Source organism: Accipiter gentilis, chromosome 20, assembly GCF_929443795.1.
Source record: "Accipiter gentilis chromosome 20, bAccGen1.1, whole genome shotgun sequence".
NCBI lineage: Eukaryota > Metazoa > Chordata > Aves > Accipitriformes > Accipitridae > Astur > Astur gentilis.
Genome location: NC_064899.1, coordinates 26,606,964 through 27,760,396, shown reverse-complemented (window position 1 = coordinate 27,760,396; position 1,153,433 = coordinate 26,606,964). Strand labels below are relative to the sequence as shown.

General features: G+C 39.5%; 5 protein-coding genes across 8 annotated transcripts; 3 read left to right on the top strand and 2 right to left on the bottom strand.

The window, feature by feature from the left end:
- Window positions 1-174,655: 174,655 nt before the first annotated feature.
- Window positions 174,656-230,123, bottom strand: RAMP3 (receptor activity modifying protein 3). Its single transcript, XM_049823807.1, has 4 exons — window positions 229,905-230,123; window positions 211,444-211,473; window positions 208,622-208,754; window positions 174,656-176,104 (listed from the first exon to the last, which is right to left on the bottom strand). Exons 1-4 carry the CDS (start codon window positions 229,963-229,965, stop codon window positions 175,849-175,851), a joined length of 480 nt encoding a protein of 159 aa, XP_049679764.1. The 5' UTR covers window positions 229,966-230,123; the 3' UTR covers window positions 174,656-175,848.
- A 280,820-nt stretch (window positions 230,124-510,943) lies between these two features.
- ADCY1 (adenylate cyclase 1) lies at window positions 510,944-1,009,583 on the top strand. 4 transcript variants are annotated; one of them, XR_007508915.1, is made up of 21 exons: window positions 511,090-511,855; window positions 563,009-563,158; window positions 581,177-581,295; window positions 594,050-594,161; window positions 609,441-609,568; window positions 619,978-620,136; window positions 621,387-621,528; window positions 633,889-634,044; window positions 637,815-638,009; window positions 639,392-639,489; window positions 642,779-642,863; window positions 646,788-646,877; window positions 649,789-650,045; window positions 650,674-650,800; window positions 659,619-659,735; window positions 661,110-661,256; window positions 661,643-661,741; window positions 665,741-665,855; window positions 667,471-667,595; window positions 668,426-671,840; window positions 1,009,570-1,009,583. XR_007508915.1 is itself a non-coding variant. In XM_049823805.1 (20 exons), the coding sequence occupies exons 1-20, from the start codon at window positions 511,187-511,189 to the stop codon at window positions 668,762-668,764; spliced, it is 3,429 nt and encodes a 1,142-aa protein (XP_049679762.1). In that variant the 5' UTR covers window positions 510,944-511,186; the 3' UTR covers window positions 668,765-676,612. The 4 variants fall into 4 exon arrangements, 1 of the variants encoding a protein (XP_049679762.1); XR_007508916.1 differs by lacking the exon at window positions 1,009,570-1,009,583 and adding an exon at window positions 836,120-836,131 and having other exon boundaries at window positions 668,426-670,457; XM_049823805.1 differs by lacking the exon at window positions 1,009,570-1,009,583 and having other exon boundaries at window positions 510,944-511,855; window positions 668,426-676,612.
- On the top strand, window positions 689,769-691,312 carry CCDC201 (coiled-coil domain containing 201). The gene is made up of 2 exons (XM_049823761.1): window positions 689,769-690,317; window positions 691,226-691,312. The coding sequence occupies exons 1-2, from the start codon at window positions 689,769-689,771 to the stop codon at window positions 691,310-691,312; spliced, it is 636 nt and encodes a 211-aa protein (XP_049679718.1).
- Window positions 704,383-710,211, top strand: IGFBP1 (insulin like growth factor binding protein 1; the record flags this gene model as incomplete). Its single annotated transcript, XM_049823759.1, has 4 exons — window positions 704,383-704,713; window positions 706,148-706,326; window positions 707,996-708,124; window positions 709,275-710,211. Coding segments are annotated over 4 exons (771 nt in total), but the record flags the coding sequence as incomplete, so codon positions are not given.
- IGFBP3 (insulin like growth factor binding protein 3) lies at window positions 720,390-733,241 on the bottom strand. The gene is made up of 4 exons (XM_049823806.1): window positions 732,851-733,241; window positions 729,317-729,546; window positions 726,897-727,016; window positions 720,390-720,627 (listed from the first exon to the last, which is right to left on the bottom strand). The coding sequence occupies exons 1-4, from the start codon at window positions 733,239-733,241 to the stop codon at window positions 720,502-720,504; spliced, it is 867 nt and encodes a 288-aa protein (XP_049679763.1). The 3' UTR covers window positions 720,390-720,501.
- Window positions 1,009,584-1,153,433: the final 143,850 nt, after the last annotated feature.

Genomic DNA, 1,153,433 nt, shown 5'->3' with positions numbered 1-1,153,433 from the left:
GATGAAGACATTCTCTTTCATGTTATTTCTGACATGCTTTCCACAAGAACATGTTTCAGGAGAGGCTTTGACAGAGCTGAAGATTATACATGTGTTTCCTTTGGTCACTTGCTTTTCAAAACTTGCATGAAGTTGTATCTCCTTTCCTGAGTCAACACTGAATATTTATTCAAGCCTCTCCAGCTTGCTCAGAACCTAAAATCCAGATTTCTTGTGAAAGACCTATTTCTTTTCTTAAGTGCTTCACTTTTTCTTATTCCTTTTCCTTTCTTCTTTTATAATAATAGGTTTAAAGAAGTCATTTTAATTGAGTAAAAGATGAGTTGGGACAATCAAATATACTAAATATTAAAACACAGGAAAGCCCTAAGGTTAACTATAGTATTACTGTACAAAATTCAGTGAAACAGATTATCATTCCATAGAAGAGCTCTTAGAAAGTAAAGGAAGCCTGGAGAAAAAAAAATGTTGGAAAACATATGCCTTAGGAAGAAGAAGAAAAAATTAAAAAAAAAAGGCAAAACCCTAGTAGCAACAATGATAATGGCTTCAACAAAGAAAAAGGGTTTTCCTCTATGTACTGTTTGTTGCCTCACTATTTATTTTTTTTTTCAGAACTTTTAACTCTCCCATGCAGGCCATACTTTTAGCATTGCTATATTTAATTTTGCACATGTAATAATGTCCTATGTTTGAGTCTACCCAGCTGTCTAAAGCATGCTGTGTAGCTGGGAACTTTCCCCTATTTATTGCCTCAGAGATTATTCAAAAGAATTGTAAAACTTCTGCCAAGAGAACTATATTTACAAGGGAACAGCAAAATGAGGGTAGTAGCAATACTTTGATCTTTAATTAATGGCTCAATAAGGCTGTAACTTCAAGATTCTGCCTTGTCCTGTCTAATGAAAATGTCCTCCTACAGGCTCAATACATACTTCGACAACCAAGGATGTGCCTTAGAAAGGGAATATATAAAAGACAGCAAAAACACTCAATGAAAGATAACAAAATTGTAATTAAACAGTAATTACATGCAAACAAAGCTTTAAAATCTTAATAGCAAATTTATTTCTAAAACCATAAAGATTAGCTGACATTAATAGTATAATTAAGAATGAAGACACCAAAACACCACTACAGATTAAGAACTGTTCGAAATATATATTGTTCTGTTTTGCGGGAGTGCTTTTTTATGAGATGAAAATCCTAAAGTCCCACCCAGTTTCAGTAAAGTCTGTTTCATCTTTCAGTCATCACATGCAAAAGATGCTGAACATGTCTCCCATACAACTTTTGGTGTTTTTTTTTTAATTAACCATAATAGCAGCAGTAGCTTTTCCACTGTGGCATTTCCCAGATTCAAAATTAGTTCTCTTCTAATAGGAACATTCAGAAACAAATTGCTTGATAAATCAGATATTGGGCAACCAAAATAGTCTTTGAAGATTAGGAAGGAACAATCTTTTCAAGAGAAATAAATCAGTCAGGCACTGAGTAGATACATCTGCTGTTATCTAACCAGAAAGCAACAGGAAAAGTTAACACAAGGGTTGTGGACCTCTTGAGCAGAGAGGAACCAGCTGGTATTCTGTATGAAGAAAATTCAGCCACTGAAATTGTGGGAATGGGTTTGTCTGCTTCAACTAAGACATGTTTACCTTAAACCTCAGAACTGTCCTGTTGAGGCTGCTGGAGAAGAGGGCCATGGCATTTAAACCACGTAGCCTGACACACTGAGGTGTCTCAGTTATTAGCTGAGATCCCCTGAACAAGGAGCTTCACTAATCTGAAGGGAGCCTGTCTTTCACCCTCACTATTTAGGCATCTAATTTTGGCCAGCTTTTAGTTTGCTAGTACAACACCTCCCTAAGCAGCAAAGAGTAGGAGGACAAAAAACCAAAACACCCATTCCTAACTGAATTTCTGGGCCATGAATAGAAGGATTGCCAGAATGTCAGGTAATGACTACTATTAGTAGACCTTATTACACTAAAAAACTAGTATATCCTCATGATTGTCTCACAGAACCAACCAAAACCCCAGACTTGTTTGTGATAACATAATCAATAACAAGGAATATTAATATAGTTTTAATGAAGACATGACGTGTCAAGCTGATAAAGCTTCAGCTGAGTTCATTAGAGACATGGTAGAAAAACAAGTTCTTCCAGTTCAGGCCATTTTCTCTCATTTCTCTTTGGCAAATTAGTTATGCCTTGCTGGTTGTTTTGCATAGCTGCCAAGCCAGTTTTCATGCAATATATTGTTGTACTTTTCAGTATGTGCAGTGACTTACAGTACCAATATCTGGCAAAATATATAGTGTGAAAAAGAGGGGTTTGATCATCTTATTGATTGAAAGGAAATTCAATATTAATTCATTTATCATTTTCAGGAGACAATGGGTATTGTGGCCAATAGTTCACTGCATATAAATCAAGAAACTTTGGTTCAGTTCCAAGCTCAGACCAACTCTTCCTTTGAGCTATGTTTTTTTAAATACAGTTTAATGTCCTCAGAGGTGCTATTAGGGCAATAAAGTTATTGCTTGTGAGGTACCTAAATGCTATAGTTACTGACCAAAATGTTTGGATAGCAGGGGTTATGCAAGCACATTGATACACAACCATGTTTGTCAAAGAAATCTGGCACTGAAACAGCTGCAGGTTTGTTCTCCTATTTTTCAACATATTTTAATTTTCTAACCTTAATCAGACTGATTCACTGTAACTGATTCAACAGAGTCCCGTAAGTCTATCCGAATTGGTTAATAGAGATAAGCATACTGCTGTGGTGACAAAACAAAATCCGTAAGTGACAATAACAAGTAAGTTTTACAAAAAAATTTTACAAAAGTTTTACTCTTAACGAATCAAAATGCAAGAGGAAAAAACATTGTTGCCTAATTCTGGGAGTGAATGAATACTAACATAAATACAAATATGCTGCAAAGACTTTAAGATTCAAAAATCTATGAATTCAAATCATCCTGAATGAAGTCACTGCCTTGCAGGGACACAAGACCATAATCTGTTCTATTGAGCAATTATTTGTTTCAGATTTTTATTCCATATACTCTTAGCTTGCATTGATAGCTTAGAAAAACTGCTATGCAGTTTATACATAAACTATGTGTAACAACTAGGAAAATGGCCACATTTAATAAACTTTTCTGAAATCCCTCTTAATAAAATAGAAAACATAAGCAGCTTCCCTATAAACTGGAAACTGCAACTTGTAAGCTGACATGTACTTCATTCCCTCTCTCCCCAATGGCTTTAGTATAGCTCTACATGCATAGACAGAAATCTGAATCTTGCTTCTCTGGAAACAAACATGTTTAGTTTAAATAAAGACCACAAGGCACCTAGCCAGGATCAAGAAGCTTATTCATAACTTAGAAAACATCTGGATTAGTACCATGTCTAATCTACTGAAGTTGCTGGTCCTGCCCCGAGTCTCTACCCAAGTGCCCTGCATGATGCAAGCACAGTGCAGGGCAAGGTGGATGAGACTTCCCTCTCACCCTGAAGTTGAAACATCTCATCTCAAAGAAGCTGGGATGTATTAGTGATCCATCTGCCACAACGGGTTATCAAATGGCAAGTTCAGCATTCATTATCAGGTGGCTTTTGTTTTCCCCAGGAAAATAAATTTGGAGACTATCAGTTAAATTTAGGACACTTCACTTCTGTGACTAAACCCAACAAAAGATCAAACACAATGCACAGGAGACTAGCTCACACATAGGAACATTTAACTAAACTTTCAAACCCCTGACATTTTGCCAGCATTTTTTTTCTTGCCAAAGACTGAACCCTTCTTCAGAGAAACCTATTACCTGCTGTTTGAAAACATCCTTTGTGTAGGGAACCCAGCTATTTATTTGGGTTTTTTCTGCTCTGTGTTTACAGTTCTTAACATAATAAGAAACCATGACTGGTGGTTCGAGATGTTACATTGTATGGATAGCCAAATAAGAAAGACGCTACTCTTCTCTTGAGGAAGGGCACCAATAATGGAAGAAAAAGCAATGGCCAAATTACATTATTTGTATAAAGGTATGGGTCATGGACATTCCTCAGTATACCAGGCAACTGACTGCATACAGTCAGCTAGCAAATGAAAATTAGAAGTAACAAAATCAAGTAGCAGCATCAGATACTGCAACTAAAAGTAACAAAACATGTTTTCAAAACTAATGATCCCAAACCCTTTCTAGTAATTATTTAAACAACTGAAATGCATAAAACTGCAGTAACTTGAAAAAAAGGGAAAATCTGAAATATTCAATAGGAGAAGAAAAAGTCATTCTGTTTGAGAATTGAAAAAAAAAAATATTTTCTACATAGATTTATGTTCAGCTGTAATTAAAATCCCGCTCCTTTTCCAGTAAATAACTTTTTTTGACAAAAGCTATAAAACAGATGCCATTCACACATGCAACTATTCAGCACACTGATATCAAAACTACTTCGGTATATGTCCTGGGTTTATCTGGGATAGAGTTAATTTTTACAGGAACCTGGGAGGTGGGGGCATAGCTGGGGCAGCTGACCTGAACTAGCCAAGGAGCTATTCCATACCATGTGCCATCATGCTCAGTATAGAAATGGGGAGCGGGCCGGGGGGTGGCTCTTGACTTTCGGTGGGGGGAAGCGTGGGAGCGTCGGGTCCCGGGTGGTGAGCAGTTGCACTGTGCATCACTCTTTTTGTATATTCTTTCATTAGTACCGTTGTTGTTGTTGTAATTTCTTTGTGTTGTCCCAGTAAACTGCCTTTATCTCAACCCTCGAGGTTCCAGTTTCTTTTTCTTTTCTCTCCTCCGTCTCCTCCCCATCCCACCGGAGGGGATGGAGGAGTGAGCAAGCGGCTGCGTGGTCCTTTGGTACCGGCTGGGCTGAAACCACGACAGTATACAATGGCAGTAAAAGAGCTTCTCTATTGCAAAAGACCCTCTTTCTCACCCCCGCTTCTGAGCTGGACTTTTAATGAGTGGTTGTATAAGCAGTAGTATGATCTACCAACACACAAATATCTTCCTGATAAAAGGAATAATTTTACCTTCCTTCCTTTTATGAAGCGCACAAAAAAATCCACTTTTATTCAGTATTTTTCATATTCTCTTTCCACACAATGAAGACATGAATATAACAACAAGTTTAGAGAGAAATAATAGTTTTGATAAGCAAGTCACACCAAAGCTGATAATGACAACTAAACACTGTTAAGTAATGAGCCTCCAATTGCTAAGGGTCCAATGGAGCTTAGAAAAATCTTACCGATATTCCTTTGGTGCATGTGAAAGTGTGGAAGAGAAGGAAAAAGAGAAAAAAAATAAGCGAGAATGCAGAGGTATTCCTTTGCATGCAAGGAAATAAATTTTAAGATCAATTCTGTGTTGATAATAATTTATGTGTTCATGATTATATACTCTTTTTCTTTGACACAAAGTACTAAGACTTGATATACAGTCAGGAGTAACTTTTATCAGTGCTATCCAATCCAAAATCCTTGAGCAGTTTACTTAGTCCTACCTGGGTTTCCTCATTGAGGGTACAGCTTGATTTGACCTGTACTAGACCCTGGCCACTAAAAATTTTGTAGTATAGATACAGTTTGAGGACCTGGAATGAAACAAGGAGCAAAACCAACCATACAGTCATACCCCTGCAATTAACATGAAAGAAGATTAGGTATACTCTGCCTTCAGCTTTAACTAATTGCCTTTTCAGGGCATCAGTCTTTGGAGGAAAACAGATCAGAATAACATTAATGTGCCAAGGATATACTTTGTGCTATCTCTACAATAGGGATGTGGTTAACCAAATTAGAAATTCAGAAAAGAAAAATTAATCCTGTGCTCTGCACAGATGTTTGCTAAAATTATTTTCCAAGTGTTCTGTTTTCTAGTTCTCCAGAGTAAATGTTTAGATTTTAATTACTCTATCAAAAGTGGTTTTCCCACTTCAGCACTCATAGTTCATGCAGCATACATGAAACTTAAGTCTACAGCTGAGTTCCTTTACTGCTGAACATAGAGGTTGTGTAGCATAAAGGAGTCTCCAAGAATTCTTGTAAAGCTACTGGTGCTTTTATTATGCTAGTGGTAGAGAATAATTAGGTCATACATGTATTTTACATTTCTTGCCATATGTGAGCACTTTTCACTCCTTGGATTGATTTTGCTGTGATCATACAGTTTAATACATTATGCCAAACGTAAAGACTTCCCCTAATCAAAGCCTGAAAAGGTACACATATACATTTTGCATGCAGGTGGAAAAAAAACCCAAAACAAATAAAACCAACAAACCACCAGGTCATGCAACAGTCACAAATCAGAAGATGGCTGGAAGCAAGGAAGGTAGATCCTTGTTCTGGATGTCTATTAGCTCTGTACTTGCTTCTTATCCTCAACAGAGTGCAGCACTGCAGAACATGAGACATGTCCAGCCAGTAGTTCACAATAAGCAGATGCCATTTAAGATATGCAACAGAGAAAAACACAGCGTACTTTATGCAGTCCTGGAAGAATGATTTAATCTAATGAAACATGCCTATTTTTATTGCATTTGTTTTCTATGGTATTTCTATCACCTTTATTTTCTTAATATTTAAATAAAGTTAATTGAAAGCTTCAGCAAGGTATTTTTCTGTGTGCACCGAAAATTGGCAGATGAGAGGTTCCATATGCATTGTCACAGCTGTCTAGAAATTAGTCAGCTTTACCACTGTTCAAACTTCTGAATTTGACTTGTCCTATAAGGTTGAAAATATCATATTCCCATGCTATTTCTACTTTTTTTCTTTTAGCTGTCCAACAGCTAAACAAGGCATTGTAAACAAAGAGGAAGTTTGTGGGCAACATGAGAATTAAACACAGACCCTCAAAGACATTTGAAAGGATTCACTTATATGTCACCAAATATTTCCAAGTGACCAAGCTGGAGAACTTGTAGCTAGTTCATTTGGGTCAGGGAGGATGTAAGGACTATTACTTCTTAATAATTTTATTCCACTCAAGAAGGTAAAAAATTCACAACAATTCACACTCACAAAAACAAAACCAAAAAATCCCCTTGTTTGTCTTACTATCTTAGAGGGTCCCCCACACACATAAGCAGGAAGAATAAAAGGTAAAAGGTAACTAGATTTTGCTGATTCTGCAAGTGCAAAATGACTATTTTGTAAGTCCATATGCTATCACTTCCTCTAAATAGTGGATGGCAAGACCAGCAGAACATGCTACAGGCCAAACACCCACAGCCACAGCTATGCAGCTTATCAGGAGATTGTTTTGCCTCTAGGCCCCTTCCTGACATGGGATTTAGCAGGGCACACAGTCGAGGACCAGGTCAGGGTGCACCTTCTGTACAATGCTGACGCAGCCATGGTTTCCTGTCCTGCTACTAATCTCTGTGTAGCTGAGGTTCTCTGAATGCTACAAGAGAATTTATTAGCAGACTTGACTAGGAGTCAGGCTGCTAGGACTCTGAATCAAAATTAGCCAGTTTTCTTGAGATGTCTCCCAGAAGCCCATCACTTCTGCACATCCAGACTGTTGCTGGTTGTCCAAGCTAGCACACAGGCAATGTGGTTGCACATTGCTATTTCAAAGAGAAGTCAATGGGCAGAAGACACTTTGGAGCACCTGTTCTCAAGGTAGCCACTATGATAAGAGTCAATTACATGTTCATCCTTCATTCAAATCAAGGAATTAACTGTAGACTAAGTATTCTTGAAGCAGATCTGTTTTAGTGTTTCTGGACTCAGGAAACTATTATTCCCTCACTAGCAAGACAAGTGTGATCAGCAGGAGCAACTGAATTTCATTACACAGCATCTGATTTTTCTAGTGCTAAGGGTCCGGCCTGTTACAGTCCTGAGGTGGCAATGGGATTGACAAAGTCCTTTCACTTCTGAAAAGAATGTAATTGTCTCCATTTCTGAAATCATGACACATTCCAATGATACTAAGTCAGGGTGCTGACAACTCCAGTGAGCAGACTGACTTTTTAAGCAGCACACATCTGAACCACATGAGAGTTAACAGCACAGGACATCATGCTTCATCAGTTCCAGATGTAACTAGTGGTTCTGTCCTGTTTGAGTTTATTACAGTGGAACTAATAATGCAAAATTTTGTGTTCTTCCTTTCCCACAGGTATACTGCAAAGAATTCTCATTACACTGTGTCCTTCCACTCACCCCAAGAGGGGAGGTTATTGTTGTTTTGGGGGGAGGGTGGTTTTTTTGGTCTGCTCGCTCAGTGCTCACAGCTTTGTGCGATTCTGCAATAGTCATGCTCTCTGCAATACTACATCAATAGAGCTCTTCTGTCTGCATCACAGTGCAGAAAAGAGGAAGGTAAGAGATAACAGACTTACCAATTTCTCTGGCGTTATTTATACAAGTTCCCTTAGGAGCAACCACTGCACATCAGGCATAAGAACTGAAGAAGTACGCACTGTACCAGTACTAGTTTCCATAGCAACAGTAGTGAAACATTGCACTTTTCCAGTTTTGGAAACACATTCCCAGTTTCCTCGCAATCTGATGGTGTCATTAGAAATGACAAAACACTTTCTCAGTGTCAGCTTGTTTTGTACAAACATTTCTTTATAATCATAGCCAGATAGTGTGGAGATTGTCCTATTTGACAAGGTTACTCTGGTGCTCGGTCTCAAGAGCCCCAAAAGAAAAACTGTTCAAAAACGCAATGAGCAGACAGGCAAGCCAAAAAGTACTGTCATTCACCAGCTCTGCAGCAGGCCTAAAGGGACCACCATAGCATTCTTTCATTATTTTCACAGGCAGCAGTGAGAGGCTGATTTGCCTTGCAACATTGTGCTAAACATATCCATTTGAAGTTTAAAAAAATGATAAGTGAGTGGAAGTCTACACACAGCATTTTGTGTACTTCTGCAGATGAGGCTTGAACAGTAATTGTTCTAAATACAGAGGTCTGTGCTTGAAGTCTCAATAATACTGACAAAAAAACCAAGAAATCACCTTTTATTTTTCAAGAACCATTTTGGGAAAATGTCTGAAGCACACAATCATCCCACCACTGAAGAACACCTGAATGCCAGCTGATATTTCAGCATATCTGCTAGCATTTTGGGAGCTTGTAAGCCCCAGGCAGGCCTAACTCATGTTGGATGGAAAGGTACTAACAGCAATGTTAGAAGATACTTAGTGGAGACTCCTCAGCATAATTAAGCAGTTAGATCAACCAACCTGGGATTCCCCAAACCTGAAGAAGCTTTAACAAAAAAAAAAAAAAAAAAAAAAAAAAGAGAGAACCAACAGAAGAAAGGAAAACTTGCTGTAGTTTCCCCATATATACACAAGATGTATATACAAGTGGTGTCATTTGTATGACACTGCTGATATCAAATGACCACCATTAAACATGTGGGATGAAGTACTGTCTGTCATTCACAAGTCAGTCCAGTCTTCCCGAGACGAATTCTCAAGTTTTGCCATTGTAACTCCAAATATATAAATGTATATTTAAATACAAGATGATCAAATTAGAAAAAATATATTCATTCTATTTCAACTGTTTAATACAAAGGGAGACTTGCAAGTAGCAAAAGATATACTGCTGCATTCAACATTCCTAACAGGCAACAAAACATGGAAGACACACCTACCCTAGGTAGCTAGGATATCTCCTATACTCAAAATAATTGCCACACGACTATATACCAGCTAATGTGGTCAGTATCAAATTGTTTCAGACTTAATCTGAAATCAAGTGTCCCTGTTCAGTTAGTACAACAATTCCTTAAAGCCCTGGTGTCAGTTTCTATAATACCTGTACATTAAATTGAATGAAGGCCACACTGTGTGGTTTATACAGGCTTATGAGTTCACAACAAAAAGTGTCATGAGTATACACATACGTGAATCATTATGGAATTGTCTGAGGCAAAGATAAGGCTTTTTCTTCCTTCACATCTGTCACATGACAGTGAAGCCTTCAGAAATTTCTCTGAATGAACTGCTGTTTACACAGGCTGGGTAGGAAGAGTTTTGCATAAATAAGCCTTTTATTTTAAGCCAAGCAATATAATGACCATGACAAATCTAACAGAAAATTTAAGGACTGAAAAGATCTGGTTCTTCTAGGTCATTGTGGCTGGGTACTTTCAAATAATATAAGGTTTCCCACTTCTCCAAAACCAGAAATCCAGATTTACTTTGAAGATTTTGAGATTATGGACCCACAAACCAAAAAAACATCTCAAGCCTTGTTAAAGAAATTATGTCAGTTTCCTCACTGGAGCTGGACAGAAAAAGAAACTTTTCAAAACATTTCTTCTGTTTTCTAAATCAGGTTTGTTTAGTTTATGGTCCCCCATCTTTTCTGACCAAAGTCAGAAATAGTCCACAGAAAGTGTGGACCAGAAATAGTCCACACTTCATGGTATTTGAAAGCCTGTGCATGGCATATGCTAACCTACAAGCACAATCAGAAATGAAGAAAAGGGTGTTTTTAATTTCTTAATTCAAAAAATGGCAACACTGTTTCAATGTGTATACGCCTGATCAGTTCCTGAGAAAGTGACCAAGAGTACTGCCTATGCAATATAACCCACTTATAAAATCATATAGTCATCATACCTTTTTTAAAATGAGAACATTTTGTTACCATCAGTTAATTGGTAAGGGCACAATTATCTTATTTCATTGCTTTTCCATATGCAGTAGACATGCAAATTGGTTACCGGACACCAGCACATATCAACTGAAAAAAACCCAACCCAAAACTCAAAAACATTTGTAAGATGACAAAATAGATTAGGCCATAGGTTTACTGTCCCCACAGTAGTCGAGAGAGCAGCTGAGATACCAGTATTTAAACACAGTATGTTTTTACATTTGTTACAGTTTTACAGATTATTACAGTTAGGCTATGTAATGAGAGAAATTGTTTCAACGTTAGATACAGTGACTGCAGTAACTTGCCCTACCATCCACCTTCCTGGTGCCCAGTTGTTGATCATTTAACACCATGTTTCCACTAACTGTTATCAGCACCCCATATTTCTGTCATTCAGCCTCCATCTTCATTAATCTAAGGAAAACGATAATAACAGAAGTGTAACTGTTCATGATGAGGCAGCCCTAGATGAAATATATAGTCTTTCATCTCCCCTTCCTGATAGGTGGTCACAATACATTTTTAAATAAATAAAAAGGCTCTTTGAACATATTTCAGTAACTGTTCTGATGAGAATACTCCAGTATTCTGATCTCAGAGGATTCTTCCTTGGTCTTCTATAAGAATAATTTTGCACTCTTGATGACCAGAAAAGAAGACACAAGGAATGGTGAAGTTTGCATTACTGAATTAGGGATTGAAACAAAACCCAAGAAAATGAATTATTGAGGATTACAACAAGCACTGGAAAGAGTTGTCAGTAGTCTAATCTCCCGTTCAGCCATTCTTCTGTTCTTCAACTCAGTGTAATTTTGGATAATGAGACAGTGACTGATTCTACAATTAAAAAGAAAAAACAAACACAAAATTACACAAATGAGTGTGTTGAGTAATTCTTACCTTTTATTTGATTTTAGATGAAATTATACCTGACTTTAAGAAGAGAAACACTTTTCCAAGAACAAAAAGAAAGATATTTTATATATTTATTTTTATATATATATATAGTTTCACATACCATATGGTATAATGTTATGCTAGCATAAAAACAAAGTTAGAGATACTGTCTTTAAAAGTCAAATGGACACTGATAACAAGTGGACATATATTCATACTTTATCCCAGTTGTGTCAATTAGATAATCTTGAGTAGAATGGATGTAAAAAGTAAGCTTCACTGCTTACAATAGTTTCCATTTGGTTGAAGAAAGGTCAGATTAATTGAGTCTTTCCTCCGATTTCTGCATCTTTGAATCACATCTTTTAAGAAGAAGGTATAAACAAAAAGAAAAGCATTTACTCAGTGTTGAAACCTCACTCCACCACTTGTGATTTAAAGCTTTGACAAACTTGTTTTGTATTCCTCTACATTTAAGACCCATCTATACTTCCATCATTTCAGAAATCCTGAAGTCAGCAGTTCAAAGTGGGTTATTGAAAGTTCACTACTTTCCTCAGTCTGAGAACTGTCACAATCTTCTTTTTAGTAATACATGTTAAACTGCAAAAAAGGAGTACATATTTACATGTACTAGGCCTAAGACAAAGATTCAAAAGATAAGATGTTTAGCATTCTAAATTTTTTATTCCAATAGATAATCTTAAGGTCTGTTCAGTTGTATGTTTCCAGATCTTCAATTTCTAAGCTGATTTTAAGCTGCCAGTTGAAGGACCGCTTACCACTTTAAAATCATGCAGCAAAGATATGAATACATCTCTTAGCACCCTCCCTTTGAACAATGCCATGCAATGTGCCACAAAGAAGGGCTTCACTTGAGGTAGAAGATCATTATTTTTGGTTGTTACATGTGTGGGCAATAGCACAAACATGTTCTTTTCACCAAGATGAGGTATTAGGTTAATTCCTTTCTCCACACAAAGGCACCAGCAGTCCTTTTTTTTAGTATATGGATTTTGTCATTCCTGCCCTTCAATAAGCTCATTCGTCAGTCTTGACTTCAAGAAGAGATTGTTCAAACAAGTGGTTTAGAGTGGTAAATAACTCCGAAATAAAGAGTTCCATACCTGGCTGTTTCAATCTTTCCTCATATGACCTCCTAACCACGTAAACTTTCTTTGCAAACAGACAAAATGTGACATAGACACCCGCATCTTAAAAGACAGAAAGTTTTGAAGACATGCAAGGATTCAGATTAAGGAATTGCTGATGCTGCTTTCCATCAGTGTTCACACAGCACCCCTTTGTCTCTGTTCGCTCCCACAGAACAGATCCTTGAGCAAGGGAAAGGAGTGACGTTTTAAAAAAAATTGGACCAGAATCATATCTGTTGGAACTTTGTGGGGAACAACCTATAAAAACTGATTGCTCACCAGAGTGAGTTTATTTAGGTTGGATTTTGGAATAGGAAAGATTAAGAACCTGTGTAGTTTATTACTTTACTAGAAAACTCTACAGGACAGTTAGAGCTGAAAGACCATTCCTATTGCTTCTGTTTATAAAACAGCTGAACAGTTTTAATCCTCCTGCACAGAAAGCAGGTTCTTTGTGTGGGTACTAGGAAGCAAACAAGCTGCCAGCATGAATCTGGATTGTCAGGGTGAGCAATGAAGAAAGCACTCTCTTAATTTTCATGGGAAAAAAAAAGATAGAAAATTGCAATTAGACTACACATAGCTATCTGTGAACTGGTTGGTGGAGAAATTTTTCCAAAAAATGTGTCATTTCATTTGGAATTTCATGTTATTTGGGTAAGAAAGTCCATTAGAAGAACTGCAAACCTTCCATTCTCTTAATTATTCAGTTATACAGTTACTGTTTAAAAGGCTGCTTTCAGAAGCTAAGCCAGCAGTTACTAACAATAGTTACATAGTAAGTTATGAAAAAAAACCTGCTCTTTTTAGGGGATTTCAGTTCTGGTTTTAAGTGTAAAGACATTTAGACACAAGAGGAAACTACAGAATAATTTTCAGACAACGAAAAGTTACACATACAAATATTTGAAGCAATGAGAGGATGATAATTGTACAACAGAGCACAGAGAGACCAAGTGATCTCTCTAAGGTCACATAGGTGAAGTGAAGCACAGCCAATGATTTTCTGCAGTCCTTGAATCCCAGGCTCACCAAGACTTGTTTAGTCTCTATCTGAAAGTCATCTTTAGCATTTTTTGCACCTTACCAAATTCTCATCTGTCCAATACTCTGAAGGCTATAATTAGATTGGCAGTACCAGATGCAAACAACAGTGAAGTCTTACGTACTGTTTCTCCCAACCTCAAAACAACTTTGTATAGGTCAATGGTCATAGTGGCTGAGTGGCAGTGAGTATGACAGTGTTACATTGTCTCAGAGCAATGAAGTTATTTTTTTAGACTTTTTCTTTTTAAAATAGTATATTTTGCAGAATTTAAGCAAGCCCGGGCTCATACAGTTATCCTGAATAGCAGAGCTCATAATTTGAAGTTTCTGTGATCATGATTTCTATACTACTCATTAGCAGAGAAGCCATCCATCTTTGCTTTACCATACTAGTGACAGGTAATTAGAGCTCCTACTGAAGTGGGTATTTCTATCAACTTATTTTATAACAGAGCACATCCAGTGGGACTCCACTGCTGTATACAGGTACATTGCAAAATGTCTTTGACAAGACCCAAGTGCAAAGTCTGAAATAATACAGAAAGGGCAACACAGCAGTATCTCACAAGCACAAATTCTGAAATAATATTGAAAGGGCAACAGTGTGCCTGAAGTACATTAAAATTTACAACTCAGTCGTCTTAGCAGTCATATCCTGTGTTGCATTGCTGCTCTACAGACACTCAGGCAAGAAGGGGGAAGAGAAGATAACAGCAAGATGGAAATGCTAATAACCAGCATTATTAATGTCATTGCTAGAAAAAAATCAGGTGAAATTCACTGAACCCTCTATCTAAAATAGCAAGCTCCATGAAGAAGATTCATGCTGGGTCAAAACAAACCACATAAATAGTATCTTGAAGGTAGTTTAGTTGTGCAAGCATACACCTGACAAGGCTCCACTGGGAAGTGTGTCACAGCAAGATAATATTCTAGTACACATTTTGTTAATATTTAATCATTTAAATAATTTAATTTAAAATTTAAGTGTTTTGCATAAAAAGAAAATAATGAAAAGGGACTACTCTCAAATAATCAAAAGGAGGTTTTAAGATAATCACATCCTACTAACACTTGTGAAAGGAAGCATGTCTCTCAGGTATATGCTTCCCATTTTCTTTATTTTTTTAAAGTAATTAACAGCACCAATGTAAGTGTGACACATTATTTGCCAAGAATGGCACCAAAGTATTTAAAAAACACCAAAAATAAGGTTATTAATTAAAATTGCATTTAGAATTCACAAACATAACAAACAATAAATAAACTGCGCCATTCTCTGTTCTGGAGTAACTGAAGGCAGGAAATGCATTCCCAGCTTTCTCATGTACCAACACAGCAGTTCTGACTCATCTTTGGGTTGGAAACTCTAGTCCAGGTCTATAAACACTGATGCTCAGTGTGTTCTTTGTGGAAGTCTAAGTCCTAGAATTTCCTTTCCTCACAGGTCTGAATAATACTGGAAGTTGGGATGCATCTATTAGTCAAGAAAATATTATGCAATTAGAGTGCATATTCCCTTATTTTGTGTTCATGAACTGCCTGCTTTTGCCACCTAAAGTTATACTGCCTATATTTTTAATGGGAAAGTTAACTATGTTCATCATAATAGTCACAAAAGTGTCACCTTTCTTAGTAAACCAGAAAGAGCAATCTGTCAAGCAAAGAAACTGTGTTGTAGTGCTCCTAAATCAGTAAACAGAGATGACTCTGTTATATAATCAAGCTTGCATTACTGGTTTAAAAGTCACACATACACAAAAATAATTTTTATGCATCTTCAAAACACAGGAATACACTGTTCAATAATGAGAAAGAGATATTTGCTGTAAAAACCTTTTATATTTGCCAAGAACCAGAAGTCACACTGGGAATTTACAAACAAAAAGCAGAGGCGTAGCATTCGAGTTATTTTCTTATTGGACCTGCTGTTAAGGTATATTAATGCTAACCATTCCATGAAAAATACATTTGGTTTTAATTTCTTAAGAGGGAAAAAATGCCTCAAAGCTAAATTCTTGTGTGATCATCAAATTAACTACTAAGAATCATTATTTTGCTATTTATAAAGAATGGGCAATAAAGCAGAGATTTGCAGACTGTTAAATTGCCTAGAACGTTCATCAGAGAAACAAGTTAGGGGAAAAATTAAATCAAGCTTTTCCAGAAAAAAATTATAGCTGTGGTAAATATGCTTATAACAGACCACTGGAAAATTGTTTTCAAAGCTTATTTGAAGAAAGGTTTAGCACTTTTGTTTCCCATACACATAACCGCCAGTAAAGTGTTCTAAATCCTACTGAACTGTGATTTTGGTTTACATGGTCTCCACTACCAGAAGCACAAAAATCAATCAAAAAGGTCTCAAAGTACAGCCAAGGAGATGCTTCTCTACCACCGGTAGCTGAAAGTTATGGGAAAGTGAATGGTCTCCAGACAGGACGCCTAGCTTATCCCTTTCTGCTGTCCTTTCCAGGCTGCCCAACTCCACAGAGGATTCTGGTGTATTCAGGGAGTGGGGAATATAGTAACTTTTGCAAAGATCCTGTGCTGTTTCACCTTCTCTGCATTAAAGTGAAAGATCAGGAGCTACCCAACTGCATCAGAGTTTCTTACTCATGAGAAAAGAAGATAGGAGAATGTTTTCAAAAGCACAAGGTATCCCTACTAACAGAGTCATCTTTAGAAGATAAAATTTTTAATGTAAGGATCTTTCCAGGTGAGAACTCAGGTCTGGAATTTCAAAGCCGATTGTGTGTTTTTAAAGGATGAGACACAATCCTGGATTTTATTAACTTTGCACATAGAGTTTACTGTCTAACCAGAGACATACAAATTCTTACATGTTTTTATAGTTATTGTCTACTATTTCTATCTGATGCAAACCAGACTGAGACATCACCAGATTGAGACATCAATGTACAACTCTTTTGTTTTATTTGATATTTAATTACCTTCATACACAAAAGAACCCAGAACTAGCCAGAACCAACACAGAGCATCATGACACACAGTCATTTCTCTGTTCTTCAAAAATGATTTATCCTGAGTTTATTGCCCTCTTCTCCCCAAAGCACAAAGCATGTAATTAATCAAAGTTCAATATACAGAAGAACTTCAGGACTGATCTTGTCTATTTCTCTAGCTCAAAACCACATTAGCATGTGCCAACAACTCCAAGGGCTATTTTATTTCTTGGTAACTTTTTCTAAGTAAATTTATGTCTCAGAACAGAAGTTACCAAAGAATTGTGGACTGCTGTATGCTTAAAGGGAACATTTTGGCAGTTGATAACAGTAACTTTGGACCTGCTGTCACTATCAATTCTTTGTCAAGAGATCTCAATTACAGGTGAGGTTGTAACTGTTATTCTGTCAAATACAGATTAACCAGTGAGAAAATACTTCAGCACTAAGTGCACAGTTTATCCAAAATTACCATAACACATAGATGTCATACCCTGATGACCCCCTATGAAAAAGAAGAGTTGTATGTTGGTTTATACACCTACCCTCTAAAGAAACGCAGAGTTCAGTTGACACCTTAGTATATGCTTTTTTCTTCTGCAGTTTATTTTTAATTATTTTCACCTGCATTAAAGGAGTAGATTAACCAAAACAAAGTGAAAAAATAAGTGTCTTTTCCTGTATCACCATGATTAACTGTACATAGCCTGGAGGTTGAGATTAAATCTTTATCAAGTGCAAGTATTTATAAGCTTCCTGAAAAATGTCACACTTCTACATAAGATCTCTCAATCTGAGATGAGATCTTATTTAAGCTTCCTCCAGGACTTCCCCTTTATTGTAAATGGCCATAAGTAAAGGTTTGTTTCCTAATGTGGACATTTTTTAATTTAAAGAAAAATCCTTTTGAGTCCCTATTGTTTCACACTGTTTAAAAATAGACAGTTGCTTTACAGAGGAATCATAATCAAAAGTGGCCACTGACAGCTTTCAGGTGGATTGCATTAGACTGAGGGACATTGCCACCAAGGGTCCAAAACTTACCAAAAATGCAGCACTGTCAGTAAAGAGCAATACACTCAGAATTTGACCCTCTTCCAAAGTCAGCAAAGCAACACTGATTAACAGTACTCCTGCCCATTAAGCTCCATTTCAATGCTTATAGAAGACAGTGATCAAAGAAAAAAAAAAAGGCATTTGTAAGGGAGAAACAAAAAAAAATGTCTTCCATTCTTCTTACTTCTTTGGGACAAAGAGAGTCAATCTTGAAAGGTGTATCAGGCCAGCATGAAGAAATAGTTACACAAGTTATCATTACACAATACCCATGTTGTGGTCAGCCCTCAATGGGAAAAAAAGAATTGCAAGGTGTTTACTGTTTTACTATTCACAATAGCCTTTAAGCAAGGATCCCACTATTAAAGCAAGTCAAGCACACCTTTCATGAAGGTGAGGAAATATGTATGATATAAGCATGCTAATCCTACACTACTATCAATTCACTTAAACAAGAAAATCCATAGCTGCTTCATTTACAGGACAGTTATATAGGCTGTAACAGAAAGACATAAATCTCAAAACATAAAGAATTTTTCTTTGCTGAGATTAAAAAAAAAACCTTAAACATTCATTTCAATATCCTGTATACAGAGTACTACAAGTACTGACCCAAGACACAGAATGTATGAATATGGCAATTGCTTCCAAATTCCGTAGGCATTCACCAAGATTCAAACCTGCAAAGTACAAGCTAATAGCTATATATTCTATTAGTTATCTCAGTGAGGCTGTAACACCCTTCGAGATCCTCAAATTTGATTCATTTAGTGCAATCATCAGAAAAGTATCTCCACCTTCCTTGTCAGTTTTTGATGATTTTATACAGAACTAGTATGATAAATTGATTTTTTTACCTCCATAGGTAGAAGCCGTTTCATTAAACCAAATCCTGAGTCTTTTATTGCCCACCTGAAAACACCACGCTCCTCGACAGCAGGGTGGTTAGCCTACCATTTTTTTTTAAATTTCCATCTACTTGATAAAGCTACTAATCTGTTAAAACAATGCAAGAAATGAAGCATATATACATGCATTTCAGATAAACTCCTTCGAGATTAGAGCATGTGAAAAGCTGGATATAATTTAAAAGCAATAAATCTATTTACATTTCAGCTTAGAATGATTTTTGCAAGCAATGAAAAGTCAAAACTGCATACAATATGCAGCTTGCAAAAGAAAAAGTGCAGCACAATGCAAAAATACAAGGAAAAATAACATCTTTCATCAGTATATGCACCTTCCTCAGGCTTCCTTACATCATCTTGTTTTCCAGGGGATGTAACAGGAGCAGGATAGAGTCTAATGTGTTCACATGAGCTGTTCCACAACTCATTTTCTCTTACATGGAGGCCTATCTTCAGTATAAACCAACTGATTCCTTTCTAACAACAGAATTACAGTGACAGTTATCTTCTGTAGGGATCTTAAGATATTAAAAGAAACCAGAAAACAATTTTTAACATAGCTTGAGCAGCACTTAAATACAGAAACACTAAGCAACAACAAAAATCAGCTAATTATTCCTCTTATCAAACTTTTTGCCAGCAAGTGATTTTCACAGAGTGACACTGGAGACAGTCTGTAGTTATGGCATGAGTGTTGCCCAGAAATGCTTATCTTTAAACCTTTATTGCCCTAGAGATTAGGAAGAGATGCAGTTGGGAGGCTATTTCAGAGGTTTTATCAGAAGTGTGAGAACAAAGGATGGGGAGAGTCCGGTTCAAATGGGGTACTTCTATACTCCACACCTCTCAGAATCACTAGGATTTTGGCTTCATGAATTAAGAAGGTTCAGTCATGCTCTCTGATAGCAAAAATCTATATCATGACACAATATGATAGTTTCTTTCAGTTATTGTGCTTTAGCGTAGTCTTCCAAAGGCTACTCATACGAATAACTTTTATTAGGTAGCATTTTACCCACGTAATAAATATGACTGTGCATAGTGAGGGCCTTGCCATATGATAATAACTGGGATCCTACAAATTTTTATACTATTTGGACAGGAAACACATGAAGTTATGATTCTGGCAAATAAGACTTCTGAAACAGTTACTGTACTGGCATCATCCAACATGGTACATACTCACTCCTCCCCTAAAGATTATCTTGAAGTAATTCATGTCATGTTAAAGCCATTCAAAAGTGACAGCAGGAATACAGTTTTATTGCTTGAGCCCTGGGGCTGCTGCTCTCAAGCTGTCAGGCCCACCTCATCTCCTGGCTTGGCCAGCTTTGCACACCCCTTCTGTGCTGCTCCCCTGCAGTTAATCCCACACACTGCTTGCAGTCAGCAGGAATGTTCAGCTTTGGCTGGAACATTAAAAATGGATTATGATTTAGTTTCACAGGAAGGTTTCTAGGCTGCTCGCGGCAGATGGACCAGTTGCAACTGCACCAAAACTCAGACCTCCTACACAGAGTACTGCCACCCAGCTGTTTGCACAGAAGATGCTTGCTTTCCTGTTGCAGTGCAGGAGAAAATGAGATGTCAGACGTACACAATACAAAGTGTCACAATACACTTTCCAGTCTCTTGGCACATCTGGTGATCATGGATTTAAATTCTTGTGGAAGCTATCTCAAAGATCCAGAGCATCTATCTCACCCAGAACAACGAACTTAGAAAAACAGAATTTGCTAGGAAAACAAGAGACAATGGATGGATATATATAGTTAGTCAGAATTCTTCTGTACCCAGGGCAGTAGCACAATCTAAGGGGGACAACCAGTATTGCTCTGCTGTCAGAGCCCTCCCTACCACTCTATTCTGTTTTATCATATCTACATCTCTAAAAAGCAAACCTTTTTCAGAGATTTTTAAAATAAATTTCACATTTTATGACCCCAACCCAGACACTTACAGCTTTGTAATTTCATGAACTCTATTCAACTTAGCATAAAATGTATCCTTTGAAAACTGAAACTTACTGCCATCACATTTCTTGGCATCTATGGCCAATTGTTATGCAAGACAGAGGTCTAGATACTGCATAAGAATATGCAATGTTGTCATGCTGTTTTACGAGGTCACAACACAGTAAGCTGATAAACTGCAAAGCCGGAGGCAAAATAGTCTGTTCCATCAGGGAATGGGATTATTGCCCAATAAAAGCTGCATAATGGGATTACTTTTGCTCTTGTACTGATGAGGTTAAATTAAAATTTTTTCTCAGTTAAAATTCTTTGTACTATTTTTCTTCAATTTTTAATTTTTTCAGAGGCTTTTACAAATGTTCAGTAAATGGGCAACTAAGCTTGCAGAAGGGCAACCAGGAAGGCTCGGTGTTCCAAAAATCATCTCAATGTTTGGTTTTACAGTATTCTAACCTATATTATGAACTGTGAACCTGAAATACCCTGAGAACAAATTTCATATAGCTTTATTCATAAAATACTCTTTAGTAGGGAGGTAAGAGTTCTCCTTGTTTCTGCAGAAGTGCTAAAACTTTACTACATGTTATATCATATTAATCCCTCATAACTGGATTTGCTTACGGGCACACAATCCTGCCCATAAAAATCAGACCCACACAGCCTTACAGTGAATCAGAGAACTTGGTTCTTATTCCACAATGCCATTAAACGTATTGTGCTAGAAACTGTGACAGCATTTTCCTGTGGTACAGTCTGTATGTGTTGCATTTATCCATCTCCCAGATTCTGTCAATAATTACCAATCACTGTAGTTATTGCACAATCAGAAGAAACAGTTGGATCAACAGTATGCAGACTCTAGTAAACCAGTGAGGCTCACGTTTTCTAAGGTTGTAGCTACATTACTAATCAGCCTGGTGCGAGGAAGAAAGGAGCAGTATGCAACCTATACCTGCACACTGCATCTCTGCTGACAGTGAAATCACAGAATCACAGAATGGCTGAGGTTGGAAGGGACCTCTGGAGGCCATCTGATCCAACTCCCCTGATGAAGCAGGACCACCCAGAGCTGGTGGCCCAGGAACATGTCCAGATGGCTTTTGCTATCTCCAAGAGGGAGACTCCACAGCCTCCCTGGGAAACCTGTGACAGTGCTCGGTCACCCTCACAGCAAAAAAGTTTCCTGATTTTCAGAGGAAACTTCTTGTGTTTCATCTTGTGCCCACTGCCTCTTGTTCTGTCACTGGGCATCACTGAAAAGAACCTGGCTCCATCTTCTTTACACCCTCCCTTCAGGTATTTATACACATTGATAAGATCCACTCCCTGTCACTCAGACTTCTGTTCTCCAGGCTGAACAGTCCCAGCTCTCTCAGCCTTCACCACCTTTGTGGCCCTTTGCTGGACTCTCTCCAGTATGTCCATGTCTCTCTTGTACAGGGAAGCCCAGAACTGGACATAGTACTCCAGGTGTGGCCTCACCAGCACTCAGTAGGGGGGAAGGATCACCTCCCTTGACCTGCTGGCAATATTTTGCCTGCTGCAGCCCAGTATACCATTAGCCTTCTTTGTGGCAAGGGTATACTGTTGGTTCATGGTCAACTTCATGTCTACCAGGACCCCCACGTCCATTTCTGCCAAGTTGCTTTCAAGCTGGTTGGCGCCCAGCATATATTGGTGTGTGGTGCTAAACTGCTGTTCCTAGAACCATATTGGTGCATAAATTGCTGGTCTTAGGCAAGTACCACACTGGCCTCAGCAGCACACTGACAGAGGGCCCTCTGTCCACCCTGAGTGTGGGCAGCTATAGATACGCCATGAAGCACAACTTCAATCTTGGTTCCAGCAGGAGGGAAACTACTGAAAGTGCAAGAGTGACAAGGTCAAGGGCATAATACAAGCCTCCAGGTAAAGATGCAAGGCAAATTCACAAGAGAAAGCAGCTCTTCATCACACTAAATCATTAATGTAGTTGCACTACTAGTATCACAGCTACTACAGAAGTTACTGGTTTATTCCCGAGTTCGACCCAGCAGTGATACCAGCACTTTCACTGTTGCCTCTGTTGATTAGATGAGTACATCAAAATTATGGCACAAAACAAGAGTTTGGGGATCCAGCTTTCTTTCAAAAGGAGCTCTTTTTCCATTCTCTCCTTTTCCCATGGGTCTGTGTAGCACTTTAAAGAAAAAAGCTGACGTTGTGATTGAGTTTGCACTACTGTTTGGCTTCTGACTGAGAAAGTCAGATGACAGCAGTTCATTTCCGAATGCTGAATAACAAAAAAGAGAAAAAAGTTTTGACTAAGAAAGCTCAGCATGAAGACTAAATATGTGGCACAACAATGGGAACAGAATCTTCCATTAGGTTTAGACTGCTGTAAGTTCAGGGAATTCAGAATGGACCAGAGCAAAAGTAACATTTAAAACCAATATAAAGTGATATCCTTTGCCATCCATTCATCATTACTTCTTAAAAAAGTTGCAGATAGATAAACAACACGTTTTTGTTTTCTAAATTACATTTGCAAGTCACCTGTACATACAGCTGCTTTTGACATGTGTCATCTCTTAGTCAGTTGAGGTGATGACTGACAGCAACAGAGATGCAAATTCTCCTTTGCACACAGAAATAGTACTGTGCTGAAATGCCAATCATTAAAAAAAAAAAAAAGATTTTGTATCTGCAGAAGAAACAAAGGAGCACAAAGAAAGAAAATGTAAAGATTTGAGCTCATGTTCTGCTTTCTCTAGAAAGCAATTTCATTATATCTCTGCCTTTCACATCAGGAACAAAGGAACAAAAAAAAAGCCTGAAATTCTGCAAGGAAATCATAATGCCTTGCGTAGTTCTGAAAATACCAGAGTTGTACAGTGATCCCAATTTTTATGTAATAACAGGTAATTATAATTAGTAAACTTGTGCATGCTTGTTCACAAGTTCAGAAACTTTAACAATAAATTACAAAAAAGAAAATTAATTTTAAAAACCCACATAAAAAAAGTAATTTCCTAATTTCAAAAGAATTATTACCCTAGAAATACAAGCGAAGGCATGAGCTGTCTGGCCATCATGAGATATTGCAGAACTCACAGCAATTCCAATAGAGAAAGAATTTAAGAGTCCACCGCATTCCCATTTTTATGTTATAGACATCATCAGCATCATCCCACTATAAACTCACTAACAATTTCCAGCCCTGCTGTATGTGTTTGCAGACATGTTTGCAAACAACTCCACAATCACCTTCATATTCCGCTCTGCATTTTTAGTCAAGATCTGAAAACTTCCCCTTTACTCTCCTATACTTTCTACTGGCCCACCCAACTCCCTCAAGTCTCTCTCCCATGAAATGTATACATTGTTTTCTCTCCTGGCTAGCACTTATATTTAATGACATCATAAACAAGGTAGCCTAAGACTTGTTGAGGACTCCATAGATCTCAGAGAAATACAAAGAAAAATAGGTTTTTATGCCTTTGTAATGCAGGATTTAGACAGCATCCCTTGAAGTCTCACAGAAACAACTCTTCTATCACGAAGATTGTAATGGGTTTGCTCATATATTTCTAGCACAACTCTTAATGATGTTCTACACTTGAATTTGTTCACTTAGTATTCCTCTCACCCCTCACCTGAAATAGCTCATTATTTTATTCCTAAATAATGAGCTGATCAACACACTTTCTTAAATAAAGCTTTCCTTGGTAGCATAAAGGCAAGCCTTCCTTGTTAACGTGTTACCCTAACATACCACACAGCAATATAGAGAGGTACCTGCACTCCTCTGAGCTGTTTTGCTACAGTTTTCACACTGTAAAGTCAGAATGAATACATCTGGAGTTTTATCACAGTCCATTAATAAAACTTCAGGCTATCTTATTTTCTTACAATAATCTCAGAGGAAGAGAAAGCAGCTCCTTTAGGGTTCAAGGAGATCTGGGTTTTCTTTCCTTCCTAATTTACTCCCTGATGAGGATAGGTACTTCAAGCTTTGATTTCTGTAATGAAAGTTATTTGGCCAAAATTTTACCTACAGTCAACTGAAAACCTTGTCCATTTATCTTATGTTTTGGTAAAAAAACATGTATTAAATATATTTCCATTCACATTCAAATTTTGCCAATATTCTCAACAAAGTGAATAATGAAATTGCATATCTGCATTTTATTCGAAATAAAGTTGTAGCAGGTAATATAAGGAATCCGTCAAAGATTCCTTCCATTTTAGGAATCTGCAAAGCAGCAAAGAGGAATCATACTGAGTAAGGCTCATTCATCTATTATGAAAATCTTATTTTGTAAGGACTCTGTAAACAAACAACGAAATTTCCACGTTCAAAATACCTAAGCACAAAGTAATTCTCATTTAAGTTGACCCTCAGGTTTATCACATATCATAGCCACTTTTCATTTCACTCTCATAAAATACTTGTCAAAAGGATCATTTGCTATGATATTAAATGCCAGGGAACGCAAAGAAGGCATTCTAAGAAGACGACTTTATTCACCATGGCTTTCAGGCTGCATGCACCTCAGTTTCCAAACTACTGTATGCTGCATGTCCAGAGCTCAAATGTACAAGGAAATTGCAAGAATGAGGTATAGCCTCCAAAAAAGAAACTAGATACGATAAACTGAAAAATCGATACTGGTATTTTTTAACTTGTTATAAGATAGCACAAAATAACAAAATTATAAACAATAATGGCTCCAAATACTTTTTCTTAAAGCTTAACAATCTATGGAATCTAAATTATATCATGGTTGGACTTGTCAGAAAGTTTTAGAGCAGCATTTAAAAAATCAAGGTTTGTTTTAAAAAGAATTAAGAGTCAAGTTCAAGCACAGCATTTCATCTGACAACTACTACAGTTCTTTAACCTGTTTTATGACAGCAAATTTCTTAGAGGTAGATGCTATAAAAACATATAACAAGATGGTTCCTGACCTAAACAGCTCAAGATGAAATGCAATAGGCAGCCCCATTTCCTTTCATTCTTACAGAAAAAGTGCCAGGCAAACTGTCCTAAATCAAAACTCCTCGGAGAAAAATGCAAGTAGGCTTGGGTGACAACACAGGTAGCCAGACATTTCTACTGTATTTTGAATTGACTGAAAATTAGTGGTTATATATGGACCTTAATTTTTACATGATCTGTATAGCCTTATCAGTATTGATGAACCAAGTCATAAAAATACTTATTTGCTATGGAGTGCTAGTGTAGACTAAGAGGATTATAGGATTTACCTGAAGACACCTTCTTGATCTACCCCACTGTCCTCTAAAAATTATTCTCGCTGAGAAAGATTATATCAAATTCAATCTATGTGTATGGCCCAATCTTGTTCCTACTGAAGTCAACAGGAATGTTACCCATGCTAAGCAATCATATTGAAACAAAGAGAGGTATTTGAGGACTATGGTATCGTTCCATGCAAATATGGGTGGTGCAGTGTTGCAATAGCTGTCAGCTTCTGAGATAAATGAACACAGGTGGTGATCCTCATGTTTCTCCACTCTGAGAACACACTGCCAGCTATGAGAGAAAAGGCATTCAGTTTTTGCAATAGATTTATTTAAAAGTTCTGCAACACTTATAGGCGTTAGTATTCACTACAGACCAAGCAAAACCAATATTTTAACTAGCTCCACCAGATTTAATATTTTATACTGCTGCTGTCACATACAGTAGCCAAGTATCTGAGTACAACCAATATCTCATGAATTTGAGCTATTTCTGAATAAAGAAAAATATTCCACTGAATATCTCCTACAGACAATTTAAACTCTGTTCTCCTGCTCTCATGCTTTTTTCTTTTTTTTTTCCTACATTCATACATTTAGTTTGAAACCATTCAAACATAAAATTACAAAACTAGGCATAATTATTTGAAAACTGCAGAAGGCAGCAAAATGAAGAAAAAGCTCCAACCAGGACAATGAGAAAAAGGAACACATTTTTTCTAACCCCAAGTGATATTTTAAGACCTTTTCTTTCCCATAATAACAAACAAAGCTGAGAATACTGCCTGTTATTTATGTTACCTGATGTTTCTCATTGTAACACCCTGATTTCAATATTTAATGTTTGAGAGTATAGTATCAACTTAAACTGAAATTTATGTATCAAGCATCTGCCTGAGACCATTTTTCAACCAAAGTACTTTTCTTCTAAGAACGAGGCTATGAGAAAGCATGATACTTCATGACAAGTTAAAAAAACCTTGCTGATTCTTTCACTGGATGACTGATACTTCTGCCCTTTGCAGTAGAGATGTAAATCTTGATAAGGATGTCCTTTGAGAAGGATGGTTTTGTGTCACAGGCTCCATCAAGACTTTCAGGAATGTAACAGCAGCTTAACACTCTGCTCAACTATTAACAGCTGGCATGCTCAGGCCTGGGCTTTAAGCAGCACTTTTCCTTCTATTATATTTTTGAACTTCTATGGCCTATCATATACCCAAAAAACTTCTGAGACCAAGGACATCTTTCCTAATGACCCTCTGACCCTCTGTGGACCCTCTGTCCACAGCCCCAGCAAGCTGTGTCAGAAAAAGAGCACAATGAAGCACAGTCATCACCAGAAGAGAGACAAACTAGGAATGTAAAGAGAAAGGAAGCAGGACTGATGCATTGTATGTGCAGTGTATGGAAGCTGAAATGGGTACAATGCATTACTGGAGTAGAGGACAGAGAGAGGAGAACAGGAATGCATCTGTCCCATTTCAAGGCTTGAAGTAACAGGCCAAAGAGACTGACAGCAGAAAGTGGAGACACAAGCTCAGAGAGCCGTATGGGAAATGGTAATGCCACATAAAAAAACCAGAGCAAATAAGGACTTGGTTGGGCCAGGAACTAAGACTACACAGAGTATTTCATATGTCACTGGATGTAAGAAATCTAAGGAGACTATACTGGAAGAGAAAGACAGGACTAAACAGATCAAAATAAAGTACTTCTGTCCCAGTGCAGTACATGGTCTACAAGAAGGTGCCCCTCTCAAGAAATGTCATCAAAATCCATGGTAAAGTGAAGTAGGTTATCTCATTTCCCTCTAGCACAGGTTGTGACAGTCTGACAACTTATAGTCCATCTCTCAAACTTTGGTTAAAAAACTTTGGTGGAGAAATGGCCTCTGTAAAAACGCTGGAGTTTTGTGAACAGGACAACATGGCTGGAGGAGAGGGCCCCACAGAGGGTTGGACGGCGCTTCTCCACAGCCACAATTCCTTATCTTAAGTGATCAGGAGAAGAAGCACAGCGTATGCACCTGGAGGAGGAGGCCCCACAGAGGATAGGACTGTGCTTCTATCTTAAGTGGTCACGTCAGCAGGGAAAGAGAGGCAACTCCCCAATGAAGCCCTGAAAAGCTCACTGACCGATTCCAGAGAACCCCGGGAACGTGAATTGCACATGTCGAGACCATCAGCTAACACACTACAAAAGAAGGGAGAATGAGTTCTCAGTGCGTGCCCTCCGGAACTGGATCTCTGCACTGGCTGGACCAATGCTGGACCCAGGACTGGTGAAACTCTTTTCTTCTCTCCTTTCTTTCTTTCTCTCATTCTCTCTCTTCCTCTTTTCCTTCTCTCTTTTCCACAGTCCCTACACCTCATCCTTTTAAACATAAAGAGTTGACCAAGTCTGAGACTAGGAGTGGATCCAGCCACCCCTGGGCTCCTCTTTGAGAAGGAGTCCAGAAAGCAAGGGGGTCTGCTCTGAACCTCGTGACTCAACGGGAGGGCTCTCCTTCTGACACACTTTCATGTTCCTTTTTCCATTTCTTTTTCTACACCTTCCTTCTCTTTTCAAACAGCAGCTTAGTGACACGTTGCAAGGTTCATATTGATAAGTTCACTTGTACTTGGGCAAGGTTAGCTAGGATGAATAAATGTTGATTGGTGTTTGAACTCCCCTGGTTTCGTTTCACCTTAATTCTGACAAAGGAAATCCACAAACCTGAGTCACTCCATGTTTGGGACGCAACACAGGTCCACATCAACACTGTTATCATCAGTTACTTCATTAGCTTAACTTACTGAGACCTGTGAAAAGTCTAAGTATTTGACCTTACTCTTATATGATGGCACATGATATAACTTCTGAGACTGGAACAGTTTGATTTCAATGCTAGGAAATACCAGATTTGAAATAATCTCCTCACACTTAATTCATCCCTTTTCTAGGTATTCTGTGACTGACAGAACCTTGGGAAACTCACTTCCCTTCTCTGCCATAATATTCTTCTCAACACTTCTGCTGAGAAAAAAAGGACTGTAATGCCTACAGAAAAATTCTCTTTACTAGTGCAATAAGGCATTATACTGTAATTTACTTTCTTTCAGTCTAAACTACTTATCTCCCCTTAAGTGGTTAGTCCAACTGGCTTTACAACCATGTTAATCTCTTCCTGCTCCACAGTCACTCTCTGTCTCTCTAGGGGAAGAAGAAGCTGGGCTGCCTCTCTGTGTCTCACTTTGCTAATGCATGTCTTTTAAAGAAGGCATCAACACGTAGTGGAACTGGCTTTAATGAAGCAGAGTTAATAGAAATTCCAGAGCAAGTAAAAAATTACAGTAAGCATGCATTTCAGACATAGGGGGTCCAATCCAGTCTTGTGATCTGCTTGAGAGAATTTGGGGGGGAAAGCATTAGATTAATAACATGAGAGAATGGTAGAAAGGGACCAACTGAAGTTCAAATGTGATATAATAAGATGTCTTGCTTTTGGCTGGGATAGTTAATTTTCTTTCTATTAGCTGGTATAGTGTTATGTTTTGGATTTAGTATGAGAACAATGTTGATAATGCACTGACTGATGTTTCCAGTTGTTGCTAAGTAGTGTTTAAACCAAGTCAAAGATTTTTCAGCTTCTCACGCCCAGCCAGCAAGAAGGCTGGAGGGGCATGAGAAGTTGGGAAGGGACACAGCCAGGGCAGCTGACCCAAACTGGCCAAAAGGGTATTCCATACCATGTGATGTCATGCCCTTTATATAAACTGGGGGGAGTTGGCCCAGGGGCAGACAGCTGCTCAGGAACTAACTGGGCATCAGTCAGCGATTGGTGAGCAATTGCATTGTGCAACACTTATTTTGTATATTCCAATCCTTTTATTATTATCATTTTATTATTGTTATTATTATCATTATTATTTTCTTCCTTTCTGTTCCATTAAACTGTTCTTATCTCAACCCACGAGTTTCACCTTTTTTTTCCTGATTCTCTCCCCCATCTCACTGGGTGGGGGGGAGGTGAGTGAGCAGCTGCGTGGTGCTTAGTTGCTGGCTGGGGTTAAACTATGATATAAGAACATACTGAGCAAGGTGGCAATGAACAAGGACAGAAGAAAAATGAATGGTAGTAATAGGAGTCTGAGTTATAAGTAGAAGAAAGTATCATTGATGATAAATACTAAGTGGCATTATTGAAAATGTAGAAGATTATCTACATAATGAGAATGCTAATATCACTACCTGCAAATTATGAGAGAATGGATAAAAGAAGTGAAAAAAAGAATTACTCTGAATTTGAGACATCACTACTTACTTTAGGGATAGCAGCCCCTCAAACCTTCACTGAATACAGTTGAAAACGCTATTAACAAAGGGCAGGAGCAAGAAAGCATCCTGTAATACATGGAAATCATTGCATTATCATGGGAGACCTCAATTTAGCAAGTAGAGTCAGGAAGTCTTGCCAAGTCAGAGATAAAATGTCCAAGTTACCCCCCAAAAATAGATATTTTTCCTAACACTAATGGTATATTATGCAACACAAGGTACCTACTTTAGATTTTTAACAGAAATGAGTTGACCAGTGGCCTGAGTATGTTTATTATGTGAAGCCAGCGATCATGACCTCATGTTCAATATCAGGAAAATTGAAGATAAGTTTTTGTGTGCAGCATTTAGAAACTGTGACTCTAAAAATTGGTAATCCCAAAGCACAGAGAACATAGTAGTGAAACAGATGATGAGGAAATATGTTGATAGAAAACTGTTACAGATAATCAGGAATCCTTTAAGAAGAACAGTACAGTAATTGTGAATCTATGTATAACTCCAGCAAGAAGCTCATATTAGTTAAGAAAGGAGACAACACTAACAGGGCCTTTTGTGCTCATCCTCATATTAAGATGGATAGGGAGCAGCTATGGGTACTGTTATCATCTGTTACCAACAGATGATCTGAATTAACACAATTCCATAGTAGTTATCACGCCTGAGAGAGTTCATTCTGTTTAAAACATACTGTCCTGGTTTCAACTGGGATAGAGTTAATTGTCTTCCTAGTAGCTGGTACAGTGCTATGTTTTGAGTTCAGTATGTGAAGAACCTTGGTAACACTGATGTTTTCAGTTGTTGCTAAGTAGTGTTTAGTCTAAAGTCAAGGATTTTTCAGCTTCTCATGCCCAGCCAGCGAGAAAGCTGGAGGGACACAAGAAGTTGGCACAGGACACAGCCAGGGCACCTGACCCAAACTGGCCAATGGGGTATTCCAGACCATGGGACGTCATGCCCGGTATATAGACTGGGGGAGTGGGGGCAGTAGGAATCACCACTCAGGGACTAACTGGGTGTTGATCAGTGGGTGGTGAGCAATTGTACTGCACATAATTTGTACATTCCAATCCTTTTATTATTACTGTTGTCATTTTGTTAGTGTTATCATTATCATTATTAGTTTCTTCTTTTCTGTTCCATTAAACTGTTCTTATCTCAACCCACTAGTCTTACTTCTTTCCACGACTTTCTCCCCCATCCCACTGGGTGGGGGGGAGTGAGTGCGTGGCTGCGTGGTGCTTAGTTGCTGGCTGGGGTTAAACCACAACAAAAACAAAACAAAAACATTGTTGAAAACTAATTAAGGTTTTTGCTGTCTTGATCTAGAATCTGGAACCTGCAACAGGGCAGGAAATAACATTGTATTTTCTAGGTACCTGATATTAACACCCAAGTGAAACTGGTATTCAAGTATTCTTTTAAGTGTCTCTGAATGTTCCTTCTAATTATAAATCAGAAGTCTGCATTGAAGCTTGTAACTCCAGTAGTAGGAGTAACTTGTTAATAAGTTAACAAGTACTAGAGGAAAAAGTTTCCAGATAAAAGGAAGGGAGACCAACCTTTCTGTCAGGCTGCTAAAGTTAACAGTAACTACTGTGTACCAAAGGTATTAAATGTAACACAAATTCACATTTGGGAAGCAGAGAAACCATCATAAGGCATCCAAAAGAACAGACCAGGAGGAAAATAACAATTACAGCTTTTGACAATTGTGTAAATACTGTACAGCATGTAAAGTCAAGCTTCATATGCCAGATTGCAAAAAAAAAACAAAACCCAAGCAACCAAAAACTGGTAAGTGAATTACCTCAGAGCCAACTTCCTTCCAGGGAGACCACTGACACTGGTGAAAGATGAGGGATCCCATGGAAAAGAAATTTTAATCTTTAAATTGCTTTAATAGTTGGATCCAGTAGTAAATAATTTACAGCTACTTATACCCTATTTGAAAATTCGGAATTCCTCCCAAAACATCAGAATAGGAAAAGGTCAGCACAAGAAAATTGTTTAGAACGCAGCAAAAAGAAACCACCCAGCTAAAAGCCCATTTGGCATCTCCAGGTCTCCCTAACTTTGTGACCTCTCTCCCCTCACAGCACGCTGTAAGGCTGGATTGCCAAGAACAACCTCTTCAAAGCACAAGAACAGCCATTTTGATGTGTCTCTGCCATCAGCGACACCCCAAACCCAGTATTTCTACTGACAAGAGGACTTTGTTTTAAACTTCAGCATAAAAGCACAAGTTCATTCACGGAAGATATAAAGAGAATCTGAAATCTATGCCTGTCTTCCAGAAAGTTTCTGTGTTATAATGTTTTTAATACAAGTCTTCCTTTCCGAATACCATTTTTTCTTCTTGCAAGTAATTAGTAAGCCATGCAAGCTTGATGGAAAAATAATGCAGAGATGTGTATAAATATGACATGTATAATAATTGTCTCATGATGTCTCACTGAGTAAACAAGTAGGTGACCTACTTTGTCTTTTCTTTTAAAGAGACCTGAAGATGCTGACAAAGGATTATGTATCACAGAAATAATTAATTACAGAATAGAAATTAATAAATATGTTAAAAGAAAACACGGGGTATAATACTACTCTGGAAATTATGCACACCAAGAAAAAAAAAATCCGCTTTGACATTTAAAGGCCGACTAACTGCTTTGCAAGCTCTAAAACTTCTGAGGTTTACATTTCTCACAATTAAAATCAGTTACCTGCAGCACTCCTCAGGCTGCTGAGGCCATCAGGATGACTACAACACAGAAAATCGGGGAATTTCAATCATTCACACATTTTCAAAGCTCTTTTCTTATAAGTATTTACATACCAGGTGCCGCTACACAGGCGCTGGCAGGGGGGTTCTGCTGCCTGAGGGAGACCGAGCGGCCGGGGCTGCCCCGGGCCGGTTCCAGCCGGTTCCCGCCGGCTCCATCGGCCCCACCGCCGGGCACAGCTGAGCCCGGCAGCCACGGGCGGGCGGCTGGGGGAAAGCCTGGGCGAGAAAGGGCGAAACGCTGCCCGGGCTGAGGGGAAAAAGTGTGAGAAACAGCCCTGCCAGCCCCGAGGGGAGAGCGGGCGGAGGGGCTCCAGCCGCCCTCCCCGCCGCCGGAGCAGGGGGTCGGTGCCTCCTGAGGGAGCTGCGGCCTGTGGAGAGCCCGGGCTGGAGCCGGGCAACTGCCTGAGAGGGCGGGAGCGGCCCAGGGGAGACGGCGGGGACCGACCGCGGCCCCCCGCGCCGCTCGGGGCGGAGGGGTCGGGTAGGGGAGTCTGGAGGGAAGGTGACCCTGCGAGGAAGGGTGGAAGGCGGTGGGTTTATTTTGCCTTTGTTTCTCATCGTTAACCCTGTGATTAGGTGACAATGACTTGAATTAATTTTCGTCCAGTCATGTCTGTTCTGCCCTGGACAGTAATAGGCAACTCTTTATGTGGCTGCACAAGCGTTCCCATCCTGTTGTCACCCCCTGTCCTGCTGAGGAGGGGGAGTGAGAGAGCGGCTGGGGAGGACATCTGGCAGCTGGCCAAGGTCAACCCACCACAAGCCAAAATCCAGTCGAGAAATGCAGTCCATGCTCACATATAGCTCCATTTGTGAAAGCCTGTGGATAAACATACCAAAAGCATGTCCTCTTTTGCCTGCTTTGCTTGGAAATCTGACACTGAAGTCCTGTCATCTCCACTTAGGACATTTAAGTTGAAAATCCAGAGATAAATATAATACAAAATTAGAATATTATTATGGTACTGCATCAATTAATGAGTACCACAGGCCAATAAAGCTAACTAGATTTACTACACTATGATAGTTGGCATCGGTGGCTTAAGAGCTGCACTTGTAATACGTACTGTGATTTTCTCTTAGTTCATATTAATTTCATCACAGGGTAGAAAATGTCAAGAGTGGCCAGTGGAGTAACACAACAGAAATCAGCCTAAGAAAATATTGTAGCTAGTGACCTACAAGCACAAAGAGAAGACAATCAGGTAAGACCCTCAGAGAGAATAGTAGTGAGCAGAACAAGTTGCTCGTTTTCTGGAGGAGAAAAAGTGTTATTTCTTTTAAACACAGTGTCATTGCTTGTTAATCATGATCATCATGGGCATCCTTTTTCCAAAAGGAGACCTCAGTAATGAAAATCTAAATGCAGCTCCACTTTCACAAGTTTAAATTTCAGACTTTTTTTTCCAAATATTTGTCACAGTAGCTGGCAGCATTATTCAGAAAGCTTCTAATTCCTCCAGCAGGAATGCTGCCAAGATGAAAAACAAATTCCTAAACTGTGTTAAGGTTTACAAATACAGCTACTTTAATAAAAGTATTCTGAAAAGCCCTTGAGCTTTCTATGTATCCAGAGAAAAACACAAGTTTCTTATCTCTGCAAGGTTTTAAACTCAAACTTTGGTGAAGTGAAATGGAAGTTATGGTTTGAGAGGCTTCTGTCAAATTAAAATTCTCCAGAAACCTCTTAAGTAGGAGAATATACTTTCTAGGCAAGTGAAACATGGTGAAGCTTCTCAACAGCATGGGGTCTTATTAGTAAAACTGAAAACCACCAGAATCACGAAAGGGATTCTAGGACAAGTAAATACATTTCAGCTAAGTAAATAATATATAAGGGAGTTAGGTAAAGAAGAGGTATTGAAAGGAAAAGTATTGAACTGGAGGAGATCACAACAGTAATTCAATAACTTGTTTTGAGTTTGATGCTACCTACCATTTTCACTAACAAACAGCCCTGCCAAAAAAATGGGTAAGTACTAATTACATGCTGGTGAGAAATCACTGATAACACAGACAAAGATCAGAGCAGTACAAGAATTCTATAGTACAAATGCTGCATGTGTACTGTTACATAGGACAATCTTTGGTAAATCATGCTGAATAAAAATTGTGTTATGTTGCAAGTGAATCTTTATTTCTACTTCCCATCTAATATTAATTGCTTTTGATATGTGTAAAGCTAGTTAAAGGATCACACTTTCCTCCACCATAATTACACCCTTCTTTATGATATTTCAGCCACCAGCCTGTTCAGTCACTGTCTGACTCCACTGAACTTTCAAGAAGACAGGTTATCTGCCAGTTATGGAACAAAAGGGAAGAGTTTCTTGAAAACATTTCAATATTTTGATTAGCTTGTGTTTTGAAAAAAGCAATCCCCTCTTTTGTTAAAAAATATTAATTTTAATGTCAAGATAAGAAGCTTATTGAAATCCCTCCTCTTCTGCACAAGGTCTATGTGGATGAATAAATATTTCCCAATATCATCTGCAAAATAAAAAAAAATATTTCTTTGTAGAGTCAGTGTAATTTCAGAGTCCCGACTAATTTGAATGACTAAGGAATCCCTATTCCATTTGCCTTGCTAATACAGAGAAACATGCTAGTATTATGACCATTTTTAGTGTTGCTGTCTTTAGGAGTCTAACCAGTGTTTTATTGCAACATTACAGCTCCTTGGGTGCTGAACAGATTTCCTTCAGGCAATAACATAAGGATCCAGAAAGTTTGTTTTGTTCCTTCATTTTGGAACAGGCCTTGGCAATAGCTTTATTTATTGAAATAACAGTATTTCAAATGTACAAAAGCATGAGCTGGTCGATGTGCATGTGTTCAACCCTGTGTTTTGAAAACACTCAGTGTACATTTTGAATAACAGACATCCTGCAGTTGTATAAGAAAATGTTACAACACTTACTTAAATCACTATGCATGCATTCAGCTTACACTGTCAATGAGTTACGTTGCTCAAGCATTTGTTCTAAACAGAATCCTAAACTGCACATTTTTACTGGACTTTCTAAGATCAGAAGCAGAGCTAACATTCATGGGGATTAACCTTGGTCCAACCATAAGAAGTGGGCTTCTTCTGCCTCTTTTATTTTCCTCAGTCTATAATATAATGTTAATCAATGTGTGGCAGGAAACCATTTCTGTGGGCAGAAAAACAGCATATTGAAATCTCCCCCTTTCCAACAGTGAAACTAAGATCTTTTCAATTTTTTAAACAAAAGGCAAAAAGAACAAATAAAAGAGTGAATGGAACCGAGATGTTTACACATACACAGAGTGTTTCTTCATGCCATGGCTAGTAGGCTCATGGAGCACCTTGCCAAAGAACATCATAGATGTTAGAAGTTCATGTGAGCTCAAAAGAAATCACACAAGTTCTCTAAAGATAAAACTACTGAAAGCTACTAATAACAAAGAAACAACAGTTGTCTCAGGAGAACACTGTACCTGAGACCTGTACAGTACCACCAATATTTGCCTGTCTCATTATTTCCCTAAGTGTCTGCCACTGTCAGAGACAGAATGCAGTACTAGATCTGATCTCACACAAGCACTTGTGCTCTTAAACAGTGACTGACAAAGTAACTATGACATTCTGAGGCTGGGATTGCTGTGCCCAAACCCTAGGCTTCAAGCTAGTTTTCCCACATCTGCAGTAAATGTTCTGACTACAAGAATACTGACTATTCTGGGACAAGTCTCCCTCTCCCCTTTGAGTTAGGAAAACTACCCTGAAGCTAAGAAGCCACCCATTAGCTGAAGTTTTGTGGAAATTGTTACATTCCTGCAGAACATTTCAGTTTCATTGAAAAATTCCTGCTCAAGTTTAATGACAATACCACACTAAAGTGTAGCGGGTAATGCATGAGGTTGTACAGCACTTAGAAAATCCATATCTAAGTTTATTCTGTTCATATTTCAGAGTTCTTGTCTTTTCCTCCTTGTGGAAATTACAAATAATCAATAAATTTTTCATTCAATACGTCCAATTAGTATAACTTGCATATTACCAATGGCTTGTATTATCTTGGTTCAAGAATAAGCAGCCTCAGACAAGTCAGTTTCAAAAATTCTCTTTTTACAGGCAATTCTTTACTGTATAGCATGTAGCTTCTACTTTTAAGTGGAGTTAAAATGAATAAGTAGTTCAAAGATGAACAACTTTCTAAAGTGTAAGAGTTATTACACAAGTGTTCATACATAAGATTTTCATTGAGACTGAGCTTAATTATTAAAAAGAAAAAAAAAAGCTCTTAATTTTAAAACCAAAGAAGTTTGGTTTACACTGATTACTAATGAACACTGAAGCCATATTTGTGCTTTTGACATGCTGTTTTATGATTAAAATAGGATGATTTCACATTGTCTTTATTATGTCCATACTACAGGAAATATTATTGTTTGCTTCTTGGTATTCATTTGTTCCATCCTACTTCAACATGACTTCTAATGAAAAATTATTCAAAGTGAAACATAATGAACTTGTCTTTTAGTCATCTCATTTTCCTATTGAAAGGCAAAAATATTAAAAAGCTATACGAAATGTGGACTGCTTGACAATTAACTTACACTGTTTGGAAAAAAAGGTCTTAAGATGATATCCCACCACTTGCTATCACCCCAGGTCTGAAAAGGAAAAGAATTGCTCTGCACACATTGTGAAGATAAGTGAGAGGAGATGAAAGGAAGGGGACCTTTCTTTAGCAGATGAAAAAGAAGTTGAATTAACTCAAGATTTAGTTCAAGATGAGCATTATCTCAGGTCTAGTGTCTGCAAAATGTCAATCACAGCCAACATTCACTTCATCCATGGTATCTCCTCAGCAACAACTGGGCTGTATTATATAGTTGAAGACCATAGAATACAGTCTTAATTTTGCATTTGAGTGCTCTTTACTGTTACGTTGTTTGTATTAAGTACATCTATTTATCTATTTGTTTCCAACTTCTTTTGCCACACTGCAACTTACATTGCATGACACCTAGAAGCCTCATTTCTGGAACATACTTCAGATTTCTTAGTGTCTGCAGGTGATTGCAGGGCAGAAATCAGTTAATAAACAGATAGCCTGGATAGAAACACTCTCTTCAAAAGAAGCTGGAGGAAATGTGTTGGAGAGTACTTGGTTTTGATTTTGTTCCATTTATTTTTGTGCACAACTCTGTTAAATTCCATTATGAAAACTGGATGAGACCAGTAGTGAAGGGAGGAGAGACATTCCTTCCCCCTGTGTATGCTGGTGAGGTAGATGACCAAAGGTGACGGGGTGCAATAAGTCCAAGAGATGCAGCAAAGATCTGGAAGCTGCAATTCATGCAGAGAAACCAATAGTATGTTGAACTGGCAAGAAGGTCCCAGCCAGGCCTCAGAAAAGTCCAAAGAATCATTTTTTGAGACTAAAGGCAACAAAGTCTAAGATGCTGAATTGGCAGGAAGCACTTCCTTGCAAGAACAGAGTGGGCATGGAGTTAAAAACTTTTTCTTTGCTATATCAAGATAATAGTTTAGGTAAGCTGAATTCAGAGATCAGACCAGCATAAAGCAGGTATGTCTTGAGTTTGTTTCATATACAGTTCATTCCAGTACACCAGCAAATCGTCCAATCTTGGCTCTGATCACAGAGTAGGTGCTTTGAGCCTGAACGTGGAATCAGACTGCATCTCTGCTAGGGCAGGAAACATGGATCGAAAGCACAAGGCTTACATTCTATCTTTGCCTTCTTTGGACATGGTCATAATATGCAGTTGACTGTGGTCTGAGGCATCTGGGTCCAACAGACTAGGAGCAGTACTAAGGAGGTTGCCTACAGGGACACACTTGAACAAGTCTCCTCAGTTCATTTTTTTTTAGTATGAAATTAAGTCACTTCTCCAGAGACACTTGAAAGTGAACTCCAGAAGAAAAATAAAATGGTCTTTGAGATGGGAAATTACATTTTCCTCAGGACTGACTTTAAAGATGAAGACAGTGAGCAATACCATGCTTCAGTACTGTTTATCTAGAAAATACACTGATGATAGATGTGAACACTGTGGCTAAATGTCTGAGTGCTCACAAGTACTTTGTGGAAAATGATCTAGGGTCATGATTCCCTTGCTCAAGCACTATCTTTAGGCAAAATAAAGTCTTCTAACCCTGACTCCAACAAAGATGTCTTTGGTGTCCTTGGGAGGTGTGTGGGGTGTCACTAGTTCTTCTACTGGCATATTCACATCTGCAAATAGGCTTAATTCTCACTTTTTACAAAAGTGATGAAAAGCTGTGTTTTAGCAGACACAAACTCCCCAAAAGGCGAGTTGTTATTACTCAGTACAAAAGCGCTCAGTGACATCAGCATGTATTTTAAGAAATAGTTGGGGTAACTTTGGTACTTGCATTATAGCACACCATTACCCACACGTTTTAGGATGACCCAGCATAGCAAACAAATCTCGCCTTAAAAGAAGAGATGATTATAAATCAAGATATTTATTCACTCATTTATGTTTGTTTTCTCACAGCAAACAAATTACTTCATTCAGTACTCAAAACTTTCATTCTGAAACTTAAAAACCTATCTTTCACCAAAACCACTCTAAATTTCAACTGGAGCAAGGAAGTTCATAAATTATGGCTATAAACAGGAACATCAAGCAACTTCTTAGAGACTAAAGCTGATGTCTTAATTGTTCCCTCCAAACACTTCTGAGTAAATGCCCATTTTGGATGAAGTGCATCAAAGCATATGCACAACTTTGTGCTTTTAAAGATGAAGGATATCAACAAAGTTACATAATACAAGATATTTAGATGCACCCTAAACCACAAACTATATAATGAAATGTTTTAAGTGCAGAAAACTTGTAAATTAAGTCTATCTGAAGTACCAGCTGAAGTATACAGCTTAAGGCACCACATCACATGTACAGTTGAACTGAATCTCAAAGTTCATGTAATTGCAGGTTATTTCTTGGATGCAAGACAGGCAGCAAATTATATCTGTTGTAGGGAAGGCTGTTTATATACCTTTAAAAATTCTGCGATCGTTCATTATAGCCTTATTTTTTTAACTCACAGATAACAAGAATTTTAACTCAGATGCCAATAGCTGGAAATGAACAAGTAAGGTTTTCAATGTTTTTATTCTCTAACACCTCTATAAATTTTTCAGTGATGTCATGGACCATTGTATAGCAAACATAAGCCAGCGGCAATATTTTGCTTTTCTTAGCTATCTTTCACAGGAAACTGCTCATCCACATGCACTAGGATATCAGCAAGTTGCAGGTCAAAAATACTAATTAAGGTACAGAAGAAATCAGAATATCCCTTCTGAGAAGCAGAGCTAAATCTTGACAGTAACAGCCAGAAAAAAAAAAAAAAAAAAAAGGGTATGTGTGTGTGCAATCTTTATAGCTGGCAGTCAAAACTCTTGGATTTTGGAGCAGTAACTACATGGGAATTGACATGAGTAACTGTTTAGATGCAAAGTGATCCCCTGGCCTATGTATAGTTAAAGGCAATGTAGCAAACGAGACTAAAAAACATTAATACAAATGTTTTACATTTTTTATTGTCACTAAAAATTTCACCAAAGAATGAAAAGGCAGGAATGTCAATTACCCATTACAAAAAAAAAAAAAAAAAAAAAAAAAATCTGAGGAAAAGGAAAACTACAAACCAGATTGACAGGTGATAATAGAAGAACTCTGTGTTTGTCTCCTTGTAAGAAAACATATTAATACATAACCAAATATGCAAAATGCAGCAGAGATTCAATGTGATGATTACTAGTTTGGGAAGGAATCTGGATCAGGTAAAATCATTAGACTTGTGACTATGAAGTTATAGTGTAATGTTTTTACGCACAAGAGACTAAATTGCTAAGTCTAAGTAAATTGCTTAACAACTTCCCTGGAAAAGCAAGACCTCAAGAAGTTACAATGACTGAAGCATCCAGACATTTTTAAGCAGCATTGTGCTGTTTCATGATAATACTGTGATAATGAACTACTATAACACACTGATATTATAGTCCTTTACATGGGAGCTTATATTAAAGTAAGGATGGCATGCTAAACTTGAATATTTCTGAAACTCCTAGATTGTTAAAAAAGCCTTGGCCTCATTTGAACACAACCAAATTCACACACTTGACAGCTGTTTACATCTGCACCTTAGCCTACCTCTGTTGAAGACCACAAACAAATAGGTTGTGTGTGTGTGTGTTTGGTCATATTAAATAGTGAATTTCTGAAGAGTACAAATCTTCAGTACAACTAGATGAAAAACTCTTCTCTGCTGAGAAGAAAAACACCTTGCATTTTTTTCCTACCAGATTTAAATACAAATTATGTATTTACTGTATGTGTCTAGCTGACTAAGGAAGATTTAAGCAAATAAACAGTAAGCGATCGAAGAGGTAAGGACACATAGATTAGACTTCACAAGCAATTTCATATTTCCTCCATCTTTAAATACATCCACATACCATACAGGTGATATCAATTTCTTCCATTTTCCAGCTTAGCTGCAGCCTCAGAGGAATGTTTTCACTCTGTCAGGAAGGTGCATCAGTAAGTCACTAGGGTAGTGCAAAAAAACCCAAACCAAAACAAAACACTGTTAGTTCTGTCTAGCTCTGTCTTTAGACATAAAGCACTAAAAGATCTGTTGTGATGCTATTGCACTTGCTCTGCCTGAAACTGTGCCAGATATAGCTTCCTGATGGGCACAAAAGAAATACTTCACCCATTATTGGTGTGCAGCCACTTTGAAAGCAAAATGCAACCAATATTACCATAATAATGATAACATCCATATGCTATACCCAGCTTTTGACAGAGGAAGCAGAATATCACAAATGTTGAAGAATCATCTCTGTTCAGGAAGGCAGGATGTGCTGCCCAAACAAGTTACCATGAAAGAGCCTAGTATGCATGTTTACAGGGCATTAACTATTCTGAAATAAGTGTCTGTAAATTGGCAGTCGTATCTGAAGCAGTCACCAGGGAGTGCCACCACTACTGAGGGCACCTCCATAGCACAGTACCTTCCAATGATGAAGCTCGGCAGTCAAGCCAGAACCAAATATCCCATGGGATTTCAGAGCAGCAACACAACAGGGAAAATCACCTCAGACCAAAAAAAATAAGCACTGAAAGAGCAGTAGTGTTTGCAGGCACTTCTTACCTGCAGTGGCTGGAGTTACTTCAGACATCCCACGTAACAAGCCAGCCTGGCATGACAAGCTTTCATCCATTTCTGACAAGGTACTTGGTTCTTTCCAATTCTAGTAATTTTAATTTAGCAAGGTCAGGCTTGTTCCTCAAGCTTTCATGCTTCCATAAGGCTACTAAACCTTTAGAAGTAATGTTTTCCAATTTTTGGCAACTGAATAGAAGCAAGTCCTTGAAATTACCTGAAGAAACAAACTTCTGTAAATATTTTTTCTGGTCCCCTGTGGAAGACAAGCCATTCTAAACAGACTCTAAGCAAGCACAGTACTGGGGTTCTTTGCTAGTCAAAGAAAAAAATAAAACCTGTACATAAAGATATGTGAGCCTTTAAGTTTTTCAGTATTACAGCCAGGTTTCATTTTGTATTTCTCATATGCTATTTCAGTATTTTGTTTCTCGACTGACAGACAGTAAAGTGAATGGAGTTCTCAGGAGCCATATGCTAAATTTTTACTTCCATCTGGTTGTTTAACACTTCTATGTAGACATTCGTCTGATCACCCCGTGGGACTCGGCACAGGGTCCACCATACCCTGGGCCACAGAGCACTGACACCAATATGAGGATGCTGCAAATGGCGTTTATTCAACTGCGTCACGCCCTTACATACTGTCTGTCGGTCATCCCGCCTCCTTTAACCCTTCTCTTTCCGTACATCGCGAGATCTTCCGAGCGCCAATCCCTACAAGTCCCCCCTCACTATGGCGGATGACCGACGGTACAAACTGGCGTTACAGTTATAATCGATCCCACCACCTCATGGTAATTCGTGTACTGGTGGGTACCCGCACTCTGTATAAAGAGTTTCCGCACGCAAACAGTCAGTGCTGGTATCCCACAACAAACCATAATAACCACCACCAAAAGGATTCCAAATAGGGTCAACGTTTTTCAGTCAATCAAAGACAGGAGCCATTGCCAGGTCGACGAGAGGAGATTGTCAAGCCACTGTCACCTGCCTCCTGTAATTGATTGGCTTTGTCTAAAAGCATATCATAGTCCCCTGCTTATGGGGTACACACAGCGGTTGCTGTAAAGTGGATCTGCGGTGTTCAAAACATCGGTCACACCATTTTGATGTTCGGCTGGTGCGTCTCCAGAGTTGTTGTCCACAGCGGTCATACTTGACAAGCACCCAAGGGTCACAACGACCACAGTGCAGGTACTCAGATGATCTTCTGAACGGCATCCTGCAAAATAACTCACAACAAATCGTTATTGACTGAGGTCTGGTTTCAACCACCGTGCCGGCACCCAGCGCACACGTGAGTCTGGGTGCTCTGATGATTGTACTGCAGCATACCCTCTTCCCTGTGTCACCAAGCGCCACCCTCCTTCCCACTTTCCTGTTTCTGGGTCTTTCTTGTTGGGTCTCAACTAGTGCTGCTTGTAATCTGTTTGTCCAAGCTTCTTTCTAAATCAAGAAAAAGGTGTGAGTCAAAATCATACTGCAAAACTGTCGCGAATCCCAGGGAGTCAGTGAACCTGAAAAAACCACATCTAAAAGAGAGCCTGTCATGGGATGTCCTAAGCCGTATTCATCCACGGCCTTCTTCACTTGTTGCAAAAGCTTGCTATCTAACGGAGACCACTCCACCCCTACACCACCTGGACCAGCTCGGACTGGGCAAACTAAAGGGGGTCCTTCAAAACGTATGCCGTCCATAACACATTCCTTTGCTACAATTTTCCAGTCTGGCAACGTGACCTTCGGTGAATCGGGAACTCCTTTCTGTTCCCCAGCTGCTTGTAGCAGCTGCCGCTGTTGCTTCACCTGCTCCTGCATCTCCTCTACTACTCGCTGCAACATCTGCAGCGGATCTGTAGCTGGGTCGGACGCAGGTATTAAAGGCATAGGCGTTGCCTTTTCACTGGCTGCTGCCGACTGCGCCTTACAGCCGGAGATAGCCTTTTGTTTTATCGCTGCGTGCGGCGGACGACAGCGGTTTCCGCCCACCAGTTGCCACGCCTCCTCTAACCGTTGAGCCGACCCCTCGATTGAGTCCGGACCACTCTCTTCCTCTTCCGCTACGCGCGGAAGAGGGGGTGTCCTGACTTTCCTTCCTTCTTCCTTTGGCCGTGCTCCGCCTCTCCCGACCTCCGGAGAGACATCCGGGGAGAAGGCGGATGTCGGCGCCATCTTAGGGTGAGCTTGTGGCGCGGTTCGCAAAACACGTCCCGGCACCCAATCCTCCGGATCATACAGGGGAACCGCTCCCTCCTCTACCTGCTCCTTTTCTGATCCCTTCATCACAGCCCTCTCCGCCTCCTCTAGTCTCTGCCTCTCCTTCTCCCGTCTCCTTTGCTCAGCCACGGGTTCCTCTGCCTCCTGAATTAACTGTCGCTCTTTCTCCCGCTCCTCCTCTCTCGCCCGTTCACGCTCCCGTTCAAACTCCTCCCAAGGGTATCTCGGTGGTTCGGCCGGTGCCGACGGCTGCACTGGGAGCACCAGAGGCGTCTGCTCCGCTACCTCCGTCAGCCCTTCTGTCCGCGCCTCCCCATCCGCCTGCACGCCCCGATCCGCCTGCGCGTGCATCAATCTCTTTGCTTCCTTCCATGTTAAGCCCTCCTCCCGCACTTTCCTGAAAATCGCCCTAATCCGCCCCCACGTCTTTAACTCCGGACCATGCTGCGTCGCCATAGCCCGTTCCGCTAAAGCCGCGGTGCATTTCGGCCAGCACTCAGGAGACAATATGTCCCCCGGGCGCTCTATCGCTTCCTCTTTCAGGAGCCGCTCTAGGCAAGCTTTCGCTTCTTTTTGTCCCATAGGGATTTTTACCTCTCTAGAGCATGAGTCCAACACCTTCAGGACTCCTTCCATGCCTGGCCAGGCCTTCGATTACGCCCCGCGTAATCCGCCGATGTCCAATCACGTCAGGGTCACCACTTGTAGACATTCGTCTGATCACCCCGTGGGACTCGGCACAGGGTCCACCATACCCTGGGCCACAGAGCACTGACACCAATATGAGGATGCTGCAAATGGCGTTTATTCAACTGCGTCACGCCCTTACATACTGTCTGTCGGTCATCCCGCCTCCTTTAACCCTTCTCTTTCCGTACATCGCGAGATCTTCCGAGCGCCAATCCCTACATTCTATGCTAAACTTCACCTTAATTATCATCAATACCACTCAAAAACTTTTATTACCATCTACAAAAAGAAATATTTCCCCCTTTTGCATCATTGTTGTACTGCCACTGCTACTATAGGACTAAGTCCTTTATGGATTCAGTTAGCGTGACTGTATGTCTTGGCTGTTCATGTTATTGGAGCCTTCAGAAATGACTTCTGTTTTGCAGGCCTAGATGCCTATGGTACAGTGGAGAGGGAATCAATCTAACCAGGAAAACAATAAATTTCTGGAAATATGGCAGGAAAATTATTGTTCATAGTGTTTACAGCATGTCAATTTGCAGAGCCTGGCTTGTCTTGGCATAGTAACCTAATTAGAAAGATGCCCTGGATGAAGCTGGGAAAGCACAGATGCAGGTGACACACTGAAAATCAGTAGCTTGAATGTAGGATACTACAAAAAAGGGAACTTGGAGCTTGTAAAATCCAAGGAATCAAACAAGACAGGCTTCCAAATATAAAGAAAACCAGTGATAATGTTACAAAAAAAATAGATATGCTGTGGCTAGAAGAGCTTGACTTCCTATCATACATCAAAAATATTCCTGGAGGCAGATCTCATTGTCTTCTTCTAGGCTTGTATATTAAGATATTATTCTTTCCTCTTAGAAATTTATGTGCTATTCAGACTGATAAATTGAACTATTTCCATCCATTCCCAGCAGGGTAGCTAATTTGTCAACATGACAGGAGGGAAGGACTAAAAATAAAACAGAAAACCAGAAGCACTGTTTTAAGTAAAGGATATTTATTTGTCCTAATGATGCCAATGTAGTTGCAATAAGATGCATTAAAAGAAGGACAACAAACAAGAAGATATAACATGATATCCTTTTTCACATGAAATCCTTGAGGTCACTGTCAGTATTTTGGGCCTGATACTGATCAATGTTATCTGGCTGCCAACCCTCTTCAAGTTAACAGCAGAGTGAGGAACCAGACATAACTACACTCAGCCCAGATCTATAAAACAGGCAAACAATGGTTATATTCAGCTGCTTTTCCTTCTCTCAGTCCTGGGACCAGCTTTTCTGTAATCAGAGGATTTGCAGGATCAAGGGGAGAGACTCCATCCTCACCTGCTCTGCCAGGGGAGCACCCGAGATGGTCAGCAGCTAGATCATCAAGAGAAATAACATCTAGGAGAGCCTGGGAAACAGGAGAGACAACATCATCCCACTCATAGGCTCTGCAATGCTGGGAAGTTTGCCCTGTCAGATCAGGGCTCTTTGAAAATGATTTCTTGTGAAATTTTTTGTCATCTTGAAGTTGCTTCTGTTTTAGAGGACTCAGATGGAATCTTCTTCCTCCATCACCCCCCTAAAGTTTTTAAGAGTCAAGAGGCTTGTTTTTCTTAATAGGAAAGCAACAGAGGAGCCAAGTGCCCATCATCCAGGCAGAGAACCACAGAGCTGTATGTGCCCCTCTCCCCACCATCACAACTGCTTCTCAGACCACCAATCTCTTACCTTCAGCAGAAGCAAAGAACTCAGCCATAAATGGCTGCATCACATCATCGTCACCAGGATCTTAGCACCACTGTTAGGGCCATGAATAGAGGAGATGCACAGGCAGACCAAATGCAGGCAGAGTACAAACTGCTTCTCAATACTTGGAAGCAAATCTCTTGCTATGCCCTATCAAGTAGAAATCCAGGAGAGGCCTGCACTACTCATTGTTCTGTTTTACATGGAGAATGGACACATGTACAGCAATAAAAACCACCAGATTTGGAAAAAATGCCGTTTTCAAATGTATTCGCCTTTTCCCCACGTGGGCCTGCACTGTGTTCTCTCACATCATCATTTTACTGTTATATTAACACCTTGCAGAACGCAGAAAGTCTTTTGAAGGAATACTACCTGCTCTTGAAGATACTTAACCACAGCATATCCTAATGAAAATCAGCTATACATTTTTACAGACTACACAGCAGTCACATAGTGATGAGATCCAACCTATCTTCCTGACAAAAGCAGTATTGCCCAGCTAGCAGCCTGGTTAGCTTTCTGAAAGTTTTATCTGCACATACACCTTCCATAAGAGGGCACAAGGCAGTATATCACTGGATTCCCAGGATGACTGAAAAGGCAAGGTGTGTTGCAAGCAAAAGAATTCCAGCTAATGAATTTGAACATCTCTGTTTTCATGGGGGAAAAAAGTGTGGGGGAGGTGTTCAAAACAGATGGTAAGAGCTAATAAAGGAAATGATTGCTATTGGGTGGCAGCCTCAACTGAGAGGAGGAAGAGAAAATAAGACAAAATTCTGACAAAAAGACAAAACATAAGAGTTTTTAATCCTAGAGCTGAAATCCAACAGTGGTTTCTTTTGGATACAACTCTCTTTCTGAAATGAAGTATGCTCCTTGCAATTCAGGGCAAGGACTGACTGATAGACTCAAATGGCCTACCAAGCCTTGTGGATTCTGAAGGTGCCTCAGGCTGTTGAAAAGGGGCAACACAGGAAGATAGCTGCAAGAACTGTACAAGTCCTGTCCGAGAGCTGCAAACTCTGAAAATCCCACCCGCAGGGCAGACCAAAGACGTTAAGACCAAAGTTCAGCTGCAGATCCCAGAAGACCTGAGCAGTTCCATGTGAGAGACACGTATTCTGTATTAAATCCAGAATTTTCAGTGCTGCAAAATTTCCATGACAGCTCTTTCCCAGCTGCCCAGCTCTCAAAACAGGAAGGACTGAAGCAAGCTACGAGGCGAACTCCCAAGGGAGCTTGGAATCTCTTTGCTCATATACAGAGAAAAGATACACATAATGGCATATATTTTGAACCTAGACTGTCTTTCATCAAAAGAATCATAAAAATAAAAAGACTGAAATTACTTCAAAATTTTTTATATTGGAATGATGTTCCCCCTGACCTATTATAACCATCCCAGAAAAAGATTTCTAATATACAACCAGAAGAAAATACCCCTTGAGTGAAGAGCTACACTAAAATTTTCAAGCAAATCCAAAAGTCTTAAGAAACTGAATGGAGAGCAGATACCAATTTTACCATTTAGGAAGGAAAGTAAGGCAGGTTCTGTAGAATTAACTGGCTTGTTTCTTCTAAAAATATCAGTAATGAAGCAGTGCACAGAAACTAGCTTGTATAGATTTCAGGATGGGATTTCTCACTGGGAAAAGAGGACTAGTGCCACTTCACAAAGCCCAGATCAGGATGGTTTCTGTATGGACTCACAAAGAATTGTTTCTTTTATAAACAATCCTAGAAAAAGCTGCATGAGGGTGAAACATGAGTGCCAAAATTTCTTACAGACTTTAAGCTGCAGTGACAAAAAACTGCTCTTGCTTAGGAAGACAAAGGACACCTCCAAGATACTTCTCACTGAAGGAATTTGGAGCTCTTGCTCACAAATACGCTGCAATCAATCAGAAAGGTGTGGGAAAACACAGGCCACTGAATATTTTCAGCATATTTTCAGAGCAGGAAATGTCTGTAATGCAAAGGATATAATTGTAGCAGCAGGAAAATAACTTGTCATTTAAACAATACTGTAAACTGCACAAAGGTATTTATCGTATATAGGTCTGCATGGCCAACCGTGCGTCTCAACCTTGACATGCCCAAACCCTCCAGAAGATTTATCTTGACAAAGATAAATTGCAGCCATGACAAGATCCTTAAACACAATCTTATTAAAAAGAAAAAAAAAAGTTAGTTCATTTGCAGATTCCTATTCCTGAATGGCTAAATATAGAAGGCCATGTATTCCACCCAGTGCACCCTGTTATAGTACCTTGAAGGCTCATTTACCTGCTTTAGACAATTACTAATAACAGGGATTTTGCAAGTAGGAGGGAAGACATTAGGAGGTGACTGAATAGATGACTTTCAGAGATTTGCAGATGTAACTCTGGAGGTGCCTCACAGATACTCTTTTGCTTTTCTGGTGAGTAAGAATCCCCCCTATAGGGAACACTGAAACAAAGTATGTGTACCTGTAATGCAGAAGTATGAGTTTAGCTCTGTTGGGAATAGTTAATACCACAATGGGTTAGTGCAGTGGATTAGCTCTTTGCCAGGCAGGATTAACAGTGTAGGAGGCTCTGTGCTTTTGCCTGCAAAGGGGGACAGGTAAGAATCATATACCAATCCAGTTCTCTACACCACGCTTCTTGATACATACCTTCATTACAGTGTGCACAGAATTTCTTAGGTACGTTTTACTTTTAATCTTGTACACTTGAGCTGGTGGCCTTTCCACTTGGCCGAGAGAAAGCAGGTAAAATTTTAAGTCCTGACAACAGTTTGGTATCTTCACACAGTTCTCCACTTTGACCAGATGGACTGGGGGTGGGGAGAGGGCTAGAAGAAAAACTGTCAAAAATGCTCTGCTCACTACAGTGTGGAAAATGAAGGGGTCAGTCTCCAGCAGCCTTCATTCCATAGCAGAGGGCAGCACCATGAGGACTTCAAAATGGAAAGGCTAAACTAAATACTCTTCACCTGAGCTAACTCTGTGGTAAAGGCTTGAGAGGTGACAGCCCTTGTTTTAAAACATTTAACTTCATTATGATGGATTACAGAGTCAAGAAACTTCTCTTTAAAAAATAATACCTAGAAAGGTCAAAACATGGAATTAATACAAATATTTAAGAAAGCTGGAAGTCTCTTGGATGTGTAACATTCATAAGTCAAGGGTTATGTGCTTTGGCATGCTGCACAGATGCCCTTTACATTCTTCATTTGACTGATTGTGGGAGGGCTTCCCACTGTGTGAAACATCACTGGTCAGATTTTTCTCCTTGTTCTTTCCTGTGCACTTTTCTTTAATTCCAAGATATTTCCAAACCACATTTTAAATTGTTAATACCTGGTCAATTTAACCAAATATCTAAGTTTAGCTAAAGGCTTTTTCAAAGCAGAAAAACTGATACAGGTATTTCCTTTTGTGGGTAAATTATGCAGATCTGCAGTTCAATAAACCTCATGTCTGACTCTCACTCAAGCCATCAGGCACTTCAGAACATGCTCAAGAAATAAACATAGGCCTCTGTTCAGTTGAGCTGGGTGCTGCTACTTTATTCTGCTCACTTGCCTGTATCCTTGTGCAACTGGAGATCCTTGCAGGGGTGAGAGCTCACTGTCCCGAGAGAAGCAACCACCTTCAACTGTCCTTCTTAAGAGACAAAATATAATGCAACAGCTGAGCAACAGGAATTTGGAAAAAATCAGGACAGTAACTTTTTGCTTTGCAGAGGACTTTCTATACAAACCTGTTCATAGACATTAAAAAGACCGATTTGCAGAGGTGTTGATGGGAGACATTCAGCTTGCCTATTCACAGGCCACAGTGCTTTTTGACACTGCCTAGAGCATCCCAGGCACCCACATGTGTGGCAAATGTGCGTTACACAAGACTTCCAGGCCATCTGTACTCTTCTGGAGTGGCAGCTATAGGCCACACAGGTGACTCCACAGTGCCTGAGGTGACATCAGGTATCTTCAACAGTTGGGCTCCGACTTTTTGCAGCCTGGTTCTGCCCTAGCCATTCTGGATTCCTGAATGAGACACAGGTTCTACCTGAAAAACAAAGGGAAAAGTGTCTTAGGGAGTAACAGTAACGTCATCTGAGTGAGAAACTCTCTAGATCTAACCATGTGGCAGAGCCAAATGCGTTGCACGAGCATGTGTTACATTTGGTCCTTTCTTGGCATCTGGCTCAGCAAAAGTATCTTAAGGGTGTGGGATCTATAGAGCTTTGCTAAAGACCAGTGCCCCTGGTTTCTGCCTCAAAAGCCATTTAGGTTAACCTAAAAAAAATGCAGCTGGGTGTGAATGGGTAATAATAGTCATGCTTCCCTTTGATAGCTAACCATTGTGTGACACAGCTACTATCCAAACCCAGGGTTTAGGCCAGGGCTTGAGACAGCTTACGCTCCCTTTCTGCTCATGATCACTTATCCTCTGAAGCCTGATGAACTTTCACTTCTTTCCCAAGCAAAGCTGCAGCCCTGAGCAGAAGCACTCCTGCCCAGCCAGGCTGGGGTCTTGGTATGCAGCATGGTCCCCAGGCAAGCATGAAGGTTACAGAGAGAACTGAACCTGGGTATCTCACATTCTTTAACTTGCAAGTTGTTTTACAAAAAAGTTATGAACTCTACTTCTTCCCCTATTGTTTTGAAAAAAAAGGGGGAGAGGGAGGAGAGGGAAGCACCTGCATCTTTTCCAGGAGAATGCTCTTTGACTGTGTACCTCAAGTGGCATTTGCTGAGGAACACCATTTCTAAATCCAAATCAAACTTAGGCATGAACTAGGCAAGGAGCAGCTCCCTTTGGTCCCCATCAAGCCTCTGCACAAACCCAGAAAAACAACTTCTCACTTACAGAGAATATGAAGACCAAACCCTGAAATACGAACAGGATATTTCTGGCAGCAAAGTGAGATTTTCATGATCACATTTTGGAATTCAAATAGAACACAGATGCTTAGATACTTTCTGTGTGGCTGTTACTGGAAGCTGTGAAATCAGCTGATTGGGTTAAGTGCCTATCTCATGTAAACAACTCTGTAAAATTTATCAGACAGCTCTCTGCATCTTTCAGCAATTAAATGACTTATTGAATCTGTCTTCATTTTTTTTAAAGAGAAGGAATAAGAACATAACTATGCTTCCTTATGTTACTGAAGTGATCTGAGGATAAATATCTTAAAGATTAAAAAAAGCTATATAAATAAATATGAAGGGTAGATGAAATTTATTTCACTATAAAGGATAATCACTCTATGAACCAATATGATTATTTAATAATTTACTTAGAAACTCAGTTCTAATTGTTTACACTTTCAATCAACAATTGATGAGATTATTCAAGATTCTTTAAATCTCTGATAGAGGTTTTACCACAGAAAATACCAACTAAGTTCTTACTGGGAATAGCCTTCAAAAAGTAACAGGCACTTCCTTATACTATCAGTTATAAAATGAAATGTATAAGTCTTAGCTTTAAATCAGCAGCCAAAGCAAAAAGCATGAAAAGGGAAGGACTGCTATGATCACCCTTCAGAAAGTGTCAATCTTGCTCACTAATTTCTCCTCCTGAATTTATGAGCTTTTATTGCACAAAAGCGCAAGCTGTTACACCCAGGCATCTCTGCTTCCCAAACTGTCATCTTCTTCTCAGTCCCTGGCTGGAAACTGCCCTGCTGGAAACTTGTTTTGTACAAGCTCACAGCACCCAGCTGAGCTAACTCAACTTTGACCAATCTCAGTTTAATACAGCAGAATGATAATTTAATTACTGTTCTCACTGTTCTCCAAGAAGCTTATGGAGAAAGACTGACAGATTACAACTCACCTGGGTGGACGGATATTTCTTTTTTGTTAAAGAGAGATCTAACAATTGAAGTTATTTGGAATGTTTTTGCTCCACCTGAAAATAAACCTTTGCTCCCTCTGAAAATGAATCTTTTACATCTTCCTCAGGTTATATTGAATTAAAAAAGCAGACACAGTGCTAAGAACTAGATCAGAGAGACAAGGTGCTCATACAGTGGGGAGAGTCAGATTTTAAGGGTTCTGGATGAAATTTATTTAGGAGAGAACTTGTAAATACTGTGGCAATTAATAGCTAAAATTTGTCTGATAAAAACCTAATGTGGCCCTATTAACTTTAGCCCAAGGGTATAATTCAGGCTGAAATTGCCTCCCTGTTCCATGCCATTGTTCAGTAGGCCAGAATAATTGAATTAAAACTAATTTATTAACAAATAAAATAAAATAAACCCAGACATTTTTTAAAGAACTGGAAAAAGAATCTAGTACCATTCTTTTTTATGACTAAAACCACACATAAGAAACCCAACTATGCAGGCAATTAACATCCTTTGAGTGCAGAATCAAATGCTTAGCAGTAGTAGAAGTAATAGGGGCGGGGGAGGAAAGACCTTATAAACAGATATAACACAACTGCAAGGAATCTGACACTGCAAATAGTAGCTAATATGCCTTTAAGAATAAATACTGCCAGAACACATCTCTTGATCAAATTATAATACAAGTAAAACAAAAACATATGCCTTGAAAGATAGAATTTGCTTGTAAGAAGATAAATAGTTTCCTGCGTTTCTTGTAATACATTACTGAAAAATTAACTCTAATGATAGTATGTAATGTGTTACATGAACTGTAAAACCTCTTGCAGGCTCACCAGTGTTTTAAATAACTGATAAATCATACTCTGAGTTGCAGATGAAAAATTCATGCAAAGTGTCATAAAACAACTTCTATAAGTTGTTTCATGGAGACATTCATAAGAAACAACCTCAATTCACAGACAATAATCTACTGCTTGTCATGGACTAAAAAACAATGCAAAATGCCTGAGCAGACATATAAACAGGAAATGAAATAAAAGTCAGTTTAGAAATCCTGTCTAGTTCAAAGAAACAATATACTCAAGGACAGAAGTACCTACTCGGATAATGATAACAGATATAGCAGTCTACATGGTTTAAGGTACTATAAAGATAATGGGTGAACATTATCATGCATGAATATCTGAACATCTCAGCATGGAACAAGGAAGACATATGAAAGTAGAAAGAACTTAGAACTGACTGAGGACCAAATTCTCAATCATCTCTTTACTACAGCAAGGACAAGATGGCCACTATTATGCTTAGTTGGTCTCCAGTAGCTTTTTGTTCTTCAGTCTGGCCTTGCACTACAATGTAAACACAGCCTTAAACCCTACAGAAAACCTTAATCTGAGGTCTGGGCTTTGGCCCTTGTGGCACCTGTAACCACTGACAATACACTCAAGCCAACAGTGCCGCTGCCCAGCAGAGACTGGAGGGGCTGCCGCTGCCTACTGAAGAGATGGCCTGAGCCCAGCAGCTGAGCTACCATCTGTTTCTTCAAAGCTGAAAACAGAGCCTCACCTCCTGGACTGGAAAAAGAGCACTCCACCAAAAAAGTGAACTCTGAGCCTGGATGCACACATGTTCCCTTTCTAGCCTGTTCCTGGGAGGTATTATGAACAACATCCCTCCCTTGCTACAGTTTCCCAGGAATGGAGGCAGGCAGAGAGAGAGCAGTGAGCTCTGCTTTCAGCTGAAAAGCAGTAAGCAGGAGCTTAGGTCTGTCCAAGAAATGCAGCTTCTCCCTCAGCTAGGATTTCTCAGCCACAGCTTGCTTCTGTCCAAACTGGACATTGTTATGAATAAGGATTCACTACTAAATACAGAGCTCCCAAAGTTACAACCTCAGTTTAGGGTTCCACAGTCCCGCATCTGGGGGTTTACTGTGAGAAAACAGTGAGGTAGGATCAAACCTGAGCTCTGACATACCACGCAGTTTTTGCTCAGCTGTAAATTATCCCCGAAAGACAATTCCCTGAAGGCAAAAGTAGCTGTAGTGCAGTAGTTCCTTTGCAGGGGAGTGCCAGCAGTCATTCCACTGGCTCTTGGAGAGGGCCACCTTAGAGAGCCCTTCAGCAGAATCCAGAATTTCCTCCACCCTGCTCCTAAGGAGATGATTAGACCAGAAATATTGTCTTTATACTGCAGGGAATCTGGCATAAAGCAATTTCAGAGGAAGACAGGAGTAAGTCCATTATATCTCAACTCCCAACACAACAGATCACACTCTCTATCCCACATTTGAAGGCAACAGAGTGTAGAAGCAAAAAAGCAAGAATTACAAGTCACCTGGGACTATATACAGAAGACAGCAAGCCCTGGGACAAGTCCTCTCTGCATGGCTATAGGCATTGATTACTGTCTGCAATTCTGGGAACATCAATTTGAGAAACATGTTTTAACAATTTGCTCCATAGAAGCCTCTGTCACAAGAAGTAAAAACTTCTAAATTACATATGCTACACTGGGTGGAACAAATGAGAAGAGAAACCACTAAAAGTAATGAAAAAAACATGCCAGCTCTCACTGAAGCTTGTCATTTGGCTCCAAGTCAGGTTGCAGGGGGATCAGAGGAAGTAAATACAGCAGCCTGATGATGCAAAGCATGTCCTGTAGCATCCGCAACTAAGAAAATACCACAGCTTGCTCCTACACACCTGTAACCACCGCAGTTTCTTCTCTTGTCTGACTGAGGCCCAGTTTCTACCATGGGCATTCATACAAAGCAGTACATATTCCTCAAACAGTGGCAGTGAATTCAGCAAGAAAAGGTGTGAAATATGTGTATTCTTTTTATTTCTTTCTCTAAGTGCAACAACAAAGGCCTTTGCCTCCCTTCTGCTCTTATAATTTCTCTCTTTATTTCATTCAGCTGGTCTGATAAGGCCTTCCTTTTTAGGCAGGCTTTACTTCAAGTTTCTCTTTTTCTTCTTTCTACTATTACTTATCACCTCTCAATATTCGTGTGTCTTCTGAGGTCAAAGAAAGATGATTCCCATGTTAGTTAGGAAATACCACATAATTTCAACCTTTGTTCTGTTATGTTACTGTCATCTTTCCCTCTTTCCACATTTCTCAAAATCTTGAGATAGGTATCTACTATTTTGCATAGTATTCTATCCATGCCTATCATGTTGCACTAAACTTTTCCAGCATGACATCTCTTTCGGCCAAAGAGAGGGTCTTCTCATTATTAATGACTTACTTCAGACCACCTGTGAAGGCCTGATTCATTCTTTAATTGTTCTCTAATTATTCAGCTGTTTTCCATCCTGCAGATAGCTCTCTATCACCGCTTTAATGCAAACTGTTAGGGTATCTAACACCCATCACTCCTGTGTTTTGCATTTCACAAACTGACTCACTTTTCAAACTGTTCGCGGATGGTAATTGTCTTCCTTTCATCTTCACTCTGTGGGTGTTCCCCAGGACTCTTCTGTCACTTCCCCACTCTCCTTGGCAACCAGCATTTTTATCTCCATCTATGGTACATGTTATCATTTGTCAGATGACAAACCATTGTATTCCTTTTTTGATTCTTTCTCCTTATGTATCTTTGATTTTATGTTTGCTTTTTTTTCTTCTCATTTTTCCATGGATGAAAAAAATGGCTATCATAATTTGATTTACCTCAAAGGACATATTTTCATGGCATATTGCCATATGGCATAGAGAAAAGTGATCTACCTCTGAACAAGCCAGCTCAAGACATGGGAGAACAGTAGATATGCTGTCGTGTTTTAAGCCCAGCCAGCAACTAAGCACCACGCAGCTGCTCACTCACTCCCCCCCATCCCACTGGATGGGGGAGAAAATTGGGAAAAAAAAGTAAAACTCCTGGGTTGAGATAGGAACGGTTTAATAGAACAGAAAAGAAGAAACTAATAATGATAACACTAATAAAATGACAACAGTAGTAATAAAAGGATTGGAATGTACAAATGATGCGCAGGGCAATTGCTCACCAACTGCCGACCGACACCCAGCTAATCCCTGAGCGGCGATACCCTGCCCCCCCCTTCCCAGTTCCTATACTAGATGGGACATCCCATGGTATGGAATACACCGTTGGCCAGTTTGGGTCAGGTGCCCTGGTTGTGTCCTGTGCCAACTTCTTGTGCCCTGGCTGGGCATGAGAAGCTGAAAAATCCTTGACTTTAGTCTAAACAATACTGAGCAACAACTGAAACCATCAGTGTTATCAACATTCTTCTCATACTGAACTCAAAACATAGCACTGTACCAGCTACTAGGAAGACAGTTAACTCTATCCCAGCTGAAACCAGGACATATGCAAATGCAGTTATATTGTTCCTGATACCCAGCTTAGCTTATTAAAGCTAGCTACATGTCTACAAAGCATTGCGCTCGCTCTCTCTCTCTGGACTCGCGTAAGATGTAGATAGCTTGTTCTAGACTTCTCCCATCCACCTGTGGCTCGTGTTTCATCATTGATGACATGTCTAGGTAATGTATCTAGCTAAACTGCTACTAAGATGATTGATGTAGGGCAGTGAAGCAGAAACCTACACTTTATTCCTCGATGAAATACTTCCCACAGGCCTCAAACAAGTCATTTACTCCATCCTGTCATGATCCCTCATTTTTAGTGAGAGATTAACATTAGCTAGAATGTTACAGTAATGATGAGATAACGAACAGTTTAAACAGACAGCTGGGAAGACCTAGGTAAACTACCACAATAGTGGGCAGTCCGCGCTTGAGCTTTCTGCAGTGAGGCTTACTCCCTGCTCAGTTTGGTAGTTAGGCAGACCACACTTTTCAGGCAGGTTTCACGCTCTTGTTACAGTAAATTGCTGCCTATAGAGTCTCTCTCGCATCTTTACCTATGCCACACTAGCAACACCAGTGTCCTTCCAGCTTTGCCTTGTTCTTTTCTTCACCATTGTCCAAAACATCTGTGTAATCATTTCAGTTTAATATTTTTGCCTTCTGTTTACCTTTTTCACACTTGTTCTTAGTCTGTTTATAAGGCTTAATTATTCCCATGACATTTGAAATCACTTCCCGAGGGCAACAGCTAGCTCAGAGAAACAGCAGGAGCTTCATCAGCTGTGACTGTTGAAAATGACTCAGTGAAGAGCTCAAGAATATATAACAGAACAGGTTTCTTCTGGCAAAGGGATGCTTAAGAATGATATTTGACTCTCTGCCCCAACTGATTTCTGGGACTAATGTTTTAAAAGATGGATTTCTGACAGAAAGAAGCTTTGGCCTACTGAAGGTCAAGGGAGTGGATGTACTGCAAGCTCGGGGAATCCTGCACTGGATGAGTCTTTGGTATAGTAACATCAAGCTTTTGGGGAAAAACTTAATGGAATATCTTTATGGATCTTAACATACAAATGATAAAGGCCATTTGCCTTGTTTTGGGAACTACCATATCCACGGAGACAAATGCCCAATCAAATCTACCATTTCCTCTGAGAGGCACAATCATTCCTTAAAGAAAAAAGAGGAAGCACATAAATCGCCTGAATAAATATGTGATGTTTTTAAGCCATCTCCATCATGAGATTCATCTTGGAAGTGTAAGAACTGATAAAAACTGCTGCCAATTAAATATTCTCAATGTAAAACCTGAAATCAGTAAATATGGACCTTGTCCACTTTCTGTGCCTCACTTCTCCTGACAGGTTAATTTTAATATGTTTTTTCCTGACATAGACTACATATAGAATAAAACAGCAGAGAAATGACACAACTTGTCCTATGCTTCATCATTTAGAAATTCAAGTGTAGTTTCTCTAACAAAAGCTGTTAAATACAAGAAAGAACCTTTATTTAACTAATGCTAAAAATAACTGCACAATTATTTTGCCATTTTTGTTAGTGTTTTAATATATTCAATTCTCTACAGTACTCATAATTTGATTAATTCTTAAGACAAGATTAAATTGTCAGGAATTTTTTTATTATTATTACTTACAGTCAATATATGATAGGCAGCAATCCCAATTACTCCCAGGAGTCATTTAATAGTACACTGACAGCTAACAGAACTCATGAGTCTAAGTGTTAATTACCAGGATATAGAGAGAATTTTCACTGGTAAAATTTAAAAAATAAAAATTAAAAAAAAAAAACCAGGGAGAAACAGGAGAGCAACAGCCTGGCAGCACTTCCCAAAATACCAACCCATACACCATGCATTAACTCCTAGCTAAATTCCTGATATACAACCATCACAGCAAAAGCATTCAGAATATTGACATCCTTAAACATATTTTTAGTATAAAATAAGAGGCCTGACAAAGAAAAATCAAGACAAAAAGCACTTTTGTTTTTTTCAGGGTGGTGGGACTGAGCTAAATGCAATATACAGTTCTAGCTTTCCTGATGTCTGCTTTGCCCCATAGCTGGCTAATGCATCCTTAAGAGTCAGTCAGCTTCCTCTCCATTCTCCCTTTACTGTTCGCTTTCTAAAATAGGGATAATGCTAATCTACTTACATAATAGAGCTAACAGGGACATTAGATGCTGATTTGAACGCTTCATGCTGATAATAGTTTGACGCAAGGACTGTGTTAAATACTATAATCAGTACAACTGCCAATCTTTCCACTAAGAATTTTTCTGTGCCTTTTCAGAAAGACGGATGTCTGTCAGGTCATATATACAATACACACATCAGATAAAAGTTGTGGCAGACTGGCAAAAAGTTCCCAGTGACTGGAAAAGGGAAAATATAGCCCCCCTTTTTAGAAACGGAAAAAAGCAAGACCCAGGGAACTACGGGCCTGACAGTCTCACCTCTGTGCCTGTTAAGATCATGGGGTAGATCCTTCTGGCAACTATGCTAAGGCACATGGAAACAGAGAGGTGATTGGTGACAGCTGCACATGGAAAACAGAGGTGATTGGTGACAGCTGACATGGCTTCATTAAGGGCAATCATGCCTGACAAATTTGATGGCCTTCTACAATGGGGTTACAGCTTTGGTGGATAAGGTGAGAGCAACTGACATCATCTACCTGGATTCAAGCAAAGCATTTGATACTGCCGCATGCAACATCCTTGGCTCTAAAATGGAGAGTCATGGATTTGACAGGTGGACCACTCGGTGGATAAGGAATTGGCTGGATGGTTGCACTCAACTCAAGAGTTGCAGTCAACGGCTCAATGTGCAGGTGGAGACCAGTAATGAGTGGTGTCCCCAAGGGGTCTGTATTGGAACTAGTATTATTTAACATCTTTGTTGGAGACATGGACAGTGGGATTGAGTGCACCCTCAGCAAGTCTGCAGGTGACACCAGGCTGAGTGGTGTGGTTGATACTCTAGAGGGAAGGGATGCTATCTGGAGGGACCTTGACAGGGTAGAGAGGTGAGGCTGTGAGAACCTCATGAAGTTCAACAAGGCCAAGGGTAAGGTCCTGCACCTGGGTCAGGGCAATCCCAAACATGGATGCAGGCTGGGTGATGAGTGGATTGAGAGCAGGCCTGCAGAGAAGGACTTCAGGGTATTGGTGGATGAAAAAAATGAATATGAGCTGGCAATGTGTACTAGCAGCCCAGAAAGCCAATTGCATCCTGGGCTGCATCAAAAGACATGTGGCCAGCTGGTCAAGGGAGGTGATTCTCCCCCTCTACTCTGCTTTTGTGAGACCCCACCTGGAGTATTGTGTCCAGCTCTGGGGCCTCAGCACAAGAAAGACACGGACCTGCTAGAGCAGATCCAGAGGACGCCACGAAAATGGTCAGAGGGCTGGAGCACCTCTCCTGTGAAGACAGGCTGAGAGAGTTGGGGTTGTTCAGCCTGGAGAAGGCTCTGGGGAGACCCTATAGCAGCTTTCTGGTCCTGAAAGGGGGCCTACAGGAAAGATGGGGAGGGACTCTTTAACGGGGAGTGTAGCGATAGGACGAGGGGTAACAGTTTTAAACTGAAATAGAGTAGATTTAGATTAGATATTAGGAAGAAATTCTTTACTGTGAGGGTGGTGAGACGCTGGAACAGGTTTCCCAAAGAAGTGGATGACCCCTCTCTGGAATTATTAAAGGCCAGGTTGGATGGGGCTTTGAGCAACCTGGTCTAGTGGGAAGGCGTCCCTGCCCATGGCAGAGGGGTTAGAACTAGGTGATCTTTAAGGTCCCTTCCAACCCAAACCATTCTATGGTTATATTTCCTGAAAGTCAGGTGTTGCAGGCATGTTGACAGCTTCTCAGGGACGTGAAAATCTTGTTTAGAAAGTTGAATAATTCAGTTTTACTCTAGACCAGACCACATAGGCCTTTTTGTTAAAATTACAAAAGTACTATGAGAAAGTGTTTTGAATTCATTTTCTCCTAAATTGCTACTGGTCAATGTGTGTTGGCCTGCAGCAGTTGGTCAAACACACTTTTTCCCTTTTATTAGGAGCTAGAAGAGAGCTATAAAGTGTTGTGAAACATTAAAAAGAGTAGAATTCACTTTTGGTTTTGCAGGCTGCAAATGGGAGGGCACGTGCATTCCCGTATTCAAAAAGAAGCAGGTCACCTTCTCCGTGTCCCCAGGCACAAGAGGAGTGTAATCCTCCCTCCCTCCCCCTTAGTCTTGAAGTAAGCAGCCAAGGCAGTTATTTCTTACAGTCATGAAAATAAGAGAAAAAAGCCAGCATTTCCTAGAAAGGCAGCAGACTCTTAATTTAAAATTCCTTTTTAGAAGCTTCAGACTATGTAGAACCAAGCAATTTATTTTAAAGTTTTTGGGTTTTTTTGCTCTTCTCAAATTCTACTTCGTTACTGCAATATGTTTTTTACATGCATGTGGGAAAGAAGGGTGAGGGAGGTAAAGAGATGTGACCAACTAAAATTATCTTTTTTCATTTTTGATTTTTTTAACAAATTTTTTCAGAGAAACTTTTTTTATTATTTAAAATAACCTAACTCACTTTGTGAACTTAGCTAAAGTCTGATTAGACAAGCACTTAGACAAGAAGAAAGTCCAAGAACAACCAGGCTTAACAAGATAGATCTGTCACAGCCAGAACAGGGCCTATTTTGGCTTATTTATTTTAAGAACAATTCCTTTTTCTCTGTGCAGCTCATCAATTTATGTAAATAAAAACATGTAATTCACCTTGCAGGTTTTTTTAGAAGTCATGAACACAGAACTCTCAAAACATCAGACATACATTCATTTTCCCCATTCATATTGTTTTTCCTCCCATTGCTTTTAGTCCCAGGCAATGCAGCAAACATAACAAGAGAGCAGCTCTCCCAGATCACACACTAATGAACCCCATTACTTTGACCTTTAAAGCCTTCTTTTTTTCATTGGCTGAGCATAGTAGAAGGAAGTCTCATTATTCTAGGTGAGAACTAAAACCTATAAGAACACGAATAGCAAGGATGATACTTTTTGCCAAAATGTTTTTTCCTCCCAGTCTTTGGGTCACTGTTTGTCCCCCATTCCTCCAGGAATCAATGATCCCAAAGCAGTTGGCTGAGAAAAAGGAAAATGGCCACTTTGGGTGGGAGCACAGAAACTGAACCATCATCTGATCCATACCATATACTTCAGAAAACCCAGATCATATTGTCCTAATCAATGTTGGTCTAGGAATAATGTTTGGGAATCATGAGCATTCAGGAAGCAAAAGAGAGATTGGAGTTTTTACAAAAAAAGTCACTTAAGGATAGAAATAGAATCATTAAGTTTGGAAAAGGCCTCTAAGATCATCAAGTCCCACTGTCAACCCATCACCACCTGCCCACTAAACCACGTCCTGAAGTGCCATGTCTATGTGTTTTTTGAATGCCTCCAGGGATGGTGACTCCACCACTTCCCTCAGCAGCCTGTTCCAATGCCTGACAACCCTCTCAGTAAAGAAATTTTTCCTAATGTCCAATCTAAACCTCCCCTGCCACAACTTGAGGGCATTTCCTCTTGTCCTATCACCAGCCACCTGACAGAAGAGAGCAGTACCCACCTCACTACAACCCCCCTTCAGGTAGTTGTAGAGAGCGATCAGGTCTCCCCTCAGCCTCCTTTTCTCCAGACTAAACCACCCCAGTCCCCTCAGCTGCTCCTCACAAGACTTGTGCTCCAGGCCCCTCACCAGCTTGGTTGCCCTCTTCTGGACACGCTCCAACACCTCAAGGTCTTCCCTGCAGTGAGGGGCCCAAAACTGAACACAGGACTCGAGGTGCGGCCTCACCAGTGCCGAGTACAGGGGGACGATCACCTCCCTGCTCCTGCTGGCCACACTATTTCTGATACAGGCCAGGATGCCGTTGGCCTTCTTGGCCACCTGGGCACACTGCTGGCTCATATTCAGCCGGTTGTCAACCAGCACACCCAGGTCTTTCTCTGCCGGGCAGCTTTCCAGCCACTCTTCCCCAAGCCTGTAGCGTTGCATGGGGTTGTTGTGCCCCAAGTGCAGGACCCGGCACTTCCCAGATCCTCCTTCCAACCCTTCTTGCAAATGGGCATCACATTGGCAAGCCTCCAGTCACCTGGGACCTCCCCTGTCGCCCAGGACTGCTGATAAATGATGGAGAGTGGCTTGGCAAGCTCCTCCGCCAGCTCCCTCAGTACTCGGATGGATCCCATCTGGTCCCATGGAGTTGTGACCATCCAGGTGGCGTAGCAGGTCATTAACTGCTTCTTCCTGCATATGGAGGGAATATTCTGCTTTCCGTCCCTGTCTTCCAGCTAGATAGGAGACCACATAGGTAAAAAAAAAAAAAAAAAAAAAAAAAAAAGGAAAAGAAAGGAAAGGGGGGAGTGGGGGAGAAGATTATAAAAGCTACAAAGTGGTTTAAATAGTCTTTACCACCAAGAGCTCTACAACTCTACACCTGAAGCTTTGTTGACTCATAAGAGAGAAGAGGTGATCTAGAACAGTTTTCTAGAGGGATCCTGCTAAGGAAACTAAAAACCTAACAGGACATTTATCTGGGCCACTGTAAAACACTACTCAGTGTTATAATAAACAACTGCATGTGTATTTGTCAATTGAAGTGTAATTCATGTGATGTATTTTCCTCTACAGTAATCCCCTTTGTGTTTAATCCAGTTGTGATGGTACTAGGGAGTAGACCTTTCAAATGCATGAGCCAGATATTCAGAGATCTGGTTAAATAATTTGAAAGGCCTAATTTTGGAGACCTGTTACCTGTAAAAAGTGAAATTAAAAGAGATTTCAGAAGTATATAAATGAGTAATTGCAGAGATGATAAACTGCTATTATAAAATGCTAATGTCAGGGAGGTTTTCCTTCACTGCTTTACCCTATAGCCGAATCATTCTCCCCAAACTGAACATTTCCAAAGCAATGTAAGTGTCAGGGAAGCCATACTGAGGCAGATATTAGGACTTACAGCTATGCTGTTTGCCTGCTGCTACATACTGATAGATGATTATCAGCAGAACAAGACAGGGACACAGTTGCATAACATCCCTCAGCAAACCTTGTGCTGATTCGGCTGCATATTTTGACTGCAATATATAGGGCTTGCTCCCTACAGAGATGCTGGTCTTGCAGATATCCACGGATCTTCAATCAAAACAGAAATCAAATAAGTTATTCAAGAAAATTTTTCAGGTAACAGATAAACAGATTGTAATAACATCATTTCCATATAAAATAAAACCTGAGAAAACAGCACCCCTCTCTGCAACCTTGCTTCCGCTTTTTTTCCCTCCTTCTTTAAATGTAAGTAATGTTAATTTTGAAGGACTAGTCTTTCACAGTGTAAAGTGAATGGAGTTGTACTATTTTATGGCAACCAGAGATATAACAAAGTATATTTTTCTCAGCCCCAGGTTAGAAAAGTTGCAATGAACAGCAGAAGATTCAGTGATACTATATTGTAGCACATAGCAGGTGAGTTCCACAGGATATATGTAACTGCAATGTCAGCTCTGGCAATATGTCTTCATAGCTGCTCATTTTAATTCACCCAATAATTGCTTATCTATGTCTCGAAAGTTAGTAAGAAAGTTTCATAGGATTATACAGAATCCAACAATGTGTCTTAAATTGCTTTCATCCAGCCCAAATATTTGTGAAGCATTTCTTATGCTTACATACAGTGCTTTGGTGCATTTAATCATGATGTACTACATTTAGGTTTGTTACTCTTAGCACAAGCTTTGATGGGAAGGCTATTTGGTCCCTGCCTTCACACCCTCCTGGAATGTTTCTTCTGAAAGGAATTAATTTTCAGTGTCAAACTATTTAGTATGCAAGTGATGACAGTATCCATAAAAGGCAGTAGTTCTACTCTCTCACCCTTCTGTATTCTAACACACACACAAAAAACCCCAACACATTTTAATGTAGCTAGGATTCCCCCTCAGCTAAAGATGCTGGTCTTTTGCAGAGCTTTCTAAAGTGAAACAGAACAAACGCTGGGAAATCTTGTTTCTCTGTCCTTTGCAGCAGTTAGCACATTCTGTGACATACCAAATTGTCATTTCCTGTGCCAGCAGAAGTGCAATTCTCCAGACCATCAGCCATCTGTAGCTACTGATTTTTAAATACCCATGCTGTGCTATGATTTACAGCTTACAGAATAGCACATTTAGGAGAAGAAATGTATTCAATTGAAAAGAGACAGCAAAACACTATCCACAACTATTTTTACCCTGCTTTAAAAATCCAAATATTTTTGTGCTGAAATGCAACATGGCAATTTCCTTAGTTGTTCAATATGCTTTGGCTATTTAGTGCAATACATACCATGTCTAGATTTACATAGATGGAAAAAGTGCTGCCATCCAGAATCATGATTTAGTTAGGAATTATTCTTTTGCTTAATAAAGAAGGAGAGAGAAACAGAGCTGTTGGATAAGTAAGAGAACATACAGATTAAGGAGTTAGAAAAAGCCTTCTTCTAAGTCTATTACAGTTTTTTCTATGATGGTGTATTTGTTTGTTGGGGTTTTGTTCGAGGTTTTTTTCCTTCCTTAACACCAAAATTAGTGTAACAGGTTTTTTGCACACTACAAGTTTTTTTGCAATATTTCATTAATATTTGTGGAACATATTGACAAAAAAAACCCCAAAGCAATTAAAGATACAAAATCCCATCATCAACATTCAAAGTGAAAAGAGCCAAGGATGCACTGCAATTTCGATAAATGTGGTATATACCATCACAAAAGATAATCGTTTTGTATTTAAATGCATTAAAGATACACTGTTATGTAAATGGGAGTTTTAGAGTTAAAAATAGAAGAAGTCAGGACCCAATTTGAATGGGATCATCTGCACAGCACAGTGTTACTTTGATGAGTCATGGTCCCACTGTGAATAGCTGGTACTCTGCATGAATGCATAATTTGATATTATCAGTCAAAGTTCTGGCCTGATAATTTCTTATCATGGCTTTTTGTGCTACAAAGTTGCTTATAACTGTGCCCCCTGAAGTTTTAATCAGTGTGAAGATAGATAATCCTAAGTTTTCTTTTCACATAATTTTCTAAAAGAAGCTTTATAACCAGGATCTTAAAATAACTGAGTAGTGGATTCAAAAGATGGGGCATGATTTAAATATCTTTATTTGGTTTAACCATGTATACAGTCAAGAAGCCTGTATGGAAACTGACTTGCCTAACACAAAAGAAGTTTCTTGTGCATATAAATACAACACAAAGCCTTAAGATGTTACATCAAAAATAGTAAGTGCTGAACAGAGAACTGTTTCAACAGTACAGAAGTGATTTTCAATAGGTGGAGCTCAGTGTTATATTAACATCCATCTCATTTGATTACATGTATCACACTTTTCAGCACAACTTGTTATCTTCGAGAGAAAAAATGCTGGCAGCTTCTCAGTGAAGAGGAATAGATCAAGGGCTTCTAATCAACTAATATTTTCATAGATAATTTCTGCTAGTGACCAAGTCAGGGTGTTAGTCTTACCCCCATGTAGGCAAAGGTGTTGACATTTCTGGTTTGTGGTACTTAAAGCAGAAGAACCATCAGGCTTGGATGATTTTTAGCAGAACTCAAGTCTGACCCAGGTGCTCCTAACCTCCCATATCTCTTTTCCTCAAAAGCAAAAATAGTTTGCCCCTCTCTAGGGTAAGCTGCAATGAAAGATGACATAAAGAGTAGATGATTCAAACAAATAATACAAAATTCAAGAGTCTAATAATACTTGGCACTGTTTTTAAAGGAAATGGGGTTCTAAGTAGCATTATGGTTCAGCAGGACTTGCAGTACGTGCTCTCCCCAGAGGAGCTGCTAATATGTAGATATTAAGATTAGGACAGCAGATAGCAAATATTCTGATCACAGACTTTTCCATGAAGGTTGGGGTTCCCCCCCTTCACAAAACTATGTGAAAGTACCTCCTTCCATAAACATTCTTGTTAAAAAGAAGCTCCAAATTCAATATATTTTAAGCAAAAAGGATTTGCAAGATTGTGTGAAATGTTCTTTCATTTTCAAGCATTTATTACAAGATGGGTTTTAAAAGGATTGAAACATTAGGAAAAAAAACCACCAAAACAACCAACAACCCAACAATCTTGGAGCAAATCATTTTGACTTTAGGGGTTGAGAAAAAAACTATTAAAAGTGTTAAAAACCTTTTCCCACTTAAGTCTGATAATTACAAGATGATTTCACTCAAGTTGCTAGCAAGTAATACTGAGTCACATTTAGCTCTATAATTACCAGCAAACTGCATGCACTTTCTCCAACCTCTCCATGCCCCCCCCCCCCCTGCCCCATTCCAAGCACTTTCTCCCAGAAAATTCTGGGTTTCTCAGCCAGCCATGCTCTTATTTCCCTTGCTTTCCATTTCTCCAAGTGCTCCCTTGTGGAAACTCTTTGTCAGGCCCTTTCAGATTTCCCAGAAAGGAGATTTATGGCCCAATCCTTATAAGTGTTATCCAGAACAGCCTCCTATCCCCACAGCCACTGGCCAGTGTGGTGGGTCAGTCCAGGTAGGTCTTGGGGATCTGTCTCCTTCAAGTGCCCAAAGGACAATGGTCCAACACCTGCAGCACAGGCTGCATCTGACCATCTACTAGCATACATTGTTTTTTCCAAAAATACAGCAAGCTCAGAATAAAATAGGACACAAAACCTGTAAGGTTTGAAAAAAAATTGTACCCACTGTATCTTTGCAGACCAAGTTCCCTCTTCTAAGCCCCTCTCATTTTAACACCACAGAGACACTGAGGTTTCCAGCACACACTGCATTGTCTCCTATACATCTCTAGAAAAAGTATTTCTTTCCATATTTTTCAATTATCTTGCTCTGCTGTTCCAACAGGACACAGACACACCAAGGACCTCCTCTGCATCAGGCACACTCAGTTGCCAATACCAGAGGAAGTTCTCCCTCCAAATATACTGCCTGGTGCCACCAAAGATAAACAAGCAAATTTCCTACTAGTCCAGAGATTATATAAGAAAATGCAAGCAAGCTCAAAAAAAAAACCAACACAAAAACAACAAAACCAAACAAACCCCCAAACCAACCTAAAAAATGACCAAAAAACCCAGGTTCTGTCACACAAGACTCATGCATTTTCAGCTTAAATTCAGCGCAATACCACGACCCATTTCTGATGTTCTGGTGCCTTTCAGGATCCAGCCAGGTAGCTAAGGATTTCCACCAGAAGCAAGGATCCTCAGCTGTCATGAAATCAGCCCAGCTTGTGCCTATGACCATAATACCTCTTCAGGGTATGAGGGAACACTGCCAGCTGACAAACTTGAGAATTATAGGCAGCTACTTGTATGGGCTTTATGCCTATCTGCACTTAAGCACATCCAAACTGTGAGAGTGGAATTCATGACCACCTCTCCTGGGGCCTCACCAGCTCTTCTGCAGTGAGTTGCCTTTAGTCAACCTGCTGGCAACAATCCAGTCTGGTTGCAATTAAATAAAAGGCATGCAAATGTGCTGAATTACAGAGAAGAGCAGTGCTGAGGAAATATGGTTCCACTGAGATATTACTTCTTCAGATAAAATCCAAAACCCCAACTAAAACTTTTTAATCCCCAACAAACACCCTGCAACTAAATCCTTAAATATTAATCTATGAAAGTTCATGTTTACATTTTAAATCCAAATTTCTATTAAAACCCTATTTTGGATTAATATAGTGTATGAACACTTGCCACTTCATATTCCAAAGTAAGTGTGCTTGTTGGCTCCTTTTCAACTGTGGTAGCTTTACAGTCTTTCAACTGAAATCTCCATACAGCAGACAATCTTCACTAATGGAAATAATGCAGAAACTAAAACTAGTGTCTCATTATTCAGAAAGCTTTTAATATACTTCCCTGTGCTGCTGTAAATTGAGTTGTGGAATGATTAGATTATTCTGTGGAATATCAGAGCCAATTACTGCTTCACTGTACAAGAGGTATTAAATTATACATGGATTTTAGCCTTTTGAAACACTTCAGTTTGTGGTTTCCTCCCCACTCCTCCAACTTGCTCTAGGCCACAATGATTTTAGGAATAGACTTCCCTAAAAATAGTTTGTTTTTCCAGCCACAAATATTGTAATATTGTTAAATCCATGGGTTTTTTTCAAATACTGCGGAATTACTTCTGAAAGCAGTATGAATAGATGGTTCTTCCACAAAAGATAACTGAGAGAAAGCCATTTCTGTTTTTTAAGAGTAGACTTAATGTGTCACTCCTAAAGCTCAAAGTTATTGAAGCTTATTAGCATTCTTCAGCCAAACTGCTTCATCATCCTAAACTCTCTAGTTACTTTCACACTTCTCATGTTCATAAACTCAGTGTTTGAATATGCAAGTTACACAATAAAATAAAGTAAAATCCAAAAATGAAAATTGTTGTAGGTAGGACAGCAGAAATCAAGATGAGAACACACAAATCTTTATCTTTCTGTCATCTGTAAGAAATCATATGAGATATATGGAAGAATCCTATTAATTTTATGCATTTGCAGCATTTTATAACTCAGACAAGGGAGGTCATCACTGAGAAAGAGGATGTGATCTCAGGCTGGCAATAGGGAGTTTAAAAGCCAACTAGAGACTGGTGCATCTTCTTCAAAAGCAAAGGTTTCAGACCAAAAATGTGCAGTGGGATGAAACTTTATTTCCTCTTCAGCATCAATGACATGACAATTATTTTAGCAGCTGAGAACTCTTGGACACTACAGTAAGACAAAGCAATAGTCCTACCTTCATAGAGCAAAAACCTATAGAGGAATTATGTGCCAGCTCGAGAGAAAGGAGGGTAAATTATCCCTGTGTTATGATAACGGTGCCAGGGCTTGCCATGGGAGAGAAGGGGAGAATTTTTTCACTTTGTTACAAGACATTTTAAGGTAAAATTTGCTCCCCAAAAGATGAGGCAAATAAAGCCGAAGGCAAGAAATTAGTTTTCCTTTGACCTTTGTCACAAAATCCCTGGAGACAAGTCCTCATAATCATAATGACCTCAAAGTGACCTCATAATGAAATCAAAGCAAAGGTGGTCCCTGGGTAAACAGAACTCTTTGTATGGACATTTGCCAGGAATTATGTCAGTAAGGGTCAAAAATACTTGGCAATCAAGAAACTGTAGGAAAACAGATTTTCAGTTGTATCAAATCTGGGATTGCACAGGCCAGCAGATTTTCCATTTATAGTATTATTATTATAACATATAGATAATGTTTTATAATATTACTTTTTGTGAGACACTCCCCTAAACTGGCAGTGCATGTGGAAATCCAAGGTGCATTATATTTCCAGGTGCATTATATCTGCTACACTGAGGCATAAGTCTCTACATTAATTTTTGCAAAATAGAGATTAGAATTTTTCATCTTTTTATAAAAAAATCCACATATACAATTGCACACTGGAACTTTTGGCTGATCTGGAACAAATCATTCACTATCAGTGTTGAAAGACTTATTGCGAGAATATATCTACTGTGTGGTAGCCCCAAAAACTGGTGTTAAGTTTTTCCTAGCTTGTCTTCACTCTGATTCCTCTCCAAACAGCCAGGTTACATTATTCCTTCTGCATTCAGGAAAGAATTCAGTCTGGTTGTAGCTTTTCTCATATTCAGACTACAGCACCTTCCATTTCTCCAGTTTTGTGAATGATCACTTTGTCCTGGCTTGTACATAACTATACATGATGCAGCCAAAAATAATTTTTCTTACTGTATCATCTCTTCCTCTCTACATACCTTTTGCTTTGCACTCTTACATATCATGCATCCAAACTTCTGTTCACCATAGATGCTTTGTCACAACCCTGTAATTTTGACCTAATTTTGTTCTCCTTTAAATGTTCTCTCTTGACCTAATTCATGTTGTCCCTTAAATGCCCTTCATTTAGCTCCTCTTCTGCTCCATCTTATCTCCCCACGCCTGAAATGTCACCTGCAATTGTTAGAACCTGCTCACTCCTGTTTTACTGATTTCTAATGACTACAAAGACACTCCTAATGAGTTTTTTGTGTATATACTAATTCTTCAGTCATTAAACTAAGTACATATCTTAGATATTAAATCTCTGATTAAATCCCTGAGTCTGTGTTTCACGGAGCTTTTGTATCAAGCACCAAGACATTACTCATGTACAGCACAGAAAAAGCTGTTCCCTGTAGTTTAATATCTACTTATATAGGGGTACGGGTTTGATGATACATTTTATTTGCCTGACATTTATGGATAATTAATGTTTCATGATCATTAAGTCCTGGAACAAGAAAATAAAGCTATTAGGATTCTTTAAAACTTCGTTGTTTGGGTTTTTTTGAAGTTCTTTCTCACTTGCAATTGGACATCTGAACCTGCGGCTCACAAGAATCTCAAACTCAAACTATAAGGCAGAAAGACATGCTTATAATCATGGCAAGAGATTATGATTCAGTTTCTTTTTCTGTCACAGAAAAGACCGCAATAGAGAAGTTACTTGTAATAGAAAGAGCAGCAGCAAACACATGCCAGTCAATGTTAGGTAGGCCCCTTTCCTGAAACAGACATTCAGAGATCCCATCTCATACGAAAGAGTCATCCAGCCCACTGAGTTTGAATTTTGTAATTTCGCTACCACTAGTAGGCAAGAAAGGAAAGGAAGAGGAAAAAACCCCCCAACCAACAAAACAGAACTGTAAGACGTATACTAAGAATATATTTTGGAATATGACCTGTTATTAGCTGAGTAATCTGTAACCTTACCAGTAAAGAGGAAAAAAATCACTGAAACAAAACCACTGATTTAACAATAATCTTGCATATCTAAGTAATTATTAACCCTATATCAAAACATTAATCAAGTCTCCAAATTACAAGTATCATGGCAGACTTCATACTATTATGAGCTAATAATACAGATGAGATTTAAAATCATTTTAGTACAGCAGAAAAAAGACCTTCCAACATTCTTCCATAAATCTCTTCCTATTTTTAGGGACAGGATTTAATCAGAGTTTCTTGTGTTCCTTTTTCTCCTCCAATCCAAGTAGTAACAGATTTTGCCTTTATTTGCTCTGTCCTAGAACACAGTCTTGTCCCCAGTTCAGCAATGTCTTAACACCACGTGGAGTTATGCTCTTTAGCTGGAGATTATCACAAGTAGTAACTCGTCAGGACTATCACTGATGCTGCTCTGCCAGGAAGCCCCAAAAGTGGGATAGAAGCACATCATGAAATTTGACCCCAGAGCTGGTACCCATTCCTGCACTGTACTAACATGATATCCCTGAGAACTCATTTGCTTTACTGCAGTAACTTGCACCTCCTGAACTGCTCATTCTCAGCTTCCTCACCTGACTATTCTAACAGATACTTGGTTTATCCCAGTCTATGCAATGATCTCTGCATTTTTCCTGGAGAATCTGTGAGATCCACTTCTATCCCAGGTGGGATCCACCACAGCAATGTTTCTTTTGAATGTTAGTGTTCAGCCTAGCCTCAGTTCCTGTTAACAGCACCTGAAGTCAAATAGCTGAATTCATTGCAAGAATAGGAGATGCTCTCAAGGACTTGACATTTCTTGGTCAAATATTTACATCGCATTTTAATCTGGTGTACTTCCAGTGGCAGGACTTTGGAATCTTGCCACACACACTACTAGACATTTTAGAAACTAAAGGCTAGCAAAATATTTAGCTCACTGTATTTTAGAACTTTGAAACTGCTCAGTTTTATATAACCAATATAAAATCTTTCATCAGCATACATTTATAGTAAACTTTAAAGGGATTAATCAAGTTTGAGTCAGTCAGCCATGTATAAGAGGTAATGAAGGCTGTCCTTAATTCTTGAAGTCTTGTCCCCATCCCTACACAAAATGTTATTGCTGTTTGTTTACTTTTCCCTGTGTAGCTTTGCAGGTGTTCCCTTCTTCCTGGGCCAAAGCATCTGTTGGATACGCATGCACTGGTGTCCTTTCTCCTTTGGAGCCTGCAAATTGTCAGGCATCAACTGATCAACCTCACTGTGGTTTTATGGTTATTTTGAACAAGATACCATATCCGCTTCCACAGGAGATGAAGATGTGGAAAATCTTGCTGGAGACACCAGACATTTTTCAACTATGTTCCTTATCATAATTAAGAGAGCTCAGCATATGCATATCTGTACAGTACCTGGATCAACTGGCGTAAGTCGCAGTTCTGTTTACTAAATGCATGTTTGTTTCATTGCTACTATAGCTTTTAATGAATTCCTTAAAATGTATTAATATCCAGAACTTGAGAATCTGCACTCTTTCATCTAGCTGACAGAATCTAGTAAAAAAGCCACAAATAGAAATTAAATTTGGTGATCAATGAGGCTCATTTCCTTAGTGTCTAAGTTATAATTTCTTCTGTACTATTTATTGGACGAAATTAGATATATATTAGGATCTAAAATATGCCTCTTATTTGCCTCATTCTAAACTCATTAAGGAATTAGCACAGTTAAAGTCTGAAGTGAAGTCTCCAAAAGGAATTAGAACCCTTATTTTCAAGATCTCTTTAGATAGGAAAATATCGGGGCGGGGAGGAATGGGGGAATAAGACCCTTCTCCTGATATCTTCAAGGGAATTGATCACAGATTCTTGTGAATTATTAAGTTTTAACACTCTAGATGCACACAGATAATATATGTTCTGTTGCAGACACTCCATTACAGATGTTGCAAAGATAGAAGATGAAAATATTTAGGCCACAGTATCTCTAATTTACAGTTCAAGTTAAAAAAAAACCCAAACAAAACCAAAACCAAAACAAACCAAACCAAAACAAAACCACAAAAACCCCCTTCATGTGACTTCTGGAACAAAGCAACAGACCAACATTAATTGACTGGTCAGGAATGCAGCATTATATAGTGTGGGAAGAAGGATTAAGTCTTCCTTTTACCTTTCAAATTCTAGGAACCCCATAAGCAAACCTTACTGAAGTGGCACTGTCTTGTAAATCAGTCTTGTACTACAAGTTACTGCATGTGGTTTTTTTTCCAAACCCATTTAACCCAAAGTCAGAGCAGTAAATAAAAAGAAGCTATTCCAGGTATCATATAATTTTCAAGGTGCATATCCATTCTTGCTAGAAACTGGACTGAGAAAACTCACTAGCTTATCATAAGCTACCAGAAGTTTTGAAAAGTTAGCAGTTTAGAGGTCATTAGAGATCTGTGTCTGATGGGTCCCAGTAATCCAAGAATATCAGTCTAACACAATTCCCTTGGCTGCATGACCTCCCTGCTGTTCGTAAGAAAATACATTTGTAAAATCCTCTATTTTAAAAAGTTCCATACTTTTTGCATGGGAATATATGGCTTCATCCCAAAAGGCCAGTTACAAGCTAAATCCAATACTGTATTCAACTGAAATGTTCTTATAGCCCCATTAACTAGAATGAAATAAAGTGATCTGAACAAAGATAACCTTGTCATGTTGTTAACTGCTTTGCTTTATTGGTATGCAGGACATTTGAATTTCTACAATCTAGTCCAACAGACTAAATTTGAACTAGGATTCAGTCTATGTTTGAACTATGATGATGAAACAAGTGGAGGCTGTTATGATGTTGCACTTGTTTCTTAGCTCAAAAAAAAAAAAAAAAATCAGACCCACTAAACCAAATAAATTTGAGATTGAGGCATCTATTTCGTAAATAAATTATATTTCTTTTCCCTGATCTTCATCACATTGAATCACATCATGCCCAGCTCAATTCCTTACCACCAGCTGAAAATGACTTTTTGTGCTGAGATCCCTGAAGCGACAAGAAACATGCTTCACCATAGCATCTGTGGTTCCAGCATGTACACATAACTGAAAGGACAAAGTTGCATATTAGACTGAACAGCGCAGAACTGACACTAGAATGAGTAAATAAGGTACTAGAATAAAGAGCCTATTTACCCTGTCTGCTCACAGTCGGTGGCTTGACTATTACAGTTTTGCTGAATAAAAAACCAGAGCTTAAGTACAATAATATTGTTTTCAAAGTTTGAAAGAAACATTCTGGCAAGTCATTAACTTCAGTCCTTATTTCCAGGTAGGTCTGGAAGCAATAATTTGAATCACTATCTGGTTTTCCACAATCACAGGTAACCACTTGGTATTATATTGTATGCCCTTAATCGAACCATTTTCTAAAAAGTCACACCACTGCAAGTCTCAAGCTGGAAACTGGAAAACACTTGACTTGACTTGTTCGCAGTCATAATCTTTTAGCTCTTTTCCACCCTCTTCACTTCTCTAGACTAAACCAGCTGTACTGTTTTCATCTCTTCTCATCAGCCAGTGTCTTGCTCACTGTCAACAGCTGCAGTTCCAGGCTGAACAAGCCCTTCTGGACTGTGGCAGATTAGACCTACTCAGTAGTAAAGCTAAGGTCTCATCGAAGCACTGTACTCAGGAAATAACTGACTTAAAGTAGCCCTAAGATTGTGTTTGCCTTTTTAATGACCGTAACAAATTGATAGTTTATAGTTAGGAGCTTAGTAATAGGCTTTTAAAATCAATATTTCAAAGCTGACCAAGTCAGCACTGACTAACTCTGACTCTGCTAGTTGCTTGTTGATGATACTTTGTCAGCTATTTTCTTGGCTGCATACCCATAATACTCTAGCACGCATTGGTTTAGCAATGTGGGAAAATTTACACTACCACTAACCATATGGTTTGTGTTCCCTGAATGAAAAAATTTTGTCTCCAGAGTTGTTTCCCACTTTTTAAGAGCTATACATTTCCCATGAAGAAAAAGAAGTCTATCTATAACCTTTCATCACAATTGCTTTATAATAAGGCAGAAGTTAACTGTGCTGCAGTAATAAATTACAAAAAACTTGATTAGCTGAGAACATTATTAGACACTCAAATTCACTAAAAGTTTGTCGTGTGTCAGTCTTTGATCTTCTTTAAATGTGTTAAACCCATGTTTAATCATGACATTTTAAATCTCAGAACTTTTTCTACTATGTGGTTTATTTAGGAAGTGCTTTTTCCCTTCAGTTTCAAGAATTTTGCTTCAGTAATTATGGTTGCATGTGTCTTTCCTTCAGTTATAAGATTCATGTTCCATGGGGGAAAATCCATTTTTTTCATCTTAGGATGCTAACTAATCTCAATGGAGTAAGTCTTTCTGGCCTTGTGAATTTTGCATTCTGTTTCACATCATGCGATGCTTCAAATAGATAAAGATTTCCTCCATGGAAGTTCTGTTTTGTAAGTTTGTTCCCTTGAGGCCAACAAGAGCCAGGTCTCCCATTTCCTGATCAGTTCTTCATCTTAAACGGTTAGATACGGTATGGGAGACCATCTCTTCTGAGCATATTTTGAGAGAAAAAAGGGAAGAAAACACACCCCAAAAGACGATCCAAGCAACCAAGACCAGGGAAATCACTTCAGACTAGGACTGCAGGTCACACGGGCTCCAATCCCAAAGCTATTTGCTCCCCTCTGCAGTCAGGAGAGCCCTGGTTTCAGACCCACCGTTGCCTATAGCCTTTTTTACTGCCAGGATTGCACTCGGCCAGCCTGTTCCTCTATGTCTTTTTTCCCCCACCCTCCATGTATCTGTCAATTCTGATGAATCTCAAGCTCAGCATCCTACCCCTCCCTGCTCAAGATACTTGTAAATGTGTGTGCCAGGTTGTGAATGCCACTTTCTTATAGGTGCCCCAGTACTCCATATCATGCTTTCTAGTGTCTTTCAAACATGTAGTAGTCTCTCATTCCTTGAACACTGTGTCATGTCCCAATTTCTCACGACTATGACTCAGGTTTGCTTATTCCCAGGTCAGGATTAAGGTGAAACAGCACCAGGGATCCTTAACTCACAAAACTCAACGTTTATTCACTCAGAACAAGAATTGGCATGCTTACCACAAAAATTGGTATGGTCACAACAAAAATTGACATGAAACTATGTCAGTAAACTGTATAACATGTGCTAACCATACATCAGCAAACATACTACAGGCCTTGTTCATTTGCAAATTAGTTCAGAGAAGACAATAAGAAGAGCCCTCCCATTAAGTCAGGAGGTTCAGAGCAGACCGCCTTGCTTTCTAGACTCCTTCTCAGAGTGGAGCCCAGGGGTGGCTGGGTCCACTCCTAGTCCCAGACTTGGTCAATGGTTTAGGTCTAAAGGGATGAGGTGCAGGAATTACAGAAAAGGAACAAGAGAAGAGAAAGATTTCACTGGCCTTGGGTCCAGCATTGCTTCAGTCAGCCAAGGCGTCCAGTCCCGGTGGGCTTACATATGTGGGGCTTCCATTCGTGCCCTTTTATCATCTTTGCCCCCTCCTTCGGGCGGGCACTCAGACTCATTAGGCTAATTAAGTGTCATAAGCAGTTTGTGGCCTTTGGGCTTGGGGGTCATTTGGGGAATAACGTCCCCTTCCCCGCAGACACGATCTTTGGTCATGCAGGGTGAGATGCCCTGCTCGGCGTATCAGCACAGTGTTATCAGCACCGGGAGCTGCGCTCCCTCCGCACACCCTCCCCCTCCTGTTGCGGATGGGTTTCTTTTCACCTGGGGTTCCTTGCTAGGCAGGGTTCCTTGTTAAGCAGAACTTGCCCCACCACAATGTTTGAGACATTAACTCTTTCAGTCCCTCACATGCTGCCAGCAAAGGTGACAACACACATTTTTATAGCAGCCTGACGCAAACCTCTTCAGAGAGCAGGTATGCACAACACTATAGGAAGTAGGATGCTTCACCAAAGATGTGACAAGCCACCTTGGAACTACATCCTGCTTGGTAATATTTTATCCTGGATTAAGAATATAATGAGTTGGTGCCTAATTTGTCCCCTGCTTCATTAGTAAACGTTAGACTTTTAGAGATATATTTAATTGTCAAGTCCCACACCAAAAGAATTCGTTCTGCTAGACTTTTAGTTTCCTCATTAACCTTCTCTGAAGAACTTGTGCCACATAAATGCAGAAAGAGGTTTATGTTTCAAGGATTTTTCAGTGGTGTATTACAGATAACCTTTATAAAACCATTTCACTGTTTGTGGCCATTTAGGAACCTCAGGGATATTATTCATTTTGGAAAATAATTTAATAAGAAGTTGTTACTTAATGGAAGCTTAAATACTCTTAGGTAACCTATTTTGATGATTTAGAAAGAAATGGCTTTTAGTGGAACATCTTTGATGCAATGTTCTGTGGTCTGTTGTTAAATCTAATGTTTTAGAGTCTAACCGAATACAGCTCCAAAAGCTTTCAGGCTGATAATCTCAGGGAATGTCTACATGGAAGCTGCTGCAGAGTTTCTAAGTGCCCAGCCCTGTATTCCTGAGGTGTGTATCTTCCTCTCCACAAAGCTGTCAGATTTCCAGATATCTCATTTAAATATATGTTAAAAAAAACCCAAGATAGAATCTCATTTTGAAATTGCAGTTCTTATCCCTAGGGAAAATAAAGTTGTATTTGACTGATTTATGAAACGGATACTTGAAATTTCGTATTTTTCCTGTGAATGGGAATATCTTCCTAGCTGCAATTTCTGCTAGACTTATTATGATAAAATTACGAAGGTAAAAATTTTACTATGCTGAGGTATAAATGCTTAGTAAGCCATATTACCTACCCTCCGCAGTTTGGAATTTCTACAGATAAAGCAGATAAAGGAAATACTATTCTTCCTATAACACAGATGAAGAAATGCAATACAAAAACCTGAGGTTAATTCTTAGCTGGAGGAAATAATTATCATTCTATTTACTTCAGTGGTATTTCACTGATTCAGACCTTCTGGCCATCATCTTCTGTGGCCAACAGAAGATTTGCAATATGGATGACAACAGACTCCAGACCTTCTGGAGACCTTTGTGCATAAGGGATGCCTTTTCATAAAATGGTGGAGGAACTTATTTAATATTCATTTAATCACTATTATAATGTATTAGAATAAATGAAGATATTACTGCAGCATTCTAGAGCTACAGAAAAAAGTGATTAACCATTGAATGTATTGCTAGGGTTGCTTAATTGGCTTTTTTTAAGTTCTCAGTGTCTACACATTTTGTTTGACTACTAAAGTAATTAAAACTAATTAAAATGAAAAATAACTGGATTAACATTTGGTGGATTTGTCTCCTGAGCTTTTATGTAACAAAACTATAAGAAAAGTAAAATGTTTAGGCTGGAGATTGGCTCCAACAATAAAGTTCAAATGGGGCTGCAGACTTCTTGAAAGCCTGGGGATTTAAGCATTTTTTGCGGACACCAACTCTGTGTCCCATATTTGCCTAACATTTTCCTTTAACCAAGTGGCGTTTTTGTTACTAAGAATGTCTACTGTTTTGCAAAGGATCCATGACAACAGCTAATTTATGAAATATTTGTTTGTGTAATGTAGTCTTATGGTTAATATCCAGTAACATTACTGGGACAATAGCAACTTTTGGCATAAAAGGGTTATTCTTCTTCAGTACCACTAGCACTGAAGGCAACAATAGTGGAAAAGAAAATGTGTAGGACCTCAGCCCCTACACAAAGTCACACTGTGGGACGCAGCATAGCTGTCCATTGCAGAATGCACCATGCCTTGAGAGAGCAGGTCCCTTCTGCAGGTGCCCTGGAGGGCAATCATGCACAGGGCCAGAATATTAATTTGTTTATTTACCAATAATATGTCATGTGCACTTTGTAAAACAGATTGCCTTAGGCCTGACAAGGCTAATTGCATTTTTGCAGTCTGGCCCTTATTTACCACTTTTTTCCTTTTATTTAGGCTAAGGAACATCTGACTCAGCAGTTCATTTTAGATTAATATCTTGTTTTGAAATTTATGGATAACAATAAAACAAGCTGTGATCCTTGTTGGGAGTTTAATTTATCCTAAGTAGCAGCTGGCACATGGCTTCATCAGGTAAAAGAGAGATCTGTGTTTTGGAACTATCTTATCCACTAGTAAGAAAGTTACTTAACCTGCTTTCCTGGAGCTCCTTATTTGCCCAGGCAACAGGATGGAGAAGATAAATCACATTCCCTACAGCCTTGCCAACATGACCAAAGAACATCCTTCCTTTCCAGTCAGAATTAACATGTGGGACAAAGCAGAACCTTTCTTTGCTGCAAGAGAGCTCAGCTTGAAGCAAATTTTTGCATATTTAGCTTTGAAAGTAGTGTAAACAAAGAGGCTATTTGTGACTTGAGGGCTTTATCTCCAGCAGAGAATGACATCAGTTAAAGCAACATTATTGTACAAGCAGCTTCAGCATTCACTTCTGTACCAAAGGGTTAACAGATTGGATTTTTTTTTGCTACTGCTGAAACTTCATCCAAGAATTCAAGAAAAAGTTCATAAATTAATTGAAAGGGAATTGTTCCCACTGCATGGTTTATAGACCTTCTGTATTTAGAATGGTTTATATTTATGACACCTGCATCCTGCACATGAGCTAGGAGGATATATGCACAGGTCAGTCACTGCAGATGTTGGAAATAAAAATGTATCAGTATACACAGTTCTGACACAGGAACAAAAGGGGAAAAAAAGGGAACTTATGGAGCCTTGAAGCTTAGACTGAAGTATGCTGAGACTAGGCTCTGTTTGGAGTTACTCATATGTAATATCCTACAGCTGCAACAATTCAATTTATAATGCTTTCCTCAATATTATATTAGAGAATAGGGATCGCTAGATTAATGTGATTGTGACAATGAGATACCTGGCCTCTGTCTTATGGTTATCTACTATCTGAAGAACAAAATGAGTGTTGGCATTAGACATCCTGTGGCACAACTGACTTTTGCTTTGCTTTTATCTGACTGAAGATGCAAAAAGGACAGAATTTGCAGAAGGCAAGGCTGGGGTATATTAAGCACTAACTTGTGTTCGTGGCAGAAAATTGCCAGAGATGACAGATTTTTTACTACCGCAGGTAAAAAAACAAGTCTATCTTGTAGCTGTGGCTATGCATTCTCTAACACACAGTAGCATGAGATAGGACATATCAATTTTTATAGTCTTATGGTGACGTCAGCTGCAAAGCATCCTGAAAACTAGTATTTTTATTTTATCCTCCTGCAAGACAATGGCATTTCCCTGCACATAGACAAGCCAGCACTTCGGCCTGGGATACATGAAGCTTTTTCTGGGATCTAACTTCTTCTGTGCTTTCTTCTTGTTCCAGTAACTACTGAAATTTGTCCATCCTTTACTGAGTTGTAGTGGACACTGTTTTAGGGGTGGGGAGACAAAGCTGAACTTTATAACTTTCTGTATTTAGAATGGTTTATTTTTAATGACACCTACATCCTGCACATAAGAAAGAGGATATCTGCGTAGGTCAGAGATAAAAATGGATCATTTTTATCTATGTACATACTGGAAATAAAACTGCCTCTTTCCTATCCTTGCCATAAACTGGTTTATAGATGGAGAATATTAGATAGTTTGTGTAGGAACACCATATGGATTCTTAGTCCTCATTACCCTCCTGAATTTTATAGAGAGATTAAAACCTAGTTGACCAGCTTTCAAAGCATTAACTAAAATTTGTTCTTTCCTTTCTATTTTCTGAAATATACCTCCTTTCTACTTTCTGGAACATCCCTACACATTAGAAATGGGAAGGTGTTCCAAAGTCTACATTGAAATCATTACAAATTTTGATAAATTTAGCAAAATACAATTGTGACTGAAAAATGCTGTATTTCCTTATACCATATCTTGTACTAAAACATTTGCTTTCAGTATTTTACAGAATGCACCCAAAAATGTGTAAGATCATAATTTGAATAGAAAACCATTAAAGTCTTTTTTTTGTCCAGAAAAGATCAAGTTTTTAACTAATGTGTATATAATTTTTCTTTTCAAATTAGACTTCTCAGAAAAAAAACCCCAACTACCAAAAAACCCCTAACCACAATAAGGTTTATTGTACCCTCTTATTTTGTGGACAAATACATAAATTATTTTGAAAATCTTACAGCTTCCATACACTAGGTGCATGTCAAATTTAACAGACTTGAGAGTGTACTGCGAATGAAATACTGGGAGAGACTTGAATCTAAGCTCTACTCCTCTTTCAGCCAACAGGTATTTAGACCTAATAGCCCCTTACTCAGGAACCCCAGCAAATGCTGGAATCTACTTACATATTCATTCAAAATCTTATGCAGTAAGAGAAATGGTGATTTATTCTATTAGCGGAAGCAGCCAGAAAGGGACCATCCAGAGAGGAACAGAAACTCCTTTCATTGCCCTCATTAGCGATCTGGCAACTGAATAGACTTTGAACACGCTCGGTTTGAGACAACAGAAGAGTTTGAGAGACCACTGCCCAAACGCTTAGCAAATCCCAGGAGACGAGGAGCGGGGCCATGTCCCTTTTGCTCATCTCCTTGGGACCTTCTCTCAGTACTCCTCTGCTGAAACAGCTGGGGAAGTGTTAGAGAAATCGCCTATGCCTGAGCAGGGAAAGGCAAGAGACGAAGGGAGTGAGAAGGGGGAAAGCAGTGGGAACCGCAATGGAGGAGGGCTGACACCTCAAAGGAGACGACACGGTTTTGTGGAGCTGAATTGAATCAAAAACCTGGTTCCATCCCAGCTTGGACTAAGTCTCATGAGGGAGGAACTTAGTCCCCTGAGCACCAACCGATTACTGCTATTGACATTTCAGCTGCAGAGGGCTCCCAGTGCTGAAGATGGGGATGAGATTTCCTCATGCTTCATTCATGCCCTTCTTCAGTTGTCATTCTTCCTTGTATAAACTTGAAATCTCTAAATTAAATTGTTCCTTTTATTTTGCGTATTATCATTATCATTTGCCTCCCTAATTAATTCTCCTGTGCTGTAAAAGACTGTGACATTCTTGAATAAATCAGCAGAAAATACCTCCCTGCTTCACAGCTGCATTTAGATCACATTTCTGAATTTGAGAGTGGGTGACTTGGAGAACTATAAAGAAAAGCTGAATTGTTTTCAAATTTGAAAATAAATAGGAACTTGAATCATCCTTCCCTAAATTGCCTTTTTACCATTACATATCTTTTTCTAACAAATCTGCCAAGTATTACAATGCTGTAATTTATTACAAAACAATAAAATGTAATTAAATGCCCATAAGCTTTGTTAGTAAAACAAAACCTCTTGCTCCAGAATTAAAGCCATGGGGTTTGATTTGACTCTTCAATATGCATGTGCATATCCTTTTGTGCACTGCCAAAATAAGCATGCATGCAGAATATCATGTGTTGCCAAGCACAGCATATAATGAGGGGACCCTCATCTCCTCCAACAAGAGAATCAAGATTTCAGAGGTTTCTTCATTAAGTTTATATGTAGCACGGATATACCTTGTTCAACAGACTACATAACTAGCTGTGTGGGTGCATGGGAGAGTAAGTCTCTCCAGCCCAGGTGATGAACTCCATATTTTTCTCAGAGATCATGCAGCTAGCAGGTGGGACTTGGGACGGGAAGACGGACTCATGGTTATGCTCTCCTATACCTTCAAGTTAGCTTGAGAGGAAGGGGAACCATGCTGTATGGTTGGGGGGCGGGGGGGGGGGGGAGCAAAGGCTGAGCAAGGGAGAAGTGTTCCCAGCAGGCAGTGGCTGGGAATATAAACCACTGCTCCGATTGATCCTGTTACTGCAGAAGGATACTACACAAGCAGGACACAAGGTCAGTGCAAAGAGGAAATACCAGTATGTTTGAGTTGGCCAGAGATTTGCTGAAGAGAGGGCTGTGCTCTCATCCTCCACTTGTTCTCTCTTTTCTGAAGCAGATTTAGGAAGGCAGCATGTCTGCCCTTGGGTGAAAGGAGTAACTCACATTACTCTCAGAGGAGCAAACACTGGCCAAGGCTCTCTAATGAAGGTTTATGGAAAATACTGAAAGTTTATTTCATTCCAATTGCAAGCTGCGTTAATGTTGGGGTTTTTTTGTTTTAAGTTATGAACCCCATTTAAGAGATTTATGTTTGGCACTATTTATCCTCCTTGCTCTCACCATTCATATGGTTCAAGAACAATACATAGGTGTTCTGATTACTATACTCTTAATTTACTTAATGCAATTGCTAAATATGTGTTTCTAAGAATTTCAGTGAGTTTTCATTTATGACTCCTGTGCCAAAGGCAAGGCAAGAATAATTTTATAGAAGCAAACTGATATACTGATCAAGATCAAGATTCACAAATGAATAGGGGAAAATTGCAGACAGCACTAACAACTTAGTGGCATAAGCAAGCTGTTTACTCAGCAGCACCTCCTTAGAACAGATGTTCCTCGTTGTACACAATTCACAGAGGTCAGATTTTTCTCATTACATGTTTTCAATGACAAGGAGGGATCCTGGCTGTGGACCAGGCTGTAAGAACTCCAACTGCTTGTCTTCTCTGAATGTATTTCCTTCCATGTTGCACAAACCACTATCCTGTAACATACACCCAGCATTTTCATGAAGCATACAGCATTTCAAACACTCAAGATGCTTACGTGCTGAGGGCACTCTCTAACAACAAAATGGATAACACCCCTCTTGCACTCCCTCCCTTTCTCCCAGGTATTTCCTCACCACTTCTGAATTTCACAGTCTTTGCTTTGATTCTCCCTCAGGTGGGTCACTGCCCCGTTAAAACTGATATCCATGCTTCCTTTGGGGCCCAGCCTAAGTTAGCTGATTGTCCTGATCTATGAATTTAAATGCACAGTGTGATCAATGGTTTCCTGAGAGTTTTCTAGTTATTGCTCCCTTCTCTTATTCTCTCTCCATTTTTATGTCTCCCTTCCTGTGTTTCACAACCACTTCTGTTTTACCTTTATTCTCACCTCACTTATCTTCAACTTCTCACCCAAACTGTGCCTTTGCCCTGGATCACCTGCTTTTCTGGTTACTTTAATTTTGTTCCTTTTTCACGCTTAATTGATGCTTGGCCTTTTCTAACATGATTCTTGAGCTTCGCATCATCATGACAGTAGAATAAACAAATGCCCCTGACATATGTTTATAAGAGGTAAAAGATTTATCTTGACAGAAAGTCTATTTCTCTAGCCCTCTTTCCTTCTCAGTGGTTTTTGAAACATTCCATCATTTTAACAGCAGCAAAAAGACTAAAAAGACTGTGAAATTGTTGCACTGCCTGTCAAGGTCAAAGTGACTGAGATCAGGATATAGCTGTAAAATTAGCTCTTGTATTTCCTAATATAACATTTATTATTAGATCTAATTATTTTTATTTCCAAATGTGTTCATAAATCAAGCAAATGGCACTTACTAAAGCACTCTCATATAAGGAAGCTATTCACCAAGCTACTTGTTTCATATTCTTGTTGTTCATAAGCCCTTTTATTTAGCATCTTAAATGCAAGTATTTCTAATGCTTTAAGGAATACATGATTCAAGTCGTTGGGCCAAACTCTGACTCCTTGATTCTTCCTGAACAACTCTTGTCATTCCAAATACAAAGGGAGCTACTAAAGATAATACTAAATAAAAGATATCAGACCACAGCCCAAAAAATTGTCCTCACAGTGTTTGCACTCCACGAAGTTATCATCACTGACCCAGCATAAACATAGTCTGTATCTGCCTTGACAGAAACTACATTTAAAGTGTCCTGTTTATATGCTCTGATTTTGAGAACAAAAGAAGGTCCATGTAAATTCCTGTGTTTGTTTAACATATATATACACCTGTGTTTGTTTAACATATATACACACTAAACAACCATACTGTTACTTACAGAGTGAGGCTATGCAGAAAACAAGAAAAACTTAAACAAACCTATTTTTTTGAGCTTGCGTCCTTTTCTCTATGTTCCCAGTCTCTGAAAAACAAGTAACATGGGCTGGGGGCTTTATCACGTAGTCCAGTGTTGTACACCACGAGCTGCTTTGAATCACAAGAAGGCAAATGCTAAGCTCCTGGGTCCTCTCAGGAAAAGAGCTGGCTCTGCTTCATGTACCTCACATGGTACATACTTTTCCAGCTTAGAATAATCCCTATAAAAATCTATAAGAAGTAAGGGAAATACAGAAAGGGAAGTGACCCTTTATGATGCCAAACCATCCACAAATTCTCATGTGAAAGTTGACACTTCACATTTCAGTGAAAAAGTGCTTGCCTGCTGTGCTTTAGACAGCATAGGAGCCAAATTTTGATTCCAAACCACAAAAGCTGTCATTGCCTTTTCCTACCCCCTTCCCCAAGACAAGGAAAATCACTAAATGGTTACAATTGCCTTTTCTGACACCACTGAAAATCCAGATTTTCAATCAGCTGGCACCTGTATGAACCAGAGTGGAAGAGATACAGGCATTTAGACACTGAGAAGTTGCCACAGTTTTTCTAGCCTATTACTCAGTGAAGGGATAGATGAGGACAGTGGCTATTGGCTAGACTCTTAATGCTCCAGATTTCTTGAGCAAAGACTGACAAGCTTTAAAGATTAGTCACACCTTTCCCCTCCTGATGGGGATAATAACCTTCCCCTGATGGATGAACTCACCCAACAGTAGCCTTCAACACTCCAGTGAAACACCAGTGGCACAAAGTTATTGTAAGGACTCCAAGCAGCAAAATTGAAACTTAGCAGATGATGCATTTTCTTCCCTGAAAGATATCAATGGGGTTTAATGGGAGCAGATAACTCAGTATGAATATTATCAGTTTCATCTGCAAAATACTTCCAAATGTCAGGAGGGACCCAAACCAATGGGGCTAAGCCAATTCAAATTCATCATCATCGTATCCAAGCTTTCTGGTCTTTTCAATTAGTTAATTGTTTTCTGTATTACTGGAGCTTTGAATAAGGAGTGCTTAGGTTAATATTTCATCCTCTAGACTAGAGTGTCCCAAGGCCTGCAAAATATGTGTATATATATTTTCTGTGTATTTTAAGAGTGGTGTGTAATCACAAAGGCAAAAATCAGTGAAAGACTTCATCCAAAAATCAGTGAAAAACTTCATCCAAAGACACCAAAAAATTAGGAGTGATGCAGTTTGTCTATGTGTTATGTATTTCTCCTTGAGAACCTACCCATCCAAAATTACCCTTATTGGCCTTCCAGAAAAAACCAGTAACCCCCAAACATCTGTCTCCTTACTATACTCTGTGAAAATTATTTTTTGCTCACCCTGCTGTAATTTTTTTTCATTTCTTAATTTAGAAGTTGTTAAATATCATTAGGTAAGGATGTAGATTTCAGGCATCACACATCTGGTCTATGTGCCATGCCCAGAAGTCATATCACTGTGGAAACTGCACCAACACATGCCAAAAAGCAAGTCCCTTGTGACCAAAATCAAGTACAAAGTTAATGGCTTCCCACAGTCAGAGTTCAAACAAAACAAAAGAATAAGGTTTCAAGGATAGTAGTGCTATTTCTGTTGATGTCTCTGTCTCTGCTGTACTATTTGAACACTAGAAAGTGCTACGAGACTTCCCAGAGATAGATCACGGCTCAGTGACAGATGTCATAGTCGGTCATCATCTGGCAATATAAGCTGGAGGTGGTGGGCTGAAGAGAAGCAGAGACTCTCTCTGTTTTCAGGAAGGAAAGCGGAAAAATTGATTCCTTTGCAGATGAGACTTAGAGCATAAAAAGAGTTAGCAGGGAAGTTAACACTGATCTGTTCTTCTTTTGCCAGGCCCTGACTGCTATCCCACTGCTGTCAATGTACATCAGGAGCAACTGTGTCCTGACAGAGACCAGATGCTCAAAACTGAGTTAAAAAATTGGTGGCACCCACCTTGCTCATCAACGCTGCCAAACAGTAGTGAAAACCTTCCTTCACAGTGGAAAAATAAATATTTTTGGTTGAACGTCCATTCTGTTCATGTAACAGACCTCTTCCCCTAAAAACTCTGTAATGGCCAATGTCTCACACTGCGTATCTTCGCCTGTTCCTCTTTAAGCATGAAATGAATAATGTAGTATCATGTAGTAATTAAAGCAGCTGAAGAAGGTGCCTCAGGATCTCCAAGTTTACTGTGGAAAAATGTAGGGATTGGCGCTCGGAAGATCTCGCGATGTACGGAAAGAGAAGGGTTAAGGGAGGCGGGATGACCGACAGACAGTATATAAGGGCGTGACGCAGTTGAATAAACGCCATTTGCAGCATCCTCATATTGGTGTCAGTGCTCTGTGGCCCAGGGTATGGTGGACCCTGTGCCGAGTCCCACGGGGTGATCAGACGAATGTCTACAAGTGGTGACCCTGACGTGATTGGACATCGGCGGATTACGCGGGGCGTAATCGAAGGCCTGGCCAGGCATGGAAGGAGTCCTGAAGGTGTTGGACTCGTGCTCTAGAGAGGTAAAAATCCCTATGGGACAAAAAGAAGCGAAAGCTTGCCTAGAGCGGCTCCTGAAAGAGGAAGCGATAGAGCGCCCGGGGGACATATTGTCTCCTGAGTGCTGGCCGAAATGCACCGCGGCTTTAGCGGAACGGGCTATGGCGACGCAGCATGGTCCGGAGTTAAAGACGTGGGGGCGGATTAGGGCGATTTTCAGGAAAGTGCGGGAGGAGGGCTTAACATGGAAGGAAGCAAAGAGATTGATGCACGCGCAGGCGGAGCGGGGCGTGCAGGCGGATGGGGGGGCACGGACAGAAGGGCTGACGGAGGTAGCGGAGCAGACGCCTCTGGTGCTCCCAGTGCAGCCGTCGGCACCGGCCGAACCACCGGGATACCCTTGGGAGGAGTTTGAACGGGAGCGTGAACGGGCGAGAGAGGAGGAGCGGGAGAAAGAGCGACAGTTAATTCAGGAGGCAGAGGAACCCGTGGCTGAGCAAAGGAGACGGGAGAAGGAGAGGCAGAGACTAGAGGAGGCGGAGAGGGCGGTGATGAAGGGATCGGAAAAGGAGCAGGCAGAGGAGGGAGCGGTTCCCCTGTATGATCCGGAGGATTGGGTGCCGGGACGTGTTTTGCGAACCGCGCCACAAGCTCACCCTAAGATGGCGCCGACATCCGCCTTCTCCCCGGATGTCTCTCCGGAGGTCGGGAGAGGCGGAGCACGGCCAAAGGAAGGAGGAAGGAAAGTCAGGACATCCCCTCTTACGCGCGTAGCGGAAGAGGAAGAGAGTGGTCCGGACTCAATCGAGGGGTCGGCTCAACGGTTAGAGGAGGCGTGGCAACTGGTGGGCGGACACCGCTGTCGTCCGCCGCACGCAGCGGTAAAACAAAAGGCTATCTCCGGCTGTGAGGCGCAGTCGGCAGCAGCCAGTGAAATGGCAACGCCTATGTCTTTAATACCTGTGTCCGGCCCAGCTACAGATCCGCTGCAGATGTTGCAGCGAGTAGTAGAGGAGATACAGGAACAGGTGAAGCAACAGCGGCAGCTGCTACAAGCAGCTGGGGAACAGAAAGGAGTTCCCGATTCACCAAAGATCACGTTGCCAGACTGGAAAATTGTAGCAAAGGAATGTGTTATGGACGGCATACGTTTTGAAGGACCCCCTTTAGTTTGCCCAGTCCGAGCTGGTCCAGGTGGTGTAGGGGTGGAGTGGTCTCCGTTAGATAGCAAGCTTTTGCAACAAGTGAAGAAGGCCGTGGATGATTACGGCTTCGGACATCCCATGACAGGCTCTCTTTTAGATGTGGTTTTTTCTGGTTCACTGACTCCCTGGGATTCGCGACAGTTTTGCAGTATGATTTTGACTCCCATTTTTTTTTGATTTGGAAAGAAGCTTGGACAAACAAGTTACAAGCAGCACTAGTTGAGACCCAACAAGAAAGACCCAGAAACAGGAAAGTGGGAAGGAGGGTGGCGCTTGGTGACACAGGGAAGAGGGTATACTGCAGTACAATCGTCAGAGCACCCAGACTCACGTGTGCGCTGGGTGCCGGCACGGTGGTTGAAACCAGACCTCAGTCAATAACGATTTGTTGTGAGTTATTTTGCAGGATGCCGTTCAGAAGATCATCTAAGTACCTGCACTGTGGTCGTTGTGACCCTTGGGTGCTTGTCAAGTATGACCGCTGTGGACAACAACTCTGGTGACGCACCAGCCGAACATCAAAATGGTGTGACCGATGTTTTGAACACCGCAGATCCACTTTACAGCAACCGCTGTGTGTACCCCATAAGCAGGGGACTATGATATGCTTTTAGACAAAGCCAATCAATTACAGGAGGCAGGTGACAGTGGCTTGACAATCTCCTCTCGTCGACCTGGCAATGGCTCCTGTCTTTGATTGACTGAAAAACGTTGACCCTATTTGGAATCCTTTTGGTGGTGGTTATTATGGTTTGTTGTGGGATACCAGCACTGACTGTTTGCGTGCGGAAACTCTTTATACAGAGTGCGGGTACCCACCAGTACACGAATTACCATGAGGTGGTGGGATCACTTATAGCTGTAACACCAGTTTGTACCGTCGGTCATCCGCCATAGTGAGGGGGGACTTGTAGGGATTGGCGCTCGGAAGATCTCGCGATGTACGGAAAGAGTGGGGTTAAGGGAGGCGGGATGACCGACAGACAGTATATAAGGGCGTGACGCAGTTGAATAAACGCCATTTGCAGCATCCTCATATTGGTGTCAGTGCTCTGTGGCCCAGGGTATGGTGGACCCTGTGCCGAGTCCCACGGGGTGATCAGACGAATGTCTACAAAAAATTCCAGACCCTAGTGGTTTTGTTTGAATTTAAATACCATGAAAAGGCATTCACCACAGATGCCTCATAACAATAAATATTGTTTTGCTGTAATATAACAAAAATATTCCAGAATTTTGGAAAAAGATAGATGAAAGATTTCCCTGCTACCTCTATCTAGTTATACATGTGCATGGGTTTCTTCTGCACCATATCTAAATAATAATATTACATAGGCAGTTTCACTGGAGGATCTTAGGCCATATTAGAAATGTCAGGAGGTGGTACAAGTTGTGAATTTAATCTCTGTGTAAAAAGTTAATTGATAGAGACAGCACTGCTGTTTCAGGTCCCTCTCCAAGTCTGCAACTTGCCCACATCTTTCCACTTGTCCAGCTGTTGCTATTTTCACTTCTCACCATCTCTACACACCTGAAACTGGGTGGAACATTGGGCGTTGCACCTGAGGTCTACTCACCATACCACCCAAAATCCAGATGTCTCTGGATTACCTCTAGTCATGGGATTTTAATCCTGCTTCATCTTGCCTAGAGACAGGGAACAATCTGCTCCCAGTTACTTTATCATGACAATTAAAAGACAAACATTATTAATATCAACTACAGAGATAAACAGCTGTTCAGCCTTGCTAGACACCACAGGTCTGTGCACACCCTATTACTTGACCTTCAGGATTGCCATAGCTTAGCTTTGGTAACAAAGGACATCTTTATTAATGAAAAGCCTGTCCTCTGCAGGCAAACATTTCCAAAGGAAGGAGCTATTCATTTTCTCAACAGAAATGCTAACTTCCTTTGTCCTAGCAGTTATTTCATGTTGTCTTTCCACTAGCTTCTACTTTGTTTCCCCAAAGCATCTGTCTCCATGTTCCCTGCTCCCTCAGAAATGGGTTGTTGTTGAAGCACATATAGAAGTAATTCCATAAAGAACAAAATAAATTAAGGGAGCTCCCTCACCAGTTACTGTTAAACTGGGAATAATTCAAAACCCAAGTAGCAAAAAAATCAAGCAATTTACTCTTGTTTCCTTTCATTCATTAAACTTTGAATCTGAAAATAGTGGTAGGGCCAATTTTTTTCTGCACTCCTAGTGAACTAATAAGAAATTTCATTAATGATCACTTTGACTCATTATGTTGGATAAGAATCCAATGACTTACTTAAATGAAAATGTTTTAAAGTGTAATATTAAATGCCAACTCCAGTGAGCATGAAGAAATAGATATTTTAGCATCAGTACCAACTAAATTATTTAGCAGAGTACAGATGTTGTAGCCAGTTGTTTTATTCTTGATTCACACCAATGAAAGCTAAAAGAGAGTCCATTTTAAGCTTCTCTTTATCATTTTCCCAGATTTAATTGCTCTACTTAAAAAAAAAACAAAAATTAAGCAATCTTATGTTTAGTTTTGTTTCCAACAAAACCAAAGCAAATCTTTCATTTCCAACAGAAGCAAAACCAAGTTCATTATAATATTGATTTGCTCTAGAAGTGAAGAAAATGGTGGTAAAATTTACATCCTTACAAATGAAATGGATGATCAGGATTATTTTTTATTATTATTAAATGCATATGAGTAAACCCCAAACATTTGGCAAAACAATGATTATCTGAAAAAATAAGATGCCCGTTTTTAGTTACATACTGGAGTTTATTCTCTGATTTAAATATTTTGGTCATACTACCAAAGAACAGAAATAGTGCCCTGAGTTATATGACCAATCAACATGACATGGAACAGCTGGAGTGAATATAACAAACATGTCTGGAAAACATTTCTCTAGACTATTGATCAAACATGGCAAACAAATACAACAGTTCAGAAATAGTTAACTAGCCATTCAGCAAAAACTGTAGCTGGACACGCTCTCTAGGTCAAGGTGAGCTGCACAAGATAGGACATGTTGAGAAAAAAATACTCTCTAACATCAAGGCTGACAGGCAGTCTTGGAAGGGCTCTAATTTGCAATTTGCATCCCACTGTGTATTACTGCAGATTAGTGTCATGTTTCAGCAAAAATGTCCTCCTCCCACCCTACTCACTTAAAAGAGGTCAGGAACAGGAACATACATACAGCTCATTCTACTCACCATTGAGTGCTAGGAGAATTCCTTTTATGTACAGCCAATTTGGCTTTCTGGCAAACAAGTGAAACAAAGGTATTTTGAAAGCTTCAATCAGTTCTGCTTATTGCTGCAAAAGGAGGTGTAATCTCTTCTTATACTCCTGATTGTGCTTTCTTGCCTACAGAATACATATCATCTTTTCTCATGGTATATGTATATTTCTGGTTTCTGTTTATCTTCAGAAACCAGGAATCAAGTCCTGTTTCCATAATTTTATTTAACAGAAAAAATTATTTGTTTTCCTCATAAAGCTCTGCAAAGTAATCAAGAAGGTAAATCTTTCACATTATGGTGAAGTAATCCCTCTTTTTACAAACAGATTAATTTAACTTGATGGCAGTCTAAAGCATTTCACTAAAATGATTCAAAATTATAATTCCCTCAGGTGATGCTCCAGTGACCACTTTAATATGCTGAAGTGCTTTTCATTTTTTAATACATTTCCAAGTATTGTGCAAAGTAAATAGCAGAATCTTGTTAATGGTCATTCAGTAATCAGTAAATACTTTTGTCTGACTTCCCCCTCAATAATATCAATGTTATTTTTTCAAAGTACAGCATTTTAGAGTGAAAATTTCTTTACTATTAACAATCCTTTATTTTCATCATCTTCTTTTTATATAGCAGCAAAATCTGAGCCAGATATGTTGAATTTTGTAGCTCTTTTTTTCCTCCAAACATATGCTGCAGGGGCAAAACCTGTTACTGAATGACAGCTTGAAGGCTTTCATTTTCACTTCAGACTGCTTCTGTCTCTCCTTAGTCCTAACAGAAATATACTGACCCTCTTTTCTTAGGCTATAATGTGCAGTAGCTACCACAATCCTTTCAAATCTGAGATGTCTGCAAGGAAACAAGACAGCATCACTTCTCAGGTCTAACGTCCCACGTGTATTCTCAAAATAGAAACAAAGCCCATGAAAGAGGTCAATATTCCTTGATTTCAGACCCAAGCCCTGCCATATTCAGCAAGGTGAACACCAGAGAGACTTCTGCCTTTTCTGTAGGCACCTGTGTAGAGCAAGATGCCCATATGGAGGGTCCCTAGTCAAACAATTTGAGAATCAAAATCTTTAGGGAATTTTTATGGTTACTTGTCTTCAGCTACTCCTTCTTGAAAAAAACAATATCAGGTGCATTCTTCTTGCACTCATCCCTCTCCAGAAACACTACTTATGGGCTTCTCAGAAGCAGAAAGCTGCCTTTCCTTCTCTGGATGTTAAGCACTTGAAATGCCTTTTCAAAGTCTACCTCTGAATAGTGCAAATATGAATTTCTCATTTTAGTCTTAACAGTAAGCCATATTTGTTTATTCCTTTCGCCCTCCCTTGAGAAAGAAACCCAAAGAAGAAAGAAGATAATTTCATTTAGAGCTTCTTTTTTCACCTTGTTACTTTCTTGTTATCCAAGAATGTCTGAACGCTATTTCAGATGTGCTTTGGAGTCACCATAAATGCCAAATAAAGAACAAAAATTAGGGAAACAAAAAAATATAAACATAAGTTTTTCAGTTACCTCATCTTCATGGTCCTTTGTACTCCCACTAGTACAAAGGACCAGTGGCTAGTAAGTCGACTGGTGTTGAGTATGTATGAGAACATACTAGAAAAATAATGTTTTACTGCACAGCCTCTTGCCCACTGCCCTCCATTGCCACTATGCTTAACTACATAAAAAATAGATGCTAAAGCCTACCACTACCTGAGCTGTCCATTGACTGATTTGCTGCAAGTGGTGAATTTGCCTTTGACCCCTGCCTTATTTAAATTTTCAGTGTAAGGCTGATACTTATCTGATATTGTCATGAAAGAATGATTAAGTATATCTGAGATAAGAGATTTCTGGTGCACAGTTAAGATGATTGCTGTGTAGGCTGGTGCTTGGGAATTCATTCCCAGGAACAGACATGTCAACAAGACCTAACCACTTAAATAACAAGATGATGTAAAAATTATACAAATGGTGAATATAAATTCATTTATACAGAGGAATAAATATTCCTAGAATATTTCTGCAACTCTTGCCTCTCTAGTTGTTAACTTTTGTCAGCGCAGCAGAGCCAACACATGTGAAAGAGTGAAGTGATAAGAATAAATTATCAGCTAAATTCTGAAAACAGAAATCTTCACTGCTCTCTGCATTTCAGAGCAAGTGCATAGCACACATTTGACAAAGCAGTTATAAAAATTATCTCCTTCCTTGGACTTTTAGCTTGAAATAATAATAGAAAAAACTACACTCTTCATAGAAACTGCAAAACAACAACAACAACAACAACAAAAGTCTATGAACTACAGTATGTGCACAAGCCTGAAAACATAAGCAAAAGAGTAGTTAAACAGCACCTTTCATAGGTGGCATTATATTTTACTATGTTCATCTTGGGTAAGAATACCTATTCCCCAAAAATAGTCTAAGCTTAGACCTGCACCCGATTTTAACATTTTGGGACAAATCACATAATTAATTATGAAACAAGCTGAAATCCAGCATGCAACACTAGTCCTTTTTAAAACCTTACTGAATACCACACAGATTGTATAGCTAGTACAATAATTTTTCTCTGGTTTGTACTTCTAACAATAAATCCATTTTTTTCTATTTCCAAAGGATAGTACTTGTGTGGTCAGTGAAATGACCAGAAATCCTATTTGCAGCAGGAAAATGTGGCAGTTTTCTGTCATCAGGTTTTCATGTTCAGCTGCCAGAAGGTAATTCAGAAAATACAGTCATGTCTTCTCTTAAAAATGAGGGTCAATTTGTCGGTCATTCACTCTAAGTCAACCTCTCTCGGTCTCTCTCTACATATATATTGAAATGGAGCCCCACAGAAACAGCTTTGAAATGGCACTGATCTGTAACTGGCCATTAAACTGCTCTGAAACTTGTGTGAGGTCCTGGCAGTAGGGGTCACCTGGACTCCTTCTTAGTCACAGCGATCTTAAACTTCTCACCTCTTCTTTTTTTTTTTTTCCTTTTTTTCTTTTAAGCCATTGCATAGGAGGAGCTTTTCCTCAAACCCCAGCAGCAGACCTACAGAGAAAGACAATTTAATTCAGCCTGACATCATGGCATAGCAAGACCAGTCTATGCTCTCTGCTTGCATGCTGTAAAAATGTCCCTGTAAGAGTCAAAGAATTCTTGCCTGTGATATATCTATCTTGGCAACTAAACCAAAATACTTTTTCTCCCAGCCAACAAGTTATATTTTTTTCTACATATACACTAAAACTAACAGCATGTGTTTAGTCACAAATCTAAAATCAGAACTGTTAAACATGTCAGCTGTAATTTCTCCACAGAGCTCCAATATTGCATTTGTCAGGTAGAGTTATCAGGCTCTCTTCAATTCAGCCATTGTTCCTAATACAAGCCAGATGCATTGAAGGTTCATGCAGTTACCAAAAAGATTGACTTGCCCCTTGACCCCAGCCTTCAAACTAAGGCTTCAAGCAGTGTTTTAGCAGAGAAAGGCCTCAGACGTATTGCAAACTTCACTGTCTGTATTCTTCCCTTGCTCACCTGTTAGTGATCCAAAGGCTGCCCCTACTTTCCACTGATCACAGGGGACATCTCACCTGCTGCCTCTGCCTTTCCTGGCACTCATCTGTTCTTCAGCTCTTCCTACCTCATGCTTTCCCATTCTCCCCAGTCAATTTGTAATTCAAACAACTTAAGAGTTTACATTCTTATAGCCTTTGTGAAGGTTCTGCTGGAGTAACCATCTTTGTAATGTTTCGTGGAGCTGTCATATTTTTACAGTTTCTAATACTGTAAAATACTGCGGTCCTATCTCTTAGATATTTGATAACCTTGGTTCATGAGAGGAACAAAGAGAAAAAAGACATAACAAGTAGAGCTTCTTCTAGCACCACACCTGGTTAAGATATTTGCACTGGATTTGTAAATCCAAATTTCAATTACAGCCAGACGAGTGGCAATGCTTTCCAGAAAGGAGTAGCAAATGAATATTACATGGTACAATTAATGCCTTCCAAGCTCTTTATTTCATCAGGTATTCTCACTGATAATTTCCACTCACATTTAACCCCTTGGCACTGAGAAGCATCATCATTTTACCATGTGTTTTCAGTCAAATGAGAAGAATCTATTAACTGTCCTCATCTCCACGCCTGCTCCCCACTGACCCAAACAAACATGGATAATAATTTGGCTATTACTCCCCAGCACATGCTTGGTCCCATTTTAAAAAGCATTTTCTCGTGACCGTGAACAACACTGCTTTCTCTGAAATTCTCCTGCCTCCTACCGAATGTCTGTGGATTACACCAACACAGTGTCCTCTACGCATTGAAACTAGGACGGCTTAAGAAGACCCAGCAACAAGTCTCATTTATACTATGCTACACATTGCTCCTGATTTCTACTAGAAGAATAAAAGTGACTACAGATTTAAGAGCATTTAGCCAAGAGTGAAAGAACTGCAGGTCAGCCAAAGGCTTGATTTGCAATTACCTGTTCTCTTCCGATAATGAACCTTGCCAACAGCCCAGGGGAATTCCAGTTTCCAAGACAAGAAATATCAAACTAGAACACAATAACCCTTCAAAAGACAGGGTATTCAGATCTTCCAGGAAAAACACAGTAAAATAAAATATTAGAAACTAATACCACCCTTGCTTGTTGTGCTCCTGTGTGCCCTCTCTTCCAGAGATTCCTACCCAGTCAGGCACACAGTAGCCACAGCAAGACCAACAAAAGGCCTTTGTTTTACACTGCTCTGCCACCCCCCTGTAAGAAAGCATACTGCAGGACACCCCTCCATGGCACTGCAGACAGACCCCTAAGTAACTGCGCTGCCCCTTGGGGATGGGCAGTAGGAGTGCTTGCCCTTGAAGTAATGACAGAGGGTATGGCTGATGATGTTGGGTTGGTTGTCAGATATGTTTAAAGGAAAATAGGATGTGAACTAGTTAGTGTGGTTGGACTCTCTCTCCTTGTTCCCTCACAATGGGCCACCTCCTGTGGTCTCTGTGACCACACAGCTGGTGGGTTTGGCATACAACTCAGTGGTGGGGTGCAACCTTCCTGAAACAGACGTGCTACTAATAGAGAAAATTTCTTTTCTATCAGCAGCAGATCAGATTCTATCTCTTCCATCAGCCACTCGCTCTCACTTTCATGCCAGAGGTTTCCACCCCTTCAGCTCATCCATCCCCACAGAGTACACTGTTTGCATGGCTGTGCTGTAAGTGAGGAGAGCAGAAAACCTCCAGCAGGAAACAGAAACAAAATATCAGACAATGGCAGGAGAGACAGAGACCTCAAAATATGCCACAAATATTATGAACCTGTTACTTCTGAAAAAATCCCTAAGCTAGCTGCTATTTAACAGTCCTTTCCAAGGCCTTCAGCTCCATTTAGTGCAGCTGCAAAGCAATTACAGAGGAGAGGCGGTAGCTGCAGTAACTCATCAGGTTAAGGAGAGGGCCTTGTTTTGTGCCAGAGGGTGATTTCAAAAGCTCTCCAGTAAATGTAAATTGACATGAACCAGGACCATCATTCACCTGGTGGTGGTGGTATCTCCGTATCTACCACAGATGACAGGAGTTACTCTTTGGGCAAATGGATGTGCAAGAAGCAAGGAATTCCTGAGTACTCCTAACCTATTGAAATAAATGATTGCAGGGTGTCCTTTCAGCCAAAAGGGATTAGCATCTCAGCTTCCTAGTGTGCTTCCTGGTTGCAAAATTGTCTTGCTTAAGTGCAGCTTCAGCTCATCATTCTTCCAGAAAATAACTTCATCCAACCATTAAGCCTTCTTAGAAGCAGTGCTGCAGGCACAAGTGGTGAGAATTGGGAAGAAGTATGAGTTTTCTCTGGGTGCTCATTGAAAGAAGACAGTAAAAGAACAAAAGCTGTGAGACAGCCAAGTAGTTTCTGTCCATCTTTGCTTGCCAAAGAGATACAGATAATTCATCCTAAAGTCTTGGGCTTTTATTCCTGGCAATCCAAGCGTGCTTTTCACTCCTAAGTGTTAAAGGTTTGGGGACTGGGGAGGGGAAACAACTTTAAAGAAATACATTATTGGTAACACTTCTAGTACAATTTCCATGTACTCTGCCACTGACGTTTTTTGGTAAGCTAGTCATAAGAATAAAGACATAAACCAATCTCATGAGAAGAAACAAAGACTTCTGGCATAAATCTTTCTTAAAATAAAAGGGAAATGTATTTCAATGTGACTTTAATTCACAGCCACATCCAAAATCCAGCCATAAAAAATACATGTCTCTTTTAATTGATTGAAAGCCTTACTGAGTACTGCAAGCTATTAAAGAAGTCTAAAGGCTTTTTATTATGGGCCAAATGTTAATTCTGTTGAACTAAAAGAATAAACTTCCAGCAAAGAGCGGAATTTGGCTCTATGAACATGCTTTCACAGTATATCCCAAGTCACTGTCATCATGACACAGTACCTCTTATAGATATGAAGAACTGGATTCCATTCTGATTTAGTACTTGCTTGATGAAATGTGTTTCTCCTATTCTACATCTTCATTTATTTATTCACCCTATGTCTTCTTTCGATTATTTCATGTATGACTATTTTTGTCCGCAATGATATTCTTTCAGTCCGCATTTTTGTGAAGGTAGATCAGCATAGATAAGACAGTTAAATCAGAATTCCAAGTCTATTTAAATGCATTCAGCCTGCCAACAATCTGATAAGATTTGTATTTTCTACACAGTTTTGTCTTCCTGTTCAGGAAGGTCATTCAGAGCCTTAGGAGAATGATGAGAACTATTTATTAATCTTTCAGTATGTCCCAGGTCAGTGGCTGTTCCTGATATCTGTATCAGCTGTATTACTTAAAACAGTATTTTTAAAATATAGTTAGAATTTATAGCTCAATTGTATCATTGTAGGAACACTGCATTTTGGTATTTCTAAGGGAATATTTTATAAATGTTTTGAAATCAGTAATGTTCACTCAAATGTAATCCAGAACAGCACATGCTTTAAATCCAATGACACATTCTTAGTTTCGCCTCCATTCTTACTGCAACTTGGTCTGACCTAGGGGCAACCTGGTGTTCTCAGATGTGAGACTGTTCTGAATTTAGCCTTTCTGGAGCAAATCTGTTTTACCATTACGCAATCACTGCATGTATTTGATACAGTATTCACATATTTTGTAAATGTATAAATGAATGATAAGAATATATGCTTTCTCAGTTTTCTCTACAAAGCAGGCAACTGCTCCATTTGATGACTCTTATGATAACCTGCACAAGAATTTGCCTCAGCAACTTCTACCTACTGTGTGAAAGCCAACACTCACCAGCAGCAGCCAAGTAAATGAGTCTTGTCTTGAGCTGTGATATTGATCTGTGGGTATTAATCCACTGTCTCTTTGGTAACCCCATCCCAAAGGCAAGCAGTCACTGCATACAGAGACCAAGTAACCCCCATATCTGTTACAGTCTATCTAACACAGGACCGAGGTCAGAGGAAGACACTGAAATGTCTGTCACAGCTTTCCAAGTCCAAACTGAGAGGTTTGGGATTCAAACCTCTGACCTTAGCCCACTCCACAAGAATGAAAAGTCCTTCCCGAAGGAAAAAGGGGAAGAATATGTAATGCATACTGTCACTCTAAGGAAGTATAAAATCCTTACAAAACATACAAAACAGATATTGTCATCCTTTAGAAAGGAAATGGGATAAGGAGACAGCTATTCTGAAGATTAGAACAGATGGCAGCTCTGAAACTGAAAGAAACCTTATTTGGTAGTCAATACTGTCTCCATTAATTGTCCTCTTTCAAATACCAGCACCCTCTAACTCTGATCTGAATAAAGTGGCAGATCAACACCTGCCTCCAGAAACTAACTACCACTTAAAAAGATAGCACTTCTACTGAGGAGAGGAGAGGAGAGGAGAGGAGAGAAGAGGAGAGAAGAGGAGAGAAGAGGAGAGGGGTGGGGGGCGACAGAGAGAGAGGCATGTACGTCCTTGTACTGTAACAACACAAGTATCCTTAGCAAAGACAACCCTATTTCAAGTGATTTTTTTGAAATATTTACAGACTGTTGTATTCTTTAGAAACAGAGTAACCTCAATCTGCTTCACAATATTTTTATGCTACTGTCCCAAATGCTATTCAGTTACTGGATATGTTTTTCAAAAATAAAAACCTAACAATAAAGCTGTTCACATATAATTCCTCTTCAGGGCCATATTATTATTTTCTTGTACATATTATCAGTTTATTTTGGTTGGAGGATTGCAGTGTGCAGGACAGAGAGAAGGGTATTTCAGACTAAAAGTTTTGTTTGAAGAGCTAAAAGTCTGGACTGTCCTACAATGCTTTTTAAGTAAGGAAATGGAAATATTTGCCACCACAGAATCCCTGAATGTGCTTTGTATTTGTTACAGTGATGGCGAAAATGGAGGAAAACCCAGCCTATGACTGAAAGGGGAAAATCTTATGATTCCTTAATTTATTAATGATCAGACCTTTTTTTTTTTCAGTTACATCATTCTTTCAAGAAATCAAGTACAATTTCATAAAAGTAGGTTAAATGTTAAACACCAATGCATAATTCATTTCCTAAGTAAGCTATTTTAAAAAGAATACATTCTCAAGTGAATAGATTGCAGCTGACTTAAGAGTTTAGTACACAGACTGAGATTTGTTAAATATCTCAAACCACTGTTAGATAATTTATATTCCACAATGAGCTCAAGAAATGTTAACAAGATTCAAAGAAATTATTAAATAGAAGATATTTTTATGATACCATTTATTCAATGATCAGGAATTTCCATATCCTGTCAAAGGATGATGGTCCTAATTGTGATCCATTCTCCTACAGACGTTTGTATATTAACTTTCCCATCCTTCAAGGCAGCTGCTTCTCTGACTAAAATAATGCAAATTATTAAGGGCTTCCAGAGGAGACAACTACTCAGCACATACAAATTTCCCTTTTTTAAACTTTGTAACTGTCTTTAAGCTAAAGAAAATAAATATTTCACTGAAGTGATATCTTCAAACAATTTTTAAAATGTTATTTCATACCCAAGAAGAGGCTGCTATACTTCAAACCTGTCAGATATTTACTAAGGAGATTTTGCAAATTGAGAGTGAGAATCTATAAATTTCTACATTTGCCCATGTGTGTTTGTATGTGTATAAAATACCTATATGTATTTATCTATAGCACTGACATAGTACACTTCTTTTCCTTCAGACCCAACACCATCATTGCTATGAAATATGGTCTTCTCTATGAGGGGAAGCTATTTCAGCTCCCCAAAAGCATTTTACTCTACATCATTTCATCCACACAGTGTGTAATGAATAGTAGTTTGTTAGCACATAACAGAATATATTCTCTCAGGAACGGTTCCATGCTTGTAAAATAATTATTTTCCTCTCAAACACCATTAATTCTAGAAATATAAAAGTATAGTTACACATGCATCCTTCTATTTATCTTTAATGACCCACAAAGGAAGCAATAACACTAAATACTAAAAGCTACAAGCAAAATTTCTTACATGGAAATTCGTATCCCAAACTATAAAATGGCAAGTAGGGTATGATATGCACACCTGCAGAAGAGTCATACCTCATTCATACCGCTGTGTGTAAATACACAAACATACATTACTGCAATTACGTAAATATTTACTATTATATCCAATGACAACTACCTTAAAAGATATTGCACATTCAAGTGAAAAACTGCCAGATTTAGAGTTTCCTACAAGACAGACCATTTCTTACCCTGGGAGTAAGTCTGGGCTATGGAGTAGGTAAACCTGGTTCTGCTAACTGATGATGTGTTTGATGGGGGCATTGAAACCAGGGAGATGGGTGATAGGTGTCAGAACAGTCCCATATTTAAAGCAGTTCAGAAATTCTGTCCCTGATTTCCAGCAAGCACTGAGCTAGCCACTTTCACTATGCTCTTCCAAATTGGGTCACTGGGTGATAGCTCTTTACCTTCCAGGCTCCCCATTTGACATTTCTGGTCTTCAGAAGCTCTGACCTCTCACATCTGCCAGTTCCACACAAGTTCTTCTTTAAAAATATGAGTACTGTATGGCATTCAGAGTGGCCTGATCTGTCTTAATATTTCAGCTTTCTCTCTGCAATCTATGTGTAAAGTGGGGTAGACGACCCCTGGCATTGGACAAAGCATTTGATATGGCAGGAGGTCTCACAGTAAAGGCGGCAAAGATATTATTAGCATGTGCAGTTCATGGCTTCTTTTCCACATACTGACACTGATGATTTCAAACACCTCCACTCTCTCCCAGAGTCTTCCATCTCGTCCTCTAATTACTCCTTACTTTCCAGTGAGATTCTGTCTCTTGCTCTTATCACCAGGGGCCTCTGCCCTGTGTTTTGATCTTCTTAGCTTCTCTATTCCTATCTCTTTCATTTCCATTGTTCCTCTTTTGTGTTCCTAAGTTTTTTTACTTTTAAACTCTCCTATGTCTGCCTGAGGTCCTCTAACCTCCTCCGATAGTCCTCACCTCTGTCCATAAGTAACCTTGACAGCATGGAGAAGCAGCTCCATCATCTCAGGAGCTCCCAAACAACTGCAAAAAGCATTTACAAGGGAAGTACTACTCAGACCCCAAAGCCCAGGCCAGCTGCAGATTAAGTTGTGTTGAAGAGCAGATATGCTATGTGATTGCTACAGAAGCACTAGGGCAGGCTGGAACACTTGCATTGCACACAGGCATAGCTCTGCACTTGCAAACTGACATTTCTCAGATAGGTATACTTTAGCCAAGCCGGACAGATTTTTAACAGCTACATCAGGATGATATGAGGTTACTGCCAAAGTTCAAGTTCCTACTCCCAATCACTTCAGCACTAGAAATTCTCAGAATGATTATCCTTTTCCACGTGGCAAAACAACACTTATTTTAGTCCAATCGCAATTTCAGAAACAGAGGGGCAATTGAGCTAAATTCCTATTGTCTCACTGTCAGAAGAAGGTAATTTAAGGCAGACAGCTGCCATGGAAGACATGAAACACATGCAGTGCACAAACAGTAAAAAGACCCGCTTACAGGTGAAACATACAACCTGAAATGTCTGTCACAGTGCACACCCAAAGATGACATGCACTATGGGTTTGGATCCATCGTGAGTCACAGTCAGCCCAGTGAGAACACCAGCATGTGGCTCCAGAGTGAGCCTCAGCTCAGGTGGTGGTACGAGGTTTCACGTGGAACAGAGCCTACGCTGAGCAGCCACAGCCTCCTGAGTCTGGCACTTTGAACAAGAAGCATAGGATGATGTGCTCTCAAGAAGTGCAGAAGAGGGAGCTGCTTTTCATCCCTTCTGCCCCACACCAGCAGCAACTACTCACACAGTAAGTTTGGCTCTAGCAGTATTTAGTACATCAGCAGCTGGGCATTGTGTAAGTGCAGCTACTTGATGTCTCTGTGCCATGCTGTGCTCTCTACAAGGGCTTGTTAGCTCAAATCTGGTGCTTCACTGAAGCTAGTAGGACTTTTCAGAGCCAAAGTGCCAGAAAGCACAGGCACTGAACAAGCCCTCTGGATACAATTCTCTGCAACTGCGCCTTAGCTAAGTCCTGTTTGATCCAAGTTAATTCCCTTCAGTGCCTTTCAAGTACCTCTGCTTCATAGTGGCAGTGTCATCACCCTCTTCTGTCCTTTTGGTAGCATCAAAATTACCCAGGTTTTTCCATGGTCCAGAAATACCTAATTTTTCCCCTTTTTTATACCCCAACACTAAATAATCAAATGTAGATTCTGAATCAATGCAAATAATTAAAATGTCATGCAATACCATATAAGAAATCCACTTCTGTATGTTTAAGAGCATGTTCCAATCATGCACAATCATTTGGGGGGGGGGAGGGGGTGTCCCATTCACAGTATCACTTTGCTTCCAGTTCTCCTATGAGGTAAAACAACAGTTGTATTTTTTCCTCAGCTCATAACTCCATCATTCTTTTTTTGTTTATTAGGCAGGTTCTAAAAATGCTTATAGTTCATCCTAACTTATTACGCCATTCTTCATATAACAAACATCATGGCACTTTTTCTCCCATCAGGAAAGTTAATTTCTTCCTGATATAAGCAAAGCAATTCCCTGGAGATTTAGTGAGGCTATGGTATCCATTAGTGCCAAGTCTGGATAAATGCTGCTTTTGATAAAAAAGACAGATGAAGACAGCAAAAAGAAAACAATGTGAAGCATACTGCAAGCAGAGATAGTAGCAATTAGTAAGCAATATGGACTGTCATGAATAAAGAGTGAGTTAGTATTTGATTCAATCCTGTTATCAACGATGATAAACAGTCCAATTCTAAAATAAGTATATCAGTTCAGCTTTTAAATCGAGTATACTGGCGAAGAGGTTTAATAGAATGTGAAAGACTGGAAATGACTGGCAGCAACAGTTTCCTTTTCAAAATTCACAGCAAATTAAATGTTCCTTGAGGAAAGTGAAACAAACATTCCTTAAGTATGTGAAGCTCCATATTATGAAAATCTTTATTCTGTCTATCACATGTTCCTGGTACAAACTTTGAGAAACAGGTACCACCAATGGAAGAAGGTGAAAATGAAGCCTTTTTGAGAACCAGTGGAAGACTTTTGTACTCTCAGTGAAAGAAACACATATAGATATAAATAAAACTACTGGGGAAAGGGAGAGAAATTGGGAAGCATAAGCTTAAATGTTTTCGTTGCAGTAGGCAGAGAAAGATGGAAATTACTTCAGCAAGATGATACTCAGGAAAGCCACAAATTATTGTAGATTGTGGACTAAAAGAAGGAAAAGAGAAGGTGGTATACCATGGTTAAAGTCAGCTGTTCCTGTAAGAATGCTTCAAAAAATTCATCTAAAAGTGAATGCATTCATCTTCTTTCTCTTTTGACAAGAGAAAGGAAATAGAAGATGAAGAACTGAGGTTGGCAACAGCTGCTAATTGTTTTGTGCAAGAAGTTGGGAGAGCTTCTTAACTTAGAAAAAGAATAGAAGATGGAAAGAAAGTCAGATGTAGCATTAGCATCTATTGTCTTATTGTCTTAAAGGCAACCATCCTGATATGTTAGCAATCTCTGATATCACTGGGATAACTATTTCTTGAGTAACTCAGGAAAGCAAATAATTCTAAAAACAAGTTTTCTCTCTTTGTAATTAGTTATGGCTCTGGACCAATCTTTTCAAATTCGAGTTGCAGACTGCTCAGCCTACTTATCTTCTTTGAAAGGATTTTTGCTCCTTTCCTTCTTTTCCTTTTTAGTATAGAAATAAGCTGGGCTTAATTAACAAATAAGCATTTGTCTTAAGGTTCTATCTGCATTACCCCCCACCTCTCTGATTCCTGAATCCTAAAAGCAGGCAGGTAAGTAATTTTCCTGTCCAGTTCTTCACAGGTGGGCCTACTACACACATCATGCAGAGACCCAAATATGTTATGTACAGCATCAGCGACAGAGAAAAACAGGAAGACTAGTACGAACACTATCTCTCTCACTCCACAGATGTTCCTGAACAATATCTGTGGTTTGAATTCATATCAGTCTCCACCTAGAGATTCACGTTCCAGTGAATAAAAAGTCAGAGCAAAGTCAGCCTAGAAAGCCAAAGCTTTTTTTGCTTTGCAACCAAAACTTAAAAAATAGTGAATTTCATGTTATTTTCAGTAAAGTGGGCCCAAGTTAATTCAAAAAATTTGTGAACCCTAACAAATCTTTTAGCAAACATGGTTAAATTTGTTAAGAAACCTAAAAGCAGGCAAGTTTCACAACTTGCAAAAAGTTAGCAAAAGTTTGGCCCAATCTCAAATACTACATCATGGTTCACATAGCAGCAGTGACAGTAAGAGGCATAAAACATCACGATTTTGCTCTAGTGTGGGGTGTCCTCTACTCCTCAGAGTTTCCCCATTTTTACAAACAAATAGTTAAATTCTGCTCTTTCCTTGATCTTCAACACATCTTGTTTATATCTCCTCAGTTTCAGCACAACATAAGGTATTTACTCCTGGAGATCTCACAAGTCTTATCTGTTGAGATTTCTAGACCAGCCTAAAAATTTTAACAGTTTAGACCATTTAGAGAAGCATCTTTATCAAAATTGAATAGACAGCTGACAGTTCTTGCACATTAGACTTCATCAATTTGTTTTCCAAGATTTTTTCTTGCTGTTGAACCTGGGAGTATTTCCCAGTCGCGTTTTAGGTACTTCTCCAAAGGTGAAGCTTAAAAGCTACCACTAGATCCAGTTGTTCAAAATACACACATCTAATACACACATGTATCTATTGGGTACCAAGATGTACCTTTGCATTTGCAAGATATATGTAGGCAATTCATACAGAAATACTGGCAGAAGTAATTTTTAAACTTGTTTTGTTACTGTGATTTCTGTACGTTGAGAATTTCTCACGGTGTTTTTTAGTGACTTCTGAAGATGCTGTAAGGTCATGAGCATACTGTAGGATAAAAAAAAAAAGAGACATAAGAGATAAATGGGGCCTCAGGAAAGACAGATGTTCATGCACAAAAGAGACTTTCCATCAATATTAATATTTTCCTTGAGTTAATTGTGAGATTTTGTTTAGTTTTGTTCTTGATAATAGTGAGGTCTTTAACTTTTGAGTTAATGTTTTTTAATTGAAAAACATATGCCTTTCCAGTGTTCAAATGGTTCTTTCAAGAAACTTCTCAATTCTATTTGAAGGATTGCTATTCTCTAGTAATCAGATATGGTATTTATGTCTCTATGAGTTGTAAAGTAATGATTACAGTGCAATACAGTGCTGGACAGTTTTATGTCTGAGATGCATATATATTTCTGTCATCCTGGTGTTGTAATAAAATTGTCTTTCAAGTTTTGACTACTCATCAGCCTCATTTGAAGCTGTAGGCCATTTTTCACACAACTTAACAGACAGGCAGCTGCTCTAAGAGAAAGCTTCCTGAAGAACTTGTAGCTGGATGTAGGTCAAAGACACAAAATAGTGCCTGAAGGATGACATCAAAGTGACCCGGTTCCCTCTGACCAGGCAAGCAGTATGTTGGTGCTGTCCCGTTACTATTTAGGATATGTAGGAAATAGTAGATAGAAGTTTGAAGATAAAGTTGGAAATTAAAGTACTGTGAGGCTGAGGGAGAAACATTGCCCTTTTACAATATAAATATTCTTATACAGATATGGCTGTCCTACAGAAATTACTGTTTCTTCAGTTATTTTCAGTTAGCACTCCTTCATCAGTTAGGGATGACTGCAGGCAGGGAGAGTCCCCAGACTGATGACATTAAGGGAGGATGGAGGGATGCATTTGTGCAGAAAAGAAGAGATGAAAGAAAGTAGACGATTGCTTAGATTATTCAAAGGCAGATGATCTTTAAGGTCCCTTCCAACCCAAACCATTCTATGATTCTATGTGAGCTCCAATTACCCAGATAATCATGTTGGGAAGTAGTGTTTATATCATAACTAGAGGCTGAAAGTTTCCCAGTCTTCATCTGTTACATGTATCTGTGTCTGGAATCATTATTATTCTGAGATCTTATACCCTCTCAGAGTCTTCAGCACCACTACAATGTCAGACTATCCCATACCATGCACAGAGAAGTGCAGCAAACTGAAACCAAGCCATTTCCTTGAGCTTTTGCACAAAGGTTTGCCCCCAAGTCCCAAACTAAGCACTTGAAACAGGAAATTACGCATTTCATGTATGTGCTCCAGTTCAGTGTGAAGTGGAATGATTTTGAGCCACTGTGAAAATGCCTCTTTTTAACACATGTATAAAAAATCAGTGCATGTGAAACAGGGAGCAGCCAACCCCATATTGACCCCATCTGTGGTAGCTAGACCCTACCTTTGGCCACATCACTCCCTATCCCTGATCATTGGGTCTCACTGCAGAGGCTATTACACTGTATGGACAAATGAGGTTCTGGACAGAGCAGTGGAGGGTTTTCTGGCTATCACACTCAATGAGGAGGTTAGAACTTCAGATATTTGCTAATTAGGTATTGCATACTGGCTGTAGTTTGCCTGAGTTTAATTATTATAAACTGTTAGCACAGTTCTCCACTCCTAAAAAATGGCAAAACTGCAGGTAAAAAGGGGAAATGTGGAGCAAAAGGGCAATTTATACTTAATAAGCATTAAAACTGAATAAATGTTAATAAGCCACTGCCAAAGAAGCTTGCAAACATAGTGATTGCACTTGAAATCCAATCTGTTACACTTAAAACAGGAACCAAGGGAAGGCCTCATGGAAAACTTCTATTGTGGGCTAATAGCAGATCTAGGTTTTGTAGAGGTCAGAGAGTTAAAGCAGTGCCCTTGGAGAAATTCCATGACCTGTAAGTATTTGCTGTGTTTCCCTATTGCTCCTATTTTTTTCTTTTTTTCTTACCCATCATGTCTTTGTAGTACATCATGTCTTTGTAGTACATCATCTTTCCCTGCTCCTCTAGTATCTGTCACAAAGTCATGCCTTTGAATCAGTCAGCCTCTAAAAACATATTCATCTTCTACCTCCCTTTCTGCCCTCCCTCCCCAATCTTGCCAATTTTTCAAATAATTCTTCAGTTAATTCTTCATCTGATTCTTCTGAATTCAGGTAAGTGGCAGGGAAGTTTCTCACGCCTTGAGAACAGCAAGCAATGCCCTGAAGTATTTTCTGCAACATGAAAAGGAAAAACCTAGTAGCATAACTAAATCCTGCAGTCATACAGTCAAGGAATAGGCAGTCTCTGGACATGATTTGCTTTTGCTCATCAAAATGTGGATTTATTGTTTCTACTTATCAATTTCAGGTAGTGGATTTATTATGGGAATATATATTCTTGTTACCTGCATTTGTTGAGAGTACTTTTTGCTTCACAAAAATCTCATTGTCTTTGAATTATAAAAGCAAGCTGCATAATTCCTGTGAAATGAACACATCTCAATAGGTTTCATAGTTTGCGTATTTGCAACCTGAATGTTCTTCATAAACACACACACATGCATCTACACATACATATACAGGTATGTATTTGATTTTTTTAAAAAATGCATATTCTAAATATGCAGACTTTCCCTAGTTTTATCATAATAAGACAATTCTCTGGATTCCTTCGGTGGCTTTTTTCCCCAGCTTTGATCCCCATAAAATTTTCTACTAAATGCTTGAGTCATCATCAGTGAGCTCACAGTTTGTCTGATTATCATTCATGCACAAAGCCATGGCAAATGTCAAAACAAAACACAACTTTAATCCTTAACTGTTGTTAAACAAATTAAAGGACACAGTATATTACACAGCAGCAACTGCATGTTCAAAGGGCAAATGAAATACCATTTTCTTACTGTTAAGTGTATACTGACTATTGTGTTAACAAGAATGAACGACACACAGTCCAGCAAAGCCAAAAGCTGGGGTGGTAATCACAGCTCACAAAGCACTATTGTAATACAAACAACTCTTTTCACCAGATCTTGAAAACCTGTGTGCTTGTTCCACTGTATTTCTGAACCCATTTACAGTTTCTTGCATATGCCAAATGTCTTAAATGGGGGGTTCACATTATTTGAAGCCTAAGATGCCTGAGCATTTCTTTTACAGGAGTTCCTGCGTAAGTTGCATCCTCCCTTTCAAGAGTCTGCTTGCTCTTCCCTAGTCCCTTCATTGTTCTGGCTGAGCTGTTAGGGTGGCTACACGGTCAATCGTACAGGCAGCTGATCTACTTGAAGAATATGTTTTCTTTTTTGGTTCCTTCTCCAGTTTACTCATGTTTCCTGTATGGCCACACAAGTACCTGTCCAGCCTACTGAAGGGGACAGGTGAGATGTGAACAGACAACAAAGAAAGGAGCAGCAGAACAAACTTAAACAGGGTGATTACCAAATGTCTAATCACTGTTCAATGCTGCAGATTATCTGAATACTTCTTTTCAAGGAACAATAGTTGTGAGAAGTGTGTCAAATATGGCATGCTCATAAATATAGTAGACTATAGTTTGCAGCTGGATGTTGGTTTTTCACAAGTTTTTGTATTGCTTACTATGAATAGCTAATGACATTTCCCAAAGATAATTTCTAACCCAAATGGGAAACTTAGATCTTGGGGAATGATGCTGTTATTTCTTGAAAAACTGAGTGTTTCTTAAAGAGTCAGTTCTCAAAAAAATGACTTGAATTAGAAACTTCTTGTTGGTTCTATTTATTGGTCCCAGATGAGTTCCAATGCACTGGAGTAATGCTTGATGCGTTCAGATGTAGCTGTTTGGTGTTAGCAGTCCTGTTATTACAACTTGTAAAGAAACCATCAGGCCTTACTTGGCTTGACAGAAGACACCTAATGGGAGACTTAATAAACAAAACAGTTGTATTGGAAAAACCTCTGTAAATGGAATCTTGGAGACCATGCATGCAGCTTATACAACTCAGCAACAGAGAAGATAATGGCTCCAGAATTTAAGCTATGTACAAATATTTAAATATATCCAGTCTGTGGAATAAATTGTAGATCCTTTTGTGCTGTTGCAAAATGAGGATTCAGTTGGATGCAAGTGGTGCTTTTTCCAAGCACTTCCATACCTGCAGAGGGGCAAAAAGAAGTGGACAGTAGCACACAGTGGATGAAGAGAGAATGCTATTTATAAGCATTCACTGGTTGTGTGAATCCTGTGCCCAGGAATGCCTGGGCTTGGTGGACAGGAAGGCAGGCTGTAGGAGGGGAGGGGCCATTTGCAAGCAGTTTAAGTCAGTGCCCATAAAAAAGAACATCAGCAGCTATTTTCCTGACTGACCTCCCATAAACCAAGGATGACCTGGAGATTTTCATGGTCAGGACAGAAGTTCTGGCTCCTCTCTGTATCCTCAAACACTATTTTTGAACAGTTTTGAACAAGCCCTAAAGGCCATAACTCACACAGGGGCTGAAGTTTTAAGGGGACAATTACATGCAACTGTTTATCTGGTGTTCAGGATGAGTCTATGCCATCATGAAGGCACAGAGTGCCTTCGTAACCTACAGGCACCATCAAAGAAATGGCCAAAGAAGTGTGGAGACTTCACCAGCTCCTGGAAAAACTAGTATGTTGCAATTTGAAATGTTCCCACATAGTCCACATTTAGTTGTTTATGTAACAGAACTTACAGAAACAACAATTATGTGCTAGGAGATAATTGCTTATGATTAGCCTCGAGAGGAGTATTTCAACTTTGTGTTCAATATGACATTACTTAACTAACTTAACTAAAGGATAATATGAAATGGAAGTATATTTCTGTCAAGCTTTCTGAGAAATCAGAAATTCAGTGTTGGCTTATACATCTAAGGCACAGGAAGTTTTCTTCTTCCACGTATGCACTGTCTTTAATGCATCGATATTTTCAAAAAATACCAAAACAAAGACATATCTCTAAATTATGAACAACACTTAAAATCGCACATCAATCAAAGTGAATTAGATTTTATCAATAGGTTAAATCTTATCATAATAATGCTGTTTAAAAGAATTAATTTTGGGTCTTCTTTCAAGCTTTCTTCAACTTAGATCCTTAGGTCCCTTAGCTCCTGAATTGGTACCCTAATTTTCAGAAGAATTGATCATTTGAGTCTCTTACTTTGCTACCCAAATATAGATTTCCATCAAAAAACTTCTAAGCTTTCTTTAAAAGTTACAAAGGTAATGAAAAGCTGAGTATACAGAATTCTGACTAGAAGTTAACTCTGTCATTTTAAAGATCCCTCAATTTGCTTTTTACTTTGGTCAGAATTATAACAAAAACATTCACAGGAAGATTTTATAGGACTTTAACAGAATTTTTAATATGCTTTGCCACTCTGCTGCAGAGAGAGAGGAGCACGGTGTGGAGAGCAAGGAAGCCAATTCCTACTACTGATGCAGAGAGGTCATTGAGACCTCATGCCAACCTTGGAGCAGGGATGAGGTGGGACAACGGAGCAGGGCTGGGCAGGGCGATACGGGGAGGCAAAAGGCAAATAATGTGAATAGTGGCTGTAATAGTGTGGTGGCCTGATCTTATGGCTATCATTTGGCACAGTGTGCAATAGCACACATCTCAGTATACTTCCTATGCTGGCTGCAGAAGAGGCTGGTGCCACTGTGAGTTAGAAAGCCTAACTTCAAGTTGTGAGTGGGAAAGCAGCTCTTTCGTGGTGGAGGATGACAAATTCCAAGGTGAGCACACCCCAAGCTTTTGGAAGTGTGGTGTAGAGGTCCAGTGTCTCATCACAGAAACACCTGCTCAGCTGTGTGATAGGAGGCACAAGTGCATATTTTTTTAGAACTTGATCTCTAATTAGGGAAAAATATATACAATAAGCTGCTTTAATTTATAGTATTATTTGCTTTGTATTTCTAGAACTCTTCTTAATATTAGGAGCTTTATCTTATGCGACATTTAATAACAAAGAATGTTTTAACTTCCTTTTCAAATCCCCAAAGTTATGCAGGATAATAGAAGATTGTATGTGTTTAATAACGTCTAGCTGATGCCTTTCTCAAGATAGAACATGCCTTTCTCTCTTATAGTTAGAAATTTGAGCCCTTGAAACACAGTTAAGTGTTAAAGTAGGCTACTCAGAAATACTCAATGAAGAATTATGCCTTTGTGACTTTTTTAACTTAGTAGTAAGTCAAGTCATGCAAAGAACAAACTAGAGAACTCCTCTCCCCATAGAACAGAAACCAATTTATCACAAAAGAAGCTATTCCTAAACATCTGAAAGGTATCTTCAGTACCAGCCATCAAAGGATTGGGTATGTTTTTAAAATTCTCAAAGAAATATTGGGTCACCCTTAAGTGTTTTCTTCTGTCTGCTTCAGCTGCTGCTAACAGCTCTTACACAAGGCCTTAATCTGTTCTTCATTTTCAGCATTGTGTTTCCTTAACAATAATGGTATATCATCATGAAATAGTATGAATGGCAGATGTCAATACCATTGAAAATATTGATAAGATAACATTTCTGAGAAACAAAAGCAAAGTAGCTGGAAAGTTTAAAATCCAACTATTTTTTATTTTAGCCTAGACCTTTGAATATGGATTGCTATTTAAAGCAGAATTCAATGCAATTTGAGCAAAGGCCAGATTTTTTCAGACTTTTTAAAAGCTAAGTGGTACTTTACGCCACCATTGAACCTCACTGATTATGTGGATAAGCACCATCATGAAGGAGTGACAGAATCCAAACTCATCCTTGAACAAGTAGCTTCCCACAAGGTTTGTGTGCCAGATTCACTTATCCAGTCACACAAAAAAACCCAAGCCAATGTTAATATCAGATGCTTTCACAAAGCAATATCCAGTCCCATTGTTTTAATGTAAATATATTCATATAAACAGTAATATTTAAAATACATAGCACTTTTTTTCTTTTTCTAATGTTTAAAGATTAAACAAAACCATTGTCTTTTCTTTTCACGTTCCCAGACTTTGTGCTTTCAGAGATAATGTATTGTACCCAGTCTCGTCCTTTTGCCAGACAATATAACCCTGTGATAACAACAAAGCTGGGAACTCTACCAGGCTTTCTGAGCCAGAGGTATTGCCACCCATTACTAATAGTTGGGATGGTAGTTCCCATAGTCCTGAAATAAAAATCTGAAAGCAATAGTGCTATTTTTTCCATAAGGATAGACAAAATTAGGAACTAACACAGACTCTGGATCTTGCAAGTGATACTGATAGGGCACTTTTACCATACATGTTTGGGAAAAGAAAAGCTCGAAGACAAACTGATAATAAGGCTCTCATCTCTGAAATATGAAGCGTTTCACAATGCCTAGCATCCTCCCGTTCCCACTAGCTACTGACTTCTGTCTCCCTGAACTGATTTGCTTCCCACCTCACTCCCCTTCACTCATTTCCCCATCCCACCTCTTATTGTGTCCATTTACTTTCTCCTTGTCTAGGTGTCCCTAACCTTCTTCATTGTTTGTTTGTTCATTCCCCAACCGTATCACACCCTTTCAACACCCCAATATTTAGTCTTTCCTTTCTCCTTTCTGAAGTTGCCATAATTCCCAAGCTTTTAATATTTAGAGGCAGGATGATCCTCTCTCTTTCTCACTAACACTGATTACAGGAGTCCACTGCTCCAAGCAAGGCAGCAATAGGTGATCATATGATCACAGAGCATTTTGGGTAGGAAAGGTCTCGCATCCATCCTCCTGCTCACAGCAGGCTCATCTCTGAGATCAGGCTGCGTTGCTCCAAGCTGTGTCCAGTCACATCTGGAAAACCTCCAAGGACAGAGACTATGCAGCCTCTCTGACCAACCTGCTCCACTGCCTGTTTCTCCTTGTGGGGAAAAACATTTCCTTATACCCACTCTGAAGCTCTCTTCTTTAAAATTATGCCTGTTGTCTTTCATTCTCCTGCCCTGAACCACTGTGAAGAGCCTGGCCCCATGTACTCCATTACACCCTTATATGCCCTGGGGGGCTGCTGTCATATCCCCTGAAGCCGTGTTTTCCCCAGACTGAACCAGTCCTCCTCCCTCAGTCTCTACTCACAGGGAAAGTCCTCCAGCCCCTTCCATCCTGGAGACCCTTCAGGGCCTTTTCCACATTGCTGCTCCCCAAGCAGGCAGTCTCCATCCAGCCTGTGGCACTGAAAAGGGTTCGTGCATGCCACAGGTAGGACTTGCCATCTGTCCCTGCTGAATTTCACAAGGTTGCTGCCAATCCACACTCTGGACTGTTCATGTGGTGGTGCAGGGCCACGCTGAGGTGGAGGATGCTCGTAACAGAAGGAACAAGAGAAGCCAACACCAATGGAGATCAGAAGGACCTTCAGGGCAAGCATGACAGCAGCCTGCCTAGGGGCTGAGCTCCACATCAGCCCAGTGTCTGAGATACAGAAAGGTACAGAATGCCAACATTTTTCTTGTAGACCCCTATCAATCAAAGACTGAAACGCAAGAGACAAAGCCATAATACCACTGCTCAGACAGATGAGATGGCAGCAGGGCTGCAGTGTGCCCTGCAGGATTTGTCAGCGCTGAGCACTGGCTGCATTCGGACCTACTCAGACCCATTCAGACCTCCAGGAGACAGGGCAGACAAATGGTGATCTGCAGGGGATCTGCACAGTCTCTGGGAAGACAGTCTCTTTGTCTCCAGACAAAGCCATGCAACCAGTGCAGATTTAGGGCCCAGCATATGACAGAGATTGAAGGGATGTTGGGAACATTCAAAGCCTTATGCAAATATCCAATCTTTAGCTAATTTGAAATAGTCTCTTGCAGAAAACATCTGGAAACTGACATCAGTTCTGCGTTCCCAATAAATTATTAGCTAGGCAGAAAAAAATCAGTGGCTATATTTTGAATGTGTGCGGTAAAAGCACCACTGGCAGATTCTAGGGAAATCTTTTGGAAGAAAGGAGGGGTTCATCAGTCATTCAGAGCCAGAACTTGCGTTAGCACAGCTGTCCTGATTGTGTTTTTCCTATGTATGCAAAGACTCTCATGCCTTTCCAGATAGAATAATGACTTCTTTGTACTTTGTTTATTTTGTAATCACTGATTTCAAAATACATACCATAAAGATGAGCAAGTCATGTAAACATCCCACTAGGCTCAAAACTGAAAACATGAAAATAAAACAAATATAGGCAACAGGATATAATCCTTCATGTCTTCAATAACAATTCCAAGTACAATGTCATCTGTTCATGTCAAGATAAGGTTAATTTGATCTTAACACCAAATTGATCAAAGCTTCATGTACCAAAATATTTGGGTGCATATTTATGTTTGTATTTATCCAATTTCTGTACTTTGTTTATGGCATTGTACCTAGCTTTATTCAGTAATGAAGTCACTAGTTAGTATTATTAGTCCATCGGCCGTTTAGTGAAGGAATACTTCTCAAAGAGAAATTTGCTGTGAAGGGTCTGCTTCATAATTATTTTAATGTTAATTTGTGTTATATTTTATCAGCTACTCTATATAATAGTTGTGTGTATTTATAAATACATTGATTGTATTCTTATAAAATATGATTATTATATACATTCTAATACAAGATATGCATAAAATTTTTAAAGTTAAGTGTCTCTGTACAAATACTATCCAAAATTACTTATTCTTAATTCAAAATTAAAATCTGAACACTCATATGGATGAGAACATCTAGAGTTACATTAGCATCAATTTTTTCAGAGTTTTGGCAAGGATGTAAAGTAACAAACAACACCCTAATGACTATGGTCCCATTACCATATATAGTTTAGCAACCTAAATTTACATTTTCAGAGCCTACCCAGGCATACGTATACTTTTGAAAATCTGGCTAAACACCTAAATTCCACCAAAAACTTAGACTACTGCATCTCTTCCATTTTCAAAGCTCTTGCAAGCTTCTAAACTATTTATTGGCAGATTTTCAAAAGTCATTTAAATGGTTAGGGATGCCCAGCAAGCATCTAATCAGATTTTGAGAAGTATTTAAATGGATCATGCACCCAATACCCTTTCAAAACTCAACCCTCAAGGATATTTTTAAAAAAGATACAAAGACAGCTCTGCCTATAATCTGGCAGAAACTTACCCCTGAGTAAGACAGCCTAAATCTGCCAACTGCTGAAGCACTCTGGCTGTTGGGACAGTTGGATGGGAGGCACTATGCATAATGATTACTACTTTGATTCAGTAAGTCAAGAGCTGTATTTCTATGGAGCAGGCAGAAGAAAGAGTCTGCAGAAGATCTGCCTGAATTTTTTTTAAATGGATCAACAAGAAGCTTTGAAGCACTCTATCTAGCACGATAACCATTACGAACACTTTACTGTGCCATGCAAACTCTATCCTTGTGAGATGTATTAGTATTATTAGTATTATTATTATTAACTTCATTGTACTGGCCAGAAGTAAGGAATTAAGAGATGTAAAAGAAAAGATGCCAAGGGGGGGCTGGGAACCCTGCTTCTGCTCCCCCTCAATGTACCAAAGCCCAGCAAGAGCAAGGACAGATCACATAAAAGGAACTGCATTGGGAAGCTCAGAGGTGGGCAGTGTGCTCCTTCCCCCATGGGAGATGGATCCTAAACAGCTCTAGTTAGCTAGCCCTTAATAGCTGCTGGCACCACTATCGTCAGCTGCACTCCAAAGTCATTAGTCCTTCTGACTGATGTGAAGCTCCCAATGTAATCTCTTGCCCTCAACACGGTGTGAAGTTATTCAAGGGCCTATTCAGCTGTTTTCCATTGTTTTCTGTTTACGTAACAACTAACTAATAAACAGCTTGCAAAGGCTCAGATGAGACTCAAAGCTCTTTCCAAAAGGCAGAAGCTTGTCCCAAGAAAAGTCCACGTTACTGTTTTATAAATTATTTTGCAGTGACAATATTTGCTCTCTGAAGACTGAGCTGTGTAGGGCCAACAGCAGAAATAATGAGGGCTCCCTAAAGGGTCTCCTAGAGGAGTTTCCACTCTCCCCATTTATTGCCTAACATTTATTTAGTTTACTATCGGAAATGGTTACACGCCTCTCGATCCAAGTAGCTTAGAGATTCCATATCAGCTGGGATGGGATGGACAGAAAAATCCTTTGCACAGAAGCTTCTATTGGCCACCTGACCCACCTGAGAAAATCAAAGCAGGACAATTGAGGGAAAATAAGTAACTGCTTCTTTGTCTTATTTCCCAGTCATTTGGGAAGCCAAGGAAAAATTTAGGAAATTGCGTAACATTTTTATGTAAAGCTCTACAACACCTTTTTCTTGATGTTATTTAGATCCTGTCTTACTGTTCAGTCTATTGGATGCTCAAGGCTGAAAACAGACGTGTACCAGAGACGCTGCTGGATCTCTTGATTAAATCTTAGTTTATAACTATGATGGAATATAGTACAAAATGCCTGCTGTCCCACATTATAATTCTCCAAGAGATGAAAGACTTCATTTTTTCCAGAAAAAGAACTATTCTTCCGGGTGAAGGTTGGGAGGGATGACATAAATCATAAATTAAGCTAGAAAATGCTTTCATCTTTTTCACAAGAAGTGATTTAACAAAGCGCTTCAGTAAAGCCCGAGGGAGCACATGTGAGCTGAAATGAGGCTCCTGGGCCCATGGGGAGAGGGTGTGGGTGGGAGTCCCAGGTGAGGCTGTTCAGGGCCTTAGGACATGTTAGAGGCCTCAGGGTCCTGACAGTTTTCTCACAGTTTATGTATTTCCATTTCAAGTGAATAGCAATATTTCATTCCACTTTTAATATATTTATTCAGTTATTATTATTTATTGGTATAATCAAGAAATTATGCAGACTTTTGGCACCAGAAAATGGATCATTAATTCAGAGCTTAGTAAATTAAACATGAGGAGAAAAATGTCCTTTATTTCCTCTGGGAAGAGGAAAAGGGAACAAAGAACACTCACGCGACCTGGGGGTTAGACCAGCGGTCTCTGAAGTGGAGTGCGTGCACCCCAGGGTGTGTGCAAATCAAGTCATTGAGGTGTGGGAGGAAAATATTTTTTGTACCATTAATAAGTAAAATAAAATGAACTAAAAAATATTTTTAAATCACTGTTTATTTTATCCTTATCCAGTTTAAAATTCTGGTTTGTGTATGTTTTATAAGGTACATAATAGGAACAAATTATCATTGACTGTGATTTGTCTGATAACAATAGCCATAGCAAGGCTGACCTGATCACTACAAAACCATTCTGTACCTGGTTCTTCTTCCTTTCATAGCAATGCAGGTTAGGAGTGAACTGATGAAAATCTGGGGCATTTCAGTAATGCCAAAAAACCCCAGCATAATGGAAAAATCCTAACTTGAAAATGTATCATTTCCAGCTGATTCTAGGAATAGGCAGGATAGCATTTAGAATATGACTGTTCTGGAACTCATGCAAACGTTTTAAATAAGGAGCAAGTAGTCCAGCACAAAGCACAAGAAGAAAAACTCGGAAATACACTTGCTGGAAATGGTTGCTTGCATAATTTCTCTGAGGGGTCAGAGAGAAGCTTCCAGCAAAACATCACCACCCCTGAGAACAAACTGCAAGAAGAGTGGGGTTTTTCCCAGTGTATTAGCTGAGTCATCTTGAGGGGAAATTGTTTGCATCACTTGCCACTTCATTTTTCCCCAGAAGATGGCCTGAGTTAGAAGCAGTTCCATGTGAAAGACATTCAATGTTGCCTTTTTTAGAAGTTTTTTTTTGAGGGGGTGTGGAGGAGGTGTTAGGTCTTGTGGACCACTCCAAAATAATCTCCAGCATGAATACTGACAGGACTTTCTGCTCTTCCAGTTCAGATTTTGTCTAAGAACCAAAATCTACAATTTATTATGTATTTTCCCTTTAAAACTGAGTCTTGGACAATGACAGAAGAGCTTTGGCCTTTACCAGGACAAGCTGAAGAAGCTTGAACAGGTCATTTTTTAAAGGCACATGCCATGAAGTTACTGTAGATCAGATGCTGCTGGCAGTGTTATTTTTCTATCTGTATCCAAACAAACAAAGAATATATAATGCTATCTAAAATCTGGCATTTTTTTCTGCTAAAATTGTTATGAACAGATGCCTAAACCAACACTCAAATGAGTTCAAAGTGGCTCACGTGAATCTGAGATCAGACACAAACCCTTCCCTTAAAATGACTAAACTGCTGAGCTCAGCTAAGAAGTTTTATTTCATGAAAACTTTATAAAACAGTTTCACGAATAATTTCAGTTGTTCCTCTCAGGATTCATTGCTTTTATTGCTTTTGATCTCAGTTGTTTTGGCAGTTTTTTTCTCTCAGAATAATCAGATCTTTCACTCAACCCTCAGAGGTCAGCAGCTTATTTTGCACATTCATTTTCACTTTCTGTGCTGCATGTGCCAGAACATTTGATGTCTTGGTGCTCTCAGGCAGCACTGTTGAAAATTATGACTTCAGCTGACACTGCACACAGATTTGAGGTCTAATCTCCATGTTCACTTGAGAAGAGAGTTGGTGATTCATGTTTTTTTAATTTTAAATAACAGTCTATACATACATCCCATCTTTTTCAGAACCTGAAATGAATAAGCACCATTCAGGTGGCCAGAGCATTCCTTGAAGCTGTAAAAGACTCCAGCTCAGTCTCCCTCTACCCGATTCAGTGAGCAGAGGACTTCTGTCTTCCACAGCCTTGCTTAGCAGTCATGACCCCTCAGCCATTCCAGCTGGAGAGGTTTTTTTCAAGGGAACTAGTCTGCACATTTCTGCTAATAGTTTCTGGCCAATTAAGTGCATTTTCCAAAAGAAAGCAGTTTTAGCTGGAAGTGCCAACTATCTATCATCTCTGTTCATTTCCTTACTAGAATTTCTAGCTGGAAGTGCCAACTATTTATCATCTCTGTTAATTTCATTACTAGAATTTCTTAACTGTTCAACAGATACATCAGAATCAGTATTTTATAGAGTTTCTGGAAAGACTTTCCAAGTACATTGGGCTGCAGCAATGTCAGCAAGGCAAAGCATAATACACCAATTCGTAAGTATGAAATGAAACATGTTAAATTTGAAAAGAACATCCTAGCAGCTGTGAAAGGGCAGCTGCATTGCAAGAGTTCCCTGAAAGATGAAAGTGGCTGAACGAGAGCTAGGAAAATGTAGTCAACAGATTTGGTAACTTGAAAGTCATATTACATCATTCTCTTTCGCTGTTTACAATCTCTGACAGGCAAGAGACTTCATGTTAAACTATTAAAAAAGTTAGTAAATCTTACCATAAGGAATGTTAACATGATGCCATCCCACTGCTATTAATGACAAGTCCTCCAGGTACCCTCAGTCATTCATTTGTGTTTTTATCTTTCCTACAAATAGTTTTTATATCTTCACTTAATCATTACTAAGTCAACAGTATAAACTCATTCCTTTTAATATGCTTCATCAAACAACCTCTCCAATCTTCAGTGACTGCATGAGACTAGAATGGGTGGAGAAAAACTGTTTTTCTGTCTGACAGAAATGTTAAAATCTTCCCGTCTTAATTTGGAATGGGAACCCAAAATCTCAGCAGAAAATACTAATGGTGAAATATCTCTTAATTTTTTTGATGTGTTTCTACTTTGCAAAACTAAACAGAAAAAATCAATTTGAATGTTTAAACTAAAACTTCAGTTCAAAGTTATCTGCATGGTCTCTTCCTGTATTTGAACATTAAATAAACAGTTGTTGAAACCAACCTTTTCCAACAGGAAATTGAGTTCGACAGATCAGCAGTTCCAAATGAAAAAAAGCTTTACCCAGCCCTGTCTCAGGTCAACATTTACCCTCTAAATGAAACCTCCTTTCTTGGATGTACACTGATACAGAGAAGCAGACATGAAATGACATCAGGAAACAGTGTCAGTGTGGCTCCCACTAGTGTTGAATAGACTGTGAAGTCTGAGCTGGTAACTTTGGCAGATAGGTGAAATGCACTTAGAATTAATTGAAATAGGATTTGTCACAATATAACTGATGCAACTTTCTTCAAAGACTTTCAGGACAACTTCTAGTTACACAGCTAACAAAAACCTCAAAAATCATTGTCACTCTAAATATGAAGGCTGTAGAAAGTAATCATAGGAGTCAAATAAAGCTGTTGAAATGTGTATAAAAGTGTGGCAGGTACACCCGCCCTGACAGAGGGCGAAAGGTCTCAGCCATGCAAAAGAGGACAAAAGCCCTAGAAGCTGTGGGTTGGGGGTCAAGCTGCCCCACCAGCACAAGCCTGTCACCTGGTATTTTTACATGCCAATGATTAGGAAAGTTTGTGTCACCTGAAAGCAGTAATTTAAACAAAGATCCTGTTTATACTTTCAAGTACCTTTTCTTTACGGTCCCTTTCTTATTTAATTTTTTCTGCTTTATGATGGCTTTGACCATGAAACCTGATCCACCCTCAAACCTGTAGGTTTTGTGAAATGATTAGCTATTGTGTAGAGCTATACTTTTTGGACATGTAGCAGGTCTGATTACATGCCCAGTGGTCTGCAGTGGAACTGACATACAGATGATTCATGTAGCTTATTATTTCATTTCTAACTCACCTACTAAGTCAGCCTCTATAGAGACATAGGCAAACAGAAAGAAAAATACACCACACCCTTTTTAAGGATCCCTTCTGGGAAGCAAAGGTTTTCTCTGCTCGAGACAACTCTTGTAATATGACTAGGTTCATGCAATCCTAGCGGAAATGTACAACTAAGAAAACAGGCCAATCTATACAGGAAATGTTATCAAACTGAAGCCAGCAGAGTTCACCCTGTCTTTGGTCTTTCCTCATTTTGATTTAAAGGGAACCACAAGTGCAGTGCTTTAATTGCCAGAAGTTTCGAGGGAGCCATGCAAATGGAAAGGGAAGTACACAACAGAGTCTTTTGTTTGCTGTTTACACTCCCTTTGTTAGGCACATCCCAAGAAGGAATAAGCAAAAACAATGGGCTTTCCAGCTCACTTTGGTTTGACTATTGCTCTTTTTTGTCCATGTATATATGAATAACACTTTTTATACAGAAGGAATAACAATTTCTGGCCTATATTCTAATCTTAAAAAAGCTAATGCTGTTCTACTCAGTTACCCACAGAAGTAATTCTCAGCCTCCCTTTTGGAAAGATTATGGAATTATACTGTACCATACACTTATTTCAGGAGTGCCACACACCTCCCCAAGGTGCCTGGAATCAAACAGCCTACTGCAAAGCACTTTTACAGTACCTTTGATTCAAAGAGAACAAAACTTTGTACAAAAATAAGTATAATCCAATGATTTGGATAGTTAAGAACATCATCCAATATTTAAATCCTCCAGAGTTTGATACAGAGCCACTTCCTTCCAAAGCCTGTGACTCTTATTAATGGCTCAACCTAACTTCTTGAGGAAGGAAATAGATTTTTAGTTGGCAACACCACCTGAGTTAAAGATTTTACACTCTCCTGTAGAAAGTAAATTGAGAATATCAGCTGAGACATCTTCACACAGACAATGCTATCTTTCCTCCTTTCTAGAACAAGGACTGATAACTGTGTTGGGACTTAGTCCTTTGCCTTGTTCATGGATAACATGACTTTCTAAATAACATACCTCTCTCTGTGTGTGGAAAGAGAATCAGTTCCCGTGCAGGGAATTGTGTTCAGTAAAGATGGTGATGGACACATTCCTGGAACACATAAGAAACTGGGAAAACTCATTGCTTCCTACACGGGCTAGAAGGTACGTACCAAAGAAGCCTGTTAGCTGGAGGAAAAAGGAAGGATGATCTGGGTACGTGTGGAGAGAACACAAAGGGACAAACTAGCATTTATTTAAGAAGAGACACAAAGAAAGTGATCTGACAGCCTGGGAAAGAAAGGAAGAGCAAGCTCAACAGCAATCCTCCTGCCCTTCCTCATATCTCACCTTTCCAAACCACACCAGTTTTGCTTAGAATAGCTTTTCTTTTTCCCTTCCTTCCTTCCTGCTCCTTGCAGTTTGATCCCCAGTGCTTCCCATGTATCTTTTCATTCTAGCCCTCTTTTCCATTGCTCACCTGCCTCCCTCCATTTCATTTGCTTCCCACAAACATTCATCCCTGCAGATTTCCCAACAGCCCTGCAGAACTGCATGACTGTGAGATGCCCTGGGTTTGGGTGGTCTCACACTCTCTGGAGCAGACTGCCTTCAGGCAACCCTGCATGCGTCTTATGCAGTGACTGGCTGCTTTTCTGCCATGGCTCTCCCAAGTCATTCCCACAGGTTCACTTGGGAAGCATTTCTTAACTGATGGTTTCTATTTCCTTGGTTCCTTCCTTCCTTCAGATATTTTTTTCTTGTCTTATTAACACCATAAAATACCTGAAGACCTTTAACTTGTGGATGTACTGGTGCTGCCAGTGTTGCCATACTGTACCTGCTAGCTGAAAAGGCACACATACAGGCACACATCTTAGCTTGGATGCCAGTCAGCTCCTATTACACGTAAACCTCAGTGAGGCTGGTCCCACCATACTGACCCCACAGGGAGTGAGCCAGTAGCTTCAGGACCCTGGCTGTCCATGGCCTGGTTTAAGGTCTTCATAATACAGAAATAAGACAGATGAGGCTTAACACGCGATTTAAGTGCATTCTTAAGTCAACGGTTACTCTACCTCGTTTTTCACTGACCTTCTGTCACCTCCATAAAACTTTTGCAGTCTGACTGCCTGATTGTTCATCCACTCTTATACAATGAACCTTTTTAATTCTGTATTAAAAAGGCTTTATCACTTTCTCTTTAAAGCATCTCACCTAAAGGGATTTCACTAGCTTTATAAAGAGGCTTTTTTAAAAGAAAGATTCATAAGTGACAACACCCATTCTGTGCTTTATAAAAGCATTTGCAGTATTGTTGACCTCAAGTTTTAAACTATAACATGCAAGACCTTAGAAAATGTGACTTAAAAATAAATTTAATCTGTCATTCTCTTTTGCCTGCTTCTGAGCTCATAGGCTAGAGTAAGACCAAACAGGGAAGATTTTTCTTCAGAGCAGCAGCAGCAGAAAGGGTTAGACTCTTTTTTTTTCTAGGGACTATTAAGTTCTCACGCATTCACATAAGATCAGTAGATCATTAATTTAGCTGTATGAAAAACCAGGAACTGGGAACTCTGCCCTTTCCTGTTACTGTACATGTTTTTCCTCTCTCCTACTTGTATGTGAAGTACCCAATAAACCAAGAGGTGGCTTTCATCATACTAGGGAAAACATTATCGTAGCTATATTTAGCCAGCTTGAATGCATAAGGAATCCTACCCTGCCCCCCCCCCCCCCCCCGCCCCGCCAAAGACTGCAGTGTCGCTTTTCCCTCTAGTTCTCCTCAAAGCAACCTTAGAGCCTCCTTAAGTTTTAAGTATTTCTTTTCAAGCTGGTTCCCAATACCTTTCCACTCTTTTCTTCCTTTTATCCCTGTCTGCCATGCACTACTTGGGATGGCTTTTTTTCTTCCTAACATCACAAATATTTTGCTTCCACACAGGACATATGGTCTCCACAGAAGAAAAGAAAGAGGGAATATTTTCAGAAGGAGCTTCTTGTGGGTCACTGGAGACTCAGGACTGTAAACGTTCTTTCCATGTGAAAAGTGCTTTCCACATACTGCTGAAACCTCAGCCAGTTAATGAAATTTTTGCTAAAAGTCTTGTGTCTTTGACTAATCTCTTCACACTAATGAAACCAGCCAGATACAGAACAAGACCTTATCAAGCTGTACATTCAGGCTGGAGGAAAGCATACAGCTCTGGCTCTTGAAGGATGAATTGCAGATCTCTTTTTGAAGGATTTATTTTCTTTTCATGTAGTGAAACTCTGATCCAATCCCAAGGAATGGGGAGCAGTTCAGAGCCCAAGATGTCATGGAGCAATGGAGAGAAAAATAGAAAGGACAAGTGGACAGGCCTAATCCAGTTGTTTTATATGTGTATCGCTGCTATAATTAAATGGCTCTGTGAAGGATGGAGTTATGTTGTAAAGTGGAGGGAGTTTACAATTTTACAAAAACCTAAGTCCATTCTGGAGTGAGTTGTCCCACTTGGGTCTGGCAAATAGCATCTGGGTGTAAAGACTAGAACTTTAGGAGGGGAAAAGATCTGGTGGAAAAGTTGGAGGTTTGCCTTGCAAGAGATCCATTTGCAAAGACAGAGAAGGAGCTGAGATTCACCAGTGTTCAGTTCTCAGCATTATACTTCTAAATGTAACAAAGTGTAAGAGTTGAGATAATAAGATTTCTTAACTTAGCTAAAGTTACTGGAAGCAGCAAGGACAATGAGGAATGAATTGCAACCAACAGAAAGTAGTTCAGCCCAACAGTTAAACACAACTGAACTCAGACTTTGCTACCCAGTAAGACTGAGTCTGAAACAGCAACTGCTCTGCAGGAGGGAATAAGCAATCAGATGATCTAGCAGCTGACTTTCCAGAAAGTAGTGATATTGTTATTTGTTACACTTTAGGAATAATAGTTTATCTTACAGTTTTCTTTTCTTCCCTTCTGTAAAAACATTGCCTGTTAGCAATTTGATTCATGTATTAAAGCAGTAAAAATTATCCTGTGGAGCCCAAGAAAGATTATTACAATGTCCCCAGGTTTCTGGGTAACACCTGTTTTCCCTCATGGCCCTTTCAGTTTTGATTCCAACCCTTGCTGCTGCTCATCAAATCATGACATTATACAGATAACTGTAAGGAGGGTAACCTTGACTAAATATCCTGGTCTTCAGCCCTTGGAAGCCATCAGGACAGTAGCATATTGATATAAGCATCAGCTCCATGAGTTCACAGAAAGAAAGAAAAAGAAATGAAGTAAGAGAGAATGGTAAAATATACCTGGAGCATGCACAGAGAAGGTTGATTTACAAGAGACCTCAGGTACAAAAGAGCTTTAAGTTCTTGTAAATAAAGTGGTATCAACCTGAAAAAAACAAAAACAAGTCAGTATGAAACTCTGATGGGAACACAATGTTGCCCAGCCAGGCCCACAGCAGTTTGAATTTAATAACATAGGTTACAGTAGTAAACACAGAATTTGCTGCTGAAAGAAAATCCTGCCAGAGATTAATAGGTAGATTTTGCTGAAGTGTATGCTTTTGTGACTTCTATGTGTGCTAAATAGATGTCTTCCTACATAAGATCACACATTCAGCCTTAGCAAAGCATAACTAAACAGAGTGTGAGAAACCATGCAACACAGAGAGCTGGGCTCTCTTACCAGACATCCAGGCTGTGCAGAGCCACCTTAACCAAATGAACCTTTGTCTATTTGCTTTTCTTAAAGCAAAAAAAGTGCCTCTACACCAGAAGAAAATAAATGTGAAGGAAGCATTAGATACTCTTTGAAATTCGGATGGGACCATCAAATCAAAGAAATTCTGGGAAGTGTGAGGCCCATGTGAAGAGTACAGTAGAGAACATGGATTGTCTGTGTCTTGTTCACTGCTTTATGAAAGATGGGTTTTGATATTAAATAAAGGTTTTCTAAGTAGAAAAAGAAAATCAGAGCATGAACATAATCAGTGTCAGAATAATCATTCAGGGCACACAATCCTTTAATGGCCATGCTTTGTGCTGGTCCAGCTAAAACAAACAAGCCAGAAAAAGAAAACTTGTAATGTGGAAATTTTCAGTTAAAAGTTACAATAGAGATATCTACCTACCCAAATATTGATTGCTATCTGTAATTTTTTCAATTCACAAATTCTCAGTCTAGTAAAACCCCTCCATATTATTCACATATGAATGCCAGAACTTCTTGTTTTCAGCCAACTTTTTTACACAGTTATCAAAAAAATGGCACCTTAAATATGCTTATGCTTTTAGAAAGTATAAGTCCTGAAACAGTATTATATTTTCCTGAATGCCCTTAAGTATATGCGTACCTTTCTGAAGTTCTGGTATGACAAACAATCCGTTTGATCATCATACATATGAGCTAATTTCAAACAGAAAATTCTGCTTAGCAATTTGTTTTCATTCTGAACTAGAACAAAGAAAATATATGAAGAAAAGTTTCAAGAAAAAAGTTCTTCAGATGGATTGAAATACTTGCTTTGTTCCATTCTCATTTTTCCTTATTTTGCACAATGTTGTAATCTGTAATAAAAGTGTGAAGTGAAAGTCATTTTTTTAAAAAAAATAAATATCTTTTGATATGGTTGGAAGCTGTTTTTTTCCCTAAATATAATGTTGTCATGCTGATATGGAAAACTTATTTCAGATGAACAGCAGAATACTTCTGAGCAGAAAAATAGTCCATCAGAAATATTTTGATTGCTGCAGAGCTCTACCAAACCAGCTCACCCCTTGTCAGAGTCTATGGGAACAGTGAGTTGGGTACCATATTGTCTGGCTCTTTTGGAACACAGGATGGAACCACTCATACTTTCATTAACAATTAAAAATTGGTAATGAGCAGAACAGCAATACATTTTTCCTGAGAGAAACTGACTGCACAGAACTGAGATCATTTCTGAAAGAAGAAAAAACAGGAAAGTGACTCAAAGACAGAACAAATGCGCAAATATTTGTTACTCACAAAAACGTGTCCACCCGGACTGTAAAAATTCTTAGTGAATTACACCCCTGATCTTTCAGATATGTACTGCATGTTCTTAATTTTACATGGACATGCAGATTTTCAAGGAAATAATTCAAACGTATTGATTTAGTTACTTATTTAATTGCTTAGAGGACTATGGCCTGAGTTTGGGATTTTTCGTGAAACCAAGGGATTTGTTAGCTCAAATTCCATTTATGACTTTGGGTTCTTTTAAAAAAACTCGTCCTAAATATATACTTCAATTAGAACTCAAGTGACTCTGAGAAGTGTGAGAGGTTGAGAGCTTTGTTGAAAGTCCAAAATCAGACAGCTAACCTCTGACTCCAGAAATGGTCTGGTAATAGTGGGACCAGAGTATTCCCATGAGAGTCTTTCATTTGGGAATCAAACCAGGAAATACAAAAGAGGTGGAGCTTCAGATGATTCAGAAGTGATGCCTGATTTGATCCCATACTTTCTTCCAAAAGCATCAAGTATTAGATCATTTCATCTATGTGTGTCATCCATCATCTCATCTATATGTATTTCATCCATATGCAGGACACTATTCCCTTTATATAGGTATGAAAGTAATTTAAAACATTTTCTTGATACAATCATCTACAAAAATCAGAGGAATTGCCTGATCCAGTTTTTCAGTTTGCTAAATACCTACTCAGCTGCCTAGTGTGGCTTTTCTCTAAGATTTCACACACACACACACACACACACACACACACAAAAAAAAAAAAAAAAAAAAAGGTAATCATTTCATTATAATATCTTTCCTGGCCCCAAATTCTAGTCTCAAGAAATATTATTCCTGCAATGGATTTTTGCTCTAGACCCAGAGGACATAATAAGTCTCAGCTGAAACTTTAAACAGGCTCTTGTATGTCCAACTACCTGCAACTGCCTACATCTCTTTGAAGCAGTACTTAGATCTGCCAGAAAAGCAGTATTACTAACGAGCCCCCACTGGATTTTTCCTCTATTACCTGCACTGTTGTGACAAAACAAAATTATTTTTACAAACCATATCATCTGGCAACCACACTAAGTATTTTATTACTATAACATTGAACATTTTAATACTTTCAGACTTCACTGCTGAACATGTGATACAGCATCCAGCATCTGGAAGGGAAGTAGGGGTGTTACCCGGAGGCAGTAATTTCTTAATGCCTACAGCCAGGTCTGTGAAGGGTACCATGCCAGCACTGAGGCAACACCCATACTAGTAAGTTGTTCGGAGCTGCACATAAAAAGTGTGTCAGATTAGGCAAGATTTTAGCTACACATACCAGAGCTGAGGAGTGACAGGGAAATATTTCTTTAACTTATTTCTGTCCTGGCTTGAAGCCAGCCTTAAAGCACTGCTGAGGTAAGCGAGACTTTGACTGTATCTGCTCAGCTCTAGCTAGATGAACTAGTAGCAGCTAGAAAACAGAAGCAATAGATGAACTTTGCAAAGTCAGCAACAGCTATATAACAATTTCCTGATACATTTGAAGTGGGAGACCAGAAGGTCATTGAAAACTCAAGTGACACTGCTGATTGGCCTAGTGTATAGAGAAAATCAAAGACACTGTCCTGGATCTCTGTAGTTAGCAAGGCAATTTGCAGTTTGTGTCAACGAAGTAATAAACAGTGGAGAGAGTAGCCCCATGGGGAGGGGCAGGAGGAAGAGGGGAAACACACATGCACGGGTACCTGACAGCATGTGAAAGGCTGAGTCCAAAGTAGAACTGCTATGCACAGGGGACAACCTACCAGCCAGGACTTTGCCACATCAAGTGTTTAGAGTAAGTGTCCTGTCCTTCAGGGTCCATGCTGCCAGGCTGAACTGGACCAGAGGGGTTGAAGCCTGATTTCTGTGACTGAGTGAAAATGTTACAGGACAGAAATCAGTTTGCCTGCAATACCCATCTCAATTAAAAAACAAACTCTGAATTTTATCTTACTTGGGGTTGGTTCTGTCCTGTGTCTACTTCACCTAAATTCCCTTTAGCAACTTCTCCACAGAAGAAAGTATCATTTTTTTCAGACTATGAGAAATAATAAGCTTAATGGTTAACTCTGAAGGGCATTGACTAACATCCTTTGACAAAGGAAAACCTTAAATCTTAGCATGCTTGTTAGGAGAAGCAGGTATTGATATTCCTGACAGAGCTAGCTAGAAAATGTCTTTTCCCTGGATAAATTTCAATGTGTCCTTCCATCTGCTTTTGCTTTTCTTCCAAAATACCTCTAGAATAGGCTGGGAGAGGGAGCGGGGGTGAGAGTTCGGCAATTAGTTTTCCACTTAGATATTTTCACTTTCCTACCTTTCCAGAAGCAAAATGCTAGACAATTCTCCCATCTGTCCCACTAGCTAGTGCTGCCCAACCGTTGCCACCCAGGTGTAACGGTGCACACACCTCATCTGGGAGGTCAAGGTCCAAGATGACTCACATGTGCTAGGCCATTGCTGTTTCCATTCAAACTGGATCATTACTGAGGCTCTGCAGCTTATTGACAAAAACTTGCCCTACTATTATTCAGGAAACCAAGTTCCCTAGGGAACTCAGGAACCATAAATCAGTTTATAACAGCCTATCTTTTGCTTACACCAGTTTTAGATGTCTTTGTTAGGTCAATATGTTCCAGTGTTTTATTTTACATAGTTCAGTTGATTTTGTGACACACACCTCCCCCCCAAAAAACTATTGGAGGAAAAAGAGGCTTTGTTTCCTTAATTTCATGGGAACCCCCACAGCTTCCAGTTCCCAAAACACAATAAGCATGGGACATTGCCATTGCTGTGTGTTAGTATTCTTGCTGGAGTGTAAATCCCAAGGGAGTGATTTCCCCTATTTCAGGGGAACCTGGAGTAGCAGAGGAAATTGCAGCTTTTTTTCCTCACTTCTTTCACAAGCCTGCCCATACTTTGGTAACTACTGGAAAGGATCTTTTCTACTTTTTTTAGTATCTTTCCCTTTGGTGTTGTAATAATGGTGAAGCCTTTTCTGTCAGTGTTAAGTATCCTCCTGTGCAATGAGGGACATAATATGATCAGAAACAGTCCTTTACCATCTCAAAAGATAAATCAGTGTTCTCAACCTTGTAACTTTGGTCTTCTTACCCCTGTATCCCCAGAAACCAAACAAGTAGCTCCTGTGGCTGACATCGAAACAACAAACATTGCAGTGGATTTGTTCCCTGTTGTGACTGGACCACACCTGATGGTAACATTCAACTTGTGTTGTCAAATCCAAGGAGAGGCTTTCCTATCTTAAAGTGTTTGTTTACCTGTTTGTAGTCTTTGCTTTTAGTTTTGTTGATGACTCAGATGTTTATCCTTTAGTGGTGAAATCTGCGTGCAATTTAAAGGAGTACATGCAGTGTTCACATGTCAGAAATTAAGCTATAATTTGCTCACTTGCAGATCAAAATGTTTGTAAGTAAGTGGCTTGTCTTTACTTTTAGATGGGATTGAGTTTCAAGAAGGCAGTTTCATTATTAAGAACCTGAAAACATACTAAATCTGTAGAAACAGTAGAAAGAGCAATCAAATAATTTCATCAACTGACAATAGCAGTAGACCACTTAAGCCGAATTTAGTTCTCTTCCCCAAATTCTTCAACATTTAAAAAGAGAAAAAAAAAATAATCACAAAGTTAAGTAGCTCATTCTTAAGCCTCACACTAAATGTTTCAAGTAATTAAATTAATCACTTATTGTTTTAGAAAACTATTTTTCAGGCTGGGAACGTCGTTTTCTAAAGTGGATCACTAATATTATGATTAGCCAAATAACTTCTGTGTATAAACACAGAAAGTTCGCTCTTTCCAATAAGCACGTACACTGAGGTGATCTTTGTATGAGCTTTGAAATAGTTCTATCAAGCCAGCGGAGTGGTAGCAACATAAAACTAATGCAGTTCAAAGCCCTCAGACCTCAGCTACCTTATCAAAATTGTGTGGATTTCTCTCTTTCCTCCCCGCCTCCTGCAACCTTTTCTTCAGACAGGTACAGTACTAGTCACTTAGTGAGTGTGAGGCCACTGAGTACCTCACTACCTGGGTGACTGAGTGACACCATACCAATAGTGACTGCTTACAGTTATACTTCCTAGCCCCAGACCACCTGCCTTTAGAGAATGCTAGATGTTTTCTATCAGCTTTACCACATCTAGTTAAACTCTTATTCTCCTTAAGTTGACAAATCAAATTGATTTGCATCACCCGTCTTATAAGTCTTGTTAATCAAAACCTGTTTGGGACAGTTCATTATTTCATTTGGAAACCACAACAGCTTTACTTGTCTTTAATTTCTGGGTAGTTCTATGTAGAAGCTGAGATAACACTAATTCTAGTTTTCTGAAAATTCCCCAACACTTTAAGACTCCTGTGGATAAGGTACAATTTAAGTCCTTCCTGAGGAACATCACTGATGTTTAGATCGTTCCATATGCTTACTGCACTCAGGGCATCATTCAAGTGAATATAGGAATTATGCACAATCTACTCATCTAGGACAATGAGATGCTTCTCTCCCAAAAAAGGCTGTCCTATGCAGTGACCTACACTTTACGTAGATCCTCTGCTCAGAGGTAAATCTCCAGCTATACCAGTAAGCATGAAATGAGGTTTTCCTGACACTATATTGGAATTCTATCAGAGGGAGTGTCACACGACTGCTTCTTTCCTCCCACCTGAAAAAGCGACTGTTATTTGACTACAGCACAAAAGGCTACGTAGCACATATCCATGTCAGCTCCAGAAAAAAAAGGCGGTTTCTGCAAAATAGAAGTATATATTTTGAAAACACACACTGCTTTGCAACAAACCCTTAGACATGGCAGAGTCTGCATTACAAATTCAAACATTCAGAGCGCAGACTACAAAACATTGGATCAAATAATTTCATTATATCCTGAAGTATCAGCTTTATACCAGGAGCTCTGGTTTTAGTTAACTGTTTTCGTTAAAGCAATACTAACTTCAAAGGAGTGATTCAAAGTAGGTTACCTGAATTAACTCTTCAGCGCCTTTGGATGAGGAGCAATATGGAGACTTATCCAGTCTGCAACAGATCAAGAATTTTTTCTTGTCATTCTTTCACAGCTGTAGCAAAGATTAAAAAAAAGCAGCAACAAAAAAAAGAACAAAGGACTCCCATGCACTCTTAGAAGCTTTCATAAGCCAACATCAACAAAAATTACAAATCCCATCTTTGGGACATGATCATTCTTTAAGCTTTGATTTTTTTTCTTTTTTTCTGGTTTTCAATTTTATTTTAAAATAAGGTTGTGTTTTGTTGTTTGTTTTTTTTTTTTTAAAAAAAAAGAATTTAGAACAATTTTTATCTACTAAAATGACCTATAACAAGACATTTCTTGTCTAAAATTATATATCCAACCTTATGCAAGGCAAAAGCTCAAGTATAGGAAAGGAAACCAAGTAAAAAAAAGAAGGAACAGTAGAAAATATGGACTACACTATTGCATATTGTCCTGGTTTCATCTGGGATAGAGTTGATTGTCTTCCTAGTAGCTGGTAGAGTGCTATGTTTTGAGTTCAGTATGAGAAGAATGTTGATAACACTGATGGTTTCAGTTGTTGCTATGTAATGTGTAGTCTAAAGTCAAGGATTTTTCAGCTTCTCATTCCCAGCCAGCGAGAAAGCTGGAAGGACAAAAGAAGTTGGCACAGGACACAGCCAGGGCAGCTGACCCAAACTGGCCAACGGGGTATTCCATACCATGTGACTTCATGCCCAGTATATAAACTGGGGGGAGTGGGGGTGGGGGAATCACCACTCGGGCATTAACCAGGCGTCAATCAGTGGGTGGTGAGCAATTGCACTGTGCATCATTTGTACATTCCAATCCTCTTATTATTGCTTTTGTCATTTTATTAATGTTATCATTATCATTATTAGTTTCTTCTTTTCTGTTCTATTAAACCGTTCTTATCTCAACCCACGAGTGTTACTTCTTTTCACGATTTTCTCCCCCATCCCACTGGGTGGAGGAGAAGTGAGTGAGTGGCTGCGTGGTGTTTAGTTGCTGTCTGGGGTGAAACCACGACACGTATATTGAAACCAAAGAACACACCTATGCTGACACCAACAAGTTAATGCAGCTTACATGAGGTTTCTCTAGCTTTAAGATGATCAGGGACACGTGAAAAACAAGGCATCTACTGATTGTAGATCAATTTAGAAAGTTCTCTTTTTTTATTAAGAAACATTTCCCTATAGGTGTGAAAAGGCTTGCCAATTTGTATCAGCCAGACCATAAATAATGACTTATCTGCAGCGTCTGACCTTCACAAGTCCCTGCTCGCAGTCCATCAAATGAATTTGAGGGCTGATTTTGAATAAAGGACTAAACTTTTTAATTTAACCTTCCTTCTCCCTATAGTCTTATGAGATTCCCTTGTGCTAGAGCCAATACCACTTTTTGTCTCTTAATTTATACTGGCTTCTTCCTAGATCAGAACAGTAACAAAATTGTATGCAGTGCATCTCTTAATGTGAGAATCAATTTTCTTAAGAAGTGCTACAGCTGGGCAGTATTTCTTTACTTCACAGTTGCAGAATAAGAAGTGTCAAGCTAAAGAACCTGAGGGCTGGTTACTGCAATTCCTAGGCAGAGATGGTGGTACTACCATTACACACTTAAGATTATAGCTCCTAAACATCTCCTTGGAGTACCACTCCCAACTTTGGTCTTTGGGAGGGCTGCCATTAATACTGGTGGTGCTAGGATTTCTCACCTAGCAGTTAAAGGATTAGACACTTTTCCAGGTACAGACCTACAAAAAAATTTGAAAAAAAAATAATTAGAAACAGAGGTCTGGCCAATATAAACTGGTGTTCAGTTTACTGAAAACAAAGCAAGCTACATCAGCTGAGGTAATAGCATGTAATTCTTAGTGCATCATTCTGACTCATATCATACTTGTATAAGTAAGAGTTACTGAAGCAAGTAGTCCAGCCAGGAAGACTTCCATGACCATGTCTTACATGATCAGAGCCTAGGAGGACTCTCTGTTTAGAGTGATTCTACCTTGATTTTACAAGCTGCAGATTAAGCTAATCTCAGGACAAAGTCCTCAGAAAGGCTGTCAGGGAGCTGCTAGACAGCTGATTTTCTCATCTTCAAATGAATCCATTTACAGAAACAGAAGAGAGTGGGAGACATACAAAGCCCAGCACGGAGGTTAAACAATACCCATGGAAGGACACAATGTGATACTGCTCCTAATTCTTAGCCATTTGACAAAGGAGAACATACGTGTCAGATTATAGTCCCAGGTTCCTATTGTCTTCTAGTGCTGTCTAGTTCTCATTAAAACATGAGGCTCAGAGTTTACGTCTGGTACAGCATAGCTGGCTGAAGACAGTGGTTAAACTTATAAATAAACACTAGATTTCATGTATAAGTGAATTGTGTAAATTGGTACCTGCTTGTAACAGCTTTGCAATGACACTTAACACATTTTATAGTGGAAAGAGAAAAGTCAGAGATGTGTAAGGAAAATGTTTAGAGGGCTAGAATGACTCCATACCAGGAGAGACTGAAGGCAGAGACTGTACAGTTTTAGGATGAAATAACTAAGAACAGACACAGCAAATACAATAGCTGTTACTGGGATGGTAAATGATTCACTGAGGATCATTCTTTCTTATAGTTCAGAGCCAAAGACATACAGTAGAAATCAATGTGTAGGAAAAATGTATTGCATGTTGTATGTTAATTATGTGAAATTTATTGCCTCAAGATATCACCATATCTAGATTTGGGGAGGTCTGTAAAAAGAGCTAAACATTCAGGTAGGTCTTGTCTTACTCAGGCAGATTGTAACAGCATTTGCATTTAGCTGTATTAAAAAGACAATAAACCTTCATCCTTAAAGTAATAAATTAAGCTAACTTCCTCCATTCTCGTTATTCCCTAACACTGTACACTTCCCTCCAGCTGATGTCTGACTGTGTTAACATCACTTCTGATCTCTATACATAGGAAAGCACTTTCAAGTTCCTGAAATCCAAACTGGTTAAACTATTTCAAAACCTATTTGTTTGAAGGTGCATTCAGATCTCATCATTTTCAAGTTAAGTCTAGTAATTGACTGTACAATCACAAACCTTAGTGATGTTTAGGAAGTCTTGCTTTACAGCCCAGTTTCAAATGGCTTTCTGTGGTTGTTTGGAGAGATATGCTAAGTTTTTACTTACCCAAATGGAATTGTTCATACCTGAAACTTATTCAGTGTCAAATTTGGGTTTGTTTCCTAATTCTAAGACTGTCTTTGCTCAATCAGAAACAGAATTCCAGTATTTTTCTAGCTGACTTTTATATAAGGAGTTCCAAACAGTTGAAAACAGATTTCTGCCTGGTTTTAGCACAGCTTGTTCCAAGATTCCCAAAGAATTTAATTACCAGTCTTTGATATTTCAGAAGTTTCTCATATAGCATGTGTTGTACCTCACATCCATGACATGCTTTTATCCAGGAGATGTGATGGATTTTACAATGTCTGAATCTTCATGCCAGAAGCTAGAGCTGATTTTTAGCCTCCTTTTCCTCATATTTTAGATAGTTTTGACTAATCTTTTACTAGAGGAGCAAAAGGAAATTTGGCAGACATTTTTCTTTCTGTCATTCTGAGACAAATAAATGGAATATATATAAAGAATATAGATGCAAAAGAATAATGATATTGTGTGCAGCAAATGGTACATGTAGTCATGCCACTTAGGTAACTTGTGAAGCTGGGATTTCCAATTGCAAGTTTCTTCTAAATTGCCTGGTACTGAGCCACAGAAGACAAAATCTTTTAAAGAGGTATTAAACAGGATCCACCAAATGCAATACTCAGAGATACTAGCTACTTTTGAAAATCCTAGGTGTTAATTGCTGCAGTGATGGTCTTGTGATTTCAGGTTGTTCCAACGTCAGATTTGAATATGTCTTTTCATGATGATGGAGTTCTATTTTTGAATGCCACATACTTATTTATTGGGGGATGGAGGCTAATTTCCAACATTCACACTTCAAATACAAGCAAGGTCTGTGGATGTAACATCAAGACTAATACAGACTGTGGCTGTAACATCAAGACTAATATGGACTGTGGTTATCACTAATTTTCAGTTGGAAATCTGTACTAAAATCAAAAAGTAGCAAATAGATAGCCAGTATTTATCAGATGAGAGCAAGTAATGCAGTAAACCAAGTATCTGATACCCTAAATAGAGAAGACACCATGGTTAATTAATGTACCTGATGAACATGGAGCTCTATTTAATATTTCCCACATACCAAACACCAGAGTTGTCATGACACACTAAGACAATATCTGTCCCACATTGAAGTACTGACACTTCTACTTTATTCCTCTATGATTTTAAAAGACATTCAGGAGAAAAATATGGAGGAGCATGTGTAATATTTTTGATGTGCTTGCTAAAATTTGTATGGATTTAAGTGTACTGGATGTAAGCATAGGAGGTAAAGAAAACAATGTACTATGCCATCGTAAATTGCAGATTTTGTACCAAGGAAAAGCTGTGGAGCAGAATGACTGATACAAAACTGCTCAACTGTAGGGGAAAAAAAATATTCTTTATCTCTTGCTATTGAGGAATAGAGCAGCAGTAAAGTTACTATCTACTCTTCCCTGCAATAAAACAAATGCAACTCTTTTGAAATCATTGGCTACTTGTGTATGTGGCACAGCTGTAATTTTTCAGAATTATGATGGCTTAATTCATTCATTAATCCTGTAATAATTTCACCATTAGTAGTTAACCAAAAAAAAGTAGCTATCAGAATTGTAGACTACTGAATTTTAAAATAAGCTAACCCCACACTGAACTTCCATTGGCAAATAATACCTAACCATGGTTACCAGCTATCCCAAACTGCGGATTTTTTTGCCTATTTACATAAAGGAAACAAAGAATTAAATATAAATTAAATACAAATGCAAGTATATTAATCTCATTACTTGTTCTTGCCAAATCCCAATTCTCCCTATCCACTAAAAAGGTAGCACAAATAGAAAAGCTGCATACCAGAGGGCAGTAAAGAGGCAAACAATAACGAGAACTGTATGGAATATTGAAGTCCCAAAACATAGACTGTCCAGAATAGTATATCACCAACAAATGGTTGTATGTGTAAATAGATGAGAAAAGCTTGACTGCAGCAAAGAAAGGGTACAAGGTGCATATACAGTCATTGCCAGTTGCTGTACAGGTTTGACTAAACTTTGCTGGGGAAATGGAACTCCAGAAAGGTCCAACTGAATAGAAGATAAATGCTTTAAGATAATCGTGAGAAAACTGCAACAGGCACAAATTATTTTGCTTGTAGGAGTTTTGGCACATTTTAGACGACCACTTATGTGAGTGTCACATGAAACTCATTTCAAAAACGTGGGAGTGAAGTATATGTTTCCACTGGCAGGATAGCATACAGATTGTGTCCTGGAAAAGTCTGAAGCCTTCATGAAGGACCCTATAGATTTTTTTGTCAGTTTGTCCTTTATTTTCTAAAATTACAAAATGTCAGAAGTAATCTAGCAGCTCCTTGAATCAGAGAGCAGCACAAACTGTTCCAGTTTGAAGAGTTACATAAATACTGCAAAGGATATATTTTGTTGCTATTCATCCACCTCATCCATCCACTTCAGTGATTAAAGTATTACCTACTGCACACTGATACAAGAAAACATGAGAAATTATAACTCCTTGTTAAAGCCCTGATGAACTTTGCATAGGCAATGAAGAGGCATACACAACTACACTAGCTAAGTCACCAGCTGTGGAACTTGTCCCTTTCTGTAAGCCTCTCACAACTTGATTTCATCAGATCTTGAAAGTCTCATCACCTTGCAAGGCTGGACCACAAGATCTAGATTTTCTTCATCCTGTTTAGTGGAAAAGGGACAAGAAGACACCTAATTTCCCTTTCTTTCCATTTCAAAGCCACTTTTCTGTATGTATAACTTTGATTCAATATGACATAAACACAGTCAGCTGAACAAACTGAATCCTTCATATCCCAAATGGCCTACAAAATAGAAACAGACGAAACAGGAAAAATACACCACCTGAATGGCTGCAGACACTAGAGACCTGCTGAGACCCTTGAAACCTAATCACTGGCAAATTATTCCTTATAAACATTTCCTCCTTACATTAGTGAGAAAAATGAAGCCAACTGGGCTCCCATATATGCAATCAATAGGCAGCACACACCCTCAGGTTATTCATTTGATAACAGCACAGCACTGATACTGTAACATGATACAATTTATTTGCTTAGTGTATTTATATATCTCCACTTACCCAATATATGGAGCTCAGAATTATGTTCACTGTACAAGCTGGCCATTGCAGGCAAAGATGTATTTGGATTAAAATATATCAATATTGGTGGGAGCATTTTCCTGAGATTTGCTCACCTCAAAGAGCTGAGAGCACCCGGTAGATCTCTGGAAATCCCATAGAACAGTCCTGGGAGAGCAGGCTTTAGGGGAGAACATGGAGGAGAGCTACAGCATGTTTCTATGCTTGAAATAAGGTGCAAAAACTCCACTGAGTGTCAAAGCCAGCTGAAGTCCACAGGGATCAGTGAACGGAGCTCAAAGGGGTTTGGATCAGGCCCAAAATGGCAACTCACATCAGTGTGACATTTCATAGAAGATCTGTCTGTTGGCTTCTATTTTTTCAAAAGAAACAGCTTATAAGCACTTTGGAAATGTTGGGAATCTTCCTGTAGATATTAGTAATGTACTTACCAGGCACGTCACTTTTTACCCTTATTAAGCCCATGAGGTCTAACATGTATAAATCTGTTTACAGTAACACTGATGATTGGGACTGTATTTCAGGTTCTTTAGTCAGGCAATGAGATTATTCACTTCATAAATATATAAGGTCTCATGTCAAACTGCTATTCTTTTAATAATGAGAATAACAAAATATTGAAAACTTTTTGGAAAGGAACTCAGACCTTGCTGAAGGAAAGTCTTACTTCTTAACTGATATATATAACATTACATCCTCAGTGTGCTCCAAAACAATTCTGAAAGAGAAATCTTTATAAACAGAAGTAGATATGAGGTAAAATATCATGCTTTGCTTTGGGATTTGCTAGGCTTTATGTCTTTGAGCTTTCATTTTTATTATAGTTTGTGAATCACTGGAAGGAAGCCAGGATTGCAAGTGTTTCAAATTACGTAAAAACAAATAAGTAAATATGCAGTTCCAGTATGACCTGAAGATTACAAGGACAATCTCCAGTTTGGCCCCTTTCTTGTTAAGACTGCAATTTCTTATACCTCTACTTGATAAAAACAATCTTCAAAATGGTTTTTAGTTTTTCATGCTATCAAGGTAAATAAATTTAAGACTTATGGTACTAGCAGAAAAAGCCACCAGTCCTAAAGCCAACTGTAGACAGCTGAGCACACTCAGACAGAGCACTAGTCAAAACAAGAGCTGTTCAAAACTCAGCATCGTGATTTGGGACAGGTCATCAGCAGTTGTGAATCATTGCCATCCTTGGACATAATTTACATCACCTAAGAGCCTGGTTGGAAACGTTGATCAGTTTATGTTTAAAACCTTTCCCTCTATCTTTGGGTTATGAAGCAAAGCACAAACTCTAAGCAGCAAAACACCCTATTGTTCACATTATAAGCTACTGATACCAGTGACTTCCAGTGGCTTCCATCCAGAAATAGAGCTCAGGATGTGTTCATGTAAAACACAGCCCTCATTTGTCAACCATAGTTTCAGTGCATAGGACTATTAGCAATAAATGATACCCAGTTTGTGGGCAGAAAACTGAGAATCTGCACTCAAGATGTGTGTTGAAAGTTTCAGTGGGAGATAGTTGAAGAGTTAGAAATAGAACATGAGTACTTTCTAAGACAAGAACCTCTTCATCTTGATGTTAAGTTGCTTAATGTCTGTAAAGCAATTTGAGATGCTAAGACTGTAATATATTGCCAAAGAAGCTATTACTATTTTCATCATTACTATTAACTTTGAGCTTTTCTTCTATTTTCATTCTGTGGTTCTTTGTATCCTTTAATTGTCTTTGTCTTTCACTGTTTTTGTCTCCTTAAGACTGTAACATCTTCAAGACGGGAACTATTACTTAACGCTTCACAGCTTCATTGCTTACCACAGTGTGGCCCTGACCACTACCTACAATTATGTATGTTACACATATTATATAACGTCAAGAATAATTCTCCAAGCAGTTTCTGTTTAAAATACATACATGGATAATTTTTCAGCTAATGTAAAAATATTTGCTCATCTCTATCAAAGTGTCATGGTTTCGGCCCAGCCGGTAACGAAGCACCACACAGCCACTCACTCGCTCCTCCTCCACACCCCCCTGGCCTCCATGGGATGAGGAGAAAATATAAAGAAACGCTCGTGGGTTGAGACAAGGACAGGGAGGGATCATTTCCCACTTATGGTCACAAGACAGGCTCAACTTGGGGGAGAAACCAAATCAATGTAATCTGCTACCAGTCGAACCAAACCAAGGCTATTGGGACGTAGCCCCCGACCCGAGAGCAGCTTCCCCCCCACCCTCCCGCCTTCCCGCCTCAGCCCCACTCCCGGTTCTCTCTCCCTGGGGAACAGGGGACGGGGGCTGGGGTCGGTTCCTCACCCCTTGTCTCTGCCGCTCCTTCCTCCTCAGGGGGAGGAGGACTCCGCGCTCGGCCCCTGCTCCGCCGTGGGCTCCGTCCCTTCCTCCCACAGGAGACAGCCCTTCCCCAACTTTTCCAGCGTGGGTCCTTCCCGCGGGCTGCAGTTCCTCACAGACTCCTCCAGCGCGGGTCCCTTCCACAGACAGGGTGCAGTCCTTCCATCACAGACCGCTCCAGCACGGGAGCCGCGGCCATTTTGGGGGACATCCGCTCCCCCGCTCCCCTCCACGGGCTGGGGGGGACAGCCTGCCGCCTCCCCGCGGGCTGCGGGGGCATCCCCTCCTCCCCCGCTCCTCCTCCTTCCCTGACCTCGGGATCCACAGAGGGGTTCCTCTCACGTCCCACTCCCCTCTCCACTGCAGGTTTCCCAGCAGGTGAGGTTTCTTTTTTTGTTTTTTTCCCTTCTGAAATCTCTTCTCCCAGAAGCACTACTGCCATCGCTGAGGGGCTCGGCCTGGGCCAGCGGCAGGTCTGGCTCCAAGCTGGGGCAGCTTCCAGCAGCTTCCAGCAGGAGCCGGCCCGGCCAACCCTCACAAGATACCAAAAAAAAAACCTGCCACCACACAAACCCATAATACACCTTCTCTTTGAATGCAAGTGTATGTCCTGTCTAAATTATGTATACTCTCCTGTTCAAGGATTTGGCCAGACATGGTGCATTTATTGTTTATTGCTCCAAATTTCCAGTCTCTAAAATTAGAAACACTGTCTTCCTGCTCCTCTGTAGGGAACGTATATCTGTACTGAACAGCTACTGTAATTAATACTTGCACTTTCAGTAGTGCATGGAGAGTGCTTATAGGCAGCTCTTTTCACAAGTAGGGAACTCCTGCTGTTGCCATAGTCCAGATATACATGGTATGAAATACAAAACAATTACTGTTTTTTTGACATAGAAAATGTTTATGCATGTGATGCCATTAAAGGAGAAGAATACTTCATGGATTAATGGATTAATTTAGTGTTTGGATTCTGTGGTGAGAATTGCTTCATGGTTTAATTGTCAGCAAATCTGTAAGTGCAAGTATAGAATCTTGACTGTGAAAAGAAGTATGAATTCCCTTCTGCTTGCAGCTTGAAATTTTCTCATGGGTCTGGCAAAACAAAAGCATGGCCACATTAGAAGTTGATTTTAATATGGAAGCCTAATTTTAACATGAAAGGAATCTTGACCAATTCCTTTGTGCTTTCTAATTAGTAGTTCTTGAACATTCATTAAATGTATTCTGTTTAAGAATTGCAGTGACTATTAACACTAAAACAAATATCTATTTCAGCATCCATGTTTTAAGTCCAGAATGTAACTTTTTAGCAAAGTTCATGCTTTTTAGCTGTAAATTCTGATCTGTTGTCAAACAAGACTTTCAAGTAACTACATCTAAACTGTTAAGTTATCTAACAATGTGATTATGTATTCAGTCCTGGGAAACCTGCTCTAGATGATCAAGTTTTGAGCAAGAGGGTTGGACTAGACAATATCCAGAGGAACCTTCCAACCATGGTGATGCTCTGATTCTGTGACTCTAGTCCTCACTTCAAGTGTAAGCTTCACTTAATTTCACAGATATATATCCAAGTGGTGTAGGTATCCCAAAATTAGATTTGTTTAGGAAAAATCTTGGATGAAATTATTTGGTTAATTTTATTTACCTTTCTTTCAGACTCGGTTTATGGAACTATACAAAAGAGAGGTCTTCAACTATGTAGGAAAGAAGGGTTATTTAAGAAAAGAAAGCAAATGATGTCATTTAAGAAATTGGTGTTGATATTCTAGCTATACCAAATGAAACTATTTCAGATGTAGTGTGGACAGATTATCCCTTAATCTACCTCTAAATTAGCTATGTTCAATGTCTGAGAATTTTCCTAGTTGCTTGCTCATTTGTATTTTTCTAGAAATTAACTCCTTTGCTCTGGTAAGAGGATTTCTCATTTAATACCCTCCTCCCGGGCCACATGACTGTATATTGCTCAAGGCACAATTTAATAAATTTCACAATTTCCATAATTTTCTATGAGCAGAAATGACTGGATTAGTCTAGGAAGTGTTAGAACTGAGTGAAACATGCTCTGCAATTGCACACAAACTCAGAATCAGTCTTATTAGAACAACATAGTCAAATAATTCACATACTTTTAAAGTATGTCTGAGAACTGCAACGACATTTGCATCTATATGTCATATTTCATATTTGCATTCCAGATTTAACTCCCTTTTTATTGTCTTGATCCAGTAAAATGTTTTCCCTTCAGAAAAGTTGTATCCAAAGGTAACATTGTGGTTATTTCCCCTTAAGAGTATTTGACACCAGCCAAAACTTCAAAACATAGAAGGTAAGCACTATTTCCATTTTGATGCTTTCAGGAGATATTCATAGTCAGATTCCTCATAAAATCATGTTTACTCGTTGGCAACAAGTCCTCCTCAGAGACAAGGCGACCTATCTCAAATGCTGCAGGACTTGGGAGTCTATTGTCCCTGCATACCTGTGCCAGCATAAAAAGTCATTGCACCTACAGGTGTTGAGATATGACAGCAAAAGTGGAAGAAAGATAATGAGTTGAAGGGCTAGTTAAAACTTGTCTGCAGTGCAAGCAAAACCAAATTTTTCAGAGTGAAGGATGTTGGACTACAGTGTGGGTCTGGCATGGTTGCCCTTGTTGCAGGAAGAGGAACAGCCAGAGCTAAAATGGGAACCTGGCCAAACTTTTTGAAGAGGTAAACATGGTGGTCTCACTGCCATGGTGGAAAGATGTGGAATAGTAACCACTGTTCTTCGAGCAGCAAACACCAAATCCAAAGTACCTGTCCTCTTAAACACTCACACCCTTTCTGAGTTTTGGAAATGGCAAAACTGGCAGAAGATTCATGCTGTGATCTTTCCTAGCATATATAGAAGCTACCTGTCTCTCTAGCTGTACTTACAAGCAATTTAGCTGAAAACCCTAAGGTAAATGCAGGTCATGCTCATCGGATGAAACTTGTGCTCTGGAGTTGCAGATTAATGTAAAAAGTTTTATGTTTCTGTAACCTTGTGTTTTGGGTTTGTGTGGCAGGGTTTTTGTGTTGTGGGTGAGGGTCGGCTGGGCCGGCTCCTGCTGGAAGCTGACCCAGCTCGAAGCCAGACCTGCCGCTGGCCCAGGCCGACCACCTCAGCAACAGCGGTAGCGCCTCTGGAAGAAGAGATTTCAGAAGGGTAAAAACACAAAAAGAAACCTCACCTGCTGGGAAACCTGCAGTGGAGAGGGGAGTGGGACGTGAGAGGAACCCCTCTGCGGATCCCGAGGTCAGGGAAGGAGGAGGAGCGGGGGAGGAGGGGATGCCCCCGCAGCCTGCGGGGAGGCGGCAGGCTGTCCCCCCCAGCCCGTGGAGGGGAGCGGGGGAGCGGATGTCCCCCAAAATGGCCGCGGCTCCCGTGCTGGAGCGGTCTGTGATGGAAGGACTGCACCCTGTCTGTGGAAGGGACCCGCGCTGGAGGAGTCTGTGAGGAACTGCAGCCCGCGGGAAGGACCCACGCTGGAAAAGTTGGGGAAGGGCTGTCTCCTGTGGGAGGGAGGGACGGAGCCCACGGTGGAGCAGGGGCCGAGCGTGGAGTCCTCCTCCCCCTGAGGAGGAAGGAGCGGCAGAGACAAGGGGTGAGGAACCGACCCCAGCCCCCGTCCCCTGTTCCCCAGGGAGAGAGAACCGGGAGTGGGGTTGAGGTGGGAAGGCGGGAGGGTGGGGGGGAAGCTGCTCTCGGGTCGGGGGTTACGTCCCAATAGCCTTGGTTTGGTTCGAGTGGTAGCAAATTAAATTGATTTTGTTTCTCCCCCAAGTTGAGCCTGCCTTGTGACCGTAAGCGGGGAGTGATCCCTCCCTGTCCTTGTCTCGACCCACGAGTGTTTCTTTGTATTTTCTCCTCATCTCATGGAGACCGCGATGTGTGGAGGAGGAGTGCGTGAGTGGCTGTGTGGTGCTTCGTTACTGGCTGGGCCGAAACCATGACAAGGTGCTACTCAGGAAAAGAGGATTCCTCCTATGCTAATTCAATTTCTGTACTAATCTTAAGTAATGTTCATCTAAGATGAGGATATAGAGACAATCTTCCATTCTCTTCAGTGAAAAGTTTAGATCGAATCTAAATAAGATGACCTCAACATAGCCTTGTTTTGAATCTTGTCATAGGTCTTGATACAGACAGCTGATTTCATATACTGCTCAAAGGAGGCTAACCAGATTTCCACCACAGCATGAAAGGTCAATCAAGTTGAAGCGGCTATAGACTCTAACTATATCCTGGAACATCCACGTTTACTGTAAATTCAGTTCTTGCGTACAGCAAAGTAATCACTTTATGGTGTCACAGTTCTACTGGAAAAAGGAAAAAGTGAAAAAGGACTGCAAGTGTAGCCATATGAAAACATGCTACCTAGGAAGAAACATGATGGAAACCTCTAGAGATGTTGCTGAAAGTAGATGCTTTTGTACTGCAATAAAGTGAATTAAATGTTTTCTTACAGTCTGCTTCTTGCATAACCCAGAATAAGTCAGCTTGTTCTGAGGGTCTGGGCCAAATTATCAGAATGTAATTTGGTCTTTTGCATAGTCGTCTTTGCTGGTCACCTCCTGTAAAATAAACTCAACACAAAGGAAAAGCCCTTTTGTCTCCAGTTAGTATTTTTTTTCACTAGTTCCCCCCTCCAACACAATTTCACCTTCTGTTTTGCAAGGAGCTTCATTTTGTGTTTAAAGAGAGACACAGAATACATATTTGCATGGTGTTGCCTTGCTTCCAGCAGTAAAAACAATTATAATTCACTGTCATACATTACAGCAGGAATACAGTCATTTCATTATTCCATATCAGGTGATGCCTGATTAAGAATTATTTTACCCAGTCTATGATTTAAACGTGGTTTTGGTTCAGAAGACTTTGTTCTTGTTTGCATGTTCGTTGAAACAGAACAACAGCATGGCAAATGCTTATCTTTGCAGTCTTTGTTCAAGAGAACAATGGCCTTGGAGGTAATGCACTATCTATCAAGCTTGGTTATACTGCAGGGAGCAATAAAAAAAGAAAGTAGTTGTTTGAGTCTGATGAGGAAGATAATATATATTGAAATAATGGTTCTTTTGTTTCCTTACTTCCCTACTAATTCCATTAGGACACAAACTTCTCCCTTGTGGTAAACAAGCATAGGCCTCTGTGGGTAGCCCAGTACCAACAGCAAGTTTGGCTTTTTGAGGAGATCACACTATCAGACATGCAGAAGAACAAATGAGTATTTCAAATAGCGATTCAATCATATGGGATGTTGCCATCCTTATCTGTAGGAGAACTATAGTTAAAACACCAAATAAAGCTGAAATGATTCAATTTTACTGGAGGTTTAATCCCTTTAGAGTTAGTTTTCATACTGAGATAAGGGCCTTATTTCCTTTCTAATTTTGTGCTAAAAGAAAATGAGTAAGTTTGTTATTATCCTTTGTAAGTATTGATTTTCGTTTTGACATGTTTCCTTACAGCCACAGAGCTGTCCTTTCCATTTTAATGAAAGCCATTGGAAATTTTATTGTGGCAATGCTGTTGTACGCATAAGATTTCTTTGGTGCTTTTGTTCTGAACCTCCTGGGATTTATAGGTCAGGTATAAACATTTGTTGTGCAACCTCCACATTCACTAAAGTGACTGAATAACTATGGGATACTGCCTGTGCATGTGCTGGAGTTAAGTGCATTCAGAAAGCCTGGAAGGTTCACAATGGACACATATATGAGCATGTTTCCTTTTTGAAACAAAAATAAACAACTCAAGTAGACTCAAGCTCAGAGGGATCAAAGATCACCCCTTTTCATCTACATATCCAAACCCACATATTAACCGTGCAATAAAGACTAAGTATTTTGTTACAAGCAAGTTCTTCAGTCATTTAAAAATACTTCTGTCAGTTAGGTTAGGGGAATCTAAAGCAGAATTTGTCTCATTTAGGATCACACAGTCATTCTGAGACCTTCCTGCAAACTACTGAGCCAAGCTGTTACTTCATTTACATAAATTGCAATATTTCCCCTTTCTTCTTTAATATCTTTTTCCATTGCTTTTATGTTGCATATGATCTCATACTCCATAATGAGATGGCATGTTCTACGTTCTTTATTACCTCTGTAATCTAATGGGTTTGATATGGATTTCTCTTGGTGTTCTTAACTCGGGCTCTTTCCGTGGCTCTTCTTCTAATCTGACAATGTTCTTTGTATATATATTTACTATAACAATGTCATCACTTACACCCATACACTTGCAATGCAACCAAACATTCCCCATTCCTTATAGGTTGCTGAATCCGTTCCCTAGCAAACTTTATTCTAAAGCAGAGAGAGGCAGCAATTTATGATAAGTGTACATAGGTCCGTGGCCTCCTCATCTATTCTGATTTAATATCTATCCCTCTCATATTCTCAGGGAGCCACAAAGGTAATCACTTCTGAAAACTGGCCTGTAGATTAGATAATGGTATAGTAATACAGTGAGAAAGCTAGACCAAAAAGACATTCTTCTGAACATCTGAGTATCACTGAACCAAAAAAACCCTGTGATTTTTAATGACTGATACAATCAAGTATTTTTTTATTCCTACAATGACTTGAAGTTACTAATGCTTTAGATCTTTTTCCAAGCTTCACCTTGTAAAATGCTGAATGTGTTTTAATAGATGCCAAATAATAGAATGTTATTCTAAAGTCAAATGAAAGTGAGATAACTCATCACTTCACAGAACTGATTTTTAAGACGGATCTTACCCTAAACTGGTACTACGATTCCTGCATTCAGCCTTTGACTATGAATTAAACAATGAAATTAAACAATGAAATTAACCCAGTGTACAAGTAAAGATATTTTTTCCTGTTTCTGAAACTCAGCATGTGATTCATAAATAAAAATGCAACATTTCGTCTCCCTATGTGATGGCTAAGAACTGTGAGTATACTGAGGCTCTTCAGTTCCATGTATGAATGAGCAGACCACAAAGCCATGCATCGTGCTTGGATCCATCTACTCAGCAGCCACTGAAAAGCTTTCTAGAACATAATATTTAAAGACATGTGTTGCTTTTTGCAGACTCTGTGACAGAATAACAGTTGATCTATACTGCAGTTTTGCTATCCTCATGCAGCAGAGTACAGGATTTAAAGCTTAGCTTTACAGCTACTTCTGCTCAACTATGGATTGAAAAATAAGACAGCTGTTTTGTCACATTTTCAAAAAAAGAATGGGTTCCAAAGCAAAGATACTATAAACTCCCTGAGAACAGTGAAATATAGTCAAATTACATTTGGATCCAGCTTTTCCATTACAAATCCCGTAGGAAATTTTAGTTTGCAGATGGGAGGTAAATGTCTCAATGAGATGTGATCTAAGTGGTCCAGCAAGAGGTTTTTATGAAAAGAGCAACTAAAAAAAATAACAACGATTTTATTGCTTTTCTCTTCATTCCTGTTTCTTTCACATGCACATTCAAAGTCATACTCTAATTCATCAAAGAACCATTACTTTACAGAGGTATTTTAATTACTATTGTAGGGAAGAAATGCAGTATTTTTTATTAACATGGTGTCTTCTGGACTTACCAAATAATGCATTTGTTAATCATTTAATGAACCAAAATCCAGATATGGAACTTATCTTTTCAAAGATTGCTCTACTGCTGTCTTCACAGATTCAGAGAAATCATCTTTTGTTATAGAAGAAGTCACTGTGCACACCCATTCATAGCAGTCAGCTAAGTCATATGCTAGAACCCCTAGTACTGACAAGCTGTCAAAGAGTTTCATCAAAAATACCTCAGGAGTATTTTAAGTGCAAGACCTCAGACCCCTGCAAAGAACTACTTTATTCAGAGTCTTTTAAATGTTCTTGCTTATGAATACCCTAACTTTGGTTTGGTATCACCAGTGATAAGCAGTGGCAGCAACAGCTTCTCTTTCCTCAACTATGCTCTTCAACTTTCTAATTCCTCAAACCAGCAGCTCAGCTTCAGTAGTCAATCCTTGTATTACATCTCCAAACTTTCCAAACAAGGACTCCAACCCCATGCCCTTATCTGCAGTCTCTACTGTCCTACCGCATATAGCATTTCAAAATTGCTGAATATCAACCCATAACATAGGCCACCAATGGCATATATCTCCCCACCATATGCATAGGAAAAGCCATCCCACTAGAGGATGGGACAGGACTCCATTTCCCTTGAAGTCAACACCTGTACATAAGCATTACATAAGATAAATGCTGTTCATCAGGCCAAAGGTCCATCTGCTGATTCCTCCCAGGACCCATAAACTCCTAAGGAAAGTAGAAGAACTCAAGTAAGTGCAGAACATAGTTCTACAATCTCCTCCCAGATTCCAGCAATCACTGTCTTGGTGACACTCAGAAAGTTTGCAGCAGATTGCAGTATTTAATAATCTTTGGTGAATCTGCCTTCTATAAATTTGTCTTTTTGCTTATTTGATCTTCATTTTTTTCTGAGTAATGATAACCAATTCAAAGCATAAAGTTATTATGATATGTAGCAAGTCAGAACCAGCAAATTAACCTTGGCTAATCCAAGGTTACTCACAGTTTTTCATCAGATGAGCTACTGATTGGGCTTTTGACATCTCTGCTAAATCAACATTTCAACAAGGTGAGAAACTACTGCCCTGTCTTTGTTCATCACTTACCTTCCCTTGACTATTGCAGCAACTTCTTACAGGCTAAATACGCACAGAAGAGTATTGGGTGCGTATTCATTTGGGGGGGGGGGGATAGAGCAAGCACATGTTTTTCCATGTAATTACTCAAGGTTATAATTCAAGCACCATTCTAGGTATGAAACAAAGATGTATTCATGACCCTTCCAAGGAAACAAATGAGGTCAGGCAGATACAGAAAGAGAACGCATCTTAGAAGGTATGTAAGACCCGACACATCCTAATTACAGAAAAACCATTGCCTTGTTTTGATGCAAGAGGAAGAGAGCATATGGAAGACTATAGCATGGAGTAATCTGTCTGTTAATAGCATACTATACTCACAATCCCCTACACAGGATTTGTCTGATTCAGGAAAAAGTCATAGTCTGTGTCAAGCAAAATAGATTTTTCCAAAGTCCAAATAAATTTTTTTATTATATATCTATCATGATGTAGAAGCTGACAATGTCTTTGCACTTGCCAGGAAAAGGCCTGCATCCTGAAACTCTTCCTCCCAGGGAAAAGACATAGTTAAGTTCTGCAGCAGACCCTGAACTGTGAATACCAGAATTCTGGACCACACACAGGTATAAGATGCTGAAGACAGATTTCTCAACAGGCAAATAATATGCTGTGAAGAACTGGCACATGAACAAACCTATAAAAATCTTCAGCATGCCACAGAAGGGGGCATGTTTTAGACTAAAGCCTAATGGAAAAATAGGATGTATGCCCTGTAAGATTTCCATTTTAATTTTTTACAGAAGTGACTAATATTTTTTCTCTTGTACAGTTTGCAACATAAATGTGGATATTAGCAGTTCCATGTATAGCAGTGAAAAATATCAAAGTGCCCATCACAGTCATTGTAACTGTTGTTATCTGTACATAACATTATTAGTTATCTAACACTATTAGCTTGACTTAAGTTGTCATACCTTTACTGATTCCAAGAAGACTACATTGGTGAAGTAAGACATCACAGGGTTCTTTCTCATACATTGCAAAGAAGAGAATCTTTCATTAAAACTGTCATTTGGTCCCACTTAAATATTACTTTTTTAAAAAAAAATTTTGAATTTTGAACTGATTTTGAACAGTCCAAGGGAAGTTTTATGTTCCATACATAAATGTCTGAATCCATACAGCTGACTAGTAAAATACAACTGTTCCACAGTGCGGACCACCTCAGTAGACAGGCCTACAGAATCACAGTGTGGTCTTTGGGTAAGCAGAACAGAAACCAAATGAGTGCAGCAGTTATTAGAAACATAAAGTCAGCAAGACCAAATTGCCTGAAGTTTATTTGCAAAATTAAAAACTAATTAACAAGAGGAAGCTGAATTAGAACATAAAGAACGTATGTGTATTCAAGATGGAATGAAAGCATTGGAACTAGTAGAACAGGGGAAAAATTTGCAAAGTTGAAAGTTTAGTTGGAATATGCAATGAATACTCAAGGGAAGGTGGTCCTGGGAATAGGTCACCAGAGCTAGGCTCAGGAGGCTTGATTCCACCATTAGCCTTAAAGGACCCTAGTTTTAGGAAGTACTGAGTATCCAAACTCTGAGAAGCTGGCCAATTTAAGGTAATAGGAAATCACAGACCACAGTGGTTGATTCTGGAAGGTCCCTCTTTGCCTATGGGAACAAATATACCCAAGCTAGAGTTCTGAATTCATTTAATTATAATCACTTCCCTAGCTCTGCTTTATGTGCCTCTTTCCCAAGAGATATATTCATTTATTTCCAAAGGGGTCCTGAAAGAAGCAAGAATGTCAACAGCAGTACTGCAAAGCAAGTAATTCACTGAGCTATCCAATCCAACCCTCTACACTCTAATACTTTTCTTTTAACTGCTGCCAAGTTTGCATCTTCAATATTCACAAAAAGTATGTTTCCCCTCATAGCTACTCTGTGAGGAGCGAACATTCTAACTTTATATATAACTTTATATATAACTTTAACATTCAGAAATAAAAATACCAAAGGCATAATTCATCACCACTAAGCTTTACTTCAGGGTTGCTTGGTTGAATCAGCAGAATTACAGCAGAGTAAAAGTGGAGTAACTTGATGAATCAAACTCCCAGTCGCTGGAAATTTCAGGTAACTTGTGGTGTATGAAATGGCAGCCACTTACAAAATCACTGTCACAATCAATTTTTTTTATCTCAGTTTCCCTATAATTTACAGCATGAATAGATTTATAGGAAAGATCACAAGGAAATTTAGGAAAGTATAAATATAATGGGAACTGAGGATCATGTATATTAGGTTATGCAAGCAAGCCTGTGACTAGGCAATAAAGAAATGATTCTCACAATCCATGACAAAAACAAATCAGTTTTCTTACCAAGAAGTTTTCAAAATGGTGAAGAAAAAGCTTTTAAGGTCAATACCTGATCCACAGTCATACAGGTTTTGCATTTTTGTAAAGTCTTAAGTATGCTACCTTTCTAAACATTGTTTCACATAACAAAATGTCAGCATAAATATCTTGGAGAAGTTGGGGGTCTGTTTAAGCCCATACAGTCCAGCAACACAAATATTAAATCATCAAAACCTTTGATCAACAAAAATATGTATTTTTTTAAAATTAAAAAAAAAGAATTAAGCCAGAAAAGTCATAGAAACATAGAATCAGAATGGTTTGGATTGGAAGGGACCATCAAAGATCATCTTGTCCAATCCCCCTGCCATGTGCAGAGATATCTTGCACTAGATCTGGTTGCTTAAAGCCCCGTCCAACTGGACATTGAACACTTCCAATGATGGAGCACCCACAACTTCTCTGGGAAACCTCTTCCAGGGTTCCCCCACCCTCATCATAAAAAAATCTCTTCCTTATACCCTTAAACCTACCCTCTTTCAGTTTAAAACTGTTGCCCCTTGTACTGTCACTACACACATTGGTAAAAAGTCTTTCCCTGTCTTTCTTATAAGTCCCCTTTATACATTGAAGGGCCACAATAAGGTTTCCCCTCTTCTGTTCTTGAGGCTGAACAACCCCAACTGTCTCAGCCTTTCTTTATAGGAGAGGTGTTCCAGCCCTTTGACCATTTTTGTGGCCCTTCTCCAGACCCACTCTAACAGGTCCATGTCTTTCTTGTACAATCATCTGTATCAACACAGTCCTGAGCACTGAGGCAACCAATCCCTTGTTAGCAAAACAAGCAAGCAAACATCAACTATTTTTTCTCCAAAGTGGCACAATTAATAGTGAGCCAAAGCCTAGGAAAGTGTAAGGAATACCAAACACCGAAAAGCGTTGCTTCATGTGGAAAATTCCTTCTCTGTATTTGGGGCCTAATCTCATTCACACTCTTGTTTGTAAAATTTCTATCAGTGTCAAAGCCAATTCCTTGTGAGAACATTAAAGGTAAGATGAGATCCAAAAGGCTTTCCACAAGCTCTGAAAAAACTTTTGATAAGGCCTGTGGGATGGTCCTGGCTGAAGCACTATAGAAAATAAAGAAGTCACTATTAGAATAAGCACTTTCAAAATTTTGTAGCCCAAATTCAGGGCTTGACTAGTGATATTGCAATCACACATAAATAATTTCAAGCCTATTAAAAGAGGTTTGACAACTTGCTTATAATTCTAGATGCCAGATATGTTGTCACCTTAAAAGAAATGCTTGTTCTTTTTAATACTTTAATTTGTATTAGAATTTAATTTACAAGTCCCACTGAAAGTAATCGTCTGAATAACAAGCAGATCCACTTCCCTTTTCAAATGTCCATGACAGATGGGATGACAAAACCCTGAGCTGCTCAGTAAATTACCTACAGTACAACATGTAGTAATTCACCCACCCTACCATTTGCTGTTCTTCATTTTTTACTAGGCTGCGCCAATCCCTTACTTACATGTTCAATATTGTTTACACTTTTGCAGCTAGGTATATAATTTCTAATCATGCCGAGTTTGCAAAGAACAAAGCACATTGCTTAATGCAGAAAGTACTTAAGAGTAGTTAGAGGTCTAAGTAAGTAGTAGCTACTTAATGGTAGTTAGCAGTCACCAGAGCCATCCCATTCCCCTTCTAGGATTGCTGGCACGTCAGTTATACTGCAAACATAGCAAAGCTTTTTGGAAATTAGCTGACTTGCAACCTGCTCAGTGTGTAGGAACAAACTTCAAACTGAATTGGCAAAGCTGACTTACATTGTTAACCTGTGAACAGCTCTGCAGTGGGAAGTTATCTATTCTCCTAATATGCTTCATCTAGCTACTTCACAGCTACTTCACAGGAGACAGACTTTTTTTGCTGTCAGCAGCTCTATCTTTGGAAGAGTAGGGGAATGTTGGAAGCTGTACTTGCTAAGAACTCTTCTCCCCTTCTCTAATCTTTCTTTTCCCCCTCACAGAAATCACTTGGAGGCTTAGCTATGGCCAATGAGCCAAACCAGCTCCTTCAAGGAAAATTTCACTTCAGTTTGAACAATCCTCTCTGGGTTAAATGGCAACTTGTTGTTTCCTACTCCAAAGTCATACTCAGCAAAGCTAGTACTTCTCCTGAAATGCCTTGTCAATCTCCAGCCTGCAATATGTGGATTCAAGAAACCAAAGGAAAGTTGAAAGTTATACATCAAGAACAAAAAGCATACACAAAATTATCTGCTGCTCTTCCAAAGCCACTCTCCGAATTATGTATTTTTTAATTTAGATTTCAAGGCAGAAACCTATACTGTCTCCAAAACTGTCAAGGACTCCCGTGTGCTTTAATATAATTTATAATCTTGATTTCCATACAGTTTACTGTCACTAAAATCTTGATATCAACAACTTCCTGGAGCAATAAGTCCACAATTTAACCATATTTCATGTGAAGAAGTACACTAGATTTTGTAGAATTATAATTTTGTACCTATTAAATCTACCTAATATTTCCAGCTCCTGTGTTACACACCAGAGAAAATGTTGTTAATAAATCTAATTAGAAAACCCAAGACTTCTCAGATCATCTACTGTATTTCATACAAAACCTGTGATGTATTCTTTGGCATAGCTCTCTCATCACTGGTTTAAAAACCTTGGGCAGAAATATGAATGGAGATTTTCCTAAAAACAATGTGAATATACTTCCTTCTAACTGAAAGGAACTGTATTTTGAACAAAATATAGCAAATTATGATTATTTTAATCACTGCAAAATCTACTGTGTGCTTTTGTTTCCACTAACATTACTGAGATCCTCAGAACTCATAAAGACCACCTCCCCAAAAGTATTGCTGCATAACTTTTATCTTTTGATCACTAATAAACATTCCCCATTAAAATGAATTTATTGTTGGTATCATTGTACTGTACAACTGTCTGGTGCTGTGGCTTACTTACCTCGTAAGTGGCAAAAATCTTACATTCCTTCTGCGGACATTTATTTTGAAATAATAATAATAGACACACAAATAATTAATTGCTTATTTTACTTTTTTTGTGCAAATTTTCATCCTGTCACAGTTGTGTTTGGCTAATGCATGACCTTGGTTCACAAACATCTCAAAATTCTACGGTATTCATAACTGTGAGTTTGTTGTATGTATATATATACACACATATATAGCACACCAGAACTCTAATTTCTGACTGTGGTTTCTAGCTGGATGATAGTAGATCATGCTTCCTGGTGGCCATTCCAGTTTACATGAATGATGTGGAAGCAGGCAAGTGTGATAAATGTAGCCACTTTTTTTTCCTTTATATAAGAAATAATTCAGAAAGAGTACTCAGGGATATAATCAGATATCTTCACAGAGCATTTAAGACAATTTGTATGCCTCTAATAACATCTGCACTCATGAGTGACTCCTACTCTCCAGACCTGCAAAAGTCAACAGAAAGTGGTATGCTGCCCTATTTGGATTATTTGCCATGGTTCTATAACCTGGATGTCATTCTTAATGCCCTCTATATTGACTGTATTGGCAGAGATCCAAAACACGGCACCTTTCTGAGAGAGGATCGACTCCTGAGTTTATCAGTTTATTACACAAATTAAAGAAAAGTAGCTTTCAGGCAACACAGTGATTAATGGGGCAAATATATCCACCAGGCCAGCTCTCCATCCTGGCCTATATGGACAAACTGGTGCGTAGGAAACCTGGGGAGTGCCTGGTTTGCACTTCAACATCAGTGCAAAGAGCCAAACCAGGGTAGAGTCAAAGCACATTCACATTGGGTGCCAGCGGAGTGATTTGAATGTGTAGAAGAAATCAACCTAAAAAAGCCTAGGCTAGGGCATGGTCAGAGTGAACTCTCCCGGGATTCTGCAGTTTCTTTGGACCCCCACAAAAATACAAGCCAGCTGAAGTAGAGATGACCTAACTTTCCTATGAATTACATTATAAACCAGCAGAAGTAAAAATAACCCTAGACCATCAAGGAGGTTTCTTATGTATTGCGTTGTCCTTGTCAACTGCTTAGATGACTCCTTCTCAACCTAATACTAACCTCAAAAGAGGAATATAAACAGAGCAGGGTAATCACTGCATGCTTCTGATCCACTGCGGCAGCCAGAAACCCTGCTAACTGCTTAAGAGAGAAACATGTAACACAATGCTATAAATATTTCCATTTTCTTCTTTTCTCAGGCACTTTTTTCACCCCAGAGAGTGGAAATAAGACTGAGGAGGCTGATCATATGACCCTGGCAGTTACTGAAATGATTGCTCTGATATGAACAGTCTCTGGTGGTATCCTAATAACAGTATGTGTTGGTGACATTAGCAGCAATCATTCACTTTTGGCCTAGATCATGTCTCAGGAAGTGTGTGGTTTGCAGCATGCTTCATAGTTACTGCTGTTGTTCTCATATATGTGTTACTACTAAAAATGGTCTTCCATTTTGTAAGACGTGTGCCTGTCTCAGCTACATCATGTTTATTGGGGAGGAATGTAACAGGAACCTATAGTGTGTATTTTCTGTTACTATCTGTAAAGCTGTAAGATAAGATGTTGTAAGGGACAATAAACTAAGATTCAGTTTCAGATAATGTTTTCAGCCCTCTCTTTTCTTTGGCTTCTAAATCCCATGTATTTCCTTCTTCAAAACCAAAATTTTCCAAGAGGCTAGTGACTGCTAGCATACATGTTAATCGTTTCCACAACGACAAAGACGGGTGCAAGAACCATGTACCTGGTTTGAAAGTTCTTCTGCAGCTGGCAATATCCACTTGCCTTTTAATGACCTTCACCCACCAAAAAGGGCAAAACTTCGTCACAGTATTTGAGGCTTGATTTGTGATGGCACTCAAAAGTCTGTATTGGGGTTATTATGACTTTGACTGGTGTTGCATTTTTGATTCAGCAGTAATAACATGCTGAATCAAAAAATGCAACATCAGTCAGAGTCAAACTTTATTTTGGCATTGCTCTTTCTCCTCTATCAGTTCCAGAGCTGGATCCAATTTTTACCTTGTATAAGTGTCGTGGTTCTGGCATGATCCAGCCAAAGCCAGGTCAGTGGGTCAAAACGTCCATTGAGTTCACTAGTGTGTGAGTAGTGCCTTAAGTCATTTAAGAACAAGTCAGGAAAGAACCATGGAAATGTACAAGTTTAGAAGCTCATACAGCAAACAACTGAAGACATTGAAGACACTGAAATATTGGGCCAAAATGAACAAACATCCCAGCTCAGGGGTTTACCTGCCACCTTAGGAATACTGACTGGTAGATTGCATTTTGATAGATGTGCACTTTAACTCAAGTTTGTTCTCTGGCTTCAATCAATTAAAACATTCCCAAGTTAACCAGGTGATTTAGCTCTACTGTTATTATTGCCATTAACTTACAAACATCAAGTGACATTTGCCCTGGACATTGCTCTTAAGTCACATCTTGGTAATGCAAACCTTCACCCAGATTTGTAATGTAAGGGGAATGGGACGGAAGCACCTTGTGGTTGTCAGTAATGGGCAGTCTTGTGAAAATAATAACTCCATGTGATCTCCTTTTGAGGCATGGAAGTGTGTATAAGTTAATCAGCATTTCCCTAGTGTCCAGGTGTCAGGGAGCAAGGCAGCAGACCCTCATCCCTGATGCACCCAGACAGGTGAGGTGGCATGGGGCCCAGTTGAAGCCCAGAGGCCATAGGGAAAAGCCCAGGACAAGGCCTGGCAGGGAAGCCATGCTGGCAGGAAGGACGTTGCCGGGCATGGCATGACCGTGATGTGGTGTGGGCTGAAACCGAGGACTGAGATTAAAGCAGCCCCCAAGCAAGCAGGGAGGCCCCAAGGCGACTCCTCGTGTCCCACACCCACACAACTCCTTCCAAGTCATCCTGCTGCAGCCCCACAGCTGCCCCCAGCAAGTCTGGCTGGGCACTGCCACCAGGGTCCCCAGGGCAGGAGGGACAAGGCCACAGAGCCCTGGGAGGGAGACAACATCGATCGCTCTCAGCTACTCATTTTCAGGTTACATCAGTAGCAACAAAATTTTTTTCGCAGCTTGTGTGTGCTGAATTCACTACCTTCTCTTCTTTAAAAGGCTGCCTCCCAAACCACTGTGTGCTTCCCTGAGTAGGATGTCAAACGACATGGCTTCGCTGAGGGAATGGTGACGCCAATACCTCACATGCCACCATGGGGCCAGGGTTTCCGCACTGCTCACGTCTCCTCCGCTTTGCAGTAAATGAGAAGCAGCTCACATCTGATGGTAGGAGTCTTCCTCCTGGCTGGACCAAAAAAATTTGGAAGGACCTTCTAGAGAAGCTTCTACTCTTAATGTCATACTCAGTTTTGATCAAGGATATTTACTGTCTGGGCTGATTGTCAGTGAAATGCAACACTTTACAGAAGTCAGACATAAAAAGATGACTTGGAAACCCTGGCACACGAATTACAAGTGATAATGATCTACCAAAAGTGGCAGATTCATTCTCCATGTCAATAAAGTGCATTGCATAAGTGTGAAATAGAGCCAATTTTTGTTGGATGCTCACTACACTGAAAAAAATGCTTCATAAGAGACACCATGAATTGTATTTTTTTTATTCCAAGTCTTTTTTTTTCTGGATAGTACATTACAGAAGGGGAAAAAGAAATGAAGCATTCCATTTATAATAAATATTTGGAAGGTCAACAACCACATTTTTTTCTCTAATTATGTATCCCCATGAGCTAGAATAGCATATATTCAACAAAGAGAATGATTCTTCTATTTTTGCCTGTTAGCTGGGTGGTCCAATTGGTTAGTGCGTTGGCCTTTGTCCTCTGAACACTTTGGTTTTAATAATAGCTTTGGGCACAACAGAATATGACTATGACAAATTCATCCTACTTCTCCCTACTTGTACAGCCTCTGTACAATATTTACTTTAATACCCTGGGGGAATTTGGAAACCAAGGGAAAACATAGGTGTATAACTAACTTTGCATAAATTAATTTTACCAATATAAAGAAAATTGAAATGAATGCTTACATTGATCATATGATTTTTGACACCACACTTGTTACAGCTGCCATAAAACTTCCATCGAGTTTTACATAAGCTAGCAATTCTCTCATCTTTTTTTTTCTCAAGAAAATATGTGACCATTTCTTTTTACTTCTCCTTACATACACCTTTCTAACCTATCTAGAAGTCAAGATAAAAGTGGATAGATAATATTTTCTATCTGCTAACATGTTACTAATACCAGCAACATTGTAAAAGAACTTTAAGTGCTGATTGGTATATTCTGGAGGCCAAAAGCTTTTAAGACTCTGTAGTCTGCACTGAGAGTGGAGAAATGCAGTGGTGGAGCTAATGTTTGACTGACATTTGTTTAAAGCCGTTGAGCTAAAATGAGGGTTAACCTCTTTAAAAGAGTGTGTTAAGACAGTCACACACTGAGGTCCAAACAGAACGTTCTTGTTCTTTGAATTCTCCAGGCTGCAGAGTATCTCCATCACTAGACTCAAAGGCATTTGAGCCGAACAGAAAGTGTACTGGAGGACCAGGAAGGATCAGATCCAGAAGTGTATCTTTGGCTGTTCATGAGAAGACAATGTAAAATGACTGCCAAAGGATACGCTTCTCTACTTCTTACCACGCTTCTCCCAGAACCTTCTCATCATGACCATGGGGGTGATATCAATCTGCACACTTAACATCCAGAGGAGGAAAACTTTAGAAAGCACCTTGTGTCTCCAGCCAGAGAGCTGGTCTTCCCTGTTACTGCCCTGAAAGCAAAGGAGTCCAACTCTGATCATTTACCACGAAGTACATTGGGAGAAAATTAATATTTTCATAATACTCCATAAATACCATACACCTGAACCTGCACAATTATCCCATGTCTAACCCAATGAAATTAAAACTTTCACATTTGAGAGCGAGATACCCAAGTTAAAGGTAACTTGATTTTCAAGTATAGAGCAACTGCAATTCTTAACCAACCTCTGTTTCAACTGTCTGCTTTCAAGAAGTACTATGCAGATGATATTGTACTCCAGCCACAAAAAATGCATCATCTCTCAATCATACTACTCTAGACCTTCAAAAAAAAAAAAAAAAAAAAAAAAAAAAAAAAGGGAAAACACCAAACTTGTTCAGTATGGGGGCACAGGACTCTGCAAAGAGACTGCACAGTAAAGAAAGAATGAACTAGAATTCAGATAAATTGCTTTGACTATTGTAAGTGTTTTTAAGAAGATAAACTAACAGTTTAAAAAAAAAACAACAACACAACAAACCCACAACCCTCATTTACTGCATCACTGCAATGTCTTACTAAGTAGAATTTTGGAGAATTTTCAGAAGGATGGACCACAGCCAACTATATGAAGATGCATGCAGAAAACACTTATGGACCCATTATGCTTTGTTGATTTTATATGACAAACTTCTTATACCATGGAAGATTTTGGGGTTTCATTATAGTCCCATATCATGACAAGTTTCCAATACTGTATATTGTTTTGGAGCCATGGTCTTCAGTACATGGAAAATACTCATTCACTGCACAGAAATTCATATATTAGCTACACAAATCACTACTTGAGGAGAGATTTACGGATAGATCTCAGGATGCCTATTGTACATGATTAATTTATATGCAACATGCTGTGAGCACATTTATGCCTCCTGTTACAATTTTTTTAAATGTATCAATCTGGGAGAAGCAGGTCTCAATGTATTCTTTCTTTACCATGACTTTTCAACTTCGGTTATATTACATACAACTTGCAATAAATCTTTCCATTTTACCCATGAAATATTACACAGTGTACTGTTTAAGCAAGATACAAACCTTTATTTGCAAGTTTTTCATGCTTCTTGAAGTTTGAGACATTTTTAATTAGATTTTCAAAAGACTATTGGTACATGTTTACTAGGATTCAAGTGTTTTCAGTGAGACACCGACTGTTTCATTCCACAATCATCTTTTCATGCTGAGTTAACACCAGTCAGACATTTTATCTAAGTTCTTAGTGTCTACAACTTTGGATTCATCTGGATACTTTTTACCCACTTCTTTCTATTGTTTCTTTCAGCTAACCAATCACATAGATTTTTTAAAAATAGAATTACTGTCAGCAGAAAATTATAATGACTGACATATATTTTGGTCTAATTATACAAGTTCATTACAGAGAATAAAGGAATTATTATCATTATTATTATTATTATTATTCAGTAGAACCTAATGGCTAAGTACTGATAAAAGAGATATTGTAATTCCCCCATGTATTTTCGCAGTGGCTGATATATTCAGATAATTGATTTGAAAGGCTAGATGAATGTTGATCCTCTTCCAGTGTGTATCTAGCTCTGGCACTTTTATTGTCTGAGTAGCAGTATAATTGAAGAGTATTATCACATTTACATACAATGTCTTCCAAGTAAATGTTGCCATTATGGTGGTTACTGACCTAAAGACTCAGATCTTAGGCTAAAGTCAGATCCTTTGGCTTTCAGATTTCACTTCAAATCAACATACATTCAGTGGCTAAAACTGTAATACAATAGATAACACTAGGAGAATGTGAGCAGGGATATTTGTGAAAAAAAGAAAAAAACAACCCAAGATAAGCAATGTGGGTTTTTTAATGCAGAATTCACTGCATTATGGTCTCTGGAATCCACGTTACTTAATCTGCACCCTGTTTTATAAATTTTAATTGATTAGCTGTGTTTGCTGTCTTGAATTTAATGTTCTTAAAACTTCTGGAAACCAGGACTACTAGTCGTGGTAATCCACAGCATGGCAAAAACATTTGACAGACTCAAATCAAACACTGTTTATATTTAGGAAAATTCAGAAGCTGATGCAGATCTTGGTCTTTGCTCTTTCAAGCATTCATCTAACTGTATTCTTGCACTTTACCAGAGTTTAGCTTGTGTTTATTTTTAATAAAAGCCTCAGCTATCATACTGGATCCTTGATGTATCTAAGCAAATATTGAAATGTTGTTTTTTCCTTAGAAAAACCCTCCAGTTTCATTAGTATACTTTTGCAGTATCAGAAATATTTGTGGCCTATTACTGTCCTTTATTTCTATTTCTAAACTGTCACCCTACAGCATAAATTGTCAGTACTACATGTTACACAAAACACTGTATCTCTGTCTTACAATCTGCCAAATTCACTGTATGTAGCCAGAGCCATTTTCCTTTATTTTTTTTGCAGTTACATCTAAATTATTCAACCTTATTTTATAATTATTTCAGATTATTGTCATGGTTTAACCCCAGCCAGCAATTCAGCACCATGCAGACACATGCTCACTCCCCCCCACCCAGTGGGATGGGGGAGAGAATTGGGAAAGGAAAAAAGTAAAACTCATGGGTTGAGATAAGAATAATTTAATGGAACAGAAAGGAAGAAAATAATAATGACAATGATAATGATAATAATAATAAAAGGATTGGAATATACAAAACAAGTGACGCACAATGCAATTGCTCACCACCTGCCAACTAGTGCCCAGTTAGTTCCCGAGCAGCAATCCCCCCAGGCCAACTCCCCCCAGTTTATATACTGGGCATGATGTCACCTCGTGTGGAATACCCTTTGGCCAGTTTGGGTCAGCTGTCCTGGCTGTGTCCCCTCCCAACTTCTTGTGCCCCTCCAGCCTTCTCGCTGGCTGGATGTGAGAAGCTGAAAAATCCTTGACTTAGTGTAAGCACTACTTAGCAACAACCGAAATCATCAGTGTGTTATCAACATTCCTCTCATACTGAATCCAAAACATGACACTGTACTAGCTACTAGAAAGAAAATTAACTCTATCCCAGCCGAAACCAGGACAATTGTATACAGCATGCAGATGGAGAGGATCCAGTGATCAATCACCACAGCTGAAGTACTAAAATCATGCATATTGACTTTCTTATACTCATTTCAGGAAAAGAAAGTTTATATAGTAAATTTGTCAGAGTATTTTGCATTAATTATTACAGCTTTAGTTATTAGAAAGGTGTTTTTAAATTTGGAGTGCCAGTTCTGCTACTCTGCTAAAGAAAGTACTCCTAAAATACGCTATTTTTGCTAGCAAAATCACATTGTTGAAAGACAGAAAAAAATGGGGACTCTGCAAATATTCTGCCAGTATGATTGTCAAATAGTGGTGTTTCTCTGCAGATTTTTAAAAGTAGTTTTAATGCTCAGATTAATTGCTAAAAAGGGTAAAATTTTCTGGCAGAGCTTTTCACTTTAAAATAATCTGGGACAAATTAGGCAGTTCAAAAGAGCTGGGTTTCACTCACTGCTGACAGGAAAATTCATTGCAAAAACCTCATAAATATACTCTAAGCAAATACCTCTCCTTAGAGACTCGGGCTCATGGGAATCCACTTATTCAAAATCCCAGCAAAGTTACATAGGTCTCTAAGACGCTGATCCTATAAAATTTCCATAAACTGTGACCTCAGTTATTAATAGTTATCCTTAGAAATTATTCTCTTTGGCAAAACCCAGCAAACTTGAGTCTTCCCAAGTGAGGCTTTTAAGTCTGCAGACTGACTCCAGATAGCCCCAAGCTGAACAAAGCACTCTATTACAGTGACCCATTAGGACTAATAAGATTTCCTTTAAAATTTGACCCAGCTGTTCCTTCAGTTCTGCTGGCTCAGAGACCATGACCCTGCCACAGCTGTCTCCAACATCTTCATCTAGAGATGTCTGAGAACACTAACCAGCAAAGAAGTGACATCTCACCGTTTACTAAATAGAAAGAAAGGCACCTACATTTCCAAAGCTGGCTGGGTTAATAGCTTCATGCCTTTGAAAAAGTATACATGCTTGACCTTAAAGAAAGTAATGTACTTTTATACAAAGTCTACATGGCAGAGTAAACCAAAGCAATAATAAATAAGTAATTTATTTAAATAAACAAATAAAATTCTTGATACTTCATATATTTTTAATATTATGGCATTTTTATTTCTCTTTCTTCTTTACCCTTATCTCTTCATTCTTGTTAAAGTTCATGGAAGTGGTGAAGAATCACTTAAAAATCAATGTGTAACTTTGCATGCATCATTTTATTTAGAAGTGAATATTTAGTTTAATTAAATTTCTACAGCTCTCTCAAATCCAAGCCTCTTTCCAGTCACTTGGAATAGGAATGATTTAATGTGACATTGCCTTCAAAATTGTTTCCTAATAAAGTTCCTAACAAAACCACTTGTTTGTTCAATTCTGATAAAGTACCTATCTTTGCTTTTACAGCAGTTGACTGAATATAAAAATCCTAGGAGCCATGTCCAGCTCTATCTGACAAGATTGATAAACCGTAGGTAACGGCTTTATAGGAGTCTGATCAGACACAGGCATGCTTCAAGACTTGTATCAGTTGGTCTTCCCTGAGTATTTTGGTTGTAATGATGCTTGGCTCCGTGTTCTTGCTAGTGGCTGAAACACGCTGAAATAGGATACGTGCCTCCAACAGCTTATCACACAGATAAACTGGTGGGATTTCCTCTTTACAGTGACAAGTACACACACAACCCTGACTGTTTTGTACAGAGGTTTTTTGTGCATCAAATATTGAGCAGATATACCATTCACACACAATTGTACACACACAGTTGCAGAAAGGAGTCTCCATAAGGTATACACAAACTATTAGCCCAGCTGGAAAATAGCAGCACATCCCCTTGCAGCTATGTTACAGCCCTGCTAAAGGGAAGGGAGAAATAAGGTAGTCTCTTACATACATGACGGAGATAGTTAGGCTTTCTTCAGTTGTTTTTGAATGACTAAGCTGAGATGTTTATATGTCGTGAGCAATTAAATGTATCATAACTTCCTAGGATTTAAAGTTGTGCAAGTGGAATTATCTGTGTGTTCCCACTCCCTGTCCGTATATACACATACGCAGTCCCCTGGTGTGCTCTCCAAGAACAGTTCAATTCGCACATAGTTTTAAGCAGCTATGTGCTAAAAAGCTTTCACTGTTGTCATTCTGCATCTTTAGTGATACTGAAACTGTCAGACTAAAATTGCTGCTCAGAGCAGCAGGAGAATGAAAATGACAATAGACCCATGCTAATGTTAATCATAGAGGGGAAATACAATGGCATTTTTCAAATATATAGGGCTGTGCTTTAACAGGCATAGGCTCTTATTTCTCCCTTCTAGTCCATTTATTGTTTGAAAAGAATAACTGCAAATCAAAGAAAAATAACAGCAAAGAAAAAAAATTAGCCAAATGGACTGAATCCTGAAAATTCTCCCTGCAGGTATTTCCCATTGGTTTTTTGAATTGCTGTTGGTTTGAATTGTTAGATTGTTGTAAATACGTTCTACGTACTCTATTCTTTAAGTAATTTGTGATCATTCCCATTTTTACCCTCATAACACCCCTTTAAGATTATTCCCTTTTCAGACAGGGCACTGAAGAATAGAGAACTAAGGTGGTTAGGAGCATGATTAACATCCTCTATAATTTCGATGTCTACTTTGTAGCTGAGGCTACCATGAGACTGTCACTAAGATCTATTTGATGGTTCCTAGAGAGCTTTTCTGACCATTAATCTGACCAAAACCAGGTGTCTCCCTTAGAATGTGATGAAAGTGAGATTAGAGAGCCTGCTCTCTTGTAGGTACCTACACTCTAGATATAAAAACTTACAAAGAAAGAAATATCCCACCCAGAAGGATTCAGACAGAATTCAGATATCTCTGAATGGCAAATCTTAAGGAGTAATTCCAGCTACACTGCCGCCAGCCCTGCAGGTTCGCCAAAAAATTAGTAATGTGCCTTGTAGTCTTGTCTGCATACACATACTCTCAGGAAACTCTACATCTCAGGAAACTCTACAAAGGCACATCTTCTCCAGCCCCATGTTTCAAGCTGTCTCCAGCCCATCAGTCAGGTCGTTGCATTAGTAAGGCTCTATGCATAAGACAATACAACAGGGCACATCTCTCAAAGCCATTTACAGTACCACATTAATGTGGTTCCAGACACTTTAGAGCAGAGTTAGTTTTCACAGTGAGCTCTAAGTAGATTGGTGACTATATGTTGCCTGTGACCACCCAGGGTCCAGAAACATGGCATTTTCTGCCTCCATTCCCTGAGTGTCTTGGCCCAGTTGGTTTTGACAGAATATGCCCATTATGCACCTATATTATTTTTTCTCTTTTCCAAATGTTCTGCTGAGACTTTACCTAAAGACAAGGTAGTAGCCTCAGTACTCCAGAGCCTCTAGTATTCTCTACCTCTTAGTACCTCAGATTTCCTATTTTGCAGAAAATCTGCTTTTCTTATCAAATTCACAGAGTTATCTTGGGGTCTCAGCTCATTCTTGCAAAGTTCTATTTTAAGTAGCAGAAACACAGATTCTCTAACTGAAATTAAATAGCTTGTGCTATGTCCTGAAGTACTTCTTAGTATTAAGGTAACACTGCATGCTCTTAGGTAGTTCTAAGCAACTACAGAGCTTCATGTTTCTTGTATTCGGAAGCAATGGAAGTCATTAATTGCCCTTATCCTCCCAACACATCCATGAGGTAAAAAAATGGATCTTTTTGTTTTCCCTTTGGAACTCAGACACTGCAAATTCAGGTCAAGATCTTTCATTCTTTGGGAATGAAGGAAGTACCCTTTTGCATAAGCAAATGATGTCCAGCATTGCAGCATTGACTTCATGTTGTCTTGCTGCCTTGCAAAATTCATACTTCACATCAGGTTCCCAAAGATCCAAACAATGTATTGAAGCAGGTAGACACCTGCTGCCAGGATCCACAGATGACATTTAGATAGGCAGAGACACCACCTACACCTGCCAAAGAAGGGGATGATCTTAAGTCTCATTCCCCAAAGTAGTAAATGACAATCTGTTAGCAGAGATGTTCTTGGTCACAACTGACCTGCAGAAGCTAGGCCAGACCAGGCCAGGCCTGACCTACTAAGACAGGGCAGCCTGAAACAGAGGCTATTCCCAATTCAAAAAGCTCTGTAAAGACTAAGTAAGGCCTATTTTCAAATCTCTACTTAGTCTTACCAGGATTGCAGATTCAATACAGGGTTCAGTAAAGCATTGCTGGATTTTGTACCTGGGACAGAGTAAGGCCAGGCATAATTCTAAATTAGGAGAGGAGTGGCTGGAGAGCTGCCCTGCAGAAAGGGATCTGGGGGTGCTGGTCAACAGCAGGCTCAATAGGTCAGAAGTGTGTGCCCAGGCAGCCAAGAGGGCAAACTACATCCTGGGGTGCATCAAACACAGCATAACCAGCCTGTCCAAAGAGGTGATTATCCCACTGTATTTAGCACTGGTGCAGCCTCACCTTGAGTATTGTGTGTGGTTCTGGGCCTCCCCATTTTAAAAGGAAGTTAAGGTACATGAATGCATCCCAAGAGGGGCAACAAAGCTGGGGAAGGGGCTAGAAGGCATGTCTTGTGAGGAGCGGCTGAGGACACGGGGTTTGTCTAGTTTGGAGAGAAGGAGGTTGAGGGGCGACCTCATTGCTCCCTACAGTGTTCTGAGGACGGAGGAAGGGGAGAGGGAGGTGCTGAGCTCTTCTGCCTGGCACCCAGTGCCAGGACGTGCGGGAATGGATCAAAGCTGTGTCCGTCAGGGAAGGTTTGGACTTGACATGAGGAAATATTTCTTTACCAAAAGGGTGGCTGAAACCTGGAACAGGTTTGCTAGAGGGGTGGTTGATCTTTGGTCAGCCCTAAAGTGGTCGGGTAGTTGGACTAGATGGTCATTGTAGCTCCCTTCTAACTCACCTCTTTATTCTATTATATTCTGTTCTAGTCTAGTCTAGCCTAGTCTAGTCTAGTCTATTCTTCTTCCTACCTCCTTCTTTCCCTAACAGTACATGCTGAGGAAATGTCTGATGACATTTCATCCCAGCCCTGCACTAGCAGAAGGGATTGCAAGGGCAGTCATGTCCCGTCCTAGGCATTGGCTTTCACATTGTGGGAAGGAGGCATGTACCTTCTGATGGGGGTGAGAGCTGTGGATAGTCTTGAGATAATTTGACTATCTGAACAAATTTGAAAAAAAGCATGCATGAAGTGCAGTTTTTGAAAGTCTTCTGGGTTCATCCAGTTTCGCAGGGTTTCCACAGGATGTCAAAACTCCACATCTCTGACCCTAGAAAGGCTCAAAGATCAAGACCTCAGTGTGAAGCAGGACAGGCTCCTGAACTAAATGATTGCAAATCTTTTTGAGATGAGCAATACCTGTTCATTTCCCCACGAATTTTTTTTCTCCTTGTACTCATTTTTAGAAATGCCTGAGCTGTTTCCCTTGGACAAACATACTAAAACACAAGAGCCTGAGAATAACAGTACTCCCTCAGAGCAAAGGTCCATCTGGCCAAACACTCTGTCTCCAATGTGGCCCATCATACTTGTCTAAAGGAGAACATATGAGCAGTACAGGTCTACTTCTGTGAGGGTCCTGGGGTGCTCATAGGCCTCAATGGCTGGGATCGGCCTTCACCGGGACCCAGTGAAGTCCGATTGAGACCCTTGAGTCCGACACTGAGATCCCTGTCTCCTGACAAGGGCCCGGGGCACATGTCTCAGTTCAGCCTGGGATCTTCAGTCCCTGCCTGAACCATGTTGTAGGTGTGTCCCATCTGTCTCCTGGATGGGCCTGGGACCTGCACTGTAGAACAGCTGCTCTCCTGGAGGGAGCCCTCAGACCTAGGTCAGAGCTTGCCATGCAGAAATATAGGCATAACATAGCATAACTCTTCTCTTCTCTTCTCTTCTCTTCTCTTCTCTTCTCTTCTCTTCTCTTCTCTTCTCTTCTCTTCTCTTCTCTTCTCTTCTCTTCTCTTCTCTTCTCTTCTCTTCTCTTCTCCTCCCTGTGCTCACCGTGAGTCAAATAACGAGACTGTTATTTGCCTGAAATGCCAGGGTTTTTCAACTCCAAAAACACTTTCAAGGACACCTATCACAAAGGTTACAAGATTTGATTTTATTTTTCTGAATCCATTTTATAGCCGATGCTCACAAGCGTGAACACTACATGCATGTGTAGCCAGAAGCAGGCTGATGCATTCTTCAGTTGAGCTTGAAAAAACATCCCTTGCAGTCTGGCAAAGGAAAGCCACAGAGACACAAAAAGCAGCAGCAGGAATACAGGCCAAGCAGTCCCTGTTTCCTGAAGAGTGAGAACCTGAAGAATGAGCATTGGTACCGACCACACACAAATGTAGAAGAAGATGTGTGCGGTGCTGTAGGGTATTTTCAAAAGTATGTCACCTATCGATGACAAGCACACTTTTTACCTTCCAAAACTTGCTCTGCTGCTGTGCTTCTTGGCCAGAAGAGCTTGCATGCAGGGAGAGCTGGAAAGTGGCAGCTCCTGATGGGGCGGCGAGCCTGGAGCCCTTCCAAGCACAGGCTGTTTTGCCCAAGCCAGAAGCCCTGGGGAAATGGAGCTAAGGGAAGAGCAGAGCTCGCTCCGCTCCCGCTCCAGACTTGTCCTGGGCAAGAGAGCCCGAGAGAGCCAGGGCACGAGCGGTGCCTTGGAGGTGCAAGAGCAGCAGGCAGGGAGCTAGGCGAAAGGGCCCAGAGGAGCCCTGCCAAGGGGCTGTGCTCGGTGCTACAGAGGACAAGAAGCAACCCCCGGGAGCATCCCCTGGAGCCCGGCCTGGGAGTCAGAAAGGTTCCTCCCCCCGGATGCGGGGCACGAGGGCCACCTTCGTGGAGCACGAGCAGCGGGCACCTAGCCACAACGGCCCAAAGGAGCCCTGGCGAGGCGCCGTGCTCAGTGCTGCAGAGGAAGGCAAAAAACCCCCGGGGACACTTGCTAGCCCACCGTGGGGGAAAAAAAGCCTTCCTCCCCCCAGCTGCAGGGCACGAGAGGCCATCTTCGTGGTGCACGAGCAGCAGGCAGTAACCTAGCCAGAACGGACCAGAGAAGCCCTGACAAGTGGTCCTGCTCAGTGCTGCAGAGGAAGGCAAAAAACCCCCGGGGCCCAGTGCCAATCTGCCCCGGGGGAAAATTCCTTCCTGACCCCAGAGCTGGCGATCGGCTATTCCCTGAGCACGTGAGCAAGACCTGCCTCCTGGTCCCACAGGTTGGTCACGCCCCCCCAGAGGATGCCCAAGCCCTGTTCTCCCTCAACCTGGAGCCATCTCAGGGGCTTCCAAGAGTGGCCAAGTGCCCCAGGCCTGATCGACCTTGGGGGCAAGAATCCTTCCCGCGCCTTCGGGCCACCAGTGGGTACTCCAAAGCACTGGGACCCCTAGCAACATCTCTGCATCCCACTTCTTACGGCTGCTTCCGCAGGGAGTGAGGACGGCGAGCTCTGCAGTGCTTCTCAAGAAGGCATTCCCTTGGTCTTGCCACAGCTCTCCACCCAAAAAGGCCTGATGGCCTTGGGCACCTCCAGGGCTTGGTGGTTCTTCTCATCTCCAGCACCCTGGTGCAGCCTCCGCTCGTCCTCCCTCAGCCCCCTCCAACTAATTCCAGTGGCTCCTCACAGACTTCCTCTGGGATGTCTCTGGGCCGCCTGCCAGGCAGACTGGCAGTGGGACAGGGGAGGCTGCCCCTTTTATAGTGCCCCGGGGCATTGTGACTGCTGCGTTGCCGGGTGGTGGCACTGCAACACAGTGGGGTGTGTGGGGTCCCCCCATACACAGCGCAGCCCAACGCCCCTCGGCCCAGCATCCTTTAGAGGAAGGCCTTTGGGGTGCCGGTCTCGAGGCGGTCCCTGTGCCCAGGAGGCCCAGGGGTCTCTCCCTGCCCTTGGTGGCCACACACTGGGCCCAGCTGCTGGGTGTCCCTGTGGATTCATGTGGATGCCCAGACTATGTAAATAAGGGCATTTATACCATATACATTCATTTGGTTGCGGGGGTGCCAGAGGTGAAGGAAAGGCTTTTGGCTCCCTCTGCATGAACTTTGCAGATGTAGAGAGCGTGCAGGATTCCCTCGCTATTCCTTACCAATGCACCAAGGGATAGTTGCTACTACCCTGCTTATGGTGAGGTCGTCCTCTCGGAAAGAAGTCCTGAATTGTTTAGTGTTCTTGACCATCTTTTTCCCTGCACTTCAGTAGCTCTTTTCCTCCTTTGTCCTTTCTCCTTGCTATCTTTCTTGAAAGAGATGGCAGCCCTCTCAGCTCTTGTCTTGCTCCTGCTACTCATTGTCTTCTGTCAACTCTTTGCTGAAGCTCTTCTAGCCCATGGAAATACACACTTTCCCATTTTTTCCTGAATGCAAAAAAATCCTACAACTCCCAGCAATTCAGCAATGTCAGCTAGCTGATTAGCAAGCCTGTCACTTCTCTTCTCGTCTACTCATTGCTTGGAATCAACCACTGTTCCAATTCTGGGAAGGATTTTGAACCAGTTATTTTCTTTCTGTTTGAATCGCTGCCTATTTTCCTCTCAGACTCTGCTGTAACATAGAATTAATTCGCAGTTACAAAATGAGCCAGATTCTTGGTCCCAGATGTGATTTTCTTGGCAATGGAAACAGGCTTTGGGGAAAAGGTAGCAAGGTCTATGCAGTAGAAAATAACCACTAACTCTCACTAACACATAGTAAAAATTATGTCAAAAGATCCAACAGTTACCATTCTGGTTGCCTATTAATGTACACAGCTGTTAAGAACTGGACACTGTGGTTGCTTTTTTCCTTAAAACACTATAAATGTTTCTCCAGATTGAACTACTGAGGCTGCATTTAATTAGCAGTGTCATTTCCCATGCACTGCTTCAACTTCTCTGCCCTTCTATCAAGTATATAAGAAGATGATTACACTTTGGATGGGGAAGACACACAAAAAGATTGAATTTTCACATCCAAAGCACCCAGCAATGACAGAACCCTTCCCCCTCCCCCACAGCACATGAAGGAAGATCCACTATCTTTCATTCTTTGAATCTTACAATTTTAGACCCCTTGAAAATAAAATCTAGTGTGAACTATTCAAATTAAACAGAATCTGCTTGAACATGACATTTGTTTAAAGACCACAATACACATCTAGTAGTATGATGTCATCAAGGTGACAGTTTCTTCTCCATTTAGTACCCAGGCCAATCTGTTTTATATTACATTAAGCTGGCTGATATCTCTCAGATGACCTGTTGATCAGGTGAACACAGTTTCAAAGGAGCCAGAACTGGTCAAGAATTTGCACCAAATATGGCAATTATATTAAAATGAACATGTTTTTAAAAAGTAAAAATTTTTGCTATATGGTTTCCAAACTAAAGTTTTGAAACTTGCTTTGAAGCTTGCTGAAATTTAATGTAAAATGAGGATTAAAATGAAACTCCATGCAGAAAACAAAATTATTTTGTTTTGGCCACACAAAATGCATAACAAAATAATCTTTTGGGAGGAATGAATAGGTTGGGTTTTTTTAATTCACCACTAGTTTTGGTGAAACAAAACATTTTAATGCAGAAAACAGTCAAGTAGAAAACTAAACCAAAATCCTCAGTACAGATGTCATCATTCCTTTACAAAGAGCAATTTTCTGCTATCATCTACAGAATGAAAAAGCATCTTTAGAAAAACACACAGGAAACACCTTAGAAAAAGAATCATTCAAACATTAGGGTAATGAAAAAACAAACCGGTGCCTTCAACCTTTGTGAAAGGATGTGAAAACAAACCAGTACAGTACAGGTGTTCTTTATTTATCTACATATAAACAGTTCTAGTAAAGGGGGCACTTCTAATTTAATTCAAGCCTGGAAACACTTCTCATACACACAGACCTAAGTCTCAAACACTGGGCCAGAATCTTAGAGAAAATTTAACTAGCAGAGTTATGAAACACCATTACTTGGCCACTCAACCTGTATTTTATTTCTGTGCATAAGGTATGGAAAAACAAAGAGTCAGATATTGCTCAATTATAATAGAAGAGGATTCAACTGAAAGGCATTTTGTGAAAAGAAAGGTTCACAGCACAAATTTTTTGTTTTATTTTGGGCATATGATCTTTATTTAAACTGTTACATAGGAATAGCTTTATAGAATAAGATTTCTGAGTAGAATTTTTTCTCTTTCCTCCTAGTCTGTTCCAAGCTTTGATGCTCATACTTTACTTCCCACACTCTTCACGGGATGAAGAATTATTTATGTACAAAATTATACTCTGAAAGGCACCTCAAGCAACATGACACCTTTATATTTATTTGTAGGATATCACTTACACAAACTGAAGTGAGAGCAGGGAGTATACAGTGAACAAAAGTTGTCAAGAATAATAATTATAAAAGAGGAAAAATAAAGAGTCTGGCATATGAAAGTTTCTTCATTACTTCTTAGTATATTTATAATCAACCAATTTCCTCCCACGTTTTCCAGCTCTGTAAAATAAGACTTGTATATCTTCCCAGAGTTTGTTTGTAAGCCATACAATTCCAAGTAGCCATGCTTAAAGGCATTTTATAAACTATTTTATAACGTGGCATGATAATTTTCCCATGGGGATAGTCACTGGACACTTAAATTTTCCTTTGCCAGGACAATACTTCCAGTTCTTGCTAATGATGTTTTTGATTAGCTTCCAGGAAAAGCTGCCATATGGTTACATCCACGTTCAGTTCTTTTGCCAGTGATCTTCTATCCAAGTCACAGGGTTCACAGATGAAAACCTCAAGTATCCTGCACAAAAACTCAAGCAATATCATCTCCCCTGCAGTCAAGGTTACACCATATGTACATACACTTACATACAGTTTTGCAAAACTTAGTTCACCAACCAGCTTTACCCATGGGAAAGTAACTTTACCCTTTTTGCAGCTAAGGGGTCCATTTGCCTGGGGACTTTCCTGTTTCTGGGAGCCACCTGTGAATTCCATGATAATGAGGCCTGATGCAAGTAGAGAGCTTTGCACCAGCAACACCAATGGCCAAGCTCAGAAGGAGTGACTTGTGGCAGCAGCAGCAGGCAGCTCTTTGTTCACCAGAGCATTGTCTCTGTCTCAGTATCTCACAGGTTCCATTTCAGTAGATCTAAAAACTTTATGTTGAGTTTCTCTCATCATCCTCCTTTCTCAGTGTTTTTGGAAGAAGGAAATGGAGAAAAAGAAAGCCCAGAGGAACAACTTACACCAGGATATCACTTCTCTTGCTGCACCATACTACCAGTGTTATCATGGCACACGTCAACATGACTGGGATCAAGATCAGAGTTATGAGAATTTCATCTGGTGGATCCTCCCAGTGAACCTTTTCTGAAGTACAGTTTGAAAAGAATTGTTTATGAATTCCAGTGATAAAGCCCTCTGCGAGGGGGTTTGGCCAAAAGCAACTCGCGTTGTTGGCTTCACGTTCTGTGCACTGGGTAAAGTTGTCATAATACCTAGGAGAAGAAGAAAATGAAGAGAAGTTTAAATAGAACACATATGCATATTATACTTAGAGAAAGCTACATAGGGTGCCATATAGAATCTATAGGAGTGGGTCTATCATGTAGATAGTCTGCTGAAGGACATTTCAAGGAAGCTGTGGGTACCAAATACTACATAGTGAGCCAGAAGAACTGAGTCATGCATACTCATACAACTGAGAGATTGCATGTGAAATCCTGAGATCCCAGATGCACAGTGGTCAAAAACCTGTCTTTTGGGTGCTGTTACCACAGCCAGGACCTCCTAATGCCACTTAAGTAGAATTAGAACTCACTCACTAGAGACTTCTACAGTATCTTTAAAAAAACATACACACAAATGTGCCAAGAACAGAACATTTTGAGCAAAATATGGATAATTCGTGCCTCATCTGTCATCAGACCTGACATTGTGGCAAAAATGAAGATGTGACACTGGGACCGAGCCACAACATCCATTACTGTGTAACAATTTCAGTTCTGTTGTACCCTCAGGCAGTAAGAAGATGATGGGAAAATAAACACACAGAAAGTTAGCTTTTGATAACCTTTATTCCCCAACTCCAGCAAATGCCCAGCGGGAAAAAAAAATAAATCATTCCTAATTACACATGTTCACAATGCTCATGAAAGACTGGGAGCCCATTGTAATGCCTAACACTTGATTTCAACACAGCATGTGCTGAAATTTACCTGTCCAGGGATAACTTATATTTATGAGACTTGGCTATCCCTCAGGAAAAAAAAGGAAACAATAAGCCTAAATGAGTAATTGGATGGGTTTTGTGGTATTATCACAAGCCAAAGAAATTCAGGAAGCGAATGGAGTATGGGGGAGGAGGACGGAAATTAAGACAACGAAGAGTGTCTGGTCAGTATATGAATAGGGCAAGAAATAAGGAAACTGAATTATTGCCTGTTGCATTTTATAATTTTTCTTTCAGTCCCGCATGACTCAATAAACTGACTTCAAAGGGAAATTAAAAATAGAAAGGAGAGAGCAAGAAACCACATGACACCTTAAGGGATGGCATCCTGCACTATTATCTGAAGGCCCTAACCTCCCTTTTAGTACATATAAATATGGTAACTCCTGATGAATGACTCATTCTGACATTAAGTACCACAGGGGACTAACGCTGGCTCAATCATTTGCTGTGAAATAGTGGAGGGGAGAAATTCATTATTTGGGTCAAGACTGAAGTCCACTGTCTATTGCGTGTCTGTCAGGGGGAATGTCTGCCTGCCCGTGCTACAAGCACCCAGGTTGAGAATACAAGCTGCAGAGCATCTACATTCTCAGGGCTGCGTTCACAGAAAAAGAAGAAGCCTCACAGAAAGGTCCTTCTGCAACCTCCTCACAGTACTCATTCTCAGGGTGTTTGAGCTGATGCCGCTTTATTCATAAGCAAATACAGTGGACAATCTGACAAGTCCACACCCAGATGGCTCTGGCATGCAGACGCATAAATGCACAATGTATGTATATTTTAAGCAAACCAAACAGAAAGGAAGCTTTTGTGACAATGTCAGCAGCTGCAGAAAAACAACAGGAAATAAGCTAAAAATAAAATACAAATATTAGCTGTTTGTTATTTTAATAGTGTCATTCTTCCATGTGACCTGGTAGCATCCATTCTTTATGTCCTTGAACTAAATTAGAAGCTGAAGATGTCTAGCTGAATATGGGAGAGACAGTCCCAGAGGACCTGAAGAATAATACATCTAAAGGCATGCCTACAGGGTTCAACAGACTACAATGCAGACACACAGAGATAGCATGCACTTGCCCAGACAGGTCAGTGCTCCGTCTCGCACTGACTCCAGGCAGAGCTCCAGTGAGCGCCAGGCTCTGCTCCAGCCCTGCTCTGGGCCATGCTCCGGTCAGCAAGCTTGTCCCACCAACGGCTGCTTCAGCTCCCCGCTGCCACAGCCACCTCAATTTGCCCATCTGTTCATGCAGAATAACAAAACTAAAAATAAATCCTGGTGACCTGAGCAGACTTCAGATAAAAGTACCCTGAACTGAAAGACTTAATGATATAAAACCTTTCTTTTTACTTTTTTAATTTTATCTTTCCTGGGTGTAAAATCCTATAGAAAGTTCAGTGTTCTTCCAAGAATTCTGTAGATTTTTTTCATAAATGTTAGATGGTGTAAACAAAAACATTTCCCACTGATTTTGCATTTCAACTACAACATAGCTAGAAAAATCTGGTTAAATGTTGCCAAAAGGCCAGATAAAAATAATTAGGGAGTTATATTGTATTTGAAAGACTGAATCCCTAAGAGCCAAAATAGAATAAAAATGTTATCTTAATAGTTTGAATTCCTTACAATTTTCCCTTAATACCCTCTCTCTCTCAAAAAAAGCTACTTGCACTTTAACATTTTTTTCACACAATTGTGAGAATGTAGATAAGAAAAAGTCTTAATTATTTGAGAATTACATCTCTGCCAGTAAAGCTTAAGTCACTTAAATATTTATGTAATTTGGTAATCTAGAGTTTATGCACTGCAACAGAAAGTTCACGTTAAAAAAAAAATCCTCTGCATGGTACTGTGTAACAGCTGTCTCAGAAGGGTATAACTGAATCCTCATTACTACAGCACGGGTGTTTTGTAGTTGATCAATTGGTTTGCAAGTTGTTGGTTTTTTTTAAGGGGGAGTAGGGGTTAATAGATATTTAATTCCAATTTGATTCTCCTATGCTTAATTCTCTTATGCCTTATGTAATTCTCTGTATTCAAATGGTAAATGCTAGAGTAGGAAACCTTTTCATTCTGTCCAATAAAATGACTATCCCAAAGACTCCCTGGCCTCTAACTGGAGGTAATTCAACACAAATGCATAAAAATTACACACTTTGTGAAAGGAAAGAATGAGAAATTACATTTTCTACTTATTCCCAGAACAAGTAATTGGAAAGCAGTACAGTAGCACAAGCTCCTTCACCTCTTGGATTATAAAGAGGTGTGGGAAGATTATTATTCTCTGTGCTGAGTCACATTTTCATCTTTTCCAGGCTAGCTACAAGGACCCTAGTTAGTAAATACTCAGAAAAGGTATATTCACAGGCAGTTAGGTCACAAGTTTTGTGATTGGTGGACTGAAAAATTAATGTATCTGTGAGTTCCAACTCAGTTCTATAGGCCAGTACCAAAACCCAAAACCTAAGCATAGGCTGAGCACCAAAATTCATATAAATATATGCTTTCCCCTGATATCCTCAGGAGAATCATTGTAAGTTTTACTGAGGAACAAACTACTTGGTCATACTGTGTATTATTGAAAATATTCAGAGAACATGAAAAATATTTAATTCCATTTTGGAGTAATCTCTGAGCTGTAACACATTTGTCATGAAAGATGATTTTCAATATTCTAGAACAATACTTCATTTTCCGAGCACAAACACTTTTTCTCCTGTACTTTGTGTTTCCACTAAAACAGATAATAACAATTGTGTAGTTAGTTTTGTAAAAACTGTGGAAAATTTTATTTTGTGAGTTATTTTACCGTGAGAAAATGTATTTATATATATTACCTACAACCAAGAACCTGGACAATGGGCAGTTATTATCAGGAATACTAGTGTACACATTTGCCTTAATGGGACAGTGTTTCATGGAGTGTCCACTCAAACTATTTAAATAGACAGCTGGATGTATTACATCTCACCTATCTCAGGGCACACAGTTGCCTACCACTTAGGGCACTTCTCAGTCTAAGTGGGGGCTTGAATCTCATCCATAATTTCCCACATCCCCAAGGAGGAATGTGGTAAATTCTTGCTCTTTCTTCCTCAACATCCCCACACAGAAAAACTGCAGAGATGATTGGTTAACAAACAAAAAATATACAACTCCCTCCAAATTTTCATGAGACCAAGAAAACAAATAGATGGTTTCATTAAGAGTTTCAACAAATGAGCACTTTCCAAAGAAAAATTATTTCAAAAAATCCCAAACAATTCTCAAAAAGCAGAGTACCATATGTACCATATGTCATGTTACTGAAGACAAATTTTTGAAGGCATTTGTCTGTCTGCAGCCAGTAGACCCACCAGCAGTTCCAGTAACAGAATTTTGCCACCTCTTCAGCATGCATGGCTAGACCACCCCAGAGACACTCTGCACACATGCAGTCATGGATGTTTTGCTGTTGTTTAATGAGAGGGGTCAGGAATTAAAAACCAAAATAATCACTGCACTTTCACTGTTCCGTTTTACATAAATCACCTTCATGATTAGTGTTATAATTATGGAAGGGTACAGCAGGGTACGTATATTATGAGTTAATTTTTTTTTTATTTTGAGTTCATTTTTGTTATTTTGAGTCCACTAAGTATTCTGAAAATATGGGGAAAATTCTCTCTAGCATAAACAAGTCTTGATGTAAATCAGGAAATAGATACTCCAGGGACACTCACTCCTTCTGCTACTCTACAATCCTAGACAGGAATCTAGAGGCACTGTTCCAGGATACTACAAGTTATGTGGTGTATTTTAATAAAGATGTTTTAAAACTCTTTTTTTTCCCCCAGATGGTTCAACCAAGGAATTTCTTTATACATAGTCATATATTAAATTAGAGTTCAAAGAATGATCATCCTTGTAACCTCCGCCAAGTCTGGAATGAGAAATGCTGAAATAATAATAAATATAAATATCATACGAAAAGAAAGGCTTTTCTTACAGCATTTCCAGATGAAGTGGAGACAGGAAGTACCAAACTCAAAAAAAGTGCCTATTCTTGTACAATATGCAGCCAGATTTTATAGAATTTAAGGGTGTAACAGTCTCGATGAACTTCAAATAAGGATCCAAACCTTAAGATTATTATCTCCTGAGGTTCCACCATCATATTAAAAGGAAAGCTTTAGTTTTATAATCAGCTATGATCCTACAAATACGGTGGAATATTTCTGAGCTTTTTCATTCAACATCTCTCAAACAGATTTGTGGCTGTATCTTCACCATTCCTTCAATCACGTATCTTCTGCCAAGAGGAGTATTCTCACAGACACACTTCTACCTCCCTAATCAGATCAGATCTGCTGTTGTGCATCTCCAATATAGATTCAGCCAGAAGAAAATAATGCATTACAAAACATAAAGGAAGAAATGAATATGTGTGTGTGTAAAAGTCAAAAAAACCCTTGCTGGTTTAATGATGACATTATATAGTTTACTCTCATGCCACTAAATAATGGGCATTGTGACAGATTTACTCACTTGGGTTGAAAATAATGAATACATTCTGGTGTCCTTTGAAATAATTACAGATCTCCACCCTTGGCTTCACATCAACAGCTGTCTGGAAAATGAAAAATGGTTGAATAAACCTAACTGAAAACCCTAAAATGCACAATTATTACTAAATTGTTGTTAATTTCCTAAAGATACAGCAAGAAAATGTAAATATAAAGAGCAACTGTAGATGTATGCAGTAGTTTATATACCTAATATCCGTCTCCAATAAGCCACAAAAACTACTACATTAAGCAAATATAGAACAAGGAGGGAAATGTAGCATGACACCAGGCACTATGTTATAAAGATAAAAAATTTAGTAGCACTGGAATTTTACCAAGCCAAAAGCTTCTACTAGCAAGTGGGCTTTGCCTTCTATCACTCCTGAGGTTATTTTAATGATTATTTAGTTGTAAACTCAGCCCATTATTGGGAACATGAGTTCAGAGGGGAAGTATTCTCTGAAGCTATCACTATGCCGTGCCTACAGCAGCCAGTCCCATAACTCCCTTGAAATAGACAAAAATCAAGAGTAAGCAAAGGCAAATCCTAGTCCCATGAAAACTTAAGCATATGCTTCCAACTTCTTACACACACTGCACCTCCTAGTAGTCATCACCATCAGTGATGATGTGAGGAAAAAGATTAACTTAATATACTGAAGAGTCTGCACTGGGTCTCAGATGCTGTCAGCCACTTCACAAATTCCCACCTCTCCAGCTGAGAGAGAAACATAGATAGAGGGAATGCACTGCAGAGGGCACAGGAAAATGCAGGATGCAAGAGCAGCACATGGACCTGGCATCCTGCAATCCAAACACTGAAACACTCTGCAAATGTCTGGCTTGCAAAAATTCATTCATGTACTGTATCATCCAGATAAGAGTTTGTTTTGCTCCTTAGAGATGATTACAACATTGCAGTGTTACTCTGCTCTATGTGCTGATCTGGCTCAAGAGCTGTGGCTTTAATACAGTTTGTCTCAACCATCATTTACTATGCTATTGCATGAGCAACAAATTATGTCAGAATGTATTACTTAATCATGAACTCATCAGGGACAAAGACTAAAATGAAGAAGGCCGAACTTCTCCAAAGAAATATTTCTAGAGCTAGCTTTCAGAGTAGCAATGGAAAAATATGTGCTATTTTAGTGGTGAACATGAATTCTCTTGGAAGTTGCCAAGTTGAGGCAAATCCCTTCACCAGTTTGACATAACAAATATTAAGCTGCTATGTTAAACACACACATCAGACACTTTGCATTTCTGGCTAAAAATTGTACATTTCTTTATAGTAAGAATAGGGTCATCTGTGACTCACTGCTTTTAAATCATCACTGCTCAGTTTCTAAAGTTGACTTGAATTACAACTTTGATGACAGAGCAGCTGATAGAGACCACAGTTGCAACCGCAGCTCATTTCTGTGTAAGCTCCTGAGACATAGCAAAGTTGCTTGTTAACAAGTTCCTTGGTAAACAGATGTCCCCAGGTTTGCAGCAGCAACCCTGCCATCTCAATTCAGAATGAGCTTAACATGTAACAGTGCAAACAGGACTGAGGATTTAGTACTAATTTAGGAAATCTAATGCCTGCTCTCTGCCCTGGTCCAACACCAGCAGCTATTGTAGTAACACTGACATTTGATGGAAAACAGAGAGAATGGCAAGGGGTAAAGAAGGGCTATTTGTTATTCACTGAAAGCTGAAAGAAAGCAGAGTAAGTTTTAAACAGACTTTGGTGTGGAGGAGAAAGAAGATTAATTGAAAATGTACCTTTTTACTATATTGTACCTTTCATTTTAGAAAATATGATATTACAGCTAATGATGATAACAGATAACAGCAATTCCAATGTATTTTCCCCACTTTTCCTCTTTCTTTTGTCTTGTGTGAAGGGTTGTTTGGGACATATTTGTTTGTTTAATGTTTTGTGCTTAATTTTATTTTATGAGCAGAGCTTAAGTGTGTAGTGTGGGCCTGCAGGGACGTAAGCCCTTATGAGATCTACAGCAGTTGTTTAGAGAGAGATTTTTATGAGTAGTGAAATCCCTAATGACAGTCACTAAAAGCCCTTGAAATCATGTGTGTTATTTTGCAGTCAGTAGAAAATAGATGACTGGACACACATGAATTCCCTGGGAGGTATATGTAAATCCTTTTTCTTTCCCTTTCTTTTGGTGACTAGGGAAGTCTCTGTAGTTGAATTTCAGCTACAATCATCCCCAAAGTATTTGGAAATTCAGGTCATATGACTAAAAAGCAAGGGCAGTTCACCTTGGCACAGATGACAAGGTTTCTACACTCTGCTGTACTCCTCCTCCTCCAGCACCATGATACACACTCTTCATGAGTTGGTTCCTGAACCATCATGCTGTACAGCACGATGCTGGAGCACCACAAGGAACTGTGGTGGTTTGCCCTGCAGATGCTTATGAAGAAGAGGTGTTGCCAACCCAATCTGCATGTGCTCATCAGTTAGACATCTCTGTTCCTTATTTGTCCCTCTGTAAAATGAGGCTAAAGTAGCATTGTCCAGCCTCATGAAAACACTGTGTAATAAAAGACAATACGGTCTCTAATGACTACCTTAATAGGGACCATATGGGTTATATACAAGTAGTTGGCACCCAGTTTAGGTGTCCAAAACCTTCCCAAGTATACAATAATCCCTGTATTATTTGATTGATTGCCTTGTAAGTGTTAAAATAAAGCCTACAGTAGCTGTATCTGTTTTTCATTCTCAATCCTATTTGCTGTGCTGCTCAAGCTGTAGGTAGCATGTTAAACAAAGCAATAAAAGCCTTCCCTTTACAATTTCTGCTATAAAAGAGCGAGACAAATGTGGTGTTATTTTCTGTATCACTTCACAACATCTGTACTCAAAAACTCATGCATGCAAGTATCCCTGCAGTGACAGTGAGGGACCAGATACCATTGAAAAAGGAATAAACAAATAAAACCGGCATGGATAACTGTATAGTTTTGCTTTCAAAGTCAGACAGCAGCTATGAAATGCTAGCTAAAATAAAACTAATTTCTAGATAAAGGATGGTAACACAAAAAAAGCATGCCAGACTGCTATTTCAGACATTGACTTCTCTACACAAACATTCTAGTAGTTTGTATTTTTTTTACTAATTAATATAGGCAAAAAAAAAATATTGCTAATAACACCTATGTGTCATCTAATACGTTTCATTCATTAAATTGCAAAGAAAACAAATGTCCTGATTGTTTTCTAGATGAGAAAATAGAACCATAATACGGAATCACAATTTGCCCGCAGCAGAGTAGTTCATGGCAGAACTGGCAATAGAGCTGGGGTCTTCTGGGCTCAGGACCAGGCTCTAGATACAATCTACACTGCTTATAAGGAACTCTGATTCTTATCCTGCAATTGGGCTACTGAAAACAACTCTCTCCTTGTGAAATCTCCACTGTTGGAGCTACACACACACATGCACATGGCATAACTACATATGACTTAATTCTTCAGGAAATCAGGCCAGAAAGTGGACTGTTTTTCCAGAGAAAGTGGAGCTCCAGAAAAGCTGTCTTTGGGGATTACTTGGACAACGGAGCACCAGGTCCGCCAGAACCTGACAGAGGGGAACAGAAGGATGCCCTGAACTTCCTTCTGCTCTTTCCTGACATACAGTTAGGAAAGGAAAATGCTCTCCATGCTGAACTCAGGGACAGAAAACAAAGCGCAAAGTTACAGCTGAGCAATTATCTCAGAATATACACAAAATTGCAACAGCCTGAAGGAGACACACAAGTGGCAGACCTGAGCTGCTCATTTGCAAATAAGGAATATATGAACTACCATCTTTAATTTAAAGTGTAAAAGATACCCTGTACCTCAGTCCTGAGCACATCCAAGAGGCTCTGCTCCCACAAAGTTCATGCAAGCTTTGATAAAAATTCCAGTTTCATTTACGTTGCTGAAAACTGCAACACAGTTTCCAGGTTAAGGGGAACTCAGTTACAAACCAATGCTGCACAGTTACCCACCTCCTCTCTCCCTTCATTTCCACAAAAAGCAAACCTCAGCACACAGGCCAGATGAGACCCCTGACATGCTTCAACAGAGCCCTGATAACAGGTTATCAGAAGAGAAAGCTTCTGGAGCATTGCACAGCAAGTGAACCACACCACAATACCAGAAATCAGGCACAAAATGGAGGTGGGACTCATTACATCTTGCTTCATTCCCTTACAAATGCATCAAGTTTGTATTTTTCACCCAAAGATCAAATCCCTGTCTACATTCAACAAATGGCTTGTCAATTTTAAGTTCTGCACAGTTCCTGCAAAGCTCACTAAAAGAAATTTATGTTGCATAAACTTGCATATCCTGACAAACTGAAATCATACTTTTGAGACATGCTGCAAGTCAGTCTGTAAAACAGATTTAAGAATTCTCAACACTTTTGTGACTACTTTAAACTTAATTTTCCCACCTACTGTTTCTCCCTTCCACAGTTTCTCATTAAAATGATGACCTCATCAAAGATATTTGATGTCTGGGAAAACATACATTTCATAGTAGAAAAGAATAAGTCAGGAAATAAATAATTCCATTTAACAATAGATGAGACATCTGAGTTCAGCTCGGCCGCACAAAAAGAAATCTCAGTGTTCCTTATATAGATGGAACCAGGAATGTTCTTAAGAGACAAATAGCATTTATGTGCTCTAAGGAAGCTGATCTTTCAGAATAAACTCAGGGCACTGATTCCAGTCTTAAATACAGAAAAAAAGCATAGACACCTGGTAATAGTTTCCTCCCTAGTGAGAGGCAAAATTTTGCTCCCGGCAATGGTTGCGCCCCAGGCTTGCTGTCACCTATGGAATCTTGTCACCATCAACTCATCTGTGACCACTCATCACTTCTCCAGGTGCTGCAAAAAAGGGAACATGGTCCTTGACAGACAAAAAGCAGTTTTTGTACTTGCTCATGGGTAGCTAGGTTCTCCTGTATTTTCAAAATATCTGTCAGGCTTCTCACAAGATCTGTTTTGTAAGCCTGTTTGTCCTAAGATTATATGAAGGACAGCAGTGGTGGGTGTTACCAACTGATACTGTTTTCTACTCTCTCCTAGTGCTATTGGCTCCCCCCCCCCCCCGACCCCCCGCCCCGCTAATGCAGAGGAAAGCTTTGCTTTTGGAAACATATACTGTGCTGCTAGCTTTAAAGTAAGTAAAATGATGCATGGGAGCAGCTTAGAAGACAGAAGCCTGCATGAGCAGAGTTTGCAGTTTGCCTGGGTCTCTGCTTAGAGTCAACTCTCTTGAATAACTAAGTCTCAATAGCAAAACAAATGCACACAAAACCACAATGACACCTTCCCCAACATTTTGGTCCCCAGCAAAACTCCTGCCAATTTGCAAAAAAAAGATGTGCTCCTTTCCGTCAAACTCTACAGCAATGAACTACCCCTAATCCTTTAAGAATTAATCCTACTATTAAACCAAGCATATTCATCATACTATTATTAATCTACTTCAAAATATAAATTAAAATCTAGATGAGTATGGATATTAACTGCTTTACTGGCAAACCAATGTGGGAGTGGTTACGGCTAAGCTGCAGCAATGTTCTGCTAAACTTAGGTCTAACAAAATGTAGTGTTCCAGTAGGAACAGTATTCCTTCTCCAGCCAAATCACTGAACACACTGAAAAATCCTAACCCTCACATTCAGCCACAGGAAAAACAAAATTGCAGCTAAACCACAGACCTAGAATGGAATTCCTCAACAGTAATGTTTCATTGCTATTTGAATCATCACTTCCAGACCCAGATAAATGAGGTGGTGTTCTAGTGGGAACAGCAGTAAAAAAGCCTCCCTGTAAACAGCCCACATAATGTTGTCAAAGAACTCTTACCTTTGATACTTTAAAGTGGCAAGGGACTGAACAGTATTAATTTGGCCAAGCAGCAACAAAATCGTTTCTCACTAATCATTCCCTGGAAAGAACTTAGGTAACTCTAACACAGCAACTTTCCCTGTAATTACAATTATGCAACATTAGTCCATAACCTTCATTCCTATGATAAATGAATCACAAATAAAAAGGTGTCAATCTGTAGATCACTTTACCCTTGAGCCGCTAAACCAATGCAGTGCAATACAGTTACACCACGGTAATTTTCTGTTAGCCAGCCTGAATATTAGAAACAGTTTAGCCTTACCTACACGCACCTCAGAACAAGCCCATGTATCTCATTTTTGCAGACAGCTTTGCTCACCTCCATTCTCCCACAGAGAGGACTGGTATTGTTCCCACCTACCTGGTTTTAAAGGCAGGCAGTTGAGCTGACATTACACTGCAGCTAGCGCTGCAGCTTTATGTGGACACATCCACCACAAGACTCCTTTTCTTCTGAAACTCAAACCCAGGTCCCTACTCAACTCCAAAAGCAATAATTCATATGAATGAGAAGAAAATCTGTTTGGTCTCATTTGAAGAATGGTGATCTCATTTGCAGAATTGTAGCAAACAGTGAACATCACATCTTAGTAAATATATTTTCATGCTTCTGCAAAAGTGAGTTGTGTTTTCAGCACTACTTGGAAATGAAGAATAGCAAGTGCTACGGTAAGTGCCCTTGTTGATCAAATCCTATCCCATTTATATTCAAAGCAATATCACTGAAAGTCTAAGGAATGCCATAGCAACATTTGTACAAGATTACTGAGCTTCACTGTTCCAAGATTTCTATAGCCCCTCCACCTTCTTTCAACAAAAAGAAAGCTGAATGTAAATTAATCTAACAACTGAGGGAAAGGGGGCTTGACATGTTCCTTGATATCTTCAAGTAAGCAGAGTCAGAGATAATAAAACTAAAGGACACTGAACAATGTCCATGAAGGCTAAATTTTGAGTTCATATTGTTACAAAATAGATGTTTTCCTTCCTGGAGTATTCTGACTGCACAAAGCACTGTCTGTGTGTAGAAAACCTCAGTTGTGTCAAGTTTACAAATCAGCTGGTGACACTGCATTGTCAAATACCACCACCCCAAATTCAAATGAACTCTTACACTTGTCACTTATTTCCTGCTCAGCATTGCTCTTTACCTCCCAGTTGAAATGCTGTAACAGGTGGCTGTGGACTTCCCATGCACAAACAGGTATTTGCTTGCAAACAGTCAGTAGAGAACAAAAAATACAGCTTAACAGCATGTTGAAAGGAGAAATTGTTCAAAAGCACAAGATAGCTCAGTGGCTCAGAGAATTTAATTGCATTAAACATCCAATGTGAAGACAGTTATCTTGACACAAGAGCATTATACTGAACAATTCAATACTGTTCAGCAATGATTCTTCTTTAAGAAAAACAAACAAAACCCCCACTTCCCCCAAAAATCAGCCTAAGTAATTCATATTAGAGTAGTACTTTGAAGCAGAATGGGTCTGAATGCTAGATTTTGTAAAAGCACTAAGTACTTCCAAACCTGAGTAACATAACATAGTTTTTAAGGAGAAGAAATATTTCATAAGGACAGTTCTCTCAAAAAAATAATGTTCTAGCTGTATTTTGCCATCTCTAGAATGGGAAAATTTTATCAGTAAAAAATATCTTCAGTGCATGCAAGCAATAAATTTTCAGTTTAGCAGCAAGGACGCTACATAGAATTGTTATTTTATATGAGGCTATATCACAGGCTGCCATTTTGTTAGATATCTCTGATGAATGGGAATTACAACAGCCAATACACAGAACAAGTTACAGGGAACAGAATTGCTGCAGAAGACTGTTCTCTCACTTAACATTTAACAGTCTCCAACCACCGAATACTTTTCATGGGGAGCAGGTATCACATTTCTGATTGGCAAGACTTAGAAGAAAAGCTCTTCTGCCAGCAAACCAAACCTCTTTCAGAAAGCTGAAAGGACTGCTGCTAGAAAACAGTTTTTTTGCTTACATATCTATATGACCTTCTTTCCATTTGTATGGGGATAATTAACATCCCCCCTAAAAATTAAAATGACAAAACAGGTCCATGTCATTTGTCATCAGTTTTCCTGTCTTATTTATCAGGTGAGTACATTTTCTTTAATCTTCCTTTTCTCACCAACATACCTGTAGAAGCCCTTCTTATTCTTCACATCCCTTGCCAAATTCAGCTCTAACTGTGCCTTAACTTTCCTGATCGCATCCCTACACATCTGGGCAGCATCCCTATATTCTTCCCAGCATACATGTCCCTGGTTCCACCGTTTGTGCATTTCCTTCTTATGCTTCCATTTGACCAGCATGTCCTTACTCAGCCATGCTGGTCTCCTGCCTTCCTTGCCCAATTCCTTACACATAGGAATTGAGAGTTCTTGTGCTCCAAGAAAAATGTCCTCAAAGAGCTGCCAGCTCTCTTCTGCTCCTTTACCCCTGAGGGTAATTTCCCAGGGAGACCCATTCATTAATTCCTTAAGCAACTGAAAATTTGCTCTCCTAAAATTCAGGGTCCTGACTCTATACTTCACCTGGCCCTTATTCCTCAAGATCATGAATTCCACCAGGGCATGATCACTGCAGCCCAGGCTGCCACCAATCTTGACCTCTACCTCTCACACGAACATTTCCCAGACTGTTTCCAAAAGCCTTGTGAGCAGTGGAACAATCAGAGCAGCTACGGGACAAGAGCAGGAGCAACACTCTTTGTTAAACAAAAAGCAAGGGATGCAATTCTCTCTTCAGAGAAATGAGAGTAAATCAAGAGTTGCTTTACAAAGGCACTCAAGCTACTGCCTGTTTCAGCAGCCTCCTAAGTATTGACATCTCCTCAAAGGCTGAGGAGGTGCCTCCACTTAAGGTTCTTTTTCTTCTAAACTTGAATAGATCCTCAAGATAATGCTGTATTTCAGGCCCTCACATGCATACCTGGAATGCTGACATACAAATAATATAAAAATAAACATCAGCACCTTGACAGAACCACACAGGTTTTGCTTCCAAAGCGGTGTTTTAATATGGCTGTTTATCTTCCCCTTTCTAGTTTGCTTTCCAAGACCCACGAAATGCTAAATGGTTACATCAGCGTGCCTAGTCCCTTAATCCTAAACTCTAACATCTGCAGTTTGGATAGAGCTTCCAAACAACTCTGTTAAGAATTAAGGCCTGTGTTTCCAGCGCTCATCAAATACCTTGTCCACTACTCCTTAGTGTCTCTTGTTCCTCTTATTGTGTACAAGCTTGGCAACACTTTCTATGTAACACAGCAACTTCTAAAGCTGTGTTGGGGCCTGGCCCATGTCTATCAAGGTGCTTTCCAGCACCCTCAAAGGGGTGAGGTCTCCTGCTCTGAGGCCACACAACCAAAGATGGTGAAGACGGTCACTTGAGCTGAGGCCACACAAACAGCTACCAAGACTAAACCAGAGACCTAAGCCTCAACTATTATAGTTGCTCCTGTAGTCAAGTAGAAACAGTGGAACCAGAGGTCAGCTTGGTTAGTAAGAGGAGAAGAAGCTCATCCTGAGATGGGGAGAGAGGAAGAATCAGAAAAGGCAGCCTATTCTGCAGCAGTACAGGAGAGGAAAGAGATAGAAATCATAAAAGAGCCCCAAACTATCTTGTCCCTATCCATGACCAAGCTCTGAGACAGGCAAAAAATGTCACCCATCAGCCAGGTGAGTGAATTTCTACCTGGTTGCTCTGATGCTGGGAACAGGAGTGAACTATTTACAGCTCGGTGGTCCCAGGTAACATCAGGACATCCAGGGAGAGATGCAACATACATTTGGGCTCGAGATTGAGGGGTGGACCTAACCACTGAAGCCATTGCACAGGTTATTCCTGAATGTGAAACATGCACTGTAATCAAGTAAGCCACACAAGTAAAGCCTCTCTGGTAAAAAGGGTGGTGGCTACAATATCAGTAAGGGGAGACCTCGCAGATCGATTATATCGCTCTGCCACAAACTTGCCAAGGCAACCATCATCTGCTTACCATAGTAGAAGTAAAAACTGGATGGTTGGAAACATACCCTATAACTCAAACCACTGCCCAACCCCCCATCCTGGGCCTTGAAAAGCAAGTTACGTGGCAACACAGCACCCCAGAAAGAATTGAGTCAGATAAGGGGACTCATTTCCAAAACAACCTCATTAGTATCTGGGCCAGGGAACATGGTGATGACTGGGTGTACCACATTCCCTATCATACACCAGCCACCAGAAAGAGTGAAAGATACAGCGGACTGTGAGAGACCAAACTGAAAGAGATGGGAGCTGTGGCATATGGGGAGCAGGATGCAAATTTAGCAGAAGCCACTTGGCTAGTTAATACCAGAGAATCAGCTAACTGATCTGGGCCTGCCTGAACAAAACCTCTGCACATTGTAGAAGGAGATAAGGTCCCTGTAATGCATGTGGGGAACTGGCTGGGAAAGACAGCATGGCTTGCTTCTCCCTTGGGAAAAGGCAAACCTGTTCATGGGATTGCTTTTGCTCCAGGACCCAGTACACTTGGTAGGTAATGCATAGGGATGGGGAAATCCAATGTGTACCTCAAGGAGATTTAACCCTGGGGGAAAATAACCCATGATTTGAGTTGTATATTTTAGGAGGAACCACAGCAGGAATCACCTAAAGCAACAGAGAAAGAGCTTTGCAAAAGCTGAACAAGTGCAGCAGTGACCTTATCATGAGCTGATTTTGACATCCAGTAACTCAACACAACATGCCTCTCTGGTTCAGAGTGACCACTATAACAGAGAGAACTCACGGACTAAATGAACTCAGTGGACATGTTAGGGACATTTCACAGGGATGACCCATAGACTAAGGGAATGAAATCTGTGTATAAATCAAAGGACAGGAAGGGGTCTGGTGGTTAATGAGGATGTATTGGAGAGTGTATTTCTTGAGCAGGACATAAATGGTTTGGAATAAGGGGTAGAGATTGTACTAGGTCTGACTAGGATAGAGTTAATTTTCTTCATAGCAGCTCATATGGTGCTGTTTTAGAAATTTGACCAAAACAGTACTGATAACACACTAATACTCTAGCTTTTGCTGGCCAGTGTTTGCACAGCATCAAGGCCTTCTCTGTTTCTCACTCTGCCCCCGCAGTGAATAGATTGGTGGGTGTGCAATAGGTTGGCAGGGGACAAAACTGGGTAGATGACCCAACCTAACCAAAGAGATATTCCATACCATATAACATCATGCTCAGAAATAAAAGGGAAAAGAGGTTTTTAGGGGGGTTGGCCGTCCTTTTGCTTTGGAACTGGCTGGGCATTGGTCTACCCAGGGGAAGTGATGAGTGATTGCCTTTGCATCACTTGTTTTGTTTTCTTCTCTCTTTTTCCACTTACCCTTCACTTTTCAAAGAATTTAATTTTTTTATTTCTTTTACCTTGACACCCAAGTTTTCTTGCTTTTATTCTTCCTTTCCTCTTTCCCTGCCCCACTGGGGTGCAGGAAAGGAGAAGTGAGCGAGCAGCTGCGTCATGCTGAGCCGCCCACCAGGCTTAACCCACAACAACCCATAATATCTTTCAGATAAATTTTCCCCTCTGGTTTAAAGTGGTAGCTGAATTGAGAGCATTTTCTTTAGAAAATTGTTTTTAACTTTACAAAAACTTATATACACAAGACACCTTGTATTTTAAGTACAATAACTGGAAAATGGAGGAAAGGCAAAAGAAAATGAGGTATGATTCTGAAATTAACAGGGTTAATGTGCGACAATTCCTGCCAGCTGCACAATTAAAATATCTCCTAGGTAACAATACAACTGGCCAGACAACATACTAGGGAACACCCTGCCTTTGCAGATGTGTACTTTCTACCAGACCACACACATACCTGTCAAGTGACATCAGTTGACTACAAGTAGCACAAATCATTACAAACCTATCCCTTACAGTCAAACAAATCAGGCTCGTGTCTATGTAAGTTAAATGCAAACTTTAAAAGCTCTTACTTATGGATCAAGTTTCAAACTTTTTGTCAAGTTGGTCAACTAGTGAAAGCTCTGCATCTTCTTGGGCCTCTCATGAAAGGAGACAGCAAGTTTCCAGGGCAAGCATTCAAACACATCAAATGTTTTTGTGTTGCTATACTCATCAGTATTTAAAATTTTACATCTAAAATTTTAATCCTTGTACTAGAACATGTGAAGGGAAGCAGGAAATACTCCAAAATTCAGACCCAAATGATCAGACCATCTTTTGATTTCTAGTAAATAATTCTCAGTGCTGACAATCACAGTTGCACAATCTTTGCTGCCTCATCTGCTTTTTCTCTATTACAATCAGCTATTTGTCTATCAAATTCAGATTATTTCACAATATGTCAAGGCAAAGGCAAAACCAGACTAAGATCTGGTATTTTTTCTTTGCCATCAGCTTTGCCTCTCTCTTCAGTCTCATTAAGAAAACCATTAGCATTTTCTAGCACATATCCTCCTTCAAAGGCCAAGCATGACAGAAATGAGAGCCCTGAGAAGCTAATAACATCATCTGAAGGTGCATTCCCACTATTTCTTGTCAGGTTAGATTTCAAAGCACACTTCTGCATGCTTAGAAATTAGGCTGCCTTTATAGTCAGTGGAGACACTGGAATAATTGTAGGGCATGATGTATATGACATCTTTTAAGACACCTTCCTTAAGTTTCCACCGACTAGGAAGGGAGTCCAGGACAACTAGTACATTGGACAGATGAATCCCACACCTGTTCTGTGTAGCAAAAAAAAAGCATCATAAAAAAAAGCAAGCATGCCACTGTCAGTGATGGAGAAACATGCAAAGAATATGCTATCCTTGTATCTACCTAAGCTGAACTTCCCAAAAGCATTACCATCAGAGTCACCATTGCTTTGCACAATCTTCCCTCCAGTCAGCCTGAGTGCAAATGCTCTTGATGCATGCAGGTATTCAGGTAAGTCACTATCATCAGTCATCTGTTGACACAATTCTACTTTCTCCCAAACACATCAGTCGCTTTGTTCATTCACCTTGTAAAGTTTGCTACGAATAACGGCTTGTCACCACTTTCCTCAAAACATTCTAACTCCATGCTAAAACCGTTATTCCACCACTGCTTCCAAAATTAAACGGTCAGCCGGCTTCAGTCCAATCCTCGAACACCTGCGGAGGAGCCAGAGTCGGGAGGGAAGAGCCAGTCCCTCACCCAGAACTGCTCTGAGCTAGTCATTCACAGCTCATCCTCTGTATCATCTCAGCAGCTCAAGGCTTTTCTTTCCATCTAGATGAACCAAGCTGACATGCAAGCAGAGAAAATGTGGCTCTCATCCAGATCAGTTCTACACAGCTGGGCCTCCAGACAGCTATTCAAAACAGGCACCTGTGAACATAGTCGTTTTTCTGATCAGGAGACAAAAACTCACAAGGAAAGAAATAACAGAAGAGCTCTCCTCATTCATTCCAGCAAACAGCTACAAACAACTGCTTTGGATTCCATTTTTAAGAGGATATTAAAGTGTCATCTGCTGAGTGGAAGCTGTTATTAGATTCCACTTGGTCCAAAGTAGCACAAGCCTTTTATAGCACCACAGCATCATTTCTTAAAGTGGAAACGGGACAGAAATATCTAATGATATCCAGCTGTGAAATAGAAATCACAGGTCAACCAGGCTTACACTTTGAGAAACACCCACTGCAACATGTGCACAGAGTGAAAAATAAATAAAATAAAAAACTAATTCATCTGCTTCTAAGTTGAACTTTCCATCATAATTTCCATACCCCTCCTTACTTTTTATGAGCATGCCAAGAATGTAGAATTTTTTCTGATTATTTATGGAAAACGGGGGTTATATAGAGTGATAAAATTCCTGTAATTAGAAAATCCATTTGCTTTGGGAGAGGAGTGGCAGTTGTTTTCTCTCCCAAGCAGAACACAAATAATGGGAGTGAAAAATCAGGCAGTTAATTACAGATCTTAAACTTCAGATCATGTCAACTACTGGACTAGTTAATGAACAACTGATTTTTTGCAGTTTTGAATAATAAACATGTCCTTTAAAATTGCAATCTGTACACGGACAGTTCACAAACAAGACCAAAATTGATGAAAAATTAACCACAGAATCAGAGAAACAGTAACAGCATTAGGAAAGAACTTAAGGTATAGCAAAAAGATCTGATAGGGGAAGAGCCTTGTATGGAAAAGTCCTGCTTAACTACTATTCAGTTACATGATTATGTTTTAGCATGACTTTGATGGTAGAGCCTGTACCTCATAAAATGTGGATTTTTTCCTTTCTTACATCTTCCCCTCTTACTCGTGGAGGCAAAGACACATGCCACCTCCTTAAATAACTTCTTTTTGTGCTTCGTGGCTTCTGGAGTCTGTTCTGACATCTCATACAGACAATGGAAGCAAATAGTGGACCTGAAGGGTCCTACTCCTTCTCCACAACTGTTTATGGAAGACTTCAGTGTTGCAACACTCCCCAGAGTTGCTTAAGGAGAAGCCAACAGCCTCCTAAGCAGGTGCAAAAAATACTATGTCAGGAGATTTTGTAAGACTGGCTGCAGATCAGAAGAAGGGGGACCCAGCATCTTGACAGTGTCACCCAAGAGAGGCAGCTCCTTCTCAGCCCCTGGCTCTGCTGAGTTTACTCAGCTTCTTGGGTCCTGCTAAGCTCTACCTTAATTTGAGAAAGAACAGTGTAATATGGCACATCACCTGTGAAAGACTACAAACCCTTGTACAAGAAAGCTACTATGGGGTCTGTTAATTTTTAGGCACTGACTAGCCAAGCAGTGGTTTTACTTTCTGATGAAAACAATTACTTATTTTCACAGTGATGGTAAAAAAATCTGGGTTTTTTTCCCTGCACAGCAATACTCAAAAGCAGGAACAATCTTACATTTTTTGTACCTATTTTTTTATAAGTAGTAACACTAATACCTTACACCTGTATACTAGACTCCAGCCTAGATATGTATTAGGTATAAATACTCCCCAGTAATATGATGTAAAAATCCATGATAGATTACAGTGCAACATGATGAATTATACATAATAGAGACCATCTTAAGATCATCCTGCTTCTTAAGCTACCTTCCTGAAGATAAAAATCAGATTCAGGGCCTCAGTGAAAACTCCCCGTCCCACAGGCTCCATAATGGAGGCAGATACAGAACCCAGTTCTAGATGCCAGAATGCTCATTTTAACATTTTTATGTCTATGTTATAATCTGATACTCACCTTAATATGAAATGGTACATTTTAGCAGTCAATGAAATGTATGAAGGACATTTGCATACCTGAGAAAAATGTAAAACATCAGTTTCTTGAAAGCTGAAAAAAATGGTGCTCTTAATTGTTCACCTATGCACTATGCCTTGGCAAGCTTTGTTCTTTCCACCCCTTACACACTCAGCTCTTATCACAGAGAAAATCTTTAATTTTACAAAGCTGCTGTACCTCTATCATTTTTATATGTCTGCCCTTTGCAAATTACACAATAGGCTGAAGAAGGTGACTAATCTCCTTAAGAGCGCAGAACACTGCATTTCTTGTCTTGGAACTACTTTCCAACATTGAATTACATACTGTTTTGCAAGGATAAATAGAAATGCCAGAGTCTTGTCAATTAATCATGTAAAATACTTTTTGAAAGTATCTTTATATAATAAACTTCTGTAATTGAAACAAGACCCTGAATACAGGACAAATGGGTAGTACTAATTCATACCTCGTTGTGCTGTCAACATTTAACCACATGACTAATACCACATGTAGCTTGAAGCAAAAAAATCTATTTTTTTGCCTCTGCTGAGTTAATCTGGGGTATTATATGTTCGTGGTTGATCTGTTTGGAAAACAAGAATGTAGAAACTGTCTTGCAAACCAGAACAGAAGAACCACAAAAGTTTGTATTAAGTATTCATTTTCATAACACATTTATCTTCTTTTCATTTTCACTGCCTCTAAAAATACACTGTCCATGATATTTGCATTGCATAATTGATACCACTCTACCAGTTATGCCATACTATTTTACCACCAAGTAACTTTAGACAGAAATCATATGTATTCCTTATTTTGAAACACAACCTTTAATAATAAGCTCCATGAAGATTGTTTTCTATTACTGATCTTACCACAGTAAAGTTCAAAGAGGGCATGAAAGGTGTTGAAAGGGCATATCAGCTGACGGTCATGAGATTTAACAGCAGAGTGCTTTTTAACATCACCTCTAAATTGCTTACATTATTTATTTGCAAGTGACTTTACTCATTAGGATTATTATATTCTTATATCTTGAACTATTTTTTAACTGACTTGATAAAGTAAGCACTGACATACTGATCCCACTTTGTGAGTGCAAGCTACAAGCAATTAGTCCGATGCATTTGCTGCAGTACACATCAATTTGAATCACAGCACCCTTGCTAAAATATTCTAAGTGGTGTCTTCTGGTGACCTTAACTTCACCAGTGATGAAAACTCTTTCAGAACTTTAAGAAGAAATTATTGATATTTACATTGGTGACCTTTGGGCAAATGCCAGATTTCACTCTCTTTCTGAAAACAATGACTCATAACAAATAAATATAACAGATGTCAAAACCTGTTGAAAAAAGCACTTGAAAATTTGAAATGTGATATTAAAAATTGAAGAGTTTTCAGCTATTGGTCATGAAAAGGTGATTTTTTTCCTACTCAAAAGCAGGCTCAGAAGAGCCTTCTCTTTTCTCACATGGATAGAAATTTCACAAAGATTTGCAAACTTCTTTGTAAATTGAAGAACAGGAAGGTTTGAGCTCCTAAAATCCTTGAAGAGATGGAGAATGGGTTCCAAAAGCACACTATTTTGGCATTATACAGTCATCATCATTTTCTCAATGGCAGACCCAGAGTCTCCATTGGTTTAACAAGAAAGAAACAGTTATCCTTTATGAACAACAAACTCCAATTGTTCTTTCTTCTCCCCATTCCTCAGCACTGCTGTCTCTGAGTTGAGGCTTTTGTAGACTGCGATTACAACAGGTCTTGTAGTATAAATAACAAATAATATTGTTTTAGTTCACCAAATCTGAGCTCTTGGAATTTTGTGTATTTAATTCAGCAGCCTCTCATAAAGATTGGCTAATTTCTCCTTATCCTGTTCATTCAATCCATTTACTGGTTTCAAGGAAGCTCTTCAAAGCAAGCTTTTCTTGGCAAGAAGCAAGATTTTTCAGTATCTAAAGTGCAAATCCAAGAAATCTCATCAGACAAAAAGCTGGTAAGGCTTTGCTAGTTTGTAGCATAGCAATTTCTACAATATGCTGCAGACCAAAGTTATGGCTTTGCATTTATAAGCAAAATGGTCTGCAGGTGTTCACAGAATTCATAAATACCAGTGTCCTTAATACATCATTAAAATTCAAAAGTCATACTTAGAATAAGTCATTAAAAATTTGATGTTCATGTGTATTTTTCACCACCTTTCTGCATCGTGTAAGGTGGCCACAGCAGACACAGATTTAGGAGTGCATTGCCATAACTTTGCACTAAAGAGAGAAAAAATATTAGAAACGAGTTTCCAAAGCCATAAGCCTATTCAGGCCCTCATCTAGAATTATCAAATATAGATTTCATTTTCACAGCCATGGGTAGTATAAAATATCTTTCCCTCTCCTATGTAATAAAGCAGAAAAATTGTAACTCCATTAAGTAACCATATTTCAGCCTCTGCATCTATCAGGAGGAAAGCAATTATGCAGTAATGGAGTATTCTTGCCTCATGTGGAATCCTGGTCTCTGATTTCAAACTAACCACTTTATTCACATTCATCGGGACATACTCTTATCTACACAACATAAAACAAAGCTAATATATTTCATATGAAAGTAATGGAGATTCACCTGAAAAGCAGTTCTTCTTAAAGATATTCTAATACAGCTCCATTCACAGACAAGCTGGGCCTTTGCATTAAGTTCACAGCAACCTTGTGTCTAGAACAGCTGATCCCAAACAGCAGGTGAACAAACACATTTTCAGCACAGCCCTGCATCTCGCAATCTGGTGAGACTTTACAAACTGTAGGGTTCTTTTATTTCCAATTTTATAAATAATAGATGGCAAACATTATTATTTCTGCAATGAAAAAACTGCTATTGTCAGCTACCAGCATGATGGCAACACAACTGCTCAAATACGACGTTCTTTTCCATTGTTTTACTTGCTTGCACCTAACTGATTTATAAGCTGCTTTTCTTTGCTTTTGAAAAGAAAGGCACGAGTCACAGAAAGAAAACAATAGGTTTTGGGAGGTGATTATTGCCAGCCTGGTTTTACCACTGCTGCCATGACATCTAGGAGTTTTTAGAAGGATTTTTTAATACAAAATTACTGTACATTTTGATATGTGAAGAGATGGAAGAAATACACATGTAGAACGGATGAAATATCAGTATTATCTGCATTTCACTGACAGCTTAAAAAAAAGCAGCAACTGTATCTGTATGGGATGCCCAAAGGAAGACCATCCTATTAAAGAAGAAAATGCTAGCATCTACTACAGAAGTCCTTGTTTTTCTATACTGCACCAAACACTTAATGGTAAAAAAATTACAGTGACATGAGGCCACATAAAGTATAGGTTTCTACAACCTTCCTTCACAGAGAAACTAAGCTGACAATCTGGACCGACAAAACTGGGAGGGGGTACAGCAGGCTAAATAAGGAATTTTGGTTCCCTTCCCCAGTAAATCTTTGGGCAAAAAAGGGAATTACTCTTCACATACAGACACATACAGAACATTTACATGAAAACATTGAAGAAGATAACCTGGAGACCAGGCAACAATACAGTGAGCTTTTGTCCTGCAAGCACATTTGTGATTTGCAGCATTTTACCATGACTTTGTACAAGACAAAGCATAACCAATGTACTAGTCTGTCTGCCAGGATATAAATCCTAACACAGAGACACACACCCCTACATGGCACAACTGAGGAAGAGTGGGAGTCCCTTTAATCAGTACTGTCCTGGATCTAAAATCACATGTGTGCTGGCCACTCAAAGGTCCAGCTCCAGGCAGCTCCAGTTTGTCTTTTGTGTGAGAAAATCACATGCAAAAATGCAGAATTGAGGCTTTCCTGATAATGTTGAAAAGAATGAGCCAAAGGCATCTGCTTTCTAATTGTGAGACACATTACTGTAGGAACAAATTAGCTCACACGAATTAGTGCCTCACCTTAGCTGCAAAATAAATTCAGTGGTTTGTCTGAGATTTTCACAGTACGTTGCTCTTCTGCAGATGTTTTGACATTAGCAGCTGGATGCAATCACCGATCAGCATCTATATCAGACTTCCTACAGCAGTCAATGGGGAAGATGAAAAAAATCTTACACAACTGACCAAGAAAATGACTCAGTCTGAAGGACTTTTACATACACACTCAGCCAGCAGAGGTTATTGGCTCCAAGCTTTAAGAACTGGGGGCATATAATTTCGTCTTGGATTGCACATGTTTCTTCCACAGTTGGTTTTCCCATTGATCTTAATGTCATCTGGTCTCCTTTTCTTTAATATTTTACTATGTTTCTTAGAAAACTAGGCACTTTTATGATTGGTTTAGTTTAGTTTAGTTGGGCCAAATTGTAACAGGCAAAACTCCCATTGACTTTAAAACTGAGCAACAACTTTAGGATTATTTTTCCGGAAGATTAGATCAAATTTGGCTCTAGTCATACACATCTTTTTTCCTTAATTCCTTTTTCAAATCTTCAACATGTGAACAGAACATGGGTGGACTACTTTGTCATATTCAATGGGACTGAATGCTTCTGTTTATACAATTCATTTTTGATGTAAAGGTTTCTGGGAAAATTACACTGGGGCTGTACAGAAAATAAAATGGTTGTTAAGCGTGGGGACAGACCTTGGACCATGCTCACAGCAGAGCAGGGAATTCCCCCAGGTACACACATACTTGCAATGAATAAGCTTCAGACATATAGTTAAAGAAAAATTTTGCCCTCTCTTGTTCTGCTAAGGACTCAGATTTAAAACTTTGGAAAGATAAGAATTGTAACATCTTCCAGGTGCCATAGAGCAGTGCCACACAGCCACTGCCTCACACCAAGTTAGGGGCCCTCTAAGCCATGACAACAGGCTTGATGAGGTAAAAAAATATAGGGACTGCAGGAAGAAGTCTGTTACAATCAATTCTTTTTCTGAAACAGAAAAGCCAGATCTTACATGTGTTACATACGCTACTTTGCTAGAACTCTTTTCCAAAACACAAACTGGTATTTCACCCTTGGCATCTCAATCCACAGCTATTCCTTGGCTGGCAAACACAGAATGATTGGGTGGGAGCTCCCGGGGTAGCAGCTATGTGACCTTATACACTTGTGACATGACTGCTGCAACAGTAGTATTGGCTTGAAATAACAGAATATCTTACACTGAACTAGGTGACACTTGACTAGATCAGAGATAACAATCAAATCCTACATTTCAGTCTAATAGCAAATGAATCTTACTGAGGCTGGTCTGTTCCCTCAGGAAATGTTTAGAGGACTGGAAACACTGGAAATTACTTATCAGCACTACCTTTTGGATATTAAGTTATCAACTGTTATTTCATTCATTGATTCAGCTAAAGAAAAGCACTCTATAATTTGCTTTGGATCCGAGAGAAATTAGTTTGGGGATGTGCTCCTTAGACAACTCCAAGCTGGCATGTCTATGTGGAGACTCAGTTTAAGGGAGGACTGTTGGAGCGATGAGATGCATAAGGATACAACTGAGTAACTGTGCAGCAAAAGACATGTACAACACACATAGGCATCCATTTCTCTTTGGTGAAAGGAAGGTCTTTGAAGGAAGATCATTTTCTGGGCTTGTTTGCCATCCCTGTCCCTAGTGACATCAGAGAGAGACTGATCAGCTCTACTCAGAGACAGAAGGATGCTCTCTTTACTACATCGTTCCCTGTCCAGAATCATGCAGCATCCTGCCCTCATTTTGATTTCACAATACACTTGCCTGATTGATGGCAATAGGGTCCTGGTCTTTAGTGGCATCTGCTGCCCAGTGCCCCAGACACACAATGTGCATCTTCTGCCCAAAACAGGTTCCTTCTGACAGCGGAGAAAATTAAGCATCAAATCTTAACATTTCAAAGAAAGGAGGTGGCCTATAACTAAATACCTATGTTATGGTCGTCTTCGCTCTTCCAGTAGTGACCCCTTGATTATTTCTCTGTTACAGCCTAAGAATTTTTACTGCAGAAAAACTACAAGCCCAAACCAATGATAAGGAGGTCCACATAATTCTAAACAGAGGAGGTGCTTGGTGGTATGTCAACAAAAAAGAGTACGTGAATATCAGAGAGCAATGCTGTTAGCCCTATTGCTACCACTGAAAATACTTTACTTCTAGATATAATGAAGTAGTAAAATCAGGAAAACTGACTGGCTCGTGCTACAGTATAGTTCAATTTGGACAGTTTTTTTTAAAGTGCTTTCTTTGAATGGATGCCCTTGTGAAGAAAAAGTAGTATAACTGTCTATAAGGAATGCAAAACAGAATTAACCAATAGCAAAGATTAAAGTTAATCTAACAAGACTTGATATCACATACTAAGTAACACTTTCTAATTAATCACAGCTCTTCACATATGTCTCTTTTTTGGTGCACATTGGTACTAAAGCTTTTTGCATTGACGTGCCATATAGATCTGTATTTTTTTACCTCTACAGTGTTTGGTCTCACAGCAGCCAATCAACCAGAAATGTATACATGGAGTCCAAAAAACACTTTTTTTTTTAATGGATTTTTCAAATTAATCTTTTGGGACTTTTGTGTGAGCAGATACCACATGCTTCCTTATAATCACTGTATTTCATTCATTCACGTTTAAAGACTGAACATTTTATCAAACTTTGTTTAAAACATTTCAATGAAAAAAAACCCATAAATAATCAATGGCAGTCCTCGAATTAAAAATAAATGGAACTTAAAAACTAACTATAAAATTAATTGCCATTAATAGAATGGTGCAAAAGTTTTGGACCAATATGTTAATCAACCAAGTGAGGCAAAAAAATAATTTTTGCTGAAGTATGCAAATAGCATAGTAAATAGTGAAGAAGGAGTAGAAGATGTAGGTGTAGTTACATAGACTGATTTGGATGATTTACAAACATGGAGTTACCTAAATCATATGCATTTTAACACTGGTGAGTGCAAGATGATAGATCCAGAAACAAATAATGTACATCACACTTACAAGTCACTCTGAGAAGAACTTAAAATCATGTACAGCTTGTAGAGCACGTCCTCCTGGAATTACAAGGTAGCTAGGAGGGTTAATGCAACACACAAATATTTTGGCAGAAGAAAAATGCTGAATACCCATTAAGATTAGAGGAAAAAATAGGGAGTCCATGCATAATACTATGCAAACTACTGCTGGGTGAAATGTTCAATTGTAGACTGGAAACCACTCTACAAAAGAAAAACTGCCAAAACTTGCAAAGGGTTCAAGAAATCTGAAATACATTCATTATCATGACAGGCTGTAAAACTTTAATCTTAATTTATCAAAAAAAAAAAAGTGATTGAGAGGTGACTTAAGTGTGACTTATTTGTATTTAATGGGGAAAAAAGGATTTCTGACAAAAGAAGGAATTTTACTGTATCAGGGAAATATGTAAGAAGGTATAATCGCTGGGAACTGGAGTCAGGCAAACTGATGAGAAGACAGACACATTTTCCTCTGACTGTGAACAGTGAACCCTTTGCAACAATCTGTCTATAGATGTAAATGATCAATACTAACTTGATACCTTTTAATGCAGAGTTGACCGCAACACCTTCCCATAAGATACTCACTCACTCTTACAGGGTTTCAAATAGTGACTACTGAGCAGATTGTGTAGCCTGTATTATTCAACAGTGCAGACCAGATGGCCATAGCCATCTCTCTGGCCTCAAAACCACTGAAATGGTAGTAATTACACTCAGAAATGTTTGGAAAATGGGGATGCAGAAGACAGAGGAGATACTGATGCTTGGGAGCAGGCCAAAAGCTTAATGAGCTGCTGAGAACCAGCATTAGCACATTTCAGGCCCATATTTCCATAGGGGTTAGGGCTGGGAGAGACACGGAGATTTGTTTAGAGACTGTTTGTTCTAGCTAAAGTGTTTCCAGGATCTAGTTAGAATTATTTAGAAAACACTTTCATGAGCTAAGAATAGAAAGTAATCTACACAACTACAATAAGCAACGTTTTTTCAAGTTCATGTAAGACAGCTCTGGGTACTCCTATCTTCATCTGGCCACTGGCTTCGGGAATTAGTCCTGGCCTTTCAACCACAGTCCAATTGTAACCAGACCAGGATTTATCTCATAGAGCATGGTGAGAAAAACTCTGACCATTAATAATGGGCTTAGGTTTGTGGACAGTAGCAGATTTTACATATTTAGCTGCAGTTGCTAAATATTAATAATATAAAATAGAAATATAATATATATGTTATTATAAATATATATAAAATAACAGAAGTATTACACATTAAGAATAAAAAGCTTTCTGTAATTTCCAGTCTTCTAGCGAACGAAAAGCATATTTGCTTTTGTTAAGTCCCCATAGCTTTCACCCACACTTCAGTCTCTGCTTGTTTACTTGCCATGTACCATAATTTCCTGTCATTTAAACCACCTAGTTGCATTTTCATTTTCAGGGCTCCCTCTGAATAGCCTGAAAGCATCAGCAAAACTGTGAACAGCTGATCCCTTCCTCTTTTGTCCATGAATGTCTCCAGCTGTTTTTTGAAGGTTTTTACCTTTCTTGAAAGGTGTTTCTGGTTGTCCTTCATATTCTAGTGTCCAACAAGACACCACTGAAACCCACCACAGCTAAATGACTTAAGATATTTTAAAATCCCACTTTGATCCCTCATCATATTTAAGCTTTCAAATACCTTTGGACAATCTGACCCAGAGTATTTGTATCCTAACTTCTGCATGAATCCTCACAGAAAAATGCTAAAATTAATAGGGAAACTGTCTCCTGATAGTGCTTCTGTAAAACTTTACCTGAAATTTTAAGGCTTATATGTGATTGTTATACATTTCTAGCAAAATCAAGATCAACTGTGGAAGCTAAAACTCTTATATTGGTTTCTAGTACCAGCTGCCACAAGAGAGCCTTGTCTGTTTAAAATCAGTCAAAAGGCTGCTTTTTAAAGAACACAAGTTTGTTAAGTATAAAGTTAAGACGTAAATAACAGAGCTGTCAGAAGATCTTAGAGTATAATTAAGTTAGAGCAAATTGAAGTCACTGAAATCTCTCTCACGACTGTTTGGCCGAACAGCAAAGTGATGCAGATAATTGCTATTTACAATCCCATAACCAAGGACAGCCACTTACTCTGAAGAGCTAAAACTCCTCCATAAAACAAAGAGTTGAGAAAGGAAGCAGTTTTCCATAAACGATTACATTTTGATATAAGATACAAAGCCAAATTTTGCAAGATCTTTGTAAGTGAAAAGCACCATGCAGAAATTACTGTATGAAGAAACAGTTTCCTTCATACAAACCTCACAGTTTTAACCCACTATTTGATCCAAGTTGACTAAATTTTACAGCTAGAGGCTAGATGTAAAATCAGGGTAAACTAATACTACCAGGTTTAAATACCTGAATTTTAAGTGACCATGGCTAGAAATACCATTTTTTCATTAACTTGTCAGAATACTCCAAATAAAGAAGTGTTTCAGTCCCATCCATCAGGGTTCCTCCAATGAGCTGGAAGAAATTAGCCCTTATATAAAGCATGACATCAAATCACAACATCTGTTCGCAAAAGAGTAAAATTCTTAAAGGTAGAGGTAAATGTGCTGTTCCTTCAGTGCAACGAACCCTTAAGATAAGTTTGTAATCAGATTGATAATGCTTGCTTAATACGTGATTCAGGAAATAAATTCCAAACAAATTCCTACTACTACTATCTCCCAAGCTAGAACTTGAAATGTAAGTGATAGAAAGAAGTTTTTAAAAACTGTATATTATTGAAAAATGTAAACCATTTTTGTTTTGGAAGAGGCTGGAATTCTTCTTTTGGTACTGCATATAGGGAAAAATGAGCAAAGCCTCAGACTGACTGATTTCTCCAGACAAAACAATCTCCATAGATAGGCAGGAATTTTCTTGTACAGGGAATGAAAGTGACACTAAAGGGGAAGTGCAATCGGAAAGGATAAAAGCAAGGTGGATTCTTAACTCTACGTGAAAGTCAGTAGAACTCAGAGACTTCAGTCACCTCCAAACCTTGGAAAAATCTTGCACCAAAATATTTAAACTCTTGAAGAAACTTTAGCACAAGGCTTGAGAAAAGCTGCCTGCTTTTTCACCTGCATTAGCAAAGGCAGAGTCTAATATTTTGACTCCCGTAGGTACCTTTTTCTGCTGCAAGTAGTCCCATTAGTTGAGGACACTTATCAATTATGAACAAGGTATCAGCAAAGAACTCTGTTTTGTGATTATAATACAATTGTAATGAATATCAAATGGAGCAAAATTAAAGAGCTTCCTTCAAAATAAGTAAAATGACTTGTACCTAGATGAGTTGGAAAATTAAAATTATTGCCCCATAACATACAGATACTTGTTAAATAAATCTAGCAGTACCTGCATTGCAAGGATTTTCTTTTCCTTTGTATACACACATTTCTCTGTCAGATATGAATGCAATTTCTGCAAGCTGGATAAGAAGGGCTTACCTCCTCTTGCTCTTCCCCATGGTTGGAGAGAGCTGCATGAGTGCACGTTTCACTCCAGTGCCATAAATTTTAATAATCTACCCCTTAAAAGGTTGCAAGGTTGTAAAGTCATCTAGGGTTTGCAAATAAAAGTGCTAAGAAGGAATAGCATCTAAGTTGTTAATATGCTGTCAGATTATGAAACATTATCAACAGGTGGGACTTCTCAACAGAGGTGTCAGTGGTGAGAGAACCATGGGGAATTGCTGCAACATAGCACATCAGTCCAACATTTCGTTACCCATCACGTCTACTGGTGGATCAGCTAGGTAAAGCCTTGCATGAGGTGACTGCAAAGTCTTGCATCACATGAGGTGATACTAAATAGGAGACAAGATCAATGATCATATGAGACAAGAACATACCTGGGGCTAAATGACGCTGTAACAGGTGTGGTGACAGTGAGCTTGTGACTGCCCTGCCTCAGGAGCAGCCCCCGAAACAGCACCAGCACAGTTTCAAACCCAGGGAGATGTTCTGCTGCAGGCTGGCTCATACCCCACCAGCGCTAATTCACTTGAGCCTCGTTTTCTGAAGTGCTGAACACCTGCTGTTTCCTCTGATTTCAGTTGGTGTAGAGGGTACTCAGTGCTTCCGAAAAGCAAGCATTATGCATGAGCAGACATGCTCTGAAGAAGCAGATGCTCCACAAAGCCAAAAATACCACCAATTACACAAGCCCTGTGAGTTTCCTCCAGAGCAGAGTTTGAAGTGTGCAGCTTTATAGAGAGATGTTTAAATACCTCCAGAAACTACAGAACAGGAATAGAGGTAAGAAAATAATAATGCCACCCTCATTACTGTCAGTCTTGCAGTATTTTAGACAACCAAACAAAATGGGTAATGCTCACTCTCTCCATTCTATCTGGGAGGCAACGAAACAAACTCCAGCAGGATCAATAGGACAAATGACAGGATGATCTCACACAAGCGGTGGATTTCTGAAACAGTGCATGATGAAATGTTCCTGTCATCTTACTGAAAAAAGGAAATCAGAGGAGGGAACTGCATTGCTGCCAACAGAGAAAACAGAATAGCATGATTCTAAAAGCCTATTGCTTTAGTGGTTTCACAGAAAAAAAATTTGACTTAAGTAACATTTGCCTAAAATGCACAGAAATATAGATTAAATATAAACACAACTGTCTGAGGTAAAAGCAATAGCAGCTAGTATTGATTAGCCCACTGGTTAGTTTTCATTAAATTGGTCTATTTTGTGCACTCTTCGAGTTAAGAGCTGGGTCTCTCTGTGCACCTGTGGCCATATTGCAGGGACTTAAGAGCTGCAGCTTAGACCTCCGCAACTGGCAACCAGATACAGGAGGATTTCAGAATACAAATATTTTACATGCATTAGGGATCTATTAAGGGTGTAGGTATTACAGTGTTCTTGGTATTTGAGGTGATCCTTTTTTTAAAAGACAAACACTATTATAAGGTGAGAACTACCAAAACCAAAACTAACTCTTACATGATAAATTCTGTCAGGTTGCACCATTTTTTAGAGTCCACTTTCTTCATCATCTCTTCAAAGGATTTTCCACAGGCAGGCAACTTTTCTAACATGAGAGATTCGTTGCAGAGATTAGTCTGTTGACGTGCACCTAGGTAAAATCAGAAAGCACCTTAAATCTCAAACATGGAAATAGAAGTGTGATCACATCACTTGCCAATTCCTTCACACAGTTCTGATTGCCACTTACATTGTTGTGAACCTGACATTCAAATTTCTAAACAATTTTAGAAAACAGATAAAATATACCTTTACATAAATTTATTAAAAACATAACAGTATATAATACTACAGGTTACCATATATAGTATCATCTTTTAGACCTAGCATAGAGCAACCTACCTAGCCCACTTTTCTAATCTTACTTAGCTTCTACTCATACTAACTTACTATTGCCCATTTGCATTTTTACTTAAAAGCTGACTGGAGTTACTGATCATATACTTCAGTGTAGAAAGCACTTCTCAAGCTTACACAGATGCATCCCATTCAACTAACTGTATGACTAAATGTACTTCAACATCATTGTATATCTTACCAGCTAAAGGGCTGGAATTCACAATTAAGCTTTTTCTTTAGGATATCGACTAAAGGCATTATCTACCATTATCAGATGTTGATGTTACAGCATACAGCTACTTGCAAAGAAAGAGTTAACCTTTACTTGAGCAAGTCTGTATCTTTTGCAACCTGTAATGGCAACTCCACACTATTTAGAGTCAAAGTTTTTTCTTGGCCAGCCCATGCCTGCATTGGAATACAAAGATAGTATTTTGGTATTTCTTATAAAATTAAAATTCTGAAAAAAATCTATTCAGACTAACTAAAGCATTTTATTTTGATAAGGCTGAAACATTTTGTTTTTATTAAGTAGTTAAATATGTCTTGCTTTACCTTTGTAAATGCCACTATTTTGATTGTTCTTCTATATACAAAATGTATACATTTTGTAGAACATTAAAGATTACCTGTAAGTATATGTATGTCAACATATTTAATACAAATGCCTAAATTAAATCAGTCAGAAAAAACCTAGGATGATTTCTTCTCTTTACAGCAGCACAAATCTGAGAAAAGGCTTTACCTGAAAAAAACCTGCAACCCTAACAAACCTGTGTGTCGGGCAACCTCCTGAGAACTCCGGAGGAACAGCTTTCTTTAAGAATAAAGCCAAGAAGAACAGACCGCTTCATCCTTTTTTGATCATAGAAAAAAGAACTCTAAGTAGAATCAGGTCTTGCACCTTTTCCTTCTGAACCTACATATTCACTGAGACCCTATTTACAGCAGGGAGAGGAGGTATTTCTTTTCCTTCTATTAGTTACTTTGAAAGCAGGATCCCATCATTGCTGAACAGAGCTGGTGGTTCTAATTTTGTGTGGTGACAGCCAAGCATGCTGCCAGGCGAAGTGAGGTCAAAAGCATGCAAGCCTTCGCCTGATGAGAAGTCAGGCACAGCCCTCACTCTCAGGGCGCTGTTCCTTACTATTAGTCCAAAAGAGCCTAAGGCAAGATGGACTGGTTTCAGGCCTCACACCATGACCCAGCCATCAATCAGAAATGTGAACATCTCCATTTGAAATGGGGCGTGTGGTTGTAAAACAGGCTCCAGCGCACATTAAGCGTCTCACCCACGAAGGAGATGGCTCCTTTGGAGCCTGGGCAGGAGCGCTTTGCAATTTAACTCCAGCTATCGCAGCTGACTCCTTAGCTGGGGAAGTCACTAACTCAGTGATGCCATGTGCCAAACGAGAGACAGCCATCACACCTGACCAAAGAAATACTTGGCTTTCACATACTTTCGCAGAGCAGCAGGCCCATAACTGGACAGCCTGTGACACGCCGGAGACCCTAAGCCCACTATTTCATTCAGAGCACAAACCTCTCCAGGCGTACAGCTGGCTCGCTGCAACCTGACCCTACCTCCTTCATCACGTCTGACTGTCAGAGCTCTTAAAGCTGATGCTAAGCTTTCATCCGTGCCAGAAAAAACCCAGAACTACAGTTAATCACCAGTGATAGAAATGGTGAAAGTTACGAAACAGGGGCAGCATAATTTTGTCCTTGGGAAGTTAACATGATAGCATGGACCCTGCCTATTTAAGCACTCCCACCAATTCATTTGGCAGCTGCAGCAGTTGTAAGTTACACTTTCCACAGCTAGAACTGCAGAGGAACACTAAAGCTGGGCAGAATTCAAAACCAGATATGAAAATTGCATAGCTGGCAACTTCAATCCTGCATTGATGCTTTGACAAAAGTTAAGCAAAGCTGCCTTCCCTGGCAGGGTATTCTAAACAGCCAGCTATCACTTGATTTATAACCCTATAAATCCAACAGAATACAAGTTTTTCCTCCATTACGTCATGTGTGCTGACAATTTACTCCAGATCCTTCCCAGTGGGGTGTTTAAATGGATTTTCCATGGCCTTGGTGTTTTTGGTTGGCTCTCTTTAGAGCTTCAGTATTTTGCAGGGTTATAGAAAAAGTTCTGATAGAGTCATTTGACAGGAACAATCTGACAACACAAGAGTTTCTGCCTAAATCCCTGGCCAAAGGGGTTCAAAATTATAAATAATGCTACAATTTTACCACCTCTATTGAGACTGACCTTTACAAAACACAACACCACTCTCAGTTCACACAGCTGATGAACAAGACCAGCTGTAAAAAATGCATGACAGTTGCCTAACTGAAATCAGATAGGATGGAAGCGTTTCCCCAATGGCTGCCATTAACAAAACAGAAACAGAAGTTTGAATTTTAGAAGTAAAGCTCACCTGTGAATCCAAGCATCATTAGACCATTAACTAGGGGGGTGAAAAAAGAGAGAGATGAGTTAGATACTTCCATACTATTACATAAAAGAATTAGTGCAGATATAAGCAAACTTGAGCATAATCTAGGTTTCAACAGAATACTCAAAATATTCATTCAAACATTAGTTTCAGTTTTATTAAAGAGTGTGTCTGAATGGAAGAATGAAGGTTCAGAGAACATCCTGGTTTTAAATTCTTTTTTATCTATCCTTTAAATGGCTGAGTCATGCAGACTGGTTATGGGTCTGTCCACACCACTCTTTCCTGTAGGTTCCAACATTAAGGATTAGGGACAGGGAAATTATTTTTGATCTCCCACTGAAAAAAAAATCCTGACAAATCTTTATAGTGTTAACCTCACATCAGAAATGAGTAATTTCACACAGGTGGGTGCCTCTTGCTCCTTGTTTATACCCTAAGTGTCACTCCAGTAAAATGAATCGAGATATACATAGCAGAATATCAGCCCAAATCATATTGATCTAGACAGTGCGGTCATGGAGGTACACCAAGCTCTCGACTGAGTTAACTGCAAATTGTTGTGTACATACATCTGAGAACAATTTAGATCCTTCTCATGAACATATTTTTCTTACTGACAAGCATTAATCTCTGTCTTAGTTACTAATGAGCCAGAATGTACTGAAACTGAAGAGCAGGAATCCATGTATCAGAAAATTGTGTTGCATCCAAACACACAGAGCTGAAACTCCATTATACACTCTGATGGCTGTATCTCTTTCACAAATAGAGCACTTTTCTTTCCAGGCTATTAGCTGTTATAATAGTAAATATACTTGAGTCCCTGGGTAGGTTTTTCTTTAATCCTCACTTGAAAATGTGCCTTATCAACTGCAGAAAACTGAAGATCAAATTAAAAGCATACACTTTACAAGGAAGCCAACACTATCCATTCTGAGGAAACAGTCTAGATGCCCATAGGTGCCCAAGATGCTCCCCTCAAGGACCACAGATTGTACCTCCAATTCTTATTCTATCAATTCTTGTCACTGATCTCTAGATCCTTCACAGTTATTGCTGCAGTAGTCCTCATGAGATCATGGTGAGGCAAATAAAACAGGATTTACAATGAAAGAGAACTTGTAGGAGAAAACAACATGTCCATGTTTTACAGACAAGAGGTTGAGTGACTACCCCAATGTCAGGCAGGGAAGCTGTGATAAACCAAGTACCGAATAAAGTTTGTGCTCACAAACCCCCCTACTCACAGGAAAACGTGCTTTTTGCATTTTCTGATCTGCTTGTAATAAAGTAACACAGAATGTTTTGCACATATCCTCAATGAAAAAAGTCCTTCAGAGAAGGGTGAAACAACAATCCAGACCACCATGTACTATCATGCCCAGCCCTCTTTTTTTTCTTTACTCCCAGATATTCAACTCAGAACAAAGATTTAATCAGGAGACTACAGCTTGTTGGCCTTGATAGTTTATACAAAAAGTGTGACTTTTCCAGCAGCTCTTTTAAGAATGGGCAAGTTCAGCTTATTTCTTGAAAGGTTGATGCCATCACATCTCATTAAAAGATACACAGAGGAAGCAAAGTGAGTCACAGCATTGGAAAATGTTGCCATAATCCTGAAATAAACAGTTGCTGTACACTCCTACCTGAACCAACATTTAAGGGACGCAAAAGGAGGTTCAGTTTAACTGTACCAGTTGCCTGCAAGTTAAATCATGTTAATAACAGACCACAGCAATGGCCTTTAACTTTTATTTTCTCCATACACTCTGGCAGCATGTATTATCACGCCTAGCATCAGTGGAACCAGATGGAAAAGGACCAACCAGCTTGGAGCCAGAGCAAGAGGTGAAGAAAAGCACCATCAAATGAAAGATGAGTAAAAATAGGTTTGAAGAGCCTTTGGAAAGAAAAAGAAAAGATACGCAAAATAGGATAAAGTAATAGAAAATAAGAAAACCAGGGAAAAAACTAGTTTTTATTAACAACCTACTTCAAAATCTTGTATATGAAAAAAAAATCTGATCCTAGACCTTCACTGCAGCCTCTTATTATCTAATCTCTACTATCTTTTTGTAAACAGACTTCGTTCTGACATTAGAAAGGGAATTCAGAATGGGATTCACAGCAATATGTAAATTCACTATTGGGATACATGAGAGGGTAACTGTCCTATAATGTTTCAAGTATATAAACTCCTGTTTTTCTGTGAAATGGATATGTATTTCTCAATGCTTATTTTTCTGCTATATTTTCATTATTCACTGTTATTTTTTCCCAGAGGCTTAACAGTAGCACTGAAAGTCTTTGTATTGCAACTACTTCATAAATCTGAAGCAGCATATGAATTGCTGTGTGTTCTTCCTACTGCACGTTCATCCAAACACTTTGTAACAATAATTCTGAAAGCCTTGTATAAGTATACGAGGGAAATGTTAGAATATTATTTTCCCTTTTCTGAACATTTCTTCAGGATGCTGCAATTACTGACAGGAGAGTAAGATTTTTGAGCGGCTCCAATACTTTCTCAAAATACAGATATCAAGTAATTCTTGTTTGTATCCAGTTTTTCACCAGCAATTATATCAGTGTAATCCTATATATATTCTTCAAAATTTGCAATGTCTGATTCAAAACCATATTTTTATCAATCATAATTTTTGTAAGAAAAAAAGAACATATAATGACTTCAAGTTAAACCTCAAGTCAAGACCTTACTTCTTACCTCTTTTTAAAGACAATCCTGCCAATTACTGTCGTCAGGACATCAGATCTATATTGGAAGTTATGCACTAACCAAACATCTGCCTCTCTGCAGAATCTGAAGTTTTATTGATAGCAGCAAGACCTGCTCTGACATACAGTTCATGAAAACAATTAAAACCGCAGTTTGAAATGGCAACTGCTGTTCTGCAGTCATGCATCTATGATTTGCTGGAAACACAGGAGAGATTAATACTCTATTTCTATCATTTTTTCATACTGATAAATCTTATTACCCACATTTCTTTTATAAATCTGTTTTTAAATACTGAACAAATTGATGTTACAGAAGTGTACCAATGTTTCTCCAAGTATTTAAATGTTACATAAAGTTACCTGTTGCACAGGTGGTATTAAAGATCATGTGAAATTCACCCATCTTTTATGTAAACCCCAAGTTATACCATTACAGGTTTTCTGGCAGGAATGCACAGACACTTCAGGGTATCTAATGCATGAGAAACTCCCATGGAAATAACTTCACCTATGCTCTGACACAATGTCAAGAGGCATCGTACTGCATCAGAAAAATACGGGTTACAGTTGGGGTATGATTTCTCTGTTATCTGTCTTCCTGGGCATTTACAAGCTCAAAAGCCTCATTTCACTAGGGTCTGTATGAAAACAGAAGGAAAAGATGAGCTAACACAAGCATCACATGGCTGCCTTCCAAAGACTTCTCTAAAAGCCCTCTATGGGGGGCAACTCAAATGTATGTGGCCAAGACACCTCAGACTGAAGATGCTGTGCAATCCTGAAACTTGATAGGAAAGGCCACAAAGGTCTGAGCTCTCCTGGTTTGAATAATAGGACTGTAAGACAAAACAGTTTCTTCAAATATATTTCACCAAACCCACTTCTTTCCCTGCATAATCTCTATACCTAGCTTCAGTCAAATACCATCAGCAAGCACTTCTTGAAGGAACATCTCTCTCTTCCAATTTTGCATCACATTAGGGCACACAGTTTTGTATACACAAGCACAGTGCTGGCAGGAGGGGTGGAGGTGGACCAGGTAAGGATATGGCCACAGAACTGGGAGTGCAGAAACTGGTCCTGACAGCGAGAGAAACACATGAAAGGACTTACCATTTCTGTCCTTTCAGCTAAAAGCCAAGGTTTGCTACACCAGCTGTTGGGAGAACAGGGGCTGATCCTTAGCTACTATAAAAGAGCATTCATTGAGTTTTGACCTTGTCAGTCCGCTGAGGAGCTGACTGACATACATTGACTTACCAGACATGATAACCGAGTATTGTGGTTTAACCCCAGCCAGCAACTCAGCACCACGCAGCCACTCACTCACCCCTCCCTACAGTGGGATGGGGGAAAGAATCAGAAGGAAAAAGGTGAAACTCATGGGCTGAGATATGAACATTTTAATGGGACATAAAGGAAGAAAATAATAATAATAATGATAAAAGAATTGGAATATACAAAACAAGTGATGCATAATGCAATTGCTCAACATTCACCGACGGATGCCCAGTTAGTTCCCGAGCAGCGATCCGCCCCACCCAGGCCAACTCCCCCCAGTTTATATACTGGGCATGATGTCACATGGTCTGGAATACCCCTTTGGCCAGTTTGGGTCAGCTGTCCTGGCTGTCCCCCCTCCCAACTCCTTGTGCCCCTCCAGCCTTCTTGCTGGCTGAGCCTGAGAAGCTGAAAAATCCTTGACTTAGTCTAAACACTACTTAGCAACAACTGAAAACATCACTGTTATCAACATTCTTCTCATACTGAATCCAAGACATAGCACTATACCAGCTACTGGAAAGAGAATTAACTCTAACCCAGCCAAAACCAGGACACTGATTTACTGAAACAGAGCTGACTTAACACCCACAGTGTCACTGCCTGCAACTCAGAGAGATAAGTCTTAACACAGATAGCTTCCTACAGAGCTGTGGAAGCTTGAAGCAATGTATTTCTCAAACAGCCACACAAGACACCTTGCTCAACTCTTGTAGGGAGCTAGCTGGTCCTCCCCCTGCTGCAGCCTGTGCTTAAGGATCGAAGCCTTTATCCTTACTGACCTTACCGGCCTACTTCGTAACCCCACAGACTGCAGCTCTGGGTTATTTTTCAAATGACAAATTACTTCTGTGAGCCAAATTCTTATTCCAGCTAATCACACTAGGACGTTAAACCCTCAACAGAGACAATGAAGTGATAATTTAGCATGAAATTGCTATAGAGATGGGCAAAGCCTAAACTTCTGCTATTAAAGTCTGAAACGCACTCGGGAAGAAAAAATTGATGATGACTGGTGATGAGCTGGGGTGACCCCAGCGGCGTCCCCTGAGGCAGGCAGGGCCACGGGTGGGAAACGGGCTCCATCAACGGCTCCGACATGGAAGAGGATGAACCAGGGAGTGCAGACAACAGCAGAAGGAGATAGGGCCAGATACGGGATGGGAGACAAGGAGACCCAGTACGTAGGTCCAGAGCACATACAGGAAAACAGCCGATAAGCCAGGACCGCTTATGAGGTAGCTCAGGGCACGAAGGAGCACCCAGGCAGGGGGCAAGGGAGAACTTGGTGGGGCTGTTCAGGGTGCTGTTAATGCATTGAGAGTCCTGACAGCAGGTCAGCAAGTGGCCAGCAAAGCACAGCCTTCTACCTGGGCTTAACAAAGATGATTCAAAAACTGGTCCAGCTGGATATCTCTACCTGCCACACAGTGAAATGTATACCTGCATTTATGGGGAAAACAAAGCACATGGTGGCCCACCCTCAGAGAGAAAGCTAACATGAATGATTGTATTGTTTCAAGTCTAGAGGTTGTTGTAAAAGTACAGAAAGAAGAAATAATGCTACTGGTACAAAAACTAAAGTCCCACCTGCCAATCTTTAAATAATACTTGCTACAATATATGTGCCTCAGAAGGTCATCTTTTGTTTGCAGCTACTAACTGTCCCTTTGACGCTTTTCTTTATAAGAGGAGCAGGACCTGGAGGGGGGGACAGGATGCAAGAACATCATCATATAGTGTGAAAGCAACCGAGGAAATGAGGCAACTGAAGTTCACAGGGCCAGGCAATGACAGGAACCCAACACAAAGGAAGGATGCTGGAAATAAACAGAAGCTTGCAATAAATATAGTACTTGAAAGAAGTGTTACACTTGAATTCAACATTGGCCCAGAAAAAAACATGCCTCAGCACATGGAGAGGCAGGAGCAAGGTAAACTTGTTGGCAGGGTGGATTGATCTCTCCCTATGTCCAAGAAGTTACCTAGAGAGCTAGCTTAACACAGAAGTCAGCTTTTCATTATCCCCTGCTTTGATGCTGAATCCTTTTTAATACCTTTTTTTTTCCCCCTTGTGTCAGCTGCATGGAGGATGTATATTAGCCATGGAAATGTAATATTCAAAACTAAAAGTGCAGTTCAATGCCATCCTTTATCACAGTTTGAGGCATTACATTACTGCTTTGAATTGGCAACGTAATTTTAGACAGTTAACAATTTTGGACATTAGAGTCTTCTTCCTGCAGAGCAAGAAAAGCATGAAAGGAAGCAATTTAAGCTTTTTCATTTCATCAGTGCAAATCAATGGAGAACATTACGGAGGGCATCAACTATTCAGTCTCACATTGGTTCAGAGTTCCTCAGCTTTCCAGTGACTGCTGGAAATGTGACAATTATTCTGAACTCATACTTCAATGGGGAATTCTTCAGAGCAGGAATACAAATTATTGTTCTTTACATTCCTTTGTGAAGTTCTTAAATTACTGCTGGCAGTATAGAAATAATGTTTCGCAATTTCTCAATAGCCTATGTCTACTTCCAGAGGTGTTGGATGGGTTTTCTGCTATTTTGTTTGAAACCAGTGTGTTTTATTTAAATAAGTATATAACCTGTATTTCTAATTAAATATTTATTAATTACTAATTATTTATTTATTAAATAAATATTTAAATAAAACATACTGATTCAATGACAGACTTAAGGAAGGGATTACTTAGCAATCGACTGAATGCTAAGATCTGTATTGTAATGGAAGTTCGTGACTCAACCTGAAATGTCACATAATGTTTTCTTCACTTCTTTTTTTTTCCTGTTATGTTTTTGATGAAGCACTGTGTACTTGAAGTATAAAACAGGTTTTTTTCAACTACTGACTTTCAGACAGTGGATGAACTAAATATTCCAACAGCAGAATCAATTGCTTGAAGTAAACTCTCTTCACACTCTTTTAGAAGAGTAGTATAGACAAATGTGATCCTTGACAGAAATCCCAACTCAAGATCCATCCTTCCAGAGAGTAAAATTGAAGTGGAATAAGAGGAGTACATTTGTTTCTAGAGTAGAAAGAAATTTGTGGCTTTAGAAACTGTTTAAAGATTACATTCAGCAACAGTACAGGGACCACAGTCTGATTTAAAGTGGCTGGAAGAGACCTCCAGAGGACTACACTCCTCAGGAGGTGCTACAGCCTACAGCCAGCAGAGACAAGCAGAATAGCTTTCCTAACAAACCCAAATTGACCAAATTCACTTCTGTGGGTGTTCCCCAGGTCATTATGAAAAGATTGCTACTCAGGATGTATCTACAGGCCTTCCAAAGGCTTCATGCTCCTTGTTTTCATCCAACTTCTGCCTGTGAGACCCGGTCTTCTGGGTCTTGGGATACAGTGGTTGTCACACAGATGTATAACCTCTAAACCAACCAGATCATAGCTCTTAATAATTTATGATTACAGATAAATACATTTCTAGCAAGAGAAAGTGACAATCTTTTTTTTTTAATCCCTGAAACTTCTGCACTTCTTCAGGTTCATTACAGCCTTGAGGTACCGCTACCGCAGTCTCCATTTTATATCAACTACGGAAATAATGACAGAACTAGCAAAAAATTGGTCTAAGGTCACAAGCAGGAACCAGCGTCACACTGAGTACAGTGTGAGCCAGCAGCAGTCTGGTGCCAGGACCTCTGTCTCACCACTACCTCCTTCTCTCAGAAAATGTTAACAAAGCAGCTGAAGGACATGACAATCTCTCTGTCTAAAAGGTAATTGTGAAATGTGTCTGCTGTGCAATTTATGGGAAAGGTACATCAACAAATGAGGTGGCATAGTTCAGATTTATTCCCCCTAAAAGGCCAGACAGCTTGCAATTACTATGGAGAGACATACACCGCCAGTCCACATGAGAACTGTGGCAGCCCCCGAAGTTGGCCATCTGTGTCCAGGACCTCAGTCTGTACCACCTGATCACCTGCAAGGACATATTTGATCTCATGGGTGCTCGTTATTGTAACCCAGCTGCCTGTCATTAGTCAAAAAGGCAGGAAAACACAAAAGAAAATGTGATGTGACATAAGGTTTCCGTATAATAAGGAAACATAAGGTCAGCACAATACTGGCTTTACTCTATACCTAGCCACCTGTGAGTGAGTGTAAAACACAAGTCCCTCAAGGCAAATAAGGACTCCAATCTGCTCCTGTGGAGTAGTCTGAAAGAGAAGTCACATGACTTCCCCCCCCCCCCCCCCTTTTTTTTTTTTTTTTTTTTTTTAATAACCTTGGGAAGGGGAAATGACCCATGAAGGTCTCATAGATGAGGGTCACGGCACACTCCCTCCTGAGGAAGTGTTTAAAACCATGGGATACTTGAAGACATTAAAAGTTTCTTCTTCCCTTGACAGGCAGAACATTTAAATCAAGATACTACCATCACAGAAGGCATGGGAAAATGTTTCTTTCCTTTTCTGACCAGACAACAAAAATCCCCACCCTGCACATCCACCTTCTCTTGATGCCATGTGTACTCCTCTCGCAGACTCCTAATGCTGTTACATACCATGTCGAGGCATTACATCAACATAATTGCAGTGGAGTCATATTTTCAGTTAATTCTACACCTACCATGAAATAATAAGTTGGCCTGACCATTCAAACACGCGTTGTTTTTCTTCAGTAGCCCAACTCACCTACCAGTGCTCCAGAGCACTGGATACACAATCACAGAATATTTTAAATGACATATTGCCACAAAGAACTCACAAGAGCATTAAAACACTAACAAAACCTCAGAGCTTCACATATCTACTTATGTGGCTATACAGGTGTGCGTGGCTCTTCACAACAGCATCTTTGCTACAAGGAATAAACACTGAAAACAGATCCTTGCCAGCCTGGCATGGCAGCATGATCCCTGCACACCACAATTTTCCCTGGGTGGATATCCACACAGGAAACTTTGCACAGCAGCAGATTCTGGTATAGGAAATTACTTAGGCCAATCCTGGAGTAAACTGTTGCTCTCAGTAGATCTGAGGAACAGAACTGAACCCCAGAGGAGCACAAATTCCCAGCTATCCCCCCTCAAGGCATGCTGCCCAGCCAGCAAGGCAGGGCATATCTAGCTGCTCATGCAGAACCCAGTGCTTCTCAGTTTGCAGTTTCTGTGTTTACTTCCATTTCACATTTCGTAGCACAGGTCTTTTGCTTTGTTTTTCAAATAGCACGTGCCCCTAAAGGAGTAAGAGGATATGACAGTGAAAGGTTGAAACTTCTCTTTCTTCTTTCCACCATCTACTATCTTCATACATTAACAATGTACTGAAAGTTGATGACAATTACTCCTGATTAATAGAAACAAAGTACTTACTAGCAAGTATTCCATAAAAAACTTATAGTAACAAAGGTATACATAAAATAACAAGACAGTAAAATCTTTAAATTAAAGTTTTCTTTACAACCATTAATAATCTCTATCCTGTTTTTTCTTTCATGTCAGTATTTTATTAAGAACATTTAAAGACAGGGTAGTATGTCTGATCTTTTTTTCTCAACCAGCCCAAGACCAAAAGACATTTCAACAACAGCAGATCACCACTGCTTACATTTACATAGGAAAAGGAAGACTGTGCTAGGAATATGCCCATTGACAAGTATGGAAAACCAAAAAAAGTAAACACCATACAGAAAAATGTTATACTGTATTTCTTCCTGAGCTAAGAGAATTGCTAGGGCATGAAGAAGAAATCATTCATTGCTATTTCTGGAGCCAGGCTTAAAGTGAACGTGACCAACAATGAAGAGCAGGCTCCTAAGATGATCTTCAGGTCTGCACATTTTTCAGCTCTGAGATGGCTGATCCATAGCCCAGAGTCCCCTGATGCACAGCCACCCTATTGTGGTCACTATCCAAACTTTCTTTGCAGAGGCTTTTTCTCAGGCTTTCACCCTATAAACAATAAAAAAGCCTTCAATAATTTGAAAATGAAGCTAAAGGTCCTTTTGGGGTTTACAGAAATAAACATCTGCATAAAGCTAGCTGCAAAAAAATTTATGTCCCACTGTTCAAAAAAAGCATCAGAGCTAACTGTATCATTGCGTGACTGACTCGTCAGCTAACACTTCTCTTTTGCAACTGGGTGTGGTGGCTTGACCCTGGCTGGACGTCAGGTGCCCACCAAAGCCGCTCTATCACTCCCCTCCTCAGCTGGACAAGGCAGAGAACATATAACAAAAGGCTCGTGGGTTGAGATAAGGACAGGGAGAGGTCGCTCAATGAATTACCATCACGGGCAAAACAGACTTGACTTGGGGAAATTAATTTAATTTATTGCCAATTAAAATCAGAGTAGGGTAATAAGAAATAAAAAACAAATCTTAAAATACTTCCTCCCAGCCCTCTCTCCTTCCTGGGCACAACTCCACTGAATTCTCTCCCTCCTCCCCCCAGCGGCGCAGGGGAACAGGGGACGGGGACGGGGGCTGGGGTCGGTTCCTCACCCCTTGTCTCTGCCGCTCCTTCCTCCTCAGGGGGAGGAGGACTCCGCGCTCGGCCCCTGCTCCGCCGTGGGGTCCCTCCCAGGAGACACAGTCCTTCACAAACTTCTCCAATGTGGGTCCTTTCCGTGGGCTGCAGTTCTTCACAAACTTCCCTGGTGTGGGCTCCTCTCTCCGCAGATCCACAGGTCCTGCCAGGAGCTGCTCCAGCATGGGCTTCCCATAGGGTCACAGCCTCCTTCGGGCATCCCTCTGCTCTGGTGTGAGGTCCTCCACGGGCTGCAGGCAGATATCTGCTCCCCCGTGGACCTCCCTGGGCTGCAGGGGGACAGCCTGCCTCACCATGGTCTTCATCACCATGGGCTGCAGGGGAATCTCTGCTCCGGCGCCTGGAGCATCTCCTCCCCCTCCTTCTGCACTGACCTGGGGGCCTGCAGGGCTGTTTTCTCTTACACGTTCTCACTCCTCTCTTCCAGTTGCTGTTGTGCAGCAGGTTTTTTTCCCCTTCTTAAATCCGTTCTCCCAGAGGCACTACCTCCGTCACTGATGGGCTCGGCCTTGGCCAGCGGCAGGTCCGTCTTGGAGCTGGCTGGCATTGGCTCTGTCGGACACAGGGGAATTTTCCAGCAGCTTCTCACAGAAGCCTCCCCTGTAGCCCACCAGCTAACAAACCTTGCCACACAAACCCAATACACCGGGGCTTTAATTAGTGGCATTAGAGCTGTCTGCTTAGTTTTGCATAAAACCAACCTCCCTGCATTGATTATGGGAGCTTCTACATAACTCTTTACTGATGCCCTGAGTGGTGTGCTTTAACTCACCCTTGCAGAGAAAAAAAGAGCACTCCATACACTTCCAGCCACTTCATTGCGTATTCAGGTCTTTCAGCCCCAAACCCAGGAACTAAAATGCAACTGTAGACATAATCTGAATATGGGTTATTCTCTATTGATCTATAGAACATCAAGGATTTGTTTAGCTCAAATCAAGTTTAGCTCAAATGAAGTGAAGCTGCAAAACAGTTTATCTAAATCTGCCTGCTTTCACAGTCTTGGAGACATTCTTCTTGGGCTAAAATTTCCCATAGTTTTGCTCCCATATTGGGGTGAACTTTTTTTCCCCTGAAGTCTGAGGAAAATCCTTCTCAGGATTTTGGAGTCATGCAAGAAAGGGGAGTAGGGAAGAATGAGAACTTGCCTCTTTCTCATTTTGCAAATGTGTCAACAATTCTTTTCTTTACAAACTTAGAAATGGCTTTATTTTAAAACTCTGTGGAGTGATACACTCCAGGGTCAGAAGGAATTCCTTGGATCATCCAGATCTACCCCTTTTGTAACACAAGGTAAAGAAAGCCTTCCAATAATTTCTGTACCAAGCCAATAACAGCTGTTCATACGACAGGATATTCTTCACAAATGTTTCCAGTGTAGATTTCAAGACTGCAAGTGATGAAGAATCCCCCACTTCCTACAGGAGGTGTTTATTTTGGATTGTTTCTGCTAACACTTTTTATTTCTTTGACAAGGTTTTTTATAATTCATTGCATGATAAAGTATGAAGTAGCTGGGAGGAAAAGAAAACTCAAATACGTCTAAGGCATACTTGGCGTGCAACAGCCAAAATCTTCAGCAGACCAGTATAGGATCAAACATCCTTATGATGTTGCAACACACATTCTACCCGTTCTGTACTGCCCTACCAGAAAGGTAAGAAACAGAAGAGTTGGAACCCACTTTAATTAAAACTCACTGAAAATACCAGGCTTAATATGTTACATTACTACACAGAAGGAGCTTTTTCCCTCCATTATTAAAAATATTTAATTAAATGCAAAAGAGCATTAACGTTTCTTTCCAAAATCTTAAAATGCAGAAAGACATGAAAACACAAATATTTTGAGGAGATTAATTTTCCTTTGACCTTTCCTTCACATTGCTCTGACTTTCTTGGTGTTTCTGGTTTACACTAGAGCTACTTATACAGAAACCAGACCAATGGTTATTGCAGCAACACTACCTCTACTTCACTGTGCATCACTAAGTATTTTATGGCAGAACACTTCCCACCCCAAACCTACCCCTGGAAATATGTTCAGCAGCAACATTAACTAACAGCAAAGGTTGGCTTCCCTGAATGCAAATCCAGCCTAGGTCCACTGTTCAAAAATAAGGAAGGAGACTTCCATGATATTTTAATATGATACAGCAACTTCTGACTTCGAGTTATCTTGAAGCATGTATTTAGCTTATACAAAACTATATATTGATCTGCTTTTCTAAAAATGAAATAGGAATAGAGGAGATTTCACACATGCTGTATGACAGTCAATGACTCCATAGAAATATTAGCTTTGAGCATTTCCTCCCCGAAAGCCAAAACAGATTTATTTTTCCTATTTCACTTGAACATGTAAGCTTAATGCTGTATCATAATAAGTGTACATCACACATTGCTAAATACATTTAAAGAAAGCTCTTCTGATACTAAATTGGACATGTTATGTTCTTGATACATGGAGGTCCTTGAGGAGTAAAGCTGGAACAGCTCTTGGACTCAAAGAGGTGTGGAAGGACAGCATAACATTTGCGGCCACTTGCCAAAAACAAACGTGAAGAGAAAATCTGTTCCACAGTCCCGTGTGGCTACCAGGCAGCAAAGCCCTAATGCCCAGGCCAAGATACCCTTCGAGGAAAGGGCCCCCTCCACTCCAAAGCTGCAGAATATGTCCAGGCACCCCAGAAACAGCCGAGTCTCTTCAGATGGTGAGACTAACTGCAAGCACCGGCGTGGCCTTTGCACCACTGCATCAGGAGGACCCCTTCCTCACAGCCCTAAAGATGTTCTCCAGTGCACAGAGGGTGAGCAAAAGAGAGGACTACAGACCAAAGTTAAAGTCCAAGAGCTTAAGTCTTGGAAGAAACCTGGACTTTTTGTCCTATTGATGAGTAGTTGAACGACTTCTACAAGACGCTATTTCTGTCCCAGTATCTCCTCATCTCTTTGCAATACTGCAGGGCTGTGAACTCTCTTTTCATTTCTGCTGAAGACAGGAGGGCTACACAGACCAAGAGCTGCACACCCTGTCAAATCTCAAACTATGTATTTTGAGACAACAAAAATGCAAGAATATTTTCTAAAGATCAGAGTCTCCAGCATCCATCTCTCTGCACAAAAAGGGATGCAAAAGAAATCTGTCACTTCCAATATTTGGAAACAAATTTTCAAGTTCCCATAAGAAGTGACAGTCATTACTGACCAATGTCAATTACAGTATTTCTTCTCACACTGCCCACAGAATTTTTCCCCAAATCATGCTCTCCAAAATAAGGGCAAATTAGTCACATTTATTAGGGTGTGAAAGCAGTAAGACAGATGCTTTATTGTAGGGCGCGGTGCTTCTGCATAGTCCTTTGCTTACTCAGCTTAATCTGGTTAGATGCAAACAAGATGTGCTTTTGTCAGCCCAGTGCTGTGTAAGGGCCCCAGCAATGCCTATCACACTGTCCTCTTCAGATCAGAGTCTCCCTGGCTTGGAGCATAGGTGAAGCAAGTGACATCCCATCTGCAGAAGGCCATCAGTCTGGCTTCACACAGATGAAATTCTGTCTTCCAGAGGGTAAACCGAGGCTGCCAGCTGTTACGCAGACATGCCCCTTGTTCAAGCTAGTATGGGTAGGTCACATCAAGCTGTTCTCAAGACGAAGGCTGGGACCCTCTCTAGCCGTCAGATCACTTCTAACAGTGCCATTGCATTTTCTTTTAAAGCCTTTAGAGAGGAACAAAGTTGCCTCCTCCTTTCAGACTGGTTTCAGGGAAGCCAGCATATGAACAGAGATCAAGCCTAAAAACTTGTGGAAAAGAAGGCTTTCTCCTATTCTGCTTTCCTCCTCCTTTATGTCCTCATACCCACACATCTTCCACCTAAATGAGCCAGAAGTTCTTCAGGAAGCTTTTACGTTGTTCTACATACACAGTCACATTAAAATAATGACTTTTTTTTCATTTACATTTTCCAGTTTATCTCAATGCAAGCCTGGCTGTGAAGAGACTCTTATTTTAGAAAAAAGCACAGGCTGTTTTCATAAAACACAAAATAATACACTTCTTCTATTCTGAAATAAGACGGTTCATGTGACAGCTTTTGCTAAAATAAAAAGGTGCGAATTAAAACAGGCTTCATTATGTTTGTGAAAATTAATCTCTTTACGAGCCCTAAATGAGGACACAGTTTGCTTTCTTCATACCTCTCTCTCAAGCACTAATTTCAATAGCAAAGACACAGATGGTAGCAAATGGTGTTTTGTAAAGGCCCCCCTCACTGCATTTCTTTCCTTGGTAAGAAAAACTGGAATTTGATTTGTTTGCCTCCAAGCCATGAATCATATCTGTTATCAGTAGAGAGGTGCGAGAAACCGAAACAACAAACGTACAAAACCCACTGCTGCTGCAATATTTAAACACAACTTAATCGGCAAAACCTCCCACAGTTCCCCTTGAGCCAACCCAGTCATGCTCAAGACCCTTTCCTTAATATCTTATGGTTTGTCTGTGTCTGCACCTATAGCAATACCTGTCTATCTCAGTATAGACTTCTAGCTTCACTTCACAGCCTCTGAGGGTTTGCCTGACAGGTTTGGCCAAAATAAACCTAAAAGCTAAGCCCTCAGACCTCAAAGGTATTTAAAACCCTAACTACTATGTACGTAGGGAAATCTTACTAATTTAAGAGAGTTTGCTAGCTAAATGGTTTCCAGGACTGGATCTCATTGGTGTAAATCGGGTTCAGAAAACCCATTTTCTTCCTTCCCACTTTCAATCTGGAGTTACCTTCAAACACTGAGCGCCATCCCTCCCGGCTGCTGGGACCAAGCCAGCTGGAGATGGCATTTGATGCTCTGTGCTACCACCTGCAGTCCACTTGCAGTCACCACAGACAACTGAACTCGGACAGAAAATTCGCCCTGTTGAGCGTGTGTAAGATGAACCTGTCCCCTGTCGTACATGCAGAACTGAGGAAAAGGGGAACATCTTCCCGAAAAAGGAATCGGGAGACACAGAAAGGGTGAAGGATGGTGGGAAGGATATCTGGATCCAAGACCAAGTTGCAGCAAGAGGTTGCATTTATGCTCGACGCTTTGCTTTCAGGGTGGGATGGAGTCTGCTGTCTTCCTGTTTGCCTGGTGTTGAAAATTGTGTCTTTAGAAAACGAAGCATCGTTTTGGTAGAGAAGCGTTTTTGTTAAAACTCTTTAGTCTGTCTCAAAATCAGATGTTCTGCTTTGCAAAGGTTTATTTGTTTTACATGCACTCCCGCCTGGCTCTATTAAATTCAGGACTCCTACAACAGTCTTCCCTTTCTTTGTTCCACCCTTTGCAGCTGCAGAACAGCATGACATATTCATAAGAAAATAATGGGAAAAAACCTTGATTTGGTTTTCAAACTTTAACCCAATAAAATTGTTTCCTACTTGTTTGTTTTTTTTCCCTCATTAGAGTCCAAACTCCCCAGAAGTTACAGAGCCCATGTTTCATGCAAGGGGAGCTCCTGACCTTACAGTATATGGACTTCAATACACAGCTTTTTTCATTATTGTTTGCAGGATGAGGTATGGTCTTTAAAATAGCAAGTAAGAACAGGGGCCTGGAGCCAGGCTCTGTTCCCAGATTTCCAACTGTCTGGTTGTTCACTGATGGCCAAAACGCTAAGCTTCGCTAACTGCTGTGAAACAGGATTATGCAATGTGAACAACTACAGACAGTCTTTGAAATCTGCATAGGAAAACTGCTCCAGATAAGAATCTCAGCATGTCTTTCTATATGGGTATACATAAACATACCGATAAAGATTACTCCAGAATTTAAAAAAAAATACCTAGCTCCATTCTGGTGGCATCTTTCAACTCGTATACAAATAGTACAACTGAAATGCAGACATTACGTAAGGGATGAAGGAGTGAATGTTTGGACAAGGATGCCGAAGCGACAACTTGTGTAAAAAAACTACCTGGTGCGTTAAAAGTCTTGGTCAAGCCCTTAAGTTTCTCCTTGCCTCAGTTTCCATACACTGAAGTGGAATAAAAGAATCTGGTATTATGGTAAATACATCATTATTTCTGAGGCACTTAGACAGGGATTCAGTGAGAGCTAACACTGAGGAATCCTGGAAAGAGTTTTACCTTAACGAGAGAGGTCATGGGTCTCTGTTAATCAAAAGAAGCTATTAGGGAAAAGGGAGGAAAGTACATTCAATTCAAGTAAAAATCCTTCTGGAATAACTGATATTAAAAGTGTGCTTGTATTAGTCGAAGAAGAAGTTTAGTTTTCTACCACTTAAGGCTTCCCTTATTAAATGCCTTGATTTCACATCATAAATCTTCCAGGGCTTTTCTACTAGGAAATTAGCCTTATTTTATTAGTTCCTGATTATGTTTATACTTCTCAATTCCAAGCAAAAGTAAGGCATTATCAGCTAACAGATGTCCTTAAAATAATTTTTTGGGTGTTACTCTACTATGAAAACAACCAGCACAGTCAAAAACGTCAAGCAGAACTGATTTACCTGTGTCTCTCTGGTGAAGAATGTCTTTCTGTAGCTTTCTGAGCTACAGGGACACTGTCCCTCACTCCACTCATTCTCCGAAAATAAATCTCCAGTGAGCAATTTTGCTTTGTAAAAGTCACAGTAACATAAGGACGTCTCCCCATACAAAAAGATTACTGCCTGGTTCCCCAAGTTCAAGACTGAATAAATCTTCCACCTGTCAAGACAGGTGTTGGCCATTTTTTTATTCCTTTTCAGCCGGGAAATAACAAAAAATCTGAGCGATTAAGATAAGATTTTAGCAGTCCTCCAGCCACAGAGAATCAGAAAATTTACGCATTTGACACGTCATTCTTTTGACAGACCAGGTCAAGATCATGCTGCTGAACACCGTCAATACAACTATCCACTTATTTATGGGCCTTTTTGTAGAAAGATGTCCAGTGTTTACCAACTTTGTACTTTGGAAGGGGCATAAAGCTAGCAGACAAAGTTATAAAGTCCTGAGATAAACATACGAGGCCTGATTTTCTTCTCCTCTATCTGCGGCTCACGGGGAATTAACTACATCTCTGGGTTTACTGTTGAGCGAAGATCAGAGCTGACTTCTCCTGGCAACTTTTGACCTGACTGCAACACATTTAAATCTGGGAGTCCTAAACAAGCTACCTGACAAGGAAAAAAACCCACCAACACACCACCAACAAAAAAACCCACAAACAACAACCCCTCCCCCCCCCCCAAAGGTTTTCTAGCAGTAGAGCTACTCCTACATTAACTGAAAGATCCGAAGGATATCCGCACTTTTACAACTGCCTGTAGCTCGACCTCCCTTGATGGGAGCCGACCCCTCGCCCGAAGCCGAAAACCTCCCCCGGTGGCCAGCCCTGCCTCCCCCGAATCGCAGCCGCGATCCGAGGCGGAGAGCCGGCTGACGCTGGAAGCCGGCGAGGTCGTTTCTGCGGAGGGGGGGGGGTGCTCCGCGCCGCCGCCAGGCAGCCGGCGGCGGGATGCTGGGCCGGACCGGGCCACCGGCGCACACGCCGCGCCCCGCCGGAGCGCTCCGGCCGCGAAGCCGCCGCTCCGCTTGGGACGGAGAGCCCCGCAGGGCGAGCCGCTCCCCCCGCCCAGTGCCGCCGGAGCCGCCCGCGGGGCCCCGTCCGCCCACTCCCCGGAGAGAAGCCCGCTCGCCAAGGGATGCTCTTGAAAAGCGGGGGGGGGTTAATCTCACGCCTCTCCCGAACTGCAGCCCCGCGCCGCGGCAGAAACCGCTGCCCGCGGGGAGGCTCGGCCGGTCCCCGCGGGGCAGCCGCCGGCGTCTCGGGAAGGCAGCGGCGAGCCCCGCCGCACGGCCGCCGGCACGGCCTCGGCTCAGCCGCCCGCCACTTACCCCACAGCAGCAGGACGGGGAGTTGCCGCCGGCGGCAGCAGCGGCGGCCCGGCGCCTCCATCCCGGCGCGGGCGGCGGCGAGGGGCCGCGGGGGGACGGAGCCCGCATGGGGCGGCCGCTCCGCCGCCGCGCAGGGCCCGGACCCGCCTCGGCCTCCCCGCCGGGGAGGCTCTTCTTCATGCCTCGCCGTCCGGCCCCGGGCGGCGGCGGCGGCGGCCGCGGCGGCGGCGGGGGCGGGGGCGGGGGCGGAGGGGAGCCGCTCCCCCGCCCCCGGGGTGCTCCCTGCGCCGGGGGGGCTGGGGGGGGCGGACCCCACGGGCGGGGGGGCGGCACGTTTGAGTGTGAGCGCCTCCGCACACGGGGGATGCCGCTCCCGACCCACGGACACGGGCCGGGGGGGGCGGAGGGAGGAGGACACGGACACACACAGACACACGCGCATCCCCCCCCCACGCGGGGAAGGCGCTGGTCCCCAGTGTCAGAGGGGCTCGGGGAGCCGGAGCGGGGGCGAAGGCGTGAGTTGACCCGCGTTAGCCCACCCGCAGCCCTTTCGGCTCGGCTTGCGTGGCACCCACGTGTCGCCGTGCTTAATGTTGACGGCGGAACACGGGCAGCAAGCTAGCCTAACCCCACGCAGCACCAGAGCAGAGCAGCCGGGAGCTCTAAGAAAATGCTTCAACTGTTCTTACGCTGCCGCTTCATCCCTGCGTGGCTCTTCTCAGAGAATGGTACGGCTGCTCATTTTCATCAATATTTAAAAGATGTGTTCCTGGAGCTCTCTCTCTAGGAAATGAGCATCTCCAGCAAGAAACGCCAGACTGAGGAGCTGCTAAAGAAGGCTCTTAGCTGAAAATAATTGTGCTGCTCAGTAATGAAAAGCCAGAGCGTGTTTCTAGGTACGTGGACGCTCCGCCTTAGTAACTGCCTTTTGGCAGAACTTTAAATCGCTGCCATTGTTAAAGGTCAAATGTACCAGGAAACTTCAAATTTCAAAGAGATTTTCACACCGTACGCAAGAGCAAAAGGGTACTTCAATGTATCAGTCAGGTTGTTCGCATTGACGTTGTACACTTGCATAGCACAGAGCTTTCAAACTCGTCTGGAGAGTGGGACCCCAACACAGTAGCAGAATTACCCATTGCACCTGTCTCCGAAAGCAAACTACACACTCCACAAACTCTGTCCCATTTATGTTGTTATCTAGGCTGAAGGAAACGGAAAATGGGAAACTGCAGGTCCCCAGCCTTGGGAATCCATAGTGTTGCAATAGCTCTGCAGACATTTAAGCATGTTGGTTGTAATGAACCTCCTATCATTTGTGTGACACTTTTTCCTCTTGGCTGAAAGCAAATCTTTTAAAATATCATAAACCACAGCCCAGGGAGATCATCCTTCAGTGGAGGGGCTGCCAATTCTGCTTTGTAAGGAGCGTTTGCAAGCTGTCCCTGCCAGAAGGGACTACAGTGAAGTGACAAGTGTGAAGGCGCGTACACCGCGGATGTTCTATGGCATCCTTCCTAACAATAAGATCTTGATTTCCCTCATAAAATCTGTTACTGGCAATATCTGAAGTTACAATTAGTGTATTCAATAATTTGGACTGATCTTCAGGAGGGTTGGGACCTATTGGGCTTTATGTGCAATATTATACATCAAACAATATACAGTATATTATACAATATACAGGCAACATTTTTTGTCACATAAGAGACAATGTCACGTATGGAGATAATGCTGACAATTTTCCTTTACATCTTTTGTATTTGTTTTCTCCTCCTGTTTCAGATGAGAAACTGGCAAGTTTTAAAAGCAAATGTTACTGCTTCCAACTATCGAGATTCAGAAAGCACTTCTCATTTTATGCTTGCAGCAGGTAGTATGAAGGTGCAAAGAGAATCTTTGAGGTAGAACAACAGCTAAAATTTATAGGTAAATGCACTAATTTGGAGTGTTGTATTGAATCACAAGCCAAGTATGCTAGGTGGTATCTTCAGCAACGTGATCTAAAATGAATAAGTCTGATTCACAGGTGTATCTGAACAAAACTGTCACAGCATTAGAACCATCAGCAAGAGGCAACTTGGGCTGTTTGAAGGTTTTCATTAAGACTGCCTCTCCCCCTCTGTTGCAGTAATGCCAATAAAAGTACTTCAGAAAGGCTGCAAACCTTTTTATTCTGCAAATCTGGCTTAGTAGCATCCTGTGTCTACACCAGCAGTGGAAACCTGATTTACTTTCCAACAAGAAACACTGTAAATGCCCTTTGCTGTGCAAAGCTCTGAATCCCATCCCTGACAACATGCAGTAACAATAACCTCAAAACCATCGACTGTTGCAATTTCCCAACATACAACCTCCAGAGATCACACTAACCCCTTCTCAGGTACCCTGCAGGCAGTGCTGCAATCACATTACTTAAGGCATTGTTTTAGAATACTTAAATCTGCCAATAAGCCATTGACTAAAAAAAAAAAATAAAGATAGCAATAGACAGGTAGGTAGTTGTTTCAGTATGGAAAGTTCCCAAGGAGTCTGAAATGAGAAGAGGTAGAAGGAGTCAAGCCATCCAGGACGGGTATTATCATGAGCAATAGAGTGTTCAGGGCAGTGTGAGATAAGGTGATAACTCTCCTGCTCCAGAGGTTAAACTGATCCAACAGAAACTAAAAAATAAAAGTAAAAAATAATAAAATAAATTAATAAAAAGCTGAAGACCTTACACTATGGAAAGCAACATTGCCTTTCCTTGTCTCCTCAAGTATCAGCCCGGATAGAGCAGCCGCTTGCCTGCCTGGAGAGGCCTGGTCCAGTGTTGGATGGAAAGTTTCCTCCTTCTCTTCCTAGCACAGCAATTTTGTACTAAAGATACATTAAGATTTTAAGACCACATTTTAATGGGATTGCTTGCTGGAGTGAGGTTTGAAAAATCAGGTTCAGTTCACCTGTGGTTTTGAACTAAAGTAGGTCATCTTTCCCATTCAGTGCTCCTAGGAGCATGCCTTTCCTGCTCCAGAAATATAAAAAACTAAAAGGCATCTGCAGGTCATTAAAATAATTTCCTCCCTTATATTCTGCTTGTGTAATTCCACACAAATCTTTTCTCCTGTCTTTTTACCATCAATATAGGAAATGTACAAACACACTAAAAAAAAAGATAGTTAAAAAACCAAGGCTTCTTCCTGTGACTCAAAGGCCACGCTGTGGTATACTGACTGCACGTAAAAGCCAAACTGATTTTAAGTCAGTCAAATTTGATGAGCTGAAACTCTTTATGCCTGTACTACCTGAACTGAAGGGGGCGAAAAGGAGGACATTTGTATATGTAAAGATCTTCATTTTTTTATGTAGGGGCAGACATGGATTAGGGAAGTGCACAAATATTTTGCCAGCCTTCACCTCCTAAAACTTCAGGTTTTAAGCCATGTGTGAACGTGCTCTGTGGTTTCAGCAAAGTTCCCATCTTCAGAGCAAAGCATCTAAGCAGTGTGTACATGTTTCAAACCGTGCTCTATTTCAGAGGTGCCAAGCTGTGAGTATTCAGCACCTCTGAGACCATTTTATTTTACATACCTAGCTATGACATGACAGCCTTCCCACCAGCACAGCATGTGGGCTTTGTTTGAAGGAACCAGAACATTCAATTACTTTGTTTCCATACTAGTTTCTAGTACAGTAAATTGTCTCGATGCAAAAAAAAAATTCAAGCTACATGTATATCCTGCACCATCAACACCAATGCCTACGACTAATAAAATGGCTCTGCATGTGTTGTGATGGAGATCAAGGGAAAGCAGACAGATTTTATGGGAGGATGGCAAAGCTGTCTCCTCTCTCTCTGCTGAAGGGAAGCTCCCCAGTCAAGTGTCCTCCACCAAGATGCCCACCCCTTGTTTTACAGCCGGCGGTATAAAAGGCTCCATCAAAGGACCTGAGCGCAAATCTGTAAGAGCTGGGATGTCTCGCTGATTCCCAGCTGTCTTTCTCTTACCAAAAGTAGCATCTCAAGACTGCTGGTGACTGTATGTCATACACGCCGTGATCTTCTCTTCCTGTCGCACACAGCTATTCTTTTTCCATACTGGGCAGAAGCTTTGGCGTAACAGAAAGGCTTTGTAATTTGGCTCAGGCATGGGAAACAAATCATGCCTTCGTTTTTAATGTAAACATTAGCAAAAGGCACACAACGCTCTATTCCTTCTAGACTAAATAAAGCCAAAATTAATTTATGGGTTCTTAAACACTTCACTGTCAGTTACGTTCTAGAGGCCCTGAATTTTTACTCAGAAATTGCATTTATTTTTTCATGACAGGCTGCCTGAGCACTCTGGGAAATGCCAGCAAGGGAGTATGTAGACTGTCTCCATGCATGGTTGTGTCTCTGAGAAATAACTCAGCTTGGAAAATCAGGGAGAAAGGTACAAGAAGAGAGATGGAAACACACACCTATATTTTTTTCTTTTTAGAAATAACACTGTTACAATTTCTCTTCATACAAAATCTTACATAGCTGAAGTCTGAAATCTTGCAGGGCTGAGTCACCAATACTCTTGCAGCCACCTGAAGGAATATTCAAGGATCATTTTACAACCTTTGAAATTCAGCTGACTCTGCAGAGATTGGTGAAGCAGCACACAGTACCAACATAAACTGACCTGCAATAGAAAGCAGCAAAGCCTACGCGAGTTCAGTCTGAGCCCAGGATTTCTGACTCCACACGTGGGTTCCGATCAGCGCAATTATGAACCATCCAGCATCTCCTTAGCATGAAAACAGACTAATTGTCCTTCTCAGGTGCATGAAAGACTAGCTTTAGGGCTGAGCAAGACAGATCCTAGGACACTTCTTAGATGGGAATTTTCATAAATTTCCATTCCATGGAAAAATGCAGCACTACCTAAAATGGAAGATATTGCCATAGTAAATAAAAGGTTATTTGGAGGCAGAAAATGAGTGCAATACATAACATTTGTAATTTTCCAATCCTAATTCCTACTGTAGTTCTCCTTTTAAAATAAAACAGAAAATGAAAAAAAAAACCCCCATGTTTTCATTAAGGCTGAGTTCAACCCGCTATTACATTCACGCAGTTAGATTTCTACCATGATAATTCATCCTATTTTAATCTTGTAATCTTTAAAGCCCAAAGGCAACCCTGGTTCATGCACAGATCGCTTACACCTCCTTCCACAGACACATCTCACAGCACGTGCTACAAATTGCATACGACGTGAACCCAGGCGCAAAGATTGCCTCGTGGTGTTTTACTTGGCCAATTTCCCTTGCAGTGCAATGGTGCAGAGCTCCAGCTTCCGTTGCTTGACAAGAAGACCCGGAGAGCTTCCCCAGTGTCATGCATCTACTTTACTAGTACTACCTTCCTTTCCCCTGACTGAGAAGTGATGCACAGTAAATACTTTTACTTCTTAATAGGAAATTTGGAGAAAATTCATGGGCAGTGTGCCTAAAGCCCATCACCGATTGTCACTGCAGTTGACAAAGGGAAGAGAGGAAAGAAAGGTGATGTGTCAGAGACACATCATTGCTTCTGTTTTCCATCACTATATAGATCTTTCCAGGGATCTCCAATGTATCCATCCATGAGGGTTTTTACACCCTTTGAGGACATACTTTCATAAGCCTTGGGATTCCCTCCAAATGACTTCAATAAAGGAGATCAATTATTTCCCCCACATAACAATGAAACTACTGTTTGCATTTATGCATGCATCAATTAAAGGTTTAATTGAGTTTATTGCACTTACAGAAAAGATGGCATCTGCTCAGTAGCTTAGTGTGCCAAGTGACTGTAGCTCTCATTTGAGAAAATAACATGTCTCAAACATCTGGAGCAGCACAAAAATAAGAACAGGACATGGGTAGGAACAGTGAGTTGAAGATTTATCTTGGTGGCACTTGCTATCTTTGCCCTACATCAAACAGCAGCATATGCTGCTGAGCCAGGTGTGCTCAATATCTGATTCACTGGGAATTAACCTACATTGTAAGGAAATTCCAGCTATTATTAAGAAAAGTAAAGTGTGTGTTTATGGGTTAGTTAACATGAAATAATATCTATCCTCAAATAAAAGTATAAAATATAGAACAAAGGAAAGATTTTCTTTTCAAATGTTTGCTGTTTATGAAAGGTTTTGTTCTTCATAAAGTTACCTTTAATAGAATATCCAGCCCTTCATATTTAATTGATTTGCTGTAAAAATCTCTCACTGTTTTAAACTCTAGTAGTACAATGTTCTGCATCTCATGGAATTATCAGTGAAATCTTAAACAGGATCTCTTCTTACTGTTGTTCCTTTTTGTTTTCAACATAGAAAAGATCAGAAACAACAAAACAAGATAGCAATAGTCCCCATAACGAGTTAAATTTACCAGACACTAAATTGTTCCATGGAAGGGAAGTGAACAACTAGCATAGATGAGCATGAGTACTTTAAATAACTTAGATTAATTGAGATAGGCAGCTATTTTGTTGCTTGATACAGATGTAAAATATTCCAAAGGCAAGATAACATTACCATTGTCTCCTGAGATTTCTGCATCAGAGGAAGGACGTGAGTAAGTGGATGACAGGCATAGCAGGTGGTGTACCACCGGCACACATGCACACTCACAATCTCCATCTACTGTATTTGCCAGTTGATTAATTAGTGGCAGCTCCATGATTTCAGGTGGAATTTAATGCTTGATGTTGGTGAGGGTAACAGCAATACTTGAAGCAAAGCCCGGTGTAAAAAGTACAGTGCTGCACTAGGGGAAGTGAGAGGTATCAGAAAACATGAAATCTCTTCCAACCCAAAAACCAAACCAAGATTTAAAGTTCATAGTAAAGCCAAACAGTGTTGAAAATGTGCAAGGCAGGTTTTTTGCACTGCTGTTGCAAGTGTGTTGTTTGCATCAATCATCCGTCAGAGCTTAAATAAATAGGATTTTCAAAACCAGCTCCAAACAGAATAACCCGAAACAAAATATACTTACCCAGAGATGCTTAAAGCTGATGTTGGGGGCGGGGGAGTGGGGGGGGCGGAAACGTAGACCTGTGAACACCATAAATTAGGCAACTACTTTTAAAAGACACTATTACCTCCAAATATTTTTAACTTGCTCTGTCTTCGGCACAGGTGTCCCAACTATTCCTCTATCGCAACAATAGCTGTTTATTTTTTGTCTACTCTTCAGAACATTGCTATTCTAATTCTGAATAAAATAAATGCTTACTATTGAGCTTGTGAGGAAAGCTGTGTTCATGGGTTGAGACAGCAATTCCATCTCTTAAAGGAATACATTTCCTTTAATGGATTTCTTGTAATGTTTCCTCCATTCCTGGAAGAAATGAAGACAAAGATCATAATTTCCTGAACAACAGTTCTTCCATTTGTTTGTTTGGCTGAGTATGAAATGAGCATTTTGGGTAGCATTGGGACAGTTTGTGAGATGGGCTCAGAGACCCCAAGCGTGAGACACTTCCTCAGCTGAACGCTTCCATGGATTTGCATGAAATTGGTCTGTGTAAGAGATGGGCCCAGATGTTTCCTGCAATAATGACATATAGATTTACTTTTCTCAATTAATTTGTTCTGGAACCTAGCAAATATTAATTAATTGATAGAAGGGCTTATAGAGCTGCTCCCCTGTCAGCTAGGACAGCAGTGGTGAGGTATGACAAAAAGCAGATATCCCTGGCTCATGTACAGCAAAGCTCAAAGCTGCTTTCAGAAAGGCTTTCATGGTGTCTGCTGTTTCTTAAGCACTTCTTCCTTCTCTTCCAAATGCTTCTATTCAGCATTTGCATGCTGCATGCACTTTCATGATCATTGGACAGGTCCCTCACAGAACTACAGCTCTGGTTTATGATTTATAAATGTCAGTCTACAATTCTATTAAGTAATGTGACAGCATCTCTCTATATATACAATGGGACCACTTGAAAGTGAAGGAATAATTTTTTAATTCATTCATGTTCTTATGCTGTTTCTGTGAGATTTTGTGGATTCACTTATACTGATTTGCCATAAAATTACAGTGAGAATAGAATTCAGAATTACTTAGGTTTGATTGCATGCTACTATGTAACGGGAAATTTAAGCAACATTCCTTTTTTTCCACATATTAAAAATGAATGACTGAGAGTGAAACAAAAATCTGACACTATGTATTGTCACATATGAATCATATACTTTGTCCTGGGGAAAATCATCAGATTTGTTCTGGAAGGTTAATTTAAGTATTTTTAAATTATTTTCATTATAATCATAATAATTAATACAATTGTAGGTTAAATATTAAATAGCAGGCGGATGTGAGCACATATTTAATAATAAATTAGAATACATAAAATGTATATGCTCACAGATCTGGGAGAAAAACACTCTGTTAGATCATTCTGTTTCAGAAGCTTCCTCTAATCAGTATAAAACTGTTTTCCGAAGCAGTCTGCAGGAGGGTATTCAGCAGGCTGAAGCTTAGTTTTCTGACTTCAGTTCCTCAGAAATTTTGGGAAGTTAGGAAATTTTTTTGCTGAAATTCAACCTTTAGAGAAATGTCTAACTGAGTCTTTCATACCACACCTTTGCTGGCACCAAGTCAACAATTCAAAACTTGCTTTGTATCAAACAGAACTGGTGGAAGTTTTCAATGAAGAGAGGACACTTGGAAATGTCAGTCACTGAAGTCAACAGAATTAGGGAGGGTCTACATGTATGGTGCACATGTTTAAATTAATTAATTGTGTATCTTCCAAAGACATACTTAAAAAAACCTAACAGAATAATTCAGGACTGTCCTCCCCCCATGCCCAATTTTGTGGAATATAGTGTACTATATCTTTTTGGTCTAATTTTAGTGTTCTGAAAAATAGGAATGGTGACCTTCATGTCCCATTGTGAGTGTTGGATCTGGGTATCTATTGCAGAGAGGGTGAAATTTGGAGGCAGGACCAACAAGGTTGCTCTTTGGATCGGGGAGCTTTGCCAGTGCAGCAATGTCAACCCTTGCTTCAGCTCTGCTCATGGTTAGCAGGCTTGACTCAGTTCCACTTCACATCTCTGCCAGAGAAGGTTCCTGCAGTGGCTGATGTACATACAGGCAGTCACCACTTTGTGAGCTGAGCTGAGGGTGTCTGTTCCCTCAGCATTCTGTCAGTTACCTCACATAACCGTTCACCCCAGTGCATAGAAGAGAAGAAAAAACTTGTGGTCCAGCTGACTCTTGAGTGAACATGGAGAAGGACTGCAATTTTTTATTTCCTTTTGGTTATTAAAAAAACCAAACTTCCATCTACTGAAGAATTGAATTTGAATAAAGGAATAATAAACAAAGCAAGTATACACTAAATAATTGCATATGTCTTTAGTTTGGCTCAAGACTTTTTGCTATTTGTTATATTTCTTTCTTCCCAGCACTGCCATGGGAGATCTTTTTATTTGTTAATAGGTTTTTCAAAGTTCTTTTTTATACCTGTTACGTCTAACTGGAAGCAAACTGCAATACCTCCCTCTAGCATCTGCTCCTTCTTTTGTGTAAAATTGCACAAACTATTCCTTCCATTTTATTGCTGCTTGTAGTTGTTTTCTATACAATGGTGACACTTTAGTTCTGCAGTCAATGGGATTTTTGCCACTGACCATTCTTGCAATGTTCTTAAGCTGTGGTAGGGTCTAGGGCCTTCTGTTATGAATAGTACAATGTCTCAGTGCTCAGCAAGATTACTAAGCACAATTACTATGCTTAGATGTTCAGATATTTTTTTTATTTTTAGTGTATGTGTGTGATCCAGAATGAATGGGTTTGGCCTGGACAAAACATTAGCTTGCATAATGTCTGGAAACATCATTAAATAGAGAAGGGATAAAACAAAGCAATAATTAAATTTCTAGGCTATTGAAAGTTATTGCAAATTAGTATGTTCCCCAGCCAGATGGATATCAAATTAATGTGACCATGTTTACTTTAATCAAGTGTGCTCATGAAACCTGTTCCCTTACCACATTGCTACCTGACAAAATTTGCAAAAGTTTATGCACATCACAAGAGATTGCTACTTACGTTGATCAGACCCTAAAAAATTACAATTTTTTACCTCCCTTCTCTAAATCTGCTTGTTTTGTTCAGTGAAACCCATGACTTAATGGTATCTAAGATTGCTTTAGACAAAATGGCATAAAATTAATATAGTGTATTGTTCATATTATCATTTTTCAATCATAAGCTATACTTTCTTATGTATACTATAACCATGTGGATTCAAAATACAAAGGAGCAGAGTACAGTTGCCAGCCCACCAAACTGCACTTTTGGTAAAAATTTCCATGAAAATCCCTGTACCAAGGGTATTTATTTTCTCTCTCTGTAATTACCCTTTATCACTCAAAACATGCACCGTTACATCTCAGAGGTCAATTTCTGCAACTTGAGTAGTTAACATTGAAAGAAGGAGTTTCAAATATATCACTGTACAAGTGCGTGCAGGTATCTGAGGACACTGGGAAGGTTGCAGTACTGAAATGCTGCAAGCTGCCATCTTGATATCTAAAGCTGGATCTTCAGCTAGTATAAATCCAGATATAAATTGCTGTAGCTCTGCTGTTTTTTGCAATTTACGTGAAGAGCCTCTCTCCCATCACAGAGCAAATTGGTATAATATAATTAAAATTTTGAAACAAAGATAATTCTACTGGGTTGATGAAAAAAAAAGAATAATATTGAGTATTTTTTTGTGTGTTGGATGAGGTCTGCTTTTAATTAGATTGATAATAATTTGACATAATTATCCCTGAGCAGAAGCTGGCACTAATGAGGAAAGAGAAATGGATACCATTCACTGTGTAATTTAACAGAATACAACAGTAACTGTATCAAGTTATTTTCAAATAAGTTTTCACCAAGTGTGCTATGCCCATACACATTCTTGTATGGGCAGTTTGCACTAGTCATCTTCATATTCTATTGCTTAGTTAGAAATTTCTCCAAGATTGAATTAAATCACTGAAAGACTAACTTTCAATATTAGCCAAAAAAATAAAACTAAAAGACCCATCATGTGTCTATTTATCCTCTTTCAATTTTGAAAAAGAATAAACTGAATTTCCTAGGGAGATAAATTAATCCACAGTAAATACACACAATGTAGTTTAAAAATTAGGTTGTGAAAGTACTCTTCTGGTTAAGAACAGAGTGTGTTTTCTGCCAGGTTCTTTAAGCTGAATGAGATTATCTCAAAATTCCCTAGTGATGCAGGGTCCAGCATCAGCTGTATACATTTTTTTCCATATAAAAATGCTTATATTTATGTTCATAAAGCAATGAAACCTTTGAATAGTAGAGAGGAAATGTATTAGAATTACAAGGGTGTTTCAGTGTGTGTTTAGCTGATATGTAATCTGCATATTTAGCTCATGAAAGTTGTTTTAAAATGCTTTCCTGAATAAGGATGGCTTCACAAGGTCATGGATTGACTGAGTTGTGGTTGAGCTCCACCCCTGGATATCTAGTTTGTTTGTCAAGCATTACTTGTCTGCTCTAGCCACATTCAAAATGAATTCATTTTTACTTTTAACTAAATGGTTTGCACATTTACTTAGAAATTGCCTTATTTCCTCCCAAGGGTATCTACCTAACAGAAGTGGGTGGAGTGATTGCTTTATTGATGGTGACAAAAGGAAAATGCAAATTGCCTCATTTTAGAAACATAACTTAAAAGTTCCCGAGTTAGGGGTCTGGGCTTTCTGTGCTCAATCAAAAAAAAGCAAAACTCCTTCAAAGAGCACTTTAGAGCCTGACTCCAGCTTGGGTGCAAGGTAATGTTTCCCAGAGAACTGTCTCTATCTGTCTTTCTTGAATGCATATGGAGTCTAAGTCAGAAACGTCTGACATTGCAAGCAAAACTTGATGCTGTTAATTTCCTATATCACATTCTGCTCTTATACTCTGGTATGTCTCTAACTAAAGTCTGGTTTTAGATAACTAATAGTAAGTGTCTTTAAAGCACAATGATACATATATAGTGGGTTTTAGATTCCAGGCAGGTTTGATGCTATTTGCTGTTCAAATGCAAGTAAAGGCATTCTCTACACTGGAATATCACTGTCTAATAAAAGTAATATAAAGAAGCTCAGGTATGTGCCCAGCTGGGAGCTTGCTTCTTACTGAGTTTCTCCCACAGCTGGTTCAGCTGCAGTGAGCAGAGGAACTGTACAGTGGTGGGCCTGGAGGTGCAGAAGGCCCAACAATCTCATCACTGCCCCTCAGGCTGACTGGATCCAGGCTGCGAGAAGGAATCTGCTCCAGCTAACACCTTTCTTTCCTCTTTGAGCTTTTATCATTTTCGCCCTGTTCTACAGAATTAAAAAGAAACCCCATGTATTAGATTTAGTTCTGGAGATTTGGTCACACCAAGTATAAATGGATGAATTTGGAACACTGTGGACATATCTGGGAAAGGTTTCTTGCTGTGTAAGGTCACTTTTAGTCCTCAAATCCAGGCACACCAGCAAGTTGTGTTCAGTGGGTCCGTCAGCACTTGTTTGCAGAGTAGCCTGTGATGTTAAGTGAATACTTTGATAGTAATCATTTTATGTATTTGTAGCCATCTAAAAGTCAAACGTCTAACCTAAGCTAACCAAGAATTCCTCAGTAATCAATGAAGGGATAATGGAACAGATCATGGAACAGATCCTCCTGAAATGTGTGTTGAAACATTTGGATGATAGGGAGGTGATTAGAGACAGCCAATATGGCATCACCAAGGGCAAATCATGCCTGACTAATCTAGTGGCCTTCTATGGTGGAGCGACTGCATCAGTGAACAAGGGGAGTGCTATGGATGTCACTTACCTGGACTTCTGTAAGGCCTTTGTTATGGTCCCCCATAATATTCTTGCTGCTAAATTGGGGAGATAATGGGTTTGATGGATGGACAAGGAAAATTGGCTGAATGGCTGCATCCAAAGAGTTACAGTCCAAGTAGACTCAATGGTTGCCTTTCTCTGGACATGCTCAATGGCCAGCTCAATGTCCAAGTAGAAAACAGTAATGAGTGATGTCCCTCAAGGGTCTGTAGCTGGACCATTACTATTTAATACTTGGAGACTCACAAGTCTATGGGACCAGATGGGATCCATCCGAGAGTACTGAGGGAGCTGGCGGAGGAGCTTGCCAAGCCACTCTCCATCATTTATCAGCAGTCCTGGTCAACAGGGGAGGTCCCAGGTGACTGGAGGCTTGCCAATGTGATGCCCATTTGCAAGAAGGGTTGGAAGGAGGATCTGGGGAACTACAGGCCTGTCAGGCTGACCTTGGTACCGTGGAAGATTATGGAGCGGTTCATATTGAGTGCGCTCACACAGCACGTGCAGGGCAAGCTGGGGATCAGGCCCAGTCAGCATGGGTTCATGAAAGGCAGGTCCTGCTTGACCAACCTGATCTCCTTCTGTGACCAGGTGACCCGCCTAGTGGATGAGGGGAAGGCTGTGGATGTTGTCTACCTGGACTTTAGTAAGGCTTTTGACACTGTCTCTCATGGCATAGTCCTTGAGAAACTGGCATCTCATGGCTTAGACAAGTGTACTCCTTGCTGGGTAAAAAACTGGCTGGTTGGACCAGCCCGGAGGGTTGTGGGGAATGGGTTTAAATCCAATTGGCGGCAGGTCACAAGTGGTGTTCCCCAGGGCTCAGTATTGGGGCCAGTTCTGTTTAAGTTTGCAGACGACACCAAGTTGGGTGGGAGTATTGATCTGCTTGAGGGTAGGAAGGCTCTACAAAATGATCTGGACAGGCTGGATCAATGGCCAAAGCCAATTGTACGAGGTTCAACAGGGCCGAGTGCCAGGTCCTGCACTTGGGTCACAACAACCCCATGCAGTGCTACAGGCTTGGGGAAGAGTGGCTGGAAAGCTGCCTGGTGGAGAAGGACCTGGGGGTGTTGGTTGACAGCCGGCTGAATATGAGCCAGCAGTGTGCCCAGGTGGCCAAGGTGGCCAACAGCATCCTGGCCTGTATCAGAAATAGTGTGGCCAGCAGGAGCAGGGAAGTGATTGTTCCCCTGTACCTGGCACAGGTGAGGCTGCAACTCAAGTACTGTGTTCAGTTTTGGGCCCCTCACTGCAGGATAGATATTGAGGTGCTGGAGCATGTCCAGAGAAAGGCAACCAAGCTGGTGAGGGGCCTGGAGCACAAGTTTTGTGAGGAGCGGCTGAGGGGACTGGGGTTGTTTGGTCTGGAGAAAAGGAGGCTGAGGGGAGACCTTATTGCTCTCTACAACTACCTGAAAGGAGGCTGTAGTGAGGTGTAGAAGAGGTTACATCTATCAAGTAACCAGTGATAGGACAAGAGGAAATGGCCTCAAGCTGTGGCAGGGGAGGTTTAGATTGGACATTAGGAAAAATTTCTTTACTGAGAGGGTTGTCAGACATTGGAACAGGCTGCCCAGGGAGGTGGTGGAGTCACCATCCTTGGAGGTGTTCAAAAAACGCATAGATGTGGCACTTTAGGACATGGTTTAGTGGGCGTGGTGGTGTTTGGTTGACAGTTGGACTTGATGATCTCAAAGGTCTTTTCTAACTTAAACGATTCTATGATCCTATGATTCTATGATATGTTCATCAATATAGACAATTGGATTGAGTGCAACCTCAGCAAGTTTGCAGATGACACCAAGCTGAGTGGTGCAGTTGTTATATTTGAGGGAAGGGATACCATCCAGAGGGACCTTGACGGGCTGAAGAAGTGGGCCCATGTGAACCTCGTGAAGTTTAACAAGGCCAAGTGCAAGGTCCTGCACCTAGATAGGGCAAACCTCAATATCAATAGAATGGGGGATGAATGGATTGAGAACAGCTCTGTGGAGAAGGACTTGGGCATACTGATGGATGATAAATTGGATATGAGCTGGCAATGTGCGCTTGCAGCCCAGAAAGCCAACAGTATCCTGGGCTTCATCAAAAGAATTATGGCCATCAGGTCAAGGGAGGTGCTTCTCCGCTCATGAGAATTAAACTCCGCTCTCATGAGGCCCCACCTGGAATACTGCAAGCTCTGCTGCCCCCAGCACAAGAAAGACATGGACCTGCTAGAGCAGATCTAGAGGAGGGACACAAAAATGGTCAGAGAACTGGAACACCTCTCCTCTGAAGAAAGGCTGAGAGAGTTGCGGTTGTTCAGCCTGGAAAAGAGAAGGCTCTTGTGAGACCTTATTGCAACCTTTCAGTATATAAAGGGGAGTTATAAGAAAGGAAAAGAAAGACTGTTTTACCAAGGCTTGTAGTAACAGGACAAAGGGCAATGGTTTTAAACTGAAAGAGGGTATGTTTAGGCTGGATATAAAGAACAAATTTTTATGATGAGGGTGGTGAGACACTGGAACAAGTTGCCCAGAAAATTGTGGATGCCCCATCCCTGGAAGTGTTCAAGGCCAGGCTGGATGGGGCTTTGAGCAACCTGATCTAGTGGAAGATGTTGGTGCCCATGACAGGGCAGTTGGAACTAGATGATCTTTAAAGGTCCCTTCCAACCCAAACCATTCTATGATTCTCTGATTCTATAATGCCTAAGTCTTTCTATGCACACAGCTATGTATCTCTTTTTATTTTCCATTTTAGGGGAGAAGGACTCTATCAAGGTGCCTTTCTTCCCTGACCGTACAGCAGGTCTAGATGAATTGACTTAGACTAAATGCCTTAGTTAGATATTGAATAATGCTTGCTTTATTTGATGTCTAATATTTAGCAGTTTAATCAATTATGTAAATTAGAGACTTTGTGCTCTTTATCTTCACTTGTTTCAGATTTTGCATTAGTTACCAGTCTGGACCCTTTTAATCTCTCCTCTGCAGCACTGAAAGGGAGGAAATTAAGTATGACATTTCATTTGTGTCGAGAGAGTAAGTTATGTGTATGTTTCAAGGCAAAAATGATTGTGCATTTCTGTGAAAATGCATAAATCAAGTGTTCCTGGTGTTGTATCAGAGTTCTTCATAAATCAGAGCATGTCAAAGTTACACATAAGGATGGTGCTTTAAAGGACTAAGAGCTATGGGGATGAAAGTTAAACAGGAAACTGAACATTTCAGAAGATGCATTTAACACCTTCTGTTTAGACTTTCAATGTGCCTAAACAGAAGAAACTCACTCAGAGAGACTTTCAGCATATGAAGCCTAGGCGGACCTGCAATCCTGTTCCACTAATTTGCTTTGTGAGTACTAGGAATCCCTATGAGTTTTCCAGTGATTAAGCTAAGATATTGCCTTGACTTTAAACCATAATTACGTAATTCTGTTAAGTGGTGCACGTTAAAAGCAACAATTTATTTTAGATATTTTCCTTCAGAGTAATAGCAAGAGAGAACCCATCCTCCCACACACATTCAAAGTTATTTTTGAATTATTTGGAACACTTTGCTAATGTTTATTCAAAATTTAGTTTATCTTACATCAGATCTACCAGTTCTGAAAAAATCTTACTTTAAATCTTACCCAAAATAGTTACCAGCTTGTTGTAACTGTATTTCTTTAGTGTAAGACTGGCATCTGCTGGTAAGATTCATGCAGAAGCTGAGACACAGGGTAACAGCCTTCTCTCTTGTTTTGGTTATCCTACAGCTGGCAGAGCCTACAGGGTTTAGTTTATTTATTTGTAGAGGAAGCCACCATTTCCTATAGAAATTAATGTTGTGTGGGGTGTGTCTAGTGTGGAGCAGCGCTCTCCATCAGATTCGATTTATAAAGACATGCATTTGAGTTAATGGAGTGTGATTTTAAATTGATTACTGGTTTTGCACTGCAGTTCGACAGTCTGCTTTCAGTCTTAGTCAGGATGTAATTTTTCACTGAAAATATCCTCTCAACAGGTGCAATAGCGCTTGAAACTGCCGACAGATATTCAATGGATGGTCTGACATTTTCTGAGTGCCCATGCCTAGTGATTATGTCTAATGGGTGTTTCTTGGTTCAAGGTGCAGTTGATCTTACCTGAGTATATTATACCTCAAAAATACGTACAGAGTGTCACAATTTTAAAAAATGTGTTTTTCTCTATTGACTGTCAATATAGCCTATGCTGACCAGCTCAAATGGAGAGTCTCACGTTGCTAGACACATAGAGAAGAATGCTGTCTTAGTCATGTTTTTGATCATTTTGTAAATCCAACTTGATATATGCATCTGCATCTTTAGAGATTGTAACACTTAAAGAAGTGGTTCAAGATCCAGAAATGTAATCATGCCATTTGGTGAATCACAGAGTTGAGGTGACAACAAAATCCTCTCATTTTGTAGTGAGTAGCTTGGTTGTCAGACCTGAAGTTCCAGGACTTGCAAACTTGATCCAGAGGTAGAAATGAAGTTTAAAGCATTTGCATCTTGTCACACATAAGGTACTATTGGTGAACAACTGCAAATTACATCTAGGTGCCCGCAGGCCAGCTCTGAATTTGATAGCTTCCCCCTTCCATGTGTGCACTTATTTTGACCTTGAAATAATGAGAAGAAAAGAAAGATGATCAGATTCAATTTCTGCAGGTACCATTGTGGTGGGTTGACCTTGGCTGGCTGCCAGACACCCACCTAGCTGCTCCTTCACTCCCCTTCCTTCAACAGAGCATGTGGAGAAAATAGGTGAAAAAGCTTTTGAGTCGAGCTAAAGGGAGAGGTCAGTTACCAATTACCATCATGGGCAAATGCTAACTAAAATAGGTTTGAATAGTGAGAAGCAGGCAGTGTTTACCCTCACTATCAAAGTAAGTGAAACCTCTGGAGAAGGGGAAGGATGGAAGCTGATGACTTCTGGCACCAAGAGGAAGGATCCTGCCCCACCTCAGGGTTATAACTGCAAAATAGTTTCAACTACCCACGAAGCTGAAGGGAAGCCAGATGTGCCTGCAAGCAAAGAACCTGGTCCACCTAACCCTAAACCATGCGAGACTACCAGGAAGAAGCAGTAAATCATTGGAACAGGTGAATCCCTGCTGTGGGAGACAGAGGCACCTGTCTGTTGAGCTGATCAACCGTCTAGAGGCTGGGCAGGGTCCAGGAGCTGGGATGTTGTGGAGGGACTGCCAAAGCTTGTCCAGCCCTCTGACTACAACCTCCTGCTGTTATTTTGTGAGGGCACAAATGGATACTACCAGAGGAGACCTGGACAGTATCAAAAGTAACTACAGAGGTCTGGGGGTAGTAGTCAAGAGCATGGGGGACCCAGGTGGTGTTCTTGTCAATCCTGCAGTGAGGGGAAAGGGTGTGAGGAAAAAGGGTCTAATAGGACAGGTCAGTAAATGGCTGCGGAACTGGTGCTGGTGACAGGGTTTTGGTTTCTGTGACCATGGGTCCCTGTTTGCAGATCAGCATCTGCTTGGAAGAGATGGGATTCATCTCAATAAGCAGGACGAAGCTATATTTGCTAATAGGATGGCTGACCTTATAAGGAGGGAGAGGGTAACCAGCAAGCCTGTGTGAGAGAGTGATGAATAGGATGGCTGAGCAAAGGGCTTAGGGTGATTTGATAGACAGGGATCACAAAATCAACAAAACAGGTCTTAAGTGGGGTTACCTCCAGCACTTGCGTGAAGGCCAAGAAGTGTTTACAAGGCACCATTGTGGAGAAATCCCTCAAACCCCCTCCAGGCCCCCAACATGCTGGGGTGCCTCTCAAGTGCAAATGCACACAGGATGGGGAAAGAGCATGATGAGTACTAGATCTGTGTGCAAGTTGCAGGGCTATGATCTTATTGGGAACCCAACATGACGTGGTGGGATTGTACCCATGATGACTGGAGTGGGATACATGGGGGATACAGGGTCCCAATGAAGGACGGGATAGGAAGATGGAGTGGGGAGACGGTGTCCTTTATATGAGAGAGTAGCTGGAGTGCATAGAGCTCTGCCTGGGGATGGACAGGTAAAGGTGACATTGCAGTGGGTGTCTGCTGCAGGCCACCTAACCAGAAAGTGGATGAGGTCCTCTACAGACCAACAGAAACAGCCTCATGTTCACAAGCCCTGGTCCTCATAGGGGACTTCAACCATCCTGTTATCTTCTGGAGGGAAGACACACCAAGACATAAGCAATCCAGGAGGTTCCTGGAGTGCATTGATGATAACTGCCTCTTCCAATTGATACAGGAGCTAATGAGGAGAGGTGCTGTGCTGGACCTCATACTCACCAGCAAGGAGGTACTCACTGGGCATATGAAGATCAAGGGCAGCCTTGGGTGCAGTGACCATGAGATGTTTGAGTTCAGGATCTTGAGGGCGGGAAGGAGGATGAAAAGCAAGCTCACAACCCTGGCCTTCAGGAGAGAAGACTTTGGCCTCTTCAAAGATCTGCTTGGAAGAGTCCCAGGGGATAAGGCCCTAGAGGGAAGAAGGGCCCAAGAAAGCTTGGATCACCTCCTCCAAGCTCAAGAGAGCTCCATACCAACAAGTACAAAGTCAGGCAAAAAATGCCAGGAGGCCGGCATGGATGACAAAGTTGCTCCTGGCCAAACTCAAAACCAAAAAGGAAGCATACAAAGGGTGGAGGCAAGGAAGGGTAACCTGGAAGGAATACAGAAACATTATCTTCTTCTATATAATCCTCTGTCTCTGATGATCTATATTCACTTAAAATAAGGTCTTTATGAAAATAAGTTCTCAAATAACCTGTAACCTCATCTAACCTTTAGAAAATCAGACACAGTGAAGGAAGAGATTTGATGAAAGGACTGTTAAAGTTTAGCGAAAGACTGAGGCAGCCAGTCAGTGATCTATTCTGAAATCTGAAACACTATGTTCTTTTATTACCACTGCTCCCATGCAGTTATCATTGTTGAATGAGGCAGAATATCTTTACACACAGATGACATGTTATACACATCAAAATACAATACTGTTGTGTGTGTTCAGTGTATGCAGTACTTGGAAAAGATACTGCTTACACTTGCTATTACACATGAAACGCCACAATTTCAAGCTTTAGTATTTGCATATGAAGTCTGTGGGAGATTGGGTCCTTAGTATAAATAAGAGGTATAACTATAAAATAAATCCAAAAATTAGGAGAAAGAATTCAGAGAGACACCAAATTTCTGCTCTAACCCGTATATATGTTCATGTTTATCTTTAATGAACTAAGAAAAAGAGAAGCATAAAAAGCTAATAGTGGTGCCATATATTCTTTTATATTTCAGTAATGGATTCCTTAAAAACTGTAGTGAAACCAGATTATTCATATCTACAGTTATCTTTGAAATTAAAAAAAATAATCAGAATGTCTGGACCATTGAAAGAGAGGGGAAAAAAGTATAAATGAACTTGAGTAGATGAAAGCTAGGATATTCTACTGAAGAGCTGACTTGTGCTGTCTTACCCTTCCCTTGTCACCTGCTTTTGGAGGTAATACCTTGGTCTAACTGAACCTTTAAACACAGCTACTTTCAGTTTCCATCATTTTAATTCATCTACTCATACACCCATTTCTCAGCATGTGTCCGGCTTTAAACACTGTAGTAACCCCATTGGATCAAATGGAAGTGCTTTTGTCCTTTAAGTTTAGTGCATGGTTAAGTTTTCAGAGGATCAAAATCACACTTAGAGAATGACTTGTTTAGAAATTTAAAGGCAGCATTCAGAATGCAAAAGGGAACAATATAAAACACAGCACCTCTTATTAGTGTTTTTGAGGCTGCAAACCAGCTGCAGTGGTATTATTCTAGAATTTAATTTGAAGAAAATGCTAGATATAGTTGTAAAGTTATGGAGTCCTTTCATATTATTGCCCTGACTGTTGTATATAAAACTGTTGAGGCCAAAGATTAATTATTTGCGGCACAGGCTCTTAAGTTATTAAAATCTGGGATAAGCTGATGCCAAATCTGTTCCATTGCACTTCTAAATGTAAAGAACCATCACTATGAGCAGAACTTAGTTCCCGTATTTTTCTTTGTATAGCTATAAATAGGAAATATGATTTCATCCATTTATAAATGAAGACCTTCATTACTCATTTGTGGTTTGTTATACACACAAGAAAAATCTCTCCTTTTATATGACACAGAATGAAGATCCCTGTCAGCTGTAATTGCTATATGTGGAAGACAAGTGCTACATTATTTTTCCCCAGTGGAGTGAATGTTTGCTGTATTTAATATCATAAAATTTGATTTCCCCCTGAGCTAATCAATAATCTGAGGCTAAATGCCGCCATTCCTTTCTCATTTTTCACTGTTGACAGGTTGAAATCCCAAAGTACTTATTCCTTTTTGTGACTATTGTTTTTTGCAGCAGGAGCCACACATACAAATGCCAAAGGAACTGACGCTAACAGAGAGAAGGGCTGAGATTCTTATCAATACAGGCACAAGGAACTGACAGGGACCTGCAGTCCAGCTCTGGTCAGCCACTGGTAATCATACAATAGAGCTTTAATCAAGAAGGATCCATAGAACATCCTGTCTTCATGTCCTGACATAGCGCAGCTACAGAATGTTTAAACATGCCAGAGGAAGAGAACAAGAGAGGTCAGATTTCAACAGAATAGCAAGGAAATTGGAGACTCCAGATACCAAATGTGGTGATTGAGTCAAGCTTGAGATAGTGAGCCTGATCTATCAGCTAAGCCTCTGACAGACCTATCATCTTAAATCCTGTCTCTGGCTGTGTGTGATCTCCACAGAAAAGCCCCTTCCCACCTCCCCGAAATTCTAGAAATTATACATCAAAGGGAGATTATAGGAAGGATCTTTTCCGAATGCCGCAGGAAACTGAAAAGCACAGGATTAACATAGTCCAAATATGGTGCAAATGGACAGTAATCCAGTTTTGTCTTGGATCCCCTGGGCAATGCCAACGTAAAGAGAAAATGTCTTTAAAAGAAAAAAAGAAAGCCCTGTATTTGATACAGATCTCCTGGGCAAAAGCAATTTTGGAGATCCAGATGAATATTACTGGAACCACACCTTTTCCAAAATGGGTTGCTGAAAATTAATTAAATGCTTACATTTAGAGTGAAGCCTTTGGTGATGCTGAAAATTTGTGACTCCTTGGAATGTTCTTCTTCATAAAGTGAATACTTCAGAGTTTTTCTGCAACTACAGTCATCAAATGAACCAATTCTTATGAAGTTGATGTATATTAGAGGGCTTCTTGGACCCAATATTGAGCATCATCACTTAAAATGTTCTCAGAGGCATATTCTCTATCAATGTGTGTTTTCTTCCTGCTAGTAGCTTAATTCTGGCATCTGTGTTAATAATTCTTTGAGGCAACTCTCCCAGGGCATGTCCTGCCAAAAATAGTGTTTAAGCTTCCTTCTTATCTCTGTAGTCTGTACACCTTGTCTAAAATGAGCTGCACTGAGAAGTGCTGGAAGAAATGAGGGGGAATTACCATTGCTTTTCCCTAAGGCTGAGATTAAAAACATTTTCCTTTAAGTTGTTCCCTCCAAAGGCAGGAAGCAAGGCATTTTCCTCTGCTGCCTGTGGAACAGTTTCTGTGAATATTTATTTAAATAAAATCTGTAATTCTGCTTTCTGTTGGCAAGAATTTTTGCTTTTCCCAAGATAATTTGGAGAATTCTGTTTTTTTTTCTAAGAAAGTTCATGGAATATAAAAACTTACTAATTTAAAAATAGGCCTGGCTCAGACCAGTGGTGTCTGTCTGCTATTCTGCAAATGTTCATGCAACAGAAAACTTTGCACAATAATACATATGTTAACTTCAGCAGGTTTCATTTTTTGCTTATAAGTAAGTGTAGACTTTAAGTTCCTAGCTAAATCACTGCCTGTATTCTAAAATTGTGTAAATGCTGGGTGGTTTTGTTTTTTTAAAATTTGTTTTGTGTTTAATTTTGGGCATTGGGAATAAAAGTTTAAAATGAAATTTCACACATCTTTTTATGAAGATCCAGATTCTCATATTTACTGCATGAAACACTATTCTGCACAGGCTTGGTACATGTCATAAAGTGTCTGGTTTAACAAGTCTCAGAAAATCACCTCCCTTTCCCTGTACTATTCCAGTTTAGCTCTTTGATTAAAAAACCACAAAACGGGGTTTAAGTGCTTACAAATATTTTGCTAGCTCTGTGTCCACAAGATGTCAGTGTGGATTCTTAATTCACTTCTACTGTTAACTCTCTGCCTTACAACATTGCTGGAAATAATAGTGACAAACTTGGGCAACCCATTCTGCAGACATTTCCTTTGAAGCTGAAAGGGGTATTCATCATTCAAAAATCCCATTATTGACCTGGATCTGATCTTTGCTATTTAAAGGGACATTTAGATCAGTCTATTGTTTCTAATCCTTACTTGGAGAAGTACGAAGCTTTGGATGTGTCTGTTGAACAGCAGAGACCAGTGAAGCTGGTCTAACAGCTGACACTAACAAGGCTGCTGGGATAGAGCAGTACAAGGCATTGCCGAGCATTGCATATCCAATCTGGAGCAGAAAAAAGATGCCAATGGCATGGGGCTGTAAAAGCTAACTAAAATTGCTCAGAGACAAGGCTTGTTAGGCTAGGATCATTGCAGTGTTAATATAGCAGGATGATTTTTTTTTACCCTGAATTACAATTTCTGCATTGGCTTGCATTGCATCTTGTGGGTGCTAACATGTAGTGGGGTTTAATTGATTATCTCACTAATGTTTGGCAATAGGTGCTGCATATTCATTTCCTTCTGTTTAAAGCCTATTAAGCTTGGTGATTTTAGTTCAGGTTGTTTACTGTGTCTTGCTATATACACATCCCTGTAGTGGGGGAAAAAGCCAGCAGAAGTTGGTAAGCTTTCAATGCCCAAATAGCAGTTGCTTAAATCCCACTGAATTTCATCTGAGTTGCCAGCTTTTGCTGAGGAGAATTCAATTGACCTTAATACTACGGATATGTAGCACATAAGAGGCATTTAATCAAGTTTCACACACCACTGCTTTGAAAGCCTGCTTGAAAACTCTGAAGAGATCCTGATAAACATTTTATTAGAATGCATTTTTTATCAAAATAGTTTACTTGATGGAGCTAGATATAGAAGCCACTTAATTTTTTTTTTTTTTTGCTTTACATAAATGAACTAAAGTGAACTGCCTGGTAGATTACTTTATAAATAATAGTCTTTAAGTGAAAGTTGAAGAGAAACAATGGCTTTGAACCAAAATGATGATAGATCTAGAGAAAACATTTTCTAGCAGCATGCATAAAAAGAACGTGAGTGATGTGCCCTGTATAGCAGAACGTGGTTTTATTTCAAATATGTCTCTCAGGGTAAGGCAAACAGCAGGGAATCTACATCTATCAAAGCCTAAGCTGCTTTTTCTAGGCAATTAAAAAGAAGTTTAAAAATGTATCCTCTGCCTATCAGAAGGAAGATCACAATTTTTTCAGTAAACATGGAAGTGAAATAATACAATAAAAATGGTAAAGAAGAATTTGGGTTGCAAATGTAAATATGTGTTTCAATTGTGTTTCATAAACCACATTTTTCCTGTACTAGTGCAGTACATCCAGATGAACCACTATGTTCTTTAGTCTGATTTTTATATCACACCTTTCTGTGTAATTGCAATTTTGGTCATATGTAGCTTACTGTATTAGTATATAAGCTGGGAACTAGAGGTGTGAGAGTCTGAAGAAACACTGTATGCTTTATAAGTTTATTATGCTGTGAAAAGCTTCACTGTTGCTTAAAATAAGACAATGAGATATTAGATCTCAGATATTTGTGTGGGAAAATTCTTTGTAAATGTTAAGATGGTATACCACTGTTCACAATAATTTGAGTCTTCAAAGTTTTATGATTCTCAGACTATTTATTATGTGTCTGGCATATTTGCAGTATTTGTGTTACAGAAGCCTTCTCTCATATTCCCTTTGTCAGGGACCTCAGGAGTAGATATGACAGAAAGTTCCCAATTTGGGAAAATACTCAGAGGTTCTTGTGGGACCCACTGACTCAAATGAAACAAGAATGGTCTGGGATTTCAGCCCATGCAAACATCTTTTGTTTCATGCAGACATTGTAGAAGAAAATATCACGTGTAGAATATAATTCTTGTGAATACCATGTGTTCTGCTTGCTCAGCTGAATAATTAGTCTGTCTTTGCTATAGATTCAGTCTTTGGTACTGAACACTTGTTTTTTGCTGTTTTGAAACAAGATCCCAATTCCTGAAAAACATGATTCTGTGATGATAGCTGTTTGATGGCCCTTTATCACATAGATAAGTTCACTATCTTTGGCAGGTGTATGTGTATATACTGCTTTTGGTCCTTCTTTATCTCTGGGGTTTTTTTAGTGTATGCTAGCAAGTAGGATTCTCCCATGAGTAAAACCATTGTAATTTTCAGATGTAAAGAACAATGACAGGTCAGAGAAATAGTCTTCAGCTTCTACAACAAATAGGAATATTCTTTTAAGATGCTGCTATCTATAGTAGCCAACTGGACTACCATGTGTTGATAGATGTTAGCAGGAGCTAAAGGACAGATATATACCCCATACCTTTAACCTTGTCAGAATATACTGATGTTAATTCAGTGAGGTTTTGCCTTATTCCCAATTGAAAGAATTGCTGAAGGAAGCTAATGTCTTGCTGGCTGCTTCCTTGGGCCTGAGCTTGCAGACCAGTAGGTGAAGAAGCTTTTTTGACCTGCATAAGGGCAAAATGACCTCTTTTAATAGGTATGGAATCAACAACAAAGATGCTGTTCCGACTGATGAACATCTCAGTACATGTGACCATATTTTGAGATGGTCAAATGACCATGTTTAAGCAATATGGAGGCTTCCTACATTTTCTATCTGATCTCTTAAGGAAAAGAAGTTAGGTCTTTTGTTCCCCTCTTAATTCCTCTCTAAAAATATGTACCCTTTGGACAGTTTAAACAAAATTTGGAGGACATGAAAAACACCTCCAAGGTAATTAAATTCCTTGGAGCTCCATGGAAGTTGTGAGGAGACAGAGTCAAATCACTTCACTTCATGGAGAAAAGGCAAGTGCCATCTCATGGAAGGGCAACACAGAGGGTATGAGCAGCTCAGGATGTTCTGGAGTGCATTCCTAGTAACATCCTGACACAGGTGACCAAGGAGCTGATGACAGGAGATGCAGTGATGGACCTTATTCTTACAGAAAAAGAACTGCCCAGGGTTGTGAAGGCTGAGGGCAGCCTTGGCTACAGAGACCATAAGTTCAGGAATGGAGTTCAGGATCCGGAGATGAGGGATCAAGGCAAAAAGCAGGATCACAAGCTTTGACTGCAAGAGAGAAAACTTGGTTTGTTCAGGGACCTGCTTAGAAGAATGCCGTGGGAGACAGCCCCGAAGGAAAAAGGAGTCCAGGAGAGCTGGTTGGTTTTCAAAGATCACCTCTGCCAAGCTAAAAAATTGTCTGACCCCATGTGCAGGAGGATTGCAGGAGGGCTGCCTAGATGAACAAGTAGCTCCTAAATAAACTCGGACTAAAGAAGAAACACACAGAAGGCTGAAGCTGCTTCAGGTAACTGTGGAGAGAAGAAATACAGAAGCATTGTTCAGGTGTGCAGAGTTGGGGTTAAGAAAGCCAAAGCCCATCTGGAATTGAATCTGGAAGTGAACAGAAAGTACTACAAGATGGGCTTCTACAGGTACACTGGGAAGACTAGGGAAAACATGTGTCCTTCGCTGAACTCAGTGGGGGAACCTAGTGACAAAGTATGTGAAAAAGGCTGAGGTGCTCAGTGCCACCTTTGCCTCAGTCTCTACTGGTAGGATTTGCCTTTGGAATACTAGGCCCCTGCAAAAGTGGGAAAGCCCAAAGCAAGGAAAACGTAGCCTGGGTAAGGGACAATTAAGTTAGGGAACACTTAAACAAACTGGATGTTTGGGACCTGATAGGGAGGTTTGGGACAAGTATGGAGGGAGCTGGCCAATGTCATTGCCAATTATCTTTGAAAAGTCATAGTGATCAGGGAAGGTTTCTGAGGACTTGAAAGCAAATGTCACTCCTGTCTTCAAGAAGAGCTAGGAGGATCTGTGGAACTATAGGCCGATCACCTTCACCTTTATTCTGGGAAAAATGATGTAACAAATAATCCTGAAAACCGTTTAAAATCTTATAAAGGACAAGAAGGTGATTGGACATAGTTTGGATTTAGTGAAGAGGAACTCTTGCTTAGCTAACTTGATTGACTTCTGTGAGGAAATGACTAGCTAGGTGAAAAGGGGGAGAGGACTGGATATTGTTTACCCTGACTTTAGGAAGGCTTTTGACACTGTATGCTATAACATACTCATAGACAAAGTATGAAGCACAGACTAGGTAAGTGAACAGTGAGGTGGACAGAAAACTGGTCTCAGAGCATTGTGATAGACCGTCTGGAGGCCAGTCAATAATAGTGTACCCCTGTGATGGTTATGGGGCCAATACTGTTTTAACATTTCCATTAATGACCTGGTTGATGGGACAGACAGCACCCTGAACAAGTTTTTAGATGATATCAAAATGGGGGGGAGGGGGGGGTGCACCAGATATCACTATGATATAGCAGTTGGTTGTGTTGCCATCCATTGGAACTGCAACAGGCTGAAGTATTGGTCCAACAGAAATCATATGAAGCTGAAGAAAGGGAAATGCAAAGTCCTGCGTCTGGTGCACACTGGGGGCTGACCAGCTGCAAGGCAGCCTTACAGAGAAGGTCCTGGGTATCTCAGTGAACATCAAGTTTAACATGAGCCAGCAATGTGCCCTTGCAGCAAGGACAGCCAATAGCTCTGGGGCTGCATTAGGAAAAGTGTTGCTAGCAGGTCAAGGGAGATTTTCTTTCCCCCTACACAGGACTGGCGAGACCGCATCTGGAGCACCATGTCCAGTCTGGGCTTCCCAGAACAAAAGAGACATGGGCTTAATGGAGCAAGTTGACTGAAAGGCCAGGAAGATGATTAAGGGACTGAAGCACCTGTGATATGAGGAGAGGCTGAGAGAGCTGGGACTGTTCAGCCTGGAGAGGAAAAGGATCAGGGGGGATCTTAGCAATGTGGATTGATACCTAGTTGGAGGCAGTAAAGAAGACAGAGACAGAATCTTTTCAGTGGTATCCAGTGGATGCACAAGAGGCAATGTGCACAGATTGAACTGCAAGAAATTCCATTTAAACCTAAGGAAAAAAAATAAAATACTGTGTGGGTAGTCAAGCACTGAAACAGGTGGCTCACAGAGGTTGCAGAATTCCCTGTGTGGATCTCATCATATCATTGATTTTTAAAGACAGCTTCTATCTGACTTCGGAAATGAATCCTACTTAAGAACTAAGAGCATGATTTGCACTCAAGTTCAATGTTATGATAATGTCTCCTCTCTGTTATCAGAGGAATCACCCACTACTAGTCTCAGTAACTATTTCGATGGTTTCAAGATGCTCTTTTTTTCCTTTTTTTTTAAGGTTGAGGCAGCTGATCAGTTCCACTCTGAAATGAGATTTAAAAGTGCTTTCTGTTTGTTTTAGATGTGGACTGCTTTGGAAAAGACTGGCTTCATGTTTGAAATTAAAAAGTCAGATCTCTACTGTTTATAACTAATTTAACATATATAATATTCTCTGAACATAAAAAGATTGCAGTATCGTGCAGTGTTGTCATTTCAGGGCTGCCTTTCTGCAGGTCCATTTTTGAATTAGTGCAATAAAGCATGACACAACTGAGACAAAACTCGCACTGATACTGCTGCTAACTTCGTCACACTTGCTATGCTAATTCCCACACAAAGCCTGACCTGGTGCCACCATTTTCCCGTGCTCTTACTTTACTGGACCTCATTTACTGTCTCAGCAATCTCTAGTTGTCATAAGTTCTCTGTAGACAGAACACCACAAACCAGCTAAAGAAGAGGGTGAAATTCCACTCACTTTCAGCCAAACACTAATGCAGAAGCCACTTTTAGTAACTTAAGTGCTCTCAAATGTCTCCCCTAGGAAGAAACTCTCCCACAGTATTAAAGAATAGACTCTGAGCAGAATACCTGCAAACATTTCTCCAAATTTAGGGGTTTATTTCTCTAGAAATTCAAACTCTTCATGCTTGGTAGTTTGGTCATTATAAAGATGGCCACGTGACCTCTGAATTCAGAGTCCATGCCTTTTGCTGAAATAATAATGATGTCAACCCTTATAAACATACACATGGTCTAAAAATAAAATCAGAATTGTGTCAATGTTGTCTAAACAAACTCCATAGCATTATTTCAAGGTGTTACCTAGGAAAAGGATTCATCGCACTGAACTTACCCATGCTTTCATTCCACTGAAATTTTAATATGATCCCCTATAGTTATACATATTTCTTGGGGTCTTATTCAGCTAAATAGTTGTTGCTATGATGGAAATATGGTCTTATCTGAGAGGAGAGGGGAGGGTATTCCTGTCATTACAGTGTTGCCCAGAGATAGAAGAAATTTGGGGTTAATTACAGTGTTTTTCTTAAGCTTCCTGTATGATCATTGGCAAGTTGTTTTGGATGAAAATTACAATAATAATGTCGGAGCTGAAGTTGTATCAAATGCTTCTAACTCATTTCCCCTGCTAATTTCTGTGATCTGTGCTCTCAAGCTGGGGTAGAAACTCTTCTGTACTCTTCTCTGTCTTCCTGAGTATTTAGATTATATGATGTTTGGTTCACAAGTTGACTCTTAATGAATGTTTTTATCATGTTTACACTCAATAGCACCACTGTCTGGATAGGGAATTTTAATAGCAATAACTAAACGTATAAAATCTTCCTAACAAATTGAAAAGGGTAAATTGGAATGACACATTCAGTAATACTGCCAAGCTATCTATCTTTCATCTAATCTAATTATCCAGATGCTGTGCCTAAACAAACAGTTAATGCATTAGTAAGGATTGACATAATTTATTGAAAGGTGCTGCAAAAGACTTCTGAAGCACTATTACCTTGCTCTGAATGCTAGCATAACAATAACAACAAAAAAAGTCCTCATTCAGTCTGTAGTTTTGGGACCTGCTTAACAGATGCCAATAAGCCTTTTGGAAAGGTTCATATAAATCAATGCAAACCAAAACAAAATCCATAAGATAACCCTCAAGCAATTGGTTAATCCTTGTTATTCCCTATTGTCTGGGCCAGAAGTTTAATCAGGCTTCTCAAGAGACCACTACAGTGTGTGTCTCTGAAAATCAGCGTGTTATTGACATTGTGTTATTGGAACAATAATATACCTGTTGCTGCTGTAAATGACTGTTTAATATCCAAAAATTGGTCTTGTTTCTGAGAGTTCAATGAGAAATAGTTTATCTTTTGTCACAGGGGAGTTTATGATTATGCCTTAATCTTATTATAGCTCTCAAGAAAATAAAATAGTCTTATTATATCAATACAGTTGCACAGAGATAGTGTACTGTAAGGTTTTGTTGGCATGTTCATTACAAATCTTTTATTCCAAGGAGGTATAATTCAGTTGTATGCATTGGCTCTGAGTTAGAGCTTGGCAAAGTGGTTTTATCACTATGGGAGGTTATTTCAAAATACAGTTCCAATGAAATAACTTTTTAGTGTGTGAATGATAAGATTCAGCAGAATATACTTTTACCAGTGGCAGATATCTATATTTAGGTTTATGTTCATTAAAAGTAATGAACTTTACAGGAAAGTAAAAAATCTATTTCTCTTTCCACAGTTGCTGAGAAGATGAGTTTAGGATAGCTGAACTCAGAACATCTTTGGGCACTTTGAAAAGGAAGGCTAATCCTCGTCCCATTGAAGCCTGCTAAAGATTTTCCATTGACTTCAGAAGGTTAGAGATTTTAAGCTGAATCATTATATACTCACTCAGAAACAGAATTTGTCTTCCACTCTCAGTCTGGCTGACTGAGAATTTTCCTCATGATTTGCATTATTGGTGTCAGTAGTGTAAAGTGTCAGCTGAATGTAATTTGTTTGGAGAGGATGGCTTGCCTAGGAAGATACAAACAGAATCTTGTCCAACCCCACTGAATTCACTAGCAAACATTCTGTTTACTTCAACATTCAGAAAAACTGGTGTTTATATATTAAAAGCAAGAGATGCACAGATAGTAAAAAAAATACAGTTTTTTTTCAATGTTTTGGGATTATTTAATAGTTTTGATTGTCACTGCTGATCCAAATCAGATGGTATTTTAAAGTACTAGAACAGCATCAAGCTGTTCCTTGTCCTAAACCAAATATTTCTTAGGGTAAAACCCCAATACTGGGCACTTCTAGATTTGGAAGAATGAAATAAAAAAAGTTGAGATAACTTAAAACCAAGTCAAATACATTTGACATTTCCCAAAAACTTTTGGCAGCAACTAGGAGAAAAGTTTGTGGTTAAAAGACTATTGAAAAATCGAGTTTAGAGTTATACAATGCACATGGTAAAACGCCTTCCTAGAAAGAATGTTAATTATGAATGACAGTGTATTTGGTATCCTAGATGGATTTTAGATCAATAAAATTCAAGTTCAGTGTTTATTTTACAGTGACAGTCAAGTAACAAGGTAAACCAAGAAATATAATAATGACAAATAGTTTAAACATCTACTATTTACCTCACTAAGACAACAAAGATGATTCTAAATGGAACTATGCATTATTTTATTAATGGACGCATCTTTGGTTCACAACACTCTTGGACAGTTCATGCATGGTTTTAACTCCTGCTGACTAGTAACAAAAGGGAAACTTAGAAGATATTTCAGGAGATTTGATAGTAAAGATCCTAAATCTCATTAACTTTAAGGTCTTTTGAACATCTTGACTCATTTGAGAGGAGAAATTTGTAGTGCAGGTGCTCTCCTAAACCGTCCAAACTTTTGAGTAGGTACTTCTGATCTGTAACTCTTGGTTATAGATGAAAACACAGATATTACCATTTTTAATTTAGAATCATCTCAAAATCTGTCATAGAAATATAAGTCTAAAAGGAATGGAGTGAGACCATGTATTCTGTTCCCTACCACACTTGAGTAGTATCAGCTGTATCATACTGGACAGGGGGGTGTCTAACCCATCCTTAAAGATCTCTGATGCTTAAAGGCCCTGAAACTCCTCAAGAATTCAATGCTTTGCTAGCCTTAGCCTTAGACTTAGCCTTATTTTCCTGACAGCAAATCTGAATATTCCCTTGTGTATTTGACACTCCCCAACAGCATGGAGGACAGACAATGCCACTCCTCTTTGTAAGAGTCATATAGAAACACATTGAAAACTGTTCTCCTATCTTCAAGACCTCTCCACTCCTTTCCCATCTCCACTCTGAATTTTGAACAAATGGGAACTTTTTGTGATTCAGTTGTTTCCAGTTATCCTTTTCTAGCTCATTCTCTGCATGGCCAAAACTTGGCATGATATTCCAGCAGAGGCCTTGCCAAGGCTCTGGTGACTTAGAGGTTTGTGCAGGCCCTATAGGTATGCATATATAGATATATTTGCCTTTCATGCTGTTTGCATATTTTGCAACATATTATTGCTCAGTTCTTGCTTGGCTTCCAATTCGAAATAACATCATCCTGTGCTCTGAAAAACTGTCACCTGGCAGTTGTTTACCTGACTATCTTCTCTTTACTACAATAGGCTCTTTATCTTTAATGATACAGAGATATTTTCTTTTATCCCCAGACAATTTTTATTTTCCAGTTTAGGAATATCATTTTCTAAACCTGTCCTTCAGGTTCCTGGCAGTCATTCTCAGTTTAGCATCTTCAGTTTTAACAAGGATAGTCTCTTTTTCATCATCCAGGTTATCAACAAAAATACTGAGGAGTGCCAGGTTTAGGGATTTCTAGTGTAATGATGACCAGTAATCATTATAAGTAAGGGTTTTTTTTCAATCACTTTTGTATTCTTTTGTAACCTCTGTGACACTATCTTGTTTTGTTCATGAAAAGTCATGTGACACAGTCAAGAGCCTTAACAGAAGGCAAGATATTTGCATTACATTGCTTATCCTGTCACAGGACGAGTGGGGACATTGTACTTGACAAACTCATATAAACTTGCGGCTCATCATTTTGTAATCCACTATAAGGTTACAGACTTTCTATTTGTTCTAGTGTTTTTTCGGGAAGTAGAAATTGACAAGCCTGTAATTCTAGTGTAAAAACTCATTCTGTTTTGATCTTCTGATCTTCTTCCTATAGAATCTCAAGGATACCATTTTAGGTATTTTTACTTCAAAGAAAGAGTAAAAAGTGAAATAGGGAGAACAGGGAAAGTAAGAGCGGTGTGGTTTTTTGGTGTGGTTGGGTTTTTTTTTATTTTTTATGTATATTTTTAGCCCCTTTAAAAAGTCTCATTGAAGAAGTGCCTGAAAGTGGGTTTGTGTTTTGTTTGGGGAGATTTAACACTATTGCTGTCCATCCTTGCTATCTTGGTACATCATTGCAATTTGATCAACACTTATAGCCCCTCATAGATTTGAACACCCAGGAAATATGGAAGAAAAATTTGTTTCCCTCCCCACAGAATTTACGATCTAAGTTGACCTACTCCTGCTTAGGCTGATGGATAAATCAGTCCATGAAACCCCTAGATGAATTTTGGCTTTGATGGTCTGTGACTGTATCAACAGTAGCAAGTATTATGGTAAAATCAGAATTAATTTGTGAAGTAGTTAGTGCCATGGATCTGACATCCACACTATGTGTATTTCAGAGATTTTACTTCAGATTAACTCAAGGATGGCCCTATTGACTAAGCATCCCCTGGTGTTGGCATGATGAGGTGTGCTTTGGTTTAGTTTCATGTGGAATGAATCTAGTTCACATGCTCTGGGGCTACATTGTGGCACAAACCAAAGCACAGTAAGTAAGGGGGAATTAGGAAATTTCCTTCTGTGGTGCAGTCCCTATTCACACTAAAGTACCATGTATTTTCTAGGGATACTCCCATAATTTTGGATAATGACTTGGTTGGTATCCCTAATGTTAAAAGACATCATCTAACTTTAAGGTGTTCATAGTCAGTTCGGTAGTCACTTATGCATCTAGCCACTATTAGTCTTGGGTTTCAGATATGCCATGGAGGTCACTTTTGTAGGAACATGTAGTTTTTGCATCTTCCTTCTGCCATGCTTCAGTAACGAAAAGCTGAAATACAGTTGCTTTCTCTATTTGTGATTTGCTTTGCCAAAACTTACTGTATTATTAATTGATGGTTTTCTTTGCTTCTTGGAAGGATGTTGTGGGTAATGTGCAAGGAGACTTTTATTATAGTATTTTCCTGCCAAGGCAGAGGAAAAACTACATCATTTCAGTGCATGCCATGATATCATGTGATATGGCCTGTGTTACAGATAAATCTGAGGAGCCTACAGTGTGGCAAGAAGTCCAGCACCTTCTAGAATGATAAAGATTTTTGTGGTCATTGTGATTACTCAGAGTCTAGTTAAATGACTCTTGCCATGTGTGAAATATGGAGACTATGCTAAGGAGCATGTGTATATGTATGTGTACATGTACAGGCATATATTTACGTTGTTTTTTTCCTTTGTTTACTGTGCCTTTACATGTGCTTGTAGCAGCACAGTAGTAATCAATGAGGAAAAGGGCATCATTAAACTGTTCAACTAACTAAACACCGTCAAATTAATTGGTGGTTTTCTTTGCTTCTTGGAAGGGTGTTGTGGGTTATGTGCAAGGAGGGGTTTTATATAGTAGTTTCCTGCCAAGGCAGAGGAAAAACTACATCACTTCAGTGCATGCCATGATATCAGTGGCAAGAGGGATAGCGGGTGAAGGCTGTATGTACTGTTCTCCACTTGCCTGGCAAGCTTTTCAGGGTCATCAAGATACTGCTATTGTAAAAGCAGTTGCAGCTGTATGGCAAGAGAGGAGCAGCTCCAAAGTATTCTAGAGGCCAGATTAACATGGCCACTATTTAGGTCACATTTAATGAGGCCCTGCTATGCATTAAGGAGAGACTTAGGGAGCTGGGGCAGTGACTGGGACTGGGCACATCTGCTCCTGTCTGTTCCATCAGCCCCTGCAACGAGTTCATGGCGTGGGGCTCCATGTCACTTGATGCAAACAGAGATGGGGTTTGTGAATATCCATCCATTTGCAGACCTGAACTCTGCTCTTCTCAGAAAAGCTGCAAGCTGCACTTAACCTGGAGGCACTCTCTGTGCCATTGTCCTTGTTTCTGCCTGCCCCAGCCTGCTGTGCAAGTGCTTCTCCCACAAGAGCACATTCTGTAAGGAAGGACCATCTGCTCCTCTCTTGGATGGCTTGCCACTATAGTGAAATACCATTAAGAAAGATAAATCACTCTCCTCTCTTTTTTTCAGCCATGTTCTTTTAAATAATGATAGGTTACAACTCACCCACAATAAGCTGTGAGCAAACAAGTACAACAGTTCCATCACCTGGCACAGCCCACAAGGAGAGTATGGGAAAGGAGTGTGCTGGTCTTCACACTTCTCTTACAACTGCACCTGCAGCTTTGGTGCAAAATGAAGCATCACCAGACCTCCCAAAACTAGGGCAAGCCTGTCTCAGAGCCCTGTGTCTAAATGCCATATGATGGATTTTCATCAGGCAACCTGTAGTACAAGGAAATTTGTAGCCCAGAAAAACTATGGGAAAGAAATGCTTGTGCAGACCTTAATAGGAAGAATTAATAGTGGTCATTTCACCTGTGCTTGACTTTAAATAGTAGGTCTTAATTAATAGTAAAATGTTCTTGATCAATGTATAGTCATTGTCCAAATTTAAAAAGTGGAAAATCTTTGTTAAACACAATGAAGATGGCTTACAAAAGAATTATTTCAGCATTTGATTTTTGAGTATTTCCCTGTTCGCCCCTAGTATTTTGGAGAAGGGTATGAAAGGAAGAAGGCTTTGTGCTGTTTTCTAAAATACTTGCTCGAACAGCCAGCATTGCTTTAAAATGAAATGAAATGGGATGAGTCTTCTTTACATCCTTTCAGAATAAAGAAAATACCCAGTGATTCTTTGGCATTAACCAAAACCACCACCGCTGTTCCCACAGTGGCTGTGAATGGACCACTCTACTTTAGCAGGGGGAGTCCGTGGTAACTCATTAAAATCCGAAGAGACTTGCAGAACAATTGAGCACGACGTCTCCTCCAGTCTGTGTTGCTCCTGCCTTCGCAAGGTTCATAAACAAAAAGCCCTAGTCTATGTATCACCATTGATACTTCACAGCATTTTACTTTTTATCTTCAGCACTTGTTACATTGTATAAAGAACCTGCCTTCATCTCCTGCACCGAAAACCAGTAATTGCTGGTAGTTACTTATATCTTCCCACCTGTTTCTCAGGTCAGTGATTGTGGTATGAGGTGGTCTAGGAAAATAAGTTGATTTTGTCTCATTCTTTTGATGTCATAAAAGGAAAGTTTGTTCATAATTTAAGATGCCTGGTAGGATTCACTTCAGGGCTACTAATTTCTGTATTATTCCTCCTGTAAGCGGTGAACAGCAGTACCCAATATTCTTCTTGGCATTGGTATTTTCAACACTTAGGTGAAGGTGAAAAGTCACTAGAGTTTGTGAAGGATTTTTGATAGAGATTTTTTATTTTCTCTCTCTCTTTTTTTTTTAAAATGAAGAAAGGAATGTTAACAGTAGGAGTTGTGCAGCAGGTATGTAAGGGTTAATCCACAGTTTTGCATTTGAGAAGCCAGAGTAGCCAGGTAAATTTAAAGGATCCCTTTAAGTTTCCAGGTCTGTACAAGGGGGAAATCCTGCACAGTTGGAACAGGAGCTCTACTTGAGGAAAGTCAAAGAAGAGGGGTGGGGAGGATACTGGCATCCCTCTCCTTTTTCCTGAGGGGCAAAGGTTAACTCACCCTAGAGGAAACATCGCCACAGTTTGAAACACTAACACAGTTATGCATGCAGCCTTAGGAGGTATGTCAAACTGAATAAGGATGTGGATTTGATAGCACCTACCGAAAAACCCCAACCTTTAAACAGAAAAGAGGTTTTTTAACCTAATTCTAGCAAAACTCTTGCTATAGCAGTTTTAAAAGATATACTAGTGTCTGTATGTTGTGAACATAGCTTGGTAACTCTCAGTGTACTTGCTGTATTATTATTTGGGAGTCAATGGGGACAAAAGGAACCAGCCAAACATTTACTTCTTCACAGATATTAAGGTGAGAAAGAATCATGATAGTCTACTCTGATCTGCTGCACAAACCCTTTTTTGTGGCTTTTATTTACATGTACTGAGATGAAAATAAATAACAATAATAATGCTTAGAGCTTATGAATGAAAGCAATAAGCACATGAAACCTCAGCTGTGTAGCTCCACATACCATATTGTATGTTCATTATGTATTCAGTTAAGTTGATGGGGAGAGAATTACCAGCATGGTCTAAAAATGCAGAATGTTCATCCTAGGGAAAAGATGAGTTTGGGGCTCTGAGTGGAACATCTGCTGTTGGGAATATGGGAAGGGACACACAGAGGTGCTATCCATCTCTCCCTCCCTCCCTCCCTCCCTCCCTCCCTCCCTCCCTCCACTTCCTCTGACATCTATCTTATTTCTTTTCACTGGAGGTTACGTGGCTTGTGGAACCCACCAGCTGACTCAGGATCAATGTAAACAAACCTTCATAGTCAGTCCAGCAGAGAATGGTTAAGTAATCTAGGGACACAGCCCAGTTACATTTTCTGATGCTTTTCCACTGGTGGGCTTTTTTCAGTATATATTTTTTCAGTATATATTGTCAAATACAGTGAGATGTAGGATTCACATAAGATGTGGCAATTAGATTATTATTTCTTTACATTTATTCTTGTAGATCAAAACAAATTAATTGTCCATTCATGTGAGTGTCTGATTAGCGAGTTACTGCTACTTCCCAGGTCCCTCAGTTTTAAGCAGACAGCCATATCCTTTAGAAAGTCCAGTGGAAAACAAATTTTCATTAGATTATGGTTACTTCCAACTGAATGGCTTAAACATCACTGATAAACTACTAGGCTGCTAAAGCATCTCAAAGAATTCAGAAGTTAACGTGTTTTGTGAGGTTTGGTAAGAATAAGCTGGAATGAAGGTGAAATGAAGAATGAATTAAGGTGGATTCTTAGGTTCTTAATGGCAAGTATTTCCTTAATCAATGCAAAAGATTGCTTCAAAATACAATTCCTTCCCCAATGCCTTATTTGATAACTTTCCATAATTGTTCTCTCATTTCTCTAATTCTCTATTTCATTATGGAGTGGGGTGTTGTTATGGGTTTGTATGGCGTGGCTTGGGTTTTTTTTTTGTACAGGGTGAGGGTCGGCCGGGCCGTCTCCTGCTGGATGCTTCTGGAAGCTGCCCTGGCTCGGAGCTGGACCCACCGCTGGCCCAGGCCGAGCCCCTCAGCGACAGCGGTAGCGCCTCTGGGAGAACAGATTTGCGAAGGGGAACGCCCCGTGAGGGAGTCGGGGGAGTGGGACGTGAGAGGAACCCCTCTGCGGATCCCGAGGTCAGGGAAGGAGGAGGAGGGGATGCCCCCGCAGCCCGCGGGGAGGCGGCAGGCTGTCCCCCCCAGCCCGTGGAGGGGAGCGGGGGAGCGGATGTCCCCCAAAATGGCCGCGGCTCCCGCGCTGGAGCAGTCTGTGACGGAAGGACTGCACCCTGTCTGTGGAAGGGACCCGCGCTGGAGGAGTCTGTGAGGAACTGCAGCCCGCGGGAAGGACCCACGCTGGAGAAGTTGGTGAAGGGCTGTCTCTCGTGGGAGGAAGGGACGGAGCCCACGGCGGAGCAGGGGCCGAGCGCGGAGTCCTCCTCCCCCTGAGGAGGAAGGAGCGGCAGAGACAAGGGGTGAGGAACCGACCCCAGCCCCCGTCCCCTGTTCCCCAGGGAGAGAGAACCGGGAGTGGGGCTGAGGCGGGAAGGCGGGAGGGCGGGGGGGAAGCTGCTCTCGGGTCGGGGGCTACGTCCCAATAGCCTTGGTTTGGTTCGACTGGTAGCAGATTACATTGATTTGGTTTCTCCCCCAAGTTGAGCCTGTCTTGTGACCATAAGTGGGAAATGATCCCTCCCTGTCCTCGAGCGTTTCTTTATATTTTATCCTCATCCCACTGGGGCCGGGGAGGGAGTAGTGGGTGAGCGGCTGCGTGGTGCCTTGTTACCAACTGGGCTGAATCCACGTCAGGTGTAAACAGCATTCATTGAAGATTACTTGCTACTCTGGAGAACAGGATGATTTTGTCCATAAAATCCACTGATTACATGCTTTAAAGTTGTTTTGTATTAGCTTAAAATTATCAGTGCTATTTCAGAATAATGAAGATGACATTAGACAGGGTTGTGATAAACATTTTTAAATTCAGGGAGCTTTTTAATAATGAAATTCATTATCAGCTGAAGGGCATATCTCTTACCAATAACTGTCAAGGGAATCAAAGCAGATTTTATTTCTAATTCAGGTATCTCATTTAGATGACTAAACAAAAGTGGGAGAATTTCAGTCTGGAGACTTCAGAGTCTACAGAGGAAAAAATATGTAGGAAAATTGTAGATACTGTATAGCAACGAAATTGAGTTAAGCATTTCTTAAACTTACGAAAAACTTACAAAAAGAAAGGTAGTAATTATTTTCAGATATATGTCTCCAGTAGTTTTTCTTATGCTTTGCTTTTTTCCTAAGGCATTAGAGAAGCAATATTAGAAGTGCAAAATATCAACCCTTTAAAGGTGTGTTGGGTAGATGCTGTATGAGAATATTGTTTTATTCTTGGTTGATGTCCTGTTGCTTATTTAGAAAATGTATAGTTTAAACTATCAAGATTACTGAATCTTATAAGCTGTGTCATGGTTTAACCCCAGCCAGTAACTAAGCACCATGCAGCTGCTCCCTCACTCCCTCCCACCCAGTGAGATGGGGGAGAGAATTGGGGAAAAAAAAAAAAGTAAAACTCATGGGGTGAGATAAGAACAGTTTAATAGGACAGAAAGGAAGAAAATAATAATGATAATAATAACAATAATAAAATGACAATAATAATAAAAGGATTGAAATATATAAAACAACTGGTGCACAATGCAATTGCTCACCACTCACTGATCGATACCCACTTAGTTCCCGAGCAGCTGTCTGCCCCTGGGCCAACTCCCCCCAGTTTATATACTGGGCATGACATCACATGGTATGGAATACCCCATTAGCCAGTTTGGGTCAGCTGTCCTGGCTGTGTCCCCTCCCAATGTCTTGTGCCCCTCCAGCCTTCTTGCTGGCTGGATGTGAGAAGCTGAAAAATCCTTGACTTAGTCTAAGCACTACTTAGCAACAACCGAAAACATCAGTGTGTTACCAACATTCTTCTCATACTGAATCCAAAACATAACACTAGATCAGATACTAGGAAGGCAATTAACTGTCCCAGCTGAAACCAGTACAGCTGAAAAATGTTGGAAAGATATTAATTTATCTTTATTTTTCCTGACTTATGATGCTTTTAGATCTTTTCTCACAGTTAAGAAATGAATGAAAGCACTGAGAAATGTATTTACTTTCTAGAGAATGGACTGTGATTCCCTAATTCACATTGATGAGTAGTTTCTTCAGCAGACACTTTAAGAATTTACTCACTAGACAAAGGAATTAATGACTGTAGATTGTTGAGATGTGAGAAAAAAAGGGATTCATGGCCCATTTCTACCCTCACAGATCTGCCCAGAGATATCTGGCTAGGTAGTTTTACTCAAAAGTGTGGCAATGTCCTAGACTGCTCTCCCTGTCTGGGTTGGGTTGAATTAGTACTGTATATCACAATGAAACAGCTCAGTATCGTAGGAAGTATTTAGTTCAATTTGGGAAATATTTCTTATATAAGAATTTTACTAGTCCTCAAAATTTTTACCAAAACAATCAGAAAAGTAGATGTTTGCTTTCAAAAGAATCTTTCATCACAGATTTGTACTGGGATTAGCAGGCAGAGTGCTTAGGCTTGCTTGCTTTGAATGTATGATCCCTTGCAATGTCTTCATATTGCTTTTGTCAACTCTGTCCATAAGTCATTGTTGAATATAATGTTTGGTCTCTGTGGATCTTTGTGATGTTATTCCTATTTATCATAGTGCCATGCCGTGCATGGTTAGTATTCAAACAGGATGGAGATACTCCATTTTTCTGTGGGTGAAATTCCACAGTCAGGTAATTCACACCACTCCTACAGGTTTTAAAAGCCTTTCAGCAAGTGCAGATTTTCTGGAGAGCAGAAAGGGCTGAGCAAACATCTGAGTTTGCTGGTCTTATACCTTCACATATTTGCTGCACCTCACAGTCATTCATCTTTAAAATAAAGGTGTTGCTCAGGGATTTCAAGGACTGAGACTGAGCTCCAGTGAATATTGACAGCTATTGGCTGCAGCTTAACATTGTCTAAATTGCCTGAATAATCATCACTTTTTATTCTTCAACATTATCTTCTTTGAAAGCTACTCATCTGGTTTTTAAATCTCTTTGGGAACAGCACTGTGAAATGGAGATGCCATCTGTCATCCTGTCTGAGACCAGCCCTGCAAATGCAATGCCATCATTGTGTTGCTGTCACAATCAGAGCACATAATATGTTGATGGGATATTTGCCTTGAATGCCACTGGCTTCCTCTTTGAAGGTAACAGATTCCAGAACTGAATTAGGATTCAAACACAGCAATTGTTCTCTTGTTTCTTGTATTACTTTCTCTTCACAGTCTGCCCCTCTATAAAAAGGATACAAATGCAAACAATTCAACAGTTATCAATTTCATAAATGGTATGAGCTACGTTGTTTCTAGCTCTATGGAGGTCTAGAAAGGCATAAAGATGTGCAGGCACTATTGAACCTGTACACCTGTATGAGGCACTTCCTCAGTTTGCTCAGAGTTTGGAGGGAAGGACCTCTCCAGAAGATGATTCAGCCCATCTAGAATATGAATTACCTGAAGAGCACATGTCTCACCACTAATTGCAGAGGAAATCAAGGAATATTCCTAATTTAGATGCCAAAACCTGAGTGGGGCAAGTCCAGATTGGAGACCCTAGGTGATGGTGGAAATGGGAAGCTTATTCTGTGACCCTTACTATCAGGACACCACATTTTGGAATAGTCTTTCTTCATCACTTTTTCCTCCCTTTCATATTTGTGCTAACTTAAAATGCACTCTGGTTTTACAGTAGCAAGTAGAAGAGATTAAATTCCTGGAATGGTAACAAACCCTTATTTGTCTTTACTGAATTCAAGCTCAGTTTAATTTGGATTCAGCTCTGCGTGGCTTTCCATTAATTTACTCTGGGTGAGCATCTCAACTGCAGTGCAGAGGCACTGGCTTTTACAGTTTGTCAGGCACTTGATCATGATGGTTGTGGTTTGAGGGAAAGATTCTTGAATGATTAACAAAGTTTTTTCCAGGAGATGGTACTGCTGTATGGGATTTACTTTCCACATTTAGAGTCAGTAACATAAATAAGCACATAGGAGATGCAACAGGTCAGGTTTATGTTTTGCAGTGCAAAATGTTAGAACTGTTTGGCAATGGATGGCTGTTTCTGATAAGTACTTTGGGTGTATATCCATTTTCTGTAGATTCTTTAGGATAAGACCTCTCTAGATCCTAGAGATGTTGTGAGGCTCCCTTGAAACAGTGATGGGAACAATATAAATTAATAGATGGGTATAGATCAACTCAGAAGGAAGTGTTGCCCCCTTTGCAGGTATACATAGGAAGAGTAAGAAGAATTCACTGTAACAACTTAATACCTTAGAACCCCCAAATTATTTTCTGTTTTTCACTCCAACCTGGTCCCGTGCAAGCCAGCTGTGATTTAAAAACTATGGGATTGCCTTTAAGAGACACAGAAGCCAAGCTAATACATCTGGCATTTGAACGATACTTACTTGTTCTAGCTTGGCATTGTGCTCAGTGCAGTTGATGCACTTGGTCTGCATTGTGGCCAAAGTGGAGTGCCTTCAGACCTGTCTGCATTATGCCATGGAGAACCTCAGTGAGTGATGTGTGGTGGCTCCACAACTTTTGACAACCAAGTTGGAAGCTTAGGCAAGGTCCGACTTTCTGCAAGTAAATAAATCAGACTTTTTCTGAAAGATTTTGCCCCTTGAAACATCTTCACCCAGACACACAACCATTCTCAAAGAGTGTTTTCTTAAAGATTTGAGAAGGAACATATGGCTGGGAAACAACATCAGCTACATTTTAAATGAGACTCTTTTATCAGTGCAATAGGTTTCTCATCTATGGACTGTGGTGGTGATCTGCCAGTAATTTGGTGAAGGTTTGGAAAGTTGTCAGCACATTCCTGCTCCCTGTTGCTAGGGAAACCTCTCTGTGGGTATTTCTGTGCTCACAGTTGTCGTGGTTTAACCCCAGCCAGCAGCTAAGCACCACGCAGCCTCTCACTCACGCCCCTCTCCCACCCAGCGGGATGGGGGAGAAAATTGGGAAAAGAAGTAAAACTCGTGGGTTGAGATAAGAATGGTTTAATAGAACAGGAAAGAAGAAACTAATAATGATAACGCTAATAAAATGACAACAGTAATAATAAAAGGATTGGAATGTACAGATGATGTGCAGTGTAATTGCTCACCACCCACCCATCGGCACCCAGTTAGTCCCTGAGCAGCGATTCCCCCGCCCCCATTCCCCCCAGTTCCTATACTAGATGGGACATCGCGGTATGGAATACCTTGTTGGCCAGTTTGGGTCAGGTACCCTGGCTGTGTCCTGTACTAATTTGAAAACCCCTTGACGTTAGACTAAACACTACTTAGCCACAACTGAAAACATCAGTGTTATCAACATTCTTCTCATATTGAACTCAAAACATAGCACTGTACCAGCTACTAGGAAGACAATCAACTCTATCCCAGCTGAAACCAGGACAACAGTGCCTCTCTTCCTTTGCAACTTCATTGGATAATGAAAGTATAACTGAATATTTTATATTCTGTTAGCCACACCATGACTAAAAAAATACACCAAAACAGCATGGGTAAACTGAATTAAACTAATGATGTCAGTTTATCTGCATGATTTTTAGGGGATTTCCCAAGTAAAACATTCCTTATTTACTTACAAGTAAATTTGATTTTATGTTTGATATTATCAGAACCTGGTGAACCAGTCTATTTTTAGTCCACTTTTTGTGATTCAACTCTTATTTTATTTTTTCACATGGGGCACTGAAAATAAAGTATAAACATATAAAAGTATAAATAAAGTATAAACGTATAATGAGTTGCAGAGATACTTCTGGTGTAAGTATGTGTAACTTGTAATATGTAAAGTAAATGTTTTCTCATGTTCTACTTCCCTGTGGCAATAGCTTAATAGCTAAAAATAAATGCTTACATTTACATATCAAAAATACAGACACCATTTTTTAAACTTGCTAGGATATTACAGCAGTATCACAGGAGTCAGGGAACCCATTCTGTGTAAGACATTGGCAGGAATGCTATGCAAAAATATGATATGCAATGACTTAATATTAACAAAGACACTGCTTTAAGGGTTCTAGCATTTTATAGTCTTCAAAAGCATTTGTCTACAACTGTGGTTATGTTCTTTTTTTAGTGTACTATAAGATACACACTCATTTTTTTGTATTATTTTTTTCTGTATGATTTTCTGCACTGCAAAAAAACAATCTATCACTCTCCACTTTCTCCATTATATGTTACCAATGAGTTCTTTCTTCATGGTTCTTCAGAAGATTTGGCACCCTTAAACTGAATCAACAAATTCCTACTACTTGAGCTGAGCATATGATGTTTAGTTATACCTAATAGAAATTCTCAATGTGGACTAACAATAAATGGCATGCTTCTTCAGTGGTTTCACAGAGATATATGGGCAGGAGATGTAGGAATTTCTGATCTTTTTTTTTTGCACTCTGAAGAGTAAGTAGTTAGCTGTAGATTTTTTTAAGGATGGACTTTGTTGTTGTCCTGCCATTTCTTGCCAAAGGCTTTTCTGCCTCAGTCCTGTCTCTGTCCTACTGCTGGCCTCTTAACCCAGTTTACTTTTCAAAGTCTACTTAGTGGACTTGCCAAATCATTCCAAGTTTCCTTCTTAACTAATTGTCATTTGGGGGCTTGTTCATTCTCCTCCTTCTCTTTTAAAACCTCAGTTCCTTGTTACTGCCTTCCCTCCTTCTCATCCATCTTGCCCTATCAGTCTCTGATAGGCAGTCTCTGGCCAGCAGCGACCTCCGTCCTCTTCTGCTACCTAGCATCTTTCCCTTCATGAATTCCTATCTTTTTGCCCCTTATTTTCTTCCTCCAACCACCAGCCTGTCTGTACAACACCCTTAGTCCTCTCCCAGTATCTGAAATATGTGGTTTCCTTCTGTGGACCTGTCTGGGTACCGATGGAAGTGTCTAATTCATTTGCAGCCAGAAGCAGCCAGATGCCGTTGTTGCAGAGAAGGACGCAGACTTCCCTCAGCAGTATGATCATCTGTTATATTTTCTTTTCCCCGGTACAGTCTTTGCACCCCTCTCTATCTCCACCCTAATCTTTTCTTCTGATGTAATCGTCTCTCTTAATGCTTAAAAATATAAATTTTGATAGCATATTCTACTGCCATTATTTACAGTGGGAAATACCTGGCTCCTTGCTGAAGCTGTGAAGACTCCTTCCAGGAGTAGGGCAAGAGTGGTAGACCTTTATATCATTTTTTTCTTGACCAGTGCTTCATGTAATAGATGAAGACAAGTACCATTCCTGGATAGGTTAGAGGAACTGCAGCTTTTAAGAAATGGTATAAAGGGCTAAAGTCCCTTTTCTAATCTTGGTAAACAGCTTGCTGAATGTTTTTCTCAGTGATGATAAGTGACATTGAAAATGCTCTTTCACCCTGAGAAAAGGACTCTATTTTAGGGTAGAAAAGGATCCCACATGCCACGACTGAGTCTTAGTACAGAATGAGAAAACGCAGCAGAAGATCTTTGGAGCAGGAATTGGAACTGGAGAGGGTTCATTCAGAAGATATTAAAATCCCAGAGTTAAAAAGGGCTAACAGCTGTATTTTTGCCACTGAGTAGCGCTGAGTTTCCAAAGGTTTTGAGTTAAATTTATAGTTTTATATTTTATTTATGCAATTGTATGTTTTACTAAAGTGAACAGCTGGGTGCTATTGCTTTTAGTTTCTGACAGCTGCCAAATGAGGTCAGTTACAGAGTTTGAGCTGATTCATGTGGGGTGAGTACTAGAACTAAGTCCTCTGCACAGAGCACTTAGATTAAAGGGCCATATGCAACTTTAAGAGGATTTGATCCTCTTTGAAGTAGGAGCTGCTGTCTTAATTGCCCACAGTTCAGGCTGGCAGTGTGATTAATGTGCAAAGAAAAGTGCGCAAATGGGGTGCTGGTGGTAGTGTATGCATTTGTGTGGTTAGTTGGTTGGGTTTTTTGTTTGTGTTGTTTTATTTTTTACCTACACACGTGGAATTGCTTGACTTAGGATTTTGGAAGTTGTTGAAATCAAACTTGTGACAGAGAAGTCTCCAGTAAGATCTTTACCAACATTCACATAAATGCATGAGTTATCCTGCCAATAGGAAGATTCTACTCTTTTTTTTTTTTTTTTTTTTTTTTGAGTAGGAGGGGGAACTTTAAGAGATGAAAAAGTGTTTTAGTTTATGGTCTTTTTCCATGGATGTATATTTTGTTAAAAGATATATCACCTTCAAACATTCTTTAGTTTTGCTGGATAACACCACCTAAGATGAGATAATTCCAATAATAAATCCTGGAAGCTGACCCCTCGGGATCAATACCATCAATGACTCAAAATTCTTTTCATCTCTTTGGAGAACTATGGCCAGTATTGTTTTGGAAGAAAGACCAAATGACTTCTTGTTATTTCTTCTTACTCTAATAGGAGAAACAGAAGAAAATGGTCTAGGTATGGTTACTAGTTAATCCACAGCATTAACTGGGAAAAGAATTGTCCTACAGCCCTTTTTGTCTTTGCACTTAAGTCCTCTTCCCTGTACAATCCTCTTCCCTGTGGTAGTCCTCAGGCTGTAGTGAGTACCAAAGAGTCAAATCTGTCATAGCAAATGCTACTTTCTGTAGTCCTGAGACTAACAGTATTTTGCAGTATGCTAAACTAACCAGTTTCAGTTTCAGGGTTCATTCCTGAGGGATTTTTCCTTGTGAGATTCCAGGAGAAAGGTAGATCTTGGAAGTTGCACTTCTCCTCTGCTGGAAGGTATGAATGAGTATACTTAAGTTGTTGGTGGGACACTGAACAAACTGCATGAGAGACTTTGGGCGAAAGACATGCAGTAAGAAATCCATATGAATATATATTGTCTGTCTGCTTTCCTTCCACTTCTGTTGGAAGCTCCTCTTCGTTGACTACACATTGGGATCACTCTGAATCAAGGATTGTGACCCTCAAAATCTTGATGATACCATTCATCTGCTGGTTGATGTTGGACAAATAATCTCTATATGCCTTAGTCTATAAAACAAAGATGACAATTCTGTCTGTCTTTATATAATGTTTTGGGCCAAGAGAGAAAAACTGATAGTACAAGAGGTATTGGCATTGCTGTTATGTTCCCGGTAAGATCATCACACCCCTTTAGTTATGCAGAAGAACTTTCTTGCTCTCTAAGATGCCTGACATAATCTGCCCTGGTCAGACCTGTTAGTCTTTACAATGTTACAGTTCCTTCTCATCTAATATGTCTCAAGATGTCCGAGAGAGCCTGGGAAGTTGGTGGCACAGTGATAATGTTGGTGGTGAGAGCTGGACAAATGCTGCTTCTGTAGTGCAGTATGATTTCTTTGAAAGTAACCACATTTGAAGGTCTAAAGAAGTGCAGGATCAGAGCCAGCTGAACCAGGCTCTCAGCAGGTATATATGCTTGTAATTCTGCTTAAAGCAAGCTGTCCCAAAGTCTCCTTAACTGGTTTATTGAATGAGCAAGATATATAGCTGTATGCAGGGAGTGCAGTGCTCCCTGTTTTGAGTATTATCAAACTTATATTTCTTATTGTATCCTTTGGTGAAATACTGGTGCTCTTGAGTTGTACATGGTATGGCCCTGAGAAAGTCTGCATGACTAGCTGTTTACATAGGCAATGTTTAGATTTACCTGTTTTTCTCTTCATTTCTTATGCTAACACTGATTCATATTAATGAATCATTAATTCACTTCGTGGTGTAAGCCAGTAGCAATTACAGAAGAGTTATTATAAGAAAAGTAGCTCTCTGAATATGTTTATTTGTGTCTGCTGGTGGCAAATATGATTGAATTTTCCATTTTTAGCATCTGCTTATTCTAGTATCTGTTGCAGTAAAAATATATCCATTTGACATTCAGCAACTGCATTTCACAAAATCAGGACATTTTTTCTTGATTGGCATAGGCTATTAATCATTACCAAGGAAGTTTGAGAAAAGCATTAGGCAATAGTTGCAAGAGAGTTTGGTTTGCCTTTGAGTACTATTTGGCTAAACATGACATTGATATTTTCAGGCTTGCTGGGCAAAGCTTGTCTCTTCTTGTCACTGTCTTTACTTAATGTTTTCTTTCTCATGCTATTTTTGTTTCTTTGCTCTCATTTAATGCCGTCCTGGTGCCTCACCTAATGACACAGGCTAATAATGTGGCAAAAGAACTTTCTTATCTAATTTTCATCACACTGCATTAGGATTCTGGTTACAAATATCTTAACGGTTGTGGAGAATCAGGTCTCTGAGCAATCCTCACAAGGGCTGAGTAATCAAACATAATTATTAATTAGTGTAGGGCTTCTATTGTAGCATAAATGTTTGTGTGTATAATTTCAAAGTACATTGCACATAATCAGATGTTCAGGATTATTTCCATTTCAATGAGTTTTCTTCTGTTTTAACATACAGATAAGAAAGACAGGAAGCTCTTTAAATAAGAACATGAAATATCGGGAGGCTGCTGTTCCAAAACACATTTCATTGAAATAGTGCTATTTTCTGTGAATTGGGTGCAGGGGGAAGTCTGTAGAGATAATTAGATGTGTTGTTATTGTCATGAATGAACCAATATCTGCAATGGTCTCTGCTGTTCTCAGTGTATTTTTCAAATTTCAAAGGAGATTATATAGGCAAGGACAGATAATATCCACAATTCATTCATGATGCAAGTCTATTGGTTATGGAGACTTCAGACTATGAACGAATTTGACCAAAACTGTAGCTGAACTGAAGGATAGGGGTTAATCTTAGATTAGATATGATGATTTTTCAGAAAGACTGGCTCTCCACAAGCAAGTGAATTTACTTAACCAGGGAAGTATTAACATCTTTCCTCCTCATTTTCAACAAGTTTTAGCGTATGTTATGTATGATGGTTCTGAAGAATATGTTAATTTTTACAACTCTTAAAAACAAACAAATAAAAGAGTAAAAAGATACATACATGGAGCAGTTAATAAACTGATACTGTATTAGCTTCCATGGTCTTTTTCAGGGTTTGTCCCTGTTACAAACTCTACAGCAATAATTTCCAAGTTGTAGAGAAGCCAGGTTGGATCTGAGAAAGTGATCTGAAGATCTGAAAGCTTCTAAAATCACAGAACTGCAAACTCTTTATATCAGCAATTGCCCAATTAGCCAATGCAAAAAAGTGAAATGCATTTTCGTGATATCTATTTGCTGTTATTAAGTAGCTTCTTTTTAAACTCATCTGTTTATGAATACTTGGACAGCTTTATAGCTTTATGTTTTGGTTTCTGTTGGCGCCCAAAAACTTGTGTAGAGACAGAAACAACTGATTGATTTAAATACAACATAAATTGGAAAAGAAAAATCCTTGCCCATGTGGAATTTTTGTACTTGGCTGGATATTTTTTAAAAAAAAAATTTTTGCAGGGGAAGTTGTTCTGATTACTAAAAATGTAATTTTGCGAAATTCTAGATGACTCTCTTCTCAGTATTAAGCAGTCACACACTGACAAAGTTATGCCAGCTAGCATGGGAACAGGTACAGAATATTCTGGTAAGAGTGATTTGGAAACTAGGGATGGGTGAGCATGTATGTAGGCCTAGGGGGTGGCCAGAGAACTGTGAAGGAGTTCTGGAGCAAGGGACTGAGTTATATGCTGCTTGGCTCACTACAGTAAGCAAGTGACACTGGATTTGGCTTCAAAATAAACAATTTCTTAAAAAAATGTATTTATCATAAGCTATTACAAGTTCAGTTATGATATTTGCAGTAGAAAAATGCTTTGCTCATACTTCACTGAATCTGTTATTGAACCTATAGTTCATCATTATGTTCACATCAATGAGAATTATATCAACACTGATGGACATTATCAGACTGTGACATGGGAAGAACAGGAATATGTTTGTATGTGTGAGTATGTAAATACTATGAAAAATATATTCCTGCTTTAGGACTGTGAGGGGGCAAAAAAGGAAAGATGTTCTAGGGTAGTTATTTTGAACATTCAGGAATCTATAACCAGTGCTACTAAAACCATTACCTCAAAACCCATCACCTCAAAACCCATCATAGTCTGTAAGATCTTCTATATAGACTTAGGGAGTTTCATATCACAGTGTGATATTTCTTACAGGGAAAAATAGTATGAGATTTTGGTGGTTTTCCTAAGTGTCTTTGGTTTCTTGTACAAGACTGGTTTAGCAACACCTGCAAAATTAAGGTTAATTTTGTATTATGCTGTTGCTGTTGATGGCTGGAAAAGCTCCTGAGCTGGAAAAGAGAAGGTAGAGCATTCTTGATGAAGCATTTCTTCCCTTCTGCAGTGTTTTCCTACTTCTGGTTCTTTATAACACTCTGGAAGAAGTTGAGTGCACACCTGTATTTCCCCAAGCCTTGGCCTCCATGCTCCTCTGTCCTGGGAGTAAATAATCCAATGTCAGTGAATGATATAACTGCTTTTGAATCAGATAGATAGACAAAAGACCAAAGACAGCAATATCATGCCATTGTGAATACACTTTTGGCTTGGAACTAAGATATTACGGTCTAGAAGAAAGGCCATGTGATCTGAAGCCAGTAACTATTGCTCCTTCCATATATCAACCTTACATAAGGGTAGTGTCTATTAAGAATTCAAAGAATGGCTATTGTAATTCTGAAAATCAAGAGCTGCTGCTATTAAGAGATGTTGCATGGTACTACAGGAATGTGCATAGTGTGACATTTTTTCCTGTTCTTCATATGGGAAAATACTTGTTATGTCAAATATTAGTGTGCTTAATATTGATTTAAATGACAATGTATCATCTCTTGCTCACTTTTGTTCTTTTATAAGAAGATTGTTGTACACTAATTAATTAATACTGATTAAGAAAACAAATATGTTTCATGATGGAGGAAGAATATAGCAAAATATTTCTAATGTCTTGGCAGTCATGATTCTTCTGTTAGAAAATGTGGGGTTTACATCATATTTAATTTGGGGAACTGGGTCTGAGATGCATGTCTGGTTCTACTCATTTACTTTGTTCATCTAGCTCTACTTAGTTTCATTATCTAATTTTATTCCGGATGATCCAGCTCTGATGTTAAAAATGACATAAGATACTTTGCTGTCATATCCAATCATCAAGAGCATTCTTTTGAGAGATTTATTCTTGCTCTACACGTTCTAGAAATCTGAACTAAAAATCTGGATGGTGGTTCAACGTAGTCTTTATCAGTACTGCAAAACGAGCCATTTTTCTGTCACCTCTAGATGGCACTTTAGTCTACTTATTTAATCTCATAGGAGCTTAAATGTAGTTTTGTTTTAGGCAACTTCTAGCAAAGATCAGATAGAAAAATGATAACCTAATGCACTAAAATTTATCTCATCCATTGGCAAACTTACAGCAAGTGTAGTGAATATAGAGCAGCAAAAAATGGAGCAGCTATGTCTCAAAAAACTATGCCAGATAAATATGAGTATGAAGAGATTATGATATATATAGAAAGATATTTTTAAAAGCTTAAAACCAAGTCGAAATTGTGAAGTGTTTTCTATTCTGAGAAGTAACTATTATAAAACTAGGCAGATGTATGGATTTTAATGGAATTAAATCATGCTAGTAAATCAATTTTGGAATTATTTTCATATTTTGGGATGTAAAGATCTCTCAAAATCATGTTATCCTAGGCTATTCGTATAACTGTTATTTGTGTTTTCTCTGAAGAGCACAATTACAGTGCTCTAAGCCAGCTGTTATGCTGCCCAACCACCCAGTGTGAGGGTTTTCCCATGTTAAAACCCTCTATGCGCTAAGCTGCAAATTGAGAGGAGCATTTTTCAACCACCAAAATCTTTTCTATTTTTGTCCCTTTTAAGCTCTTTAACCTGCTACTGCCTTAATTCCAACCAATAAAAATAAGCTTGATTGACATGACCAACTTTGATTTAGCGGGGGGGGGTGGGGTGGGGGTGGGGGCGTGTGTGCAGAGAAAGGGAGCAATTTCTAGATTATCTGCAAACTCACTGTAGTAAATTGGCAGTTACTGTGGCAAATGGTGTTAGCAAAAAAGTAATATTGCAGTGTGATCTCACTCAAGGCATTTGTTCATCTTTCTCCAGGAAGAAAAAGGGGTTAAGGGTAATAAAAGAAACCTTTTCTTAGTCAGGTAGGCCAGCTGACGTACCCCTGGATATATGTTTATTTATTGTGTGGAAATTATCAGCATAGGGACCAGTTTCAAATGTTGGAAAAAACTGCAGAAAGCTGAGCCTAATAGCCATGATTTAAATAATACTTCTCTGCACTTGGATAGCACTTATTTTAATTTGTTCAGTTCAGAGCATTAAACCTTTAACTGATCAAGGCTCTGCTGGCCTCTACTTAATGTAAGCTAGTGATTTTGATTTCCTTAGAGCTGAAGATTTCTACTAGACCTTGTTTAAAAACGTAATACTATTTTGAAATTAAAACCAAATCTGAAAAGCTCTGACGTGTTTTCAAAAACTTTCTATGTGTTCTGCTTTAAAGTTCAATGTTATTTTGGGGGGGAAAAAAAAGCAACCAAAACAAACAAAATTGAAAAAGGAAGAAATCACTGAATTGCCATTATCTTTTTGTTTTCCCCAGTCAGCTTTAGTTTTAATCTTTATTGACATACTCAGAGACAACAATATGATACAGGTTTGGATGCTTGAGTGGAAAGGCAAAATTCAACTGAAAATGAATTCTAAAGAAATTGAAAATATAAGTGCGTATAGGTACAGATATGCTGTATCAGGGATTTAAGCATGAGTAAAATCAATTTTAAAATTGTTTAAAGTACTCTTCATGCTGGAGAATTAAGTAGTTCTCTATCTGGATTATTTAAAAAAAAAAAAACAGGAAGGCGAGCTAAAGGGGTGCAGAAGTTGTAAAAAGGAGATACAGCACGCATGCATTTTTTTATTTTGCCTCTCTTCTTATATAGTAACAATAATACTAGTGATTGCTGTGACTGTTGTCTGCATTGAAATTGGGCTTTGGAGTCCCAGTCATGGAGCAGGATCCAGTAGTTCCTGTACATATGAAGCATTTTTTATTCCTAAAGAGCTTACTTTGCCTCATTATCTCCACTGGAAGTCAGTGGAAGCACACCAGTTAAAAACCTTGCTCTGTATGATGACACAGACACTGTATGGGTTCAATGTGTTATCACAGAGACTTAGAATCATAGCACAGCCGAGGTTGGAAAGGACCTGGAAAGATCATCTGGTCCAGCCTTTAATGGGAAAGGGAGCCGAGATGAGAGGCTTATTCTATTATCTTCTATTTCCCAGCCTAATGCTTGATGTTCTGCAGCACTTGTTGGTCCAGCCATGGTTCCTGCTAGCTATTATTCAAAGGTTTGATAATAGCAGGATGGAAACATAGGAACAGGATGGAAAATAGCAGGATGAAACAGGGAATTGAAATATGTTTTTGATAATTAATTTAAAAGAAAGGATCAAGAGAGTTTAATGGGACACACACGTTTTAAACATCTGCTACTTCAAATATTCATTTCAGCTATAAATGTAAAAAAAAATGTAGTGGCAAAGATTTTCTCCAGAGAATCAAATCATTCATGCTAAAGAGGAGTGCAAAGCATATATTTTTTTTAATGGAAATACCTTGTCTGGCAACTTGATGTCACCTAACAAAAGGACAAAAAATAAATGTCTAGCAATTATCAATAATGTTTAGAATTTTAATAGGGAATGTTTACCTTCCAGAATATTAATTAAAACCACAAAGATCAAGAGAATCTGATGGTAACATACAAATGCCAGGGTAAGTACTGATCAGAGAAAGGGAGAAGAAAGTAAAAATGAAAAAATCCATATTGATAATCAGATGTACACCATTGAAACTATTCTCAAATGTAGGATTTTCCAAAAGGTATCTGACTAAAGAATTAGGATAGCACAGATGTGGGAGAAAAAATGAAGGTTTAGTTTTGTCATGTAAAAAAAAAAAAAAAAAAAAAAGATTTTTTATTTTAATTTTAAACATTAAAAAAATAAATAGTCATCTGAATAATTTTCATTTGTGTTCACAATAGTGTTGGTTTAAAATTTAACAAGATTCAACTAGATTTATTTTGAATGGGTAACCATTCTTAAAAACATTCCACAAAATGTTTCATCTTATGAAGAGAGGCAAAAATCAAGCAAAAATTCTTTTAATATTATTCTAATGAATTTTCCAGAGGATGTTATGACAAAGGCCAAACTGTCAATATCTAATTGTTGGCTGTCACATATTGACACTGCTTCCACTCACCAGTTCAGCTGGTGCCATGAAGGAATACATTTAATATTCTCACTAGTTTGTTCTTCAAAGAGGTGGACAGTGACATACATGCTACTTCAAGACATGAACAGAGCAACAGGCTTTGTCACTTAATTTGTGAGTTCATTATCATCAGCTACAAGATGTACCAGTTAAGCATGCCTGCTACCATAAACTAAGCCACTGTTAAGCAAGATTTTATTGGAACTTAAACCTCCCTGTAGGACCTTCTTAGTTCTAGTGCTTTCCTGATGTTTCTTGATGTTATGCTGCTCCTTGATGAAGGTAGGGTATGACCTTTCATTATTTTCTTCTCTTCACTCCACCACCTCACCAGTCACTTGTTATAGTCTCTTAGATGCTATGCAGATTAACTGATTTCTTTTTTCTAATCAAGGCTTTATCAGATCTGCCACAGGCAGTTGATCATCAGTTTGCCATTCTCTCCTACTTGTCATGGTTTTCAGAACATCTGCAGATTAGTTTTTGCTATCATTCAGGTTTTTTCCAGGGTACGTGATCCTTTATGTGCATATACAAGTTTGATATTAGTATTTGCTTTCTGCCTCTAATCCTTGTATCCTCACTCTGGGCTTCCTAGGTGGGTCGCATCACTTAGGGTGTGACTGCTTTCTGCTTCTTCGCTTAAGCAACAGAAAGATGCAAATGCAGAGAGGCACCAGTGGGCCTATTTCATGATCCAGGTGGATCACTGAGTTTTTGTAAAGATACAGGACTTCAAAAGCTGTTTTTCTTCATATTCTTTTAGAAGATGTGTTATGAAGATACCCAGCTGATCTTGAGGTGTATTAGGGATGTAGCTGTAAAAAGTCATGTCATTTGGTTTATAAACAAATTAACTTCAGCTTGAATTCTATATAGTGAGTTGTCCAGCATCAAAGGATCCATGGCTACTATTGTTTTGTATTAGAAAGGATATTCAGTTATGCTTGCTGATGGGAAATACATTCTTATGTGTTTATCAGTAGGAAAAGATTGTTAATATAATTAAACTTGCCTGAGAATCGAACATGCTACTGACAGATAAGTGTACTGCTAGACATAAACTGTACATTATTTTATCCTCACCAAAGGTCTTTAGTGGTGGTAATTAAGAAGTCAAAATAGACTTTCAACTCATCAACTGAACAAAAGCTTTAATGAATGTGTTTTGAGACCATTATGGTGTGTTATTAATACGAGTCAGAATGCATAGACTTTATTCATAGGAATAACATTTTATTCTCAAAGCCTTCATCACTAGATGTGGCAGATTATTTAGAGTGCTGCAAGATATCAAGTGCTGTGTCTGAAAAATTAATGACTGATTTAAAATTAAAAATATAATAACAGAGTTAGGTCAATGACATAAATTGCATAAAATGTAGTCAATAATATTATAAGATTCACTAGAACTTACTTTTTTAATCTAGTCCCTTAGATTCTTTATATAATTTTTGTTGTAGCTCAGGATTATGCAGTGTTTATACCTATGCAGATAACACATCTTGGTAAGACCTGTCATTAGGCAGTAATACAGGAAATGGAGCTGATTGATAGGCCTGCCTGTTATAAAGGTTGTCTGACATTCCTGCTCTAATTGCTAGACATTATTTTTTTTTTACCAAGTTTAACTATTTTGGAATCTGGAATTACCCATTGCCCCAGGAAGACTTCATCTGCAAGTCCTCAAATGCAGTGAGCAGAAGATACTATTGTTGACTAGTTCACTGGCATGTTCACTGTAAAGAAACAGAAGAAACTGCATGCATGAGGAGTTGGGAGGAAAAAGTGGGGAGAAAATGTCATTATTTGCATGGCAGTCAGATGCTTCTGCCCCTTTTCTCCAGTTTTGTGTCCTTGCTTTTTAATATTAATGGTAGGATTTGAAGCACTCAATAAACATCTAATTATGGGGTTGTCTTACTTCAGAACTAGTTCTATTTATTTTAATAGAACTCTCTGTAAGGTAATGGGCTATTCTTTATAAATAAAACTGATCCCAGGAATGGAGAACTTTATGCTATTCTATGGCAGTAAGAGCAGGAGTAAGGGGATACAATTAAGAAAGTAGAATATATTGAATATGCAGAAAATTTCTATCAAGATTTTTTTTATATGTGAAAAAATAGAAGAGTTGTGGATATTCATTAAAATTTTGGCTGGACAATTCATTAGAGAATGTTACATAGGAGTGAAATGAATGCACAATCTAACAATCTTTTTCTACCTCTAATTTTTCTGGGTCCTTCACGCTAAGTAAAGGAATTTTAAATTAACCTATTTTTTCCTCCAATTACCCTTTTTCATTTTGCTTATGCTAATGTATCTTCAGCTATTACAGCTTCCAAATGGAGAATATTACTTATGGATGGCTACAAACTCTGTAGGTGGCAGGGTTAGCACCCTTTGGTTAACATGTTACTGTTCAGTGTCACAGCACTGAAGAACAGAGATTTTTAGGGTTTCAGAGAAGCTGAAGTGGCAGGACTGTTTTGTCCAGTTAAGCTTTGTTATTTCCAGCACTTCCTTGGTTAACTGAAAATGTCTCTAGCTGAGCTATAATGTTAGGTTTCAGTAGATGGAATAATGACCACTGTGATACAAATAAAAACACCTTACTTTGAAGACATAACATTGGATTATTTTTAGCTGAAAAAAATTATCTGTGAAGTGGCTGTGATGCTTGATGCTAATGTAGAACTCCAGGAGTTTTAAAGGGTCCATCTCATATGACCATGAATTATTCAGCCCTTGGGATTAGTCAGGCATGCAACACAGTACGTTATAAAATGACTTTTTCAAGCTAAAAGGGATATTAGTGATTAACTTGCCTCTAGGATATGTGTTTTCTTCAAGATTTGCTGAGAAAGCCATCGGAATGATCAGACTTGGACTACCACAGCCAAACATCTACATGCATAAATTGCATGTTTGTGTTCCCAACCAAATAACTAGGCAAAACCCAAGTTACAGTGTTTACAGGTAGGGCTTTCAAAGATTTTTGCTCTTTTTGCTTCTTTGCTGTCTTTTATTAGATGAGATTTTTCTTCTCTCTCCTGTTGTAATTATACGAAGGAATTATTTCACTGGGTTCACACAAGGTTTCCTACCTAGTTGTTTCTCTGATAACCTCCTTGAACTCTCTAGAAAATCTCTATGGCCTTTCCCTATTTGTAAACTTGCCTCCACTTAGCCTTCTTTCATGAGCCAAAATATTTATAAATATATATACATATTCATCAGGGTGTGTGTATTTGAATGAAAGAGAGAAGTGAGAAGGTAACTGTGAAAGTGTGTGGATAGGTTATGCATGTAAGAAATCCTTAAAAGACAGCGAGACTAACGTTTTTGCACCTGAAAAGGAATCCTTCCCAATCCCAGCACTGGTCATGGCCCAAATTAAGCTAATCAATTATGCTAATAAAAATAAAAATGACAATGTTATTTGAATTGCAAGAAAGGATTAGTTTGTGTCTTGGGTGGCTCACATTTAATTGCATCTGTTCCACAGTGGGTTTATATATCCTCTAAGTTAACTTGTTATGTTTGCTTCGCTTTAAGTGCAAATTGAGACCAAGATCAGACTTGATTTGGAAAAGCAGTATAGCTTTTAAGCACTTTTGATGACATTCTAAAAAGTGTATACTTTAAGATTTGCCAAGGTACTTTTTAAAAATACCCTTTCTTTATGAGGTTTGGTGTGTTTTTACGGGTAGAAAATATATGCAGTGCAAAAGCCACCTACCTAGTTCACAAAAGTGATATTCAGACGATGTACAGAAAATATTTCTCTTTACTGGTTGTGATAGTAGTGAAAGTGCAAAACGGGTGATAGCATAGTAAGATTCTCCTTCTGTATCAAACATTTCTGGTACAGAAATGTCTGTGCAGTTGGCTCCTTGACTGATAGTTGTGGCTGCCTCCCTCCGCCCCAGAAAAAAACCCAAACTTTTTTTCACTCTGGCATTAAGGATGACATAATACATGTTCTTGAATATATTCAGCACACACAAAAGCTGTGATGAAACTATTCTTAGTAATGGAACACATTAAGTTTGTTGAAAAGTACAGTTTGTGATGATTTCCTCACAAAAATTGGTTAGTAGGCTTGTAAATCAAGGCACAACAATTATTTCTTTTAGTTGCAGCATTTTGTGTTTACAGACTGGTGCGAGAGAATTAGAGTAAGATATTTTACCTAATGTTAACTTCTGCATGACATGCGAAAGATCAAAAAATGCTCTGACTTGGAATACTCCTGGGAATATATTGCTTTTATTTAAAGATTTAATTTATTTCTGAAACTGTAGAAACTTTCTTGCAGTTGGTACAGGAACTAGCAGTATTTTTTCCTTTTGTTTAAGTTATTCACTATTTTTATTTATCCTAAAATACTGAAATGGTAAAATACTCTGGTTCCCTATCCCATAAAAACACGAATGTAGACACAAAGCTGTAGACGCCAACAGAGATATTGATGACTCCAGCATAACAATGCAATATAGAGAAATACAGGTTTGGTATGACAGCAGAAGCCTTGAAAGGTGGTGACACAAGATGCAGAACAGAGGAGTACAGGTGGGATGATAAGAAATGAGACACAGGCTGACACTGGCGACCTCACAGCTATAAACAACTTGCCAAGAGTCAGTGAAAGAAACGCAGATCTGGAGCTAAGCCAGTTTCAGGGGTACCAAGGAGAACAAATTAGAAGCATCTAGCGCACATAAAATCCACCATAAATAGTAAATTCATATGTGATGTGAATTTGCAAATCAAAAAAGAAAGAGAAAGGTGTAAGAGCATGCTGCCAAACATTTTAAAGCAACCCTAAGGAGACTGTACATTGAGGAAGAAGAAGCCATCAGCATACTGCCATCAGCAGCCCCAGCGAAGGACTTGAGGTGCCGTTAACTTGCTGTACCCTCCACCCCCTGGGACAGACTGAAGCTGTGCTTGCAACCCCATTCAGACTAGTGCTCTTGACCTTGCGGGCAGGGGGCAGGGAAGGGCAGGCTTTGCTCTGTCCAGATGATTAATTTAACTGATACTAAATGAAGGGAAAATACTGTGAAGTGTGGGTATAAAAAGTTTATTATGACTGAGAATTTTTACGAATAGTGATATTGTTCGTTATCTTTTGCATTCACTTTATGTAATAACTAGACCCGCAACAACAACAATAATAATCAATAACATTAATAATAATAATAGTGTTTTTATTGGACTGCTAACATTGCAATTACACTAAGTTCTTGCCTTTATATACGAGGTGTGTTTCTTTTTTACCCACAAGAAGATTTTGAGTGTAACAAAAGCACGTCATAAGGTTTCAGTATCTCTTCCTGTCATGCAACTTATTTCTGATCTTCTTCATCCTGTGGTGAGTGTATTCCCCATAGAAAAATCCTGGTTTAAGTGTTAAGCCCATTGTTCTCCCTAAAATGTTCATCACTTATCTCATATTGTATGACTAATTGTTCAGATGGATAACCAGCTGTACAGAGCAATCTTCCTTGGGGCAGCCAGACACCATTATAGATTGTCTTCCTGGTAGCTGTCTCTACTTTTAGCAAGACAAAATGTGGATGGACAGTTTAAATTGAGAAAGACTTTGAGATAAGTGGTTCCTAAAGCTTAGTTTATCTAATAAGCCAGAAAATTCAAATAAAGTGAGCCAGATCTATCTATTGTAGTACTGGAAATGTACAAGACTCCCTTAAATTGGTGTTTTCTGTTCCTTCAGGCAAGCTATAAAACAGAGGGTCTTTTATGTGTCTTTTTTTGTCAGACAGACAAATATCTAACACTCCTCTGACATCTTGATTAAGGCCTTCATTTAGCCATCCAACTTTGAATATCAGATAAGCTACTGAATAGGAATGGAGAAAGCATAGATGGAAAAATTGTCAGGTAAAGTGGAGCATAATATCCAATCAGTGGCATTAAAGCTGCTGTGTTATAGTGTTGACTTCTTTTTCAAAAATTGTAAGTTAGGATTAGGAACAGAGACTCATACATCACCTCACTCATGCCCAATAAATTAGAGATTTGCTCTAGACACCTTTTCATTTCATGCCACATTTACTGTTCCCTCTTCTTTACAAATTGATGAGTCTTAAGTAGGTCAGGTGGCTGAGGAAGCCAGCTGCAATACTCTGTACACTCTGATTTACTTAAATTAATAACCTGAACATAGCAAGCCCACTCAGGCACTCTTGCATGAAGCAGTGCAGAAAAAGAAAAAGAAGCTCTCAGACTGGAAAAGAGGTTATCAGAGGTCACACAGAGAGCTCTGCAGGGTCTGTAAATAAGCCCACTATTCACCACTTTCTGTTGAGGCTTTTATAGTTGTGGAGATGTGTTTTATAAAGCTTCTGTATTTGGCATTTAATTTACAGTCTCTGCTGTGTTTACAGCCACAGCCGTCTGTAGCTGATTCTATTTATGTTGAATCATTTCTCGCCAATTTCATTATTACTCTTGTGTTAAATATAACCTTGGCTAATTGTACGCTTCCTAAATAATTTTAAATCATAAGAGTTTTCCAGTCTACAAAACCATCAGTGAAGATTCAGCAGCAGTCAGCTCTCTTCGAGAATTGTGTGGAGGTGGCTTGAGAAGCACTGTGAAGATTGATTAGTTTCAGTCATATTTTGGTTGACTTTGCAACCTGTCAGCTTCAGGTTTACTGGTAACTTATTAACTTCAGCACTGGTCATTTTCAGTGATGTATACCTATGTCATTGTGGCATGTGTCTAAGTTTTTTCCTCAGCGAAAACCTTTTTCCAAGATTTTCTGCAGTTATAGAAAATTCTGCAGAAATTTCCTCTACAGAGAGCTTATTCAATTGCTTCATTGTGCTTACTGTTATAAACTGTCTTCATAACATCAGAACATCCTGCACTTTAAGCTCACCATTTCTTACCCACATAGACATAGAAAAAATGGTAGTTTTTCTCTGTTGCTATGAAAGACAATGCTAAAAGAAGAACAGCTCCTTAAGATAGGAGTTCAAGAACTTATCAGACCTCTTATAGGCTAAACAACTGCAGTTCTTCAGCCTTTTCTCATACACAGCCATTCCTGTTCTCTCTGGACTCCTTATGGCTGTTGCACATCTTTTCGGAAGCATGGCATCCAAAAGAACTGCAGAACTGTTAGCCAAGCATGTGCTACCTGTTTTGCTGTGGCACTTACTATAGAAACTTGTTCTTGCCCTTACTGAATTGTATATTTTTTTCCAGGCAGTTTATCTAGCATGGCAAGATTCAAGTTCTGTCCTTGTTCCCGTCCCTTCTGGCACCATGACCCCTGTATGAGAGGCTGAGATTTTCTTTGTGGTTGGCAATCCTTGGGTTTAGACTTGAAGATATCCAGAAAAGAACTTTAACATGAAGTGATTATGAATACATTAAATCCTTAATAAATTTGTAGTAGCACCAATTTATCTGGAAAGCTGTGAGGTTTCAAAGGGTGTCTTCCCGGTCCGTGGGGAGGAGTGGCTCAGGGTGTGGGTCCCTACCATATTATTCATGAAATATGATTTTATTATTGATTCTGATATTAGACCAAAATGTAACCAAAATTGCTTCAATTTCTCCATTTGTTGAAGGGGAACATGAGACTAACTTCTTTTGTAATGTGCTTTGAAATCAACTGTCAGAGCTATGTAAAAATGAATAACTGTTGTTGTATATTAGTGTGATTGATATGGTAATGTTAGTCTGATTAATCACTTTTAATAGTCCCCATTTTCATTGTTTAGCCATTTCCAACCCCAAATAAAAGACTCAGACCAACAAAGCATGATAACTCTCTCAATACCCGCCCAAGGCTGTGCCTTCTCTTCTGTACTGCACCCCCTTTCAGCCTGGTGATGTAGGACACCAATCTGAATCTGGATACTCTGCAATCCATTTTTATGTTCTTCAGTGGTTCAGCTGATCTTTGACAACCACCCAGAAATAAAGCAATATGGAGTAATTTGTTTAATGAAAGAGGGAAGGAGATTCTGGGAACATAATGGGGAAATTTTGTACTGTGCACTGACACTAGAATGAATTTGGTGGCATAGGGTGAAACAAAAAGAATTTGAATAGTACAGCTGATTATGTTTTAGTTTGGTTGTAAATATTTCAAATTACATCACAATACTGGAATAAATGCAATTTGTGAGATGGTATTTAGGCCTTCAGTTATTTTTAGTTTTTGTTTAAAACCTTCAACTCTCACAGCAGGGTGTATATTGTTTGTGATAAGTGAAACATCCCTGAAAGAATATCACCTCAGCCTTATGCATTCTTGATTTTCGATATTCTCTGTGTTTCCTTGCTCGCTGTATAGCCACAAAATGCATATTTGGGAATCTGTTGGAAGAAGGTCTATAATATCATGGAGTGTTTGATTTCTGCATCTTCACTGATGAGGTTAGGGAAATCCTCATATTAGATCACCTTTAAATTTTAAACTAGCCAGAAGCACATACATTTTTCTAGATGAAATCCAGCATGGCAGCTGGAGTTCTATAGGTTTCCAATAAGCAAACCAAATTCCTTTTCAAATCAGCTAGAAAGTATTGAGGGACACTTGCAAAACTGAAGAGCAAAAGATGAGGTTTTGACCTGATTGTCTCCAACACAACAAGCTGAACAAGCTGTGCTGTTAGCAAGCCATCTGTTGACATTACCGTACTGAACATGAGCAGCTAAAAATGTAATTATAAGAGGGAGTGATGAAAGCTTTTTATTCATAACGTATCCGTCAAATGTGTAATTGTGAGTCTAATGTATTTCTCTTTTTTTTCCCTGCAATGGTATGTTAGACCAACTAACCCTTTTGCTTTCTGAAAGGGCAAGCTGACATTTCAGAAGATGGCTAGGAAAAAGCCACAAGCAGCTGAAAATGAGTCGCAGAGTGACTGAGGGCTCTTAAGGAAGTCGCACAGTCCAATTCCCTCCTGACTCCAGGTGTCGAGGTGCTGCAAGGGCTGCGAAGGTCCCAGGGCCCAGGAGCACAGCAGGGCAGGGTCTGGCAGCCAGAGCCTATTCCACCGCCCCAGCCAGGAGCAGCACAGCCAGGGAGTGGATTCCCACATGGCTGATCCATTCTGGGACTTGCGAATGGTCGGTTGAATGGGAGCTGAACAGTTAGGTATCAAATTTTGCTGACATTATGCAGTTATTTAGTCACAGCTGAAACTGAGTACGAGGAGTGGCAGCAGGTTTGCATGGTAGTAATGACTCAGTTCGGTTGCCAAAACATGGATGTCTTGTGCCATTTGAGGCTCTCTTTTGTGTCTGAGACATCCACACATGGCTGGTACATTTTCCATATGACTTTCAGGAGCTCTGTATCCTTCCAAACAGGCAGCTGGAGGCAAAGCATCTCCAGTGTGCTGTGTACCTCTATTTTAGCAACTAATGGTAAAGGCATAGTTATAGACATAGAAAAAATACAAAAGTGTGTGGAAATGGTTTTTAGATGAGTTACTACCCTCAGGAGAGAGATTTTTAAAATCATAGCCAATTTTAGCTAGATGTGAAAATATCTTTGGTAATTAATTGAGAAAAAATAGGAAATATCATCCTTTTCTGTAGGTTTATGATGCTCTACTTCTTAAACACTTTGTGCCATTTTGGTCAATTGTCTTAAATCACATATATTAGCTGAAGAAAAAAAAAAACCAGAGGCAGGTGGTCAGGACAAACAGAGATCAAAACCAGTATCTTTACTGGTAGAGATGAAATAAATTAGGACTTGTGCTTTGGAAAAGAAACAGCTGAGGAAGGAGAGAGATCTTTAAAGGCATTGAAAAATTAAGAAGGGAATGATTTTTACAATTTCTTGCATATCACAAGACAAGTTTGTAGAGGATGAAATTCTTCAAGTTCTTCTCCATGAGAAACAATGGTCCCAGTATGACTCTGGCTCAGGAGTTTCCAATCCTTAATGGATGCAGGGAAGGTAGAGGAAAAAATGTTGCTCTATGCTTGCCTTGTTTTCACATCTTGATTTTTTGGTTTGGTGGGGTTTTGTGTTGGTTTTTTTTCCTCCTAAGAATCTCATCTGGGTGATCAGACATAGAGTGTCTAAAAAAAGACTCAGTCTGATCCAGAATAGCCATTTTTATATTACTAGGAAGAAGTTCCTGTGCAACTGTAATTTCCGTCTCATTGCATTCTTAGATAAAAAAGTATCCTACTGTTTTCTAGTTTGTATGACATAGGCATGCAGCAAGAGGACAGCTCCTCCATGCTGCTGATAGAGCTTGGCGAGGGCAGGGGCCAAGACCAGGAAATTAATTCCTCCCAAGAGCTGACAGTCACCAGTAATCCGATTATATTTTTCTCTGGGAACAAAGCTAGCAGATCTAATTTTGTATCTTGTAACATGAATATACATATAGAAGTGCATACATACGGTAACTAATTTTGCATGTATATGATTCTTTGCATACTGGCTAGGGAGAAAAAATATTCAGAATCCATGTAATAAATACTATTTATATTACTTATCCATTTTTTCAGAAAGTGTGGGAAGAAGGATGATACAATAATCTACAAAAAATAGACAGAAGCCAGGCGTTGGTTCGCAACATGTTTCTAGTCATCTCTCTTTTTCTTAGAGAGGGGGAATAGCTGCACCATCATTGACTAAAAGCTGAGCAAGGCCTCTGTTACTCTTGCTGCTACAGCAGTAGTGACAGGGAAAAGTAATAGTTGCTCCTGGGGTAGAGCTCTTGGTTAGTACTATCTGATGACTTTGATGATTTGAGAACGTTCCTGTTTTGTAATGGCACCATTACTCTTTAGTGTGGAGTCTGTTTTGCTTGAATGCAATTATACCTAATACCAGTTGCTCATCATTATGTGGTAGGAACCTGAAAATTCATAAGAGATCCTTCTGCATATAATTTTTATCCCACTGAAATACACACTATGATCTTAGGATCATAGAATCATTTAGGTTGGAAAAGACCCTTAAGATCTTCAGTTCCAACCATTAACCTAACACTACCAAGTCCACTACTAATGAATGTCCCCAAGTACCACATCTACATTCCTTTTAAATACCTCCAGGGATGGTGACTCAACCACTTTCCTGGGCAGCCTGGTCCAATGCTTGATATGCCTTTTGGTGAAGAAATTTTTTCCTAATATCCAATCTAAGTGTCCCCTGCCACAACTTGAGGCCATTTCCTCTCATCCTGTCACTGGTTACTTGACAGAAGAGACCAACACCCACCTCACTACAACCCCCTTTCAGAGAGCGACCAGGTCTCCCCTCAGCCTCCTCTTCTCCAGAGTAAACAACCCCAATTCCCTCAGCCGCCTCTCACAAGACTTGTGCTCCGGGCCCCTCACCAGCTTGGTTGCCCTTCTCTGGACACGCTCCAACACCTCAAGGTCTTTCCTGCAGTGAGGGGCCCAAAACTGAACACAGGACTTGAGGTGCGGCCTCACCAGTGCCAAGTACAGGGGGACGGTCACCTCCCTGCTCCTGCTGGCCACACGATTTCTGATACAGGCCAGGATGCCGTTGGCCTTCTTGGCCACCTGGGCACGCTGCTGGCTCATATTCAGCCGTCCGTCAACCAGCACCCCCAGGTCTTTTTCCACCGGGCAGCTTTCTAGCCACTCTTCCCCAAGCCTGTAGCACTGCATGGGGTTGTTGTGACCCAAGTGCAGGACCCGGCACTTGGCCTTGTTGAACCTTGTACAATTGGCCTTGGCCCATCGATCCAGACTGTCCAGATCCCTCTGTAGACCCTTTCCACCCTCAAGCAGATCAACACTCCCGCCCAACTTGGGGGAAGGAGCAGGAGTTACTGGCTTCAGATCACATGGCACATACAGGACAACCAGCTGATCAGCTCCAGTCAGGATGGGTTTATGAAACGCAGGTCCTGCTTGAATAACCTGCTCCCCTTCCATGACATGCTTAGTGGATGAGGGAAAGGCTGTGGATGTATATATAGAAACATTTTTTTATTGTCTTTTATGGTGGTAGCCAGATTTAAGTTCTAGTTGGGCTTTGGTCCTTGTAATTGTCTCCCTGCATAGTTCTCGACATCCTTGTAGTCCTCCTGAGTTGCCTGCCTCTTCTTCCAAAGTTCATAAACTCTTTTATTCCCTGGGTTCCAGCCGAAGCTCCCTGTTCAGTCAGGCCAGCCTTCTTCCCTGCCAGCTCATCTTTCAGCGCATGGGGATGGTCTGCTCCTGCGCCTTTAAGATTTTGTTCTTGAAGAATGTCCAGCCTTCCTGGGCTCCTTTGCCCTTCAGGACTGCCTCTTGGAGGTTCATGCAGGAGATACTGCCAAAAGAAATTTTTATTACACTGTTCTCCTATTTCCTCTGTTTCTGTGCTAGTGTAAAATTAAATAGACTTGCAGTTGTGCGAAAATAAAAATGTTTAGCTGATTTTCAAGAGAAGTGATCAGCTTCAATAGCTGATTCACAAGCAGCTTGGCTGCCCAGGCACTGCTGTATACAGTGGTGATCTTGTTAGTCAACTCTCCGTCTGCATCACTTTCTGGAGATGCTCCTCTTCCTATGAAATAAATATAGCATGTCTCTGATCCTAATCTGGGTAAATCAGCCAGGTGGTGGAGCTGCCCTGGATGAAACAGGGGCCTATGGAAACAGCTGTGCAGAATTGCAAAGGATCTGAAATTATCAGTCAGTAGTGTTTGGGAAGGCCTATATTTTGGCATATGTTTTTTGGACCTCTTCAGGCAATTCTCACAATTTTTTTGATGTGTGATCTAGCCTTTAGCATAAACATGATGGGTTTGAGCTACAAAAAAGATAGAGTGTCTTAATATGAATTTTGTTTTTCCAAATTTCATACAGATCAGTGCATCACACTAGCAATTAAAAAAACCTGACCACGTTTCCAAACAATACTCTATTCCAGATGAAAGCAAACTTCATTTTCTTTTATGATAAATTTTTACTCTCAACAAAAAAAGAACAACTGGGAGGTTAGAAAGTTTAACACATTTTCTTTTACAAGTTTATCAAGCTGCTAGTTTTAGTTGAACATCAAAATTAGCAAAATCTGTACTAAACTCAGACTGCAGAACATTTGCATAAGTTAGCAATTAGAGGCTTTTTTTTTTTTTATTAAATTGAGGCAAGCTAAAAACATGCGTTGTCAAGGGGATTAATGGAAGGATTCTTAACTGTGAAGATCACATTTAGCTTTCCATCAGTGACCTAAAATAGTCTCTCATAATTTAAATAATTTCTCTAAAAAAGGAGGCAGAGAGAGAGAGAAAGAGAGAGATCACATTGTTTGACTTTTATTTGCTTGCATCTCTAAGGACCCAGATCTAGTCTAGGTTACTAGAGAAATTAATTAGACAGTCCTAGCATGCTCCCCAGTGGACAATAACACTCCTGTACTATTTAGCAAATACTTAGTTCAAAGGAAGGCAGGTATAAATGCTTTTGGAAGCTGAATCACTTCTCAAATTTCCCAGGAGCCCTAACCTCAAAACTGGCCTGATTGGTAGTTCTAAAGAGTAAATTTCTTTTCATCCTTACACAACCTGACAATTTTGAATAATAGCAGTTGAAAATCATTTTGTGTCATATTCTATTTGGACTAAGAGCTCATTAAAATTGCATTTCTGCCTTCTGGGAGGGAAAGACCTTTCGTACTGAGGTTCAACAGGTGCTTCTCAGATTTCTCAAAGGAGAGTTTGTGTACAGCCCCTGAACACTGTACCTGAACTGTGTAGGGTCAAAATCATTTAAGCTGCATGTCTGCATGGACTGTGGAAATGCATTAGCAGAAATTTATGAGCCATTTAAATGCAGGACATGTTGTAAATCTCATGAAGGAAATGAATTATCAACCTGGTGTCTGGATGAGAGCAGTCTGAATCCATGTGTCTCCAATTTAGAGAGAAGGATGTTGTGCGGGACAGTGTCAAATGCTTTGCACAAGTCATCTGGGTGCAAGGTAATGGTGAAAAAACAATCCTTTAGATCTATAATTAACAAATCCCATTCTTCTGGAAGCATAACTGGAGATGGCAAACCCGGCTGCAGGGCTCCCATACTGTGCATCACTGCATTCACAGCTCTGAGGTCATGTAACAGTCTCCATTTCCCACTTTCCTTGGGAATGGTAAATATTGGTGTATTCCATGGACTAGTAGAAGGAACAATGTGTCCCGCTCTCAACTGGTCCTCAACTAACTCTTGTATTTTTAGCAGCCTTTCAGAATTTAGTGGCTACTGATCAATCCAAACAGGCTCATCTCTTTTCCAGCTAATTTTACTTACTAAGGTGGCTTGTGTGCCCCCTATCCCTGCAATGCCAAAATTTGAATTGATCAATGGCCATGATGGAGGCCAAATACATCGTGAAATAATCGTAACATCAGCTACTGTATTGATTGTCATTGGTTTCTTGATGATAACTCTGTCAAGCCCTTCCAATTGCACTATCTTTTCTGGTTTACCTCTTGTTATGTCCATGGCAAAGTATACCTGCGGTTTCTCTGTGGAGCCGAATCCACCATCTCCACGTTGTACTTCACCTGGGTTCGGAACACACGACCTGAATAGAACTAATTGTGCTATTCTGGTACCTTTCGGAATAGAAACAGGAGGGATTAAAACATGAATCATAATTTTCACAGTCCCCCAATAATCTGCATCAATAAGCCCTGGGACTACCAGAATTCCTTTTAGAGCTGTTGAAGATCGCCCCATTAAATGCACTAAGCCCAAACCCCAGTGGTCCCTTTATGTTGAATGTGTACTGCGGTTTCCACGTCCACTCCGGAGCTTCCTGCAGTGGAGGATCTGGTAGTTGTGAGGCTGCCTGAGAGCCAGCAGCCCAAGCCCCTTGCATTTGTGTCGTCGTGCGAGGGGCCTTAGCGCTTGGTGTGAAGTTTCCCTTCTTCCAGTATTCTTGGTGGTATGGTTGTCTTTCTTACAACTGTTGCACTGTCTTTTTGTTAGCAGAAACTTTACATTGGCTCTTGATGTGTCCAAGTTTACCACAATTAAAACACTTGACTGAGGGTTTCTTACTGGCTTTATGAATAAGCGAATTCCATACTGACTCACAGCAGTCTTTAACTTCTCAAGGACTTTCCAGTGAAACGCCTCCCATCCTTTTTGTATAACAACTGGGAATGCTTGGAGCATAGTCCCGTCCACAAGGGCATTTTTTATTACTCCCCTCCAATGCCTCTCCCACTCGTCTGCAGCGGCTACTCCAGGCGGCTCCGCGTCTATCGCGGGCGCCGTTGGTGTCACCGTCTCTGGCCCCGAGAGGCGGGATGGATTAACGGGTGGCGGCGGGCGCGCGGATGGTTCTGCCCGGGGGCCGGCCATGGCTGGCGGTGGCCACTCCATGGCCGGCTGACATGCATCGCTGCAAGTGGGCGGAGGGGGGGACGGAAAGGGAGGGGCCGAGGGAGGGGCCGGAGGAAGCGCCGGAGGAGGTGCAGATGATGGCTCAGCAGGCATAGACTCAGGCAAAGGCTCAGGAGGCTCAGTCCACTCTCCCGGCAAGGGCTCCTGATTTCCCCTGCGGGGGGAGTGTTTCCTCCTCTGCCACAGTCTCCAACCCCCGCTGCCTCCCAGTTATCACCTCCGCGGGTGGCTGTTCCTCCCACTCTCTCAACTGACGGTATAAATCTCCCTTGACATCCTTGCCTGGAACCCAGTCCAAGAGGCATTCCTCTAAGTCCTTCTGAACCACCCGCCACAACTCCTCCCATTGGATACTGCGGAGGAGGCACATCTGGCCCCGCTGGTGCCGTCCCTACAGGAAAAACCTCCATCTCTGCCGTACCCTCCGTGTCCATGCCCTCAGTCAGAGATGGACCACTCTGTGAACCCCGCTCTACGGCTGCCCACTCCGTCTGAGTCTGACTCACTGTCCCCAAGGGTGCTATCTCCAGCTGTTTCTGAGGCGGCGCTTCATCCGCAAACATAGCAGCTCGCATCGCCAACCAGCACGCCCCAGCCTTCCATCCTGCCGTGACCACCTTCTCCACCTTTCCCCAACTTTGCAATCGTTCAGCAGCTCTGTGCTCACCCATGAGCGCAGAATGTAGCAAAGACTCCCGAATCTCTCCCCATTTGGGAGGGCTTAAAACTTCTCTAGGAGACCCAATGACTCCCCGGCGCAGCATCTATTGGATGCATTCGCCCGTGGGGCCCTTGCTAATTGAACCGTGGGCACCCACCTCATCAGCCAATACCTTTAATATCTTAATCACTCGCACAAGTTCCATTGTCGCCTGTGCAACCGATCACGTCGGGGTCACCACTACATATCAAGGTGCCGCAATTAGATCACTGGTCGGCCCAGACCAGGGAAAGAGACAGATAACACAGACAGTGTGAGCGCCAACTTCTGCCTTTTATTGCAGTTAATTCCTTTTATACTAACAAGGGTAGGCGGGATTACAGATGTGTCATAGGGCTGCGACTAACCCTCCATCTTTCCATGACATCATGAGATCTTCCCAACTCCAAACCCTACATTGAGGAATGGTCAAGGTTTGGTCCTTAAATAAGACTGTAATAAATATGAATTCAATCTCCAAACTGTTGATGAATTTTGAAGAATCTAGTCAAACAGTAGGATCTGGAAGCAACCATTTACAGAATTGCTAAAGGTTTCTAAGAAGGAGGTACACCCTTTTCTTGTGCCTTTAATTACATTTAAACTCTTTCTCTGGACAGTTAAGAAAGGGGCAAGGCTGGGTAGGACTGAGAACTGCACAGAGGAAATAGTTAATCTAGAATCATGGTAGTAGAATTGAAACGTAGATTGTATGGTTGTACTTTCAATGCTCTCTGTTTCTGGCAGGAATCAACTTAATCAGACATCTCTGTTCACAAAGCATTCAACATAAGATACACTATAAGCTAATTTTTATGAAGTTATGCAAAGTATGGGAAAATCACAACATTTTTTCTATTTCATTTTTTAAAGAGTAAGCAGAATTGGACCAATACTGAATAAATTTGAAAATTTTAACCTTAAAGTTGGGCTTCATTTTCTAGATCAGATACTCATTTCACTTCATGCAATGAAACTTAGAAGTTACATTTTTACTTTCTGACTTGCAGCCAAAAAAGCATTTTATCATATTTACACAGCATACATAGGTAACTAGTGATAGAAAGGACAAAAGGTATGAGATCAGGCAATGTAGTGAAAATTATATCCTCAGTACCAAACCATTTTATATGTGTAATTGTTACCATGAAAGTGAACAGAGATTTGCTTGACTAGTGATAAACTATTAGGAAAATATTTAGATATTAGATTAGGCCAAGGGCCCAATCCTCCGGGACTAATTTAGAAAAGCACCTGTGAAATGAGTAGTCTATTGACCTCAGGGAAGATGACCATATATTTGAAATGAAGCAAGTGTTTTGCTGTATCAGATGCATAGTGCATAGAATGGAGTTTGCAAGTTGTAATTGAGGAATAGATTCAGCAGTTTGGGATCAGTACCTAAGTCACTACAGTTCTAGTACTAGACACTTTAAATTCAATTCAATAGTGTCTTTCGACATCCTGCCTGTTTAATTATCATTTGAAAACTGCTCATGCATCACTATTTTCTGACTCTAGAGAACCATAGCTTAATCACGTTAGCAACTGTCTTTGATTTCTCTTTTATAATGGGTACAATTTTGCATAATAGGACACTTAAATCAGCTTAGTCTGCTGCATTGGTTTAGCTGTTGTCACAAAAATATCCTTAATTTATATGTAGTTTTGAAATTGTATCTGCTTGTCTTGTGGAAATGTGCATTGGTTTCTCCTATCTTTTCTCAGATGAGATAATTTTCTTTAGGAACATTCAAAGGCACAAAGATTGTAGTGATTAAATGATGACTTTGTTAAAAAATATCCAGTCTTAGGAATACTAAGGAAAGGAGATACCTGTACGAAAGGAACATTTCCTGAGAAATGTTTCTTTTTTACAAAAGCTTTGTGTATGTGTGTCGACAATTATCCAATACATATATGTACTCATTTTTTTGTTGATAATAAGAAGGAATCCTAAGTGTTTAATCACCAGGGACATCATGCAATATCTGTGGGCAGTTTATTAATGCAATTTTTTTCCATCCCACACCTCTGCTTTATGACACTAGGCAAAACTGAGTATTTTGTGTCAGATTACTGCAGCATGAGCTCTATTACATCTTTCTACAACAGACAAGCAAGGATGTTGGTAGTATTTGGTGTATTATTTTGTTTATGATGAGATGTCCCTCATGCATATGTAGAAGAAACTTAATGGGTATTGCTCTTGAAGAAGGATAGAGTTAAAAGTAATTTTAAGAAATGCATTTGTTTTCTTTTCACAAGGAGGGGCATAGTCAGCCTTAATGGCTCAGTGAAGCAGAAGTCATTCGTCAGGGAAACTTTTGGAAAGGGAAACTAAATATTATTAGTTTTGTAGTCTATTTTACTTATACAATTTGCATGCAATCTATGAGCATCATGTTATTTGTGCTTGTTGAACTTTGATGTTGGAGTCTTGGACCCTGGTCAGTGATAAAATGGAAGGGCTCCGTGGGGAGTGGAAGCATAGCATGTGTCTCTCCTTTCAAGACATAGCTGGGAGCAAAGTTAAATCAGTCTGAAGTTGCTGCTTAGCATCTTACTAACTAAATGGTCAAAAAGCAGTAATAAAGCATATTTCATAGACTTAGTGTTTAAATTAGAGGCCACTCTTGTGTGTTGCCCCAGGATTCAGATTATGCCTGTAGATTAGCCTGGTGCTTTTCTCCCGACTAAGGAGAAATAGGTTGTGCCAGTCTTTTTTTCTGAACTGCAGTTTTTTTCCTAAGGATGCAGGCCAATCTTTTAGGCTATGTTTTATCTTTTCCTGGAATACATGTTGTTTCTATAGGTTATGTTCCCCTAAAGCTAAAATCTTAGTATCTTGTGCAAGGTGTAAAGGTCTCTTTGAGAATGTGTATGATTTTAGTAAGGGATGCATACAAGTCATATAATATTTACTTAGCTGAGATTTCTAATCTTATTTAAGTTAATTCAGGAGGCTCCATGTGAAGAATATACCCTGTAGCAATGACAGAAGAAGCAGAAGGACATATATTCTTTTCAAGTAGCAATTAATTTCCAAGAGTTTCTCCTTATGGATGGAAAATAATGAGCCATATTTAATAAAACTTGTTGACAAATAAGCAAATAGAATTAGTCATGTCATTTTGTGGGTTTTTTTGTTATATGTCTGTTGTCCCACCAGTTTTCCAGCTTTCCTACACAATCTGGCCTTGGAATTTCATATTGATTAACTAGAGAAGCTACACTCCAGACTGTGATTCAGCTATTATTGTGTAGTCTTTTAAAAGACTGTGACTTTGTTCCATACCTTTCTCCTTTAACACTGCTTAGATACAATCCCAACTGATACTCACAGGTAAAATAAGGCAAAATCATTGTGACTTTGGAGAACTAAATCAGAATCAAAATGTACCACATCAGATTTAATGACAGACCAAAACAAGAGGACCTTTGGGAACTCTGTGTTGACAAGTGGCTCAGGATTATCACACTGTACCATGAGCTGCTGACCCTCCCTATACTTTCATAGATTTTAGAAGAACTTTTTTTTCTTGTTCTTACACAATACAAGCAAAGGAAACAGCATGATCTTCTCACCTCCACTACCACCTCCTCCTTTGTCACCTTCCTAAATGCATTTTTTTCTCTATCTGTATCAGTAGGCATTTAGAATTATTTCATGAATTAGCAACTGAGGGCAAGACATTATTTGTAAGCATGCATTTTGAGGTTATTTTTATCCCATTGAAAACTCATTAAGGATCTCACCACTAATGTCTTCCAATAGATTCCTAATTACACAGAGAAACTTCACTATCATATTACTGAATGCAAAAAAATGTTAATCAAAGTGGACATTTAAGGTCAGCCTTCAGTCCTGTAATCACTTATGTACACTGATTATGATGTTTGTTTACTTTGGAAGTATGCTTGGTTTCCACAGATGTAAATGGAAAAGCCTGTGGCTTGTAATTTCCAATAACTTTTATTTCCAATTTACACAGACAGAGTAAATGCTGTTAATGCTCTGTGGGTGCATTAAATTAAGTAAGACTTTGTGCCCCATAGATCCAGCTGTACTCTGTATTCTTCCCCACCACCATCACCACTTTCTGCTACACCACAGAACCAGAAGCCTCCACAGAGTTGTATATATTGCAGTGCCTTTTGGAGAGACTCGGCGTGCCTCTGCACCCTTAGGGGTTAGGCGTGTTGGTGACAGAAGGCTGGAGCCCTCTCTTCCCTCACAATCATCTTCTGTCCCCATTCTGAACACCTTGGGAGAAGCTTAGGTGAAGCAAGAGCTGCAAGATAATATGTCCTTCCTCCATATGGGCTCCACCTGAGACCATGGGATGCAGAACAGCTTTTGTCCACATGAAAAGACCAGAATTAGAGCATATCTTAAAACATCAATACCTTGTATAGTTAAAATATTTATAATGACTTTTTTTAAAATTTTCTTTTCCCGAGGTTGCTTTGAAGATCAAACTTGTACTGAGGACTGTGATTAATAAAGTTTAGGTCAAGCTAAGAGCACCAGAACCACCCCTAACCCAATGAATATTCAAACAATTCTGCTAATAACAATTACTAAGATGCTTTAAGCAGCACACACACACACACACACACACACACACACACACAAGTTTGCTGGCCTATGCAGAATGAAAAATTACTAAAATCTGTTTGAAAGTTTCATATATGCATGGATTATGATGGATTGTTGAAAGGAAGAATTTCCAGGGAGCCCTCCAGGTAAGAGAGAGTAGCTGGGGTTGCTGAGTTGCCTCAGGGTGCAATTGCTTTTCTCAAAGCCACTATACTTGCAGAGAATTTCTTCAAGGGCCCATCGGAGACTCCCATACTCCCATAAATACCATTATGTTGATGGGGCTCATTTATCCTGTCATCAGTATTCATCTGTGCTATGAAACTACGAAAATCCAAGGTGTTTTCATGGCCAAGGATAAGAAAAGGCAGAAGATATTTCATTTGACAGTAAGAATTACACATTTTCCATTTTTTTGAAGGCTCTTTTATGTGTCATATGGGAAGTTCTCCAGAGATTAATTTTTTGTTCAGGAATTTGTTCGAGACCCATATAAAATTAGTTCAGTTCTGCAATTATTAATCACAACAAGAAGCACATATCCATTGAGAAGGATTCTTTTGAGTCCCATGAGACCACTCAAACAAGTTTGTGTGTGAATACCATCTACTGCAAAACTAATGGCTTGCTGAATTTTATTTATAGCCCATTTAACTTCTGTGAATACTAATTAAATGGGGCGGTTTTTTGTACATATTAGAGGTGAGTGATTGTGGCCATGTTGAGAATTTGCAGGGAATTTGTGATAAGGTTTAAGCTGAACTAAGCAGAATTTTAATAATGTGAATATTTATGCACTTGTGTCTATTAAAAAATAATTCCAACTTGGTATTAAATATGTCTTTTTAAAAAATTATTTAGTTTTGGAAAACATTCTTTTAAATTGTAAGACTATTTTGAAATAAAAGCCATTATTCTGAAATGGCAGGCTAAAAAGGGGGGGGGGGGGGGGGGGGCTTCATTTGGTTCAAAATGACCTACAGAACAAAGTGTTACTGAAGACATAATGAAATCAAACATTTTAACATCTTTGAATTTTTTGTCCAAGAGTATTTGCAATCTTTGATCTGATTTCTTACAAAATCTCTGTTCCTCCAAAACTCAATTTTTCAACAGTTTTAGTATTTGTGAAAAAGTCATCCCATTCTAGTACAGCTTTCTCATACCTTATTTGAGGCCTGATGCTCAAATAAGATAAAAGTTCAGAATCCGGTTTCCCAAAGTAGTTACCTACTTACCAATGGCAAGATTGTGTTCAAACAATGTTTCTGAAACATAGAATTATATAACTAAATTGGCTAAGCAAAAATATGCAAACTATTGGCACTATTTACTTTCTCAAGTATCTGTTCTGTAGAGTTATAAGTTAATGTTTACTTGAGAAATTTCACTATTAGGCAGGTAGTTCTTAAGCATAGTAAGTACATAGCTTGTGAGATCCTCTTAAACCCTTGCAGCTTTGCATCCCTGCAATTTTTGTGACACACAGATTTTATGTTGGCCTCCTGCAGAAAAAGCATTTCATAAGGATAAACAGATCTTTCAGATGAAGTAAGTCCACCTGGTTTTGTCTGTTGTTTTTAAATAGCCCCAAGGACTTTCCAGGACTGTGCTTGAACAGAGAATAGTCCTGTCAGAGCAGTTGGAAGTGGTGTGAAGAAACAAGGATCTCTTCTTCAGTCTGCCTCTGAATCATATTGGGTCACTTTAAAACATTGTTTTGCTATGTTACATTTGAAAATTTGTGTAGTCTAGGACAGTGGTCTCCACACTTTTTTTATTGTACATCCCTATGAGCACCTCCAATATATGTATTTATAAATTATACACATGTACTACTGTACTAATATGTCATGTACATTTTAGAACATACACAAAAATAGAAATTTATAAGGATGAGATAAATTTTAACTAAACTGTATTTAAAATTTTTACTTTTTTTAATTATTTTTTTTAATGGTGCAACAAATGTTTTCTTCCCACACACCAATGGATTTTCTTGCACACTCCCGGGGTTGTGTGCACCCCACTTTGGAGACCACTGATCTAGGACATGAGTGAGAGCCAAGGCACAATTTAGACTGGGGTCTTGAAGTTAAAAGTTTGTGACCTTTCATGTTCCCAGGTTTTCCAACCCCACTAAGGACTCTCTGTGATGGCTTCTTCTTGCTAATGTTGCATAAGGGGAGCAGTATAGACAGAGTTTTAAAGCATCTCAGTGTGGCATTGCACTTCTGTTGAATGTCTTTAGCACCCTTAATGTAAAATAAGAATATTCACGCAGGGAATTATTGTGGAATTGCTATAGCATTTTAAATTCAGAATCTCACCAATTTCCCAGTAGTCTCCCCTTATGTAAAGCACCATTTTCTTCCAGTGGGAGCTCCTAATTCTCTTATGCTTCTGAGAAAATGCCAAGTGTGCTTGATGAAACACAGTCATTTGCTCTTGATGCTTTCTATTTTTTCCGTCAATGCACCATTATAACACTGAAAAGACACTATAACACTGAAAAGAACATTAGAAACAACAACTTAGGCTCTGGACATTGTATAGCTGACGTAACAAGTCACACAAAGTTTCTTTCAAGTTCTGATATGCTCTCAGTCCAAGTTGTTACTGAATTTCATTAGCCAGTTGAGTAAGCACACAGCATCATACAGTGATGTTATAGCAAAACAAGCAGTCGCTGTCACCTCCTCTAAAGGACATGCTGCTTTAAAGAATTGACAGAAAATTCTTCTGAACACAAGAACAAGAAGATTGAGAATATTACCTGTCAGCATCTAGAATGAACATAGCATGCATTATTTTAGACAAATTACTTTACATGTTGTGTGCAGAAGACTACAGTTACTATAGTAACAAAATATGCTTTGATTACTTAAATATTGTATGCTATAAATCTTCATTAGGAATTCTTATTACAAGAACTATCTATCCCATAATGCATTTCACTGAGCTAGAATGGAGAGGAATAGGTGCTTCCATGAGCATTTGGATATGCCGTCCTAAGACAGACACTCTCACCCTTCTGTCATCATCATTCAATACTAAAGCAGGAGATCTATGATCAAAGCTATTGAACTGAAAATATTTGCAAGAGTTGGAAAAAAATCAGCCATGACCTGATTCCTACAGATATAGACAAAACTTGATCCTTTAATAATACTGCCCTCCTTTTTAATCTCTTGTTGTGTTTGCGATCTTGGGTCTAGCTGCTTTATTGTACAGGACCAGAGTTAAAATATGAATGATTCAAATATGCAACTGTATGTTGTTCCAATAATGTACACATGATTATACTATAAGACAGTTCATAATCATGTAGAAATCAATGAGTTTGTTTTCTTGTATAGAAGGTCTATATATTCCGTACATAATTTTTATCCAATTTTTCATTCTGGATCCATTTCAGTTCTTGAAAATCAGGTCAAATTCTCTTTTAAGTTGGAAAAAAATCACATTTTGATTTCAAGGTCAGTTGGTTCTGCTGTAATGATGAATTTGGTCAGCTTTCAGGGCACATACAGGCCTGCTTTAATGGATGTGGAGACTGCACGGATCAATAATTTTGATATGGTCAATGTTCCTTGCAGGAAACTGGAACTCCAGGGAATCCCTAAAAAGGTGACGATAGCCTTTCTGCCCAGGCAGATCTGTGTACCTTTGTATGTTAAAATCTTTAACACACTGCTAAAGTAATAATGCCAATTTCCAAATCATATTGCTATAAGAATTTCAGTGTTTGCAGTTGCTGATTTTTTAATGCTTTGATTAACTGCAAAACAGTATATACACTGGTTTTGTAATCTGTCCCATAAAGACAAATATTTTGACGTGTGTGAGTATGCACTTGCAAGAATTAACAAAGGAAACCATTTACTGTTCTTCTATTTTATAACTGAAATGCTTCAAGAGGTTAAACAATCCTTGTGTAATCTGGGAGAGCTCTCTTCACTTATTAGTATTGCAACAAACTGCTTGCCCCAGAGATAAGCTCTACCTAACAGCTTCTTAATGGCTTGAAAGTTGCCTTGTCTAGCACAGCTGTGGTGTTTCGACAAGGCCAGCATGTATCTGATAGGCCAGCCAAAAAGAGCAAAGCTAAAGGAAGCATTGAGAGTTGGGGTTTCTTGAATGAGTGGAAAATTTCATATTTTAGAAACTGGATCCTACAGTGCTGACAAAATTAAATGTTGCTTTTAGGCTAAGATCTATCATGAATGTGAGTTGAACATACATTTTTGTGAGGGTAATGGGAGTTGTTTTAAATTGAGCTGGAAGACAAAACAGGGACCTGCATTTGAGTGTATGCATTGAAAATGGGGTAGGAGGCGAAAGGGTAAAAGCAGCCAAGGTATTCCTAGAGAGTGTGAGGAAAGGGAGGAAGGATGAATGGACCGATTATGGAATTTTCTATTCCTGAGGTGATTTAGGCATGCAGAAGTACTTGATTCCTTTAACTATGTGCAAATTCTGATTTTGAATAGACCCTGAACCCTCTGCCGTGTGGATGCGACTTGGCCTGGACACTGAGGTCCTACCAAATACTGCTTAAATATAGCCTTAGGGAATCTGAGGTCTGTAAGGATGACAGACTGGAATAAACCTTGTGCTCCCTAGTTTGCATGGAGGGAAAAAGATTTCTTTCATATGATCCTGCTTCTCCTTGCCCATCCTCATGTTCCATTTGTTTTTCTGGAGCTGAGGCTTGATGTCCAGACTCACTTTTCTATGTTTCTGCTCAGAAAAATCTTTCACTGAGTGCAGAGTTTGCTTGTGGTTGGATTTTTTTTTCCTGAAGAAGTCCCAAGTAAAGTTAAACAACAACAACAACAAACTTTAGCATTTGACTTCTGGTGTTTTCTAAATATTTTATTAACAGTTCGTTAAAATACTCCTAACTGGGTGCTTAAAGTGGTCTGATGTACTGTATGAAAGCCCAGAAGGAGAAAAAAAACCTACAGAGACTTAAGATGCCTCATTCTATTTGTTTGAAATTTAATTTTGATTTGGCAGCTTGTTCTACCTCTTCACTGCCAAAGGATTGTGTGTGCAATCAGGATATACTATATTTAATGCATCTCACATGGATACATGTGCATTCATGTAGAGGCTTGGTTGCATCCTGGTGCTAGCATGTCTTACACTACCATAAGGGCTAGATCTCATTTTACTGAACTATTCTACTGTAATCTACAGGGCATGTGCTTATAGATTAACAGAGAGAAGGGGAAAAAATGACAGAAAAAAAAATTCTTTTGCCCTGAATTAGGCAACTCTAATCCTGCTTTAAAGGTGATATTCCCCAAATGTGCTCATTATTTGGATGGGGATTAGTTTGTTGTATTTGAATGTTTCCAGCAACATGTGATAAAGAAGGCTGGGATCTGGAGAGGAACTGGGAGATCACATCACACTTGTAGTTTCACATACATTATCAATGGAGAGGGATTCCTCAGTAATGAAAATTCCTCATAACGGCTCTCAGTTACCATGCATAACATGAAAATGTCATTCTATGTATGCATCAACAGGCCAGCGTACATTGTGTATTTATTATATGTAGTGTACAATAATGCATACGACAGTGTGCATTTACTGTGCATTACGGGAATGATTGTAATATTTACAACTCTTGAACTCTTGTGTTTCTTTGTTTTTAAATACATGATAAAGCAATGGAAGAAGCCAAATACACAAATCTATAACAAATGTAATATCACCACAAGATGCAATCTAACTGAGCCGCACAGCGAACAGCTTAGTGCCCGTGCACAAATTGTGCCTGTCACTCTGGGGTGTGGGAGGGTTAATTCTGGGCAGTCTGGGAGTGAGGTTTAGCATTGGTTGAAGGGCGCACAGCAGATATGTGGTCCAAAGAACACACAACACTCCCTGTTTCCCCAGCCTCCATAAACTCTCCTAGGAGTACTTTTTATAAACAAAGACAAACAGATAATTATCCTACCCATCTGTTGACCACCATTTGCAAGCTGGTTTCTCAGTGTTCCCATTTAGGAGGATGCAGTCAGGGAGAGGTCCTTCCAAGAGTCTGTTCAGTGCAGGAGCCACTCACAATTATTGTGAACTGCCTGCCAGAGTTGTCTTTTCCTCTCCAACGATTGACCGAATACCTAGTGTCTCTTAAGCTTAGACCCAAGTGTAAGGCATCATTCACGTTACATGGTTAGTCACTATTATTCAATGTCTTCTGTCTTTTTGAAGGAGCATAAAAATTGGCAGTTGTCCTGATTTTAAATATCAAATCTTTTTTGAATAAAGTTGTTCAGTTAAATGCCCAAATTCCTGCCCAGGGGTAATCTGTAATAAGCACTCTGCTGAGAAACAAAACCATGGCAGCTTTCCATTTTTGAAATGTTTGCAGCATCTATTATAAATCAGACACTATCAATATTGAGGAAGTTAGCTTTTCCATTTTTTGAGTATTTTTGAAATATTTAAGAATAACTTCCTTAGGAAAAGTGGATTGTGCTGCCTGTTAACATTAGCTCCCTAAATTTAGTGCACGCTGTTACCATTGAAATCTCCATACTTTTACCACACACTCCCAATAGCTCTTATTGCTTACTGCTGAAGTCTAGTATCTACTGACAACTTGTCCAGCAGCTTGAAGGCTCTCTGGAGTTGTAAAGCCTATTTTATATCCATCAGGACTGAATAACATGGTCAGCAGTCATCATTTAGAGATGAGACAGATATCAAACTTCAGGCTGAGAATGCAAAGGTGTCTTTCTCTGTCTCCAAGTGACAGGGATTGTCACAGTGTCTAATAGTTCAAAACGAAATATGTCTCCATAGAGCATTTCAATGGATCCCCGGTGTTACTCTGTCTGTTTGAAAGGCTATTTGTTTACAGCACTTCAAGAAAGATTTCTCAGTGTTTATTGCCAATGTGATTAGGCAACAAAGCCAAAAACTAGGCAGCAGAGATCTGTCTATAGAGTTGTAAGTTTTCTAAAGCTGTTCTGCAACCATCTGTGAGCCTCTCTAGCAAATCTGGGTCTTCTGTAGTATTTAAATTAGTGGTCAATTTTTAAATAGAAATGTGTCCATTAGCATATAAAAGCTGAGGAACAATTACCTGAGGAAATCTCTTCCCTTCTTGACATGTCAAAAACTGATTTGGTGACCTTCATTTTGCACTGTAAGATCCATCCATTTAAATCTCTGGGCCTTCTATTTGAACAATAGACAATCGGGAGGGAAAAGGACAGCTGATGAACTAATGGCAGTGAGAAGTCAAGTTCTCACAGGTTGCATCTTTTTACTTTTTTTGTGGTTTGGTTTTATTGTTGTTTTTTGGTTTGTTTTTTGTTTGTTTGGTTTTTGGTTTTTTTTTCTGTTTTCCTCCTCTGTTTCCAGCTTCCCGCCCATCTTGGCTGTAAGTTTAGAAGATGTAAGAATCATGTTTTTGTAAATTAAATAGAAATAAATAGGTGCCAGTTATTGCAATTGAGCCTGGAAGGTCTTTTCCTGCTTTTTACTTGTGCACGTTTGTATAAGTGTGTGTGTGTGTATATCTGTATATGTACCTTATACTAACTTAGAGATGAGCATAATAGATATGTAGCAGGTTTTCACAGACATGTGGAGAGAAAAATTATTTGGTAACAATTTAACAGCCTTACAAGTGAAGAAGCTAATTTTGACAAATCCAAACAATTGGCAGCATTTTTCTTCATGTGTTTGTGGTTAATTCATAAGAAGAACTGCCTCCACAGAACTGCTGCAGCCTTGGATGGATGGACTGCAGTCACTGTAGGGTGGCAGAGTAGGGAGACAGAGGAGAGAATGTTTCTAGCTGTGATAACTGCCATGAAGAGAAGTTGCCTTTAACCTGTTGACAGCTGAAGGCTTTCTTTGGGGAGTGAAACATATGTAATATGCATGGAAAGTCCATTTTATTAATTGGCCAGTGGAAGCAAACAGCACTCCACAAGTAGGTTGTGCAGGCATGTGCAGTTCTGTGCTAGTAGCAACACTAATGGATCTTCCATTCCCACTGATTTCGACTAGATTGTAAGCAGAAGCAAGAGATTAAATCAATAGAAGAGGTGGCAAGATAAGCCAGGAGTCCTACCTGAGTGCACAGGTTGTAGGTTGAGACATGTCTGCCAAACAACCACTGTGTAAGCAACAATCTGATGGGGGAATGTGGAGAGGAAAAATAGCCTGCAAGTCAATTATCTTTTTAGATACTTCTCTTTGTCATGATCATCAACCTTGAGAGTAACATTAGTCATTATTTGTATCGCTCAATTGAGTCTATTTTATTTTAAACTGATGCAGCATTCAGCAAAGCTGTTTATCACACTTTTGGAAAGGGCACAGTTTTTAAATTTACATGGGAAAATGGCATAAGGCGAGATAAAATGAGAAAGCCTTTAGTTGTGTAAAGTAATACAGACAGAGGATGTAGTTATGAAACTGGATACCAGCTGATTTATTCCTGGTGCCATGAGAAGTGAGTGGGGAGTAGGGAGGTGGGTTTGGGCCACACAGTTCTTCAACATTTCAGGCTGAGAGCCACCACTGTTCAACAAAAACACAGTAAGCAGCCTTATAATGGTATCTAGAAATTATTTTTATAGTATTTGCTTTCGCTTTATTGATTTTACTGGTTTGCGATGAGCAATATGTTTAAACCTTGTGAATGTTCTCTTCCCTGTTACCATTTTACTTTAGGTGCAGAAGTAGGGCAGTAAGTCCTAATAGCAAAGGAACTTAGGGTAGACTTGTGACACGACCCTGCAGAGATGCTTAGGCTGCCTGTCAGTGAGCTAGTTCAGGCATTATGAGTAAAAGCAATCTGGGCATCTTTCAACTGTGTCTTGCAGACAGACTTCCAGAGCCAGACAAAGCTAAGAGAGATGTTGTGGAAAATGCATTTGCATAATTCAAGCAGTTGACATTATCTGATAAAAGAAACATAGACAAAGAGCTTCAAGAGGGTTAGAACTGAGATGACTGTAATGCCAAAATAGCACTGCCACATATGGGCCTTAGCCTCATATATTAGCAGGTGGTAACTTTTGGCTGGCAGTTACCTGAAATTCAGGACCCTACCATGCAAAAAAGAATATTTTTTTCTGAGCTCCTTGAACACATATTGCTCCTCCTGCTTGGGGAGAAACGTCCATAAGTGTGTGTTAAATTTAACATGCATTAATTCATAATCCGTAAATTTAGTATCAATGAATGCATTTATTGAGAAAAAGTATAATGAGAGAGTTGAAAGAAAGAAGGATGAGGACAAGATCTGCATTTTCTGCTTTTCCATTTTTCTTCCTTAACTGTATATTCTCTCTCTGCTTCAGAGCCTTCACCACCACCACAGCTTTCATTTATCCTTCTGCTTTCCCTCCACATCTCAGGTTCATGTGGATGGCTTCACCCTGCTTTTTTAGGTGTGCCACAGTCCAATAGCTCTTAATTAGTCCTCCTCATGTTTTTTTGGGAACCTTATACCCCAAGTTGGCACCCTCCAGCCTGCCTTGTGCCCCAGAGTTCATCCTAGCCCTTCTCTCCCACTTCTCAATCTGTCTCAGGCTCCGCATCACCTTAATAAACTATTTCTTATTTTCTTGACTTTTTTATGTGCTACCCTCTTGGAGTTTGAGAGTAAATAACACATTCTTTTCACTTTCCTTTTTAAAATGAGTTTCAGATTTCAAATCTTTTCTATACATGTATATACACACATATATATGTATTTTATTTATTTATCAGATCTTAACTTTTGGACCTTCACAACTCAAAAGGGTGACTCTGGAACCCCTGTTTTCTAAAGCCAGATTCTGGCATTTAGCAGCTCCTTTGCTCAACATACCATTTAAAGCAAGGTAAGTAGGACTTTCATATGCACACCATCTGCATTTCCCTTCTCTCTGATCAAAAATCTCAACTGTGTTCCACCTGCCTCCCACAGCATAAGGTAATCTTGGCTTCTTTTTCAGAACCAATGAGAATCACTCCTCCGGTGGTTTGTGGAAGATTTTGCATCTGTATTTGAGGAAACATATGTATATTTGCACTCCCTTTCTCATTTATGCTATAATTTCCCCTATAATACTCTTGGGGGAGTAGGCTCCATTTCACATAACCTCTAGAATTGTGTGCATTATAAATTCTGTTCTTATGTTTAGCTTTAAGTCAGTATATTGCATTATGCAGTCTTACAGTTAAATCCTGAATTTAAGCTATTAATGAATCATTTTTAATGAACTAATGTAAAATTCAAATATAGCTTATAAAAAATAAATACACATTGCTCAGAATCTGAAAGTGCTTTCTGGAAAATAGTTGTTCCTGTCATTTTGCCTTTTGATAAAATACTAACAGAGTTTCATAAGACAAAAAAGAAGACATTCCTTCTGCCAGATTTCAACAGTGACTGAAAATAATAGGAGTGTGAAGAGAATAAAAAAAACAGACAGGAAGAATCCTGTGTATGGTAAAAAATTGACCACCTTAATCTATATTTCAGAATCCCTCCTTTCTTCTCTTATGACAGCGATTCCCCCTTCTTGCAATGTGGGTTTGGGTTTTTTTTTTATGTATAACATGGCATATGCTACATGTAGCATATAGTACATATATAGCACATGGTATGACTCAATATAATTTTATAATACTGACTGTGACTGATATTTTCAGGCCTGCTCAGTAGGCAGAAAGCAATCAGATGCACATATTACATGCATATGCATGAAAGCTAGCATTTTGCAGTGGGGATACAGAAAGACTTAGGACAAACCCTCGTTGTGCCTCTAATGCACGGTAGCCATCTTTAAAATGTCTTAAGTGCTGCAGAAGATCTATGATGCCTGCTATGTTCTGTAACCACATTTTCACAGCTCAGTTCTTGCATTTAGTAGCTGTCTTACTCACCTTGCCATTTCAGCAGTCTCAAGTAAGACATGCAAGCAAATGTTATGACAATAAATATTGACAGACCAAAAAATGGTTCCCCTCATCAGGATTAGACCTTCTGGCACACGATTTTATAGTGACTGAGCTGTTGAAGGAAATTGTGGAAGAGCTATCTTCTTGTCTGATATCAAAAAGGCAGCTGTTAACTGTCTGAGAAGCTAGGTAAGGTCTAGAAACAGTATCTCCAGTAGATGTTGGTGTGTCTCAGTAGCACATACCTATGTCAGCAATCATTGCACTCACAGGATTTCAGTTCTCCACTAAACCAGGGACACTGGCACTTGGAAGTAAGCAACCTGAAAAAAGCTGGCAATTATCATAGAATCATAGAATGGTTTGGTCTGGAAGGGACCTTAAAAATCATCTAGTTCCAACCCCCCTGCCATGGGCAGGTACACCTTCCACTAGACCACGTTGCTCAAAGCCCCATCCAACCTGGCCTTGGACACTGCCAGGGATGGGGCAGCCACAATTTCTCTGGGAAACCTGTTCCAGTGCCTCACCATCCTTACAGTAAACTTTCTTCCTAATATCTAATCTAAATCTACCCTGTTTCAGTTTAAAACTGTTACCCCTCATCCTATCGCTACACTCCCTGTTAAAGAGTCCCTCCCCATCTTTCCTGTAGGCCCCCTTTCAGGACCAGAAAGCTGCTATAGGGTCTCCCCAGAGCCTTCTCCAGGCTGAACAACCCCAACTCTCTCAGCCTGTCTTCATAGGAGAGGTGTTCCAGCCCTCTGACCATTTTCGTGGCCCTCCTCTGGATCTGCTCTAGCAGGTCCATGTCTTTCTGGTGCTGAGGGCCCCAGAGCTGGACGCAGTACTCCATGTGGGGTCTCACCAGAGTGGAGTAGAGAGGGACAATCACCTCCCTTGACCGGCTAGTCATGCTTCTTTTGATGCAGCCCAGGATACAGTTGGCTTTCTGGGGTGCAAACACAAAATTGCTGGCTCATGTTGAGCTTCTGGAACAGCAAAGGAATGAGCTGGAATCAGATTTAGGAAGGCAATGAACTGATACCAGATATAAATGAAATGAAAGAATGCCTCAACCTGGGATTCAGTTGGGATTTCAATGTAGATCTCTCAGATCCTGGCACACTGGCATGATAGCAATGCTTTACATAAAAAATACCATTTCCTGTAGTCTTGCTCTTGAAGCATCAAAATGGATTCTGCATAACACTTCTTTGGTCTGTCTCTTGCAGGAACAAACTTCTGGTCAGACATGTTCCACCAGACTGGTCTTGTAAGGAGTACTCTCCGGTTCCTTGAAGGCTGGCTCAGCAGCTGACTGAAGACAGCAGTTTGATCTGATCCCGGCAAAGGTGAAGAGCACCAGACACTGACTGGCACATTGAACAAAGGTGTAGAGGGGAAAAAGGACATTCACAGGATCTGGTTACCATTTAATATCGGTTCACAGGTGATGATGTCTAACATACAGTTAGCATGATAATGCATGAGATTTGGTAGGTACCTGCATTAACACGCTGATGCTCTGTTAAAATAAAAAATCCATTTTTTATTTTTCCACAGCATTTTTTTCAAGTAAATACCTACAAATAATTAAAAAAGGAGGAGAAAATTGAGTGAAAAAGAACAAATAGACTTTGACTGCAGGGGGAAATGATGACAGATTTCATATTAAGTTGCCTGTTACTTCCCATAATTGAAGCATCATGCAAACTTTTCTTTGAAAACCTCTCATTTACATATAAACACAATACATCACATTTCTAATGAGGAACGGGAAGCTATCTCTAGTGCCACACTGAACAAATTGGCTTTGATTTTCAAAACCACTTAACAGCTTCAGATGCCTAATTAAAATGAATAGGAATAAGACATCCAACTCAATGTGCGGCTCTAAAAAAAAACCCCTCCACCTATTTGATTTTATCTTCTAAAAACCCATGAATTCTACTAGTTCAGAACATGACCTAATTTGAGGACACTTCATTCACTCTCTACGCAATTCATATGAGTCAAATCTAAAAGGCTATGCCTACGCTTATAAACTAAAGCAAGCCACAACAGATTTTTGAACACTGATACGCAGTTGTCCAACACTGTTAAACTGCTGGCATAGTTTCCAGCATGGTTCTAGTCCAAGCTAGCCAGGGTCTCCAAAGCAATCCCCAGGCACAGTCTGGGGAATGGCATGGGCCTTCTTAGTAAAGGCTCTGCCCATTTGGTAGGCTTCCTTGGGTCCAGTCATCTACCATTATCCTGTTAAACTGTTGGCCTGCGTATACACCAGCAAGCCATGCTGCGGCATCCTCTTCCCCATCCATGTGGTTGAAACCTTATCTTGGCTTTTTTGAGGGTTGGCGAGGAAGGTTTGCAATAAGAGGTTTGCCAATGAGCCTTTTTCCGACATTATGCATGTCATAAGTAGTTGTATGCTGTGCTAGCATGCTTGTGCTATATTCTACTATCCCTAGACTAAAGATGGGTTCAGAGGATGTCAAAGGCTGTCTGGCACCAACACAAGCAGCGGAAGTAGAAGCAGGAGAGGTGCCAGGAGCCACCAAATTTGGGACTGTGGCAGGAGCTGCAGGTGACATGCAGGAGCACCTAGCACTCTCCATGGAGGCTGAATGACTTGGGTGGGAGGGATAGGATGCAATAACCTGTTTTGTTGTAGGTATGTGGAGTATAGTGCATGGAGTAGAGGTGAGGAGAGTGTGGCATGTATATTAGGTTAGGAAAACAACAAGTAGAAAGATGCAAAGGCCTGTAGGATGCAGTCCGAGTCAGGGCTTTGCCACCACCTTGCAGTTGCTATGCAGCCACTGTGTTTTGAAGGAAGGAGAGTTCAAGTGTATAAACATGGGCCATGTCATGCCGTGTGGCCTCAGGCAAAGAGTATTGCTAGACCCATTTCTGCTACTCAGATGTAGCGAAAGCCACTTAGGAGGATAAATCAAGAATGACAGTATAACTCTTTGGTGAAGCAAGAAGGCCGATTTTGGTCTACCATGGCAGGAAGGACATGACAATGTAAAAACTATGCATGGAAAGAGGGACCATATATGAAAGGAAAATTAAGCCAGAGAAGGATAGAATGAACAAAAGAATGAAGGGAGAGAGGAAGAAGATGCAAGCAAATAAAGAGGTGGAGAAAGGAACAAAAGGCAAGTGCATACTTCCAGGTTAATCAGCATTGGTTTATTTATTCTTATGCATTTATTATATTTTATTTCCTTTGTACATGGCCCACATTCTTACTTAGAGAGAAAGGAATAACAGAATACTGTGCAGCAGGGTTTTGCACATTACTTCATCCATTACTGGGCATGTTATTGTTTTTCAGAGGTTTATGCATTTTTTAAAACAGCATGCCCCAGCAGCAGGAAAATCAGTATTTAAATTTTAAACAGAAGGTTTGAGTGAACTTAGGTCTGCAAACTTGGTGCTTTCTTGTTCCTCTTGGTATACAATCTCAGTCTGCTCTGTCTGGATCAGGAACTGAACAGGAGATTTTCAGAAAAACATTGAGGGAGAGTGAAGATATTGTCATGCTGTTGAAGAACATTTTCATGCTTTTCTGAACCTGCTTGCAGTCCTATCTATCAGTGATCACTGTGCTGTCATTAGGGTTAAAATCTTGACTGTAATTCTCTCATCGAAGGGGTATCTGGCTGTATTTCAGGAGACTGGATTTCTATTCTAGCTTCTCTGCGCGACCATTAGAAGTGATTTAATCACTCTGCAGCTTAGAATCAGTGGATATGAATCAATGGATACATTGGAAAACATATTGATGTACACTTATGACAGTGTTTTAGATGTGGACAGTGTTTTAGATGTGCTGGATATTTTTGTCATAGGAAAATAATTATTTTTCAGAACTCCCTGGGCCGTTTTGGTAGGAAATAAACCACAATCATAAGACAAATGCTGTCTGCATACCTGTCTTCCCTTAAAACTTAAATTATGGATCATGTTATCCTTCATTTCCTTAAAAATAACATGGTTTATGACACAGGGGTCTAATGCAATTCCAAAGGTAACGTGCATTTCAGAGATGAGTGAAGTTATCCATGGGTCTGCAGCAGTTTCTGAAGTCCTTCAGAATTAGACTTAGTTGACAGCACACTTTATGTAACAGAATTTCTCAACATCTCTAAGAGTTTTTAGAATAACTAAAGTTATCAGAGGAATGCTAATAAATGAATCAAATCATCTTAGTAGTTAGCAGGTTTAAAACTAAAGAAACTGTGTCAGTTCACACAGTGTATAACTCAACTGTGGAAACTTTTGACACATGGAACTGTGAGTGCTAAAACTTTCCAAGGATTCATGGACAGATTCAAGGAAGAAAAACTCATGGTGCTGTGAAGCAACCTGAGATGAGCTGAAGACCATGTTTCTAAGTAGCTGTTCAGTCTCTTTGATTCTGAGCTATGTTTGTGTGAAACTGTGTCAGAATGCAGTATCTATTTTAAATATGAGGTTCATTTTCCTTCTCTACCATTTTCTTTGCTGCCCCCCCAAAATCCTTAAGATGATGCCACACAGCTAAGAGTAGAAATTCCCTAAATTTAGTGATTTTTTTTTAATTCTTGTGGAATATTTGCTTCAGACAAGTAGCTAGGTATTGTCAAAATTATGCCATTTTTTTGCGGAAACCAACCGGGAACATCATCTTAGAATGGAAATTGTACTATATAAAAGAAATAATAGTCTCTCACTAGATACTAGTTTCCTTGCCCATGTAGCAAGAGTCTACCTCTGCACTGTGAGTGGAGAGAGATGCCATAGTCCAGAAAAGATGTTCTGCAGGCAAGTGAAGGGGAAAAGGTACTTCTTTGAATTTCCTGTTCTAAACCCTCTCACTGCAAGTAAATTAATTAGATGTTTCTCTCTTCTTCTTGTCCTTTTTCTAAAGAACAGTTACCTTGGAGTCCCTTTACAAAAAACAAAACAAAACAAAACAAAACAGTCTGTTAATTTTCACTGTAGTGTTTCCAAGTGGTGAAGTGTAGCAGAAATCTGATGCTACTAGAAATAGTACTGTGGACTATTCAGAGTAAGAGATGCTTCTGACATATACATCTTACTTCTTGTTGCCCAAACACAGTAGGATGATGAGAATTAGGTGAAGAGAGCTTTACCAAGCCTGTGACTTTGAAGCATCTCCCACTCAGCAAACTTTTAGAGTTCACTTTACTTCCCATTGAACTTGTTGAAATGTGGTTTACCAGGCATTTACAGAAGAGAGGTCTGAGTAAAGAGGCACAAACTAGGATAATAAAGAACTTGAATTTCCACTAAGTGTTTATACATTACATCTATCCTATCTGAGTTATTTGTAACAAAAAATATTTTTAACAGGAATGTGTTTATGTCAGGATGAAACTAGGGATGAGTACAGATTTTATATGAGTAGATTTGCCAGCTAGCATGCTTTTGGATCAGTATTGATGAATTTGAGTGCATGTAGAGAAACAGTTTGAAAATATAAAGACAGAAAAACTAAAATCAGTGTTTTCTAAACAAAAGATTTCATTTTTTTTTTTAAAGAATCTTCCTGTAGGAGCAACATTTGGGGTTTTAGATAAAAGTAAATACAAACAGCCGAACAAAAGAAACTTCTACTATTTTGGTTAATGAAACAAACAGAACATGTTTTTGATTGTTCTCAAGTGGAATGTTTTTTCTAATTTTTTCAAAAATTGGCTGGTGCATTAAAGAAAAGTCAGTGCAAGGATTTTCTTCAAGAATGTAGTCTGAGATGAATGCAAGGAAAAAAAAAAAGAAGAAAGCCTATTTGCTATAGAACAGTAAATTAAGAAGTATAAAAGAACTGAAGAATAGACAGATTTACTGCTCTTATTAAATGGGTCAACTGAAAAAAAGCAAGCATGAAAATCTATTAGAATTAAATTTGTGCCTTGTTAAGTTGGTGAATATTTCTTGGATACATAGAGGTCATCACTGTCAAAAATAATGGTAAAAGTGCTTTCGTTAACTTTAAAATTAATCACGCATGGAAACTGCAGATGGGTGAAAATTATCAAATAAAATAATTTCTGTGAAATATTTATCTACTTCCCATTTTATCTACTTTTTAGTGATTCTTTTTAGAAATCTACATTGGTTACTACCACTGGTTTAAAAAAAAAAAAAAAAAAAAAAGTTTTATACTAAAAATACATTCTCCACACTGTACTGTATTCTCCAGAGCTGCACAGAAGAGATATTTCATCAATGCAAAATCTAAAATATATTGCTGATTCAGACATATGTTATATTAATATATAACTTAATAGATGTTATATAGAGCATATAAGGAAATTATTATGAAGAGTTGGTGTCACTTGTTAGGTATTTAGTTTTGTTTTCTTTAGTTACTTGCTGTATTTTTAGTAGACTTAGGGAGAGAATACCGCATTTAAAAAATATTTCCAGTATCTTGGGAATACTGGTAGATTCCCAAACATCTATCTAAAATGTATTTCCTATGGAGAGTTGATAATATGTTATCTGATAGTATTCTGTAAAATTGAAAATTGAAAAATAGAAAAGTTGGCCAGAGAAATGAGCTTTGTTCTAACTATGATTCAGGAGGCTGTATTTTTGTCTATACGCTCTTGATACCATCTTGCCCAAATTAAGATTTCCAGTTCACTTTAAAATAATTGTTCAGATTATTTGAGGCTTTTTTAGCTAAATTATAAACACCAATTCACATTAGAGGAATCCTTAGGTAGATGTCCTGGACATTGTATTATTCCCTGTACATGGACAGATCTCTGATGCTGTATAGAATTTTAGGCTGGAATGTGTTCATATATTGATAACAGTTATCTCCCCTGAATACTAAAATAAAATTGATAACCTGGGTCTCCAGATTTCCATCCAGTTTTGTATGTGCTTGACTCAGCTGGATACAGAAAAAGTCAAATTTGAAGAAATTTTTTCAAAAAAATGCTCCACTCATGCTCATGAGAAAGAAGTGATAATTGCTATTAGCTATTTATCTGGCAAATCATCAAATAAAAATTGATATTTTTTTCATCATCAGTAATTATAGCTCTGGCTAGGGGAAAATTTTAATAAAAAATTCGGGAAGCTTCTAATAAAAGTTGCTGTCACTAGGTACATATAGCTATTTATATATTTTTTTTACACAGAAAATATGATAAATAGGTACAATTTGAATTCTTTTAGACTTAATAATAAAATATTTACACTTTGATTTAATTTATTTATTATTTGAATGCTGCATGATAAATAGTAAAACTAAGATATTGAAGTGTTGCTATGTGCTGAACTGGGCCACCAGCAGAATTCTTGTACTAGACTGCTGGCAGTTAAACTATCAGAAGAGCTACTTATCTTTGAAATCTATAATTTTCTGATGACAATGGTGGATGGAAATACTCTGAACCATTCCAGTTTGGACTCTAGCCATGCTGGCAGGAGTTTATTCATGTCTGCCCCTAGCCCAAAGCTCCCTGTCTCTGCAGGAAGGGTGGGAGAATCCCTGACTCTTTCTTCTGAACCACCCAGGTGAGCTCTTCAGTTCTTATTTTGACTTCATTTCAAAATAGAGAATTTTGTGTGTATAATATGTATACTTGCAATATTGCTTTTTTAGTGCTCCCCCCCTTAAACCTTACAGAGACTTTATTTTCCTCCATATTTGCCTTTTTCTTGTTAATCTTGTGATTCCTCTAAGTTGCCTTGATGGGCTGCTGCTTCACTCTCTTTCTGTCCAAACCACAGACGATCAAACCTGTGAAACTCCAATTCCTCCTAATGGCTACAACCATTTTTTATTCTGCTTCTGTGACCACCATGCATTCAATAAATATTTCAACTGCACTGTTATAAAAGAGGGATGAAGACGAAGCACCAGAATTTGCCATGCCTTCTTGCAGATCCCATGCTCTTATACCTGGCCCCAGCGGCTCTAGTTCAGCCCTTCTGGTGGCATATGTATTGGAGAAGATGGCAACTTCGGGGTATAAATCTAATTCCAGGGGTGGGTCACTGACCCAGTCACCCAGAAAACAGCTTCTCCTTCACCCCACCATCTGGCAAACTGAATCCTCTGGGCCCTTCTCTGGGGAAGAGTGTTGTTCTTCAGATTACTACTACCCCACCAGAGAGGTCATCCGGAATTAAAGAATATTGGTTGAGATTTCTTAGCGCTTATGACAAGCTGTAATGACATTTTTTAAGACCCCACCCAGCTGATTTAGTGCTTTCTCAGAATAATGGTCATTACTTAGAGCCATATTACATGTGAGTACAGTGCTCTAGAGAATGATTAATGACAACTGGAGTTTTTTTATGTGGTGTGCATTCACAGCCCAGCCTCCACCCCATCTGTACTAGTGTATCATTAGTAAATGCAGTAGTATTGAGGGCAAAAGATCTGCTGACAGCTGGTTTCACAAAGCTGTAGAACCTGGAAACAATTAGAAAACCTGATCTTGTATTTAAGCACCTAACCATGAAGTTCAGAAGCACTGCTTAAGCAGTATTTTGTGTTCTCGGTGTTTCAGATGCAGAAAATTTTCGGTGCATGTTGAACTGAGCTGCTACAGGCCTTGGGATACTTTAATAAAAATTAATGTCAAGATGTCACTTCCAGAAAGTATTTTTTTCTTGCTGTAGTAATGCTTTAGGCATTTGACAAAAATTGCTTCAAAACACCATACCCCCACCAATTTCTCAACGTGGCATAGAAACAGGTTCAGTTTTAATTCTGGAATGGAAAAAAATTAAGTGATGAATTGTGAAATCTTTTCAGGTGAACTACTGCTCTAGATTAAAGATGAGTTTAATTACAGTATTTTAACACAAATTATTTCTACAGATAAGATACTCAGCCAAAGTAGGTGGCTTCTAAATAATAAAATTGGTACTCTTGCTAACATTTCTGTCTGGAAAAACATCCTTTTAATAAGTGAGTAACATTGAATGGTATTGTTATTCAGGAAACTAAAACACTGTTTTAGTCTCTTGCACCAGTAGCGGATGTTTTGTTATGATCCTATTAAGAAAAGCACTCAGGCAGTGTAAAGTATTGCTTAAAATGCCATTTATTAGAGCTAAAACTATAAAGGAGGAGAGGATTGGGAACCCTGAGCTGGGCAGCGATGCCCAAGCCTCCGATGAGGCTGCAGCACACCGTGCAGATCTTGTCCATGGAAAGGTTGACCATTTTGGTCATTCAAGATCTTACAGGATTTTCTTATAGAAAAGAGCTCTAGCAACCATTTTAAATGAAAGGGATGTTCCCATGAGAATGTCTGGCTGCAGTTTCAGCTAAAGGCAAGGATGTGGAGGTGGAGCAGCGGCCGGTGCCGGCCCCTCTGCTGTGACACGCTGGATGAGGTGACCCCCCAGCCCCACAGGGACACGCAGAGCGCAGCGCGGCGCAGGCCAGCGCCTGCCCGTGGGAACTGCCGCGTGGCTCACCAGCTCCTCCATGGAGGATCGCTGCTGTCAGGATCGCTACAACTAGCAACACTATTTCAAGAATCCAAGACAATGGGGTTGATGGTATCTGTGAAAATTAAACCATTTTGTATATGCAAAACTGAGGGTATCATGGTACGTGATAAATTTGTCTAAGTTGCAAATACAAGGACAGAGCTTGAGAGTGCCTTTGTGTTATCCAAGGCGGCTGTAAATAGACAGTATTCATCTGATGGAAGTGGAGCTGTAAAGATAGCCACCAGCTAAATATCTAGTCCTGTGACTCAGGCTTCTTTACCCCATACATACACTAATGAAGCAATGATTCAAGCAATAAGAGTCCTTCAGAATTGGCATTATCTATGTTTTCACGAGAACTTAAATTTTAAACTAGGAGCAAGAAGTGGAATATAAACACTGTCAGAATGTATTATAATTTATTGTGTTATTGCTGGTTCAACTCTGCCCCTTTTTGGTAAACTCCATACCAGGAAGGCAGGGAAGGAGGGAGACGATACAAGAATTGGACACCTGCAGGATCCACATGGGTTCATGTGGCAGAGACAAAAATCTGCTCTTGGACATGAGGACTCTTGGTGCAGTGTCTGGTTGCTTTTTGCTTCTCTGATGTTTTCCCTTTCTGGGAAGGAAGATATTTTCACTTTGCTCAGGCTTGACATACTGAACTTTTCTGCAGTCTGAGAGGTGAGGTTTTTAGAAGGGTTATAAGCTGTCTCATCTCAGAGGTCTAGGAAGCTGAAGCAGGCATTCAGCCTGGCTGCTGGCAGAGGAAGGAAATGACCAGATGGCTGTTGACTCTCTTCCCTACCTCCTCTGTCACCCTTGTCCTAAGCAGGTTGCAGTGAAGCTATATGCTGAATAACACAATCCTTAGGGCTTTCCTATGGCAGCACTTGCTACAGCCTTCCAAGCCAGTTGCAGAAAGCACTTTCATTGGTAATGCAGAAAGTTAAGGTCTTTTGGAAAAAAGATATTCCTCTTTGGGAGATTTGTTTATCTTAAGCAGCAATAACTGCTCCAGCATTTGTAGTTGTAAACCAATGGTTGAGAAGAGATTTTGCCACATACTGCAAAGCTATGTATGGGATAAGAAACTATGTTCACATCCTGAGCAGGCTCATCTGACCTTAGGCAGCACGCTGGCGTATTAACACCTGCAGATTTTTCTTCATCCTGAGGATTTACTGCTGCTATAATCTCCCTGCAGCAGAGAAATGGGCCTTTTCCCAGCAGTTCCTGGTGGATCACAGTCATGTTTCTCCTCAGACATCACCCTTTCTAGTGGCTACTGTGGGGAAATAAAACTTACTTGCTCCCTAGTTGAGCTAAACTATTCACTGTAGCAATAAAATGTACTTTTGAAATGGAAATCTCAAGGTTCGATCCTCACTGATGAGAGGAATATTAGGTAGCCAAACATTTTTCACTAATTTTACGCTGAGGAATAGACACAAACTGGCATATGGAAGACACAAGTGGCTCAGTTCAGAGTACCATGAACAGTGGGTATTCTTGGTCCAAGAAGGTAACAGAAATAGTGCAATTTATCCCTCCATAATATGCTATCTTGATTATGAGGCACATATTCTGACCCAAGCCTTCAGAAAACATACTTCTCTCTAGGATTTTACATTTTTTTTAGTCACACAAAATATGTTTAGACCATTGCTTACAGATGGGGTTAAGAACAAACATCTGTAGGGGTATATATATGGTGTATATCAGTCTATATACCTTAAGCTATAATCTATATTCATCCTTCCTTTCAGTGTGATTGCTAAAAGGTGGAAGTTGCTGTCAAAAATCCCATGTTAGTTTTAAGAATAAAGCAAGAAAACATTATTGAAATAGATAGAAGTGTAGACTGACAGAAAAGTAAGTGTGACTGTGAGATCACCAAAACTGAAGTGGTGTTGGAAAGCAGGTAGAAGGATGCAGTAATTTAGGAAAACACTTTAACAGACAATCTGTCACATGTCTCATTATATTGTGTGTGCTGCCCATGAAGAGCTAAAACAAAATGCACACCCAAGCATGAGATAAGTATCACCTGGCATTAAGCTCTCTGAAAGGCATAGATTTAAGTCAAATACAGTTTTCTAATGCCATGTATACTTGCAAGCTGAATGAGTTTAGAGTTACTCATCTACACTACAGAAACTGCAAACAGAATTGCACTCCACACCTGGAGTACTGTGTCCAGTTCTGGGCTCCCCAGTACAAGAGATACACTTTTTTAGCGTAAGGGTGACTGAGCACTGGCACTAGTTGTCTCCATCCTTGGAGATATTAAAAAGACATCTGGACATGTTCCTGGGCAAATGGCTCTAGGTGGCCCAGCCTGAGTGGGGGGTTGGATGAGATTAATTCCAGACATCCTCTTCCAATGTCAACCCTTCTGTGGTGCTATGGTTCTGTAACTGGACTCAAAAACTTCAGCAGGAGGAAGTGACTCGGTGTTATGTTGTGAACTGCTCAGTCACATCAAACTATGGCTATTTCAGCTCTCATTAAAAATACCCTTACCTCCATTAGCCAACTCCTCACCCCATTTCTTCTTGGGGTTTTTTTGGTGAGGTTTTTTTTTTTGTTGTTCTTCCATAATCACAGACTAAATAAAGCAGGAAAACTTAAGCTCCAATAACAGAGCAAAAATCTGATTCCAAAGTTGTTCTTCATAAAAACCATTATGCTAATTTAGAAGACTTTTTTCCAGGGACCTGTCTTTGTATGCTTCGAGTTGGGATTGACAGTTTAGGGCATGGTACCAAGCTTTTGTTCTTGAGGGGGTTGCTAATCTTCTGTGCAGTTTAGGAAACTATGGAGCAGCTATGAAACAGTAATGAAATAGTGATTCTTTTGTGGCATGGAGGCAGCTGTAATGAAATGAATAACCAAAGGATATGGCTGTCCTCCACAGTGTACCCTTACACTCAACCAAATAGCTTTAAAACAAACAAACAAAAAATTAAAGATCTAGAGAACAGATTCTCCCTCTCTGTTTTACTGCCGGTGACACTGAGGAAACAGGATTAAAGAGCTCCTTGAAAAATAACAGTTTATGTGAACCAATTAGCAAACAATGCAGTTCAATTTCTCAATGACAGTGTACCACAACAGGAGCTCACGCTTCAGTTACACTGGGCTGTAGCCATAGCTGAAATGTGGTGGAAGGGTGACTGAGGAGCAGCTTGCTTTGCAGCTGGCTGTTCGGTAACTTGCACATAAGAAGACGTCAGGCTCTAGGGCATCCTATCCTTTTGCATTCAGTAAGATTTCATAGAAAGCTAATAACAGGTGATGGTACTTGCCTTTGAGATTTGTGGTCAGTGTGACCATGCATGATATGCAGGGGATAGGCTCAGCCATTCTTGTTTAAACTCAGGTTTTGGGGAATATCTTCACCTTCATAGCTCTCCCCAGGATCTCGGACTTTGCCACAGCCACAGCGATTGAGCTGCAGTACTCTCCTGAGCCTGCATGCACTGACTCTGTAACAGCTTTCCGTGGCCTCATCTCAGATCCCTTCTTGCAGCCTCAGCTTTCTGGGTATTAATGGTTTGATACAAACATTTTCTATATGTGTTGGGCATCCATGCTACTATTTCCTTTTCCAGCATTAATCTTCTGTTTTATGTTAGCATAAGGCTAACATGATTTATGTTAGCGTAACGCTATATAAAAGGCCAACTGGCTGCTGTTGGTTTTAAAGGCATTTTTATTTAGTGACAATATTTATATCATGTTCCAGTTGGCTACATTGAAACCTCCGTCCGTTTCTTTTTTTTTCCCTGTAAATACAAAAATATATAACCAATTACAAGGAATATTTACTTGAATACTTTCAGTAATTATTTTGCTTCATGACTTAGACGGATAAGTAACTTTTAAAGAAGTGGGGAGGAAGCAAAAGCTTGCAGATTAAAAAAGTTATATTGTTTTTCTTTACAGAAATACTACTAAGACTCTCACAGCTATCTAGATTTTTCCTCCCAGTGCTATTAGAGACACTCTAACTCCATGACTACAGCTACACAGTAGCAACGTGACTGCTCTGAAAAATGAGACAGGTATTTCAGACCTGCCCAGGCTCAACTAGAGCATACGTGCCTGTGTACCCAGCCACTGGCTACTCTGCATGTACTCTATCTACTAGCACAGGAGAACTCCAAGAAATAGTATGGAGAGCATGTAAGGCTTACAGCAACTCCTGTTATTAGTGATAAGAATGATAAAAATGTCTTTGATGAAGGCCCTTCATTTTTTTTGAGTCTAGATGAAGAAAGTAACTGAAGAAAACAAAGTAAACACTTCAGAATATGTTAAAAACAAACAAAGAAAACACACAAATGTTTAGGTTTTGACAAACTGTACACAAAAATATCCTTTTGTACAGGGAGCAGGAGTCCCCATGCAGTCCCCATGACAGATGTTTCTTAGGAGAAAACCACAACCTTCCATGCTATCTTTAGCTCTCTGTAACAGCAGTATTAGTAGCTGGTGGGTGCTGCCCTCAATTCCAACACTTTGCCAGTTTTTTTTATATGAATTCACTAGTTACCCTCTGTGGGAATAACACAGCTGCTGCTTGATTCACAAGCTGATGCAGTCTGTGAAAATATTGCACTGGGTGGTGAGGGCCTTGGCAATTAAATCTCTTAGGTTAATACAAATGTCTGAGTCTGCGTGTGAAGGAGCACAGCCAAGAAGTTTAAAATGAGCAGCTTCTTCTTTAACACTTTCCTGCCCACCCAAATTGAATTAAATGTAAGTAAGTGTCAGGATGAGTAGTAAAAATATGTATGCTGTTTCATATTTCTTTGTCTAGTGGTAACAGGTGTGTTTCTGGGCACCTGAGAAGAAGCCTGACTACTTTATGCTCTCATCAAGGTAGGAGGACTGAAAAAAGATGGGATTATGCCAATTGAGAGCATCTGAATATGTGTGGCTGAAAGGGGCTTCAACAGACAGGGAAGAAACCTGCCATATATCTACAGATTTGGGCATCCTTCAGCATGGTAGAAGCAGGGAGCAAAGTGAAACACCAAGCTCCAGAGAAAATCAAATGCTTTCTATGGACTCAAAGTTTATATCCACACTAATCAACTGAAAAAGGCCAGGGCATGACCTGAAGCATTGTCATATGAACAGCCCTGTTGCTTAATTGCTTTTGCTCTCCCTGGCATGATTTGATCTATACCACCTAGCATACTCTCAAGCAACATTCAGAGGATACTGTTGGTCCAAAGACTGCTCCTAATAGGCAAAACAGATGAGGTTTCCCTTTTGTGGGTGAAAGGAAAGTTTAACCATGTGGATGCATATCATGCTCTGCCATTTGCCACGTGGACGAGGAAGATATAAGGTGACCTAGTTGAGTAGTGAAGGCCTAATCATTCTCTCGGCTACTGGGAAATGACTGGGCCCAGGAAGAGCAATGCTAATTATTGAAGATGGAAGAGTGGGTTCTCTTGTAGCTCATATATTCAAAAATCTCTGCCTGATCCAACACATATGTCCCTGAAATTTCTTATTATAAATCGAGTAGGCAAGGAAATTTAATAAAGAACAATTAGACCCTTCTGCATTCTTTTAAATTAGTATTTTGGATTATTGATGAAATCTTAATTAGATGCTATAATTAGTTTGGAAAATTGCATAGTTTGAACTAGACCCATGTGTTATGTCCACTTGCCAGAGAGACACTGAAATTGCTTCAGTATTTCCTCTGCTGTAGTTGAGAGCATTTTGGCACGCATTTGAGAGGGATGTTCTTGCCACAGATTTTAGATTCAGAAGTCGCCGTTATGACCATGTAATCTTACTTCCTGCAGCCTCGCAACCTAAAATACCATACATAGGATTTATTGCTTTTGTCAGGGCCCTGAGTGCACCAGTAGGCCTTCTGGCCTGACCAACCTTACCCGGGGCCTCTCACCATGTGTACCCATGGGCCAGGGCAGCCATTTTGGCTCCGCTCAGCCTGGGGCTGTTAGTCCCTGTCCTACTAATGCTGTAGCAGTGCTGGTCTCCAGCTGACCCACAGCCATGCCTTCATCGTTCCAAGCCATGACCAGCAGACTGATGACCCAGCTTGATCTCAGCTGTGCCCTGTCACCACAGACTTCTCTGGCAACCTGGACTCTTGGCCAGCAATGGCTGCCCCCCTTGGGCCTTCCTTGCTTGTTTCACCCTGGGGGCTTTGGGATGGGGCCCTGGCAGATGAGGCCCGTGTCCTGCTGTTCACATCTTCATGCTTGGCCCTCAGGTCCCTGTCCCGTAATGAGCAGCCAGCCATTGCTGTGCTCTAACCAGTTTCACTAGATTGCTTGTAAATTACAATATAGGTCGAATTTGCCTGGCAGTTATTGCAGCATAAATCAGGAGTTATATCATAGAAGATGATGTGATTTTCACCTCTGTAAAATCAGAATATGCTCTACCTGAAGTCCCAGATGTCCAATTTTCTACTATTTGTGTAACTTTCTTGTCTAGCTACCATAGGACTTATTTCTCCCTTGAAACGAACACCTCAAGGAGAGAATATGCACCATATTTTATTAAGTAATCTTTAAAGGCTCTGAGTTCTTTCATGCTGCATGGTGCAGAGAGAAGTAGAAAAGGAGGAAAAATGATAACATGGCATAAACTCCAAAAGTCGAATCTTGAATTTTGAATCTTGCCTGCAGGAGGTATGAGCTGGTTGAGGAGCTGTGTGGCCAAGAAACTCCGGAAGGAGGTGAGCACACTACACAGTGTCAGGGAAAATGAAAGAGAGGTTGATAGGATAATCAGAGGGATCCTGAAGAGACGAGAGCCCAAGCCAGTCTCACATCAGTACCACTTCTATCCTAGTAACCCTCTGGCACAATGCATCTTTAGAGGTCCCTTCCAACCCAAACTGTTCTGTGATTCTATGACCATGAGGAACAAAAAATATCTGCTTTTACCAAAGCAAACATGAGTATATCTGTCTAACAGTGCATTTTTAGCACTTTATTTCATGGGCTATATACTTACTTTGATACTAAATGCCTGTAACTCCTAAATTTTGAAGCCCTGTGTTGAATACAGGTAAGTTGCTTTGTGAGCATACAGAAACTAATTATGACATTTGTAAATCCCTGAATCACTAAAGATTTTTTACATATTTATTACTGATCAAATGGGTAATATAGCACAATTTCATAGCAACTGTTCCAAAGCCCACCATTATACAGCTGGTTTTTTATCCAGGTACTTCATTCTATACCAACAAGGATATTTCCTATATGCACTTCTTTTTTGCCATGTTGGAGACATATACTCTAGGTATTAATCCTAAAACTGTAAGTTGCCTGATTTGAAAGATGAAAGTATGTACCTTGTTCCTTCAAATACAGTAGGACAAATGAGTTCTTTCTAAACCTTTAAAATTGTCTCTTCAGCTGCTCCCTCCTCCACTGTACTTGCTGTAATGAATGAGCCATTAAAATTAATGGGCCATTAAAACAACCCTACAGTCAGATGAATTGGTCTGGTCCAAGTAAGTACATCACTGAGTTTTCTTGTTTTTCTTTTAAATTGATTGCCATTCTTTATAAAAGGTTTGAAAAGTCTTCATTTATTGATGAAAGCTCTCCATGGGAAAGGCTATTTGCTGTTTTTCAGCTCTCAGGAGCTCTTTGTCTTCTGGTCTACTTCACACCTTCTCTTGGTTGGAATGTCAAATACTCCTAGTAAGTGGGCACTTCGACTAATCCCTACCCTCAGTATACTTAGCAGGCCATAGGGCTTCACTAAAAGTCCAGCATACACTTTGCTTTTTCAGTTCTGCAGGACAGTAATTCTCTTGCATCTTTCCAGGCCAAATAATATAAGGATTCTCAACTGGCCTTCATTATATTCTGTGATTTTTATTCAGAATTGCATGTGTGAGGCTGAGATTTTTCTGACTGCTCCTTCAGATACAACAGAAACATACCCATGAGCTGCCCCAAGCCACCTGTGTCTCCTGAAGAAGAAGATAAGGCCCTGTTTTGGTTTAACCCCAGCTAGCAACTAAGCACCACTAAGCTCTATCACTCCCCCTGCAGCTGGACAGGGGAGAGAAAATATGACAAAAGGCTCATGGGTAGAGATAAGGACAGGGAAGGATCACTCAACCAATTACCGTCACGGGCAAAACAGACTCAACTTGGGGAAAATTAACTTGATTTATTGCCAATCAAACCAGAGCAGGGTAATGAGAAATAAAACCAAATCTCAAAACACCTTCCCTCCACCCCTCCCTTCCTCCCAGGCACAGCTTCACTCCCAAATTCTCTACCTATCACCCCCCAGCAGTGCAGGAGGACAGGGAATAGGGGTTGGCGTCACCTCGTCACACGTTATCTCTGCCGCTCCTTCCTCCTCAGTGACAGGATTCCTCAATCTTCCCCTGCTCCAGCGTGGGGTCACTCCCACAGGAGACAGTCCTCCACAAACTTCTCCAACATGGCTCATATTCAGCCAGCTGTCAGCCAGCACCCCCAGGTCCTTTTCCACCAGGCAGCTTTCCAGCCACTCTTCCCCAAGCCTGTAGCGCTGCATGGGGTTGTTGTGACCCAAGTGCAGGACCCGGCACTTGGCCTTGTTGAATCTCACACAATTGGCCTTGGCCCATTGATCCAACCTGTGCAGATCCCTCTGAAGAGGAATGCCTCAAGCAGATCAACACTCTCGCCCAACTTGGTGTCACCTGCAAACTTACTGAGGGTGCACTTGATCCCCTTGTCCAGATCATTGATAAAGTTATTAAACAGAACTGGCCCCAGTACTGAGCCCTGGGGAACACCACTTGTGACTGACCGCCAACTGGATTTAACTCCATTCACCACAACATTTTGTCCCCAGCCATTGTCCTGGTTTCTGCAGGGATAGAGTTAATTTTCATCTTAGTAGCTGGTACAGTGTTTTGGATTTAGTGTGAGAATAACGCTGATAACACACTGATGGTTTAGTTCTTGCTAAGTAATGCTTACCCTAAGTTAAGGATTTTTCATTTTCCCATGCCCTGCCAGCAAGCAGATATACAAGAAGCTGGGAGGGAGCATGGCCAGGACAGCTGACCTGAACTAGCCAAAGGGATATTCTATACCATAGAATGTCATGCTCAGTATATAAACTGGGTGGAGTTGGCCAGGAGGGGCAGATTGTTGCTCAGGCATCGGTCAGCAGGTGGTGAGCAATTGCCTTGTGCATCACTTGTCTTTTCTTGTGTTTTATTTCTCTCCCTTTTTGTTATATTCCCTTTCATTACTACTACTACTATTGTTGTTGTTGTTATTATTATTGTTATTTTATTTTTAGTTATTAAACCGTTCTTATCACTATGTTTCCCCCCTCATCCAGTAAAGGAGGCAGATTTTCCTTAGCCCTTCTTTTGTTTCTTATGTGTTTACAGAAACATTTTTTTGTTGTCTTTTATGACAGTAGCCAGATTAAGTTCTAGTTGGGCTTTGGGCCTTATAGTTCTCTCCCTGCATAGCTTCATGACTTCCTTGTAGTCCTCCTGAGCTGACTGCCCCTTCTTGCAAAGGTCATAAACTCTCCTTTTTTTCCTGAGTTCCAGCCAAAGCTCTCCATTCAACCAGGTTGGTCGTCTTCCCCACTGGCACGTCTTTTGGCACATGGGGATGGCCTGCTCCTGTGTTTTAAGATTTCTTTCTTGAAGAACGTCCAGCCTTCGTGGACTACATTGCACTTCAGGACTGCCTCCCAGGGGACTCTGTCAACCAGGCCTTTAAACAGGCCAAAGTCTGCCCTCCAGAAGTTCAAGGTAGCAGTTCTGCTGACCCCCCTCCTTACTTCTGCCAGCATCAAAAACTCTATCATTTTGTGATCGCTATGCCCAAGACAGCCTCCAACCATCACAGTACCCACAAGTCCCTCTCTGTTCACAAACAGGTCCATATGTGAAATACGTATTCTATATAGATGGTGCATTTCCTCTGTACAGGTTCAGAGGATTTATCTAGAGTTTCAGCATAGCAGGCTGCCAGATCCCAAAGGAATTTTGAACATCTTTGGCAAATGGTCAAAATTCTCTCTTTCCACCATGCAGAGAAAATGTCCAGTGGGGGAAAAGAACAAACACAAGCAAATCTGATGATTGGATGGGTTGTGATCCTGTTCTATTTAGGGCTTTCTAAGTGGAGTAATCAGGGAGAACAATCTCATGCCATACTTCCTGCACTATATTTTAGGTTTGGTTAGCTTCTTTCATTTTCATGTTTGGGGGTTCCATGTTTTTTTGTGCACACATTTTATTTTAAATAAACCCCCCCATGTTTTAAATCTGAAGTTGCTGAGAGCTAAGGGGCTTTGACAGCTTGCAGATTGAGCTTATATTTACGCAAAAAAATAAAGCTGCTTTTCACATTCTCATGTTTAACACCATAGCTTGCTTAAAAATGTACTGCCACTAATCATTGTTCTCAAGCAGCCTTTGTTCTGCTAAAGCTTAGCATCAGAACATTGATATAAAGGGTATTCTTCTTCCTTGGAATATTCAGCTATATGAACTAAGATTGTACCTGTATCAGCCCCACAATACTCAAAGCATATTAGAGATAAAGGCCTTTCACAATCATTGATACAGTACCTTGATGAGAACAGGTTATTGGATTGCTTAAAATTGCATATTTCAGTGTGCATTGGTAGAATTTATTTTGATAAAGAACTTCATGGTGTCTGAAGCAGTTTTTTTGCAGATGCAGTAAACTTAGCTGGCCAAAGGGGATTTATACTAGATGGTTTAGAACAAGAATGCATTAAGAGTGACAAAGAGTGTTATATCTGTAAGGAGGTACTTTTTTGTGCAGAGAACTGTCCTGTGTGAACTCAAAGCCAAGTCAGTTAAGAGCATTTCCCTTCTCGGTATATCGCTGCCCTCACCTCAGTCATTAATTCTGGCTACCACAGACACAACTGGAATGAGATGTGGCAATTTGCCTTCTATAATAGAGGCCACAAGCTTAATCGCTCACAGGTTGCTGCATATATAGCAACTGAGAGGCAGAATCTATCTGATACATCTGATAAGGAAAGTCACAGAATGAGTATTTGATTCTTTTTTTTACTGTAAACTTAATTCTTTTTCTGTAAACACTCATGTTTTAATCCACTGTAAACAAACCTATTTTTCAATGTGTTTTTATTGATAGCAACTAAAATATAGTGTTGCCAACTCCTGTGACTTTAACATGTGGTTTGAAGCATTTGCTGTTTTTTCTTAAAGCCTCGGCTCCTGAAGATATGAGATTGCTGAGCAATCTTAGCTTTCGTTATAAAAAATGTGAACACTTAGATTTCATAGTTGTAGAGAAAAAGCCTGAAAATGAGAAGCCTAAGACTTATAAACCATTCAGCATAACAAAAAAAAACCCTCTTATTGTTAATATCTCATAATTTTTAAACGAGTCTCATTATTTCAGGTTGGGGTGGAGGAAGAAGGAAGTATGACTCATGGTTTTGAATGAAAGAGGTTTTCAATACTGAAAATATAGGCACAATTGTAAAATACAGTTTCATGCTCAGCCTTCTTCCCTGATTTTTCTGATACATTGCTGATATACTTATCATTTTTTAACTGACCTTCAGCAGTGAAACAATCTGGGTAAAAGCATGGTGGATTCTTGATCATAGAAGGCCTTTAACTGCTAAAGAATCTCTTTCTAAAATATTTCTAATGGCTTAAACAGAATTTAAGAGCTTTCTGCATCAGTTGCCAAGCACATCTTTGCATTATCTAGAAGGTCAGAAAAGACTCCGCATATGACTTCTGGCTACAAAATCTGTTAGCTGGGAAATGTAAATAGCGATATCTATAGTTGTTGCTTTTAGAAGCATGATTCAAAGCTGACATAAAAAGGCAGAAGCTATTTCATTGTATTTAAGGGAATTCTGCCTGCATATATACAGTATTGAAGTAACTATCAGGAAATACAGATCTTTTATTACAATTATAGCATATTATTTTCCAACAAGAACATATTTTGCATTCACACCCATTAGGTATGTGCCTTAATAGTCTAAGTTCACCCAGAAAACAAAAATACGTGAGAAACAGCACTGTTAGGTGGGATAGGATGTAAATTTTGTGGATCTATTAAGTAGAAGTGTCACAGTCTGTGGGTGAATGTCTTTTACAAATCCTTTAGCTTTATGGATGCTGTTTTCAGATGACACTTTGTGTAGTTTCCAATTAGAGATGCAAAGGTTAGTGGAAGCTATTACCTGAAGAGCTGATTCAGGACTGATACTGACTTCAAAGAGGTATCAGACATGAAAAGTAGTAGTAGCTTAGAAAAGATCCTGCAACTGTTTTATAATATTTGTTTATGCTGGTGAGTTTGTTATGTGACCAGTCCAATGGTCTTCAAGAGATTATAGGCATTCTTCCACCTTTGCTTGTGTTGTTAAGCATTAGAGATCAGATTATTTTAGATTTTGATATGAAAATATAAATGAACAGCTCTTCAGTTCTTCAGTCACAAACTCCATCCAGGAAGCTCTTGAATTTCAAAGCTAGTCATGAGAAGCTTGTTATGAAGTTGTCATGAGAAGTTATTTAGGGTCACATAGTAAGGGAAAATATCTGGGCTTGAGATGTAAAGAAGAAAAACCACTGGTGTTTTTTATTACACTCATTGTGAAATGGAAGTCTACCTTGGAGTACAAGAATGGTTACAGTACCTTGAGCAACAGGGGCCATACACAAGGGACTGATAAAAGGATAGCTTTCTGTTTTTCTCAGCTAGTTGGTTGGTCGTATTCAATGTAGTGCTCACAGAAGCACCAGACTGGCACACCACAAGTTCACACCTTCCTATTTATTGAGGCTCCACTCCTGAAAAGTGCAGAGCGGTTATAGCTGAAGTTGTTCAGCAGGCATTGCTTGGTACCTTGCAGATTTAAGCAGTAAGAATCAGCAAGGTAAATTTTTCCATATTACTTCTAATTTCTCAAAGCTGAAACTTTCAACTCTCTCTTAGACAAAGCTTTCTGGAATAACTGCACATGCAGTATGTCGTTCCTCTCTTTTTTTCTCCTCTTGGCTGTCAGCAGGTGTTCTCTGAAAATCTAGCCTTGGCTATTGAAGATGAACAGTATTTGTGTTGGAAATGAAGCCAAACATAACATCACATTTTATATACTGACCCTTTGCTGCTAATGGAATCATGGAAACAGAGAACTCATTATTTAAAAAAAAAAAAAAAAAAAAAAAGTTACTTAATACTTTTAGAAGATTCTTTTAAAGCAAAACTTTTTTAACATGTTCATTTCCACAAAAAAAGATCCCACACTGGGACTAAAAAGGAAGAAAAACCAACACTCTCTATCAAAAATGTGGCCTGATGGACCACAGCTGTAGGGTGCTCCTTTTTTAGGTCAAGTTAAGAGCTACTCCAGGGCCTAAACCAGTTGCTTTAGTAGCTCATTTTCAATATGATTCAGTACTCTGGACATTGATTAGTACTGTAAAAATGATGATAAAACACTCTGTTTTTTTAAATACAAATTTCATCAGAGTTATTATTAACTTTGCTTGATTTATCCCACTTCAGAATACTACAGTGATTCTGTCCATCTGCGCATTAATATTGTATAATGGCTGCCATAATATCTCAGATGACTTCTCAGTATATATTTGTTACTCTGCAGTCCCCCCACTGAAGCTTGTGATCATATTTATAAGAAGAGGTCCAATAAATTTTGGTGTGATTTCTAAATCACAAAACTGTTAGGGGAATTGGGCCAGATCTGGCAGCCCAAGAGACGCGATGCTGCCACAGCTGCCCACCCTGAAGTCCAACAAGTTGCAGGGTTGAGCGTGCATTCCCAGTAGGCGCACACACAGAGCACTCACGTACAACACATACATATAGGATCATAGAATCACAGAATGGTTTGGGTAGGAAGGGACTTTTAAAGTTCATCTAGTCCCAACTTCCCTGCTGTGGGCAGGGCCATCTTTCACTGGATCAGGATGCTCAAAGCCCTGTCCAACCTGACATTTAACAATTCCAATGACGGGGCATCCACAACTTCTCTGGGCAACCTGGTCCAGTGTCTCAATATCCTCATATTAAAGAATTTCTTCTTCATTCCAAACTAAATCTACCCTCTTTCACTTTAAAATCATTTCCCCTTGTCCTGTCACTACAAGCCCTAGTAAAAGTCTCTCTGTCTTTCTTATAAGAGCCCTTTAAGTATTGAAAGGCCATAATAAGGTCTCCCCAGACCCTTTTCTTCTTCCGGCTGAACAACCCCAACTCTCCCAGCCTTTCCTCACAGGAGAGGTGTTCCAGCCCTCTGGTCATTTTCATTACCCTCTTCTCGACCCACTCTAGCAGGTCCATGCCTTTCGTGTACTGAGGACCACAGAGCTGGATGCAGTACTGCATGTGAGGTCTCACGAGAGTGCAGGAGAGAGGGAGGGAGAATCACCTCCCTCAGACTGCTGGCCACATTGCTTTTTACACAGCCCAGGCTACAATTGGCTAGGCAAGCATACTGACCAGCAGACTGGTTTCATCCCTTATTTTTATAATAGAAAAAAAGCACCATTATATCCATGGTGTATATGAAGAAATCAAAATTCAAGCACTAAAAACTTACCCAGAATTATATGCTTGCAAAGAGAACCAAGAATGAAAGTTTGGTCATTTGTCTCTTTGTGTAAAGTCTTAGTTGCTTCCTATCTGTATACCATACAGTTGAAGTTTCACTAGTCATTTTGGCTAGTGCTGTACAACTGCCTAGTTGATTAATTAGTTGGTTTAGTTTAAGTGAATCAATTAAGAAAGTTTTGGTACATCCACAACAGAAATGAAATTATTGACCCTAAAAATTGTTAAACAATGGTTTGACTTTGATTGTAGGAGCTTACCCTTATTTTGCTTTAGGACTAGGGAGGAAGAATCTTTCTTTTGAAGTAGTGGGTAAAAATACTTGGATTTTAAAAGAATGAGTTCAGCTGTATTGGGCAAATCTTTTCAGTCACTGTAAAAACTGGCTATTTTCCATGGGCGGGGAAAAAAATTGAAAAATTTTGCCATGCTCTGAATAATATGCTGTAACAAAAAGCCTGGAGAGCATTTTAGTCTTACACCAGTTAGGCACAGTGTAGGTCTGTTAACCATTGCACATGGTTTGCTCTCACTGCTGCGGAACTGCTTGCTAGATGATATAGGTATTAAAAGTTTCCATGGGCTCAAAGGAATATTGAGCACCGTCATAGAAGAGAAAGGTTACCAAATACATCAAGCTCAGTATATACATTCCGTGAACAAAGACTTTGGGAGAGTATTATATTGCTTCCCTGGCTTTAACCATGTTGTTTTTGCCTGTTGTCAGAGACATGGTACTGGACTAGATGGACTCGTGGTCTGACCCAGAACAGCCATTCTTTTGTCCAAGGAACATTAGTTTCCTTCAACTTCCTTGTTAATTTGCTTAAAATTTAGCAAGCATCAGCATTTGTGTAGCTGGAATTGTATATAATTTCTCTTTGGGAAAGACAACTTCATTTTGTATGATAGAGTTTGCTAAATATATTACTATATGTACTGATGGATGAATATAAATAAACTGTAGCAATAGAGTCAAGGGATATGTTGCTTATTTATGTAAATGAAAAACAAACTCACAGAGAAAATGTAATTGCTTCTTTGATCCTGGGAAGGCTTATGATTGATTCACTGAATATGGACAGTTGTGGGGAAAAGAAGATCATGCAGTGTCTGGCCAGCGTCTTTGTTAAAACCTGTCATATAACAATTCAGGGGTGAGAAGCAATTTTTGATGTTTTCACAGCTAAACCCAGAGTATCTTAGTTCTACATCTTAGTTCTATCTTAGCTATGTTAAAATAAAAGTAATTATAAATGTACGTGTATGTGTATATGTAGAGAAGGCAAATTCAGTAGCTGAAATCTGAAAACTGTTGTGGAAGTGGAAGAGAAATTCTGCTCTTGAATTCATGCCCATGCTGTAATTTTTATGGTAAGAGCCATAAAGGCATTTGCACATTTTTCAGGCAGATACTTGTTTCCAGACAAACACAAAAGAATCTGCTTAATTTCTTTGGAATTTTATTTTTCCATATGAAAGATCCTGCGCATTCAAACATTTCTATTCTATGTGTGCAAAAACCCCAGCTGTCTGCAATTTTGTGGAGCCTGCCTCATTTCGTGTCCCCTACCTCCGGCATGCAGATGTAATTGCCTTCTCCCTTTCGTGACTTTCTTCACTGCTGTCTGGTTGGTGCCCAAACTGGAAAGGGACTAGTTGCCAGTTCAGACTGGGATATCTGTTATATTTTCACTCTGATGTCTCGAGGGGGCCTCAATTCGAGCAACTCTCTCAGGGATAACCCCCTTACTAATCCAATGAAATGTTATTATTGGTTTGTGTTTTGTCTCTGTATACCAGCAATACAGTTGATTCTAAACAGACTAGCTATGTTCAGGTAACCTAGGAAATAGAGACATATTAAACTAATAGTAACTCTGCGTTGAGAAATCAAGGAGGGTTGGAAGACACATACCATTGGTCACCTGAGGCATTTCAGATGATTGATTCAAAGAATGGGGGAATTGGAGCTAGAAAGATTTTGCTTCTGTTGTTCATTAAGCATAATATTGTAAGGCACAAAGGCTAAAACTGACTATTTTAGTAATTTTTTTTATTTTTCATTCTTTACTATTTGTGCTGTGGTAGCAGTTGACAGCCACCTGTCATAGACCAGGGAGCTGCTAGAAGGCACTTTCAAACAGAAACAGAAGGTGACTGACTGCTGCTCTACAAGAATACAAGGAATATAACTGAGTCTGGGGCTTTGTCCTTCATGAAGCAGCACGTTCACACAAAAAGCATTTGTTGTCTCAGTAGAAGACAGAGTATGGGGATGGGGAACTCAGGCACACAGTGTCTCACTGATTTAGGTAACTTAGGAAAAGTCTCTGCCAGAAACTAAGCTACTAGTCTGCTGAAACTAAACCAATATCACAGCCTCAAAAGCATGGGAAATCTTAAGACATTTTCCTCCTTAAAGCAGGAAAGTGATCAGATTTCATGCCATGGAAAGCATCAGATAACACTAGAGAGTAAAGGTCTAAAATTTATAAAGTTTATCAGAAGTAATTTCTATGTTAGAATGTTCAAAAGATAGCTGGCATGACAACTACACTCATAGCTTTTCTTTAAATACCAACAACAACCTATCAGCACTTTTCAAGGTGATGAATAAGCTAAGTTTGAAATAAATCTGAAATTATTGTAGCTGAGCAAAAGGAATGCTTCACATCTTTTACTATAAAACCACAAATATAACAGTTCACCACATTCTTTTGTGAGGAAGTTTCTATTAATTTTCCATAGCTTAGGAAAAACACACTGTTCAGAAAATCAGTTGACTTTTAATCAGGCACTTCCACTTACTTTTTATGTAATTAAACTTACTTTTTATGTAAATAAAGAGTTATGCTTGAATCATATTACTACTTAAATATATGTTTTTATTCATAGACATGCAGTACATTTACAAGAAATTACCATAAAAAAGATGAAAACTATATCAATATATAAATATTTAACATCATGGCAATAAAAAATAGTTTCCTTCCAGGATATGGTGGATGAAGTAGAAATGTTACATTTCTCTATATGAGGACTCATTTTCATACTGAAAATAGATATGCTGAAGATAAATTTTGGAAATAATGCCCTGAAATAGCTGAAATGTCTGCAAAAAGTGATAAAAGAATAGAAATATCAAGAAAAAAAATTTTCTTTTTGTTCAAGACTGTGATGGGTTGACCCTGGCTGAATGCCAGGTGCCCACCAAAGCCGTTCTATCACTCCCCCTCCTCAGCTGGACAGGGGAGAGAAAAATATAACAAAGAGCTTGCGGGTTGAGATAAGGACAGGAGAGATCATTCACCAATTGCCGTCACGGGCAAAACAGACTCAGTTTGGGGAAAATTAACTCAATTTATTACAAATCAACCAGAGTAGGGTAATGAGAAATACAACCAAATCTCAGAACACCTTCCCTCCACCCCTCCCTTCTTCCCGGGCACAAATTCACTCCTGGATTTCTATACCACCCCCCCCCCCCCCCAGTGGCACAGGGGGACAGGGATGGGGTTTACGGTCATCACACGTTATTTTCTGCCGCTTCACCTCCTCAGGATGAGGGCTCATCACACTCTTCCCCTGCTCCAGCATGGGGTCCCTCCCACGGGAGACAGTCCTCCACGAACTTCTCCAACATGGGCCCTTCCCACGGGCTGCAGTTCTTCATGAACTGCTCCAGCGTGGGTCCTTTCCACGGTGTGCAGTCCTTCAGGAGCACACTGCTCCAGCTTGGGTCCCCCACGGGGTCACATGTCCTGCTAGAAAACCTGCTCCGTGGGCTCCTCTCTCCACGGATCCGCAGGTCCTGCCAGGAGCTTGCTCCAGCGCGGGGTTCCCACGGGGTCACAGCTTCCTTCAGGCATCCCCCTGCTCCGGCATGGGGTCCTCCCCAGGCTGCAGGCGGATATCTGCTCCGCCGTGGACCTTCCTGGGCTGCAGGGGGACAGCCTGCCTCACCATGGTCTTCACCACGGTCTGCAGGGGAATCTCTGCTCTGGCGCCTGGAGCATCTCCTCCCCATCCTTCTGCACTGACCTTGGTGTCCGCAGGGTTGTTTCTCTTAAATGTTCTCCTCTCTCTGGCGGCTGTTACTCTCTCTCCCAACTTTTTTCCTTCTTAAAAATGTTATCGCAGAGGCGTTACCACTATCGCTGATTGGCTCAGCCTTGGCCGGCAGCGGGTCCGTCTTAGAGCCGGCTGGTATGGGCTCTGTCCGACACAGGGGAAGTTTCCAGCAGCTTCTTACAGAAGCCACCCCTGTAACCGCCTCTGCTACCAAAACCTTGTCACACAAAACCAATACACAACCAGAAAATATAACTTGTGCAATAATGCAATATAATTTCAGCTGGAACACTAAATGAATAAACAATAAAGCAAAACTCTCCACCACCAGTAAATTCTTTGAAATGCTACCTCTAACACAAGCATAGGATTAAGAACCCAGAGCTTGGGGTCATGTGATGCATATTGTAATAAACCTGTCAAAAATTTCCCCTTTTTTGGGAAACGAGTCCAATATGTATGGAATGAAAGAAAATTCAGAGATTGATAGAAACGTTTGTGATAATGAACACAAAATTTATCCTGTGCCAAAGTAGAGGTTTCAGTCTGCTATGGTTTTATGCAGTTTTACCTAAAGAATTAGTGTTTTGGCCAGATGATGGGGAGGAGGGCAAACTTTTAGCCTGCCCTTCCTTGACAGTAGTTTGATTGGAGCCAGAAACATATGAGAATCAGCTCTCTCATTATTCATCCTCCCTTGGGACAAGTAGTCCTAATGAGGGGGCAGTCTTCTGTGGATTCCTTGCTACTGCTGATCCAAATTGCTGCAGATAATGCTTTGATGGAAAAGGAATAACAACTGATTACAAATCTGATTTTTGGCACCAAACTTGGCATTCAGTATTGATATGTCTTTGGTGTGGCAGCAATGTGGTCACACATATTACAAAACTTACAAAATCCAGGCACACTGGTGTTTTTTAGAACCTAGACCAGATATAAAAAATGGATATTGTCCCTATGGCAGCAGATACCTCAGAGCAGAAAGTATAGCTTTGGGAAAACGGAGAGCTACTGCAAGAGCACTGTCTGAAACAGGAACACCTTATTCCCTTTCACATTCATCACAAGATGATGAGAAATTAATTTAGTAGGACCTCAGGCCAGACCTCCATGCCAAGAAGACTTACAAAAATAAGCCCCAAACCTAGCCCTACAGTGATCTTACTGTTTTCAAAGCTGGACGCGATGACTTCTTGAGCAGTGAGCTAGCCTGTTGATTGCTTGTTTGACAAGAGGCTTCTTGCCAGGAACCTGATGTCATGACAATCTAGGATTATAGCCAGATTAAAGCAGCCATTTGGGGATGTTTAGATACCACACTAGACATTGACTGACCCCTAATGATTTTGGAAGCCTCCAATGACTGAAAATGGAAAGCCTGCAAAAAAAAAAAGTCTGGCTCGGTGAACTTCCTTCATACTTTGCTTAGAAAGAAACAGGAATGCTGAAGCAGCTTTCCTCTCTAGGAAGGGTCTGACAGAGAGCTAAGTCATGGTAGAAATTCTTTCCAGGGACAGTCACTCTGATTTTTCTGTAGGTGCCCAAGGCTTCCTTACCACCAGTATCCCTCAAGTATTAGGGGTAGCCTAGCAAGCAGAAAGCTGAGCACAAAGCTGTGCCTCACTAAACCAACTACTCATTTGCATACATTTGGAATAGATAGATGTAATTATCTCACAATAAGTCAACAATGGTTTTGAGTATAATTTACAGGGCTAGAAACTATGGCATCCAAAGAGACATGCTTTTAGCTTGTACTTGAGAAAGAAGACTCACTTGTGACATACAGCATAAATAAACTTTGCAATTACTTCCTTAGGGTTTTATTATAGCGAGCCTAGGTCTTACAGCCCTGCAAAAGCAAAACACCATGAAAGTTACAGCCATCAGAAAAACATGGCTTTGTTGTAGAGAATATGACAAGACAGGTCGGAAAATGCACTGGATCATGAACTGGTAATGACAAGGGGTGGGAACAGTACTAGCAGTTAAATGGGAAAGAGTGGCTGGGGTGCACAAAGCTTAAATTGGCTACAAGATCTTTAATGCACTGCATAGGTTTAGCCAGACTTGGTGTATCACAGCTCCACTCAGACTGCAGCTGGAGGGACTGTTTAAAAGTGAGAAGCTGACAGCAGCTCTGATGAGTGGGTGTACGAACAGATCTTAAAAACTTGGCTGGAGTGAGCTAGAGAATTTCCTTTTTAGAGCTACTTTGAAGGAAGGCAAATCAGACTGGTGCTTTTTACTTGCTATGAAACACTTCCTTACCATTATTAGCTCAGATGACCAGCTTGAAGAAGTAAATTAAGTTGGCTGACTGGAAATAAAAAAAAATGTTTTGTTGTTTCCTCCTTTTTTAGCAACTTTATGATGACTTTTCATAAGCTCAGGAGTAAGAGAGTTACCATGGTAAAACAGAGTGGTAGTATATTGATCTTTAATTTATATTTAAACTGAAGTAAGATATTTGGGTTGAAGAGAATGTGTGAGACATAAACTATAATTAGTGATGTGACCTACGTCTGTGCTTATAATTTATGTAGATATTTTTAATATAAAGAAATACATATAAAATACACATTCCACTCTTACTGGTACATCAAAAATATTAACTTATCGTGAACTTGAAATTTCAGTCTTCCAGTCTGACCTGTATTATGGACTGTGATTAAAAGCTAGGAAATTAATGATGTGGTCTTTCACTACTGTGATTTTCTTTTTTTTTCTGAAGCAAACATAACCTCCTCATAATTGCCGATAAAAGACAAGAAAACAAATCTTGCTTTCTGAATGTTGCAAATAGCCATTAATTAGCATATCTTTCAGTGCTGTGTTTCACTGCTTTCATTGCAAGCTGCACTTCTGAGTTCATCATGTGAATTGTAAAGAACGTTGTCTTCAAGTTGTAATACACACACCACTTTCCCTCTGTTTCTTCAGTCAAAAACCAGAGAAGTAACATGTTTTTCTTCTGGGCTTTAAAAAAGTACCATGAAGTGGTATGCCTACAAATACATTGCTAGATTTCAATTTTGCTCTGTCTTGTGGGAGTACAAATATAAAATATAGATAGGCATTTAAGAAAAGAAGTCCCCATGAGTAGCATTTCAGTTTCTCAGACAGTATCAGCAATGCATCCTATGTAACACATGTGCTTAAGAACTCATTAACTACTTTGTGGCTTTTTCTTCTCTCTCTTACTGGCCCCAAACTGACTGCTTTTCACTGATCAAAAAAATATATTCCTCTTCTCATAGTTCTGTGGGTCCCAGTGATAGCTGCTCAACATTGAACCCATGAGGACAGTGAAAATAAACTCTGTCTGGAAATATATAACCTCCACGTAGCCTTTATCTTAATTGTCCTTATGGGTTGAATATGTTGGTCCCTTCAAACATAATCTCTAATATCTTCATTCTGAGGAGAAAAACCTCATATTGTCTAATAATACAATGGCTGATTATGATAATTAATAGTGTATAAATTAAGAGCTACAGAGGAGGAGAAGGGCTGGGTCTTCAGGGTTCTGAGTCAGAGTTGCCGTCAAGGCTGGCAGACAATGATTACAGCAGTTCATCTTTTTTTTGTTGTTTAAATGTAGGTTCATAAGGATGCATGGAGGAGACAAATAACCATGACAGAATCTGTTTTATTTTCAGCAGCACCTCTGATAATATTATCACAAATAGCCCTAGACTGTTGGTAGCCTCCTGTTTAAAGAAATACAGACTCCTGACACAGATGTGCATTGTTTCTATGAGGCTTTTTAATCCCTTCCTGCCTTATAGTTTTACCATTGTTTGCCTGCATGCTCCCATCTGTCAGAAATATACTTGGCTTTTCCAAAAGCCAGGAGTGGTTTCATCTCAATATAAGAAAGAATTTTTTTTACAGTGAGAACAACCATTCACAGGAACAACCTCCCCAGGGATGTGGTAGTGTCCTCATCACTGGAGATTTTCAAGATGCAATTGGACAGAGTTCTAGATAATCTCATCCAGGGTTCCTTTCCCACAAGAGGTTGGACCACATGATTTTTCGAGGTCCCTTCCAACCTGGCCTATTCTACAATTCTATAATTCTATGAAAAACATATTCCACTTTGTGAATCTCCATCTGCAATCTTACCTCTTGCTCCTGTACAACCACCAGTCGGCTGAGATGTCTGAGGAGCTGTAGGCTTCAACTGGGTGTAGGAAGCCCCTTTTTGCTAAAAGGAACAGGTTGGCATTGCAAGCTAAAGATGTTCCTGTACAAAACCGCCTGACTTACCAAGGCAGGCATGGAAAGAACTTACACATCTTTTTCCTTGAAAAAATTTTGAAATGTTTTTCTTTGACCAATTATGGGGGAAAACCCCTCTGCTTTTCATAAGGAAATCATCAAATATTTCCCAACAAATGTTCTGAGTATTTTTAAATAAAATGCAGATTTTAAAAAGATGAAAAAAAGATTCTATCATACAACCCAAGAAAAAAGCTTGCCATTTTCAGAGCAAACTATTTCAGCAAAATTCTTCTGAGAGCATGTTTTAAGGTTTGTGTGGCATGGGGGTTTTTGTTTACCGGGTAAGGGTCGGCTGGGCCGGCTTCTGCTGGAAGCTGCTGGAAGCTGCTGGAAGCTGCCCTGGCTCGGAGCCGGACCCGCCGCTGGCCCAGGCCGACCCCCTCAGCGACGGCGGTAGCGCCTCTGGGAGAAGAGATTTCCGAAGGGGAACGCCCCGTGAGGGAGTCGGGGGAGTGGGACGTGAGAGGAACCCCTCTGCGGATCCCGAGGTCAGGGAAGGAGGAGGAGCGGGGGAGGAGGGGATGCCCCCGCAGCCCGCGGGGAGGCGGCAGGCTGTCCCCCCCAGCCCGTGGAGGGGAGCGGGGGAGCGGATGTCCCCCAAAATGGCCGCGGCTCCCGCGCTGGAGCAGTCTGTGACGGAAGGACTGCACCCTGTCTGTGGAAGGGACCCGCGCTGGAGGAGTCTGTGAGGAACTGCAGCCCGCGGGAAGGACCCACGCTGGAGAAGTTGGTGAAGGGCTGTCTCCCGTGGGAGGGAGGGACGGAGCCCATGGCGGAGCAGGGGCCGAGAGCGGAGTCCTCCTCCCCCTGAGGAGGAAGGAGCGGCAGAGACAAGGGGTGAGGAACCGACCCCAGCCCCCGTCCCCTGTTCCCCAGGGAGAGAGAACCGGGAGTGGGGCTGAGGCGGGAAGGCGGGAGGGCGGGGGGGAAGCTGCTCTCGGGTCGGGGGTTACGTCCCAATAGCCTTGGTTTGGTTCGACTGGTACCAGATTACATTGATTTTGTTTCTCCCCCAAGTTGAGCCTGTCTTGTGACCATAAGTGGGGAATGATCCCTCCCTGTCCTTGTCTCGACCCATGAGCGTTTCTTTATATTTTCTCCTCATCCCACGGAGGCCAGGGGGTATGGCGGAGTAGTGAGCAAGCGGCTGTGTGGTGCTTCATTACCGGCTGGGCTGAAACCATGACAGAGTAACATCAATTTCTCACTTCACTTGGCTTTTCCTCTCCATGACCTACCTTTTTTTTCTCAACAGAATGTAAATGACTAATATATTCAAATAAACTGACACTCTTTCAAAAGAAATAGCAGTGAGTTGAGAATGGGACTTATTGTTTTTAAGGTATCAAAAACTTTTAAAGCTGTCATTTGTCTGAAATATTGATGAAGAATTCAGAATAAATATGGCTGAGTGTGACTTTTAAAGACAAAAAAACTGCAAAGGTTTTTCACTGATGTGGAACTGGAAAAGATTTCTCATGCTAGATGAATGAGAGAAAAAAAATCACTTAATAAATGATGAACTATTTAGAGACCTCTCTGTTATCTCTAAAATTGAGGACAAATAAAGCACTAGCTGCTTTTAAAATCCACAAAGATGCCCAAATACAGTTTGAGAAACCTTTTAGGATAAGCATTAGGAGATTCAAGGACATTGCAACAAGCTACTGTGAAGGCCGTATCCAAAATCTGTGAGAATCGTCGGGGGTGAAACTACTGATTCTCCAGATATATTAATGGCTGTTGTATTAATTCAGGCAACCATCTTTCATCAAAGTTTGAAATATTAGAAAAGATTAGACCCTTCAAAAATATTTCTTCAAGCACTCATATACATGCTCAGGTAGTCCGTGCCTAATTTGCGACATCCCCAACTAGGGAACACTGGAATCAGTGTTACACTTAGTTGTCCTGAAGCTGCCGGACATCCAACTTTTATCTCACATAAAAGGCAACACCCTCTCCTCATCGTCCCATTCTTTCCTTCCTAAAGAGTCTGTATCCCTTCCTTGCAACACTGCAGTTATAAAGTTGTTAATGACACTAACAGCAGAAGTCCCAGGACTGATCTGAGGAGCCCTACTGGTTATTGGCTGCTGGACTTTGGACCACTGATCGCAACTCTTTGAACCTGGCAGTGCAGCCAATCTTTCATTGATTGTCCACTTATCCAGCCCATATCACACCAATTTGTTGATAGAGTCTACAGAAGAATGTGTAAAAGGCCTTTGTAAGTCAAGGTACACAACATGCACATCCCTCCCCTTATCCACATGTCCTGGTTTTGGCTGGGATAGAGTTAATTTTCTGTCTGGTAGCTGGTATAGTATTACGTTTTGGATTCAGTATGAGAAGAAAGTTGGTAACACACTGATGTTTTCAGTTGTTGTTAAGTAGTGTTCATACTAAGTGAAGGATTTTTCAGCTTTTCATGCCCAGCCAGCAAGAAGGCTGGAGGGGCATGAGAAGTTGGGAAGGGACACAGCCAGGACAGCTGACCTAAACTGGCCAAAGGGGTATTCCATACCATGTGATGTCATGCCCAATATATAAACTGGGGGTAGTTGGCCTGGGGGGATCGGTGCTTCGGAACTAACTGGGCATCAGTCGGTGAGTGGTTGGCAACTGCATTGTGCACCAGTTGTTTCGTATATTTCAATCCTTTTATTATTATTATTGTCATTTTATTATTGTTACTGTTATCATTATTAGTTTCCTTTTTTCTGTTCTATTAAACTGTTCTTATCTCAACCCACAAGTTTTACCTTTTTTCTTCCGATTCTCTCCCCCATCCCACTGGGTGGTAGAGAGTGAGCAAGTGGCTGCATGGTGCTTAGTTGTTGGATGGGGTTAAACCATGACACCACACCACCAGTTGCCTTGTCACAGAAAGCAAGGAGGTTGGTCAAACATTATTTCCTCCTGTTAAACCCATGCTACTTCTATCACTTTTTTTGCTTTTCATGTGTTTAAGAAATGGTTTCTATCAGGATTTGCTTCATAACCTTCCCAGGGATTGACGTGAGGCTGACTGGCCCGTAGTTCCCTGAATTCCCCTTCTTGCCCTTCCTGAAGATGGGTGTGATTCCTGCCCTTTTCCAGTCATCAGGAACATCCCCAACTCCCATGATCTTTCAAAGACCATAGACAGTGGCCAGCTCCTTCAGCACCCTCAGGTGCATCCCATCTGGTCTGCTCTATGTCCAAGTGGATTAAGTGGTCCCTAAATCTTTCTTCCTTTATTGTGGGTAAAGCTTCATTGCTTGAGGACAGCCTTACTATTGAAAACTGAGGCAAAGAAGGATTGAAGTACCTGTAGCAGTCACGGTCACAGTCACAGCCTATGAGGGTTACCCAACCTGCAGGTTTGGATCGTGAGCATGGGTTTCTCAGGATTCTGCAATACACAAGGACATGGATGTCTGGGTTTCTGAGAATTTCTTTATTACAAATTTCTATTAAACTAATTTTTTACTATTAGTAAAAACATGTATACACACACACTACCAATAGTAGTAAATATACATTAGTCAGTACAAAATTACCACTAGGAAAGCAAGTATATGTTACAAGAGTAAAGCAAATATATATATATATTGCAAGTTAGCGCAGAATTCCAACTAGTGAAGCAAATACATGTTTATGAACCTTTACCAGTGCACGTGCCAATAAATATATTATGTGAGGTGTTACAGTTGTGACACTTGCCAAACCACTCCCAGGAGTGGGGCTAATCACCAATGGAAAAGTCTAACTTCAAAGATGATTGATTGGCATTACAGAATCCAAAGTCAGCTAGGTGTCCCTGGCAAGGATCTGGTCTACCTGGGAGATCTCAAGCATGGAAGATCTTTCAGAGAAGCTCATTTTATGTAGGCAGCAAGTTACTTTTGGTATACACACATAAGTAGGCATAGAACAACAGTTTCTGGTATGGTTGTTGCTGACTCCTCTTTTCCTGGAAGGTCACTTTTTTGTCACACTTTTTGTCCTGCACCCATCAAGGTTTCTTTCTCCTGCCAACTATTCCCCTTCAAAGGAGGTTTTGACTGAGCTTATCAGGGATGAATGAGGGCTCCTGACTGAGGAGATACCCTTCTTTGTCAGTATGTTTAGCTGGTTGCCTTTGTGGCTGCTCCACGAGTACCTCAGCTTTTTCCCTATTGCTTTTCACTAGGTCCCCTGCCCCACTAGGCAATAGGCTCACACTCTGTGTAACTTTCCTTTAACCACACATGCACTCTACTTTTTTTGTCACTGTCCTGGTTTCAGCTGGGATAGAGTTAACTGTCTTCCTAGTAGCTGGTACAGTGCTATGTTTTGAGTTCAGTATGAGAAGAATGTTGATAACACTGATGGTTTCAGTTGTTGCTAAGTAGTGTTTAGACTAAAGTCAAGGATTTTTCAGCTTCTGATGCCCAGCCAGCGAGAAAGCTCGAGGGGCACAAGAAGTTGGCACAGGACACAGCCAGGGCACCTGACCCAAGCTGGCCAACAGGATATTCCATACCATGTGACATCATGCCCAGTATATAAACTGGGGGAGTTGGCCTGGCAGGGGGGATCTCTGCTTGGGGACTAACTGGGCGTCGATCGGCGGGTGGTGAGCAATCACATTGTGCATCATTTGTATATACCAATCCCTTTACTATTACTGTTGCCATTTTATAAGTATTATAATTATCATTATTAGTTTCTTTTTTTTTTGTTCTATTAAACTGTTCTTATCTCAACCCACTAGTTTTACTTCTTTTCCCTATTTTCTCCTCTGTCCCACTGGGGGGGGAGGGGGTGAGTGGCTGCATGGTGCTTAGCTGCTGCCTGGGGTTAAACCATGACAGTTGCTATTCGTCTCCATTGCTAGTTTCAACTTTGAAAGCATTGGCTTTCCTTTCTCCATTCCTACACGTGCTGGCAACACCTGCATACTTCTCTGAAGCACTCAGTCCCTGCTGTGGTGGAGACTGGGCTGCTGCTTTCACCATCTGATGGTCATCCAGTTTCTTGCGTGAACATCATGCTTCCTAGCTTTCTCATCTAGTGGTAATGTTATCAGCATTCTGCCTCTGTCTCCTCCACTGAAGCTAAAAAGAGCTCGGGAGAAGGAGTTGTAGTCTGTTGCTGCCTAAGCTGCTAAGCTAATAAAATTGCCCTGCATTTGGTTTGTGAAAGTGCTTTGAATTAGTGAGTTTACCACAAAGAACTGAAATGTAAAGCCCTTAGGTTAGCTACCCAACACTCATGTTATTCTTGGAAGCTTTGCTAGGTATCCGTACTTCGGGCATCTGAAAACCATTGACAATGTGTCTTCACTCTGAAATGAACCTGAAATGAAAGCAAAAGCCCGAAGCTAAATCTCAAATTTCACCTTCCAGTAATTGCTTCCTCAAAGTCCAGTCTCACCTTCAGCTTCTTTCTTTATTGTCTTGTGTTTCTTCTGGGAATCATTCACCTGCATTTCCTACCTATAGACCTGTGCAATGGCAGGGAACAATTTGTGTCTTTTGCCTTATAAATACTGTGTTGGCATGATTGCTGGTGGGATCATAATGAAGGAACTGTGCTTGCATCCACTGTTTTCACAAACAGTGAGTTTGTGTTTTCATTGGTTCTGAATCAAGGTGTGGTTGTTTCCACTTCTTCCTATCAATGTTAAACTTCAATTTTAATGATGATTCCCAAGAGCTGTCATCTCACTCTTTGAGAAGTCTCCACTTCCTCTTGTCTCAAAGGCCCATGGGGTCTGAACCAGATTTTGGCCTTGTTATGTAAATTATTTCTGTCCCTATAATTAAATTGAAGTCTATATAAATGTCTATGACACTGAAGTACTTATCTGAAAATGCTATGTAATTACATGAAAAAAAAGTGACAGCAGCTAAAACTACTGCATTCCCTGTGCAGAAATGCAGCCTAAGTGTGGATGTGAGTAGAAGAACGGCTACAAGCTTAGACATAAATAATTAATCTGAGTATTTTAACTGCATCAGTTACATGTATGCAAGTACATCTTAAGAGGCCTACAGTTTAAATTTATTGTCTTGGATTGCTAGTAAGTAATAAATGTATTAGTCTTTTCCCTTCTGTTTCATAACTAAGCAATTCAGGCATTTAATTCTTGCTTCTAGTTAAATGAGCAATTTTAATTACAAAGTAATTGATTGAACAGTGTAAACACACTTCAGTTCTAATTAATATGGATGTATTATGTGGTGTATTGTACCAATACATCTTTTGTTAATGTTTCTGTAGGTTCTCATCCTCTGTTTGCTGCAATGAATGGGAGTTTCTGGATGCCTTTTCATTTCTTCAGGAAACATGGTGTTAGAGCTCTAGCAAGTAGCATTGTAGTAAAATGATTAGAAGGATATGTTTGAACATGTTTTAACAAGATAAGACTCTTCTTATGAAAAAAGCTCAGAAATATTCTATGTGTTTTTTTAAGTATCTTTTAAATTTCAGTGAAAAAGAAGACTAGAAAAAAGGCTGGGTTTGACTAATACATTATGTGATATTCTTCAATGCATATCAGCTACTCATAACATTTTTACTGGATGTGCTATCACACTCTCCTCTTGGGCTGAGGAAATTTTTTATTTCTTTTTTATTGTAGGGTTCAGTTATGGAATTTAGTTATTGGGCCTGAAAGTAGCTCATGGTTGCAAGAGCATTCCAGACACCTTTAGAAGGCCTTGAACAGAATAAACAAGAAGATAGAAGAAGAAAGATCCCAATTAGAAAAACACAGGTGCACATTCCACAATAAAGGGAACTGGGCACAACCAACCTCAATTCAGGGGCTTATCTTGACCAATTGGACTAAGACAAGTCTTGCATGCTCTAATTAACACAGCCAATTATGTTTGGTGTTTATTCGCATGTATAGAGTGAGTATAACTAACTTTATCTTATGCTTATGTGCGTGGACAGTATCGTTGTAACCAATCACCACTTATGCTTGTGCGCGTGGACACCAAATGCTTGCATGCAGCAGCCAATCAAAGTTTCTAAACAACTTAGAGAATTGTATAAAAATGATCAGTTAAGCTCAATAAAGTGGTGACTTTAATCATCATATTGGTGTTCTATCGTCCGGGCCCTGCACGGAATAATCCCTAAACCCTACATTTATTTTCAGGGTTTGCTACTTAAATAAGGATTAATATGTTTTCTGCTTGTCTTGATGCTTCTGTGAGCAAGGCTGTATTTAAGATTAAATCTGACAGCCAACCTCTGCCCATATTGCCAGTAGTCTATGAACTTCTTGGCATTCCTCCCCTCTAACTTTACTGAAGGTTTTTGTGCTTGTGTATGCCAATCATTATACGCTGGCCTCTATGTATGAGTGAGGAAAGGGTGAGCAGCAATGACTGTTGGTTGCATTTCACCATGTGAATGACCCTGTTTTCCCCTGCTGTCTCCAAACTGATTCTTTCCCCTTCTCCCAGCTACTTGAAAGATGTGGGTGCCACACTTACACTCTAGTGTTACCTACTTTCATTTTCATCTTCCTTTTACCAGTAGGAACAAAAACTGGTTTCCAGGTGTTCATACAAAAGAAAAGGAAGTTTACTATTAATAGAAATAAAGAATATACAAAACCATCAGATTGTTTTCTCTATCTCCACAGAACACTATTATTTTTGTTTACCTGGCATACATTTGCCTGCCTTTCTGTTGTTGTCATCATATACTGAGGTATCTTAGATTTTTGACACTACTTTGCAGATTCAGCTTTTGAGGAAGGATTTGCTCATCTGTTCATATGATTCCTGATATCTAGGATGTTATGACCCTGACTGTCGCTTTTGGGTACTACAGTTATACAAACAGCTGACCAATAACATGTTGCCAAATACATACTTGGGTTCTGTGTTGGGCATACTTTCCTGAGTAATAGTTATTAAAGAAGTCCTACAAGCAAACATGTAAGAGTCTTACAGAGGCTGTGATCACCCTGTTTCATATGAAAGGAGAAATCTGAGTGATGGCAAATACCCCTGCATGTAATTTTCTTTTAATCATTCATATGAGGTAGACAGCTATTTGGATAGTGCTTATTAGTAATGCTGAAATTACTAGTTCAGAAACTTTCTTACAGCATGCACATAACTGCAAATAGTTTTCAGCGTAATTCCTTTTTCTAACAGAGAAACGGAGAAACCAAAACAGAAGTTTCTTCCAGAAAAAGAGCTACCTGTTTATTTTCTTTGAAGATGAATCCTGGTGTAAGTAAATCTCTTTCACTTTGACTGAGATTAGTTGCTTTCAAATTTTCTATGGTAAACACATAAGATAGGATGCTGTAAACTGAAGTCCCCAGTTGCAAACTGCGTCCTAATTGGCAAATCTCTGTAGGTGCACAGCAGCTTACCCGTTTTTTCTGTAAGACTCAGGTTAAGATTTACTCTAGGAAATTCAGCATATCAAGGAGTCTCCCCATGCCAGTTTTAGAGGATGTAGATATGTTCTTATGTTTCTTTTGATTCTGCATTTATTTTGTCTGGCTTTGCTTCTGTACTTAAAACATCACAGTCTTTGTACAAGCTATAAGTGATAAAGAGGTAAAGCTGAGTGATGCTCTACCAATCTAGGAAGACAGGTGTACCTCTGTCAACTGGAATCTCAAGCCAGCTGAGCCATTTACTCCCCAATTTCTTAATTTTCTAATTGTTGTCTTTCTGTTTCAATACTAACAAAAAGTTTTGGAAATTGAATACTGGCAGTGTGAAACAGCCTATTATAAACTGGTCAGTGGTTTATGAGTTTGATGTTTTGAACATCGTCAATACCTCTTTCACAAAATATTGAAGATTATTCTTTACTTTAAGTCACAAACAGTATATTCTGGGCACTTGATTTGTAAATTTTATTTCTTCTGGGGTCTCTGAAAACTTTTCTTTCCCCATTAAATGCACAACAGTAACAGGCTATGAAATCTTGGATAATGAAACCGTAGAAAAAAGTACACACACCAGCAGTTAATTTCCAGGAATAAGAACTCAGAATAACACCCATTTTAGAATACCATAAAACAAAACAAACAAATAAACAATCAAAAAGATTAATTATGTTTTATTCTTCTTTGCTTTATGTACGAGTGTGTCCAACTATTTTCCTGTAGTCTTGGATTAATAAGTTGCAGATGCTGCAGACCAGAGCCTGTGAACTATGACTGTCGTATTTCTATTTGACTTAATGTTTTCTGCAGCATTATTTTGGCACCAATCTAGAAAGTTCACTGTAGAGCAGCCTCAGCAAACTGGCTGCACCCTGATTTGATGTGAAGTGCTATTATTGAAAGGATAACAGGAAATGATCTGCCGGTGACATCTGTTCTCTGTCTGTGGCAACTTAATACAGTTGTTTAACTGCAGTCTGGATTGCAGTTTAAATGTATGCCAGAGCACATACAAAGGTCTGAGAAGGTTCTTCAGTCAAGGGGAAGTTCACAGAGAATTTTGTGATAGTCAAATGGTACAGCTAAATAAATTGTTGTCCCTTTCTCTTTCCTGCCCTGCTTAAACATACACTATTCCCAGCTCTGTCAGTACACATGCCCGGGATTTGCTTTTCCAGTGAAGACGGCATATGCCTGCTTGATGTGGGTGGTAGAATCTGCCTCCACAATTACATAATGTGACAGTGACAATGAATTGAAAATAAGGCTATTAATATTCAGAGAGCTAAAAATTGCTGCCATCGTATTTCCTTAAACTGCTGTCATTCCTTGGTACAATACAAACCCTCACATTAATATTCAAGGAAATCATTACTGCTGTGTTTTTCAAGACCATCCCCCCCTGCCCCGCAAAAAATGTAGCTGGAATTGTCTCTTACACAATCTTTCTATTTAGCACATGGTGTGAGATTGATGTTATATAATCACATCTCACTTAAAAGTATAATTAAATCCTGTCTTTTCCATGTAATGGAAAGAGCAGAGCCTCTAAAATATCTCAGAGGTATCAGTCAGCAGAATTCTTGAATATATGCAATAAATGGTCTTGATTTTCTCTCTTAATTGGTGGGTTTGGGGCTATAAACTGTTTTCCATCCATAAGAATAAGAAATAAATTCCCCCTTTATGGCAATGGACAGAAACAAATGCTTTATATCATGATAATGAAAAAGACCTGAAATTACTTTCTCTGTTGCAGTTTCTATGATTTAATAAGCTTGACAAGTATGAATGGGAAGAAAGAATGTGTCCTTTCCACTATTGAGATAACACACCGAATACGATGACAGTATGACAGTAAAGAACTTTACATAGCACATGCTGGCGCACACAGCATAGCAGTAATGTCAATAATGTGAAGTGGCCAAATGCTAACCCTTCTTTAATAGCAAAAGGACACCGTGAGAAACTTACAAAATACTTTCTTCTAATCTCTTTACCTTGTCAATTATGTATGAGTAGTGTGATATAAAATACATAATTTTATTTACATTTATTACATTTAATTTTTAAGCCACAAACAGAATGTGGCCCCTCTCTCATCCCTTTTTTCATTGCCCTGGCTTCTGGAAAAAGGTATGTTTATGGCCTTTTAGAAACAGCAGTTTCCTAATGTTGCTACTAAGTGAGACGACTGTGGTGGAAAAAATAACAGGAGGAAAAAGCAAGGCAAGAAATGGGATGCTGGTGCTTTGGTCAAGGGAGCAACTGACTGGTATGGTAGCTGGCTTCAACCCTCCTGCTGGGGTTTCTTGCTGACATAATGATAACATAGATTGTGAAAACCTGCATTAAGGACTGGTAAAGAAGAAAGAGAATAAAAGAGAGGGAAACAAGGAAGAACATACAACAAATAAAAGTTTAAAAGAAACAGAAAAGATCCAGTCAGAGAAATGCAAGAGGAAGACAGGTAAGAATGTTATGTGACTATTTGTGAAGATGGAAAATAGAAGTAAAAAATGTAAAAAGCAGTGTACAATATTTCTTTTCTGATCACAGTAGTAATTTTACTACATGCCAGTTTATGAAGTTGTGTGTGTGATAAGTAGCACAGCTTAATTTACAAAACAGTTATGCAATGATAATTTCTCATTCAACTTCAGGCTGCTGACAACTCCAAAAATCAGGGCAGTGTTTCAGTTCTCTGGTTTTTGTGACGGTTGTGGGCGGCGGGGGGTGGGGGGTGGGGTGGGGGGTGGGTGGGGCGGGGAGTGGCTCTAAAAACCCTGGGGTTTTTGGTTACTCTAGTTGTGAAAACAACCTTGGACAGGATAAAGAAATTAGATTCTGATTTACAGAAAAGCTGCAGAGAAGGAACAGCTGAGACTTACGCTGTCACTAGAGGCAAACAACATGGGTGTACTGCACATTATTTGCATTATTTGTTTCGGCAAGTAATCTCTATAACAGGCTTGGAACTCCTGCAGAGCTAATGGTGCAAAAGAATTGCCTTGTCATGGGTTGTTAATTTGGGGACCTTGGAAATCAGTAAAAGTGAAGAGCATGGAAGAAGTATGCATGGGGGAATATTTACCTAGACTAGCTATGCTGACTTGAAAGGGAGGAAAAAAGGTCATGAACAGAAATCAGAACATAGAAATAGAAATATGGGATACAAAATGTAGTGCTGGTAAAAGTTAACTTCGTGACTTATGATTAGATACTGAAAGACAGTACAGGGCAGATCTGTGAAGCCATGGACAATGAAACTTCTTTAGTTTTGGAAATGCAGTTCCAGGCTCTAAGGGTGTAAATTAATGATACATTACAATGGAACTAATTTAGTAGGAAATCAAGTTTGCATTACCCTTATGAAGTTCTGTGGGATGAATAGTACTGGAATGTATGTCAGAAGAAAATAAGCAGATGTCAGGTCTTTTTAAAAATAACACAAAATGTATTGATTGAATCATAAGTACTGTGGAAGTTGAAGTCAGTATTTTTCTCTGTATTTGTGAAGTTGAAAGAGACAATATATTCTTAAATAATAGCACAACTAATAATAGGGGAATTTGTCTTAGTAAGTTTTGCTGCTTGTGCTTTTTATTTCTGTTGTTCAGGATCTTAAATAGAAGGCAAATTGTCCTTAAAATATTAATGTTTGAGCTTGAACTAAAGGGGATGCTTCAGCTCACAGATTTTCCCATGCAACCTGATTGGCTTACATTCCCCAAGAGCTAAGTGTTCTAACACACCTGAAAGGTGAAAGGAATATCTATATAGCTGCTTTCAGAAAGCAATGAGTCATGGGTTCTCGTATCCAGTGATCATGAGTATTGTCACAATTTCTTTATTACTTGGTTTGTTCATATGAGAGAGACCTGAAATAAGTCTTGGGTTTCAAAGTGGGAAAAAAGAGATAAACAGATAAGAGAAGCCTAACTTTTGGGTCCATTTGAAAAAATTGCATTCAAGATATATTCAGTATTTTTCCAGGGGCTTCAAGTGATCATTCAAGCATACATTTCAATCTATTAAAAAATTCTCAGATGAAGAATTATGTTAATTTCTTCCAGTATGCATCTGTTTTTTAGTCTTTGAGTTCATCTGATGTTATCAGGAGGCAGGATGTCAGGCCACATAACTCATTTGAATTTGCATACATTGCAGTTAGAATGCTAATTATGGGGGAAAGTGTAACTTCCTCTGTGTTTCAAAGGCACTGTCCTGGGAAAGGTTGGAGTTACTATTTCAAAGGATTAGGAGGAAGACTCTCCAAGATAGTGTATCAGTGAGATATAAAATATCCAGTATTTTTTAACTACCATGTATATACTGTGTACCCATGATAATATAAGAAATTTCAATATAGTGGTTTGAGATGCATGTAGCAACATGGTCTTCAGGTGTTTTTAGAACCTTGCTCAGATGAGGTGATACCTGAACTGATTACATGAAACCAAAGAAGCTTGTAAGGTCAGAAGTCCTTGAAGTTACTCAAAAGACCTCATAAAATTGTGAAAGCTTGAGGGATTTTTCTGCCCCCCTGAGGACTATGAATAGGATACAAGTGCATTTGCAAGTGTTCTCACAGAATTCAAATGGATGGAATGTGTTGGAGCACCACTGCTAAAACATTGTCAGCAGAGAGCACGCCTATCTGCAAAGCTGGGGCGATATTTTGTATCACATACAGATTAAATACCTTTCTTTAGTAAGTGTGGCATACTTGCTAGATGGAAATGGATATATTTGTGCATTAGTGGGTTTCTTCTTATCTTCAAAAACCTCAAAAATCATGAGGTGAAAATAAAATCAGAAAACATGGAAGATTCTCACTCTTCTGTGGGGCAAGGGAGGTACTATTTTCCTGTAGTAGCTATTTCACTCTGAAACCCATTAATGTATATCTGATGGCTTTTCTGGGTTTTACTGTGTACTTCACAGAGAAAGAGCCAATAGAAAAATTCTTTTACTCCCTTTCACCAACTTATTTCTCAGAGGGTTTGAAGAAAACATTTTATGAATGCTAAAGATACTGACATCTTGTTTGAATGAATATCAAGATGTAGAAAGTTTCTGACAGTCTCATCTGTAATGTCGTATATTACTGGTTGGGACATACTCTTTGGGACATTTTGTAGTATGTTACTGTTTGGGAAGTCTGGAAGCCAAGAGATGTGTATGGTCTTGCTAAGCTTAGAGTCTGGTTTGCACCGTGTGAATGTCCAGGCCCCAGAGTGGCCACCCTGGTGTAAATAAGATACTCCATCCGTGGTATTAAACTTTTTTTTGCTAGTAATGGCTGAGGGTTTGCTTCAAGTTGGTCCCAAGCCACTTGGCATGGATCAGGGAGGGATGGATTAAGCTGAATAAGGAGAAATGCTCCAGTATATTCTCTCCAGAGGGCAGAGAAAATCACAGACACTGTTGGCTATATTTTAGTATTATCCCTGTTATTGTGCTTCCTTTGTGTTAACTCGCACACTTCTTGAGTTGGAGAGAAAGAAATACTTTGGATACATTGCACTGTGAGAAATAGATGGAAGCTAGAAATTTGGTAGTTGGATGCTTATGTGTATTTGCACATGACCTTCTTTGCTTTTTCCCAATGTTTTTCTTGCTCAGCAGTCTTCATGTGAAATTTTGCTGCTTACTTTGATATGTTCTGGCTGACTGGAAATAGACATATTTTGTCCTTTATTCACCTCTGATCTTCACAAATGTCCTTCAGATGTGAAATGGCTTCCCTAAGGCATGAGCAAACTCCATGACCTTTTCAATGTACTGAGCCTGTTCCTGAGACAAAGACACCAACCTGACATTGATGAGAAATTAGGTACTCTGCTAAAATCAGAACAGATCACTGGTACTCTTCCCCCACTCCCGCTCCCCACCCTCTGCATCTTAGCACTCTTTATGGAATTGCTATTTTAGTGCAGGTTATTCTTGCTTTTTTGCACATTGGAAAAGGATTTCTTCACTAAATGAGATAAAAAATTTTTTGTTATTAGTCTTCATTATCTTCTTTAATAAAGGAACTGATGGTGTGATGCATCCAAAGTTTTTTCATTATGTTTCTTTATTTAGACTGTTCTTTCAAATCTTACTATAAGTTTTTTCATCCATCTGTACACTTTCTGATGCATTTTTGTTTTTAAAGTCTTTTTCATTCTTTCATGATCTAAAATCATAAAATGATCCATCCTTGAGCTATGATTTTTAAATCTACATATTGAGGTAGAAATCTTCAGAGGAATTTTAACCATTCCTAAAGCTTTTGACATTTAATGTCTGGTCACACACACACGTCTAAGTAGTGATTGCATTCTGTGTATCACTGTAAACTTCATGATTGGCTTTTCATTTGAGTTCAGGCAGAAAAAGAATAAAAATTAAGGTTTTTTTTTGTTTTTTTCCCCAAGTGCAAGAGTGCTGATAGAACTGATCGTATTTCATTCACTTCACTTTAGTCACCTAATAGACTGACCAATCATTTTCTGTGGTTGGGAAATTTGTAAAGAGTAACTCTGACCCGCTAACTCTATGGGTTTCAGTAACAAACTTCATTGCTATAGAATGATACTACAGTGAGACTTCTCTAATAACGGTCCCTGTAGACATAAAAAATATTATTTTGCACTTGGGATGGGGAGGTGTTAGGTTTTTTGCTTGTAGAGAAAACCTCCCTTGCTCTACAGGACCTGAAGTGTTCCTTTAGAGTAGTCTAACTGACATGGAGGAACTTACTTGAGCTGTAGGCAAGCAAAATAAATGGGAAAGAAACAAGCATTCCTGGTAACAATCACACCTCCTTTGTATAGCATTTCCTTATTTGTCTTTTAGTCAGAGTACATCCCAACTCTGTCGTCTCACTAGAACAAAAAGAAGGAAAAAGAACATTTCTTTTTTTCATTTTGAGAACTTTGAGTAAATTTCATTGCTCAGAGATTGGTTGGGGTTCTTTTCTTAAGCCTAGGTCTATTGGAACTCTTAAAGTTCCTTTCAAGTGCAATTGCTGGAAGAGTTAAAATAATAATAAAAAAACCCCCAGCTTATTCAAGTAGGCTCCTTTTGTCTTTAAAAAAATCATTGCCAGATCAAGGTGATGGTAACTTATGGTAAATATGCAGCTCTTTTAGAGTATTTAGATGTTAGAAGGTTTATTATAGTTTAGTTAGTGTTTGCATTGCAGGTTGAATGTGAAGGTTGGTAGACTAAATATACAGTAGATTCCCTATTTTTAGCACATGCAGTTGTGCTTACTGTAGCATGGCTTTAATATTTTCATGTTTACAGTCCTCTTCCATATGAGTCCTTAAAATACGCTTTTTTTCAGGATATCTGCATGCCATGTGGTAGTGAATTTTGCAATACCAATTTTATAAGTATGTATGTGTATATGTGCATACATACTGTCCTGGTTTCAGCTGGGATAGTTAATTGTCTTCCTAGTAGCTGGTACAGTGCTATGTTTTGAGTTCAGTATGTGAAGAATGTTGATAACACTGATGGTTTCAGTTGTTGCCAAGTAATATTTAGACTAAAGTCAAGGATTTTTCAGCTTCTGATGCCCAGCCAGCGAGAAAGCTGGAGGGACACAAGAAGTTGGCACAGGACACAGCCAGGGCACCTGACCCAAACTGGCCAACGGGGTATTCCAGACCATGTGATGTCATGCCCAGTATATAAACTGGGGGGAGTGGGGGTGGGGGGATTGCCGCTCAGGGACTAACTGGGCAATTGGTGGGTGGTGAGCAATTGCACTGTGCATCATTTGTATATTCCGATCCTTTTATCATTACTGCTGTCACTTTATTAGTGTTATCATTATCATTATTAGTTTCTTCTTTAGATATTCTATTAAACTGTTCTTATCTCAACCCACAAGTTTTATTTCTTTTCCCTATTTTCTCCCCCATCCCACTGGGTGGGGGGAGTGAGTGAGCGGCTGCGTGGTGCTTAGTTGCTGGCTGGGGTTAAACCATGACACATACATACTTCTTTTATCATCAAAAGAATTTATTTATATTTTCCCATTTCAGGCCTGATGTGATTAAAAGTGGCTTAGAAGACTTAGAAGAGTGTGAGCTGGCAAATGAAGAGGGCTTGGGGGAATAAGTGTACGGTGTTATGCCTATGCAAGAATGACATTAATAGAGATGTGAATGAATGGATTATGTCGTGTTCTACTACATACAAGTCCCAGTGAGCAGTCAATGAACATCAGTAACTCCCTGCTATAGTTGAGGGAATTAAAAAGCGCACAGTAAAATGATGGGCCACTGCCTCTTTGGTAGGCGCAGGAAAAGAACGTGGCTCCCTGGTTAGCCACATAAAGTGCTAGGGAAGAGAAATAACAAAGCAAGCACATTGTGGCACTCCAAACTCAGATGTCAGATATATGCATGCCTCAGCAGAAGAAACTTTTTAAATGTATGTGCGTGTTACTAATTATTTATATACTTCATCAAACATTTAGCACATTTAGCTACGGTGAATATACAATTCAGCACATTTGGCCACTGATTCCCTTCTTATATTTATTTAATATTCTTTTCAATAAGAGTAGCTGAAAACTGTAAATGAAAACATTGCTCTACTGAAGTCAGTGGAGTTGAGTTTTACTGCTGGCTTCTTGAACCACTGCCTTATGTTTCAAGTAAGTGTAGTTTAGCATAAAGCTACAAAGTACTGAATGGGCACTTCTGGTCTATGTCCTTCAGATACTAAACAGAAAAACAAATATACATGATATAATTGTTTTCCTCCTAAACACAGTATTTGATGCTTAGTCTAAACATTTTTAAATATGAAGTTCAGGTGAGGATGAGAAGCTTTTTCTTCATTCCTTCAAATCCCTTTCTAGAAATGACTAACAAGTTTTCTAATATAGAAGAAGTTGGGCAATAGATATCTGCTGTTTTACTTGTAATGGTTTCATCTGTCCCTGTCTCTTCACTGCATTGTCAGGGTGCTCTTATAGGTACCTAGTCAGTCCAATGCATCATAACAATTACCACAGTCATCTGAGCAATACTACTGGAAACACAACTGCATACGTTGTACAAGAGGAAGGAATTTGCTTCAGAAGACATGCAAATGTATATGTGGACTATTCCTCTTCTAACACCGATCATTAAAGTCCTTATTCTTCCTCTAGAGAAATGTCACATAAATGCAGCACCCTTAAATGTGAAAAACTATAAATAGACCAAGTGTCAGTTGGGAAATTGTGTTTTCTTTGAGATTATGGTTCTTGTTTTGCTTTTTTTTGTCTAAAGAAACATTTTCCAGAAGAAAAAATACATTCTTTGAGGTGGCTTTGCTTTTGTTAAATGAGAGCATGGATATTTTTATTTTGTTTTTCTTGACACTCATATCCTTCTCTGTAGTCTCTACTTCTGTCCAGCTGACCCCCCCCCCCCCCCCCCCCAATTAAGTGAGATGTGTCAGCTATGTGAAATGAAGTGTCTTGCAGGTCCCATTCTTACATTTTTGGCAGTCTTAGACAAAGTCAAGAGTAAAACATAATGGTAGGGAGAAACTTCCCATTTCATCACTTGTGGCTTGTTCTTTCTTTCTCTCTTGCGAACAGAACTTAATTGTTATATGGTCTTCATGTATTTTTTAAGTAGCAGGATGTTCATTAGGTGTTAGAATCTCTACCCAGCATTTGGTAATAGACATATTTTCTATTTCATCACCTATCTTGTGTTGCTCTTTGATGGAAAGCTGGTAAAAGAAATGAGGAGTTGCACATGTTACTATGAAATTCAACATCTGCTCTTCATGTAATCCATAACTTTGCATTAGTAGATAAAAAGTAGCAGAAATGCAGACCATCTGGAATAATATTTTGACTTTTTTTTTCTTCTTGCAAACATGGTCATCCTGACTGGATTTTTTTTTTCCTTCTGCCTTTAAAAAAAAAAATCTGCTAATATTCTTGTGGAAACAAATTAGATACTTTGTGCTAATTCTTGGCAGATCCCCCTCTCTAACCCTGCAATGTTATTTACTGAGCTGACCACAACACAGAAGTGCTGATTCTTCTCAGAGGATGAAACAACAGGAAAATTAACCAACTGAGAACATAATGATACTAAACTAGTTAGGTGAAAAGCTGCAGACTTGGCCTGCTACCTGACTACTCTGAACTGATTCCTGTACAATCACTTTTATGAAGAAGAATTTTAAGGGGGGGCTTGAAGGGGTCTTTTCAACAGTAGTACTGAAAATGGTTGCCCTTCTTCTTGTTTCCTAAGGCCTTATTTAGTTGTATTTTCCTACTTGTATTCAAAAACGAGCTATGAAAATGTTTTCCGTGGCACAGGACTGTCTTCCTGGTAGTCTTTCCCCTCTAATCCAAAGCTAAGAATGTAACTGAAATATATTTCAGATGGAGAACAAACTCCAGCAAGGGAATCTCCTGCAACTGTCAAAAATGAGAGCTTACCTATGATACTGCTAAGCAACAGGGGGGTTGTAGGAGTCTTCCCACTGTTTAACAGCAGTTTAGACAATGAACACTTCCTACCTGCAACAGAGGTGAGTAGAGCCTTGTGAGAGGGTTCAAACCTGTGCTGAATTTACTGTTCACTGTCTTCAGTATTCAAAATAAAACTGATGAGTGTGGGAAATAGTTGCATAGAGGGAGTGGAGTTGTTACTAAACAAACCTTCACGTGTCTCTAGATTTGTTCCTTTCTGAAATACATTGAGTGCAACATGGAAATAAATGGAAAAAAATGTTGGACTTGAAGTGCCTGATCACTGCAGAAATCAATAAACAGAGAAGAAAAACATTCTAAAGGAACAAAGATGAAGGATGAAAACAAAAAGAATATTGCAAGCAACTTAGATCAGTCTCATAAGCACAGTATTTCTCTATCACTCTATTCATCACATGCTATCTTTAGTGCTGTTTCATGGTCTCCTGGAGAAGGAAAATGTATGTTTGGAAAAGGAAAGTGATGATGCAGACATGAAAGAGGATGCAATCACATTAAGTCCCATAGCTGGGAGCTCTTGTGCCCCATTTGTTAAGGGAGTAGGAGCAGAATAGCATGGGCATGCATGAATTCCCCAGGAAATGTCAAAAGTCATCTCTCTTCTTATCTCTTCACAAGTGTGGTGATCAGCATCTCCATGATACCTGTGATGCCTTGAAATGATTAGAAGTAGGCTGATTTCCCTTATTGCATTAATAAGAAGTTAACTAGGATTTATTAATTCAGTGTAATTGTCTGTGGGCATAAGACACTACTAAATGTTGGTTCCTCTGAGCTCTGTGCTGTGGTAATACAACTGCCATTTATAGAAGCTTCTGAAGCAGGTTTAAGAACAAAACGCAGAAAAAACCCCATGTAGATTCACTTCCATTTTATTTGCCTGGGGAGGGAACAAAATTCCCTTTTGCTAAAATAAATCCTCTTCTGTATGTGTGAGCATAGAGGAACATGACCTGGTGCAAAAATCAGGAAAAAGCTCATTTCAAATGGTATTTTGCTGGATAGTTTGTGATTCCTTCCTACTGCTCATGACAATAACTGCAGCTGTCAGGCCTTTGACTTTCACTTAGCACCTTACTCAGCTGAAAGTCTACAGCTTGCTACTTGAATAGAATAAGCCTTCAGAGGAATGACAAATTCATGTGATCAGGCAGGAAGGCTTTTGCTTCTTAGAGGCCCCCTACTTTATCTTAAGGTTTATTTAGTATTGATATTTCATTCAAAAACTTGACAACATAAAAGTTATTAGGAATAGGCCTGATTAATTGTATGCTCAGTCCCAGGTTAGGCCCCCATAATGATCTTTCTGTGCAACAGATGACACACCATGAGAAGACAGAAGTACCTGAAATTTAGCCTGTAAATCTCGTCCTAGTGAGATCAAGTCCTTGGATTTAGATAGTACAGTATATAGCACAGCATATATTTTGTCTACAGGGTCTCCAACCATGTTTGGAGAGGGCTCGCTCTCCAACCCCTTTGAAGCACTAGAGGGTAGAAGGAACTGGCAGCAGTCACATTCCAAAGAGATTGGCACAGTAGCCTGTTGCCTCCTTGCTGCTGGATGCTGTAGATGGTAGAAATTGCATACGTTTGCATTTATATCCCTGAAATATCCACAGAAGAGACCTCTGAGGGCTGCTAAATGAGGAAGCCTTGGGAGAGCCTTGACATAAAAGTACATGGGAGACTGGAATGTCATTAATGGCAGGTATTGTAAATTATTTCCCTAGATTTTATCTGTCCTTTGTCAGCCATTTGTGTCATGGTACAATACCCAGTTAGGTGGACCTTTGATATGATCTAACCTGGCTGTTCTTTACCCTGCTCTGAGGGTAAAGAGCTGAGAGAAATGTTTGGATATGTAACACCAGGATGCTGGTGGGTTTTGGAGGAAATGGCAGAAAATGGCTGATCGTATTTACAGGAAAGATGGTGAAAGAATCAGCAAACTTTTTTTGAAGCATATAAGAGGCAAAGTTAGGACTATATTGGACTATTGATCTGGGAAGAAAGATGAGGGATGTGAGGGACTTAAAAATGAGTTTAAACTCTTAAGATGTGATATTTCTTCTCACTTGTCCCGCAATGAAAACAGAGATTGCTTATGGAGTCTGGTGTCCAGCAGTCTCAAAATATAATGAAAGGTCCATTTTCACAATAACTGAAAGACCAGAAGTCATGAATAATTTCTGTTATTTTAACATTAGCTGATCACTCTTCTGAGAACTTTCAGGCTGCTGAATACTGAGAAGGACTGAGGCACTTTGATGCTGTCCTTCGCAATGCCATTTCAGTTTGCACTGTTCAACTGCATGGTTTCTGGAACCAGGTCTGAGACCTCAATTTCTCCTCTTTCAGGTTAGCAGCCTGATCACTGTGCAAAAGAGCTATGTACATGTTCTTTGCTTTGGTGAAATGAACATTTAATTTTGCTGTCATTAACAGTAACCCATTTGAAGCACAGATAAAAACATCTGCACTAATTTCCATTAATATGTCAGCATTTATCTTGTCACCATACAGTAATATCTTAGACTCTACAGTTACTTGCTTCCCTAAGTATAAGAGAGACACAGCTTTGCTGCTGATGCTAAGCAATGTAATTAGAAGGAAAAAGACAGACATCTGTTAAGATGAAAAACAGGGTTTTGAAAATAATGCTAGGTGGCACAGGAATGTGCAATGTCTTCTAAATTGCAGAGAGATGAAGACCTTTATAAACAATTATTCAGGAGTCTAGTTTTAGAAAAATGAGAGTGCAGAGTTGCAATGGCTTAATGAGTTGTCAAAGAAAGTTGAGCTGTTCAATAGCTATTAATTGGAAATTATTTTTCCAGAACACTGAGGGATAATGGTAAAATGAAATGGTTCCTCTGTGCTGTAGTGTTTTTTTAAAAATGCAACCAGGTTTTAATATCCTTAAGAAGCTGAAGCTAGAGAGTTCACAAACACTAGAATCATGGTTACTGAGATTTGAATATATGGCTTTAGAGAGTAAAGTCAATGTCACGAAAGCAATTCTTGATGACAATTGCAAGCCTGTTCCTGTTTTTTTTTGCCTGAGATGAACCTGGTGGTATGCATTTTTATTAAGTGCATATCCATTGAAAATTCCACTAGGCATTTCCTGATTGAGTTGTGTATTGCAGTCGTCTTTTATCTAAGGGTGGATAAGTGTGTTCAGCTAATAAAGAGTTGACCAAAATTTTGCTGGAAAAAACTCATGCATACCATCATGCATACCCTATCCCTGGCTAGAATATATCTTGTTTCATCAGAAGGAAAGCCGGAGCTTCTGTAGTAGGTCCAAAACACTGCAGTTTTCAGACATACGATTTAGTAAGCCTATTGCATGCTGCGGAGCTCTTGCAATAAGAGTTTTTCCCACATGACTCAAGTAAGACAAATACTATACCATGTAAAGAGTATTTATTTCCTGACATCAAAATGTAGCCTCTCTACTCATGGTGAATAGTATCTACATATTTCAACAGAAAAAGATGAGGGCTAACAAAATTGGTAAGGACCTTAGTAGCACTGGATGACTTTCTCATAGAATTTAATAGGAATAAAATGTGCACTCACTGTAGAGTTGACTATGATGTAACAGGATCTTGAGGGTCACTGAGTAACAGCAAGCAGGAATAAAGATAACAAGTTTTGTATCGAAGCTGCTTTAAAAAGTTTGGGGGTTTGTGGGTTTTTTTCACCATAATTGTAGAGTACAATAGGCCAGGGTTGAAAATAGAGGTGGGACCTGGAAAGGAATGACGTTGTTTTAACAGGGATAATGGGATTAGTAGTATTAGATGCATCATATGCTGAATGTGACACATGCCATCTAGTGCCTAAAGAAAGGACAGCATCTATTGGCCCAAGGTAGGTGGATCTGCACAGACTCTTGGTCATCCAACCACAGAGACATCCTGAGCAAACCAGAAAGATGGATGTGCTGTTGTAGTTAATGACTGGAGTGAATAAGGAACAAAGACTTTCCAAACAAGAGGAGAAGCTTGAATTATCTGCATTTCAGCCCTCTGCCTTGATATTGGCCTGAAACGAATTCATAGCTGAGGAAAGCATAGCTCATTGTGTCACTTGATAAAGGACTCAGTTGCCACTTTGAGTGCAGTAACTGAGAGACACAGCCATTTCACAACATGTAGTATTTCCTGCTGTACTTTTTTTTAAAATGTTCACAGTTCTTTTATGCTCCATGACCTCTAAAAAAAAAAAAAAATTCTTGGGGCTTCTCCAGCATAGAAGAATAGTTTTAGTAGTAGTAGTAGTAGTAGCAGTAGTAGTATAAAGGTACAATTTCAAGAAATAACCTTTAATAGGGGGGCTAATCCATGAAAGAAAAGAGAGATGTGTACTTAAGTGCATCCCATCTGTTGATTTTTGTTCAGTTCATCTTTAGATAAGCCTAAAGTGAAAGTACAAAAAAAGGAAACTTAAAGAGGAAAAGGAAGTAGTGTGATCCCTCTGGAAGAGACAGGAAAATAAAATTTAACCTGATTGCTAGAAAGAATAAACCAAAATAGTTAAGAACATTTTTTAGTCTCTTAACATCACAGTAATTATTGTTGTTTTCCTCTTACTTCTCCTCAGGAGAAGGTGTCCTGGTTGAACAGAAGAAAACAGATGGAGACCGTTTATACCTTGCCTGTACCAAAGACATGTGTGCTAAAAAATCTACAGAGATGCAGTTCTTGAATAACAAAGCATATCTTTACAAATGAGGATGTTGTATATGGGACACAGTGTAAGTAATTAGTAATTGAGTTACATTTTATGTCAACTTTGGAAGGCATTTATTCCCATCCTTTGAGGAGTATTTAGTCTTTACTTTGAAACTAGTCCATTATCATGTTCATGAAGTTAAAAGGATTAATTCTGCCCCTTCTTTCTCATTCCCTCCTTCTCATGCCAACAGGAGCAAACTTTTTTCTCGTGCATATCTCATCCTGCTAACAAACAATACTGATTATAGGATGTTTCCAGGGAATGCTAAGGAATTTAGTTGGATGACAATGTGGGATTTTCAAGAAGTTGCATGTTGGAAAGCACACTAATTGCAATTCTTATTGCTAAGGGAAATCAGGAAAACATTTGAGGCTCTTGCCATGGAAGGTGAGAGAATTGCCGAATATATGTTTCAGGACATGATATGTAGTCCAAAGTTACATTTCTTCTCTTTAGCCACTTTCAAAGGGATATTGGTTCTCTATAGCCAAAGAACATTACTTGCTATTTTTGTGGCCTTTATTGTAATCAGGCTGGTCCTAGTCAGGAGGGAAAGGAAGAAGGTATGTAACCATGGTATGTACAGTCTGCTCAGTGGTAGGAAGAACTAACCAGCTAGTATGTGGGTGCCAGCAGACTTTTATAAACATTATTTGGCCTTAAAAGAGTGCTACATATCATCTTCACAAGAAATCAAACACAAATAACACAACCATTTGTGTGTGTACTTTAAGATGTTGCTGGTATTTTAACAAAATAAAAACCAAACACCTAATTACAAAACAGAAAGAAGATTATGAAGAGGTAATACAGCAAACTAGCAAAACTTTTAAGGTACTTAAAAACTTTAATGAATGGCAAGCTGTCTGGCCAGACTTTCACTTTCAAGGAACAGTTTGGGGAATGTGGAGATAGGCATGATATCTGAGGGAGTGCTTTTGCTTTAAAAAAATAAATAAATTAAAGTCTTCAGACAGCCACTTCATGCTTTGGTTATTAAATTTTTATTTCATGACAGTAATGATGAACATATTGGAGAGTATCTGTGGAGACTTTATTGCTGATCTTTCACACTCAAAGAATATAAGCCCCCTTATGTCTCCATTAGCGTAAGGAATCTCTTTTTGTAAGGGCCTTGCTTTTGACTTGCTGTTATGGAATGCTTTCAGGCTTAGCTGCGAATGAACAATTTATCCTTTTTGAAGAATAATGAGGGACTGCAGTTACCAATACTTCTGTATCTTCTCCTTAGAAGTCAGCCTTCAACAGAAGTAAACTTTCACAGTAATATCTCTGTGAACCAGAATACGGTAAGAGTTGCTGGAGCTCACAGCTATTAATCCTTTGGTTTTCCCCTCTGATGCTCTGTGGCTATGTTTACATTAGTAAGGAATATCATCCAGATGGAGCAGATCTGCAGAGTTAAAACATCTAGTGCGTCATGGTCACACCATATGCACTGCTAGAGTTTTACCTCAACCTAGCTCTAGTCTGGCCCCATGAACTGAAGGTAGCAACTGAAGCAGACCCATTTCTAGAGTGCATGTTCTGATTTGGTTTCATTAAAAACAGAACAAAACAAAAAATCAGTCCATGCAGCCTGAGACTTCTCTGCAATGTGAACCAAAATGCAGTAAGTGTGGACAAGCAAGACAGTTATTATAATTGTAATTTCCTAGTGAGCAACTCAGGTTAAAACCCAGTAAAACTAAGACACCACAACATTTTCCAACCTATTCAATCCCCACCTCCCCAGTTATGAAAGCAAGTTTGGGTTTAAGCTTTTAAGAAACTTTTTTTTTTTCAATCAGCTGTCTTGTTTTGTCCAAGTGTTTTGGGAGAAGAAAACTGCTACTTAGTTCAATTATCATAAATGCATGTCATAAAGTTTATTTGTTTAGGAAAAGAAGCAAGCATAGAGTTTGGTGTTTTTCTCTTTTCTTTTCTTAAGAGAAAATGTTAAGAATTTTTTTTTTTATTTCAACTAATTAATCACTATGAAATTTAGTTCAACAATCATAAATTGTGAGTAGTCAAAATTAACATTTTGGAACATCTAATAAGCTGAAATTTACTTGTGCAATCTCATCATTGAACATCAGTAAACAAAGAGTGTATGTGGGGATGTGAAAGATGTTACTGGTGTGGAGTGAGGTATATATAGCATGTGCCCACTATAGTCTTTTTCTTTACTATTCTTTACTTTCATTTGTATTGGCATTCTATCTTAGCAGATATCCATTAAACAAGAAAATATCTCTATTTTTAAATTCTTGATTTCTATAGAGTGCTTTCCAAAATATTAATGATAAATATACAAGTTCTTTATTTCACTTGTGCTACAAATGTATCTTTCTTCGTCAAAAATGCAGTTTATCTGTTCTGTTCTCCTTTCTTCTGAAATATTTCCATTCTTTATTCACAGGAAAGCCCAGCAACTAAAGGACTTTTCTCAAATTTTTAAAAAACATAGAGCTTCAAAATTTTTTTATACTGAATTTCTAAATTCAGTGTTGTGTATCTTAGCAAGATTTCAATAGTTTTTTGCTGGGCAGTCTTTGTAATTGATATAGATTCATTAAACAAATCAGACAAGTCACATTTTTTGATGAAACACAAAGGAGAAAAGAATTTTTCACTTAATATTCTCAAGGTAGTGTATATCTTGAAGAAGTTGGAAATAAAGGTCTACTCTAAGTATTGTGGATATATTCATTGGGCATACATGGTGCAATACTACTATTTGTATTTTAGGACCTTAAACAACAAATAATTTCCAGAGCTATCTGTAATTTGCTATGTGGGCTTGTCAAACCATGTTGCATAGTTACAAGCTAAATCAAAGAATGTTTTGATTTTTCTTTTTCTTTCTTTCTTTTTTTTTGGGGGGGGGGGGGGGGGGGAGGGGGCATTATTATAACAGTATACCTGTACAAGTATACTTGTACCTGTACAATAGCACATTTTATCCATCTTTTCTTTCTTGGTTCATGTGGATGCTTAATAATGCATCTGAGTGCGAACCCCTCTGCTATTTAGCACTTCATGAAAACTACACCCTGTAAGACTATTTCATTTTAAGCTGGAGTAAAGGAGGTGAAATTACCAGACATAATTACTTCATCTGAATCATCAGAAATTAAGTTAATGTCAAACAAATAATTTGGCAACTTTCCTAGTGCTATCTCCGACCCCTTGTTCATTTCTCCGAGCACCTGTCTTTGTTTTGAGAGGCTTTTTCTTCCCGTCTTTCTTTGCTTGAGCTCTTTTCTAGAGGACATTTTTATCCATTTCCACATTTTCAGTCCTGATATAGGCTAGTGGTTCATAAATCATCTTGGTGGTCTTCATGATACCTAAAACAAAGGACCTTTGAAAATTCTGCAAGATGTGGGGGATGTTTTAAAAACTTTAGGTCTCCAGTGGAGAGTACTGTTCGCTGCTAATGTTTAAAAAGCAATACTGTCAATGCCTGTGCTACTAGAAAACACTGTTAACAATAGATACTTTAAATGTTGCACAGGGACAGAAGTACACTGAACCGTTTCTTCATTTATGTTGAGATTTAAACTTCTGGATTTGATGAAACTAATATACAAGTCTAGCAGCTCATCTTGAAAGAAGTTTTATCATGGAAAGAGCTGGCAAACTACTAATCTTCTTAGCTTTACTTACATTTTCCTTATCTTTCATGTGCCTTCTATTCCACTACAGCCTGTTTTTTCTTAATTCTATCTTGCTATTCCTCTGCAGTCAAGTGAATATCAACATAATGTATAACAGGATATCATGCCACTTGGCTATGTAGTCCTTCACTGCTGTTATATTTAAAAAATGGAGATCTAAAGCAGCTCTGATATGAATTTAAAATGTGCCTTATCTACTCGAGAGTCTGACCAGGCTGGCAAATGGCTGGAAGTCTTGGAGTAAAAAAAAAAAAAAAAAAAAGAAATTAATTGTTAAGGATGTACACTTTCTATTTACAGGTGAACCTTAGTGTCCTGCGCAGAATAGATTCTATGTGTCTGGTAACATTCCTAGGTTTGCCAGCCAGAAATATGGGCCTGAAGCATGTTTCTCTATTATGTAGTTCAACTGAATAGTTGTCTTTCTCCCCAGTCCCTGGGAAGATGGGAAGGGGTAGGTTCCCCAGCAGATGAAAATGAAGCATGAGAAAGCAAGATAGTACTACTTTGTCTACAAAAATGGGTTTGGTTGGGATCATATTATGCTAAAGACGATACAAATTTACTTCCATCCTCTGCTGTCTTTCTTAACATACTCCAGACCTGACTGTGTTATCTTTATCTTTTAGCTTTTGAAGCTCCGTTAGCAAATATCCCCAGTCATGATAGTTGCCATGCTACCTTTTATGGGCTTGACCCCACAGGAGGCAATATAGGCATAAAATGTAACAGAAATTTGCACTTGAGAGGTGAAGTGATCCAGTCAAAACCAGAAGCAGGAATATGAGATGAGATGGGAACCTTCTACTGTCCCACATACAGCCTATTTCTGTTCTTGGATGCTCTCACCTATGCTAATAGAATTGGGGGAAATGAGGGAGGGTTAAATTCTTCTCAAATAATTTAAGGAAACAAATGAAATGTAGATTCCTTTTTTGCCTGTCTACCAGGAATAGAGAAATAAATAGTAACATACATTTTCCTCAGTTTTATTAGTTTTAAAATATTTTCACTTTAGGTTTTTTGCTTTATACAACTGGTTGTTAGTTAGAAATGTCACTTCCCCCTCAAGGTACTCCAAGACATCTAGGCAGATTAATTCCTTCAATTTCTTCCTTTTTTACATCACTTTATATTGTAGGACATGATGTGTATCAGAAGCCTAAAGGCTCTATTAATTAAGATTAGGCAATCAAGGAAATACTTGCTGTGAAGATTCTCTGAAAGCTTAAGTCCACACTGTCATGAGAAGGAATCTGCTCAGTGTGTAACACTCCATGCTTTCTTCTGTCCTGTAACATCATCACAACTGTTTGAGAGAAGAGCAGGGGGAATAGCAGCCTCTTCTGAGCAGCTACTGGACAGTGATGCTCTGAGGCTGGGAAGGAATCTCATGGACAAGACTTCCAAGTGTGACTGGTGATTCGGGATTTCTCCAGGTAGGATTTTGAACTTGAAATACCTTCATAGCAACCTGCATTTCAGAAGGTATGTGCTTAGATATGAAAATCAGGCCCCTCCTAGACATTTCAAACTGGCCGTCCAAATTACCGATTTCCCACCATTGTAATACTCTCTGGGTATTATTACTCAATTTAAATGATACCATTTAATACGCTGGTTTTAGACAGGCTAAATGGATCTGATGTGTTTTATGTAAGTGCATTTGATAGGCAAACATTGTATTCAAGATAATGACAATAAAAGAAAAAAACTAGCTATTCAGAAGACTAGGACAAATGTTATTCTTTTTTTACTTCTCTATATTAACAAGAGACAGGGATTTGGGGAGAGAAGTGTTTCTTCTCAATTGGTGTTACGCTATTGGAATCAATGGCTTTTTGCTCAGCTCTTGTAGCTGAGATGCTTAGTTTTCTGTTTTTCAAACTGTTGTTTTTCATGCCTGTCCTGGTGCTTTTGCTTCAAAGTGGATCAGAAATTCAATTAGATTTTTATTGTCAAGTCTGTAAACTTAGTTAATGAAGTGTGATACAAAATCAGGAATTATTGACAGTGGGGACAATGGGTCAATAATAATTCCCATATTTGAAACCATTTGGGATAGGGAAAATTTGAGATTAAAAACCAATGCATCCAAAATGACAGCCTTCTAAATCCTAAATTAATATCTGATAGCTATCAAATTTATCATCTAGAAAGGTAAATTTCTCTTGGGTCCTGATTCTGCAAAGCTTCTCACACATGCTTACCTTTATGCGCTATTACAGTCATTCAATAGTTACTCAAGTTTATCACACTTGATCTACTCCATGAGAAGAATCATAAAGGTACTCCACCAGTGCAGGACAGGGACTTCAGTCAGAAATGAGTCTGGATTTACTCCAGCCTAGGGAGATACATCAGAGGAGCTGCTGACAGGTATTGTGGATCCACAGCAGCTTCTTTAAGCTTGTCACAGTGAATTGTCTTGTAGCCTGTGGTAATCTGTTATTCGTAACGGGGGCACAGAAGTGTGGAAGTATTCTGCCCACTGAGATGGAGAACAGCCACTATAGATGCGTTTTGTGAGGGATGTGTCATTTTTACTGTAACATCTACAGCTCATTGATCCAGTAATGCAGTATTTGTTTAGTGTCACAGGAAACCATCAGATATGGTCTAATACAACCTGGTTGGAATGACTTAGGTTTTACCAAGATGATGCTTCCAAGATATGAAAAATATCTTGACATTATTTTACTGAAAATATTTAAAATAAAATTGTTTCCAAGAAGAAAATTAATTTTATTTAGTAAAACCTACATTATTTTACAACCCAATTTAATATTAATCCAGTTGCCATCAAAATAAGGTCTCTAAGTTAATGTTGTTATTTCTTTGGCTAATTTGGCCATCTGGTCATTATTTCTTTTTACAAATATTCGTTTATTTGTTAGGACCTTTTATTGCTGCTGTGTCATTTTTTTCTAATTACTATATTGTAAATTGCAGTTTAATACTGTTTCTTGCCATGAAAACTGCAATATTAGATTTACACAGTTCAATTAACCTGAGAATGAGTATGTATCAGTAACATCCTTTTGGAAAACTGGCTTCTGGATGAAAAGGTTTAATTGCTACCATTATTTCAGAAATATATTAATAGACTCAGTATTTTTATTAATTCTTCTTTACATGTGTAATTTCACTCTAGAGATACCTAACTTTCTCATGTGTCATGTGGACTTTCCAATGCTTGTGGTGAAGTTGCTCAGTTTGCTGCCTAATGAATCCATATATTACCACAGTATAGCTTGACGCAACTGCTGTAGGTTTACATAAACAGGCTCATTTTTAGGAGTACGAGGCCGTATGTGACGTGAAAGGCCACTGTACTGCTGTATGAGAACTGACTGAAAAAATAATTGTTCCATATGACCATACTACCCCATGTCATGTCAGATACTTTGTGACACTTGACAATTTTTTAGCTATTATTTGGCATCTAGCAGTCAATAGAAGGCCTCTTGCAGGCCGCAGCCGAACCTGCATTACAACTAAGGAAGGACAGAAGAAGCGTCAATAAAGGATTGTATAAAGATATTAAACTTAAAAGTATGGCAAGGGGAATTTTAGTTCCATTATGTAATAATGAAAGTGAACACAAAGCAAAGAGCTGGAAGAGGCTGAAATACTAAAACATTTTCTGCTCCCACTTTCACCTAATGGGTAGCTGTAACTTGACACAACACAGCCATGTTGGCCCAGTATATCAGCTAGCTCTGCTGGGGTGCCGCCAGCCCAGTATTCTCTTCCCCAACCAACCCCTGAGAGAAAACAAGAATAGGGCAAACAACCCTTCCCTGCATACACCAGCTCCCACATAGCTTTGCAGCCTTCAGCAGTTTTCAGGGTAGGTGCATTCCCTGTTGTTGTTTGTGAAGTAACTAACAGAGCTGTCTTCCACCTTCAGTTGCTCTTGTCCAGTAGCTCTTCACACCCTATAAGCTTCTCTTCCTCAGCACCTTTCAGCAAACAGTTTCGAAGGTCTATGGCCTCTTGCATGAAAAGCTACTTCCTTTATCTTTTTTTTGAATTTTTCTTCAGCTTGCTTCTTTAGGGCTTGTGTTGGAGGACACAGTAAACAGTCCCTATCTGACCATTCCTATGTCAGTCATGACTTGTAGGCCACCTCAGTTCTCTTTTATGAATAGTAAAAGTTTTGTCTTTTGCAAGAGTATTAGGATATTCAGCTGTTCCTCATATGGAAGCCATCATGCGTTTCTGATCATGCCAGGTAGTCATTCTCAACCCTTCCTGCTTCAGCTGTTGTTCTCTTTGAGATGAGAGGATCAGAATCACACATAGTACTCAAGGCTGGGAAAACTATGGATTTATGCTGTGACTTAGATGTTTTCTTGTTTCTTCTTTATTCATTTCCTAATATACAATTTCCTTTTTGATTATTGAAATCTGCTGTTTTCAGAGAACCGTGTATTGTAACTCCTAATTCTTGCTCTTGAACAGTAGTGGTCTCTCCTAAACCCATCTCTTTATATTTAAAGATGGGGTTGGATTTTTCCCTCGTGTCTCATTGTACATTTATCTACATCAAAGGTTATCTGTTGTTCTGTCTAGTCTAGTCACTCATGAAACTTTTTCTTTCACCAGCTCTTCATTTTTTCTTTATACTTACTAGCCTGAAAAAGAAATTGTATCATAAGGAAGCCATACTCCTATTTTTTCAGATTACGGAACAAGGTGAAGAATCACTAGTGACCTTATTCCTTTCTGAAACATGACCATTTACTTCTATCCTTTATTTACTGTCTTTTAACATTTTATTTAACCATGTCAAGGCATTTTCTCTCATTCCACATTTGTTTAAACTTCATTAAAAACCTTTGTGAAAGTAATTCATCAACAACCTTTTGGAAATTTGAGTAGAATATATCAGGTGGATCGAACTTCCTCATAGTTGTGCAGTGCTTCAAAAAAATCCAAGGGGTTTTGGCTACTCACTTCAGGAGAGGAGAAGACACATTAACTCCTTCCAAATTGATTCCATTTATTCATTATCCCAATTCTTAACACGGTCTTGAGAAATTAGATCAAGTTCGATGTACCAGAGATGTCTTGATAAATGTATGTGAAGAGCTAAAACAATTTACAATCCACTAGCAACTATCTTTGGGGGGAAAAGGAGAGATTGAGGGGAAATTCAGAGGTATAGATGAACATACGAGTTCATTGAAAGTAAACCATGAAATAAATGAGGGAAGGCAAGACAAACCACAAATCTTTTAACCAAAGATTGATTTCTGGTAAGATCCCCAGATGAATTATCAGTACATAAGAAAGCAGGAGAATGGTAATTATATTTTTTTTAAAAAAGACACTATATGCATGACACCTTTGATTCTGAATATTTTTTTCTAATTGTCTTCTTTAGCAGGCTAATAGCAGCAAGCAGTAGTGTATCTTTGCTTATAAGGATATAATCTTAGATGTATCTTTAAACTAGAGAAATACAGTCTGCAAAACTGAGATAAACTGACTATATAGGCAATTGAAGAAAGGAGAGAAGTTATCAGTAGCCTATCAGTCACATGGGGGTATTTCAAATTGAGTTCCTCAGGGGTCTGACTTGAACTTAATTTTATTCAATATTTCTATGAAATTTTGAATAAGACATATGCTTACAACATGAGTGATTAAAACCAAACTAGAAAAGTCTGCAAATACTTGGTTTATCATTCTTCTCATGATCTTGTAAAACTTTGGCATGAATACTTGAACTTCTTGAAGATAAATACAAATATTTTTCTTAATATTTGTGCAATTGTTCTTAAAATTAGCAGGAAAAATGATTGATTTATTCCATTACAATCATTGTTTCCTTAAATTTAAAAATCTCCTGGAATATCATATTTCATTCAATTTCAACCACATTTATTTTGAGAACACGGAAAATTCAAATGGTGTTGTTTTCTACTTGTTCCTAAGAATAACTTCGGAAGGGGCAGAGAATCCTTCTTGCTGTTCTCCCTATAGTTCAGAGTCGGCTGGCAGGAATAAAATTTGCAGGATTTCAGAAGTGATCTGTTGGGAAAAAAAAAAATCTCATTTCACACTGTAATCTTATGGTTTGCTTTACACATCAGTAGTTGCTTTATAAGCAAACATAGTATGTCTTGTAGATGTGGGACAATGTCGCTGTCAGTGAGGCTTTTTATAATACAGGTCAACCCCAGGGATGGTAACCTCAATTGTGTCCTCAGTAGTGGCCTAGTTATTCCACTTGATGTATTGGATCCATGTCTGTAGTGTAACAATTGACATTTAAAAATGAAAAGGAAGGAAGGTTATTTTATTTTTCTTGTGGGAGACACTGGGGAACTCAAAGACTGTGGGGAGCATTTTAATTATCTTGAAATCAAAAATAGCAAGTTATGTAGCTCCTTGCAAGCTTGAATTTACTGAGGGACTAGGAGGACTGTTGTTTTCTCCAATTAGCCTGGTACAGTTCTGTATCATTTTCAGAGGGAAAGACTGCATCACTGCCTATCCATTCATTAACATCATGGCTGAATTCACCCAGGCTTCTGACAACAGATGAATATGGATGTCGGCGTGATGTGAGTTTGGAAAGGGAGGAGGCTGGGGATTGCTTGTTGCTCATGCCTTATTTGGCTATGTGATAGGGGGGAACCCATGGTATACAGCTTCTTTTGAGAAGGAGTTTTAATGTTCTTCCTGTCTTTGACTCCTTGTCTCCACTTGTTTGTTGTGGTCCTGATTCATCTGACAACACAGTACCTTTCCAGTATCTGGGGTATAGCACCAGGCATGCAGGTGGTAACAGCTCCTCAACAGACAAGTTGGAGATGGAGGGTGGATAGACAAAGGGATAGAAGATACTGAAGAAATCCCTGATCATTTATTGATGCCTAGTCTATGCCAACGGAAACAGTAAAAAAAAAGGCAAACAACAACAAAAATTCCGGTTAGCATATTGTATTCAGAACTCCATTTTTCTCAATAAAACTTATAACCTTAATTTCAACAAAAGAACAGCAAAAGCTCTCTCCAAAGAGAAGCAAATATGTACCTTTCTTTATCATAGTTTTGTTGCCTACGGCAGATGAGTTTCTGCTGTGTCACTATGCATATACTTCTGTAACCTAAGCTAGAAGCAAATTGCACTGCTGAAAGTATATGCACACTCAAAAAAGCTTTACATCAGATTAGGGAGACAAAAATGCTATTGGTTTCTGTAAAAGAAATACTGGGTTTAATTTGAGTCTTAAGGGCCAGGTAGGATTCTACTATAACTGTAAAATATTCATGTGTATTCTTTGAGCAGGTAAGCCTCTATGATATACACGATAGGAACAAGCAATACTTCTGTTTCTTACAAAGACTTTAGTTCAACAAAATATTTATATGTTTATATATTTAAATTTGTTTTGAAAGTTATAAAGGACACAGAAAATTAAAGACCATTAAATGCAAAGAGAGGCAATATTCTTTAAATAACTTTAAGCTAAGAGCTTTACTGGCAATAATAACTATCATTGGTCATTCACTTCTTATTCCAAAGAAATCCCTCAGATTGGGAGCTTTGTAAGGCTAAACTATGGCATTGTTAACAGCCCTCCCATAATCCTCTTCTTTGCCTTTAACGTGGACCTCACAACAAATCCACCTTTACTTAGGTTTCTGTCTTGGACATACTCATAATCTTGACTGTTCTTGGTCCCAAAGTGTTAGGAACTTTTTGGAATAGGAACTCTGCTAGATGGGAAGGACAGGAAAGGTTAAAAAGCCTGCCATTAACTTGCCCTTCATGCAGTACACAATCAATTTATTTCTGCTTTGGCCATTTCCTCATTCATTTTGAAGGTCTGCCAAGATCAGGGTCTTCAACTGTCTTAGACCCTCTTATCTCTGCACTTTGCCCTTGTCTTTACTATCAGGGACAAGCTGGGGGAGTGTGTTCATACCACATCTACTAAGGTTGGTTCCTACCCTCTACTTGGGACTCATAGCTGGTACATTAATGCAATAATTAATGATAATAGCAACCCTTAGGACAACCCTTATTCCAGTAATGAGACTTTATTATCCTACTTTAGAACTAGACTCTTATTTTATTGACAGATGGTGAAATCCATTTGGGTCAATCAAAAGATTTATTAAGGGTGTCACAAGTAATTCTGCCCCTCTACTCCGCTCTGGTGAGACCCCACCTGCAGTACTGCACCCCCTCAGTAGAAGAAAGACATGGACCTGTTGGAACGGGTCAAGAGGAGAACCACAAAAATTATCAGAAGGATAGAACACCTCTCCTATGAGGAAAGGCTGAGAGAGTTGGTGTTATTTAGCCTGGAGAAGAGAAGGCTCTGGGGAGACCTTACTGAGGCCTTTCAGTACTTAAAGGGAGGTTATAAGAAAGATGGGAACAGACTTTTTAATGGGGACTGTAGCAATAGGACAAGGGGTAATGGTTTTAAATTAGAAGAGGGTGGATTCAGACTAGATATATGGAAGAAATTTTTTATGATGAGGGTGATGAAACACTGGCACAGATTGCCCAGAGAGGTAGTAGATGCCCAAACCCTGGAAACATTCCAGGTCAGGTTGGACGGGGCTCTGAGAAACCTGATCTAGTTGAATACATTCCTGCTCATTGCAGAGGTTTTGGACTAGATGACATTTAAAGGTCCCTTCCAACCCAAACCATTCTATGATTCTATGATTCACTAATGTGGTCAGGTATATCGGCGTCAAGCCTAAATATCAGGTTGCATTCTTTACCTTTCCATTATGGACTAAACTGCAGCTTTTGGCAATATGTTTATCCAGGGGGTTATTGTAGTTTAGTGTTGTGGTTTCCATATTTCCCAGAGTTCCAGAACTTAAAATCTAGGTGTATTCAAGATGCCTTTTATCTGAGGCACTTTTCTCGTTCTTCATTATTGGCTGAAAAAGAAAATAGGGACTAGTTGGGGGTGCTGGAGGGGGGGGGGGGGGGCTGCAGGCTTAGCTTAGATTGGTGGGGATTGCTGGAAGGCCTTTTTTATTTTTGGTTTCTTTCTACCTTCTTCTCCAGCATGACTGTACTTGCCTTTAAGATCATTTGTGAGTTTTATTCTATAAAATCCCTGCTATTACAGAGATCTAGGAATTGGTGTTCTCTTCATCCCTTCTTGCTTTCCTTTGTCCTTAATGTCATCACTGTATGGTATTGAGGATTGTTTTGTGTGTGCTTGTGATCAAAACGGATGTTTGATCAACTCTTTGAATTGAGCATCTATTATGTGACCTTTTGTAATTGCAAAATCTGGAATTCAGTTGTGGAGTTTCCCACCAAGATTATTCTGTGTTGTGTTGAACAGCAGGCAAATTAGAAGGTAGTTCAAGAGACTTTTCTTCCTTCCTTCTTTTCTTGGTTGCACTATTTCTGCTCCACTTACTCCACATACATAAGCAGCCAGAAGATTGCAGGAAAAATGAGGAAATTTAAGCCCTCTCTCCCCTCAGTCTGCACCATGACCAGCTGCAGAATTTGAAAGACCTGGCAGAATTTTACTCTTAATGTTGATGACCAGGATAGAATTTGATACTACAAGATATAACCCCCAAATAAATATTAGCTGGTACTGTTTCCAGTTCTGTCTTCTGCTGCTCTATCAGCATCCTCATTTGTTGCACAAAGGATCTAAATGTATGTTTACTATGTACAATAATTAATGTCACATAGCAAAAATCAATAGTTTCTGCTGTTACATAATATATAGATTTATTTTTTTGTGAACATAATTAATTTTCACTGTAAGTGATGTACTTTAACAATAGGGTTTAATGCTAAAATTTTGATGATCAGGTCAGTACCATTTCCATGTCCAAAACCTTTTGATTCCCACCTATTTGTTAAATTCTTAAATCTAACTAAATAAAAAAGATTTATTGTAGAGGAAGTGGGTGAGGTTTATAAAGTATGTAAAGCATGAGCCACTACTTGCTTTAGGAAGCTGTGTGGTTTTTATGGTAGAAGAACTATGTTACTTGTTAGTCATGAACTATACTTGTTGGTCCAAAGTCTGATGATTCTTTACTTTTCAGTTTAAATCTCCCTTGGATCAGGATGGGCAAAGGAGTTACCCATTGAGAAGTCTTACCATGTTTGTTGTAAATTTGATAGGTGCAAAAACCGAAATCCGTAGCATTCTTTGGAGACAGCAGTGGTTACATATATTGAACTTTTGCTTGGCTCATTAGAAATGTTCATAATAATCATGTATTGTAAGCATTTCATTTATCAGCTTAAGCATGTGGGGGTACTTGCAAGCACTGCAATTTGGAAGTAAATTTGCAACCTCATCTAACAAATTACTGCAAGTGAGCATTATCATGGACATATTTGTCCAAAGCAAAATATTAAAGCCTGCAGCAGGGGTACATGTCCTCTTAAAGGGTGTGTTGGTAGGTTAAACTTGGTATTCTGAGTGTAGTAGAAAATGATTTAGAGGGCTGACTTGGAAAAATGCAATTATGTATAATAGAAAACCTGGTAGCTCTTTACAACAGAGCTGTCTTGCAAAGAGAAGTGGGATAAGGACACTGGGCTGTCTTAGCTGAATATATGAAAAGAAAAAAAAAAAAAGAATTTTTAGTACATTTGTTGAAACACCCTCTGTGGTGAAGGAGGAAGTAATGTTGTGTGTAGTAGGTTATATACCTTGCTAGTTAAGGTACTAGTACTCCATTTGATATTCTGGTACTCAAGTTCAGTGTTCTGGTACTTTGTGCATTTGTCTTCCTGTATTAGTTACTGTAGTTTAATTTGTTTTGTAAGAGGTAGGATGAGAATAAGGCTTTATTTTAATGAGGATTAGTAAAAGGAATAGTATTTCTTTTAAAATTATGAAATACAATCTATAGTTGTAGATTACTTCCTCCATAATATGCTGCATATGATTTTTAGATTGCAATGTCTGGTAAAGTCAATGATTCAATTTCTTCCAGGAAGACTGGATTTGAAATAGTGAACAGATATTTTATTTTAATATATATGATCTACATACATGTATACATATATATACACACATAACTATATTATAACTATAATATTGAAATTAATATGCCCAGAATTTTATTTTAAATGTAGAATGAGAGTAGGCTATGGACACAAAGACTGGGATGGCCATGAGAAATACATGACTTTAGAAGCATAGGAAAATGAGTTTTTCTTGGGATATTGGATACAGTTCCATTATCTTCTGGTCCTTTTGTATTTTTAACATCTACAACATCACGTAGAATCAATTCATGCAATAAAATTCACAGTATTAATTATGTATACTGTGAAAATGTATATTCTTTTTGAACCTCTGTTAGTAATTTCATCTGATGTCCTGAATTTTTTCTATTAAGAGAAGGTTTGGAGTTTTCTCTGTTCACTTTCTCTTTATTCTTTCACTTTTATCTTTCTTACACCTTTCCTTTTAGTTCTCTGTAACTACTGGATATTGATCCCGCTTATGGATGATATTTCTCCTTTTTACAACCATGGCCATGTTCACCTTCATCAAGTGACATCCTGTGATCAGTTAAAGAAGTCTGTATCTTTTTTCGCTTCTTCTGCTGCCAGTTAGTGAGCTCTCAGCTTATTATTTCTTCCAAAGGGCATGAACTTGTATATTGTAATAAAAAGATCCATCCCATTTCTATGGCTCCAGTCCTCAAGGGCAGCTATTCTTTCTCCAGGACTCCAGCAAATTTAATGAGGGCATATGGACTTGTGTGTCAATATTACTAAATGAAAGTGTAAACAAAATTAGTCCCAAGTTGTATTCTCGAGAAACTAAGTGAGTGTGTGCCTTACAGTCTCAAAACTCCTTTTTTAGTATAACTCATATTGGGCTTTCCCTTCAGCCAGTTGCTCATTGACCTCATAGTTCTTCTGACACCTATAATTGCCAGATTTTACAGTAATTTTCCATTTGGCATAATAAGAAATATTTGTAGATGTCCAGAGAGATTATTTTTTCTAGTTCTCTGTATGAAAGTAAATGTCATATTGAAGAAAGTAAGTACATCCTGTCAGAATTACCTTTCTCTGGGTAGAGTCATATTGCATTATCTCATCTGCCATTTATCTCCCAATTTTCTGAAGCTTTATCTTGTATTGAGAGCAAAATAACAGATCTGTAGCTGAGAAGATCACTTCTTGCCCTTTACTATTCTTCAGTCATACAGTACCTCATCTGACTTGGATTTATTTGAAAATGTTGCTGTTCAGCTTGAAATTTCAAATGCCAAGGTTTTTCTGTCATCTGGGACAGAAAACAGAAATCCCTCCAACATGAACGCATTAAGCTTTACAGTTACCTCTACTGTAAATACTGTAACTTATATATATAACAAGTATAAATAAATATATATACATTTATTTTCTCATCATCCTATCTTTACCCAAAAGTTCACTGTCATTGTGCTGAGATCAAGCAAATTATTTATGCTTCTCTGACAAGTTACTGCTTATGAGACTAACCTGAAACAGACTGCGAAGTAGCACTTCAGAACATGTACTTCAGAACTTCGTGCAGACACTAAATTAGCCTGACATTGCTATTAAATAGACCTTCTGTGAGGCAAACTAGAAAAACTCTGCTTACTGAGACAGGAGAAAAAAAAATCTTCTCCCATTTTCTTCTATCTTTCATGGCGGATTTTTCAAAGTTTTCCTGCAGCTTTTATTCAAAGCACAAAGATGGAGACTTGCAGGCTAGAATATCTCCATGAGGTATGAGAGGGGGTTTTAGGCCTATTTCACTTTGAGTGAATGTTGGCTGAAGGCAAAGCCTACAGATCACAGCTTTTGTAAAACATTTAAAGCCTTACTGAGACTTCTAGTGCTTTTTAAGTATTCTTTCCAATTTATGTTAGTTTCTTAGTAGGTATTTTGCCCACCTGCCAACCAGTAATAGAATGTGGGAACAATGCTTTCAGTGATGGCTTGACTTTTTTTTTTTTTTTTTTTAAGCCCATAGCATAGCACCATAGTTTTTAATAGAGTGGTGAAAGCTATGTATAGTGTAAGATGAAACGGAATAACTGAGTATTTCAAATGTTAACTGCTCAGAAAGAAAAAAATGTCAAAAATAGCTGGAAACAAGGATAATGAATTCAACTACTAAAAGAACAATTTTTTTTTTCTCCATTTCAAGATTTTCTCTCTCTGCCTACAATGTGAGAAGGAAAAACTCAGTACTTTCTCCCTTGGATCTTTTCATTTTATAAAAAGGTGTTATTTCTTTTTTACTTTTGAATGGAACTGATTAGCATCAATCTAAACTTTACCAAAAATTCTTCTCTAAAAAAGTGGCCCTGTAGGATCAACTAGGTTTAGAATAGCCTGGATGGAACACAAAGTATTACTGGCATGTCATCTCCAAGCAGTGCTCCATCAAGCCCTGCTGAAACTTGTGATACCTGTTATTGTGGTTTTGTATGTGCATGCTTAGCGTATCAGGTACTATCTCCAGTGGCTTTGCCTGGTTTGATGTTGTCTGTGAAGTGCTGGCTTGCCATTAAGGTTGTGGCATAGAAGATGAAGCCAGCAGTAAGTCTGTGGGAATGCAGAGATGACATCAGTGGCCTCGATACCAGTTCTTATTGGTGTCTAGTGTTCAGTCTTGCTCTGCTATAATGCTGGTATGGTTCTGTGTCCCTAGGAGACATTAGTTCTGTGACTTCACTTGGAAAGAAGGAAAACAGTGATTTATTTATTTAAAACTGGATGTGATGTCTCTAAGCCCATCTCTGTGAATGCTAACTCTGTGGAATACTAGTCAGCATCTTGCTAGTCTTCCCTGCCTTGCCTCTTCTGCCATGTTCTGCTTCTAGGTATGCTTCAGCATTTGCTACACATTGAGGTTGGAAAAAAATGTGTGTCAAAAGCTCATAGGTGATGACAATCTATACTGCATGTGCCTTTTATATTTCATACCAAAAACCACCTGTCAAAAGTCCTGCCATGATCATGTGAGCAATACAATTTCAGTCACAAACTTTTGTCACCAGGGAATGTCCATACTCAGCTGCCTAAAAAATCCACCTGGGTAGAGAAGCATATGGAGGAATGGTTACAGTGATAGTTTCACAGTTGCTCACAGTAACATGCTTATCTCTGCATGTCACAGTGGTTTCACAGTCAGGGTAGAGAAAACCATGTGAAGGTGGGTAAATGCACGACTAGTTTTGAGACTTGGGACCTTGAAGCTTCAGCCTCATGCAAAGTGCTCTGTCATGACAATGTCAGAGAGGACATAAGGGTTGCAATATCACATAAAGTATAGCAAAGATGCCTCACCTGGGACCAGTTCATTAAAAGGTGGTTCTGTTTTGAAAAGTGATTTTATTAAAGAAAAAAAAAACCAAACCCAAAAACCTACAAAAATATGTTTGATTTTGTGTACAATGAACTGTACAGGGTGACTATTTCTATGCTTCTTCTTGCAACAGCACAGCAGATATTGACTGATAGTTGAATTCATTTAGAGCCAATCAAGCAGAGTCCTGACAGATAAGAACTATTTAGTACCTTTTATCCACTGGGAGCATACAAGAATTCTCACTATGCTATTTCCTTTTGTTGTACCGGGATGGCATTTTAAAATTCTGTAAAATCAGTGGCCTACTATAATTCTCTCAAGCAAAAGTGCAATGGCAGGCTTTCTTATGTTTGTAATTTTCTCTTTTTAGTCATGTTGTGGTTTCATTTCCAGCCGGCAACGAAGTCCAAAACAGCTGCTCACTCACTCCCCTCACACCGGGATGGAGGAGAGAATCAGAAGAGTAGAAGTGAAAAAACTCGTGGCTTGGGATAAAGACAGTTTAAAAGGTAAAGCAAAAGCCATGCACACAAGCAAAGCAAACCAAGGAATTCATTCAGCACTCCCCACGGGCAGGCAGGTGTTCAGCCATCTCCAGGACAGCAGGGCTCCAGCACGCTAAGTAACAGTGACTTGGGAAGGCAAACACCATCATTCTGAATGTCCCCACGCCTCCTTCTCCTTCCCCCAGCTTTACATGCTGAGCATGATGTCATATGGTCTGGAACATCCCTTGGGTCCATTGGGGTCAGCTGTCCCGGCTGTGTCCCCTCCCGACTCCTTGTGCACCTGCAGCAGAAGCAGAAAAGGCCTTGACTCTGTGTAAGCACTGTGCAGCAATAACAAAAACATCTCGGCATTATCAACACTGTTTTCAGCACAAATACAAAACATAGCCCCATACTAGCTACTATGAACAAAAGTAGCTCTATCCCAGCCAAAACCAGCACACGTGTGTAGCAGAAATGCTAACTAACAGTAGTAAATTATTAGCATCAGTTACAGTGGTGTTTACTGTAACCACAGGAACTTTACAAAAGGTGATGACCTGTGTCTGTAACAGGTTGAGGGGAACAGTGCCAAAATTTTTCTTCTGCTTCCTAGGATAAACCTTTTAGCTAGTGATCTATCAGAGAAAAGTGAGTATACATCTATCATTTATATTGAAGTTCGCAAGTACTATATAGAAGAGAAACGCTTCAATTAGTTGTATTAGTGCTAGCCTCTAACAACTGGTAGCTTCTGGTCATTGCCTTTGAATGGAAACATTTGCTGTTTAGTTTCAAAAACAAGACATACAGTTCTTGTAAATAATGTCATTTGTTGTCATTGCAATTAAATGTTGATAAAGTCTTCACAGTAAAATAAGCAAGCTCCAAACTTAAAAAAATGGCATCCAAATAGTCCTCAGTGTGTGATTCTACATGCAGAAGGAATTGACCAAAGGGTAGGGTTTTTTACAGATTCTTTAGGTATGCTTAACATTCTAAACTGAGAAGATGGTCGACTTTATTTTCTCACCATTAATTCTTTCCTAATAAACTTTACTGAATTTGGGCGGTTTTGTCCTTTGGTACTGAATAAATGGCTAACACATTCTACTTTTTATAGCCTGAAGATAATAAACTTGTGAAAATAACCTGGATTGCCAATGTCTTTACTTAGCCAGAAATTTTCCAGTAATGACTTTTCTCAGGAGGCTTGTTCTGTATTTTTAAGGAATTACTGTAAAGGCAACACAGATTCTATCAAAAGGGAGGATCTTCCACAGAGAAATTCTTCTATGCTTTTTCTTGGTTGTCACCAATAAATGAATATATATGACATGATTACCAGCTCATGTTTACTCTTCTTGCCTGACTACAGGTAATATTGCTTTGTTACGTTTGCATCTAACATCTCCTTTCAACCTAGAAACCTCTACCAACTCTGAAAGGAATGTGAATGTGTAATTTAATCTAATAGCCTCTAGTAATAGACTCTTATTATAGTCACCTTCTAGAAACTATGGCAAATTTTGAATCTTACTCTGAGTAACTTACGCCACCTTTTGTAATGTGATTTTTCAGTGATGGTAACACTGATGTTATGGGCTATGAATTCTAATTGAAATTGATTCAGTTGGAGTAAAAAAAACCCTCACCAATTCCCATCAGTCTCATTGGAGTCCATTACAGAGAATGTTCTTCTTGGAGGCAAGGCCAGTTCAAACAGTTCTGCCATTTCTCTGTTCCCATGTTCCTTTGCAGCCATGTATTGTCACCCTCTCAGTTGTGCTGGTTTAATTTTTATAGAACTGCATGGTCAGACAGATCAAGGAACTGATCAAGGGTTTTTAATGTCTGTATCAGCATAACTGAAGACATAATTGAAAGGGTGGAAAGCAGGTGTACTTTGAGCCATCTTTGCCGTCCAGTGAAATAATTGGAATACCATCAGATTTATTACCAGAACAAGTTACAAGCACATTTGCTATTTACAGAGGGAGGGGTTAGGATTTCTCCCATGATAAAGTTCAGATAACTATTTCTGAAATTTCATTCTCATATTCCCACATTCTGATATTAGTTTTACCTGCACAAACCTTTGGCAGCTCCATCCAAGAACTAAAAAAATGCTTGACCTTGTTACCCCTCTCTCATTGTGCTCCAGTCACATCTAAACATGAGTGGAAGCTGTTACTGGTTTTAGAATCCTTCCTCCCCCACTTCTGCTGCTCTTTGTCCAAGCAATCAATAAACAGAGCTCTTCTGATTTTAGAATATTAACTGATTCTTTACAGGGCTGTTACCCAAGTAAAACAACAAACAAGCTGATATGGTATTCATGTAAAAGCCAAAAGGAATATAATTGACATTAGTCAAAACTGGTTTATAAAAAATAGATGTTCTAAATTCTTAATTCTTTCCTTGAAATTTCTAAGTTTTGTTTAGAACCGTTAGCCAGCTTGACTTTTGAAGATTTTGTGGTTTACTGCTTTATGGTCAGACAAAGAAAAAGATAGAAAATTCATATTCAAACAGAGTAAATTTTACACCCAAATGTGATGTAGTCATATGCAAAGTAATATATTCATACACGAAGAATGGGAGATGTTATCCTGGAAAACTCTCTGTAAAGGACATAGCAACTTAACATGAAGTTGTGCTGAACTGCTGTGGCAAAAATGGGTGACATGATACTTTGATGTCCAAGCAGAGTGACCAGATTAAAGGAGATTATGTTATCTCTGTGCCCATAACTTGAGAAATGGAAACAAAAGTACTACAGCTGAGACCTGCTTTCCACATATTTTAAAGGCTGTAGTTAAATTCTGAGAGCATGTGGAACCCCAGAAGTCAGTACAGGGTAAGAAAGAGAGAAGCTTTTGGTTAAATTCTTCAGCTTTTGGGGGTGATGTGTGTCTCATACATGTAGAACAATCATTATTTGTTGTGGGTTAACCCCGGTAGGCAGCTCAGGCCCACACAACCACTCACTGCCTCCCCTCACAGTGTGATGGAAGAGAGAATCAGAAGAGTAAAAGAGAGAAAACTCCTGGGTTGAGATAAAGACAGTTTAATAGGTTAAGCAAAATCTGTGCATGCAAGCAAAGCAAAATAAGGAATCCATTCAGTACTTGACATCACCAGGGAGATGTTCAGCCTTCAATGTTCAGGAAAGCAGGGCTCCATCAAGTGTAATGGTTAGTTGGGAAGAAAAACACTATATCTCCAAATGTCACCCCTTCAGCCTTCTTCCCCCCAGCTTTTACTGCTGAGCACAACATCTTATGGCATGGCATACTTCTTTCATCAATTTGGGCCAACTGTCCTGGCTGTGTCCCCTCCCAACTTCTTGCCCACCCCCAGCCTAGACGTTGGAGGGGCAGCATGAGAAACAGAAAAGGCCTCGATGTTGTGTAAGCAGTGCTTGGCAGTAGTATGTTATCAACACTTTTTTGGTCACAAATCCCAAACATAACACCATGCAAACTACCATGAAGAAAATTAACTCCATCCCAGCCAAAACTAGTACATTATTTTAAAAACCAGAAAATCTGGATCACTACTATTGCAGCAAATGCAGTAGAGAGTAGAAATAAATTAATTTGATTTCTAACAACTGTTTTACAGACTACATGTGCTAATAAAAATTATATAAGGGTATTTTGTCTTGAAGAATCCTTACTGTGAATAAGTTACTATCATCTTGTATGAAGAAATTTGTTATCACACTTTCTTCTGCCTATATTGGTACTGTTGCTTCTAGTAAGAGCCCACCCACCCACCCCCAGGTTTCAGTCTTGTACCAGGACCTGCACAGCAGTTTGTGTCAAGTGAGACCCTGTTTCAGGAGGCTTTCTGTTTAAGAACTGTTCTTCCTTTTTAAGAATAGATATAATGAGTGAGTGACATGAGTTTGTAGGAATCATATGCTTAAAGCAATGTCAAGCTATAAAAATATACAACTTCATGAGCAGATGATGGGAGATGGATCAAAGCAGGTGGTATCAGCCTGGGGGGACAGAGGGAGTAGTAAGGTTTAGACAGACAGAATTCAAAGTCTTGACCTTTTACTACTTTCTTTGCTTGTGTGCAAAGTAAGTCACTAAACAAAGTGTTAACAAGGCTGCAACTCAGCTGCCACTTTTCTGCCAACAGTGCAAGTCCATTTATTATCATTAGGGCTAAGCTGCTGTTTGAGCTGATCCTTCAAGTGACGAAAAGTTGGTTGCATTTATACTACTTCAGAATGGGATGGAAAGCTTCCCTGATCTGAATTGCATAGGCTGATTTCTCCTGCTGCAGTGTATCTATACGTCCCATGAATAGAAACGGCTGTCTGGAGACCTGAACCTCAAGAAAAGAGGTGGGCAGAAGAGGCAGGGTGTGTGTATGGAAGTGTTCATAACATATCCTCTCAGGCTGTGGTGGGATAACTCTGGCCAGCAGCTACCCCTCCTCCAGTCACTCGCTCACTGCCCCACAGTAAGATGGAAGAGACAATTGGAAGCACAAAAGTGAGAAAACTTATGGGTTTAGATAGGTTAATAAATGAAGCAAAGCTGCGCACACAAGGAAGGCAAAATATGGACTTAATTCACTATTCCCATTGACAGGCAGATATCCAGCTGCTTCCTGGGAAGCCAGGCCTCAGCACGCGTAATGGCTGCTTGGGAAGACTAACACTGTAAGCCTGAACGTAGTCCCTTCCTCCTCTTTTCACTGAGTTTTCATTGCTGAGCAGGTTATACGGTTTGGAATATCCCTTTGGTCAGTTTGGATCGGCTGTCCTGGCTGTGTCCCCTCTCAGACTCTTGTGCACTCCCAGCCTACTACCAGGTGGAGCAGAGTGGGAGAAAGAAAATGCCTTGATGCTCTGCAAACACTGCTGAGCAATTGCTAACACAGTGGTGTGTTATTGTCACTCTTCTAATCAAATCAAATCATTAAGTTTGGGAAAGACCTCTAAGATCATCAAGTCCAACTGTCAACCCAACACCACCACGCCCACTAAACCATGTCCTGAAGTGCCACATCTATTTTTTTAACACCTCCAGGGATGGTGACTCCACCACTTCCCTGGGCAGCCTGTTCCAATGCCTGACAACCTTTTCAGTAAAGAAATTTTTCCTAATATCCAACCTAAACCTCCCCTGGCACAACTTGAGGCCATCTCCTCTCATCACTAGCTACTTGATAGAAGAGACCAGTACCCACCTCACTACAACCTCCTTTCAGGTAGTTGTAAGAGAGCGTTCTAGTCACAAATACAAAACACAGCACCGTATGGGTGGCTGTGAAGAGAAGTAACCCCATCCCAGCCAGACCCAGCACACAGCTGCACTGCTTTGTACCTTCCCTCCAGCTGTGGAAACAGAAGGGGGGGGCGGAGCAGGGGAGAGTGCTGTGCTACTGCACAGCAACTGGGAGCTTATCAGTTCGCAGTACCACGGAAGGCAGACATAAGGCAGAGGTTAATGACTGGAGCTAAGCTCTTTAGTACTCAAGTATATGTGCATTTGCTTCAGGCTCATGAAACCCAAGAGGAATATCTGCTTTTCTGGTTAGCAACCATCTTGCAATAGAGGGCTTCAGCAACCAAGGAGCCATAGTCTGTCACTGAACAAAAAGCTCAACTTTCAAGGCCCCCAGTCTCTTCTGAGATGAACTAGGGCTGCACATCAGGCAAGGCAAACTCCTGACCCTCTCTCTGAAGGTTTTTGCAGACTCTGCTTGCTGAACCATCTGTGGGATCAGCGACTCCTGCTCGTCATAGCACCAAGATATAGCTGAGACATGTCCTTACTGCTGTCAGAACCTGATGCTCATAAACCAGTGTGCTTCATACTGTTTTGAAGAGCTGGGCACTTGAAAGTACTGAATGGGGTGAACAGCCATTGAAGGTGGCAATAGGGAATAAGAATAGAAGCAAAATGGCATTTTGCTACCTGCTTTAAGCTGTGCCCATATTAATAGTCATGGTCTGTTTTGACAGGCAATATCATTGCTTCTATTCCCAGACAAGTCCTCCACTGTAGCTACACTGCAGGCATTCAAAGGGTAAAACTGGAAGCAGAATCTAAGTCATCTTGATATCCCAGGTTCTGCCTTATCACCCCAGAAGCCTGCTGGAAGAGAAGTTTCACAGAGATTGAATTGTCTGCTTTGCCGAGAGCCAAGCTCCGAAATTGATCCTCCTACATACTATTAGAAAAAATAAATTAATACTGTTAATTATTATGCTTAATTTGACCTGTGAGGCATTATGCCATTCCTTTTTCCTTCATCTCAAATGGCTAAAGCCTTCAGAACCATATCCACCAAGAAATTAATACATAAAAGTACAAGAGGAAGAGAGATGGGAGCCACAGATTTGATGCTGGATCCCGAGAATTCTAGAATTATGGGGGGGACACATGCAACCCCCCAGCTTTTTATTTCCTCTTTCCAGTGATTTTGCCATGCCCCACCCTCTAATAACTTGAAATTCTGGCCAGGGCAACAATGTAGAAATTCCAGTAGCAAAGCTGTAAATACATTTTTTTCTTCATCACTGGAAATATGATTATACCCACAACTTCAGAAGTAAACCTTATCTTATGTAATTCCCTATCACTTTCATTTTCCCCGTACACAAGGGAGCTCAAAATCTGACAGGTACTAAAAAATGTGATCTTATGAATTTCATCATAAGCTAAGTATATTTTAAATAACTTTTGAGCAATTACTGCACTGTGGTCTAAAAATTATGGCACTGGGTGTTTTCCTTGTCAAATTAACTAAGGGTGGACCTTGAGCTGCTCAAAGCCACTACAGAAGCACTGAAGTCAGTAGATGACTGTGACAACCCTGCACTAGTCACACACTCATGAAAAGGGTTAATCTTATGCTGTGTCTTGCCAAGTTAGTATCTGACCTACATGAATTAAGCAGATTAAATTGTTGTGTGTGTGGACAAGCAAATATTTATAGCCAAAACCTGTGAGCTAGTATGTGAAAAGAGTTCCTTTTTCTTGTGATTAGACTTTGAAGGCTTAACCTTAGGAGCAGCTTCCCTAAAACTTCAGGGAATGACTGGGGGGGAAAAAAAAAGAAAAAAACAACAAAAAAAGCAGCTGAGTATCAACCACTGTTTTGGCAAAGAGCTGGGAGCAAAAATTTTTGACATGCCAGAACCTTAACACAAACAGGAGTCATATTCTAGGCCAGCCATTCACACTGTGCCAGTTCAAGATGCACATCTTTCCAGGAATGTCTTTCATCCAGGCTGGCATGTGAAAGAAAAATTTTGCTCTGCTTCAGCAGTGTAAAGGCATTGGGGCTTCTGACCACTGCCATCTCAAAACATAATTTCCCTTCAAATGACTGTCCTGGTTATTATCTTTCTAGTTACAGATGAAACAAAACATTTGTGTTTTAGAAGGAATGATAGTGCTTGAATTTCTGAATAATTTTGAATGCTATTTGCAAGATTAATATGAAGACATGCTTTGGTAGGTGGCCATGATTGTGGTATGTCAGTATATAATGTTTCCATTCACAACCAATAAATTAATCTTTCCCAATATGTCCTTCAGCTCGTCTTTAATTTTGCGCAGCGGAGTATGACAATTCTTTTCACTCTGATATTGCCTATATGGAAGGATTTCAGTAAGACGTAGACCTCTAAGTCACTCTTGAAGTTATTACATCTTACATAACAGAAGAATTTAAGGGAACAGAAATACTGTTGGCTAGGTTAAACGCCATGGATGAGTGAAGGTATAATGACTGCGTTAAACACCATGGAAGCTCTAAGACCTCTTAGAAAAAGGCATAGAGGTTGCCTATGAAATGTTGTAGTATCAGTAGATGAAGCTGCCACTGTTGAGTACTTAGGATTTCGAATTGAGAGACAGAAGTGGGCAAAAATGAAGTAGCACAATCGTGAAAAGCTTTGAATGAGAAGAACACATAATCAGCCTTGCTCTTGTCCCATTGAGCGTGCTGGAGATGAGTACATTCATATTAAACATGAGCTAGTGTGAGTTTGAACTGGGAATTTTTCTGTTTTGAAACAATGATCACCGATAATTTTGTCACACTTATGTTAGTGGAGCTGGGTTTAATCTTATTTCCTAAGTCACATGGCTGCTCAACATTGACATTCTGCCTATATCAAGAACAAAAGACTCTGGCCTGAGATCTAGTTCACTGTTAAGTGACAGGGAGGCCAGTTAGGAACATATTGAGTGGAATATAATACTGGAAAATCAACTGGAAGTAAAAAAAAATACGAATTTGTAAAAAAAAAAATTTAAAAGGATGTTTCTATAGAAATTTATTTTCTGCTAAAGACCATAAATGCATTAAATATTTAAAAGTGCTGGAAATAACTGAGAATGACATAAGACCAACGTAGAAAAAACAGAAGGAAGCCAACATAAAACTTGCTTTCTGTTCAGTTTAAGGTGTGTTGATTTCAGAGCAAATTCTGTACTGCCTTCCTTCCAAAGTTCAATGAACAATGAGAAATTCTAAAATAATAATCATCAAAAAAAAGTAGTAAAAAGACTGAGAGCAAACAAAACGTTTGCTTGGATTTGGACTTAAATTTAAATCATTTCCACACTGTAAAGTAGACTGGAATTACAAAATACAAGAGATATTTCAGGAAAGGACAAGAAATATTTTCTCCTAAATAAGTCATAATGGGACATTTTTATATTTCAGTTTGGGGGGGTGTGTGTGTGTGTGTGTCTCATTTAAATACAATTCCAGGCAAATGAAATTCCTTTTACAGTGATTTGTCGTTTGACATATTTGTCTGTTCCACATGAACAGGATTTCATCTATATTACTCTGAGCTTGTCCCCTTTTATCTGAAAGTGTCTGTTTCTACAAGAGGAATAATTTTGTCTTTACTTTTTTCTTCTTCCTTTCTTTTTGTGGTGAGTTTTTGTGGTGGGTTGACCCCAGCCAGCAGCTAAACACCCACACAGCCACTTACTCATTGCTCTCTCCCCCACTGCAACCAAGTGGGACAGCAGAGAGAACAGGACTGAAAAAAAATAACTCATGGACCAAGACACAGACAGTTTAATAAGTGAAGGAAAGAGGGAAAAAAAATTACTAAACAATGCGCACTAGTCATGCACCATCTCCCACAAGCAGACCAATGTCCAGCCAGCCTCCAAGTAATGGCCACCTTGGAAGCCAAGGAACCCCATGCCTTTCTTCCTCTACCCCAGTGTTAAGGCTGAGTGTAACTTTATATGGTATGGAATATCCCTTTGGCAAATTTACGTCAGCTGTCCAAGTGTCCCCTCCCAACTTCTTTCTGACCCCCAGCTTACTCTCTGTGGAGGGATAGGGGTGCAGAATGGGAAAGGAGAAACCACTGATGCTGTGCAAGCACTGTTTAGCAATAGTCAAAATACTGGTGTATTATCAGTACTGTTTTAGCCACAAATCCAGACTACAGCACCACAGGGGTTTCTATGAAGACAGTTAACTCAATACCAGCCAGACCCCCCAGTACAGTCGTAGAACAGCTTGCCAATTTTCCAGGCCACTGAGTAACTGCATATTACCTACCGACCCCATCTTTTCAGTTTCCAACAAATGAAACATACCCTATTGTTTGTTATGATTTCAAATAGGCTTTTTAAATTTTTTTGTTCCAGAATTGAGAGGTGAGGAGGTGTTACATGTTCACAGTTTATAAAGTTATTTGTGATCTTTCAAGACGAGACTAAAGAAATTTACTAAGTTAGATTTGTTTCAAGTAAAGTTTGTTCCCTCCAGAGCTGACGCTTGGCTGAAGAAACATCAGATAACTGCAATATTGGAAATGCACAAGTGCTAGAATAAAATAAAAACTAACTTTCATGTTTATTTTTGTGTCTGTCTAAAAAAATGTAATAATGGAGATGGAAACCATTACCGTCCATGTAGCAGCTATTACCTACTCAGATAGCTTTGACACTTGCCAGCACCCAGGGCTGCTGAAAAGAGAAGCCAGGGAGCAAACACCTATTAGAGAGCTGGGACCAGCAAATATGCGTGTGGGGAACTTCCCTGCTGTGCAAATTAGTACCGAAATTACAGCAGCCTCTTATAGCTACTGTTTATCCAGTGTTCTTTGCTGTTTTTCTATCAGCTGAAATGAATCATAGCAGCAAAACAGCGATAGTAGACTTGTGTTCTATTGTGCTTCACAGTTGAGCTTAATTAAAAGGTTTAAAGCTTCGCCATGGGAAGTCTCACAAAGCTAAAATGGGAGGTCTCCTAAGAGCTTTTCATTTCAAACCCAGGTCAGGTCTCATAAGCACTATTTCTCTTTTTTTAGCGGTTTGGGGTGTTTGGGGGGAGGAGGGTGCGTGTTTGTCTTCATCTCTTCCAATGATGTCTTAAGCATTGAAGTCACTTTTGAAAAATAAGGTTTAGTTCACAAAGCTCAGTTTTAATGGACTGGGCTTTGAATATATGTCAGACATGAAATTCCAGCAATCAAGTCACAGGCTGCTGCAGGCAACTATACTACTCAGTATAGGGGATATTTTTCTTAGGAGGAGAGTAAGAATAAGGATTTAAAAAAACCCAAAACCCAATAGTCCAGTCTTATTGTACACAAGGCTTTACCTAAGTAAAAAAGCAAAAAAAAGAAAATAGCAGGGTAGAGCTTGGTGAGGCACTAAACTGAAGTAACATGTCAGGCAACAACTGCAGTTGCTGTACAGGTGTAGTAAAATTTCAGCAATAAACAGCCAGGAAATCCTAAGCAGTTTTTCTGGCTTCTTAGAACAAAAAAGTATTCCATTACCAATGGCTGCATGTATTATATTGTATTGTCTGTACTCCATGTGGAGTACTGTTGTGAACAATAGCTTTCCTCTGAGGGACAGAAAGAAGAAGGTAGGGGCTGACCAAAGTAGGGGCTGACTGTGGTTTAACATTTTCACTACTATAGAGGTGGACGCAATTTACAGGAGGAGCTGGAAAAGTCACTGGTTGATAAAGCTATTTCATTTCATTCTACATTTCTTAGGGACAGGGAAACAGAAAGTCCCTTTATCAGCATGGGAATGGTACACCCTGTGCCTGTGGATTTGTAGGGTGGAAGAGGCCTTCATTTTGAGGACAATTTCCTCTAAAATATAAAAGCTAGGAGGCCAACAGGCAATGTCATGATTCTATAGGTCCAATACAGTGTAATTACTTAAAGAAGTGATTGATTTGCAATTTGATTAGATACTTCGGTTACAACTTGCTTAATTTTTCCAGAGGGTCTGGTATTGTACAAATAAGTCACTAAATCTTCACACCCACCCCACCCCCAAAGTTTGTGTTTCATGTAGAGAAGAGATAACAGAGAATAGAAGCAGATTCTGTGTTGCTTTGCAACTGAAGCAGCAGCCCAGGCTTCAGTCTTACCAGAATTTGTCACCTTGTACTCGTTTTGCATGCATGCAAGCATGGCTATCTATTGTAATACACATATTATTGATCTGCTGATTACCGTGTTCTTAAGTCCTTTTTTTACTTATCTATTAATGCTGGGGCCTGAAATCTCAAGGCAAGGCTTTGTGGCAGGAGTGAAATTAATTCAAGCAGTTTGTTCACAGCAGATCGATTACAATATTCATTCACTATAACAGTTTGCATTCAAAGAACATGAAAGCTATAAATTAAATGAACAGGTTCCAATATACTCATAATTAGACTTCCCGTAGTATGTTTATCTGCAGTGCAGCTCTATAGTGTAACAGCAAATGACAGTGGTGTGTTAAAAGCAGGGTAAAACCCACGACACTATGGAAATGGTTCAACAAGGGATAACAGTAGAAACACAACAACCTTTTTTCTAAAGGGAAAAAAGCATTTTTGTGTGTCACTATGAATTACAAGAAATAGTGTGTCCTAGCTGATAGGATTCAGAGCTGTGGTTCGAGTATGCAGACTTCTATTCCTGTTACTGCTCTGTTGGGTGAGCTACCAGCTTGCTTTGTCATTCTGTGCCTCCATTTCCCCATCCATTGAAGGCAGTTATGGTATTTTTCCAAGAACATTGTAAATCTCTAGCAGATAGCTATTTTTCACCTATCAAAACTCACTTTTCCACCAAATCCCAAAGGATCTTCCCAAAGGATTGGAAGAAAAGAAAAGAAGAAAAAAGAAAAATTAACTTTAGTAGAATTTCATCTATTGGTTCTAGGCAGACACTATATCCTCTTTTTTTGTAGACAGTTTAGGGCTTTTTGGTTTTGGATTTTTTTTGGTTTGTGCCAGCTGTGCTGTTTTGTGCTGTTAACTGAATGCAAAGTGTTTGTGTGTTTTAATACTTTTCTTGAAGCCAGGAGAAATCAAAGTTTACATTTTATATAAAATTATCATTTCTTTATAGAAATAGTTTCAGTTGTAATTTCTTCAAGCTAGTTGCAACAACATTCAGCACCTTGGGCCAAACATAAATACAAATGTTGTGCATGTGTATTTAGGACATTGTCTCTGCCTTCACCTCATGCAGCAAAGTCACAGTATCTTAAGCGGTAGATGTAAATCAGTAAATGTGAAATACACGCCCAGTCAGGTATGAGATAGAATTTAGAAGAAAAGCATTAGCTTTTTTTCTGTCAATGAAAGCTCAAGCAACTAGAAATAGAAAGAGAGCGCTTCCCCGAGACTGCAGATTTCTTCCTCGAAATCTCTGAAGCAAAACTCACACCAGCCAGAGCACAAAGGGAGTATCTCAATGCCCCCCCCCCCCCCCCCCTCCTTGTATCCACACACCAGCTAAATTTTAAACTTGAATAAAATGCATCTGTCAAGGTATGGGCAGCAGCTTTGCATATGCTCTTTTATCTGAGTATAACCTACAGATGTGGGTCCCGTTGTTTATTACCACTTTTACTGTGCCATCCTGTACCATTTTCAGTGTGAGGTGGTTTCACAACTCCTGCACATGAACACACAGTCTGTTTGAAGTATCTGCCTAAGCTGAGTGCTCTTACTAAAAATGAAATTAAATTAGATTGATTTGAGATTGTCTCCCATTCTCCTTTTTGTGTGCTCTTCATTACAGTTTGCTTCATGTTTTCATCTCTTGTGGGAAACGTTTTAACCAATGTAATCAAGATCCATAATCACATAACCTAACATTGATCATAACCATTACAAGTGTCTAGAATGACTTTTGTCTATAGATTTTCCAGGAGCCTAACAGCTCATATGAATAATAGCCATTGTTAAAATGTGGTGTATCTTGTGTTTACTATTTCTTTCCCCCTTTCTTTAAAAAAAATGTTTGTTTACATTTATTAATTAATAAATACATAAGTGCAACATAATTTCTAGATATAGATCTACATGGAAATACATATTATTTTCCCTAATAAGAAATTGTTTTATGGAAAGTAAAAAATATTGCTATTTTCAACTGTTTTGTAAATTGCCCTGAAGCAAACACAAGCTCCAAGATTTCTTGAAATCCCTGAATACTAAGAAGCAAATCTATATCAGTTTCTTAATTAGTGAGTTCTTTGTATTCCTGACAGCTTGAACCTGGGTCACTCATATTGAATACCTTCTACATTCTCCTAAACGTAAGTATCAGACACCAAAAGAGCTGTATTTCGAAAGCAGTTTACAATGCCTGTACACAACTATTTTTATACAATATTGATCCAGCTGAAGAGATAGTGTAAAAAGTGAGTTGAGTAAGACGTGATTGGAGCTATTCATACAGATAGTTTTCTCTGAGGTTTCTTGTAGTTCCCTGGAAGATTAATTGCTAAGTTATGTTTTTATATATACTACTACTTTAAAACTTCATAGGCAATAACAACTTCTATTATAAGAAACATTTGGTAGCAATTTCTTTTCTGCAAGTTGAAATAGTATTAAAGACATCGTATGCTGTACTAAAAGGAGGAAAGAAATACATACTCATTGCTCCTTCATACTTTTTCTGAGGTACACTGGAAACAGTTCATTCGACTGCACTATTGCACAGTTAACTAGATGAACAAAAAGCCCTCACCAAAGCTGTCATTTCAATCTGTAATTCATTTCCTCTCTTTCTCTGTTTCACAGTCTGTGTTGCAAAGGTTTATCCCCCAGCTCCTAGACAAAGGCAACGTGTGACTAACAAATCTCAATATCAAAAATGCCTAGCAAAACAGAAAAAGGAAACGGCTAATGGGAAAACCTCAGACATCCCTTATCAGGACGTATGGATAGTGGCTTTAGCAGTAACAGTAAGTTAGTGATGACATATGTTATAGCACTGCTTTTGTTGCTCGTCCTGGGGCTGGAATGGTAAACTGTACTCTCTGTGAAGGATGTTATGCTCATCTTCTACGAGTGCATGAGTAACCATTCAAATCAGAGAATGTGCTGTTCTCAAACAGCATTCAGGAACCCCTGCTTTTCAAAACAATCACAGACTTTTGTTGGCCAAGTCTGGCAATTTGGGTAGAAAAATCTCCTTGGCCACCACTGTGTTTTAGGTGAAACGAGAGCTGGTCAGAAATGGTAATTGTTTGAAACTGGAATATTTAGTTAGCTGCATGCCAGGAGGGTTCTGGCACAACCCCACTTGGGCTGAATAACCCATTTCTTCTAAGAAATAGATCTGCTCGTGTGCTTCCCTGTGGACGCAATCAAAGCTTAAGCCACCTGGTGGACTGCATTTAATATCAAAGGCCATGAAATACCAGGATTATGGCAGCATCTGTAGTGGAGTCCCGTAGTCCATTGCTCTGAGACATCACTGATGATGGAATGCATGAAAGTCAAGAAGGTTTCAAGGGGTCTGAGCTGCAGCGGCAGCCAAAATTGTATAGTTCAGACTTGAGATGCTACAACCTAATTGTAAGACTGTGCGCTGTGGTTGAACAAAAGAAATACATGAGATAGAGTTGGACGTAATGAAATGTAAGAGTCTTACTGTTTATTTGGCTGCCTTACTGTTATCAGGCCTATGTAGACTGCCAGGCAGAGAAGAATTTGACAGAAGATAATGCAGTAGCTCTGTCTGTATTTTTGAACAACTGCCCTTTCGTGACAGGTGGCTTAAAACAACACTTCAGGTTGAAGTGAGTGTAGGACGATGCATAATCAGACTAATCAAGATCTGCCTGCATGTTGCCTGATAACTAGCACTGCCATCACTGTTGCTTCAAGTGACTTTCTCTACAGGTTCCCCAGGATTTGTGAAAATTGCTTCATTTGAAAGAATTCATGTTTGTTAGGGTTGTGTAACTCCTAGGTTTCTTGAAGTTCTTTCTTCTGCTTTTGAATGTTTTGAAAGTCCCATTCTCTTTACCAATATTAGTTGGGAGACCAAAATTTAACTCAAACTTCTTGGTTGTAACTATCCATATTCAGGTAAGTATTTATTCAGTTCCTGTATGTGGAGAACTTTAAACATCTGCCAAGGCCGTTGAAATTCACTTTATTTCAGTGAATTCTCTCTCTAAGGAGCTGCAAGGCAAATGTGTTTATTCAGATGGGATCAAAAGTTGTTTGCAATGCAACCTTCTGTTATGTGTAAGAAAACTAACGTTGTTTGCTATTTATTTACATTTCTGCAAATTGTCTGTAGGATAAATAATGTTAGTGGTGTGTGTGAGTGTGAGGGGAAATACAGGGACAGAGAGAGAAGGAACAACTTTACTTGCTTTTCAGATCACTTATCCTGGTCTCAGATGAAACACTTGATTCCCTTAGAGACTCAATTTCACTAAAATTTTAGCGTATCCAGCCACAGTTTTTTTTAACAGCTATTGAATCTCATAATAAACTGAGAATTGTAACAGTTGAAGCAGAAAGTCTGTGGGCTATGAAGTACTGTAATGTCTTGTCACCTAAAAATAACTCTTGACCTGTAAAAGGAATTTTGAAACAAGAGACATATTCTGAAATTAAGTACTTACTTAATATCAGTGTGGTTCTGCTCAGACAGGAATTGATTTGGGGATGCTGTCTCACAGTCCCTGTGCCATTCTGCCCTCCCTCCAAAGCAGAGCAACTACTCTCCCCTTAAAGAATTAGCTGCAATAAAATTCTTCTTACACCTACCACACAGAGCACAGCTGCTTTCATGAGAAAGCTGCACTGTGCTGTGCAGCTTCTGTCTTTGTCCAGGGTGGGAGAGATGCAGGGCTGTGGCTGCTAAGAGAGGCGATGGCATGCTTCACCTGCACTCACAAGCTACGAAGGTTATGCTCTAATGCGTGGCTAAAGAAAGCGTCTATCTTTTCAAACAGTAGTGGGAATAACTATTTAATGTCTCTTAAGTACAAAGGCAGGGTGATTTATGGAAATATCTTTAAAACTGTGGTTCAGGAGGTGAATTAGATGTTTAAGGAGGTGTGTACTGCTGCTTTTACAACGTGTAGGTATGCTGAGGTTATTCACATACCTTCCTGTATACCTATTCTTATACGTCCTGGTTTTGGCAGGGATAGAGTTAATTTTCATCTTAGTAGCTGGTACAGTGTGTTTTGGATTTAGTGTGAGAATAATGTTGATAACACACTGATGTTTTAGTTGTTGATATGTAGCACTTATCGTAAGATAAGAATTTTTCAGTTTCTCATGCTCTGCCGGCAAGCAGGTATACAAGAAGCTGGGAGGCAGCACGGCCAGGACAGCTGACCCGAACTAGCCAAAGGGATATTCCATACCATGGAACGTCATGCACAGTATATAAACTGGGGGGAGTTGGCCAAGAGGGGCTGCTCGCTGCTCAGGCATCGGTCAGTGAGTGGTGAGCAATTGCCTTGTGCATCACTTGTCTTTTCTTGGGCTCTATTTCTCTCTCTCTTTTTTTTTTAAATATTCCTTTTAATTACTATTATTATTATTATTAAATTTTATTATTGTTGTTATTATTATGTTTTATTTTACTTTATTTATTAAACCATTCTTATCTCAACCCACAAGTTATAGTTCTTTTTTCAATTCTCTCCCCCATCCCACTGGGAGCAGGGAGGAGTGAGTAAGTGGCTTCCTGGTGCTTAGCTGCTAGCTGGGGTTAAACCACAACAGTCCATTAGCTTGATGGTTGAGAGATGTTATCTGTACTTTTGATCTTTTCTGAACATGTTAGTCATGCAAGCCTGAATTTAGTTTCCATAAGCTAATACTGTATTTGGGTGCTTAGAGTTCAAGGAAATTGTGGTTTTCAAAGTGAAGAGACCTGATGACAGAATTAGAAATTATTTAAATGACAGAACTTAGAATTATGCTTCTGAAAATCATACTCCATGGTTTTTGGATTAGAGAACCAATTAAAAATATGGGCATCCAAAATCACAGATTTGCATTGTGATCATTCTCATTTTCAAAAGCCCAGTCTTTACTTCCAGTGTAGGTAATAAAAACTGTGAGTAAACTATGTTGAGATTCTTATATGAAAGGTTATTTAAAGAACTGAACCACATAACAGTGATTTTTTTCCCATTTGCTTAGGCAGATTTGAATCAGTTCCTAAATGCAAAAGAGAAGATCTAGGTCAAGCCTTTTAATATTTCCCTGTTCCTAATCTGGAACTTGATATATGTGACAGTCCTACTACTCAGAAAACATCCATTTTGGTCCTCTCCTTGCCAATGTGATTTTTCTAAATCTTCATTTCCCTGGAAACATGCCCTGAAAATCAGCTATGGAAAAAATATTAGATAGGAGAAATATTATTAACTTCCTCTTCCTCCTAATCTATGTAAGACAATGTAGCTTTCATGTCTTCCTTGGTACACTGTCATAGCAATTCATCCAAGCGCCTGCTATCATATAGCTAGCTCAGTAATATGATTCTGTCCTCATGCATTCAATTACATTCTCTTTGTTTCTACTCATAAAGAACCTAAAATAAATAGCAGACAGTACCTGTGGGCTTAGATTAGGTGATTCTCTCCTCTATGTAGATTTTAAGCCATTTTGGTTTTATTCTTCTTTTACAGTGGAAAGGTGCAAAAATAACTATAGCTTGTATAAATATATTGACTTCAGGAATGTGGGGTAATCATGAGTAGATTAATGCACATTTAAGACATGCCTGAAGGCTGTGTTTTAACATGAACAGTTAATGTGAAGTCTTTTTGCTTGTTTCCATACATCTTTCTACAAAAGATTAAGAATAAAATCACACATCTGACTGAAATATCTGTAGGATGACACAAGTGCCCAGAGAAAACAGCTGAGTGTATACAATTACATGTGAAACAACTTTCACAGCAACATTATCCTCAGGAGAAGAAACAACCATATTAGCAGAGACATAAGGAATGCCATAAAATCAAAGTTGGTATTAATTTTACAGGACACCCAACCACTTGAAACTCATATTTCTGTTAAGGTGCAGCATTGCCTTAGCTCTTTTCATTAAATAATACTACTCCTTGACTTTGAAATTTCTACAAAATTTCACTGACTTGTTTTCTGGTTGTTTACAGAAGTATAGATATTGTTGGGGTTTTTGTTTTGTTTTGGTTTGGTTTGGTTTTTTCCCAGAAAGAGTACAGAGGGAAAGTGAAGCACTTAGAGGTAATTAAATTAAAATGCCTGCCAGTCTCAATTAAGTTTCTTGATGTAGATTCATTGAGCGACATTACATACATGTGGCCTTTAATCACATGATTACACAGTTTTCCTCAGCTTCATCATGGAATAAATGACAACCACTTATGAATTTTCTTAATGATTTGTTTTATACGGGACAATAATAGTTAATCTCAATATAGGTGGTACAACTTCCTATAGGCAGAAAAGGTGCAACCTTTTCTAAACAAAAAAATTATAATAATGACATCTTTCACTAGATCAGGTTGCTCAGAGCCCTATTCAACCTGACCTTGAACACTTCCAATGACGGGGCATCCAAAACTTCTCTGGGCAACATGTTTCACCACACTAATCATAAAAAAATTCTTCCTTATATCCAATCTAAATCTAGCTGCTTGCAATTTAAAATCCTTTCCCCTTGTCCTAACTCTACAAGCCTTAGCCTTTTGTTGACTTTCTTACAAGGCCCCTTTAGGGCCTTTAGTAAGGAAGGTCCTAATGATGTCTCCTAAGAGCTTTCTCTTCTCCGGGCTGAACAACTCCAATTCTACCATCTTTTCTTCCCAGGAGAGGTGCTCCAGCCCTCTGACCATTTTTGTGGCCCTCCTCTGCATCTGCTCTAGCAGGCCCATGTCTTTCTTGTGCTGGGGGCCCCACAGCTGGACACAGTACTCCAGGTGGGTTCTCATGAGAGCGGAGTAGAGGGGGAGAATCACCTCCCTTGACCAGCTGGCCAACCTTCTTTTGATGAAGCCCAGGAGACGGTCGGCTTTATGGTTTGCAAGCGCACATTGCCAGTTCATGTCCAATTTTTACATCCACCAGTATCCCCAAGTTGTCCTCCACAGGGCTACTCTCAATCCATGCATGCCCCAGACTGTACTGGTACTGAGGTTTTCCCTGACCCATGTGGAAGACCTTGTATTTGGCCTTGTTAACTTAATGAGGTTCACATGGGCCCACTCCTTAAGCCTATCAGGGTCCCTCTGGATGACGTCCATTCTTTCAAGGATATCAACTGTACCACTCAGCTTGGTGTCACCTGCAAACTTGCTGAGTGTGCACTCAATCCCACTGTCTATGCTGTTGATGAAGATATTAAATAGTATTGGTCCAACTACAGACCCTTGAGGGACACCACTCATTACTGGTTTCCATTTGAGCTGTTGACTGTAATTCTTGCATGCAGACATCCAGCCAATTCCTTATCTGTTGAATAACCCATCCATCAAACCCATATCTCTTCAATTTAGATGTAAGAATATTGTGGGGGACCATGTCAAAGGCCTTGCAGAAGTCCAGGTGGATGACATCAGTTGCTCTTCTCTTGTCCACTAATGTAGTCACTCCATCGTAGGAGGCCACTGGATTATTCAGGCAAAGACAAACAGAGAAACAAAGACAAAAACTGAAACACGTTTCTGCACCCCTCTTCTTCCCAGGCTCAACTTCACTTCCTCCTTCCTGACTCCTGTAACTCCTCCCAGGCCCCAACCCCTGCATGGCACAGGGGAATGGTTAATGTGGGTTGTGGTCAGTCCGTAACAGTTCCTCTCCACCACTCCTGTGTTCTCACACTTCTCACTTGCTCCACTGTGGTGTCTCCACAGGCTACGGTCCTTCAGGATAAACATGCTCCAGTGTGGACTCTCCATGGGCTGCAGCTTCCTTCAGGAAATTCCACCTGCTCCACCATGGGGTCCTCCATGGGCCCTGGCGTGGATATCTGCACTAGCATGGTCCTCTCCACGGTCTGCAGGGAAATACCTGCTCTACCATGGTGTTTCTACTTGAGGAGAATAGAGTAATCTGCTGACATTGTTTCTCTTCTGGCTGAAGTGTTTCTGGATAGTGTCGTTATCTACAAAACATGGCACTGTTACAGCATTTGTGAAGTTCCTCCTAGATTTTTATTATGCATTAACTGTAAATTGCCTGCCTTCCCTCTTGTCTTTGCTGACAGATTACAGACTAGGGGCTAGATGAGCCGGTGCTGCAGCTCCCATTAATGACTACCCGACTAAATGAATCATTTAGATCTTGGGGAGAGACCGCCTAGCCTAGAAATGGTTATCCCTTGAGGTAAAATCAACAATCCCTTTTTCCTTGTTCAAATACTTCTAAGTGCAACATCTTTTTCAGTATGTGGAAACAAATGTCTGTACTTTAACATTATGTGGAAGAAACAGGTGTAAATATACCATTTTAAACACGTGCCTACTTTAGGGACCAAATATCTTCCAGCACTTCACAGAGGGAGTTTTGTGTCTCCAATGAGCTATTTTGAGTGCTGGAGTTAGTCAACAGCTAGTTCTGCAACTGTGGTAGTGTCAAACAGTTTCTGTATATGTCTTACCTCTCTCTTCTGAGTATGTTGTGATCCTACACTTCTAGTTTTAGGCCTTTATTTAAATGCCTAAAGATGGCAGTGAGAAATCATCTGTTCCAGGACAGAAATATGGTATTTTCATGTAAAATATGCTAAGTACAAGTAATTTCAGGCATCCTGTATTTTTTTTCTACAATACACATTATCTTTATGAAAGTTGAACAAAATTACTTAATTTGAGAGTTATTGAAAGTTGTTGGAATTTTTTTCCCTTCAATTTATTATCCCACATTATAGATCAATCATTAAAGGAGAAATTACTTTCTCTTAAAAATAAATACCACATTTTGTGTTGTGTAATCCTGAGCAATAAAAATCATACTGTGGTAATGAGAATAAAGTTGCACCAGTAGTCAAGATGGCAAAGGAATAAATTAGAATAAGCATCCTAAAGGGACAATAACATTACTCAACTAATACATACCATGAATGTAACAGGATGCTAACTGCAATTTATTACAATAGTAATTTGTGGGATTTAGATGTTGTAGGAAAACCCACAACTTTTCAGGGTTAATGTAAACATGACACTAGATGCTTTCAGTCTACTACTGCTTTTTATTTTCAATTTCAATACACATAATAATTGAAATAATTCAAAAACGTAAATGAAAGTACAAATAAAACATATATAATCAAGAAAAGTCTAAAAAAGTGTTTTAACCCTAATGCTCAAACTGTTTTTTGGTTGCTGCAAATGGAGCTACCTGAATAGAGAAAAAAAGAAGTGTACTGGGAAACTGCCAAGTGCTGGACCTGCAGGTTTCTGTGACAAGTTTCTGTGACAAGTTTGACTGAGTGTTGTCTTATATCTACTTGAACTTTGACTCTAAGGTAGGTAAATACAGCCAAATTCTCACTGAATCTGCATCCTTATGTCCAGAATAGCTAGAGACATTTGATTTCATGTAGGAGCTTTACTTTCTTGTATTGATATTCACTCACATGCACAAATCAGTCATTCCAGCACAAATGAGCACTTTGGAACTGAACCATCTGCAGAATATTGTTCATGGAAAATGGCAGGATAACATATCTTTTATGTTTTGGCAGTGTACAGATTTATGTCAATGAAATTATATTATAAAGGCATTCTTAGAAAATATATCCTGATCAAAGCATGTTACTTTAAAGATATTTTGAAAACATTTATAGGGAAAACCAAAATACAATTATTGTTTCTAACCCCAGTGAAGCTCACTGTACGCTTAGCAAGTGTGCCTTACTAGGTAAGAAGGAAAGAATTCTAAAATTGTTAATTCTGACACACCATACAAAAAGTCATTAAAATAGAGATTCCCTTCATTATTTTGTAACAGACTTAGGTGGGAATAGTAGACCCAAGCTATTCCTACTATGGGCATCTGTTCCATGAAACACTTTTTTCCCTTAAAGATGGGGAACTACACTGCACAATACAGTCTGAATAGGAAATAACTTGAAAGCTCAAGAAATTGAACAGGACCCCAAAGGAAAGGAAAGAGCTGTTGGCAATTGTGTTCTATACAAACTACCAGCCATCATCAGGATGAGATGTGTGTAAGACCTTGTTCACCAGCAAACTGAATGGTGATGTCAAGTGCAAAGTACAGTGGTTTTGTGATTACAAGCTAAAAAAGAGAGAAATTACCATTATGCGCAATTTTGATTTCTTTGAGTTAACACAAGAAGTGATGTTCTTTATATAAGGAGTTAGCTACTCTTTGTGTAACCCTTAGAAAAATAATGAAAAACACAGGATAACTGTAGTAACTGTTCTGAACAGGACACGTACATTTTTGTGTGTGATTCTGGTGCTCTTAATTCTTTTCTCACTTGTCCACTTCTGGTGACTTCACTGCCAGGCTTCAAATACCTGTTTTTGTAAAACTGTGTTACTTTATAAAACGTCTAGCCCACACATATGAAGCAACCCTGTCATCTGGAGGACTAGAAACTCTCAAATCGCATAGTATATCCAGAGCAAAGCTTGATATAGAATTTAGTCTCCTCTCACCTACTTTTGTATGAAATAGTAGATCATGAAAGTGCTCGATAGCATGTGAAATAAACGTCTAGTTTTAAAAATGGGGGATTTTGCTTGCAATGTGTTTCACCAGCAGCCTGTATTGCAGATACATCATGAGATATTTGAAGGAAACAATGAAAATTATTTTGGAAAACCTCATGGTGTCTTATGATAGAGTGTATTTCAATGGTAAAGATTGTGATAACAAACTCTTTTACCCATGTGATCCATTTTTATGGTAATGCTTCTGACAAAGAAAGAAAAGGTGGTGACAGAATTTCTTCTTTTCTGCCACTCCAACAGAGCATCTAGCAACAATGTACTCTAGCCTGATATGATCTTCCTCAAATGCCATAACGACAGACATAATTTTCCTACCTAATTTCTCTTTAGAACCACACACAAAGAAGCCTTCCAGTGTAAAACTTCATTAACAAAGAAACAAAAGAACAACTGGTTGCGATGGTTGCCAGAAAAATCAGTTGTTATTGCAGGTAACAAAAACAAAGGGTACTTTCCAACCCTTAGGTACTACAGGGATTTTGCTCCCTATGACAGCTGGAATGTATTTCTATAAAATGTTAAGTGCTTTTTAAAAATAATCTACGTATAGAATGCTATTGGGTTATTTAGGAAAGGAATATTTTTAATGCTATTCACTATAGAAATGCCCTTTCATTTCTTCCAAGTATAGAACAAAGACTTTGCAAAGTAAAGGGCATTCTCCACTGCAGGATCAGTTTTGCTGAAATGCTGGGTCAAATGTATTGGGATCATATGCCAGAGAAAGCTGGCGGTATATGTTTCGCCAAAACAGCATCACTGCACCAAACCACTTCCCAACAACTATTAATCCGTTACAGAAGTCCTGATTCCCATTCCTTCTTCTGTTAACATTGGTGCTTCTCAAACTACATGAGTATGTCTTTCTGGAGAATGAATGCATAAAGTAATATTTTATCTTTGTATTTAGTTCCTGAAACAGTCACTCAGATTCGTGAGTCCCTGCCCCATTGGAGTTCTTACGGTGTCAGTTGAGACATTTTGGTGCTGTTTTCATCAGCACGCTCCTACATTAATGGTATAGCATCGTCTCACATGGGGGAGAGCTGCCGCAGCATCAGTCACGATGCATAAAGAGCGCAGTTGGTTTAACCTCCCAAATTCCTGGGTGTTGTATTTTCTTGCAGAAGGAGGTAAAGGACTGGTAACCTTTCTAAAAGCTAACAGTGGCTGTATTCCAACTGCCAATTTTTATTCCTAACTGACAGGCCTTGAATGCAACTCAAATACAGTGGGAGTCAAAAAGAGAGCTTTAAATAATAAATGACATTTTAAAAAGAACCAAGCTAGTAATTAAAAATATGGCCTGCAAAAGCCTTTTTTTTTTCCCTAGCGGCAACTGAGGGAAGATCCCAAGAAGCTGCAGTGTCAGCCCAAACCTCTGAAAAACCTTGGCTAGAAGCTTTGCAAAAGGAAGTTGACCTGACATTAGCCACATGGAATGCTGAAGAGGAAGAATAAAATAATATAAAATAAAATAAAATTAAATTAAATTTAAAAAAAAAAAAAAAAAAAAAAGGAAAAAAGGTGAAAAAATTGTTAAAAGAATATGTATCTTTTTAAAGATTCATCTGACCTCTGACTCAAAAGATTGCTTAGGATGTTGTTTAGTTTGTTTATTTGCCTCTTTTTCCTGAGCTGCTTTGTTCATTGCTGGATTTTAGTGTATACTCTGCTCAGGAGGGAAGTTGGCACATTTATTAAATATTCAGATAGGTACTGCTGTATAGATGTCAAAGAGTAGAAGATCAAAGGGACATTTCTTTGCACAAGAAACATGGCATTGATTTTGTATTTCTATATAAAGATGAGGCTTAGTGTGTAAGTGCTTGACAAACTCCTTTAATCTTTGCCTGTGATGGTTAGCTGTGGTCATTTGGGGGCTACAGTACGGCTCTTGTGTCTCCAGCATCTCTAATGCTTTCCCTTCAAACTAGCTTTTAAATGCTTGGTTCCACCCTGGAGTTGTCAGTGCTGCGGTGGGTGCCTTAAGCTGTTTCTGCAGGGTCTGGAGGAAGTCTGGTGCTACAGAACGGGCTTCACCAACTGCCAGCACAGAAAACAAATGAATAATTTAACGCAGGACAAACATTCTGGTGTTGTAAAACTCGTGCTTGACATTGCTAAACTGAAAAGTTCTAGTTCTGTGGTAGAAAGTGATTTCTTTTTTTTAATATCATCCTTAAGTTAACTACAATGGAAAGCAATTCTTATTGAAGTAGAACATTATGAGCTACTGAAACAAAACAAATGAATTTAATTTGCTTTGGATATGTAAGAAAGGATTTCTGCACCGTGAACCTTTTGTGTATTCTGACTTTGTTTTTTTCCCTGGTTTGCGATAAGAATTTTTTTTAAATGTTTAAATTTTCTGCAGGTCATAAGAACTATTTTATGCCTCGTTCTAATACTATCAGAATAGAATCATAGTCAAAAAAAAGCTCTACTAGATCTTCCCTTTTCGATACAAAGTACCAAAACTGATAAAGAAGAAAGCGCTTGTTCATCCTACACTCTCAAGAACCCTTTGGTCTCATGAGATGGTTACACCATTTCACTGTACTGGTTTGTTGCAGTCTGGTATTTGAGATCCCTGTGTGTTTTTTTGTGTGTTTTTTTTTTTTTAATACAGCGATGGCAGAGTGGACATGCTCAGCTCCGTGAGCATACCCGCAAGAGTAAAATAGGGGTAGGTCATGCGGAAAAGGAGATGATCTTCTTTTGTGTCTGCTCCATGTCACGCAACTCTAGTGCTACTGTTGTAATGAATAAATGCCGGGGGAGAGCGGGAGCCATCCCAGCAGAAAGCAGCAGAAACAGGGCTGCTCCAAGAGAGGGCCAAGCTGGGAGCTGCAGGTGACCCCAGTGCAGGCTGGGGGCTCACCGCTGGGGTCCCCGCCAGCTCCGTGCTGGGCCAAGCTGGGGGAAGTTAGAGGGTCTGTCGACAATCCAGGGGTCATCAGCGAAGGCGAAGTAACAAGCGACATCCGGGGACAATCCGGGAAGTCCAGTGAGGAACAGGAAGAGGCAGGGCCGGAAAGAGTCTGCCTCTAACGTAGGTCCAAAGTCACTCCAGGAGGCAAGACAAAGATAAGACTACCTCGAGTGCAGATCTAATCAGTAAGTCAGGGCATGGAGGAACTCTGTCGAGCTCCAGCTGCCTACAGTGTAGGTCAGGCAGGGTCTGGGCAAAATTTACCCTACCATGGAAGGTCGTAGTCTGACTGACTGGAACAATTCTGTATTCCAAATTCCAAGGTTGAAAGGGATTATCTCTCCATGTTACACAACAAAGGAAACTCTTAAATTAAGCTGGAGGATTTAAGGGTTATGTACTTTTTTCTCCACCCCTCTACTAAATTAGAGATGATACCAAGCGAAGGGGGTACTCTATGTCCAATACCAGGAATGCAGTTACGTAAACAACAGGTAAGGTGCCAGCAGACAGCACTTGGGAAGCTACAGAGTACTTCGGGGGACGTATTGAGCAATGACATATGGTGTGCATGGGGAACAGGAGGAGTCACGCTGAAACAAATACACCCTTACATCAGGAAGCGTTGAACAGAATTTAGTGTGGGAAGCAAGACTGGAGAGGAAAATGATGGGATTGATGGTGTGATGGTGTTACTAATGATGGTAATGACAGTCTGTCTGTAGTGTGTGTTTAAATAGAAAGGAGGTAAATAGCCAAAGGAGAAAAAAGTATTATTGGTTTTGCTGCTCTTGGGTTTAGAATGGGTGAGACCTTTTTGGTGGTGGTGGGAAAGTTTTTCTTCACTTTATGCACACTAGCTTGTTTGAATTCAGGATGCTTTGTGAAGGAGGACAGAAGCTAACACAAACTTTTCAATCCCTTGGCATGTTGCGGTCTTGCGTCTCTGAAACTCTGCTTAGTCCCTGCTTACCTGTCTGTCTTGCTTCAAGGGTCTGTCTCAAGGTTTGTTTGCACATGAACTCTGTTTTTCAGACACTGCAAATGGACATGGAAATGTGACAGCTTGGGCTTTGAACTTCAAGCAAAACATATCCTGGGCATTTATATATACAATACATGCTTCTGTCTGCCAGAACAGACATAAGTTAGTAAAATCACAACTGTTTTAAATTCTTCAAACAAACTCCTTCCATTTTCCCACATGGCCTCTCTGAGTCTGGAAGTTCAATTTAACCTTAGAAAAATAATTCTATATCCTGAACATGTCATTCTAGTTCAGGATTATCTGTGTTTAGTGCCATTAATTTTGGATAGGCGTGTTCTCAAGGCTACATTTGGTTTGTTCCCATAATTATATGAATAAAAAGTTCCTCCTAGCTTTTTCTTCCCACTGCTTGTAGTGCCAAGCCCACAAAACATTAATGGTAAGCTAGGAGACAAGGTAGGAGAAGCTGCCCAGGAATCAGTCAAGTGCCTTGTCCTGCTTTGATTGTCATCTCTCTCATCCTGCTCACTCATTATGTAGCCTTCTCATCTTGTTGACATCTTTCTTTTTTTCTTTTCTTTCTTTTTTTTTTTTTTTTTTTTTTCAAATGTACGAGAATATAATGCAGAGAGTGCACAGATTTAGTTAAAGTAGACTGGAGATCACAAGTAAGTGATTGCAAGAAGAGAGGCAAAATGTTTTCACATACATATATGCACACACATTCTTTTTTTAATACTATCTTTTTCACCCATGGTGTCTGCCTTGTTTTATAGTAAGGCATGAAGCAAAAGACTCAGGCTCAGCTTCCAACCCAGAAATCTAGGTGCGGCTGTTGTCTGTATTCTTTTGTTTCAGAGAAGTCATAATCTTGTTCAGAATTTTGAGCTAGAATAATTAAAGCTACAATTTCAGTATAACAACTTTAACTCTTACTGCTAAGAATTCTACTGTGGCTGTCTTTCTTAACATTTCATAAGGCAGTTGGCTGCAAACCTCATGGAATCTTGTAAGATCAACTAGTTGTCTGTTAGTGCATCTCTCTGCTTTTCTCCATAAGCTATGAAGAACATTTTTGTACCTTGATGAAGTTCATTGGAAGGCATAATGGCTTATGTGAAAGACTGACAAGGTCAATTCCTGCATCTAGTGTGTGTGTATAAATTTCATCAAAGTGGATTTAATGTCAGTACTGTGCAGGATCTCTTCAAAGAATAGCAGAGAAAACCACAGGTAAGTAAGTCTTCTTTGTAAGTCACTGGGTGTTGCTTTTGGATGTAACGCCCTTTAACTTGAGTACATTTGGATGCATAACATAGACTCAGAAAAGATGGTTACTAGACGCCAGAGAAGAACTAGTATTAAGTAATGTGTTCTTTTAGCTCAGGGGCTCTTTCATCTTACAGCATGGCTGACATGTTATAGAAGGTCTCAAAGGAATCTCTTGTTCAGATTTTCTATTTCCTCCCTTCCTGTTTCCTCCATCTTCAGTCCCCTGTTTTAGCATCAACTACAAAAGCTGATGGTTAAATAATATTTATCTGAATCTGTGTAATTTATAGAAGCAGAGTCAAGATAAGACACCTTCACTAAGTCTGTAGTCAATTTTACAATGACTTAGCGTGTGTGTGTGTGCACACGCATGTGCATGTGTAGATACTTGTTCATCTCTACCATTATAGGTACATGCCTATATTTAGGTAGGTTAAATTAATATTTGTCTCTGGCTCTACTATTTACTTATCCCCTGGTAATATGAACAGCTGTGTTTGAAAAACATCTCCTGTAATCAGAAGTATTTGTGTGGATTTCTTTGGAGCAATATAGGATCTGGTAGAATGTCTGTGCTACCTTTCACAAGTTATTTATTGTGGGGTTGTAGGCAGCAGTGATCCGGTCTATGGAGATACATTTGCTTACTTTGTCATGGTGCCAACAAAACAAACTTTCAAGCTTTAGGCACAAAGACAATGACTTTAAGAGAATGAAGAGGCAATAATTTCCAGATATGCCTATCTATTTCACTTCCCCAAATGGATATCTTGTTATAAATAACTACATAATATTTCCATCACAGCCACTAATGTGCAGGGTTTACAGCATGTATTTAAGTTTAATGGATTTTAGTTTACCCTTGAGAGAAGGGCAAAGTCTCAGTAGGGCAACCTTACTTCCTTTAGACAAGATATAAGCAACAACTGTGCAACTGCAGAGCAGGTCTAAAAATAGCTTTCTGGCAGTACAGTACAAAGCAATGAAGTATAAAAGCAAGACACTCAGTCTTATACTGCAGCTGGCTGCTCACTGGAGATTTTCTCAACTTTAATTCTAAGTATTATGAAAGAACCAATATAATATATAGGTGCATAAATTTTTCTATTACATATGTTAACTGTACTTCATGGAGTTGCACCTGCCCAAACTCATTCAGATTATATGAGGGAAATGGCAAGGTGCCACAGTACAAAAAAATCCTGTTACAGTAACAATAATAGATGCTCAGAGCAGTTGCAGCAACTATAACTAAATATCCTCCTTTCTCCCACTCCCTTTAAAAAATAAGAAGAAAAAAAAAAAAAGAGAAAAACAGAAAGGGAATTTATTGCAAACAAAGACAATGACTAAGAGGCAAAGACAAAACTGGGTCTATTTCTGAACAAATCTTCAGCTTTCATTGGTAGCCACCCCAGCACTCTTTCAGCAGAGCTCCTCCCATCATTTTGGGCAAGTGGGAATTTAGTGATACACGGTTCACCAATCCCAGGAGTCAAATAGGCTGCTACACTTTCTAAGCACCCTGTTTAGTTAGACAAGAATGAAAGCCATTCATTGGGCTGGTTGAAATTACATGAGCATCCTACTGAAATGTAGTTGTATTGTATATCATGTTGGTGTCCTGGTTTCCAAGCATATCTTGATCAGTGAACTCTGCTCTTCAACAGTTTTCACATTCGCCTTTTAACTGAGAACACAGAGTGTTTTGATCGATATTGCTTATGAACTGATAATCTGGTAATCACCCCTCAAACACAATTATAGTCAATTAAACTGATATTTTTTTTAGTTAATTTTCCTGATTGTTACCAAATCTGTATGTTCACATGCATGTCTTGGCTGCATGGCCAATGTGTTCAGACTTAACATCCATAAAAGCACCCATAGTAGCCATCTGCAGGGAAAAAAAAAAAAGGGTTGTTTTCATTTATTCTTCCAGTTTGCTGAACCCTTGATTTTTATCTGGCCCATAGGTCATCTGTTATTCTTAAGGATGTGCACCAATTAGTAGTTATATTGACTTGAAAACACACATATTCATTTTCACGTTTTAAAAAGGTGCCCTGTAATCACCAGAGTATTGCCTACTAACACTGAAAATGCTACCCTTAAAAGGCATTTGAGTGACAACCCGCAAACTTTATCTTCAGTGAAGAGCCGTGGTAGTTACCTATCTGCATCAAGACCATTAGAAATTTTTTTCTCTTCTTCATCAGATGCTACAGATGCTACATAATGTTTTCTTTATGAGATATCCAGATACACATCCTTTATTATTTTCCATCCTAGAATATAGGGTAGGTATTTGCACCTGCAACTCCACTCATATGCATGTATACACAGACGTGCATACCTGTAAAAGCCTACCTCTTAGCTGTATTAGTCCCTGGCTGTTTGAGACAAATACATTTCAGCCCACTGTGCTAAGGCAGCTGCCCCTCCTCTTCCTCCTCTCCCCTCCAGAACTGAAACTTACAGGAAAAGACAAGAAAATATTTCTAAAAGCTGATTTTTACAAATCTGGGGCAGCAGGAGTGTTGTTGGTCATTGTTTCCCTTGAACTGTTTCTTGTTCTGTAGAGGTTTACATGAGTGGAGCAGGCTTTTTCTTTTGTTGCCAAAGGAAGGGCAGATATGCTAATGGACAATTTGCAATAAATTGGACCTTTTCCACTGGTGTTTTAAGAGTCAGAGGTCCCGCCTTTAGACACAGACATCTATGAGCTCTTCTTTCTCCATCTGGGGGCAGATCTTCAGTGGATGCAAATACCCTTAAGCTGCAATGAAATCACTGGCATTAGGACAGAGTGAATCAGCTGAGTCAGCTCATGGGAACCCGTAGGGTACATTGATGAGCCATGTACGATCGAAATGGGGCCAGAAGAGTAAATTCAGGACAAAGCTGACTACAGCTCTGAAGGCAGATATACTCTCTTGGGGGTTGGAGGTCGTCCCTCCCGGTAGCTGTGTTGAGTATGAGGAAATCAGATGCAGTGGACGTACGGTTCTTTAACACCAGCTTGGTGTGAATGCATATGGCCTGTTGTACCATGTATTTTAAAAACCCACAGGTATGGCATTTATTAAAACAATGGGAGGGGAAGATGGAGTGGTGTATGGGTGTACTTCGAATTTGAATGGAAATAAATCTATATCATATTAAGGAATTATATTTTAGAATGAGTTTCAGTGCTACTTTTCAAAGAGCTTAATGTCACAAGGATACCAAGAATCCTTGAGTTCTCACAGGATCAGTGGAAGTGGAGAAATCTTGATATCATGTTAACAGGCAAAATAATTAGCAAACCTCTTAAATATGGACAGATATGAGTTTGATATTTCTTTATTTCTTAACTCTATTCCTTTTTAACTTGGATGTTGATGGCATTACTGTCTTCTGAATTTGAGTTAGTCCCTCCATCTGGCTGTTGTATATAATTTTATCTATTTCTATCTTTGTTATCCTCAAATTAGTAGCAAAACCTAATTTTGTTTAATATAATGGTCTACCCATTATTTTAGATAAGTTTTCTGTTTTGTTCATAAAAGCTTGATGACTCGCACTGGCAACATGAAAAAGACATTAAGGGGAAGTGGGGGAGAGACAAGGCTGATAAAGTGTTGTTGGGACTGCCAGCAGAAACTTTACTGGCCAGAGTGGAACTCTGCCTCTTCTGGGACCTTTGGAAACAGTTGATAATATAAAGCAACACTGATAGGTAGCAGTGCAAAATAAAGTAGAAAATGGCATAATATTGGTTAATTCATGAAGAAAATCAGCAGGAGATCATTACTCTAAGGACGCTAGTAGTTATCTCTGGTTAAGAGAAAGACAATACTGTGGTATTTTGCCCCAGATTACCTAAACGTCCTGTTTACCCTCCTGGTGTCTCTGGGCAATGTCAAACGCCTGCTTTGAAAGTTTTAAAGAACATCTGCATTGTGTTGCAATCGTTAGGCAGAATTTGCTATCTGACTTTATTTATCAGGGTGTTTTACTATTGGGAGAAAACATATTTTTCTGGTATTGCTAACAACCTTTATCATGGCAGTCTGATATTTGGAGGTTCTATTTTATTCTACTTTAAAGAAACAACAGCAAAACTTCTGAGGTCAGATGACTAGGTTAGAATTTCTCCTTTAATTTTAAGGATATTTCTGAATTTCCGGATGAAGAGAAAGAAATCAGGAACTTAATGGAAAATGCTTAAAACCAGTTCTTAAAAAGTTTAAATGTACTGTTTTTGTAAAAGCATCTGTCAAGACTGTGGGAACTTGGCTGTGGCTTCTCCACCTTTGTTTTTGGTGAAATTGCCTTTTCTTCCTTTTGCCCCTGTTCTTTAACTTGGATCTCGTACCAAAATATTGCCGTGTTGTGTCTGAACTGATATTTAAATAAAATATATATTTTTAAAAAGATCATCATCATTAAATATTCCAGCCAAGTAAAATAAAGCATGAAGCAAAGCTTTTAGTTTATCATTGAGAAGTGTTTCTGAATTCTCAGCGTCCTTCTTATAGAACTGCACGGCAAAAATGACTTCTGGCTGAAAGATACTGCGTATGTGTTTGGGAAGCAAAACTGGTCTTATCTGGGTTGGTTTTTACATTGCTGTTCATTGAATATAGGTGATTCTTCAGTCTAGGTAGCAGGCAGCTCATTTGCATTGCATTTTGAACCACTACAAAGAGAAGAGTTATTTTTGCCTCTGTTTCTTCTGCTTGTCACATAGACTGTCAGGTCTTTGTTTTATGGCCTGGCTATTTGAAGTAGAAAAATCTCTGAACTTAAGGGTGGTAAATTCAAAAGGACACTAGGAGTCAAAAGCAGATTCAATATAGGAAGTAGGTATCTGAAGTGGGACTTTGGCAGAGTTTTTATATGTTATTAGTATATTAGATAAACATGGCTATGTTTTTATTCCTTTAATAGGCCTGTCTTTCTACAAAGTCATCTGAAAGTTATTACAGTCTTTATAGAGCATATTGTGTGTTTGAACAGCAGAAGCAAACATGATACAAATTTAAGACTCTTCAGTGCTAAAATTAAAGAATTATTTTAACACAATGCAAAGCCTCTAGCTTTTTCTTACCTTGCTTGCTACCTGATTCAATTTGGCAGGAGAGAGATGAATGACCAATATAAAGTTGCTTGCTGCAGAAAAAGCATTACAAAACAAACTTCTCATTTGTGTCCTTTTTACCTCTGAAAAACTGTCCAATTTTCACATATATTTCTGAGTAGAAGCATGCCTTTAAAAACGCAGTATGGGGTAGCTTATACAGCATTGCATCTGTAGTGGAAGGCTTATAGCCACCTAACCCTTCATTGTCAAAGTTTATCACAACTATGTTAATATACTTGGTATTGACTATCCATGAACACTTGAAATCAAAGCATATTTGTTGATTCATGCCCTCACCCTCTAATTTATCGTGCAAGCTCGTTCCAGAATTTCAGCCCCAGATCTTATATCTCTTCTCCATTATGTGAACTAACAATAATTTTAACTGCTTAACCTGCTAAAATGCTATTGGTTTGTGACCTGAAAGTTTGCACAAGACCACATTTCTCTAAGTCTTGTATCCTACTCACACTCAGAGCTCTGATCCTGAGCACCCAACCTTGAGAGCATCCAGGCTCCTCAATTTCCTCTTCTGCTCAGGAGGACATAAGTCCACAGCTCCCACCTTGAATGGATGGCCAGCTGCATCTTGGATCATTAGTTGCCATACAAAAAAGTGGGTTCTGACTTGTTGAAACCTCAGAAAACCAGGCAGGTTTTATAATACATACAGAAATCTAGACCTCTGTTCTGCTGCTGGTACCTCAGGTGGCTAATATAAAGCCAGCCTAGGTGTATCTCTCCTGCAGAACAACTGATGGGTTTAAAAATTGATTACAGTAAACTACTGATACATACTGTAAACAAGCACAAGTTAAATTTAAGCTGCCTACTTGAGTGGTGTTGGCAGTCATGTTTTTATAGCTGCATTGTAAATATGGCCTAAGTCCTTTTTCAGATTTGGCCTCTGGTTGTTTACCTGTCCATTGTTTTGATTATAACCGAGCCCCCATTTACTCTTTAAACCTTCCTCTCCAGATGAAAAGACGGGCTCATGTTTCAAGATACTTAATTGGTTTATAATAATTTTCTTTTCCTTCAGTCAAGATATTCGTGCTTTTTCCCCACTGAATATTTTGTTACAGTATGTACAACACAATTTGCACCAGTACAATTTCTCTTGGTTATCTTTCTGCTGTAATTTATGCTGCTTTTGTATAACTCAGGCCTACAGCAAAGCTGCAACCATGCAAACTAAATATCTAGGTGGCATCTCAGTGCTTGCCTTTCTCACTCTGTGCTATAACATGAAATTGCTCTGATGTTTCTTTTCTCTGTATTGGGAGCAAAGGCTGAGGTAAATAGAAAGTGGACGTACTGTAAACAAAGATCAAACAGCTGATGTTAAGAGTATTTCCTATGTAAATATGCATATTGCTGAATTAAGCATGGATCAAAGTGTCCTGAATATTAGAAAGGCTAGCTGATTGGGAATATGTAGCGTAAAAGCAATTGGTACTTTGGTCTGGTGACAGTTATTTTATCGTACAGAAACTGCACCCCTAAAAATGCTCTTCAGAACGTAGTGAAAAGTAGAAGACTTCCATCTGTAACATTTAATGTGTAACTAGTAATTAGTTTTGGCAAATGTTAAAATGTCTGTTGAAAACAGAAGGAAAGAAAGAAATCTGTAACCGTCCTGCATCTGCACAATAAAGTTGCAGTTCTGGACATCTTAAACAAAAGATGCTATTAGTTTTCCTTCCCAGGCCTCATTGTTTAACATTTCCCAAACATGTTGTGGTTATGGGCACTACATTCATAAGATTCCCTCTATGTTAAAGTGACACCAGAGAAAGTAAAGAAGTACTGTACAACAGGGGTTATCCTAGTATGAATGGCACTTTAATAGAGAGCCTATTTTGTAGGTTAGTTCTCCCCCTGCTTTCTTTCCAGACTACCTAGTTCTAATACTTAAAACATTCCTCTAACATCTAAAGTAATTGCTGCTTGGAAAAGTGATCTTAGAGCTTGATTTTTTTTCCCAAGTTTTGAGGACTGACAGCTCCCTGATGAAGTCCGTGGGAAAAAGTAGTGGCTATAACCTTTGAAAATCAAGTTTTTCATGTCTTTCACTGACTTTCGAGGGCATTTATAGCAGCTGGAAATCTTGACCTGCAACAACTCTGTGAGTGACCAGCAGGTCATGGATGACTCACTGAGAACTTCCTCTACATAGAACTGTCCACTTATGGTATCATTCTTAACCTTTCCTCTTTCGACCCCTTTAAGGATAGTTTTTATCTGCCAGTTCTGTGTTAATTAGAGTCTCCATATGCAAAGGGTCCTTCTGATATTTCTTAAGGTGAATGAGAGAACCAGAATTTAACATTGCTCTCTTTGTAAAAAGGTTATATAATGAATGATGAAATGAAAATAATAAAATTCTCTCAAATACTTTCAAAACAGGTAAAATATAGGATGGTTATAGAGTGTTTATAGTTTTTAAGTGTCTTCCAAATCAGAGAGATCATCTTTTCTCTTAAGCTAGGTTACGTGCAGCAGAAAAGCATCACCACTGAACTCCTTGAGAAAAGTTCTTTTTCCCTCTGTTTCTGTCAGAGGGAACACCATGTCCCTTGTTTGGGATTCAGTGCTTATCCACTGGAGAGAAAAAAACAGTGTAGTGCAATTTAGGTCATAGACTCAAAAATGCAAGAAATGAAATCTTACCCTCAGGAGAATTTTTATTTCCAAAAGAAAAAAAAAAACCCTTATTTTGTCTAAAACCTAGCTGCTGCCATTTCCCATACATGTCAAACACATAGGTGTCAGTGTGTAATTTTGTAATAGCAGATAGCATTATACTGTACTTGTGTTGCTATGCAGTAAGACACAAAATGCTCCATGGAAATCCCTGCTCCATGGAAGTCTGGTTTTGCTACTAACTTAAACTGCTGGATTTCTCCCTGTACACTGGACAGCTGACACCAAGAGTCCAGGGACAGTCCATAGGCTGAGATATACTGAGGAAGACTTTGGGCTGTAAAAGCACTATGATAGAGCAAAGGTATTGAAGCACAGTCTGCGACCAGGAAGGACTACAGTTAAGCAGACATACTGTTTGCAGAGATTAGTGGAGGGAAAAATAAATTACTGGCAACCTGTTCAAGTCAGTTAGCACATTCACCAGAAGGCAGATCACTGCTACTACTTTATTAACTTTGAAAACTAAAATAAGTCTGCCCTGAGGAGATTGGTGCTGCTGAAACTGACCCACTGCTGCTTCAAGAATAATCTAATAAAGTTAATGCTGGAGGTGGTATTTCAGAAGTGCTTGCAAAGGTAACTGTCAAAATGCCCGGGAAAGCAGAAACTCCAGGGACTGTACCAAAAAACAGGAATATGAAAAATGTGAAGCTGGTGGTAGAAAGAGGAGAAAATAGAAGTTTAATTAACAACATAATTGGGTTTGAAAATCAGTTCAGCCCTTCATTAAAAGGTCATTTGAAACTCGTAGCAAAAGAAATGTGCCTTCAAATATTCTAGCATATACTGAAGCTGTAAGAAGACCAGCCACAAGGTGACTAGAAATGGAATGGCTTGAAAATACATTGAATCATGACATTTCGAGACAGCTCTTCAGCTAGTCTAAGTTGGTGTAACTCTGTTGACTTCTGTGGAACCGTACTCATTTACATGAGCTGAGGAGCTGACCTACTATGTCTCACTGCAACTGGGAAAGGAGGTAGGGGGCTTGAGGGGAGGGTAGAGACATTTCTCTGTAAAACTGGTGAGACTGCATCTGAAGTGCTGGATCCAGTTTTGAATTTGCCAGTATGAGGGACATGGACATACCGGAGCGAGTTCATTAAAGGGCCATGAAGATGATCAAGGAGTTAGAGTACCTGATATACGAGGAGAGGCTGGGAGAGCTGGGACTATTTAGCTTGAGAAGAGAAGAATAAGGGGGATCTTGGCAAAGTGCTTAAATACATGATGGGAGGGAGTAAAGAAGATGAAGCTTGAGTCTTACTAGCAGTGTCAAGTGAAAGGGCAAGAGGCAATGGGTGCAAACTGAAATACAGAAATATCCATAAGCATAAGAAATACATTTTTTTACCGTGAGGGTAGTCAAATGCTGGAAATGGTTTCCCAGAAAGACTCTGGAGATTCCATCCATGGAGACACTCAAAACCCTGGATGAGATCTGGAGCCACCTGCTCTAATTGACTCTGCCTTGAGAAGGGGCATTGGTCTGGATGATCACCAGATGTTGCTTCCAGCCTCAACTGATAAAGTGGGCAGGGGTGAAGAGGGGTTTTGGGGTTGGTTTTTTTCATTATGAAGATTTATACTCTAGTCTTTGTAAATAAATTGAAATCTGGTTTTCTTGAAGGCTGATATGCAAGGGTGTCAACAAAATGTATGGATTTTTTTTGTTTGTTTCTGATGTACTTTTGGAAGGTCAGCTTTTCTAGAATTGCAGATCGCTTTAGAAGGGTTTAACAGGCATATGGGAGGAAATAAAAAGTCATTTCAACTGCAGATTGGAAGTTCTTGGAGCAATTACTGTGCTTTTCTCTTTCAGTCTGCATTGTGCTCTTACAGTGCTGCCAAAATTAAAGAGGAAACATGGAAGAAAAAAATACTGTTTTTTCAACTACCTGTTAGACTAAGTAGCCTCCTTTAGGAAGTGCATGGTATACTAAATGGCTTGGAGAAGATAGCACTGAAAAAAAGAGGGCATGCACTGAGCAGGAGGCAAGATATATTGTTGTCTGTTCTAGTCACAGAAAAAAAAATCACACAAGTCAGTGGAAGACATTCCTTCACAGGCAGTTGTACACTGATCTAAACCATTCAGATTTGACCCTGTGCTTCCTGGAAAGTAAAGTTGCCATTAATTTTTGAGGCATGTAGGGTTGTCTGGAATTCTGTTAGCCTGTGACTTGGAAAGAGTCTCCCTGTTTTAACCTTTAAGTCTAATGTCCTGTCTTATCAAATAGGATGTTACTTGTTCTGTAGCACTCCCTGTAAGAGGAAATATCCCTAAGCAGAAATAAAAGAAAAGGAGTCTGCTGTTCAGTCCAGTGAGGCAAGCATTCCACCTAAAAATTTCCTTCTTTCAATCCGGATGCACATTTTTCTAATGCATTATTTTCTGCAACACTTCTTTAAGGTGTTGTGGGGAAGTCCTGAAGCCCTGTTCCTGTGCAACAAGAAAGCAAATGATTTGCTCAGGATCCTGTGAATATATTATGATGTGCTGACTGAATCTCTTTGGTAACTGGGGTCCTAACTCAACAGAGAAATCCATCTCCAGCAAAGGCTATGTAAATTGTTCTGGTGGGTTGACCTTGGCTGGCTACCAGACATTGAACGAGCTGCTCTCTCACTCCCCCCTCAATAGGACAGGGAGAGAAAGTAAGATAAAAAAGACTGTGATCCAAGATAAAGACAGGGGTATCACTTGTCAATTACCATCATAGACAAAACAGACTTGATTTGGGGAAAAATAATCTATTGACAATTAAAATAGAGTTGGATGGAAAGGAACAAAGACAAAAAAGGAAAACACCGTCCCACACCCCCCTTATTCCCCGGCCCAACGTCACTCCTTCATTCCTGACTCCTCCACCTCCTCCAACCCCCAAATGCCACGGTGGAGGTGAATGGGAGGTTGCAGTCAGTCTATAGCAGGTTGCAGTCAGGTTCTAACAGTTCCTCTCTGCTAACCCTTCCTCTTCACACTTCTCCCCTGCTCCAAGTGTGGGTCCTCTCCATGGACTACAGTACTTCAGGATAAACCTGGTCCAGCATGGTCTCTCCATGGGCCACAGTTCCTTCAAGAAATAATCTACCTACTCCAGTGTGGAGTCCTACATGGGCTACAGTGTGGGTATCTGCTCCGCCATGGTTTCCTCCACAGGCTGCTGAGAGGTCCATGACTAGGTACTATTGCTATTTTGGAAAGAGTGAATATCTCCTTCCTACTGAAAGTATTGAATTTGGACGTATAAAAATGTTCACTGAATAGACAGAAAGCAGTAGTGGTATAGGTGGGTTACACCCTTAATCACAGTGTTGAGAAGTAGGAAAACTTCTTTCCTCGAGAAAAGGATTTCACCACCAGTGTAAAAAGTTTTCCGTTGGAGCAGAAATATGTGGCAGAATATCACTGTGTCAACTCAACACACTTCTGATGTTCATGTGCAATAAGTCAATCTTCCTAGCAAAATTTCATGCCCTTCAAGATAGCCCTTTCAAGGCTGAATTTGGCCAGGAATACCTGTATTCTTTTTTTTAAATTATTATTGCCCATTTATTAAATCCATGTACTGCAAACCTCCAGCCTGCAGAAGTTCCAACTCAACAATGAACAGCATGAAAGCCTTGCTGAATGTTAAGTTTGTTTTATTGCTAAAGTTGAACTGCATTATCTGGTTTGCTACAAATAGTAGAACAATTATTTCTAATCCTGTGGGATGTGTTGATTGGCAAGTGATAAATATCTCATAGAAACAATTTTCTTCGGAGCACTTATGGCAGCCAAAACCCAATGATTAACTGATTAGTGTCTGTTCTGTAGATAAGAAGTCCATAATTTATTTACATTTTTATCCTCAAATGCTCATTAGAGGCTGGAACATGAAAGTCAGTGCACTGCATACATTGTTTTATTGCAAAAAAAGTATGTTGCTCTAGTTTAAATAACTAAACACTGATGACTATCTTTCTAAATTCATTTATCAGAAGGAAATGATATAGATAGCAAATGTATTCTGCTACTTCTCAGAAAAAAAAAAAAAGAAAGAAAAAAGAAAGAAAGAAAATAAAAGAAATATTGATGAAGAAAAGTACAGAGGAGGGAATGATTATGGATTCCTAATGAAAATCATAGATTTTCTGAGGGAGAATGCTTATATGTTATTTCCTTCTCAGGGGATTCCTTTAAAGTCTGATTCTTAGGCTATTGCACCTCTACTCTTCACCTGTCAAATAAGAAAGCCAACATCATCTTTGTTCAAAGTTCCGAATGTGAGTTGGGATTATGAAGATCTCAGATATGATAGAAATGGAGGTTCTATTGATCAATTAAATAAAAAGCTTTTAAAAAGTTGTACAAAGGCTAAGCAACACAACTACAAGCACACTGTGAATTTCATGCTACCTCTCCAAAAACATGCTTCATTGTTAAATGTTATGGGAAGACTTAAAAGATGCATCTTTATATAGATAAAGAGGCATTGCTAATAATACCAGCCAGTTTTGCAATATTTTTCCTGAATATTATTCACTTCCTTCAAAACTTCTTGAAAATCTCTGACTGTGACAGTGCTAGAAATCAATGGCTGTGAATACTGAGAGCCTTATTAGAATGTTTATGTGTGTATATGTTGATTTAGTTTAATGGACACTGTAAGAAAAACAAGCAAGAAGTTAAGGCCATTCTCAACAAACACTTCAGAGCTGTTATGAGACCATAGTAGAATGGAAAACAACCTTGGAATCAGAGCAAGAAATACAGTTTAATAAGGGACTCTATCCTCTATCTGGGGACAGAGGGTAGTGTGGTAGCAGTTATCAATTTACTTTTCCTGCTGTGGTGGCTAAAAAAGTTCATCGTCTCTAGGTTACCTTCAGGTGCTAAGCTTATATTGTCATGCATAAACAGTAGCCTGTTTAAGAAACAATTTTCTTGCAGAATTAGTTCCTTCTGTTTTAAATGAATGGTAATTTCAAGGCTGGTGATACCCATTTCCTGAGCTGCCACAGACTATTGTTTGTATTTCAGAATATACTCCTTGCATGACTTTTGACCTTCATGATCTTCTTCACAGGATCAGATGGTGTCACAGCCTTGACTACTGCTTTCCAACTCTGGGGACACGTATTTTTTAAGACAGTGTAGAATGAAGAACTGGTGTGTGCATTTTTGCATGCTGTGTTTTCCGTGGTACAAATGCCTAAGGGACTCCTAAAATCTGGTTTACAATGAATATAAGGCTGACTGTAGTAATCTTTACTTGCAAGTAGCTATTCTTTTAAAGCTGAACTCAAAATAGCTTTTTTTGCTTTTTTTTTTTTTTTTTTTTACTATCCAAGAGTTGATTTTTCACTGATAAGATGAATATTGACAGTGTTATAAACTCATAGCAGTAAAAGCAATGCTTCATATTTGTGACTGTTTAAGAAGGGATAGCACCTGCCCTAAGGAATTGTACCAGAAAATAGCCAGATCTCATGAAAAAAGGGAGATTAAAGGCTCCCTTTTAAAGGGAGATTAAAAGCTGTGTTCTGTAAATTGATACAATTCCTTTTGTCAGCTCAGCAGTAGTGGATATGTAAGAAGAACCAATGTATGGAAGAACAGGCTTTGCTCATTACTCCATGTACAAGCAATGGGCCAGTTTAATTTCCAAGTTCAAATAAAAATATTTGTAGGCAGACTTTCAGAGGGTTTATTTTTTATCCAATGAAATTAGGAATCAGCAATGTTATGCATCAAATTTCCTGCTGGATAAACCAATTCAAATTATAAGTAAAATCAAAATTGGATATGTTTCTTTCCTTTTATGGCTTTTGATCTGCTTGGTAGCTCTCTGCCTCTTTCCTGTTCTGGTGCCTTCACCTCCTCTCATTTCTTGAATATTAAAAAAATAATAATAATAAATTGCATTCCCCCAGTCTTCTTACTACTTTGTCATTCCCTCACTGAAGAATTAAAATACAACATCTTATCATAAACACTGCCTGCTGTTAGTTCATTAGACCAAGGAAAAGAAAATAAAAGTACATGACCAGAATTCGATAATATTCATATAAAGCTAACATAGTCTTTTCTTTTGTTTGCATTAAATATGAGTTTTTAATAATAAACTTATGAAAATCCAGTCTATTCAGGAACAAGCAGTAAAACCAGCAGTATTCATTTGATAAGCTGAGGGTAATGCACTCAGCTGTAATGAACTGTATATTCTGTATAATTCCATCATCCTATCCTTGTATTCAGAAAACAGCGAGAATGTTGTAACACTAGAAGCATAAAGTAGAAACAGAGCACCCTCTGGAAATGGCAATCAGTAAATAACATTCTCAAATGTTCTTCAAGTCTATTGTCTTTTCTACCTTATCTTCTCATCATACCTCTTTCAAATTTGTGTACATTTTCAGGTAAATCTTTTTAAATTGACACTAAATGAGTGTTTCTTGGGGAGTGGAAATGCTTTTTATTCCTCATAACACAGAACACTTTGGAAAAAAAATAATCTGGAGTGTGCAATATATTTGAATTATGGTGCAGCACTTAAATTCTCTACAGATATCTGTTGCTAAAGCAAATGGCTAACTAGCAAAGGTGCTGTGTAAGTCTAGATGGTAAATGATTATGGGATTGTAAATGGATTTATTACATTTGTTTTACGTAATGTCATGAAATATAGTATAATATTGTGGTGGGTTGACCCTGGCTGGATGCCAGGTGCCCACCAAAGCCGTTCTATCACTCCCCCACCCTCAGCTGGACAGGGGAGAGAAAATATGACAAAAGGATCACTCAACCAATTACCGTCACGGGCAAAACAGACTCAACTTGGGGAAAATTAACTTAATTTATTGCCAATCAAACCAGAGCAGGGTAATGAGAAATAAAACCAAATCTCAAAACACCTTCCCTCCACCCCTCCCTTCTTCCCGGGCACAGCTTCACTCCCAAATTCTCTACCTATCACCCCCCAGCAGTGCAGGAGGACAGGGAATAGGGGTTGGGGTCACCTCGTCACAAGTTGTCTCTGCCGCTCCTTCCTCCTCAGGGGCAGGATTCCTCAATCTTCCCCTGCCCCAGCGTGGGGTCCCTTCCACAGGAGACAGTCCTCCGCAAACTTTTCCAACATGGGTCCCTCCCATGGGCTGCAGTCCTTCAGGCACAGCCTGCTCCAGCGTGGGTCCCCCGTGGGGTCACAAGTCCTGCCAGAAAACCTGCTCCAGCCTGGGCTCCTCTCTCCACAGACCCGCAGGTCCTGCCAGGAGCCTGCTCCAGCGCAGGGTTCCCACGGGGTCACAGCCTCCTTTGGGCACCCCCCTGCTCCGGCGTGGGGTCCTCCCCGGGCTCCAGGTGGAGATCTGCTCCCCCGTGGACCTCGCTGGGCTGCAGGGGGACAGCCTGCCTCACCGTGGTCTTCATCACCACGGGCTGCAGGGGAATCTCTGCTCCGGCGCCTGGAGCATCTCCTCCCCCTCCTTCTGCACTGACCTGGGGGTCTGCAGGGCTGTTTCTCTTACACATTCTCACTTCTCTCTCTGGCTGCTGTTTCTGTGCCCCAGCAACTTTTTTCCATTTTTAAATCTGTTCTCCCAGAGGCACTACCACTGTCACTGATGGGCTCAGTCTTGGCCAGTGGTGGGTCCATCTTGGAGCTGGCTGGTGTTGGCTCTGTCGGACACAGGGGAAGCTTCCAGCAGCTTCTCACAGAAGCCACCACTGTAACCCCCCGGCTACCAAAACCTTGCCTCACAAACCCAATACAAATATCAAAGTCAAAAATCCTGGAGGCATTGAATTACATGAACAATTTAGCACAAAGCCAAACTAATCTCCACTTGTCATATATGAAAATAAAGAATACATTATCCATAAAATGGAAATCATTGATCCCTATTTCTATTCCATATTTAGCTATTATTGAAAGGATTGCTTTTTGAAAAGAGAATGGGGGAGAGTGAACTAAGTCTTTCTTTTGTAGGTAAACTAAGCTACCTTATGGGTCAACATGTCATATCCTACAACTTCCTGTAATCTAAATTATAAAAACAATATAAAAATGCCTTTTCTGTGATGGAATTTTTTTTTTATTAGTGACAAATGATTGCCAGAGTTTTAAACTCAACAGTAGCTTAACTATGAAAGAATTTCATGTGCTGTGTTTCTGGCTTGCTAAAATTTGTGTTCCTTTTTTCTTTCCATGTTCTAACAAAAGTTAAATATCACACTGACAATGCCACTGTCTTATGGGTTAGAAAGATGTGTATGTGTGCTTCCATGATCTAAATAATAAAAACCTTTCCAGCTTGTAGATATAAAAAAACCCAGATAGGAATATGTTTAGGTCAATTAAAAATGTTACTTTTATACATTCTAAAAAGTTGCATTTATGAAAAAGATTTTGAAATCCTTTGTGATTCATCAATAGGCACTACCAGAAATTAAATGTGTTCCTCACAGAGCACTTAAACTTTATGCTTTATCCTCCTCCCTTACAGACTACATTGGTGTTAGACTGACAGTTTCATCAATACCCATCACAAATTGTATATACATGTGTTTCCTTAATACATGTTTACTAATGGGGCTTGATGCTTTTCTTGGCCTATTGATTATGTCTATCTGAACTGACTGTATTTTCTGGTTCAGCAGATGTAAACTGAAAAATCTTACTCTAATACTTCTTTACTGAGATGCTACAAGATCAGCCTCTAGTGGGACTTTGTTAGCATTTCTGGTCAATGGAAGTGGTAGATGAAAATGTTAAAAATACCATGGAATCTTGATGGTGTCTTGCCACTACTGTTTTTTCCAAAGCAAATCTTTTCCTTTTACACTCTGGGAAATACTAGAATTATCTCTTACTATTTTAGGGAAATCACTAATATTCTGCAATAAAAGACCAAATTTAGCTCTGGCTGAAATTGTAGCTTTATTGAAGCAATGACAGTGTTATTGTTGACCTCAGTGGGAGGGACCGTGACCTCAGACGTTTAGTCAATGTGCTTTGCCTTTCATGTAAGAGCATGATACATGGTTAAACACTGTGTTAAAAAGTCACATACGATCAAATCATGGAATCACAGAATGGGTGAAGTTCGAAGAGATCACCTGAGGTCGTCTGGCCCAACCCACCTGCTCAAGCAGGGCTACCTAGAGCAAGCTGCCCAGAACCATGCCCAGAGTTCTCCAGAGTTCTCGAATTGTATTAGCAGGTACTAATGTATAAGATCTAAGTGACCTGTGGTGAGGCCAGGAATATACAGTGACTTGGACCTTTACTAGTTGTATTGCCTATCTGACAAAAGCATTTTTTTTCTTTCTCCTCTCTTCTCTGCTTCCTAAGCATGAATCTGAAGACTGGTGGAAAGTGCAGGAGATTGTGTCACTGAGTGGGTTGTCACCTTATATACTTTTTTCTTTTACTTTTTAAAGCACCTCAATTTTAATTACTGGATAAACAGACCATGTATATGTATGATTTTTGCATATATTTATTCAATACAGTGCTAAGTTTTATTTGAACTATGCTGTATGGTAACTATAAATGCTACTCTATCTTGCATTTTCTGCCTCGTGGTGAGTCGTGACATGGTACTAAACTAAATGGATGTCCTTTTTACTATGAAGTGTTATGGCAGAATTATGCTTTCAGCCTATAAGCATGGGGTACTGCCCTTTCAGTATTCTTCACATTTGCTGAGACTTTTTATAACTTATTTCTCAGATTATGCCTTTGAAAGGCTATTTTCTTGTTATTTACAGAGAATTGTCTATGTGAAAATGCCAATCACAGCTTCATAAATAATTTACACTGGCTCTACCATTTCATCCTTCCCCACTCCAACCCTAGTGCTGTCTCTCTTCCCCGTGGCAACAGAACCATTTCTGTGATTGTCTGACAACATCAACAAACACAGGTAAACAAGAAAAGCTAAACCTCACCACTACTTTTTTTTTTCTTCTTTTTTGTTTTTTTGCAGCCTACCATATGGTTGCACAAAAGCTTGTGCCGCCAAAAGCAGTCGATGGAAAGAGGCCTGGTAGGAAGAGGGAGGAGAGAGAGAGTGGGCAGTTCTGCTTCCTCCTGTGAGTACTCTGGGGTAGTGCCTCCTAACTTCTCCAGGTTAAAATCCCTTTGATGAATTATCTGCACTGAATGGCGCCCTGGAAAACTTACCTTCTCTCTGTAGCCCAGGGAGAAGATGGATATACTCCAACAGGGACCCTGAAGGTTCTGCTTGCTAAGGATGGGACATGTGCTCAAAGCTGCCCCTGCAGCACATGGGATCTGTGCTTTCCTGAACCTGCATGAGTGCTTTAATTGCATTAAGGCTACCTCCTCTTGTAAAACACCTATGCTTGAGAGGTAACCATCAACCTCAAGTGTGAAACCTGATTCCATCAGGGAAGAAAGGACTCTGGTTTTGGACCAAAGTGAACAGAAGAGGGCAAGGGGCCAAGCTGTTAAGACCAAACTATTTCTTCATCTATAGATTTAGAATTTACAGAACTAGGTCTTTCTGTAAATTCAGATATTCTTACCTTACCTTTGGACTTCTGCTTTGAAAGCACAGTGTGTGCTAAATAAAAGCTTGGGCACTCATTGCTCCTTGGGAAGAAGCCAATCATACTGCCTGTCATTTCAGGTACTGAGGGGAGGAGCAGAGACCCTGTGAGGAAAATAGCACAGGATTAAAGAATGATTTCCTAGCACTGGTGCACAAGCATGAAAGAGATGAGTGAACACAGGAGTGCACAAAGGCCCCTAATTTTGGCCTTTCTGAAGTTTGTAATGTTTGATTTTTATGACTCTGATGTTGGTTTGGTTTTTTTTAACAAGCAACCAAGAGTTGGGGTGGGGGAGAAGAGGGACTATTAGGGTCTTAGTTTCTAGGAATTTTTTTAACGTTTGCAGATTTTTTTTTTAAACTGGAATTATGCAGTGTGTCATAAACCCAAATTTTTTATTCCTTCCCAAGTTTATGTTTTTCATTCTATCTGATGCACAAAATTTATGGCCATGTTAGATATGCTGAGCATACTAAACCTATTCACAATGTTACAAACTTGTTCATCACCTCAGATGAGAAAGGGTAGGTGAAAACAGTAAGATATCAGTTTCTTAAACCTCCTTACTTCTGCATCTGACTGAATACTCCCTAGGCATTTTCAGAGCAAAGTAAAACATGCTAATGCTAAACTTTTATGTTTTGAACTAATGATATTTTAAACTAATTTGGCGTACTTAACACAAACTTAGCAATAGAAGCCCTTGCACAGTCAGCTACAGTGGTGTAGAAAACTTCTCATAAGCACTGTTTCCAGCTTCCAAGTGAAACCAGATCATTAAAAGCTTTGCCAGTCCTCTGTATCTACAAGATAGAAGACTGCATGCTTAGTCATGCAGGTGAGTCTCCACCCTCTCCACTATGCTATTTTATTCTTGTCAGGCATCAACTTTTCCACACTGCAGATGATTGATGTGTGAATGCAAAATGTTTGAAAACAGTAGTACAGAGTCTATTTATGTGTGCCTGTGTTTCTGTAAGTATATGTAGAAGAGACAACAAGTTATTAAAAAAAAAAAAAAAAGAAAAGAAAAAAGTAAGTACTGTGAGAAGCAGAGAAGGCAGTGTAGTTCCCAAGGCAACTAATTTTTTCTCTTTTTGTTAAACCCTAGAGCTCAGGTAGGCAAAGAGCAATCCTCACATCTCCACAAATGTACTCCTATTTTTTTTTGTAGAACAGTCTCTGTCATTGGCTAACATTTTTGTCCAAGATAGAATTTGTCTGTTTAAAGTGGGAGAGATTGACGTTTCTAGTGGTGGAGGATTATGTACTTTATGACTAGTATGCTGTCTTTAATCCATTCTATTTCACTTCTTGAAATTTTACTCATTTTAGTGGTACCTCCCAGAAGGCAAGAGGGATTTTAACAAACTAATATCAGAATGCAAAATAAGACCTACTCATTCAGTTATTTTGGTCTAGTCTTTTTTAATATACGCCAGCTAAGTGCTACTACAAAATCCCACATGTGTAGAACAGTGCTACCTGCACATTCTATCTGCCTAAACAAAACTTTCCTTTCCTTTCTGCAGTGTGTTTAACGCGAAGATGGGAACAAAATAACCAAAATCCATTGATCTTTTTAAAGTTACCTTAGTTGTTCCTGTTGAACACTTGCTCTTAGGAACTAACTTATAAATGTAGAGGACACATGGAGAGTAACTGAGCTGGTAGCAAGGACAGTTTGGAGCATCCATCTCATGAAAAAGTAATGAAAATAACTAGGATGAAAACAGATTTAAGACAATACAAAGAACATGTGATAGAGAGTCATTTGGGTTTTTTTGAGGTTCTTGCAGATGTATTTCCAGCCTTCCGGAGGATGGATGGACTTCAGTGTAAACTTGTAAGAATGTTTAAGTGGGATTTTGGTCACTCATCTGTTGGTTGCAAGGACCCTGAATTTACCTGGTGGCCTTTTGCTGGATTTTGGCCCAAGACATTTACATTTTAATGGAGAAGACTGATCCACAGGGAAGTGAGTGAATTGTCACAGAGTCAGACTGTGGATAGGCTATAAGTACAGAAGGAAACCCAGCTGTCCTCGTCCCTGATCATTGCACAACATAGTTTTCATCAATTTATACTATGCTTTGGATTTTAAAGAGACACAGTTTTTTGAGGCTTTATTAATACCAGGAACTGAGTAAGGGAATCCTCACTGTGGTATGTTATACTCAGTGCTTCCATCAGCTGCTGATTTGCCTGGAGACTATTAAATCTGTCTACAGTAATATAGGTCCACCAAATCACCAACACGCTAGTGGCAATCCACTAACAACATTTATACCTCCATACTTGTGGTTGCCCTAGTCCAATGCAGTGAGCCAAACAAGCAGTAAAATCACAAAACTTTCTCTGCCAAGAACCCCTGGCTTAGAAGAGTGTCCAACAACTCATTATGGACCTTGAAGTCTATTACTAGGAGTCTCTAATGTTGCTTCAGTGCGCCATCCCCATCAAAACTAGGAAAGCTGTTTAGCATAATCTGGTGACTTCCATTTCTGTATGAACTTTTCACACACTGCTGAACAGAAACATTTATCAGTAATGGGCTAGATACTTTACAGATGTTCTTGCAGTACCAGTACAGAGTAAGAACATGGAGAGAACACTATCGCTTTAATAAAACAAAGTTTTTGGACAGTGGGATCAGGGTTGAGAGACCAGGAGCCATCTAATCCCATTAATTATCTTCATTTGGTAATATGAAGATGTTAATAGAAATAAAGAGAGCGATATTTGTCAGAAGAGCCCCATCATAGCTTACTGCTTAGGGCAAATTTGTGCTGTTAAATTTCATGTTTGTGCTTGACAATAACCTTTCATATACTCAGCAATTTCATGGTGACATTAAATCTGGAATTAACCAGACCACACAGCAGATTGAAAGGTTAGAAATTTATTAGGACTTATACCATGGATCCTTGAAATAAATGAGAGTATTTTCATCAACTTCCGTGGCCTTAGAGTCAGGCTGTGAATGCAGAGATGGATTCAAAGTAAACTTGGCCCTTTTGTTAGGGTTTTAGAACACTGCTGTTATTTTCCTGTTCTACCACTTCACCCTGTTACAGCCTGTGTCTTCTACCAGAAACACTGTTTATCAAGGAAGTGTCCAAAAGCATGAACTATTACAGGATTTTTGTTGTGCTAGATGTCTTTCATATATAGAATAATAAATCATGTTCTCTTCAGTTTACAATAAAGCATTTCACTTCCAACTAAATTAAGCTGGACTGCACTTGCACCAGCAGAATGTGTCAGGGGCAGGAGAGAGCTAGATAAATCTAGCTTTTCCAAGGTTTCCAAGATTAGACCAAAAACTCAGGACATGAACCAATTCTTTTCTCATTCTAGCACTGGTGAATTTGTACCAAGAAAATGCTGTTACACAGACCTACCCTTACTCAGACATCTAGTTTGGTGCACCCTAAATTCTTGCACTGATTTCAAGAGGATTTAGTATGGAATATTCTCTCAGGTTGGCAGAAAATGTAGAAATGAGGCATAGAAAAAAGAGAAGAGGGAATCAAAACACTCTCCCTGGTAAAGAAATGTAGAAACACAGTACAAATATATTAGGGAATATGGTCTTAACTACCTAGGAGATCTGGATCAGAGCAGAGGTCCCTAAAATATTTCAATGTCTGTCCTCCACATTTCAACTAGGACCAGTCTAGGTAATTCTGTTACAGTAGTAAAACTATCACTTGCTAATCTAGCTGGTAAACATCATAGTGCCATGTGATGATGCAAGAAGGCTAGAGGGCACAGGTTCTTCACTGACATGTCAAAGTGTACTTAAAACACTGAGCATACCGTACTTCCACAATTTTTATTTATATATGAAAAGCTGCGATATGCAAAAATTTAAAACTATTTTTAAATCTGCTTTTCTCTTCAAAACAAGACAATATGCAGAGAATAAAATCTTTGGAAATTTCATTAATTAAAGGGAGCAAAATCTTTACAGGACTCTCAAGCTGACATTGTCTTACTGAAAACACTCTTTAATTTGGAAAGCAGACATGATAAAAAAAAAAGGATTTCAGAAATGAAGTATTTTTCACAATCAAGTCTGAATAGCATTAACCCAGATTATTTTTTGTGTAGTGTTTATGTCTGAATTACGTTAACTTTATGCGGAATTTTTTGTTGTTGTTGTTGTTCTATTCTCTGTTTTCTAATACAGATAAGGTCTAACTACCTACAGAGATTCTTTTCACCTCAAAAAATAAAGTGACTCCTTTTTCCTTCAAAAAACTCAAGTCCTGGTTACAATTTAGCATGACGGTTAAAGCTGCATTTCTCCTAGGGGCTTTTCTAACTAATTTTGCCTGAGTTACGTGACTGCGAAGTAAGTCACAGTAGAAGCTGTGGCTGGAAATGCTAGGACATCCCCAAGTAACCATAGAACCAGGAGACAAATAAAACTCAAAAATTTGTATCACAGAACAGACTTTTAAAGAATTTCCAGAATAACCTTTTTAAATGCATTAATTGGCATTTAACTAACCTGTGGTAGGAAATGCTAATGCTCGGCCTTGTCTAAGCTTCGGCCGTTAACTACGGAAGCCAGGTACTGCATATAGTGTCCCGGGCCCCAGGAGGATGAGGTTGTCCACACATGCCTCTGGAACCTGTTGGCAGGGCTTTGCTCCTAATGGACTTCCAGGACAGCCAGGTGGTTTCATAATTGATCTGATATGGAGAGTGTCCTTGCACGTTTGCAGGTCACTCATTTTCACTTGCAATCTAAACCAGTGTAGAACAGGATTTCTCATAACCCAAAATAAACCCATACATCTCTTAAAAGGAGTGCAGCTGTGACCCCATTTAGTTTTTTCCCGTAAGTCCTTAGTAGAGAAACAATTTACCATTACTACTCTTTGGATCCTCATAATAGTAATTCATTGTACAACTATAAAAGCTGCCTTTATAAATGTCACTTATGTGGGACAGCAACCCTGAGGGACTGACTGCTGGAGACTACGGTGAGTTTGAGTAATTTCAGCATTGAGAAATAGCCGATCCATTGCCAAGGGGAGACAATCTTTTAGTGCTGCTGCTGCTTTCTAAATGCTATGACCTGGCTCAAAGCCTGATTGCAAAGGCTTCAGGATTTTGGCAGGCATGCTGTTCTGCTGCAGCTCTCCTGGCACTACTTTCTCAGTGGCTTTACCTATCAGTGAGAGATGGACTAGAAGTCAATTACATTCCCACTCTTTGCAAGAGGGCAATTCAGAAAAATGGAGCCTGAAACCATACTTTTCCTGACCTGCAATTTGTAAAAGCCCTTCGTTTTTTCATGTGTCCTTTTTTGTTTGTTTACTTTGCAGCTCACTGTAGCAATTTCATGAGAACAGTAGTCTTCAGGGATTTTTTTTGGCCCAGTCTCCCACACTTGAGAGGTTTGTATGGCTCAGAAAAACATGTGAATTTCTGAGGCCAAAGCCTCCTACACTCAGATGATACTTAAAAATTACTAACTGAAATACAATATTGCACTGACAGGAGACATTCTCTTTAAATGCCACCGAGATTAGTGGTGATGCCACATACAAGTAAAGTGGGTGGGGAAGCAAGTGAGCAGGCTCCTTGAGCTGTGTAGGTCTGTAGGAAGAGGTTATAGCTAAGTAAATGTGTCATTAATATTTAATAAATGTATCTTACCCACCTCATTACTGTTAATTTCTTAAAATAAAACTAATCATAGTTCTGTATACATGGGTCATCTTTGCCTGGAAAAATGCCTCCTTTTTTCCTACTCACTCTATTTATGAAGCAGATGACTGACACAATCTGTGTGGAGCAAAATAGAGCATTCAGTAAAAACTCCTTCCTCCCCTTGCTGTTATGATTAGAAGATTCCATTAAACTTGTTTTGATTTGAACATGAATTCTTTGTCAGTTCTAAAGCCTTTCGTGTTCTTTGATATTTCCTTGGGAAAATGACAACTGAATTTAGGTGTAAAATTTATAACCCTCTTATTGCACAGAGGGAATTTTTTAAAAAGGGGGACAGCAGCTCAGTAGTGACAGCCTTTATTCTGGCACTATATAGGTCAGTGGATTGTATTTTACAATAGATGTCTGTAGAGAGGGTTCAAGGTTTTTTGTGTTTTTAAGCAAAAAGACTAAATGTGTACGTGCGTAAGAGCGGAGGTGGTTACACAGCCATGTGTACATAGCAAACACAGAATCACCGTATCCATTAGATTGAAAGGCACCACAGGACGTCTCTAATCCAACCTCCAGCTCAAAGCAGGACTAACACTGACCTGAGACCAAGTTGCTCCCACTTGAGTCCTGAAAACCTCTAAGGTTGGAGACTGCATAACCTCTCCAGGTAGCCTGTTCCACTGCTTGGCAGTCCTCACAGGGAAAAAGTTTCATCAAACTGAACCTCTCTTGTTTCAGTTTATATCTGTCACCTCTCATCTTCTACCAGCAGCAGAGTAGCTCCATAACTGTCCAGTCCCCAGCCTGTACTGCTTCATGGTTAGTCCAAAGTTGGCAGAAATGTCATTTGTCCTTGTTGACTTTCCTGCAGTTCCTGTTGGCCCATTTCTCCAGCCTGTCTTGCCCTCTCTGAATTTCTGCCTTGCCTCTGAACATACTGACAGTTCCTCTCACTTTGGAATACTCTACAAACTTGATGAGAGGGCACGCCATCTCCTCCAGGTAATTGATAAAGATATTAAACTACTACAGGCCCCTTTGGTACTCTACTTTTAACCAGCGTCCAAGTGGAATACAAACTATTTACCAATACCATCTTGAACCATTTTTTACCTGTGTAGCAGTCCATCCATCTTGATCGTAGTGTTCTAACTTGGTCTTAAGGATGCTGTGAAGGACCACATGGAAAGCCTTGCTAATGTCAAGGTAATCAACAGCCACTCCTCAGTCCTCAAGCACAAATCTAGCCATTGCATCATAGAAGGCAATCAGGTTGCTTCTGCCTCATTCAGCCTTGGTAAATGCATGTAGGTTATTTCCAGTTACCTTTTCATTTCTTCATCTGCCCAGAATTGTGCATCAAGAGGTCTCACTCTACAATTTTCTGGGCACTAAAGTGAGGCAAAGCAGCCTGTAGGTCCCTGAGTCATCCTTCTTGCCTTTTTTTGAGCATCAGTGCCACATTTGTTTTTCTTCAGCCATTGTGGGCCCTCCCTGATTAAATGACCTTTCAAAGATGATAGAGAGTGTCACAGTGACATCGGTCAGCTTTCTTAGCACCCCCAGCTACGTCCCATTAAGTGCCACAGACTTGCATAGGTTGAGATTTCTCAAGCAATCACTGACTTAATCCTTTTCCACTCCTGGTAGATTGTCTTTTCCCTGAACCTTATGTCTAGGCAGAAAGGCCTGGGAGACTTTGTTGGTGAAGACTGAGACAAAGAAGGCATTGAATACCTCAGCTTTAACTGTGCTGTTTGTTATGCAAATAAATATTGCAACAACTGGGAATAAAGGGTGAAACTTGCTAAAAGTCTGACTCTAAGTCCCTATCGTAAAATGTGTCCATTTTACGGGAGAATAACAACTATGTTGTCTAAAGCTTCCATGTTTTACATATTTCTATATACTTGTATATAAAGGTGGGTCTTGAGTACATGCTCAGAAGCACAAGGGAGGGAAGGTTTCAGCATGCTTTGAGTCAAGAATGAGTCCTGGAGGGGCTGAGAATGGCACAGTTAAGGTTTTTCATGTTATAACTTAATCTGTCAATGATTATTCTGAGCTTGTATCTCTGTAAGCACAACAGAATGCATGAAGCCCAATCCAGGTTGATCTAGTAAGCATAATAATGACAGATAGGCACTGGTTGTGGGGCTTAACATGCTTAAATATTCTCTTAAGACCACTCATTAACCCTGCAATATAAATACAGCCAAAGATCTATGTTCTTCTACAACTCTGAGGGTCTAAAAAAGAGTAGAACAAAGGGGCAATGGAGAGGAAACAAAATGTGCTGGCCAAGTTAATGTCCACAAAATGCTTCTACTATATGTGGGAGAGAGGGGAATTTAAGATATTGGAAATTCTTTCTCATATGACTATTCATTTGCCCACCTTTATTTGCTGGCTTCTCTAGGCCTCCATGGTGTCTTAGTGAAACTTTTGTGAAATATTTCAAAACCTTTTTATAAGGAATATTTTTCCTTTTCTAGTTACATCTGAAAATGATTGTCTGAAAAATATGGACTTGCTAAATTATGCAATCTCATATATTACTGAGTCTCCAAAATATTATAATGGCTTTGTGATGAAAGTCTGACACAGTTGCAATAAAGTACCCCTGTTGCAGGTTTACTGCCCCCATGTGAGAGGTTTTGACGAGAAAATGAGAAAGTATCTGCATAAAAGACAAGATGATGATATGTGTAGGGCATGACCAGGATAAATGTTGAGATTAAATTGGTTTGGCAGTTTAAAGTCAAGCTTCAGGGTATGTCAGGAGCTGAAGAGTACTCCCAGGAACCATCAATCTGTATTCAGATTCGTATCAATGTTCAGATCTCAAAGAGATTTCATCAATCCAGATCTAATTTTCTGTGCCAGCATTTCTTTTTTCAGATGACAGCACATTATCTACTGCAAGGTTCAGTAATAGCTAGTCCATCTTCTAGGTGTTATGCACCTGTATGCAAAAGAAAGTTTCTAATATTGGATCAGAAATTTTTTTTTCTTATTGTAATACAGAACATACTGCAAAGACTGCCATTGTTGTGGTATGATAAGTAAAATGTGGGCTGCCGAAAATCTGGAGTGCTACTGTGTCTTGGCTCATCCATACTTTGCCACCATCTGCATGCACAATGCTGTGGCCTTGTGAGTAAAGAGGAAAAAGCAAATTGGGAATTGCATGGCTCACTGTTAACGGAACTACCAGAGAGAGTTGCATGTATACTGTCTAGCTAAACTGAATAGAACAAAACAGCTTCCCATAAAAGGGGGCTGTAAAGATAACCAAAAGCATCATGCCATTCAGCTGTTTGAAAACAACATCCAAGCTCAAACAATGAATATTTCCTTTTGAAGTATTTGCAGCATATATGAGAATGGTTTAAACTAAAAACTCTCTTTGTGAGGAACAATGGCAGTCTTAAGATCTAAGCAGGAACAATAAATACACATTTTGTTTATCAGTGTATGTGCTTATTTTGGTTTTCATTTTCTTACTATACCTTTATTTAGCCTATTAGCATAGAAGAAGTAGCAGATACTGAAGCAAAACAGAATTATTTTCTCCTGCTTAACCTATAACTTCCTCTACTTTTGCTCTCATTTCTTCATATTCCATTACCCCAATCACAACAAAAGTGCTGTTGTTATTGAAATCAAGCAAGAAAACTGTGGAGGTTTAACCTGCTGGTTTCTTCTACAGTGGAAGTCTGGTAAGATCCTAATAAAAGACTCTCAGCATAAGGGAGATCCCTTTTGTGTGAACGTTTTAGAAATTAATACGGTGACCTATATTAAGGAACAACTACTGTTATGTATTAAGAATACCCTCATTATACTATTTATTTACAATATTCCTCAGTGTATCTAGGGATTATGAATACCTTCAGACCTACCTTCAGCAACAAGAGATTGCTTTGGGGATGGAAGAAAATGGGATGTGAAAGTAGACGTTTCATCCAGAAGTTTTTGTCAGAGAGAGGCCAAAGAGTGAATCCCATTGGTGCACCAGAAGAGCAAAAGTGCAAGCTGCTTAAGCAACAGCAAAAAATCCCCCTGTTTAATATATACTGAATTTGATGGAAGGCTTCTGCTGATTTTCATGGGCATTGAGCTTGTGTTATCAGTTTTTCTTACATGTCTGAGTCTGGGTGCCTATACTAGTACTGTCCATTAACTGTGAAATATGTTTTATTACCCTACATTTGCAGTTGGCATTGGAGGCACTCTACCTGGGCTTATTATTTCTTGGGAGAAATGCTAAATGGTATTCCAAGTTCCCTTCTTCCATGAGAACCAGTCATCTTCTAGAACTTGGTATAGTCTCTTCTTAAGGCTTGCTTGAAATAACAGGAAAGAAAGGAAAGAAAGAAGCAAGGAATGGTAGGATTTCTGCTGGCAGGCAAGCTTTTTGTAGTGCCAGTGCTATAGTTAAGCTCCAAACACCCTGACAAATCTGACAGGCTAGGAACTCTTTGCAAGAAATTGCCACCAGTGTGAGGTTTACAACGTGGATGGTTAGCAGATACAGATTTTTTCATGGGTTTAAGAGTAATCCTACTTACCAGTTCTGATACAGCCTGCAGAATTGTGCTTCTTACTGTTTCTTACCTTATACACAAATTCTAAGCCCAAAGCACCAAAAAAAGTAACACTAAATTAGAAAATATTTCAAAGTTCTACTATTCTTAATTGTCAGATGATCCAGAAATCGTAGCTAGCCCAGGTTCCCAGCTTCAGAACTAAGCTGGTGTCTCAGTGGATGTTTAGATTAAGCTCCCTGTTCTTATTCGTTATAAACCTTCTGCCAGACATGTTTTTCAGTCTACGCAGAGGTAGAGTTAGAGTAAGTTAAGGACACAATATCTCTTCTGTCCTACATCTTAAGAGATTGTTTCTCCCTGACTCCCTGGAGTACCCAGAGAGAGGAAAATGCCTCTATGTAATTGTTTTTTCCAGGCCAGACAAACTGTTTGTTGTAGAATTTTTGGAATTAAGGTTGTGATAAATAAAATGAGAAACCCGTTGTACCTACAGCAATTGTACTCTCACTACCCAGTGAAGAATTATCTGTTCCCAATAACTTAATGTGAAACCTGTGGAAAAGCAATTCATTATGTGATGATGAGAGCGATCTAATCTGCAAGAATAACAAACTGCATATACCAATTAAGAACCTAAGCCATCTGGACCTTCAGCAAGACTTGCTGTATCTCCACTTGGTGCGATAAATTAAAAAGCTGTTTCTATGTGCATACTCAGGCCAAACATATTTTCTTCAAAAATATCTGCTGTCTTAGCCACTCATTAGGTCAAACAGGAGTTTTTTTATCTTGTTTTGGTTACTGTTCTGCATCCTCCACATACTCAGTTGACATCACCTCATGCTTACGTAAATAATGATGTGAAACTCAGTGCTTTCTTTTCACAGTAGAAACTGTCTCTACTCTTCTACAGTGAGGAGTCACAGCCCTTGAGTTTCACTGTTACATGGAGGGAATTTCCTAGAACTGACACTCTGACAATTAAACTACATTCTCCCTGAATAGTTATTCACAGCTCTAGTTTCCTTCAGTAGTGGAAACCTTCAGCTATATACCAAAGCTATACCCACCTCACTACTGCATGTAACCTCCAACCCCAAGCTAGGCATCTGTACGCTTTCTGTGAGTGACCTGCCTGAAGTAAACAGTAAAAGATAAGGTAGAAGTGGGACTTGAGTAATCAAGTGCGACCTGGAGCGGGATGCCTCCTTTCCCTCAGTATAGACAGCCAGGATGTTTCTCCTTGAGTTGCAGATCTAAGTCTTTCTTACACAAACCATAATGTCAGGCTAGCACCCATTAATCCTGTAGTTAGAGAAACCATCTTGCTAAGTTCAGAGAAAGAATTTTAATCTGGCTTTCTGATAAGCCTGCTATCATCACCTGCTGATAGACCGGTGTGCACAAGGCTCTCCTGCTCTGGCTCTTTGGCTCTGTGAAGGTAGTTAGGTATTCAGCAGAGAGAGGAAGAAAGAAAGTAACTCTTGGTGGCTAAGCGCTGATGTGGGTCAATTAAAGTCGTGTTTTCATGAATCCTCATTGTTTCTGAAAAGAAGAATGGTTTCGTTGGTTTTGAGCTGTATATTAGATAGCCTGATGACTTCTGGCACTCTCTCTCTAGGATGAGACCCCTGGGCCAGAAGGAATTTTGAACTGTATCTTGAGAGGAATGTTTTGAACGAGTGGTGTAACGCCTGAGCTGTAAGCAATGACACAGGCAGCCTTTCCTAGCTCCGTGTGAGTGTGGGAGAGACTGAGGGCAACGGAGCACCCTTCGTGGGGAAGTAGGGCTAGCTTTTACAGTTCTCCACCCAGGAGCAATAACTACGCAAAGGAAAGCTAAGCTTGTCTATCCACAGTCAAAAAGCAGCTATCGTAGCAGGCTTAGGCCACAGAATTCAGGATCCAGTAGATCTAAAATCCAAGCCCAGAACAGGCTGATAAGGCTGCAGACCCCAAATTACTGCTCCCATTTCCATCAGCAATGGAGTACTGCTTCCTCTAGTGAGATCACCCCAGAGATCGCATTCCCTGCGGCTGGCAGTGGGGCATTTTGTGGTTACTGGCTATGCAAAAGTATTAGCCTGCAGGTCAGGAGATCAGGAAAGCTGGTTACCCTAGGAGAGCGTGCACACCACCTCATGCCCCGCTGCTGTCCATTGATCTGTCTCACTTCATTGGTGAATTCTGCCTGAACTTTAGGAGCAGGGTAGCTTAATGTGTTTGGGAGATGACATTCTTGCACCTTGAGAGCAATGTGTCTGCCTTGAGACATTACGAAGTTTGTGCCTCAGGAAATATATCTAAATGCTTTTGGGGCATTGCCTGAATAAGAGTGTTAAGGTTTAAATAAGCGTTAAATTTTGAATATTGGTATTTAAAGGGAAAGTTAGTTACTATTTTTTTGTTCATCCATTTCAAAGAGATTTGTAAATCAAGCTCGAGGCCTGATTTAAAGACTCAGGCTGCTGCTGTTTTGATCTACTTCAAGTGAGCCTTTAAATAATTTTTAGTACATGTCCCAAACCCCCACTACTGTAAGTCCTCTTGGGCATACCATCTCTCTATGGAAAGAAATATTTCAGGATTTGGAAATGGACAAAAAATTGTTAAGCATGATACTATTCTTTCTAAAAAAAAAAAACATTTGGATGCCACCAAATATTTGGGCTTGCCCTGCTGAAAAAAGTTTGAAGCCAAAGCTTCTCTTTCTGTGCCACTACTTCCAAAAATAGTTAACAACATCTACTGGAACAGTTTCCAACTAAAACTGAGACTGGGGACTTGTTTCTCATCCCTAGCAACATTACATATTCATGGGAGAATGTTACAATTTTTTCTCTCTTTCCCCTAGTTAAGTGTATCTGTTGAGGAAAAGGAAAAAAAAAAAAGGCAAGCAATAATGATTCAAGGAAACTGTGACAAAAAGAGGCTGTGGTCATCAGCCAAATAGTTTACCAAGGCATATCAATGCAGTCTTTAAAATTTTCAGCTTTAAACTTGGCTAATTTTATATTGATGACACACATACCACTCTGCTTCCCTTGCTCTCTTCATCTTCGTAACACCAATAGTCAACCTATTATTACGCCTCTGAAAGTATTATGCATGCAGGAACTGTATAAGTAGTTCAGAGGGGATAATTTTTTAAGTTAGTCACTATTTTCTGGTCCTTGGACATGACTGCAACTCAGACTGGTTTTGTGATATTTAACAAATGTCTTAGATTCCTTGTGTGGCATGTGCCTAATTGCCTTACCATGCCTTTGCCATTATCTTCAAAACAACCCTTTCAGCAGATAGGAAGTAACCTCAGAAAAAGAGAATAATTCCCAGTCTCATTCTCTTTTACTCTTGACATGCTGTAGGTCATGAGTGAGTTAACAATATTAGGGGTAGTTATCTCCATTGTGGTAAGTGGAGTCAAGTGGAAACTGAGCCTGATCACATGGAGTTTTCAACTGAAATACCCATCTGTGCCCTTGGTTTCCTTCAAAACATTTTTTCTTTTCTAAATCTCCCTCTCCCCATGTCCCACCAGCATGAGATGAGAAGATGGAGATATATTATGTGCCAGTGAACCATCTGCTTATTTTTCATTCAAGAGCCTCTTCTGCACTGACTGGTCTGTTCACCTAAATTGATCCATAACCTTTACATAGAGTAGCTTATCTGAAATTGTTTTCTATAATAAAATAGAGTTTCTATTGCACTATAGTAATCTTTCACAGCATTTCTGCTTAACTTATGGAAGATGTTCCTACATTGCTTGAACATGACCCAAGGCATGTGGGATGCTAGAAATATCAAAATCTCCATTTTAAATCATACTCACTGATGTAAGTGTGGTAGGATTGTTGTCTGTGTGTTTCCAACACTTGTGAGAAACCTGTAAGCCTTGTTTGCCCGTCATTATTGTATAATTTCAATTGTGCTGCATATGAGAAAGGAATATGTTTGACACAGGTATATAGAAATATGTGTTGCCATCAAATCTCAAATTTTATTCTGAACAATGCCAGTGGAAAAATTGAATAAATAACAGATAGTATTTGCCCTGAAACCAAAAACTTGCTACGTAAGAAGCATTTTTTTGAAAGGAATGCTCTGAAAGTTGTGTTCTTCAAAAAACCTTAAGACAAACACAGTGAGAAAATTTTGGCAGCTGGAAGATATTTAAAAGTGTATACTGGAATATAGCCAATATAAGTAATTCCATTTGTACTAAAGGTAAGAGGGGAGCTTTTGAAAAGATAATAAATTATTTCTCGTGGACGCCTGTATTACAAATATGAAACCTGAACTTGTCCCTGTTGAGGCCAATGGCAAAGGTCCGACCGGCAGCCATGAGAGCAGCTTTGAGACTGCGAGCTGTTACAACTGTATGAAATTCCTCATATCCACACCACAACATGTACTGCTGATATAGTAAGTCAGGTAGAAAATGCCTCAGAGTTAAAAAATAAATATCTTTGCTTTACGCTATACATCCCAAAATAATGAAAAGTGAAAATAAAGATTTAGTTCTTCTGCAGATAAATGACAGTCAAGCACGGATCTGTAGACAACGTGCAGAGTTCCACAGAATTCAGAAGTTGGTTTTGGCTTATGAAATGTGCACTAAAATCTATCCCTGTTGCCTGCTTAGGAAAGCTAGAGCTGAGGGTAGATGGGAGAAAGCATGAAATGGAGGCAGAAGGAAAATAAGGCTTGACAGGCTCTGACGGCACAAGGTTAAAATGACAAGGACACTTAAGCTAATGAGTCTGTCATACTACACATGTTCTACTTCTGTCTTCTTTTAGAGTCTGTATTTACTCCTATGGCAGCATAAAACGTTGAGAGGGAAGGAAAGAGGAGCTTGGAATAATTTCCTGAAACCAAAACCGTATGTGAGCATTTCTGTCACCCAGATAGCTTTACACCCTAGAATAGGTTGCTACGTTTGCCGTGCTGGACCCCATGTTTCCCAAACTTCAACCAGCTCTGAGCACAGAAGTAGATACTCAGTGCACACCACCAATGACAAAGGTGGATCTGTCCTCCATGGGGTGTTATGAGTGGCAATGTCTTCCTTGTAACATTGACAGCATTGCCTGAAAAGGGGGTCTTTGGTTTCTCCACCTTCTGTGGTAAGAACCTGTCATGTCCTTCCTAGATGCCTTGTACAAAATCCCTTGTACTGCAGCGAACTGTTTGGGCGATACATGCACAAAACACCAAATTCTGGTTGCATCACTATTCCTCTGATGTTATGTAGGCAAACACACACATCTTTAAGTTCCTTTGCTGTCACGTATTTGTCCAGTGGAAGTTTTCAGTTAAAGCATTATCTGCATCTTTCAAAAACACAGATTAAAGAAGGAGATGGGGAGTGTTCTGTTAGTTTTATGCAGGGCCCCATCTTTATCTGTTTAAATAAATTAATAAATAAATCCTGTTTCGAGCTTTGAAAGCAGGTGGCTTATTTACATTCAACAATCTGAATTACTCTGAGGGGGTTTTAAAATGTTGACAGAGCTATTGATAAAATAGGCAGCCTTCACTGAGAAAAAGGTAATTGAAGCAGGAATAAGCAGGCCTATTCAGGCTGCTGCTTTTGTAATTCCAGCTTTCTGCCTTGGCTCAATGATTTCATCAAAAATAAGTCATCAAGGGAGAGTCCCATGTTGTGCTTTGTTTGTTCAGAAACCAGGTGCGGCACATGTTTGTAATTTTAAACTGCTGATATTCTGCAAATTCTGCAGTGTAGGTGAAATCTGCCGCAAAACAGACCTCACTGTCCAACTCGGTTTTCTTTCTGCTAGTCAGTAAGGTGCCCTTCTACTCAGCCGGAGTTCTCTGAAAGAGCTGACTCTCTCAAGACACATCACACAGAACAAATTAGTAGATTAACATTCCAGTTTTTCTGGATATAGATATCATGGCTTTTGAATTCATTTTCTGTTCCTGTATTAAACATGGGCAAGGAATCATGTCGAGTCAGTTAAAATGTTTTTTTTTTGTGGAAAATGGAATGATTAGCCTCTGACATTTAAAAAATCAAATAATCAAATAGGGATCAATAGTGATAAATAATCAAATAGTCTCAGTTTCTAATTTTCTGCACCTTATAATTATTATTGACAAAGCTGGCATCTATCTCCGGCTGACATAAAATTAATATTGACTCCTGAAGTCAATTAGTCAATTAGGAGTCCCACCACAATGATGTATAGCGCATATTTATGGAGTTATTGCCAAGAATAATTTCCTCTTGTTCGTAGTATACATCTTCATGATTAATAAACACACAGAGCTGTTCAGTTATTAATTGCTTTCTTCTAGTCTAGAAATTATTAAACAAGAAAAACGAAGGTGTGACAGCACCGGGTGACGTGGGTGGGCAGGGGAGGAGGCAGGAGGCAGCACAGGAGACAGCCCTGTCCTAAGGCCAATGTGCAGTGGCTGCTGGTCGGTGCTGGGCTCTCAGCACCCTTTGGGAGCCACGTCCGCCTCCACGCTCCTCGGCAGTGTGAGATGTCCTCCGCGTGGGAGGGATAGGGCTGGGAGTGAGGAAACCAGAGCAGAGTTGCATAGCAAGGGCAGCCACACCCCACTTGTGATGTGTTGATACGCTCACCTTCGGTTTTCCTACCTCTAAAGTGGAGAAAAGCGCTGCTTTTATCTTAAATGACGCCTTTAAGAGCAAAAGAGAAAACATCAACGTTTACTCCTAAGCATTGCTATTAGTTACTAAGTTCGACTTCTAAAGAACTGTTAAGTGTGCTGTACATTGTAAATTGTAGAAGAGATAAAAATGCTTGCTTTCACCTTGTGTATATTTATTTATACTGGTGTTTGAGATTCTCTGAATGAAACTAGCTTGTGAGAGAGGCACAATTGGGTGAGCTGCTTTTTAATACTTGCAGTCACCAGGATATCATAGAAATAGATTTGCTAAGGATGCTCGTACCTTGCACTAGCTGCAGGGTTTTGAAAATATTAGAGAAGCAATATTGAAAAGAGGATTCTGGGTCCTCAGCATTTTGTTGCGTTTACTGTGGGGTGTGCCAGCTTAAAGGTTTAGCATTTCTAGGAATGTACCAGAAGGGCCTGCCTAATTCCACAGTAAATCACCTTATGTGTGGGGGAGCCGGCATCTTTATCTCTGTCCTTATGATGATCTCACACTGTACCAGTCTGACATGCTCTTGAACTAAACATTTTTCTTTCACTTACACTCTGCCAAAATATCTCTTGATTCTTTTGTTTCTTTTTATATTTTACTCACAAATGCAGACATACATGATTAATATGTACCCTGTGTTAAGAACAGTGTTACAACACACTAGGGAGCATTTAAAATTAATTAGGAGGTAAACATGTATTTTAAACAATCTAAGAAGGACCAGTTAAAGTGAGTAAGTGTAAGTATATCTTCTACTATAAGTACTATACTAAGTATATCTTCTACTATAAGTACTTCTAAAACTATTTCTAGAAAGGTTGTATAATCATAAGTGCATTAATCACAGAGACTTAAGCACAAATTCCATCAGGCTACCAAAGTGTGTACAATTAAATATCTGTGAAAATTTTGCAAAATAAGGAGCTAGAGGACAAATTATCTGAAGCCTGTATTTCCATGCTCATTATGCCTGCTCAGTGCCTGTTGGGAAGGATGTCGGTTGCAGGTGCTCAGTGAAGCCAAGCTATGCCCTAGATATCTACTTAGATATTGTGGGAGTCTTTAGATTTTTTTACATGTAAGACTGTAAAATTTTCCTGAAAATTTTAAGTCAGATTAAATACCTGCTGATCTACTACAATCCCATTACCCTAGCAGTTAAGATATCTAAGATTCAGTTAAGATATCTAACTATTCAAATCTTTAAATAGTTTTATCACAGGTGTGTCCATGGGCAAGGAAAATCCTTTTTACACCTCTCTATAAGTGGAAGAACTGAAGTGCAGAGGCAAAAGGCCCAGTCTTTGAGACTGCTGAGATACTGAATGTGTACGAGAAGAGATGAGACTAAGGTCTTCCAAGCTTCAGGCAAGCACGGAATTTCCTTGCCTGTTCTTTAAGCAGAACTTCTAGGAGTACTGCCATTATTTTCATCAACACTTCAGCAATACATAAAGGGGGAAGTGCCATGAAGCCTTTTATTGCTGTTTTTCGTGTATATCTATTTGTAAAAAATGCTCCTTATTTCCTTAGCCGTTGAACCTGTGCAGATTACACAGGTTTGTAGCCTGTAACTGCTAAGAAGCTAAAACATTTTTAAGTATAACACATCATATTGCCACAAGCTTAAGTGATTTCCATTATGAATGATGAGTATGACCATGCAGAATCCTTTGAATGCTAGGTATTGAAGGAAATGTCATGTGAGTAATGCCTCAAAGTCAGAACCTTGCCTGCAAATCTTCAAGGCCTTGAGACAGTTGTGCATTTTTAAGCTAAATCAAAGAAGAATGCAATGGGGTAAAAGAGTACATTACAGGGAACTTTGATGAGAAAAAACCTAACAGAGATCTTGAAGTAACACATACTGTGGGGTCAGACGTTACTCTTCCCTGTAAGGTTTTTGTTTTGTTTTGTTTTAACAAAAGGACAATTTGATATTCTTGCTTCAAATCAGTGTGTCTATACCTGCATCATTCACAAACTTTAATTTCCATGCCCTAGAGGACTATTTCCATTTTCCTGGTGGGCTTCAGATGGAATCCAACAAGTCCTCTCTGCCTCTGTTGACTGGGAGTAATTAGCTGTCAGCCCTCTGCTTTAACAAGGCAAGGTGTTATGGAGAAACTTAGGGAAGAAATCTGAACTGCTATGGTCTTCTGATAATTTACTTTACAGGTGAAATTAAATTTGTTTAAAAACAAAGTAGATGGTCAGAATTTATGGTTTTTTCCCCTTCCTAAGTGAAATATTATAGTGGGGTCTTCACCATGACTCTTAGAACTTTCTTGCATAAAGATGAAAGCCTTGACCTTGCATTGTTGCGCTGTTAAATCATAAATCACGTTGTGCTGTTAAAGCATACATCCAGAAAGCATCGTGTCAGTACTGTTGCATTTGTTAAAACCAGAAGTTGTTGGCTAAAGCATAGGCTAATACACAAGCCGATGGAGGCTAAAGCTAAACATGCATTTGTTTTTGTAGGATGAACTGAAAAATGTCTCAACTCTTTCTATCTTCTTGAACACTAATTAACGTATTAGTCTTTATTATGATAATCACTGTAGTTAGAGGCAAGTGTGTTAATCAAGTTCTGTCTGGCTTCATCCCAAACCCTTGATCTGGCTCTGCTCCCTGTCCCTGCACAAATATGAGCTGAGGACTAGAAGAACCAAGCCAGAAAAATATTCAGACATTATACTGATAGTCATAGACAAAGAGTGTGCTCATGCACCAGACTCAGGACAAAGGTGTCCTCAAAGGTCTCAAATCTACTCTGACTGTTTTAGTCCAACTGGCAGAACTGTTCCCTAGCCCCCAGTGATCTACGCTGTAACTAACTGTGACGTGCTCTGTTTGGTAGCCTGATGGTATTGAAGCATTAATTGCCCAGTGCTATTTTAACTACAACAAGAGATGTGGGGCACTGCTTATTCCTGTATAACAAATATTGCTGTTCTTGGGCCCTTGTTTCATGCCCTTCATCTGGCAGGAGGCACAACTCAAAGGATTTCCTCCAAAATCAATTTGTCCCTTATAAGGAACATTCCATTTTCACCTTCTTAGCTTTTGGATTGCTTGCTCCTCCTAGTATTACTTAAGCAACTTTTCTAGTTAGAAACAAGACAAGCTAAAAAATGAAGTACTTCTGCCTTTGTTAAGATTCTTTTTCTTTGTATTTAGGGCTTTCTGCATAACGATGGGTTCAGAGGTGTGACCTCCACATTCTCTGCTGAAACCTCTCCCCCCTCAGCCGCGACTGCACTGGTGCTGGGCCAGGCTAGTATCTGTCTGATGGGAGGACCACCTCACCGTGCAGACGGGCAAGCAGCAGAGCTGGTGCCAGGGCAGCAGCATCCTGGGGAAAGAGGTGAGGAAAGAGTTAGGGCAGGCAGCCGGGCAGGCTCCGGGGCTTTTCAGCAATGTATTAAGACACTTTCAAGCCATTATCAACAAAACATCTTTTTGAGACAGGGAAATACTGTGCTCCTTTGATGAAGTGAGAGCTTGAGGCACAGAGGTAAGACTAGACTCCTGAGTGTCACTGAGTACTGTCTTCCATCTCAGAATGCCAGCAAAATAGCTCAATTTTCCAGTATTCCTTGTTTAGCATCCCTGTATAGCCCCATAAACACTATTACGAATTTATGAACTCTGGTTTTTCTTCCATCTGGGAACAGCGATTCAACTATGCAAAACAAATGTTTCATTTGTTATCAGCTGAAGTCACACATTCATGAAAAGAAAGTAATGTTTCCTTACAGTTCCAGAAAGTAATAATTATGTTTCCTTACAGTTCTGTGTAAGTTGAAGTCCCACATAAAATACTGCTAGTGCTTCACTGTCATTGACCCCAAAGTCTCTCAGACATTAAAGGAGTTATATTGAAAAATCCTGAAAAATAACTGACTGTCTTTCTCAGTTTTATGTTGACAGCCTCCCGTTAGCTGACATTTCTTTCTTTGGAGGTCACTATGGGGATAAGTTGACATGGTTTTACTTCTTAAAGAACTGTAGATGGTGGAATGGGAAGCCTGCTCTCTCCTGTGTCTTGCCCTTCTTGAGGAGGTCATAGCACAGAGTGCAGGTGGTTGAGCTTCCATGTGTAGGAATCTCCTGTACTCTGCTGATTTTATTTTTTTTTCTTTCTCTTTTTTCTTTTTTCTTTCTTTTCTTTTTTCTTTTTCCTTTTCAGAAGTATATTCCCCTGCAAACTCATAGAACATTTAGAACCATGGTAAGTACTGAAAACAATTTTCATAAGGGAAATTGTTCAATATATTCTACTCGTTAAATCAAACCCTTCGCTAGCTTTACTCACATGTGCCAATATGGGCAGCTGAGACATCCTGTAATCATTTTTATAGTGTGTTCATCAACACAAAATTACTGAGACAGTAGTATTGAAATCTAAAGGTTACATGACTTTTAATGTATTCACTTCTTTTAAGGTTGGTTACAAATCATATTCAGAGAGGAAACAAAATAGTGTATGGAAGTATCTGGATATAGAATTGGGGGGGGGGGGTGCTTATTAATTTTGATTTGTTTCTTTGGTGGTTATTTTTGTGTGTTGTTTTTCCCATAAAGTTCATTGCAAATCATGTGGATCTGAACACAATATATAAGCCTAGGATTTTAGTTGCAGATGAGTTAATCTGCAGTTCCATAGGCTGTCTGCTAAATATTAAGTCAACTGGTCTGTGCTTGAATGTATTTCCTATCAGTAAGCATTCCAGCCTCTAGTAAATGAAGACAAGCTAATGAATGAATTGCACATACAGGCAGATGCACATGGTCTGTTGTGTACAGCAAAAGTGGGAAATAATATATTAATATTACAGCAGGATCAGAATTGTTCTTGATTTATATTTGCAAAATGTGGAATGATATCTTGTATACATGGTATTGGGTTTAAAATTATCAACTTTGAATTTTAAAATGGGATGCATCAGGAAGCAGATGAATTATACCTTGCATGGGGGATGTGTGGAGGAAGGAGATATTTTTAGGTTGGCAATCACACAGTATAAACTGTTACTGTGGCAAATGAGCCCCAACAGTTTTAAGGGTCTTGCTGCTTGTTCTGATATTGTGTGCTAAACATCCTTACAGTTAGTTGGCTGTGGATTGCGTTGCTCACCACAGGTAATTATTATCTATAGCTATAAAACCCACAGTACATCAGAAGGCTCTAAATAGCTTTCTGCGATGGACACCTGAAGGAACTGCCTGTTATTAAATGAAAATTTTAGTCTGACTAATCTTCAAAAAATCCTAAAGCCTTTCAAAGAGATGCATAGGAAATATGTAACACAGTGACATTCTGTATCTTATTCCTTCCATCTATTTGTAGCTGCTAATCTTTTAAAAACTGTGTTTTGGTAAAGTCTGCATACATATCCTGAAGCTCAGAACTGGGTGAATTTTAATAAAGTAAAAATAATCTGCATTTTTTTTTCCATTCTCAGGAACTCTTACTGAATTATATTTGTATATGAACTTTCTGCTGGCAGTTCCAATTTGTTTATGAGGCCAAGACTTTAAGAACAGATATTGGATATTCATGCAGAGTAATTTCAAGCCAGTTCTTGGAAGTCCCACAAGCAAACACCTACCTTTCAGAAATCAGATAGGCAGGTTTAAATACAGCAAACCTCAGTTTTGTGCATGTGGTTATATGGAAATACTAGTTACGAGATATTTGAAGGCATACTTGGTAAATGACAGCTTGCCAAGCATATTACCTGCATAACATTTTGTGGCAGTGGAGTGAACATGCAATGTTTAATGGACTGTTCATGGTTAGGATCGCACATGTAGTGCAAACATTAGGATCTGAATGAAGTGCAAACCTGTTTGGCAAACTTGGGCCTTAGCCCAAGTTTTTAGTTGAAAGTTTGTTGGATATTTCTAAGAATGCTTTTTTTTCTTTCTTTCCTAGTCTATACATTGACAACACTCAAAAAGTGTAGCTTTTTAGTACCCAGACATTTTAGGGCAATTTACAAGTTGCTTAAAGTATTCTCTCCACTGTCTTCACTACTATGAGGACTGCAGTGCCAAGTCATTGTTGTTGCTGTGGCTGGAGTCTCACAAAAACCACGCTTTGTGTTCTGACTATAAAATATACATTAGAAGTACAAGAAGATTTCTGGGCAAGGTAAGAGGACTGTTACGATGTCTCCTGCTGGCGTGCCTGCTGTCTGTGCAGGAGAAAAAGTTCCAGTCAACAAATATGGTCTGAACTGGGAAGATCAGTTCAGCTGTGTCAGGTCTGGGGAAAGAAACACAGTGGGGTACCCAGCTAAAGTCTTGGACCTAACCCAACCTTTCTTGGAGAAGAAAGGTCTTCAGTGGGTGACGGACAGATAAAGCAGCCAGTCAAGACTGAAGAGAACAATGCAAAGCCAAAGAGACTATATTTAGCCACCTGCCATGCAATCCTGAATGTATATATTCATACTAGTATGTGTAGCTGTGTGGAAAAGGTTATGACAGACTCTCCAGTAAATTAAAATGCTTTGCGGGGGGGGGGAGTGGGGGGTGGAGAGAAAGAGAGAGACAGAAAGCCATCTTTCTGCCTGTCAGCCTTCAGTATACCTTGCATGACTGACCTCATATGCTGGAAGAAACAGAATGAAATCAGACTTCCAAATGTATCTGCAATTGCAATGTTCATATGAAAGGCTCAGGTCAGCTGTGTCCCGGTGAAGGACTCCTCAGTGTCATTTTGTGTTGATCACAGATGCAGTTTGCCCCCCTTGATGACCCAAAGAGATATTTATTTTAATTTTTTTTATCAATTTGATCAGTTTCAGATTTTAAATAGTGTTTTAGAGATGTCTTTTGCTTTTGGCTGGGGGATCTTGCTACCTTTCTAAATTGCAGCAGAGAAATTGTTTTCCATTATGGGTGGTATTAAAATGAACAATTGGCTATTGGAAAAGAAGCTAATTTTTCAAGTGCATGCATTTCAAGTGTTCACATTCAACATCAGAGCTGTGCTACTTTCTCTGCAAACATGCAGGGCCTTTGATATGCAACTCTTACTCAAGTTCATGTATTTTTTACTACACACCATGTCAGATCACAACAGAAAAGAATAGTATGTTTAACTATGCAGGTCTTTTAAGTTCTCTTAAGACAATGCAAAACATGCACCAGTAATGTTGCAAAACATACTCAGCTAGCATTTTTGCTCCTTCTGTGAATGTGAAATTGGACTTTACTGCCAAGAAGCGATGGTAGAAATAGCCCAGATTTTCACTCTGGTTGTCCAGCTGAAATTCCATAAATTCCATTTAGTTACCTATCCCAATAATTATTCTAAAATAAAGTCATCTCATCCTCATCTGCTCTTAGTGCCACCTTCTTTACACTGCTCTAGTCAGCTTCAGTTTTGGGGGGTTATTGAGCAGCTGGGAAAGGACTCACAAATGCATAGGAATACAGAAATGATGTTGTAGCCTTTACCACTGAGCTTAAGAATACATGATGCCATGAAGTGCATGTGCAGAATTTGGCCTATGAACTCAGATATTGCTAGCTGAAAAACATCAGCAAACATTCTGATAAATTGTCAGCAATTAAGTGGTAGTCATTTAACATGTTGGAAGCACTGTGAAATGAAACATTTCTTGGAATGTATAATCTCAGATTGCCAGCTAGTTCAAAGTTTAAAAAAAAATAATAAATTGTTGTCTACTTTGAATTTTAAACTCCATTTTGCCTCATAATGCTTTGCTATTTATCTTTGGATATGAAGAATGTCAAAAGGGCTTATCTGTCAGCTGTAGAAATTCATCTTTAGAGAATCACTAATAGTCAAAGATAACCACAAGCATAAAAGGCAGGCAAGGGAGTAAACTGAGAGTGTCTCTGCTATCACAAGATGAACCAGATTAGGAAGTCATGATAGTCTTTTGTCAACTCCCCACTATACATTCTTATTTCTGGTATTTAGGAAACTATGAATTCTCTTCATCATATTTAAGCTAGATGTTGGAGAAGTATCTCAGCAGGTGTCTCTATTAGAGAGCAATATTATAGCATTTATGATATGGAGCCATATAGTACCCAAACTAAAACATGTTTGATGGTGCAAATCAAAAGAAGTTTTTCCTCCATGGGGATTATTCTAGCCAAAGATGTGCAACGTTAAAATGCTCTCAGTGCTATAGTTAGTATAGAAGAATACTCTTGTTGCTTTAGTTATAAAATCCAAAACCAGTGGTGCCAAGAGTATCCAAGGTACCTCTACATTAGTGTGTTAGCTTTGCTTGGGTGTTTGCTTTTGAAACAAATCTCCTGGTCATCCTCAGCTACTGCACTTTCTTCCACATTCCAGAGCAGTCTCAGGGCACGTGTACTGGCTTTCTTTGGGGTTGTGCTGGTTTGGGCAGGGATAGAGCTAATTTTCTTCACAGTAGCTGGTATGGGGCTGTGTTTTGGATTTGTGCTGAAAGCAGTGTTGATAACACAGGGATGTTCTGGTTCCTGCTGAGCAGTGCTCACCCAGAGCCAAGGGCTTTTCTGCTTCTCCCCCACCCCACCAGCGAGGAGGCTGGGGGGGGCACAAGGAGTCGGGAGGGGACACAGCCGGGACAGCTGACCCCGACGGACCCAAGGGATGTTCCAGACCGTAGGACGTCATGCTCGGCATGTAAAGCTGGGGGAGAAGGAGGAAGGGAGGGGACATTCAGAGTGATGGCGTTTGCCTTCCCAAGTCACCATTGTGCGTGCTGGAGCCCTGCTGTCCTGAGATGGCTGAACTCCTGCCTGCCTGTGGGGAGTGGGGAATGGATTCCTTGGTTTGCTTTGCTTGCATGCGCAGCTTTTGCTTTCCCTGTTAAACTGTCTTTATCTCAACCCATGAGTTTTCTCACTTTTATCCTTCCGGTCCTCTCCCCCATCCTGCCATGGGGAGAGTGAACAAGCGGCTGTGTGGGGCTTAGTCGCTGGCTGGGGTTAAGCCACAACAGGGGTGAAACCTAAAGCCCTCCAAACACCAACATTCCCTCAGTGAATGGGACCAGCATACATAAGTATAACCCTTCCCTCTCCACACCCAGAACAGGTGTCCGTGTTGGCTTTGCACTGAGAAGGTTAATTAGACCTGGAGAAAGATCCAAGGCTCTCTATTACCTATTGCACTGTGTCACTGAATAGTATAATTGTAATATTATAATGATATAATTACATAATAATTATCATAATAATAATTCCCCAGTCACCTTTGGGAAATAATTTGCACCTTCTTATTTTTCCCCATGCATAATAGTTGCAATTTTTTTGGTCTTCTGCAGTGCATGCAGGTGCATCTATATTGTTTTTCTGTGATTTTCATCAGCTTATATCTGAGCACTGGGTGACTGAATTGTCATCTTCTTGTGCCTTGTCTAAGCACCAAAGCACTAGAATTTTCAGATGGTGAAAGTAGCCACTGAGAAGTGTTCAGCCTAAAGCTGCAAGGGATTCAATGTGGGACTCTGTTCATTGGAACTTGGTAACTTGTAGCAAGAAGTTTTAAGGGAACCCAACAAGAAGTATTTTATTAAAACAGACAGTTTGACATTTGGGATTTTAGGCAGAATTCTTGCAAGGTTTCATTTGACCTTCACAAAAGTACTCCCTGCCCCTGCAGGTGCATTCTGCTGGAAAGGCTTTCCTCCTTCTAAATTCCCCCAAACTTTCTGCTATTGCAGTGAGACTTGAACAGAGGTCAGAGGAGAACCTGTATTAGCTCAGTCTCTTAAAATAACTATCAAATTCTGGCAGCCCAGATGCAGAAGTTGTATGCCTGCCCTCTGCTATGGCTTACTGATAGAAGAAATACATGATGATACTTAACTTGGCTCTCAAGATACAAAACTAACCTTGAAATGTGAGAAAATAGAATTTCCGAAGTTGCTGTAGGTAACTCAGTCTGGCTATCCTTTAAAGCAAAAATGGCTAGCTCTTTAACAGTTAATTTACAGGAACAGGGGAGAGGAATAGTGATGCTGGGTGATAATAGAATATATATAAGCTGATAACAAGTTTATGCCACATTAGAGTGAAGCCTTTTAAGACTGTAACGGTCAAGGGTGTACTGGCTTGTGTGTAAATTTTTTTTAAAACAAACAATTACTTAAGCTGGTTTTGATACAGTGTTAATAGAAGTTGAAAGAGAAACAAAAATCACACATTTACAGATACAGCTAGCTTTTTTAGTGAAATGACAGTTCTTAATTGCAAATCTTTTCAGCTAGTCAATCTGTGAAACTCCTTTTAAGTCAGTAGAACTACACTGATTTACAGAGATATGGTCATGTATCTGATCTTCCCCATCCCCTTACACAGGTGCTTTCCTCCTTCCTCTGCATTTATCTTGACAGATTTTCATCTGCATCCTTAAAGCAGCATTCCCTTACTTGCCTTTCTTCACAATCCCTTACTGTTCCTGTGGTTTATGACAACAGCGGTCCTCTGGCAAAGTTCATTAAGTGGCATTTCCTTTGTGCTTGAGTAGAAGTTCTCATTGAGAGGCTTTTTCCTTGGAGATGTTGTGACACAACTTTAGAATTTAATTATATTACTCTTTGTCTCCAATTGCCTTGGGAGTGACTACTTGATAATAAAGCACTTGGAAAGTTACCATAAATCAATACTTTTGCTGAGAGCTGCAACAGCAACTCAGTAATAGACACATGCTAGTGATGAAGGCCAAATAATCTCCTTCATGAATAAGCCACTTGTTTCCCCAAGGCTTTGATCTTTGATCTGTGTTTAGGCAGGAGATGTGCACTTCTCTGTCTGGAGAAAGTAACTTTACTGTCTCTCCCACCTCTCACTGCAGCACAGGTAGACATTTGGGCCATTAAACTCACAGTTCCCCTGAGAAGTGTTGATATTACACCTAGATAGCAAGTCTGACATGGTGTCAAATTTTTGTAGCACATCAAACAATGTTTCTGTTTGTTTTAGTGCTTTTGGAACAAATACATGAGTGGTTTCTATTTGTGAACAAAGTGCAAACTTGAGACAGAAGCAGAATAGCCATTCTGTGAATTTTCACTGTTTATTGCAAGCCAAAATGTTGAGAGTCCTTATTGCATGTCAAAGTAGCCTTTCAACCACCTGTGGAGTAAAAGATTGCTGAGTGCAAAGAACTAAAAATGGTTTTTCAGAGTAGGTTGAAATGCTTCTGGCTAGCACAGTCAGTCTGGATTAAAACTCAAATAATGTTTCTAGATATAAGTGAGCAAACAGGAGAGTAGATAAAACAAAAAAGTGAACTGCTATTGTTGCCAAGGTGATGCATCTCCATAGGGCGAACAATCTGTGACTTGTGCCTGCCATCTAGGAATGTTGTTGGGCATGAGCTATAAAGAGATGGGCTTAGCATAAATGTTTTGGAGGGATTTTTTTGTCTTCCTGCATATCTTTAAGGACTGTAAGAGCTTGTGTACTGAGGATAAAGGAACCCCTGGCCCTAGCTACCAGAGCTTCACTTGCCTTGAATCAACTGGTGCCAGTTCCCCTCGAAGAGACAATTCAACTGACTATCCAATAGACTCCTAACTTGGAAGTAAGAAAAAAAAAAAAAAAAAAAGAGAGAAAGAGAGAAAATAAGATTTTGCTGTTGTTGTTTATTGACTTGAATAGTATGAGAACTAAAAAATTTGCTAGAATGGGACCATATGACCAAGACAGAGTGGCTGGACCAAGGGAGGACTCAGGAGGAGACAAATGTTTGTCTAATTCAATCCCTAGACAAGAGTAGTACTTCTTTGTGCTTCAGTCTACTCAGAAAACAAAACTTAGACTCATCTTTGTTGAACAGGCAAGTTATCTCAGAATTTCTGTTGTTTAAACTTATTTCATCTGCAACTGGGCATATAGTAAGTCCAGCTGTCATGATGAACCAGTTCAACTCACTGACCAAGCAGACAATGATCTGTAGGGTTTGGGGCCTTTTATCCTGTATTAGTTTTTGTGTAATTATTTTTTAGTTAGTGAGCTGGTTTGGTTCATGGATAGATTCAAGGCATACCAGAGCTGGTACACCGTAAGCAGTAATTATTTCTCTACAACAGCAGAAAAGTAGAAATAGATGTTGTAATATCTAACTTTCTTATACAAGTACAAACTTTTCTTTTTGCTCATCTTTTTCATACAACGGATGTTTGATAACTCTGCTTTATAAAATTTAGTTCGGGGGTTATATAAGATGTAAGGGGTGTAATGCTGTAATAGAATCGCAGGCAGAATAAGCATCTAGGACCTGCTGTTTGCTCTGGTGCAAGCATAACGTGGATGTTACAACAATTCTTTTCTATTTCTAACTACTGTTATTCTATAGTATGGAGAGGTCAAATTCTACAGCAAACCCAGCAACAACTATGAAATGTGAAACTGATCGAGTGTGTGATAATTTGAGGAATAAAAATATTGAAGCCATGGTTCATTTTTATTCAGGTCATGTTTCTGATCATATCATGTTCTTTTATCTATTTATTCATTCATTTATTAAACAGAGTAGTGTGGATACAAAGTCTCTCCATACAAAGGAAAGCCCCACTGAAGATTAGGGGAAGAGTGGGAAGGAGCAGCTAATGCCTGACTGCTCACATGGAAAATTCTTAATGAAACCAGAACAAACTTTTCACAATGTCCTAGCAAAGTTCAGAGAGAAGCTAAACAAGAGGGAAAGACAGCCTATTACTCATAATCAGTGTAATGTTGTCCTACTATCCAAATAACAACAAAAAATAAATCTGAGCACAGTGCATGGTCTTTCTAGAACATGCTGTATGTGCTCTGCTTCTCATAATGTCAGCCATCTGCCCATTTGAGTAAGCTGAGTCTTCACAGTTATAATGGTGAGAAATAAAGAGAGAAAGATTGCAATATGTATTGCTTAATTTGTCAAACTTCATAACTGATTTAATTGGACAAAATGCTGGGGTTAGGATTTGTCTCTTCATTCAGTTTGGAGGAGGACTGATAAAAGTTCCATGAAGATTATTTATAAGAAATATTGCCTTGAGAACACCTTATATAGATAACACCTATATCGCTTCTCAGTGAGCTCTTCGTACTTGAAATCCTGGTGATTTTTGTCTCCCTTTTTCTCTCACTAGACATGAACAGAACAAGTTTATCAGGCAGTCAATAAGGCCATTTCTTTAACTTTTGCAGGGTTTTTTTTCAATAAATGAAGATTTTTTTTTAGATAAAGTTACTTGTACTCTTAATAATTGTGTACATGTGCAGCTGTGTCACTAGTAAGATCAAGGTAAAGGGCACTATGGGACTCCTTACCAGATTTTCTCACATGCACCTCTTTTCCGATAACCACAATTGAGACAATCAATGAAATTAATTCATCACATATGTATATTCTACTCAGGATGATTAACATACTTTGAAATATTTGAACTGTGTAATAGCTAATAGGTCCAGCAAAGAAATCAAATGAGAACTCCTGTGTCTCCAAAGACTTGTGGCTTTTTAGAAGGTGTTTACAATCATTTTAAGCAGATGAACAGAAAAGAGAGAGTGTGTCTTTCTGCCTTCTTTTTCTGTTCTCAAGCTATCACAAAATCCTTGTGCAAGTGCCAGCAGAAGAGTAGGAAGCTCATATGGATCAGAATTTCCTATGGAAGGGCAAAACCTTCATATCCCAGCACAGATAGAAAGCAGTGTGTGGTCATGAGGTGCCACCGTGTCATTTCGTCATCTCTCTGACTGATGCCCACACCTTCCCACCCTTTCCAGCACCCCACCCTGCGCATACCTTCCTTTTGTCGTATTCCTCTCACAGTCCCAGATTGTTCTTCTCCCTTTCTCACCCTACTTATGATCTCTCTGTAATTAAGTTTTACCTCCCAGAACTTCATGCTTACCTTTTTCATTTTTTCTGGTGGTGAGTTACCTGTACAGTTTTATTCTGTTTGAAAATAGACTAAGGGCCTTCTGAATGTACTTTAGCAGTAGAAAAACTTCACAAAATGAAGCCAGAACCAATAAAAACTGAACAGGAAAATTCAACAGGAAACCACAGATATTGTTCAACTCGGCTCCAAAGTCAGGTTCCAGCTGACTGTACGTAGGTTCGGTGTGTGATGGCTGGTCTGGGCTCAGTGGCAGCCATGTGTGTTACCAGAACACCCAACTCACATCATGTTTGCTCAGTGAAATCTTTCTAGACCATTCAGCTAGTCCCTGAATACTTCAGTTTTACTTCTCTAAAAAAATATAAATCTAGCCTCACCTGTAGCACAAACCCTGCATACTGAGACATTTCTTCAGCTCCCTGCCCTACTAAATCTACCAGAAGTAAATGTTTGAGCAGCTGTGGCCAACTCAGCCACAGTGAGAGATGCAATTACTTCCTAAGACATGAAGAGGAATAAAAAATAATGAGAAGAGGTATGGGTTTTAAAAAAGTGTTTTATTTGAACTATATTTCAGAAACACGTTGCTCAACTGACACAGTATTTGGACCCCTCTACTCTAAACATTCTCAAGATATGCTAAATATCACCATGGACCAAAGAGACTGTGATTTGAAGGTATTCAGCAATTGACTTTTAAAGTGAAAGTGTCTTCAGCCTTTGCTATTGCAAAGCAGAGCTCTGCAATCATGCACAATTGCTCCAAGGTGCCATTATAGTAAATGTTCCTGTCCTGTATCACTGAAATCACAGTTAATTCTACCACACAGACTCCCAAGACCAAGCTCAGGAACCAAAGGCCCTCAACTGTTTTTATTCATGAGAAACTGACTGATAATTTTGTGAGATGAAAACATTTAGTTGCTCTTATTTCAAAAGGAAACAGGTAGCCACAAAAGTTTTGAGTTCAAATGATGCTAGTTTTATTTTCAGAGTAGATTTCTATGTGCAAGTGTGCTTGAAAGCACTCAGAGTTGCTTGAGTTCATCCTCCACGCTTTCTCATGGTGAGAGAAACATAAATTTAAGCTGAGAAGATAAAACACCTTAAAATGTATGAAGAGGCAACCTTTTAAGTTCAACAATGCTTCCAGAATAAATAGCATTAAACTATGTTAAGGATAATATTTAGCTTTTGGTGCAATAACAGCATTTCAAAAAAGCTTTTTTTTTTTTTTTAAGGTAGAAAAGCATTAGTGTACATTTTATAATTCAATGTTTTTTGTTACTACCACACCTCTTGTCAGAGGTGTGATGGATTGAGCCAGTCCATGATGAAGAATATTTTATTTCTGTTTTTTAAAAAATGTTGAGAGAACTTGGTGAAGACTTGGTAAATAGCAAGAAGAATTAATTTTCCCTTGCAAGTCAGATATGTTCAGGAAACAGAAGCTAAGAACCTAATAATGTCTTATATGTGTGCATATCTGACAGTTGTTGTCCAACTGCAACATTTTAATTTCCAAAGACAGATCTCAGCAGACCTGTACTGACTTGGAAGGAGTTTTGCAACAGCCATGTGTCAACTTCATTGCACTGCAGAACGGATACTCTTAACCTGGATATTTTAATGCTAGAACTAACTGTCAGTTTGGTCATGCTGTAGAACATCAAGAGACCAAAGGAAAGGCATGCCAACTTTCCTCATTTCTATGCTGTGAGGCTTGGATGATATAAGACTTGGATGAGACTGATTATCCTGTGCCAGGAATGGTGAGAAATCTGGGCAGGGTAGAGATCAAACTCTCCTCTTGCTTTAAGCATCTCCCTTTTGCCACTCTGGTAGTAGGATTTCTTGTTTGTCCTAAAGATCCCACCAGAACTATAATGTTGCAGCAGCAGCATTCTTCCAGGGAAAAAAAATTATGTATAAATTTATTTGTACGGGGAATGCATGTTTTCTTCAGGAAACTGTTCCATCAGAAAAAGTGTAAGGGTTTTGTGAGACTTAATGGTGATAAAGGAACACTGAGACAGTCTAGGGCAGGTTAAAAATCTCAGATGTTATAATACAAATAGGATATATTCCATAACTTTTCAACCTTTAGTTTTCAATTGAATTCTATATTAGGACACTCAACACAGATGCCTTCTCCATTCTACTGATCATTTATCATGAGTTCTTCATAACTTTTCCAGCTTCCGCTCTTCCATCCTAGATCACCAGAATCCGCAGCCATTCTAAGCACAAATATTGCACAGCAGACATTCCTCATTTGCTTATATCCCAGAATTAGTCTACTCAGGCTTATGATGTGAGCAGAAAAGAAACATCTTCTCTGATAGATTGGTGGGTTGCTTTTTCTCCATGTTTCCAAACAGAGCTTTTGCATTTGTTCAGACTTCCTCTTGACTCATTAGAAAGTAGCAGCAGTGCAAGAAGGCCTCCTTTTAAAAATAAATTCAATTAATTCAGTAAATAAGTGCAAAGATAGCAAATGAAAAAGATGTCATACTGCCTCTACAAGGATAATAAGTGAACATTTCGCTGGGGCCATGTCTTCCCTCCATTATCAGATGTGATGCAGTGAAGCCATAGGATTCCTGCAGGTGGAGAAAGTGCTTAACTGAGCCAATTGAATTTAACATCAGAGGATTATTTAACCTGGATTTGAACTTTACAGTTCTGGCCAACAGTGATAAAACTCTTACCCGAACTGTTGTGTTCTCTCAGCAGCAGGCTTTGCAGCTCCAAGAAAGGCAAAAGGATAAGTGCATTTACTTTTACGTATCTTAATTAAATAATGCTCTTGGAGTTTGTAGTAAAAGATGGCATAGAGAGTTTGACTTTTCATTTCAATGCCCATTTTCTTTGCAAGTTCACGGTTCATGTTTTCTGTCACAACTTGCTTTAGCTTTTAGTAGTTAGAAGTGCTCATGAAAAATGTCTCTTCAGATCAAAGTAATTTTTAGATCTTCTATAAGTGTATCAGACATGAAAAGAGAATGCATAGAAGTAAACTTCCTACCTATTCAAGAATAGGATTTTGGGTATCTAAATATTTTAGACATTAATTTATCACCTACAGTTTTCTAGCTTGCATCCTTTAATCTTTTCTGTACTCAGGAAGCTGGGTGAGATACATTTACATAAACCAGTGTAAGAGGGCTGTTGGTGGGAATCAGAGCTGGTTTCTATTGCAGGATGATGCAGACAGTGCAAACTTATAGGACAGGATACAAGTAAGCTGGAAATCAATAGACCCTTATATTTGTAGCCAGGAAGCTACTGTTAAAATAAGCATCTTTTAGTACAGTTATGTAAAAAAAGGAAGAAGTTTGTTATCATATTATTTAGTCCAGGGCTACGTCTGCAATGCTTAGTCAAATAAATGGTGTTTTCTTCAGTAGGTAGTTCTAGTAACATAAACAGGAAAGTTAACATGAGTGGTATTTACAGTACGTGAATTTCAAACTATTTGACATAGCATGATTAAGCAGGTATAGATGACAGATTTTTCTGTGTAGCCTTAACTTTTACTGTAATGCTGCAGCTGAGATTCTTCAGTGAATAAACCGGAGAGTAAAGAGATAGTTTTTCTTGCTGCATACAGAATTGAAAATGCATTGGTTAGTGTAATGCTGGAGTAACCTATAAAATCCCTATGCCAAATTTGAGAAAAATATATTGAAAAGTTGTAGCAGATGAAGAAAAGATATTCACATGATTTGACGTTTGAAGAAAATACTGGCTTAGGAAGAAAAACGAGGAGTATCATCTTGGAGAAGACAAAGTGAAAGGATTAGATTGCTGCATTGAAGGGTACCATCAAGCTAATAGTAACTGGAGCACAAAATTAAAATGAGGGGTCATTCCTGGAAACTTCCAGATCAAGTTTGAGTGAGTGGAAGGAGGAAGAAAGTAAAGTGCCTACTGTAAAGTGATGCTCCCCAGAAAGGAAGCAGGAATGAGGGAGATGAGTTTGTTGGAGAAAGCTTTTTAAGCAGATCACTGTGTGAGCTAGGCCACCTTGCCTCCACCCAGTCCTGTTTCCATGGGGAGATGTCATTACCAAAGGCCTTTTGGATCTGTCAGGAAAAGGAACCTGAAGCCTTACAAATTCAAAAGGAAAGATACCATGCTTTTTTAGCAGTGGTAGTCCTTAACAACAGGAAGAAATGTTGAGAGAAGTGATGGATTCTCTATCATTCAATATATTCAGATGGAGACTGGTTACCTTTCTGAAAGATATGCTTTATTAGCACAAAGCTCCTGGGCTTAGTGTAGTGGCAACAGGATGAAAATGGCCTGAGATTAATTCACCAGATGGGGTGAACTATGTAAAAATCTATCAGCTCCGGACAATTAACTCAAGCTTTCAGTACCAGCTATTTCAGCTGGAAGAGCGAGTGCTTCATCATCTAACAGAAGTATTGTGAAGTTTAATTCAATTATGTCTGTAACATACACGGACTCCTTCCTGTGGAAACTACCCCAGAAACAGAAAACATAATTAGCAGCAGATGATTGCACTAATTGTGTGCTCAGGAACACGTGTCTCTCAGTGTTTCATCATAAGGAAAATGCTGCATAAGCATAGTTTGATTGATGAGCAAATCATATGGAAGAATTCTTGCTCATGTTTTCAACAAGACACAGATCTTTATGGAGATTAGAAGCTGCTCAGTGAGTGACTTTCATTTCACCTTTTCAACCACTTGTTATATCCATGCAAGGGGAAGGAGGCACATTTGCAAACTCATGCTTAAGAAAAAAGTGTGTGAGTGAGGCAGCACCTATTGTAGTATCATCTGTGCATTTGTTCCCCTTATACTTTGCTTAGAGAAAATGAATCATGGATTGGACAATTTGCAAAGCATATTTTTCATACAATTATGAAGGACATTTTGGCTTTCAGATAGGATTACTGTCTTTCTCTCTTTTAGGGCAGAATATTTACCTTCTCAAGACATCACTAACCACAGTAGCATATGACCCTCTGACTTGAGATCATCCTGCCTTTTGCCAGTTTGTTTGGGATGAATTCTGTCCCTATGCTCACACCTAGCGTACAGGAAAGCAGATTACTTGGTAAGGTGAGTAGCTGGAGATCCATCTGCCAGCTGACTAAGAAGAGAGAAATACATGCACACATTAGTTTCCATCCTCATTCAGTCATCAGTTCTGTTTATTCCGTTCCTTCCTTTTGACATCTTGCTTAGATGATAAATTGTTCAGGACATGTTTGTGGTGCTCAGGTGTGTCTATAATGACATAAGTTGATGCTGATGTTATTTCAGTTACAAAGAAACCCCTCTTTTCTGCTTCAAAACTAAGATGGTGGCCTTTCATACCCACTACCTTGAAAAAAGAAAGGGAAAGGGAAGGACATGTTCTATGTCCTTTTGCCCTTTCAACGTGCCAGCTCCATGCCAAACTGATTTGTCAATATTCAACTAAGTAATAATAAGTGTCTCATTTTATACATGTTATAAAGTTACCCTTGTTGGTTGTAGCTTGAGATGGTCTGGCACATGCTTGGAAGAAGGATAATTTTTAGCAGGGCTTCTGCTGAGTGCTCTTAAAGATGCTTTCTAGAAAATACATTAGAGGCGAGACTAATACTAATATTTCACAGCATGAGGCAAGGCCATTGCCTTGCTGTTCCTGGTAACTTCTGTTCTTTGGGGGTCTATAAATTACAAAGCCAAAAAAGGAAATATGAACTTTAATGAATACCCCCTCCTGGAGGCTCCAAGCTCCAAGAGAGAAATCTGAGTGCAAGAAGAGTGTGGGAGCTAAGGAAAAAAAATAGAGACGTTGTCTGGCATTAGCATAGCCTACCTATTCATTAGGTCCCTTTCAAAAGGAAAACAGTGATCTATGTTGCAGCATTAGTGCAGACCTTAAAACCACGGGGAAAGGAGAAGTTGAGTGAGGGAGTTGTGCATTGTAGACATGAAAGCGAGATTTTTTCCATATTACTTTGGGAGCGTTTAAAAGTGCTTGGAACAACTCATCCAGCCAACCACTAGGATGAAGATAATGTATGAGTCCAGGAAGACAGTTTGTGTGTAGGTCTCAGTCCCTATAACGCTTTCTCTGAAAACTCAGGCCGCTCCATCCAGCCTGCAGCAGCCTCGGGTGTAGGGGGAGGAATCGGACTTCTAACACAGGGTGCCTGTCAGAGCTCCTTCAGCAGGGATACAGGAGTGCTCGCTGCCTGTACTGTATTTTACACTTGTCTCTGGTTCTCTGCGTGCACCCTCCAAGGCACTGGCAGCGTGGACGAAAGGGGAGGCAGCTGTGAAACAGCCTTTTGTTGTGTTGCCAACAGCCATGTTGGTATGGCCTTTTTTTGGAGGGTGTTTGGATACAAGGGACCATTCCCCATGGCATCTGTCCTTGAAAAAGACATATGCTACCCATACCAGCTCCACTTTTTGTTTATCCCTGCTGCACTTGCCTGTAAGATGGCGGCTCAGTCTTCTCTTTTAATAATTTAGGTCAAAGAGCTAACAGAGTGTTCCAAAACTGCAGGAGAAATGTCCTTGAACTTAAATGGCTGGATAAAAATAGGCCTTTAATACAGTGAGGCAGCCACCTGAAATGTTCTTTCTGACTGCCACTTCATCAAACAACCTTTAACCCTGCTGCCACTGCCTGCCAGCGTCCTGCCCGCGGGCAACGAGGGCCTGTCCCTTCCATCCCTCCCGCCGGCAGCCCCCGGCCCAGAGATGCCCTGCTCCTCCCCACGGGATGCCCAACAGCAGTATCTGAATTCCCCCCTGCCCAAAGTACGCTCTCCTGATTGTCAATCCCCAGGTTAAATCACCTGAGGATAACCCAGGTAAAGATGCAAAGGAAACAGAAAGCTAACCTAGTTTGTTCAAAGCCACGCAGACAGAGACGGGGCAGAAGCTGCGAATAGATTCCAAGCCTTCTTACCCATATTCCTGTGTCTGTGGCCCCAGACCCTGTTGCTTACACTTTAAAAAAAGACAAACATTTCCTTTGGAAGGCCCCCACACCACTCTCCTCCCCCCTCCTCTTCTCCTCTCCCTTCCTTTCTTTCCCCCTCCCCACCTTCTCTCTCAGACACTGGAAGAAGTGAAACTCCTCTACAAAATGTCCTTGCATGTACGAGATGTAGAAGAGCGTGATCCTACATGAAGGGGATGCTGTGTGATGTGTTGGCAGTGTGGAGGTCTTTTTCTGTCTTCTGCCAGGGTTCAAATAGATTGCCTTGGCCAAAGCAACGGACCTTTCTGTGACCCAATTTACCCTCCTAAGGAAGATGATTAATCATAACACTGGGGATTTTTTGAAGCTTAATTCAATGACATTCATGCAATAGTTTGCAATTAGGGGAAGCAAAGATATGAAAAGAAATAGAAGAGTTCTAATGCAGCTGTCTTGTTGGCACAATATTAAAGCAGCTGATTATGGGCACCTAATTGAAGGAAATGAGAATTATGATCAGTTAGCACAGAAGCAAATATGTGATCCAGAGCCTGATGAGAATATAACTCCACACTTTCCTGTTCTGAAAAGAATACTGAACCATGACATGGGCATATTTTTTATGTGAGTTGAAGATGCTTTGATAACTAAATCTAGGATTTCCTTTTTGTTGAGCTTTTGCTTTGAAAGAGCTGGTGCAGTTCTGCAATTCACGTCCTGCCCCACAGAATGAACCTGAGCTGCACGTACAATTGCCGGGCTCATCAAAGGGTGATGAGAGAGAGACAGACTGAAACTGCATGTTTGAACAAGAAACGTTGCTCTTGCCTTGATGTCTTCATATGCTCCTCACAGCCTGACCCCCAGTAGGGCAGTCAGTGATCTTTGGAGATGGTGAAATGGTCTCTTCCACAAAACAGTTTGTTTTAAACAATTTGTTCTAAAAACCTCCTTTGCTTTGGTGGTTTGTATCCTCTTGTTTGCTTTCTCTGTGCCTGGCTACTAAAGGAGAAATCTCTAGCAGAGAAACATGTCAGTGTGTCAGTCCCGTTTCTGGATATACCTGTAAGGTGCTTCAGAGACATGTTTATCACTATACAAACACAGTGCTTTGTATTTTTGCTTCCTGGGGTCTTAGCATGACATTGCCTAGTATGGGAAAGATGCAATGAAGGTGTAGCAAGAAGTCTGGCAGCTAAATGACACCATTCCACAGCTGCAAGCAGCTTACGGAGTGGGAGTTTGACATTCCTCCCCTAGGTGAATTCCTGGGAGAAATCAGGGCAGCACTTTGGTTTCCCTTAAACTATTAGTGAATCACAGGCACCTTTAAAGAGCCCAGGAAGTTGTCTTTGAGGATGGAAGGAGGAGATAAAAAGATTGGTTTTTTCACATCACTTTTTTCAAGTAGGTTATGGGCAGTGATGCCTGGCAGGTTGGGTCTGCTTGACTGATATATAAAGCATGAAAGCACTTCACTAGCACTTTTCTTCTCGTTGGCAGATGCCTTCTGTTTCTGTGCCTCTTACCACGCTACCTACTCTCCTTCATCCCTTTTGTTGCACAAGGCTGTTTTATTGCCCTCCTCTCCTCATGCTCCTCTAAACATTAAGCAATGTTGTACAGCAGAAGAAAGGGGATGACCACTTGAATAGTTCCATGCTATATGTTTGCTAGTTAGTGTTACCCCAGAAAACTTTATAACATCTTCCATTCCACTTGTGTACCATCTGCCAAAGATTTCTGTCAACAAGGCTTGTATGATATCCAGGGGAAGGCTTCCAGACGCTTGCTCGTAGTTTATAGCAAATGATACAGAGGAGGAAGGAAGAAAACGGCATTGTCCCCAGCTTACAATGATGTTAGTGACTTTTTATCATGGTAAACTTGAACTAATTTCTAGTCTCAAGTCATCACAGTAAATATTGTATCTGATAGATAAAAAATCCTGGGATCTTATTTCCATAGTGTTGTCACTGTGTTCACATTCATTTTGTATCAATGCACCCTCAGATCCCCACACCTATTTTCTTCAAACCCCTGAAGACCTGCAAGCATCCCTCAATCTAATTTCATGATCACCCCATCTGTCTTGCATCACGTTTCCATTTAACATTGATATAAGCCAGGAGGGACCCTCCTTACATTCAGTAATTTTTTTTTCAAGTATACGTACCAGCATGTATGTATACTTGAAAACTCTTAAAGCAAGGTACTAAGGCGCTAGTAGCAGATGTAAATTTAGCAAAACCTTGCCATGAATAGTGATACAGCCTGATAAGGGTAAAAAAAATAAGGCAACCACCTTGCAGAGGCTTGATAGTTTTCTCACTGAGTGTGACAATCCTGGCTGTCGTGCTGGAAGTTACAACCCTAATTCCAGGGAAATGCAGACAAGCAGAGGCTTTGATACTGTGGTCAGAGAGATGTGCATTAGGTGACATCCACAGCTCTGAATCCTTTCCATTTTAATTGGCTTCTATGACTGTAAAAGATGGAGGGGGATTAAATTTCCCTTCAAGAAACAGCAATGATTCAGAGGCAAGTTTCTGAGGGTCAGTATTTCTTGAGCCTTGTTCCAGGTTAGTCCGTCTTGCTCAGTAGTCTTTCTCTAAGCTTAGTACTAACAAAAGAATTATAGTTTGACTTGCTTAAAGGTGTTTTATGGGCAAAATACACTTTAAAACTTTTCAAATCCAGCCTTATCTCTTGAATATCTTGCTTTGCTTTTATTGGTTGGATTTTCACTTAACCTGGTGAGTAATAAGTACCTACTGGAAGATGAGTGCAGAATACAAAGATGCAACCTAATTCTGTCCAATTTGTTCAGGCTGCCAAGTACAGAGGGGTACTAGAAACAAACCAGGCACGCTTCCTGAACTTGATCAAATGCTACACCTTGGCACAGCGGTAGATAGGAATCTGCCCAGCTCACTGCAACTGAAGCTGATTTTGTACTTCATAAGAGGTTGGTGGAACAGCAGAAAGATTTTTCTCAAGGCTCAGATGAGCAAACTGGGCTAATTCCAAGTCTAAGAGTTTATTTTCTTCAGAAAGCTGTGCTTCCTTTAGAAATCTGTGGGAGTCGATTCCCCATTCACAGAAGATTGTTGGCCTTCTGCTCCTCAAATCTAGGCACAAACACTGATGAAATAGAGATCCCAAATTTAACTATCATACAGAAAATATGACCACAAGTTAACAAATCTGCCAGTTTTCATTGCCTCTCTAAAAACTTGCATGTGAAGTTGATGCATGTGCATAAATCTTGCTAAGAAAAACAGCTTTGCAAAAAGCCATCTTGCAACTGTTACTGAAGAAGGACCCCTTTTTCATTTGTCTGCTTCCTTGTAAGTAGACCTCAACTACTACTATTTACATTTTGGTGCCCGAGTATCTCTGCATTATCACCACCATTTCGGTCAGCTCAAATTTTAAAGCAACGTTCTGCTGAAATGCTTGAATATCCATGGAGAGCCTTCCAGCACAATGTCTGAACCCTTTACACAGGACTTACTTTGGGTTGCTTGGTTTGTGGAAAAGCAAAGGAAGGGACAGAGGTTTCCATTGCCATTCACTGGTTGTTCAAGAGAAAAGGAAATAAGGAAGGGAGTAATTGTATTGCAGATGATACTTTCTTGCCGGTACAATGTGTGAGAGGCGGGACAAGTGCAGACTGTGGTACCACCAAGGCAAAGTAACCTGTCTGGAAGACTAGCTGCCTGCAGGCTATGGTTCAAATTTTTCAGCCTCCCCGGTGCCTGTGTATAAGACATATATTTTACCATAAGCCTGAAATGAGACGTTCAGATTTCCAAATCAAAGATTCTTTATTGATTTCCCACTCCCCTTTATTATACCTCCGACTGAAAGATCACGTTCAACTTTGGCCTTTCACTTTCTCCACCACCACCACCCTTTTGCAACTAGGGAATCTGGATCTCTCACAGAGCACTCTGACGATAAGGAAAACACTTTATGTTTTGCTTCTTTAGTGGCAGAGTTGGTGTTATGTATACTTTTGCAGAGTGAAAATGTATTGATTAGCTTTGTTGAAAAGTGTTGAAAAGGGGCTGAGCATTTAATTACAGTACACATGCATAACTTTCTCCCCTAACCCATAACTCTCTTGTTGGGTTGTAAATAGGAGTAAGTGATTCAGAAGAGGGATTGTAATTTTGTACAGTTCCTAACTATGGTTAGGTGTCTATTCTTGGTTTAATAATACTAGTCCCTGAGCAGTATTAAAAAAATGTATTTAAAAGTCTGTTATTTCTTGGCCCATCATCATGGATTTGGAGTGAGGTTTATTCCCTTCCCCCTCTGAAGCACTCACAGAGAGACTGTGATTTTTCTCCATTCATTTTCAGACTTTTCTTTTAGTCTTCGTGTTTCGTGCCACTTCCTTAGGCCTTTGAGTTTCCCCCTCTGGATTTCTTCATTTCTTCCACATCTTCCTTAAAAATGCATTTTCCCAAAGTAGATACTATTCTAGTTGAAATGGGCCAGAGATGTCTCAGATGTAAAACTTTTGTTTATAATCCCAGTCTCTGGGAGGAAACTCGGTGAAAACATAATAGTGTAAATTCATGTTGGGCTTCTGTTCTACTGTAAAACCTTGCTGCTTTTTTGCATAAGTACTCCCTAGCTTCATCTTGTATTTCTATAGCTGAAGATTCACAGTAACCACAACTTACAATAATAGAGAGTGAAGAGCTCAAACATTACAAAATTTCAATTAAAGAGAATAGTGAACTGTTACAAACATGGATCTAAACAAGGATATCCACTAGATCTATCTTGCATTGTAAACGTGTCATCTCTCAGTGGCTGAGCAGAGTTAAGTAGGAAATAAAATTTCAGAAACCCTGTGTGAGCAACAAGCAATACAGTGTCCATGCAGGGAGGGCAGGGCAGGAAGCAGGTTCAGTAGATATTTCCGCATACTCTCTTTCAGCTCATTATAAGCAAAAATTTAAGGTATCTTTTGCTAAGCTTCCAGCATGACCTAAAACTGATATCCCCATTCTGATGTACCAAGTAATGATTAAGCTATAATGCTGGTGAGATATTTCGAGTCAAAATTAAAGGTTGGACCAGATGATCTTTCAAGGTCCTGGACTCGAAACCAATCTGGGCTTTTCCAAGCTGGTCTGTTCTATGGTTCTATGTTTTTAATAGAATAGAGAAAAAAAGAAAATGATTCTTTAAAATTATACTGGTCAGGAAGAGATGGGGAAGAGGGAAGATCAAGATACTAATTGTGCTCTTAAGCCATGTATAATCTTTTTTTTTTTTTTTAAACCAGAAAGCTTTCTGGTTGTATCAGGTCATGCACAACAGCAGAAAATAGAAAATGGCACCTTGGCTGTGCTGAGCAAAGCTACTGGTGTACTGATAAAGGCAGAGTGGTTAATAATGCTGGCCAGCTGCACATAACTAGTGGCATGTAGGTCAAGCATTGGTTAATAGGACCCAGAAACTGAAGTTCATCCGTTATATAAGTAATACATATGAAGGCATCTGGCACAGAAGAAATAGAAAGAACTTGAATGCCTCTGGAAAGTGTCCTGGACTGCACACTCACTAGATGTCTCAAGACAAAACAGTCCTCACTGCTGGCCTCCCAAATGTCATGCTTTGTCTGCCAACATTGAACGAGTGTGCCTAGCATAATAATATTCAACTCGGATCTTTTGCTCTGTGCCTACACCAGACGGTGTTTGCTGTTTGGCAGCATCTATAGAGGAGGGCCACAAGATGCATGGTTCTGGAAACCCACTGGACTGGAGCTGTAATGGCCGTGTGTGCGTGGCAGCAGCTGAAACAAAGGCACAGGCATTGCTCCCGCTGCAACGTGGTGCAAAGTAAAAACCAAACAAAATCTCTTTCCCCAAAGAGTGTTACCAATGGAGTTAGGAGAGGGAATCTCAGTGTGACCTTTCTATCTTTGTGGTCTGCAACACGCTGCATTTGTAGGGAAAAGAAAAAACCCAAGGGGTGTTTTGAGGTTGAATTTGTAAGTTCTGTGGCATTTTAGCAGTAAAGTGTGATCTACTGCAATGAAGAGGAAATAAGGGGACATCCTCTCAGTTTTGAGATCCATTACAGTGCAGCTCATTTGGTTTATATTCTGTTTTGATTATTTTTCTTTCTTTATTTATTTCTCCTATTCTCCTGAAAGAGCCAGCTGGCCTATAGCTGTTATTTTCTGAGGTAGTTACTGATGTCTTATTATGGTATAATGGAGCTGGTTCTGCTGTAGGAAACATAGGGAGATTTTTTCCTTCAAGATGTCAACTGCAGCCTGCCTGTATATTTTTGTGTCTTGCTGGTAAATTGTCTCTGGGACCAAAGCTGATAAAAGGCTTCCACAGAAGAGATGCAGACGAAGCGGCAGACTTGTCCTGTGGATGGATTGCTTTGACCCTTGGTGACAGTGATGACAGCGCTGGCCATTTGTCATGCCCAATGTCCCTCTTCAGAAACCTTGCAAAACCCATCTAGTCTTATAAATTGCTAGTGAGCCCTCTGGCTCACCAAGCAGCCACAAGGAAAGAAAGTGCATGAAAAACAGAGCAGGACCAGATCATTGCCGAAACCTGAAAGCTTGCCATTGCAGCTGTTCTTGAGTGAGGGATAAAAATGTTCAGATCAGGTCTTTACAACTACATTTCTAGTGCCCATATTTCAGAAATGGCTTGTGAGACTGCTCATAAACATAATTAATATGCTTTTTCACTATAAACTATGCATGCAGATTCCAAGGCGTGAATGAGAATTAGAAAAGGTTAATACTAGGAAGAATTAGGGATCCAACTCAGAATAGCAGTAAGAAAGACATTTGCAACGGATACAACTGTTTGAGAACATTTTCATCTTTATTTATTTTGATATTATGTCACTGATGTCAGGACTTTCTATTGCACAAAACTTATTTGGACAGTAAAGGATGAAAGTATGCTGCAGACACAGACTGCTAAATAGAAATAGATTAATTCTTAACAAAGTCCTGTGCCCCCATAATCTTACTCACTATTATTTGTTTCTAAAAAGGCCAATGACTCAGAAGATCAATCTCCAAACTGTAATGCTAACTTAAAAAAACGGTTTATGATACTTCATGTGAATGCAATAAAGGACTTTTGTTCCTATAAATATAATTGTATAATTATATTAACGTGTGTAATTATGTTCATACACAATATGTAATTATTCAAAGACATATAAAGTTAAGGATCAGAATCTGGACATTTCTTTTCCATTCCTTTCCTGGCTTCTGTCATCTGCTTAGCTTGTCCCCTTCCCACCCCCAGAAAGGGATAAAACCCAGTATAGAACTGCTAGTAAAACACTGCTACATTATATGCAAACCAGCACTGTCTCTTGGATGCCCACAGGAAAAAACAACTAAACTGCACTTCTGTCATGACAGCATATAAAAGTACTTCCAAGAAAAGTTTATCGTCATCCAGAGAGCTAGCTAACTCCTCCTTTCACTTTGTGTCAGAGACTGCTTGGAAATGGGTATTTTTCCCTGCCCTTTTCTTAGAGGGTTGTGGGTTCTGCCAACACTAAATGCATTCACCGTCTGTGTCATTTGGCTTGAACTGGCTGTTCTGCATCTGCAGGCTTTCTGGCAGCAGCAGATCAGCTGGTATTGCTGATGCCCGAGCGCCTGGTGGAAAAGGACCCGGCGTTGGTTGCCATCCAGCTGAACATGAGCCAGCAGTGTGCCCAGGTGGCCAAGAAGGCCAACGGCATCCTGGCCTGTATCAGAAATAGTGTGGCCAGCAGGAGCAGGGAGGTGATCGTCCCCCTGTACTGGGCACCGGTGAGGCCGCACCTCGAGTCCTGTGTTCAGTTTTGGGCCCCTCACTGCAGGAAAGACCTTGAGGTGCTGGAGTGTGTCCAGAGAAGGGCAACCAAGCTGGTGAGGGACCTGGAGCACAAGTCTTGTGAGGAGCGGCTGAGGGGACTGGGGTTGTTTGGTCTGGAGAAGAGGAGGCTGAGGGGAGACCTGGTCGCTCTCTACAACTACCTGAAAGGAGGCTGTAGTGAGGTGGGTGCTGCTCTCTTCTGTCAAGTAACTAGTCATCAGGATGAGAGGAAATGGCCTCAGGTTGCGCCAGGGGAGGTTTAGATTGGATATTAGGAAAATTTCTTCACCAAAGGGGTTGTCACGCATTGGAACAGGCTGCCCAGGGCAGTGGTTGAGTCACCATCCCTGGGGGTATTTAAAAGACGTGTAGATGTGGTGCTCAGGGACATGGTTTAGTGATGGACTTGGCAGTGTTAAGTTAACAGTTGGGCTCAATGATCTTAAGGGTCTTTTCCAACCTAAATGATTCTGTGATTCTGACCCTGGGAGCTGAATTAGCGTCTAATTTGGTAGACCCATATGTTTATATATCTGTATGAAGAATGCAGTATTTGATCCCAATGTTGAAGAAGAGGAAGAAAACCAAAGTGGAAGGATAGGCTGCGATACTTGGGGTACCATGTTGGCCAGCACATTGCAGCCTTCCACTAGCACCAGCCATCGTGGCATCCTTTCCGTGTTAGGTGAGATGGATGAGGAGCTGCACAGCCCACACTGCAGCCTGTGGCTGCATCTCGCCGTCAGGACAAGAAGCAGAATTGGACTGTGGCTTGCACAGTCTCAGAACTAAGGGAAGGAGGAACAGACTACTCGTCACGTGTTTGCCTAAAAGAAAGCTGTAAGAGATATTTACAAGTATTGCCAACCTGCACAATTTAAATAATATAAATTGTACCTCAAATCAGTGATTCAGGTTCTCTTTTGTTTACTTGCTTGCCATTTCCCTTACCTTAATTTATAGAGCTTTTAGGTCAGGTTTTCAAACTTCCTTGGACACTAAAAAGGCTAGATGGTTTTTGCTTTGAATAAAACCTAAGATGTTGATGCAGTCACTGCACTCCAAGAACTGTAGTTTTAAGAAAAATGTCAAATAATGCACAATGACTATAAAATCTTGAAAGGGGAAATCAACAAATTTTTGCCTTTGTGTTTTCTCTCTTTCAGTCCAAACTGAAAGGCAAATCCTCACAGCTCTGAAATTAGTAATACACAGATTCTGACAACAGTTTTGTCTTTTGCTCAACTTCCTGGATCACCCAGCAACTACTGTTTCAAATTTTCCCTACAACATCTTCTATTATCAGCTGGAAAACAGAAAGAGATGCAAAGGAATAAGCAGGGGAACTTTGCCTTTCATAAATCTGTGCTATTCAATATCTACATAGCATGTTGTAAGCAATGTCATAGCAATGATGTGCTTTTTAAGAAAATCTTTTTCTTCTATCTTTAATTTCTGTGACTGATTGTGGGTTGAGCTAGGAAGTAAGAAGATTGCTGTATTTCCTACATTACAAATAAAATCAGAGTTGAATTTACAGTGTTTATTTGGTCCAGATCTCAGTTTTACCACACCTAGGAACTAAAGGAAGAACCTACAGGAAAAATAAATGTTGCTTTTTCTCTGGGGTCTAATTCGAGACTATGCAGTAAGTGTTCTGGGCTATGCAATAAAACAGCTGATCTCCATATTTTGTTCATGCTCAACTTCAGTAGGTAGCCAGAAACTCACATTATAAGAGCATCCTTAAAAAGAAAGGTTGCTGCAAGCAACAGATAGTCATGACAAAGCTTCTGATATTTCTCTTCTGTTACAGAAAATACCACGGACTTTTCTTTCTGTACTAAAAAAGCAAGAGCTGGGTTTTAGCGAAGGCAGGTGGAAAACAGTTACTGTGCACTTTTCTATGTATGGATATTTTCTCTTAATTCTGTACTAGCAGTAGCTGCATAAATTTGGACAAAAATTTAAAAATAAGGAACAGCTGCCTTCAGGAACAGACTGTGCTCTTACACATATGGTAGCAGCATGCTCTCAAAGCGCAAGAAAACACAAGGAGCGTGTTTTCAGATTGGTACAGTCAAGTTAGCACTAAGCAAAAGTTTCGTGCTGAGCTGCAACCCATTGCACTTCAGTCAGTGTTAACAACATGTTTTTCTTGAGCTCAGCCCTCTCCTGTGAAAGGTTGACTGAGAGGGCTGGAGAGTTTGCGGTAAGTTTGGCAGTGCTTGCCTGAAACACCAGACCCTTTCGGAATACCCTGCCAGGAAATGCAGCATTTTAATTTGGATCAGAAGCAGACTGTGAATAACCTGCCAAGAATACAAAGTAAGTGGGGAGCGGCTTCCTCAAAGTGTCTTGAAAGGATCAAGGTAGGAGCCTTTTCTGGGAACGGGACTGTCCTGGAAGAAGATTTGATATGGGAGTGTGAAGATTGGAAGCAGAGGGGAAAAACTAATGATTGACAGCGCTGACTGTACTGCCATAAACAGCTCGTAATTATTTGGGGTGAATATTTATTTGATGTATTATCAACAATGGAAATTTCTTCAGCAGCCTTGGTCCAGTGATGAAGAAAACACAGGTATCTCTTTGAAATGAGCAGGGTGATGTATTTTTGTCCCGTAAGGATGACATACAGTGTTCTGATGCATCTGTAATTCAAGAGACAAAATGCCTATCCCAAGAAAAGACAAAATGTCTGTCCAACATGGGCATTTGGGAATGAGGGGTAGATTGTGCCTCAGACTTTCATGCAAGTTGGCTGAGCAGCTTTGTGGCCTCTTGAGGAAATACTTTAATTCTTTCATAAATCTTAAAATAATTGGTAAAATCTGAAAAACTGGAAAAGAGCTACTGATGTAATTATGATAAAAAAGGGCAGGCAAACGATACACTGAATTAAAGTTTGTCACCAGTTCAGGCAAAGAAGTGGAAAAGCAGATATGGGAGTCATTTGATAAAGAATTAAGGGATCAGACTGTAGCTGCAACCAGCAACATAATTTTATGGAAAACAGGTGTCCTCCAAGAAACCTGACTTCATTTTTACAACTGTTTCATTAATAAAAGTACCTACAGGCAGACTTTAACAAAGCATTTGAAGGATAAATTCTGAAAAAAGTGCTGACTCTGAGGGCTTCTGTAAGTACTAATGAAGCTTGTGCACCTAAGAAAGTGTGCATGCTACCTGAGTTTTTCACTCTTTTGTATATTCTTGGATGTCTATTGAAATGTGAGTTCACATTGTGGCTTTTTTTCCTCAGCCAAACCTTTTAAACAAGCTGTCTCTCTTGCCACCAGGGATCCTGTTTCCACAAGCTATAGAAAGTTAATAGCCTTTGAGCTTTTGAACCCAGACAAAGTTAAAAATTGTTAAACGATCCAAAGTTACTACAGGTTGTGGGCACACAGGCAGATGAATGACACAATGAATACAGAAGCCTTGTTTCCAAAGCCATGCTAAAAAAAATAAAATTAAGTAAGCACATTTTGATGAATTTAAAAACAGGCCAAATGAAAGTGCCAAATGGGTACCCATACCTGAATAGGATGCAGGATGGCAAATGGAATAGTTATAGTGATAGCCGACTATAATCTTTATAAACCAGTTGTAACTGTTGTCCCCTTCAGCTACCATTTTCAAACCTATTTCTATGCCTCACATGGTCAATTATCTCTGGTATTACTAGTAGGAATAATTAGGTGCTACTGAAGATCCAACATGCACATGCAAGCATTCATATGTGTGATACTGCCATATAAGTTGTGCCCAGGGGTAAATGATTGATGAGGCTTTAGTTACTGAACAAGGTGAAGGTAACAAATTCACCTGAGGTTTGTCATGGTTTGATATGTGAAAGTGTTGATATGCGAAAGTGTTGACATGATTTCACATGCACCTTGACTTCAAGAATAGAAGGGATTTTATTGATTATTTGATTGATTACTGTATCACAGAGGATCCTGGGATCTTCACTTTTACACCATTATAGCTCTTCCAGAGGTTTACACACCGTCAGATTCTCCCAGAAAAAGGAAAAGGTGCTAGCCTATTAACATGGTCTGGTACTGAAAAAGAGTAAAATAATGCAAAAAGAAAGCTTTTAAAAAATAATCACATCACTGAAACCGTACTTCAAGCCCTTGTGAAACAAACAAAAGTTTTGATAGATATATAATATGTGCATATCTTTTGTTCAGATCTATGCCCTCATTTCACATCACGCTGTCAAACAAGCATCTGTCACATGCTTTGTGCATGTGGAAAAAGCTCAGTGCAGGTTTGTGTGTACAGTAAAGAGGGGATCACATCTCTGACTCTCTGGATGCTCCTGTATTCTGGTTTGAATTATCTTAGTCTTCTCTATAAATTGAAAGAAATACAAGGCTCTAACTTACATAGGGTTATCAGTTCAAACTTATTCTGGCAGCCAGAAATAGCTGGGATTCAAAGTTTATGCTCTCTTCCCTTGCTAAACCATCCATACTGCACGGAGTACAGCACAGAACAGGGTTTGGTCCTGCTGTTTAGGGAATTTTCTTCTCTTAATCCAATGGAGTCAGCAAAATCAACTTTCTGCCTATTTTTTGTTATTTCAGCTTTAAGGCAGATGAATCAGGGAGAAGCAGACAGCATTTGGTCCACTGTTTCCTGGAACTCTCCACAATCTCTGTTTTTTAAGCAGATGGCTCCTAGATATATTTTATTAGCAGACAGCACTGCTCCGTAGAACCCATGTGCAGCCAGCCCGTAAAATGCAGCTGCTAATCAGGGGTTAATGTAGTAGTGCTGGCAGGGTCTCAGTGGATTCCTTCATGTGAGTCACTAATGACAGTTCCTGCACCAAACAGACATGCTGGAATGCATTATGCAGCTGCCAGTCACTGGCGAGGTGCTTTGCATATAATGAACCCTGTTCTCCAGGCCAGAGGTTGAGAGAAAGGTGTTCAGTATTCAAAAGGAAATATATTTTAGTGGTATGTCAACTCTATTGATGATGCTGTGCAAAAAAAGGAAGAGACATACTTAATACTATGCTATATAGAATTTCCCTTCTTAAATCCTCTTTCTCTCTCCTTTCCATAACCTCTTTTCTGAGCGTTTTCTGAGTGAATAGGTATTGCCAATGTCTGCTTGGCTTGTGCTGTCATAGTAGATTAGGAATGTCAATGAACTAGACCGGTTGTTTTGTTTCCTTCTACTGAAGCATATGCTGAATACAAGGATGCAAGACCTGTATCCCGGGGGAATGGGTGGGATGTGGAGGAACTGACTTTTGCTTCAGGATTCTGTGTGTTGGCCTGCACCAGGTGTAACTCCAAACTGAGTGAAAAATGGCATGCAGTTTCTCCAAAGTTAGAGCCTTAGCTTGGGAATCTGAAGAGTGGGGAGTCAGCGGAGGTGCAGAGGAGAGTCTGCTTTTAAGGGTGGGGGACTTTGTGCAGAGGGAAACTTTGCCAGTAAGTGACACTTCTGGGGAAGTTTTCAGCAACACAGAAGTTGTCTGGGTTTCTGTTCTGGCCAACGTCTACAACTTCTGTGCAGTTTATGCACGACATCGTGTGTTTACTAGCAAACATCTCATACTTTTTAACAGCCTATCCCTAAAAGGAAACCTCAGGGCTAAACTTCCTCAGACCTTCTCTTCAACTTCTTTTCCTCCCTTTCCCAAACTGGGAGCCAGGCTTTCTCTCAGTGTTTTGACACTGCCCTAACCACACTTCCATTTTGATTCATCCTCATTCTTGGGTTTTATTCAGTCAGTTTGGGGTAACTATTTATTTCTTCCATCCATCACTGTTAATCTGTGAGTGAAATGCTCCCCTTACTTTTTCTTTTTTTCATTTTTTTTCTAACTCTCCAAATACAGTATGAGAAAGATTGGGATTCCCTATCCTGTCTCATATATCACTTTTCACTGGGTTTGATCCAGGAACATTACTATCTTCCTGGCTCTTGTCAGAAGACAAAACATTCTTCATACTGTGAAACACGGTTCAGGCACACTGTTGCACATTTCCTATGTGATAGACTGTTACCTTAAGTAGCATATATCTGAAGAAATAAGGATGATACAGTATCTTGACTAGGAAATTAGATTAAAGCCTTTCCTAGTACTTTTCTTTATTGTCAAAGCCAGTATTTTTTTTATTTTTTTATTTTTTTTTTTCAAAATGAAAAATGCCATCCTTGCCTTAAGGATCAGCCCACTAAACTCACTTGAAGCACGTCACGTGTGAACAGAGTGTTTCTGAAGCTTAAACAGAGTGTGACCAAGCTGAGTGCTTGAGGAAAAAAATGTCTGACTGCTGACAAATCTGGCTCCTTGGTGCTTCCAGCATTCTCAAATGTAAATGCATACTCTTGACTTCTTCTGACTGTGTTTGTGTTTGAGTTAAATTGAGTTGCTGCAGCTTCCACTCTGGTACCTCTGACTATAGTAGACACTGGACCAAATTCCTCCCTGTGTAGCCACATTGATTTCTGTTGTCTACAATCAAGGTGCAAACTATACTGTCAACAGCAGCATGCCATTTGTTACAGCTACCGTTTTAGTCTAGGTTCATCTCTCCACTACGCCAGTGAAGACAAGCTCAGTAGCCTTGACGCTGCAAGTCCTCACGTCGTACTTGGCAGGAAATGCAAACCTGTAATGCTCCAGGAGAAACCAAAACCAAACACACACATACACCCCCCTGCTCTTCCCCGGGAAACAATGCCCAACACGCAACCCCTAACCTGTACCAGTGCTGTGAAGAATAAAGCCCAAGGCCAAAGAGATCTTATAGTGTCTTTGATTCTGCAGAATGTGATGACTGCTGCTAATCAGTGTGTGGGCAAATGACATCTGGTCTATTAGCCAACAAGAGGCGAGTTGTTTATGTCCTTCGAAATAAAGCAAGCATGTAGCCTTATGTCCAGGACAAAATAAAACTTCAAACAAATGGGGACATTTACAAAATACCCAGTAATAATAATGCTGATAAGTATTCTAACAAAATTCTGTCCCTGGATCATAATGGAGAACAAGCAGCAATATAGCTGGACATCTTAGGGACCAAAAAAAAAAAAAAAAAGAAAATCAAAGGAGTTGCTTGAGAAAAATTAAAGAAACACTTTTAGACAGGATAACGGAGCAAGCAGGAAAGCTAGAGGTAGGTAAGTAAGATGAGTAAGAGACTGGAAGCTTTCACCCCCGTGACCAGAGAAGATACCCACCTTTGGTTACGCAGCCTGCTTCCAGCTTGCGCTGGACTTGTGGATGCCTGAGCTCAAACTGCTTTGCAGTTGTTCTTTTCTACAGCAGCAACCCTGCAGCCAGAGCCAACTTTGTCCTTAGCTGTCTGCAGACACTCCCAGACAGCCTGTCCTCAGACTTCTGTGTTCACAGCACACACGAAGAGAACAGCATGGGCACAGCCGATGTATGTAAGGCTACAGGTACAGCCCACCTGAGAAATTACCCATACTCTGAAGACAGAAAGGATTTTAACTAAAAAAAACCACGAGGATATAGAGAAAATCAGTAGTGCAAGTGCAACTCCCAGTCTTTTTTCTTTTTTTTTTTTTTTTCTTTTTTTTTTAATGCCAACTGCACTGTCTCCCAAAGTCATGGAATTTCCCAAAGGAACTTTATAGGTCTCACCACCTTGAGGGACAGGCAAATAAATGCCCTTCAGCTCATATGAGACTGAAAGAAAAGGAAGCCACTGAATTTGTTGTGGAAGAAAGCCATCAGTTGCCATCAGAAGAGAACTCGTAAATTTTTGGCCTTCTTGCCTTGTGATTTTCTGATCATCCTTTTTAGAGTTGAGCTGTAGGATATTTTATTGATCTCTTGCAACCTGGTGGTCAACTCTCCAGCATCAGATGAATTGGTGTAGCTCCATCTCATAGAGGACACCATCAACACCTGGAGCTATGTCAGTAGGCAGTTAATTGCAATCTTGTGCAGTCTTCTGTTGTTGCTTCAGACTGTGTTTAAATATCCCAGATCTGTGACAAGATGCGTACCTCTGCTCCAATGAGATTGGGTTGGCAAAATGGGAAGGCCAGCAGTTTTGATGTCCAAATTTGGATTGCAATAATTTGGTTCTTCCCTGATGTCACCGACTCATTTTAAAGGTCCATTTGCTTGCTTTCCTACAAGATAAACTATTAAAATTATTGAGATCATAACATGCTGAATGTATTTCACTTTTATTGATCCACTTTAGAAAACTGAAGGAGAGGCTGTGCCAGATTTTTAACATGGATATGTGCCAGCCAGTGCAAATGCATGAAAGATGCAGTCATTTTAGTGAGTCAAAATGACCATTGCCACATAATTTTTGCCGTCTATGCTGTAACCCCAGGAGCTGCAGCTTGGCAAGCTACTTTCAGTAGTGTGGGCAAGTCAGTCTATTGATTTTCTTCTGACAGCAAAGCTTGCTTCCGATTGTAGTGTTGCTTCTTTGTCAAACAGATTCAGATTTAACACATTTGAGATTCACATTTAATGAAGTCTCATTTGGCCAGTTTACTATGTGTTAAAATATCAGCCAATTAAGACCTTTATTCTGACTTGGCCTTAGCATCTTAAGGGAAGTTTCTGAGGAAGAGAGTCTAGGTGCAAAATCGTGGCACCTTGGCAAGTGGCAGAACTCTCCCAGTCTTCAGCAAATCCAGCACAACACTCCAGCCATTGCACCCTGAGCAGACAAACCTTCAAAGCGCCACCAAAGGTAAATAGTTGTGTGCAGAGGAAAGTATACTTCGTTCTCCAGTTCACCAACCAATGTGTGTAGCAGGTGGAAGGAGAGGAAGACAGAAGAAAAAAAGGATTTGGGGATTGCTGAACAATGTGGGTCTTAAAAAGCATCATAAATAGAGGAGGAAAAAACTTTTAGAGGGGAATATATGCTGATCTCTGTGTTGCCTTTGTCAGCAGACATGAATATGAAAGCTGTCAGTCTTTTATATTCTGAGAAATTAATAAAGCATAATCCAACCAATATATAAGCTCTTAATTATATGATACAACCAATTATAGATAAAATAATAGCATAATGAGATTGGGCTAAAGGAAAAAAAGCTGCTGTTTTGAAGAGAGGCTGCTTTGTTGTCTGAGGTTTTGGAGATGAACTAAAGTAATAGCCATGGACACATCTTTGTGATAGTTTTCATGTAATCGTATGCACGTACAAAAAGAGAAGCTAAACCATCTCTTTATTGCTGGTAATAAATATCAATGAGTGCATTTTAAGAATTGTCATTATATCAAACAAGTGTCCAAAGATTAATGGACTCTAATTTTTCCTGCCTTTCACTGCATAGCTCACAGTACATTCATGAAAGCATACAGTAAAAGAAGCATAAATCATGTTGCACATTATTCTACTTGTCTGATACATCCTAGCCTAGATCTACACCCCTTTCCCTGTGTTGCCCTACCTGTAAAGATAGTTTCTAGATTGGTGCTTCTGGCAAAGTTATGGCTGCATATGAATTCATAGAAATAGGAAGCATTTTTGGAAACCAGGAAAGTGGCACTGAACTAGATAGACAAGCTGAGATATGGGGGTAAGGGGCTGTTGCAGCAGTCTGAAATTGTAACATTTTTTATATCGCAGGAATGCGAAGAAAGACCAGCAGTGGCCAGCCACTACCTGTGAAATCACATATGAATTTAAGAAATCCTGTCCCTGTATCCAAAACTTAAATTGAAGTAAATTACTTCCTCAGTATAAATTAAATAAAGGCTTTCCCTGTGTCAGATGATTTGGGAGACAGGATTGCAAGATTTCTTTTCTTCACAGGTTTTCCAGCATTTAGCAGGGGATATTGGGAAAGTTGTTGCCCCTCCCAGTGTCTTAGTTTATCCATAGTAGGAGGAGGTTGGTTTACTTTTCAAAACACTGTATTCTTATAAGAATTATAAGATATTTTTCAGTTTGGTCCTGTCTTCATAGGGGAAGTTTCTAAGGAATAAAGTCCAAGTGCAAAATCATGGCAATTGTAAGAATATAATGCGAGAATAAGAAATTCTTCAATTATAAGAATAAAGAGCAAAGTAGTGGTATTGACAGTGTTTCTAAAAACTGCTGCACTTTTTTTTAGTTTCCTGTAGTTCTGTTTCTTCAGTGCATGAAAAAGACCGTATTCTCTAAATCTTTCTTTCCTCGGTCACATAGCAATTGGCTGCAATGAAACTAGACTTTAGTGGAAGATATTATTCAGTGTGAGTTTGTATGGCAAACCTCGCTCTTGTTTACTTAGTCATTCTAGCCCATGTTTTTCATCCATTTTACCATCAGTACTTGGCTCTAAACAGCACAGACATGGAAAAAAAGGAAGGTAGGTTATCTGAAATCTGTTTTTCTTATTTTTTTTTTACAAAACCAATGTTTTAACTGAATATCCCTTTAGATGCATATTTGCTGTTACAAACCGATAACGGGCAACTTAAGCTGGAAATATTGTTGGAACATTTAGATAGCATTATTTAAAGTACATTAAAGTATGTATGACCTAAGCCTACCCTAACCAATTGCTCACATCTCTCTTTATATTCTTGCTTTTCATTATATGTGACAAGATTTATAGAGCCTGTCTGCTGCCATTAGGCTCTGGAGCATTGTTTTACCAGCTGTAACACAAACAGCATGTTGCTGATTTTTGTCTTTTCTTTTTTTCCTTTACAGTCTATTATTTTGTAGGACAACATCCTGCAGAGAAAAGTAAACTGATATCACTGGGTCCCCACCCAGCCTCCACCACCTCAAATTCCGTGAAAACTCAATGCACTTAATTGTGATGTATATCTGCTAACTTCCATCTATTATATTTTTTTTTCTGAAAAGAAATGACATTTTAAAACACAGTTGCCTTAGATAATATGCAGTAAAGTAGTTGGTTTTGCTTCACTAATTGGGAGGATTAAATTACTTTATCACATGTTTAGCTTGTTTACTTATTTTAGCAAATGTGACCAAACCTTTTTGGATATTCATGACACCTTTCCTGGTTGTTTTCTGTATTTGCTACCTTTGCAGTGACAGTGTTTCCAACTCCTTCAAAGTCCAAACCCAGTAATTTTTAAAGGAATAATGCACACACTGACAGCTGTGAAATATCAATTGGTAGTACCTCTTTCTTATGACTGTGCTGCCATCATACCCACAATATGGATGGTATCTAGGAGGGGGAAGGAGGAAAAAGCACGAGTATGCACCAGCTCTTTAGCCACCATTACCAAATTATGCTTGGGCATATCAAGGAGATTTGGAAAGTGAAAATGTCTCTGCTTTGATCTGCAGGTGAACTTTGAGCCCTTGCATGCTGCCTGTCTTTTTCTTGAGTCAGTAAGAAGGTGCGGTGGAAGATTCAAGCTGCTTAAAGTTAGACAAGAAAACCCTGTTATGAGGGACAAGTGCTGTATCAACAGGGAAGGCAATTCCGTCCGTGGAGACAACTCAGCTCTTTGACTTTGGCCAAGTTACCCCCTGAATCAAACTGAAGTCAGTTCTGAATGTGAAGGCATTAGAGCAACCAAAAGCCAGGTTTCTTTTCCTGGGGTTGTGAAAAGAAAGCCCAAGGTATATTTGCTGTGACAACAAACAGATTTTTGTTTCTGGTGGGTGATGACCCTGTGGAGATTTGTGCTTTTTCTAAAGAAATCTTTACGTATACCCTCACAAGAAATGCAAACAACGTGTTTGGGAATTTGGCACAAAATAGATATCTTTCTCCCTGTTTCTTCAGATTCCAGCGTCTAGGGTCCAGCTGTCACTCCTGAATGCTACTCTTTTTCTAGCTGAAGTCTACTTTCGTTAAAAACAGAAGTTGTCATTAACGTACTTTCAGTGACGGAGCTGTTAGAACAAGTTTGGTTCCAAGTACGTATACAAATGCTTCCAAAAGCCAGAGTATTTGCCTTTGGAATTTCATCTACCAGAATGGGGGAAAAAAAAGAGCATAAGGGGTGGTTGTGTCTGTGATAAAGAACAGTGTACAGAGCATTAGCACACTGCACTAATAGTGTCCTCCAGTTAACATATATAATATTTTTTTGACTATAATATGGCTCTTTTTATGTCTCCAGAATCACCTCTCTCACAATTATATCCCATGTGTTTGTTTATTGTGGTTAGGTCTTTTGATATATGCTAAGCAGCTCCTGCGTGTAGGTGGGGGTGAAATCTTTCTGTTTCCAAATTAAAATCTGATGAGAGAACCAGTTAATGAAATTTCTAGTCTGAAAGTCACCAGTGCCCTATCTTTGATTCTTGTTCAATGGTTTCATACATTTTTTACAAAGCCAACACAGGGGTTTTTTCTTTAAAATCCCTTTGTTTTCAGCAGTACTTTTTTTCCTGCTTTCACTTTCAAAACAATTGTTCTCCCAGCTGAGAGGTATTTTTTCCAATCATTTCCAGTTGTTAACTGTGCTTTTCCTATCTTTCAAAACTACCGAGACTGTATATATTCTCCCTTAATGCTTAAACCTTTTGGTTAACTTCCTAACAAGCTTCCTTCTGATGTTCCAGATGCACTTGAGAAGGTATCAGCCTTACAGCTTCTTTAGATCTGATCCAAAACCTTTCTAAAACCACTGAGAAGTTCTCTAAAGATTGTGTTCTTCCTGTTTTCTTTCCAGCTTCATGAAAATTCAAATTTTGCATAGATTCTGTATGTCTTGTGCCTGAATGTTCATGAATGTTGCCCATCTGTATTTTAGGCCATGTTGGTTTCTGGTTTGGTTAGTATTACAGAATTTGACATTGAGAAGTTTTTCATAGTTTCTTGAGCAAGTTGCTTGTTATTCAAAGGATGAGGACCTTGCTCTTCTCTCTAAAGATAACTAGATTTTTGCAAGTATATTCTTCTGTACTAAAATGGCAGACCAACAGATATAAACCTCGGAGGTGGGGATTTATGTGCAGTTGATAATGACAAATTTAGCGCATTGTTTTCTGACAAGGGTGTCGGCACAACTATTGCTGTCCACATGGTTATCAAACCCGTACTGGCAGTATCTCAGTTCAAAAGCTACTGAAATGTTGATCTCAAGTGGAACAGCCAACATCTAAGATAAAAAAATGTCTTTTAAATGCGTATCAGTCATGTCAACAGAGAAGGATCTTTCCTTCGCAAAATAGTACTGATTAACTGGATATAGAAAAAGGTAAATGGAATAGGGTTAAAGGTGGAGGAGATAAGCAATATTAGTATATGTTCCAAATAACTGTTTTACTGATTGGAAAGGTTAGTCTTGGTAAGGGCTGAGCAGGAACAGACAGAGGTTAAATTAGACCACTTTCAAAAATCCAGTGCTTGAATTTTGCTTATGTAGACTTTAAAATCTTCACTTTGGGGATCCATCATACTGCTTAAGTACCAAGTACACTGCTGGTGCTATGTACATTGCTACACTTCTTCCTTTATGCTTACTGGCCACTCACAGTTAGTTGAAAACTAGTATTTTTTAGGTGAGATGTAACCGAACCCAGTGGAATGAGCAGGAAAGCTAGAGGTAGCTTCTAACTCAGCCATTATTTTTTCCGTTGTGATGTGGTTATTTCACCAGTTTGTACTTCTGGTAAGTCAAGGCTGCATGGCTCACCAGTAGAAGCTGAGTAGTCACTTGTGCAGTCTTCCAGGACACTACTCATGTAACCAAGTAGAAGTACAAAAGGTGAAAGTACGTGGTTAAATAGATTGGAAATAAGATTAAATTTGGGGTTTAAAAAAATTATGTATGTGACCAGTTTGACGTGTGATGGGTGGTTTGCATATCATGCTCACTGAGACAGGGTAAGCATTCTTCCAGCAAGCAATGCAACAGAATGAGAACTTGTACATGAAGGAAAGTCAATATCAAGCCACAGACGAAAATCAGCTTTGGTTCACTCGGTAAGTACCCTGTAAGCAATTGCTCTGAGCTGAAGAAATGATTATTTTGTCAGAAAAAGAATCACAAAACTGACTTTGCTTGCAGATGAAACATATCCTAAAAATGTCCTTTCAGTTAATTGAATATTTTTCCTTAAACTTCTTTTTTGCATTTAGTATCCCCATTATCTACTACAGTCTCCTTCAGTTTTGTTTATCTAGGCCATAAACTCTTCAGGAATGGAATTATTATGCGATATACTTTTACAGAACTTTGCACAACTGAATTTTAAACCTGCTTATGGTAGAAATTCTTTACTCTGAGGGTGGTGAAACACTGGCACAGGTTGCCCGGAGAGCCTGTAGATGCCCCATCCCTGGAAACATTCAAGGCCAGGCTGGACGGGGCTCTGAGCAACCTGATCTAGTAGAAGGTGTCCCTGCTCATTGCAGAGCGGGTGAACTCAATGACCTTTAAAGGCCCCTTCCAACCCAAACCATTCTATAATTCTATGATTCTGTGGTATTATTTTTGGTATTATTAAAGCACAAGTAATTAATCCTAAAGAATAATACCTGCAATAATGCCATAGTTTAATGCTAACATTTTTGTATCAGTAAACATCATTCTAAGTCCTTTTTTTCCAAGACTGAAAAAATAAAGTTCATTATTGCTGCATTTCGTACTTCACGTTATTCCTAAGGAGCTAGTACTTTCTATTATCCTTATACTCCATTAGCTCTAGATGTAGAAGCAAAGGAAGTAGAAGAATTCCACCCTTTCACTACTTTGAACTAGTTGCTTATTGCCATGAGTCCTTTGTATATTCTAAATGGGTAACAGTCTCAGTGTCTTGAAGTGGATCATGGAAAGGACTATATGGTTTTACCTGCCTTAGAAAATCTACAAATGAATGCACAAATACATTAGTGTAAGCAACAAAATAGCCAGGTGGGAGTTTAATGGGCCATTAAAATAAACCTTTAGGCCCAAAACCCAGCTACAAGAAACAGATGCAAGCTTCAGTGATTCACAAATGACAAGCAGATACCATTTAGCAACCACATCAAATATACATAAGGTTGTTCCTCTGGCAAAAGCTCCCGACAGACTGTTCTAGTTCCCTACAAGACACAGCAATGATACCAAAGCAGGAAGGATACAAAAAGGGCTTTGCTCCATTTATTGACATGGTTGTGATTAAAAAGAGTTTTTCAGTCCTGTCCAAGGCTATATGGAGTTGGGTGTCCAATAAACGGAGAGACCTAAAAAGGTAACTGAAAGGCTCCTCAACGCATGTTCTCTATTCTTGTCTCAGGACAAATTATATTTTACAATGAATCTAGCCACATGAAGTTTACAAATACAAGAAAAAAGGAAGAACAAGGTCTAATACTGAACACTACTTTTGGACAAATGGAAGAGGAAGTGCTTTTGGAGCAATCTACTTGACTTAGTGTTTCTGTATATATGTTACATTTCCCTCCACACAATTCTGCCATGGTTCAGTATCCCAAGTATGCCTGTTTGTTGTTTTCACCCTTGGATACAGGGTACTGAATTTGATATTGTCTTTCCTGATTAGAATCATCAGCTGGAACACAGAATCACAAAATCATAGAATAGCTTGGGTTGGAAGGGACCTTCAGAGATCATCTACCCCCCTGCCACCAGCAGGAACATCTTTCACTAGATCAGGTTGATCAAAGCCATGTCCAATACTGCATCTTGATTGCAGTCTCCTGGGAGGTGTGGTATATTCTCACATAAACTGTTTTTACACTGTGGAAGAAAAACTTGTTCCAAGCCAGAAGTGACTAAGCTGATCTAGTCAAATGATGTTAAAAATGCAGTGAAGACAAGACATCTTAGGTTGTTATTCTAACTATCTCTAAACCTGAATTTAACCTGCTAACTCAAAATAAAGCCCAAGTGTCTCATCTTCACTTCTGTTTTAACCAAGTTTATCTAGATGAAGATCACATAGCTTTTTCCTTTTTTTTAATGACTCTACTAGAATACTCCTAGCCTACACTGTAGGTGTGCCAGCTTTTAAATATTTATGAAAATAATACCAGCTGAATTGCTTTGTATTATGACAGGCATAATAGCTTGTACTCATTACCATAAATGTATGCATAAAACACCTTAGGTTAAAAAAAGTTCCCCTTGATGATAAACAGGTTTTGAAAATCTATTCAAAAGCCAGGTTGATCCATTTCAAATACTGAATTTTAGAAGGGCATTTCGTCTGCTGCGTTTAATTGAAATAACGTATAAGGCAAAGGGAAACATTACATGTAAAGGGGTCTGGGAAGAGTTTCACTCAAACTCTAAGGACACAATAATATAAGGCACACACAGGGATGCTTCTGAACCTAAACAAATGCTGTTCAGGTATGGTGTATAGTATCTCATGCTGTTCACATTTCCTTTCTTTTAATTGTTTTGTTAGTTTAATCATCTGAATGATTAAAGATAGGGGAAAAAATCATATTGCAAATCTGCAAGTTTCATAAATCCCAATGTATTTAAAAGAGGAAATAATACTTCTGTGCAAAATACAAAGACTACGAAATCAGATCATTACACATGATAACTTTCGAAAGCTATGCTATGGAATCATTTCAAGGCAGATTATGTCAAAGTTTGTGAAGAAGGTCAGCTTAATAGTGTGCAGTTTTCTTATTTCTCTGCTCATGCACACAAATTTTCACACTCTAGGTCAGATCCCATGAGTGATCTAGGCAACCAAATTAAGAACCTAAACACAAATTACAGTCCTCAAATCCCCCATTCAACTCCTGCATAAAACTGAAGTGCTAAATTAATGCTTCCATACCTCTTTTCTTTTGGCATATTTTCTAGGGACCTGGGGTTTTCACCTGTTTTGTCAGAACTACCCCAGTTTTGACAGAGTTGAGGGTTTTTCTCTGTCACCCAAGTCATGGGTATGCCCAGCTAGCATCTTTAAAGTAATTGTTCCTTTAGTTGTTCTGTAATCCCATGAGAAGATTATAATACATCTAACCCCTGCAGGATCAGGTATATTAGAAAATGCAGTTATATTTTCGTATTTTGCAATCATTAGATATGTTTCTTAGGGCAGATCTTGCATTGTCCAATCTGCTTTTTCTTTGACATACTGAATAATTTTTTTTTTTCTTTTTTAACACCATGAAGAAAATGGAGGAGACAGTGCCCACACGTAAAACAGCCTGCCACTTGGAGTGGGGTTGCACCAGAGTGGTTTGCCCCCTTCCCACATATATCACAGAATTGCATCATCACAGAAGGGTTGAGATCGGAAGGGAACTCTGTAGGTCATCTAGTCTAACCCTCTGCTCAAGCAGGGCCATCAAGAGCCTGTTACCCAGCACCATGTCCACGTGGTTTTTGAGTATCTCTAAGGATGGCAACTCCATGTCCTCTCTGGGCAACCTGTCCCAGTGGTCGGTCACCCTCACAGTAAAAAAAGTGTTTCCTGACTTTCAGAGGGAGCCTCCTACATTTCAGTTTTTGCCCATGGCCTCTGGTCCTGTCACTGGGCACCGCTGAAAAGAGCCTGGCTCCATCCTCTTCGCATCCTCCCTGCAGGTATTTATAGATATTCACAAGATCCTCCTGAGCCTTCTCCAGGATGAACAGTCCCAGCTTTCTCAGCCTTTCCTCAGTGGAGATATGCTCCAGTTCATTAATCATCCTCCCAGCCCTTCGCTGGACTCTCTCCAGTATGTCCATGTCTCTCTCGTACTGGGGAGCCCAGAACTGGACATAGTACTCCAGGGGTGGCCTCACCAGTGCTGAGCAGAGGGAAAGGATCACCTCCCTCAGCCTGCTGGCCACGCTCCTCCTGATGCAGCCCAGGATATCACTCACCTTCTTGCAGCAAGGCCACATCACTGGGACATGTTCAGCTTGGTGTCCACCAGGACCCCCAGGTCCATTTCTGCCAAGCTGCTTTCCAGCTGGGTGCCCCCCAGCATATACTGGCACGTGAGATGGTGCATGTGATCCTGCACCATCAGGGATGGTTCCTGAGTTTCCTACATCCTCAGAAAGTGCTCTCATCACTTTTTGGATTATCTCTGCTACCTCTTCCCACCAGGTCCTTGGAGAAAATCCCCTGGGTCTCTCGGGGAAAAAAACCCCAAACCCTACAGGTGAGAATTTTGAATGCTTAGTCAATAGGACATTTCTCTTCAGTATTTGCTTGGTGGGTCAGTCTGTCTTGTGGACACACTGACATCTGGAAGCACCTTGCTGACTGCAGGGGCTGTCACAAATGTCACTGAAGAGGTCCATCAGTCACACATATATCTTGAAGGTAAAGGCCCAAAAGTTATGAGCCAGGCATAAAACCCTGTAGAGCTGATGAAGAAAATCCAGCTGACTTCCTCAACCTTTGGATGCAGCCCTGTAGGATAAGTTTCCACTGAAATCGGGGGAATTTCTCTTAGGTGGCGTGATGAGCAGAGCTGGCACACCGCGAGGCAGAACTCACCACGGGGCACTGCAGAGCGGCACTGGGGCTGAAGGGCGTGGAAGGTTCCCCCCAGCTTTTGGTGAGCTCGGTGAGGGGCCAAAAGAGTGCATCGGTGCTGGACAAAACTCTAAAACCTACTTGCAAAAATAAACACAGGTGTCATCACTGCGACGGTAGTTGAATATGCCTGCAGATTTTTTTATCTTCATGTTAGTATTGCCTTGCCTTCCCTAAAATCCTTTGGAAATCCTTTAGGAAATCCTTTAGGAAAATGCACTCACCCTTTAGCGTCATCTGATACCTTTTGAGTAATCTTGCAGTGACCTTTCTCCCACTTAACTGGAATATTTGAACTGCCCAGACTACTGCATTGACTTGCTAAACAGGATTAGGGGAAGAAAAATAGCACTTAATCTTGTTTAGAGAAGTGAGATATATTTCAGACTAGAAGATAAGACCTAATCTATAGTAGATGTAGCCAGGTTTGTACGTACTCAGTCTAGAGTTAAAAACAACGGTAAGCTCTCCTTGGAGTAATGCATCGCTGTGCTTTAAAGTGCTATCAGCCCTGAGGAGGGGAAGCATTCTCAGGGATTAACTGCTAATGAGCTACGAAAATAGCTGTACCAAATATACAAATAATTTTTTAGGCATTTTTATATTTAAACTACTTTATTTTTATTTTTATGATTTTTGCAAACAAAACTTGTGAGAAAAAATGCCTACTTTTAAATAAAATCTAAGCAAAATCTAATTTTGTTTCAAAAAAGTAAGACAATCCTTATGAGTCCCTTCCAACTAGAAATATTCTATATTCTATGAGATTTTTAATTTCACCTGTAGGTTTTTAAAGAAACAACCTAATTTTCTACTCTGATCTTGACTGATAAGCAAGCAGGTTGTTGAGCCAGTAAATGAAAACACAAAAACCAAGGGAAGACTCTGTGTGAAAGGTGTGAGATGTATTGTTAGTAACATCACCACCTGACTACATAACTCTCAACTTGTCTCACATGAGGAAAAATGTAAGATGTTTCCTTTTTTTGACTTAAAAAAAAAAAAAAAAAGAAAAAAAAAATCCTGCTTCTCTACCTTTACACCCTCGCACGTACACAGACATATACAGGAACCCCTGTAATATTTGAGGTTGTTATTAAGGCTCCTACTTTTGCATCAGCACAGAAAATATTGTGTTTCCCCCAATCATTAATAAGAACAATAACACTTAAAAGTCCTTTTGAGTACACAGTCTCTCTTTCACACCTTCACACACACAAACACAAGCCCAGCATGTAAGCAGGAAGGAAGAATGAGACGAGAAAAGAATTAAGTTGCTTTACTAAGCTGAATTTCCAGTTCATCTATTTATAGTAACAGTGGAGCATAAGCTAAATAGCATTATGCAGGTTTATGCAAATTGTTTAGGATGAAAGGGGAGCACAGGTGATGAGAAAATAAATATAGCATTGAAGGCCACCGGAAATCTGTCTTAATGTTGAGCAATGGTCTGACTGAAGGAATAGTAAACACAGCACAACATAAAGTTGTCTTTTTGCTTTTAACACCCAGCAGTTGTTCCCTTAAAGAGGAGGGTAGCTCGATCTTGAGGGTTTAAACTCAAAATAGAGCCAGTGACATATGTGCTGTTAATTGACCTAATTAGTTGTTGCTAGTTGCAGGACTTACCTGAAGAATCTCATTACATAGATTAGATATGAAACAGAGGGAACCTTGGTGGAGATCAAGTAGAACAGCAGTTTAATATGATACATGCTGTTTCTGGCTGCTCTGGTCTGTGCAAGAGGGTGTTAGGGGAGGTGAATCTCCAGTAAGTGTCTTCTGCGACTTAGCCTTCTGTAGCAAGCTTTTCTATTTGAAAAGCATCATTAAGATTTTTATTTAAAATTCCGCTGGTTTGGGGGATTGTTTCCTTGGGTTTATAAAAAAAAGCAAAGGCCTGTATCTGTACTCACTTCAGTGATGAAGTGCAAGGACTAACTGGCAGGGAACACACTGGTTGTCTGTAGTATGCCATGTCTTGAAACCATTGGTAGCTTCATAGTTATCATGAGAAAACTAAAATCAGTATAAAAGAGCAACTTTCTCCTCCAGTGGGAACTGACTACAAATATATTACTTGTTGTTGTTGTTGTTGTTGTTAAATTCATATTGTCAGTGTACTTTTCATTCTTTGACGGGATGCTCTGCAAAGGAAAATATGCAGGCTTTTAGAACACTTACTCAAGACAAACTCCCAAATGAAATCAGTGTGGAGTTCTGCCCAAATCAGAAGTCCAGAAGGGATCCTCAGGTCTGGCACTTGAAGAAGCTATTTACAGAACTGCTAATGAGTGCACTGTGATGGAAAGTCATAGCAGAGCACATCCTGAATATTACCAAGAGTGAAAATTTAACATAACAAAAACAAATATGGGATTTAAAAAAATCTTAAGCAACTGATAGCCTTCACTTAAATAAAATAAAAGAAAAAGAAAAAAAAGCTGTTTAGTAAAGTTTCAGTTCATAAATAATAATACAATGCTTTAGCATAACTGATCCAAGAATATGTGTGCAGTATAACTTACAGATGAGCAAAATAGGGGGAGATCAGATCTGGTGAATATGAATCACTATTTAAAAATGGATGTATCAGAAATATGGCTAAGAGGGAACTGTGGAATTCAGCTATAATTTCTGTCTTTATTTTTACTCGCATCTTGGCTTTTCCTTTTCAAGGGATTCAAGGGATTACACTAAGTAAAATGCTTGTCCTTACACACACTCTAAAATACATCTAAACTACAATTCATTAGGCAAACAAGAACACTGTTTGGAAAACAGAATCATGTTTTACCTTAGAAAATGGCAATATGAATATAAAAAGGAAGAGAAACCTTCTTTGGAAAATAAGCATGGTTATAATATCAGGGCTAATACAGCTGCAGTGAATATCAAAACCTCCCTTGATTTCATGGAACAGGATCAGAGCCATACGATGTTGTCAAACACTGCCAGCACCCTGATGCTAGGCATTTGCAGAGCTCCTAAACCAAGAATTGAATGCTTGACATGGAAGCAAGGAGAATGAAAAGTATTTTCTTCCAAGTGGTCTCAATTTTACTGAGTACGTTTTTACACCTAAGGGATTTTTGAGAATGCCTTGGTCAGTCGGATCACCTGTATAATGGAAATTGCTACCAAATCTGCTAACTGGTTTGGGAACTCTTCATTGTTCTGTTCCATGGAGAAATACTGGGATATTGGGGGAGAAGGGTTTGGGTTGATTTCTTTTCTTTGTTTTTCTGAAAGGAATTGCAAAAGGAAACTTGTGGGAACTTGAAAATATTTGTGTTTTGCCTGAGAACTGAACCAGCTTCATATAATTGTGGGTTTTGTGAGATATCGCTTGTGGAGTTGGCTCAGAAAAAGTCTGTTAACCAAGCTGACCAGGAAAGATAAAATAATAGCTTTATTGAAGCAAGCAATCAAACACGACTGCTCGGGCTATATCCTGGCCTTGCATGGGAATGTGATTCTGAAGGTACCAATGTGCTGAAAGAGCTGCCTTACTAAAAGGACAGAAGGGAAAAGGTTGCCAGCTGCTGCAGGCTAATATGGTATTTCTAGTCTCCAGCCTGCACTGCAAAGATCCCAAGGCAGCCCTGAACAAGTCGTCTCCAGACCCGGTTACTGCACAAGTATGTAAACATAGTTTGAAGACTGAGCTGGTAAGCTCTGGCACAAGTGCAAGGTCGTGTAACATGCGACTACGTGGGTTTCGGTAACTGACCTGGCACCTCTGCGTGGAGCTGTGGTGCACAATGAGGGTGTACCACGACATCCGCAGCCGACTGCGAGTAGCTACCTCATACCCTCTTGCACGCTATTCTCCGCTGAAAAAGAGTAGGCTCTAACTTACGCATCTAAAATGAAATAATGAAAGTAGATGGTACGAGTGCTGTGTAGGTTTTGCAGGTGGTTTGTGATTTCTTGTTTTGCTGTTGGTTTTTTTTAATCAATATATATCACTGTCGTCTACCCCTTGGCAAATTACGCAGTGAACTGTTTTGAAGACCTTTCCTGTGTCATTTCCATGCTGTTACTGCCCACAGGCTCATGAAGGAAAACCGCTGACGTTTCCTAGAGATAACAGGGAGGATGCAGCAGGGAGACAGAAGCGTGGCCAGATGGGGTGTGGTGTTTGGGGAAGCTCCTGAGAACTGCGGCTTACTAGACATCATAAAAGAAACAGCCAATGAATTCCTCATAAAAATGCACCAACCCCCCCTTCCTGAAATTTTGCCTATATAATAGTCTTTAGATGGGTCTAATTTTAGATGAAGAATAGATAAATCAGAGTTGATGCAGTACTGATGGAGGAAATGAATGACTTGTCAAAAGCTGGAAGGATCCAGCTGACCTGCTATAAATCCATGCTGGCTGAAAAGCATGTTGCTTGCTCACTGGAGAGATTCATTAGTATTAATACAGAAGTTCAGTAGGTCACAGAAGTCTCATGCTCTTCTGGAAGGCTTAGAATAGAAGAGAGAGGTAAAGGATTCGAATGCTCTTAACGTCTGTACTCTCTGCTCAGCAGAGGACTGGAGAAAACCTATTCCCACTCTCTGCTGGCAAATTAGCCACTTTAACCATATTATTTTTCAGTCAAATCTCCTAATTGCTGCAGCAGCAGTCTTGTCTGACAAGAGACTTGAGGTCAAGGCCTTAATGTAATTTTCTTCTCATCTGATTTTTTTCCCTCCAATAGATTATACAATTAAATAGACTTCTATACGGATAAAATTGTGATTAAAATAGTCTGAGTGCAAAACCACTGTGTGGTCCCAAGGAAACTGAGTGAGCAAAAGTGCTGTTGATAGACCTGAGCAGAAGCTAAGGCACAGTTTTGTCACTGAGTGATTAGTGTTGAAACCTAAACATACCCTTGAAGGACTCAACTCTGTTCTGGGTGCCTTAGGTAATTGTTCATCTCTTAAAACTGGTTCTTGTATGAAGAAGCACAAAGGAGAAGTTTAAACCAAGAAGTTGTTTTGGAGAACAGTGTTGAGGTTAAATGCTAATGTTTACCTACAATTGAACTTGTAGGTGTTGTAAGGCTTTCACTTACTGTCGCAGGGCAAAGTTTATTTCAGCTTTGTAGTAGAAACTCTCTATTTAGGTGAGTTCAAACTTGCAGCTAAAGTTGTTTAACTGTGAAAGTGGTATATATCAGAACTATCTGCTTCATTTGTTCTCCATCCAAATGCGTGCAACATAAATCAAACTTTAAAATCACAATTTGAAGGAACAGTTATTATGATGCTCATGAGACCCATTCAAACAGTATTTCAGTAGCCTTACAGAAATCTAGCCTATATTTCTTGAAACAAGAATGTGAATGGAGTCTCCACGCCGATTCCAGATGAAATCTGTGCATGATTTGGAAAAACATACTTTTACTTCTTTCAAACGTTGGCTTTCCTCAAAATCTAGAAAAAATGTGAATACATTTCAGAGATCCATGAGAGGAGGAAAACACTCTGTTGAATTTTTATGTCTAAGCCTGGCCATTTCTATTGTTTTCTGCAGGACCTCTTCTGTCCTGCCCACATCACTGCTTTTCTCTCGCTAAACATATTTCTCTGGTGGCATTAACAAGCTGTGGCTGCTAGAATGAGTCTGCAGAAATTTCTCAATAGCTTTATGCAGAGTCCTTACTCTTACTGTCAGAGGAAGTGAGAAGAAAAAAGATTTCTATCCCTGTCTCAGATGATAGAGTATGGCATTCTGTTACAAGTAGGCAATACTAATATGGATGGATAAAAGATGAAGATCTTTGCAGTCCTTGCTCAGATAAAAATTAACACAAAAAAAAAATTCTATTGATGCCACATTTTGATTAGGCTTAATTCTAAAATCGTCATGAGTCTGAAATGCTCTTGTTCTATGAAAAGTATTGCTTCCAAAGATGATCTCCAGCCAATGCACCAGGCAGTGAGTGCTAGAAACTGTTGGAGGTGAGGAGATAGAAAAAGCAAGTACCGAGTTCAGTAAATTAAAACAGGATGGACAGTGAAAAATAAATAATTATTAAATGGATAATCTATACGCACAAAGTAAATAAAAATAGATGTTCTGAAACTCTGAGTAGCCCTTTAAATCAAGACTACTCCTAAGGTCCAGTAAAAGGTAGAGACGCTTCTGCTTAATGTAACCTCGATCCAACTCTCCACGAAGAAAGGTTTTCCACTTCCAGTGGAAACCGACCAAGTCGGCTTGCCTCTTAGGAAAAGGCTGAAAAAACAGATGGGTTTTGCAATGCAAAAGGTGATAAAGCTGGGCTCTAATCACCCTTTCCTGTCAATACTACATTTATCCCCAGAATAGTCTCCAGTTACAAATGCAAGGGCATTCAACAGGAAGAGCTGGCTTGCATCTGGCCAACATCCAGAACTTTGAGGGCATTATATATCAAAACCAACCACGTTATCTTCCTCAGAAGTGAGCCAGAAGTGCACTACAGACCACGAAGTGTTGTTCATAGTTCACAAAACCCCAACCAGGCTGCTGTCATCTGCAGCAGGTAAGTTTGGTCAGAAAAATACAGCACTGTGTCAAGTGCATTCCAGCAGTTTTATAGCTGGTTATTTGCTTTCATGTCTGTTTCAGACAAAGGTTCTGAGGTTCCTTCTTTATATTTGTGACATCAGGTGGTAAAAACTGGGCTCCTCACTATGCAGGGTAAGATGAGGTGTTTGCCCTGTGATGTGAAACAGTGTGTAAAGGATGGAAGTGTTTCATTAATCACTGTGTGGCATTTCCATATTCCTGCAGTGTCTAAGGAAGATGAAGCTTCAACAGTTCAGCGCTTCCCCTTGACTTAGTAAGAACGGAGATGTGGATGTCTCATACATATGGGCCTTCTCTGCTGTGTGTATGCATGAACTAACCCAGCCCTTGAGGTTGTAAGAAGCATGAAAATAATCTAAACCACAGGGTGCCTTGTAGGAAATTACTCACCTTGCATTTTCCCAGCAGTGAGCTGAGAGCCAGAAGAAAAAAAAAAACACCAGTAACTGCTAGCATGACAACTCTTTCCATGGATTGTTCTGAGGGCTGGGCAGCTTGGTGCCACCTCTTATGCAGTGTGAGATGTGAAATATTAATTTATCCCTTAGGATATACAAGCTCAGAAGAAAACTGAGGACAGGTGAAGATATAACAGTGTGTATTTGTCTAATATATGTGTGACTGAAGGGAATTTATGCAACAAAGTGAACAAGGAGATGAATTTTATTAGCTTTCCAAACACACCAGAGATACTGCAAAATGAAGGAAGCCCTTTTTTTGTTAGATTTAACTTCATTTCAGCTAAACATCTCTTCCGGTTCCCAGCAGTTGGGCCAGCAAATCCAACCCCTTTACTTTCTTCCTGAAGGAAGTTGCAGAAATCTGAACACCAGCTATTTTTACAGTTCAGCAGTGTTTGAGGGGCTAAGTCACAGTCTAGGAAGCCACCACGAGTAGCGTCACATGAACACAGAGTAAGTCATAGTCATTGTCTCAAGTGTGACATATTTTGAATCTGTAACAGGCAAAACTCCAGCGATGTTGATTCATTCCCTTTTCCTAACGAGGTCTGCGCAGGTTCGGAAGAACAACTGCATACTGAGTCTGGAGGGCTAAGACTAACATAAAATATTAAAATAAAAAACTATGTTGCTTTAGATTATGTATCAGAGATTTTTCTTTTGAAAGCTACTGTACTATCCAGAAGTAAAGTACCGACATCATTCACAGCTGTAACAAATCTTAAAGAATCCCTGCCTGCTGTTGATCCTAAGGCTCTTCAGCCCAAATTCGGAGCCAGAACCTGACATCACTGACACAAACCCCAGCAATTAGATCTTCAACATCCCCATGATAGCGGGATTCTGCTTTGATTCTGGAAAGTATTCCTGCACCACCTTTGAAAAGCCAAACGTTTGCGATCTATTAAAGTCTTCTATTTTGACGTTTTCCTAGCCCCGATTCTTACAAATTCTTGATCCAAAGCCAAAAGAAACATTGGAGTCCTTTCTCCGGTCTTTGGTGAGTTTGGAATCAGTCTCATAATCCCCAAATTAGATGCAACGGTTGCAGAAAAGAATATTGTATTGTGTTCTTCGGTGGCATGTCGGTAACAGTGGCATGTGGTAGCAGCACCGTAGGCAGACCTGGAAGGTTTTTTTCACCACCACCACCACCACCACCACCACCACACAGACTCCCAACCCAAGTTTTCGATGAGGCACCGAGTGCAATTTTGCGGGGGATGAAAATTGACTCCTGTCACAAGAGCAGCCCTCTGCAGCCCCTGACTGCTCTGTACTCCCGGACAGGCAGAAGCGGGCACAGAAACGCGTTCCCTTGAAAATTTTCTCGTTCGCTACACTTTTTTCCAACTGCATCAGAGTCTAGGAGGCAAAACGGGTAAAATCAGCACGTTTATTCAGGCAGATGAGCCTTCATTTCTCAAAGGAAGCAGGCTTCACCCACATGGGTAGGTTCATACGTCTTCAGGTGCACGTGTGTACCGACACGTACTTCTGTGCCGTTACACGTCGCTTTCGTACATTCACACCTCCACACGGTTCAACCCCTCTGCAGGCGGGCGGGCGGGCAGGGCGAGGCTGCCGGGCGGCAGCCGCAGCCCCGAGGCTTGTGCGGCCGGAGAGCCGGGGGGCGCCGGGGGGCGCCGGGGGCGGGGCGGGAGGGGGTGCCGGTTGCGGGGCGCCGGCTGCGGTGCCCCCGCCGCCCCCGCGCCCCTCCGGGGCCGAGCCCGGGTTCCCCGGCGAGCGGCGCGCAGGCGCCCGGCCCGGCCCCTGGCCGGTGAGCGGTCCATCGGCGGTGGGGAGGGGGTCGCCCTGCCGGAGCCGGCCTCCTGCGTCTCTCCGGCCCCTCTGCCCCACTCGTCCTCCTCTTAGCCCAGCCCCCCGGCTGGGTGTCGTGGCTATTTTTATTTTTTGGTTTTTTTTTTCCCCTTGTCGTTGCTTATTGCTTTTTTTTTTTTTTTTTATGTTGCCCGCTGCCCGGGAGCCCGTTTGCCACCCGCTCTCCGTAGCTCCCTCTCCTGCAAACAGCGGTATCTGAAGGGAGACCCGCCTGTTGATTATCCCCCCCTCCCCTCCTCTCCTCTCCGCTTCCACCCACCCTCTGCCCGCCCCCCCCTCGCCCCCCCCCGCTTGATTTCGAGCCTTCGGATGGTGTTTTGGTGTCATTAGGAGATTAACATCCCTGGAGCACCAGGGGAGGAGGAGGAGGAGGGAGGAGGGAGGAGGAAGGAGGAGGAGGAGGAGGAGGGTGGAGGGGAGAGAGAGCCAGCAGGCAGGAAGGTTGGCACATTAACACGAGTGAGGCTCTCCTCCCGCCGTCCCAGCCATCCCCGGCTCCTCGGCGGCAGCGGAGGGGGGCGTCTGCCGGCGCCGCGGGTTGCGGCCGGCGGCTGTGGGGCTGCGCCCGGTGGCCGCGTCCGCGGAGCTGCGGCGGCGGCGGCGGGGGCGGGCGGCCGCGGCTCCTGCTCGCAGCCCCCCTCTCTCTTTTATGAGCGGCGAGGCGGAGGAGCGGCAGCGGGGGACGCCAGGAGGAGCATCTCTTCCCCGGGGTTTATGAATGGCACTGACATGGAGGAAATACCGTTTCAGAAAGTCAAGACCAAGAGGAAGAAGTGCTGCCACTGCTGCTGCTCCCCGCCGGCTGCCGCGGCGGCGGGAGCGGGAGCCGGGCTGGGGGACCCCCCTCCCTTGCTGCTGCTGGATGCCATCGCCTGCGAGGACGAGTTCGACTGCAAGGAGCTGGAGGCTCTCTTCCAGAGCTACAACCTGAAGCTGGAGCAGACGTCCACCCTCAAGGCGCTGGCCGTCCTCATCGTGCTCACCGCCAGCCTGGCCCTGGTGGAGCTGCTCTCCGGCCCCAGCCTGACCATCTCCAAGGGCTCGCACCCGGTGCACTGCATCATCTTCCTCTCCCTCTTCATCGTCACCAATGTCAAGTACCTGCAGGTCACCCAGCTGCAGCAGATCGTCAAGCTCACCCTGCTCTTCAGCTTCACCTTCTCCTTCCTCTGCTGCCCCTTCTCGCTCGGCGCCTACGGCATGGAGCCCCCCAGCGCCCCCGAGCAGGGCATGTGGCAGCTCATGCTGGTCACCTTCGTCTCCTACTCGCTGCTGCCCGTCCGGACCCTGCTGGCCATCGTCTTCGGGCTGGTGGTGTCCGTCTCCCACCTCATCGTCACCGCCGCCTCCGTCAGTGCCAAGCGGCAGCGGCTCTGGAGGACGGTGAGCGAGGGCCGGGCCGGGCCGGGCCGGGCGCTGCAGCGCGGCGCGGCCGGGCGGGCGGGGAGGCGCGGAGCGGCGCGGAGCCGAGCGGCGGAGGCGGCCGGCGGGGGACCGGGCAGCGAGCGCCCGGTGCGTCCCCGGCTGGGCAGGGGCCGGCGCACACCGGTGCTTCGGGCGGTGCCCGGAGGAGTTCCCCGAAGTTCCCGGGAGGCGGGAGGACGGGGCGGCTGCGGGGAGACGGGACCCCCCGGCTTCGTCTCCGGCAGGACAGCCGCGGGGAGCAGGGGAGGCGGCAGCCGGCGCTTGGGCGGCTTGGGGAGCACCGCACGCACCGGCGGGGCGAGCACCGCCGCGGGACTCGCTACCAACTTGGCACGGACAATAAGCTGCGTGTGCTCGGAACGCTTCCGTCGAGCCGATTCGTGTCCTCGCCGTCTCTCTCAGCCGGGGACCCTTGGTGCCCGCCGCCCGTCTCAAGGGAGTGGGGGGTGTCTGCAGAGCTGGGCTGAAATAGGTGGGACACTCAAAGGGGGAAGCCCACCTCGCTGCTCTCCCAGCGAGCCAGGCATTCCCCCTTCAGCTTCCCCGGGGCAGCCGCTGTCGTCCCCGTCCCCCCCCAGCAGACACTACCTGCTAGCTCGGTGAACTTCCTAGCGGCTCCCTTTCCCCTCGGAATTAATCCAGCAAAACCTCCCTCTGCAGCAAGCATCTTTGGAACCGTGCTGCTGCACTCTGCCCTCCTCCCCCGAGTAGCTATTTATAGCCCTGCAGGGCTTTCTTCCGCTGCCGTGCCCTGACGGGCCGCACTGGCAGGGGGAGGCGGGGGAGGAGATGCGCGTATGGGAAACGCTGGGGCTGGGGGTCGGGGTTGGCGCTGAAGGCTCCCTTATGTTGTGCCTCTCAACCGCTGGGAGAGAGAAATTGAAAAATTGTTGCGTCCTCCCTCGCACCGCATTGATTATGCCTGCCCTCAGGGGAGGCACACGGGTTCTGGGGTCTAGATTGGTGTTAAACAATGTGATGCGTAATGGAAGTGCTTAGTACGTTACTTCTGCTGGGTCCCGGTGTTATTCTCCACGGCTGTGTAAGGCTGTGTTGTGATGCTAGGACGCTCACAGTTGGCGTGGCCATAAACACTGCCGTAAGCAGGATCATACACCTTCGTGCCCAGAACTGTGAATTCCTTCTCCCTCCTTACGGGCTCGCACAGACACCACCACCCCCAGCGTGACATACATGCACACAGTGGCGATACGCAGGGACAAGCAAGAGTGGGGTTACTGAGACAAACAAGATTATTCATGGGTTCACGCTGCTGAGCCGGTGGACAAAATAAATTGTATATTTTAAAGGGAAAGAAAGAGATAAGCTGAGCTTTATGATTTACCCAGATAATCTGATGGTCTATTTTTAAATGCGTGATTTAGAGTTTCCATGAGAGAGAGAGCCGATGAAATGCAGGAGCACTGAGAGGAGCTTTCCTTAAAAGCATCCAAAAGAATGCTAAAAACACTAGAATATTTCTCTTTGAGTAGCGATGAAGATAGCTCTTTTTGCTGGAGTACCAATTAGTCCTTACGGGAGCCGAGGCTATCCTGGCTGCCCTGACACAGAGGCAGATTTTCCTTGATGCCAAGTTGCAGCTCAGTGTGGCACCTGCTGTTCTCGACAAACAACATAAAGAGGCTGACAATAATGTCTGCTCACTATATTATCTAACCAAGGGCTTGAATGCGAAACATTTTGAAGAGACGAAATCTGCTAACTTTCTTCACACTAGTTTAACTCAGTTATTCAGCTGGTGAGAAGCTGGCTTAAAAAATGCATAGAAATAGTTGACTAGCAGCTGACGTAACACACCTATGATTCTTCTTCATCACCCTCTCCCCCCCCCCCCCCAAAGTAATTTCAGTAATTTGTATGCAGTCCCCAGAGCAGTATGCTTTGCTGATAACAGGAGGCAGAAAACAGCTTTGAATTGAGCAAAATAACTGGTCTGTGAACTTGTGTCCCACAGAAATGCACCTTGATTTGTTGCATATTTGCAAGCAAAAAGCCTTCTGATCTGAAGACTATCTGTGTATGAAGGGACTCTTCCCTTACACAGAAGTTGTTTTTTCTTTTCCAAAGAACAGGTTCACAATGCTTGGAAATTTAAAGCCATGTAAAGGCTGCATCGTCTGAATTTTATTTGCCTGGCCTGACAGTAGCTCAGCCTTTTTTGTAAAGGCTAGAATGGATGCTGGCTCGCGGTCCGGATCTGCTTCCCAGCCACTGGATTTTATCATGACCAGCCCAGGGCTTGTAGCCACAGGGCACAGTCGGCCTGTCAGGGAGGCAGGACTGCTCTGTGCAGAGCTGCAATCGCCTGAATGGCTCTGTTTTTTCTCCCAACCCCTTGCCCCAAGCAAAGGGGTAAATTTAAATCTTTAAATAGAAATCTGCTGTATCCAGAAATGCGGATGCACCTGCACCAACCACTGAGGCCAGTGTTCTGTTAAAGAAGCCTTTGATTTTGGGGTGATTCCGGTAGGGAACCAATTCTATTTTTGTTTAGCCTGAGCTCTAAGAGAGCACAGATCTAGTAACTTCCATTGAAGTTAAAGTGGCAAGTTAAGTTGTCAGGAAGACCAAGCACTTCATGTTGTTTCAAGTTCAACCCATTAAAAAACAGGCATAGCCAAGTTAAGGGGTTTGTCCTGAAGTGGGCTTTTGGATGCACATCTTCTATTCCATGCTATCTGAGGAATCACCACATGCAAATCTTTGAATGCCGAAAGCCTCACTGACTTCACCAGTGCTGAATCAGACCCTGAGTAGGTCCCATGGCGTGCTTAGAATTTGCGTTCATATAAATCTACAAACACTTCAGCATATTAAAATCAATAGTTCAGCTCACTGTGGGAGAAGTTTGTTATGAGGTCTACCCAGTAAAGCACATTTAATTTGAAAAGGGTAGTTTTCTGACAGCACAGTGTTGTCTGAGAGTGGTCTGTGGAGATCACAAGCTCATTTCTTCTAGCTCTCTCCACCATTAGATGCCATGCCATGCCATGCTATGTCATAAGTTGAGACACAGGTATGTGTAAAAGCAAGAGGAGGGGAAGAATGCAAGTGGAGGGAGGCAAAGAGAGCCAGGGGAATAATGTGGCAGAACCTGAGCTTCATCTTTCCACTCAGTAGCTGGTTTTTCATCAAATGAAAGATTCCAATCCGTTAATCTGTCCTGTTCATTCTTAAGAGAAATGTAGTAATAGATAAAATATGCATATATATAAATAAGTGGAATACTAAAAATATGCAAAGTACTTGGGGGCAACCTTGACCCCATTTGGAATAAGTCCATGGCAAAAGGCATGCTGACTTCACAGCTGGTTTTGCGTATCTTTGACACTGTGATAAGGATAGCGTATATAACCAATAGCGTATTGGTCATGTTAGTCAGACTCTTTCACTTCCTTTGGAGTCACGGAACAAAATGCTCATGCCATATAATGTGACAAGGTATCCACAGGTGACTGAACCTACAAATGAAGTTTTAACAGCTTGGACTGGTCTTTTTTTTTTTTTCCCCACCCTATAGGTTTCAGATGTATGTTAGGTGATTCAGAGCAGTTACAGAAATACAGAACCCTGCCCCAAGGAGCTTAGTCTAATTTTTGTTGTGATGCAGTGAGTGGGTGTTAGAGACATTAAGGCCAGATGGGGTGAAGAAGGCAAAGGCTGCTCACAGAAATTACTCAGTGGTGGCATGTGCACAGTTTCATGACTTACTGTTAAATAACTTTTTTGTCCCTCTAAATATTTTTGTCCCCCTTTTTTTTTAAAAAAAGTATGCTTATTTCCAGAAAATTCAAAAGCAAATAACACACCAACAAAGTGCCCTCACACATCACAGAAATCTTTGTGAAAGCACAAATCTTTTGCGAAAACCAAAGTTCCAACTTGAGCAACAAAGAGCAGAAGAAAGATGCTGTCATAAATTAGTGAAAAAAGATATATTTTTTTCAGCAGTGTGGTGAAATAAGGGTTGTAGTATTTTTCTGGCTTTATTTAAAACTGGTTTTATGCATGTATTTATTTTTTTGTATGATTAGCACTTTTATTGATTCAGCAGGTAGGGGAATTGTAGGCCAAAATTGTAGGGGAATGGGTAGACTATGAAAAGGATAACATGGAGGAAGCTGGTAATAGTTATTTAAAATAATTCATTTAATACTTACAATTTTATTTTATCTTAACTCTTTGCAGGTTAGTGTGATAGTAGTCTGGAATATCACAAGGAATTATCATTATCATGCCACAGTTAATCTTATTTCTGCTAGTGTTTAAAATGTAATTAATGAACACAGCACTCGGAGAACTGTTAATCTCCACACCTTTGTCTCTCACACAGAAGGTAGAGTCCAGCAGCCTAATAAAAAAGGTTGCGAATCAAAGACAGCTCAGCTCCATGGTCATTATTATTTGGTGTTAAGCTCAGGTTTTCTCCTTCATGCATAGAAAGTACTGCTGAGGGACTGTACTAGTTCATTCTCTGTGGTGCTTTTCGAATGTTAGTATCAAGAATATCTCTAGTATTGCAAACATATCTATGCACTAATAATCTGTGTGAATTCACTGTTTTCCTCTCTTTCTAAAGATTAGGACCACTGTTCTTAGAGATTCTCAATATCTGTGTGTAACTCTAAGTTGACATTTAGTCTATATTAAAAGATTGGTAAAACTTTTTTTTTTTCCCTAGTTAAAGTGGGATTTTAATCTTTATTTGTGGCATGGGGATTGCCAGGTATTGACCGCAGTCCTTTTATCTAGAGGCTGAAGTACAGAATCTTCTATGGAATGTAGAGCTCTGTGTCATCTTCCACATAGAGATTAATGTGCTTTTGGCTTCCTGAGTCTGCAGACTGCTGAGACTGTTACTCTTCATGGGTTTCCAAACAATAACAGCATGCTGATGGTTCTGCATGCTTGAGAAACAAGAAGCCTTTGAGAAACTGACAAGAGTCATACAGACTTGGAGAAATAGTAAATAACAAATAATTTATCCAATAGTTGTTTTTCTCCTACTTAATGGCCTGGGGGGAATGCAGCTTCCATCCAATGAATGTCACCATATTCAAAATTTTATAAGAATTTGATTTTTTTTTTTTTTTTTGGTAGCAGTTCTTTGCAATGATTTGTCATATGACCTTTGTATGGACACCTGTGGCTAGTGTATTACTGTTTGTATTGCAGTAACACCTGTGGGTCCCCATGATGGGCCAGATGCCTGTTAACTAGCCTAGTGAATAAATACATGCCAAAAGGACAGACTTCCTCCTTGGCTCCACCTCTTCCTCTCTCATGCTGTACTTTTTGTTTGGAAAAAACTTCCCATGGAAATGTACATTGAATTTGCTAATGGTAAGCTCTGACTAAGCTGTCAAACATCTCTTAACATATCTTACTCTTGTGCTCAAAATCTTGTTTATGGACAAAGAGGAAATGCATCTTATATAAAGCTAGGAATTTATTTTTTTTAGTGTAATTGAAATCTTAACTGGCTAATCAAAGTATCAATAATAGGGTAGATCCCATTATTACCAAAGAAAAAGAGGACTTCTATGCAGAAAATGTTTTAATAGTAATAAAGCAGCTAACATTGTTACACACTCACTTAGTTCCTACCCTCTTTCCTTGATGTTATGCTCACCCTCACCATTCCTCTGCTTCTCCAAGTCTTAAGGTTGGTGGCTTCATTCTGCTGGTGGTGTTACCTCTGTTGGCACCATTGGAGTCCTTCCCTGGAAGAAAGGGAATGTTCATGTTAGTGGTTTCTTCTTCATTGCTCTAGGGTCCACTTGGGGACATTTTTATCAGTTTGCTAACATGCATTTCTCTTTCTTTATTGGTCTATAGCTCCATGTTGCATCCAAATTTTCCACATACAGTTCGTTTTATGTATGTTAGATACTTGTTCTTTGTTCTCTTTGTTACACCTAAAGCCAGTTTTGTCCATCTTCAGGCCTGCATTTCTTTAACTGACCATTGGTGAGTCTTTTTATAGCTATGGGCGTTGTCTTCAGTACCAAGCCTATGCCTCATCTTTTGTAATCCTGTGCCTGTAGTTCTCTACACCATCTCCTGTGTCTCCACTTCTCAAGGCCTCTGCTGTCTTTCCATAGGCCTATATTCTGCATACTACATCATTATGTGATGGTCATAAAACTGTTGTGCTAGCATAGAAAGATAAGCAAAAGTAACACAAATTAGCTACAGACATCTGGTCAATTAGAAAAAAAATTGCTGTTATGTTTAAACCAGGTAAAACAAGGTGCAGGGAGGTCAAAAAAAAGTGTAGCCTAAGAAGCTAAGCTTTTAGCCTAGGGCAAACCTGACATTTGCAAGACAGAGGTCTTTCAAAATCTGTACAACGCTTACGCCTTTCTATATAGCAACAGCAATACAGTAATAGCAATGGCAATACAATATTACAGGGCTGTATGGTTGCAGTCCTTTTTAATACGTGTGGTTTAGACTGTCTCCATGTGTCTTATTACCGCTTTCATTTTGATGTTAACAAAGTGGCCAAATGGTGGCTTCATTTCAATATGGTAAAATTTTACCGTCTAGACCCTGGTTAATAGCAAAACATTGCATGCGATGTTAGTAATTAGGGACTGTATTTAATCTACATACTGTGTGAAAAAGCAGTTTTCATATGTGTTTGTGCAGCTCTGAGCTCAGGAGCTCCCAATTTGAGTTTAAAGGTCTTTGAGGTTTCTACAGCATAAGTTATTGAGGGTTTCTATTTCTTCCTTCCTTTCCTTCCTTCCTTCTTTTCTGAACATGTGATTTTGGATATGTTCAGTGCTAAACTCATATGAGAAAATTTTGAGAATAGAGAATAGCTGTCCTTGATGTGATCTGCCATTTCTTCTTCTGGATTCCAACTTACGGGTTTTTTTCTATCTTGTTTTCCCCAGTTACTATTATAGTGCAGTGCCTTGCTGGAGAGAACCAGTGTAATATAACATCTAGCTAGTGCAGGTTTCAATTTCTTTTCATCTACTTTAAACACAGCCCTGAATGTATGCATGTTTATATTAGATGGCCCTTACTAACTACAGCAGAAGTTTTCTTTCTAGCTTTTTCTTATCTCATTCTGTCCGTTTCAATGCATTGCATTCTCACGTGCTAAATTCTTCTGTTGCTGTTTCAGAAAACATCAGCTAGCATAAAATAATGTTTTTTGTCTATCATGGCTAGTTATTGTCTTGTACTTTCTTAGATTCAAAAGGCCATATACTCCTGTCTTCCCTACAGGAGTAAAGTAGCATAAAACGTAACTGAATGTGGATGGCATGTATGGAAAGAGGAAGATGAGCCAGAACAGCATGGTTTCTTGTTGCTTGTAAGCTCTTGATTGTGCCAGTAAGGAATAGTTGTTAGAAAGTCTTTTATGAGTGTGGCAAAAGGATGGCATGGTTTCATGCAGGTTTCATGTTCTGATTAATTCATAACATGTTATAAGAAAATTCATCTAGGACTTAGAATGTTTGTGGTTTACAACTTTTGAACATAGCTGACAGAAGAAGTCAGGCAGTATTAACTCCTGCAGGACCCTTGCTGTTGGGAAGGGGAGGAAACAGTACAAGAAGAAAAGACTGGTTCAGGCTTTGGGGCTGAGCTCTGTGTCATGGTTTCGGCCCAGCCGGTAACGAAGCACCACACAGCCCCTCGCTCACTACTCCACCACACCCCCTGGCCTCGGTGGGATGAGGAGAAAATATAAAGAAACGCTCATGGGTCAAGACAAGGACAGGGAGGGATCACTCCCCACTTACGGTCACAAGACAGGCTCAACTTGGGGGAGAAACCAAATCAATGTAATCTGCTACCAGTCGAACCAAACCAAGGCTATTGGGACGTTACCCCCGACCCGAGAGCAGCTTCCCCCCCGCCCTCCCGCCTTCCCGCCTCAGCCCCACTCCCGGTTCTCTCTCCCTGGGGAACAGGGGACGGGGGCTGGGGTCAGTTCCTCACCCCTTGTCTCTGCCGCTCCTTCCTCCTCAGGGGGAGGAGGACTCCGCGCTCGGCCCCTGCTCCGCCGTGGGCTCCCTCCCTCCCTCCCGCGGGAGGCAGCCCTTCACCAACTTCTCCAGCGTGGGTCCTTCCCGCGGGCTGCAGTTCCTCACAGACTGCTCCAGCGCGGGAGCCGCAGCCATTTTGGGGGACATCCGCTCCCCCGCTCCCCTCCACGGGCTGGGGGCGGACAGCCTGCCGCCTCCCCGCGGGCTGCGGGGGCATCCCCTCCTCCCCCGCTCCTCCTCCTTCCCTGACCTCGGGATCCGCAGAGGGGTTCCTCTCACGTCCCACTCCCCTCTCCACTGCAGGTTTCCCAGCAGGTGAGGTTTCTTTTTTTTGTTTTTTTCCCTTTGGAAATCTCTTCTCCCAGAGGCACTACCGCCATCGCTGAGGGGCTCGGCCTGGGCCAGCAGCGGGTCTGGCTCCAAGCCGGGGGAACTTCCAGCAGCTTCCAGCAGGAGCCGGCCCGGCTGACACTCACCCGGTACCAAACACCCGCCACACAAACCCAAAACACTCTGTCTTTGGCTTGCTATGATGGATGGGTCTGAGAGGCCATCAAAGAGTGTAATGTAAGCCATATGTTTTGTTTCAAAATTTCTGAAGTATGTGATTTCCTTTCTTTCTTTCCTCTGGGAAACTTTTCATGGAAGAAATTGACTTTGCTTCAAATTTTTAAGACATGTACCTGGAGGAAGTTGAGGAAACAACATAGTTACTACTCGGTCCACCTGTTCTGTATTTGGAATAACCAAAGACAATAGCATTACCTTTCATTTACTCAAGTGTAATCTGGTTAAAGCAATGCCCTTCCATGCAGGTTAACCTAATATAAATTTTAATTCATATAAATGTACAATAAATATAGTACAGGAATATATATTCTGTATGAACTTTCCACATGAGCTGATTCCTGAAAGAAATAAATTCACCAAAGATGTTATATATACAGAAAAGCTGTTTTCTGCAGCAGGACTTGAAAAAATCTGAGAAATGTGGATCTAGTGTGGCTCTAAGGCAGGTAATAAAGTGTGACAAAGCTGTAAGAAATATAGTTATTTCTTTAGTTGTTGTTCAGAAACTACAGCAGTCCTTTATCACCTAGAGATGCATGTTGCAAGCAATCATCTAAGTGTGGCTAATATGAAAAATATTCTAGAACAATATTTCACTATAGCACCACCTTTCAGACATTCATTCTGGGGCAAGGTGTTCATTATTGGATTCAGTAAGAAGTGGTTGTGCATCCTCCTGTACAACTTGATAAAAGTAAACATAATTAACTGTTCTTTACAGTGGTTAGCACATAAAATTAAGGGGTGCTTGTGGCCAACTTGACAGTTTTCCTTCATACACTACAATAGCACAGAAATATTTGTTGATTTCCATAAATCTGCTTATGATTCTCTCTTAGAAGATGATTATCCACCCACACAAAATTAGGAAATGAAATAACACTAATAAACACAGTTGTAAAAGAGATTTGCATAAAATATATCCTTAATTTGAAGTATCAACAGCCTGAAAAAGAATTATTGTGCTTGAGCAGATCTTGTGAAATTCGTTCATATGGAAGTTGAGAACAGGCCTATGCCGTCTCAGTAAAGTGTCTTTCTTTCTCCAGAGTTAATCTGTATAAAATACAATGTAGCAAAGTGAAGCTTTGAGGTAACTTGTTCAATGTTCACCCAGAGGTGAAGGGTATAGGCCTGAGCCTCATTTCACTTTTAGACACCAAAAACCATCTCATAGGGCTTTGGGGAAATTTACGTGATGTGCCAAAAATTCTTCTTGCCTGTAATAATTTCATCCCAGAACGATTTAACTAAAACACCGTTTAGTGTGAACTATGTAGGAAGTCAAGATCTGTTTACGTCATGACATGAAAGTAGTAATGGCAATGGAAAGGAACCTCTCCTTATGGGCAAACAAGCCCGTAAGAGAGAGAAGCTGAACCAGGATCAAATTCCCACTATTGCAGGTTGCTCTGTGGATGCCTGGTCACTGCGGTCATGGCTGTCAGATTTGGATGCTACCCCTCACCTGGGATTGTGGGGCACAGAGCGTAGATGCTATGCTCTGGAAATTGAGGATGCACCCTCACAGCTGTCCTGTGTCATTCCTGCTGCTGGACTCCGCAGCCGTTGTGCTGATGTCCCTGCTGATCCATGCTGGTTTAATGCAAATCAGCCTAGCGGGGCTCTGGGAGTTGAAGAAGCCTCGTTTTTAAGGCCATGGTTGGTTTAGCTATGATGAGTGCTCTATCTGTCATTCATCTATGCTTTGAAATATCAGGAATAATGAGGCTGTTCGAAACAGAGACACTGAGCGTTATCTCCATGTGCAGTATGTGAGTTTCCTCTTCCCACCCCCAGTTATGAAATGACCGTGGTCAATGATAGCTGCTTGAGTTCCCCCAGATAGAAAGTTTACATTAGCTTATTTGGCCTTCTCCATGCAGCCTTCTCTCTATTTTAGGCAGCAGTAGATTGAGGAGATTGCAGCCGAGGTAATGTGCCTCATGCGTTAGTCAAAATAAACTGCTTTATCAATAGTCCATTTCTTCTTGCGTACGCTGTTAAAAAGATTAGTCTGATTCTACCCTTTGAAGAGACCACAGCCTGAAGAGGGGATTCCTATTCTAAACTGCGCTTCACAATAGTGGTTAATATTAACACAATGGCTGAAACGGCTTTGGTAGCAGGGTAATGTGCTTTTCTAACTGAGAGCGCATGCTTTTCTTATAACAGCGTGTGGAATATCCTTCACTGAAAAGGATGATGATGTTTAAGAGGAGAAAGTGAGCTTCATTTGATGGGCTGTTAATCAGTTCCATTGCTATTGCTAAGTTTGAAATCCAGAAAAGGGCAATTGATACAATTGTTTGGCATGGCTTTTTGATCTCAACAGCATTATTTCTAAGCCTTATTTGATGTCTGACAGAACCATTGAGGGAATCATGAATGAGGTCCTGAATACCCGCTGACTATTTAGTGCAAATCTTATGTGTAGTTAATATATTTCTTTGGTGGGCCGTGTATAGGGTAAGCTACAGGATTTTCTTAGCTTGCCTATAGGCAAGGGACATGAAAAATGCACCTTTCTGACTCTTGGGTTTTAGGAGAATATGCAAAAAAATTATACAGTTGGTATTTATAGTTGGTATTGTACTGTTAGGATGAAAAGAAGTACAGAAATGGGCAATGACCACTTGCAAAGCTGAATTATGAATTATCCTCTATGCTTAACTGATATTTTTGTAACATTGCTAGATTGTCAACGGAGAACCTAATAATTTAAAAAAATGGTTTGCTTGCTTGCTTGCTTTATTTCTTTTTCTGCTGCTGCTTTTGTGGAATGAGTCCCTGTCAGTTTTGTGCTGACTGCTGCAGTTCTTGGTGCAGTGACCTCTACTGAACTTCACCCAAAAGAGAACATCAACCAAATACAAAAGACGGAACATTCTCCTGGGATGGAGGTGACTGCAGAAGGGAGGTTGATCTTTCCTAATTTCCCTAAGGGTGCACAACATTCAGTCCCACAACTTCATCTGTTTTGTCAGTTAGTGAGTCTACACTCATGAGCCTTAGTCCCAAATCTCTATGGTGTCATTTGCAAAAGCCCCATTTCTCTAGCATGATTGTATACTGGAGAACTGAGCTTGGCTACTGATCATAATGATTTTTCCTTCTCTTGGGCAAAAGATAGAATACCTAAATGGAGGAGAAATTGTCTTCCTTACAAAATGTCTTACATGCCCCTGAAGTTGTCTTTTGAATTGTACTTAGGGTTGCTGGTCCTCTGTAAAGTTAAGGATTTGACATATATATAATCCATTAGCTAACATTCTCAAAAGAATTCTCTTTACAGGGAGATACCAAGTGCTATCTTGGCTTCTTTTCCATTGTGTATGACAGTTGCTGCTATTCCACTCATATAAAAAGAAAAGACTGAAAAATCAAAGACTTACAACTACTTTGTACAAGACAGTTGGAAAACTTTTTCTGGTTGTAATTAAAAACAAAAGAAAAAAGCAAACCTAAAGCTGATCGATAATGCACTGCTCAGTCAACAATAATCTTACTGTGCACAGTCATAAATGTAGATGGTTTTATTCAGTGGTACAAACCTTGAAAAAGATTTTATTTTTTTTCCTTATTGCAACTAAGGGATTCAAGAGTGGAGCTGTATGAGGGAAAGGTCTTTTCTTCTTTAGAGTCACAGTTCAAATTTAGGTTGCTAAAGTTCACGTTTCTTCACTATCTAAAGAAACTTTGATGCCTTACCAAAATGTGTAAGGAAGACTAATGCTGATAGTTTAGTTTCTGAGATGCAAAAGTAAGATTTTTATATAGCATCACTGTTGGTAACTCAGCAAGCCCAGCAAACTTAAAGCTGTTTTCTTAGTCTGTGGGCAAACATGAATGTTGTTTTGCTAAGATTGCTTATGAGGTAATATGTTTGTCTTACATGGAATTGTAATGAAAGTTCACAGGGCCTCTGCATAGGTGGTGTTAATGTGTATAACAACAGAGTGTGAGGCAAACATCCTTCCAGGGTATTACAGAGTCTGCCGCTATGGGTGACTTTTAACATGTTGGGTAAATACTGTGATTCTTACTGTGACAAAAGTCACATTGACTCCAAATCAGTCCCAAGGGAGAACTGAGGGCTTTGACTTGTCAGCAGGTGACAGTGGTGCCACACGTCAGTAGACATTGGCTCATTCTGTGGCATACTGCAGTGAACGCAAAGTGTTCTGAGGGGGTGTGTTTTTTTTCCTTTAAGGAACCCTTAAGTCATCTGGAAACTACTGGGTACAGTACTTCAAAAGCTGGCACGCAGCAGGCCGTCTTGGAGTAGTTGAAAAAGGGAAAACCGTTAGGGGTCAGGTTACTCATCCTCAGGAGAAATATTTCTCTCTCTAGCATCTGGAAATCTCACAGTTATTTTCAGAGTTGGTTAAACTATCTCCTGTTGGAAAGCTTCTTGGGATCGGTGTAGATGTCAAAGGTCTAGGTGCCCTAGACATAATAAAATATCACTGTACCATATACCTATATATAATATAATCAACAACTGTAGCTGCTGATTGGTATTATCAGTCTGCAGACTGAGCAGTTTCTGGGTTAAGTTCCTCTGGGGAGTTTCATGTGACAAAGGGAGTACTGTAGAAAAATAGGATCTAGTTAGCTTTCTCAGTTTTTGTCCAGTAGGTACAAAGCTTCTTGTCTTACACCTCTCCTGGCCTCTCTTCAGGGGTGAATTTCTAGTCCGGCACACAATTCCCTGAGTGCTGTGAAGAATGGAAGAAATTTTTTTTTCAGGACAAAATTACTGAGATGTAAGCAGATACTAGACTTCCTTTTAACAATTAATAAACACCAGAGGCTTGGTTCCACCTTCAATTTACGGATTAATTTGGTGCTTATTACACTGATGGACACAGAATACTGCCAGTGTCAGTCAAACATAATGCCAAAGACAAGAAGCAAACTGCTCTTTGCACCAGCCTGTTGATGACGCCCTTGGGGTCTGAAGCACGCTGTTCCAGCGTGGGGTGCTCCCAGTACAAACCCTAACCTATGTTTGTGCCAGCTGTAGAACGAGTGCAAACAGAACAGGAACTCCAGCTAACACATTTTCTTTTCTGACTCAAGGAAATTGGAACACAAGTCTTTGTATTCAGAAGAGGAGAGCCTTGGTGACACACCTTGGTGCAGCATGTTCTGGTGCATTCCCTTTCTGCACTGTGGAGTCACTCCTTCCATTCTAGGTCAGCTGTGCCCGTGTTGTTTTTGGTAAGGGTGGGTAGCATGCCATACTGTCCCACCTGAGGCATACTTTGGGGAATCTCTCAGTCAAGCTGAGTCGCGTGACCTTACAAACTCTGTCACACAGCCAGGTTCATGTTGGCAATACAGCCTTCTCTGTTGTAATCCCATCTCTGCGTGGATCATAAAGTGGCATAAAAGTGCTAATACACAGGTCAGATGACAGGAGAAGTAACAAAGCCTGGTGATAACGGGTGATATCATGACATCTGCTGTTTATGTCCTAGAAACCATTAGCCGGTGTGATGACGTGCAATGCTCAAGTAATGCCCTCTGAACAGGAATCAGAAACCTCTGGTGTTGAATGGCAGTGCCTAGACTTTATTCGGACTCCAGGAACATCAGATATCCAGAGTCTAGTAGGAAGGAAGTCTCATAGGTGAGTGAATAGGGCTAGACAAATAATTAAAAGGCCAGCTATTTCTTTCTGGGTTTCCTAAAGCAGCTATTAATGGCCTAATTTTACTCTCAGGTCATATTTTAAGTCATCATTACCAAAGTAGTCCTGTGGATGTGGACACACACCCCTGTTCAACCCATTTTTACCACCAAACACACTTGAAGCCCTGCACTGAATGGGCCAGGGAGCTAATGCAGGTTAGAACCAAGCCTGGCAGGATGGGCTCCTATGTGGATGAGTTCACTAGTCCTGTTCACACCTGCATGGGCATCTGTGCTGGCATGAAGAGGCTGGGAATCGGAATGAGCGACCAGTATTAAAAAAAAAAAGACAGAAATACCTTTTTCACTGTTCTGTCAGTTTATGTCCTTGTGTTGTAACAGCAGCTGTGTTGTCTTCACTGCTGTATGAACTTCAGTGGGAATAATGTTAGTGTGATGACATCTTCTGTAAATGCAGCCTAACTTTTCACTTTATAGCTAATCATATGTGCATTAATTTAGATACGTATGTTTGGAAAATAGGTAAATCAGGTGATATAACTAAAGGTTGGGTTGATTAAGTATAGCGGCTAAACCAATATTTTTCATTGATGGATCCTGGAATAGCTTTCAGCATAGGTGCTAAACCTTCATAAGCAATTTGCAAACATAAATCACTGTTAAGGACCAATGATCATATTTTCTTATGTTTCAAAAACCCCGTTAAAGTAATTCAAGGATTGCCACTTAAGCCATTTATATAGAGGGACTAGTTTGTTAAACAGTGCCAAAAGAAGGAATTGACTTTTAAAAATGGCTACAAGCAAATAAAATTTGTTTAAAGATTCTGAATTCCTACAGGGTGCGATCTTTAAAAGTCCCAAAACTTAAATTGCCTCAGTGTCCATAAAGAAGTTTTATATTTATAACCAGTATGGTAGACTCAATGAGTGAATCATGGAACCCATTAGTTCTGGAGCAGGTAATGATGTGTCTGGTGCCAAGTATAGAAGATACTGTATGGGATTTTGATATGGGAAGTCAATGGACTTTGCATGTTAGCATGGAAATATTATGTGACTATGTTATTTCTTTCAGAATGGACAGAAATAACCTTATCTGCATACAAAAAAACCAGTTTCTATCTTATACTATCACTTTGGCTATATTTGGTTCTGAATACCTAAGTTACAAAGCAGGCACTCAGAAAAACTCTTAATTTTGATAGCAAAGATGATACTCTAATAATCTGTGCTTTTCAGCACTGCTGCATCCAGTCACAGTCAAGAGCAGAAGGAGATTCACAATAAATTTAAATTTGTCTTGCAGTGGCTTTCAGGAAGAGACCTTGCATAGTACTGTTGTTGCATGTATTGAAATAAAGATCTTGCAGCAAATTAATGGAAAACACAAAAAAAACCCCACTTGCTGAAAATTAATGATGCAGTGCTATAAAATACACTAGTTGTATATCCTGAAACCAGCCTCACTTTGTAGTAGTGTCTCAGGGAAGCACTGCTTGCTTAAGATGCTGCTTTTTCAATGACTGTTTTCTCATTGGAGCTGAGAAAACAGTAACACAAAGCAAACAAGGGATTGCTCACGAACCTACACATCAAATTCTAGGCTGAAATTCAGCTTGTCTTATTATTATTTACCATTGATGTTATGGTAATGCCTAGAGGTGTCAACTTTGATTAGCTTCTCAGCTCGCTGCTTGCTGTACAAGTGCACAAATAACAGGCAATCCGTTGTCCTCTGCTAGACATGGCAAAGAACAGAAAAAAGACTAGAGATAGAGAAGCAAGATGATTTTCCAAAACTCAGTCAGAACAGATTGTGAGTCTCCTGACTCCAGCTGCAGTTGTCTGGGACAAGAATTTCATAAAGTAAAGACTTCATCTTAAGCATCATAAAGCCCCAAGGAACAGTTTAAAATATTTCCATTTACTCTGGGCTAAGCCATACTGTCATGTTTTCTTCTTTTCAATTACTCGGAGATGAACCTTTTCCTCTGGTCTGCATGACTTGGGGCAGGATGTTCATAGAAGAGTGAGGAGTTTCATGTTACAGTTAAATGGAGCATGTTTATGAGCCACTTAAACTTTTTTTAATGTATTTGCCTCAGTAACTTTGTTATTAACTGTGTAAGTTGTAGACAAAAGGTTGATTTTGTTTACCCAAAGCAATGACATGAATGTATACAACCAAGAATAGCTATTCATCTATGTATTTTCCAATGATAGTCGGAATTGTTTCACTTAATTTTTTCTCTCTTGGGCAAAATGAAGCTACAGATATGTTTCTGAATAATCTTCCATCATGTTTTAGAAGAAACCAGCCATAATTTGTATATTTTAATGGCTATTCATTATAATTCTGTATCCCAGATACAATGTTGAGATAAAGATGAATGGAGTTATGCCAGAGCATACTGTATTTTAATTCTGATAGTGGTAAGAAACTAACACTAAGCAATGTGAAATCTGAAAAATGAACATGGTCCTTAAATGCTGATTATTTTAATTTCTGTTTGTCATTTCTAAAGAAGTATTAACAGGCTTTTTGGAGGCAGTACACTGGTTTACCTGCAGAGGATTTTGGCTTCTTTTTACTCCATGATGTAGAAGAGATACATGTAAGATGTGTGTATCTGGCCAGGTTGGGAGAAAGCTTGAGGTAGTCAGTTAGCTGATGATAATTCCTAGCAGCTGCTTCACAAGTACTGTGAGTTAGAAAAATCTTGCCACACATGTTAGGGACTTTTACCTGTATCTGTATGTTTGACAGCACATGGTTGAAGCATACTTTAGCAGAACAAATCAAAATGATCAAAGAATAGCTAAACAGTTTATGATGTGAGGAATATAAGTGGCTTTGTTTTATAAAATATTGGGGAAAATTACCATTTCCTTCCTCTTGTCTGCTTTCATTTGTGAAACTTTCACTGTGCTTGTTTTTTGTTATTTGAATAATACATTTGAATATTGCAAATGCTAGTCCAAAGTATACAATCGCCTACACAAAGATAGAGCAGATATATTCTGAAAGTTATTGAAAGAAGTATCCTGCCTGTTTTCTATTTTTTCTCTTTCCTCATTCAGTTTTTCCCTCCCAAAGGAAATGAGTCAGAGGACTCTTTAATTTCTCATTCTGTCTGTCTCTTTCCTCGTTAGTGTTCTTGCAAAGACCTCTCAAAAGATTTTCCCTCAACTCATCTCTAGGCATCTCTGTGACTAGGGGAAGGTCTCTTTCTTGATATCTTTTCTGCATTCTTTTATTACACAGGTCATAAATACATATTTCTGTGTCTTGTCCTCAACTCCTGCTTGTGCAAGACCCTCAAAAAAGGAATTCATCTTGGTGCAGTTTCCATTCCTTACACTTTTCGAGAGTAGAAATTGATGCTGAAATGAGAAAAATCAAAGGGTATCTCTCTGGCTGTTCTGCTTCATCCTGGAATAAGCAATTCACTCCGTGGTTTCAGTGGTGGGTTTGCTTGAGTATGAGCATCAAGACTCCTCTGTAGACTGTTTTTCAGTATCTAAGTTCAGGAAACAGTAGGAAGTTTATTGGCTCTTTCTGCACGGTATGTTGTATAACTTAAATTTGTGAACCTCTGATAGTAGCTGAAGAGTTAGGTTTTCTTCAGAGTTCTTAGAAAAAATAAAGCTCTCCCTGTTCCTAAATTTAAGAGCGTTTTGTCAGTTAAGTATTTGAACTGAAGTTTTCCTGCCTGATTAATTTTAGCTTTCTGCATTTTACACTTTTTCTAAGGAGATCTCCTTTACTCTGATTACAGAGTAGGTCCTAATCTGATGGAGGTTTTGGGATGCAACCTCATGGTCATTACTAACAGCGGTAAACAGAAAATGCTGGCAGTACTTAAAACTGTTGGTGTTCCTTTTTTTTTTTTTTTTTTTTTTCCCTTCTGTTTGGTTGGAAGTTCTCTGTGTAACCCTGGCCAGCAAGTGTAAGATACCAAGTGTGTTGCTCTTGACTTTCCATAAACACATCACAAAAGTACAACTTCACGGGGGTTTTTTGTTTGCTTCTTGAAAGATCATTTATCATCAGTCAGGGGAAAAAAAAATACACCACTCAACCTTCTTAAAGTGAAGTTTGGTTTTTTTGTGAATAAAAACTCAGTGACAGTTCTCCTCTTCTGAAGCTTTGATGCAAATGTTAAAAGCCTCCGGGACAATATAAATTGTGGCCCTTTACAAATATAGTTTCCAGGGCAACTAAAGGGCCTGCTGTTTCATAAACACTGTGCTCTCAACCAGAAGCATTTGTCAGTCTGCTGGAAGATTATTTTACATTTAAGCATGTTAATTTTAAAATCATATTCCCCCTGTGAAAAAATACCTCTATTGTCCTCATTCAGGTCTAGACTATTTGAAAGTAAGGCATGGAAATGTATTGTACAACTGCGCTTGTAAGTGAGGTGTGGGCTGTAAATATGACTTGTGTGCTCCAGGAAAGCTGGCAGATTTCCGCGTGTGCCACAGCAGAATCCTTGCTCTACCACCCAGCCAGGGGCTGGCACGCAGCCCCCTCTCAGTGCGGTACGCTTTGCCGCTCCTGCCTGTTGGAAGATTACTGTTAAATTCCAGGTGAGGCTTTTATTGCCGTTCAGTTGTGGAAAGGGTGATTTTTTTGGTTGACAATATATTTGGGTTGTAGCTGTGAAATAACGTATACTTTGCTATTGACTTCAACACATGTACTTTCTGTGCGAAAAAAGTGATTGTGTTAATGAGCTTGTTTCAGAAAGTCTGTAGGCACTCATATACCGCTTGACTAACATCCTCCTTGACAGTTTAATAATTTACAATGACCAGCACCATTTTCAACCTTTAGGTGCTGAATCCAATTTTTTGTTGTTGTTCTGCTTTTTTGTGATATACTACTACATGTGATCACAACATTACAAGCTTGGCTTTTGCATGTCCTATTTAAGTATTAATGCAGGACCAACAAACAGTATGTAAACCCTACCCTTCTTATATAGTGTAATCAATGTAGTATATGAACACCTAATTAATTGATTTGACTGGACTTAAATGACTTGCCAACAGTTTAAAAGTCAAGTCCAAAACAAAGATGCAAAAATTTATTTGAGTGCCTTTCTACTTGTGCTTTGGGTAATGTATTTTCAGTATTTGCAGTGTGATTAGTCTTGGTGAGATTTAGAGAACATGGCAAATACTGTGGTAACATTATGCAGTTTTCTCGTGCAACTAAAGAGGTGGTTTAGGCACAGTAATTTTGGAAAATGAAGCGGATCTTGTCCTCAGCTATATTTGCATAACTCTTCCTGATTTCTGCACCAAATGCGCTCATGCATATCCGAGTACTACACAAAACAATGACCTAGATTAGAAGCTTGTTTTAATTATGTATACTCAATTTAGTACCTTTTAAAGAGTTACTCCACTTTTTCACTAATTTTAAGTGAGATGAGAACCTGTGCTTATTTGTTAAGACATGTCTGCAGTGAAGTTAGTTCACACAGGTTTAGAGACTTCATTATTTCCTATTTTTTTATCTGTTTGTCTGTCCATCCTTTTCTTTCTTTTTTTTTTGTTCTTTCATTTTAATTTTTTTCTTTTTCTCTGTTTTTTTCCCTTCGTGCTTCTTTTTCTTTCATTCTTTATCTTTCTCTTTCTTGCTTGCTTTCTCTCGTTCCGGCTTTCCCTCTTTCTTTCCTTCCCTCTTATTTTGATGGTCTCTTTCCCTCTTTCCATATTTATCTCTTTCACTCTCTCTTTCCCTCTCTTTCTCTCTTTCTTAGGTGATAGGAGAAAGAAAATAAACACTATTTTCTTTCTTCATTTATTTTCTTCCCTCAGGTACAAATGCTGATTTCACTCTGTTCATGCAGACTGGTCAGATGATGATTAACACAAGACTAGCACACTAGAAAATCTGTAGAGAGCTGTACAGGACTAGAGCCTGTGACCTGCTGTAGGAATGTGTTCTGTGTCTGACTTCACTGGGGATTTTGACAGAAAGGCCTAAGGAAAAGTAAAGATTTCAAGGTTTGCTATACTGGCTGCTTGTAGTCTTTAATGTATTAAAGCATTTTAACTTCTGAGGCTTGAAACAAATTCTTAGGTTTTCTTGCACAGAGAAGCGGTGACCTACTCGGGTCTCATCACCAAACTGGTCAGTAAATGTAAAGACATTTAAGCATACATTTATAAAGGTATTGTATCCTCTACTCACTGTTATGAAGGCTAAATATCTCTTTAGAAATAATTTAAGATGTGGTGATGGTATTATATATTGAATACTACAATATTCATATATGCAATAAGACTTGAACTGTGAGGCACAGGTCCTCACAAGTATTTATGTGTCAGAGCCCCTAGGTTGATTTTAGAGATAATTGGGCACCGGAGTCAACCCATGGTTGCCTGCTTTCAGCTGCCTCACAGTAATTTCTCCACCATCAGGCCTTTACTAGCAGACACCTTGAAAACCTTCGATGCTGATGGAAGCTCTGGTTCATATGGAAGCAAGTGCTAAGAATAGGCAAGAAATCGCTCTTTTTACCAGTAGGGCTTAGTTTGATGAATGTCAGCTCAGGAATCCCTTGCCATTTGTCAGACTCCACACCAGAAGGGACACGTACAAGCTGTGAAGTACAAGTGAATGCAGATAGAAATGGTTCAGTGTGTCCCTATTACCCGAGGCGTTTACTGGGCACAGCAAAGCAGAGGTGGTTAGACTCTGAGAAGTGGCTTTACATGCCTTTCCTCTGCAGGGGGAGGTCTGACTCTCCCTGTTCCATGACAGAAGACCTTGGGCTTCCAGCTTGGGCCTGAGGTGGATACCCCTGGCTGACTTGTGCTGCAGAAGCTGTGTCACAGTAATGCTCCAGCTCTGCCAGAAGTACTTGCTTGAACACCTTTCAGGATTGTGTACTGAAAATGTCTCAGCTGTTGAATTTAATTTGGGCCGAAACATCCAAAAGGTACCTAGTCATGCAACTCCCCATGATCTCCATAGAATTAAGCCTCTAACTCTAGGCATTCGTTCTTGAAACCAGGTGGAGCAGTGCGGAAAGAACTTTATAAGCCTGAGCTCTTGTTTTGCGTAGGAAGGTTGTGGCAGCTTCCCAGGACTGAGTTCCTGCTGCACGGCCACTTGAGTCACACTGCGGTCCCCACGGTCATCTCCACGAGCGCCACAGGCTGGCGATTCCCTAAAAGTGCACGTGAACCCTGTCTGTGCACTGCACAGCTAGCTAGTTTGTGATTGGTCTTTGTTAATTATTAGACTGTAGTAAGAAATTGTTTTTCAAAGGTCAAGAGGAACCACTGGTACCAAACAAACAATCAAAAGTGCATACTAAAATGGTACCAGCATAATTGTGCAACTGTTTGCTCAGGCACTGGCAATAAAAACATAGTGATAGGTGCTTCATTAACTATGAAAGCCTATCCAAACAGGAGAGAGGTTTATTTATACATTCCACAATTAACAATTGAACTTTATTCTCTGATCCAGGGTATACTTACCACCATAGCTCCAGTCAAATCTGTCCCCGGTTGACGTGTGGAAAACAGACTCCACAATCAGTAAGATTGTAAAGTAGGTATGTTCATTCAGCGCTGGGCGGCACGGTGGGGTAGTCCCACCAAAGTCGTGTGCACCTGATTTGGCAGTTCACTTTAAATTTATACAGTCAAGTGTTACATATACATAGAGTTTCACAATACGCTTATACATAGGCATTACCTATCCCCACTTCATATTAAAATTAGCTGTAGGAAGTCATTTCCATAATCTCCTCTCAACTGTGCTTGCGCAGTGCCTCCTTATGGTGGTCGTCTGGTGGTCGTGAAGATGAAGGCTGTATGTCTTCTTCACGGCGAACTCCTAACCTTCTGTCCCTGCGCAGACTCAGTTGTCCCTTGGCATTTGTCCAAATCCTAAGGCCGGTCTTGGCTGGTTCTTGGACTCGACTGCTGCTTCTTATCAAGGACTATCTCCTGTCCCAGCCAGCCTCAACAGTGCAAACGTTAAACATCACTTCTCATCCCTTTGGGCCATGTCTACCTCTACTGAAACTTCTTTAACTTCATTATAAGCTAGATAATTATTAAACAATTCCTATCTACATTCATAAATCTACTATATCTACTAAGGTTCCTTTGGTTCCCTGTCTCACGGTGTTTTTTGCTTTGTTAATTCTGTGTTTGATTGTAACTATTTATCAAGTAACCCCAGAATACATTTACCACCATTGAAGCAGTACTCTGAAAATATTTTAAAAGAGGCATTTTAAGACTTTTCCTGGCCATATGCTCAGTAACAGGAATAAAATAATTTGCTATGGTGAGATCATACACAGAGGAGGAAGAAAGGTACGATCAGAGAGAATCACACAGATAAGTGCTATCTGTGTTACCAGGAGGGATCGTGGCTGGGCTATCATGTGGTTGCAACTGCACAGCTTAGGTTTTTGTTCTTAATCACACTGATGAGCACAAGCAATACAGCATCAGGGCTGGGGATTTCCAGAGCATTAGCAATCACTGAAGGCAGAGCATATGAGAAGCACATGCTAAGTTTTCATGCTAAGAAGTCTGACAAATCTGTGGGAACTGGAGGTCTGAATGAGTTAAGGTGGTATGAAGATGTTTTCCCTTTAGGAAAAGAATAAAAAAATCTTCTTAGAATTTTCTTTGGCTCTGCTTAAAAGCAGCATTATGGCCTGTATACGCCTGAAAGGGGAAGGTTTCTTAAACTATGATACAGGACAGACAACATGGCATGTAGGTTATCTTAAAATAGAGTCTGTTCCTTAGTTGCCTCCCATTTGACTGTCAGAGTATATAAGCACCACCCCTCGTATTAGTAACCTCTAGGAAAATGAATGCCATGCAGAGAAATAAAAGGGGAAGGCAGAGTCACACAGAACTTAATCAGATGGGCAAATCAACCCCCCAAAATGTTCCAGTCTCCTTTCTCCAATACCTCTTTAACACTTTTGCTCAGAAAACTAAATTTAATAAAACAAATTAAAGAAAAAATCCCCCAGCGAAGATGTGCATCAGGATTTTGTTGAACTGTATGGTGTGTTAGTGCAAAACAGAAAGATGGTCCCTGCCTCCTCCCAAATAAATGTCTTATTAGTGTGCTTGATATTAAACAGTAAATATTAAGGCACTGAAGTAGGATAAATTATCGTAGTAACCATATCATTAATGCATCCATGTTGCCTTAAGGGCCATGTACCTACATTTAGAAAGAAGCTGGTTTCAGGGACAGTAAAGAACCCATCTGTTCAAAAGCTTCCTGTGTCTTCTGGAAATAATTCTTTCCATCTTTATTGCCAGTCACTGTGACACCATGTCCCTTGCCTCCCCCTGAAGGTATGCTTTTGGTAGCGAGCGCTCCAGCAGAGCACTTCTAGTCCTGCGGCGTCAGTACGTCTCTGGCACTGGTCTGTTCCAGGAAGAGTTTCTCCTCGTGGCTCAAGGAATGGTCACAGTTGCCTATCATAAATACAGAGATTTGTAGAGCAGAGAGTGAGGCCAAATAGAGTGTAAAAGGATTGTAGAAGAGAGAGGGAAGGCTGAGCTCAAACCTGGAGTGGTGTAAGGGAAGCATCCAAGAAACCAGCTGCATTAGAGGAGGACTGCAGCGCTCTGCTGTTCTTCTGCTTGGGATGAAGTGAGCCTCACCTCAGGTATTTGCTCTGTGTACAACAGCCAAGGGAGATCTTTGCTCATCTCTTACAAAAGGGGAATCTCTCTATGCTTTCTGTGTGTCAGTGTAGCTACTCTCTGGATATGTGTCTGGATATCTAGACTTTTATATCACAGTTGCCTTCATGGAGATTATGGTCAAGAAAATGGTACATTTAATTATCAAAGAAACTCGTATTTTATGGCCTGTTACCCACTTACAATTTTATGCTTGCTTCACTGTGCCTGGTGCCGGGGGCACGTTCAGTGATGTTCTCAGTAGAGCTTTTTCCTAGAGATTTTCCTGATGCCCATGCTGTTGGTAGCAGGTTTTGGAAATTGCTTCCCACTCGCTTATTTTTTTCTCTCTGTTCCCATTTTCTCTACATCAGAGTGGGATGATCTCTCAGTAAAGTTAATTCAGGCCCTTGAATTATGTCAGGCTGTGGGAAACCATGCGCTGTGATCTACAAGGGTAACAAAAATTAGATGCAGTTGTAGTTATGCATATCTAATAGTAAGAGATGACTGGTTTAGTGATAATATTGCCCATAATCATCACACGGTTACCACGCACTGGCCATTCAGTCCAGTAATTAAAACGAACTGGCGTTCCCCTTGCAGGCTGGTTGCCACGGTTGTGGCTGCCCCGCAGATGGAGGTCCGTGGTGGGGCAGACGCTGTCTGCACCCGGCGGTGGCTCAGCTGCAAGGACTACCAAGCCAGCTCATACTTTTGATGTGCTTTGAACTCCACTTGTTTTGCACTGTGGATTGTATTCTGTTCAAATTCACAAGTCCTTGGATGGGCCAACACCTAAGCGCAACAAACTCAAACTGGAGAGTCCAGTGCAGACGATGCTGCAGTGTTGCTTTCTTCACCCTGACTAGAAGTCCTCTGGTTTCCAATGTTAGAAGCAAGGGTAGAACTTATGAGTCATGGTTCATTTGAGTGAGTGTGTAGTCGGTGTATGAAAATTGGACCTTATTTAATGATAGGTACATCGTAAATCACTTGGCAATGGGTGTATCTTTGAGTAACTGTTTAAAGCAAAATTGCGTGAAAATTGTAAAATTTACATTACTTCTGGTTATAGTTTGGCAAACACTGCCCTTATTCCACCTATTTTTTTATTAATACTTAATAAAGAAGCATGTTGATGAAAATGTTAAATCCCTGTTGTAAACATTTAGGTCCTTTCTGATAATTAATACCATCTGCATTTGGGAGGTGGGAGGTTTGCATGTGTGTTTCCAGGAAGGTGGGAGCCATCTGCAGGAGTGGAGAAGCATGATGTACGCTCACAGAGTTACATGTGTCCATATTGCTGTGTGGGTTGGCTAAGCACTTAATCAGAGAAACAAATAAAGAATGTCAAGGGGTATTTTGTATGGCATTACATCAGAGCGTTAGCATCTCTTGCTCACTTGCAAAGCTGTGAAACATTGGCTACATGAAGTGAGAGTGGGCAATATGGCAGGGCAGTGTGAAAATTTGAGTTGAGTTGTAATTAGAAATAATCAAGGGCTCTTGCATAGATGTTTTACGTTTTATATGTTTTGATTTTATGATAATATTTGGGATGACTTTTCCAGTCATTCTCAGTTGGAATTAGGAACATATATGTGTAGATAATACATAAAATGTATATATAGAACATATACAGATGTCACACATATATATACACACACGTATCATTTTGAAATGGATGATTTTGGAAATAAGTTTAAATTTAAACTCCTTTAAGTAGGTTAAGATATTCCAGTTATCTGATCAGTGAAATACAGTCACTGACCTACATTTGTGAGGAAATAATTTTTCTGAAAATGCTGTTCTAACTTTAAAAGGATCATTAATGGAACATATCTGGCAGCCTAATTTGCATTTTAGATAACTCAGAATTATTAATTATCATGTTATACCCAGGCAAACTTCTAATTTCTGCAGAGAAATATCTAGGTCTTTACAGCTTGAAAGGAGATAGCCAAAACCAACTATGTAACAAGGGATAACTGTATGGGATGAAAGGGATTTGCTCTCCTATGGATTTCCTACTGTGCTATTTCGAATCTCTTGACAGGGTTACAGGGCTAGCCTCATTTCTTTCTCCCTGATCTATTTTTGGTCTTCGTCTTGGTCCTTTGCCATGTAGTGTCTCACGGTGGAGTTTTGGGATTCTTTCATATATTTGTATGTATACATAAAATACCTCTGCGGTGAGAACATCAGGTTGGCTATAAAAACCGCTGTGAAACTAAACCTGTTTTTTCCAGAGCTAGTGTTTCACACCTCTCCGTTGCAGTGCTTTGTGCAGTGACACACAGGCAGGAACGTGCGTAGCTGCCTGGTGTGCATCAGCCGCTTCTCGCGCCACCAGATCAGCCAAGGTCCCTTTTCCGTATCCTATTGCTCTGTGAATGGCTTCCTTTTTAGGCGATGAGAACAGAAGGGACCTTGCATTTTTCCACAAATTATTCTTCCAACTTAATTACTGTGCAGAGCATGGCATGCCGCTGTTCCGAGCCATTGCTTGTGAGAGCCTGGAGAGTGCTCTGCCTGGCTCTGTTTGGTTCGGTCTGCCCCGCCGGTGGGTTGGTTCCATTCGTTTTTTCGCACTCAGCAGTACCGTTAAGCAGGGGCTGCGCAGCAGAGAAAGCCAGATGGCTATCACTTGAGCCGCCAGATCCATTCAGTCGGTTTTGTCATCAGTGCTGCGTCCTTCTTGGAGGCCAGGGTGCAGAAGCTGTCTCATCCTATCTCAGGAGACAAATGCATAATCATGTTTTGCGTAAAGGCAAAAATACAAAGTTCTTGCATGTATTCCTGGTCATATTTCATCATTGGCCCCATCAACTACTTTTAACTGCACATGACAAAATAATAGCTTGTGCAGTAGTTTTAATGCCACAGCTGGTGGGCTTGACATAAGCTTTCTTTAATGGTTCCAAGCCAGGCTCTGTCTCACAGCACATCTGAATTCCTCGCCACATTTGCCAGAGTGCCACTGCAGCTAAAAATTTCCAGAGCAAACTGCTGTTTGACAAGGAAAGCCAGAGGTGTGGAAAAAGGTGTTTGGGTTTTTTAATAAAAGGACTTGTGCAGCAGTTGAATTAAATATTGCTGAATTGGAACTGTATGACTTAACTTTGCAAGAAACATTGGATATTTGTACTCCTCTCCTGGGGTGCTTATTTAAATAAAAAAATGTTATCAAAATACTGCACGATACTCATAACCTTCAGCAACTGCTGAAAACATTGATTTTGAGCTTTGATCTTTTGTGAAGAATTATTCCGTCTGGGAACTGTGGGTTTGGCTGTTTCAATTCTTAACTCTTCATGTGATCTCGGTGGTGGGTGGGCATCTGTTCACTAGGTACTGCAGTGAGCTGGTTCATCCCTTGGTCTTCTGTTTGGTTCTGGTAGTCCTAGAAAGTGACGAGTGACTTGCCTGGTTTCCTAGCTGGCTTCTGCCAATACCATTACTGTCATCTATACTGGATGGTTGATTTTTGGGTTTTGGATTTTGGTTACCTGATTGGGTTTTTCAAATGAATGCTAGCTAACTGGCAGTATTGCTCTTGTCTGTCTGTCTTTAGGCCTTAAAAGTAGGCAGGCTGTCTACTGCTTATCTGCTTATCTATGCTTAGAGCATGGTCATGAACATTTCTTCGTTTGCAACTGTCTCTACTTGCGGCTTCATGACTGCAGACTTTATGGTAGTCTCTGTAGTTTTCAAAGATTTGTGTCTGTAATTTGTGCACCTTTAATATTTTTTCACTGAACCTGTAAACACCATCATGAATATTATAGTATGGCCCACCTTTATTAGAATGGTACTTCATGCGTATATACGTTACAATAACGGTATGATATATTTAGAGTCTTTATGAAAAAATGAAATATTACCTGGTAGCTTTATTTCTACTTTGGGCCCAAGCATATTCTCCCTTGTAATCCAGTATTGAAATTTCCTGTGCTTTCAGCTGGGAATAAAAGAACAACAAAACAAACAAAAAACCCCCAACAGATTGATAACCTAACATCTTTTCTCTGACTGTTCTTCCCTGAAGCATCTACCTTTTTTTAAGGAAATACTGCTCAGTTTTTCTTCCCTGTACTCTTAATTCTGTGCAATTTCCCAAAGCTTTGTGCTGTAGCCTGAGCACCTTCAGACTGCACCTCTGATACAAACTGTTCTTTCTCCATGTAGTGAACTATTTTCCTGCGTATTTAGGACCTTTCAGGAGAGCCTTTAGCACCTTTCAGAACACGGTTCCAGTGCAGTGGATCCCACTTTCCCAGTCCACAGACAACATAGTGGCAGTAGGCAATTACTGTACTTAGTCCATAGTTGGTCTCCATTTGGAGGCTGGAGGTATTTACCCACCATCGCTCTTTCTGCATGGGCTGCATGGATGAGAGCTGTGTGGTTGGGGGACCAGTTCTCTAAGAAATCACTGTCAGGTTCAGAATGTAGGTTTGTTATTGATCCAAGACAGCCTGGACTATTCGCCTGAAGTTGATGTTCTTGACAGAGCTGAGGCTTGACAATTCATTCCATCGTGCTGTTTTGTACCTGTACTGTTAAATAACCTTGATGTTTGAAGTCCTTTTCTAGGTTCTTTTGCCACTGTAACTAACTTCAATGCTCTATGCATCTTCCAAGTCAGCACCTTCATAATGTCACCAGCCTCCCTGTGGAAATAACCAGGGCCAACATTTTATGACTTAATATCTGTGGCATCTTGCTTTATTAATTTTATTTAGCTGGAACACGTTTCTATGCAGTGGTGAATCTCATGTCGCTTACTGTTGAAAAACATGCGATCTCTCAAGGGGCACAATTTTGTAAATTAAGATTATTTGTAACGAGTGGCTTATTTTTGTCTGGGTGAGTTCCCAGAGCCAGCTGAACATGTGACTGCTGGCACAAGATAGGAACAAGAGTCAGCAGAAGGCAAAGTAGCATCAGGGCAGTCTCTGCTTCAGCTGGCTCCAGCTGCCTCGGTGCCCCCAGCCTCCCACTCCCCATTTAATGCGTATGTAGCAGCACTAATGAGGACATAGTGCAGAGCTTACAGAATCCATTCAAGCACTGAAACCAGAAGGAATATGGCCAGCCCAGCATTGCACGGGAGAGATAAAATCTCTTAAGAGAAAGTTTCACGTCTCTAGGGCAGAGAGACTGCACTGTTGTGGATAAACTGATTTCAGAGATCAGCTGGTGGTGTCTTTGCAGCACTGTGCTGTGTTTAGGAGACATACAAGCACTGGTCAGCCTTGGGGTATGTGCCTTTGAAGGGTGTTAGGTGACCGGCTTTCTATTTGGACTCTGCAAAGAAGTCTACCTCCCTAAATAAACTGACTCATTAAATTATGCAATGTCTTTTGCCAAGCAGTTGCATTGCTAGATCAAATTATTGTTCCACTTATACTTGCATCCTACTCCTATCAGTAGTCTTGTCTTGATTACTGAAAATGCTGTGCCATATTGTGCATGCATTACTTACTAAAAAGGACCTGGAGAACCGATGGTGTTCCCTACCAGTAACTCAAAGGACTGCAGTGGTGAGCTCTAACACACGGAGTTGTTGCTGCATAATGTTGTAGTATTGGAGACAGCAACAGATGGGTTTCATTAATTGTGCAGTTGTACAGATGATAAGTTAGATTTTTACATATATTGGTCTGTTGAAAAGTATGGTGACACTTTACAGACTTAGAGGAATTATTTTGCCTACTGCGTTGCTGAAAAGCCACCACTTGAGGTGAAACACGGTAGCTGCTTAACAGCTGGTAGATTCCTATAATCAACTGAACCTACAGGGGTAATATAGGCAGGCAAAAATGTAATTACTTGGTATATTTCCTACACTGAACTAATTACGCAGTGCCTTACCCTGGAAAAATGGCTCACTCAATGTCCCTATCAGCATAGGTCTCTAAGGGTAGAATTGTATATAATTTATATAATCTGAACACAATTACAAACATATTTTAACATGTATGAAGTTATTTAGAGCTCTTTCTAAAACTTTAATCTAAGTCCTTGCCTCAGTTCTTGTGCTTAGTTAATTCTGACTATAAAAATAGACCCTTTAGATACTCAATATGAAAATCTGCCTATTTTAAAGAAACGGTATTTTTTCAACATGCCAAAGCAAGGCAATATAGCAAATGCAACAGTACACAACACAAAATTTTAAATAAATTTTGGAATATTAGAGACATGATAAACTGGCAATAGTGACATAGCTGCAATAACTAAGTCTTTAGATTACAGCGCGGAAGCCTAAGCTATTAAAGCAGAAAGCATGGTAGCATTCTGACTTTCCTGAGATACACCGATCATGTGAAGTGACTACTGGCTGAAGTTAGTCCACTGATTATAGACTATGCATTTGGGGTTTTACAGGTAGTCAAAATAATTGCACTGGGGCAATCGTTATATCTCAATGTAAAGAGTAGGGTTGTATCTCTAAAGTTGTCAGTACTTTCAGTGAACTCATGGATTTTGTCTCTTACTAATATTTTAGCTGGCACTTGGACTTTCTGAAAAATACTGCTAGAAGTTGCTGGACACCCTTAAAAGAGAACAGAAGTAGTGTTCCTGTGATTGGTGCCTGTTAGTTCAGATTAATTTTTAAATAAAAATACCTACTGAGACAGACATCATGTTCACAGGCATACCTTTCCCCTAAAAGCACTGTATTCACTTTTCCCTGGCTATGCTTCTTCTACGGATTCTGTTGTTTTTCATAGTTTTTACCACTTTGCCCAATATAAAATCAACATGTCACACCAGGTTGTGTAGGGATGGCTAGCAGAATATGGCCTGGTCCTGGCAATCTGATCCCCCTCATTTGGGGATTTGTTTTGGAACCTGTTTTATGGATAATTCAATCTAAGAGAGATTCCCTGAGATGCTCCTTATAAATAACAATAGTTCCTCCTTTTGGAATCAATCACTACCATAGATTCACTTTTTTGGTTTGGTTTGTGGGGTTTTCTTTTTCCTTTTTCCCCTGCAAGCGTATCTCTAAGTACTTTGAGCTTACTTGTACTTTGACAGTTACATTTTGAACCAGATATTAGAAAAGAGGTCAGAAAAACATTCAGGAGTGCTTCTCCTCCTGTTAGTTCCCCGTTTAGCTGCTTCAGGAAGCAGTCATTTGTGGGATCTGAAAGTTTGCCTTGGTTTCATGGTCCAAGTGTAATAATTACTGAGTCTGCATGGGAATGACGGGAGCCTCCCTTTAGGCTCTGTTCTGCAGCGAGAGCTTCTCTGAGAGCTCCCAAGTGAACCATACTCCCTCTTTCCATCCTCCTCTGGCTGTGATAGTATTGCCCTATTAATATGCTTTTCCTACGTAAGTATCAGATTTTAATCCATGGAGACTCTGTAACATCTCAACACGGTAAATTTAGTCACCTGGTTAAGCTCTGTGCTTCCTTTAATGCACAGCACCACTCCTGTCACCTTGGCTCGTTTTTTCCCCATGTATTTTGCACCTTGGAAATACAGTGATCCGCTGATTATTTTCTTACTACTATCCTTCCAGTATGATATTTCTCATTCAGTATTCAGTTTTAATTCACCCCAGTTCCCCCTCCTGTATTGGCAGAGAAGCACATCCCCATTTGGTCTGACTACCTGCTTCCTCACTCTGTTTAGATGAGACAGGACTGTTTCAAGCTGTTCTTTGTTGTTTCTCCCCGCAGCTGTTCTTAGTCTAAGTAATCTTTTGTTACTTCACCTACCAAGGATGTGTACTCTTGAACTGCTGTGATATTCCACCTTGTCAAAACTCTCCAGTTCTTAGTTCTGTTTTGACCCATTTTTTATCTCCGTGAAGTTTCATCCTGCTTGCGAAAACTCATCCTGTTTGCAAAAACTCATCCTGTTCCAAAATTACTAATTCAACGCCTCCATTTTTTTAAGGGTCTTCACTGAACTTCTGCTATCATCTCTGCTTTCAGGTACCCCATGACACAGTACTTGATGCCATGTTCTTTCAAGAAGTATTTCAGATGAATTCACTGAGGGAATTAGGATCAAATCACTGGTATTTAGTTCTGAAGGAAGGAGAATATCCCTAATGAATCTGTTTGTGTAAGTTAGGATTTCTTACAAAAGGGTTTGTGAACAGCTAACGTGGATAGTTTGTCAGAGCATTTGGGGCAATCACGCAAGAGATACTTGGTACATCAGAACTTGGCCAAGAAAATTTTTGAAGGATTTGACATAACAGATTTTTTTTTATTATTGTTAACTTTATGTTCAGAAACATACATACAAGTGTGTAATAATAATAACAACAGCAAAGCAAACTTCATTAGCATAATCTAATCTGTACAATTCTTTACAGAGTCATAAAAATGAATATAACTAGTATGCCGTTGTTGCAAGAATGTATGTTTCACATCTATTTTTATTCTTAAGTACAGAAAGGGAAAAAAAAGGAGAAAAATGGAGAAGTTGTAGTATAGTGTGAAATTATATTTTTTTACATTTCTGGTCTAAAAAAATTCTAAATATCTGCACAGTTATTATGAAGCTTGAATTCAATACCCGATATCTATTTTTAAATCCCCTCTTATAGACTTGTAATTTCCAGGATTGTTTCTGACATCATCCTATAATGATTTAGGAATTACTTATTTCAGGAGACAACTATTATGACAGGGGATATTAGAAAATATTAAAATGGTTGACAAGTTTTTGAATGAATAGGTGATTAATATTTTAATCTTTCTGTAGGTAGCAAAGCTTTGCCATGGAGTAATAAGCATCTGCTAGACTTTGGTGTATATTTTAGTTTGCTCATATTACATATGGTATAATCAACACTGCTATATTTGCTTTTATTATGAGCCCCTTTTATATACATTTATGCTTAGCATGATTCAGCACATATCTCTGTGATGTAAGTGCCATCTTTTCCTGTGCCTGTGCAGTCTTTATGATACAAGTCCTTTGAGACTAACAGGGTAGTGGGATCATTTCAAAAAAGTAATCTCTATTTTTTGCTGTATTGGGGGGAAAAAAAAGAAAAAACCTGAATATCTTGTCTGTATTCTGGTAATGCATCTTGTGCCTTTAAGACCAGAGACTTCAGTGGAAAGTGGGCTAAACTGGTGTTCAGTCCGCAGGACCAAGCTAGAGCTGATCCAAAGTAACCTCTCCCCAAATGCACACAGTGTGGGCACCCTGAACACCACCTCTTTCCAGCTGCAAGTCCACACCTGTTGCGCATCCTTCTTGCTGTTGTAAATGTACTCAAATACAGTACTTAATTTATCTTGCATCTTTGGGGTCGGACAAAGAACACGCAGAGCCCATGCCAGAAGAAAGCAAAAATATAGTGGCACTGAAGAGTGCATGTCCTATTCCATACTTGTTATTTCTTGATTTCTTTGTGCAAAAAAAGAATGCAGCCAGCAAACCCTTAAAAGGGATTTTTTGTACAGTTAAGAAAGATATAACATGACATACTATGACATATTACAGTAGTTGCAATTGACTCTTACTATTTTTTTACCAGCAAACAGCTTGCTTTGGGCTTAACATATTGTCTCCCATCTCATTTGTTTTGAAGCAGAATAAGAACTTACTGATGTATTTTTTTTCCTCTAATTTTCAGAATTCTCAATAACTCAGTTAAATCCCACTCTTGTCTCTTTCAGGGCATAAAATTCTGCTGTTTGCAATCTCTTATAATATGCACATGGAAATAGCACCATTTCTCTTAAGAGTGCACATTCTTAATTTGATGGACAGTTTTAAGCTAACCAGAACAAGACATTCAAAGCAGAAAACAGACCCACCAGTTTGTAGGAAGGAGGACTTTCATTGTTTAAATGAAAGTTGGGATGAGTTTCTGAGCATTTTGGTAGCTATAGGAGCAAAAAATTCCCAGGAAGGCACTCATTCACAATTCAAAGAATAGCAGTCCATGATCCTTACCTATCACCTCTTTCATTCAAGTGAAAAAAACCCAGACCCCCCTATTAACAAGACAGAACAAAATATGGCATTGGCAAAAAAAAAAAAAAAAAAAAAAAAAAAAGGAAAAAACAGCACAGTTTTCAAGACTGTGCTAAATTTTCTCTAAATTTGGCATCGTATCTGTAATTCTAGCCCCCTTGTTATTCTTTTGCTCTTCTGCTTATTGTAGGCATGTTTCAGTTCCACGTTTTATCATTATTTTCCTTCATCCTTTTTTATTTTCCCTTTACCCCCATTTATTCCTTCCCTTCCAAAAACATACATGATTTATGTCTTGTTATCTTGTTCACTCCTCCAGGTTTGTGATTTAATACTTTGATTTATTTCTGCAGTTCAACTCAGAGTTTTTAAATGCTTGGCATTCACAATATTGTGACTTTTTTCAAAATCATTTTTTTGCATTCAAATGATGTTACATTAAAACAGAACCAGAAAACCTACACACGACGAGAAGATCATATAATGCAAGAACTTATTAGTCATATGCTCTCATGATATGTCTTTAAAAGCATCCTGTTGCTCACAAAATTGGCATATTGTTCTTTCTAAGGTCCTGATCCAGCAATGAGGGTTGTATGAATCAGTTTGGAACACTGCCCAAATTCCCAACCACGGAATCGTGCCTCCATTTTGTAGCACACTCAGACTATTTTCAGTCATACAGCGTAGAGATTCTAACAACAAACTTGATTTTTAGGATCACTAACTGAAAATGAGTAGAGTTTGGTCCTTTGGTCCTAAATCTTCAGAATTTCTTTGGCTTCTCTTGAAATCATTGCCTGATGAATTCGATTGTTAAATAGAATCATTAAACAGTGGTATATCCTCTTGTTTTCCTAACAAGTCCCTTGAGTGCAAATGTGACCGGAAATATTTTTTTAAAATCTTCCATCAATTTCTTGTTTGATCAGTTGCTTAGTGACATACTGTATATCTGGTTTCTCTTTGCAAAAATAATTTTCAAAGTTGAACAAGAAGATGGCTAGCATTTTCTACCTCTTCTGCTTAAATTGCTTCTTTGCAACTTGGACAGTATTAAAGCTCTCAAGTGCCAACACTGACAGAAGATACCGTAGCTTAAATGACCCTGCAGAGCAAAAATCTTATTATCTGCAGAGACAGCTCTTGCAAGTTGTAAAGCACAATAGGAGAAAAGTAAAAGGGCTCTGTGTGATAGAACATAGTTTCGTCAAGACAAACACTTTCATCTTTTCAGGACATTTGACCAGAAGTGACATCATTCACCAAGTGCTTCAAAAATCTGCATGGAGAAGAAAAAAAGAGAAAAGAGATCCAAGAGGACATTTGTCAGGTCTAGCAGGCAATCCTTCTGGTGGAAAGGGAGACTGGCTGAGATGAGTTTATCCCTAATGCAGTCATGTTTTCACTGAGCAGTACGCAGGCAGCAAGATACGCACTTTTTCCTCTCTTTATCTCCGGCTGCCTTCATTCATCCGGAAAAGGACCAGGTGTTTTAGCAGTGAGTGAGAACCAAGGCCTCACAGTTTAGTCATTCAATTTAATTTGCAGGTGACTTGTTAGGAGACTTCTGTATACTTCTTGACATTTTGGGGGAAAACTTTTTTTAGTGGCGTAAATTAAATATGAGGTCCCATGCTTGATATGAAAAATGTGTACCCGACGCTGCTTGGGTCACTAAAAATGACTTGAATTTACTATTTAGGACCTTAAGTAGCGCATTTCAGCATGATTTCCTAACGATGGGTTCATTACAGTGTAATATTTGGACAGCTGCTTGAACTTTTTGTGTTTATTTTCTCATCTGCGATATGCCTGTGATTATACCTAACTGACATACACTGACTTGGGGACCTGGTTGTATCCATAGCTGTCTCCCAGATCTTGAGAAAGCCCCTGAAGCTAAATTCAAAAAAGGCACTTGGAAGTTTTAAGGATGGGTGTTACACTCTCTAGGTTTTATGCACCCAACCTTCCAGGAGCAAAATTCAAGCCTTCTTTGGAAGTAGCCTGTGTACAACAGAGGAGAGCACCGTTTCGGTACCAAATAATAGGTGGTGCGGTGTCTGTGCAGCGTGTGTAATAAGCCCTGGGGACAGTACTTTGTCCCCAGCAGCACAGTGCCCAGGCTTGACAAGACCAAGCTTCAACTGCTGGAGAGCAGAGCCAGGACTTAGGAAGACCTAGGTTTTGTCACCAGCTCCGTCGCTGGCCGGCAGAACGAGCCCTCTGCCCCAGCACCGCTTATTGGCAAAGCTTTGTATAGAAAACACTTTGACAACTAAACTGAAGCCGACAAGCGAGAGGTCCCGAGTGAAGAGCTGGCAGCGCGTTCCTGCCGGGACGTGCGGGAGCTCAGCGCGCGGCGGTCAGTCTTCGGTCAGCCAGGTCCCGTACGCGGCGCGGTGTGGAGTACGGTTTGTGGATACGCCGAAATGGTGCCACAGGAGCGTGGGAGCGCGAGCGCGGTGAGTCCGCTCGGCCGGTGGCAGCATGCCCGGGAAGCATGGCTGGAGGCCTGGGCTGTCCCAGTCGGAGCAGGCAGTCTTCCCTCCTGGGTTGGTAGAGGAGCAATCTGAAAACGTGGCCCCCCCCTTGCCACGGCCCCGTTCGGTGTGTCTGTAGTCCAACGGCTGCGCGCGATGAGAAATGCTTCCTCTCTGCAGCAGCCAGGCGCCAGGCTGAGGGTGCCCTGTGCCGTTTCTCAGCCACGCACAGGACTCAAATGAAGAAAAATTGCATTTAAGTTCTGAAGATCCAGTCACCTAGCAACTGTAGTCCCACCAAAGGTTTCAAACGAGCTTGGATTGTATATCCCTGCAAGTCTTTATTTTTATGTATTTAATGACTGCAGCTTTTAAAAAAAAGAGTGTATTAAGATGTTCAGATGGATTCTTGCAGGACAACAAGTACTGGGAAGGAACCACGTGTTGCATACAGCAGATGCAAACAAATTTTGGACGGCAGATTACTGTACTATGCTCTAATTGCACAACATGGCATTATACTAACTAATAGGAAAAAGGGAGAAAGCTGCAGATTTTTGGTTGATGTAGAACAGCTTCAGGGTCTGATCACCTGGACTCTGTCAAGCAAGTAAATAGCATGCACCAATAAATAAAAATATTGGCCATAATTTCTATAGAAACTATTTCAAATGGCTTTGGCAACATATTCCGAGTCTTTTGTGATAGACGACAGCTATTCATAATGCTTGGGAACAACTGCAATGTCCTAAAAGCCCCAAGCCGTAACAACCCACCCCAAAAGCACAGAAGAACTGAGGGCTTTTTTGTTCTATGGTGACTTACAATACACTGTAAAGGAATGCAACAGCTAAATCAGGCAAGAAATATAAGTAACATTTGCCTGTTTCTTCTCAGGACAAAGAAATTTGTGGGATGTGACATGTAAGCAAGCTAGCAAGAATATTTTTACTTTTTTCGGGGTAGCTCATTGTGTCAGCTTTCCAGAGATGGAAGTGACTGACACCATATTATTACATTTAAGGTATATGTTCTGCTGTGAACTAGTTACACACTCTTGAGTGCAGTACCGTAATGTAACAGCAAGACAAAACTACAGCTGAGATATCATATCTCTCATATCTTATCTGAGAGGCATTCATAACCGCTCATATCGTAAAACATTGTGGAGTTCAGCCAGTTCTCTTGTGTACCTAGACTTGACTGATTAGTATGGATGACTGGGAAATTATTTTGGCTTCACATGTAATAGTCTTCAGATACTCTCTTCTGTCTGCAATAGTGCCAGAACTTCTGTGGGCTTTGGAGAGAGTTTGCTGCCATCTGTAAAAGTAACCACCAATTATCTATCTGTAAGGTCTGGTTTGATATATGGAAAGATTAACCTCAACTGGGCTTAATGGATACAAATATGAAACCAAGAGAAACAATTAACGTTGTTCACATGCTGTCAAGAACCAACTCACAAGTGTGTATCTGTATGCACACATTATGTATAAAACCAGGCTTCGGACGGAGACAAATCAGGGCATTTTCATATTGCTTTTTTGAACTTCTGAAGTGCAACAGCCCAGTGCAATACTTGGCAGGTTTCAAACATTACTGTTGCAGTTGTGCCAACCATTTAGAAACTCTGCTATGCGTTTATGCCCCCCCCCCCCCCCAAAAAAAAAATAATACAGCTTTTATGAAGTTATTCATTATTTGGAATGGTTTGAAGTGATTGAGGAGTTATGCTTGAAGGTATTTCAGCCTGTATGCTGCTTGCAATATTTTCCATCCAGTCCTTTATTTCTTATTTCTAAAATTTCATATATCAGTGCTCTGCTGTATATTACCTGCAAGTGCTCTGTCTGATATTTTTCCTATTCCCTAAAAATCAGCTGCCTTCTTTTTGAATTAAAAATTGCAGGTAAGAACAAAAGTTCTTGTGCATAAGTCTTCTTTCTGTCCTCCTAACAAATAAAAAATAAAATTAAAAAATTCAGAAGTCTTGGTACATCAAAATAAAGATTTAATTTGTTGGTAATGTGAAAGGTAAAAATGCTGGAATTGTGAGCTCCTTCCAGAAATTCACTAAGAAAGGCACAACAGCTCAGAATCTAAAAAATAAGAGACTGAAATTAACATCATAGATTCATGTCACACACCTGAGTGAGAATATTGATGGGCAGGCAACTGACACTCTGGGACTAGCAAAACAAATATTTGGTATCTTATGTAATCACAGACGTCTTTAACAGAATGCTTGTAAGCTGCAGTAGTACATAAGGTTTAGGATTCAAAATTTATGATTCAATCATCCCTAGTTCTGATATTCCCTCATAATTCTCTGCTACTTCATCTCAGAAGTCAGTGCTTCTGACACCAGATAAACAGCTAACGGTATAGAACGTGAGAGGGAGGTGCACTGGTGGTTCTCCCAGTGCATCTTTCCAAGTTAAAAGGAAATGTCCTTCAGAGAAAGATGCAACAAATGAACTTTTTAACACTGGGGGAGCTTGATGGTTCTCGATGACTCTACTTTTGTAGGGGGCATTTTTTAGAAAGGTTTATGGCATGTTGTCCTTGGTGTTCGGCTGTGATAGAGTTAATTTTTGCAAGAAGCTGGGAGGGTACTCAGCCCCAATAGTTGACCCGAACTAGCCAAGGAGATGCTTGATACCATACAACGGTCGGTATAGAACTGGGGGAGCTGGCTGGGGGACGGAGGATCGTGGCTCAGCGATGGTCTGAGCATTGGGTTCCACGTGGTGAGCAATTGCCTTGTGCATCACTCACTTTATATATTATTTTATTAGTAGTATTATTATTTCTTCTCTTCTTTTGTTGTCCTATTAAACTGTCCTTATCTCAACCCACGAGTTGTCTCACTTCTACTCTTCCGATTCTTTCCCCATCCCACTGCGGGGGAAGTGAGCGAGCGGCTGCGTGGGGCTTTTTGCCAGCTGGGCTTAAACCACGACAGTCCTTTTTGGGTCCCAACGTAGGGCTCAAAGGGTTGAGATAAGGACAGGTCTGACCAGAGCTTGTTAAAACGAATTTGTTATACACATTTCGTATATTAAATAGTCACTGGTCACAATGTTAGTTCATTTGTTCACAGGGTGGTGGTATGTAAGTTCTTACGTGCACAATGTATTCCCTGTGGTGAAGTTTATCACCTCTGGGCGAGGGATCAGGACTACAATTTTGCTGTACTGGGTAATGTCGACTTATGATATGATTACATCACTAGTCATGAGGTTAAGCTGGTGTTTGTGTGCGGCACTGTTGTGATGCTTGTACCTCGGTCGCCCTCTCTCGGAATTTATTAGTAATCGCACCCAATCTATAGGGAAGATAGGGGGATACTTTCTCCCCCTCTTCCACCTCCCCTTTCTCCTTCAGGGTAATTACGACAGCTTTTGAGAATTTTTAATATCCTTGGGATGCTCAAGCCAGCATGCTCTTTTTACTGTCTCCTGAACGCATCTCAGGTCTTGTTTAGGGTTACATAAAATTTTTTTTAAGAATACCACCCAGAGACCTGCCCTGAGGCTGGATAATCACGGGTGGCATGGCATGTGGGAGAATATGGGCAGGTATCTAGAGGACTTCTCACCTCCGATGGTTTGGAACTTCACTCCCAAACAGCTCCAGGACCCTGATAAAGTAATAGAATATTTGAAAGGAAAATTCTGTGGATATTCCAGAGTGGCACAACTTACTGCACTGTGCTGGGCCCTGGCCAGTATCTACCAACCACTGCTCAATACTGTGCAGCACCCTCGGGGGAAGGGGGCGAAACCAGACTGGCAGGCACTGCAGCTATTCCCGCCTTCATGACAAGCACTGCAGCTACCCCAACCAACCCCGGCGACAGGCGCTGCAGCCGAACCAGAGAACCAAGCCGTGCCGGTGTCAGTTACCCCTATACAGAGGGAGAAACACACAAAATCTGTTCCCTTAGTGAGGGATGGAGGTGAACCAGGGTCATCACAAGGACAGGAGGAAGAGACAGAGACCGAGATAATCACCCGATCCCTATCCCTGAGTGAGCTGTGGGATATGCAGAAGGATTTCAGCCACCATCCAGGCGAGCACATTGTTACTTCGCTGCTCCGCTGCTGGGATAACAGGGCCAGTAGTTTGGAATTAGAGGGTAGGGAAGCCAAGCAGCTGGGATCCTTGTCTAGGTAAGGGGGAATTGACAAAGCAATTGGAAAAAAAGACACAAGTCCTCAGCCTCTGGAGGTGACTTCTGTCAGGCGTGAAGGAAAGGTACCCCTTCAAGGAAGATGTTACATGCTACCCAGGCAAGTGGACCACCATGGAGAGAGGTAGCCAGTACCTGAGGGAATTAGCCGTGCTGGAGGTATTTTGTAATGATCCGGAAAATGAGCCGTTACCCACAGATCCAGATGAAGTCCAATGCATACAACCCACGTGGCAGAAGTTTCTACTCAGTGCACCAGCGTTGTATGCCAGCTCATTGGCAGTGATGTCCTGGAAAGAAGGCAAAGGACAAATGGTGAATGAAGTGGCTGGCGAACTCCGGCAATATGAACGAAATCTCTCTTCTTCCCTATAGGCCTGCGTCTTGGCTGTGGAGAAGCTGTCGTGGGAGTTCTAGCAATTCAGAGAGGATATGTCCTACTCCCCAGCTGTACAAGCCTCTATTTCACCTATTAGGAGTGAGCGTTCCTCTGCCCAAGAGAGAGGAGATAGAAGGTACACACCATGGGGTAACCCATGGTTTTACCTGCGTGACCATGGAGAGGACATGAGGAAGTGGGAAGGAAAACCTACCTTGACCATAGAGGCACAGGTACATGAGTTGCAAAGAAAAACAATCAGAAAAGGGGATTCTTCCTGGAAAATACTTCAATTTTCCAGCAGACAGTTCCCTAGACAGAGTAGAAGGGCTGATCTCACCTCTGATCCTCTTGAAGGGACTTCTGATTCATGTTTATAAAAAGTGAGCAATGAATACTCAGACCAGGATTAGAGGGGCCCTGCCTCCAGCCAGGTGGAGGAAAGGGACAACTGGGTCTATTGGACTGTGTGGATTCGATGGCCTGGCACGTTTGACCCAGAGGAGTATAAGGTTCTAGTGGACACCGGTGCACAATGTACCCTAGGGCCGTCAAGGTATAAAGGGGCAGAACCCCTCTGTATTTCTGGTGTGACAGGGGGATCCCACCAGCTAACTGTATTGGAAGCTGAAGTGAGTCTAACGTGCAACGAGTGGCATGAACACCCCATTGTGACTGGCCCAGAGGCCCCGTGCACCCTTGGCATGGACTACCTCAGGAGAGGGTATTTCAAGGACCCCAAAGAGTACCACTGGGCCTTTGGTATAGCTGCCTTGGAGATGGAGGAAATTCAACAGCTGTCCGCCTTGCCCAGTCTCTCGGAGGACATTTCTGCTGTGGGCTGCTGAGGGTTGAAGAACAACAGGTGCCAGCTGCTACCATGAGGGTGCACCGGCAGCAATATCGCACCAACCGAGACTCCCTGGTTCCCATCCATGCGCTGATTCATTGACTGAATATCCAAGGGCTGATCAGCAAACCTCACTCACCCTTTAATAGTCCCATATGGTCAGTGTGAAAATCTAATGGAAAGTAGAGACTAACAGTTGACTGTCGTGGCCTTAATGAAGTCATGCCACCGCTGAGTGCTGCCGTGCCAGCCATGCCAGAACTTCAATATGAATTGGAGTCAAAGGCAGCTGAGTGGCACACCACAACTGATATTGCTAAATGCGTTTTTCTCAGTCCCTCTGGCAGCAGAGTGCCAGCCACACTTTGCTTTCATTTGGAGGGGTGTCCAGTACACTTGGAATAGACTGCCCCAGGGGTGGAAACACAGCCCCACCATTTGCCATGGACTGATCCAGACTGCACTGGAACAGGGTGAAGCTCTGGAACACGGGCAATACATTGATGACATTATCATATGGGGCAACACAGCAGAAGTTTTTGAGAAAGGGGAGAAAATAGTTCAAATCCTTCTGAAGGCCAGTTTTGCCATAGAACAAAGTAAGATCAAGGGACCTGTACAAGAAATCCAATTTTTATGAATAAAATGGCAAATGGGCATTGTCAGTTCCCAATGGATGTGATCAACTAAATAGCAGCTATGTCTCCACTGACTAGCAAAAAAGGAAACGCAAGCTTTCTTAGGCATTGGGGGTTTTGAAGGATGCATATTCCAAATTACAGTCTAATTGTAAGCCCTCTCTGTCAAGTGACCCAGAAGAAGAATGATCTTAAATGGGGCCCTGACAATGACAAGCCTTTGAACAAATTAAGCGGGAGATTGTTCGTGCAGTAGCCCTTGGACCAGTCCGGACAGGACAAGATATCTACACCAGAGCTGGGGAGAATGGCCCTACCTGGAGCCTCTGGTAGAAAGCACCTGGGGAGACCTGAGGCCAACCCCTGGGGTTTTGGGGTCAGGGGTACAGAGGATCCAAGGTTCGCTCTACTTTCCAACTGAAAGAGATATTGGCAGCATATGAAGGAGTTTGAGCTGCCTTGTAAGTGGTTGGTATTGAAACACAGCTTCTCTTAGCACCCCAACTGCCAGTGCTGGGCTGGATGTTCAAAGGGAGGGTCTCTACACATCACACAACTGATGCCATGTGGACTAAGGGGGTTGCACTGATCACACAACGAGCTCACATACAAAACCCAACACACAGGAATTTTGGAAGTGATCAGGGACTGGCCAGAAGGCAAAGATTTCAGAGTATCGCTAGAGGAGGAGGTGACGTGCTGAAGGGGCCCCATTGCTGAAGCAATAAGCCCTGTTCACTGATGGGTCTTGTCACATTGTGGGACAACATCAAAGGTAGAAGGCTTCTGTATGGAGTCCTATATAAGTCACAGAAGTTGTTGAAGGAGAAGGTGAATTAGGCTAGTTTGCAGAAGTGAAAGCCATCCAGCTGGCTTTAGATATTGCTGATTGAGAAAAGTGGCCAGTGCTCTATCTCTATACTGACTTGTGGATGGTGGCAAATGCCCTGTGGGGGTGGTTACAGCAATGGAAGCAGAGCAACTGGCAGCGCAGAAGTAAACCCATCTGGGCTGCCCCATTGCGACAAGATATTGCTGGCCAGCTAAAGAAGCTGGTTGTAAAAGTACGTCATGTAGATGCTCATGTACCCAAGGGTCGGGCCACTGAAGAACATCAAAACAACCAGAAGGTGGATTGGGCTGCCAAGATTGAAGTGGCTCAGGTGAATCTGGACTGGCAACATAAGGGTGAGGTATTTATAGGTTGGTGGGCCCATGAGACCTCAGGCCATCAGGGAAGAATGCATTTTAAATTCTGCAACATATAGATGGGCTCGTGATTGAGGGGTGGACTTGACCATGGACACTATTACACAGGTTATCCATGAATGTGAAACATGTGCTGCAATCAAGTAAGCCAAGCGGCTAAAGCCTCTCTGGTATGGAGGACGATGGCTGAAATATAAATATGGGGAGGCCTGGCAGATTGACTATATCAAACACCCACAAACTCGCCAAGGCAAGGGCTATGTGCTTACAATGGTGGAAACAACCACCAGATGGCTGGAAACACATCCCGTGACACTGCCTGAAATGCTATCCTGGGCCTTGAAAAGCAGGTATTATGGTGACACGGCACCCCAGAAAGAACTGAGTCAGACAACAGGACTCATTTCTGAAACAACCTCATAGACACCTGGGCCAAAGAGCATGGCATTGAGTGGGTGTATCATCCCCTATCATGCGCCAGCCTCTGGGAAAATTGAACAATAGAATGGACTGCTGAAAACTACACTGAGAGCAATGGAGGGTGGGACCTTCAAACATTGGGATACACATTTAGCAAAAGCCACCTGGTTAGTTCAACAACAGGATAAACTTTCATGTACTGTAGAAGGGGATAAAGTCCCCGTAGTGCACATGAAGAATATGTTAGGGAAGACAGTCTGGGTTACTCCTGCCTCGGGCAAAGGCAAACCCACCCACGGGATTGCTTTTGCTGAAGGACCTGTGTGCATTTGGTGGGGAAGTTCGATGTGTGCCTCAAGGAGATTTGATTTTGGGTGAGAATAGCCAGTGAATTAAATTGTATGATGTTAATTGCTAAGTAACCCTGCCACTGTATGTCATCATTACTACAGTTGCTATATGCCATATCAATGGTATTACAGCAAGAATCACCCAGATCAACGAAGGATGGACTTGCATGAAAATCAGGCAAAGTGCAGCAGTGATGAAACTTGAACTGGCTTCAGCAGCTCGCACCCAGCAACTTCCTCCATATCGACATCTTCAACGCACACACCGTGGGCATGGGCTGCACCAAATACACCAGCCATGAGCTCTGGAGGCAGTATGCAACAATCCAACACCACACACAATCTCTCCTACCCTGAAAGACTGTTATGACAGATGGAGCCCCAAAGTCATGGATTAAATGAACTCAACGAACACGTTAGAGGGATGGCCCATAGACTGAGGGAATGGTATCTGTGTGTGTGTATAGGTATGTGTACATATATATCTCTGTGTGTGTATATATACACCTATATCAAAGATAGGGAAAGTGGTGGTGATTAATTGGAAAGTGTAGGATCTGGGCATGACACATATGGTATAGAATAAGGCGTGGATAATGTCTTGGGTTCGGCTGGGGTAGAGTTAATTTTCACAAGAAGCTGTGAGGGGGCACAGCCAGGACAGCTGACCCGAACTAGCCAAGGGGATATTTGCTACCATATGACATCATGCTCAGTATATAACTGGGGGAGGTGCTGCAGGGAGGGGGGATCGTGGCTTGGGGGTGGGCTGAGCATTGGGTTCTAGGAGGTGAGCAATTGCATTGTGCATCATTCGCTTTATATATTCTTTTATTAGTATTATTATTATTTCTTCTCTCGGTGTGTTGTCCTATTGAACTGTCCTTATCGCAACCCATGAGTTTTCTCACTTTTACTCTTCCTATTCTCTCCCTATCCCACCAGAGGAGTCGGGGAGGAGCGAGCAAGTGGTTACGTGGTGCTTAGCTGCTAGCTGGGCTTAAACCATGACATGTATTTTAAACAGTGGTTATAAATTGTGTCTTGTACTTTGGTCAAACACATATACAGAGGGAGAGACACATTGTGCATGTACACTTCAAAAAAAATGGCAATGGTTAATGGACATAGTATTCTAGATAGCCTAAAATCTGTCTTCACTTGTATGGTTATAGACACCCCAGTGCTACTGTCTTTTCCTCAACAGTGACATCTGCTTTCATTCTACACATTACCACTGAAATAACTAGTTACTAATCCCCTCTTAGACTACGCTGTAGATTCAGGAGGGGTGCGAATGAAGACAGAAACCACGGAGAATAGCACAGCAGAACAGTATTTTCTTAGTATGTGGCATAAACCATTTACGACAAAAACTAACAAAAATAAGAGAGGGATGTTTATTCGAAGTGGGAATACTTTTATTTAATCTGGAGAAAATTTGTTTGGCTGCCTTCTCTGGTAGGAGGGTGTGCTTTTTGGGACACAGTCAGTAACTAAGGAGAAGTTCCCTGCTTCTGTGTTTACACTACTTCAGCAAATGGAATAGATGTAGTAATTAAGTGTTCTCAAAAGGTTGCAAAGTGAGTTGATTAAGTGAATTACTAAACTCAAAACAAGCATGTCAGGATCAAGATGTAATTGTTCATTCTCTTTTATGCAGTCTTGTTCTGTAAATAAAGCACTGCTCTAATGGTAACATTTTCCATAGCAGCAAAAAGAAACTATTTTTGTTTAAACTTGTAAAAGGTCTTGTTCGTGGTATCAACAGTTTTCATAAACAGCACAGTCTTGCCTTGCTCTTAACAGTTTTAATGGTGGAAGCACTGACTCATTTTGGTGAGCTGTTCATGACTCTTTCCTTAGAGGCATGCCTTACAATAGACATTTGTATTTTACAATAATGCATTTCATTGCCATATCTCAAAGTATTTTGACAGAATGAGTAAATGTTACATTGTCAGCATAACAGGAACAACAATAGTGGCAGAGAAATTACTTGCAGTAAATTCAGTGAACAGAAACCTGGAAGTAGAATTCAGGCCCTCCATACCTCTTATCTTATCAGGTAGCTGAGGGTTAAGACATACAAGAACCACATTGGTCTTGTCTTTTCTGCAAATTTCAACCTTCACCTGGAAATGCTGGCCATATTTCCTATGTATTCTGCTCTGCTTCCTGGGATATGGTGAGAACTCATGCTGCTGAGAATAGATTGAATATTGATATTAACCACTAAATTATAATCCTGAGAGTGGTAACTATTGAAATACCTTCTCAGTCCCATTCACTCTACAAGCTCAGCTTTTAGAAAGCACAATGACGTTCTGAGGGAGTCTCCTGAAGTTTTCTTCCCTGGTAATTTATATTTCTCATTTAGTCTACTTAACTTGGGTAGTTCAATATCCATCCACATGAACGCCACTTTGTAAAAAAGTCTTTGAGTGATCGAGAAGTCATTTACACCTTTGTGAAATAGCCACATTTTTCTATGAGGCAATTTTGTGAGACAAACAGAAAGCTACTGCACAATGAAAACCAGCCTCAGGTTTGTACCATCTGCTATGCAACTGTTTACCTGATAGCAAAATTAGTCTGCTGAGCAAGCAGAGTCCTCTCAAAAGGCAAATAATAACATGTAGAAGAATTTTTCACCATTTGTTTGAGAGAAAGCAAGTGCATGCATGAATGCATACACGAAGATCCTTGCTTTGAAGGAAAAAGAAGTGGAGAATAAATCCTATCTGCACTAGAGATAAAAGTTTTGAGAGACTCTTCAAAGAGTCTCTCAACTAATCCCAAGGGACACTCAAGAAGTGGGAGATGCTTCTGGGGGAAAAAAAAGGAGATCTTTACTTGAACTCCTCAAGCTCTGTGTACATGTGTGCATGTTAACATGCTTCTTACATCCAGAATTATTTGCTCACTCCTTGATGGGTGTTGCTGTATTGCGCAGTTTGAGTGGCTTACCAAAATGAACTTAAGACCCAAGAAACTCGATGGAGATAAAAACAGGAGAGACAAAAATTTGGTTGAAATACCTGCTGGAGCTGCCAGTCCCTCTTCAGTGACTAGGCAGCCCACAAGAACTAGCTGTCTGTGTTGGAAGTCTGCCTTCGGGAACACTCCCTAGAGCCCCCCCAAGGAACCATGCCGGAGTTCATCCAGTGATAGAAAATGTACCCTCCTGAGGAGTAGAGAAGCTTAAAGCTCAGGGGGTTGGTATTGAAGTGCAGCGGATATGCAGAATGCACAATACAAGATTCAGTGACAACAACAATAAGAAAAAATTAAAAAGGCTTTCATGACCCTGATGGCTTTTTTTTTTTTTTTTTATTTTGGCTGACCTGTAATCTCATTATGAAATGAGAGAATAACATTGTTTGAAAGAGGTTGCAGCATAAAAATGTCTTTGAGTCACTTTGTGTTGCATTAAGTAAATTGTTTCTTTGGTAGTTCTGTAAGTAAAAGGTGATGGTGAAACCTGAAAAGCACTCATTTTGCTACCATGCAGTACTATAGTGAGTAATGTCGTAATGATTTAAAGTTAAATACCTTGATATTTCAGCAGTTCTGCATGCCTCAGTACCTCTTCAAAGATGCTTAGTTTTAATAGCAAGTCTCTCAATCTTTCCTGGAGTTACAGCACATAAGGTGTGTAAGTTACATATGTATGTAAGTGTGTATATATAGAGGTACATATTTACATATTAAAATGGAAGGGACCAGGAAATGGCACACATTTGAGAAACCTAGAGAGAGACAGAAGTATGTAGTTTGCAGTTGGGGAAAAAATAGTAATTAAGCAGAAAGCAGGTTGTGGAGGAAAGGAACTCTTACCTCGGGAGACAAGCTGCCCTACTTTCTTTTCTCACATTTTGAAATCCATGAATCTTTTACTTGCTTTATCACTTTCCTGATTCCCTGCAGGCCAGAGCTGACAGCTAAGCCTCTGTTTTATCTTAAACTGTTCAAAGCATGTCGGAAAATGACTTACCCTGCTGAGTCTGAAAGTGGCTGCATGATTGCAGGAACCCACCTACTGGTTAGCCCCAGTCCAGGTGATCACTGTTGCTTGAGTGAAATCGTAATGATAGTCCCAGAACAGCTGGCAGATTGTTACAATATATGGTCTTTTACTGCTTCCAGTTGAAGACCAGAAACGGAGCTGATGGGGGTTTTTTATTCTCTCTAGAAGTAATTATTCATGTCTTGGGCCACTCTGATATCAGCGCATAACGACAGTATTAGTTTTTCACCCTGTATTATTAACAGCTGTTTTGTATATGGATAGGGTCAAGCAGTTGTGCTGGCTGTAACTGTCTTGACTGTTTATTCTGTGGGCTCTCTCTGCTGACTTTGAATACGGCCTTTACAAATCCTTTCTATTTTTATTCCGTTGCACTTCTGAGAATTAGCTTTAAAATACACTGCTGTCACTACATTTCAGCACAATAAAATGCAGCTGTAAGGTGAGTGCAGCCACATTCATGTCTAAAAATAGGATTCTACTGGAATTCCTACAGTAATTTCATTTTAGTAGGCTTTAACTTGTGCTGAAAATTGATATACCTCAAACAGTTCTCTGTGATGAAGCAAAATAAAGCAGGATAGGAATTGCAGACCATTTATGCTCAGCCTGTATCATGAAATAATATGCTCGTGTACTGCTTTTAATCTTTGAAGTTTTACCGTCTGTATTACCATCTCTGAGAAGTGACATGTAAGTAACTGGTATATGAGATTCTTAGGTTGAAATTCATCTGGCTAATGACACTGGAACCCGCATTTTGCAGTTCTCAGGAGGAAGCTGTAACACCGTTCTTCACTGGTGTTAGATCTTGTGAAATAACTGTTTCTTTTTGGGTATCTGAGGAGAAAGAAAACACTAATGCTAGGCACAGCTCCCTTTATTGTCACAGGGTATTTTTTTTGATTTTGCACTGGTGAGAATGTTTGCAGGGAAGTTGTTGTTGATGTCTTGTTAACTAATTACAACCAGGTATGAAGGTAAAAGAGGATTTGTGAATTCATGAAAGTCTGGAGACCCCACCCAGAATGAAGCTTTCAATTCTCCCCATTATACTGAGATCACAGGGCGTGGAGATGTATGCTGCCATTACTTAATCACATCAGAAACTTCCTTCTTATTTTTGTAGGGTGAAACATTTTCCAAAGGCTCTCCAAAATCAGCAGGGAGTTTCTGGATGTCATTTTGGATCTTTGCTTACCATGTTGGCTGAATTCAAGCCTTCAACCCTAGGCCCATTAGTCAGTAAGGATCCTCTATGATTATGTCAGTGGTTTTATTTTTCTTAAAAATTGCATTGTTGGCACAGCTGGACTTACTATGCAGTGCAAACAAGGTGATTGGTCTCCTCTTCAATTTACTCTAGCAGATCATGCAACAGTAGACATGTACTAGCTTGAAATGTATACCTTGAATCAAGAAACAAATGTCAGTTATATGGTCTTTATGAACTATTTTGGGTGCATAGGATTTTAACATTAATTGTGTTACTTGCTGCTGTAATGTCTTTCTTGTCCAATTTATGTGCCAGCTGATTTCTGACTTTGGAATTTATGTGTCCCGTGAATCCTTATCATCATGCTGTGGTAGTAACTAGAGTAAATATGGAGAATGAGACGGAAAAGATACTGGGTAAACAGGCCTTACTGCCTCCTTTCTAAACAAGCAATGCATTGCATTGCAGAGTTTCCCATCTGAAGACATGTTTCAGACATCAGAGATGCAGTGAGAAACTTGGACAGGATTGTCTTAAATAAGGAGGTTGTGTGCAAACCACTGTTGAGTTATTTAGGTTAGTTAACTAACTTTATCACACACTGTAAAAACATTAAAAAAACCCAGAAGGGCAATTGGGTCATTTTTCTGTTCTTCATTAAAGCACTGTTCATAGAAGTAATTCCAAAGTAATTAATTGTCCCTGCTTATAGCATTGCAGTGGTGCTTGTTTTGTGCCAAGGGCCATCATTTGAAAGCACTCAGCACCTTCTGAGAAGTCTGCTGCAGGATAGCATCAACAATATTTTGGATGATTTCTCAAAAAATACAGTATGGTTGCTAACAGTATAGATATGGGAAGAGAAGCAGATTTTCCAAGTGCAAACTGCACAATATCAAAGCTTGGGGTACCCAGCCACACGTTTTGATTTAGTCACAGATTTTGTCACTGCCTTGCTTCTCGACTATAAAAAAAGGGACAACAATATCCCTACTTTATGAAGGCATTGAAAAATAATTTCAGTGTTCTAGGCATCTTGCAATTGAACAAATGCTGAAGGTACCGTTCTTATTAGATGGACAGATCTGCCAATGGGCTGATGAAAGAACCAATGCTGAATGAAAGTTATAAGCTTACAGATCATTGTAAGAGACATTAACTTCAGCAGATGTGAAGTTCTGTGTTATGCAATATTGCTTGCCCAGACCTGTGGTAGGTGCTATAATTGTTTCACTGCATTTGGGTTGTGGGAAGGGGTATCAGTGACATGGCTAGTGAAGCAGATTTTTTAAAGACAGTGGTGGGTTTTTTTTGCCTTTTTATTTTTAGTTTTGCCGAGTAGAAATGTAAAATAAAAACCTGTATTTTAAAATACTAATTTATTTTTCTTTCTTACAGCTTGTGGCCAATGCAATCCTTTTTGTCAGTGTAAATTTGTATGGGGTCTTTGTGAGGATTTTGACTGAAAGGGCTCAGAGGAAGGCATTCCTTCAGGCCAGGAACTGCATTGAGGACAGGCTGAGGCTGGAGGATGAAAATGAAAAACAGGTCAGTTTTTAAGCCTTATTTCTTTTTCTCTGTTTCTTCTGAGATGACTGTAGTTATGTGAACCACAGGTTGGGACATTACTGCCAAGTGCATGCTAGGGCGTGTATGCATTTCCATGGTGAAGGGAGGGAGCTGCCTCCCCCTGCCCGCATCAGCTCTTCCTCCCCAGTGCACACTCTTCGCTCCTCAGAAGGTGCAGCTGACCCCACAGCTACTGTCAGCTCCAGGACCGGAGGGGATGTATTTCAGGGCTGAGGCAAAGCTAACATACTATTCCAATCTAAGATCCTGGGTTTTTTTCTGCATGGATGTTTTGGGGTGGGTGTTAGATATGCTGTAAATACTTCTCTTCTGGCTGCGTGTGCTATAACCTGTTTGCATTCATGACACTTATAAACAAAAGTCAACATTTTGGGTTCAAGGGACTGCACTGATATACATGAATAACTGTGATAACAATCTATTCCTTTTCTCAAAAGCCACCTTACCAGTTTGATGGTTTATTTCACACAATTTTATCAATCAATCTTCCAACTAGATTTGGAAACAATGAGAAAAAATGCTATATTGTGGAGCTTGCTATTGTTACTCACAGGTCTGAATCTTAAACCTACTAAGATCTGTTCATCTGTAAAGTTTGGGCTAGATTTTTCTTTCTTTATAGGTGATAATAGAGGACCACAATGGAATACATAGATATAACTCCACTGACCTCTGTGAAATGATGGTAACTTATGCTAATAAAGCCCTTAAGTGGTATTCAAACCTTGCTATACAAGATGTCAGGGTCCTCAGAGCTTGTGTACCTCCCACACTTTTACTTCCCTTCACTTGCAATTTCTCTAGCGAGTTTATTCCTATGCATGAAATAATGCGGGTCCTTAAGTACTTTCTGTTATGAATTGAGTGAATGCATTTTTATGACCTGAACACACTCTGTAATAAGTAGATGTCTTCTTTGAACAACTGCATATCTTTGCTGGCTGCGTAAAAATGGTATTAGGAACAAAGCCTTTAGGTTTGATTCTGGTCTTTTGTAATCTAAAGCTGCAAATTTTCAAAGGCATAAATGTGTCATAAGTGAATTTCCATGGGATTTAGGCAACCCTGAGATTTGTGCCTTTGAAAACCTGTTTCTGGGATCCAACATGAAAATACTATTGATTTTTGTGTTTCTCTAGTTAGCACATTAGCAATCTGTCTTATTTTATATTTTATCCATGCATATAGAAACACGAGAAAGAAAAAACAAAACATATAAGTATCATTACTGTTAATAGTATACCTAGAGAATCCTGCAAATGTTTTCCCAATGCAGCATACAGGTCAGTGAAGAGAATACACTTTTCTCCTGTGCTTTTGAAATTAACTTTATGCAACACAGTGTAAAGCTCAATACAGTAGAGAAATATGCTAATTAGCTGTCAAAAATACCACCAAAATACTTTCTGTGGCTGCTGTCATAGTACATTAGAATACCTCTAAAACCAGGGTGAGAGTTAAGACATGATTGCAGGCTACAAAATTATTCTGCAGTTGCTGTAGCATAACGTAGCCCAAGTTTCCAGCTGGCAACACTCAAGAGTCTTTGAGAGGAAAAAAGATGTTGCTGACCTAGTTCAATTTTTGTGATCATTCCTGTATTTTGTTCTCTGAAGTACCAACATTACATGTTAAAAAGGACTGAATTTTTTCATCAGACTTTCTTGTCTCATTCAAATGCTCTGACCTAGATACCGTAGCCCTTTTACATTGAGAGTTGTAATCCAAAATGCTAAAACCTTTCCCTGGTATTTCTGTGCAAGTCTCTAATGGGAGAGGAAAGAACATGCTCTTGGCTTTTGAACATATACTGCCTTCTGGAGTTAAAGTGTTGACTGTGTGAGACAGATACCACAGCTGAAACTGTAAGTGAGATTTCTTCCTCTGTGTCCTACTTACAGTGGTTCTCCTCATGTAGGATGCATTTGTAGTAATAGTGCCACATGATAATTTTGATAAATCTATTTTTATGAGCAAGAGCAAAGATATCATGTAGCATTTTTGGAGTCATCACACATGAGTTTGCAAGTAGGCTTTGAAAGTGTTGCTGGGGAGAAGGGGAGCAGATGGACTCTCTTCGTTTTAAAATTCCATTTAATGTTCACCCTGTTTTCTGTGGTCACAACAAATAGCTGGCCTCCATGGTGGCATCATCCATTTGTTACTTTGCTGAACATTAGACTGCAATTCCGGAGTAACACCAGAAGTGAAGGCCAAGTTTTAGACCATGAGCGAATAATTATAATCAATCACTTGGGATAAGCTGCTTCTCTCATTATCTGTAAGTCTCAGCAGCAAGACCATCCTCTGCAGAGCAAGTAGTTAAGCATAAATATTGTGAGATGGGTCCCGTTCCCTGCAACTGCACTTGTTCTGTTCCAGCTCAGTCAGAGCACCTGAGCACTCCCTTTACTCCCACCGCACCATCCCTCTGTGTCCACTATGTTCTTTCCAGATCATCCTTTGCCCGTACAGCAAGCAAGGCTTTGGCACCCTGCTTGCTCCCTGGAGGACTCCAGTGTTAGACGTCCCTACGGATCCTGAGAGCAGCCTTCAGGCAGGGCTTCAGCCCTTCCCAAGTGAGCAAGCAGGGGTTGGAATGGGGTAGGCACTCAGCATAAAGAAGTGATCTGCTGCTGATTCAGGCTGATTCAGAGGGGAAACCAGTAAGGAAGTTGTGGCTCACCGTGTATTAATTCCCAGCGTGGCAGCTCCCGAAGTGGTGCTGTGCTCCACGGAAGTGGTACCACTGTAATTCCGGGGTCGTCTTAATCTGAAGTGCAACGGGACCACTCTGTTTAGAGGCCTGTAGGCTCCCATCTTCCATTTTTCTCGTCTCGCTTTCAGCATGTGTATAGTTTTGTCCTCCCCACAGTTTTGTCATGGTGAATTTCACTCTAATTATGCACTCTGAAACAAGAACTTCCTTTTATTTGTCATAGACTTGTCTGATGACTTGATTGGGTGTTCTCCAGCTCTTGTTTTGTGATAAATTGTGAGTAATCATTCTACAGTAACCTTTTCCATGCCACTCACAACACTGTAGACTTCTCTCATTACCCCTGCTCATCTCTCTTTCCAAGCTGAAGAATTGTAGCCTGTTTAGTCTCCTGACGTACGGGAGCTCTTTCCTACCCCAATCTTGCCAACTTTGTAAAGAATCCCACTCACATCCCCCTCCCCCCCTGCCCTGGAATATTTTAATGCAAATTCATGCATTGGATTCGGAGATAAAGCATATAATTTCCATCAGTGAAATGCACTTGTTGCAGCACAAGCTGATGTGAAAAGTGCCTGTTGTTTTCATACGAAGAAGGATGGAAAAACGTTTGACTTCATGCAAACCTCCAAAGCCCACAAAAACAGCTTAGATGTCTTCACTGGTTTTTAATTGCGTAAGTACATGCAAATATGTTTGCAAAATAAAGACCATCTTTCAAGCAACTTGTTTAGATCTTTCCTTCCCTCCTAAATGTTACTTTTGTACTTGCTCACAATTAGAACATGATGGTGGCAAAACAACTGGAGAATAGCGAAGTCTCCAGTATGGGGGATTGGCTATCTCAAAAATTATTAATGAATTCACATTTACTCTGTCAAACCATTGGGACTGGATAAATTTATTTAGTGGTGGCACCCATCTTTCATGAAATAGTTATGTACCCCACTACAATACATGAAATTTAAGTTTATTACAGGCTTTGACCTAAGAAGCTGAAGGAAGCACTAAAAACTACAGGGAGTTAGGAAGCACTGGGCTGAGACAGCCTGCTCTGGTTAGCTTCAGGGCCAGAAGCATGGCACTCCAGGTAGTCTCATTAGTTTTGCTGAGAGGTAGGGTTTTTCCCTTTGCTAGTACAACACCATGCTACTGCAGTAATGCTGGTTCCAGGAGACAGACTAGCACCCCAGTGTTGCTCTGCAGTGCTTCCATACATGTTCACTAGATCATATGAAGCTACCTAAATTCTCTTTAGGCAATGCTGAATTGTGCATACAAATGTCTGCATGCATGTGTGTATGCATTCCAAGTGTCTGCTGTATTTTAGGGCAGTATCCTTAACATATATAGTATTGTAACTGGGACATCACCGAGTCAGAGATTTGATTAATAACTATTCATGGAAAATGAAACTGTGTCAGCAAAAGATACCGCGAGTCTTGGTGCAGAATACTTTGAACTGCTGCTTAGGGCATTTTGGGTTCAAATTCCCTGCTGGGTTCAGGTCAACCTTCAAAACAATTTAATCTAGATATTACATATTTTGGGTATGCGTACTACCTCCTGTACCTTTGGGTAAAAGGATGACACCCACAGCAACCCTCCAGTGGTTTTGTCCGTTATGTTTAGTTTCAAGCATCTATGAAAAAAGGGAAAAAAATACAACATTATGTTTGAATAAAGCAAACCGTGTTGGACTTCATGCTGGTAGTGGGTAGCAGGTTGCTGGGTTTTTTTAATTCCAATTCAGCAACCAAACTGAAGAATTAGTTATTTGCACAGCCTCAGGCAGAAGTAATATCTAGGGTGCCTGACAGCATGCTTATCAAGGCATAATCAGGTTCTCCTTATGTTTCCCATACTTTTTATTCCCAGAATCCTGCATCTATTTTCATTGCAGTGCAGAAGAAAATATGAAATTTATCATTAAAACACAGGCCCTGTTTCCATAATCAGTCATACTGGCTCTGTGCTTCAGCAAATCGCCCTGCAGCAAAAATTTCATCTGGATCATGCGTGGGCACAAAAACATGTTCTTGTCAAATTATCTAGTGTGCAACAGGGAGGTGGTCCTGATTTTACACAAACTGCAGGGCGAGAGATGATGCCTGATCCTCTGGAAAAGCTAGCCAGTAGAATCTTTGAAAAATGTAGGTGGACTAACTAATTTTAGCTGACAGGGTGAGCCTGTACCACATTAGCGCTGTATTCTGTTACAAGGAGGCTTGAAATTGAATGTATAGTGTCAGCGAACCACAGCCTTACACAGGAAAGTCCACCTTCAAAAATCTATTTGTTCTGTGCTAGGATGAGGGAAAAGAGAAAAGGAGTGTTAAAATTTCGGGCTCTCGGTTTGAACTGCTGGGCTTCATGCCCACTCGTGCAGGATGGCCAGCTATGCCTCTTAGCCAAATAGCAGCAGCAGCAGCAGAGATGGGAACTTCTACCGCTCTCCGCTTCGTTTGCCACCTTTGGCTGCTGAGATCCTTACACAGAGCTGAGATGAACTGTTGGTTACCTTTATCCTGCTGTGTGGCACCCCTGGTCCATCTTCCGCCTTTCTCAGGTAAAAGGAGTTGCGGAGGCACGTTTCTCTCTCCCACACAGCAATAATTGCCCAGAAGCTTTCCACTGACTAGCGTACGTTAGTCCCCAGTCCTTCAATAGTCATGCACGTGTCTATCGTTCTTGTAGCAAATAATAAATCTGGGAGGTACTTGGGTTAAATGCAAACCTTCAGCTTCGACCTGCAGCCATTAGGAACTGCTTGTTACCCCTTGCAAGGCAGGGTATAGTAAACAAATAAAGGTGTTGTAATTTTAAAGTTCTATCGCACCTCTTTTTTTGCAGAATAAACTTCTCATCTGAATATGGTTAGTGCCAGAAGCTGCGTTGTTTTGGCATACCATTGGCATTCTTCTTACCTAACTTTGGCCAACTAAAAGTGAGGCCTGTCATCTAACCTTTTAACCTATAGGCAGTAATCCTTAGCAGTAACAGACACATACAAGGGTAGCTCATCCCTTCTATCCTGAGCAGCTTGCTGGAGATCAGATGAGGTTTTTTTCCTGGAAGGGGTTACAGGGGACACCTAAGCTTAGGGCTAGACAGCTGCATGATAAGAGAGAGACGTGCCTTGCACTGGACTTGAAATGTCGAAATGTAGAAACTCGGTAAGACACGAGAAAAAACATACAGTTGTAAATCAGACAAAGTACATGTATTTTAATTGCATTGTAATTGTATTACTCTACCCACATGCCTTTAATTTGCAAAATGTAACATATGGTATTATAGAAAAATCAATAAGAGCCTTTAAAAAGCCACACTTACAACAGCAGGCCAGATCAGTACTATAACAATTTGGTTTAACTTTATTTCACCCCTTGAAATCTTCCTGATGTTAGTAAGTATGTCAATTAAATTGGTTATCAGCCATTTCATTTTTTGACACAAGGCGTGAACTGTGGCAACTGAACAGATTTCTAAAGAAGAAAATAGGGCATATGAAATTTGCTTTTTAGTATAAGTCTATGTAGTCACTCATACTCAAACTAACAGGGGGATGTCTTGGACTGCTGTTTGTTGCAGTTTGTTTTTTCTCATAGATGTGTGTATGACATATAGTCATGCCACCTACATTAAGGTCTTATATGTTGTAATGGATGCTGGCTTACACTGAGTAGAGTAGACAAACATAAACAGATAAGTTAAAAAGTATAGTTGTATCATTTTAAAACCTGTTGATACTTCGGCTGTTAGGAGTTTTGAAATAAATATTGGGTAATTACGAATATGTTCTGCTTCAAAAAACTGTCAAGTAAATATGCTGGTGGTCGACTCTGTGAATTTTTCACTTTATTTTTCCAACTTGCTCTGTGTATTTTCCATTAGAGAGAATGGAGGAGGAAGTACAAACAAGAGCACACAAGCCTGTCATTAGATGATTAAAAATACACTACCATACAGTTTTCAATAGGTAACATCATGGATAACAGTTGCTAAGGCAAATTATCGTAGAGAAGAACACTGGCTACAGTGCATCAGATCCTTAAGTTAAATAGTAAGACAAATACTTCAAAAGCAATTTCTTAGGGCTGATTTCTAAAGTCACAGCAATATCCATGGCAGCAGTGCTGTGACTCAGGCAATGTTTTTATGTATTTTAGTAGGATGTCACACTATAAAGTAACGCAACCTCAGGAGTGATTCCTGGTGTTCTTCCCTCGGCAGTAGCAATTCATAGGGAACTTTAAAATGTCATTAGGAATGTTCTCTTACGTGTATTCTTACTGTTGTCCACAGAATTGTTTTCACTTCTGGAAGTGTCTTAACTCTAACAAAAAGCTAGCTAATGCTTTAACACAAGCTTGACACAACTTTTCCTGTGCCACTCTTCAAATGCAAAGCAGTTCCACCGTAGACCAGCAGCTCTGCCACATAGGTGCTTCACAGTACAGCAGCTGGCCCAGCCACACGTGCAGTTTGCCAAATGGTTCCCGAGTTGCTATGTTACTGCTTAAGCACAGATTATCTTCATGAGCAGGATACCGAGCTGGGCACTTTGCTTGCATCCCAGTGTGTGACAGTCAGTACACGCTGTTTGCACACATAGACTCTCATAGACGTGTTGCCGGTTCCTTTTGGTCAACTTTCTGTGAAGGAAGAGAGCTAGACCACATCCCGTTAGCTGGCCAAAAAAAAACATTCTAAGGTAAATTTTTTCTTCAGGTTTGCCATTCTAGAGTGAACTTCTGTCTGTCACGTAATTTAAATTCTTTCAAAAATTTCTGTTCCCCATTACCTCTTCAATATAAACTGATTTAATTTGGAGTTAGCTTCCCTTCAGGAACATTTGATACGGAATTTCCAGTTTGACAAGGTAATAATGAACTAAATCTGAGTCACACTTGTTATTTTAAGTGAGTGAATATACTCATTGCTTCCATTAGCATGTTTGTGGTTGGTCCTTGTTTTCCCTCTTTGGAAGGCAATGAGGTTTTGTGCTGCTGGGCTAGGCTCATTTCCCTGCTCTGTGAAGACAAAATGAGGACAAGTAGCAAAGGACAAAGGCTTTTAGTTTTTTCTAATCTAGATTAGAAAAGTTTTAGGTTTTTCAAAGCAAAGTGTTATATCTTCATCTCTGGAGATTATGGCATCTACTACGTTTTCCTGTTTTGCACTGTGATTTGCTTTCATATTGCTATACTAAAGGCATCTGTGGTTTTCGAAAAAGGAACTGCTAACTGCTTACCACTTAATATGTCTGTCTTAGGCTCTAAAATTACTGCTTTTGACTTCAGGTTCCTGTTTTCTTAAAATCCTTAGTCTGCTTACACCCACTACTGAGCTGTTTCTATCACTAGCAATCAAGAAGTTTATCTTTACTGAAGAGTTCTTGCTTGTTCCACCACCGGCAAAAAATCTGTAATAAGGGCATGTCCTGATATCGAGTGGCTGCTGCAGCTCTAAATGTATGCTGTGTCAGACAGTAGCAATGTTGTGAAGCACCGGCACTAGTGCAGCAGCGTGTCCTTAATATTCCTCTGATTCTTCCCCTGCTCCGGACCCTCAGCTGCACACTGTCTGCTCCAGCAGCGAGGAAAGAGTCTTGGAAACGTCTGCGGCCTGTCTGCCCTTGCTCCCCTGCGCCGGCCCCATTTCTCACCAAGGTGCAGAGCAGACCACAGCAAGTTTGCCACGTGTCTGTGGGGAGCTGATGGGTGCTTTGGAGGAGCGTGGTGAAGGACGATGTCGTATCTCACTGGGCAGAGGAAAAGAAGAATGTGCCACAGTCCCGGTACCATCTCGAGCTGTAACATGTAGCATGTTCTTTGAGAAAGACCCCACTAGCTGGGGACTGGAGGGTTTGTGAGGGCAGAAGAGCAGGGGGGTTGAGGTTGAGGTTGAGCTCTGTGACTTTCAGTTCCTGAGGATACATACGTGCCTGGCACGAGTATTCAGGGTTACACTGGTGGAACAAACCAACGTGGCTGTGGACTGGAAAGAGGTGAACCTGTCACTGGAGAGGAAACTTAGGGGTAAGCCAGTGAAGCCCTGACTCCTCTTCCATTTACCCTGGAAGGGGGTGGCATCGGTGAAGCTGATGCTGCTTGCAATGCCTTTTTCCTAGCGTCTTCAGAAGAAAAGAAGAGAGATACAATGACAGGATTGTTGTCCCAGTCCTGTTCACGGTGGAACACGTTGCTCTGTGTGATGCTTCAGCCTCTAGCGAACCTGAGCTCACGTGTCTCTCAGCTGCAGTCCTGCCTATAGGAGTTGCATTAGCACATCCATGCTCCCTCTGATCACGATGTGGGCAGATGATTGGTACTCTTTCTGAACATTTTTAAGGCCCCTCTTTATTTGAACCAGAAATGCCTTTTTAATTAAGAAATTAAATTTTTGGAACTTGTGCTTTAAGTGTGTCTTTTTGTTTTTAACATATATACTCAACACATATGCATGCTGTCAGTGCTACTATAAGGGGATCATTTCACTGAAAGATGAAACCTGGCCTTCCTGACTCTGCAAGTGAATGGGCAAAACATTTTCTTTCCACATAGGAAGATATAGAATGGTATGTTCAGTGGCTGTTCTGTGCCAAAGAAAGTTTCATCTTCACTGATATACCCTCAAGAACCCACTTATCAAAATTCCACTGGAGCTTGATAGAAACAAGGACATTTATTAATCTAGCATTTAATTAGGAAAAACTTCAAAAACTCCCATTTGACTTTTTCTTGGTTTTCCTAGCAGATATTTTCAAGCATACCATATTACTATGTTCCCATACCCACTCATCTTCTCTAAATGTTTCTGCGGTTATTAGCATGTCTTCACTGACCCATGTATCTTTTGAACAGAACAGAACAGTGACCAAGACTAAAATAAGCAGTTTGTGTTGAGACTATATGCTTTACCTCTTAACTCCAGTTCCTCAACAGAAGAGCACTGAGTTGGAGCTTATTTCAAATGTGTGTTTTGAGGATATGATTCCATAATTGCTGATCACTCTGTCAGTGGTGGTTGCACCCAAGGGAACTTTTCAGACGTCTCTTTTCCTTCGCCACGTTCATTGCAGAAAGGCAAAGAGTTTTGCCACTACTCTGTTTTTTTCCCCACCTTGTCTTGTTTTCCTCTATCTGTTTCTGCCTTCATGGGGCGGAAGAGACAAACAATGTGGTGTTCCACACCTAGGTTGAAGGGGTCACTTTGAAGAGATAATCACTGCTGGAGTCGAGAAACACCTGTCCCTAACAATATACTCCAGAAATGTTATTGTGCCTTCTTCCTTGCCAAGCATAAGTAGGGTTTCAAGTTATCTGCTCTAGAGAATGGTCTGATTATATCTGTATGGCTACTTGCCTGCACTATAGTGAGGCAAATAAAGATGCTTTAAGTATAAAGTCACTGGTTGGTTGTGTGAATTTAGCTGCTTCTCACTCAAGTTTGCTGCCAGTAGGAAGATTTCCATTAGCTGAAATGAGTGTCGTCTTTTTCCTGTCCAGTTTTCTGTGATGGTTTTGTGGATACACTGAATTTTGCCAGTTAGGTTTCAGAGAGAGCGAGTACTGCAGATATGGGGTGAGAGTAAAAAGATTAATGGTAGGCTGATGCTACAGTCATTTATTCATTGCCAGTTTATATCTGGTGTCAATGCTGTTAGCTTGCCTTTCTGAAGATTAATCCTTACTGGTATATTTCTAGAGCAGTCTGATTTAATGCATAGGAGGGCAACCAGGAAAACAGGCTATGGTTTTTATACTTCCTAGTTTCCTTGTTTATCCTCATAGCCTTTCTCTGTTCTTGTTCTCGTTTGAACAAGATTTGTGGAGCTGATCTCAAGGTATCCTACTAGCAATCTTCCAGTCCATTCTGGAATCACACTTACCTTTTTCGGGTAGCATCACACAAATACTCCATAGTCATTCAGTGGTTAGTGGGTATCTGAGGCTTTTTCACATGCAGAGGTTTCCAGCTCGTTCTCTCTCCTGTGTGTTTGTGGATGGTACCTAAAAGGCACAATGTACTGCTGGGGTTTTCTCATTCTTAATCATTCCACTTCTTGTGTGCTGTCCTGTGAACTTTGTACCTTCGAGCAGTTTTATGGTCTCCTTGTGCCCACTCTCCAGCCCGATGCTTCTGCGCTCGCTCCATGCTGCCCATTGCTTTCTCCGTTTTAGCCAAGAATTCACCCTCCCCTAATTCTTTCACGAAGTCTTACCTTCTCCATTGTAACTAATAGTGTTCCATGTGGAACCTACCAGTGCCTCATTGAACACCATGCTGATGATATATCCTGCCTTTCCTTTATTTAAACAAAAATAATCAGTTAATCAGTTAAAAGGTGTCAAATTGGTCTGGTACAGGTCTGCTCATCCTGAATCCATCTTGCAGTTCCTACATAGTACATTGATCATTTACCATAACTGTACGTTGTTAGCCATCCTCTTACTACTCAAAATCTGTGCATTAGATGGCAGCTTTACGAATGGTCTTTTATGATTGTGATTGTAATAATGACTTACTGATAAATACAATTTTTCAAGAAATCTCAGGAATGTTCTGAAACATTGCCACCTTGTGGCTTTTAAAAAATCACCATCTTTAACAGTGCTTTTTCTTGTACTTTGTTGGAAGAAAAGGCATGGCATAGTTAATTTAAAATAATTCACTAATGAAATCTGCTGTCTTTGTTTTCCAGCTTACAAGAAGTGTAAATGGTAGTTTTACACAAAGTTGTTCTTCCATGCATTGCACTAGGCTTCCTTTTTCTCTCATTTTTTTTGTTTTCCTTACAGGGAATTAAAATGGCTGTGCAGTATAATATAGGGATGACAAAGACTATAAACTAAGCAGTAGCTTTTAAAATTATGCAAGAGTGAACTTATCAAGGTATAATTAGGTAGCAGGTGGTAATATTTAGGATGTACTTTGGAGTTCCTGCTGACTAAGTAGAAGCTGAATCTCAAAATTATATAGATGAGTTGACTTTGAAACAGTCGTATTAATATTTTATATGCATGTCTGATGCTTGTCTTCTCCAGGAAAAAAATTGATTTTTAAATATGTTGGCACTTTCCGTACAGTATAGCAATAACAAAAGAAGATCTGTGGTAGACTGCAAAAATTGGTGGGTTAGATTTCATGTTCTGTATTGTAAAAAACCTTGCAGAGTAGATTATCAAAATACTCCTTTCTTTTGTGAGCTCCTTTTCCCATTTGTCATCATTGTTGGAGTAATACTATACCAAACGAAAATATTCATATTTTACCAGCCAGGAAACAAAGGTGCCAACCCTGGTTTTGTTACAGGCTTCTTTTTTCTTTCTTTTTTTTTAAAGTCCCTATGAAAATGCAAAAAAAAGCAGTGGACCGTCCATCCTGAATAACATGGTTCAGTACCAGGGAGCGTGAGAAAGGACGAGGATCCGGAGTGCTCTCCAGAGTCACTGCTTTCCCCAGCATGAGCTCGGGAACCTCGGCGTCCCCTTCTGAGCAGGCTCCGTGAGGCAGAGGGCTCTGCCGAGGCAGGCGCAGGACGCAGGGTAGCCGGCGGCGAGGCGCTGGGGGGACCCGGCGGAGCTGGCTGGAAGAGACGGAGTTGCATCTGTTTCAGCCCTGTTCTCACGGGACTGAAAGACATGCAGATCAGTACGTTCTGCAGGGCCCTTCAGCAGGTCCAGACTGCAGCTCCATTCTCAGAGTGAATTCCGGCAGATGTGCATGTACAGTAGCATGAGAGGACGAGGAGCAATGACTTTCAAAGAACCAGAGGAACGTGAGAGCCCGCGGCTCGGAGGCAATGCTACAGTTCCTCTGGTTGCTTCTCTTCCGTATCCCAGAAAAAATGGCAACGACTAATTCCTTTGATAAAATAGTCAGCACTGACTATTTTAAATAAGATTTCCATTTGGTTTTCTGTTTACCTTATATGATAATCAACAGGAATACAATTTAGCATGGAGAAGCACAGCAAGTGCATCCAGTTTATGGGTAGAAAGTTGTCAGGGGTCATCCAACTGCACGGCAGGCAATGGGAAAGAGGAGAGGATGCTGGCTGGGAACATTAAGACGTTTTTCTGCATTTCAGCTGCCTTTTCTGATGAAGGGAGAGTGGATTCATAAATGATTTACAACTTGGTGAAGGAATTTGAAAATGTATCACAGTCATTTCCCATACAGATGTCAAAATAAATAATTTCGTACAATAGGAATGGAATGTGGTATTGGACTGTATAGTATTGTTTGGGGAGCTGCATGAAATGATTATAAAACAAAGTGAAAATTTCAAAGGGACTTTGAGAAAGTCATAAGTGTTTGGAAGAAGCCGTAAAATAAGCAAGACAATGATTTTCAAAATGGGCGGGGGACAGGCTCCTTCATGTGGAGACAGGCGCAAGACATGTTTTAGGAGCCTGCACTGGGGACTCCCATAGAAGCGGAGCTGGTGGGAGAAGCCGTCTGGGCCAGGGATGGGGACGGGATGAGGGAGTTGTGCTGAGAAGCCTCCAAATTGGAGAAAGCCGAAGAGAGCTTTGGGGCAAAACAGAGCGTGCGGATGATGGAAACTGTCACTTCAGCAGCCTCTGTGGTCTGCTCGCCTCTTTCTGCTTCCCCTCTCAGGAGGGAGAAATCGCACCAGTGCTGGAGGGTGCTGGGCCCTGAGCTCCCCTGCTGTTGCAGAAGCCGCACTTGTGTGTGGTAAGGGGGCAGGATGGCTGCGGGCCTCCCCGGGAAGCCACAGGCACCCTCCACTCCTGATCACTGTGCTGTTGTCCCCCTTGGTACACAAGGGTCAGGAGGGACCTCTGGAGGTCATCCAGTCCAACCACCCCCTCAGAGCAGGACTGCCAGCAACACCAGGTCTGACCGACCGTGGCTTTGTCTAGCAAAGTCTTGAATAACTGTGAGACAACTAAAGTTTTTTCCCAGGTCCAGTGCAGAGAATTGCAGTACAGGAGCTTGTACATGCAATTAGGGTTGAGAATGTTCTTTTTGGCCATTAACAATGGGAAACAAATTTTTTTTCCATTTCTCTACCTTTGTGTATTTTCCTTCTTTGTCATGTGCTAGTTGTTGAACAGTGCCAAGGTAACACTGAGCCATTCCTAATTGGCTTGGTATCCACATTTTGACTTGCCTTGGAGTCAAAGGAACGTTTGCTCCTTCTTTTATTTCTAGCAATGCTTCATTGCTGTGGGAGAAAGAAATCTGGACGTTTTTCTAAATCGAATGTCCTTTTCAAAATTAACTAAGTCTTCATTAATGGTACAGAAATCCTCTTTAATGAGGATAAGACAGTTGGCAGAGGCAGCCCAGTTTGACATTCCAGATCCCAGGCGAGGACTGGCAATTTAAAATACAAATGAAGAATGCTGTGAATGAAGGAGATATAGGTCCTCATCTGTCATTTGCTTTCTTAGTGAGATTTGTGCAGGGAATGCAAAATCATTGACAGACAATTATAATTTCTGAAAAGAATCTTTTTTTCAGCATGCGATTTCAGTTTAGACCATGTTAATGCTGAGTGAAGATTTACAACAGAAGAAGAGAGTAGAAATTCCTAAAACAGTCTAAGTTGGTCATAGGGCCAAGATTTAGTTTTCTGGGTAGAAACCAGCTGTAATTAGCCTAAAGAGCATTGTGGATCAGTGAGAAAGGTGAAAATGTGGTAACATTTTTCTCTCTACTAGGCCCTATATTTTGGAATACGCCACATGTTGAGGCTACCTCAATACAACATCATTTGTCACAAATAAGAAGGTCTGCAGCATGAGTGTTGTTTTATTCTAGTCAAAGTTGTTGCTAATTGATTAGTGCTGTCTCACTCTTTCAATTTTTTTCTGTCACCACCCGTCCTCATCAGAGGCAACAACCACTCAAGCATGAATGTCACCACAAATGGGACTGGCCTTGCTTTGGTGCTGACACTTGTTCCATTCAATGCACTATGCAGCCGTGCACATCCAGTTTTCCTTTTAGTCTGGTTTTCAGATTATTTTTATTATCAGATCAACCATACAGGAGCAAATGAAGAAAATCTGACAACGATGGTAGGACTTGCTGAGCAGAGATCCCAGCGGAGACCTTTCCCAGGCCTTCCCACAGCTGTGTTTGCCGTACATGAATTCACTCTTGCCGCTCTAAACTTCTGAATCCTTGAGCATTCCTTCCTTAGGCTGACCTGAAGGGTGATACCGCTTTGCTTGACAGATGAGATTTTGCCCAAAATAAAAGAGACTTTTCTTATTCTTTTTCTAGAGAGCTAGATGCTGTCTTTCATTTATTTTGAGTGCTTCGATACTTTCCATTGTGGGGTTGTTTCTCACATTTTCCAGTCTCTCTTCCAGTGGCAATTCTTTACAGCCACGATGCTGCTTCCCTTCTTGGTCTGAAAGGTCAGCAGTGGCTGCCCTTTGAGAGGGCCGTAATTGAGTCTTTACTCGCTTGGAGAGTCTGAGGCTGCTAACCCTCTTTGTAAAGACTTTACAATTCTTCCTCAGTAATCTTTTTTTCTTTTTTTTTTTTTTTTATCTTTTTCCCTATCTCTAATGAAAAAAGCAAGCTATCACGATTTGATATAGGATTTTCATAAGCTCCCTTCAGGTCTTGTAGTAGTCAAGCTAATGCGTATAGGAATCACTGGGTTTGTAGCCTCCCTTACTATATCTGCAGGTTTCAACGCTCTCAAGTGCTGCATCCTGCAGCTCTCCAATGCTACCTTCACAGTAATGATTGTTATTACTTCTCTGGCTTTCGTGCCATTTGCTGAGCCCTGCAGAAGTTATCTCTGAGTTTTTTATTCACATCTTGTATTGTAATTGTGTTTACAGGCCATATTCAGTGAGCATCGGTCTCTGCAAGAATCCTTCAGTATAATTTTTGTTTGGTTGTTTATCTTATTGTTTTAGTCTGACTTTCTAGGAAACAGAAGCTGAAACCTCACTCTTTCTCTATAAGAGCTTTGGAATTTACTTATCCATTTCAGCAAAATGACAAAGATCTTGTTTAATATGCTTACTTAAAGAGAAGCTATAGTGAACATTTAGTCCTTATCAGACATCATAAAATTGGCATCCGGGATAATACTTACAATATTCCAGCATCCTTTGGAGTTTATACCATCTTAAGCACCAGAGAATTTAATCACCAGTCCAAACTTCTTTCCTGTGCGGATTCTCTCTTGTCTGATAGGTGGTCAGCTATTTTACAACCTCAGTATATTTCAGTTAAAACAGTAAATCAACTGCAAGACACAAGTAGTGGGCAACAGAGCTTTGTAAGATCCACTGTTGACAAAACTATTTGTTTTGGATTTTAGCCCAAATTTTGGGTTACCCAAATATAATTCTGCTGCAGAGATATAAGCATACTTAATTAAATCAACATAAAAGTTATAGTAATTAACCATTTTCTACCAAGATGTGAGACTGTTTGGTTAATCTGAAATTGATGTATGCATAAACTGTTAATAAATATTTAATTCCATCTTATTCTTTGCAATATTCTTAGTATACATACAAGAATAATAGGAAATATTAGTTAATGATCCTTAGCCTCTAGTCCACATGAACTGCCACAAACATATGAAGGAACTTTAGTCTAAAGTAAGTAGCAGGGCAGTTCTGCAAAGTTTAACTTATTCTTTGGTGACATAAATATTCAACGTGTCTTCTTCCAGAAGAAACTGTAAAATTAGAAACCCTTTGAGTATTATTTGGTGGTTTTGGCTGGTGAATGAATGCATGTGAGCAACACAAAGCACTTGTCTGTGCAGATACACTCCTCTCTGTTAATTGTTGCTCTTTATTTATTTAATGTCATTTAAATAAAAGGAGGATGTGGTTTGGCCAATATCTGCACTTCTGTGATGTCTCGCAGCTGCCATTACGGTGGCTGTCGATCATCAGATAACAGAATCACAGAATAGTTGAGGTAGGAAGGGAACTCGGGAGGTCATCTGGTCCAACCACCCTGGTTTTCAGGATGAGCTGCTCCATCAGTTTTCCAGGACTCAAGGTGAGACCGACTGGCCTGTAGTTCCCTGGCTCCTCCTTCTTGCCCTTCTTGAAGGTAGGAGTGACATTTTCCTTCCTCCAGTCTTCAGGCACATCTCCCAGTCACCATGTTTGATCAAAGATTATCGAGAGTGGCTTTGCAATGACATCTGCCAGCTCCCTCAGTGCTTGTGGGTACATCCCATCAGGGCCCGTGGACATAGGTATGTCCAGTTTGCTTGAATATTCCCTGACCTGATCCCCTTCCACGAAGGGTGCATCTTCCTTGCTCCAGCCTTTCCCCATTTTCTCTGGAACCTGGCATTCCTGAATCAGATCGGATGCGGTTATGTGAATTCATTCAGACTGTTGCTATGGCAGAAGCTAGCAGCTCTGATGGGTAAGCTCGGAACTGCATTTTAAACAGCAGTGTGTTAAAAGAAGTGTTTCTGTGTGAAAACAAAACTTAAGTAGGTATCTAAGGACACCTTACAACACCTAAGAACACCTGCTGCAAGTTTTCTGGGTAGTACCTGTGAATGGGCCAGAATATGTGGAAAAACTACATAGGCCCTTATAGTCAATACTGACGAGATCCAGAATGTTAGAGGTCCTTTTTACGCAGGTCGGTGACCCATGCTAAAAATCTCTCTGTGGATATAGCAAGAAGAGATGTGCTTAACTAAGGGCTTGTAATGATGCATTCCGTTACGGAGCTGGCTGGAACAGACATTGCCACATTGGATAAGATACCATTAAAACTGCACCTTTATTACTGTTCCGCTGATTCAGACAGTGGATAAATCTATCATCCACTCTCGCTGCTTAATAACCAGCTGTCATAGTCCTTCTAATGCAACACTTTCATTAGATTCAGAAATAGGACACACAAAAGGATAGCAAATGATCCTCGGAAGTCTTTCCCAGACAGATAAATGCTACTAACAATAAAGTAAGTTGTTATTATTAGCATTGTGATGTTAATGAAAATTAGGGACAATTATCTGCTCTTGAAGTTGGCTTTTCCCTTCCTGTATAGTTTTTGGGTTTTTTTTTAGTGCAGAAGACTTAAAAAAGACACCCACACAGTTTGCAGAAGTTTGAGAGAAATGGTTCATATTATTTATGCAGCAGAAATTCTCAGGAAGCAGACTAGATTAGGAAAAGGTTGTCTAGTTTGCTAGTTTAAAACTTTTGAATAATGGTCACATTCTATACCACAAAACTGATGCTGTTTACATTTTCTTTTAGGAACGTCTCTTGATGAGTCTTTTGCCTAGGAATGTTGCAATGGAAATGAAGGAAGATTTCCTGAAGCCTCCTGAAAGGATTTTCCACAAGATTTACATTCAAAGGCATGACAACGTTAGGTAAGATTGATGTAGTCCGTGAAATAATATAAAGCAGAGAATACTTAGTACAAATACAATGACATGTAATTGCAGTCAGGTCTTAGAAATCCAAGCAGTACAGTGAAGATTTGTCATTTCTGCAGAGGGGGAGAATGGGTGCACTAGGAAGACCAAATAGTCTTCTCAGAAGATAACAGTGAATCAATAAATGGCTTAGAAGAGTAGTGCTGGGAGGCAGACAACTTTTTTCAAATGAGTTGTTATTCTTTTTGTACTGCATTACATTTTGGGTGAATGGGGATATTTATTTGGCATGGTAACTTTTACACATTTTTATTTTCCTGATGTTAAAATAGATTACTTTTAATATTTTCTGGGTAATAGCATGGAAATACAGAAAGAAAGCATGGTGTAAACTTAAACAAAATGTGTATTTGTTGCCATCATATAAGCATTCCTCCTCAGAGGTTATTGATTGAGACTCAAATCTACTTCTTGCTCTTGTTCAGTAAAACTGTTGTGCAAGTGTCCAAGTTGCGCATTTATACTGGTTGTTGTTAAAGTTCATTCTCATTTGCTATTCTTCTCTGCGCCCCCAAACAAATGCCTTAAAGGCCTTGTCTGAATGGTGGTGTTTTATCATACTGCCTCTAGCTACTTTTTCTCCAAGCGCCTTGCCTTCATACCAAAAACAGTGTCAAAGAGGTTTACTTGGTGCCACCCTTGCACTAAGCAAGGTACGGGCTTAATAAGTGATGCCGCAGAGCTGCCTTGATTTGCACCGTGTACTCATGTGGCAAAGGAGTGAACTCCTTTAGCACCTCCTCTGCTCCCTCATCCACTGGGAAGGCAGTTCCTTCTCCTGGGGTTCAGTCTATCTCCCCTTGAGCTGACTCTAATATTTGCAAGGACCACTTCTTAGTAACTAAGCTGTTGCAACTAAAAGCACTCATATTAGTGAGAGAATCAGGGATAGCTGTGATGGGAGTGTTTAGCAGACTGACAAATTAGGTCGGTTTTACACTGTAAAATTAAACATTACTGAATTTATTCATTAGCAGCTCACTTCTTGCTAACGGTTAAATCTTATAAAATGTTAATCATCATCACTATGCATATAAAACTTGGTCTTTAACAATCAATTTAAAGTTAGCTCTAAGTGTACAGTGCCCCAGAGCTGACGCTGCAAAGTTAGCATTCTTGGTTAGTCTTCGATGGTTCTCAATTGCCAAATTGTCAGGCTTGAGAGCTCCTGAAGGAGAGAATTCAAGATCAAAGTGGTCTGCCTTCCTCCTCCTCCAGTTTTCCTTGTTTATGCCTCATGCTTTTATGCCGTTGCCCTCCCACCAATACCATTTGTCTTTTTTTCTTTTTTTGCCAATCTTCCGTCTTTGGATGATGTCCTGTCTATTTGCAGCCACTCGTGCTTATCTTGTCTGCTGCCTGCCAGATTTTTATTGCCTGGGTGCCTGCTACTGTCTTCATTTGTCCCTTTGGTGATCACATTGCTTATATACTTACAAAAATTGTGTCTAGTTATGCTGTCACAGTGCTATGAAACACATGTATACTACTGTTGGTTGCACTTATATTCAGGTTCAAGGCAAGCTAACAATAATTATATCCTGATCAGTACATTTATACCTTGTATGTGTCACAGGTCTCTGCATTGATTACAGTGTGGGAATTCTTCTTAAATAGCATTGCTTTGCATCCGGACTGCTCGATTATAACGCTTCTGAGTCCTCTCTTGCGCCGACATCTTTTTGAAATGTAACCTCAGGAGTACCCTTTTTTTCCTACATGAAATGGTGTTTCACGTGACCACTAAGGCTGCTGTGGCTTACTCACTGCTTCGATGTGGAGTTCATAAAAGATTTTGAACCTGAATACCTTGTCTGGAGAGGTGAATTCGTTCTCTGACATCAAGAGGGTACTTCTGGGGCAAATGGAGGCAAAGTAAGATGGCCTCATTTTAATGTCAAAGGGAGGAGAACTGAAAACAGGAGACCTCCCCTCACCACCTGTACTATAAGAAAATGTATTAGCTTTTATTTCAGTATGTGACTGCTGTATTAAAAAAAAAGATAAGGGGAGAATCATGTCCCAGTAAATACCCAGCAAGCCGTTGCTGGCAGGTCCCAGTAGACCGGAGTTTCACCCCAGGAGCTTTGTGACTCTGCAGGTCTGAGCAATGCAGGGAACTCACCGCGGATGCCACCCCGACTCCTGTGCGGAGGACAGCACTGCAGCACCCGCTGGGAAGTGCTGCTGGTGGTCAGTGCCTATAGTAAGATGTGTGGTTTACCTTTTTAAGGAGATGGAAACAACTCTTTTTCTTTGGAGTAGTGGCAGTTCGGTGCTATACCAGGCAGACCTAAGAGACCTTTCCCATATTCTCATGACTTGGCCTTTTCATGCCAATCCTTCTGTAAAGCCCAACTATTAAAACAAACAAACGAAAAGCCCCTCTATAGTCCTAAATTCCTGGACCTTTTAACCCCAAAGCTACATAGTGGAAAACAGAAAATGAGCTGCACTTTCACCTTTCCTATTGCAATGCTTTCTTTTTCTCCCAGCAAATATCTGGAAGGTCAGAGCGTTCTTCTCCAGAAAGGATAGGCTGGAGGAGGTAGGCAGGCAATTAGTAAACTGCATGATTTTTCCACTCCTCACCTATTAAAAATAACAACAAAAATAAACCTCACCAGCAACAAAACCCATCCATTTCAGTCTTCTAAATAGCTGCCTGAAAAAAGAGTCTTTAAGCACTACATCTTGCATGTGAAAAATAAGACATCCATACAGCTACCTTATTTACCCAGAAAAACACAGGGGGATACATTGCAGTGGAGATATAGATACATATATAGATATATATATGTACACACACACACCCCCCTGTAAGAAGTGAATGATGGACTGGAAAAAGATACTGGCATATTTCAGACACACCATGGCAACAGCCCTGGTTAATCAGTTAGTTGGTAAATATTTTACCAGCTGTCAAACAGTTGTTGAATGACTGCCTGCAACTGACTGCACCTCTGGAAGGCAATGGAAACATGCCTCTCCATGCTGAGGGCAGAGCCCTCAGTGTTGTGTCATGCTTTGATGAGCTCTTCCCAAATCTGTAGGAATTTATTTTGCTTACAGATAACTCTCTTCATTTAGAAATCACTTCAGACCTCCACCTTAGTACCCCAGATTTTATTTTTCTTTCTGCAGTACAAAGCATTAAACTCCCTCAACATCAATCGAAGATTTCTGTGTGGAGAGGGGGCCAGTTTAAAACTTTATATTAACATTTGAGACTGTTCTAAGGGCATCAGTGAATACAGCCCATAAAAGAGCACTGAATAGATGGCTTCATACACAGAACGACAGTGCCGTCAAAGGAACTTGCAAGGGCCCTGGGAACCGTAGTGGTTTGTGGGGAAAACCCCTTTTCTCCTCCAAAATCCTCCCATTTAGCAAATGAAAAATGCCTACTAAGAAGGACACGTACAAGCTCATAAAAGAGAAAGATCACAGGCCCTTACTTTCGGAAGTAAGATAATGGTACAGGAAAAGGTTGTTGTCCATTCCAACCCTCTGTATGTATTTGTGCCTTGGCAAAAAGGAACAAGAAATCTTTCCCAGGCAAGTTTTATTATCTCCTGTGTGCACTGTGTAAAGAGTAGTGGTTAAACCAGAATATATTTATCTATGGAACCTTCCCAAAGAAGAAGTCAAAAGGAATTGTCACAAGTTGATGAAAATCAATCCTTTGCCAACAAATTCTTCACTCTGCAGACATGCTGCCTTCTCTTCCTATGTTTTGTGTGGACCACCCAATATTATTACCCAACGATATTGAAGAAGATACGACTTTTTTTGTCAAAGAGGAAGAAATGAGGCTTTTTGTAAATCTGCTACCTTGTGAAGTTTTTGAACAGAATTGCTGTACAGTAGGAAATGAGTGCATGTGTTTTAAATGAAAAAAAAAAAACCTAAATGCAAATGCAATATGTAAAACAAAACATGCAAATGCACTTCCAATATATAGCGTGAACCCAGTGAGGACACTAAATTCAAGCATCAGGAAGGTAAAATAATCACATCCAGTATACCAGCTATGTCTCATGAGAAGGAAATAGTCCATATACAGTTCAGGAGCCATTTCAACACAGTACAGGTGTTATCTTCCTGAGGTGACCCCAGCCAAGGTCACCATGAAGGGTGTGAGGACCAGATGTCAGCTTACGTGTGAAGACTCCCCAACAGAGCAGCTCTTCTGGGATGCTCAGGACGATGGTTGGGAACATACCAGAGACAGCTCTTCCCTAAGATTAGGTTAAGTAATGTAGGATTAGTATTTCCTTCTCTTATCCTTTGTCTGGCCCTACAGGGCTGAGGAATTTACAGATTACATATATATGTACAGTGGCTACTATAAAAATGCACTAGTCTTGACTAAATCTCTCCATGCAGCTGTAATTCAATTAAGTTATTTCAAGTTGTGTATCAGCTCAAATATATGCCCTGTATGGAGCCCTCAACACATTTTGTTGTTTGTCTCTTTTGGAATGGGCTTTTTCCCACTCCATTAGATATTAATGAAACTTTCAACGCATGCATGGATAAGGATATGGCTGACTTGGTATGTTAACAGCCAACTTCTCACTCTGCTCCGTTAACTCAAATAACATTCAAGAGAGAAAGAAAAAGTGAACATTGAAAGCTACCAATTGCTTGAGCCTCTGGTACAGCAATTTCATTTAGCCTAATTTTTACAAGTGTGAAATAGAACTGGCTGCTTTGTAGGAAGAGAGATTAATTTCAGGCAACACGCTGCCTGATTCAAAGCTACCAATAAAAGGATTCCTTGTGGCCATTTAGAGGTTGTTGTGACCCACTCTGAGACCAGAGCACAGTCTGCAGCTATTTATATGCAAATATCTCTGGTCTGTCCTGTCTTCTAGAAAGCACCAGAACTCAAAAAATTAATTTAACCTACCCATTCCAATGTTTTAAAAAGCTGTGAGCATGACGCCTACGAACAGGCTTCTGTATGTCATCTTTCTGAGCTCATACGACTTCACAGTGAACTAGTTTTCATGAATGATTATTTTGTAAAAACAACCTCCCCTTTGTTTTCAGTTTTAACGGCCCTCTTTAATCTTTTGAGAGCACTTTTTCCTTAATCATTGCAGTGAGTTACAGATAAAATTATTAATAATTTTCCCTTATGGTTGATCTTTAAGGAAAAAAACCCTACAGGTTCCTCTCTGAGGCAGCGTGTGCCATTACAATATCATTCTTATTATAAGTTGTGCTCTAATTACACAAATGAGCCAAGTGGAAATAAAAAAGAGGGCGCACAACCCCTCCTTATTTTGCTGAGTATTTGTTTATACAAGTGGTTCCACTGAAACCAGCAGGACTATTCCAGTGCACAAAGCACATGAATGAGCGCTGTTAAAAGTGAACATTTACCACCTACGAGCTCTTCAATCTCTTGTGTAACTTGGCAGGATTCCTCCTTCTGAACACCCCATAGAGTGACATAGAAAAGGGTTACTCGCGGCTGGGAAGCAGCTTAAATCTCTTAAACCAAGCCCCAGGCTTTGCAGGCTTGGTTTTAGCAGGTGCAGCAGGTTCCTGCGGTGCTGCGGGAGGGCTGCAGCGCCCAGGCAGGGGCTGGCTCTGCCTGCAGGCATCGCAGGGTAGAAAACAGGAATACGGAAGGTCCTGGAGCCATGACTCAGGGCTTGTCGACACAAAACCGCTCCAGATAGGGGAGGAGTGTGAGATAGTGATGTACGCAACTTGTACACCTGTGCTGAACCAGCTCAGCTCCTTGTTTGTGAGAGAGATGAGAGAAACGGCTGTTCATAACGCTTTCTTTCCTGAAGTTGCTCACTGCAGTGTTGCTTTGCTTTTATTCAGAATTTTTATACCAGAAGCATTTAGAAATACTGTTTGCGTATCAAATCAAATACTCCAGGTAACTTCAAAAGAACTCCTTAGGAAACCTACATTAAAAATTAGAATCATGGAATCATAGGATGGTTTGGGTTGGAAGGAAGCTTCAAAGATCATCTAGTCCAACCCCCCTGCCATGATCAGGGACATCTTTCACTAGTTAAGGTGGCTGAAAACCCAGACCAGCCTGACCTTGAATACTTTGAGGGATGGGGCATCCACAGCTCCTCTGGGAAACCTGTTCCATCCTCACAGTGAAGAATTTCTTCCTTGTATCTAATCTAAATCTACCCTCTTTTAGTTTAAAATGATTACTCCTTATCCTGTCACTACAGACCCTGGTAAAAACTCTCATTCCATCTTTCTTGTAAGTCTCCTTTATATATGGAAAGGCCACAGTAAGGTCTCTCTGGAGCCTTCTCTTCTCCAGGCTGAACAACCCCAACTCTCTCAGCCTTTGCCCATAGCAGAGGTGTTCTAGCCCTGTGACGATTTTTGTGTTTCTCCTCTGGGGCCATGTCTTTCTGTTGCTGGGGCCCCAAGAGCTGGATGCAGTGCTCCAGGTGGAATCTCATGAGAACAGAGAGGGACCATCACCTCCCCCGACCTGCTGGCCATGCTTCCCTTTATGGATCCTGGTATACAATCGGCTTTCCGGTCTGCAAGCACACAGTGCGGCCGACTCACCTCTGGTGTTCCATCCACCAGTACCCCCGAGTCCTCCTCCGCAGGGCTGCTCTCAATCCCTTCATCCCTCGGTCTGTATCCGTCTTTGGGGTTGCCCCAGTCCGGGCGCAGGACCTTGCGCTTGGCCTTGTTGGACTTAACGAGGTTCGCGTGGGCCCGCTCCTCAAACTCCGGCAAGGTCCCTCTGGATGGCATCCCTTGCCTGTAGCGTTTCAGCCACACCGCTCAGCCTGGTGTCATCTGCGGACTGGCGGAGCAGGCACTCTCTCCTTCTGTCTACGTCGTTAATAAATTAGGAGGGAAACGCGTAGTCCAAAGAAAAACTCTGTTCCTCAATGCTTACAAATCTGTATTTACACATTAAGATCTATCACGTAGGCTTTGTTGCAGTAGTCTGCGGGGCGTACAGTCTTATACAAAGGGTATGTGGATGTTAGAGTTAGGCGTGTGTGTGGTGTCTAGCAGGAACTGCTCATCAGTAATTGTAGATGCAATCACTGTACGCTATAATTGGAGGAACTGTTTTTTCAAGCTTTTTTTAAAAAGTCCTTTCAGAAAGCTAGGTGTGTTTCATTAAGAAAGGAGAAAGCATTCTAAGATCAGAGGGAAAGGTGCAGTGCATAGCATTTGTAACAGGAAATGTTCTGTAGCAAACTAAACTCTTGAAGAACTTTATTTGCATATTTGGTGAGTTTTGCAGTTGCAGATAACTTCTTGAGTTTATGTATATTTCAAAATGTTTCAAATGTTCATAATTGTTGTAAGATCATTTGGTATTATGGGTAAATAAACCAAGCCATTTATGTATAAATTATTATTAATGAAAAAATTGGGTAGCTTTATGTCAAAAATAAGCTAATTTTCCTATCAAATGCAGAAAGGTGACTGTAAATGCTAGAAAGACAGGCCGTGTTTTAAGTGGGGAGTATTTAAGCTATACTAGCAAACAATAAATTTAAAAAAAGCATTAAAGCTAAAATATTGCTGTACAAAAAACCAAGTAGTTTTAAGCTTATTTTACTAAATGAGAGTAAGACCGGTCAAAAGTTTCAGAAAATAGTTACAGAAAAGCTAGAGTCAAACCTGAGTTTTAGCCTTGCTCTGGGGGCTCTGCAAGAAGAAAGGCAATACTAACCCAGGCGCAGCTGCACCAACAAGTGGTTCTTAGCTCTGAGCAGAAGGTGTTACAGGAGCGATGGGGATTTTCAGTCGTGGGAAGGGTGACCATAGCTGTTACCCTGCCAGAGAAAACCAGTGGCAAAAGTGTGTCTGGCATCTCAAACAAAGCGATCAGAAGGCAAGCTTTCTAGCTTGCCTTTTCTTTCAAACTAGTCTCCTGCGGCTGTCTTGTGCTTTAGCAAGACCTGGTATATGCTCCTCTCATCTTTTGTAAGCGAGCGGGCGGCATTAGGAGCAAACCAAGCTCTAAGCCAGGCCAGCACTGCCCCTGCAACATGACAGTGTCAGGCAGACTTTAAAATCAGGAGCAGAGCGGAAGTTTGACAAAGCTCTGCTCAATAATTGATTTTTTCTTGCCCCTAGGATTTAATTAGAATATTGACATGCTGTTGTAACTTATGATGCCAATAACTTGTCTGTCTAAACGCCGAAGTGATTTGAGTTTTTACCAGCTTGGCCAAACTTCCTGATCCTGTGAACTTACTGGTAAAAGCCTGGTGTGACTGAAAACTACAGGACAAATGCTGAATACCTCAAAGAGCATAGGATTGCGGAGGTTTTGGTATAGTACACAAGCAAAGAGAATGATGGCTCCTGGGGGTCCCGTTGCTCAGTTATGGGATGGAGGAACAGGAGCATTGCTGAACCCCTGGGCGATGAGGCAGCACCAGGCTTAGCACTGTAATAACTGCTTAGCCTTGCTAACCCTCGCTTCTACGTCGCTGGCCAGGGAGAGCGGTGCTTGAACCATGTGCAAGCTACGCTGTTGGACAGACCGAAGTAACCTTTGCTCTTTGTTTTCACTTTCTTTCCACTTTCATTTCTCTTCTTTCTTTAATAGTTGCAGTTTAACTGAAATTGGGTTTTTTTGGGTTTTCACCAGTGTGCCCCAATTGCATTGTTAAGATTTCTGTGGAATTAAAGCAGGGACAGTCATATCCCTGAACGGTCGTTAAGCGAAACAATTGGTAATGGGTAGCTCCTCGCTTCTTGTTTCTATATATGCTAATATTCTTTTTTTAAATACAATTACTCGGCAACCACTGTGAAGTGTCCCTTTGTATACCATACCATTATGAGGACTCTTTCATGCATAAATAAGGTAGCCCTACTTTACTCTGGTTTAATCCTCTCTGAGGATGTGAACCTCCATGGCAATTAGCGATTAAGTTACAGCGAACCAAGGCTACTTTGCTCTTGAATGAGTGCATCGACAGGAGTGATTAATGTGCTTTAACACTGACATCACTCCTGTAGTTGCTTTGTCTTAAGTTTTCTAAGTATATCAATGTTAGACATGGCCTACGTTTAAGACTCTCATTATTTTTGTGTGAATAATATATCCAAATCAAAGGAAAGGGAATTTCAGTGTTAATTTGTGTTGTGCTAAGAAACAGGTGAGGACTTGGACTTTGGAAATATTGGAATATATTTGAAAATATGGTTTGGCCCTGGAAACACTTCAGGCATATCACTGAAATTCTGGCACTGTATATCTTATCACTTCTCTCTTTAGTACCCTTATGATTTTCATGGCCATAGCAAGAATTATAATTTCTTTTCTGTTCTCACTCCCCGTAGCAGATTTTGCCACCTCCTCATAAAGGCCTTCTGTGTCCTTTAAGTTCCAAAAACCTGAGCGGGACATAACAGGGGGAAAAAAGTTTATTGCATCAGCTGGGTGATTTGACTCCATTGTCAAAACCCCGTGTCACAGACCAAGATGCTGCCCTAATTTGTTTTAGACATTCTACGTTAAAGAGTAAGTGCTGGTGCTGCCCCACAATATTTGCAGTCCCAAGTAGTAAGGGAAGAGGCAACAGATGGGCACAGAGAGGTGAAGACGTGCAAGGGATAATATTGGTCAGTGCACTAGCTAAAGTAAAAGGAACGGGCTAATGAGTTTCAATGCCGGTTTTAGAATATCAGAGCTCCGTGTCTGTGAGAGAGGGTCACTCTCTCTCATCAGGACTGCCACCCTGAGAGGCAACAGACCATGGAAGCAGCAGGCTCGCAGTCCCAGCTGCACTTTGGGTCTGCAAAGCCCCTGCTCATCCACTGGCTGTTTCCTACCATCCCTGCTGAAAAATCAGGTTTGGTCATTTGTATTTCAGCCTACTTTCAAAGGAAATGCAGCAGCTGCTATGGTTGTAACACTTCATGCTGGTAGAAATGAGCAGAATTTCCCTAAAAAAAAGGCAGGGCTTGTACTGACAGCGTTGCCCACATCTGTGGCATGTCCAGACATGGGAGTTACGCTTTGCACATTTGAAGAATGTTGTATTAAAGGAGTTACAAATTTTGTAAAAAAGCATTTACATTTTTTTAAAAAACTCTTATGCTGAGAAAGTGTAACAGGAATCAGATGACCTAACCTATTCCATTAGCTTTCAAATAAGTACATGCAGTTAACTGCAGTATGAAATAGTTCACAAGCATAACTGAACTACAACTGTGTCTCAGCACACATTAGTTACATATTTTACCTAAATTTGCAATTACATGTTCAGTTATGTATTGTGGGTACTTTTATGGACTTCACTTTTTTCTATAATTAGTGTTTTGAATCAAATGCTGAGGGCTAAGCATTTTTTATATGTTTAAAGGATTAGCAAGGATCCCATACTGACTTATTATGGTAGACATATGTGAAATAACTTTCCTTTTAACTGAATAATTATGCATTAATGTATTTCCTGTGCTCTGTGCTTAACTAATTGAGAGGTTTTGATATTAGTGTACACGTCAACAGTGTAATGGTTGCTCTGTTAGTTGTTAAGACGTTGTTATATAGTCTCCACAAACACTAGACATTGCTGGTTTGTGTCTATGTGTATGTTCTTCATTGTACAAGACTGTGGTAAACAGATAACATTGTTATTACCTTAAAGGCCTAATCCCCGCATCCCAAATACAAATATTTTTCAGGTGGACGTTGTTGGTGCTGCAGGAGATATTACTGGTACTGTAAATGTGGTTAGACAGGAAAAAAAGTGGACTGCTGTATTTAAAATGGAAATAGAAAAATAAAACCGATCAAAATGTAAAATGTGCAAAGATGAGATGTAAAATGGCAGACAAGCTAGCAGAAGCTGTTATAATAAAATAGCGTCTACACTCCCCCTCCATACTAACAGTATCTAATTAAAATCTGGAAACTGCATGACATGTTGAATTACAACAATTGTAGTTGTTGTGTTTTCCTCTGTGTCTTTTTCAACTGTATGAATTCTGATGTGAATTTCGGTCATAAAGCAAATGGGTCATAAAGCAAACTGTACGAAAGACCTTGATGCACATTCAAGTACATTTGAAAATATTTAAGGAATTTAGGAGGTTGATTTGATATTAACTGATGAATTTCCAGAAAGACCAGCCTCGGGCTGTCAAACAACAACGATATCAATCCAGAAATAAGAGAATAAGTAGATCTCCACGTGCAAATATGCAGAGCACTTTGCTGGCATTACTGCACTCTGTTAATGCCTTTTACCTTACCCATCACTTGGTTGGCTCACATCCATGATAGCAGAGACACAAATCTGTAAAACTAACTAAATGCTGAATGTTTTATTTTAAGAAGCCTAGGAATGGAATAGCTACTTTTTCCCTGAATGGGGGCCATCTTGAGCAATGGTCTCATAACAGTGCTCAAAGGAGAAGGGAGTGGGGAGACTGTCCCAAGGATTAACATGACAACATAGAGGCTTTGTTTGTAGATTAAAGCCGCTGAATTTTGGATGAGTCGGTTTCGTGCTGGGATACCTTACCGAACCTGCTCTGGTGGATGAGAGATTTTAGCAACTGGCTTAAGTGAAATTATAGAAAGAGGGGCTGAGTCAGGAGTTGTATTTGCTCTTTTTTGTAGCTTATTGGGAGAGATCAGACTTGGTTATGGTGAATGGGAAACAGTAGACTTAGTCCTGCTTTTCTAGCATCTGCTATTTTATCTGTAGAGTGAAGGTTTGTTGAGGAGAAAGGGAGTATGTAATGCTTAATTTAATTTACAGTTTGCAAGCTAAGTTTTACACTATGTCAAGTATACCTAGGCCACGTAGCATGGGACTGTTTGTTAGCATTTGCATAAATAAAGACTTGTTTGACATTTGTAGTCTGGGTGTTGGAGATAAATGCATTAGGTTCCTGCAGTGGGCTCTGGGCGTCTGCCAACAGACAAAGGAATCTAAATAATTAAAAGGATCGTAGCTCCATACTCTCAAGTTTCAGGATCTACACAAGAATTTTTATTCTGTTATAGTATCTGTGTTTCTTTCAGCTATCTCCCTTATCACCACAGATGGGTAGGGATTGTTAAGGCAGGTAAACCGTTGGACATTAAAACCTTGCTAACATTGATGGAAGCTGGACACTTTCCTGAGCCACGCAGCACAGTATGGAGAAACCTGGCCTGACACTCTGGGTGCTAGCTCCTCACAGGGAAAACAGTAAGACCACATCACGGAGCTACCGTATGCAACTTATTAACTCCTGTCTTTCGGTACTTAGTAAACCTCATGAAAGGTTTATCAATTTGGCTGTGGAACTCTACCACTGCAAAACCTGTCTTTGAAACCAATTGAGCTGAGAAGATGCCAGCTCTAAAGAGGAGAAGCAATTGTTCTCTGTGCTCCTGGAGTGCTCCTGGGGGAACCTCATGAATGAGGTGCTTCCCCATATCTACACCAGATACGTATATGGGATAGGTAGGTGTATAGGCATTGAACGTGTCCCAGGATTCCCTGCAACAGTTGACAGCACCAGACTGATGCCTATGTGTCTGATTTTTTGCCATTTTTGTTCCAACTAGCACTTCATGGATAGCATTTCAGGGCTTGTTTGAGTTTGTGCTTTGGGTCACATTTGTGCTATAGAAGAGGATCATGAAAATGTGAAGATGTCTTCTGTACTGATATCTCTGTGTCTTTTTCCTTCTTTACAGCATTTTGTTTGCAGACATTGTGGGGTTCACTAGTTTGGCATCACAGTGTACTGCCCAAGAGCTAGTGAAGCTGCTGAATGAGCTCTTTGGCAAATTTGATGAATTAGCTACAGTAAGTACAACATTCTTATTTCAATTTAATTTAAATTCCCTTCTGAAAGACGATGCATGAGTTACACATGTTAGAAATCTGTAATTGACTGATTTAGCCCCACGTATTATGAATTTCTAAAGCTTCGATTTTTTATTAATATTCTGGAGAGAAAACAGTGTATTTTAATTGTTTAGGAAAGGCGTTTAAGTTGCTATTTTTAAATACTTTTCTTCCCCCTCCTTGGAGGCCATCAGTGTTCTTCATCGGTTTCGTTTGCACAAAATAGAGAAAATATTTCAATATTTACATTTCTCTCCTGCATGGAAAAAAATCAGGATAATGGAAAATATGAATATTGGCAGTATGGCATGAAACTACTTTCTGTGATAATAAGAAGCTAGAGAGTAAAATTAGTTCTTCACAGAGAGTACTCCTTGTCACAGAAATGATAGTAGCTTTTCAGAGGGGTTACTGTAGGCAAAATGGGATACATATTATACCTGATGCTTATGTTTTGGTCATTGCACTTTTATTGTGCCAGAATCCCCAAGGAAAAGAAAATGAGAGAAATGTTCCTTGTCTATAACTCCTACCAGTCTAATGGTACCACAAGCATTTGGCAAGAAATGAGAGGAATGGATGTGCCTGAAAAAGTCACACATCTTCTTTCAAATTACATTTAACGGTATGCTGAAAATGTGTTTTCCCCTTGAACTAAGCAAAACTTCATAAAATCTCTCTTGTTTGCCAGCCATATCCTCAGAGCCTTCATTGCTGAGAAGTGTCACCTCCAGATGAATCATGCTCCTCCATTATCTAGCTATCTTGTCTTCAGGCTCTGTGCAGCAGCCTAGAGAGCATATTTCTTCAGGTTCCCAACATAAACAGCGTCCACAGTTTTTCAGTTGAAATTCACTTCTCTTTGATACAGTCTTCCACATAAGAGAACTGAAGCCTGTGGACGCTTTACATCTATGGCTCCCTCTTGATAAACAGCTTTCAAGGACCCCAAGGAGAAAGAAATCTTCTGCTCCTCAAGATTGCCAGGGTTGAGGAAGACCTAGCCTTAGTTAAATGGGTTGTCATTTGATCAAGTGCTACGTCCTGATTTGCACTAGGTGTTCAAGCCGTAACAGAGAGGAACTGTTGCGTGTTTCCTTTTTCCAAGAGAAACAGAAGATTAACTTAGATGCTGAGTAGAGATGCAATGGAGGTATGTTTTTTTGGTAGGAATTTGTAACACACTCATAAGCCTTTGTGTAACCAATTTATTACTGGAACTACTGTCACTGTCTCACAGAGAGCACAGGTCCCCAGCCCAGAGTACTTCATAGGTGTATACCTTAGAAATAGAAGTGACTGCCATGTAGATTATCATTGGCAACAGCTTAAATGGCTTAAAAACTTCAAATAGTCTCCTTACTTTAATTTCATTACTGAATTTCATCCTCCAAATGTCAACCAGCCATCTAATAAGCTCTTTTAAAACTTCCAATGCTTTAATTTGCGGAGTCATCATAGCCATGGAATAAAGGCAATGTAGTAACATGGGAGTGCTGTGACATAACACGAGATCACAGACGTGCACACAGAAATGCACATGCCTGTGACATGTGAGGTGGCACTTGAGCCAGGGAGGTGGCTACTGTACCGTGCTTGCTCCTGTAGCAGTGGCCAGGTGCAGCTGACTGGAAGCATCAGTGACACCTGAACCAGGGTACCAGGCAGATGCCAGCTTTGGGTGCAAGGTTAGTTGTTTGTCAGAGAAGCAGCAGATCGGAGAGAGCAGAGGAGCTAAAAAGCCTTAGCTTTTCCATTCAGCCTTCATGCATTCTCTTTCCAGATTTGAAAATAAATCTCATCGTTTCTTTCAGCTACGTGATGAAGATTTGTTGTTTACTTGTCCTTCTAGTTCAGACCGCTGCATGGGGGTGTGATTAAGGATAGAACGTATGAGCTTTCCTTGGTGCCCTCTGATGTGGTAAAGGGGCACTTGTGATTGCGTCTCCTGCAGTCAGAAGAAATGTGCTGAGAAGTGCAACTTTTCAGGATTCTAATCTCTTGGTTCAGACAACTCCTACATATTCATTTTTAGGCCAAAATAGAGGACTGGGCTGATTTTAAAACAGTGCTGTGCTGTAGTATTCAGAATGATGAAGGAGGAAACTACAGGGGACTTCAAAGAAAAATGTAATGGTCATAGGTGTGTTCCCTGTGACTACTAAAGTGTGATCAGTAAGTGTGCACGTCCTGTGCTGCTGCTTCTTAGGAAGCAATATCATCTGGAAGGGGCAGTTTATGACAGCCCTTGTTAAAACCATTGTCCTGTCTTAAAACTGTAATGCTTAAAAAAAACCCCTGTCACCACTGTGGGAAGTGTAGTAAGTGTAAGGCAGCATATATTTGCTGGGAGTCTCATGAAGAGGCTTGGCATTTTGGCACGTTGACACATTGTGGGAACAGTGAGTCTTTGCTTTTTGACAGTGTAGCTCTGAAGCTGACCAGAACCAGGTGCTTCAGACAAACATAAAAATTCTCGTTGAGAGATCTGGGACAATTTAATCCTAAAGTTTGTCCTTCTGACATTTAGAAGCTAGTTTATGCTTTTTAGCATTAGATTTCTCTCTGTTTCTATATGCTGTTTGATTTTTTTTTGGTAAGGCAAATAGTTTTGCTCTTTTTGAAATGCTAGGCCTTTTTTTAAATGTCAATAGCTTCAAATATAGTTACAGTTTGTGACAGGGAGTTCTGAAGACAAACCTTAGGTTTCAATTTATTGTCATTCAATTCCTTTCAAAGTTTGCTTGTGCATTCTGTTAATAGAGAGGGAAGAAAATTCCCGATCTTCTTACTCCCTGCTAGAAATGATTTGTACTTTTATCTGTCCCTTCTTTTTTATTCACCTCTAGAGAAAATATCTTTTTCAAACACCTGTCTTGTACAGACTATTTTACCTTGTGAATCACTGAGCCTTTGAACTCTGTTAGGAGAAGAGGTGATCAGAATACAGTACTCAAAATGATGGCTAGCACTATTTGGTTTTTTAAAGAAACAATCTTAGGTAGTCATATTTTATATAGGACTTTGTGGTCCCCTTAATAACTTTGGAGTCTATGGGCCAACTTCAGTCACTTTGAAGAAAGGGAAATGAATCTCAAAAATCTAAAGCCAAACAAAAATGAGTGACAATATTAGTATCCTTGAGGGAGTGTAACTTCATCCTAGACAGACATCAGAGAATCCACATGGAGAGGCGCGGTTGTGAATGCCTCAGTGTTCATTTGTATGTCTGGTAACTGAAATACTTTCATGTCACAGTGTTTAGGCACCCTGATTTTCTACAAGCATTTTGGATAAGTTTGCCCATGCAGAGGTTCCCTTGGGACTGTACACAACAATAGCAAGCCACCTTCCTGAATGTATGCCGTTAGTTATGTTTCTTATAAGGCCTGTGAATAGTTCAAATAGAAAGAATAATTTTGCATTAATATCTGTTGGATTTGATCTGCTGTTCAGGCTTAGTTTACTTAGTTCAGGCTGTTACTTCTGAAGTTTCTCCGTTTTTTCCACTTTTGGGTAAACAAGAGTAACTTCGTGCAGTCTCAGATTTTGCCCTAATGATAGTCATTCTGTATTACATATTATCAATGAATGCTTTAAAGAACTGATCTTTGCATGAGGTCTTCAGATGCCTTGCAATTAACTTTCAACACTATAGCTAGCTTCCAGTTTGTCATTCTTCAGCTTACTTCTAAGAGTGACAGATTTTAATGAGATAGTCATTTGCATTGTGTTGTTTTTATGTTCCCAAGGAATTCTTGGACGTGTGACAGTTAGGCTGGGTGCCTTGTTACTTTAATACGCTGTATATTTCAGTGCATTTTCTCTTCATGCTTTAGCTGTGGCATGGATTTACTGTAAATGAGGGAGGTTCTCAAGGCTGCAGTTACCCAAGTAGCATCACACAGAGTTGCACGAGCCCCTGCTCGGGTACTGTCATGGTCACAGCTGCGCTATCTTGTGATACAGTTCAGCTATACCCAAAATATTTTACCTGCAGTAAGGCATCTTAATAGAAAAGAGGACGCATTTCTCCAGCATCCTGCATCATGATGAAACAGATTTGCTTTTTAGAGAAGTTTTGATCTTCTCTATTTGTTCTTTTCTTTGGTATATTTTTCTCACATACTTCCTTAATCTAATCTACATGGAGAATGAATTATTTGTATTAACAGATTCAGTTATTTCCCTTTCAACTTCCATGTTACTGCATCTTGGACTTCTAAGACTTTCCATTTACAAGTGGATAAGGATAAATGAAGTTTAGGCTCTTTTCAAAGTCCATTGCCAGAAGAGGATTTTGATATTCTGAGTGAAGGATCTTACTTGTTTGTGCCACTTTTGGCATCTCATCTATTAGCCAGACTGACAGCTGCCACTTCCTTGTTCTTTCCATTTGCAGTTATGTATACCTTCAGGCTTTGTCACTATTTGTAGGCTGAATCTATTTTTACTTCTTTCCATTTTAATTTAGTATCCTTTCCTGCTTACCTTCTTAGCTTTTAACAATTTTTACTTTCCAAATTTCAATGTTACTAAAGTGGTTTTTTATACCTGTTCAGCCTCAAAGATATTGAACTTAGCAACGTTGCTTCTGAGCCTTAGGCAAGGAGTCAGTAAGTAATATTATAATCAGCTTCTGTGTTGTTTTTTTTTTTTTAACTGCGTTATGAACAGTCAGTGCTTTGTTGTGCTTTGAACTAGCTATTCCTAGAAGCAATCACTTTAAGAAATTGATTCCATTGAATCTACAGAATGCCTTTAGTTTATATGAAAATAATTACGATGTAATTTTAAAATATAAAATGAACAAAGTTTTGTGGGCTGGTTGAGATGAGAAAGTGCTGGAAAACATAAAGTAACTCTTCTTTGTGGAAACTGGTAAGTGTGCACTAGGGGGGGATATTTACAAAGGCTAATTTTAAGGAGACTTGTCTCCCCAAGTTCCCTTGATAGCGCAGACACAGAATCTCACTGAGGCACATCACGCATGTAAGCTTGGGTCTGGTTCTGAACAGCTCTCTGGAGAGGTCTCCTAGAGAGACCTGAGGAAATAAGCTTTCTTAAATTAAGGTGGTCTTAATGAATATGCCTGTGACTGTGCAGGATCAGGGAATAATGATGTGTATATATGGTGTGAAGCTGAAGTAAGTGTCTGTGGGACAGTTTTTCAGGGAGAAAGATAATGTCACACACTTTAAGTATCGTAGGAATGTATAAATGGGCAGGTACCACGGAGGTTAGGTCTTGGCTAACCTCCTTTATGGTACTTTTTAGGTAAGAGGGTACCGTGCTTGGTATGCCAATTCTCTGTCATAACTCTTGTCATGATTTGCAGGCTCGTGGTAAATTACCAACTTCTTCCTGAGTTTGCATTCTGCAAATCCGAGATGTGCGTCTTTGTATAGGACTGTGTTGGATGATTCTGATCGGCTTCAGATGCTTGCAGCGTGGGCATTTGTACTGAAACTAATTGTTTTGACTCCTTATGCAGTTAGCATAGAGAATGGTATTTCTGGGGTGCAATGTGTGTCATCCGAGAGGGATGTCTGATTGCACTCCAGAAGTGCCTGTTTCACCTCGTTGTTGTAGAGGCAGTTTGACTGATAACCCACGTGCACATTTTAGCTGTCTAATGTACTCTGCGTACACAGTCGTACCTGGAGTCCTTGGCCCATGGGCAGATGTGTTACGGGGGCACAGCAGTGCGTCAGGGGACAGCTGTCGGGACCCCTCCTCAGCCCAGGGGGGACCGTGCCTCCTGCGCTGGAGTCTAGAAGCACTATCCTCAGCTTGGCTCTTCTCAAGCCAGACTTTTTATCTCCTTGAAGTCCGTGGAAATCTTTCAGGAAACTTTTTTTTTATAGCCAGCTGTGTACAATATCTTGCTAGTTCTTCTCAAGCCATCATTTTTCAGTAATTCGGCCAGGTGGAAGTGAATGGCCATTTCCAGCGATTAGGTCTTGAAGATTTCCCATGCTTTTTTGTTTGGAGCATGACTGTATTTCATGCTTTTGTTGGTGCACAAACATCATGTGTTTTTAAAATCCTCTCTATTTTGTTCTTTTCAGAAGAATCTGGAAAAATATCCATTTCTTGAGATTTAGAGCTTAGTTTTTCAACATTTTATAGTGTATTTGTTTTAGGCTTCTTTCTCCTGGGATATTCCTCTTCATAAAAAGACAGTATCTTAAAGGATACTTAATGAAAGCTGGGAAGGAGACAAGCATGCCTATCAGTCACGATGACTGTGTAAAATATTCTTGTGTGGTGTGTTGACCCTGGCTGGACACTGGGTGCCCACCAAGCCGCTCTATCACTCACTCCCCCAGCAGGACAGGGAGGGGAAAAAGTTAAGAAGGAAAAAACCTCATGGCCCAAGATAAAGGCAGTTTAATAAAGCAAAAGCAAAGGCTATGTGTGGAAGCAAAGGAAAACAAAAGATTTATTCTTGACTTCCCATCAGCAGGCGATGTCCAGCCACTTCCCAGGAAGCAGGGCTTCAGCGTGTGTAGTGGTTGCTCTGGAAGGCAAACGTTGTAATAATGAATGCTCCCCCCGCTCCTGCTTTCTCTTAGCTTTTATTGCTGAGCAGAGGTGATATGGTATGCAATATCCCTTTGGCCAGTTTGGGTCAGCTGTCCCGGCTACGTCCCCTCCCAAGATCTTGCCCGCCCCCAGCCTAATGGTGAGGGGGGAATGCTGGAGAGCCAGCCTTGATGCTGTGGGAGCACTGCCCAGCAGCGGCCAAAACACTGGTGTGTTATCAACACCCTTCTAGCTACCAGTATAAAGCACAGCACTATGAGGGCTGCTATGGGGAAAAGTAACTCCATCTCAGCCAGACCCAATACATCTTGCTAAGATCCTTTTTCATTTCCAAGTAAATTAACATATATGACTGTTAAATAGGTTCTCGCTCTCCAGGACTAAAAACATTTAACCTTCTAGTTTTGTAAAATTACTCTCCATGTGGAGTAGGGAAGGAATTTATTGTGAGAATGGGAATGCACAGAAAAGGTTGGCCAAGAACCAGCAGGTTATTGCAGGTCAGCGTATATAATTGCCAATAAAATTGAGGGAAAGCGGTTGAAACAAAATGTCTTCCTTTTTATAGCTATCCTGAATAATTCTACATTTGTTCATGCATGATATGGCTCCCATGATGGCAGATAATTTGTCATGACTTCACAAATATATTGCTAAATTACAAGCTTACATATGCTCATTTGGACATGGCCAGCTTTCCTCAGTCAGAGCCTACCAAGCCATTTTCTGTGGTACTCCCTATACTGTAACCAGATTTGTTTTTCTTTCCTATTATTTCTGCCACTCTGTAGAAGTTCTTCTTGTTAAGTCTATACTAACTGTTATCGCTATGAGTATGTCTCCATTACCCTGCTAAATTGAACTCTATGGAGTATTGCAGTTAGCTCATTCTCAAGGTTTTTTATGCTGAGACTAGCAGATGTGCAAGAACTAGTGTAAGTTGGTAATGTTACTATTTGCAGGCATTATTCCATTAAAAGGTTATCAAAATAGTTGTTTCATTTTTTAAACCCACAGTTTAAAACCTGGGTGAAAAGAAATGTTAAAGTGTATGTAGTAATCGACAGGATTCAATGAAATTTTCTAATGGGCTGGACAGTTTTCAAAGGTGTATTATCACTGTTGGCACACTGCAATGTACTGGAGCTGGTGGTAATTTCCATGTCACTTCATTACACTCAGGATTTGACTATGAAGTTTATCTGATAAGCTGGCTTCAATAATCTATCACAAATTGTGGCCCACATTCAGCATAGTTATTAAAATAGACTTGTATACTGCACAGAGAAACCATGTTGGTAAATCTTTTTGTTTTACTGAAAAAAAAAAAGTAATATGATAAGTGAAATTATTGTTTGTCATTAATAAAAGCTGCAGATGGCATGAGTGAACTCTGCATCCAGCTCTGGGGCCCCCAGCACAAGAAGGACATGGACCTGTTAGAGTGGGTCCAGAAGAGGGTAACAAAAATGATCAGAGGACTGGAACACCTCTCCTATGAAGAAAGACTGAGAAAGTTGGGATTGTCCAGCCTGGAGAAGAGAAGGCTCCAGGGAGACCTTATTGTGGCCTTTCAATATATAAAAGGGAGCTTATAAGAAAGTCAGCAAAAGACTTTACCAGGGTCTGTAGTGATAGGACAAGGGGCAAAGGTTTTAAACTGAAAGGGAGTAGATTTAGATGAGATGTGAGGAAGAAATTCTTTATGATTAGAGTGGTGAGGCACTGGAACAGGTTGCCCAGAGAAGCTGTGGATCCACCATCCCTGGAAGTGTTTGAGGTCAGGTTGGATGGAGCTCTTTGAGCAATGTGATCTAGTGGAAGATGTTGATGCCCATGACAGGGGGGTTGGAACTAGATGATCTTTAAAGGTCACTTCCAACCCAAACCGTTCTATGATTCTGTGATTCTATGATTTTCACAGATTTAGCTGTTAGAAGTTAGCTTAAGTAGGCTCACTTTTCATCGGCACAAAAAGAGGGCCCTTTCAAAGGGGATTCAAAGTAGGATTCTAAGGAGTGTTTTGCATGCGAATCTAAACCCATGTCTTCATCTTTTTTCTGCACCTAGCTGCACCTTTTGTGAGTACTGCTGCAGTCTGAGATTTGCACTGGGTTGTCCTTCCCATGGAATGTTTTTGGTTCTGTTTTTCTCTAAAGCTCTTTGGTGCACAAAATGGAGTTACAGAGCTGAGGGGAAAAAATAGAAAGGTCTTTTATGTTTTGTTTAATTTTATAAGGAAATTAAAGGTAGTAGGAGAGTGTAAATATCGAAAATGTAAGCTCATATCTTACAAAGGATCTCACCCTCTCACCATGCACTGAAATTAATAACTTGATATGGTATTGCTTAGTTGCACTGTACGGCCTTCTGACTAACTCCATCCAGTTCACTGCCTTTTCTTCTATGACCCTGAAGGAGGGTGGCTTGTCCTTCCCCACTACCTTAAAAGCAGAACACCGCACTGTGCCCTTCCAAAGGTGCTTGGAGCGTAAAGGAAGGAGTGGACTAGAATATCTTCTACCAATCTGTATTCAAATCTGTTGAAAGGGGGGGCTCAAAACTGCTGTCTGGCCCCTAACTGTCAGGCTGAGCCACCTTGGTTAGTATGTCAGTAGTCCAGAGGATGAATATTAAAATTTGCATTTATCACTTATATTGTGTACATATGCAAGAGGGTGTAGGTAAATTTGCAGAACTGTATGTTTGTGCATGTGTACATGCGCATATATATGTATGGATGCATATATTTATACAGCATGATAGCCTAAATACAGGGGTTTTTTTTCCACTTCTGATCCAATCTAATGGACAAATCTGAATAGAGATGTCATTCCAGCTGTAGAGGATGTAGTAGAAATTACTGTTCTTTCTGTAAATCTCTTTTGTGTCTCTATACACATCTGTAATATAGATAAATTTGTTAACTTCTAGAGTGATTCAAAGCTTTCTAATCCAATTTTCTGTTGAGATTAATAGCACTTTGACATTCAGTGCTATAAATGTTAAATATGCTACACATGCGAAATAAATTGAAAATCAGCTGCAGTGGTAACAGTGGTGAATCCTATCTTGTCCTCTCTCAAGACTTCTTTGGAAACAGAATGAAGTTCTAGGTTTGTGAAGAGAGATAAATAAGGAATGCATTTTATTGCTATTTTATGTCTTTGGGGAGTTTTAGAGGTGCTTTGCCTTTTTGCCTTTCCCCCTCCCCCCCCCCCCCCCCCCCCTCATTTTATAGTGTAATAACTAAGAAAGGACTGTAACTGTGATGTGGTTAGCCTGGATTATCGAATTATGGCTTAGGTCCCTGAGGACTGGCAGGACAGCTGGTATAAATTAGTGTAGTTCCCCTGAAACCCGTGATGCCATGCTGATTAATATGAACTGAAAATTTGATCCCCTTTGCCTACCTGGTACAAACATTTCAGCTGTGAGCACAGCAGGCTGCTCAGAGGAAGCTGTTGGAATGGGGCTTTCCAAAAGAAAATGACTGATAAAGCAAGAATGAGGGAAAATAAGAGGAAATATATGAAGGGGAATAAAACACAAAAGTACTTCTGCGATGGGTCCTTTCCTCGGGGTCACTGATCTTCCTTTTGGCTCATGGAACGTCTGTAGGGGAGGGTGACCGTGCCCCTCCGTGGCACTGCCTGGCCCCAGTGACGAAGCTCTTGACAGCAGTGGCACCGCCAGGAGAGCGGTGTACCTTCCTTCTTCAGCCCTTGCAGGTCTCCACCGTCCCCCCCGAATTAATTCTGCTCTCAGTGAAAACTGAGCCATCAGAGGTTTGCGTTTTGATGGTTTCCCTCTGCCCAAGACTTCTTTTCAGTATGCGAAGAAAACATTGAGCTAACAGTAGTTTTTTCAGGGGTTAGGGCAATGTTACTTTTCCCCCCACAGTTTGAGTTTCAGGCAGTGAATGGATGGGGGAGGCATGAAGGGGTTTTGAGCTCAAGACCTGCTCCCTGAGCTGCCAGTGCATCTCCTTCCACTCCTCTGCTGTATGCAGCACTGCTCGCATACTCATTTGCAGCTGTGCAGGGGCAATATCCAGATATCTCACTAATGCTGAAGCCTGAGGTTTGGTGAGGATGTCAAAGCCTTCACCTGAGAGAGTAAAGCCTTCAGTGTGAGTCCTGGCCTAATAGATCTCCTCCCTTTTACCCCAACTCTTAAATAGCTGAACCTGGTTTTGGTTTTCTTTTTTCTTTTAGGACTCTTCATTTTGCAATCAGTAAGCATTGCAGGTAGTGACCAAACCCCTGTTCACATGTTTCTAGCCTAAACAAAACCAAATGTTACTACTGCTTGTGTCCAAGAGCATTCTAGGAGAGTGTAAGACTGGTAGGGTCTGAGTTAGGGGAAATGGAAATTGCTGTTTATGCATAATTTTGTAGGCCTTAATAATCTTTTCTTTTACTCTGCACAGCATAACTAAATCCAAATTGGCTGAATATAGTAAAGAATCTTTTTATGTACCTTAGCTGATGCAGTTTTTATTAGTAGGAATGGCAAAAAAAAAAGTCTTTCTAATTTATGGACAAATAAAATCCCTCCTACTCAGAGATTGTGATTCCAGGAGGGTAGGACAGTAAAAGTCTGAAGAGCACACCTGCAAAGCAGATTGCTAGCAGGCTTGCAGAAAAAGAAATGGATGTGTATAATAAGCATAAAATATATTGTAATTAAGTCACGCAGAGTCAGACTCATCTTTGGTGCAATTCCAGTGCAGCTAGTGGAGTTACCGGAGAGAGAAGTTCAATGTTTAGCTTTTAAAATCTGGCTTTTTAAAATTGTAATCTATCTGGCCTTCCTTTTTGGCTCTGATTGATGCTCACACACCATGATGACACATGAGCTTGTGGAAATACATAGATTGTTGCAGTGACAGAAGGCAGAGCAGGGACTCTTTCCTGCATTAGCAACTGCCATCTCTAAAGTAAACAAAAGCTTTAAAGAAGCTCTTCTCCTGCCAGACAGTGTTATAAGAAACAAAAATATAATGTACTGAGCATCCCTGACTTTGGATCTATTCATGTAACAAATGATTACTTACTTGGATAGCCTATTAAAAAAAAAAAAAAAACAACTAACAAAACAAAAACCAAAACCTAGCAGCAACAATAAGGATTGCTACAATCTGATATCTGAGAAAGATCCACCTTTAAAAGACTTTGCACTTATCCAGTACAGTCTCTCTGTCCAAGAGAACACCTGGCTGTCTGCTTGTGTATTCTGCTGGGAGAGGTCTGAAAGCTCCTTAAACTTTGTTATTCCCTTGAGACAACCTTTTTTGATATATATATATATATATATTTTGTTTTGTTTTGTTTTGTTTACAAACTGTAAGTTCTTTTCCCTTTACTTTTTATTTAAAAAGAAAAAAGCCTTATTCTGAGTGTAGAAAACAGTATTTGACTTGTATAGTACAAGACTATGGAGTTAAGGTCCGAATTTCCAGTTCTGCAGTCTGAGTTGGCAGACTTCAGTCTTTCTGCAAAATACATTTAAATCAAGAACTACAACAACAACAAAACCCCAGAATTGGTTTGAAACAGGCGGCCTCCCCCCCTCCCTTCTGCCTAACAGATAGGTAGAATGAACTGCTTTATAAAGTGCTTGTCTGAAAGTGTAAAGAAAGCTCTTAGCAACTTTGAAGTATCCTCTGCTGTCAGAGCAGGGCTTCCACTTCACCCTGACAATCCCTGTGACTGATAGTTGTGCCAGAGGGAATTCTGCAGATCCGCTTGGAAGCGTCTCAGCCAGGCACCGCAGGTGGGCACGCTGCCTGGCTGATGCAGCGCTAGCAATCTCTGGTGGGTTTTATCATGTGCATAAAACCAAATTATCAGCTGTTTCTAAACAGACAGTGCTTGTATCAACTGTGACTAGAATTTGTAACTATCACACTTGAATTCATCACTGTCACAAATGTGAAAAATATTGCCGAGTCAAGGGCTTCTTTGGAAGTTGCTGAGGAAACAAAACAGAGAGGGAAAGGGTTGGTTTTGTTAATTTGCATATCAATCCTTAAAAAGATTGCTCTTACAAAGCTGCACTGCATCTCCTTCCTGGAAGTCTGCCTCACATGTTGAGAAAAAGAAATCAGACAATTTTTCTAGAGATTACTGTATATTAATTGATTATTGTAAATAAGGGCAGTGAGGATAACATCTGATAAGGAACAGAGTGGTGGTTTCAAAAACACCAGGTGATTTAGCCATATGTCTTTCATCAAAATCAATCTCTCTCCAGAAAATGCTGTAGTCCTTATTCTCTTTTTCTTTTATTTTTCTCCTGCACAAGTAATAACCTGCCTTGGAAAAGTGGTAATGGATCAAGCCCTGTTCTGTTTTGTTTTGGTTTTTTTCCCTTTCTTAAACTATATACCAGGCTGCTAGGCTGTGCTGTGCCAGTCTAACAGTAATTTTGTGTATCCCGTTATGAAACGTGGAGTACTGCTCTATAGCATGGTAAGCTCTCTAAGAAAACCAAGTCATTGGAAATGAGCCATTTTGGAGGTCGACACTGCATAGGAGAGAACTCTGATCGATTAACACATATGTATTGTCCACCCCAGATTACTGAAATGGCTTTTCTGAATAACTTACAGCTGGGTCAAATAGCCATTGCCTAGCCACAAACCATGCATACCAAATTTGAAGATGAAAAAAGGCCTTATAGAGGATTGTAAGGTGTGGGCCAAAACTGGATTTATTTTGGAAAGTAGGTTCCAGCTTTAACTACTGAGTACTCTCTACTGCTTCAAGATTTGCCCACAATTTTAAAAAAAAGGTTATTTTGGCAGTATAATTTAGTGGTTTCTACTAAAATACTTAGTGGTTTCTATTAAAAAACTTAGTGGTTTCTGTCCAAAAACCTTGAGTTGGAAGGCCTGTTTTGTGTCAGGGTAGATTTTGAGGTCTGCATATTACTTTGTGTGCATTAATAATTATTTTACTTATATAATACCATTTAGCCAAGGATCTCAAAATACCCAATTAAAACTCCAAGTAAAATTGGTGAGGCATTTTGTGGCTATAGGCTGTGGGAATACTCTAAGGCCCTGGTGATAATGCTTCTAGAATAATTATGCTTGCATTCATTAAAATATATATTAGCAATGATAATTAGTGGTATATTTAAAATCTTGCTGTACAGCAGAAGAAATGTTAAGTAGTCACCTTTTCTACTAGTTAGCATACGCAAAAAGATGGCTCTCTTTGATTCAAGATCTGAATTTACTGCTTAATTTATAAAAAGAAGTAGACAAACCAATTTTCCCAAACAGTGTTAGCACGCCTTCTTCCGTGCCTGAGCAGAGGTAATTCTCATTTTGTAATATTTGCTCAATACTCAGAAACATTTACAAAGAAGACAGGCATGGGAATGCCTGCAGCTGGAAGAGTGTGTCATAACAAGCCCTGAATGCTGGTGTATGACATTTCAGAGAGAAAGGGGTTGCTGCAGGCCATAACCAGCGCGTCTGAGCTGGAATATGGGTAATGATGTGGAGAGTGTGGTCAACTCAGGAAGGCTTTGATTCTTGTAGGCAGGAGACTGGATGAGAATATGTGCCTATATGAGAAGCCGAACCAGTATGATTAGGTCATTTTTTCCAGAAATTTTAAATTCCACCACCGCTGCCCTCCCTTTTTTTTCCCCTTTCTGTGTCACTGAAGTCAAGCCTATATAGCACACTGCTGGGGGAGGAATCAGATTTTTGTTAATCTTCTCTCATATTCACAACAGCTAATTTTGCGTGGCACTTTACTGGCATAGTCCCAGCTGTGTAAGTTGGATTCATTTAATCAGGTTATTTACTTTTCTGTGCCATACTCTAAATGGGTAGAAGCTGCAACAGTCTAGCTGCAAGGGATACCACCATCTCTTCATGTCTCCTCATAGTTTATTAGTTAAAGGCACTGCTTTGTTACAGGCATTTTGTTATGTGCTCTCTGTTTAGAAATGAACTTTCTGCTCAGACCGATGTAGCAATCATCACATGCCATCATTGGTTTTTCAAAATGGGAGAGATTTAGCCAGATATCTTTGGCTGTAGAAATTAAACTGTATGCAGACAGGAGATAAATTTGATGGTAATGCAAATTGACTGTATCTCCTGATCTGCAAGTGTGTCATATTTACACTGATCATGCCGTATTGTAAATTGTGTTTTATGAATTGGTAATGCACAAATGTGTGTACCTTTACAGATAAATACACCATCTTTCTTGGTAAGTTGGAACTGGATTTGAAACAACAGGTTCTCAGAATACAAATATTTCCTGACATTCGGTGGTAGTTTGGCATCAGTCCTTTGGTTTTGATTCATACAGAAATGAAGTCTCATGGCAAATCTTGACTTCATACTGACCTAACATGAGGGCAAGGGAATAATACTTGTTCAGAACTATAGTTTTAAGCAGTGTTACCCTATGAGTGTTGAAAAATGCAGGACTGATCTCCTGTATACATGTGTGTATTTGTAAATAAGTAGATAAACAAATACGTGTATGTCAGCTGTTCTGTACAGGGAACCCAGATTTCATGAACTGTAAATTACTTCATTTGACCACCGAAGGTTTCCGTGAATGGTTGCATACTTTGGAGAAGATTTTATCCTGTAAATATTGGAATATCTATAAGAATAGTAAAACTTCCCCCATTCTGTTTTTATTAAAGGAAAACCACTGCAGAAGAATAAAAATCCTAGGGGACTGTTACTACTGTGTATCAGGATTGACCCAGCCCAAAACAGATCATGCCCATTGCTGTGTTGAAATGGGACTGGATATGATTGACACCATCACGTAAGTACCGTGCACAGTGAACCTGGACAGGAGTGCTACAATAACTTCTACGTGACGTTCAGGAAGTGAGTTCTCCGAAAAACAGCCATGTCTGCTAGCACTGCCCACCTAGCAATTCACACTGTTGCATTCAGATCACAAGATACTGATTTTAGGAAGGGTCATTCTAGACATTGATTGTCCACTCCATTTAATCGCTGTGAGGTAAAAATCCACAAGTATGAATATGTACAGGCACATACACGTAGTGATTAGGGGTGAGAAAGATACTGGGAAGTAATGAAATATTCCTATTGCCATTTGCCACAAAGAAAGAAGTCCAATTTCTTGTTTGACAGCGATAAACACTGCTCATTTTGCACACCAGTATGTAAACTCAAAGCCAGTCCTGGTGTATGCATGGTGTATATGTGTTTGTATTCTCAAAATGATAGCTTCTCCTTTCTGTATGTGATGTTTAAACATTTAATTTATTCTGCTTTTCAGAAATGTAATGTGAAATTCACTTTGCTGATCAGAAGACATTTTTTATGCTTGAGAGCTCTGCATTAATCATTATTTTACCAAGGTGAAAAATGTGAATGTGAGAGAACTGTGAATGAGCTTTTAGCGAGAGCTGGAGATCTATTTCATTACATAGGAGGAAAGGGATAAAGACTGGGAACTTCTGGAGGCTGTAGGAGGGAGTGCACACCTGTATTAATTGTGTATATAAATAAATACTGGTCAGGACAGTGCTATTATATTTGGAATGAGCTTGCACAAGTGTGTCACATCAGGGGCCTTAGCCTGTTGTATACTGGAAAGTGTTTGTCCGCTGTTTCCAGTAGCCAGTTATTCCTTATCTCTGTTGTCAGCTGGACTGTTAGGAATATGGAGTTGACTCAAGCTTCTGCTTCCTCTCACTTAATCCCGACATTTTTGCGTTGTATACAGAGAAGACCTGCCTTCTCTGTGAAAGCAAATAGACCACGGTGTAATGTCAATTTAAAAATGAATAGTAAACTATTTAGAATAAGAAAACATAAGGCTTATGAATTCAAATTATGCATTTTTTATTTGGAACATTTCACCTTCTTTCTTCTTTCTGATAAAGCTTTTGCCACATCATATATTTCATGTCCTCCATTTGCATGTGAGGATGTTTATGCACATATATGCCCACAAAGAAGTTGTTTTTCCAAAACCAAATTGTATTCATTTCTGGAGAGTCTTGGTGTTGTAGAAGAATGTATTATGCTCCTCTCACGAGTTCACTGTAAGTTTTGCTCGAGAGATTTGGGTTTATCTCTATGGAAGTAATGGCTAGTTGTTCAAACCCTGCTAATGCCTTAGGGGAACATGTACATTACTAGCCATTTTTGTCGTTTCATATCAACCTTAAACTTTTCTGTGAACCTGGATTCATTGAGCTTTCTTTGCAGAGGACTTGAAAGCATAGAAAAAAGGAGAGAAGTACTTAAAGAAATTGAAGGCTCATTCTCACTTCTAGTTCAATCCATCTGTTTTTATTATAATGTTCATTTATAAAATCATTCAGAGCGTGAAGAGTTGGGCCAATGAATCCATATTCTCCCTCTCATTCAATGCAAGTTCATCATCTTTGTAAACATTGTAAAATTGATAAAAGACTTTGTAATCTATGATAATATATGATAGTCTATGACCCTATAAAATCCTAAAGAACATCCTAAGTAAGTAAATGAATGTATATGTGCATTATTCCAGCAGTATATGGATAGGAGGCCTTGGCCTTTAGAAGCATAGTTAGATATACAGGCCTTGTACATATTTTCCAACTTTTTTTTTAAATCCCTGGAAAGCAGTAGCTGATGCTCTCATCCTCTTTTAAACCTAGCATTAATCTTTAATTCATTAGTTGTGCTGTGTTTCATGTGTACAAATAAGGTAGTGATATAACTGTCTGAACTTCCCTTTTTTGAATGTTTCAGTTCTACTAATAATAGAAATGAAACATGTTCCCTTTTTATGTTATCATTTATTGGCTGCTGTCATGATAACGTAAACTTGAAAAAGAAGTTGAATTAAAGAGGAAGGAATGAACTGGGACCATTCAGCCTGGAGAAGAGAAGCTCAGGGGCAGTTTTTATCAATGCATACAAATACCTGATGGGAGGGTGTAAAGAGGACAAAGCCAAACTTTTCTCGGAGCAAGAGGCAATGGGCACAAACTGAAATACAAGAAATTCCATTTAAATGTAAGAGAAAATTTTTTTTACTGTGGAGGTGGTCAGATACTGGAAAGGTTGCACTGGAAGGTTGTGGAGTTTGCATCCTTGGAGAGATTTAAAACCCAGCTGGACGCAGTCCTTGGCAACCTTCTGTAGCTGACCCTGCTCTGAGCAGCAGGAGTGGTCTAGATGATTTCCAGACACCCTTGCAGCATCAGCAACTCTGTGATTATAAGTGGATGGACTGTAGTGTGTTATCTAGACATGTTTAGTCAGAGGTTGTGGTGGCAGATAACTAACTGACAATTTCAGCGTTTGTTTTTTCAAGAATTCATAAATTGTAAGTCTTTAGTGTAGTCAGTGGTCAGAGCATGGTGAGAGAACAAGATGGAGAAGAGTCAAGGTTATGAAAGAGCACCAGATTTATTTGCGGTTGTTGAATGGCTAGAGACCTATTCTGCATCATTTGTACATAACCACAATTAATTAATCCCTTTCTGTTTTCAGTGAGGAATTAGTAGTGTGAGTAAGGACTGTAAGATCCAGGCTCAATACATATTTCTTCTCTTAGTTAAATGAATGTGCCTCTTTTGCTTATGTTAGGAAACAGGAAGATAGTGCATTCCAAGTACCATTGCCCTTGATGGCAGTACTATTTTTTTCTTTTACGGCAAGTGAAGCATCATCTGTTCAGACATTGTTGGATTCTGGGTGAGGTTCTTTTCTTGACAGAAGCGTGTGGCTAAGCCAACTGCACGAAGAGCTTCAAACCAGGAAAATAAGTTCTGCTGAAGATTAGGAAAAAACTCTTCACTTCTTCACAGAGACCAAAGTTAGAAGATGGATTCCCCAGATTAATTTGTTTGAAAATACATTGAGCAAATGAGAAGTGAAGAGCTTATGATGGTGAAGTTGGAGTGCAACATTTTCTATTGGTATGATTATTAGGTGTTGTTTATCTGTCCCATGAGATGCAGAGTCACTTTTGTTTTTAAACTAGCCCATTTCATCCAGAGTTGGATGCCAGCAGGTAGTCTTCTAAAAGTCTATTCACTTTACTGCAGAAATCAGGTCTTGGCATTGTAAATTTATGCTTGGAAGTTGTCATCCCTAGTGAAAGATTTGTCATATTACCTGGGATAAATGAATAAATAAAATCACTTGAATTGTGATTCAGCTGATGGATCTGTCAAAAGTGCCTGTCCCAGAGATATGTACCACCAAGACGTGCTTTTTCCAGGAAATGAAGGAATAGAAACTTCTAGTGGCTGGTTGATGCATCTGTGATTTGACTGTGTTGAATGTTTTAATGAATTCATGTAAATTGATACTTTCTATTCTCTTCGTGTTCTGTCTAACTGTTATTTAAGTATCCTAGAATATGGTACTGCCTATGAGTATCATCTGAGGATGTTGCCTTGCTACATTTAGATTGAGATTTTCAGAGTAATTTTCAAAGAACATTATAAAATACTTAAAATTTTCACAATTTCATCTTCCTTCTTTCTACAAAGTATTTTTTTCAAGGGCGCAGTTAAAGTTAGACCAGAATCATTATGTGAGAATCTTTTCTTTTCTTTAAAAAAACAACAAAACAGGTAGTGTTATATTCTGTTTCTATTCCAAAAGAATTTCTGCTGCCAATGAGTTTTGTGTCAGTGCTTCAGTACAGGCCAGGTGTTTGTTCTACTTCAAAGTCACTTAAACCAACATGGCAGTATTTAAGTGGGAGATAAGTGTTGGATACCACCGATGTTGCTTTCATCAGTTGAGTTTTAACTGTCAGGTTTTTGTTAGTAATATAATTAAAATGGTCATGTTCATTAGTGCCTCTAATGTGCCAGATGTTGCTCTAATGTGCCAGATGTTGTCCTCACCTTGGTTTTGATCAGTGTGTTAGGCCAAGTATGCTCTTCACCTTACTTAAATTGCTTGCCACATTTGAAGGTTCCACTCTATTTACTACAGTCTTTTACCTTCTAAATAGATATGTTAGCTAATTGCCATGTAGAAAAGTTTTGCCCAGCTACCCAAGCTCTTTCCTCTCTCTCCCATGAACTGGCTAGAGTTCTGGTTTAAGCTAGTATTATGGGGGCAATTTTATACATTCTTAATAATAGTTTGTCTTGCCTTACAGAGCATTTCATCAGGTGATATAAATTATATTAAGCAATTGTTTGGTTCAGTCCAGAAATGTAACCTCTTAGGAGATGAAATGTGATGAAATGAGGGAGTTACTTAAATGCACTCAGTAACGTCACAGGGCAAGAAGTGAACTGTAATGTTTCCAGTGGGAAATGAGGAGGGAATCTGGGTGAGCAGGATACAAATACTGGATTTGGGACTGGGCCAAAATACTGGGGTTAACATTCATAAACTTGTCAGAAGTGTAATGGGATCCTGTAATCATTCATGTTGTCACATAAACTGTACATTTTCACAATACCCCTTCCCTTGGTATCTTACTAGGATGCCATTTTGATACCGACTCAGAGGGAATTGCTCCACTAGCTGTATCACGGGCTATGTCTCCATTAGCAGGTGGCATGGCACATCTGTAGATCACAGCAGCTGCTGCTGACTACTTCAGTTTAACCTAAACGTATTACACTGGGGGAGGAGGGGGAGGGTTAGTTTGGAATAGGTCTCGTCTGGCCCCCGGATTGAATGTTGCTACTGCATGTGGGGTTTGAAGAGGTCCAAAGGAAAGTGTCCCTGAACCTTTGCTTCTTGAAATCCAGGCACCCCAGTGGGGTCTGTCAGCTTTTCTCTGTGTCACATAGGTGAGCTTATCCCATACAGATGACTCCACCTAATATGGATGACACCACCGGTCATCCATGTAAGACCTCACAGATGGAAGTTGGGCTTATTTTGCACCTGCACATTGTGTTGCTGCTTGGTTGCATGGGTCATGGTGGAGACTGATGCTTGAACTGTCTGCTTCCTATGGGTCGTGGTGGAGACTGATGCTTGAACTGTCTCCTTCCTATGGGTCATGGTGGAGACTGATGCTTGAACTGTCTGCTTCCTATGGGTCATGGTGGAGACTGATGCTTGAACTGTCTGCTTCCTATGGGTCATGGTGGAGGCTGATGCTTGAACTGTCTCCTTCCTATGAGTTTGGTCACCAGCTGACCAAAGGCACTGGGGAAGGGACAGGAACTACAGCAGCCAGTTTGAGGAAGCCCAACTGAAATGTCAAGTTTTCCCACGTGATTTTTTTGTCTGAGGAAGAAGACAGAAACACTAACTTTCCTGACGTCAACACTGTTGATGCTTTTCCCCTGGTCCTCCAGAGGTCCAGGGCCTGGGAAAGTTTGGACTGGCAGGAGCGAGTTGACCTTGAATTCTGGTAGAACCAGCAACTGCATTTTCAGCAGTGGAGAAAGCTGCCTACCATTGATGAAGGCTTAGTCAGCTTGCACCTCTGCGAAAGGGAGCCTCTTGACTGCTGAAGCCATCAGATCTTCACAGCCCTGGCTCTCTGCTGCTGTGCTCCAGGTGAGCAACGTACTGGGAAAACATGCAGCTCTGCTCAATATATTTAAAAAAAAAACACACCACAAAAACCCAAACAAACCAAAAATCCCCAAACCTGACCTGGAGAAACAGCTGCTGAAAACAGGACAGCAAAGGTTTTCAGACAACGAAACTTAATTGCCCGAGAGGCCTAACATGGCCGCCAAACCACAGAGAGGGCGAGGGGCCTGGCCTACGGGCGCTGTGGGGCCATGGCCAGCAGCCTCTCCTGCCGCGGCCTGCCGGGCTGGTAGAGTGCTCCGTAGAAGGAGAGTCTTCGTCACCAACGTCTGAGGACTGACCGAGTCCTGACGCAGTTGAAATGGAGCTGACACAGAAGTGCGTAGGGAGATGGGCGACATTACAGGGCACCGTCATCTTAGAACCGTGCGTATAGAAAAAGCGAATGTACGGAACTGAACCAAGAATCTGGTCTATGCCTTTAACTGGGAAACATCTATTTCTGTGCAGATATTTTTGGACCTAAAGAAAAGCCCTAAATAACTTATAAGAAATGGGATGCAGAGCCCTTTTTTTTTTCCTTCAAATGCAGCACAGGTCTGGAGCTGTTCTGCAGATGATCTAAATGACTTTGATGGTTTGTAGCAGCACATGAAATATTTGTAGCTAAGGAGAGAACTAAAATTTAAAGGCTTGGTAGGGTACTTGAGCTGTCAAGGAAGATGGTTATCTTATTAGTCACTTACATAGACTCTGCACACTTCTAGTTTAAAAAGAAAATATTTTTCAATTTCCATTTGTTTCTGGGCCTACTTTTGTGTTAACATTTGGAAAAGTTTTGAGTATACTATATCTGAATCTAGAAGAGAGTAAGTTGTAATGAATAATTTATTTGAGAAACTTCTTTATCCTATTCATGGCTTGTTTGTGAAGTGCTGGTATTTTTTTCAGAAATGTATTTATAATTTAAAATGCATCATTGGACACTTATGTGATAATGTAGTGCAGAAATGTTGATGTTGCTGGGGAATACGATTATGGTACTGCTCTGATTTTATACTTGAAGCCTGTTCTTTGTATATTACTTAACATTCCTCATTTTTGATAGTTCAGTGGGGTATATTCATAGAAATTAACTGCATAAAGGTCACACAGGTATTCAAGGTAAATTCAGAAAGTTTAATGAACTGTTGATAAGCTTTTTTGCCTACTCAAATTTAATAATGGTGAAAACACCCCTGAAACACACTCTAGTTTCTGGGGAAAATGTAAATGAGTTCTCAATTTAAATTTTTTTACTGAGTGACTACTTCTGGAAATCTTTTGTTCAAAACATGAACTGTGAGATTCTGCTTTATGGTTGATTGGTACATTATACAGTCCAGCTTATTTAACAAGGAATATGATCGGCCATGTTATATTTCTCTGCTCATTTCCTTTTGTTTACTTTTTGTTACGCTATTTAAATTTCTAAAAGCAGATGACATTTCCCCCTCTCTCTCAAGCCAGTTGGGATAAAGCAAGGTCAAATGTTTGGGGTGGTCTTTATCAATGTCTGAGTTTCACTGTCTTTCCAGTTACATTTAGCCTGAGATTTTATATACTGTTTTAAATGGGAAAAAAACCCCCAACATTCATTTGCAAACAGAGAAACTCACACACTTGCAGGCTTGGCGATGAAGATAATTATGTAGGTACTTAGTTATGCAGGAGAACATAGACAGGCAAGCAAGGTGTAATCCTGAAGGGCTTTGGTTTGCAGTGTATGGTCTTGCTGTAAGGTCAGTCTGTTAATGGCACAATACACACGCACAGGTGAAGATACAAAGGTTAAGTTATCATTAGGTGGCTTATATTATTAGCTCCTTTCGTTTCCTCAAGGCTTTGTCAAGCAGACAGTGTGCACAGCAAGCCCTGTAACACTCAAGTCCTTTTAGGACTTCTTGGAGTCATTTTTGAGGCTTGACTGGGAACAGATACTGAATAAAGGAAAGCTGACTTGCAGTGAGTAGAAATGGAACAAGGAAATATTTAATCTTTCAGAAAGCTGTGCATAAGGCTTTCTGTGCTGTTGCATAAAATATGACTGAAAAATGTGGTATGCCCAGATTCCCTATGGGGACAAAAGATATCTCCACATTACTCACATTAGTGATGGCCGACATGCTATATACTTCAGCACTTCATGGCTGCAGAGTTCCTTACTTAAGTTGAGGCCAGGTATCTTATGCTGCTCACCCCACATCTTGACCTATGCTGCCCTTTCTGTTAATTGTACTTAATCAAGTACAACTATACAAGAGACAAATACAGTAACTGCTCCTGAAAGAGTTGAAGAGTCCTCCTAAAGACCTCTCTGCCAAATCCAGTGTAGCCGGATGATACTTTAGAAAATATATTAGTCAATGAAGATCAAGGGAAAATTATAGCCAGAGCCTCAGTATAAGGTCTTCTCCTGTTAAATGCATTGGAAAATTTAAATTTTAAAAAACTAATGAAAATCAAGTCCATTTCATTTATTTACTGATATTATCTCTTTTTAGACTGCAACTTAACTGTGGAGTGCCAGCTCTCTCTGTAACAGAAAGAGCTACAAATATTTATGCGCAGTGTTATCTCTGCATGTAATGTGTAAGACTATTAGCTTCAAGGCTCCTTTTTGGTGTTCACAAGTCCGTGCAGGGTGTGAGTTACATCATGTCCCGCATTCACAGAAATGAAGAATCCTTCCTTACTGTGGCACCAAAATTAAAAATGCTTTTTACTAATGACTTTGTCAATTAATTCTTCCTTTCCCAGCTACACAGTGAAAAATCTCTGAAGGTTAGATTTCATTTACAGGTGCAAGTCCATACTTAGCAGTGGTTTCTGTGCCACTCTTGCAGGAGCTTTGGAAAGACATTAGTGTTTATGAACATTCTTCATCTGCTGTCTTGCACTGATTGATTGGTTTCATCATTTTCTTTGCCCTGTACTCCTGTAACTGGGTAATTGAACTGATTAGAACATAGTAGAGTGGAGTCATTGCTTATCCATTTACCTTCTCAACTAGTACCTCTTCATACCTCTTTTCTCACAGAAACTGTAGAAGTGTTTAAATATAAGTCTGTGTCCTTTCAGTCTCACCATAGAAAATGATGCTTAGCTGAGCATACCATAAAGGTAAAGGTGCGGAACAACTCTGTGTGATTACTAGTAGTTGCAATAGTTTCCTAGCAGTAGCATAGGGTGAAAATATCAGTTGAAATAATATCATTAAATACTAAATAAGTATCATTCAAGACTGACAGTCTGAGAGACTTGGGGAAAATAAATGTTAATTTTTAACTGAGTAGGTTTTCATTCAAGTGGAATTTTAATTAAATGGTGAACTTAGAGAACATCACAAATCTAAACTGTGACAACATAAATAAGACAATAACTTATTAAATATTTTGATTATTTTTTAACCCTCTGTGCTGCACAGAGAGGAAGTGTTAGGGTCCATATCAGATTATGTTATATTATTTTAATTACAAATTAAATGTTTTACACTATTACCTTGAGATCAAGCCACTGCAAACAAAACAAGTAAGGAAAAGAAAGTATTATTTTGATATTAAAGATGGAGAACTGAAGGAGGATAAAATTAGTTTGAGTCACAACAAACTGTGGTAAAAGAGGAGAGAAATTAAATGTTAAGTCTTGAGTGACTCAAGCTTATATTTTACTCACAAGACCAATCTTTTCCTTAGTGTTTAATATTAAACTACTTCATGATGAAATTCAGTTAGCCCATATAGGATCAAGCATGATCTTTATGAGTGAGGTCGGGGGGGGGGGGGGGGCGGGGGGCGGGGGCTAAAAAAGATTTAGAGAAAAATCTACCAACCAGTAAACCCAAGGCTAGGGTAAGGAGAAACATTAATAGAGATTTTTTTGGTAAAAAGAAGAAGCCAGGTAGTCCATTTTAATACTGAGTTGAAAGCAGTCTGGAGTAATGGTAGAATTGAAACCTGTTTGCTTACCTACATGTCGATTTAAAATTAAACTGAATAAGATCGTTTAAAAAAAAATCTTCTTTTGATTCCAACAATTGCACTGTGGTTGCTTGTCATCCTGCTGAAATAAATATGCACTGGGAAACAGGAACATTTATGACCAAAAAAAGTAAATATGTGAGATGCAAGATAAACAGGGAAATGCAGAAGTTAAGCTGGCTGTCTCTGAGTTATTTGAGTTACAGCCAGAAAGTTCTTTGTTTATCTCCCAGTAAAATATCTAAGTTTCTGTAGGACGATGATAGCAAATACTGCAAAAGTGGCAAATAAAACCTAAAAGTTATATAGTCTTGGGGAAGTTTTGTGACAAAACCATTTACTACACTTCCTTTATTGTCATTTTTTTCTTTTTTTCTTTTATTAAATGTAACAAAACATAACCTTTTCTGGGTTTCCTTGAAACCTGGAAAATTAAATTTGTATGTATTACGTCAAAAAATTTAGAAATACTAAGATCTTGGTTCAACAGTAATTAAAATATGACCAAGAAAATTATTCCTTTTGAATTACAATTGGGGCTTTGAAACTAGTGAACAAAAAGAACAGTACCTGAATATATAATTTGAGATTTTTAAAAGATCCTGTCTATTCAGTCATGTATATATATATGTTAACTTTGGGGGAAGGAGAGAAGAAGAAAATCAAGAGCAATGTCATTGTGTAAAGACTAATATTCTGATGCTGTGTATTCCAGGTCTGTTGCAGAAGCCACAGAGGTTGATCTCAACATGAGAGTTGGATTGCATACAGGCAGGGTGCTTTGTGGGGTCCTGGGTCTCCGAAAATGGCAATATGATGTCTGGTCAAATGATGTGACTTTAGCTAATGTAATGGAAGCTGGAGGACTGCCTGGGTAAGTCTGAGAAAGAACCATAGAAAAAGAAACAGAAACCTGTATGGGTGAAGAACTTAACTCCTTCTTTAAGGCATTTGCACTGTAATTGCTATTGATAAGAAGGGTTGTGTTTGGTAAGAGCAACTAACGTACTATCTGATTTATCCTGTGGATTTCTCCAAATGATCTTGATATTTACATTAGTAATAGGTTAGATTAGAAGCAAAACATTTCCAGATAAAATCCTCATTAGAAGCTGCCAAATATAAAGAGTAGGAATGAGGCAATGCTGCAGATGTAAGAATGCTAGACTTTCACCACTTCGTGTTATAAAAATAAAACCCTCTAGTTATTCCAGGAAATGCTCACCCTTGCACCTCTACACATGTGGGGAGGGTGTGCCTTACTGCTTTTACATTGCAAGATTTCCAACACTAGTAGTATGCTATAGAAAAAAATACCTGTTTATGCACTCAGATATTGATGGTGTCTGTGCAAATGATACAGGAGCACATAAACCTGCAGCCAGCTGGTGGGGCACCTGCTGGAGTTTTAAGTACTCCTTGGACCCAGTTCAAAAGCACACAGTGTACTCTCGCAAAGGGGCATGGGTGTGCTTCTGTGTGCAACTCACATTGGACTGGGGCCTACCATCCTCTGTTGGATTTTTAGAAGAACATGATTTGCTGAACAGGGGGACGATAGAACCTCTTAATCTTTGTGGTTAAGATGAGTGAATTTCTGATTGTTACGTATGTCTGCCTTAGGCAATTTTGGCAGTGTATTTTGTATGTTCCTTACCTTAAGGGTTTCCAGTGAAAAAAATCTGAACACATGTTTAATAGAGGAAAAAGAAGTTTCTTCTTTATGCACAGGAGAGATTCAGAGTGTGAAGTCACAAGTTTCAAACAGCAGGATGTTTTTCCAAGCAGGCAGTGAGGCAAACACTTAAGAAAGCCACAAAATGTAGAAGATGATGTGCAGACTTTCACTTTCTACAAATCAACAAATCTGCACGTGTTTGGATGGTCAGCAGTGATCTTGCTGTTCACTCTGCTCAAGTTTAGAAAATGCATGTAATAGAAATATTTCTATGTTCTATTTGGCTGAAAAAAAAAACCAAAACAAAATGATTTTTTTACATCAAAAATCGGGGTTCGCACATAAATTGACCTCTCTGTGATCTTCTACACAGGAGTGTATTTCAGGAGCAACTAGCTCATAATGTATCTGTGCTTTAAACAACAATGTCCTATTTTTCTCTGCAGGAAAGTTCACATTACAAAGACCACCTTAGAGTGCCTAAATGGGGACTACGAGGTAGAACCAGGATATGGTCATGAAAGGAATAGTTTCTTGAAGAAGCATAATATTGAAACATATTTTATTGTGCCATCTCATCGTAGGAAGGTAAGCTCCACGAATTCTAGCTTATTCTGTGATATGTTTTTGTAATTTAATAACTGATCTGTGATATTCTGAAAGCAGAGGCAATACTGGTATTTCTTATTTCTAAAAGCTCTTCAAACACTCTTGAAATTAGATGTTCTGGTTTTGACTGAGGCAGGAATGCTAAAAAAGCTAACCTTGAATGTTACATAGAGAAGATGATCAATTTACTTCTAAAGTTAAAAATAAAACAATTTTTCCCTTTACCTCCCCAAAAAGAAAACTGTTCTTTTATTCAGATTCTGTAATTATTCTATCAGAAACTATATGATATATTACTCCAAAAATTTAATTCACTCTTCCCTTCATCCTCCCTTCAAAAGGGTGTTTCAGAATATTAATGCTAACATCTTGGCTATTTTTCTTCTAGTTTTCTTTACTCTTTCATTTCCCATGCCATTTTACCCATGCTTTCCTTTCCACTCCTACAACCACTTATGGTACTGGTGGCTCCTTTACTGGGCCTGGAGGATTCCTCAATGAATAGGCACAGAAAAAGCAGCATTTACAGACATGTCATGCCCACAGCAGAAAAGTTAGTGAATTGAATTCAGCAGTGATTGAACTAACATCCCCTGGAAGTCTGGAAAAGCTGCCATGTTGCCAAGCTGTACAACACAAGCCCTTTTATCCAGGTCAGAGGAAGAGGCTGCAGTCAACCATCCTGCTTTCGAATTTATATACCACTGTACCACAGATCAGGTATTTATGCTGAAGCTGAGTAAATTTTCTAAGATTACTGCAACAAGTAATATATCCTGTGTCCAAAACACGCGTGGTTTTTCCTCCTGCTACATTGAGCTGCTCATGACAAATTGAATGTTTTCCTTGCTTGCTCTGTCACCTCAGACTCCCACAATGATTTTGGTCATCCCTTTCTTATCTTAGCTGGCCTTCCCTCCAAATTTTTTTAAGCTCCCCTCTCCCTTCAGCTTCTTCCTTTTGTCAGACCCCTGAAGTTCTACTGAGGAAAGAGGAGTAAGTCAGCAGTGCTGTTGAGGGACAATAACGTTTTCTGCCCTTTTCTTTTTGGGGGAGAACAGAAAATGGAAAGTGTGGAAAGAATAAGGTGAGAGAAGATTTTAGCTCATTTGAGCTGGAACTTCATTTCTTAGATGTTGCTCAGGATTTAGCCACCCCTGATGGAGATAGATGTGACTCCTTGTTCTAACCAGATTGTCAGGATAAGGAGAACAGCGGCCCAGCACTGTGATGGCAATATCTTGAGTCTCAGCATGCGGTGAAGATGGTGACAGTGGTTTTCCAACAGGTTCATTTATAGTTGCACCTTTCTTCCTCAACCAGTTACTAAGTTTAGGGCAGTTCTATTACAAAATGTTGTTGACCTCAATAGGGGTCTTGAAAGTCCATAATCATCATTTAAACATATTCAGTTTGTTCCAACATTTTCCACATCAAATGAAGCTTTATCTTAGAAGTTATCTGCCATAACAGTTTACAGGCCAAGAGGAACTTTATTGCTCTTTATCTCAGCCAGAAAACTTGGGATACAAACTTTTGCACCCTTAACTTCTGAGACTCTGCCCAAACAACTTTCATTCAGGGATTTCACCTTTAGAGGGAAAATTGTAATACCCAATTCTGAAAGTAAGTATGCAAACAATACAGATGAGGTTTTAAAGTGATGTCAAAGCTCCATGCTTGAGGGTGTTAGCCAATGGATGTTTGAAAAAAATGTAACCAGGGGAGAACAGGTCATCTTGAATTCCATACCTGCAGTCAGTTTCTTGGTCTGAATTTGATGACTCAGGGAGGTTTTATGGGATGTTGGGAGTCCAGTCACCAGCGGAATTTGATTCTGGGAGTGAAAATTCCTGTTGTTTTACCCCGGAAAGGATGCTGCAAGGGTGTGTTTTTATGCACCTCCTCTAAAGCATCTTGTTATTAGAGATATGGAGTGTTCTCATCTGCTGTGAAAATGATGCAATCTCACATTTTGTTCTTCTGCTGGTATATATGATTAGATTTGGGTTTAGGTGGTATGAAAGAAAACAGGTAGAAAACCAGTGGGCTAGAGATTCTGTTTTGGCAGTCACTGAGATTTTTCTGGTGGCTTTCTTGAAAGGAAGATCAGTTCCTAAATGAATTAATCCCAATAAGGAAGAAAACATGAGGGAGGGTTTAATTAAGGTAGATGTGTTGCTTATTGCTGTTAGATTTGTTTGTCTTGGTTTTCTGCTGTTTTCACTCCTATAGCATTATGTATAATTTCATTTCCTATGTTATTATGTATCAGGTTTCATTTCATATTGAGAAAAGAAATAGCTGAATTTCAGGAAATTGTTGATAGGTTGGTGCACAGAGACAAGTAGAAAGAGGATAAATATGGCTATTACATATAGAAACTGTGTTGTGTCAACTCCGCTGCATAAACTAGCGATTGAGGAACAGAAGCTTGACATTCACATATTAAAGTAAACCAGGTCAATGCGTGTTTAATGTGCAAGGATGAGAGCCTACTACTGTGTGAGCACACATTTCTTTGTCTTTACAAGATTGCTGAGAAACTACTGGTGATTGCTGATAAACGACTGATTGGTTTGTCATCAGCTACACAAACCAAATGCCATCTTACCCAGGGGTGTCACTGCTGGGTTTGTGGAAGTGGCAGGTGCTGCAGTACAGCTTGGCTAACGACATTAGCTCTCCGACATGCATCAATGGCATGTCAGCCAAACTGGCAGAGGAAACACTTCATGAATTTTACTGGTATTGACTGGCTTCTCCACTGGGCTCGCAGATCAATCAGCACGTCACTTTGCTGTTTGTCACAGTACATCACAGCTGTCCCCAGTCTCCGTATACTTGCATACTGATCATTGGACCACGAGCTACATAATAGTATATTTACCTTCAAAATAAACACCTGCTGTCCCCTCCTACCCTGATTCAGTCATTAACTCTTCAGAGACGTAGAAACAGAACGCTACCCATGAAGCACAGACAAGATGGAGTTTCTTTAGGTGAATTCAGGTATCTGTTGGTTTAATATTGTATTCCTTCCTCCGGAGCCTCAGTAGCTGAAATGCAGACACATTTTTTATTCTTTATGCATCATCTCTGACATTAATATGAACTGACTTTAGCAGGTACGATGCCAAGAGGAATGAAAATCAATGTTACAGCAACAGATGGCCAAGAATCTGTGAATTTGAAAGGTAAATAGGCCCACTTAGGTTTTTTAAACATTTTATTTATTTATTTAGAAGACACATACCCCACATTCTTCCATATTTGGTCTGACAGGAAGATCGTTCATCACAAATATTGCCCAAGCCAAGAATGAGAATAACAGCATAAGACAACTCATTCATGTACCAGTTACATTTTAAATGCGAACAAATTATAAAGTATTCTCAATTTTTTTAATCTTTTATTGAATCAGCTAACAACCACAATTTTGTGATCTGATTGCTAAGTTGGTGTATAAGCTAATAAGTAAAGCACTTCTAAGTGACAACTGAGGGAATACTTTTCTTTTTGTTTTGTTACAGTTTTTATTTTGGTAGAGATTATATTCATCTATCATTATTATTATTATTATTAAGCAATAATTATGCGTGTTTGACTGGATAACATTCAGCTTCTAAACAGACTTAAATAATTCATCTGATTTCCAAAGGCATACGGAACTTTTTTTGAATTAAATTAAATTTTTTTGCTGGCCATCATAGTTAAAAACTTATGCAAATATGCTTTTAAAATATAACACAAAATATTATAATGCCCTGACAAAGCTTCTAGTTCTGAAAATGCCAGCACACTTCTTTTAAGTAAAGTTTAATTATGTCTTCATGATATTTTATATTGATACCAAAACTACAGTGATGTGACCAAAGTAATTGCACTGAGACAAGATTTGAAAAGTTTGGTAATGTAACTAGCCACACATCTGACCACATACATGAATGTCTTGGACTTATAAAACAGGTCTGATCCAGTTAGAAAAACAGATCTCTTTCTAATATATTAAATATTCACAAGATCCGTACTCTATGCTTTAGACACATGGACATTCTCTTAGTTTCAAAATGTCCTAGCTTTCTGGTGTATTGTAAATATTACTGTTCTGGATTTTATTTTGGGGGCGGGGGGGGGGGGGACGGAAATCTGGGTCAGATCTGTTAATCTCAGAGCCCCTTACAAGAACTTTGTAACTCTGCTTAGACCCAGCTAAGTAACTTTTTCCATTAATGATTCCTTGGTAATCTACCTGGCTAATCCTGTTCTGACTTTCAGAGTGTATCCTTAAAATTTAATTTAATTTTTTTTTAATAGAGCAGATCTGGCTTTCATCAGAATTCTTTGTTCTTTCATTGTCAGCGCTGACGCTAGTCAAATTATCTTTGCCTCAGTTTTACAGCTGGCATAGCTGGCTCCTAGAAGCACAGCAGAAGTAGTGAGCTTAGCTGGACTGTCCACTTCACTTCTGTGGTTGCTCTAGAAAGTACGATTCTCCTGCAGGGTAGCACCTCCTAAGGTCCAGCCACAGCCTCCCTGATAACCGCCTGGTGCTGTCCTTGGGCTGGCTTCTCTGTGTTTGTTGCAGCAATTCACACTCTGAAGGCACCTCTCTAGTTTTGAAAAGGCTCATTAATTTCACCAGTTGAGAAAACAGCCCAGCGCAGACAGTTAAGCGAAATTCCTAACATTCTTCTGCAGATAGCCAAGCAGTGGTCAGAAGTGATCAAGTTTTTGTGAGGGAAAAGATTTCTCAGAATGTGTTAGTTTTTGCATTTACAGAAGTGGGCCTGCCGTCACTGTTCTCATTGCCAGCTTAAGGGAACCTGCTTCACTGAGTAACTTTGCCAGCTCCAGAACTAAGGCAAAGACACATAACGCTCTAGACCATTAACAGGGAGCAATAGAGCTATGTCCAGGAAAGGGGGTGATAAAAATTATAAAAATCAAAGGGAAACGCTATAGATACAACTTATAAGTGATTCCTATATATTCATAAGTGTCTCCTGGATTTTATGGCATACCTCAAATATAATCAATAATTAGCTTCCAATCGGTCGCTAATCACCATCTGCAAAATCTCTACTAAGGTGCTAGTGACTTATTCACAGACTAACTGTATTCAAAGATGGGAGTTGTCTTTTATTTGTGGCAATGTAAATCACATGGTATCTGCATCTACTATTTGAATAGCACACAGTGATGGACATTGATGAAAAGTCCCTGAAAGTGAGTACCACATCTGTTTGCCCGTGGAAACTAGATGTTTCTCTGAAAAGGCTGACATTTCTCTGTCCTACCGCACCATGTACATACAAAGCCATGTCAGGCAGTCTCAGAAAATCCTTTCTGTAGCTTGGACAGCCCTGCTCTATTGTCTGAAGTCTCTGAGTAATGCTGTGACCATCCTGAAAATCCCCCGTGAAAGGGTCTAAAGTTTTTTTTCTGAATCCTTGTTTAGTTATCCAGCTGGAAGTGGATGCTGGTTAGAGGTATGATGCTCTGTCTCCTGTCTGGTTTGCTGTGTTGAATCATGCCCTAAACGTTCCAACACAGGCGGCTAAAATTTCAGTTTTATTTTTGTCCAAAAAATAATTATAGCCAAACCAAACTACCAGCAGTCTATTTGAAAAGAAAAGTTAAAGCAATAGTTGAGGAAGAGGAGAGCACTTTTGTCAGTCTTATGATTTCAGGAAAACTCAGCTGAAAGCCTGAAGGTTCAGGAATCCTCTCAATAGGCAAACAGCTCAGGAGCATCCTCTGGAAATTACTATTTAAAATGTGAAAACTCTTGCAAATGTCGGAAATATCTAGAGCAATTATCTACACTACACACCTGTGGCATAATGTGAACTGCAGATGGATTTAACAGCTCAAAAGGTTGATCAGTTAATTTCTTTGACTCATGATGAATAGGCAGAAATTCAGCAACCTGAGATTTGTTCTAACTTGCATGACAACAGCTGCAAGAAAAGTGGCAAAGGCTGTCACATCACTTTCATCTGTTGTTGTTTCATCTAGCATAAACAGATGTGATTTTAGATTTCTGCGTTGCAGTCCTGTCACCAAGGAGTAACAGGGAAATAAACAAATTTTCTATCACTCCGCTGCTTGAAAAGGCAGTATTTTTTGACATCCTCCTTTACTGTTAATCAGCATAGCTTTGTTGCATGAAGCAGATGATCTGCCTTCTATGTTAAAATAAATTACTAGGCTCCATATCTTTCCACCACCAACCAACGGCTGTTGTCTGCTTCTTTCCTGTGGCTGATTTGATTTTTTTTTCCCCAGAGTGGAATGAACTTTATGCAGTATAGCCAAGAGAAAACAACATAGATTCATGATGGCTTTTTCGCTTTGTGTAGATAAAATACACAGTAACTACATGTGCTTGCCTCATTACTTTGTTGGTGAATCACTTTCACCTGTGAATCATTGTTAGCAGCTAGCATGTTTCACGAATATAACTGCTCATATACACTCTTGAGATGCTTTCTATTATGTCTTAATAATACTTTCATCTAACTTTTTAAAGTGAAGCAATTTGATTTTTGATAGCAGTTTGTTGGATTTTGTCTCACCTGATTAAAAGATGTCATCTTGGCATCATCATGTGAACAATAACAAAAGAAAAAACGGCTACAGAAGGAAAAAAGTAAACTGAGTGAAACAATAGGTCTAAAATTATTGTACTTAATTATTTTTAATTTATTATTTCCATTCAAATTGAAGTTCCATCTATATTTGTAGGAAATCTCCTTCTCTGCAATGCTAATTTGATTTCTGGTTAGGTCTATGTGAACGTGCCACGCGGTTCTCAGATTCTCCTTTTTTTTCCAAATGTGTAAAATTTTGTGTTTTCCACAGAGCACTTATGGCCCAATAAATCCATCCATATAGCTAGCAGATCCCTAGGATTTTTTTGCATCTGGCTCTTCCGAAAATATCCATTCCACTTTGTCTCAAGAAAGTTTTCATGGTCCTTGTAAGTTGCCAGCTTTCTGGACTAATTCATTTTGAGGATATTTTTACTTAAGTGACTGTATGGTTACCAGCCCTCATGGAGTGCTAGAGCTCCGACTCCTAAACTCTAAGTAGTAAGAGAAGAAAAAAGCTTTACAGTTAACGCAGGGCATGTGAAAACTTTTCCAACTACTCAAACTCTCCTTTGCTAGTGCACAGCAAGCAAAAATGTGTTTGACAAAATTGTTCTAATTTGAAATGCCCCAAGTTAGGCATCTGAGTCCATAGCTGGGCACACACCGATGATTTCTGCTTTCAAATGGACGCCTATCTGCAGCTACCACTGCTGCCATGACTAGGAGAGTCCGGGGTGGTCTTTGCTCTCAGTGGCCGAAAGCTCTTACAGAGGAACTTAACTAGAGATCTGGATGCATAACTTGGGCGTTTCAGGCTATAACACCTTCGACATACCTTAGCAGATCTGATTGAATAGATAAACACGCAGCCTTTCGAGGGAAGCTCTAGCTTGTATCTGGGCAGGGACTGATCTGTGCCTGAGACTTTGCCTTGCTCAAGTTGTTGGAATATACATACCCTGACACTGGAAGTAAACTGCTTGTGTTACCCCCCAGCAAACACAGACGAAGGAATGATGCTTGTGTTGCAGAGTGTGCTGCTCTACATCTTCAGGATTGTTTCTGCCGTTGCTGTGAAGCTGCTAGTGCATCGTCGTCAATGTGACAGCCCGCAGCTCGGCCTGTCAGTGATGGTGGAATTAGTTATGTGCTCTAACATTGTCCTCCTCCCTTCTTTTTCTTCTTCCAGAAATGTGGAATCTGTAGATGGGAGAAATGTAGGGCGCTGGTATAAGGTTTTCTGTTATTGATCTCCTAGAGATTGTTTTAATCTTCACAGCTGCTAAAAACTTTCTACGTCTATGTCAAGAAAGTGGCCATAACATTCTGAATGTTAAGGGTTTGTCTTAATAGAATCTATTATTTACTGGTAAAAATTACCAATATACTTTCCTGACAGACAGCTGAGGTGTGATAAGCAAAATATGTCGTAAGGACCATGGAAAAGGATGAAAAAGCAAATGTCTGGTGCTATTAACTGTAAGAAAAAAAAAAAGATTTGCTCACCTACCTCAGGACAAGATGGCTTGCAGATAGTAATAGAGCAAACACCACTACCAAGAGGCATGGTCCTGCCCACCTAAAGACAGAAAGCACAGACAGACATAGTGCTACAGCATTTATGGTTTCCCTAAATGTGTTTTGAATGTCATTAGTATCTTCTTTCCCATGCCATTTTAAGCACTAAGATTGAATATAGTCAGGGGAACAACAGTCTGCTGCTGTTTCTGAGAGTCCCAGATAAGCACCAGTGAATCCCTTACCGGAGTATTACATGAGATTCAAACACTGGGGTGTTTTCCCAGAATTCTAATCAGCGCTAGTTTGCTTTCTGCATACTTAAAGACACTCACAAAGCTGTAGATAGTCTGGCTGCTTTCCGAGTGCTCTGTTAGATGATCCCAGCTCTTAACCTTCTTTGCCAGCTGTGTTGCAGCAAACCACCACCCTCAAATTGTGAAGCAAAAGAACAGTGAACGAATAAGAGATGATCCCGAGGGTCAAAAAGAAGTGTGAAAGTAAAATATATTGACAAAATGAGCTGGAATGAGAATGCTGCAGTGCAGCTTTCCTGTAATGATGGCCTGGGGTGAGTTCAGAGAAAAGGCAGATTGAAAGACATTGGCGTTGGGTCTTTTGTTTGCTTTTTTTTTTAAAGTCTGTTTTAACAGACTGTACAGCATTTCTTGCCTTTATCAGAGGCTTACAGCAGACAGTGAGATTACCTGAATATTCCACTCAGAAGTACGCTGTGTCAAAAGTGTTGTTCTGCTGTAAAAGTAATAATAAAAAAGGGACATGATATGTGAGATTAATGTGGGAGAGAATTCCTTTGTTTGTATTTTTTATATTGTTTACATATAATAGTAGAATGGAAAATCTTCAGTCCCAGTGCAGAATCTCTATGTCCTGCAACCACCAGAATAAAAAAAAATAAGAAAAAGCTATATATAAAATTATACATGATCTGAGAACTGCCAGTGTGCCCGATGCATGTATTGTGCAGTGTCCTTTGAGTGGTTAGGTTCTTGGCCAGCCGTGAAGAGCTGTAGCTATATGTGTTCCACACGTTTTCATAGTAGCTGAATTTGGAAGGGGCTTTTGGGGTCAGCATATGGCTGACCTCCCTGCTCAAAGCAAGGCCAGCTTTGCAGCTCGATCCGCGTTGGAAACTGCAGGTTGCTCAGGGCAATTCATCTGAGTGAGTGCTGAGTGTTTCCCCAGCTGGAGATGTGGCAACCCCTCTGGGCAGCCTGCTCCAGCGCATGATTCTCCTCACGGTTAAAACTTCTGTTCTTTGTATCAGATGGGAATTTCCCTTGGTCCAGCCTATGTCCATTGCCTCTTGTGCTTTTTCTGAGCATTTTTGGGATGCGTCTAGCTCTGTCTTCTCTCTGACTGCTACTTAGGTGGCTGAAGGCAGCAATTAGATCCCTCCTTAGCCTTCTCTTCCTCCAGCTAAATTAACTGAATTCCCTCGGGTTCTTCTCATATATCGTATGCTTTGGAACCCTAATTGTTTTGGTGAATCTTTGCTGAACTCGCTCCAGTTTGTCACTGTTTTTCTTGTACTGGGGAGCCCAGAAGTAAACACACTACTCCATTTTTTTCAGTGACTTCTATTTGACATCCAGACAGCTGGAAAACACCCCTGTATTTCCAACACACAAACAGTGTATGCAATTGATACACTATCTGCCGATAAGATTTATAAACAAAAAGAGCAGGCAATGGTATGAGCTAAAAATGTTCTACCTACTTCTTTGAAGATATAGTCAGGAAACTGCATGAAAGTATGTGTTTGAGGAAAAGCCATGTTGGTGACAGGACCACACTGCCTGAGCCAAACTTCCAAGTTTTCAAGTTGCAGGTTGTTCTCAGAAATGCATCTATTATAAGAAGTTTGCAGCAAGGAAGGTCTAAATTCTTCTCTTTTTACAGGACTTCAAATCCTTGTAGGAGGATATAGTCACGCCCATGTGCTTACCTTTCTCGGTCATGCCTTCTTGAATCTTTTTCTAGTAAGATGTTCTACTTATTCTTTGCCACTCTTGCACCTTTACTGTGACATTTCCATAATGAAGGCTGTCAGGCAGCTTCTGGAGCTCTCTGTACTTATTTAAGAGCGTCTTTTCCAGCCAACCTAATGGAGACCTAAAACTGAAGTTGTTGACCTAGTTAATGCAATGTCCACAGTAAAAGGTTTGAGCAAAGGAAGAGCTAATGATCTCTTGAGATAGGGTCCACCTGTACACTTCTGTGTATTCCCTTTTTATCTCTGTGTCTTAAAAAAAATGAAGCAAAATTCAAAAATGGAGAGAGTTTCAAGAAAGTTGCTCATTTTTGTTGTATCAAAAGGTTGATAGGGAGATTGAGTAAAATACATAGTACTTCTAGAGGAATTATGGCTACATTAGGAATATTTTTAAGTGGAGTACCTGTCCAATAAGTATGTTTTAGCTGTTGGGAATGGTAGCTCAAAAGCTCATCATATCTGCCATACGTAGGCCTAACAACTATCTACTTGGTGTCCTTAGGAATACCTAAGGGATGATTAGTATGTGAATATCCTTGTACAGTATCTTCTATGTGGTTATTGCAATACAGTGGTAAGTCTTCTGCCAGAAAGCCCTCAAAAGAAAGGGATGATATTGTGAATCTCTTCATGGAGACTTTTGTTAAACTATCACTTATACAAGTGGTTAGACACTAGGTACACTAGTGTCATTTTAGATTCCAGCTGTTGACCGTGCAGTACAGTGCTGGTGACGCTAGCTGGCTTGAGCCAGCCTTTCAGGGCACGATAAACTGCACATATGTAGACCTAGGCAGCTTTCCACATTTGAAACGGGTCACATGCTTATAACATAGCCATCTGCTAATAAAAAATGTGCAACTTTTTATACACAAGACATTTTTGTGTTTCATAGCCACAGTCTAACTGACTAAACAGAGTAGTGGTAGATCAATAGGATATACCCTTGATTCTCCAGAAAATGCAAGTGCATAGCTGTATGTGTTAAACAGCACAGCAAACCAATTACCTGAGATGCCATTTGGAATATAAACAGTGTCATTTGCCTTGTCTCGCTAAATTTAGGTATCCATGAAAACATGCATTAAACAAATACTTCCAGTTTACTTCCCTCTTCATTCCTTGATCATTGAAGTAATGATGTAAACTGCTGTAGTAAATCATAGTATTGTGAAGACTAGACAGCAAATCTGCAGTGCCATTTGTGGGGTTTAGAGCATTTGAATAAAGTTTTTGGAGTATGATTTGCTCTGTCTTTTGTACCCAGGAACACTAGGGACCAAATCCTCTGTGCTTCTTTGTTTTGCTGTTCCAGAAAAGACTAATTTCACAAGCTGAAATTCCCATACTGTGCTGGCATGGGGTCCTTCCACATTGCCCACGAACACTGCTTTACACATTCCACATGCCAGAAGCATGAATAAGACTGGTATAAATACTGAGGGTAGAATAAGGGATCACTCTTATTCTGATCTGTGAAAGCGTCTGAACACGTGCTAGGGGTTTATGAAAGTCAGCTAGAGTTAAATACATGCTTAAGAGTCAACCAAGAAAATATTTGTCCTTGCTGAATGGGGAGCTCGATGGTAAAAGGAGAAGATTATACCCAACCCTTTGAGGATATTTCTCTGTGGTATAACAGTTGTTGCTTTGGAGAAATAAGATGTAAAATGTAACTTCAGTGCCTCACAGCCTCCTTTTAGGGCATGTATACAAGTGTATTTTGCTTTAAAGCAAAAGCTATTCTTTTCTGATTGTAATGGGCTTACCAGTGGCTGAAGTAACAAAATGAGGAAATAAGAAAAAGACTGAAATTATTTTTTTTTTAACATCAATTAATAAAAACGCTAATTTCCTCCTTATTTTTTCCTGTATTTTTCCAGAATTTATTTTAAAGTTAAAGAAATACAAATATTGCCTCTTTTATGAGTTTGCCATTAATAATTTTTTTTTATACTCTACATTTCTATGTAGAAAACAGTTCCTGAAACATTAAGTGTTTGTTTAAATACTGTCTGTTCAATAGATTCTTCATATCTCAGGTTAAAAAAAGATGAAGTAATCTTCATCTGCAAATACACGATCTTTATCAAAATGCATTGCTTCTTGATTAGAATATTGCTTTGTTCTGACCACTAGACAGTGTAAATGTCTGCAGGTATCTTATGTCTGCATGGGAATAAATACTATTTTTCTGACCAACAGATATTTCCTGGACTGATTCTCTCAGACATTAAGCCTGCCAAAAGAATGAAGTTCAAGACAGTCTGCTACCTGCTTGTTCAGCTCATGCACTGTCGTAAGATGTTCAAAGCAGAGATCCCTTTCTCCAACGTCATGACGTGTGAGGATGATGATAAGGTAATCCATGAGGGCTCTTTGGGCTTCGGTTCCAGGGCTGCACAAGCAGACATGCTCTGAGAACATATGGGGTGACCTGGCCAACCGATAGAGGAGTTCCTGGTGTTCCTGCTGGAGCTAGAGCTATCTAATGCCCACAGCCTTCTGACAGTAAAGGCAAAACTTATTTATAACAGGCCTCAAATTTGGAGCTCCTCCTGAACAAGCACAGGTGGCCTATGTGGCTTCTATTAGGGGCTTCCTTCAAGGGAATTAGAGTTTCTGAGGCTTTTTCTGCAATTACCAAGAGCAGTTTTTTGCATCATGAATCCATCACAGGCTGAAGCTGATGGCAGCAAATGCAAAATAACAGAATAATTTTGTATCTCTAGATGGTTTTCTAAAAAAATGAAAGGCAACTGATTAGCCAAAAAAACTCTTAATCCCTAATACAAATCCTAAATACAAAAGTCTCTAATAAAAATATGAATACGACTTTCTTGAATGGCTTGTAATGCCATAACTCAAAATTGCTTTACATACCGGTTTACTTCCTTTTCTGCGTGTGGATCTACCCAGAAGTTCATGGAGAAAAAACTTTTCGAGTTGCTTATTCGATTTTCTTTGCCAGCAGGTGGCAATATTATATAGGTCACTCCACCAGTGCTCCAAAGCAGGGCATGTGTGCATTGGAATCAGTCGTTCATCTTGACTGATTACTCCACCCCTTTTTTTTTTTTTTTTAAATAATGAACATTTATTGAAGATTCATGCTAAATCTTAACTTGTGCTTAGAAAGCATTCTAACTTTCATATTTTTGATTTTACATGGGCTTGTGTTTATTCTGTGGGAAAAGGGGAGAAAAGTCTGTCAGTTCCTTTAAAACACAGTTTCAGTGAAGACTTGCAGAAACTCCAGATTTGGCTTTGAAATTGGCCACATACAAAGCCTTCCAATTGTGAATTAGTACTGTTCTTTGAGTATTTAAAAAAAGTAACTAACACATTCTTTGAAGCATGTGCAATGCTTTACCATGTGTCTTGTGTATATGTATGTATAAATATGGTAGTATATGCAGAAAATCCTGATATGGGTTTGCTAGGGATCCAATGAAAATTTTCTCATGTCAGAACATTTACAGTGAAGTTTGACAATGCTATCTTTAACTGAACCAGTTGTTCTGAGCTTTTGTACCTAATATGTAACATTTATGTGGAGCGTGATATACGAGTTTAATAGAAATACGCTGTGTGGCAATGTAGGGTTTCTTCAGAGATATCAGTCCTCAAACCATGTAAAACAAGCTATGGCTATAAAGGCTTTGAAGCCAGCACATTACTGTACCATGTATTTATTTATTTAATTTCTGAGAAATATAAATACTGGATCTTGATTGCATATAAGACATAATGTAAGTCTACTGTGTGAAATAATAATAGAGATAAAAATAAGAGACTAGTGAAAATAATTATATGTTAGCAACAGCTATTTTGATTAAACACAGTAACTTTAACCCTATTTCAAAGCGGCAGAATAGATAATATAATTTATTCCATCTGTCAGAATAACTCCAATTGTCTACCCTATTCCAGATTTTGAAGCAAAGAACTATTTTCTCTTTTTTTTTAATGCTGTTTTGTACACCCCTATTATTATACTATAGGTTTAAATTTGGATTATAAAAAATCCCTAAAGATGTACTTTCTGCTGCACCTTAAGCAATACATACGCTAACTAATTGTTCTTTAGCTTTATGAAGAGCAAAATTGTATATTCCCCAAAATACTCCTGAAAGCACTCAGTTTCCTTACAAACTTTTGGGACAAATGTCTTCTGCAAAAGAGCAACTTCATCACTGTTCAGAATCATTTAGAATAGTTGTTTGACTGGCAATTTAAGATTTCTGTTCTAGCTAAAAGAAGCCAGAAGACTGGATGTCAAAGTTCTAATCCATATATGTCCACAAAATTATTTTTCATGTTGAAACAATTAGTTCTTACACCACAGACAACAAGTAATGGAATCTGATAGTTTGAAGAAAAATGCTTCAAGTAGCCTCACAATTGTTTAATGCTGGTATAACCTGCCCTCTACATATAAAGCCAGAAAAACAGAACTTGGAAATTTATTTCATCTTTGCTATGGTCCGTTCTTCTTTATGGTCAGAAAACTAAAGTGTCAGTCAGCAGTTAACCCCTCCCACTGTTCGTAAGTATTCAGGTATAATACACATATACCATAAGTTCTGTAAGCTAATGAACTGCTGTAGTCCCCTGTTTGTTCACTGATGAGGATCTCATGAGAACTACTTCTTGTGGAACAAGACAGGAAACTGCCATTCCTGCAGAATTACTTAAATAATTACTTAAATAGCGATCACCACCTCTTTCTACCATCTGGTTTAAAAGGATATTTTGTAGTATAGCCTTTAAAGAGTGGGCTATCAAGTACTGACTGCTCTGAAGAGAGAAATTTTGTGTGCTTTTGTAACAGCTTGCTGACAGACTCTGCTGATTATTATCCTGAGCCAACATTGTCCTTATCCCTGAGCAGACTTGTCATTTCATAATGTTTTTAATTATCTTCCTGAACTCTGCAGATGTTAGGTAAAAAAATACTCCTTTAACTGTATAAAAATAGTACAACTTGCCTGAGCTTGGCTGTCAAAACTATTCTGGGAAGTAAGGCTTGACCCCTTTTGAGGTGAAAAGGATATTCAATTGGTGTCTCTTTCTTCCTGCTCAATGTGCTAACCATTAGGTAACTGGTTTTTCTTTTACGAGATTGACCTACATCTTTCTCACTCTGTGTTTAAAAAATGCTGCTTCTACAAGAGTATTTTGTGAAGGCCCGGATCCTTTCAGTGTGCTGGGGCACGGGCAGTCATACTAGTGCAGATCTAGCCGTACTGGTTGAGTTCCAGTGCCCTCACCTGAAGGTTACCGCCAGCGTGGCTGAGATGCTGCTCACCGTCTTCTGGGTGCTCGCTGTGAAAAGTGAGACAGATTGTCTAAAATCCCTTTCAGGTGCGCTCTGTGATAAATCTTTTTCACCAAGAAGGACTATGAGCGATCATCTTGTCAGTTGTGCTATCTCAGGCAGAGAGGAATTAACCCCAGTTAGGCACAGGTGAGCTCTGATAATTTATTGGGCTGCTCCATCTGGATCTGCAACTGCACTTAAGGCATACCCAAGAGGTCTTAACAAGAGAGCCACTTGGGTGAGTTAAAGACAGGAACACTAGATATTTCAGAACCTTTGAAGTTCACGTATGGTCATTGTGCAAGAGGTTAAGGAAAATTATCTCTTCAAAGTGTATATTGTTACCTAGACAGTCTTGGATAGGAGGACTTTTCTTGTATCATAAAGAGCCTGGTTGTCTTGCGTTTGGGATGTCCAGAGCTCCCTGCCTTCCATCAAGAAAAAAATTCTAATTATTCTTCTAGGTAAAGTCACACTGGTTGGGATCAAACTGATGAGTTCCTCAGTTGCAGAGAAGTGTCAGGGCAGTATGTGAAGAGAATTTCTGTGGATGAGGATTGAAATCCTGGAATGCAGTGGGGGTTTTCTCATTGATTTTAATGAGATCAGGATTTCAGCTAGGGAGTTTTTGAAAGATGGCAATCACACAGAGATAAGATCTCTGTCTTTTGTAGTTGCTCTGCTTAATGGATTCCTCATCCTGTCTGTGAGCTTGAGATAGTATGAACAGCAATGAAAAATTTCAATGTTAATAAAAACTGTGCTTATGTGAATAAAACCTGTGCTTCTTTCTTCATCTGTGCTACAGAGGAGAGCATTAAGGACAGCCTCTGAAAAACTCAGGAATCGTTCCTCTTTTTCTACCAATGTTGTATACAACACTCCAGGAACTCGAGTAAACAGATACATCAGCCGTTTGATAGAGGCCCGGCAAACTGAGTCTGAGATGGCTGACTTGAACTTCATTACCCTGAAGTATAAGCAAATTGAGCGTGAAAATAAAGTAAGGGATTTAAAAATTATTTTTACTGATTTCACTAACCATGAGCCAACTAGCATTGGTTTTTTGTTTGGTTTTAGACAATATTTAAATTCTACTCACTATCTTTAAATCTCTCCACCTTCTGTGGAAGCACTTGGAAGGGATAAAAAGAAAGATCAGTATCTTTCTTTCTAATCATCAAGATCCTCCCCCATAGAGTTACACATCCTGTGTTTTGGCATTCCTTTTGCTTCCCCAAACTGCCTGACCTCCATCACCTATTTAATGCTGTCTCATGGCAATGTGGCTGCCAACTGACGCATCTGCTCTGGAGAAGCATTAATGACAGGAGGATGCTTCCCTCTGCATATGTAGGCTGATAAGAATTGAACCCATCAGTCCTAGAAATATTAAACTATCATAAATCTCTGGGCAAGGTTGTGATCTTATGCCAGTGTGACTGTGCTGAAAGCAGCAGACTTATTCCAGACTTACAAGCAAGCGTGTAAGCTAACAAAGTAGAGCTCTTTGTTCCAACCTTGTATGGGTTTTGTTTGTAAATACAGATTGTTTTAATTGGAAAAAAATAAAAGCCTTTAGTTTATGTGTTTGAAAAAGCAAAAGTGATATGATTTTGGATTAATTTGGCAGTAGTGTTTATATTTCCACTGTAACTCACTTTGTACATGTCACTGCTGTTTCGAGTCAGAAGGCTGTGTGCCACATTGGACTCAATTTTTTTAAGGTCTCAAGTTTCCACATTGATTTACTATTTAATTGCCATTGTTTTCTTTCAAAATAAGAAAGTCTTTTGGTGTAAATGAGATTGAAATTTGGATCTTTCTGAGAAAACACTCGTGCATTTCCCTGAAAAGTGTCTGTTGTAAGGACTGTGGCTTAGTGGAATCAGGGATAGTAATTGCTCAAAACTGAGCCCGTGGGTCTCATAAGCAGCTACCTCCAGCCCACCCATTAGTGTCCTGTCCTGAGCAGGTGAGGTGACAGGACTCCTTAAAGGCAGCACCAAGGGGGTTTTGGCCTTTTTTTTGTGATGAGTAGGTGGAGAGAAGTGAGTGCCACCTCCTTCTAGTTCAGAAATGGCTGAATCCATTTTGCTCCGAAAGATAAACTTATGTCTGAGCCTAACCCAGATTTGACTAGTGACAGGTTGAAAACTAAACAGCTAGTCAACAGGAGCAGCTGAAACAGAAGGCTGTCAAGGAGAATGTTTTGTAGACTTGCCTCACCTTTTTTTTTCATTAAGCAATGATTATTTGTGTGTTTATAAAGTGGGTAGGGCCTTGTTTTATTTTAGGCTCTAGTTCTTTCTTACTGAGAAAGGACAAGTGTGGCTGGGTGTGTATAAAATGTTCACTGTCTTCATTTCTTCCTTTCTTTAACAGTATCACCAGCTTCAGGATGAGTACTTCACCAGTGCTGTAGTTCTCTCACTAATTCTAGCTGCCTTATTTGGCCTTGTCTACCTTCTAATAATACCACAGTAAGTTTCTGTCTTTTACCATTATAATTCAAAGTGGAACATCTTCAAGCATCCTGCACAGGTCAAAACATTAATGTCTTTGGAATGGGAATTAGCACCCAGGTCAGTATCTTCTCAGACAGGAGATTCTTTGTTGGTATACCCTCAGTCTATCTAAGTGTTCTCTCTTATGTTTGTCCAAAGGAGCCACATTTTGCTATCTTTTTAAAAACAATTTCTTCCCTGTTGTCTCTCTTTTTTTTTTTTTTTTCTTTTTTTTTCCTTTTTGGTATAAGAATGCACTAGAAGACAAACCCACTGAAATCTGCTAAACTTGTTTAAAGCATTTCTGCACTACAAAGGTGTTACTGCAGCTTTTCTAAATGTATTTGTGCTGGCTTTGGAAGAGGTACTTCAGGTATTGATAATAACATAGATAAAACTATACAGAGCTTAATGGGAACTAAGTACTGAAGTATCCATCCAGCTTTTCAACACAAATTTATAGCCTGCATTGAGGTTTTTGGTATCAATGCTGTCACGACACAAACTGCCTAGTGCATAGTTTGGCCATTCCCACATGAATTGCAGTCAGACCTTGGCTGCACTAAAGCAGAAATAACCAAATACGCATGATGTATTTGGGGGGTGTCTGATGCTTAATGTTGAGTGATATAGTTTAGTGATTACTTCAGATTTTTTCAATTCTATGTGAATGGTTAGTAAATAAAAAAATAATTAGACGTCACTTTCAAGTCTAGGGGTTATAATAAATAGATATAATTGTGTTCAAGGTATAAAAATGATTAGTAATAAACTTTTTCAGTTGAGAGTATCAAAACATTCAAAATAAGTTCCGCTCACTTTTACTGATTATTAGGATTTCAGTGGGAATAGAACTGGCTACAGGATAATGCTTTTGAAAATCCTGTTTTAAATTCTATTCAGAAAACTCCAGTCAGAATAATACTTACTCCTATATTCTATTATTTCTAATTGAAAGTTTGAGAAACTCCTTTTTTACTTTAACAATAATAAAAATAATTTAAATTTGTTATATAATACCTTTCATCTGAAGAATTCAAAGTCACTTACAAAAATCATCTGATTTCCAGACTAATGACCTCTGCTGACTAATTGGAGCATAGTTAAGAACTCTTTCATGCACTTCTGAAGCCCAGCTGCAGTACACAGCAATTTAGAACAAGGAGAGACAAACAGTGTTAGTGTAGTTGAAACTAGAACGAATTTCCAAGTATCATATGGTATGGTAGTTGGTAACCTTTCCAAAAAGTACCGTCACTTGAAAAACAGCTGGACAGAGATTCAGTCTAAGCTCTGATCTGACAGACCCACAAGCTGCAGCAGAACATGACCACTGAAGGCCACGAACATGGACTGGTTCATCACTGGGTTAGTTAGTGGGTTAGACCCACTGAATGGTCTTAAGTGCTCTCTTCCAGTGTCTGTTGGTGCTGGCTTCATACAACCAAATTCCTAGTCTTCTTGGGCTCTTCCCTCACTGTGACACAGATGCAACCAAGAGCTAGCCTAAAACTTTGGAAGTATTCGAAAATTTCCCCTCTCAACTGAACTTGGAGCTTTAAGTTGCTCTTTAGATTGCCAAAGTAGTTGTAAGCATGACAAGAGAATGCAAAAGCCAAGACAAGATGTGTAATGTGTTACTATAATGGGAGAAGCAATAATAATTAGTGTTTGACATGTATTAACAATATTCCAAGGAGGGGGGTCAAAATCTAGAGACAAGAAAATGTTGTAAGAAAGCCAGTTGCTGCATAAATACACAGAAAGCAACGGGTTTGACATTCTCACAATTCCTATGACCATCTGAGCAAAACAGCTTCTCAGCTAAAGACATATTTTATATCCCCAGATGGAGTTGGTGAAAGTAAGGCTATGTTCCTGTCAACCTAAGCTGTCCAATTATGGAGGCACACATGCAGTGTAGCCACTAAAAGCCCTGATGATGAATCTTTCTGATGTCTTATGCTGGGTTTATTTTTAAAAAACAATGTAGCCCTTTGTTACTGGCGCCAACCCAAATCTCTGCCACTCAGCACTAGTGTCAGTTGCTGGCTGTTGCTGCCTTAAAAGATGCGGTCGCAATCATGTCCCCTGCGTTTTTTTCTAGCATACTACCATCCTGAATACAAGCCAATTCTCTAAATCACAGGAAAGCCTGCTGTCTATTAATGCGTATATTCAGAATCCACACTGAGAGCATCTAGTCACCTCCCCATTCTGGATACACATACTACACCACAGAATTTCCCCTGTTTGTGTATTGGTGGGAATTGTTACATGAATTTGAAATCAAAGCCAAATACTGAGAAATTCTACAGCAGAATTGCACTCTTCTACTGTTAGAAACCCTATATAAGCAGTCTTTCCCCAGTGATGGTCAAGGGCAGAGATACATATACACCTGCAGCCATGGCTCACATCTTCTGGACTGGCTGGGTTGTTCTCACAAGGCTAGAAAAGAAGGTGTGAAGATCATGTTAATGCTGCTGTCACACGGCCCTGGTTGCATGGCTGGCTTGGGGCCAGGCTGTCCCTGAGCGTAAATCAAAGCACCCACTTGCTCACATCCATAAGGTATCATTCCAATAACATGGGTTTTCTGGAGGAAGGAAGTGCTTGGCCTGCACCCCTCCTCTCATGAAGAACAAGCCTATTTTGAAAGATCAGGAGAGGGAAGATTAAGAATGAAAAGAATTATTACAGCATCTTTGTGAAACCTAAGATTTTTCTAACCATTGAGTAAGATTCAAAAGGAAGGAGTTGCTCTGTTTCATTAGAAGAAGGGATTGCAGTCTGGTCTGATTTTATTTGGCTTGATAAGTGACTAAGTTGACTGACCTCTGATTTCTGAATCTTTGAGGAAAGATTAGAAGAGAAAAGGATCTGGTAACTGTTACACAGCTGCGAAGGCCAAGTAATTGGGTTACACACTCCACTTGCAAGAGTCATCATGCCGAATATTCTGCATTAGCCTACAATTAGAAAGTGTCTCTCCTAACATACCATACAGTTGAATTTTTGAGGTGCTTTGATTTTGCTGAGGTCAGAGTGGGTACCTTATACAAGAGCATTTACTGATTTCTCATTCCTGAGAGCAGTGCATTTCACTGTGAAATTTCCTCTGCAACGGTTAGTATTACAGCAAGGGTGAGAGGGAGATCCTCCACCATTCATTCAAAATATCATTTCAGAAGGACCCCTGTGCTGTTTGTTCTCATCTGCTACTGAGTTGCATTGCTTCACTTCTATTGTGTTTTGTTTCTAGGAGTACCGTAGTTCTTGTTCTCCTGGTGTTCTGCATATGCTTCCTAGTGGCTTGTATTATGTACCTACATGTCACACGAGTACAAGTAAGTGATTCAAGATTTTATGACTATTCTTCCTTTTGGTGGCTATGCTTTGTTTGTCCTTTGGAATATGAAGCCATAAGCGCATGCTTCACACAGTCATACAGTCTGAAATCTGTGCTTTTCAAGTTCATTGCTAAATAATGTATTAGGCACTTCAAAACCAAAGATGGTTCACCCGAAAGTAGACTTTTTGCGAGTGATCATTACAGCAGTGTAGCATTCAGTACCATTAATGCTATGCTTTTTGTCTTTTTTGCTACGTCTTCCCTGAACACCTACCACTAGCTACTGAATCATTCCAGTGCTCAGATAAACAGCTGCTTTAACCTGACTTTTTCTCCTTTCTGACTACAGAGTACACCAGTTCTCCCTTCCATTCTGACTGGTATCTGGGTATAAAGTCCTGCTAACTTCCCCTCTGTTTTCAAAACTTTTCCTGCCAAAGCAGCAGCTGTTTTGATGGTAAAGCCCAATGTTTTGTACACGCAACCCTTGGCCTTTTCAAAACCTTTAGTAATGATTAATTCTCCTGCATTACATTTTCACAACAGTAATGATGCAGAAGGACATTTGGTTGTGGGAGGAGAGAACTAGGTCTGCCAGATCAGAATAAAACATCTAGAGACTAATATTCTGATTAAAATAATCTATAGTGGCTTAATCTAAATTTAGTCTTTTCAGACAAATATCAGGAGAAAACACCTACACAGTTAATCAGCTTTGCTGATTAGCACACACTAATTTTTAGTTAAGAAAAAATGCCCTTTGGCAGGAGGAAAGTAATTGTTTTCATGGAAACATAAATAGTATATTAGCAGACTATCTGGTACAGAGCAGATCTTTATTTACAAACTTACACAATTATTTGGGAGCAATTTTGATGATCTCTTTTGTTTCATAAAGGCACAGTAATTTATCATCTGTTGTTCTGTCTATGGACGGTAGAAACACAGATGAAGTTTGGAGGAAATTGCTCCTCTTTATGCCACTTCCCTGGGGCTAGCGCAAACTTAAGGTTTGTTCCAGCTGTTTTGGCAGTCAACAGCATTTGAACTTATTCCAGGTTCCTCTAGAGACTCAGTACCTTACAGGATCAAATCCAGCATTAGAAAAATAAAGCAATATAAAACCTCAGAATATCACAGTTTGAAATTTTGTGGTGAAAATTTGTCTTATATAATAAATAATGAATATTCTGCATATAATTAATACAGAATTGTAAACCAGTCATTCCCCTATTTTAATCAGTCTTCTGGCAATTATTTGCTATTTTACACTGGACAAGTGACTCAACTTCTCCATGCTTTAGCATTAAATGCCTCACTCATAAAACCACTATAATAATGTTTTACTATACCAGTTACCTAGCGTTTGGGGGATCTGACAGTACTTGTTGAGTTAATAAAAATTCCAGAAATGAAAGAAAACAAAGAAAATGAAGCCCAAAATGCTCTGCTATCATAAAAGACCAGATGCAATCTTAGAATGACCAAAAGTGAGAAGTATAAACCATTTATGTGTCAGAGTTTTAATTCAGACATCTCATACCTTCTAAAGGTTTATTTTCCTTTTTAACACAATAGCCTAGCATGTCAACATTTAGAACATATACATACCACACATACAAAAAAGAGTGTCTGTGCAATGTGTCAGGACACATTGTCTTTGAATCTGCATTTTGCTTTGTCACTATTAACTGTGCAGCATTACCTTTGAACTATGGGGATTCTCTCTGTAACAAGCAGTAGATAACTTACTTGGTTGCAAACTGAATTAATGGAATATATATATACACATATACATAGTATCATTATTTTGTATTTTATTTATATGGATAAAACCACACATGTTCCACCTTGTGTGCATAGGATTTTGATCTAGTTGGGTAGACAACTTGATGGGTAGAAAACCATCTGGATGATCACATTCAGAGCACAGCAATTTATGGTCATACTCTACCTGGAAGGCAGTAATAAGTGGGGTACCACAGGACTTTATCCTGGGACCTGTCCTGTTGAACATTCTTATCAACGACCTGGAGAAGGACATGGAGTATACTCATAAGTTTTCAGGTGACTCTGATTTCGGGGGAACAGCCAACACACTGGGAGAATGACCACTGAGGGGGACCTAGATAGATTGGCAGAATGGGCCAACAGGAATCTTACAAAATACATCATGGGTAAATGCTCAGACCAGGCCCTGAGAAAGAAGAACCCTCTGCAATGACACATGCTGAAGAGCGACCAGCCTTGCAAAAATGGCCCTGGGGGTCAAGGCAGATAGTACTTTTGGGCCCCTCGAGGTCCCTCCCAACCTCAACTGTATGATAGTGATGAACAAATGCAGAAATAGTCTATCTCTTTTTTCATAGTGTAATTTCGGACAGTGCTGTATCCCCTCCCTTGGGACACAGCTTTTCAATGTGAGATTCTTGGAATTCGAGGTTTTTGTTCTACAATGCGCTCACTGTTTTATTAAAGATGATATACCTCAGGTATCCTGATATATTTTACTGATGCTGACTAATAGTTAAAACTGGTTTCTGGTGTAACAAATTATCTCAGGTCCATGATATGCTTATATAAAGCTATTGATATTACGCTGGTTGTTCCTCACCTACATTTACATTGACTTAACCCATACTGAAGCCAGTATTTGCAGATCACACATGTTTTTTATTTTTTCTGTAAATGCTGTATTGCATGTTTCACAGCCCAGATGAAGTCGATTCACCTATAACTACCTCAAACCTTTAATTTGTGGTCACACACACAGGAAATGTCTCTGCATATGTGAAAGGAAGGGGAGGAGTGTCAATGTGTGATTTTTGTTGTGCCAAGGCCACAGAAACCCCTCTCTATGGGTACTTTGTTGCCTGCCAGAAGCTATGCTTTTGATATCGATGATGCCCATGAAGTGAACAGCTTTTCTTCAGGACTGGTGACTCTCATCCAAAAATTAGGTGTTTGCTTGCTCCATTTGATCTTAAGTCAAATCCAGCCTTGTAAGTCTGAGCCCCCTCCTTTTAAGGGACACAGGATTGTTCCCACTCTAAATCTGATTGTTTCCTGGAGTTGATTCTTGCCCCTTGAAGTCACCGGAAGAATTCCTGTGGTCTGAAAGATGTATCGTGGATCCAGTAGATAATAGATGCCCCAAACACTCTTAATGCAAGGGGAGAAGAAGGAAAGCAGCTTTCCCTGGAACCAGAGTAGATCATTATGAGTGGAACAAGCATAAGTACTAGACCCTGACAGACTTATCCTTCCTCTCTCACCTTCTGTCACTGGCTTCATGTGTGCTCACAGCAGCAAGGACTTCACACTTCGCAGTGATGGAATCGGGGTAAAAATGGAGATGAGCAAGACATTCACAAGACTCCATTCCACCAGACATTTTTGTTCTCTACTGCTCTTTCTGCTCTGACAAATTCAGTATTTTTCATGAGTCCTGATAATTAAAACTACCCTGGCATTTAACTTTACTGTTATAACAGAAGACACAAATACCACTCCAAAATTCTGTGCTACCACAGTATGTTCTCTTGGATCACTATTTGTAGCTGATGATTTGCAAGGCAAAAAATGCTTTGGGTATTTTCCCCATGAGAACAAAATCAAATGCCATCCTAATTTATTATTTGCATTATCAGCAGACATCCTACTAACCTTTCAAAGAGTTTTAATTATAGTGAGAAATAATGTATAGTAATAATAATTTCACATTTATTACCCCCAAAAATGCAATTACCATTAAAACACATGTACACAATAATAACTCCATGCTTGTTTTATAATTTGCAGTGCAGGCAAAATGTCTGTATCCCTTATTCACTTCCTTTTATAGACTACTAAAAAATAACAACCCCACTTTAAAAAATATTTTTAAATCTTTACCTATAATTTTTTTTTTCTTCCTTAGTGTTTTCCAGGGTGCCTGACAATACAAATTCGTACCATTTTGTGTATTTTTATTGTGATCTTAATATACTCCGTCGCTCAAGGATGTGTGGTGAGTATTTAAATCAAGCATCACTTAATTTAGCATTCTGTCTAAAGAACAACCTGGTACAGATCTCTTAAACATATACCATAGTCTCATCTGGTGAATTCCTACTCTTTTTATTATTCATACTTGCAGAGCATGTTTCTTCAAAATTAAAGCCCTTTGCTATAATTTGAGCTTTCACTGCCCTGAGTCAGGGTGTTGAATTATTAATGGCAAAGCTATTAGCAGATTACACAAATAATACCTAGTCAACTCCTATAGAAATTTTTATATCAAACCTTAGTATCACATAGTCTGCTGATGTCATGTACTTCATGGGAAAACTATTTTTAAATGTTCAACTTGCTTACTAGTTCAATGGCTAATATTTTGTGACAGACAGAGCACGGTGTCAAACAACATTACTTATTTCTATGTGGCAACTTAGCGAACATATTTTTGCGTAATAACGGGGATATTTTTAGTCCAGGCAGATCAGAAAAGATAATGAGATCTTAAAATATGGGCAGTATTGCATAACGAGAAGAGGTGCTTACACTGTGCTAGTTACATGATCCATTCACATCTAATGTCTAAGAAGTTTCTCTTGTATGAAGTGAACTTGATCAATACTTCTGAAAATTGAGCTTCTTTTAGCATAGATTAGCAGCTAGTTCTGCATGGTGGACTTGAATGTCAAATGGGATTTAAACTTCCATTCAAGTATTTGGCATTTAGTTGCCTTGTCAAATTCCTAGCACTCAATTTCAGCATTTTGGCTGCTAATGCTAATGAATTAAACATGTTAGGGCACCCAAAGGAAAGAATCCACACAAAAATAGCACACTGAACACAACTGGAAATGCTGAGGAGGCAGATGTCTCAAATCATGCCTCTCTGCGGGATTTAGGCAATGTGTTCTGACCAATAGGAAGACAGTGATTTCATGAGCAATTCACAGTGCTAACTGAGATGCCAAGCCCCTTATTTTGTATTTTCTGTATTCACTCATCCCTGGCCCTGCCCTGAGAACATCTACCAAGCTGATCGCCATGAACTGAATGGGCAGAGGATCCCTCATCTGCGAATTCCAATGTCCTGAGAGCTACCAAGAATTACTGATGTTCAGACATTTCTGGGAATTCCTGAACATCAGCTGTGTGAGTAACACACAGCCCTAATAGCACACAGATACGTATGTGGTTCTTAATGTGCATGTAGCCCAAAATGCATAGAGATGTGCAGTGCCTCCAGGCTAGCTAGTATCTCAGCAAGTTCTGTGTATGTGACTTTAGGATTGAAACAAATATTATGATAGCTGGAACCTTTGTGGATCAGCCCCCATAGATCTGACACTTACTTTGACCAAATGAAAAAAGCACAATTGTTGCCACTTAAAGACAGTGAAAATGAGAAACAGACATTGTAAGGCCTAAGGCAAAGTTGAACATCGGTGGAAGAAGGCAGATTCGAATTCAGAACTTCTGGCCTCCAACAAAGCGGTGATCGTTCAGTTACAACTTAGAATAGGTCACAAATATAACTTTATTCTTCATTGTTGCAAAAATAGCCTGTAACCATTGAAATGCTTAGGAGAAATGTTTAATCGATAGAAATGATTAGTTCCTGCAAAGTAATGCCTCTAGAATTCTCAGCTAGCAGAGGAGCTAGGTGTTGAGGTTTCACTCTTAGTTGTAGAGCAGATGGTGTTTTCCTAGATGGATTGAACATCATTTATGAAGCCCTCATGCATACCTATGTTTTTGGATGAGTTTAGTATGAACAGCATTTTTAAGGATATTGAAAAAAATCCCATTAAACGGATTTTTCACTTCACTCTTTCTTATCTCATTTCATAATGTAGCCATTGTGAGTTTAACTCACATTTTATCTGTTATGTCTCATCTTTTTAAATGACTATGACCCACTGTAAAATATATTGCTTAATCACCTTTCAGGTTGTCAGTTATTTTACAGCATGCTATGAAGTTTCATTATCAGTGGTTAGGATGAAATAAAAAGGTCTAATAACACACTTCAAAAGAGAAGCTTAAGTACAGGGCAGGGCTTATGTGCCAGTGCCTGTTAAAATCAATTTCACGCTACCATCCCACTCTCCCCGTTTGTGCTAACTCTTATCCTCTCCCTTCATAAGGGGTGAAGTTTGCACTGCAATTAAGACTGGAGCTCTAGGGACTTGCGCTATTTGCCAGAAATCCCTCCTTTCCTTGGGTAACAGCTCTGAGATGTGTACATGACATTGCCTTTGGAAGAAGCAAGTTAAATTTCCTCAAATTTCCCATAAGAAATGCACTAAAACATTTTTTTTATTTCCCAGTCTGGGGAGGAAATGGAACTCCTTGGATAACAGAAATGGCAGAGATAATTAAAGATGAGGCCTTGTATTTGAATCATATGTGATAGCAGAATTAGCTCGGAGGTGGAGAAAAGGTTTTTTTCATGTTTAGCTCTTCATTAAAAGATTAAATTGCGTTTTATTTTATATTTGATTAATTGAAATTTATACAGTTTACAGTCAATAAAACAAACACATTTATTTCTGTGCTCTGTGCAAGAACCTTTCTCACCTGCATGGCCATAAAATGTTTACTGAAGTTCCTTAATTTTGCAGAAATAATGTTGGCTTGAGAATCTCTTGGTTTTGAGCACTGAGAGCAAGACTATTCAACTAAGCCCAGACTTTAATTGGTTGGCCTTACTGGCATATAATGAACAATGGCTGTCTCCCACCTAAAACTGAGTAAAGCGTTACAGGAAAAGGAGAGAGATTTTATTAGAGCAGTGAGCTGGATGGGAACTCCACGGCCATATTTTTCCAATTAGAAACTAACTACAGACAGCCCCCATAGCAGCTGTATTTCTGATTATTTCATATTTGACTTTCTCACCTTCTTGCCTCTCCTGTCTTTTCTAGGTTGGCTGTATGCCTTGGGTTTGGAATACCAATTCTAGCAGTTCAATAGTGATCATTTCTCCTGGTGGAACAAATAAAACAATGAATGAACTTCCATGTGACACAGCCCACTACGCTTTCCTTTCCTGTGTAGTGGGGACTCTCACCCTGGCAATATTTCTACGTGTATCTTCCTTGCCAAAAATGATTCTCCTGCTTTTTGTTACAATTTTGTACATAGTTATTCTGGAACTCAGTGGTTACAGAAAAGCAGTGGGGTAGGTATCTTGCAAAGTTAAAGCAACGTGTATTTCTGTATAGATAGTCATGACATTGACTACTCATCTGTAAATTGTCCTCTAGCATTCAGTGCTGCTTAGGGATATGTACTCAGCAGAGCATAAGAAATACTTAAGCCATCCTCTCCCCAGCAATTGTAGGATGTAGTAATAACCAACCAACAGGAAATCAGCTTTTGGGAACTAGCAACTGTTGCCCCATTATTCTGTAGTTTTACGCTAACATAACTCAGCTGAATACACTGCAGTCTAATTATAATATGAAACAGAAAAACACAGTTAAAAACTTCACTTCCATATTTCAGCAGCCCTCAACCAATTCCAATTTCATTTAAGCTTTTGAGTGTTTTTATATTTCCTAATCAAAAGCTTGCATGCACATTACAATAATGTATAACATTATAAAATCCTCAAGAAGTTGAATGTTGGTGTGATGCAGTGATCAGATTTACTGTCACCCTTCACCCTGCCCATAGGAGCCTCTTCAGAAAAGACTAGTGGTTAGGGGGTACCCACATGTTCTAAACTAAAGATCTGATACAAAAATACGTAGTGTTAGGTATTAGAAAACCTGGAATAACCCATTTACTTTCCTTTTATTTTTAAGGGGTGGCTCCTTTTATATGCGTGGCTATGAACCAATACTAGCCATTTTGCTATTTTCTTGTGCTTTGGCACTGCATTCCAGACAGGTGGACTTGAAGCTGCGTCTGGACTACCTCTGGGCCGTGCAGGTAAGTCATAGGACTTTTTCTTCTAGTATCCATGCACACAAAATGATGTCTGACTTTTTGAATTGGCTTGCAAATACTCTCAGAACAAATTAGTTGGACTAAGACACTTTCAAAATTTTTCGTGTCTGTTGGGTTTTACAGAGAAAAATTATTAGAGCTTTCTTTCCACAGATCTATAAAATTCGTTTGCTCTGGAAGTGATTTTTTTTGTTTGTTTGTAGTTGTTCCATAACAGTACATCACTAATGAAGTAATGAAGTAAGGAAGTAATATATTTGTATCTAAGGGTGCATTATGGATAGAGGGAATTTCAAACATGGGAAATTGACTTAGTAGTATAAACTTGAGGTAAACAAATTAAATCCTTGGGGTATTTTCATCTTATAATACAAAAATGGGTGCAAATAAGTTGGTGAACAGGTAAAAATTATGTTCAGGTACCTAAAGAGAGCCTACACGAAAGATGGAGAGGGACTTTTTACAAGGGCATGTAGTGATAGGTCAAGGTGTAGTGGCTTTAAACTGAAAGAGGTAGATTTAGATTAGATGTAAGGAAGAAATTCTTTATGATAAGGGTGGTGAGGCACTGGCACAGGTTGCTCAGAGAGGCTGTGGCTGCCCCATCCCTGGCAGTGTCCAAGGCCAGGCTGGATGGGGCTTGGAGCAACCTGGGCTGGTGGAAGGTGTCCTTGCTCATTGCAGGGAGGTTGGACTAGCTGATCTTTTAAAGGCCCCTTCCAACCCGAACCATTCTATGATTCTATGATTCTATAAACTGAAAAGAAGCAAATAAAACTGATAAAAGGAAATACTTATATCAGGCAATGAAACTATGGAATTCTTTCCCAAAGGAAGATTGGAAACTTACTTAGATACCAAGTGCATGGACTTATTTTTGAAAATACATTTCCAATCATAATCACAGCAAAACCTATAGAAATTATATTAGCCGTAAGCAGGGTCATCAGGCAATGGCCACCTCCTGTCACGGCTCTCAGAAGTCTTATTCCTACCTGCAGAGTGTTTCACACTGGTCCCTGAGGGAAGGAGAAAGTGGAAGAAGATGTAATTTTGTTTCAGTGGAATTTGGAAGTTGCCTTTATGATAAATCTTACACTCTTGTAGTTCACAGAAGTCACGTCCTGTTCTCACCTAAATCCTGTTAACTATGTTGTTAAGAGGACTGTGTAAGTCATCACAGTGCTTGCTTTTACATGTAAGATCAAGACTGGAACACATGGGTTGAACACATCCCTGAGTCTACTGTGTTACCTAGAATGGAGAAATCAGGAATGACTTATCTCTATTATCTCCTACTTCTAAATTTTTTCTACCTGACAGTTAAGCCCTGTTGGGATTTTTTGTTTGTCTTGATGTCCAAGACCATGTCCACCTCCTTTTATGATTTAAGTTTATCTTGTTCTATAATTTCTGTGGACTCTGTGCTATTTAACTGAGTCAACAACATGTGATCACTTCATTTAATTTTTGTCCTATGACCTGCAGTATTGATAGGTGCTGTGCCCGTCAGCCTCAGAAGTTTGTTTTGGACAGACTGATAATAGTTTCCGCTTGCTGTGGTGCCAAATACAGTTTTCAGGTGGGAAAGAAAATCCCCTGACTTAGAAACTCAGAGCAGCACATGACTAGCTGTGTAGTGGCTATCTTTATGTATGTTGGCACATGGTGGAAGTATGTGAGTGCCGTATGATCCATGAATACGAAACCTTCTGTATGTTATTTCTAGCAATGAAATAGAATAGCAAGCAGGAAGGGAACTGTGGCCTTTCAACAGGTCAAGAGTGAGTTCCAGCATCTTAAATGCTTTTCATCATTCCAGCTACTATGACTTGCACAGTGAATTGTGCATCCCTAAGGATTGTACTTCTTAAAGATTCTTAGTTTTAAGTTGGCTTTTAATTAGCAATCAATTCGTTTTTAAAAATCGAAGTACAGGAAACTAATGGGATCCTTGCCTGCTGAAGGTCCAGAACTGGGCAATAGTAAAGGAAGAAATATAAACTTTTTCTGTTTTCTTGGGGCCAGGTTTTACAGAAATACCTAGTCGTCTACCACTATTGTTAAAACCATTGTGCACTTACTCCAAAGGACAATAAGGGGAGTTAAGACATACAGATGCCTATCAATTTCAGTAATGTCTAGCGGCATCTTCAGGTACCATTTCAAAAAGTGCTTTTCATCTGTGAGAAGATCAAATGCCATTTTCAGATCTTTACAACTGCAAATCAGGTCCTTAAGTGGTACCATCTTGTCTGTGAGATTTGCATGATAATAATCAGAAAGAAAAAAAAAATCTGTAGGTAGAAAATTCAGAAACTAGGGATCAACATAAGTACCGTTCTTTGAAAACAGTATGCTGTGTAGGTGCTTGGCCTCTGATGATCTGGGCATGTACCCTTGTTCTTCTGGATTCCACACGGAAGACCTATTCCCTGTACAATAAATAATAGTGGATAACATGTTGCAAGGAATGTTGTCCTGGTTTCCACTCTGTGTATAGGTTGTAAATGACACTGAATACAAGGGCTAATTAACATAACATGCAGAAGTACCCCGTCGTGATGGATGTTACAGAAGTGCTTATGGTGCTTGCCTATTCAAATGGATAACTAAAAAACCCCATTATCTTTGTACTTACTAGGCTCTTTGGCATAGTAAAAACCTGAGTATTAAAAGATCTTGGGAAGGCTGTTGGTTGGAAGTACCTGTATATTAAAACTGCCTTCAAATAGTTAGCAAACTGCAAGCTACTAATTGATTAACAACCTTTAAGAGCAGACAAGGGTAAAACCCACCTTCTCCAGTGAGAGTTTTCTCTAGCAGCTGGACTGCAGGAGCCCTGTATATGGTTAAACAGTATTCTTGGCCATGTTTCTCTACAGCTACAGTACTACTTACGATTGAACCATGTTGGCTTAACGTGGGTATGTTCTTGGTAGCGGAAGTTTTAGAAAGACCGTTGACTTAGTGCACAGGGACTGTGGAGATTTTCTTCTGTTTTACAGAGTCAATGTGCTGGCTCTTTGTGCAACACTGGATTGCATGAACCACTGCTAGAGCTGGGGACTCGTATCTCCCAGTAGCCAGCCGCTGCTGTGTGAAAGATTGGCCAATGTGGTACAACGTGTATTTTTAGGAAACTTCTCAGTTGTTGGCTTACAACTGGGAGAATTTCAGATTCAAGGGCTATTCTGGAAGCTGCGAGCACTTTGTTTGCATATTTTTAGTACGGCTCATTGTGGGGCTAATCCTGTAAAAATGTTCTCAGATGAATAAAACCATTTGTGGCATAAGCTGCAATAAGAAGGATTTCATAGATACTTTCATTTACTTCATCGTGAACAACAGACAGTGTAGTACTAACTAAATGGTATGTTAAACACTGAAAGTATCCTGCAATTAATACCATTACTACTAAGAATATATAGATGGATGCTCAATGGTGTATGCTAAGGTCTGAGGAAAACCCATTTCCACAGATTTTGTCTGCCACGTGAGGAAAAAAACATTTTTTGAAGAAAAGCAGATTTCAAACAAGAAAAATTGATTCAGAAAAATGATAGTTTCAAGAAAAGCTAATCTAATTTCCGCGCATCTAGGTTACATAACCAGAACAGAGATAATATGGTATGATTTATGTACATCATGTGGAAAAAATACAGTTTTCTGATTGATGAGAAGTACTTGAAACATTTCTATTTGTACTTACTGTTCACACGTCAATGGTGTTACAGGTTCTTGTTGATTTTGTTAGGGTTTTTTCTGTGCCACATTTAACCTTTCTGAATATCACAGTATTTCCAGAAAATATTTGTTGGGTTTTTTTAACAGGCAGTGGGAGGAGAATTTCATTTTCTACATAACACTGTTGAGTAACTCTGTGTGCCTCATATGGCAATAACTGTGAATACCAAATATAGGAGCATTTTACTTTTTTTGTGACCGATAATCACTTTTGCTTGTGCAAATGATTCAACAAAACTGGAAAAAAAGAGTGAATCCAAGCAATACATTTATGAAGCAGCTAAAACTGCCAAAAAGAAAAAAATAAAAGGAGCTGCTCACTCACCCAGGATTTGTCAGGGGAGGAAAATAAGAATAATACACTGATATGACTGGTTGTTGCATTCTGTCGGGAATACCAGAATGTCGTTCAGCAGTTTTTCCAACCCGGGACGCTGGAAGAAGTCAGTCAGGAGGTGCAGTGCCGGGCCCGGTGCGGGGGGGGGGGGGGGGGGGGGGGGGCTCCTCCCTGGGCTTTTAGTGCCACCTTCAGGTCCAGAGGTGAAGTTCCGCGGCACCCCCCCGCTCCTCCCGGCTGTACGGCCAGACAGCGGAGCTTCGCCAGTCGGTGACACCCCTACTGCACTTGTGCGCTGATTGAAGGGTCCCCCGACAGCTCAGCCTGCTCTCTGAGCAACGGATGTGTAACCACCTGCCAGCACTGTAAAACTGTGGGATGCCGTGGAACTTCGTAAAATGCAATCGCTGTTAATTACATTGATGTCAAAACCCGTAGTACCGCAGAATGTTTTAAATTCTGTCACCAGGTCCAAAGCAAAAACAAAGCCTGCTTTTAAATACTGCAGCTCCGCAGATAGGGTTAAGTTCTGCAAAATGACTTAGCTGCCACAAATACCAAACAGGTATAAGCAAAAAGCAAAACGTGGAAAACGGTGTTGCTTGTGCTTATGTATTTTCTTGTTTATTTTCACAGTAATCTGCCTTGGGTTTTGAGCTAGCAGCTATTGCATAAATATCGAGCTGGCAGCTTTCCTTAATTAACCAACAGGAATAGGGGCAAATAGACAAAGGTTTGGCTGTCTGGATAATATTTCTACCAGGAATGTAAATACCTGTGATCCGTGCTGTTTTAGTCTTCCTCCAGACCCAAGTACTCCTTCTCCCTTCTCGGTGTCTGTTTTGGCTGGGAAAGGGTGATGCCTACATATCCTTTTATCTCAGCTGTTCAAATTGTAGACAGTAGGAGTTCATGAGTCACAAGGAGGTAAGACAGTTTTCATTGCAATTGGCTGAAGGGCAGAAAGCTGGAAAAAGGTCCAGGAAATATCGGTAATCAGTTTACTTCCCTACCCACAGAGCCATGTGATGGGATAGTTTTAGAGTCCTCACTGCTGAACATGACCAAGTCTTTTTTCACCTCACCTTCACTTCTTATCTTCCCTTGCAAGACACACAAGATCTTTCCTCTTTCCACAGGCAGCTCCTGAGGAGTTGCATATATGAGAGCTGTCTTAGGCAGTGCAAGGCGAGAGGACAGATCCTCAAACTCTGTGCAGCAGTAGCAGAGAAGGTACACTTCAGTTCATATTCCTAGCAGATCGCTATATTAAAGGCAGGATGTTAGACATTTGGTATGGCTGGATGGTGTAAGTGCAGTCCATGCAGAGACTGCAGCTAAGGTACCAGCAACAATACAGCAGTGTGTGGTCTGAGCTAATACACCTTGCTTTTCAACACGACTAAGTAGCTCAGAAGGAGTGCTGTGCTAATTCCATGAATGGGCTGCTTCTAGTTCTGGGGCTAGGTCAGGTAGAGCTAACACAGCTTATTCTTCATGGCACCGCATTGCCCCACACAGGCACTGCCAGTGCAAATGTCTCCCTGAACCACAGGGAGAGAGTGCAGTCCTCTGTCCCTGTTGGCTAGGAAGTGCCTGGCCTGAAATGGCCAGGGCACAAAAAGCTAAGAGCACTTGACCTACATACCCCTCACTCTGCTGTTTGCATAATTTGTCTTATTTAGGGTTTGCTACCATTACCCACCATGGTATTATTTAAGGGCCTTCCATGGCCTTAGTGGCTTTTGTCTCATTTCTGGCAACTGAACTTTCTCAGAGTCAAAATTGTACTTAACAGTTTTGCATCCGAAGGAGTAAGAGCTACTTGCTCAGTGTGTGGGAAATCTAGCTTTCTACTGCGTTCCTTAGCAATGGTGACATCCTTGATGCCTTTCCCTACTCTTATAGGATTTTGCCACCCCTCCAGTCATGACTTGGTGGTTTAGTTTGAGCCACTGGCTCTTCACCCAAGATCTCAGTTCTCCGCCTCTTAGTCACAGCTGCGGTCCCATCAGTGAACACCGTCACACCCATACCTGCGCATACACAGTACTGTCACTGGCATTTCTCTCCCCATAGTTTCAGGACTATATTGAAGTGAGACAGAAAGGAGGAGAAAAGCCATCACATGCTTAAAGTTCCATCAGAAGGAAACAACCAGAAAACCAACAGTCTAGAGTGTCCTTTCTCATTTATTTTAGGTTGGTATATCAGAATTGTCTTTTATTTCTGTCCGTCAGAGGCTGGACAGAAGTCCAGAAACATGACCAGGGTCACAGGTCTGGTTCAGCGCTGGCAGCTTTGTCCTTGTGCTGTGGCTTGCTCTGAAACCTTTGTTGTGAATTATACACAATGGTAGGAAACACTACATATTGCTGAAAGACCTTCTCAATCATGTTGCCAAAAGGAACGCTTTGATCCACGACTGGGCAAGGTAAAGGAATCTGATCACACATTTCCAGATCAGAAATGAACAGCAGCTTCCAGTGATGAGCAACATCACTACCCATGCGATGCGTCAAACTGATTACTCCACTTACCTACCCCTGCTTGATTACTTTGGCTTGTCCAGAAATCTCTACGCCCTGGCCAAAAGGCGTATTGCTCTTTAGGCTGCTCTTCTGCCCTGTATTGTATTGGAGGCTTAACTGAGAACCTTAAACGTTCCTAGGAAGAAAGTAACAAAAGTTCTTATTAAAAAAAAATAGAGGAATGGATAAGCAAGATCAAAATGGATTTTTTATTCAGAGCATGATTTCAGTTTGCAAATCTCTTTGCTGTCATCAGAGTAAAATTTCCCATATTCCAGCATGATGTAAAAATGGAGCTGGAATTGGATTTTCAGCTGGAAAAGGCTTTTTATTTTTATTAGTGGAACATGTAAATTCCAACAGTCAGACTAAATGCAAGAGGCCATTACACATGTTTATAGGCAACAGTAAGTCAGAGACAGTTATACCGCCAAAATAGGGGAAGGATATTTTAAAAAAACCAGCATATGAAATTCAAACAGCAAAAAAAGTGTCAAGAAAAAAGCTCACAAACAGGAAATAGATACTTGCTTAGATTAAAAATTTCAGGTATATTTCTTGCAGAACTTAACTGGTATTTAGTGTTTACTGGTATTTCACTTCTGGAATAAATTCTGATTCTCATTACACAAATTAGAGGACGAGCTGAGAATTTATTTCATAAGGGAATGATTCCTGAAGAAGTTATGTTTATAAAACCAGTTCTCTTTCAGCATTCATTCTACTTGTAAAGAAATGTAAGAATACAGAAGTAAACTGCAAGGCAAAGCGGACTGTGTGATTTGAATAAAATGTTGTTTCCTAAGTTTTATCATGGAAAGCAAAAATTAACTTCCTGAAAAAAAAAAAAAATCACATGAAAAGAATATAGTAAGACTATACAAAGGCAAAGGATGATTGTTTTTCCCCTACTTAGGCAGACATGGATAATGAGAAAAATATATAGACTTTGTAATAAATCAGGATAGCAAATTCTAGGTACAAAAGGGACACCAACAAAGATTAGAGCAGATTCTTCAGTGGTTTACGTGATCGTAGTTTCTCAACAATGCCTGAGAATTTGGTCTTCTGCTGACTGTAACTAGATAAACAAAATCATATTGGGATCAGGGCAGAAGATTTGTGTTACAGTTCTGTGAGTGTGATTGAAGAGCAAAGAATAAGCTGTGATTTCTATGAGATGAATTATATGGTACTGATTAAATGTTTTCAAATTGAAATCAGAATGTGGAGCCAAAAGTCACTCTAACAACGAGGAGCTAATTTCAGAGAAGTAATTTATCAGAAGAGTCTACTAAGGGCTGGGCTGGAATTTGCAAACCTAAGAGTCCCAAATGAGATCCCTAGATATTCAGTATTTTTCCAATCAGGGGTCTGATTTTAGAATTGTTTCCTAAGGCATGACTCCCGCTAACTCCTGTGAGTCAAGACACTTGTAATAAGATACCAGTATCTTGTGTTAAGGACCTCAGCTGTGTTAACTCCTTCTGAATGCTGTCACTCACATGAATGATAGAATTTCTGTTGCTGTTGCACACAGAAATTTCTGTGTGCAGAAACTGTGTATGTTTTCATGACAAATACCAGAGTAATTAAAACCACCTCTAGAAATGCTAATTATTTTCATATTAATTTTTTTTATTATTTCATGTCATTCTTAAGGATGTTCAATTTTAAAACCTTTTTCTCTGTTGAAGTTACTGTTTTACCAGGTCTGTTTCCATTTTACTGCAAAATGCCATCAGTTTGCTTTGAACACTGGTGATTCTCCAGGCTTCTCTTTTTTGAAAGGTGGATCAAATACTGCTGTCACTGTCTCCACCTACATGGGAAGTAATTGGCCTCCAAGGCCAATGTGACTTAAGTGGGATTATTCTAGCTTTTTACTCTGCAAAAATATCAAGGGCCTTTGTAAAAGAACAGAGAACTACAGAAGACACCAATACAGCTGATCAACCCCTGAAAGTAGTCATCAGCCCAGAGACTTTAGCTTGAATTACTAAGGACTTAAAGGGATTTTGCCCTGAAGTAAAAGCACGGTACAAGAGAACTGTTCCCACCCTACTTAGCAGGCATGATTTTGCTCAGTTTAATTTCAAAGGATGAATTAATGGAAGCTATTTTATGGCTTCAGGTAATTTTTTTGCTTTTTGAAAAGGTTTTTCTTTTTTCTCTATCCCCACAGGCAGAAGAAGAGAGAGATGATATGGAGAGAGTCAAGCTGGATAATAAAAGAATTCTCTTCAACCTGTTGCCAGCACATGTTGCACAGCACTTTCTTATGTCTAATCCAAGAAATATGGTAAACCAAGATAAAATTTAAATACATAGTGATGTTGTGTGGGTGTGACCCTGTGTAGCTTGGATCACCTTTCAACTGTATGTTTTCAAGAAAGGCTTGGACTTAACAAAATTTCATTCATGTTGAAGGGAATAGTTTTGTAAAAACTCATGTACAAGAATTAGATTGGGATTATTTCTTTCTCTGTAGTGTCCTCCTTCTCTGAAGAATTTTAATAAAAAGCAGGATAAGGGAATTTTCCGTCAATGTTCTGGCTGTGTCCCCTTCCAACTTCTTGTGCCCCTCCAGCCTTCTCGCTGGCTGGGCATGAGAAGCTGAAAAATCCTTGACTTAGTCTAAGCACTACTTAGCAACAGCTGAAAACATCAGTGTGTTATCAACATTCTTCTCATACTAAGTCCAAAATACAACATTATACCAGCTACTAGGAAGAAAACTAACTCTATCCCAGCTGAAACCAGGACAAACATCAATGCAGCCAAGTGTCTGTATGCAAATCACTATTTTTTTTTTCAATCAATTTAGAATATTGTGATTTATCACAGTATTTAATGAGCTCAGTTTGGTTCTAAATGGTAAAGTGTATGAACTGCAAGATGCTTCCATGTGAATCACTCTAGCTCTGGAAATACACTGCCATTAGAAAACCCATCCCTTTAAAGTTAAAAAGAGAGAATTGTACACACCCCAGGGAAGACACAGTAGCTTTTAACATCAAAGGCTGCAGTGATTTAATAAATTGGTTCAGGAAGCTCTTACCAGACTCCTTCCAGTGCAGCTGCAATACCTGCACCACTGGAGTAGCCCTAATGGCCATGATACTGCTCTTGAGAGTTTGGATCTATGTATTTGAACCACAGAAGAGTGGGTTTACTTTGATAAGCTCTCTGAATTCTTAAGCAGAAACCTTACTGTACAGAAGAGCATTATATTGTTAATGTTGAATAGAGGACTCCACAACTCGGGGAAAGATATGAAGGAGCGAGGCTGGTTTTGTGCTGCAGGGTAAAATTGTTCTGTCTCCTATTTTAGTTATAAAACAAAATTGAGAAAATGCAGTTATGTTTCTCATACAATAACAGTTCTACAACTGTTAAGACTTTCTACAAAATTTTAACTCACTGCTTCCATGTGTAAACAGAGACAAAGACTGAGTTTTTTTAAATGGTTTTAATAGCTTAGTTGTTAATTTTCTTTTGTATTTTTGAGTGGAGACATCTTCCAACATTTTTTTAATAAGGCTGGCTTTCTCTCTCCCTAAAATGATGGCTTTTGTCCTACCTATTGCTTAGCAGCAGAACAGATATCATAATAAAGATGCCTGGTTTAGATTAATCTTTTAAAATAAAAATTATATCTCCTCATGAACTGCAGGACCTTTATTACCAGTCATATTCACAAGTGGGAGTGATGTTTGCTTCCATCCCAAATTTCAATGATTTCTACATCGAATTGGATGGCAATAATATGGGAGTGGAATGTTTACGCCTGTTAAATGAAATTATTGCTGATTTTGATGAGGTAAGGTCTAAACTCTTTGTCTTTTCACCATATCAGTTCTACCAAATTACTATCAACAGAGATTATCTGTAGCAACTCAGCCTATCTTGAACTGCCTAATAAAACAGTGCTGTAAATTTCCTATTTAATTGTAGCTGGTGTCCACTGGGCTTCTCCAACGTGCCCAGTTGGTACTTTTAGGCACGTGAGTCTGGCCTCAGATTCCTCTAATACAGGAAAAGTATTAAAATGTGAGTTAATGGTAGTTTTTTCAATGATCTCAAAGTGGGCAAGCCTCAACTTACCAAAATAATATGGTTTAATCAACTTGCACATATCATCTGATAACTATGGTTGCTTGTCTAAAATATTATGTAATATTTAACAGTTTTATGTTTTAAACAAAGCTTATGGACAAAGAATATTATAAGGACATAGAAAAGATCAAGACAATTGGAAGTACATATATGGCAGCTGTGGGACTTGTACCTACTTCGGGAACTAAGGTAAGACGATTTTACATGACGGTCATTTGTGGAGGAACCATTCTCCTTCAATTTCCAGAGGAACGTCAGAAACAAAACTAACACTATATGATTATAGATAACTTGTATTACTTCTTTACAACAACATAAATCTGAAATTCAAAGAACAACTGTAGCCTGAAAAGAAAAATTGCTATCCTAGCAGTTGCTCATGTGGCTTCATGTGGGATTTCATTGTCTGCAGCTCTGGATTCTCTGTAAATTGGTGTATAAAGCTCCAAAGTCAAAGTGGTAGCATTTTAAACCTGGTATCTTAGGTGACCTTGTGAGATGCAGGGAAGGGGAGACTCTTGGTGTAATGAATTGCTGCAAAACTAACACAAGAATATTAAAATGTGATTTTTAAATTTTTTTTTTAATATATATTGAAATCTGGGTGCAACTTACAATCAAAACGAACAGCCTCTCCCAACCGCCATCATGGACAGGAACTTAGTGCTAGGTGCATTGCTGCACTTTACTCTGGTCCCTCCAAATGAGCTCTTCTTTGTCTCTACTAGCATTCTTTTTACCCCTTTAATTATTCAGCAATAAAAATAGTCACAGTCATTTCAGACCCACTAGTTCTGGGGCACAGTTCTTCTGTATCCTCATTACTACTCCTGAGTGTGTTTCTCACCTTAAGTTTGTGTCTTGGGACAGAGATTTCTTAGATTTGCATGCAGCATCTGGAAAAGCTGCTGTGGACAGTGTACTGAATATATTGTATACAGAGTACTATGCATGTTAATAATTATACTAATAAAATTAATTTATGAAAAAATAATAAAATTAATAATATGAAGAGTATAATGAAAATGAAAGGAATCTGTGCACCTAGTCTGCCCAGAATTTCCAGACACCTCTCCTCTGTTCTGATATACATGTGCGTATGTTGTAGAGGTATGTTCACGCATATGGTTTAGCATTCCAAAATAACACTGAATTAGAGGACAAAAGCAAAACAGGCCAGAAGATGGCCTGTGAACTTTTTAGCAACAATTATCCTTGTTAAGTAAATAAAAAACAAGGCCACATTGAAATCAACTGTTAGACTCAGATTGGAGTATATCACATGCAACTGATGCTTTCCTTTGTATCATTCCTAGAAATCTACACATTACAGAAAGGTATTTTTAAAACTCTGTTTATGCTGAAACATTTGACTCCTGGGTCCTGAGACAGGCAAAAAAATTGATCCTTTGAATTTTGTTTGGTGTGATCTCAGGCAAACAGGCAACGGCATTCTTGTGTGTCTGCTATAAATGCTCTTTGAACTATAATCCTGAAAACAAGTGTGTTATTGGGTAACTTTGGCAGCATATGTTCCAAAACCTAAACATGTTTATCTCTTGTATTTTATAGTTGCTAACTGAAAGGTCAGCTGAGTTATCCCAGTACTGAAGATACCGCTCTGAGCTTATGATAGTAATGCATTTTAAATCACTGCAGAAGGTCTTGTACCAGGACTCTGCCCTTCTCTGAAATCTTGGGGCAAATTTTGGTCTTTTCTGTACAGGTAGAATTCATTTAACATTGTGTATTCCAGAAAACCTAAAGAACTTTTATGAAACAGCCAGTATTTTTTACTTTAACTTGAGGTTTCAGCTTTTCTGCGATCTCTTCCCACTGCTGGTGTGATGCAAACAAGCAGAAATTATTCACAACCTCTTGGCAGTTTCCCACTAGTTCTTCAGCATGCATCTACGTATTAGAAGTCCAATGATGCTGGGTAACCCGTCACGTGCAGACACTTGCTGCCAGCCATCACAGTCCTTGGGCTGCCCTACGGAGTCACACGTGTCCATGAGGAGCCACGGGAGGCTCAAGTGCTTCTGGTCTCCCCTCTACCACGGGTGCCCCAGCTTCATCAGAAAACCTGGCACAGCCTCTGATTGTGAGCCACCAATTTTATACTAGGACATGAGCAGAAAGCAGTGGATGGAGTTAACTGTGCTCTTAAATAAGGTTATTTACACACATGAGAACCCAGTACCCTTGATGAAGTTAAATATTTAAATCACGTATTTTACAGGACTGTTGTTTCTGCAGCTTGACTTCAGCAGATGACTGTAGTAAATGCACGTTGCCTCTGTCAGAGTGGTTTTGCTGTGATGCTCTGGGCAGTCTTTCCAGTAACTATTCCTCCAATGTTTAAATAAATAATTGCTTGCCAGTTATGCCATCAGGGCAGCACACAAACCAAGCTCTTTGTAGATCTTTTGCACAGTATAAGTTCAGTGTGTGTGTGGTCCTTTGAAATTACATCTGTGATTTCACCAGGGTCCTGACTTCATCAGGGTCCTAACTTTGTGGTGTTCTTCAGTGCAGGGCCAAAAGAGCTTGCCAGTAATCCTTTAGAGGCATCCGTCACCTGCAGCGCATCCTGTATTTGTCACCGGTCCTCTCTCCTGCAATCATGAGGGGCATTGCAGGAAATCAAAGCATTCATTGGCCAGCACAGAAATGGAAGGATAAGGAATATAAAGAAGATTAGAGGCTTAAATAAAACTATACACTCCTCCCTCCCTCCTCCAGACATTCAATAGTCTTCTCCTTCTCTGTTGGAAGTGTAGCCGTCAGCTCTTTAAACTTACTTCTTGTTCTTCCTCTGTCTTGGTGAGGCTGGAAAAGACTAGAGTTAGTTGACATTGCAGCAAGCAGAATGCCAGAGACCAGGGCAGCGAAAAAAAAAATATGCTTCCTAAAAATGGGACTGGCCCAAGGATGACTTTCATAATTTTTTGTTAGCACTTTGCTCTAATTTTTGTAAATTTCCCAGCCACATGAAGGAACCCTTTGAAACTGAGACGAATAAAGCAAATGGCAACCTGTCTCTCAGGTTTCTCAGCTATTGTCAAGTACTCCATTTATAAAATCTCACTATCGTGACAAAAACGCAGTGAGCTCTCATGTCATGCCAGCTGCCACAGCTCTCTTGTGCAACACTCTACTGAAGCTAGACTACCACTGACCCTGCATTTCTTTCACCATATCCTACCTTTAGCCCACTTTCACTTTGCAAATCTGTTCAAGAATTCATATTTATTATTCAACATAAGAGCAACCATACTGAGAGAGGTCAAAGGTCTATTCTAGTAACCTGTCTTTAACTAGCCATGGTAAATCCTGGGGGAAGAGCATGAATTACAGGACAAACATTCAAACCTCTTTTCCACTTTCTAATGATATGCTGCTTAAGAAATTCTAGAGCTACAGATAATATCTTTTTACTACTTAGTAGCAAATATTTCTTCCATGAGTTTGAGTAATTATGTTTGAATCTAGCTAACTTTTGGAATCCACAATATCCTCTGAAAATGAGTCCCACAGTTTAATTAGACTGAAATTGTAAAAATTGTTTTCTTATGTTTTGGGGTTTTTTTACAAGTTGATACTTCAGCATTTCATTTGATCCCTTCTGGTTCTTTTGCTTTAGTTCATTTAGATACGTTTTATAACAACTCACTTCAGCTTGCCTGGAAAGGAAAGAAAACAGAAGAGTTCTGCATCTCACAGGATTAAACCTAACAGGAATTTTGTCAATGGGAACAGCATGCACCCCATGGAGCTGGGAGCTATCAAAAGCCCCAAAGGGAGAAGAGGGCAGAAACTATAGTTATTAATAATCATCAGGCAAAGCAGTTTTGTAAGAAAGCAGGTTATATTCCCTGCCACGCTCAAAACAAACATCTGCAGCTCTCTAGCAACAGAACCACTTTACCATGGGAACTTTGCTTTCCATTCCTCCCAGAAATCAAAAAGTGAGAGAGAAGGGGAAAAAAAAAATATATTCGGTACTTGAGAAAAAGAATGCATGCGCTGTAGCCACCATCAAAAGTTTCTTTTCACAAACAGCAAAATGGGTTAGATTCTTTTCCTAAGCCATCCAGTCTGAGCTTTTAATTGTTTGTCACTTTGGTATTTCACCTGCCTCTCGGTACCATACAAACCTAATGTGCGATACTATTTTGTTTCTAGGCTAAAAAATCAATTTATTCCCATCTGAGTACACTGGCAGATTTTGCAATAGAGATGTTTGACGTTCTTGATGAAATCAACTATCAGTCTTACAACGACTTTGTCCTACGAGTTGGTAAGTCACGTTTCTACAATTGTTACACAAGCAGAACATTGTTGTTTGCTGGTTTTCCCTGTGCTGTCTGCCAAGGATTACCTGTCCTGCACTTATGATTAAAACTGAAAAGCCTCTAGCTGGAGAGTCACATCCATGTAGAAGGTCAGCAGCCTAGTTGGTGAGCATGAGTATTAAGGAATTATAATTGTGTCCAGTTCCAGTGTGTTTACTTAATCTATGCACCCCTAAAAGGAAACTGCGCCAATAATTTTATATGATATTATTAGTGTACCCAGTCTTGTGGCTTACACTGTTTTGCATTGCTAAACTGCTGAAAACTGGGTCTGGCTGTACCTAACTATAAAGTTAAGTTGCATCTGCAAAAGCTTTGTTGGCATTAGAAGTGTGATGGAAGCTTTTTGTCCACGGACGCCAAATCACCTCAACCAGTCCTGTTATCTCCAACAAATCAAATCCTTTGGTCTTCACAACACAAATCTTCCCATGCAATCCTTTACATGTTATCACGTCTTGCCTCTCAGAGGCCTTTCTCCCAGAGCCTTCTTAGAGAGCAAGTTCCCCTCCTCCCTTCCTTCCCTGCATCCCGCTCCTCTCCAGTGGTACTTACACTGCTGTTTTCATTTCATTGCTATACTACCACAGATGGTCTTCGCCAGCTTCTTTCTCTATATATTTTCATGGCTGAATTGTGAGAATGGGCTGGACAAGGGGAAAAGTGAGGTTGCTAGCAGCAGAGTATTGAGAAAGACCAAAGACATCAAGGGTATCAAGAGAGGAGTTATACATCTTTGCCCTCCTGTACATCCTAATAATTATAAACCCCGGATTCTCACTGAACTGTTACAACTGGTCTTTCCAGGTTCACAAAGGGGCAGAAGACAAATATCTAACCCCCATTCTTCTGCTTAACTTGCCTGGGAAAGCCCTTGCACAGAACCTCATGCAGGGTTTAACATCTGCAGCTCTTCAGGGCACTCAGAAGAAGGAACAACCTCTTTGATCTTCCAAACAAGGTGTCGAAATCAGCAAAAAATGTAGACTCGAGCCCTGTGGTTTCCCAAAAAGAGATGCTTGAGCCATTTTCACGTACTCTTGTCTTCTTGCAGTGTCTGCCTAATCTGAATTGTCTAGTACTGACAACCAATGCGACACACTTCCTTTACCCCATTCCTCGTATCTTCCAGGCCACTATTTCTGTTCCACTTGGAAAACCTCCATTAAAAGGCTTTATATGAGCAACCACAGTGGAAGTTGTAGCAAACAATTAAAGATCTTTAACCGTTTGTCCTGAATTGTTCTACAGCTAAACTCTGCACTACCACTTCTTTTCTTCTTTTCTTAAACAACAAAAAAAAGAAAATCCACAGATGAGCCAAATTTTTATGTTGTCTATCATATTGCATTTCCAAAAAGATATCTCTATGTATGTCTTTATTTTGTTTCTAAACCTCTTACAAATACAGAAGTCCAACTGGCATTAATTTAACATGTATTAAGTCCTATGACCAGAAAAATTCTAAGGCCCTTATGTTAAATCTATTTTGCAGGATTCATGTTTCTCTTGGATAATATGCTGTAGTGTTTGAAACTAAACTCATTGTTTTGATTTTAGGTATTAACGTTGGGCCAGTAGTGGCTGGAGTCATTGGAGCCAGAAGACCACAGTATGATATCTGGGGGAACACTGTAAATGTTGCCAGCCGAATGGATAGTACTGGAGTGCAGGGGAAAATTCAGGTGAGTGAATTCTGAGACAATTTTGCAAACTTTACATACCTCCTGTTTTATATGTGGTTACATTTTCAAGACCACTTAGAAAACTCAGCCTCACTTGATCTTGTAGTTCTTATGAAAAGGGCAACATTCTCCAGATGATTCAATGAGGCAATGAAATCCTCAAATAAATCATTTCCCATCAGAAGAAACAGAGTTCTTTGCTGCATTGCACACAGTTGGAGGCAAGCCTGGGAATGCCGACACTGCATGGGCCAGTCCTCGTGCTGTAGGAATTTTGCCTGAATAAGGACTACAAGGAAAGGATCTATGTCCATTTGCATCCTGCTGCGTTTTATGTAGCTTTAAAAATTCCTTGGATACTTTGGATCGGAGAGGCTATTCAGACAGAGAACATTGTTGTTCTGCTAGAGTTTGTCTAGAAGCTCTGCTGCACCTCTCAAAACCTCAATGAACTCTTGCAGTCCTTTGTCCAAAATACCTGTCTAGTCTCCAGGGATCAAAAGTTCTTCTGGAGTAAATTAACGTCACTGGAACTGATCCAGCTTACAACAGTGGACAATTTGGTTACACATTTCTGTTGGACGGAGCTTAATCTGGCTGTGTAATTATTCAGCTCAAGAGCAGAAGTTCTGCTTCTCAGATTCCAGTTTGGTCAGTGATTTTTAATTCCTTAAGAAAAATCTAAGTGAGCCCAAGAGCAGCAGTAGGTGCTACTACATTCTGTTTATGCGTATTTCATGACAGAGAAGTAAAATGGGGAAGGGTGGGCACTTCAAGGGTTAACCTTATATGAACAGCAAAAACTAATAGTTCTTTTTTTCTGTCTTCAGGTGACAGAAGAAGTTCAGCGGATATTAAAAAGGTGCAGTTATGAATTCGTGTGCAGGGGTAAAGTCAGTGTAAAGGGAAAAGGTGAAATGTTGACCTATTTCCTGGAAGGAAAGGCTGATGGAAATAATTCACAAACACGGTCTTTAAACTTAGAGCGGAAAATGTACCCTTACGGGAGAGCAAACATTCAAACAAAACTGGGCACCAGCTGTCCATCAGTGTCCTCAGTTGCTAGCTTTACTGTAAAAGCTGGGCTTGGAGCAGGTCAGGCATCTGCCACTCACACAAATCAAACACTGCATTATCTTCCTTCTGTGCCAGCTGTGAAGGAGGCGTAGAGCAAAGGAGATTTGGTTGTGCCATTTGCGGTGAACTTGGGAGCGATGGTTGCCTGAATTTTTACCAAGAGATCAGAGGTCATAGGCCATGGCATTAACCAAGGACCACTACAACCCAACCAAAGAGAACTTGGGGACTGTGTAACGAACTCTTGGGATGGAACATATAAGGGCTAGCAATTCTGTTAGGAAAAGTCAAAACCTGATTTTCTGGAAATGAGGAATATTTTCTTGGCATTTTTAAAGGGTAAATGAAAAAAAATTAGATAAACGTGCAAGCAATTATGTATGTGTGTGTGTGTATATATATGTTTTAATCTATATATGCACATATACAAAGTACTGTGTAGACTTAATAGAGATTTATAGAGATAAACATAAAAATATGTATTTATTTACACATCCACCTGCAAAGAGATTTCTCTTTCTGTCATAGCCAGCATTGTTGGGACTGGGATTAGCAGAACTGCATTTAGCTGTGGAGTGGGGGGCAGCTGGAGACTCTCCAGGGCTACAGCAAGAGTTAGAGAAACTGTGCTCCCAGTGCATGGGTTAAAGCAATGACAACAGTGTTCATTCTGCTGTCAATGGCAGATAGATGAAGGCTGGATTCAGCTAATTGCTAAACCCTATGTATTTTTTAAAATTGTCTTTGCATGCTCCAAAAACTTCAAAAAAATTCCAATTCAAACCATAACACTAGCATATGAAGTAGATAAACCACAGAGCTTAAAGGTTTGGCAGAAGAACAATATATATTCCTTCCATAAAAAAAAAAAAAAAAAAAAAAACACAAAACAACCAGGGGTGGTAGAGTTTAGAAGTTGCTGCCTCTTCACAGGTCATTTGACTGTGGACGACAGAGGAGCCACCCTGCAAGCACAGCAATACGCTTATGCAATATAGAAACATTCCTTTATGTACAGTGCTGATTTTATTGAAGAGCAGAAAGATGGTATTATTTCAGGCTTTTACAAACAGCACAGGTCCTGTGGCTCAGTTCCAGGATTTAGCTTTACCTTTTTAAACAGCTCAAAGAATAGTCCTGTACTGGTGACAAACATGCTGTTGCTAGCTTTGTGACATTTGTATGTTTGCCAACACAGTCTTACATCTTAACTGATTTTTTAAATTTATGCCACAGTTTTATTATATCTTGATTCTACCCAGGCTCACTCTTCAAAGCTGTACAATTATAGAAAGCTATAATTCTGAGAAATAAGCACAGTCAAACTTTGCCCAAATGAGGAGCACACTGGTAAATGTGCCAGGAGAGTGAGGCCTGCTCTTAATCTGCATAAAAGGGAACATATTTTGACTGCTTTTTCCTTTAATGCAGCCCACATCCTATTGTTCATGGTTTCATCTTGAAACGCTGATCTGGGTGTGAAATGTGGGATGCAGCTCTGTACCGGAGGTGCGGGCAGTTGGAGGTCATCCTGCTGAGTGACATGTGCTCCATGGGCAGGTCCCCTACTGTCCAGGTGGGGATGCACAAGCTAACCAGCCTCACTGCTTTCCAAAAGAGAAGCAAAACTTTATGTTGTCTAAAAACATGCAAAACTTCCTTTTAACTAACAAAAAAAATGAAAAAAACCTGACCAAACAAACCAAAGAAACCAAACCTGGAAAACCCACCCAAGACTGCAGACGTTGTCCAGATTGTGCAGTAGAAGACATGCATGTACTAGGTGTCACATTTCCCTTGGTAGGCCTATTTCATTACTGATTTTAGTGGAAAGAGTATTCTGAGTGATTCTCTTACAATGTGCATTTGCTTTGGAGCAGTCACTGTGTTAAAAGTGTATGGACAAATACTGTGTCAACAGTTGCAGATGGTTAAAGAAATGCTGCAGGAGTTTCAGTTCTCCGTGTAGGCGTATCAGGCTGCTGTGGGACTCCAGTGGTTTTCAGCAGGATTTTTAATTAATTTTTATCTACCCTGTCAGCTAGGTGCTTCATTACAAAGCTAGCAAAATCAGTGTTGTGATTAAAGCGACTATAAAAAACTGAGAATTGCTTCCTACTGTACTAGGTGTATGCACCCTGACTGATCTGTAGAAAGTCACTGCAGTTCTTTACCTCCCTAACAGCTATCCAGTTCACGGGCATTCTTCTAGAATAATTTAATTCTGGTTTTGAGGCATTCAAAGCCATTTAAATAAATACATGTAGAGAATACAGATTTAAAAAGAACAACTATTTACATAATTAAACTGAATAAGTGGTATCCATGTAAAGTACACTGCATATTTATGTTTCCTAATAGGTTTGTAAGAACTAAATCATCACATAGGTAAGTTAAATATTTAACCAAAATGGAAAGCATTATGTGCAATAGCATTAATCACTTAGTTCCACTCGCAAAAAGCCCAAGTTACGCAATTTTTGAATCAGTGAATTTGGTATAATTTCACTGATAATAATGAAACATTATTTTTACATGTATTGTTATTAAAAGCATCTTCAGATCCTCACAGTAGATCTGGTAGTATGTGAACACATAGACCAAATATGCCATTGGCCTACCCCAAAAGCTTACAGTGAAATTATTTCTTTGTTACTTTTTTAATAGGTACAAGATATAGGCATATTGCCATTGTTTCTTTTATCACTAAATGGACAGTGAGCAGAAACGAATTGTCCTCTGTGCTAATATTTTCTGGACTGTTCTCATTCCCAGACTCATTCCCAGACTCATTCCCAGCCTAGTCCTGAAGTAAAGTCAATGGAAGATCATGTAGCAAGGTAAATTTGGATTATTCATGTTAATATTTTAAAAGACTAGCAGGTGCTAGTAGAATTACTTGTCTCCAACAGTCAAATGTGGTATGTGACTTCGTACTAATGTTTTCCATGTCGAATGGAAAGGACGAGACAGGCAGAGTCCATCATCAGCTTCTCATTCGGCCCTTTTGCAGGAGGTCTGTGCCTCCGGAGCCGGTTGAGTGGGCCAGGATGGCTTCTTGGTGCTGCAGCCAGTCCAGTGTGCATGCGCTAGCTTACAGCATCAGTGATGGTGTCTTTGGAGGCAGTTTCCAGACTTTGTTTGAGTCTTACCTTTTTTCATATTTTTGTTGTGGTTGTTGTTGCTGGTTTTACTATGGGGAAAACTTTATTTCGCTATGTAGTCCTGGACTAAGCAGTAGAGAATCATGAAGAACGTTCAGCGAAGGCACAAATTAGTAAAAAGCCATGTGAAAATGATAGGCAGTCTTCAGCAGCCATTCCAACAGGGAAAACTAAATGCCTGTTGAAATCATGATATAATGAAGCTGTGCTCTTGCCTTTATGCTTTCCTTTCCCTCCCTATTCATATAATTTCCCCCCATTTTCCTTTTCTGCGTACATTTGTTTTATTTCAGTTCTCGTGTGATAGCTTTAAATGACAGATTTAATCTCTCTGCTCTTCTGCGTTCTTTGATATGTTCAGTAAGTTTTACACATAGAAGGAGGTAGTAGTAGTACTTCCGATAACCCCACAAATACACATTTTCTGCCAAATTAGAGAAGCTTGTCATCAAATTTTTATTGGCAATTGGCTGAAGATAATACGTGGCCCATTCCAATATCCCTGAAAATCATCAGAAGGATTTCCTTGGATTTCTGTGGGATTTGGGTTGTGTCCACCTTAATGCATGCAGTTGTATTTCCTATCCTGCATTTATTAATTTTCTGGTCAAACCCCATAACTTTTGCCTGGGTGACCTTGCTGTAGCCCCAACAAGGAGTAGTTCTGCCCCACAGCACGCAAAAGTCCCTCACATTTAACTGAGGATAGTAACTTGTTGTGCTGTGAGCAGAATAGCCTCCTGCACTTCTGTTCACTATTTTGTGCAGCTGTTAGCTTGAAATAATTAACCGATATGAGCCCTCCAACAAAGGGATGCCATTTTGGCATGTCGATGTCTGTCAATAGCAAGCACAATATTTCACATCAGTTTGCACGTTCTCTCTTTCAGATAATAGTAATAATCTATGTCTTTTGTTCTTTATATAAGGAGATAAGTATCAGAGATCTTCAGACTTCACTGTCTTGGGAGCTAATTTCAAAGTGTTCCTATGCTACCTTTACCTTTAAATGATTTTTTAATTATTATTCTCTGCTGAGATGACAAACTGGCATTCAGTTGAATTACTGGCTAGATGTTTCCAAACATTTTCCATTCGCATTGACTAGAAAGCTGTTTTTTATCCAGCCTGTAAAATACGTTGGCTTTAGTACCTGCTTCGCGCTGTGGCAAGTCGCACTCCCTCGTCTTCACTAAAACACACGCAAATTCTCCCTTGCTTTCTCTAGGTGAGACTGAGAGTCAAAAGCTTCAGCTCATTAGGGCTGAATCTGCATCCCTTATGCACCCAACAGGCCTGCAGAAATCACCAGGAGTTTAGCATGTTTATGAAGGTCAGGAGTTGAGCTTCTGTAGGCCAAGTTCTGCTTTGGGTTACAGCGATGTCTCGCGTCGGTACTGAACTGAGTATTTTACAACACTGTAACCGAGAGTAGGTCACGCACCTAAATCTCTTTCACGCTTTTGCCTGTAATTTATCTGTAAGGCAAAAGAAAGTACTTGGGAGTCACTGTTCAAAGGGAAACAGTATATGACCTGTGCCATTTCAGTGCTTTGAGGAGTCTGAACACCTTATTAAGTAGCGTGAATCATTTTCATGTGTTGAATTCCTGCTTGTAGCAGAAGCAAAGCGTTTTCTTTACATCACCATGTCCAGATTCTGTACATGTTCTGCCCAGGCAGGAGGACTATTTAGCCATAATGTTCTTTCAAGTTAGAGTTTTGTATTACAGTGAAAACCAACATTTTTTAATTTGTGATAAACGTGTATTATAATGCCTTATTTATTTTTAATCTTGTACAGTGTTACAAAACAACAGAAAACATTGGCCTTTCATGTATTATTCACTTTAAAAGATGTATTGTATTATGAAATTTTGTAAATAGTTTTAGCTCGAACAGGTAATTGCATGTACACTTGTATAAAAAGAGGCAAAAAGGCACACTTTTAACAAATGTTAATGATTTTTGTAAGAGACGTTTTACATGTGCATGGAGATTATAAATCCTTTGGAAATGGATGTCCTTTTGCTTTTCCTTGCAATCTACTGCATGCCACTCATGCCTGACTTCAGTAAAACAAAACAAAACAGTAAGTTTTCCTAAATGTTTTTGACATATCACTTCTGGCACAGAGTTAAATCCACTAGTTGCATGTGCGTTCAGCAAAGCAAAATCAAAATGCAAACAGCAAATAAAGAAGAAAAATTATTTAAAGATTGTGATCTGCCAACCTCAGTGTTCCAAGATCCATAATACAGTATATGAAAAGTGTTATCAACATCTATGCTGTCTTCATAAGGTACCTTCTGGTCATTAGAAGCAATAAACTCTACTTACTGTAATATAAAAAGCAAGCAGATATTCTAGTTCATAATGGTGTGATATCTGGCATTCAATGGGTATTCTCTGATACTGCAGTTGATGTAGTATTGTCATCAAGAATGACCAAGTGTCAAATCCATCATTGCTGTATGCAGGTGCAACACTATGGAAGGTAAAGGAGGTGAATTTGGCCCATCGACGTTACCCAGAGTATATTTCTAATGTGGTAATAAGTTATTGTATGTGAAAAGTACACAATGCAAATAGATTGTTTTCCTAGATACATACATATATGTATATATATGTATGTGTATATATATATATAAAAATTAATTTTGTTGCCTTACTTTTGTTAGCTTTTTTGACTCGTTTTCCAAATAAGTTCTATTGCTAAGCAGAAAGTATTTAACAGAACTATTAGGAGACGGTTCACTGGGTTCTCTGGCTTTGAGCCATCTGGGTTCTGTGCTGATGCTAGTCCTGCCCCCACTAAAGCCATGCTTACAGGGGCGTCACAGCCTAACCCACAGCTTGAGGCCCGCGTCAGTGGCATAGGAATAAGAAATTAATATCCAGTCCTCTAGCTGATTTTTCCCATATTGCTGCTGAACAAAACTTTAAATTCTGGAGGTATTTTTCCATGCATAATTTTTAAAGTTCTCGTGCCTGTGTCACTACAGCTTGGGGCTACTTCTCAAATTACATATATAATTGCTGTATGATAAATGAGGAGTATTGTAGGGGCATAACACTGAGGTTGGTGGCAGAGGAAAAAGGGTGTGGACCGTGAATACTTTCTACTATGGATTAATAAGGACTTCTTGTATTTTACAGATTTGAGCTAGTATTATGAGAGGACTTAGAAATCCATTAACTTGTATGTTTAATCAGGTGACTGTGGGGTTAACTTGCAGCACAGCTTCTGCAAGTACTTCTGTCATCCAAAGTTGAGACGCAGTTTCATGCAATGTATCCCAGTTGCCTGCATACCAGAACCACTACCTGGTACTGATGATTGGCTTCATACAGCAGTTAAGGGTTTCTAACAGTCATAAACTAACTCCTCTCAAATTCAGTGGGTTTTACACCTCAGTGTGGCATAATTGTTGTGACTAATGGCAGTCTGGACTCTTCTTCTCTACCCCACCCTGTTTATGATTGGCTTTTTCCGGGACTCTATATAGGCTTTTTTTAGCTCTTTGTTCCTTTTAGTCCCATCCTCACTGAGTTTTCAGGCAAAATCGAAATCATGAATAAATATGTAAATGTAAATAAATGGGAAAAAGTACATATAAGCAGGAGGCTGCCTGTTGCTCTTTAATTACTCTTCAAAATGTCACACTGCTTGGGTAGCCTGGTGTGACTTACGATCTGATCGGTGCAAGAACAAAAACAGGAAAAGAAGAGGAAAAAAAAGCACAAAGTTAGCAGGAGTACAAAATAACAAAAAGAAAAGAAGCCTGTGAGATAGCAATTGCTGAGAGGAAAAGGTAAAAAGCCAGTTCTCCTTCTGAAGTCAATGGTAAAGCTCTGTGACATGGGACAGGTCTTGAGTATCTGAGCTGACAGAGTACTCAACCAGATTCCTAGCGCAACAAAATAAGGCTTGTGTTTAACTGCATGGCTAGATCCATTTCTGAGTTTTCGTGTCTGTTCACATTCACAAGAGCGTTCCAGATCTCTTGGTGAATGGCTGTCAGAGTGTCAGAAGGAATTATCAGGAATGGTTGGGGGTTGTCACCTTTAATGCCTATTTTCTGATCATGAGGAAGCACCTTGAAATTTGAATTAGCATTGGTTAATGTACATAGCCTATGTGCTGAAAGGACTTGGTTTTGCTTGTGCCTTACTGCATGCTGGAGGATCTGCTTCTTTATATTAGGATCCCCGTTTTATGCCTTCTGTGGCATCAGACATGTCACACCTGCATAAAACTGAAGGAACAAACAGTGCTGCATCACTGTGAAGCATTTTTACTACTTCCTTTCCTACTTTGGTTTACTACCAGCACAGTTTTGTGGGTGCAAGGAGTGCTCCGAGTATTTATGGAGGGACGCCATGCACAGGTGTATGTTGGTCCAAGCTAAATAACAGATTTCCTAGAAAGCTCAGCACACACAGTGAACTGAGTTCTGCAGACAATCTGTCCAGATAGTTTGGAGCTCCTTTGAAAAAGCTGGCTGCCCTCCTCTTCAGAACAGGCTTCCACAACACGTTGATTAAAAACATCCAGAACACTTACCTACAGCTTGCAACTGCACTGCCACGTTTGCTAGACATAGGTTAGCCTGCTGGTGGTGAAAGAGCTAACAGTTCTCGTTGTGGGCAAGGCTAAAGTGTGCTTTAATTACTGCGGTTGTGCACACTATCGTGTCTTACTTTCAAGTGCCTGACCTGCTGCTTTGATCCTAGACCTGTCAATGGTGGCATCAGTGATGAAAAATTTGAGCTGGCACGTTGAAGTTCTTTAGGTGATTTCTTAACGTCTTTTACTCTTTAGTGCGCATGGGTGCAAAGGTAGTCTGTTCTTACATTTCAAATGCCATTCAAGGGATATATCAAGAATTTTCAATGAAATGTAGATGAAAATTAATTACCTGTGCCATCACGTAACTGCTGCATGATAATTACATTTTTAAATTGTTACAGTAGAAATCCTTCTTCACTTAGAATTCCTGCTTTTTTTACAGTAACGTTACTAGGGTTCAATTAAGAAAAAAAGAAGTGAAGTGATTGTGTAACTTGCTCCCATTTGCAAGTAAAATTGTCTGCACAAATTTGGACTTAGACAAAGCAAATGGTGAGTTTCTTTTCTGCATTCAAGCAGCTAGTTATTACACTGAGGTAGCTTTGGAAAATGTTACAAAGTACAGTAAGAATGAAGGTAATGCTTTCAGAGTTTCTGGTGTAAAAACCAGAGTCCAAGAGCAGTTACCATTTAATTTAATAATTACTTTTAATTTAACCCAATATAGAGAATTCTAGAGAAGTGATATTATTTTCAGTGAAATTCTGACAGAGGTCAAAAACACTTCTTGGAAGTTCTTTTTCATAATATACTTGTGCGTAGATTTGTCTGTGTGGATATCATCGGCTTGTACATGGAATGTGGGTAATGATGCAAAACTAGTAATACACACATTTCACAGTTTCAAGCAGATTCGGCCAAATTTGACCCATCTCTTAAAACGCCTGCCACTAAAACTTGTGCTGCAACTCACAGCTGTCTGGATTTTATCCTGCTGATTAGTCCTTGTACTCTTTGCTGTCAGGAGGCTGCTTTTTGCCTTTCTGGTATATATCCATAGGTTCTGCTTGGAAATGAGATGTTAAGTATTTTTCTGATCTGTTAATTGAAAAGATTTGAAAGTGTATTTGATTCCCTCTTTTTGTAATGAAATGTTGAGCAGCCTAAGGTAGGAAGCACAAAACCACATGAAGCACGTGTTCTACAATCAAAATTGGTCTGCCTACACACAATGGCACAGTGTCCATTGTAGGCTTACCCATAATTTTAAGCATCCTAGAATTATTTAAATGTAATAAGCACCATAGCACTAAGTGGAAAAGGAGCTAGGCAGGCCTGCCTGCCTCTAAACACCACATAATTGTTCTTTGGACATAAAAATGTGACCTGCAGCTCATAAAACACTGCTGCTTAAGAAATTAGTGCCCCTGCTGCCCTTAACTCGCCTTCAGTCCAGTGCCATCACGTTTTTGTTGCAGGCAGTTACAGTCCATGCAGGCCTGCTTACGTCTTCCTCGGTACATCCTTCATCACATGGTTGGCAAACTCCTTCTTTTTCGAAGAGAAAATACATTTTCAAAAAGCAGATTTTTCATATAATAGGTGTTTAGGGGAAAAGAAGTAGCTTTGGCGTAGCCTGGTTAGGAAGCAGTACGTGTGACAGCAAACCCAAAAGGGCAAATAAACGCGCCCTGTGGTGGGAGCGCAGGGGCCGGCAGCGGCAGCAGGGTGGGCAGCGAGGCTTCCCCCTGCAGCTGCAGCCAGGGAGGGCGGCCGCTCTGCTCCTGTCCCCAGAGAAGAGACACTGATAAGCAAGAGTGGGGTAGCCCCTCGTTCCTGTTCCCTAGCGGTTTACTAAGCATGCAGACTCATTTCAAGGGCAGTCGTGCTGGCTGTGTCCAGGTGCCACTCTTTATTAAAAAATAAGAGCAAGGAAGGATGCAGTCTTGGGGTTTCAACGGAAGTATTCGGTCAAAGACCGTGCAAGAGGAATCTTACCAGCTGCTTAACCTGCAGACGTTTGCAGCAAATTCTGCACTGCTTCTGAACTAACTTGAATATTCTGCTTAGACTTTGAAAAAGAATTGATATGCATCAGGTAGAGATGTTCCATCCCTCCAAGGGAAAACCAGCTCTATTCTTCTCCCTATTTAATTGGCACACGACGTTCCGAAGATCATTCAGTCTGATTTGCAGCCCAGGAAAGTTGATGGAAATATTAACTTCGACGATCGTTGAATTGTTAGACCAGGTCTTATTCTAGTGTCTGTTCCTCTCCCACTGATGTCAAATGGGTTGTTGCCAGTGACTTCAAAGGGACCAGGAGGAGGCCTGCTGTATCACAACAGAAACATCTACATAGGTAAATAAAATGAATAGTCCTAACTTTAAGGAATGAACTAGTAAGTCAAGATGTCATTTTTCCAACTATTGTAGCCCACTGAACATATAAATATTTTTTATATCTATATAGGTATACACTATATATATATATATGTATGTATATACATAGTACAATACAATAACTTAACACTGGGTAACTTCTAATGATAGATTTGCATTAATAATACGGGTCTATTTTTATGTAAATAGAATATTGTAGAGTATCTTCCAGTCTTTTTCAGGATTGTTAAATTGAGAAGAGCAATTGAATATTTGTCCTATTTTTATGTTAAAAAGTGAATGGACTGAAATGTTAAATGTGAATGTAAATTTCTTATTGCAACTTTTATACTGAGTGTTTGCACTATTATAATTTCTGGGATCTAATTAAAAATAAAGAAAAAAAATTTGCTTGAATAAACAGCTGTTTGGTATTGTTGTTTTGGTTTTGGGTTTGGGTTTGGTTTAAATCAAGTTGTATTCATTATTCTATACCAAGCTGCCTTTCAGAGGGTCCAGCTACGGTTTCTCAGTTTTCAGGCTAAGAACATGCATCTAGAAATCCTGCAATTTTATTTTCACAATTGCTTTGAACTGAAGAACCTTACGGGAACAATTCAGCTCCCTTGTGAGTCTTGTTGACTTTCTGCATTGACCACAGTGGAAGCCAGCTTGGGCCAAGCGCTCCATCCATTGTGCAAGCAGAGAAAAGCAAACATGCAAATACTGGCAAAATACTGGCCACATAGACCAGAAGACGGGGAGGGGAAGCTCATCTCTCCCTTTCCACAAGCCAGAAATAATTGGCCAACTTGGGCCAAGTGTAGGTTTTGTAGGCAGTTTATATTGTGCAAGATACAGAACCACCCTGAGTGCAAAATTGCATAGGTTAACTTAAAATCGATTTGAAAACTGATAGGGTTCTATCAGGTAACGTGTCTTTCAAGAGACTTTGTAAGCTTGGGCACAGTACCAAAGTAATTTGATTGTACGGCTTCCAAAGCACAGCAGACTTCCATCTGGCCAGCTCAGAGCAAAAGCAGAGGCGCTCAGGTCCGTCACGCCTGTCCATGCAGATATGCCCTGAGATAACTTGGAAATGCAGAGTCCCTTGTGATGGAAAACAGCCTGGGCTCAGATGCAAGGGGTTTTATTCCAAATGCTAGACTAAGGCTCCCCATCTGTTTCCCTTGCAGGTTAGAGAGCGCAGTGCGAGTTGTACCGAATTATTGTGATGACAGTGAGTGTGATGGAACTGTTCTTGGTTTGCCCTTACACCAGTGAGAAGAAGGGTTTGAGGCCTTATGTAGCCATTTTTTGTTTTCTCCTTCCCCTCTGAAAGACAGCGTGCCAGATCTTCATAACTGTCAATCAGACTAGCTCCGCTGAAGTCAAAAGGACATAAATAAACTGCAGATCTGGCCTTCATCTTTCATTGCACCTATTCTGCCACATTGGTATTTTAAATCTGTCTCTTAATACTAAAATGTGCAAGCCTCCCTGTGTTGTTTTGGGGGAATTTATGTATATAAATACACACAGAGCTATATATACTTGTATATAAAATATGTACACACACACACGCTCATATGTTAATGAGATAGTGTACGTTCTGGTTTTAATGACCCAGGTCAGGTACTTGGAAACATTTTTTCTGCCATGCCCCATTACACAGTTGAATCACTTCAGAGACATAATCACACAGTGTGAGAATTTGTTTTGCTTAAAGAATGAGGCAGTATCAGTGGTGGGTTGCTTAAATCCTCTGCTAACGTTTTTGGGCAAGAACACCAGTCCCAGTTGTGTGTGGTTTATGCTATAGAAATGCAGTCCCTGGATGAGAAACTCCAGAGGGATTGGATTTCTGTAGCGTAAACCACCCGGGACTGGAACTGGTGTTCTTGCCCAATTGTTCTTGTCAATTTGAAATAGGGGGAAGGGGACAACGGAAAATGAGGACATGGTGTACATCCAGGTGTTACTGGTGCATTGCCTCCATATCTATGTCAAAGCCTTCCAGTTTTGCAGCCATTCCCTGGGGCAGTGGGTCACCTAATGCACTGTTCCTGCTGGCGGAACATGATGTTCAATGGAAGGAAACAATTATACAGGTACCAGTCATGGACTGTATTCTCATTTGGGCCGGTCTGATGGAAAAAAAGGCACAGCTGGAAAGTGAGTCACGTAGCGGAAATTGTCTGTGACAATTCTGGCTCTTGTTAGACCCGCTGAACTGTGGAGAGAGCATCTGAGGATGGGGATCTTGAGGTATAGCCAGGCTACTTAGGATCCCATCCTAAACATCCAGTCCTGTGCAGATTATTTCTGCTATCAACTGCAGCAGTAGTTTGCGTAAGTTTTCAGGCTCAAGGCTCAGAGAATAGAAACTGGCTTTTATATTACGTTACCATGAGCCTCCCAGGCTGAGGCTGTTTCTATACTTGTAACCAGACATTGGTCCGCTATTATTAGACATGGCCATAGCGAGCTAGCAATGAAGAAGTAGAAGGAGCTAGCGATGACAAAGCAGTCATGATTATTATGAATGTTTATCTTTCCATTTACTAGGCATAGTCTGAAGATGCCAATGAGGGGTTCATAGAGACAGTGTAACTTATCAATTACTACACCACCACAGACAAAGCAGACGAGCTTCCCTATCACAAATGTTCTGCTTCACTAAGTCAGTGGGACTCCGATGACTTCATCAGCATTCCCGCATCTCAGACCACCTGGGGATTCATCTGCGCAATTCTAATATGACAAGAAAGAGCCATTGATACTCATCTAGCCTGACCTCCTGCACAGGACTGCACTCAGTCTGGCCATGCTACTGCACTGCACAAACACAGCATTTTTTGTTTATTATTAGATGTAATAAAGTAAAGCAAATCCATCATTTTCTGGTCGCTGAGAGATTTGAAGTTAGACATTTGTTTGGCATTGGCCAAACTGTGCTCATACTGTTGCCAAAGGTCATGAAAGCACCACCGACTGTTTTCCCCCAAACTCTATAGTTACTCTGTATGTTTATTGAACTTTGGCAATAATATTATGTGCTCCTCAGCAGCACTGCCAACATAATTAGAAAGGAGCAGTCATATCAGAAAACACACAGTAAGTTACTGAGGAAAGGTCCCAGTTGAATATTAACTCAGATCGACTTCTGGGGTGTAGAAACACGTAGAAAGTGTATGGGACACCGTCTAGTGAATAAACAACATGCAGACAGAACACATCGTGGCATGCTGTAAGACTGAAGTGGATAAGCATATAATGAAGAGGAGTCATTGACGTAATTACAAAGGCAGGTGGTGGCACATTGATTTTTATCAAGGTCAATGACCTCCACTGCTACTAAAGTGTACCTAGTTTCTTACTACTGAGGTAATTAGACTTTTTGAAGTCAAATATTAATCCTCCAAACCTTTGGATAAAAAAGATACTTTTCTCAATTTGGCATTCCCCTCAATGGTTTCAGAGTGGCTACTTGTATCTTACAACCTTGTTTAACCAAGAGAGGCAACAATTTTTAATGCCTTAAGGTTTTATAATTGATCTTAAGATAGTAGCATCTTTAAATATGTACAGCCTAATCCTCCTCTCACATAGACAGCAAGCACTGCATCTGAGGGCAGAGCTGCTCCATGCCGAGGGAAGATGTGACACTGAACTTGTCCGTATGCGTTCCTTACGGCTTTTGTTTACTCAGTCCTAACGTTGCATCAAAGCAGAAAAAAAATTTGGCTGTTAGAATCCTACTTTCAGTTCCCTGCAATTGGTGGACCTAGGTGAAAATTTTATAACATCAACATCTAAATTAAAAGCCTTTAAGAATATCTGCAATGGGTCAGAGACAGAGCACCAAGTCTCATTGTTCCTCAACCTCTCACTGAAATGAATCATATGGAAGGTGATTTGAAAATCTAAATAAGGGTTTGACTTTCTGAGCAGCTGTGCAACCCAGTTAGTATATTGAGATTGTGATTTTGACTGCACAAAATCAGATTTGTTGTCCAGCTGCACCCAGTCATAGCAGAAGTACGCTACCCAAAATCTGTAGAAATACATAACCTGAAGCACGCGTCATGACTCAGTGTGCTGTTAGTACAGAGCCATTTTTCTTCTGATGGGTTGTGAAACCTCCAAACCATCTGTCCAGGATTCCCTAAACCCTTCCTCTCAGACTGCTTATGAGATGCTCCTACGACAGGAGTTGGAGTGGGAATTTTACCACACAGGTCTTTTCCTGGACACTGTAGCCAAAAACATTGACCCTGCCTCTGGCCAGAAGAAAGGTCATTGCCACGCTGAGTAATGGGATGTTCCAACAGTTGCAAAGCTACCACTTCCACACTACTACCATAAATAATGCCGTATTTTTCTCCAGTGATCATAGCATCATAATTCAGCAGAATTCTACCAGCTATGAGGAAAGTCTTCCAAAACATGAAAACTTTAAAGTTGCTGGAGACCAAGTTCATAAATGTACACAAGTGTTTTTCAGGCCCTGAAAAGCTTGTTTAGCAGACCACAAAGAATTCATATAGTCCTTGGTTTCTGAAGGTTTCAGCAAAGGTTCTCCTGGTGAAAGGACTGGAAGGCATGTACTGTGAGGAGCGGCTGAGGACTTTGGGTTTGTCTTGTTTGGAGAAAAGGAGGCTGAGGGGCGACCTCATTGCTCCCTACAGCGTCCTCATGAGGGGAAGGGGAAAGCGAGGTGCTGAGCTCTTCTCCCTGGTACCCAGTGCCAGGATGCATGGGAACGGTTTGAAGTTGCACCAGGGGAGGTTCAGATTCGACATGAGGAAACATTCTTTACCAAGAGGGTCCCCAAATCCTGGAACAAGCTTCCTAGAGAGGTGGTCGATGCCCCAAGCCTCTCAGTGTTTAAGAGGCACTTGGACAATGCCCTTAATGACATGCTTTAGCTTTTGGTCAGCCCTGAGGTGGTCAGGCAGTGGGACTCAATGGTCATTGTAGGTCCCTTCCAACTGAAAAAAATATTCTATTCTATTCTATTCTATTCTATTCTATTCTATTCTATTCTATTCTATTCTATTCTATTCTATTGTCTTCAAAACACATATATTAAATGACTGTCCCCACTGTATACCCTATCATGAATCTCAGGATTTTCAGTAGTGCCCAGGCATGTAATTCCTACTGAAATCAGTGGAAATAAATTGCTAAGGTGCTTTTGAAAAGTCCTACTGGGTCCCTCTGTGCAGCTTTATGTACTAAATAGGCTAAGTACGCAGGGAGTGTTGGGCTGTTTCCGTTTCGATGTCTGTGGCTGCCCAAGGACCTTACGATTCACTGGGACGGAGGCTGTGCTCCTTCTGCATGCCCCACTGTACCATAACGCTGGGATGCCCAGGGGAGGCACTACCCCGCAGAGGTCGGTTCACGATGAGGCTGCCTGCTGGCTTCAGCCTTCCTGTCAACAAATGAGGTGTCCCACGCCTATTTTCACTGAGGAGTTCAGCCTTACCAGCAGACTCGTTTGAATTTGAGCACTCCTGTTTGAATTCCCTATACCCGAAACTCAGATACAGGAAGAATAGGTTATGGAAATTTGAATGAGATTTGCATTTTAATGGAGTTTCATCCATAAACAACTTATAGTCTGGGCCTAAGTCTCCTAAATCATTTAGGAAATACAGTTTAATTTCCTTTCTTTTTTATTTTTTCCTTTGTCTTGCCCATTCCTTTAATCTTTCTTCTAATTTATTCTTTCCACATGGCTCTAAATTTAGGAAAGCATTTTCACCTTTGTGTCCCTTTCTCCATTTCTTCTTCTTCTTTTTACACTCCTTTTACTCCCCACCACCATTCATATTCTTCTTCTGGCTCTTCTTCCTTCCAGTTCTCCAGACACAAGTCATTCCACCATGGGTTGTCAGACAAACCAGAGTGCTGAGCGCCCCTTACCAGCTCCTACTGCCTATTATGTTCTTCTTTGTGGAATCACCTCCTGCGCCAAAAACCATCAGACTAGTTGCAAGAACAGGGAGAAGGCCTGACACCGTTCTGCCCAGGAAAGACTGCACCTAGCTCCTAACTGCCTGGGCACTTTCGCAAGATTTGTGACTTCACAAACTAGAATTACATACCCAGGTCAATGTAGTATGTTAGGGAAGCATATGAGCTCAGAGCCGGTTCAGCATCCAAGTTCCCTTCAGGAGAACTGTTTGGCAACATCATCAGAGTGGGAAACGAAGAAATGAATAGGGCAGCGATCGAAGAAGCGTGGTCTCTCAGGTTAGACCAGAATACTAAGGGAAAAAGCTGTCCCTTCATGTCCCTGTATGTATGTTATTCCTTGGTAAACTGAAAAACAGTTCCAGTTTCACTCTCTTCCAGATGAGGCCTCCTCAAACTCCCATGTCTCTGAAGTGAATTTGTGCATTTGAACTGGAAATAAGGGGCTGAAATTTGAACAAAACACTGTGCTGTTTTTGTTTTCCCCACTTTTGTTGGTTTTGGAAGTCAAAATATTACAAATTAGTGTTTCCACAAGGGAATGCAGTAAAAACATTTAAAACATTTCCTATGTAGGTTTTGTATTTTTGGAACACATTTAGAAAGGGAGATGAAGTTACCCCCTAAAATGAGATCAACGAAAGAATCTTTCAGGCCATAAACATAAAGCAGTGGGAGGCTGATGTAATATATATTGAAGTGCATAATAATATTGCTGGAATTGTGTGCCATCTTGCATCAGACAGCAAAAGAGAGGAAGGTGTGTAAACATAGACCAAACAGCTGGATCCAGACCTATGGAATTATTGCTCCAAAATATCAGGTAGACAATGCTGAGGAGGAAGATGGTCATACCAAGGAATGTAATTTTAGTGAAGGAATGGTTCATACTGAATACGTGTGAGCACAGGACACCATATGTGTCATTCTTTGAAAGACGCAAGAAGCCTGCAAGATGCCGCTCTTGCCAAAGCTTGGGTGTTTCGTGTCCAGGCTACAGATACACCAAGGCCAAGGTAATATCATCACTGCAGCCCGTCTGCTGAGCTCCGCATGCTTGCATTAATTTTGGACTCTTTTCTGTCTGATCTCTGCATAGTTATGTCCCTCCTGTTCTCTGTAACATCCTGCCACCGCTTCATAAAAAGCTAAATATGTAGGACACAAAAGAAACCATGGCTAAGAGTGAGAACAACTTGCAAATCTCCTAATTTATATCTCGAGGACATTTGGCAAGGAACTCGAGGAAATGGCAAGTAATGGTTTTGCAGGAAAGGGGGAGGTTATTTTTTAAGACCTTTGTAGGAAAAGACCATGGAAGGCAGGCACAAAGATGATGCAGCGACGGACAGCCCTGGTGGACTGTGAGATGCCGCGAAAAGGATACGCTAGAAAGTGAGGGCAGGCGTGGTGAGGAGGGCAAAGCACAAGCTGGAAGCCAAGGCCAGACGTGTCTGAAGGGGTCCAGCGAGAGGACGTCAGGTTTGCTCCGAGCCACCAAAAAGCTTCTCGCACAGGTTCAGGCTGCGCAGCGTGCTTTGCATCACTGCCTCGCCGGGAGAGGCGATATGATGTCCCACTGACACAGCAGGACAGGGCAAACATCGCAACGCTACGGCAAGACACCGCTCTCCGCTCTGTGCTATATAAGGACCTGGCTTGCCGAGCTCTGCGAGGTACCGTATGGCTGACCTGGTGGGTTTGCGCACCAAGCCACAAGGCCACTAGTTTGAAAACTAACTACTAATATTCAAAATGAGGTAAGGGTTGGTCTAGCCTCTTCTATGTTTATAAAGGACTGAGATTTTGGGTTTTTTTTGTGTTTTTTTTTTTTGCCCAGCCACAAATAGCTCAAAATAGTTTTTGTTTAGTTCTCAAAATATTCCTGTACGAACCTCCTCTGGGAGTATAGGAAATAAATAGCTTATCCTGGACAGACTATTTATTTCCAGGATGTTTACTCGTGCAATCCATGTGATTGTAAAGTGCCTCCATTTCTCAAGCTCTCTTTCAGTTCCTTAGGGGCACATAATTTAAACCTAGCAACTTTCCTCATATACTGACAGACTGTTATTCGTAAATATTGAACTGGTAGCTCCAATTCCCTATCCATAGTGCAATTATTAATGTGGCAAGAGAGGGTGGTTTATGATTAGGTTTGAAATGCCCAGACTCCCTGGAACCACAAGTTCAAACCCCGGCGAGATCAGCCCTTCGCCCCTCTGTCTGCGCTAGATGCGCTCCACAACCTCAGGTCACCCGCATAAAGCCCTCAAATTAGGTCTGTCTGATCAGCTTAGATTTTAAAGGTCCACAGGTCACGCTTTGTCCAAAGGGGCTCCCCCAATATTTGCGCCCATGCTCCCTCGTGCCTGTGCTTGCCCTGCAGCGTTGTGATCGCAGCACCCACCACTGTCACCCACCACAGAGCTGGCTTGCAATTCGGCAGGGCTGGTGCGGCCCCGCTGCTTTTCTCCGTCGACAAAAATTACAGTCCTCCACCTGAGCTGCACCATTTCAGACCAATGCAATTCTCATCTAAGAGCTGAGATTTTGAAACCACTTGCTTCAAGATAAAAAGCTGCCATTTCCACAGTTGTTAGCTGCAAACGCCGTGAAATTCAGACTGCAGCGAGATAACCTTCCGTTTATTCTCACTACCTATTTTCCTAAAAGAAGAACTTTTTCGTGGCAGATTTAACATTTGTCTTCTCATTTATTTCTTGGGCAAGAGAAGCAGTGAGAAAATAAAATCAGGATGGGAACGGATATACTGCATCAACATCCATCCATCCATCAACACACATCCACATTCTGACAGCTCCTCAATGTGCCTTAAGCAGCCATGTGGAGCCAATTAACCACTAGATGTGTTTTTGTGATTCAAATAGGCAGCAAGCAGCAGAGATTAAATAGCAATAAACACAGCACATAGATAAGTTAGCTAGCCCATTTTCCTATGATTAATTCATCCTAGATTTCTATTTAGTAGTTTATTTGGTTAGCAGCACTGCTGAAACTCCTAAAAAAATGCCAAATGTGTGATTTAGAGAGTGTCTGCAGCAAAGGCTGTTGGGAGGCTAGCAGGGCTATAAGAAGCGAAGTAGCACCTGAAGCCAGATCGCCTGAGAAGCAGAGGAAGACATCAGGTAGAACCTGCTAGGTCTGGTAAGTGTGGTTTCTTTTCTCAAATTTGCTGCAAGATGCATTCTCCATAGTAGACTCTGGCATTCTTAAATGGTTGATCCTTCTCTATTGCTTTTAGACTTCTCCCCTCCTTTATTCATAATGGTGTTATTAAAACAACTGAACAGAAAAATGTTGTTGCTGGTATATATGTGTCTCTAAAGCACAGAGAAGTGTGAAAGAAAAAAAAACACATGTTGTTGTTTTCCTCAGAAGCTCTGGTTCTTATTATATTATATTCTTTGAAATAATATATATTAAAATAATATATATAAAATATATTATTATATTATATTCTTTAAAAACTAACTTTAAATAAAAAAATAGCTTTTAATTGGTCATCTTAACTTTAATGAGTGAGGGGAAGGCATCAAAACGTGTAGCTGAGGATGGGCTTGGGGCGGGGGGGGGGGGGTAGTGGTTGCAAACTCCTTCTTATTCCCTATCTAAGTTTAATCATGCAAGCTTACTGACGGTAAGCTCCTGTGATAAAGACTAAGGGAAGTCAAGCTGGCTGAGCAGGAAAGGAAAAAGGCAGTGTCTACAGGCTGAGTGCTGCTTATACTGTCACACGAGCTAGCACTGCTAAGAAGTGAGGGAAGAAATGGGTACCCAAATAAAAGTGATAATGGGATTCCTTTTTCCTCCCTTCTCTCCAAGGGAAAAAAAAAACCAAACACCACAAAACACCTGACTCTTGCTGCACTGAAGAGTCAGTGCTCCACCTCTTGCCTCCCCTTTAGAAACTCTGCCCCTACACAGGTGCAACACCTTGACAAGGAAGGGAGAGCTGATGCCTTTTGCTTCAACAAACATATCTCCCTGTCCTCCTGTGCCCCCTTCACTGTAGTCCCATTGTCCTACCAGCCCCCACCAAGGCCTTTGATCTATAGGGCTTAGAATATGGGCACTTAAAACATATTTCCCCTTGATGAGCTTCATGCAATCAACCTGCATGAAATAGCTGAACTGCCTCATGAAAGCAAAGAGTTCAACAGTTACTAAAGTACTTAACTGCTCATCTAATTCAGATATTTATCTTAAATATATCTTAAACTGGATATATTTATCTTGTGGCTTCTCCACGTGTAAGAAGTCAAGTTCCTTTTTGTTGGGGGTTGGCAAATGAGTAGGGGAAATGCTACTAACAAAATCAACCTTGCAACCTTGTTGTAAATTCAGTTGAAAACGGACTTGCACAGAGCATGGTTTAGGATCAGCAGCAATAAGCCAAATGCCAAACAAGTAGGAGGGAATGAGAGGTTTGTGACCCCCCTTTTAAGAAAATAAGAGAAACAAAATGGCAATTGGACTGAGAGATGCTTGCTTGAATCCAGAACTTTGCACATCCCTAGAGCACTTGAATTTTTGCTGCACTGTGGTAATCCCGCCGGTATCTAACTGTTTTCATCTACCTACCCAGTGTTAGCGGCTGTAACCCTGAAAGTATATTATTTGTATACTCTGAACGATAAAACACTGTCTTAATGATGTTGCAATTAATGAGATATCTTAAAAGAAATTCTAGTATATGTGGAGCTCCACATGCTGAGGGGTGGGACAGGAGTAAGTGTTGTATGTGTGACAAGCTGTCTTCTAATGTTCTGTTTTCAACGTGGCTCAAACCCTTGAAGACCACTGATGTATACAAAGGATAAATTCCATGTAAAGGGAGAATGCAGACATGAAAATAGGAACACCTATTTGTCTTTGCAGCAGCTGACACCTTACGTGGCACCTCTTGCTGTGTGAGCAGAGACACAATTTTCTCTTCTTACTTTCTTAAGGCAATAAACCTGACTTCAAGATGTCAGAGGAAGAAGATTCTTTCCTGAATGTTAAAAGATCTCTGAAAAAACGAATGGTGAAACACAGCACTCCAGTGGACTCAATGCTTTCAAGAACAATGCCATCTCTTACAGATCTGACAAATCAGTCAATCAAGGACCAAAATGTCAGCAAGAGAGTTTATGGATCTCCAATGCCAAAATCGAATCTAAGTAGATCATTAGCTCAAGTATCATTAGTAAGTGTTGAAGCATACATCCCCGTTATGTCCCCGAAGAGGCTTTCAACACCGTTTGGCTCGCAAGACTTAACCAAAGAGATAAGCCAAAGCTCTCAGGTTGTATTTTCTAGAAGGAGGCTTTCCACGGTGTTGGCCTCTGAGGAATCAAATGAAGAGCCAAGCGACAAGGTTGTACCAAACGCGGAAGCTCAGGCTCCCACCAAAGCATCTGAGGAGGCTGCAGTAACTCCCAAGAGCGGACCTTCGTGGCTTGTTACGGGAATACCAGGGATAAAAGATATCCCGATAGTAAAAACCAGAAAGAAGAAAACTGATAAAGCTCTCATGGTAATGGCTTTCCCTTAGTTATGAAACAGATAAGCTATACAACTTCCTACCAATGCTGAATATATACAGATCTTTCTAATAATGTGAGAATGTTTTAGTTACGGAACAACTCCACAGCTTTATCAGTGGGAACTTGTATTTATGAATTGGGTCATAACCTGCTAGACTCTGTGGTATCATTCCTAATCACAGACTGGATGGGATGCAGTGTTCCAAACTAGTACTTGCTTCAGCTTGTGAGCTTGCATGACTAGTGTACACTAGTGCAAAAGTACATTTTTTTAATATATCTTTCTTTAGGAGAAATGTAAGAATGGGTAGGAATCAGTGATTTTTTTTTTTTTTCAAGTTTCTTAATGTTGGCAAGTTAACTAAAACTGGAGAAACAAATAATCTACTTCTTTCCTTGTTTAACCCAAATAGTAGTGCTTTATAAAAAAGAAAATGCCAGTCATTGCAAATAGGGTCTTGTGTGCAGTCTTTCAATTAGTGTAGGGTTTCCTGGGGACAGTTTAGATTAATGGACCTTATGCCGGTCTCTATTCTTCTGTTCTGTGGTTCTGTGGAGCACAAGAACTCAATTTCCTAGAACTCTGTTTATTGGCAAGGGCCCTGTGGAAAGCCCATGGAAAGGATAGGGAGGCAGCAGAGTTAGACTCTGAAGGCTGTCCCGTCAATGTGAAGCCATCGCATTCTGTTCTGGTTTGGTTTTTTGCCCTGTACCTTATTGTTCATGGATATGTTGGAAATGCAGGAAAACTTGCCCGCTCTGACAGTAAAGCCTTCTTAGCTTAAAACAAGTGAAAACTTCCAGTTGAGCTCATAATGCCTTTGTGTATGTTGGTTGGTTGTTAAAGCAGGTGATATCTGAATGGATTAGGTTGACTAGTATTTCTTTTCTATAACAGAGAAAGAAAGAAAGAGAATGGGTGCTGCGTCAACTTAAAAACATTGAAGAAGCAACTGAACACGAACTGACAATTGAAGAAGCTTGATTGAACTACTTATGGAATTGGTGCCATCACACCCTTCTTGTGGGAATAGCTGGTTCCAATAAATCGCACACCTGACTATAGTGTCTGTTAGACTTCCTCTTTCCTTCAAAAATGTTCTTCTTTTGTTGTTTGTTTGGTTTTATGATTCTTTTTGCCTCTTAAATCTAGGAGGAGTCCGGTACAAATTAAGAAATGCCTCTACATGACAGCCAATGTTAATTCATAATGGCTGAAGGCCTGGAACAAAGAAGGGAGGGACAACTTTGTGCAAGAATCGTTCTTCATCCTGCCACAGCTCTTCCTGACCGTACTCTTTTGTGTAGCATTCAAATCTTGTAGGGCGGCTGATGTTCCTTAAGTGACAAAGTCCTAGTGGCCACAGAAGAGCGTAATCCTGGTTAGCCAAAGGAGAATCTCCTCATCTAAAGAGTAATCAAAACTGATGCAATCGGGAATGTTTTTGCTGCTAGCTGGGGAGATGAGGAAATAGTGAGAGGCACCAAGGAGGGAGGCCACCCTGTAGAGATTACTAATTAATAAGAGTTTGTTTTGAAGTTTTGGCTCAAAATGAGTTTGCCCCAGGCCTGGACTGTAAATGCACCTCACTGTTGCACTGGAGATCCTTAACGCTCAACTCTGTGCTCTGAGGGGTTATGGGGTTTCTGTTTTTCTCTGGAGCTGCTGCATGGAGGGGAAGAAGGGTGTCTTCCCTGACAGCTGTAGTGGCAAAATGGCAATTTAGCTCAGAGCAACTCTTTCTGAAGTACTGGTTAAGAAGTGATGCGAAAAGCATAAGGCTCATGTTGGTTCCTACCGCTGCCTGCTACTTAATCTTTAGGCAGAGCTTAACACTTCTAAGTGATCTATGGGGTGTCACCAACAGGGATCCAGAATGGATTTACTGCATGCCCACACATATCCCTGCATTTGTGTGGCTATACTGATTTTTCAGCCTGTCCCAGGTCCTATCTAATTACTCCAAAGGGGAGAGGTCCTGTTCAAAAGAAGCCGCAAATTAAGGATGGAGGCAAGGGAAGCTTTTTCATTTCCTTCTTACACATTGAAGCTTGCATTAGCTCATGTCCAAGATGGCAGAGAAACAGAAGCATGGCCCAAGCCAACATTATGAGACAGGCTAACCAATAGCAGCTGTGTTACGCTCAAAAATGTGAGCAGCGTTGTGGTTTTACAACCTCTCTCAGGATTTAAAAGGAATTAGGATGTTTATGCTAATGATTCCTGAAGTGAAACTCTTCAGAGTTTCTCAGGAGAACAGCCTTGTCCTCAGACCTGGCTTTCTGTGGTAGCCAGGCAGTGGGGCGATGGTTGCCCCTCGGGTCACCAGCCAAGGCATGCTTACTCGGTTTGATGTTTAGTTAATGTTCTGGTATTTGTTTGTGTGTGTTACCCAGGCTGCTTGTCTGGCCTCCACAGGTTCCTCTGGCAACCAGGGAGCTGCTGGCCGATGTAGATCACAAGCTGCTTTTGAGATAAAATAGGCATGGCTGCAGATGTGCTGCTATTCCCCTTGAGCTTGCAGGCATTTCATCAGCATCTATGATTTGTGCCAGGGGCTGAACTAACATCAGGCAAGTGCAAGGTTAGCGTAAAACCCTCCTCTACCCCTGGGACAAGCACAGATTAGTCTGGCCGCATGACCCAGTGCTTAATCCAAATGACCCAGTTCTGTCTCTTGTTTATTTGTACCTTCCCAGATAGCCAGTTCCACTTGTTCCTTCTTCAGGCTTCTCATCCTGGTCTCGGCGAGTCTTGATACTGCTTCTGCTTTTCTCTCTCCCACTCACCTCTCAAAGTCACTCTTGGCTCCTGCCTGAGCCCATCCAGTTCCCTGGTCTTCAAAGGTCTCTATCTAATGTCTTCTCCAATCTGGCCTCTAGCAGCTTCCATCCTGAGAAGACACAGGAGTCTTCTGTCTTCTGTGCCTGCTCTTCGCTGCTGGGTTCCTTGCCCATCTGATAGCTGATCTGATACCCTCCAGTACCTGATGTCAGTCTGCCACCCAAACTCGGACTCAGCTGTCAGACCCCTGAAGTGCCTTTGTCTACTTAGGTTGACCCCCTCCATGATGCTAGGCCAAGTGGAAAGGTCATTAAAGGCCAGTTGGACCAAGTTCCTAGCCCTTAGCAGGCCAGGGATGTAGTTGCTGGGAAAGTCCTTCTCAGGCCCTGCTTCAGGCTACATCAAATGCAAGAGGAATCCAGGGAATATGGGTGCTTAACATCTAAGAGGTCTTTGGGTTTGTGCCAAGTGCAACGCAAAACTTTCTAAGATTCAGGATACAGTAAATGCTGGGAAAGTTTTCCAGGGAACAAGGCTGCTGTCGTGCCAGATTCATGGAACTAGTTGGTGCCAATAAAATCCCAGAGACTTTCCTCGGTGGCGGGAAACAAATTGCCCGGAGCGGTAACGCAGAATTGACTTTGACTTGGTCTTCGCAAGTCCTGAAGCCGTATCAGACAGGCAGATGCAAAAACTGAAGGCTTTCAGGATTTTGGAAACTACTTCTATTTCCTCTGACTGGAATGTTTAAAAAGAAATACAAAAGACTGCATAGCACTTATCTCGCAGTAATTTAGGTGCACACGAATTTGCAAAAGTCACAATATTGCTTTGATAGCCTTTCATGAGAAAATATTAATAGACTTAATTGGTGCTTCAGGGGGTTTCTGAAATGTGTCTGATACTCTACATCAACAGTATTATTGTTAATTATAAGTTAGCATACCAAGGGAATTCAGCCAGACCTATATAGTACTAAACTGCATGTTAACCCCTAATGAATGATGTTCCCAAAGAAAGGCTCATCTCTAATTTTTAAAAGCCAGGATCTTAGGGAATATGAAACTACATACATCAAACTACAGATACAAAACCACACTGCTATTATTGCACTTCACAGATAAGTATATCCATTGGGACAAAAAGGAAAAAAACCCTAGTATTTCTTTTGTTTTCAGGGTTTGCACTTTCATTTGTTTCTCCAGTAGACTCCCAAGTCTGCTGGAGCTTAAGGTTTAAGTTTAATGATCCAGCTAGTTTTCTGTTACAGTATGCACATACACTTTGAAAAGAATAGGCTTTAAGAAAGGCACTAGTAGTATGCGGTTCCAATGTTGTTTAATGTCCATCCTCTAGTGGCAACAATGGCAAATTACTGTTTGGTTAGCAACTCTTCATGTGCAAAGTTCCTTTATGGATATTTATACTGCAGTATCACCACAGTACAAAAAACCCGAAACTTAAAAGCAGCCTAGAATCCAACACCTCAAAACAACAGGCCTCTCTAATTATCAGTGACCTTAAGTATGGATTGCAGGTGTTGAAGCTGGAAAAGATTAGGGACTATGGACACCAGATTCTTAGGAGAAGAAAACCCCCAAGGCATCACGTTTTCTGAAATAAAAAGCCCTTTTTCTGCGTGGATGATTAAAATAAAAAGCCCTTTTTCTGCGTGGATGAACGTGAACCAGAGTTGCAACAGGTTCTTGAGCCTTGCTCTTGTCCTGGCTTTCAAATGCAACACTGGACGTGTTTGTAAGTTCAGAGCAGCCTTCCCACCGAGGCTGTTCTTTTAGGGCCGTATTTTTCCTGTAGGAGCTAAGCTATGACCTTGACCTAGGGAACTGTTTTCAGTACACTTGTCTATGAGCGGATATTACACAATCTACCTGCTGATGGTGACTAAGCGTGATGTTGGATGGGGAAGAACGAAAACACTACCAAGAACAGAGGGAAGAGACAGAAGTGTCTTCACCCTGGATTTATGAGCTCGGCCTTGTTCCCACTGAAGCAATGGTAACACTCCTGTTGACAGAGCTGGGAGTGCTCTGCCCAGCTGCAGTGCTGCCGTAGGAGGCCAGATTGAAGAAAAAAATGTTTAGCACACATATTTAACATATTTCAGATTTAAATAACACAGAACTGGTAACTAAGTTACTTCGGTGCTGATCATAGCTGAACAATTTTAGGATAACTAGGAAAAGTAGAAAACTCTTAAACAAAAACAGATTATTTTATTTTTTCTCTAAATCACAACACAGTTACATTCCTGCTATGGACAAAACCCTGAGTAATACATCACACAGCAGTATCACTGACCTGTACTCCAGTATGTTTTGTTCTACAGGGCATACAAGCACAGAAGTCTCCCTAAGCTCCATCTGTCATTGCTGTCCACAATGCCTATTAAAACAGCTCACTCCTCAATGCTTCCAACTTAACAGAAAAAAGAGGAACAAACATACTGAAGTTTTGACTGAGCCTAGCAGCACCTAGGAAAGTTGGACCAGTTGAAGCTATTGGGCAACATTTTCAAATGTTATTAAAAGCTAGACCTAGGCACAGATCCTAGGACCGCACCTAGGACCTACCCACTGCCCCCCCCCCCCCCAACCCCCCCGAAAAGTCCGATCTGCTGGTCAGCCCTTGTACTGCTCTATAGGTACCTAATGCCCCTATACAATGAAATTTTGTTTGATGGTGCAGTCAGTCCCAATGGACGTGCAAACCCCCTGTAGAGCTTGACAGCAGCTCCTGGTTGCCAACCTCCTGGGTCTGCCCACGCACGTGGTCTCACGGCACCAGTCCCACCCCTCCACCCTGAAATGGGACCTGTGTGCAGCAGGTGTGTGGCAGACACCAGCCAGACACGAGGTAGATCTATCTGCCTTTAGTTTCAGCAGCCCACAGGAAAAAACTCCGGGAAGACGACATTTCCAATCCCCTTCTCATCTGAGACAGGACCTTGAAACCAAGCGTCCTAGGTCACAAGGCAGTGATCACCATCTCTAGACTTGCTGGCAGTCAGGGCTTTTAAGTTTTACCTGTCAAAGTTGTTCCACTTTGCCTAAGTATTCATTAAAAAAGAAGATTGAACTTGCATCATAGGTCAGTGACTCACTGTCCTGCATCTGTGGTATTTTATTTCTTGAAGGTTTGGGGGGGGGAGGGGGGGAAGGTGGTCTAGTTTAATTCATTTTTATTGAAGAAATGGAAAGAGGAAGGGGAAAAACATCCTTCATTACTCCCAGGGAGCGAAAAAAGAAAAAAAGAAATCATATATTTTCTGCTTCTTCCTGTTGCTGCCATTTTGATCCCTTTTGTTGTCCTCCATTTCATCCTTTTGGCCTTTCCTAGCTCCACACGTATGTCCTCTTCTAACTGGCTTCTGCTTTCAGCTCTTCATGTCATTGCAGGTTTGTCCCCTGAAATGGCCACCTTCTACTGGCAGACACCGTAAGCCTCCTAAAGCTTACGTCTTACACCTTCTCCTAAAGAGGAGATGCCAGCAATGAAAGGGAAAAAGAAATATCTCATACCTCTAGAATAGGAAAACAAAGGTTCTCTTCCTAGAAATGGAATAATCCAACTTCCTAGTATAGAAAGGTGATGTGAATTCAGGTATAGGAAAGAAAGTATGGGCAGCGTACTGCTGACAAATTTACCGGGAGAGAAACTGGGTCCAAAAAAGCACTTACAAGATGCCTAGGTAAAATGGGTTTCAAAGTATACTTCCCAGCCAAGAGAGCACTGAGCAATTTGTTGCATCATACAGCACGCGATTAAATCACACCGGTGCTGCGTGAGAGTATTCGTACAAAGGAGAGGGGTGCTTTAGCACTTGTTGCTCCTCTCTAAGAAAAAAACACACAAAACCCCAAAACCTGCACAAACCGTAGCTCAACAACACCAACAGGCTTTGCCACTGTGGGAGGGAAGGCATGCCAATTAGACGGAAGGCTTAAAATTGCAATCGAAAACTTTTAATTACAACACATATGCTAACGCGGATACATGTTATAATTGTAACTATGCTAGAGGGAAGAAAGAAGGGGTGGAACTGGGATGGTAGAGAAAGAAGTGCTGTTTGGCATCCTGAACGCCCCTGGCTAGCTGAGAAAAAGTCCACTGAGACCGTAGGATTAGAAATTCTACTACAAAGGTTATGATGCAAGCATACAAATCAATAGTGTATCCTGACCCTGACTAGCATATTCAGTAGCCGGTGAGCGGTTTTGGCCACAACTGGGTGATGATAAAAATTGATTCAAGAAAAGAAAACACAGAGCAAAGCTCTTCCATGAGACTGGCGAAATGAAAAGCCTGTGATGACTACACTTGAAGAAGAGATGAACAAGGCAAGCAAAAACACAATAGCAGATTTATGACACCTAAAAGGTGGATTGGCCATTCCAGTTTCTCAGAATGCAAAATCAGTGGAGTTAAATAAGACTAGAACTGATATTTTAAAAGGTGTATTTTTTTGCATATACTTAATAAGTCTGTAAAGCCTGTTTTCACTAGAAAGATATCTTTGAGAAAATTATCAAATCAGAGCGGGGGAGGGGGGAAGTGCTATATATGAAAATGTAGAAAACTACATTAAAAAGGCGGTAGTGTTGGGGGAGTTGTTTATTTTTGCATGTTGACCGTGTCATGGTCAACCCGTCACTGATGGTAATAAGAACAGCAACAACCACAAAAAAAAGAAAGTCTTACTTTTATAGTTACACATACAAGCATTTCTACAACAGCTCCATTAATCAGATTTCATGAGAGCAAAGCTTTTGAGACATCTAATAATTCTTCTCCGTGTCTGCCTTAGTTTTTATAACTGACCCCTCATCACCAAGCTGTGGGTCACTAGAAGGTTTATTCTTTTCCACGTATCTCTGCTACAGAAGGCAAAATCACAGAGATTTATTGAATGCAGTCGAATTCCTATTTGTAGAGAGGCACTCTGCTTTCATCTGTAAGAAAGTGCCTTGACAATCTAATCTTGGCTTTTTGCTTTGTTTCATTATACATTAATTATATTGATTTTTTTTTTAATCCAGTAACTCTGTGTGATCTCTGTGTTTGATGGCAGAGATTATTTATACAGTAGGTCAGGCAAATACTCGTGTGACATTCAATCTTATCTCCAGTGTGATTTTGATATAATAACAGGCAGGATTAACCCCTTCATGTCTCTATTTTCAAAAAGCGCTCTCCTTCAAGGAGCCTTTAAACTGCTGACAAGTAGAGTTAGCAGCTTCAGCTTTCTCCAAAACGCTTGCTGAGGTGCATTCGCCCAGGAGTAGGTGCCACGCAGGGTGACCTGCCTGGACGAGGGTGTTGTGCCTCACAGTTACTTTGCTCCTCGTGCTGTTCTCCTACCTCTTCGCAGAGAAAGCCAGCCCCGCTCCCTGCACACCAGAAGGTCCGGGGGTCGCGGGCAGAGGCCAGCACCTCTGAGCATCTTCCTCCCTCTGGGCAGCGTGAACTTGCCTACACCTCACCGTGGATCCCCTGCAAAGAGTTTGAAATAGTAAGTACGGGTAGGTTAAGGCTGCAGTGAGCATCCAAAGCTTTCACGCTTGATAACTGTCGGGCACTAGTTCCACGGTGGAGGTGTCTGAGTAGCTCAGGCAGCCCTGAATCCTGGCGGCAGCAGCTTACCTGGTTTCAGTTCTCCGCGCAAGCCTCAAGCCCTCCAGAACTGACTGCAGTCCCAGACTCTGGTCTCCCGTCCTCTGGGGAAACAGTAGAGGCTCTGAAACCCGAAAAAAAAGTACTCTTGTTATTGCTAGCAACAATATTATAATAATAATTGGTAGCAGTGACATTGCTGAAATCAGAAATGCCCCAGGACAAAAGGCAGGAACAGATTTCTTGACAAAAGCAGCCAGGCAAAACGTTTTACTTGTGTAAGAACAGCAGAAGTGAACAGCCTAAGAGTGGAAGATGATCGTAAATGATCCAGAGAAATGTGCTCTCCTGTTTTAACAGCGTACCATTTCGCTGTCAGTAACAGCCCTCTTGCTGGCTTGCTGAGAATTCCAGGCTGCTGCCTCCTGCAGCCCAGCCCCTGTTCCCCCGGTACGCTCAGTTCGGGCGTGTTTGTCCCCCAGTTTTGGCTTCTCACTTCATAGGACGGATAACCAGAGAAAATGGACTTCTTGACTTATTCCTATTTTTATTAGCATTTTTAAGAGGATAAAAAGATGAAAGAACAGCATTTTAGGTTCTAGTACTAACAGCCAAATATACTCAGAGAGGAGAAAAGCCTTCTTGAAGCCTCAGAATAAAAGCGCAGGAACTTGAAACTGCCTCCCCTCCGTTTTTGGGTTAGCAGTAAGCTCCTTCAAAAATCCAGCCTCTCTACTGCGAAGGAGAATAGCCACTGTCGCGTTTGATGAGGTCTATGCCAATATAAATGGATTATTGTTGGCTGTTGTCCCACGGACACCTTGCCCCCCGAGTTGTCCACCGGGCTGTGACGTGACTATGACGCCCCTGGTCTGGGGCTGGATCTCACTTTTTTCTCCGTCAGTACTGCCTACTTGTCTCCCTACTGCAAGGGGAAAGGCTGGTTCCTGGAAAGCCGTGTATGAGTTTGGGGAGGGAAGGGGAGTTTCATGTGCGTCCTGGCATTTAAGGCGTGTGACATTCAAGTAAGCAGGAGCTTTCTGTTACTGTCTCAAACAGTCCTTCACATCAGATGCCTTAATACATATTTGAAAGGCCTAACTACATTTAAATGGCTTTTAGAGTAAATCTCTGGGGAATTTACCTTTCCTTTATCAGGATAAGACAGCAACCACTTAAGAAAGTCAGCCTAACAGTGGTGAAGGCTGGAGACCAGTGCCCACAGCCCTGGCGGACTGCGGTGGAGGGCACATCACCTGCCGGCGGGTGCTCTTTTCTCTTTCTGGGCCCGGAGAGACACGCTGGCTGGAGAATACAAAGAGATTTAAACAGCTGATGCTAGTTTAGGTGCCTGGAGCCAGCGCTAAAAGCACCATTTACATTTTTTGAAGCCCCTGCTAAGCTATCGCTCGCTCTGGTAGGCACTGAAAAGCCTTTACTTCCATGGCTGGTCCCCGGGAATAGCCCTGCCTGGGGTTAGTGATGCTGTTAGCGATGAGGGCAGCAGGAGGGGTGAAGCAGGAGCTTTTGTACATTAACGCTCCGCAGAGGAACTCGCGCTCTGCAGCGTGCTTTCAGCTTTGTCGTACCACAGTAAGTCAAAGTGTTGCTGGCTCATTTCCCCAGCTAAGCAAACTCACACTTGAGCCATCACCGCATGGAGCAGCTGGCCCGCGGTAGGATGACTAAAGGACTTACTTTAACCTGTCTTGCTAGAAAATAATCATCTGGCTGGTCTATGCACGCACTACGTTGTGAACAAGGCATTTTACTCAGCGCCCAAACGCTTTGAGCGCCACCGAGGAAATAAATTACTTTTTCCTCTCTTTTTTTGAACCTGATGACTTATGCTTTGATGCAGAAAGTCCACAGCCTTCCCTAGCTAGTCTCGCCATGTGACAGCCTCTCACTTTTCTTCTCTTACTAGAGTTTCTGCAGTTTTAGGTATTTCTAAAATATTTTCCACATTCTAGCAAAACTTATTGCTGGGGGAAAAAAATAGCAAAAGTCGGTCTGCAAAAGTTAACGGATCACAAACTTGGAACACCTCATTATCTGCATCCAGAATCTAATTCTAAAAGCCATGCTTACTCAACCAGAATAGAAAAATAATACCAAATGGCATCCATGTCATTGCCACAAAGCGACAACAAACAATCAATGAATGCTTGAATCAAATTATTCATCAGTAATCTAAGCACCATCAACTACTTGGATGAAAAATTCCTAAAAATCCATAGAGCTGAAATAAAGCCTTTTCGATAGGGGATAAGCGACAGAGAAGAACCTAGGGTTTTTGTATTTCAATCAGTCATAGCTGTTTCTCTTCGCATGCCTGATGCCGTATGCGTGTGTCTCACATAGTAGTTTTGGATATTAAGGTTACAATTCAGGATTAGTTTCTTACCTAAAGAATTAGAATGAGGATATTCCAGTGGTTGTTTGGGGTTTTTTTTTAAACATATTGAGACAATCGGTCCCGGCAGGAAATTATCTGGCAAGTCACTTGAACTTTAGGTGATTAGAGGATAAAGATCACTTTTACACAAACTTATATAAAACTTTATGTTCTACGAGTCACTCCATGTGGCTTTAAAGAAAAAAAATGTTTAAAATCCCAAACTTTATTTAACATGCAAAATGAGGTCATTGGCTAAGAATTATTAAGGGACCAATGGGAAAAGGCTTGTAGAAAAGTAACCCTTGCCCAGGATTCATGTGGTGTCTTTCGACAAGTGGTTCAAACTGGGGGACAACAGTTGGAACACCTAAAACTTACCATCAAAAGCCTTCAGTAAACACAACTTTACATCACGGATGTTTCTAACCTCCTGACTCTTATCTGTTTGTGTTCTTTAAAGCAATGTCAGGGTCAGAGATGGAGATTGGTGGATGAGTTGTAGTATTACATCAAACAGAGCCTACACAGTGCCTACATAAGCATATACACTGCTTTCACTTCATCGACGCCCCACGGCCTATACAAAAGCATTGCCTTGTTGATTCATACCGTCCTAAGTTATCATAACCTGTTCTAACGTATGTTCATTACTTTTGTATAAATGAAATACGAAGGGACTGATTTTTATGGGTCTACCTTTTGTGCAGAAGAACATCTGCTCACAAAGTCTGCTTTAGCAGTTTTCGAGGTTTCCTCAGTTTGATTGCGCAAAGGACATCAAGGGGAAGAAAGGCTGCCCCATCATTTAGAGTTGACCTGCAATCGTAAAGGAAACAAAACAAAACCACCTTCAAAATGTTTTATAATCTATGGGGATTTTTTGTTTGTCTTTTTTGAAAAAACCTGGCTTCTGAAAGGCTGCCAGTTGTTCGGAATTGCCTAGGCAGTTCAGATACTGCCAGCTGCCCGACAGCAAGAAAAAATATGCCAAAGACATGATGGTGCTTTGGAAGAATGAGGCTCTTCGGAAACTAATGGAAGTTTTGTGACGCAGGCCTGTGCGTCAGACAAGGACATTCTTGCATTAGGTGTCTGTCTTTATCTGGTTATTTAAAAAAGATGGTGATGAGTTAAAAAATCCTTTTTAAAACCACTTCCCGTGTATCATTAAAAGCAATTTCCTCTCAGTTCACGTCCTTTTTTTTTTTTTTTTTAAAGACAGAAGAACTGCAGGCAGGGCGGTGGCAGTCACACTGGAGTACAGTCATTTTGGGGGCCAGTAGCTTATGTTAAGCAGTCAGTAGCAGAATGCTCCTCAATTCTGTTTATACAAAGCTATCTAACACAGCAGAGAGACATACATAGATAGGTGAGTGAATACATGCATACACATATACAAATGCATATGAGCTCTTTGGGTCTTTGTCCTTTTCCAACTGGGTCTACTTTTCATTTGTAATTTGTTTCCATGTTTCTTCATGAAAGGGACTTTGTCGTGCATTGTTTTCTTTTTCTCTTTGAGGGAGGAAAGAAGACATATTTCTGTATATTTTTCACTTCACATCATCGAATGGTAAGAGAATCGCGCTTTTCTAAGACGTACAAGAAAAATTAGAAATGAAAGGGGGGCAAAAAGCATTAGAGCTTGAGAAGTCTAATTGCGATGGTCTGCAGAAATTGCCTCGCCCTAGGGTTTTCAGCCCAAATTTGCTCCTGGTCAGACACGTGAGGTCCACAGAATTCTTTTGAAAGTTGTAAGATTAGTTTTGTTTAAAATGCTTAAAAATGCTAGGGAGTTTGGAGGGCTGCCAACTCTTCTGTATCCAGATAGAGGTCCCTAAACCAACCTGAGTTACTAAATAAATAAATAAAATTAGGTGAAGCAGTTAGTTAGGTGGAAATGTCTCAAGTTACAAAAGCCTGTAACCACTGAGGGTACTCTTAAGAGCCGAGTTATGAACATAGGGGGTTAAAAATTCGCTACATTATAAATAAAACTTTTGGCATCGATACCCGAAAACGAAGAGCGAATAATAGGAGGTTACACAATGCTCTGCAGTTCTGCTTCAGCTTCTGTCACACAAGTGACGTATTTACTAAAGAGGAGAACTAAATGCAAAACAAACAAACAAACAAAAATCATGCTACATTCGATGACCTGACAGTGGAATTTGCTATTTCGAGCTCGGTACATACCGCAAATACCAGGATGAAATAATCTGTTCAGCACAGTGAAGTTTGAAGACTTTTGCTTTTATTGTAGGACAGCCGTTGCACGCAAAGCAGCAGCAAAGGAAAGAGTCTTTACTTTTTTTCCCCGCCGGGTGGTACAAGAGAGGATGGCGAGGGTAGCATGAAGCGGACCAGCCCCTCATCCCGTGTTCCTGGCCAGTGCGACATCCCCCGGTTCCCCCCGGGCCTGTTTTGGGGACCCCCCCCCCCCCGGCCCAGCCTCGGCCCGTCCCCGCCGCGCAGCCCCGCGCGTTCCCGCGGGACCCGCCGCTCCCGTGGGCGGGGGGACGGGCCCGGGGGCTTCGTGGCCGGGGTGGGGGGGTCCTCGGTGGGACCTCCGTGTCCTCCGAACGGGCGGCCGCATGCCGAAAACTAAACCCAGGGTTTGTTGCAGGGGTTGCTGTGGGAATACGAACTCGGGTGCTTCAGTTGCAACGGGATTCCCCTCCCCATTTTTTATTTTTTTTTTTTTTAACCATTGACATGTTCCTCGACTGTCAGGAACAGGGGACGTTTGTGACAGGCGGGAGGGGAGGGGATAACACCCCCCTCCCCTTTCCCCTCCGCCCCCCGCCGCATTTTCCCTCGTTAACCGTGCTCGGGCGGTGAGGTGGGGGGCGAGGGAATAAAAGCATTCCTGCACGTCTGGAGGAAAGAAAAAAAAAAACAAGAAAAAAGATGCTAAAGGGGGAAAGCGAAAGGGGGGGGGGGGGGGGGGGGAAGCGTGGCCGGGGGCTCGAAGCGCCAGCGACACGGCGCTCCCCCCCCCTATCCCCCCAGTCCAGATAATAGTTAACTCGGGGTTAAAGATTAACAGCCGGGCCAAGCCCTGTATAAATGGCCCGGGCGAGCCGAATGTATGTACAGCCGCCTCCCTCTCCGCAGCCCGCCGGGCCGCCCTCGCCCCGCCGCCTTCCCCGCCCGCCCCCCCATGAGCCGCCCAAGCTCCCGCCGCCGCCCGCCGGCCCCGGCCCCGGCCCGGCCGCCGCCGCTGCTGCTGCTGCTGCTGCTGCTGCTGCCGCCCGCCCTCCGGCCCGCCGCCGGGCTGGCCCTGCAGCCGGTGCACTGCGCCCCGTGCGGCCCGGAGAAGCTCGCCCTCTGCCCGCCCGTCGCTCCCGCCTGCCCGGAGACGGCCCGGCAGCCCGGCTGCGGCTGCTGCCAGACCTGCGCCCTCGGGCCGGGGCAGCCCTGCGGCGTCTACACGGCCCGCTGCCGCCTGGGGCTCCGCTGCCACCTCCCCGCCGGGGAGCCCCGGCCCCTGGCCGCCCTCGTCCGGGGGCAGGGGACCTGCCTGCCCGCCAGCGAGCCCGCAGGGACGCGCCCGGCCGAGCCGGCAGGTACCGGCGCGCCGTCGCCTCCCCCGCGGCCGGCGGGGGGGGGGGGGGGGGGGGGGGCGTGAGGAGCCCGGGGAGGAGCGGGGCGGCGCGGGGGCTCCGGCGGGACGTTTCGCTCCGGCAGCGGCAGCCGGGGCCGGGGCAGCGGCTCGCGGGCTTCGGGGATGCCGCTCGCCGCCGGGGCGGAGGGCGGAGAGACCCCCGGGGCGGGGGCGGGGGGGGGGGGGGGGGGGTCCGGGCACGAAGCGCCCACCCGGTGCGGGACGGTGCCGGGCAGGCCGGCCGCGGGCGAGGGGGCAGGAGGCGGCCAGCATCCCCCGCCGGGGGCTGGCCGGGGGCTTCTGCTGTGGCATTTCGTCCTTTCCCGGTTTTTTTCGCCGTCGCCGCTGCTGTGGCGGCACAGCGGCTCGGTGGCAACTCGGCAGTAGTCGTCGGGGGCTCAGAGCAACCGGCGGGAATGAGCGGGGCCTTCTGGCGCTGGAGGGAGCGGGAGGGGAGAGAACAGTGACCGAACCGAGTGGTCAAGGCTCCTGCCGCTAGAAGGGTCGAGTACTTGACTCAGTTTTCATCATTCCTTCTTTCTTTCTTCCTTTCCCTCCTCGGTTTTCCACCTCCATTTGTTCTTGAACATCGCCAAAGGGAAAACCAGGGCGTTTCTTAGTCCGTTGGGCGATTGTTCACGGCCTTGATCCGACAACTTACTTTTAGACACATGCCCAACTTCTCTGTCCCGTCATGAGTCCCTGCCATGGCAAAGAGCTCCCGTTGCTTCTTCCAGTGGGAGAGTTCGCAACGCGCTGGGTTAGACGCCAGCGTGCGGGCCGTGAGCAGGCAGATCCAAACGGCTCCTGCCAGTCCCTGCCTGTCTATCGGATCCGCTGCCGGCCAGCACGAGCGACCGCTGGCTCCTGCGAGTTGCTGCTCCTTCGTGTATGTCAGGCCAGCCGCGGAACAAGGCACGGGATGATGCCATGGGATCAGGTCTGGACCAGGTCCTCTCCTGAATAAAAACTGAAACACGTCATGCTGACAAAAATCTAAATCCATTTACAAGCTTAACTCCAGTCTTTCCTCATTTAGCAAAGTCTCTACAACCCGCTGCGGTCAAGAAAGTTTCTTCATTTCTAACAAACAGACTGGCTGCACCTTCATCTTTGGGATTAGAGTGATTTTGAAGGATCATAAAATAACCAACTTGTTAGAGGACACCTGATGCCTCTGCCTATGAATTTATGATGAAAGTTTAATTTGCTGGGCTGCACATGTAATTTATTACTCCTGCAAGAGCTACTGTAATGGATCTGTCTTAGATGCTACTTTTTTTTTTTTTTTTTTCTGTTGTTGATTCTTTTTCTTCTTTTTCCTTACCTTTTTAACTTGGAGAAATAAATGCAAAAGTTTACTGAAGATGTTCACCTTAATATCATTCCTTTCCAGACTCTATCGAACCTGAAGATTTGCCTTTGGAAAGCACTGAAATGACACAGGATCAGCTGCTGAACTATCAGTTGATGTTCCCCATAGGCCAGGACAAATCCATCCCCTGGAATGCCATCACCACATATGAAAACATGAAAGCAAAGAGAATATCTGAACTCAAGAAATGGAAAGAGCAGGTGGGTTTTCCTTGCAAACCTTTCAATGTGACCATTTCAGTAGATGCTCTTGATTCAGAATACAAGGCGAAAATGGGCATGAAATTCTAGCAGCACCACTGGGATGTCAGTATTTTGGGTAGCCGGCAAACAGCCTTTTGGAATGCCGTCACCTGATGCTGGAGGAACAGGCAAAAAGGCAGGAGCAATAGAAGCATCAGGTGTGTCCTGTATGGACTCCATGCAGAGGCTGAATCTTTCTCTGCATTTACTATTGGATTATAACATGGGCCCTTAATTGCCAGGGCCCCGTATTAAAATTTTGGACTCCTTTCGTGTTTTAGTGAAAAAATAAAAGGCGTTTGTCACTGGTCCAGTGCTCAGTGACATAAAAGGGAGTGCTTGCAAGCAGTTACTGACGAAACACCGATGCAAACCAAAACGCGTTGCTTTCAGATCACAAGGAAACACTGTTAAGTAGGTGCCTGTAAAAAGACAGAAAGCTCAGCAACTGAAGGAGGTTTTAACCTTCCACACTGCAAAATTGCAGCGAGTAATGGAGCGGTAGGGTCTCTGCAGGCAGGTCCCTGGTCCGCTTGAGGGCACCAGAGAACCGCAGTCAGACCCGTCCAGGCAGGCAGCGCTCCCCCAGCACGGAGCTGAATTCGAATTGGGCACCACAGAAGCCCAGTTTCCTAATGGTCACGGACAAAACGGGGGGGGGGGGGGGGGGGGAAGGCAAAAACCTACTAACCGCCACCCCACCCGAGGAAGTCTCCCTCCACATCCAGAACAGGACTGAATCACTGATTTAGTTTGAACTATTATACCGAAGTGCTGTTAGCTCCGCTTCTGATTTTTAGGCTTCTGCTTTTCTCACCCGGAGCCACACAGAAACCCGTTGACTTGAGTAGGACCACTTATGCGAGGGGCTGACAGGGGGAGGTCTTGCACAAGCAGAGGGTATGATTATTTTCACTCTAAAGTAAAAATCTTTGTTCAGTCACTTGTCCTCCCCTTTAACTCATTTAAACACGTTGGGTGCTGTACACGCGCGGCAATTGTGACTTTGAAAAAGGGAGCAAGCAAATTGTGGAAACAGTGAATATTGCAAACGGTTCTTCCTCCCCAGGCAGTTCCAGGCAGTTCGGGTCTCACAGCCGCAGGGGTGCTGCTCTCTGTTCTGCTTTGGTGACAGCTCTGTCCTGTACAAAAGAGAACAAACATTCAGATGTTTGTTCTTGCACCGTCTATATATGTCTTGCACCTATTCTCCATACATCAACAGAGCACAGGGCCATGGCAACCCAGAAAACGTGGCTAGTCTCACGTACACCAGCCTCCTAACGTGCACCTCCCCATAATAGGAGAGATTGTACCCTCTGAGCAGTAATGTGTTTACTTAGTACAGGTTAAATTTCCTTGTGTGGCAATTTAAGGACTTAAATCCTCATGTTTCTGAGGACAGAAAATACCTCAAAGAATAAAAACAAAGGCCTAAATGCAACACCAGAGTTTTCTGGCTGTGCTCCTACTGAAACAAGTGAAAACTCCATGCAAAGCAGCCTGATGCAGATTATATGACTAATAAGTATTTTCAGCTTTTTGCTGGCTTTACACCGATCGCGTTTGATTTAGCTGGTTTCTTTGTGATTTTGGTATTGACGACCTTTGCATGGTATTACTGCAGGGACCTTGCCAGAAGGAGCTCTACAGAGCCCTGTATAAATTGGCGAAGGCTCAGCAGAGAAGCGGAGGGGAGATTTACAAATTCTATTTGCCCAACTGCAACAAGAATGGATTTTACCACAGCAAACAGGTACGTGCCTTTTCCCCTGTCTGCTCGCAGCAGCGCTGCGACGAGCCTGACACAGCCAACCCTTTCATAGCCCTCTGCTCCCAAACGCGCCAGTTTGCAGCTGCTGGAAAAGCAGGTTGCGAAAGCAGGGATACTTAGTACTGGGAGCAGATGGTTTGTCCTTCTTCTCTTAAAAGCGAGCTGCGTGCTGCAGGCTGACAGCAAGGGAGGCAGGAGTCTTTTCCGTTCACAGAACAGGTGCACGCAAGGCCTCCTTCTCCAAAATCTTTTAACCCTGTCTGCTCCCAGGCCAAATCAAGATCCGTGTACCTGATCTGTTAGCATATTCCCAGTTGACATTAATCCGTAATACCCACCATACTGCCTGCGAAGCCCACGGAATATATAATAATCACTATGAAGAAAGGGGGCTCTCAGCTCCCAGGCAGTGAAAAAACTCTCTGGAGCAAAATTAGCCTTCTGAAAGTAGAACAAAACCGCTGATTTGTGCTGCCTATAGATTATGCTATACGCTCATTTCCATTACAGCCTCAAAAATGGCCACTGCAAGTTACACTGAGAGTAATCTGCAAACCTAACTAAAGCTCCAAACCTCAAGCCACACCCTTGCAACCACAGGTCATGCACACAAATTTAGTAGGTCTGCATAAATCTGTGTCACCGAGACTCCTTGGTTTTGGGCATGGCACCACCGCGTGACTCACGACCATTGTGACCTGGGATCTAATTGGGCACAAACAGCAATCTGTTTAACCCCCTCCCCAAGAATAAACCCCACACGATTTGCCTCCTTGCGTGGACAGCCAGACCGCCCAGGCATTGCTCTCGCCCTCCCAGTTCGTCTGTTCTGCCTTCCTTCGGTTTCTCCCGCTGGAAGATATTGCTGGTTTATACCGCTGTTTGCCAAGGAGTGGGCAAACCGATTTTAGACCTGAAGTTGCTGTTGCAGTAGCTGAGCTGGGGTCGCGGCTCCCTGACCAAGTGCGTTGGCCAGAGCAGGGACCACCGCGTTCAGAACGCGTCTGGGCGCGGCGGGTCCCACCTTCTGATCCCAGTTCTGTCTGACGCTGCTACTGGTACCATCATCTCACAGGTCGTCTTCTGCTTACAGTCACTTACGGTGAGTTCTGTTTTGCTAATAATATTCTAGTGTGAGACTTCACTGGATGGAGAGTCTGCTGGATGCTGGTGTGTCTATCCAAAAAACGGAAGAAGGATTCCTGGATCTCCAGAAATGAAAGGAGACCCGGAATGCCAGCAGTATCTCGGCTCACAAGAATAAAACGAACCACATTCATCCACACCAAGTTTTCTGTGGGGCCTGATCTAGCCAGGAGACATTTCAGTCAGGAGCCGTTTCAGTAAGGTAGTTGTATGCACCTGATTTTCAGCATATGAGTAATCCCATAAAGTAGCTTTTTTACTGCACTGGGCTGACTCAGCTGCTCGAGTGACAGATAGGAGCAACCGCAAGATCAAGTCCTACAATCTTGTATATTTTGTTTGTATAATATTATAGATACCCTCATATGTAAAGCTGTTGAATTATTTATTTCACAGTACATGTATTTTTGTCTGTGTGTGTTGTTACTAATTTATATCCTCAAACACTTCATAACTTTATATGTAAATACTTAATATTATTGCTCTTAAATATATGCATCTTACGTTGGAGGAATGTTGCTACTTAAAACTTCAAATGGCACAACTCTGTTGGGAAAAATGGCTTGTAAACTTGCATTTTTATACTATGTATTTATAGACTTAAAACTGAATTTAAAAAAATGGCTTTCAGTAGAGAACATGCTTAGAAACTTATTTAAAACCTGTTTTGTTTATATATCATGTTGCTTTTGCACCTCTGTTTCAATGTCAAGCTGTTTCTTAAAAAAGAAAGTCTAAACCTTGATTATATACTGAAGCTCCTGATGGGACAGAATTTGTTTCTGTTTTCCAAACATACGCACCGGATAAATGGCGAAACACAACAGGATGCTCTGTGCCACCTTTGACAGGTGTAAGCCTGTTGACAATGTCACATGTTGACATTGTCAGGTTATTTAAGATGAGCTATTAAATAATGCCTTCTCCCCTGTCCCGCTCTCCTGTTTTCGGCGTGTTCCCGTTCAGCAGTCTGTCCGACTTCAGCGGGGCCGCGCAGAGGAAAACGTGCCTCTTGCAAACCTGCCTCCCGAACCGCTAACTCCATCTTCCCGCAATGAGTTTTCTTTTTTGGTCTCCCCACTCTGTTCCCCTTCTCCCGTCCTCTCCAGTCCCGGCCGTGCTCTGCAAGCCTTTGCCTCGGGCAAAGCAGCAGCCTTCAAGGGAAGTTATTAAAAAGTTTTCTGCCTTTCTCTGCTCAGAAGCCCAAGGCAGCAGTATTAATCTGTTACAAAGATAACGTCGAGGCTACGAAGAGCCATTTCCTGCACAGAAACTCAGAGGCTACAAAAGGGAGGCCGGGGAAAAGCCCCGTCCCACTCTTTTTGCTGAAAGCAGAGAAGAGGGTCCCCTTGGCTTGAGATGTGGTCCCTCTCCCTCCCCGGCATGTTCCTTCGATTTAGTGGCTGCAGAGAGAAAAAAAGAAACGGCAAGTGGCTGCCCTGCTGGCTTCAAGCTGGTTTTGTCCATGGAGAAACTGGTGTGGGAGTTAGCAAGTCCCCGAGGTGGAAACAGGCTCCACCAACCCTGCCTGAGAAAACAGCCTGAGAGGAGAGTAATAACATTTTCTGAGAGCCTGGCGGGAGGGAAACTCGGCAGAAAATCCTCCTGCTGTTTGTTGGCACAGGCTTTGGGTTTTACATGGGAGCGGGAAGCGGCTGGGAGAAACTGCAAAGCCAAAGCGTGGAGATCTCTGCTCTCCGTGTCACAGTCCTGTGGCATCGCACGTTGGGCTCGGTGAACGTGTTGGCTGTATTCGCGTGCCAGTACGTCAGCCGGTCCGATCCGGGTCTAATAAACCGCTCCAGATTTACAAGTATGGCTACACTACCGTGCTGCTTTGGAAGGTGCTTTTTGATCTTCCCGAGTAAAGCGCTGCAAAAGCAGTTGATGGCGTTGGTATTATAAATCATTAACGTCTGACCTCCCTGTAGTGAGCCACAGTGAGACCTGGCTAAAACTGTCTTACACTGACGCATTCACTCTGTCAAAATGCTTGGCAGTCATTGTATCTAAATAATGAAGCAGCAGCAAATTTGGGCAGAACCTCAGAGTCCTTTCATGGAGTCTACCCGGCACTGAACAACTGTCATGCATCATTGCCAAGGGAAAATGGTGAAGAAAGGAGGGGAAACCATATACTCAGAGTTACAGCACGTGCTTAAGAGCACTCTGACTGCTCTCACCCCATCGACCTTGTGTAAAGGCTGATCTCTAAGGAGCAGAAATCAGTTCTTTTTGTTGGGATCATTATATATATAGGGGAAATGTTCATCACGTTCATAATTATTAATAGCACAGTCTATTTGCAGTATAGCAATCCAGCGGACAGCTACTTCCAGTGTTTTGCAGGGTGGCGGGTTCCCATCCTAGCTGCAAGAAATGAACAGGGACGGGGTTTTCAGGGAACTCTTTCCTTTAAATGTTAAGTACCGGGAGCAGAAGTTGCTTCATACAGCATTCAGGCCAATTTCTTAGAGGGGTTTAGCTCCTTACCTCCCACTGACAGCAACAGGGGATGGGTGCCTCCTTATCTGCAATCTGGCCTCGTGTGACATCTTGCCAGGACTCACCAGGACAGACTTCTGCTGAGCTGCTCTGGGATGGGCTGTCTGACTTGGGCCAGACTCTTCCGTAGACTGGGATTAGGACTAATGCAAGGAGGCAAAGAAGGCGAATTTTATCTCCCCATCACAGTGCTGCCAGGAGCTTGGACTACACTTAGTCCATAGATGCCACACGTTGTGTTTTGTCCCGATTTTTATGATCAGCCTCAGTAACAGGGTGAAAAATCAAAGGTCTGTAGTTTTCCTTTGTTTTGGTTATTTTTTTCTGTTTGTGGGGCACTCTTTTTTTTTTTTTTTTTTTTTTTTTTTTTTTTGGCATGTGTCAGCTGGCAATCCTGGCTTCAGTGTGTGCCCGCTGCAGCGGTCCCACCTGCACCAGCGAGCCAAGCCCGGTGGGAATGAGTGGGGAAACAGGGAAGGTGCCGCGGGATGCGCTCAGCAGCTCAGGTCACCTGGCGAGCAGCTGGATGTGTAAAGGGGACGTACCGTTCCTCGTTAGTTCAGCTCCCTCCCTTTGTACCCTCTTGCACTCCTTCTACCCCACCTAAAAAAAAAATAATTGGTGGGAAGGTCTGAGGTGAGCATCTGCAATGTTTGGTTCACGTTATCCGAGAACCCTACCGACCCAGTTTGTGCTCCTTCCTGCCAAAACCCTGCCAGGTTTGCTGCAGCAGGGTTTGTTCCAGCCATGCCTCCTCCTGCCCCTGGCCTACCGCCAACTGCAAAAATGCTCATAGCACAGAAATGAGGTCACTGCCCTCTGCACTTTATTTTCTACCCTCCTTTTCCCCTAAAGCTGTCCAAGACAACCTTCAGTCACCTGGTGCTGGGCTCTGCTCATACCGAGTCAGCTCTGCTCATCGCTTTGGGGTACAGCGGAGACACATTCGTGTCGGCTAGGGCTGGCAGGGGGCGAGGGGGGAGAGAGAAGGAGAGGAAGAAAATGGGGGTGGAGGGCAGCCAACACTAATACTGAAAGCTCCTCAGCATCTCTGTCACTCCTCTGCCGTAAGAACACACGCTCTGCAAAGGCAAAACTTAGGCAGGGAACAGCTTTCTACAGACCCAGCCCAGAACACGATCAGATATGAAGCACGTCAAGATTTCGCCTTTTCCTTTCCAAACCCAATATATTCCTTCAACCTTGCACTTGCTAATGAAACTCCTAAACACATCACAGAAAAGCAAACAGAAAGTGCGTCACATATATAGCTTGCTTTCCTCAAGGGGAAGAAAAGCTGGATGGAAAAGAATGGCACGTGGCAGAGGCTTGTCACAGGATTTACTACGCTCCCGGAAAGTGCTCAGCTCCCATAGCATCAGACACTACGTGGAAGTCCCAACAAAATACTAAAACTGAGCAGGTTTTTTTGCAAAGTCAGAACCAAAGATGTTTGCACTTTACCAGCAGTCTAGCAGCGCTGACTTTGCAGAATTAGAAACGTTATTTTTTAACCACATCACTGCCTTGCTATTGCAGAACACCAGCAATGTCTAATCCCCGTCCAACCCATGATCAGAATAATAAAAAAAAGTATCTGTAAAAAAAAAGGACCATTTCCAAGCTAGACTCTCAGCCCATGCTGCATGTCAAATGGACAAGTCCCACCTCTGTCTTTAGACAACACCTCTAAAGCGGGTTTACTTTTCCTGGGCTATCGCTTCGCTGATAAACCGCCAGCCTAAACAGCCTCCCCTGGCTGCGCCCGTGACAGGTCCCAGGCTTCCTGTTTGCCGACACATTTTGTATTTATGGACCAATTATCTTATGCACTTGTCGTACGGTGCGTCGAGAATCGGGCAGGGATTCAGACCACACAGGGAAGTGGGGTGTGAGCATCTTGTTGTATTTAGCACATTTGCCTTCTTTAGGGCTTGGGTAGATGGTAAACAGTGAGTAACAGTAGCAGAGCTGGGGCAAGCGAGGGCTCCTCTTGCTGACGTGTCACCCTGTATTACCTGGTCACGTTTAGGTAAAGGTGGAAGGGGACAAAGAAGGAGAGGAGCTGCTGGGAGCACAGCCGGTTAGTTCCGAGTTACCAAAAAGCACCAAAACCACCAGCAGCGGAGCAGGAGCCCAGACATACCTGCACTTGCACTCTGAGTAACGAAACCAGCTCTGACAACAGCTCTGTCAACAGACAAGGGCTTTATTTTGTTTTCCCTCCTTTCCTCCTCCCTTGCCCTACCTCCTCCCCCAGGGTGCAAAGTTCAGCCGCAAGTAAATCTGCTGCGAGGGTCCCGGGAGAGGGGCGGCCTCCCGCGGGAGAGGTGTGGGGGCAAGGGTGCTGGTGGGTGCTGAAGCCCAGTCAGATGAACAAACCTAAACTTAGCCCGCTCCAGGTCTCAGCTGCTTCATTTTGCAAAAGTTTCTGCTCCAGGCTGTGCTGGATTATCAGCTCCGGCGGGGGGGAGCGTGGGCAGCCCGGCAGAGAGGAGGGCACGCCGGGGAAGGCAGGCGTGCATGCGTGCGCGGCTCCTTGCTGCTCCCTTCCGAAGTTTTCCCAGCCGGGCTGGCTGCCTGGCCAGCGGGCACGGCTTTTCCAGCCGAGCTTCTCCGCTGCCGGTCGGCCGTGCCAGCGCGGTCTTCCTCCTTCTTCGCAGTCGCCTCCAACTGCTGCAAAGCCAACGGAGAGCAGCCCGGTGGTGCCTAGGCTGAGGTGCTGAACTGCACAAGGACGGCAGCGGTGACGTGTGATTTTTTTTTTTTTTTTTTCTCTCTCGCTAACGGTGCTTTGTAGTTCAACGGGCCGATGCGTAGATGCTGAGGTTCCTTGGAAAAGCATCTTAGCGTGGGATGTCTCTGGAGGCCTAGAGCAAACGCTTGCTGTATCATCGCCGCCTTTCCTATTTTCCCTCTGCCTGCGGCTTCTGTTTATTGCTGCTTCGGCAGCTGAGCCCCCCCCCATTTAGCCCCAGCAAGGGACCAGAAGAAGAAGAGCAGCGACGCGTCCGCGGTAGCAGGTTAACAGCCGCTGCGGCAACACGCGGCAGGACCCGAGGGCCGCGGGTCGCGCGTGGCACCCCTGTGACAAAGCAATAATCGGCTTTTCGAGCTCAGTCAGGTGTTTTTTAGTGGGTGCAAGTTACGTGATACGCAGCAGACGCAGGAAACGGCTCTTCACCTTGAATATTCTCCGGGTGGCCTAAGCGGGCAGAAGTGGCCCCCGCGCTCCAGTTGCAGGGAGCGCGGGACATACAGGCTCAGCCTGGCTCTTTTAAGCAATTACCTTCACTACCCCACTCCTGGCAGGTCGCGCCACACGTGGCTGTGGGAAGCAGTCCTTCCCAAAGACACTTCCTTCAGCTTCGCAGGTTTTTCTGGAGGAAATCTCAGCTGCTCTCTGCAGCAACAACTTTGCTGCCTTTCTTTCCGTTCCCGCTCACGGAGACAGCGGTGGGGTGAAATTAGCCATGACAGAGAAAGGCTCTTAAGGAATTTGGATAGGTCAGCAGAAGTGGAAAGCCAGGATACATGCTGCAGCAGGACTTGCGTTCTGCAAGGATAAACTGAGATTTGCAGCATTACCCTTTGCTGCCGCTAATACCTGGTCTCCAGTTTTTTTCAGCTGCAACTTCCAGCCTTGAAGTCATCTGCATTTTTTAATATAGGTACAGGGCAAAAGCAAAAGCAGAGGTTTTTGCAATGGGATTTTCTCAAAGGCTGGGGCATATGCTTCTACAGCTGCAAAATATGAACTGGAAGAAATAATACATAAAATTAAAAAGTTTTAAATCTAAAGCTTCTTCTGGTGAACAACAAACTTGCACCACTTGCCATTTTAACAGGAAATTTCCTTTATAGCAGAAAAGATGTAACATCTTCTCAATCAATGTGGTGTATAATGTAGACGGTCTCGTGCGCTGGAACTCCGGGCACCAAGCCACCACGTCCTGACAGGTTCATGGGATCACAGGATGGTTGAGGTTGGCAGAGAGCTCTGGAGGTCACCCGGTCCAACCCTCTTGCTCAAGCAGGCCCACCTGAAGCCAGTTGCCCAGGACCATGCCCAGACGGCTTTTGAGTATCTCCAAGGATGGAGACTCCAAAATCAAATGAAGGTTAAATACTTTCCAACTGGAAGAAGATATCCAGGTCCACTGGAGATACCAAAACACTTCTCTTCTAATGGCCTTCAACAAAATGAATTTTGCACACCTGCAGATGAAGGCATTACTGATACTGACCACAAACCCCTTGCCCTTGGAATACTCCGATACCCTTTCTGGATCTCTCAGGAAAAAAAAGAGGGAGTGAGGGAAGAAAAAGGGGTCCTTTCTAATGTAGGAAGCAAGCATATTCTTCCGATAGAAATTAATAGATGTGTAAAGTTCTGAAAGGTGCAGCAGGACCACGTACAAAACAGCTACCTATATAAACATTTCTTTTTGAATACCAATACACTTTGGCATGCAGGAAAATTGCTCAGCACTTTCCATACTTTAAATATAATTCCTATTGCTAATATGTACAAAATCTCTGTGGAGCCATCCTTGCTTACAAAGTTTTAGAGAGTGACTAGAGATACCAAAAAATGATTTCCCAAAAGGTTTGTAAAACCATTACTTAAATTCAGGGCTCAGTTCAATAAAGAATTATGCTGTGTTAAGGTTTCTGTGGAATTTAGTCATAAAAAGTTCAGACTGTACTAAAACCTAATTAATTCTGTGGTTTTGGTATTCATTGAAGCCTCCTTCCCCTGTGCACAAATAGCTAACATTATGCCCTGAAGGGCATGCATGCCAAAAAGGTGGAAAAGGATATTCTGAGCTCAAAAGACTATAGCACAGTAGGTCTATTAAAAAAGAGAACTTTCTCAAATAGTTTGAAAGATAATAGAGCTGCCTGCAGGCAGCTTCAACTTGCATTCTGGTCAATTACAGGGATTTATGCAACTATTTATTACACTGGTTAAAATAAATACTCGCCACATCAATCTGGGCTACACATGGTACCCATGTAGCATCTGGAGATGAAATATGCTCAAAAAGAAATGAGCAACTCTTGCAGTACATACATTAAGCTTTTGTAGTGCCTTCCCACGCAAATATTTGATGTGTAAATAATGTTAGCAGTTACTGGGACTTCATAACGTTCCCCCAGATCACCTGAGATTCTTGAAGAGGTTGTTAAAAATAAGAAAAGATCTGACAAATGTTCAGTTAAGAAAATAAACCACCTCAGCTGAAGGCAGTGAAGGCACCAAAAGGGGAGGTATTTTTCTAGTGCATTGGTTCCATTTCTGCCACTAAACCCACAGTCCTCCACTCCCTGCGGCTCTTTGCAGGAAACACTTCTAACCTGCGTGTGGAGGAAGATCTTCCCCTGAACCGATACTGACCCATACATTTGCTTTGTGCTGCCCACATTGTGCTGCTTGGATGTAGCCCAGAAATAGTTTTGTTTGAATTGCAGCCTGGCTCCTCTAGCCATGAGAAAAATCTTTGACAAGTAACTTGTCTATTGAATTGAGCCCTTCTCTTCAAAGAAATAGGAATGTTAACACCCACCCCCCCCCAAAAAAAAAAAACAAAACCAAAAACAAAAAGGAAAAAGCCACCACTGATTATCTTAAAGAGTGAATTTTTGGGGGGAGGGGAAATAATATTATTTTGCATTTCATACCAAGAATGCCAGCTGCCAGGAACATCAGATAGACAACGGGAAGTATCCAATACTAGTGCAAGCAACTGTGCTCGTAAAAAATACCTAAAAGGCAACTTCTGGAAAAGGGAAAGCTTTAAATTACAGGTGAGAAATTTTTTTTTTGCTATTTTTAGACAGTCTTTGTTTTAAAGTCATCTGTTGGAAGCAAAATAGCTAAACTGACTTGCACAACCACACAATTATTTTTTTTTCCTCCCTTATGGCTGTATGTTTTCTCTGTTACATACCAAAGACCACTAGCACCACTAAAAGAGCTGAATGCAATTTCTTAAATAATTCATGTGACAGATTGCTTGCTTGCATCAGTTCGAGTTCCTTGAGATTTAGTATTTTTTAAAAAATAAAATTGGTGCTCTGCACAGATTAGAAGATTTACTATCACCTAAGGACCTTTACTAGCCAGCTTCTTCTGTCTTTGTTTTTAATAGTAGGGCAAAACATAAAAAGCTTAAACACTTGACAAAATACGCCAGTCAGAAATACTGCCACAGGCTGTTAGAATATTGCTTGCATACTGGCAAAATGTGGCTTGCAAGGCAGCTAGCTATCTTTTTTCAGATAGAAAAGAAGAGAAGCTGCTTTTTTTCAGAAGGCTCAAAAGATAGCAATTAAAAAAAAGCCGAAATACTAGCTCACTTTCGTGAATCCAGCCCTTATTTTCATATCTATGGTTACGTACCCAAATATTGGTGTACATGTAACTTCCTTCCCTCTGTGAAATCATTTGAAAGGAACTGGTATACAACTTTAAAAAAAAAAAAAAAAGGCCCAGCAGTTTTGGGTTTTTTTTCCAACAAATCTTTGCAGACATTGCATTTGCATTAGCAGTAAAAATATTGCAATAAATCTTCACCTCACAAAGCTTTCTGTAACCATCTGTCAGGAAATCTGTATTAGCCCGGAGTAAGCATCACTTCATGTATACTTTTTTTTCTTACTCTAAGGTTAAAAAAAACTTGTTCTAATGATAACGCGAACTCATTTCGTTAAGACAGAAATTGGGAAGTTGTGCGGAGCGCACCCAGGGCTCTTCAGCTAATACGCTGCAGGGTAAGGCTTTTAACCAACAACTGATTTATGGGGATCAGCTGTCTCGACCCTGGCAAGCTGCATATCCGAACCTGCCCACATCACAGTTTCAAGACGTTTGCCACCGCTGGCAGGAACAAGGGTGGTTCTAATTCACGGGGCAGGAGAGGAACAGGCTCCTCAGCCCTGCGGCATCCCCTCCATCAGCGCAACCCCCGGCCGCGTTGGCTGGAACCCACTGCCCTCAGCCTCCACGAGTCCCCAGCCCGACGGGAAATTACGGTGTTGATGATTTCTGGTTTTCTACAGCGACATCAAACATTTCTAGTGACACATGTAAGAATATATTATATATTTATATAAATATATAAAATATTTATATAAAATATATAAATAAATACATATACAAAATATGGCATTACTTTCCAGAGCGATGTTACATTTCACAGGCCACCTTTCCTTATCCAGATTTCATTGTCATACAGAATTTGTCATGAAGTTCAGTAAACAATCAGCCTCAAAAAATAAAAACAAACAAAAAAACCGCTGCCAAAGTCTTCCTTATGTGAAAGCATCACGTACCAGAACGAAACCAAACCACTTCTCTTCCAATTAAGAGGATACATAACATCATGGCAGACAGTTGGGTTAAATATTTAAACCCGATGGGTCTTACTCTATGCTTAGATGCAGGCAAATAATTTCCACCGAAGTCAAAGCAAGCAACAATTGTGTGTAGCGTAAATGAAGCACGTGGGTCTCAACACCCAGGTCCACGATCCCCCATCTTGTCAGCACTGTTTTCAACAGGAGCTCCTCGTACAGAGCATGTGCTTTGGTAGAGTGTACCAAGACAACACAGAATAGATACAGCTTTTCAAAATAAACAAGCAAGCAGAAAGGGTGGTACTGTAATGGCGATTTTTTTGTCCGTGAATATTCTGTATTAGTGTGAGCAGGAAACGGAGGAAATGTAAGCCCTGTTGCACAAACTGAAGCGAAGGACAGACAGAAGAATGCTTTACCGAGAGCTTCAGTGCAACTGTTATCATTTCCAGTGGCATATTTCAGTGATGGGTACATTAGAAATACCAATAAAATAATAATAATAATAAAAAAAATTAAAAGAAGATTATCTTGGTATTTGTAGTTGCTTCAAATAACAAAACTTAATCTCTTCTGGAAACAATTCCTTCGCTCCACAAATTCATTTCTACTGTCTAGAATAGGTCAGTGTGTATGCATATGGATCTATACATATTTGTAAATCATTCCGTAGCCTTACTTTCTCTTTGCATACAGAAGTATACACTAGAATTATTGTGTAGTATTTGGTATTCACATGTTACATTTAAATAAAGTTTATTAAAAAACAATTATATTAAATACAGACTAACAGAATATTCATAATATATTTTACAGAAAAAATAGCCATGTCTTTTATTTTAGAAATAGGTTTCTTTAAAAAGTTCTTTGAGATTTTTATAAAACTTTTTACCCGTGAAGATAAGTTTCCCGTCAGACCTGTAAAAAAAGATTAACCTTTAAATATTTGTGGTTTTGGTTTTTGTGTTTTTGTTTTTTTTTTTTTTTTTTTGTGGTGTTTTTTTTTTTTTTCTTTTCTTTAATACTTTTACAAGCTTACACCCTATAAATTCTTTAAAATAAAAAACCAGTATCTTTCGGGATCAAATTGGTCACAGGCCGTTCTCTAAAAAGTCAGTGGAGACTCCCTGAATCCGTTCCGAAGTGCCTCGTGTTTTTCCCTCTCTCCGGGTATCCATAGTGCAGGTTCACGTGGGAATTCGGAGCTCCCCGGGCGTCCCGCGGGACGCGGCGCCCGTCGCTGCCCGCGCCGCGCCGCGCCGCCCGCGGCCTCTGCCCAGCCCCGCCGGGGTCTCCGCCGGGTCCCGCGGCCGCGCGCGGGTGCCCAAAGAGCTGGCGCCCGCTCCTCACTTGCTTTCCAGGTTGTAGCAGTGGACGTCTCCTTTCCCCTTCCCGTCGTAGCCGGGAAGCGGCTGTCCGTACTTATCCACGCACCAGCAGTATCCTCTCTTTCGGCCTTTGGATGGGCGACACTGAAAGAGAAGGGAAGACCCCGTTGGCACCATTTCTGCTCTCTCCGCTCTTGGCGTCGCAGAGCGGGGGGTTCCTGCTCGTTTGATGGCTGCACTTCCATACCCTGGCCGTACCCGACGGAATCAGAGCGTTTATTACCACTCCCAAGGACCGCAGTAAAAGCTGACCGCCTCTGCCCATCAACCCCTTTGGGTCTAATGACTCCACAATGAAATGGCTCCGAAAACTACCGGAAAACAGCCTTATGAACTACCGCCTACTACATTAGGGGGCTCAGTTGCCCCCTTTGAACACCAGGACTGCTTACAGCAGTACGGGCAGACGACTGGGACCTGTCCTTGGAAGAGAAAGTTAACAGATTTGTTCCACGCTAAAGCGCAGTCCTGCAAAGACAGCCATTGCAGCGGTGAACACCCTTGGCTTGCGTCTGTTTGCTGGAGGAATTTCAATACTGTAGTTATAGTGCATATATATATATACTGCATATATAAAGGCAGACATTTATTAACAGGTAAATAATCCTTCTGTAGGGGAGTCGTCACTTCAACAACTGCTAGGTGTACCAGAACTTTATGTGTGTATTTTCCTATCAATAAGGTTGCTTATATACTAGTCTATAACCTATGTCAGCTTTAGCAGTTGCCTGGTGGAATTTGCCAGCAATGCCGACCAACCTGAAACTACCACAGGCGACGACACCGAACCTCTTTAGAAATAGCGATGCAGTAAAAATGCATTATGAAGTCTAGTATGTACTAAGTCGTGCTCTCCCCAAGGCACCAAGAACGGTAAAAACTAGACTAAAGGGGATGACACGCTGCAGGTTGCCTTCACTAGGGAGCCCTGGACACAGTTACGTACTGTGAGCCCCTGGGACCCCGGCAAGGCTTTCGCCCACTCAAAAGACACGTGCCTCCAGGACACAGATTACTTCACTGCGTTTGCCACGGTCAACCTCATTGCCAAGACGTAGCCTCCACGTCAACTCAAGTTTTGAGATTCGGTGATACGCGCCTCGCTGCAAATGCTAACAGAGGTGGCTGTTTAGTCAGGACAGACTTACAAAGGAGGCGGTGACACAAATACACGTAGCTTTTCAAAGACTGAGGTTTCGCCCGTTGCATCGCCAACGTGAAGGAGGATAGGCTAGACCGAAGCCACTTACAGCACCCAGCGCTCCGAAGGCTATCTACCCATCACGCAAGCAGAGCAAACACTGCCTCTGAGATCTCAGCAATTCAAGGATTTCAGAGGTTCAGGCTGGCACAAGGCAGGTAAACTTCGCCGCTACCGCTCAGCTGCTTGTTCTCCAGAGTCTGACAGGCATGTCCCCATCTCCCACGTGGGTACGGCAGCGGCTCGCAAAGCTGAGCGTCTCTTCCATGTGCAGGTACACAAGGAAACATCAACATCATGTGTTGGGCTTCACGTGCTGCCCAAAGCGCCTGGCCCTTTTCACATCTAGTTTCGGACCTCGGGCCGAAGGGTGGTATTTGGGACAGAACTGTGAAGACGGGTCACTCCTGGGACAGCCTGCACCAGCACATCGGCCTCCGAGCCAACTAATCTGTGGCAGCGTGGAGTAGGGCAGAGTTTGCACTAGGAACTCGGGAAAGAGACATGGGAGCAGATCACACGTTAGACACAAACTTCTGAACAAGTTTCCATCTTGTTTATTTTATTTTATATTAGAGTAAATGAAGTAATATTAGTCACCGGAACTGCAAATTAATCTACCACCGTGATATCTTTTTGAGTAACAAGCCCAGCGCAGAAATAACACGATGCCTTCTCTTCCCTGAATTTGCAGTCCTTCTGCATTAGCCCTATGCAAACGGACGGCAGCAGGATGACGAGATCAAGCTTAAAGTACCTATCAGCTTATTGTAGGAGAAGGTGAAGAAGTTCAAACCTACTGATAGAACAGCTACATTAATAATTTGCTAAGCTACGTGGTTAGCTGCATTTGAGTTCCAGTCACCTGTTCAGCTGGTTTTCGGCACTAGATCTTTAAACGTTAAGCTCTACAGCTCATGTTTATTGTCTCAAAAGCCTGACCAGGGCTTGTCCGCATTCTCCAGGACTTCCACGAATGGCTGCTCAAAGTCCACTGATGTCATTGGGAGATTTTCCTCCAACTTTGGTGGCGACTGGACTGGACTCTAGTTTGAGTGGTATTAACATTTAGTGACTTATATTCGTCATGCTCAAAACTGAGGAATTCATAAACAGCAGCCTTTGCACAACTGAAATTTTACAGACAAGGAAACTGAGGCAGCAGTTCTCGAGTTGTTTTTCCCAAGAGAGCAGGCACAGATGGAGCACGAATTAGAGCATAGGGCTTCTGGCTGCCAGCCTGGTGCTCCGGCAATGAAACTACACTTCTGCTAATAATAGTAACGCAGCCTCCCCTTTTAGAAGTACTATATGAAGTATGTTACACAACTCCCGCTGATTCATAGGCTTGCATCACTCTCAAAACAAATGATCAATTAAAGTTATCTCATGTTGTTGGAGGTTTTGACTGCTTTTTACAGTTGCAAAATCAATTTTCAGAATTAACTACAACATTAAGTTAGTCTGCAGGAACACCTTCCCTACTACTAATATATTTTTTTAATTTCTTCTAGACAACCCATTTGGAAAACAAAACGCTTAGATCATTCTACAGCTGAAATAACGCTCTGTGAGGAAAACAGTTTACCTTTCCCAATCTGCGATTTTGTACTACCCTCTCAGGCATGCTGTCAGTAATAAAGGACTTCCGATTCAAAAGTCATGCTTTTATCCTGAAGCAGCTTTCCTGCATCCCCTACATAAGCGGTGGACGTAAGTTCATATAGAAAAAATATACATATAAATATCCGCTCTTCTGAATTTTGTACTCCACGTACATTTCAAGGCTCTGCCCAGCTCTTCCATATGACTTCAGAAGTCCAAAAAGCTGGAAAACTGCCCAAGCGGTGGAGCCAGTAATTACTTCTGATAGAAACACCAGCTGCCAGCTTCCATGCCACCTGCCCCTCTCCCTTCCACAAAGAAGTGCCGCAGAGGCATTCGTGGGGCGCAGCAAAGCATATGGTATCCCACTGAATTCCTGGTCGGGCCAGAGGTCTCCGTGGAGCTACGGCCCTGGTCTCCCAGAACAGACTGCAGACAGCACTGACATACACTGCGAGCCGTTTTGGCTCCCGTCAAGCCCAACTCTGTTTTCAGTGGAATGATGCCAGCTCACATTTAGGTGAGTATCTGGCTCCGGTACACAAATATGGGGCAAGTCTAGTAATTGCCCCATATAATAATTCTAATTTCATCAAAACCTTTTTTTCCATGCTTGAGGCAGAAACGTGCCTGTATCAACCTATTCCATGTAAATATACCTATATGCCACAGTTGAATAGTACGGCCTTTCATGTGTGATTTATTAAGACAAAGAATTCTAAATTTTAATAGGTCTGATTTTAAAAAAGTTTATATATAAACACAAGGCATGAAGTATTTTTCATGTTATACCCTGAGAGGTAAATTTACGTTCTTAAAATTGATTCACGTATGCAAATTATTCCCTATGGTTGTTCCGGAAAAGTCAACTCCTAGTTATCTACAAAAGTCTTGAAAAATAACTGCTTTCAACTTGACTGGAAGAGTGGGTGACCAGGAAGGCAGAATACAGCAACATGTGAAGCGCCTCCTGAACGAGTTTTAGTGCTTTCCAGGGGGATGATTCCTACCATCACACACCTATCTGTGTTATCATCCTAGGCAGTGGTTTTGGCAGCTGTTTCCAGAATTAAAATTGCCCAGCTCACGCTCATTTTTTGATGGATTCACTGTATATTTCCTAACATATTATCCTGAATTTTGTTGTCACAACAGAATTATAATTGAATTACAGATTGAATGCTGCTAATACTAGCAATGAAGGAAATTCATAAAACAGCCTAACATTCTGTTCGTGAGATTAGACACCTACTCACAGCGCCTGAAACGTCAGACCTACGCGTTGGTACTCCAAAAAGAAAACCAGACACACACAACCATCGCATTGCCTCGCGGACAGTGAATTCAGTCTGGAGCGGACTCGCTTCTCAAACCAACGTGTTTTTCCAGGAGTTAGTTCTACGAGGGCAACTCAACTCGAATACACTACTTGTGGTTCGTATTTTGTTCGTGAGAAGCAGCCCGGCTCTGTAAGCCCCACGAGAAGCACTCCAGCTGCACTTCAGGTACATTTACCCACAAGGGCTCCATCTGTGGGCATCTCCTACACGATCCTGAGTTGTCTCCAACTACCGTTGAAGCTGCTGGACCCGTGGGAATTGGCACGGTGTCTGACAAGGCTGGCCAGCTGTGGAAGTGCCCCTTCACCCTCTCCATGTGCCGACCCATCGCGCAGGAACCTCCTACAGCACCCTGAAAGCCTCTAGGCAGCACGGACACTACACAGAGGGCAGAAGCACCTTTGCTCCATACCAACACCTTATTCTCGTAAATCAACTTCTAGTAACAAAGACCAGGTAAGCGTATCATCTGTCTTTCCTTTTTTTTTTTTGACTCTGTATTTCGTTTTTTTTCTGCCTCAGTGGCAGGACTGTGACTGCACTTTCAAGTACAGTCATCCTTTAAAGTAAGGCACTTTAATACGTGCTTACTGTGGATCTAATTTACTACACGCACATGCCAGAGACAGCGTGCAAACCACCACCTTTTTGCTGACGAAGCAAAAACCTCAGAGGCTGCAGAGAGACGAAAGCAAGATCTACTGAACAAGGTAAATACCAACCTGCGGTCTTCTGGAACACCTACAGAAGCAAAAGGGCTACAAAACGCTCGTGTGACTTGAATGCAGTCAAATGATGTGCTGTTCTAGAGTAACTAAGCAAATGTTTTCATGGCACAGGCGCAAAACACAGCCCTAGCCTCACTCCACGTGGCAGTCCAACGCATTTTCTGAGCAAACGCAGACCGAGATGCGAGCACTGCTCTCTGCTAGTTTACGCGCGGCGGGAGAGGAACGACACGGACTTTTCCCAAGACTCCAGACGACAAGAAGAAACTCCGTCCCCGCTTGGGGACGCGTAGACGCGCTCAGCAGCGTGCAGCGAAGGTCAACCAGCGCAGTCGGTGCTGGGCTGACGGCAGGAGGGAAGGCTGGAAGCCTCAGCCCTACTGCAAACGCCCCACCTGACACTGCCGGCTTAACCCCGAACTCCAGGGAACACCCGAAAGGGAAAGACTGTTTCTAAGAAAGCTGGAAGCCAAAAACCGGAGGGATGCCATTCCTGAAATAAGGCTGCCTGGTCAGAGGTTGGCCTCTCACTTCTGACCCATGAACTGCATCAGCACCAGTAACGCGGAGTCAGCCGCTCCTTTGGCCGGTAACCAGAGAGAGAGAGCGGCCGACTCACGTAAACCCAAATGGGAGAGACAAGACCGTCCGCAAACAAAATCTGGCCTTACAGAGGGTTTGCCTCGAGGAAAATCTTCAACTTTTGAATTCAGGAAGTTTTGGAATTACGCGTTTGGAGGCAGGTCACTAACTAAACCCTGGAATTAGGTGGGATGTGCACACTAAGCAACGAACCTGGCAGGTCTTGCCCTTCCCCTGGTTTCTGAATGAGCTTCAAGGGCAGCCCCGAACGGAGGATGCTGCCGCAGCTCAACCTGCATGCACGACTGAAGCATAAATACCTGCAGTTTAGGTCTGCATTTGTCAAGAAAGGTCACAACCCCAGAACCAAAGAGGACTGAGAAGCCATCCTTGCTGCAGAGTAACTACTAGATGTATCACTTTCACGATAACATGACCTGGATTTGGGAAGCGATCTGTGTAGCACATAAAGGACAGATATATACCTTTCTCAAGTTGCTTTTTGTAACGTGATCCAGCGCAGTTCTTCTAGGAACTCTCAAGCAGCTATTTACAATTCAAAGCATTGATCTATTGCAGTCATATGGTGACTGCAACATTTAGCTCTGTGGGTTATTACAGAGGCACTGCTTTTTTTAAACCAAAGGGCATTAGTATCTAGGACACCAGCCAACCCATGAGTGATTAGGTATGAAGTTTCTCAAATGAATCTGTTGTCATGACCAACAGAAAATAAAAACACTGTCCCCACTTGACAAGGTTCAGCGCTATCAGACGAGGTCCTAAAACTAGTGCCTCTGTAAAATGATAGACAATGCACCTTGCTGGCAAGATTGTTCAGCAAAATGCAGAAAAGGTGAAGTGCATTCACTGAAATGATCGAGAGACTGCACTTACTTGCTTTTTCTTGTAGAACCCCTTCTTGTCACAATTGGGAATATGAAAGCCCCTGGGACTCAAGACGTTCAGGATCTTTAGGTGGTTTAAAGTGTCTTCCATTTCTCTACGACAGGGACCCTGTTAATGAGCATATTTTAGAAAGCACAGGTGAAACGTCATTCCCAAACGCCGTCTTTCACCCAAGAGTTAATAAATCTCTAAAGGGCAAGAAGCACAAACCCAGGCAAATCCATTAAAACAAAGGGATGGCTGGATATGTCAAAAGGCAGACCATTCACAGATAAAATTCTGACTTTCTGCTTTACCGATTTCTAAACACTGAAGGCCTTATGCTATGCTGAGGCACAGACTGGCGTTTCCAGTCAAAATCACAGCCACGCATACCTACGGGAAGGCTTAACCAGTATGTAAATCAATCCTACGTTAACATAATTTAGGTTTGGAAAAGCTGGCCTGGCACCAAGTGGGGAAAGAAGGCGGTAGGCAACTGGAACTAGACCACTTGGTAGATCTTCCCTAATGCCATTTGATTCTTGTGATTCTGCTGGATTTGAAATCTTCAATGAAATGGATTTAATTGAAAACAAATAGTTTGGCATACATAATGTATACGTATATATAAAAATACGGGAACTTTGGACAACAAGGCCCAATTTCAACCGGACCAAATGGACGCAGCCGTGCAAAGGAATGGTTGCACACAACAGTCTCGTTAGATAAGTATGTCACTTTTTGCCTCACTTTCTCCACCTGCGAAAGGCTGACAACAATGCGGTGAGGATTAGCTCTAGGACGATGAGCCAAAAAGAACTTCCAGAAGCACTTTTAAGAGCATGTCTCAAACGCCAACTAATTATTTCTCACTGCAGCCCTTCAGGGTAGGGAGTAAAGCATTACGAGCCCCACTTTGCAGTCAGAAAACCAGGAGCGGAGGAGTTCACGGTTTGCCAGGGGCCGAGAATACAGGCAGCGTCAGCAGTGGGATCGGGATTCGAGTCGCAGCCTCCAAACTCTGTCCTTAGCTACGCTCCTGTCTGGGCACATTACGGACTCAGTCCACCAGCCTGCTTCTTCAGCGGAGACCTGAAACATTCCTTTGCATGGTTGCAGGGTTTAATACGTTTTAAGTTGCTGTATCAACACAAAGATTCACTTGGTGCAATTTTTAATTAGTGAGGTAATGACATTTATACTTTCAAGTGGTAATACTAATAGTTTGCTCATGTTAAGTGCCTTCCCTGTGAGTGTCTGAAAGCATACAGACTCCACAGTTCTACTGGAGTTTAGAACTCATTTTTTTGGTTAACGAAGACCTTCCTTGCTGCTTTCGTATGTTTTCTTTCCATGTCAACCTCACAAGCTCTAAACATGCGCTTTAAATTGCTGCTCTTATTGGCAGTTCCTTAAAAACCCGAAACTGCTCAGACACGCTGACTGCACATCACGCACGTTCAAGTACCCGGTCCTGAGTTAGGCCTACAAAAAGAGCAAACAGCTTTTTTTTCCTCTCTCCAAAGTCACAGAGAGCAATATCAAAAGCTAAGATACAGACACAGCTAGAAGGGCATTTGCTGACGAGGGCACCTGTCCCCAGTGGACTTATTTCTGGTTCTTACGGAGACCAGCAGCCTTGGCAAGTCTTTGCTCACGGGGCCCAACTACCGTGTAAGCGAAATGTTCATCCTAGTCAAGACCAGGACCCGATTTCCTCAGAGCTACCCGAGGTCATTCTTTTACTGCAGGCAGTTTACTTCACGTTTTCGGGAGAAGGACATGCTGGAAGGCAGATACTGAAGTGTTTTTACTAGATGGGCTGGACATCAGTGACAAACTAAGCTTGTCCTAACTTGGAGGCCACCCTTTCTTCAGACACAACCTTCCACCTCATGCAGGTTTCAAAACCTCCTTTTGCAGATGGGAAGCCACATCTGGTCTCACCACGACGCTTCCGATGAAACGTCGAAGCACATCCAGGTGTATTTTTTAGGCCGTCTGGCAGAGGCACAAGGACAACCACCGGGTTATCAGGAGGAAGCATTACTCTGTTTGCGACCAAATTTAACGATGGCACTATTAAACCTGTCCCAAGTCCGCTCACACAAATGTGTGATAATTACAGGGGGGAACGAGAACTTTGGATCTCTTAGTGAAAATCATACTTGCATCAATGTAAACATCATTGTGTTAGGCCTCCGTCTTTTCTGAACGTGGTCTGCTCGGTCTGCTGGTTGTCTGCATTTGCAGAGCCAATAGTTTTACCAGTGAAACAGCTGGAATGCCCTAAATGGCTACAACAATTACCACCATTTAGTTATTTAATGTACTTATCCTGTCATACGCACAACACGCATATACGTACACACGCAGGCGCACGCTCACGTGCTGGGAAACGCCCTTCCATTTACAAAAGTACTTACGTATTCAGTCTCTTGTTTGGATTCAGAAGAGAAATTCAGTGTATCTGTACTCTGCGAATCATATTCCACTTTATAGCGCTGCGTATTTTTGGCTTGCACTTTCCTGATGATATCTATTTTGATGTGCGGTGGATGCAGTTTGGAATCTGGCACCCTGTGAGAGTTCGGGATGGCCTGATTTTCGCTGCTGCTGGTACTCCGGTCTTCTTCTTCTGAATCACTGGAATTTCCTTCGAGAAGAACAAATGCAGTGAAGAAATAATGTTAATCAACTGCCAGCTGCATCCGGAATGGCAACAAGCCTCCAGACGAGTTTACGAGCTTAATTTTCCTTCACAAACCAGCGATATGTAAAAGGACGAACAACTCAGCGTTCCGCACGCATCCGTGCCTTTGCTGCCGAGCGATGCCCTTTTGTAACTGAAGCATCCCCTTGCTCCCGGCAGCCTCGCGAGGCACCCAACCGCCCCATCCCCGCAGGCTGCCCGACACTCGAAAACCGGCCACCTCCACTCGGCCGCCAGCCACCACCGCCCCCGCTTCTCGCCCCGTGGCGCCCGCGGCAGCCCCACCGGCTGCCGACCCACGGCCGGCTCCGTCAACTTCAGCTGGACGCGGCTGCGTGGGTAACTTCTGGGCTGTGGTGTGACTCTGTCTTCCCCAGGATGGTGATTTTTTTTTTTTTTTTTTTTAAAGAGGCATTCATACAACAAATTCTACCACGCTGAGTTTCACAGTTCTAGGTAGCTATTTTTAATACTTTTCCTTTCTTAATTTTATTCAACATGCAGAACAGGGAAGGAAAAAATAAAATAGCACGTCTTCATTCTTCTGCTGTTAAAATCAGAAACATTTCTAAGTGTACGAAAAGCACTTTAAGGGTAATGGACAAAAAAATGCCATTCATTCTGTAATGGTGTCAAAGGACAAACATCTGCTTTCATCACAAGCTTCAAAAATATTTTCTCTTTAAACTACCGTCCACAAAAATACAGGAGAAGCACATTTTTCCAAAATACTGCATAAGCCTAGTGTTCCTGTACCTCCTGAGGTATTTGTTTACACTGCATTTCTCCCTCTGAGGAGACTCCTGCAGTGTAACTGTAACTGGCTGCGTTTCCTCCAGGGAATTTTTCGAGTTTGGATATTACTATCAGCTAAGTAGCTAAGTCCCACGAGTCGCTGCCTTGGCTGCTGGCCACTTTTTTTTTTTTTTTTTTAAAGGAAATCATATTGGGAGTGCACAATGATAACTGATGTGCAGGGAACATCCTGGAAATCTGTATTAAAATTGCACTTGATGGCTCACTGAAAACCACAAAAGCCAAGAAATTCGGTGCTAAACCTGAAAGCCCACGTTCACGCAGCCCATTGACTCTAAATTTTTCCCCACAGGCAGCAGTACCGTGGCACTGCCAATATGCAGGAACAGGGGAGGAGGAGGAGGGATGCGAGCTGACATCCTGGGCCCGGCGGTTTTAGTGTAGCCACTGCTGGCAATGGACATAATTGACCAGGAAAATCCAACTGCCAGTGCAAATGGATTAAGGAAGTTTAAGTCCTAAGTCTAAATTTCCTGGCTTTTGTGGGTTTAACTCAGACTCTCAGTGGTATTTGAACATATTTCTGGTGGTTTAATGTCCTGGTTTTAAACAGTGGTTTGTTTTTTTTTTTCCACATTCTTAATGAAGTTTGCAAGAAATGACACAATAAAATGCTATAAACCTGAATCTCCTAAATATATAAACACTAGGGCTGCCAGGTTTTCTGCAGTAAGTGCAGTCCATTAGTTTGCCTCCTCTACCAAAAAATAAGTATAAAATCCTCTTAATGTGCATTAAATAATTACCAGGCTGGTCATTTCAGTTTAGATAGGCCACTGCGTTTCAACAGCACTTCTTACACTTCGATTTGGAAAACGGTCATAATGCCACATTTTCAACTGGGAAGCATATTCGATTAACTCCGTTTCACAAAACTTGGTGCCGTGTCAGCTTCGCACCCTCGTAACAGAAACAAAACCGCTATGAGAGTTCCTTGCTCTCTTTTAAAAAACGGCTTAGAAGGGCTGCACACGCACGCTACCACTTGACACTTTTGTGCCCCCAAAAAACTGAACTGGAAAGCAAGTCAGCGGCCTACTGCAGCTGCTCTTGAGGAGGTACTGTAACATACACCACCCCACAGCGATTTCCAGCGATTTCTGCCAACTAGGAACGACCAACAGCGGAGCACGAGGCGGGCCCTAGCTGTCCGGACCAGGGAGTGCAGGATTTGGAGGAGCGGTCCCCGTGAGGAGGTGGGCACCGCGGGCCGCACGGGTTCAGCCAACTTCTTCCTTCTCGCACCCCGGGTTTGCAGCCCTCACCCCCTGAACGTGGACTGTGAGGGTCCGACTTCTGCACTTTTTAAGGAATCAAAGCTCCTACCGACTTCAAAATGGGGAGTTCTCCCTCAGCCAGGAATGCAGAAACAGGAACTCGGCAGTAGGACTATTTAGGCGGAAAACGGAAAGATTTTCGGCAAAGCGCAGCTCCGTCTTCCCTAACGGCCACCGTTAGAAGCTCTACCCCTCCACCGAACAGCACCGACCCTGACAACCAGCCCTCGCCCCCTCGTCTCCAGCTGGCGCCGAGGACGAACACCCAAAGTTGATGGGATGAAGGAAGCCGCTCCATGTTCCAATGAGATTTAAAACTTCAGCGAGTACCTCTGCCCTGTCGCTCAAATTGTCACGGCCTGGGCGCGGGACATAAATACTTGTAATAAGGCATCTCCTGCTCTCGTAGCAGCCCGTTAGCTGGAGCGCTGGTGCCACTTCCTCAGCTGAGGAGAGGCCAGCCAAAGAGTCCCTGCAACCTAGCGGAAAAACCGGCCTTTTAAGAACGCAAACAGCGGAGAGAGAGCCTTCTGACACGCTTTTCTACTAAACAGCTGTTAACATACTTGCAGCTGGTTAGCAAACAGCTTAGTGAAATGTTTGCACAGAGGGGCTGTGCTTTCTTGATCCGAATCCCAAGTTTCCCCGTCTTAACTTTCCAAACGGGCGTGCTAACGGAACTTTTTCCGACCGTCCCTTCCTCTTCAAACCAACCAAACCCCGCTCTGTGTGAACCTCTCCTTTACAAGCCGCGCAAGAGCTACGGGAAAGCTTCGCTCGACCGAAGATTTATTTGCAGCGCGGGCGAAACCCCAACGTCCTCTCCCAGCCCGCTGTGCAAACGCTTTGTTCTCAACACCCCCCTCCCGGGCCAGGGGGGATATTTAACACACCCCCCCCCCGCCCCCCGTGCTCAGCGCTCCCGGACCTGCCCCGCACCCTCCGGCCCTCCCGCACCCTCCTGCCAGCAACAGCGGGGCCAAACCCTTCTCTCTCTCTCTCTCTCTCTCTCTCCGTGGAGGCTCCGCAGCCCCACGCACCCGCGGGAGCAGCGCGCCCTCCCTCCCCACCCCGGCCCCAATTCCCCCCCCCCCCCCAAAAAGAGCAGCTCTGCCCGTTTGGCCATCCCCCCCCCCCCCAGCCCCCCGCCTTACCTGCGCCGTGCGGTGCGGGCAGCAGGAACGCCCGCAGCTTGCCGCCCGCCGTGCCGTTGGTGCAGAGCCCGCGGCCCTCCAGCAGCGCCTGCAGCGGCCGCGCCTCCTCCCGCCGCGGCTGGCAGCTGAGCCCGGCGCCGCAGCGCTCCGTGTAGATGCCGCAGGGCTGACCCGGCCGCAGGGCGCAGGTGAGGCAGCAGCCGCAGCCGGGTTCCCGCACCCGCTCGGCGCAGTCGGGCCGCAGGGGTTTGCACTGCTGCAGCGCCCGCGCGTCGCAGGGCTCGCACCGCACCACCGGCCCCGCCAGGGCCGCCGCCGCCGCCGCCCGCCGGACCAGCAGCGCCAGCGCCGCCGCCGCCACTGCCCACAGCACGCCGGGCCGCGGCACCATGGCAACCGGCGGAGGAAGGAGCCGGGACGGGGCGGGGGGGGGGACGGGGGGGACGGACCCCGCCGGGAGGCGCCCCCCGCCGCGGAGCGGGACGGGCAGAGCCGGGCGGGCGGGCGCCGCCGCCGGCGAGGGGGGCTGCGGGGCGGGGAGCCGCCCGGAGCGCTGCGCCGCCGGCCCGCTGGCTCTTCAGCCGCCGGCCCGCAAGCCCATAAAGGTGCCGGGAGCTCGGCGGCAACAAAGGCAACTTTTTCTTTTTTTTCCTTCTCTTCCCACCCCCCCCACCCCCCCGCACTCCTCTCTGCGGAGCGCCTGAATCGCTTGGCTTGACACTAACTTTTTTTTCTGGTTGGGTTTTGGGGGGGGGGGGGGCACACACAACAGTCAGGAAAAAAACCCCAAAAACCCCAAAAACCCGCTCTGTAAAAGTAAAAAAAAAAAAAATTTTAAAAAAAATTTAAAAAAGCCAAGCCCCGACGGTCTGAAGAAAACTTGGTCCAAAAACGCTCCAGAAAAAGAAAGAAGGAGAAAGAGCGGAGAGGGGGGCAAACAGAGAAGGGGGGGAGAAAAACAAATCAAAGGAGCAGGGTCCCTCCGGTTTATTCCCGTCGCCGCCCGCCGCCGGCTCCGCTCCGCGCCCGGCCGTCCCCTCCCGCCGCTCGGGCCGCCCTATATAAGCGCCGCGGCCGCCGGCCCGCCCCGCGCCATGAATAACGAGCGGCGCGGCGCGGCGGGGGAGCGCCGGCCCGCGCCAAATCCAGGTTTCGGTCGGGGAGGGCTGGGCGGGCGGTGCCGGGGGGTTCGTGGGCTCTTAGAAATCAGCTGGAAGGGGCACGGCGCGGGGGAGCGGGGGCGGGGGGGCAGCGGCGCGGGCCTTTTGTTTCACGGCGAAGTGCTCCGTGCCCGTGTCCGTGTCCGCCTGGGTCTGCTTGGCACCGGGAGAGGAGACGGGAGCAAAGCCGGCGGGGGGGGGGGGGTGGGGTGGGGTGGGGTGTGTGTGTGCCCTTTTTTTTGGACCCCTCGCTACCATCCTGCCTGCTTTGGGGCCGACGGCGGAGAGCCCCGGCCGTGGAGGAGGCGTGTCTCACCCGCACCCACCCGCACGCAGGTCCGGGGCGCACCTCGGGGCCGGCTTTCGGCTGGCGTGAAGCTGCGTGTCCAGGGAGGTGGGGGAAACCCCTTTGCACGCGCCCACGCCCACGCAGGCTTTTGCACAGATGTTGCTATCCCGCACGGGGCTCGGTCCGTGTCACGTCCCTGCCTCGTGGAGGTGCCTCCCCTCATTTAAAGTGTTTTCTGGAGAACTCTGAAAAACTTTTCCCTCTGCCCATAAGAAAACGGTTTCCATTGCAACATCCTTGTAAATCTGGGGGGGGGGGGGAACGGACGGACACACCAGCAAACCAAACAACCCCCTCAAAACCCCACGTCGATTTTACACAATGCGTGGGTTTGCGTTCTCTTTGTAGCCACTACACATTCCGCCCCCGTTCTGCTCAGCTTTTTTCGCTCCCCCGGTTAACTCGGCTTGCCTTTGATGGAGACAATCTGAATTGGCAATGCCAGAATTTGCGACCATCCTTCCTGAAGCTCTCCCGCGAGCTGATGTGGAAGGGGCTCAAGAGGTGTACACGTAGACATGTAGAGTGTTTCAGCCATAGGAGCCTGCTCTTCATGCAGAATAAAACCAATAATGCTCGCAGATACTGCCTTACGCAAATGCATTCTGCCCTGGGACTGGTAAGAGCCAGACTACTGCTCTATTTTCAACCCCTTCATCATTAACACTGAAGCCCACCTTCCTGTAGTTCATCACCTGCTCGTGTGTCCAAATTCAAGTGGAAGAGTATGTGCGTTATTGCTCGGGGTACTGGCCATGATGCTGTGAATCTCAAAAACTGCACTTTTTACAAATCAGGTCTTTTTAGATAGTTACAATCAACTATACACTTTGTGTCCTCTGTTCCTCATTCAGTAATGATACCTTTCAGATACCATCTTGAAAGACCCACCGTGCATAGCAGGATAAAAAATACCCGGGTTTATGTGTGAAGAGTACGGTGTAAGAGTAGATAGAGACTTTTCCTCGGGAAATCAAATTAAAGATCTGTTGGAAGAGAGATCAGCCTTGCTTAATGCCTCGATGGGTGACTGCACCAAGGCTTTTCAGCCTTCTTTTGTCCTCTTGCTCATTTTGTTAATTGACCAAAAGAGGTCGCAGGTTGTCCAGGATTGAATTAGAGTCTCACTAAATCTCTGCGAGCCCATCTACAAAGGGGGAATTGATCAAGCACAATATATTGCATGTTTCGTCTCAGGGTTGGTTGGGGTTTTTTTTTGGGGGGGTGGTGGGGGTGGTTGCGACTGTTGCAGGAGAGCTTGCTGTTACCTTTTTATTTTACTTTGGTTTTAATAACTGTTTATAGGGATGAACTCTGAAAGTCTTTGGGATTGTCTGGCAGCACGTATCGGGAGAACTCGGATTAGGTCTAGCAGACAGAGGAGGCCTCCTTCCTTTCTGCTGCATCAGTAACACAGTAGGGTAGCACTGCACACTGTACGTATACAGGCATCTTTTCACTCGGGGCGAGCTTTTATAGCATGCTGCTTTCAGAACTGAAACAATAATGCAGAGGAAATGCTGAGAAAAGAGATGTGAAATGGGGCAAAGGGAATTAAGGGATGGAAGGGATGAAAGAGAGCAACCCTTTTCCTTCACCAGTCGTACACCTCTTACTTACACACTAATACCAGTGTAACTTGTATTTCAAACTGTGGCATGAACGGTTTTTTATCAAGCTGAAACTTGACCCCCACCATCAGAAAGACCTTTTTTTCCTTTCTCTTCTTTCTTTTATAACATTCCATAAACTTTGTGGTGCACCTTTTTGAAGTCCTGTTAATACAAGGTGATACTTACAATTTCAGCAAATAAAAGTGGTCCCTTTTTTTTTTTTTTAATACACAATTGGCAAACTTAGTATATAGTTTTAAATAGCATAAACCAAGGTTAATGCAACATCAAGGTACTTTGAACAAAACGCACTCCAAGTGGGAAATTAACGCTGCCAGAGACGTGGCTGAATCACCTTGGCAGTAAGCGAGCAGAAAGCCAGTGATGTGTCAAAGATCAGGTCGGCCTAACAGCTTTTGCTAAACAATTAGCTGTTTGTACTCTATTAACCAACAGGCACTGCATTACAGTGCCTTTATATGAATGACAAAATTGGGTTCAAAGCCCTACTTGGCAATCAGAAGATGAATACCACTGTATGTGGAAAGCCAGATAAGAAATTCATAAAGAAAAAAAAACAACCCCAAACCAAAAATCCCCAGCACACACCTATAGCTGACAGCTGAATTATACTTACAGACCAAACCTTAGTAAAGTTGATGGAAATCTTCTGTGTGGACAAGGCCAAGGGCTAAATATGCAAAGTAGCAATGCTTGTAAAACTGTACCAGATCTGAACTTCCACATTTATATTTACTGTTTATTCTAGAGGCTTTGCAATTTTTGTTTTTCCTGTTTATTCAGTTTTACCGGGAGAAGAGGGAGAGACAAAAGTCACGTAGGGTTGTACTGAACCTCTACAGTCAGTTCTGGACGATGGAGAGCAGAAGAAGAACAACTGAAAGGTGCTGTGCTTCAGAGAATCTCACGTCCTCCTCCCATTGCTCTAGAGAATGAACGTGTAATTTATGGAAGCACAAAAAAGATGCACTTTATTTCCCCTTCCACTTGATCCTCCTGCCTCCTTCATCTTCAGCTCTCTCTTCTCTGGTGCATTAGCTGAACTAATACCTTTGGTGTACTTGATTATTCGTGGCTCTGTTTGCTACAGGGACAAGACATGGGAACTGGAGTCGTGGTTGAAGTAGCTCTACTTGCCGCTGCGCAGTCATATTACATTTTGGAGCAATCCAGACTTTTTAGTGTAGTCCCGTTGCACTGCATACGGTTATACTACCCAGAACTGCACTGTCAAGAGCGTGAGCTTCCCTATATAATGCCATTTTAAAACTTGTGTAATTTTGCAACTCTTTTCCTTTTTCAGACCAAAAAGAAACCTTCACAGAAATCTAGAGATAGATAGCTCGTTTTGGGTTGAGGGCTAAATCCACATCTACAAAGCATCCTTTAATTTGGGTGTCTCTGCTCTGTTTTTTGCAGACTTTGGAGTTTTATGTACAAGAAACTTCTGAAGTCAGCAGAAAGTAGGATTTCCTCAATATGTCCTTGTTTTTCAGAGGAAGAACGCTCAGATTTACAGTGAAGTCAGTTGATGTAATACGTACTTTAAACTTAATTTAAACGATACTTTCTAGATCACTATTTTCAGAAAGGCAAGGATTAAGATCTCAGCATTATTTGCCACCTATCTGTAAAAATATAGTCTAATGAAAATTTCCTGCACCCCCGCTCCTGGTTCGGGGCTAGACATGAACTTCTCAGGCATTTTCCGGCTTCACCTCTTAAGCCAAGCGGGCTTACAAAGTCAAAAACTGTACTGGATTCCCCCAAATGCCACCCTGTGCTGCTTGTCGGAAGATGGCAAACTGAATTCAGTGTGACAGAACAAACGAGAACTGAATTTGGAAGCAGATAAAATGAGGAAACCAAAGGAGAAATAAAAAATCCTTTGTTGGGAAGTCAACTGAATTGAGACATTTTACACATTAGCAAAGACTTTCCAGGATTTGTCCCTTTCTTTGCTACCAGAGGCATACATAATTAAAGAACATATATTGACGGTATTACAGAAACAGTTACCAAACACTTCCCTTCACTAATTGAGATATCTTGTTAGCCATAATAGAAGAAGGGAAGATAGCTGATAGGTTTCCTATTACAAAGCTCTTACCCAGAGAGGCATTAATCTCTTTTATGTACTAGTTAGCTATTATATAGTGTGTCATGGCAATAAAAATCTTACGGAATTTAAAGAGAACAGGGGGATTAGAGGGAGGAGGAAATGAATCAAAAAATCTAGCTCTCAGACTTCTTCATAAGAAGAGAAGAGATTGCTGCTGGACCAGGTGTTCTCCACACCCACACCGCAGACAGCAGTCTGGGTATTGCGCAAGTTCCAAAACGCAGGTGTCACAGGAGGTAAGAGGAGCAATGCTGCTGCTTCAAAAACGTACAGTCTGCTGGAGCTAGATTTACTGACACACTTGAACTTCTGTCCACAAGTCAAAAAAAAAAAGGTACTAAAAAAAAATCATATTGTACCTTAAAATCTCAGTGAGGTGCTAAGGTGGAAAAATAAGTGATTTTTGGATTACAGGAAGCAGACTGCTGCTGAGACTGGAGTGCATGGAGAACTGACCTTCTTTACGTGTATTTGATTTTGAATGAATACATTAAGTTTTAGGTAATTCTATAAATGAGTGAGTCATGAACATACCTCATGTTAAGGTGGATTTACATACAATCAGGGTCAGAAGACAAAAAGTGTAAGACATTATGTGAGAAATTAATTTAGCATGAGCTTATTCTTTTCTCTAGTCACTAATCCCATCCCTTCGTGACACTATGTTACAGTAAAACAATATCTCACTATATTTATAAAGTATCATCTATATTACATATATTATAGAAAAAAGGCAGTAATTTTAATGCCTGCAAATCTAGATGCCTCGTTACCATGTGGCCTTCAGAATAAGTCACAAAGAAAAGACACTGTTAAAAACTTTGCAGGATGTAGGTTGAGCAAAAAAAAAAAAAAAAACAAGTTGTAAAATCGTCTGTCACAGACTGGTGTTAGAGCTAAAAGCATATGCTATGAGTTCTGTTGAGAAGTTTCCCCGTATCAAAAGCATGAAGTTTTCTGGGGCAATCCGTGTGCAAAAGAAAATAGATAGTTTTAATTCCGTTGTTTTAATTACCCAAGTTAAAATCACACAAATCTCAACCATTTCCAGCTGAGAATGGCATCTCTAACATCCTATATATTACCCTAGCCACTGAACTGTTGATTGTAAATTGGCAATACTTGTCATACCTTCTCTCTTTGCAGTTCTGCTTTTCTGTTTTGCTTTATCTTGGATATCGGACTATCCATCTTAGTCCACCGTTGGGCAGCATGGGATACCCAAAGCCTCTTTGGCCTCACAGGAGTTCATAGAACCATAGAAGGGTTTGGATTGGAAGGGACCTTAAAGATCAGCTACTTCTAACATGTCATGGGCAGGGCCGCCTTCCACCAGCCCAGGTTGCTCCAAGCCCCATCCAGCCTGGCCTTGGACACTGCCAGGGATGGGGCAGCCACAGCCTCTCTGCGCAACCTGCTCCAGTGCTTCACTGCCCTCACAGGGAAGAATTTCTTCCTTACATCTAATCTAAATCTACCCTCCTTCAGTTTAAAGCCACTACCTCTTGTCCTGTCACTACGTGCCCTTGTAAAAAGTCCCTCTCCGGCTTTCCTGTAGGCTCCCTTTAGGCACTAGCAGGCTGCTCTAAGGTCTGCCAGGAGTTAAGGTCCTTTCTTCTGTTGATCACACCTGGCAGGTCTCAGGTCTATACGAATGTCTGCTGTTACGTATCTCAGCCCTCTGGGTGCTAATGCCTAAGGGAGTGATAGGCTATGATCTTACAATAGTCAATTATTATACACATAATTTTTACCAGTAACTCAGGTATGCAGAAAACCACTCTAATTACCATCAGTTCCCGCTCTACTTCAGTTGACTGACCTACTGCATTTCCCTGACTAGGATTTTAATCTCTTGGAAGACAACAGTGTTCATGCTTTCTGTTGTATAAGCAACTTATAATTTTGAGTACCGTTGCTAATTAATTAAATAATTTTTATGTCCACCATGAGAATGCTGACAAGAGACCAAGTAATAGGTAATTTCTCAAATATCAATTCCAAATGAATCCCCCCCCTTTTTTTTTTCTTTTTTTCAGTGTAGGCCCATATTTTTAAGAAGACTTCAGAAATAATTGTTCTCTTGGACATGCAGGGCATACTTTCAATAAAAGATACTAGTTCGTAGATTCTGAAGCTTTAAGCACTTCATAATGCTTATTGCACAATACATGTGTAACAGGCCTGCTAGGTTTTCAGTCTGAAACCTATTTTCTTTACAATGGCATGCAACAAGAGTAGTGCAGGACCATGCATAGGACAGAATTAGAAAGGAGAAAAATCAGGATACAGAAATTGTACCTTCCTGTAGGAAAAATAAGTTTGCTATACTTATTAGGATTAGTGTAGACAGTTTAAAATGTAAGAGAAAGTCTTCTGGATAAGAGGTGCTTAATTGCTTGTTTTCACAAGCGAGTTTTGTTTGATAGATGCTTTGTTGATTGCAAATATGTTGAATATGTTGTCAGTGGGCATTTCAGCCTTTTCCCAAAGCAGAACAGGAACAACAAAATCAAATCAAAACACGGCTGAGTTTAATACTTGCTGGAAAATTTGAATGGCTCCACAACACTGAAGCATCTCTTGATGACAGAAGACTGGCACAGTGCAGTAGTATCATTATGAGTGATCTGATCCTAAATTCATCAAATATAATAGGAATCTCTGTCCTTTTAGGAGCCATTAGTTAGGGTCTTTAGCTAGAGTATGTGCATGAATTTGGGCACTGGATGTGGAAACTGCAGAAAGGGCTCCTCAGATCTGCTACAGACTGAAAGGAAGAATTTCTCAGGGACACAACAGAAAAACACTTTTTTTTTTTTTTTTTTTTTTTTTTTAAATATAGTCATAATCTCAAGTCTGGGAAGCCATACCTAGAAAGAGAACAGAAATACATATGACGTATTTGATGACGCATGCTTAGTATTCCATGCTGTCTGATGCTTCTTGTTGTTGTTCTGTTTTTCAAAACTCCATCTCCCTGAGGGTTAGTCAGAAAATTATTGTGATTTTTTTAAAAAAGATTGTAAACTAGGCTGGTTCCAAAGTTCAGCATAGTTATCCTTGCACAAAGCCTATCTCTGCAATTCACAAGAGTGTTGTATGTCTTGGGTTTGGCTCTGAGCCACAAACTCTGTCAGTTCTTAGGAGAATCTGGGAAGTCGAATCACAGCATACAAACAAGCACTCTGCTTCTTCTGTGTACAGTACTTTCTCAGAAGGATAAATGTCACGAATGATGCTGTAAAGATATGTACATCTCCTTGTTATATATGCGGGTGTGACCACAAAACAAGGGGGCTATATCAAATCCTGTTCCTGCCGCTGAAGTCATTGGCAATATTCCTGATGACCTGGGGGCATTTGGGTCTGAACTAACGAGTGGCCCTTCAATCCATGGGCAGAGAGACATTAGGTCTAGTGGACTAGTCCAAAATACAGCCCCAAAGTGCACCCAGTGCAGAAATAGGAGCTTCTGTACTCACTGCTTCAACTTACTGATCTGATAGCACTGCAGCAAACTACTTGTTCATGTGGATTTTTATAGGCATCTGGAGTTACAGCACAATCCCTTGGAAATTTTCTCTTGTTTATTAGAGGAGAAGGACTGTGGTCTGTTTATTATTGGACATTATATTTAAAGTAACTTGAAAATGTGGGCACTTGAAGCTCACCTGCTGATGTCTGGGGGGAGAGGAAACAGCCTCAGGTTGCGCCAGGGGAGGTTTAGATATTAGGAAAAATTCTTCATTGAAAGGGTTGTCAAGCACTGGAACAGGCTGCCCAGGAAAGTGGTTGAGTCACCATCCCTGGAGGTATTTAGAAGATGTGTAGACATGGCACTCAGGGACATGGGTTAGTGGTGGGCTTGGCAGTGTTAGGTTAACGGTTGGACTCGATGATCTTAAAGGTTTTTTCCAACCTAAATGATTCTGTGATTCTGATTGTCTGAAGAGATGTCATTGCGGAGCATGTCTCTACAAATGAAACGCTGCTAGCTGTCAGTGAAACAAAATAATCTCTCATGGGGAGTTAGTGTTAGGAAGGCACACTATGGCAGTCACATAATTTGTGGAATCCTTTTCACTTTGTGCTCTCACTGCTTTAATTGTCCTTTCATAACACTGCTAAGAATTAAGACCATCTCCACTGAAATTAATGGAGCTAGAATGGTGAAATTTGGCAGGAGGGGAAAGAGAATGAAGCCCTGCATATTACTTCACAGTAAATTTGGGAAAAATAACACTTCACAAGGAGATGAAGAGAATGAACGCATCTCTCACCTCACATGCTAGAAAATGTAAAGGACACTAGGCATTATTATTATTATTATTATTATTATTATTATATGTTGGTATTCAAAGGATGACCTGTTCAAGAAGTCATTATGTATGGGATGGTGGTTTTGAATCCAGAATTCAGCTCTGAAGGAAGCTGTCCTAGAAGTCTCCCTTAGAAAACTACCAAGTGATGGATGAAAACTGACAGAATCTGATGTAACTTCTCACATTGCCCAGCAGTTCCTCCCCCCACCAACAGGAAAAATTTCCCAGACTTGCAGAAAGATCAGTCTACCCCTGTCCTTATTGGCTTCTACATCTTAGTCTCTTCTTTAGACTATTTCTGCGCTAAAAATCTTTGTTGAGTTCAGCCAGATTGGTCAGAAGTATGATAACAGCAGTTGTTACTGAGATATATATAGTTTTAAATACTTGCATATAGCTTTATTATCACAGGAGGACATGGAAAGGGTTGCACTGACAAAGATATTAGTCCTGTTTATGCAGCTGTGTCTTCCCTACATGCATTTTGTATGATGTACAACTGTTTTTGTCTACTAGAAAAGTGATTTCAAGAAGATACTTCGTGAGCTTTCTGGGCCTATCCACAATCAAACTTACTAGCAAGAGTTTTTTTATTTTTCCAGACAGGAGCCAAAGATATGGACTGTCTCTTTTCATGTTCCCATTAAAAAGTTTACTCTTCATTTTAACCAACCTAATTAATTGCCTTAAATTACTTCTAGATTGTAAATGCCTCTCTAAGGAAAACACCAGCATGACAATTATAGTCACTTTCTTCCATGGACTACATATACAACTGCATATTTTATCCCTATTCATTTGAATAAAAAAATAGATGCCCAATGTGTTTTTTAAAGGAATAAGCCATAGCAGCATTTTATAATTAATACAAATTATAATTGCTCTACTGACAGACGAGGCTGCATCAGAACTTCTCAAACCCCAAATAATGAGAACATTAAGTTCAAGAAAAATCCTACTGCAGCCTTGCTGTTGATAACACATACCAGCATACTGTAAGACTTTCACTAACACTGCCAGTTTCATTCAGTTTATACGCTCCCATAAAACCTTCATTGCTTCTTTATGTTCTTAGCCCTGCAAAAAAATCAGCTTCTCTGAATGCAGTGCATGACTTCAAACTATTGTTCTTCTTTACTGCTGAAGTTTTTGTTATTTAGTATTTTAAGTTAAATCCACCTAAGGACTGAATTGCCTTATAACTGTCTACACTGAGAATTTGCTCAGATGAGACTGGATTTATTTAAAGCCACTTTAGAGAGACACTAGTCATATTTTCTAAGCTGGGTAAGCTCTATATTAATCTAAGGACCTGAACCCCCTAAATATTTATTATTATAGGATTAGCATGTTATTATATATAATAAAATAATAATTATATATAATAAAAATAGCTATATGGATAAATGTATGCAGATATAGAGATACATATATAAGTATATTAAATTTGCCGTCAGAAAATGTGGGTCATTGAGTCATTCCCACATCCGTATGTGTGACCGAAAGAAGTAACTCAATGGAATGCTTTTAAAAACTATCTTTTTCATTATTCTCAATTAGATATAAACAAAAAAGTGAAAATGCGCCTGAACAAAACTGAGCAGTTTTGCTTTAATAATCCAACCAGAGGTCCAAAACCATCTTTGACCGAAAAAGATGAATAATAGCCATCAGATTTTTTTCCAGACAACTGAACAGACTAGCAGCTCAAAAATCTGGAAAATATTAAACATATAAATACCCCCCCCCCCCTTTGGGATGTTAAAAATATTAAAAACAATGGAGAATCATTTGAACTAAGTCATCTGCTGTCCTATGTTGTGGGATCTGCAAGATGTGGCAATAACAGACGATATAAAAACACAAAGTTCTTAGAAGAAATCTACATTTGGAATTAATTTGTTAAACTGTGAATTTTGCACTTTCAAAAGCAACAGCACCACGATTTTCAACCGTGCATTAAAAATATGCTAGTAGTAGTAAGACGAAGGCAATATTTTATGTCTTCTGGAGACATTATTATTTCCACATGGTGCAATACCTTTCATGCTATTATGATGTACTGTAATACTGATCGCTATGGTAACTGTGCCTACTTTAATTTATTGTATTACAGGCATCTAAATAGCATACACCTTTAAATAGCAAAGATCAGATCCCGTAAATACTGTTCGTACACTGCCATAGTTCAGTACAGAACAGAGAGAGGCTTGCAGTGCTCCAAGCAAACGGGAGCAGGTTTAAAGTTTGCATATCCTTTAATTGCATTGTTACAAAAGACCAACAACAAGCTGAAGCATAAGAAAGCAAACGATCCTTGCATTACTCGCAACGGAAAATACTGTTAACGCTGAATGACACGTAGCTGAAGCTGCTGAGTGTAGCAGTCGCCCTTCGTCAGGGCACACACTGGGAGCAGTTAAGTTCCCGTCTTCGATGAAAACTGTTGGAGCAACAGGGAGCCACCGCCCAAAACAGAGGCCACATGGGTGGCTGGTCAGAGGCTTTGCTGCGTGGGTGGAGGGACTTCTCCGGGAGCTGAACACAAACACAGGGGTTGGGCATTGCTGGAGTGGGGTTGTGCGAGCGCTGGAGGAGAAGCAGGCAGCCCCAACGCCACCGAGACGGTGGCGAAGTACCACGGGCAGCTGGGGGAAGGCTCTGTGTACGGCGAATAAGGGCCATGGAGGCCGACGGAAGGACGGGCCCTTTCAAAATTGTCTTTTCTGCTTCTTTTCATTAGTGAACGTAAAAATCCAAAATAGTGAAAGATGTAGTTCCATGGGCCTCGGCAGTAAGAATCGTCAGCCAGCCAAAAAACCCCTAACCCACAAATGCAGCCGGTCTTCAACCGCACAGTCAGCGACTCAGGAGTGACTGATTTTAATGTCTTAAAGACAGCGAGCTTTTTTTTACCAGAGTCAGGGCATTTTGAAGGGATCTCTGTAGGAGTTCATCTGCCTTTTATCAGTTACTGATAATTAGTTATAAATGTTGGTAATTTGTCGATTAATCTTCTGGGAAACTTTTCTGAAGCCAGCCCCCACAAAGCATCAGTGCTTAAACATTTATTTGATGGGGAATCAGACCTGGCTAGGTTAGGGCTAAGCTGTGCCTTTTCCTTCTCTACTTAGCCCATGAAAGTGGAAAACTTTGAGCCCATGGCTGCACACCAAGGTTTCTAAATACAGAATGATATTTAGAAAAGATTTCAGATCAAATCTACACAGCTCTGAAATTCATGCAAGTTAGTGGGTTTAGACTAGGTATTGACAGAAGAATATGTCATAAATTGAGGTGGCTGGACAATTTTATGGCCCAGTTCCATAAGGATCTTTCACATTGGGTTGGCCAAGCAAGATCCAGTTTTAACAATCTCGCTACTGCCTAGATGTATCAATAGCTGGCAAAGTGCTGAATTATTTAGAAAGTCTTAAATGTTAATGCCACTCATTTCATACATTTTGGATCTGATAATAGCTGTTAGACTTTGGATATGACTGCAAGCGGCATTTCTGGAGAGAATCATAATTTTTTACTAAGAAAAAAACCTTGGACTTCTAACTGTATGTGCAGATGAAATTGGCTGGTAACCCTTATCACCTACATTATGTTTGAAACTACTACCCTACAAATAAAAAACAGTGAAAAGCCAGCATTTACTGTTCAGGCCAGATTATTTGTGATCAATGTAGTAGAGATGAAACTGTCACAGTTTCATTGTCCATGGATTCTTTTCAATAGGATGTGTAAAATGGCATTTGCAAAATTATTGTTGCTGCCACCATGAGCTCCAGAGCTCCTGCCCACAAACATCATTAGACAATTCACTCCACGGGCAGAGTTTATACACCACTTTGTTGTGGTACTTGCACCAAAATTTGGACCATCATATGTATCTTTTGTTTACAAATTGTATAACCTTAAGTGTAGGATTATTTTCACAAGAGTCTGCCATGACTTCCATTCTAGCAAGAGAGAGATTTAAAAGTAGAGCATTTCGTTCAAACTAATCTTACCATCCTGGTTACCTGATAGTGTAACAGTGCTATCATTATTATTGCCATAACAATAACAGAAAGATCTGAACTAGAACCAGGCAGCCTGGTTGTGTGGGTACATGTACAAACAGAAGAAAAGAGACAGTCCTTGCCACGGGCATCCTACAAATAACAGAAGGAAGAGAATTAAAGAGGTTGCCCGTGGTACGCTGCATTCTGATTTAGAGTCCCCCGAACTCTAAATCGGAGTAGATATTGCATACAGTTATACAAAGGTTTTCTTCCCTGTATAAAACATTCACTTCTTCCTCAGCAAAGCCTTGTTTCTCTCCCTACAGAGCAGTTTGTCAACCGCTCAGAAGCACAGATGCAACTGTTTGTTCACGCTGCAAAATGGATCAGTGAAATGATCTCGCTCAATTAGATAGGAGGCATTAGACTGTCTAGTCACTCAGCTTCAGGCGATGCAGCTCTTGCGTTTGCAGGGTGGTCCGCAGGGGAAGCAAATTGGGGTGCTGGGGGTGCTGGCGTAGGAACTTCATAAAGAGGCTTTGCTGCCAGAGGACCTTCAATGTTAAACTGCACCTTCAGTTTATATATACATATATAATATATATATATATAAAATATATATATGTATGTATGTGTATATATATATTTTAAAAAACCCGACCCACCCCAGAACAGAATTTTTCTGCTAGTGTAATTACACTAGCTTTCTCAAAGACTTAACCTAAATTGACAAAAGCTGCCTTCTGTCAGCATGGCTGTGACCAGACCAGGGGTTCTCCTTAACAAAACTGTGTCAGCCACGATGTGTGAAATTTTTCTATTAAACAAAAATACCGTCTTCTTACACTAGCACAGTGTCATAGGCTAACTTCTGTTTGCGGAGTCTTGCTTTGACAGGCATAAAGCTATACTATTTGATGGCAGCATGGAGCCATACGGGAATGAGTTGCTGGTCAACAAGGTTCAGATTTTAGTTAAGAAACATCTACGTAGTGAAAAGCTGACTGGCATCTTTGTTGGCATATCGTAACACTGAACAAACACTGCATGCATACAGTGAGGTTTTTTCTCACTCTTGATGTGATCTCACGTTAAAGACAAGGCCGCTTAGTAGAGCAGAGCTGCTGCCATATGTTGTACTTGCCCTGTGCCACAAGGATCCCAATTTCCTACGGGATCCTTCCTGTATCACCCAGGCACGGGTGCTGTGGTGGTCCCTTTCTTTTGTAAAGACAAGAGTCTCCACCAACAGTCGCAACCACCTGAAGGTACGAAGTAGGCCTACGTATTTTATTAACAGAAGTTAATAAAACAACAAAAAACCCCAAGAGCTAAACTGAGTGACTTCTTCTGTAACACCATTATTCGGGGAACCAAACAGGACTGCAACAGCGAGGTTATGGGGCTCGTGACTCCCTGGGAGCTGAGGTGCTAAGCAATAAGCAAGACGAAAAGGAGGAGCACCAACAGGGCTGAGCAGGATACCTCACTCCTTCCATGCGCTACAGCCAGCGATGGGCTCACTTCACCACTTAACAGGAAGGGCTTGCTATTGAGGTTAAGAAACAATTCTTATTTACCTTAAAGAATCAAGAAAACTGGCCTCTGGCGTGAAGTGAATACTCCTGGGATGCTTGTAATACCTGTGTTCTTTCAAAACTAAATATCCTGCTCCTGTCCCTAGGGCAACAGTTTCCTAGCACCTTTGTGGCACAAAAGATGATGCCAGTCTGAACAGCTATAGGAGTGCTAGTAAGTAAAACAGGCCAGGAACCATTTGCTGACCTTAAGACTAACTAGCAGGACAAGACTCGCATCTGCAGTGCTAAGCTCTCCTACCCCTAAAACAGAGTAGCCACATCCAGACTGCCCGGTACGTCTCCTTTAGGCCACCACGCAACCACAGAGCCTCGCTGGGAAATTACAGTTTCAGGAATGGTCCCAGTGGACAGTTGCCTTCCTGCCCCAGACAGGAGGGAGACCAGCGAGCGTTGTGTGTGCTGATGCTTCAGCCTGCCCAGCTTTGTTTGGGGGGAATGACGATCAGCTTGTGCCACAGCCCTTACTAACAATTTGACAGTATCGAGCACCGCAGGACAAGGCTTGTACTTGAGAACTGGCTCTGTTTAGTTTAATAGTATAAACACAGACTTAGAGTCTTCTGCATGCAAAAGTCTTACATGGGTTCAAGGGCAGACGGGACAAGTACTTGGAAGGTAGGTCCGCTGAGAGCTGCTGAATAGCCAAACCACATCAGCTACAGAAAATCCTCTGAGCTAAAACCAGCCAGAGATTAGGAGAACAGTCAGGAGATGTGTCATATATGCTTGTCCTGTTCTCGCTTTTTCCTGGGAATCAAGTTGACGCCTGGTCTTAGAAACCGGATAGACAGACCTTTGGTCCACACCAGTAAAAGATCTTCTCATGATCTCAGGAGTCACAGAAGCCATGGGTACAGCACTGAGCTCAGTTGCCCGAGACTTTCTCTTTATACATATGTGAAGATACACGCACATGCATTTGCTTTTTCTTTTTTTTTAAGACCTCCTCTTCCTCACTAAGGATACCATGAAAGGGCAGGAGAGCCACGCTGTCACTGCAGCTCCACCGCGGTCTCAGAGGGGGATGAGCAGAGCAGGGAACTTTGTACTCAGCTGCAGGCAGGTGTCCAAAACTTGAGCCTAACTGAGTTTCCTATATGTTAATTAGGTAGAGAATACATCAGGGTGTTTCACTTGTTTCCAGCGAACACCCTCCCACCTTTGTGAGGTGCCTGCTAGAAGAAGTTTAAATTAAGAAAAGACAGGGAATGAAGCGCTTTGGAAACACTGAGAAACATGATGCGAAAGCGGAGAGAGTGGAAAACTGAGGATCCATCCACTTGAAAAATGTCACGGTTTAGCAGTTTCATTTAACTGACTCGGGTCAAAACGCTATTCTTTCAGTCCTTCCCCAAAGAAAAATCCAGTAACTGGCTGCATAGTAAGACATGCCTTGTGCCCCTTTCGGCTTTGGTCCTGCACAGCAGTCTTCATACACCCGTCCTCCCCGAGGAGGGAAATGAACCCCAGGGCAAGGAACACCAGCGGCACTGCCGGGCCTCCGGCGCTTTCTCTCCCTGGCGCGGCGGTGCGAGGCGGAGGCCCCCGGGGCCGGCTGGCGTCCCCCGCGGTCCGGGCCTGCCCCTTTCCACAGTCCCCGTTTGCCCGTAAACCTGGGGTCCGCTCTGTCGAGGTGATGAATAATTAACCGGATCCAGCGGAGAGCAGCCAGCGCACAACTTGCCACGGGCACGACCGATTGCGCTCCGCTTCGTAGAAGGGGACAGCTTTCTCCCCGAAACTTGCTGCCGCATCTTGCCAGCTTTTGAGCCGTGGCGCGACCTTCGTGCCAAGCGGTGCAATTTTTCAGGACGGGTGTTTTAGCCAGAAAGGCCCTGGTTAATCTTCCCTTTGCACCGCTGGAAGCCTTTTGCCCTAAACGCAGCTACTCTTGGTTTATTACTTGCCCTTGGACACAGAGGAGCGAGGCCGTGCGCTGCCTTTTGGCGAGCATCCCCGTGGCCACCGCGGCCTGCAGGTACGGCGTGCGTTCACCTGCAGGCTTGATGAAACGTGCACATTTTATTTCTCTAACTGTGGCCAGTAAACTGTTTATGAGCGGTGATTAAAAAAAAAACAACTGAGTTTTTGTGGGCAAATTTGAAGACAGTTTTGTTCTTCAGGACACCACTAATCTTGATACAAAGTAAAGGTCAATGAGCAAATGAGCAATCCTAGAAGATGCGTCAGTACCTGTCCTTTGTATGTCAGTGCTTACCTGGACACAGAATGAAGTGCACAATAGTCATTCGATTGACCATAGAAGGCTGAAGGTCTGAGTCTGTAACACAGCCTGGAACCTCTGCATCCAGAGAGTCAACGTATTTCTAGCCTGAAATTTATCCCATGAAGCCATTCCCCCTTGGGGATGGGAGTAATAAAACTAATAACAAACTACTTGTAAGACATCAATTACACTGTGTACAATGGGTTTTGGACACTTGTCTGGCGCTGCTAGTCAGGTTTTGGAGAATGACACTAATGCAGCACCTGGAAAAATGGTGGTACAGTGTCATTATTGAATTTCCATCTTTGGAAAAAAGCTCTGAAGGTAAGGGCTGGAAATTTCTTAATGTTGTCAGGGCTTAATACAAAGACAGTAATACACATAGGTGAGGAATGTGGCACGGACCCCTATTTGCCATTAGCTAGGAAAGCATTTTGTGCAAGGTAAAGTATAAATTATGTCAAAGGAATAGTTGCATCAACTCGAACATGAAACTAGAGTTCCTAAACTGCTGCTGAGATGGAGCCCGCCTTCTGCTTTATACAGATGAGCAGCACGCTTTCTTCGTTATTTGTAGCAAAATGTCCCTAACCACATATAATTTTTTCTGTTGCTGCCTCCCTGACTGACTATACTTCTCCCTGGCAGGAGCAGAATGCAGAAGGCCTTCATCTTCCCAAACTGTTTACATGATGCTTCTGCTGGTAGCAGCAATAAAATAGAACCGTAGACAGAAAAGTGTGCTACTGTATGGAGAAAGAAATTGAACAAGATCCAAAAAATAACATGTAACTTTTACAATAGTATTCTATTAATAAACAAAATCAAAATACATTAAAGACTGGAAACACACAAAACCATTAATATTTACCTATCAGAATCTAGATCTATTACTGTATTATTTTAATAGTAGTTTACAAAGATTCACATTCTTTCTCATATTTTAACATGGAAATATGTGCACATGTTTAAGTAATAACTTTTCCAGTATTTGGGGAAGTTATTCAGTTTGAAGTCTGTGTACATCACTTTCATGTGAACAAGATTCTCTCTCTTCAGTGAAGAACAACTCCAAAGCTACACAGAACTGACCAGAAGCCAGCTCTCAGGCTATTTTCTGTGAGTCTTTCTGTGTATCCTTGCCAGCAGGATGGCTGACCTGGTAAGGAGGGCTTTAAACTGGCAGTGATGGGGAGGGAGAAAGTCACCAGCAGCCCTGTGAGGGAGCAATGGACAGGTCTGATGAGGAAAGGGCCTGGAGTGATGTGACAGAAAGAGGTCACAAAATGAAGAAAATGGGGCTGAAGGAGGTCCACCTCCAGTGCCTGCGTGTAAGCAAGGAAGTGCCTACACGGCACCATTATGGGAAAGTGCCCAAAACCTTTTCTGAGAAATCAGCATGCTGGGGTGCCTCTCCGAAGCACCCGTGCATTCATGCACACAGCATGGGGAATAAACATAATGAATTATAGATCTGCATGTAGTTGCAGGACTGTAATCTTGTTGGGATCATAGAGATGTGGCAGGATGGCTCCCATGACTGGAGTGCTGCAATGGAGGGATACAAGCTGTTTAGGCCAGGAGGATGAGGAGGGGGAGTTTCCCTTTACATGAGAGAGCAGCTGGAGTGCATGGAGCTCTGCCTGGGGATGGATGATGAACCAACTGAGAGCTTATAAATAAGGGGTAAAAAGCAGACTGCTATTTGTGGCTTGTAGTGGGTGTCTGCTGTGGGCGGAGATCCTAACAGGAAAGGAGGGGCTCATTGGGGATGTGAAGGTTGAAGGCGGTCTTGGGTGCAGTGATCATGAGATATTGGAGTTCAGGCCCTGAGAGGAGGAGACAGGGCAAAACCCAAGATCACGGTGCTGGATTTCAGGAGAGCAAGCTTTGGCCTCTTCAGGGATCTGCTTGGTATGGTCCCGTGGGATAAGGGCTTGGAGGGAGGAGGGGCCCAAAGAAGCTGGTTAATATTCGAGGGTCACCTCCTCCAGGCTCAAGAGCAGTGCATCCTAATCAGCAGGAAGTCAAGCACAAATGCCAGGAGGCCTGTGTGGATGAACAAGGAGCTCCTGGCAAAACTCAAAAAAAAAAAAAAAAAAATTGGAAATACATAGAAGGTGGAAGCAGGGACAGGTAACCTGGGAAGAATACAGAGACACTGTCCAAGCATGCAGAGGTATGGTTAGGAAAGTCAAAGCCAAAGTGGGACTGGCTCTGGCCAGGCATGTTAAAGGCAACAAGTGCTTCTGTAAGTACGTAGATCACAAAAGGAAGAGTAGGGAAAATGTGGGCCCACTGATGAATGGGACAGGGGACCTGATTACACAGGATGTGGAAAAGGCTGAGGTGCTCAATGCCTTCTTTGCGTCTGTCTTCATTAGGAAGACTGGCCTTCAGGAATCCCAGAGACCAGAAGGAAGGACTGGAGCAAGGAAGACACACTCTTGGTGGAGGAGGATCAGGTCAGAGAATACTTAGGCAAACTGGACATACCTAAGTCCATGGACCCTGGTGGGACCCACCCACAAGCACTGAGGGAGCTGGCTTTCTCATTGTGAGGTGTCCTGGTTTCAGCTGGGATAGCGTTAATTGTCTTCCTAGTAGCTCGTCATTGTGGTTTAAGCCCAGACGGTAACAAAGCACCACGCAGCCACTCGCGCACTCTCCCCCCTCCAACGGCCATGGTGGGATGAGGAGAAAATATAAACACTCATGTGTTGAGACAAGGACAGGGAGGGATCACTCCCCACTTACGGTCACAAGACAGGCTCAACCTGGGGAAGAAACCAAATCCGTGTAATCTGCTACCCATCAAGTCACAACAGGCTACGAGGAAGCAAAACCCAGCCTGAGAACAGCTTCCCCCCGGGGAGCCCTCCCGCCTTCCCGCCTCAACTCCACTCCCCGTTCTCTCCACCTCCTCCCCCCGGCGGCGCAGGGGAACAGGGGACGGGGACGGGGGCTAGGGTCGGTTCCTCACCCCTTGTCTCTGCCGCTCCTTCCTCCTCAGGGGGAGGAGGACTCCGCGCTTGGCCCCTGCTCCGCCGTGGGCTCCCTCCCTCCCTCCCGCGGGAGACAGCCCTTCCCCAACTTTTCCAGCGTGGGTCCTTCCCGCGGGCTGCAGTTCCTCACAGACTCCTCCAGCGCGGGTCCCTTCCACAGACAGGGTGCAGTCCTTCCGTCACAGCCTGCTCCAGTGCGGGAGCCGCGGCCATTTTGGGGGACATCCGCTCCCCCGCTCCCCTCCACGGGCTGGGGGGGACAGCCTGCCGCCTCCCCGCGGGCTGCGGGGGCATCCCCTCCTCCCCCGCTCCTCCTCCTTCCCTGACCTCGGGATCTGCAGAGGGGTTCCTCTCACGTCCCACTCCCCCGACTCCCTCACGGGGCGTTCCCCTTCGCAAATCTCTTCTCCCAGAGGCGCTACCGCCGTCGCTGAGGGGCTCGGCCTGGGCCAGCGGCGGGGCCGGCTCCGAGCCGGGGCAGCTTCCAGCAGCTTCCAGCAGCTTCCAGCAGGAGCCAGCCCAGCCGACCCTCACCCACAACACAAAAACCCTGCCACACAAACCCAAAACACTGGTACCGTGCTATGTTTTGAGTTCAGTATGTGAAGAATGTTGATAACGCTGATGTTTTCAGTTGTGGCTAAGTATTGTTTAGACTATAGTCAAGGATTTTTCAGCTTCTCCTGTCCAGCCAGCGAGAAAGCTGGAGGGGCACAAGAAGTTGGCACAGGACACAGCCAGGGCACCTGACCCAAACTGGCCAAAGGGGTATTTCATACCATGGGACGTCATGCCCAGTATATAAACTGGGGGGAGTGGGGGTGGGGGGATCGCCACTCAGAGATTAACTGGGCGTCAATTGGCGGGTGGTGGGCAATTGCACTGTGCATCATTTGTATATTCCAGTCCTTTTATTATTACTGCTGTCACTTTATTAGTGTTATCATTATCATTATTAGTTTCTTCTTTTCTGTTCTATTAAACCATTCTTATCTCAACCCACAAGTTTTACTTCTTTTCCCGATTTTCTCCCCCATCCCACTGGGTCGGGGGGGGAGTGAGTGAGCGGCTGCGTGGTGCTTAGTTGCTGGCTGGGGTTAAACCACAACGCGAGGCCACTCTGACAATTGGGAGAGGTGCCAGAGCACTGGAAAAAAAGCAAATTTCGCTCATATTTTCAAGAAGGGCGAGCAAGAGAACCCAAGGAACTACAGGCCAGTCAGTTTCACCTCAGGCACTGGGAAGGTGATGGAGCAGCTAATCCTGGAAACCATTTCCAGGCCCATGAAGGACAAGAAAGTTGTCAGGAGTAGTCAACGTGGCTTCACCAATGAGCTTCACCTTTTACAATGAAATGAAGGGCCTGGCCCAGTGGATGTTTTCTACCTGGATTCAGTAAGGCTTTTGACACTGTCTCCCATAAGATCCTCACAGAAAAGCTGTTGAGGTATGGCTTGGATGAGCAGACAGTGAGGTGGATTGAAAACTGTCTGAGTGGCTGGGCCCACAGCGTGGTGATCATGGCTTGAAGTCCAGTTGGAGGCCAGTAACTAGCAGTGTACCACAGAGGTCCATACTGGCTCCAATCCTGTGTAACATCTTCATTAATGACATGGATGATGGGGCAGAGTGTACCCTCAGCAAGTTTGCTAAGGACACAAAACTGGGAGGAGTAGCTGATACACCAGAGGCTTGTGCTGCCATGTGGAGGCACCTTGACAGGCTGGAGAAATGGGCTGACAGAAACCTCGGGAAGTTTGGCAAGGAGAAGTGCAAAGTCCTGCACCTGGTGAAGAGCAACCCAGCTGGAAAGCAGCTTTGCAGAAAAGGACCTGGCGGTCCTGGTGGACACCAAGTTGGACATAAGCCAACAATGTACCCTTGTGGCAAAGAAGGCTAACGGTATCCTGGGCTGCCTCAGGCCAAGTAGTGACAGCACGTTGAGGGGGGTGCTCCTTCCTCTCTATTCAGCACTGGTATGGCCACACCTGGAGTACTGTGTCCAGTTCTGGGCTCCCCAGTACAAGACAGACACGGACATACTGGAGACAGTCCAGCAAAGGGCCACAAAAGTGATGAAGGGGCTGGAGCATCCCTCCTATGAGGAAAGGCTGAGAGAGCTGGGACTGTTCACCTAGAGAAGAGAAAGCTCAAGGGGAATCTTGTCAATGTATACAGACGCCTGAAGGGGAGAGTGCAAAGAGGTCAGAGTCAGGCTCCCAGGAACCAAGCGCAGTGGTACCCAGTGACAGAACCAGTGGCCATGAGCACAAACTGAAACACAGGAGGTTCCCTCTGAACGTCAGGAAACACTTTTTTACTGTGAGGGTGACCGAGCACTGGCACAGGTTGCCCAGGGACGTTGTGGAGTCTCCCTCTTCAGAGATTTTCAAAAGCCACGTGGACATGGTCCTGGGCAACCAGCTCTAGGTGGTCCTGCTCGAGCAGGGGGCTTGGACCAGATGACCTCCAGAGGTCCCTTCTAACCTCAGCCGTTCTGTGATTCTGTGTGACCCCCGTGAACTTCCCGGTCAACACAAGAGACAAATTTCTTCTGAAAACAGAGATGTTTTCCTTATGAGCTGTTGGCCTTTATAGTCTCTTTCTGAAAACAAAATCCTACCTGTTTTATTTCCCATGGTTAGTAATAGTCAGCAGCATTATTTTTTTTTCAATTCTTCTGAACTTTTATTCTATGACAAACAATCAACAGTTTTTCATTATCTTCCCTACACACTTCCTTAATCCCAGTGCCATCTGGACCAAAGCATTCACCCGGTTCCTCTCTTATCCTTCACTTCTGGCCTATGCATTAAAGGTATATGCTTTACTGCATACCATACCTGTTTCTTTTGTTAAATCTAATCTAAGTAAATTGATTCCAGCATATCTTTAACCCCTGCATGACACTTTCATCAAAACTAAAGACTGCCAGCTGCAAGCAACTATTCTCATCTGTCAGAGTGAATCAAACAAAGCATAGCACTTTAATGGGCCAGACCACTATTTAGTGACTACAGAAAACAGTAAATAACAAAACACCTTTATTAATTTTGAAGGCAAGACTTTTCATTCATCTTTGAGTCACATCTAAGTTTTATGGTTTTCAAAATAGTAAATAAGACAAAACAAAAACATACCAAGCCTCAGAAGCTACTTTACTCATTTCATAACAATAACCCAGAAGGGAAAGTGTAAACAGGTAAAGTATAATTGATACATTTTAGCTCTGACAGCCCAGGAGGTATGCAAAGCAGAGAGGTGTTCAAGGAGGCAACCAAACAGTGACAGGAGAATATGCCAAGATAATCTGATTGAAAGGTGTTTGTGTGTATATATACCTGTGTCCAACCTGCATTCTGCCTTCTCTATATGAAGGTATTGAAATTGCATTGAATTGAATTTTGAATTGAATTGAAATTTATTGAAAGAGGAGGAATATTTCCATCTCTTTGAGAGGTGTAATAAGGTGGGAAGAGAATGTCTAATTTTTTATCCACTCTGTAGCAGGCAGAAAAATGTAGACTTACTGACAACAATTAAAATAGAAAAAAACCTAATCTCTTTACTCAGCTCCACTAGTGACATTTCCAGTCCAACTGGTAGGTAATACTAAGGCACTTGCTGTAAGCAATCTTTAAATAAATTGATAGCTCTTTATTTTCTAATAGGTCTTTAAGCATTAGCTGAAACATTGCTGTAGTGATAAGAGGGATTATATTAGCAGTGTTGTGATTTTGCACCATTTTTTATGGCAGGAACTCCACTAACTCAACTACCATATTTAGATTCAGAGCTGTGTTTCCTAGAGAAAAAAGAGGTACTAAGTACAATCCCAAATTCCCTTAGAAATGTTTAATTTATGACATTAAATGTGGTGCACATTTGCCTTTTTCTCTCTAAATTGTGAACTAATGGCATTTTTTAACTACTGTCAATAAGTGTCCTGTTCTGGACATAGCTGCTTCCTGCAGTAGTTACTTATGACTGAAAGCACTAACTCTTACATCTGCTACAGGAACTGCACTTACTAGGGGTAATTCACCTTAGTCAACGTGAGCCAGAGCAAAGATGTGTAACATACCAGTTATTTGAGGTAACTGGGCTCATTTTGGCACAAGTGGACTAAGGAACACTTAAGTGTCAGCCAGGGGCTGGGGAATCAGTAAACTACACAAAAACACCACTTAAAAGCAGCTGGAGAGAAATTATTGGAAGTAACCTCATCCACCAATGCCGCCATAGCATCCTGCACAGCTGCCCATGGCCTTAAGTGAGACTTTTCAAAAAGGTGTAAGTGAGCTGGCTGTCTGGTCCCCCATGCAGTCCCTTGACTCTTCTGCAGCAATCACCGCTCACCATGCTCAACTTCACAGCGGAGGTGACAAATCGTTCCCCTAAGAGCCAACATGAGTGACATCTCGCCATGAAATTGTACTAACAACGGGAGAACAGAAATAGAAATGTTTAAGGAACAGGCATGTTCTAAAGGGATTTTAATTATACCAATAAAACTGAGGTATGACATTAACACTATTACTGTAATTTGTTTTCACTTTTATTGTGCTGTACTTTTAATAGTCCCTTCAGTCTACCATGATTGTTTAAAGCCGAAGAAAATCTGTATAATCACTACAAGCTTTGTCTGTAGACAAGCCAGTAAGGCAACTTTTACATAATATGACACCGCACAATAACTACACCCTAAACAAAAGCATGATCCCTGATAAGCATGTGTGAATTTGTGCGTATGTCTACAGACCAGACTGCAATATTTGCAAAATTGGTTACTTAAGCTTAAATTTAAGTCCCTGAGAAAGAAGCCACATTTTCAAATGCGCCCACCTCCTATTACTTGACAAATATGAAAGTAATGTAGGTAACAATCTGGTGTTCAGGCTCAGAGTTTTGAAAATATTCAGGCATGTAAAGGTGTATATAGGCAGCTTGTGAATTTTTCCAGTGGACTGTCTAAAGGTTTTTAAAAAATCTTAATTGTGGGCCATATTCACATGCCAGACATGCACTTAAGTCCTGCACTTAATCAATGGACGGAGCAAGCTTCCTATGGAGTAGGATGATCCCACATCCCAGGTGGATTATGAAGTCCTGAACAGCAGTGTAGCAACTGTGTTCTTACCAGGTGCAATATCACTCTACATTTTCATCTGAGATACAAGGTTTCCTCTTCCCTTTCCAAACTACAGCTCTCTGATCTTATATGTACCATATCATGAGACCCAATGGAAGGGCACATTGCCTTTGCTCCTTCAAAAAAGAGAAAGAAAGACAAAAAAATACACTTGCTCACCCTTTTTGAAGGCTTTCAATGATCAATTCAAAGTTCAGAGCCACAAAGATCTAGCCAATAGGAAAAACTGGGGATGGGGACTTTAATGCAATTTAAATAAATTAATATGTTTATCTTTAGATTTATACACTTTCCCTTTGCACCTAACATTAATCTTAGAACATTTTAGCCAAATTATGTTTTCAGTTGACAAGTATTTGCCATTTTTAGATGCAGGTCTACCAGCTGAGATAATTGGGATGAGCCGGCATAGAAGTTTATATTAGCAAGTGGCAACTTTCTTCATAACTGTTTTCTTTGGAACACTGAACAGGAAAACAGAAGATTGACCTTTTTTCTTATGATTTATATGTGAAATTTCTAGGGCATGGAAAAGCCACAGAAAGATTTTGAAATTTCAAATAAAGCAAATAGCATGTTGTAATATATTTTACAAATGATAATATAAACCACACATAAGAAGGATTTTAAAAAATATGTTCCTTGACTGTGAACTTAGAGTCACACATGGGGGACTAGAATAGGAATTTCTTTGTCTTCTCCCAAATAAAGACATTTTTTATTGTATTGAAAATGGACAGTAGAACATATGCTGCCTTTTTGGTGGGTAAAGAGTCAAAAATGGGAATGTCCAGCTGTCTCTAGTTAATTTTTCCTCTGATCTCTTTCAGACATCCCGTGCTTTCATAGGCAATCTTCTGCAAACATGGACCTGGACCTTCTGCCTTTGTTGCCCAGCCTCCCACATGCTGGTGAGATTCCAGCTGATCCCCACCTATACAATGCTAAACCTGTCGGACAATGGTTGGGGAGTATCAGTCGCTCTTTCTCTACCTGGAGACATTGGATGGCAAGCCTTAAATCCCTCCCATCTTAGTCTGTGAAGCAGTAGGTTATACAGTCTATTCCCTGTTCTTACGGATCCCACAAGCCTTTGCAATTCAGTAGCCAAAAACTTAGAAATGTACGTAAATGAGCCTTATTAGTCATAGGTGCTTACAACACTATCTTTGTTTTCCAAGGGAAAGAAACCAGCTTACTAGACATTTAGCATTAATTAGCATTATAACTTTGTGAAATCTTATTTTTAAATTCCTAATTGTTTATTTGCTGAAGCTACCCACTGGTGATCTACATTTCTGAAACTTGATAATACTTTTGCCTCTGTATGTTTCAGTTTTGGATTATAAATTTGTTTGGATTAACCCTTGCTCCTAATTCTGAAAAATTAGCCATTAAAATCTGAGAATGACCCTGAGACAAAGATAGATACTTGCATAAGGATACCTAAACAGTGTGAAACTGTATTTCTGTACCTTTGCTGGATAAAACTGAAATGGAATTAAGTCCAGGAAGTCAACCGAATATTATATCAAGGTAACTCAGCTATATAGTTAAAAATATATTAGTGATCTAGCAAAGGTCAATCTCACAGCCATATTGGTTCTCAAGAAAACTGAAACCAGTCAGATAATATGATCACTGAAAATCATTCTGTAGAGAGATTTGGGGGTGGGGGAGGAATCCTGCACAATAGCCTTAAGTTTTAGACCATTTGTATTAGCAAAACTGAAGAACTTGCTCTATGATCAGCTAATCCAATTTTTTTTTTTTCCTCACAGATTTGTATTTTTGTTCACTGAAACTCTAGTCTTCCTGCAAGTGTAACAATAATGCCAGCATTTTTATATGTTTTAAGAGACATCTCTCATTCTTTAGCTAGTCCTAATTTTCTCATGTTGGTTGGCTGGACAGGCCATATTGTTCATACATGCTGATTAATGGCTACTGTCAAATACTGTGTCATGACTGAATTTCACCTTTTTTTCATTGCAGACACAGAAACTTGTAATTTTTTTTTTTTGAGATCTGCCTGACTTTCAAGTTGGATTGAAAAAGTCCATTGCAACAATTTGCATTTGTTGTAAAAATTATTTGAGGGAATTTGTTGGACAGATGAATGTGACTAAAATAGTCATACCTTCTTTCTAATAGCTAATAAAAACAGTAAGCAAAATATGTAATCTGTTATCCCTGATTTAATTTCAAAGATGAGAGTCTCATCTTTGTTTTTCACAGCAAAAGGGCTCTTAAATGGGATTCTATAGACACAATTCATCCTAGATATTTCCAGCTTAAAAGAATGTGTACATCTGAACAACTGTCCTGATTTGGTAACCTTTAACTGCTACCTAATTTCAGATTTCCTCAAATCAGAAGTTACTACCCAAAATGAATACTAAGGTGACTTGTGTGAGACACCTTTATCCAGTTTCTGGCAGATATAGTGAAGTCAGGATACCCATCACCCATTACCAACTGGCAAGCCAATTCATGAAGAATGAAAGGACCTGGTGATGGGGTACTCACTCGATCCTCACTGACAGTGTATACAAAATGGGGTCGAGATGCCACAGTTGTGTGAGTAAAGATCATTCATGTTAATATAACTTTACACTGATTTGTTGTTGGTACATTTCATGTATCTTCTCCAAACAGATTCAGTAGGCAATAGAAATATTTGAATGTAAAATGTGTTTTACCAGAAGAAAGGTCTGTTATTTGTAGCTCCATATTCAGCTGATAACAGATTGCTCAGTCTGCATCAGTTCCACTGGTCATGAACAAAAGGAATACTCAGTTTATTGGTTTTAGAGTTTTAAAAGAAAATCTGCTTCGGTTCTTTGTGGAAAGGTACAAGTGATGGCAAATGTCAAGAATTTTAGAAACTTGGTTTGGATACTGTTACATTTGTCTCATGGCAAACCTAGTTCAGAGACTGGGTTAAAAGTTAACCTGAAACAAGTCTCATTTATGCTGGAATAATATTCCAAGTATACTTATAGCACCAGAAATACTTTGAAAGAGGGATGAATTTCCATTAGTGAAAAAATAAAAAGCTTTGCCTACACAGAGAATGATAAATTTCAATCCCCCCTCTTTACTTTGCCTTTACAAGAGGTTGCCATTAAAGGGAAATGTGCACAACTTGTGCATATCAATGCCAAGCTGCAGAAGCAGTAGTTGAAATCACAGATAAGCAGCATAACTTTAGGGTGTGCAAGCTCAAAACCAGCTCCCCCCACTCCCCTTCCGTAGCCTTCAGTCGGGTGCCAAGGTAGGAAGGGAAAAGGCACGAAGGTGACTTTGCTCTGCTCTCCTGGAGACTGGCTGCTTAGGCATGTTGCATTTACTCCTTTGCCTTTTACACTGTAGGGGCACAAGGGTGACTGAGCTGCTTCTGCTTTCTGCATTTGCTCTTCAGTCTGAAAATGTCAAAATGATTAAATTGGCAGCACCACCTTTTGCAGTTTGGTCCGGAAAACTTGCAGTACTTGATGCCATATTTGAAAATGTCCATTCCTCTAGGCGAATGATTTAACAAGACTCTCTTTTTATTAAAAAGAGAAGAAAGGCAGAAATAGAGGCCTAGTTTTCATGGCTCGGTGTTGTGTCCTGAAGGAATTCTGGATGCTCTGAAACTACAGGCAAACAGCTCCAAGCTCTTCTTTTGCTTTTCAGCTTGCCTTGATCCCATAATGTGTCTGAAGAGCTTGGCTCACGAGTTTGAAACATTTAAAATAAGTAATTTGGATAAGCATTTACACTGAACATGGAGAATGGATAGCAAAAAGGTAAATCAAAACACAGCCAAGTTGTAATACTTCCCGAGAGACTGTGACAGGAAAGTCTTCAGTGACTTATGCTTTCCACTCACTGCACCAGCCACAGAAGGACTCCCTGCAACATGTCTTGAACACAAAAGCAGGACGAAGAGCAGGAAAAACATGCCTGTTTCTCCCTCTGCTTAATGATGGAGCTGGGGGAGATCTGAGAACTCTTGCTCTACCCTGTCAAAAAATGGGGAGAAAGAACACAGCTGCTACAGAGTAGGAGGAAAGCTGCACATCTTTCAGATGTTCATGGCAATGTTCCTGGAGGCCAAAGGAAGGATTGTCATGGCCGGGATGCAAAGATGCTCAGGAGAGCAAAGATAAATAGCAAAGGGTATGAAGTTGATATGCTTAAAGTGCTTTCAGATCTAATGGGGAATTAAATCACCTCAGATTAAGGCACTTTCAATATGAGTTAGTGCGTCTATGTAGCGGCTGAGCACAAATCCAGTTATGTGCATTGACATCCCAGCTCAGGTTGATCCCTTTTATCTTTTGTGCACGTCCCACAGATGGTGTGTCACTCCCAGGAGTGGTGTTGATGCCCCCAAGCTCACTCTGCCTGTCCTAGCCCCAGATCTGGAAGCGGGAAAGTACATTGGAGAAGTATTGACACTGACCGCATGGGAGCCGGTGTGGGTCCAGATGCAGTTTAACTGTATTGTCTTGGCACAGTCCCCAGGTGCCCTGAAGCACTACAGCTTTTAATAACTCAGTGGTGCCACTGCAAAAAGATGGTGTATGTCTCCTCATGAAAAACAAAGCAATTTTGCTTGTGTCTATCAAGAACTTGCCTGGAAAATACTAACTTGACTGACCGAATTTCTGTGTCTGAATTCATCCTTTACTGTCACACAGAGCCCTTCAATAAGTTTCCATACTCTGTCTTGGATCAAGTATGGTTCTTCTTTTCTCATCCCTGTTGTTTGAAAAGGAACTTCACAGCACTTGTGATTAGAAACTTAGATAAGTATTCTAGCTTTTACTTTCCTATTTATTTATTTATTTATTTATTATCTAGTTGTTTATTTATTTGAAATAACCCTTTGCCAGGTTTCTATTCCTCCCATAAGAAGGATTCTTCATTATCCATATCATTCCAATAGCCCTTTTCTGTCTCCATTCCAGTTTAAAATACAGTTCTGTGAATACAAATGGCTAGAACTATGTAAAATATTCTACCCTAGCTTGTACCAATGCCTTATATAATGTAGAAGACAGCACCATGCAGCTGCTCACTCAGTGAGCACTCAGTGATCACACCCAGTGGGATGGGGAGGAGAAACGAAAAAGAGAAGTAAACCTCCTGGGTTGAGATAAGAACAGTTTAATAACTAAAGTAAAATAAAATATAATACCAACAATAGTAGTAATAAAAATATAATAACAATAATAATTCTAATGACAAGGAATATAAAAAAGAGAGAGAGAGAGAGAGAACTAAAACCCAAGAAAAGACAAGTGATGCACAAGGCAATTGCTCACCACCTGCCGACCGATGCCTGAGCAGTTATCGGCCCCTCCAGGCCAACTCCCCTCCGAGTTTATATACTGAGCACGACATTCCATGGTATGGAATATCCCTTTGGCTAGTTCGGGTCAGCTGTCCCGGCCATGGTCCCTCCCAGCTTCTTGTGCACCTGCTTGCTGGCAGAGCATGGGAAACTGAAAAATCCTTAGCTTAGGATAAGCGCTACTTAGCAACAACTAAAACGTCAATATGTTATCAACATTATTCTCACACTAAATCCAAAACACACTGTACCAGCTACTAAGAAGAAAATTAATTAACTCTATCCCTGCTGAAACCAGGACATCAGTGAAAATGATAGTCTAGACTTGTTTTTTCCTATTTCTACAGCCATGTCACACTGGCAAGCTCCCTGCCATCCTTTGGTTTACTATTTTATCCTGTTTCCTATGCTCCTCTTTCACTTGCAGCTGATAAACATCCAGTTTTTAGAAAATGCTTTTGTCAGCAGTTACTAAGTGGATGCCCGAGTGCTTTGTACTATACAAACCTATTTCTGCTGCTCTGTCTTAGAAGTCTTAGAGGTCATACTTTATGAGTAGTTAGTCCTCAGCAGTATCTTCATTTGGCAGTCAGCTAGAATCTCATGAGCACACACCTTGTTCTCTCACTAATGACAACACTATGCAGGATGAGTCCTAAGACTGATGGGTATGCAATGCCACTGGTGGTAATTTCATCTTGGGTACTTCCTTTTCAATATATGCCCACTTTAGCCTTCTGCTTAGTTTTTGCCTTATCTATCTTCCAGTTCCTACATTAACACCCATCCTGAACTCCTTAAACGGTAATTTCCTGTGTGGTAAAGTACCAAATGATTTATCATAATCTACACTCTTAGAAACACGACATTTACCTTACCTTACAAGAAAGTTATCTTGTTGAATGTAAATGATGTCAGACTAACCTAGTATGCATCTCTGATAAAGAAAACCACATTACAGTTAGCTCTCTTTCCATTTGCCTCCACAGCTCATTGTTCTTGACTTGAAAAATCTGTGCTAAGGGCTCCTGTAGGGGTGACTAAACTGGTGGGTATGCAGCCACCTAGATCACTTCACCAGTTCCTTCCCAAAAAACTTTCTGTAATTAGGCATGCTATCTCCAGTCAGAGGGCAGGTTCTCTCATCTTCACACCACACATTCCCAAACTGATAGGCATTAAAAACTCCTGCTACTGAACTTGCAATTTTGCAGGTGCTTCTTGTAGTGTTTTAGCTGGTCCCTTTTTCCCTTCCTCTCCTTCTTCATTTCACCGCAGTCAGCAGCCCAAACTCTGCTTTTACGTTGCATATGGTAATGAAATTACCATTCCTACTCTCATTCCTGATTAGGTACCCTGTCATTACCCTCATAATCTTCATTTCCACTGAAAACTAAAGTATTAATTTAGTATATAGAACATTCCCTTATTCAAGTTTAATCATCCTTCTCTTCTCAGCCTGTCTTTCTTTCCTTGTTCCTCTCTTGTATAGCTGGTGAAGACATCACTAGCATTTGTTTTTGCTTTCCTTCCAAGGTAAAGCTTAATTAGCCTTTTAACTAAATTAGTTTCTTTTTTTGTCCTAACCTTCAAGACAGAGCCCTGTTAGCTTATCATGCTCTTTTTGTGCTGCAATTCTGTTTGTCCTTTTAACATCCCGTCTGATGTATTTATTCATTTTAGTAGGTCTGTAGCCCATTCCTAGCAATCTTTTTCTCCTTGCTTGGAAGTCTGGGTCTGGGTAGCAGCGGTGCTTAGACCTCATGTAATTCTGCTTGTACTTAAATCCATAAGCTGCTCTTCCTAGTCAGTCTTGCCAATTTGTACCCGGTTTCTCAAGATTTCTTCCTATAAAACTGAAAATCTGTTTTTGTACATCATATAATCCAAAATGATCTGATTCAGTTGCTTCAGTCCAGTGTTACCTCCTACAACCAGGTCTTTTATAAGGTACTTGTTGCTTTCCGAAATGAAGTTCAGTATGAAATCCTGTTAGCTCACTGTGGTGGGTTGATCCCAGTGAGCAGCTAAGCATCCACCCACTCAATATTAGTATGGAATATCCCTTTGGTCATTTTGGGTCAGCTGTGCTGGCTCTGTCCCCTCCCAGCTACTTGCCCACCTCTTGCCCTACTCGCTTAGGAGTGCAGAGCAGGAAAACCAAAACCTTGACACTGTGCAACCATTGCTCAGTGATAGCCAAAACACTGGTGCATTACCAACATTGGTTCAGACACAAAGCCAAAACACAGCACCATATGGGCTGTTATGAAGAAAATTAACTCCATTGGAGCCAGAACCATTATATACATTAACAGAGAAATCAATCAGCTGTCACATTCAACATTTGTGGTCCTAGCATGTTCACGTTTTTAGAATTTCACTGCTCCAGATCTGTCCATTACATAATACTCATGGCTTCTGGTTTTGCAAGTTATATATTCTTCAGGGATGACAAAGAAAAATATGGACAAGTAAAACCCTAAATGCCCCAAATCCCAAGGCAAATGTTAAAAATTAATATCTTGAGAGCCTTTAATATGTCAGTTTTCAAACTCTTCTCATCACGTTGTGACATATGACATTGCATGGGGGTTAATTCGACCCCACATCATCTCACATTTTATGGTTTTTTAATGGAAATTCCTTGGAGCACACTGTAATCTGTACAAGGCTATTCTGTTGGACAGCAGCTTCTCCCTTTGATTTTTCAACTACTGTATGTATAGTAGGGTTGGACATAACTACAATCACAGTGACTACTGCTTTTCCCGTCGTGCCATGGAGAATGTGCTTTGCAACACTGTGCTAAGAGCAGAAAGGATCTTTACCATCTTCCAGTCCCTCAGATGAATATTTAAGTCTCAGACTGACAAATGGTCAGTATTGTTTTGGTAGTAAAAAGAATAAGGAGGTTATTTATCTATAATGGCAAACTTGCCAGCGACAGCTATGTTAAGAAATGTAACTCTTCACAGCTAAGGACAGGGCATGTCACTCATTTTGCACCATAATTTAAAAATAATTTGTTCTTTTGTGTTATATTCCTATAAATGAGCATTGTGTATGCTGATTCATAAAAGTTTCATCTCTGTTTTTATTTTGTTTCACTTTGCGGTATGTTGTGCTTTTATTAAGGACATTACTCACATCTTGAAGGCCAAGGTTATCTGTGTCAGTCTGGATGCTCAGAATTATCAGTAAATTTCTGTGTTTCCCTGCTGTTCAGGGCCCTGCACATGCTCCTGAATTGTGTAAGACCAAGAAAATGTGCTATAGCTTCTCTCTCAGTCTGAAATGTTACTGTAATAGTTAAAGAGATCCCTTTGTAATACTAATATTAATGAATCAGGAGCCTTTGTGTACATAGCCATTAAGTTCTGTCATTATTTATAAAGTTAAAAGCTATAAGCATTTTTTTAAGATTTCACTGAAAATAATGTGGAAATTTTCCAGATCTTCATGGCATCCTTCTTTCTCCATCACATGCACTCACACACGCACACAGACTTAGTCAAGTTTCAAATATCCTCAGCAGCAATGAAACCAAATAGCAGTGACGCATATACTGTTTTGTTTAGCTGTTCCTTTAGAAGAAATAATACTATATAGACATGGAGTTAAAAAACAGGAAATGCAGATGGTGCAAAGGCAAATGGTACAATGCGGTCATATGTTTGTAGGAAAAAATAATAATATCAGTCTTAAGACATCTGATAGTGGGAGTTCTGTGTTCTGTTATCCTTAATTGCACTGAGTCTTAATGACGCTCGTGTCCTTAATCACATTTCTCTTACTTCAAATCACCCCACTCATTTCAACAAGACTACTTTGGGATTCATTACTGTTCAGTATAAAGTGGAGTATTACAATTTGGCCCTAATTTAGTAACCATTTAGTTAAATGTATGCATTTTGAATGATAGCTGTGGATCTCCTTTTCTAAGCGCACACTGAAAATACTTCATTTCACAGTGATAATATTAATTTCATTTCAGCTATAATATTCATTCAGGTGATATTAATTTGATAATGTCCACTAGCAAAGCCATTTGTGCTGTGGGAATAGAGAATTGGAAAAATAAAGACCATTTGATTCAATCAGTTATACATTCTTAATGTGTAGCACTGTTTACTTGCAAAAGTATTTCATTTACTTGCTTTGGCAATATGCCGTCTACCAGTAAGGACCAGAATCTGAGTCTAGATATAAAGAGACTGATGTTCTTGCCCACTGCCACAGAGGTGGCAGGTCCTGTCCTGCCATAGATTTTGAAGTAGACCTCTCCAATAAATGCATTATGTGAAAGTCAGTACTGTATATAAGAGAAGAAGGAGATATTCTGTGTGACTCCATTGCTGTGATAAATTATAATCCTATCCCCAAGCACTTGTCTTAATTTTAAGAAAAATAGTTGCCAGGTACTCTCAGTTAACTTCATGGTAGTGCTCTGAATCTTCTAAGTAATTTTGTATTTTGTGTTTTGAGAGGGTTTTTTGCTCCTAATTTTTAAGAAATGGACTCCAGTCTTGTAACTGTAACTTGCCACTTGAACTTTGTCTTTGAACTTCATGCCAGCACCATTTGACTTACAGGAACAGTGAAAAGAAGGTATAATCCATCATAGATGACAGCCATTTGTTTTAAATCAAAGTTCTCTAATTTTAGCAATAAGCCTAAATGTTGAAATAAACAAAAACAGTGATATTTTTGCTTAAAAGTGGTTAAGATACCACAAAGCTACCAATTTCACCAATCTTTCAGTCTCTGCAATACAGATTTCAAAGAGGGATGAGGCCAGATGACTTCATGCAATTCTCAGAGAGAGAATTTATTAAGGTCAAGACAATCTAAACATCACACTTGATCCACAGCCGGTTCAGAAGTAGAATTATGATGAGTTTACTGTTCTCTCTGCCACTATTTATCTCCTCACTTCAGAGCACATAACAATATAATGAAATAATAGACGATCTGGGTGAATAAATAACTTTGCGTGTTGCTGTGCATTTTGAAAAGAAATTATAACTCCTCTAGAGTTTCCTTGCTATGATTTTGTGTTGTCATTTATTAATACTTTGCTTCTAGGGTAATCCACATGCAAATGGAACAATAAACAAAGAACCTTCTATGCCACGGGAGCATGTTAAAGTAAGTCTTCAGAGAGTCATATTCTACTGCTGGAGAAAACAGCCCTGAGTCAGCACTCTCTCCTCTCCTTTCCCCCCACCTTGTCTCCCTTCTTTACACTGGCAGGAAATGAAAACTATTTCAGCGTGTTATACAAAATGTGTAGAATCGATGTGATCATTTCAGTCTTGCTGTATACCAGCCATGAAGGCTTATTGATAGCATCACTAGACATTTCCTAAGCTATTCAAAAGTTATCACCTGTCTTCCCCACTTTCAATCTGACAAGACCTTAGGTGTTATGCTTAAAAAAAAAAAAAAAAAAAAAAAAAAGCTGCACTTACCAGAAAGACAAGTTTGTCTGCTTTGGTTCTCTGAGAGTTACTCACTAGGTTAACTTACATGTTCCCTTATGTTGCTTTTCTGTTAGAGTCTTTTCTGTATCCCAGAAGGTAGGAGAGTAAAGCAGATAGTATCTACTTTTGACTCAATGGCCAAATTGAGAGGCAGCGTATAAGTGGATGCAAGATCCGTATCAGAGAGTGGATGCAAGGCTTAGGGATTCTTACCAAGCCCAAGCAAGTTTAAGCTAGTTTAATTTAAATGCGGAGCATGGCAGGAGAAGGTGCTATACCAGGTTAGATTCCCTGGGACTAACTGAGGCCTGATCCAAAATTCAAAGGCTTAATGGCCTTTGAAGCAGATCTTGGATTCCCACCTGAATCTAGTGATGTGGTTAGCTGCCAAAACTGGTATGCTGTCATTGCTGGCTGATATTTTCAGATGTGGTCAAGTAAATAGCTTGATTTCTAGAAGTGTTCAGTACTTATTGCCCCGAAAGACTTAGTGACTGTGTAGCTGTATAATACATATATATAGGCTGTTCCAGCTTAGCACTCAAGCATAAAAATTTAATTCACACTGCATACTGTGTTCTGCTAAAAAACAAACAATGCTCAAGTATATGAATGAACTTTACACATAAGATTTTTACACACAATAACTCATTCAATCCTTTTTCTCCTCTCTTTTCGCCTTCTCCTCTCACTGATTCTAGACCTACTAATCATTTTGGAGGTTGAAGATTTTTAAGCACAGGTGAAGACTAGCATGGATGGTAGCACTAACAGCTTTCCACATGTCTCTACCAAGATATCACATTCTTGTGATAAGAGAACAGTCAAGTTTCTCTGCCCATATTACCTGGAGCCTTTGCTGAGATTGTCAACAAGGTTGCCAATTAGAAGCAATTGTGACATTTTCTTCATGTGTGTGATGCAAGACCTGCTGACTAGGAGTTGCTGAAACCACCAGCTCATTTCACAATATTTAAACAGTAAATTACCATACCTAGCATTTTTGTCAACAAGCCGAGGGATTGATTGATTGGGTGTGTACATCCTGCATAGTGATTATTGTCAGCCATAACTCTTCAACCTGTAACAGGGTGAACACTGCTTTTAATTTACAAGGATGTCAAGACACTTGCAGACAAAGTGTTTGGGTGAGACTGGCTGTGCTCACCTTGAGTGATCCACTTGTAACTTTCTCAGACCTCCTGTGTACAATGAATAGTGATTAATGCACAGGCTGTGTGAAAAAAAGGCATGACAGGAAAGGAGTGGGGAAAAAAAAGAAGAAAAGTGCTGGCAGGCACAAAAGTGAGAATGAAAAACTCTGAAAGCTGACTTGTACTCTGCATGAAAAACATTCCTACCCTTTATTGTGCCTGTGAAAATGCAAGGGGATGGCAGCAATGCTACATGGCGAAGGGTTAGTGCTCGTGGAATAGAAGGGAGCAGATAAGAGTATCAAAGTATATGTCAGAGTAGAGCATTCTCAAATCCCTTGATACTGAGCTCTCTCACTACTGGTGGTGTATACACATTAAAATCAATCAACATACTGCATATATTATATTGATGATGCGGCAAAGTAGAGTCTACCATTTGGAGAGTTCTTTCTGAATTGTTATTTGCTTTGTGGCAGTCTGTCAGAGGACTGATTGCTGACCAAAGCCCATCATCCCTAAGGACATTTGCAATATTGACAGTTTCTTCTCCTCTGTACACCTCTGGATGAAAGTGGCAAGCACGTACATTCATTTCTCCTGTTTTTTCTTCTCCCCTCCTGGGCTACTAACTCTCTCACAGTAAAGACCCCCCACCTCATTCTAGTTTTCTCTCCCTTTTCCTTAGCCATGCTGCAATGAGAAGAACATTTAGGACCTATTTTTAACACATTTATTCTGAAAATATGCTGATCTTCCGACATGCATTTGTAAGAATTGCTTGATTTTGCAGCTCTTCAATTCTGAAAACATAATGCCACCTCTAGTTCCTTCCATGTTTTGCTTTATTTCGGTATAAATTACACAACTTCCTCTACAACGCAAGGGCATCTTCCCCACAATTTTCCTATTCCATTCTCACTTTTCTGCTTTTTTTTGGTGGCTCATATGATTGCCTACAGGGATTCACCATAGCCACAACATCCTTCTGGAGCAAATTGAAATCACAGCACTACACTTGAAACACTAGAGGTTGCTAAAGCCTGTGTTTGTTCATTGGGTTTTCTCAAGTGAAACAACATGATAGATCTTACTGAATTGAAGTCATGGTAAGAAAATTCCTCCTACTCTAAGCATACCTAGACGAGCGCTAGACAATTCATTCTCTCAATTCTATTCCTCCTCTACTCTTAACAAAATACACAACAAAAGATCCTATTCCAATGTGTAAATGGCATCTATGATAAATACAGGATATCTAGGACACAGGAAGTCGAGGATAAATGCAGGATCAAGGATTTCATCTTTAGGATCTGTTTACACTTTGTCAGACACGAAGGTTTCTGACTTAAGAGTAGTTGGTTGCCTTGTTTTAAAATATGGATTTTAAGAATACTGCCAGAAAAAAAGGGTATATCTAAATTTTAAAAAGTAATGTTATGTAAATTGACAATCTTATGTAAGACCAGATACTCATAGTGTATACATGAGATGATTGTGCCTCATGTGAGACTATATCTCCACATGATTCTTCTCCAGATGGCTTTTTGAATCTTACATTGTAGGCTTCTCATTGGGTTGAAGAGTAGCGCCTGTAAAAAACTGAGCTATTCAGTGGTGATTTGAGTATGTCTCCTACTCTCATACATGCAAGCCTTTAGCTAACAAAGGGCAGCCAATCGCTTTCTATTACCGTTCTTCTGATTATTAGCAAAATCAGAATAAGCTGATTGCCTGACAAGGGGAGACTGTACTGAAGGACTAGCCACGACTATGGTAATCGATTTTCACAGCTGCATGAGAATCTTAACTGAAGTAGTTTTGTTCTCTAGCATCCCAGCTCCTGGAGTCAAGTTCTTAGGCAAGGAACTCATATTATGTTCTCTTGAAAAAAAGGCTGTGTAACCAAAAAACTATAATGTGACACATACCTGCCATGCCCCTCAAAATGAAAAACAAATAGAAAGACACCCAGATGGGTTATTTTTAGTAACTGCATGGTTTCATAGGCTTCATTTACAAGTAATGAACACTTGGGGCTGCCAATCTGTGAATAGTCTTTGGAGGAGCTGCTTGGGCCCCTTTCCAACCTCTCTTTCTAAGAGGAATTTCTATGAGGGGGGTAGGGCACTTATAATGAACTTGTCCTGACATCTGGGCTGGGGGAGGCTAACAGCCGCCTTTGTTCCCAGCAATTCCAGTGGTTTCCAGTACACTCCAAAGTCCCTCAGAATATTCTTGTTTCGGGAAGGGAAAGCAAAACCATGAGAAGAGATCCTGAGTAAGGTAGCGAAAGCTGGCTCCCACTTCCAGGAGGATACACATGGAGGGGAATGGCAGGGCCAGCTGGCTGGACAAGGTCCCCACTGTGGCAGGCAGGATGTCCCGTGCGGTGACATCAGATTGGAAGGTTGCCCAGCTTGTGTGAGTCCATCACATAGCTTCTGAGCAATAGCACGGGCTATATTTAGAGGGGGAGGATAAGAGATGAGACATATGGTGCCCGATTTGCCTTCAACCTCAAGTCTACTCGTGTATGTGAACAGACTCCCATTGATTTCAATGGCTAAGACTCCTCCATTTCAGCACCAGCAGCATGACTGACTTTACAGTGCTAATGGAAGTGAAGTTCAGCCTAAGTAAAAAGCACACGCTTTTGTTCTGCGTGCAACTGATGCTTTAAAAATAGTGGGGGAAAGAGCAACTGTCTTACCTCTCCCCTTCGTGCAAGGGCCTGTTAACACGTTGCAAGCCTTTTCTGCTTGACTTACTAAGACGCCACTGAACTTCTCCAAGAAAATTTATTTTATAAATAAACTTTGTTACTATGGTTGGTCAGAGTTGAGTCTCTGGTCAGAGACGAAAGCAAAGTCCTCTTCATGGGTTAGTCATTCTTTGCACTTTAAACCTACGTAGTTGGAGAAAGAAAAGTTGAAAGCATCTTGGGCTGAGCCCAACTCCTTGTCTTACAAGAGCTATGGAAAGCAATGCAGAATTATTTAAAATGAAAATCAATTTGTGCCTGTTCCTTGGCCATTATGTGAAACAGACCCTGCTTTGTAATGCTGCTGATCTCTGTATAGTCATAAAACAGAGATTTATTTGCTTCTCATCTCCAGCAATTATCTGCCACAGATGTCAGACAATTATGCTGAATGAGTGTGCTGTGCCTTTCTTTTCTTCTTTTGTCCGAGTTGCCGATTTTGAAAGCTGCCCAGCTATTGAAACTCCGCTTAAAGTGCCTAAGATCAGAAACAAGCCCAGGGCAGCAACGTGGTATGATACTGGAATAAATAAAGCATTTGTTGACTCACGACCCATCTAGATCAGAAGCCCTCAAGAGTGTTTTATGCTAAAATAAATAAATAGATCTCTGAAGTTAACTGCTCCATGCAGAGCAGACTCAACACTTCGTGTAACATTTGCCTCAACAGCACAAAAGCAGGCAGAGAGCTGCCCTGCAGCTCTGCTGTTCCAGACAGAGGAGAATCCAAGCCGGGCTATGCCTACTCCCTACCACCTGCTCTCCCCACCTTCTCTGAAGAAGACATGTCAGCACAGGGCAGAAAGTGCAGCCTTAGGCTTCTTTGAATTATACAGAGGGCTAAACAGTCCCCAGCTGGCCCAGGATCAGAGGAATGGACTTAAGTTGCTTAAAGCCACCTTTCTCACTGCTTACCAGATGCTTTTCAGCTGTGTAGGGGGTGAAATAGGTTCGGTAGAGAAGCTATCCTTAAACACAGCTTGGGATTCATTCCTTATGTCATGATGTACCTTCTGTGACCTGGCTAACAAGGAAATCCAGTGATACTCTATGTGTCATAATATGTTCCCTTGCTAAGCCTTCAGCTGCTCCTCACTTTGTGCTGTACTGATACCAGTTCGCAATGAAAGAGTGAGCCCGACATTTGTAGTAGTGATTTTAATTTAACAAGACTTAGGATTGTGGTCGTTTTAGGGCACAGTTCATACCTTCTTAATTTGGAAGACACCAAGCATAGGCTACACACATTTGAAGCAAACAATGACAAGCCATCATCATCAAGTGTAGCTACAACAAAGTGTCCGTGTTTATCTTGCAGTTCCCCACACTCATCCATTTTAAATATCGAATGAATATTGATAGAGGACCAGTCCCTTTGAGACAAGAAATCACTTTTCTAGGCATCGGTTTCTGGGCCGTGGTATAGAATGTCTCACTTGAAGTCCTTCGGGGGAGTACTAGCTGCAAAGTATTTCCTATGGTGGCTGCAAGGAAAATGCAGTGATTTTAGCAATTCACAATAGTTTCACCCACTTTGATACTGGTAAGTGTGGGAACTTAACTTTTTTAGGCTATGGTGAATTACTGATGAAGTAATTTTGAGGCATCCTTGTGTTGGATTCTGTTGCATGTAATGCAAACAGAAAATGCAATACAGAGCCACAGTCATTTAAAGTTATTTAAAAATTCTGAATGTGCTACTCTGAGCCCAGCAGAATGTATTTCTGAGTGGGGCATGGCATTTCTGTATTGCTCTGTGAGTGAGCATTTATCTCAAGATTTTCAAGATGGTCTAGCCTTTTTTACTCTTATTGCTATGAGATCACTGTCCTTAGATGTCACTGCCTTCCCTGATGTACAGGCTTGAAACAATATACTTTCTGTTTCATCTGATCACTTTCACCTTGGATCTATCTTTCCCTGTATGCAGATCTCCACAAAATCTGACAAATTGTCTCATCTATGTTAAACTACAGCATAGCATCCCTGATCAGTCAGGACTGGCCCCAAAGTGATTTTTTACCATTTTCTTCAGGCACTGTTTGCCATGCTCTCAGCTGGTCTGCACAGAGGCGGTGTACCTGCTCAGATTCTGGATAAAGCATCCATGCAGGGGTCCTCAGTGAAAAGGAGCAGTCCCATCTATCGCAGACTCATTACTGAGCACAGAGAAAAGAGTAAGAATCTGAGGTCAGCCTAGAGGAACCACAGTCGGTGCTCTCTGCCTCCCAGGGAGCCTGGCTGCAGCCTGAGTTGGGAGATTCCAGGTACCAGGTGGATTCCTGGGTAGTATCTGGGACCATGTTTTGTGTAATGACAATATACCCCTCCTACGAAAGGAGAAAGCATGAGGACAATGGTCAGACCACTGCATCTGAGTGGGCCAAAGTCAGAAAGTGGGTGTGGGACAAGTAATTTTCTGGGAACACAGAATTCTTGAATTGCTGGAAGCTGCTCCAGATTTGTGGATCTGTGCTTCCCAAGCTCACCGAGAAAGGCTGACACACATGGCCAGCCTCATCACGCCAGTAGGCCTGTCTCCACGTACCTCTATGCTCTGGGATGTGATGCATCTTCCAAAATCATACTTGAACCAGATGGTAGCAATTTTCAGCTGCTGGCACTGACAATGAATCATACATTTGTTACTCTAGAGAGATTTTAACGAAAAGAGCAATGGCCTTTATCCATCTCCCTGGCAGCTTCCAGAAAACAGGTAAGCATGAATCATGCTTCTAATCTCATCTGTTGCATTAGGGATTAAAGAACTGAGCATGAGCCAGGGAAATAGCACCCCTTTCTGTTGTAACTGCACAAGTCCGCGACTCTGCTGCATCTGCAAATACCACGTGCAATAAAAGCGTCGGACTGCGCTTGTTTGGGGGTCCCTTGCTCAAAGGGGAGATTCTGGTGACTGGAAATCCATGGTTTGGTTTCTCACTACCCAGCAGAATATTAACTTGCAAAGAATGATTATCTTCAGTTGGCCAACTCGCCACCCCAAGGAGCGTGCCTACACATCCTGTCACCTCCAGTCACCTGCATTCTCCACATTGTAAATTCTTATTCCCCAGGCACAGTGGTGGCTCCTGGTAACCTTTTAAAACCAGAAAGCCATCTTCCTTGGGAATCATCCCCACAAGACAGCAGGGTCAACATTCCTATGCATAAACATAAGTAACAAACAAAATAAATGAACTAAAGTGGACATGATGCACTCTGGACTGTGGGGCATTAGTCCCTTGATGAATGCTGGTTTGCACAGGAACTGTCATGCTGATTTGGAAAGGGTATGATTGGGGCTTCACATGAAATCTAGGTCAAACTTGCACTGCCACAGATGGCAGAAATACTTAGATCCAGTATTAATGATCATGCAGCCACAGTTTCATTGTCAGTTCTTCTTTGGAAATATAGAAATCTCTGGAAAGGAAACTAAACACAACACAGATGTCTTCATGTTGCAAGCCAAAAAAAAAAAAAAAGTTTGAAAAGTCTGACATTTTTAAGAAGAATGACTGTGAGTTCACATATACAGCAGAAATACAGACATACCGGCACACATAAGCATGTCTTCACATGCTCATTGTTGCTAGCAGCAAGATCTTAAAGATACTGTCCTGAAGGATCTGCAGTATTTACAGCATATCTGATAGCTGGACTTGTGCCAGCAGTGCTCACCTGGTGTATAAATAATACAATTTCCAAGACTAAACAAAATTTGTCGTACTGGAGAAAACAATGTAAAATGTTTTCCTCTCTTCTTGACAAATAGGCACTTAAAACTTCTAAGTTTGTGGCAATACTGTTTTTCAGTGTTCCTCATATGTAATTAAACAAACAAAACTGTTAAGTGTATCATGTGCTAGAGCAGTATACCTAGACAGAGTATTTTAGCAAGTTAATTAGATGCATGATAGGAAAGCATTATATACATTTGTTTTGCAGGAATACTTTATTCAAAATTATGTAAGAGCTGAATAGGTAGATTTTAATCTAGCATTTCAAATTCACTCTTCTCAGAGGGCAAAATTATGATATTCACCTATAGATAAAAAAGGAGTTTATGTGAAAGAGAAGCATTAAAAGTTGGAAACTTAAGTAAGCCAGTGATATTCTAGTAGTTATGGACAAAGCCTTCAAAGCCTGTTTGGTACCAGACCAAATAAAATATCCTAGACCCTACCACTTCTATTTCCCAGCAGTTCTCCTTTTTCCACAGCAGTCTCTCCCACTCCTTCCTATACTGTCTTGCCTCTCTCCCTCTCCCTGTACTTAAGCAGAGGCAACAGCAGCAAAGAGCTTGAGCAAGAGGGAGCGGCCAAGATGTAGCACAGACAGGGTCAAAGGAGGCTCTGTAATGAGAGAATTGTCTTGACGAAATCCTCCTCAGCTTTCCGTGGGCCCTCTCAACACGGTTTAGGAACTCCTAAATGCTTTTAGGTAATTTTAACTTGGATGGGTTAAAAAGAGCACCTCTTTTTGTCAGAAGCTGAAAAGCAGAAAAAAGAGTTTGTGCACCCTAGTTGCTGATGTTTTTGATGCAATTCAAAGCAGTGCAGGCCTCCAAAAAAGCCTTTGAAAAAATTTTGAGAAAGCCTCTGTGGTCTTTACCCTACAAAACACATCAGACAACATTACAATAAGGTTGGATTACCATCAATACCTAGACTCAAGTTAGGCAACCTGTTTTCAATGTTTCCTCTACAATACTCGTACCTCAAGAGCCCATAAAGTAACATGTCCAAATTCAGGCCTGTGCACCAAAATAAAATCTTCACCTTGCAAAAAAATATACAACTTCCACTATGCCCTTTCATGCCAAGGCAAGTTGGGGAGGTAGTAAAGGGCTCTCACAGGCACTCCCTGAAACTGGTACATACTTTACCTTCAGCCAAGGAGCATTCGGAAGATGTGACATTCTTTCTTTCCCCTGGAAAACATCAGAGAATGTCAGAGAAATTACCCTCCATCTGATCCTCCTAATACCAGTAATTTGCTGGTTTGACATCGTAAGAAGAGTGAGCACAGGGGATCTTTGACCACGAGGAGCGCAGCCTGCAAGTCAGCACAACGCCGGTGGTGCAGCGCGGAGTGGGGCGAGCGCGGGGCTGGGCTGTGGATGCCGAAAGCTGGAACGCTGCGTGGAGCAGGTGGGCCCCTGGGAGCTTCAAAGTGAGTGGGAGGAAGGGGCCGACAGAAGACTTTTTGGGAGGCTTTTTTTTTTCTGGTTGGGTTTTTTGTTGTTGTTTGCCCTCCCCCAAGCCAACTGGGCAACACAGAGCAAGACGCAAGCTTTGGAGTGTGTGTGAAGGGTGAAAAAGGAGCAGATAAAGAACAGGCTCCTGCCTCAGGTAGGAGAGGTGTTGGCACCCTGGAGAATATGAGAGAAGAAATGTAAACAAAAGGCACAGTTGTGCAAAGCCTTGGAACTGAAACAAGCATGTAGCTCATCTTTGATGCCCCAGGTAAGTGAAAACTAGTTCAGGTTCTTAGCACAATAATACCTTGCTCACGTTACGCATGCTGGCCCTGTCTTACAGTCTTACCCAGGTCGACACTGTGCCCTTTTGCTTGTGGGAAGCCCATTAATATATATGGAGCGAATATAAATGCAAACGACTGCTCACAAATCCCCTGTTACAAAACTGTGATCATTATTAACCAAGCAGGCATCGGTGGGCCTGGCAGCTGGAAGAAGGACAAAGTTTTCCACATTGTTTTCTATGACAAAAAAGAGCATATTTATCCAAAATTACTCTCTGTAGATCTTGGCAACAGAAGGCTTTTGAAAAATATACCAGCGAAGCTACAAGCTTGTTAAATATTACCTTTAAGCAATTTACTGTCTTGCATGAGATCTGCTTTTTTGTCCTTGGCTGTCTTAATGATGGGTTCTTCAAACAACCAGTGCAAGGATTATTCAGTGTTGTGTAGGTAACTGTAGTTAAAGCTTAAAAAACCTAGTAATTCCTTTCATTCTCATGTTTTTAACTGAAATTTTGTCTTTCAGGGGAAGCTGAAAATAACCTTCAGACAATGTCACAAAGAATTGCCCTCTTCCAGAACTCATCAGTGGGCTTGGGATCACACACCTCTTTTGGTGATAACAGTACCTACTCCATTTAAAAAGCCATCATTTACTCTAAATCTGGCTTATTCAGAGCCATTTAGGTAAGTCAAATGGCACAACTGCAATTTTGAAAAAAAAAATGCATTTCATTTTATTTCAGTATAACAAAAATAAAAGGAAAAATGTCTAAGCTAAGTAATTAGTTACAAAACTCAACTTATCTACTCTATATTGAAAAATGGGCTAAAGACACATGAAATACTGTTTTATGGGGAATATTTAAGGAAGTAAGCTTCTGTATTTGAAATGATTCTGTTTCAGGAATGAAAAGTGGAAGAAAATATATACTATCGTCTTCAGTAAATTATTTTAGAAATCACATTTCTTTTAGAACCATAAATAAGAAAAAGCCTTTGTAATCGTCTGTTTCTTTTATTATGTTGCTTCAAGGTAGAATATACTTTCCAATTCTTCATATACTGCAATTTCATGTACATTTAAGTCTGAGTTCCCTGGGTTTAATCCTTCATTTGAGAATAATTTGATGATTATATCTTAAGCTACAATAAAGATTATATATAATTTTTGTGGGGAAATGTATTCCTAATGACTTAAAAGGAAAGTAGCCCATAAATGCTACATGATGTCACTAGTACTGACTATAATTAAAGTGGAATACTTTTCCCAGTTTTCTGTGCTCTACACTTGTAGCTGTAATACTAAAACACAGGCCAACAGTTAACTTCTATCTTCAAAAGGCATGGCAGAATGTGAGAAAAAAATTCTCTCCAACAGGCAGCTAGAGATTGCTGTGTTATTCTTCCTAGTAACTTAGGTTTTCATTGAAAAGAATGTCATCTGTAGTGCTGATTTGTGCAAAATCTTTTGTAACTCAATTTCTGCTAAATAAGAATCAGTAATAGAACATAACCATATATCTTACATACTATTGCAGGAGAGTACTTACTGTCTTTTTAGGAAAAAATTCTTCTTAGGAAAATTCTTATTAGGAAAAAATTCTTCCCTGTGAGGGTGATGAGGCACTGGCACAGGTTGCCCAAAGAGGCTGTGGCTGCCCCATCCCTGGCAGTGTCCAAGGCCAGGTTGGATGGGGCTTGGAGCAACCTGGGCTGGTGGAAGGTGTCCCTGCCCTTGGCAGGGGGGTTGGAACTAGATGAGCTTTAAGGTCCCTTCCAACCCAAACCCTTCTATGGTTATATGATTTTTAGGAATATAAGAAAGGTAGATGACATCTATTAAAGTCAAATAAGCACTTATATGTGATGTCAGATATTTATAAAAACAATTAATTTGAAACGCTATCTTTTTTATATAACAAACAGAAAACTTTCAAACAAGAGGGTTATGGCAAGCCATATTCCTTCCATATGTGGACAAGCTGATACATTTTCCAGGGGCAATACCTGAGTCTGTGAAGATGCACATTTCAAGAAAAAAAAACAGTTCCAAATATTTGTAATCCAGTGATTACCACCAGTTCTGGGCATAGCATTCAGAATTTAGCAAGTTAACCATTTTTTCTTATCTAAAACTCAGGTAGGTATTAAAAAGACTTTCTTTGTACAGGAGTTTCATAGCAGTTAGAAAAATAAAGGCAGGAATTTTAAAATGTCACATGAGAACTGGAATTGCTTAATCAATATTCAGAACTGCCTGAAAATTAGTCCATAATCATCAGGGTCTATAGACCACAAGTTCAAAACTATCAGTCCAAGTACTTTCTATCATGGATTACGAAGACTTTGACATTTTGTCTTCCAAATAAAGGCAAAATTGCTTCATAATAATCGATAGCAGTCTTTGGAGGAAGATCAACACAGGTATGTAAACCACATACCAATATTAAATTCTGTTACATTTTTGCCAGAATGGCATGTAGTCATAGGTAAAACATAGCTAAGAAAGATTTGTTACACAAAAGAATGTCTCTCCTCTTTTTATCTGCCTATACACTTCTCAAGTTTTCCGACTTACAAATTCAGAATGACAAATTCAAATTCAAAATTTACAGAATTTTAGTTTTCAATCCAAAACTGGCCAACTTGACAATGTAATTTTTGCAAAAGTTTTCAAACATTTTGTTTCTGTTCCAGCACAGAGTAGAAACACTGGGAAACCTTGAGAGCAGCCACAAATTTATATTTGCATCTAAGTGAGACAGAGCCTGTCAGTGCAGAACTTTCTGGAAGCTGTTTTCTTAGAGCCTTTAGTTCTTACTGTTCATAGGCCACATTAGGCATTCACTCAACAAGGTTCTCAAGGTGCAAAAAATGCATTTTAGTTGCATGTAGCTTGCCCATGTGATATTCTGAACTAGTACAACTATGAGGCTTTTTGCTAGAGAAGTCGGTTAAGATGTGTGGGTTATATATTTCTAGGAGGGTAGCATTTATTAAACATAAAGAAAAATTAAGCATTTTCAAACTTTTGGGAAAAAAAAAAAAATTCTTTAACAGCTCAGTGATTGAGAACTCTCCTGTATGTCTGCAAACTCCAGAGTTATCAAAACCGCAAACCTGACAGTTGCTTTTATTTCTAAAAGATTTGAGGAAAAATTAAATGGGCAGAGTGTAAACTTGCTGTTCTACCAGGAAGCTTAGACCAAAGGAAATGAGCCTTGGGAAGACACAGCAAATAAAACCACAGACACATTGCTTGAAAATTGGTGAAACAATAATAACACGTGAAGGCATGTGGCTCCAAGGATGATGAGGTATAGGAAGAAAACAGACACCAATTACAATCTGCTACAATTGAACTCTAATTTGACAAGACCCAAAAGGAAAAAAAAAAAATCCAAAACCCAGAGGAGTGCAAAGTAGGTCATCAGCTCAATTACACATACGAGCTGAGAAATGGAAGGGAGTTGCCAGAAATAAAAGGTAAGTAATTCTGATGGTAACTCAAGGGATGGGAACTGTAACCTACGTATAGACAAAAGGATGGGACGAGGCTTTTCTGATTTTTGTGATAAGGATAGTCTAAAACCTCCAGGGAAATCAACCTAATTGTCGTCCATATAACAACACGAACCAATGCAATGCTATGAAAACAGATTAGTTCAGAGACATGGAAAGGAAAAATGAAGATGGAATTAATACAGGTAAACTTTTCAGTAGCAAGCGGAGTGTAATGCATGGGGACAGACTGCTGTTTGTAGACATAAACCTGTGGACATACAGGTAGGTTAGGAAAGAGATTTCACAGAACACCTGAATCACCTTTGTGACAAGCATTAAATGAACTCAGTTTCTGCTAAAAGGAAAGTCTTATGATTCCCAAGTTGTTGGACATTGCTGGACATTCTAAGATAAATTTCAGCTGAACAAAGGCAGTAAAGGAATGTAATCTTTTGATAATTAAAATAACCTGAGGTTGAGCAGAGGATCAAGACCTCAGAGAGGCATAATTATTGAATTTTGCCTGAAATTCAGAAAAATAATGACATGGACAGTTAAGAGCAGACCAGCATACAGCAACCATAAACATTGTAATCAAACTGCTAGGTTTTTATACACGGTGGTCAGGTTGCCTGTGCATGTTGGCCAACATTCAGTTTCTTCTAAATGTTCCATCCTCACCAAAAATTAAATCTGTGAGTCTTCAGGAAGCCTGATTGTCCTGGTTTCAGCTGGGATAGTTAATTGTCTTCCTAGTAGCTGGTACAGTGCTATGTTTTGAGTTCAGTATGTGAAGAATGTTGATAACACTGATGGTTTCACTTGTTGCCAAGTGATGTTTAGTCTAAAGTCAAGGATTTTTCAGCTCCTCATGCCCAGCCAGCGAGAAAGCTGGAGGGGCACAAGAAGTTGGCACAGGACACAGCCAGGGCACCTGACCCAAACTGGCCAAAGGGGTATTCCATACCATGGGACGTCATGCCCGATATATAAACTGGGGGGAGTGGGGGTGGGGGGATCGCCACTCAGAGATTAACCGGGCATCGATTGGCGGGTGGTGGGCAATTGCACTGTGCATCATTTGTATATTCCAGTCCTTTTATTATTACTGCTGTCACTTTATTAGTGTTATCATTATCATTATTAGTTTCTTCTTTTTATATTCTATTAAACTGTTCTTAACCCACAAGTTTTACTTCTTTTCTCGACGTTCTCCCCCATCCCACTGGGGGGGGGGGGGGGGGGGGGGGGCAGGGCTGTGAGTGAGCGGCTGCGTGGTGCTTAGTTGCTGGCTGCGGTTAAACCACGACACTGACTTTGCTTTTTTTTAATCATTACAAAGCAGATACTTCAGCACTGCAATCTATCGAATTATAGCATTTTAAAGTCAGCGCAAATTAAAGAATTGGAAAAAAAATTAAAAACTTACTCCAGTCCTGGGATACACTTTGATGACCCAGAAAAGCTGGAGACCTGAGTAACATTAGTTTTAATATAATAAATGTAGTTACATTGTCTTACAATATCTGCTTTTGTAATGAACAGCTTCAACAAAGTCCTGGCTGTACACAAACCAACAGAAAAATTCAGAACAAAGTCTGTGGGGAAGGATCCTTCATGTCTATAGTTTGCCTTTGACCCTTTTTACTCCTGACCTCCTCTCTGAAAGTTTGCCTCCTGCTAATCATTGTTAGTTAATCAGGGCTCAATTCTGAAGGCACATTTAAATTAAAATTTGTTTGTCCAGCAGGCAGTTTCAAGGCTAGCCCTGCCATCATCTTTTGGGAAGTGCTTCTCTGTGTAGGGAGGGTCTTAAAACTAACATCCACTCCCACTCACTAAGAAGGTTGGACCATACACAACTAATATGTGCCTCTTTACAGAACAGATCAAACTTCGACTTTCTGTTTCATGAAATACCACATTTAGAAACTGGTTTCTGATCTCCAATTTGAGTATTTCTTGTAAAAAGGAATTTTGGCAAAAAGGTGTTAATTGCAATGTTTCAGTTTAGAAAAGATCTTTCAAATATGAAAGTGCGATTTTCATTTCAATGGCTATTTTGGTCATACATAATGTATGTTAAGGTATGGCATATTACAGGTGTCAAGCAGTATGTTTTAATAGTTAATCTAGCCTGTTTATTTTATAGTATTTTTACTTTGGAAAGCATTAAGAACACTTTCTACTTAATATTAAAACATCTTTGCTTATTTTACTAAATGAGGTTGTTGTTTCTGTTGTAACTAAACAGTTCTATATGTTGTAATTTAAATCAAAAAGAACAGGCAGATGGCTTGTCATATTACCATACATTATCACCATGTAAACACAGGAGAAAAATAGTCAAAGTAAAATGTATTTTGCAACAGAGCATCATATAAAAAGTGATTTAACATTTTTTCCAACGCAAAAGAATCAAATATATATGTGAAGTTTCATTAAAATAGGTGTGAATTCCCTCAGAAAAGCTTATCTTTTCAGAATGTTGTCTGACAAAATTTTCATGAAAATTTTCCAACCAGTTTCAGTTGCTGACCTTAGGAGCTTTCCAGCATTCCAGCTTTCCAGACCAAGTATAAAACTGAAAGACTTGTGTCTTTTTAAAGGGAGGACAAATTTCATGTGACTAACACTGTAGTTTTACTGACATTATTCCTTACTGTGAAACAGATTTGCGTGCTTCTGCATGGATGTTTTTTAAGCACATGTAGATTTTTTTTTTTTTTTTTAAATAATAGAGATACTTTGTTTTAACAAGGGGAAAAGCTTGAGTAAAATGGAAGTAGGAAGACAACTCCTCTTGGAACAGAATTTATGTCAGTGACAACATATGTTAAATTTTCAATTTTTAATTTATAATTTAATTTAATGTCATTTAACTTTTGTTTTTATAATTTAATTTAATTTCATTTAACTTTTGTTTTAAATTCTCACTTGTTTGAGAAACCCAGAGAAAAAAAATGTGAAATGGGAACCTCACTGAAACTGAAAAGAGCTTTTCTGTGGTCTCTGGGGGAGGCAAAGGAAAAGAATGGCAGGAGTAGACATTCTCCCAAAGCCACAGTTTGGCTAAAATGTTTTGAGTTTCAAGCAGGAGCTCTGCAGAAGGTTAAAAAGATACCTGCTCCGGGTAGCTGCAGATAACTTTTTTTGCTGTAGGTATTATTTCTGGATAAACCAGCAAAGAAATCATCATAGGTTTCAATACATCAAATGACAGATTTATCATTTAAAAATGGAGGGGGTTTTGTTATCATGCCTAAACATCTGCCCTCAATGTGCTTGCACTGCTCACAGCACGGCAAAGTCCCAGAGCGGAGCTGTTCTAAAGTGTTTATGGTCTAAACAGCTGGTAGTGGTACAAGAGAAAAGCTTGTAGCACAAAACCCAAGTGAATAACATGGAAACATATACAGAACTTAAAAGCAAAAGTATAAGCAACATTAAAGGCAGAACAAGGCAGAAGACAAGGAACTAAGGAGACAAGTGTAAATTGAAGCAAGGTAAAGGTGAAGAGATGGCGTTAATCAAGAGGGGTAGGCTTTTGTAATCAGCCAGTCCATATGGGCAGGATAAGTCGGAGGTATAGAAAGTTCTCTAAATACTTGGAAAGCTTTGGATTTTTTTCGGCTGCTCTCAGGCTGGCTCTTCCTTGCAGGCCCCTCGGTGAGATTACATAGCAGGGGAAGAAAGGCATTTGTAATTACTGAGGAACAACAACAAGGAAAAGCGAGAGGAGATTTCTGTTCCTCGGCTCCTGAGAACTTACTGAAAAAGTTGTTAAGCAAGTCTTTGCTTAGTTCAAGTTTAAGTCAAAGAAATACTAAATCTGCACAGCTAATTTCTTGGGCTGAATTTTGCCTCTGTGCAGCTGTTAAAAGTTATGGTAAATTTTGTCTGAAATGAGAACCCCCTTCCCACTATTAATTGAGACATCTAACACCAATCACATATCATAGAGAAACAGTGACAAACATGGTGTCTGGCTTCAATCCATACAATATTTACTTCCATCACTGAATCCCGTTCTTAGCAGTCCCACAGTCACAGCATTGACACCAGTGGCTTTAGTGCAGGCTTGTACAGCCCACTGTAACTGCTGGGCACAAAGTTTGGCCCAGTGTTAATGTAGTTCATGAGACATGAAGTGCTCACGTCCCAGTAGTTCTGCACTTAGAACTCCAAGCTCATGTCTCTTCTTGCAAGTGAGAAGACCACAGAGTTCTTGTAATGCAAATACCTCACAGTGTTTTAAAAGTGCAAAACTAATTTGTGATCACTTCTTTGGAAACGTGAATTAATTCTAATAAAACTAATTGGTGGGGCTAAGTCACTCACCCACTGCTACTGAAGTCGCATCCCAAAGAAAGGAGCAAGAGTGGTGGTGGGGAAATTCTATCCAAAGGAAAACAAGGAGAATGCAGCACTTGAATGAAATGAAATGCAGTAGAAGGCTTTGGGTGAAACAAGTAAACCCTACCAGGCCAGCAGTTCCACGAGCACCCTTAAACTTCCCGAATGGCCCTGTGGCCAGCGTTGATGTCTGAGGACAAGAAGACTTCCCTCTGCAAACTGAGGGAAACCTTTCAGCAGAAATTCAGAAGACTCGGGAAAGCAAACTGCATCCAAAGAATCGCCAGAAATTATCATTCCAGGGAAAGAATTTGCTTTATGTTTCTACGGAAATGGTTGTGGAAAAGCTGCCGTTGCACTGTAATGAAAACCTAAGCCTGAAAAAAAAGCTGCTGTCAAAGGGCACGGAGCTGGCACTATGCCCTGGAGTCAGAACCACTGCTGCAAGCCGTCCGAACTGCCCGGCCTGAGGCTCCCGCGCGAGGCAGGCGCAGCGCCCCGGCTGCGTTCTGGCATCCTGAGCTTTTGCGGAACGCGCCGTGTTGCTGGAAGCATGGCTGAGTTCAGAGGGATAGTCAGCTGGGGATTTCGATATTGCTGTTTTCAATAGTGAGATTTCTTCTAAAAGAAGAAGAAAATAGCCTTTCTTTTCCTTTCCTCTCCTCCCTCCATCATTCAATAATGTTTTCTCCAAATCAAGTAGTAGATTCAAGAAGTTCAAGCTGTAGAAATGGCATAGGTCTATTCAACTTTATGGATGACTCTTCACTTCGTATAAAATGGCAGAACTAGTTCCAACTTTTTAAGCTCACAAAGAACACTTGTATCCTGGTGTTTGAGAGCAGACATGCAGAGAAGAAACTTGAATTAAATCTTGCAGTAAAAAGTGAGCTGTTGCGACTCTTTCTATAGGACTCGAATGATTAAAACAGTTTGGCTACAGTAGCTGATTTTTTCTAAAGGTGTGCTCCTGGGAAAGTCCCCAATCAGTTCTGCTTAAAAAGCTGTGAAGACCAAGAAAAAATTCAGGCTACCAGCGATGGGAGGGTAGAAAGGTAACAGTAAAAACTCAAAGTTGCTATAGCTCAATGGAAATACAAAGATCTCACTCCAGATTTCTCTCAGTTCTTCTACATTGCTTGCACTCCTTTAACCTGGTCAAAAACCTCCAGAGCATGGCTGCCCTGGGGAGTACAGAGGCTGATGGAGGAAGGTGTGACCTAGTATGCAGTGGAGGACTAGATCTGACCCATGGGGTCCTTTACAATTTGATCGTGACAACAGTCATAATCCTAATATACAAAGTCCTTTCAGGTTCTGTTTCTATGAAAGAAAAAAGTGCATATATATACACACACACGGATACACATATGCATATACATATATGTGTGCATGTATGTATGTACAGATATATGAAAGTCACTACAAAAGAGGCGCTGAAGGTATGTTGATCACAAACTCTTTTGGCCAGGGCCCAGAAATCCAAGTCAGAGAGTTAGCAGCTTGGTACCAGGGCTGCAAGCACTGGCACGTGGCTGTGTTCTGCCTGCGGTTAGTCGGGAGTTAGTCGGGCAGTGTAAGAGGTCTTCTCTCCCTTGTACTCCCCCTCTGCTGAAGCCAAGGAGAAAAGCTCGGGCAGCCAGTAGCAGAAGTGACCCCCAGCAAGTGTCTGCCACAGGCAGGAAGTCTAGAAAGACAGTACAGCTTTTCTATCCAAAGGTATGGACTAGCCCAGTTCAGGTGCTGATTATTCAGGTTAACTGTAGAAGAAATAGAAGTTTTGCCTATTCCCTAGTCAAATAAAAATGTAAATGACCCTGTATGAGAGAGAACCAGGTAAAAATTACCGGAGAACCTTAATATTTAGCTAAGAAAGCAGAAAACATTTTGCAATTTGTTTAAAGTACTTTAATGAATAATCCTTACTGTTTGCTTCGGGAAAAATGTTTGAAGCCTAGTAAGCACATGTAAAAATATTTCCTCATTTAAATTTTCTGAGGGGCATTAAATCAAAAATACCTCTTGGTCAGCCTTGTGTACGGAAAGTTTTTGTTGATGTAAGAAGTGCTCTATTCCTGTTCAAATAAAGTGATATTTTTTTAAAAAAATAAGTACATCTTGAACTTCATAGCAAAAGATGTTGTATTAGTTAAAGTTTGGTATAATGTAGCCTGCCATTATTCGAGTTTCTCCACACATCCTCTCTCACTGCACTTCCTACGCGACAGCTTTGCTGTTTCAGTCTTGGCTTATCTTCAGTGATGGCTGCCAATTGTGCCAAACTATGCAGTTCACCAACAAGGCTTCAGCAAGTGAGGTTAAAAACTACCTATGTCCTCTCCCTGAGGAGAAGTGAGCAAAACTGGTTCCTGGGAGAAGGTGCACTTTACTATCTATCGCCCAGCAGTTTCTCCTTTTGCGAGGGGGCAGTTGTTTATCTGCCAGAATTAAAAGGGCGGTTGAATTTTTATCTGTGGTTATTAATCAGCTTCAGTGTCTGCTAGAGTTTAGTGAAATGTTCTTGTTGAATCACTGCTATGTTGAAAAAACAATACACTGAAGACGTGGCGTGCTGGAAAAATTGCACCAAAGACTCCCACGTCAGATTTCTTCCGACAACTATAATGTAGGTTCAAATTTTCTGTAACAAGATATGGGGGATTACTTATTAAAAATAGAAAGGAATGCACAATTATGGAAATTCAGGGGGAATTTTTATATTTTATGCCATTGTTGTTTTGTTTATACAGAAAATATTTTACTTCAAAGGCTGTTGTCAGGTAGCTTAGGCCTTATATTTAGTGACATCTTGTCACTGCTTCAGTAGGAAACTTTAATTTCCTATAACTATTATAAATCCAAGAAAAACAGTTCTTCTTTGAATTTGAGCATTCCCTTTCAGCTTTTGCATTCCAAACATTTCAACTCAGGAATCAGTAAGTGAACTTTACTAGAAACAAAAGCCGAGATTGGTAAAACCGAGTGATTCATTGTAATTGGTAGAAGTTATGTGATTTGGCACCAACTGCCAGTAAAAATCCCTGATTAGTCTATTGCCTAGTACTGAAATTTAGTAGAATGCAAAGGTAGGAAACAAAAACTGTAGATGTTGAAAAATTGAACTTTTTTTCCTATGGCAGTGATGGAAGGCCTGTATGATTTCTTATTGCTTCCAAAGCTAAAATATGCAGCAGCTTGCGCAAATGGCAGCTAAGCAGCTGCCGGAGATGCCAGAACAGCTGCTTTATAGATATCTCAGTGCAAAAGATTAGGCTGGCAGTTAACAATGCTAAAGCCATACTGCAGGTATGTGTCTGCACTGACTCAAATTTAGTTGCTTCACGTCAGAGGTTAGAGGCCTGTTGGACCTATATTGGCTGGTAGCTAGCAAGGGAACTTAGTATTTGTTTTTCTCAGTATTAGCTGGACCTCGGTCTAACTTCTGGGGATCATTTTGATTCACCTTTGGGAAGGCAGAATAGTTTGGAGAAACTTTTGTGGGTTTTCTTTATAACCAATCCCTGGTCATAAATTTTCAAATGAAAATGCTTACAAACCTGAAGCACTGCTTGCTCTGCTAGCCTTGTAGATGGTTCCTGAGCTGAAGGCCAGCAAATGGTTGACCTCTAAGGCTGTCTCTTATGAGAATACACTCCTGGAAAGTGTGTTTAAAAGGCACTTCAGTACAGATCACCCTGCAAATGTGACATGAGTTTGTAAAGGGGACAGGAGAATGGGTGAGAAAGAATTCATAAAGAATCGGGACCAGGAGTATAAAGGAATCGTACATTGAGACATGCTGAGTGAAGATGGGGAGCCATATGCTAAGACGTGGTAAATGAAGGAGTGTGAAAGACAGCTTATGTTCACTAAGTAGCCAGAAGCAACTGGGGGAAGATGTGAGGCTAGGACTCACCTTCTTATGTTTTTTGCTAGCTGCTCCCTTACCACTTCTTTCCAAAATTCTATACCCAGTGTCAGCAAGGAGGCTTAAACAGGGACAATCACTTCAAAAAAAGAACACAGCAACTCAAATTAGCTGAGAATTGCAGGGGTAGGGACTTCTGCTGCCCTTTTGCAGCAGTGAGCCTCCCTGCATATCTCAAGCAGGACACAAGAAGAAGAACATTAACAAGCAGGATATGAGGCTCACAGAGCGGTTGACTGTGTCATTGCTCCTGCACCACACTCTGGAGTGTCCTAACCATCTACGTGCTTGATGTGATCCTGTGGAGAAGAGAAGGGAGGTAAAATAAATGGAATACTCTTCAATTCTTTCCCTGGAAGCCTTTCTGCTTTGCAAAAAATAAGTTAAGGTGGCTTGGGTCAGTGAGGTGTCTGGTGATGGAGGAGTCTACAACTCTTTATGTACTTCAAATAAAACAGACATTGAGTAAAATACTTGAGCAGTCCTTGGACATGGGACTGCAATTGGAGATTTCCTCTTCCCAGGTGAGTGCTGAAAACCACAAAACTGGGGTCTTTCCCACTCCAGGCTGTGGATCGTGAGTTGCCTCTCCACCTTTGTCTTCAGTATTTTTTACTGGCTAGCCATCAGTGGCTCAAAGTGCTGATTCCTCCTGGCAGGCTGCTAGTAATTTTTGGACCCCTTTCTAAGATGTCTAATTCAGTTGCTGCAGTATTGCAGACAGGCTTAGTGCTGGCTGCTGGAGTCCCACTCAGGGGGCTCAGGTGCCTACCTCTAATCACTCCTCAAAATCTAGCCCTGTGACTGTAACAGGACACTGCTGGAAACCGAATGAACTGCCTGCAATTGGGAGCAGAACGTCCCCCTGTTTCACTGGTACAACAAGGAAAATTAATATTCCTTTGGTCAATAAGCTCAAAATGTGATGAATTCTCAAAACAAATATACAGTACATGGCGTTAGGCCAAAGGCAGTTCTGATCCCAAGGTATTATTAAAGTTTCAACGTTTTGGCCCCTACCGAATTCTTTCCTGCGATTCTTAGAATTATTACTCAGACAGTCCATGTTAACTGGCAGATGCCCAATGGCAATATATGAAGTACATATTTTACTGCAGTTTCTTAACTGGATAATTGATGCATTATAAGAGCTAGTATAAAATGAGCACCAGCTTGTCCTTAACCCCTCCTTCTGGGCTTGACCCTTTAATATTGGTGCAAAAAACCAATCCTATAGCCCTTTCAGTATTCCTGATATCTCTGATAAGTGTTGTCACTATTTTTTTTTTTTCTTTGGAAGCTGCTAAACCTGAAGAAAATCAGAAACATTTATGTAGTCTTAGTAAAGACAGGGGGTGGATTACTGGGGATGCAACTGCTGAACCAGTTGACTTCTGTGTACTGTTTCTGTTGTGTAAAGAGGAAAAAAACACCACTTGCTTCACACTGTCCAATGGCAACAAGGAAAGCTTTTCCACTGGCATAAGTGGAGAAAGCACAGCAACCCTAAATTCTATCCCTACAAAATCAATGGCAAATCTCTCACTTACTTCACCTTATAATATGTAGCGTGATTTTTTTGATCAGTGCTTTCTTGAAAACTGCCTCTTCAAATATGTCTAAGGAACACACTTGTGATTGTTTTGAATTGCATTAAACACAGGAAGCTTTCACCATTCCTTTCCTTTGGAACATTTTAATTAGGATATCACCTGCACAAGATCCTATGCAATTGATTCAGAAGCCTTTTTGTTTGCCATCTGTATAAGGATGAATTTCAGCCCTGAGTTTTAAAAAATCCTTCTTGAAGTGTAAACTAAGCCAAGTCTCAAAGCCGGATTTCCAACTGAAACTAGTCACTAGAGCTGGAAAAAAATGGGTAAAAGAGAAGAAAAATAACAAGGTCATATAACCTCTTTCCCCATTTTTGGTGAAAGGGAAAGAAATAAAGCACAATTTTCTGATCCATACTGGTGCCTTCCAGCAAAAGGCAAAGGCTCTGAACTTTCCACCCTGTACACTGTATTCGAATATGTGTAATGTGTTGTGTCAGAACAGGATGGTCAACTGTAAGTACTGAAAAATAGTGAGTCAGCCTCTTTCCTCATAATCATGGGGTTTCAGTGGATAAAAAAATGTTTGCCTTTAATTTGCCTTCTCTTTTTTTGAGTTGACCTTTTGAATGTCATATTTTTTACTTAATCTCTTTAGATACAAGGACAAGACGTATTTGTTTTTAAACAAAAGCTGACATTCTCACATAATAGGATGACTTCAAGCAATGAGGTGTAAGAAAAAACAACATATATCACAAGAATTTTATCACAACAGTTGGCAATGCTTCTAAACTATCCACAGTTCTTGCTGATTTGATCCTCTTGAATACAGCCTCTTATATTGTACATACAAAGAGCTGCTAATTATTTCGTTTTTCTAGCACAACCCAGTGTAAAGATCCAAGTAAACCTTATTTAATAAACCCTATCACTCCATGTGTAAAGAAGCTTTAGAATCTGGCAGATAGAAAGCCGATATTCAGAGGTGTTCCTCCTTTTTGTCCCACAGAATGATGTCTGGAATTGGACAAGAGGTAAGAATACCCATTTTCTTTAAAAAATCCTCATCTCCCTCTGAAAATCCCCATTTCCTTCCTTGTATTTGCATAATGAGCAAAACCTTTGGCAGTCTGCCAAGTTAACTACTGGCCACACAACAGTCAGGCTGAATGGGAACCCTGAGAGCAGGCTGTGTCCTCATGAGGGTGGAAAAGCCTAAATTTCCCAACAACCTCTTCTTTTAATGCAGTATATAATCCGAATAATTACTCTTTTCTCTGGAAAAATCCCCCCACCCCACCCTACTTCCTTCAAGCTGGAGAAGATCCAACCAGACTCCATCCAACCTACTATGTGGCCCTGTGGGAAAATAAAAGCTCCCTACTGCTAGATGATGTAGTTGGTTGGGTAATTTAAGCAGTTCTTCATGGCTGAATATTTAGGCTTCACTTCCTATTGCTGATACGTAAGTTCCCAGGCCTTGCCTTAACATTTACTTGCAAAATCTAAAGCATTTGGATGTTGTACGTGAACATCACAGGTTTTAGAAGACAGGTTTAGCTTACCTTACACCTCAAATCTGCCCAAATTCTTTTTGAATTATGATACCCTCTTCAACTAAGCAAGGTTGTAAATTCAAACCAACATGTCATGCAAAATTCAAATGGGAATATGGGCTGGGTTTTTCTTAAAAAGCTGATAACTATAATACTATGGTGGTTATTTTGTGAGTTAAATAAGCCTTGATAATCTGTTAATGATGTTCTTCTATAGTGTCCTAAATCTCAGTTTGCAAAGCAAGGCCCTGGGTGAGGTAGGTAGGAGTTTTGACAGGCCTGTTCTGTCTCTGAACCTCAAAACCTAGTCATTCTTAGAGGTATATGCATCCTTCCTAATCTTCCACACAGCTGTCCTAGTACCTCAGAAACCATAATACATGTCTATATTCAATCTTCTCATATTCTTCCTCAGTAAACTTCTTGAATATCCCAACAGCAAATGCATGTAAATAAATTGTAAGAATAACGGAAGAGCTTTACTACTAAGGTTATGAAGCTGTCAGGGTATAGAGATTCTTACATACTAAGAGTACATGCTTCAATAAGATGTTTGCTACTTCCTCTTAAAATACTGAGTATTATACACAAGTCTTGGGAATGAGGATATTGTCACTGGTCAATGGGCACAGCAGAAAAAACAGGAAGGCACTTGTGTTTGTACTATACTTAGAGCCAAGAACTAGTTTCCGTACTAACGACAGGAAATGTTGAGCAATAAGAGTCTTGCTCCAAAAATGACATTGAAAATTAGATGTTGTAATGCTCCCTTTAAATTATAGGGTGAAGAATATAGACAAATAGCAAGTGAAATGGTGAATAGCGAGTTGGCCTTGACTGAACAAATAATTTCATTTAGGAATATAGAGAAGTAATTACATTTTTATGTTTCCAAGTGAGGTCCTTCAAATACTTCTGCATTCTCTATTCCAAAGCAATATTGCTTGCCGTTGATATCTAGTAAATCTCAGTAAAGGATGGTCAGATTAAGCATGCTTAGCTTTACCAAAGCACATTGTTCAAGATCCAATGGGCCAGTTTTTGGCCAATGAGTCAGCACAATTAAATTGTTTATAAAGCTTAAATCACATGTTGTGCACATTTTACACAAAGTACTAGAGTTAGGATAAGGTAGCATTTTTGGCCCAGCTATATTAGGGAATATTTTCATTATGAATGAAAGGCCAGGCCTTGTCATTTCCCCCTTGAAGTGGAGAGAGGAGAGGGTGCTTCTGAATCAGAAGGGAAAGAATTCATGAAAGTCTGTAAAGAAAAAAGTCCACCGTATTATACTCATTTAACTATTTGAGCACTTAAAAACATAATAGATTTGACTGTCTGATTGAGTTTAGGTAGAGCTGCTGTATTCCAGAAATGAAACTTGGTTTAGTGTCTTCTTTGAGGAGAATATTCTTTTGATTAAGAACATGGATTGGCTCTAGACCACCACATACATTGTTAGGAGGAGGAGAAAGAGGATTGAAAACAGTTGTAACTATTATTTAATAGCACTGCAATATTCTCTGATAACATGACATGTCAGAAACGAGACAAAAAAAGAAGGAAAATGGAGAATAAGACAGACAGTAAGGAAGAAGAAACAAAGTTCAGAACAACTAAAAACTTAAAAGGGGATTGCTTTTTCTCACTCAGTGACTGGGATTGTGACAATAAAGATGGTATTCCTCTGACCAAATGTAGAAAGCTGCACTGGGTATGGTAAATTACAAATTAGTCATCCCTTCATAGTCACCAGCGAGAAAGACACACTTCAGGAAGACTATCATCCAAAAGCAGACAGCTAAAATAGGTCACACAAAGCTTTTTCCAGTGTGTCTAACTTTGCATCTAACTTTTGGCTATTGAATATACCATGCTCAGACATGTAAAATTATGTGAGAGGCCTACCCCTAAAGATCAAAGTAAACAGTAACATCTGATTGTTGCCTAGTGAATGTATTATCTCTCTACTTTTGTGTAAAATTCTCAGTAACAATAGTGGGGAAAGGCAGGGTGTGAAACTTCAAATTCGTATTGGACCCTATGGACCATCAACACAAAATCTATCTTACTTTTCTGAAAGAACTGTATCAGTTATCAGGAAAAAAATTGTAGGGAAACTTAGGGGTTTAAGTAGCTTATTGATATGATTATTTCTCGCTCTTGTATTATGCCCTCTCTTATCTTCATAAGAAAAAGAAAAGCCACTAAATACATTACTTACAGCTTTTCAGTGCAGCTAAATCTGTCATTCCAAGTACAATTCACTGAAATACGAAACACGTAACTCGCATTTATAATCCATTCCACAGTCAACTACCATAAAATCTATTAAAGCAAGGTGCAAAATTTCTTACCTTGAGAAAACTTATTCTAGATTTGAGAGTCATCAAGCATGATATTTAGATTGTGGTGAGGGGTGGAATATTCTCTCAGCCCAATGTGACTTTTGGTGCGGTAAGAAGAGATGGGAGTCCAGAAGCTACCAAGGAAAGAGAGCAGCCTTCATCTGGCTTTAAAAATGAAGATAAGTGTTTGTCTGAAACTGGGCAAGTAATGTTCTATGGAGTCCCAGTGATGTGACAAGCAACAAAGATATATTAATCACATGAATATCTCCATATTTCTTTTGAGTGTGAGTAGTCAAGTCATCACCTTTTTTCTGCATCCTTTATCCTTCTTCTGTAAAGAAAAGTTCCTCTCTTCAGGATAAAGTGAGCAACACTGCATGCAATGTTTAATAAGTGGGTAGATCACTATTGTTACACCAAGGTTTCTTTCCTGAGTGGTAGTAAGTAAGCTCAAGTAAGTAGCTCTATAGAGCTCATTGTTGGGACTATACAATTAGGATTATGATCCTATTTTACATTTATCACCATCAGGTTGTACCTGACATTCCCTTGTCTGGTCATTCATTATTGTGAGATAGTTCTTGATCAGTTTATTTGACAAGTCTGAATAATTTGCATGACTTGAAAACTTTGTCACCTCACTACACTATTTCAGATCGTGTATGTATAATTCAAGCATCCAGGTGTCAGCAGTGATTCCTGGGGGATATCACAGATAACTTTTTTTCATTGTAAAACCAGACCTTTCTAATCCTACCCTTTATTTCCCATTTTCTGCTGTTGTTAATCCACAAGATGATACCATTCTGTGGCGATTTGGTTCCTTTTAACTACCTTTAGTGAAGGATCTTTTCAAAAGCTTTTTGAAATCTAAGTACCCCAATCACACCTTTCCATGTGCTGTTGACTCCTTCTAAAATCTCCATAATTTGAAAATTATTTTGTGCAACTATCAGCCAGGCCTTGTTCTCATAAGACACAAATTGAAATTTAAAGGAAAGCTATTTTTATCCTGTTGTTTTGTGGAAACAAGTCATGTATGATCACTTGGTTTGCTTTCCAAAACTTTTTTTTAAAAAGGCATTTCAAACATATTAGGCAATTTTTAAACCAAATTAGAATGGTAACAGTGGGAACCTTGAAGGGAATGAAACTCTTAAGGTTACTGGTCCATAAATGAACTGGCAGAGAGCAGCAAGACTGGTTATTCTGTAACTGTGGGAAAGCCTGCAATAAGGCACAAGGGGGAGAATCATAACTACTGCAAACGTAGGTCCCATCCCCTTTACTAGGCACTAAAGAATACACACTTGAAAGAAACCTTGGAAATGGGGGAAGCATTAGTCAGGCTTTTGTTTAATAGGAAACCAAGTTTCCTTAGTGCCAGTCCTTAAGGAACTACTTGTTCCTTAGGGCAGGAAATTTGTGTATCTTACAGATGATATATATGTCTGCACAAGAATTTTAAAAAATTCTCAACAGGAGCTCCTATTTCTCCATTCTGAATGATCCAACTGCCTCTTGGGCAGATACTTACAGGAGCTGATAACATTGTAGAGTTCATTAGAAGGAAATAAAACAGTTCTTATAATGGGTGTTACAGTCTTCATTTGGCCTTATTGCTGCAATACACTGATTTATGGGATACCAAATCTCAGATCAAAACTAGCTGGCTAGAGCTTACTTGGGTATGATGGAAACAATATTATCAGTTTGGAGGCAGCAACAAGCAGAAATGTCACAGATCAGCCACCTTATCTGGTAATATTTGACTGATACTTGTTACTCGGATTTAGAAATCCTACAGTCTTGCAGGGTCCTCAGATTCTTCTGTAAAGCAAGATGTTTCTTGATATCTTCTTTTTGTTACCTCAAAATTTATCCTTCTTCTCTATGTTCTGCAATTAATGATATGATGGAATCATTTAGGTAAGTAAAACTCTGCAGCTGACAATTAGGTAACTAGGTAGAACTTTTAGATTTTTAACTCATAAAAGTCTAAAAAGTTTGCAACATGAGAAAATGTGATGTTGCCTTTGTATTTAGGCAATACATGTATACCTGTGCCAGGCGGGGAATCTACAGTTAAGAAGCCCACAGACTGAGAAACAGGAGGCTAGCTGCAAGGAATCTCCACAACTGATCTTTGAAAGTCATCTTGATGTTGAATATGTTGAATCTGGAGGCATGCAATAAGATTCCTGTCTTCCCAGCTGTTTGCTTAAGTGGTTTACAGATGAAGAAATCTTGTAGACAAATAAGACTGGTTTTCAGTTGGGGTGAGTTGGAATGGTGAGCCATCATTTTATACTTAAAATTTTGATAGAGTTTTAAATTTTTGTTAAAAGTTCCCTGCATTGTTGATCACTCTACCCTAAAGAGGTGAAATTTTCTATGTAGTAGAACTACAGGATAAAGGCTAGAGAGAAAGATGATGAGTATTATGAGGTGTAAAGAATGGCTTCTGTATCAAGTGAGACTAGATTGTCTAGGGCTCCTCAGGGCTGACAAAGAAAGCTTTAATGCATGATGGAGAAGGTGATTTAAGTGGTGATTTTGCCTAATTTCTCATAACATTTTCCCTGAGAACTGAGAAGCACCACTGGAATTATCACAGATAAGATTTAAAATAAAGAGGACCTCATATAGCCAGTCTAATTTTCATTCATTATGTTCTGAAGTTTTTAAAAGATTAGCTTGCTGCATAGGCATTTGAGGACATAGGGATTTCCTTTCTGACCAGATTCCTCACATTATTTACAGTGGGAAGAGTTTCTCCTCCCTGCCCCAAGAGTAAATTGGGCATGCTGGCAAGCACACAAAGAAGTCTCCATGGATGTGATGAACTTAAGGTGAATTTTTACTGTTGTGACCTTTAAGAGCTAGAAGCAGTTCCTAGAAGATGGTGGATCCGTACAAGTATGCCCTTTTTACAAGTCAATAAAACTACCAGATATAGTCAAGGAAGTCAGCCGCATGTTGTTAGCGTCCTGAAATGCCAACATCCTACTGCCATCACGTGTTCAGCTCTCTCTGGATATAGGCACACCATCATTTTGAAAACAGCTGGAGTGGTTTCAGATGTTTCTGCCTTTCATCTATTTTTTTACTGCACTGTGGCTGGAGCTTTCAGGCCCTGCCATGAAGTGGCAGAAGAGGAGAGACTGAACCTCCATCTTCAGCGTAGACTCAGTCACTTGGGCACCGTAGCCCACACAGAGGATGTTACACCGCTCTGTATTACAAGTGGTCTGATGAGTTATGGCTTAAGCAAGCAGAAGCTCCCTGCAAAGCTCCTGGCCATTTGGAAATTGCGGGTATATGTGAAACAGAGTAGACTGTAGATTAGGTGATGTTAAAAAATAAGTCCTGTGTGAAACATGAGATTCATATCTACAACAGCTTACTATTTTCCCTTCTTTCTTCTAACACTCGGTCCTTTTCCTTTCCCTCCCTCCACTGTTTTGACAATACGCCAGCATCTGCTGCAGTTCAAGCAGCTCCTCAGAGCTACTGCTCCAATGGGTGGCAGCCCCACGGATCCAAGGAGAATTTTGGTCACCGTGTGGGGTCCGGTCATGTGGAAAGACATGCACATGCACCCATTTCAAGTCTCACAAGACTGTGTCTTCCCATTATGTCTGTATGCTGCGAGGTTTCAGCTTGACTTTGACAGTACATTTTCTTCTGGAAACAACAAGCAAAGGTATCCCTTCTTCTGCACCTTCAGCCCTTGCAGTCAAAAAGTGTCAGCCATCCACACTCCACCCTCGAGGCTGTCCAGCTGAGATGCTGGAAAAAAAGAGTGACTGCTAAGGCAAGGGCCAAATCACCTGCCTGAGCCTACTGTAATTCACCTTTTTGATGCAAGATGCTCTTCATCTCTATCTCTCAATGGACCAGAGTAGAAGAAGTGCTCCCTCCTTTCAGACTAAAGCAGCTGCTATATTTTGGATTGTCACTGCTTTTCACCCAAAGGAGGATCGCTGCTCTTTCAGGAGCATACTGTTTCAGGAGCATTCTCAGAAACCAAATTACACATGCCATCCTTGCTCTACAAGTGCTGCAGAAATGGCAAAGGCAAGATGAAGAGCAGCAAAATGACCAAAATGAATGCGATACAGTGCACAGTAGTGGTGTACCTTGACCACATCCCTGAAATGTCAGCAGAAATCATATGGGAACCATAAATAATACACAAATAGTTAATAGAAGAGAGTTCCTTAATGTCTTCAGTAGATCTTGGCCAAACTACAGTTAGTACATTGCTGAACACGTATTCTAGTTATGTAAAACAAGAGCATCTTTCTTTGAATTTATTTTTGTCTGAAATAGAGCCTCAATCTTATATGTAGAGCAGAAGCAAATAAACACTTCAGTAAGCACGCAAAATCAAGGAAACATGCAATTAATATTTTCTGAGGCCATAAACAATTAAGGAAAGCAAACAAATGTCAACAGCATAATTTTTTCCTTAAAATTCCAAGTTTGGAAACATCTCTAATCTTTTAAGTAAAAAAAAAAAAAAAAAAAAAAAGAGAGAGAAGAAGAAGAAAGGAAAGAAAGCAAATACAGATTTTGAGTGGAAATGCCATACAAGTAAAAGGGTCCACTAAGTACATTTTTTATTTTTCTTCTGTTTCCTTTTGGACATAAAATACTTATGAAATAATTATAATCCAAAGCCTGTACACTAGACATTTCAGTTTTGTGTTCTTGCTGTCATTGCCAATAGTTTGTTCTTTGAAGGTCTAACCTCAGGTGCCAGTCATAGCCTGTTAAGGCTAGGCTACATCCTCTTGATCACCTTCCAGCAATAAAATGCTGTAAAATAGTTACTGTTTTTTAAGATTCAAGTTCCATTTGGAGCTTGGAGTGAAAGGAAATTTGGAAAGAATGAAATTCAAATATTTCTGTGTTTACCCAGCTCGGCACGATCCTTGTTATTTAGCGATTTACAGTTTAAAGTTTGGATCCTGTTTTATGGTGTTTACAGGAATTAATGGCATTTGGTTTTATTTTAAACTTTTTAGTTTTCATAGATGAATGTTTATTCCTAGCTTTATCCTAAAAGAAAAGTTAAAATAAAATGGTCTTTCCACATTTTCTAGCTGTTTGAATCAGTTACCCTAGATCAGTATTTAAATTAATTTCTCAACAATGAGTTTGACTCGCAGACAATTTCATAATAAAGTGAGGTAAACAAGTTGTTTAAAAATATATAATTTAAAAAATGTTGCACAAGAGTTACTCATTCCAAAGCACACTTTTGATAGAGAGCTAGACTTCTTTTGCACCCACACATACAGAAGTATGTGTGCAAGCAAGGATGGACACATGTCAGCAGTCACGCGAAGAACGGACATGTGGAATCAGAAAGAAGTATCTTATATTTTACTTGTTATTAAGGTGCTTTTCCTCCAAGTTTCCCTAGCTTCCTAAGTTTTCCCTAAATTCCCTACAGTTACATTTGGTTTGTACCCTTGCAAGGAGCTAAAATCACAAGAAGTGAGAATTGTCATCTTTTCAGTGTCTTTTCACAGAGTTTTCTCCCCCGTCTTATATGCATTATCATCCACAGGAACTGCCTTTTCCACAATTAAAGCTCTCTCAACTCAGACTACTAATGTGGGATGAACAACTTCCAAAACTGGCATTAAAAAAATAAGGGTGACAATAAGGGACTGGTGGGGGGGAGAAAGATATTCTATGCATAGAAGTGAGTATCTCGAACTTTGTTGAGAATTGCCTCCTTTAAATCCATTCATACCATGTGGAGTGCATTGAATGTTAAGCTATATTAATCAAAATGTTCAATTTCTGATGTCCATGGAAGACAGTATTTGAAAACGCATAGAGTAGATTGCATATTTGGATTATTTCTTAATGTCAATGTTTTCCAAAAATCTCAGTAGAGAATTGTGTGCAAAAAGAATGAGAGCTGAAAGGTCACCTCTTTCATTTGTACTTGTAGTATAACTGGAGAATACTGTGAAGGAAACATTAAAAAAAAATTAATCTGTTTTTTACCACTATGATACTAATAGCCTTTAGTGAGAGCCATACAGTTTAACACAAAAATCCAGCATGATTTCTTTGATTATGGTAGTAGGGGTAATCAGTTTTAGCTCTTTTTTCATCCTCTCTGAAAACAGCAAAAGCTCTTGCTAATTTAGAAATCATGTTGCTCTTCTATTTAACTTCCATAGATGAGATATGGTTCAAAATAATGAGGGTGAATACATATTTAATGGATTAAAGATAGACTAGTAAACTCAAGAGAAAAGACTGATGTCAAATATGGTCTTTTATCTAACTGGCTATTTTACTGCGTGTTAATGTTATGCAGAAGAATATGACATTTAAATCTGTTTTCTTAAATCAAAAGAAAGAAAGAAAGAAAGAAAAAAAAAGAATTAGTGTACCTTATAATAAGGTATACTCCTAGTTTAAACAAAAGTATTTTTAGCAAAAACAATAGTGGAAACTTTCAGGCAAAGTCTTTTGAATTTTCCAGCTCTTTGAACTATGGTTCACACTGGCATGAACATGTTTTTTCTGGCTTTCAGCTGAACACATGTTGAGAGCTGATGCATCTTTTTTTACATTTGCACCAGTTAATTGTTTCAGTGAATGCTGCACATATATCTACAACTCTATCAGGGAGTGAGATTCTCTGTATAACTTGACTACGATATTTCATCTTCTGTATCAACACACATTTTGTCAACAACACTCCATTACAGTTTCTGGCTTCTATCTTGAAGAGCCAAAAAATGAATGTAGAAAGATAAATCACCATATTTTTTTAATCATCAGTTTGTTCTGTTCTTGCAAGGAGCAACCTTAAGCTCCAATTTCTTTCCTTTCAGTCTGATAATAGCTCACAGTATTTTCCCATACTACATTCTCTGCATTGCCTTCCAATGAAATTCTTTTGTTCAAGTGCTCTGCCAGTCTGGTTCCTTATATCTCACTGACCTATTGATTTCTTATGTGCTGGTCCTGGCCATGCGGTCCTCAGATTCAGATACACAGCAGCTGTTAAGAACAGTTACTTATAGGTACAGTATGTTTCTAACAGATCATTTCGGGAGAACAGTCATGTAGTATTTAGAATGAAAAAAAAAAATCAGCTTGACTGTATAAAGTTTTCAGATCACGTCCTAGGAAGAATACATGAAAGATCGACAGGCTTTTATATCTCCTCTGCACCTTTTGAAGTCAGTAATTCAGAAAGAAGGCGGAGTAAGTGTATAAGCAGGAATCATTACCTTCCTTTCCACTCCTATTGCCCTCGCTACTCAGACATATTTGGTTCAAAATGCATGTCCACGTTTCCTCCTTTCCATGGCATCTGAGTGCCTTTGTAGGAACTTCTCCACCTAGCCGGGCTTTTACTGAGTTTTCACATAGTTCAGACTGGTTTCCTGAGTGGGTATTTACTGCTCCTTTTTTTGCCCCAAATAAACTACTATGGTTAGCATATTCCCCTGAAAAAGAACAAGTTCTGGAATCTCAGTACAGTGCTACTGATGATTTGCACCCATCTGCCCAACACTGCCCATTGGCTTTGCAGAAGTAGATCGTGATGTTTCTGAAAGGGGGTCAGAGTGTCTCTTTACTCACACTTCACCAGTTGGACTTTGAATTCTAAAGAGCCTGGTTAAACTGCTATTATAAAAAGAATTAAAAAAACAAGAAATGAACCAAAAAACCCCACCAAGAAAACAAATCACTTGGGGCATATGTTTCAGATGACATTAACTGCATTCTCTTTTGGTTGGAATTTTGTTCCGGAAATAACAGTTCAGAACATATCCATGTCTGCTCTGTGCTCTAGGAAGAGTCCTCCTGAAAAATGATAACAGTTTGAGGGGCATTGTATTAGAACTGACCTTTGAGCATCTGTGGTACAGAAAATGAAGGTGGGAAACATGCCCATGTGTGCATCAGTTATCTATCATATGTCTATTTTCTTCTCAGCTATTGTCCATTGTAGAATATTTATCACCTTAGCTCTTCAGGGAGGAATCCATTCTAAAACTGTATTTGCCTTGTGGTCATCATAATAAGGCCCCAATCTTGATGGGGCTACCTATGTTTTGCTATAATGTGTTTTATCCGATAAGAACAATGAGGAAGCTGATAGATGAGAAAAGGAAGGATTAATACTAAACAAAGCAATACAAAGCACGACCAATCTGAGTCATCCTTTCAAAGGTGTGTGTGGTAGAACAAAGCAGATTAATCCTCTGCTAGTAACATATAGTGTTTACAGAACAACAGCACTTAGGAGATACTTACGCCCATTTAATTCCCTGGGACACAATGAATACTGCTGCTGCCTCATCTTAGGTAATTTCTGCAAAGCCATAATGGGATGTTTCATAACTGAATAGTTATTACTTAAATTAAAGAGGTGGAGTAAAGAGCTATGGATAGGTCACATTGTACCAAAAAACCTAAACTTCGTGCTTTGTGAAGATCAGAACCTTTTTTTCTGTTCGTCCTTGTATACTCTCATTCATTATTCAAGAAGAAATTTTGTGCAGTCTGAAGAGTCCTGGAAAAACATAAGTACTCATAAATTTGTAGGTAATTAAATAAGGCCCAGATATTCTTGACTGATTAAATGCAATGTAAATGGTATTTCACTTTCTAAAAAAATCACTTGGTTTTCCCCTGACCTTAAGTCTGGGGATGTGCATAAGAAGGAGAATAATAGGGATTAGGGGGAAAAAAAATATAAACAGCTTCCATGTAACTATCTGTATGGGCATCTCATGAAAATTTATTTTCCATCACTGTTCCTTACCTACTGCAAGATAACTTTTATCTTGGAGACAACCTGGAAAAAGCACAAAGTTAATTCCTGTTATCTACAGCTGCAGCTCCTTATTTCATCATCCGTTCTACAACTCTACAGCAGATCTTTTTGTGCTAGAAACTAAGTCAGGAGAGATTTTCTTTTGTTTTATCCACTGACGCGTCTCCTGATCCTACCACTGACTTCCTCAGGTTCTCACCTTGGGTAGACTACATCTAGGACTCTATCCTTTTATATAGTTTTAACCTCCTTCATAGCTTCTAGCCATCCACTTTGCTTCACTGCTGCCTTCTTTTATGTTTCTACATAAAATTATTTTCTTTTAGCTATGTGTCACTTCTTTAAATTTAAACAGAACCAACATTTTCTATTACAACAGCCAGTAAGAAAAAGACTACCACATTTCAATATGTTTCACCGTGCTTATGCTTATTTCACCATTAGCTTTCCTTGCATGCCTATCCTGCTAAGTCCCTCTGTACAATGGACAAGATTTAAAACAAAAAGGCCTGTTAGGCCTTTACAATTAACTTATTCAATTTTCATCAGAACATGGGTGTTGAAAGTATTACAAACTTTCCTTTCAGTCTGATAAGCCTCATAAGAGTCAGGTGTTGTTTTTAAAGAAAAGTGATAGTGTGTAGGTGGCAGGTTTTTTGTTTGGTTTTTATTTTTTCTTTTTTTTTTTTAAATTTATTTTAAAGGATAAGAATGGATTGCTTAACATCTCTGCTCTACTCAGATTGTGAGTAAATCACTTTATGCAGACACATTAATTGTTGACATCTAGTTGGTGTTTTGCCTTTTTTTGCACTCAGGAATTTACTTGTTTTCAATCAGTCAAGTCTTAATTTTGAAAATATCACTCTACTCTATTGATTCACCCAAACATCTGACTCAAGTGAAAACTGAGAAGATCATAAATGCTGCATTGTAGGAAGGAAAAAACACCTCTTGGAGCAGGGATATATTGGACCTTGATTCATTACAGTATGAACAAAACCCCAACAAAACCAATACAGGAGTATAGCTGACCACTGAGTCTGTGAATACAGATGTCCACCTCCCAAAGCTCTCTCCCTCACAAAGAAGCAGAAGGAAGGGCAACTGGAGTAGCTGCAAATATGCATCACCAAAGGGCGTTAAGAGACAATTCTGCCAGCGCCTGACCTGAATGAAACTCTTTCCATAAACAGACTGCTTGCTCTGGCTTTGATAGCATTGGGCCATGGTCCATTGCCCATGTTGATGTAATGACTATGTCAACATGATGACATAAATGTCTCACTGAAGATGAGCTGTCTTTGAGTCACTTCACCAATCTCTTATGGATGTATGTGATTTTCATCATCATTTATTCCCATCTTGTTCCATTATTTTAAGACCACCGTGCTTAATATAGACAGAATAAACTGAACTCCTGCTTTCAGTTTTAACTACACTTACGGCATTCTGTCTACTTGCCATAAACTGAAAGATCGGTCCCATTTTTTCTTTAAAGTTCCTGTGCCTAAAGACAGCTTTCAGTATTTAAGGGTCTGCACCATCACTAATTTGGCCAGCTGAGAACAAAGTCCCTCCATTTTTCTTGTGAAGCTGAAGCTGGGAAGGTGGGGATGGTCTACAAGTGAAGGTGCATTAACCAGCATTGCAGGTATCAGAAGCAGTAGGTTTAGTGGCAACTTTCGAGCACCAGAGATTTCAGGCAGGTTTGGGACTGGGGCAAGGGAACTACCTGTTTCCTTTGTTCCTTGGTGGATGGCTGGAGGAGAAAGCGCCAAATCTGTGTGACAGTTTATGCCATTCCCTTACGTGGTTAAAAATATCCCAGGCACCAGGCCACGTTTGAAATCCATAGCCAAGTACAGTGTCAGTCAGAGCTTGACTAGATGCCAGTGAACAGCTGCATATTTTGGACTTTGGTAAAAGCTCTGAAGCCAATGCACCTATCCTGCCACAAAAAAGATCCAAAAAGGGAAAAAAATATGTCCATATGTGAGTTAAAATATTGAAATGGAACATATAATGAACTTGCGTAGGCCATTAAAATTGAGAATTTACATGATTTGTTAGCCTGAGTCAATACTTCGCTCATTAACAAATAGATTCAGAATTTAAAGTTTCAGCCCAGCCAAAACCTATTGAGGCTGATGCAAAGGCTCCATTGCACTCAGCTTTAATCAGACCTTAAGGAGCAACATAATCACTGGATATGGCTATCTACAATTAAACTGAGTGATAAGTCACTTTATTAATTGTTTTCCTTGTCTTTTTTTTTCTCCTCATGCGCTGAACTACCTTATAATGTACTTACTGAAGTATATTTTATCGATATAAACTTTTAGTTGCTATTGTATATCTCATGATAGATTAAGTAATATTTAAGAACACACTCTTTTTGTTACATTATAAATTAATAATTATGAGTCACTAGAACAAGTAACAGTTCTCTGATTTGGTTGATTTCAGAGACAAAATATTTCTATTCCTCAGCTGTATAAAAAGAATAATGTAAACATGAAAACTATACTGGGAAGGTTAGATTCAGCTGTTCTGAGTTATCTTCTTACTATAAATATATATACCATTTTATAGACTCAAACCAAGAAAAAAATTACTGCCTCAGAGAAATTACAATCTGGTTAAGATCTTCAGAGTTTTAAATATTAAGATTTAAGAAATGTCCAGGTTCTGATACTATCTTAGGATAAATGTAAATTAATCTCCACCTTTGTTCACATGTGCTTAAGAAGAGCCTTGGGTGTTTTTTTAATTTGGGGTTTCAGACTATGTGGACTTAAATACCACAGCAGCACTTTAAAAATATGTGAAATTAGAAAAGAGTGTAGATAGTACAAAATCAATACCAGAATATTCCTGATAAAGGTATTTGGTGTGGGAAAAAATACAAAAATGAATCTTTTATAGATGGTAGAATCCATGAGAGTAAGAAACTATATAATTAAGAAATTAGGTATATGATGAAGGGTAACTCTCTACATAAAGAGACCAGAATGGGCAGAGTTAAGGACATTCTAAGCCTAACAAAATAAATGTAGGAGTCAACACAGGTAACAAGGAGGCTTTGTGAAGATTTGAAAACAAAGATGAAAAAAATGAGTGGGATGTCATAAAAGAGTGAAAACCAATGATATAGCCTGAGGAGAAAACTGACACATTCAGAAACAGTTTATATACAAGTATTGCTGATTCAGTCTTTCCCAGGTTTCAGTCTTAAGGACATTACTAGTCATATTTTCTTCAGTAACATAAGTAATCCTATTGCTGACATTGTCTTAGTTAATCCAGAAAACGGACACAAATGCAAATTCCAAAAATCGCCCAGTCTAAAGGCTGGAATTATCTCCTTGCAGCTTTCTGCCTACATAATTCGTGCCAGGACCATAAGTAATAGGACGAGAAAGGCTCATGCCTCGGACTTCTGAGGTCGACTGAGCAACATCACTGACTGTTGGTATGAGGTTCTTCGAAGGGGTGATGGCCAGGAGTGGAGCAGAACAGCCATCGTGTTCAGTGACTCCCCCAGACCGTTCTGCTTTGGGCATGGTACACAGGCTTGCAAAATCACATTCTGCTGAGAATAAGACACAATCTACTATGAACTAAAAGAGCTTCTGAATTCTGTATTTTGGCCTTTTTGTGTAAGATTTTTTATGCAGACTTAAGCCCTATTAAAAGGTCTACAGAGAGGAACAGTAGGAGATGTATCACATACATCAAAAGATTAAGGAAAGTATGTTAAAAGTGGTGGGGAGAACTTAGTGTTAAAAGTACACCAAATCACAAAAGTATAAAAGACATTTAAATCCTTTTATGTGGAAATTCTAGTTTGATACAGAAGCCAAAATCAAGTCTAGTCAATCAGTCAACCCCATTTTACAGAGGTTTTCTTCATTTTCTTTAATCCGCAAAGAATTTAAAGCCTCAAGTTTTACCAGCATCCAAATGAGAGAGACAGATCTTGACAACGTGGACAAATATTAGAGATGGATGAAATGGTTAAGATAACATAGGGATCAGCCCAAACCTTCGCTAAAAAAGCAGATGGAGATTTTATGATAATTGAATGTGTACAGTTAATTTCATTTTTTCTTCAGTTTCATGCATATCTGCACTAATTCCTCAGTCTGGGACCAGAAGAGACAGTGCAAAAATACTATGACTAAGACAACATTAATAATATTTCCACTGGGAATGGAAGAAGACTGCATGAGCATTTTTACAAGTAACTTTTTTTCTCATGGGATTTCCAGTACAGATATTTTTAAGCAATGGGGAGTTTCGCTAACTTGGAAATAAAATCTGAACAAACATTCAGACTTTTGGAAGGCTGAGTTTAACCTCCTCACCCTTCCTTTTTTGCTTTTGATGTCTATCTAGCACATGAATAACCAACATTAAAAAAAAAAGGGAGGGGGAAAGAAGAAAGAAAGAATTTCACATTCCTATATTTTGGCCAGCACATTCCTTCGGAGCATAAGTGAGGTGGTTCAAAAATGCAAAAACTTTGGAATTTATGTGATTTTGGCATGTGTAGCAATGCACTTTGGAGGCATTAAAAAAGAGTGGTTAAAGGGCGTGCACTTTTGGGGGGGTCAGTTTAATCTACTTAACTTGTCAAACTCCAAAATGTTTTTTCATAGATTACTCTAAATTTAAAGTCACATAGAAGCATCTATAGACATCACATCATGTTGCTGTTCATGTGCCTGTCAGGGAGAAGTGGCAATGCACATGATACAAGGCATATAACGCATGAAAGAGAAGATGGTGTTGCAGCTGAGACACAGGGTTAAGGGCCAGGAGCCTTGGGTACAATTCCAGCTCTGCCACAGACGTCTTTGTGACCTTGAGCAAGACAGTTAACCTCTCTGAGCCTCATCTGTAAATAATGCTTCTCTTTCTCACAGGGTTGTTGTGAGGTCAAATTAATTACTAGCTGTCAGGCATTTTGCCATCCCTGTACAGAAGACACTATAAAATATAGTTTATTCGATTTGTGCCAAGATGAAGAGGGTGCAAAGAAAGGGAAAATCTGTGAAAGGGATCAACACCACCCCCTGCTGCCCCCAACAAAAAACCCCAAACCAAACGGTATGGGCCAGCTACCCTCCTACACTTTGTCCTGTTGACTCCCTGCAGCCCTTTCACATGTGCTGGGATTAATTCCTTCCACTTTCCTTCTGTGTTTCCCTTTCCCTCCCTTCCTCCTGTTGCTACCTGTACAGCTGCTGAAGTTCCAAGTGTCCCACATTTGCCAGATTAAGTTAGTTCAGCTGCAGGTCTTTTATCTGGTCATGCTCTGATTCTACTGAGTTCATTGGTAATGTTTCCATTGGAAAATGCAAACCTGTGGCCAAAAAAATCTACATTTCTTCTCCCACTAGCATGCGTCAGCTCTTCTGGCCTATATCCATTAAGACGGCACAGCAAGTAGAAAAAAAAGTCCATTTAGGGTTACTCATGATCTTTAAAACAATCCTATAAAATAATACAATCCCTAGTTACAAGTCCACATGTAGTAGTCTGAAAATATTTTACAATAGAGCATATATTTTTATTTTCTCTACACATGGCTGACCTTCCATGTTGAAATTTAGCAGGATTAAATTCTGTGTCCATTTCAACTTTGTGAGATATTTTTGGTTGGTTATGTACAATAAATTTAAAAAAGGAAGCATCAGGAGTCAGCCCCTGGCTGAAATTCATTGGATTTCTGATGCTTTTTCTTTTTTTCTTTTTCTTTTTCTTTTTTTTTTTCTTTCTCTTTCTCTTTCCTTTTCTTTTTTTTTTTTTTTTTTTTTTTAGTAGAAGTGTATCTTTCAACATAGTTTCATTAAAGAGTATGTGACCAAAAGAAAATCTTTATTTGCAATGAGTGCGTTTGAATAAAGAGACCTCAGTGACTTTATTTTTTGTAATTGCTGGTGCTTTTATTTTTTTAGATGAAATCTTACCATTAGCAAAAGCTGAAAAAGAAACTTTATTCTCCAGAGAAATGCAGAAAGAAGTGTGGTGGTGGCAGGCCAAATGCTATCTGTTTGGAATGGGTTTGGGTGGGGTTGTGCTTATCACTGTCAGAAGCAGGTATCCAAAACTCAGCTGTTTTTAAGCAGCACAGTTACCCTCTAAAGCTCAAGTACAATTTGCTTGGAAGCACAGGAATTACAGAGTACAAAGCCTGAGCCAATTCTTCACCTTGCAGTCTAGACACAGCTGTAGTATATTGACACAGAAATCAAATGGCATTTCACTGGAGGGGTAAACAGAAAAGTGCAACTACGTTTGGATAAGACATCCAATGCTTAAAAACCTGAAAAAATAGGAAAAAAGCCCCCTTACTTCGAAATTATTCTTCAGATAGCACTTCATACCTTATGGAAGCAAAGGTTTGGACCTCCTACAAGGAGAGGCCCACAGCTTACCCCTGTAATTAGACAATGAACACTCACACCCCTTAATTCTGGTGTTTTAGAAAATGACACTGAACACTGACACTCTAGCCTGAATGTAAATCCCTACAGGTAGTGGTATACAGTCCAATCATATTGGAGACGTTGCATTGCAGGGAAATGCTATAGATAGGGAAGGTCTGAGAATTTTTTAGTCCAAAAGGCAATTAGAACTTCCTGTGTCATGGTACATACAGGTAAGTGTTTTCTTCATTGTTTCTCTGTTTGAATAGGAGGCAAGTAGTATCTTTTTAGAAAGATATCAATTCTAGTCATGTTATTCCCATAGCTAAATTACTCACACTATCTAAAATTGACACCTCATTCATTTCTTGCCTGAATGCATCTCAAAACACTGGTCTTGTTATGTCTTTTTATGGTAAAATAAAGTGTTGTTTGCGATCAGAAACCCTTACACATGTAGATACTTCCAAACCGTAACCAAGAAAATTCTCTTTCTGAATTTCCTCTTGGCTAATCCAAGGAGACTGAGCTTCTTCAGTTTATCACTACAAGGCACACTTTCCAGATCCTAGATTCATTCTCATTGTCTTTTCAGAAATATTTCCAATTTTTTTACATGTAAAGAAAGATTTTCTTAGAGCATTCTGCAGCTATGGGGCTGTCTACTGTTCCCTCAGCTCTCAAGTGCAAAGCTACTTTTCCAAGCACTTACATTCCTGCATAGGAGAGAAACTATAAAATTCTTACCTCGGAGTGTCAAGATTTGTGTGCATTGCTGCTTCTGAATGGTAGGCTTTAGTGTCTGTAATTATCCATGGAGCATATTCACTGACTGAAGTTTCATCAGTGTGGATTTATTAAGTTGAAAATTACAGAGAATGAAATGATAGAAGTACAGTAATATACTAGAGCAATATGTAGCATAACATATATGCTGTGTGGTAGCTGATTATAGTCAGTAAACTGATTCTCCCATTTATTTTAGCTTCTGAACTGGTTAGCTGCTTTAAATATAGGTAGTCTATTTTGACATAAAAAGTGATGTGAAGACTCATTATTCATTTTACATAAATGCAGGGTGAGAGAGAACTTGAGAGGGGAACAATCATCATTTTACTCTCATGGTGACTGATTCAAAAAAGCCATCTGGCAACGTTTTCCTTAATGTTATCAATCAGGCATTTAGAGCTGGATTTTCTAAACTAGGCCTCCCAGTTATGGCCACAAAATATGCACACAAAAGCACCCCTGCATGCTAGAAGATAATTGCGCTCACAGCACACATACTTAAGTATGCAAAATGGCATAAAAATAGCACTAAATGCAATAAAAGAAAAGGGCAGAGATAGAACAGGAAAGGAATGAAAAACTGAGAGATTGGGTGGACAGTGTGCAATTCTTAATAATAATAATAATAACCTTAATTTTCTTAATAACAATTAGTTTTCAGGTTACTGTCTCATTCTGAAAGGACTGACATTGATAATTTACATATGTGCCATAATTTTCTCCATTTTTATTTACTACTATTCTAAAATTTATTTTCCTCTTCAGAATCCAAGCTAGACTTGACAGAATTTCTTATTTTCCTGATTAGATCACTCCTTACCTAATAGGTCTCATAAAAGTAACTTTATGTTCCTCCAGCTATCTAAACAACATTATATCCAACTCTTCAATATAAGCTTTCTGAGATAAGGAAGAGGCATTTCTTATCTACAGGTGCCTAGCACCAGATGTAGTTTAGTTGCTCTTCCTGACAGAGAGCACATAACAGTGAAGCCAATTAATTTTTTACATGCATTGGAAAAGTGATGCAAAAAGGATGAGAAGAAGTGTTCAAAGTAAGGGAATTGAAGTCAAAGAAGTCAACTCTTTTTTTTTTTTCTTCAGTAATAAGGTTGACGCCAATACTTGCTTTCACCACTCAGTCACAGGTCAGGAGGGTAGAAGAAATTCTTGTGAGACTAATATGTGTAGGGATTGGCGCTCGGAAGATCTCGCGATGTACGGAAAGAGAACGGTTAAAGGAGGCGGGATGACCGACAGACAGTATATAAGGGCTTGACGCAGTTGAATAAACGCCATTTGCAGCATCCTCATATTGGTGTCAGTGTTCTGTGGCCCAGGGTATGATGAACCCTGTGCCGAGTCCCACGGGGTAATCAGACGAATGTCTACAAATATGAGATAAGAAGCCACTCAATCTGTGTGTAGCGCTTCCAGCCACAGTGCTCTGAGCTCCAGGGTGCAAACCATTTGAACCATTGCTACTCTCACTTCTGTTGTACCAGAGGACCAGAACTCTCCATGTCCAAGATGCTCTGAGTTTGTTAAAGGCATGCATTTGCAAAAAAATCCCTTATACTCAATGTTTCCTATTCCTTTTTTTTTTTTTTTTAATTTTGCATGTGAAGATTAGCTTCTTCATTTCTATCCTGCCTTCTGCCCTCTCTTCCAATTTTTCAAAACAAGTGAGTAGTTGTGACAGGGCCTGCTGAAAGACATCTTTCATTGGCATCTGAACTCAGTGAAGATTAACTTTTAGTGAAATGTTCTTTGGTCAAGCTCTTGCCTGCAGGGACTTTCCAGAATACATACTGCAGTGGTATTAGGAAGACATTCTCCGTGCTGTCTTCACAGACAGGGAGAGAAAGCTGGCCATCAGATTCTGTCCTCCCTTTGCATCCTTCCCATCTGACCCCCATGCTCTTTCAGAGCTTTCCCCCAGTGACAGGGCAAGATAACCCAGCAGTTGACCTCCATTTCGCTGGTTCTCCCTAGAGGTGATGTTCTGTGTCCTTGGCAAAAATGGGAAGACACAGATCATGGAACATATGACCCCTGCCAGGAATGTGCAGTCAGGAGAGTTTCCTACTGCTAAAACACAGTAAAATTTAGCATACAACAAACTGGATACATTCATCTTCAAATACTGCTTACCAGAGAGGCTAAAATCTCCTGCACCTAATCCAGTGCATGTCCTACGTTGAACCATAGGTTAAGTCTACTAATCCCTTCATTACATATTTGTATATTGAAGGCTCCAATCAGTCTTGCCTCTGTTTGTTAAAATAATAATGTGTTGGCTGCCTAATAAACTGGGGATAGCTATGTTTAGATAGCAATTTTACATAAGTAAGCATTTTTCCTTTTGTAATCCATCAAGCTCAGCATATAACCTAATCATATTGCAGATCTTACATTGTTCATAGTCAGAATTTTCAAGCTTGCAACCTAAAAGTATGTTCTTCAAAAACAAGACATCTAAACGCACTGCCTGCTTTTAAAACTGCTGAGTTATTCAATCCTAGTGCAATTTACAGGTGATTGGTATCTTTGCTTATAATATTGTTAAAAAAATAACATATCTAGGCACCTTGTTCAGTGCATCCATAACAAGTGACTACAGCCTCAAGGCTTGGAAGACTCCATTGCTACCATAGAGCAAATCCAGTCTCCAGCAACTTTGTATCTTGTCTGTATTTAACAATCAGAGTTCATTGGTATTCTGTAAACAATATAATGGGATACCAGTTTGTACCAGCTATTAATGCTGGGGCTGCTTTCAGATACCTGCCTGTTCATGTAAAAAGGGAATCATGCCAACTAGATTTTTCGTATCTGACAGATTTCAATCCTCTCTTTTTGATTTTTATGTTTTATTTTCTTCTGAAAACTCTTTAGAAAATGATTGCTCTGAGGTTATTGAAAGGGTGACTGTGTGCTGGAGTAACAATAGTAACAATAAAAACATACATGCACACACACACAAAATAATTGAAGGAGGAAAAAAGATAGAAAAAGCTTGAGAATGCTCCTTGAGGTTTCAAGCCCAACAACTTAATTTTTTTTTTGTCTAATCTTCCATTCCTGGTATTGTAACCCCCATATAGCATCAAATTATTAGATCTAGAAGAAAACTTGCTGCTCTTAAATGCAGGAGAATGACATTGTTTTACAGGTCCTTTATCTGAATTGTGTTCATATGTTTCTGTAAATGCTGAGGTAGTAACTTCAGCTTGGACTTGGCATGTCATCCATCTTTTCCCCCCTCCCTTTTTGGAATTTGACTTCATCAAGGATGACATTTCCATGCACTAGCATATAACACAACATACAAAATCAACAGGGTAACTGAAAGGGGGAGAGAATAGAAGGATCTGCTGGTGTAAAACAGCCTTTAAAGTGAGCGTGCAAACTCAGACGTCAGTAGGGTTTGGAATGGGTAACCTGTCTTGTACGCAGGAAGGGCTTAGTGTCCTCTGCCCAACAAAAAGCTCATGCCGAGTGCTAAAGCAAGGGAAAGGAAATGCTAACCTGCTTTAACCATCAGAAAAGAGAAAAATACGGAGTTTAAGAAAACAGGAGAAAAAGTGAACATATCTGTAATGTGGAAAATGAGGATACTTCATCAAACTGTGATCCCACTAGAATGGAAAATTGCATAAATGAATACTGTATGTACTGCACATCCTGACTAAAGACTTTGAGTGGCAAAGCTCCTTAGATATTGCAGTCATCATAAGACATAGTCTGCACCACAATACCTCAAAGGTCATCACAAAAACTATCACAGGTATGTACTGTCCTGTTTCAAGAAAATGTCAAAACGCTGAAGCTTTAGCCGCTTCTGAGGTTCTTCATAGCCAGCTGGGTGACTCCTGCCTAGAATGTAAAATCTCTCTACACACCAAGAAAACCACATCATTTCTTGATTTTACTTGAAAAAAAGAGGGCAGTGACCTAGTCTGCAGTACTTTGTGCAAAAGGAAATCCACTGATGGTTTTCCTATCATAATCTTCTTTATCAGGAGAGAGAGAAAAGCAAGATAGATAAGCAAATTCCAAAATGTCACTCTAAAACCAATGTAAGGACTTCCAAAGAACACTACAGAATAGACCCTTCTGTCAGTTGTAACCCAAAAAATGCCTGGCAGCTTGCTTGAGCTGACATTTGGTAAGTAAAAGTGCTAAATAAATTAAGCAATCATAACCAACAGCAAGGCAACTCCTATATAAATAACCATTTTACCAAGATCAGGAGAAAATCTAAAAGGAAAAGAAGTAATTATGTGCTGAATAGCTAGAAATCTTATCTTGTTTACACTGTGAGTTTTTCCAGGCAGCATGTGTCTTGTATGTTGTCTCTTGTATAGTGCCAAGCAAACTGTTGGCAATTTCACAAATAACAATAATATTAAGCTGAACTAAAGATTTTCATAGATAAGGTGTTTTGTTTACAGTAATAGTCTCTTTAACAGACAAAGACCAGGCTGGTAATCAATAAGAACAGAGTATTTAATCCTCACAAACCCGTTTAGGCTTGATTATGAACTACACAGCATTTTGGCTTATATGAGAAAATGCAGGCAAATGAGTAGAATCAATAGATCAGTATTAGTGGCTAGGACAGCACAATTTTTCTCAGGTTAGCAAGCAGAATAACCCTATTTTTTAGACAAAGTACAGAGAAGAAATTATTTGTGCTTCATGCCTTCTTATGATAGGGTCATTATGTTAAATTAATCAAAAGACTCTCAGTTCAGGATATCTCTTTGCTATATTGTCTATTATTTCGATCACTAGCTTTAGTAATTACTTTTGCTACCATTAGATGCACAGTAAATTTAAACACTGTAGGCATATACAAATGTAGCTGTATTTTTTAGGGGTGGGGGTGAGTCCAAGTTGTCTTATATTCCACTGAATTCTTTTCTCTGGCAACTCAGATATAATGCAAAAATACCGAAATGCCACCTCTGGGGTTTGGGGGTTTTGTTTGTTCATTTTTGAAATTTCAGGGAATACTTTAGGAGTCAGTGGGTTTAACCAGTTGATTACGGGAGGAAACCAGACTGGAGGAAGAACTCATAACAGCTGCAAGCGTTACGATGTCAGTCACCGCTAGGTACCCATTTTCACATGGGGACACAAACTAACATCATCTTCCAGAATAAAACTGCCTTTCCTCTTTGCTTATCCTCCTACCAACACCCTCAGCAATGAAGAAAGGAGAAAAATAATATGACATTGTGAGACAAGGAGGCACAAAGAGCCAGGGTAAAAGGGGACATTGACAATTGCCCCAAGGAAAATGAAAGAATGGGGCTTACCCATTAGGACAGGACCCAGGAATAGGAGGAAAATAAAATTACACAAAACCCTGACGATGGAGTGCAGGGAAGTGGAGTAAAATGGAGAAATGGGAATACATGCAAAGAACATGGATGTGTGGAATGAACTGCAAGGGAGGAATACAAGAAATTTATGGGACAGAGAAAACCGTGCTGATATGTAAAAAACAGGGCTGAAGGAACGACAGACACTCAACCAAGTCATAGTAAATGGCTTGTTAAGCCCACCTTTGTGTCTTAGTAGGCTGTAACTCCCTTAAAAAACTTGTGAGGGGAAACCCAGAAAAATCAGCAGACCAAATAAATAGACCAAATACTTTTATTATAGGCATTTTCCCTCTACTTTCATAATGAGTTACAATAACATATTAATGGGGAGATAACATTAAGTACAGACCTGATAAACATGCTATATATTTAAAGGAAAATACTTTCTAGCATTTGACCATCTTATTGAAGGAAACAGAATAGGAGCTCCCTGTGCAGCTCCCTAACTTTTTCACAGTAAAAGTCTGGCTTTATCAGCCAACACCTGTCGTCTCCTATTCAGCCATGATTATCAAGCTTTGCACAGCATGTGGTATGGGTGTGAGTTCCTGATCTGGCAGCATGATGAGAAGCAGCCTCCCTGCTTTTGTGCAGAATAAGGCTGTCTTCCTAGCAAATAAGGAGTACTGAACTCTGGATCTAGACAGCTACTCAGAGCTGCTACGTGGGAGACCTGCTTTGAAATTAATATTCTGCTCAGCAGCAGGAAATTCCAAGCAGCTTAGAACCCTTATGGTACAAAGAGGATAGATACATGCATTTTCACTAGCAAGCTGTATTTCAGCCATGGATTGATTGCCTGTGTATATTCACAGGGAGGAAGGGAAAGAGGGCTATGAGATGATTTCAGATCCTATGGATCTGCCAGTGGGCTACAATCCAAACTTTGATTTGTTGGTGAAGGTTATTGGGCTGGTTTCTTTTGTTTCTTTGGGCTCTATTTTAATGTTTGCCAACTGCTCTCAATTATATGATCCATGAAGCTTTGAGAAATAAATATAGGGAGCGGCTTAATTTAAATCCAATAAATTTAAGATTTGTTCTAACACTAATCGTCTGCTACAGAGGGCATTTAGGTTGAAACTAGAAGTATGACATATATGCTGAAGTTTAGATGATTACCATGGGTTTCACTACTGATGTTAGTGGAATGTTTAAAGAGGGACTGGACTGAAATATTGGAAAGGGTATATTCATGCAATGAATTACACCTGAGAGACCAGAGTATAATCTTCAGATGCTTGTATTGCTACTCGAATGCTGCCCTGCTCTGAATCTCAAAACCTAATCCCTATAGGCTTCTGCTCTGTCAGCCTCCTCATTTCTGCTATGGGACGCACTAAAACCCACTCAGTTATTACACCGATGTATTGTTCTTCAGATTAACTATTCTCTCATTCACCTCACCTACCAGACTCACCTCAGAGCATACGTGCCCAGATCAGACTTCATAAAAGAGCGGATAAAGAGTGGCTAACAGTTACTGCTTTACAAAAATCCAAAAATTATAGCCTTCACCTAGGATGTAGAAACTTCTTATCCCTCGTCTACATCAGACAGGGTTAGGATTTGAGCACTGGCCTCCCACATCCTAGGAGAAGGGCTGTAGGCTCTCAGCTGGCTCCAGAAACTGTTCATGGCTTTGAGGACCCACAAGACAGGAGTAGGTGCCTAACTATATTTGATGGATATAAATTGCTTGACTGACTTTTTCTCTCTCTCTCTTTCATGCCTCCTTCCTCAGTGTTAGACTCTGTTAAACCTATTTTTAGGCTACTTGATGTTCCTTTCATATTGTGTAGCTGTGGTATCTCATAACTGTTGTGTCCAATATAGGAGAAATAATTCCTTGGGCTTCACTGTACTTAAATCACCATTCAAGAGTTAGCCCCAAATTAAGAGAACTATTCAGAAACTGAATGGCAGTAGCAATTCCTCAATTAAGGAAATGGGGGACATACTGGTGAAGCCACATTCATACTGAATTTGGATCAATTTTGGTTTCACTGTGAAATGCAGACCCAATCTCTTACCAGTGGGAGAATACATGAAAAAGTTTGTGTCAAAATAAGTGGCACCAGACTGTCTCTGAGAATAAATTTAACCTAACTTTAATAACCTTAGCCTACTTCTGTCTTCGTAACAAATAAATTATTCTTTGGTTTAATCAGGTTGTCAAGAACAAATATGTGACTCAGGAGACATTGATTTTATCCCTGACTTAAGCACCGATTTACACTCTAAACTTGGTCAATTCACTTTTTCTGTTTTCTTTTTTTAAAACCAAGGAAAATCTTTGAATAACTCATTCACCTTGCCTGAATTGAAAGAATCACTGAAATACAAATAAGCTATTACTTGTAAATGCTAACTACTTTACTATAGAAATTTCCATTTAATTTCCTTCTTCTGAAAACATTGAATTAAAGGCATTTTAAAACTATTATGCATGTCATGTCAAGTAAGAAGGTAAACTTATTAATAACAATGTTTTCCAAAGAGGTTCAACAAACAGCATTGCACAGGGACATAATTATCCAAACTTTGTGTGTTGTATTTTCCAAAGAAAATTGCAGATGCTTAATTTTTAATGGGCACAAAAGGCTCAAGAGCCAAAGTTAACTGAAATATATATATATAATTTTTTTCCCCCTCTTTCATGACATAATTCTCAACTGGAGGGAAGTTACTTTAGATCGAGCAATGTCATAAGCTGAATACCATTAAATAATAGGGTCCTGTTCCAAACAAAAAAATACAGTTTTTTTCAGAAACAAATACTTTAAATCTGTATCATCCCTCAGTTGACTTGCACAGAAAATGGCTTCATTGATTTTGAAATCAGCAGGTTTACTGGTGTAGCAAGCTATACAGAGCCAGGCAGCACTGAAACATCATCTTACCCAATGCATGGACAAACCTGTACCTCAGGAACTGGCTTCCTAGGACTGTTTCACTACCCAGAAGTATTGTAATATAAATGAAACTGTGAGCGGAAAATGCATGTCCTCATTCGAAATGGTGCTAAACAAAGTTTTTTAGAAGAAGTAGTACTGGTATTTTGAAGTCATGAGGGAGTTAATCCTATCAATGTAAATATTCAGAAAACCCAAATACCGTGTAAGGAGCCTTAAATAATGCCTGAGGATTTTACATTTCATTTGTTTGAATACTAGAGATTTGGAGGAAAATTAAGTAGAATAATGACACCCTTGAGAATACAGATGGGGATTGTTCCCCTTTGAAAAATGCATAACTGCATGGAAGTGGAATGAAAGGGTGTTAAATTGGAAAAGCTACAAAGAAGTCTTGATTTTAAGAAGCAAGATTATCTGTGCTGACAGATCAGGAGCACTGTTTTCCAGCAGGTAAGTGGCAGAAGCAGCCTGCATGAAGAAGTTTGCACCCAGGCAAAATCAGTTAACCATAATTTTGAATTCAACGATATGCTCAGTTAAAAAAAAAAAAAAAAAAAAAAAAGGCTTTGGATAAAAGTATGCAAGAATCACATCCTCGGCTGCTATAAATCTAGGGAGATCTAAGAATTCCATGAAGCTCTTCCAGCTTTCACCAGCCCTGGATGTGACCCATTATGACCAGACTAGAATCAAATGGCCATATGGTCCAGTGATTAAATTTTCAGGTAGTAAACCGACAAGAGTGATAAAATAATAAATTATTTTTTTTCCTTGTTTTCTTTCCACAGAAGGCTCTGACTGCCATATGATTTGAAGCATTATTAAAGATCTCTAATGACCTTGAATTTCTCTGAAAGAGAGATGAAAACAAAGCTGCAGTATAAACTTCTCAGGTTCTGTGATGTCATGTGTATAGTAAATACACATTACATGGTAGAATTTCTATACAATAATTTTTTAGTTGACCACTCAAGTTTTGGAGGTTTATGTCTCATAATACTGGTCATCTTCTGATTCATTTGGGGTTATACAGGAAAAGAGGAATCTGGCGTAAGACACAGTCAACGGCAATCTTTCCATGGACTTAAATAATAGGCAGACCAAACCTGAAACGTGTTTTTCAGGGAACCAGATTACGTACTGTGAATAAGCAGTCTTCACTGCTTGAAATAGATACAAGACTGAACCAGTTTATGTGAGTTTATCTTATCTTGTTTGTACAGTACTTTTCAGCAAATCCCGAGTAAAAATGGGAAGCTACCTACACCATATTGTATTGAAATTTTCTCTGTGTTTGATTTTTCCCTCTCATCATATTATATGCTGTGTGTGAGTTTTAAGTCCCTTTTGTTTCTTCCCTATCTTCCATGCACCACTTTTCTTTCTCCTGTTCACTGCATTTCCAGAACTAGTTATTCTGGAAATAATGACTTCCATAAGCATAGAGATAAACAAATACATTTCAGCTCACCATTTATTCTTTGGTTGGTGAAACATTACAGTGTATGTGATAAGTTATCCAGTTTATATGTGGCATAAATGCAGAAAATACCCACCCAGATACAGGAAGAACAAGCGTTGGACTGAGACACCTAACCATTTCCATGAGGTATGCCCAAAGATGTTCTGCCCAAGGAGGATGAGACTCCAAAGGCCTTGCCAGTGTGGCTGTCTTAGCCCATCAGGCTCTGAGACGTGCTTCAGCACTAACTGTGATAAATTTTGAAGTTGTTTTACACGGTCTCTGTGTTACTTCTGGTTTTTTTTCCTTGTCAAGGATAAAACAAAACTTTCAGTCTCTGACAAAAAAGAAGAAAAAAAATATAAAGCTTGCAGCTCAGCAGTCTTCAAAAACTTTTGCTAGCCTTCTAAACATTGCTGCCCAGTAAAATGGATTAGGCAGAAGGAAAGTCTATACAGCAGCAAAAGAGACAGAGGGACAGAGTAACTGATGAAAGAATGTTGATTATTTACCAATTTTCATGAAGTTCTGGGGCTTAAATAACTGCTAAGCAGTTTCAGCCCCTGAGCTCCTGAGAGCTGAGGCATTTTAACATCTTGCAAGGTTGGGTCCCTAGACTTTTATTTTAAAAATGCTTATTCACCTACTGTATTTTCCCTGACTGTCTAACTGCCCTATTTATGGACTGACATAGAAACTTTGCCTCCCTGTTCAGTGGGTCTCTAAGGAACTGTGCTTCTCTCCTGCTGCCATCAGTTTTGTCTAAACTAAAACTGTAGTATCCTTTAGCACATATATGCCAAACTTCATGAAGCACCTTGAGGGAAAGAGGGTACTTAGTGGCATATGCTTTCTATTTGCTAGGGATCTCCATTTACAGTGGATTTTGAGGAGCTATTGTTATTACTGTATTACAAGCCATTTAAATACAAGACTTCAGAATGTTGGGGTTTTTTTTAAAAAAAGGCTTTAAAAAATTTCTTTTTCTCTGAGGAAATTTGTTCTACATTTTAAGCACCTCAGTTTATATCCTGAACTTTTACTTTTGACATAAAATAGCTAATTCTTCTGCTGTCACCAAGCACTGGAAATAAACTGCTGATAAAACGTCTAAAGGCATATTGGTTCCTATTGTCTCTGCCCCATAATAGAAAGCTACGACCACTTCTCTCAGCTTTTGGCTTTTCCCATAATTTATAAACTTCAAACAGTCTTAATCCTGATGTGACTATCAAAGGAGAACTTCATTCCTGAATGTTAAGTTTTCCTTTAAAAATAATATGAATGTGCTAGGAGTTAGAAAGCTGACAATATACAAGTACAAACAGCACCTTCCTCCTTAACAATTCTTTTGCTGCATTACTTGAGGACAAATATGCTTATTTTCTTTCCACAGATATGTTTCCACATTTTAGAACAAAAAGTCAAGTGCTTAAATTCAATGCTTTTTTATCCCTAATCAAAAAGGATGAACTGTTCATTTGAAGGGTAAAATTCTGCCATTACTTATGTTAGAAACCATTTTGCCAGTTGCTTTCTTCAAATCAGAGGCATCTTTATTATAATAGCAATGAACTAACCAGCAGAAAAAGATAGGTACCATAACTTTCCAGTTTGCAGGATAAAAATATACCAGAGATATATCTAGAAATAACACGCTGTTTTAACTCATGACAGTTCAGCTTGTCAACTGCAACCTAGCTTCATATCAAAAAAAGAATGTGGAGAATTTGAAATATTGCATGAAGTATTTTTTCAATTATGACAAACAAAAGTAATTGTTATGCTTATCCTTACAAATTTACATCACAACAACAAAGAAACATGTTTTAGTTCTTATGTCATTTTAAAATAAGGGGCAGTTGGAGGAAAGAAGGTATTTGCTACAGAATCTACTAGTTGATCCTCTCCACAAAAAAACATCTGTGGCTTGAGTGCTGCAGGGATTTATTCCATGGCCTAAAACCTGGAAGGCATCTGGTACCATCTGAGATGCCCAGAGATCTCACCCAGTCCCCAGCCACTGCTGGAGACTTCAGGTCTCCCAAGGCTTTTGTGCCAGCCCTTTTGGAGACAGCTTGGATATTTGAGGAATTCTCTAATGGCCCTAGACAATGAACTTTCAGCTCTTCAAGCTTCTGTTCCTTCAATTGTATTTTCAATGGGTACTTCAACTGGAGAAACTAGTGAGAGACATTTAACTTCTGTTGCCTTTCAGATTGCCAACCACGTTCCTACCTCAGTAGCTCCGCTGTGGAGAAAAAGATTTGCCCGTGGTGAAAGGCACAAGTAACAGTCACTCCATGTGGATGGAAAGATCTACCCCTGAGGTGAGCAGAAGTGGGTTGCCTTAAGCATGGTACAAACATGCTGCATTATTTCAGTCCCACAGGCTTGGGTAGGTATACAATCTTCCTTTCTAACCAGTGTTTAAAAGGCTCAGCTGAGAGATGGGTAAATAGCAAAAGATAGACAGACAGGCAATTTGAATTTGATAGATAGACAGACAGTTTCATTTGAAATTGAAATGACACCACAGGCTTGGCTTTTGACATGGATACTGGGCCATGGCTGCAGAAGGTTTTGTTAAAGGAGCAGAAGTCCCAAGTGCAAACCTAGCCTCCCTGCTTCCCCTTCCCCTCCACAACAGGAGAAAGAGTTTTAGAAAGCTATTAAGTTATACTTGGAACTAACATTACTATTTTAAGTACTGGCTTTCTTGGAAGCCTGAAAAATACTATACGTCAAGTTACGCTGTGGCAAACTGCTGCGCTTTTCAAGTGACAGCAGTACCTCCTATCCTGCTCTCCATCAGCTTTCCATCTTGACAGTCTGCTGCTAAATTCCATACGGAATAGACATTGCACAGCTAAAATTATCTTGTGGGTTCTGGATCACAGTAACGTGTTAGTGATTAAATACATTATTAGTGTGTTTAGCTGTGCAATCTTCTCTTAATTTGAGGAGCTCATAATTAATTTAAGTCCGTAACATATGCACAAGTCATTAACCTATCTGTGCCTTAGCTTTTGAGTTGTAACATGGGGATTAAAGTGCTTACCTACCAGCATATACACATTAAATTTGTCAGGTGCTCACACACCAAAAGAATGGAAGCCATATGAGTGCCTACGAGACAGAGATCAAATTTTAATGCATGCAGACATTGTTGGAGCTTTCAGCAGTAAGCCATACTCTTCCTCTTTCCAGTTACCGTTTCACAGCACATGTACCTGTGCACACGTTCACATGTCAGTTGACAGTCACAAATCAAAAGTTATTTTCTTAAGAGGCAAGGCAATAAGAAATTCTAGGGGAACAGAAGATGGTGGTGGCATTACTTTTAAATCCTGCTGAGTCCAAGACACACAATCTACAGTTGTCTGTATGCCAAGTTAGTTAACATTATTCTACTTTTCAAAACATAGTGATCCTAGACTTTATAGTAAAGAGCATTGTGTTCTGAATAACAATGAGCTATTAAAGTGACACTTTTCCTTCCTGCTTCAGTAGCAAAGCTAAAAAGCCTTTAGCTGTGAATTAAAAACCAAATCTGATCATGGTTTACTATGGTTGATAAAAATGCCTTTGAGACATCTAAATTGTTTGTGTATTTATTTCAAGGTAAAGTTGGGACAGTACAATTTCTAAGAAATTGTGGTCACTGTGGACTTAAAAGTATGCTTTTTGTCTTTAGTAAAAGTGCAGTCTGACTAAGGTGTAATTTGAGCCAACACAAATTTGCTTAGTTATTGAACAACATAGAACATTCAAAGAGTCATGCTTGAGGTAGTTAGCGACTTGGATAATACAGAATTCAAGAAAGCATTGATCATTTTTACTTGGTTAGCCTTCCCCAATGCTACCAACTTTGTATTGCTAATGTATTTCTCTATTGTTAGCTGAAAATTAAATAAACTGTATAAATCATCTTCACCTAGTTAAAAAAAATTGGGATAAATGTATGCAAAGGCTGTTGGAATTGTTTTTTGATAGTAGTGGTCACTGCCATGAAGTCATAATAACAATAAATTGAAAAAATATTTTAATTTGGTGTAATATTGTAACATGTAGAACTGGGCAAAAGGGATCAAAGGCATATATGAATCTGGGCTGATTCAGCAATAGTTCAGTTGTGAAAGGGAGGAAAGTATAGTATAGAAATGGAGAGAAGAAAGCTTTGAAAAAGTGTTAAAATAAAGCAGTTTTCCAAAAGTTAAAATGTTGACAGGTTTTTAATCATACTTTTTTGACTATTAAATCAAATTGATAGTTTTCATTTTTGAAAATGAGGTAAAATTTAAGAAGAGGAAATAAGAGAGGTAGAAAAGATCTTTTAAATCTGAAAATGAAATCTCATGTTAGGTCAAAAGAAATATCATGGACTAAAATAAAATGTAAGAATTTTGTCTTTTTCCATCTACCCCAAGTCTTGGGAAAAAAAAATACTCTGGTTGAATACCAGCCACCAGCCTAGCTCCTCTTCTGTTCCTTCCTTCACCCAACCTCCAGGTTGGCAATCACTTCAAACGTATTCAAATCTCTAATGGAGTTACATTATTTTTTTTTTAACCGAGAATCAGTGATCTTCACTAGCAGACCTTGGTCAATAAAGTACATGTGCCTTTCTCAGTAATTCTCTTTTGGGTTAGAATATTAGTTTTGAGGGCTTGAGTGTGCAATCCACAAGCATAATGCAGCTAGGGTTGCAAACACTGCGTAAGACTTTCTCTCTCCCTGTGTCTCAACCTTATAAGAAGGAAGTGAGGGAATGTCGCTGGGTTACCACTGTTAAACCAGTGGATTACTGTGAGCTTTGGCTCCTTTCCAGCTGCTCAGGACAGAGCATCTGGTGGATAAATGTGTGTGAAGCACAACCTGGCTGATGTAACTTGTTTATTTACACTGCATTCAGTAACCCTTGAACAGAGCTGGTCACAAATTGCATAGACAAACCTTCCTCAGGAATCTCAGACCAAATTCCTGTACCACAGAGAGCAAAATCAGTTACTGAGATGAGAAAAAAATCTGCTGATGTCTGCTGTAACTGCCTACAAGCATCCTGTGTTGCATGCCCTTGAATGATGCACGACTGTCTATGACAATACTCACCTGAGGGCTCCTTCCATAATACCAACATGGCAGATGTCAAACCACTAAGCAAGCATGTGAAAGAAAAGAAGAACCAGTAAGGTGTTTCCTTGAATTCTAATATATTATTTGTTGAAAATGGGAAGGAAGCTTGCAACAGCAAGTATTGTGAGAATAGTGAAAATAGGAAGACGCTGTGTATAAGTATCTAAAAATAATGAATTGCTCTTAAAGTGTTGGTTATTTTGAGAGGGCTGGTTCTGTAAAAATAGTTTGGTGGCCACAAAATTGATTTCCTCTCCTCACTATGGATTTCCCTGATCTGAGACAGTGTCTATGCACAGTTTATTGTAAGGTTTCATTTATTAGCTTTATATTGAAAAATGATTAGGTATTAAATATAGGATTAGATACTGTGGATTAGAACTTGTCTCTCATCCATTTCTATAAGTTGAAATAGTTGGTAGTAACATCCCTTGGTTATTGATTAATCCTTTACAAACTTTTTTTGTAATGAGGCATTAACATAACTTCTACTGTTCTTCCCAAACCTTTGACAAATATATTCATACAAAGTACATAGCACAAAAAAACCCCAACCCACATTCAAAACGAAAACCAATTTTTCTGTCTAACTGGGACCGCTTTTGTGGCAACATTATGTCAATGACAGCATGACAAAAACTGAACATGTTTCGTGACTGCAGGGTCACTTTTGATTAAGATAGCCTGTGTGACTCAGCTGGAGGCTTGTAGCTAGGACAGCTGTTACCAGGGAGGAAAGGGCATAAATAAAGAAGAGGTTGCAGGCAAAGGAGAGGGATTCACTACAGAATTACTGGGTCTACAGAGGAAAGATTTAAGGTACGTGAAGAATAAAGCTGGAGTGTCATCAGTTCTGTTTAATCCAGGAAGGTTGTTGGTGATAAGAATGTCAAATATTGCCTTTTTCTGTGAAGGTGTTTAGGCACTCACCTAGTGTCGTGGCTTAAGCCCAGCCAGTAACAAGGCGCCATGCAGCTGCTCGTTCACACTCCCCCACGGCCATGGTGGGAGGAGGAGAAAATATGAAGAAACGCTCGTGGGTCGAGACTTACTACCAGTCGAACCAAACCAAGGCTATTGGGACGTAACCCCGACCTGAGAGCAGCTTCCCCCCCGCCCTCCCGCCTTCCCACCTCAGCCCCACTCCCGGTTCTCTCTCCCTGGGGAACAGGGGACGGGGGCTGGGGTCGGTTCCTCACCCCTTGTCTCTGCCGCTCCTTCCTCCTCAGGGGGAGGAGGACTCCGCGCTCGGCCCCTGCTCCGCCGTGGGCTCCGTCCCTCCCTCCCTCCCTCCCTCCCGTGGGAGACAGCCCTTCACCAACTTCTCCAGCGTGGGTCCTTCCCGCGGGCTGCAGTTCCTCACAGACTCCTCCAGCGTGGGTCCCTTCCACAGACAGGGTGCAGTCCTTCCGTCACAGACTCCTCCAGCGCGGGTCCCTTCCACAGACAGGGTGCAGTCCTTCCGTCACAGACTGCTCCAGCGCGGGAGCCGCGGCCATTTTGGGGGACATCCGCTCCCCCGCTCCCCTCCACGGGCTGGGGGGGACAGCCTGCCGCCTCCCCGCGGGCTGCGGGGGCATCCCCTCCTCCCCCGCTCCTCCTCCTTCCCTGACCTCGGGATCCGCAGAGGGGTTCCTCTCACGTCCCACTCCCCCGACTCCCTCACAGGGCGTTCCCCTTCAGAAATCTCTTCTCCCAGAGGTGCTACTGCCGGCACTGAGGGGCTCGGCCTAGGCCAGCGGCGGGTCTGGCTCCGAGCCGGGGCAGCTTCCAGCAGCTTCCAGCAGCTTCCAGCAGAAGCCGGCCCAGCTGACCCTCACCCATCACCAAAAAAAGCCCCGCCACACAAACCCATGACACCTAGGTACCAGCTTCTGTTTACCACAGCAGCAGCCCTCTTTATAGCAAACAAATGGGCCTACTGCTTTCCCTCTGACTTTCTCTGAGAGCCTTGCAAACCTTCAAGGGCTGGTTGCGCTTTGGCTAATTCTCTTGTATTTACAGGATCTAGATGGCTCCCTGAGCCTATAATCCAGCCTAAATCTCCAACTCTTTGCCTATCTCCCTGATACAGCCACACCTGCAAACTACCATTCTTGTAGCTGAAATAGTTCTTTGCAAATCAAAGAAAATTTGGAAGCAGAGAATGGGGTGAAATTTTTTCTTGGTTAGCCAGGCCAATGTGAAGGGTGGAAAACACTGACTCCTCCTGTCTGCTCTTCTTTTACGTTAGCATGGCTTTCACAGAAAGCTTTCACATCAGTGCTACTGGTCAACGATGGGACTTGACATTACAGACTGGGCAGCCTGCAACAGACGTTCATAGTATGGCCTCAAGATGCAAAAATTTGACCTCAGAGTAAGAAGAGAATCAGCACCTTTGAAAGTCTTTCAGGCACCAATGACTCCTTAGAACAAAGGACTGAAATCGATAGTAATATTGAGCTGAATTCTTGAGAGGAGAATATCATATACCAATGAGCACAACCTTTTGGTTTAATTAAATTTTCTTCCAAGTTTTCTCATTTGCTCACTGAATAAAAAAAAAATAAATAAATTAATTCTTATTCTATAGCAGCCTCTAATTCTCTTTTAGTTCAAATGACAAAGGCCTTCATTTGGGGAACTAATAGATCTGACCTCTATCTTCTTTGCTGTACATTTGTGGTCTGGCTGATGGCAGAGATGTGTGCACCTATGGCCGCAGTAGAGGAAATCTGATACATATTGGTGCCAGATTTCTGGGGTGAGACACACGTGAGCCCAGCGGCGCTGGTCAGAGCATAGCATGTTCTGTCCTCGAAGAGTGCACAGGTCTTTGTGAATACACTCAGGCACGAACACCGCACACCTGCTATAGGAGTAAAATCACCCAAGTGCACAGTTCTCAAACAAACACCAGAAAATTAGGGCCACGTGTGGATGTAAAAGCCTATCTGACACTTGGATGCAGCGGAGCAAAGGCCAGACACCTTTGATGTTTGGATGGCTGTGAAAGGAACTGAATTAATTTGACAAGGGTGAGATGCTTGAGTGTGTCTGGATGTCCTAAAGCATGCGTGATTCAATTAGCAAAATTCATGCCATGATTCACTAATTTATCATTCTCACATGGAAATATTTCTAGGAACTTTCTGTCCTGGGGTACTAGATATCTCACTAGTGGCCTATCTGTATTCATAGCTGACAATAACTGTTGCGTCAAAAGCAATTGCTACATTTCTTTCTTCACATAGTACGCTTCTAGATGACTGTAAGCTAGTGTGCAGGCGAGGGAATGATATCCATTTTAAAAGGCTTTTGCATGTTTAAAAACAATGACATGAAGGATTTCACAGTGTGACTCCACTGCCCAAATTATACATGCTGAAACACTGAAATTAATGTCATTTATGTTGGCAGCACCCAAAGGAACCACCAAAAGCCACTGACATGCAAAAAATCTGAGTCATCAGAGGATAAAAAAAAAGAATGAAAGAGGACAAACATTAACAAAGATCACCATACAGTTTTGCAAATTGGAGGGATTTCTCCAGCAGCTCTAGTGAAATTCCATTAATAATAGCAAGAGCCACAAAACTAGGTGTTATCTGGTGTCCCAATGACTTTTGGACATTTGTTTGAATGACTGGATGTGGTAAGAGAAATGGGGAGAAGAAATGGGGTCAGGAACTTGAGTTTCCCCGTAAGCTTCTGTGTTGCTTAAGTTGTACACTATGGGCAATGTACACAGCGTGTATGCCCATACTATTCTGACTGTAATTTTGTTACTATGTCTAGCACAGTAAGACTTAATTTCAGATCAGTTTTCAACATATAAATAAATAATTCTGGACAGTGCTGCATTACAGGGAAGATATTGTAGTCTCATTATCCAGTATGAAATCTAGAAGCTGGCAAATTTCCAACATTTTGAGCAACATTGCAGCTATTGGGTATGGACAATAGAGGTGGATATGCTTACGTCTAGGTTTTCACAACATCCAACTTTTTGGTGAGAGCTACTGATCCCAGAGAGATACATAAATCTCTCAAACTTTACTCAGGAATGGCTAATGAGTGCTAGTGTTGACCAAAAATTGTAAGCTACAATAGGTATGTTAATTTAAAGCTTGTTTTCAAGGTAGATGCATGATTTTCTTGCCTGTTCCCTTTTCTGAACTATATTTCAGTTAAAAATTGAGGTGGGAACAAAGTATGCAAGAAATTTCAAACATCCTTTTTTTCACTGGTAGAATTTTGGTGGCAAGATATGTTTTGTCTTAATGTTGCTATGTGTGCTTGAGTTGTACCAACTGGTGATTAAACCAGTTGGACTCTAAATTGTCTTAGCATGCACTACAGTACAATAGATTTGAAAGGTGTTGAAAAAGAAAGATGATGCATCCAAGCAAACTAAGAAATCAATAAGAGAGTTTAAAACAGGATTTTGTAAACCTGATATGTACATATATATCTGCATTATTCTGTGCAACTATAGCAAGTATAGCTGCCTACCACCTTTATTTCAAATATTTTTCAGTCAGTTTTTGAAAGATATCTGTGTCTTCCAAAAGTGGAAACTGCAATCTGGCTATTCTGGGGAAAAAGATCAAATTTAATTTTCCAAAAAACAAGAACTAGAAACTGAAAGTGTTGATCAAATAAAGATTTTGTAAACCAATTATACTTCTACCCCCTGGTCAATTTTTCATTAAAATAATCAGACTTTTTGACCTGTCATTTTCAGCCAGCTCACTACTCATTTTCTATTTCACCAAAAACTCCATATGGTACTTCAGGCCAGAGGAAATTATACTTGCAGAGGGAAGTTTTTCATTGAATGCAATGCTGTAGTTGAGTACAGATAGCTGCAGATCTGTGTTAGAAAAGATTATTCACATGGAAGGGGCTGACAGGGGGAAAGCAGGGTATGATGTACAAACTCTACCCCAGCCAGAGGATAGCATCAGATTTGGGCCTGATTTTGTAGATTCAATAATAAGAGTATTATTCTGTAGGGCAACTTCCAACCTCATAGGAAAGAGGAGACTGGAATAAGATTTCCTGGCAGACCTGCATCCTAATACCTCCCTATGAAACATCTGCCAAGGCTAAGTTTGTTCTTCTCATGCTGTCATTTGTAGTTGTGTCTAAACCAACTCCAATATTATTTATAGGAAATAATACCAAAGCAATCCTCTTTTATTCTCTTTTATAGCCATTAGTGGTGTTTATGGGAATTCCCCAACAGCCATGGCCCAAAGGCTCTAGTATATTGAGCACACAACCAGAGATTTTCACCAGAGATTTTCAGAGCTACACTTCTGTCATGCTGGAATTTCAACTTTGCCCAGCAGAGGTATTTAAAAATGACATGTAACAAAGAATTTACTTTGCTGTTCCAAAGAAGCTTGTAACTTTTTGGTTTTGATTTGTAAACCTGGCAATAAGATTCTAGATTTTCATGACTTGTGGGAATAAAAGAAATGTATTGTCTGGGAAAAATCATGTTCATAAAACACACCTTAAAAGTTTCATTTCAGTCACAGTGGAAAGACACTAGTACATTGTCTCCAGCTGGTTCACTCATGCAGTTTACTGTCCAATTTACAAAATATGGAAAAGTTTCCTTGGAAACAGATTTCTAGGAAGTCCTTTTTTTCCCAAATGGTAAATTGCTTTACGAGCTTTTGGTCAAATTCGGAGCTGGTACAGGCAGGTGCACCTCTGCATAAAACCTTTCCTACTTAGTATGTCTCTGATATTTTTAGTCCAGAACAGTATGCATACTGCCTGGAGAGAACAAGAAGAAGCTGCTGAGCAGCTGACCTCTGAAATGAAAGTTTCATGCCTTGATTTAAATGTTCTGCTATAATCTGCTAGCAAAGCAATTTTATTCTAATAATCACGTGAAGCCAAATCATGGCCTACATCATGCCATTATACAGGAATGCAGAGAGAGAAGACAATTCTATTGTGAAACCTCCCTATTTCTCTGCAGAAGATATGAAGTGTTACATAAGGTGGTGCATTCAGACCACTTCTTTCCTCACTATACCACCAGCACAGGTGGGACAGAGGAACAGGCAGTGGCTAGACCCTCTGCTTCACCACACACGTTCTTCCCAATGCAATGATCTGTTCTCATGACAATCAACCAGCAGAACATGAGGGAAGGTCATGATGCTATGCATAATCTTTTGCAGGACAAGGTAAGCCCAGACAATGTAGTAGTGTATAAGTTTACTGGTACTTATCTGTATTCCTAGTGTCCAATCTCCCTGTCACATTCCTTAAAGGCATCATCTGTTTCGCAGAAAAGCTCCATCTTTCTCCAAACCTGATAAATGGGAACCCGAAGCCCAACCCTAAATACAGAAAATAGAGAGATCATTTTGAGAAACAATTCCCACTCTGCTCTGTTAGCTAGAAAGAGAACCATGGAGTGAGAAGTTTAGGAAGCCTCCCTCGTCATCTGAGTTCAGTTACCAGCAATCCACCTTAAAGAAAAGGTGCAACCAGAACATCACAGTTCTGTCCTGTAAGTGATCTCCTTGTAGCTCCTAATCTCCAGTCAGTGGCATGGACTGAGGCACACATAGCATCAGTTCAGTCAAGTAGGCATATAGTTTACTACAAGGCAAGATAATGTATGATTTAATATGTTGACTTTTTAAGTCAATGGACTGAAAAACAGAATTCTGCAGTGCATTTGAAAAAACAAGCAAACAAAACCACAACACAAAATCTCTATCTAGCATCAAAAGGGAATTTGTAAAAATCTTTGGTGGTTTAGTTGCACCTCTACCTGTTTGCACAATGATGTCAATTATCCTGGGGGTCATCTGACTTCATTTAATACTGTTATAGTCTATATATCATTGTGACTGTGACCTCAGCTGTCATGACATCAGGGACCATCAGTCAGGCAGTCAGAAGACCTACATCTTTTTACATGAGGTAATTCAGCATAGATTTATGCTAGATATTAATGATTTTCAAACAAAGACAGATTTATTAGCATTTCACAATCATCTTTCTTTTAAGGTTAGAAAGTGTTATGTAGAACACACAGTTTCTTTTAGTTCAGAATTATATGTGACTTGTTATATTGTCAGTCATTGAAGTGTTGTTATAAAAACCAGCAGGAGGGCATATTTGGGTGTAACATATATTGCATTGCACACATGCAAGAAAAAAGGTTATTTAAGCTTGAAGAGCAAAGAAGGCTCAGACTTTAGAAAATTCTGGAAATAAGGTGATCTACACAGCACTTGCAAACAAATGGCAAGAAAAAATGCAAGACTAAAACACAAATTTAAATTCTAAACCAAACACAATCAATGTGTACACAATAGATCTTCTAAAAGTATGTCTGTGAGGGCACATGTCTCCTTTGTTCTTTTTCATTCAGAAGGAACATAATGCTCATCCCCCCAAATCGTAAATAACAATCATTAGTTAGTATCCACAGCTGAATTGTGTCTTTTGGAGTGCTTTATCTTAGATGACAGAACTGTATTACACAAGACTGCCTTGCACTGGAAATAGATGACACAGGGGAGTGTCGTTCTCACAGAAAATGCCATGTAGGCTGTACTGCAGAATTCTCCAAGATGGGAGATGGCTCTTTAGACAGCATATTGAGACATTCCTGATGACTAAAATGTGTTGTTTCAGTCACTAGGAAACACAAAGTAAATCAAACTAGGCATTCATTTGGTCTTTCCAAAGTCCATATTCTGACCTTTGATACCTTGTACAATGCCATCTCACTACTTTCCAAGGAAAAATGACAATTCTGTTCAACCATGTTCACAAAGCATTACAGTGGCTTCACAAAATTTTTCACTGCTCTTAATTCCATTATTTGGTGATTATTGAGTAGTTTGCAGCTGTATTAGGATGAAATTGATCCTCAGCTGTCTGAAAACCGTGATACAAAAGTGGTTGTGATCATGTCTCTGAGTGTTTTTATCCAATAAATAATGACTCAAGACTGTACAGTAATTAATTCAAAAGCTACTATTGTAATGATTGAGAAATAGCTTAAGTGCAGCACAGAAAATTTTCTGGCTTTCTTAAATAATGAGTAGTTCCCTGACTACAGAAAGTCCAACTTTTCTTACCTACAATGTCAAATCATTCACCTAGCTTTCCTGTTACCATCTTTAAGATGTGCTGACATTTTCAGCAAGTAACAGAAAGTTGAGTGAATGCCCTGATGTTCAATCTATAGCTCTATAGTATAGTGTTAGCAAAGAGTTTAGACGGGGTATTTGGATTCACTGAAATCAATATGATTTTTGTTTTGATTTTCAGAAGAGTTAGAATCTGCCCTTAAAGCACTCTAACAGTGGTGTTTGTTGCTTAGAGATTTAATCCAAAGCCTCGCTCATGATTCAGAGGAAGTGCTTTCTGTTTAAAGGACTAGCTTAAAAGAAAAAAAAAGGTGGTTAAAACTAATCTAATTTGGGGGTGTTAACTGTCAGGTTTTGGCAATATATTACGACATGTTAAACTTCTGCAATGATAGAGACTTTAAGTAGCTAGTAACCTAGTAAATTATTAGAGTTTTAGAGCATTAGAGTCCAAATTTTTTTGGATTATATCAGACACTGTGTTTTCCACACAATATCTTTACAAGGCAGTTAATTTTTCCAGGCAGTTTTAAGTCATTTATAGGGCTGTTGTATTTTAAAGGTGCATATATCTTGGATCATTCCAATTCCACCAGATTTTGATTTGGTGGGAGATGGTGCAAGCACATGAATACCAATAATAAAAAGTTAAAATTGCATTTGGTTGTTAGTTATGGTTACATCTTTGCATGCAGATTTATAGGCTGTTTTTATTCAGTGCTGTGAAAAATTCTCTATTTTATATCTCAGATAATAAATGATTCCACATTTTTTTCAGCTATATTTGTCTCAGTTGTTTGAAAGAGAAGAGACAAGAAAATGTTTGCTGGTATACTCCCACAGAACACTTTCCTTGAAACATATAGCTGACCAGAATTTCAGCATACTTCAAATATTTAAATATCTGCATCAAACTATTTAGTATAAAAGACGTAAACACTTGCAGAAGTTATTCCACCCACGGACTAAACATGAAGTCAAAGGCTCATGCTTCCTTAGGTATACTTCCTCTCTCTTTCTCTCTCCCCCAGTTGCAATTACTTCATGTTAGGTAAGGCTATCCCTGGAGCAGCCACAATGCCCCATGGAAGAATGGAGTTTGCATTTCCCTTTCCCTGTGGCTACTCCTTCGTCCCAAACCCCATCCAGTAGGAAGGCAGGGGGATTGGCAGGTTGGATCCCCTAGTCCTTACATTTGTGAATTCTTCCACGGCTTGGGTTAGACACCAACCTCTTCAGCATTTTCAGGACTGGGAGCTGCAGAACACAGGACTTGGTGATGGCAATTAGACATAATTTTGGTATCTATGGCGTCTTATGGGCCCAGTATATAAGAACAACAACAACAAAACAAAACAAAACAACAACAACAATAATAATAATTATTATTAAATTTGCTGGAACAACATAGAAATGCTTTTGTAAACTTCTTCATCAGTGTTTTACCTTTCCAGTTGAGCAAAAATGGACCTTGAAGGTATTTTGATAAACTGTTATTTGCATAAAAAACATACATTATGTTTTCCAGTCAAAAGAATTCTGGATCTTTAAAAGGACTATAAATGAGAGTTCTCAGTGCTAAATGACTCACTTGAGACTTTCAGACTCCTCTGAAAATCCCCATGAGGCCAGGCAGCTGTAACTCTTGCCTATACTGCTGTGGAATAGTGCTGGTAGAGGACCAAGTAGTTTCAGAAATTAATCTGGAAGAAGAAGAGGCCTTGAAAGTTTCAGACTATAAATTCAGATAAGGATATTTATACACTTTGTGGTTTCCTATATGTTTACATATAAACATTTATTGCTTCCTATGGCATAATTTTTTTTTTAGCTGATGCACAAAACTAAAATGCTAACATTAGCCTTATAGTAACTTCTGTCCTGGTTTTTTTTTTTAGTTTAGCTTTGTATTTCATGATAATTTGTCCATAGGAGCAGGGATTTCCATCATGTAATTAATACCTGAAATGTTCTCCCAGTGCTTGACTATTAATCTGGCTTCCATTATTGTATTGAATGTTTGATGATATATACAAAGAAGATATTCTAAAATAAAAGAAAAAAAAAGAGATGAGTGACAAAGTTTCTCTATAGCTGGCTGAATTCACAAGGAGTTTTGAAAGGTTACTGAAAAAGTTTGCAGGAATCTGAAGGCAGAATTTGCTCAGCAGTTATCAAAATTCACAGTTTGTATGGAAGCTCGAAAGAAATGGAAAAGATAACCCGATAGTGTCACAAACAGATCATCTGGAAAAAAATATAAATCAGATGAAGCATTTTCTTCTTTTCAACTTTTAGTATAATTTAAAATTTTGAGTGAAGAATGTGGTGTGGAATGAAAAGTGAAAACATTTAAAATAATCAAAAGAATATTTGGCAATTTCTAAGCTTTTGTTGTTGAGATGACCTTTCCCATGAAGGATTTTAACAATGTGCATATACTGGCCAAATGTTCCGATGAAAATGCCCGGATCACTTCTATCCAGAATGCTCAAGAACTGTGGCTGGCTACCCAGGATTTAACTGATGGCATTTGTAAGCATCATTCTCAGAGTTACAAATAGGATGAACTGAAGTTGTCCTCTCTTCTGTGGCATCTCAGAAAGGATTTAACAGCCTCTCCAACCCCACCTTAGAGTGACCTATCTCACTTAGGTGAATTTTAATCAAACAATTACAATTTCTAACACTTTCCCCTCCCATGTTCCATGATACACTGTTCAGGAGGCATTGACTTGCTCTAGTCTAGTACAGAAAGGTAGTGTTGTAGGAGTAAGGATGAGAAAATTTTGTGTGATGATACAAAAACCCTGAATTTTTACCTTTGATGTCTGCATACTATCATTTCTCAAATACATCAATACATGCCATTTCAAAAATATGTATTAGAAATTAAAGGACATCAAAGCACATTCAAAATTGGGTGAGTAAAAATGTAAATTCAATTACAACACATTTTGGCACTCTTCTTGCTACAGATGTCTGTTTTAAGTTAAACATTGGGCATCTTCCAATACAAATTTGTAGCAGTTGCTTTAATGGAAAATTGAATGATGCAAGTGTTCCGATGGTTACCAGATGTTTTATTGATAGCTAGGTAGGTAGGTACCATAGGCAAATAGCAAAGAGACCACACAAATAAATTTAAAAGAAAAAGCCAGACAAGCAGGGGTATTCCAGAAGTTCTTTGTTTGTAGCACATTATCTGTAATGAATAAAATACAAGTATCTGGAAAAACAGTAGACATGTGCCTGAAATTACAATACCTTTTGCCAGTTCTCATTCAGAGAGGCATTAATAAAGCAGTTTTTCTAATATAAAAATATCTAAACCATGTCAGCTAACTAGTTATAGGTAGATGTTAGAAGCATCTTTCCCCCTCCACACCAGCCCGCTCTGTTGGTGTGTGTGACCACCAGCTTCAGCCTCCTCTCCAGCATGTTTCCCTCTGTGCTTTGAAGGCTGTCTATCCATGTGGATTATTTTCAGCGTCTGGGAAGGATTAGAAGATGAGGAGAAGCTCTCTTGCAGTTTTCTTCTCCCACACGAATGTACTGGCTTAGAGTCTTGATTCAGCTAAATTCTGAAAGACCTCAGATGTATGACTATCATTTGTCTGCATCTTGCAAATCCCTTTTTCTATGCCCTTCCCATTATTCATCTGTTTCTTTTTCAGTTTTTAAAATTTTCCCAGTCTTCAGAAGCCTCCCCTTCATTCTGTTACCAATGCTAAGCCTTTATCTTAGATGCAGTAATCAAAAATACTGACTAAGACAAGAGCCTCTGTATGATAGGTAGTATATAAACACAGAATTTACTATTACCCTGCTAAGTCATCTTTTATTGCATCTATTTCTCCTGACTTTCTATCCCTGCAGGATGCCAAAGTATCTAAAGGCAAAAGCAAAGTCTCATCTTGGGTCAGCAAGGTTTAGATACTTTATGAATGCTGGAGGTGACGAAGCACATGGGAACATCACTCTTGTGATACAGCAGAGTTCAGATGCAAATTCTGGCCTCCTTTTCCTAGTAGCTGGGCATCTATATAACTGTTAACACTTAATTGCCTCATCTAGACTACCAAGCACAGATACTGGCATGTTTTCTTGTATTGCAAAGAGTGCACACAGGTATCCCTGCCTTTTTTTTTTAATTATTTCAAGAAAAGAAAGACTGTTGAGGCCTAAAGATTAGGTTGTAACAAGCAGTTAAAAAAAAAACACCAAAAAACAAAAAAGAAAAAAGCATTGCTTCCTAACTAATTTAAGGATTGTTTGGCCTCAGGTTTTTCAATGGATTCACTCAACTCACAGCACATATATACTGTACAATTCCTTATGACATATTCTCTGTAATTGAACTGCCATGTACAAGGTTCACACATAAAAAAGAAAGTTTCAACTCTAAAGAAAAATCAGAGCTTATGCTACCTTCTGCAATAGGCTCTAGTGACTTATCAGAACAAATGGAAAAATCATTCTTTCTCCAAAAGTAGGACACTTCTGGCTACTCCACTTTTACAGAAACCAAAATACAACAGGGAGGAGCATTTCTGTGGTATTTAAGTGGAAACATTGCCAGAGACTGCTTTATTGTGGTATTTTAGTTGAAGACAAGTAGGTGGTAACTGTGGTATATGTCCACAGCATAACTCAGTTATCCTTTTAAAAAAGAAATGCAAGATCTAGTTATAAGTGTGTCAAATACAATTAACAATGACAAACCAGCCTCTTTACAGGAGAGACATATATTTTCCACACACACCCTTTTTAAAATACTTTTTTGATTCTCTGCTGTAACATTTTATCATTTCCAGTGGAAAAGCCAACTGGAAAACTCCATGCAGTAGACACTGTGTTTAGTCCCATTGCCTGGGACAAGCATTCTTTAAAAGTTAATCCTTTAAAAAAGTTTGCTTTTCTTGCTAATGCCATGCATACTCATAATTTCAGGAATTTTTTTGGGAGTGTTTTTTTTAAGGATTCCATCAATTTTTTTTATATTTTGTAATAAAATTTCCCCATAATTTTCAGAAAAAGCTGAATAAATGAAATTTTAATGTCAGAAATTCTCAGAGCTTTCATTACTACAGATAGATAACAACTCAGGTATCTAGCGAAGCTTCCTTCTAGCATGCTGAATGCTATGTCTGTTCTTAATGTATCAATATCTTACTAATGCTAAAACTGCAGACATTACATAGAGGTTCAAAATGAGTTTCCTTCCACTCTTCATTCATAGCACTTTTTAAATTCTATCTACGGAGCTGTTAGTTTTGCCTCTGGAATCTCCCTATAGTCTATTGTCAAGTCCTTATACAACGTGAGTGGTAGCTTTAGTTACCCAAATGGCCAAGTTGTTATCTAGAGTGGAACATGTTGATTGCCTTGAACGCCATCACATGGCTCATACAGGACAACCAGGTAATCAGGCCCAGTCAGCGTGGGTTCATGAAAGGCAGGTCCTGCTTGACCAACCTGATCTCCTTCTATGACCAGATGACCTGCTTAGTGGATGAGGGAAAGGCTGTGGATGTTATCTACTTGGACTTTAGTAAACCCTTTGACCCATTTCCCACAGCATTCTCCTGGAGAAACTGGCTGCTCATGGCTTGGATGGGCGTACTCTTCGCTGGTAAAAAACTGGCTGGATGGCTGAGCCCAAAGAATGGTGGTGAATGGAGTTAAATCCAGTTGGTGGCTGGTCACAAGAGGTGTTCTCCAGGGCTCAGTACTGGGGCCAGATCTCTTTAATAACTTTATCAATGATCTGGACGAGGGGATTGTGTGCACTGTCAGTAAGTTTGCCGATGACACCAAGTATGGCGGTAGTGTTGATCTCCTTGAGGGTAGGAAGGCTCTTCAGAAAGATCTGGACAGGCTGGATCAATGGGCCGAGGCCAATTGTACGAGGTTCAGCAAGCCCGAGTGCCGGGTCCTGCACGTGGGTCACAACAACCCCATGCAGCGCTACAGGCTTGGGGAAGAGCGGCTGGAAAGCTGCCTGGTGGAAAAAGACCTGGGGGTGCTGGTTGACAACCAGCTGAATATGAGCCAGCAGTGTGCCCAGGTGGCCAAGGCGGCCAACGGCATCCTGGCCTGTATCAGAAATAGTGTGGCCAGCAGGAGCAGGGAACTGTATTCGGCACTGGTGAGGCTGCACCTCGAATACTGTGTTCAGTTTTGTGTCCCTCACTACAGGAAAGACACTGAGGTGCTGGAGCATGTCCAGAGAAGGGCAACCAAGCTGGTGAAGGGTCTAGAGCACAAGTCTTGTGAGGAGCGGCTGAGGGAACTGGGGTTGTTTGGTCTGGAGAAGAGGAGGCTGAGGGGAGACCTTATCACTCTCTACAACTACCTGAAAGGAGGCTGTAGTGAGGTGGGGGTCAGTCTCTTCTATCAAGTAACCAGTGATAGGACAAGAGGAAATGGCCTCAGGTTGCCCCAGGGGAGGTTTAGATTGGATATTAGGAAAAATTCCTGCACCAAAAGTGTTGTCAAGCACTGGAACAGGCTGCCCAGGGCAGTGGTTGAGTCACCATCCTTGGAGGTATTCAAAAGATGTGTAGACGTGGCACTTAGGGACATAGTTTAGTGGTAGACTTGGCATTGTTGGGTTTGCGGTTGGACTCAAAGATCTTAATGGTCTTTTCCAACCTAAATGATTCTGTGATTCTGTGATTCTATATCAGGGAGCAAATATCTGTCCTGATTTTGGAATAGCAACTAGCAATGTTACCTATATCCTGTTTCCAGGTAAGGCAGAGTAATAAACCACAGAAGAGCTTTGCTTGTCAAAGTTTGACCACTGATATCTCAGAAATACTAAGCATATTTTTCTTCAGTGGTAATTTCTAGGTGCCATGCCTAGATCTGAAGACCACATTTAAGCCTTGGGAACTCTGACTTCTTTTTCAAACAAGATGTATGCATTTTCAGAGTCTAAATACTTAGAAAAAAGATTCTTTCAAAGGGTATTTTTCATGCTCTAAGAAAGACTACTCCTGTATTAATAACAGATGACTTGACAGTTGGCATCTTGTTTGCAAAATAAACTGGAACATCTTTTAAGGTAAAGTTTAAGTTTTCTAATTGCTAAATCTACAGTTTGTGCAATTTTTACATGGTAAAAAGGAACATTAGAGACTACTGCTTTATTGTAATCCCTTTATGGATGTTCCAGATATTATCCATCAAACTAAGTATTAGAAGAGGACAAATTTGATACAGTATTTAATTTATTTCATAAGGGTTTCAAACACAAGCTATAATGTGAATTAATATGCATTTAGTATACATATTAAATGTTAGCTAGTACAATTTTAACTAGCTAATAGACCAGAATTAATAATACTTTATTCCCAATTATTCCTAGAAGGGTAAGTGCTCTAATTCTGAATAACTGACTTTTTTGAGTATGCAAATTGTAAAATTTATGAATATGGTTACATCAGCATCTTTGCCATTTATATTTCCTCACCTTTATTAGGATTTGCATTATGTAATATTCTTTCTCAACACTTAAATTTTCATATTATTTTATTTCCAAACCTTAGCAGCTAAAATCTTTAGAGTCGAAACTATAATGAAGAAGTTAAACAAAGGAGAAAAAAATTTGATCTAGCTCTCAGGCCAAAAAACGCTATCAATAGCAAACCAACTTTTTAAATATGGAGAAAATATTAAAGTATGAAACACTTAAGCATTTAAAAGTCCTCTTCCGGTAAATACTTTAAACTCCCTTGTGAGACAATGATGATCAGTTCCAAGATGATATTTAATCAGGAAGGATAGATTTCTGGTTAGGATATTGAAACAGGACAAAGATAATGTGATCTTGTGTCTGAATTCAACAAAGAATGTAGGTGTCTGACTTCCAGAGCACTTAGAACTGCCCAGCTGCTACTTCATCCCAAAGGTATGTACATTTCCTATGTACCACCTTGTTGGATTTGAAGTTTCTGAAGTTTTTTGCTTCTGGGCATACTAGGAACTCTTGCAGACTGAGTAACTCAGCACAAATATCTCCTGTTTGCAACCAGCCCACTGAGGGACTTCTCTGTCCTCTTGGAGCCTCCAAGAACATAACAACTGCTTTCTTTTAGAAGAATTGTCTTATATTACAACAAAACATTCCTTGGAACACTCATTCAGAAATAGTTCAGTGCCTTCCTCTGCTTGCAAAAGGAACAGGAATATCAAAGCCTTATCTCAAGTCAGCACCAGGGCAGACATGACTCTTGCTGATGCTCCACCAGCATTCAGGAACGAAAGGAACCTCAGGTGAAGGATGGCACTGGGACTGGCTTCCCATTTCCTGAATCAAGAGGTGTTTAATGATAAGATGGACAAGCAACCCTTCACTAGGCTGAAGATAAAACACTGCTATTGAATCTGTTTAGTTCTCCATAAAAAAACCTGAATATTGAATTTGAAAGAAGTAAGAAGATGAGCCAGCCTGCAACTTTGTGGCGAGTGAGGACAGTCATATGTGAAGGACAATTGTGGGCTCCAATAATTTATTGGCTCAGCATCTGTCTTGTTTGTAGATCGAGCATTTATGATACAGGGGCCTCTAGATGCTGTTAGTTCAGTTAACAATTTTGCCTCCTGCTTACTTGTTTTATACTTTTTACAGTCCTGGAACTTTCTGCTACATTTTACTGTAGTTACTGGATCAGTTAGTGCAGTATGACGTTATGATAGGCAGTCTGGGGAGGGCCAGCAAGTCGGTGTGGCATGTAACTAACTCTAGTTCTGTCCTTGGTAATAGCTGAGAAGTAAGCTTGCAGTTCACCATCTTAAAGATAAAAGCTTCCAGCTACCTCTGCACCTCCTGGAAGCAACAGAATTGCTAGTTTGCAGAAACTTTTGGATGGATCACCAAAACCAAAGAAGGGCTTATCTCAGCTCAGGCAATGTAGAAACTTTAGAGATTAAATCAGTCTTTCCTCTCAAGGTTGATAAAAGCTTGAGGCTTAAAAGAAGGGAATTTTTGTAGGAGGCGAGTAAGGTCCTAGTGTAATATTTGAACTTCATCAGAAACCTGGGGTTCACAAGATTCCAAAACTCAGGCAGAAACTGTGAGGGTTGATCATACATGAATCAAAATCAGAAATCAAATGAATAGCCACCCTAATAGAAAAAGAAAAAAAAGGAACCAATGAGAGTTTTAATCTGTTTCAGAGGAAGATTTTGCAGAAATTGAGGAAGAAACATAGATATTGAGTTAATGAATAGCTTTTATAAGTTAATTAATGCCAGATGTTTCTAATAATGTATCATCTCTCTTCCCCTTTTTCTAAAGTAAAAATAAAGAGATCCCCCAGGCACACTCCCAAGAAATAAATACAAAGTCCTATCATGAATATTATGACATTAAACACTCAAAGATCTGGAAATTTTGAAGCAAGATGGTGTCTTGGCCACTTTACTCATTGCCAGTACAGAGTATCAAAGAAGTAAGATAGCTATGGGAAGTTCTTGATCCATTTTTTCTTCATCAGGAAGAAGTAATTGCCAAATGCTTAATAACTACTCAAAAGTAAGGTCTAGGAATGCCTTCTGGAAAAAAACCCAAAACTTCTTTAAAACTGAGCAACCCATACTTCAGAGGATGTATGAATCAGGAAATCGTTTCTTTGTTTTGTATAGCAGGTTCACAGCCTATTCTTTTACCTTTCCATTTTGTTAAATATAAATTTTCACACATTGTTTCCCATGGAGAATAAATGTTATGTAATACGACTAAGTTAATGCTAGTGAAGAAAAATTAATTCTTAGAATTTGCCCACTTCTGAAGTACTCAGTATCAGAACTCACTATTGCAAAAATGCTACATTCTATGTAGTTCTTATTAAATAAGCTAATCCACAAACTGGACAGGTATTGTCTACTACTCTATTCTCAGGATAAAATCTGATGCTGCAGACAGTTTAGGTAAAGCTGAGGGAAGGTACTCATTACACATGTGTGATGATAGGCATTGCAAGAAAAAAGCATACTATAACTAATTACAGTCCCCACCCCCTAGGTGCTTTAAGTTTCTAAACCCGAACCTACTGCAAAAAAAGCGCTAAATTAATCATATTAGTCAAAGGTTTAAGGAATTGTTTGTTTGTTTGTTTTTCTAACTATTCCAATCTTCGAGAGTAGACACAAAATCACTGCAGTACTTAAGACTTATCCTTTCTGTAGTATAAGTATTCCATATGTTAGCTTTGACAAAAATCATGACTGCATACATAATATTGCAGTGAAATATTATCTTTTGTTTTTCAAGTCCTAGCTGACTTTGTACTTTCTATTTTGCTTGATTGTGCAAAACTCATGAGTAATAATAAATACAAAGTGAATCAAAATACAGAATGATTCTGCAATGGAATACTTGTTATCGAAGCCTACACTGTGAAACCTTAGGAAAATTTAAAAAAAGAAACAATGACCAATATATTGAAAGATCCATTGGATTAAAAAAAAAAAAAAAAAAAAAAAAAAGAAGAATATATTCCAGAACATTTCCATAGAGAAAAGAAAAACAACAAATTTCCTAGAAAATTTACATTTGGCAGCTGGATTTATTATGTGCACATGTTACTCAGCAAGAGGACTTTTTTGAACTAAGTGTACTCAGAAGGGGTATCCTGTAGAGCAATTCATACTGTGAATAGTGTCAAGAAATATAGGGCAAGAAATAAATCTGGGTCATCAACAGAGGCTAGTATGTGTTGTTTTGGTACATCTGCTTCATCTCTTAGCTTGTCGTACATTTAAAACATAAGACAGATTGCTATAAGGGTCAGATTTTGTTTGCATATAAATGAGAATAGAATCAGACAAAAGTAGGAATGGGGCTTGTGCTAAAAGACCTCTGTTCCTTTTTGTGTGAGAGGAAAACTGCTAGTTTTCAAAACTAAACTTAGAACATGAAGTCCCTTCTGAAGACTGCAACAAAGTCTTACAGTTGTCCACTTGTTCATAGTGGAGAAGATGCTCATGCTTTGTCGCTAAGGAAGAAAGTGGTCAGGGATGGATCTGTGTGAAGCTATATATGGGGATGGACCACTCGGTGGATAAGGAATTGGCTGGATGGCTGCACGCAAAGAGTTGTGGTCAACAGCTCGATGTGTGAGTGTAGACCAGCGACAAGTGGTGTTCCTCAGGGGTTGGTGCTGGGACCGGTGCTGTTTAACATCTTTGTTGGCGACATGGACAGTGAGACTGAGCGCACCCTCAGTGAGTTTGCTGACGACACTAAGCTGAGTGGTGCAACTGACACTCTGGAGGGAAGACATGCCATCCAGAGGGACCTTGACAGGCTTGAGAGGTGGGCCGATGCAAACCCCATGAAGTTCAATGAGGCCAAGTGCAAGGTTCTGCCCATGGGGCAATCCCAAGCACAAATACAGGCTGGGCGATAAGTGTATTGAGAGCAGCCCTGCAGAGAAGGACTTGGGGGTATTAGTGGATGAAAAAATGAATTATGAGCCAGCAATGTGTGCTTGCAGCCCAGAAAGCAAATCGCATTCTGGGCTGCATCAAAAGAAGTGTGCCCAGCATGTCGAGGGAGGGGATTCTGCCCATCCGCTCTTGAGACCCCACCTGCAGTTCTGTGTCCAACTCTGGGGCCCCCACCATAAGAAAGACATGGAGCTGTCTGAGTGAGTCCAGAGGAGGGCCACAAAGATGACCAGAGGGCTGGAGCACCTCTCCTGTGAAGACAGGCTGAGAGAGTTGGGGTTGTTCAGCCCGGAGAAGAGAAGGCTCCAGAGAGACCGTCTAGCAGCCTGCCAGTACTTAAAGGGGGCTTGCAGGAAAGATGGTGAGGGTCTCTTTAACAGGAGTATGGTAATAGGATGAGGGGTAACAGTTTTAAACTGAAAGAGCTTAGATTTAGATTAGATGTAAGGAAGAAATTCTTCACTCTGAGAGCGGTGAGACACTGGCACAGGTTGCCCAGAGAGGCCTGTGGCTGCCCCATCCCTGGCAGTGTCCAAGGCCAGGTTGGATGGGGCTTGGAGCAACCTGGGCTGGTGGAAGGTGGCCCTGCCCATGGCAGGGGGGTTGGGCTGGATGATCTTTAAGGTTCCTTCCAACCCAAACCATGCTATGGTTCTATGATTCTATGTACTGGGAAGTCTCAAGTAAGCACAAGCAAGGGGTAACTGAAACTTACCTTCATGGTCTGGGCTAGAGCACAGGACCAAAAAAGAGATGTGGGAGGCTTTTTCTAACTAGGCAGGGTCCAGCTGAAGATAATTGTTCCAAGTGTTTGTTTCTTTTTCTCCCCACATCCAATTTTTTGGTGCAGGCGCTCCCTTTGATTTTACTCCACAGCATTTCCTGTATTCCTAGCCCACACCATCATGATTCATGCAGATAGAGCCTGTTTATTAAGCAAAGAGAGAGAGAACTGCACACTCAAAGTCACTTTCTTCTTCATTTTCTAAAAGAAGCTATGCAAATAAGATAAACACTGATATCTTTAACTCTGGATCCCAGCAAGTTTGCTGCTCTCTAGCTGGCTTGAGCAAAATTATTTTATAGCAAGATTGCTTTACAGATAACCAAGATGCTTCTGGGCTGTATGTGGGAGTTGATCATTGCCACATGTGAGCAGCCTAGAGAAATAAAGAGCCAACTCAGTATTAGTAAAACAGACCTTGAAAGAGCACTGTATTTTTTTGTTACCAGCCTATAAAAATCTTTCTCATCGTGACCACCAGACACAAGCACAGAAGCCCAAAGGGACATGTTATTCCACTGACATAATAATAAAAATACAATGTCCGTTAATCGTAACTGATTCACTGCCTCTGTTAGCAAAATCATCCATTTTGCAGAAGCCTGTGTACATTTTGCAGGGATTCTGAAGGCTCCATCATGCCAGTGAACTCCCAGAAGTGGCAACTCCTAGGTCTTTACAACAAAGCTATGTTCTTCCCTGTCAAAAGACAAAGTGATTGAAAGGGATGATAGAATTAAAGGAAAAAAAAAAAAAAAAAACCACCTCTGGAAAATGCTGAAAGTGGCCCCTGGGATAAATAGAACATGTTCAGGGCATAATTTTTGACAGTTCTAGGAGAAAACGTACCACATATCCAGCTGCAGCTAATCTCTCAAATTCAGGTCTTTGCACGTACTGTAACCATACTGAAGGTTCCAGTGGAGGAGGTCCCCAACCAAAGGAGCTCTTACATGGCTCTAAATGGCCGGGCAATAATCTCTATGATGCTACACTCATTGCATGAACATCTTACTATTCTTTAATGGCTCTTTCTTGGAAGTTCACATTACATTTTACAATAAAGTAAAAAATGATTGTTCTTTGGTTCTCTAGCAACATGCTCTTCCATGCTCAGGTATAATATTTTGATTTACTACTCACACTGTGATGAAAATAACCAATGTAAACTAGTCCATTTGTCACAGTCATATGCACAATACTCTGGAGTTTTGTCACAAAAAGGTACTTTGCCCAAGATGTGGGGCTACTTTGTGTATTTCTCAAAATCGTGTGTTGCAATTCTGCAGTAACCAGAAGTTTCCAGCTTATGACTTTATATCATGCAATACAGATATATGGTTAGAAGTCACAAAAGCAGACATGTTACACTTCAGCAGTGTAACATTTATGATATTGGCAGGTCAGCACTGGGTATTCGTCCAGATACTTATGATGAACTGCAAATCATAAACTTCTGGCCCTGAACACTGGAATACTCTCAACTGAATTTTTTCTGATCTTGCTGTTTCCTCACTGAAAGGAAGGACAACAAGGTCGCATAAAATAAGCTGCATAACAATGCTTGATATATTGTTAAGCAGTACTTATTGACTCAAGTTCAGCAATACTTATTTTTAAGCACTGAACAATCCCTAAATACATAATCTGCTGGGACTAAGAATTACTAAGTGTTATCCAAGTGCTCAGTACTTTACTGAATTACAGCTCAGTTTTCATTCCAGGGACCGATACAAACTGAAGGTACTAATGGAAGGATACATTCCTTTGTGAGACTCAGCAGCAGTATCTCTGGCCAATATAAAGCAACAATTGCAACAAATTCTTATGTCAGTCTTCTACTCTTAGACCAGACAGTGGAGCACAGAAGACACATCTTCTGGCTTCAGAAACATGTATTTGAAATGGCTGAGAAAAAAATTTTTTTTGCTGCAAAACCCTTGAGTTAAAACGTGTTTCTCTTAAAATATCATAAACTGAATCAAGAACTTCTATTAAACAGTTTTGTAGTGTATAAATTTCCTCGTTAATAAAAAAATTATTCTCATTTTGAAGGTTATTTCCTAATCTACAGCTAAAAGCACACAGATGTGCATTAACTTTCTTTACTGATCCGTATAATGAACTCAATTTACTGGAGGTGGAGGGTTGAAGTTTTCATTTGTAAGTGTTCACAATTGTGAAATGCAATATTGCCTACCTCTGTGCATAACAGGGTTGTGTCTTAGTTGCTAAAAGTCTATTTACCTCCCCTGAGGTGGTAGTTCTGGATAAGCAATCATGGCTTTATAGAGAAGGCTAGAAATCTACTTCTAAACCTTGTCCAGAGAAAACTGTTTTTTCCAGCTGGAAACCAAGAAGCATCACTACTGCTCTTCAAGTAAAGATTTGAAAAGAGAGGAGGAGGAACCACAACCCCAGCAGAGCTGTGGCACTTGGAACCAGCTGAGAAGGTGGCCCCAGACTTAGGAATTCTCCCATGCAGAGAGAGAATAATTTTTTCAAAAGCCAAGATTGAAAGCCAAACACTGTAAGCAAATCTGGACAATGGTTATATATACACAGTAATAATCAGACCAGTGTTTTGGACCTAATTCACATATTGTGAAATGTAGATAAAAAGCCCTGAGCACAACTAGGCAGAGTTGCAGAATTTTCTGCTCCGATGGTGTCTCCTTTACTAGAACCTGTAAGACCTTGTTGAGCCTTGCAGATCTTTGGCTTATCACTGTTGGCAGTAATTCCTTTGTGAATCACTTCATCTAGCAAATCATCACTGTGTCCTCTACGGATATTTTTCATATAAGACTAATTAATTTCTTCTAGGGGACTAATGCCAACAAAGATTATGCAGGAATACATTGTTTCTTAATACCAAGAAAATCCTTTCTGAACCTAATAACATATTCAACGTCCCAACTCCTTGCCCAGCAGATTCCTGTTCAGGGATAGCATGTCATTTAGACATATACTATATAAAGAAAACATTTTGCTTGCATGTTCTATAATCTGCATTATGGAGAGACAAGAAGCTAGACCATCCTGAAGTTTCATTTTTATTTAAAAGCAAAGCAACACTCCTCCCTCAGCTTTTACATCTCTGCATTTAAATAAAAGCTTTAAATTGAGATACTAACTAGAAACTGGTCATGTGGCTCTGTTCATACCTGTGCACATTTTTATTTTCATGACTCTAATAGTGCTACATTAAATAATAAGCATGATGGTATCTTCATTTGTAAGAAAAAAAGTGGCTTTGTAAGGTTTTTTTAAAATTCATTTTTATATGCTTCCATGAGAAAATTTAAGAATATGGCCTATTAGAGGATATATCCCATTATGACAGTTATCTAGTGTCTGATTTAAAGAAGCTTCTCTAAGCTGTTGTCCATCCAGTCATTTTTACAGGCAAACACATGGTGTTGATAGGACAAAAATTCACACTGCTTATTTGAAAAAGTTTTCGATATTATGAGGCACTCAGCTGTTGTAATAAGATTACTCTGCAAGAAAGTTATCTCAACAGAATAGGTATCTGAGTAATACATTACATTAGCTGTTCAACACTGAATGTGCTGGATTAGAATTAATGAACACTTTTTTATATTATTGCCACATGAACCACAATTAGAGGCTACCTCACCAGTCAGTCAGCATGGAAGTGAAATAAAGCAGGTTGTTTGCAATGTAGATCATGTAGCACCCAAGGAATCGGTATGTCTCCAATTTTTAAAAATATTTTTTAGAAAGCATCCTTTCCCTGCCCACTGCTTTATGAAGTCTGAGACCAGATCACTTTTAAGTGGTGGCAGTGTTTACCATGCTTTTGCGTAACTTCTGCTCTAGATATCACTGTCGATATGTTCCTCATATCATCTGAGATGGCTAAATAAATTCCTATCTTGTGAAATTACACCAAAGATCACAGTAATGTTCTCTTTTATATTGCAGACAGTATAGTGCAATGACAGACTGACATGCTTATCAGAAATTATCATCATGATCTAAGAGAGGGAAAGCAAGTAGGGAGATTGCAATGCTAAACTTTAATTGTAACACATATGGATACTCTGACACCATGTTGAGAAGCACAGGATGGATGACAGGATGCACAGGTAACATTAAAGGCGACTGAAAATTGTCTATAGTGTTTGTCAGCAATGTAGCCCTATCGTCTGGGATTTTCCTTTCCCAGCTAGTGATTTTCCTAGATATTATATAAGCAAATAAACATCTATTCTTTTTTTTTCCCTTCAGCAAAGCAATAGTGATTCAGATATTCCAAAAACTAGGAATCACCCTGAGCAGGGTTATTACTTCTTTCTGTCAATACCTCTTGATCTTAGAAGGCAAAATCTTTATTAATGTAAGGAGCAGGTGTTGGGCTTTGACTGTAAAGGGTGGAACTCTTCCTGCTTAACCTGATGGGATTTTTAGCAGATGCAATTATTTTGAAGAGCAGACACCCAATAATAAAGCTTGAATGCAATTTGCACCCATATATAGTTATACAGGTGTGATATTAGTACGTCATTCAAGTACTGATTAAATCAACTGTTGAGTTTACAAAAAAATCCCCCAAACCCAGTGACAAAATTCTTGTATGATCCTTTATCAGTCAATAACAAATGGACACAAACTCTCCTGGTTTTGCTGCACAATATCTTGTATTGGAAATCCTGAATGACAATAAGTTTAAAAAATTATATTGTTTACTAATTAAATGCCAAATGTATCCTAATAAATCTGTACAGAACAGTGGCAGGGTCCAATTTGATCTAGCTAAGAAAAAACCCACCGCAAATCTTCATTTTCCAAACTTTATTTTCTCCTTCTACTTTCATTTTTGTAAATAAAGCTCCTTCACACCACGTACAAATAGCTATCCAGGACAAAATGCTTTTAAAAAATTATTGTAGGGAAAATTTATCTTGATATTATGTTTGATATTAACTCCAGAATACAGTGACAGCTTGGAGATCTTTTTGTCAGGGAACCTGAATTATAGTCACAAAACAAGAAGTGAAGTTGGAGAGCATTTTAGGTGCTGCAAGTAAAATATTTGTAACTACAATGACCCTACAGTGGTCAGCCCCCTAAAACAGCACAGCACAGCACAGATTCTGAAGTCATTACCTTATGGATGTCTAGCAGCATACAGTTAATTTCAACACCGGTGAATCTTGCTGAAAAAAGTTTTAGTTAAAGTGCTATTTAAGAATTCTGTATTGTAAAATTAATTGTTTTTAAAGCAATATGTGTACAATTCAATAACTGTATATAGCATCCTGAGGGTTACGTATTATGATGCGGATTTGAAGGTATTTTCCTTTGGGATAATAATCTGAGTTGTCAGGAGGGCTTGTTTTTTCTTCTTTTATACTGGGAGGAAAGGTATAATAGGGGATGCCAAAGGTGAAAGGATTGAAGAACACTATAATACAAAATTAAATTTATTTATTTATTTGAGAAAAAGAAAGTCTACTCCTTTGTCAAAGCTATGTTTAGTAGTGTGACTTCTTACAAATACTGCATACACTTTTTATCAGTTAGGCACTGTTGACAGAAACTTCTTTTTGCTCTGTTTCCTAATCTGAGAAATGGCAATACAAATGCTTATGGAAGAGATAAGAAAAACTATTAAAGCACCAATAAAGAATTTAAATTCTCTGGCTGCATATATGGTGTAGATGTGCTCTCAATTTTATCTGTGAAGTCTGTAACAGCCAGGCAGAGGACTGAGGAATAAATAAGGCAAAAGTGAACTGAGCAACCCAGGTCGGAGCAAGGTCAGGCAGTCGTTTTTATCTGAGTTGGTGTGTTATAAGAAGACAGAGGAGCCAATACACTAGGAAGCCTGAAACAGTCAGGCTTCAGAACTGTGATCTCTCAAGGAAAAATAGTATGAAAAACTTGTAATTGTTGAGTCTTGACAACACCCAGTCATAAATCACTGTCTCAGGGAAAGATTTCAACTTTAAGGCAAATGATCTTGTGTATGTGCGTGTGTGATAAAACCTCTTGGTGCTTCAGGCATTAGAAAGTTCTCAGTCTCCTTACAGCTGTTTTGTAACCAAGGTCTCAAGCCCTTTAAAAACGCAATAAAAGTGCTGCTTTAGTGACTGATGTAATTTTTCTTCTCTTTTGTTATTTCTTCCAGATGAGAGAATAAATAGTCTTCAAAATTACTGTGTTTCTTCAGGGATTCTGTTCAGATGAAATAAGAATCAACCTGAAATTTGTTTACCTCTCAAATTAAATCTAACTGTATTGTCCTATATTAAGTTCATCCACCATGTGGTTAATGTGATTAATCTCTTTGGATAGAAGCTTTGCTGGGTATTGTGTTCTTGTTTATTTCATCATGAATGCCATACTGCAACGCTCTGGATCAAAACTCGACAATTGTGCTCAGATTCAGGACTCGAATTGGGCTTGCATAAGCCAAAATTTCTAATTCAATGAATGCAGTGACAGTCACTTCAGTGACTTTAACAACATTATACAAGCAAAGTTCTGGTATTGAATACTGCAGCAATAAGACAGACCCCAGTTCTTTCCAACTTCCATGGAGGGTACTCACACTTTTAGTTTCTAACAACAGGTCTGTCTGCCCACCTGAAGTACCAAGACAAATGTTCTAAATGAGGGGAAATGGTTATCAGTGTGTTATGGTGACAAAAGCAATACAGAATGAGGGAATGTAAATGAAACAAAAAGTGCACCAGGACACTGGCTTATATAATGCTGCTGTAGAGATGCTGAATTGCAGAAATATTAGGTATCAGCACATGTAGCTATTTTCCTCAGTAAGGAAAGATCAAAGATTTGACAGGACGCTGTTTCAGGCTTGTGCTACCGTAGAGCAGATTAAGCTGCAGGAAAAGAACCAGCAACCAGTATCAGGGGTACAAAGAAGGAATTTCAGCTACTGAAAAACACTGAGAAGTGAAAAAGACTTAGACCTGGCAAAAGTTGGCCTCATTTTAGTCTCCTAACAAATCTCAACTTAGATACAAAGATTCATGGGAAAAATTAGGGGCCTAAAAAGGAGAAGAATAGTGAGCAAGAAGATGCCTACATTAGGCATAGAAAATGCTCGGGAGAGTAGCTGGGTCAAAAAGTATCCTGGACTGCCTTTTGTAGTTTAGTCTCTACATTAAGCCTTTCTAATAAGGTTGCCAAAGCAAGATTTGTTTCTTTACCTTTGTATCTTAAATCCCAGACAGAACACTCTGCCAGTGGTTAGGAAACTAATTTTTTATTACTATCCTGCTTGAGAAGATACGACAGTTTTTAGCACCTTGGTAAATACTTAGCCCAGTCATCTGTGGTCATTAAATGTGTGGTGGCCTTGGATTTTTCTGTAGAGAATGATGATCTTTGATGATTATTATTAAGCCAGGAAGGCAGAATGAAAATGAGTGGGACTTAGCAATAAAGCACAGAAGACATTCACATCACTAAATATAAACCTGGGCTTCAGACCCGCCCATCAGTGAGCATTTAACCAGTTAACCAGAGAGACTCAATCTCCCAGCATCAGTTGGTAAGCTATTCTAAATGAGAAAAAAAACCCCAAAGCTGCCCCCCACCAGTCTCTGCAGGTGAAGAGGCTTGCTTTTGGAGAAAACCCTGCTCTCCAAAATAACAGACAAAAATAACTGTCTTCAAAATATTTCTCAGTGATGAGTCCCTTCTCAAAATTTTATAGGGTTTTTCCCTGTCTAAGTTTATGTGCTGTCAGTATCAGACTTCAAAAGCACAGACTAACATTTGCAACACAGTGTTGCTCAGTTTATTTGCTTAATGATTTTGATTTCAAGGACCAAAAATACCCATGGTTTTTTAATAGGAACAGAAAGGAATGGAAACCCAGCCTCTTGCCTTTTCTTTTTGCAAGGACATGCACATCTGGTAGGAGGAAAACATTGTGGAGGAGTCCCCTCTTAAAACACTGGCAGCACAGCACACGACAAAGAAGGCAAGAAGCTGGATAGATGCTTACTGAAGATTTATTTGTTCATTTGTCTATTCTGTATGAAAACAAAAAGGGCAAGAAAGCTGCTTAAAATCAACATAGAGGCCCCAAAAAGTCTGACTATCAACACTGCTGATTACTCTTGCATTTTTACTTGTGCTGAGCATCAGGGAGATGTAGATTTCTGACATTTTTTTCTCTCAGTCTCATTTCTTACCCTTCCTGCAATCTTTTCCACAGTAATCTACGATTCCATCTAAGGAGATGCAGTCTCTGGATGAACCAGTTAGAGTGTGGAAATTTGGACTTCTCAAGTTTTCATTCCATCTGTGACACTAGCTGTCCACAGACTTCAGCAAAATGCTTCCCCTTTCTGTCTCAGATTGCTTATAATGCCCATCTCCAAGATGGCTGCAGGTGATCTGAAACTCTGCTTGCACCTCAACACAGTCCAAAATCCATACTGCAGGGATTCCTGTTCCCTAATTGGGAAAGTCAGAGGTGGCAAAGCAGGCCCTGTTATAGTGTGATGACAGTCAAAATGATATTTTGATGAAATAATGGGACTGCAGACACTGAATCTCTGTGGATCCGATGAGGTTACACCACGTATAGTCATGATTTCCCCTTTCCTTTCCCCCAGGCAAACCAATTTAAAGATATATAGTGAGGAATAATTAGTGAAAAGTTCTGTTGTACTTTTTAAACTGAAGTAAAAATGTCGAATTCATAGCCTTGCTACAAATTGCCTTCAAGGAAGTAGGCACTGAGATATAGAAGTTCTACATACCTTACAAAAGACCTTCAAATATGATCAGATTTACAAAACTCAGCTTTTAACTTTTATATTTCTCATTACTATTTGTTGGCCACTCTGCATTTTCCTTACTGAATATTGTTGCTGTAAACAAGAGAGATTAAGACTGAACAACAATGCAAACATTAAAAGTACTATAATTGGAAAATATTTTTTCCAAAATATATAGGGCACAAATGCTCAAATTCTGCATTCTTTATACAGGGTTATTTGATAATGTTATATGGCAATGTAATAGTCTGATTGTTATCTTTCTGTTCTCATTGGTTTAATGTAATTTATGGAGTTCAACAGCACTGTTGTCAAGATACACACATTTCAGCATGCGCATTACAAACATTCCCAAGGGAGGCCAATGGTTTGACTTTTGTCAAGGTCAAAAGACCAGTGAAGTCTGTCCTATCTCAAAGCAGCACAGTGGGACATTTGAAGTAAGATATGAGTTCCACCACATACCTAGAGAAAAAAGTAGATACCAAAGCTGCCTTGTCCTTTCTATCTGGAATTTCTTGTTTTTCAGGCACACCTGGAAATTCAATCAAGGACTGAATGCATGTGGAAAATAAACTTTATTTTTGTCATCAAAAGTAATTGCTGAAGGTATGGATAAGGGACAGTGGAGGGACAACTGAACTGTAAGAGCCTCATCTGAGTCTACTCTGGTGCAAAAAAGTAAAAGGGGGACCTTATTTGATGGCCTTCTCTCTGAATATTTGTGCAGAATAACCCCTGCCCTCCAAATCTCTCTTGTCTTGGTGGAACATTACTTTCTGTCAGTATTTTCTTAGAGTGGCAGTGGCTACCTTCGAAACATGTAAATCGTTGTTAAGCAGTAAACACTCAGCATTTCCCTTGAGGTTCTTCTTTTGTGGCTTAGTAAGTAGGAGCTTTCTTCATTCGCTTCTCAGCTACACATCTAAGGCCTATGTGACTGTTAAAAAATGTTTCAAGAAAAAGAGCTGTTCCATCCTACTGAAGCTGCAAAACAACTTTTCCATAGGATAATGTCCAGCACCAATGTGAAGTTGTGGTTTCCTGGAGTTCCAAGAGTTGGCTTAGGCTTGCCTGAATGCTAAAACCATTTTGAACACTAATCAATTATCTGGTCATCACCAGCTGATTCTAACAACCTATTTTCTCTAGTGCTTTAGCACTAGACCATTTAGAAAACCTCAGACACTTAGAAATCAAGCTGTCAACATGATCCAGCATCTTCAAGAATTGGTGCTCTGCCTTAGCTCAGCAGTGTTACTTAAGAGCACATAAACATTATAAAGCAATATATCAGGATACTGGATACTCCAGTAAAACTAGGCATACATATTTTTATGCCTGGGTGTACTTGTAAAAGAAGCAGATTCAGTATGTCCTGCTTTCTTAACAGTATTTGAGACCTACATGCATGCATTTTATACAGGCATATAAGAATTTGGGCAACTACACCCATTCCTCTATTAACCATGAATGTGGCCTGACCTCATGCTGGAACTCCTACAGTGGTTAAGGTGTGCGATTCATATAATGAGCTGAAATAATGAAAGAATTTGCTTCAGAGAAGCTGAAACCTGGAAACATCGTAGTTGCATACTTAAAGTTCAAATATTTTTGCTGAAGTTATTATGTATACAGGGATTGTTCTTGAGGAATAAATTTTTCTCCCAGCTGTGCTGCATGTTTGTGATAGCTACATGCCTTAGGTGTGAACTCTTTAAAAAAGCCCTGTCTACTTTAAAGAGTACAGGTTTTTGAGGGTTGGGAATGTGCTTTCTTTTTACATTCTGAAATACTGAAGCTACAAGGTGTCTAGCTCCCAAGAAAGAGACTGGAATTTGACAGTTCTGCCAGCTTCAGAAAACGTGTGTGTATGCTCAGCCATCTCAAGTTTACGAGCAGACTGGAAGAAGACAGAAAGCCAAGTTCTATACTGGTGGCCTTGTTCCACCAAAATCAGTGGGCTTACTCTCTCTTCCTACTGCAAGGATCTGCCCCCCTGCCTACCAACAGCCAACTGCTAGTAGAAAATCCATGCAGATTTTTGCACAGACACACAGGTACAAATATGTCCTTCATTTGAATAAACTGCAAAGTCAAAAAAAGCCTTCCTGTATTTTAAAATAAATAGCGAATCACTTAAGAAACATATCAAAAGGAATAAGATGTAAAGCTATTAACACTGTATAAGGGTAGCGTCTGGCTCCCACTTTCTTAGAAGTAGGGGATGAGATATTTTGCTAAGGAGAATTCCTGAAGAATCTTTATTTAGGAAGTATATTTTCTGGTTGCTAGCACAAGGTGTTCATGTATTATTTGCTATTTTCCTTGTATCTTAACCATTTTATACCGTTTTTGTCTTTTGCTGTGTATATCTCTCCATAGCACTGTAATTAAATTTGAACTTCTTCAGATATGGAGATCCCAGTGTGAACACTGGTTTGCTCACTGAGGGACGACCTCAAACCCAACAACCTACCCATGCTTCTCCAGTCTCACCGTAGGAAGTGTGGGAATCAATAACCATCAGGAAGACATTCTATGGAAAAGAGAACTGCTATCATGGATTATGGAAGCAGAATTAGCTATTCATAAATTTAATTCATAAATAAGCTAATCTGTTTTTCTCAGTAGCTGAGGCACTGAAAATCTATATATTTACAAATGGAAAGCAACACCTTAAGGTTTCTGGATGGAAGTGATCTTGCCCTGAGGGACTCCAGTGTGAAATCTTTGAAACATCCTACTTCTCAAACACATTGTCGTAGAAAGCACTGCTGATTTTCACTAAATGAAATATTGCTTAAGCGTACCGCCAACTCGGCTTCCGCCAACCCAGATTCCACAAAGCTATGTATTTAAGTACTATGTATTTATATTTCTCAGTGCTTTCCACAGAAGTAATTTAATCCAATTGTTATGCTATTTACATGAGGTTGGGTTTTAAGGACTGATGATACAAAACAAACCCCACACTCCCCAAAACCCCCCAAAACTCCTTTACCTCTTGATCAAAGTTTGCAAACAGGATGGAGGTCACACTTACTTAACCATGGTCTGAAACCGAATAAAATATAGAGAGACATTTCATTTTTAGTTTCCACACTGCAGAAACCCGAAAACCAGCAGGGCTTTCCCTTCACCAAAGGTCATCAATTTCAGTAAACCTTGTTTAAACACCTCTACCTAGATAGATTAGTGTTACAGAGTAAGAAACACTGGGGAAAGATCCCATGAAGAACTACAGAAGCTAAGTTCTCACTGTTATATGTACTGCACTTCTAAAGCAAATGAATGGCACGAATACATTGTATTAACAGTTTCTATAGGCAAGTAGAATTGAAATTATGTTGACGTGTATAGCAGGAAGAATTCCAACTGCTGAAAGCGTTTGAAGATATCCTGGGTAGTAAATTAGCTTACATGTTTGAGTAAAACCTAAATAGACACTCAGTAGAGATTTATATCCATTTTGCTCAGGAAAAAAATCCATATTCTATATTCAATATTCAATCTCTTCTATATTCTATACTACAGTTTACTTTGTAAATTAGGGATTAAGAAAATACAGAGGTGCATTTGAAATAGTTTATAAAATACCTCATTTTTCCTTGCTTATTTTGACTCTTATCACTCCTACTTGTTTCATCTTGCGTAAGTTAAAAGTTGATCCTGCAAACAACTGGGCATATAACTATTGTTTTGCATGGCAAGGGCCTAATATAAGTCAAAACACCTTGATGAAGGAGGGGAAAAGGTAGACAGAGGTACTGAATAGATTAATGGCAGTGGGGATTATCTGAATTCTGGAAACACATCCAAAGCATTGCAGTGAGCTTCATGGAAAATCTTCCATTGACTTTTTTGGGCAGACACATGTGCCCAGTCTCAGGGGTTAGAGTCAATATGATTTATAAAAAAATAAACAAACACATACTACACTCTGAAAGTGACTGAAGAGATGCAAAGCTCAGTTAAGTAAAGACAATGATCAATCAAAAGAATCTTTTGCTATTTTTGTCAGTGGAAGTATTTTACTTCAGAACAGAACTATGGAGAAAATGGAGAGAGTTGATAAGGGCCCACGTGCTAGAAAATCTGCACTGAAACAGTTTTATGGAAAAAGCAACCGCTCTCCCACAGTGTCAGAGAATGACCCTACACAGCAGTTATTTGAGCAAGCTCTGTTCCTCCGAATGTTTAGTTATTTATTCAGTGCAGTAGCTCCAACAGCAGAGTTTGAAAGCTACTACCCAGCTCTGTCATAAGCTGGGGATCAGAGCATTTTCCTGCAATGCTGGGTGAAAGCAGGAACCACATTTTGCTACCCTCCATCTGAGTTTTCTTGGCACTTCCCATGGTCATATAGGTAGTTCCCTATAGCTTCCCAGGCCCCCAAGTGTCTTAGTCCCCAAACCAAACCACCATGTAAGACCTGCTCTACAGAAATTTCTCAAATTAGTACAATTTAAGCATTTTTCTCTCATGTGCAAGCTACTTGAAACTACCTCACATATTCTGTGGGGTGAAAACATATTCACGGATTATTTTGATGGAGCTGCTTGCAAGCAGTCTGTCTTTGCTCATGCAGGAGTCGGGACACAAGACCCTGCACAGCAGAATTCCCTGGAGAATCGGGTGCCTGGAAACTGAACATCAGGGTGTGCAGGTGCGCAAGCTCCCCACAGCTTCAGCCCTACGACTACGATTACGTGGGTTACAAATCTTATTTTTTTAGTACAAAATCAATTTAGTTTCAATCTTGTGAGACAGCAAACCAGTTTGTGTGCACAAGATCTGAGGTAAGACCAAAACTTTCCCTTTTCTCCCTTACTATTGTGAAAATGAGATATGCTTTAAAATTATAGTCTTCTCTGTAGCACATAGATGAAGAAGCTGGTTCTTCGGTTCTATTTTACATCAATAATTAAAATGCTTGATCTTGTTTATTAGACTTAGCAGTTTTCCACCTCCTCTCCTCCTTACTTATATAAAATGCTCAAGGCATAGTATTTGTAGCTTGCTCTTGTTTAAAATTGCTCCATTTGGTTCGCAAAGAGTGAAGTATAGCATGTTATCCAAATATTTAGACAGAAGAGACTCCTACATTCATGGAACCCTGATATGTGAATGGTTTATGATATTTGCACTGCCAGTTGACTGCTGCATCATGTTGATTAAGATTAATGATACCACAACCAAAACTGAACTTTTCAAGTTCTCTGCTTGGGTGTATTGTGACCATACTTGGGTTTGTTATGCACCACCCAGAAGGTTTTCAAACAAATAAAATTTATGATAATTCTTCTGGTTTTGGACTTTCCTGATTTCAACCCCCATTTTTCCCTGCTCTGTCTTGTTTTACACCACATCCAGCAAACCTTGAACTATAAAGTTTAAATTTTAACTAAAGTATTTTGTATTACTGAGCATTTCATGTGATTCTTGCTGTTCATGCCCTCATGAGCAAGCTTCATGCCTAGTTTAAATCAAGTTTGGAATTGGGCTAAGTATCAACTACAAAAGGTATGTTTTACTGCTTCAGACCCTAATCTTGTGAGAATGTGTTCAATGGGACTACTCACAAACTAAAGCAAAGCATATCCTTTAAGCACTGAACTACTAGAACTATTTATATAGAGGAAGATAAGGATGTGTGTAAATGCAATGTAAATGTGTTTGCAGGATGAAGGCCTAGCAAAATAAAGTTCAAATATTCCACCAGTTCAGCAGTTATTATGACTGCTACCATAGCACGACAGCAGAAAAGTTTAAAGCACTTTGTGGTTGGTGAGTTCCCTGGTTTGCAAACACTGGAAAATAATGGGCAGAACTACAAGTGGCTAAAATTGAGATGACTATTAAAATTAAGGGCCAAAATCCAATGTAGTTTTCAAGATTAGATAGTGATTACCTGAATGTATGAATGTTGAAAAACTGCTAATTCCTCCTTCATTATACTGCACTCTGCATAATTACATAATTCCTTTTCTCTTCTAATTTCTACGAAAGAAACTTAATTATGAATATTAAGCGTAGGATTTTTTGTGTGTGCTTCTTTATAGCATATTAAAAGGCTATAATTTATAAAAATAATAAAAAAAATAATCCAGTAATCTTAATTCATTATAAATGAGAAAAAGCATGGGGGCATGAAGATTTTCTCTTCTTCACTGACTGATGTAGAAGTGAGTGTTTTACACTGAAATTTGCATTTCCTGTGAAACACCTTTTCCACTTCCAAGGTTCTCTTAATTATATTGGGAAAAAAAATTAATATATACAGGTCATCATTTTTGGTAGCAATGAACACAGCGAGTGGCATTCTGTAAATCGTGCTGAGAAAAGTGCGTATGACTAGGTTACTCAAATGGATACAGTGTGATTTACTATACACAGTATCTTTATTAATGAGATGTGAGACCAGATATGCCATAGTGATTTAGAAGCAGAGAGCACTTAATTAAAAGTTCTTTTATCTTTTCTAATAGGAAGATTGCCTAACAGTCCTTTCACAGTAAACATTGCCAGATAACAAATCGGGTAAATCACTCTACTCAGGATGTTCCTGACCAGCTCTCCAGAACATCTTTCCCAGTCTGAAACAGAGTGTTACCTGAAGCAAGGCAAGTAACTACTGAATAAATAATTGTTTGCCATAGCTCTGTAGATGTATTCACCTGCTCTCCAATTACACGTGTTTAAAAACTCAAACCAAAAAAACACCCCCATCTAAACCGTGACAGTAATATTCAATAAACTAGCCTGCAGTCCAGTTGAGGGAAGTAAGTATACTCCTTTAAACTGTTAGTTTTACTATTTTGCATCAAAAAGTACTGAAAAGCATGGGCAAACATTGTACAAATTGATGAGTTCTCAATTGCTTAGCAGTTGCCTAAGCATGCTCTCTTAAATTGAATGTACTACTTGAATTGGTTTCAGTGGGGGCAGTAACTGAGCACTTTCCAGAGGTTCCATCTGCATGTGGAAAAACATGTACATAAAGGATTAGTAATATATTATATGCTAGAATTGCCTGGTACTCCATATTGTAAGACTGAGTTTTCAGTTGTTAATAACTTGGAAAAACTTAAATCTTTTGAACTGAAATTTTCCATGCTGAGCTTTAGCCTTGGGATGACCTTTTTTGGAAAATTTCAGCAAAAACAGCTCAGCTGTTTCCAAGAATGAGGCCAGTGACAAACATAAGTTTTTGTCCATGTGTGAAAAGTCTGGTAACATCTTTTTTTTTTTACTAGAGTCCTCATTCTTTGGAGCAGGGACTCGACATGCTACAGAATGATGGCTTGTGGGCCAAGGATATAACTTATTCCTTTTGAAAGCTAGGAAGCTTATCCACATTTCTGCAGGCTCTAAACCTTTGAATAATTGCCTTTTATATTTTCTCAAACTTGTGAGAGGACAGAGAGCAATTCCAGAAGGTTAGATTTAAAGGGGGCATGCCTCAGCTGAGTGGTTCCTGTCACGGGTGGGTCTCACATGCCTAAGCCCTACCTACCCATGCTAGATCTGGCTCATGGGGTTGGGTTTTGTGCAACAAGGGAACAAGACAACAGTCCTAATGTGCAGGGAGCAGAAAGTTAAACCCAGCAAAACAAGTAACATTATTACATTTCTCAAATGAAATTCATCTACAAAACATTGTGAACTGATGTTCTCACAATCTGTTCTTGCAGTTGTATCTCTGGAGTGTTATTATCTCTGGCTGGGTGGAGCTGAGTCTTGCTCAAACGCAACCTTTTTCTTTTTATTGTAGTTCAAGTAACCAGGAGGCAGAAGCAGTCTTTGCAGACAACATTTGGGTCAAAGATGCATCTGTCAGGAACAGAAGATATCAGGGAGGTGGGGAGAGGTAGAAAGTGTTTGACAAAATCCAAGGAAAGGGGAAACAGGACTCTCTGAACTACTGGAGATGAAAGGGAAAACCAAAAACTGAAAGAAAACTCCTTAATGTATCACACATTCTTCTGGGGTTGCGTGTAAAGCACAGGAAAAGGTAATGGGGAGTCTGGAGAGATGAGACTCCGACCTGATGAGCAAGAAGAGAGAGACTACACTGGAAAAACAATGGAGATTGAGACTGTGTAGACTGAAAAATAGTTGGACAGAGATCAGAAATAGAGGTGAGGCAGAGACAGGGAAAAATCATGAATAAACTGGCTCGGATAGATGAAATCTTTCTTGGAAAAAAGTGAAGGGAACAGGCTGAATCACTAAAGTGAACACTACTCTTAACTTTTGGATTTGAACTCCAGGCTTGAAAACTCACAATTCTTTTGTCACCCAACGTCTGTAAAATCTGAAAGCAAAGTTTCGCATTCTTTTCTATCATTGCACATTGGAGATGACTTCCTTCTCAGGTGAGCCTTACAAAGCCTGTTCAGATGACAAGTCCTGTGTGACTGATGGGGTCCTAAGGGTCCTAACATCAAGGATAATCACTATGGGCATAAAGACAGTGCCACATTAACGGACTCACTGAGTCCTCTAAGTTTACTAGGAAATGATCTATATGGTAACATTTTGTTAACATAATTTTTCAGTCACGCACAAGTCATCCAGGGGATGTCAATATTAAGGATGTGTTTACATTCCTAATCATTCTTCTTCTGAGTATTTATTTTAATTTTTCTGCAATGACCACTAATTCTCTTCATGGATACTGTACATCTTTCAGGTCACAGGATACATTTGTTACAGGAATAAATATTGGTTGTGTAAAAAAGAAAGCTGATTCTTCACAAACAGTAATTATTTGCAGAAGTCGAAAGACTGGTTGGTAAATAAAGAGAGCAAAGGAAGGGAAAGAAAGCATGGGTTCCTGTTAAAAGCAACAATTATATCCTGGAGCGCTATATTACATATTTATCTTTTCTACAGAATTCAAATGCAAACCAAACATTTTACAGGTAGTCATTAATTATGCAACTTTTCCTTGATGTTTGCAGAATTATTTTCAGAAGTGATATGCTGTCATATTTGCAACTGAAGTTGTTCTTGAATATACGAGTTACACAACAACAGCTCTAAGAACTAAGGTTCTTCACATTTCATTTAGACATTCAGAATTAATGAATAATTTTGACCATAATCTCTTTCTGACTCAGCTTCCTATTTCGAAGTGCCTTCCTATTACTACTGCCTTGCTTTGATGAATCATTGTGAAAAGAAAGGAATAGCTGTGAAGCACTCATATACTAATTGTGATGGATGCCATAGCAAAACCTGCCTGGAAACTAACAACTCCTTCACACAGATGGGGGATGACTACAGTGCAGTGGTGAAGGAGGAAAAACAAAAACTTAACAGTTAATGAGAGAGGTGATGTACATATAAAGTATCATAATTAGTGAATACATGTTAAAGAACCAACGGCTATCTGCTGAGCTGGTTACCTGATGCCAGCAAAGGCAGGCACACCTCCATACACATGCATGCATCCTCATAACGAAGCATGCAGTTTATTTGCCTCTCTCTACTATTTTGAAGTTAAGCACATTTCTTAAAAAGATCTGCAAGGTACTTTTTTCCTTTCCTTGAAATTGTATCTCAGGGCCAGACTGATGGAATGACACTTGAGAGTGTGACAGAGCTGAGTTAAGGTAGACAAATGGCACGCTATTTATAAGCAATAATAACCCCTCCTTATGAATAATTATATAAACATAGTGTATAGTTCTTTAACTTCCTCTTTTTGCACACTGCATACTTTTTTTCATATGATATTTAGCTTGGACCAAATTGTTAGGGGCACTGACTCTATTTTTGCACTTACAACAATTCATATATGGAACACCTACCAGCTGTGGCCCCTATGTACTATCCTCATAATAAAAGCCAGTGCAGCTGGAGCTGTTTAGGTGACTCGTGTAATTTGACTAAATCTCTCAATTTTCCAGAAAATGTTCTGTACATCTTGTTCTTCTTGGGCTTCGAATGCCATGAAAACAGTCTATTTTTCAATATTTTCACACTTCTTTTCCAGTCTGGTCAGAACCAGGAAGAGCAAACGCAGTACAAAGCACAGCACAAACAGGCAGCTGGAATGGCTGGTTACAGAAGTTTACACATGACTAGGTATACAGTTATGGATCCTTCAAGAGCTTCATGAGATTTTATCCTCCTCAGAAGGAAATTTGAAGATGATTATCAATCTAGGCTAATCATCATTTGAGGATCAAAGTCTTAGAAGTGTCTATATGGACACAAGATTCCATCAGGACTTATCACAACGTGTCTGCGACTTGGAGGAAGGATTCTTTTTTTTGGTGCCAATGCAGACTTCAGATTAGGAACAACTAAATCTGAATTTAAAAAACCTAAAACCTAAATTTATTTTGTGGATCCAGCCTGGAGCTTTGTATTCATAGCAATAGTGAACTGAACTGTTTAATACAAGTATTACATACAGCAACCAGTAGTGAAGTATTGATTAAAACAGAGAAGAACTTCAACATTTTAGTGAATTTCAGTGAAAAACCCCCACATCTAAAATATGAACTGGGTAAGTTAATTGCTAAATTTTCTCTTTTGTTCTTTATTAATAGTTCTGTGTGTAAAGAATTTTACCAGAGTACAGTCACTCATCATACATTGTTAATAGAATCATCAGGAAATGAGTTTGGAAATTGTTACTTTTGGGTTGTGAGTAACATTGTCCTTGTTTTACCCTCTTCTTCTGTTAGCGTGGGACCACCTAAACAGTTGGTCCTACAAAGACAAAATTAAAGGGATGAAGATATACTTTACTGGAGAAGAAAGGAGGGGAAGGACAGGGGAAAGATGAATGGAATAAAGGGATAGAAACCTCATTAAAAAAAAGCTAAAAAAACCCTGAACAGTCATAGTTTATTGGTCCTGACTCTTCAGCATGCAACAACAGTAACAAGAAATTGCAGAAATTTGGATAAATTTCAGACTTACCAGCCAGAAAAAAAGCTGACAAATTGGCAGAGTGCTATTTAGAGTTAGTGTTCAGTTTAATAGATATCCCAGTGAAAAGTACATTGAAATGAAGACACTCTGCAACTTTGAGCACTAGATATGGACCTACATAAAAAAAGCAGTTTGGGGTTTACTTGAGGAATTACTTTGTATGTAAAAGGTCAATTGGTTTATAGTATGCATTATTCTCAGTAACAAGTAAAGAATATTTAATCTAGTGAAGGAGTAAATACCTCCTAATGAAAGTAGGAGTATTATCTCCTAAGAAAAGTTAATTCAATTTTAATATGCTTTTCAGAAAACAATAAACTAGCAAAAATGGAGCAAATGGAAATAATCATGCGTCCACCAGCTGAAACCTGTGCAAACATAAATTATTCAAGACGAAAGAGGTAAGTTCCACCTTGCCAAAGATGAGCACAAAGAGTAAAAAGACTTTACTGTGAAATGGGTAACAGTTGGAAAGTTCTAGTGGCAGAGCGTGTAAAACAAGAGGGCCTTTTCTTCCACCTCACTCAAATGAAATCTTGCTACATTTCTACTCTCCTTTTTTTATTTTTTCATTCGGGCAAAATCACAGGAGGGAACTCGGCACACTCAAAAGCACGCTCAATTTACTGAGTTTGCTCTAAGAGTGTATATGCCCACACCCCACACTTTTATATAGAACAAAGTAGCTTTTGAGCCTGATTAAAATGACACCGCCTCTTTTCTGTTCTTTTAACACCTGCTAAATACACAGTTCTTGGGTTTATTTTAGACTCTGTTTCCTCACCTGAAGAGCGTTTTAGTTAGCGTGTCACAACTTAACAGACATTCTGAATTATGCTATGAAATAGGTGCTCCAGCTTCTAACATCTGATACAGCTGCAGAGATGTCCAGCACAATTCAGCAGGTTGAGACTTGAGTGGACTACAGTGGTCATTGCTGAATCAACTTCATAAGTACACTTTTCATTTGCATTTCTCTTTGATGTTTCTGTTTTAATAATTTTCACATATTAAACCTTGCCAAAAATACCAGATTTACTTGATTCCTCAGTAAAACCATAAATTACTAAATTATTCTCTGAAGAGCTTTGTGTCTTTCTTGAATCTGTCTTGAATTTTGGGCCTATTTAACCTATATCAAAACAGAGTTAGTTTGGTTTCCCAGAGAATTTTCACGTACTAGTTTTGTAGCATCTTCATTTCAACATGTTGAAATGACATGCATGACAATAGGAATGCCACAACTGTGGAAAAAACTGTAGTTTGTGTTTTGTCTTCAAAAGGAATAACAAATAATTAAAAAAAAAACCTGATTAAAAATTTCAAATGTATATAATCTGGGACCAGTTCAAACACTTTTTTCGATGCATTTGAAAGACTGCATTTCAAATTTCAACTTCTAATAATTGGATTAAACACCGAAGTTTCCTTTTTTTTTTTTCCCCCACATTATCAAAGGAGCATTTCAGCACTGCAAAAGCAATAATTTTTATTTAAAAAAAAAAAGACATTTATTTGGGAAACTGACTTTGATAAATCAATTTCTTTGGTTCTGCTAATTTTTAGTTATTGACTAAGCTTTACTTCCTATAACTACTGCTCACTGCAAGTAAGCAACTTACCAAACCTATAATTTTCTTACTAATTGTTTTTTTAAGAGTTTCAGGTTTTAAGTCCTTCAGCTATTAGAAATCTATAGGATGCTACTGCTGGCACATGAAATGTCTTGGGTTTATACTACAGCCAACATTTTAATAACTGAGGTGGAAGTTCCTATCTGGAAGAAAGTTGCTAAAATGGAGCTAATTCTTCAAAATAAGTGCAGTGATTGTCTGAGAACTCCTTTTCAGTGATTGTCTCCTGGCAGCAGCAGCTACAGAATGAGGAAAAGATGCAAGGTCTCTTATATAGATCAATTTTTTTTTGCCAGGAGAATTTTGCTTTAAGTGTCTAATATGTGATTAGCCTAGCCTATCTACTAGGGTTTGCATTTATCCTTTTTTTAAAAAAAAATTGGCATTAAAACTGATAAAAGAATAGACTGAAACATAAGGAAGCTGCCCTCTGTTTTCTGCCTCGGGTTACGTGAGCCAGACTGCTTGTAATTACGAGACAGAATGGGAGCAACAACCTCTTGGACCTCAATTTTGATATCCAGAACCGTATTTTATAGTAACAATGTAAAAAAGCTAACTCTGTTTTTTTATTGCATGATTTTGTTCTCCACGCAGCTGTACCAGACAGAACCTATCACCCTCAACGAGACACACAAAAAGGACAGGCTGGAGCCACTCAGCAACTGATGCGCCTAAGCATCTGAAATGTCATAGGGAAGGAGAGTTCAAATAGGTGAAACAGAGGATTACTCTAAAACAAACAGAAAGTTGGCTTGCTTTGGTTCGTACTACAAAAGTACACACAGAGTGCTCAGTGGGATCACGGAGGAAAATAACAGCAGGCCAGCTAGTCTGTCTGGAAAGCCAGTGCCTGCTTCTGCTCTAGATGTTGGATGCTTTTTAACATCAGCAAAGTTATTGGGTGGAATGACATAACCTTGAAGTCTGGGACCAAGATGGGTTCGTAGACCAATGTGGATATGTCAAGATGAAAGTGGCAAAATTGTTTATTCAGGTGATGTCTGAAACATTTGAAAGGAGCACTGCAAAGCAGAACTGACAGATGGACTCGGTCGGGGAGGACACAGGGAGTGTATCTGCTGTTTGGTGTCAGCTGCTTGCAGCTTAATGCCATCAGCTTGATTTCAACACCTATTCCCAACTGTATCCCCTACAGCCATGTGTTCTTATGCTAGACACAGCCCTAAAAGTGGGGGGAAAAAAAAAATCCATAGAGGGGTGCATAATTTCTCTTAGATGACAGAGTCTTTTCACTCCCAGTTGCTTTTTCCATGTCTCCATAACAGAGTACAGCACAGAATCCTGCCAAGCAGAATTTATCTTTCTCTCTCTCAAAACAACCCCAATAAACAAGCCACCCAACACTTCTAGATTTTGTTCTCAAAAGAGAAACAGCTCTACAAGAAACGTTGATCATTATATTTCATCTTTATACTTATCAAACCAGTTCTAATAATGCCAAGCCTTTAGAAAACTTGAGAATTACTGACATATTTGAAAAGGTGTCATACTTAATTTTCATGCCTGAATCCATGAATGCTTTGAAAAAATTCCCTTGCACCTGTTTCTTGTGGAAAAGATAGGGTGAATAGAAGAGAGCTTTGATCTTTTTTTATAGGCTATGGGGGGTCTTACTTTTAAGAGTCTCAATCTTGCATAGGCCTGTTTAGGAGAATTTCTGGAATTTATAAATGTCAGAAGGTTGCCCTAAGATATAATCTATCAGCTGAATTCACAAGCTCAGCACTGACACTGTTTAGGAAGACAGTTTTGCAACAGCAGGATTGTTAATTGCTGTTGCTGCTGCAGCAGAATTACAGTGCTTCTGTAGAACACAAATTTTGCGAAATATACAGCAGTTTTACAGGAAAGATTACACAAAATATCACCTCAGGTTTGGATGAGATACGTCAAAGATTTAATAGTTCTCCAGCAGACTATAATGCACCATAAGCCAGAAAACAAAAAATGTCTCATCCATATAAAGTTCTAAGGGGAACTGAAACAGGTAAAAAGATTACGCTAGAACTGAGATCTGTTTTCACGTACATGCTAAGATTTCATTTATAGCTGGCATTTATCCTACTATCTTTATTCCTAGGATTAAGTCTAAAACAATCCACCAGCATTTAACAATACTCTAGACAAACATTCTAGTCTACCTTACTAGCATCTAAAGTGTGACTGAAAAGCCTAGGAATTTGTAATTTTTTTATTAAATAAAGCAGATTTTAATGGGAACTTGTGTAGAGATAACGTCTTAGCTGCTGTTGTTGCCATTCCTGCCAGTTAAACTGCTTAACACAATATGAGACTGAGTACAGGAGTTAAGGAAAGCTATAAGCACAAAACTATGAGGTGTAAGATAACACATTTTTACCTCCCTACTGAGCACAGTTTAAAACTAACAATGAGTGAATTGGAGTGTGGTCACTCATTCAGTCTCACTGGGTCAAATACTTAAACCAAGTAATGGACACAATTTGGCCCACTGAGACAGAATAAAAAAGAATGCCAAAACACCCATAGACAACCGATTAAGTTATAATAGATCGTTTCTAAAAACAGAGTTCAAGGACTAAACTTTTGACATATGAGCAAAGGATAAAATGAAAATGGACAGCTGGAAAATACATTAAAAATGAACATATGTCCTCTCTTAGGCATCAGTCCAAATCCAATTAAATGCTAACACTAACAATTACTTAAGTGGGCTTTGGATTGCAGCCTTATTGACTCCAGTTTGTTACACTGATATAAATACAGCAACTTGACTGAAGCTAATGGAATCCCTTAAGGATTTTTGCAAGACAAAGAGCTAGGCACCCTCAACTTTCCAGAGAGTAGGTGCTTATGACTTATCCACACAGTACTGCCTCCCATCTATGTGAGCAAGACGAAAACTCGGTTTGTTTTGTGCCAGCTTCTGCTGAACTGAATTCCACATCTTGCAAGCCTCTTTTGTACGTGAGTCTGGCCTGTGAAAGGGAACTGCTTAGCTATCTATTTTGGGCTACAAGTTAAAAGAAAGAAAAAAAAAAAAAGTGGTGGTGGGACAGTATTGATTTATTGGCTCATAGGAGGCAGCAGGTGTTGGTGATTAACTACCATTCCCTGGTGTAAAAAAGCCACCCTAAAGTGGAATGAATGGGCAAAATAACCTGAATCTGAACCATTAGCAAGCACGTCTTATTTGGGCCAGTCAGCAAATGTTGCCAGGACATCAGTCCAGAGCAAATGTTTATGTTCTGATTGAATAAATTGCAGGATATTAGGTGGCAAAATAGTACTGTATCTATCTTTGCTTTTCCTTGGATACTGCAACAAAACAGTCTAAAAAAGCAGTTGGAATGACGCTTGGACTGAATATGTTTTACCCTTAGAAGTCCTGCTTTGGAAGGAATGCACGACAATTTTCTCCAAGAATATTTTTATATTTGAGAAGGGCCTCTGATTTATTTCAAGGGGGATCCCACTTGGCTGTTTCCATTGTTACTGAACAATTAAGACATTCTGGAGTCATTCAATATGGATTCTTTTACAGATAGTATGAAAACCAACCATATACTTCATATAGACAGATTTTCAGTTGCTCCTTTTTCGACGGTAGTAACAGATTTAGAAAGAGTTTTTTCCAGTTCTTCCAGCATTCCAGGAAGACTTCTCTGCCATTCTAGGAAAACAGAACACATTTTGTTCCGTTGAAAGTTACTTGGTAAGTTCATCCTATATAAATTGTGAAACATATTTGAAGTTAAATGGATAATTTCCCACTTAAGCTAGTGCAGGGCCAGGGTAAAGCTTACAAACCCTCCATGTGCAATCTTAACAGCAACCAGCCTCAGCTACAAGCTCTTCAGGCTTATTCTCCAGCAACTCCTTGTTCTTTTGAACTTTCAGTGAAGCAACTCACTTGGCAATGAGCAAGGAGTTGTTAAACTAGCCCTAATCGCTGAGTACAATCAGTGGCATTCTGCTAGCTGATGCATAACAAAGGTGTGCCATGTAGACCAAGCATCAACAGAAGACTATTTTCCCCAAGAGCAAAACAGCTCCCTACACAAGGGTGTACAGAAACTTTACAACCCAAACTGCAATATTTAATACAAGTTTGTTTCTCAAAGCCTAGTGCCCTAAGTAGCCATCTTGTGCAGCACCTTCTTGACAAGGTTAGGAATTTTTTGCAGAACCAGTTCATTAGCATGTAGTAATTTATGTCCACTAAAACCTTGTGCAGTCACTAAGTAGCTGGAATTAAGGCTTTTCAGGTCCACTAAAATTTTTCTAATAAGAACAACAGGGTCTATGTTCCAGGCCCTGCCACAACATTTAGATGTCTGTAACAGAATGTCAAATTACAGGAAAAATCAAGTTTTGTGGACCTTTTTACAGAGCTCAGTAGTCTGATTGTCCATCAAAATCAACATGGACAGTATCAGTTCTTCCATATGTTGCCTTGTGATCTTAGGTCCATCTGTTCACAAAAAATGTGGAATGAAAAGTGGGTAAAACATATAATTTCCCATGTATATAAATTATTATGTAATTTAGGCACGATTTATTAATTATGGTAAGAGCATGTAGTAAAATGCACAGTCACCAGTGGCAAATGAGTATTGGTGAAAAAGTGTTACTTTTACTTATGGAATATTTACAACAACAATGGCAAGTGACTCAAGTTGCATCTCTGCTGCATGTAGTTCTGCTGTAACCATCAAAAACATACTAGCATTACAATAGGAGTAGCATTCTGCTTAATTTGTTGGAGACAGGGAAAAGGGAATAAACGGAGAATCACTGCATATATCCAGTAAGGAAGCAGCATTAAACACAATTGCAGTATGGATGACTCAAGGACCAGGATGTGGAACACATGGTCCATCTGTCCCCCAAGTGCAAGTGCATCAGCTTTGGTGATTCACTCGCGAAGGATGAGAAAAGGGACTGCTCTTGCCATGAATAGTTGCAGTTCCTCAGCCTGAACAGTTCTGCCTGGGACCCTAGTCTGACAGCACTCCCACATCTGCATATGTCAGGATATATCTCCAGACATTTAACTATTAGTTAGCTTGTGGCAGTAAATACTGTGTGTTGGGAAAACATACCCCTAATATGAAAAAGAAAAAGATGAGTAGAAGATAAAGGGTCTTTTTGCTCATGTGTTCTGAAATGGTGATATAACCCATATCGCTCTCTAGACTACCAAACCACCTCAAGGAGACTATACTGTTTTACACAGAGTAATTTTATATGGAGCACAACTAACAGATTCACACATAATCCAGACTTGATCAACAGGTTCAGATTCCTTTTCTGGCTCAGGTAAGTGTCATCTGCACAAAGAATTATTTTCATCTTGTGAAATACTAAAATTTCTGAATTAATTAAAATTATATCTCAATTTTAAACATGTTTTTATGTGACAGCTGTCTATTAATAAAACTGGTTGGATAGAACACAAATTATATTTTTCTTTCAGTACTGCCTGTATAGCCTTGAGCATTTTACTCCCTGTAGCAGAAGTGAGGGATAAAAGTCTTTCAGCATCCAAAAATATCAAGACCACTGCGAACACCCTTGTAGGGAAAGGAAAAATAACACTTCAATATGCGCTTTTCATAGTTCTCTTGCTTGGACTGGTAGTGTAATTTATTTTTGAACAGGGCAAGGATAATCATAAACTTTATATGTAAAAGTTTCAACCATGTTATTAATTTAACATTTTAATACACAAAATCTCCTTGCTTTAGCTTTACTTGGACTGTATCTGGCCTGAATTAAACACCATTTGATTTTCAGTTATCTACTCTTCATTTTCCAGACTCAAGAGAAGAAAATTATTTGGCTTCTTCACTACAGAGAAGCATTTGCAAATTTTAGTTGTCATTGCATTACCCTTATTTGTTCTTCTCATTATAGAGAGGATAAGAGGGTTAAAGAAAACAAATTAATTGTTTATACAAAGCATCTCTGAATAGCCAGCAGGGATTATTAAGACTTTTGTGTGCTGTGAACTAATTTACATGCTGGCAAGAGCAAACAGGCAACATTAGAAATACCTTTCCTAGCCTTTCAGAAAACACTGAAACACTTTTTCTCATCAAAAGCTGATCCTACAGGGAGGATGAAAGGTGCACAACTGACATACAGACAAAGGACCATCCATTTGAGATTAATAGAGTATGCAGGAGCGTCTCAGTATGGGTCATGATAATGTAGCACTGACTAATTAAGTAAATAAATCAGTGCCAGTTTTTGATCTATTTGTTTCACTGATGCTTAGATACAGTGGAGATAACATGTCGGTGTTGTCATAATAATATACTGCTATGAGTTTAAATGTCCCAAGATCTTGTTTTCAAGAAAAACAATAGCTTACAGCTATTTAGGCCATTTAGAGATTACCTGGTAGACCTCACCATGGGACCGGAGTTCATAAAAGAATTATAATTAGAGATGGAAAAGAACTATTAGATCACTGGGTTCATTCCTTGCAATTGCCTCATAGAGGGGGCACTGACTTCCAGTGTACTTTGGATTACATTCATAATTCCCAAGAGACAAAGAGAAAAGGAACAGTAGATCAATTTCCTGGAAACCGGCAAAAGCTCAGTGTATATGCTAGAAAATGAAAGTCTGCATTTGAGCTGCTGTACTGACCTTTTACAGAAGCCTTATGTGCTCACCTGAAAAAAAATCAGTGCACATGATAGAAAATAAAAACTCAGTAATGAAAGAGTTGTAAAGATTTTTTTTTGTATGTCAGTATTTTCATGACTTGCATTTTCCAAAGAAGGAAAAATGAAAATTTCTGATGGCACCAGAGCGGTGAACTATGTATCTAACTAAATAACAAATTAGCTCAAATAAAGGCCAAAGCTGAGAAATGGCTACAGGCTGCAAACCTGATTAATAGTAAGCAATAGTTAGAAACAGAACAGATGTGAATGATGGCTGCAGCACACTTAGTAGAATAAAATCTGCAAGGTGAAAATGCTGGGTGAAAAAAAGGAAGTTCAGTTTAAAAAGACTTGAAAATCAACTTCTTAATCAGTGATTTCAACAACTGAAATTAACAGTGAAAGAGAACACAATATCTTCATAATAAGGACAAGAACGATCTAGAAGGAAGTAGATTTCACTCGACATGTAATTTGTAAAAATGAGTATCTTTTATAAAATATGTCTAAAGTCATTATCTTAACAAGCTGTCTCAGAGAAATCCATGAAACTAAGTTTCTGAAAATCACAATACAAATATGTTGAATAAAAACCAAAAATGCAGAAGCAAATCGTATCAGTGTGAATATGTGTTAAATCAACAAAGTGATTGAGGACCATAGAGCAATTTAATCCTATTCTACAAAATCTTTAGGAATCAGCATCATCACAAATATAAATTATCACAAATTTTATAGGAGAGGCAATTCTAGAATTTTGATGTTTAAGGATGATTTTAAAATCAGAACATCATTTGTTTTTTCAGTATACAAACATAATAAGAGAAGATCTTTAAAGACATCATGGCATAAAATAGAAGAGATAATGTGAGTAGGAAGGAAAATAGAGGCCTGGGCAAAATCAGTGATTTGCCCAGGAGCATGAAGTAGGTCTGTGGAAGAAGAAAGCTTCAACTACCTGCCAACAAGTCCAGTGCCATATCTTCTCCAGTTTTAATCTTCCTAATCACATTCAGAATAGAGATGAAAAGTATTACCTATGGTCATTAGTAGTGGTGAATTAGCGAGGAAGTAGAGATTTGGTATTAGACATGCTTATTTCTATAGCTGCACAGTTTTGGATATTAACAAAAATAGATCCTTACATGAAAAAGTGTGTATGTTAGATATATCTGATGTACTAATAGAGATGTGTTATAAAAGCTACATTTTTTGCGCACGACTGATTCAAGCAATCGGTTTCTTAACAGTTTCCTAGATACCAGGAACATACACAAGAATTCATTCACACATGAGATTAGTTTGTTTTTTGTTTTCTTTCACTAGTGATGAACAAAGGAAAATGAAAGCTATGACCTTAAAAACATACATATACTTGTGTATATTCCAGTTCTAGGACAATTGTAATATCAACAATGAATATTTTAACATAAAACCTAAATAAAACAGGCAACAAAGGGATAGCCATAGAAAGGATCAATACATCAGCCTTGAATACCACTACAAATAGAGATGGCTCAGCTATAAAATAAGGGTCCTGTTGAGTCATTAGGAGTTTTGTTAAGAAGAGAACAAGACTTTACCCTTTGATCCTTTATGTTTTAATTCCAGGTGCAGAAAAAAAACACAATAATGCATTCATTAGAAAGATTTAGCCATTTTCATTGTGTGCCTAAATGCTTTTGAGGAGGGATGGTTCCTTTAATTGGAATCAAGGTGTGCCAATACAAAACTCTTACTATTGTTAATCAGCACTTAAAGCAGGGGCATTGCTCATGTCAGAAAGTGGTACTCAGCGCAGTTAAGGGTTCCTGTACTAAGGTCTGAGGAGAAAGATGGGAGGGAGAGGAACTAAGCTGTGTATGGAATCTAGCAAAGGTCTTATGGGCTGGCTGATGGTGGTTGTTACGAGAAACAGCAGAATTGTTACTTTGCATAAATGAGCAAAAATTAACAAGAGACATACTTTATGGATTACACAATTTTACAAAATTAATATTTTTCACCTGTATTGATCCAATGTTTTACTGACAGTTTCTTAGAGCAGAAATTCACTTTGGACCAGGCTCTGAGCAATTTAAAAAAAAAATGTCAATCAGCTTACTTTTAACAGGTTAATTCAGCAAAGGAATTAAACATGGTGTTCAGATTGTTCCTACTTCGGTGCAGAATTTCAAGTCTTTACTCAATCAGGGCATATTGGAGGGAATATGTCATACCCAGCATGTTCAAAACCATCTAGAATTATGGCTTGAATAATACAATTATGTTTGGAACATAAGGGACAAGTGTTGTCTACTATATGTGACATGGGAATTGTGTATGTGAATGTTTTTCATCATCGCAACAAAACGTATTCTTACAGTACCAGATTTGAATTGTGATCCTTTTAAAAATACCACTGCTGGAATAGATGTTTTTAAAAATAATTTTTTAATTTAAAATATTTATTAGTCAATATCAGGTCTTTTACACTTGGCTTTCTGACTGCATTTGGTTAAAATGTGGGAAAACTACAGATCTAATAAAACAAGACATTTGGAAAATTTCTTCAGAGCTCTGTGCAACGAAGAAAAAGCTATCCCACAGAAAAAGTATGTTCTTTCTAACCAACTTTTCTTGATCTAGTCCAATATGATTTATAATCTGACCAAATCAATCCAACCCACTGACAATGGAATAATACACAAAAATAAAATCTATCCTTATTTTCTGCATAGTTGTGTATTATCCATTCACTATTTTATTTAAGCTCAAGACTTTGAACATAAGGGTTATCTTCAATTTAACCCTTAAATTCGGACATTAACTTTTCTACTTGATCTCTTTAAAATCAAAGCTAAGTTTTGTTAGGCCACATACAAGCTTTCAAGAGTTTCATGCTGATGTCTCTTCCAGCCCTTCTCCGAAGACAAGTACAGTGCACTACAAACAGGAGCTACAACACATCTATAGCAGTTATTCAAAGTTTCCTTGTGAACTGACTAGCCTACGAGCAAAGAATAGTTCATTTGACCCAGAATGCTGATGAAGCAGCAGCGTGTTGTTCACTGCTCTGCACCTGTAATGTTCAGCTGCTTATTGGTCCCGCAGGACTGAGAAACCGTCCTTAGGAGAGCAAGGGAACTCAAGTGACCTCCTTGCACAACCTTCATAGCAATAATCCGGATGAAATAAATAACGAATAATAAAAGAATCAGCCAAAATGAAGGGAAAGATGTAGGGATTTGACATGTGTCATGGGTTTGTGTGGCGTGGGTTGGTTTTTTTTTAGTACCGGGTGAGGGTCGGCTGGGCCGGCTTCTGCTGGAAGCTGCTGGAAGCTTCTGGAAGCTGCCCCGGCTCGGAGCCGGACCCGCCGCTGGCCCAGGCCGACCCCCTCAGCGACAGCGGTAGCGCCTCTGGGAGAAGAGATTTGCGAAGGGGAACGCCCCGTGAGGGAGTCGGGGGAGTGGGACGTGAGAGGAACCCCTCTGCGGATCCCGAGGTCAGGGAAGGAGGAGGAGCGGGGGAGGAGGGGATGCCCCCGCAGCCCGCGGGGAGGCGGCAGGCTGTCCCCCCCAGCCCGTGGAGGGGAGCGGGGGAGCGGATGTCCCCCAAAATGGCCGCGGCTCCCGCGCTGGAGCAGGCTGTGACGGAAGGACTGCACCCTGTCTGTGGAAGGGACCCGCGCTGGAGGAGTCTGTGAGGAACTGCAGCCCGCGGGAAGGACCCACGCTGGAGAAGTTGGGGAAGGGCTGTCTCCCGCGGGAGGGAGGGAGGGAGGGAGCCCACGGCGGAGCAGGGGCCGAGCGCGGAGTCCTCCTCCCCCTGAGGAGGAAGGAGCGGCAGAGACAAGGGGTGAGGAACCGACCCCAGCCCCCGTCCCCTGTTCCCCTGCGCCGCCGGGGGGAGGAGGTGGAGAGAACGGGGAGTGGAGTTGAGGCGGGAGGGCTCCCCGGGGGGAAGCTGTTCTCAGGCTGGGTTTTGCTTCCTCGTAGCCTTGTTGTGACTTGATGGGTAGCAGATTACACGGATTTGCTTTCTTCCCCAGGTTGAGCCTGTCTTGTGACCGTAAGTGGGGAGTGATCCCTCCCTGTCCTTGTCTCGACCCACGAGCGTTTCTTTATATTTTCTCCTCATCCCACCGTGGCCGGGGGCAGTGAGTGAGCTGCTGTGTGGTGCCTTGCTGCTAGCTGGGCTGAAACCACAACAACATGGAAAAAGAAGACTTTAGGTATGTTGTGACCAGGCACTTACAGAGATGGTCTCTTGCTTATGAAAGTTTGCAAGTAGGAAGAAATCTGTGTGATGCATGTAGAAGAGGGATGCACACTTTACAGCAAAGGCTGCAGAAGTTTTGGTGGCGTATGACAACAGCTATAGAAAGTATGATGGATAGATTTCGGTACTTGAGTCTGTCATGGTAGTGGAGGAACTGGTCCCTTAAAGTGAGAATATTTAGACATAAAGTCAATACTAGGACTAGTTCCATGGAAAATACATGGGGAAAGAGTATTTCAGGTGCGGTAATATTAATGATAAAATCCAGAACTTTCCACGTAAAAATGCTACAGAAAAAAAAAAAATCTAAGACTAGTATTTGCTAAGTATTCACCTCATGGAGCAATTTCTATCAATTTTAAGTAGAGATAAAACATACGGCTATGTTTCAGTAGAAGATCTCCAGAGAGTACTTTCTGTTTAAATAGCAACTGCCTTTCATTTTTTTTTTTTTTTTTGATTAGTGAATGTATCTGTTTGTTTACTGCTACCTGTATCCAGATAAGGTAGCAGATATTTAAGTTGTTATATTATTCTGTAAAGATTACAAGAAAAAGGGCAATCATTATTTAATGGGGGGAAAAAAACCCTGAGTGGATTGTTACTGCCTTTTGAGGTTTTTGCAAGTGTTGTAACATTAAGTTAGTGCTTTGCAAAGTTTTCAAATGGGAAGGTGTAAACTATGCCATAGAGCATAAAACAGACATAGGGGAAGAGGAAAAGGGAGACTGAAGTTCTGCCAGAAACAAAAGTGAATGTTTATAACTTGAGTTAATTGTTAACAGTTGACAGCTGAAAATTGAAGGCTGCAAAATATTAACCGCAAAGATAGTGAAATTTTTTGCTGCAATAAAAATATACCAAGACTCTGATTTAGTTATATTGGTGACTGTTATTTGAATTGTTCTGCATTGAATTTCCTAAACCCTAAGGGCCTGCTCCAAAAACCTCACACAAATACAATACCCATCAGCTCTGAGTTCAGTGGGAATACCAGCCTTTGTTTAATGAGCCCTTTTGACAGATGTGAAGGCCCTGATTCAGAGGAATCCTGTACATGAGATTAAGCATAGCTATAGCATATACTTAAATATTACTATGTTCTCAAAAGTTCTCAAAGTGTGGCTGGTTTTTCAAACTGAGGCTTAGATTTTAAAATATCTATTTTCCAGGGAAGTAGACCAAAAAATGTACGTTGAAAGATGCCACGACATATGTCAGCAAAGAATTGTACTTGCAACACAGCAGTTGAAATATTTACTTTTTTTCTCTGCTTTTTTCAAGTGTAAGATTCATGCAGTATTTATCATAAGCAATCCTTCATATGATGATGCACATATAAAACTCTATAAAGGTAGAAGACTTACTTGGATTAGGTTTGGGCAATAAGCTTCATGAGGTATGAACCATTTTTCTCTAGATATTTCTACAGAGCATTTCTGGTTGGCCCCCAAAGCAATTATGTTCTGTGTAGTAGAAAGATTAGAGCTTCTCCTCCAGCACTCCAGGAACATCACATAAAGCCAGGAAGAGCCAAATTCAAACAGAAGAAAGTGGTTCTTGACACAGTGTACAGATCTGTAGAAGTTTTTGCCAAAGGAAACTGTGGATCTTAGAGGTTTCCATGGGCCAAAATGGGAAACTTGAGAATAATGTGAAAAAGAAAATTGTTACATTTAACTAAACATGCAGAGGCCACATCAGGCTTGGGAAATCCCAGATCTCAAAATATTGGGAGGCTGGGACAATATTAGAGTACTATTGTACACATATGCACTGTTCTTACTCTTTCCTAGGCTGATAGCTGTTGTTGTTGGAGACAGGATGCTGGGTTGGATAGACCTTAACTCTTACAAATATTCGCATTCATATGTTCATAATTGTATGCTGCCATACAATAGTGAAAAATAATTTGCCAGAATATAGACTTTTGGCTGAACTAAGGGTAGATAGCACCTAGCCAGGGTGCCCCTCGCATAGAACCTGGTCACTGATTATGAAATCGTGGCTGCCTCAGCAGTCTTGCACAGCACAGTTTGTGTGACTGCTGGAACATAAGAGGAATGCAACTACTGGAAGAGAAAACATAAAAAAATGTTACCAGTCACCAGATCTCCTTGTTATAAGAGTTTACTGCAAAGTTATTACCACAATGGAGAGGTAATAGAGTCATTAGGCTGAGCAAGAAAAGAGCTACACCTAGTAGTGCTTTCTCTGTTTGTGCCAACAGTCAGGCAACAGCTAAGAGGACACTCTGAAAGAAGGTTTGAATGAATGAACACCCCCAGATGTACTTTCTAAGAGGCTCTTCTGAGAAGTCCTGACTAGTGGACAATGATAGTCACACAAATTTCAGACACTTTAACACCCAGATAATTACATTGACAATAACAATTATTAGAAATATCAAGCATTCAATACCTCAAATCGAGACCGTAAATTTTAAATTAAGTATTTCATATTCCATCATTCTACTTCCAATGCAATTAGCCATACACTAAACATCATCCAGAAAAGAAAGCACTTTCTTTACCCAGATGTATTACTAAACTAAGGTATAATAGGTGGGTTAGGGAGAAGGCAGTATTTCTTTCCCAGTGATTTTCTAACCTTTTTAATCACAGAGTTTGTAGTTCATGTCTAAGCATTGATTCATCAGAAGATGTAAGCAATGCTCAACTCTAAACACACTTAAAAACTTATTGACTTAAAAATCAGTGTGTACTTTGCTGAATAAATATGATCTTAAGCCTAAACTAAGCTTGCCCTAACTATCCTTCTGAAAAAGAGACTATGAGTCATTAAATAAGATTCTTTGTTTTAGATATCATATCCTCATAACTGTCCCCAGACCATCAATAAAGTCACAAAGAAATAAGGAAAATATTAAGATACAAAGAGCAAAAAAATCTTCCTACTAAAATAAATGCAATGTAAGGCAGCTTTTATTAAGCTTAAATTAAGAATTTCTAGAATAGCAGTAATTGTATAATATACTGTATCCTTTGTAGATCCGAGAGTTCCCGCCTCCACTGTGGTTGTGAAGAAATCACCCTACTCCTATGGGATGATTTAACAGGAAGCCCTAGTTAGTTTTTAGTTTTTCAAACTTTGCTATTTAACTTATTTTCCCTTCTAACTTTCCTTCATAATATTGAACTAATTATTAGTTAAGTTACTCAGTGAAACTATGCCTTAATCTCCTAATGACTCTATCAGTATTTAGTTTAATTCTGCAATGCATTTTTTGAAATATTATCTATGAAAGCTGGTCTGCAAAATAAGGTCTTATTGTCCAGTGCGTACATGTGTATAACTCCCACCGAGACAGAGAGACCACAGGAAGTTCAGTGTTATCTGCCAGAAATACGGTGACTTTTGGAAGACAGGGTGGGAGGAAAGGATGTTACTCAGGAAATTTATTATTGTATGGCTTACCAAGATGACCATGATCCTGAGATCAGTGTTCATTTATCTGATCTGCTGTAACAGAATTTCACAGGCCTTTTTTTTTTTTTTCTTTTTCCTCTGAAGGTATTCCTGCAGACAACTGGACTAAGAGTATTTATTTTGGTTTATTTTAACATTATTTGTTTTTCATTAGAAGCTTACTGATGTCATTAGAAGCATGTCTATTAGATTTATTTGTCTACGGTTTCTTGTCTCCTCACTAATCCCTTTCTTAAACAATGAATTTATGTTCATTTTCCTCTAGTCCTCTAATGCCTCTGCTTATTTCTTGAGAAGCTATTAAAAACATCTCTATTAGTGAACAGACAATCTCTTCTGTCACCACCTTCAGATTTTAGGGTGCATAACCCATATGGCTTTGGAGTTCAGCCTGTCTTTCAAAATATTAACTTATGCCAGCCAGACTTGTCCTCCTGTGATTCCTAATGTTCTCAGTTGACTTTTAGGGAAAACATGCATTGCTGTATGCAGTCGTGTGTTGATGGGGAGAGAGTGAGAATGCAGCTCCCCTATCCATTGTGAAACACAGAGTGCATGCTGAACTGCAGAACCTTCTGGGGGCGGAGATGGCTATAATCCCTCTAGTCTCCGGAAAATCCGTTTTAGTATATGGGAGAGTGACAGAAAAATTGTTGCTAAAACGTATGTATCTATTCTCCTCTATTTCTAAAGCAACCAAGGGAAATCTGATTCTCAATGAGGCCAGCTAAGAAAAAAGTCCCAGTTCCATGAAGATTTGTTTAGGTCCCCAGCATCTTTGAGTAAAGAAGGTCAGGAGTTAAACACTTATAATTCTACCACAATGAAGGGGAAGATTGAGATACCTCAAGGTGATAGTCCTTCCCAGTGAAGACTAAATATGCCAACCAACAGGAGAATAAAGAAGGGTTTCTCTGAGTTTACTTAGAGGGATTCTCCATATATTCCATGGGTGGCTTTTACACTGTATTTGAGAAAATTTTATTTTCATTTGATAAAAGGAATATTTTCTTTCAGGGCTTGGAACCGGACTCAGGATTTCTTCTCTCAGCAGAATGCCCTAACAACTATGCAATGGATTCCAGTGCTTCTCTGGTTGCTTTCATTAAAGTTGTGCCAAAAAGACAAAGTCTTGCCAATAGCTTGGCAATTAGGTTTCTCTTCTGAGAACTCCCTTTCTTTCTTAGAGTTTCCATTTCCTGGTTAAGTGCTAAACACTAGATCAAGCAAAAGGCAAGGGCAACAGTCACTACCTTCTGGAGTACTGTAACAGCTTCCCAAATCCAATAGGCTGTATTTGGCATCCAGACAGATTGCTACCATCAGGCTAGTTTGGGTTTTTTGGTTTTTTTTTTCCTCCTAAAGTATTCAGTCCCTCACTGGAATCAGGTGATAAACCATGAGAATGTCACAGGAGAAACATCTTGATCCTTTATGCAAAACTGAGGATGTAAAAACTACAAGTGCTGAGAACAGGCTCAAGTAGAGGGAAAGGAATGAATAGCAGCTGTAAATGAAGCTAGATCCAAGACAAATCTTCTTATGCTGGTGAAGTTATGCACGAGAACTGGGTTGTATCTTTGCCTTAAACTAATATGGGGTTTCTGGACTTACTCCTCAAATCTATGTGAGAGGCAATGGAGACTCTGTTGAGAGAATAGCATTATTCTGGACATACCCTTTTACTCAGAGACTTTCACTAGAAAAGTAATGAAGAAGAAAGTGTAGGAAGAATAACTCACTTTCCTTCAGCAGAAATAAAAGATTTCTTGGGTAAAATGCCTTATCATACTCCCCCCAAAATCTATCTAAATAAATTATTACACTGCAAAGAGTCAGCACATCACAGCATTAAAAAAACATGAGTCTGTTTATGCCATGCTACTCATGTTTTCATACTTTGTCCAGAGGGGAAAAAAGGAAATGAACTTTAAAAGGATTAATGTAAAGAATTATCTAAAATCATGCGTTACATAAAAGCAAAATATTTCCGAAGCAACAACTGTAATAAAATTTTGCTAAAATATATAATCCAAAAGAAAAGCTAAATCTCATAGTCACAGCACAGAACATAAACTGTAAACAAATACCCATTAAGATCAAACTGAACTGAGGAAACAAATGAAATTATTCAATATTCAAAGAAGCTAAGCATATTTCAACTGAAGGCTATCATCTCAATTAAACCATTTAAAACTTTTTGCTGAAACTGAGGAGTATTGATATAGCCAGTTACTCTACCTCAGCAGCTGAGTCCAACATATCCACTGGAGGATAGTAATTGCTTAAACCAGTTTGGTTGAACTTGAAAAAGCACTGCCATCTACACTCCTAGGTTAAGTTCCAACCATAGGGGCTGATTCTCTGCCGATAGAAATGCCATGTCTCTTTATAATGTACCACTTTGTCATCCTGATGAAAAGCTATCTAGAAAAACTCCCAACTTTTCCATTTGGGGTAGAATCTTTTCTTCTCCTCCTGAAGAGAATTTCTGAAAAAATTTCCAGCAATCCAAAGTACATTTAAAAAAGGGCTTTAGGGAGCAAGTATTCTGTGCATTGTTTCATTCTGTACTTAGATCATTAATACTAGTTTACATAACTATTCTGCGTAGAGACCAGTGGAAATTGTCTTCTAGAAATATGGACACATTCATAGCAAATTGTTTCTGGACACCATGGTGATGAATACTCAATTATCCAAGATAATGATTAAGATCCATGATTAAATGATAATACTGGATGAACTAAATTTGAGGAAATAGGTTTTCACATATATCTAATTGTTTGGAATGTGATGTTAGTTTCAGAGCATGTGAAAGCTATGGTATGAACCTTTTGTCTGTTATTTGAATTAAACCTTATGGAACTTGGTTCTGCTATGGCATTTGTCTTTCAAATAAACCAGGCAATGAGATTTTTCTGTACAGGCTTCTAGCAATCTGATATATTTTGTAGTGCTTACAGGTAAGTTACATATCAGGCAGACTGTGTAAATGGAAGTTTTGTACAAAACTCAGCCTAATTCAAGTTCCAGGTAGGATGTGAAGAATATGGAGAGGACTTGGGGGGGGGGGGGGGGGAAATATTTCAGTCTTTGTTTCCAAGAAGCTTGAGTTTTAAGAGAGCACAAAGACAAAAATGGAAGGATAGCACCTTTAAAATAAAATAGTTGGTATGGAGTTGAGTCCTAAATAAAATATTGGATAAACAGGAAAATACTTTTGAATGAAACAGCAGGCTATTTTACAGTGGCAGATTATACGCACATCCAGCATACTGACTTTTGCTTGGCAATTTAACAAAACTGAAATGACAACAACTGTTGTCTGTCTGCAAGGATGTAAGAGTGACAGTGTCCCAGGGCTTGGAGGAGGGCCTCTTCAAGCAGATGGTCAGACCATCAGCGATGTTAAAGTCTTACTGATGTGCTTTCATTCCCATCATTTGCCTTCTGCTAGCCTCTACATTTGTAAATTCATAGAGCAAGGAAACTTGCCCCTCCTGAAATTCTCTCTCTTAACTTTACGTTTACTTTGTTTGTTTGTTTTTGTTTAGCAGAATAAAGTCTGTTTAAAATGTCTTTTTCTTTTCAAATAGTACCTGTGTCAGAGTGCTAGGTAACAGGTCTGGAAATCAGACATTTTTTTGCAATGTGCCTCATGTTCCCAAGAGCTCTCAAAATTAAATAATTAAATATTTCAGTTACATGTCACAGCATTTTCATTTAGACTGTGCCAAGCTTAAGGAGAGTACTCATTAATCTTGAATGGCCCATTCATGAATTGCCAAAAAAAAGAATTATGTGTTACATCTTACTTAGGATACATGGAATTCTTTACTATAGTGTTCTGAGTTTTATATTTTTTAATGGATAGAAAAAAAAAGTATGGTTTCCAAATAAATCTTTTTCAATAAGTAGTGTATAATAAAGGGCTGGAAGGAGAAATAACACAAGTGAAGACTTAACCTCCCCTACTAAGAGTTTACAACAGAAGGAAAGCAAAGTAAATGCACCTTCACAAAAAATGATTGTTTCTGCAAACAAATGTCCTTCTTAGGACATAAGAAAAGCATCATTAAACAAAAACTTGCACTGTTACTTGTAAACTTGTAAATTTTAGAGAATGAGATGGACTTATAAAATACATCATTATAATATACATGGTCAACACCAAATAAAATTATTTCATCAAAGAAATGAGGTCTTACTTCACATAACATCCAGTAAGTTAGTTGTCAGATTATATGTCTTCAGTTACCACCTACTTCCAGAATAAAGGATGTTTGCTTTCAGAGGAAGTGCATTTGTCAAGAAAGTTTGATTAACCACTGTAAATGGTGACTTCTTAATTCCTATTTCATATTCTATGTGCTTGTTCTCTACAGCTGTCAGGGTTCTGGATTTGTAGAAGACAGACTATATGCTTATTCCTGCTTTAAGTGGCAGGTCCTATCATTCTGTCAAGCACGCTTTCTGGTGGTTTTTTTTTTCAGCACGCTGAGGGAATGTGGCAGTCAGTCCTGCTAAAAACTTGAACAGTCATTTCTGTAAGGCGGTCTTAATGTCACTAGCCTCATGACTTCATCTGCAAATGCTAGTCCTCTGCAGCCTCTTAATCATTGTCTTGAATATGGCAATTCTGAGTTACAGAATCACAGAAATGTAGATGTAGTAAGAATTTCAAGGAATATCTAGTCTGATTATCTGCATCATGTCACCGTTTACCAGCATATTCCCAACAGGTACACAATCTACTCTTAAAAATCTCCAAGAGATTCTACAAGCTCCATACCTAGACTGCTCCACAGTTTCTCTACCCTGGTGTAGTTAGATAGTTTTTCCTAATAACAAGCCAAAATCTACTTTTCTTAAAATTGAGCCAATCCTTTCTCCTCTTTCTTTCAGTGGCAATGGAGAACATACTGGAAAAACAAGTCATCATGACTCCCCTCCAGCTTCTCTTTTCCAGATTAAACAAACCCAAGCCTTTTAACTTCTTTCATTGTTTTACAGAAAATCTCCTGTTAATGAAGCCTAGAATAGAACCAGCATTTTTCCAGCATCTACACACTGTTCTATATTTAATTTATCGCCCCTTGGATAACAACAAGGACATCATTTTTAGCTGCCTAACCAATTACTCCCCATTTTGAGATCAGCAGAGAAAGCACGTGAACAAATGCAACTTCAGATGTTCTTTCAGTCTGCCTGTTCTGTCAAAGTAATTTTAAACATTCTTTCTGGCAGTTATAATTGGATGGTACATCCTTACCTCATTTAAGAGAATGTCAAAGTTTGTCCAAAATACAATCCCTGACATTCTTTATTTTCCCCTAAAAAAAAAAAAAAAGTTTGCCCCTGTCTTATCATCTCCTCTCTTCATCTTTCACAATTCTGAAGCACAATCACTATGAGTTTCAAAGATTACTTTATCTACTTCTTTAAGTACTCAGGAATAAATTACGTCAGGGCTTGCCAACTTGAACGTTTATCTTGGATAAATATTCTTCAACTCACATCTACTTGTTAAAAGTAATTATTTGGTCAAATTAACTTTCCTTGTAAAAAGAAAACATCTTGTATTTCTGCTTTTTTCTTGTCCATATCAACATATGTCCATATCAGTACCATATCAACATTTTGGTTTTTTTGGTTGGTTGGTTGGCTGGGGTTTTTTAAACTATTTAAATATATTTTGTAGTGTCTTAATTTTGCCTCATGTTCTTGGCTAATTGAAATTCACTGTTTTTTTAGTTTGCTCGTTTCATACCTATGTGTTTGTGCTCCTCTACACTCATTTATGCCTACAAAAATTTTAGAGGTTGACACACATGATACGCAAAAAATAATTCTTAACGTGTTACAAACAGGAATCTGACTCCAACTTTGAGCTATTATCCTTTGAAGTTTTTTGTCTTTTGTTACCATGGCTGACAGATCTAGATGTGACAATCACATTCTAAATTCTGGATTAATTTGCATTTTGTGTATCATTGTGCTCTGCAAATGCAACACCTTGAACTTAAGAAAAGGTTTTAACCAAGCTCTCCTACTAGTTACAATCCTTTCAAAAATTATTTTTAAAGAATGGAACTTTTTTTGCTTTTTAACTTTTTACAGTTGATCTCTTTTTATATATTGTTTTGGTGCTCCAAATCAGCGGTTTCTTCTCTCCTTAGAAAAGTGCCTTCAGAATACTAGGAAAATCTAAATACTCGAATATGCTAATCAAATATTCATCGCTAAGTTGTGCTGCTATATATGCTTTCAGCTTACATATTTACGTGTCATGCTAAACAGCTTCTGAGGTGCTAAACACTTCATTCATTTCAAGGGGACTCGCTAGATTACTTGGTAGTCTTAGCCACTTATTTAGATGTCTGCATAAGTAGAACTTTCATGCCAAATGTCTTGGGCTTGCCATTTTTGTAAACAGAGTTATAAAAAGGAAATGAAGAATTTCAGGAAAATTTGGTAAAAGGAGATTATTTCCTTAGTAGTTACTGTAATCGGGATTGCCACTCTTAGCAATTCTATCTTTATTAATTTGTGCCATTATATGCATTTAAAGCATTCCCTTATCTATTACATAAAACTAAATTCATCACAACAGATTCACTGTCCTGAAGTTATCAGAAGAGTTTAACCAACAGGTGCTTTTCAGTAGCCATAAACAAATTTCTCTCTCCTTCCCTCTCCACGCTGCCTTTCCCAGTAATTCCTTCAATGTCAAGGTATCTGCCTGGTTCTCATTGCACAGTGATGACTAGACCACAATCTACTTTACAGTACAGGCACTCTTCTCACCAAACTGGGGGATAAGGGATACAGCAAATCTTAAGAAATTCCATTATACCAGGGCAGTATATGTATTTGTACCTCAAAAAATATTTCTAAAGGCTGACTTTTTTTTCCCCTCTTGAAGAAGTTTATAGCCTTAAAGAAGTTTTCCTTTTTTGTCTTGCTTCACTGGCTTTTCAGATCTATCTACAAGATGTAAAATATGGTTAGTTCACAATTCAGGTGTTAAAGCTGTCTCACCTATTTTTAGCCTGGCTTATTAATGAAATGTGGCTTAATGTGATCACTCATTTTTCCCTTCTGTGTCAAAGTCAGGCTCTTCTGAACATGATGAAATGCTGGACCAACATCAGACAGATTTGACTGAGGATATGTAAATCTCCAGAATACCATGTTCCTTCAGATTACATGAAAACAGTCTTCTGTGTAAACAAGAGTGACCCTCCCAGTGCCCACACTGAGGGAATGGCAACACTCAAGAGCTCAAATCTTAAATTTAAGGCATCAGAGACTTCAAACTTGACCTCAACTTCCAGACGCAAATCCACTTCTCTCAAAGCTTTTGTTGCACTTTTCTCAAAACTGGCTGTCACTGGTTCTCTGAAACTTTTCCCTCTCCGCTTAATACTGTATTTGCCACCTCTGACTTTTCTGCATTACCATATAAATGTGGGTTTTGTTTTGTGTCAGAATAATTTGGTCTTGAGAGCCTTCCTTTTCTTTCTCTGAAAAGACATGCTTTTCAAAAACACCATAGCAATTTCCATTACCTCATGCTCAGTAAACATGTTTCATTCATCTGCTGCACTTACCCTGTGCAAAATCAGGTTTTAATATAATCCCATCATTAATTAAAACCTAAAGTACAGTTCATGGAAAAAAATTTCACAATCATGTATTCTTTGTGCAGAACATTCAAAAAGTTTCAAGAATCTCACCACAATGTTAAATCTACAGCTAGAAAATATGTCCTCAGCCAAAAATAAGACTGAACAGAGCAGTTGGGTAAATAAAATTAGAAGATTCTTTGAAGATTTTCTTTGGGTTTTTTTTTTTTTTTTTTCCCACTCTACCTAGCTTTGCAAGAAGGGAAATACCTCTACAGGTTAGTCCTTATGCCTTGTGCTACATCAGTTTATATGTAGTCTGCCAGCAGGTTCTGCAACCCGAACAGGCATAATCAACGAAAGAAGGAATGTAGTATGAGAACACCCCTAGAACTTGTGGACTATGAGTTAAGTTCAGGTGAAATACAGCCACTTTTGTTTGGGAAACAATGAGGTTTGCACCTTTCTGTTCCCAGAGGGATTCCTAAATAAAATAAAGGAATTCATAGAAGCATAATTCACAGTGTCTACATATGTGGAATAAGCAATCATGGAATTATCAACCTGAACTGCATAATTGCATCCTGCTCTTACTCAGTTTTTATTAATAGTGTCTGTACATGGCTATAAGTGTGCAAGATTAACATTGTAAAGAAATTCTTCTGTCTTGATTTCTGATGAGAAAGGCTTAGCAAGGCCACACTTGGAAGAACCTGGCCCACAGAAAATTTCTGAGATGACAGTTTTAGCAGGTTCTGTTCACCATCATGGTCACAGTAACATCGACATGCATTTACTTGATTCAGCTCCTATTCTATGTTTAAATATCAGAAATTGACTCCAGACTTTTCATCCTTTCAAGTATTAGGCCCACTCAAGCAGCAGGTCATATCTCAGTGTTACCAGATTAGGGTTCAGGATGGGCAATAAGCCTAACTTAAAGTCTGCAAACTGCTAGCAGGTCTACCCAGTGGCTTTAAAAAGCAGAAAATTTAAAACACTTGCACAGTATTTTGAAGTAATAAGTCCTTAGGAAAAAGGTAGTAACAGTTTTTCTGAAATATTTGCACGACATGGATTCAATACTATGAAACTTTGCGACCCGCTTTCACTCACTGCCTATTTAGGTCCAAGAATGTAGCAAGGGAATGAGAGAGATTGAAATGACTGAGAGAATGGAAGATGAGGTTTGTTTCAGTTAGTTTAACTCTCTGCTTTGAAAACAGGAAAATGTCTGGTTGATTCTGTGTGAACAAGGCATTATGAAGAGACATTCCTACCAAAATTCATGTTTTGGTTGGTTTTTTTACCTGGAAGCTTGGCACGGAGTAATCCCTCCCTACTTCATTGGTAGTTTCCATGTTTTACTTCCTTTTGCAGCTCCTGCTATTTTGACTTAAACCTTTGAGATTATTCAGTTTCTTCACCAGTAATTATCATAGCAATTTAACTAGAGAATTCAGTAGAATTACCCTAGTGAGTAATGTTAACTCATGGGAGAAATAATTGTAGAACAAACCTTTATGCTATATTACTTTTCTATAAAATTATTCAAAATATGCAGCCCATCTGTGCAGCCCTTACTCATTGTTTATTAATCTGTTAGGCATACAGAGTGTTTTAAGTGAAATTAATCATATATTAAGGTACTACTCACTAAGCCAATGGGTTCTTAGTAATCATCAGTCACTTTATTTATTATAATTTTTAATGGAAATACTACATTATTGAAAATGCCATTAAAATAGACAAGCAACAGAAATTTAGCTGTCTCTAAATTACTATCTCATATCCTTTAATTAGCCCTCAAAAGTATGATGCTTGATACTGAAGTAGTTCCACTGGTTTTTCCTAATTAATACATGGGTATCCTCCAATTAGAGATCCAATAGGAATGAAATGATACCATTATCCCTTCTTTTTTCAACAGATATTGTGTGAAATATAAGCATTTGAAAATTAGGCATAATTTGGCCCAAATACCAGGAAACAAGTAACATAAAGTGTGGAATGGTTCAGACTGTTGTATATACATGGAAACTGACAAGAATTTAACAAAGTTTCACCCTGTATTTATATGAAAGTTAATTTATGATTAAGATCCCAAGTGAATTTGGAATAGATTCTGCTGGATGATGCCATCTGCCAATACTGTTCCAAATACCAGCTGTCTTATCAATTTAAATTGCACAGAAACGAGGCACTCCAAAATTTGAAATTTTTTATTAGTAGACCAATTTGTCACCTATTACACCACCACTATCAGAATAATTCACTGAGAAGTAAAATTCTGATGTACAGATTCACTTAAATCTAAGACTTCAACTGAGATATCCAAGTTATGATGCTTGTTATCCTAAACTCCTTCTATAGTCAATAGGAAAAAAGAAACAGACACTTCCAAAAGCGGCTTTATTCCTGAGATGGATGGTGGTGACTTCCTTTATGTTGACTAGAGCAGTTTACAGCAAGATTTCTAAAGATGCCTAATGTTAGACGGAAGAATACAAGCCTTACTAAGTTAAAATCTTCACTGGGGCCTCCACTGTATGTATTCTCTTGACGAAGCCGTGATACAATAATTAATAATTACAACATATGAGGCATTATGAACATTTGGGATAAAAAAAGCTCAAGTGCAATGAAAATTTGGGAATTTTGCCTATTTTGTATATTTATTTGATTGTTAAACTGAACCCATATAAATTTTGAAGTGTTCTAGGTTAATGTTCTCATTCACACAGTGATGTTAGGGTTCACGTTCACAGAGGAAAGAAACCTGGAAAGCCTTATAAAATTCACCACACCACACCCCCCCCCCCCCCATTTTTTTTTTAAGAAAAACTAAAGACATGAAAAAACCCCCATATTACAGTTTTCTCAGTTCTACTGCTTTCCCTGAAATAAACACTTATGTAAGAGAGGCTCAGTAGTATCATTCCAAAATTCGAAGTATTCCTTCAGAATAAGCTGGAACTACAAATAAAAAATGAAGAATTTTTTTGTTGACCTTCAAATTACTTCTCCACTGAATTTTCATTGAAATCAGTAGAACAGCCTACTTTTCACAGATACTTAAAAGCTTTTAAAAATTTTAATTTAAAGACTTTCAAATCTTAAAGATGTAAAAATATCTTTCTGAAGTTCTAGCAGTTCAATAGTCTACTTAACTGAAAGGCTGTGTGTACCCAGTCATTCTGGCTATGCATTCTTCAGCTCAGGAAGTCATTTCATCCTCCAGCTCTCAAATCAAACCAGTATTTACTTGAGTTCAACTTCAACACCATGTGTTTATGCACTTTTTTGGCTTACAGTTCACTTCCACCCGTAAGCAGTCACTTCTGCTCCCTTAGGAGCTGTAGTATTTCCCATTCTTCCCTCCACCTTGGGAAAGGATCAGCTGAGTCTCGTTTTCTCCTGTCTAGTTGCAAAGCTGCAGGGAAGCAGAGGAAAGGACTGAAAATAACTGTCTTAGAATTTATTTAAAGGAAAGGAGAAGGAAGAAAAAAGAGTTTCCTTTGACGACTTTGTGGAAGCTGCTGAAAGGAAGGGGAGGAAGACCTAAGTGCTTTTTTCATGGTAAGCTCTAACTGGCAGCTCTTCCCCAGAAAGTGAGAAAGCAACCCCAGAGCTGACATTTAGGAGAGTCTGAAATGTCTCTAATTACTGGGAGAATGTGTCCTGGCCAGGAAGACCTCCAGGAACAGGTAGTCTGGAGCATTACCTTAATTACATTGAGGAGCACCTCTTTCTTAAAGTCATGAAAGACTCAGCTTTATTTATTTTTCTTTCTATTTCTATCAAAATGTAAAATGGATTTTTAAACAAATCTTTGTACCTGATTTAGATTATTTTCTTAATGCTGCTCTATTCCACAAGAGTTGGTCGTATCGGTTGTAGATAATGAGATTGGCTGTACATTTTTATTATAGCAAGAAACATCAAATGTAATTGCAGTCAATTACTGAGAAAAAGTTGAACTGCAATAATACACTTTTTGACATTTTTAGGAAAAATAGCATATTTCTAGACAATTTGAAGTGTTCTTGTCAGCTTCGTGTGACAGCTGCAAAAAAGGATGAAGCAATAGAACATTGCATTACGACAATATCTGCACAAATACAGAACAGAAAATAAGAGATTAGGTAGCATTTCTGCAGGAAAGGATTATGTGTTATTGTGCATAATCAGAAGCTAAACAGGAGTAAAACATACTGCACTATTGCCCAAAACTGCATAGAGAGTTATATACATATTAAAAGAGAGATGCGAAATTATCTGTGCAGAAGTGATGTGATTATCAGTGGGAATCCAGCACCCAAGTTTTGACAGTACACTTTTAAAAGAGATGGAGAGAGTTCAGAGGAAAGCAGCAAAAATTGTTAGTCTAAGAAAGTTAGTTACAAGGAAAGATGCATAAAATTGTGGCTGGTTAATCAAAGGAAGTGGAAATTGACAGAGGAAGTGATAAGATGCTGCTGCAAAAATGAAGCAATAATCTGTTTTTCATATCTGGTGTATAAGCAAAGATATAACGGCTTAATGTATGGCAAAGTAGATTAAGGAGATACATAACAATAAAGCGCCTAGCATAAAATATGGTGAAGCACTGGAAGGGATTTCCTGGAGCAGCTGTGGAGTCTCCACTGGCAATATCATTGAACACGTTGGACAACAATTCCTTCTCCCAAATAATTTAAAGTCACCAGCCAAACTAGCATAGGCTATACAACACAACCAACAAAAACTTACTAGAACATTACAGCCAGAATCCACTTCACTGAGTGACCTAAATTCCTGCCTCACCTGTGTCATGTAAACCAGAAGTAAATGTGGTACTTCATGGAATTAGAGTGGTAATGTAATGCAAGTCAGATGAAAATCAGGTCCAGTTTTCTTTTGGCAGTACAAATTGCAGTACTATCTTTAAAATTCTGTAACACTGTCACAATTCCAACATGAAAAGTCATCAAACATCAGCTATTAGTTTCTACTCGGGTCTTACGTGCATCTCCAAAAACTCTCTCATACCTCTGCACCAGCTCTCTTGGAGAAATGCTATAGTTCTCCAGCACCAGCCCCAGAGACGTAGTTTCAGCCCTTAGTCAACCAGTCATGAGTTCAAATTCCCCATGAGTACAGACTCCTAAAAGGCAAATTGAAGCCTACTAATGATTTCTTTTCTCAATTATTGTTGAAGCCTGGTAGAAATAATCTGGAGTTTACCAAAGATCTGTGGACCTCATTTTGAAAACCACATCTTTGGATCAAAGTGAAATAAATGAATGACCACTTCTAATCACAACTGAAACTAGCAAACAAGCAAGGATTATATACTTAAAGTATATTCCTTTACTCTTGCTTTCTATTGGTAGGTTTTTGAATTATTTTTCTTCTTACCATTAGTTTGATAACTATGAAGAACTTATTTGACCTAAATCTCATCTTATAGTTTATTTGATATTTCATTTTGATAAACAGCAGAAAAAATGGTAACCAATGTTACCACTTGAATATTTTTGTAATTTAAATTAATTAAATAAATTATTACAAGCTTCAGCCCTAGGATAAGCTAAGTCATTTAAAAGTCATATTTAACCTGATTTGTTTTCTAAAAGTAATAATAGCATCTTACAGGATGCAGGATTTTGGATTTCGTTACACATGTTCACCTCCATTTTATTGCAACTTACAAACTAGCAACCCTATTTTGATTCATGGAGGGGAAAAAAGTGTAATGTCAACAAATGCCTGGCTTTTTACTTTAGGTTCGTAGGTGGCCTGGGCCAAGGTGGGCTATATTCGGTCTGACTGCAACAGTTGAAGGTACCAGATCCCCCAGGCTGCCTGTCCGAACCTCTGCTATGGGTCACATCCAAGATAAAAGAGCAGCAGAGGGGAATCTGCGACACGCTTGAGCCGCACCCTCTCCTAATTTGCTGCATTCACACAAACTGCCAGGGAAATTGGGTGCCGCAGAGTAGCGTCTGACCTGGGGAAGGGTGAGGAGGAAGCGAACATCGGCTCCTGCCAGCTCTGGGAGGACAGCAGCAGCGTCTGGCGGTAGGGCCAGACGGCTGAGGTCATGCACATCTTCATCGAGCAGCTGTGTGCTGCAGGGCGCAGCGGCCGCAGTCCTCGGATCCCACAGGCGCTCTGCCGGCAAGCGGCACTCTGCCGGCAAGCGGCACTCTATCAGGCTGCTGTTAACAGTTGCCTTCCATCATGCGTCCGAATATTAAGCCTGGTTTAGATAGAAATTATCTACACCGACGCCAGCTAAACTGTAGGCAAACTTTAAACAGAGTCAAGTCCTCAAACAATCTGCCTGAGAATGTTAATTTTAATATACTTAAAGCAGACTGCATGGGGAAAACAAACCTGTTTGATGGGGGAGAAGCACTGACCACAAAGCAGAAAAGCTGAAAGAAATAAAAAGGGCTATTTATAGAAGTTGCCAACTAGTTCTTTCTTCCTTGAAATCACTTTCCTGGAATTCTTTGTATAATATTTTCATTTTACTGATGAGTGGGAGGAATCAGAACAAAGCAAGAAAAGCAGGCAGCCTGTTTTTTAAATGACTGTTTATATTTGTCCTTCTTGGACTCCTTTCCCAAAACATACCACAAAGAACATTCCTTCTCTTCTCCCAGTCATGTCCCTTTCTTTTCCTCTCTTTCACTTTTTCTAGTGCCTTCCATAAGGCCAGGATAGTATTTTGTGAAGATGAGAATCATAAAGAGGAAGAAGGAACTCACTGGTATAGAATTAGACAAAGACACAACAAACCTGGCTTTAATTTCTACTTTTGCCACAGATTTTCTCTGACACATTTGTCGAGCCATTTAATTTCTCGTCCATGGCTTCCCATCTGTGAAACGTGGGTAATCGTTTGCTTCCCTAGAGATCAAAGCTGATCAAAGCTACTTTCTGCTACGTAGGGCTAACAACAATCACAGTTGTTAACTAGAAACTAGAAAAAATGTCCTCTTTTTCCTTTTTTAAAATATCCAGTCACACACCCCCCACCCCCTCCCTCGCTTTTGGAGAAATTGACTTGCATTGACCTTCATGAAAGAAGTATTACAGGAAGATATACTCTCCCTGTCACGTGTTTGACTACAATTGTCACTGCTTATCACCACTTGGAACCATACTTGGTTCCCTTGCTTCATATGAGCACTACTGTATTTACAGATTCGCTAGGCCAAAATTTTATCACTGAATAGGATGTATTTAGTGATTCTTTCAACCAAACAGTGATGGTGTACATCCCACAGATGCAGCCAAACGCTTGATGCGCAAGAACGACATGTTGCCTTCCTAGCAGTATATAAGAATCGATGTTCCAGTCCCCTTTATCAAACACAGCATGGGGTAAGGAAGCTTCAAGTCCAGGAATGACTCCAGATATAAAGAAACTTGACAGAGAGGAAGACTGTAAGGTCATTTGTTTGTTTAGAAAGGAGTCTGGGAGACTGGCAAGGACAGAGTAAAGTTAAAACTTAACAGTAATTTAACATGAGACGCCAGAATCAAACCCCAACTTGGGCACGCATTAAGAAATATTTTAGACTGGATTATGTAGCACCTAAAGATATTGAAACCAAGATTCAACCCAAACAGAGAATTCACATTTGAATCTACCAGCCCAGCTGAATAGGCTGTGAAAGTGGGATGTGGGAAGCCAGAATGAAAAGCAACTGATACTTTTTCCCAACTATGTCATGGGGCTTATTTAGATAACACACCATTGTTGCTTCTCAAACTCTTTTGCAATTAGCTATTGGACTCCTATAACAACTATGGCAAATGTATTCTCTAACTGCACATTTACTTACAGACACTGAACTACCCAAATTATACTTTTAATTTTCTTCATGCACTATATATATATATATATATATATATATAAAATCATGAAAAATATATTTACATGGAGCCTTGGGAGTGCTTACTAAAATAAATAATTCTTCCAAGGGTCCAGAACTATAATTACATCAAAATGGTTTTATATGACTTTTAAGAAATTTGTCAAAGGCCCACATTCTATTTTTTCTCAAATTAAGTTTGCTTTTTCCCACCATGTCACTAGAAAGTAAAGTCACACCAAACAGACTGATGTAATGTCATGTATGACTGAACTATAACAGCATTCAGCTAGTCTGATGCAATGCTGGAGAAGGCAAATTTATCACATTTCCATTGTCTGGGTATTGTATCCTAACTTAATATCAGCATTAAAAATGCACTGTGAATGTGATAAAAACTTTTGGAAAATTAGAGTGCTTATACTGAAACAGCCTGTCGGATTCTTTTTTATCTTTTTTACTTGTCTGCCTTTCATGTGGTATTCTGTACGCCTAATTAGTTAAATCAGTCTTGTTAAGGCCAAAAATCAGCATGACATAAAGGAATTTCTCAGGGAATTTTCTCATGTGTTGCATTTTATGTTTATCTAAAAACAGTTTTGCTATCAAGAAATTACATTGTATACTTCTACTGAGGAAAAAACCCAGAGTTGCCGATGTCCAGCCTCCTTCCTCCCATTTTGTTTTTATGGAGTGACAACTGGTTTTCAGTCACTGTTGATGAGAATGTCTTTGAAGCATTTAGTAGTGGAAGATATTACTTCGATGCAAGGCTATAAACCCATAGCTGTAGGAAACAATTCTCATTTTACAGAGCAGTGGATAAAACAAATATATTGGGCCTCTTTACATATATTTCTACATTCTTAAAAGTTTGGCTTGTAACTTCTAAATTAGATTCTTCTTTAGAGCCCAGCTAGGCAGGGTGTGCCATGCCTGAGGATCAGTAGTCCAGTCTTGCAATGCAGTTTAATAGTGCTTTTGCATTTAATAGTACTTTTGCACTTAATAGAACTTCCCTTTCTGTTTTTCTTCCCTTCGCTTCCCTTGCAAGCGAAAACAAAACAAAAAACCCTGTGAAATTGCTGAAGTCAGGGAGTTCCATCTAGCAATGCCAAAATAGACTTCTCTCAAAATAATGGTCTTCAGTTTGCATCTGCCTAAAGGAGGGCTTTTCAAGGCACATACCCTTGGCATTTGGAAGACGTGGTGGTTGGTGCAAGGTTACCTGGCCTCTAATCCCTTAATAGCTTAAACTCTGTGATGGGTATGAATCACTACAGTTAGGTCAGTTTTTAAATCAAAGAGAGCAGACAGTTCTAGTAATACTGCACTTAACAGTAGTGCTCCTACTTTTCATTGGCCCCAGATGAAAGGCTGGAGTATTCGCGCAGATGATCAAACACGGTTAAGAAATCACCATTTCTTATCTGAGAAAGAGAAGATGGCTCCATCCTCTCCTAGTCTGTTGCAATCTGAAGAAAAATAATGTTGATTAATCCCCAAGATAGAGAGATCACTGGCTGTGTAAACATGAACACGTGATGAAACTGAGCGGTGTGAATACATTGACAACAGTAAATGTATCAGGAGAAACAGAAGAATGTGTGAGATATTGATTCCACATCTTCAGTGCTGTTTGATTAACTTTTAAGTATGGATTCATTGAAGTTCTTACAGTGGATGTGGTCACAAATGAATTTTAGTGGCTAATTGATACTCTTTTCAAAATCTGAAAACTTAGCCCTTCTTTCTATTTACAGCTTGCCAACAAAGTAACTTAGACTATGTGGGGCAACAATATTTGAGTTTCCAAACTTCCATCAAATTAACAGATGTACCTGTGCTTCCAGTTTTCAAATGCTTGCAATTCATTCATGCAACCATGCAACTAATCACACAAGTCAAGTGGCATTTTTCTGTTCCTGAGGCCAAGTTTTTTCAAGAATAGCTTTGCAGGAAGTAAAATTTTGTTCCTGAAGAAAACGTTAATGTAAACATTTATTTTTGACAAATATTTTTAAGGGAAAACCTCATTTTTTTCATATAATATTATAACCTTATATAGTTTGGGGTAAAAGGATAGAATTCCATTTTAGAGAGAAAATATTGAATTACTACAAATTGAAATATTTGATGGAAATTTCTCAATTCGGACATACTCATAAATGGACAAATGTCCATTATGCTTATTGTCGAGTGCTTTCTGTTTCTCTAAATGTCATCAAACATTGGTTTATACAAATTACTGTGAAAGAAGTGTTGATAATATTATCAAATGCAGGGGTTTTGTGTGAATGGATGATTGCCATGTCTACATTCAGGAATCACTCATTGGTGATATTTCTTTCCCATCAAATATAATTCCAGAAAAGGGGATTAAAATGTCAGTGTATTTATCTGTGAGAAAGACAAGGTACTCAGTTCATACAGTCAGAATTTTATTGTTTTAACCTATTCTACACATACAGATCAAAGTTGAAATCGGCAGGAATGACCTTTTTCTATCAAGTCTATATAATGAGATTTTGGGAATTCTATTCTCTGAAATAACATTGACTGTTATTTTATCTAATAATTAACTTTTCTTTTGCTAATATTGACTCCAAAACGAAATGTGGCTTTTACAGAGTTCTCATGTTGTTAACTCATAGATTTTTAACCAGTATAAGCACAAATAGCTTTCTGTGCCACCAGGCTCTCCTCCTTGAGTCTTTATACATTTGAATTCTGCTAGATATATATAGTATTCTTTTTAATTTTATTTACTCTTTTTAACTAATTTTGAATTCTTTCCAATTGGTCAGCACTGCGTTTAATATCTGTCATGTCTGTCACTGTTCTTGAAATCTCCTCTCCTAGCATAATGATATCTGTAATATTCTGAAAAATAGCCTTCAGTCTATCATTCAAACTGTTAACAGAAATATTGAACAGACATGGGTTCAGGACAGAACTTGCCCATTCAAATGACCTGCCCACTTGATAACAAAAGTGTTGACAAGTACTCTCTCTAAGAGAGAGAGAGAGAGTAGTGTGCACTTGTTTTGTTGCACTTACACATAGGCTATACTTCCCTAGTTTGCTTATGGCATGCATTTTCAAATCAAGTGAATGGGTGGGTCATGGAAGAATTCAGCTTTCAATATTGAACCACCATTCCAACTCGATGCTGCAGTAAGCCACCATATAACCTAGCACTGTCTACCCGTACACCATCACGCCCTGCCAGCACGACGCCTTCTCTCATACTTGCCTACTCAACATTATGTTCTGCCCCCTGGATCCTCACTGTAACGTTTAGGCCACTATCTATAGCAATACTGATTACTGTAGGTGGACGTAGGAGCCTTCTGCATAGCTGCTGTCATCAACAATTTCATCAAGAAGTATGCACCATAGTTGGGCAGCACACGTGTCCCAGATGCAGCTGACCACTTAACGCACGCTTACCTTCTGGACAAGAATATGGGCTTTGCAATTAGCTCAATATGTATCTCTATTACTTACTAAGTTAGGCACACTCTGCATTGCAGCAGCTGTAGAGATCACACGTCGTATGGTATCTCTTAGCCACTGCTGGGCAGAAGTGGTGCAGTCTTTGGCCCAGTTTTGGGTAGGTAAGTAAGAGTAAGTGAAAGTAAGGTAAGTAAGAGTAAGAAAAGCTCAGTGCATCATTAAAGTTACAGTATGTTACATCTATATATATCTTTCACTCGCAAAGCTAGTTAATCTGCAAAAAAAAAAAAAAGAAATATAGATTGATTTGACCTCATCTGCTCTTTACAATCTTAGGTATGTTTCATCATTTCTTTTGGATAATTTTAAGTTGCTCATTTAACGGTTTGACCTAGTATCTTTTATTGAAGTGAGTCTGTGTGAGTTATTCTTCCCTGGTTTCTTTGAATTCTTTCTCTCTTTTTAAAAACAAATTTGCTTTTACCAGTTACCTGTGACCACATTAATCCTCTGTTAGCCCACAGAGGTATTTATAAAGGTTTCCAAATTACATTGACTTGTTTAAGCATGCTCCAGATATTTACTCTGGGAAGTGTTAGAGGCCTATGTATCTGTATCATTTTAATGTGCAAAGACAAAAGCAAAAAATACCCCAAAGAATGGGCCATATCTACCTTCTTTTATTTTCTTTCCTACTGAGTAATGGGTCTCCATATAAATTTTGTCTACTAACGAAGTTATGGAACCTTTGTTGCTTTTTCTGGCCCTTTCTAATGAAATTCAATCTTTTCTCGTTCTCATTATGATTGTGCTATTTCTTCATGCTCGTCATTAGTCAGTTTTCTAAAAATAATTCACATTTTGAGGTCCATAATAAAAGCCTTCTAACAGTATACATCATATCCTTTCTTGGCATTAGACTAGCTTGTCATTATGATTTTCCATTGATTGATGATGTTGGTGAGCAGTAAGGAGTAGCTGCAGTGGGGGTGTCGGGGTGCAGTGGGGACAGAATCACAGAATAGTTGAGGTTGGAAGGGACCTCTGGAGGTCATCTCATCCAACTTCCTTGCTCACGCTGGACCACCTGAAGCCAATTGCCCAGTACCACATTCAGATGACTTGTAAACATCTCCAAGGATGTTTAACCTCCCTAGGTAACCTGTGCCAGTGCTTGGTCACCCTCACCTGTTTCCTAATGTTCAGAGGGAACCTCCTGTATTTTGGTTTGTGTCCATTGCCTCCAGTCCTGCCACTGGGCAACGCTAGAACAATAGCACAGCCAGCAGGATCAGCGAGGTGAGCTGGAGCTACTGCCAGGTCCGACCAAGAGGATAGGTTGTAAGGCAATATCATGGTGACGAGGCATGTCCTAGGCCAAACCAGGAAATCAGTGCCTAGATCAGGCTTAAGATCAGGTCCAGCGGTCACCAGGCAGGACCATAGCGACAAGGCAGGACTGAGGTCAAGCCAGGGGCCCTACCCACTGGATCAAGAGACACCGTATCTAAACAGGGGCATGTTTGTGCTGGAGACCAGCAGTCCTGGTCTCAGTCCTGGTCCCAGTCTCCATACCTAGCCCAAACAGGGGTTAAAGCCCTCAGGTCTGAGCTTAAATAGAGCTCCTGGGCCCATCGGTGTGGGTGGAGGCCCAAGGTAAGGCTGATCAGGGCCATTAAGGCTCATTATGTGCTGGAGGCCTGGCAGATGCCACTCATCGTCCCCCTAACCCGTATGTTATCTTGTCCAGTTGTTTGCTGTATTGAGCCTGCTTTTCTGAGGTTGCTCTTGTTCCTTCCTTAAGTAGGATAGCAAAGTTGTTTGTGTTATCTTTATTTTGATAATCACTAACCAAATTACTTTCCGTCATAAACTTTTTCTAGCCTTTCATTGTCATAAACACCTGAAAAAGTACCCTACCAAAATTCAGAAATGTCGCAGTTTCCCGAATAACTGTACCTGCTGGCCATCAGATGAACCCAGAAGACACTCACTTACCATCCAGTCAGTGACTGCAGATTACTGTGCACAGATCCGCAGCTGTCAGTCACATGGAGATCTCATTAATATGTATTAAAATGAATCATGTGCACCATATAAAGACTATTACGTGGTAAGGGAAGTTATAGGTGCCTGCTGCTCCCAGCAGCTGGGGAGTCTGTGGGTTCCTCCTGCCTGAATGGCGGAGCCTTGCCTGGAGACTTGGGGGTCTCTTCCCCAAGCTGATGGATGTGCCTGCTGCTTTCCCACTTGCAGCAAAACTGAGCACGTGTCCTGGAGACACACACCGGACACTGACATGGCTGGTCACGCAGACTGTGTCGGACAAGGTGTGGCCTTCAACAGCATCTACATATGGGATCCACTTAAAAAAAAAGTACAGATGTGCACGTCCCCTTCCTCCTCTTTGGCTAGCAGAAACAGAAGGTCGCTGGTGCAGGCACACACACAGCACCCTCCAGGTTCACAAGCGCACACACGTTTGCAGATCCCTGATGTATTGGTGTGGTCCCCCTATACGCTCGGTACCCCTGCCTGGATCCTGCCCCTCTTATCTGCCCCACAGGTCCCCTACTCATGATTGATTCAGCCTGGTGATTGCCAGCAAATATACAGCACTCACACACCTGTCCCACAGGCATCGCACGGCCCTTCTGCCCACCCAATACCCCAGCCCAGACCTAGGGCCTCCTACTCGTCAGCTCACCTAGTTTGAAGTTTGCCAGCAAACATACACGCACATCCCGCGCTCACCCGGTTTGGGGAAGATACAGGCGCTTGCTCCACGCTCAGCCGCCGGCACCAGGTACTTGGACTGTGACCCACGGTCCCGCTCTACCTGCCAGCTCTGAACCTTGCGCTTGCCTCGCTCGCCCCAGTCCCCCAGTAGCTGGTTTTCAGTACACACACCATTCACGCCCCGGTGGCTGGAAATGAAAGACACCCCACCTGCTCCAGTAGCTGATGCTGAGCCCCCGCTGACTCCTGGAGCTGATACCGCAGCCCTGGGGCACATACACCCCAGTCTGACTGTACTAGCTGGCACCAATACCACTCATGTTTTTTCCCCCCTGTAGATGGCACTCAGGGCAAAAAGCCTGTAGGACCCACAAGGACAAGTGATGGCCCCTCTAACTACTGATGCTGAGACCCCCAGCAGTAGTTGCTGGCATCAAAGTCCTGGGGGTGCTCACAAGCCTGGTCTGACTCCAGTCAGACCCACATCCACTTATGCCTGTCTTGCCATTTTCTGGCACAGGGTATTACGCAGGTTACACAGAGAGATAGTTAAGAAAACATTTAATAAGGAGATAGGACAGACTGTGGTGATCGCCTTCAGGACTTGGTCAAAAAGTGTACTGACTGGGCATTTTTTACATGCCTCCAGCTCCTTTTATACCCCTTTATGTCTATCACAGAATGCTTGAGACTGGAAGGGACATCTGGAGGTCATCTGCTCCAACCCCCACTGCTCAACCAGGGCCGTGTAGAGCTGTTTGCCCAGGACCATGTCCAGACAGCTTTGAATAACTTCAGGGACTCCACAACCTCCCTGGGCATCCTGTTCTAGTGCTTGAGCAACCTCACTGTAAGAAAGTGTTTCCTTATTGTCCCCTTTGTTTCTTATCGATCCCCTTCCCTTAAACGTTGCTTCGTAATTTTTGCATAGTCCCACAGATTTCGCCTCTAATGTTGCAAATCCTCATGTTTCTCTTGTTTCTCCCCTCTTTACCAGTTAGAAAGTCCAGGTGACCTTCTCCAAAGCTGTACCCGGAGTTTCTTAATGGCCCATTAGTCAATGAGTGGAGACTTCTGGTCTTTGGCATTGTCTCCGTTATCCCCTGTATACCAGACTTGTGTTTCTGTGTGTTCTTGTTTATCACTTTCCCCTTTACTTATTATCCCCTCTGCATTGAAAAAGTCCTTGACTGGATAACATTAATAAAGCAGATTCTCTCACCTTCCACATACCCTTCCACTACTAACCACTACAACCCTTACTGGTGTTAAATATATTGCACCACCTGCAGTTCTTTGCAGGGGCAGAACTCTGAAATTATTTCCATTTTCAGACCTATGCTGATTGTGATATGCCCTTGCCTGTGTCAATGTGCAGCCAGCATTCACAAACAAGCCCCAAGCTATGTGGACAAGTATAAGTGATGATGATTACGATGCACATCACTGAAGAATGTGCTCTATCCTGACAGAAAGCTGAACTAAGTGTGGTTTGACTTCAAGAATGGGGTGGGTTTTTTTCAGTATTGTCCATATTCCAGTCCTTTCCTAAAGCGTTATAATTTTTGATGGTTATGAATAAAAATTTTTTGTACTGTTTTGAATTTTAGCTCAAGGCAGGCTTTTCCCAAGAAGACAGCTCTCCCAAGAGAATAGTTTTGATTATTTCCTTATCTAGGAAAGGCTTCTCTGGCAAGCAGCATCATTTATTTTCTCCTAGAGTAATCCTGTCTACCCTTCATGCTTAATGCAGGCCATATCTTCTGCAAGTAATGGAGAGAACTTTTATGGAGGCTTCTAGGGTCAAACCCCTATTTGGACAGAGGTCAGGCCTTCTGGCATGTGTAAGAAAAGGGAGAGCAAAGAGTCAATCTGGCTTTTTCCACATAATGTAGGTACTTACCTTCCGCTCATCTTCCTCTATAAAAACCCAACAGTAATCAAGCAGATCCTCCTCTCCTTCTGTCAGTGAATTTATGTTGGTACTCAGCATCTTAACTGTCTTAGTTTCTCCAGCCATGTACCATGTGGTGTGATGGACAATTCAAAATTTCTGCACACTTCAGTTTGCTCTTTTTCCTAAGGTATTGCATTTGCAGTCACAGAAAGACAAAAGGCAGAGGGGAAGACCCAGAGCATGCATCCATTAAATATTGTGTTGTAGTAAACTTGTACAAACATTAACAAGACTACTAAAATTTCTGCATGCATTTACAGTAATATATGTATTTTATGAGGCTGTTCTAATTACAGCATTTGTCTTTCCATATTATTACTATCACAAGTATTTTGTAAATTCTTATACATGTGAAATAATTTGAGATCTATCATGTTGAAAGGCACTATTTATGTTGCTTTTATTTACTTACTACTCATGTCTTCTTGCAGTCTACCAGTCAGCAGTGTGACACACTTACTACTTGCACAGGACAGTCAGAAAATGCCACCATGTCCTTACCCCTACCTTTCCAAAAGCAGATTAAGAAAATTACGGGGAAGAAACTGTGACTGCATGACTCTGAGCTGTAGTTCCTCCCACTATTGTGCACTTTATGTACCTTGTATTATATAAAGTAACCCTAATATGTATTACCCAGTCTTACATAAAGATTATAGGAAAACTTTGTTCCCCCCATGGAAATTAAGAAAATCAGTTCCTGCTGATTTTTATGTGATCAAGATTTTATCCCAGAAATATTAAAAAGATATTTAGACTAAGCAATAAGTCTTGCACAACATATCTGAAGAAGGATAAGCATTTGGAACAGAACTTCTTAATTTAAAAAAGCTTATATTAGTCTTAAATGATTACTAATCTCTGCATTCTTAGCATTGTGCAGCACGTGAAGATTGCTGACTGTTGGGAAAGTTGGGCAAACATGAATACTTTATGTTTCTTGCATTTAATCTTCTCACCCTAACACAAGACTGAAAAATCAAAAACCTCAAATTTAAGGCAAAAAACATGCACTGCAAGAAGCTGTGAATAGAAAACATGGTAAGTGTAGGTCCTGAAATCCCTCAAGCCATAACATTTTCAAGCCTCAGACAGCTGTAATGATCAGTAACTAGCAAAGCAGAAATCATACTTGCCTCCAGAAAACAAAGATTTAAATAGGTTCAGAATAGGACCTGACAGAAGCCTGTCTCAGTCTTTACTTGTCTAAATGAGATTATCCATAAACTCAGCTAGTCTGAATTCCCTGGCTTAATCCATTTCTGGGTGGAGTCAAGTATATGGTTATGATAGATTTGTTAAGCTTTCAATACTCACAATCTGTCAGTTCACAGATGCAATAGCCTGAAGCCATGTCTGGAGAGAAGGTTTTATCCTTTGATTTAATGTAGTATCAAGTCAGGAGTCAACAGTCCTCCCATCACTTTTGATTCAAGTTTATATATGCAACTTGTGTAAATATATATATTTCACTGAACAACTTCCATTGTATTTTAGCGTATTCCCTACATGGAATAATTTTAAATAAAAGAGCAAGTATGTGGGTGGTTCCCATTATTCCAAAGGTGATGAAAGCCGGAAAAGAAATGTGTTGATATGAAGTGCCTGCCACACTATTTAGTACTTCGGTGTGTCTCGTCCACTACGTAATCACTTTATTAATCTATTAACAGATCTGTCTATTGTAGTTCATTCTCTCTACAACTCTATTTACAGTAGTGTAGGTCCACTGATCCAAATCCAGTTAGACTGAAGTATATTAATTAATTACTAGTTTGTGTGGGGGAATTATTTTTATTTATCAGGGAAGCTACTTGGAAATAAATGCACAGTAGTAAATTACAACTATTAGCAAGCTTATGAATAAAAAAAAGCATAATATAAGACCTTATTCTAATAATAATTTTCCAAAGATATGCACTAAACATCGCTCCTTGGTTTCCTTCTGCTTGAAAACACCTACAGACTGTTGAGCACATTCGCCTGCAAGAATCCCGGTCTAATCTATAAATAACCATTGTAACTCAGCATGATCTTTTAAGTGTAGAAAGCATGAAATTGTTCTGCACATAGTGCAGATAAGAAGTAAAATGAGCTGATCAGTGTGAAGGCAGGGTGCTGTTACGTGGGTAGGAAAAATGTAGCTTTATGACTTACAAGAACAAAAAGACTAGGCTAAGCCTCAATATCATCCCAGCCACTGGGTTTTCATGAACTAGAAAACCTCCAAAACTATTTCAAATTTAGATCTCAAAATTATTTTTAAACCTCTAGAACATAATGAGTCACATAATGGGCTGGATCATCAACTCCTGTAAATCGGCAACGCTTTGTTGGAGACAATGTTTTTAAGGACAAGTCACATTGCAAACTTGATAAGAATCACAACTAATAGTTCTGGGGAAAAAAAGACATTTGCACATACAATATACATGGCTTAATGTTCTAAAACTTGTTTATATATTCCCTCCACATTTGCTATATGGCATTTCAATGGATAGTTGATAGCTATGGGAAGCATTGAGAAATTTTCAGTACAAGCATAAAAACCTTTAAAATGCATTGAATACGCATTTGAAGTCAAATAGTTAAGTTACTATACTACTGAGAACAGTGATTGTGTGAAGTACAGGTTGGTTCATAAATACAGTGTTCTGTGATTTGCAGGAAAAAGTATAAGCCGAACAGCAAAATCTGGTTTACAGCGCAGTCAAAAAAATAGTTGTTAGGTGTGTCTAAAAAATATTTATCTGTTATATGAGATACACATCTAAAATGGGTAAATGTTGCATAGTAGCCAAGATTTCTGTTATGCTGGGGCACTGATTCAGCATTCAACTAGGGGAATCCAAATAGGTCTCAACAGGTCTGGACAAGGTTAATAAATTAGCCTGTTACTACACTGGAAGATGGAAATGTGTAGGCTCCATGAACACTACCATAGAAATAGTCTCTCTTGTAGAATCGGTTCTCAAGGATAATTCCCACAGAGCATAATTCCTACAAGCCCTCCCTGTGAGGTAATATCAGAGTGTGGTGTTGTGTGACTTAGGGCTCCAGGGCTGACCCTTTCTTGTACATCGACTGGAGTAGTAATTGTAATACTAGTTTTTGTCCTACCCTTTGTAATCTGTACTATTCCTTAGTGTCAATTTTAGTGCCAGCTCTTAATGGCTAGCGTCCAAATGTGCTGCAGGCCTCTCCACAAGTGATCCCGGTTGAGACTATTAGTAGAACTTGGAGAAAGTAGTTGGATTAAACATGCTAACAAATTAGCAACTACCCAACAAGATAAAGATGTTAATGTTTTTAATAAATATTTATAAGGAAGTAAAGTCTCATGACATCTGTGTTTCCATTTTACACAAGCTTTTTAAGATGTGTAATAAGAATCTTGAAGAACTTAAAGGTGATGAAGAAAAGATGAACAGAAGGGAGGGATGAACGGAAGTAAAATAAAAGTGTTGAAGAGCAAAGCTTTTTTTTGCCCACAGCCATACTGCTCAGTGATAGTCCCAGGAAGAGAACGCACGCCTCCCAAGTCTGAGTCCAAGCATCTTCTGATATAATTTCATCTAAAAATATGCCACTGTCATTGCAGCCGTAAAGTTCTTGCTCAGCTGCATGCTGTATAATGATATAAACAGAGATGTTTGTTCTGGAACAGTTTTGGGGAAAAAAGCAAGGTTACTTTAAAATGTAAAAATCCAAATGGTGCAGAGGTAGCTGGGGAATATATTTCAGTCATGTTTGTGATTAAAAGAAGAAACTGAGTTTTCAGTGATTGAGAAATATGAGCAAGGTATTCTTTTTTGCCTCCTTTCTCACTATACTCTAACACATAACAGGGAATGATCCAGCTTATACAAAATATTCTCACCAACAAGTATGCTTTTATACCTGTTTGCATTTTTTCCCCTTCTTTTTTAGGTATCATCAATACTGCTTTGGAAGCAGCTAAGTTGTGTTGTTTTGAGAAACTGGGCTGTGTATGAATATTCTGGAAGATCATAATGCTGAGGTAAGTTCTATGCTACATCGTGCATATGTAGTCCTTTGCTTTGATGTTGTAGAACAGAATCTTAAAAGAAACATTTTCAGGCAGAATTATTTGATATGTACTGGTGAGAATTTTAAAAACCATCATTTTACTCATAAACCCATTCTCAATATTAAAACTGGCTTCATTTAAAATATTAACTTTTTCAGATACTGAGATTTTGTAGACATAGACTCTTATTGGAATTAAGTTCATAAACATGAGTCATGCATGTCTTTTACCAGTCTTTATTTCCTTTTAAAATCGTGACGCTTACTACATTTTGACACACCTAGTCTCACTTTTGCATTATAAATAGTTCTATGAAACAAAGAACAATGATAAAGAAAGCTTTCCAAAAGGAACCTTCAAAGCCTTACTCAGCTTATACTCCGTCGTGACTCAGGAAACTTCTAGACTCTGTTGAATTGTTCATTATATATGAATTGTATATGTGACCTTCCAAAACCAGTATTTTTCCATGTTGAAACACACTGATTTGGATACTGGTTACCAAAACAGCTCAAAGAATATAGGAATAAGTGCATTATTTAAAAAAATAATTTAAAAAAATATTACATTAATCTTGTCTTGTGGTAGGTGCAGACTTCCATAGCTGAACAATTCCAAGAACAGGAATCAATGACTTGAATCCAAGCGAAAATTCATAGTATTTTATATCTTACAACAGGCAATACACTTATGTCTTGGGTTAACTAACATCTTAAATCAGATCTTTTATTGTTATCTTATGTACTTGCACATAAAATGCGTACTACATGTATGTACAAATCATATATGAAGACTTAGAGGAAAAATATCAGGTGCAAATATAAAGACACTACTGGATTGTAAATACTGGTTTGAAGATATGGCTGAGGCCACTATATTCAATACAGTTAATCTAGGTAAACTCTAGTGTATATTAAAAGAGCATATGCAGGAGGATAAGAAGTAGACATTTGCTCGTTTTTGGTGTAGTCGCAGGCAGCTGTTGTAATTGGTACACCACAAATCATAGAATCATAGAACAGCCCAGGTTGGAAGGGATCTAGAAAGATCATTTGGTCTAACCTTTCACGGAAGAGGAAGCCTAGATGAGATTATCTAGCACCCTGTACAGTCACATCTTGAAACCCCCCAGTGATAGGGTCTCCACCACATCCCTGGGGAGGTTGTTCCAGTGATTGATTGTTCTCACTGTAAAATATATATTTTTTAATATCAAGATGAAACCTTTCCTGGCACAACTTGTACCCCTTGCCCCTTGTCCTCTCCATGTGGCTCCTTGTGAAGAGTGAGCCTCTGTCCTCTTTGCAGAAGACCTTTACATGCTGAAAAACTATGATGAGGTCCCCCCAAGCCTTCTAAGACCTAACTCCTTTAGTCTTTCCTCATAGGACAAGTTCACCAGTCCTTTGATCATCTTCGTGGTCCTCCTTTGGACTCATTTGAGTCTGGCTGTGTCCTTTTATGAATTGTGGAGACCAGAACTGGACAGAGTACTCCAGGTGTGGCCTGACAACCACTGTATAGAGCGGAACGATCACGTCTCCGTCTCTTCTAGTAATGCCCCTGCGGCTGCCGCCCAGGATCCAATCTGCCTTCACTGCTGATTCATGTTCAGCATGTCGTCCGCCAGGAACCCTAGGTCCCTGTAAGCAAAGCTGATCCCCAGCCACCCAGATCCTAGCTTGTATTGGCCTCTCAGCTGAATGTGAATCACTATTCTATGTATCTTATTTAGTGTAAATATATTCGAGCTAGAAACACTAAAGGAGGAATTCAGACTGATGAGGTAACAGTGCTTGGAGACATACTGTGACTGATATTTGAGGCTGACTTAACAACAGTGGGTTTAATCCCTCAGACTTCTTTTGAAAGCTATAATAATAGGCTGATACCTTTGCAGAACATTTTGCAATGTTTCAATGTTTTTCAAAACTGTGAAAGTATGACTGTTTTCTAAGAGAACTTTCTGTGTCAACTGGGTATTTGTTAATTTCATTAAACACTTTTAAATAAAAAGAAGTTATTTCCTTAATCCAGCTCTTTTTAAGCAAAACTATATAACTTGAGAAAATTATGATAAAATAGCATTTGACATGTGTCGTGGTTTATCCCCAGCCAGCAACTAAGCCCCACACAGCCGCTCGCTTACTCCCACTGCAGTGGGATGGGGGAGAGGATCAGAAGGGTAGAAGTGAGAAAACTTGTGGGCTGAGATAAAGACAGTTTAACAGGGAAAGCAAAAGCTGTGCGTGCAAGCAAAGCAAAGCAAGGAATTCATTCCCCACTCCCCACGGGCAGGCAGGTGTTCAGCCATCTCAGGACAGCAGGGCTCCAGCACGCCTAACGGGGACTTGGGAAGACAAACACCATCACTCCGAACGTCTTCCCCTTCCTCCTTCTCCCCCCAGCTTTACATGCCGAGCATGACGTCCTACGGTCTGGAACATCCCTTGGGTCCGTCGGGGTCAGCTGTCCCGGCTGTGTCCCCTCCCGACTCCTTGTGCCCCCCCCAGCCTCCTCGCTGGTGGGGTGGGGGAGAAGCAGAAAAGCCCTTGGCTCTGGGTGAGCACTGCTCAGCAGGAACCAGAACATCCCTGTGTTATCAACACTGCTTTCAGCACAAATCCGAAACACAGCCCCATACCAGCTACTGTGAAGAAAATCAACTCTACCACAGCCAAAACCAGCACAACATGTTTGGAATGGAACTTTGAGTTTTTCATTTTGATGAGCTTTTTCTTTACAGAATGGTACTTTATATCACTGCATAAATTGAGTTACTACAAATAACACAATGGAATCAGTCCATGCAAATCTCAGTGTTTCATCAGATGTCAAAATGTCAGAAGCTTCTCTTGAATAAAAACCCAGTCCCGACAAAATATTCTTCTGCTTTCCCAGCCAGACAGCATAAAAGCTCTTCTTTAAGTGTTTATCAGGCTCCAAGGGCAGATGAAGAAGAAACAACAGGGAGGGTCTATAAAGAATATAGCTGGGACTAGCAACTCTAGTGAAACACGCTCTACATAAGGGAAAGTATGAGTGGCTGTATGTTCCACTTCCATTCAGAAATCAATCTGCAGAAAAGGAATAGTAAAAGGGACTTTACAAGAACATGGAACTGGATAAAAAAATTTAAAAAATCAGAAATGGAAAAATGAAAAATGAGAAAAAAAAAATGGAAAGCTGAGTAACTTTGGCTTTGCTACCTAGCACCGTGCTTGCTTGTGAAGAGACACGCATTAGTCTCCAGTGAAAATCTGGACTCTGACTATTTGCTAAGCGTATGGCATGGTTTAGCTTTATGTGTTGAAGGTAAAGTCTGTCAAAATCTATAAAGACCTTGTGTTTGGCTGTTCAATTTAAGCTTATTAAATCACCTGTAATACATTTTGGTAGGAAAAACACAGTGTTGAAAAGTCCTAATTTAAACTGATTCTAGCATTATTTAAAAGGAGTGGCTATGCAAGTTGTGGAAATTTGGCAAAAATGGAAGATCAAAATGAGTTAAGCTGCTATTACTCTGGTTAGACGTAGAAGGAAAAAGCTCAATATCAGTCCTAAAATGTAGTGGAAAAAATCACATTGGTTTCCATTTGCTTGTTTTGCAGACTAAACCAGACCATGGGATGAACACATTGACACCAGTTTGTAACTTGGATGCCAGTTCGATTCTTCTTTCTTGTTAATTTGGTGGTTATGATTTCACCTTTTTATTTTTTTTTTTTTGTTTCATTTCTATTTCATACCAAATAGATAGAAATTAGAGCTGTGAAATTAATAAGACTTTTTGACCTTCTTAAGTGCATCCACATCAATACCAGGAGGGTTAAGTATTTGTCACATGCCATCAGAGAATTACAACTTTTACAAATGTATCAGAACAAAATAAACAAGGTTCCCTTAGTATAGTTTTAAGGAGAGGAAAAATTTTGCTACTGAAGTATAATACATGACAAAAATTATATTTTTTCAATCTGCCAAGAGTAAATTAACATTAAAGGTAACGAATTCTAAATATTATAGAGCTAAAAAGCCATTGCATCAAAATTTGATAAGGGTGTGTTTCAGCAGCATGACATCATGTGAAACTATCACCCTTTTCACAGCTGCCTTCTTATCTTTTCAATGTGTAATTTTCTTCATTGAATAACTGTTTTCCAAAAATGCTTTTGCAAACAAAGAACTTCTAAATAAACTTGCAGGAGCTTGGAAGTAAAGACTCTCAGTTTATGGCATGAATTCTGGCAATACAGAGCAAATTTCAGAGAACCCTTTTTAAATTAATCTGAGATTCTTACATCTGTTCTATTTACTATGTGATGAAAGTTCCTCAGCCAAAAAGGCAAAAAGAACAACTATGCACACGGGACTGCATTGTCCTCAGAAGTTATTTAGCACAATCCACCTTCTTAACTGTAACTGGAACATGCAGTACAGTGGCATAAGAGAAAGACCAGGTTTCTGAATTACTCCCTTTCTGAATTCGGTACACTCTACTTCCAAACTGAAGGCTACAATTCTTTTTCCTGTATAACTTGCATGTCCATAGGAGACAATGATTTATCGAAAGAAAGAAGTGAAAGCAGTTCAATTTCCCTTGAAGAAGACATCATTTATCTAGAACACTTCCACATCCTTTTTGTTCTTTCTCAGAAAGAAATCTCCACTGTAGCTCTGTCTGATAAAATCATTCCATTATTTCCACAGACTTTCAGTCTTAGAGTTTCATCCTTCCACCTTTGTATCCACTTCAGTGAAGTTGATCCTGATTTATATTCAGGAAAAGAAGAGGAAAATTATGTCTTTGGATTATTTCCCAGAGATTACTTTGCTTACACTATGTGTGGTCAACAATTACCTGTTTTGATAGGTCATCTTGGGTATGAGAAGATTTCATAGTTTTGTGTTAGGAGATAGAATGAAGAGATGAAAATAAAGAGTAGCAGATGGTGTCCACCTAATCTTCTTGAAATGAGATGAAAAAAACATTACATCATTGTAGACTCAAGTCAGAGGAAAATTTTTTGCTGGGCCTCTACTTTACTACATACAAACCTGAACTATAGAGGGCATAAATGCATTACATTAATTTTTGAACTAAAATAGTACCAAAATACTATAATTCATTACAGTAGCTGAAGTATTACATATTGAGGAAATGGTTTCTTTATAAAAAAGTTTGTAAAATGAAAGAATATAAAATCACCCTCACGGAAACCAATCTCTCATAAATATAAGTAAATAAAAAATTAAATAATTTTTTTTTATCACTATACTGCATGTTTGGAAATATTAAAATCTGCACTTAAAAATCAGGGATGATTTTCAAACAAAAAACATTCTGTAACTAAAAATGTAAGATTCTGTTGATAATATGATATATTTTAGGGAAAACAAAATTTAACCTTTATTTTTTTAGTTTTGAATGTATTCAAGCTATGCATTGATAAAAACTTTGAATGAAATATTGAAATTACCTTTTAACTATTTTAATCCAAACCAAGACACACAGAAAAACAATTAAAAATTCTCTTAAAGAGAAGTTCTTGCATTTTGTTTTTCAAGAAATGTGTTATAATAAAGGTTCAAGTACAGCCAACATAAAGCCATACTTTAATTCACCCAGGTTCAAGTATGGCCAACACAAAGACATATTTTAATCTGCACAGATAACTACTGGGGGAAGTCGTGACCCTTCTGAGATTTTAGGATTTTTGCTTCTGATTTCTAAGGCCCAGGATTTAATCCATAAATATAAAGACTCTTCACCTATGTAATACAAATACTCTTCACCTACATACTCCCTCTAAATATACATACTCTCTAAATGTAAATACTGTAACATGGATAGAGATAGAATTAAAGCTATCAGTGTGTGAATGGCCATTAACCTTGTTTTCATATCGTAAAAGTAATTTCCAACCACTCAAATAATCAGTCTAGCAAATACATTGAGCTGTTCCATGTAGGAAGCCATATTTAATCAATCAAGTAACTGTACAGACTCCTTGTTTGGAAAGATATAATGTAAAGACAAGCTTGGTAATGTAGTTTGCAGCAAATCTTGAGAAAACTTACTCAAATATGCGGTACAATCAGCTCCCTGTCCACAAGTTGGGCAACATCAAACACACAAATATGAAACAATGATGCAATTTCAGCTTCAGTCACCTGAACCTGTAATATAAACTCTGTATGTGGGAGTATTTGCATGTAGCAAATTGCGAGTTGAAATTGAATTACTTATAGACAGTTTTTACAAATTCTTTACTGCACGATAAGATCACATTTAAGTATTTTCTTAAAATTAAATTGCCTGTGATGAAAAGATGCAAATAACAAAAATCAACAAATTAGCTCATTGTGTAATGTTAAAGTATTTACTGAGTGGGTGTTTAATACATACACATTAATCAGAGTTTTCCTTCAGGGCCTGTAAATATAAATGAGAAAAAAAAAATAATTTACTGGTAACTTGCCAAAGGCAAAATGCCTATTTTCTTTCTACCTACTCCTCCCATAAAATAATGGAGAAAGCCTATTAGCAACAGCAATACATCAGGTCAGTACATCAGTTTCAGTACTGATTATTTTGATGAGATGAGGATTGTAGAAGCAGTGAACAACTTCAACAGATAAATAAGTAAATAAAGTATGCTTCTAACACACCTTTGAGGATATATGAGCATTCAGACATTAAGCTTTATGAAACCTCTGTATGATACCTAAATCTTTTACTTCACAGCAATAGAAACTTAATGGAATAAAACCTAGAGCATGTAATGCACTTAAACACAAACTCTTTCCCATCAAATAGGAAGATCAAGTCAAACTGACAAAACTCTACCATTAAAAGTTCTAATCTGGGGAAAACCTTTGCAATAACAGCACGCTCCTGTTTTAGAGGTTTTAACAAAATCTTTTCCTTTCAGGTAGAAAGTTAATCTCTTGTATGTCAGTCATACTCATCACTAACTTTGCTATTTTGCTCTTTTTGTTTTGGGGGGCAAAAGGCACACATTCTATGGGAGACTTAGAGATTCCTGTAAAGGCCACATTTGATTTTCTCAGCTGTTGGAATATGTTTAAAATGAAAAGCCATTGAGGCTCATTTTTGCATCATTAAAGATACTGTGTGTCAGAAAGATTTGACTCGACAGTCCTTATGGGTCCCTTCCAACCTGAGATATTCTATGATTTTGTTGCATGTGAAGTCTGCACTTGTCTCAGGTACTGGCAAGACAAAGTATTAATTAAGCTGGATATATTACGGAAGTTTTTACATACTGCCGTAGTTCTGATGAGGGGGATTATTGGATTATGGTGTAACAGAAGGGGAAAAAACACACAAAGAAAGTACCGTCCATGAAACAAAACCAGAAAAGTCAATCTGTATTTTTGTTTGTTTGTTTTGCCCCCAAGACTTGCTCAGTGTGGTTGGTTGGCTCATATGCAAAAAATCCATAACTGCTAGAACTGACGTACAAGTAGAGATTGACTGTAAAGTGATTGTCTGTAAAGTCCACGCACAGCAGGCCATTCCTGTGATACGGGAACACTGGTATCATATGCTGCAGCCCTGCTGTATACCCAGTCAGAGAAGTTCTTGCTTGGTTGACGGAATGGTTGGATTACGTCTGTGGTGATAAATCACTGTCTTCCTTGTGAGAGACTGGAAGAGTTACTGTCTCAAACGTTGTGGTGGGGCAAGTTCTGCTTGAAGACAAACCCTGCACAGAGAGGACCCAAGGTGGAAAGCCCATCAGCTCAGACATCAGCACCAGGAGGGGGAGGGCGTGCTGGAGGCTGCCCAGCTCCCGGTGGTTCTGATCAGCTGTTCTGATACAAAGATCAAACCATGGCCACGTCTGCAGGGCAGGAGAAGTTACTCCACAAACCACCCCCGAGCCCAAAGGCTCACAAACTGCTCATTAACCTGAGGAGTTCGGGTGACACCTGAAGGAGGGACAAGGATGATAAAAGGACACAGACTGAAGCCCCGGGTGCACAAGCCCACTGGGACTGGACCCCTCGGCTGATTGAACCAACGCTGCACCCAGGACCGCCGAAATCTTTCTCTCTTCCCTTTTTCTCTCTCTGTCGTCTTCTCTCTTGCCTTTTCCACAATCCCTACACCTCATCCGTTTCAAGACATAAACCGTTGACCAAGTCTGAGACTAAGAGTGAATCCAGCCGCCCCTGGGCCCTTCTCTGAGGAGGAGTCCAGAAAGCAAGGGGGTCTGCTCGGAACCTCGGGACTCAACGGGAGGGATCTCCTTATTCCCGGAATCGATGTATAGGGCTACCATGGGTTATGCGGTTTACAGAAGTAGTCTCATGCCAATTCCTGTTGTGAGAAAACCCTGCCACCTACTACCATGCCTCCCCAGTTCAGTGTGCTTCTGTCATGAATAAAATCTTTAGCTGATCGTTTGGTGTTGTTTCACCTTAATTTAGCCCGAGGGAATTTCAAATTAAACAGGACTCCCTGGTCTCTCCAGGCTGGTTTGTGACATTCCTACACAAATGAGAGTCTGGAAGTGCTCTTCCACATAGTCCAACTGCATTGGATATGAGATGTATATAATGCAAATCCTTGAACAGCAATGGAATGGTTTAGAAAGCTAGAAAATTAATAACAGCCAATATATTATATTACATTTTTCTTCATAAAACAGATTTTCAGATACATATGAGTTCTGCCTAAAATTTCTGAAGAAACTACACCTGCTGAGGAGTAGTGATGTAATTAGTAAAATGTGCATCTGGATTACTCAGATGTTAACAAATTACGTTGGGATTACTAATGATATTAATGACAATTGCTCTCCTACTGCAACAATCAAATACTGTAATTATATACTACTTGCTCCTACTCATTCTAAAGCAAAAGAGAGCAAACATTTGTACTCGGGCTTTGCAGAAGACTAAATACTTTCTGGCCCAAGGATGCTCTACTGTTTTGCTTTTGGCAGAGTATTCACATTTCCAAGATAAGATCTTCAAATTGAAGGCTTAAGGTATAGCAAAGTTTGCTGCAGAAGCTCAGAAACAATGCTGACAAACACCATTCTGCTTCATGACAAAATTACTTCTGATTCAAGTCCTCATAGTTTAATTCTGTAAATGAGACCTGGGTAAAAGTCAAGAAACCGCAACGTGCCAATCCTTGTTATGTAACTACCGATTTTAAAATTAAACCTGAATCCAAGTGAGTAGTAAGTATTTTCATTTTGTGAAAAACTTTCCTTTCAATCCTGGTAATACTCTTTCAATAGTTGTGTTGCTTTGTGGGTTTTTTTCCTGCAATGAATTCATTTTGATGGTTTGTATTTTGCCCTATACCAGGAAATCGAAAAATACTTATCATAGCAAAGCATCATAAACCAAGTTGACTGCTTGCTTTTTATATTCACTAACTTGACAAAGTCCTTCTTGTATCACTACCATAGGAAAGATTTAAAAAAGAGATAGCAGTAATGATTATAGTCTTGTATTGTTCCATTCTAGACTAACATCAGTAAAGAAAAATAAGCCACAATTCATCAAAGATATGTATTTTATTTGGAAACTGCAGGGATCTGTAGATTGTATTCAGGAAAGATATCTTACGAATGCTTGTGATGTTAGAGAGCCCCGCTATGCCAAGAACTCTTTCTTTTACCGTGAAAAAAAAAAAAAAAAAAAAAAAAGTAAAAAATGTTAATATTAATAATGTACTCATACACTATCTTACCAGTCTGTTGGTAGCATGTTACTGGTCAGGACTTGAAAACATTTCAGTTTACTAAAGACTTGGCTTTTCCTGCACTGAAGCAAACATCTACGGTGCTACTTTAAGGAGCTTGTCGCACAGGCTGTGACAGATAAAAATGAAGTCTGAGCCACTTATGGCTCCCAGCCATGCACCCTGCCCCTCTGAGGGAGAGGTCTGCCCCCGAGGCATGGATATCTCATCCTTTTGCCAATCAGCTGCTGCACTTTTCAGCCTGGAGTGTTATGGTTCGTGATGGGATCAGACATACCTGGTTCAGGAATGGCGATGCCCAGAAGCACGTGAGGCAGGCAGCGATAGCTTCAGCTCTTCACATCGCACAGGGTTGTCAGAGACCGGGTAACACACACACGTCCTGTACGCTCATCATACTACCAGAAAAGCCGTTTAAACCGGTAACACCGTCTCTAAAGTAGCAATGCCAGGGCATGGGCCCGTGTCCCACCAGTGCGTATTGGGGCAGCAGTCTGGAAGGAGGCAGCAACGTGTGGCTTCAGGTGGGGAGCGTGCTGTGTGGTGACAGGCGCTACCTGACCGGCAGGACTTCCATGAATTTCAGCAACCAGTTCACTGAAAAAGTCGGCAGTTTTCTAGTAATGTGCATGTAGCTGAAGTTTTATGGTTTTTCTTTCCCCAAGTAAACATGGAGTTAAGAAAAAAAAAAAAAAAAAAAAAAGAAAAGGGAGAGGAGGAGACTCCTGTGACTTTTCATGGTTGAAACTAACAACATTAGAAGGTTAAGTACAACAGCGTTCAAAGTTTGGATGTTTATCTGAACAGAATGAACTTTTCCTTTGAGATTTTGAAAGAAGTTACGGGATTGATTCACTTAACTCTTAAACAAATGAATGGGAGTCAAGCCAATTTATGGGACTCGAGGAGGTAAGGAGTCACATGAGGGATCAGTATGACATTATTTTCTACTTCCCATTAAGCCAAAAATATCTCAGGAGCAGAGGCAGGCATCTTAGGATATTTTGAGAATTTTGCTTGAAGGCCCTCATTCCCAGCCACAAGCTGTGAGCGATCAATGGGAATTAGCATGTCCTGAGACATTAAAAAGCATTCCTTTCCATCTTCTGGCAGAGTAAGACTGACCATACTACTCACAGGTGCACCTCATGTTTAAACACAGTTTTAAAGCATTTCAGCCATATGTGGTTCAAGTTTGGAGAAAAGACGTGAGACAGCCCAAGTTTCATTTGGATTGCTCCTTGACTTTCAGCACAAACTTTATTACAATTCACTGATAAACACTGATGTGGAACCTCGGTTAATTTACATAACAGGAAATTTAAAAGCATGGAAGATGGAAAGAGTTATGATAAATCACCACTGAGATACACAAGAAGTCAACTAAGTTTTGATTTGTACTTAATGCAATAAATAGATCAATAATAAAAATAATTTCAGTTTTAGATGAAAGAAGTAATTAAACCCAATTAATTAAGTCTTTTTAAACTAGAGTGGCATCAAAGCAGCTTAGCTACAGGCTACATGACTTCAAGAACAATGGTGAATGGCATTCATTTTTGAACCTGTGTAATCCAATTTCTAGTATTCTCCACTTCATAATACTTTCTCAACATCCATTGGAAAAAAACTCAAAATTATGGTGAAAGATGACTTGACATGGGTGATTATACCTGCAAACAGGTTATACTTACTTTAATGGTGAAACATAATGTATTTTTTAATTTATTTGAAGAAAAACAGCAATACTTACAAGGCTCTGTCTGACACAAGCCATAAATTACACATTGAAAAAAAAACCCTTTTCATCCTTGTATCAGAGATACTATTTCATACTGAAGTGAGGAAAAGGTTTGAATGATATAATTAGAAGATGCAAAGTAGTGGTTAGAGATGATGTTTAGAGATACCTAAACGATTCCATTTCTATTCCTAGTACTAAATATCATTTTGACCTTGAATAAATCTCTTAGCTTCTGTGCCTGTCCCATATGTCATATCACAGTAAACCACACTCAGTTAACTCAGATGACTTTTGCTGGGATCAGTTCCTCTATGTTTTTTATGCTGTGTGGATTTCTCAGCAACAATATACTCCAGAGACCAAAGTATTATTAATTCGAATCTGCAAAACATCAGGTTTCCTTAATTTAGTTCACAAAGCTAACCACTAGTCCACCTGTGAAAGAACAGTGTCAAGATCTTTCACGCCTTATAAATGGCTTGACCATCTCAGGGGACAGAGTGTTTAGGTTATAAATCCTTATTTTGTTTCCTTTTAGGACTCATTGTATCTTTCAGGGAGGGAGTGTGTTGCCACAGCATATGAGAATAGCTATCACATTTGGAGCAGATATGAACAGCACGTACTTAGTTTTCCCTTTGTCCTCACATGCTCGGAGCACATGAGATACTGTCAATGGAGATCTTCTGAAAATGAATGCTTCTCCGCTCAGTAGGATGATAACCAAGCCTGCATGCACAAACCGTATTTGTGGTTGCGATGCTCTCTCACGACAGGGAACCTGTGAAACCACATAGCCAATAAGCCACTGTATTTATTTGCTCCCATTTTTGAACTGCCATGTTCTTCCAAACTTCACTTGTGCACTAAGGCGCAGACGATCTATCAAGCCACTCCCTGCAGCCCTCTGCGTCATGGGATGTGACCAAATCTGCTAGTCAGGAGGGGCATACCAAAATTTTTAGAGTCTGGGACTCTCGGAATACTTCTTTAGGGAGGGGATACACATGAATTGTTTAGCTTTGCTGACAGCCAGCCAGCTTTTTTTCCCCAAAATACTTCAGGTCATTCCTGCTAGCTGGCTGTGAAAAGCCACAATGAAGTTGCGTATGACAACTGAAGTCCTGCTCACAGGGTGTGTATGGCCTAAAGGGAATTCAAACTTCAGCAAAGACGGTTAACACAGCCACACATGTTTTGGCCTGCATATTAACAGAGCTTTTTCAATTGTGTTATGATAACTCAACTGAGCTCATGCAATTAAAACAAAACAAAACAAAAACCCAAACCAAACCCCACTCACAGCATATGCCTGTCAAGTTACAGGAAAACTCTACAGCTTTCCTTGTGACCTTTAATTCTTTACCTACTCTGCAGGGAGTGTTTTACTTAAGAAATTTGTAATCGGTTACAAGACTCCATTTCTCTCATCTGTTTCATTTCTCTATGCCGGACAAAGGAAAGTAATTATCACCTTCTTGCCCTTTTTGGATTGAGTTTACTGTCTCACTTCAAATGAAATCCATCACAGAAAGACACCAGAGCTCTAAGTTACTCCTGTTCACTGTTCCATTGAGGAATGAATATACTGGAAGCTCTATTATCTATGACAACAGATGGTAAAACTACGCTGCAGTGAAGCTTGATTTTCCTTCATGAAGCAAATTAAAGTCGTCCAAAAGCCATTGGAAATTCTAGTTCGTAATTTTTTCATCAGCAATAAAATATACGCCTTAAATACATAGTGCTGAAATAGCTTCAAGTCTGAAATCAGTCTGAAGACTAGTTCAGTTTAAAATCAGGACTTCAAAGAGGCTGAGATAAGTTTGCTGGAACATTTGTCGATTATTCTAAGCAAAGCTTTCCCTTTGGATTTCTGAACAAATGTTTCTTCAAGGATTTTCCTGAAAGTTTGCATGCAGAGATAATAGCTGTGGTCTCCCTCTCTTCTAGACTGCCTTCTGTAATAACACAGAGGGAACATAACCCATTATGTAATAATAACATTGGTCGTTTCATTTTAAACTAAATCACAGAGGCGATTAATATGACAGGGTTTTGGCAGATAAAAAAGTTGAGAGAAAGATAGTGGAATAATCATCTCTAATTAAAAGTAGTGTTGTAGGAGCTTCAGAAAGCTCATCTTGAAAACAAAGAAACAAAAACTAGGAGGCCTTGAATGAGCTTTATTAAAATGCATATAAGATTAACTGGAAAGAAATACTTATAAACTCCTTTTCTTCTGTTTTCTAATGCATATAATTTGACAACTAGCTCATCTAGTTTTTATAGTAAGAAAAAATACTGTGCCCAGAAAATGTCCTAAGAAAAGGGAAACTGCGTGTAGCTTTTTGCATAGATATAAAACCTGTTCTTTGCAAGCTTCATGGAAAGGCAATATTGTTCATTATACACTTCTGAAGATTATTTTTCAGAAGACAGTGTGGGTTTTGTTTGCATGAAAAATCTAGCAGACTACAAGAAGAACTATGAATCTGCAAAAAGATACAGAAAACTGCAAAATGCAAAAAGATCTGAACAGATCTGTACAAAAATTACTTTTTAAATGTTTTTTTCAGTTCAGTAGTCCTGAACTTAAGCTGGATGCAACAATCATACTTTAAAGAGGGCCTTTTCATTTCAACAGTTTCAGCTAGCCAGAAATAAAGGTACACCTAAGGAGCACTGAGAAATATAAGCACTGGTTACAAGAGAAAGAACACTTCTTCGGATAACTATTCCAAATCCAACTCTAGGGACTAGTAGCTGATTGCTACTAATTTGTGTGGTCTCCAAGCCAGTTCCCACTGGACACATATTCAAGTGAGAAAAAAAAGCCAACTGTCATAACAAGCATTCTTGTTCACAGTTTCAGGAAAGTGTACAAGATCGAACAAGTCCAGGAAATTCTTTGAATTCAAACCCCACTCTCACAGTTTCTGTACTGGGGCAATGCTGGGCATATTGCATTGTTGCTGATGAGGTGTGCCTGTTCTGCCTCAAAATTTGGGTCTTTAGAAAATTGACACTCAATTTTTAAATGACTTGTGCATAGTCCTGAAGAGTCAGTATTCCTCAATATAAGAATAATTTTTTTGGAGACAATGTATCAGCAATAGCGAAAGACTTTCTGCTAAAGTTTAAGATACAGCATGTACAGCATTAGTAATGTCATACTTATCTCTTTTTCCACCATTTTTTAAGATAGAGAAATAAGCCTCAGTTTACTGTGCCCTCATGAATGGCAAGAAAAGAATCACATATTGACATGAAAGACCTTTAGCAGCTGCAAGGAGACAGACTTTGAAGTGTCCTCTTTGTAACATCAGCACTCCAGTAACAGTACTGTGAAACATTTGTGAGTCCTATGCTTTGTTTGTCAACAGCAACTCTCATCTGTGACATCTCTGGAGGCAGGAGTTTTAATCTCGTGCGAGCTTTGAAATCACCTTTTAAAATACACGCTTACTTCTTATGCTGCAAAGTAGTTGTTCATATTACCAAGATAGGAAGAGTGAAGTTAGCTTGTATTGGGGGCCTTAATACATTTTAGCTGCATAACAGTCAATAAATAGAGGCCTTAAACCTCTTTATTAAGAGGTCTTAAAGAGGTCTTAAAACTCCTTATACTTGCAGTAATTTCTGTGAGCCTTGGCTGACCTTCTTCAAGCAGGCCTGGCTTACAAACTGTCCTTAAACTTCAATTTAGGTTAGGAGGGAAAAAACCACCCCAACAACAAAAACCTGAGGAGACCATCCACTTTAAAGTATATTGGCAGCTGTATGTAAAATAAAACAAATCTCTCTTCCTGTACAGGATGTTTCCTTAGGAATGTATTGGGAACAACTCCACTTCCTAGTCAACAATACCAGTCCCGAAAAACATACTTGAAAAGAAAGGAAATATGCAACACGGTACATGACGCAAGCCTGGGTGTAAATGAGAAACTATGAATCACTAATACATTTTGCCATTACTGCTGCTGTTGTGGCAGACCAGTGCGTAAGTGCAGTGAAATCCCCCAAGCCACTCTAAACTTGCGGTGCCTCAGGTTTCATTATAAGTGCAAAATGCAGAGGAAGGTCATGGCTAAGCATCTCAGGTCTTCCACGTGTATATTTTCAAATATACACGTGAAAAAAATGTTTGCAAAACTCCCTGTTTGCTAAAGCTAAAGACTTTCTTCTATGTCTGAGTTTGCTGCTCAGGACTGGCCCTGCTGTAATAGGACAAACAAGTTCAGGGATATAACCTGTCTTCAGGCACTCATTTGAATCTGAATCAAGGAAATTCCTCAGCCTTCTAGCACTTTCCTATTTACTGCTCTCTTTAAAACAAAAATAAACACACATTTCCATGGCAAAAGAGACACATTTACTCATAACTTTCACAGGAGATATTTTCTATCACATGGTGCAAGATTAATGTGGGGAGGCAACCTCATGATTCCTGATGACCAAGAAGTCTCATTCTTTTCTGGAGATAGGTTCATAATAGTGAAACTCAAGAGAAGGTTAATCACTGACTTGGGTAGTGTTGTTTTCTGCAATGATCCAATACCTGGAGGGCAAGTAACTTGGAACACCAGAATGTTGGATAAATATAGTGTTATTACTAATACTAAATTATATTGGGGTTTAAAAAAAGGGGGTGTGAATCCCCAAATCCTTACAATCTAAAAACGTTTCAGTATTTTCCACAATACCTTCTATTTAAGCTTCTAATATGCCAACATCTTAAGATATAGTTTCTCAGTGCAAAGACAATCAGGTGATTTGTTGAATGGAGTGTATTTCACCCGGTGGTATTTTTAAATATATGCAGATACATCAGGCATTAGCTTACTTTTGTCAAAGCAGACAGTAATGTTATGCATTTAATTAGATTCAAATGGATTCCTCATTTTGTCTACCCTTGACTAATCTGAAAGATCTATCCTCTGAAAATTGGCCACTGTGTTTCTCCAACAAGTACTATTACAGTTATTTATGTGTTTTCTGGTAAGACAGGTGAATCATGTAAAACTCTGCTAAGCATTTTGAATGTTTCTTATGGTCTGAAGTTCTTACTAAAAAACTGAAGGCTGGAAAACTTTAATTACCTTGGTCATCATTCTTCCAGAGGACTACTTGGTTAGAAAAATGCTCACATACAGCTCCACAGATTTCAAATGCAACCCCAGTATTATGTGACTAGTTGTATATAATAAGAAAACACATCTTAAAAATTCTACTCGGTTCCCATTCCTGATGATTTGGTGTTATGTTCTGCTAACTCATTACTGAATCCTTTATGCAAATTTTTTGCTATGAGAATCATAGCAAACAACCTTTCTGTCTTCCCACCACATCTTTAGCAACTAATGACTGTAAAGCGTGAGGTGCCCCTATGGCACTATCTAGCTAATAAGCAAATTATCAAGCAGTCCAAATCTCTTGCCAGATCTTTAATCACAAAAGAATCATAATATTGTTGATACTTGACTGTGCCACACCATATGCCCAAAAGGCTGGAAAACACGGCACTTAATGCATAATGAATCATCATAAATTATGATATGCCAAGAAAAAGCTGGAAAGGATTTTGGCTTTGGTATTTTTTGCTCACTACAAGAAAGTCAACTGTGTCAGCAGGGGATTTAAAATGTGTAAATCCACACAAATGGATAGAACCACCACTTGTTATTGTCTAGAAGCGTGCCACAGAGTCAAATAGTTGAACAGGAAAGCATACTTGAAGAAGTTTTACTACTGAATAAAAATGGCATAATATGGGTTATTTGGCTACAATCCAGAGTCGAATTTTTCTAAAGCATAAAAGTCACCAGATAAGTGAGGAATACTCCCAGGCTCTATTTATTATAGTACTGAAGAACCTGCAGATATTTTTCTAAACACAAGCCTAGAAGATTATTGTGCACCATTCATACCTACCTCCATAGAAGAACTGAATGGGACTTTGGAAAGTTCAGGCTTTTGAATAATTTGAGAGTAGCAGTTATCATGTCTTCTGGTTTAAAATATGTCTAAGTGTAGCTGAGGGAACTGTTGATTATTACTGAAGTACATATACAACTTCATATAGGAGTATATAATTTTTGATTCCTCTGCCTGTGTATTCTGATTCTACTGTCTCAGCTGAAAGGTTACATCACTTGTCAAAAAGCAGACGTGATTTCTGAACTACTGACTGCAGTTCCTAAAAAATCTTTAATCACAGCAATAAGATTACATATATGAGCAAGCAAAATTAGCCTGCCAATGGCCACTGCTCCCTTCATTACATTTCACTTCTCATTTAAATCACAACAACTTATTACATTTACTTACAGGTTGTGTGGTGGTATAAAGGGGAGGGGGGGGGGGGGGAGGGCGAGAAAAAGGCATAGTGCTACAATAAAGCCTGGCACTCTGGAATCTTAGTGTCATGATTGCAGCTGAGCCTTGAAGAGTCCGGGATATGAAGATGAGAAGAGCTGTTTCCTTAAGGGGCTGAGCTCTTAATCTGCTAATGCCTGAGAGGTATACAACAACCTCTCTGGGTAACAGAGGGTCTGCACAGAAAGGGATACAGGCTAAGTGAGCGTCTACTGAAAAGTGAACTCCAGCCTTGAGTGTGCCTCCACCCAGAACCTGACATGGTTACTTTTGTCCTCATTAGGCTATGATTGCTTTCAGGATATCATTCTTTCTAGTGTTTGAAACCAAAGGGTCTGATGCTATAACTTTACGAGCAATAAAATACAATTCCTGCTAGGTACCTTGCACCAAATCTTTTAGAAAATAAAAAAAAACGATGGCAAGAACAGGCCTGAGGTAACATTTTTACTCTCAATCACACTAAGGTTATATGCAGTTCTTAGACGTTCCTGTTCTTCGTTTGTTTGTGAAGACTTAAAATTTCTTGTGTAGCCTGGTGCTGGCACGCAGAGAGCGCTGTAAAGAGTGCACTGAAAACTGACCGTCTCTGGTACAGCACCTTCACAGCTGTGTGGAGCATCCTGCCAAGGTACCAATGAGTCTTTCAAACCGCAGCATATTCTTGAATAGGGATGGGCTCCTGGATCAAAATGTTGCATTACAAACCTCAATCAAAGTAAATAAAATAACAACAAACAATAAACAGGATACAACTGATGTCAATATTTATTCCATAACAGAAGTCCTTTTCACAGGCAGCAAGTTTCAGCGTGGTAAGTATTGTCTGCATGTTAGTTACATTTACGTAAATCAGGTAAACAAACAAACAGAATGTAACAATTTCTGTTGGACAACAGAAAGCAGTCAATTTGTTAACAGATGTACTGCAGTGCCTTTCATCTGAAGATCTCAATGTCATCTGGAATAATTAAACAAGCCTCCATTAGAGCCTTGTGGTTATTATTTCCTTCCAGCTTAGTCTGAATTAAGCAACTAATTGCTTTGTATCTTTGGAAATCTTTCTCAGAAGAGTTAAATGATGAATTTAACTCTTCAGAGAGTTAATGATGAAGCTGCATTGCACAGGTTGCCATTAGAAAATGAAATCTCACAAACTCTGTCAGAAAGATTTCTTGCTTTCCTGTGACAAGAAGGACAGAGTTAAAAAGAAAATAGTCTACAGCAGATTTTCATGAGTCCAAGTCCCTTTTAGGAATACGAATGAAAGTCTTTAGATGGGTTCAGCACCCTGCAGCTCACACTGAAAATGTGAGCTGCTGTGGATTCTTGCCTAATTGAGAGCTGTGGAAATTCAGCCATGTAATTTAGATGCTTAAAAGGAAGCAGTTAGGTAGCAAATTCTTTAAAAACTTCATCTGTCCTGTAAATTTGAAAGCCTGTGGAATATGACTACGATACATAGAGCAAATCAGTTCTGAGAAAAATAATAACGTCCTCTACCCTCTAATCGGATCATCAGTAGGCAGTTAAATGTTAATGTGCAGTTAATTTTTTTTTTTGGCGTTGAGTTCATGAAGTCTTCTTCCTCCCCAACTCCACCTGACCTCCTTTGACAAATAAAGCAAGTAAAGCTGGCTAGCTTTTCCATGTCAGGAAGGACTGAAATATTTTCTATACCAATACAGATTTTCCCAGGTAAAGAGGCTATTGGCCATGTCTAGGAGTTATGGATATTGTCACTCATAAACTCTTCCAAACTTTATTTGCCAGTCACATGGTGAAGAAAGGACAGCCAGTTCCTGCTGTGTGCTCTTTGTTATACATGAAACATTTTTTGTTCCATTTCTGGATGAATCACTTTTAGGAAAGTCAGCAGGGAACCAATTTCAACATCATGTATGATGTCTTTGAAGTCTGCCTTCTGCTCTGTATCACAGCAGTGAACCAAAAGTTTACATGCCTTCTTGGCTTGCAGTTCATGATGCTGAGTGCACGCATCTATGCCTGTCCATGAATCTATACTGGCCACCAGATTTGGAATTTGTCTTTGTTGTATTGTAAACCAGTAGTTCATTACAACTAGTTTTGTAGTAAACTGTATGTCAATGATGTGAAGACAGATTTTATTTGTGGCACTTCTTATTTTCCTACATTCACTAAATACTCTTTCTTGGTATAGACAACAGACTTCCCTACAGTTTGGGTTATGCCAGAAAACACATTACAAACAACAACAATGTTTGTAGAGATTGGAGACTGCAATTCATATACAAAAGAATCTTGGAATGAAACAGAATGGAGAAATAAGAGAAGCAGGGAAGTCCAGCTGATGTTCTAGCCCAGGCATCCTGTCTTAATGTGACAGTCTGAAAAGAAAAGCAAGAAACAAAACAGAGAACATGGATAATCATATGGGGTCCTTGTTACACACAACACATATGACAGATTTATATCTTATGCAAGCATACAGATAGGTAAGACAAGCATGACCCTCCCCTTTTCTCTAACAGTTTAATATCATCAGCTCACTAATGTCAGCTGCAAGTTACAGTTGGAGTGGGTCTCAAGGCAGAAACTCAAATGGAACACAAACAGCATTCTGTGAATGCCACTTGTGGTACCACTGAAGGTGTTGCAAAGAATAAAAGGGAAAAATACTTCCTTTCATACTCATATTAAAAGCTGAACAGTTTTTCTTTCTTTTTTATTTTTTTTTTTTTTTTTTTTGCATAGAGATTCCTTCCCTCAGAACTGAAGAAGCTGTCTATCAATTTAGTTTAAAAGAAACCCAACAAAAACCAGGGAAGCTTAAAAAATCGTTCTGCCTCTTTCCCCAGGTGCAATCATAAGAGCTAACAAAAGGTATTACATCTTCCTAGAAAACTTGTCTTTCTCATATCCTGAGACTATGAGAGCCACTTACACAAACATTATTCTAAAAGATAAAGTATAGCAGAGTCAGAGTTTGAGAACTGTGGAACCCACAGCTCAGGTGAAAAGTCACAGTCCAGGTAGGTGCTGGCTGGAAGGCAGTTTGCGACATGGAGAAATGAGGGTCTGCTCTTCTAAAAGCAGGTTTTGATACTACAGTTCTCATTAACTCCAAATGCTAGTTGATGTAAGTGGAAGTGCCAGTAAAACTTCAAATTTCTATCAATCATCACGAATGTTATACTACAGCATAATTTTATAGCAATTATTTTGTAGCAATTATTGCAGCTTTTTGATGAAAAAAGACCTTGCATTTTATCAAATAGTTCGTAAAAATCTGATGTTAACTGAATCACATGAATTTCACTGAGCGTCAAAATAGCAAATTCTGATCATACAAACACTGACTTATGTCCACACCCTTAAGTGCCTATAGTCTGTTTACACTGGGGTAAAGTCAAGCAAGGCTCTGGCTTTTTCCAGCAGCAAGCAGCTGCTCAGGTGCAGGACAACTGTTTTGAGCCCTTCCATTCTGATGAGCCTGAGGTCCTCCAATTTACCCCTCAGTCCCTAACTGCCCAGGCCAAATCGCCAGTACTCAGTTCCCTAGAAAAACAAAGCATCTTGGACAAGAAGAAAGTTGTGACCTTGAAGACAGACAAATAAAATCAAGAAAAGAGAAGACAGCATGCAAGTTTTTGGTACCATCATATAATTTTCACTCACATATAGTATTCTTCTTTTTGAGCAGAAACCACCCTCTTGCAAACACCAGTACTACTTTAAAAGCAGTGCCATTATGAAGAAGCCATGCTCTGAATTTAATTGCAATTTATACATAATTTAAAGATATTTTGCACAGGCACACTAGATCAAAGGGGTCTTACAATAAATTAGAATCACATTATTTCTAAACACATTCAGTTAATGTGTAAGGAAAAGGGATGCACTCACACAGCAATGGGAAGAAAAAAGTCTAAAATGGAACTGAACTGTTCTGAAAGTTTGTTGGGAGGATCTCAGTTCAGGTAAGGTTTCTGATTTCTCTATGATGATTTCTTAAGGTCTGTAAAATCACCAGAGTGATTAACCAACACATTTAAATTTTGTTTATAAAACCACTAGTAAAATCTAGACTTCAGAAAGTTTTAAGTAAATTATGTTCATCTTATGCACTCGGGACTCACAAATATATGCTTCACTGCTCCTATGATCTTTTTACTTCAATTTTTACTTTTATGGAAAGATAGTTATCAAATATTTATCTGAGGTGAATTTTATAGGCTCAGATGTAGCTTGATAATCTTCTTCATCCTTTTCAACAGTATTAAAACTGGTTAGTGAGTTTTCTGTATTGACCCATCAGCCTGAAAATAATGATATAAGCTAAAATGGTGGAGTAGTTGTGCAAACTCTCCACATCCCGGTTATCTGAAACTCTAGCCATGAGCTATGGAATAAACCCAACAGACTTTTGTGTTGTAATGGTCTTGATGTGAAAACATAGGGTCTCAATGCCTTCTGAGACAATGGAGTTGGCAGGAGCCACCCAGTAACTCAGACCAAGTTAAGATTATTGCTCTTCATAGCATGTGAGAGGTTTTTGGATGACCTTTGGGTTTCATATTATAAAAAAAAAAAATCCCTCACACAACTACGCATTCAACACATTTCATATTTTCAGCACAAAGAAAGATATTTTTGTTACAGTTGGTTCTTGCATGCCATTATGTGAAGCTAGATGATGAAACTCCCCTTTACATACCTCCCTGGCGCCTGAATCACTTCCAAATTTTTAGCTGATTAGAGCCCACAAAGTGTTCCTGCCAGCTTTACTGTGCGTTCATCCTTCATGCTCATTAGACTGAAGCAACAAATGCAGCAGTATAGATTTGTTTTCTGAGGGTTTTTTACTTTATTTTGTTAAAGTGATTGGCTCCTCTAAAATAATATCAGTGAGGATGCCATTGTTATGGTCTTTAACTGGTCTCTGATATTTCAGATAGTGTTGAGAGAGGTCTTTTTTCTAGTCACGCATTGAGAGTTGCGCAGCACAACGTTAAATGAGAGATACAGGACGATTCCAGCCTGTGATCCTCTCTTTTACAAATGCCTTTTGGATGTTTAAACTCCAATTCTTAGCTGGTAAGTGGATCCACCTCTTTCTAGCAAGATATTCAGTACAGCCACAACTCTGACACTGGTATGCCTGACTTTTATTAAGGATGGTGACCTACAAGAAATGTAGCACCTACAGAACACTGCTCTGCTCTTATTGATGGACTGTAGACACACACACACACATATTTAACTATTTAATTATAACTATATGTATCTAAAAGATCTTTACTCCTTTTGGTAAGACTCCTTTAGGGGATCAGACACTCTTCTCCATCTTTCTGCAGGGCTTTGAAGTGGGCGAGGTGAGTGTTGGCCCATATCCTCAACGCCTGTTCCACTGTGCAGGTGCCACAGCCTGGATGAGGAGCGAGGCTGCACCTTTCCTCCAAGGGTGGTGAGATTACTGTTCCGGAGAGCTCCTCTCTAGCGGATACCATCTAAATCATCCCAAAATGCTCCGCGGGGGCTTTGGGCATTAACATCCTTTCCACACCCCTTGCAAAATTTCCATAGGCTTTACTAAGGGAATATTTTCCACACTAGCCAGTGTGTGCATGTTTATGGTGTTCTCAATTGGAAGCGAGAGTTGGTTAATTGGTTAAAGGAGAAAAGCTGACAATTACACAATAGTATACTTATTCTAATATCCATTTCTAACGCAGAAGGGAGAGCAGTTCAAAGAAATAGAGAACACACATGCACATACAAACCAGCTAGCACCACACTGGATAAAATTCACCTATTCCTCATTCATGAGCAAATTTACAATAGAGTTACAGTCATGAAAAATGTAAATGCAGCAAGACGAAAGAAGAGGAAAGGAAGGCAAAGCCAGAGTAGATGAAACATAAATAACATGTTTAGAACCTACAGGAAAACCCCACAGCTAATTTTTATGAAGACAAAATCAAAACACATAGGCTAAATATCTGTAATTGCACATCCTTAATATTAAAGCACATGCTTAACTACACTGGTAAATCGGCTGAGAATGTTTTGCATTTTACAGGCTTGAGCCTTTAGCGCACAGTGATAAACACAAATACACATCTATTTCAGTGTCTTGTCAGTCATTCATTCTGACAGTTATGCCAGCGTTTTAATCTCCCATTTCTCCCACAGCCTCTCCATGTCTCACTTCAACTTCTGGCTTGCAAAATCGCTCATTTTTTCATTCAAGTATCTCCTAGCACTCCCTTCTTAAACTAATGTACAAGATGACTCAACAATAAACACCCCACCAATCTGAAACTGAGTCATTGTGTCTCTAAATGCCAAAACCAAATCATTGCCTGAACATATTGCTGCAAGCCTTGTTCTCTTCACCTTCATCACCTCTGTACAGTTTAATATCCTCATTCATCATGTCATATCTAAAATTAGAAGGTAAGCTTTTTGAGGTATGGGTAATGTATTTCCCCCTGTTCTATAAAGAGCCTACAATAGTTTTGAGCAATGTTAAAAATTTATTTAATACAACAAATGCCATAAAATAGTGAACAAACAACTCTGGTAATTCTTTTACTAATTAAGTTTTGTGTTCATTCTTCCCCCTAAATTCTGTGAATCTTTCAAATAAAAATCCCCACTTCTCTGTGTATAAACTAAGGTTTTATGTTTAATCTGTTCATGTTATTGTTACCATCCCCTATGAACTAGTTTCTTCCAGTTGTTTGTCTTACATACATAGCAGATATTGCTTCATTTGTTATTTAAAAAAAAAAAAAAAAAATCTATCAGGATAAGAAACTGTTAGAACTAAGAGACAGTGAATATACTCGATTCTTACTGCAGCTGTTACAGTCCAAAAATCTTCACTCTACCAAGCAAAACACAGTTCTGTCAGATTTTTGGTCCAATGATGCTTTTGAAATGTAGAATACACACACAAATCAAACAAATACCAACTTTCAGAGTAAGTTTTTAAATACTCCAGCCTTCCTTATCACTGCTTTAAAATTGATACATACATAAATAAAGACATAAATAAATGAAGATATAATTTATGGAGGCAGCTTTAGCATGGAATAATTTAGCTAAAATCAAGGCAGTCACTTCATCCTGAAACATTCTGCTGTGTTAGGAACATATTTTCAAACTACATCACCCATAGCATATTAATTACTGTAATCTAGCTAAGAGTAGGAGTTACCGGAATGCTATTAGTACATCAAAGGTAATGCATTACAGTCAGGTGAGCTGGAACTAATCAGCATAACTCACATTATAGGATATCACTAGAACAGGTTTATTTTGAATACTTTAATATCTTTGCACAGTTTTTCTCATGCAACGCTGTTTTCACATTTGAGCCCAAACATTTCACATTAATCAGTTATGGAATCTTTTCAGTTTCTGGAAGATCAGAGTGTGGTTTTTTTAATGTATATTACTTTTCATTGCTACAACTGGAATTTACCTATAGCCTATAAAAAAAAAAATTGTCCTTAGGATGTGACCACATAGTTTCTGAATAAGTGGGTAGAAACACCAGAAAATAATGGTTTATATTGGAAACACTGACTCAACCTTTAACTATAGAGGCGTGAACTGTTACCTCTGTAATTACCGGTCAACCTCAATCATTCCTAATTAAAGTTTTCCTCTGGTGGCATATACTTAAGGCTAACCCTTACTATTTATTCTACAATATATGATTACAATGAACCCAGTGTTAAATGATGTAGTTGTGTCTGGCTACATACAGCAATTTGATAGAACTTGGTAAATAGTCAAACCAAACTCTCCCCAAACCTGTGATGTATGGCAACTTGATAGTTCCTCACTACCAACACAATATCATAACATAGAAATGCATTAAACATTCATCAAAGTATGAATTCATCAAGGTAACAAAGAAAATCTGTAGCTTACCTGAACAAAGGTCTTCTGCACCCTAAACCAATTCCAAAGAATTTTCCTTTCTTCTATAAGAAATTTCAGAATTCTATTACAGAAAAGAATTGTGTCAAAAGCAGTTAATAACACAAACAGTAAGAAACAAAAAATAAACATTTCACATTTAATGATGAAATTCGTTACTTCTAAGAATTTTTTTAGATAAAATTCTTCAGATCAGCATTGTAATAAAGCCTAATATTTCCAGGTAGTTAAAAGTAGCAACATCTATTAAGATTGCTCCCAAATTTCCATCATTGGTCACTGTTTTTTCAGTTATTTATAACTATGCCAAGTATTTATCACCTGGGCTGAAGTTTCCCTGCCTCAGGACGAACTTTTCAACTAGATCGGTTCAGTCATTTCCAAGAACAAAGACTTACATAGTGTAATTTGCCCTTGGTTGTGCATAAGCAGGAAAGATATAATCATTACTTCTCTGATCACATACAATTTACCACTAAGGTACCATTCAGGGTACAAGGATGACCAGTGCTTCTTAGGGGAGCAACTATTTCTTCTTACCCTCTTTATTATTCAGTGTAGATCTCCAGACATCATTTACTAAACACTGGAACTGGAAGAGAACATTTGAGTCTAAGGGAACTCCTATTAGAGATTTTATAGAGTGCCTTAATATAACAGCTGAGTGCTTCTCCAGCATTAATCTTCTGAACTTCTGCAGTGAATGAATGCACCTTTATTCTCATTTTACTGATGCACAGGAATTAAGATTAAAAATAAATATATATACTTCAGTAGTTGTATGCCCAAATTAAATGTCTGCAGTACATTTCTTCAAAGCTTTAGCACTATGTACTAAAGCTATTAGCTTTAGCTACTGTACTATTTTTGTACTGCATGTTCAAAACTCAGTTCCCATTGGCTTTTCTTGCAGCTCACTTTTCATTACCAGTTGCATCTTGCTGGCACTTGACGCAGAGTGAAATACATGCAGAAAACAGATTTGTAGTGTGTAACTGAAAATTAGGACAAGCCAGTTAATCAGTGGTAACTCTGAGTCCAGGCTCGTACCCTGAAGCTCACAGAAGAACCTGCTACAGAGCACTCACCACCACGAAGTATGTGCAATTTACACATATTTCCATTGCACTAGAGCTACGCAAATTAGTATCAGTTGTAGAAATGAGTATTACACATAAATGTATTAATTGTAATATCTTTAGGTAAAGATTTAGTGTTTCCAATTAAAAAGAGTTTTACTGTCCATCCAGCTGCTTAATAAGGTCAGCAATCACTTTAAATACTATGATTGGGGTGCATCAGGGTCAGCATAGCTAGCCAGTCCATGGAGGGGATTGTCCCACTCCGCTCCGCACTGGTGTGGCCCCACCTCGAGTGCTGTGTGCAGGTTTGGGCGCCTCAATATAAGAAGGACATCAAACCATCAGTGTGTCCAGAGGAGAGCAACCAAGATGGTGAAATGTCTCAAGGGCAAGACTTACGAGGAGCGGCTGAGGTCACTTGGTTTGTTCAGCTTGGAGAAGAGAAGGCTGAGGGGTGACCTCATCGCTGAGGGGTGACCTCATCGCAGTCTGCAACTTCCTCAAGGGGGCCATCAGAGGGGGAGGTGCTGATCTCCTCTCTCTGGTGACCAGCGATAGGACACGAGGAAACGGAATGAAGCTGCGTCAGGGGAAGTTCAGATTGGACATGAGGAAAAGGTTCTTCACCGAGAGGGTGGTTGGTCCCTGGCACAGGCTGCCCAGGGAAGTGGTCACGGCACCAAGCCTATTGGAGTTCAAGGAGTGTCTGAACGATGCTCTTAGTCATATGGTTTACTTTTAGGTAGTCCTGGAAGGAGCAGGGATTGGACTTGATGATCCTTCTGAGTCCCTTCCAACTTGAGATATTCTGCGATTCTATGGTTTGTTACAGAATCTCCCATAGACAAAATTTTACATAGGGAGAGGAGGTAGTGTAATTTGCACATTATACATGCTTTTCTTTTTCTTGTAGTGTGGCACGGAATTGTTTGTATTGCTTTGCTGGAGGGAATGACACAGTTCTTTTTAACTCGGTTACGCGCCCACCTCCCTCTGACCCAGGAAAGAGAACATTATTTAAAAGACAAACATTCATATGTAAAATTGCATGTCACTAGAAAATCCGTATCAGATTAAAAAGATCATGCCTAATAGAAAACTGAAAGGCAAGCTGCTGAGAGAAATTCCTTCTGAGATGAGAGGAAAGTTGTTGGCAGTTTGCTTTGAGGGATTAAAATGAGGTAATAGTTTTAAAACTCTTATATATCTAAGCTTTGTTGCAACAAGTTACTTGAGCCTCACGATGGGACCAGGAAAAAAATAATCTGAAAAAAAACCCCAGACAGAGCATAAGCGGGAAATCTAAATTTTTAATTTTGTTAAACTTCTCCCTCTGACAGTTTATATTCTTTTTCTGCCTGATAAAATATGTCCAGCTCTGTATTGGTGTGGAACAATACTGTCACCTGGTGGTTAAATTTACTAGTAAAGGTCAATCAAATCCAGGCAGAAAAAGGCCTCAATTAAACGCTTTGCAGAATCTATGATCTAAACATCTGATGTCATTAATTATAGTGAGTGGCACTAGTATCATGGCTGTGGGTCAGGAAACCAGTAACTAATTACTTTTTGTTACAGAAAGAGTAAAAAGTTGGCCTTACGTGATTCTACCAGTGATTGCTCCTGCTGCTTTTTCTTTGAACTAATCTTTCCATTGAACTACATAAGGTATTCTGGGGGTAAGAAAATATAGATAAACACAGATATGCACAGCATTTTTCAGTGTAAATATGGCAGATTTTGGCTTCAGATAGCTAAACAAACAAAGGATAAGGTGGGGGGTGGGGGGGGGGGGGGAGAAACAAAATATTACCAGTGTTTAAACTGGTACTAAACCAGATTATACATACATGTTGCTATTTCAGTCATAGAAGGAGAGACCAAAGAAAGATACTTTCATTTTGGAACATACTTAGATGTGTTAGCCCTTAATCCTATAGAAGTACCTTTCATAACATTTTGTTGATGCCCAGTTTTTGAATTCTACACTGATGAGTTTTATCAATGCAGCAGAAGTACAATATGTTTACCATAGCTTTCAACTTCATCATTTTTAGAAAATCCAGTCCCTAGATATTTAAAATTGTGAAATCCTGAATTTGATTTTTTAATCTCTGGAAGAGCTGATACATTCGTGGTTATTTCTATGACAAGGAAAGGATCCTCTTCAGTCCTTTAACCTTTACTATGCTTTGTCTGCTGCTTCTTATCCTTCCTTTGGGCATAATATGAAGTACTTGATTACACTGTTTATGACCCCTGCCTGTTCACTTTTTTTGGAGAAAAGTCATGTGCATCCAAAGTAGTTCTCTGCTAATGAAAAATTCTGAAGTACTGATGGCATAAAATTATCTGTTTATTAAAAACAAGAATTAAGAGGGCTGTGAATAATTAATTCCATAACATTGCCTCCCTTGACGTGGCACCTCTACTAATGTTAGAAAAGTATCACTTGACTCTGCTATACAGGAACTTCACATCAGTCAGAAATGCAAGAGCAGTTTCAAGGTGAGATACAGCCTGAGCTGGCCAACTATCAGCATGGACCTCTAGTTACAGAAACCATACTAGAACTTTAAAATGCTTTCCTTTAATAAACAATTGCAGTTTTCCCTTGCTAGAAGCCATTTTTAGGCAGTGGATCTGTGAACTCATAGTGAACTCTGATGTCTGACTAGTTCCAAGTTCCTGTAGGTAGGTGGGAAAATGCATCAGTAGGCAAACTGATGGCTGGGGGTCTCCATGCTCAAAAGGTAGACCAGATGCAGTGGACACACAGGTTCCTGTTACTTCTTGAATTTCTCACTCCAAGATAGATTCAGTCATATTTATGTTTCCTCAGAGTCCTGACAATTCTTTAAAACAAGGAAACTTTTCACATGCTGCAGAGAGGCAACCTTGAGCTCTTTTGAGTTCAAAGCTCTTTGAGGCAGAGGCAACGTTTTACCGTTTCAGTGCTCTTCCTCTGTCCTGTAACACAGCTTCAGAATAGATTAGGAGGAGTTTGTTACACTTCATTGTCCTGGTTTCAGCTGGGATAGAGTTAACTGTCTTCCTAGTAGCTGGTACAGTGCTATGTTTTGAGTTCAGCATGAGAAGAATGTTGATAACACTGATGTTTGCAGTTCTTGCTAAGTAGTGTTTAGACTAAAGTCAAGGATTTTTCAGCTTCTCATGCCCAGCCAGCGAGAAAGCTGGAGGGGCACGAGAAGTTGGCACAGGACACAGCCAGGGCACCTGACCCAAACTGGCCAATGGGGTATTCCATACCATGGGACGTCCCATCTAGTATAGGAACTGGGAAGTGGGGGCGGGGAATTGTGGCTCGGGGTCTAGCTGGGTGTTGGTCAGCAGGTGGTGAGCAATTGCCCTGCCCATCATTTGTACATTCCAATCCTTTTATTATTGCTGTTGTCATTTTATTAGTGTTATCATTATCATTATTAGTTTCTTCTTTTCTGTTCTATTAAACCGTTCTTATCTCAACCCAGGAGTTTTACTTTTTTTCCCGATTTTCTCCCCCATCCAGTGGGATGGGGGGGAGTGAGTGAGCGGCTGCGTGGTGCTTAGTTGCTGGCTGGGCTTAAACCACAACATTCATCTTGGATCTGAAGCCAGGTGAGAACTTAAAGATTTGTAGTGAAGTCCAATGAATTGTGCAGCAGATAAGCACCTACATGTTGCTTAGCCATAAACTGTAGTCTCTGAGGAAATTTAAAATACACGTTATCCATTTGCTTGTGTTCTTTACAATGTCTGCAATCAAGTGAGTACAAGTTCTGTTAATACCTACTCTGCAGGCTGTGATTTTTTTTCCCAAGTGGAAGGCTGACCAAACAGCTTTATTCTATTAGAGCTCCTTAGAGTATCACAGCATAGGTGGTAAAGCTTAATTAATGAAAAAAACAACCAAGAGTAATTTCCTACAGCCTCATCACTTTGATTCTTTTTCCTCGCCACCTGTGGGACTACAGTGTGGGTTCTGTCTCTGGCTGCCCGCTACTGTCCCTCTGTTCTTTTCATGCCTTCTTTTCTCTTTGATCTTATTCATGCTGGAATGCAGGCGAAGAGGAGAAAATAGGAGAAAAGAACATGCAACTTCTCAGTTGTTTCCAGCCACTGAAATCAGATGGGCTTTGGAGACACAAGGGTCAGCAAACCACACAGATGCTTTTTCCAAATGGAAATTTAAACACCATTTTGAAGGTAGATTATGAAAGATATTTATACCACATTTTTTTAAAGTTTTTGAAAAGACAAGCAAAAACAGGGCAAGGAAATACATTTTAAAAGGTAGTGTGAAAATGAAAGGAAGCATAAGGCCTTTTTTACTTTATTTAGTTGTTCAGTTACTCTGACTGGGAACACTCTCAGCTTAGAGGGATTTGCCTGTGGAACAGAAGAGCAGACCACAAAAAAAACTCCTATACTTGTTTTGTCTTAGGAGAAGTCGGTACTTCAGGATACACAACCCAGCACAGCCCAATGAATTCTCCTCTTCCTATTGTGTGGAAGCATCAGGGCTTCATCTAGTGTTCGCAAAGAATATTACAGTTAAAAAGAATAAAACCTAAGCCAAACCATGATACATAGCAATAATATTAGTCCAGACAATTTCCTTTTAACTGTTATCAGGAACAATGTCCCATATTTTGTGTGAAGTTCAGACTGGTAGTTACAGACATGAATCACAATATTACCCATCCTATAAAATACACTAACAGAGCGCCTTAGTCTATAGATCATATGCATCTAGTCCAAACTGTCCTGAATGTTGTTAAAGTTTCCTTGATTTTTTAATTATTTTTTTTTTAATCAATGTTATATTTATAATATATAAATCTATTCAGATCTATAGGACAGTTTCATTTGTTTTTCATTCTCCAGTTCAATGCAGCTATGGCTAGCAATTCAAGTGACTTGATCTGTCACTTGGCCAATGATCTCAGAATACACCATATCCCCTACATAAAGAGGAGTAGAAAAATTGTTTGCCATCTAATTGTTTCAAAAGAGCTAAGCCAGTTTAAGCATAGGGTACTAATCTGCTCCTGATTATGCGAACATCCAGCTCAAGGCCAATGAAGAAACCAAGGAGAACCTTTTCATGAACTGGGTTAGACTACTCCTAAGACAGTACAAAATGTACTTAGCACTGTTTAAAAATACAAAATCTAAACTGTGGCAAAGAAACTTGTTTGGGAATGGCTAACAATGTACAATAAACAGTATAAGATCTTTGTACGTTCCTACAAGTTGCTGATCATAAAAAGCTCTAAAGATGCTTAGTGCCTTTTCAAAGCAGGCCCAGAAGACCATTTTCTAAATAGAAGCAGGTCAAGATTTAAAGAAAGGAAGGTGACTATACTCTTATTGATGTCATGATATGAATCAGGGGCCTCAGAATGTCTAAAATGAGTACTGCATGGAAATATGAAGCCATGTTTAATGATAGGGGTATTAAAGAAGTTACATTACATTTTCAGGTATCTGCAGTTCTAGAATAATTTCTTCCTTGCAAACGTGAAATGATGACCCAGAAACAACTTTTCAACATGCTCTTATAATTGTATGCTTCTATTCCACTAGTACACAGAATCTTTTATTTTATTTTCTACCCCTGTTTAACTTTTAGTACTAGCAAGGACTCTCTGTCACTTCAGCAGCATCCACAGAAAAGAAAATTTATTTTTACCTACAATTGAGCATAGCTTACATTAGCTTGGTAATTTTTTTAGGAGCAAGCCTATTGCTGATATAGATGATTGGTTTATATTGTTGCATTTTCCCTGGAAAATGTTGAAAGGCCGTTGTGCTCTGAGATGTCCCAGTCCCCAGAATGAGAATAAACTGTAAAACAATCTGTATCTGCCACATCATTTTCTCTCAAAATCACTGTGCTGTAGTTAAAGAATCACCTACCTGCACTCTTTACATCCCTACTACCCAAATGCAAATACGATCATGGACACTGACTTCACACATTGGAAGTAGTCATACTCGCTTAAGCGAGTGCACTGTAAACCGGCATGTTCCAGTTTTTCAGTATTTTGCATTGAGGGCAGGTATGCATCTGTACAAGCAAAAGCTACATTAAGTTTTAAATAGCAAGGGTGGTTATTTTACTGCTATTTTCAACAGGGATCTTTCATACAGTTTTGTATAAAGTATTTCTAACCTTGATGTCATCTTTCCCCTGCCTTCCCTTTCCATAGGCTTCTGAAACCAAAATCCAGCCACGAGGCAGTTTGGAATCACGTGCTGCTTTCCCTGGTGCTAAGAAGGTTTACATAAGACATAATGAACCACACTTGGCATCATGAAGGTCATTAGCATAGTTCTTTGGTGTATTAAGTGATACACAGCCCACCAAGTCACAGTGTGAGGGCGTAAGGTTTCGTTGTTCTCCCTCTGTCATGCTTAGTGTCTGCACAGAAAAGGAGCACTGAGGTTGGTTCATTTACCACAGAGATTAGGCTGAATGGTTGCCTTCAGTAAATCACACAATCTATTGACAGTTTATTTACTGAGGCTTGCTGCTGACTCATGCTTAGACAGACAGCTAGGAAAAAAAGATGTTTTCTGGTTACTTCAGGTCAGCCTCTCCTAAAAATATTACTTTATAGTGTATGAAACTTCAAAGGCAAAGCAAAATTAATGTAAATAATTCCAGTAAAATTCCCCAAACCACAACATTTCAGACATAAACCTGACAAGGAATCCAGGCTGATTATTGGAATTATAGTTCAATGAAGCTCATTTCAACAGATTCCTCAGTAGCACAGCAACAATAACCATTGAGACTACTTGTAAATCACTGAACTGCATACCCTTTTTCTCTTTGGCAAGCAGTCAGTTCCATGAGTTATCCCAACAGCTATTTTGGAGCATCTATTCATTAGCAGCAGAAACAAGAACACAGTTTGACTCATTAGAAGCTATGCCTGCAATTTTCAAAAAAACAGAGCCTAGAGTTGGTTCTAAAGATCTTCTCTAGACTTTCTGGGTTTTAATGGAAAAATCAACAAGCACAGTTAAGCTGCAAAATCATTTAGAATCCAGTATGAGGTCTTGTACATGTTTGCTTGCTATTTACTCTGCCATATTTCTAAAGCAGTAACAGGGTTAATGAAAACATAAACCATATGTGAACGAAAAAGGAATGGTGGAAATGCAAGGAAGGGTCTCGTAATTAAACTTACTTAATATTTACACAGCATTTCACAGTTGCATATCACAAAAAATTGTAGCGGAATCAATTTGAGCTTAACGGTCCTTTCCCTTACGCTTCAGAACAAAGCAACCAACCCCTAAGTCATCTGTCATGTGGCATGAAAAAACTTTTTCTTTCTCTTCACTTGCAAAAAGGCAGTGAAGATTATGGTTCCAGTTTAGAACAAGACACTTGCCACCCTGTTCAGCGTGTGCACGTACCAGTGTGTCATGGCCTAAGTTACAACCAAGGATGTCATCTTTTGCGATAACTCAGCGGTACAATTCAGACTAGACATATCAGGGCAAGCCTTCCAGCAGCACTGGAATCTGTTCAAGGGCCACAGTTCTGCCTTGTAGCTAATTCGGAAGGCTGTGTCATATTATGCACTCAGTTCAGCTAACTAGTTCCAGACTTGCTCACATCTACCTCTTCACCTGGCAGGCATTTACTTGCACTACAGTGTATATGCTCTATAAACAGCCCAAATTGAAACCTTAATTTTTACACATTTTAGCACCATTTTGTGTTAAGCTTATAATGAAGGAGTATCATGTTTGTTTGTGGTATATTCTTCTCCATGTTATCCTCAGACTTTTCCCCTCAAGCATGAACATGCTGTACGTGCTGTGTATCCGAGCTGTCTACTTGCTACCACTACTACTCCTCATGTCATTTTTTCTTAACTCCAGAAATCCATCAAAGAATCACAAGAAATTCCTCATGAAACTTTTAGTATTATTTTCCTTTCTTCTCATTAATACAGAAACTTCTCTCTCTGGACATTGCTTTGATAATTCCCTTTGTTCAACTGTGCATTTGGGTCCAGTTTAGTGGGTTATCCAATCTCCCTAGGTATTTTTTTAAAAACTTCATTTTATGCATTTGAAGTATTAAAGATTTTATTTTGCCTTTCTAATTGTCTACTTGTTTGCATTTGTTTTATATAACTTACTAATTTTTTCCTTAAATTCTTGGGGATTTGTTTTATTATCATGACCAAAAAAACGCTGTATCATCAAACAAATTATTTGGATTCGGATTTTTAAACCTGATTAGTGGCATGTATTGTCTTAACACCCTGGTGCTCAACTCGGAACATTTACAAGGGGACTTTCATTAGTAGAAGGTCAATTACCTCTTTCTAAACAAATCAGCCTATTTAAGAAAGCTGAAGTTAGGTATCCGAAGTGGAGATATTCATAGTCCTCTTTTTTATTCTGACCCATGGTGATAAATTAAAACAGTCAGTTTCCTTCTTTGGAAATGACATAATAAATTGTTCAAGGTATAAATTCTGCAAACAATGGTGCTAAATTTTATGTTACAAATGCAGATACCATAAGAGTATCCAAAAAGAATCCTAGAAGAGATACACACAAACTATTTTCCATAGTTTACATTAGACTGCCAGAGTTGAGCATATCTTCACAAGACAGCTGTGCTAAATACAAAAAATAAATGCGTACATAGTCCACTAAATATAGTTTCTCTTGTGATAAGATGACTGGATGAAAGGGCTGAACACTGGAAAAGTAATCTAGAGACTGAAAGAATTAATTGCTAAAGAACTGTTTGATATTTAGTTTAAAAGGCTACTTATTTCTTGGTAATACGTTATAGGTGGTTCTAATTTAGGCAGTGGAGTTTCTCATTCTGTTTGTATTTCAGCTGTCACATTTCACAAATAAAAGATGGAAAAAAAATTTCTAGTGTTTTTCTGAAACATGCTAGGATCTAAAGCAACATCACAAAATTGATATACAGTATTTATTATCACAATGGTTATACTTTGTTACAATTTATGCCATGAAAGTGCAGGACTAAACCCAGATATTTAAAATTACTTATGTTGTTCAGCAGTATAATATACAACAAAGGGAAACATAAAAATAAAATTTTATGTACAGAAGGTTGCAACATCTAGACATAAATTCCTTGAACATTCACTGATAGATGGACCTGTCGGTTAATTGTTTTTATTGCAAAATTCGTAAAGGCTCTGGACCCTAATTATAAACTTAATTAAAGTATCCTAATTCCTGAAATAAATATTTTAAACGGTTAAATCTTGAATATTGCACAAAGTTAAAGCTGTGTGGTCTTTAATCTTCCTTTCCCCCCCACCCCATAGCTGCTGCTATGTTAGGAATCTAACATAGCAATGGACAATTTTTTCAGTTTAAAATACATCTTCAGCATTCTTGCATTAACAATGCCATCTCCTTGACTGCTGGTCTACACACCTATAGACCTAGAGTACAATAAATCTGAAACGAACATTCATGAACCACATCAAAGAACCTGACTACTGTAATCCAAAACACCAATAAGATAACCACTCTGAAATATATGGAAATAGCATGAAAACCATTAAAATGAATATTTTTTAAAATAACATACATGCTTAAATATACACACCTCTTAAGCAGTCTTAAAACAAGATATATTTTTTTTCCTTCAAAATTTGTGATAGACAAACCTTAAAAAGATTGGAGTAATAGTTCAACTTAGTAATCAGAATTTGTCCCAACCCACTTTCTACAAAAACTAGAATGAAGTTACACAAAAATAAACTCCTGGATAATGTACAAATAAAACACACATATTTATGCTTTCTTGATACATTTTATCTACCAGATCCATATGTCAACAAAGGTGCAATGGCATTGAAAAAATTACACATGCAAGATTTTGGCTCTCAGAAAATAAATTTGTTTAATTTTCATGGAAATTTTGGCCTGTGTCTCCTGTTATTTGAAACAAGACATACATCTTTGGTCACATTTCTACAACATTCTGTGCATGTCATAGTAGCAGTTGGATATCTCTGCCATCTAGATAGATACATATTTCAAAGAAAGCTACATACTACTTTTTTTTCTAAGGCCAATAGGATACTTCTGAAATAAATATTTATTTGTTCTGATAATTCCATTGATACAAAAAGTACAGCCATAGCTTGAGGGCAAATTTGCAAAATTATCTGTTTACTCTCAAAGTAACTTCAAAAGAGAGTTTATTTAATGTAAACAATTGTCTTTAGCTATGCAAATATTAAGCTATCAGCTTTTCTTTGAAGTCTTAACAGCATCATAGTCAATAAAGGCAAAGGCTGCAGAGTGGTTACAGATGGATGTAACAGTATTAATCTCACAATTTAAACTTTCTCAGCAGCTTGCTAACCATCAGCACAATGGCTGCTGCCTTCCACACTACAAACAAGTCTGAAACCAAGTGAAAAGGCATTAAAGTTGCTATCGGAAGTAAAATGCTTTTCAGGTTGGCTTCTTGATAAATAGACAGCAAGATTAGAAATTGTTTTTCAACAGGTTCTAGGTTTCTTTAAGGCATGACTTGTAATATGCTGTCGGTGGTTTGTCTTATTGATGGTAAACAATCCTACATAAGTAAAACATTTCAACCTTTGTTAACAACATTCCCAAGTATTTTGCTTTTTAACCAAAGAGATTTGGGTAGTTTAGCATATCTGCTGGCTGAGATTTCCTCCAGTCCTTTCACAGCCTGTACATTCAGTGCTTGCCAAAGTTCAGACTCAAATTCTACACTTTTTTTTTTTTTTCCTTTTACAATGCTGGAAAGAATGTCTAATATTTTCTCTTGCAAATAGTCTGAAAGATACATACAGTGGTCTACTTACTCAGTGCAACTTAGGCTTGATTAAAATTAGGTAGATAATGGATATGAGTAAAAAAATACAATTATTTCTTAGTGCAAATCCCCTTCAGTTTATACATGTATACAAGCTTTCACATGGGACAAACAGATACTCCTGCAAGATTATTTTTCTAAAATGAAAAGAACAGAAAGTTCTGAAATACACATTGGTATTTCAGAATGTCTGGAATCAGAATTAAAAACTATATTCTGTAATTAAAATAAATTATCCATTAGAAATGCAAAGCACTGTTATAGCTATCTCTATTTCCCTATAAAGAAGAATCTTCTAGCATAAAACAATGAGACAAGAGGAAATCTAGTCTTCAGTTCTGTTGACAAAATTAGCTGCATTTGGGGAGATATCTTAAGAAATGTTTTTTTTTTAGGATTACAGTTTTGTAGGCTTTAAAAAGTAACAAAATAATGAAAACAGAAAGTATTTAACATAATGGAGATAGTACTTAAGATCATGGTGACTATAATATGGAGACTGTGGGTTTTAAAGTGAGTGGCTTAATTTGGCTATTTATGGATTATTTGGGATCTACAGAAAGTAGAAAGACATATTTTCAGATGGTGTAAATATACAGCATTTCACTCAATTCAACAGTTCGATGCTAATTTACATCAGATAGGGATCTGACTCCCACAATGACTTAATATATATAATTCTTTGGAGATGCTAACTGCAACCTTTTCATTTCAAAATCACTGTTAAATTATTCCCATATATTCTTTTCCAATGGTAATTGAAAAGAACTCAATAATCTTCAAACATACCTGTACTTCAAATAGTGCAGCTGAAACCCCTATCCAGATACAGAAAAAAAATATCACAATAATAATATTATATTGGAAAGTTCATAATAAAGAACATAAAATTTTAAATGCTTATTTTTGGCCAACAAAATGGTCAGCAAACATGTTTTTGTGGGCTTCCCCAGGAGCTGCTCAAGACAGCTAATAATTTAACATAAAAGCCAAAACAGATATCCACAAACCAGGGTAATTTGTATGGCTATAGGATGTTTTTCCTTTCCCCATTAATAATTGCTTTGAATTGGTGAGACCACCCACAGTGGGATCATTCTGGGAAGTCAAATATGGGGAGGGAAAGGGCATACAAATGAAAACTAGAAACATATCTGGGAATATCTGGGTTTAAGACTAGGAAAAATGGAAGACACACCCATTATTATAGATGACAGCTTTCCCTAATAGCCCCAAGTATACTTAATCTTGAAGTAAAATTCACATTTACCCCAGCTGGACTTATTTTGGGTTTGCTTCTTAGACATTTTGTGTGACCATAGTCCTACTTTTCTCTTCTAAACTTGATCTAGAACAATGATTTAATATTTCTTAGAAAAATACACACCCAAGAATTCACCCTCCAATCCTTTCTACCCATCTCTTCCATATCAACCAAGTTTAACACCAAGTATTTTAAATTACCTTCCCTGTCTAGTCTCAAGTCACAGATACTTCAACAGTTATAGCTGAACTATCAAGCAGACCCTTCTGACAAAACTTCCATTGTTGCATTACTAATGAAGTTTAAATGGAGCTAGTCCAAAGAAAAAGATTTTAAAGGTTATTGCCAGAGTATGCACCCATCAACATTGGGCAGCAGGTTAGTGAAATTCATAGATGTCACTAGAAGATCTAGGAACATCTTTCCTGACCCACAGAGGTTTGTGATTTAACACATACCCCCTTGCATCTGAAGTGACAAAACAGTGAAAAGAGATCCTCGCTTTCCAGAGAAACTAGTCTTGTGTTTCAGAAAGCAGTCACCATAAATTTATGCATTGCAAGTGTAAAGGATGTTTGAAGATTTTGCCTGCACGAATCCAAATCTTGTAATTCAGAGAGACGTATAAGTATTGTGGTCACTTCCGAAAATGAGACTTTGACTCCTAATAAGAGGAGGACTTTGGAAATATCTAATGGCTAACATGCATTTGCACGTCTAAGAAGTAAGTATATCAACTTGTTTGTGCAACTCATGCTTTTGGCTCCCAAGGGTATGTGCATTCGGCTTGTGAGCTTTTCAACCACAGATCAGTCTGGTTTGTGGACTCTGAGCAGTATGGAGCAAATTTGCTAGTGCTACTAAATAATAATTTTTAAAAAGCGAAATCTATAGGGCCAAGTATTACACCAATAATTAAAGACATAGAGGTGTAAATGACAAAATGGTAAACTTTACATATTGAATATTTTTCCATGAAGGAACTTACAAATTGGAGGAAGAGTATTTTCTTAGCCACAGATTCTTGGCATGTTTCCTTTTTATTTCTTAATTACATCTCTGATGCAGTAACTACTATATGACATCTTTCTTTATCTCTGCCCAGAGGCAGCTTACATGTCTTACAGCTTTAACTAATGGTCTGAGCTGTTTCACACATCACCTGTCATGCATTGTTGCAAGGATGAGTTGGTTTGGGTTTTGGTTTGTTTTTTGGTTTTTTAGCATTAAAGTTTTACTGTTTTCTTACTAGCATTTCTAAGATGATAAGGAAACAAGACTTTCTGGTTTCTTGTGTGGGAGGAACACACCAATGGAGTCTCTGACTGTGTGGCACTGTATAGAAGATGCAATGTGACCAAAGAACTAAACCTTACAATAAAACTTGCAGCATAAAGTCTATAAGGCACTATATCATGATTTTGAAATAAAATATTTTGGTTTTAGCCAAAATATTTAGCCTAAAGCATTAATATTTTCTGCAGGAAACCTAGATCCCTTTCTTTTTCCAGTTCATGCGGCTTTGCAAACTATTGCAGGAAAGGCGGGAAATTACAAACAAACCTCAAACAAAGTCCTATCAACAATTTTACTTTGGTTTCCCATCAGAAAAGTAATCTCTGAGAGATATATGCAACTTTATTAACTAAAGTTTTGACAGCTGAGAAAAATATTAATGAGATTTTATCTGAATTTAGCTTCTGAAGAACCTTTGTTCAGGGAGACCAAGAGATAAGACAACCATTTTTACTTCTGCTCTAGCCATTATTTGATCAGTCTTCACTCATCTTGCAGAAAGGTGCCTTTGCTTGGGTTTTTGACATGACTTGTGGCACTGAAAGTACTTCATTAAACTATTGGTGTTGATGAATAGAGAATCTCTCCAGGAGTTACATGTTATACATATATACAGACTACTACCTCTTCTATACTAACTACTACCTCTTCTAAAGAGCATTCAAGACCACCTGCACATTAGGATTAATTAAAAAATGACTGAAAAGTCAAGAATATCTCCATTAAATTTATCCCAGGCTGATGGAATTTAAGACCAAGTGGAAGAATGGTTATGATGATCTGCTCTGATGTCCTGTTTACAAAGCATTTTAATTAGTAATTCTCACATCAACCATGTAGCTTCTTATGGACCCACAGGTAATAAATAGAGGAAAATAATATCGAGGATTTACCAAGGGCACATTGTTCCTGCCAAAGCTAATTCCTATCTGTGATGAAATTATTTGGTCCATGGATGAAGAGATAACCGAAAATGTCATTTACTGGGAACTTAGCCTCGTATTTCAACACAATCTCCCTAGAAGTATTGTTCTACCCAAACTGAGATACAGCCTAGGCTGGTGGACTGTAAGGCAGGTGAAAAACTGACCAGATTGTTTGTCTGAAAATGTAGTAGTTAGTGTTCAAAGTGGAACTGGCAGCCATCACAAGTAGCATTCCTTGGGGCTGATATTTGGTCTAATAATGTTTAACATCTTCCCAACCAACCTGGAAAATGAGACAGAAACCATCCTCAGAAAGTTTGTGGATGATACCAAATTTGAAGAGGTGCTTTATATCCTGGAGTGCAAGGTTGCCACCCAGGGGACAGGCTTTTAGTACTGAGCCAAAAGGAGATTAATGAAGTTCAGCAAAGATGTATGGAAAGACTTGAATCTACAACAGAAATACCCTGTGCAACAGTATCAGCAGAGGACTGGCTGGCTAGGAAGGAACTTTGCAGAAAAGGACTTGATTGTCCTGATGGACACTCCTATTAGACATAAATAAGCAATGTGCCATCGTTGCAGTGAAGGCTATGTACATCAACAAGTGTAACCATCAGATGAAGGGAACTGATTAATCCCCTTTATTCAGTACCAGGTCTCATCTGGATGCAATGTCCAGTTTGGGACCCTCAAGCACAAGAAAATCCCTGAAAAACTGGAGCAAGTTCAACAAGATAGTCAGGACCTGTAGTGCATATATAAGGAGAGACTGAAAGAATTGGAGTTGCTCAGCCTTAAGAAGAGAGGGCAAAAGAGGTATCTAATTGCTGTTTTCAATAACATGAGCTGAAGTTGAAAGGAGATGGCTAGACTGTAGTCAGAGGTGCTCAGAAAAAGTAAAAGCCACAGATATAAGTTGCAGCAAGGAATTCTGACCTGGTATAAGGAAAAATATTTTCCCTGTGACAGTGATTAAGCTCAGAGGTGTTGTGGAACCTCCGCCCTTGCATATTTTCAAAACTCAACTGGACAAGACCCTGAGAAAGTGCAAGCAGCCTTACATGGGCCTTTCTTTGGCAGGAGATTGGACTAGACGACCTCCAGTAGTCTCTTCCACCTTTTAGTTATTCCCATATACACAAAATTATCAAATTCCTTCCTGACCTTCATGAGGAAAAGCAAAATATGAAGAGCTTGATAAGTCTCAACCTGCAGGCAGCCATATTTCATCTGGATCAGAGCCTTTATGACTAATTTACTGTCTGCTAAATCATCACCACCTTTGCTTTCCCCATTTTAGCATGCATTTAATATCAATGAAGCAAGTTTATGCTTCAAACAGAAGAAGGAACAGATCATGAACTGCTTTAACCTTAATACTTGTCATGTCTCATGTTGTGACTTGCGGGGCTAAGCAACCTTCTTCTTCTTCTTTTTAAAACTCATTTCAACATATTTGCATCCATATATCTGTAGAGGAAGACTGTCTTATGAATCATTACTAGATGAATCATTTTTCTTGATAATTTGTGTATTTCTGTTCTTACAGAAAACACTATTTGTGATCAAGTTGCTACTTCAGTCAAAATATGAGTCATACCTGTACTGGTGTTCTTACTGGAAAAGAAGAAAATCTCTAACTGATAAGCAATATCACTTAATGTCTCCCCATATGCCCCAATCTTGCAAAGGGTATTGCACAGAAGCTTCAAGGATATTTAAGCATGCTGTGTCCTGTTACAGAACGGGGGCATTAATCTGTCAGAGCTTGATTCTATTGCTGTTAACTTCAAATGGAGCAGAACTGCTTTGCTGAAACCAAAACCGTGGCAAAAACTTACTGCTTCATATAGTTACATGTCTTGGGCAAAGACATCACATTGATAAGTTGTACATTCTATAATCAACGTGTACAGTTCTCTTACCCTAATTTGTAAGTGAGTTACTGAATTCTGATTCCCTGAATTTATTTTGTTGCACTTGCAAATGTGTGCCCACAGTGAAGTTTTAGTTTGGATCAGGAATGCTTTTCTGAAGCTAATCTATCAGTCCCCTCTTGCTGCACTTTGTTTCCAACATGGAGCAGTCTCCCAGCATGCAAACTGAATTCCTTTGGATGAAACTTCAACTAGCAGGAATAATGCAAGAGCCCAGCCACGCCGTCCAGCTACTAAGCGACGTTCAGTCCCTGGGACCAAACTAGAGCTGGTCTGAAGCTAGTCAAAATTCTCAAAACTTATATAAATAATCCATACTTGGCCCTCAGCACCAACTGTTTCACACTACATATCTGCTCCTCTTTCCCCTTACTATTTGATAACAAAGGCATAACCTTAATTGTTCCTATCAGTAGATAATTCGACCTGCATCTCATTTGAGTTTGGATGTTTTAAACTTAAGTGTCCTTGTAAGAAACTCATCTGCATTTCTTTGAGACAACAGAAGGAGGGAGCAGAAAAGAGGGAGTGGGGAGGGATGTGTGAGACAGCAAGTAGGGTTGGAGGGAATGAAAGGAAGAGGGGAAGGGGAGAATGGGGAGAGAGGGAGGGGGACTAGGGGAGGGAAAAGAGGTAAAGGGAAAGAGAAGGAAGAGATGAGGGGAAGATGGGAGAGTAAGTAGGACAAGAGAGAGAAGGGAAGAGGAAGGGAGAAAGGATGAGAGTGAGGGAGAGAAAGAGGGAGGAAGGGACGAGAGGTGGGGGAGAGAGAGAGACTGGGAGGGAGGGAGGGAGAGAAAGATATCTTCTGAGATAATTTTTTAACACCTTCAGATAAAATGCTCTCTAGAGTTAGCTTTTTCCACTATATCCTGAAAAAGTCTAGATAACAAACTTGGGCAAGATGCCTAACTTTGAGGTGAGACAAATCCCATACTTAGTTAATAGCCCCAGTGAAGTTTAGAACAGAACAGTTTAGTTGGAAGTGACCTACTATGATCATCTAGATCATCAACAATGATCTAAATAAGATATAAACCTATTTACATTGGCATGGCAGAACCTAATAGTCTATAAACTTTATAATAATTGCAGCTTCTGTGTGACACCTAGTATTGTTTTCTCTTAAAGCTTTAATTTGTATTAGCAACCCTTTGGAATGTTTTTTTCCTTGTTGTTTTTAATTTTTTTTTTAAACTTATAGTTGCACCTACACTAACATTAAAGACAAATGCTAGAAGAAACCATTACTTTAAATAGAAGAATAATTCAGGCCTTATAACTTTGTATGTGTGTCAATCTCCCAGACCACTCTTCCCTTCTTTCATACCCCTATCAGGTCAGTGGACAGAGCAGTTGCCTCACCTCAGCAAGAAGATATATTTCTTGTGTTCCTCAGAACTGTGTCAGTGCAGGAATGAACAGGGAAAGACAATATTTTGATCACATCAACACATCTGGACTTTTTAATTAAAAAAACCAAACCCCTGCAATTTAAAACCATAAATATCTGCCACAGCATTGCATTTTTCCACACTGTAAAGTCAGTAGTCTGCATGCCAGGTGACCCCCTTTCCTCTCTCTATGTGCTATGGCCACAGGCTGGAACACATTGTCTCCCATGAGACACCAAAAATTCTCCTTTTGCTGTTGGGAAAGATGATGCATTGTGGTTTGCTTTTCTTTTTTTGTGCACAAAAGAACATGGGGCAGCCAGATTTGCATAGTTATCAACCCATAGCGGAAGTGATCAAATAGTCCTAACAAAAGACCTATGACAGAAGCTGGAGAGAGGCACACAGCTCCTGAAAGGGACCCTAAAGGAAGACAATTCTGAATTGAGAAAACACAATTTTCCTAATGGAAAACCACCTGGAATGAATTTTTTCCATCAGATTGAAATTGCGTTCAATCAATGTCATTAGCTTGCTTTATTTAGAATAAACGTGTGACAAAGTACACAGCTTCACAGAAGATAGCAGTAACAATCTTCTAGAAGCCTCAGGGCACAAGCTTTATTTGCAAAAATAATTGCTCCTCCCTGTCAAAGTCTGGCTCACATTGACTGCACACTCCTACAATGAGATCAAGATTAAACATCACGAGCCAACACTTTCAGTGCTGTGAGTCACAGATTACATTACAGACAAGGACAACTGTAACCACATTACAGAAGCCAGTATATCAAAACTGGTCCACAGGTCACATCTAGGCTAACACTTCTCTAAAGAAATATATACTGAATATTACTGTATGTAGACAAAGCTTTGAGGTATGAATAAGAAATTAGAATAGGAGAGAATTATTAAAAAAAAAAAAAAAAAAGAAAGAATGACTAATGTAAGTTCTCACTGGTGAAAATAGATAAATGAAAACTCACTAACCATAGCACTCCAAGCAACAACTAGGAGATACAGCAAGACGGAACTGTATCATAAATATAAGGCTATCTGAGCCAATTCAAGAAAGCAGCTTAGCTGATTTAGTATGATGTTGTGCTATGTTACTGTATTTCTCAAACAAAAGCCATTAGCAAGCACAGCACACCTAGGCTAGTCTTTTCCAGTACATTGATGGGTCTGTTTAAAGCTAGTGGAAGCATCTACACTCTGCAATGTTAATCTATGCCATGTGTAAGAGAGTGGTCTTAAATAGTAGCATGCCCATGATGAAAATCAGACTGATCATGCTTTGTGGTATAGATCTTCGTAACAAGATTTACTTTTAGACCATATATTGACAAACAGTTCATTTTAATGAGACAAGAAACGTGGCAGAAAAATGAACAAAACATCTTATTGCATTCCTGCTCTCTCTTAAAAAAAAAGCCTCAATATTTTTGCTTAGATGCTGGGTATTCATCAGTTACCTCTTTTACAAATACTTGTTTTAGCAACTAAATTCCCTTCCTGGTTCAAACATTTAATCTTGGTGTTGAAGCCTTATAATGAATTTTATTATGTTTTTATTTTGTTACAGTTCTGCATTGTCCCAGTACTTACATAGTGAAGACGCACTGAGGCAGTTAGATTCACATTATGTTAGGAGATAATGTGAAATGACAGTTATCAGGCTATATTAGGTTGGTAACACTTGGTTGGTGGATTAGATTAAAACATTATTAAAACAGTAGGAAAGAAAAAACCCAAACCTTTTTATTGCTTTTACTAGTATTCCTTCTTGAGATTAATGTCAAAGATGATTAGAAATCTGGATGGGCACAGCTTGAATCTAATTTTTAAACCCCTACTATTGTTTATGACATATTTAGAACAGCTTAATATCAGCTACCATTTATCCACACTCTAGAAAGTAGCAGAGATTAAGAAAAGGTCAGAGAGCATCAGAGATGGAGTATCATTCACAACTATTCATCTCCAAAAGAGCATCTGCAATGGCTGAATGAGTAAACTACTTTACGATCTTTGGGACAAACCAGAAGAATTTTCTATTCTCTGCGGTACCCAGTTTATGACAGGAGCTTCAAAAACATTGAGAAACCATTTGTGGATCTTTAATCCCTGTATGGATTTACCACTTGATCTAGCAGGTGGTGTCTGAGAAAAACCTTTACTAAGTTGCAGTGACCTCCAGAGCCACCAAGCAGCCTACAGACAAGACAAAAATAGTATCTGCTGTGGTCTTTGAAAACTGATAATCAAATATTACACTACAGTAGGCAGATATGAAATGTGTCATTATCATAACTAGGTGAAAAGAGAAAAGTGATCAGTTAAATACACATTTTGATCAATGAATAAACACTTTTGAGTCTACAGCTTCCTCCAAAAAGCTGTTACTTCTCTTTAAAAACTAACAAAATACATGTATTTTGAACTAGATGCCAGAGGATTAATAAAGCTGCTGTCATGCTAAACAATGTCTGTTTCCAAAGCCTTCTGAGAAAAAAAAAATCCTTGTCCCCAAGTCCAATAAACTGTGTGCAGATAGAATTTGTGTACGTGCATTTCCAACAGAGCTCAGCATACTCTGCCATACATTTACCATAGTGGTATTCAAACCATTTTAAATTAAGCCTTGTGTTAAATTCATATGGTATCAATATGCCTTTCTCAGAATGAACATACATAAGTCCACTATTTTTATCTTGTTTACTGCATTTGTAATACATTTACATGTCCCTGTGTGTGCACTGATTACAAGGACAAATTATGAGACTGAAAATTGTCACTTCACAGAAAAATTGATGCAATAAATAAAATTATAACATCAGTATCTATGATCTTCTTCCATTTAACTTTTCTCTTTTTTTTAACCCAAAGCTTGAGTGGTCATTATCTAAGTGCTAAGTTTATGTTCTTCTTACAATAATTCTACCAGCTGCATTCTTTTCATTTTGTGTTAATAAAGTCACTGATATTCTAGTACCTAAAAGAAGTTTTCTATCCATTTTACAAAAACAGGTCTCACAGACACATAAAATGCACATATCAATAAAATGGCTGTGTTGTAATCTTGCAAAGTTAATATTAAGGGGGATTTTTAAATATTTCTACAGCTTTTATAAGGGTATATTCATGTTAATTTCTAACGTAGTTTGGCATGAAAACTCTTTAGGATTAGAAACTGCTAAATTGTAAATAAGTCTGTTAATAAAGTTCAAGGTGATTGCAATAAGAACATGTAAATATGAGGAAGGTGATGTACAAATATTAATGATTTACACTAAGTTGCACTTGTAATAGTTGAAAACATTGATGTTGGTGATTTAGGATTAAATCAATAAAATAGGAATTATGTGTAGCATTGTGATGCCTAACTTGTAACTGATCTGTTATACTGGAAAATAAAACCCGAAGTCAGGTGTCTAGATTCTCCAAAAAAATGTGTAAGAACAGCTGCGAGTCAGAATGGGATTCACAAAGCCCAGTACACTGAGTGCAAAGTCACCTGAACTAACCTGTAACCTCTGTCAACTGCTCTGCCGTCATACATGCAGAATGCACAATCTTAAACACCTATTTGAGATATGTGTTAAAATTATATCTACCCTAGCTCAAGAAAACAAACAGCCTGAAGGGAGCATCTGTGGTGCTCTTTCTTCAGTCCCATTTTACACCCAGCGTCTCAGTGCTTAGCATGCCCAAATGAAATGTAATACATATGCTCTAACTTCCTTCTCTTGTCTTCTTGAATCTTCATTGGACACAAATACGTGAGAGCCACAGGGCTTTTATAAAGTCTCTTGTTACTGAAGCAATTCAATTTTGTATTAAATAATTACATATTTCTTAATCTAAACAGGTTATTAAAATGAATACATGACCTAGCTGCTAGAGTATTCCCCTGGGAGCCTTAGGGTTCAGACTTTTTTAGAGTAACAATGGCACAGGGATGTCAAAACAAGAATTTTGATGTGTTTTTATGTGGAGTAATTTGGTACCATCACTGACCGATTTGGTGGTTTTCAATTTGCTCAGACCTGGAATTGGGGTACCTAGATGACTCAACTGGTTACAAATTAGGCATTTCCATTGTTAAATTGCAGCTGAGCTGAGCAGGTGAGGAATTATACTTAAAAGTGATATCTAGGAACCTACTCCCTTTGAAGACAGGGCCCTTGGCTTTGTATAATGTAAAGTATTTCTTTCTTATTACGTAAGTTTCGGAAGTCTACTAATTCAAACATCATTTAAACTTACTAAATCTCTACAAATAAAAATCATCCAGACAGGCTGCTAATTATGAATTAACACATTCTTGGTTATACTTATGGCGAGAATAATCTCTTGCATGATTTTGTGCCAACTAGCATTCTCCCAAACAAATCCAAGCTACCATTTGGCAGATAGGAAGTATTCCCAATGGATGGTTTGCGTATAGCCAACCTGTTTTGGAAGCTAAGTGTTTTTATAATATGGACATGGGCCTTAATGTCAGAAAACAGTCCACACATCTTTAATTTGCTAGTATAAATGTAGCCAATGAATGCAAATGAGTTACATGGATTAACTGCAGATAGAGTTACAGGATTAGTTTCATGGCATTGTGGCTATGCCTTTAATATATGCAGACCACAATGCTTCAACGGACCTTTGTTGTACAGCAGCTGTTGTAAGTTCTGGCAGTCCTCCCAGATCTTTGCTCCACATTCCCTTCTCTTCTTTGCACCATGACTTTTGCGCTTAATTCTTCTTGTAGTATGTACTATCTGCAAAGATTTATCCTACAAGGAGTGGCTAGCAGTTAAATTTTCCAGACCACAATTAGGTTTACAAGGATTATTATATCTCAGTGGTGCAGGTATACAGTGGAACTGGTAAAGGGTCAACATGAGTAAGCTGATTAACTAGTCTTAAGTGCTGGGAGAAATCAGTAACCATAATAAGGCACAAAAATACAATCTTCCTAAAATGAAGCAACTTGGAGCTGATGTGCACTCCCACTTGCAAAAATTATTCTCTTCTATAACATCAATTCTTGGGCCCTTTGAGGTGCACAGTGGCCTGTGACCTCAGTTTTATCATGGCTAGTTGAAAAAAAATGTGATTAATTTTCTAGTTTTGCTGATGTTACCAAAATTTCCTAGTAGGCCAATATGACATTGTACATAAAACCAGATTCTTATAACACAAAACCACCCTACCTTAGAAGATCCGTCATTATAGGTTTTTTCCTGCCAGTTTCAGTATTTGATTTATAATGTTGCACTGGAATGCAGTGATTTGCTTTACATTGTAATCTCTAACATTTAGACATCTGTTTTCCATATGCATTGCAGTAGTACTGCAAAGACAGTTGTGTATCTGTTCTCTATGGAGGGAAATGGTCGAGCTCTGTGTCTGTCTGTATTTATGAACAGAATTCTACACAAAAGTACTGTTCCTGAATCTTTGCCAAAATCTACTATAAGTGGTGCTCACTATTGTAAAGGTTAACATGAGAAAATTATTTTCTCTAAGAATTGGTTATTGTTAGAGTTAACTCCATGTCCATCTCTTTTGAAGCATATGTATATTAGTAAGCTTTTCTCTACAGCTTTGTAGACCTCTTTTGCAAAATATATTTTTTCAGCCAATTTTTAATGTTATAATATTCTAGAATTATATCAAGACTGTTTAAATGACATTTTCTTCATAGGAGATAACATGCTGCTAAGAAAAATGAGCACTAAAATGATGTTCTTAGTCAGTATTCATGTAAAGTAATTATGAGTTTAAATCAGCAGGTATAAATTCCATTTCTACTTTTAATTTATCTAGTGATTTAATTAGGTGCTTAATATTAGGGATATAACTAAACACAGTGGAAAAAGGAATGTCTTTTAATACTTGGGAATTCTGTAAGGTAGGTGCTCTATCAATTAAAATACCTGACTAAAACACAGAGGAGCAAATTAGCATTTTCATATTCTATCACCATGAGGTATCTATATTAACCTAGCATGTATGTTGTTGCGAGTACAAGCAATCCACAGTTCAAACCTGTGGCTCTAAGGAATTCTTCTGGATAAAACATGCATGTTAGACTACAGTCAGGGCCAATCTGCTGGTTTTGCACACAACATACAGAAGGTAACTCAGAAAAAAACCTGGCAGATTTCAAAGAGTCAGCGTCCTTCATCTGACACAGACTATGAGGGTTAATGACAAAGGGTTACATGTTGGTATCTATTAAATTTATTGAGACAGTTTGCTTCTATTAATAACCTTGCAGGAGGTCAGAAAGTTTGACCTCTAAGCTGCATCATTTGATTGCAATGAGGTCAGGGCATCTAAGACCTTTAAGAACCTGGAGCTGCTGTTCTGATTTACCCAGAGACTGATGGTGAAAGCTAGAGGCAAGTGAAACTCAGAATTTCTCGTCTAATAATTTTTTTTTTGTCCAAAGTCAAAACCAGAAGTCAAAAGATTTCATAAATCAAAAACTATTATTTCAGGAATGTAAACAACATTACTATAATACAGGATTTCAAATTCATACTAAATTAAATACTGTCAGAAAACTTCAGTGACATTTGCTGTTGAAAGTATTTCAGATGGGCATTCCTCATGAAAAACTGTTGGGAAACGCTTTAGCAGCCTTATCAGAAATTAAACACATATTTTAATTTAGCTAATTTTTCCTTACCTTTTATCTTCTACTTTTGCTAGATCATCAGTGAATGGCTATGTTCAAATTTCAATTAACATTCATGGGAGCTTCATAAGTGTCTAGACTGTCTAAGAGTACAAATAGAGAACAAAAGGGAAAGTAAGCGACACCTAACAGCTGTGTTTTAACTGTCTTTGTCATTGTTAATTATTATAAGTTCATCTACTGGTTTTTGTTGTACCAGGTGCCGCTGCCCAGGTGCTGGCAGCGGGGTCTGCTGCCTCCTGGCTCCTGTGAGGAGCCGCCGGGGCTGCCCGGGGCCGGACACAGCCGGTTCCAGCCGGTTCCCGCCGGCTCCATCGGCCCCACCGCCGGGCACAGCTGAGCCCCGCAGCCACGGGCGGGCGGCTGGGGGAAAGCCTGGGCAAGAAAGGGCGAAACGCTGCCCGGGCTGAGGGGAAAAAGTGTGAGAAACAGCCCTGCCAGCCCCGAGGGGAGAGCGGGCGGAGGGGCTCCAGCCGCCCTCCCCGCCGCCGGAGCAGGGGGTCGGTGTCTCCTGAGGGAGCTGCGGCCTGTGGAGAGCCCGGGCTGGAGCCGGGCAACTGCCTGAGAGGGCGGGAGCGGCCCAGGGGAGACGGCGGGGACCGACGGCGGGGACCGATCGCAGCCCCCCGCCGCAGCCCCCCGCGCCGCTCAGGGCGGAGGGGTCGGGTAGAGGGGTCAGGAGGGAAAGAGGGAAGTTGAGGCTGAGAAAAAGGTGGGGGAGCGGGTGGGAGGGAGGTCATTTAGCATTTGTCTTTGTTTCTCACCATCCAGATCTACTTTAATAGGAAACAAATTAAAATGGTATTCCCCAAACTGGGTCTGTTTTGCCCATGATGCTAGTTGGTAAGTAATATCCCTGTTTTCACCTCGACACGCCAGATTTTTCATCTTATTTTCGCCCCCGTCCCATTGAGGAGGAGGAGTGAGGGAGTGGTTGGGCGAGTGTGTGGCAGCTGTCCGAGGTCAACCACTTGGAAATAAATCTCTGAGAGAAGTTTTGAGGCAAGAAAAAGAATAACTCAGAAGTTGATCAGCAACTATTGCTTGAGTTCCTTCCTTGTTCAAACCTCTTTCCCTTAACAGTTTCTATCATTATGTCTCTTTTCTGTTCTAATTTGGATCACAGACAGTGGTATTGTTTGTTGTTTTAATCCATCCATTTGTTTCATGGAGGTTTACATGAAACATATGTGCTCAATAATGTCATTGTGGATGCTTGTTTGGGTGGAACCACAGATCAGTTGGTGGTAATCATGTGACTTAATATGTAATGTGGACCACTGACTGCATGACAGCTCTGTGTTCACGTGATTCTTTCTTTACATCTAGAGGAACAAACTCCACAGTCCTACAAACTAAAAGTAGACCTTTTCTGCTCTAAGAACTGAACTTTCCAGATTTACATTATTGCATACCTCCACAGTTAAAATACAGCACGCTCTTCAATATGTAAAGGCAAGATCAGTGTCATATAGAAGTCCTATTGCAACTGCTGCTACTAACAAATATAATCGACAACAGAACCAGTTCAAATCTAAATTGCAGTCACCCATTTACATGGCCTTTAGAACAAAACAATAACAGTAACAGTTTCAACTACTCCATCCTATCTGCAGTTACACCGTCTAGGGAAGGCAAAGAGACGATGACGACCTTAGAACAATTAATTTTGATCGCACAGAAATGCTCTGAGGAGACATGGGAAAAAAAATCTTGTTAAATTTATATAACTAAGGTTATGAGACCAAGTATTTTTCAATATTTATGTGGGTTTTGTGTTACCTGAAATATATGCTATGCCTACCCCTGGTTAGTCCCTATATACTTCTAGAACTAAATTTTCTTGCTATCATGTGAAACAAAAGAACAAATTACATAAAAAGCAAGTGGAAATCTGAGTAACTATTATAGTGAAAGAATATAGACAAGCTACTGCCAAATATACACAAAAAACAAGCTGGGGGACAAGGGTGAACTGTTTTTACTTAACACTGCAGCAACAGAAAGAAGATAATTTCAGAGCAGAAAATTATTAAAAATAATTTAAAAATCAGTGCAGGATATTCTGTAAGAAACCTGTTCATCAAATTGTAGTTTTATACATGCTTGTGTGTATGTAGTGTGGTGAGAACACAAGGGGAGAAGGATCGCTAGAGAACCTAAAAAGCCTGAAAGGCAAGCAAACATTGCCCTGCTTCCATCACTTGTATAGTCATGTAATGCGAAAAACATGCCACCTGCCCCAGTTATTTTTGGAAGACTCCTGTAGTTCATACATTAAAGGTGCCTTGAAGGAGCAGGAAAATATGGCACTGACATAAGCATAGATTCTCCAAGTCTGACGGATCACAATACTATGGGCAGGATTCCCGCATGCTTGTCAGTTCACGTCTGCCAGGACTGTGAGTTTGGGCATTCCTAGACCATGTTAGGACATTTTCAACCAGTTGAGACAATTCAGTACACACCTTGATCTAGGCTTAACACTGATGAGTAAGCATATTTATGCTTTCTTTGACTAACTCATATATAAAGTACACAAGGTAAGCTCTCAGTCCAGGCAAGACATAAGGGAAGTTATCTTTACAATCTTATTTTAGTTTAGTTATGGGACTGAATCAGGCAAAAGACATTAGAAGAAAAGTCTGAAGGCAGGGCTCAACAGCAAGGTGGCCTAGCAGCTAACTGGAAACGTACTGCATCAAATAAGAAAGACTGTTAACTTTCCAGAGGGACAGTTTTACTGTCCTTGTATTGGTAAAGCTATGCCACTGTATGAACATTGGAGCACATATAGGAATGTTAATTAATTTTTTTGTTTTGTCCAGTCTGTCCATTCACAAAATATCATGTAAGTAGAGGTTATCAAGTATGGCAATTACATTTCCCAGCTCCTGCACTCCACCAAAACTGCCAGCATAAGGAAAGGGGGAAGAAGATGCTCACAAGCCAGGGGCCATGATGCTTGCAAATTTCTTTAGAAACTTTGAAAAATGGACAGAGGAAAAATGATGCAACTCTGATGCTGATGCATAGAGGCTTACAGAATTTACTGCTGTTCACTCTACAAAGTTCCACTTTACATTTTGGGAAAGCAATCATTGAACCTTCTATTCCCCGATGACCCTTCCTCAAAACCAGAAAACATCTCTTTTTCTTCCTCACTGCTCCCAGCTGGGGAAAAAAAAGGAAAAACCTACACTCCTGAAAGATCAAAAGCCAATCAGCAGGTCGAAACAAAGGCAAAAAAGACACAGTACTGAAAAACATTGCCAAAATGGTGAAAGCCTGGTTATTATATGCAAGTCCACATAAGTTCTGCCAGACATTCACCCTTCATTTGGAAGCATGGTTCCACAAGGCAAATAGCAAGAAAGAGTTTATTTAGGGGTTAAAATGTTTGAGATTGAAGGGCACTGGTTATGAAATCTGATCCAGGTACACCTGTCAGAGTTTATATACAGACAGTAAAACCACTATTTGTGAGAGGTGCTAAACTACTGAAATAATAATCTCTTCTCTTCTATTTTCTCTGATGAAATAATCTGTTTAAGAAAAATCACACTTTAAGAAGAAAATTACTGTGTTTATTCCAGGGATTTGATCTCATGACTATATCAATCAGAAGTCATGGTGATTGACACTGCTATACTAGAGAATTGTATACTGCATATATGATCTATGCGAGATTGAATCCATAATTCAGTATTTCAGAACCTCATCTAAAATTCAAGGTTTGGTTTGATTAGAAAAGTAATATGGGTTTTATAAGATGTTCCAGCTACAGCCTGGTTATTTGCTGTTCTCAGTTCTATCACTGTCTCTTTCATATTGAAAGGAACAAAGATATATCCTTCATCAAATATGACCCTTTCTTGAAAAACATTTCAATTGACAAACTGGAATTCTTGGGTGGGAAAGAAGTTTTGGTCAAAAAATATCAGCTTTAAATAAAGGAGTCCTTTAGACAAGTTGAACTTATAATTTGTTAAATATGAAAAAAATTCAAATAATTATGTCCAAGATGCCAGAAATTCTTCATAAGTTCAAATAAATATTTTCAAAATACCATAAATTCTTCACAATAAAAATATTTGGAATAGAGAAGCTTTATAATTTATATACAGACAATGGAAAGAGTTTTTACAGTGTGAAAAGCTTTGCCAGAAAGCTGTGGATTTCCTTATCATATTCCTACCTCTTTTAGAGTCAAGAATAAGCAAGAATGTATGTAATATGTTCTGCTGTCCATCAGGTTATATAATCAGAATTCCAAATAGTTTTCTTTTGGGGTGAAATGTAACAGGAACAATTGGCTATATTTGTTCCGCTAACAGAATAATATCACTGGAAGGTTGAAGCAAGAGGGAAACCACTGAAATACTATAACTACTGGGCTTGTGTGACTTAATGTGAAAACAGAAACAGATCAACAGAAGTGATGAAAGGCTAAGTTCAGTTTGGCAAGTGGTAGTTTTCAAACACATAATTAGGTATTAGCTTTACAGCCTAAGTGATCTGCTCTGCATTTTTGTCCTTACGTGCACTTTCCCATCAGTCCTTTTTGTCATCTCCTGTTCTGCCAGGATCAGTGTATCGATTACTTGGTTTTCAGAGAAAGAAGAAAACAAAGTGTACATCTAGGAGCTCAGCTTTTTTTGTTGTTTAAAAAACAATTTTATATCTAGGTTTGATATAAACCCAGTTATTCAGGGAGAATTTTTTTCATACCTTGTAAGGAAGCATAATTCAAGAGAGGGATACATGAAAAAATATTTCATTTTATTCTTAAAACAGCTTCCAGAGAGTCACTTCATTATAGTTTACGTGTATGCTGCTGTAATCAGTGGCCCAAAGTAGCTGATTTCACACCTGCTTTGCCTAGTGCCAATACATTTCCCAGGGCAATCATCATTATATTGTATATCAGAAGTCAATGTATTCTTTTAACACACAGGTGCAAGTCCAATAACACTAAATGTTAGACTCCAAAATTATTAATTCATTAATACTATCATGGCAATAGCAATTTTGAAAGGCAAAAAAATTTCTCAAAATCCTATTTTTGCTTTATGGCTCTTGGAACAGTGGGGAAAAAAATAAACTTGGCAGTTTATGCCAAGTAAAATATCAACATAATGGAAAAGTTCCAATAATGACCATAGTGCATACACAAAGAGTTTGTTTTCATAATGCACATCATCCCACTCTGTATTTAGCATGATAATGAAGAGCAAAAAGATAAATACATTTTCTTATGAACAAGTTCATCTTTGTGGTCAGCAGATCAGGAAAAACCGTCAGTAACATTGCACGCTCATCTTTAGACCTTGGGTTATCTGTGGCAACTTTGACTGAGATTTAAAAAGTATTAATGATAATTAAAGGATTTGTTTGTTCTTCAGTGTATGTCTGAGTTTGCACTGAAAGCAGATCACCGAATACCTCATTTCAGTTTTGTCACCTTTTGCACACAATACATCTCCTGAGCACCTCTTGCCTGTCAAACATGAACATATTTCAGCATCCTACCTGAGGAAGGCATATTAAAAAACCAATGTAACAAACAGCCAAATACCAGAATATGGGGTTGGGATTTGTTTCTATGATCACTACCCAGCTGTGAAAGTTCTCTGTTCCCTGCTTGCTGTCTCTAAGCATTGGTTACTACCAGTTACTACTCCTAAGCTAAATATAAATTTGGTCCAGTGTGGAGCAGTTGTTATGATACATATGTATTTATAAACACACACACACACACACACACATACATGTACAAGAAAGACATTGAAGAAAATACAGATAATATAACAGAATCTATGATGTTATCTTAGGCAAACATTATTTTTGGCTGTTACATATAACAACCCCAAATGCAATTGTAAGCCCAAAATCCACAAAAAGATGGAGGTGGCTTCCTGAGGAATAAATGTTAAGATTTAGATTTTTTGCAGACCAAATTTAAAGTTCAAAAAATGAACCTTTAAAAATCCCAAACAGAGAGACAAAACACAAGCAGCCAATTGCCTCAGAATTTCAGCTATTTCCTGCTTAACATATTATGGACTAGCACAGCCCACTGGAATTCTTTAACAAAGAGGGAGTTGCCCTCATATTCATCAAAATCATTCCTGGAAGTCTTTCCACTTCCTCAAAACCCCCAGTAAACCCAGGCAGAGCTCCATCAGAAACTTGTCTGCCAGGCGTGACTTCTCAGTATTTTCTTGACAACTGACCAACGCATCGGGTAAGTTGAGCTAGGACCCCTTGAGTTTGAGAACCAGTGCTTTCCTGAAATACACATTCCTTCCATCAAAAATGTTTTAAACTCTTCAAATGCGTTTTTCAGCTGGATTTGAACCAAATCTCCCTGTCCATTGTGCCCTGGGACATTCTGGTCTCGGTTATTGTGCAACAACTGTCACTAACTTCCAAACTGAGCAGTGTCTCCACAGGTTCCCTGGAGCGTGCCACTCGCTCTGACACCTCTAATTCGGGGCCTTGCTGCCTGACACTCCTTTGCCCCTACGCAGGAGTTTCGCATCTGCCCTCCATGCTCGCTGTGTTTCTTTCTTTCAGCATGTCCATCCCGCCCTCCCATTTTCCCAGCACAGTGCGCTCACTTTCCCCACTGCAAGGGTATAATTCCCCCAGACTTCCCCCAGAGAGCCCTGTCTGATCCAGAGTGTAGCAGTCAATATGATCATAACCTCTCTCTGTTTAAAGTTTTTTTAAGTGAGTACTGGATTTTTTCCATTTATTAAGATTATTTGTGTTTTTAAAATAAATAGGGATACAGCTTTGCTCTGCTATACAGCACACATTTTTAACAAATTATACTACTGGCGGAAAATAAAGACTGGTAACTGGGGTACTATTTTCAAATGTCCTTTGTTGTCGTTGCCTCTACTCATCCAAGAAAATTGACAGCCCACGCTTCAGACATTCACACACTTCAGAAATGGGTAAAATAATGGAAGCTGTATCAAAGTGAGTCAGATACAGTCTGGCAATACAGTACCAGGATGACCAGCATTAAGAAGGAAGGCTAAATAGCCCTCTTGTGATGACCACCCTGATGGAGCTATATTACACTCAAGATTAAGTTAGGAGCTTTGCACAGCACTTGGACAATGGAGAGTTATCTACTCAAGGCTGAACTGGCTCAACCACATCTGGTCCGTGGTTCATAACATGATGAAATATACACTGCCCGTTTTCTCCCCTGCCCCCTTCCCACAAGGCTATGTCAATTATTTAAATTAACATCTGGCCATCGTGCCACAATTACATACTTCCTCTGTCACATGGCAGCTAAACTTTGCGGGGCTTTTCTTTCTCCCCGTTTTGCCTTTTCCTGTATTATTTCCTGACCCTGAAACTTCAGCAGAAGTTCAGCCGCTCCCCAAAATGGCAGACTTGCATCCAAACCTTGCACTGCCAAGGGTCTATTTCGCAGTCAAATAAATGTTTGCAACAGCCTTCCTTACTCTAAACAACCCAAGCCTTTTTTAGACTTTATTGGAAACAGTTCTCATCTGGTCATTACTCCCACTGCTTCAGAGGGAAAAGAGCTGAGGATTAGTTACATCTGGATCTGACTCCCTCTCTATTAAAGCAGTCAGTCACCTGCCAACCCTTTTAAGAAGCAGTGAAAGGACTAAACAGCTAAACAAGTTCATTGGATCAAGTTGTTTGTCAGCAGTGAATGGGGAGGAAGAAAGGAGGGAAACCAGTTCCCGTGCTTATTTTTCAAAGTTAAAAGAATTTTTAAAAGCTACAGGCCGAAGACAGGCTAAGTTCACAGAGTTGCATTGAGCAGAAAAATGTTTTAGTTGGTCATCAATTCATATTCCTATGGACTAGAAGGGGCTAATTATTCTAGGAATGAAAAGTATTTAAGTGATCCCTTACTGTTGAAAGTGATGTGCTTGTTTACACTACCCTATCGAGCCATACTAAAATGAGATGTCTTAAATTACCAAACACTTCTGAAATCTTATCACATAAATAAACACACACTCTCACTCACTCTGTTTGTGTGTAAATATATATATGCTTAATAGCATTACGTTCCCTAGCACAACTATGCTTTTATTTATATAAATAAATTTTCATATGTAGCTTGAGGAGTTTTGTTTTTTCTAGGGGGGGTTTTGCAAAAATACAAGGAAGATGAAGATGTGTCTAGTCTTATTAATTTTGTGCTCAAAAGTGACTGAGACACTTTAGAAAATTCCCCAATCAAATATTATTATTATTTCCTCTGTAGTACTTTGATAAAGATCACTTTATTTTATTTTAGTATCAGTTGTCCTGTTGAACATAATTCTTTCCCTAATGAGTATCATAGCCAAGCCACCTTTCCTCCTTAGGTTTTCTAACTGTAAAGTAGAAAAAATGATAGGGTTTTTTTGTAAAGCATTTTAAAATCCAAATTGTTATCAGTAAGGTACTACTACAAAATTTACTGTCTTGCATAATTTAAATCTGTGGCTGGGATAATTAATGAATTCCAATTAAAGTTTTAATATATAATGGAGATGTATATAATTGTACATGCACACACAGAAACACCAAAGTTTCTGAGAACAATCTCCTAGTTGCAACTGTCAGTTGAATCCTTACTGGAAGAAAATGTGCTGAATCCATTTACTCATCTTTCTCAATCTGTATGCCATGTCAATGAAATGTGTACATTCCTTAATATATTGAGACTATGCTTTCCAATAAATTAGGTCTTTCAAGAATTTAATTAGGCATGTTGAATCCATTTATTTTTTAAAGACTTTTTTTTCATAAAATATATATCGCATCATGTAGCCCACTTTAAGTGCCCTGACAAGAATTGTGTGCACCTTAGGGTGTACCTGCACAAAAACAGTCACTGGATTTCTAAAGATATCAATTTCACATTGTGAATAAAGATCTGAAAAATACACTGCTATTTTGTTATTTGAATGAAGGATGGAGGATAATGAATAAGTAGGTGAAATTTTAATAGAAACTAAACTTTCAGCTTCACATAATGTATTTTAAATATAGATCTGCAGAAGAGATTAAAAAATAAGCAATATTGCATGAGTCAAAAAATTCAGGTAATGTTATCCCCAGTAACTGTAATTCTGATACACTTTAAAGAAAATAATACTTTTTATGTAATCAAATACTAATTGCAACTTAAAGAAAGAATATTCAGAATTAACGATGATCCTGCCATTCACCTAACAGTCTTCAACAAGAGTATATTGCATTTCTGAAACAAATGCCCAGTGAGTTGTTTAGCATGGCCAGGATAAGCATATTAACATTCAGTTTATAGAAATTTTGAATTTATTTCTTTAATTTTCTTGTAAGAATACCAGTGCTATAACAGACTATTGTCTTCAACAATGGAATCAATCGCAGTATAAAGAATTTAGACATCAAGACTGTAAGTAAAGGAGTCTAGGGATTTTTATCTGTTACCTTTTAAAATGTAATGTCAGAAAGAGCAGATATGGCTGTCTTCCCACTTGTGGCCAAATCCCAAAGGCCTTTTGTCATTCCAGGAGTCTGTGGCAGGGCAGAAGTGAAGCTTTGTTGGATCTTTGCCAGATTTCTTTGCATCTCTAATGTGGATGTAATTGCAGCATCTGCACCAAATATGATGTTCAGTTTAAAACTAAAACATACAAAGTTTAAAAATCTATCAGCATTCAAAGACACTTAATTTTAAAAAGATCCATGTCACTGACCTTCAAATGTCAATGTGAACATGCCTGTGTGTATGTGTGTGAATATCTGGGTTGATTTAAGCCTCCTATTACCTTGTTTATGCAACAAAACTTCCACTGCCATGGCCACACTGGTATAGCTGTGTCAGTGAAGATCTCCGGCGTACACATAGGACGTGCCATGAGAAGTGAAATGCTGATGTAGTTACGTTGCTGTATGAATAACCAACACCAGCTTCTGTCAACAAAGATGCAGGCACAGGTTTTGCTGGTACAGCTGTGACATCCACATGACACAGCCAAGCATTATGTGCTTCTCCACAGAGTTTTCTCCTTGCTTTTAGTGAAACTTAGTAATGAAGACTGCTCTCTCTTACAATTCTCATTAAAAAATCAAATCCTGGCCCAGGGATCTCCCGTAGTAATAACATTGTTTCACTACAAACAACTGCCTTTTTCGGTCACCAGAAATTCTTAGTCGTTCAAATTACTTGGATTTAAGCAATTTCAGCACCAGGCAAATGAGTGGAAAATAAGCTTTGTTATTCCTTGGGAAGAAAATGTTGAAAAACAAGCTCTCTAAATAAATTGCAATTTCTTTGCTCAGTTCTAATGCAAATTTCATGAAAACTGCTAATTGTCAGAAACTTTTATAATATCCTGACTCAAGTTTTCCTAAGAAACTTTGCTTGCCACTGCAATTTCAAGCACTTGTTCTAATAAATACTTAAAGGTCACTCAAAGTTTGTGCTGTACTGCACTGTAGAACATCAAAATGTCACAATAGCACCCGCTTTTTGGAGTTGCATGATGATATATTCGCACAGCTCCACAAAAGTCAGTGGAGCTATTCTAATTTATACCAGTTGAAGACCTAGCTTGTAGGGCTTAAATTGAAATCACATTTCACTTATGACTCTAATTAAACAAAAAGAGTCATAAAAACCTGACAATTACAGTGAATTATTTTTCAGGCCAAAAATGCCACTGCCAGTTTGGCACATAGGTAATCTCTTTCAATGACTAAAACCATGGGCCAGTGATTCCAGCACTCTGGAACTGAGATTATTTTTTCCTAACCATAATTTTGATTTTTTTTTTAAGAATACTTCAGTTTTCAGGTCCCAGTGGAGCAGAATGAAAACATTAAAACAATCTACACTTATTTTCTCCATATAGTTTCACACTTCTTTTTGCTTTGGAGTCCCACTACTCACTGAAGTCAGCACAGATGCAATTCTGAGGGATAGATTAGAACAAATCAACATATGCCATAAGATATGCCATAAACCAACAGTCTATAAAACTGGAAGTACAGTGTAAAGATTTGTTTGCATCTTGAGCTCTCATTCCTCAAATTTCCCAACTTCAATATCAATGTTTTCATTGATTTTTTTCTCTAGAAGATCCTCTGAAAAAAGCATTTCTAAGTGTTAGTAAAAAATCTCCCTAACTTGATTTTTTAAATGTTTTGTATAACATTGTATTTTGTCACACAAAACATTTCAAAAATCAAGTTAGGGAAAAGCTGGCTGGTTTACCTACACAGGTGAGCATCCACTGAGAATCAATGGATCTTATGCACATTGTCAAGTAAATGATACCTAAAGTAAGATAAAAAATAAAGTAGGAAAGGTTTGGCTACCTTGCCTAGAGAAAATATTATGCACTTTCAGCTTTTGTATTCATTCATATGCTCAGGGATTTTTCTCATCTGCTCACAAAATGCTTTGTTTCAGACAGGATAATTTATCCAAACTTTGGCAAGGAAGGATAGGATCAGAAGTAATTTTTACATGTAAATTTGAGAGGTTTGCCAAGTATTCTTGATAATGACTAATAACTTTATTTCACCATTGTCTCGTAAAGTGTTTTCATAATCAGTATGTTTCACATTAACTGTGCTTTACCTCTGAATATGTGTTTGAGCATTTATTATACTCTTCACAAATACATAACCGCTGTCATTATCTTGAAGCACACAGTTATTTGAGTGATGGATAGGTTTTTGAATTGCAGGACAAACTGTCTGGCCTTGCTGAGGATTCAGGAGCTTGTTACCACACCGACTGATAAGGTTCTGTTTATATATACTTTGCAACAGTTATGTCTAAAATGAGAATATTGCCATTAAAAAAAAATGAAGATTAGCACTTAAATAACCTAAAATTGAATGTAAAAGGGAGTTCTATCAGAAGTGTTTCATTTACACGTTTTTCAAGACATTTTTAGTTGCCTTTAATTCTTCAAACTAATACGAACAGCTGCCATCCAAAGAGAAAATACAAAACAGTATCAAAACTGTCATTTGGATTACAAGGAGCCAGGAACAAATAAATGAATAAATAGGTAAACACACCAGGGTTTAGGTTTTTTTTTAATGAGTCTTTCCTTTTTTGAAGAGTTTTATTATTAAAAATAGTAAACTGTGTCAGCCTGATTCTCCAAACAGTTCTGTGATTCACATTCTTAAGAACTACTCATTGTCCATTTTACTAAGAATACTGCATACTACTATGAACAACCTCTTCTGTTAAGTTGTTTACTGGTAGAGGATGCAATACTTAAATTCAGCAAAGAAACACAATGTTGGAAACATAAGGGTCAATGAACTTAAAAATGGGTGTGCTAATTTATTCAAATTAATGAAAGGTCCAATTTTTCTTCCTTACATATAATTCTCTTTTCATTCTAGTTCAAGCATTAGTAGTTCTTTTTTTACTGGGACTGTATATTTGATTCCCTGTCTTCGTTGTTCTGAAGGAATGACTGAAGGATGAAAGCTAATTGACAAAAAAATATTGGAGTAAGAAAACTTTTCTTAATTCTATATATGAGGGTATGGTAAGAGAGACAGCCTTCAGAGTTGATCTATGTCTTTGGAGGGTCCCTTTCTTCCAGACTTAGGAACTACATATTCTGTTCCTCAGTATATAGACTTTTTAATATAATTTTTCCTAGTAAATGGCTTTCCCTTTAGTTTGTCTCCTGAATACTGTAAAGCAGGGCTGGCTAGCTTGCAGATTGGATACAGCAGGTTCAAATATTTCATGTAATTCTGGAGAAGTAATGAATGTTTACTCCCAGCTAAGCCTGTTTTCCTAACCTAAATTTCAATTTAGTTTAAAGTAATGTAAACAGATACAGAATATTTGCATACTTCTTTTTCAACTCCTGAGACAAATACTAAGGTGTCTGCAAATATCTCCTGCCATTTCGTGGAGCATGATTCTGCCAATTCTTTTTGTGCTACTCAATAGCACTCATATAGCAACATAACAGGGCATGTGGCTTGCCCAAGAATAGAAGGTTAGTTATTTTTTTCTTTTAAAGATCACTAAAATGAAGATATTTATTTAAATAATTCAATAAATATTTAGGATTCAACTCAGCACAAATGAGTCTGGTAAGCCTATAAATACTTCATTATTAGAGATAGAGGATTCAGATCAAGACTAAGTGTTTTCATATTGGCTGTATTGCAATGGATAAAATTTTACAGTAATAAATCTAGTTCCAGCAATGATATCAGCAGGCCATGTATCATAGAGTTTGCTGCTGTTTATTTTTACATTTGCTGCTGCATTCTTGTATCAAAATAAAGTGATTAAATTCTAGTTTACCCTGCCATAAGTTCTGTGCCCGGACTCTTTGTTTTCGTATTCTTTGTGAGAATGCACTATTTTAATTTAAAATTCAATTTTCCATTAATTAATTCAAATGTTAAAAAAAAAATCTTGAACAATGGATAAACTGTTATGTTCCTAAAAAAAAGCTGTCTTTGCATGAGAGTATTACACACACGTGTGAATCTGGAAGCTGAAGAAAGTGTAATGCTAACTTGCCATGAGTTTTATGGGATATCATATCAGTGTTAAAACTGAACAAGCTTGCAAAGTTTTTTATCTGCATGTTCTAAACCTTTCTCTGAAATGGCTGGAGCTTATTTGGCTACATTCCATTTTATCCAGTCCTTCATTATTATTTTTAACGTGTATAAAGCCCTGTAGTTTGTGAAACCTGTCAGTAGTGTTCTAATTGACACAATGTTGCCAGACATTGGTTCATTTTGTCTCCTATTTAGTTCCCCAAAATAGAATCGTATGTGTCTGTAAAATTTACTTTCGTAAGTTTTTTGTTGTACTTCAAAAATGTACATGCAGCAAATGTTTTAAAGAAGTACCAATTTAGGATTAGAAAGGAACAGAAGTTGGGCTACAGATCTAACATATTCATAAAGCTATGTGAAAGTATTGCCAAAAATATGAAAAACGGTAAGAACAAAAAATCTCTACTTCCTCGCTCAGTGAAATTTTTCAGTACTTAAACTATCTTTGGCAAGTTTTCCACCACTGGAAATATTCAGTTTGGGATTCAAGGTGGAATTACAACCACCATTCCACTTTTGCATTCAGAAATAAAAGAAATGTCTCTTCACTGGCCTTCCTGATCATATGAGATGCAAGTGCTGAATTGGGTCCACTAAATTAAAAACCAGAAAGTACGTACAAAGGCTGATACACATGCACCCGTCCATTTGTACTATGAATCACAGAGCACTATCTCAAACACAGAGATGAAAGTCTTTAATCAGTCTGTGTGGTATCAACAAAGCAAAATCTTTATCCAGCTAACAAATTTAGTAGCTAAACCAAGAATGTTGCCTTGAGCTTTGCAAAAAGTAGCATGATGGCAAATAAATAAAAAATGAATTGATCTTTTTTCAGGCAATCCAAGGAACATTTTGTTTTGATTCAACTTGCTTTTGTCCCGTTTTCTCTTGTCAGGAAGACAATCATGTGGACATGTGTTTTTAGACATTCTCAGACTTCATTTGCTAGTAGGAGTGGCATGTGGTTTATAGAAAAGGGAAGATCAGATGCTTTTCAGATGTTGCTCTTACAATGCTAAAAGTAAAGGTCATTTATTTTGTCCTTGGTCCCCATGTCCTCTCTTTCTAAAACATCAGTATATACACTGGAGACAGCTATTTGTCCCTAGAATTATTTTTCCTCAGGTTTAGCATCATATGAGATATGTGAAACAAGTAATAACTTCTGTGGAATGAACTTGAGCTGAAATAAAAGGGTTTATCTTTTTTTCCCCATATATATCAAATCCAAACTAATCCTCTAAGTATCTTCAGAAATTATTAAAGAAAAATTCTCAGATCTAATGTACTTAACTTCTGGTTTATCTGTGCATAGAAAGGTAACAGAAGCCTATCTCATAATATATCTGGCATTTTTGCCAGGTCAGTGAATATAAGATGCAGCAGAGCAAAAGGATAACACCACACCTAATTCATTGAATTTTGTCTGTGTTTATAGCCACTCAAGCAACATTTACATTTAAGCTAAGAAAATAATAGGTAACATTCATATCATCTATAGATAACTAAACTGCTCTGTGACCAAACAAAAAACCCCAAAGCCACTAAAAATTAATAGTCTACAGACTCATTCCCTATTAGATGCTCTCTAAAGCACTCCCTTAAATCAGATGGCCTCGCTAAAACAAAAACAACAAAAAAAAAAAAAGGAAAAAAAAGAAGAAAAAAGATAAAATGCAAAAGAGGAAAAAAACAAACAAACAAACAAACAAAAAACATGGAAAAACTCAAAAAAGAAAAAATGAAGACAAAAAATAAAATAAGAAAAAAAGGAAGAAAATAAAAAAGAAAAAAGAAAAAGATAAAAAGGAAAAAAGAAAATATGAAAAAGGAAAAAAATATAAAAAAGAAGAAAAAGTCATGTCCAGTTCAACAAATATGATTTGTGGGAGTGCTGGGAATACAAGGAAAGGAAAATTCCTAAATGCAAATTCTGAAGCTCACAAAGATCAGGTCTTTGGTACAAGATTGAAAACAGACTTCCTTATTAACAGCTACATACTTGAAGCATTCTAGTAGCTTTGCCTTCTTAAATACTTACGATGTTAAATTTTCTTTTCCTTGTAGCTAATTCAGGTTTTCATTAATCCTAGGTAGAACATTATCAGACAATATGACAAAAAGAAATTGTTCTTTTTATCTCTGAGGTGTTACATTTTTTTATATATAATCTGATAACAACAATGACTCTACAATAGTATTTTAAAAACTACTGAGACTTGTCACTATGGTTTTTTGCAAACAGCTCCTTATTAAGTAGCTACACAAGGTTACAAAGCAGTGTTCGCATTGTTTTCAATGTCTTGCAAGGGACATTTGTATTCTATCAGCACAGTGTCTGGAAAAGATAAAACTCAAAATGTAATAAATACTTTCCCATGTTTATGTATTTCTCAGCTATAATTACAATAATGACTCCTGACTGATTAAAGTATCAACAAAGAGACAACCAGATGAAACTCAGCTGTAGTGTCAGCTGGGAAGTTTGTCTGGCTTATACTGAAGTCTATGGGAGCTTTAGTACAATCTGCATGATGGTAACACATTAACATTAAAAATCATTTAAAGTCTAGAACTAGGTTCTGTAACGGAACTATAAAACCACAGTCAGATAAAGCACAAAAGTGAATTAAGCTTGTTCTATCCTTCATCTGTCCTTATACTTTATGTATCTTTACTTACGATAAAGATCATATAAAGAAAATGTCAGATGTGTTTGCAGAGCAAGAAAATTGACATGATGCTTAAAAGGACCATCTGGTCCCTAAAGTTCATGACACAAATGTTCTTTCTGCTGGCCTTCTGAAGACCTATGATTACTTCAGTTTTCATGTAAGGAAAAAGACAAAGTGTTTCTGCCCTATAGTTAGAAGAGAAAAAAAAAATTACCTTAAAGCAATATCAAACAACATATCAAAGGAACGCAAAATATTTAAAAAGAAGTTTGGAGTTACTAAGATGACGAATACTGTGATCATGATGGGAAAATTTAAAGTAAATTCTTAGCCATATCTTAGAGAAAAATAATTTCTCAAAGAACTATACCTTAGGCTGAACAATGAGGAGAAATTCTGACAGATGTAAAATCACTCATTGTTCATATTTAATCTTAATCGTGCTACTATGTATTCCAAGAATTTCATACCCTAGGGACTTTGAGCCTTTTGCCCAGCTATGGCAACTGTATCTGCCTCATCAAGAAACAAATATTATGTAATGTTACTTACTATAATTAACACAACTCCTTTTTAAGATTCAAAACTCCTTTCAACTTTTTACCGTTAATTCCATGCAGTAACAAAATGTTTATAAATGTCAAATATATTTAATGATACATTTTTCACCACAATTTCTTCGAGGGCTTTCAGGAAAACAAAACAAAACCCAACAAACAAATCTCTTGGAGAAAAAGCTACAACAATCAGCTCAAAAGCCTTTGTGGAGGGAGTTCAATAAACCTAAATAATAGCATTGACAGTTTGCAACAGCTTCCACAATAAGCACTTCTAAACTTAATGTCCATACTTACAGAAATAACAACCTAAGGAAGAACATTACAGCTGTGTGCTCACACAACAAATGAAGAACTCTAGACAGATAGTGACAAATTTGAGCTAGGCAGTTTTAGAATGAAAATGTATTTTCTCTACTAAGAAGCCCCCTGTTTTTTTGTGATTACGAATGTGTTTCAAAGATTCTGTGTAGTGCTGTCACTGCAATGAGTTGCCTATATGCTGTCACTGTAATGAGTCGCCTATGTTCATTATGTAATTAGGAATGGTATCTAAAACTGGTAAGTAATATGTATCTTTCAGTGCATATGTGTAAGACCACTTCCAAACCCCACAAAATCAAGTATTTCTAAACAGTCTAAAGGAGCTATGTATGCACGACCTTTTCTCAGGGCTAATGCTTCCAACAACCTCTACGTAAATCTTTCTCACTGAAGCATGGTCTTTAGCCTGCATCTTTCACTTAAGAGCGTAGAGCCTTGATGCAAAATAGCTGAGAAGATCTTACCTACTCTGACTTATTTTGCCCTTAAGATGCAACACATATGTCTTTCACCTTTTCTAATCCACTTTCTGCTACTAAAAGGAAGGCCAGAACCTCCAAGGGTCTTGATAATTTCTGTTCCTCCCAGGAAAAGTCCTTCTTGGCCCCTAAGGGTACTGATAACTCGGTAAACACTCACATCATCAATTCCTTCCAGAGTTAGATAGTCCGTTTGACTGCTTTGTACACTGACTGGTTAATGTGTAGCTACATTCAAGCAAGGATGTTCTGCAGGTAATGATGTCAGTGGTTCTTCCAAACGAATTAAACTGCATGACCCACTCAGGTAAACGTCCCTTTTACATTCAGTAAAGATAAACATTTTCATTGCTGTAAGCAAATAAAGAGCAACAATAACATGAATTCAGCACTTGGAACAAGTAGTCATAGCATTTGAAATAGTTTAACAAGGCTGTAATTTTCAATTGAACATTAATGTTTACAGCTGAACACAAACCAAATATTTCTAAAATTTTTCATTAACCTACAGTTACTTCTGTTGGGCAGAATTAGTTCAAATCTCTTAGAAGTATTGTAGATCTACAGCAGACTTAGAACGTAGGTGACTGACCACGAGTCAGCATTTTAGCAAAGGTAGACAAAAACACAGGAAGTTTTGATTTCACTTTTCCAAAAATACTAACTACCTGAAGTTTAAATTAATGAAGAAAGGTATTTTTTTTTCTATTAAGTAAAGCAAGACCGTATTTAAGATGGTATAAAAGCTTAACAGAAATGCCATGTTTTTTAACTCATATTTGGCTCCCTACTCGTCTTCCCTTCTCTGTGTCCACTAATGCCCTCTGCCTCCCAGTCATTTCTATCTCCTTTGAGTTAACTATCCTCATTATAGAACATGTTTCTTTGGATCTGGTTTGTCTCTTGTGCTGGTTTCTCTAACCTAATGACCCCCTTTTCTTTCACTGGTTTCTCTCTAATTACTTCTGTCGTGCCCCACTTCATTATTCCCTCACTCTGTTTACAAGGACTATTACAATTTCCAGTAATTTTGTCACTTTATTGGATCTTTCCCTTATTCTCTTAGACAGATGTGAACCACCTACCCATCATGTACAAACTCACCCCTTTATCTATCCTCTAATAATGCCTTATACTTCATGCTCTTCTCAGTCCTCTCCTTTTTGTCCTTTTCTGTCTCCACATTTTGAGTCCAATGTCCAGAATGCATTCTCTCTTTTCATTTCCTAAATAGCTGACTTGCCTCCACATTCAGAGGACAGGTTTCTAACTGTAACTCCACTTAAAACCTTTCCTTACCTGTGTCTGATGAACTGCAGGTCATAATCAGAAAATGAGATGTGGTATGCTGTAAAGAAATGGATAAGCGTATCTTACTTTAGTATGTTTGCCTACATTATGCTGCGTAGTACCAATTATTAAAATAAACTATACACTCCTTTAGTCCATCTGTTTCTTAGCTCAGCTTTTTTTTTTTTTCCGCTGCCAACAGCCAAATCATAATCTAATGGTCATGCTAAGAAAAACCCACGGGCATTGCTGGTTGCCTCTGATCTGTGTTTGTTTATAATTAAAGCTACATGAAATAAACTGAACCTTGCACTTGCAAAAGCTAAGCGAATGCACTTTTTAATATGCAGATGTTTATTATTTATTTTCTGTCTTTGACAGTCAACTTCTAAAAAAGAAGTTCTTTTTTATAGTTCACATTTTTATTTTTTATAGTTCACAAGAAGTCACAGACAGTACTGTTTTATGCAAATAAGGTCTTTGGAACACTTGAAGAGGAATTTGGTGCCAAACTCATAAATCACTTTGAAGTGAAAACTTTTTTAAAATGTAATTTCATTACTTTTTTTTTATCTTTTAAACATACAAATCAAACAAAGTAATTTATGAGAACTACTGGGTGATTGTCCAGATAGAAGAGATTCGTATAAGCTTAGCATGAAGAATTTCTTATGTTTACTAGAATTAATAGAATTTTTTAGCTTTTCAGAATTAGGACAGAAGTGCTGCAAGGCCAGGGAAGCCTTGTCAGATTCTTGGTACATCCTGTTTCCAACAAGGCTGTAAATATCACAAGAACAGCATTTGATCCAAACTGGATTTTGGCAAATTCTGTCCAACTTATGGAAAAAGAACTAGAAAATTTAAAGCTTTCCTAGTTCTAAGGAAAAGGAGAAAGGTAATACAGGTTTCTCTAAGAAAGATATGCACATTAGGTCATTAACCTCAATATTCTCCTTTCAGAAGGAGACAAAAAGTCCTATAGACTTATGGTTAAGGAAAAACACTCTTACCTGTGACCTTCTTCACAGAAGGAAGTTCTGCTTCCACATTCAAATACAAACGTTGAAGATGAAGGTGATTAGATGAAGCGCTTCATTAGTGTTTGAAACAAGTGGTAGGAAACGGTCTGACCAGAGGGAACAGGAAGCATGTTGGACTTTCTGTTTTAGGTTTATGACTGTTCATTTAACTCCTGCTCAGATTTTGGCTAACACAGCTCACGCTAAGGCCTGATGGATGCTGGGAGCAGCGCCACTAGGTCAAAGCCAGAGCACCAGACAGAGAGGACACGTGGCCAGACGGAGCTAAAGAGCCATTATGCAGCCATTGCCTCATGCAAAATTGCTGTCTCCTGCAGCCGTCGTCTTTGCATATGGGTTGTCTGGCAGTTTTGTTAGAATCCACTGACTTGTGGAAACGGTATAGACCAAACCTCCAAGCTGGAAGGCATAAAACTTTAGCTTACCCACAGCTTTTAAGTGGATCCAACAGCAGCTGGACTGCTGAAGCTTTTGTGCTTCCTAGTGTGATACAGGGGATGCCCGCACTGTGACAAAGGAGGAAGGATAAGCATTGTCACCTTCAGCTAGGTAACTATTTTGCTTATAGGTGCATAAGTATCAGTTGCAAACTGTAAGTTATCAGTTGCGAGTTATAAATTAGAGAACTTGCAAGTGAGAAACTCATGACTTAAGTCATGACAGTGAATTCACACGACAGGCTGGTCGTGAAAAGGGGATTGACTCCTTGTTTGTAATGTTTGTTTCCTTTCTTAATGAGCTCATAAAGTAAAGTATAATTTGCAGAGCATATTGTCCTGTACATTTGAAAGATCCCAATTGACTGTGGCGAGCTTATTACCAGTTTGCACCTGTGTGATTGAGAAAAGCAAAAAAGTCTGAAATGTATAATTTGTAAAAAAAAAAAAAAAAAAATAAATAACAGCAAGCGATCTGGGTTGTATTAGTGTTTTTCAAAGAAATATAGAGATTCCAATCTGGAGTCAATTCAGATAAAAATATTGTAGTCAGATCAGTTAAAGTGAAGGAAGGTCTTGCTTATGTGTGTTCACATGATGAAGCAGCTTGTTTTCTAAGAGTTTCAAAGTGTTGAGGCAGTTTTCTAGACTTCCACTTTTTACCCTAAATTTTATCATGAATTCTGTACAACCTCTCTATTTTTTCCTTATTCCACCTTTTATAATATTGTATTCCTAATATTTCCATTTTTCAGCAATACCCTCAATGCCTAGATCAACACAAGCCAACACAAGCAATATGACATGACATGAGCATGAAACTTCTTGAGGCAAACAAGTTTCTCTCAGACTTCATGGTACAGAGAGAAGTAAGTATTTTCTGAATTCTATTTTTTTGTGTCATAATACATAACCTTAATGCTTTACCATACATTTTTCATATATTTTTCTTGCTTAATATTTTTTTAAGGGAAGTGTGGAGGAGGAGAGAGACCAAGAGAAACACACATACCAGAAAAAAATAGCCAACCAAAGCAGGTGCAACATTTGTAGGAAAGTATGTCTACATTTACAACTGGTGGAAATGGGGTGGCATTTCCATGATAATCATATCACAATGGGCATGGTCTAATTAGGACCCAATAAGGAGCTTAGGCCAGAAAACAGCATAGCATTTAAGCCTGCATTTAAGTCCTACCAACTGCAGTAAGAACTTGCTGTTTTTGATGGGTTGCTGGTGCTTAGTAGAATTGGGACAGGTTTTACAATGTGCCTAAATTAACAAACAATGAAAGGGACTAAGCTCTAGAAATTTTTCCTTTATATTTTCCTCATTTTCCTCATTCCTTTATGTATATGAAGTTTTCTTTTTTTGTTATAAATCCAAAACAAGTGCAGAAGCTAGTCTTTTGTAAATTCATTTTCCTTACAACTCCCTTTGTTCCTTTCTGTAACTACCAGTACACTAAATTTCTTTCCTTGTATTTAAGAGAAAAAGGCTGATTTAATCAGCCTCCTTGCCTAAGTATTTCTTTCACTATAATTTCCTCTATGAGTGGAAGAAAATCCAAGGGGAGGAGAGGAAAGGAAGAAAATATTTCTTTTTATATTGCTGAAGGTATAAATTTAAGTCAACTGAAGTAATTCATCATCCTCGGCTGAATGTAACAAACTGTTTTCATTTTAAGAAAACCATTTTCTTTCAGCATCTTAATATGATACTAATTTTACATTTCAAAATTGTGTTTCTTTCAGCTTATACCTACATTTATTTTTGAATACCTAAATAAAAAATTCCCCAAAGACAAACAACTTGAAATAAGCTGTTTCTTTAATAGGACACCCAGCAGCAAAAGTACTATGTTCAAAGACAAAACTTGCACTGGTTCACTTCAGCTGATCACCATCAAGTTAAAATATAGGAAGTAAAACAAACTCTCAGGTGGCAGTTCCATATAGCATTGCTTGGCAGCAATGCCGAGCACTCATTCCCACCTCCTGTCTTTGCAAGATTACACTGGGAACTGAATATGGGAATTAACTTAATTTAAAATGTTTGCTAGGATTTTCAAGGGATTCTCTCTGAAGTTTTCTAAAGCCATTTTGATTCCCAGTTTGATTGTTTGCATCACTCTTCAAAAAATTGGATATGCACAACAGTGGGACGATTTTAAGAATATGAACTGGAGTAAGAAAGAACAGGGGATTATAAGGTAGAAGTAAAACTCTTATGTTGGTATTGCTGCTTAAGATAACATATCATGAATATATAGTCTTAGCTGTGTTCTGTTCTCATAAGGAAGACATACTGCTCTAAAAGAATGATTTACCCTGCATCCAACATAAGCCCAGCTGTGCTGTACATGGAATCTTATGAATTATTCTTTGTCTTGGAAAAATTACAAATAAAAATAAATCCTGAAGGCACTTCAGCTATTCAAGATATTCTGGTGTCAGAAGACCGGTTTTGAGCTGGGACCAGAAGCCTGGGAAACATGGCTATAGCTAGATAATGAGTATTCTAGGCTCTATTTAGTTTCAATTTTAAGAATGAAATCACCTGACTTCTATATTGAAAAACATTGGAGAAGATAGCTTGAATAGAGAAGACGTATCTCTAATATTTTTCTTACATTTTTTCCTGAAGGAGTTTGCTTAAAAGAGTTCTGTCTCCACTGTTTTTCATTTTACTTTGAATCATGGAATCATTTAGGTTGGGAAAGACCTTTAAGATCATCAAGTCCAACCACAAACGCAACACTGCCAAGTCCACCACTAAACCATGTCCCTAAGCACCACATTTATGTCTTTTAAATACCTCCACGGATGGTGACTCAACCACTGCCCTGGGCAGCCTGTTCCAATGCTTGACAACCCCTTTGGTGAAGAAATTTTCCTAATATCCAATCTAAACCTCCCCTGGCGCAACCTGAGGCCATTTCCTCTCATCCTGATGACTAGTTACTTGACAGAAGAGAGCAGCACCCACCTCACTACAGCCTCCTTTCAGGTAGTTGTAGAGAGCGACCAGGTCTCCCCTCAGCCTCCTCTTCTCCAGACCAAACAACCCCAGTCCCCTCAGCTGCTCCTCACAAGACTTGTGCTCCAGGCCCCTCACCAGCTTGGTTGCCCTTCCCTGGACACGCTCCAACACCTCCGTGTCTTCCCTGCAGTGAGGGGCCCAAAACTGAACACAGGACTCGAGGTGCGGCCTCACCAGTGCCGAGTACAGGGGGACGATCACCTCCCTGCTCCTGCTGGCCACACTAGTTCTGGTACAGGCCAGGATGCCGTTGGCCTTCTTGGGCTAGATTGTTAAAAAATGTAAGCACAGTATAAATAGAAAATGGGGGGGGAGGGCACAGGGGGAGAGAGAGAGTAAACACAAATACTTTAATTAAAAAAGCCATCCTTTTTGTGTTCAAAACTTATTTTTGACACAATGTTCTCTGGGAAGACAAGCATATGGGTTTTATTGGGCTCATCCTCTTTGTTCTTCCATTAAAGCAGCAAATACATTCACATTTTGTCTGGAAGAGTTTGGATTGTCCTCATAGCATTAATAAACACATTCCATTCCCTGAAACAAATTTAACAATTAGCCTTTTAAAATGTCAGATACAGAAATGCACAAACAGTTATGAAATTTGGGAATGAGTTTGACTATTTCACATACACAATCAAAATAACTACAATACAGGTGAATATTCTTAATTTATGCTTCATATAGTGAGATAACATTGTTTAGTTTGTATTTGAGAATTTATCCATGAGGCCTTTCAACATTTTCTGTTCTTTCTGGAACAACAGCAATACAAAATTCAAGATGTGCATTACTGAAGAAAATATGTATTTTTATTTTTTTTTAAATTCAAGAAATTACCTGAATTAACATCAGAGAAAATGTTGTCACTGACTTCTGTTATAGTCGTTTCAGAATCAGGTGTTTTCTTCAATTTTCAACTGTGGCAAGAATAGCGCAGAGTAAGATGCAAGGATCTTCATAAATGAAACATTCTTATCTGCTACAATAATGTTTGTGAAAAAATATTTAAACAGATCTTGGTTGAGAAATACTGAACAATTTTAAGATTTCAGATACAAAAAGTGTTATGAAAATCAACAAAATTCCTGGGAAAAGGCAATTTCAAAAGTTGTTTTCAGACAACTTTCACTTTTCTTCCTAAAGTTCTTTGATATCTATCAAAATTAGCTTTGAAAACCATTTGATGAATAATCTACTAAAATTTGCATATCAGTTAAGGTATAAGGTAGAAAAGAAGCTGACACTTGTTCACTGAAAAACATTTCACTGACATTCTTTAATCAGAATGGAAATGCAAAATTTCTTTGACATACATGCATTTAAACTTGGTTTTGAAATATTAAAACAACATTGTCAAAACATAGTGTTCCAGCTTTAGTTGCATAATTTAAGATAATATATTCATATTTCATTTTATGTCTCAATATCCCCACATAGCTCTTGGTCACTTGACGGTGATGTCCAGCACACTGTCAATGTGTCTACAGAGCTTCTGAAAATGAGAGGGAGAATTTTCTACATTTCCTTATCATATAAGGTGGATCACACATATTTTAGAAGAGCATATATAGATATACAAATAATAAGACAATTGTCAAAACATCTAGTGAAAAAGACGTGTTCTTGATAACCGACTAGGATCCCCTCCCTCATCCCTACATATGTGGTGGATCACTTAAACTTCTTTCAGTCTGGCACTTAACTCCAGTGATAGTTTTCTACCTCTTTGCAAAGGTCGTATAGAAACTCTTGAGAGTGCAAAGTTTGGTTTTGTTGTTACTGTCTTCTTCCCCTGCACTTGGAGAATCTATCCACAGGACCAGGGACATAATCTTGCTTCCTGCATTTCCTAATCCCCCATTTATTTTTAATTCAATGAGGATTGTGAGTGCTACAGGCATCCTTTATAGGCCAAATCTTCAATCTGTAGAATTGTAAATGTAGCAGCAGATATGTTAGCCTGTTTATAGGATAACAGCAAGACACAGCTCACACAGTCAGTCAAAAACCTGCACCAGCTGACTCGTATGCATCAGTGTAAGGACAATACACTACCTCGCCTATTGTAGAACAAACTTTGTAAGTAAGGACAGATCATTTTCTGTAGCCAATGGATTTGTAAAATGAAACAAATATAATTTTTCAAAAATTACTCTTCAGATTCTTGGCAATTTAGAATTTAGACAACAGATGTATTTGTTACTAGGGTAACATTAGTAGTTACAAAAATCAAACATGGTGGCTATCTGCCTGAGAGAAGGATTGTAGATAATTGAGAGTTATTAATGTTACTTACATATGTGAAGAACCTGAACATGATTTTCCCATGTATCTTTTCATGTTGGCTATATGCTTCCTATAAATACATACTCAAATAAGTAAATATATACCCAGGTTGATAATAGCAGAAATTATTCAGGCCAACATAAAATATTTTTGTGGATGGATTTTGGGGATTATATTTTAAATAAGTACCTTACTGAGAATGATACTGTATTCTGCAAGATATTTCCACAGAATAATTAAAGGAAAGTAGATTGATAAAGACCTGAAGAAAAAGGCCTAAAAATTTGAATATTCATTACGTAATGCTGTTCACAATGACCTCATGAATTATGCATTCAATGCTAATTTTATTGGACAAAATATGAAGTGTCCTTCAGTTTTCAAAAAATAGAATAAAAAACTTAAAATAATTAAGAGCAAATCTGTATTTTCCCATTATTTGTCTTTCTCGAGGGCATGTAGAACTTTTTTTTTTCTGAAATAATTTCAGTCTTTATGCTATCTGAAACAGTAGACAATTGCCTATCATGACAACACTGAGTTTTTCCAACATCGTCATCAGATTTTTTTTTCTGAAAGGTAAACAGTTGGTTATTTATGAGCTGGTAAGTAAAATAGTAATACTTTTCCTTTAAGGCTGCTTATATAGTTCATAGAGTACAGCTTTAAGAGTTTGCCTGACTGCGACTAATAAAAACATCTAGATCTAGTTTCTAGATAATATGCATTAATGAGGTTGAGAAAAGCAAGGCTAATTCAATAAGTCTGGAGAAGTAATCCACTATGATAATTAATATGTTTCCATTCCAGGAAAGAAAGCAAGAAACCAACCGGTTGCTACCTGAAGCCAAAGACGACTATGCAGCTTTGTGCAATAACGGGTTTATATTTTGTTGTTTCACCATTCACATATCTGTTATCGGCCTTGTTGTGCCAAGCAAATCAACATAGAAATTGTGCTTGTAACCTTCAGGCAGATGTATTGTGGATCTAATGGTCAGTTCTGGAGAGCTGTTTCCTTCCAAAAGCGTCCCAGCATCCACTTGAAGATCATTCTGCCCCTTCCAGTTCAACTGAGTAAGGATAATAGTTCAAGTCCTTTAACCTTATCCTTTCTGGCAGAATTCATCACCTCTCTGGAAAATGTCAACCTTTATTGCTTATCTGTAATTTACTAAAATCTAGCAGATCCTGGAATTAGCACCAGAACAAGCTCAGTGTAGACAACACTCATGGCAACCTTCTCTCCTCTACCAGGTGCTGCCTTATCAGCACTGCAGGTAGAATGATGCCTTATATAGGTATTTACCTGTTCTATTACTGTTAGAATTAGAAAAGGAAAATATTTTACCACCAGAATTATCTCTTACAGTCTTCTTAGAATTATTAAAATATTTATTCACTGTATCCCCACGCCTGGTATAACTTTTATTAGCATGGCATCTGGATGACCTGCAGAAATACTGATGTCTCTTGTGTCAACAGATATGACAGCTAAAAATAGTATGTTGGTACCTCATTTAATATATCATCTTTTGCTTTTGGAAAATCTGAGTTAATAATTAGAGACTAAGATATTTCTTCTTGCTTTTCATACCACATAATAAATACGGCCTTTCTGCCTTCCTGTGAAAAAAGCATTGGAAGTTACTTTCAGTTCATTGGACCCAGAAAACAGGAGCATGAAAAGGATACCAACAGAAAGATTGCCATAGAAAATACACAGCAATTTCCTGGTACTGTTTGTTCTCCTGTTAAACTAAAAGTCGTGAGATACCTAGAACTGGCGAGATCAGCTGCCTCACGGGCTAAATCACGTCTCTAACAGAATCATTTGCAAGACAGAATATACATGATGTTGTTCATCCCACTATTCTCTCTTGGACAGCGACAGTAACAGATGTTATTTAGGGAGATAATATAAGCCTGGCCACTAACTTTAGTCTATTGCGCTCCAACTTCTCTCTAATACGTGGTAATGGACTTGTGGCTGACCAGTGTCTCTAAGCCCTTCCTGAACATCCTGCTACTATCCAACTTCCCAAGCTCCTATGGCAACTAATGCTCCCAAAATCTTTAGCAGTAAGTCTGTGAGGGGCCACCTCACCCCCGTGTCACAGCGTCACCAGCCGGCACCGCAGCAGTCACAATGCCCCGGGCAGTATAAAAGGGGCAGCATCCCCTGTCCCACTGCCAGAGCTGGTCCGGGGACAGCCTGAAGACATCCCAGAGGAAATCCTTGAGGAGACGGTGGAATTACTTCGGGGGGGAGAGGGAGGAAGACCGGAGGCTGGACGAGGCTGCTGGAGGGACGATGTTCAAAGTTCATCTGATGGATGGAAATCCTTTTCAGCTGGATAGCAGTGGCCGGACCAAGGGAATGCCTTCTTGAGGAGCGCTGCAGAGCTTGCCGTCCTCACTCCCTGCGGAGTCAGCGGCAGCAGCCGTAAGAAGTGGGATGCAGAGATGTTGCCGGGGTCCCGGTGCTTTGGAGCACCTGCTGGTGGCCCAAAGGCGCGGGAAGGATTCTTGCCCCCAAGGTTGGTCAGGCCAGGAGACTTTTGCCACTCAGAAGCCCCGAGATGGCTCCAGGTTGAGGGAGAACAGGGCTCGGGCATCTTCTGGGAGGTGGGACCAGCCCGTGGGACCAGGAGGCAGGTCTTGCTCACGTGCTCAGGGAATAGCCGATCGCCAGCTCTGGGGTCAGGAAGGAATTTTCCCCCGGGGCAGATTGGCACTGGGCCCCAGGGTTTTTTTGCCTTCCTCTGCAGCACTGAGCAGCACCACTTGTCAGGGCTCCTCTGGTCCGTCGTGGCTAGGTTACTGCCTGCTGCTCGTGCACCACGAAGATGGCCTCTCGTGCCCTGCAGCTGGGGGGAGGAAGGCTTTTTTTCCCCCACGGTGGGCTAGCAAGCGTCCCCGGGGGTTTTTTGCCTTCCTCTGCAGCACTGAGCACGGCGCCTCGCCAGGGCTCCTTTGGGCCGTTGTGGCTAGGTGCCCGCTGCTCGTGCTCCACGAAGGTGGCCCTCGTGCCCCGCATCCGGGGGGAGGAACCTTTCTGACTCCCAGGCCGGGCTCCAAGGGATGCTCCCGGGGGTTGCTTCTTGTCCTCTGTAGCACTGAGCACAGCCCCTTGGCAGGGCTCCTCTGGGCCCTTTCGCCTAGCTCCCTGCCTGCTGCTCTTGCACCTCCAAGGCACCGCTCGTGCCCTGGCTCTCTCGGGCTCTCTTGCCCAGGGCAAGTCTGGAGCGGGAGCGGGAGCGAGCTCTGCTCTTCCCTTGGCTCCATTTCTGCAGGAGTTCTTGCTTGTGAAAAACAGCCTGTGCTTGGAAGGGCTCCAGGCTCGCCGCCCCATCAGGAGCTGCCACTTTTCGCCTCTCCCTGCACACAAATCGAGCGCAGGGCCGGCACGAGAGCGCCTTTCGTGCATCGTTGGCCAAGAAGCACAGCGGCGGAGCAAGTTTTGGAAGGCAAAAAAGGATGCTTGTCATCAATATGTGTCCGACTTTGGAAAATACCCCACAGCACCACACACCTCTTCTTCTTCTTTTGTGTGTGGTCGGTCCTGATCCTCTTCCTTCAGGTTCTCACTCTTCAGGAAACAGGGACGGCTTGGCCTGTATTCCTGCTGCTACTTTCTGCAGCTCTGTGACTTGCCTTTCCCAGGCTGCAAGGGATGTTTTTTCAAGCTACACTGAAGAACACATCAGCCTGCTCCTGGCTACACATGCATATTGCATAAATGCTTGTGAGCATCAGCTCTGAACCAGATTCAGAAAAATAAAATAATAAAATAAAACAAAACAAAACCCTGTTACCACTTGTAACGTTTCTGATTTGTGTCCTTGAAAGTGATTTTTGGAGCTGAAAGATCCCTGGCATTTCAGGCCAATAATGGTCTCTTTGTGAGTGACTGCAGGGAAAAGAAAAGAGGAGAGAAGAGAAAAAGGAGAGAAGAGTTGGAAGGGATCTACAATGATCATTGAGTCCCACTGCCTGACCGCTTCAGGGCTGACCAAAAGCTAAAGCATGTCATTAAGGGCATTGCCTAAATGCCTCAAACACTGACAGGCTTGGGGCATCGTCCACCTCTCTAGGAAGCCTGTTCCAGTGTTTGGGCACCCTCTCACTAAAGAAATGGTTCTTCATGTCAAGTCTGAATGTCCCATGGTGCAGCTTGGAGCCATTCCCACACATCCTGGCCCTGGGGACCAGGGAGAAGAGCTCAGCACCTCCCTCTCCCTTCCTCAGTCCTCAGGATGCTGTAGGGAGCAATGAGGTCGCCCCTCTGCCTCCTTCTCTCCAAACTAGACAAACCCCGTGTCCTCAGCCGTCCTCACAGGACATGCCTTCCAGCCCCTTCCCCAGCTTTGGTGCCCTCCTCCAGACGCATTCAAGGACCTTCACGTCCTTCCTAAAACGTGGGGCCCAGAACCACACACAATACTCAAGGAGAGGCCGCACCAATGCGGAATGCAGCAGGATAACCACCCCTTTTCACCGGCTAGTTATCCTGTGTCTGATGCACCCCAGGATGGGGTTTGCCCTCTTGGCTGCCAGGTCACATTTGCTGACTCCTCTATTGAGCTGCTGTTGACCAGCATGCCCAGATCCCTTTCTGCAGGGCAGCTCTCCAGTCCCTCCTCTCCCAATTTAGACTTGTGTCCAGTATTACTCCATACCAGGTGCAGAATCCAGAATTAGGACTTGTCAAATTTCATGCCATTGATGATTGCCCAATGCTCCAGTCTATTCAGATCCCTCTGTAAGGCCCCTTGTCCCTCAAGACAGTCAACAGCACCTCCCAGTTTGGTACCATCAGCAAACTGGCTAATGGTGCATTCAACTCCTGCATCCAGATCGTTGATAAATATATTGAACAGAACTGGGCCTAGAATTGAGCCCTGAGGAACACCGCTGGTGACCGGTCGCCAGCCAGGTGTAGCCCCCCATTCCCTACAACCCTTTGAGCTCTGCCCTTCAGCCAGTTCTTCACCCAGCGCACTGTGAACCCACTCATCTCACGGCTGGACAACTTGTCCAGAAGGGTGCTGGGAGGATTCTTGTTGAATCTAAGCTAGAAACAGTTTAATTCTGGATTACTTACATCTATTCACATCATTAAAGGTGTAGGTTCTATGTATCCTTGAAATAAAAGCTGCCTGAGTCAGTACTGAAGACAATTTACAATTTCATAAGGACATCTTAATGATTTCTCTCATGTCTGTCTCCTACAGTAAACATAGATCTTTGCAGAACTTCAAAAATATTAGCATAATATCTCAGAATCCTATATTAGAAAATCTAAAGAAAAAATAACTCTTGACATTATTTTATTTTGGCCCTCTTACAGAAACATACATTTAAATTATTGTATGAGTTTTGTTGTAAAAGAAAAATTGTCAAATACTGAAGTAATGTCTCACATGAATTGTTTCGTGCAAATTTTTTCAGAAGATTAAGTTTTACTTCACAGAATATAAATTAGTTCAAGTAGCAGATCTGGCACATATTTAGTATATATGACTGTACCCTTGCCAGTATTTAGCACCTCCTCCAAACAAAAGACACATGCTTTGAAATAGCTTGTTTTGGCAACCTTTTAAATAACCAGCTGTGTTTGAAACAAGCAAATGAAATATACCATGTTTAGCAATTCAAGAGGCATTCATGCAGTGGTCATTCTTGTGTCACTGCCAGCTTGTAGGAGTTAAGCAAATAAGAACTGGTGACATAAAAGATTAGCCAGACTCCATCTATTTTTACATGGGGGAAAATAATATGTAGGAAAGGGTTCCCACTGGCAGCTCAAATGCTATTCAAAGAGTGCAAACTGTTACTGCAAGGATTTTCCCCAGACACTGGTTAAAATGGTAGAGATGATAACAAAAATAAGAAGAGAAAGGCAGAGCAGAAATAGCCCCAGGATGTTCACACAGTCATACTAGGCAATTCCATTTATCGAGCTTCTTCAGATTTTTCCATGAACTTCAAAAGGCCTACCTTCAATTATCACATCTTCCCCAGATTTCCTTCTCCTTCTCCAATTCCTGAAAACTCTTTGACATTACACTTCTTTCTTTTTTCTTTTTCTTTTTTTTTTAATTTTTTTTTCCTTTTTTGGCCTAAGGGCACAGGTGTTCCCTATAAAGCCAACTGCCTCCTACAATTCTTGAGAAGTCTTTAGTCAATTGCCCAGCAATAGCTTCATAAGTTTTGTTTAATAGAAGGTGCTATCTTATCACTTTTATAGCAGGGAAAATTGACTTTAAGATGAAGCTGAAAATCACAACTGAGAAGCTACTGCTTCTTGAAAGGGATATGTGAATATAAGGTGGCTCTGGCTTTCTAACTCCTTAGCATGATCACTAAGTTACTGGGAAACTAGCTTAACTAGTTATTTGTCTAATTCTAGCTTATGACTACTCGGTGACACATGGATTTGCCTGGAACTTGGCAGCAACGGGCACTTCCTGAGTCCACTTAACTGCTTCACAAAAGCAGATTAATCTAATAAACACTTCTTCTAAAATCACTGTTTGTTCCAGTACCCTACTTTCTCTTCCCTCCTGACAAAAACAAGACTTATAAAAAAATGATTCAATGATCATGTGTGAGCCTTGTAAAACTGTCAGACAACATTTGCAAATCCTTTAATTAGATCCAAAAAAGGAATACCAAGGTGGATCTGGTTTCTCAGTAAGTGTCTTCTGTTCAATAGAATTATAATGTTAACACTCTTCTTAGCAGAAAGATCTCTCCCTTTCTTCTGTTTAACCACTCAGTACCAGGACTTGTGTTCATAGCCCTGAAAAGTACCTTATAAGATCATTCGATCCAGTGGTTTAAAACTGCAGACTCCTAAGAATTTTCTGGTATCGGTATGGACCTTGATATAGTGAACTTAAACCTGCTGTCACTAAGGTTACCGCTGGTAACCTCGGTTCTTCCTGTGGAAGAAGGCCCACAAATGAAAACCATAATCTAGTGCAGTTCCTGTCCCTTTCTAAGTCAAAAGGTACAATTACGATGTTTGGTGCAAACAATGTTAATGTTGATTATATATGTATCCCATGGAAACTTCACACCTCCCACTACCTCAAACATGATATGCCATAGTAACTTCTTTTTTAAAATAGTGTAACAGAACATCAGAAATTCTGTGATGAATCTGAGGATTCCTGCTTTATACAGAGATTCCCTTCAAACAAAATCTGCTTTTCACCTATAATCGGAAGTCAATAATTAAGATACCATGCAAGGAACACATAGCCTTCGAAACAAAATTATCACTGCATTACCAGCAGCTGCAGTTTTTCCAGTGAACTAAAACTCTTTTTGTTAACCACATTTAGACTTTCAACATGAAACAATGCACAAAGTTTCTGCTGTAAAACTTACGATTGAAGCATGCAGTACTATAAAATGTGCAAGTCTTATGTACAAACTACAATGCACTCTGTTAACATGATTTTTCTTTTAAACACAAAGAATAAAGTTCAAAGTGGGAACACCTTCCTAAATGTGACGTGCCATGAACTCAGTTATATCAATTACTTGTCCACTTTACAATGTGTGCAACATGTTAGACTGCAACTGGAAAGTATTACCCAGAAAAACACAGTCAAATAATAAAATGCATTAATGTAATTCTTGTGGGAGAGACATAGTGTTTAAATATTAACTTGAGTCAACAGGAAAGCTGAGACTTGCAAAATTCTGGAAAGAGCCAGACAACAGATACCAACAACTCCCACAGTCCACCTGCTTCTCCACTTTAGGCTTTGAAAAATAAATTGCATATATCTGAAAGGATAATTAAAAATCCAGTTGCATCAGGTTTGGGCACAGCGAGACAACTAATTATCATGACTTCCCCATCTGCTTATCTAGCCGACAGTTCTTCTCAACTTGGCATTACCTCCAGTCACTAAGAAGGAAAACCAGACTATCATGTGTAAGTTTATTTTTTGCTAAGTCGGGAGGTAGGGATAAAGCCCATTATGCATCTACCAAAATCTGTCACTGTCCCACAGAAGGCACAAAATATTTCTTCTGACTAAGTAGCACCAACAGAAACTGTGGCAATTAATTCAACACAGAAGCTTTTTCTATCTTAGTGTGTCTGCTGTTACCCAAAAGCAGTAATTTTTCCATCCAGCTTTCAATCATGCTGTTTCGTTTCATCTTCCGCATGAAAAACTTTGCCATCACTTACATACAGTTCCTTATCACCATTCTGGCAACTGATGTATGCTATTTCATGCCAGAGCCACTACTGATGATCTGCAAGGTGTGTTTGGAAATGACAAAGTTCTGGTAACACTTAAGTGATTCTATGTGTTTTGTGGGAAACAGTAGCAGGATAGCAAGGTGTCACTCAACTAATAAGCTCAGCTCTCTAAGCACTAGGAGTTTCACTTTCATTGACCAGCAAACCTACAGAAAGCTTAGGAGAAAGTAGGTCTGAATTTTGTTCATCTCTTCAATGCATGTGCAAAAGCTGAGCTGAGAGGAAGACAGGAATAAGGGAAAAGGCCTTCCTAATGTTTTTTTAAAGAAAATGTTGCATACAACTATTTATATACCAGGTCCTACTGTACACATAAGTGCATCTGTCCTCATTTATTTTCCCCCTATATACTGCAAGAAGTAGGGAAATATATGTTCACGCCAAAATTATTTAGTCTCATTACAAACCACTCAACCTTCACAGGCTTTAAAATGAGCTGTTTCTCATTGAAAGAATGGATCTTGAGGATGTACAGACTAAATATGAAGCTCCTAGCTTCAAGAAAATTATTTACTCTTACTCCAACACAAACTACTCAGTATCCAAAAAATCATCTTAAGATCTTTTCTGTCTTCTTTAGAGTCTGCACTATGTATTAGAGATTGGTTTAGGAAAGCAGTCTCACTCACAACTGTTCCCCTCTCATTCTAATCTAAATTTAAATATCTAACCTAGTTTTGGCGTTGGATTTGTTCAGGAAAAGTTATCACTAGTATTTTACATGAGAGTTTAGTCCAGGTTGGTGATGGAAAAGACTTAATCCTAGCCTGATTATACTGAAACTAACCCATGAAATCTGTTCTTCTGTTTGAGAATTAAAGTCAAACCAAAATCACACAGATTTATACAAAAGGTGCTGTATATCCACTAATTCTTTCATCTCATAGTAAAGGAATGTGACTTTTTGATGCCTGAGATGATTTTTTTTTAAATCTGACATTTGCACTATAAAACCTTCCACATTTCAAGAATGTCATTAAAACTTTACTGAGGTCTGTTACACACACTGAAAACAAAAATAAATATCTGGCCAAAGTCATGCTATTGGGACATAGTTTTCCAACATGGCACAATGACACCCAACATACTCTTCTTGAATATCATGTCATATCCTGATGCCTTATATGAAGCAACTCTGGCAAGAGAGTGAGCCTCTTAAGTTCATTAATCTAATTTTAGATATGTGCAATGCAGACATTTGCAGGTAAACTAGTACCCGCATGTTCATTTCATAGACACTGGAGAAGAAAGCTGTTTTTAAGGTTTGGTGGATCCAGCACCTCTTAGACAACCAGTTTATGATGCAAAGTATTTCCTCCTAGATCCCACTGACTATATTGACTTTACCTTCACTGAATATAACATCAGGTAACAGGCTCAGATGTGAATGCCTACTCTGCAAAGATGAACTCCATTCTCAGTGTGTCACCATACTCTTCAAAGGCATCTCTATCCTACTGTACCATCCAAAGCAGTTGGAAGTCATTGACCTGAGTTTACAGCAGCCAAAAAATACTATCTCATTAATTAATACTAATTAACCCCTTAACTAATATTAGCTAAGTAATACTTGGAAGAAGAAAGCAGAGTAGAGAACTAGTAAAGTGTCAGTTCCCAGCTAAGTTTCTCATACCATTATTCTCAGGCACAAAAGTGAATTGCAATGCTCCAGCTGGTAATTATAACACTCATTTATATTTGATGCTGGTAACTACTAGGTTTGTAGACACAAATATAAATCCTTTGTTGCATTCTTTTCATGCTTGAATGTAAGCTCATGTAGCACAGAAGCTCATATGAAACATTATTAAAACTGTATTTTTAAAATGCAATACTTATAATAGCAAAAGCTATTACAATGCATCATTTTCAAGGCACAGCTTCTAAAAGGAAATTTGCAAACTATTGCAAATATTTACATGAGCACTAAAATAACAGATACTAAACAAAAACCTAATGTTCTCATCCCCTGGACATTCAGTGTCTTTCCAATAAAGAGTACATGCTTAGAAAAAGCAATACGAACAGCATCAGAAAAATCACATATATACATTTAAAACATATTCCAGAAGTAGTTGTGTACTCTTTACCACTCCAGACACTCTTATCGCAGTCAGTATTCAGCATCCAAACCCAACCAGTAGGCATGAAACTCCTCTCATTCATTTCACCATGCGAGCCTATAATGCTAGATACATTCTTAGGCAAAAGAACTAATGCCATAAAGATCTCTTAAAATTGCACGTGCCATCTGAAGTGTATGGTTCTCAATAGAAGAGCATATGAAGGGGAAAAAGGGCTTGTAGAAAATGGAAGTAAATACTTTGCAAATGCACAGTGCCTTGGATGCCAATTATTTCCTATTAAATCAGTAGTAGTATAGAAAGGCTCATAGTGCTACTGTCACTAAAACAGAGATACAGCAATGTAGAGAACTGGATTCTAGATTAGAAATTGCTTCACTTGGTCCAAGAAGCCAGATTCAACTTTATGCATCTAAGTGAAACTCCAGTTTAGAGGTGGGGTTGTCCTTGTCTGCTGTTATATTACAATGGTGGGCAGAATTGCTGCTGCATATGCAGATATCCTCTGGTGACAATACACCTAGTGCAGTAAATACCGTTGGAATAAATCCAGTCCTTGGTTATTTCTTATATATTTCTTATATTTCTTCATTCCTATAGAATATGTAAGTTACAGTCCTGTAGCACAAGAAGTTACTAAGGACAACTACACCCCCCCCAGCTGACTGTGGCATGTCAATCACAAGCCCAAATTACTGTGTTTGGCAGTCTACTTTCTTTTTCATTAGTAAGTATCTAATCATCTTAGAAAATTCAGCTGTAAGAACACATACGTATGAAACTTCTACTTTACTGTATTCCTTATGACTGAAGACATAATCAATTTGGGATCTTAGAAAATGAATAATTGTAATTGTAATAATCTAATGCATTCTGCTTTCCTTCCATTCATATCCCTTTCCTCACAGATGATCTAATCTTAACTTTGTTGGTAACAAAGTTACTTACACTTACTTCCAGGTTAGTACGATTAGCAAATGCAGTTATAAAGATTTGATTGGGGTAGTTATTTGAAGGGGGTTCTACATCAGAAGGCTGTAGGTTTGTTAGAATACTGTCTAAAGCTACTGCAAAGGCCATCTAAAAGAGAAGAGAGAAAGAGAGAGGAAAAAAACCAGAGAGGGAAGGATGGAATGAAGGAAAGAAGGTAGTAGAAGTCTTGGGAAAAAAACTGCTGTGTCCCCAGAATCTATCTATGTGCTTTCAGACATGTGCCATTTTCACTCCTTTTGCTCAGAATGAGGCTTCTCTCTGACAGATCTGGTATGATCAGACACATACGTTTCTAGGGCACATCAATCAGCATTAATCAGATTAAAGTATGAAGCTTGTCTCCCAAATATTTGCCTAGAATCCTCTTTGTAAGACTATCTTATCTCTACCCATCACTCAGATCCCCAAATGGACCCCCAAAATGGACCCCCAAAAAACTTCAAGAAAATAGTCTACAAGAACTGTAACGTCTCTGTGATGGATTTAAGATTTGGCAAAATAGCACATTTTTTTAAGACCTTTGGCAAATGTACTGCCAGAGGACATTTTTACAGGCAAAAAACATTTGCATCTCTAAATGGGTTTACTCAGCACTTCTGGTAATCAGGTTTTGGGTATGAAAAGAACTTAGAAAAATCCATAGCACTTTTTAAAAATTTGTTTTGGGGGAGTTTTGTGGCTTACTCTCCTGGAAGTAGATATATTAATTAAAAGATCTGTATTTTATAAAGATCTTTGTGAGTATGGAGGAGGGGGAAAAGGAGAAAAAAAAACCCTAAAAGGCCAGACTTGCCTAGATGAATTCTTACAGGTTGTTGATAAATGGAAAGTTCAACATGAAGTATTCTCATTTTATTTAAAGACAATATTGAACATAAAACTCAGTATGTCCCACTTCCTCAATCACCAAGCTGAAACAAATAGTCAGTGTACTTGAAGCCAAAAAAATCTTACCATCTCTGAAGATGTATATTGAAACTATTTCATTTACAAAGGGATTTGTTACTCTTTGCATGCTATGAATTTCATGGTTAGGTGCTAGAGGAATGAACAAGACCAGAGAATCGGATCCAGCAGGGACTTAACTCCCTGCTCCCTTCACATAAATGTACTGGGATTGGAGCAACTCCTATTCTGTTAAGCAGAGTATAGATCAGACACAGAGCAAAGAAAAGAAGAGAAATACTGTGCGAACCTGGACTGCTTCTTCCATTTGTGCCTCTTTCTCCTTCTGTAAGATTAGGAACATACTAGTAGGCTACCAAAATTTCATAAATTCTTATGGATTCCTTGGCATAACCTAGAGTCTAAGTTCTATGATTTTGTCTTTGGAGTGAGACAAAGTCTATATACTTACTGTCTTTTGTCATCAGAATGAGCTGATGTCAAGATCCATGCTCACTAACACAAACAATTTCCATTAATGTCTGTTTTCCTGATGACAATAGAAATGAGAACTATAGAATAATTTTTTATAAAAACAGATTAAGTGAGCATGGGATTCATGATGATGAGAATCACCTGTATTTCTCATTAAAAGTAATTTAGCTGTCAAAGAAATTGTCATTACTTAAAAAATGAAGGTTTAGCAAAGCTTAGAATATACATGTCCAAGAAACTCGAAATTCAACAGACCTGGAAAATTAATTCTGTAGTGTATCATTGAAATGGATCACAAGGACAACAGACAGTGCAGATGTGTGCATTGGGAAACAATCAGTATATAACTGAAAATAAGACTGTGAAATAGTCCATATTTTGCAAGAGAAGGAAAATATTTGTCAAATTTCAGTATTAATTTTGTAAAGTCCATACTTCATCAGGGTCGATTAGCTGGATAACGAACACATAGATAATATGTGTTTAGTCCGGTGACCTGAGAGACAATAAAACTTCGTAACTTGCACATAGTTTACTGCCCGAGACTGCGATACAGTATTTTTTAAAAACAAAAGAGCATCAAAAATTGAAATGGCTGATCACAAACAAAATAAGACATATATAAACTTTGCCATTCATAGACATCTATGTATAGAAACCTCTCATTCATCTACAACCCTGTAAAATTTCCAGGCGCGATGCAGTAGGAAAAGTTGCATCACAGAGGTCACTCAGTGAACCCATATTTAAAACAACTTTTTGATTCTTAGAGCTGTAAACATTTGCCAATGTTGCCAAAAACTTTAAATGGACTCAACACACACTCTTTATTAGCATGAAATCCACTGCACCATATAGCTACTTGGTCAAACTTTGTGTGATTAATTTAAGATAGACATCAGGAGTGGATTTCTCTTTCTCTTTACAGGCAAGCAGTTCAGAAGTAATGAATTTCTCTGTTGGCTTAAGAATTCCTCCACTGGCTTAAGAAACACCAGCTTTTCATTTTTATAAAGATGGACTATTAATTCTGCAGTACAATATATTAGAATTGTCTGAAGTTAGCAGCCAATACAGCAAACTCATGGTGCTTAAAAAGGATACCTCAAAATGAGAGATTAGTTCAGGGGCAGAGTGCTGTGGAGCACTTATACCTTAAATTTCTTCTGAAGTTTTACAGAAAAAATACTAATCCTATACATTGTGTTCTCTGCAGAGAATTTTATACTCTACAAATATCAATGGATCATTAATACCCCTTATTTAAATGTTACATTTTTTTTGCATTTTTATAACATAAAATCATGGCATAGAACCACAATAAAACAAGAGTACAAACTGGCTTACCTTTAGGCAGGCTAACTATGCTTTCATCTAAATAAGGTTTCTGTAAGATTGCATTTGTCTTTAGTTGCACTTATGGACCTGGAAAGTGTCTTAGAGGAAGAACAAAAACGTCCCTGTTGACTGAAACACAGAAGACATGTCACTATTAACTGCATACAATAGTGGAAAAATGAGTAGCATTACAGTAAAATAAAACATGATGCCCAAGGGGACACCATACCTACTATATTAATAAGTGAAAAGTAACTTTGAATTTATAAAGTTCTAGTCTAAATTTTCAGTAAAGTTCTTTTCATTAGGTGTTGATATGAATTTACCAATTTTCACCTACTTAGCAAAAGACGCTATTATTTTTTATTTTCATTTAGTCCCAGTATGCAAAATTAATCAAAATGGCTCATGTAAAAGTTCTTGTTCTTTCTTCAGTGTAACTCATTATAGCTTCTAAAACTTGGCGAATGTCATCAGTAGTTCAAATCAAAATAAGCCTATTACACCTAATATAATTTACTACTTTTTCATTCAGAAGTATTTGTAGGAAACACAGATCCAGAACCAATATGACAGCAGAACTTTCGATAAAACTTCAAACTCTCAACATGTCTTTAAGCTTAAAATTAAAATTTAAAAAAAAAAAAAAAAGAAAGAAAAAAAGAAAAAAGAAAAGTAATTTTTGTTTGAAGACAAGATTTGGCCATGGGTAATACTTGGCACAAGAAAGCAACAGTTGTGTACAAGCTTAGTGTACCTTTATTCCTCTATCTCATCCCCTAAAAGCCTGATCATCTCTAGAATGTTTTTAAAAAAAGGAAATCTGCCTCTGCTGTGACAAGTCAAAAGGTGGGTGAACTGAATCAGAAAATAACTGACTTCTTAATGTTTTGTCTCAAATACGTAAGATAAACTCTCTTCTGTGGCATCTTTGCAAAAAATTATTTTAAGTGTGCTGAGGAATCAGCCAGCCAACTTTCTTCTCCTTTACATAAAAGCTGTGTGCTACAGTCATTCCTACAGTTAGGTCATCACCTCAGTCATAACCTCTTTTGACCTCTAACTATTGAGCAGGCTGGAGCATTACAGAACCCTAAGATTCACTGTCGGTCTAAAAGGGCACAATATTATCTTGAAAACATGTCTTCCACTGAGGCTGGAGATTTTTAAGTATTATTACCATCTATGGAAAGGCTATTATCTCATCACCTCCTTACCTTCCTTTAACTGAAGCTTCTATTGTCTTTGAGGGAGGGAAGAAGGGGCAGGAGAGAAAACCAGGCAATTCCTACCCTCTATCATAATCCTTTGCCAACTAGGAACAGCTGTATGGAAAGGACAGGCAACGGTTTCTGGCTTTCTGAACATTCATAAAACATCCATTCTTTATATTGGAAAGGTTGCAACAGCACCCTGGAATACCGGATGCTCACCCAGCAGATACGAAACTGCACCAGCCCGCTCTGTCGGGGCTGCGGTCCCTGCCAGAGCTCAGCTCACAGCCGTGCAGACCCCAGCTCCCACAGAACCTCCGTCTGCACAGCTGGTTTATCCAGTTCGTAATCAGGTATCGATTTTGTTTTGCTGAAAGATTTCAGCTACACCAATGAAGTTTACACGGATGTATGGTTGCAATGCCTCACTTAACCTCACAACTCTTGGTTTGCAGTGATACAAACAGAAATTGCTCGCATAAACCAGACTCATTCATGTCTTCTCACCTTTAATCTTCAGTGCTCCTATCTGATCAGTTAGTACTATTCATTAGTGGCATTTTCTCCAGCTACTAGATACCTCTGTGTACTTTGAGTCCAGGCAGGTAAACAAAGATGACAGTTGCAACTCAAACTGTGTGGAGATGGTAATCTGCTCCGTAATAATGGCAATTTCCTTAGCAGCCACCTGTGGTACTGAAGGTTGTTGAACTGATGAGTTCCCTATATTAACTTGTTGTGTTACGTTATATTAATTATTACTAAATATTGAAAAAAACACTACCTCAGTGATAGCTTATTTTACACAAAGCAACACACCTTTGCTCCCAGATGTGCCATATTTAAGATTATTCCTTCTTCAGTTTGAGTGTATTTTGAGAATAAATCAAATAGAAAACACTGCATGCATCCTGACAGATACACACTTACTGTTAAAACATCAGAGAATATTTTTTTGAAGTCAGCAATTTTATTTTGCTGTAGTTTTCCTTAGTGATCAAAGATTAACCTGAAGGATTTGGAGGTCCGGTGAGACAAAATACCCACCATTCTATTATTTAACCAATTTTTTTCCAGTCAACAAAACTGGACTGCAGATCTGAACAGCACAGTTAATCTCACAATAGTTTCAGTATTCGTATCTCACCCTACAAAATTTAGATATTATAGAAATGGTAAAAATGAGAAACAGCTAATTAGTTTTGTGTTTTGCTGTCTAGGGTTGACCAGCTTTGTTTCAAAGATTGGTGAAAACCCAAATGTTTAGAAGTTGGGTTTAGATCAACTGAAACATGAAATAGCACACATCTTCCTAGCTGTAAACAAGAAATACTGCAGAAGATATGTACTAAAGCAGAAAGCACAAACTATCACTATGCGTCCTTAGAATAAAATTAGGTACTATTTTTAAGACTGCTTGTATGGATTATGAGTGAGAGTGGCTTGGGAAAATGGATGTGACCTCATATTTCGTATTTGGAATTTGCAGTTCTGTCTATGCTGAGAAGCCAAAGAGGCAGAGGGCACTCCACCCACCATCCTGATGGGCTGGCAGTTTCACTGCCTTCTAGCTGCAGATGGTGAGAAAAGCCTTGTTTTCATAGAAAAAGCAGGAATCTGGGCTGAGAAGGACTTGTGCTCTGCTCTAGTAGGCTGCTCTACTTGGTCTATCAGATGAATGCATGTGGGTCATGGACTACATAAGCCTGAAAGACCACCACAACATTGGGGACCGTACTATTTATTCCTTCTGTGGGTGTTAGCTTGTTAAGTTGTTTATAGTCCTTCTGAGCCTTCTCAGCGCCTGGAATGTGATTGTAACACTTAACAGCTCTGCCTTAGGACACTGACTCTAATTAAATCCATTTCCCAAAGGCCCAAGTGGCTAAAATTTGGTCTCTGTTTAACATACCACCTCACCTGCTGCATTCTATTTAAGCGGGCATTCTATTTGGTTGGGTAGTTAGGTAAAAATAAAACTTAATGATTTATGGTGTCCAAAAGATCAGGCTAGAAGAGATAATGCTATCATCTGACTCAAAACTTTACAAATACATGAACCATTCAAGTTACTTCTCACCTGAAAGGAAGACCTTGCTTCCTTCCCTTCCCCATATGGAAAAGCGGTTAAATTAGAGCAGCTTAAAGAAACAAACAAGAAACATTAAAAAAATTCTCCAGAGCCGTTCAAGGAGAAAATACCTATCATGTAATTCCTAGGCAGGTTTTTGGGGGGTAAGGGTGAAGGTTAATAATACTTTCTAAGCTGACTAAAGTACAATCCCAATAGCATTACGTTTTATATTTATTTGTCCTGTAAGGTCACTGCTTTCTATTTTGTATGTCTTTTCACATAATGCTTCCTCCAAAATACCTGCAAGTTAATTCAGCCATGTCCTACTTAAATGTTTCACTACCTCGTTACCCACACTGAAAAAGAAAAAAACTAAACAAATTATTAAAAAAAACCCCTACAACATGTTTAGAAAAAAGAATATATTCTTAGAGACAAAATATTCCTTATTTTTAAGTTGCTTATTAGTAATAGATTTAATCAATCCCTTATTAGTGTTTACATTTAAACTGCCTTAACTACTCTGACAAAATAACTGTGAACCTGCCTTTTCATTATCTTGAAAAGTGTGGTCAGAATGCTGCTGCTGTCATTCATCTTCTAAACTCCAAGACTATTTTTAGGTACCTGTCAAATGTACCTTCATTTATGAGATGTCATTAATTCAGCTAACTGCAGCTGTACATTGATGTCAGACTTTACTTGTCTCAGAAACAGTGAGATGCAGCTGAGTTATAGACAACTTGTGGTAAAGAGAAGTGTGTTTCTAGCATCTTAAATTTTCTGAATGTTTTTTTTCTGTATGTCCCACCTCTGCATGCCAGCAGATAGGAATTCGGTTTTACAGCTCTCACCAAGCACAGAGCCCATTTGATAGTGTAAAAAACCGCTCTGTAATTCCAGCAATGACATTCTTACACTTTTGATATGGTGCATGTGTAAGAGTCTGGTGTGACACTGTCCTTATTTGTCTTTACACTTTTGCAGAGGGATCCAAACCTCTTGCAAATATAGGACAAACTTTCCTAGTAGACTTAATAATAATTTGTAAATCTAGTGTGATATTGAACATGGTCACAGAGTAGGTAAAATTACAAATACTGGAAATAAAAATGAAGTATTAGAATAAAAGAAAAAGAAACACTACTTTTCTGAGGAAAAAATAGAAAAAAAAGCCACAAATATTTTATTTTGACTGTCAAGCCATTTCCATAGCAAAAAATATTGTGGTTAGAGGGAAATAGCTAAAATTGCAAAAGGAGTTAATAATCACAGAATAATGTAATCTATATTTTCAACAAGAAATGTAATTTAGTAGTAGATGACACAAAATGTCCAAATTTAGGAAGTTGTTGCTCAACTTTGCATGTTCTTCATACACTATATCATCTCCATCCTTAGCCACTTCATACAGCCTCCAGGATATTTACTGAGAAAACTGTATTTATATATTGTGAAATACTATTTGTGTTATCAAATAAGCAGATAAAAAGCATGTAATAATAATAATAAAAAAAAAAAAAAACACACCAAAAAACAGGCACAAGGACTGTCTGCACAGTCTATCCCTATGCTGACTAATACACAAAATATGTGACCAAAACAAAAGCCACTCATATTACTTCCCTCTTCTGCCTTTATTTGCAAATGAAGTCCCCTGTCCATGACCTTCTGGTACACTGGCACATCACCAAGAACTTTGCATGTCATTTTGTCAGTCCATCGCGCTCACATATCACAATATCAGAACTGAATGTTCTTCAAGGTTTGCTGAATCTGTTCGTTTACCATAGCCCCTTTTCTTTACCACTAGATATCGATCTTCCCTGATCACTAAATCTTGCATTTCTGGCTCCCTGTTAATACAAGCCTATTTGAATCTCATTCAACTTGTATGCAAAGACATGCTTGTGTAGGAAACAAAAAAGGGGCGTCCAAAACTGGACATGCTATTCCAGATATGGTCGAGTGAAAGGTGAGTTAAGAGGAATAATCACTTCCCTTGATCTACGGAGGATGTTGATGCTGATAAAATGCAGGAATTCTTTTGTCTTCCTTGCTGCCAAAATGCACAGCAGAGTTGATTTGGCCTACTGTCCACCGTGTCCTTTCCAGTAGAGCCACTACCTAGTTAGTCAGTTATTAGCATCACAGAGTTTTACAGCTTCCATTTTGACTCTTGCATGTACACACAGATGTACATCGTGCCTGCCAGAAAACTGCCCCAAGAGTCTCTTGGTCAAAAAAAAACCCAACAACAAAACTATATTTTATGGCCCTGACTTAAGACACTTTTTAACTAATTCCTTGAGAGGATTATTTTTTTATTATTATTATGTACTATAATTTAATGACTATATTACAAACCAGACCTGGTGTTTCTTGTGAAATTAAGATTATAAAGCAGAAAGGAAAAAAGCATTTTTGTAACTAAGACCGCTTGTAGGAAGGGAACATTCCAACATTACATCCAAGGATGATAACTACTGGAGAAGGCTAATATGTATTTTACTGAAAACTAACATGGGCCAGACGGAGATACAGTGGATACGACGGCAGGCTGAGCGCAGTCCTATTGGCTGTCTGATCAGACTGTACGTGAAGGTCGCATGTCAATGTTTACAAAACTTTTAAGCAAGTCACTCCTTCTGGTTTCCCAAAATGCAAAACTATTTGGTTTTCAGACTTATTTGCAGAAATTGAGTTTTTGTTTGTGTTTTCCTTAATTAAGCAGTGTGGGGAAAAACCAGAAATACAGACATTTTAATAGTTTAGGATTCATTTTGATCTCAGTCCTTGCTAATAAAACAACTTCCTTGAAAGAGGGCACATGGGTGTTCCTCAGTCAGTGCGTTTTTATTGTTTTTTAAGGATTCCTGGTATTTCGGTTCTTAGTACTTTGTTGCTATCTCGTTTTTGCTTTGGCTCACCCTAACAGCTGTGCTTACTTAATTCTTTGCTTTCAGAAAAGGAAACACATTGCAGATAACTGTAAATGGAAATACAATTAACACGCTCATTCATTACATCAAAGCATCACCACTGAGTGCTGTTAAACTGCTGATGGATTAAGGGTATGTATCATTACATGCTTATACTTGCCTGATTTCAGCCTTAGTCATCTTACCTGATCTATTATGAGGAAAAAGAAATTTTGTGCACAATTAAATCTATAGACAGGTAAAATATTGATATATTCTTAAATATTGGCCAACAAGATTTCTAGAAAGCAGGTTTTGCCGAGCAAATCTGATTTCATATTTTGATGTGATAAAGATGAAGAAAGTGTATGTGACATACTTAGATTTTGTAAAGGTCTTTGACTTAATGCCTCATAGTGTTTGGATTGAAAATTATAACCACAGAAACAATTAAGAAAGTAATAATGAAGAATATCATAATAGTTGGATAAATCTCAGAATCCAAAAATGAGGCAGCAAAGTGAAATGGAGAACAAATGTAATATTTTTAGTGGGACTGGTGGAGTAGAAAATACAAGTCAACATTTTTATTCAGGGGTCACAGCGTGAATATAAATAGTCCTGCTGGTAAACATTCTAGATAACATAGAGTTGTAAATCAGCAAAGAATGTGTGAAGCAGGTTAAATATACAATTATTTTTTTTTTGTCGTTGACTTGATGAATCAGTTTGTCTGGAAAAAAAATGTATTTTAGAGCAGCTAAATGGAGATCTTAAAAAAAGGACACACTTCCAACTCTATCTAAAGTTTTCTTGGCTGTCAAGGGTAAGAAATCCCATATTTAATGCTCTCTTTGGGAGAGCAGGTTATTTTCAAATACATAAAGAAGGATCTTGTCTCCACCTAAAGCTGGAATGCTACACAGACCTTACAGGAGGCATTTTCCCTTGGCCTTTAATATGAATAGGTCCAATGTCCAAGTGCAAGGGCCTGCACCTGGGTCGGGGCAACCCCCATTACCAATGAAGTCTGGGAGATAACGGGATGGAGAGCAGCCCTGTGGAGAAGGACTTGAGGGTGGAAAAGTTGGAGAGTTGGAGAAGAGAAGGCGACCGGGAGACCTTATTGTGGCTTTTCATTATATAAAGGGGGATTGTAAGAAAGGCGAAGAGAGACTTTTTGGTGGGACCTGTAGCAGCAGGTCAAGGGGCGATGTTTTAAACTGAAAGAGGGTAGATTTAGATTGGATATGAGGAAGAAATTCTCTATGATAAGGGTGGTGAGACACTGGAACAGGTTGCCCAGAGAAGTTGCGGATGCCCCATCCCTGGAAATATTCCGGGTCAGGTTGGACGGGGCTCTGAGCAACCTGATCCAGTTGAAGGTGTCCCTGCTTATTGCAGGGGGGTTGGACTAAGTGACCTTTAAGGGTCCCTTCCAACCCAAACTGTTCTATGATTCTATAAATGTTGAGGATTTTGTTGTGGTTTTTAACATACAGAAATGAATTTTACATATAGAAAGGAATAAACAAATTAATGTTTATTTATTTTGATTGAGGCATTTTCTTTTCCTCTTTCCAACTTCTGGCAGATTTTCTGTGTGAGTGAAAATGCAACAGGGAACAGTCGTCATCTACTGAATGTAGATCAGAGGAAATCATCTCCCAAGTGTGGGATAGGACTAGAACTCTGAATGTCATAATGAAGAGAAAATTGCATTGTTCAGCCCTCCCAGAGATATCAGGACTGATGCTGGCAAACAGGGAGACGGGCTGACAAAATCCTTCCCCCACATGGTATAAATTTACAGAAGGTTGAGTTATTTTTGGAGACTTCCCAACCACATTGCTTAGGCATATTGTGACTTGTCAAATGCATACCTTGTTTCTTCTCTATCTTTCCATGGTGTCTAATGCAGCAGACAACTGCACTGGAATAAATTAGAGTTCATTAAATAATGCTTGTTAGTCTGTTTGATTGGGGAAATCGTTTGGAGAGTTACAATTAGGACCAGTACTCTGGCCCTAAAAATGAATGACTCAACAACCTAGTCTCTCATTAGTATAAATATTAATACCTCTGCAATTAGCAGCAAATTGCCCAGATTTAAGTCTTGATCTGAGTTTAGAGATTGGCCATTGCTTCTCCAATTAATCTTTTCACACCTTTATTTCCCTATCAAGGATTTAAACTCTGTCCTTTCCTGTTTAAAAATATAGCATTTTGCATATAGCACTGTGGATTTTGAGATTGGATTCTGGCTTTTCTACTGCTTTACAGGATTTTTGGAAAGAGATACTCTATAGTAGGTAAAATGTTTGGAAAAGAAAGACCTTCATAATACGTGTAAAAAAAAGAAATAAAAAGTGCAATAGAAATTAGTTTCCCAGAAACATTAGGCTGTACTCATCATTATTTTCCAAAAGGCCAATTCTTTGTTTGAAAGCAAAAGCAGACATGTAGAGAAATTAAAAACTGGATTTGAAATATTCAGAATAGATACTTTTACCTAAAACACATTTAAAGTTTGTAATTAAGTATCAATCCTATTTATCTAAGACACAGAGAAAAAAAGCAAGGGCTGACATTTGTCTATTAAATGGTTAACATTTAACTATTATTAGATGAGGTTTGCATTTATCATACAAGATCAAAACAAGAGACTCTTTTATCTAGTTTCATGGTATGTAAAATGGTTGATACCCGAGGAAGATTAAGAAGGTGAGAAAATAGAAGATGACAAAAAATTCTTAGTGTACCTCATCAGCAGTGTAGTTATTCTACAGATCTTTTTCTGAATAAATGGGGTATGTCACATCTAATTTACAGAACCAATTTTGGCTGGAAATTTTCCTCCTGTGTAAACTGTTACTGACTCTGCAAGGAGTGAAAGTATCAGTATCAGTAGTATTTAATATTACCTTTTTCTAACTTAATCTACACTGAGTTCTATGTCAGTTAGACTTTTCAGACTTTTTTTGTGTTCTGCAGGTTTTCATTGTAGAAGAGTAGAGAGGGAACATCCTGGAGTTTTGTAGAAAAGGAATAAAAAAGAAAATAGAAATTCTCGTATGAAGTGATTGCTGACTTTTAGTTTATTTCAAAAAATAAATGATAATATTTAAACAAATTACATGAAAAAAAAGACAGATATTCTCTGTTAAAAACTTAGCAACTTAATTAATAGTGCTAGATGAAGGATTAGCATCTTGAAGATAAAGGGTTTAATATGCCAATTGCAAAAGTGAGCAAAAATAGAAACACAAAAAGGGCAAGGAAGAGATTCAGAACTAACAAATACTGCAGAAAATCTTCCTAGTTTCATTATAGTTGGTCTTTAAGAGATACTCTCCAAACTTTCACTTATTTCCAGTTCTATAAGACATTTAAATACAAATGATAAAATTATGCAAATAAATAAACGTTTGTATTCATACATTCTTTGTATTCATGTATTCTTTGACATGAATGCCTGAGAGCTTATTTTCTTATTTTAAAATAAGGAAATATGAAATGCTAGAGGAAAACCAGTTCTGTCTGTCCAAAACTCACAATATGTTCTTAGCTATGATATCTGCACAACAGTTGCTGATGCCTTGAAGCATGAGCTAAAATGTATCAGCTGTAAAATGTCATTTGCACTTTCTTCCTCCAATAAGTAAATGACACATTTCTTCCATTGCTTGAACTATTAATTTTTTTTAAAATGGCAAGAAGAAAGCACGTTGAGAAAGTGGTTAAATAAGTAAGGTTGAAATGAAGAGGACTATTTTTAAAGCTTATTTTATAAAAGCATGTTTGGAATAGTAAGTAATTGACAAGGAGTAATTTTCTCTGTGTCAACATAAAATAATGCTAACATATAAAAAATAAAAAGATAAGATATAAACTTAATCCATGATTTAAAGGCACATAAAAGTAGACATATCAGTTTGTGACACATCAAATTTGTAGAAATACAAAGCCTTACATAGAAAACATTTTCCCATAAGTCCTATAGCCTTATGTACTGCTTACATTTAAAATGAGGAAGTAGGTGCATTCAAGTTGGGCAAACCAGTCTAGAAATTTTTTAAGTACCTCTTCCAATGACTGTTGATTTCTTTGAAATCAGCTTAGTCTTCTTTATTTTCTAAGATAGTGACTGAGATTTCAAAATTGGGCAATGCAAGAACAATAAAGTAACAAAATGTAATGCCTTTTTCCTCCGTTTCTCAATATTTTGTCAATTTCCCACAATTTTGTTGAAAATATTTTAAAAAATTAAATGCTTTTTAAAAAAATAGACAAGGATATAAATCATAAACTGACTGAAATCAGAATGCATAAAAGAAATGCATAATTTACTCTATTGGAGAAAAAAAATGAATTCTTTCATACCTTCTGTTTCATAACAAAATCAGTACACTTTGGGTTTGTTTTCTTATTGTGATTCATGCAGATATTCATATGCCTACACTTATTTTTTTTCAGTTATCTTGTCATTAAGTGATTATCTCATCACTTAAATGACTTGAGAATTTAAGTTTAAGAAAAAATCAATATACATGTTTTCAACCAGATTTATATTGAAAATAAAAAATAGAAATGTAAAATAAGGCTGGTTTTCAACTATTTCTTCGTCACTTTACAGTTCCTAACCCTTGAACCAACGCCCATTAAATTCCAATGCAATTTCATTTTATGTGTTTTACATTTACAGAGAAAAATGTGACTATGCTATTTCTGATTTATTTTTTTCATTAACAAAACAATTAATCCATACTTAAGAAGAAATCAATCAGCCAAATTAAATTCAGTAAAAGTAAAATGCAGAATAGTTTGTGCTTTCAAATTTTACTTGCTGGAGATTCAAGAATGCTGAAAAATGGAAGTGTGGGTTCTAGCTATACTCAAGTTTTTTACTTTCAAAAAACAACTGCCCATCCAGAATGTTATATACATTATTCTTCTCAATAGAAACTTCTGGATTTTTTTCCCATGTATGTTCATGTTACTTGCTACTATGTACAAACACTTTCTCTAGAAAGCAAATATGTAAGCGTGTATTTCCCTTTGACTATAGATGAAAAATTTTCTGGAACAGACACAAAGCTATGCTAGCAATTTGTAAAACTCAGCATTATTCCATACATTATTCTATTAGGAGAAATAAATGGGCACATTATTCCAAAAATACTATCTATAAGATTAACTCCTTCTCAATAATGAACATTTTGGAAAAGGGTAATTTATTTTTTTTTAGAAGAGATTAGTATGTTTTCTTTCCTTCTGTCACAGTTACAATTTAGCTTAACGTCTGTAAATCTGTTTTTCCAGTCCCCAGAGTGACATCTTAGAACACAATAATTTATTAAGTTTTACTGCAGTTAGCTGTGAAAAAATCTCTCTTCCTCCAGCTTTTATTTGACTCTCTACCCATTTGTTATGCAGCATGGGGCATTTATTTAAAAAAAGGGGACAACTGGTGGTAAACACTTGGTTGGAGATTCCCCACAGGATTGCTGTTTTCATCACATTTACACAGCTGAATTTGCTGCATGCTTTTTGTTTCTGTAAGCCCATACAAGTCCATTGAAAGTGTACTTTGTTTAAAAAAGTTTATTTAAAATTCGTTGACTGATTTCTCAATGTAACTGCTTTGGAATTTTTAGGATCGATTTCACTTTTATATGGACAACAAATAAGTTCCTCTGGTCTGAGATGAGTAGACTATTGACATGGATGATACAGTACTTAATAAGCAAGATAAAATGAATTGTTAGGGAAATAAGAGGTGACATTGGATTTTTTGTGTTATAAGAAAGATACATAAAGAAAGAATTAATTTGTCATCTAATCTCTTCCTCTGAGAATTCTGAGCAATTACCATGTAACTTTAAGACTTTCTCTACATTTCAAATGTATTAAGAAAGATATTTATATAGCTTGTTTTTAGTTTGCTTTGGGAGGAGGGATGAAGAAACAAGGCTCAAAGGTGTTTGTGTTTTTTTTTTTTCTCTCCCTGGTAATCAAACTCATGCACTCGATGGCTGTGTGGTAATGATAAATCTTTAGACTAGAAAAAGAGCAACTATTAATATGTTCTTCAACTAAGTCATCTTCAGTATTTTTGGTAACAAGGTACTATGTGAATATTGTCATAGTTGTTCCAGTATCATATAAAATTAGATTTACAACACTTCAGTTTTTGAGTAAGTCTTGAAGTGAATTTTTTAAAAATTCTTTTCTTCAATTAGGGGTATGAATTAGTCTCAGTAATTGAAATATTTGTTTTGCTTTGTGATATAATTCATAGAAGTAGGCATAAAAGATCTTTTGTTCTTTTGGCAGGATGGACCCTGCTAAAAGGTGTAATGACTACAGGAACCTAACAAAACAAACAAACAACCGAAACCCTCCAAGCCATCCCCCTAAAAAACCAGAGGCAGTGTCAAAAAAAAAAAAAAAAAAAAAAAAAAAGCTTTTACCCTTACTTTCAAGAACATGAGAGCAGTACTCAGAAACCCAGACTTCGATTTTCAAGAGTGCACTCCATCCCTGGGAAAGACCAGGTTGTCAGAGGAATTCCACCTTGTTTCCAACATTTTTATATGCACCTTGGAGAAAAGAAATTCACCAAATGTTAGCCTTTTGCTGGGAGCATAGTAAGCATATATCTATTCCCTTCAAGATTTAAAATAACTGCCTTTTAGAGGAATTTGTCCATTAAAATATAGCAATATTAGTCACAAGAAAAATGCAAAACCCTAAAGATATCATTGAACTAGCAGAAGGTTAAGGATCATAAAGATGAAAATCAGGAAAAAAGATTATAATGTAATTCCCTTGTGGTTGCTCTTGCTCCTTAAAGATATCCTCCATATGATGATGCAGAATTGCAGTACAAATTCTTTATCACTTGTTGCAATGGAAACTATTGCTTATATTCTCGTGTAAATAGAAGGACTGTGTGATTTTTATCCCTCCTTTTAGTTTTATTTTCTCAAACTATATTTCCATGTGAGTAGGAGATATAAAAATCAATATTTCTTTTTACGTTTCTGTTTTATTGTTGATGTTGTTGTTATTATTAATTAGTAATTATTTGCTTCAAAACTGATGTATGCCAATACCTTTCTTTAGGTTTTTCTAAGCTTCTACTGAAATAAATGCAGTGAAAATACTTAGAGCAGAATGAGCTGTCCTTGCAGGAATACCATTTCAAATTTATGTATCCCTGATAACTACATCCATTTAAACTAATTTGTCATCTGCCTTTTATACTTTATGTAAGTCTGAAAACAACTCTGAGCGATTAGAAAATGAGACTAAGCATAGGCTTTAGTTAACTCATAAGTACTTCTATATGAGGATTCTATGTGGCTTCAGAAATTTACTGCACTCATTAAAATCATGCTTCCTGAAGTTCAAGAATAACACAAATTGCTTTCAACACATTTTAAATTGTGATGGCCCAAACCAACTGTACAGCTTGATTTTAATAATGGTACAGTTGAAGAAAGAAGTGCAGAGGGAATATCAGCTGTATAAGGCTCTACTCTCTTTCCTTCATCCAAGTCCATAAATGATTAGAGCTCGGTTTCAATACTTGCTGTCAACCTGCTATTGCAGGGTCAAAGTTAGATGCATGGTTGAAGGATGTCCTTCTTGCAGACTGGAGAGTTTTGGAATGTCCCAGGGTGATCATCAATTAAGAATTCCACCAAAGTGCTCCACCAGTCTTTAACTTTTGCACTTGCATATGTGCTCAGCTGAAAGAAATAAACGTAAGCAGGTGTCTATTATATAGAGCATGCTGAGATGAAAATCTGATAAAATAACTAATACTAAGGTAAGTAATAAAATACTGTCAATTTAAAAATCCCAGCAACAGAATCAGTATAAAAAGTGCCACGCTGATACTTCCGATCATCTGGTTTGCATTTTCACACTACTGCAGCACAGTGTTTAATGAAATTAAATTTCAAGGAAAAGAACAATCCCAAAGAAATGGACAAATGCTTAAAACATAAGGAAGAGAAGATCGTCTCTATCACACAATTCAGCATGTTGTCATACAGTGTTCATACTGCCTATATGTATTGTCAGTGTGGCATGAGGGAGGAGTCCTTCACTTTTTATACTGTTGAAAGTGAACCACTAATAGAATTCACAGTGTTTTCAGAGGAGGTAGAGTGCAGAAGAACAGAAGAAAAGCAGAGTAAAAAGCTACAGTAATTTAGAAAAAGAGTAATTAAATTATTATTTTAGGTCTATTTATATGATACTAGTTACCCAAGGAAACCGGAAATCATGTTACATGCTAATTTCTGCTCTCTACGGTTAGCAAGCTATATATTCTCCAAACAGCAGCAAATTCGGCAGTTACTTAGAAAGTTTCTCATGAACATCTTAGGTTAGGACAAATGCAAGCAATATTTACTGTGATTTTAATTATAATTTATCTCTGACTTGCAATGATAGGTAAAAAATAATCATAATATGTCTCTTTCTAAATGGATACATGTAGGATTTTCTGCTCGTGTTATAAAACTGTCAGCTTCTTTTTGACTGAAAATCAGACACAGTAATAAAAACTTCCCAGCAGATCTACTAATAATATTACATGTCTGAGGCAAATTTAGCTGAGCAGGAATGATATTTTCTGTCAGGACGAGTGCATCATAACCAGTGGTGTAGAGAATGGCAGAAGCTGAAAGACATTGAAAATACCCAATACTCACAGTTTTGCCTTATATGTTTGCAAAGAGCTTGAAGCACTAGATCCTTTTTTAAATGTATCCCAGGATTCACCCTGTGCACTGTAATGACCTAAAAGCTTTGCCAGCTTTTCCTTATAAGACCTGCACTCTTCAGTAATTGGCCTCTTTTCTCGGTGTAGATTTTTCTGTGCTCGTTGGTATAAATTATAAACATAACCTGAACTTCACTAGTCAAAAGTTCATGTTTACTTGAAAATTGTGGTAGCCTGCCAACTTTCTTGCCCAGCTTAATGTGGCATTTTTCACCACAGTTTGAAGGATCTGTCTGTCCAATCGTTCTTGTTTAGCACTGCCTCTTTACAGTGGAGGAAACTGAGGCACAGAGCTTTATAGCTAGGATGGTCTGGGGAGTGGAGGCCATCTTGTCCAGAACACATGCAGCTCTCTTTCTTTTTTATGTTAAAATAATTTACGTAAAAAGCCTTCTGAAAATTAGGCCAGCATGCTAGAAAAAGCAAAAAGGACCCCAAAATTAAGGTTAAAATTCAAAAGAAGTGGCAAACTACATTCTTTTTAGCTGCTGACTTATTTCTCAATTGTTGGATCTTTTTTGCAAAACCACCAAAATAATGATAATGCTGTGTCAGTAAAAATAACATTAAAGAAAAATAATTTGACTGTTAGAGCATGAATCTAAGTGGTATCAACCTTAAGAAGGTACTTTCATTGATAAGTTCATATTTATTTTTAGTATGATAAACAAATAGTAAGCGTTTTCAATATAGAAAAAAGGCGGTTTATTGCTTTGCATCTTAAATTCATGCCACTCTATCAAATATACCAATTGCACTGAAAATAGCCCAGCCTAATTCTCAAAGTTCACAATTTCTGCAGCCATAGTATACTATCCCTCAAATTATCTGCCAGCTGTACGGTAACATATACCTGTAAAGGATAATCCCCTGTGCTTTTCTGACAGACTGATAGATTAAAATGATAAGCATACCTGAAATGTGTCTTTTGTTAGCAGAAGCTCCAAGACACAGATTTTTGTGATAAGTCAGTGATTTCAGCTAATAAATATTTATCCTTTTTTATGATAAATTAGAGCATATAACTACCTAACTATCATATTCTACTTTGGGAAGCACCAAAGTAGATGCTGGTGGTAGAGATCCCCTGTGCGTAAGAGGAGCTGATGGTGCACATCTGTGAGATGAAAAAATGCAACAATAAAAAGTGGGATTCGCTTTACCTAGGGTAATGAACTTAATCAACCGTAGACGTCTAAAGAGTGCTAGTCAAATAATGAGGTAATATGGTAAAGAAATTTTGGGATGTAAAGATGAATTAATTTTTTTGGTTCAGGGATTCCTACTTTAAAAAATTATATCATTCTACAGCAGCAGGGCTATTCTATCCTTTTGTCCTCTGATATGTAAATGCTTTGGCAGATGATATAAAATTCCATAGTCTATTCTCCCAGGATTATGCCTAAAATAACCTACTGTACAAAGACAAGAACTGAATACCCTTTTTGCTGGCTTTAGATCACAGCCAGATATTAAAGCAGACATAGCCTAGCAAGAGCAAAGAAGAATTAAAGAGTAAGTAATCAAAAAATCTTTGAACAAAATATATAAATTTATAATGCTACACTGGATGCAGTTCCTCCTCTCTCCTAATCTTACTCCATCACAGTCTAATAGATTCCTTACCACACTTTAAGGCATTACATACATGTTTCAATTTGCTCTCAACACTCGGGGGTGTAAGTCGAACGGAACTCCTGGAACTCCTAAGTGTGTACTATTTCTTTCAGCTATGTATATGAACATAAAATCATGAAGATGGTATATTCTTCTTTGAAAACTTTGAATAACTGAATAATGACAATAACAAATGTTTTTTGTTTCAACAGTAAAACAAGTGCACAAGGCAAGACTTTGAATACGAATAATTCTAAAGAAAAGTGAAGCATCCTTTGTGGTGAATAATGGAGAAAATAAAATATTTACGAAAGCCAAATGGAGAAGGAAACTGTGACTGGGGAACAGCCTGGAAGTGTTCATCTCTATCCTCTCCCTCAGCCAGACTGTTAGCATTCTCTGTGTTAGGTGATACCTTTTGCAAAAGAGGGGTCAGTGGCCAGTATTTGGGTATTGTACACCTAACCAGGTGTGCTGGTTTTGAGTTAATTTTCTTCACAGTAGCTGGTATGGGGCTGTGTTTCGGATTTGTGCTGAAAGCAGTGTTGATAACACAGGGATGTTTTGGTTCCTGCTGAGCAGTGCTCACCCAGAGCCAAGGGCTTTTCTGCTTCTCCCCCACCCCACCAGCGAGGAGGCTGGGGGGGGCACAAGGAGTCGGGAGGGGACACAGCCGGGACAGCTGACCCCGACGGACCCAAGGGATGTTCCAGACCGTAGGACGTCATGATCAGCTGGAGGAAAAGAAGGAGGAAGGGGAAGACGTTCGGAGTGATGGCGTTTGCCTTCCCAAGTCCCCGTTGTGCGTGCTGGAGCCCTGCTGTCCTGAGATGGCTGAACACCTGCCTGCCTGTGGGGAGTGGGGAATGGGGAATGGATTCCTTGGTTTGCTTTGCTTGCACACCCAGCTTTTGCTTTACCTATAAAACTGTCTTTATCTCAGCCCACGAGTTTTCTCACTTTTACCCTTCTCTGCCCCATCCCACTGTGAGGGAGGTGAGTGAGCAGCCGTGTGGGGCTCGGTTGCTGGCTGGGGTTAAAGCACAACACCATACTAAAAGAAAACCCCAAGCTCAATGCAAAATTTCTAAATGATCGAAGTAATCTGTTTAGAAGATTAAAAAATTACTCCAGGTTATCCGATGCTCATATTTCTAGTGAAAGAAATGTAATACCTATAGGGAAATATATTTTGACTGTTCTGTCTGGTATCCTGCCCAAAACAACCAAGCAATTGTAGTCAGGCAATACAAACACGTATTGAAGACTCTTAAAACTGTTAGGTAGTATCAGTTAGGAACCCAATCCTACATCTAGCTACCGGTGGAATAGAAAGAATTTAACTGAATCCATGAGTGAAGAGCAAGTTAGAAAACTACCCAAAAGGCAAGCAGTGCTTTATTTTAAACTCATTAATTTAGCTTAGAAAGCATAAACCATCTTTATACATTTATTATTTTAAACCACTTTTCAAAAGCTAAGCAAAAGTTGAGGTATCAAGTTATTCTGAAACTTTCCTTACAGAGATTATCTGTAACATGATTGCTACGTATTTATACAAATCCAGTAAGATGATTATTTTGTACAATATGCCAAAACAATGCTTTCTGTAATAATGCTTGTTGTGATGAAACAATTAATGAAATTAGATAGTCATCATTAACATTTAGTCATTAAAATATATTATCTAGAAAATCATAGATAAATACGCTAGCATCTGCACTAGGATGATACTTCTTAGTGGAGACAGCACTTTAGCACCAAACACCTATTTAGAACATTCATTATATAGAATATTCCAGAATTATTTCAACATGAAATGGAAAAGAAGTGAAAAGAATAGAGAAAGATTTTACATCAGTAAGATTTTGCTGTATACATGCACATTATTTAAATCCTGAATAATTCTACAGGTAGGAAGACTAAGGAGTATTCTACATTTGCAGAGCTGTTTGGTGAAGAAAAGTCATTGATTTATTTAGGTGAGAGTGGCATTCCCTAATGTTCTTTGGCTCAGTGCTCTCTACATGTACTTTCTGCCAAACATAGACATTAGGCAGGCAAAACCAAAAAGTGCATATTTGCATGACTTCAAAGGAACGTGTGTGTTTTGTTTTGTTTTGTTTTATAATTGACTTGATTTTTAAAGTGTGGAGCCAAAACCAGCTCCCACAAAAAATAACCTTTGACAGGTATCCAGATATATATATGGGTGCCCAATAAAAGACATTGCTTTTGAAAAAAGTTATTCAAAGAGCCTAATGACCAACTCAAAATCAGTTGTTTATACGCTATATATATCCAATAATTACTTGTGGAACTCAAGCAGCACACGTATGTGTGATAAAACCACATCTATATCAATAACTCTTCAGCCTTCCAAGAAAAGTGAATTGAATCGCATGGCCATCCTTTAGTTTACTTTGTTAGTTCTCTGTTATCTTTGAATGTTTAAAAATCCCCACTTGATCAATGAGACGAATAAAGTTTATCTATATAAAACTCAAAGCTTAAGTAATCAGAACTACCAACTGTAGCCATAGCCTGATTAAAGAATCCCACACAAATATTTGACCTAAACCTCATTTAGGCTTATTGAATAGCTACAGCAAACAAACAACAACAGACTTCTCTTTAAAACTGGCAACACTCTAAATCATTAAAAAGTCCTGGTGAAAGTCCTATTTTTTACTTTTTCGCACATTCTTCAATAGACTAAGATTGGTAAAAAAATGCTTTTATCATAAAATGTAATTCTTAATAACCTAAAAATTATGTTCCATGCCATTGACAATATAATTAAAAATTCATTCCAAAAGCATTCATTATCTCAGAAAATACAGAGTCTCAAAAAAAGTCAATTTTTTACAAGAAACAAGATGACCTAGAGCCACAAAATGTAAAAGACTACCTACTTCTCCAAAACTGAGACCTATTATACTCAGAACTGATGATTCCCTAGGCAAACTGGGTGGTGGACTAATGGGGCAACTTTTCTAGCACAGCTTTCTAGCACAACTTCTGTGTTCCACGGTGGATAGCTGCATGAATCTATGAAACTGGAAGAACAAACTCATCCAGTGTGTCTTTCAAGTCTCACAGGGAAGATGTAGGTATTTTGAGTTACACGCATCTTAAAAAATGAACATGTAAAACGTTAGTGACAAGCTCAGAACTGACATATTTTAAGAGTCAGTTTTCAGAACACCACTGCATGCAAAGGGGAAGGAGTTAATCAAGTTTGTTCATGGGCTGCTCCATGTACTCATTTGTACCACAGGCAGCAGTTATTGCTGTTGGTGTGGCCATTCCGTCCCTTGCTATTCATGCTGGTGAAATTCATTCCAGCACACAGGCTTCCCACAAGGACACATCCACCATTTGAAGCACTGTGCAAGACTTCAGTTTGTGGTTTAGAAGGACAAGAGAGAGCCTTTGTGGGCCCCATGCAAGATGATGAACTTCATCCTGGATGGTAAACACATTTTTGAATGGAAAGCAGCTGCATTTTGTACCGAGCTAGTGACAGGGTTTCTGCTAACTGCCTAGAAATATATAACTGGCATTGGCAGGCAAAATATGGAAGCCATAATGAAAACTGTGTATAATCGCAAAAGACAGAAATAATTCTCAACGGAAGTAAATAGCTGTTCCGCATTCTCAGCACCCAGCATCAATTAATAGTTAGCTCCCCCACCTAGTGACGTTTAAATTCTCCTCAAGCTAACAGCAAATTTGAACAGTATATCCATCAAGGAGGAAAAAGATCCACAGTAATTCTGTGCAGATCGTAGGATTTTTTTACTAAGTACATTTTTTGACAGATTGAAGATACGAAGTAAATGAACTAGAGCACTTGATCATGTCATTCTTACATTGTATATTAGTTCATTTAGTGCATTCACAGAAATTAAGACAGAAAATGCGTTACAAGATAATATTTTATGCTCCAAGATATCATGACTATGCAGGAAATTACAAATGATACTGTAACGTACAGACTCAGGGTAAACTACTGTTATAATCTTTTCCCAAAATAATTTGCTGATGCCAAGACAGTCTCTTCATTTACCCTTCTTATGATGAAGAGAAGGGTGGTTTAGAAATCAGAGAGAACATAATGACTTTTCAGTTCTTCTATGCCTTCATGTTAGCAAATTAAAAGCACAGTAGGACACAGTGTAGAGGAAGGCAAGATTAGCCCTATTGTAACACCATAGTCTCAGTAGCAGGGGGGTTGTCTGTTTATGTTCCTCATATTTATAACCACTAAATCATAAAAGTCAATTATTAGCAGTAAATTCCTTGCCTGAAACCATACAAATTTCCCCAAGTTTTTGGCTTTTACTAGCTTTCAATTGCACAGTGTGAACTCAGGAACAATGTACCCCCAGCTTAGCAGGGGGACACAGGCAGTTCTAATAGTGAAGCACATCATAGTCCAGTTCTCATGTGAAACAATGTATTAGATTTTGTTGAGAATTTCCCATATTATGGGAAATTGGAATATATGGGAAAAGAAAATATTTTATGGCTTCTGTCCAAAACCACTACAGAAAGTACCTGAAACAGTTTGCATTTCAGCAGAAGTCTCAAGAAAAAGTTCTGCAGAAAATATTTGATGCCAAGAATTTGACAAGAGTGAAGGTGGAATTGAGCATTTATATGGAAGTCAGAATATACGCAGTTGTCATAAAGCCAAATACTTTGCAGAAGATATCAAACTTTGCGTTTTAATTAAGCTTTAACTACTGGAAACAAAATTATGCCCCACTGAGGGAAAAATTATCTTTTCCTGCTGGACGATTTTTGCATCTTCTGGTTCTGTCTACTGACACTTGTTCTGGACAGATTATGGTGTTAATCTGTGTGGCAGTTCATACATTTCTAAGGAAATAGTCTGCAAAACAGCTTCCATGGAACTAAATTCTTCAGTGATTTCAGTGGGAGCAAAACTGAACTCCAGATCTTTTCCATGTCAGCTTTCAAAATAATTCATTTTAAAATTTAAATGAGGTGTCTTTCTTTGAAGAAATTTAAAGGCATGTAAGAAAAACATACAGTACGTGCTTTGATATGCACTGACTCTGGAGATAAAATAATTCCATCTTGCAGCAACATGTATTTAAAGAGCATATTAATCTGAATTTATGTTCTTAAAAATTTATGTTCTTAAAAAAGCCCCAATCTCATATTGTTCGTTCATACATTTGTTTTAAATCTGAGAACTCAGGAAAGCAAGTTTGTATTTCAAACACAATAGAAGACAAATCCTGGGCTGTAAAACCCCTCCCTTTTCACTTGTTCTGTAACCCATCAAAGCAAAACAAAGCATAAGCTTTCAGAAGTTCTGTGTTAGTGTCCTGACTTCAGGGGAAAGAATCTTGGTCCTAAGCTTTATGCTGAAGTGGCTCAGATACTTAATGGTGCTGAACTACTAGCTGGTATAATGTATGTCTGCTCACGCTTATCTATTATTCCTGGGCAAGAGGTCCAAAATGAATCTTGCATCAGATGCATCACTGAGCATTTTTCCAGGAGTAGGTTAAATGATGTATCTGCAAAAGAAAATCTGCCAGTTCAGTATCCAAGCATATCGTGTTAGTAGTTCTTAGTTTGACTGTTATTCATAGACAAATAATCACGACTCACCTCTCCACAACAGCTGAAAACTTGACCTCAGGAACTACCCTGCTGGTCTTTTGACAATTTCACAAATCATACAGATTGCATATGTGTATCTATTAGTGAGTAAAGTGATATAAAGAAGCTGTGGAATTGTCAAATGCCACATTTGTTTCCTAGTGGAGGCTCAGTGAGGTAAGTGTGGTGCCCTTTTCTCGTATAAGGAACGAAACCACACTAACAGTCAGTTGTACATGACACTTTTCTCTTTTTCATGTGACAAGGAGGACTCTCCTTGTCATCAGTGCGACCAACCACTGGACCTGCTTAAATTCACAAAGACTGAAGTTCCCTCAGTTCATGTATGGAGCAGGAGACCAGTCTTTAAAGAGGAAATCACAAAGCATCTCTTAATAGTTCCAACAGTAATCACTTTATAATACGTTCTGTATTTCTTTCAGCACCAGACTATTTCAGACAAAGGATGAGCCTGGGAATTATGGAAAACTAATGTTTCCCAATATTTCACAATAACTTACATTCCTAGGATAAATAATTTTTTACTCATGTGGGAAAAATTAAGATGTTTAGTCTTAAGATTTTTATTTTTTAATTTGTTTAGAAGGACTTTTCCAAATATTAAATGTTTAACAGGATTTATTATGAAGTAAGCACATGCATATATAGAGAGAGAAAGTGGCAGGTTGAGATAATCACTATTTTAAAAAAACAGAATTACTAATTTTGATACATCCATTGTCAGTTGTTTAGCTTCAGATGCCTAAGTAAGTTCTCCTTATCAGGTCGTCTTTAAAAATTTTGTGCCAAAACAGACTTTTAAGAAAGCCACTTAGAATCAGTGCTATGGTTTGTGCATATAAAGACATTAGCTCATGATATCAATATTTTATTTCCAGAGGTTTCTTGGACGTATAAAATTGAGATTCAGAACTGCATTCATTAGAGTTTAAAGCAGGACTGGATTTTAATCTATTACTGACACACTCTAAGGATCAACCACAGATTTCAGATTCTATCACTCCCCTTCCAATGTTGTTGTGTTTGACTCTTTCCTATTAGAATTCTATTGGAATTACCTGATAATTGTGATGCTGTTAAAGCCTACAGGCAAAGTCATTACCTTTAGCATCTCTAAGATCATACAGATGGAAATAATACTATGATAGTATTTGTAGGAAAAAATTATAATGCTGAATAGATGCAGGGGATTTTAGGTCAAAAGAGAATAAATGTGAAAGAAACTAGACTAACTTATGACCAAAATATTATGTAGGGAAAGGAATAATGAAATAATGGATTAAGGTAAAATTAGCACACCCTAAATTTTAAATTAGCATAAGAATAAAGTGAAATAAACCAGAATTGTTCCAAAACTCTTCTCGTTCTTTACCAAAGCCTTACATTGTGTCACACCGGGGTTCTGAGAAGCACAGACACCTTTAATACTGATTCTCAATACTTCACAATACGGCAATTTAAAACTTCTGTCAATTAACTCAAAGAATTAGGCTTTCTCAGTTAGGCCCTTTCAATTAGATCTTTCCAAGGATCTATACAGCTTGCAGGAGCAGTCTCAGCTCAACTTCAGGTGCTCTAGGTGACAGAAGTTCAATCTCAAAACCCCTTGAATACCCTTCCAGCACGTTCAACAGAAACATCTACAAGCCAACATTTATAAAAAAGCCAAGCCATCAGCACATTGGCGTTCCTCAAGGAACGAAGCCTAAAGGTTCTTCATCTGCTGTACTAGTATAGAGAAGCACAGACTCAGCTCAAATGTAAACTCCACCAGAGCCATTGCTGCTGTGAAATTCAGGTACCACTGCCTTTAGCAATTCTCACAATCACTGTGATTTCTTTCCTTATTTTTATCTTATATTCAGTCTTTCGCTATTAAGATTTCAGAATGCAAATTTCTGAGCTGGATTCAGGATAACAGCCAAGCAATTGCAAAACTGCATGCTTTGCTTCCAAGTCCATAAACTATGTTTTGCCTATTTTGCTTTCCTTTAAATTTGACATAACACTCAAAATTCACCACGTGCCTTCCGACTAAAAAATATTAGCAGGAAAATTAGTACATATACCAATGATTTTGGAAGCAAGTGAGAAAGATTAAGAAAGGGGTTTTCAGCAAAAAAATGATGGTTTATAACCTCTTCCCTTTTTTTTTTCGTGTCACAAAAATACTCCTTTGCTTTTCCTGATCAAAAGAGAGTGAGAGATACCACCAAAAGCTCTAAGGATTGTAGGGTTCAGCCATTTCTAATGGTGAATGGTTGCCTTTTAAGGCATTGTCAGATCAACAAATCTCAGCTTACCCTCTGAGACTGCATGCTATATAAACTAAAGAGAGAGCCTGTGCCTAATATATCTGAATGAACCACAGATACATGAATATATCACAAGAGTGAAGGCCTTAGAATGCAGTATGTTGAAAAAATCATTTTAATTCCACAAATGAAGAATTAACAGCTTGAATGTAAGACCCTGTATCTCAGTTAATCAGTGCAAAATACCGTACCATGTGAATGGGAACTTGAAATATTGTCCTCTTTTTTGTACAAATGGGGAAACCGACTGAATGGAGCTGGCAAATAGCAGCATTTACAAGTCTGGTACTGAGAAGTTAGATAATGAAAAACCTAAATTACCATGGGTGCACAGCTTCCTAACATCGCTTCGAATAAACTTCCCAATTGGTCCCTACTCTTTCTTCTTCACATGTATACACCCTTCCCTGAACCCTATTTGAAACCTTAGTCATCTAACTTCATATCAATCTATATGATCTCTATCAGCTTAAACTTCGGGCTCCTTATGTAACAGTTCAACCTAGCTACCCATGGATACAATTTTTGCTTAAGTAGCTCTTAAAAAAATCCACAGAAAAGCCTTGCAATAAATGGAAGAACACTTCTCAGTCTTCTTGGTTTTCTTCAAACAAAGATGACTTAGGGCAATACCTAACATGAACAGGCATTAAAATATAGTTGTTCAGGAAAGCAGAATTCCTTTGTGATTTCCATAGGCACTACTTACTAGTAAGTGGATTGTAGTCCTTCTTCTAACCTCTGCACAGACATAAACTTCTGTGAGAACATTAGTAACTGTGAACAGTGACTAGGATTTGGGAATCCCATCATTACAGGTATGGCAAGTGATACATGGTGAGAAGTTACTATCAAGACCCAGGCAACATAAGCTGATACTTTTGTTTGCTGATTTTTAAATAACTGTTCTAGTTACAAACATCCAATAATTTGCCCTTCTGTCTAGAAATTAGGACTACAAATATTACAAAAAAGAAGGGGGAAGAAAAAAGATAAAAGGTAGTTCTGTCTTGCTTCATAACCTTCTGCAAACCTCTGTTTGTAAATGGCACTATCTGTAATTTACACTAAAATCACAGAACTTGGAAATTATGATGTTCTGAGCTACTGATTCTGAGGCTTATCCTTGAACAACAGTGTTCCACACAACAAGTCACTCTCAACAGCTCATCAACATGCTGCCACCTTCAGAAAAGTACAGCGAATATTGGAGCCTTGGGCTCCCATTCCCACCCGTACACTTTCACATACATGCGCACATACATTCCTCCTCTACTGAGGCCCACCTGAAACCAAGGGTATCTCATCTACAAGTCAATTTTTACCTGGTAGTCCATGACCTTCAACAATGCACAGACCAATGCTTCTATTTGAAATCTGTTTAGGTCACAAAACTCTTTTTAAAAATGCCATAAAGTGTACAGCCCAATAGGAAGCCATTTCATCAAGTGTATAGGTTCTAGTAAGCTACAATAATTGAATAAATGGATCCAAATCTAACTGCTGACTTCATCTGAGATTTATCATAACAGACTTCGGGGTTTCAGAACGCGTGCTGATTTAGAACAAATGTTTTTGTAGACAGTGTGGATGCAGTTCATTATGAATGGCAGAAAGGTAAAAGGTGTACTCTAAAACACAGATAGAGGCTGATTTTTTTGGTGTGGTTTACATTCAGAGAGGCTAAAGACACGTGGGGTTAATTGTCATCACCAACAACCGAGTTTAATCTGTGTATGGCACTTGCACTACTCTAAAATTTCATGTAGCTTCTGTAGAATATTCAGGTTTTGGTAGATGAAACCTCCCACCAGTCTTAACTTAATTCTTTTGAGACCACGAAGGAAACAGAATATATTTTCCATTAAACTGCAGTGGTCTTTCATAACAGAACTTGACAGTTATTTAAAGAACCCAGAAAGGATTTTTTGACAGATTATTCCATTCCATTCAGAAACTATAGTTTTTGTCTTTCTCCACTGATAACAGCATAGAAATAGTTGGCTTTCTTTTCAATAGTCTGATGACTTACCTTTTCAGTAACAAATTATGCTTTCAACATATGCCCATATGAAGGTGCCATTTAAGGATGCACGAGGCCAACTGAGGCTTTTCAGCAACATACAGAGAAATACTATCTCGTTAGTTCTGCTAATTGGCACTTCAAGGCTACTTTTTCTTCCCAAAGTCATCAATAGATTCATTTTCTGTCCCTCCATAACTCAGACAGGAGGCATATTTGCCAGCACTCCCATGATCCCAAATAGCAGTACTATGACTGTGGCTCACTCTTAAACAAAAACAGAGGTGATCGAGTTGTACTCCTTGCCTTCTTGAACTGCTGTAAGAAAAGCACATTCTGCACATAAAAAAAATGGTAAAATGTCTACTTTACATTTCAGTGCTATACAAACTAGCAAGCTTTTCCTCTTTTTAACGCAGTGTTCATATAACTAAGCATAAAAACATCTGTCCCAGGTCAGACTCATGTTCATTTAGCATGATAATGTCTTCGCTGAAGAAGAACCCGAAGCTCTAGCTCTAGCCCCAGGCTCCTCTGATTTCTGGCTCTGACTTTTCCCAAACTAGAGGTGATATTTTTGCAAATAATAATTGAAAGGAATATCCCCCAACTCTGTTTGAATGTTTGCTGAAGCTCTGACAACTTCTGGTATTTAAAACACTCTGGCAAACAGTTCCACAACTTAAATATGCATTTTGTCTGTTTAGAGGATGTCACCTGCTCCTTTGATGGGAGAGTGTCTAGTTCTCGTACAAGAAGAGAAAATGTACAGCTGTCCCTATTACCTTCTCTATGTTTCTCTTGATTTTGTAGACCTCTAGCACAGCCCCACTCAGTTTTCTATTTTTATAGACTGAAAAACTTGAGTCTTCTTTTTATTTATTTCTTATAAAGGACACATTCCATGGTTTTGATTTTCCTTGACACCTTTTTCTGTACTATTACCACAGATGGAAAGACGGAGTCCAGAAGTATTCCTACAGTGTTCAAATAGCAAATGCAGCATGAATGTATACCCTGGCACACTACTGCATTTCTATTTTATCCTATATTACTTTTCTAGCAATTACTATCAGTTGATTTTGGGGGCAAGGGCGATCAGATTTAAATGAAAATAGGGCTGTCATGAAAGCTTCAGCCTCCAGGTTTCTATCACAAATCATAATAGCCAACTCATATTCCATCCTTGGAGTAAGTTCAAAACTGAGATAATTTATACATGCATATGGAAACATACCTCACTTTACATTTGTCCATATTAAACTTTTCTCCATTTTATGATGCAATTGCTAAACTTTGTGTTATCTTTCTGTAATTGTTGTTAAGTGCCTTTTGGAATACCAGTTAGACTCTCAATGGGATGTCCTCTGCCCATGAGAGCACAGAGTGCTTTGAAATAATGTGTTATTTGTGAGATACTGCTTCCCTTCCTCATTTTTCTGAGTCATATAATATTCTTGATTTTTTTTTTAATTAACAATACATCACCTACTAATATAAATTTCAGCATCCTTTAGAAGAGTTTCTAATGTTTCCTGGATGTCAGACTTACAGATTTGCAATGTCCAACACATTCCTTCATCGCCCTTAAAATCTGTCATTACATTTTGCTACATTTTAGACCTTTGGCACTGAGGATATTTTTGTTTCAACTGTTGCTTCCTGCGTTTGTCTTAGAACTTGAGTCTCCTGTTCATTTGTCATTTTGTTCTATAAACTCCTCTGCTACACTTTTGATTTGAAACTGATCTCCAATATATCCCTTATTAAGATTAGATCCAATGGTCCAACCTTCTTTATAATGAACATAGAAACAAAATAGTTATTTCCTTTTTTCACCTCTGATGGTTTCTTGTTATTCTGTAGGTCATGTCAACTTTTCTCCTCCTAACATGCTTGAAAAGTATGTATTGTTTGTTTTTCCTGCCTGTTGCAAGTACAAGGACTTAAATTCAACAAAGCATGGTTTAGGACAGATTTCTTTTTGAAATTCCTCACATATGGAACATACAGAAACATTAACTGTCTTACATCATTTTTTTCAGTTTCGTAAGGTAAAACTCCATTGCATGAGAAAAACTATGTTTCTACTCTCACCTAGGCACGATATAAGTAATATCTAGAACTCCTACATTTTGATTGTTTTGCCATAATCGTAATCTGTGCCTGTTTTAAAAAGGGGAACAAAGATATTGTCAGACCCAGGAATAGCTATGATGATCAGCTAGATTCTGGATTCTAAGGTGTGCCTTTCAAACAATACACTGTATGGTTTTAGAAGTGTTTTAAAGGCAAACCAAAATGTTTTTGTGTTAGTTTGACAGCCAAATATAGTCACTTCGGGTAGCTGCCCAAACTTGCTAACTTGTCTTCTTTTACATCTGGCAAAAAAGAAAAAGTGATTGGAATTTCACAAGGCAACAGTAGACCCAACACTATAAAACCAGTCACGTCATAGACAAGCATGAATCAATATGTACTCATTCAACAAGGTGTGACCTAAATATTCCTTTCTTTGGGCTTTGGGCTGCATTTGCTGTTTTCTTGAGTATACACTTGAGTACATCTGCCTGTGAGTACTATTTGCCTGACAGGAATGGGCAAAAAGGAGAACTCAAACCATCAAAATTGTTACCCTTCAGAAGAGATCCTGCCAGCTGACAGGCTCGGAGTAAGAACCTTTCAGTGGGTTGCCCCAGCAGGTCACAAAGGTTTTGAAGGACACGAAATAATAAGATTTGTTTTCTTCCAGAAACTTTACTTTCTTCTTTCCTGATTTAATTTTCCCTGATTAAAATTAAAAACAATCTCTGCTGTAAGTGGATTTTAGTAATGCATCAGGTAGAATAGCTTTAACTATGTGACATCTTATTGGTTGACAATAAATTTATTAAGACATCTTAAATTTTTGTTCATAACTGTGATCTAAGTACCTCTGTTTAAGTATTCTCTTTTCTTCTTAGTCCACTCTTTTTCATTTCAGATAGGGTACTCAAAGACAGTATTTGGATAATTTCAAAACATGTCCCTTGCAGACAGCCTGATCTCAAAGATCAATTTCTATGCCAAATATGGCTTTATCAAATTTTACACTAAGTATCTAAAATTTCCATAAGTGAAAATTTCTCTAAAATCTTCTTTTTGGTTTTACTCATCACAAAAATTCCTAATAATACTGTATATTAGTTTTATCCATTATGCTGTTCCATAGAGTGTTTTTTGACAATTTTTTATTTTGACACGTTATTCATGAAATGCTTAGTAGCTGGAAACAGAACTAATGAGCAAGTTTCAATGCAATTCCTGACTTGAAATTTTTTAATAAATATACTCTGTGCAATAAAATATCATAAAATTATTTTTAACAATTATTAGTTTTATTAAACATTTTCTTACTGTAATGTTAAAATATTTAAAAGGGTCAAAGATCATTTTAACAAAAAATGCCTGTTTTGAAATTATTGTAATGAAATGGTGGCTTACTCAGAAGACTTTTCACTCTTGATACTAATTGGTCAAAACAGGACATTTCTACTTTTTGTTTCCAGTTACAATGGGAAAATAGCTGATATTTAAAATATGGCCAGAGAACTAAACCTTTATTCCTTTCAGCTTTGCCATTATACTATTTGAGGCATAGGTAAACTCACGCATTTTAATGTAAAAAAATGATGCCTTATACATTGACAGAAGATTTACATAAGCCTATTGCAGCAAGACTGGTTTTTCTTGACCATCTGCTAAGAAGTGAATGGTTCAAAGTGCTGAGAAAAACAGTTTGCTACAGAGGCTGCCCTTTGAATAATACCTGATACTGACAGCATAAGACCATGTCTCGTATATCTCAATAGTCTTAATTTTAGTGTGGTGGAGAGACTTGAGTAGATACTTAATACTGTTCTTTTAAGTTTAAAAAGTGCTATATGTTCACTGTCTTTCTGTTTAGGTTGTTGTACTACTAAGAACATTTCATTTGAGATACAACGTCCACAGTGTCAGCAAAATGCTTTTCATACAGCATGCAATAGATGACAGAGTAGTCTGAGCTTTACGTAGAGAGAGATGTTTTTAATGTGTTTTGAAATCATTCTGGATGAAAACAGCTCTAATTTGAGATGTTTATCATTATTATTATGCCTGTTTGCACTATTTTATCAACAGAATCATGACAGTTAAATGCTTGTTAAACTGCACACTGGAATGATGAGAATCCAATTACTGGAGACAGTAGCACTCCGCCCTTGAAAAGCTATCATTTACTCCTTGAAGAGCAATCATTTATTAAGAACACAGGAGCCATTATAAAAGGATATATATTGCATTTCAAATTTGAGAGCTCTATTGAATCTAGGCCCTTTTTAGTAACGAAATTCAACCAGTGTTGTTTCTGTGTGAAATATTTCATGGTAATATTCTGTAACATGTTTATACTATGAGTGTATTTACGTCTGAGTATAGTCAGATATCGAAACTTATGTCTGAAGTTACCTTGCTGTCTGCTGTGCTTTTGGTTTGGATTGATGCCTATGCTCTTTTCCATCACACTTGGATTCATTATGGAATAAGATGGGAATGCTGTTGATCTTCACTTTATGATCAGAATTCTAAATACTTAAACTTCAAGCAGGATACTTGGTCTGTTTCTCCCTTTTCTTTTGGTAAAACATTGGAAAAGCAGTTGTTTGCCAAGTAGGAAAATAACAAAATAACTATACTTCCACTACCGTCCCCAAACACACAGACACCTCCCTGGAAAAAGAGACAATCCATTTTTAAAAACAGAATTACACCCAGCTTCAGAGATTGTCATTGGTTTTTTGTGTTGCTGTAGATTTTGTCACAACTAGCCAGAAGACATTAATATCAGATTGTGACAAGTAATTACAACCCATTCAAGTTGCTTCCTTACTTCATGAGGATGAGCATGAGCATTGTTCCTCATTTGAAAAACAGATTGCCCGGTGTAAAACTTGTTACTGAATGATTCTGGCCTAAACATTAGTCCTGAGAGAAAAGTCCAAGGCAAATATTTTTATTCACGTGCAAAGCATCTAAGAAATAGAGAATTCCTTTCAGCCTGCATTTAGGATTCTGGGATGATGAAAAATCAGCTATTATCATTTAAGTCAGGTTAAGAATCACAGAATCATGGAATCACAGAATGGTTGAGGTTGGAAGGGACCTCTGGAGGTCATCTGGTCCAACGAGGTGGACTTAGACCGACAATGTACTTTTTGTTGTTTGTGGTGTTTATGTTGTTCCAAGCAGGTTTCAGGAAAACTCTTGGCAAATAATCTGCTCAGAACATCCACAATTACACTTGTCAGAGGTTTTAAGAAAAAAAAAAAAAAAAGTTCAGTTTTCTACATATCAAATAACTGTTGTATATTGGCCATTTACAAAATAAAGGGGAAAAGAAATCAAATCCACCTAACACTGTATTCCTATTCCTTCTAACTACAATTTAACTATCAACTGGGGCTAGTTTAATATTGCTGATGGAAGTCTTTTCTGTTGCAGTTAATGGTTTTCTTAGAAAACAGTGGTTTAAAGAATTTTTTACAGAAATTCATTTTCTTTTGCATTTTAACTACTGTTTCATTTAACTGCATGCTGACTAAATTATATTAAATAATGTATATAAAGATATTATATGTATGCATACACTATATGCATGTAAACATATATAAGGTTTCCAAATTAAAGCACACTGGTGTTTCTTGATGAAAAAATATTGGAATTTTTCATTATGGCAAAAGAAATTGGGTGTTGAGTGGGAAGAACGTTTCAGCCTGGAGCAGAAATATTTTTTTAAAATTTTCAGGAACCGAGTGACTGAATTTTACTTGAATATGTTGACAAATGACACTTTCCAATATTTGGGACATGATCTCTCAGTGATACTTTAGGGATTTTTAAACTTGTAAATAGCGCTTGCAGATTAGTCAGTGGAAACATAAAAAGCTGAATACCCAAAATGCTTCTATAGAAATCAAAAAGACATTAAACTGTTTTATGTAATTGTAGATCAGCCGTATTACAAGACAAAGTGTTTCCTTTAGTTACTTTTTGTTCTTAGCCTTTTCATCACCTTGATATAAATTGATTCATGCGCTGAATTATCTGCCAGGCTTGTAGTTTTATTATCTTAACACCTTCATGAAAACTGCAGAAATTATAAAGAATTTCCTGCCTCAGGTTGCCAGAAATCATCACTTTATCACATACACATCACAGCTTATTTTAAAAATATGGCATCTTTCAAGCTGGTTATTGCCACTTTCACTTCATTTTTCAAGGTGGCCAGCCACGTTGTCCAATCTTCTTCAAAGCCCTGATTCCTTCTCACACTTTACAAACTTATGCTCTATCTGGATTTAGGACTGCATGCATTTTCACTAGAAAGATCACCATCAAAGTGCACAATATTGTCTCAAAATGTTTTTTAATAGTGTGCCTGTAGTGAAACTGTTTGACCACAAATATAATTTTGCATTGCGGAAGGGTGATACCTTGTACCTTTGCAGATACTTCTTTCCACAAGTCCAAGAGCATTCTCCTCTGTGTTTTGTGATCAGATTGTCCTTCAAAACTGTACTGCACGTAACTACCAATTATTTTCTCCCCCTTGGCAAACAGAATAACCAGCAGGTTTTTTCTAAGTTTGGGCTTTATTTTATTTGGTGTTTTTCAGAACTCATGAGTCATTTGAAAACCTACAGCATTCAACCCTAAACTACATTAGGTATGCTTCATAAGCAGTGACTAGCAAACACAGATATGCTTCAAAGCACTGCCTGTATTTATCATAGCTCACTTTCACAATGCCTTGATTATTGCCAAGCTGCAGCTTTACATAGCAAGTCTCTCATTGAGACACTCAGCCATGGAGTATCTTGTACAAGGAATGAGTTTCATGATCCTCTGTAACTTTTTGTATTACTCTTATTCCTGTGGGAGTTTCATGTAGTCTATAATATCCACTTTGTAGTCTTCCATCGTTAACCTTACCAAGGCAGGAGTCTTGTTTGATAATAACATGCACGCATTCCATGTAAGATAGAATTCATCGTTTCAAAAAAAAAAAAAAACAACAAAAAAAAACCAAAAAACTGAGTTAAGGAAAAGACAATATGGGCTACAGAGTGGGACAGATATGTGCAACTTCTTTTACTACCGGCATTAAAATCAGATAGCAATATATTTTACCTAAAGAACATTGCATCTATCTGTAGTGACATTATAGGAGTGGTGCATTTCAGACTAAAGAAAATCACGAAGTGGTAGCAAGAATTCAAGTATAAAATATCAGGATCAACTCATATTTGACCTTTTTTCAGTGTGAACTCTATGCATGAATGTGCTTCTCTCTTCCAAATTTGCGTGGGTGGAAGGAGAAGAGGTTGCAAGGGTAGTTCTTCCCTCAGGTCTCATTAACGTGAGGTCCAGAGCTCTTCCAGTGTTCTGAGGGAAAGCCAGCTGGTTGGGCTTTCCAAGATCTTTCCTTGTCACTAACTATTTTGGTAGCAACATGTAGAAAATGTAGCTGTTTGTTTTGTTTGTTCATTTTTTAAACAGCAGAAAGTGTAATAAAATATTGAGTTGCCACCTTCCTCTTCTCATGCCTTTCAAAAGAAAAAGTCCTGCATGAACCTCTCTATGCATCCTAACTTTTAGGGACTTCATGCTCATGTTACGATGCTGCAAAACATCAGGGCAATACAAAGTTGATTCCTAACAATGGCACCAAGCACTAGACAATTTCCGTCACTTTGTAATGCCTAGCGTACACACAAGTAAAATTTTGCTGTTTGGTGTAAAATGTATACAAATTCTACCACAAAGAACTTAAATATTTTAAGGACTCTTTGATTCCATGTTGTCACAGAGGCAACTCAAGGTGCAACACAATACTCAGGAATTTTAATGGAATCCTTAGCTTTACGGATTTCATAATACTCTTCACAAAACTTTGTTACATTAACAAGAAGTCCAGAAGCAAAAGGGATGTTTAACTGAGGTACTGTGAAAGATGCTACAGGTTTAATGGATTAGAAACATTGGTTTGGGCACGGAAATCATTGCTATCAGTATTTATATAATTTTCAAGGAAACGGGGAAAGAGGATGACACTCTTAAATCTGACAAATAAAATGCACAAGTAGTACAGAACAAAAATCAATCTCAGGGTTTTATTTATAGATAATTATAAACTCTGGACCTTTCATTAAAACACTGAAAGTGTACATTGTTGGGAATGGTAATGAGAGTTCCATCTAGTGCCATTCAAAAGAGAACTGCAAGGTAAAATAACAGTTTATAAAGGAAATACCAGTGATAACAGCATTTTCAACCTACGCAATAACCTTTGTAGGTACTACAAATTTTTTCTAAATCTCTAGATCTCTATAGAGATCTTGTGATCTCTATACAAATGACCACCTGTGCATTAAATTATGAATTTTTAAATATCCCTCAGTTGAAATGTCACTTTAACCTGAAGGCTGATCTTAATGGACAACTTGAAGGGAAGGTTCACAAATGACAAATGTGGCTAACTGCTATTTCTAGGTTACCAGCCTAACCATAATTTATAACAAGTCAGTAACAATTCTGATTTTTCTGGTACAAATTTGTGAGCAGCTATGATTATTTTAATCAACACTGTTTCAGTAAACTTAAGTTAGCACATTTTTATATACAGAAAACAGGACAGAAATCTTGTTCTAGCTTTAGAGACATGCCTTGCATATGTTCATAAGCAGCAAAATAAACAAAGGCTGGATTCCTAGGGATTGTTTCCTACTGTATCTCCTTAGATTTCACCTGCTTTGAAATACTGTCAAATCTAACCAAAATCCATAAAGCCTCTCTTCCTTCCCAGTACATCAGCCAATCTACCAGGACTAACTGCGTCTTCTCCTCACCCTTCATACACACACAATACACTCATTACAGAAGCCAGTCTGACATCACCTAACCTCACAACAGTATACCAGCCTGCTCCACCAACCAGCCACCATGTTATAAAACTGGAGTAGAGTGTCTTCAATGTAGTTTTAATATTTGTCTTTCTTTTTTTTTTTGTCCTGCATTGACACATACTCAATGCCTAGAACAAAGCTTACACTAGAACTGGGTTAGCTGTAACTATTGCAAGACTTCTTTCCCCAGTTCATACAGCATCTTTACATTCTCACCCATCTTGATTCAGTGAAGCTGATGATTAAACTTTTTTGGAGTTTGGTGGAACCAGATTAGACCTAACATTATGCTTTGCATTTTTTAATTATGTCATCCATAAAAGCACAAGCAAGGTTTAACATTGAGAGGACTTTCAGTTCTAATCATCTCTTGCTCTCTGTCCAGATATTTATAAATATGTAATGATTCTTTCCAGATTTACTCTGCTATGAGGACCACCCACAGGAAAGAAAAAAAAAAAAAAAAAAAAAAGAGTTTTTAAACTGATAAAGACCTCCACATGTGTGTGAAGGAACTGAAATTATCTTGAGTAGAGCAAAGAACCACAGCTGTGTTAGAAAGATATTGCAATACAAATTAGATTCAGTTCTGATCTTAGAAGACTTCCAGCACACATATGAAAAGGAAAAAAAATAATAAAAAGACTCAGTTGAATACTACTGTAGAAGTATTGACAGAGTTGGAGAAAGGCTCATGGACATCTTCGATATTGACATACCTTATCATTAATACACATATATATTACATACATGTCAGTGTGTGTATGTGTGTTTGTGTGTGTATGTAGGTAGAATCATAGAATCATTTAGGTTGGAAAAGACCTTCAACCTCTTCAAGTCCAACCATCATCCATGCTCACTAAACCATGTCCTGAAGTGCCTTGTTGATGCACTTTTTGAATACCTCCAGGGATGGTGACTCAACCACTTCCCTGGGCAGCCTATTCCAATGTCCAACAACCCTTTCAGTAAAGAATTTTTTCCTAATATCCAACCTAAACCTCCCTTGCTGCAACTTGAGGCCCTTTCCTCTTGTCCTATCTCCAGCCACCTGACAGAAGACACCAGCACCCACCTCACTACAGCCTCCTTTCAGGTAGTTGTAGAGAGCGATCAGGTCTCCTCTCAGTCTCCTTTTCTCCAGACCAAACAACCCCAGTTCCCTCAGCCGGTCCTCACAAGACTTGTGCTCCAGGCCCCTCACCAGCTTGGTTGCCCTTCTCTGGACACGCTCCAACACCTCCATGTCTTTCATGATCAAAAACCCCAAAATTCCACCAATGGTAGATATACATAATCAACACATAAATCATAGAATCACAGAATGTCTCAAGTTGGAAGGGACACACAAGGATCATCAAGTCCAAGCCCTGCTCCGCACAGGACTACCTAAAAGAAAACCATATGACCAAGAGCATTGCCCAGACACTCCTTGAACTCTGAGAGGCTTGGTGCCATGACCACTTCCCTGGGCAGCCTGTTCCAGGGACCAACCACCCACTCAGTGAAGAACCTTTTGTTACAGATGCATGCACACTCAAATCCACCAGGTCTTAAAGCTCAGATTTATTCTTCAGTAAAAAGTTAGTTAGAACTCCGGTAACAATAGTGAACGACAGGCTCAATGGTGTAAGGGGAATTAGTACTACACAGGCGACTTAAGAATCCTTGAGATTTAAGAGTAATGACTCAAAATGCACATATCACTCACCTAAAAGATGAGGGCTCTCTTCCTTGAGGAATTACCTTGGGTAGTGCTCCAACCCAAGGGGGAGTCCCTGACTGGAGACCCGCTGCTCCGAGGAGGACTGATTCCAACATGTCATCCGGCGGGACCCTCTTTATACCCTTGTTGAATCTGGTCTGTGGTCATTTTAATCCCTGTTGGCCAAGAAGGTCACCTCAGTGTACCTGGCACATCTTGATTGGCCAGTTCAAATTTCAACCTGCAGCCTCCAGGGTTTTCTTTTCCTCTTCTCCCTGCCTGGAGAAGTTTCATTTCTGGCTGGGGGTTGGGTAGGAGTGTACTGCCACACCTTTTCCTCATGTCCGATCTGAACTTCCCCTGACGCAGCTTCATTCTGTTTCCTTCTGTCCTATTGCTGGTCACCAGAAAGAGGAGATCAGCAGCTCCCACTCCACTGCCCCCCTTGAGGAAGTTGCAGACTGTGATGAGGTCACCCCTCAGCGATGAGGTCACTCCTCAGCCTTCTCTTCTCCAAGCTGAACAAACCAAGTGACCTCAGCCGCTCCTCATAAATCTTGCCCTTGAGACATTTCACCATCTTGGTCACCCTCATCTGGACACACTCTAACAGTTTGATGTCCTTCTTATATTGAGGCACCCAAAACTGCACTCAAGGTGGGGCCACACCAGTGCGGTGCGGAGTGGGACAATCACCTCCATGGACTGGCTAGCTATGCTGACCCTGATGCACCCCAGGACATGGTTGGCCCTTTTGGCTGCCAGGTAACACTGTTGACTCATATTCAACTTGCCATCAACCCAAAGCCCCAGCTCTCTTTCCACAGGGCTGCTCTCCAGCCTCTCATTCCCAAATTAGTACACATGATCAGGATTACCCCATCCCACATGGAGAATCCAGCACTTGATTTTGTTAAATTTCGTATAGCTGGTGATTGCCCAGCTCTCTAGTCTGTCCAGATCTCTCTGTAAGGCCTCCCTACCATCAAGGGAATCCACAGCTACTCCTAGTTTAGTATCATCAGCAAACTTATTTAATGTACATTCAATTCCTTTGTCCAGATCATTCATAAAAACATGAAAGAGCACTGGCCCTAAAACTGAGCCCTGGGGAACCTCACTGGTGACTGGCCATGACGCTGATGCAACCCCATTTACTGTAACTTTTGGAGCCCAATCCCTCTGCCAGTTGCTCACCCAATGTATTATGGACTTGTCTAGCTGTGTACTGGACATTTTGTCCAGAAAGGTACTGTGAGAGAGACAGTATCAAAAGCTTCACTAAAATCCCCAAACCTACCACATCTACTGGCTTCCCTTGGTCAGCTAGATGGATGACCTTGTCATTAAGATCGTTAAGCAGGACTTTCTGCTCATGAACCCATGCTGGCTATGACCAATGACTGCATTTTCGCTTTTTAGAATAACTCCCAGAATAACCTTCTCCGTAATTTTACCTGGCACTGACTTGAGACTGACAGGCCTGTAATGACCAGGGTCTTCCTTCTTACCTTTCTTGGGACAACATTCACGAGCTTCCACTTGATTGGAACCTCTCCAGACGCCCAAGCCCATTGAAAAATAATGGAGAGAGGCCCTGCAATGACATTGGGCAGCTCTTTTAGTACCCTGGGATGAATCCCATTCAGGCCCCATAGACTTATGTGCATCTAGCTGGAGCAGCAAGTCTTGAACAAGTCCAGAGTTGGCTGGGAGTTTATCAACACCCCCAGTCATGGTCTTCCAACACATGGCACTGGCGGGTCCCAGGGCCCATCATCGGTATCGAAGACAGAGACGAAGGCGGCATTAAATGTCTCTGCTTTGTCTATGTCCCTATTTGTGAGGTGACCGACTTCATCAAGCAAAGGACCAACATTATCTCTGATCCTCCTTAACATATTTTAAAAAGCCCTTCTTGTTGTCCTTCACCATGCTGGCCGGCTTGAACTCTAATCGAGCTTTGGCCACACAAATTTTCTCCCTAAAGTGGCAACCAGCATCTCTGTAGTCCTCCCATGTCACCTGTCCTTGCTTCCAATGTCCATAAACTTTTCTTATCCACCCAAGTTCTAGAAGATCCCTGGTTAGCCAAGCCAGCCTTCTGTCCCGCTTACTTGACTTCTGACACTTAGGAATTGCCTCTTCCTGCACTCTTAAGAGATGGCTCTTAAAAAGTGACCAGCATTCATGGATGCCAATACCTTCAAAAGCAGATTCCCAGGGGACCTTACTAACTAGCTCCTTCAGCAGTCTGAAGTCTGCTCTTTCCATATCCAAAGTTTTGCTGGCAGTTTTTCTCCTGTCACCAATGATTTGAAACTCAACTACTTCATGGTCACTGTGACCAAGACAGCCATCAATCACCACTTTGCCCAGAAGTTCCTCTCTGTTTACAAACAGCAAATCTAGAAGGCCACCTTCCCTAGTCAGGTCCTTTAGCACCTGCACCATGAAGGTGCAGGTATCATATATACATAAACGTATATATAAATATGTGGATATACAGGCCTATGCAACACGAACTATTTAACTTACATTGAAGAAATTGTGAATTCTTGTTCTGAAGTACAACTACGCTCAGGAAGACATGCTTTCTTTTAAAATGGCTGAGGTGTTTGGGCTGAACAAAATGGGGAAGCTACTTTGACAGATACCATGTCTTATAGATAAGACAGAGCTGTGCTTCATAGCACCCTTAGTATGACATTCAATTAATTTACACATAGATTTCTGTAGTTATTCCCTTAAATAAATTCTTACCCATTTCAGGCTAGCTGCAAGAACTTCAACAAAACTGAGAAGTCAAAATATTAAAAAAAAAAATAAAATCTAAAACCTACTCTAGTGCACATTCATATTTATTGTGCATGTCCTTATGTGCTTTTAGAATATCCTAGACATCTGCCTAATCTTAACTAGAAGCTTTTTTGCTTCTGCCCTAGTCAAAACAGATGGCAGACTATGTCACACTTACTGAGGTGCTGCTCTCAATAAGTCCCATGAGAACACCCTGAACCAATCTATAGGGCATTCTTGTTATTTGTAGGAAGTCGCTTGCTTTTAAAACGTTCTGCAGGAGAGGAGGAGGAGGTAGTGCTTTTGTTTTCCACTGTAGATATGAATACACACCTGTACCTCTCCAGAATGCTCCAGCCAACAAGTGCTTAATTAAATTCCTTAGTTGTGTATATATTTGTGTAGTGCATTATGACTAGATTCCTTGAGTGTTATTACTAACTTAACCTGTGGAGAAGAAAACACCACTAAGCAGAATAAAGCAAGCAAACTCCCCCTCCTCACAAAATCCCATTCTATTACTCAGTGTCGTTAAAGAGAACTTCAGGATAAAGTCAAAGAGTGGCTCTCTGCCTTATCACTGAGACCAAAGACAGACAACTGTTTTGTTTTTCAAGGACAAGCAGTGATGTTAGGTCAGTATTCTTGGAAAAGAGATTGAATCCACTGTTTTTCAATGACTAATGAATGACAGTATAAATAAAATGAGTCACCCTGAACACCTTGACTATTTCTTCTGCAACAGAATACCAACTTGTAAGGCTCTAACATATAGTGCCTTTGGTCAGAGAGGCAAGACTGATGCCTGTTCCTCCATATTTATACACAGAGTGGCCCAAATTTGGGGGTAAAGAAATCTCAGCCTACATATTAGTAAACAGTTTCTTGCTTGAATTATTTTTGATAGGTCACTGGTTATTTATACACTGCAATGTAGTGAAACTTTGCCAGCAATAGAATTGCAAACAGGAAAGAGTAAATAGCAAAAAGAAAATAATAAGTAGCAATTGAGATAAAAATAGACTATTAGAACACTAATGAATGAAGTATGGATTATAAGCAGCGAAGTTGTAACTTAAGGGTGGAAAACATAATTAGAAACTGTTTGGAAGAAACCTGCATGATGTTGCATATCTAGCAAGCCAAGGCTAGGGAAACTACAGCTCTTTTTCTACCTTTTACATCTTAGATACATTATAATTAGATGTGATTGTTACAGAATAATTTAGCTTAGTCATATTTGCAATGAAGTTAAAATGCAAAATAGGAATGTTAAGACTGTTTATTAATTAATTATATTTAATCCATTTTAACCATACTGTATGTCAGCTACTAACCTCTCATTTCTGAGACTTTGGAGGTCTGAGATTGGTCTGAATGGTCAGCCTTGAATCAGTGAGTTTCCATTGTAGGGCCCTCTATTTGTCTTAATAGTAAAATACAGAACTACAATAGCAATCCCAAACTATGTAAATAATATTTCAAATGCTACTTATGTGAATAATGTTCCTTTTGTTTTTATGGGCGATCTGGGACTTATTTTTAGATCTGCGGTAAGGTACAGGGCTAAAATAACAACACATAATAATCAAAAGGTAACCTAAAGTTGCATCAGAAACCAAAAGCATTTCTATATAATAACAAGAAAGCTAAACAAAGATTTGGTAATTATTGCATTGGGAATCAACAAATATGTTCAAACATCAGAGCATTCAGGTTTTTCTAAAACATTAACTTAGAGTATTTGCTGCTGGATATTCACATCCTTTTTGGCACGGAATGGCCAAATTGTTATGCAGATAAATTGCAAACCCAAAACATGGCTTCTTTTCCAGTCAAATCACAGTGAAACTTTTGCAAAACCCAGTACATTTCTGTTTGAATTTGAATTGAAAGTAGTTACATCTCTTCTGTTCAAGGATGCTAAGTGTGTATAGCTTCAACAAAGTATGTTGTTTTCCATGAGAATACTGTATAAAAGTTTATGGATTGAAATTTGACCAGTTCATTAAATGATGACTACAAATCTTTGAAATTGGTTTATTACCACTGTTTCTTTCAAAGGGTTGAAAACTGGTTTTTATGTCAAAATGGTGTCACTTACCTATCATGAATAAGACATTTATTACAGACTACATCCAACAGAATTTTTCTATGCTGACTTTAAATACAAACCTGAAATCAGTTATGTAACAGAAGCAGCTAACTTTCACAGTTGAGCTTACAAAATAAATGAAGTCTTCCATACAAAAGTCTCCTTTCCCTCAGATCGATGGAAAAAATTTTAGTCCCTATAGCAGAACATTAATTTAGATTTCTAACTATCCTGCTAAGCTCATATATCTGCCTTTTTCCTCATTGTAAAAGTACAGGTCGAATGAAACACAGCGACCTTATACTCAGACCTTTGTTATTGGGGCAGTTCTCTCTACAGCTTGGCTGTCCTCTCTTTCCTCTGTTTCAAAGCTGCTCGGTGGGGTCATAGCTTGGTTGTAGGACTTCATCCATCCCTGCGAGTTTCATTTGTATGTCCCAGACATTCCACTTCCTGCTTCTTCGGACCTTTTTTAACACTATCTAAATTGTCAGCTCTTTCACTGTGGTCAGAATGTCTTTCTTAAACCTCTCTGTAATTCAGCACAAAGCCACTACTAATCCTTCCCAAAATTTGTATATAGGTGGTTATTTTGTTGTCCAATAACTCTTCAGCATGGTTGCCTAACCATTGAAGAATATATTTAAGGAGCAGTAAAGTGAAACATTGCAATGTGAGACCCAGACCTGCCCATAACAAGAAAACTAAAGGTATTCCTTGTTTCTGATTACAAAAGCAAGCTAGAAGAGTGAGCATAGTTATCAAAGTTACTTTTCTCTTCCCCTGCTACTTAGGAATTAGTTATGAGCAGGAGTTTAACTACAGTCATGTTGAAAATGCTTGCAAAGCTCGAGTCACCAGAAATGTAATAAAATTCAAAACCAGATGTGGCACTTCTTAAAAATATTTTATACAAAGAAAACTATTTGTGTTTTTCCAAGTTAAAGTCATAAAGAATTCAGAGATATCAAGAAAGGTTGAGAAAATAATGCAAGTAACATTGCAGTGCCATGATATTTTTGTAGTATGTGAATACCATATTATTTCCTGGTTACACTACCTCATAAAATAATATAAAATCACAGAAAAATAATTGATATTATGTCTTTAATAAGCTTGACAAGGATGCCACATGGGAAAAAACCCCATGATTTTTACAAAGCAAAGACATATTACATAAAGTAACAACTATTACCAACAAGGTAATTGATTCTACGTATTTATTCTTGTCATAATAAAAACAGGTACAAGAAGTCCTGCTAAGAAGAAATGTAGGCCATTTGTCCTGTGTAACTTATGAGTACAAGTTATCAAAGATGCCACAAATGGAGCAGGATGCAAAACAGAAAAGAGAATTTTGAAACTAATAAAGATGATCTCAATGATACACAGTGAATTAAAATACAGGGCTGCTTTCTCTATCACACTGTCCAGCTTTGCTGCCTTCAAGCATAAGGAAAGGCAGTTCATTGCCATTGGTATTAGCTAAGCAACTTCAATAGCATTGAAAAAAAGAGCTATCAGAAACAGCTACCTAACTTTTGTGTCAACTGCAGTTAAAAACATTATTTCAAGTGCCAGTTTATTTTTGAGTCTCATTTCTTGGAGTGAAGAAGTTAAAACAGGGACAGATGGAAATCTCCATAATAGGTTGGAAAATTGTGTTTTATGGGTTTAAGTATAACACATGTATGAAATTTGCAAAATAAGCCGTTCCATCCATAGGCATTTTTTTTTGGTAGCATTAGGCCTGATGTGCCAATATAAAATTATGCAATATAAAATACGCAATTTAAGACCTTACAAAGGGATTACATTCAGCAGGAGGAAATTCCCTTCCTATCCTCTTTTTCTCCCTACATCCTCCACATTTTTTCTTAAGCAGCTTGAAAGACTCTACACTGTGCAACTTTTTTTTTTTTATATCAGTACTGTGTCCTTCCAAAACAGGCAATTATTTCCAGATAACTTCAAGCTGCAAAATCATAATGTAGGACTGAATCTTCTATTAAAGTCATGTAAGGACAAGAAATTGAAAGTCAATCAGTAACTGAGCATGCACTTGCTTTGTGTTTGCATTTTGAACATGCAACTCATTCCATTCCAATATAATTTGAACGCCAGGCTTCCTGCAGTCATAAACAGATGTAAATTTTGTGATAATAAGGCAGGTCTAACCTGTGCGAGTGTATTAGTCGGTTTACCTAGCTTACATTTACATCAAGGTGCATGTTCACCAGGGAAATTTCTCAAGGACACAGTATGGTATGTTTCATTTCAACATGAAATGGTGGGTTGCCTTACAGTTCAAGCTGTTTTTTTAAAACACTTTCATTTTTCCATATCAAAGTAAAAGGCAGACTAAAAGGCCTGAGTATAAGGCAGTACAACATTTTTGCATAAACTTTTTCCAGGGAGTGAATTTGCATGATACCTGACTTCTTAAAATAAACCAATTATTCTATAATGCATCATGACAGAGACAGTAAACAAACATATTTTCAAAGACAAAAAAAGGAGAAAACATCCTACCCCTGACAATAGTTATAGGAGTTGAGGACCCAGCATTCTGAACGCTAAGTCTCTCAGATTTTGGGTGTTTTGTTTTGTTTTGTTTTAATCTCATGTGAAAATACTGCTGTCAGCAATCACCAGCTGATCCTGTTAGTCTTGGTTTCACATATTGCTATTAACATGAAATAGAGAAATGGTTTGGGTTTGTGCTGTGATTTCTTTTTTAAAGAAGCTGCAGGAGACAGAATTTGTTGCGTATCTTTGTCATCTTCATATGGAAAGACGTTCTTAAGCCTCAAATCAGAACAGGTATTTCCAAAAAGAAGGAAGTAATTCTCTGCCTGCTATTTATCAACACTAATGTTCAAAGTTTAGTGGGTATAACACAAAATAAACAAGTTGCAGTAAAGAAAAATAGAAAAAACTTGCTTCCCCAATCTCTCTCTCTTTCTTATTAGGGAAACAATCTGTTTGACTCAGTAAGTTGCCATCATTCCAAAAAAGGTGACAATTCTGAGCCCATGAGATGTGATGCCCATTCTTTAAATATCTACAGAAGAGGAGACATTAAAAGAAGCACTGTAGCATATCTAAACTACATATTTTATGTAACTGTTATTTATACAGCCAAGTCCTTCTCTGTGGATAGAGATCCATAAAAAATAACTAAAATGGTTTGCATTTGCAAGTGAGTGCCCTTAAGTTAAACAGCCCCAAATGTCAAACAAACAAACAAAAAAAAACCCTCAAGCAACTCAGAGCTTTGGCATGCATAATACAGAGTAAGGCCCATACTTCATTGTAAAACCAGGGATTGTATTTGTACTTACTAGCAGATTTAAACATATATAAGGAGTGGTTTGGGCATGAAGTGCTTGATCAGTGACTCATTGCAAGTCTCAATGTCATCTCTAATATGTTGGCACGTAGAGTAGTCTGGTGCGTTGTTCTGTATCATTCCTGAAGGTATCAGTCATGCTTCTTGTACAAGTTGGCCTGCTTCTACCTGGGCAAAGTCAGCAGGATTTGTTACTGTTTCAACAGATGCACAACTGTACCCTTCCTCTGGTATAATGCAGTTTTTCCCATGGGGATTCCAGCAGCTTATAAATTCCTTTTACAGCTTATTATACCCAAGGTAATTTGAAGAAAAAATTATTGTAAGAAGAGATGTCCTCTGATGAAATGTTATTTCCTTTACTCTCAGGGTGACTTTCATAATGACACCAAGCATCAAAATTTGCATGTTTTTTGCTAAAAGGATGATTTTTGCCTTGGTAATACCTTAGCATGTCCTCTGCCACTAAATGCTGATCTTTGACAGCTTATTTCCTTTTTACCTTTATGGGGGAGTAGTATAACATCACACTTTCTTCTGTCTTTCACCTTCTCTGAGAAACCTGGTGCCATATTCAGGCATTTAACAGTGTAATTTCTAGGCCACCTGTGAGTTTTACATAGGGAAATGAAGTATCCTCAACCTCATATCAGAAACAGTTTGAAACTCTACCTTGCCAGCCTCCTGCTGACTTCAGTTTCCTTAGCCAGCTGAGACTCCGTTGGCCTCACTTTTCCCGCAGAGCTGAGCACCTGATGAAAAGAAAGGTCTTAAACACAGCATGGGTACATACTGTTTAAAATACTGTACTTGTCTGTTAATAGAGCTCACTAGCATTAGCATGTGGTGGTTCAGTACTAGCTTCCATTTGCACATGATTTACCAAGAATACGAAATCTGTCGTATTTGGCTACTTTGGCCAATGGAAGTTCTACAGCCCTGTGGTTGGCTGCAAATCCTCAAAACAGTACCTTCTTGGTACCTTGCAGGGCCAGGCACTCATCCACCACACTCCGTAGCTGCTTATTCAGGGTATAGCAGAGAAACTCAGCCAGCTGCTCCAGACAACAACTAGGCTGACAAAAATGGAATGTTGCAACTGCAGATGAAAATATTAAACTCTTTGCTGGCTGACAGGCAGACAAAAGACTTTGCATTATGTAAAGTGTTCACAAACCTAAAGCAAGTTGCATTGGCTAAGCTCCAAACTCAGCAGGGAAGAAAACAAGGTTCAGATTCTTCACGTTGAAAACAAAAAAAGAGCATTTTACTGTAATATGCCTGGACACTGAACACATTCTGTCTCTTCTCTAAGAAAATTTTTGATGTCTCAAAGTTTCAGCAGTGTGACTTATAACCAAAAAAAACCCCCAAAAAACCAACCCCCCCCCCCAAAAAAAAACCCCAACCAAAAGCAGAAACCCAACATTTGAGGCAGAAGGGGGTTGTATACAAATTTGTGTTGTTTCCATGGAAAATCTGAATGAAACTCTCAGGAACTACTGTGCCTTAATGCATTAAATCCCAGGCATCTTTGTTTACTTGCATGAACATTTGTAATTTTTCATGGAATTTTTGCTAGTCTATGCTAGTCTTTGTTTTTCACACCCAGTACTAAGAAACTGTACTTTGGTGCTAATTCTGTGTACTTTGAAATATCTGGCATCCTTAAGAAATACCTTATTCCCTACGTGAATCATAACTAGTGCTTACAAACAAGTGATATTTTAAATAAATATGGTGTCCATAGAAATTTTCAGTCCCGAGGCTCGAACGTGGGACTTACTTAGAAAACTCATAAATTAAAAATGACAGGATGAGAGACAGTCCTCACTGCGCAAGACACCTACACAATGCAGTAATGTTGCTTCTGGAGTTCAATATGCCCAAGGCTTTTATTGACCTGTTCTACATTTTTTGAGCTCAGTCCTTGAAGTTGTAAGGTTTAAAGGATAACGACCTTTTCATTTCAGTAAGAGGATTATAGCTTTAGACTAAGCTGATGTCAACATTAACAAACTTGGCCTGGGATCAAAAAGCTATATTTAACATTAAGCACGTATTAGCCACTGATTTTGAATCAGGTACTTGGCTAATTTTTGAAATAGGTTGGAAGTTAAGCATGGACATGCATTATTTCCTGAGCTTTTGTTCTATTTCCACTTTATTTGCTTTTACTCTTCTTCAGTTCTGATTAACTGTTGCTGTAAAATCTGAATACTAGTGGTAGTTGAAGTGAACCCTTGATTTTATGACATGGGAGTGTTATAAAGCTCAATTTGTAATGAATTTTGGCAGCCTTTTTAAACAGCTTAGGTATAATTATTAGTAGTGGAGATACAACATAGTATTTGATTTGTACGTATAAACGCATGCAAATCCCCCTTTTTTTCTTTTAGTAGCAACTTACATTCCGGCAGTCATGAAGAAACTTAGGAGGACTAGCGATTCAGTGAGACTATCAAAACTACCAAAGTGTTTTTTAACGAGTTAAAATGAATCTTCTCAGAGATTTCCAAGGCTTAATGGTTGTTTCTATATCATTTTTATGTCATGTTAGATCACTATCAGTCAGTGCAGAGTGATGTAGAACAAACCTGATGATATCAGCTATGCTCTGGCTAATGTCACAAAAATGGAAGAAATACAAGACTTTGCCGCTTAAATACATGTTTACAACACCTGAATAAAAGGAATCAGAGGGGAGAAGAAAGTTTGGAGTTTCTTTTCTGTAAGAAAATTTAGACTTTCTTTAAATCACAGCCCCTGACTTGGAAAAATCACTGAGGCACAGCCTATTAGAACCTGAGAGAATACACAGCAGGAACTCCTTTATCAGCTTTCTCCTGTCCTTTAACTCAAATAAAAATCTGTTGTTAGCCATTTATGGAGGGAGAGCACTGAGCTAGAGGCCCCTCATCCTACATTGTCTTTGTTTAATCTGATACCTTATTTGAGAAACAATGTTGCAATTTATATTATTTGAAGTAATGAGTTTTAGAGGTATTTTAGTTTGGGGGGAAATGAGAGTAGAAGTGTCTGTTTTCTGATTATTTTAGGCAGCTTACTTTTTTTATCATTTTACAGTAGAATCTAAGAATGGACATTTCTACAGTACTAAGAAGTGTTCTAGAGAAAGAGCTTATGGAATTTGTAGTGAAAGTCACTAAGATAGCCTGGGTCATACTAATGTAAAGCTATGGTATTGGCTGAAGCAGATATGATGCTGTGCCAGTGTGAGATTTTGCTGTATAGACTGATGACACCATTAGTGATAATGCTGATTTTGGTAGAGAAATATTTACCTTGAGTGATTGCACAGAAAATCGGCATTGCATTGAAAAAAGCTGGCTTACCAAGTGAGAATGGACCTACAGATCTTAAAAGCTGATCTTAGGAAGACCATTAAAAGTTTCTGAAGAGAGAGCAAAGGGTGAGGCTTTTTTTAGATTTTTTTTAGAATTTTTGAAAAACAAATTTTGATAGGATCTTGATTCTCAGGTAAAGATGGGTATCTGTTGGGGTTTTTGTGGGCTGGGGGTTTTTTAGCTCTTTGTAATATATAGGATCAGAGAGTTGCCTCTTAGCCACACACAGTAGTTCCCAGTGTCCAAGATTACTTACAGAAGCTGATTAAATGTTAGGTAGCAGAAAGCCTTGTTCTCAGAGGGAAAAAGGTTTGGTCATTGTTCTCATAGTTCTACTGATTCTTATCCTGAAAAAGATTAGATATGTTGTAATCTGTCTAGTCTGGCATTTTTTCATTATTTTTTGAGGTTGCCATAGGGGGACAGGATCATTATGAACAATCATTGGATAGAACCAATCAAAATATTCTTCCTATTTTAAATACATGAAAATACAGTGCATAGTTCATCCGGGCAGAAGCTTGACCTTTCAAAAAGAAAAAACAGTGCACACTGGGCCAGCCTTACTTTAGGTGCTCATCCCAGTGAAAAGCTGTGCTTCGAACAAACCATCTGCGAAAACCTACAAAGACAACACACAGTTCTGCTTGCCACTAGTCACTTAACGGTGAAACATGGTATGTGAAATCGTTCAACAGCTCCAGCCTACAGTAGATGAAAAATCTTCCGAGACCTTACCGTCTCAGAACGTTCTTGTATTCTTGTAAGACTTATCACCAAAAGCAACTAACCTTTTAATACACCAAACGGTACCAAACCATGTTACAACAAATGTGAAACAATTATCTTTGTTATATCATATGCTGCTTATTGGACACCAGTACATACATCCTAGAATGCAACATTATCATCACGGAAACTGTGTGTATGAAATCATGTCACCAGCGTCAGAATTATCTCAATACATTATGAAGCAGAACATGTTTTTCAACACAGTATTTCCATCTCTGTTTCAGTTCTAATGCTCAAGGGGGAATAGAATTCCATAGATACTAATGCTTATGAACACAATCAAAACAATGCTAACAGACATAATGAAAGCTGATTTAAATAAAGATATTGCACCCGACCTACAAAACTTATTCTCTCTCTAATTGTGACATCTATTAGAGTCACACCCACAATATTATTACTGTTTTAAGTAATGAAGCCACAGATTTGACTCCTGTAAATTATCCATACCAAACAAAGACTGTTCAACCTAGTTAGTTTTACTGACCAATGATGAGTTGACTGCAGGCCACTAGGTTTGAATATGTTTGCTCTTTTCAGCGGTCCATCTCCCAGCTCATTTTAGTTGAATTCTGCTTCCTACTGGCTGACACTCCTTCCCTTCATAAATTTGGTGAGGTGGGAAAACAAGACCCAGCCCAGACACTTGCTGGCTTTCCCACAGACATGAATAAAAACAACTGGTTTTTTGTAGCAGCTGGACTATAGAATAATTCCTCCTTTCCTCATTTCACCTGTTATTGTCTAATAGCCCAGGATCATGCCCAAAGAATGCCCTTATCCAGGATTTCCTAATGTCTGATCCCATTTGCAGACAACCACGGAGACTAAAATGGCAGATTTCCCAGTCTTGCTACAAACACAGCGAAGGCTTTCAACACCTCACTGATACTAGACCACAACATTTTCAGATGGTTTTAAGACATGTATGTGAAAGAGCTAGACCCTTAGAGATGAGCAGCGGTAGAAAACCAGCACTGTGTAAGAAAGAAGTGATGCTGAAAAGAATGTAAATTAATCTCTATGGCTTGAATCTTTCTTTGAGAGCAATTCACAGACCAAAACAAAAAGTCAAATGTTTTTCTTAACTTTCATATTTGCTCCAAACATTCAAAGAAATTTCATAGACACTTTAAAAGGTTTGCTTTTCCAGGAAGGCTCTAGGTTTGCGTTCTGGTCTTCAGCCAGTATAGAGGAAGAGAACTGACAAAGACTTCCATCTCTGCAGAAACTAGAGGTATGATTGTCTGATACAGAGACATACCCAATTTGACTTTAGTTTGACTGTCTCAGATAACATTAACAATGAAGCCGTGAACATGAAAGGCTCAGGATAACAACAAAAGCCTTCCAGAGACCCCAAATGCTTTCAGGTCTGGCTAATCTAGATTGAAATCCTTGGCAAAACATCTCTGGCTGTGCTGCTAGACTTACCCAGATTAAGGCTTCTAAGGCTATGTTCACCCATAACACTCAATTCTCTGACTGATGCTAATACTCTATGTATCTGAAATATTCTAAGGCATCTTATTTCCCTTCTTCTTCTGTAAGAATATTTATCTTTACCACTACTGAAGAAAAGCTGAAAGAAACAAGTTTTGCTTTCACTTTGCTGTTTGCTGAACAAGAGGTCCATAACTGCCAAGAAAGACTTAAACGATCAACTAGAACTATAGAATCATAGAATGGTTTGGGTTGGAAGGGATCATTAAAGATCATACCTACTCCAAACCCCCTGCCATGGACAGGGACATCCTTCACTAGACCAGGTTGCTCAAAGCTCTGTCCAACTTGACCTTGAACACTTGCAATGATGGGACATCCACAACTTCTCTGGGCAACCTGTTCCAGTGCTCACCACCCTCACCATAAAAAATTTTGTCCTTATATCCAACCTAAATCTCTCTTTTCAGTTTAAAACCATTGCCCCTTGTCCTGTCCCTACAGGCCCTAGTAAGAAGTTTCTCCCTGTCTTTCTTTAAGATCCCTTTATATCCTGAAAGGCTGCAATAAGGTCTCCCCGGAGTCTTCTCTTCTCCAACTCTCTCAGCCTTCCTTCATAGAAGAGGTGTTCCAGCCCTCTGATCATTTTTGTGGCCCTCCTCTGGATCTGCTCTAGCAGCTCCACGTCTGTCTTATACTGGGGGCCCCAGAGCTGAACGCAGTTCTGCAGGTGGAGTCTCACCAGAGCGGAGTAGAGGGGCAGAATGACCTCCCTCGACCTGCTGGCTAAAGTCTTCCTCAAATCTGGTGGGAATTTATTGCACCAGGAAACAATCAGCTACTGAAAAATTGTAGCGTCATCAGTAGTTTTATATATTTTTAGCCTGTGGCCACAAATGCTGAAGTATTAATTTGTCTATATGTACTAAAACAGGCTCATGAAATACAGCTTTTTGTTCCCTTTTAATGATAGAACCACAGAAGAAGAATATCTTAAGATCTTAAGAACTAATAGTCTCTTGTCCTAATCTCTGGGAGGGGTGGTGGTGAGATTATCCCTGTTGCTAGTAACCCAGACAAAGTCTCACATTAAAAGCTAGTTTCCTATGTAAACAATTATGAAAATACTAAAGTGTGATTAACATTACCACAATTTCACTCTAAAAGCCCAATCTTTTTGCTATTCCTATCCCATCCACAATCTCATTTGTCCCATGATTTGCATAATCCAAATAAAGAAAAATAAATGGGCTAATTCAGCCATAAGGGGGAAAATGCAAAGAATCTGATGAGACAAGAACTTTACAAGCTGAAATGTTTTTGGGGTATACAACCTCCAAAACAAACCTACATTTTTAAAATATCCATTGAGGAAATTCTGGAAATTTCCATGTAGGTTGTGGAGAGAGAAAACTCTGAGAGAGTTTGAACAAGTCAGCCTGGGTACAAAGAAAGGATTTTAATACTTCATTTACTATAATGCTCTGGTCAGACCTGTCAGCCCTCCTGAGAAGGCTGAAGTCCAGACTAAGACAGTTTGAGACTTCTGGTTTTTGCATAATGCTGCCCAATTTACATGCAGAATGTATGTGAAAGCACTACAAAGCACTATATGTTTTAGTACAAAAGAAAAATACACATTTTTCTAAACAGGAAGATTTACCAAAATGGCTCCAGTAAAAGAAGGGGAAAAATATCCCCTCAAAGTTTCCTGAAGGAAAAACTTTTCCCCACCAGTTCTACCAAATACTTCATAAAGCCCTTCATGGTGGTTAAATGTAACAACTGTTTTACAGAATTATTAACGTGTGCCTTCTTCAAAACTTATTTGCACTCTTTCTCAGACTTTTATGCAGTTTTGGGGCCAGTTCTGTTTAATATCTTTACCAATGATCTGGACGAAGGGATTGAGTGCCTCCTCAGCAAGTTGGCAGATGACACCAGGTTGGGCGGGAGGGTTGATCTGCTGGAGGGTAGGAATGCTGTACAGAGGGATCTGGACAGGCTGGATCGGTGGGCCGAGGCCAATTGTGTGAGGATCAACAAGGCCGCAGGGTCCCCACGTCCTTTTCTGCCAAGCTCCTTTCCAGCTGGGTGCCCCCAGCGTATACTGGTGGTGGGGAGGGGTTGTTCTTCCCCAGGTTGAAGGACTTCACACTTCCCCTTGTTGAACTTATGGAATTTCTTAACTTTTTAATTGTGGGAATCCCAAATCCCTAAATTTTTTTTCAAACATATTTTCCTAAAGGATAACATTTCACAGAATTGTTTTATTCTGGGAAAACAGGAAAAGATAAACCAAAGTCTGCAGCTGTTGAGCTGGCTAGGTGGTGGAATAGCCTCCTTTGTAGAAACTCAGGGGGTTGCTCTGTGTAATGTGGGATGCTTGACTCACAGGATATGTAGTTTGCTCATTAAATATGGAAATTTGTCATTCTCACCCTCGCTGGATCCTTTACCTTTAAAACTGGCATACAAGATTGATCTCTAGTCATTGCGAATGAGCTTACATGCCCTCAGTTAATAAGAGACAGAGCAGCAAATCAATTTTGTTCCTCAAGGAACAATCATCACAGGGGAATTCCAGGAACATCCTCACTCTCTGTATTGTCCTATTTTGTGTAGCAAATGAATAGTTTGTAACTGGCCAACCCATGACGTCTCATCCAAAGCAGGGCTTGAAAGGACTCAACATTTTTTTCTACATGAATACTGACTGCAAAAAATAATGCTTTGAGATCCCCTGCATTTAATCAGAATTCTTTGAATAACAAAAATGTCTGCATGTTACTAAATGTTACTGCGAGTGCCAGGGCTTCCTATTAAGTGCTATTTTCAATAATGTCTACAAGATACATGAGCATTAAAGAACCATCTTTCCAGACTTTGGGGAAAAAAGTTATTTTTAACAGCTACCATTGTTAACAATTAAATCCACTTGTAAAATGGAATTTTTTTAACATTCATATTATGGTTAAATGGCAAACCAAAGTTTACCATAACACTCAAAGAGAAAATTTCACATCTTTGTTTAATTCCATACTAGTGAATAGTGTCATTTGCACCAGCTGGAGACCTGACTCAAGCACACTGCTACTAAGTCGTGAAGTTAATTTCCCACTTTTGACCCCAACCTCCACTGCAGGGTCATTTCAAATTAAGGTCACAACTTTATTTTATATAAATATATGAGTAAATAGAGAAAAGTTTTCTTTTCCATTTTTCTTGTCTTTAAAGTCTTTCAGTAAAAGAACAGTGGCAGAAAACCTGAGTTCTATCAATAGAATAAGATGCTAAAAATTAGAAATGGGAAAAAAAAAAAAAAGAAAAGACCATCAATTTATCAGCAAAGGTATATTGCCTGTGCATAAATCCAACAATGAGTTAATGTCTTGAGAGCAGTATGCATTCTGTCCCTGTCAGCTTGAAAAATGGTAGGGAAAATTGTCATACAAACAATCACCTACAGAGTGCCTTCCCCATCAGGCAAAAATAAACAGACCGGGACATTCAGATTGGAAAAGAAATAACAGAGGGGAGTTGTGATAGAAGTCTATAAAATCACAGCTATAGGAGATAATATTTTGGTATTTCACAATACAAGAGGTCAGACAGATCTGATTACTTTTCTGAGTAGGTAGGATTGTCAGCAGCTGTACAAGCAAAAGCAAGAGAAAAATACAGATACAACAGTCAGCTGAAGGAGAATGGAGAAAAATAAGGATCTTTGTATATTTAGTTGATGGTCAAATTTCCATGGTTTAAGGAGAGCCTGAACAAAGTCATGGAAGAAAAATCTTGAGCTGGATGGGGGATTTATTTATTCCACAGCCTTCAGATGTCCCTGACATGAAAAATGCTATGGGCCAGGACAGTGGTAGCAGGAAGCATCATCAGTCTGACCCTATGATGTCATTTGTGCTCTGTAAACCAATCCAAAAGTTTGGAAATGTTGTCTTTTTTAGATCATAAAGTCTTGATCTCTGACCAAACTGCTGCTGTCTGGGTTGCTGGTGTACTTTTTTTCTGAAGCATAATTTTGAAAGATGAAAACATTTTCCCGAATAAAATTTGAGCCGTGCTCAAGAGACCATACGTTTTGCATGCTATAGTCCTTTCTATGCAAGCCAGGATGCTCTTTTTGCCATAGCATAAAACTATTGATTCAAAATAGCTTTCCATAGCTTTACTACAGAACTGCAACTCATGCAGTTGTGAAGTGGTTCATTCCAGTTTAAGTTCAGTACTTGGAATTGTCCTTACTGATCTGTACCCTTTTCCTCCACTTCCAGACAAATACTCATGCTTAACAGCTCCTGAAATCAACAGCATAAATTGCAGTGGTCTGTGAAAACTATCTTTTCTTTTTTTTCTTTTTCAGGTGAATGTTTGAAACCAGATGCATTTCTTCCTCTTCCTGGGGGTATGAACAGTTCTAAAAATAAAATCCAAGTTGGTAAATTTTCTTCCAAAATTTAGGCTTAGCAGGGAATACAAATGGATCCTGTAAATATCCCGTCCTTCTCAAGGGTCCTGCAGATTGTCTTGTTTTCAAACTTTATTCTACATATCAAACAAGCAAGTGCTTAAAATGTTTCTTTGGAGAAAAAGCAACTTTGGAAAAAACCCTCTCTCGTAACAACCTGACAGGTTAAACAACCAGAACAGAATAGGGCACAGAGAGTCAGACCAAGAGGTTACAGAGGAATGAAAACAAGCTAACTGGCTTCAAAAAAAGGGGGCTAATTTCAGGAGAATATACAAGTAAATTTTCTGTATGTGGTTCAGCAGCACAAGTAAATCTCAAAATAACAAAGTGAATAAATATATTGTAACAACCACATATGAGAGAGATATGTGAAAATATGGGAATTACTGGATAACTGGGAAGTTAATAAGATTATCGTCACAGGAAAGATGGGGCACAAAGGAAGGAACGCATGGAGAACAAAACTGTAGCCTCTTAAAAACACTACCAAAACATCTAAAAAGTTAAGAAAGACTTCAGAGTTATATGAAACAAAATGGGTTGATGGCGTTCGGGAGGCTGAGAATCTTTGGACCAATGGTCTTCATAGCCAGAGTCCATCTCTGGCTCCAGTGACCATTTGCTATCAATCTGAACCACTTGTAGAACTTCATACCATTTCAGAAGTATCTGTGAAAAGCAGGTAGCTCATTTCTGAATCTTAATATTAGCTGGATAAAGAAATTGTTAATGGCCTCTTGCTAGCACAGTCCAGAAAGAATATAGGAAGCTATAAAACACTATTCACAAGTACAGATAATCTTTTAACAGTACATAGAGTTAAATCCAATACAACCTGTCAGAACATTAATCTATCATCAATGTGCTGCATCATTAATTAAATTTGATTAGATAAAATTTGTAAATAAAATCCAGAAAAAAATAAAAAACAATCCCAGCTAGCCAAAATGACTGTGTTGCTGTTTGCTTCCAGCAACATGTGATTCACCATGAATATGACATTATAGTATGCTGAGGTATCCCTTGTAGGTTTTACATTAAGCTACAACCAAATCTGAAAATCACCACGTGTGGATAAGAAGGAAGACGGTTTAACTCTAAGTTCTAAATAACTATTTATTGCCTCTAAATCCTGGCAATAGCTGAGGCATAATTTACTTACCTGGGTGGGTTTAGTTTTATTGTTCTAGGAAGTTAGGGCATAAAGAAGGCCCATGGATGAAAAGCCCTTTTTGAAGTTGTTATTTTACTCCTCTTATACAGGGTTAGGACAAGAAGCGAGCTCATCTGCAAGGAGGTTAGTATGTAGAAAATGGAAACGTTAATTCAGACTGTCATATATCAGCAAAATGAAATTACTTTTCATAATCATACTGGCTTAAGTTAGTGAATGAATTTTAATGTTGGTAATTTTACTGTGATTTTAACATACATATGCTTTTTTCCATTTTTTTAAATTCTCTGTGACATTATGCAGCTCAAAAAAAAATTGGCAGTCTTTTTGTGCTTTAACCCCACAAATTCCTGTTCATAAGTCACATTTTCTGTGGAGTTATTGACTTAAATTGTATCTCCCAAGTTATCTAGAAGTGTCCTTATTTCCCATCCCCAAGATAGGTATCTTATCCTCTGTAACTTATTATCTATAATTAAAAACCTAAAGATAAAAATGAGTTTTAGTAGTGTAAGCAAAATATGCTTTATTTTAAACTCACATAGATTAATATACATAGACTTGTTTTAAATACTCAAAAACTTGTTTCTGTAACATTCCTGAAACTTTAGGAATTTATAGTTCCTCATCCAAAATCCATAAATCTTTTTTCCACAGCTATCGATATTATTTTTAATAGGTCAATACAGACTTTATATTTTGCTTACTAATAGATTCTTGGGATTTGCAGTTTAATGGTTAAGTTTAATGATTTGATTCCAGAGAAATTAATAGTTCCCTGGGTACTGAAATGAGTTTCTGAAAGAAACTGTTATATGGTCTTTTTGTTTGGTGTTTTTTTTAAGCTGTACAGAGTCTCAGGTGATATTCTGGCACTTTTAAAACGAGTGGTATTTACTCACAGTAGCTGCAAATTAATGGAGAGGTATATTAGTACCACAGTATCTTGTAACTAAATTCCAAATAAGATTGTGCGAGGCAATCACTTTTTTACTTTTGTCTTTCTTTTGTGCATCTGTTTCTAAGCCATGGTACTGATTTAGAGTATTTTTTACTATGCCATAAATAATACTTTTGTAAGGTTATGACTATCTGTTATTATAAAAACATTTTAACTATATGAAGATATGCAGTACCTTCCAAACTGACTCTTGACTGCATCTTCCTTTGAGACGGGAGCAGCAGACAATGGGAGTTCACTGGTTAAAGCAGTGGAAACATGCTTTCATATAGTTGCTCTCACACACGCTTTCTGCCACACAGATTTTTGCTTAATCTCTTTCTGATTTTACTCCCGGGCAGGGATAGTACTTCCTCTCATTTTCTTTTCATATGAACTGTTTTGAGGCTTTCCTTGTAGCATGCATCAGGAGGCTATGTCAGAAGCATAAACAACAGCTATATAACATATAAAAGATGATGCAACTAACTCTCTGGAGAGACAATGCGAGTTTTCCTGTGCACAGTGTCTGCACATTGTTTAGTCCTTGTAATTGCTAAATGTATTGTTTGAGTAAAAGACTTAAATATTAATGCGGACCTCCAACTGTCTCTTCTGTATCAGTTAAACTCAAAAGTAAAGGACTGTACCGGGAAGAAAAACGTCATGTTTATGGATACTAAAAAGAAGTGTACCTATTTGGCTTCTAAGATCAGCTTCATTGGAATAATTTTTGCTGAAAGGAAGCTCGAGGTCAGGTAGTTTAACCTCCTGCTCACAGCAGGTTTAATTAAATCAGACTGCTCAGTTCAGTGTCTAGTCAAGACTTGAACTTCTGCAGGGATGGAGATTCCATATGCTGTCTAAGCAGTCTGGGGCAGTATTTAACTACTCTCGTGATTTTTTTTTCCTCATATCTAAGCAGAATTTCCTGTGTTCCAACATGTGTCCATTGCTTCTTGTCCAAATTGAACACGCTGAATATACTTCTAGATTTTATTTTCAATTAGATTGTAAAATGATTCTTGCAGCTTCTGCTCACTTACCATAGAGAGATCCATATGGCACCTACAGACACAAGTTATAAATTAATTAATACTTCTTGACTGATTTTCAATTTCATACTGATGCAAAACAAGGTAATAAAAAACAAAATACAGATAAATAAACATACAAATAAACATTCCTAGTATGCTCTAATCCAATTTTATGTACATGGCAACTGCTGCCAAAAGCAGTCTAAGATTTCTCTCCCTCTCACTAAAAAAAACCCAAAGAATGGTATTTAATAAAGATGCAGAAAATTTATTGAAGGAATGGTGCTGAGACACAATTTATGCAGGATACTGTAAAGTTATCAGAAAAAAATTCTTGTAAGAAGGTGCTTTATCATTTTGACATCATAAAATTCTCTATGCTATCTCACAATCTAGTGAGAGAGACACACCAGTGAAAGACACAGTCCAATCTTGTGTTCCCTAAACCAAGCAAGATGTCATCACAAAATCAGAAGTGCTATGTTTCCACAACAGAATTACTGCACAAACCTGAACAAAACCTGTTTGCAATAGGGCAACAAGAGTAAAATTGCCCTTTCCTGTTCCACTACTATTAATCAGCTAAAAAAGTCTGGGAAATGGACTATACCCAAAGTGGAGAAACAGCTGGCCATGTTAATCGAGAACATGTGACAGGCAGAAAGTATGGTCAAATAAGGTAAAGGCCTGCTATAAGCCAGCTTTCCCTTTTTAAGATCAGTTTTCCAATAGGGAAATAACTTCCAGAAACACATTTCTACCCTTTTGTACTATATTACTAATTCAAAACACTGTGCAAAACATAAACACTATTATCTCATAATTTAGATTTGAGGTAAGGTGGAAAAATAAGGGCAGCATCTGTGAAGTTAGCTTCAAAAAGTTCATACACTCACATCAGTACTCTGTTAAAGAAACCCCCCAAAAAAACAACAAAAAAACCCCAAAACCAGCACCACCCACAAAACCCCACACAACCCCAAACCACAAACCAAACCACCAAAGTGCAATAAATCGCAATTGTGGATGGTGAGTCTGAGTACCTTCCCCACCATAATGTTGGAAGAGGGATTATTTGAGGCAAATCTTCCTGCTCAGACCAGCCCACTGTGCAGAGCATGTTTCACTAATGGAGACTGCAATTTGAGACCAGATTCTGGCTTTGATCTAGTAAAGAATCACACCCACAGGGGCCCTCAAGAGGTGTTAGAAAAGTTGGAGGAAAAAATTCGAAAGATGAAAAAATTATTGACAGTGAAACAAGATGTTAACTTCCTTCACTCAGTATAAACTTATCTATGGAACCAAGTGCCACAAAGTAACATAGCAGTAAAAGCAGCATATGAAAGACATAAAAAGTACAGTCTGCAGTGTGAAGGGTGTACCTGTAGGTATTCCGAGATGTAGTCACACAGACATGATTATATACTTGCAGCTGTAATTTTTCTCTTCCTCCTCCATGCAATTTATGATTTATTTTTCTAAGCTTTTGTAATCTTGGTCTCCTTTCAAGGTTTTCCCACTTATTCTTGATACTTTTGCCAACAATAACTCCAGGTTCATAAAAACAAAAGTAAAAAACTGGTAATACATATGCAAAAAAACTTTTAGTATTCATTCTTTTATATATTTACTGAATATTTAAACTGATTCTGAAAGTGAGCAAACTGTCAGAGGGCTGAAATTGGTAGAACATCCTGTTCCCCAAGAACTTTAGCCTATGATTCATTTCCTGATGTAATAATCAGTTCTCATTCAATTACTGTGTGGTTCCCAGGAAAACAACACAGTAAAAGATGGTATCGGGGGTCTCATTTATTGCCTAGAAAAGACATCTATATCCAACTTGTTTAACTTACAAACAAAAAGTATGTTTGTTCAAAGACAATGTGCATACTCAATCACTGACTTTAATGGCAAGTTACAAAGTGGAAGGTTGGATTTGTATGGGTTTCGGCTTATACACTATCATCAAGAATACAAATGTTGCAGCAAAAGTTGTAGACTCCTACTTCATATAATACAGCTACATGAGACCTGCTGACCAGGCAAAGGAAAATTTGAGGTGAATTTGATATGATCACAGAATCATAGAATCATGGAATGGTTTGGGTTGCAAAGGAACTCTAAAGGTCATTTAGTCGTGTGTGTCCCCCCCCACAATGAGCAGGGACACCTTCCACTCGATCAGTTTGCTCAGAGGGGATGGGGCATCTGCTACCTCTCTGGGCAACCTGTTCCAGTGTCTCACCACCATCTTAAAAAATTTCTTCTTTATATTTAGTCTGAATCTACCCTCTTTTAGCGTAAAACCATTACCCCTTGTCCTATTGCTACAGGCCCTGCTAAAAAGTCTGTCCCAATCTTTCTTATAAGCCCCCTTTAAGTATTCACACCGTAAGCTTGTAAACAGGTCTCTCAGGACAAGGAAAGGTGAGACAAAGTCTCTTTCTGTAATGCACTAACATGAAATCTTCCCTTTTTACTTCACCGGTTCATCCCTCACTTTTTCCGGGGGGGGGGGGGGGGGGGGGAGGTGGGGGGGGTGGAATCCCAAAGGGAAGAATGAATTATCAAAGATAGATAATGAGATCTGTTCAAAGGGATCTGGTTCACATGGGGATGTTGTCTTTAGTGGGAAATTCTGATCTTTCAACAAAGGTTCTAGTCTAACTTCTTCCACTGGAAATAGGGGGGGGGTTAAATGTTGACTTGGGGGTGGAGGGATGAGGAGAGAAGACTTTTACCAGAACAAAAGAGACCAATCACTTGCCCTTAGAAGAGATAGGTGGCCTTGGCACTGTCGGGGAGAATCAAAGCCAGCTAGGGTGCAGTGATTTCTCAACCTGGCAATGGTCCTGGCTCAAGCAACAGGCCTGCAGCGGTTTCTGTGGCAGAGTCAGAAGCTCAGACTCTGTCACTACATCTGTGCTACAGTTAAAGAGTAAGCTGAAAACCCACAGGCCTGTCGGTACACTCCTGGGCAGTTTTGACCACATCAAAGGGTGACTGCCAGGGCAGGGCCTAGTGGCAATTCACAGCACGTACCAACAACCACTGCCCTTAGGCAATATGAGCTAGACACAGCAACCTCTCCAGTGTCACCCCAAGAAGCCTTTACAACTATAAATAGCCCTCATTACACATCCTAGGGTATGCAAAAAACCCCACTCAGTTTTATGCTATGAAAATGCTATGCTGTTAGACTAGATCACCGTCCTTACATTATTTCAGACACTTTGAAGAACAAAATAAATTTCCCCCATCTCTCACATTCAGATATGCCTTCACCGAGACCACTGGGAAGCAACACAGGTTTAAGGTCAAGTGCCACGCAATACAGATGGACCACTCTCTCACTGTTCGCGGAAACCAAAACTGTTCCTGAGTTGTTTTTGTTTAGCGGGTTAAATGTAGTCTGGTCAGCATACTGCGTCAAGGACGTTCATCCTGACATAATGCGGCTGCCCCAGAGCTGCACTCTGGAAACCTGGACTCCTGCAGCCTCCCACCAGCCATCCTGGTGGTAACAGAGCACACTTCCACCGTATTTTTTCTTTGTTTCAAACAGAAAGAACAGGATTCAGTTGCCTAAATAGAAATATCTCTCTCTGAGGGCCAAAGGACTTTCCTGGGGTATCAGAAACTTATGGATGGGGCTAACAGACATAACACAGACCTACAGGAGACTGTGCTCTTCTGGAGCTAGAGCTTAAGGCCAAGCAGGATCATATAACTCATTCTAAATGACACCCAAAGCTTCACTGTTAAGCAGGTGGAAAAGCCCTAAGGTTCCATGCAATGGTTTGGTTTTGAAAAACTAGTTGTTGTTTTGTGGTTGGGGTTTTTTTCCAAACAGGAAACTGTTAATAAGAAAATTTCCAGTGTGAGAACTCTTCTTTGAAATGCAATGTGAGAAATACTACATTTTTGTATTACTTCTATTTAGGTCTTACCTTATTTATTCCAGGAATACAGAACACCACAGTGTTTTTGTTAATAATTAGTATAATGAAGGTTATGAACATGAAAAATTCTTCCAAGTAAAACAAGTGGTAGACTTCGACACCACCAAAATCCATTTGTGCCAGACTGTCAGAATGTATTATGAAATACAGTAAAATGCATACCATATAAAAATGAACTAATTTGAAAAGATATACAGAAAATCCTGTACCAAGGTGATATATTTCTGTGAATACTCTTAATTCTTCCTACCCTTCAACAAAGATTTTGTTAAAGATTTTCTCCTGCACTATATGTATTTTCTAACCACTGCAGACCTCCCAACTGGTGATGTGTATGACTGCAAATCCAGACTAATCGGTTAATTTAGGCAGGCATGTTACCACTGGAGTTATTGTATTGCTAGAGTTAAAGGATGCATGGAATGCTTACAGCTGTTGCTTTTGTCATACATACCAGTGTGTCGACAACACTTTACCATGATGTGGCAACCATGCCATAGAAAGTGATTGCACTTGTACCTCTGACTTTACACTCTGAAATAATAATGCCAGTTTACCTTTCCTGTGAAAGCTGTCAAAGGATGATCCCAAAGAGTTGCGTAAGGTTAAGAGAAAACGTACTGTAACTGTAGGAAGACAAGACACAGTTTAACATAGAAGCCCTTTTGTCAGTTTAGACACAGATCTGATAGTAGTCTCAGATTTTGTTCGGTTACTTGTATATATTCAATGCTAAAGTTATTAGTAAGGTCATTCAGATCCTATCAACTCTGGGTGATAATGTTCAAAGCAAAAAAGCTTAACAGTAAGGGAAAACTGTTTTGTTTCTGGTATTTGCTTCTTAGGCTATCCTGAAAAGAATTTTTTTCGTATCCTGTCACCTAGGCTGTATTTGCATAAAAACTGATATTCGCACTGATATTCACACAGCAGTGAATAAGACAAAGGGGCATTAAAACCCAGTCTTTCTTAGAGATAATCCTTCCTTTGAAGAGAAAAAAGAAAGGCATAGTGAAGATACTTGCATGGTTACTATACAAAGAGGACTAAACCGTACCTGGATAACTAGCAAATTTTTTTTTTCCTTCACATGCAGCTGGCAATTGTGTATATCTCAGGCATGAAGATAATATTCTTGGGTTTATTCTTATCATAGTATTTCTTATCATATCATATTAGTATAGTATGTTCTTATTTGTACAATTGTACACTCACTATTACTGTGTAATTCTTTTTCAAGGTGAATTCATCCTTCTGAAATACTGATGCGCAGAACTGTACACAATATTTCACAGAAGTGTAACTCCTTTCTGACCAACAATGTCTGACCTGATATCTCCTGGGTTCAAATTTGTCTTTTTCACTGTCATATCACATTGTTGGTATTTTTCATTCTGTAAACAAGTACGTTTCTTCTCACCTGTGTCTCAACTGATACACATTCAGCCGGTATCAGAAGTCCTTGGTAACAAACCCTAGGCACATGGCCTGAAGTGTCAACTTACTACAACTAATTCCTTTCCATCATTCCAGTTGTCAGTGCCTCTAGTTCTTCCTCAAAGATATTTGTCTGCCTGATAATGCCTCCTGGCTTTGTCATTAACAATTTCAGTAGCCCAGTCATCATCCTACTGTCACAGCATGGCCATTAATAAAGATAATAAAAGTGATCAGGCTCAAGAATCATTAAAAAACCTAACTCTTTGCCCTGATCCATTTCCCTAATCTTCTCCAGTTTGTGCATCTTACAGCATGAGAAAAAATGAGTTCTAGTCTTATATAGGTGAATATATTCTCTTCTCACATGATAAAAATACTTGTGAACTTTGTTCAGAGTATTAAATGTTGGAAAAGGAAGTCAGTGTAAACAGCCATCTCCCCAAAAAATCCATAAGGTCAAACTGAATCTCGTGAGCGCACTTTGACATTCTGTACCTCAGACATCAAAATCCAGGCTTTAATTCACTCACACGTTTAGCACTCAGATACACACCGCATTTTCAGTCAAAAGCTAGATTTTTACATTTGTGAAGACACCAATAATTTGCTACTTGACTCATAATTAAATTACCCTGTGAACTGTTTTGAATTACTTTACTGTTGTAGAACTTCATTGGCTTTTTTAACAGCACATGCCAGCACATGAAGAACGATACTTGCAGAATTTGTTTCTCATATTGCTTCGACAGTAACAGCTATACTGCAAGGTATGATAACCTCATTTCACACTGATAAAAACCACACAGAATGTCCCACTGTGGTATTACACACCCTAAACAAACAAGAAAGCACAGGGAGTACACAGAACCTTACTATGAACTTAAATAGCCAGCAGTTTTACAGGAACACCATCACAGCAATCATGAACAGAAGCATAACGATATTTTAAACATATTTTTCTGTTCAATGTTTCATTGGGAAAGGCCAGAAGGAAGCTAAAATCAGGCTACAAACCTTTGTTGATCAGTTTGTAGCAATAAAGCAGAAAACACAAACAACAAAGATCATTGGATAAACAAAAAAAAACAAAACAAAACAAAAAATGTCCAGATTCATAAAAACAGTAGGATGAAATTTCAGAATGCCAACCTTGTAATAATATACCATATAAATAGCACGCTTTGGGTTAGTGCTGAATAAATAAGCAACTTTTACTGATTTATATGTGAACAGTTGGGTCCTCAACATTTTACTATAAAACAAAACAAACAAAAATACCCAACAAACCAACAGGGGTTTCAAAATTATTACTGATTTTGAGGACATTTATTTAAACACCTCTACATGATTTTCAGAGAGCAGGTGCCTTCTGTAGGAAAAAGGAGAAAAGGGGGAGAAAAGATAAGCAATCTTAATATGCCTACTTGAATTTCCAAACATTAAAGTCCTTAATTCTTGGTCGTTTTCCAGCCTAAGGATGACTCCCTGGCATTTATTTTTTTTTTTTTAAAGGTTGTTGAAGGAAACTGTCCTATATTTTATATTGGAATAGCAACAAATTGGTTTTTGACCAGTAAAGTAACACACAACCAGAAGTTCCCTGGAGGCAAATGTTCGGATACTGTGGCTCCATACTAATTCAAATATTACTACACCTAATGGTAATGAATAACAAATAACTAATGTAATAGTATAACTTCCCAGCTACAAAATCGGGGACCTGGTTTCACAGCACGAGCAAATTGCAATAATTTGAGGCAAACATCAATCTCTTACCAGGCTTTAGGCTGTAGGAATAAAATGGTTGTAAGATGTGGACTTAAAGACATTATCTAGTTCAATCAAGTTAGCTAAATCTTATTCTCATGCTATATTGCAATCCAAAATGATAAGAACATCATTTTATCCCAGACATCAATCTAGGTAACAATACTCTCAACAGAGTTTAGAGAATCTGAAAAATGTATATAAATTAGTGCATGTACATATATAAATACTACTTAATTTCAGTTTACAAAGTTGTGCTCTGCACAGACGAAGATAGTCTGCTTTCCTAAATTTTTTGTCTTAGATCGGTATCCAACAGCTGAAGTCAGGAAAAAGGTTTCTTTGAAATGTATGTCAGTAGGAAGGAATGCAAATGTACAAGTCATCTGAATACACCTAATTTTAAGAGCGGAGCATGTCAAAATAATATCTTTATGAGACACAGCAATTCTACACGTGATATCACACTACTAATTGTTACATTTCAATTGAAATAGTGATTTTCTGTCTAGTGATACAATTGTACATCAAATGGTATCTAGTTGGGAATGCTAGAAGGATTATCTCTATTAATGATAATTAAAAAAAAAAAAAAAGAAAGAAACAAAATTTAAGTAAGTCAGCCAATGATTGCAGCATCAGAATTCTTTTCAGAATCATACATAGGACCAAGTAGAGCTTTTAGTTCATGGCTACAGTGAAATATTTGGATGTAGAATAACTGTGGTTGAGTCATACAGCAGCAAAAGTCCCTAGAAAAAATATGATTAAAGAAGAGAAATCAGCTTAGACTTCCACCAGAAATAATCTTTTTCTTATTAATGTAATCCTGGGTTCTCAAAAAAATTTCTATGAGTTATGGCCTCAGATACCTACTGAATAGGAACCAAGTACCTAACTGCCATCAGCCAGGGATCCTTAAAAAGAAAAAAAAAAAAAAAAAAAAAAGATTTGGAAAACGTCTTTCCACCTGCCCCACTCCCCCAGGAATGACTCAGGAATTAGTCTCCTGAATCCCAGACACTTGAATGTGTATACATCTCCTCATCCAGCTTCCTCCCTTCACCCCATCCCTGTAGGGACCACGGGTGAAGTTGGCCCAGACTGTCTCTGAATGTCTGAACAGTGTTCCTCCTCCGAAGGCAGTCAGTACTGTTATTATATCTAGCACCACAGACTGATCAAAATGACTCAGGGAATTCGTGGCCATGCACTGAGCTCCCTCAGACTCCAGTGGGGAGAGTCCAAACTCAGGGCCAGATTGCTGCATTTTCATGTCGGTGGTGCATCGCTGAATTTTACAAATGGTCAAAATAAACATTTTTTGCTGTTTTTCTTATCGAAAACCCAACAACATGTATCTGGGGTACACTTTGTTTTCAGTTACCTATCATGATCAAAAAACAGAGAAAACTTCTGTTGGAAACATATATTACTGGAAATGCTAATTTTCTAGCCTTAAGAAACAGTAAAGATTGCTTTGTAAAGTCTTCATATTTTGAAATTCTTTCTAATGAAAACTCTCAGCTTTTCATCTCTAAATATTTGAGATTTAATGCAATTCATCTCTGGCTATACTTCTTCAGGTAAAGTGTGAAACTCAGTTGCCACAACAACCAGAAAATACTCTTCTATTGATAAAATCAATTTTTATCTTTCCAGTGCTAGAAAGTGAAGGTACACATTTAGTGGCAGAATTCTAAACGCAGTGAGAACCATGGAAGAAAAGCCTTACCGAAGTATAAAGTCTAATTATCTGCATTTTTAAAAATACTAATTATTAATTACATTGCAAATCTTTCATATAGTTTTTCTAATGAAGTACACAGGATTTAAACACATAAAACATATTTTTTGTCACAAACAAGTCAATTATTCTGTCTTTGACCTCATATTTGCTTTATTAATTTATATTATAATGCAGGGAGCAAGTAAGTGTTCAGTAGGCAAAACAAGAGAGAGTTCTTAAAATCTACAAGGTTATGATAAACCAGTTAATATTTTTTTAAGGCACTGTGTAATAAAACAGACAACTCACACTTCCAATGCTATTTCACAGAGCATATTTTTAGAGCATAATTCGTTGCTATTGCACAATAGTAGCAGCTACAAGTTCCACTTTGCTGTACAGTGATTCTCTGCTGCAAGAAACGTTCCTCATGGCAATGTCAACTCACTCAAATCACGTGTTGAATGTACTATAAAGAATCACCAAGTGAAGGTATTTGCCCCTATAATTATAAGATCTTTGAACTGAAAGAAGAAATGCACCAAAAGCAAGGTAAGATCTCTTTCCCCATAGGCCACTTGAAGACCCTGATGCCAATGCTGAATGAATCAGAACGCACATAGCTTGGGTCTGAAATTTTTACAAGAAAAATACACAGCATGGAGCAAATGAACATCAAGCTTATCAAGTACCCTACTGCATTTTTAATATCTGTGCAAGAAAGTTACATAGAAAGCTTCCTTACAGACTACTTGTAGAACAGTGCTTTATTTTACAAACTTTATATAATTTTTCAGCTACACTTTTTGTTAGCAGCTCCCAACAAACCTCTAAAATCTACTCTTCATCATGCAAATGATGCCATAGAAAAATAACAGAAATAAAACTGCTGACATTTTTTTAACATTTGATTTGTGCATGCACTGAATTAGTATTGTAAATTCAGGAGATCAACACTTCTGTGGACTGATCTTCACGCTTAATTTCTCAAAACGTGGACACTTATGAATGAAAAATATATATAGGTATATTGCAAAATTAAACCTCTTGAAGTAATTCTGGTCTCCAACGAATATTTATTGTTATCCTGATGATGATGATAGCAGTACAGGACTTTTGGGAACTTTCTAATTTGAAGAAATTCACTGTCCATCAACAAGGAACTCAACAGTGTATTTCCTGTTGACATCAGAGACAGGGGGTTTTATAGACAATGTTAGAGCAACTAGGTAATTTCCGTCTGTTATAGAAAAAAAGAGAACAATTGCAAATTATAAAATTAATGGAAGATTTATTTAATCCTAAGGAAAAATAAATCTTTTCTTGGATAGGCTTAAAAACAACCTCAAGTGCGCATCTAGCTCTGCCTCTTCTTTGGAGAAGAACAGCATCCATACAGTGCTGAGAAGCACTGGGATCCCATGAGTGTTGGGAAGAGCTACACCCCTAGAATGCCATACGAACTGTACAATCGGCAGCCATTCTTACAAGCATGAAAATAAAGCAATCGAACAAAATATCAATGTTAGATTTTCTTGCAGATACACTTCTTATTGAACCAATTCAGCTTATTTGAACAAAACAGTTACCATCTTGGACATAGCTGACTCCCAATCTTGCTGAAATATTTAACTACATGTATTTAAACTAAATACCAGCAAGAAGCAGCCTAGAGCTCTGAGGATAGCTATACCTAGACATGGAAGGCGATTTTTCTACTCCAAAACTACATTTCTTAAAAAAAGAATGACCATTTTGGTTCTTCTTCCAACACTTTTGAAATACATTTGTCTAAGTTGTCTTCACCATTATGGTTGCTAAATGACTTTGTTGCCTATGAACTTTCAATGAATTTTCTTTCTGTAAGGGGTAATACAAACTATATTTTATAGACAGTTTTCAAGTACCACCATCACACAAAATACTCAAACACAGACAACACATCCTACTAATTTATTATTGTTTCTGTTACTGAAGTCTGAAAGAATGAAAATTCATTGATCTTGATGCAGTACATAACAGTTCATATTCTGGAGGAAAAGAGAAATATACTGATCTTTTAGAGATGTGGATCAGTGGTAGAGATTCTCAGACTGTAGTTTCAGGAGACTGTTTTTTGAAAAACAATGATGCCATTCACTTTGGTCCCCTGCCATTCCTCCCTCGAGCAGCAAAAAAGTTTTCATGCATGTGCTATTAACCACATTGGAAAAACAACTGGGGGGAGATAATCTGAAAAAAAAAACCCAAACAAACAAAAAACAACGAACAAAATTAAATAAAAAAAAAGAACAGATGTGGAAGAGGTAATAGATATGTCTTTAGTCAATTTTCAAAAGCCATCAAGGAAATCTTTCACTAGGGATTAAGGAGTAGGTTTCCATTATTTCATGAAAGTGTTTTAAACTTTAAATACAGTTTTCCTTTTAACAACTTCAACCATAAACCAAGCACTATTTCTGTGCAAAATAGTTAGCTAAAATGAATTCATCCTGATCTTTTATACTCTTTCAAAAGATAAAGAATCCTAAGCTGGGAATCATCAAAAACAAACAAAAAAATTGTTTTCTATTTAAGGATGGGAAAAGGTACTCTATAATCTTAGCAAAGTGTTAGCAGTCCATTGTCAATTCTTAATAGTTTATAGATTTCAGGAAGCTCTGATATCATAAACTGATCAGGAACTAAGTTTTCTTTAATTTTACATTCCAAGGCTTGCATAGTACATTGATGAATATCAAAGCAAACATTCTTCTTATATAGATAAGACACACGTACAGAGGAATATCTGGTGACATCTTTGTGACTAGATTCTAGAACACATCAGTATGTTTGGGGTTTTTTCTTTTGTGTTTCTTTCAGGGAGGAAAAGTATTACAGTGATGCCTAAAAACAAGAATTCTCATTCATAAAATGAATAAATGAAACTAAGATACTTCAGTTAAATATGGGACCAGTGTGAAATCAGGGGCCAGAATACTGTTCTTTTTATTCAAAGTTGACATACTCTTAATCACTGTGCTGTGTTCTGGATACTGCACTAAAAGTTAATTTGGCATGAGATCTAGAAAAAATCCAGGTCTAATATAGGTCTATATTGCCATCTTGGCCTGAAGTATTACAGCCTTGACCACCTTAGGCCAAACTGTAGCTGAACTACAGCCTATCTGAACACTGTTTCTAGATGTCTTTTAGTAAAGTGGTTTGATATACAAAGCTAATTTGATGTGAGTGACATTTCTTCATTCCTTTTGCTTACATACACAAATTGTGTTAGAATTTATAATATTAGGAAGACATTTGCCAAACATGTGGCAATGATATGCAAGAATCATGCTAGGAAGGTCTGCAGACCTAACTTAGCAGCTCTGAAGAAGCCACTTTCTCTTGCAAGGAATCAAAGACTCGCAGCTAACGCGTGTTAAGAGTCTTTCTGCATTCATTCCAGGATTCTGTAATATGCCAGCTGAAATAGAATTTTGTTATTGTCTTTTTGGGAAAGTGGGACAAATAAATTATTACCTTGTCTCCTCAGTCTTAATATTGTGATAACTACCCAACTGAAGAAGCAGGCATGTGTGACTTACATTTGAAAAAATAAGAATTATATCTATTGGAGAAAATGCATTGTTTTGCTGAGCTTAATCTGAAATAAATCTTCATACTATTTGTTGATGTTCTGCATGGAGACCACACTTAAAAGGAAGCTAATCTGCAAAGAAGACCAACTATAACCACATTAGAGTGAAGGGTCCTTTTTTGTTGTACTTTATGATTTTTCCATAGGGGACCGCAACAGAAAACATGACTGGAAAGAACCACAAAATTGAAGAAAGACACAGCTGCCATTCTCACAGTCTTGGTTCTGCAATTAGTACAAAAGAAGGGAGACAGAACGCTCAGCTTCCCTGTAATATACATTTCCTTTTCTTGTAAATGGAAACAAAAATTAAGTTGCAAATGAAAGCTGCTAAGGCATTCTCCCAGCAAAGTTTTTTATAATTTCAAAATCATTGGGCAAAACCTATCCTCTCTGGAAAGTACTGGGATTTCTCTTGACAAATTTTTCTTTCAGATCCAAGATGAGGTTTCAGGTTTATAAATAAGGGAGATGAGCAGAAAGCACAGAAAATGCTAGAAGGGCAAGTGTGTGCTAAAGAGCCTGGGGATCTCCCATTCTCACGTGGGATGGTGAAGCAACCAGACTTGAACCCAGCCGTCTCGCACCCCTGAGATTTAGCTTGCCCACCATCCTCAGGAGGAAACTATCTCTCCCACATGCTGAATATATAGCTGTCCAAAGTGAAACAACTAAAAATAAATGGTAAAGGTTTATCCAAACACAATCAATAGCCCAGATTTGTGCCGAATATGGAAAAAAAAAGACGTTTCAAGTCTCTGCTCCCAGTCAGAGTACTTGGCACTTTTCCCTTGTAACTTCAAGTGCAAGTTTTATAGACTAGACAGGTCTTTATCAGGAAGGGACCCAAAAGTGATGAGAAAGAGAATGGAGGATTCTTAAGGGTAGTAATAAAACATATATATTATAGCCCTGAACAGTTATAATAAAGGAACTTTTTATAGTTCAAGGTTTTTAAGTCTGGTTACTTCAGAGGCATCTCTTACATACCGTCCTACAAATCTCCCATCTGAAACATAACATCTTTAAGTGAACACTTGAAGCCATCTTTACCATGCTGATACCTATCAAGATGTAAGCTTTCACAGAAGAACAACAGAAAACCTTGCTTAAATAAAAACACACTCAGAATGATAACTTAAAATTATAAAAGAGAATGTTCTGAAAAAGAGAGAAAAGAAACAGGAACTGGCTGAATTATATCAAAGGCTTTAAAAAAAATAACTGCAAACAGAGTTGCAGATCTCTTTTTGTTGTCTTACAAGAGAAGAACAGAGGGTCTGGCAATCATATTACAAACAAAAATATATATAAATAAAATAAATTGCTTCCTCCCTATAAAAAGAATATTTCATTTATGAACGGTAAATTTTGTAAAAGAAATGTTCTGCTTTGGTTTTCAGCAATATTGTAACTTTGCAAGTTAGACAATATACTTAGTGACTTAATTAAGCTTGAAGCACAATGTCAATCATTAATTTTAAGGGGCAAGGTGGGGGTTTTCTCCTCCTCCTCAGGACACAACTGAGCTGACATATTTTAAATGCTGGTCATAATACTTTTGCCAAGTCTTTCATACTGATGGCTTAACACCTGGCACGATTTTTCTGTGTATTTCTCCATCTCGACATTAGCATATTACTACTGTACATTTTGCCTTCCACCTAACAAGAAACTAGCAAATTTCTTTTACTGTGTCTCATAGCTGCCTCTACTTTTGCCTCAGGGAAAGCAGAGAATACAGCAGAGGTAATGTCACTATCTAACAAAGGCCACCAAAACCACCTTCTGTACCAGAAAACCATTGCAATCACTGAGAAAGCAAGGGAAAGATAAGTTAGAGAAACATCACACAGAAAAATAGGGAAAGAAACCAAATGAATATGACTTTCAGAAGTCCACCACAGTCTGGCTGGAGACTGGTCTATATTGCAGCGGATATATCATGCAGCTAATAATCCTGGAATGGAGACAGATCAAAGCTTCAGCTCATAGCTGAAGGAAGAAGGCAGGACCACGCACTACATAACTGTAGATGTCTGCTCCAGAATCACTTACATTAATTAACAGCTTACTAACGTAATTGTCTTTTTACATATTGTAGAAGCAAATTTTATACTAGTTATCTTAAAATAGCAGCAAAGCCCCAGATTCATACAGTTAAATAGTTGTAAATACTGTGGTTTTCTCACCATCCAGAATGTTAGGTATATGAAAACGATCCTACTGAGTTCATTGGTAAGGGCCATCCTCTTTTGCCTCAGGTATAGCAGGCTACACAATTAAATCCTCTGACGCCATATGTAAGATAGAGTATTTTCTACAAGATGGCCTTCAACTGTTTCTTGCTAAATTTTTTTCTGCTTGCCATTAAGAAAAATGCCACCACTTTAACTAGAAGTTGGTGGTCTCAAAATGGTAGAAGAGGCTCCCCAGACCACATGCATAGGATGATAACGGAGACCAGGATAACGCAGGCACACACTTGATTCAAAGGCCCCGATGGTGTAAGCACCAATCATAAATGGCTAATTACAGAGCACTAAAGGGATGCAACTTTGAGAGCTGACTCTAAGTGGTTATCAAGGGAACAAAGAACCTGTATATGACCTACGCAAAACATTCTGTATGTGGTGGAAATACGGAGGAAATGACAAGAGGATGGTTTCAGTCTCTACAAGAACAAGAGGAAAGAAAGAACACAGAGAGAACTGCTCCAGTATCTCCTCCCCAGCTAAGGATGCTGTCCCTTAGCAGTGCTGCTACCTATATGCAGCAGTTTCTCCCTCACCTTGGGGAAAGAGGAAAAGCAGGCTTTTTTAATTTTGCCATTCACCACATTTTTATACCGATGACTTAGAAATCATAGGTAAAGTTTTACATTCTACTATAAAACTGGTTTAAGTAAATCAGAACTTTAAAGAGCAGTGTGTGAGCGTGTCTTCTGTAGAGGTGAGCATGGATACTGCAGCACAGAGCTACCATAAACACAGGTGGAACAGGAAGAAGTGTAGGGGGGAATGTCCCACTGAGATCACTTGGAGCACTATACCATCTGAACTGAATTTTTTCTTCGTAGGTGCTTGGTTCCCTGCTTCTCAAACTCTTCCTCCAAAGCCTATTATTTCCTAAGAAATCAGAAAACATGTATTTTATTTGTAAACAGACACTTCTGCCCAGACACAGACATTGCAACACCCCCAAAAATGTGCAGGATGCTCCTATCTTAAGGTTCAAAAGCAAAATTCATGTTCTAAGCAAGAATTAAAAAATCTTTGCTCATGCAAACTGACAGTTCACTTAAGTTCAAATGCTGACATACCAGTTTATAAAAGCAGGGTATCTGTTGTTATATTTTTACGTGTTTTTACGTATTTTAATCTTCTTCTAAATCAAGAAAATAATTTTACTGCTACATCACTAGCTACCTTAATCGTAGCTTAGATCAATGGATAAAAAAGACATTTTATCATATTCACAATTGTTAGAAATTCATTAGGTACTTCCAACAGCAGAAGTGAGAAGAGGCTCAATTCCTTCACTGTTCAAGCACCTAAGTGATCTAAAATAAACAGGTCATAGCTGACTCTTACTTTTAAACTCAGAGTGAATTATTCTTTATTTTGCACTAAAAGTACACTCCTCTGCAAACTATTTACACCTTTTCTTGTCGTCTGATTGATAGATTTGTCAAGTAGAAGGATTCTAGCGCCATCACTCATCATCAAGTGCTGTAAGGGGCTAGTTTTAACTTTCCTAGATTACATCTCTCTTTTTTTAACCTCCACCCTCTATCCAGGAGCTAAAGTGATATTTGCTCGCTATTTGTTTAAAGTACGGATAGTAAGACCTGTATCACTTTCAAGACTGAGATCATCTCAAAGGAGAATGACCTCAAAGGGAGTTAACTGCCTAAGTATTTTAAAAATCTTAGTCTAAGTCTTGGTAGGGACCAAATACATTTCTCCCTCCCATGTGTATGTGAAGTGTCATCATCGTATTGGTAAAGGAGAACAGAAAATAGATTCTGTTTTTCCACATGCCATCATGATCTATTGTCACTGGTCACATCTCTTAGAGAACTAAGGGAACCTTTCTACACACACTGCAGGAGGAGGAGTGCCATGATAATTAGTAGCCACAGCTGCAATTGTTAGTGAAAAAGCTTTTCTTAGAACCATAAGTAATAGAGCTGTTCTGTCTTTTATGCATTTAGTGAAGCACTAGATGTTGAAGCTTGCACTTTACACAAAGTTGGCTAATGTCAGCGGACACAAATGTGTTCATTAAGTATGCTAAGGTTACCCTTGATATTGCCATTTGTTCTTTACAAAATTTGAATTCAAAATAATAAGCAAGTAAGACAAAATTACAGTTTCTGCCATCTGGTGAGGTTTTCTTTCCTCTAATCATGAATATGACAACTAATGATCTGCATACACACACAAACACATGTACACACACACACACACAATCTGGCAATTCCTTAGACTAGCAAGGATTAGCAGGAAAACACCAACAAAAGGTACTTTGGGTCAATAGTCCTAGAGCTGTCCAACATTATAGAGGAGTACCAGCTAAGCACTATGTGGAAAAGGGCTTTCTACCCCCTTTATCCTGCCCTTGAGCCAGACTGATCAGCCTGGCCTCAATTTCTTTTACAGATTCAGATCAAAATTCAGAATTTGAAAAAAACCCTCTTCTTCTTATGCCTATTGAGGAAAAAAAAAAAAAAATCACTAGAAGACTAGGTTCTTTTTCAGTACTCACTAAAATACGATGACGTGGGACTAGAGAAATCTTCCATGTGCAAAAATACTTCTGAAAGTTCCTCTTGAGTGTCACATCTTTACTTTACTAATCCAACTTTAAAATTCATTGACCTGAATGCTAATTTAGGTCATAGTTTTCACTAAACAATATAAATATACATTTTTAATAATACCCCTCCAAAAATAAGTCTATCTAACATTTAATGGAAAAGGTATTTCACACTCATTAGTAAATAAGAGCAGGTAAATCAAGTCAAAATATTTATGGGCACTTAATAAGAGTCATGAAACAAGTATGGAGCATGATAAAATGCACGCAGTCACTATTTGCAGAAGTCAAAAGTGCCTCAGGCAGAGTTCTCAAACTCATAAATCTTCCTCAGAGGTTTGCCTGGGTGACTCTAAGACAAAAGATTTGTGGTGCCTGCAACTGCCGACATTATGCAATGTCATTAGATGTGGTGTTTTAAACAATTTCTTTTTTGAGTAACACAGACTACCCTTTTAATGAGAAGAGAAGCATAAAAGTGCCTCAAAGTAGAGAAATGAGTTATGAGTAATAGGAAATCACTGAGTCTGAATTCAAAGTCTTAAAGTATGATCTGAAAATAGAAGAGCAGAAGGACTCCTTTCTGTCCCTTCTGTTTGTTAGCCATTTCCCATCTTGAATTCCCTCCCAGGGTAGGGAAAGCAACAGCTTTTTGATTGAAGCATGCTGGAGATGTAGTTAAGATACGATAAATATTATGTATGCAATATACAGCAGAAAAGACGACCCTGACAACAGCTTCCAAATTGAGATTGAATAGAAAAACGCATTATTCCAGGGGAAAAAAAGAAAAGAAAAGCCTAACACTGAATCTTAAAAAAAACAAGAAGAAACACAGAAAATTATTAGCTTTTAACAAGCAAACTCTGCACTATGAGCACATCTGGCATAGTTCCTGAATGACATTACTGAAGAATGCACACCTTAGTATTGAAGCTGTCTTGAAGCTAATGAAGAAAGAGCAGCACCTACTCTGTGCATGAAAACAAGACGGTCAGCTTACCCAATTGGCTACTGTGAAGTGAGGTTGCCACAAAGGAAACTTTTAAAGTGGAGATTATGGAACAAGAATATGTACGAGATAGGAAAACGAGAGACTGCCTGATGAAGTACAAAAAGTCTGTGCAATCATGTAGCATAAGGGTGGCTGTTACCATTCTTTTCGGATTAATAATTTTCCTGCTTATTGGTGTTCTCACTACCAAAAAAAACCCCAAACCACTAGACATTTCCTGGTAAAATATTTATTACTGCTGGTGTTGTTTCTTCTGCCGAACTTTCCGTTTCTTGTTTTTAATTTTCCTGTTCTATCACTTGCTGATACACGCAAAGAATTCACATCATACCTCCCAACAACTCTCTCCAGTAGTTAACATGAAAAATATACCTCTCTAGACCTTTAATAAGAGCGAATTGCTCTTTTAAATTGAAGCTACAATGTGCTGCCTGGCAGGTAGCATACATTATGGTATGACAACCAGAAGGAAAAGACAGGTTGTGCTTCGTGTCTCTTCCTCTTCTGTTGTTCTGTTATTGCAAATTGTATTTCCCTGCTAGACTGTATGAAAAAATACCAAAGCATCTGTATGAAGTTACAGCCACTGAGCGAGAGACCTGTACAAAACACTTTACAAAACACTGGAAAACAAAAGAGCAAAATTATGAGAAGATTGAGCATTGAAAGGGAATTGTTGCTAGGTGAAGAACAGCATTGTTGTCTTGCAAGCAGATTTTTCACTTGGGCCATTCCACAGCACCTCCAAAGAGTGCTAGATGTCAGCAAAGAGAAATTGCTTGTGAGGCAACTAAATTGTTTCCAATGATTTCTCAGAAAGACTAAAAAAAGATTCTTCCTTCTTTCCTTTCTGCTTTTGTGTCCCCTTGCCATCGTTTAACTCCAGCCAGCAGCCAAGCACCACGCAGCCGCTCGCTCACTCCCCCCACAGTGGGATGGGGGAGAGAATCAGAAGGGTAAAGGTGAGAAAACTGGTGGGTTGAGATAAAGACACTTTAATAGGTAAAGCAAAAGCCGCACACACAAGCAAAGTGAAGCAAGGAATTCATTCACTACTTCCCATGGGCAGGTGTTCAGCCATCTCCAGGACAGCAGGGCTCCAGCACGCCTAACGGGGACTCGGGAAGACAAATACCATCACTCTGAACATCCCCCCTTCCTTTTTCTTTCCCCCAGCTTTATAGGCTGAGCATGATGTCACACGATCTGGGATATCCGTTTGGTCAGTTGGGGTCAGCTGTCCTGGCTGTGTCCCTTCCCAACTCCTTGTGCCCCTGCAGCCTTCTCGCTGGCTGGGCATGAGAAGCTGAAAAATCCTTGACTTAGTCTAAGCACTACTTAGCAACAACGGAAAACATCAGTGTGTTATCGACATTCTTCTCATACTGAATCCAAGACATTACACTATACCAGCTACTAGGAAGAAAATTAACTCTATCCCAGCTGAAACCAGGACACCCCTCAAATATATTCCTTAGCTAAACTAATTGGGAGATGCTTTCTTTGGCCTTCAACACTAGCCAAAGATTTGTTCCTTATTTTATGCTGTAGGAGTGGTTTTGTTGACTTCAGTGAATAAACCATCTTGATTAAAACTGTAGTCAGCTAACACAGATTAATGGATACATCCACAATCATCAGAGTAGCAAGGCCTTATAGGATGCTTACTCGAGAAGATGAGAGTGGTTCTGCCTACACAAGAAATTCTAATTTGAGGATGGTTCAGGTTTCAAGCTGAAGTCAATAAAATGTTTCCTAGGCTAGTCATGTTGTCACTCTGGTCTTTCTCTGTCATATCTGTATTTCTTGCCCTACAAACATAGGTCAATTCCATTTCCGGTACCTCTGAGGACATAATTTCAGCTACAAGGCCTTACTCTTTCACCCATTAAGAACTTTTTCAATGTTCCCACATTTTGACCAAGGTCCTGGTATAAACAATCACCTATGGAAAAAGCTTATTATTTTTTTCACAGGAAGAAATTGGCATAGCACAACCACAGAAAGAGAGACTGAAGAAATACTTGAAACAGCTATCAAAAGAAGAAATAACCCCAAAGACCTATCAGATCTTAGAGAAGATGTTACAGTTAACCCAGATCACTCTCTCTTCTATAGCAGGAACTACTGTCCTGTCTAGGCAACAAAACTCCCTATCTGCCTGGCAACTGTTAAGGATTATAAAACTCACCCGGGTCTGATTAAGGGTGTGGCTAGATGATTGGGACACAAAAAGGAAAAACAAATCAAAACAAAACTTCAAACTTACTCTGGGAAAACTGCCAGGAGAGAAAATTCAGTGTATGGCATAGCTCCAAGTGAGAAGACTGAAAAACCCTAATTCTAAAAGAGAATGGGGGTAGGGACAGAGGGGACTGATTAATATGAACAGTTTAGACTGCACAAGAAGGGGAATATTGGGTTTAACAATTTCTCAATGCTTAAAAAAAAGAAGAAGAAATTAGATAGGTACCATGCCTTTTAAAGTTGGATCAGTCATTCATTAGAAGCCCTTAGAAGTAAGAGCTGATATTAATCCTAGTTGAGAGCTAATGAATCAACAAACACAAATTCAAGAGATACCATCTTCAGATATATTGTTCTTTGTTATAAAAAGAACCATGAGAAAGCTTTTTTTAAAAAAATAAAAATCTAGGTTTAGCCACACTATGTAATGCATCAATTGTCTTGTATATAGTATTGCTATTGATTCAACTCTGTAGTTCTTCTTGGAAAAACAGAGTCAAAAGGCAATCTATCTATGTTTATGAAGACAAGCTTTCCTACAGCTGTACTGCAAGTTTTGCCTCCCAGTAAAGCAATAATTTATTTTCTATTCTCTGTGCTTTAAGTACTTTAAAATTTTTGATTTTTTTTGTTGTTGTTGTTTTCATTTTCATTTTGGCCACAGTTGGTTATTTTACAGTTTTGCATTTATTTTCTTTAAACTATTAGGCGCCAAAAAAAAAGGTCGAGGTGGTGTTAATTGTCATTCTCTGTTTTATTCTTGTCATATTCATGTCAATTTGGTTCATATGTTAGGAGAATTTTCTACCCAGAACAACAACTTTCCCACGTGTCTTTGGAACACAGTTCAATTTAATGGTTAATTTATTTCCTTTGCATTTGAAATTCCTAAGTGAACTTAATAAATCTGGAACCTACTAATTTGACCAGTAATTATTATGCTGAGAGAAGATGATCCAGGGCTTTAGAAAACATGGGTCTGCTTTGTAAGCAAATGGTCTAAGTAATAACATTAAAGTTCCAGAATGAGAAACACCTATTTTATAGGCACTCAAGTAGCACCAAGTGTTCTTCATATTCTTGTAAGAATCGCTGCCACTTGCGGTCACCACAACCAATGGTTGAATAATCAGACTCACTGTTAGCATTGGATTTAAAGGTTAGAGAAATTTTGAAAATAAAACACACGGAGGTGTTCATTAACTGCAGCCCTTCAACAGCAAGAGAACTCAGCTGTCAAGACCTTGTACATTAATATAAAGGCCTCTAGGCTGGATTGACAAAAATTCAGATGATGGAACTAAATAAAGAATACTTCATTGTTAGGAAATGTCAAAGCAGCACAGACTTATAAATTCAACAAACAAACATAGAAACCCCAAAACCTAGATACAATTTATTATATCTTCCCAAAACTTTTTATAGTATACTTGATGAAAGTATTTCCCTCAAGTGTAACTAGCAACAAGTATTCCCAGGCATAGGATGATGCAACATGACGAGTTCAAGAGTAAAACTCTACGTATCCTAAGAAACTGGTTAAATTCTCTATTTAAAATAAAATGTTATGAATGTGAGCTTTCATCAAATTATTATGAATTGCAAGAAATAGTAATAGATGAAAATAGATAAAAGAAAAGTCAGACCAAGGATCCATGTCCATAAACATTTATAGGAGGAAGAGGATAAAAACTATCATATTTTTAAAAGCAAGTGAGAGAAACTACATTCTTCCTTATTCACTACCCAAGTCTTTCTCCAATGCTAGAGTTTTCAAACGCTAAATTCTGGTCAGATCCAATTAGAGAAGTCAGATTACACTGAACCATGCGGATGAAGGATCAAGAACACAATAAGGAGAATGGAGTCTCATTTTCTATGTGATACCTGGAATAATGTCCCATAGAATGTCAGCCAACTCTGAGGATGTGTATGGATGTGGATTCTTCTGCAATTCACACTCCCTTTTGTCATAAAAAATAGATATTATTCACAAATGGTGTCAGAAAGGAAGTATTCTTTTTTATACCTGGTTATAATATTTTTTCATTTTTTTTCTTCAGCTATATTATCAGAACACTACCAAGAACATTTTCTTTAATATTCTGCAAATTGTTCTTCTTACTCTTCAATAGTTTTTAAAAAGTTCTATTTTTTAACTGATTTTATCAGAAAAATAATATATCAACATAATTATTTCCTCTCGATTATTCAATTTGGCTAAGATTTAATATCAACAACTCAGCAAATTCAAGACAAAAAATTCTACTTAACTTTAATTATATCAATATGTGGTTAATTTATTCAAGATATTATGAAACTTCACTTGCTCATCAGTCATCCTTATTCAGTTAAGAGTCAAAATCCGTAGATTTTTCACATATTAGATTTTCAATTTCCCTTAGCGTATAGGACACTTAAAGATTAAATAACAACTACAAAATAAATATATATTACTAACTTTTCAAAAATACCACTGAATGCAGTTTATTAAAAGCAAAGAAAAAGAATCTATGTGACATATTTTATTTTTCATGACTGAGGGAAGAGGGAGGGAAAGCTACTTGAAGCTAATTGTCCAGACCAAAAGCTAAACTTAAGTGTTGCCAAGGCGAGTCTCCCAAGCCCTTATGCAATACACAGGGAAGGACAGAGCGTTCCTAAAATAAGATTTATTACAGCCAGCATACTGAGTACCTAATATAAAATGCGGAAGCACAATGTAGATCTCAAGTACTAATGTTCTTCTTTCTCAGATTCAAGTTAAAGCCTCAGTGTATCTCATGGAGCCAGCTGCTTGAAACTATGAGCTAGCCATCTACATCCAATCTTATAAAGGAGGGGCAGAGTTATAATAACTGAGGATATCCAATTCACTCAATCACACACTCACTCATACACTCACTCACTCTTAGTCTCTTTCTTCTGTAAGGACCACAAAATACAAATTGCATAAACAACCTTGGAAACAGTGACCAGAATCTATTTCCCATTCATAAAGATCAGAATCTATTTCCCAGCATCTAAAGGGGGCTAATAAGAAAGACAGGAAGAGACTTTGTACCAAAGCCTGTAGTGATAGGACCAGGCACAACAGTTATAAACTTACAGACAGTAGATTTAGATTGGACATAAAGAAGAAATTTTTTATGATCAGGGTGGTGAGGCACTGGCACAGGTTGCCCAGAGAAGCTGTGGCTGCCCCATCCCTGGCAGTGTCCAAGGCCAGGTTGGATGGGGCTTGGAGCAACCTGGGCTGGTGGAAGGTGTCCCTGCCCATGGCAGGGGGGTTGGGCTAGATGACCTTTGAAGGTCGTTTCCAACCCAAACCATTCTATGGCTCTATAACAGCTGAATGCCCTAACTATGGGGCTCCAAGATGTCATCTTGTGCATGACAACTCTTAGTAGACTAAGAAAACATAAACTTTTATCTTTATGGTATCACTTTCAAAGGAATGGAAAATTTACTTGCTGCTTGAGGCAGGTATTCTGGAACAGAGTTATGTATTTTGTTTCTTATTTGTTTGCTCTAACCAAACATGTATTATCAAAAATGCATGCAGCGTCCACCTCCTGCAACTGTCTTTTTAAATCATAGTGAACAAAGTTGTCGTGGTTTGTGCTGATCCCAGGGTTAATATGACTTAAGAGACTGAGAACACGGTTGCCATATTAGACCTTCCTAGAATCTAAGTGGAAAATTGGAAAATTGTGTCTCCTCTGAAGTCTTAAACACAATGTGTGTGCTCAGTCCTGTCCAGGTGGCAGTCCTGCATAAATCCAGACATAGAATTGTAGGCCCACCGAGCACTCTTAAAAGCAAAAGCCTATGTGTCTACGGACCTCAAAGTGCCTAAGTTCTGCAGGTGGCTTAAATAGAACATTAAACAACCAACATTAAATTATCGACATGAACACCAACATTAAATTATACCTCAGATTCACATTATGGGCAAGTTCATTTACAGATTTGAACCCTAAGAATCAAATTCTTCTTATTGCCCGGTTATTATATTATTTCTATACCTAAGCCTCATGGACAAGGCAACACCTCCTTTTTCTTCTTAGCAGACTATTAATTTCATTCTGTGTGTTTCTCTTATCTCCTGACTGCACGCCTCCTCTCTTCTCTCTAGGAAAAAACGAACGCTACTGATTTCCTAAATAACTCTTCCAAAAATACTGTTAGGCAAAATTCTAACCTCTGAACTAGTTCTGAAATGCCAAGAACTCTTCACAAAGATTGCATTAACAGACTTTTAATTAGCTGCTAATCTTTAAAAATTATTTATAAACACTGTGCACTGACTGATGAAATAGAAAAGAAATGGAAAAAACACAGATTTGTAGAAACTATTTTTGAAGTTCTGTAACTTTATCACGTAATGTGCTCATTTTATAGCAGAAATACAACTAACATGGTCAGCTAACAGCATAAGCAGTACAGATTTAATCTTTAATCATCCTGAAGACCAAAACTTTTTAAATCAAAAAAACCACGCAACTAACAGATTAACACTGTATTAAACAAAAAGTATGCTAACATACTTTAAGTTTGTCATGTAAATCTGCCCCCTTCACCTAGATCACCTTGTCAACTAAATCCTTCCTTTTTTGCACCATTGGTTCCTCCCCTAAACACCCCATGATAAGTCCCGTGCAATCCCAAAATGTTCTTCCCCCACATCCCATAATGTGCCCCGCACCTCTAGCCCCCCTCAGTCCAGCAGGCGCTCCAGCACCGACTCATCGCCGTGGATGTCACTCCTGGACCCGTGGATGAGCATCTCCTGAGACAGCCCTGGGAGGGACTGGACAGGGTGTCCGTCCCTGCCTCTGAGCCTGCAGTTTGGGTTGCCACCTGCCTTCATGCCCCCCTGCTCCTCTGGGCTTGGGGTGATGGGCCTTTTACGGGCTGACGGCTCCTGCGATGGGCCTGGGAACAGCAGGGGCAGGGTATTATTTCGGGTCCCGCTGCCCCCCCGCCATTGCTTCTCTGTGCTCCTTTGAGGGCGTGCAGATGAGCTTCTTTCACATAACCTGACATTTGCCTCCTATGGTGAGATTCTGCACCTGGACGCATAACCAAAGATAACCTTGACTTCTAGTTTTGCTGTTTCCACAAGTTCTAGGAGTTAATTGCTTTGAGAATAACAAAGCCATTTTACTACCCTCAGTGACCAAATTTCATCCCAACCAAAACCCATGTCTACCAGCGTCTCAGCGATCATCCAGTACCACCCTGGAAAAGAATGAGTCACTTCTTAATTAACACATCTGAATTGTATTATCATTCTCTTCGTGCACTTCTCTCCCAGCTCTTTCTGTTATGAAATTATTTCCAGATGTCACAGCCATCAGCATTTGGTTTGAAATACTACCTGCAGAAACATGTGACCTGCAGGCAATAACATTTTAACAGTCTCTCATCACCACTAACCTTGTTCACTTTATTTCTCCTGAACGTTCGTGTTAGTTTTTCTCCTCTCTGAGGCCATCATGACAAGCTGAGCTTTGCTGTGATTTTTTGCCCTTGGCAGAACTCCAGCTTCCACCACAGGGATCCTCCATCCTTACCCTGCTTTTTTCCTTTGGCACAGCCAACTGCAGTGGACTACACACTATGTCAGCACAGTCTAGGAGTCATTTATCCTGACCCAAATGATATTCAAGTAGCAAAGAAAGCAATCTTCGTTTCAGCCATTGCAGAAACAGGAACAACGTGGTAATCTGAAATGAAAATTCATAGTCCTGAAAACTGTAGTTTTCCTTTACAAACAAAATCAGCCTATATTTACAGCTACTGCAGCCCACCGATTTAGAAGAACTTCAGTAAAGAGATTTAAATGCCACCTTCTCTTTATGATCTTCCTTACCATATGCCAACACAGGCATTCTGCAAACCATTCTTCCCTGCTTTTGTATTTCTTGGTAGCTACAGCCTAGAAAGAAACACAAACTTTATATTGGGAGAAATCATCATGGGAATTATGCTGTGGGTAGAAAGAGAGGAAATGGTTGTTATATTGGGGAGGGGCGAGGAGGCTTTAAGAGTAAAAATTGCCCTATTTTTCTTTTAAAGTGGAAAGACAGTTTTAGTCTCCCTGACCTAATACATATAACTTGCTTGAGCAATCACCTGAAATGCAGGCCTTTTAAAATAAACTCTCTTATGAATTGTGATACCTACGAGTACATTTAAAGAACTCCAGTTCTTGGAGTATTGTACTCTGATCATGAGGGATGATTGTACAATGTCCATTCATACAAAAATTCAACACTAGCAACCTCTGCTGGGTTTCCTAGGTGATACAACATTCACGTGCAAGCTTCTTTAGGCTAAACATATGCCAGACTCAATATAGGATGACAGGGCAGTTAGTGCCTTACACTACTTTTCTCTGACACACTGACAAGCATCTGCAGCTGATAATAGCTTTACTCTTCTTGTGTGCGTATCCATGTGCAGGCGAGACTGGCGTAATTTGTTGTATAGACAGGAGGTTACTGAAAAACAAAAATGCATGCACAGTAGAATAGAAGATTTGGTTTCCTCTCCTGAGCCTAAAACTGTATTAAATGAACTAAACATTTGTTAGTATGTAAATCTCAAACCTTCTTTAACCTTTGTCATTCTATGTTGCTGTTACTGTTTCTACCATTGCCTCCAGCCAATTTTTTAAAAGTTGGTTAATAGGAACCTCTATTCAGAAAGCCTATTGAAACAACAGGAACAATTAAGTCTTTTTCATGCACTACAAAGCAAACATTGCAAGCATTGTTGGCCTTCACCATATGTACGGTAACAATACCATTCAACAAAGCTGAGAGCTTAGGTAAAGCAGAATGACATCACTGAGACAGAAAGCAGTAAGGGATAAGTAAAATAGACATGTTCCTAAAGGCCGATTAGCCATTAAAAGGGCTTGAGAAAATATGGCTAGGAAGAAGTGCTGAGCAGTCAGGTTTATGCATTCAGCTTCTTTTCATCAGCCTTTCTACAGAAGAGAAAAAAATATGAGCTACTGAAGGAGGAGGGGCTGCATTCAATTTCAGACTAATTAAAAGTCATGAGTGACTGTTGACTAAGGCTTAAGCATGGAAGAAGATACAGGGAATAGATTGAGGCATTGTCTTCAGCGATTAGAAGCTTCTATGGCCTTTGAGCAGCAGGTTCAGTTTCCTTTCAGGAGGAAAGAAGAACTATGAAAACATTCTCTGAAACTTGTATATATGGCTTACGGTTCTATCCTCCATTCAGTAATGCCCAAGAAGATACTTTAAAGGTGTTTTCACTTAGTAGAAACTGGCAGAAAACAGAAATCTGTGAATTCTTTTGTAAAAAAGTAAAGAAGCTGTAAAGAGTCTGTTGCAATTTTAACCCAGAAAATGCCACCGCTTTTGAATAGCTTTAGCTATTCTATTGCTTAAGCTGTTTTTCTCCTTCCATTGTGGTCTCCACCCTCGAAAGGTGCTTTCAGCAGATTAACATGATCTATAGCAGGAGCTTGAAAAGTTTGAATGAAAGCTGCAAAATCCTAATTCTTCTAGCAAGCATCATATCTAAGGTCATGATCAAATATGTTTTCAAATACTATATAGACTTTTTCCAACAATGGGAGATGGGGTTTTTTTAGTCAATTTTGTAATGTACTACTCCAGACAAATACCCTGAAATCCTTATAGTTGAAGTATATATACCTGCAAGAAATAATGAAAAATGAAAACCACAGACTGAGACAGATAAAGTGATCCTGGAATGAACAATGAAAAATACACTATAAAGGATGGTGTTGAGAAAAAAGCAATTTAGCCATCCGCAGCAAATTGAAATGGTGCATCCAAAATGGGACTAAATTATCCTTAACTGAAAGGAAGCAAAGAGCCTTCTGAAAAGGCTAACAAAGGGATTAAATGAAGTTAAATTGAATTTCAGGAGTGAGAACTTTATTTTTAAATATCTAATAAAGAATTAAACCTACTGTTTCTAATAACGTATTAAATTTCTTGATTAGTCACTTAACCATTAAGGGAATGGTTCCAATCATAAGAAACCAGACAAAAACATAGAAAGATAGGACACCCAAGCTACTAATAAGCTGCAGTTTATTCTCAGCATAGTGCTGCACGTTGCAGTACATGCCGTTAGCTCCATAACAAATCCATGTGCCTACCTGCGGTCATCCTACTGCTGGGTTTGGATTTGTTAGTTTTGGTGTCTTCACATCTCAGATTAATGTGTGATGCCCACATACTTGCAGGCCCATTCTCCAAGAAAAGCCCAAAGGCAGTGGTTAAAAGGAGGCAAACTCATCCCTCGGATGTATTCCAGTCACCGGCGTGCAGAGCCGTGATCAGGGCAGCTTCAGCAGCGGCTGCACCAAGGGACACGACAGCACCTCTGTGCACTGCCACGCTGCTCTGGCTTTGGTCTATCCTTTCCCTTCCAAAATTATGAATTGCCTAAGCCAGTGTGATCTTCAGTGCACGCGTGTAAAAGAGAAATTTAAGGTTTGGCATATTTGAGGCAGTGAAAATGATAAACTGGAACATGTCACTCAGAGGGAAAGAGAGAGGCTTTTTCACGGCTTGATTTCTTCAGCTGAAGACAGGGTGTTTCTAGACCTTTGGTTTTACTCAGACGAACTGCTAGACCAGGTTTGATCACTCTATGTATGAGACTGGAATTCATATTACTTCTTAGTCCTTTAAAAAACGTCTGCAATATGAGCAGAAGAGTTACCAAGCAAAGATAAAACGAGCTTTCTAGTATGAATCCAAGGTAACATATTGTAGAAACATTGATATCTGTAATCCTTAGCTAGGAACAAAGGAAAAATCTTGGGCGAGGAGCATATAGTAGGAGTTAGTCTTGTGAAATCCAAAACTGTTAATGGTGGTTGGTTTCTAATTAGTCTATGATTGTTTGGAAGCTGCACATGAAATGAATTATTGCTGTGATTTAGAATAAAATCTCTCATACTTCAACTCAGTGCTGGATTCATTCCAGGAAGAAGTGTATATAAAACAGAAATCCATAGGTAATAGCTACTACTACTAAGAGATACATCAGCTCTTTATTGATTTTGAAACATGGCAGGGAAAGTTGTTCAGATAAAACAGCCTGTCTTTTACATTAGAATACTACAAAAGACAACATAACCACCTATGAGAGAATTCCTATTTCAAAACAAAAGGCCATATATACCTTGTAATAACAGTATTACTTTTGAAGGACTACAAGTCTTAGAACTTGGTTTAAAAATATATTGGAGAACCCAGAAATAAAAAAATTATGAATAAGCAGACAAAGGATAGGAAATTATTTAATTTATCTTAAACAGAAGAGTACCATAGAGTCCTCAGAAATCTTTGTGGACAACTTTTAGTTGAAAACCTTTCCTGAACGTGAAAAGATGTGGGGCATGACAGAGAATCATGGAAATTATTCAGGTTAAGCTACTAGTTTTAACCATTGTGTTCAGGCAACCTACAACTGGGTAAGTTGCAAATTATTAACTCTATGTGTGTGTGCATGCCCATATACATATGTGCATTTTACAGTCATTTATGTTTCAGGGACTTGGAGATGACAGCTTAGTCAATGTAAGTAAAAAGTCTAACAAAGCAGCAGTACAGAGGAATCACTAAAAGGCTCTTCAAGAACCTCCCTCTCCTAGAGTTAATATCCTGGCCATGGAAAAGGAGTAAAGTACTCTTTGAAAAGTTTATTCTTAACTACCTATGAAGTCAACATGTACGTAGCAGAATTTCTAGGTGAAAATAAATGCAAGTATGTATGTGGGTGTATACATGGATACACACATGCAAACACACATGCTGGGTTGCACCTGTTCCAAGTTGGAGTTGTCAGCACTCATTACTATTCCTAATTGCACTGTAATATTATGTTTCTGTCTGAAGAGTTATAAATGGGGAAAATAGTTTGAAAAGGAGATTGAGCTTCTTGTTCCCATGTATTCTTCCTCTCTACCGATACTCATACTTTTCGGTTACTCTCTTATCCTCTCTGTATTCAGTGTTGAGAATTCTCAACATGCCCAGTTATCCCATTTGTCCCATTTGGCTGCTAAAGAACCGCTACATCTGACAGGAAAAATGACTGTAAGTGTCCTGACTCAGCCAAGGCCAGAGCATTCACTCCAGTACAGAGGGAATTTGGGGAGGATTTAGCCGAACTATTCCACTAAGGCTCCAAGGATGGGCAAAGTAAGATGTTTTCAAAGTAGTCTATTGCTCAGACATTGTTAAGCCATTTCCAACAGAAAGACAACATTTCTATAAAGACTTCTGCCTAAGTAAATTTACCCTCTATGTAATTTAATGCAGACATGATATATTCTTACAATGTGGTTTTAAACCTGTAGATGGCTTGCGTCAAGGCATTGAATAAAAATAATTTGCAGTGCCCTAGAGCATTACTGCAGCCAAAAGGAAGATTTCCCAGGGAAGACTTTTTTTTTACTAAGTAGAGGAAAAATTTCATCTCATTGAGATGCCCTGGCAAGGCCTGAAAGCAATCCTGAGTCTGTACCTAAATGTTATTACCAACTTTGCTGGCAAACAGTTGGCTTCAGTCTGAAGTGCTGTCAATCCTTTACCTTTACTACCACTAAAAGAAAAAAGACTACTGCTTTCCACAGCTTCCTTATTCTGGTCTCTATCTCCCCCAGAAGATGTCCTAGCTATAAACAAATATATTTGTATCTCTCTGAAGCACACAAAAGCATCCTGATGTGGTTTTACTATTACAAAAAAAGGTTAACCTTGATGTTTGGTTCAAATGGGTGAATTACTGGCTTTTTTTCTTTTGGGTAAAAGTATCATTTTAATTCACAAGGCAATTTTTGAAAAAGAAAATAAAAGAGCAAAACAGGGAATATCGAATCATTACTTCACAAGTTGGATTTCCTTTATGAGTGATTCACGGAGGAACCAAAGCCAATATGGCAAGAAGCCATGTGTTCTTCTGGGAAAAAGTATAAATACAAGCCATAACTGGTTTATGAAATTTGCACTGTAACAAAATAGGCATTTTCCCAGCCATTTTCTTCGTTATTTAATGAGAAGCATCTAGATAGCACCAAGGATGATGATAATGATGATAGAGTAACATTTGTTTAGAGCTACAATAAAACTTTGTACCAAAGTTAATATTAAGAAAACTAGGTTTCAGAAACAGATGCTTCAAAACATGAAGATTAGGAAACCTCAGAGACATTGTTTTTAAAGGTTTCCTTCCCTTCTACTACTTCTAAAGTAGTGCTGCACCCAGTAAAAAGAAATGAAAGAGATGAATTCTGAAATTTTAAGTCTCTTTTTTTCCAGTCCATGTTATAATGAAGACTACACAGAGCAACATAGGAAAATTTTCATCAAGTTGGCCACTTGATAGGCCACTACACAAAGGCCACTATTCAAAGCTCCTGTTTGTGAAACTTCCTTAGTAAAAAAGATTCTTTCTGAGGTAAAATACTACAAAAAATATTTTTCTTTCTGTTACTGAAACATTTTAAATCACTCAGTTCACATACGCACCTGAAACTTTCCAGAATATGATGACCACCTGCCATTGACTTAACAGTATCTTAGTTCCCCACCTCCTTGGAGGTTTTCCAAAGAGGATCCAGCACCAATTGCAACCTCCTTCCACTTGGACCAGTTATGGTCAAAACTGCACACAGACCTCAGCAAAGTAGTCTCTGCTTCTCCATGCCTTAAAGGGACTTCCTCAGAACAAGGGGTTATCTCTTTCAGTACTTGAATTAAAATAGACAACTTTTGTAATACTTGTCTACTAAAAAGACATTTGGTTTCTATCACAGGCTCTTGCTGACAAAGCATTGTGCATTGGTACTGAAGAACTATACACAATCCAGTAGACATACTACAGTTACATAGACAAATACTTCTTAAGAGGTATGAAAAGATGAAAAAACAAAAGTGTATCACATATATGTGTATATATATACACATACACACAAATTCTTTGCTAATGCACAAAAAACTTGTATGTGTAATTACACTGTCAGTCCTTACAATGATACACTATAAAAATGCCTTCATTCATGCAGTTTTTGCATTACGCCTTTATCTCTACTACCACTGATTATTACAGCTGCTAAGCAGATGTCAAAACAGTAGTACTGCTTAAGTCAGTAAAATTCTTTCTTTTTAAGATCATTGATCACTAATTATACTGCTATCTCAAGGTCGAAATAAAAGGTTTGAAAAAATAGCTAGGTACAAAAAATTTCTACAAGTGTGAACCAAAGGCTAGGCAATGCTCTGGGAAACTGAATGCCCATGCAATTTCTATGAGTTTGTAAGAGAAGCCAAATACTCAGTTTATTGACCTGTCCTTCAAGTCATTCAAATGCTATGGTTTGCATTTATCTGTGGAGAGTGTTTGCTTTGCTTTTTAAGAATTCCACTATTTAGGACAAACTAAATAAGATTCAATATCTATTTGATTCTGGCTGACTTGTTCTGAACAGCTATAAATGCTAGTAATAAATATCAACATTTTGATGCCAAAGTTATCAATGACTGTGTCAAAAGTGATGAGGTGTCATTATGTGGATCAGTAATGAATTGTACTAAAAGGCTAGTTGTAAATCACAAATAATCCCATGTGGTAGACTTAGCTGTGGAAACAAAAAGGTAATTGCACAAGCAGGTGTATGTGTCTGTAACAACATGTTTGTGTGAGAGAAAAGAAAATCTGTTTGGATTGGTTTCATTTCTTTCTGTGCTGTCTGTTCACATGACCTACTTCCCAAATAATCCCTTTCATGAGAGTTTTTCTATAATAAAACATTTTGTATCTGTAAATACAAAAAAATGTACTACCATCTGCGAAAACTTTTGACTTCGCTAACTTCTAAATTTATTTTATGGAGACGTACAACTCTTTAACACTCTTAAAAGGAAATATTTGAAAGAAGGAAAAATAAATAGTTGGAATATGCTCATCACATGAGTCAAGTACTAAAAAGGTAGATAGAAAAAAAGACAGGGAAACTAATAATAATGTAGCTCCTATAGTGTTTATAGCACATGCAATTCAGATTCTCTTTCAAAGGCCTACTGTTGAAAATTCAGTCCTATTTTCATTTAGGTCAGTGACTAATCTTTAATTGACTTCAGATGCAAACAAGGCTGAGCCTACAGTAAAAACATTAATTTAAGAGGAAATAAAGTGAGATGAAAAATCTGTTTCCACAGAGCATCTCCCACCAAAGAAGGCCTTTCCTCTCAGCGGATACAGACGTTGTTTTTAAAAGAGACATATGGTCATATCAAACAAACATTCTAAATATAGTGTTAAAGGGCAAAAGAAACAGGAATGTATGACCATTACGTACTTGTGATATTTTGTTTTGTTGTATTCTTTTCCTCTTTGTGGAGGAGATTCTAAGAAAAAGAACAATGTTTCCTGTAATTTCTTTGCAAGCGCTGTGTGCTGTCTTCAGTTGCACATAACTTTTGTCATCTGCAGCTGCAGTGTTAAGGAAAAGGCAACAGTCACCCAAGGCAAACACACACAGCCTTGGAAGCAACACCTACTTAGAACAGCTGTTTTATAAACAACAACAACACTAACTTCAAAAACTTAGTCACTCACTTTGAGAAAAAATACACCTAAACACGGCACAGCCTCTGCTTCTTCCCAAATACTTCAGTGCTACATACCGTACCACTGCGAGCCCCCTGCATTCTGCAAAGCATCAGCCTCCGGACACGAGCTTTGCTTCTTTCTTCTTCCTTCCTATAAAGAAGGCCTCATGCGAGTTATGCATCTGTAATTGGTGGAAATGTAAATAGTTTGAAAGGCTGCAATTAGACGTGAGCCTGGGTCACATCATCTGGATGTGAATTTTCCCTTTGCTCAGGGAACAGGGAGAAACTGGATCCCAGGCTTTGGTTTTGGCTTGTCCTGGAGTTAATGATAGGGGATGAGTTTCTTCATAGCTCAGGTGTGATGACACTCAGGAATTTGGTTTAGGTAGGAACTGCAAAGAAGGACAGACCAGAACATAACAGTTATGACCTATCAAATCCAGATTCCCAACCTCCATCGGCCCTAGCAAACAGCTTACAAATTATCACAAATTACATTTGAGCGTGTCTTCAAGTGGCAAAGCAAACTTGATCCTCCCCTGTTCCAGGTAAGCACTCTAGCAGCCAAGCTGCCATGGGAAACTCCAAATTTTTGGACTGAAACGTGCTGCCACTGTATTCGCATGAATTCTGACCGTGGGTGTAAGGATGAGCACCGCACCAAGACTCTTTAAGCAGACTGACAAAGCAATGAGGCTTGAATGCATGTAAGCATAAGATAAACACAATGCTGGTCAGCAACGCTGAGAAAAAAAAAAACACATTTCTAGCACTATCTTGCATGCCTGAGGAGCTCTGAGGTAAACAGCAGTTGTGTGAACATCAGAATAAATAAAGGCTGACTTTCAATAAAGTTGTTGAATGACTTTTTAAAAGCACTGTACTAAGTGTGACCTCACCCCTCGTTACAGATCAAAGAATCCATGTGGGGAAGAAACACTGCAAAGTCCCACCCACACGAAAAGCTGTTCCATGTGAATTCTCCCATGTCTAGTAAGACGAGAGCTTCTAATGGAGCCTTTCCTTCAGAAGAGAAATTGCCTCCTACTTTCACAAACATCCTGAATTTGTTCATGCAGGGAGGAGGGTACAGGAAGAAAAGACTAGGAAAAGAATGTATTACGTAAACTTTGCTTCCATAGGAAAACAACCTAAAAACTGAGGTCCTAATGGAGATTAGACTCTTCCAGAGTTAGGTGGTACTGGAGCAGGCCTATGCCATGAAACTTAGCTCCAGATACATTGTCAAGTACAAAAGACACCTCCTTCCTCAGAATTTCAGCAGTCAAAATGGTGCTATAGTTAATAAAAGTAACACTGCTAGACCATCTGATTCTTAACATATCTGGGAACTCCTCGATTAGTTAAAAGAACCAAAAATGCATTAACAAAAGGACTATAAACAGAAAGAGCACAAAAATCACCATAGAGAAGTAGAGCTGTTCAGGAAGCTTCCATTTAAACTCTCTGAAGCAAAACACACTATAATCCATCAGATGTTACCAAAAAGCTCATTATAGGAAAGAACAAAATAGGCACTGGATTTAATCTGAAAATTTTTTTTTAAATGACAAAAAAAATTATTTCGGTTTTCTCTAAGAGCTCTATAATAAAATGACATTCTGGTTGTGTTCAAAGCAATTCCACAACATTGAAATATCATTTGTACAGCTACATTTTCAAAGTATACCCACCAAAGTTAGGTGATTGTAAGTCCTGGGATCTTCTTCCCAGCTGAGTCAATAGAAATTTTCGTATCCCTTAAAAAAAAGCAGTATTGTTTAGTTTTGTCCTTTGTGCATGATATAGCATGTGGTTCCATGCATGTATTCAGCTTTACTACCTAGGAGTGAAAAAATGCAGCTCAAATCTAGAAAAGGAGATTAATTACAATAGCAAAATTACCACACATATAATTTACATGCATGATAATTTTTGTAAATACCCAGTTGTGTCAGATTGGATGCATGTGTCACTCCTTTCAGGTACCAAAACCAAACCATTGACAAAATTCATTCATTTTACCGCAAATGACAGCATTCCCTCAGATCAAATCAAAACTGTGACCTAGGAAATGGCATTCTTAACATATTAAACATGTCACAGCATCATATACCTTCTTCTAAACAAAGAATGCCACTTTATTACATTTATAGATTAATATGCATTCTGCTTATACAGATAAATTAATAAAAGAAACCTTATTCCCTTAAAAAAATAAAGCCTTTCAGTGACTTGCTTTTTCAGTCAAGGTTCTCTCACCATTTTGCAGCTGCAGTATATCATATCTTTCACTTACTAGGAAATTGTTAGTGTTATGTCAATACACTGGGACCAAAAAGACCTATATTCCAAAACAGTTCTGTCATAGGCTTCCTATGTGACGCTGCGCCTTAAGCTAACATTTCTTAAAATCATATCTATTCCCTGTCTTGAATGTCAATCACTAGAAACCAAAATAATCCAAATATTTTGTAGCTACCACTGCACAGCAAAACATAATAGTTCAATCAACTAAGCAAAATGGCTGGGACCTTCTTTTAACAATCATTTGTCTTTTTTGATACGAATTGTTTTTCACCAGGTCTGAGGGAAACAACAAATTGAATGTGATACAGGCTTACTTGGACTTTAATAAAAAGAATATTATGATTATCAAAAAGTCTAAACTGGACATAGTTAATTTCACACTGAGGCTCAGGTAATCTCCACCTTAGGTCACATGTTGTATGTTTGTACTATTATAGTGTGATTAATTTTATAGCTCTCTAGTTCAATAAACTATACCAGAGAAGAAATATAAAGAGACTGAGTAGTAAACTGTAGTCTTGAATACAAACTGCAACCCTCAGCCCCCATTTTTAATTTGATTTCCTCATACACTCCTTCTTTCCCTTTCTCTGTTGCACAAGTGAAACTCTTTCACTGCAGAGATGCACAAAACAAGTAATTTACATAAAGTCAACGGGAGTGTGTAGAGCTGCTTAGTTCGGCCTCTCTGTTGATAATGAAAAGCATAAACTGCTTGATTCTATCCACAGGCATAGGTATACAACTTCCATCCATCTGGTAAAGCATTTAACAAAATCTGCATGTCTACAGTAAATGGGCTCTGGGGACAGCAGTTCATCAGATAGCTACTCTGTGGGAAACAAACAGGACTCCCATGACACAGTAGAAACTTCAATAGGCTATTTTACAGTATCTGAATGTGGAAAAAAAATACCCAAACAAAACATTTCTTACTGCATGCACAACACAAAAGTGTTGTAAAAACTGAAACATTCTATTCTGCCACAAGTTTCACAATCATTCCATGAAATTTCACAATTTAATAACAGTAAACTGCCTGTTCTTCCTACAAATTACAATCAAATATTGTCCCATGTACCCAGCTAAATATACTGTCTTGAGCTGAACAGACCCCCCTTTCCCACTCAATAGTGTTAAGCACGTAAAGGTATTCCTATGTTATGTGAACACAGTGACAGAAATCCACACGCAGCTTCTCACATCCCAAACCATAATCCTAGGCCTAAAGTAAAACCACTTTAAACAACTCAATAAAGCCAAAAGTAGCTCTGTAAGTCAAATTTACAAAGCAGAAAAACAACTTTTTGCCTGTACACTGATCTAAGCTGCTCTCTACTGCCTGCCAAAGGCACTCAGCACTATTGTCATTCAATGCCTTCTTCCTGTCTGGCAAAGAAAAGCCCTAATTCTCATAATACTTTGTTCTCGAATACTGTGTTCAGTTTTGGGCCCCTCACTGCAGGAAAGACACGGAGGTGTTGGAGCGTGTCCAGAGGAGGGCAACCGAGCTGGTGAGGGGCCTGGAGCACAAGTCTTGTGAGGAGCGGCTGAGGGGACTGGGGTTGTTTGGTCTGGAGAAAAGGAGGCTGAGGGGAGACCTGATCGCTCTCTACAACTGCCTGAAAGGAGGGTGTAGTGAGGTGGGGGTTGGTGTCTTCTCCCAAGGAACAAGCGATATGACAAGAAGAAAGGGCCTCAAGTTGTGCCAGGGAAGGTTTAGATTGGATGTTAGGAAAAATTTCTTCACTGAACAGGTTGTCAGGCACTGGAACAGGCTGCCCAGGGAAGTGGTGGAGTCACCAACCCTGGAGGTATTTAAAAGACGTGTAGATGTGGTGCTTGGGGACATGGGTTAGTGGTGGGCTTGGCAGTGTTAGGTTAACGGTTGGACTGGATGACCTTAAAGGTCTTTTCCAACCTAAATCATTCCATGATTCTACAAAACAGTGTAGTGATCTTCAAACTAGGCAAGTCAAGACCTTGTGGCAGTGTCTAGCAGTTAAGATAAATAAGTGAGTGGTGCCTATCTCTACCAGGAAAAAGGTATGGTGAGGGTCCACATTGTTTATTCCACCCACAAGCATCACATTAACTGCTTTCTGTGAATGACAAGCATAATTTTGGACCAAAGAGGCTTGATGCTCTTTAAAGGACCAAGAACTCATCTATGACATTTTTAATTTCCCGGTATCACTTTCCCAAGGAACTAAAAATAATCAAAAACACAATCAAACACTACCACCTTTTTGTGAGACAACAAAAATAAGAGATGAACTCTTAAACAAAAAAAAATTGGCTGTACCGATCAGGGGTCAACTTAGGCTGTTAGTTCATATGCAGACACTCTGCTCTGGAAATCTGATTTATGGGAACAGTCCTGACTTTACTGAGTTGTCTGAAGTGGTTTTACCTCAGGCCAAGGATTATGGATTGGGATGTGAAAAGTGGAGTTTCTGAGAGAGGTTCACTTCCTGGCTTACTTCATCAAGTATTATGAGTAAACATAAACAAGGGCTGTGATGCTTCAACTTCCAAAGCACAGTCCAGCCAAGAATTGTATTACCTATTCAGCAGCCACAGTTGAACAAACAAAACATTTTCATCTCCCTGCAAATGAAAAAAATTCTTCAGTCATTCCCAAAAGACAAGACACTCATGTTAGTCTCACTCCTGTTTGATATAATGTCACTAGGTAATCCTGCTCCCCTCACTTTTCTCACTTAACATTATCTACTCGCCCTTTACTTACTCTTTTTACAGAACGGTATGTAGAGCAGTTAAACTCTCTTCTATTACTTTTCACAACACACTCTTTTTAAGAGTCACATACAATGCTGGATTAAAAGGAGATACGGGCAAGGAATTGATAGCAGTGGCAATCCCTGCCCGGGCAGATTAATTGTGCTGGTGAATACGTTGCCACAGATGAAGCTGCATGCGAGATCCTAAGAAAGAGACTGATGATGGGTGTTTCACCATCTCCATAGAAACACCTCTGTGGTAGGAGGCAAAGATGCCCTTGGTGCCTGGGGTGGTAAGAGAAATAAAACCATCGCTAGTTCTACTACAAAAAGCTTCCTATAGTGGACACTGAACAGAGCATAAGAAGTAATTTGTCTACAGTGCTTTTCCTCTTTCTACATGGATTTCATGGCTTAACCTCTACACAGACCTCACAGTAGTTCTTAGAGCAGATTTTTAGAGCCAGCAAGTTCTCCACTACTTGTTGGAAATTCTTTACTCTTGCTGTCCAGGAACGTTGTAATTAGAATATGGCAAGCAAGGAGTAAACTTGTCTGAAGAGTGTGCTTACAAGGCCCCTCATATTGTCGCTTGTTAACTAAGAACCAGGCTCTGAGGATTCAATGGTTAATATTTAAAACAACAACTACAAAATTAATTTGTGAAGCATTTGTTCTGGATAACCATGATTCACCAGCCCTATGAGAAAAGCTCCTTTCCATGCTTCACTGTGGGATTCAAAATCTGAAATTTCCAACACTGTACTCACATGTCAGCAGATAACTGAAGCTTTCAAATTATTTGGGTTATTTTTATCTAATACATATCAAAACATAAAGGTTAATTCCTCCATGATTACCACATTAGGAATATATTGTAACTCTTTACAATTCTGTCAATGAGCAGCCATGCAGCACCAGGACTGATCAACAACGTGTCCTGACTGAGTCTTTGAGTCTCCATGCCTTTACTGGCAGTACAGAATATTTCCAAGTGTCATTCCAGACTCTTTAGGGAGCACTTCTCCAGGATGTGTGGTGGCCTATTGTAAGTTGGTCTGGTCACTCCAATATATTACTGTCTTATTAATATTAAACTACTTAGGAGAAATCAAGTCACTTGTTTTTGTTTTTAAATAATCTCTATCCATATTCAGAACGTAAGAAACACAGGCAGAAGCTTATCTTTCGTATTTCCCATTTCAGAAAGAAAAAGAAAAACCCTCAGCTTTGTCTTTATATTAAGTCTTGTCTTGCAAAGAAAATAAAATTATATTCTACCTTAGAGAAAACATCCAGAACTCTTAAGCAGCAGGTATTCTGTGTGCATATCAGATGGCATTAGAACTGTGCCATGTAAAAAGATATATCAATGTAGAAAACGTAACAGTTTAGATGTATTTGAAATCTACATCCAAATCTCTCTTCAGTCCATAATCTGAACCTACGACTCAGCTGGAAATGATGCTGCCTTTGCCCAAAACTCGTCAAGGGTGGATAATGAAAAGATTAATTCCTCTCTCTCCAAGACAGCAGTAGCAGCTGAGGAGTGGCTTTAGGCCACTCAACCTCACTTGCATCCCAGCTAACAGCTGTGTAAACCACAGAATTTTTACTTCCCAGGGGTTTATTAAAATGTTTTTTCTCTTTTGATGTGTTGTTTATATAAACTCATATGACTTTTGCTTTGAATGAATCTCAAAACTCAAGATAATCCTCTGCTGATTTTACCTGTGTGGTGAATAATATGCTTTGTACAAGTTTCATCTTAAAATAAATAAAAAGGATTATCCCCAAGAAACTTACTTTAAGATATAATATAGTTGATTGCTTTATAAGTCTGAATGTATTAGAACTTGCCAGAAACAACCATGTTATTGCTCAGCACTGACGTTCATCGGTTAGCAGCACAAGACTACTCCCTGCAAAACCAGAGTAATTTCTTGAACTGAAGTTCTAAAGACAGAGAATTTTAGAAATCACTGCTGCCAATCACTAAAAGTTTTACTTAGAAATCACCTTTGGCATAATAACATTATTTTTTAAGATCTTAGTACTTAGCAAATAACCAAGAACCAATAAATTCTCTTCACATTTTACATATATCACCAGAGTTTAAACTGTATTTTTTGAGTTGTAAAGGCATAAAACAGTGAATTAATGAAGGCTTATCTGCTGAAAGAATTCACGTGCTTTACCAATGTTTTCCGCATATGCTTGCAAAGCAAACTGGAACAGCACTCTACCAATTTAATCCTCAGTGCATTAATCGGGAGCAAGAACCATGCTTTCATACGTGCTTATGCCCCGAGGGAATTCCGAATTCAGCACGGCTCCCTGGTCTGTCCAGCCCAGGTCGTGAGAGCAGCATCTAGCACAGTCACCTACAGTGCAATCCCAGATACTAAGATACAAACAGACATTGTAGTAAGGGTGAGTGCAGGTCCAACTTGCATGATCCAAGGATCTTGCGTTTGAATAGCCTCCGAGATAACAATGAGTAACCCTTTCAAACCCCTTCGACCTGCCTGGCTCTTACTGCTCTCTGTTCCAAATACCACAGTAAAGTCCTAAGTCAAGGGTCTGGTCCAGAAAACCTACTGACCATCTTCCTTTGCCTCTGAACTAACACTTGGGCTAAAGCTCTCCCCGCCTGTTCCGCAGGTGACACAGCCACCCACCACTGGATGCCGTTCCCCCTTGGAGCCCAGGCTCCTCCAGGCCACTAATCCAGGACGTCAGGGAGGTCGTTGCTTTGCAACCCTCTGTCTGCGGAGCCTTGTGTACAGCCGAAATTAGCTGCAAACGAAAGACAGCCAGTGCAACTCTTGTCCAGCTCTGCAGTCTCAACCAGGGGGTGTCGTGGTTTGAATGGAAGATAAAATTCCCCATCAAGTCTGGACTCATCCAGGCTTAAGTTATAAAAGAAGAATGTGCTCAGCCTTCTTGCTTTGCAGCTTATTGCCAGCAGGTGGTGGACACGTTAACAGAGTGATTTAAATCATAATGAATAGAAAAAGGAAGGAGACCACAAATGAATGGATGTGAAGGCAAGAGGACATACAGGATAAAGTTATGAATGCTTAGGTCACGTGCAGTGCGTGAGAATGAATGCAGAAAAGTCAATGAATGCTGAGTGAACATGCAGAATTAAGGCAGGCAAAGAAACGTGTTTCTAGGCGGACAAGCTGTGAACAAAAATGAATGAAGAAAGATGACAAACAGCAAGTAGATACGTGGCACACAATGACGCAAGAAGGGCGGCTCTGAATGCCATGTTGACTGTCAGAAAAAAAGGAGGAAAAAAAAAAAAAAAGAGAACTGAGCAGATACGCCAAGGATGAAGGCAAATAATGGAACGTGCTGAAAAGCTCAGGCACTGTGCACTGATTTGGGACAATAGAAGCGTGGTGATCCACTCCCAACCTTTGTTTCAAACAAACAGCTTCTCAGAGTAAAAGAAATAGAACTGAATATGCTTTTTGCATTTTTTCCCCAAACTGAGAATTTAACTAACTATTGCCAAACATACAGAAATGTCCATTTTCACTGTTTTTTGGTTATAGAACCTGAAATTTTCATAAAAGCAATTCTGACAATGTAAAGATTCTTGTGGATTAAGCTCCCTGATTTAGAAAGTTCTTGTTATTGCTTGTACATATAGAGAAAGTTACTGACTTTTTCTCTACCCTAGAAAGGAAAAATAATAACAATATTAAAAGATATTATTAAACACCACCCTAAAGTATCTCTATGTGCCACAAGCACCTATAAGTCTACCTACATTCTTTACAGTGCTTGTACATCTAGACTTCAAATTGCTTTGCAAAGCAGTAAGTTCACTTTTATTTTTCTAACCCATGATTGACCTAATTGCCAAGGGGAATCTTGGTTTTCATGTCACCTTTTTTCACCGTGGAAAAAAAGGTGGATTGTATTAAAATTCTAAAGACCATATCTGTCACTATGACTATCTGACTGTCACATTCATAATGCAAAATAGAAAAATAAATACTACCTGGATTTTCTACTACGAAAAAGAATTGAAAATGGAAAATTTCATTTTATTTAACTAAAAAATAATTTTTTCAAAGAAATTTTGTGTTTTAAGAAACTTAATTTAATCAAAGATGAATTTTCAGTCTTTCTTTGTAAATTAGATGTGTTAAAGATGACTATGAGTAAGAAGTGAGAATGAGTAAGAATATAATAACACTATGAAAGTAGTTTGTTGACCAATACAGTACATTTCAGAAGCACTAGACTGTAGAAATGCAGAAGTACATATATTTACTTAAACATCATATTTTTAAAAAAAGTGCCTCTGAGGTGGAAACACTAGAGGGAAAAAACATTAGCCCAGTTGTCCAGAATCTAGTTACACTGTCAGTACTCCCGTTACACCAGTTATATCAGGTTTATAATTATGGCCTTCACAAAGATTTTTTTTTTTTTTTCCTCCAGTTTCAGGTCTATGAGCACACCATAATGCTTTTTCATATTCGATTACACAACTGAAACTGGAGTGTCACCTCTAAAGTCAAGGACTTGCCTTGCTGCTGAGCAGCACTGCTCTCTATTGAATGTCATTTGCACACACTGTAGTTCTTCTGTTTTGGCATCAGGCTGGAATTACTAAGGGCTTTCATTGTCTTTAGATCAACAGGTGCAGAATGTCTCTTGGATTTGAATGCTGTAGTTATCAGACTAGCAATCAATGGTCTTATGTTATAGCATTCATATTAAAATGCTAATTGCCATTAATGCCTTCCACTAATGCATTCAATTCAATTGTGTTCTTTTAGTCCCAGAAATGTTGATATGTGAGACTGTCCCATTAATTTCAATAGAGCACATACACCATCCATAGGAGCACTGAAGCAGTTAAACAAAAGCCTTATAATCTGATTAGATTTTGCTTGCACTGATATCTGCCTTCATTTATGAAATTGCACTGAAGTCTAAAGAATATATTAAGATTGCTACTATACATGAAGACATTTAATGCATTTCGACCTTACAGTACTTTCACAGTTGTAGTAAATAATCACAGTCACTTCTACTCACATCAGCTCTAAGAGTACATGACAGCAAGGAACCATGGAGCATTGGAAACACTTGTGTTAACTAGAAAAGGGCAGTGTTGTCACAGATTATTGAACCACAGCTTTGGGTTTGGGTGGTTTTGGTTTTTTTTTTTTGGGGGGGGGGGGGGGGGGGAGGGAAGATATTCAAAACAGAATCCAAACTCCAGTGTTCAGATCTAGCTTGCAGAGTTTTAAAAGCTTGGATGTGAAGCTTTATTTTCAGATCCATCTCCAACAAAAATCTTTTGTTCTACTGTATCCAACAGACTTTTCTGGATTTAAAAGAATATTTCTACTTGTAACCCTTATTTAAGGTCTTAAGCTGCCATTGAAACAGGAGGTAAGAGGTGAAATGAGTAATTGCTTGTGGCATTTAATAATTTGAATTTACTTTAGAGGTTCTGCTCACCTCCGGGCTCTCTGGCTAGTGTTACATGCTAAACCCTCCCTGGACTGGGTCACATACCACTTGCTCTCTGCATTGTGGTTTGGCAACCGTCCCTTCAAGTCCCCACCAACAAGCATAGCACTCTCCCTTCACATTCTTCAATTTCAACGAGTCTCCAAAAAGATTTGATGTCTTACTTGGGCAGCTCTTTGCTTCACATCTATCAAACTCTCAGGACTTCCCATGAGCCCAGGCTCCAGACAGGAGCAAAGGCTGCATGGAAAACTTTTGACCTTGGGAAATCCCTCTTGTGGGAAAGACTGAGAAGCAGCTTCCCATCCAGCACAGACCTGCTAAAACCCCAAACTGTGACTTCTAAGATATCAGCATGGCAGGCAAGCTAGAGCAGCTTGGGAGTGAAGTGCAGATCACTTAGTAGAAAAGCTCAAGGAATACAGTTTCCACTGATTAACACCCAGGAGATGTAGATAGATTTCATATACCACAAGCCTGCTCACAACAAGTTCTTATCTCATTGTTACTCTTTTAACAGTGCTCCGTTTTGTGATAAAATAATTAGCATTCAAGTGTTCATATCTGTGCCATGTTGCAAGGATGGTATGCCTCATTTCTACTACATCTCCTATGCCTCACTTTTGGAAGTTGTACTCCTAACTGAATCCAAACTTTACCTCTAAATCTTTACCTCCAAGTCCTAACTTTACCTCTAAAGAAAACTCATTTATTTGTAGAAGACTTGAAGCTAGACTCCAGGAAAGTACCCAGATAAGCAGTGAAAGTGCTAAATCAACTTTATGGTAGGGCTAGACCAACATCAGCATGGTCAAGCCTAACACAAGAACCTCTCTTTGTCCAGGATTAGCACACTCTGTTTGCACAGGAGCCTCAGAAAACATCAATAGTCAACATTTTGTGGTTCTCTTATTTGCGTGCGCCATTTTCTATAATCAAATGACAGAAGTTTCACAAAGAAAAAACTCATAAGCTTTTCAGCTGAATATGGAAAATGTGATTTTATACATTTGAATGCAATCATTTGTGCTCACAAGTGATCTAACTTCAACACTCAGACTCAGAATAACTGAATTTGGGAGCTAAACTTGAGTTTAGTTAACTTTTTGGTACCCAGTTATGTGTAGGAAAAAAATAGACTGTACTGGTTTTCAGTACATGGCAAACTGGCATCTGACTTTGCCACTGTGGAAGCAAGTAGGAGAAAGCACTCTTCAGAGAATGGTTGAACAAATGGGAGTTTTCTATTTCAAAGGATTTGATTTTTTTTTTAATTTACAAACTATATATATGAATGTTTCTGCTACTATTTATAATAGAATAGACATATTAAGGATGCTGAATGCAGTATAATTGAAAAAGAAACCCATATTTTCCATGAATAAAAGCATAGCTAAGTATAAAATGTTCAGAACTTCCTAGAGGCGGGGAGCTAAGAAGAGAAATTCTGCCAGAAATGTTCACTGTGTAGGTTGGCCATAATGTTCACCTGTCTTCTTTTTTATTTAGGTTTCCCTATCATTTTCGGGTTTGCTAGGAAAGAAAAAGAAAATGAAAATAATGTTTTAATGGGGAGGGGAAGGGGGATAAAAAAAAGCAAACCATGTATTTTGGATAGCAGTCCTGAAAGCAAGGACTGGTTTTGCACCCAGAGTTAGGATGTTGTATAATTTATTGTGTGTCTTGGTTTAAGAGTTACAGGAAGTCCAGCAAGTGAATAAGTGTAGTCTCCTTAGTCACTCCCAGTGACACTCTGTGTGATGCAACAAGAAGGGTTTTGCAGGATGTGTTAAAACGACTATCTGCAGTGCAGAAAATCAATGTACACAGAATCTCTAGGTCCCAAAAGCATACAACAATTCATACAGAGTTTTCCCCTCTCTTCTAATTCTGGAAATCATTGAAGTATATTACAAAAACTTGCCAAGTCCTGGATATAGCTGTCCACACACTGAGAAAATGAGTACGCACAAATCCCATAAGGCGTTTTATAAAACCAGACTCTTCTTCCTCGTCACTAATGACTAATTCAGATTAACCAAAATGAATAAATATTCCCATTGACTCCCTCAGGAACTGAGGCCAAAGAAGAATTCACCTCTCAGAGGAACATCCCCATAAAAAAAGCATACAATGGTTTCAATATGACAATAAGTAGCACACAGATTATTGCACTTTTAGAAAGATTTAAAAAATGTTATTAGCCTACCGTATAATGCTTTGTAGCGCAGAATAAAAGTATGGTCTAACTTCTATTATAGTTACTGCCAATATTCCCTTCGCCCCAACACCAGTCAAAACATGAGCTGGAAAATGTGTCCTTCTATTATCATTGTACGTGTGTTAGATATGTGTATCATCACTGCTCCCTGCAACTCCAGTTAGCAAGAAGAATATTTTTACCGATGAGTTATAAAAATAAAGAGCTAAAGACATGGTCCTAAACCGGCAAATGGCCTTTTGCACAGGAAAGTGATTGACTGATATTTTTTCCAACTTTTCTCCTGGCACAGTTCGTTTTTCTTGTTAAATCCATCTGCTGCTTTCATATATTTACTATGTAATTGAGCAAGTCCTCATTCCCCATATGATCTAAGTTTTGTATTCTGTGGAAATGAATTCTTTGTGATGATAAAAAGTCATAATGATAACTCTCTCCCAATTAATATTCACACAAACACACACACACACAAACAAAAATACCATGAAGCAAGAAATGCCAGAATCAAGAAAGTACAGCTTTTACTCTGCTGAAATTTGGAGTTTACACAACATGTAATGGGTTTCCCCATCCCCCGCTTTGCTCTTCAACTCCTCCTTCTTCCTTCTTACACACAGTCTTCTTCCTATTCTTCACAGTTTCAATGGCAACAATGAACAAAGATGTCTTGAGAGAGCCAAGAATAATACGCTGTTGTTGATCTGTACTCATAAGTCTCACTTAATGATTTTTTTTTTTCTTTTGCTTACTCAAAAAGTTGAAAACTCATGCTTCACTAGGGCCATCTGTGGAGTTCTTTGTTTGGGGATTTGAGAAGAAGCCAAAGCTTTGCATACCCTGCCTTTGAGACTCGAATCCCAGAGGTATTGCAGAAGTTCAGCTAGGGCTCAGACTAGCATAAAGTCACTTTTCACAAGAGACCCATCTCTGCTTGAAAAATAAATGGCTAACAATGCTTAGCTGATAGACGCCGTTTCTGAAGAAGCTGTATAACCTACTGTATACCTGCAGACTGAATCGGGCAAGTTAATTAACACAATCAGTTATAGATGTTCAGATATTTCTCTGTCAAAAGAGTTTGAAAGGCTGGCTCCAGCGCCTGAAGTTAAAATGTCTGTGGTAGCAATGATGTCACCCTTGTGACAGGCTTTAACTGGAGCAATGAAAGGAGCTGTTATGTTTCTCCTAGCTCAGCAGGTGTGAAGGCAACACAAAGGACATTCACAGAGGAATTCCCTTACATGAAACTTAATCAGACTCATTCTGAGTGTTGCACACCACTGATTCCACTGCCCGAGGAATGAATGGCAAACAAATGCTGATTCATTATATTTTGCAAATGCTTCTGAAGAAAAATACATAATTTTAAAAAGTTACCAATTCTTACTCTCACTTTTATTTCACTTTTGTTTTGTTACTTTTCTTTCTCCTTCTGCTTGTTTTCCGATTCATTTGCTGACCCTTCCTTCAGCAAAGTCCCGAAGTCCAATTCATTTAAATACGTTTAAACCTGCATGTCAATTAAGCATTTTGGCTTTCCTTTTAGTTTACTGTAGCTAACTTTATGGAAAGCAAATTCAGAGGAGGTGGAAACACAGGCCCAAAGCCGCAAGTTCAGCTTCAGATCAAGACCTTCAGTGTCGATGAATATTTCAATGCAGCTCAGCAGTAATCTCTAGTTAAAAACTGCCGCTGCAGCTGGCATGAACTGTAGTTTCTGCTCCATTTTGCCTGCCTAAGTTAACCTTGTTAATTAGGGTATACAAAATAAAAATGAATTAAAACATTAAATTAAAAAAATACATTTTATTACAATTTTTTTTATGTAGAACTATAATTTTCATTTGAGGAAATACTTGAACAGATTCCCAAATTAAAATAAATGCTACAACATCTTTTTAATAGACAAAACAGAAAGCACTTTTGCTATTCCAAGAGCAGCTGCACTTTCCAGTTTGAAATTGCAAGGTTGACTCTTATATGCTGCAGGGCATCATTTGGTATTTCACTGACTCAGACTTATAGGCCTAGGCAGCAGATTTCAAAGTGTATCACTTTGAGAAAAAGCATAGCCACCCTCTGAAAATATCACAAGAACCACAGCACAAAGCTTTCATCAGGATATATGTTCAGTATGGTTTCATTTGCAATTCTCATAATTCAGTTAAAGTCCTAGTCTACAAGTATGAATTTTCATTTTGCAAGTAAAATACTTCCTTTAAAAAAATGGATCTCAAATAACATTCCTTTCTTTGCTGTGTTTTTATATTCTTTGCTTGATATGAGTTATACTAAAAAATCCCAAAATATCACAGAAGAAACCAAGCATCTATCATACAGAATCAAAAAATCCCCTAAAGAGCATCCCACCTCTACATTTTTATTTATAAAAAATAAATTTTGATGTACCTTTCTTTATGTGCACTATTCTGAAAAGCCATCTCCCGTTTCTGGTACTTCCAAGACTGCTATTTCTTTGAATAGTAACTAGTAAAAAGGAAATTTAGTATGTATTTCAGGTATTTAAATTTATAATTGCCTGCCCATTTTGACTCTAGAGCACTGAACCTGGGGTTTATGGTCAACACCAGCGAGGCGGTGAGTAGAGACACCGAGTACTACCCCGTCTGTGGCATGGCCAATGCACGGGGGATCCTGAGCGGGGTAACTGGATGGGACTCCTCCCCAGCTCAGCAGCCTTTCTTTAAGAGCACAGAATGGGAAGAAGGCAGCCCTTGTCCCAGAAGACAGAAACTCCATATACTTTTATTTCTATTATATGACATTTTCAGACAAGGTCATGTTTGCTAGCACAGCAATGATTTTAGAAGTGTACAGCCTCACGAGATTAGATGTTGATTTCTGTTTCTAGGAGTTATTATTTCTGCCTTCACACTCAAAGACGTGACCACATCATGAATTTGACTACATTTTCAAGATTTTCTTTGCAACAATGAGCACTAGACGTGTTTTCTAATTAAGTGCTGACAGTTTCATAGAATCATGTATAATGGTGATGATACTAAGAAGGTCAGACTTAGCAAATGGTCTTGCTTGTCTCTTCTTCTTATGAAATAGTAATTGCAAATCAGACAGCAAATGCAATGTAATGTTAGTGACTTCACAGTAAGATCTCAAACAAGAATAGGAAAAAATATTTACATTTTCCAGTCAGCTGCATATTCCCTAATTTACCACATAAAATTTAGTAAACGGGATAAAAGCAACCTCAGACTCAGCAGCAGTTCTTCTCTAGAACCCATCAAAGAGGAGAGGAAGTAATTATGCAGCACTAATCCTTGAACTGGGAAAGAAGGAGGCAATTTCAACCCTCAGGAAGAACACCCAGGCAAAGAAAAAGATACTTTGTAAGACCTAAAAAAACCCAAGGAGACATGCAAAGAGCCAATTGTATTTTGTGAAGAACATGGAACGTGAAATCAATCTACTATCCCAGTAACACATTTTATCAAGCTGTATGAATAGAGAAGAGGCAGCTACAGTTAGAAGCCTTAATTTTTGTAAACTTGTTGATATCATCTTTCATTACATGCTTGTGAGCAAGTTGAGAAAAGCACAGTCTAGATGAATCTACTGTAAATGGTTAAATGGTTAATATCTGTAGTCAGAGTAATAACTAAGTATTAATAATTAAGTACTACTTCCCAACAAAAGGGCTTCTGCAGGTTTTAGTTTAGGTACTTTACTATTCTCATTAATTAACCAACTAATAAAATGCTGAGTGCTTGCTTAATATTAGTACCCTCAGGGTTGGAGGAAGTGCCAGAAAGCTGAAGAACAGAAGAGGATTCAAAATTACTTGGGCTAACTTGAGACATGGTCTGAAAAATAGTAGAATACAATTCAGAGGAGACAGATAAAAAGCACAGAAATCAGAAATTTTGAGGTATAAGGAAAGGAAAAATTATAAGGTAGACAGAGCTGGTTTTATTATGCTCACAGGCAGAAAGAAAGCCTGAGAAACTTCATCTTAGACATATGGATGCATAGAAGGCCTCACTCCGAGCAACATGTCTAATTTTGTGTAACATGCTTAAAGAAAGATGCAGATGATGTTAAGAGTCCAAAGCTGAGCACGAAGGGAAGGCAAGAGCTTTACAAAAACGTGACCTGCAAGAAAAAACTGAAAGAAGTTTCGAGGAGACTAAGTAGATGCATTACAGTAATTTCCAAATCTAGAAAAGGCTGCTACAGAAAGTAAGAAATACCACCTTTTTTGTTTCTGTTGAAGAAAGTATAAACGGTAATGGGTTTAAGTTGCAGAAAGAAAGACTTAGCTTAAACTTTAGGGGGTAAAAAGCCTTAAGAAACATGAAGCGCTGGCTTGAGTAGCTGTGCTGTTCAACACTAGGGGCCTTTACAAATACATTAAGATAAACTTTATTAATTTGGACTACATCACCCTGCAAAATAAATGTTTTTACAGTAAATGAGAAATAGTACAGTTTATGAGTGTAAATTAGACATTTTTCCTCATCTTTTATATGGTACATATGACAGTTCTGAATTCCAAAGCTCAATTTCCCCAAGTTTATTCTGATAAAAAGGAGCAGGATATACATACAGAACCATCAGATTATTTCCAATCAGAAAGGTTTTACACTGTGGAAAATGGTACAGTTTTCCACAGTCTCAGCATCATGCTTAAACCAGCACCATGACATCTTCACCTATCCCTTATAACTAAAGCACACACACATAAAAATACGTCACGCACAGATACGATCATTTCACATCTTTCATCACGGCCATTCAAATCTGCAGATAGTTTGCTGACAATATTTAAAAGATCCTGGATTTATAGTTTGCATATTGACACAGAAAGCTCAGCTACAGCAGGGATTAGAGAGAGAGAGGAAAGGTTGGTAGACAAGAATCTGACTTCAGATACAGTAATATAAATCACTGAGCCTTGACAGCTCCCTCTCTGCCCCTCTTTCTCTTCAGATAGGTAAATTAGAACAATAAAAGTGAAATTACACACATTAGCTTAAAACCACTCCCTCCAAAATGTTTTTCAGGAGCCCTAAGAAACACCTTATTGTATCCCAATGCTATGAACCAGACTTTAGATAAAATTAGTATGGTCACAGAGTTGAAATAAGTCATTTTATTGCATAGATGATATTTTTTTTCCTAATATAGTCAGGAAAAAAATCCTACATCAGTCAAAATAGCTTTAAGCATAGTTTATACTGTGCCACTGTACTGCTGTCTTTATTGTATAAACCGAAGCCTGCGCTGGGTATTACAGAAGGTATTTTAAACTGCACAAGATGGAAAGAATGTTTGCTTGTGTATAGTTACAAGAGAGTAGAGTAGGGCTTGAAAGATTTTCATCACTAAAGGAGGGCCTTCTTTTTGCACTTAAGTCTTGCAAAATTTTTCTCTCTGAATTAACTGTCTCCTTTCCTATACATTTCCCGTAGCAAACAAAAAGAGCTGCCAGATTTCATTCTCTGTTGACACAATACCCAGCAAAGGCAGAGAAAAAGTCCAAAAATGATTCAGCAGCCAACTTGAAAATCGCAAGAGCTCTGACATTTCTGCACTCTGACATTTTAGATAGCAAGGTTGAGAAATCTGAAGTGGTCAAATCTGATGAATTGAAAACATTGGGATTGTTTTTTGTTTTACTAGCAAATTAAGGGATAGGTTAAAATGATTAAAAGGGTAAAACTTTCCCAGATGTGGACTTCACATGTGACCATAAAGAAGTATAAATGAAAATATACAGAACACCATGTCGTTTTAAGCAACCAGTAGTCTTTCTGAAAGAGACAATACCATCTGTTCATCTTATTCCAGTTTCTGACAAGTCCATTAGACCCTGACAGGTAATGTCAGGCTATGTGATAACAGGCAATGGCGGGTGGGGGAAACCCAAATAATACCATCACAGGAGCCATCAGCACATCAAAGGCCCCTCTGCACAAGGCCAGAGGAGCACAGGGCACAAAGGCCGGCAGGAACCCAAACTGTTAAGTCAGTAGAAGGGACACCCTCTCCAGTCTTTCCCAGGGCTGTCTCAGCAGACCTTCATCCCCTGTGTCCAGGTGTGACACCCAACCTGATGAGTCAACCCTTGAGCATCTTCTGGACCTTGGGTCAGAGGGGACCACGTGGCCACGGTGCCAGCAGCTTGAGTGAGCATTTGTCCGGGTGCCAGCTACTCTATGGGGATGAGGTGCTGAAGGGCTCATGTGTCTGGATGCCACCAAATGGAGAGACTGGGATGAGTGAAACCACGTGCCAGAGGCCTGTGTGACCATGGTGCAGCACCTGGAGCAGGTGCGGGTGTGAGCACCAGTGAATATCCAGCCAGACTACCCAGGGAGTAGGTGAAGTGCCCCGGGAGCAGCGTGGGGGGGCTGTGTATCTAGGGGTGAGACCACGAGGGGAGCTGGCTACCAGAGGGACCAGCAGAGTCCCAGCTGGAGACACCATAGAGTCTGGGAGTCTCCAACGGCAAGACCTGCACGTGTGTGTTTCTTTGTGGACACCATGGGTAAGGAGCTTGGCTACTGGGGGACCAGGAGCGTTCAGACCGGCACTGTGTGTGTGAGTAGCCTGTGGTACAGTCTGTATTAGAGACTGGGGGGGGCTGCAGTCTTGGAGGTTCCTGTGTCCATTTGGCAGCATCCGGGGAGCCTGGGATCCAGGGGCAGCTACTGGGCAGACTGAGTGTCTGAGCCCAGCTGCTGGGGGAATCCACCTTGTACATATGCGTACATATGTCCTCACCAGTGGACCTCCATCCTGCTCAGCCGGAGAGGGAAGCAGGATGAGGCCACTGGCGCTTTGTTTGTGTGGGTGCTTCTCTGTGTCTGTCCATGTTGAGCTGTACAGGCAGGTGTGTACGTGTGTGTCTGTGTGTGTGTGCCTACTGGGAACGCATGCTCAGCCTCACTACTGGTTAGACCTGGGGGTGTGGAGCAGCAGCAGCCTTGCCTCTCTTGGGCTGTTGGGTCAAGCCCAAATTTGCCCTACCAAATATTGCCATTTTATTTTCCATCTCTAACAAAGAAAAGAAGATACAATTTTGAAAATAAACAAATACGGGTTTGGTTTTGGTTTTTAAATGTGTTCTGTATAATAAATGCCTCAAAGGAGAGAAAAACAAAACAAAACAAAACAACAGTATTTCTGAACCCCAAGTTTAGTTTTCTCTCCAAAACATTTAAAGAAATATTGTGTCAACCTTTGTGTGTCTCATCACACTGTTTCCTCCCTTTAAAACAAAGCTCACATCCCTTGCAGACCTGTGCTTTTAAGCTGATTTCAATTTGATTTGTTTTCAAGAACATTTTAGTCCCAGTTTCAGTATCTATCCGCTAAATAAACATAGGAGACTCTAAATCAAAAGTTTGAATGAGAAATATTAATGATTTTCCCCTTGCTCAAGCAGTAAGCATCCTGGATATGTCAAGCATTAAACTTTGGATATGGTTCAGAGTCTTTAGTGTTGGATCAGAAAAGTATAACTCCATGACATGTCCTATTGGGCAGCAAAGCTGGCTAAAGCGGTTATGTCTCTAGATATTCTCCTCCTTCTCCCACTCTTTCATCAGGAGTATGGGTTAAAATCAGGTAAGAACAGCAGAACAAACAAAAATTAAGTTGTTCTTCAAGTAGCAGCCAGCAGACTTGTGGAAATTTTTTTGCCACTGAATACTGTGGTTTTGAAAGAACTTTCATGGGTTGCAGAAGAGATCAGACAAGTACTTAGGGAGGAATTCCAGTGAGCGCTACCAAACCAAAACAGGGTCAGGAAATCCCAAGAAGTGAAAATAGTCAGAGGCTGGAAGAGTACTTGGGGGAAATGTCTTCTATACTGGCCCAGTTGTTGCTGTTCCTTGACACAGAGGAATGGCCCTAAGCAGACACTTTTTATTCAGGGGGGAGATGACACATGACTGACGGGGTTAATTTCTGAGACCTCACTCAGCAAAGCTAAAAGTCAAAAACCTGTGTCAAAATGGGCTAAGCCATGGAAGACTTTGGAAGACAGGAAAGATGAACTAGTATACTCTTCAATGAGAAAATGCATCCCAAAATTCTAAGATGACAAATTTAGTTGATACGAGTTACAAAAAGGGATGTGCTCACATCAGATGGTTGATCCCATATTACTGAAAGCACACTTTATTTCTACAGGTTTATGCATCTGAAACTCTATCCTCCTGCTCTGGGTGGAAAATACCCCACAGAAAATGCTTCATGTAGCATCTTAACTATTGTAAAGCAGCCATTTATTGAACTCATACCAAGTAAAACACATTTTGTTGGCTGTAGACAGAATGTGACCAGAAATGAACAAAATGTCTGTACCTTTGCACTTAAACTGACGTTTCAGTGTGAGGGATTATTAGCAAATTTCTACCAAAATGGTTGAAACATAATTTTCCATCAAAGTAAGTATTACCTTGTGTATTATTCCATTTTATTCAAGATAATTCTGAAGTGGTTTACACATCACTATGTAATGCTTTACACTATATACACACACACATATATGTATATGTGTGTGCTTAATCAAGTCTGATCTGCCTCAGATCATGATAGTGAATGCAAAGTCAAAAAAAGGGAGAACAGATTCTCGATCATATATTCCTGTCTGCATATGAAAATTCTCTCCTTCAAGTGCCTGCCTGCTCCTTCTCCCAAACAATCCTTTACCATAGGTGGTATGTTCCCCAAACTTCTAGTTTCTAGGAATCAGCATTTTCCGAGTGAAAATAAATTTTAATTAAAAAAATCTCAACCATACATTTGTACCTACATCTAGAAAGGTGTATGCACACAATATACCTCTTAATTTCTACTGGTAAAACATTGAGATGAAAGCCATGAAATACTGTTACAGAAATAGTAAATGTATTCATGTATTTCAACTAACAGAAGATGAAACTTGGCTTTTAGAACATAATTACAGAATTGAATTTGACTTGTGCTATACAATTTCACAGTATACTAAAATATAGCTAACAACTGAAAACAGCGAGACTGATAATTTAGCGAAAACAGTAGTTGTGCAGGTTTCCCTTCTTTTGCTCCCTCATGAAAAAAAATCACTACCGGCATCACAGTGCTCGTCAGCCCTATTTGCTGGCTCTCCACACAACTTTGAGTCTTGCTGGTGTTTGTTCCTCTGATCCCTATCCTGGAATCACCCCCCTTGCCTGTGAGACAGTTCACAGTCACATTTCACACTGCATGTGTGATGAGGATGATTCATAATTCATTACTCCCACAGTGTGCTCCTACCCAAACTAAGTCAGTCCCTATATCTGTTTCCTATTCTCAGCAGGGCAAGATATTCAGGATACATTTCCTGTGAGCATTCATTGAAAAGGAAGGGCTCTTCCTTTCTGTACAAGTATAAGTATAAAGCACGCTTCAGCTCCTAAAACTTAAAACAAAGACTGGAAATTAGTCATCATGCAAATAGGCTCTAGCTGCGTTGTTTTTCAAGTCCTATGTCACTAGAATAATTGAATCCTCTCAGTTCCCAGAAATGTGGTAATAATTAGGCTGGAAGGAGGAGAGAGATGAACGAGGAGTGAAAAAAAAAAAGTCAAAACAAAGACTAAGTAGCTGTGACTAACAAAACTGAGCAAAAGGAGAAATAATGGACACATTTTCTTTTAGTACCTAATGAAACCGGCAGTAGTGGCAGAACAAAGATATCATTGTTAATTCTGCACTCCTAAAATGTGATGTCAAACTCATGAAACAACAGTTCTGGATTAAGTTCAAAGTGTCACCAGAAATCTTGAAAACGAAGTGAGGCAAGGATAACATCAGTATATTATGCCAAAACTCCAAATCATCACCTGATGAAAAAAACTTCTTGCTTAACACACAAAAAAAAAATTATCGGAACTACACAGAAAGAGTGAAGTGCTGTATTGTGTATATTATACTAATAATAATAATAAAAGCATTGGAATATACAAAACAAGTGATGGACAATGCAAGTGCTCACCACTCGCTGACTGATGCCCAGTTAGTTCCCAAGCAGCGATCCCTCCAGGCCAACTCCCCCCAGTTTATATACTGGGCATGACATCACATGGTCTGGAATACCCTTTGGCCAGTTTGGGTCAGCTGCCCTGGCTGTGTCCCCTCCCGACTTCTTGTGCCCCTCCAGCCTTCTTGTTGGCTGGGCATCAGAAGCTGAAAAATCCTTGACTTGGTCAAACACTACTCAGCAACAACTGAAATGATCAGTGTGTTATCAACATTCCTCTCATACTAAATCCAAAATACAATACTCTACCAGCTACTAGGAAGAAAATTAACTCTGTGCCAGCTGAAACCAGGAAAGCTGGATTATGATCAGGGCAAGCCTTTTTTGGCAAAGGGCAGTTCCACTTTTGAAGAATGAAGAACACAGAATTAGTGTAAAATGCTATTTGTTTAACAAATGCTCAGCAGCTGAAAGTGCCACAAAGCAGAAGCCAAAGCAGCAGAAGAAAAGACTTGATAGAAGAAACTCAATAACTTCTCCTCCTTCCTGCTTTTTGTCTTCCTGGCCATATTTCAAAAATCCAAACTTGGAGATTAAAACATTCCATCACAGCAAAACCAACACACAAGAAAATTCACCAGCATGTCTAGATTATAGCTATCAAGTGAGTCTAGAGTACCGGGCTCAAAAGCACACCCCAGAATATGCACTGTTCAGCTTATCTATTTTCTCCTCATTTCAGTTTTTATTTTCCAGTGGCACAAATGTGACAAGGCAGCAGATAAGGCATTTACCCGCACTGCTCTTCTGGGCTCAAATCAGTCCTAAGGCCTATCATGGAAATCTCTGCAACTACTCCAGCAGTGACTCACTGAGTTTTAAAGGTTAAAATCCTTCCAATACTACAGCAACAACAACAACAACAACAAACTGCATATGCCACTGGTTAAAGGGATACATTGTTCTCACCAGGCTGTTCTTAATACATCAATGATCTTTCCTCAAAGAGAACATGTGGAGTACCAGCTTCAATGAACAAAGTTAGAGACTAGAACTGGGCAGGAAATGGTTTTACCAGTCTACAAAAACAGGAACATTTCAACATTATTCCATTCAGCATCAGAATGGGACCAACTTTATTAAGGGTAAGCAAGAGAAGTCCCAGAAGTCCCAAGAAAGGAGAGCTGAAGTTCTTTCCTACAACTCTGAAAACATAACTTCAAAGCCCTGTTCTGCCTGGAAAACGGGTTTCTCAGTCTTAGGATGAAGATAACCTACAGTGGTTAGTTACCACAGTCTCTGTTTTCTCTTTGCTTTTTAAAAGGTATATAAATGAAAATCCATTCATTGTTGCCCTGAAAAACTTTATAAAAACAGGCATTTTCCTTACACAAAAAATAAAAAAAAAAAGGAAAGAAAGAAAAGATCAGAGAACCTATCAAACATATTGATGTCCCCTACAGAAATCATACCCAGCTCCATGCTTAATGGCCACGTGGGAGATGTATATTCACAGTAGCTGTGCTCACAATACCACAAAAATACAAAGAAAACCCAGCCAATTACAAGTTAGTCTATGCAAGAACTCAGTCTGTTTTCAATAAAAAATATTTTCAAGTATAATGTTTTCCTCGTGGTAGTTATTGTTCCTTATAGCTTTTCTTCATGGATAAATGAGGATTTTAAAAAAATCAGAACCATAATGCTCTCTAATGTAAAAGAAACTCTCATTTTTGGTTTCCACTGAGGCAGCTGGAGTATGAAATGCTACCTACACTCATCTGCGTATTTCATTTTAAAACAGCTATTAAAACTGCATTTAACTCCTATGAAATTAAGCATTCATGCCTAATTGTACAGTCCAGTGTCTGCTTATGGGTGATATTTTACAAAGCTTAGCCATAAAAAGGTCAGTTTCTTAGGTCAGACACTGAAATATTATGCCCTTGCAAATACTCAGTTTACGATACACCTGCCACTCTTCATTTCAGTAGTACTATTGTCAAGTAAAGCATTACCGAGCCTGATTTGAAGTACAAACTAAATCTATTGGATAAAAAGGCAGTGGGAGGAAATAAACATTATAAGAAATGTTTGCAACTTTCTATTTAAATAGCTAATGCTTCTGCAGAAGAGGACAGAAGGCTGAAACCTTGCAATAGACAGTTCTTTGGAAGTTCATTGTGATCCAGCAAAAAGATTTTCCATTTAGAAAATGTTATGGAGTCTTTTTTAACAGGCTTATAGAAACATATACTTTAGTAGGAGCATGTAATACTAACCTCTTACATGGCACTGTATATGCAGGTGTCTGTATATTTAGATTGTTAAATCAATTTTGAATGATTTTTTCTCATGTGTTGAATTAGCAAATAAAAATAAAACAAATCATAAGAAATAACTATGGCTGTAAGCTACTGTTTTGGAACATTTTTTTCCCTAAATTTTTCAAATGCAAATTACTTATTACATCTCCTTGTGTATTTTCAATTGAGCTGATAACCTGGTGATACATTATTGAATTTGAAACTAAATTTAAATATGCAGTATATGAAGAAATCAAAATGACACTCTAATTGAAGAGAAGGAAGGCAATTTTTGTTTATTTATATTGAAGGTAGAGCATATGAAACAGAAGTAGCTTCCCTAGAAACATCAGAAAAGAGTAACAAATTGGTCTGAAAGCTGAAAGTGTTAGAATTAACATCTGTTATCTGTGGCGCAAAGACTTCCTATATCGCCTCTACAAAATGTTAGTCTAAAAGTTTTTTTTAAATTCTGCAGGGAAATTTCCCTTTACTGAAAGAATATTTCCCCCCCCTCAAAGACTAAATCCATTATCCTAATTTGCTCTGACATTCAGTATATTTATTTCTTCTTAAAATTATTTCTAATACTCTTAGCAAACATTTAAAAAGAAAATTAACTGATGAATGGAATGGGAAGCAAGCAAGCAAGCAAGGGGAACAGTGACTGAATAGACCCAAGTGGGACACTCGTAGGAGATTGGTTCAAAGAAGAAACTTGAACCTGACCCAAAAGCAGATTATAGCTATGATCTCACAATAGCAATACCATTAAAAATAAAGAACTCGTGGGTAAATGAGCATTTAAACAGAGTAGAAGTGAACCAATATTAAGGGAGGAGTTTTGAGAACCTTCTTTCCTATGTGCCTTGTAGAACAGCAAGTAGACCATTTTCTAGGATGAGAAATGTATGCTGACATCTCAACATGTTGAAAAATTATTTATTTGAATTGTGGTCTCATGGCTTGGATAAACAGGATAGCCCTGATCACTGGACTGATACGTTGAAGATATCCTGCTGCTGGCATGTCTGTGGTGTCCTCTGACCATTTTGTTAATGGTATATTATCCTTTCCTTGTCCTTTATGGAAAAACATTAAAAATGAAAATATGACAGCAACACTGAAGCAGAAGATACTTTTTCTGTATGTAAAGGGCTTTCCTTGCTCAAAAAATCGAAATCAAACTCATTTTTGGAACACTAGGATTACTCAGTTGTGTATGTGTGACTACATCACTGAAAAAAACCTCAGTGCATTCTCCTTCCCCTTTACTGCCAGAGACAATTGTCAATAATTACAATTCAAGCTCAGCATAAAGTTTGTTTCTGAATGAAACATATACTTTAAACTGTTGTATGGTCCTTTTCAGTTTAGTTTCAAAGATAGAAAATTCAGTTCCATGATTCATGAAAGAATTGACAGTAAAAGCCTATATAAATACATTTTAGAAGATATCAGGCTCAGCCACAAAGACCCACCATTAACCACAAGGTCTCTGTTAGGCTCATCAACTCTTGAGTCTTGTTTGGAATTCTCTCTGAGGAAGCTTTGCCACAAAGCAAGCAGACTTTTCTTTGCAGATGTATTTTAAGGCGAAGATTACTTGAGCTAAAGCTATTCCATTGTACAACACGTGTTAACCTGGAAATTTTACTAAACTGGATATAAACAAGATGACTCCAAAATGTTTAAAATGGATTTTTTTTTTTTTTTTTTTTTTTGGGGGGGGTATATGTATATATGAAACAGTTATGAACTGCAATGACGTATATGCTTAAAATTCATAAGTGGTAATAAACATACAGGAGATGACTGCTAATGGCTAAATTCTATTGAAAAATTACTTCATACTCATTTTTAATTTCTGAAATTTCAAATATTTGGGGTTTTTCAATTATAAAACTATAAAATTGATTGAGATATAAAGTCAAGACAGACATTCATGATCCTACTTTATGCCAAATTATTAAGAATAGAAAGCACCCGGCTTCCTCCTCAAGTTACCTCAGCTTTGTTGTGAACTAGTTGAATTTAGAGTGGTTGACAAACTCATTACATGCATTCATATAACTACTGAATGCATATGTATGTTATTTTTGTGAAAATTAGCATTTTATTAGCATAGAAGGAATACAAAGTCACTCAACACCCCACGCCCCTAAAAAAACCCCTGTTGATACTAAAGTTACACAGGTAAGTAGCCCAGCATAAAGAACTTGTAAAAGGCTCACATGCATTCTTATCTGTTACAGATTCTGCTATAATTGGAAAAAAATAAAAGATATCTGTTTACAAACAGGAACTTCTAACACCAAAGCAAAAAACAAGTTGAGAACAATTTCTCTGTGATACACTGTTTGATTGGATCATTTGAAAGGAAAGGAAGTTGAGATCTGCCAAACAGGGCGACTGTTGGTAATGAGCAACAGGACAAGCTGCTTATCTCCTCTGGGACGAGTCATTTGTTGTTGGGGGAACATAGTGGGGCTAATGTGGGGGCAGATTTGTGTTGTCCTCTCACAAGGGAGATAGGCTTGTATCAGTATCTATTAAAAAGACAACTCCTCAACAAATTTTGCTATATCACAAAACCTAGAAGGATACCGTAGGTGTGAATGTGTGTTACTAAATATACTATTTCCTATCTTGGTCTAAACTTTGTAGTAAATTCATTACATGCAGTAAGCAACTGCATAATCAAGAGAGAGAAAAGTTGAAGCAACAGAGGAATTTGCAGGCCACGTCTGTGGATCTCCTGGGGAAAACTACAGATACTCAGATGCACAGGAAAAAGTGAAGGCAGCTAGAATAACTGTATCCAGTACAGCACCCCCTTTAATTATCAGCAATAGATTTCTATTCGTGTAGCGGGGAAGAAACACAACACAGATGCCACTAACAAGTTACCTATGTGGGCATGATCCACATCAATCAACATCAACTTTGCTGAGGTCTTCTTCAGGCTTACAGTCTATGTGTGGTCTACTTTAGAGTCCTGTCCTGCTTCTTCTCTGAGTGCTATTAAGAAATTCTAATGCTCTTACAGAAATCCAAGTTCCTGAAGATCATAACTGACTAGCAGATTTCATTAATGACACCATGGCAGCGCTGCAGGCCTTTGGCTTCACTTCCAAGAGTCTAACAGACCCTTTCAGGAGGCATGAATATCCATAGTGTGACACCTACTGCTTCACAATGTCCATCCATACCAATAGTGTTCTGGATAATTATCTATATTATACCGTGGAGTTAGTGCACATGGTTTCACTTTATATCTTCCTTCCCTGTGCTTGCTGCGTGGCTTTTGGCAGGCTCATAAAAGATTATGACTCACCCACTTGTCAGCACAATTTTTATGAGCTAAGAATAATTGATTAGGAAGCAAGCTTGTCTCTAAAGTGAAAACTTAATTGATTACTAATTTTTATAGCATTGTGTTTGAAGTGGGTTTAGTAGGGGAGTACACTAAGTTTCCCAATAATTAGGAAGCATGTCTGCAAATCCTCAAGGGGTTCATGAAATCATCTATACCTACGAGTAATTAAAACAAGTTTCCCTTGCTTCACTGGTGACTAAATTTTTCAACATCCTACTACAAAAATGACAATTTCTTTTTCTTACTTAATTTAAGATCATTATAGATTTACAATAAAATGCACAAAAGCTAACACCAAAAATTATATTCATCTGGACTTGGTGCTCCATAAACACAGGAGAAAGCTAACTTTACCTTTAAGCTCCATTCCTTCATGAACAGTTGTCCTGAAGTCAGTAACTGAGATGTGCTTAAGACTGAGTACATGAATACCTGTTTAGAGCATTGGCCATTTTCAGCATTTGAAGGCAAAAGAAACATTTACCATGGAGAGGATTACAGTCAGGTATCTACTACTTGTATATATTTGCAATGAAGTACAGCAAATTAATTCTCATGCAGTCCCAAACTGTCATTACCTGGCTAACTTATTTGACAAAACACTTGTAGGTTAGTATAAGAGCTTTATGTTAATGAGACTGAACAAAAATTTGTGATGACGTATGAAGTTCCCTGTCCCGTTTCCCAGAACAACTGGTTTTTACTCCATATTCTCTTGTGCTTTGCCTACCTTAAGGCTGACCACCCTCATATTAACATCACCTGCAAAAAACCCCTCCATTAAATTACACAGGACTAATCGGCAGAACAGTTCTTTCTTGATAGTATAATTCCAATACAGCTGTCCTACAGTTCTGACAAGTGTTATAGAGTTGGATCAATCTCAAAATCCTGTTTGTGTAACTTGCACTAAGCAGATCATTCTATGGTTCGTTTATAGCTGGATAAGGGATTCTTTCCATCTCTATTCAAGCCTATTATTATTATTATTATTAATTTCTTATAGAGGGAAAAGAAGATCACAAAGTCTCTGCCTATTCTTGGTTCACTATTACCTCCTCCAATAGCTTCTTTGGCACAAACATCTTTTGGATGCTCAAAGAAACCTTACTATTTTCTCAAGCCATATTCTGTGTTCCATGAATGTTCTCTGTGATTCTACGTGAGCCACTGTCTGATAGTTAAAAATTCCTCTTTCCAAGAGCATTGCCTTCCAACTAGCATATCACAAAATCTGGTTTACATTAATTGTGTCTCAGTCCAGCTTCAGTATAAATGAATCACCTATCTTTACTGTTCCTTCCATTGCCTCATTTTTGCCACTTGCTCCAAGTCAGGATCTAACCCAACTCCAAAATGTGGCAGTGCTCCACTCTGTAGTCATGTATTAGAATTGGTTTTCTTACTCCAAATAGGCAATAGTTATTCTACACAGCCTAATGATTACTTAAGGGCTCAAGTGTACCACAATCATTACAAGAATAGCTATATCAGCTGAAAAACATATATTATATGAAGATTTATACATTCCCTTTCCTCATACACCACTGCCTACCCATATGGCTCTAAATCCGATCTATTCACTATCTTGTAAAATTACATTTACACACATTTTTCATGAAGATAAATGGTAACACATTCCATATGCTTCTATATGTGACAGAGACATCTCAAAATAATGTGTATGTATTTGCTGTAAGAAAGGAAAATGTTACTATGGTATTCATCAGAAAACAAACAAATATTGTCATGTTTTTGTTACATGTAATTCCAATTAATGAAAGTACAATGGTTTCACTAGGTGGACAGTTTTGGGGTTGGTTTCTTTTTTTAAACTTAAATTTTATTTAAATAGGCTTCTCTCCTTTTTTCTTGTGGTTTGTTTTTGTTGTTTTCCTCAACAAACTCCCTTCCCCACATCTATTGTAGTTTCCAGGACTGTATGTTACTAGCTGGGATAGACAAACCAATTTAAATATGTAAAAATTAAGGAATGTTGCATGAGGAAAAAAACCCCTCTCAGCACTAGTCTAAACAAGACAAGTCCTGCACTTCATAAACAAACATTTCTATCCACCTCCTTTTTGCTATTTTGCTTTCTAATATGGAACATATGTAGCTAGCTTTGAGACAATTGGAAGTAAAAGTATGTTTGTGACAATATTATCCACCACCTTTCAGGCACGCAAGACAAATAAAGATATTACTTTTACAGCTCAAATTAATCTTGTATGATAAAACAAAATGTCTTTTTAATTAATGGAATTTATTTCTCCTGGCAAAATCATTTTGGAATCTCATGATGGTGAATGTATCCATTCTTTTGTCTCTGCTTGCTCTGATTTAATATGAAGCCTGTAAACTGCCTGTCACTACCTGTTCTGATTCAATAACCTCATTACTGCAAACCAAACAATTTCATCATGCTACTTAAATATATCAAAATGTAATGCAAGACAAAACTTAAGGAAAGATGTAACTAATCCTGATGCATGGATTTACATTATGCAGAAATGTTACTCTGTTTATAATTGGAAGTTTACTTTGTATTAAGAAAATATTTTTACCCTCTTCACTTCTCCTGTCCCATCAGCCTTACTGATGGGACCTAAACCCCAAGATGATTATTTTAATATTTCTTACAGTTATAACTGACATTGGTAAATTCAAAATAAATTGAATATATGATTTGAGAAAAAAAAGAATTTCACAATTTCCTAAGTTTTGGAGTTATGACACATTACTTGGATCAGAAAGTTTACATTTGATTTACATTACTAAGTATCATGGGAGCTTTGTGCCAGTTTATGGCAAGCTGCAAAGGGAAATGATGAATTGACACTGCCATACTCACTGCCCTGTGGAATACCTCAGCATGACCAGATAGGAAGTGAACCACTCCAGACATCAGATGCCACTCTTTTTGCTTCTTTTGGCTACTTCCACTACCTCCTCCCATAGACCTGCAAGTCCTTTTCTGGCCAACAGCAGGAGTGAGGCAGAAATGCAAAGGTCCCCACTTTGCACTGAACTAGACTCTTGTTCCAAGCTTTTATTCTGGTACCTGACAAACCAATAAGACCACACAATGCAAATAATCAAAAATTCAATAGAAAACTGCCTAGGGAAAAAACCAACCAACCAAACAAAAAACCAAAAACATGTTAAAGTTCTTGAGTATTGTTGCTGAATGGAAATTTTGCCCTTACTTTTCTCCCTAACAGCATGTTGTGGTTTTTCTAAGCAGAAGTAGGAAAAAGGTACAGGAATAACAAAATTCATTTTAGCCAAAGCCAACTCAAAATAAAGTCGTTTGAAAAGCTGATAGTGTTTTTGAGATTTGTTTCTGATCGCTCTCTTCATACAACATATGTAGTGAGCAAGTACATAAGCCATGGATTAAAGCACAAAGGTATCAGAATTTTGTAATACCATGCCAAGCGTTATCATGTCCATATGCTTTTTCTGTTTCAAAATCTGGATAATACTTCCATAACTTAAAGGGATTGTAGAGATAGAAACATGGAAGACCGCAGGGTGCTTTAATTCTGTGATAACATGCAAGAATCTAAAAACACTAGCTGATGAATACCACTCATTTCAATGTTATCTGTTTCAGACTGCTATTACTTTTCTTTTGCCCCTTCATATGTTTCAATATTTAGGGTCATTCAAGTGCATTCCAGTTTTTAATTTCCTAGCTTTCAGATTACGAATTATTTTACTGGGGTTTTTTGAAACAAAGTATTTATGTAACAAAGAAAGCCTCTAATCTGACAAGATGCTACGCATCAGTAAGCAGTGACAGTACACAAGTGCAAGAATTTTCTATCATTGTGACACAAACACCCACAGTAAAGAACTTAGCTTTGATGTTAGTGTTTGATAAATGAGAAGGAAAAAACAGAGTTCATTCACTCAAATATGATAGCGCTGCGTGGGTTTTAGTTAACACAAAGGAGTAATGACGAATTATTGCATCATTGCAGAAAAGAGATAGGATTCTAGATAGACCTGAAAGAAAGCATTCCACTAAATATACTGGCATGTACATGATATTTACTTTTATGGGGGTTTAGTGTAGGGATTAACTGAAGGGTTATGTGAAATTTGATGGTTTAGCAATTAGGTTTAATTCTATTACACCCTATGCATTTTTTTATTGTTGTATAAGCATCTGAAAAAGAGTAAAGTTTAATACTTCAAATCTGAATAGATCTCAACCATAGAGGTTTTATGGGAGTTACTCGCAACTGAAAAATAAAAGGTAACATGTCTTCAGTTGTCAATCAGAGAGATTAACTTTAGGAATTTCCTATGTTTATCAATAGAGACATGAAAGGCATCTTACATGAAAGAAAAAGCATCCTTTTTCTGAAGTGTTTCAGAATCCATAAATGAAAAGCCTGCTACTTAGAGCTCGCTACAGATGGACACACCATTCATTTTAATATAACCCCCCAAATTCCAATATTTGATAATAAAATATTGTTATATTTCAGTTAATGTTTAATTTACAGCTCCCTATAATTAAAATTCTACCTTCCTTATAATACCCATCCTAAATGCAGGACTTTGCTTTTCCCTGTAACTCAGCTACCCCAATACTTGTCAGTACCCAATATATTCCTTAACCCTTGCTTCCCTTTTCACCGCTGAAGTATTTGAGAACTTCACAACACCCATCGTTTTGACAGGACAAGAGGTAGCACACATTTTGTCTGATTTGTCAGCTGACACACGTGAGCCAACAGCGCTTCTTGGAATGATAAAGCCTGATAAATATCACTCATTGCAATTTCACCTGCATATTCATTTCAATATCCTGCATCTTGTTTCTACCAGATGTTGGGCAAAGTAGCTGGGCAGAAATGGACATTGCAAGTGTGGGAAATGATATAAATGTCACGTCAAAATGCCATTCCTCAATGTTCTAAGGTAGGATGAAGTACACAAAGCTGGTGTATTATTAGAACTCTTAACAACAGTACATAAGGGCATCCCCCAGCCAGCATCTTTAAAGGCAGGATACAGCTGTCTGTCTGAAAGCTGGTATGTCTGGCAACATTTGGCTGTGAATAACAGCCTAGAATGCATCTCCTGCCAGGACAGGTAAGCAGAAGCAATGCAGAAAACATACTGTAACGTTAAAAAGTACTTCATTTTTTCAATACAAGTTGGCTTTTGAGCTTGTGCATAAAATAGCCCCCTGAGACTTGGAAATAATATTGACATTTTGTGCATGGAGCTGTACTTTGAATGAATCAGTGGTGTTGTCAATATGGGAAACCCTTACAGTTTAGCACGTATGAATTGAGTTATTTCTGAAGTCCTTTCATGATTCCTATTCCAGTAAAAGCACTGGATCCAAAGCTATTACAGGAAGGGGTTTATGGTCAGTCTCTGGGAGTCAGTCCAATTCTGTCACGTCACTGAATGTGTCAGCAGCTGTTTACATCACCCAAGGTTAATCAGAGGCAATAAGGAATTAAGAGTTTATCAGCATCTTCATAGGTCAGTGGGATTGCACAGTCCATAAATAAAGGGATTAATATGTGATTTGTGACGTGCTATAAGCATTAAAAACCTTTTGGTGTAAAGTATGGAGTCTACTACAAAATACTGTTAAATAATCTATCTAACATTTACACTCCATTCGTGGAACTGGGAGGAAGAAAAAGAAGTCAGAAAAGCTGGACCATGGCTATCAGATAACTTTTTTTTTAGTGTTCCACTTGAGCAGAAAGCCTATGTTTTAGTCAAGACCTCCATTTTTTGAAGTGATGTAGGGGAAGGCATTTATCATTTCCCTCAAAGATAGTTGATGTGTTACTGCTTCTGATTTTAACATGCACCCAACGAGCTAACAAAAAGACCCACCCAATGAGTTTATTTTTATCCTTTCAATTAAAAGCAATGAGTTAGAACAGGGAAAAAGAATTTGCAAAAGAGGGGAAAAATGATTCAGAACTGTACTCCTTGTGAACTATAAAGAGATAGCATGATATGAAAGAGATTGCATATATAGTTTCACAGGCAGAATGCTGGCCAAATGTCAAGAAACTGAAGGAGAGTGACTGAGGAAAAGTTACATTGAAAACGTAATTCTAAAGACAGTATACTTGAGCCAAGGATTGAATAACTAATTGAAAGGAGGTTTGATATAAAGGCCAAATAATTAAGCCTTCAACAGGAAAAATTTACAGGCTGAGATTACACAGCTGATAAATGAAAGGCATCTGGGATGAAAAAAAGAAGAGGTACTGTTGAAAACAGCATAGAGTTTTGGGAACTGGATAAACTGAAGGTCATAAAAAGGATTAGTGCTGGAGACAAGAGGACATAAAGTGGTCTCTCTGATGTTGGGGAAAAAGGTATATAAAACACATACAGGTGAAAGAATACAGTGCTTCTTGAGAAGATTGGCCAAAAATAAGGGGGAAAAAGCAGAACACAACACTAGATGTTATTTTAGTATATACAGTAGATGTTATTTTAGCCCAATCCCCTTCTTTTGCAGTTATTGCCTTATAGAATTCCCTTTATAATCTTACTGAGTTGCATCTTGAAAGTAGTCACTCCAGTTAGGAGTTAACCTAATTGCTTTACAATGAGGTCACAACTTCTCTGCATTTAATTTATTTATTTATTTATTTGTTTGTTTGTTTGTTTTTTGAGATAGATTCATTAGTAGCCAGTTTGCTTATTTCTTCTTGTGCTAATACTAACCTTTAGCTTAAATATCTTTCTTTTATGGTATATGTTCCACTAAGGTTTTTTCTAATGCTCACAAATATATGCCACCTTCTTTGCCTTAGCTTTGCCAGACCAAATAAACCAACTTCTTCTGCTACATTCTTTTACAATTGTCTCTCCATTCCCTTAATCGTCCTAATAAGTATACCAATATCGCTTTTTCACATGGCATGCTTTTTCTATAGGACCCAGTAAACTCTACATCACTTTTTCATGGCTTCCTCACACTCAGTCTGTGCTGAACACACAGATTTTTTTCCTATTTGTTACTTCTGACACTAAGTCTACAGCAGATATCCTTGCTGCTAGTCTCTAAGAAAATGGCTTTATCATATCCGATCTTAACCCGTTTCTCCTATGTCAGTCCTCAAAGTCATTCAAAGTAGCTCTTTGTACTGGCAGCTAGTTTAATCAGGATATGTCTATGTTTAAATGCCAAGGTCATTAACAAAACTATGAAACAAGAATGTTTGCAAAACTATTCCTTCAGGTTCACCATTTATAAACTCATGCCAGACTGAGTACAAGCCAGCATCTGACACTTAACACTTTTCACTTCCACCAGCATAGGATCTTTCTTACCAGTTCATTATTCCCTATCCTCAATGATAGTTTCATATGCGGTGCTGAATGCCAGATGCAGCACAAAAACACCAAAAAAAAGAAGTCTCATTTTGACTCCTGGGGTTTTTTTAATTTTTGTCTACAGACGATCAGACATTTTAAATGAAATCAATTTGCTCTCCACAGATGTAGTGATTTGCAATTGGCAAAGTTGTACTGCATTTTTTTGTGTTTTCCATGTTTCCTTCATAATTGTTCTGAAATTTGTATCATATTGAGGTTAGACAAATTTTGGTGTAGTTCCTGAATAATATTATTTCCCTCTCTTTCCCCATCTTCAGTGCAAGTACTGGATTTGTAATTCTCTAAACAACCACATTTTAAGTAATCAGTTTAAGTGCATCTGCTGCCCTGCATTCAATCAAAATATTATTTGCAAAATAATACTTTTGCACATTGTATATTAATATTCTTTTTTTCATGTAGCAATTATCAAACCTTCCTATGGGACTGCTCACTAGAAGGAAGGGGCTAAAATTCCATTTTGACATGATTCATACTTCTTAGAGCTCAAACTACTGAAGTACTGAAGGTACTTTACTATTTAGAAAAACAGACTCTACTTAAAAGGACAAAAGGTTAATTTTCCCTGAAGCTACCGAAAACTTATCAACACCTATGTTTACATGTGTGCAATCTTTGAATGAGGTAATATGTAAAGTGAGTGACCACAACTCCAAGTCTAAATCAGCTACTTCCTCTGAGTCATTTTCAAAAAAATTAAGCTAAAAGAACTTAAAGACAACTCACATAAAAGGTTTCCTCACAGTCAATTTGCTGATGGATGACCTGTCTCACAAGTATTAATCTGCTCAGAGAAAATTCACAACCATTTCGTTTTGTCCATTGAACCAGATCTCATATTAAAAATAAAAATAAGACATAAAAGAAACAACATCCAAGCCCTCCTCTTTCCTGAATGTACACTACATCTTGCTATGATAAACGTGAAATGAAGAAAGGTTCTACTGAGATTGAATAGCTGTTGCCACAGCAGGAAAAGAAAGTGGGTTGGTTTGTTTTTCCTTTCCAGAAGTATCATGCCCTTTAACTGGCACTCTTTGTAATTCTCTCACATATGTAGCATATCTGCTGAGTATACCCATAAACAATATTACAATCACCAAGTCTATCAAATTGCTTTTGATTTTTCAATTTAACATTTCCCCTCAGCAACCACCAAGAAACATGAACAATTTTTCCAACAATATCCAGAAAATGTTTTTGGCTGAACAAATAAACTATAGATGAGTCAAAATTAGTCAGAGGTAGCATTGGTTTAATCTTTGAGAATTATGAATACAGTAAGCGTAATTTACTGTAATTCACAGCAGATGAAAACTTACTCTCACAAGCAAGTAATCTTAAAAATCCCTTAGAGATCGTTTGAAATGTCTTGAGATTAATTAATTAAAATTAATTGCTTTTCCTGTCCAATCTTAAAAAGGAAAATATGGAGGGTCATAACTAAGAATAGATTAGAATTAGCACTGATAAGAATGTTTTCTCTAATGTTCTCCAAGAGAATGTTAGGAGAAGGTTTTGCAGAGTTTATTTTTCAAGAAATAGATGAATGGTTTAGAATAGAAATGCACATTCAAAATTCCCCCTGCATTAATTTGTAAAACAACATCAACATTTTAATTTAAGTATGTATTAGCTACCCTTCCATTTAGATAACCTCACTTTGTTCCAAAATATTTATTCTCAGTTGACTACAGATTTCATATAACCCAAAAACTTTGCTCACACACACACACACACACACAAAAAGTGTATTTTTACCACATCTCAGTTTAGGCTATTTTTAAATATTTTTAGTGGGACATTTGAAGCTTCAGCCATCTTTTGATCTCTTCCATAAAACAGACAAGAACAGACAAAATTCTGCTACTGATCTATACTTTCCCAGTTAGTTCTATGGCTTTCAAGGTAAGAAGCCTGAGAGCAGGTCTACTAAGGTGATACAGGTCTGCTTAGACCTGCATATCTTAGAGTCTAGTCATAATGCAACTCCATTTAGATATTTCTGAAAAACCTTTCTTCCATTTTCCAGTTTTACAGAAAGTTTTCCAAAACATAAGAGATACCCAAAATAAAAGTTTAGAAATCAAATAGGTCTAAAATGATATGCCATTAACTTTGGGACAGCCTTTTCAGATTTGGATTTTTACAGACAGCAAAGTTAAAATTCTTAAATGTGAATTACACATACGTTTGAACATTAAGAAATGTTAGAAAGACATTGAAACCAGAAAATTCCTATTATTATAATCTGTAGAAGTATATTGCCCATAACACATGTAATAACTTTGTAGTATATTTTGAAACATAAGAAATAAACAGTACATTTGGTAACACCAAGTTACTTCGATAAACAGTTATTTCATTTTCCTCAAATTTTAATACCGACACACAACACTGTCAAATTAAAATTCAGCTCATTGTTTCAAGATGTAACTAGGAAATTCTATCGGAAAGCTACTCATTTCACGGGGTAGCACGGGTTTCCCCAGTCATCCGTGCCATTAACACAGACAAAACACTTGACTACAAAAGCAGTAAAAAACAGAGATTTTTTTAGATTCAGACATAACAATGAGAAAGGAAATGTTTTTATAAATACCCCCAAAATTATGAAATGTAAATCTGATTTTAAATCTAAGAAAAATGGCATATATGCCCTTAGCTACCACAACATAATGTGGGAAGCTGCCACTTGGTGGCTACAAAACTCACAGGCACATCTATGTTCACAGCTCTGGCACCTATTCAAAGTTGAGTAGTTCATTCAGATTGCCATTGTCTTACCTGAACTCTCTCAGAACTGAAGAGAGTTGCAGTTCCCATTACTGCAGAGTATGAGCACTTGAAAGGCATGGTACTGAAATCCACAACAGATTACAGAATCCTCCCTTGGGTAAGGGGAAATAGAGAAAGACAAAAAAAAAAAAAAAAACCCACCCAACCTTAATCTTTAAATCGAAAATATTCTTGCTGATTAAAAATACTATGAAATGAACAAAGTAGAGTAAGTTATAAAAATTCATAATTTTGTTACCTGAGGGCTCAGTCCAACAACTTGCTAAAAGACTGTAGAGTACATTTGGTGTAAGCCTTCTGACACCAGCAGTATCTTTGTAATTGAGGTTTTATGGAGGAGATGCATTCATTAAGCCTAACATCATGAGCTTAGAAGACAATGATTAAACTTGAGTCTATTAAGGATGTATTTAAAAAAACTCAATTAGGAAATATATATGTGTAAGGGGAAGGAAGTCATTAACTCAGAACTGTTCTCCGTGATGTAGTCTCTAATTACCACTCCATCATATTATAGCACATTTTATATTGTGAGATATATATACTGCAACCTGTTCCAGCGTCTCACCACCCTCACCATAAAAAATTTCTTCTCTATGTCCAACCTAAATCTACCCTCTTGCAGTTTAAAACCATTTCTCCTTGTCCTGTCACTACAGGCCTTGGTAAAAAATCTCTCCACCTTTCTTACAAGCCCCCTTTATATAATGAAAGGCCACAGTAAGGTGTCTCTAAGCCTTCTCTTCTCCAGGCTTAAAAACCCCAACTGTCTCAGCCTTCCTTCATAGAAGAGGTGTTCCAGCCCTCTGATATTTTCATGGCCCTCCTCTGGACCCACTCCAACAGGTCCATGTCTTTCTTCTACTGGAGACCCCCGATCCGGACACAGTACTGCAGGTGGGGTCTCACGAGAGCGGAGCAGAGGGGCAGAATCCCCTCCCTCGACCTGCTGGCCACGCTGCTTTTGATGCGGCCCAGGATGTGATTGGCTTTCTGGCCTGCAAGAGCACATTGCTGACTCATGTCCAATTTTTCCTCCACCAGTATCCAGCCCCAAGTCCTCCTCCACATGGCTGCTCTCAATCCAGTCATCCCCCATTCTCTACTGCCATTGGGGACTGCCACACCCAGGTGCAGGACCTTGCACTTGGCCTTGCTGAGCTTCATGAGGTCCGCATAGGCCCACTCCTCAACTCTGTCAAGGTCCCTCCGGATGGCATCCCTTCTCTCAAGCAAATCAGCTGCGCCACTCAGCTTGGTATCACCTGCAAACTTGCTGAGGGTGCGCTCAATCGCGCTGTCGTTGATGAAGGTATTAAATAGTATTGGTCCCAGTACAGACCCCTGAGGGACACTGCTCACTACGAGTTTCCACTTGGACATTGAGCTGTTGACTGTAACTCTTTGGACGCATCCAGCTGCCGTCATAGGACAGACAGGTGATGTTGAGGTGGGCTATTCTAAAGCTTGCTTCTCTAACTCTGCAGTTTCAAACTTCGGGACTGAGAATCAGCGGCAGCATAAATCATATTCCAAAGCTAGCTGAAATATTAAGAAGGATCCATGTGATTTTTTTCATTTTGAAAAATAATCTTTAGAACCCATCTTGTGTATGCTCAGTATAATTCTCAAAACAGTAGATGACAGTCATTTGCATTACCCTTTGGCCTTTGTACTACTTTTATAGGTAGCTTATGCCACCCTTTCCACAGATATTCTGATAGCAAATATTTTTAAAAGGCCAATCAAAGGGATAAGAAAGTGGGGGGATATTTTATACTTTATGACATAAACCTTTTAAAATTGAGAAACTGAAAAATTACAGTATACACATTATAGTTCCTTGTAATTCTACATGATCCAACTATGTTCAGAAAAAGAGGGCTATCTAATTTTAGTCACTAGTAACAGACAAGCCACTACAATTTTTATCTACTGAATATATGAATTCTTTAACCTCTAAGCAGTACAGGAAAAGGAGAATATAAAGATTAGTCACTAAAAGCAAAAGATGCTTTGTAGTAAGAAACCTAGCTACCTGATACTGATAAATAAGGCAAGTGGAAATTCATTTGAGGCTTTGACCTCTGTTAGCCTATGTTAGTAGGTCTTTTTGACCTACAATTTAGCCAGTACAGATAGAACAATTGCTGAGTCAGAACAGGCTTCTGTATAAGCATAACACCTGTACACATGTAAAAAGTGCTATGCCATACTCCAAGCAATATTTTTTAATATAACTGAAGCTGATCGGGGATCTGCAAAGATACAGTTACAAGTTTTAACATGCCCTAAAGGAATATTAACTTTGTCCTAAATACACAAAAAAATATTAACATTAAAAACAAAAAAAATTTAAGGAAGATAGTTACATAAATTAATAACTCCTATATTTAAATTCAATATCTAGAGACTGAGATATTGTCTGCATGCGTGTGTGTCTTTTACACTCAGATGAAAACATGGGCAGTTTCTGCACATTTTTCAAAGGGGTTAAAAACAATTTGCATTCTATACATCAGTGTTCCACTTTAATCTATGTAAGATTAAGAAAAATGTCACACCTAGTTAGAGACATAATGAATGAACAGCTGTGTAATAAAGCATGTATATTGTGGGAAATGAGCTACATGGGTCATGTAAAAAAGTGTTTTGTCCACATAACAAGGAGTCACATCTGCAATGTCGTTATTTTCATTCACTGGAGTAAAGCTGCTCAGCCTCACATCTCAGGCAATCAGCACCCTTGCTTGGTCCTATTGAAATACAAATTTCTATAAGCTTCTTTAGCAAGTTCAAAATAGTGGAAACACAGCACTTTCTATGATGTTTTAGCAATTTTTCTGTGACATCTAAAAAAGGATACACAAAAATTTTCAACTCTTGGTGAAAATACATACCTGGAATTCATTGTTGGGTAAGTGCTATGTGAACCTATTACAAGAAACAATCATTTTCTCATACTTCATTGGTCATAAATATGCCTTTTGGCTAAAGGCAAACTTTACATGTAAATGTTTTTCATCAAATTTTGCATATACTCACTACAAAATATGATTTTTATCATTTTATTCAGATAGCATTATTAATGATAGAGGTGTGAGCTGAGTCAGAATTACACTCAAAAATTGCCAGTTGTGCAGTTTTCATTTGTGAATTGGAGCTGTTTGATTCAACCCAAATATTCTGCATGGAATGAACTAAAAAAATTTATATTCAGAAATTTAACATTTCAGACCAAATGTGTAGCTCTGATACAATTCACTTTTTACTCCTGTGACCCTTGCTTAAGGCATATAGATATATAAATACAAACATAGATACATTTACAAATACACACATGTGTCTATATATTTTTATATATACAGCTTTTGAATAGAAAAAGGAGACCATTATTAAAAAATATACAAAGCCTTCAGCTAAATTCCTCTATTATTCCCTTTATTTTCTGCCAACACACTTCTTTCTTTCCAGGTGTGGTGTTTTATGTCTGTCTGGGCTTTGCCTTTTTATTTTTGTGTATTACAGCTACATTATGTAAAACTTCATCTCCATAGGCTTAAGAATGGCAGTAAGATATCTCTATTCCGTATTTTTGGTCAATTTTTAGACTTGGAAATCACAATTTTATAGACTCTGGATTTTATCAGGATTAACATAGCTGTACTGAATTTCATCCTCATTTGAGAGTGGTGATTACATAAACTACAACAAAATGTGAGTTTATAAAGCAAACTGATTTAATTTCTTTTCTACATTGAGCTGATACTTCTAAACCATGCCGGCATCTAACATAGACGTACATGGTCTATAGATAACAAGGTAGCACGGCTATATCCACCAATGAACATAGACAGAGCTTATGCTTTTATTCGTTGAGCATCATTATTTGTACCTGGGTTTGATGCAGTTTGTCTGTGGCTAGTCTCCTGGCCAGGCTAACACCGTGAAGTGACCAGTTACTGTGCTATTTGATGCTGGGGAGGCAAGTGGGGTTCCTTAATACTTTGCTGCCATCGTGTGGCTGGTGAGATTAGATAAAGTGATGGGGAGGAAAATCAGCTGTCAAAATAACAGGCCTCGACAGCCTAGCTGGAAGACAGAGACTGAAGCCCAAAGGATGTTAATAACTTACCACTAAGCACACTGACTGGACAGCAGGACTGAGCTGTTTTTTAGAACCGTGACATTTCGTCACCACTGTTTTCTGAAAATAGCCACAACAAATGTTACGGCTCACCTCTCTCTTTGAGGTTCTCCAAGACATTGGTGTTTAAACTGTGCCTGTTCCAGGGAGCACTTATGACCCCTTCAACTGTCAAAATCATCTGACTTGCATTCAGTAGCCTTCTGCATAAAGCCCCAAAGAAAAAGTTCTACAATGCCTGCAGTAGTTATTAGCATGATCAAAACCAGCTGTTCTCAGAAACACCAGGTTTTAGAGTCATAGCAGCATTTATCCTAATGAACTTAGGGTCAATTAGAAACTGATAAAGCAAAATAAACTATGGCACTGAGCCTTACTCGGTGTTACTAATACCAACCTTGGTCTGCTACATAATATAGTAGAAGTGAATAAACCTCACCTAATTTTCTGTGCCTATAACTACTCTGACCAGAATTTCCTCTGTAAGCATTGATGATCCCATTACTTAAGACTTTCTTTTTTTTTTTTTTTTTTTTTTAAAGTCTAAGAATTTAAAAAGTATGTTTTAACTGAAGTTCATTTATGTGGCAGTGCCCAGTGGCAAATGAATCTGTAGAAAGTTGGAGGGAGATGCCCAAAACCTGGAGGATACTTCAGTTACTTTGATGTTGACAGAAGGAAAACTATCTGTAGAAGGCTTGAGAAAACTAGACTGTATGGAAAGAGCTGGGATGTTAATTGTAGTTACAATACTACTGTTATTTTTCTAAGAAATATCTATTCTTGTAGTTGGAATCCTCTTCTAAAATTGTTAATGTAGCTTGTGGTGTATGACATAGCATGCTCAGTACTCATTTAACAATGCACAAGGCCACTAGCAAGGGATGACTCCATTTTACCTTTCTGCATCCTTGGGTGTTTATCAGAGAATGAGGAGTTCCATATGCCAAACTCCAGAAAGTATTGCTTGCCTCCCTGACAGATTCTTTTGGCAGTCCTAGTGGCAGGTTTATGATTGCTACTGGATCTGCTCTTTGGTGAGGCTTGTGTCATAGATTAATTATTTCTTGAGTACCATTTTGGTCTTAACATGGAAGTATTTCACTAGATTTTTTCTGGTTTAAGTATTCATTTATTGCATGCTTTTTTATTGTTTGCAAATAAGAGATATACCATCAGACTGAATATTTCGCAAGTACTAGGTTTCATAAAAATAACAAACTTTACAATCTTCAGCATTTCCTCCCTCTTACCACAGGTGGAAACCAAGATGGAAAAATTTAACCCAGTACACAAACATTTTTATTAGGACAAAATAATTGCTATTTGCTCACAGCTTCTTTTTAAAAAATATTCTGATGTAAACCTATTTCATATTACTTAATTGTAAAGCCAACAGCTATTAACATCTTTATTAAAAAAATAATATTTTCTTGAATCTCCAAACTCCTACTTGTTCTCATCAAAAGGTTTTAAAAAGCCAAAACCCTAACCGCAAAATAGAATTTTGACTTTGGGGAGAAAAAAAAAAAGCAAAGAGCTTTTATTTTACTGATTTTACTCTAAAAAAACTCAATTTTTGATGAGACACAAGTTTAAAGCCTTGGGATGCAGAAATGTGACTCCTGTGATAATGCTTTTCAGTTTGCATGCATGCACATGGAGACCATGGTTGAAGTACCTGGTTCTCCACAACTACTCAGAAATCAAGAAAATTCAGGAAAATAGAATACCTTATTGAAAATACATTGTTTCTCTAAATCTTGTAAAAGAATCTTTTCCCTGCCCTTCAACTCTAAAATGAGGGTGGAAAAATGGCATCTATGCCAAACAACATCAAACAATCACAAGCATAACAAGCTGTGAGTCAGACCCACAATGGCTAACTGAAATGTTTAACATTAACCTTCACTAAAGACAACAAAAGCAATGAGCCCTGGTTTTAATGAATAAATAACACAGTAATCTCTAAAAAACACCCAGGTTGTTTTGCTTTCCAAAGGACTGTCTGTTATACATAAGGTCTGATGTAGCCAATCCATGTTAAATTAAGATATGTGAAAAAGGGAGATATGTAAGACATGTTTATCATTCTAATGAAGAAAAATTGGGCAAATTGTTTAGAAAATAATTTGGTAGAATATCAGCTTTTTTATGCTCAACCTGCAAGCTGGCTAAGGTTTCCTAATAACGGAGAGTGAAACAATCAGGAGTAAAAAGCCAAACCACAAAAAGCCTACATTTGTAACCTTTTCCACATTTTTAAGATGAGGTTCTTACAAACTTGACATTCAAAACTTAAAAGTTTTAAACACAAACCAAAATGGATGTTTTCATTTGTCACATCCCACTTGGTGGGCTGGGGGGAGGTCACCTTTCAGATAGTCCTTTGCCACACACAGGAATCACGACAATGACTCAGGAGGGATGGGGAAAATTTCAACACCCCCTTTCGCCCGGCAAATCCCAGGGCAGGCTCCTAAATGCTCAAAATGGGTTTTATTTAATGTTGACTTATAACGCAAGTGGGGCTAAATTTGGTGTAGCAGGTATTTCGAACAAAAAACCCAACACCTAACAGCCATAGCAAAATATTCCTAACAATGAGGTAGGAGGAAGAGAAGAAGTAAGAGACGTAAGAGAGATAAAAAAGCAGAGGTAAGTATCACTGCCCTTGGGTCCAGCAAGCAAAGAGTCTCAGTAATAGCTGTCCTCAGGCGGTGGGTGCAAGGGTGCGTGCCTGGGGGGTTGGTCCCATCCCCCCCCTTATATACCCTCGTCCAGAGCCCTTCATGCATGCATTATGAAGTTTTCTCGAAAGTTCTTGGCAGGTCGCTGATGCCCCCTTATCCCGTTTAACTTGTTTACACAACCCTGTGGTAAGGGCCTGTGGCAAAACTCTGAACCTGTGACAAAGCATCCGAAGTGCAACCGTCAAAAAACTTCCCACAAAGACGATGGCCAGAAAGCTTCTTCGAGGCACAACCGCTAGAAAGCCTCCCAGAAACAGTTGGCTACCCCACCGCCCCAGGGCACCTCCTGTTTCAGCTGCTTGCAGCTACCTGCTTGGTTGTTGGAGACAAAATGGTTGCCAGTCTCTTGGTCCCTCACCAAAATGGCTGCCAGTCCCTTGGTCCCTCAACAAAATGGCTGCCAGTCCCTTGGTCCCTCACCAGTCTCTCACAGTCTCTTGGTCCCTCACATCATTCTTACAGCACTTACTATTGGAAATAGTGCCGTTTTTACATAAGATGTGCCTTTTTAATGCATGTTTCTGCCATTTAAATAAAAAGTTACTTACTAGAATATTTGAAGAATGTTTATGAAGAATATGAATGCTGAATGTTGTTAGAGAAAATTCATTGATCATGTGAATAAAAATTTGGGAGAAAAAGTTATGTTGCGCTTTAATAGTGAAAATGTGAGGCTCCTTCCCTTGATCAGCTCAATTTTAACAATATCATTTTTGTACATGTGACAAATTAGGTTATGTTTCTTACTATATACTTCAAAACCCTTGTAACTTTTCAGTATATTCTGCTCTACTTACAATTTCCTATTGTAACTCTTAAATCTATTTGTGAGTTCCTGAGCCATTTCTTTAGCAGACAAAATCCCATGCCTCCAACACTGCAGTTGTTCACTATTTTCCGTTTTCTTCAACCCCTTTTTCATTTTGGTTTCTTCTTCTTTGCAACAAGCTGTTTCCCTACCTGAAGAGAACTAGGGTTAGCTATTCTTCATCATGAATATTTTCCACATTCCTCCTTCAAACCTTGGAATAGGAAGGGAATTGTGCTGCATGCACCAGATATATTGGCATAGAGAAACAGCCTTGTCCTGATATCAGCTGTCCATAGTCTGTATCGACCCATTGTCTCTGTTGTTGTTCCCTATTTGTCTCTCCATAAACTTGATCAGTGTCACAGAGAGAATGAACAATTATATTGTCTATTATTTGCTTCTCTGATTTCTCAAATGAGTCAATAGCCACCCCACAGATTGTGAAAAAGTCATCAGTGCTTGACAATCAATACCACAGAAAGACTAACAAAAAATGTAAAACACATGGGTCGAAGTGTCTAATGACTACATTAATTAAAGAAGCAGTTTTCACTTCACATCTATGCTTGAAACCAATTGGAATTGTTATATTCTGGAAGAAACTTTTGCCTCTCAGAGAAAAGTTACTTGCTGCGGGATCGCTTGTCTTCAGGAAAAGAACTATAACTCTGTGTTTAGTGTCCCTAGTGAATTTTTTTCTTGTTTTCCTTTGCTAAAAAACCCTAAAGCTTTAATTCACTACGCTGTCATTAATCTTAGGACCTCTGCTAGTAAGACTGTTATTAGGTATAGTCACAGAAGAAAACGTGGTTTCCACCCTAAGCCCCAACCTCATTTCAGAAAGCTAGTGATATTCACTGGATCTTTTACCAGGAAGTAGCATGATGGCTTTACTCAGTAGGTGGTATTCACATCTGGAAATGTGCAGATATTATCCATGTTGGGTAGGACAGAGATAATTTCCTTTATATTTTGCAAGGAAACAACTGTTTTCCAATGCCAAGTTGACTTCTGGCTTTATTGTGCATAACCAAAATGCCTTATGAGAAGTTCAAAAATGTAGTTTCATTTGATACAGTGCCAGACTTCTGTAAGTCCTCATAAAGTCATTGAAACTCATGACAAATGTCTGTAGTAACATCAAGTATAGAACAAATTCCATTACTTTGTAAAGAGAGCATGTCTGAATTTCTCCCTTGCCCTCAAACCATTTTTGCTTACTGTTTAAAAGGATTTATTCTTCTGATCATTGGTAACTTCATAATTTTTTTTTAAATACCCATTATATTCAATGAAACACTGTACTGTCAAAATAAAAATCCTTCCAAAAATCAACCTCTTGTTTAACTGGATATACCCGTCTTTCCTGACAGAAAGACTTTAATTTCACTCTAAATCTAAACTTTGCATGTCCCAATAATGTACTACTATAGCCCAATATTTTATATGTATACATATATATAGATATATCAGGATATTAATTTTTATTAGTCAGCGAAGAGTATTAGAGCTTCCCTTGCACTTTGGTACAGCTCAGAATAGCACAGGTGCTATCACTGGGAGTCTCAAATTAAAAAAGTAGCAAGACTGAAGCTGTAGGATCAAACCTGAATATTTATATCCTCTAATTTTAATAACTGATGTCCTCCAGGGTACCTCTTGGCCACCTACAAACATTACTGAGGTTAGCACTTCTGTAATTTTAAGAAGTACTTCAGCAACTGAGTTTTGTATTAAGTTTATGTCTCTTATATTTAAGAAACTATCTAATGGTTATCACAGAAATCCCCAAATCTACCAATGTCCTGTCAACTATTACTATTATTTCCTCACTAGATCATAAAGAGACAAAACCTTTCTTTTTATAAACAGACTTTTTAAAAAAAAGGGCTTCTAAGTGTTATTAATAATGACTCTTATTGCTTCTCTTGCATGTGTTATGCATGAAAGTCACAGTGATCATCATCGTAAAAATAACAGTATGGATATCTTAAATATTTTACAGAAAAGCAGTCCTGGCACTCAGTGCAGAGAGAAACACAAAAGACAATGACTTTTGAATGGAAATCAGTTCTAGCACAATTGATCTTAACTGTTTATGTATTCACCAGTGCCATACTTGCAAAACCATAAATTTCTTCCATATGCCTTCCAGCCTATTATCCTGGAAAATCCACGATCAAGGTCAGAGGATGGGAAAGCAGTCAGTGATATTGCCAGATTTATTGCCATTGAAGAGGAAAGGGAACCATATTTACAGCAATTGGCTGTTCCTGTGGTAAAACATTAAACTAGGGTGTAAAGCTAGTGTAGCTAAATGCAACTCCACAGAGAAGAGGAGCAGGCTGGATTGCCAGAGCTACAGGTACAACTTGCCCTTGTGTGAGGCTGTAAGTCCCAGACTGCAGGAATTCACAAGAGCCAGAGATTTTCACAGGGGCAAGATTCTGACAATAAGATAATTGCAAGTATTTTGCTTCCGTAATGCATAGGATGTCACTTGGTGCTGAGCTCCAAAGCTTGAAGGAAGAAGAGCAATATACCAATGATATGCTGATCTACCGAAATGTAACTGAGCTGGAGCTCTTGTAGGCAAATGGTTTTGGAACCGGAATGAAGCTTGTGAACCTACTGATTTGACTATTACAATTTCTTCGATTCTAGCATTTGGTACAGTATGTGCTGTCTATATGCCTTGTCCCTATGTCGCTGTCCCATTATCCTTTCTTTAGAGCTTAGAACCATGCCTTCATCTTCTTTTCACCTCCAGCACTGCCTTCTTGAAAAGAGAGTAATGCCAACATGTGAACTTAAACATGTGATGAAAAACAAGTTGCATTAACATTTTAACAGAGCCCTACACCAAACACAAGTCATCTTTCTTTGCATCATTAATAGTGTTAAAGGAAATTGATTCTTTGCTTGGAAATACCAAATATTTCTCACTTAATATGACAGGTGGAAAAGCAGTAATTTGGAAGTTTTTCCTTATACTTTGTGTACCTAATTTGTAATCAATAATATTTTACATTCCACATTCTCTTCATTCTTCTCTTCTGGATTAGCCTTAATACGGCTGACACATCAGATTCTCCAGCTTGTTTTTCCGTCCACCACTTTAATTACATTATTAATTCTCATCCTTTTGAGTTTCACAGCATTATCCAACTAACCTTTTTGCCTTCAAATGAGAAAATACTTAAGATTCCTTATCATTTCAAACACATGAGTTAGGCCATCAGCCACAATCTTTTACACATTTCCACCATAACTATCAACAACAAAGAAACATGCAGAGCATTGACTGGGATACCAAATGTAAACAGAAAGGCAAGTCAACTTTGTTCAAGACAAAATAAACTTCTTCAGAAGTGAATAGCCTAAAGCTGACAGTACAAAGTGACCAAGAGTGTCCACTAGAATATTAAACCTGGAGTCTTAACAGAGCGGGTAAAGGTAATGGCTATGGGCATGGAGGCAAAGAAGGAAATAATACGCATAGCCAATGCAGAAAGCGTATGATAGACAGTCAACCTGTTACATGGCAAGAGATAAAGGAAATAGTACCTTTTTACATTAATAGGCTACAGACACAGTCATGAAACCAGTATTTTGGTCATCATTCCTATTTGAATATAATAAAAATGATGCCCTGTCTGAGCTAGAAGGAATAAATGTTGTGAATATCATTAGAAAAAAAACCAAAAATATGTGGGTATTATAGATCTGTTAGTACCATATCTGATAAATTATTTTTTAAAAAGAAGACAAATCAAGAACGATCAAACAGGAGAGATTAAAGGGAGGCATCTGAACTACTCAATGAACCCAGTGTTGACTCTCCATAATTAACCTGCATTGAAAGAGACAGAATATACCTTAAAAATACATTTCCTCTATCAACAAAATCTCAGGAAGAATGTGGCATAAACAGAAATGCTCAGAGAATGATTGTAGGGAAGGAAAGCCTTCTACACAATTGATGATTAGAAATATTTCGTTAAGAATCGTCAGGGGTTTATGATGAGATCCAGAAAGAAATAAACAGGAACATATGTTTACCCTGTAATAAAGCAACAACAAGGAGGCACCATACAATTTAGAAATAAACAAGTAATTTCTGTGCACAAGATATAATTACACTGCTGATATTCATATTTCTACAGGACTAGGAAATCTAATTGCACAGCTCTCACCCTTCTGTCTAAAAACTAAATTCCCAAGACTACGAAGAAAGGCATCCCATAAACATTGCCTTCTATTCTCTCTTCTAGTATCTGCTAAAACCATTTTTTTGTGAAAATTAGGATACGGGCATTGAATTTTTCACTTTGACTTATTTCCTACACTCTTCTCTATCTGTATTGTGATTTACATAGCTAAAGTTGAGTAAGAAAATACCTATGTTCATAACTGACAAAATCATTCATTGCAATTCAGTTCTGGTCATACTTTGTTGATGGAAACTCACACTAACTATGCATTTATACAATCTGGTTTATGGTACAGTTTGTATCTACACAAGATACTTACTCAATCAGGAATAATTTGATGATTAACTGGAACTGTTCCAAGTATAGAATATTTAGTTAAAGCCACAGTCATCCCATCAGGAAACAAAAACAATTCAGTGGGATTTGATCAGAATATTCAAGCAACAAATTCCAATTTTTAAACTATTCATACATAATCTGTAGACTTTCTACTGTTTTGTTTAATGTATCTGTTTCTATACTGTTTTAAGGTATTAATCTAACCAGTATACACATATTTTCAAAAGGCCAGAACTTTCTGCAAATCACTACAGCAACACAGTATCTAACTGCTACTCATACAATGGGTGTATTAATTGAGAGTTAGGGTTCTTTACTGGATCTAAGTATGCAAATAGGTAAAAAAAAAAGTTCAAAGGCAAAACAGGGAAATCCAGTATATATAAATTTGTATTTCTTTAAACAGCTGTGCAAGATCTGCTTTCAAAGTTATAAGACAACTTATCAGTTTATGACACCCATATAAAGATGAAAATTGGCAACACTTGAGTCTTTCTATACAGGCATATAGTTACATTTACACTGTAACACCATGATATGTGAAACTTTTTTCCTTACCACCCCCATTCCATTACTTTCAACGCAACAGTTTGAATACCCTAAGTTTTTTTAAAAAATTAAAAAAACAAAAGCATTGAATATAAAAAAATACAGCAGTCTACACCTGGATGTAAGTCAAAGTCCAAGTAAATCTTTTTATACTGTTGCAAGGACTATGTATGTTCTTTTCCTGACATATTTTAGGCTTTACCATGCTGGTGTCCCATTCAATATTTTGTTGAAGTAAAGTAAGAGAAAGAGTAGGGAAAGAAAAGGAAGGTAAAATAATCACGATGAAGGAGATGTGAAAAAAAAAAATTAATGGGTAATTCAAACTCAATAGTCCCTTTTCCATCACTTGTTAGAGATCACAAGGTCTAACATGAACTCAGACTTCAAAAAGTCAGACTATAGGCCAATGGAAAAGGAAATGTCTTTGACCCACATCAATGAACTTCAATTTATTTTTGGCCTCTGCTGACATCTCATAAAGAGGAATGTAACTAGCAAGAGGAAATATCAGTCTCAGCCCAATCAAACATTTATGCAATTCAAGGATGAATGTTACTAATTTGTAAAAGACCAGGAAGACCTGTATAATGGATTAGCGGCTTATACTCATCCTATGTAAAACTAAGTAAAACATTCCAAAGTATCTGAAAACATATCATGAGACAGACGACAGGAACCATCACCTTCACTACTCTCCTTTCTTTCATATCAGGCAATGCATTAGCTTAAATATAATAATATAATTAATACATCTATTTGTTCTACAGTTGACTAGGTTTTTTTCCCTTTCAACAGATACTTCACAGTCCAGACCTTAAAGGTGAATATAGTTTTGCAGACAAGAGGCAAAGGAAAGATATTTCCATTCAAGACGCCTGGAAAGCCACCATCATTACTGACTTCCTTACTGGTATTAACAGGTGCCGAGAAATGAAAGGAACATGAAAACATTTCTTTTTCTCTAACAAAAATTAAGCACTGTCAAACACTGAGGTGTCAAGAGGAATGTAACAAAATGATAAATTAAATGGAACAAAAACCAAGGCTAGATAAAACTTTCAGATATTTTGGGGTGAAATCTTAATCCTTAAGTAGTCGAAATGCTTAAAAACTATTTTCAGGGTCTCAGGAAAGTAAGCTGCTTGCTATCATTGAGTCCAGGAAAAACAAGTAGGGTCGGGTAGACATAATTTGTTAATCTCAGGATAAACTCAGTTTCTTTAAAATTTATAAATAAATGATTTTTTAAAAAGTCTGTGTACTTTAGCTTTCAGTGGTGGGTGCCAGGTGCCCACCAAAGCCACTTTATCACTCCCCCACTCAGCTGGACAGGGGAGAGAAAATATAACAAAAAGCTCATGGTTCAAGACAAGGACAGGAAGAAATTATTCCAGAACAAGCCTCAGAAGCCCAAACTCAACTACTGTCCAACTTTACCCTCTTTAGCTGTAGAAACAATTTCTCCATTTAAACTTAAATCATGATATAGCATAATTTCTTCCTTAGTATTCCTCAATCAAGAGGGGCAGTCCTACTCGTTTTTGCATGTTTAAAAAATTATTTCGCTGCAGGAACATTAGACTTGCTATGAGAGTCCTGATTATATGCAAATTCTTTTCTCTCAAATTGGATCATTTGACCTATTCCATCAAGATATTTGAGACAACTTGTTTTTGTCCATCCAGACTTAGTCCATTCCCAGAGAACCTGTGCTGAGAATTACAGTGACTGATTTGTATGTATAGGTTTTTTAACAAGGACTTAATTATTTCACCAAGATTTCAGGAGAAGCAAAGGAAACTTCAACACAAGTATACGAATCCTGTTCCAGGAATGCCTGCAACTACCAAACAAAACTCAAGACATTCAGGTTTCCTAGTCTTAAGAATGACTTCTTTAAATATCAGAATGAGATAGAACCTCTGTAGGCTTTACAAGTATTCCATCACCTCATAGAGTCTTGAAAAGCTCTAGTCATCACTGGGACATCTTCTGCTCATCACTGTGTACCCCAGGACGTGCAGAGTAACAGCTGCTTCGTTACTGCAGGTGACATCAGGTATAATGCATGGCACTAAAGTATTTTACCCAGTGGAATCCATCTCACTTGACCACAACTCACAATATCCAATTGGTGCTCTAGACTTCTCTGGAGAAGAATCGCCAAACTAATCCATCAGCTCCTTTCATTTTCAACCACTGCTCCATTAAGTAGTGCTGTCTGGTAGCTAAAAGAGCTGGCTGGTGAGATATTAAACCATTCTATGCATTCATGGCTGGTTTTAACTGGTTTTAAAGTATTTTTAACAGATTTAAAAGTATGTTAGCATATTACATAATTTCCAACAAAGAAGTTGGTCAATCTGTACAGATTCTCCCAATGAAATTCCACAGAAGCAGGGCTAGATCATTTTGTATAACAGTAAGTCTTTTCCTCCAAGTAGCAAAATGTGGGTTTAATTTCTTAAATACATAAGAAGAAGAGTCAAGGTCATCCATAAAATAATAAGATGCAATTGCTAGCAATGATGGAGAATAAACACCATCATGATTAATCAAAAGAGATGGTCAAATTCAACCTTCACAATTCACACGTTAGGATGCACAGTGCAAGACTAAATTCACAAAATTACTGGATGCCTTTGGCTGGGTTTATTGAACAGTAGTAACAAAAATAGTGTTCAGATAAATTTATTTAGCAAACCTATTTGTAGTAGTGTTATTTTCCCTGTGTCTCATAATATCTACAACATTTGGTGGTCAATATAAAAGAAAGCATTTCATTTAAAGGTCTTGAAAATGATGGACCTAATTTAGCAAAGAACATGGACTCATCAAGATGAGAAAATAAGAGACAAAGCAACAAAGATTAAAAGACTGATGAAACAAAACCAGACAGGTAAGATAGACTGAAGTCAGTATTGGAAGACTAATTGAAAGTCATTGCTATTGAGAAGAGGCTGTATTATGGATTATTCCTAAAACTGGAAGGCAACTTGAAGAAACATCTGGGGTCATTTGCAGACAGGGGGCATGAAAATGCTGAAGTAACAGACTGAAAGTGGTCTCAAGAAATAAAAGCTAGGAATAAAGAGGAAGCAACAAGCCAACATTCACTTTTTTCTACAGGGCTCTCTGTGTTCCATGTCATGATGCTATTTGGACGCTTGTTTCTGTTCCTTAGAGTTCAGGAGTGCAAATCCTGGGCTGTGTAGATTTCTTTTATCAGAAGGTCTGCAATTTCCAGAAATGCCCACCTGTACAAGCCCAGAGGAGCGCATGGGCACAATGGCAAGACCCAAATCAATCACTCCCAAGGAAGGAACACCCTGTCTGGGCCCCTCCCGGGGCTGTCCCAGCACAGCCTCAGCCCCAGGGTCATGGTGTGAAAACCATCATGACGACTCATTAGAGCAGCTCTCTGGATTACCTTTTGGACTAAGGATTGCTGCCTAGGGGTGGGACGCATTATGGGATGCAGATGGAAAGCAGTTTGGGATCACACAGGATTTATTATAGGCTGCTTAGGGGAAGAAGCAAAGGTGGGACAAGGGAGAGGCTTAAGTGATGCGGGAGAGGAACAAGAATGGGCAAATAGAGGGGTAAGGTAATAAAAAGGGCTGGTCACATGTAAATAGTGGTCTCATCTGTATGCTTGTCTGGCCAAGCCCTGTATCTGATCAGTGCAGCTTGTCCTATCTTCTTATTAAATTCCTTTCTAACTCTTTCCTGGGTGAGGGGCTCTCTATTCTGTGTGTATGTGTGCATATGGGGGTGTAAGTGTGGCCACTGGAGTCAGACTACGGGCTGGAGGGCCCATGTACCCATGGTGCCAGTGACTCGAGCAAGTGTGGGTGCGTGAGCAGGTGGGTGATCACTAGCAATGTTCAGGACAGATTAGCTGGGAAATAGGTGAAGCAGCCTGGGAGCCAGGGCATGAGCAAGTCTGTAAAGGCCAGCTCTGTGCGCGAGAGTCTGTCTCTAAGAGCGTGGGGGTCAGCTGTTGGGACTTGGAGAGTCCTGCGCAGCTCTGTGTTTGTGTCTGTGGGCGATGGTCTGTACCAGCAATGGGAGTGGGCCTTCGGCCTCAAGAGCATGCACATTCATGTGCCAGGAACAGGGGAGACCGGTCAGACTGAGTGTCTAAATCTGCCGGCTGGAGGGATCTGCCTTGTATGTATGTATATATACTCACCAGTGGACTGCCATCCAGCTCAGCCAGAGAGGCAAGCAGGATGAGGGCACTGGTGCTGTGTTAATGTGAGTGCCGGTCAGCAATCTGTGTGGCCAGCCACGTATATATGTATATTTGTGTAGTGTATATGTGTGCTCTGTGTGTGTGCACGTTCTAAGAATACATCTTCAGCCTTGCTACAGGACCTGGGCACAGCTGCCTCGCCTCTCTTGGGCTGTTGGGTCCAAGAGAATACATTTTTCACTAACAAAAATAGCTTGTAGTACGTAAAGTTAGGGGTGGGAAAAGGGTATTGGTGCTCCACTGATACCCACCCAAAAATAATCAAACAAAGAAATTCAAAGCCTACAAAACCTGTTTTTTTGGATCATAAGGCAAAAATTGCTAAAGTGGAAACAGCGCAAGAACGTAGTCAAAGACAACCCATTACTATTTGGGAAAAAAAAGCTTCTTTAAAAAGTGCTCACTTCCCTGCAAAACATTCAAAATATGGAAAGCAAAATAAGGTTGTATGATTTCAGGTCCAAATTTAAGAAATAATAAATTGCCTTGGAACATAAACAAACATCTGTCTGGCTTCCCTTTGCTGCCTGGTTTCAATCACCTAAGAATCATCGTTCCTATCAAAATGTCAACCAGTTTGTAGCAAGTAACTCACACATAAACGCAAAGTACTAAATAGTCTCAAAAACATAAGTAAGCATAATGATGGGCTTTTAGACATATTGTTTAAGGGTACAGGGCCACAACTCAGTTTCAGTAGCTAGGTAACATGTTATGTTTTCAAAACTCACTCAAATTCAGTAATGGCACCTGCAAAAGCTAACAGTTTAAGTTCTGGATGTATAAAATTGAGTACAATGTAAGATTTTGGTATAGCTTGAAACTTCAGAAAAATACAAACTTGTTTGTATCAATATTCACATATGGAAAATAGATTTCTTTGAAAAAAAATAAGCAAGCTCTTGAGAAATGCAAAAGCAATCATTCTATTGGAAGAACACTATTTTCTATCATTAAACCTCTAAATGATAAAGTAGACACAAAAAAAGATTCACAGGAAGTAAAAAACTGTAAGCCTAGTAAAAATACAATTTAATTTTACCACGGAATTGGTTGATGGTTTAAAAAAGTGGTAATAGTCTACTTAAAGGTCTACCAAAAAAATTCAGTTAAAAGGAAAGCAGCAATTCATAAGAGGCAGACTGATTTAAGCTAACATCTATATTATTGGTTTATGTTATTTCAAGTTAGATATGTTTGTTATTAAAAACATATTTGGAAACAGAGAGAGTTCAAAGGACAGCTATAAAAATGATCCAGAGATTGGAAACACACACTACAATGAGAAGCTGCAGATTTCAACTCACTCAAAACAGAAGGCAGAAGGGAGATTTCATTGTTGTGCATATGTATTTAAAGGCAAATCATTTTAAAGGGGAGACGCTCTAACTTTGCTGACCATGACATAAAAAACCTGCTTGGCAGAGTTAGCATAATGGCAGTACAAGAAATTTCAACTTTGAATGAAGAAGTGATTCTTGTCAAGGAGTCTGATGAAATGTTGGAACAACTATGTGGGTAAGGTGGTGAGTCTATCACCTAACAAGGGTCATATCTGGTGAAAATGATTATTTTTCTAAACTGCATCATGTGACCATGATACTAGAAGTACCTCTATTCTGAAAGCACTGTCTAGTCTATGGTGTTAATCCCAAGTGAATGAATCAGTGGATTAAAATCACTTCCTCCATTTCTGCATATTAACAACCTGTGCCACATAATAAAAACTGCATGCTTTGTGGTTTTAATGTATCACCTTGGCAATATTCCATCTTCTTGAAGAATACTTTGGCTTCTCTTCTGTATTTTTGTTTTTCTGAGCATATCAACAGGATACTAAAGGGGACTCACAGTTATTGTCTGAAAGAGTGCAGAAAACACTGTCATTCTTCAAACCAACGTTTCTTGCTCATGCAGTAAGAGGAACTGAGGTTAGAAAGAAAGTCTCCTATTGGTTAGAGTTACAATTAGCTGTGGAAAGTAAAAATGTATGACCTTGTCATTCTTGTTGCTTTATTTTTCAACTATTTATGCCGAGTACTGTAGCTATTTCTCCTGAGCACTTGCATGACAGGGCAAACCCACGCTATCTGGATTTCTAGGAACCTGCAACTTCACGGCAGTTGAGAACAACTGCAGTCTTTTATTGTTGCACTGGCTTAAAAAAAAAGGAATAATGATCCCAGAAAAAAGAACAGAAATTTTAATGTGTGCCTCAATTATTGAATCATAGAATCATTTGTGTTCAAAAAGATCTTTAAGATCATCGAGTCCAACCACAAACCCAACACTGCCAAGTCCACCACTAAACCATGTCCCTAAGCACCACATCTACGCGTCTTTTAAATACCCCCAGGGATGGTGACTCAACCACTGCCCTGGGCAGCCTGTTGCAGTGCCTGACAACCCTTTCAGTGAAGAAGTTGTTCCCAATATCCAGCCAAACCTCCCCTGGCTCCTCCTGCCCTATCACTAGTTACTTGGGAGAAGAGACCGGTACCCACCTCACTACACCCCCCTTCAGGTAGTTGTAGAGAGCGATCAGGTCTCCCCTCAGCCTCCTTTTCTCCAGACCAAACAACCCCAGTCCCCTCAGCCGCTCCTCACAAGACTTGTGCTCCAGGCCCCTCACCAGCTTGGTTGCCCTTCTCTGGAAGGGCAGAGCAAAAACAAGCCCAGAGCAAAAATAACAAATACAACTCCACTGTTGTCCCTATTATAGTACACATG

What these genes read in the sequence shown, in the direction of transcription:
- RAMP3 (XM_049823807.1), bottom strand. Translation starts at nt 229,965, where the DNA reads ATGGAGGCGCCGGGCCGCCGCTGCTGCCGCCGGCGGCAACTCCCCGTC. An exon ending in CCCCGTCCTGCTGCTGTGGG is followed by an intron (nt 211,474 to 229,904) that starts GTAAGTGGCGGG and finishes TCACCCCCCTAG; the next exon opens with TTAATGGTCTAATGATGCTT. An exon ending in AACCTGACAGAATTTATCAT is followed by an intron (nt 176,105 to 208,621) that starts GTAAGAGTTAGT and finishes TTCTTCTCCTAG; the next exon opens with GTATTATGACAACTTTACCC.
- ADCY1 (XM_049823805.1), top strand. Translation starts at nt 511,187, where the DNA reads ATGAATGGCACTGACATGGAGGAAATACCGTTTCAGAAAGTCAAGACC. An exon ending in GAAGCTGGAGGACTGCCTGG is followed by an intron (nt 620,137 to 621,386) that starts GTAAGTCTGAGA and finishes TTTTCTCTGCAG; the next exon opens with GAAAGTTCACATTACAAAGA. An exon ending in TGCCATCTCATCGTAGGAAG is followed by an intron (nt 621,529 to 633,888) that starts GTAAGCTCCACG and finishes TCTGACCAACAG; the next exon opens with ATATTTCCTGGACTGATTCT.
- CCDC201 (XM_049823761.1), top strand. Translation starts at nt 689,769, where the DNA reads ATGTCAGAGGAAGAAGATTCTTTCCTGAATGTTAAAAGATCTCTGAAA. An exon ending in AAACTGATAAAGCTCTCATG is followed by an intron (nt 690,318 to 691,225) that starts GTAATGGCTTTC and finishes TTTCTATAACAG; the next exon opens with AGAAAGAAAGAAAGAGAATG.
- IGFBP3 (XM_049823806.1), bottom strand. Translation starts at nt 733,241, where the DNA reads ATGGTGCCGCGGCCCGGCGTGCTGTGGGCAGTGGCGGCGGCGGCGCTG. An exon ending in GCCCGCACCGCACGGCGCAG is followed by an intron (nt 729,547 to 732,850) that starts GTAAGGCGGGGG and finishes TTCTTCTCGAAG; the next exon opens with GAAATTCCAGTGATTCAGAA. An exon ending in CCAAACAAGAGACTGAATAC is followed by an intron (nt 727,017 to 729,316) that starts GTAAGTACTTTT and finishes GCTCATTAACAG; the next exon opens with GGTCCCTGTCGTAGAGAAAT.